The sequence below is a fragment of the Puma concolor genome, chromosome B1 (assembly GCF_028749965.1).
Source record: "Puma concolor isolate L17-30 chromosome B1, mPumCon1.1.hap2, whole genome shotgun sequence".
Lineage (NCBI taxonomy): Eukaryota > Metazoa > Chordata > Mammalia > Carnivora > Felidae > Puma > Puma concolor.
Window position 1 is genome coordinate 187,796,255 of NC_141670.1, and position 1,136,008 is coordinate 188,932,262.

The following is a 1,136,008-nucleotide window of genomic DNA, read 5'->3' on the forward strand; positions in this document are numbered from 1 at the left end:
TACTACAATAAAATTAGTGATTTATAGAAAGACGGAATTCCACAATCCCCTAAACTCTCCTTTTATCCCTAACTACTGTGTCAACAAAGCGCCCAGCATCCAGTGTGGTTCAAAGGTCTGGATTGTATAGCGAAATAAATCATTTTTAAAATCCCAACAGTAATGTATGGTGGGAGCATTCTTAACTTGAACTGAGTAAGGGGGAAGAGAACCGATGCAGCCAACCTTAGCTATAGTATATTACTCAAGTTGATGTGGGGCAGAGAAGATTGGATATTTAATGTCAATGATACCATGAGAGGGGGATGAAAAATTCCAAGTTCCACCAGAAAATAAGAAGGAAAAATTTAGGTCCCACAAGCCCTGGCCTATTTTTCCTTTCCTTCTCCTCTCCGACCCTCTGTTTTCTTACCTTCCTCCCTCTCTCTCCCTTCCTGCCTGCTGAGGGTCTATTTCTGTGGCCACTGCAGAAAGCCCAACACATTTTTCAGTAGGGCCCTAGTTTAGGCTCAGGGTGGACATTCTAATATATGCAGGACCCTGGCCCCAGACTCGCTTGTTCAAACGCACTCGATGCCGTGCCTTACGTCACAACGTTCAAGCCTAAATCTCTGGAGTGTGCGTGCGGACCTGCCTGGAGTCCGTGTAGAAACGGTTTCATTTGGGTCAGTTCAAGCAGGCGTCCACTCCAGGAGGCTCAGGAATCATGGAAAGAAAAGGTCTGACTGGTAGGTCATGGGGCGGGCTGAGTGGGTCTGACCGATCAGTGACAGCAACTCACTTGAGTTCAACCAGTTTATCTTGAGCTCCTAGAGTCAGACACAGTGCTAGGTCTGGGGATGCAAATACCCATCATATAGTCCTGCCTTTCAGAAGCCCACTACCTAGAGGAGGTGGCTCCAAATGAATTATTTACCCCTCCAGGAAAACTCTAAACCCCCCCTAGTATAGTGCTTCTCACACTTCAACACGCACACAGATCCCAAGATTCTTATCAAAATATCAGTTGGGGCTCAGTAGCTCTGGAAGAGGCCTGAGATTCTGCCCATCCAACCGGGTCCCAGGTGCCGGCCACGCGGCTGGTCTGTGGCTGCACTTTGAGTAGCTGGGTCCCAGGGTTGAGTGTCAGCTTCGAAGGAGCACAGAGGGCTGCTGGGTGAGGAACGCCCCAGGGAGCAACTAGAGGCTGCTTCTTCCTCGCTCCAGAAGCATGTGGCTCCACTCGGGATGTATAAACAGGCTTTGCCCGGCCCGCTAAGGTCACCTGTCATTGTGTTGCTCCAAATTAAAGGAGCATCTTTCAGCAGGGGGCTGAGTGGTGGGGCAGTTTCAGGAGGCAAGTCTTTGAAAAAGGAAGCAGCAAACCATTGTTTAGAGTTGAAAGTGTTGGGAGAAAGTGCCCTCTTGTTCTTCTTGGACAGACTTCCTTTCTCTCTTTTCGATCTTCCTTGGGAAAGGGGGCATTTTTTGGTTCGCTGAAGATTCTGTAGCATTCCACGGAGACCTTTTTCTCCCACACCCCCTTCTCCACATAAAGGTTACTGTACTTGTCAGAATTCTTATGGCACTCCATACACAGCAGGTGCTCAATAAATGCTTTAACAATCTTGAGAAGAAAACTCACGGGGATTATATTCCACGTTTTGCTTTTTAAAGTCTGAAAGCAGACCCTAGGACCGATTATGTACTTCTCAATTCCTACTTAGAAAACGTTTCTTTCTCCTTTCTTGTAAAAGATCGTGTCAGAGATGCACTATGTGCAAAACCATTAGGAGATCAATGAGTTTCTAGTCCATGAGACTCCAGATGTGTGCTATTGTATTAGCTATCTATGGCCACGGCTAACGCTGTGTAACAAACAAGAAGCCCTCATAAGCAATATACTTATTGTTCATGCATCTGTTGGTTGGCGAGGAGGCTCTGCTCATCTGGGGTGGGCTCATTCATGTATCTGGTGGTCATCCAGTTGTGTTGACTGGACATTTGGGGTAACTGGCCTTTGTCCATGTGTTCTGTCTTCCAACAGGCTCTCCCAGGCATGTTTTTATGGCGACTGTGGAGGGTGCAAAAATGCAAGCAGAGACATTTTTTCCCCCAAGCTTATGCCTGCATTATGTCTGCCAAAATTCTGCCTGCCAGAGAAAGTCACATGGCTGGGCTAGGGTCAGAGCAGGAGGGCACTGCAAGGTTACATGGCCAAAAACACAGGGCTTTAATGCAGCCCATGAACACAGCCTGTACGTGTAACAAAGTAACTTCACAGTTCATAGTTAAGCTGATACAAGCAACATCTTTGCAAAGAGCAAACATCTAGCCTTCTCCCTGCTCCAAAAGACAGAACAGCTGCAGAAAAGTCCAGGGAAAACAAAGCCATCTGAGAGGAGGGAGAGCAAGAAGTATTTACTGACAATGCTCAATTTGTAATCCACGTTTATTTCAAACTCAAAAGGACGTATTTACAATATGCCAGGTTTTCACGTCCCCACCCTTCAGTGGCATCTCTCCAGCAATAGAAATATCAAGCTTTCTGCCTCTTTCAAAAGCGAGGGCCTGTGTGTGCAAGGTAAACAAAGGGTAATGAAACAGCAAATGGCAGAGTGTCAAGTTGTTGGAAGGTGTCTTCCCGGGATGCCACGGGGACGCGGTTTCATTCTGGTCTCATTTAACATCTTCATTAATGATCTGGAAGAGGGAGTAAACAGCACATTAATTATAATCACAAGTGTTGCTAAATTGGGATTTGGTGCCTGCACCAAAGAAAGGGACTCTGAAAGGACCAGGCAGGAGGTGGATCCGGCTTGGAAAAGCTGAACGGCACCTAGGAAGAAAATCACAGCACATTTCAGGGGAGGAAACAAGGCCACTTGGAAGCAGTGAGGCCCAAAGGCAAGGAAGCTGCCTGAAATCCCTTCTGGAACAACCTGAGGTATTCACAAATAAACCCAAGAGCGAAGTGTTTATGGCAAGGAGGTAGCATCCAGGATTGAGATGTAAGCAAGCAGGAGCGGGAGATGGGGGGACAGCCATAAACACACCGGGGACCAGGGGCACTTGAAACTTTTTCCCCCCTAGCCTCCTTCTCCCTCCGGGATATTAGCTTCTGAGAACAGGGGTTTGTGTTGATTTGTTTTCTGCTATATCCCCAGCACCTGGAATAATGCTTGGGACACAGAAGTCACTCAATAAATACTTGTGAAACGCACACCTGAATGAATGGATGAGGGAGGGACGCTGGGTGGCTTCTGAAGGAGAGAGGCTTTCTCTCCAAGAGGTAGGAGCCAGCCAGAGATTGATTAAAAACTGAAACTAACAAAGCAACAAAGTAAAAATTGGGGAAGAGGAGGAAATGAACAAAGTGAAAATCAGGAAAACTCCTCAGAGAGCAGAGAGCCTGTTGGTGTTATTATACAAATAAACAATAGTGTAAAAGACTTAACGGTAATGCTTATGGGTGTCTGTCACTGTCTAAGTGGCTTTGTACACATTATCTCATCTAATCATCACAAGAAAACTACCGGGTGTGTTCTATCATTGCCCTTGTTTTAGGTCCGAGGCACAGAAAGATTAAGGAGCTTTCCAAGGTCACATCCAAGGTCCTCTCGGTGGTGAGATTCATTTCATTTATTCATTTTAAGTAGGATTCACACCCAGCAAGGGGCTGCACCCAGGACTTGAACTGATGACCCTGAGATCAAGAGCTGAGCGGAGAGCAGAGGTCAGACGCTTAATTGACTGAGCCACCCGGGGTTGAAACCTGTGTAACCCTATTTCCTGTTCTCCACGACCATTTTACATGGCCTGCCATATTGGTCTAAAGGGAAGGCTGGCAGTGGAAGAGACAGAGAGGGAGAGAAGGCTGAGGCGAGATGAGGAGAAGAAGGCGGGGGGGGGGGGGGGGGGGGGGGGGGGGACAGAAAGGAGAAGTAAACAAACACAGAATAGGGCAAGTGACTTTTCTCCACCTCCCACTCAGGGAACCACTTGCCAGCCAGCATGAGCGGGAGGTTCGACACAACACGGCTCTTCTCCCTGGAGGCGGCTCATGGTCTCTGCCCTAAATATCACGCTAGTATTTAAAGCTAGATGCTTTTTTGGTACAAAATGCCCCTTAATTCTAACCCGCATACTTTAGCCGGTGTTCAACTGAAGAAACCATCAGTAGTCATTCTGCATTTTCTTCTTTATTCTTCTATTTCTTTTGTGCCTTTTATGTAAGAAATCTGGAATTTTGTATTTTGTATTTTGCCTGTACGTTATTCATTATTTCCTGCACATTATTGCAGGCCTCTGTCATTTGTATATATCGAGCGTTAAGGACATAAAACCACATAGACTGTATTTGATAGGTGATTTAAGGACTTTCAAGGGTGATTTTTTTACAGGAATTGTTTTCTGTCCCTCTCTTTGGCTTTAAAATAAAGCCCCCACCATTCTGGGCTTCTCCTCCTTTGAAACCACTCTGTGCTGCTTAACATTTTTGCTCGTGGCTCTAATTTTAAAACAATCGTCTTTGTTTTGTCTAGTATTTATTATGTGAATACTTGAAGGTCATGAATTTGACTTCTGTCACCAGCAACTAGAGGCAGCATGGTCTGTGGTGGGGCGTGTTGAAGCTAAGGCAGAAACAAGCTGTGATTGATGAGAGAATCCTGGAAACATCAAGAAACAGGGTCCAGCCCCCAAGGTACCCAACAGTGCTCTGGTTGCTGAAATTTGTCCTCTACTTAGAAAAGTTTCTTCCTGAAATTACTTTTTTTCTTTTTTCTTGCCTGCTCAAATTGAGTTTCCGTCTCTTACAACCAAACAATTCCTTCCCCATGCAATGACCTTACAATCTGTCCAATTTTAAACAGTCCATGCTTTATTTTCTGGCATTCGAATGCTAACACTGATGGGGGGAAAGGGATCAAGTTATCAGTGTTCTGGGGGATGATGGGAAACCATTGCTCTGAGTCTTTCTCATCCTGGGCTCATCTGGAAATCACTGTGAATCAACTCTAATCTCCATGCCTCAGTTGTGAAAATATGCCCCCAGAGGAGACTTCCTAAGACCGATTTAAGGTGGTATTCAAAAGCTGCTCCCCACAAATAAAGATGACAATAAAAAAAGCATTTCCCAAAGTGTGTTCCTGTTAGAATAGGGCAATCATATCATCTACCCTCCAAACTGGTACACTTTGGGGCGTGAAAGGGAATGCCTTTCACAATCATGCAAGGACAGTGGGCATAAGACAGGGTAATCACACCCTATGTACAATGTGCCTCGGCAAACAGAGTTCCTTGGCCCAAAAAGTTTGCTCACTTGAGTTCCCTTCTTGAGGGTCACAGTACCCATTCTGTTAAAAGCTCTGAGTCCTTGGGGCACCTGGGTGGCTCAGTCGGTTGAGCTTCCGACTTTGGCTCAGGTCATGATCTCACTGTCCGTGAGTTCGAGGCCCGCGTCAGGCTCTGTGCTGACAGCTCAGAGCCTGGAGCCTGCTTCGGATTCTGTGCCTCCCTCTCTCTCTGACCCTCCCCCGTTCATGCTCTGTCTCTCTCTGTCTCAAAAATAAATAAACATTAAAAAAAAAAAAAAAGCTCTGAGTCCTATAATAAAGAAGTCCACTAAATTTTATCTAAGCCCAGTATTTCCCAATTTATCAGATTATGAAGTCTTTCTTCTCTTTTTTCCTTCCCCGCCCTTCTCCTCCTCCTTCATGAAATCTTCATTCTCAGTAACACTTAGTACCACCCCCAAGGACTCAGTGTTCGGTAGAATATCCTTCAGAAACTGCTGACCTTGAGCATATCTTATTCAGCTACAGAGTCACCTGCCACCTAAAGGAACAACCCAAAATCTAAGGCCTCCGAAACAAAAATATCTTCCCACCAAGCTCCCATTTGCCTGAAATTTCTACCATTATTTTCTCCTTTAAGGACCTTTTAAAGGATATGCATGTTGTAATGGGGTTAGGCATTATGTCATCTGGAAGGAATAACTCATTAGCTAGCTAAACATTAGCAATAATTAGTTTATCTGAATAGCCACTTACCACCCATAGATTTGAGCGGGGAACGGGTCCCCCAGGACTTCTCTTCATGGGAGGAATGGGGGAAAGGGTCTGGCCGGTGCAGTACTTTAGTGGAGGGTAATATTAATACGGTTCCCAAACTTTACTCCACCGAAGATCACTTCTCTTCACTTACTCTCTCCTATCTCGTTTTAAAAGATGCTGTCTCTCAAATAAACTGAACTTACTCAATAGTAACATTTGTTTAACTTTGTATTATATTTTCTTCACCTGCTTTTCACATTTTTTCTTCTGAGAATGCTTCTTCCCAGTGTCAATGTTGAGGTTCTAAAAAGGGTATTCATGGGGCACCTGGGTGGCTCAGTCGGTTAAGCATCCAGCTTTGGCTCAGGTCATGATCTTCTGGTCTATGAGTTTGAGCCCCGCTTTGGGCTCTGTGCTGACGGCTCGGAGCCTGGAGCCTGCTTCAGATTCTGTGTCTCTCTCTCTGCACCTCCCCCGCTCACACACACACTCTCTCTCTCGAAATAAATAAACATTAAAAAAATAAATAAAAATAAAACATAAATAAATAGGGTATTCATGATCTAAACTCTTACCTTTCTGGACTTCTGGACTAGTCTAAGGGTGAACCCCCAGACCAAGCTGAGTCCGTCAGAGAACTTCCCTGGGATTTATTATTATTATCATTATTATTAATTATTATTTAAATATAGTTGACATAAAATAGCCTATTAGTTTTAGTTACACATCATAGTGATGTGATATTTTCATCCATTACAAAATCATCCCCACGACAAGTCTAGTTACTACCTGCTACTATACAAAGCTATTACAGTATTGTTGACTATATTCCCAATGCCGCACATGACATCCCCATGACTTACTTATTTTGTAACTGGAAGTTTGTACTGCTTAATCCCCCTCGCCTATTTTGCCCATCCCCCTACCCGGTCCCCACTCTGGTAGCCAACAGCTTGTTTCCTGTACCTGTGAGTCTGTTCACGTTTTGTTTGGTTTGTTCATTTGTTTTGTTTTTTAGATTCCACGTAAAGGTGAAATCATAAGGCTTCTCTTTTTTTTTTCATTGATTTTTGACATTTGGATCAGAATGAGCAAGTCTCAGTCCCCCTGGGATCTTGGAGCAGGTTTCTCAACTGTTATGGACATTTGGGGTCAGATAACTTTTTGTTTTGGGGGCTGTTCCGTGCATCGTAGTATGTTTAGCAGCATCTGCGGCCTCCACCCACTCGATGCCTCCCTCCCCCCAGACATCTCCAAGTGCCCCCTGCGGGGTAAAATCCCTCTCCATCCCTGGCAGAGAACCACTGGTCTCGAGAATGAAGCCCACACTCAGAGGACAACACAGGTAATAGAGCTAGAGAATGAGAGAATGTCCTGGTGACATTTGAGGCCCCCGTTCCAGCTGTCCCCAAGGCTCAGCATACCCGAGTTCTTCCTGTGGATTGATTTCATGAGCCAATAATTCCATCTCTCTCCCCCTAAGCCGGCTCAAGTCGGATTTCCCTAGTTGCACACAAGAGTATTGCGTTCATCTATAATTTCCATTTGGATTTTTGACAAACTGAAAATAGCTCACTTCCCGGCTCTCCTCCTTCTGTCTCCCCACCCCCACCGAGCCGGCCCACGATTACATGTAAAGACCCCTGTGAATCAGAGTTCCCTAAGCCTGTACCAGACGGGCAGGTCTGAGGCACGGAGGACGGAGGTGGGAAAAGTGAGCCAGATCTAATGTGCACACAACAGAAGCAGTTCCTCCCCTTTCTCCAGCAAGCAGCAGAGGTGGGCTTGCCTAGAGATTTTTTTTTTTTCCTTGAAAAGGGGGCTAGGGGTTGTGGAGAGGGGGGAAGGAAGTTTCCCTTCAATGGTGGAAATAAGCTAAGGAAAAGCTAGAAAGCACAGAGAGTGAATACCTCGATGGCAGAGGAGGCCTTTCTCCGGGACTGCTACAGGCTGCAGGGAGTTCCCAGGGTACCGAAACCGGTGTCCATGCCTCCCACAGCGAGGAGAGGCTGTGGCCTGACCTGCCAGACATTGCCTTCTTGAGCCACAAGGTCCTGAGCCTCTTGTGTAAAACCCCCAGCTCCGCTCTAGGACTGAGCTCCCTGGCCCACCCACCCCCAAGGGCATAGGCCCGCTGACAGCTGAAGTCTCTTAGGCTCACTTTCAGCACATCTTCCGAGCTTAGAGCTGGGTGCTTGGAGCGGGGCAGGGCACGCCAGGACAGCCAGAGGTTGTTAAAATATTGGAATGCTTCCACACTGGTGGATAATGCTATTCTGAGCCAACTGGGCATGCCTTGGCCCCCGTGGAACCCGACCCCCGGGAACGAAAGAGTTAATGGGGCACAACAGGTGGCTCCGGGGACCCTGCTTCCGAGCAAGGCTGTTTGCACCTTGGCGGGTGCTGATGCCTTGCTGGTTGTAACTTATTTTGAATAGCCAATCTGAAAGGGAAAACGGAATTCTGGAGGAAAGGGGCGGGAAGGTGGCAAAGACCTCACGTTATCTTCCACTTCTGCTTCGGAATGGTCCCGCGATGTCACCTGTTCTTGGCGCTCAACGCCATTATGCGCCTACACTTGGACATGAAGGAGACTTGGCTCCTGCTGCAGGCGCTCCCCGGTGTGGCGGGCGCCGTGGAGAGCACAGGTGACGAAGAAGATGCTGCCCGGGGACTCCGCTGATGGACGGATGCCTGCATTCCCTCTAGAGGTCCCGCTGGGTTTCTGCGGTTTGCCCAGGGGTTGGGACCCACTGGCAGTGTGCACTTGCACTCTCTTTTGGTGCTCCCTAATGGGCTCACCTGGGCAAGTCCACCTCATAGGAATTCAGCTTCCCTCCCACCGCAGAGGAAGCACACTCATCATCCTGGCCATGTCTGGGCTTTGCTGCGGTCCGCTGAGCCACGGGGGCCACCTGTGGCCCACGGGACGGGTGCTACAAAATGGAGCTAAAATTAGACTGGAGGGGAATTCATTGTGGTAATTTCCTTGGATTACTTTTACCCTTTCTAATTTAGGCATGGGGAAGCAGAGACACTCCAGCATCTCTCCTTAATTCAATTTGTGCTCAGGTCAAGGAGAAACAAAGCAACCATTTTCAAACTACTTGTCTTCCGAAGGCAAAGAGAGGGTTCTGGATAATGGGGAGCAGAGTTCCCTTTGGTCAAAATATAAGAAAGAGCCAAATAACCGCCCCTTCAATAAATACTCTGTCTCCTTCCTGAATCTGTGTGTCCCCCCCATCCCGCTGCCGATCTGACCCCATTAAAGCAGGATCCTATGCTCCTGCAACAGTCAACTATTAACTAATAAGGCTTAACAACTCCCAGTAGGTATTTGCATTTTAATAGAGAATTATTGAAGACCAAAAAGCTTTCAGGGTCTAAAAGAACAAAGCACAGAATCAGAGGCTATGAGGTGGATGTTTGGGGGAGCAGAAAATTGTCCAGGTTATTCTCAATTTTTATCGTGTTTACTTTGTCCTCTTCACAAGGGACACCTATCGTCTAACCCTCCCGTGGCGTTCTCCCCTCCCACCCCACTCCCGCCCCGTCCTGTGCACACGTTGGCGGTCAGTGGCTAGTTTGGGGGCTGTCTGCTAAAATGGAGGACGTAAGGAGAGATGACAAAAAGGAAAGAAGGTAGAATATGGGGATAGATCATGATTTTATTTTTTAAAGTTTATTTATTTTTGACAGAGATAGAGTGTGAGCACGAGCTGGGGAGGGGCAGAGAGAGAGGGAGACGCAGAATCCGAAGCGGGCTCCAGGCTCCGAGCTGTCAGCACAGAACCCGACGCGGGGCTTGAACCCACGAACCGTAAGATCATGACCTGGGCCGAAGTCGGACGCCCAACCGACTGAGCCACCCAGGTGCCCCTAGATCATGGTTTTATACGGAAGACCAGCCAGTAAGAAGCTCATGGCCAACGGCCATCGAGAATAGGGATTTTAATGTTTAATTTTAAGTTGGGGTGTGTATGCATGTGTGTGCCTGTGCTGTATTGAGTTAAAAGCAACCCCCATACAATCAAAATACCGCCAGAAGCTTCCTACGCCTTGTGTCAAGAGGGACTTCGAGGGGAGTGTGTGTATTTGAGTAAACAGTACTAGCTGTGGTAGCAGGGAAGCCTGAAACGGATCAACCTTAATCGATACATGTTTATCTCTCACTCTGGCCACAATCCAATGAGGATTGGGAAGCCACTTCGTGGCTATGCATTTGGAACACAATGGCCTCCCAGGTCAAAGACCGGTGCGATGTTAAGAACGAAATCAATCAGGCGATGCGGAAAAGGAAGAGCGTGCCCCCCTCTACCAGAGGATGTAGAATGGAGGTGGGGAATTATATGAAAGCGAGAAACTGAAACCAGAGGTGGCCAGGAGGAAATTAAAGCCACAGAGAAAAGTGTAAAAGATTTTGGGAAGGATGTTGATCTGGGACAAAAGTGAGATGGGAAAATTTGAGTGAACCTTCTTTTTTTTTTTTTTTTTTAATTAAAAATTTTTTTTTTCAATGTTTATTTATCTTTGGGACAGAGAGAGACAGAGCATGAACGGGGGAGGGGCAGAGAGAGAGGGAGACACAGAATCGGAAACAGGCTCCAGGCTCTGAGCCATCAGCCCAGAGCCCGACGCGGGGCTCGAACTCACGGACCGCGAGATCGTGACCTGGCTGAAGTCGGAGGCTTAACCGACTGCGCCACCCAGGCGCCCCGAGTGAACCTTCTTGAAATCTTAAAGGGCATCATGACCGCGGGCTGGGAGAACTGGGGGCTTCTAGATAGCTGACATTTAGTCACCGTGAGATAGAGAGTGTTTACCTGTCCTCCCACCGTGCTCCTTCCAATATGTCCCTGTTTCAAATATTCCGGTCGTCTGTAGTGTGGATGTGGAAAGAATGAATGCCTTTTCCAGGGAAAGTGGGAGCCCAGCTCCCATCATTTCCACTCCTGGATACAAGACCGCAAAAGAGTACAGGCTAAAAAAAAACACTGGGCATGACGTGACTGTGGCAGAGTGGTGACAGCGGGGTTGTGTTCAATCATGGGACACAGGACGTGCATGATGGGGAACTCCGCGTTCAGACCAGGTCCCAGATGAAGAGACTCTTTCCACCGAAGGGGGTTAAAACACCGCTCACATAGTTACAGATGGCATTTGGGAAATTATAACTGGACCAGAGAGACAGAGAGTGAGAGGTGCATGATTAACATGCCCAAAGACGCAGCCACAGTAGAAACTCTAAGGTGAACACTAGACAAGACTTCTGAGACAGCTCTGCCCCACCACAGAAGCCACAGCTGGTGGAGGTCAGCCTCCAGGGATAGCAGCCAACAGGGGGCGAACTTTGTGTAGGGAGACAGAGTCACGGACCCGAGAAATTAGACCAAAAATATACCTTACAAGATATGCGAGAAGCCACGCCTCCCTAAAGATAACATGTTGAGGGGATTTTGAACATTGTGTATGCAAAGCCAGGGACTATCTGCAAATCACAATAAAGAGAGGGGAGTGGGTGTCCTAAGATCCATTTCTCCACCTTTCCTCTCCTCTGCTCTGTATCCTGCAAAGTATGTGTGTTAAGAGGGTGAGAGATAGGGGCGCCCCAGGGGGTGGGGGGATTCGGTGGGTTAAAGTGTCTGACTCTTGATCTGGGCTCAGGTCATGATCTGCCCCTCCCCTGCTCTCTGTCTTTCTCTCCCTCTGTCTCAAAAATAAATAAACTTAAAAAAAAAAAAAAAGAACTCTTAAAAAAAGGAAAAAAAAGAGGGTGAGAGATGGGTTCACCCTGACCAGCTGCTTTTCCCAGGTTGCCCTGTTAGCGGGCTCGCATTGGGTGCAGCCACTAGGAGGCAGTAGTGAGAGACCGGAACCCAAGGAAGGGAGAAGGAGGGACTTTCCTCTGCCTCTGAACCGCCCCTCCTCCTCCAGCAGCAGCAGCACCGCCTGGCGCAGACAGACAGACTTGCGGTGGTCCTTGCACCTGCCAGGTGAGCCCCGCCCAGCCCCTGGGTTCCAGCAGCACTGCCGTCTCCCTCTGTCCTTCCAAAGGGGTGGCAGTGGCTTTCTGCCTTTGCAAATCTCTGGGCCACTTCACTCTCCCCTTTGTCTTCTCAACTTTTCCGTCACCCGACCAAACGATGCCAGCATTAAGTTCCCTGTTTAAAACAAAGTTTGTTTATTTATTTTGAGAGAGCGAGCGAGCAGGGGAGGGGCAGAGAGAGAGAGAGAGAGAGAATCCCTAGCGATCTGCACTGTCAGCGAGGAGCCTGACACAAGGCTTGAACTCCCTAACCATGAGATCATGACCTGAGCTGAAATCAAGAGCCAGATGCTTAACCGACTGAGCCAGCCGGGTGCCCCTCCCTGTTGTAAATACTCAGAAGGTTCCCACCGTCCTGGCTGGGGCCTGACGGTCAAAGCCCTGAAACTGAGAAATACTACCACGTAGAACAGTGGAGGGAAGAGAGGTGGACAGACACACGAAGAAGCGAGGTGCCGACGGAGAACCTCCACTCCTTCGGTTGAGGATCCCCATCCTAGCCTAGAGAGGGTACTAGAAGGTGATACTAGAAGTGATTAGGCGTAAGTACGTGTTTAGAAAAACGTTCAAGCAGCTTCCATTGCAGTATGGGGGTTCAGTTATTGTCCACCCCTTTTGTAATCCTAATGCATGCCAGCTCAATGAGGTCAGAGGTTTTTTGCGTAACTTTTTATTTGGAGATAATTTCAAACACGGAAAAGTGGCCAACATAAAGATAGTACAAAGAACAGCCTTTTCCCAGATTCACCCTTATAACATACTCCTTCCCTCTTATATAACCATGTTATCACTTCTAGTTACTTCCGTGTATATTTTCCAAGAACTGGGATATTCTCCTAAATAACCACAGTACAGGTATCAACTTTAGTACATTTAACTCTGCTAAAACACTTTAATCTACTTGCTATATTCCAATTGACAATTGACCCAATAATGTCAATCGGCCCAAAATGTCAATTGACCCAATTCTGTATTTTATAGCATTTCTCCCTCCCAGCCTTCCTTTGTATTTTATGACATCGGCACTTTTGAAGAATAGGGGGCTTCTCTGTCTCTGTCTCTCTCTCAATAGAAGTTTCCTCATTTGGAGTTCATGTGCTGTGTCGTCATAGTTAGCTTCAGGATCTACATTCCCTGCCAGAATCCGCCATGGGCGATGTGTATCCTTCTCAATAAAGGACATCTGGAGCTATACAGCATGCACCTGCCCCTCCTGGGTGATGTCAGTTTTAATCATCTGGTCAAGGTGATGTCTGACTTCGGCACTATAATAATCACTGATGACCAATCTCTAGAGAGACACTTAAGCCCATACAAATCTCCTGTTGCTTATGAAAATTACCTCCTAGGCTGAGAACCATTGGCGATCCTTGCCTGAGCCTACCTTCGTTGTGGTGCTGGTAAGAGGGGATCTCTAACGTTAGCGCTCCATGCACACTTACCAGGGGGACTTGGCCTTTTACTGGAAGCAAGAGCCCTCCCTTCTCCCTTATCTGCCCATTGTTAAAACGGGTTCATCTATTTCTATTTTTTAATGATTTATAATTCACTATTGTCTCCAATTATTTGGCACTTAAATGTCCCAGATTTTGCTGGCGGGAACCCTTTTGAGCGGGCTCTGTGTCCTTGAGGCGTGCATTCAACCTTTTGGGGGTGCTTCCTTACTCTCCGCACATTAGCAGCTGTTCAAGGTTCATCTTGTAGTTACCCAGGTCAGGGATTTGTCTGTTTAGTTCATTGCTGTGTCTTCAGTACCTAGAATCATGCCTGTACATAATAGGTGCTCAATAAATCTATTTTGATTATATGAAAGACGTTCCTCTTCAGGTACTGAGACGGATATCTATGCTGAGCAAAACCTAAATGTTAAAGTTAAGATTTTAGTGGCCAGAAGCTTGTGAATCCTGTAACCTACTAGTTCTATCTAGGGATCAATCTGAAAAGGAATGATCTGAGATTAATATATAATCTGTGATTGAACAAAGATGCCGATGCAGCCATGTTTGCACAAAGAAAACTTAGACTCAGTGTCCAGAAGTGGGGGAAATGCCTAAGTAAAACTATGTGATATTCACATAATATAAAACAGTCATGAGAAGTCCTATTTCTAAAGGTTTGTCAGTAGTGGGAAATGCTTTTGCTCTGATAGTAAGGGAAAAATGAGAAGACAGAATTGAATATGTAACGTCTATGAAATATACTAAAATATGCCTACCAGAAAAAAAACCAAAAGAAAATACAGAAGAAAACTTAGTGGAAATGGCCTGTGTGGGAGGAGTATGTGTTTTTTCTCTCTTTTTACTTAACTTTTGCACACCCAATTTTTCTACAGTCCACCTGAATTTCTTTTTTAACTAGTAAAGTTAATGTTTTAAAAAGGAAAGAGAGGGGCGCCTGGGTGGCTCAGTCGGTTGAGCGTCTGACTTCGGCTCAGGTCATGATCTCACAGCTCGTGAGTTCAAGGCCCGCATCGGGCTCTGTGCTGGCAGCTCGGAGCCTGGAGCCTGCTTCGGATTCTGTGTCTCCCTCTCTCTCTGCCCCTAACCCACTCGCATTCTGTCTCTGTCTCTCTCAAAAATAAATAAACATTAAAAAAAATAAAAAATAAATAAAATAAAAAGGAAAGAGAAAATATAAACATGCATAATGAGTAACTAGGTAAGGGGTACCCGTCGTGTTTGCTAACACGTGTGCCGCTGTTACAGAATCAATCCTATGTTCTGGGGAGCACTTGTATACACACAGAATAGACCAGCTTAGAGCAGCTTCAAGACCTTATTCAAGCAAGACCCGGTGCTTACACCCCTGCACCAGCCTCCCTCCATCTGTCAATATCGTACCCATCAAGGCGACTTGGTTTGATTTCTGACACAAGCAGAAACAAGGGCTAGGGTGTAGGTGGCTTCTTTGAAAGAGGAAGGCAAAAAGGTGTGTGTTAGTGAGCAGGTTACAATTTTCTGTGTGAGCTCAGGTACTTCTAAATGGCTCAGTCCCCTCATCTGTAAAAGAGGGATAATAGTCCCTGGATAGGTTGCAAAGCTGGCTACAATTCTTCACCCCTCTGGTAGCCACACTCTTTACATGTAACTGTGCCGTGCCTCTCATCAAGAGGTGGAACCTATTGCCCACTCCCTGAATCTGGGCAATGTACCCTTGTAGATTTGCTTTGGCCAAGTGCAAATGTAGCAGAATCGACCGTCTGCCAGCTTCGAGTCTCGCCCTCCAGAGGTTTCTACGCTCCTTGGAATCCCAACACTGTCATGAGAATGCTGGAGGAGCAGAGACTGAGTAAAACAGAGGCAAAACATTTCATCTGAGACCTTCCCAAACGGGCCAGTCCCTGGCTGCCCAGAGGCAGGAGAGAACCCAGCTGAGGTGTCTCAGCCAACAGCCGGCTGCCCCAGAAGCGGAAGCTCCCAGCTGATACACAGACTTGTGAGCAAAAAGAAACGTTGTTGCGTGCCGCTGAGGTTTTATGGTCATTACACAGCATTATTATGGCCATAGCTGACTGATACAGTGCCGATTTTACTAAGGATTAAAGAAGCATATAAACATGTGCAGGATTTAGCATAGTGCCGGGACCATGATACCCTTTCCTTAAATGTTTATTATTGTTATAATAATATTGCACTATCACAGTGTGCCATATTTTCAGATCGTGTGTGTGTGTGTGTGTGTGTGTGTGTGTGTGTGTGTGTCAGTTTCTCCTGCTAAACTAGGGGCTCCTGGATGATAGAAAACCAGAACCAATTCATCCTTGAGGACATATTTTCCTACACTCAGGAGCCCATAATTCAGAAGAGAGACAGATGTATACATAAAGTCTGTTGTGGGAACCGGAGATAGCAAGCATCCAAAAGTGCTGAACACAGAGCTTAGCACAAAGAAGATGCCCAATAATGATAAAATAAATAATAAAAAGCAAGCTTCCCCCACGTCAGAGCATTTCTGTGGAACGTGTGATTGATAAGGACCAGGCTGGCCATCACCCTCCCCCTCTCAGAAGCTCAGCCAAGGGAATGATGGGCTTATTTGGTGGTTTTATACCCGTAGCTGCTGCTCAAACTTTCAAGCTCTCTCTTCCTCCAGAGACAAGCATCACATGATGAAAAAACTAATTAGAGCAAGCACGGTGCTCAGAATAAGCGGCCTATTAAAGAAATTTGAGTCGAATGCAGCAGGACTTATATTATAAATATATCCTTAACAAGTATTTATTTTTGGTTTTTTTTTTCTCCACAACCTCCCTAGGGGAGTTTATTGTTCGAGAAAGGGCCAGGTAAAAATCAGAATATTTTTACAATAGGCTGCCTGCTCCCCATAGAGATGCTCCCCGGGGCCAGTAGGCTGAGCGGAACAAGCTCCTAGCAGGAAACATGCAGGCAGCACGTGCTGAGCCTAGACAGCAGGTTAACAGAGAATCAGACAAATTCATCTTCATTTCATGTCTTCGACAGCCTCTCAACTTAGGTCAAGTCCAAGGTAAACCAGGTAATTTTATTAGAGGCAGGGAAGGGTGGTAGAGAGCACGAAGATTGGCTTGGATTATGTTCCCCGCTCCATGACCCGCCAGTCAGGAGACCTTGCCCTAGTTATTTAATTTCTCTGAGTCTCAATTCTCTCATCTGAAAAATAGGGATCATGAGAAGTCACCTTGCTGGGCCAGGATGAAGACCAAAGAGAGCCAAGTGCCTGGCTCATAATGGCAGGCAGATAGGGACAGGATAGCCCAGTGGCTAAGCAACTGGGCTCTCGAGCCAGATGGCCCGTGTTTGTAAGCGGCTTGTCCAGTTCCTACCTGTCCTTAACCTCTCTGGGCCTCGGATTCTGCAAAATCTGTAAAGGAGGGAAAGTTATTTCTGGCCCTTAAGGTTGTAATGATTAAGGGAATTCGTCTATGTGAAGTCCCGAGGACAGCTTCTGCTACACGCAAGTGCTCAGTAAGTGTTAGCTATTATTGTTCTTCAAATAGGATTATTAATAAAAATCTCTGATGACCAGAGACCTCCTAATCATTTCACTTTGGTCCAGATATCAGCTGCAATGCATTAGCTCATACGCACAAATGGCAAGAGTGGATTTAAGCACATCATAATTCAGTGAGTCACGATTCCAGTTTATAAGCAGAGAAGCACAATTCAATTTTATAGGCAGCTGGGCTGCTAATTAAGAAGAAGCCCTTAATTACAGCACCTGACATAGGAGACTTGTCTCATGCTCACTCGCCTTATTCGTCCTCATTTCTCCTTCCTCCATCTATTTCTCTGCTTATTATTTATTTTCCTGTCTCCATCGAGGGTATGTCAGTGGTCTGGAGACCTAAATACTGAAACTTCTCCCTGACTTTGGAACCCACTCGTCTCCGCTTGAAGTGGAAACAGTACTCAACTCTCCAGGCACGGATTAAGGCAACAGATATAGGGGAACCATAGGAGTCGTGGGAAGCCAAGGAAATGGTCCATGGGTTTACCCAAGGGACATAAAGACCTATGTTCATATAAAAGTCTGTATGAAGATATGTATAGTGGCTTGATTCATAATCACCCAAACCTGGAAACGACCCACATGTCCTTCAACTTGGTGAATGGATAAACACGCTGTGGTATGTGCACACAGTGGAATACTGTTCAGCAATAATGAAGAACAAACCACCGGTGCAAATGCACCATGGTGCATCTCAAATGCATTAGCTGGGTAAAAGAAGCCAGAGTTAAAAGGCGACATACTGTATGATTCCATTAACATAACTTTCTGGAAAAGGTAAAACTGTGGGAACTGAAAACAGATCAGCGATTGCCTGGGCTTGCGATGGGAGAAGGGGGCCAGCTACCAGGGGCCTTAGGGAATTTGGGGGAGGAATGGAAATGTTCTATACCCGTACGCATGTGTCAAAGTCGTAGAACTGGACACTAAAATGGGTCAATTTTACCCCTTGTAAATTATGCTTCATTAACCTGACTTTAAAATGAAATTGACCATAGGATCCATGGAGCAGCAAAAAAAAAGGTCCTTGGCATTTCCAAAAGTCTGACTGCTAACCTCTATTTTTTCCTTTTATTTTGATTTTATACGTTTCTTGACATCCTTGTTAGCTATTAAAATACGCATTAAACTTTTTTTAATGTTTACTTATTTTTGAGAGAAAGAAAGAAACAGAGCACGAGCAAGGGAGGGGCAGAGAGAGAGGGAGACACAGAATCCAAAGCAGTGTCCAGGCTCCGAGCTGTCAGCACAGAGCCCGACGCGGGGCTCGAACCCACAAACCGGGAGATCGTGACCTGAGCCCAAGTTGGATGCTTAACCGACTGAGCCACCCAGGCACCCCTAAAATATGCATTTTTAAAAGTAGGGGGTGATTAATCTCATCAATATAGTAACACTAGCATAAGAAAGTATTTCTTTTCCCAAGTAAAACTAGTCTTTTAGGAAGAATCAGATAGGAATTCCATTGGGCGAAAGCCGTTGTAAACATCAGATGATGCATAGAATAAGATGCGTGTGTTTCAGAGTCTGGGGTAGAGGGGAGAAGGGCTATTAACATATTCTGCCCAACTGACTCCTATCAGATCTCAATGCACAATGACCTCAACACATTGGGAAGTTGGTCCTGCAAAATTAGGACAAGGTCAAATGTAGACGCATGCTATGTAGGTACTCCCAGCAGAATAATAGCTTTGTCCAAGTCAAAGAACACCAGCATGGGTAACAATCCAAGAATTCATATTCAGAATGCCTACAAACTGCCCAGGGTCTAGCATTGCAGAAAGAGAAACCAGTTTTCACAGTTCGCCACGGTATAAACGGGTGTGGATGGATGGCTGTGAGCTTTTTCCACCATTAAAATGATTTTTCTCAACTAGGAACACACGTCGCTGATGAATCACTAGTGCCAGCTTTTCACACAACTCCAAAAAGTATCCGCCAATAAATGAATAACCCACGGCTGGGCGGGGCGGGGAACGGCAGGGGGCTGTGAGCCAATAAGCAGGGAGTTATTTGCTGAGTACTGATCTGCACGGCCAGGTCTCACGCCACCACCGCCTACAAGAAAGATGGGGTTGTCACCACTTTACAGACAGGAGATGAGGGCTTAGAGAAGCGAAACCACTTGCCCTTAACCCTTTTATAACACCGCCCCCTTTTTTTTTTTAACGTTTTCAAGTACTCATGTTCTGCGACCCCACGGCAAGTGGGAATGGTGATTGCCGAGTTAAATTCAGACAGAGCTGGGGGGAGGCAAAGGGAGAGAGAATGAAATCATAAAGAGGTGGGCAATGGTGTGCTGGTAAGTGTTTAACAACCTGTTCTGGGGCAGAGGGGGCTGGTTTATGGCGGCAGCACCATAGCCAAGTTGAGGCTATCCATGGGAAGCTAACGAGCTTGCAGATTTCCTGACAGTTCAGCAAGCAGCTATCCTGAGAGTTGCTGCTGGGGAAATTTGGGGTGAAAAACTTGGGTTTCGGGAAAGCCTCAAGAGAACCCTGGGGGAACTAGAAATCTAGGAACGGGAAAGTAATCGGAAGAGGAAAGAGACCGAAGATGGGGGAGGAAATAACAAAGGAAGACAGGATCCAGAAGACAGAGCTGAGACCCCCTGATGAAAATGGAGGAACTGTCGGCAGTTTAATGAAGCCAGGGAAGCCCTGAGTCTGTCCATGCCCCACTGTCCCAAAGCCCCCAGAGTTTAAGCAACGCGTGGACCAGGAAACTGAGCAGAAGCCTCTACCCTGGGTGCCTGGGTGGCTCAATCAGTTAAGCAGCCGACTCTTGATTTAGGCTCAGGGCACGATATCACGGTTTGTGAGATCAAGCCCCGAGTCGGGCTCTGTGCTGATAGTGCAGAGCCTGCCTGGGATTCTTTCCTCTCTCTCTCTGCCCCTCCTCTGCTTGCTCACTATCTCTCTCAAAAATAAATAAAGAAACTTAAAAGAAGAAGAAGAAGAAGGAGGAGGAGGAGGAGGAGGAGGAGGAGGAGAAGAAGAAGAAGAAGAAGCCTGTACCCGAGGAAAGACCAGGAACACAGGGATTGCTGGTCAGGGTTTGGAGAAGGGATCTGTAGAACAGGAAAAGACTGAGTTGTTGAGAAGAGGAAATAGTGGTTTCCAGTGACCGCATTATCAGATTGACCTCGTTTTCATCTTTCCGCTTTGCAGCCTCATCACGCCCTGCGGGTTTGAGGGACACATAGTCTTCCCCCCCATACATCTGGCTTCCTGTTGGATTCTCCCCACCTCCATGCTGTTTTGAAACAAACCTGCCAATCCTTTGATGCTCATTCCTTTGATGCGTGTCCCTTCCTTTCGAGTCCGGGCAGGCTTGGACCAATAGAACGTGACGGAGGTGCCACGACACGATTCTGAGATTGGCTCATAAACGATCATGCAGTCCTGGGCTGCCAAGTAAGAACACAAATTACCCTGAGGCCACCATGACAGAAAAGCCACACGTAGGCACGCCAGTGGCCAGTCCCAGCTGAACTCCGTGTTTCGTCCAACTTGCCGAGCCACCAGACGTGTGAGTTAAGGCCAACTTGAGCCCTTCCGGCCAGCCTAGCCTTCAGTTGGATACTGCCGAGTGCTTTTAGGTGATGCCGCACGGAATACTTCTGCTGACCCCTGCCTCAATGTCTCAGGCCCTAAATTGTGAGATCTCCCAAAATGGTTGTTGGTTTAAGCCAATAAGCTTGGGATAGTTTGTCCCATAGCAATGTCTGACTAGAACACTGCACTCTCAGGCTTTTCATGCCTCCCTCTTTAAAGAGCCTCTGGGAAGACAGGGCAGCTGAGAATAGCACCATGAAATACTGGTTTATTTAATTCTATCAGATCAGCCGATAACGACTTTACTAGCCTGTGTTCCGCACGTGTATGGATATGCAATAGAGAATCACAGCCTTCAGCACACCTTTCCTTGAAAAATCAATCTCTGGACATAAGAGCTATCAGATATTTCTAAAGTGCCCTGTTACTATTTGTTTGCTATTTGTTTATTCACTTGCTTGTAAACTGAAACCTATTAGAGAAATAGAAGCACATTTCAAAGATTAATAAACAGTTTAAGTGAGAAAGTTCTTTTTTTAAAATTTTTTAAATGTCTATTTTTGAGGGAGGGAGAAAGAGAGAGACAGAGCACGAGTAGGGAAGGTGAAGAGAGAGAGAGAGAGAGACAGAATCCCAAGCAGCCTCCAGGCTCTGAACTGTCACCACAGAACCCAACACAGGGCTTGAGCTCACGACCCGCGAGATCATGACCCGAGCCGAAGACGGACACTTAACCGACTGAGCCGCCCAGGCGCCCCATTAAGTGAGAAAATTCTATCCATTTATGTGAGCTTTTTACTCCTGAATTTGAGAAGAACTTCTTCAAATTGAGAAATAAAACATCTCCATCACAATCCACGGAACGAGGAAGAATAAATCAAGAACCACTCTTTCAAACCCATGTCAGTCCAACTAAATAACTGATGGATGAACATGTGCCATTAGTTACCTGACTAGCTTCTAGTTTGCATTTACCCACTTATTTCTACAGTCTTTATTGAGCACGTAATACATACCAAGCACCATACTGGACTTTGGCAACACAGAGATGAAACTGAAGAAATAGCAGAACTAAGGGGTGTATAGTCTTGCAAAGGAAACAAAGGCATTGGCAACCATCTTAATTTTGTGATTGTAAATGCAAAAGTGTTCATGTTCCATATTTCTGGAATTGGAGTGTGTCTTACAATTTACAACCAACGTCCATTCTCACTTTCCTACCAACTGCCAGGCAAAAGAGTCAGTTGTCACCATCTGGGATAATACAAGCGGGGAGGCCCAAGCATGGAACTGTTTAGTGCCATACAGTGAATCTATTTATCCTTTTCTCGGCTCTGCAAGTTATTTCCATTGGTGACAAAACTATAACTGAACTTTGGATTTTTTTTTTTTTTTTAATTTTTTTTCAACGTTTTTATTTATTTTTTTTGGGACAGAGAGAGACAGAGCATGAACGGGGGAGGGGCAGAGAGAGAGGGAGACACAGAATCGGAAACAGGCTCCAGGCTCCGAGCCATCAGCCCAGAGCCCGACGCGGGGCTCGAACTCCCGGACCGCGAGATCGTGACCTGGCTGAAGTCGGACGCTTAACCGACTGCGCCACCCAGGCGCCCCTGAACTTTGGATTTTTAATTGTTGCTTCAAATGTCTTTCAGAAGATTTATGTTGTGATGAAGCATTAAAACAAAATAATATCAGGGCGCCTGGCTGGCTCAGTGGGTACGGCATGCGACTCTTGATGTTGAGGTTGTAAGTTCAAGCCCCACATTGGATGTGGAGATTACTTAAAATAAAATCTTTTTAAAAATTAAAAAAAAAAATTAATATTGGACACAAAGAAAAGAGCCTCTCTTCAACAGACAATGCGATCACAGGCAGTACAAACAGCCGAGTCTCTCAGGGATAGCTGACAGAATTTCCCAAACCTGGGAGAGATGGGTGTTACCAATTCACACTCCATGAAGAATTGTCACTCAGGTTCTAGAAGTTTCTTTGTTTGAATCTTCCTGTCAGTCAGAGAGAAGCCATTTAACTTTCAGTAATGGAGCAATCAAGACTCTGAGTTTAACAAAATAAGAAACAAAGACAAAACTCTGATAATGTTTAATATACTTCAGTACTTAATGGTCTTACCTAAAGGTCCTAAAGAGGTCACCGTCATCAGTTCAGATTACAACCTGATCATGAACTAAACCACAATGGTAGGCAAACTGCAGGTGTTGAGATGTGATTCAGAAGGACCCTTAGATTTTCAGTATGTTGAAGACTTACACTCAAACTTTGTAATACTAAACAAAGAAGTAGAACGTGAGGATCTGGAGAAGTTTGGTAGTTTAAAAAATTTGATGTAGTTTAACGGTTCTTTTAAAAAGTCATTAGTAAATAAACGTGCCATCTTAAAACCAATAGTGTCTTCAAATCAAGGAACTATGGTAATTATATTTTACTGCCTAATGTGCTTATGGAGAGGATGACAGAGCATTTTAATATACTGTAATTATAATATATTGTCAGATGTGCTATGGAGTCTTGATTTAAAATATTTTATCCATTTTCCTCATTAGTATTATTATACTTATCAGAAAATATGGTATGCTTGTTGATCAGGAAGATCAATAAGGTCACGGATGATAGAGTAAAAGGACCATGGGACATAAAAAAAAGGAGTGATTCATTTTCCTTAAAATAGAAGAGTCAAGAAAGAAATTGGATGTCTGAAATGGCGATTTCTTTTTCATTTTGTCTTTAAAGATAGATAAATTTTTGTCGCAGGAGTTACATTAGGGGAAAATGGGGCAGCTGGTGGCTCGGTCGGTTAAGCGTCTGACTCTTGATTTTGGCTCAGGTCATGATCTCATAGTTCGAGGGTTCGAGTCCCACCTTGGGCCCTGCAATGACAGTGCGGAGCCTGCTTGGGATTCTTTCTCCCTCTCTCCCTGCCCCTCCCCTACCCGTGCTCACTCATGCACTCTCTCCCTCAAAATAAATCAATAAACTTAAAAAAAAAAAAAAAAGAAAAGAAAATTAAAGGAAAATAACATGAATGAAGCCAAAATATTTGGTTTATTCAGAAACCTCTGAGTAGTTCAGTGGCTAGATTTTAGGGCCTAGTTTAGGACAGTGACAGAAAAAGTACAATGGCTGAAGTGGCGGGACCATATATGAAGGGGCTTGTGTTTCATTTCATCCTCTGCACACAAAGAATTCACAATAAGGTTTAAATAGGCAAGTCTCGTGATTAAATGTATGTGTTAAAAAAAAAAAAAGCAATTGTGACAGATAGCTACAGAGAAAATGAATGGGAAGAGAACAAGGCTGGAAGCAAGCAAGGAGGCCAGTGGAGGCTGTTAGAATACTCCAGGGGAGAGATAATGAAAGCCACGTAAGTGGCTATGCAAATGGGTGAAGGAAGCAACGCCTCTGGGTTTCATTCTATTGTATTCCCATATTCTTCACCATATTCTTAAATTCTGTGTGTGGGACCAGAGCACAGACAAAGGAAATGTATATTATTGGAGATAAAGAAGATAAAATACGAAAAGTATATGAATCCAGGGCTTTCAACGGTGGATAGAAAATTCCCTTTTTAAATTCGTTCTTATTTCTTATGAAAGCAATATTCATAAATCGGTCAGTGTGATCCACCATATTAACTGGCTAAGGGAGAAAAATCACATGATCATTCCGACTGAGGCAGAAGCAACATTCAACATAATTTAGCACCCCTTGATAATAAAAACTCTCAGAAAATTAGAACTATAGGAGAACTTCCACAATTTCATAAAGAACATCTACAAAACTACAGCTAACACCGAACTTCATTTGAAAGACTGAATGTTTTCCCCCTAAGATCAGGAAAACAATGTTGTCCACTCTTACCATTGCTGTCAACATAGTACTGGGTGTTCTGGCCAGAGTAATAAGGGAAGAAACGGAAATTTTTTTTAAAGGATACAATTGGGAAGGAAGAAATAAAACAACCTGCTTGTAGATGACATACGGATCTACCTTAGAAAATTACAAGAACTTTGTTAAAAAAAAGAAAACTCCTAGAATGCTAAGCAACTTTAGCAAGGTTGCAGGATATAAGATCAACATACAAAATCAATTGTATATTGGTACACATATCAGTAATTGTATACATACTAGCAATGAATATGTGGAAGGCAAAATTAAAAATACAATACCACTTATATATATTGAAAGACTCAGCATATTAAAGATGTCAATTCTCAGAGGGCCTGGGGGGCTCAGTCAGTTAAGCATCCGACTTCGGCTCAGGTCATGATCTCGCAGTTCGTGAGTTCAAGCCCCATGTTGGGCTCTGTGCTGACAGCTCAGAGCCTGGAGCCTGCTTCGGATTCTGTGTCTCCCTCTCTCTCTCTGCTCCAGTGCTCACGCTCTGTCTCTCTCTCTCTGTCTTTCTGAAAAATAAATAGACGTTAAAAAAAATTTAAAGATGTCAATTCTCTCGAAATTGATATACAGCCTTAATGCAATTCCTGTCAAAATCCCAGCAAGATTTTTTTGTAGCTACAGACAAGATAATTATAAAATTTATACAGAAAAGCAAAGAAAGTAGGATAGGTAAAACCCTTCTGAAAAAGAAGAATCAAATGGAAGGAACCACTCTACCTGATTTCAAGACTTACCATATAGCTATCATAATTAGGGTTGTGTGGTATTCGCAGAGAGATAGACACATAGATCAGGGGAACAATTTAGAGGACCCAGAAACAGCTCTATGCACGTACAGCCAACTTACTTTTTATAAAGGTCAAATGCAATTCAACAGAGGAAGGAGAGTCTTCTCGATAAATGGTGCTGGCACAATTGGCTATGCATAGGCAAAACCCAAAACACAATGAAACCCCCAAAACCAAAAGTAAAGCCGACTTGAGCCTTGCACCTTATACAAAAATTAACTCAAATGTATCATAGACTTAAATGTAAAATATAAAAACCATGAACATTTTACAGGATAATGTAGGAAAAGTATTCAGGACCTCGGGCTTAGTGAAAAGTTCTTAGACATACCACCAAAAACACTACCCATAAAAGAAAAAAAATGGGTAACTTGGACTTTGTCAAAATTCAAACTTTGCTCTGTGAAAGACCCTGTTAAAAAGATAAAAAAAAAAAAAAAAAAAAAAAAAAGCAAGCTATAGACCGGGGAGAAATATTTGCAAAAAACCAAGGTCTCATTCCTCTAATACCCAGAGAACACTTAAAAGTCAACCAACAATGTGATTGGAAAGTGGGCAAAAGACACGCAGAGACATTTGACCAAAAAGGCCATACTAGTGGCAAATAAGAATATAAGTAGAAATTTAACATCACTAGCCATTAGGAAAATGCAGTGTAATAGCATACAATGAGATAGCACTATACACCTGTCAGAACAGCTAGAATAAAAAATAATGGGGCGCCCGGGTGGCTCAGTCGGTTGAGCGTCCAACTTCGGCTCAGGTCATGATCTCGCGGTTCCTGAGTTCGAGCCCCGCGTCGGGCTCTGTGCTGACAGCTCGGAGCCTGAAGCCCGCTTCGGATTCTGTGTCTCCCCCTCACTCTGCCCCTCCTCCACTCATGCTCTGTCTCTGTCTCTGTCTCTCTCTCTCTCTGTCAAAAATAAATAAACACTAAAAAAAAATTAAACTAAAAAATAGTGACAGTACAGTACTAATTTACCAGGGTTGCCATAACAAATACCACAGACTGGGTGGCTTAAATCATCTGGATTTCTCACAGTTCTGAGCCTGGAAGTCCAGAGCAAGGAGTTGGCATGATCGATTTCATCCTGAGGCCTTTCTCCATGGCTTTTCGATGGCTGTCTTCTCCCGGTGTCTCCCCATGGTCTTCCCTCTGTTAACAAATACCTAGTGGAGGATGTCAAGAAACTGCATCCCTTGTACATTGCTGGTGGGGATCTAAAATAGTACAGCGACCTCTGGAAAATAGTTTGTCGCTTTCTTAAAGAGTTAAACTAAACATACACTCAGAATGTAACAGCATTCGCACTCTGGGGCTTTTATGCTAGAGAGATGAAAACTTACACCCGCACAGAAGTCTGTACGTGATTTTTCACAGCAGCACGATTTGTAATAGCCCCAAACGGGAAACAACCAAAATGTCCCTCAATAGGTGAATAGTTGAACAAACTCAGGTACATCCATACTGTAGAGTACTCAGCAATAAAAAGAAGCAAACTATTGATGCTTGCAGCAATTGGGAGAGATTTTCAAAGGTCATGATGCTGAGTGAAGAAAAGCCAGACTCAAGAAGTCATAGACCATGTGAGTTCACTTATGCACCATTCTTAAAATGACAAGATCACGGATGTGGAAATCAGATCGGTTTTTGCCAGCGGTTAGGGAGGGGGAAAGGAAGGGATGTGTCGCACAAGGGAGATCTTTGAGGGAATAGAATCGTTTCTGCATCTATAGAATCAATAGAATAGATTCTGCATCTTGATCATGAATCTACACATTATTTTTTTAAATTTTTTTAATGTTTATTTATTTTTTAATTTTTTTTCAACGTTTATTTACTTTTGGGACAGAGAGAGACAGAGCATGAACGGGGGAGGGGCAGAGAGAGAGGGAGACACAGAATCGGAAACAGGCTCCAGGCTCTGAGCCATCAGCCCAGAGCCCGACGCGGGGCTCGAACTCACGGACCGTGAGATCGTGACCTGGCTGAAGTCGGACGCTTAACCGACTGCGCCACCCAGGCGCCCCATAATGTTTATTTATTTTTGAGAGAGAGAGACAGAGAGAGAGAGAGAGAGACAGAGAGAGAGAGAGAGAGGGAGCATGGGTGGGGGAGGGGCAGAGAGCTAGAGAGACAGAGAATCTAAAGCAGGCTCCAGGCTCTGAGCTGTTAGCACAGAGCCCGAAACGGGGCTCAGCTCACAAACCGGTGAGATTGTGACCTGAGCCGAAGTCGGACGCTTAACCAACTGAGCCACCCAGGCGCCCCTACGCATTATTAAACAACACAAAATTATACTCACACATTACACCATGTCAGATCTCTGGTTTTGACACTATTCTATGGTTATGTAAAATGTTACTGTTGAAGGAAACCGGGTAAAGAATACATAGGATCTCTTTGCGCAGTAGTTGCCTCTTATCCACAGGGTTATGTTCTAAGACCTCTGGGCGGACGCCTGAAACTGTCAACAGTACCAAATCCTATATATACTATGATTTTTCCTTCACATACAGACCTGTGATAAAGTGTAATTTCTAAATCAGGCATTGTAAAAGATTAACAATAACTAATAACAAAATGGCATAGTTATACTGTAGTAAAAGTTATGTGACTATGGTCTCTCTCAAAGTATCTTACTGTAGTGTACTCCCCCCGTCTTCTTATGATGATGTCAGATGATAAAATGTCTATGCGATGAGATGAAGTGAGGTGAACAGTGTACTCATGTGATGTAGCATTAGACCGACTCTGACTTTTGGGGGGGGGGTTTGGCATCCATGGGTGGGCTAGGCTACCACCACTATTGACTGTTTTGTTTTTGTTTTTGTTTTGTTCCGTTGTGTTGTTTGTTTGTTTTAGAGAGCGCAAGCAGGGGAGGGGCAAAGGGAGAGAAAGAATCTTAAGCAGGGGGCTCCATCCCACAACCCTGGGAACACGATCTGAGCCGAAATCAAGAGTCTGAGGTTCAACCGACTGAGCCACCCAGGCACCCTTTACTGTTGACCTTCTGCTGATGTGTTAGAAGGAGGATGATCTCTGCGTCCGAATGGCATTTGACCGCAGGTAACTGAAACCGTGGAAAGTGAAACTACAGATAAGGGGGGACTACTATATAATCTTTGCAATTTCCTGTGAATGCATAATTATTTCAAAAAAGAGAAACAGATTTCAGGGGCGCTTGGGTGGCTCAGTCGGTTAAGCATCTGACTTCGGCTCAGGTCAGGATCTCACGGTTCGTGGGTTTGAGCCCCGCGTTGGGCTCTGTGCTGACAGCTCAGAGCCTGGAGCCTGCTTCAGATTCTGTGTGTGTGTGTGTGTGTGTGTGTGTGTGTGTGTGTGTGTGTGTGCGCGCGCGCGCGCGCGCGCGCACGCGCGCGCGTGTCTGCCCCTCCCCCATTTGCACTCTCTCTCTCTCTCAAAAATAAATAAACATTAATAAAATAGCAATATTTTACATAAAGGCAGTATCCAAAGGGACCAGGATTCTAGTGAGGTAAGGCCAGTCATGCAATTGTAAGGACTTCATTTAAATTTTTGACATTCCGTTCCCCGATAGATTTTTTTGCATTCTTTGATCTTTTTTAAATGTTGCATTAAAATATCTCTTACCTCGACTACTGAGTTTTTTTGCTATCCCCTTAAATTTTGCGCCCAAGACCAGTGAGTCCTTTGCCTCATCCCAGTCCCAGCTCTGTGGCTCACCATGTGTTGCCAGACCGTTTGTCAGAGGGTTTTGCCGCTAATGACTGCTATGTAAAACCCGAGCATTATTTTGCAGTGTTTTTAAATTCGACTGCAAAAATACTGCATGCTCATAAAAAATAAGAGTGTAAAGTAAAATGTAAAAGTCTCTCATATCTTTCTCCTCTCAGTCCTGTCTCCAGAAGTAGGCATTGTTAATAAATTATGTATCCTCCCAGATAGCTTTGATATAAATGCATGCAAAGCATACGTGCTATCCATGAACTTTAAGAAACAAATGGGATAGTATTCTACCACTCTTCTGAATTTGCTTTTGTTTTCAATTAATGATATAACAGACACATTTCTGTATCCTCCTATTCTAGCACATTCTATCTGAGATGCACGGAAATCCGTGGCATTGCTAGGTCAGAATTTGGTTAATCAATTACTTATTGATAGACATTCAGGTTGTATCTGGCAGTATTGTTTCAAACAGTGCTACGACAACAAAAATCCCTAAATATATTTTTGCCTGTTTTTTTTTTTTTTAAGTTTATTTATTTACTTTCAGAGAGAGAGAGAGAGCGAGCTGGGGAGGGGCAGAGAGAAGGGGGACAGAGGATCCAAAGCAGGCTCTGTGTTGACTGCAGAGAGCTTGATGTAGGGCTCGAACTCACGAACCATGAAATCGTGACCTGAGCCAAAATCTAGAGTCAGACACTTAACCGACTGAGCCACCCACGCACTCCAATGTTTGCTTGTTTGTTCTTATTTAAGTTTTATTATTAATATTGCCAAATTGCCCTTGCAAGTATATCGTGTATTTTTTCGTCCTTCGTGGATATTTTGGGAGCATCTGTTTCCCTTCTCTGTTACCAACACTGTATGCCATCAATTTAAAAACATTTTTTTGCTAATCTGATAGGTAAGAAATGTAACATCATTGCTTTATTCTGATACTCCTTTTATTATCTTTTTATAGGTTTATTGGCCATTTACTTCTTTCCTGTGAATTTTATGTTCTTATCCTTTGCCCATCTTTCTATTGGATCATTAATTTTCTCCATATGGATTAGTATGAACTCTTTGCACATTAAAGAGGTTAGTCATTCATGTGTCATGTAGGATTCTTTCTGTTTCTTGTTTGTTTCTTTATTTTATCTTTGGAAGGTTTTTTGTTGTTGATTTGTTTTTGTGGTCTTTTTCTTGCTGCGTGGAAATTTCAGGATTAAAAAAGTATTCAAATAATTAATTTTATTTAATCGTTTCTTAATGTGTCACGCCTAGCATGGCCTTCCCCATCCAAACTTATTTTTTTTAACTTACTCATGTTTTCTTCTAGGGTTTTTGTTGTGGCATTTCGTTGAGAGTTTAAACGAATTTCCTTGTGAAAGAGATGATGTAGAGATCCAGATGACTTTTGTCAAAAGGCTTTCCACTTTTTGCAACATACTTTATTGGATAGGCCATCTTTCACCACTATTTTTGAGAGGCTAACTTTACCATGTAATAATGTTTATACATACTTCCAATCGTTTCTGAATGTCCAATTATTTCTGAATTTCCGATTCTGTTTACTTAATAGAATCTTTTCCATATCAGTTGCATATCATGGAAACTGATATGTTTCCACATCAGTTCATAGCATGTTAATTACTGCAATTTAATGAAGCATGTAAATATTTGATAGAGCTATTTCTTTTCTTTATTTCTTTTGATTTGCAGATTTTTTTTTCTGGCTTTTCTCTTGTTTGTTTTTCTAGATGAACATCAGAATAATTGCATTATGTTTTTAAAAACTCTTGCGTTTTGACTGGCATCACACTAAGTTTATAAATCCACTTCAGGATCTTACCTTTTAATATCTTTTTACTAATCTTCATATCTTTTTAATTCCTAGGCAAAAAGAACACATGTCCCTCAATGTATTAAAGTCTTCTTGGGCACCTGGGTGGCTCAGCTGGTTGAGCGTATACCGTCAGCTCAGGTCATGATCTAGTGGTTTGTGAGTTTGAGCCCCACATTGGGCTCACTACTGTCAGCGCAGAGGGACCCTCTGTCCCTCTTTCTGTGCTCCTTTACAGCTTGTATTCTCAAAAATAAATAAATAATGGGGCGCCTGGGTAGCTCGGTTGGTTAGGATTCCAACTTCACCTCAGGTCATGGTCTCACAGTTAGTGGGTTCAAGCCCCTCATCGAATTCTGTGCTGACAGCTCAGAGACTGGAGCCTGATTCAGATTCTGTCTCCCTCTCTCTCTGCACCTCCCCTGCTTGTGCTCTGTTCTGTCTCTCAAAAATAAATAAACTTGATAGATAGATAGATAGATAGATAGATAATTAGGGGTGCCCGAGTGGCTCAGTAGGTTAAGCATCTGACTTTGGCTCAGGTTATGATCTTACTGTTTGTGAAAAAAGTTTGAGCCCCATGTCGGGCTCTTTGCTGACAGCTCAGAGGGGGAAGCTGTTTCAGATCTTGTGTCTCCCTCTCTCTCTGCCCCTTCCCCACTCAAGCTTTGTCTCTCTCTCTGTCTCTCAAAAATGAATACAAACATTTAAAAAATTAAAAATAAATAAATATTTTAAAAAATAAAGTCTTCTTGAACAAAATAGTATCGAAGGGGCACCTAGGTGGCTCAGTGGGTGAAGCATCAGACTCTTGACTTCAGCTCAGGTCATGATGTCATCATTTGTGAGTTCGAGCCCCACTCAGCAGAGTGACAGCATGGAGTCAGCTTGGGATTCTCTCTCTCCCTCTCTCTCTCTCTCTCTCTCTGCCCCTCCCCTGCTCATGCTCATGCTCACACTCTCTGTCTCTCTGTCTCTCTCTCAAAGTAAACAAACTTAAAAAAATATTTTTGGGGGGTCCTGGTTGGCTCAGTTGGTTGGGCACCCGACTTTAGCTCAGGTCATGATCTCACAGTTTGTGAGTTCAAGCCCCGCGTCGGGCTCTGTGCTGACAGCTGAGGGCCTGGAGCCTGCTTCGGATTCTGTGTCACCCTCTTTCTCTGCTCTTCCCATGCTTGTGCTCTGTCTCTCTCTCTCTGTCTCAAAAATGAATAAACATTTAAAAAAAAACTCAAAAAAATATTTTTTAATATACATACATTTTTAAAAATAATGAAAATAGTGCATTATGTTGCATCTCTTTGATTAAGAGCTTGGGGAGGGAGATACTTTCTATAATTCTATAATTACTGCTTACATTTGTTTTAACAGGAACCTAATTCATTCAATAAACAATTATGAAGCACCTACTGCATGTACCACACACCGTGTTACATAATGAAAAGATAATGAGGCAGAGACACGGTCCCTGCTCTGACGACTTATCAGGTGGTCATTTCTAATACTGTTAATTATATGAGTAATTGCAGATTAATGCAGTGGTTGCTATAACAAGGGCAGTACAATGTGCTATAGAATATAGGATCGCAGAGTTTGAAGAGAAGCTTACTTTCTGTGGGAGTTTTTGGGGAGTTCCAAGACATGACATGTCAACTAGATACTGAGGAAGAGTGAGCATTGGCCAACACCGTATTGTCCATTCGTGTATCTACTAGAGTCTTGGTGTTACTCAAAAAGACTGTTTTAGTTAAAAATAACAAAACAAATGAGTAGAACTCATTAAAATCCAGTTCATTAAAAATTGGATCTTATATAGGAGCAGAATTTCATAAACATGAGTGAGTTCTTTAGATCGTAGAGATGTGAATTTTTAACCATTCTATGTGATGCAAATACTTTCCCCACCAGCTTTAATATTTTTTCATGGTAAGAAATCCAAAAATCGAAGACAGTTAAATCGGTCATTTCCTGTCTCATTTTTCCTATTGTTTCAGTCTTTCAAAAGCTACCATTTCTGCAGAGATCTTGTAAATGGGGTCCCATTGTGGCCACCACATTTTAATAATCACATGGAATTGCTGAATAGCATCCAAAAATGATGAGAAATGAAAAGTAGTTTTCTGTTTTTTCCCAAGTAAAAATTTAAATAGACCAAAAAGAGAACTTGTGCATTGTCTCCAAGAATAATACAGAGGATGTGAGCAATGATTTTCCATGTCCAATAATTTTGATTGAGAGAAAATGAGTTTACAGTGAAGTAGATACATTTTGGATGAACACAAGGCAAAATTTACCTACTACAACAATGGAACAAAATCCCAAACAAGACGAGGACCTCCATTCTCATAGGTTTTCCCAAGAAAATGGAAATCATTTATACCAATGATTTACAAACAGGAGTTCTTATTTGGAGAATCTTGGGGAAAGTAAGGGAAAGGTGGGGGTTTAGCAGAAGGCCAAGGGCATGTGCCTATCAGTTTGTACATAAAGATCTGGAAAAACTGGTTTATCTAGTTGATAGATGGGATGTTGACAGGTGGGGTACTGACTCAGCTGACAACTCAAAGTCTCTTCTCAGTATTGGCTGATATTAGTAGTTAAAGATCAATCACATTCTTAAAAAATAGTAATTTTGGTCACAGCTTTGTGATTTTGTGATCTGTATTAATTCATGTTTGGCTTTGGACAAATAGGCTCACAGTCCCCTCAAATCCAACATAGTCATGAAATTACATAAAAGCAAAGAATCACAAGCATTGAGAATATAATTTTTTTTTTAATGAAGGACCAAAAAGTATGTTTTTCTGTGGTTTAGAAATGCTATGCTGGTGGGAAAGTTAGATAAAAATAGTTTAGCACATTCCCAAACTCTCAAATTAACCAAAGTTCTTTTCGTAGGGCAGGCATATTCAGCATATAAATCAATGGCCAAAATCTGGTCTTTAGTGATTTTGAAAACAGACATAAAAATGCATATTTTACATTTTGAAAAGTCTTTAATTGACTCGTAGAGTCATGGCAAAAGGAGATTAGAAAGTTCTTCAGCTGCATAAGATTTTCAATGAGTTCCCTAAGGATGTGGGTGGGTATCTTTGATTTTAAGATTGAGTTGATTAGTAGGAAGGAAATGTGGTGTCAGGCATTAGAACCTCATTTTTATTATCTAGCATTTATGCAATTCATTTCCTCTCTGAATTAAAAAAAAGAAAACAAAACAAAAAACTTTATAAGATGTGGTTAACGAGAGCAGTGTTACATTTCAAGGGCTGGAGCAGCTGCTGGCCAAGCCGGGCGTCACAAGGCTACATTGTGTTGCCAGGGTCACCAGTAACTCCAGTCTATCATATTTACTCAGACTGGGAGAGAATGACTCACACTAACAAACTACCAATTCTCTGAGGTCAAGGATGGGGGAGGGAGCACACACATCTGCCTTTCCTTCTTCACCAAATTCTATGAAATCACTGTAGAGGCGCTTTTAAGAAGAATAAATCTATAACCATGTGGGGGAAATAACAGGAAGCTTCATTAATGAGCCAGACATTTGGAATTATTTCTAAAAGGAAAAAAGCAAAAGGAGTTATATTTTTAAACAAATTTTTTAAGAGTTTATTTATTTATTTTTGAGAGAGAGAGAGAGAGACAGTGCAAGTGGGGAAGGGGTGGGGGGGGAGGAGGGGAGAGAGAGAGAACCCCAAGCATGCTCTGTACCACCAGCACAGAGCCCGATGGGAGGCTCGAACCCACGAACCGCGAGATCATGACCTAAGCCAAAGTCAGACGCTTAACCACTGAGCCACCCAGGTGCCCCAAAAGGGGTTACATTTAACAGAGAAAAAAAAAAAAATCCCACAGAACATCACAGTTCAAAACACATGCAAAATAGGAACTGCAGCATTAAGAGGACTGGTTTTGGGGAGTTTTATGCTCAGACCTAATGCAATTCGCTAATTCATTCTTCTATTCACCAATTACAAGCTAAACATCTGTCATGTGCCAAGCACTATTCTAGGCATTTGGGCCCATCAGTAAAAGAAAACAAGATGCCTGCCCTCTTGGAGCGTAGGTCCTAGTGAGATGACACAGACAATAAAAGATAAACCTAACAAACGTCTCAGCATGCCGGGAAAGGATGAGCGCCATGGAAACAAAAAGTAGATGGGGGCAAAGATATTGAATAAGGTGGTCACGGTAGGCCTCTTTGAGAAGGAGCAGAGAGTTAGCTAAGCAGCTACCTAGGGGAAGGGCATTCAAAGCAAAGGGAACAGTGAGTGTGAAGGACCCAGGATGGGAGTGGTGCGCCTGTCAAGGTCTAAGGACTTCAAGGAAGCCTAATGGCTAGGGAGAGTAAGCGAGGAGGAGAGTAGAAGATGGAGTTGAGAGGTCACAGGCAGCTGGGTTGTGCAGCCTTTGTACAGACCTTGGGTTTTAATCTCAATGAAATGGGAGCAGTGGCAGGGAGAACAGTGTAGGGGAGAGAGGGAATTCTGAATACACTTTTTTTTTTTTTAAGTTTATTCATTTTGAGAGAGAGAGAGGGAGAGAGAGCGCTCAAGCACTGGAGTATGGAAGAGAAGTCTGGGCTGGAGCGATCTATGTGGGGGTTGTTGGCATGTGTACAATGTTTAAAGCCAAGAGACTGAAAAAGATCACTACATGGGACAGTATAGATATGGAAGAGAAAAATGACATTAATTGATGGAAGGAGAAAAAACCTGATGATCTTCTCAACAGATGCCAAAAAAGATTTCATAAACTTTAAACCCTCGTTCCTGATTAAGAAAACAATGGTAACAACAAAAATGTCAGCGGGCTAAAAATATAAAGAAACTTTATTTAAGGGGAAAAAGAAGAGCTCAATATATATGGTGATGAATGAATGGTATAGTATTCTCTAGATGGAGGCCCCTATATATATATATATATATATATATATATATATATATATACACATATATATGTATATATATATTATATACGTATATACGTATATATATACATATATACATATATATAATATACGTATGTATATATATATATATATATATATATATATATATATATATATATATATACGTATATATGGCTGCTCTTTTTTTTCTCTGCTTGATATTTCTCAAGTTACATACAAAGCAAGACAGCCAATTGTAACAAGTAAAATAGTACCGTGATATATAAAGAATAAGTGAATCACCGTTTCATCCCCATCTCAATCCCCTTTGAGGTAACAAATGTTAACAACCTGGCATTTATCCATTTACATCTTTTTCATGGCTCATTCAGTATTACAAGCGTTTGTGCAGCCCACAGTTTTAAAGGTTTGCCTGCAAGCGCTTTGTTTTGACAAAACAGAACGGTACCACACACATTGCAAGCTTTTTAAAATTTAACATTTATGGACACCCTGCAAATATGTAGATATAGATCCAACTTTAGTTTTTTCCCTTAATATATGTCGTATACACACACATACACACTATATATATGTGCATATATATAACGTATATTAATGTTATTAATATATTAATAATGTATATTAGCATATATTAATATACATATATCAACGTATATTAATGTTTGTGTATATATATCTAGATCTAGATATAATGCTAGTTATATCTAACCTGCTTGGGATTCTCTCTCCCCTCTCTGTCTGCCCCCGTCCCAGCCCTCGTGCGTGTGCCTATGCAAACGTGTGTGCATGCATGCTCACTCTCTCTCTCTCTCTCTCTCAAAAATAAAAAAAACAAACTTAAAAAAAAAATTTAGATCAGCTTTTTTTTTCTTTTATCCTTCTTACATCTACCCAAATGTCATTCCCCTACCCTCAACCTGGCATAACCCCTGTTAACAACCCTATATAGAACATTCCACGTTTTTCCCCTAGGCTCACAAAATCATCAACAGAGAAGTTTGTGTACAAATATACACATTTTACACACACATACACATTTATACATATATACTAGTCGTCACAGGAGCCATACTGCACACAGTTCTCAGCCTTTCTCAACATCTTTTAGAAATCCTTCTAATTCATAGGGAGTAGTTCTAACGCCTTCTTAGTAACTACATAGTATTTTGTGATGCAGATACAGTTTATTCAACCATTTCCTTATGGGTGCATATTCACTTTGTTTTTAGGTTTTTGCCACTATAATTCTGCAGTGCACAACTTTACATATACCCTTCTGTACTGGTTCTTTTATTTCTACTGGCTACATTCACAGGAGTGCAATCCTTGGATCAAAAGGTATGTGGATTCTTTATTTTTATAGATGCCGCGAGACAGTCTTTTTTCTCAAAAGGCAATAACAATTCGCATTTTCACAAGCAATACATGAGATTGCAGTAGATAATATCACTCTTTTTAACTTTTTGCCAGTCTGGTGGGTGTAGAGTGATGTCTCATTATTATTTTAATTTTCAGTTCCCGACTGCTGGTGAGTTTGGCTGTCTTTTCATATGTTTATTAGCCATTTGGATTTGCTATTCTGTAAATTGCCTGTTTATACCTTTTGCCCTTTTTAAAAATTGGAAGGGTTTATCTTTCTCTTATCACTTTGTAAGAATTTGTTGCATTTAACAAATATTAACCCTTTATCTGTTACCTGCATTGCACATATTGTTCTAAATACATATTTTGACTCTTAACTTTGTTTATGGTATCTTTCACCATATGAGTGTTTTTAACTTCTATATAATTAAATGTTTCTCTTTCATACTTTCCATGTTTCTGAGTTTAGTTACAAGGTGTTCTCTGTCCCCTAGATTTGCATGCAGTCACCTAAATGTTCTTGTAAGATTTATTGTTTACACTTAAGTTGTTAATCCACTTGAAATTTATTTTTGGACTTGTGAAATTGGGATACAAGTTCATTTTGTTCTAGATGAACAGCCAGTTACGCCAGCACTGTTTATTAAATAAACCATTCTTTCCCGTAGAATTGAAATACTACCTTTGTCACATATTAAATTAAGATATATATTGAGATCTATTTTTGGATCCGCTCTTGTGTTCCACTGATTTGTCTACTCTTATGCCAATACCGGGCTGGTTGTATTACAGTGATTTTTATTATAGCGGCTTTCAGTTGAAGACAATTCTCTCATTATTTATCTTCTTCATAGTTGCCTTTGCTATTCAGGCCTTTATATTTCCCTATGGATTTTGATATAATCTTATCCAACTCCCTCCACCCCTCAAAAAGATATTGAGATAATACATGGAATTGTGTTATGTCTATTGAGGGGGAGAATTGATACATTTTTTTTTTTAATTTTTTAAAATGATTTTATTTATTTTTGAGAGAGAGAGAGAGAGAGAGAGCAAGCAGGGGAGGAGCAAAGAGAGAGGGAGTCACAAAATCCGAAGCAGGCTCCAGGCTCTGAGCTGTCAGCACAGAACCTGATGCGGGGCTCGAACCCACAAACCGCAAGATCATGACCTGAGTGGAAGTTGGATGCTTAACTGACTGAGCCACCCAGGCGCCCCGAGAATTGATATTTTTAAAATCTGTAACAGTTAAAGTATTTCTTTAAAAAAAAAATAACGGGGCGCCTGGGTGGCTCAGTCAGATAAGCGTCTGACTTCGGCTCAGGTCATGATCCCACAGTTTGTGGGTTTGGGCCCCGCATCAGGCTCTGTGCTGACAGCTCAGAGCCTGGAGCCTGCTTTGGATTCTGTGTCTCCCTCTCTCTCTCTGCCCCTACCCCACTCATATTCTGTCTCTCTCTCTTTCTCTCAAAATACATAAATAATGATAAAGAAAGAAAGAAAGAGTATTACCACATTTTAAAAATTAAAAATTTCTCAATAGAATTAAATGTCTAGTCACTGTTTAAATTTCTCCAATTATCTCATGATTATTCAGTTTGCTTGTTAGACCCAGGAGCAAAATAAAGCCATAAATTGCAGTTGGGGGGGTGATTGGTTTTTAATTTTTTTTAATCTGTGGACTCTCCCCCTGTCATATTTGTTCTTGCAATTTATTGAAGAAAATAGATTGTTTAGCAGCATTTTCCTAGGCTGAATTTTGATAATTGCACCTCCTTGGTGTCATTTAATGTATTCCTCTGTCTCCTGTAGTTTCTGTATATTGGTGGTTAGATTTTAGAAGTCTGATCAGACTCAGGTTCAATTTTCTGGCAAATCCTCTGCAGAGAGGGTGGCGCAGGATGTCTGCCTCTCTTTGCTGCTCAGCACTTTTTTTTTTTTAATTTTTTTTTTCAACGTTTTTTATTTATTTTTGGGACAGAGAGAGACAGAGCATGAACGGGGGAGGGGCAGAGAGAGAGGGAGACACAGAATCGGAAACAGGCTCCAGGCTCCGAGCCATCAGCCCAGAGCTTGACGCGGGGCACGAACCCACGGACCGCGAGAACGTGACCTGGCTGAAGTCGGACGCTTAACCGACTGCGCCACCCAGGTGCCCCAGCTGCTCAGCACTTTTCTATCCATTGAGTTGTTAGGGGTCCCATAAGGGGATATTTTAATTCCATCATTCCTTCTTTATCATTAACTGGAGCAGCTTTAGAAGTTTCTTCTACAAAGATGCAGTGTCCTTTACAACCACCTGGGTACCTGGAGTACAGGTTATGCAGGAAAACAAGATAAAGGATTGATTCCAGAAGAGCTGGTTTCCTGGAATCCTCCAAGGGTGACCCCTGAGTTTTGTTCAGTGTGTTTGTTTTGTTAACAACTAATGGGCCTAAAATATTGATGTGTTTCAATTATAGTTATTAATTTTGTTTCAGCAGCCTCTGGGAGCCTCTTCAGGTTGCCTGGCGAGTTCTTTGCACACAGCCCTGGGAATCTTTGCGGTCATATCAGAGGAAAAGAAGCTCAGGTGCTCAGAGCAGGGGGTCTAGACCTGTCCTGGCTGTAGTCCCAGGGACACTGCTGCCTTCTAGAGAAAATGGAATGAGACCACCATCCGGGCATTTGACGTTACCGGGCTTAGTCACTGTTTCTGGACTTTTTCAGTGGACAGAGTAGAAAATGGTGTTTATTTATCAGATTACAGGTATCATGAATTTATATTAATAGCTTTTGTTTTCTGAGAGAGAGAGGGTGCAAGTGGGCAAAGGCAGAGAAAGAGAGAGAGAGAGAGAGAGAGAGAGAGAGAGAGAGAGAGAGAAAGAGAATCCCACGAAGGGCAGAAAGAGAGGGAGGGAGGGGACACCTGGGAGGTTCAGTCAGTTAAGCGTCCAACTTGGGCTCAGGTCATGATCTCATAAGTTGTGGTTCAAGCCCTGTGTCAGGCTCTGTGCTGACAGCTAGCCTGAAACCTACTTTGGATTATGTCTCCTTCTCTGCCCCTGCCCAACTTGCTTTCAGTGTCTCTCTCTTTCTATCTCAAAAATAAATAAACATGAAAAAATATTTGGGGGGGGGGTGCCTGGGTGGCTCAGTTGGTTAAGCGTAGGCCTTTGGCTCAGGTCATGATCTCAGGGTTTGTGAGTTTGAGCCCTGCATCAGGTTCTGTGCTAACAACTCAGAGCCTGGAGCCTGCTTTGGATTCTGTGCCTCCCTCTCTCTCTCTGCCCCTCCCCCCCTCATGCTCTATCTCTGTCTCTCAAAAATAAATAAACGTTAAAAAAGTTAAAAAAACATTTTTCTTTAAAGAGAGAGAGAGAGAGAGAGAGAGAGAGAGAGAGAGAGAGAGAAGCAGGGCTCACCCAAAGTGGGGCTCGAACTCACAAACCCTGAGATCATGACCTGAGCCGAAGTCAGATGCTTAACCGACTGAGCCACCCAGCCACCCTATTAACAGTTTCAATTCAAATTAAAGACTACAAGATTTTTACTTAACTATTGATCTCCTTTTTTCCATACTGAAAAAATTTGGTTGTTAACAATCCCAGAAGATTGTTTATTTGAGGCCACTCTGCATACACTACAGTCTCAAAATAACCATCTCCATGCTACCTCTGAATTTTTTTTAATGTTTATTTATTTTTTTTTTTTTAATTTTTTTTTTTCAACGTTTATTTATTTTTGGGACAGAGAGAGACAGAGCATGAATGGGGGAGGGGGCAGAGAGAGAGAGAGACACAGAATCGGAAACAGGCTCCAGGCTCTGAGCCATCAGCCCAGCGCCTGACGCGGGGCTCGAACCCACGGACTGTGAGATCGTGACCTGGCTGAAGTCGGACGCTTAACCGACTGCGCCACCCAGGCGCCCCAATGTTTATTTATTTTTGAGGGACAGAGAGAGACAGAGCACAAGTCGGGGAGGGGCAGAGAGAGAAAGGGAGACACAGAATCTGAAGCAGGCTCCAGTCTCTGAACTGTCCGCACAGAGCCTGACCCGGGACTCGAACCCACAAACTGTGAGATCATGACCTGAGCCAAAGTCGGACGCTCAACTGACTGAGCCACCCAGGCGCCCCCACACTACCTCTAAAACACAAGATTTCTGAAAGCAGCTAAAGATAGTTTTTGCAATTCTTTTCTTGCCCTTAGGGCATATCTCACTAGGGACAGGCTATCAAATTACTGTGCTTTAAAAATCACTTTATGTAGGTTCTCTCTGTATAGTTGTGCCACCAGCCTGATTCCAGGTGGGTTGGGTTCATTTGGTTACTTTCAATTTTCAGAGGTTGCTTGTTAAAAATTTAAATTGGATGTGTAACTATGTAAAAGATACATGGTTTTAAAGTCACATCTAAAAGCAAGACATATTCAGAAAAGTCCAGCTTCTGTGCCTGCTTATTCACTCTTTCCCCTAACAGGAAGTCATTTAAAACTGCTATGACGGCTAATTAACTTTCCAATTTTAAATGTAAGTAGATTTATGCACCTGAGTACATATACTAGTATATGTATATGTGTGTTGTGTCTCTCCCCTTTCTTCAGTGGTAGAGAATTGTATATACTGCTCTCTACCTTGTTTCATTTAACAAACTGTCTAGGGAGAGATCACGCTTTCTCCCTGATGTTGAGAATTTTAATATTTTCATCCAGTGGAGTTCCTATTCTTTCTAGCTTATCAGTCTTGAATTGGCCAGCATGCCCTCGATTAGGTTTTCAAATGCACCCTTCAGTCATATCATACATCCTCCCTTTCTAATCCATCGACAGCATCCAGCAGGTAAGATGTGTTATTTTATGATATTACCTTTTCCCATCCAAGGGCAAGGTATATGTAAGTGTAAGGGTATCAGTTATATCTCATATTAATATAGAAATTTAATTTTGGGAATGCAAGCTGGTGCAGCCACTCTGGAAAACACTGTGGAGGTTCCTCAATAAAACTAAAAATAGAACTACCCTACGACCCAGCAATTGCACTACTAGCCATTTATCCAAGGGATGCAGGTGTGCTGTTTCGAAGGGACCCCATGTTTATAGCAGCTCTATCAACAATAGCCAAAGTATGGAAAGAGCCCAAATGTCCATCGATGGATGAATGGATAAAGAAGATGTGGTATATATATTCAATGGAGTATTACTCGGCAATCAAAAAGAATGAAATCCTGCCATTTACAACTACATGGATGGAACTGGAGGGTATTATGCTAAGTGAAATTAGTTAGAGAAAGACAAAAATCATATGACTTCACTCATATGAGGACTTGAGGAGACAAAACAGATGAACATAAGGGAAGGGAAACAAAAATAATATAAAAATAGGGAGGGGGACAAAATAGAAGAGACTCCTAAATATGGAGAACAAACTGAGGGTTGCTGGAGGAGTTATGGGAGGGGGGATGGGCTAAATGGGTAAGGGGCACTAAGGAATCTACTCCTGAAATCGTTGTTGCACTATATGCTAACTAATTTGGATGTAAATTTTAAAAAATAAAAAATAAAATTAAAAAAAATATATAAATTTAATTCAATCCCAATTCAAATCTTAACTTGACTTTTTTTTTCACTTTACATTTTTATTTTGGGGGGGGCGAGTGAGCACAAGAAGGGGAGAGGCAGAGATAGAGGGCAAGAGAGAATCCCAAGCAGGCCTCATGCCCAGTGCAGAGCCCGATTCAGGGCTTGATCTCATGAGTAGTGAGATCATGACCTGAGATGAAATCAAGAGTTGGATGCTCAACTGACTGAGCCACCCAGGTGCCCCCCTAACAGGACTTTTTAAGGGAACTTAGTAAGCTAGTTATACAATTCATAGGAAAGACGAAGGGACCCAAATGGCCAAGAATTTCTTGAAAAGAAGAAAAATGAGAGAAGACTTTCCCTGCCAGATATTGGAGCATATGCTGAGAGGCTACAGTGCAGACATAGTCTACTAACATCTGCTCCTGGCCATAATGAAACAACCAGCATCCAGATTTAACTCCCTCCCAACACAATGAAATTACTAGACAAAACATACAAAAGAACGGTTTCAGCCATTGGTCAACAGGCAGCACAGAGAAGGAAAACAAACAAGGTGAACCCTAAGATTGCCCAAGCCTACTGCCCACAGAGAATTTCTCAGCTGCAGTTCAGGGAGGAGCATCCAACCAGAGTGACCTCTGACCTGAGCACAGAGTCAGTGTCTGAAGAGGTCAAGGCAGCTAGAATGTGTGGGGGCACACCAGAGAGGAAAGAGTCACATGGAGAGACCTCTGAAGACCTACAGAGGGTTCCCTTTGAGTGTTTCAGCCTGGCACTCATCAGTACGTGTGTATCTTACTGAAATCCAGCTGCTGTGACAAAATACCATAGTCTGGGTGGCTTAAACAATGAACATTTATTCTGCATAGTTCTGAAGGCTGGAAGTCCAAGATCAGAGTACCTGGTCAAGTTCTTGGTGAGGGGGCCCTCTTCTTGGTCATACCCTTAGGTGGTCTTGCTTGGTGCTGCTTGTAGATAGGAAAACATCCTGTGTTTCCTCCTCTTTTTAGAAGGGTGTCAATCCCATCATGTGAGTCTCACCCTCATGACCTCATCTAGCCCTAATTACCTCCCAAAGACCTCACCTTAAAATGCCATCTTGTTGGGGTTAGGGTTTCAATGTATGGATTTGGCGGATTCAAACATTCAGGCCACAGCAATGTATATGAGAAGACCACATGTAAGTGAGAGACCACCAGAAAGGATCACACAGAACAGTCCCCACAACTAGCTTTATCAGGGTAAAGACCCTTCAGGACCTAACTATCAAAGCATAATAAAAGCAAGCTTTGAAAGGATCAGATTCCTTTGCAATATCTTAACCGTGTCCTAAGACAAAGCCCGAAAATATTTAAAGGGACAAAAAATACCCCGTGTTGAACAAGACAAAATTCATAGTATTTGCATCTAATGAAAGTTTACCAGACGTGCAAAGAAGCAGAATAATATAACTCATGATGATGAGAAAAAGAATCAATAAAACAGACCCAGAAATAATACACATGATAAAACTAGTAGGCAATGGCATTAAAAGAATAATCCCGTTTAAGAAGGTGGAGAAAGGCATGAATGTGTTAAGAAGGAGCACAGAAGATATAGGAAAGACCCACATGAAATTTCTAGTGACTGAGGTTTTGAAGACTGAGCCATTCAGTGAATTGGCCTTTGGTGAATTTTGGCTTTTAGAAAATTGGCTTTTGGAGAACTGACCACTAACTGTATCTCAGACCTGTGACTGACAGCAGGCTAATCTCTTCACTCTTGGAATGGAAGTAGCATAGCTGGGTAACTGTAGGCATTCCTCCTCTTGGTGGAGAAATGGGGGCAAGAGCAGTGTGGGTGTTCTTCTTGGCCATTTACAGGAGGAGTAGAGGAAGGGAACAGACTCCATTGGTGGGCAGGCAGATCCAAGAGAACAAGAACCAAAATTCTGGGTCACACAGAGACTCATTAATCCCACCCAACTGAGAAACATGAACTAATGGAGATAAGGCTCTCGTTGATTGGGTGGAAATGGTGAAATCTTCCTCCTTGGTACTTCTCTATGAGGAAGATTGCCTAAAAAGCGTGTAAAGCTGGGAGTGGAAGAGAAACTGTCCCCATCACTAAGTTCTAAGCACCACCAGCTTGTGGTGATGTGGCTGCTGTTCTTGTTTCTCAGTCTGGTGGGCCCGATTCCTTATTTTCTTCTCCTTCCTGTTTTCTTTCTAGGCTTCCATTCATCTTACTTGCCTCTCAAATAATCCCGTACCTGTATGGGGCTGGTAACAAGGTGCTACCCTGAGCTTTCTGCTGCTGTGTTTATAAAGTTGACATGAGAGGGGGAGACTCTGGTACAAAATACTAGAGCCTAGAGCACGGTCTCCCTTAGACTCAGGGAACCAGGGCTCAAGCCCTGAATGGCCCAGATCTTATGATCATTCTTATGACCCCCTGAGTCAGGGATCCACCGGGGGTCTTTTCGAGCCAGTATTCACCCACTTGGTCAGTTGTCTAGAGGGCCAAGGGAATGTGGCCATTTGGAGTCCCTATCCCTGGGAACCTGGACAGGAGGCATAACAATGGGGCTGGGATGTCCATGAAGGAAGGGAGAGAAGGTGTGCATACCACAGGCCAGGAACATTCATTTGTATCCTTGATCCAGATCCCTTAAATGTTGGCAGTAGGCCTGTTTGCCAGTCCGGAGGTGGTCTGAGTTCTTGCTGGTGGAACTCAATATTATTTTTTACCAGCTTGAACACTTTCTCTGGGGTCTGGATGTTGTATCAAAACTCATGGCTTTACCTATCCCTCTGTGTCATATATTTTCATCTCTCATTCACTCAACCCCTTTGTCTGGGCTTTTATCCCCACCATTTTTCAGAAACAGCTCATGTAAAGGTCATCAATGGGCTCCATCGTTCCAAAGCCAGTGGTCAGATATCTGTGCCATCTTATTTCAATGTTCATTTTCTACTGTCACTGTAACACATTATTACACACTTAGCAGCTTAAATTTATCTTATAGTTCTATGTGACAGAAGTTTGACAGGGGACTCACCAGGCTAGAATAAAGGTGTCAGCAGGACTGCATTCCTTCTTGGAGGCCCTAGGAAAGAATCTGTTCTTGTTTATTCAGAATATTTGCAGAGTTCAGTTTCTTGTGGTCATAGAACTGTTTGGTTTGCAGGCTATCAGCTAAGGGTTGTTCTCAGTTTGTGGAGGTCACATTCATTCCTTCGCTCATTGCCCCCTTCCTCCATCTCCAAAGCCAGCAACAGAGGGTTGGCTCCCTCCCATGCTTTGAATCTCATCACATTCTTTCATCACATCAATCTGACTGACTGTTCTGCCTTCCTCTTCCATTTTTAAAGCCTTTTTGATTACCTTGGGATTGCCAGCATAATCCAGGATAATCTCCCTATCTTAAAGTCTGTGAGCTTAATTTCATCTGCAAAGTATCTTTTGCCACATGATGTAATAGATATAGGCGAAACATCCAGAGAATGAAAATCATGGAGCCAAAGTCCTGCCTACCTTACTGGGCTTCCTAGAAACATGGAATGTTTTCTTCTCGAGATGTTTACTATTCTTATTTTAAGAGGCCTGTTTTTGATGGCTGGTTCTCCTCCATTGCCTTCTCTGGCAGATGAAAGGACACCAGGAAGATTCCAGGGCCTGGTTCTTACTCATGGAGGAATGATCTCACCTAGTTCCATGTTTTCAAATAACATCTCTATGCTGATGACGCCTAGGTTTATATCCCCAGCCTTAAGGTTTAGTTGTAGGCTTAGCTGCCTCCTTGATATCTCCACTTGGAAGTCTGATAAGCATCTCAAACTCAGCACAACCAAAATAGAACACTTTAAAAGTTTGTTAATGTTTATTTACTTATTTTTGAGAGGGAGAAAGAGTGTGAGTGGGGCAAGGCAAAGAGAGAAGGGGACAGAGAATCCCAAGCAGGCTCCATACTGTCAGCGCAGAGCCCAGCACGGGGCTTGAACCCATGAACAATGAGATCATGACTTGAGCCGAAATCAAGAGCCAGACGCTCAACTGACTGAGCCACCCAGGTGCCCCTCAAAATAGAGCTCTTAATTCATTCCCTCCGACTCCCCATCACAATCCTACCCACCTTAATAAATAGTTCCAGCATAAACCCAGTTGATCAGATGTCCCATATTCTTCTTTCTTTCTCCTTTCTCAACCTTCTGTTGAGACAACCCATTAGCATGTCCTGTTGGCTCTGCCTCAAGAAGAGAACCCAAATCCAACTATATCTTGCCTGCTTTTGCCATCATCTGGGTCTAGTCACCATCACTTGTCACCTGGGCTACTTCAGCAGCTTCGGTACAAGTCTCCCTGCTCCGATTTTTGCCTTTTTTCCCATAGTTGATTCTCCAATGGTAAATGGTAGCTAAAGTGACTTATTAAAAAGTAGAACAGAAATAGGCTGGAATACATCCAAACTCCTCACCATGACCCATGGGCCCTACACAATCTGGCCCCTGCTTATCTCAGTGAGCTCATCTCAGCCCAGTCTCTCTTGTTCACCACCTCCATCCACACTGGTCTTTTCCTATTGTTAACACACTCATAATAATTTCCTTCCTTACAGTTCTTTGTCTGGAATATTCTTTTCAAGTTCCTAAAAAGGCTGAGTCCCTCTTGCTTTGGCAAGTGCAACTTCTAAGAGGAGTCTTTCCTAGCTACCTTCTCAATATACTCCCTTGTAGCATTTTCAGTCATTCTCTATCGTACTATCCTGTATTATTTTCCTCAAAATACTCATCAATGTCTGAAATTATCCTATCAACTTATTGCTTATTCTTTATTGTTCTCCACTGGAATATAAGTGTCTCAAAGGCAGGAATCTTTTCTATTTTGTTTATCACCATAGCCTTAGCATCTAGAACAGTTCTTGACATATAGTTGTCACTGAGGAAATGTATGTTGAATGAATGAATGAATGAATATATGAAACTTTCAAACTTTCTGACAAGTCATCTAGAATGTGTTTGGAGGTTGTTTATATTGAAAATAAGGAAACCGGGGTGCCTGGGTGGCGCAGTCGGTTAAGCGTCCGACTTCAGCCAGGTCACGATCTCGCGGTCCGGGAGTTCGAGCCCCGCGTCAGGCCCTGGGCTGATGGCTCAGAGCCTGGAGCCTGTTTCCGATTCTGTGTCTCCCTCTCTCTCTGCCCCTCCCCCGTTCATGCTCTGTCTCTCTCTGTCCTAAAAATAAATAAACGTTGGAAAAAAAAATTAAAAAAAAAAAAAAGAAAATAAGGAAACCAACTCTAATATCTTAAATTGGGTTTCCTGGGAAGCAGATACTGACATTGAGATGAGCACGTAGGAAATGTATAAGAGAGTGTTCCAGGGATCAAAACAAATGGAAGGGAAGGGAAGAGAGTAGGATTGGACAGAGAGAAAAGTGTGGCTGTGAGAGTCCCCCAAAAGGCTGACGTCAATCCCAGTGGGAACTCCAAAGCTAGGATAGCTCTTCCAATTGGGTCCAGTTTACAGAGACTTACATTCCCATAATAGTAGGTCATTAGACATAGGCTACCCTGGTGAGGAGGGGTGCAGACACCAGCACTGCAATAGGTCTCAATGCTGCAATGAATCCTCATTGCCTCCTTCCTCTACTGCCCATCTACTTTACCCTCACTCTCAGGCAGCATCTTGGGTGCTCCTGATGGCTTACCTGGTAATAAAACCCAGGCCTTCAGATCTTAAGGGTCTGAGTCCCTGGTCATTATGCCATTCTCAGGCTATAGCTACTACATTTGTATATTTATTATCAAATTTAGAAAACAGAGTATCTAGAGGCGCTCAAATGAATCACCTAAGTGGAAAACATATTCTTTTTTATGTAGCAGCAGCCTTATCTCCTTCTGGTGACCAAAGCCAATTACTTCTGCCAGGATGGTGATTCCTCTTCCTGCCTTCTGGTCCCTTGGCATGAAGAGCTTAGAGAGCCCAGTTGACGGTCATGGTAGGAGTATTCCCTTTTAGGAACCAGGACCCTTAATTATTCAGAATCCAGACTTTCAGGAATGGAAAGTACAAATTCTCAAAATGAATCATTAGAAGTGAAGGAAAGTGGGGATACTCTTTCTCCCAACTTCTGATTTCCAGATCTATGTATTCTACCTATTGGGGAAACAGCACCATATAAAAGTCATTTATTTAGTGGGGTTTTTGTTAGTTTGTTACAGAGAGAGAGACAGAGACAGAACACAGAAAGACAGACAGAGAGAGAGAGAGAGAGAGAGAGAGAGAGAGAGAGAGAATCCCAAGCAGGCTCCACACTCAGCACTGAGCCAAAAATAAGAGTAGGATGTCCACGGGCGCCTGGGTGGCTCAGTTAAGCATCTGACTTCGGCCCAGGTCATGTTCTCATGGGTTCTTGAGTTCAAGCCCTGCATCAGGCTCTGTGCTGACAGCTCAGAGCCTGGAGCCTGCTTCTGATTCTATGTCTCCCTCTCTCTCTGCCCCTCCCCTACTCTCGTTCTCTCTCTCTGTCAAAAATAAATAAAATTAAATTAAATTAAAAAAAAAAAAAGAGTAGGATGCCCAACTGACTGAGCTACCCAGATGCCCCCAAAGTCATTTATTTAGGATGTGCATCGCATTATGGTGGATGGCATGCCATCTTCATAAGATGTTGTCTCTGAGCCAGTTATCCCATCATACTCATCACTTCTGGGTATTGCACCATGTGATAGGAACAGTGTACCTCCTGGTTATGTGTCTGTTCCAGCATTTCCTTTAATGTTAAGTAGGTCCCTTTGTCTGACACAATAGTATGTGGAATCTCATAATGGGGGATTAAATATTCCATATGCTCATGGATAATGGTACTGGCTGAGGATCTGTGGATAGAGAAAGCAAACCCATACCTATTCTTGTCAAAATGTGTTTATTCTTCGCAAAATGAATGGCTACCCCTGCCAGGGTATCCAAAGTAGTTAACCTGTTATCAAGCGGTTTCTCGGTCTCTTGGAGAAGTTGTATCATGCTGGGCATTCAGTGCTGGTTTCTGTTATGAAAAGGTTGGACATTCAGTCGTTGCAACAGTTAGATCAGCCTTGTTACGTGGGACCCAGGCTGTTGCATCCACATATAGCCTCCATCCCTGCTACCATGACAATTTCATTCATTTGCCCATCAAGCGAGCAGTGGAGTGGCTGATGACAGAGGGTCTGTCTATCACCGGATGATATGTGGTTTATTAGTGCCTCTTCTATGATGGATGTTCTCTGATATGCATTAGCATATGAAATAAAGGTCTTCGCACTCTGTGCCCACTTCAACTGCATGGCTTTACCCTAATCCTCACTGTCTACCATTGTCCCCCCAGTCTTCCAAGCTCTCTGCTTCCAGACCCCTGACCAGATGGTCAAGCTATCCAGCATTGCCCACGAATCCCTGTGTTCTCATTTCTTCGCAGGCAAAGCGGCTGACTGAGTGTGACGACATCTCCTTACCGCTAATCTTTCAGGACCATGCTGAGTGAGGCGGCAGTGCAGCCTCTGTTCATTTCCAGCTTTCACCAACAAACCCAATCGAGCCATTTATGAATCCATCTCAGGCTTTTCCCTCTTGCATCACCTGATCACTGAGAGGGGAGATGAGCGGCGGTGTCCCGGTAAATATGTAACAACCAGCTTACTGAAAAAAAGGAAAAAAATATGTGATTTGCAGCATTGGCTCACTTTCGTGGGAGAAATACTTCTACTGTGGTCGGTTTCCAACTATCCACGGGATGTCAGCGGGATGGCAACATTCCTGAAAATTTAACAATGAGCTCGCGCGAGCTGGTGTGAACTGGCTCCAGCATACCATTACAGCTGAGGGAGGGGTGGTGTAGACCGGGGGCGGATGATTGAGCTACATGCCCGCTTCCCGCTCTGGCAGTTTTGTGCTTTCTGGTTTTATTGATGTCCAGTCCTAAAGGTTCCTCTTCCACCTGGGCCCATCCTACTCTATGGTTTGGAGAAAGTCATAGAACCTAGCTCACGAGGGGTAGTTCTAGTGTCATGGTCACTTGATGTTCTATGATAAGGTACCTGCCTCGGTTGGGGCCTGACAGTACTCCCAAAGCTGTTTTGTGAAAGGTGTTCAACTCTCTGTCTTAGTTGATAGGGTTTTGATCCAGAATCCTATGGATCCACATTGTGATTCTCCAGTTGTAGTTACGTAAAATCCACGTGACATCTCTTTCCGTCACTGATATCCCTAATGCCATAGGATCTGCTGAGCGGTATGGCCCAGAAGGCTAGCTGTTTGCCCTCCAGCCTGGACCCGTGGCAGAGTCCTTTCCGGCTGTGTCACCCAGTGAGTTGGAGCAGTACTTCTGCGAACATATTGCTTCTTAAAAAGATTTTTTTAATGTTTATTTATTTTTGAGAGAGAAAGAGACAAAGCGTGAGCTGGGGAGGGGCAGAGACACAGAATCTGACACAGGCTCCAGGCTCTGAGCTATCAGCACAGAGCCCAACACGGGGCTTGAACTTGTAAACCACGAGATCATGACCCGAGCTAAAGTCGGATGCTTAACCGACTGAGCCACCCAGGTGCCCCGGAGTATATTGCTTTTAGAACTTGAAGAGACCAACCTGGCAGGCATTGTGCATGATGGCGAGGAGGGGATGTCCCCGCATAGCGAAGATCACTAGACTCTAGAAAATTACTTATGGGGCAGGCTCTTGAATCTTTCAAGGTTTGCCTCCCTCAAGAGTGCATGTGAATTACCAAGGCCTCCAGACTCCCAGCCACTCATTTATTTGGTCTCGCTAGTATGATGTCACCAATTTCCCAGACCAGTGTGATATTCTGTGGGAGGTCCAGCTGGTTCATGTCTCCTTAGGCTCTGTTATAACAGAGGACGGCAGAGTTAACACAGCACTGGGGCAAGTCTATAAATGGAAACTGTTGCATACTCCAAAGGAATGTGAATTCTGATTCTTGTTTTGATAGGGATAGAAAAAGGGTGGATTTGCCAGATCACTGCCACATGTCACATACCTGAGTCCATGCTAATCTGCTCTGGCAGAGGTAACACACCTGACACAGCAGCTGCCATTGGGGACGCTATTAATTAGGTTTGCGATAGTCAACTGCCATTTTCCAGAATCTGGCTGGATTTTGCAGCGTCCAGACCAGTAAATTAAATGGAGGTATGATGCAGACTCCCACCCATCCATCTTTCAGATCTTTAAGGGAAGCAACAATTTTTACCTTCTTTCTCTCATTTCTTTTTAATGTGGCAAAATATATACAACATGATGGTTGCCATTTTAACCATTAAGTATATGGTTCGGTGGTATTGTGTTCACATTGTTGTGCATATACTCATCTCTAGAAAGGTTTCGTGTTTCAAATGGAAACTCTGTACTCATTAAACAAGAATCCCCATTTCTACCTCTCCCCAGCCCCTGACAACCACCATTTTACTTTCTGTCTTTATGAATTTGACCACTCTAGGCACCTCACATGAGTGGAATCATATAATACATGTCCTTTGGAGTGGGGAGGGGCAGGGGGAGAGGGAGAGAGAGAATCTTAAGCAGGCTCTATGCCTAGCACGGAGGGGGCCTGATGCGGGGCTCGACGCGGGGCTCCATCTCACAGCCATGAGATCACGACCTGAGCTGAAATCAAGAGTCATTAACCAACTGAGCTACTCCATTTTACATTCTCAACAGCAGTGCACAAGGTTTCCAATTTCTTCACATTCTTGCCAATATTTGTTTTATTTGTTATAGTAGCCATCCTAATGGGTGTAAAAGTGGCTTCCCATTGTGTTTTTTTTTCTTTTAACGTTTTATTTATTTATTTTGAGAGAGACAGAGACAGCATAAATAGGGGAGGGGCAGAGAGAGAGAGAGGGAGAGAGAGAATCCCAAGCAGGTTCCTAGCTGCCAGCACAGAGCCCAACGTGGGCCTTGAATTCACGAAACCACAAGATCATGACCTGAGCTGAAACCAAGAGTCGGACACTTGGTGTCCCTCCCAGGTGACCCTCCCATTGTGGTATGAATTTACATTGCCCTAATGACTAGTGATGTTGAGCATCTTTACATGTACTTATCGGTCATCTGTGTATCTACTTTGGAGAAATGTCTATTAAAATCCTTTCCCCATTTTCAAAAAAATGTTTATTTTTGAGAAAGGGAGGGGGAGGGGCAGAGGCTATGAAGTAGATTCCCTGCTAACAGGAATGAGCCCACCTCGGGGCTCAAACTCTCGAACTGTGACATCATGACCCAAGCCGAAGTCGGAAGCTCAACTGACTGAGTCACCCAGGTTCTCCTGAATCCTTTATTTATTTTTAAAGTAAGCTCAACGGACTGAGTCACCCAGGTTCTTCTGAATCCTTTACTTATTTTTAAAGTAAGTTGTTTTTCTTGTTTCCCTAGGTTGATTTTGTAACTGTTTTCTATTCCTTATAGTTTTTTCTTTATTTCTTTTTTCACCTGTTCTTTTGCTTGCCTTCTGTGATTTAAATTGAGCATTTTATATAATTCTATCATATCTCCTCTTTATTTAAAAAATTTAAAAAATGTTTATTATTTATTATTGAGAGACAGAGTGAGAGTGGGGGAGGGGAAGAGAGAGGGAGGGAGACACAGAATCTGAAGCAGGCTCCAGGCTGTCAGCACAGAACCCAATGCGGGGCTCAAACCCAGGAACCATGAGATCATGACCTGGGTTGAAGTCGGACGCTTAGCCTACTGAGCCACCCAGGTGCCCCTATTGTATCTCCTGTCTTAATGTGTCCCTTACACTTAAATTTAGTTGTTGCCATGCACACCCTCTTGGCTCCTGCAGGTACCTGTTAGCTAGGTCTTACAGCCTTTGTGGGACAGGGTCACTTTCCAATATTATCAACCCTAAGATGTCCCTGGAATATCATATGTTGTGACTTCACTTTATTGCCTAGTAGTCAGCAGGGGAAGTGGGGGTATATCCTGAGAGAAGTGCATTATTATCCCGCAGACAGGAGGCCTGTCACTAATTCACAAGCAAGGACCACTAGCTTTTAATAGGGAGGAGTGGGGCATTTGGGCAGTCTCAGCAGGTTGAAGGGAATTTAGAAATTCAACATTGTTCAGGTGTACCAACCTAAGCACCCCCATCCCATGTGTGACAGTTCCACTCTTTCCCTACCAGGGCCCTGCCTTTGACATATCACGTCTGCCTAAGTTGAGAGTTTAATCTTTGCAAGTTTCCACTTGGCTTTCTGTACTGTCAGGTTTAAGTCCTGGGACTGGTCCTCAGTGTTCTCTGCCTTCCCACTGCAGGAGATGAGAACTTCTTTATATGCTCCCAGAAGGTCTTCTGGTGTTCACACTTCACTTTGAATTGCAGATCTACCACTCTAATCATTGATTATCTCTCCAAAGCATCAACTCCATTTAGCATAGCCATCACATCCTATATGTTTACAGTTACTATTTCCCTCATATTTTGACAGCAATGCATGTTCTTTCACTATATACCACAGGCTCTTTGCCAGTACACCATGGGCAAAACTTTTAACAATTGCCCTGTTTTCTCGTGGTAGCTATGTTCTACCCATCAACACTGATTCATTGTGGGCCGGCGACCAGTGGCCAACTTCAAAATGCAACCACGGCGTCTGCTTTCTTGGACCGTTCCTGAAACCAAATCTTTTCAAGTGGGTTCCATGAAAAGTAAACTCTGGGGGCGCCTGGGTGGCTCAGTCGGTTAAGCCTCCGACTTCAGCTGGGGTTGTGATCTCGTGGTTTGTGGATTCGGGCCCCGCGTGAGGCTCTGTGCTGACAGCTCGGAGACTGGGGCCTGCTTCGGATTCTGTGACTCCCTCTCTCTCTGCCCTTCTCTCTCTCTAAAATAGATAAACATTAAATTTTTTTTTTTTTAAAAAGTAAACTCTGAAGCAAAGATCAATGTTCAGGAAGTTTATTAAGGAGTACACTTAGGACCAACACCGGTGGAAGGGAAGAGAGGACAGCAGGATCAAACAGTGAAAAAGATGGGCTGTGATGCTTTTGCATAATGCAGGATTTGACTGGCCTTTGTCCCTGGTTCCTGAGAGGTAACTTCTAAACCCTTGGAATTTCCCAAGTGATAGGACTGTTTTTGCTATTTATGGTGGGTCTTTGGACCACATTTGAGTTTGCTAATAAGATGGTTCAGGGTGAGGGCTGGTCATGCCAGAAAGACAAACCCTGTGATTAAAAGGTTGAGGTTTTGAGGGGCGCCTGGGTGGCTCAGTCAGTTACGTGGCCAACTTGGGCTCAGGTCGTGATCTCACCCGTTTGTGGGTTCGAGCCCTGCATCCAGTTCTTTGCTGCCAGCTTGGAGCTTGGAGCCTGCTTCAGATTTTGTGTCTCCCTCTCTCTCTGCCCTTCCCCTCCCCCCCCCCCCCCCCCCCGGTCTCTTTTAAAAATAAACATTAAAAAGAATTAAAAAAAAAAAGTTTGAGGCTTTGAGCCTCTCGACATCAGCCCAACCTCCTGACCTTTAGGGAGGAGAAAAGGGGCTGGAGATTGAGTTCAATCATGGGGCTAATGATTCAATCATGGCTACAAAATGAAACCCCAGTAAAAACTCTGGATACTGAAACTTGGTGGAGCTTCCTGGTTTGTGAATACATTCACGTGCTGGGAGTGTGATGTGTCCTAATTCCACAGGCAGAGGGTACAGAAGCTCTGGGTTCAGGACCCTCCCAGACCTCATGCTATTTCTTCATCTGACTGGTCCTAATTCGTATCCTTTATAATAAAATTGTATTTATAATGATAGTGCTTTCCTGAGTTCTGTGAGTCATTGTAGCAAACTAGTGAACCTGAGGGGGTTGTGGGGGAACCTGAATTTGCAGCCACTTAGTCAGAAGTGCAGGTGGCCTGGGCCCCCGGAACTTGTGGATGGCATCTGGAGCAAGGCCAGTCTTGTTGAGTACTATACTCCTAACTGTGGGGTCTGAGCTAACTCTCTGGGTGGTTACCGACCGAACCGTATTGCGGTACAGAAGATGCCATTATAACAACAGCCCCAGATGACCTCGCAGGGAGCTCTGACTCTGGAGCTCACAGTTGTCCCAAGTTAGGAAGAAGGACGAGGCGCATATACTTCCACACTGTATTCAAAATGCCATCGGGGACCTTCCCTTAGCCAATGAGCTTCCTGAAAGGAGCTGACAGCTAAAGGATGTCTGCAGGTAGCCTTCTTGGGAACTGAGGGATGCCTTTCACTCTTGGCAGGATTTCCATGGCCAATCATAGTGCCAACTACACTTTGTAACCATTTCTATCCATTAAGTGGTGGAGAGAGGACAGGGTGATTAAAGGCAGTACTGAAGATTCTTGCAAATTAGTAGGCATTTTGCTGCTAAAGAGAATCCAAAGCGGGGGATTTGTGGCAACTGATCCTGGCAATTGCTCAAGGGTGATCATACTGTCTTCACACTTAAAACTTTAGGATGCCCTCCTGTTTCTCTTGGGAAGGATAAAGTCTCCACGTCCTTAGCAAAACCCCTCAGGCTCTGCATGATGTGGTCCCTTCTTGGATCTGCAGGATCATGTCTTCCTCATCTCATTGCAGTCATTTGTTCGGTCTACGGATTGCATCTGACCTTTGAAAGTTTTGGGGCCTTTGCACGGGCGTTTTCTCTGTTTGGAATGCTTTCCTCTTTTTGTCTGACCAATTTGTACCCGTTTTTTAGGTCTTTGTTTACATGTCTTTTTCTCAGGTCTCCCCTAACACTCATTCTGGTCAGAACCACTTGTTATATGTGTGCAGAGCACCTGTCCCCTTTAGATGGCCCTTTTGGCGCTTATCAGAACTTTAACAAATGACAGGTATTTTTGTACGTAGCTGTTTAATGCCTCTCTTCCTTTGATAAGTGTTACGAAGGCAGGAGCTATGACTATTTTGTTCTGTCTAGTCTCCCCAGGACTAGACTCAGTGCCTGACATGGGGGTTTAATAAACACTCATTGAGTGAGTAAGTACATGAAGTAATTAAGATAGACAATAGTGATGCAGTGTAGTGGTTAATAGTGTGGCTCTGTAGTCAGGCTGGGTTCAAATCTTCCAAATCCTAACTTGTCTACCCAGAGCTCTGTAAATGAGTCCTCCCCTCGTACAATGTCGAAAATTCAGTTTATCAGTCCACATTGAGTTTGTCAGATTCGTGGAACTTGTCCTTAATAACCAAACTCTAGGAGAACAATGTGGAATAAGAATACCTACTTAGCAGCAGCACAGCATAGCACTTAAATACAGTCTGGGAATCCCAGAACTGTGATCTTGCCCACAGTGCTTAACCCTGTCTGTGCATGTTTCCTCATCTGTAAAGGAGTCTAGCTCATAGCACCTAGCTGAAAGTTGTTGTAAGGGCCAGATAGGTTAAAATATACAAGAAACAGGGGCGCCTGGGTGGCTCAGTTGGTTAAGCATCTGACTCTTGATTTCCGTTCAGGTCATGATTTCCCAGTGGTGGGATCGAGCCCTGCATCAGGCTCCACGCTATCAGCTCAGAGCCTGCTTGAGAATTTCTCTCTCCCTTTCTCTGCCCCTCCCCAGCTCGCTCTCTCTCAAATAAATAAATGAACTTAAGAAAATATTTATATACGTGAAACAGTGTCTGGTATGCATTAAGTTCTTCATATGCATTTGCTATTTTCATTATCGTTAATTTAGGTTGGAAGACATCTCTGACTGGACATTGGGAGCTGGTTAATTGCATAAGACGTTCCCTCCAGGTGAATAAATTCATGCCACAGACAAATAATAGATCAAAGGTTTGTCTAGTAGATAAAGAGTTGGTGTAAAGGAAATATTTGCTGGCATTTCCAGGAAGCTCTAGGGACCTGGTGGGTGGCTCTTCTCTCTTCTAGGGCCAGTTGTATCTAAAAATCTGAGGTAGAACATCTAGGCACAGGACTCTGCCCCTCCTTCCAAGCAGTGTGAACGTTCTGGCAGATTTTGGCTTTTTGTTCCCCTTATTATAGATTCCAGAAAGGCCACTATCTTTTGGTAGGTATGGCTTTTCTTCATTCAGATTACAACACAATTGATTAGGTTATCCTTTTCTTTCAGTACAACCTAGGACCAAGGCAGAAGCATCACTGTCTTGATTTCAGATCCTCCTTCACCAGGTCTCCTTGCACATTTAAGACAGGCTGATTCTCTTAGGGTGGATAGAATTCCTACTTTTCCATCATTATTTCTCCAAAATTTTAAAGTACTTAATGGTAGCCTTCAAACTGGGAAACATATGCTCTGGGTGCAGAGACCCACAAAAGTCATAAAAGTCATTTCACCCCAACAATTTTCTATGGCTTTCGGATAGCTATTATGACCGTATGACTTACCTTCCCCAGGCTCAGTGTTCACATCTATTAACACCTACCTTGCAGTGTCACTGTAAAAATGAGGACAGAAGTAGGGTTAACACTGTGGAATCACATAATAGGCACACAGGGGGTAAAAAAAGCAAATTACGCCTTTACTGCCAATTTCCTCTATTCTGGGAAAAAACATACATACAAACAAAATATAGATTGAATACAGGCCGCCCGTGCTAGTTAAAAAAAAGGGGGGGGAGGGCAAAATGGATCACGGAGAGTTTTGACATTTTCTCACCTCAGTTTCCCTGACATAATTGAAAGGGGTCTGGTCAGTGGCTGCAAGTTCTTTTAGATTTGGAGTTATAAAATACTGGGTTCCAAATTTGGCTCTGCCCTGTTTTTGCTGTCATGATCTCGATTAGTTTCTTAACCTCTCATGGTGTCAGACTCCCCTAAAGCCAGGATAATGGAGACGGATAAAATTTCCTAAGCAGGACTAGACTGTCTCCTCTCTGAATTTCCCAAATCAGAAAGGCCGGAAGGCCATAGTACATATACCTCTGAGCAGCCGCACCGTTGGCGGACAGAGCTCTCAGAAGGGAGGAAGCCGCCGAGGCGGAAGGAGGGCGGGCCTGGGATTCCCGCCTACGATGCGTGCGCGCGCACCACGCACGCATGCACGCATAGCACGCACAGCACGCTGCGGAAGCGCGCGCGCAGGCCCAGCCCTCGCCGCCGCCGCCATTTTAGCTCCTGGTTCCGGCCGCACGGTGTAGGCTGTTGTAGCGGGAGGGGTGGGGGTCCTCCAGAGTTAAGTAGCTGCCCTCGACTGTACCAATACAGCCGCCAGCTTCTTTTTCTTCTTCCTTCAAATCCGCGCGCTTGCAGAGTCCGAAGATGTCCAAGCGGCACCGGTTGGACCTGGGGGAGGATTACCCCTCCGGCAAGAAACGTGCGGGGACCGATGGGTAAGCCAGGCCGGGGGCGCGAGGCAGCGGCTCGGGCTTTGTTGGGGTCCCCGCGGAGAGCGGGCCAGGGCCGGCCTAGCCACGTCGGCCCTGGAGCCCGACCCTTTGTTTCCCTCTGGGCTTGGCTCACTAGCGGCGGGTCGGGGAAAGCGGCGCCACTCCCGGTGTTCGGCTGGGCAAGGGCGCGGGGAGATGTGTGGTGCGGCCGCCGCCCGGCCCAATCGGGAGGGTGGAGAGGCCTGCGTGGCCACGAGGGCGCCTCCTCCCCGGGCCGAGCCAAGCAAGAGTCACTTCGAGGGGAGCAGCCGGGAGGAACCGCGGACCTCGTGGCCTGGGTTCCCGGGTAAGGCCTGGAGAGGGTGGGGGAGGGCGCGGCGGGAGTATTCCCTTCCAAGGGCACCAGGTATTTCTCAGGCCGAGCGACTGCGGAGAGGACCTTGCCGGGGGGGGGGCGGCTGGGTGCCCCGCAAGGAGAAACGCGGAGGCCAGAAAGTGAGGGAAGCGCGTGGATTCTTGTGTAGGTTGGGATGGGGGTGGCGGGAGTTGAGTGAGGCGTGCGGACGAGTTCTCGGGGGAAGGGAGAGTAGAGGGCCTGCGGGGGAAAGGAAAATGTGGAGTATACCTGATGGGCACGAGGGCTGGGGGTTTGGAGCCACTGCATTTGTAGTTTGGCGGGAGAGCTTGTGTCTCGGTCCATTCAAACACTTCAAAGTAGATACTAGGCAAACTTCCGCTCTCTGCGTACGCTCCCGCCATCTCCTTTATTTCCTGCTTTGGCTAAAACTGGTTGTTGGGCATCCCTGGGATGGGAATTAGAAGGCATTCCCCCCCCCCCCCCCAAGAAGTTCTCGTTTTCTGCCCCTCTGCTAGTAGCTTTCGAAACAGGCAGACACCTTTCAAAACGTTTTTAGTGTTTATGGCAAAATGTCGCCCGTGGGGAGGTTGTTGGGGAGTTGAAATAGACTCTTGATGTTTCCGATTGGTTTCTCTTCGCATTTTCTGAAAGCTACAGAGGAATTTAACAGTTGACTTTAGCAATTTCATCAAAATCGTTTCTTGTCCAGTGTGTGTTTTCATTCCTGAAGTTCAGAGATTTATTTGGATAATTCAGGCTAGAACACAAAAGTCTGAGTATCCAAATACTTTTCACAGTTTTATCCTTGCGTATGTGGAGAGAGCGTAAAGAATCACTGTGTCAAGCCATCTATATAACTTCTGTGAATTTTTGTCCGCCCAAAGTTCTTCATTTGGATTGGTTTCCAGGTGTCTGTTCAGTGTCTGGAGTATAAGCCAGGGTAGGGTGTACTTTTTGATACCTTCCCGTGTTGAATGTGGAAAGCAGAAGTATGTAACATTTTAATCTTGTGATTTTTTTAGTTTTACAATGTTAGACATTCGTTTTCTCTATTTTTAGGCTATTTTCTTTTTAGGATCTCTCCTCCCCTGCCCCCAGCAAAACTTTAGCACATTTGGGTTATAGTGTTACAGACTCCTTAGAGCTGGAAGTGACTTTGAAGAGTATAATCAGCTCCACTCAAGGGATGAGAGATGGAGACTCCGTGAAGGTGGTTTGGGCTCTTAGTGTGTAGCTGGATCTGGAACCTTGATCTTTTCATTCTCACTCTTGGCCATTTTCTTTACAGCACAGACCATGGCTGTAGTTAAGTCAATGCAGCCTATCTTAATGACATTTGTAACGGGTTGTAAAGTAGGGAGCACTTGGTTCTTGGTTCCTGTGAAGTAAAAATAAATTGCATCATCTGTCTAAGATGCACCTGATGTCTCTCACACGAGTTCACGTTGGAACAAAATACACTGGGATGCAGTGAATTCATTTATTCATATTTGTGTGTATGTGCACCATTTAAATGCTTTTCTTGAGATGAGTGGTTCCATGGTACATATAGAGCTGATTCCTTTCTCTTGAACAGATATGCTCTGTAAAAATGTGGACGTTTTCGGGTCTGCGATGGTGACCCTGTGATTCTCTTGGATATCACATGACATCTACCTGTTGGTGAAGGAGAGTTCTTTGGAATAAAGCCCAAGTTCTGAGATATTCTGGAGAGAAGTTTCTGTACGCATTTCTGTATCACTTCTCACAGAACTAATTTTCTTTAACAGTGGGTTACAATGTTTGATAGTGCTTGGGTCCCCCCCCCCCCCCAATTGGATAATTTTAAGAGTTAACTTGTGTTGACTGCCGTGCAGTCTTGAAGGGTTTTTTGTTTTTGGTCCCAATAGTTATTAGCAAGTGGTTTTATCTAAGGGAATAATAGGCTTGTCCGTCTTATGAACTCCACTGCTGAAAATGGCTGGCCCATTTCCCCAGAGAAGGAAGGTAATTTGGTGGAAGATTTCATTTAGATTCAAGTTCCCAAACTGTATCTGGCATTATTTAGTCCTGCTGTATTTTATTTGGAAATCAAGTACAAAAGTTGAAGGTTTCTGTTACATAGTGACCTTATTACTGCTTTTTTCATCATCCCACATTTTCTATAATAATATAAAATTATTACCAAAAAAGACAGCTGAAGTATGGAGAAAACTTCATGAACATAGGGACATTATCCATTTTGATGTTTGTTTCAGAGATTACTTCCTTAAAAAAAACATTTTTTTTTAACGTTTATTTTGTGTGACATGGCATGAGTGGAGGAGGGTCAGAGAGAGAGGGAGACAGAGAATCCCAAGCAGGCTCTGCACTGTCAGTGCAGAGCCGGATGCGGGGCGTGAACTCACGAATTGTGAGACGATGACCAGAGCCGAAGTCAAGAGTCCGATGCTTAACCGACTGAGCCACCCAGGCACCCCAGAAATAACTTCCTAATTGTGGACAAGTGAAACAAATAAAACATGGGTAGAATACATAACTGTGCTCCCCAAAGGATTCTGGGTGCGTTGTATGTATAACCACATTTTCACTGCAGTCCTTTGATGAAAGTGAGGTTTTAAGTCACTTGCCCCAGGGAACCGAAGAAATGTCTGTACTTAAAGATACAAAGGAGGGGCGCCTGGGTGGCGCAGTCGGTTAAGCGTCCAACTTCAGCCAGGTCACGATCTCGCGGTCCGTGAGTTCGAGCCCCGCGTCAGGCTCTGGGCTGATGGCTCAGAGCCTGGAGCCTGTTTCCGATTCTGTGTCTCCCTCTCTCTCTGCCCCTCCCCCGTTCATGCTCTGTCCCTCTCTGTCCCAAAAATAAATAAACGTTGAAAAAAAATTTTTTTTAAAAATTAAAAAAAAAAAAAAAGATACAAAGGAAAGGCAGAAACTTCTCTGAAATCTTCATCCTCCTGTTTAACCCCTTGATGAGCATTGTATTTAGTCTTTGCATGTTTATTCATAAATATAAGTTGTAATATTTATTACCAGTGGGATGTTTCAATGTTGGTTGTTTTTGTGTTTTGGTTTTTATTTACTAAGAAATGTGTCAAACAATAGACTAGATATACATTATCCTTTTCACTGGCTCTGTAATATTCTATTTGTAAAGGGGTATCATGACTTGTCTGCCCTGTTTCCTGTTTGTTGGTGTTTAGGTAGTTTCCCAGTCTTTATTATTTTACAAGTGAAAAGATTATTGATATGTATACATACATGTTTGTGCACTTCTATCCTTAGGAGAACTTCCAGAAGTGAGATTGCCAGATAAAAAAGCTTGCTTATTTAAAATATTCTGATTTTAATAATCCATTGATATCTTATAAGCAGTTCTTGTTATTTCATTTGGAATTTTCACATGGTATTGTAAATTAAAAAACAAACTTTAATGATAAGCATATTTATTGGGCATTTACTGTGTTCAGGACAATTTTAAGCACACTGCGTATATTAACTTATTTAATTTTTGCGATATGAGACATATGAGTAACTACATTTTACAAAGAAGTAACTGTGGTCATACTGTTAGCTTAAGTGCTGAGCCAGGGCAGTGGCTCAGACATTTAAGAAACAAGTGCTTCACGACTGTCATACTGTGTCTACCTGCCAGTACCGTGGCTGTGTGATCAATAAGCACTGTTTTTTACTCAGGTTTTTAAACATTACTCTTATCTCAATGAGTAAATCTTTGTGACAGCAAAACTCCTGTATAATAAAAGTGCTTGTTTAAAAAAAGAAGACATGCATGTACTTGGTAGTCTACACATTATTTATGAAGCAGTGGGTTTGAGAGTCCTCCCTAGCTGACTTAATTTTTATCCTCCCTCCGCCATTGAAAGTAGGTAGTTTGAATCATAGGCAGCATTTCAAGATGATTGAATTTACCCTCTGCATCCTTCCTGTTGCTTTCTTTCTTTTTTAAATTACGTATAAACACACACACATATATATGTGTATATATATATATATATATATATATTTAATTTAACTTGAGAGAGACAGCACTGAAGGGGAGGAGCAGAGAGAAGGAGAGACAGAATCCCAAACAGGCTCTGTCTGCTCTGTCAGCACAGAGCCTGATGCGGGGCTTGAACTCACAAACCTTGAGATCAGGACCTGAGCTGATATCAAGAGTTGGACGCTTAACCGACTGAGCGGCCCAGGCGCCCCTCTTTTTAAAATTTTTTAATGTTTGTTTATTTTTGAGAGAGGGACTGAGCACGAGTGGGGGAGGGGCAGACAGAGAGGGGGAGACAGAATCTGAAGCAGGCTGCAGGCTGTGAGCTGTCAGCACAGAGCCCAATGCGGGGCTCGAACCCACGGAGTGCGAGATCACTACCTGAGCCCAAGTTGGCCACCCAACCGACAGCCATCCAGGTGTCCCACTTCCTGTTGCTTTCTTATTTTATTACTATTTTATTAGTACTTCTCATTTTGCAGGTTAGTAAATTGAGGCTTATACCTTGCCAGTGGTGTCTTTACTTCCATTTCTTAGCAGTTAAATCTTGTGTCCTTAGAATGTATTTTATGCTTCCTATGCTATATTTATTTTTGGTAATGAAGTTTCTGATGAAATAGGCCCTCGAAAAACATTTTTGTATCGCTGTTAACAAGGTGATATGATTTACTTTGTCAATCACTTTCCATCCCCCGTATTTTATAACTCTTGAAAGATTAGGTCCATATGTTAAGTGCCTGGTACTGTGCTAGGAGTATGGTGGAGCTCGTTAAACTTCTATTTTTGTCCTGTGTCTCTTGTTGGTCAGGTAATGGTCTTCTGTTGCACCCTGCCCCCCACCTCTAGAGTACTAGAAACATGAATCCTTTGCATTTAGACCAGATTGTTCTTTAAAGGTTCTTTTATGTTCTGTGACCTTTTAAGATACCTGGTCTTTGAACCATTCATGGCTACGGTGCTTCTCATTTTGCTGGGCATATTACTGTGTCAAAGTTACAAACTTTCCCATTTACATTCGGGGCAATATGCTTATTTAATTAATGAGCACCTGAGACCAGAGGCAGAATGCGGAAAGCAAAGAAAGGATGGTTGATGGCATATTTCAAAGATAGGGTAGAGGGGCGCCTGGGTGGCACAGTCGGTTAAGCGTCTGACTTCAGCCAGGTCACGATCTCGCGGTCCGTGAGTTCGAGCCCCGCGTCGGGCTCTGGGCTGATGGCTCAGAGCCTGGAGCCTGTTTCCGATTCTGTGTCTCCCTCTCTCTCTGCCCCTCCCCCGTTCATGCTCTGTCTCTCTCTGTCCCAAAAATAAATAAACGTTGAAAAAAAAATTAAAAAAAAAAAAAAAAGATAGGGTAGGGAGCTGAGTTCTGAGACTTAATTTTGTATGTTTACTAGGTTATCCTTGGGGTTCTTTTTCTTTGTGCCAAATGGGATGAAAGGCTTCAATCCTAGCTTGTTACCTCCTGTGATTCTGGAGGTGAACACTGAGATGGGAGAAGGGAGGATCGCTTTTCATATATATATATTTTGTATGTATATGAAAAGTATAAAGGGGTATATGAAAGTATATGTACATATGAAATGTGTGTATGTATGTTTGCACATAATAAAACTTTTCTGTCTATGTAAATTACTGTGCAATTCAATTATATTTTAGGGAGGACAACATAAAATATAATTGGTCTCCTTTCTGTAGTTGGGAAACCATCCTAACTCTTGCTGGGTCTAGCATTTTAGCTGTATACTACCAAGGGATTTCTCTTGTCCTGCTGATGTGCTAGAGAATGAATGGTCCTTCCTGCTTGGCTACTGATAATTGGGGTATGGGAAATTTGTATGTCTTTTGTGTCTTATGGATAAGGGATAGTGATGTGTAAGTGGCTTGTCTTCTAGCTCTGTGTTGCTTCACTATTTCAAGTCTGGATCCAAACACCTTGTGGCCCGTTTGCTATAGGATTTGTTCTGAACTAAACAGGATTAGTAGAATAAAGAAGCAGAGATTATTTAAAAAGTATTGTATTAGGAATCATGTCTAGTAAATAGAAGTAGATACTAGAATTGAGTACTTAAAATTGACGTAGGTTTAATACAGTGGCCATCTGCAGAATTTTAACATTTAAAAAAAATTTACTGTTGTTCATTGGAGCTTGTTTTTATTGGCTATATTTCACTTGATGGATGACAGAAATATACATAGGCTTACAAAGTAATTTCAGTGTTTTGCAGTTGTTATAAAGGAGATAGTGTAGGAGTAAACAATGAAAACAAAATAATGAAAGTGTATTGATTTTAGTATTTCTTATAGAGCAAATATATGCTTATTAAACAATGTTGAGAACGTGCTGGAAAGTGTAACTTGGAAACAAACTCACCTACAGTCCTTTAATTTATATCCTGTTACATGAAAAGGAATTGTCTTTGAGTACAGAAATAGTTTTGAATTTTGAACATACTAGTCAATGCAGAAAATACCATTTCATGTAACATGAAGGAGAATCTGGGGAAGATTGTGGTATCACCCTCTTTTTGCTTTATTTACCTCTACCTTTTCCCCACCTTGCCCTCAGTTTTTAACTTCTGCTGTCCTATTTAAGAAGGGATTTTACCTTACTCGAGTCTGAGTTCTTGTGTTATCTCAGCTGGTGACTGAAGGTTGTAGAAAGAGGCCGTCCCTTAACAAAATTTGAGGCCTCATCATGGAGGGAGAGATGTTTATGGGTGAGGCATGGAGAATTCTTGATTATAAGGACTTTTTATTATCATTATTTCTGATACTTAAGTAATTCATTGAGTTTTTTACATTGGTTTTATACATTTGGTTGTTGGACATTTACTTTCTTTGTGACTGTAACATTGCCAAAAACATTTTGCGTAAAATTTCAGAATCTGAATTCTAAATTTTTGTTTTTAGGAAGGATCGAGATCGTGACCGGGATCGTGAAGATCGGTCTAAAGATCGAGACCGAGAACGTGATAGAGGAGATAGAGAGCGGGAGAGGGAAAAAGAAAAGGAGAAGGAATTGCGAGCTTCGACTAATGCTATGCTTATCAGTGCTGGATTACCACCTTTAAAAGCTTCCCATTCAGCTCACTCAACCCACTCTGCTCATTCAACACATTCGACACATTCTGCTCATTCAACACACACCGGACATGCAGGACACACATCACTTCCACAGTGCATTAATCCATTTACCAACTTACCCCATACTCCTCGATACTATGATATTTTAAAGAAACGGCTTCAGCTCCCTGTTTGGGAATACAAGGATAGGTTTACAGATATTCTGGTTAGACATCAGTCCTTTGTACTGGTTGGTGAGACTGGGTCTGGTAAAACAACACAGGTGAGTTATCGTATACCATGGTATATACTGTATTGATGTTTACCTTTACTAAATGTTGCTTATTTGATTCTGGTCGTCCTTCCCATTGTCTGTCTGGTAGAACATCCTGAAGAATAATAGCTGCTTTGATGGTTAGCACTTTTCAGTGACAGAGAGTGGGAATCTGGTAGGGAACGCCTGTTTTCCTGAGTCTAGAGGGAAATAGCAGTGCTGTTTTGTTAATATTAAGTATGGCAGAATGATGCTTTCCCACCACTTTGATTCTGGGGTAGTGCAAATTTGGAGGTACAAGTTTTGTCCATTGCTTGAGTGTAGAGATTTGAACCATTGGGGCGGTTTTGTTTTTGCTATTCTCGTTTGTTTCTTTGTTTTGTTTTGTAATTGTTTTGAACCATGTGAGGATTATCTATGCTTAAAAAAAAATGGAATGGCTAAATTAAAGTCTGTTTCCCCGTGCATGACCTCCATCCATCTAGTTACATCCTCCCCCCGTGTACATAGAAGTAAACGCTAGTATCTTGTTAGTAATATGCCTAGGATATTTTTCAAAAATGGATGAGCCATTGTTTACTGGACCCACATTATAGACCCCTATGCTGCTTCTAATGGTTTTCATGAGCAAGTAGATCCATATCCAATAGAATATACTACTGAATGTGAAATTTTACAAATCTGATAGGTAAGAAAGGGCATTTCAGTGTAATTTTTAAAAATAAAGTTTATTTTGAGAGACTGAGAGATGGTGAGCAGGGGAGGGGCAGAGAAAGAGAGAGAGAGAGAGAGAGAATCCCAAACAGGCTCTGCAGGGTCAGTGCAGAGCCTGATAACGGGGCTTAAACTCATGAAACTGTGAGATCATGATCTGAGCCGAAATCAAGACTTGGATGCATAACCCACTGAGCCACCCAGGCACCCCTGAGTGTAATTTTTCATTTGCATTTTCTTGCTGTGAGTGAAGTGTTAATCATATTTTCATATGCTTGACTTAAAAGTTTTTAAGATACTACAAAAGTAGTAGTCCCTGGCCATTGTAGAAAATGTGGAAAATCCAGGGAGTACTGAAATGAATTTAATAAATTCATAAATTATTATGTTGTGTTTCCTGGTGGCTTGTTTTCCACGTTTATATACCTGTGATACATGTATAGAATTGAGCATACTGCATATGCGATTACCATTTATTTTTATTTTATTTCTATTTTTTTTAAGTTTACTTATTTTGAGAGAGACAGTGTGAGTGGGGAGGGGCAGAGAGAGAGAGGGAGAGGGAGAATCCCAAGCAGGCTCCACACTGCTAGCACAGAGCCCAATGCAGGACTCGAACCCATGAAACTGAGAGATCATGACCTGAGCCGAAATCAAGAGTCCGGATGCTTAACTGACAAAGCCACCCAGGTGCACCTCCCCACCTCCCGCCCCATTTTTTTATTTTATTTTTTTAAAGTTATATATGCTACAAACCTATCAATTTGGGTATATCATGGAGACATTTTGAAGGCTACAGTGGCAACCAGAATAGGAAGATTTTAAAGACTGAGCCTTTAAGGGGCACCTGGGTGGCTCAGTTGGTTGGGGATCCAACTTCAGCTCAGGTCATGATCTCACAGCCTGTGGGTTTGAGCCCCACGTCGGGCTCTGCGCTGACAGCTCAGAGCCCAGAGCCTGCTTCGGATTCTGTGTCTCCCGCTCTCTCTGGCCTTCCCTGTTCATGCTCTCTGTGTCTCAAAAATAAGTAAACATTAAAAAAAAAAAAAAGTTACATACGCTACAAACCTATCGATTTGGGTATATCACGGAAACATTTTGAAGGCTACAATGGCAACTGGAATAGGAAGCTTTTAAAGACTGAGCCTTTAAAATGATTTTTCTTAATAAGTGAAAGAAAACTTCTTGTGTTGATATTAGGAATTGAAACTGATTTCAGTTTCACTATTACCTTGTGAAAATTTGAATAATGTGTGAAAAGATATAATAACTCTAAACTTCTTAGTATAGTATTTTGAAGAATTACTTCAACTGGTTTATCTAGTTTGCATAGTGTTAATTTATCTGTTTAGTTAACAGTTGGATAAAGCTAGGCACTGTGTCCTATATATGTATTACCTCACTTAAGTGTTTCAGCAACCCTACAAGGAAGTTAATCACCATTTTACAGATGAGCAAAATGAGCCTTAGACTCATAACAATCTTAGAGATATAGTGGGTTGCCCTAGGTTACGTAATAGATATTTAGGTGGGCTCAGTATTTAAAACTATTCCTTTGTTATAGCCAAAGTTATATTTATTTCATTCTGCTATTCTGTGGTCTTACGTGGTTAACCTTAATTCAGAGATGAGTTTATTTAGGAGCAATTAATGTAGAAGAACATCAGTTCGAAACAAAAGGTTTGTGATTATTTGGATTAATATTTATGGTTTTTTTTTGTTTTTGTGTACTTACAATGGCAGGGCATTTGGGGGATTCAAAGGGAAGCTGAAAGCTTGAATAATGAGTTGCATCCAAATGCTTTTTTCACATAATCCTGTTAAAAACTTTGACTCGAAACCACTAAGAGTAGTCAGCCATTTTTGGTTATCTTTTTGTGCCTGTCAGAAAATGAAATCCTCAAAGCAAAATCTAAACTATCGACTCTTTTGACTAAGACTTCTAATAAAGTCACTTTGCATTGCAACTTGCTACGTTCCTACTATATCCTTATGTAAGAGACTAAAGCTTGTTCTTTCAGTCCACGGGACCGCATGAACAAGGGCACAAGTTCAGAGAGGAGAAAGCTTTGTGTACCCTGGCCAGCACATAGGGTGTGTGTGAAGAGGCAGGTGAGATGAACAGCGGGCTGAGAGCCTTAATGTATACTGTAGATGGGGGAGCCATCAGAGCATTTCACTGGAGGAGAATGATAAGAATTTTTACAACAATGTTCTGTCTTTGAGAATGTTGATGACAGACTCTGTAGGAGGTAATCACAAAAATTTGACTGGATAAGGTGGTAGGATGGAGAATGACAGGTGGATTGGAGTTAGGATGTTAATACTGCTGAGGGGACATGGGAGGAATTAATAAGTATTTGGAGGAAGGGGAGAAATGGTTTTGGTTTTGAACTTCTTGAATTTGTGATATCAATGGACTGCTTCTCAGGTGGAAATGACCACAAGGTTAGGTATGGGAACTGTCATTAGGATTGTTATTTGGTGTATTCTAGGTAATGTTAGAAGTCTGAGGAGAATGAGACCAATCAGGATAATGTGTAAAATAAGACTAGAGGGTTGAGGATCGGTTTTTAGGAAGGTAGCCTCAAATGGAAGGGCAGAAGCTGAAAAGAAGGGTTGGAGCCAGTTTGAAGCCTGGTTTGAAGAAGCCTGTACCCTGCATATTTCCGTTCCTGCTTCCCTTCTTAATGCTGTTCTTAGAACTATGAATAGATGGCATTGACTGCGCCGTTTTCCAAATACTGTCTGGGAACCCTTGAAGGTCCTTGAAACTCTTTCTAAGGTCCTGGGAATTTCTGAGTTTACTTCCAGTGAAACACAAATAATGGCAACACATCCAGAATCGAAGCCCATTAGAGAATAAAACTCTTCTAGTAAGCCAGACATTAGACATCTGCAAAAATGCAGGAACAATGTACTCTTGCTAATTTTTTCTTTTTTCTTTGGAAGATGTAATTATTTTTCATAGAGAATGTTTGTGTTAGTATAGAGTGGGCTTTTATTGTTAGGAATTAATAGTCTAACAATTTTTCAGTTTTAATTTCCTAATATAGTAAATCTATTAGTTTGGTATCCTTGGTTATTTTAAGAGTATAAAGAGGTTCTGAGATCAGAAGTTCAGAAATTGCTATATTAGTCAAAACTTTATATTTTGTTTTTAAAGTGGGAGTAAGTTATCCATTTCACTGAAGTAAATTTAAAAATCTTTTGAACGTTCTTGCCTTCAGAATTCAGAATTAGTTTTAAATAGCTTTAACTGAATGGCAAATGTTTCTTTGAATTTCATTTTGTTTGGTCTTATAAAGTACATGTTTTTGCCTATTTAAGAAGCTTGATGAAATGAGATAAATCTATAAAACTTTGCTAGAAAGCCACTTAAACTTTGGTTTGTGGGTTTACAGACGTAGAGAGGAGACCCTTCTGTTTTAGGGTAGTATTTATTTCTGTTCATTTCAAATCCTTTAAAGATACATATTGTTAAAAAATTCTTAGAGAGGTTGCAAAGTCACCCTTCCCCTGTCAGATATTTGTCGGTGAAAACGGTTATCCCCAAATTGCAGAAGTAACGTAACTAAAATACAGTAATGGTACAGCAACCTATATACAGGTGTCCTTGTACAGATCCTGTACCAGAAAAACCTGCACGTGGGTTTTCTCTAGTATCAGAGTTTGTTAGGCTTTTGGATGCTTTTATGGACACCCATCATGAACTTACAGCAGTAGATTCCCATTTCTTGTAGTGATCACTTAGATTTTTTCCATGGTTTTTACGCAGGTAAGTGAAGAGCCATGAAATTCGAGGTTCTATTAGGTTCTATTGATAATGGAACAAGGAGGAAATGCACTGTCACCATGGCAGCCATCCAGCTTGCGCTTGGTGTTTTTGGTGATTTTTCTGGCTTCTCCAGGTGCTGTTGAATTCGAGATTGACAATTACTGTAATTGACTTTTAAGATGGCACCTAAGGTGTTGGTATTGTGCCTCCTCTCCTGCAGGCAGAAGGATAGGAGTTAGATTCTGCTGGCTTACAAACCAAATTTGAATGGATTTACAAGGCACATAGCTCTATAACTACAAGAGGATGTGATTTCTACTTTTACCTGCATTTTGTAATTCATTAAGAATTTAATTAATAGTTTCTTAGAATAATTTTGGAAACTCACATTTGTTACAAAGTAGAATTTTTCTGTATTTTTTTATTAAAAAATTTTTTTAAATGTTATTTATTTTTGAGAGAGAGACAGAATGCAAGCAGGGGAGGGGCAGAGAGAGAGAGGGAGACACAGAATCCAAAGCAGGCTTCAGGCTACAGAGCCCGATGTGGGGCTCGAACTCACGAACTGTGAGATCACGACCTGAGCTGAAGTCACACTCAACTGACTGAGCCACCCAGGCGCCCCTAAAGTAGAATGTTTCATGGGTTGAGTTTCTTTCCAGTGTATAGAGAAATGCTTAATGATGGAACAGTTGATGTTAGAGAGCATACTCCGCACAGCCTCGGGGGACCTAGCCCGTTCAGGAGTACAGTTATGTCATATCAGTGTTACGTAGGACTCCTCCTTGGCCTAGAGAGCTCACAGAGCTCATGCTGTAAGTTTGAGTCTTAATAATTTGTGGTGTGCCTGACTGAATTTTGTTTTACGTGATCGGAATGCAATAAAATACGACATGTTAAGTATACCTAATATGCAGGCAGAGTAGAATTTAATTTAAATGTGAAATTATTTGATAGATTCCACAGTGGTGTGTGGAGTACATGCGATCATTACCAGGACCCAAGAGAGGAGTTGCCTGTACCCAACCCAGGAGAGTGGCTGCAATGAGTGTGGCTCAGAGAGTTGCTGATGAAATGGATGTGATGTTGGGCCAGGAAGTTGGTTACTCCATTCGATTTGAAGACTGCAGTAGTGCAAAAACCATTCTTAAGTAAGTACTATCTTTAAAAATGGCTACTTTGTTTCTCTCCTTTCAGTTTTCTGCCACTAGACAGGGGACTTGCTAGTGGAGTCTCAAGTCATCCAAGTTTAGACTAGTGCAGAGTAGACCTTCCTAGACTTACTAGGTGACTTTTTGATAGGGATTCTCTTTCTTGCTGGTAATATATATCACTCAGTAGACAATGAATTTCAAAGGTCAGATTTTAGTTATTTTGTGCTGTATCGTAGGTGAAATGTTCTATCACTTAAATGATAGAAAAGTTAAGTGATGCATCTTAGTAAAGGATAGTTACTTTAGAAAGAAAGATGTGTGGGATGAGATAGAAATTATTTGGGGAAAAGGGCTTTTAATGTTAATTATACAGCTATTACCATACATATATTATGAGCTAAAGAGAGGAATCTTTTGTTTTGTAATATACTCTGGGAGTCTCCTCAAATTCCTTTTCCTTTTCCTTTATAGCTGTGGTGCATTATTGACTACCATATGGAGCTTTTTTCTAAAATTTTCTTTAACTCCTAATTTTTTTTTCGTCTTACACTTGTACTCTGCATAAGTCGTAATACATGTTGCCTGATGGTAATTCTTTTGAAAATCTTCCCCTTTTGTTGCTTCTGTTTTTTCTGTGTATATGTGACATTTAAATCATTTTTTAAAAGTGATTTGTCACAATGTAATCTCTTCCCTGAGGTTTTTAAAAGACATTTTTGGAACAGAATGTTACATGGGCAGTGAAATGAGTCATTGATGGCAGAAAATATATGCGGTGTTGTAGGGTAAATTATGTATTATGGAAATTGTCAAATGTATGCAGAAGTTACAGTAGTATAACGAACTCCCATGTATTCGGCATCTTCAGCTGTGACAGTCTTGTTTCATCCAGATCCCAACCTTTTCCCCGTCCCATATAATTTGGAACGAATCTTAGACGTTATATATTTTCATCTCTAAATATTGCAGTGTATATAGCTCAAAGATAAAGTTTCTTAAAATACAGCTATGATATTCACAACTTAAAATGTTTCCCTAATCAAAACATCCAATCGCTCTTTAAGTTTCATGTCAATTTTTTCTAGCTTCTTTGATAATATTTTATTGGAACTCCAGGTTAAAGAATTCAGTATTGTTTTTTTTTTAATGTTTATTTATTTTGAGAGAGTAAGCGAGCAGGGGAGGGGCAGAGAGAGGGAGAGAATCCCAAGCACACAGGGCTCTAACTCACCCTGTGAGTTCATGAGATCATGACCTAGTTAAAATCAAGAGTTGGATGCTTAGCCTATTGAGCCTCCTAAGTGCCCCTCAGTATTGTTTTGTTTTTTTAATTTTTTTTAATGTTTGTTTATTTTGAGAGAGCGCGCGCGCACACACATACACACACACACACACACACACACACACACACACACACGCACGCATGAGCGGGGGAGGGGCAGAGGGAGAGGGAGACGCAGAATCCAAAGCAGGCTCCAGGCTCTGAGCTGTCAGCACAGAGCCTGATGTGGGGCTTGAACCCATGAACTGAAGATCATGACCTGAGCTGAAGTCGGACGCTCAGCTGTCTGAGCCACCCAGGTGCCCCTCAATATTGTTTTTAATATAGTAGCTGGACAAGTATTTACTTAAGTTAGTTTGCCTTTTGACTTTAAGGCATTGTTTTGGTTTGTATCTTAAACTTCATTGGATATTGTTTACTTGTAATTATATAATTGATGAAAGAACTACATAAAATCATAAGATTTTATACTAATTTAAAACGTAGATAATGTCAAGGACTGGAGGAAAATAAAGGTAGATTCTACTCATTTTTAGAAGAAATAATATAATTATTTTGACATTCACTGTATTGAATGTTCTTCTTTGGTAAGCTACAGTTGAGCAAGGAAAATGGAATTTGGAAACAGGGCGAGATGAAAGTTATATGCAACACTGGGTCAGAGAGAGAGAGAGAGAGTGTGTGTGTGTGTTTGTGAGAGAGAGAGAGGAAGTGGCAGGCTTTCAAAAGATGTATGCTTATGGTTCACTTAATAGGGAATGACAAGTAATGTAAATTGATTTGATAGATCAAAATGAATGTATTTTTGGCATTGTGATGTTTTCTTATGGAATGGTTCTCAGAGGCTATTACTAAACTTAAAAAAAAAACAAAAAACCCAAAACTTAATTTTGGACAGGGTAAGCTTACTGAGATTTCTTCTAGAACTTGAAGAGCTAGAAACTAACCCAAGATTATCTATAAGTGATAGTAAATCCCATTTAATAGTAAGGAGTTAGTGATAGTTTTGATGATAGGAATGCTTCATCATAAATCTCTAGATATATTTTGTATAGTCATCTATCAACTCATTTCTTGAATACCCCAGATCCCAGATGTTAAAAACAGCTAGAACCTTCTTCTTTTTTTAAAATGTTGACTTATTACTTTTGAGAGAGACCGAGAGAGTGTGAGCCAGGGAAGGGGCAGAGTGAGAGTGGGAGAAAGAGAATCCCAAGCAGGCTTGATCCCATTAACTGTGAGATTGTGACTTGAGCTGAAACCAAGAGTTGGATGCTTAACCTACCGAGCCACCCAGGTGCCCCGAAAATAGCTAGCACCTTAACTTAAGGAAGATCAGTTATAGGTAATTGGGCAGGAAGAGTGAATACCGCAGGCAGCTCTCAGTGTCCTCTGTTAGCTTTTCTCATACACAGATGAACTTTGAGCCACATAGGGAGTAGGAGCAGCAGCCCCCCAAGTCAAATCTGTATATAACTTTTTTTTAATGTTTATTTTATTTCGAGAGAGAGAAAAAGTATGAGTGGGGGAGGGGCAGAGAGAGAGGAAGAGAGAATCCTAAGCAGGCTCCACGCTGTTAGTGCAGAGCCCGACTTGAGGCTTGATCCCGCCCCTGTGAAATTATGACCTGTGAAATCATGACCTGACCCAAAATCAAGAGTCAGACCCTCACCTGACTGAGCCAGCCAGGCACCCCTGCATATAACTGTATAACTTGTGACTTCCCCCAAACTTAACTTACCAGTAGCCTACTATTGGCTTCATCAGTAACCGTCAACACATATTTTGTATGTTACGTGTGTACTATCTACTGTATTCTTACAACAAAGTAAGTGAGGGAAAAATAAGCAAAAATACATTTACAGTACTGTACTGCATCTGTTGAAAAAAATCTGTGTTTAAATGGACTTCTGCAGTTCAAACATGTGTTGCTCAGGGGTCAACTGTGGATATAAATGCCTGTATGTCCATTATTTAGCCAGGAAGAAAAAAACTTCTAATTTTGACCATAGAAGGATGGTTAAAGAGGACTAACTACTGAAAAATCTACCTGGGGGACTCAGACTGCAACCTCTTCCTGATTTCGTTGTTGAAACTAAACAAATAACTTTTTTGCTAATTAAATAATTTTGTTTTAAGAGTACTTAAATTAGTGTATATTTAAGTCATCTCTAGGCACATTAAGGGTTTAAAAGTACTTTTTCCGGTGTTTCAGACATAGATACTTAAATTCTGGATTCTAGGTCTAATCCTGTGCTATTTTCAGAAGATTGAATCTAGTGTAAATTCGTATACTCTGTTAGACTAGCCTTAAAAGGCTGTCCTGTCCCAGTAGACAGATTAGTTTTCAAGCCGCCACAGCTAAATGGTTTTTATATTTTGTTTGTTGTGATTTTTGCCTGCTCCCGTCTCTTTTCTGAATTGTTCCTTTTGCAATATGTTTATGTTCCATTTACCATTTTGGGATGGAAATTACGAAAAAAAACCTAGTGAGATAGCTAAAGAACAGCACCAGTCAGTGGACGATGTTGCCAGGTTTGTGACTTGTCAGTGAAATTATTTTAATTCACAAAGATTGTGAGGAAGAAGAGGTGATATACTTCTGCAGTGGATTTTAAGAAGCACCTTGGAGTTGTGATAAATTGTAAGAAATAGGTTATTTTATTTTGAGAGAGCAGATGATTTTTTAGGGAATAAAACAAGTTGATAGTCTTGAGCCTTCGGGCAAACATATTTGCAGTTGGTAATTTGGTAGTTAATTTAGTTATTTCCTTTTTGTTTTCTCCCCCAAAGCTGCAAAATTTTGAGATATTTTGCTATTGAGAGAACCTAGTCATTTATGTAAGTCAGTTAATTGAGTGCCTTCTGTGTGTTGGACGGTGCTAGATGGATAGTGCGAGATGTGCTAAAATGTAGATCTGGTTCTTGTCCCCATAAAGTAAATACTACAAATGGTGATTAGGTTTCTGAAAGAGAGTACTGGGGGTTATATGAGAGCATGATTTGAAAATTCAACTTAGACTGGAAAAGAGAAGGTGGGATTTAAGTCAAGGCCTAAGTTGAAAGTAATAGTTCTCTAAGTGTAGGGATTGGGGTACAGGGAGCAGAGCATTCTCGGCAGATGGAACAGCATTTTTAAAAACTTTCTGAAAGGAAGAAAAAAGCACTTGAGAAGACATTGCAGTCTCTATATTCTTTAAAGTGTCCAAATGATTTGTGTATGTCAGCATTTCCATGCCAAATCACTTTTGAGATGTTACAGGACTGGTTTATGGAAAGTATGGATAATTAAAGATTGATTTCTTTCTTTTGCCTAGTTGGAGCATAAACTCTTTAGGAACAAACAGTTTGTGTCTATGTCTGTATACTTATGCATGGAACTTAAAAAAAAATTCTGAGTTGGAAAAGGCAACAGAAGAGTGAAACTTGTCAATACAATGTAGAGTGTGGGTGAATCTTAGACATAATTGTGAGACATGGGTAGCATTTTCATCAAAAGACATTTTCCCCTATTTCTTGGTAGAGAGGGTATAGTGATAGTGTAATTGGGTGTATACAGTTTATAATTTGCCTCTTATTCTGAATCTTTTGCTTTTGGGTATCAGATTCCAAAATTGAAAGGAATCTGTCCCAGGCTAAGGAATTGATCTGGGGTAGTGTTAATGAAACAGAAAGTGTTATGGTTCTTTATTCAAGGACACGTATTCTTTAAGACTGCACCATCCTGAGTTGTTATTTGTGTATATGTAGCTTCAGGACAAGCTGCTGGAGAAATCGAGAAAAGTTAAGGACAGATCATAGTTTACATCTATAATTGTGAGTGATAAGGAGAAATGAACAGTCTTGGGTCTTAAGGTGTGGTAAACTCCTAGAGAGCTTGAGGGAGAAACATGTTGAACAAATCAGCCAAAGAAGTGCTATTCTACACAATATGGGCTGGAAGTTTTTAGCATTGTTTAATCTCCAAAAGGTAATCTGGACAAGAAGATGAAAGAAAATCTAAAAATACTTATTAAATATGAGATTCTAGGACAAACATTGCTACAATATGGAGCTGGCTGGTGCAGGACCTTTAAGGTTGACACTGGGGAAGGTTTACCAGGCATTGCCATAGCAGATCCCCATAGCAGATTGTTTGGGGCCTGTGGAAACAACAGTTTGAAGGGCCAGCTGCATAAAGACTACTTAAGCGATTCAGAGCGGGTTTTCAACAAGGCAACCTCGTTATTAAACTGATGAGAAGAGAATCAAGAGCAAATACATCCTAAACCACATCCTAAGATTATAGGGCCAGAATTGTGTCCTAGCTTTGCCACCTGTTAGCTCTGATCTTGGCAATGTTAATTAACCTCCCTGTGCTTACTGCTTTTTCAGAAGATAGAGCTAATCATAACAACTACCTCATACGGTTGTTCTGAGATAAAATACATTAATTTGTGTACAGCCCTTAGAGTAATTCCTATCGCCCAGCAAGTGCTAAGTCAACATTTTTACTTTTGCTGCTGCCGATAGCAGGGGTAGATTTCCAGTTGGAGAAATTATTGGATCTTATTAACCGGTTAACCCAGTTAATTAAAAAGAAACATAAAAACAACTTAATGAAGTTCCTTTTAACGCAGCAGTTGAATTACAATATAGGGGTTTTAACTTGAATTAAAACTTGACATTACTTATCATTATGAAATGGATGAATCCAAATCTTTTAGGGCTGGAGGTAAGCTGTGGAAACAGACCATTAATTACATAAACACATATAATGTTTATTATTTATATAATACATAGTTACATATGTTTATATAAACATAAAATATACATTATTTTAATTATATAAACATCAATTATAAATTAATTTCTCAAACATCTATTTTAGTAGGCTTTGTTCTAATTCAGGTATAGCACTGGGATTAGATAAAGGTAATTTTGACTAAATCTTTAGAAAGGGGTGGTAATAAAGAGTAAGTGCAGTTATTTACCATTTACTTATTTCCTGTCAGACTAAAAACTTGTTATTGTCACCTAGAGTTAGAATTCTTGGGCTTTTGTTAATTCATAGAAAGCTAACATGATTTCCTAAAGGTATGCATGTATTATTACACTTGACCTTTGTGTTTGACTTAGGTAGTTACAAGGGTTTAGTTACAGTAGGCTCTTTGTTTACCTTGCTAACATCTTACAAAATATTACATAGAACGTTTGCATTTATACTAGCCCTCTGTGAATTGTGTTGTGAGGATGATAGAGCATTTCTTTCAAAATTTTTGAAAACTTGAGGAATGGGCAGTGTATTTCGAAACAGTGATTTAGTTGCCTTCTATTGTTGTTAATTTCTTAGGCATTTCTTTTGCTTGATTACATACGTAGCTGACTGAAACACACCAGTTGTATTTCAGCTGTTTGCCCAAATAAAACTATGTTTTGGATGCCGATGTTAAGCATTTTAGCTGAGAACTAGGAGGCTGTCTATACATGTGACAAGTGGGGTTTGATGTTTTCTGTTTGCTTTCTTTTTGTCCATTTTTTGGCATTAGAAGTACATTAAAACATTGTAGATTCCACATTATTCAAAATATTGTGTGGTACCTTTCCATGTGACTGTTTACATCTAGTAGTTGTCATTGTTCTCAATATCCTGCTATATATAGGCTGTTGTGATTGTCGTAAGAGGACTGTTGTTTCGATGTATCAAATTGAACTTGATCCTATATAAATGTTGACTTATCCCATTACAGATGAAGGCAACATTAAGTACATAAAGGAACTGTGCTAGTGTCACTGGTTCTTCTCTGACTTGGTTGGGGGGCTTAAGCTGTGAGGCAATTAAGAAGATAGTTTGACTCAGTCACATGAATTGTGTAGATGATTTCAGAGACAAGGTATTTCATCCTATTGGAACTGAGAAGGGTGGGAAGGCTTAGGTGGGCAGATTAACTAGGTAGATGAGCTAGGTTTTAAGTAGAGTAGAAGTTCCCACGCTACCTTGGTTCACAGCATCAGTGCTTAATAATGTCTCACTAATTTTTCATGGTAGCCTAGGCCTGAAGAAATAACTAAGAAGTCCGTTTATTTAGTAGTTCGGTCCTAAAAACTTACTAATGATACTTATGTCCTAACAACTTAGTAGCCATTTATTTATTTATTTATTTATTTATTTATTTATTTATTTATTTTTTCAACGTTTTTATTTATTTTTGGGACAGAGAGAGACAGAGCATGAACAGGGGAGGGGCAGAGAGAGAGGGAGACACAGAATCGGAAACAGGCTCCAGGCTCTGAGCCATCAGCCCAGAGCCCGACGCGGGGCTCGAACTCACGGACCGCGAGATCGTGACCTGGCTGAAGTCGGACGCTTAACCGACTGCGCCACCCAGGCGCCCCACTTAGTAGCCATTTAAACAAACACCACACATACATTGGGAAAATACTTTTATTTCATTTTTAACTACCGTTGTCTATTAGTGTGATGTCTGCGCCAGTCGAACACTGCAGTTTCTTAAACTTTGGGGTCACATTGGATACGGCCACCTTTATTTATTATTCCACACTGATATTTGCCTTATATTTGCTTTTTATTATAGCAACGATCAGAAATTGAGCTTTTGAAAGGTAATATCAAAAGGAATATAGCATAATGAACTACTTCTGCTAGTAGTTCCTGTGGCATCCCATTTTGAGTGTATGGAAAACAATAATTAATATAAATTGTTTGGAATCATTAAGGTGAGAACATAATTAGTCTTCTCTCTGGACGTAGGATATCATGGAGCAAATTGAATCAGTTTACTAATAGCAAGTTAAGTGACCTATCTATACTCAAAGAAGGAAGTAGTTTTCTCCTGACTGGATGTATAAATAGATGTTAAAGTTATACAGTAATCTAGGGGCGCCTGGGTGGCGCAGTCGGTTAAGCGTCCGACTTCGGCCAGGTCACGATCTCGCGGTCCGTGAGTTCGAGCCCCGCGTCGGGCTCTGGGCTGATGGCTCAGAGCCTGGAGCCTGTTTCCGATTCTGTGTCTCCCTCTCTCTCTGCCCCTCCCCCGTTCATGCTCTGTCTCTCTCTGTCCCAAAAATAAATAAACGTTGAAAAAAAAAATTAAAAAAAAAAAAAGTTATACAGTAATCTAAATTTGGACTGTGCTAGGGGATTATGCATAAGCTGTCCTTCAAGAGATCTTAATATTGAACACAAGCGTATTTGATTTTTTTTTTTTTTTTTAATGCTTATTTTTGAGAGACTGAGAGAGCACAAACAGGGGAGGGGCAGAGAGAGAGGGAGACACAGAATCTGGAGCAGGCTCCAGGCTCTGAGCTGCCAGAACAGAGCCCGATGTGGGGCTCAAACCCATGAACCATGAGATCGTGACCTGAGCCAAAGTCGGATGCTTAACCGACTGAGCCACCCAGGTGCCCCTATTTTGATTTTTTAAAGTGCTGCATTCACATGTATCAGGTTTGTAAAGTGTTGTTGTTTTTTAACATCATAAAACTATATAAATTGAGAAATACAGTGCTAGCATTTTGGACACATACAGAAGACTTTAAGTTAGTGATGAATCCAGAAATAGCCAGATTACCTTAAAGAGGTGAGTAATTTCCTATTAAACTGATTTATATGTACTTAGAATAGATGGTCAGTTCTCTTGTTTTTGTACCCATGACATATAGAAGTAAATGATATTGGAAGAAATTGTTGGAGGAAGGTAATTTGATGACTTTGAGTAGCTGCTGAATAAGTACAATAGCATTCACTGTGAACATGTTTAAAAATTGGTAAGTGACCATTTCATTATGTTGGTATTGTGAAAGATGGGTAGCGTGTGGGTGTTAGACTCACCATATTTATAGTAGTGAAAAGAACTGTATTTTATAAAGTCACTATACTATATGTGCTTCTTTCTTCTAATATAGTTCCTGGCAAGCGCATGCTGTTTTTAGCTTTGTCATTTCTTCTGTTTCCTTTACTGCTGTTACTTAAAACGTATTTTACTTATAGGGGCTTTAAACAAAAATAGGTTAGATGATATGGGGGGGAAAGAGAATAAATTTTTTTGGGGGGTTATAGTCTTAGAAGTCTTGATTCATTATAAAGAATATTGCACACAAAGCTGTTTGTGTAGCCATTTTAATGTGGGTAGTGTTTATCTTAAGTTTGTTTGTTTATTTTGAGAGAGGCCTGCATGCATACACCCAAACGAGGGAGGGGCAGAGAGAGAACCCCAAGCAGGCTCCACACTCGGTGTGGAGCCCCATGCAGGGCTTGATCCCATGAACCTTGAGATACTACCTGAGCTGAAACCAAGAGTCAGATGCTTGACTGACTGAGCCACCCGGGCACCCCTAGTTTTTCTTTTTCTTTCCTTTTTTTTTTTTTTTTTTTTTTTAACATTTATTTATTTTTGAGAGACAGAGCAAGACAGAGCATGAGTGGGAAAGGGGCAAAGAGAGAGGAGGACACGGAATCCGAAGCAGGCTCCGGGCTCTGAGCTGTCAGCATGGAGCCTGATGCTGGGCTCGAACCCACAGACTGTGAGATCATGACCTGAGCTGAAGTCAGATGCTTAACCAATTGAGCCACCCAAGTGCCCCCTATTTTTTCTTTTAATAGAGCCACTCATATGACTAGATTGGATTGTAGTGGGTTAATCTAAAGATTTTAGTAAACAGTAGTAAAAATTTATACAAACCTTAAACAGGTTCTGAATTATAACTTAAAACTTGTACATTCATTCATCAGTCTGTTAATGTAGGACTGACACCTTTTCCTTGAATACGGACCCTTTGTTTGGAGTTGAATTATGTAGTAAAATGTCTAGATCTTACCGTGGTATTTATAAACTTCACACACTTACAAAATACACAAGCGTTATCTTTCTGGAAATCAAGAGAATTCACCCTTTGAAATTTTAGAATTCCAGACTGCTTTTGCTCTTATAGTTATGTCAAGCATTTGATAGTTGTGTGTGTGTGTGTGTGTGTGTGTGTGTGTGTGTAACAACTTTTTCAAGCTGTTCTGAGCACATAGCAGGACATGCATATAAAACTCTTTTCTTTGCTAAGAGTTTACCATTTCATGTCAAGTATAATTATGTTGACCCAACTGGTAGGAACAGAGATGTAGCTATACCACTGTATGTTTTAAAGAGGGTATGATTATCTCGAGGATTTATTCATTAGATAAGAGGTAATTAAGAGTGTAGTGTGGACTTCTATATTGAGTATTTAACAGGTGTCAGACAATTGGTATACTAGGTTCTTTTAAATACATTGTTTTGTTTAAACAAGAGCGACCGTATTCTCATTTTACAAATAGAGCATGAGAGAAGTTGATCTTGTTCAAAGTCAGCTGCCAGTAAGAAAGCAGGGACTTGAACCTAAGTTTGTCTTGCATCAAGGATATATTCTTAACCACTGTTATTCCTCACCCATCCTCATTCCTCATCTCCATGTAGTTCTTTTATATGTAAGTATTTGGAAAGTGGTAATTGTAATTAGATTAAACAGTACCAGTCATTTATAATAGATAAACTTCAAAGTAGGTACCAAGAATTTCTTTGGGTCATGCTGTGTCAAGTTTTGGATTCTTAAGAAATGCAGTTTTATATTATCTGCATATTTAATTATGCCAGAATAAAGTCTATACTTTGAAAGGTAACCGAATCCTAACTGTATTGTAATGGCACTACATAACTAGGATTTTCAGAACTAAAGATTTACTTCTTCAGTGTTTATAGCAGGGCTGGTGTAAGACATGGCTGCTGATTTCACTTCTGTTGTTCTAGAACAGTAAAAATAAAGTTGCCCTATTTCTTTTAATGACTGTATATAGTTTGTCAGATTCTATCGATGGATACTCAGATTTGTGGTCTTTGCTATTAAAAACGCTGCCCTTAGTACCCTCTTAGAACCTTGTACACGCATTTTTTCACACATGCATAAATATATGCATGAATTCCCTACAAATGAAATTGGTTGGGGCACAGGGTGTCTTTGAATTTTATTAGATTGCCAGATTGCCCTTCATAGATGTATCTACCCCAACCAGTAAATAATGAGCATGCAAGTGTCTATTCCTGTATTCCTTGCTGACACTGTGTTGTGGAACTTTTTTTTTTTTAATTTTTTATTAATGTTTGTTTATTTTTGAGAGAGACAGAGACAGAATGCGAGTGGGTTGGGGCAGAGAGAGAGGGAGACAACAGAATCTGAAGCAGGCTCCAGGCTCCGAGCTGTCAGCACAGAACCTGACCCGAGGCTCGAACTCACAAGCTGTGAGATCATGACCTGAGCTGAAGTCAGACGCTCAACTGACTGAGCCACCCAGGCACCCGTGGAACTTTTTATATTTGTCAGTATTATAAGTGAAAAATGAAATGTTATTATGGTTTTAGTTTGCGTTTCTTTTGTATGAAATTGAAATCTTTACATGTATTTATAGCCATTGGTGTTTCTTTTTGGATCTAAGACCAGTGCTTTTCTCAGCTTTCCAAAAGTATTGCTACCTGCTTGACTGACAGTCATTTGTAAGGTGGTATTTTAAAATGCATCCCAGTCACAGAGAAGGTAAATTTGAGAAAGTGTAGAGTACTATAGGATTAATAAAACTTGGTGTCTGTTCATATTCCTTGCCCATCTTTTTATGGTTAGCTGGCCTTTTTCTTTAAAAAAAATTTGTTTTAATGTTTATTTTTGCGAGAGAGAGAGAGAGAGAGAGAGCGCACGAGCGAGCAGGGGAGGGGCAGAGAGGGAAGGAGACACAGAATCTGAGGCAGGCTCCAGGCTCTGAGATGTCAGCACAGAACCTGATGTGGGGCTTGAACCCATGGACCAGACTGCGAAATCATGACCTGAGCTGAAGTCTAAGACTGAGCCACCGGGGTGACCTGAGCTGGCCTTTTTCGTATGGATCGTAGGTGCTTTTAACAGAATAGCTTTCTCGATAGAAGTTGCAATTTTCTTAACAAAATTGGCATTCTGTATTTAAGTTCTAATTTTTGCTCCTGTTTTTTTGCTTTGTTTATCACACTTCATACCATGTAGAAACTTGAATTTTATACAAGTGCTTTTAATGAATTGAATTATTTGAATCCATGTGTTCCACTATTTACTGTTCTAGTTTGTTTTATACATCTTTGGTCAATTTGGATATATATATATATATATATATATATATATATATATATATAATATATAAAATATATCTATTGTTTATATTTTTTTAGTTTATTTTGAGTGAGAGAGAGGAGAAAGAATCTTATGCAGGCTCTGTACTGTCAGCACAGAGACCTACTTGGGGCTGGAACTCATGAACTGTGAGTTCATTACCTGAGCAGAAATCAAGAGTTGGATGCTTAGCTGACTGAGCCACCGAGGCACCTCAATTTGGAATTTTTTTTAGATGGATGTAAGGTTTGAGGTAGGGATTCAGGAAGGCGCACAGTCTCTATCTCAATATATTCCCTCATCAGAAAACATAACACTGAGTTATTAGGGGTTATTTCCCCATATTGACACATTTTCATTACTCATAATTTGAGCATTAGTCATTGAGATTCATTAAAGTTATAAATAATTTGATAGAGTTCATGAAAAATTTAAAACTTTCTGGTGTACATTTTGGGAAACATTTTCACCTTTCTGTGGGATCTTTTTTATGATTCGTTCTTTGAACCAGACCACTTGAGAGATACTTCAAAAAACTCTTATGTATATGTAAACACAAAAGTAAACAAATAATGCCTTTGCAGTATCTCATGTTTTGCCATACTTGGTTCATGTCAGAATTGGTGATACTGGCTGGTGTGAGGTTTGGCACTAGTTGTTGTACTATGCCATTTGTGTGTGCCCGTTACAAAAAAATACTCAAGTTGATACTACTCAGCACGCTGAGGTTTTTTTTGGTTTATTTTCTTAATTAAACAGGGTTGGAAATATGAACTGCTTTTGACTTGCTTTCCAAGCATGTTTTTGCTGCTTTAGGCATCTATTTAACGTGCCTCTTATTTGCCTTGAGTTAGAGTACTGTTTCTCATGCTTTAGCGAGCGTCAGAGTCACATGAAAGCTGGTTAGAATAGATTGCTAAGCCTCATCCCCAAATTTGTGATTAAGTGTGTCAGGGGGCAAGACCCAAGTTTTGTATTTCTAACCAGTTCTCAGGTAATACAGATGACTTTTTAAGCGAGTCTTTGTTTCAAGACTGGAAAACACTGGGTAACAGGGTATCCAGTCAAATGTAGAATTTGACTCTCTTGTGCAATTTTCAATTATTAGTCTGTCATTGAAACTTCAAAATTAGGTAATCACAGTTTTAATAGCGTGACACACTATTTTTGTGACTGATGCCTTAGTCTGCATAAATACTCCATGATTATTATGAAAGGTGGTAAAACTTAAAAGGAAAATGGTTATAATTCATAGGATCACTAGTACTTGGTTCTGCCTTTTTCTGTGCTCTGTGTTAGGTTATTTATTTATTTATACATACGTGGAGGGCCTCATCTAGTAGTACAGCAGATCATCGGGTAGCTTTTCTTTTTTTCTCAAGGTTAATAAAGGCCTTAATTTCTCTCTCTCTCTCTCTCTCTCTCTCTCTCTCTCTCTCACACACACACACACACACACACACACACCCCTCTGTGCATAATTTAACAAGGAAAGAAAAACAAGAATCCATAAAGGATACGAGGGAGCAGTTCTGTTAAAACACAGATAAAGTGCTGTTCCATACAAAACAGCATAAAGAATAAGAATCAAGTCACTCTGAACACGAAGAAAATCATCTCATAAATCATGTAGCCAAAGTTGCCAGTAAATCTGGTATTGGCTCAATTAGGCAAACTGCTGGATCCTTCCGTCTGTTTTCCTCTCTGTAGCATAAGTAAACGACACTGACAGCAGAGGCCGGAGGGGTCTAGAGGGAAGGAGGAGTACAGAGAGGGAGGAAACCTGGGGATGATGGGTCTGTGGTCTTGCTCCCTGCCTCCCCTCTGGTTTTGAAATAGGCCAGGTCAGTTGGTTGTGGTCTTCATTATTTCTGACATTTTTGACCTGTTGAACTTGGGTCTTGATCTAGACCCTCATCCCCTCTAGTTTGCCAGTGAATATGCCTATACTTTGAACCTCTTATTGTACTTTGAAAAGTCCACAATGTTCGCAGAGTCAATGGCTTAAATTCATACTAGTATACTTTTTATTTAAAATTTCAAAACCTCAGACATATAGCACACATAGAAGAATTTACTGTGTATACATATAATACAGTGGTAACGACTGCCTCAAGCCTAGTAATCAAAGCATGCCATAAAGGAGTCTGTGATTGTGGTGACACACAACAGAAGGATTGTCACAAAACTCTCAAGGCCTAACACACCAGTTTTCCAATAAAATATACTTAAGTTTTTCAGATGTTAATAAGATACTCCAGTAGAGACAGAATTAGAATTTTGAAGTGATACATGAGAAAGATGTTAGTTAGATCTAAGGGAGAAATCTGTCCAGGTTTGGCATACACTTAAAGAGGGCATTGCTCAGTTTTCAAGTCAGATGGGGAGGGGGAAAAGGACATAGCTGTTTTTGGAGGACACTTTTATGTGACTTGCATCTGGTGCTGGGTTATTGATAGATCTACTTCTGTTTCCCTGATTTAAAACAAAAGACCACCTAAGGGTTGGGATCAATTAAATCAGGGCCAAAAAAAAAAAAGTGCGGATGACTTAACAGCATCCACTGTAGATGAAGAAGGACAGAGAAGAGTAATACTTTTGTTTGTTTTAATATAATCTCTGTTCAGTAGATCACAAACTTCTTTTCCCTATGTTTCCAACTCCCACCCCCACACTAGCTAACTTTTTGCTATTGTATTTATACGTACATTTTCTTGGGACTTTGAGGAGAGTGTGTTAATGTAGGAGGGGCCCAGGATTGGGAATCAGTACAGTGATAACTAGTCTTAATAAGCTGCTTAATTGGCTTCAAGACCCTGGAAAGATTAACTACTAATAATGAATTTTGTTCATTGGAAAAGCAGCAGTATTGACTGTATTTTTAAGAGACCTTTCAACTTTAAAAATGTAGTTTTTCCTGAAGTTCTCTATAGCACAAACAGTAAGTTTCTTATATTCCTGTGATAACAGTATAGCAGTAGATAACAGTAGCATCTCGTGGAATTGGATCATTGGATGATGATTGAATATTGAGGTACTAGAGTAGTGTTGACAGTCTGTCTCTGGAGTCTGGAAGTCTGAGGGTTTGGTTGACCATTTAACTGAGTACATACACTATGCCTAGTTTCTAATAAAACATGGCAAATAGTTCCGTTAATGTACAGTATTGGTGTTCTGCCATTTACACCAATTTGTTCTTAGCATTTGTTCTCAGAAAAATATAAAAGAATGAGTATTTGGGTTAACTGTGCTTTTGAATGCCTTTACTTTACGCTGTTGAAGCTTGAGGAGTCTGAGCAGGAAAAAGATCAAAATAAAGAGAGTGGCTTTTTATCTTAATGTGTTTCAAGGACTTTTCAAGTACAAGTCTGATCTGTTACCAGTTCTGTGACTTTCTCATATTTTTAGTATGTGAGATTGAAGGTACATTTTTACAGTCTGAGGGTCTTACAGACTGGTAGCTGTTTGGTGATTATTGCCTGTGAATGCTTGAACTTGATCTAACTGTACCTATTTCACTTCACTTCAAGTAAGTAATGTGCTACTGTTGGAACTATGTATTGAGGTAACTTGCTAATTAAAATGTCTTCAAAAAGATGACACTAGGATTCTATTTTGAAATGAGTAAACTTGGAAACTGAGCAGTATGGTGGTGTAAATTTGATAGTATTTAAACAAATATTTATTGTTTGACAAGTGACCAATTTGGTTTTTGTTTTTTTGTTTTTTTTTCTTGCCTTGCAAGGCAACAGACAGGCGCTTTGTTGAGTCTGAGGAAGTTACTCGCAAAGTAGATGAAAACTGTATTACGTTTTGCTACTGAGATAATGTGGAAAAGGATTGCCTGTCTTATGTCAGTAATCACATCTGAAGGCAGGAGAAGTTCTAAATATCCTCAAATAGTTCAAAGCTATTTCAAAGCAACTACAGGCTCTAGTGTAGCTGATTCATGCTCTGTGCTGCACTGTCATTAAGCCATTGAGTCATAGTTTAATTGGCACTGGTTTTTTTTTTTCATGGTCTTAATATAAAATAATCTTGCAGGTAGTGCTGTGTCAACTCCAGAAACGTAGTTTGCTTTAAAAAATATGGCCAAAGAAGAAAGAAGCCTAAAATATATTGAGTAGGATGGGTTTGTTTGCCAAAAGTCTTATTAAATTTAGAATTAAGTTCAGGTGAATTAAAGAGAAGGCTTCACTTCTATTGTACATTGTCAATTTGGTGAATTTAAGTGCTCCAACAGATGGCATTAGCTAAAAATACCAAGTTGGTCCGTGAAAGATCAGGTTAGGCTGTTTTGTGAAAAGTAGAGACCCAAAATAGCAAAGTCATAAATGATGAGTTCAGATTTTTATACTGTTTTTCAATTTGTAAATAAACACATTAATTGAATGAACTGTGACTTCAGCATTTGCAGGTGGACTTTATTTTGTCCACATGCCAAACAAAATATGGTTGTTTTGTGCTAGTGACGGTAGCAGGTGGAGTAGAAGGGATGGGAGATGGCTGCCCATACCGGTATTTGCAAACCACACTTCATCTGTGTGCTACATTAGCCAATTTGTCTTGAACCTTCTCTAAACCTGGTTTCCCTCTCTAGTTCATTGATTTAGCAGATGTCCTTTGCCTTTCTCTTTCATACATATTAACATTTCTACAGCACTGGTGCTGCCCCTTACTATCCCATGAATGTATTCCTTTTTGTGCTTCTTTGCCATCATTTCATTGAATTTGGGTGGGGCTTGGGAAAAGAGATGGTAGACTTACATGCTGTTTTAGCTCTTTTGAACCGAGTGGCCTATTGTTAGCGTAAGTGGGGAATTAACTGAGGCTTTAAACAAGTGTAAATTTGCATGTGGTAACATTTCAGTGATGTTACAAAACCAGTGTCTTAGTTTTGTTTTGCAGGTTGAATATTTGTGTTTTGAATTTTGTACTTTAGACACTCATTTAAGTGATGACTTTTGCTTTGGTATTTGTGTGAAACCACGTGATCATTATATTCCATAATCAGATTTAAATTTGTTAACACGTTTTCACCATTACAGTCTCACTTGACAAGATTTTGTAGTGTATGACTTGTTTCATATATACTCTTTAGAAAATTTTCTTGATGGTTAATTTTGCAATTGATTATGAAACAATAGCACATTTGTTTTGGGAGAAGGTTTAATTTTGATTCACCTGATGTCTTTGCGTTTTATTTTTATGTCATGAAGTTCAGTTTTAAATGCCCTAAATGAACCTTGACCAACTTTTTTTTTTTTGTGAATATAGGTATATGACTGATGGGATGTTACTTCGTGAAGCTATGAATGATCCCCTCCTGGAGCGTTATGGTGTAATAATTCTTGATGAGGCTCATGAAAGGACATTGGCTACAGATATTCTCATGGGTGTTCTGAAGGAAGTTGTAAGACAGAGATCAGATTTAAAGGTGAAGTAGTTTTTTTACTCATTTATTTCATAAAAAAAGGTACATATAAAAAACAGAACACATGCTGATTACTTTAATCAACTGTAAAAGAAGGAACCAGTAAGTACCTGCGTTGGCATTTTTCTTTGTTTCTTTTTTTTTTTTAAAATTTTTTTTTTCAACGTTTATTTATTTTTGGGACAGAGAGAGACAGAGCATGAACGGGTGAGGGGCAGAGAGAGAGGGAGACACAGAATCTGAAACAGGCTCCAGGCTCTGAGCGGTCAGCCCAGAGCCCGACGCGGGGCTCGAACTCACGGACCGCGAGATCGTGACCTGGCTGAAGTCGGACGCTTAACCGACTGCGCCACCCAGGCGCCCCAGCTTTGTTTCTAATATCCTTACCTGTGTCTTCATTTTAGACTTTAGTATGATTCCATTTTTTAGTAGTGTATTTTGAAGCCAAATCTTTTCCATTTCTTTTTTTTTTATTAAAATTTTTTTTAATAAACGTTTATTCATTTTTGAGAGACACAGACACAGTGTGAGTAGGGGAGGGGCAGAGAGAGGGAGGCACAGAATCTGAAGCAGGCTCCAGGCTCTGAGCTGTCAGCACAGAGCCTGACGCAGGGCTCGAACCCACGAACCATGAGATCATGACCTGAGCCAAAGTTGGATGCTTAACCGACTTAGCCACCCAGGCACCCCCACCCAACCCTTTATTAAATATAGAAACTTCTTCCTATTAAGCATCAAATCTTTGTTCTGTCCCAACATAAACACATCCGTTATAACTTGTCACGTTGGGAAGTAGGAACAACTGTACTCAGAACAAGCTGTTCCTCAGAAATGTGTTTACTTAACCTACTTGTCTCCACCAAGGCAGAAGGATTCTGGGTCTTAAAAATTGTTATCCTAGTTTGGTTTTGCTTCTAGAAATTTACATTTTTAAAGATTGAAGTACTATGAGTAGTCATTGATTAAAACTTAGGAGCCGTTGAAGTTTGTGTTTTGTTTTAATTGAAGTATAGTTGACACACTGTGTTAGTTTCAGATGTGCAGCGTAGTGATTGGCAGTGACAGTTCTGGGTGCTGTGCTCAACTTGAGTGTAGCTACCAACTGTCACCACAGTGCCATTACAGTACCATTGACTGTATTCCCTGTGCTGTACTGTTCATCCCTGTGACCTATTCATTTCCATAACTAGAAGCTTGTCCTCGCACTCCCCTGCACCTATTTTGCCCATCGCTCTGCTTCCCTCTTCTCTGGCAACCACCAGTTTGTTCTTTGTATTTATGGGCCTGTTTCTGCTTTCTGCTTTTTGCTTTTAGATACCACATATAAGTGAAATCGTGTGAACTATTAAAGGTTTTAGGAAGGAAAGTCAAAAAGTAGAAATGAACACTCTAGTAGAATAGTTAATGGGAAAGCTTTTATTCAAGTAAATTTTTAATGGCTTCTATAATGTGTGATTTACATGGCGGGAGGGTGACTGCATAGTTTTATATCCTTGCACCTGAAGAGCCTTTTGTGCTGTGGCTTTTTTACAACAGTGTAGAAAATCCCTGTTTAATTTCAGGAATTTTTAATTTTAGGAATTTTTCTAAAGAAGTCATGCTTATTAAAGATGATTTGGGGGCGCCTGGGTGGCGCAGTCGGTGAAGCGTCCGACTTCAGCTCAGGTCACGATCTTGCGGTCTGTGAGTTCGACCCCCGCGTCAGGCTCTGGGCTGATGGCTCAGAGCCTGGAGCCTGCTTCCGATTCTGTGTCTCCTTCTCTCTCTGTCCCTCCCCCCTTCATGCTCTGTGTCTCTCTGTCTCAAATAAACGTTAAAAAAAAAAAAATTAAAAAAAAAATAAAGATGATTTGGAGAGAGGAGAGTAAATTTATATCTGCCACATTTTTTTTATTTTTTTAAAAAAAAATTTTTTTTTTTTCAACGTTTATTTATTTTTGGGACAGAGAGAGACAGAACATGAACGGGCGAGGGGCAGAGAGAGAGGGAGACACAGAATCGGAAACAGGCTCCAGGCTCTGAGCCATCAGCCCAGAGCGTGACGCGGGGCTCGAACTCACGGACCGCGAGATCGTGACCTGGCTGAAGTCGGACGCTTAACCGACTGCGCCACCCAGGCGCCCCTGCCACATTTTTTTTAATTTTTGCATCCTGTTTACTGTGTACAAGGTTGTCATGTCCTGTTTTAATAAACATAGCAGTAGTCGTACTATTTATTAATGTTGCTTTTACCAATCCCTTTTATACATTATGTTAACCTATGTAAACATAAATATGTGTTTTATAAACTTGGGTTTTTTTTTTTAATGTTTATTTATTTATTTTGAGAGCAAGAGAGAGAGCATAAACGGGAGAGGGCAGAGGGAGGGAGGGAGACAATCCCAAGCAGCCTTCGTGCTGTCAGCGCTGTGCCCAGCACAGGGCTCAATCTCATGACTGTGAGATCATGACCTGAGCTGACATCAAGAGTTGGGTGCTTAACCAACTGAGACACCCAGGTGTCTCTAAACTTTGGATTTTAAGGTATTGTTTCATGAAAATAGTTTATTTATCGAATATCGGGTTTATTTCTTATTTTTTAAAATGTAAGTCTTTTACTGTAGCTGAGTGTTTCTGTATTTGATTTTTTAATTGGTTTATTTATAGGAAGGCTTTTGTAGGCTTTTTTATAATTGATGTATATAGAACAGTAAACATTAACTTGTCTTTTTTTCCTGAAGACCATGTGAGAATCCTTGAAGACAACTTTAAATAATTGACTGTTTTCTTTGCAGGTTATAGTTATGAGTGCTACCCTGGATGCAGGGAAATTCCAGATTTACTTTGATAACTGTCCTCTCTTAACTATTCCTGGGCGTACACATCCTGTTGAAATCTTTTATACTCCTGAACCAGAGAGAGATTATCTTGAAGCAGCCATTCGAACAGTGATCCAAATTCATATGTGTGAAGAGGAGGAGGGAGATCTTTTACTTTTCTTAACTGGTCAAGAGGTATCGTCATTGTTTGCTTCATTATTTAGCCTTTAAACATATTAAATTATGCAACTTTTTAAGCCCAAGAACTTGGCATATATTAACCACATATTTCTTATCCCATGGTATAAAGTTTCTCTTCAGCCTGATTGCATTTATATATGAAATACATAACCCCTTTGTATACTCTGTGGATACCTCTGTGTCATTAGTGTTAATTACCCTGAGAATAAATTGTTTTAGAATTTCACGATTTAGCAGCTGTAGTCTCGACTTTGGAGAGACCTGGGTGCGGTAAGTAGTGGTGTGTGGTAATTTGCAGTTTTGCTGAGGTATGAATTTGATCCACACAACCCCTGTGAAGTCGGGTTGTTAGCTTGTGAATGAACTTGAGTAACTTGGATGCCCATCCAACGTCAGAATGAATGTTTGTGTTTTGGTTTGGTCATCTGTGTGTGCGCTGAGGATTGTAAGAAATCGTTGAAATTTTTTAGTTAGAATTTACCCGTTTTAAGATACACGTTTTATTCTCAGGTGCTGCATGTTTTCAACTTCTTTCCCACGGTAGCTTTATAGGTGTGCTGTGACATTCTGGAGCTGAAGTTGAGGAAAAAGCTGTCTGGATAAATCCGTTTCAGAGAGCCTTTTGGTGGAGGCTGTTCTTAGAATTTGTCTTCTGTTTCAGTAGGCTTTAGGGGTTTTCTAGAATGTGCTTCTCAAACTGACATACGTGCAGATCACGTAGAAAATTTGCAGATTCTGATTCAGTAGGTCGGGTGGAATCTGAGACTGTTCCTGACAAGCTTCCAGGTAATGCTGAAGCTCCCCAGGTTTGAGTCGCACAGGTTCTAGAGCGGCGTTGTTCTGTTAGACCTTTTTTCAGTGCCACACGTGTTCTGTAACTGTGCTGTTCAGTGTGGTAGTCAGCGGCAGCGTATGGCTTGTGAGTGTTTGAATGTGGCTAGTGAGAGAAAGGACTAAATTTTAATTCTACAGCATTTGAATGAAGAGCTACCTGTGACCACCCTTTTCCTGTTTCAGTTTTTGTATGGCCCATTAGTTAAGAATTTTTTTTTCCGTTTTAAGTTTGTTTATTTATTTTGAGAGAGGAGAGAGTAAGAGTGCGGGGGAGGGGCAGGAGAGAGAATCCCAAGCAAGCTCCTAGTCGCCAGCCTGGAGCCCACACGCTGTGAGAGCGAGACCTGAGCTGAAACGAGAGTGGAACACTTAACCGACTGAGCCACCCAGGTGGCCCTGTTTTCACATTTCTGAAATGTTGTAAATAAGACCAAACAATGTGCAACAGACAGGCTGTGTGGATGCAAAGCCTGATGGTTTTGGCCCTTATGGTAAAAGGTCTGACCTCTGCCCCAGAACATTTCTCAAGTGTGGCCAGTGGACTGCCTGCCTGGGGAAGGAGAGTTTGTTAAAGCAAGTTCTTGGTCCTGTTCCAGACTTGCAGAAATAGGTGAAACCTGAGGCCAGATATAGGAATCTGCATCTTTGATGAGGTCTACAGGCCACTTTTATATTTCCTTAGGTTTAAAGGTCACTGTCCCAGAGGGATGTTTAAGCCTGTATAATTCCTGTAGTACGTTAATGACACAACTCTGGACAGGGTTGTGGGGAATTGCCCTAGTTCTCCCAGATACCAAAATCTGAGGTCTTCTGTGTGATTGCCTGCCTCTATTGGAATGTGAATTACTTGATTTGTATTCAGTTTCTACGGGAATGCTTGGTATACATAATATTTGAGCAAATGCTATTGCTTTAAGAGCTAGAAATGTTGAGTAATTGTTTATCCCTGCATTTCTTCAGTATTCATGTAATTTACGATTTGTGCCCCATTGGCCGTGGTTCCTTTTCTATAGAGCAAGGGTTTTCAACCTCAGCGCTGTTTACCTAGTAGTTCAATCAGTATTTTTGTTGTGGGGCGCCCTGTGCATTGTGGCATCTTTGGCCTTATCCGTTAGATGCAGTAACATTCTCTCCTCCGGTTGTAGCAACCAAAAATGTCTGCAGACATTGCCAGATGTTCCCTGGGTGGAAAATCACTCCCATTGCAGTCCTACTTTTTCTTTTGGGATATAAAACGTGTTGCAAATTCAGTTTTACGGATACACCTCTGTTGGTACTAGTCTTCCTTTCTATGTGTTTTGAATGGAAGAATTTTTATATATTTTGTAAACAAGAGTACCAAATGCTTTTTTGATGGCATATAAACAGTATTTATGCTCTGATGCAGTGTTTAGGTTGTTGAGGTCTTTTTGTCCTTTTGTATCTGGTCTCTAGTTTCTTCATCTAGAGTGCATAGTGTATTTTCTTAAACGGCTTCTTAAAATAGCCATTATATTCAGATAACTAAGCAAATTAGAATTTTATCAAATATCCGATGGTCTCATGAAAGGCTTTTCTATGATTTAACTTCATATACTTGATATTTTGGCAGCCATCCCATATTTGGGGAAAGGGAGTAAGCCCCATGGTTTTCAGATGTGTGCTGGAGTGTGTGTTTTCCAGTGAAGTTATTAACTGTAATTGTGAACTAGTTTTGCATGTGCCCTGTTATATTTTTAAATACCCTTTGGGTGACTAGGTTTGAATTTTGAAGATCTTTAGGGAGAAAGTAGCAGAGTACCTAATGTATTTTGTTTCACTGATTGTGTTTAGTAGAGCTGACTCAAAGACATATAAAATACTATTTTTCCATGGCTGTGAATCTGTGTTACTTTTACATGGTCAGTTAAATGGTAGATTCCTAGAATTCTCCGGACTCTTGTCTTCATAAATTTGAATAGCACCCATAAAATTTAGTTTTCTCATGAAATTTTAAAATGATTTTTTACGAGCATTTTACCATTTTGACCACTTAAACAGTAATGCTTGTGTGCTAATCTGAGTCAATTTGGGTAAAGGAGATCAATCTTAATTGGTGAAAGGTTGGGAAGAATTTGAATTCTAGAATTTTTTTGTGTTATTTTATGTTAATGCATAAAATCTGGACTTATGATTAAAATTAAAAGTCCTTAGGGAAGCTATACTTCTGAATTAGGTAAGAGTGATTGTAACTGAAATATCAATTGTTTGTGATATGAAGATGTTGAAACCATTCTTAAAGCAGCACGTTCTTTTACCGTGAATTTTGATGAATAAAATATCTTTTCCTTATGCAGTGAGTTCAGCCTCCTCAAATTACTAGTCCAAATTTATTTATTAACCTATATTAATACTTTTGGAGCTGAAAGTCGTAAAAACTCCTGAGCTTCTGTCTCAACACTCAATCTTGCTCAAAACTAACAGATGGTTGCTTTATGCTGATGAATGTCAATGAGTTTTGTTCTTTTCTGAACTTCCCATGTTGACTGTGGGAATTTGGTAAACTTAAGGAAAAATTTTGTTGCAGTTTTAAAAGTGTTTAGAACTTTGCTTACATAAAAAACATAAGTGGTGTTGGAATTTTTTCCTCTCAACTTTAGAGATATCTTTATATCCCATGCAGTAGTGCTTTTGTTTTAACTCTGTACACATTTGACAGATTGGATAGCCTAGTCCAAGTAAAACTGGGGTTACCTTGTTAAAATTCTGGAATCTGCAAATGTACGATTTTGGGTACTTTGTTTTCTGATATATGACATCTGGATGTTTGCTGGCGTTGGACCTTTTATTGTCTGGTCAAATACATGTTTAATTAAGTAAATTAAAAACATTCTGGATATTGGAATCAGTTTTTCCTATTTTCTTTTTCTTAATTTTAGAAAAAAACTAACTTGGGGCTTATATCCAAATCTTTTTGATTTGGAAGAGATATAATTTTGTATTTGCATACCAGCAGGGGGCATTCTAATCTAGATACAGCATTTAAAAGCTTTTTTTTTTTCCCTAAAAATATTTGTTCTATTTGTTGTAGTTTTTCTTTCAATCAGTAGCAGTCTTTGATTTTCTTTTAAAACTTCAGATTTCAAAGGGAACTATTAACATCAAGTCCTTAATAGTAATTTTCTGTGTGATAATTTTCTAAGACCCTTATCTTTTTTTTAAGGAAATTACTGTATTTGAACGAGAGGGGAAAATTTTTGTTCTTAAGTGCCCAGAAACTTTGTATTCTTTAGCATGGAAACAGAATTGCATGTTGATTTAAAATCATTTCAAGGAAAATCATTTTAGTTTGATGTAATAAAAATACAGACTACATTTACCCGATACATTTTCCCCCTTTTTTGTTTAATCATTCTGATTTTTAAATAAGAGATACTTTGTTGACAAAGATAGCTTCTGATTGGGTCATCCATTGGATAGGCTTCCACATTATTTAACATACTTCTGAGTATAACCAAATTAAGGTTTCAGTAAAATTTAAATTTCTGGGTCCCCCCCCCCCCATTTTTAAGTCCCCTTGCCACTCCCTTAGAGCCTTCACCTACCTCTCATTTTCTGTCTCCCACACTCTGAGTAATCATTGTGTGTCTTCTCTTTAAAACCTGGATTTGAATGAAAATGCATTGCGATTATATTCTGTGATGGAGAAGTTTTTGAAGATGCTAAATTATTTGGGTTAGCCTACTTCTTAAATATCTGTGTTGATACTGTAAAGGTGTTTGTTCTCATTAGGCACAATGAAGCAAATCTTCCATATAATTACATTAGCGATACGTGACATTAAAGCCTAATTGGCTTATTTAAAAAATCTAGCACATCAATTTCTTTTAGATTGTGAAAATTGAAAAGGTTATGAGTGCAGTTAAATATTCCTGGGTGAGAAATTTCAATTTTAGTACAATTTGTTGAGAATTAATTAGGACATTTGACTAGAAGAAAAAGAGTGTGGAATGCCAATAAGATAGTTATCTATTTATTTGATTATAGAAATGAAAATTTCTTCAGTAGTTTTGGAAACCCAGTGAGGTTTACCTAGTTTGGATTTACCAAATTCGAAATAAGCTGTACAGAATTAAGATAATGGTAAATACTTACATGTTTCAGTGTGTATTTGTTGTTTTTACACTCAGACTTTTATTTTGTAGGAAATTGATGAAGCCTGTAAGAGAATAAAGCGTGAGGTTGATGATTTGGGCCCTGAAGTTGGTGACATTAAAATCATTCCATTATACTCTACACTTCCACCTCAGCAGCAACAACGCATTTTTGAGCCTCCGCCTCCAAAAAAGCAGAATGGAGCGATTGGAAGAAAGGTTAGCATAGAAATGTTCTCTGTAAACATTTCATTAATACAGAAAGTGTATTGAAGTATGAAAGTATGAGATATGAAAGTATATTGAATTATTAAGGACTAAGTGATGGGTGATAGTGATCTGGATTGCACACTACAAAATCTGTATTTCAAATGCAAATATTAAACCTTATATTTAGGTGGAATTTTGCATAACTTTTGACTGTAAAGTAAGAGCATGTACTGTTTCCCATTCCCTCCTTATTAAATGGGAGTTTGATTAGGATGGCTAAAGAAAAGAGGGAGATGGCCTAGTGTTGTCTTTCTCTCCATTAGTAAGTGGATTTCTTTAGAGCTCGAATGTAGATTCTCTAAGTATAGATGTCTGCCTGGCATAGGAAGGGAGCAAGGGTTTTCCAAACCTGTTTCTGGGCTCTTTGTTGGGATGGGAAGGGTATCTGAGTTCTAGTTTGAAACAGAACAGCTATCCTTTTATTTTTTTTAAGAGCTGGGTGTTCTAGTAGATACTTTGAAAATAAAATTACATTGCTTGAAAAGGTTTGAAAAACACTAGTATAGTGGAGTCAGTCATTAGGTTAAATAGTAGCTGTATATGAAATTTGTGAAGATTCTTGATCTCTGGATTTAAAGTTTTCATTTTTTAAAAACAATTTTTTTTAACATTTATTTTTGAGGTGGGGGGAGAGAGCGCATGGTAGTGAGGGAGGGGCAGAGAGAAAGGGAGACAGAATCTGAAGCAGACTCCAGGCTCTGAGCTGTCCGCACAGAGTCTGACACGGGGCTCAAACCCATGAACTGCAGTGCAAGATCATGACCCGAGCCGAAGTCGGATACTTAAGCAACTGAGCCACCCAAGCGTCCCTTAAAGTTTTCCTTTTTTAAAGTAGGTATAATTTACCTTCATCACCTTGGGAGATTATTATCAAGGATTAAGCTTTGTGTATACAGGGTACTGCTATATCTAGAAGAAACTAGTCCTTCATGGTAGCTGCCATAAATTCCTTGAATATATTCACGTAGAAAAAAGTGTCAGTTGAAATATTACTTACTTATGATTTACTTATCAGATTTGGAATTTATTGCTCTCTTATTTCTATATTCAGGACTAACAGAGTCTCACAACTTTTTTCTGCTTTTTTTCAATCTTTTGCTAATGTTTATCATGATTATTGAAAAATTACACATTATGAAGGTACTTAAATATATCAGGGCTAATTATTTCTTTACATGGTTGTGTAAAAGTTAAATGAACCAGATACATTTTTCAAATTAAAGGAACTTAACTGAGAGGATATACAACACCAGCTTAGTGGAGTGTAAATTAACAAGAGATTGATAAGGAAGAAATCAGCCTTCTGCGTTTTTCAGATCAGCAAGAGTAGTGAATATGACTTAAAAAACTGTCTGATCAGAGCTTCATTATGTTGAACTTTTCCAGTTATTTTAGTCGTAGTGCTGTTTCTAGAACATGTTAAAATATTTTTCCCTGTTACTTTATGTGCATTCTGAACTTTGGGGGAAAACTTGAAGTTTAAGTGATAGTTTTAGTATATAATTCTGAAGTTGATCTGTTGACTGAAAAATACTTGTGGAATTCTTAGCATAATTCTGTATCAGTGGTTGTATATAAAGTAGCTGTTTTCTTATATATTTCAACAGTAAAGAGGAGTAGCCTGCAGGCAGATGATTAAATTTTTCTTGAAATCATGTACACTTTGCATATCTGCATTTGTTTTAATTTGATGGGTTTTTTTTAACCACTGAGTAAAATTACGTATATAGCAAGATTTGCCAAATTTGTGTCTTTTCGTGTAGTTCATTTTATTCCATTTTTAGGTTACTGTGAGAACTTAAAAGGGCCTGAGCTTACTGAAATATATTTCACATCTGAGCTCTTTTGCTCTGTTACTTATCAGTGTATTGGAAAATTAAGTTCAGTCTGCTGCCAGTCCAGTAGATGATACGTTTTCTAGGATCTTCAGCTTAAGCTCGTGGAGTATAATTGAACTCTCGCTTTTTGTGATCTTTTAAATCATAAGGATATTGAGGAGAGTTTTGTCTTCCTGAAAAGAATAACTCAGCAGTAGTTGGATGTATGTGTGGTGAAGGCCATAGATGATGAGGGGGCTACTGGAGTCCCCAGGGCTTGGGGAATCCCATCCTGGGCTTTTAATTCAGAGTCAAACCAAGGGCCATAGTGCTGCTTCATCATCCATTGATGGTGTTTCATTCAGCTAAGGCTACAGGACCTCTTGCTGGGAAATCATGTTCTCTTCTTGGCATGAGTCAGCTTCATCTTCCAGCCTGAGAAGAGCATTATCACAGCCCTCCTGGATGGACCCAGGAGAGGGAGGGAGGACTTCATTAGCGCTTGGTGTGTCATTGTCATGCGAAAAAAAGAGCTTTGAAGCCTGGCATGTTTAAGGAGAAGTAAACGTCTTTATGGAAGCCTAGTTACAGAGAAAGATTCACTCCTCCAGTCCTGTTTTTGGTGCCAGGTGGAGAAGTTGCCTGGAGGAAGGTAGGAGTGCCAGCTGAGACGCAGCGATAGCAGAAAAACACCCCGTCCAAGTGCCGTGACTGGCACGTACGACGAACCGATGACCTCGCAGGTCGCAGGCGACCGTGACCCTTAGAGAGGTCAGAGGGATTAGTGGGACTTTGGGGGAAGGCGGAAGGGTATGACGGAAGATGCAGAGGTTCTGTGAAGGCAAGTGGCTGGGTACTGGAACAGGAAGAACTGGCATTCTGTTGCTGTTTTCCTGTTGCGCTATTTTAAACAAAAATGCCACAAGTTTGATAATGTCCTGTTTATATTATAAAATATAGGGCTAGAGGCCAAGGCTTGCTGCTTCTGTCATGAATTCATTATACTGCCAGTTACTAGAATGGAGCTTTCATTCATGAGTGTTAAACTGTCACTGATTGATATTCACAATTGATTTAAAAGTACAAAGGAACGCTTAGGGATTTATGTTCTGCTTCCAATTGTGTAAAACAAAATACAATTTGATTCTGTTTCTCGTTAAATTTGTTCTAATATAAGGATACTAGCTAGCATAAAGTAGAATGTAATAAGTTAGAACGTTTGGAACAAAGAGAATATTTAATACAGTTTTTAAAATTCCACCAAAATATTTAAGTATAATTCCATATTTATATTGGGGCACCTTTTGTAAGTAGTGCCTTGTTATCTTACTGAATGTATTAATTTATGCAAAATAGAGTTTATAATATGATTGCAGTAAAAGAAGCAAAACAGCTTTTTACTATTAAAGTTTTAAAATGTAGGCTCTAGGGGCGCCTGGGTGGCGCAGTCGGTTGAGCGTCCGACTTCAGCCAGGTCACGATCTCGCGGTCCGTGAGTTCGAGCCCCGCGTCGGGCTCTGGGCTGATGGCTCAGAGCCTGGAGCCTGTTTCCGATTCTGTGTCTCCCTCTCTCTCTGCCCCTCCCCCGTTCATGCTCTGTCTCTCTCTGTCCCCAAAATAAATAAACGTTGAAAAAAAAAAATTAAAAAAAAAAAAATAAAATAAAATGTAGGCTCTATTAAAGGTAAAGTTTTATGGGCATTGGGGACTTCAACTAGCATTCCTTTTGCAAATAGTTACTGAGTTTTTTTACATGGACTTCTAACACAGCACTACTGGTAAACAGCTTCAAAGTTTTAGTGATCAAGTTGAGAATGCATGTATTTATGTGAGGGTAGATCATGTTACCTGTTTTTGTTTGTTTATTTGTTTAATGTTTATTTTTGAGAGGGGGGGAGTATGTGCAGGGGAGGGGCAGAGAGGGAAGGAGAGCGAGAATCCCAAGGAGGCTCTGCCAGCACAGAGCCCTACATGGTGCTCAGACCCATGAACCTTGAGATCATGACCTGGGCCTAAATCAGGAGTCAGACGCTCAACCAACTGAGCCACCCAGGCACCCCCATTTTACCTGTTTTGATCATGCTTGACATTTATTCACGTATTTGACTTTCAGCTCAAGCTACAGTAGTTTTATAGAAGCATTAAAGTTTGCTCATCAATAAATTACTTGTATGCATCTTTTGACTGAGACTTACAATTGCTGTTTTATAGATTTGATGTTATTAAAATCCAGCAACTATTCTTTAATTTCACTTAGTTTTCATTAATTTTGTCCATACAAATAGCTGATTTTTCTGTAGCTTATCTTACAGTTTACTAATTAACATGGCTCAAAGCATACACTGCTCAATAAAAAAGAGAAATGGCCCTTGTGGAGATGGTTCTGTAGTTTTAAAGAGAGGCTTAATGATCCACTATCTGAAGATAACTTAGTGTGGTGCTGCTGGGACGTGTACAAATAAAGAAGTTAATGTCCTTACTGAAGTGGCGACCCCCGCAGAGTTCCCTGGGGACTAAAAATCCAGACTAGTTGAACCTCAGTGCATTATTGTGTCCAAGTAGAATTCAAGTAGAGCAACTCAACGAACTCTGAGTTCTACTTTCAAGTGGAATTACTGAAATAAGTCAAAGTGGATTTCTTTGGAAGGCGTGTTATTGAGGGGGAAGAGGATACATCTAGATGAAAGTTTAATCTTAACACTTCACATAAAAACATAAAATTGGCAGTGACGTCAAACTTGTTTCCACAGAGTTTATTCTATATTTAGGGGCTATTTACCTGGAATAATTGCTTGGCCAATGAGGTTTGAACACTTCTTAAGGTTCTTTGAGTGCGTATTGCCATGTTGCAGTCTAGAAAGCTTATCCCATTTATATATATTCCCATTGTTCATATGTAGGTCCCTTGATAAATTCAGGATCATTTTGTGTTCTGGCCAGTTCCTAATTAGATCATATGCCACTTAACATCTAGAACATACTTAGGCTTGCATTAGTCCACTGCTAAGGTTTCAAGGGAGTTGGGTAACTTTTATCATCTCCTTTGTTTGTTCTCAGGCGTTATTGTATGTAGGTTTTCTTTCGGCTTAGCTAGTATGGCCTCTCCATCTCTAGTAGTAGAGTTATTATTAGAAGCAGCACCCTGAAAGTTGTACAGTTTATTATGTGAGTTTTTTCCTCATTTTGTCCCCAAACCTACCTCCCATGGTTTCAGAACCCTGCCTTTTTTCTCATAGACACCTTAATAATTATTAAATCAGTATGGTAGGCAAGTCCTGCTCAGATGTTTTTTAACCAGTTTTTCTTTGGGGAAAAAACTTGAAAGTCCTATTTCTCTGTGTGGTCTTCTTTAACATTACTTTGACTTTTGGGTAGCAGTAGACTATCGATAATGACATGGGGTTTGCCAGGATGGCCTAATCCTGTGATTCTTAAGCACTTGGGGAATCACAAATCCACACCTCCTTGTAAGTATGCTATGATTTGTAACATACACACCAAAAGGAGATGCATGCACATGAAATGAAATGATTTTATGGAGGAAAATTATTTTTAAGTAACTCTAAAGAATTGATGTCATCAAGAAACTTTTATCACACTAACTGTATTCTGTTGTAGAAGAAACCTGTGAAATGTAATTTTTTCATTTCCTCCATTGTTCTAAATATATATCCAGAACCATAGTAATTTCACCCCAGAATTCCAGAAAACTCTAAGAAATCACAAGCATGTATCTGGTTCTGTAACAAGTTTATAAGGAGTTTTTACATTTTTTATGCAATTTTATTTGTTACAACTTTGTCTTATCTAGATTAATATGCAGGAGTAAAAAAAAAAAAAAGGTAATTGAGGTTTGGGAGTGTTAAAAACCTTTCCACTAGAACTCATCTTTGCGGGTTTGCTCCCCAGCTCTGCCACCCGACTCCTAAATTCATTACCCCTTCCACCACAGGATGCTGACTTTGTAGAAGAATATTAAACTCAGGATACTTATTCAAATTCACCTGTCAACCTTATATGCTTTGCTTATGTTTGCTTCAGTTCTAGCGATTGAGCCGTGTGCGGATCATCTAAATGTCTTGAAAAATATTTCAGTAACCTCAAACCTCCATGTTTCTTCTCCGTTTGCTAGTTAGCAGTCTTGGCAGCTGCCCAGTGAAAAGAAGGATTTTGGTTTTAGATATGTGAATGATTCTAAAATATTACCCTGTTAGTGGCTCCCTAGTAAGTTTTAAGACCTCCATGAGGGCCTGGCGGTACGAGTCCTTTAATTTTTTAGTTGTGCTTATGGACATTTCTGCCCATGTGCTCTAGTTTGAGCTGAGTCTTCTACTACTAGTGTTCTTCCCGGCTCTCTTGCGGCAGATCCCACCCACCCTAGCCTCGAGAACTCTCCTAAGTGCCGTTTTCTCAGTAAGCTTCCTTTGTCTTTGCTGTGGAATTAAACCCTTTTTAAGTCCCACAGGGAATCTTTGGCGTCATTTACACTTTCTGTCCATGTCTAATCTTCCTTCACAAAATGTAAAAGCTGTAAGAGCAGGCTCTATATCTGATTCATCTTCTGTGTCAACTGCTTGCATATATAGGCATCTTCCCTTAATGGCAGTTTTCTGTTCCTGAAAATCAAATGTTCTGGGAAAAAATACTAATGAGAATCCCATTTACTTACTGTTTAAGAAGAAAAATTGCGTGACATGTTACTCTCAAAGCCCAACCAGTTTCCTAAAATATATCTAAAATCCATCGTGTATTTACATAAAAAAAACCTAGCTACCATATTAGTATGTAAATGATTTAAACATTATTCCCTGGCAATAAAAGGTTCAAATGATTCTTGACGGTTAGTATGCAGTGATGTTTTGTTTGAGACTGTACTCTTTTTAAAAAAAATATCTACAGTTGATTCTTAAGATTTGCCAGATCTTGGAGTATAACTTGAGATTTGACCCCCCACCCGCCCCCTAGCCTTCATGTGCCATTTTGTTTAAAATGTTGAGTTTTGGTGATACAAAGTTTCCTTATAAATATTGTCAGAAAATATTGAAATATTGAAAGAAAATACTGAAATGTTGTAGAGTTTGGATAATAACCAAATAGTGTTCTGTAAGGGAGGCATTTCTGTAAGGTAAGCTTGAGTTATTTCGTTATTTTTCTTTTGATGCTATGCTTAGGTTTAAGAAATCAAAACATAATGTGATTGAATGATAACCTGAAGTAATAGCTTTTGTTGAGAAAGAAATTTGCTGTAATGGACTAGATGAAATTTTGAATTGAGATCTTAAATGTTAATTTGTCTTGATATTGCATTGGCTGTTAAGGATGAAACCTTATTTTTAGTTTATTTACTGGATTGAAATTCATTGTTCAGTAGAAGTTCGTGGCTATTTTTTTTTAAGTTTATTTATTTTGAGAGAGAGAGAGAGCGAGAGTGAGCGAGCGCACGTGAGTGCAGGGGAGGGGCAGAGAGAGAATACCAAACAGGCTCTGCGCTGTCAGCAAGGAGCCTGTTGCAGGGCTGGAACTCCGGAACCATGAGATCATGATCTGAGTTGAAATCAAGCGTCAGACGCTTAATTGGCTGAGCCACCCAGGCACCCTGTTACAGCTGTTTTTACTGTCATTTGAATTTTACCTGTTTTGTAATACAATTTATGTACTACTTATTTCTTAACAGGTAGTTGTGTCAACTAACATCGCAGAAACATCTTTGACAATAGATGGTGTGGTATTTGTGATCGATCCTGGATTTGCAAAACAGAAGGTACATATGTTGGTACTTTAGTTGTATACTTTATTAGTGTTAGCTTCACAGTACTTACTATCTACTCATGTAATGACTGGAATTTACTTTTTAGAATTTTCTGTTGTGTTTTGTTTTCAAACGTCAGTGGTGATGAGCTCTTTCTGTTCTAGCTGGCTCTCATTTAGTAAGCCCAGGCATGATGTTTAGTCCTAGGCTGCTTTTCTGTTTCCTGTACGATTGCTTTGGCCTTTTTGTTTTTGTGTAGTAATAAGGGAACAGGATTGTCATCCCTGTAGATCAGTCACTTCCCCTTTGAAATTAGGGTTTCTGTTATTGCCAGGCATAGTATCTGAAAAGGTGTTAATTTCTAGTTTACAGTACTGAATACCAAGCACTTTGGCCAAATGGAGTGACTACTCAGTAAATAGTGTGTATGTTCTATTATTCACAGATCTTTGATTATATTTGATTACATTTTGTAGGTATAATTGGGAGAATTTGTTACACGTAGTGTTTGTGTCTCTGATGGAAATTTTTCTTTTTAAATTGGCAGTATGTAACTGATTTCTTGTGGATTAGGTTCAAAATATATTTCTTGAACGTTCACTGTGAACATCAGGTGTTGAAATTGACAGGTTCTTTTCAGGCAAAAGCTTTCAACGCTGTTTGTCCACTCTATTAAAGCAAGATAAAACTGGTAGAGCTGAAATTATTTTATTTATTAATTTTTTTAACTTATTTTTGAGAGGCAGAGACAGAGCACGAGTGGGGGAGGGGCAGAGAGAGAGAGAGAGAGAGAGAGAGACATAGAATATGAAGCAGGCTCCAGCCTCTGAGCTGTCAGCACAGACCCTGACGTGGGGCTTGAACTCACGAACTGTGAGAGCATGACCTGAGCTGAAGTCGGGGATGCTTAACCGACTGAGCTACCCAGGTGCCTGAACTGAAATTATTTTAAATTCGGAAGAAAAAGATGATGTAATCTCTGTGTATAAGAGCCTTTTCATCTTAGCTTGAGTCTTCAGAATGATAGAGTCAGAATATCTGAAAGAAAGTTAAGGCACAGGATGACTCATTCTCAGTTTCCATTTCAGTGTGATTTACAGCCTTCATTAATACTACTTTGTTTATTGTGGGTTTAGCTGTGGACTTTGTATACTTTATGTTAGATTACAGTTTTGTGTTTAACTGAAGAAAAAATTCTGAACGTTATTTCCATTCCAATAGGTGTACAATCCTCGTATCAGAGTTGAGTCCCTTTTGGTGACAGCCATTAGTAAAGCTTCAGCTCAACAGAGGGCTGGTCGAGCTGGGCGTACCAGACCTGGGAAATGCTTCAGACTTTATACCGAGAAAGCTTACAAAACAGAAATGCAGGTAAGGGGGTTTGCTGTATACTTACTATGTGTTTGGAAGGTTAAGTTGAACTTGTTACCAGAAGAAAATTGTCTTATTTACCTCATCCTGCCTTTTGGCACCATTACCTCCTTACTTTTTCCCTGAGAGAGATTTATGGTGTAATCTACCAGTATAGCTCTCTGTTAACAGTTCTAAGTTGAAGTGAACAGCAGCAGAAACACTTTGAACCTTATAAAGCTAGTTTCACAGAATCTGATCCCTTTCGGGTATGTTCCACATGTATTTTTCTCCTGTGATCAGTGGTTTAGAAGTAATGCCAAAGTAAATAGCCAAAGAGGCAGAGAACAGATATGTTTTGTTTTCTGGAGCAAGAGGATTAAGGCATATTTAACAGAATAAACATTTTTGTTTTTTGCTAGGATAACACCTATCCTGAGATTTTGCGTTCTAATTTAGGATCAGTAGTGTTACAGTTGAAGAAGCTTGGTATTGATGATTTGGTGCATTTTGACTTTATGGATCCACCAGGTATGAATCCTCAAAGCGTATTTTAGCAAATGTTGTAACCAGAATTCACCAGCTCTGCATTGTATTCTTTACCCACATGCACACACGCACATAACACCCCCTTTTTTTCTTCTGTGTGCATCCAGAGAAGTCTTGTATATTAGGATTAAAACTAAGGAAGTGATAATTATATGAGAAAATTTGTCTTAATTTTTTTCTTTCCTTGGAATAACTAAATTATTCTCGGAATTATTGATTGCATAGGAAAATGAGAACTTTCCTTATTTTTTTTATTTGAGAGGAAGAGCGAGCATGCGTGTGTGTGTGGCATGGGTCAGGGAGAGGGGCAGAGTGAGAGAGAGAGAGAGAGGGAGAGAGAGAGAGAGAGAGAGAGAGAGAGAGAGAGAGAGAGAGACAGAAAGAGAAAGAATCCCAAGTAGGCTTTTTGCTCAGCACGGGGGCTGATGCAGGGCTTGATCCCACAACCCTGTGATCACGGCCTGAGCCAAATCAAGAGTCGGATGCTGAGCTGATTGAGCCACCCAGGCACCTCTGTTTCTAATTTTATTTTTGCGAACAATTATTTAATTTACTTAGGAAGATGACAGTTTTATCTCCTGTGCAGGGAAATTTTGCAAGTTTATATGATTCATAGTTTGCTAGATCTCTGTAACCGAATTTGATGACAGGTTGAGTTTTGAGTTTGGTCCACTGTAGAATGAAAAATGAGATTGCTTGTAATAGTTTCTACTTTATCACATTTTTGCTTATTAAGGCAGTTTGTTTAATAGATTGCCTTTTCCCCCAGCTCCTGAAACTCTGATGAGAGCCCTAGAACTTTTGAATTACCTGGCTGCTTTAAATGATGATGGAGATCTGACCGAATTGGGATCCATGATGGCAGAGTTTCCTCTAGACCCACAGCTCGCTAAAATGGTTATTGCAAGTTGTGACTACAACTGTTCTAATGAGGTCCTATCTATTACTGCTATGTTGTCAGGTAATAGAGGGAAAGGAACTAAACAAAGCCCAGCTCTTCACAGTTTGGGTGGACTTCACATTTGGTTTTGTTTTTTAATATTTAGCATGATAGCGGATTTTATAGATGGTTTTGAGGAACTCCTTTTGTTTCCTAAATATCTTGTAAATAGCTTTATAAAGACATAATATTTACAGAAGTAAAGTAATTCGTTGTGCACAAAATATAGTAAAAACATTGGCTCTCTTGAGTGCAGTAAAATTGCAGTAAGGGAAGAGTACGTCTGAACACAGTTGTAACTGACTTCTTTGATAGGTCCATCAGTTTTGTGGTTTATTACTGAAAGTACAAGAAGAACCTGTTCCAGTACTTGGCACTGTTAAGTGAGCCTGAGACAAACCCAGACAACTGTCCTTAAATTGAGCTTTTCTAGTGGCAGTCAAACAAAACATGAATTTTAAACTTAGTATCAAGTAAATAGAAGTAGTAATGTATAATTTTAGGCTTAGAATCTAATCTGACAGTTCTTTTACAGTGGCAGAAAGCACTTGATAAAAGAAATATACCTGAAAGATAAAATGGCTAATTTTGGAAATTAGAGCATTAAGCTGAACAAATCATGCTGTTTTTAGTAGCAGTAAAACATAATCCACGAATGAACTACAACTTGGAAATTAGATTTTCCAAAAAGAAGAAATACGGCTCATTACGGTTCACTGATTCTCACAGCTAAAAATAGAAGACATCTTACGTTTTTACTGATGGTCAAAGTATTCTATACTACTAGTTCCAGTACTGGGGAGAATGACTTCCAGTTTCAGAGTGGTTTATTAGTCTTAATTACAAACTTAATGCCTCAAATGATTCAAAATCTTACATGGAATTAAAGGATAAGTTTAAAAGATTTCTAAATATAGCAATTTTGGCTTAGTTTAGATGTATGGTATGTTTTAATGGTGTGACTTTTTTTATTTAAGAACTAGCTAAAATGTTTTTTTGCAGAGTTATGACTGATCAGACTCAGAGCAGATGGGCAGGGCAGTAGCGAATCATTTTAATAAAATTGTAGTCTCACTTGCGGAGGTGGTGGTAGGTTGTTGTCTGCCTTTCTTACATGTTTCTGTTAGATGCTCCCAGTTGTACTTCCACAAGATTTTCGTTTGTAGAGAAAGTGTGGGGCAAGAGTTAACAGACTGTTTGTGTATTTATTGGTTATCTGCTCGCTTTTTATTCTTCCAGTTTCTCTATCAGGCATTCTATATAATTACCATCGAGTGAGTCTAGATTCTTAGGGTTTTAAAAAAACTGGTCATTGTGACACAGTTGAAATCTTCCAACTGTACCTTTTACTTGTAATAAGGAGCTCTGCAAAACGTAGGGGTTTATTAGCATATCAAGAAAATGGACATTTATGTGTAGCAGTTATTACTAAGCATGACGCTTTTGGGGGGACAATGTTAAAGGGTGAGGAAGAAGTCATGGAACAAAAACAGTTTGCCCAGCTTATAATGCTTTGATTTTCATTTAAATAGTTTTTGAAGTTTTCAGGTCCTGATGTAAATAATGCAAATCAAGGGCCTTACAGGGTGCTACTTATTCCCACTGTTCATTCTGGGAGCTAGTTCTCATTAACTTTCACATCTTTGAGAGGTTTCTGTACTTTTACGCATTACCTTGCTTCAGTTACATTAAGCAAGACATTTAATTATTACTTATTGTGATCATGTGTCATTGTCTCTCTTGGCTTCTTTGGTATCTTTTTAAAGGGGAAACTGTATGGGAAAGTAAATTGATACTGTATTTGATCTTGTTGTTGGTTATTCCCATTATCTTCTATCTGGACTGATCATTTATACTTTTTTATATTGACACGGTTTTAAGAGCTTTAAAAAAATGTGTTGACAAAAGTCCCAAGCTGTTAAGTATTTTTATTTTCATATTGCTTTTATGACTATGGAATTGCTAAAGTGAATTAAGGAAAGTTGTATTTTAAAAATGTAGCGCACGCTTTGTAACAACTTAAAAATTTATGTGAAATAACATCAAGGCTCTAAACAAATACTGTAGTTACATATTTTGATGACCCTTGAAATGATGACTGTTTCAGACTAATTGTCAACTTTTTAAATACTGGATTTTGCTTTTTATATTGAGGTTTTGATTCAAATAACAGTTTTTTTTTTTTTTTTAAACTTGGGACGTCATTCTCTAATCTTTTTATTAAAATGCTGGAAAACTAGGCTGAATCTCCCCAGCCTTTTTGAATTTTCTTAATTCAAAGGCGGTTTAACCTTCCACCACTACTGCTATCCTCAAAACCCAAGATTTCATGATATTTTTTATGTTTACATATGCTTCTGCTCACCGGTGCTAATAGTGATACCCACCAGTTGGTAACAGCCACAGCACTAGGGAAAAAATTACAGTAGAAACGTGCCAATAGATCGGTTAGAGAGTTGTTTTTAGCCCTGCAGTGGGCAAATAGAGCTTCGTAACTTCCCTAGCCACTCAGTGGATTCGACGGATGGCCTTTTGAAAAATTACATTTAGCTTAAAGGCTATTGACACCATAATTCTGGTTATTGGTAGAGCTATCGGCACTGGTTTTTGAACTAAGTTGAGCTTTCTATCTCTAGTATCTTGATGGCCTTCAGAATAGCTGTTTTGATGCCTACTTTTAGATCTAGTTAAAATAATCAGGTGCTCTGTAGCTTTGAAACCCTCTTGTCTTACAGATGTGGTTAGGTGTTGATGTACCAAATCAAGGTAGTAAACAGTCCAAGATGCAGTTGGAGGCCATCCTGCCCTGCCCTATGCTCTGTGAACTGACCTAGCTAGGCCTTGTTCCTCTATCTGTGAATGCGTGACTCATCGATATGGGCGTTTGTGTTGGGCCCATACCAACCTTGTTTAGTCCCACAGTGTTTTGTTCGCCCCACGGAGGCCAAGAAAGCCGCAGATGAAGCCAAGATGAGATTTGCCCACATAGATGGAGATCATCTGACACTGCTGAACGTCTACCACGCCTTTAAACAAAGTAAGTGTAAATTAGATTGAAGGCACTCTTTTGTCTAAATGTCACTTGCAGCGCGTAAGATGTTTCTTCATCTCACTTTCATTTATTATCCGTGACAACTTTACATTAGAAACCCAGAGGTACTTTAGGAAAAACTCCTGACTAGCATTTAAAATAGAAATTGTCTATCTTTTTCAAAGTTGTTTGCACTTGTAATCAGGGGAAAAGCACCGATTATAGAAAGCTGGAAAATACAGGACAGTAAAAACAAAATACCAGTATAAAATTTACTACTAACACAGACATTTTGTATACTTTCTTTTACTGTTTATTTTCATACCGTTTGTATTTTTGTAATTTTGTATTATTTATAGAATCTTTATTGCTTAATAATTTTACTAGTAAATAGCTCTTAAATAAATATAAAACTGGGTGCCTGGGTGGCGCAGTCGGTTAAGCGTCCGACTTCAGCCAGGTCACGATCTCGCGGTCCGTGAGTTCGAGCCCCGCATCGGGCTCTGCGCTGATGGCTCAGAGCCTGGAGCCTGTTTCCGATTCTGTGTCTCCCTCTCTCTCTGCCCCTTCCCCGTTCATGCTCTGTCTCTCTCTGTCCCAAAAATAAATAAACGTTGAAAAAAAAAATTAAAAAAAAATATAAAACTGACAAAACAGAAGACTGGGCTGCAGATGTGAATGATCATTCTCAGTCAGGTACAAGTGGTCTATAAGCGGGAGGAAAAGTCAACTTTATTTGCAGTTCAAGAAGAGCCATTATTATTGAGAGGTACCATTTTCTCACCTATAAAATTGGTTACAGAAAGGAGGTTATAGAAAAATAGCTCTCAGGTGTGTAGGAGTGGGTTTAGTGGAACAGTCCTTCACTGGAGGTGGGAATAGAAGTTGATGTTGTCTTTATGAAAAGCAGATTTTATGTTATCAAGAACCTTAACAAGTTCATACCATTTGACCCAGAAATAATCTATGCAGTTTACCTTTCAGTATCCTGTGGACACAGATATAATTAATGACTTCACCTCAGAATTATTTATGATAGTAAAAAAAAGGGGGGGACTACCTAAATTGCCCACGAGTAGAAAGATAGTTCAGTGATTTACGCTATAGCCACATGGTAAAGTGTTGTTCTAACTTTAAATCATGTTTTCGGAGAGTATTTAGTGACGTGAAAAACATTTTCCAGTTGTTTGAAAACAAGGAAATGCGGTAATCAAGTTACTGCCTGATACTGTTGTTGGAATCGACCATTTATAAAAATTAGAAAGTTAAAGAAAAATGCAGAAAAAATTGAAACAGGTTGTGAAAATGTTTGATATTTATGTATCAGTTTACCTGTTGGGTGACACGCAGTCAAAGAATGGTAGCTTTACATCATCACCCTTTACCAAAACTGGGGTTCACAATCACCGTTAAGTCTGTGTTTTCTGCTGTTAAGAAAATGGTTCCCTAATTTATAGCCTTGATAAATTTTTCACCTCTGGTTTTCTTTGCAACTCATTGTTATCTCCTAAAAATCTCTGTATACGCCTAAAATAGTGTGTTGATTTTGGCACATCTCCTTTGGGGTGGGGGTGAATTTATTTATGTCAGAGTCTAAAAGTGCTGGAGAGCCCGTGAGTGGAGCAAAGAGCAGAGCTGCCAAAGTCCTGCACGTCTGTGCAGGTAGGAGTTGACTAGAATTGATAAATAATCTGTTTAAAAAAGGAAAAAAAAAAAAAAAGATGAAGGCCAGTATACAGTTTACTTCAGAACATTTATCCCTCTCATGTGCAAAGTATTGATAATGCATCATGTTTAAAGATTTTATTCCGGGGGTAGGTTAGTCCAAGAAATACTCTGTATTCCTTTGTGTGTCGAAGTGTACCGTGGTGGTTGATGCTGGGCGACCACCAGACACATAACCTGTGGACGGACGATGAGAAGAGGTGGAGGGGGGAGGGCCTTGGAAAGGAAGGCTCCTGTGCCGTCAGAAGGAGCAGATTCATATCCATCTTGCCTCTCAAAATCCTTTGGTATCATTAAGATACTGTTTTAAGTGGGATTTAAAAGATGTCTAAAGGAGCAGCGCGGGTTTTTACCGTATGGTCTCACAAGACATTTGAATGTTCTTTGAAATTAGGAGATTGTGTTATTTTGTTCTGTACGTTTTGATAATTGGCACAGCAGTCAGCGTATTTGGATTTCATAATTTGCCCTGAAAATAAAGTGTAGGGCGCCTGGGTGGCTCAGTTGGTTAAGCGTCCGACTTCAGCTCAGGTCATGATCTCGTGGTTTGTGAGTTCGAGTCCCACATCGGGCTCTGTGCTGACCGCTCAGAGCCTGGAGCCTCCTTTGGATTCTGTCACTCTCTCCCTCTGTCTCTGACCCTTCCCTACTCTCTCTCTCTCTCTAAAAAATAAATATTAAAAAAAATTAAAGTTTGGATTGATAATAGAACTATGCATTTGGATTTTAAATATGAATGTAATAATTCAGAAGTTTAATACTTCAAATGATAAAGTTACTAAGTAATGCTTATCTTTACATGTTGGCAGTTGAGGGCTTTCTATGAAAATATTGTACAGTAGGTATCTATAAAAGTTTTATCCTACCTTTTTTTTTTTCTTTTTTTTTAAATTTTCCATTTCGAGAGAGAGTGAGCACTTGTGGGGGAGGGGCAGAGAGAGAGAATCCCAAGCAGGCTCTGGAGGGTCAACACAGAGCCCAACATGTGGGTGGAACTCAAGAACCATGACATCATGACCTGAGTAGAAATCAAGAGTGGAACCCTTAACTGACTGAGCCACTCGGGCTACCTGCCCCCCCCCGCCCTCCCCCTCAGTACGATTAGTGGAGGGAGTATCGTGAGTGAGACTGGTAGCATCCACTTAACTACATACTTGATGCTTGTCTACTACGTGCTTCTCACTGCCACAGGGATGGTAAGCTGTTGGGTGGTTTTAGACCTTTTGTGGTATATGCTGGTCTTAATAAATAAGGTCAAAGGCAGCAGAATGACTGAACACTTGGTAAGTGTCTCCAAAGGATTCAGCCTTTAATTACTGACCTATTTTCAAATAAGGAGAGCCATTAAAAAAATAGTGTCAGACTTTGAGATCTCCTTATAATACTTGGACATTTCATATCCATTTGTTGAGTTTGGAATATTTTCACTAATTTTTAAATGATGCTAGGTTTTAATTAAAACAAGTATGTTTGAAAAATAGCAACTGTGTTTCAGGTATTAGTCAAGAGGAACCCTTTCATCACAGACAATGGTTGATTATACAGTGCAGCTAAAATTCATCTTAATACTGTTGAAATAGAAACAAGGGGATTTAAGTTAATTTGCAGCACCTTGATTTCTGTATGTGTATATATGATTTCACTCTGAAATGATTGGATTTTAGATCTTAAAAGTAGCTTACTGGATTGGTAAGAAATTTGTAACTAGCATTATTTTAAGAATATGTTTCCATTTGTAGGTTTTATCTATCAAATTATTTCTCACATATTTAGAAAATACAGATAGTATTTGTTTATTGACAACTTGAATTGCCATTTTGTTACCCTTTAGGGTATGAATTCTGAAATTTATAACTCCAGAAAGCTATACTCGTGGTCAGAGTATGCACATCCTTTTCAAAAGGCCCCCTTTTTTATTGTCTCAGTTTGGACATTACCATTGCTTTTCAGCTCAGTACATTACAGCAGCATAAGCAAGAATACCTCTAAAGCATACTTTCTTTGTCTTCTCTCTGGAAGATACTTGGGGCTTTGTTTAAATCTCAGTAAGTTCAGATGGATACTGCTGCTCATTCTAGATGGGTGAATTAATGGTCTTGAACACATCAGTTCTTCAATTGAAAGATCGTTTACTACCCCACCTACCCACCCACCCTTTCTGAATTGTGGCTGCATTTTGTAATGGGCAAACATTTATTAATATATTGGTTGTTTTTTGAAAAGCAATTAAGAAAATATTGTATGTTATAATTGGTAGAATACTAGAACTAAGGAGAAAAGAAAGTGCCAAAGATTAATGTACATTACAGAAATGGTAGGAAGTATCAACAGTTTTGATTTTTAAGGAAACCCCCCCCCCCCCCCCAATTTCACAGTAACCCTCTTAGGTTTATTTATCAAAAGGCCTCTGAAGTAAATAATGAAGTTTTCCATTGTGACTCTCTGGGACATAAAAATGTCACTGTATAATATTTTCTATTATGCTGCAGTTTGAGCTCTTTGATTAGATGAGAAGACAGTGGATTGGTTGGAAGCTTGTCAAGGAGTCATCAGTGGAGAGATACCCTTTGATAATAAATACATGGATTGAAATTATTTGAGGGGCGCCTGGGTGGCGCAGTCGGTTAAGCGTCCGACTTCAGCCAGGTCACGATCTCGCGGTCCAGGAGTTCGAGCCCCGCGTCAGGCTCTGGGCTGATGGCTCAGAGCCTGGAACCTGTTTCCGATTCTGTGTCTCCCTCTCTCTCTGCCCCTCCCCCGTTCATGCTCTGTCTCTCTCTGTCCCAAAAATAAATAAACGTTGAAAAAAAAAATTAAAAAAAAATTATTTGAAGTGTTCAGCTTTGTTTATTAATACTAATTAATAAGCCTTGTTTATTAAACATGAGTGGGGATTCCAGACATCCTTATAAACTATATCACTTGTATTTTAATTTTTTTTACTTCTATAGTACAGCTCTTTATTTGATTGTAAGTTTTTATTTTAATTCCAGTTAGTTGACGTTGTTACATTAGTTCGGGTGTATAATGTAGTGAATAATTCCAACACACCCGTACATCATCCTGTGCTCATCACTATTCATAGGGATACACGCACCCCTATGTTTATAGCAACGTTACTTGACAGTAGCCAAGATAAGGAAGCAGCCCAAGTGTCTGTCAGTTGATAAATGGATGAAGAAGAGGTGGTATATATACACAGGGGAATATTATTCAACCTGAAAAATGAATGAAATCTTGTCGTCTGCAACAACATGGACAGAGCTAGAGAGTGTAATGCTAAGGGAAAGAAGTTGGAGAAAGACAAAACCATTAATGCTTTCTTTCACTCATGCAATTGAAGAAACAAATAAGCAAAGGAGAAAAATTAAGGGAGGGGCAGATCAAGAAACAGACTCAATTAATTGAACAAATTGATGATTACCAGAGGGGAGGTGAGGGGGAATGAGTTAACAAGTAGGTGGTGGGGATTAAGGAGTGCATTTATCACTCGAACTTTAGATCTTGTTTGGCCAACACCAAGAGGCACATGGGTTGCAGTGAAACTTCGAAACACTTCAGGTTTCACAGTAGTCACTTGAGTTCACTTTTACAACTTCTAAATTGTTTTTGGTAATCTTAATCTAAGGCTGTCTTTTCTTTGAAAATGAGAAAGACCTGGATGGCATTTTATCAAATTCCCTCAACTCAGTCTGTTAGACTGTATTAGAAACAACCAGGTGGATGTTCGTGGATAAAATAACTTCATTAAAAATAGTGTATTCAAAATCCGTTTATTCAAAGTCACAAAATCCGCTAGCCAGAAACCTTAGTGCTGTTTCTGATTTTGTACTTCACTACAGATTTTTGGGAAAGTTGATAAAATTTTGATTTGTTTTTACCGCTGATGTGGGTAATTCTCCTTTTTGGATTACTTAGTTTACACTTAATAATGATTTGCCTTTTTAATTAGATAATATACCTATTTGGATGATTCATGTCCGCTTTCTTTCCCCCTCCCTCCAACTTTGTAGATCATGAATCGGTTCAGTGGTGTTATGACAACTTCATTAACTACAGGTCCCTGATGTCAGCAGATAATGTACGCCAGCAGCTGTCGAGAATTATGGACAGATTTAATTTGCCTCGTCGAAGTACTGACTTTACAAGCAGGGACTATTATATCAATATACGAAAAGCTTTGGTTACTGGGTATTTTATGCAGGTATGTGGATAATGCACGCATACATAATTAAATGTTTACCTAATATTGTTTGCTTTAACAGCCCTTTGAATCTCCTTAAACACAAGGTAAAGAATGCCTCTGATTATTGATTTTAAATGTTATGTCCAGATTCTCGAATCAACTGATAATGCTAAGAAATTTTATGTGTCTAATGAGTAACAGATTAATTTGCTAAACAGCAAAGTCAGTAATCCAGTTACATAGAAATCAATTTGGAGTTAACTTTTTAATTACCCGTCTTTTTTTTAATACCAAATGAGGTGCTAGCCATTTTCAGGTGGGATTAACGATTTCTTCAATGTAAATTTCAATTCTTGGCTTTTGATAAACATATTGAAAAGTTTCTGTGACTAGATCTTAACTGGGGATGTATAAACAATGCTGAAGTGAGGCATTTGTCTGTGTGCATCCAGAAGTACAGTTCACTTTCCTCTCTGTAGAAACTAAAGACTCTAAAAGTCAAATACTCAGACAGCTGTATTTGATTCACAATGCTGTGGAATGATTATTGGTATTTACAACTGAGACACGGGTGCTGGGAAAAGACAAAAATGTTATTTTAAGTGATAAGATGAAAAGTAATTTAAAACGTTTCATTTAGTGTGAAGTGTGATATATATAGTGGGGACTCTACTAACTGAAGTACAGCTTGTCAGGTAAACATAGCAGACATTTATTTTAAAGGATTTAAAACATTATGTTTAAAAAAAACTCTGTGGTTGCAAAATTGAAAACAAATCAATCCATTACTTGGGATTGGATTGATTTTAATTATGTCTTCTATCTCCTGGTTGTTTTCTCATTCTCTATTTTGGCTATGTCTATTAAGCAAGATGTGGCCTGCCTTAAGGCCAGATGAGCTGAATAAATAGAACGGACCCAAATGTGCAAAATCAAAATAAGAATTGATTGGTGCATAGTCTGTAGTTGAAATCATAGTGACAGTAAGAACTTTTATTGTGACATCTTCCAAGATTGCGTGCTTATTAGAGTTAGGAAAATAATAGAGCTAGGTATGAAAATTCATTCTTCAGACTCTTTATTCTTCATATTTAATAGGTACTAGGATACGGTGGCTTCTTTTTGACATATTCTTAGATTTGCTTCTAATTCAGAAAAGATTGGCAAAGCCATATTCAAGCATAATGGGTTTCTAATTCTCTCAGGATTAAACTTTGTTAGAAACACGGCATACGGGGCGCCTGGGTGGCGCAGTCGGTTAAGCGTCCGACTTCAGCCAGGTCACGATCTCGCGGTCCGTGAGTTCGAGCCCCGCGTCAGGCTCTGGGCTGATGGCTTGGAGCCTGTTTCCGATTCTGTGTCTCCCTCTCTATCTGCCCCTCCCCCGTTCATGCTCTGTCTCTCTCTGTCCCAAAAATAAATAAAAAACGTTGAAAAAAAAAATTAAAAAAAAAAAAAAAAAAAAGAAAAGAAACACGGCATGCAATATAGTACCTGGCACCTAGCAGGTGCTTAGTAAATATTTAGTGAAGGAAATGGAGTTCATTTTCTGTTATTTATTCAAAGTTATTCACGTCAATTATTCACACACATTCTTCATATTACTGTAGGTCTAGAATTTTAAAGGATGTATCGTCTTCTGTTTCACTGTTTGTTAATTAGTTATTACATAAGTGCCACCAATCAGTATGTTTGATTATAGAGAGAAGTACAGGAAGGAATTACGTGCACCTTCCCCCCTCCATTCTTTTTCTTTTCTCTTCTCTTCTCTTCTCTTCTCTTCTCTCCTCTCCTCTCCTCTCCTCTCCTCTCCTCTCCTCTCCTCTCCTCTCCTCTCCTCTCCTCTCCTCTCCTCTCCTCTCCTCCCTCCTCTCCCCTCCCCTCCCCTCCCCTCCCCTCCCCTCCCCTCCCCTCCCCTCCCCTCCCCTCCCCTCCCCTCCCCTCCCCTCCCCTCCCCTCCCCTCCCCTCCCCTCCCCTCCCCTCCCCTCCCCTCCCCTCCCCTCTTTGTAGACTACCTTTTGCTTTTCACTCCTTTTTGCTTTCTTTGTCTCTTAATTGTGAATCTTCTAGTAATTGTTCATCTAATACATAGTTGTTACCTGGCACTAAAGAACCCTTTCTAGTCCTTCTAAAGCAGGAAGGACCAGGTACTATATATATGAGCCTCTGTGGGCCCATGAGGTCACTGTTCACCTGCTCAGCTCTGTCTGCCCTTGCAGTGCAAAAGCAGCCATGGGCAAATGAGTGTCCTTGGGTTCCAACCAGACTGTACTTATGGACCCTGAAATTCAAATTACATAATTTTTACTTGTAATACAAGTACATGACTTACATAATGCAAATTACATAATTTTTACTTTTTAATTTTACATATCTCCTTACCCCACCCCCAATTATTTAAAGATGTATGAACCATTTTTGGCCAATAGGCCTTACAGATGCAGGCGGTGAGTTGGATTTGGCCTGCAGTAGTTTGCTTTTCCCTGCTTTTATCAGGCAGTGATAAAATAACTGTAGCCATTGAATTAAAAGCAAAAGATGAGGCCTGCTTGTTCCTAATCCTATAGGTAGCTTTTCACAGGTTTGTTTTGTAACTGGCACATCAGAAGCATTGTATTAACTTACTGGGTTTTGGTTTCAGGTGGCACATTTAGAACGAACAGGGCATTACTTAACTGTGAAGGATAACCAGGTGGTTCAGTTGCATCCCTCTACTGTTCTTGACCACAAGCCTGAATGGGTGCTTTACAATGAGTTTGTTCTTACAACAAAGAATTACATCCGGACGTGTACGGATATCAAGCCAGAATGGTAAGCGACACCCTTTGTCCTAACAGAGTTTGTTAGTATTTTGCTCAGAATGCAGTCTGACTTCGTTGGCAGCAGTCTTGTCCTTCCTTTGATTCCGAGGAACTTGATGGTCTCATCAGCTCAGGATGTGTGCTCCATGTTTAGGTATGGGGCTTTCACCGAATGGTATGGTTGATCTCTCTCTTGTGATTTTGCTTTCCTAAGATGACAGAGGGATTGTTGGTATGGGTGTGGGCGGGATTTGCAGCCAAATACAAAATTACAGCTGACTAGCATCAAGCGTCTTTGGAGTCCTTCTCTTGCTGTTGTGATCGACTCAAGTCTCCTGGTACTGTCCTAGATATCAGTCAGTCTTTGTATTTTCTCTGTTCCATTATCATTAGCTCTGAATTATTGATGATTTATATGTTGATACTTTGGAAAGAGTTAAGCAAGCCTAAAAACCACACATCTCGTTGTATCTTAGCATATTTGATTTGCAATTTGTTATTGGAACTGATTGCCATCATTTTTTAAAGTTTTTTTTTTTTTAATGTTTATTTATTTTTGAGAGACAGAGACAGATAGAGTGCAAGCAGGGGAGGAGCAGAGAGAGGGGGAGACAGAATCCAAAGCAGGCTCCAGGCTTTGAGCTGTGAGCACGGAGCCCGATGCGGGGCTCGAACTCACAAACTGCGAAATCATGACCTGAGCCGAAGTTGGACACTTAACCGACTGAGCCACCCAGGCGCCCCTGATTGTCGTCATTTTGAGCAAAATTACCACCCTTCCCCTTTTGTGTGTTTGGCTTTTTGTTTTGGTTAGTTGGTTGGTCGGTTTGCCAGAATCCATTCTATAACTTAAGATAGGAGACGTCAGCTGGGAATGGTGGGACTGAAAACACTTCTTTTAGTTGATGACACTTGCTGTGAGCCTGCTTTCTTTCCTACACAGATTTATTATGACTTCTGACACTTGTGTAGGACATTACCATTTTATCTTAAAGGCTTTGTTGAGAAAAAATTGTATGGCCAAACATTAAAAAAGATTCAGTCAAGGGAATTCTTTGGGGTATAGAGCTATATTTATAGTTATTAAACTTTGAGAAGATCCAATCATTTGAATACCAAGATATTTCTCCTACAGAGCCTGTGTTACTCTAACCTTGGAGAGGTTGGTCAAAACGGTGTTCTAAAGTGAAGAGATTAGTGGCCTAATTTTCATATCTTTGTATTAATGTAAAGAAAGGTTTTTAAAAGATTTTATCTCCAGGTTTTTTTTTTTTTTTTAAGTCTATGGAAAGTCCAACATGCTAACTAAAATAAGGCATTTCTAAAAGTGGTGTTAGGCATTTGTAATTTTAATGTTGATTTGGGTTTGTAGATTTGCCTTTGTTCATCATTATATTAATGAGTAATTCCTATCCTACTAGCAACTCCAGTACTTTAATTAAATGTTAATTTGGTAATTTTTCCCCCCCTTCCGGACAGGTTGGTGAAAATTGCCCCTCAATATTATGACATGAGCAATTTCCCACAGTGTGAAGCAAAGAGACAGTTGGACCGCATCATTGCCAAACTTCAATCCAAGGAATATTCACAGTACTGAATTCAGTGCTTAGAACTGAAGTTATTCAGAGGACAGCTTTAAAAGATGAATGAACTCAAAAGTTCAAGTTGTGCTCTTCACGTTGGTTCAATAATGGCCTTTATTTGAAAGCTTTTTAATTTTTCTTTACAGTAAATATTCCATTCTGATTTCATAAATTAAACATTTATGCCTCCCTTTTGTGTTGACACTGTAGCTCATACTGGAAAAGTCGATCAATGTTTTGCAGTTTATTGAAAGTAGTTCTATATATAACAATGTTATAAGCATTTCTTTAGAAATGGTTGAAAATGCTTCTAAAATGTGATTATCGACCATGGTATGCATGATCGTTGTAATTGTTGACATTCCTTTTAGAAGTTGTGAAATGTTACAACTTGTGCTTATGTAGACACAATCTTCTGTCTCAGTACAGAGGCACTGACTTCAATAAAGTCTATTTATACTAATTTCAGCCAAAGCACTTTGATATCTTTGTTCTAGTCTCTTTATGGCTTCTTAAGCATGGGGCTGTTTTTTTAAATTGTAAGTATACCATGATTACATACTTAGCATCGTTCCACAACCTTTCCTACTTCCGTAGATAAAGTAGTCATTAAAGCAGTATTTTCAAGAACATAGTGTGGCACTTTGTTAGGTTAATCAGGGTGTGATCTAATGGGATAAAAGTATATGGTTTTCATTCACAAGGCAGAGTAATGAATAGCTTTCTCTGGTCTTAAAGTTTATTTCATAAGGCTGATTTTGCACCACATTTGTAGTAGAGCTTTTCTATACAAGAGAAACACCCTAGCTTCTGAAAGCAACATGTATTTGTATTAAGTAGATAGTAGAGAGTGATGTTATATTACAGATCTTAGTCCATTTTACTAGAATCTCGGCGTTGGATAGTTTATGCAGTCTACAAAGTAATTAGTGTGTTAAAATGTGAATTTGACTTTCCATTTCCTGTGACAGGCAGTAGACAAGTTAAAAACACCTTTTTAACAGCAAATGAGGTGTTTGGTGTGACCCATCAAAGGGCCTGTGATAAATCACTTCCTTTCACTTAAAGATTAAATACTGTACTCATTAATGTCTGGACTCCCGTCTTCTCTTCCTCCCTCTTTTACAAATATTTAAATGTTAAAGGGAATTTATAGGTGTGTGTAGTTGGAATTTAAATGTACTTTGAAGCATACATCTTAACGCAGTTTAAGGGAGTTAATTGGGCAGATTAGAATTTTTCAGGCTGTATACTTTTTACTGTATAGGTAGCTGTTCTTAAACGATGCTGGTGGCTTAGAAGAGTTCAGATGCTTCTGGAAATGCCTCATGTTCTTTTCATGGAGTAATTTACATGCTGAGATGATATTTTAGGTTACCCTTAACAATTTATTCTGCTTTAAGTATTGGCAACATTATCTGCTAGAATTTTTTAATTTTTATTTTATTTTTTTTTTAGATTATGTTAAGAAAATCTAGGCACTTAGATTTGTTTCCCCTAAACCGGCACCTTTTGCCAAAGTATTAATGTTGCATTTTTTTTCAGTTGCATCTTCTTAAAATGTGACCATCTATCTAGTTTTAAATAGATGTCAGTGTCGCGTATGTATTGTTTAATCTTGCGCTTTTTAAAATCCTAAATGAGACCATTAAGTTTTCTTAACGAGAAACTTAAGTTGCCATGCTGATGTAAAGAATGCAGGTTGGCATTTGGCAGAGTTTCTAGGAACAGCCGTGCTCTTTACATCTTGGTAAGTGATGAGTGTGCACTGGGAGTGGCTGTGTGGAAACGGTAGCGCGAGCTGAGCTCTTTTTTATTCTGCCCTCATGCCGACCCCAGCTGTTCAGTTTTGCAAGCCCGGCCACATCTGACCAAAGCTGTGAGTCTTAAGCACTGATGTTATTCACAAAGGTGTGGCTCTTAAAATTGGTGTCCTTTAACCCATTTATTATAGGCTTGCCAATTGGATACAAACATGGTTACAATTTCCCTTGTTTACCTAGGTGGTTACAACTATCAAATGAATCCCCTCAGTGGTGTGGAACAAGAAAATTAAATGTAAAACGTTGTCCCTAATACTCCGAAAATCTTTCTTGATGATCTTGTTTTCTTGAAGAAATCTTGCCTCAGAATAGTGGAGCTGCTTTTTGTTGTGAATGTAGCATAAGAAAGGAAGGCCATCAGCAAGTAGAAATTGGGCAACAAGTTGAGGAAATGAACTCAACGTGGGGGAATAGGACAAAATACACCCCTCCAGTCACACTACTTAGCCAGAACCCCACAAAACAGAAAGCATATGACTTAGTCCTAGGATTTGAGGCTTGTAAGGTAACACAAACACCTTCAGATTCTCTTGTGCATAATTTTGATGGCTATCTCCTGTGTTCAGATACTTTAAAGAAAACCATTACTTTCGAAGACATCTTAATAGTTTGCTAGAAATGCTGAGTTAAAATTTCTTTCTCCGTGACTGATTGTTTCTATTTCTTGCTTTTAGAGCAAAGTTAGTTAAATAAGGATGTTTGTTTTACTGCATGATGCTATTTAGATACTTAACTTTGTCTTCTTTCTTTACTCCGATTTAGGCTGAAGAGCCTGTTTTCCCCTCTTCGGTATGGTTGCTAGATAATCCTGAATATTCCTGATTCTGCTAGGTATTCTTTGGATTGTAGTCAGTACTGTGGTCTCAACTGGGCAGTAGCCAGTACTGTGGTCTCGACTGGAACTTGTGTTTCTCAGGGGACCAGACATGACATCATTTCTGTTAATGCAGCTGAGGATCACATTAACCGTTCAAACATCCGCAGCATACTTTTGGTTCATATTAATCTTACCGTAAATTTAAGGTCTCTAATTTTTATGTGATAGTTTGGCATGTGGCTCAGGGCCAAGAAAAGACCCTCACAGACCGTGGGCATTGATAATCTTCAGAGACCTCACCATCTATTGAACTTAGAAATAAAGTTGACAGATTTGGTATGTACCTATTTAAGCAATGATTTGAATTTTAAAACTTCTTTTTATCCTAGAGAAAGCGGGGGGGGGGGGGGGGGCAGTTGTGTTCTTAGGTATTTATAGTGATGCGCCAGCCCTGTACCGATGGGTGAGATGGCCCCGTAGAGAACCATTGTGCGGGTGGTCAAGTAGTTTATCTTGCATTGAGAACATGCTGCTGCAGTGACTTCTGATTCCTTCTCTTGGAGCACACTGGCTAGATTATGGACACTGGTTTGCTTGACCGAATTCTCTAGCTTGGACTTGGCGATTGCTCATTTCTAGAGTATTTGAACCAAAGTTAGCAAAAGTAGTTCTCTGTCACCACCTCTTTTACCAGTTGCGTGCTAAATGTAGCCCAACCTGGGAGTTCTGAGGTTTGGCCAATTTTCTTACATTTTTTGATTTATATGTGGGCTTATTTTTATTCTCTCTTAAAAGATGCTGTTTTTTGTAGGGCCTTCATTTGTAATTATAGTAGGTTGTAGTAAATGGAACGTGATGGAGAACTCAAGTCATACACTTGGCAAAGCCACATTTAAATAACTTGGGGTGTTTTTGTTTGTTGTTATTTTTGTTCTTTCACATTCTCCCTGATATCAGCGATTTCATTTCATTAGTAGTATTCCTTCATAGGATTTCTCTAGAAATTACTTAGTGGTACTGATGGTTGTTCATTTTATTAAGCACCAGCTCTTAAAGGCATTGTGTGGGATTATAAAGAGTAGATTCATAATTCAGAGATCATCTCAAATTATGGTCTAGTTAAAAAATGTGCAAAGGTCTGAATATAAAGCATGGTATAATGACTGTGATAAGACGGATCAAAGAGCTATAGGTATCAGGAAGGATGGGTTATAATTAAGTAAGTGTTCTCACAAAATCCCTGATGGTATTTCAAACAAAACTGGAAATAACAAAATGATGGGTGAAATCTTCCTTTTAGAAATCTGTAAATTTTTTTTCTTAACACTTAAAGCTGGATTCTGGGCAGCCACTTGCAACTTCTGAGTTAAGGAAGCGGGAAATTTTGTGGAGGAGTTTTAGTTGGACCTCACATATTAGGCTTTCAATCAGCACGGAGGATTTCTTAGATGATTAACAGGATTTCAGGCCAAGAGTCATAGTTCAGACCGTTTTTAAAGTTACGCTTTAATTGATGCATAGTTTACTCAAATGATCCCCCCTTTTTAGGTCTTCAGTGTTAAGTGTGAACAGTTTATGCAGTTGTGTGATCATCACCACAGTCTACACAGCATTTTCATCAACCGAGAGGGCTTCCTTTCCCCTGTTCTTTGTAGCAGATCCTCTTGCCCCACTCCCCAATGCTCTGCAACCACTTAACTTTGTCCTTCTGTTTTTGCCTTTTCCAGAATGTCAGAAATGGGATGGTACTTACTGTATGCGGTTTTGTATCTGGTTTCTTTCATTACTTTTAAGATTCATCCATACTGCACGTATCAGTGCATTCCTGTTGATTGCTGGATAATGGTCCATTATGTATGTACCATATTTGTTCATGCATTTATTAATTGCTAGGAAGTTGGGTTATTTCCAGCTTTTGGCTATTGTGAGTAAAACTGTTTGCATGCAGACCTTTGTATGGATATGGGTTTTTATTTCTCTTGGGTTGTAGGATACGTGCATGTTGGATTTTAGGAGAAGGTGCCAACTAGTTTTTCAAAGTACTGTACCTTTTTGCTGTCCCACCAGCAATGTACAGGTGTTTTAGTTGCCCTGCAGCTCACCAAAATCTGGTAGTTACCCATTTTTGTTTTCTGTTTGCCATTGTAGTAGGTATATCTTAGTTCTTCATTGTGGTTTCAGTTTACATTTCGCGAATGACTAATACTTAGCGGTGTCAAGCATCTTTTCTTGTGCCCGTTTGCCATTCATATCTCCTCTTTGGTGAAGTGACTGGTCGCATCCTTCACTCTTTCTAAAATGAGTTTTATCATGGAGTTTAAGAGTCCTGTGTATTCTGGATCTAAGTTCTTACTGAGATACACGTTTTGCAAATGTCCCCGTCTGCTGGCTTTCATTTTCTTAAGAGTCTTTGTAAAAACAGAACTTTTAAATACTGTGTTAAGTCCAATTTATCCTTCCTAATTCCTTTAATGGTTTGTACCTTTGGTGTTCAGGGCCAGTGTTGATGGTCTCTTAAAGGGACAGCAAGGAGCATAGTTTGGCTGGAGCATGTTCTCTAAACTGTTAGAGAAACGGTTAAAGAAGACTATTTAGGTGATACAGAAAAACACTTCATAAGGTAAACCATCTCCTTTTAGAGAGCTGCAAAACAGGGCAGAAGGCAAGAAGCTTTTACAGGATAAAGAATAAAGAACAAGGGAAGACAAGTAGAAAATGTCTGATTGTCAGCCACGTTGACAACCTTGTTTGAGGTGAGAAGGCCCAGAGTTGCCTTGACGTTTGGCATTTCTGGTCAAACCAAAATTAACCTGACTTGGTTTGCTGATGTGGCACTCCGGCCAGGAGTGGCTCCGTTTGGGTCCTAAAATTTATTTTTCAACGATATAGAGTAAGGACAGATGAGGTTGTGAAGGTAGGTTGGGGTTGCGTCACGGAGGGCTTTGGAGGCCAGGTTGGGAGTGGATCTGAGTTCAGTAGAGAGGATAGAGTGTAGGAGGTGGGCATTGGCCGCCGCTCGAAAAAATACTATAACCTAAATAGTGAGATTAAACTGAACAGAAGAGTAAGAGTGAAAGAGCAAGAGATAAAGTAGTGATACAAAGAAAAAATAGTGATTAAAGATAGCTGGTTTAGCGTGTGAGTGAACGAATGAGTGGCGTGCCAGTTGGGAATCCAGACTTGAGAGCGTTCTATGGAGATCCTGGCTGCCGCTAGAAGAAAAATGGCAGAAATTTACAGACAGAATCCTTCGAAAGGGAATGGGCGAGATGAAGGAGAGACCAAGAGAGAGAACAATTCTTGCAGCTTCGTGTTGCAGGAAGGTGGGATGGATGAGGGCTGTGCATGTTGAAGAAGGCCACCGGCTGTGGCGGTGTGATCTTCAGCCACCTTACATAGGGATGAAGGTGGAGGCTGCAAGCAGGTAGCCAAGAGAGCCGGAGGCAGCCTGCCCATCTGTCTCACGTAGCCCTGATGGGGCATTTCGACCCAAAATATCCGTAGGTCTGGCCAGGACAGGCCTTCCTGATGTTTAAGCGTGGCACTTGAGGTAATCTGCTACTCTGGGGTTATGGCTGCCCCCTGTAGGTAGGTGCCTGGTCTGGTTTGCCAGACCCCCTTGCCTTCATTCACTCTGCCACCCCCCTGGCCTCTGTAGGCGATGTTGAGTGAGAGAGGGTTTCGAAGTGGAAAAAACTTGCAAAGGCTACTTTTTACAAGAAGTCGTATGGTTAGGATTGAGATCAAGAGGAGGGATCCTGTTTTAGGGGCACCTGGGTGGCTCAGTTTATCGAGCATCTGACTGATTTCGCTTCACATCATGATCTTTGGGTTTGTGGGTTTGAGCCCCGCTTCAGGTTCCATGCTTCAGTGCATTGCCTGCTTGAGATTCTCTGTCCCTCTCTCTGCCTCTGCCCTGTTCATCCACCTTAACGTGTTTTGGGGGGAAATTTCAAATTAATGTCTCAGGAGAGAGTGGGGTTGAGGCCAAGCTTGGTTGTGTTCACCTTAGAAATGAGAAAGTTTCCTTAGAAAGATTAGGATAAAGAAGGGACAGTTAAGGGACCTCAACTCAAATGGCCTCTTAGGGGGAGAGTCCAGGGATCAAGTTCAGGCTTGAGGGAGGGGAGTAATATGTAAAGTTGACAATGGGTTTCTTCTTTGGTTCCTCTTCTGTGGTCTTAGCCTGGGAATGGAAAAATCGGGAGAAGGCTGCCCAGCTTGTTAGGGGTGCCTAGGCGTGAAGAAATGTGGTAAAATCTTTAAGATCTTGCCATTAAAAAGAATCATTGATGACAGCTGTCCCCATAAACTCATCTAGTATCTGTGAATTTTCCTCCTGCCTTGTGCTTCTCTGATGTTTGGTCAGTAGCATTGGTGAATACATTCAGTACACAGTAATGGTTGTGATGTCTTTGCTGAGAAGCCTCTTCATTTCAGCTCATAGATTCATTTTTTATATGAATCGTTGGGCAATTGAAATTTTGTCATAGCCAGATCTGAGGCCTGATGAGTGAAATGAGGCATGCTCTCAATTTTAGGGAGTGACTTACTTAACAACCCTTAATGAATGGAAATTTATTTTGATGCTTACAGAGGTGTGTGTTGTTTTACTTTAGATGTAGAATTGCTAAGAAGTAGAATTGCTAAGGCTAGATTGTGGGGAATATTTCAGCCTTATTGCACTAGGTCTGTTTAGTGTCTTATCAAAGAACCTTGTATTTGATTCATAGGATTTACCTATCAGTGCGAACGTTGTTCTTTAAAAGGGAAACATTTTAATTTTTGAGGAATGATAAACTCGTCAGTAAATTGTAACAGAAATGATGAGAAATTTCATCTCTGAATGGTGATCGTGTATGTATGACATTACTTGAGTATATTTGCCCTTAATTGTACAATCTCAGTTCTCCTTAGTGTAAAAACATACAGTGCTATTTTGTAAAATACTTAAAAAAATTGTTAAAGCTTTGTATTTGGTGGTTTTGTGTAATCATTACTTCCCCAGATTGATTAATGAAAGAAATTTCTTTGATTAAGATCGTTAATGTTTTATTATTTACCTTTTTACATTTAAGAGGGGCTGTATTGATGATGTTGAAGATAGCTTTTAAGCTTTGAATGTCTGTCTGCATTTGCCCTCTGGAGACATTTAATCACCTTCAAGAAATACAGGACTTTGTACAGAAACTAATGACTGATTGCTTTAGAGTTGTCCCTTTAAAATAATGTAATGATTAGGATCCGCTCATGTCAACTCTGGTACAAGATATCTTGTTTGCAGGGTGAAACACATTTCCCCATTTTTGCTTTATTAGTGGAGAAGTGTAATAATGGGTACCTTTTTTGTAGAGGACTGACACGAGTCGATCGCTCTTGCAGGTTGTGGTCATGTTTTCACTAAGAAATAGTAAGATAGACTGAAGGCAATAGAAATGATCAGGCATGGTGGAGGAAAAGAGAAAGCAATCAATAGTGACTTTTAAAATAGTTCATAGGAACTCTTCAGAGTCCTTTATGAGAACCGAACCTTACAACTCTGGGGTATATTACATTATTTCCATTTTTCTGGGGGGGAGGGGGTACTGAGTTCCAAGGTCCTGCGGGCACTTAACAGCACAACTGGCTATTCCTTACTCTGCCTAAGGGCCCCTGTACTACATGACTTTCCCCTGAGCTGTCTGCCGGGGAGCTTGGATATATAAAGCCAGTTTGGAGTTTTTGATCTGCTGTGTGGTCCTAAGATTGTGATGCCCATAAGTTTATTTTGTTTTATTTTATTTTATTTTGTTTTATTTTGTTTTATTTTATTTTATTTTATTTTATTTTATTTTATTTTATTTTATTTTTTTAACGTTTATTTTATTTTTTTAACGTTTATTTATTTTGGAGACAGAGACCGCATGAACGGGGGAGGGTCAGAGAGAGGGAGACACAGAATCCGAAACAGGCTCCAGGCTCCGAGCTGTCAGCACAGAGCCCGATGTGGGGCTCGAACTCACAGACTGCGAGATCGTGACCCGAGCCGAAGTCGGCCGCTCAACCAACTGAGCCACCCAGGCGCCCCATGATGCCCATAAGTTTAGAGCACTATCTGAATTGTGTATTAGGCATCTCTATGACCACAGTTTTCCATTCTGGTTTAATGTTCACCAGAAAATGGAAAGGGGACTTTATTGTATCCCTGGTCCTCTTCTTAAGTGGGGCTGTAAGGGTCTGATAAGGATACCTTTTTTTAACTGGTAATTTGTTTATTATAGTGTGGGTTTTCAGTGCAACCTTCTCCTGATTGTGTTTTCAGAATGGATCAGTGAATATAATCTGAAGGGAAGTCTGAAGCGAACATAATCCAGAAGTGATTTGTTCAGTTTTGGGATTAGAAATATTTCCAACCGGGGTGTCTGGGTGGCTCAGTCAGTTGAGTTGTACAGTCCTTGATTTTGCCTTAGATCGTGATCTCATCATTCATGAGATCGAGCCTCCGCATCGGGCTCTGTGCTGAGCACACGGAGCCTGTTCAGGATTCTGTCTCTCTCTCTCTCTCTTCCTCCCACACTTGCATGTACTCTCTCTCTCTCACTTTCAAAATAAATAAACTTAAAAAATATACGAGTGAGAAATGTTTGCAAACCAAAGTGAAGCATGTTTATTTCCTCCTGCTCATTCACACTAAACTGCTTTTCCCCATGACTTGGAGCCATCGTGATGATAGATTGTCTCTCTCATTTCTCTACTTTCAGTACAGAGTATTTGAGGCTGTTTTTCTCCACTAGGCTGGGCGTCCTAGAGCTGTGTTGCTTGTCTCTGTCCCTAGTACCTAACCCTAGGTCTGGTATGCAGTAACTCTTCAGCAGATGTTTTACAAATACAACTTCTGTGGCTTTCTTGGGTTTGGTTTTTTATATCACTGTTCCCTTATTACTGGCAGTGATAGAACTTAAGACTTCCTACTCTTTTCACCCATTAGACTAAAGACCAGATTGTTCAAGGGTATGTAATGGAATGGGGCAAGAATATGATGTAATGAACTTTGGTAAACAGACCAGATTTTATGTTTTCCTTTTCCAACCAGGTTTTAAACCCCATCTCTGCCCTTACCCAGCAGTAAGATTGTGGATTTGTGACTTACCCTAACCTGATTCCTCCTTTGTATAAGGGGAGGCTTGATTATAGTACTGTACCCAAAGTGTTTGGTTCACTAAATGAAATAACCCAGAACTTCTGGTCCAGTGGATGCCCATAATTGACAGTTTTTCCTATTCCACTGTTAAAAATATGAATTAAGTAGGTATTTCGCGGGGGCCTTAATAAAGCTCCATTCTTTTTTTTTTTTTTTTTTTTTTTTTTTAATGCATTTGTTTTGAGAGAGGGGCAGGGGAGGAGTGAGAGAATCCCAAGCAGGCTCCCCACGGGCAGCACTAGCAGTGTGGAGCCTGACGTGGGGTTTGAACTCCTGTACCGTGAGATTGTGACCTGAGCCAAAACCAGGAGAATCAGCCACTTAATAAACTGAGCTATCCCAGCGACCCAAACCTCTGTTCTTTATATGGAACTTGAAACAGTTATTGTGACCTCTTTCCAGAGATGGGTCTTGCTTTTTCCCTGACTCTTTGGATTCTTGTGAAGTTCCTTGGAAAGAGATTCCCCTGTGTAAACATTGATACTGCTGTGACCAAGACAAGCAGATCTGCGTCACCTGAATGCTTTCCCTTCTTGATTTCATGGTAGGGGATGCTTTCAGGGAAGGATCCGGAATGTATTGGATGTATTGAAAGGAATCACAAGCTTTTCAGGGGTAATCCAGATTGTATTTATGAATTGACAGAGTGTAGTGTCTGTGACTGTACCTGTTGATAGGTCTTGTGCTCCAATCTGCTGAAGTCATCATCTGATTTACAAATAAATGACCAAAGAATTGATGTACTGGGTGAACTCGCATCATGCCCTCTTTAAACATCTAGTTTAAGTTTCCAGGGGAAGGCCTTACTTGTTTTTCTTTTTCTTTTTTTTTTTTTTACGTTTATTTATTTTGATAGAGCATGTCACAAGAGCGGGGGAGGGGCAGAGGGTGAGGGAGAGGATTCCAGACAGGTTCCGCACTGTCGGTGCACAGCTCCACGTGGAGTTCTATCCCACAGACTGTTGAGCTCGTGACCTGAGCCGAAATCGGAGTTGGACTCGTAACCGACTGATCCACTCAGGTGTCCCAGGCCTTACTTGTTTTGACCTTCCTTTTTAGTCTCACGACAAGGGTTTTGGCACAGTGAGGCAGGCAGGAGCTGGTGTTCAGCCTTACAGAAGGGTTTTGGAACTGTTTGGCATAAATTATTATTTTTCCTCTGTAGCATTTCTTTTCAGTCTCATAAGGGAAGGAAGAAAAAAAAATAAAACTTAAATGGCATGAGCTTGTTATATTTCATATTAAAAAGTAATACCGATAGCTTTTATTACTGATAGCTATTGTATGGGTATATCTAGAGAAGTACTTTTTCAAAATTCACTGACGTTACGAAAGGGAGTATCAGGTGTTACTTGCCCAACTTCTTCCGTTAGCAAATATATAAACACCATTGATCATATATTCATATTTATTATTATTAAATCATATCTGAAAAATACAAAGACTGATAGTGACCTAAGAGTTTTCCACGGCCATTGGCTTTGCCACAGAATTCCTAGGCCTGCTTAGGTTTGATCTTTGTAAGTTAGTGTTCAAAGTTTTGCTCTTTATTAAAAAAAAATAGAAAGCTTAGAAAGATAAGTGGCAGTTCATCACTTCCCAGGGCCCATCCCTCTTTTTATTTCCAAGTCATTATCTAGGTTCTGAATACAGCGTTGCCACCCTGATTTTTTTTTTTTTTTTTTTTTTTTTTCACTGTTCTGCACTACAATATTAGATAAGTCCTTAGTGTTGAGGAAATCCTGAATCCTAGAGCCGGGGGGTTAAAAGAAATACAGTGACAGACTATGAAATAGTGTTGTCATAACTTATCAGTGGCTTGTAAATAGGGTAGTTGCCTTGTGACACCATTTTGAGTGAAGGCAGTTTAATTGCGTTGGCTCTGTTTAGATAAGCATTTGGGATCCACAGTCAAATGTGTGAATGCTGTGGTTTAAAGTACTCCCTTATATAAGATTTGATTTCTTAAGTGATTTTTCTTTCTAAGTTCTATTTTATATCAAAAGTTATTTTGGACAATGTCTTTCACTATGTACCTGGAGAAAGAAACCTCACCTACAAATGTATGTAAATCCAGTGACTGTAAAAATCGGAAATTTGCAACATGAATGACAGTTGGTGATTTCCCCCCATGTGTCACCCCTCACCCCCCAGTCCTGTGGAAACAATTAAACAATTCTAAGAATTTGTAATTTTTTACTTGTGTTCTTTTTCCTTGAAGAAGACTTCTTCTCTGTTGAGTGAAGATTCTAGAGTCTGGGCATATCACATTCACGCTTCCAGCCTCATTGCTTCCTGCAGCATAAACAGTCAACACTTAAACCACTAAGCATTTGCCAGGATACTCGTAGAGGAAGGCTGCAGCTATTTGAGCTAATTTTTGCATGCTTTGTCAATTCAAATTTTCTACTAGGTTGAAAATCCACTTTGGTTTGCAGTGGTGATGGGTTTTATCCTCTGATGATTCAACCTTTTCGATTTTTGAAAGAGAGAAGCTTTAACCTTAGCAGTCATGTAGCACTTTAAAATTCAAAACAAGAATTTGACTCTTTGACTCTTAAAATGATACCGTGTGTTTTGTTTCTGTGGAATGGGAGGGCCAAATGGATAGTTAGTTTCTGTTGCAATTGCAACGGCTGTCATAAAATCAAAGAAAGTGCTGGAAGGGACCTCAGAAGTCCTTGATTTCAGACCCTCATTTTCAGAGAAAACCAAGGCCTTGAGATAACCAAATTCTCTTCAAGGTCATTCAGTTTATTTTGTCTCCTCATTCCGAGTCAGGGCTTTCCCCCCATATCCAGTTACATACATGGTGGCTTTTAGTTCCACCTAATTTTCTGCTTTCCCCAAATAAACAAAAATGGCTTTTGAACTGTACCGGTGGCATTAAAAGACCGTGGATGATAGTTACCAAAACTTGTATGTGTGCATTATTTCAGTTATTTCACCATGAAGGAAGTTTTAAACCTTTGCTAATTTTCTAATCACGTGATTAGGATCTGATATGGCTGTAAACTATTGACCCTTTAAAACTAATGGTCTAGTTTATTTTTTTTTTTTCAGGAAATTTTTGGATAATGCATACCATTTCCTGACTTCCTTAAGAAGGAAAAATCTGTTGAACTCTGGAAGAAAAGCACATTTCAAACACATTTTGATTTGCCCTACCATTTTTTGAACACTACTTTTATGTTACAGGTCTTGTGCTGATTAAGCACTTAACATGCACTGAATTTAATCCATTTTTCACAAAGGCCCAGCCAAGGAAAACTAGGCCCTGTGAGGTTATGTAACCTGCCAAAGGTCTAGGACTGGTGAGAGCTGCGTTTTAAACTTTGGTAGTGCAGATGGAGGGTAGGGAGAGCAGACCCCAAAGCCCCATTAACTTCCCCCTCCAGCCGTGTTCTCCCCAGTCCAAACCAGTGCGAAGCCGGCCTTCGTTGTCCTATCTCTGTGCCTCTTGGGACATGGTCTCTCGAAGGCCCAGGCTTTATGGAGAAATCAAAGTTTCACTCCACGCTTAATTTGCATCCCTCCTGCCTCGGTCTTGCCAAGTTTGGCAAATGTCAAAGCATATGCCCAGCCAGTCACATCATCATTTGAATTCTCAGGCCGTTCCTACCATTCCCATCCCAGGGATTTCCCGTTTCTTGGCATTCCCGGCTGTGCATTTTCAGAGATCTTGTTAGATTTTTTTTTCTTCTGCATTTCCAGGTGTTGTACGAAGCTCTCAGGTTATCTGGGTCTAGAATTGTTGGATGTAGAGGTTAATCACTCTTCCATCTTTAATCAGAAGAAACGAATGAGGCCCCATCACTGTGCTGCCTAATGAATTATTTGTACAGATGTCGAAAAGATAAATAGTAGTTGATGCAATCAGCTGGGTGAAAGTTTAGTAAACTCTCCCTGACATATTGACACACTTGGGCCAGCCGATTAGTTCTGTCCTTTTAGCAGATCTCACGAGTTCTATTGGCGCCGTTAAGTGGGGTTGATAAACCATGTCTATTTATTTTCTTTTTGCCCGAAGCCCGACACCCCGTGGTCAGGCTTTGAAACCAAAGCATTTCTTTGGGGGGTTAACTAGGAAAAATAGAGTTCGGTTCTTGGCCTCCTGCCTCCCGCTTTTAGCTCCACCGCGGAGGAAGTAGCTGAAATACTGAGCCAGGGGCCAGACCAGGAGAGCCACATGGTTCTTGAGACTCCTCTACGTTATCCCTTCGCAGGGACTTGCCTTGAGGAGATGGGGATTCTGAATCGCTTCTTTGCCCATTGTCCTTGTTACTCCAGAGCTGAGCCTCTGTTCCTTCCCTGATCTTTCAGAGAGGCATCAAGTGGGGTCTCATCATTCACTTGGACCGCGGGGGTGGGGGGGGGGGTTAGACTCTAAAGTCATTTCTTAAGGCTAAGATCATTATATAGTTCAAATTAAATCTCCCCGTAGAGGGGAGATGTTAGAGATGCATGCTGGACTATTTCAAGAGAGGAAATGTGGCCATTTCCCCCTTCAATATTGGAAGATTACAATTTTTAAGGTAAGAATTGGTATAGTTGACCTTCATTCAGAGTCCATTTATAAGAGTCCCACTCTTTATGAAGACGCGCTTTAAGAGGCAGGCAAGCCTTGAGCTAAGCAGGTGGCAGATGCACACCTCCTCTATTTCATAAGACTCAAGGCCCTCTCTCACTTGTATTTCCTCTGACTTTGTTTTGGTCTTTGGTGGACAGCTTATAATTGAATTAAGCGCATTTAACTAATTCATCGCTGTCTTGGGTTTTGTGAGAATTAAGTTGGGTAGTAGTCATGGTGACAAACGCTTTTGTGAACCGTAAGATCCCTGTGGTAGTCGTGAATGCAGTCCTCCAGATATTTTTGGTTCCAGGAGTACGGTGGGTTTTCGCATGCCCCATGTGATTTGCTTGAGCCGACGGGACGGAGCAGAAGTGACAGGGGCACATGTGAGTGGAGGCTCTAAGAGCACAGGGTGCCCTTCCCGGGCTCCCTCCCTTGGCCCCGGCAACTTGCCAGTGGAGGGGACACAGCAGAGTTCCCAGATGACCTCAGGTGGAGATGAGCAAGAAATAAACTTGGGCTACAGAAGCCACTGACGTTTGAGGACTGTTTGTTCTTAAAATATAACCCTACCCTGCCTCATGTGCACAGAACGCACACGGGTCTTACTTGGTATTGTGCTGTCTTGACCTATAGGCCTAACCAATCAGTTAAGCCTTAAGGTAAAGGCACAGCTGTGAGTTGTATCTACAGTGAAATCTTTTAGGGACACCTGGCTGGCTCGGTTGGTAGACCATGCGACCCTTGATCTTGGGGTCGTGAGTTGAAGCCCCACATTGGGCATGGAACCTGTTTTTAAAAAAAAAAGAGTCTAGGGCATCCTGGGTGGGTCAAGTCAGTTAAGCGTCTGACTCTTGATTTTGGCTCAGGGCATGATCTCATGGTGTGTGAGTTCAAGCCCTGGGTCTCACGGAGCCCTCTTGGGATTCTCTCTCTCTCTCTCTCTCTCTCTCTCTCTCTCTCTCTCTCTCTCTCTGTCAGTACCCCTCCCCCCCAGTGTGAACACACTCTCTCTCAAAAGAAATAGCCTCTTAAAAAAGAAGAGGCTAAAATGAAATCTTAAATCTTAAAACTCATCATAGATCCAAGATCCTCCGAGGGTATGTTTCTTTCATTCCTGATTTCCACTAACCTAACGCCATGGGCCCTTGTTGATAAGACAGACTTGCCTTCCAGTGCTGGGTCCACTGAGGAAATTACTTACCCTTGCCGTTTTGTCATCTAAAATGGGGAAAGTATTGGGGCGCCCGGGTGGCTCAGTCGCTTGAGTGTCCGACTTCGGCTCAGGTCATGATCTCACAGCTCGTGGGTTCTAGCTCTGTGTCAGGCTCTGTGCTGACAGCTCGAAGCCTGGAGCCTGCTTCGGATTCTTTGCCTCCCTCCCTCTCTGCCCCTAACCCACTCACATTCTGTCTCCGTTTCCCTCAAAAATAAATCAACATTAAAACAATAAATAAAATGGGGAAAGTATTGGCATCTACTTCATACATATGTATTAGTATATATTAAGCATAAAAATATGTAATGTATTTAAAGAACGTAGTTCCGGGGCGCCTGGGTGGCGCAGTCGGTTAAGCGTCCGACTTCAACCAGGTCAGGATCTCGCGGTCCGTGAGTTCGAGCCCCGCATCAGGCTCTGGGCTGATGGCTCAGAGCCTGGAGCCTGTTTCCGATTCTGTGTCTCCCTCTCTCTCTGCCCCTCCCCCGTTCATGCTCTGTCTCTCTCTGTCCCAAAAATAAATAAACGTTGAAAAAAAAAATTAAAAATAAAGAACGTAGTTCCTAGCCAGGGAACAAGTACCCAATAGATTATTATTGTGGCTTATTTGTAAATGACTAGGAACTGTGCATCAGGTAGGGCAGGAAAGAAAGTCCCCTTTGCAGTGAAGCCAACCCAACCTCTACAAAGTTTGAGAAGCAACTAGCCCAAGTTCTCACGTGTAGGCCTAGGATCCATTTTCCTCCTCCAGATCTAATTTTCTTCTCATTCCATGCTCTCTTTTCTTTAAATTTTTTTTTTCAACGTTTATTTATTTTTTTTGGGACAGAGAGAGAGCATGAACGGGGGAGGGGCAGAGAGAGAGGGAGACACAGAATCGGAAACAGGCTCCAGGCTCTGAGCCATCAGCCCAGAGCCTGACGCGGGGCTCGAACTCCCGGACCGCGAGATCGTGACCTGGCTGAAGTCGGATGCTTAACCGACCCAGGCGCCCCTATGCTGTCTCTTCTTTAAATTTCAGTTTCGTTACACCAGGTGTCATTCCCTTAAATTAGCCAACAGGAGTGAGTTGGGGGCCTTTGTGAGGCTAAGGTAAGCACTTGGGGAATGAAAACACGAGGCTACCCAGTCCCGCCCAACCCCCCTCCCCAGTTACGCCTCTGGAACTGCCTCCAGCTGTACCCAGTCTGCTTCTCCCTTCTTAGAATTATTCTGTTGAGTGACATGGCTCAGGGCTTGGGGACGTTAAGGGTGGGACGTTTGGAGTGGTTCTTAAGGCCCTGGCTCCCAGCACTTGCACAGTTGTGGGACTTCACATCTGTGTGGTGCAACAGGTGCTTCTAGAAGCTCTAAGGGGAGGCAGGGAAACAGGTTGTCCTCTAGAGCTTACAGAAGAAATGCACATCTGTTGACAGCATGATTTTTAGCCTGTAAGACCCATCTTGAAACTCTGACCAAATTCCTGATGCCGCTAAGACCCATCTTGAAACTCTGACCAAATTCCTGATGCGGCTAGATTTATGATACTTTGTTACAGCAGCAAGCGAAGCGAATACAACCTGTATCGCGTTTCCTGCAAAAGCTCTAAGCCAGTATGGTAATGCCTTCTGGTTCCCTCTTCCTAAAATCTCCCCCACAAACCCACATGGCTTCCTTCCTCACCTCCTTTACCTTCTTAAGTCCCTCTCTACTCGTGTGCCCCTTAATCACAGGGACCTATTTCAGATAACACACTTCCCTATCGCTATTTCCACTGCTTTCTTTCTTTTTCATAGCACTGATTACAGCCTGACTGTAAATGTATACAAATGTATGTTTTTATTCATATATGAGAGTAGAGGCTTGGCTTTTCTTCACTTCTCTGGCAGAAAGTAGGGGCTCCATGAAGTATTTGCTGAATGAGTGAAGGAAGGAGAGATCTTGTTTGTGATACGAACCCTCTAAGTTAAAGGCTTCCTAAATGACATTCCTGCTTCACCTGTATTCTTAGTGTAGTTTGTACATTTCTTCCTCAGATCTTTCAGGAAAATGAGGGCACTCTGCTTAAATGACAGAATGCTTCAAACACACAGCACGTTGCCAGCAAGAAATCGGCATTAATTCTACATGGCAAATGGAGAAATGAGAAAAACAAAAGTGCCTGGTCCAAGACCAGGGGCTTTTTTAAACCAGAATTGTGGGGATTTGGGCTGCTGTGCTGGGCAGAGGACAAAGGTGAGCCCGATGGCTCGCAGGACTTCCCAGGACGAGCAGATTTGTTTCCTCCTAATCGTTCTCAGAGATCAGCAGAGCTGGAGGGCAGCTGGGGAGATCATCTGGATTCACTCCCTGCCTTTGCTGTGTGGCTTTTGAAACATTGCCTGGGCTCTGGAGTTTCAGAAAATAGTACCCCTCTTCAGAACATTCCTTCTCCCAGGTTCCATCTGGCCCAAACTTCCCAGCCTTTAGCAAGTCACTTGATAGGTTTTATGATACCGCTGGGGATAGAGAAATCCTGGCCGACCTGGCTCCATGCAAAGGCCGTCAGGCAGATTGGTGACTGTCGCAGGCCCCTGGGACTAAGCTCTTGTGCCTGGCTCCCCGAGCTGCCAGCTGCGGGCAGGCTTGAAGAGGTGGCGGCCCCAGGAGCAGCCTTGAGCCAGACTGCGGTGGGGAAGGTTGTATATGAACACCTCTTCTCCCCTTCATTGGATGATTCTCAAGCACGTTCTGCACCGTCTCCCACGACCGAGCTCCAGATGCCCTGGCAATATGAACCTTGACCATGGCCCTTCTATTAGCTTCCTTCCCTGCCCTGTTTTCCTACCAGGACTTTCAGGGACCACATTCCCGCTTGCAAAATAGACACACCGAATTTCCGTCTCAGGGTCTGCTTTTGGGGAAACTCAGCCTGGAAATCATCCCTTAGGCCCACCTTCGCCAGCTGGCTCACCCCGTGGCTTCTTCCGTGCTCACATCTATCTGGGTGGCCGCTCAGGGCATTTCCCATCTCGCCCCATCCTTACTTTCTCATTCCGCCCTAGCCCATTCCGTCCTCAGCCTGATAGCCCTCTTCGTACTTGGCGGATGTTCACTGCCTTGTGGCAGCTCTGGTATTCAACTTTTGGTGGAGTCAGGGTGGACAGAGTGGGCGTATCACTCCCCGTGTGACCGCAAGTTCCTGGTGGGGAGGGACTGTCTTGTTAGACGTGTTCATCTCAGAAACCTTAGAGACTATAGTTTCTGCACGGGTGGTGCAGCCCGACATCACTCCCGTGGCCTCCGCGAGTGGAGGAGAAGACGTTCTCGCTCTCTCAGACCCTGATCCAGACAGTAGGACGTGAGGCAGCTGAGCTCACGGTGCCTGTTTCCTTGTCTTTGAAAACGGGAATAATAATAGTATCCAGCAGAAAGCAGCGTTGTGAGAATTAATAGAGTTGCTACTTTTAGAGCATCGCCAGATCCATGGAAAGCACTCGGCAGATGCTCACTATTGTGTGAGCAAGCTAAATAAACATGTTTGATTCTGTGGAAGCACTCCTTTCCAGTAAGGTTGGAACCGATTGGTTGGTGAGTAAAAAGACGGCTCCTTAAAAATGTTGTATCCCTGGGGCACCTCCTGTCACCAAGCGGTACGTTAGATCCTGGGAACTGCTTGGAACTGAAAATCTGTGGCCTTTGACCAGTGGCGCATTTCCACTTCGCCTCATCCCCCACAACCACCCTTCTGCTCTTTGTTTCTATCAAATACGATTTTTTTTTTTTTTTTTTTTTTTTTTAAGATTCCACATATAAGCGATACCACACAATGCTTCCCTTCATCTCTTTCTGGCTTATTTCACTTAGCGTAATAGACTCATCCGTGTTGTGGGAAATGGCGGGATTTCCTTTTTCGTGGCTGAATAATCTTCTTTTGTATCTCTGTCGCTACCTCTTTTTCTTTACGCGGTCATTCGTGGAAAGACACTTGGGTTATTGCCATCTCTTGGGTGTCGTGACTAAAACTGCTGTGTTCAGGGATGTGCAGATACTGCTCTGAGACACTGATTCCATTTCCTTCTGCTATATACCCGGGAGTGGGATTGCTGGATCATATGACAGTTCAATTTTTAATGTTTTGGGGAACCACCGTTGCGTTTTCCATAATGGCTGCACCATTTTACATCCCCTCCCAACAGTGTATAAGGGTTCACTTTTCTCTGCTTCCTTGCCAGCATTTGTTGTCTCTTGTCTTTTTGATTATAGCCATCCTAACAGGTGTGAGGTGATATTGGGGCTTTGATTTGCATTTCCCTGACGATTAGTGATATTAAGCACTTTTTTTTAATGCACCTGTTGGCCATTTGTAGGTCTTTGGAATATATCTCAGATATGTGGTTTGTGAACGTTTTCTCCCGTATCAGTGGAACAGAATAGAGACCAGACATAAACCCAGACAAATACAGTCAACTAATTTTTGAGAAGGGTGCCAAGAACACAATGGCGAAAGGATAGTCTCTTCAGTAGATGGCATTGGGAAGACTGGATATCCACATGAGAAAGAAAAACTGGACCCTTATCTTACACCACTCACAAAAAGTAACTTGAAATGGATCAAAGACTTACATGTAAGTCCTGACACCATAGAAGTAAAAACAAGAACGAAGACAAAACAGGCAAAAAACTCAAAACAGGGAGAATTGAAAAATATTTAAAAGTTATAGTGGTAGTTTCCCCAAAGACATTACAACAAGATTCTTTTCATGCGCTTCATCAGTGTTACTTCCACAGTGATGATTGGTAGATAATGGGTCCACCCAATGAGTAAAGACAGTTTCTAGACTCACTGGTCAGCCTAGAAGTCATGGGGATGAGGTGGTCTAGCACTTTGGTATAGACGCACATGGAAATAGAGGCATGTGGTAAAGCTCACAGGGACTGCAGCCATTGACCGACCAAATGGTTGATTGTATTTGTAGCCAATATAAACTGTGTAGTACCTTCTAGAAGAGTGGGAGACTATGATGGAATACCATGTGTTGCACTGTTCGTGTTCTACAAAGTGGTACGAGTCACTGGGTCAGGCTGTAGCCAAAATCAACCTTGTAGAACTTTCTAGAAGAGTGGGAGACTGTGATGGAATTCTGTCCCTTGAACCAACATTATCCTCACCAGACCGGGTCTAGCCTCTCAAAGGAGTTGGTCCTGGTAGTTTCCTTTCTGCCACCTCCCGTAGAGGGGCCCTCCCCACGCAGTCCTGTGGCGTTGTAGCACAAGCCCATGTTTTATTATCTTAGTGGAATTTTATTAAAGTTCTTCCCATCAGAGTACCCTCTTTATTTCTTCGTGACCAATCACCTAAGGATCTGTAGGCCTATTCCTTACATGGACCTGTTGAGCTTAATTTCCCTTCTTCAGACCGAACCCCTTTTCTTGACTTTTCCTCAGAGAGGTTAAAAACAAAGCCAACCGACACCAAGACCATCTGTATGGAACTGTATCTAGGAAAAATTGAGAAGAGGCTGGGCAACCAGGAAACATGACGGATAAGTCCGCATTGCCCTGTTTCCAGTGGAGGGGCTGCTTCTCAGGGGCAGTGGTTGTGGGGGCGGGGTGATGGAACAGTCTGGCTCAGCCTTAATTCGGAGACAAATGTTTCTGCTGAGCCCATATCCACGTCTCTAGAACTTCCACTCTCTGCTCATTTAGAACAGCCCACGAGATGGGTTTGGCTCAGCGTTACGGCCTCCTGTTTTGCAGCTGCACAAATCAGAAATCAAGGCCCGGCTCTCTTGTGAGACATGTTCCCCTGGGCGACTTGCTCTCTCAATTCTGCTTTCTCATCTGTAAAATGGGGATAATACTGTAACGGGCACCAGATGAGTTTGATGTGGACACTGAATGGAATCATGCAGGTGCTAACCTAGCACAGGACTTGGCTCATGAACAGTGCCGTTACCATGCTACTGACCCTCGAGACCCTTCCCTTGCAGGATGGCCTTTAGAAAACTGGCGGACTGCTGCCTGGGCGCCCCCTCGTGTCCGTCAGGAGGACTGCCCCTTCCCTCTCAACTCTCTTTCAGCCTTCCGGGAGCTCCACTCGGGCCCAGCCAGGGCTGTGGCCCAAGCACGCTGTCCCCAGAGTAGCATCTCACTTCATGTCTGTCCTTGTCCAGTACCGGTCTCCTGCCTTCCCCCTGCTCTCCTCCTCCAGCCCCCACCCTGCCCTCGCGATCAAATCCTGCCCACCCTCTCTCGCTCTAGAAACCTCCCCTTGCATCCCTGCCTGCTGCTGCCCGCACCAACACCTTAACACCCGATGTTGCTGGTGGATTTGTTGTCTTTTCTCGTTTCTCCCTAAATAGGCTTTGGGCACCTTGAGGACCAGATAAATATTTTAAGTGCCTCTTTTTTCTTCTCTGGTGCCTGTGCTGGTGACTTGTCCTGTGCTGTCTGCTCCATTCTCACCTACCAGCCCTTCGCCCTCTTCACTGTCCTCCCCACCCTCCTCCTCCTAGCTTCTGCTCCGGAGAGCCACCAGTGGGTCAGCATCCACGAGAAACGGGCATTAGCTCATTTAACCCCCAGTACCCATGGAAGCAAGTAAGAGTCTCCACCCAGAACGGTTAAGGGCCTGGCCCACAGTCACGTAGTCGGGAGTGTCGCAAGGACCGGCTGATCCCAGGAGCCTTAACCACTCAACCACTTAACCTCACATACAGCCCATCCAGCCGTCCGTCCGTCTGTCCTTCCCACTGGTGCCGCCTGCTGCTTCTGCCCCGAGCGCCGCACTCGGGCTGCTGGTGTGCGAGAGGCTTAGAGACCCGGGAGGGAGAGCTGTGCAGACCATTACCGTAAAAACTGTTAAATAGGAAAGCAAAGGGGAATAAGCAGACCGACGGGGAAGAGGCGGCAAGGAAGGGCCACGTTTCTCAATCACGCAGGTAGTGCCTGATAAATATTAATTATTCGTCGATTGATTTGGCTCCGTTTGTTCCCTGGGAAAAGCATCTGCTCTCATGGCGAAATGAGCACGTGGGGAAATGCAGTCGGTAAAGTCTGAAGCACTTACAGATGTAAGCACGCGTGCCTGTGGTTACCTGCCCGGTGAAACCCTGACACGTAGTAGGTGCTCAACCCACCGCGTCAGTGTTCTCTAAGGATGAGGGTCCAGAGTGCTTGCTTTGCTAATTTAAAGGCAAACAACTTTTTTTTTTAATGGCTCATTTATTTTTGACAGAGAGACACACACACAGAGTTACGAGCGGGGCAGGGGCAGAGAGAGAGAGAGAGAGAGGGAGACACAGAGTCCGAAGCAGGCTCCAGGCCCTGAGCTGTCGGCACAGAGCCGGACGCGGGGCTCGAACCCACCAGCCGTGAGATCATGACCTGAGCTGAAGTCGGACGCCCAACCGACTGGGCCACCCAGGCGCCCCCCCCAAAACCCTTTAACATTGTGAAGCTCTTCCCTCCCTACTTTTTCGCGGTCAGCCCCGTAGCACATTTTGATGACAATTCTCCGTAGCCTACAGCTTTTATTCTATTTTGAATTTTTTTTTTTTCAACGTTTATTTATCTTTGGGACAGAGAGAGACAGAGCATGAACGGGCGAGGGGCAGAGAGAGAGGGAGACACAGAATCGGAAACAGGCTCCAGGCTCTGAGCCATCAGCCCAGAGCCTGACGCGGGGCTGAACTCACGGACCGCGAGATCGTAACCTGGCTGAAGTCGGACGCTTAACCGACTGCGCCACCCAGGCGCCCCCTTTTTTTTTTTTTTTTTATTTTTTTTTTTTTTCAACGTTTATTTATTTTTGGGACAGAGAGAGACAGAGCATTTTTATTCTATTTTGGGCAGTGTCCGAGGTGCCTTCTCTTGCACCCACATAAACTCACCATTCACTTTACTTTTGCCCCACCTCTTTGACCCCTCGCATCTTGGGTGGGTTCTTCCCCTTAAGGGTTGCCTAGTCATTGAAGGTACTGGAGGCAGGTGAAATCGAGTTCTTGTGTTCCTTGGGGCGAGTTTCTTAATTTTCCCAGGGCCAAAGCCTTAATGCTCACGTTTGTGTGATTACACGACCTGCCTTGCGGAGGCTTCCGTGAAGACGCCAGGAGGTGGCATTCCCCCCACCTCGGTGCCTGTCATAAAGTAGCTCAGTGAAATTGTGTTCCGGCTCTTGAACAAATGACCTCGAATTTAGCGGCCCTGAATTTAGACGACAGGCGTCCTCTTACATCCCATGAGTGTAGGGTCAGGTTTTCCAGGATGGGCTTGGCGGGTGCACTTCCGAGATGGTTCGCTCCCACGGCTGGCAGGGTGGTGCTGGCCGTCGCCTGGAGCTCGGAGCTCACTCAGCCAGAGCGCCTTGCGGCCTCGTCGCCGGGCCGCGTGGCGGAGCCCAGCCGCTCCTCGAGCGTGTCCCGAGAGACCGCGACGCAAGCTGTAATGCTTCTCGTGATCCAGCCTCACGAGTCCCCGGATGTTACTGCGGCTGGATTTGCTTGAGCAAGTGACTCCCTAGGACCCGCTCGGATGCAAGGGGAGGGGAATCAGACCACACCTAGTAAAAGGAATTATCCAAGGATTTGCGCCCGTAAGGTAACTCTCGCCAGGAGCAGGGACCGTTGTTATTTGTCAGCCCGAGGCACGAGGTCAGCGGCAGCTTCTGGGCGCCTGCGCTATAACCGAGGGTCTCCTCGGGGTCAGCCCTACAGCTGCTCCAGCTGTGCACGTAGCAGCTGGTTCCCTCCTTGTCTCCGCTGGCCTCTCTCTGAACCGGAATGCAGGTTCCAGAGCGCCCATGTGTCTAACCATCTGTCCCCGTGGACGCTACTTTTTTCTCCTCTGGGTTGACTTCTTTCTTTCCTTCCTTCCTTCCTTCCTTCCTTCCTTCCTTCCTTCCTTCCTTCCTTCCTTCCTCCCTTTCTTGAATTTATTTTCCTGAGTAATCCTTTAAGTACTGTTTAAATTCTTTTCCCCCCCCCAGTTTTATTGAGATACAACTGCCAAACAGCACTGTGTAAGTTTAAGGTATACAGCGTCATGATTTGACCTACGTATATTATGACGTGATCATCACACGTGAAGTTGTTAACACCCACGACCTCGTGTACTTACAAAACATTTCCCCTTCCTTGCGATGAGAACTTTCAGGATCTACTCTCTTAGCAATTTTCAACTATGCCATGTAGTAGCGTTAACCACAGTCCTTAGGTACTCCATGAAGCCCCAGGTTTTACTTCTAGATGGGAGTTTATGCTCGTTGACCCCGTCATCCAGTTCTGCCTGTCCCCACCTCCCGCCTTTGCTGACCGCAGGTCTGATCTCTTTTTCTGTGTGTGTGTGTTTTGTTGTTGTTTGTTTGTTTGTTTGTTTGTTTGTTTGCTTTTAATTCCACATATAGATGAGATCGTACATATTTGTCTTTCTCTGACATATTTCACTTAGCATAAGGCCTTCAGGGTCCATCCATGTTGTCACAAATGGTAGGAATTTCTTCTTTTTAGGGGGCTGAATAGTATTCCATTGCATATATGTGTATACCGCATTTTCTTTATCCATTCATCTGTCTAGGGACACGTAAGGATGTTTCCCGAGTCTTGGCTGTTGTGGACTGTACTTTTCTAAGTCATTCAAATGTCGAGCCACAGGAAAACCTTGGATCACGTTGGTGAACATAGCAGCCTCACAAATACACTCACATTCTGGGGGTGCTGGGGTAGCTCAGTCAAGCATCTACCTCTTGATTTCAGCTCAGGTCATGATCTCATACTTCGTGAGATCGAGTCCTGCATCAGGCTCTGTGCTGACAGTGCAGAGCCTGCTTGGGATTCCCTGTCTGCTTCTTTCTCTCGGAATAAATAAACTTAAAAAAAACCCAACAACTCTCATTCTGTGCTTAAGGTCTTAGCTCTGAGCACGCACTCACAAAATATAGATTCTGCACTCCGCGACGTGAAAGAACTTGGATGTCTTTGATTCTGTCTTCTGGATTATATTTGGGAGTCATCCTGAGTGCCGAAGTGGTTTTTCATATCATGAGGACTTTAGGTTTCTTTGTGGTTCTGATTCTGTTTTTTCATAACTCAAACTTTCCGTTAAATATCTTGCTTGGGCACATTTTCCCCTGTCCTGGGACATCTGTGGCAACTCATTATTGAAGTGTGTAAGGTCTTATTTTTTTACTTTCATTATGTTCTTTATTTACCACAACCAGCGTTTCTCAAAGTGAACCCTGATAGAGATTATATGGACATGAAGGCCCTGATGTCAAATAGGTTGGGGAAGTGCTGACTGGCTTAAACAAAGTCAAGCAAACAGGTTTCTTTACGGCAGGACTTCTCAGAACCTTTAACTAATGTGCACTTTGTATTTCAGAGAGAATAGCGAAGGCCACATTTCGTGGACTTATGTGACTCTAGACTCTTTTTATTTTATTTTATTTTATTTTATTTTTTTTCAACGTTTATTTATTTTTGGGACAGAGAGAGACAGAGCATGAACGGGGGAGGGGCGGAGAGAGAGGGAGACACACAGAATCGGAAACAGGCTCCAGGCTCTGAGCCATCAGCCCAGAGCCCGATGCGGGGCTCGAACTCGCGGACCGCGAGATCGTGACCTGGCTGAAGTCGGACGCTCAACCGACTGCACCACCCCGGCGCCCCTCTAGACTCTTTTTAAAGGGCACTTCCCAGGACATACGTTCCGTGGGACGCACTTCGGGGAAGGTAGGCCCAAACCTGCGCTCCTTTTTGGGGGAAGAGGCACACTGCCCACCATTTTGTCAGTGTCTGCATACCTTCCCTTCCTCCAGGCAAAGTTTAGTGCTGCCCTCTCCTGGGGTCCTGCGGGCAGCCTGGTAGAGGAGAGAAAACTGGGTTCCTTCAGTGTCTCGTCTTTGCTCGGTGATCCTGGGCAGCTTAGCCCCATCGGTCTCAGGTCTGATGTGGAGTTAATCCAGTTCCCTGAGCTGGGGCAGTGGAAGGATTATGAGTAGTAGTGCACACGGAGGTGGGGCTGGAGCAGGTGCCCCGCCTAGGCTGCCTTTCTCTTCCCGGGTTTGGGGACTGATCCACCACCGGGAACAATGAATGAGCGCACTCGCCCCCTAGTGGGCATTTCTGCCCCTGCCACGTGAGTTGACCATCCTCGGAGAAGACCAGACGGCTTCCGTTGGCTTGTCAGCAACTGTTCTGGTGTGCGGGCAATTCGTTTTAGACTAATGGGTCAAGACATTATTTAAATGAAGACGATAGATTTGAGAGCAGAGACGGTGGGTTCTTTTCTCAGTGAGAGATGAAGTACTATCCCCATTATACGGATGCTGTCCTCGAGGTCGCCCAGAAGGTGATCGGGTGGGGGGCGCCTGGGTGGCTCAGTCGGTGAAACCTCCGCCTCTTGATGTCGGCTCAGGTCATGATCTCATGGTTTTTGAGTTCCAGCCCCATGTCGGGCTCTGTGCCGTCAGCACAGAGCCTCCTTGGGATTCTCTCTCTGCCCCTAACCTTCTTGTGCTTTCTCTCTCTCTCTCTCTCTCTCTCTCAACATAAATAAACATTAAAAAAAAAAAAAAAGGATGTGACCAGGTGACAGTGGGACTCCCAGTGGGTCATTTTCACACAGCTGAATGTCTGCGTAGACAAACAAGATCTTATTACCTTCATCACGTGTGGTTCTTGATTTTGAGGGGAGGACGGGGCGGGGGGTGGGAATGATTCACCCGATTCTGTCTTTGATTGAAAGTAATGTCCGGTATCTCAAAGTCTTGCAAATAGGAGGCAGCCCATGACAACAAAAGTTATTGTTCATTGAGAGCTTGGTCTGTCAGGAAGCGTCCTAAGTGTTTTACTTATTTAATGCTTGCAAGAAGCCTTGGAACTTGGCATATAATGGCTGTCCTTCCCATCTGAGAGTTGAGCAAGCGGAGGCACCGAGCATCTGAGTCACCTGCCTCAGGTGGCACGGCTGGCGTGGGTTGAATCCGGCATTCGCCACCCACGCGGTCTGACCTCACACCTGTGTGCCTAACCAGCATGCCTCCCTGCCTCTCCCAACGGCCGGCTGCCCACCTTGGTGGCCACAAGTATGTATTGTGTCCCTGTTGTGTGCCCACCCCGGTGCCGGGAGCTGGGAAGGATACAGAAGATTCATGAGACTATTTGGTATCTATGATTGCTCCAAAATTGGTTTTGACTTCTTAATAAAGGGTAAAATCCCCGAGGAAAAAACTGAATGATGAAATTTAAAAGAGCAAGTTTTTCAAAGTAGGAAGAAGCTGGTTAATAGCAGGCTGAAGGGCAAACATGTTTAAAAAAAGAACCAACGCTGGGAAAACCAACACTGTATTAGTGACACATATGATTTGTATGCCTGTGAGCAGGAAAATGCAAAAGGGGGAGAGAGCTGTCTTCTCGAGTAAATGAAGCATAGAAGTTCATTAGGACTATAAAGAAGTGTTAAAAGAGGAAACCCTGCCTTCAGAGCATCAATGGACGGTAATATAAACCATGTCAGGTAGGTGCAAATTGGGAACTGGAGATGCAAAGGCCCGATCTGAGGAACACATTTACAAAAATATCAGCTAAATAATAAATTATTAAATATGTTAAAAGCTAAAAGGATCTTTGTGTCTGCAAGGCTCTTAAATTCAAGAGAAAACAGTGCTGGGTTGGTCTGGTCCGAGAGGGCGAGGGGAGGGGAATGGAGACAGTCTGGCTAGAATAGTCCTTCCTCCGAAGACGCACAGGAAAACACCCTGGGTAGAGCTTCCACAGGAAATCATTAGGCCCAGGCCACATGCAAGTCCCCAGGGGAAATAAAGGAACAAGTTAAAAACACCCGGGCATTTGAAAGATGGGAGGTCCCCCGCCTTCATTCCGCGCCCAGGAGCCTGAGGCCTGGCGGGAGATCCCTCTGCCCGGTGCAGGGAGGTCTGGCCACCGAGGCCCTTCTCTCCCCCTCCGAGTAGTGCCCTTCGGCCCTCCCCCCACCCCCACCATCTTTGTTTCTGGCTGCTCAGGACCGCGGGGTGCGGTGACTCTGCAGGCCCAGTGCGCCTGCCTGGCGTCCAATGTTTCCTCTGCCCTCCGTGCCACCTCTCCCACCGGGCCGTGGGTGTTTACCCCACGGATGGGAAGGAAAGACCCCACGGCCGGCGGAATGGCCAAGTGAGTATGAGCACAGGATTCGGGCCAGACGGAGCTCGGCCCCTTGACCTGCTGGGTGACCTTGAGCAAGCTCGTCAGCTGCCCGATTGTGAGAGGGCGGTGGTGATCCCGATCGTGCTGCACTGAGTTCTCCGGGCACCCGTGGTGCACCTCTTTGATGCTCTGCTGGACACGGTCCCGGCCTGGGCAGGGCTCAGCGGAAGGGGAGTCAGCTCTCGGGCCCCTCCCTGCGGGCCCGTGCCGTTGTCGCCGCCATCCCGTTGGGTCATCATCAGCATGTCCCTTGTGTGACCGATACGGGAACCGGTGGAGCGAGGCTGGTGAACTTGCCGGAAGGCAATCGGCTGGAAAGAGGTGGCGCTCGCTCCAATCCCACGGACCCGATGCCTGAGCTGTGCCCTTAGCGCCTACTTTTACACAGAAAGCCAATAATCGCGTGGACAACTGTGCCGTTGGAGCAGTGACGGGCCGCACGAAAGAGAACACAGAGCCTGGCAAGCCCACATCTGGGCATTTCACTGAGGAAGTGACATCACTGGAATCCGAAGACTAGGTCGGAGCGAACCAGGAGAAAACAGAAGCGGGGGGGGGGGGGGGGGGTGGGGGTGGTCCTCAAGGCAGAAAAGGATGGGACGTAGGGATGTGGAAAGGGCGGGGCACAGAGCTAGCTGCCTAGCTCCTGTGTGGCCTTGGCCAAGGTCCTGAACCTTGAGGGACTTCAGTGCCCTCATCTGTATAATGGGGAGAACCGGAGGTAGTCCTACCGAGCGCGTGCCCAGCACGCAGCAGGAGCCATCGTCAGTGTGACTTATGGTCACGAACAAAGATGTGTTCTTTGTTGTCATCGTCCCCCTAGGGGCCCCCCGCCCCAAGGTCTCTACCTCAACTCTGACACCACGTGAGAGTTGAGAGAAGTCAAGGGTGGTCGTGGGGGGGGCCCAGGAGTCTTCTCCCTCAGTCTACCAGAGTAAACGGAGTAGATGAGAAGCCGAAGTCACTAAGAATTTTCTCGGCTGCCCTGGCGCTGAGACTTACCAAATGATGTGCAGAGTTTATCTGAAACTTTTTTTTTTTTTAATTTTATTTATTTTGAGAGAGAGAAAGCACGAGCTGGGAAGGGGCAGAGAGAGAGAGGGAGAGAGAATCCCACGCGGGTTCCCCGGCAGCACAGAGGCCGATGCGGGGCTCGATCTCACAACTGTGGGATTGCGACCTGAGCGGAAATCAAGAGTCAGATGCTTAACTGACTGAGCCTTCCAGGTGCCCCTCGTATTATCTGGATCTTGATCCTGATATGGGGGCAGGGCCCCACAGGCTCCCGAGCCCATGTGGTTTGTGAAGTCTCAGGAATCCTGTTGCACCACGGATTAATACAGATGTCACAGTAGCCTGGATTTGATCTTCAGCAGCCAGGCCAACTAAACACTTCACTGTCAATGCCAACAATAGCTCTGGCACTCAGTGTCCCCCCACAGGCAGGTCCCTTAGACCACTTCATGGTCCCAGCAGCCCTGCCCCACGCGAAGGGTCACAAGCCCAATTTGCAGACCAGGTGACTGAGCTGCATCTCAGGCCGCTCGGAGAACACAGCCAGGATCAGCCCCGGAGCCTTGCCCTTCTGCCTCCGTGCCCTCTCACACCTGTTCTTCAAGAGAACTGCCTAAAGGTACCGCAGAGTATCATCCCTCGGGTTTCGTCTCGTTTTGTTTGAAGAGACTTGGAGAAATCGGCCTCGACTGCGTGAGATTACCTCCTTGTCGCGGGAGTATCGCCTCCAATCTTACCTCTTCAAACGGCCTAAATTCTCACCGCCGCTTCCGTTCCTTAAACCAGAGGCTGGAACGGTTTTCCTGGCATCCCTCAAAGCCTCAAATCGTCTCGCTCACACGTCTGCGTACTTTCACTGCGCGGCTCAGCCTGCTGGACGGCGGGTCCTGGGGCAGTGGGAATCGTGTTGGTCTCCGTTCTCCCCTGGGACCGGCAGATACCTGCGTGAGGCAGGCGCTCCGTGTCGGTTTCTGAGGGTGCTTCGTGAACTCTCTGGGTCGTAATGCTTTTTCTTATTTCATTTGGTTCTTCCCTTCCTTCCTCTCGACCTCCCTTCCTCTCTGTCTTTAGGCAAACGTGTATCGTTTTGTGTAGTGAGACAACAGCACCGAGAAAAGTCATTTAATATTAAAAATCGGGAAATCATAAAATGGGCAAGGTACCCTTCCCAGGGAGGGGGGCGGGGGATGGGCTCTAGGTTTCCCTTCTGTCACTCTCATACCCTGTCCTCCAGGAGGCCTCCGAGCCAGCTAAAAAGAAGTAACACTTAACCAAATGCTTTTCTGACTCCCCAGGCCTCACACGTAAACCCCCTTCATGAATTGCACAATTTAATCCTCTCGCCAGACCTGCCTGATAGGTGTTATCATTGCTGTTACACAGATAAGGAGTCCAAGGCCCAGAGAGGCCAAGCGGTGTGTCCCAAGAGCGCCCAGCTTCCAAGGAGGCAGTCCTTCAGCCGGGCCTATCTAACTCGGAGCCTGAGACCTAAAGCCTCATCACTGGAATTGTGGGCCCCAGGCCAGCAGCATCAGTCTCACCCAGGAGCTTGTTAGAAAATGCAGAATCTCAGGCCCCAGCCCAGCTTCACCAAGCCGGGAACTGCACTGTGACGAGATCCCCAGGTGGTCTGTGTGCATAGTCAAGCTTGGGAGACCCTGGTCGAGCCGCTGTGCCAGGTGGCGTCGCCCAGACTTTCCCCACCGCCTGCCTCCCTCTCGCCTGGCCTGACGTGCCTTCCCACCGCTCGCCGGGATCTCACTGACTAGAAATCAGCAAGAGAAACCAGTAGAAGCCACCTCCTGACTACTCTTGTGGCGACTACTCAGGAGCTCTGAGATAAAGGTTTGAAGACAGAAGGTGTTTGAAACCACAGACCTGTCGTAGGGATAATCTACAGCGTGCCCATATCCATGTTACCCCTTTCCAAACAGTGGGCTGGGAATAGGATATTTTTGTTCTTTGAAGAAAAATAAATACTGCAGGCTTCATAACCAGAGGCCTTTCTAATATGCTTAAAAGCAGTCCAGAAGGCCCTGACTGAAGGATCTCGTGATAGAACAGCAAAGGTAAATTATCCCGGCCTGTGGGTGTTTGTACATGATGATGGAACGCAAACAAGCATCGTTTGGCTCAGGACGCACAAGCGCACACACCAACACAGGCTCTTTAGGGTGAGAAAACAAAACGATCAAAAGAGAGTCATCCGGTGTTTAATTCTGCCTGGGTAACAGATCGGAGATGGGCATTTCTCCTGTCTGTGCGCGTATGTGGGTTGTACAACCTGATAAAGTCAAGGTGCTGGCCCATAGCTTCAGGTTTTGCCAGTTTCTTATGAAATATCAGGGCTTTTCCACTAGTGTGAGAGCCAAGGCGGAGAACTAGAAAGATAAATGATTTAATTCAGGCTGTCAGGTTCTGTTTGCTTGGAAGCAAGGATTCGCGAGGAGAAAGCACATTAATTGAAGTCTCAAGGTGGTAGTGGAACACATTTTCTTTATTACTGCTTTCTGTGCAGGGGATTGCTTTTTTTTTTTTTTTTTTTTTAAAGTTTATTCTGTCTTGTTCAGTCAACGTTTATCGAATAGGTCCTGTGCGAGGTGGGGAAAATCAAAGTAAGACCGGCTTGTGGGAAATGGGCCGTGGGAGTGGTTAGAAACAGGGAGAAGAGAGACACAGAGTTTCCTCGGGGGCTGGTACAAAGGGCTTTCTCCAAACAAGTGACTTCCAAGCTAGATTTGGAGAAGGTCTTTGCCAGGCCAAAAGGATAGAAAGGGCATTCCAGGCACCTAGAACGATAGGGGCAAAGTTAGACTCCTTTGGAAGGATCGAATGTCTGTGGGACTTCAGCGTGTGGGCCGAGAGACCCGTGACAAGGAGCAGAGAAAGTTACTTGCGATGAGAGTGGAGAGGGTAGGTGGTAGGAATTGCTCGTGAGGGGTCCTGTGGCCTTTTAGGCCACACGGGCTCATAGGGAAATACGTGCCTTTGGGTCAGGTGTGGGTGCCTAGAGTGGAGGCATGGGAGGGATTGTTTTAAGGGCTTTGATCCAGAGAGCAATGGAAGCCACTGAAGGGAAGCCATGATTAGATCTGTGCTTTGGCAAGATTATCCTGGGGCACCTGGGTGGCACGGTCAGCCTCCGACTCTTGATCTCGGCTCGCGACATGATCTCAAAGTTCGTGAGATCGAGCCTCAAGTGTGGCCCGGCACGGACAGCGCGGAGCCTGCTTGGGATTCTTTCTCTCTCTCTGCCCCTCCCCCACGCACACTCACGCACGTGCTCTCTCTCTCTCACAACGGTAACCTTAAAAAAAAAGTTTAAAAAAATTTGAAAAAATGGAAAGACCATCCCACTGGCAGGGTGAAGGGGGGCCGGTCGAGGGTAAGAATGGATGTAAAAAGACCTGTCGGGAATCTACTGTAAGGTCCTGGCAAGAGAGGAAAGTGGCCTGGCCTAGGGTGGCAGAGCGGAAACAGAGAGACGTGAAAGTTTTTAAGGGGAGGAAACACCGCCTGCGGGTGTTGAAGGGGAGGGAGGGGCCAGAATTACTCTTCTCGCAACATGGTCCAGACTTCCTCCTGATTGGCTCTTACGGACAAACACACCGTGCCCTCGGATCTTCAAAGGGACCTCCAGGAATGGTGGCCCCAGGTGGTCTGAGCGTCCAAGCTTCTGTAGACGTCTCACCCCCTGGCTATCTAGAGCCTCTCATTTTTCAGCAGGTGTAGCAGCCAAGTCAGATAAACCAGCGTGACAGGTGATCCGATGTCAAGTCCAGCCTTTATTGGCTTCTCTCCCACTGAACTCCCGTCCTCTGCTCAATGGCTGATACTGTAAAGTCACTCACTCAGTGTCCATTGCCACGCCTCCTACTTAACCCTTTGGTACTTAGAGGCCAGAAAACTACATTTCCCAGATTTCTTTGCGGAAAAGGCCATGCATGTGACTAAGGTGCCCCCAAACAAGGTGCCTGCTCTAGACGGACAGGCAGCAGTGCGCAACGTATGGTGGCTGCTCGGGGCAGGAGATCAGTCTGGCAAAGTCTTGTTTTTCCAGGGCAGCGGGAAGTAGAGTGGCTGGTGTCCACGCCCTACGGTCATGCGGCTTCTTTATCTGGCTGTTTTGTTCCTATTTGTAGCATCTAAACCCAATTCGCTGGCCCATCCCGGTAATTACATAAGTTTCCTCGGACTTATCTGCTTAAAGTATTGAAGTGGACGCTGTTGCTCTGCGAATAAGAATCTGCAATTCATTTATTATCCTATATTTTCTTTGTTGCTCTACGTATAGTGTCACTTTTCCTTGAACAAAGTGTGAACTCTTTAGAGATGAGGAAGAGGTCAGGGGTCCTCTGTAATGTCAATCGGTTTGCCTGCCTGACAGCCGAATCATTGTTCTTCCAGAAATAGGAGGCTACCAGATTGTGCCCTCGTTTTCCTCTGGGAAACCACATCTTCTCCTCTCTCACAGTTTACATGCTTTGGTAGTGTGGATTCCACCAACAGAGCCACGGATGGCCATGTGACTCAAGTCTGGTCGGTCAAGAGTATTGCTTCCCACTGGCTAGTGTAAAGATGCCTGGACCCAATCAGAGCCAGTGACTTGTAGTCTCAGGGTTTTGTCCGGGACTGTTGAGAGAGAGGGGCATCTGTCTACTCTCCTTCTGTTAGAACCACCGGTAAAAAGGAGGCGATGAGCCAGGTGCTTTACCGGAGGCTCTGTGAGAGACTGGGCATGAGGTCAACCCCAAGGCAAGCAACACCAAGAAACTGTTCATGCTGTTCAAGCCTTGCGTAGATCCAGCATTGCCTGAAGACAGCCCTATCCTTGGTCTCTTCAGTTAGAGTAGCTAATAAAACACACACACACACACACACACACACACACTCTCTCTCTCTCTCTCTCTCTCTCTCTTGCTTTAGCCAGGGAAGTGGAGTTTTCATCACTTGTAACCATGAGTCTTGACTAAAACAGGAGTTGTCCCTAAATATCTCCTGATTGGCTCATCAAAACAAAAAAGCACAAAACAAAACAAAACAAAACACCAACCACCAACAAAAACCTGAAGGCCTCGACTCCTTATTTCTTTTCTTTTCAAATTTTCTTTCACGTCTACTCCAGACTTTCTTCAAGGGACCAACATGCTGACATGGCTGCACTTTTAATGATTTGGTGGGACGATTCAAATAAAACCGAGAGGCACCCTGATCCCTTATCCTCTTAAACAAACTGGCAGCTGCTTCTGGAAGGAGAGAGGCTCCAAGTGAAGGCCAAGCAATGAGAAGGATGATGTGGCTCTGAGCTCTGTCCTGTGGTGGATCCTAATTGCCTTTGTGGCGCATGATGGTTGAGGACATGTGCCATAGCGCCGTCTGCAGTTAGGGTTACTCGGGTTTGAATATTACTTCCGCATTCATTAGATGTGTGATCTTGGCCAAGCTGCTTAACTTCTATGAATTCAACTCAAACTGGCTTATAATTAAAGAGGAGTTTGTTGGCTTGTGAATTTGGAGAACCCAGGGAAGTGTCTAGCTGCCGGTTGGGCTGGGTCCAGTTGTTCAAAAGATGTATGTCAGGAACCCGGGGTGCTTCCTGTCAGGGTTGGATCTTCAGGCTGGCTTTCCTCTGGGCTGGCTTCATTCTCAAGCCCAGTTGGGTTCATTCTCGTGGGAGTAACACGGTCTGGAACAGCTCCAGGCTTACATCTTCCTGGCTTTGCTCTCCCAGCAGAAAGAGCATACCTCTTGCCCTACAGCTCCTGTGAAAATCAGAGGGAGAGCTCTTACCAGGACGGCTTGGGTCACAGGCACATATCTGCAGTGAGGCAGTTAGGTCAGATCACCGAGCCGGGGGAGGGAATGTTTCTCAAAGGGAAAGCAGGGGGCTGTTACTGGAAGAGGGAACTGATGGTAACTGGGTAAAAACAACAGATGCCACTTCTTACTCTCCTAGGCTGTGTTCTCTGGGGGAAAGTGGAAATGTAATAGTTCCCACTTCACAAGGTTTTTGTAAAATGAAATGAGTTAATGTTTGGGTAGCAGATGCTCTTGGAGCCCCACCCATATCCCCACAGCCCCTACCATTTCCATGTACATGGCCGCAGATTCTAACAGCCCGTGCATCCCTCTGCCTGAGGACTTTCTCTGGCGGCCAGACCCCACCTTATCCGTGCTTGCCCCAGGTCGTACGTACCGGGGAGTTAGCAACACCTGGGAGCAGCCTTTAGCTGAGGAGTTGGAGGGTCAGTACCCAGGTCCTGTCCCCCTCACCCCTACGATGGGTGAGTCTGATATGTGCACGCTCCACTACCTGCAAGGTTTTCTCGAGTAGTACTGGGTTCCAGTTGCCCAAGGTAGCAACCATCATGCGTCCTTCACTTCCTGTTCTCACTTCTTTTACTTCCCTACTGTGTCTCCTAGGATCTCCTCCCAAATAAACAACTGGCACTAAAACTCTTGTCTCACAGTAAGAAAGACTGCCCTGCGCTTAACATCACGCCTAACATACCGTAAGCATTCGGTACGTGTTTGTACTTCTTATCGCCGTAGTTATTTTCTGCCATAGTTTGTTGTTGCCTTAACTTCTGCATCCTTCCTTATGTCCTTGCCTTTCCGTGCTTTTCACTGTTATGCCGTTCCTCTGCCCTCCGCACTTTGCCTTGTCTCGCTGCTTCTGCCTTTTCACCTTTCCCCAGGGTAGCTGCGCTTTTGCTGAGAGGCTGGAAATTTTTAAACAATTACAGAGAAAAATTGGCAACTACAATAATTGTTAGATCAAACAACATTTGTCAGGGACTATAAACTTCTTGAAGGCAGGAACGATGCTGGTTTTCACTTTGCCTAGAAGTAACACATGAGTTTGTATTCAGAGGGCTTTTAAAAATAAGACAAATTAGCAGACTTTGTTTTAATAAAGGAAGGAGGCTGAATGGATTCTACTTCTTTTGTGTATCACATCTGCTTCCCCTCTGCAGTTTTAGCCCAAACGATCATTTTTTATCCACATCCACGACAATCTGGCCTCTCCCATCTGCAGAGCAGAGCCACCATTCACTAAATGATACTCTAGTGGTAGAGACTGTAAATGCACCTCATTTATTAAAAGGAAAACACCCCAGCATCATCTGGACTATTAACCAATTTCCAATATGAGGTTAATGCAAAACTTACGTCTTGGGGGGGAAAGTGTTTGTGAATAAAGATGGGTTTTCTCATTAATGGGATGATACCAGTTGGACAAATCACACATTTTTGCTGTGACAAATCATGACTTGGCAAGATGACAGGAATGTATGCAGAAGAAAGTTTGGTTTGTCTTGAGAAAACCCAACTGCAGCGGATTTAGAAATCAAAAGCTTTCTGTTTCGGGTTTCTATCTTCAGACCTCTGACTACCGTACAGCAAGAAGTTGGCAAGGTGGCCGGGGTGATCTTTCCTCAACGAGCTTGCTCTCTTCTCTCTGCTTCCCGAGGGGCTGTTGCATCTGTTCTGGGCCCCAGTGGGGGTAGGGAGGGAGGGGATGGCTTGTTTTTATGTTGTTGGGAACTGGCAAACAAACCTCCACGTTACTGTGCTCATGCCAGGTGAGCAAATCTACTGAGGAAGAATTCTTTCAGGGTGACAGGGCTGCCCTGGGAGGGTGGCAGGCTGGGCAGAGAGGGAGGCGTTCTGTCAGAAGTCTGTCCAGGTGGCCCTCCTCGGGCCTCCTCTGCTTAAAGAGAAAGAGCCAGAGATTTGAAGGGAGCCAAACATTGGTGGCTGGAGGCCAGACTTCATTTGTACAAATGTTTTCCTGCGTGTCACTCCGAGAAGATTCTTTCCACCTGTCCCTGCCTTTTGCCCCTGCAGGTCTCTGCAGTCCCGGGCCTTGCTCAGTGGACCCATGCACCTATTTTTCCTGTGTGTTTGGGGTCGGGCAAGACTAATATTCAGGGAAAGAGAAGTCACGAACCAGAAGTCTTTGGTTCAAGACCCAGCTCTGCCTTTTAACTAGCAGTGGGTTGGAGGGGGAATTGGGAGTCTGAGTCCGATTCCTCATCTATAAAACAAGAATAGCGAGAGCTTCCTAACAGGGTCTTCATGAAGAGTGGATGAGCTAGTGAATGCGCGATCATCGTTTAAGTGAACACGTCTCACAAATGTACATTTCGGCAGTTAGAGGGGGGAACCACTGTCTCTATTCCTGGGGGGGGGGTGCGGTATGTGAACGGGTCATAGGGCAGTACTATGATGGGCTCAGAGCTGGATGGGAGAGGTAGGCGGGTCTCAAAGTTTGGGTTCAGTTCCTACTGGGCAGCGGGGTGAACTTAGGCAGAGTTCTTTAGCATCTCTGAGCCTATTTCCCATCTGTGAAATGGAGATGAAGAGTCTGATTCTTCCAGGATCGTTGTGAGGAATAAATCCACTCATTCAACCAATACGAAAAGGGGATCACAGAGACAGAAGTAACTTCCTCTACTGGGCTGGTGGAAACCAGGGAAGCAATAAGTGGCTGCAGGCACAGAATGTAAATTCGAGCTAAACTATACAGTTGACCCTTTAACAGTATGGGTTCGAACCGCACGGGTCCGGGTATACATGGATTTTTTAAAATAAATACAGTACCGTACCGTGAATGTATTTTCTCTTCCTTATTTTTTTCTTGATCACATTTTCTTTTCTCTAGCTTACTTTAAAAAAATTTTTTTAATGTTTATTTATTTTTTAGAGAGAGAGAGAGAGAGAGACAGTGAGAGCCAGGGAGGGACAGAGAGAGAGGGGGAGACGCAGAATCCGAAACAGGCTCCAGGCTCCGAGCTGTCAGCACAGAGCTCGACGCAGGGCTCGAACTCACGAGCTGTGAGATCATGACCTGAGCCAAAGTTGGACGCTTAACCGACTGAGCCACCCAGGAGCCCCTCTAGGTTACTTTGTTGTAAGAATATAGTATATGATACATATACAAAACATATGTCTATCAGCTATTTATGTTGTTGGTAAGGCTTCCAATCAACAGTAAGCTATTAGTAATTAAGTTTGGGGGGAGTCAAAGTCAGACCCAGATTTCGACTGTGCGGAGGTCTGCCCCAACCGCTGCATTGTTCAAAGGTCACCTGTAAATGAAAGCACTCTACAGACTAGGCTTCTATAGAAGCAATATTCTATATGTCCATAGTAGAAATATTATCTCCAGAACTTTATTTAGAGAAGAGAGCTAAGAAACCCCAGACATTGGTCCTAATCTTATATTTTCCAGTCCTTTTACATGTAATATTTATAGGCTTACGCAGGAGGATTAAAACAGCATGAAGAATGCTTCCATCTTTCCCCAGGAAACAATAGAAGGAATGACGGAGGTGAAGCCCCTCTATTCAATAATGGTGAGATCAGCACTAATTTTGATAACTGAATAGAATTTTGTGGGTCTAATACTTCTTAAAAACTATTGTGTTTTTGAAGCGAAGTCAGTCAGCATTATTTGGGTGTGAAGTTAGTACCTTAAATTTCATCTCTCCATGTTCTTTCTTTTCTTTCGTTCTTTCTTTGGAAAAAAATCCCTTTCCCCTTCATTAAAATCTGTAGTGGCCAGTGTGGTTAGGGACCACTGATTTGAAACGCCATTGTTCACAAACCCAGAAGAGGAAGGTGACCTATTTTTTTTTTAAAGATCATTTGATGTATCTTTGAAAAATAAGTCAGTCTCAGGAAGAAACAAACAACCCTCCCCCCAAAACCCCCAAATACAAGTATTTATCCAGAAATCTAATATATTTTCTGAATCTCTACTTGCGAGCAATGCTATTTGCAAGAAACAGAAACTCTTTCTACGGAGATCCTTTCTCCTGCTTTATTTCCCCTCTGAAATCACGAGCCGATGTTTGTGACATCACTGGGTTGCTGTGGAAATGTTTATTTCACAGAGGATTTCGACCTCAAGTGGGTAATTTGTAGGAGGAAGTGTGAAGTCTTGGAAAAACACAATCGGTCTGAATAAAAATGGGCAGCATTTGAAAAAAGAATTCAGAAAGAAAACAATATAAATTGTCTATAACAGGTTGTTTCAAGTTTTCCTGTGAGGATTCCAGTACTTGTAAGAGCATCTTACACTGATAGGCCCATTTTTATTTGAATTTTACTCACTGGAGAGATCTGTATAAAGAGTTGGGGGGAGCAGGTAAGGAATGGGTTTTTGCATTAGAAAAAACTTTTGGCTACTCAATTATTAAAACTGAAAAGGAGGTTTGGTCCTAAATACCATCTTGAGGTGTGTGTGTGTGGGGGGATTATATCTGTTTATATTTTTAGAACATACAATAGACTTAAGAGAATTGCTCCATTTAAAGAATTGTGACTCAAGGGGCCTGAGTTTTAGTTGCAGAAGCTACAAAATCCCTTTTCGTCTTAAACTGTTAAATCAACAGAATGCCAAACTAGAGCCTTTCTTCCTGCTGGGGCAGTATTGTCCCCTAAATCCACTTTCCAGTTTTCTCAGCCTAGCCTAGTTTGATGTAGCATTGACTTAGCTTAACTACAGCAACCGGCAAAAGGAAGTGGCTTTGCATTTGGGATGGGAGGAGGCGGCCACGGGTGTGTGTGCGTGTGTGTGTGTGTGTGTGCCTGCGTGTGCGCACGCGGGGGACGAGGGGCCCGGGGAAAGAAAGAAAATCGAGACATAGCAACTGTGTGAAAATAATTTCCCGTGGCTGGAAGAGGGGTCTCTGCACGGGAAAGCAATTTTAGGAATTAAAAAAAAAAAAAATCTTCAAAAGAGGGCGGGAGGAAGGCTCGCTAGGAGGGTGCGGGGCGTAGCGAGGGACATGTGCGTCTCCGCGGGCATCTTCCTCTCCCCCTCCCCGCGCGCCCACCTGCCCGCGGCCGCACCCGCGCCCCCTGCCGTCCCGGAGCGCGCGCGGCCGGCCGTGCGGGGAGCCGGGTGGAGGGGGGGGGGGGGGCTGCAAAGGTCTGGCGGCGCGGGCTGATTTAGTGGCCGGGGCTGTAGTACAGGCTGTCCCCGGCAGCCGGCGGAGTCAGCGCGCCCACGTGACGGCCCCGGCTCTCCGGTGAGCTCCCCAAACAGACGCACACCCAGCCACACGCGCGCACACACACACGCACGCACCCCCGCGCGCACACGCCCGCCCGCCCGCTCTGCCTCTGCGCCCTCCATCCCGGCTCGCTCATTCTCTCGCCCTCTCGCTTCCCCTGCGGTCTCTCGCTCTGCGCGCACACACCACACACACGCACACGCACACACACGCGCGCACACACGCAGCCGGCACAGGCGGCGGCGGCGGCGGCGGCAGCGGCTGCCCAAGTCAGGACGAACCTCTGTAGGTACCGTCTTGAGAAGGCGGCGGCGGCGGCGGCGGCAGCCCGAGCATCCCTCCTCACCCGGAGAGCGAGCACCGCCGAGAGTTTGCGTTCCCTTTGCCGTTCCCTTCCCCCTCCTTTTCTTTATTTTCAAGAGAATTTGTTCTTCGCTTATTGGTTTAATTTGATTTTGAAAATTTTGGGTTGCTTTTGTGTGTGTGCTTTTTTTTTTTTTTTTTCTTTCCTCATTTTATTTGCATCCAGAGCATGGCGGGCTGCGGGCTGTCGGAAGACACCTTCTTCTCTTCCTTCTTTTACAACTACGGCTCCTCCTGGGAAACCCCTTCCAACCAGGTAAGGGGTGGCTCGGGGCCCGGCGGCGTCGCGCCCTGTGCCCCCTGCCGCGCGCTCACTTGGCACTCGGCGGGGAGGCAGAGGCTTGGGAGGGGGGTGGGGAGGCTGGGGGGCCAAGTGGGTCGCACTGTCTGGGTCAGTGCCAAGCGGCGAGAGGAGGTGCCCCTCTTCCCCAGCGCCAGCTCTTCAGTCTCCAGGGGCGGTCGCGTCCCTCCCATGCCCAATCTGCCTCCCTACCCCCCCCCACCTCCCAGCCCAGCGGGAACCCGAGAAAGAGGCAGGAGCCGGCACGTTACCCCGAACAACTCCTGGCAAAACCGGGGAACTCGAGCGCAACCTTCCCCAAGTCGCCGCGGGCGCCGCGCCCCTGTGCGCCCGGCGCCTGCCCGCCCTCCAGTTGCGCCGAGGGGCTGCGGAGCTGTGAGTCCCCCGCGACGTGCTGTTCCCCTTCCACTCCCCCCCGGGCCCGGAGCTATCTCTTTCCCTAAAATGGCTGCAATCTCAAGTGGAGGCGTCCCCTGACCCCGCGGAGGCGGGGGTGGGGGGGCAGAGTGGATGCTCCGGCGCCCATGACCCCGCGCTTCCCATGGCGCGCACAGGCACCCCACAAACACACACACTTAACTTTGATGACTGTGCAATGCAGTCCGGCTGCATCGTGCCCTCGACGCTCCCCGCCGCCGGCCTCTAGGTGTGCATGTCGGTGTGACTCCGAGGTGGAGGGGCTGGGGAAGCTGGAGGTGGACGCCGGAAGGGGGGGCGTGGAAGGAGATGGGTGTTAGCCGGCCACGGATAACCTGGAGAGACAGGACTGTGCTCAGGGTCTAGGGGTGCAAAAGCTATTCTGAGAGCCAGAGCGAGCAAGAGAGAGAGGAAAAATACCTTTTAATTAAATAACTGTTGTAGTCTGCTGCCCCCACCGCTTGTTTGGTGAAAGTCTACAGGCATCTGTCATCTCCAAACTACACGGGGAAGTGGAGCTGGAGTCGAGGGAGGGGAGGTGTGTGTGTGTGTGTGTGTGTGTGTGTGTGTGTGTGTGCACGCGCGCGCGCGCGTGTGTGTGTGCGCGCGCGCGCACCCGCGCATGTCCTGGCTGGGGAAAGTTGGGGCCGGAGGAGAGGTGAAGGAGCAATGGTGAAAGGCAGCAGCAACTCGGTGGGCGGTCGGGGCTCCGGGCGCTGGGGATTCCCGAGCCCGGCGGAGTGCGCGCCGCGGGGGGAGCCGGGCGGCGGGGGTTGGGGGTGTCGAGGAAAACAGCTCGGTTCGGCCCGGCTCACGGGGCCGCCGCGGCGTCTCTTCTCCCCAGCCTGCCCGCCAGCCTCGGCCGCTCGCGGGGCTGCCCGCCGCACTCGCCGGCTCTGGCGCGCTCCCTCCCGGGCCCGGGGCGCAGCGCGCTCCTGTGAGCTCCAGGCTGAAAAGCCAAACCCCCGAAGCAAAACAACCGAAAAATGCGCTCCGCCGCCCCCGCATCACCCCCAGTTTCGAAGAAACGGAAATCTCCAAACTAGTAGTTGCCGGGCGAAGCCCTGGCGTCTCCGGCGAGGGCTCCCCAGAACGCGCCGCGGCCATCCGAGTGAATAATACATAAGGGCGGTCCGGGAGCCTTGGAGAGGCTCCTGCCTCCGCGGCAGCAGCAGCGGGAGGCGGCGGCGAGCTCCGGCCAGACCGCCGGGCCGCCGCCGCGGGTGGGGGCGTCTGGGCGGCCCCCGGAAAGCGCGCCCGGCACGGAGCTGCGGATGGGGCGACAGGGCTGTCCAGGCGCGTGGAGTGGGGGGTTCGGGGCGAGGCAGCCGGGAAAGGGGAGGCCCCGCTGTGAGTAGAAACTTGAAGAAACTGCCAGGGTGGTCGGGCTGGCGCTGGAGTTGGGGGACTCGAGGGGTGCCGTGGCTGCCCACGGCCGGTGCAGGGGGGCTTTCTTCAGACCATCCCCCGGGTCCTGCGGGACCCCGTGCTCTGCGTGCTAACCCGCACCGGCTCCGGGTAGTCGAGGGCCGACGACCCAACTCCAGCTCCCCAGGAGCGGGCGTCCGCGCTCGTGTGTGTGTGTGTGTGTGTGTGTGTGTGTGTGTGTGTGTGTGTGATTGTCGATGAGTCAGAAACCAACCCCTGCTCGCCTTTAAGGACCGAGACGAGCAGGAAAGGCTTGAAGCGCACAGCCCGCACGAGCCCGGCGGGGATTCGGGACTCGGGATTCCTCGGCAGCGCCGCGCCCCCCAATCCCGGAGTCAGATGCGTTAGGATAAGTTTCCAGGCGCGTACCTCCGACCTGTATCTCGAGGCCGCGAAACTCAGGCACTGCGTTCGCCTCTGAAAAGAGAGAAAAAGGATGGAAGGAAACTCGCAGTGAGACAGCTTTACAGCGATGCGAGCTTTGGCAACATCTTTAAGGAGATAGGGAACAAGTCGTTTGTGAGCGTTTGAAGAGCGTAGGGCCGTGGCCCGAATTTGCAAGACTGGCAGTCACGTGCAAACTCCTTGGAAACCGTAGGAGGTGGGCGAGAGGGAGGGGAGAGGGGGCAGGATCGGAGTAAAGGAAAGAGGGAGCCAGAGAAGCGGGGGGTGGGGGGGGCGCGGCATTTATAAAGAGGAAACCTATCGGTTTCCTCGGGTAAAGTTAGTTTAACTTGATTTGGAAAAGCATTTTCCCAAAAGGCAAGATCTTTCTTCTAGAAAGGGAGACTCGTGTTGCTAAGAAAATCGGAAAGAATTTCTGATAAAGCAGCTGGCGCTGCTCTGTGGAGGATGATTAGCTCGCAGGCTGGATTGTATGGTGGGGAGAGGGAGATGATTTGCAATATTGATCTCTCTTCCAGTGGTGCGGTGTGAACTTGACGATAAAGTACAGAAACAAACGAGAGATGTACCTCATTAGAGAAGGGTGCCCTCAAGTGCTACCGAAGCCTTCATCTCTGGTGGTGAACGCGGCCAGGCAGTGCGTCTTGCCGGGGTTTGCGGTTTCCAGCGCGGCCGGATCACCATTTTCCAGGGATGCAGCTATGTGCCTAAGAACCTAGGTCCTTAGTGCTCTCCAGTTCACATTTGCAGCGGTGGGGCATGGGCACATGACCGAGAAGCCTGCCCCTAACTGTTCTTCGTCGAAAAAGGAAAAACAAACAAAACCAAAGGCAACACTAAATCTCATCTTGGACTCAGGCAGGGCTGCTATGGGGAGGCCTGGGCCAAATTTGAGAGAGTGAGACTTATTCATGATTTTTACCTGAATTCCTGCCAAAAAAGCTTACAAACCCTCCACTCCCTAAAAATAGCTTTGCTCTTCAAATATAATTTGTTTACTCTACCTCAATTAAAAATAAAACCATCTTCCTGGTGTTACAAAGTGCTCATGAACGTAAGGGTTGACTGTACTAAAAAAAAAAAAAATCAAGCTTTTTATTTCTAGATCAATATGATGTGCTCTCGACATCTAATACCATGTAAAAGGAGCCTTTTTACAACATCAATAGCAGGCAGGCATGTCTCCCTAAGAAGCTCTTTTCCTGGAATCACAAGGCATTCTGATTACGTTCATTTTCACAAGAAACATGATTATGACACCTCTAGTTATAAACAAGCAAGTGAAAAAAAATAATGAGGATGGGGGCTCTTTATATAGAAATCTAGAAATTTGGAAACAACTGGGGCATTTTTTCACTACCGAACCCCAGAACAAAAACAGAAACCCAACCACGAATGATTGTTGACTCCAAGGTGTTCAGGCTTCTCTGTGACATTTTAGCACTCAGGCTGGGGGAGGGGGGATCAGGGTGATATTTTGGGAGAGAGCCCAATGTGTATCAGAGCCGAAACTGCATCTGTTACCATTTAAAAACTGGGAAATTCCATCTTATATCTGAATAGACCATGTTGCAGATCGTTTGCACCCACTTGCCAATGTGCAAAACATACCATCGTGCGAGTGTGTGTGTGTGTGTGTGTGTGTGGGAAGCATCTGCTTAGGTGGAATTTATTTCTTCGATTCAGATGAAAACCCCAATTAAAGTGTGTATGTGAAATGTCTCTGAGTTGGCTCAGTGCAGCAGACAGCAGACCATTCTTTAATTTACAGTTTCACGCCTAGGGATGGCAGTAGTGTGAGCTTCCAAAATCCAGCATTATCTTTTTCTGTTGTGCTTTTCAACCTGCAAGGCTCTCCTGTGGTGGTTTGAGTCTCCATCATGATGCGGAAGGTAGAGTGGTCATTACTGCTTGCAGCGTGGACCTAGGTCACCTTTATTTGGTTGTCACTGTGTGAGCCCAAATCAAGGCAGGCCGGGTCTGTATGATATTGAATCAATCAGTGGGAAGTGAAAAATGGAGCCAATCCACGAGGCCAGACATCTGACGTTACTCACCTGATTGCCCAGTTCTTCGGTTACTGGATAGCCTAACCTGAGTTTGTGAAGAGACCTGCGACCACCAGACTCGACTATGCTTCTTGGCTTTTCTTGCCCCCTCCCCCAGCCCCTGCCTCTCCCTCAGATTTTCCAGACTCGAAATATAAAATGGCATCCTTATATGGACACACACTAGCTTTCCAGAGTAGGCAGTGACTGTTTTGAATTCGGCCCTGGAGTTTTGTTAGCCAGCATCTGCAGTTCTTTCTACTCTATCTTTTCAGGCAGGATAGAAGTTTCAATGCAGAATCATTAATGGATGTGGGTAAGTTGTTGAAAGCTTGTGCTGACTGCCTTTTTTTTTTTTTTTTTTTGGCTTGGCAGAACTTCCATGAATATGGATAGCCAAGCAGAAAGCAGCCCACTGAGGAACGCTTCTTTCCCATCCAATCCAAGTACTATAAAGAATTCAATACTCTTTTCTTCTTTCCTGGTTATTTCATAATTCTCAAAGTAGTAACAATGTTTGGATCCACGGAGATGAGCCAAGACTTGGGAATGTCCTGCATGTACAAAGCTGTTGGAAAACCAGTATCTTAAAGTTCCAAAGATACAAACTGGGTTTCTAATTTTTTTTTTTTACATTTATTTATTTTTGATAGAGAGAGAGAGAGAGACGGAGCACAAGTGGGGGAGGGGCAGAGAGAAGGAGACACAGAATCCGAAGCAGGCTCCAGGCTCTGAGCTGTCGGCACAGAGCCCCATGCGGGGCTCGAACTCACAAACTGCGAGATCCTGACGTGAGCCGAAATCGGACGCTTAACCAACTGAACCACCCAGGCGCCCCTAAACTGGGTTTCTATGCACTTTAAACATTTTTATTTTCCTGAAGATGTGCGGATGAACTGCAAAGTCATTTTTAGGTGCATTTCTATATATTTACTTTAAATACATTTTAGAAGTACATTTTCTAAATCTGGCTCACATGACCCCCGTTTTCCCAACGTTGGGTGTCTCCTCGGTGGATAGAAGAGTGAAAGAGACTTTTGTAATATTTTGGGTTTCTTGGGGGTCTTCCTGTATGGCTGGCTTCCTTAAGGCACCAGCTTGGAAATACTGTTTGCTTTTCCTTGTAAAATTCTGGTAACCTGAAACTTAGGAACCAAGCAGCAGTGATGAGAGCTGCTGTTTTTTAATGCTGTTCCAAACACTCTGCGAGTATTTGAATCCTTTAATCTCCAAGACAACATACGAATGAGGTACTTTTGTTATCGTTCCCATTTGATAGATGCAGAAAATAAGGCACAGAGTTAAATACTTTGTCTCTCAGTGCTGGGTAGGGGCGAACCTAGGGTCTCCTCTAGCCAGTCTGGTTTCAGAGCTCAGAGTACCAACTAATTCTTTCTCTCCACACTACTGACTCTCCAGTACAATGTAAGACATCACGTGGCTGCAGGTACATGTCTAGCAAGTTTGTGATGGTGTCCTTCATTTCCCAGCTTCATGAAATAGTGAAGATTGCCTGTGTTTGCCCAAGTTTGTCCATTTTTTTTCTGGTCATTTACATAACCGGGTAAGATTCTCTTTGGTAAATGAGATGAAGTCTTCTGTTTCAGCAAAACCAACCGCAACCACCTGATGCTTTTCTTTTTTCTTGGTGATGGACTAAATGTTTTCAGTTTGCCTCCCCCCCTTTTTTTTGGTTTGAATGGTTGATTCAGTTTGAGAGATAGGGTCTTTAGATTGCCAGCTCCCAACCTCAGATAATTATGACTTAGTGGAGGACCCATTACAAATATATGTGAGTATCAGTGTAATAACACTCTACAGAACAAATGTAATTTTAAGATTCATGAATAGAATAGTTTTATAAATAATCACTCAGATGCATCATGAAAATCCTATCATATGTGTGTGTATTTGTGTGAGTTTATGTAGGATCTATGTGTCATGTATCATATGCATGTATATATATATATGTATATATGTATACATACATATATAGGCATAAACTTACTCTCATTATGTAAGCAAACCCATATCATGTTGAGTTGCCCTGTATACGGTTATATTTTCAATTTAGTCCCAAACTTATCTTTTTCAGCATGGTCATGTTATAACAGGTGTCTTTTGCATTGAATCATGCATCTAACGTTTCTGTCCATCGTGAACCTCAGGGCTTTTCGTGGTTCATCCCTTATATTGTGATCTTCCAAAATGCAGTCGTGGGAAGGGGAGGGAAAACATTAAATGTCAGTAGTTACAGCAAGACAGTCTCTAGGAAGAGGGCAGTTTCTCGGTATTTTCACATTCCTGTGGCCCTAGCGGAAATGTAAAAGTGCACGGTTTGCATTGGAATGAGAATGGGGTCACCTACCCTTTGTAGTCATCATCAAGGAAGCAGAACTTCCTTCTAGAGAGACCATAGGAAATCAATGATCACACTTTGCCGGTGAAGAGGTAAATGTGGGCAGCAGCCGACATTAAATAAAAGGGCAGCAGAAAAGTGATTTACTCTAGAAGGCAGTGTGACTTTTTGGTCCGTTCAAAGAATTCACGTTTTTGATATAATAATTACATTTAAATAGTTTTCTCTTGGAGAATGTTTGTGGAAAAAAGGAAAGGAGAAATGCCTACCCGCGTTTCCCTTGAACTTAGCTATTTAAGGAAGGCAGTGTCTGGAATATGGTCACAGATACGCCCTCCCCTGATTTTTGTCTTAGTAAGAATTGACCTGATTCGTTAAAGTTACTGGATTTCCGTTTGTTTGCTTTTAGATTTCGCATAGTCCCTGATGCAGAGGGGAAGCTTGCCGCGGGGGGAAGGCTCCCCTCGACAGCAAAGTGTTGCAGAAGAATCGCCCTAGAGGAGAGGCATGGGGTGGGGGGTGGGGGCAGGAGAAATGGGGAGAGTGATCGCTGACGTCAAGGGAAATGTAAGTTTGGAAGCTTAATGAGATGTGGAAGAGCAGGTGTGCAGTTCTGATATGCGTCCCCTCTTTTGCGTGCACCTCTGATTGCTTTGTGAGCATTACCTTCTTCCGGTAGATTTGAAATCTAGAACTCCAGGTGATATAGCTAAGGGGCAGAAGGGAGCCTTTGGCTCCTATCCGGGAGAATACAGAACATCCGTGTCATCTCTTGCCTGAAAGCGTATTAGAAAAAGTGTGTTGGTTGTGTAACGACAAAGCAAAACAAGAGGCACAAAGAAAAAGAAAGAAGAGTCTCACCAGCAACCCCTACCACAGTTTGCTCCAATTTATTATTTCCAGTAGAAGTTTAGTCCCTAATGTTAACAATGAGTGATTATGATTCTGTAGTTTCGTTTACAGCATAAATTAGCATTTTGTTTTCTGTTACGGCTTTTGGATGAGGAATTATAATGTATAATTTGCTGAAAATAGATGTTATCATCTCTTAGGAGGAGAACAACCACATAAACTTGAACAAATGATAAAAATGGAATCAATTACATTTCAAATGGAAGCAGTTTACAAACCTCCAAATACAAAGTGGCAATAGTAGCTGGTTATTGTAACAAATAATTAGTTTTTTTAAACAACATTTATTGAATTCCATTGACAATTTGGTAATTGTTCACAGTCGACTGTAGCCCTCCCTCTTCCAAAATGACATGTGGTGTGGAATGACTGCGTTTTATAAACTGCACTTTTCCTCATTATTTAGTGCTGCCCCCAGAATGCATGTGTATTTGCATAGGCAACCCCTTCTCACTAATAGGAAAATGTTGACTTGAATAAAACGGTGTCACCAGACCTAGTTGACGGCTTAAGATAAACACCCAAGGGCTGATGATTGACAGTGTTTTCCGGTTCCAAAGAAAGAAAAGAAGCAAATAGTTTAAAAGGGTGTGTGCGTGTGTGAGTCTTTGTTGAAGGGGGAAACATTCAAGATGATTTATCAAATAGACGAATCGTATTTTTGCTTCAGCAGGAATTAATTTCCCTTTGCACTGCTTATGCTCCTTCTCTTACCTTTCCTGTAGTGTCTTGTCTTGTCCTGGTTTATGTGCCGGCTCACCTCCCACACTACCTAGGAGCCTCCCTGGGGGAAGGCACCTCACCTGCCTTGGTTCTAGATCCTTCCTCGTGTCTAGCCTGTAGTCGACACACAGAACAGATGTGTTGGATAAATGGCTGAAATTTCAGAAAAATATATGTGCCTTTACGTTACATACCATACTGTATGCCATTACATGTGTCACCTTATTTATTGTTCTTTGTTCCATCTCAGGATGATGAGGGCAATGCTGCAATGTCATTTTTGAAAACAGGAATTTGACTCGGAGAATAAATGAATCCTACCTTCATTTAAGCGTCTCCAGGGAAGAGCATGATTGGGTTACCATAAGCTCACTAGACCTCTTAATTTTTAAAATGAGAAATTATGAAGTATATACTTAAATTAATAAATTCAGAAAGGATAAAGGAGGAAAAGTGGGAATCTGAGCGCTTTTAATTTTAATTTTAATTTTAATTTTAATTTTTTTTTGGTAACTGCTACAAGCTGAGTGGATCATTCATTTTTGATTATTCCTAAGATTAATCTATTTCTTTAAAGTTAATATGCAAAGAAATATGTTCAACATCACTTTATTTTTAGATCCCACGATTGAGTCTGAAACAAATCAGTGGTGCATTATAAACACACAAGAATGTATCTAATGACAGGAGTCAAGCTGAACAGATGCTAAAATAGATGCTTCGTGTGAAGTCGAGGGAGCTGCAGGAGGGGATGGGAAAAAAAAAAAACCCAAAAACCTCTAGAAGTTGGAGGACTTGTGAGGCGAACCCTATGGAGACTTTTTACCCGTGAGATAGGTGCTTGTGCAGTTCAGGGCAGAAGAGACTCTGTTTGCTCCCGTGTAGAAGTAGGAATAATGAGACCCATCTGCGAGAACACTTGTAAAGGTGAAAAGATGCTATTGGCTGAGTCAATGTTAGGTCTTAACAGTCCGTCCTCAAATATTTATAGAGTCCCTACTGATGCGGCAGCCTAGTGGAGTGCCTGGCACATGGTGGATTCTTAATAAATTATATTGAGTCAATAATAATAGAATCCATGTACTGAACACTTACTACAACATTCCAGGAACCTTCTAAAGTGCCTTATGTGGATTAACTCATTTAGTCATCAGAATAACCCTATGAGGTGGGTACTATTATTGGTATGACATATTTTTTTTTTATTAAAAAAATTTTTTTTCAACGTTTTTTATTTTTTATTTTTTATTTTTGGGACAGAGAGAGACAGAGCATGAACGGGGGAGGGGCAGAGAGAGAGGGAGACACAGAATCGGAAACAGGCTCCAGGCTCTGAGCCATCAGCCCAGAGCCCGACGCGGGGCTCGAACCCACGGACCGCGAGATCGTGACCTGGCTGAAGTCAGACGTTTAACCGACTGCGCCACCCAGGCGCCCCAGTTATGGGTATGACATATTACCTGTCACCAGTGAGGCAGCTGAGGCACAGAGATCCCACAGCTCGTAAGTGGTACAGCCGGGATTTTTGCCTATTGTGTCTGGCTTCCCAGCACCCGTTTTAACCACCAGGCGAGGCTGCCTTCAGGTGGATGAACCAGTGGATGACAGGAAAATCGAAGAGGGATCAAACATGTTTCCTTCGGCATGGTTCTGGGACACAAGCCGGGCATCACCTCTCTGCCGCAGAGAAGCTTAGAAAATGCTTTAAGAAAGGAGCAGAGAACAGTGCTATCTATGGTCATTAGGATGAGGGAGAGTTTACTCTGGCCTGGCAGAATCACAGAAGGTTTTAAGAAGGTAGTGACATTTCATTTGGACTTGGAAAAACGGAGAGAATTTGGGCAGGTGAGTATAGTAAGGGCGGGAGTGGGACAGAGGGAGTATTTCTGGCAGAAAGAAAACATGGGAGGAATTTGTCAAGGAGTAGTTGTGAAGGGTTTTTTTGGCGATTTGTTTTCATTCAAGACTTATTTTGTGCCTACAATGTGGTGTCCCTGCCCTCAAGGAGCTTTAATTTTTTTTTTTTTTTATGGTCATTTATTTTTGACAGAGAGAGAGAGAGAGAAAGCAAGCAGGGGATGGGCAGAGAGAGAGGGAGACACAGAATCGGAAGCAGGTCCAGGCTCTGAGCTGTCAGCACAGAGCCCCACAGGGGGCTCGAACCCATGAACCACGGGATCATGACCTGAGCCGGAGTCGGATGCGTAACTGACTGAGCCACCCAGGTGCCCCTCAAGGAGCTTTAATTTAGTAGGCAAGACGTAGATCATGTGACATATATGGTATGTGTGTAATTTATATCAGAGAAGTCTTTTTGTATCTATATCCATACATACACACATGTCATGAATCTGTCATCTACTATTCGTCTATTTATCCATCCATCCATCCGTCCTCATCCTACTTATTGATTTATTCATTTATTTTTGAGAGCGAGCACGTGCGAGCATGTGCACGAGCGGGGGAGGGGCAGAGAGAGGTGGGGACAGAGGATCCCAAGCAGGCTCTGCACCTGACAGCAGAGAGCCCGATGTGGAGCTTGAACTCAGGAACCGTGAGATCATGAACCTGAGCCCAAGGCGGTCACTCAACCGACCGAGCCACCCAGGTGCCCCCCTCACTCCCTTTAAACTGCGAGGTGTCAAGAAAGAAAAAGAATGTCTACAGTAAGACCAGGTGAAGGGGGCGAGGTCTGTCCTGAAACTCATGTGTGACTTTGGAAATTTACAAGTGGGGCCTTCCCAGGGTGAATCTCCCTCCAGCCGCTCCCCTCCCTCTCTCTTACTCAGCAAAGGGAAGGAGCTGGCAGAGCTGGATCCTGTGAGTAATCCAGATCCAAGACTTGCTTTCCACCCTGTTCTGTCACAAGCAAGCAAGCAAGCTTTGAAACTTCGCTGGAAAGGGAGGATCTATGCATCATTCAAAATCCGCTCTGTTGACAATGTCAAGAGAACAGTTTAACTAGTAAGTCAAACGTAAGATTTTATTTTGGATCTTCTTGAACTTTAATAGATTCCTAACCTTTTTCTGGGTTAAAATGAGTCACCCGACCTAGAGAGTAAAATAGCATCTGAAGTTGGGGCCACACTCTGGGCCTGTGCAGCTGTGCTAATGCAATCTTTTACTTCTTTCTTTGTGTGATGTCAGACTGAAAGGCTTACATAGCTTTGTGAAAAGAGCCAAAACATTGTAAAAGGGGATGGAATCATCTTTACAATGTTTATCAAAGGCTTGTTATTTTTAGGAAGTAGGACTCCATTGCTAGTGGGTTTTTTGATCTGCTACACAATTGCATGAGAAATAATTGAAAAATTATTTCCCCCAATTAAACTAGCCCTAACGACCACGTTGCTAGAGAAGAGTGTGGGCTGATTCCTTGGGTACGTGCGTGAAAGTGAACGTGCTCGTTCATTCTTCCGAGATTTTGGCCGTATCCATTCTTTTACTGTTCTAGGATAATCAAGTGTGATGATGTTTGTGGGGAGTGTTTGTAAACTGTAAAGTTCTGTCTTAGTCATTATCATTATGGTGGAAGGAGGGTATGCTTTCCGAAAAGGGAAACCATTTTCGTATTATAGTAGCACGGAAAACAGACCCAGAAATAAAGTAAATGTTAAATAAATAGACATTATTCTCACTTAAGTAGTTATTTTTAAAATGCTTGCTTACAACGATATTAAACGTTTGCATTGTGGGGCCTCACTCCAGGAGCAAGGACTAAATCTGTATTAAATCTCTTTGCCTCCGCCGTAATGGATTCCATCAAGTGACCTCTCAAAGCATCCCAAACAAGCGTTGACTGAGGTCATTTCAGGCTAATGAGTCTTCCCCAAGCATTACTTAGTTGTTTAAATAAAGTAATTAGAGAATGTCCTAGAATATGAGAGCCTTCGGAAATACTCGAATAGCCCTCCTTTCTGGAGAATTTTGGGAAAATGCCTCACAGATTTGGGCATAGATAGTAAGTAAGCCTTTAGTTTAATGTTTAGTTTTGAGAGAGAAAGAGGGGGGAGGGCCTGTGAGAGAGGGGAAGGGGCGGAGAGAGAGGGGGGCAGAGGATCTGAAGCGGGCTTCGTGCTTGACTGCAAAGAGCCTGATGTGGGGCTCGAACTCACAAACAGTGAGATCACAACCTGAGCCGAGCCGACTGAGCCACCCGGGCTCCCCAATGAAGAAGTCTTTCTAAACAGTAAGCACTGCTCAAATGCTAGTTGTTACTAGTGCTTTTATGCCTGCATTGTATGTAAATAGCTAGTTTTTGTCTTAGTTGATTTATAAGTGCCGTGTGTTTTTCTTTTTTTTATAACATTGTTTGCACCCCCCACAACATTAAACACACTGTTGAGCATGAAATAGGTGCTAACTAAAATCCTTATCAATCATTTCAATAGAGAAATAAACCTGGGCTCGTTATGGGAATTTCAAGATATCAGCCCCTAATTCAAAAATGGTCAGACCATAGAGGGGCAGGAATGTTCTCCTTTAAGTACCAACCCCAAAGGCCCTTTCCTTCCAAATTAGGACTAATACCTCTGTTGTCCTGCATTTTCAAGTGCAGGGAATACTTTCCTCCTTTATATTTTGCTACCTAATTAAAAAAATATGTGTGTAAACTTGTTTTCTAGGGCACTGCTTTTGAATATCATCTGCCAGGAAACTGATAAAAACATATCGTTAATTTTTCTTATCGATAACATTTTTGTTTTGGAAAATTTTCCTAAGAAAGTAAAGAAAAGAGAGGAAAATCAAAACCGTACATAATGCAAATACCTAAAGATAGTCACAGGTGATATTTTAACATATACACTTCTCTACTGTGTTCTTAGCCTTCAGATTTCATTTTTGAATTGGTATCCTATGTATTTTTGTAACCTGATTTTAGCCCAATAAATCATACCCAACTGCCGTGCAGTATTTCATATGCCTTCGTGTCCCTTTTAATGGCTCTGTAAGTATTCCATTGTGCGATTATAGGACAATTTATTTTATTTTTTTTATTTTGAAAAAATTTTTTTTAACATTTTATTTATTTTTGAGACAGAGGGAGACAGAGCATGAACGGGGGAGGGGCAGAGAGAGAGGGAGACACAGAATCGGAAGCAGGCTCCAGGCTCCGAGCCATCAGCCCAGAGCCCGACGCGGGGCTCGAACTCACGGACCGCGAGATCGTGACATGAGCTGAAGTCGGACGCTTAACCGACTGAGCCACCCAGGCGCCCCTAGGACAATTTATTTAACCATCCTCCTAAATATTGGGTATTTAGCTTGTTGCCAATTATGACTGAACCTGGGGGCATATCTATGATTATTTCTTTAGGGTAATACCGAGTGGTAGGACTGCCAGGTCCAAGGGCATAAACATTTTAAGACTTTTGTGTTACTTGCTTCTCAGAAAAGAAGCACCAACTTAACGCTCCGAGTAGCTATTTGTTAAGTTCCCAGGTGGAGGCTATTATATAACGAATCCTCATAGTACAGTATTTTCTTTGCCTGTTTGGAAACTTCAAAATAAACCTTTTTTTAATGACTATATCAGTCAAGAGGTTATACTCTTTTTTTTTTTTTTTCTTTTTTGAGAGAGAGAGGGAGCACGCATACATGTGCACATGCATGAGTTGGGGAGGGGCAGAGGGAGAGGGAGACAGAATTCTAAGCAGGCACCACGCCCAGCGAGGAGCCCAATGCAAGGTTCCATCTCATGACCCTGAGATCATGAAGAGTCAGGCGCTCAACCGACTGAGCCACCCAGATACCCCAAGACGTCATACTCACAACAATGATGACCTTTTGTCTTCAGCTTTTGCAAATCCTTTGGGCTACTAGAACAAAATGTGGGTTAGGTGACCCAAGCAAATAGTTTATGTCAAGAATTTAAGTCTGGTTATCAGATGAGCACTTTTTTTCTTTTTCCAGGGCCTATCTCTGCAAATATCTACCGCCTTATGTTCTGTTGAGATCTAAAGAGAGAAAAATCTTTCTTGTTCCTCTCACTGAATTACTTAAACTTCAGCACAAGGAATAAGCCTGGACTGTAAGCAGTATGTCTTGTCATTCCAGAGATAATTCCAAGGGAAGAGGGATGTTGACTACAATGCATTCGTGCATCGTTGTTGTTGGCCTGGTCTGGACGCCGACAAAACAAATCTTAGAGATATTCATGACAATAAAAACTCTTGTACAAAAGTCAGCATGATTAAGTTCTGTAATGAAGGCCATTCTCATTTCTCTCTGGCTTTCCCCACTTCCTTTCTCAGATGACCTCCTTGCGACTTTTCTCAGTAGGACTTTTTTAGGACGCTTGGTCCATCGGCAGTATAAACGCCCTTTCCCCAAATCTTGCCTTGACTGAAATTTCATTCCTGTCTAAGAAAGTGCATTTTGGGGAGGGGGCAGCAGTCGTTCATTTGTTTACATCCCTTAGGCCCAGGGAGGCTGTGGCCATTGTTGCTTCCAGAACATTATACTATCTCACAAAACTGTATGATCCCTGCATAGCCTCCAGTGAAATTCCCATCAGACCTTTCATCCCGGCCATCTTATCATGTTCATGTCACTTCCCTGTGTCCTTCAGGGCCCAGGACCTGGCTCATGTCTCCTCTCTACCCCGAATGCCACCACCCAATGATCTTCAGCATCTGTGCATGGGGAATGTACCCAGTGGCTTAGCTTCCAAGTGGCAGCCCAGTCACATCGCCCACACCCTGGCCTCGTCCTTTGGAATGGCTCTGCTTCTAGAAACTTAAACTCCAGTGTAATCATCTATGACTGTAGTCTCGTAGCCTTCCTACTCCCTCACCCATTTATCTGCAACATGTCTGTCCCTGTGTTACTCTCCCTTTTCCCCAGGTCATCAACCATACTTTCCCCCCCACTCCTTTAGCCAGCCCAGATCCTAGGATATGTCACTTTAACCATTCTCTTGAGAAAACCTCAAAGCCCTTAATCTCCTGCCCTTCTGCATCTGTCCGTTAAATCTCAGTCTTGGATCTGTCCAACCAACGGCCTTGGTTTGCTTCCGCAGGCAAGCTTTTGACTTGCTATTGGAAAAACCCAGTCATGTTTAAGAATGCTGCTATAATTTTATTGTCCCCCACCTCAGTGCCATTCAAGAAGCCTTGTTTGGATCATCGGGCTCACTCACTGTCCATATCTGCAACTGCAGACACTTGCCCACCGTCAACAACTCCCCTGCCCACCCTGGCTGTCTTCCCAGGTGAAGATTTGCGATTACCCGATATAAGTTCCGTCAGCTTTTGGTCTCCTATCTGGAAATCTCCATCTTTCCAGCCCCGGTTTTCCTTGAATCTGTGGATATCATTCCCTCCCATTCTCTCCAGGATGTTGAGCCATTAGTTATGCCTTTGTGACTCCACTTAGGAATAAATGTACCAAGATCTCTCCCAGCTTGAAAAATTTCTCCATCAACATTTCACTTCCCTTTAGACGTTGTCTGTCACCTTTTGTACCAGTGGCATGAAAGACCCAGCTGTTGTTGAGGACCATCCATTTTAATGACGTAAATCCACAGATTCTTGGAGCAAAGGGGCAGTTAGTGTTCCAGGGCAGGGAACCTGTTGCCATGCTCAGCAAGAGACTTGTAGACACTCACTGTTTCCAAATCCTCCCCTCCCTTTCACTTTTTAGTGCCTTTTAATAATGGTTTTAGCCTCCACTACTTTGCTGAAGCTCTTCTGGCAATGACTTTATAATTCCCCATTGCTGGGGACTCATATTAGTTTACATATACATTCTTTAGACATTTGTGTGACTTCGAGTCTGTTGAGAAATTCCTTTGGCTTCTGTGGCATCTTCCTGTCTTTCATCATGTTTCCTCCTCCCCCTCATTGACTCTCTTGCTTTGCCTGACCTTTGTCGTTCCTGGGATCCCACCTGGGTCTCATTTCACTCTGCGCTTGCTCTCCTGTGGCAATCTACCCACCCATGAAAATCAGTGACATGCATGCCTTTGTCTTTCAGGTTTGTGTTTCCAGGCAAGATCTCTCTCCCGGGCTCCAGAACTGTTGAACCAACTGGATATTTGACAGTCCTATTGATATTTCAAGCACAGCATGTCAAATCTGTCCTCATCCAGATTATGTTGCTCTTGAATTCCTTATCTGGGTAAAAGGCAATAATACTCATTGTACCTCTCAGTTAACTCTTGCAGTTTACCAAGCCACCCAAAACTTTGTGGGTTAAAACAACCATTTGTAAGTGCATAATTATATGGGTCAGGAATGTGGGCTGAGATCAGTTGGGTGGTTCTTCTGCTGGATTTGGCTAGGTTCAATGATGCCTGTGGCCAGCTGGCAGTTGATGGTCTGACTCCTATCTGGCAGAGGGCTGGCTGTTGGCTGGGCCATGGGGGTGACTGAGCCATGTTTTCATGTATCCATCATCCAGCATGCTAGCCCGTGCTGATTCATATAGCAGTGATCACAAGGTTCTCAAGAAAAGCAAGAGAGAGGAAGACCAAAGGTTTCTTGAAGCCCCTTGCTATCATTATAAAACATTACTTCTGTCTTATTCTGTTGGTCAGAGAAAGTCACAAGGCCATCCCAGATTCAGGGAGTGGAGGAACAGATTCTACTACTGGAAGGGAGGGGCTACATGGCCACGAGGACCACATATGTGTTAGGTGGCTGTGGGAGTGGGTGGGTGGGAAGGAATTAGATTGGCTTAAAGTGGTTCATGCAATGGTAGAGGCCTGGTAAATCCAAAATCTGCAGAGTAGATTGGCAGTCTAGAGACTCAGGGAAGAGTTGCTATTTGATTCTGAAACCCATCTGCTGGCAGAATTCTTGCTGAAGAGAAATCAGTCTTTCTTCTGATGGGGACTTCAACTGGATCGGATGAGGCCCACCCACATTATGGAGGGTAACCTGCTTTACTCAAAGTCACCAATTTAAGTATTAATCTCATCCAGGAAACACCTTTACGGAAACATCCAGAATACTGTCTGGATGCAGGTAGCCTATGCAGGTACCACGGCCCAGCCAAGTTGACACATCAAATTAATCCTTGCATGGTCCAACTGTCTTGGTCCCTGAGGCACTTCGTGGTATAGAGCAAAACGACTGGAATTTAGGCAGAAGGAATAAACTACAACAAATAGTCACTGACCTACAGACATATGTAGAGCAGAGTCTTGTTGAAAATGCCGTTGAGGTCTTGCCTAATTAAGATGTTAGCCAGCCTTTCCGAGAGATGTTCTGTAGTCTGAAAAAGAATTATCATGTGATTTTCTATAGCTAGAACAGAAAATAGGATAAGCCCGAGTGTTTAAGGAAAATTTGAAATCATTGTTTGATGGTGAACTTAATTCCAGTCGATAAGATACAACACAAATGCAGATACTTGTTCATTTTTACGCAAACACGAAATCAAAGTTGATGATATGTACTGGGAAGGGGTATTATAGATTAAACAAAATCATGAAAATCAAAGAATTATTTGATTAGGAACCCAAGCCGAAGTGCTGATTATCGTAGCTCAGTTATCTTCCTTTACTATTACTCTTAGATCTATTTGTGATTCTAATCAAATTCCCTGTCGTTTCTTGTCTTTGAGCAGACTCGGAAAAGTTATGACAAGAAATAATTCTTTCCTCAGAGAGTTTTTGGAACCCGAAAAAGTCTTTCATAACAGAAGAGGTCTTTGTTAGGTGGTCATTTGAAGGGGCAGCAACAGGCACGGAGCTACATCTCCATTAAGCCTTAAAAACATTTTTAAGGGTGAGGAATTTGGAGCCAGCCAGTTTTTTTTTTTTTCTTCAAATGGCCAAATATTCAGATGATGACGTACTGTTTTCAAAGCTGTCTGTAGGCATCCGGTCCAGATTTAATATGCAGGGTTTATGAAATCAAGGGAAGAGAGAAAGGTTACTTGTAATGATGATTTTAACACAGTGGTTATTAATACTGTCATTGTTTTTACTAGTGAGTATAATTCAGGCTTTCGATTCCTCTATTTGTGCTGGGAAGAAAAGAATCTCTGAAACACTGATGTCTTCTTCCCAGGAAGGTTTGCATAAGAAATCTGCCTTGCTTTCAAATTTTGACCTCTGCAAATTGAAAGCTATTCAAATAGAGGTTCTGAAAGGAAATTCGAGAATAGCGTCATGGTGAAAGGTACGCTATTTTACAACCAGCTCTGCAAGGTACTAACCTTCAGTTTTTTGATCTATAAGATGACACATGTGAAGAGCTTAGGGTGATGCGTGGCATGTGGGAAGCGCACAGAAGCCACAGCAATGATGTTAGTCTAAAATTGGGCAAAGGGACACCAACGCAGTACCTGCGAACTGATGCTAACCAGGTTTACAGGAGGCAGTTGTGGGGAAACCATGGTATCCATTTGACCTCATTTTTCTCTGTCCCTTTCTTGACTTGTTCCCACAGACCACGTTGGTGATGAGGTAAGTTTCAAGAAGATATTTTCTAGGAACAGACACGTTTATTCCTTTGTTGAGAAGCCCCGTGGCCGGCTGCACACCAGTCGGGTCATTTCTCGAAGGTCTGTTGTCCCCTTCAGATTTTAATATTTCTTTTCCCCGATTTGCAAACAAAGTGGAAAAAATTGCCTATATATTTGCAGGGAATAAAAACATGCAATACCAAAGAAAATTAGAAGGCAAAACTCTCAAATAACGTGATTCTTCAGAAAATACAATCCAATTATAGGAGACAGGTAATATCCAGTTCTTTTTTGGTTGACCTATAATAAATGCAGATTGCTTAGGTATTTAACATAGAGTGGTATTTCAAAACCAAATGGTGACTATTATTTCCATTATCAGTGGGAAAAGTAATGTTAAGGTAGAAGTGAGTACTTTGGGCTTATAAATGGGAAAAGGAATCTTTTGAGCAAAACTAGCTGAAATGTTGTAACTCTTTGGATCTCAAGTTAGAGGAGTGTTCTTTCAACGAGTACTTCGGGAGGCTTTATCTTGTTCCAGGCACTGTTTTAGAACCTGGGTGGAGTGCAGTGAGTAAAGAAAGAAAGGTCCTGGCTTTGGTGGAATTTATAATCTGTCGGGGAGAGGCAGAATGAAAACACAAGTAAATGCAGGCACCAGATAATCTGTGAAACGATCAGTGCTGAGAAGATTATGGAAAAGGGCCCTGTGATGTGTCGACAGTGAGCCGGCTGGTGTGTGTACCGTGGGGGGGGTGTTCGGGTTGGGGGCTGCTCGAGGGGAGTCCCTCACGGAAGCCTTGTTGGGGCTCGGGGAGGTGGCTGTTCCCGGCTGGCCGGCGTGGAAAGTACTTCCCATGTGGCTGCAGCAGGGCAAGTGAGGGGATGTGGCTGAGATCAGGAGGGAGGTTGCCGACCAGATCCCAGGAGACTGCAGGAGTCACGAGAGGAGTTTAGAATTCATTGTCAGTGCTACGGGAATCCCCTGGAGATTTTTAAGCAGGAGAGGGACATGGCCTGCTTTGTGTTCTCAGAAGATCCCCCTGGCTGCTTTGAGGAGGCTGGGCGAGAACGAATAAGGGGAAGAGTGAACCACTGGGGCTCTTGCGTGATATGGATGAGAGAGGTGGGACATGCAGGGACTCAACGGGGAGAGTCGTTTCCCCAAACAAAGAATATGGGCAGCTGCCTCCATTTCCCATCGTGGAGAAAGGCCACCTGAGTGTCTGGTGGGAAGAGGCCAAGACAAAGTTGAAGGTGGAGCCTCAGACGCTGAGCGGCGGATGGACCGTTCGGGGCCAAGGCATGGCCCGCTCTTTCATGAAGTGAGTGTTGGAAAGTGTGGAGCAACGGTATATCCATCCAGTTATATGGGAACATATTGTGGTGCGGGTCATGGAGAGAGTCAAGAAAATTTGGCATGTCCCAAGTTAAGTAGCGCGTTCAGGGCCGATGTCCGTGGTCTTTGGTAGCGAGTTGGCTTCTAGTGGAGGATGAGCAGGTGTCACTGTCGTCGACACGCTCTGCGGACCCTTGTAAGTCCTCTGGTGGGTTTTAAATGTCTAAATGAGCAGTGCCCGGCTGGCTCAGTCCGTAGAGCATGAAACTCTTGATCTCGGAGTTGTAAGTTCGAGCCCCACGTTGGGTGTAGAAATTACTTAAAAATCAAATCTTAGGAAAAATAACTAAGTGAGCAGACCGCTCTTGTGTCCATTGCTGTAAAGAACAGTCGCCCCTGTTGGAAGAAGGGCTTGGTGCTGAAGTCTTCAGAAGGTCATTGCCTCGGTTGTTGTGTGGGAAAGGATGTCTTCTGGGGCTGTTTCGTGCCAATGTTTCCTCCTTTTGTCTGCAAGGAAGAAAACCCACTACACACACCCCCACGCCCCCACGCGCCGCCCGCACCCCCACCCCCCCAGGGCTTGGGTGGCTAGCAGGTGTAGGTGAGGATTCAGACTCATTATGGGAATCTAAGGTCAGGAAGTGAAGCCACATGTCATGGGAAGTAGGACCGGGCGCTGTGCAGTCGAGGCAGAGGCTGCTCGCCCCTGCTGTCTTCGGAGCCCCTTTCTCCCTGACTCGTGTGGCTTAAAAGTCATCCCAAATGGCTGTCAGTCCAGATTCTATATCATCGCCTCTCAACTCCAGTGCCCCATCCCAACCGACGCTCCTTTCCCGCCTTTCTTTGTTCGCTTGCCCAGAGGACGGTTGTGTTTAGTTCAGCTCCTGAAGTTACCTGCCCGGTCCTGCTTTGTGGTGATGGGCTGGAGCCCGTCAGCGTGGCCCCTCATGCGTCCACTCAGTAGCGCCGGACAGAACAATGACAGATGGGTCTAGCGTCGCTGTTTCGTGAAGAAGCGCCGTCTTTGGTTTCTCCACAGCCTTGGGACCACTTGGCAATGGAGGGAGAAGAGTGTTTCTGGTCATGTCATGGAGATGGTGGGGGGGGCATTGTTGTTGCAGGGCTGGGTGGCCTGCCCGAGAGCATTCGGGATGTGTCTAGGAGGGACAGGGGAAGGTTGTGGTGGCGTAGCAGCGAGTAGAGAAGAGATGCTCCGGGGTTGAAGTGACCAGCTCTGGAAGGGGGTGTTCCATATGTGGCGGATGAATTTTCACTTGTAAAATCAGGCAAAGACGTGAGACTGTTGTCTAGTAAATTCAGCGTTTCCCCCTGTCTTAGTGAGTTTGGGCTGCTGTAAAAAGGCACCGCGCACACTCAATGGCTTATAAACAACATGTATTTGTCACAACTCTGGAAGTCCAAGGTCAGGGTGCCTGCGTGGTTGGATTCCGGTGAGGCCCTGTTTTGGGTTGTAGACAGCCAGCGTCTCATCGTATTCTCACAAGCCCGGAAGAGAGAGACCTTGGTCTTTTCCTTTGGTTGTGAGAACACTAATCTCAAGCATGGGGGCTGCTCCTTCGTGACCTGGCCTCCTCCCAATGACCCCACTTCCTAATGCCATCACCCTGGGGATTGGATTTCAGCATATGATTGGGGTGGGGCGCACACGTTCAGTCCATCACACCCCACAGGACTCTGAGAGAGTTCCATCTTTCATTCTGGCCTCTCCTTAGCACCCTTCTGTGTTGTTACTGTGTTAACGGTGTCTTTGTCTCCGCCCCCCCCCCCCCCCCCCCGCCCTTGAGGAATTGAATATTGAGTTGCAAAGAAGTCCCGCAACTCAATAGCAAAAAACCAATAACTGAATTCTTGAAAAACGGGCTCAAGATTTGAATAGACAGTTGTCCAAAGAAGACATACAAATGGCCAAGAGATTTATGAAAAGATGTACAACATCACCGATCTTCAGGGAAATGCAAGTCAGAACCGCAGTTAGATATCGCCTCACACCTGTCAGGATGGCTATTATCAGAAAACACAAGATGACATGTGTTGGCGTGGATGTGGGGGAATTCAACTGTCCCTTTCCTTCTCCTGGCTTTGGTGTATGCCAGGTGGCAGAACAAGACGTGCTGAGGAGACACTGCTTCCCCGCTGTCTTAGCCCGTTCAGGCTGCTGTAACAAAAACACCGCAGACTGGCCGACTCAAACAACAAACATTTTTTTCTCACAGTTCTGGAGGCTGGACGTCCAAGATCAAGGTGTGGGCAGATCAGTGTCTGGTGAGGGTCCGCTTCCAGCTTCCCGGATGGCACTTTTCTAGCTGTGGACTCATGTGGCAAAAACAAAAACAAACAAACAAAAAAAAACCAAGAGAGTTCTCCGGGGTCTCTTTTCTAAGGGCACTAATCCCATTCAAGGCAGCTCCCTCCCCGTGACCTGATCACCTCCCGCAGACCCCGCCTCATACCATCACGTGGGGAGTTAGCATCTCAGCATAGGAATTTGGGTGGGGACACAAGCATTCAGACCATAAACAATATGGACTGGATCATTTCAATGATACTGAGCGAATATCTTATTTTTAAGTTTATTTATTTATTTTGGGCGGAGGCGGGGGGACTATGAGCAGGGGAAGGGCAGAGAACGAGGGAGAGAGAGAGAATCCCAAGCAGTTCTACGCAGTCAGCCCAGAGCCTGATGCAGGCCTCAATCTCACGAACCATGAGATCGTGAACTGAGCTGAAACCAAGAGCCAGACGCTTAACTGACTAGAACCACCCAGGCGCCCTGAGTGAGCATCTTTTAACCAGTAATGTTCTCTGGATTCTCAGAATGTATTTACTAGAGGTGGGCAGTCCCTGCCTGCTGAATTAACTCAGAAATGCATAATGGGTGAGATTTTTCGGATAGTTTTCATGTCTCCCTGCCCCCCCCTCCAGTCCCCCCCCCCTTTGAGGACTTCACAAGAGCCATGGCTATACTTCTAACTTCTGCACTACTTTAAGTCGAGAGCGTAACACATACCAACAGGTTTCTTGAGAGGTTTGGAAGAAGTGAATCCTATGTGTGCCAATTATTACTATTTCATAATAATAAAACTCACCGCTGGTACACTGCACAGGGTTTCTGTAAAACACGCTAATCCAAAACTGGCAATCTGGTTGCGTCATCAGAGACAAAAAGGAATTGTGGAGACATTGATTTTATATCAACCCGGGGCTACGGAAGCATGATTTAGGACACATTTAAATAAAAGAACAGTCAGAGAAAGGGGATTATATGAATCTTCAGGACAGAGAGACCATCCGTCTTGAGATCGTATTTCATGTTCACACGTGTGAATGCCACCGACTGCCTAGGGTGTGGTCCTAGGTGGTTAGGGAGAGTATCTTAACATTTGGGGGTGTTTTGTGTAGAGCTGGTCTTTGGTCGTGGGGGGGTTTCCGGGGGGGCGTCATCAGTGGAAGCCTGGCTGAGCCGACTGCTCCGTTTGAAGCGCTGCTCCATACGGCCACCAAGAAGGTGTCCTTGTTTTCTCCCAAATTAACAGCCTCCGTTGCTCAGCAAACACTCACCTAGGCCACTGTCCCCTCAAGCACTGCTTCCCGGTTTGCCTGCTTTTCTCTGACTTTCTCGTGTTCACTGGTCTCCCTTTCCCCGGTGCCCACGCAGTTAGCAGTTGATTCCGAATGACCCTGTGCTGTTGTCTGTTCTGTCGCCTTTGGATCACCTTCCAATCTAGACGGTAGCCTCCTTGGGGTAGAAACAACTCTCAAAATGGACCCATCATCTTGGTTACAACTGGAATTCACACATTCATCATTTCTGGTCTGGAGGGCAGTAGAGGTTTTTGTTTTATTTATTTATTTATTTATTTGAGAGAGAGAGAGAGAGAGAGAGAGAGAGAGAGAGAGAGACAGAGCATGAGCAGGGGAGGGGCGGAGAGAGAGGGCGACACAGAATCTGAAACAGGCTCCAGGCTCTGAGCTGTCAGCACAGAGCCCTGTGTGGGGCTCGGACTCAGGAATGGCGAGATCATGACGTAGGCCGAAGTCGCTCGCTTAGCCAACTGAGCCACCCAGGCGCCCCTGCGGGGCAGTAGATTCTTAACTGAACCACCTGTAAACAAAGTTTCTACAGTGCAAGGCTGGCTGTGGTCATCCTCACTTAAAAACCCCTTAGGGGGTCCCCTGGCCTGGGCTTGCTTTCACCCTGGGTAGCGAGGTGCAGCTCTTCGTGACCTGGCTGGCTTGTCCCTACTTTGAGTCTCGCCTCCTACTGCTTACTGCCATCCCTTCCCTCCACCAGGGCTATTTCTTGGTGTTCAGGTGTGATGGGATCTCGAATCCCTCTGAGCTCCTGCCAGCCCCTTGCCCGGACCTTCCTTTCCAACTCATACGGTTCTGTAATTTTTAGCATATTATAAAAAACACCGTACATTCTTTGGACTAAAATAGTGACATTAAAAGCGAAGGAAGAGAGGTACAGAATGTATGTAATAATGAACATGATTTGACCAACCAGACAAATATATAATTTGTGCAGGTTAAAAAAGCATATTAATAACTTCATGAGGTTAACCAATTTAGGACTCAATTAGAAATGTGATCCCAGGAACTACATACAAATTATTATAATTATGGTGACAGGAAATGGCACTCCTAGGAAATGGTAGGAGGCAGAAATTTAAAAGGGGAATATATTATTTAAAAGTCAGGCAGCTTGTCTTTGCGGCCCCTAAGAGTTGAATTGGGAAAATTAAAGATCTCAGATCATAAAACTACCAGCAGAATGAAGTACTAAGCTAATCCACTCAGCAGAAAGCAGTTCACCACCATAATTGGAAATACAGGCTTGTGGTTACTTAATAGAAGTGAGCATTTCATCATGTCAGGGCCACCGTGTGCCATAGATTTAACATACCATTTCTAACATATTTTGCAACTTGGACAATTAATTCCACACCTGTACTGTCCCACATCCAGCTTTATAAAACATGTCCTCCCCACAAAAATAAATGTATGTGGCAAATAGCCCTCTCTCTTGTTTGCCAAAAAACAGATTACTATCAGGAAGGCCGAATTATCACCTGCTGTCAACAAACAGATTACCCAAGTTAAGGTCATTACCATTGCTGTCATTATCTTACATATTAAAGCAGTTATGGACGCAAGTAGGAATGCGAGGGACAGCCTTGAATTTATCCGGGGGCTTCTCTGAGACCTTTTTGAACTTCATTTTGCATGCTTGTAAGATTAGGAATTAAAACTATCCATGCAGCCCTACATTTTTTTTTTTTTTTTTAAAGAGAAACTGCCTCTTTAAGCGAAGAATTTTTTCCCTTACTGCTAAAGGTTTTAGATTAACTCAGCATCCCATGAACCTTTTCATGTTGTCATCTCCTGACATTTTTCTTTCTGGATTTTTAGAAATATAATACAAGATAAAAATACACTTGGAGGTGAAACAGCGAGAGGTGGAGAGAACAAGAATATTTATTTAGTTTACTCTTGCTTGTGTTTTTTCCCTTATTATTGATGTGATGGATGTTTCTACTCTTTTTTTTAACCTCCAAAGTCTGTCTCAGTTAACTTTGATTTCCATGATTCGATTTTATTTAATTAGACTATTTGAAGACTTTTCCCCACCCCATGTAAATGAAACCTGACCGAGGAGAGAACGAATATAAACATCTTTGCATAACTGATAACGTTGAAAAATGCATGACCACTTAAATGTCACAACGCGGTGAAGCATTTCTTTTTCATTCTAGTGCCGCTGGATCTTAAGGACAAGCCGAATTCTGTATTGTGCAGCTTTGCTAAAATCAGGTAGCACCATACTCTTGAGCTAAGAACTACCTCCATGATGAGTGTGTTGCTGAGAGCTCAAAGAATTTCTCCCTCCGCTCTCCTCCTCTCCCTCCTTCCCTCCCTCCCTCCCCCTTCCTTCTTGCCTTTCTTCTTTTCTCTGGCAAATAGCCAGGGCTGTGGGCATGACAGATGTAAGGCCAGCCTTGGGCTGAGCCTGGGAAGTCCACATTCAGGCCAGCTGTCCCACCTCCCACATCCTGTACCTCCAGGGCCTGTTAGTGAGCGCGGCTCGGGTTCTGCCGGGTCCAGCAAGCCTTGGGAATTAATTTTGTTCTGGGTGGTGTAGCTCTTCCTGACCAGACTGCTCATTTACTTGCTCTTCAGCAGGCAGGCTGCGGTAGCTGAGACTCCAAGAATGAGGTAAGGTCTGATTCAGATGTCCTACCAGCAGGATCCCACGGGCCGGAAGGGGCAGGGGAATACAAATCGGAAAGGGAAATAAAAGGACACAGAAACAATTAGGTTATTACGAGACGAAGTAGATCAGAGCACAAAGGCAGGGGAATTGGGTCGGTAACGACCATGTCCTGAGCACCTACGAGGGCAAGACACGTGAGGACAGGAACCAGCGGGGGACGGACGGATGGACAGACAGACGGGGCGGTGACTGGGGTGTGACCTTGTCACTGTGTCACAGTCTCCATCATTCCAAAGTGTCTCTCTGGCCAACAAGTGCTGACTGTTTTTAATGAGCAGGGATTTTTATGTCGTGAACCAGAAAATCTATGCTTCTCGGGAGAAAAGCTACCCCTACCTCTCAGCTCCCATCCATTGTCACCGAGGAATGTGTGCAGAGTGATGAGGTCCGAGTGTTCCACGGAAGCGAGCGTTCCAGGTTTGTGTGCGGGGTTTGCGTGGGAAATCTCCGGATCTGTCAATGTGGGCAACGGAACAAAAAAAACTTTAGAAATTAATTAACGCTCTCTTCGAGAGGAGGGTGTGGAGCTGGTGGCTTAGGACCTGCGTCCTGACCTGTCCGTGGCCTGGCCGGCTCACTCCTCGGCCCAGCCCCGCAAGGGGTGGGTATACTCTCCCCTTTCTCAGGAATCAAAGGAATCAAAGAAATGACGGCTTGCTTGGAAGAAAACGGATTCAGCAGATAACTCCTGGGCACCTGCTATGCGCCAGATGCCATGTAGTTCCCTGTGGGAAGATGTGAGCACCTGCCCTGCAGACGCATCTGGTCTACCTCGCGATGCGGGAAGGATGCGTGAAAGTGAAGGCATCACCACACTCTTTAAATAACAGTTCTGAACCACACCAATAGAAGGCCTTCCATCCTTGCTATGGGAGCTCCCAGGAGGGAGGGAGAGCTCTCTGTGGGCTTGATAGAGGACAACGAATTGGAACAGAGGTGAAAAGATTTGGCACATTCTCTCCACAACAGGATGGATGAGAAGAGAAAGAGTGAGAGATGGAGGCTGCTTCTTCTTCTTCTTCTTCTTCTTCTTCTTCTTTTTTAAAAGAAAGCCTTCTAGGGAAAAAAAAAAATCTCCTCGGAGGCGTGGGATTTGACCCAGGGGGTTGGGTCACTTGTGCTTGACTGGACAGGACATTCGTGGCAAATCCAGGCCCAGTACTTTGGGGGCTGTTTGCACGAATGGGTCATTTTGTTGGACTGTTATCTTGGATCTTTAACAGGCAAAGGTCAGGACGGTTATAACTTACAGTGTGACCGCAGAGTGCTTGTGCCTGCTGGTGAGAAGCTATCTAATGCTGTTTTAACTTTTTCCTATTTTCTTCTGGAAATCTTTTTTTTTTTTTTTTTTTAATTCCAAGCGAAAGCAGTTCTGGTAGGACGTGGATGGCGGCCATATTGTTCCCAGGTAGGAGAGTCGGCCCAGTAGCAGTTGAACATTTATGCCTCATCCCTGGGAACTGCTTTAATGGCTTCTAGCCTTGGACCTGGAAGAACTTAAGGAGGTAACAGGACAAATTACGGCAAGTGCAGAGAGAAAATGGAAGGGAGCACACAGACCACTTCTCACTGGCCTGCATGAGGAGTCCTCGCTGCTCTGGAGAGTAGTGATTTTTCCAACTTGATTTTATTAGCTACAAAGCCCTTTGCTCAACTGGCCTTCTCACACAAAAATCCCCAAATTTAAAACAGATGAAAATGGTCCTCCCAAGTCCTCCATCCAACCCTAAGCCTTCCCTTAGGGTGCTGTATTTAGTCCTAGGGGTTGGAATCCATTATTGAGTCAGTTTTCTCAGAGCATGAGAAGGATGGACAAGAACCAGAGAGGGGGAAGGACAAGTGGTCTAGGCCAGTTCTTTCCAAGCTACAGGCCATTGACCCAGAAGGTGTGCAAGGGCAATGGGGAGAGGGAAGAAGATCTTAGAACTTCTGTGTCTTTTTCTTTCGTATCTCATCCTTTTCAAGTTCTTCTTGGTTTATATGTTATCATGCATGGAATATATTAGTGCAGCAGGACTTAAGTTACGATGAAGTCCTATCACATTATATTATAAAATAAAAAACACATTCTGGGGGCGCCTGGGTGGCTCAGTCGGTTAAGCGTCCGACTTCAGCTCAGGTCGCGATCTCGCTGTCTGTGAGTTCGAGCCCCGCGTCGGGCTCTGGGCTGATGGCTCAGAGCCTGGAGCCTGCTTCCGATTCTGTGTCTCCCTCTCTCTCTGCCCCTCCCCCGTTCATGCTCTGTCTCTCTCTGTCTCAAAAATAAATAAACGTTAGAAAAATTAAAAAAAAAAATTCTAAAAAAAAAAAAAAAACCACAACACATTCTGGGGATACGTGCTCAATTTTATTTTATTTATTTAATACATTTTTTGAAATAAATGTTTTTATTTATTTTCGAGAGAGAGAGCGGGAGTTGGGGAGGGGCAGAGAGAGAGCGGGGACAGGGGTTCTGAAGCGGGCTCTGTGCTGACAGCGGCGAGCCTGATACGGGGCTCGAACCCACAAACTGTGAGCCCATGACCTGAGCCCAAGTTGGATGTTCACCTGACTGAGCCACCCAGGCACCCCATGCTCAACTTTGTTTTTAATTATACTTGTGAGATGAGAATTGAAAATGTGAGGAGGCCACTGTTCTGGACTGTGACTTCCAACCTTTATATCGGAGTTCACTTCTCCAAAAGGACCCGGATCCCACCACGAGAGAAACAAGAAGTCCAGCTTGTCCAAGGAGAGAGTTTGCTCGCAGGCATTCTGTAATTTGTCACTAATGGCAAGTTTTAGGGACGTCAGCACTGCAGTGGTGTTTTTGAGAGGAAATTTTTATCACTGTAGCTCCAAAGCACATCACAAACAGAAACAATAATTTCGTTAGTAGCTGAAAATTGTAATAATGTTGTTGAATATAAATTTCACTGCTGTGGTAATTCTGAAACACAAGGATGATGAGTAAAAAATTGCAGCAGTATTATTGGGAAAAAGCTTTATTGCCATGAGCAAGACCCAGTGGGAGGATTGATTGAGACTAAAATTTGGGGTGATGGTTTTCAGCCAGTGGTATGGGTATTATCAGTAGGAATATATATATTTTTTCTCCTCCAGTATCATACCCTCACCTCTGGTCAACAGTCCTTACTCCACAGGGCACGGGATAACTCTCACATCTGTTTCTTACTCAGTCTTTTATTACCGTAGTAATTCTATCTTGTTGCTTAAACCAAAACCCTAGGATTGTCCTCTCTTTTCTTGTTCCTCCACATCAAACCCGACCCCGGGTGCTATCGGTTCTGCCTGTGAGTAAGTGTGTTCCTCTCCGTCGTCTCTGCCACCTCCCGGTCTGATCCTGGATGACACGGTACCTCCTACTGGATCTCCCTACTTTCCTCCAAATAGCTTGTCACTCAGGACCAGAGTGAGCACAGCCATCCGGCCATTGGATCAGCTCCCTTCCAGCTAACGCTCTCCCGTGGCTCTTTCCCTGATGTACAGATTTAACCCACACACCTTGCTGTGGTCTTCAAAGCCCTGCAGGGTGGCCAGCCTTACCCGCAGTTCTCTCCCTGGGTCACCACCTCTAGCTGGATTGAATCGTGCCCCCTGAGGATTCACGTCACCCCCAGGGCGATGGTGTTTGGAGGTGGGGCCTTTGGGAGATAATTAGGTGTAGACGAGGTCATGAGGGTGGCGTCCTCATGGTGGAATTTGTGCCCTTGTAAGAAGAGACACCAGAGAGCTTGCTTATTTCCCTCTTTGTGAGAACACAGTAAGAAGACCGCCTTCTGGGGGCGCCTGGGTGGCGCAGTCGGTTAAGCGTCCGACTTCAGCCAGGTCACGATCTCGCGGTCCGTGAGTTCGAGCCCCGCGTCGGGCTCTGGGCTGATGGCTCAGAGCCTGGAGCCTGTTTCTGATTCTGTGTCTCCCTCTCTCTCTGCCCCTCCCCCGTTCATGCTCTGTCTCTCTCTGTCCCAAAAAAATAAATAAACGTTAAAAAAAAAAAAATTAAAAAAAAAAAAGAAGACCGCCTTCTGAACACCAGGAAGAGGGCTGTCACCAGGAAACAAATCGAATCAGCCAGCACCTTGATTTTGGACTTCTTAGCCTCCAGAGCTATGAGAAATAAATGCCTGCTATTCAAGTCACCATTCTGATGTTTTGGGATGGCAGCTTGTGCTTGCCAGCCCTGGGACACCCCTGTTCCCTTGTCTCTGAGCTGGCTCGTTTCCATCCTTCGGGGGCTATATGCCCCTCTCTTGGAAAGCTCCTCTCTGACCACGCCAGCTAAGACAGCTGTGCCCGGCCCCTGACCCTGTCCATCACAACAGAACTGCGGCCTCCACGCCTCCAGGGGGCACTGTTCACACAGATCGGAGGGGGGCCAGGTGGCCCCTGCAGCCATGCAATGCCTTGGTCCTTCGTCAACCTCTTTTTTTTTTTTTTTTTACCTCCACGGACATTATCCCAATCTGACATTACCGTGCATGTTGGTTTGTCACCTATTGCTCTGATAAACAAAAGCCTGGTCTTGAAAGAAAAGGAGGTCTGGCGACTTTCAGGTTTGTAGTGTGACCGGCGATGGCGAAGAGAGACGCCAGGTACCTATTGGCAAACGAAACACCCACGTCTGCCATCTCTGCTCACCTGTGAGAATTGCGTGGAGCAGTGTCTTGCCAAGCCACGGGGGGAGCGTGAGGCGGAGAGAACCCAGTACTCCGTGTCCTGCCTTTACTTAAAACGTTGCCATTTTGTTCCTCAGTGGCTTTCTGTCAGTTTTTTGAACACATTGCATTAAAATGTTCTACTGATGGCTGAGATTTTGGTGTCTCTGCAATCGCCTCCCCTTACTGCCCTCGTCCTGGCCCTGGCTGGGAACCTCACCTCGATTGGAATATATAGGGAGTACACAAGAAATCAAGGGACTTATTTTGGCTCAGTGGGGGGATTGATTAGGAATGTGGGCTGTGGGGAAATTTTGCACAGTTATCTTTGCTAGCCCCGCACTGATGGGACGCTAGGAGCATAACAAAATGGTGGGTAGAGCAGAGCTTGGGAGTCGTGTGGCCTTGGGTTCAAATCTTGCTTTTAAAAAAAAGTCTATTTATTCATTTGGAGAGAGAGCGCGCGCGCGCTTGAGCGGGGTAGAGGCAAAGAGAGGGGAGACCGAATCCCAAGCAGGCTCCACGCTGTCAGCGCAGAGCCCGATGGGGGGGCTCGAACCCACCGACCGCGAGATCATGACCTGAGCCGAAACCGAGAGTCGGATGCTTAACCGACTCAGCACCCCCCGGGCGCCCCTCGAATCGTGCCTTTGCCAACTTGTTAGCTGTGTGGTTTTGCGTGAGTGATTTGTCTTCCTGGAGCCTCAGCGTCCTTGCTAGCAAAATGGAGTTGCAGAAATACCAGCTCCTTCGTTGAGTTGTTGTGAGCAGTAAATGAGGTGATTCATTGGTTCCGTCCGTGTCCCCCTAGGGCCCGCAGTGTGCTAGCTCTGTGCTCGGCGCGGGATTCAGAGGTGACCGACAGAAAGGAGGATGTTGTCTTGCCCCTCTCGGCGTTTGCTGGCTGGAGGGCGTGGACATTAATCCGAATCTCGTGTGTCAAGTGCCCATACCGGGAGGGGGTGGTTGCCCTCATCAGAGACTGGGGAGGGGCACTGATGTCGGTAGAGCTGCAGGAAACACGGGAGTTTGGGAGGCAAAGCAGGTGGAGGTGGCTTCCAACTGGGAAGAACAGCTTGCCCAGAGAGCCAGTGTAGGGGAATGGCATGGCCCGTGTGCGGAGAGGTAGAAACGCCAGTGCATGGCACCAATTTATGTAATTTATGTTGCTGGTTTTCCCCTCATCAGCCACTCTGCTGGGCCCTGGGAGATATGGAGAGAGTGGGATCCAGAAGCTTCACTGGCCTGCCTGTGCATGCCACCTGCAGGCAGGACAGTTCTGCCTTCCAAGGCAGGGAGCGAGTCTAGAGACGAGGCTGTATTCCTAGAGAAGGTTCCAGTAAGAGGCAGGAGAAGCCCGACAGGATGAAGAAAGAGGGAAAAGAGTTAAAGCAGAAAGAGCCAGCCTTAGAATGGACAGTGAATAAACAAGAAGGGACATTTCTGTGTCACCTGCCATATTTCCTTGGAAATAAAAATTATTTTTCCAGAAATAACTTAAGTATTCAGCAAGAAAAGGTCCTGAAGGGTACAGCGGCTGGGCAGAGAAAATTCCCCGGTGTGTTAACATTTCTGAGCAAAATGTACAGGCAGCTCTCGTGGGCCCTGCCCATTTTGCCTACAAGGTAGTTGAGTTCTGGGAGACTCTTCCACATTGCAGCTGCTCACATGTTTCCACGGGCCTGTCCCCGGTGGACAAAAAAATTAGGTGAGAGAGAGCCAGGCTTGAACTTTAATAAAAGGAATTTCAAAAACGCGTCGAGGGGAAATTTGCATTTATAAACGTTTCGATGTTGGCAAAGTGCATTTCCCCCCGGAGGTCACAGGACAGGTGGAAAAGAGCCACTAATTCTGTCGCTCAGTCTCATGCTGTCCGGAGCCCAGCGTGACCTCAGAGAGCGTGAGTTTCCAAGCTCTTCCTTGAGACAGCGTGCAGTGAGTGCTTGTCATGAGAGCACCATTCGCGGCAGCTGATGTCGCCTGGACGCTTTCCCAGGGTCCAGCAGAAGAGCACGCTTTTTATGGCCTTTCGCATTTGAACTAGTGACCCAGGGGTGAGAAACTCTATATTCCATTACTGGCTCCCTCAGCAATCCTGGGCGCCCTGGTACAGCCGTGAGACGCAAGTCATGTGTGGCATGCCCATCGGGTCACGGTGAAAAGCTACACTGGCCTGAAAGCAAATCCTCCACGCAAATCCCACGATGCCGGCGGGGGCGATTAACAGCTCTGGCTGTCCTGAGGGGGGCTGCCTGGAGCTCTGTCATTGCCAAAGTCTTCAAAATCCCAGAAGAGGGGTGCAATCTGTTGCATACGCCTCTTCTTAGGTCAGGTGCTTTCTTTCCTTTTTGGGGCAGGTGGAGGGCGGGGCCGGGGGGGGGGGGGGAGGGACAGTTCTCATCAGTGCCCCTCGACGGGTCAGCAGGACGCAGGTGAAGATTCAGGGCCCCTCAGATGTCGCGGCATGTTTTGACAGTGATGACAGGAATAGCAATCAACAGGTTGTCCTCCCCATCTAGGGTCTTCCGTGGGTGGGAAAAAGCAGTCATTACGGAGGCCAGTGCGGCTTAGTGTCATTTTGTTAATAAAGGCTTTATAAGAGCCAGGAGAACACCATCTGGTCCTGGGGTTCTGCCAGGTTGAGGAGACTTTAATAGCTTCTTGAGTTTCAGCAGTAAAAATTGGGCTATCCGGGGAACAGAACATGTGCTCGGGAATGGTGAGGAGTGGAGCTTATTTAAAAAGCGAGGGGGGCCTAAGATAACCCTTTTCATTGGCACGGGAGAGAGATGGGCTGGGTGGACAGAGCAGCTGCTCCAGTGATGCAAGAAGGAAGAGTTTATGGCCGCAGCTCACCCTCCCAGGTGACCCCGTTGTCTGGGATCTGTGCACCAACAAGATGGAGAGGCTTGTTATGTAAAAGGCTGGCCAGTAATCCTTTGGGCAGGAGACCTCATTCATAAACTCCGTGTCCAAAGAAAAGGAGCATTTAAGGTGAGGGTTCACACGTCCCTTCGGCAGATGATGGTAATTTGCCCTGGTCAAAGGAGATGTGGACTTTTCTAGTTTATGAAACGTGTAGGCCAAACTAAAACCCAGTGACCTGTTTCATGAAGTAAACTGTCGAAGAGTTGACAGTCACTCTCCAGAGAATCTCTTGTTCCCCTCAGAGCAAAGGAAGATGATATTTATTCATGGTATTAAAAAATTTAAATTAAGTCATCTGGTAGTGGTCTCCTGAGAAAGACACAAAAACGTACAGGGACACTGGTTAGAAATGTTGCTATAGATTAAGACTATGGAGGCAATTAATATTGAGAAAAAGTCAATCTAGCAAGGTAAGAAACTGAAATATTTATATAAAAAGTTAAAAAAAATCCCATTAGCTATTACCCAGGTGGACATCTCTCCATGTAATTATGGAGTCCGCTCACAAAAGCAAATTTCTTTCTCCTTGGTTCCATCTCTAAGGCATTAGGGTTGGCTGAAGTTCTTTTCATGAGGAAGTAATTTAAATAGATACTGAATGAGTTAAGGGTCTCCTCTGTAAATTGCTCTGACTCTGTAGGTCAAAAATGTGGCTCCCGTGGGGCAAAGAGCAGAGCTGGAGAGAAGGAAGCTACCTACCTAGTAGGTGTGCAATATGTCCTTGTTGAACCATATTATGAAAGATGGCAGAAGGCTGGTTTCAGGGGAATAGCAAGGCGCGAGGTCTGAACGGTACTTAGGAGTTTGCAAAATCACTCCAATAAGTTGTTCTGGTTGAGCCCCACCCACTCCAGCGAGGTTAGAGTGATATTTTTTCTCTGTTTGTGCCCTGGGCTCTAAGCATTGCTCCATGGAATGTTCCATGACTGTGTTGATAGATACCACCATGAAGTTATAGTTGGCCGTTTTGCTAGATTTTCAGTGCTTCTCGAAATCTCTTTGCTTTCCCCTACTTGGCCACCTTTCCCATCCAAAATGAGCTATTACTCACTGTATGCAGATTATGTAGACAATCTTTCCTCATCTTTCATAGAGAAAAAAAAAGAGTCTATCACTTGAGGATTCCCTCATTTTCCTTGCATATACCTGAATATTTACCCATGGCAATCCACATCTCCTCTCTTTTTCTGTAACAGAGAAAGCTTTTAAAGTCGACTTCCGCTACGTCTGAATATTGGCGTCCTTTCCAAAATCTCACCTTGAAGTCCTATCCCCTAATATGATGGTGTTAGGAGGTGGGGCCTATGGGAAGCGATGAGGTCAGGAGTGTGGAAACAGGATGAATGCCTGTAGAGACGGTTTCAGAAGGCTTCCTTGTTCCTTTCACTAGAAGACATGGCTAGAAAATGCCACCCGTGAACCAGGGAGCAGACCCTCACCAGACACTGAACCTGCTAGAGCTTTGATCTTAAACTTCCCAGCTTTCAGAGCTGTGAGATATTTCTTTTGCCATTAGCCCATGGTATTTTATCACAGCAACCTGAACGGATAGGACAACCCCTTCGCCTGTATGCTAGATGCCCCAACTTCATCCATCTTCCCTTCTGCCTTATCCCATTGCCTCTCCCCCTTTTTTTAATCTTCGGTTTCTTTCTCCTGGTTTTTTCATGTGAGTCCATACGTGATAGCAGATGGCTTCCCGCCCTCCTCTCCAGAATGACCCTTCTTTTGACATTGCCTTCTCTCCCCTTGCTACTAGTGCCCTCACCCCCCTTCTCTTTGGGGCCATAACAGTTTAGTTCTTATCTCAACACTTTATTGAAATGACTCTTTCTAAGGGCACCAACCAGCCTAGTCTTTAAAACAAAGAACTGTTTTCAGTCTTCTTTCTTGAGTCTTTTAAGCAATTAGTTGTCTATGTTGACAACCCCCAGAATTTGAGTACCTTCCTTCCTTGGATCGCATTCCTTTCTTTATTCATTCACTCCTTAACAAGTATTTATTGAGTTATGGGGCGCTCGGTGGCTCAGTCGGTTAAGCGTCTGACTTCGGCTCAGGTCATGATCTCACGGTTCGTGGGTTCGAGCCCCGCATCGGGCTCTGCGCTGACAGCTCAGAGCCTGGACCCTGCTTTGGATTCTCTCTGTCTCTGCTCCTCCCCCACTCACGCTCTGTCTCTCTCAAAAATAAATAAACATTGGGGCGCCTGGGTGGCGCAGTCGGTTGAGCGTCCGACTTCAGCCAGGTCACGATCTCGCGGTCCGGGAGTTCGAGCCCCGCGTCAGGCTCTGGGCTGATGGCTCAGAGCCTGGATTCTGTGTCTCCCTCTCTCTCTGCCCCTCCCCTGTTCATGCTCTGTCTCTCTCTGTCACAAAAATAAATAAACGTTGAAAAAAAAATTGAAAAAAAAATTAAAAATAAAAATAAATAAACGTTAAAAAAACCCACAAATATTTATCGAGTTCTGCTATGTGCTAGGAGCACTATTGTAGGTGCCAGAGGTCCAGAAGTGTATCATATTCTAGTGGAAAAGGCAAGAAAGAAATATGGAAATGAATATAAAGTATCATGCTGAATAACGATGAGGCCATGATGATGGCCAGCCTTCCAGAGAGGAGCCTACTGATCTCTCTCTTCCAGTGCCTTTGACACTCTCTCTTGTTCTTCTGTCTGGTTCTTCAATTTGGTCTTCCCAGGGCGACATGTCTATTCTCTTGTCAGCTTTTTCTATAGGGCTTTCCAGAAGATCTCATCGACCCCAAGACTTTAATGATCGTGTTCCTGCTAATTACATTGACATTCATGTTTCCATCTTCAGGCATATCTTCTGTAATTTAGAAGCACCTATCCAGCTATTTGCTGGACATTTCCATAGTCACCTCACATTAACCAAGGCCAGGCTGCTAGCCTTCTGCCACTCAACCTGTTCTCTCTCTGTGTTCTGTCCCAGGTCGTGTTGCATTATCCCACCCATCTTTCAATCTACAAGCTTTCTCCTCGTTTCTGCTATGATAAGTCACCCAGGGTAGTTAATTCTGTGACTTAAAGGCTCCAGAACTTTGCCCTACTTTCCATCTTTGGGGTCATTGCCTTAGTTCAGACTCGTATCTTGTTTTTAACAGACTCTTGCAGGCTTCCCTGATTCCGAGGTTCTCACCTCCAGTCTGCCTCTCACCTTGATGTCAAAGCTATTATGCAAATATACCTGGCCTTTTCAGTTCCCAACTAAAAGCAAAAAACAGAACAAAACAAAACAAAACAAAACAAAATTAAAGTGCTGCCTTCTACAGTCTAATCTAAATTCCTTTGCTTGGCTGGTAAGGCCCTTCCCAGGCCTGCCTCAGTGTTCTCAGCAGGTGCTTCTGTGGTGCAAGAAAAGTCTCCTCTGGTCACAGGTAAGACGAACATGTCTCACCAGCGCACTCAGCAGGTCTGGCTCGCTGTGAGTGCCGGGCCTTTGCCCATACAGCTTCGTGCACTCCTCTTCCTTCCCTCAGGAAAGCTGTCCCTTGCTGTCCCCATCTCTGCTTCAGCGTCCCCCTCCCTGGCCCTCCTCAGACAGAACTATTGATTCTCTTCCGCCGCCGGGTGGTCCCCAAGCTTCCTGATCTTTCAGTGTGGCACTGGTCTCTTTGGAATGGGATTTGCCTGTTGACGTGTCTCATTTCCCTTATGAGCCACGCGGGGGACGAATGTGAGGCCAATTCATCTTTGTATGTTTGGTACCCAGCACGGGGCTTGGTGCGGAAAAGAACTCAAGAAATACAGGAAAACGTGTGCATGCACAGGATTAGATTTGCAGCAGTTCTAAATACGTGTACGGGTGTGCATGCAGGGCTTACTTTTGAGTTATTTGACTCCCTCGTATGTTGGCTCCCTTGGCTCAGTTCTCCTGAGGCCAGACACTGATCACAGGGTGTGATCTGCCACTGTTCCTGGCTACGGCGGGGTCATCTGCAGTGAAATTATATGTGCATCTTGTCACATGCCACCAGTCATGTGACACTAGTCTCTGCCCTTGTGTTGGGACTCTCACCACTTACTGAGGTCAGCGTCTTATGGTACTGGGTCCAATGTCAATTATGCTTTGTCCTCATAAAGGCTGAGATTACCCTGTGGCCCGAGGCTCGTGGGATAAGCCATGTGTGTAGCTAATGATGAGAGGGGTACAATTGCATTTTTCAGCCTCTGGATGGATTGGGCTTACAGTCACCTCGGGAAAGAGGGGAGATGCTGGCCTGAAGTGAAGTTTATTTCTTGTTATATTATTTTTACTCCTCAAATGCTGACGAATGTTTTTGAATTCGTTGTTGAGCCAGGTCAGTCACCCCCTTGCAGCGTGACCAAGTAACGTCCCAGGGAGTCCTTACTGGGAGAGAATAATTGGCCCTAGAGCTGGACACACATCGGTTTCACCTGTACAATTTAGTAACTTAGGTGACCTTTGGCAGATTGTTTATATTTTTGTGAGCTTCAGTTTCGCCCTGGGTAGAGTCGAGACATAATACTTCCTTCGTAGGGTTGTTTTGAAGATAATGTCGGTTCCTAGGTTAACTATGAAGCACTCTCCAAATGTAGCCTTTGAAGGGCAAAGAGAAAGAATAGAGAGGAGAGAGAGACATGGTAGAGAGGAACAGAAGAAAATGGAAGAAAGTGGGACATCGAGAGGAAATCAAGGAAAAGGCTGGTCTCATCTCTTGACTCTCTGGCCATAGATTGCCTTTGGTGATTCCCCACCAGCTCTGAAGGAAGGCCTTCTGCATGCTAGTCATCAGCATGTGCTTGGGACTCATGTGTGATTCAGGGAGATTCTAAGCAAGGAATCTAGACCAGGGTTTCTCAGCCACTATGTACATTTGGGGCTCAATAATTCTTTGTTGTGGAGGAGCCTTCCTGTGCCTTTCCTGGCCTTTACCCACTAGATGATAGTAATTGTCATGCCCTCATCCCGCCCAGATTATAACAACCCCAAATGTCTCTAGACGTGGACCAGTATCCCCCAGCAGGGCAGAAATCACCCCTTGTTGGGAATCATTGACCTAGACACATACTTGCCCACTTCCCTATGGCCCATCCAGTTGGGAGGCAGCTGATGCTGTTGGGGACGTCACCAATGGCATCGTAGACCCTGAGCTCTGCTCCTGGAAAAGTAAAGCGAGTGAAGCTTAGAAGGAAAGTCACTTCCTGCTTCTTTAGTAAAGACCTTACCAAAAATCAGTGAAATGAATTTTTTTTTTTTTTCCTTCTAGGTAGGCTAGGAGAGAAGGAGAAAGCTAGTAGGAAGAGATCTAGAACAAAAAGGGCCTTATGTTTATTTAGTGAGCTGTTTCTCAGCTTTAGGCCGTGAACTTGGATCAAGGGGTGAGCCCCTGGATATAAATGTGACCCAAAGGAACTCAGGCCGATGTCCGCTCTGGACCCCCAGCTCCTCAGAGTGATCGAAGAAGAGGTGGATAGAGCTGGTGGCAAATGCTTTCCTCCTTTTGTGTTTCACACAACCGGAAAGAAAAATTCTTGCTGTAGCTGGTTTCATTTCATCTGTTTTCTAGGAAGCGCCCAACTTGTACTTTTCCTGCTAGTGCTTGTTCAAGAAATAAGCAGTGAGCTGCTTTGGAGAGCTGGTGGTTTTCGAGAAAGCGGACGGACCCTTTCCTCGGTTGTGGAATGGGATGTTTGAGAAGACCTTAGATCTGGGGTTGCTTCCAGAATGTGCTGTTGCCCTCAGCTTGGCCAGAGACGCATTTGCAAAGATTAGGTTGTGTCAAAAATTTTGCGGAGCAGAAAAATTCCAAAAGAGAAGGTCGATGCAACATTCCCTGTACATTGGAAGAAAAAATGAAAAAAAAAAATGTGCAAAATTCCCCCAGTTAACAGGAGGCAAGAGCGAAATACAAACGATTTGTGATGAAGGCTTTGGAAAATTGTGAAAAATTGACTTGAACGTAGGAGCCCGGGCCCACCCGACAAAGCAGCTGGTGCTCATTCTCAGTATCGTTCCCTTGCTTCCTCCCACCAGCCCATTTGGCTCACTTGCGCCTCACCGTTCTGACCTGCAAAATGGGAATATTGATACTACACCATTTCAGAGGGGTGATGAATATATTAACTACGATCCTTGAGGCTTTCCTGACAGCTGAGGCTTAAAAGGGTCAAAATGTTACCACCCACCCCCGAGCCTCTGTGTTCTAACAACATTCCTTCCCCTGCATGTCAGGAACCAGCTTTCGGTGTGTGTTTTTGATGACAGTGGTCTGGATATTTATCTTTGCAGGATAGCCTTATTACCCTAAGGTACGTGTTTTTCAGATCATTAGAAGATTCCTGGTGTGTTAATGCCGGGGAGGGAAAAATCCCCGCACGCAGGCCAGCCTTGGAACGGTTTGAACATTTACGGCAAGACTGTTGCTGATTCCTCAGCTACACATCTGCGGCGAGCACCAGACCATACTTACACCATAATGTATGGTTTTAAGGTCACTGCCGGCTGTTATCTGACCGGTAATGACCACAGAAGTATGCATTATTGCTATTAAGGAGCCATTTTTGTACTATTTTCAGTTTTCCTTTTTATTGAGTAGCCATTGACACCCCCAGAGTTTCAGATTTGGATGCCATTAACTGAAACTCCCCGTCATCTTGCTAGGTTTTATCTGAGGGTGAAGCTGGTATATAACTGCTGTTTTTGTTTGTGTGTCGTCAAGGGGCTTGAAGTTTATTTGGAACATTCCTTTGATTTTGAAATGGCACTTGGGGCCTCCTGCCCCACCAAGCCATATTTTCTCCTCCCTTAAATTAGGGATTAAGGTTTGAGGAGGAGTTGGATTTGTTTATTTTCTTACTCTTTCTGAATAATTAGTTATTACGTCTCAGAAATAATCACAATGTCAATATTGTATATTCTGGGATCATAGAGCATTATGTATTAGGGGCTTTACCTCTCAGAAGAAATAAGAATAGAGTCTAAAGTTAACTGATTGTGTTTCCCCAGAGTTGTAATTTTGAATCATATTTATGATTGCGTTGCTGATCTTACTGAGAAAATAGTAGTGCTGGAATTTGAACTAGTGAGATCTTTATTTTTCCAGCGCGTAAGCATTTCTTTCTGAAATATTTACTGTTAGGGAAAACACCACAGAGTGGTTTTTCTGCATGTAAAAGCTTGTTATTTTGTGGTTAGCTTCAGTTAGCTTTCATTTTCTGTGGAGCTTCCAATAATTATTCAGAAAGTAATACAAGGGGAAGGAATTAGGAGTGCGGCACTGTGACAATTTGATCCCAGATGTGAATTCTGTCCCTGCAAGTGCACAAGCGATATGAGAGATTTTATTCAGCTGAACAGTTGGACATAAAGGTCTTAATAATGCAACCTCCTTTTGACAGCTTTTACTGTTGGACAGCCGGCTTCATTATATTTGCCACGTTGATTTATTATTTTTAACGTCTTTTACATATGTATGCACGCTACGTAGCAATTTCTTCGGTATCTTTTTCTTCCCATTGCTATGTGGCCTCATGAAGAGATGTATTAACATTTTTAATGGGGAATTTTATGTAGGGACAAGAAACAACAAACTAACATTAATTATTATACTTGTCTAAAGTAGAGAAGAATCTCTACCATATATCTTTGTCTATTTATGTGACTGTCTAATGGCGGATAAATTATATCCTAGTTGCCACAGTAAATTAAAAAAAAATAATAATCCAAACTAGAGAAGCAGTTTTATAAATCTATGGTTCTACAGAAATATTTCAGGAGACGATGAAGCTTTCTCAAGACTTTGTTATTATGTCACGCACAAACCTTGGCTAATGGGTGTCATTGTGGTCGTTATTGAGACAATAATTATGGTCTGTGATATTTTAAGGTATCTTTATAATCTTACCAGCATAGTTTTTTTTTTTTCCATAAGAGAAATCAGATGAGTGGAAAGTTTTGCTCCCTATGATTCTTTGCTGAACTAGAGCATTTTTGAGTGGATGATGACAGACGATCTCTTTTATACTCTTAAAGACATAATCCCAAGAAGGTTTAAATCAATGTGTTAATTGGTAAGTGATACTGTAATTATATGCATAATCAGGGAAAATTTGAATCCAGATTATTTACTTGCTCTTAGGAAATTAATCTGCAGAGGTCATATAGTAGATTGCTTGTTTATTAAGTGGAACCCCTGTAGTTACAAAGTGCCGCCTGGCTCTGCCCTCCACAAAGCTTTCTTCTAGATGCTCCCAGCAGGTGTCAACGGCACAGAGCCTCGAGTGCTTATTGATCCAGATTCAAACAGTTCATTAATCTAAGCACACATTATATAGATTTTTCAATGTAATTTTGAAAGGGTTGAAAAACTATATTGAATGATGAGAGATAATACTCAAATTATGCTTTTTATAGCACATCTCCCTTGGGATTGTGGCATTCTAACTGGGATGGATCCTGGAGCACATGGTATGGTTTCCTCTGGATTTAATTTGTCTTCCTCTCCCCTATTCCTAGGTGGTTACTCAAACTGTTTGCCCGGCATTGTTCTTGCATATTCCCGCCCCCCCTTTCCTATTTGGCATAATCAGTGAGGCTCCCCCTCAAAATGCCGAAATAAAAAAGCCAACTCCAGAGATGTGAAAGCTGCAAGAAGCAAACAAACAAATCACATTTTGGGGGATGTTTTTGTCTTTCTTATGAATATAGTCAAATTGTCCTTGAAATTTTCAATTATTCTCAGGATCTTTACTTTCATACATATACCAGCTAGTTTCAAATAATATATTATGTCCTGAAATAAACAGAGCGACTCTAAGATCTAGAAAGGATTCTATAAATAATCATTGCACATATTTTAATCCCCACCATTCCTGCTGCCATTTTGTACATCTCTAGTTGAGCCAAAGTCACATTCCATCCAAACAGGTTTGACTTGTGGGCAGAGTTGGGTAATGTTTGACTTTTCCTTGGCCTGTTGCACATGTTGCCAGTTCCTTTGATTCTGGATAATGCCTTTACGGCCTCTCTTTGGATGGAGGCTGAGAGAGATAAGTAATTATCTTATTCATACGAACGTGGAAATGACTGATACTGGCTTCTTTCCTAAAAGAAAAAGGAGCAGTAATAGGCAGATAATAAGAATTTGACAGGAAGAGAAAGCATACAAAAAGGGAAATGCTAGAGGTCACTGAACTGCCCTTCCTTCCATGCGACTCTTTGTGTATCTTGACCCGATAGTCCTAACTTCTCAACTGAACTGGATTATGAACAGAATGTTTCTCCAATTGGTGCAGAAATGTTTACCTAGTTTTGTTCTATTCTGCTAGTTTAGGAGAAAATTGTGGTCATATTCTGCTTGGATCTCATTTAGAACAACTTGGGGGTTTCATCCCTTCTTTTAATCAAGACCTGTTGAGCCCCGTTGTATGTTAGGTGCTAGAGAAATAGAGCCAGACATAGGTGTTGATTTAGAGGTGACTAGGTCACAGACTTATCACCAGGTACACGATTATGGCAAGTTCATGAGTTCTGGGCTTTCAAGAACAACCACAGTCTATGGATGTTCAGGGAAGGGCAAAACATTTTATCTGGACCCGCATGGAAAGGTTTACCAATGGTGTTTCCAAGGCTGCGAAAGTTTCTAGAAACGTTCGATGTCTGTTACAGCACAATAGGGACTGTATTTTAATTTTATTTTAAGCCTAAGGTGTCTGTGTCTTCCCATCTTAGTGAATTGGGCTTGAGATGCTCCAATACTGCTGACCTGTTGGATTAAAATGCTATCATGCTTAAGGAGGCTTAACCAGTGGGTACAATTATGCTTACTCAGACATTTGCACTTGATTAAAGCTTTATTTCCAGAGCTTATCCATTGTTTCAGAAGTAATTTGTGCATGATTATGGAAGTTACTGTTACCTATTTATGCTAACTTAAACAAATTCTGTACTAAAATATTGAGTTGTTGAGTTATTAAAAAGGGTTTGCCTTATATGGCCATAGTTCTTGATAAGAAGAGATGCCGCTCCCCCCACCCCCTTTTTTTTCATTTTTTTTTTTTTTTTAACGTTTTTTTATTTATTTTTGGGACAGAGAGAGACAGAGCATGAACGGGGGAGGGGCAGAGAGAGAGGGAGACACAGAATCGGAAACAGACTCCAGGCTCTGAGCCATCAGCCCAGAGCCCGATGCGGGGCTCGAACTCCCGGACCGCGAGATCGTGACCTGGCTGAAGCCGGACGCTTAACCGACTGCGCCACCCAGGCGCCCCCCTTTTTTTTCATTTTTAAGGAGAGTGCAATAAAAGGCATGTTGGTGTATTTCACTTACCATAACCTAGTGCAGGGTGTAGGAGGGTCTGAGTTAATATGGGAAAGCTCACTGGAAGGCACAGATATTATTCCACACTGTAAGTATGAGAACGAAGGAGGGAAAGCTTCAGCAGATCCAGGCATGGGGAAGAGGTTAATAAAAAGAAATCTGAAATGGGGAATGGAAGACTGTGTCGGCTTTAGGCTTTATTGTGTCACATAGTCACTCTCCCCAAACATATCCGCCATGGAGACTCTCAAAGTTCTATCGTTTCCTTTGACTATTTTGTATGAGTGATACTTTAGGTAAAGAGTCTCCTTCTCCTTCTATAAGGGCCAGAGTAAATATTATAGGCCTCATAAGCCATATGGTCTCTTTTGCAAGTACTTAACCCTGCTGTTGTTGCACAAAAGCAGCCGCTGGCAATACATAAATGAGTAGCTGTGGCTGTCCCACAATAAAACTTTATCTACCGAAGCAGGTAGTGGGCCATGTCTGGCCCGTGGGCCAAAGTTTGCTAACCCCTGCTTTATGTCATTGTTTCCAAACTTCAGTCATGGTATCGCTTAATCGGAGTAGATTTGAGTAGCAAATTAGTTTTCTCCCTTGTATTGATTTAACTTTTCTTTAAAAATATAACACGTTCTGGGGCGCCTGGGTGGCGCAGTCGGTTAAGCGTCCGACTTCAGCCAGGTCACGATCTCGCGGTCCGTGAGTTCGAGCCCCGCGTCGGGCTCTGGGCTGATGGCTCGGAGCCTGGAGCCTGTTTCTGATTCTGTGTCTCCCTCTCTCTCTGCCCCTCCCCCGTTCATGCTCTGTCTCTTTCTGTCCCAAAAATAAATAAAAAACGTTGAAAAAAAATATAACACGTTTATTTAAAAAAATTTTTTTAATGTTTTATATTTATTTTTGAGACAAAGAGAGACAGAGCATGAGCGGGGGAGGGGCAGAGAGAGGCGACACAGGATCGAAGCAGGCTCCAGGCTCTGAGCTGTCAGCACGGAGCCCCACGTGGGGCTCGAACTCGTCAACTGAGAGCTCATGACCTAGGCCGAAGTCAGACATTCGACCGGATGAGCCATCCAGGCGCCCCAAGAGCACGTTTATTTTCAAGGAACTTTATATAATTACCAGATATGGAAAAACAATATTATGTGTTATTAATAAGCCATCACCAAAAAATAAATACGACAGAAACAATAATAATACGAATAATATATACGTTTTAATTATACGTAATATAACATAATAATAATAAATACGACAGAAGCAAAATGATAGAGTCATGTGTGCATACCATGTTTTGGGAACCACTGACTGAGGCTATTGTCAGTCATAAACAAGACAGCTTAACATTAGTCTCTCTGATTTGATGACTTCTTGCTTAGATGTTTTACAAGAATGTTAATAGGTAGGCACCCTCATGGAGGCAGTGGCTGAAGAGCCAATGGGAGCAGGGGCTGTGATAGAAGTCCAGGTCATTATGTGACATACCAAGAGGGCCCCTGGGCTGGGGTTGTCAGACCAAACACAGAATACCCATTGAACTTGAACTTTAATAAACAACAAATAATTTCTTGCTATAAGTATGCCTCATGCAATACTTAGGACATACTTATACTAAGACTTTATTTGTTGGTTATCTACAATTTAAATTTAACTGCCTACCTTGCCCCTCCCCCGCCCCTCCGCGCCCCCCCCCCCGCCCCGCCGGCTTTTTTTGGTGACTTTTGGCAACCTTACCTGGCCCAACAGCAAAGAGTCGATGCAAGGATATTCAACTGGGAAGCGGGGCAGGAAAGCTGCAACTTAGGCTACTGAAAATGTAGTCAATAGTAGGTTTCCGTAGCGGACAGTGAGTTGGCTTGATTGGGAGGTATGGGTCGGAGATTAAGTCAGCTTCTTGTGACTTAGAGTCCAAGGCAGGAGTTTGTATACAATCCATTTCTGCCCCAGAAAACCACTGGAGGGTTATAAAGAAGGGCATGTGTGATAGGGCAGAAAATAATCTTTCAAAGAACTTTACTGTTAGCCTATTTATGTAGCTGTATCATGCCTTCAATGCTCTGGAAAAATAATCAAAGGAGAATTTAGAGCTGTTCTCAGATTGTCAGTTTTTCATCTAAAAATGTTAATGAACATTAAACTTAATTATAAAAAGCATATCCCATCACAAACTATTTTTAATATGGAATATTTAGCAGTGGTGCACACATTCTGTTCTGAGCTCCACCAGGCTATTAACCAGAATAATCTGGATTTAAAAATGAACCGAATCAGTTTGTATACCCCTAGGTTAAGTCCCAAACAAATTACATTATTTAAACTGCCATCCTTAAAATGCAAAGGCATGTTTTTGGTTGTTCAGTGCAGGAAAAGTTGCAATTCGGTTGTGAGTTTTGGACTGCATCAGACATGTCAGTCGTGGGGCGCCTGGGTGGCTCAGTTGGTTAAGCATTGGACTCTGGATACTGGTCATGATCTCAGTTTGTGGGATGGAGCCCCGCATCAGGCTCTGTGCTGACAGCACGGAACCTGCTTCGGATTCTCTCCCTCCCTCTCTCTCTGGCCTCTCTCTCTCTCTCAAAATAAGTAAGTACACATTAAAAAAAAAAAAAAAAGAAAAAAGAAATGTCAGCTGTCGACAGAGCTATTTGTGGAAAAGAGAAAAGAGGAATCTCGTGATAGGTCTTTAGATCTATTTTTCCTCTTGCTTTTTGTTTTCAAATGATTTTGTGTCCATAATTGCAGGCCTTGAAGACTTGATAGGCCACGGAGTTGCCTCGCTTTAAACTAAATATTTGTGCAAGTTTGCGAGTTTGTATGAGGATGCATTTGGACATGAAAACCTAATGCTGGCAGGAATCTTCTGTTCCCTTGTCCCTTCTTGGTGATCTGGATAGGATTATAATCAGGAAATCGTTTTAATGTGACAGAACCCTGGTGATTCCTAATTCTAGCCGTCCTGTGCTGCAGCCGCTTCCGTTTCTCTTGGGAAAGGGCTGAAAGAGCCGGGCTGTTTCAGACGGAGAGGGAGCGCGTGCCTAGCTCACCTGGCCACTAGGTGGCGCTGCAGCCATAAGGAAGGGTGGTCACAGTTACACAGTTTGGCTGTGGTTTAAGGGGGTTCTCCAAGGCTGGAATTGGGAGAGGCCAGCTTGCGTATGTCTGGCTTTCCGGGACTGTGGAGCTCTTTGGAGTCTATTGCCCACTCTGTGTATCTGGGATGCTGCTGGAAGGGGAGAGGATTATCTGACTGCGATGCGGTATTTTCTGCGTTTGTGTTATAACACATAGAGACGGACACACACAAAGATTTGCTAGACATTGGTGTCGGCTGTGGCGTGGGAAGTGAAGGGAAATATCACATTTCCATAGTTTCTAAGCAGGATGGGCTGTTCCACTGGGCACCAGATAGTGTTCTGACCTATGGATCTTGAGTGAGAAGGAGTCCGCTTGGCTTTGGTGTTTGTGTGGTAGGGAGGCCGTGGGAAGTGTACTCTTAGTACAAACAACTGTCTGCATGATCGTAGGCCTCAGAGCATCTCTCTCGGAGGCTAGCCTCTTCTTTTAGCTGTTTTCTCTCTGTTTTTAACCACTGAGAAAAAAAACATCATCATCCAAAAGAACTTTTTTTTTTTTTGGATTTGAACACAAGCCAAGTGTTTGAAACCTAAAACATCCCACTATTGTCCCAAAGAAGAAAAGAAACCAAGGAGGACTCTGTCAGCGTGAAAACGGGATAACAACAACCCAAGTTGCTCCCTAAATATAAGAGTTCCAGCAAAGAATGAGAAAACACTGTTTCCTAAATAGTGACAGATGTGGTATTGACCGAAACGTGAAGCGAAATTTGCTACCAATCACTTAAAGAAAAGTGTGCCGAGGGTATGTTGGCAATTAAATCAGCAAACGATGGGATTCGTAATGAAACCATCGCAGCTATGTTTACTGAGGTCCTTCCATGTGCCAGGTCTTCTGCCGGATGCTTTGATATAATCGCCTAATCTTTAGAATAGTATTTTTGAAATGGGTATGATCGTCCCCTTTGGAATACAAAGAAATGGTGGTAGAGACAGATCAAGTACTTGGGTTGAGTTCTAACACCTTTAAGAGCTCTACTTAGAATTAGGCTTGTTAGGGTCCGACACTGCGTCTTGGCATTTAGGGAGGGACTTGATAATGGAACGTAAGGGAGAGATAACATCTACGTCCCTTCTCATTGCGTATCCAGGACCTGCCTCAGTACCCAGCTCACACCAGGACGTCGGTATTCCTTTATTTGACTCATAGATAAATGCCAGAGGACTGAAAATATTCCATGGCATTTCGTTAGAAACCCCGGGTGAAATCTGAGCCTGGCTGCACACATGGAGGGCAAGGGAGCCTCAAGGGAGAGGCAGACCACCCCAGATCGGTAGATGGTAGGTTCAGCGAGCCAGGGAACTTACATGCAAGGCTTGTGTGGGGCCGTTGCAAGATGAGTAGACCTCTGCACCCACCCACCAGAATCTCGAGTGTTTATATAGAGGCCTTCACTCTCACATGCATGGTTCAGGTGGTCTCAACAACGCCTTACTCTGTCAAGGCTACATCTTTGAGACAGCTCCTAGTGTGGGAACGGTGGATGGAATGTATATTTCAAGGGCAGGGGAGGGAGCGAGGAGCCCCTATTGCCCTGGTGCAGCTTGTGGGTCAAAGGGCAGTCACATCCTCTCGAGGCACTCCTCCAACAGACTGGCACATACTTCAGTTCGTTCAACCAACCTCAGATCCTGAGTCCACTGCGGTGGAATGTATCATCGACTTTTACAAAATGGAGAAGCTGGAGCTCGGGGTTAAGGAACGTCCCCTAAGTTCTCTACTCTTTCTGACCACAGACTGGAGGATTTTTGCTGTAGCCTCACACCTCATGGATGGCGACATACTTTTTTAAATAAATAAATATGATGCATAATGAATAACATCCTATTCTTTTTTATTATGGATATTTGATAAGCATTCCTGCAGTAAAGCCAAAATAGGTAGTCTGAGGGAGGGGGTAGGATTATCGCCATACAGAGGCCTTTTTTTTTTTTTTTTAAACTTTTACCTATAATATACGTTTACTCTAGAAAACTGAGACACTATAGATAAGCAAAATGAGATATGATGAAAACCAGCCATTATTTCTCTACTTGAGAGATAGAGACATTTAAATCATCTATATACTTTTGTTTTTATCATTTATACTTTTTTGTGCACATATGTTTTTAACAAAGAGATCATGTTCTTATAATTTGCTTTTGAGATTCAATACATTATACACATCTTCATGTGTTAATCAATTATTTGTGTCCTAACTTGTAGTGGCTACAAAGTGATCTGCGATTCAAACATAGCATAACTTATTTAACCAATCCCTTCTTGTTGGAGTGTTGTTTTCAGATTTTTCCTACAATAAAGCAATGCTACAGTGAACATCCTTGCATATACCTTTGTGCATTTAATCTTGACCCATCGTTTTATAGCTGAATCTCCACCCAGAGGGGTTATGAAATCTATCCGAGAGGCAGAACTTGAACCAGACTTGAGGGCTGTTAGCTTCCTGACTAGCTGTTTTCCTGTTACATCACTGGAGACCACTGAACTTGTCTGGTGGCCATGCCTGCGCCCTCCTGTGGAAAGGGAGCGATACGTGGCCTGTGCAGGGAGTCATTTAGCAACAGAGCTAAGCCGGCCGTGGAAAAGAAAAGTCAAATGAAAAAAACACAAATACATTTTGTTTTGTTTTGTTTGTTTGTTTTGCTTTAACGCTGTTAGTACAACTTCTTCTTTAAAGCCTTTCTTTCCTTTTTTCTGTAACATATTCCCTTGGTTTCCTTCCTGGGTCTCTGATCTGTACTTACTTTTTCTCCTTTTCCTTCCTTCCTTCCTTCCTTTCTTCCCACTTTTCTCCCTTCCTTGCTTTTATCTTTCCTTCTTTCCTCCCTCCCTCCCTCCCTCCCTCCTCCCCTTTCTCCCTCCCTCCCTTCTTTGTCAATAGTACTTGAGTTTCTATCTTCAAATTTCTTCTCTCTCTACTCCTTCTCTACTTTATTTATTTATTTATTTATTTATTTATTTATTTATTTTTTACTGTTTATTTATTTCTGAGACAGAGAGAGACAGAGCATGAGTGGGGGAGGGGCAGAGAGAGAGGGAGCCGCAGAAGCAGAAGCAGGCTCCAGGCTCCGAGGCATCAGCACGGAGCCCGATGTGGGGCTCGAACTAACGGACCGCGAGATCGTGACCTGAGCTGAAGTCTGACGCTTAACCCACTGAGCCACACAGGCACCCCTGTCTCTGGGTTTTTTTTTTTTTTTTTAATTTTTTTTTTCAACGTTTATTTATTTTTTTTGGGACAGAGAGAGACAGAGCATGAACGGGCGAGGGGCAGAGAGAGAGGGAGACGCAGAAGCAGAAGCAGGCTCCAGGCTCCAAGCCGTCAGCCCGGAGCCCGACGCGGGGCTCGAACTCACGGACCGCGAGATCGTGACCTGACCCGACGTCGGTCGCTCAACCGACTGAGCCACCCGAGCGCCCCTCTTTCCCTACTTTAGTGGCTTCACCTACCACTTCCAGACGAATGACTCCCACATCTGAAACTCCGCTCTTGATACCTCTCCCGTGGGCCGGTTCTGTCCTTCCTATTGGCTCTTAGAACTCTGTGTTCCCGGAACCAGCACGTGTAACGGAAGCCACTCATTCCCTCCGACAAGAACGCTGAGCTGTCCGGTCGCTCTCCTGCATCCACGGAACCTCCCACATCTTGCCAAGTCTAGTTAGTTCCGTTTCTGGCCCTTAGCCTTCCTCTGCATTCCCACTACCGCTGCCCTAATTCTGACGTGCGTTACCTTTTGCCTGGACCGTTCCAGTGGCCTCTCACATGGTTTCACAGCCTCCCTTCTCTCTCTGGCCAATTCATCTTGCCTGGGCTTGGCAAATTGATCTTCTGAATAGGGTCCAAATCTGTTAGCCTGGCATGCCAGTTTCTTGGTAGTTTGACCCTAAACCACCTTCCTGGCTTCATCTACCCTCTTTTTCTAGTATAGACATTGAGCCACAGTCAAACTGAATTCCTTGATGCTCCTTTAACATACCCAGCTCTAACTGGCTGTGGGTCTTGATCGGGCCAGTTCCTAGGCCTGAAGTGCCTGGCCTTTTGCGATCTTAAAACATGAATGACATCCCTTTCGTGAAGCCTTCCTTGGGTCCTTAAACCAAAGGTGATCTTGTGCTTCTCTGGTTAATCACAACTCTTTGTTGGTAGTACTAAGCACCCACTGGTGGTAGTACTAAGCACCCACTGTAGCTATGTGCGTGTGCATGTGCGTGTTATGTCCCACTCAGATTTTAAACTCCTTGTGAGTAGGAACATGCATCTTTCTCAAACCCCTGCAACCCTGCTCCTCTCCCCTTAACAGAAGAGTCTCCCCCATACTGGGTTCTCAGAAAGTATTTTTGAGGAAATAAAAGAATTCGGGATTTATAAAACTTTAGCTCAATTTATCAGAAATATAGCCACAGTAGAAAGCAAATTTGAGGGGCGCCTGGGTGGCTCAGTCGGTTAAGCATCTAACTTTGGCTCAGGTCATGATCTCATGGTCCGTGAGTTCAAGCCCCACATCAGGCTCTGTGCTGACAGCTCGGAGCCTGGAGCCTGCTTCAGATTCTGTGTCTCCCTCTCTCTCTGCCCCTTCCCCTTCATGCTCTGTCTCTGTCTGTCTCAAAAATAAATAAACATTAAAAAATATATTTAAAAAAAAAAAAAAAAAAAAAAAAAAAAAAAGAAAGCAAATTTGAAGGGCTTGCTGTTCCCAAAGCAAAACAAACTTTACCTGTACTCGTAAAGCTATTACTTGTCAAATTGCCTTGCTCTGCGTTCTGGCAACGCGTGTGAATGAATGGGACTCAAAAACAGTTGGTCGGAAGGTCAGTAGAGTTGTCTGGAAAGATCTTTTTAAGTGAGAGCCCTTTCCTCTGTCCTGAAAATATACTCTGCCCCATTACCTCCAGTAGAAAGGTCGTAGGACTGGAGTCAGAACATTTGGCTTCTGAGACTTACACACCGTGCAACCTTGGGCAACTTGTGTCATTTGTAACACGGTGATGCCCACTGTATGCTTAGGTAAGAGTTGCATTCGGCTCTTGGCAGTAGACATTTGATACGGTGGCTTAAAAAAAAGAAAGACTTATTTTTCTTCCTCGTAAATCCATTCTATAGGTAGTTCATGGCCATTGTGGCCCCAGCTCCTGCTCCCCCGTTTCCCCTCTCGGCATGTGGTCTTCATCTTCAGGCTGGCCTTGCCAGACAAGGTGGCTGCTTGGGCTCCGCCTCCATATCAACCGTCCCAGCAAAAACATTCCCAAGGCTACCTCTTGCCAGCTGAGTGAGCTTCCTTTAAGCACTGTAAAAGATTTTTGTTTTTTTTCCTGTAAGTTCTAACCGTTTTGGCTTAGATATGGGGCAGTGCTTTTCAGGCCCGGCTGTCTATTTGAAACGCGTGAAGGCTTAAAAAAGTACCTGTGCTTGGGCCACACAGCACAAGGGTTAAATCAGAATCTCTACGGTTGGGGTTAGGACTCCGTATTTTTTAAGTTTATTTATTTTGAGGGGCGGGGAAGGGGCGGAGAGGGAGGGAGAGGGAGAGAATCCCAAGCAGGCTCCGTGCTGTCAGCACAGAGCCTGATGTAAGGGCTTGATCTCATGAACTGTGAGCAGAAATCAAGAGTCAGATGCTTGACTGACTGAGGCACCCAGGTGCCCCAGGACTCTATTTTTCAATGACTCCAAGAGGAGTGCCTGGGTGGCTCAGTTGGTTAAGTGCCCAACTTCGGCTCAGGTTATGATCTCAACAGTTTGTGAGTCTGAGCCCCTGTGTTGGGCTCTGTGCTGACAGCTCGGAGCCTGGAACCTGCTTCGGATTCTGTGTCTCCCTCTCTCTCTGCCCCTCCCCAACTCAGGATCTCCCCCCCACCGCCCTCTTGAAAATAAATACAGGTTAAATGACTCCAAGAGATCCAGTTGCATAGGTGGAGGGCCACTGAGCTAGGGTGACCATATACTTGGTCACCCACAGGGGGATTCGAGAGTGAAAGAGCGACAGCACGCTTAAATGGGGCCTGTCTCTGGCAGAGCCAGAGGTACAGGGCCCCAGTGTGGTTCGTGCTTGGCCAGTACCTGTCAGGTGGCCAAGCGCATCGTTTTCTACTGCTCTGGAAGAAGGAAGAAGGGGAGAAAAGATACCGGTTAGGCGCTCAGGGTTCCCTTCCATTCCTTACGCAAGCTTCCGGGCAAGATTAAATGAGGTAAAGGTACATGAAACCAGTCTGTAAGCTGCAGTGTTTCAAAGATATGTTTAAAAATAAGATTGTCGTAAGTTAGTACAGATAAGCGCACTTGTTGGCCTGAAGGAGCCCCGTTTGGATTCAGTTAGTTAGCACCTGTTGGATTACTTTAGGTCTTACAGTCATTTTCTTCACAATGCTCACTGGGAGATGGTGGTTCATGGTGCTTTTGGAGTGTAGACTTAGGAGGCTAATAAAGCCTCCGTGGGTTTGAATCCCCTTTGTCATTTGACTTCCGTCAGTCACTTCAAAGTCTCCATGATATGACTTAGCTCAAAGGGTTGTTACCAAGGTTAAAGAAGTTAATATGTGGAAAGCATTCAATTTAGGGCCTGGCTTACGGTAAATGTTTAAAAATTGGCCACTCTTGGGGCACCTGGTGGCTCATTCAGTTAAGCGTCCGACTCATGATTTCAGCTCAGGTCATGAACTCACGGTTCATGGGCTCGAGCCCTGCATTGGGCTCAATGCCGACAGTGAGGAGCCTGCTTGGGATTCCCTCTCTGTCTCTCTCTCTCTCTGGTCCTCCCCTGCTCATGCTCCCTCTCTCTCTCTGTTCCTCCCCTGCATGTGCGCTCTCTTTTTCAAAATAAATAAATAAACTTAAAAAAAAAATTGGCCACCCTTTATTATTCATAAGATTACTTTGGGGGCTACAGAAAAAGGACATATTTGGGGGGTGCCTGGGAGGCTCAGTTGGTTAAGTGTCTGACTTTTGATCTCAGCTCAGGTCTTGACCTCAGAGTTAGGAGTTCAAGCCCCCCTTTGGGTTCCATGCTGGGTGTGAAGCCTGCTAAAAAAAACAAAAACAAAAACAAAAACAAAAGGTCTTTTTTTTCTGCCTGTCAAGAGTCTAACGTGTCAGGGGTGTTTTAAACTGACACTGGGAGCCCTTTCTCCCTGCCTTCTGATCTGAAGTGAGCAGGGGAAAAAGGAATTTCAGATTCCGAACGTCTTCCCATTCCCCGTGGCTCCCTGTCCTAACTGAGCCCCCAGCAAGGGTCTGGGTTGAAATACCAGTGGGGATCCCAGGTGGCTAAGGAAACTAATAGGTAGAATTAAATTCATTATTTCAGTGACTTGATCCACAAGTCGGGAGATCTGTGCTTTGAAATAACCTTTGCCTGTGGCGATTTTGTCTCCCATGATTCTTGCTTCTGGCCACAGTGTTCTGGTGTAATCTCCCTTTCCATCCCCTCGGTTGCTAACTTGTAAACTTTCTTCCCTGGGGCTTGCTCCTCTAATCTTGCCTTCTCGCGTTTTGCTGGAGTCTTGTCTTCCTTTATTCATTCTGCATTGCTTTTATCTCCTTACCTTTCCTCCCGCTGAGTGTAAACAGACCTTAAGGCAAAAAAAAAAAAAAAAAAAAAAAAAAAAAGAGAAGAAGAAGAAGAAGAAGCAGCAGCCAGGATGCTGCCTAGCTCCCCGGAAGAGGAAAACAATCTAAATCTTAGAGAGGGGGCACTTTATGGTTGGCAATCAAAATTCAGGACTTCCTAGGTGTAGCGTCACTGACTGTACTATGTGCGGCTGTGTGGAAAAAGTAAGAAAGGGAGTTCTATGCAGGGAGAGCCACCTCAGGAAACTGGTTTTGAACTATTTTTTTGAGTTTGTTGATAAAACAAAAACAAAAACATTACAAAGTCTAGAACTGTCTTCATAGAGATACTTCTGGTTAGGGTTGATCCTTTGGTGCGGAGGGTGACAGCCTTTTTCGGAAAAGGCCCAATACTAAATATTGCAGGCTTCCAGGCCATCCTTTTTCTCTGGCTACTCTGCCCGGACGGCACGAAAGCAGCCACGGACAATGGTGATGGGTGAACAACGAACATGGCCGTGTGCCAATAAAACTTTATTTACAGACAGTGGGCTGTGAATTCCACAGAATTCACAGGTCATGATATTTATTCCTCTTTTGATTCCCCCCCCCCCCCCCGCCCCCAACCGCTTAGGTATGTGCAAAGCTTGTAGAACAAGACATGGTGGGCAGGACGCGGCCCCTGGTTTTCAGACTCCTGGTGTAGCGGACCGGAAAAAGCACGCTGATTCATTACAGTTAGAAGACCTTGGTTCCAGCCACTTCATTTGAAGTCTAGACTCAATTTCCTCATCTGCAAGATGAGTTTAAATGAGAACACTCCAGGCTGGCCGGGATGTGGGCCACAGGCATTCTCGTTCATCGCTGGTGGCAACGCAAAATGGTGCAGCCAGTTAGGAGAACGGTTTGGCAGTTTCTTATAAAATTAAACCACATGGTTTAATGTGGTTCTGCAAATCATGCTTCTTGGTTTTTTTCTCAGATGAGCCGAAAACTTAAGTTTATGCAAAAGCATTGATGTTTATAGCAGCTTCATTCATGATTGCCCAAACTTGGAAGCAATCAAGATATCCTCCAGTAGGTAAGTGGATAAGGAAACTGTGGTCTATCCAGACGATGGAATACTATTCAGCATTAAAAAGAAATGTGGCTACCAAGCCATGGAAAGACATGGAGGAAACTTAAAAGCATATCACTATGTGAGAGAAGCCAATATGAAAAGGCTACATTGTGTATTATGAATTATGTATAATTCCAACGATATGACATTTGAGGGGGAAAAAAAAACTATGAGGACAGTATAAATATTGGTGGCTTCCAGGGAATAGAGAGAAGGGAGGACGAATATGTGAACAGAGGATTTTTAAGGCAGAGAAATGGATATTATAATGGTGGATACATGCCATTATACGTTTATCAAAACCCATAGAATGTATAACACCAAGAGGGAACTCTAATGGAAACGGTGGACCTTGGGTGATAATGGTATGTTGGTGTAGATTCATCAAATATAACCAAGGCAACACTCTGTTGGTTGGGGTTGTGGGGGGGGGGGGGTTGTGCACGTGTGTAAAGACAGGACTATAGTTTCTGCTCAATTTTGCTATGAACCTAAAACTGTTCTAAAAAATAGTCTATTAAAAAATAAGGTTAGGGGCGCCTGGGTGGCTCAGTCAGTTGAATGTCCCAACTTCAGCCCAGGTTATGATCTCATGGTTTGTGAGTTCGAGCCCCGCATTGGGCTCGCTACGGTCAACCCAGAGTCCGCTTGGGATCCTCTGTCCCCTTCTCTCTCTGCCCCTCCCCTGCTCACGCTCTCTCTTTCAAAAATGGATTAACATTTATTAAAAAGAAGAAAGTAGGGGCACCTGGGTGGCTCAGTCTGTTAAGCATCGGGCTTCGGCTTAGGTCATGATATCATGGTGTGTGGGTTTGGGCCCCGTGTCAGGTTCCGCACTGATAGTGTGGAGCCTGTTGGGGATTCTCTCTCTCTTGCCCTCTCTCTGCCCCTCCTCTACTTGTACTCTCTCTCTCTCTCTCTCTCAAAAATAAATATTAAAAATATTAAAATATTTTAAATATTAAAAAAAATTAAAATATTAAAAATATTTTAAAAAATATTTTTTAAATTAAAAATTAAAAATTAAAAAAAAAACATTAAAAAGTAAGTTTGGGGCGCCTGGGTGGCTCAGTTAAGCATCCAACTCTTGATTGTGTCTCAGGTCATGATCTCGCAATTCATGGGATCAAGCCCCACATTGGGCTCTGTGCTGACAGCACACAGCCTGCTTGGGATTCTCTCTCTCTCTCTCTCTCTCTCTCTCTCTCTCTGTGTCCCTCAAAATAAATAAGTAAAACAAAATAATGGTGTTTGCTCAATCTAACTCATGGCGGTCCAGCAGATCTGATGAGTTAGTCGTAAAGTACTGAGTGAACAAGGAGTTGCTGCCCAAATGTTAGTTACTGAGCAGAAGTCAGCTCTCCTTCCCTCTAAGATGTTCCAAGTAACGGGAGTCTGGAGAGATGTCTTCTGAACAGAAACATTTCTGGATACCTCTTGGAGATTAGCAACGTGGGCATTAAATTCTGAGAAGGCTTGTAATTCAAAGCCACCACCACCAAGGGCAAGAACCTGGCGAAAGATTAGCCAAGCATTTCCCAAACACATGCCTGACTTGAAAGACCATTAACAAATGCAACACCATTCAAAGTTGGCAGAGTGGGGTTCTGCTGATGCTCTTTGGGAAATGCTAGTCTCAGGCATTTCGGTTAATGCCATAGAAAAGATAACCATACCAGAAACTTACCTTCAAGAAGCTGCAAATCGAGTAGAGAGAAAAAGACAGTGATCTGTCGTATACTGACATTTGCCTTATTTGCTATTTGATGTTACCTAACATGTTATATTTTATTAGAAAATTACGAGGCATTGGCAAATGTATGGGTTTCAAATGCCTGTTGAAGTTACATTATTTCATTAATTTTTTTTCACGATTTATCTTAATAGTAACAGATCGTTGAAATGGAGAGACAAGTTAATGGAGGACCTGCTTCCATTACAGATACTTGGTTTGCTCTGCACTCGCTGTGTAAAGAGAGATGTACGTAGAACTCTAGTTCTCCATATAGAAGCACACAGATTAGCGGATTAATTTAATTTATTAGCGAAGTTAATGGGTTGTTAGTCTCGTTGGTGTTGTTTGGGAGGAAAATCAACCACCCTAAAATAGATGCATCTCTGAGTTGCTCACCCTGCAGGAGCCAGCTCGGGAGTTGCCCACGGCAGGAAGCAGTTTGGTTATGCTCTCCTTTGTAGCACACGTGGTTTTCTTGTCCCAACATAGCACCCTGCTTCTGATGCCCTGGTGATGAGCGCTGTCTCTTCAAGATGCACCCCGCCCCCAAGATGAATCGTGCGTGCCCTGCATAGCTGTTCTTTTAACCAGGCCATCCCAAATGCATCCCCCGGCATAAATAAAGAGCTGTCGAGCTCTTGAATGTGATGTGATAAAAGAACAGAAATTTAATGTTATTTACACTGGTAGGCAGATGATGTGCAGGGATATAACATTGTCAGGGATATGAGAGTAGATGATTTCTTTTCCATTACAGCTTGCAACAATTGTATCCATACCTTTGTAGCACTTTATAGTGTATGCTGCCCCTTTAACTGTTTCAGAATTGGGCAGCCTCATCCGGAAAAAGTCCTTTGCACAGGAAGCAGTGAAGCCCAGAGCGGTTGAAGAACGTGCCCGAGGCTCCCAGCTAGAAGGAGCTGGAGCTGGGATTCGAATTCACTCTTGGCTCCAGCTTCCTTCCACTCTATTTGCTGCTTTCTCAGAGATGGATGTCCTGTGGTTGGATGGGTCATAGCGGGCTTATCAGTACTGCATATTTAGATAACATCTGTGATGCCCACCTCATTGAATCACCTCATAGCTAATGATATTCTTTCCCCTGTAGTCCTGAAACTTTGTCTTGGTAAATTCAAAGCTCTTACAAAAGCTTTCATTAGAAAACGTTTCAAAAATATTCAAGAGTAGAGAGAAGAGTATAATGACTCTCTATGATCCAATTTCCTAGTTTTAACAAGTAGCAGCACATGGGCAGGCTTGTTTGTTTCAACTCTACCCCTCCCGCCCCAATTAGATTAATTTGAAAATCCCAGATATATAATTTCTTCTGTAAATACTTAAGGATCTGTCTCTAACAGATGAAGCTTTCTGGTTTTTTTTTTTTTTTCTTTCTTTCCTGCGTAACAAAGCACCTCCAAACTTAGGGGCTTAAAACAGTAGTTTACTGTGATCTCTCATGGTTCTGTGGGCTGATGGGCTCAGCTGAGCAGTTTTCATTTGGGGTCTTTACTGTGATTTTCATCAGATTCCAGTCGGGGCTGTAATCGTCTGAAGATATGACTGGGCTGGATACGAAAGGTGGCTCGTTCATGTGACTGTCAGTGGGGGACTCACATGGGGCTGGTGACTCTGCATGTGGCTTGGGCTTCTCCCATGGATGCTGGGTTCCAAGAAGGAATGTCCCATGAACAAGAGTTCTAAGCCACTTGAGTAGAAGCTGCAAGGCTTCTTATGACCTAGACTCAGAGTTTATGACCATCCCTACCATCCCTTTCCACTGGAGAAGTGAGTCACTATAGGAGTTCTACTCTATTTCCCAATGAGAGCAGCTAAAAAAATTAAATTTAATTAAAGTATTTAATTTTAAAGGGGCACCTGAGTGGCTCAGTCAGTTGAGCATCTAACTTTGGCTCAGGTCATGATCTCACTCACGGCTTGTGAGTTCAAGCCCCGAGTCCAGCTCTGTGCTGACAGCTCAGAGCCTGGAGCCTGCTTCAGATTCTGTCTCTGTCTCTGTCCCTCCCCCGCTCATGCACTGTTTCTCTCTCTCTCTCAAATATAAATAAACATTAAAAAATTAAAATGTAATTCGAAATTTTAATTTAGGGGCACCTGGGTGGCTCAGTTGATGAAGCATCGGCTCAGGTCATGATCTCGCGGTCCGTGAGTTCAAGCCCGCGTTGGGCCCTGTCCTGACAGCTCAGAACCTGGAGCCTGCTTCGGATTCTGTGTCTCCCTCTCTGCCCTTCCCCCACTCACACTCTGTCTCTCGCTCTCTCTCAAAAATAAACATTAACAAAAGTTAACTTTTTAATTTAGTGTCATTTAAAAATTAAATTCCTTAATATCACAATTATCCAGTCCATGTTCCAATGGCCTCATTTGAACTCTCAGTGTCTTACATTTGGTTTGTTCAAAGCAGGCTCAAACTGAGGTCCACACATTCCATTGGGTGGGTATGACTTTCGTGTTTCCTTTAAGATATCCTTCTCTTTGTTTATTCTTTGCTTAAAACTCATTGTGGAAGCAACAGATGATTTGTCCTGTTGAGTTTCCTACAAGGTGGATTTTGCTGCCTGTGTCCCTGGTGTTCCTCAGTCCCTTTTATTTTTCTCCTGTAGACTCTTAGATCGTTGATCAAGTTCAGGCCCACAATTTTGGTAAAAACATGTCACAGGTAATGATGTGTCCTTCTTACCCCATCACACCAGGCGGTGCAGATCTGTTCATCCCTCTTTGGTGATGTTAAAATCGAGTTGTGGGTTCAGGTGTGGGAGCCAGAATTCCTTACTCCAACTGAGCCTTTTTGGAAAAAGCTTCTAAGTAGTTGCTCCTCTTTCGCAGGCTCAGGAAATGGAATGAGTCTATATTTATATATCTGTGTCTGCATTTACTGTGTGCTAACCATGTGCCAGACATCACATCAGATACTCAGATGACTCAACCGATTTATTTTTCATAACAAACCGAATAAACGAGGACTTATGATCATCCTCATTTTATAGAGGAGGGAACTGAGGCACACGCGGCCCGTGCCCGACATCCAGAGAGCGGATGCCTTCTCATTAGTTCTCACCGACAAAAGGCATTCATGTTCATTTTCAAAATTCCTGGGGGAAACCAACTTAGGCCCATGAGTAAAGGGAACAAGGTCCATGGGAAGGCAAACCAAGGGAGCCACACATTTAATTGCTTCCTCTTAAAATCCAGAGTCACCACCCTGAATCCAGAAGCTCGTGAGGCCCCTTCTGCCCCAGCTTCCCTGTGTAGGAGAATGATTTATTCAACAATAACATTTCCCTTCTCTGCAGTGCGTATTAGGGTCAGGAGGCGTGGCCTGCCGCCTCCGCGAAGGATGTTGAGGGGGGGCGCCCGGCGTTAACATGTGTGCTACTTGCTGTCCCCAGACCAGGGGCTCAGAACGACAATTCCATTTTAAAGAAAATATTTTCAAAGGCAATTTGCAGTTTATACATGAAACGTAATGAGCAAAATGGATGCCGCTGTCTTTTAAATTAACCTTGCAGTGCCACCCGGGTTTGCTTTCCTGCCGAAGGGATAATGTGGGCGGCTTTTGTGCCTTTCTTCCAAACTTTGGAGCCTCTGAGCTTCAGAGGGAGTGGAGTGGGGCTGACGGGTGGGCAGGTGCCCGGGGTGCCTGGTATCGGGGGGCCGCCGTAGCTGAAAAAGAGAAGACAAGGAAGGACCGAGCCCAGGAAGGAGCAGCGAAGGCCGGGCTGGTGGAACCCTGAGGGCGCTGTCTTGCAGCAGGGACGCGCTCCTTGATCCGGGGAACATTTTTGAAGGACGTCACAGCATTTCTTGCATCTCTGCAAGAGACGTCTGGAGCCGTCTCAGCGCTGGGGGTCCGGTCTCAGGGGGTCTAAAACGGAGTCTGTGCCCCGTCGGTTCCACGAGGTTGTTCTCTGACCTTCTTGTGCAAGCACGTCTGCGATGTTTGGGGCCTAATGGAGCCAGCTGGATCCTCCCTGGAGGGCTCAGCGTTCTGGAGGCCCTGACCTTCCTCTGTGGCCTGGTGTGCACTCAGCTGTGGGCTCACGGACACTGCACGTTGGCAAAGCCAATTTCTTAATAGAGCTTGAAGGGGGGAAACGACTTCCAGTTTATAAGATGCCGTTTCCGGACAGCCCTAGCATTTGCTCTCAGTGGTTTTAAAGGACACTGAGTGGCTAAAGTCAGGGTGAGTCCACACCTTGTTACAAGCACAGAGACATGCACACGCACGCACACACCCACACAGTTAACTTCTTGACATTAGGATATTCACCGATCCCCCCTCTCCCCCCTCCCCCTGCCGGCCCAAGCAGGCCCAGTGATTGGTGCATATGACTCAGGGAAAGAAGGAAGATGCCTCAGATGTAACACAGGGATACACATTCCCAAGAAGTTTCCACGGCCCAGTGAAGGAAATAGAATCCCCACTTGGAAGCACATAACGGCTTTATTCGTCTGCTGTTTACTTTCCTTTTGTGGGGTGAGGGCTGCCGCCTGGAGTCTCCAAGCTAACTTGACCGTGTTAGCCACTCACGGCCAGGACCTCTTTAATGCCTGTGAGGCGCCACAGTGGTTGCTTATTTCGTAAAAAACTTTTTCTGTGGCATGAAGAGCCCTTGAGTAGCATTTGCTCGTCTGCTGTCTTGTGACTTAAAAATTGAGCCTTGTACTCTGTATGAGAACCGTGGGGAGGAAAGGGAAGGGAGGGAGGAAGGTAGAAAAGAAGAATGAATGAATGAATAAATGCAGGAAGGAAGGAAGAAAGAAGGGAGGGAAGGAAGGAAGGAAGGAAGAAGGGAGGGAAGGAGGAAGGAAGGAAGGGGAAAAAAAAAAAAAAAACCCACCATGCTGAGGCTTTATATTAACCCTAAGAGTGGGCAGTTCATTAGAGCTGAGTTGAATAAATCATTGTTGAAGGATTTGTTTTTTTTCCTAAGCCAAGGGAATTGGCCACAATGGCTGGTTGGAGGCCGCCATTGGGTTGTCTCCATCTCAGGGCAGTGGTACAAAGTCTTAGGTGGGGCAGAATCCCCAGCCGTGATGTAATGAGAGTTTCTACCTCATGCTTGTATGTCATTCACACAAGTGGAGCATCATGGGAGCTGGACCAGATTGATGTCCCCTCCAAGAATAGCACTGATTATAGAACAGATTTTCCCATATACAGAGCCATTTTTAATTCTCTGCCTACCACAGCTGCCAGCCTGCGGAGATAATTCCTTCTAGCAGAATAGCTCTAGATTATTATAGGGAAATCAAATTTGCATAAAAGCACTCTCTCTTCCCTCTCTCTCCCTTTCTCTCTAAGTTACTAAACAGATACTGTCAATTTCTTTTGTTGGAAGAGCTTTTTTGGGGGGGGGGAGGGAAAATACATTGTTTTTTGGAAAATCGCTGCATGAAAACTTTCTGCACAACTTTAAAAGATTCTGAGGACTAGCACTTACTGTGACACTTCACATTTGATGGAAGTTTCACTATCTTCAAAGCGTTTTTTCAGCTCAACAAACTTTTTAACGTGTATTTTGTTTTCTTGTGGAGGGGGCCCAGACCCTGGGGACGTGCAAAAATGAAGAGCCCTGGTTTTTTGAAAAGCTTATTTTATTTGATTCATGGAAAATATACATGAAGTAAATAAGGCAGGCATCACTAGGCCCATTTTGAAGATGAGGAAACTGAGGCCCAGAGAAGTTTCAGTGACCTTTTGAAAGTGTGCATCACTGGTAAGTGAAGGAGTGAGAACTCGGGTTTTTGGAGTCTTGTTTGAGCTTATTGTGGGTACCTGACATCACTGAGGAAGGGAATAGTTGCAGCTGCAAATTGGCAACTTGTAGTTGCTTGGGCAAACCTTTTATTTATTTACTTAATTTTTTTTTTTAATTTTTACTTATTTTTGAGAGAGAGAGAGAGAGAGAGAGGCAGAGAAAGAATCCCAAGGATGCTCTGCACGGCCAGTGCAGAGCCTGACTCAGGGCTCGAACTCATGAATCATGAGATCATGACCTGAGCCGAAACCAAGAGTCAGATGCTTAACCAACTGAGCCACCCGGGTGCCCTTGGCCAAACCTTTTAACTTGACTTAGAACACAAGAAGCTTTTACTTCAGTCCCAGTCCCACACCCCCACACCCCCCACCCAAAAGAAAGGACTTCTGGGATTCTTTACAAAATGTTGTAAAATCTGTCAACACCAAGTCTGTATTCTACCAAGGAAGGACTGTTCCATCACACTGGGCACAGCCAGGGGCCACTACTCTCCATGTCCCTATCTTCACATCACTAAGTTACCAGCTTTGGGCCCAGAAGGCTTGGAGGTGTCCCCTCTGCTGAATCTGGGAGAGCATAGTGATGTGGGTATCTTGTCCTGGGAGCAGCATTCTTGCAATGTTTTAAAAATAATCTTCTAGGTTTCCATTGCCTCGGTTTTTTAGCTTTTAAAAAAAGTTGGCAATTTTCAGCTTTTTTGTAAGAAAAAGATGGCCCCCTGTGGGTTCCCAATCCTGATGATTCAGGATTTGGAGACTCATGAGAGGTTTTTACTTTACTAGACACTTGTAGGCTGATATTCTATTTGTGTTCTTAAAAAGGCTTTTGTGGCTATTATTTAATTGCATTCTATTTTCTAATCTGGTTTAAGCCATCTTCTGGGGGATGAAGGGTGTGAAGGTAGAAGTCTGTTTAGTTCTCACTTTTGCATTTGGGCTTCCATTTTCTGATTTTATTGGGCAGATTTCTATGCTGAGTGTAGGTTCTTAAGAAAATGAGGATTAGGTGACTGTAAGAAAGAAATAGAGAGATGGTCATGGTGAAAACTCCTTAGATAGAAGGTGTTACTAAGTTCTAATTTACTGTGAAAGCTTAATTAAATCACTTGATTGAACCATGGAAGTTACAGGTTAGACAGATCACCCAGGAATCTAAAAACAGCACCAGAGCATAGGAAACCTTGTGAGGAAGGACTGTCTGAGCTGGCTGTATGTATGCAGTGGGTTCTGAACCCTCTCCCCCTTCTTGGTGTTACCCTGTCACTTCTTTGTTCCATCAGACTTGAGGTGACAGTTCATTGAGGGTCCCGCTTTGGGGGGAAGGTTGTGTTCTGTGCTTTTTGCTTAACCTTGCAACCCTCCCTGCATTTCCAAATCTGGGGATTCCGTTCTCCCCCTCCCTCCTGAGAAAGTGGCTGTGAGCACACAGGATGATTTGATTTCATACTTAGCGACAGCCCTCTTGTCCCCATATATTCCCAGTTCTTCTTGGTGATTAAAATTCCACTTCATTTATGCTGTTTTGGCTTTAGGCTTTGATTCTGTATTAAAAATCAGTTATCAACCTTTCCAAGTGCAGAGTTTGTAAAACACATTCATACACCTTGTCTCATTTGATCGTCCCCATAGCTCTGGGAGGTAGAGAGTGGCACTGTGTGATTGGGGAACTAGAGATGCTAGGTTTGAGTACCAGCTGAAACTCATTAACTGTGTGACATTAAACAAGGGATACGACCTCTCTGAACTGAGTTTCTTTCCTATATATAGATGATTAAAACTTTACAGAGTGATTGTAAGAATTAGAGTTTTTTTATTCATTCATCTCTCTGTCCATCCCTCTATCCATCCATCTATCCATCCATCTGTTCATCCATCCATCTGTCCTTCCATCTGTCCATCCATCTGTCCTTCCATCCATCCATCCATCCATCATCCATCATCTGTCCATCTGTCCATCCATCCATCCGTCTGTCTGTCCATCCATCCATCCGTCTCTCCATCCATCCATCCGTCCATCTGTCCATCCATCCATCCAGCCATCCATTATTATATTTCCCCAGTCCTCTGGGGAAAGGGAGCTCATTGTTTTTGCAACCTGAGTCCTTTCACTGTGCTCGTTATGTCTGGTGAGCACGGTCGTAGGAGAGTGTCTTAGTCTGTATGGGCTGCTATAATGGAATATCATAGACTGGGTGGTTTAAACCAGACATTTATTAAAACAACAGACATTTATTTCTTATAATTCTAGAGGCTGGGAAGTCCAAGGTCAAGACACCAGCAGGTTGGGTGTTTGGTAACAGCCTGCTTCCTAGTCCGCAGACAGCTCTCCCGATTGTGTCCTCACAAGGCAGCTGGGGGGAGGGAGCTCTCTGGGGTTTCTGTTATAATCTCATTCACGAGGGCTCCATCCTCATGACCTCCCAAACGCCTTACCCCCTAATGCCATCAAGTTTCAGCACATGAATTCTGGGAGGACACAGATGTGAGTCCGTAGCACAGAGCGTACTTAGATCGGTTAGGACTTAGCTCCGGGCTGAGCCCGGCCCTGCTCTTTAATGACATGCCCGTGGGCAGTTTACTCGTTCTCGCTAATCCTCAAGTTCCTCTTCTGAGGAGAGGGCACAGTGACAGCAGGTTGTCATGGGGATCAGATACAGCCTCAGCAGATACAGCCTCAGCAGGTTGTCGTGGGGGATCAGATACAGATGTTCCTGTATAGCGCCCAGCACAGAGCCTGGCACGTGGCAGAGTGTTTGAAAGCGGTGGCCTTGTTGGTGGCTGGGCTCTCGCACAGCGTGAATGTAGGTGGGAAAGACGTATCGGAGCCCGCTTCTCACCAGCCGCCTTCTCTGTGGCCGGGCAGACAGCACAGCAGCAGGGTCTGAGTCTGAGAGGCTGAGGCTTATCTCTCGCCACCTCTCAGCTGTTGGTCCACATCTTCCCTTTTGCAGGGATGCTGGGCCAAGGCAGGCCATGCGGTGGGGTGGGCCAGGAGGACACGCCTTTCCATGGCGTGTTCTGGGTCCCTCTCAACCAGACGGAGCTCCCGTTGGCAGTCCTGCCCCCGAAATTCTCCTCTGTGTCAAGCATCTGAAGTCAGGCTGCCTGGGGTCGCGTCCGAGCTCTGCCTCTTACAAACCAAGGAGTTTGACTTCTTTAAATTCCAGTTGCTTCAGCTGAAAACGACGGGGTGGTAATTGCTGAGGCTTGTAGAGCATTTACTGTGCTCTGGGCCCTTCCCTCGGACCAATTCATTCGTCCTCACGTTAGCTCTGGGCGTTGGTGAGTACTGTTGTGTCTGTTCACGGATTGTGAGATTGAGGCACAGACAGGTTGCCGAGCTCACTCTGGGTGACGATGCCGGGATTCAGGCCCAGGCGGACAGATTCCAGGGATCTGAGGTCTCCGCCACTCTTCATCGCCTTCCCCGATAGGCTGGGATAATACGCCTCACGCTTGGCACCTAGTATGTGCTTGGGAAACGTGTGTTTTTTTCTCAAGTGAAAAATTTTCGTTTTGTTAATCAAGGATTTACTTCTTGCTTTATGATTTCTTCCTACCATCTATGTTGCAAACTCTTTTGGATTTCAACTGTATGCACTCATTCTTTTCGGACTCTCTTCACCACGTGAGTTTTACATGTAATTACTTTAGTCACAAAAAGCACATGCTTTGGGGCGCCTGGGCGGTTCAGTCGGTTAAGCGTCCGACTTCAGCCCAGGTCATGATCTCACGGGTCATGGGTTCAAACCCATGACGGGCTCTGTGCTGGCAGCTCGGAGCTTGCGGCCGGCTTTGGATTCTTGTCTCCCTCTCTCTCTCTGCTCCTCCCCTGTTTGCACTCTGTCTCTCTCTCTCTCTCGCTCTCAAAAATAAATAAACATTGAAAAACAAAACAAAACAAAACAAAACAAAAGCATGTGCTTTTAAAATATTATTTATTTGTTACTTTATTGTGGGAAGAACATTTAACACAAGATCTACCTTTTAAAAATTTTTTAAAATGTTTATTTATACTAGAGAGAGAGAGAGAGAGAGAGAGAGAGAGAATGAGTGGGGGAGAAGCAGAGAGAGACAGGGAGTCACAGAATCCGAAGCAGGCTCTAAGCTGTCAGCACGGAGCTCAGTGCAGGGCTCGAACTCACTAACCATGAGATCATGACCTGAGCCGACGTTGGACGTTTAACCGACTGAGCCCCCCAGGTGCCCCATGCAAGATCTGCCTTTCAAACAAACTTTAAAGTGTAGAACATGTTGTTGACAATTAGGTATATACTAGATGGACACCACATCTCTAGAGCTTATTCTTCTTACGGGACTAAAACTTTATTCCTGTTTAGTAACTCCCCAATGCCCCCTTCTTCAGCCTTTGGTAACAGTACATGCTCAGTAAATAATAACTGTCATTCTCAGGGGCGCCCGGGTGGCTCAGTCGGTTAAGCGTCCGACTTCGGCTCAGGTCATGATCTCACAGTCCGTGAGTTCGAGCCCCGCGTCGGGCTCTGTGCTGACAGCACGGAGCTTGGAGCCTGCTTCGGGTTCTGTGTCTCCCTCTCTCTCAGCCTCTCCCTGCTCACGCTCTGACTCTCTCTGTCTCAAAAGCAAAAACATTAAAAAAATTTTTTAAATGAAAAAAAAAAAAACTGTCATTCTCAGTCCTGATGAGTGTATCTTTCTTTCTGGAGCCATAAGCAAGCAATAGGGCCTTAGAACACCAGTTGTGGGGTATGCCTTAGAGATCTCAGCCTCAGGGGTACACGTATCCCTCTTGACCTCATGCTGGAAGTTTGAAACCTAATGCCCATGATACCCTTGTGGCAATACTAATAGCTACTGTAAATATAAAACATTTATTAAGTACCTACGTAGACCTGGTGCATTTTCAGATGTTTCAGATACAAGTAAATAACCCTGAATCATGCGCCTCTGGACTTTCAAGTTCAAAACAAAGAATGCTCCGTTTGTCCTGCACTGGTTTTAGTTTTCATGGCCATAGTTTACATATGGCATATGTACCTCACATTTTACACAGATGCTTTTAAAAATCATCACCCTCACCCCCATCATCATTATCATCACCCTTCCCACCATCATCATAACAAGCTCTTACTATGTGCTAAGTGCTATCTGCTTTGCCTGAACCATCTCATTTAATCTTCACATCAGAGCATAAAATGAAGATTTCTGCCAATTAGTCACCTACAAATTAAAGCGAATGTTGTGTAAATATCATTGCCAGCAATAGTTACAACAGGGGGAAGGGGAGAGAAATGTATCTTAGCTCTTTGAATATTTAAGAATTGCTCCGTAGACTACTTGAAGAGATTCCTTTGGTGTAAATGCCCATATGCTTAGAATAATAAGGTTTGATGAACAGAATATCAAAATATTGACAAAACTCAGGGCACCTGGATGTCTCAGTTGGTTGAGCATCTGACTCTTGATTTCGGCTCAGGGCATGATCTCACGGTTTGTGAGTTCAAGTCCTGCATGCAGGTCTGGGCTGATAGTGCGGAGCCTGCTTGGGATTCTCTCTCTCCCTCTCTCTCTGCTCCTCCCTTGCTCGTGCTCACACACACACACACACTCTCTCTCTCTCAAAATAAATAAATAAACTTAAGAAAATTATTGAAAAAACTCTGCCAGTACTCATTTCCAAACTACTGCCTGGTGGACATGGGTGTTTAAATGTTGATTTTTTTTTTTTCAACGTTTTTATTTATTTATGGGACAGACAGAGACAGAGCATGAACGGGGGAGGGGCAGAGAGAGAGGGAGACACAGAATCGGAAACAGGCTCCAGGCTCCGAGCCATCAGCCCAGAGCCTGACGCGGGGCTCGAACTCACAGACCGCGAGATCGTGACCTGGCTGAAGTCGGATGCTTAACCGACTGCGCCACCCAGGCGCCCCTTAAATGTTGATATAAACATTTAATGAGCCCCTACTATGTTCTGGCACTTTGCTGTTCTCCCACACCCCACTTTCTCACCCATGGAAGTTCTTGACTTTATATATCATGTCCTTTCACTCTGGTAATGAATTAACAGTTAATTTTAGTCTCAGTGAAATGCAGGGATTTTCCTGGAGCTGCCTCCAAGGTTGAATAATTTTTAGTGATGGAAAAAGCAACGTTTCAGGGAATTTTTGATAGGTGAACCTCTCCCCATATTGTAGGGATAGGTTCTTTTGTACTTAGAATTCTTCTGATTATAAAAGGAACATCAGCGCAAACTTCCAATTCTAGCCAAATGGTTGGAAACCACATACTCTCATGTATCTTCCTGCTCAAATAACCTAAGAACACTGGATAAAGTATAACTGACATTTTTATGATACCTGCAAAAAAAGCATGTGCGGTTTCCATGGTCTAAAAATAAATAAGGCGATGGAAAATGGATATGAAATATAAGCTTGAGGTTCTGCCCTGAGGGTGTTTGCTGAGAGCGGAAACTTAGATTCTTACATTTTGACTACTGTGCTAGGAACCTGAAACCAGGATTTGGGCCCTTGCAGTGTGGGAGGTTGAAACTGAGACCTTAATCTAAAGCTAGAGCCCTTAGGGGGCTACACCCTCAATGGAAAAGTGAGTTAGAAAAAAAAAATCCCCCTGTTGGCCAAGAGATATATCTTAGCCTCTGCTCTCATTTGGGAAAAATGCCTCTTTCCCTGAAATTTAACAACAGCTCTGCCCTCATTTGGCTTTGACGTTGAATTTATACTGTGTGAGTGATCTGGATCAGGTATTAACTTCAGAGGTCCTGAACTGATGCTATGCAGAGTGCTTAGAAGATGGTAATGCAAATACTCTCTGGAGAAGTGCACCTTTATCCCAGACTTGGTGGCACTCTGTAGTTTCAGATAAATCTCATGAGATCTTAAAATCCAGAATTATTAACCCACAAAGAATTTAGCTGTTATGCAGTTAAGAGTCAAGGGAAACAACAAATAGCAGAATGAGACCCTCAAATACCTCGTATATTGGAGTTATGATGATACAGAAAAGGATACAGAAATAAGCTAAAAATGTTCGGTGAAGTAATAGAACTGAAACTTGACCAAATGAATAAACTAATCCCAAGTAATATGTGTATCAAAAGTCTATCAAAAAGCCTAGAGGGATTTGAAAAAGGCCCTGGTAGAACATCCAGAAATAAATGTAAAATTATTGAAATTAAAAGTAAAACATGCTCTTTGTAAGAAATTTGAAAAGAATAAGTTACCCATTTATTCTATCACTAAGGGGAAAGCAGTATTAATAATTTTAAATAAACCTTCAAGTCTTTTTTCTATGCGTTTTATGCATATAAGTTTTATGTTATCATTTTCTTTCTATATGAAAGGCATTTTTCATATCATTGTGCTGTATAATATATGTTAATGAAGACAGATCATAATGTAAATGTTTACCTATGAGGGGACTTACTTATTTATTTACTTTTTTATTAACTATGTATTTATTTATTTGCAAATAACGTCTCAGCATCCCCCCCTTCCCTCACCTCTTGTTTAATTGCAGTACAGTTGATACATGGGTTCTCTTAATGCTTAGGTTAGGAACTGGCACAGTGTTGTTTTCCCTACATTCTACTGGTTTAGGTGAATCATATGGCAAACTCAGATTCAATGTGGGAAGAGACTGTGTGCCAGTATGAATAATAAAAGGCATGGTTCATTACGGACCCAGCTGTCACATACGTACTGTTTCGTTTTCCTTTTTTGTGCGATGGGGGCATATTATACACTGTTCTGCATCTTACTTTTTCAATAAAATATTTTTCAATATATTCAGTATTAACACTGAACACTGAATATTTTTTGGGATTAGGATGGGCTGCAAGTAAAACTACAAATTATAGTGACTTAAACAAAATAGAAGTTTGTCTTTTTTTTTTTAAGATTTTTTTTTGTTTTTTACGTAATCTCTACACTCAACATGGGGCTTGAACTCATAACCCTGAGATCAAGAGTCGCATGCTCTTCCGGCTTAGCCGGCCAGGTGCCCCAGAAATTTGTCTTCTGAATTTAAGAAGTCTGGAGTTGCTGGGTGGCTCATTCAGTTAAGTGTCTGACTCTTGATTTTGGCTCAGGTCATGATCTCACGGTTGTGAGATCAAGCCCCACGTCAGACTCTGTGCTGGGCGGGGAGCCTGTTTGAGATTCTCTCTCTCTCTCTCTCTCTCTCTCTGTCTCCTTCTGCCCCTCCCCCATTTGCACTCATTCTTTCTCTCAAAAGCAAAACAAAACAAAACAAAACAAACCAGTTTGGAAGTGGTTGGTCCAACTCTTTCTATTTTGTTGCACCACTGTGTGTGCTTCTGTCCTCAAACCACCTCAGTACGTAAGATGGCTGCTGGAGTTCTAGCCATCCAGTTGCATTCCAGTCAGTAGCAAAGAAGGAGAAAGTGGGAGAAGAAAGTACATTTTTAAGCCTATTATCTGGAATTTGCACGGATCTTTCCCATTTACATGCCTTAGGCTAGAACATATTTTCAGGACCCTACCTGCCTGCAAAGGATGCTAAAGAATATAATCTTTACAAGGGACATGTGCTCAGCTAAAAAAAACTGGGGATTCTTTTCCTAATGAGGAAGAGGAGAATGGCTATTGGAGGACCATGGTACGTTAAGAATTTCCTCATGCTTTGTACATGAGTTCGAACTATGACTTTAGATATATTCGTTATATTGTTTTCAGGAGGATTGTACCGGTGACAGCATACTGAAATGCCTGTCTTATGCCATCCGCGTTAGCATTGGATGTAATGAATTTCATAAACTTGGCAGTTAAGATTATGTCATGTTTTGATTTATTCTTCCTTGATTACTAGTGCGGATTGACATTTTATTCTATCGTTTATTAGCCATTTCTCTTTTATTTTGTGTGAACTTTTTGCTCATGTCCATGGAGTAATTGGGCCTATTTGTTTTTTTTTTAACTGTTTACTAATTGCTTTATTTCAAGGTTATTGACTTTTTATCATGTTAATTATAAAGCAGAAATACTGTTTCTTGCAATAGGGAATTTATGTGAGTTCCATTTTGTAACTGTGGTGAGTGGTGAAGAGCTCTCTTCATCATGCTATACGGGGATTAAGATTTGTACAGATTTAAGTTAACAGGCTTCCTCTGTAGTGTTTTAATTGAAGAAATTAGAGAATCTTTATATGAACGAGTCAGAAAACCCAGAAAGGGTGTGGAGAAAGGGGTAGCATGGAGAGAGTTACAAACATTGTTTGAAGCATGAGCTGTGGGGATCAATGAAGTGCTCTTTGGCCTCTAACGTGATTTCCAGGACGTCATGAATTCTGCTTTGTCAAGCCTGAGAAGAAGAAAAAAATGAGACTCATGCCATGATACGAACTCTCTTGTGACTGAAAGGTAGAAGAGGTTGTAATGATACCACCTATCCAACAGAGGGCGCTCCACGGATAGCCGTCTCTGTTAGTTAAGAGCTGTCTCATTTAATCTGCTCAGGCACTCCCCCCACAGCAAGAATGCTATCACAGCTCCTTAGCGCCAGACTATAAAGGGCATGAGTCAACAAGTCTTAGAGGACTAGTTAAATCCCTCGCCTGACAGGGGAAGCAACTCGCCTAACATTCCCCAGCTTGTTAGCTGCGGACGCAAATCTAGAACCTCTGCTTCGCACTCTTATATTAAACTACCACATTCTCCATGCCTAGCTGCATCCGGATCTTCACCATCGCCCTGCCCCTGCCCAGAGGGTCTGGACTGCACACTTGCTCTGGAGAAGCCCACCTTGCAGCACCTCCCAGAAATTCTAGGCACATCTGCATGCTGTCAGCCTTCCCCCTTGTGGCTCTGGCTGAGAACAGCACTGTCCTGCATCCTTTTGACCAGGGTGTCAGGGTCTGCTCTCCCTCAGCCCCAGAAAGCGAGTCTCCCGGAAACTCAGAAACTTGTTGCACCTCAAGAACCCTGAAAAGAAGTGGCAGAGAGCTTGAGGGCTAGTGTGAAAACTTGGAGAACTGACGAAGAACAAGTCGTGAACTGAAAATGTGGATAAAGAGCAAATTGGTATATTTAGGGTTTTTTTTTTTTTTTTAATCTTTCTTTCTTTCTTTTTTTTTTTTTTTTTTTGTTAACGTTTTTATGTCATGGAAGTGTGGAGTGGGTGGGATGGGCATCACTTTTGGAGCCAGATTTGGTCTTCCTTCCAGGTTCCTTCCATTACATACAGTCGTGTGACCTTGGGCAAGTACGACGGTGACATCTTTGAATTCCATTTCTTCTTCCATAAGTTGGAACAACACCCGTCCTAACACCCAGGCTTGGTATGTGTGCAGGTTGTGTTCCAGCTCGAAAGCACCTGGTACAGTAATGCACGCGTGAAAAAGACGTTGCCTCATTCATAGGAGGGACAGCTTCTTATTCCCGGGAGGTGTATTGGGTAGACCATGCCACATGTTATCTTCAGGACAATGCACACTTATAGACTTATTAATGTCCAGGAGGAGCCATGGAATAGAAAATCATAAGGAATTGGAATCTGGGGTTGTGAGTTGCACAACCCAAATGAACCCATCTGTATGGAACGCAACTCTGTGACTGACCAGCTGTCATGTACTAACCTATTTTAGTAAACATCAATAAAGCATGCGATGATCGTCTAAAACCAGTTGGCACCATGGTTCTTGGGTCTGATGAGTTAAAAAAGGGAAAAAAATTACTACCTATATTACCATAAATGATGATTAGCTTTCACTAAAAGTCATTTCTGACAAACCTGGGCAGAAAAATGCTCAGTGTTCTTTCCAGTGGGGATTTGTGTTTAAATATTGAAAAGTACAAAGAACATTTTACAGATGAACCAATAGAAACTTCCAGAGTTTGTTACTCATCTCATGTGCCCCATCTAGTAAGAAACAGAAGGAGGATTTGAACCCAGGGTCTTTTCGTCTCTGCTTAGAATCACTGTTCTGTATTGTTTTCTCTAGAAAGGGTGACAGTTTACTGTTCTAGTTACATCAAGCACGACATTGTGCCAGATACGCTTTTCATTGTTTTCTGAAAACCAATTAACTTCCAAGTTCTATATTATTTGTTTTTAAACAATAGTGATTAATAATGTGTCTCATTGATTCTAAGACGAGCAATTTTTTTTTTCTCCCACATTGTAACATCGTTGAAATTAGATGCCTCTTATAGGTGATGGCGTCTCATCATTTAATCGGTAGCATTTTTCTTTCTTAGTGGCATATAAAATAATGGTGCATCTCACAAGTGATAGTATCTTAAACTACATGCAGTGCAGCAGTAATGACTTGGTTCATATAAAGGATAGAGTAGCGTGGAGACACATACAGATAATCACAGGGTGTTTTAGGGCAGGGTACCATTAGGGAGCAACATTACCTATTTCCATCCCTTCTCTAGTTAGGACCCCTAGCTCTCAGGTGACCTAATATCTCAGCTTTTCATCTCTTTTCTGCTTAGTTATCTATTGTACCACAATCAGAGTCTTCTTCCTAAGGAGCTACCTACCTGTAATGTTTTCCCAGCAACTCGTATGAAGGTCAAACGCTTGGCATGAACTTCAGGGTCCATATGAGGCCCCAATCTACTTTCTGCCTTATCTCTCATTACTTTCTTCTCTCAGCCAGCCCCTGAGAGTTTTTGATCTATTCCAGTGTTTCCCAGAGTGTAGGACAATGATTCAAAATGACTGTGGGTGGTACACTAACATGACATTGAATAACCTTGAAATACCTCGTTTAGAATTCTCTCTCAACCCCTGAGAGAACCTTGAGGAGAAAGTCTTCATTTGATGTGGGGAAGTCTTCAACATGTTGCTACATTAGCTTTCCTCTGTAACAAAGAGAGGGCAGGCTCAGACCATAGTATCTAGCTAGAATTTCACTGTCTTGTTTTCATTTATTTACTTTTATACTTGGGGCAAGAGGCACTGGCTTTCTATTTGTAGTAGTGACATAAGATTTCCTTTTAAAAATAAATTTATTTTCGTAAACATGGAGTCAATTCAAAAAGGATAGGAAGCAAACGTGAGTGTAGATGGTATGTAGATATGGCAGGAATTGCGAACGTGGCAGTCCCATGACAAAAATATGGGCAGCACTTTATTTCTCTGTGCTGTTCCTTAATGCCAGATGCTCTTTTCCCTACTCCCTAAGAAAGGAATTCCTTTCCTTCCACCTCCTTGAAGCTTCCCTGGTTTCTCCAGTCAGAATTAGTTGTGCATGATCATAGAACACTGCTTAAGGTTTGATTTAGTATTTTTGCTATCCTGACCTTATCATAGTTAGATATTCATATGCCCCTATCTGTTGGGATTGTAAGCCTTTTACTGGCAGGGACTACTTCTCAATTCATCTTCATGGCTTCATCGATGCCTTGTATGTGACCATCAGAAAGAAGGGACGGATGGATTTGTAGTTCACGTTAGCAACTGTTTTCTGCAATATCCCCCCCATTCTGCAGAGAACCCAGTCAGATTTTAGACAGCTCATTTGCTTGGCTTACATTTCAGTTTCAGTGTAAGTTACTGAGACATTTGTGGAACTGCATTGTTCTTCAGCATAAATATTTTGCAAAGAAGATCATAGAATCATCCGAAACACTCATAAGGAAGTTAACCCTAGGGTAAAGCCAAGGAAAGGCCAGAAGAAGGTGTAACTGTGTGTGTGTGTGTGTGTGTGTGTGTGTGTGTGTGTTGACAGAGCAGTAATCAACTGGGTTTAGAGCTGTACTTCTGGTTGACTTCGCTCTCCATTTGAAACCCAAAAGACAAAATTCAGTGACCAAAGATAATGGTAATCTAAGCAGAAAGAAAAAAGAGATAAATAAACTACTTGTAGTTTTTATACTTGAGCAGGCCTGTTATCCTTTACAGAGTCTTAGATAAGGAGCTTTGCTCAGCCTGCATGGGCTAAGGCAGTGGGAAGGTGTGCAGAATTACAAAGATAGGTGCTGTTTCTGGAAAGAAGTCCGATTCTGCTACCAATGTTGTCTTCTGGAAAAAGAAAGCAGAAAAAGGGGGTAGCACTGTATCATCAATTAAGTTGAATCGATGGTGTTCTAAGCAGCTCCTAATAAAGCCCACTGTTAACGAAACTTATCTCTGCTAAAGAGGGCTGATGCCAGGGTGCACCGGAGGGAGGGGAGGTGGTGACAAATGGGAGTCAGATTGATGGGAACACAATCTTTTATCTCCTCATAAGACTTTCAAAGCTCACCCTGAGCACTGCTCAGTTCACAGTGTATTTGTAAAGAGTATGTTGGTAGAGGCGAGTGGCCTGGGGCCTCCTGTTAAGCCACCTGGTTTTTCTTTTCCTCCTTTTAGGATTCAACCGCATCGAGGTACCATCAACATGATAGTTTAATTGCACCCCAAGGATGCTGTAGTACAATCAAGACTGACACATGATGATCTATGGAGTGAGAATCTTTATTAGAAAAAAAATCTCCGCCTGGTTGTCAGTCATTTACAAAAGAGAGTCCGGTTTTAATGATTGATGGCGATTGGACACATCTAACTGTCCTTCCCGTGCTGACTTTTTCTTGGATTCTAGTTGGCAGCTTTGGAGAAAGGGATGACAATAAAAAAAAAAACCCTTACACTATCAGGTTTTCCTAGGGCGTCCCTAGTACTTTAGCCAACTCAATTGGGATTATAATTCATTCGACCGATTTTACATTAAAAACTAACTTTTGCTTGTATCTTTTGCATCCTTTGTCAGGATGCAACCCTGTGGTCTGCTGATCTTTAAAAGAATATATAGTATATCTACTTCAGAGCCCATTGAAAGCAATTTACTGTATACATATTAAATATATGGGACAGTTGGTCTTGCTACAGCAATACGATTATTCTGGAAAAGAATTTTCAATGATGAAAATGAAAAAAAGTTAAAATAGTCATAATTTACTGCTTCAGAGTGCCAGGCAGCTGTTTTCTGCCTCGATCTGTATTCTAATAAGTCTTTTAAATGAAGAGATTTATGAGATTATTTTAATTTTGATGTCTTTTTAATGCTTCATGCATTTTAAATACAACCTTTTAATAGTTTTTGAGATTGAAGAATTTAATTTTGTTTTATACTGCAGAAATAAATGTATTCTCAGGAGACCACACCATTATTGTAGTTCGTTCTTTCTTTTTTAAAATCAGCATATCTACTACATGCGGTTCAATTGCCGACCGGAACCGACAAAGTCTTTCTTTAGCTGGGGACCCAGCAAATTAGAAGGAAAGTGTTCATCACTGCATGACAATGTAGCTGGTGCTAATAGAATTTTTGTGGGTTTAGATGTGTATTTACCCCCAGTGGGGAAACGATTTCCTGATGAAAATGACTCAACTTTGTTTGGATGAGTAGTCAGAGATATATGCGAATTCAACGTATAACTGTGTTATACGATGTGCGTAACACATTGCTTGTGGATGAGGTATGGCCAGAGCAAACTCAAATCTCAGAGAGAGATTATTGGTGTGTTTGTAACTGTAAATTGGTTTCAAAAATTAACATGATGGACAACATTTGTCCAGAAACATATTTTAGAAAAGTAATAACAGTCTGGCACCATTAGTTTTTGGGGAAGTCATGGAGGTGGGTTGAGAATTAGTTCCTGCCTGTAAAAGCCTTCCAGTCACAACAGCTATGGCCGTGTGATGTTCAGAATAAAATTTTACTTTTACTGTTATTTTTTGAGGCAGGGAATATTATAAAGCTAAGGAAAGCTGTTGTAGCCAGAAGACTTGGAGAACTCAAAACAGGTCATTAAATGCAAATACAAGGGATTACCCCTGACTAGAAGCTTTTCTCTGATATTTTAAGGCAAAAATCAATTATGTTCCTAAATAGCTTAAACAACTTCACATGTGTTAATTGGAGTTATTAGGGGGTCATGACACTTAGGTTTCCATACATGTAAGAGAGGTTTGAAATGTAGACAATTCTCGAATATATGCACTATTTTAAAAAGATGAGATATCCAACTTAAAAAGTCCCTAAAAATACCCTCCCAAACAATGTTCAATAACACAGGAAATGTGGGGTACCTGGGTGGCTCAGTTGGTTAAACGTCCAACTTTGGCTCAGGTCATGATTTCATGTTTCGTGAGTTCGAGCCCGGCGTCGGGCTCTATGCTGACAGCTCGGGGCCTGGAGGCTGCTTCGGATTCTGTGTCTCCTTCTCTCTCTTCCCCACTCATGCTCTGTCTCTCTCTCTCTTTCAAAAATAAATAGAAACATTAAAAAACATAACACAGGAAATGCTTTTGATATAAACTGCATACATAATCTCCCAGTGAAGAGGGAGAACAGTTTTTGCATGACATAAAAAAGTTTTAATATCAGCTGCAACAAATTAGCAAGTAAAATGTAAATAAATAGATGTATACCTATGTGTGTCAAGCATATACAAGACATCACGCCATTTAATGGTATTTATTTTAAAGTTGCGGAACTTAGCATGATTTTTCTTTCACTTTCTTTTTCACAATTTTCCACAATAAACCTATGGTTTTATATAGTACCAAAAACTAATAAAAATACATTTTATTTGGGGAAGAGGAACCAGAATTTATCATATAAATTGCTAAAAATCTAACCTTCCTGTTGTAAGCATAGGTGTTTTCAAACAGCAATCTTCTCTTAATTTGTATTTGAGGAACAAATTCACTACCTTCCTGACTTGTGACTCTGATCTCATTTTGAATCTGGAAAGGCGGACTTGCCTGAAGAATAATCATATTCCATGAACTTTTAGGATATTGCTGCTAAAATACAGTTTTTACAGTGCTGGTTTTTTGCAGCCCTCTCTTTCAGTCATTTTTCTGAAAAAAAAATGTAAGTTACTTACCATTCCTGCTCTGATTAACGATTACTCAAGTTTTACTGTAGCATTTAAAACCGCAAAGCCATCTAAATTGCTTCGTCAACAAAAGGCAGGCTATAAAACCTTAACTAGTTCCCTCCCGCCCCTTGGGAGGGTTGACACTTGTGTATACCCTCTCCTCTAACCTGCAGGTTCAGAATACAACCTACCTCAGCTCTTAGAGAACGTGGTTATTTGTGGGCAGTCCTGTCAGATTGCATCCTTATCCTGGACCTCCGCTTCTTGAGCTATATCATGGGCCCAAGACCTATCTTCATAAAGAAATAAAGAAAGAGTTAATGCACGGAAATGATGACATGCGTGCGAAGGTCCGCTAACACTATCATTGTCGTTCTTTCTAGCACCATGATTAATAGTAATAAAGGCAGGCTCCTTTCAGGCCAGAGCTCTGAGGTTTCTGTGTATCCTTCCAACATCTAATAATAATAACAATTAACATTATCTGTGTGCTCGTTGTGTTCCAGGCACATCACTAAGTATTCTGCATACATTAATCTCAATATTCAGAAGACCTCATGAGATATATTGTACAATCATCCTCATTTTGCAAATGAGGACACTGGGAGCAGGGAACGTGCCTGTAACTCACTGAGGATCTCCAGTTCAAAGCCTTCGGACTCTGGAGCCACTCTTCTAACTATTACAGGCCTTCGAAATTGTAAGCCAAATAAAGAATTCTTAGAAGAAGCATGATTATAGATGGTAAGAAGTTCAGTTCTCATGGAAATGTCGGGAAATAGCCTTTGTATTAACAAATCACTCAAAATTGAACAAGGCTTGTTAGCAACAGGCCGACCCAACTCTATCTTAGTGTTGTATCTGAACATATTCAAAATTGTACAGAAAATTTAAAAGAAAAACATAAAATTAAGTTTATTGTAAATAGTATTCAACTAGAATGCAAGGCGACTTGGTAACTTTAGCACTTCAGTCATCTTAGGCTGGAGCCATCTGCCATCTTAATTTCTTTGTTTTCAGTGCAGTGGGTCAAAATATGTATTTTTTAATATATATACACACTGTAGAGATAACAGAGTATCTGTCAGTGTCATTTAAATGAGTCATACTTGGAACTGGATGACTCCATTTAACTTTGTATCCATGCTAGGCAGGGCTTTGGAGTCTATAAATGAGTCTTACAAATAGTTCACAAACATTTCAAGATAGATTTTAGAATGCTTTTTCCCCCTAACTTAGGACTCTCTTCTTGCCACTGGTTTTGATTTTCAGTTACTTTTCCCTCTTCTTCCATCCCTCCTTTTCTCCCTCTCTCCTTCCCTTTTATTTATTTTTTATTATTTTATTTTATTATCCTTATTAAATTTTTTTTTATTTTTAATTTTTAAGTTTATTTAAATCCAAGTTGGTTAACATATAATGTAATAATGATTTCAGGAGTAGAAGTCAGTGATTCATCACTTACATTAATACCCAGGGTTCATCCCAAGTGCCCTCCTTAATGCCCATCACCCATTGAGCCCATCCCCCCACCCAACACCCCTCCAGAACCCTCAGTTTGTTCTCTGTGTTTAAGAGTCTCTTATGGTTTGCCTCCCTCTTTCTTTGTATCTTATTTTTTTTTCTCCTTCCCTTTTAAATTCTGAAAGTTCTTATAGGAACGTTCCAGGGAAATAGGAAAAAAGAAACAAAAATCTTTCTTACTCCTACAACATGGCTTTAAAATTTTTTTTTGAGCTCGTGTGATTACATTACCTTTAAGGATTATTGGTTGGCACACATAATTTCTTTCCTTAAAAAAAGTTTATGTATGTATGTAGGTATATTTACATATTTTGAGAGAGAGAGAGAAGGAGAGAGAGAGAGGGAGAGAGAGAGCATGTGTACACACGAGCGAGTGAAGGAGGGACAGAGAGAGAGGGAGGGAGAGAGTCCCAGACAAACTCCACCCTGTCAGCACAGAGCCTGACTCAGGGCTTGAGACTGTGAGATCATGACCTGAGCCCAAATCAAGCGTTGGCCCCTTAACCGACTGAGCCACGCAGGCATCCCCTGCACACAGAATTTCTAATATATGATTGCTGTCAAAGTAAACAGATAATTTTATTCAGCTATGTTTCACGCAATTAATGACTATATATTATTCCATTAAGCAGCTTTCCATAATTTATATAGTTTCCTCCCCGTTGTTAAATGTTTAGGTTGTTTTCATATTTTAGTTTTCCTAGATACTATTCTAGTGAACACAGAAAATCTGTGCGTATGGCATTTTTCTTCTATCATATCATATGATAAATTCCTAAGAGCAAATTATTGAGTGAGAAATAATGAGTCTTTTTGTGGATCTTACACACAGAATGAATTTGATATCTCTAGGTGAATCGAAGGAACGAATGGTACAGACTTTCACTTCATTATGGGTTTAAGTCCCTATTACTAAATTAAATGACCCAATGAAAACCTCAACAAAAAAAAAAGTTTCTTAAATTTCTATTGAAACTTGTTCAAGTAGTTTATGTTACGCAAATGGACTTTTATCTAATCAACCTCAAATCTACTTAACGTCGAAAGAGTTATTCAGTTAATTTAGAACATCTTGGCCACTCAGTAGGTAATTTAGCCAAAAATTAATTCATCCTGGGTTGCAAATAATTTATAAGTATCAATTGTATTCATTATATTAGCCAATTCTTTCAATTATCTGAGTAACGTAAACATTTAAGACTTTGGAAACGGGATCTCATCTCACGATTTTTTTCACACTGACAAAATATCTTGCAAATGTGAATTTTGGCTGAATAACGTTGCCATTTTAAGGGCAAACATTTAGACATGTGTTGTCTTATCTTTGCTTTGTGGCTGCATGGTTATAGTTTTATTAGGTGAAAAAAGGTGACTTCACTTCCCTGAGAATCATTACAGTGATTGTAGCTAATCGGTATTAATAAACCATCAGTACACTTCTTCCCTAGTCCTGTTGACCTCTAATTTGGGCACTCCCTTTCTTCTTCAGTGAATAGTGAAGTTTGTGGAAGGAGCTGCTAACATTTATTCTTTCCTTAAATCTGAATTATTCTTTGATCTGTTGTCTGCTTCAGTCCATATCAGCCACTGAAACTGCTCCAGCAATGGTCAAATGAGGATTTATTTTATTTTATTTTATTTTATTTTAATATTTATTTATTTTGACAGAGAGACAGAAAGAGAGACAGAGCATGATGGGAGAGGGGCAGAGAGAGAGGGAGACACAGAATCTGAAACAGGATCCAGGCTCCGAGCTGTTAGCACGGAGCCTGATGCGGGGCTCGAACTCACGAACTGCAAGATCATGACCTGAGCTGAAGTTGGACGCTTAACCGACTGGTCCACCCATGCGCCCCCAAGTGAGGATTTTTATTAGCAAACTTAAATGATGCATTTTGGCCTTTTCTTATTGACCGCCATAGCCTTCCCAATTTTGATCATTCCATTCTTGAAAATCTCTGCTCATTGGTTTCTATGACCTGATCTCTCTGACCGTGCCATATTGGTTGCTTTCGCTGGTTCTGCATGCCTGCCCCCAGTATTGATGTTTACTCTATTTCCAGGTTCTTCACCTTGCCCAGCATTCTAGGGTGGTATTCCTAATTTTATAAGCATAGAGTTATTTGCTAAGTGCTCTCAAGTGTCATCCTTGATCCTTCATCTATGACTTGCGTACTAATCCATGAAGCCTACTGTGTGTTTTTGTTTTGTTTTGTTTTTTGAATTAAAAAAAAAATTTAAATTTATTTATTTATTTTTGAGAGAGAGAGAGACAGAGAGAATGAGCAACGGAGGGGGAGAGAGAAAGGGAGAGAAAGAACCCCAAGCAGACTGTGCACTGCCAGCTCAGAGCCTGATGTGGGTCTCGAACTCATGAACTGCAAAATCATGACTGGAGCCGAAACCAAGAGTTGGATGCTCAACCAATTAAGCCATCCAGACACCCCCCCCCTTTTTTTTAATTGAAGTAGAGTCACCCTGCTATTTCTTCTTATCTGGATATCCAGAGTCACTTTTTTTTTAAAAAAGTTTTAAAAAATGTTTATTTATTTTTGACAGAGAGAGAGACAGAGCACGAGTGCGGGAGGGGCAGAGAGAGAGGGAGACACAGAATCTGAAACAGGATCCAGGCTCCGAGCTGTCAGCACGGAGCCTGATGCGGGGCTCGAACTCATGGACCGAGAGATCGTGACCTGAGTCGAAGTCAGATGCTTAACCAACTGGTTAAGTCAGATGCTTAACTTGTTGTTGTTGTTTTGTTTGTTTGTATCCACTTTGTTTAGGTGATAGTACCTCTGTCCACCGCTTATTTCATCTAGAAACCTGGGAATTAACCTTAGACACTTTTTCTCATTCACCCACATTTAACCGGCCACTAAGCTATGTCTGTCTTTTCTCCTAACTACCTCTGGAACTCTTTCTTTCCTGCTTGTCTCCTTCCAAAGGTAAACTTATCAGACTCAGTTCCCTGGTGTCCCTGAGTCTAGTCTTGCCTTTCTCCAACCCTTTGCTTGCTGTACTAGTGATCTAAATAACTCATCTCTTACTATTTTCTTGGTCTAATACTTCTCAACGTCCCCCTCCCCAGCAGGTTCTACCCATTGTGTATAAGGACTGACGTTGGATCATTTTCCACAGTTCTCAAGGTCTGTGAGCTGGTATGTGCCGTCCTCATCACCATCTTCTATGCATCCTGGCCATACACTTTGCCCCACTGAAGCTCATCATTTTTCCTGTTGTTTCCACACATCTTCTAGTTCTGTGCCTTTGCATAGGCTCTGTTTGGACTGCCCTCTTCATTACTAAATACCTGCTTACCTTGCAAGGTCTAATTCCAGGCTCTCTTCCTTCCATTCTGAGCTATCTTGGGTTACTCCAGTGCTACTCTTGAGTTCTCTATGCTGAAAGAGATTATCACACTGACTGCTGTTTTCTGTCTCTGCAACAGAGTATGAGTTTTTAAAGTAAGGGTTATGGTTTTGTTTTCTTTTAGATAACATTGGTGTCCCATGATTAAAAAAATATATGTTTTATTGCCAAGACTTTAAATAATAAAGAAAATCTAAGGGAAAAAAATCACAATACTCCTATCACTTATATTTATTTCATCCACTTTGCTTATGTGCTTATATATAATTATTTCTTTTATAAAATTGACTTGATGGGATGTAGACAATCTTGTGACCTTTAAAAAACCAAATATCATAATGCAAAACTTCCCATGTTTTAAAATATTCTTTAAAAACATATTTCTTCAGGCTACCTTATAGTGGATAATATTATATAGACATACCTTAGCTTACTTAACTATTCCTTATGATGCATGTTTAATGTTTTCCAATTTTATTATGATAAAGCTTTGTTCAACATCCGTTCTTATTGACATTTAAGAGACCTCATGAAATAGAAGAAGGGGACAAAGTGGATGGGTCATAACACAAGTCTGATTTCCTCAAACTTTACGGGTTCAGTGAAAGGGAGATTTTTATGAATAGTAACACCTTCCTGGTACAGTAAAAGCTCTGTTTACCCTTGGACAGTTTCATTAACAGTATTGATAATTAAGCGTGTTTTCAGAAAACATACAACCTTTGTTGAAGATCAACCACTGCGAAGAGTGACTGTAGCTAAGAGACCCTCAGCTTTCCCATTTTCTGATTTTGCAGTAATATAGCTTTTTATGTAACTAGTTCATATTTGTGAAGCACTTTGAAGATGAAAGCTATTATGTAAGGGCAAAAATCACTTCATAAAAATGTTACATATAAAATACGAAAATCCATAGACAGACCTTAAGATTTTCAAAGTAACATCAACTCTTTCGTGTAATCACTTATAACCACCAGTGTTCGACTAGTAATCCAGGATTCATTTATTGATTATTCTTGGAGTGTTTTAGTGTTATCCATTATGGTGAAATTGTTTTTATAGTCAAAGGCAGTGGTTAGGAATGACGTTATTCTTTTTAACCATGGCTGTTGAAGCTGTAACACAATTTATAAATAGGTAAGGATAAATAAAAACTGGCCATAAATATAAATCATTCTTTCTGCCATCCAACATTGCAACCCCACAGATTGGTATTTTAAAAGAAATAGATTTCATTGTGTGTTGTTTAGGCTTTAAAGTTGTAGCAATCGTAAATTACAGACCATCTGATTTCTGTAGCATATTTAAAGAGTATATAGACCGTGTGAGTAATGGACTTGGGGAGTTAGCCAGGTGTTAAAATAAGAATTTTCCCTGCGTGTATCTCTAGACAGTATTCCATATGAACAATGTGTCATGCCTAAACTATAGGTGTCTTGATGTTAGCAGGTGACCCTTTTATTCATACAGGATTTTCATTTAAAAATATTTCCTTTAGGGGCGCCTGGGTGGCTCAGTCGGTTAAGCGGCCGACTTCAGCTCAGGTCATGATCTCGCGGTCCGTGAGTTCGAGCCCCGCGTCGGGCTCTGTGCTGACAGCTCAGAGCCTGGAGCCTGTTTCAGATTCTGTGTCTCCCTCTCTCTGACCCTCCCCTGTTCATGCTCTGTCTCTCCCTGTCTCAAAAATAAATAAAACGTTAAAAAAAATTAAAAAAAAATATTTCCTTTAGGGGCACCTGGTGGCTCAGTCAGTTGAGAGTCCAACTCTTGAGTTTGGCTCAGGTCATGATCCCAGGGTTGTGGGATTGAGCCCCACATTGGGCTCCACACTAGTGTGGAGCCTGCTTAAGATTCTCTGTCTTTCTCTCTCTCAGCCTCTCTGTTTCTCTCTCTCTCTCTCAAAAAAAATTCCTTTAAAATTTCTCTGGATCTCCTCCACCCCTTCCTACATACATATTAAACAAAATATCCCTCTGTGTCCTGAGACAGAAGCTACATACTTTCAATGATCGCTTCTAACGATGGTAACAGCCTGCACACAGACACATCTACACCGACTCCGAGGGTCCACAAGACCATCTCGTGATACGTGATCTCTTTGTCCAGAAGTGAAATTCAAGTATGATGAAGTTAAGAACTGTTATCAGTGCAAGGAACCAAGAATCAAGCTAACTCTGAGTACAACTGGCATATAACATAGTTCAAGTCCAGTCATTGTGGTTTTGCTTTTACACCTTTTGACAGGTATTGATGCATATTTACGCAATATGACTTCAACTTTGGAAATTGAAAAGGAAGGAAATATTTTCTATCTTTTTTTTTTTTTATTCTTCGTTCTGATTTTGTCTTATTCCAGGCTTCTCCTTGCTACCTTCCCCTGCATCCTCAAGCCTGCCCCCGTGCGGGCCTGCTTGGTTTCTAGGGGTATTTAAGCCCAGACATACATGAAGTATGAGAAAATTAATGTTGTTCTAGAAATCTTTTTTTTTTTTTTGGCTTCTGACCTTTTTGTGCACTTGAAATTGCATTTAATATTTCATTACTACAGGTCTTTCCATTTAATTTCCTGGATTTTTTTCTACTTGAAAAAAAAAATCTACAAATTTGGTTTTGCGGTACAGAATGATGGGGTTTAATAATTCTCCAGCCCATGACAGTTCGGTAACTGGTGCCCTCCAGCATTTTTATTGCACACAATTTTATTGCTAAAAGGTTAGGCCATTTGGCCATTTTTTTTTAAGACTTATCCATCAAACATTGTTCAGAGAGAACTAAAATCATGCACGATTTAAAATGTAACCAACATTTAGCCATTTCTTTGAAAGGGGGGGTCCTTAGATTCATTATGAGAAGAATCGCCAGCATAGAAATACCACGGATGGGTTCATGAACGTGGAAAGATGGGTAAGGGTGTAGCGTAGGTATGTCTAATACTTCATGCAACTAACCACGCAATTGTGAAGGCAATGAAAAAGTATTCCTCTAATAGTCTTCCCCTTTCAGTCACCCATAAATATTTCTAGGACAGTGACCTTTAGTCTGATGGTGAATTCTTTCATCTTGAGATGACAAGGAAAGATCAGCGAGCTAGTTAGGAAAACTCTGGCAATCCATTTTATTTTCCGAATGGCTTAAAAATGATCAAGAGAACTCGAAGCTTGGAATTGCCTAAAACTGACAACTTTTCTGGCCATTGGGAAACAGAAGCATGCCTTGTACCATCAGGCACATCCTACTGTCTCCCTGAGGATTCACCTCTACCCACAGAGCTGATTGGGTCCATCCTGAACGTGACAAGCTTTCAGGGAGGGCTGACTGCTTCTGCAATCCTTCCTCTTCACACCTCCCACCCACCCCAAGCGCTGAAATGCCCAAGTGCCGTTTGCTTTATAGGACAGGCAGTAAATACCTGATTGCTTTTGGAGCAAACCGGTCTGATGGAAGGCTCTTTTACTGTCTATAATGGGAAGTTTATATGCTTCCGAGTGCCAAATGTATTAAACTATGTATCACACTTAACATTCCTTAGTGAGGTTGATGATAATATTTAATAATGATAATTTGCCGAAGGAAAGTAATATGTGTGAGCTGTCAGGTATTAGCTAAGGCGTGCCTGGAAAGCCCTTAAAAAGAAGAAAGGCAACACGTACGGTTTCCTTTTGGGTGTAACATCTCCTGTTTTGCAGGATTTACATAAATAATTTCTGACAGTGTACTCTTTTTTTTTTTTTAAGTTTATTTATTTATTGAGGGGGGCGGTGCGGGGCAGAGAGAATCCCAAGCAGTCTCTGTGCTGTCAGTGCGGAGTGCGATGTGGGGCTCAATCTCATAGATCATGACCTGAGCCCAAATCAAGAGTTGGATGCCTAACCAACTGAGCCACCCAGACGCCCCTGGCAGTGTTATTCTTAATATCGCCAGTGACCACTTGGCTTTGCAAGTTGTGGTGGGCCTGCTGCACCTTTCCTTCTCCCCTCTGGGCCCCTCATCTGTCCACGGCCATGACAGATCCCACCTAGGACCTCGGAGTTTGCTCCTTGTTTTGCATGGGACGTTTTTCCTTTGCTCTTGGTAGGACTGTTTCCAACCCATTCTTCCATCTCAACCTAAGTACCTCCCTTCAGAAAAGCTTTCCCCACAACCCTGTGTAAAGTAGGCTTTCTCGATTTTTCTCTTTCTCAACACCCTTCTTAGTCCGTCATGGCTTTAATCTCTGTTTTTAATGATTTTATGTCATTATGGCCCCAACCCCCTGTCATCATATAAACCCTCCAAGGGCAAAGACTTTGCCTTGTGATGTGCGTATTTCTACTTTTCCTGCACCACCTGGCATAGGGTAGGTGCTGAATAAAATATTTGTTGAGTGAATGAATAAATACAGGGATGACCAACTTAAGCACAATTCCTGCTTTCACTAGCTGATATGACATTTTCTTCTTTAACTGTCTTTTCAGTCTGTCCTATGTGCAACTCCCAAAGAAGCTGACTGATTCTGATAAAACTTGGTACGCTGCTCAGTGTAAGTCCCATCTTGAATTGGATTTATAGCTCAGTCTGTCATCTTGAATCCAAATGGTGGCAGATAAAACTTGACAAATGGGACTTGGAGCGGATTTTAGTACAGTTTGGTACATGGGTCGATGTACCACTTAATTGAAATGTGTGGAGTCTGAATTTCGTGAACTCTTAATCCGAACCTTAACCTAGCCCAACTTTATTTTCCTTTTTAATGATACTGCTTTCTTCAAAACCTAACATATGTGGCTAGATTAAAAGTGTCTTGGGAGGTGAAAATCTGCAAGGAATTTTAATGGTGGATATTTGGTTGTTTTTTCTAAAAGCCCCGCGTCCTCTAACCTGACAGGGTTGATGATGGACACAGGGTTCTTCATGACTTCTGACAGCCAGGCCATATGCAAAGGCCTCTAAAGATAGAGTGACAGACGGGGTGGGGTTGTTCTCTGATTTTCTCTATACCAGCAGGCCAGGCATAGACACAGAGAGAAGGAAAGCAATTCTGTCTTTGGGTTTCCCACATGGAAACTCTGGCCCTCCCCAGGGGGGTGAAACGTCAGAGTTTTGCTACAGGAAACATTTTGAATGTTGTAGGAAAATTTTAACTCTGAGATCTGGGATCACCTTTTAGAAATCCGTGATACTCTGTATGAGTTTGCATGTATTTTTGGATTGGAAAATACCGACAAGTGGTGTTTTACAACATAGAAGCCCCTCCTTGGCTTTGTTTTGGTTTCTGTATGCCTGCACTCAATGCTGGGTTCCTTTGCTCCAGAATTTGCCTTCGCGCGTTCCTCAGTGACTTATCTGTGTTTGCCATCCCATAGCGGTTCCCAGCTTCCAAAACACTCGAAAAGCCAGTGTCAACACTGCAAGCAAAAAAGGTTAAAATATGGACTGCGGACTTATTTGCTATTTGCAGTGGCAAATTCTGACCCAGTCTCCTAGAAAACATGGTCTCATGGATGGTTAACCCACCAGATTTCACTTGGTCTCTTCTTAAAAACACGGCTCTTTTTTTTTTTTTTTTTTTGATGTCTTGATCTTTGCGTCCTCGCCCCCACCCCCACCACATGCCTCTTCACTTCATGTCCCTCTCCTTCATTTATACACTTGTGGGACATGCTTCATTTATTCCTTTCACTTTTTTTCTGTGATACTAAAAGACATTCGTATTCATTATAGATTTGTAATCTACGGATATGTGTATTGAAGAGACTGGAAATGCGCCACAAGTTTACGACCTAGAGGCAAACCGTATTTTTTTTTTTTAATTTTTTTTTCAACGTTTATTTATTTTTGGGACAGAGAGAGACAGAGCATGAACGGGGGAGGGGCAGAGAGAGAGGGAGACACAGAATCGGAAACAGGCTCCAGGCTCTGAGCCATCAGCCCAGAGCCTGACGCAGGGCTCGAACTCCCGGACCGCGAGATCGCGACCTGGCTGAAGTCGGACGCTCAACCGACTGCGCCACCCAGGCGTCCCAAAGGCAAACCGTATTAACATTTTAGCATGCTTCCTGCTGGTGTTTTTCCTGTGCCTATGTAGGCGTGGATAGGGGACAGCTGATTTTTAAGAGCAACCTTACTTACAGCAGTGCTGAACGTTTCGCTGGCTGCTTATTCTCAGTGGTCTGAGACATTCATTTCATGGCCCTGCCAAAGCTGGAAAGGGCAAATATCTTTTATTTGTCTCATCCTTTCCCTCTTCCATCTGTTGTAGACAGCTCTTTGCCTGCGTATCACTAGACTCCGCTGTTTCCTCATTAGGTTCCTTTGACCGTTTGCCTGTCTCTTCCTGTGCTTTTGGTTGCAGGAGTCCAGGACTGGCCTACTTATCTCGTGGCCTGCAGTTCTGTTAGCTCCCACTTGTAGCTTCTACCTTCCAGGGCACAGGACTGGATTGTATCTGTGCTTCTCTGCAGCCGATGGGCAGGGAGGTCGCTGCTGCTCATGGCGGGGAGGCAGAGCTTTGAAGCTCTGAGTGTCTCTCTGGCTGGCGTTGATCGGCTCAGCCCAAGACTGCTCTTGGGGTTCTCGAAATTCAGACTGGCCTTCCTCCAGCTCTTTCTTCTGTGAGCACAGAACCCCCTGGTAGCCTCCACATTGTAGAAAGGGAGCGGTAATTAACATGTATTCAGCATTCGCATACGGCCGCGTTCTTTACATATATTCACTCCTCTCACAGTGACCCGTGAAATAGGCGTTATCCCCATTTTGGACTTGGGAAGGCTGGGGCTTGCAGGGATTAAGGGGCTTACTCAAGGCCACCACCCGAGGATCCCACACCAGGTCTGCAGTAGCTACACGGCCTGTGCTTTTCCTCGAACTACGAAGTGCCCTTTGGTAGAAGAATAAACTTCAGCTCTTTGGTGCAGGAAGTTCTCCCGATAAGGCCAAGAACTGCAGTTGAGGCAAAGGCAAAAGTGTTTGCTGATAAAGGCTGGGTGGAGCAGGTGGGAATAAGAGAAGGCCTTCGGCCCTAAGTGAGGGTCAGAGATGTCAAGAATGTCGGAAGTGGACAGGCTATTAGAGATAATCTATGCCGGGGATCCCCCAACCTGGCTGTGTTTTAGAACTACCCGGGAAAGGTTAAAAACACAAATGGCTGGCATGTGCTGACCCATTAAGGAATTTCTAGGTGTGGGGCTGGACCTGGCCATGGTTATAAAGGTGACTCGATTCTAACGTGGAGCCAGCCGTTTGAGAGTCACTGATTGAGGCCAACCCCCTCATCTGGCACTTAAGGAAACCTAAAGCCATCAAGTTCAGTGGCATGCCCAAAGTCACAGAGTAGGTTGGGAAAGACTGGGAGGGGGATTATCGCTCATGGTCCTTAGTGTAGCTGCTGCCTCAGGGTGAGTGGAATGAGCCTGGAGTTTATATTAAAACTTGTATTAAAACTTGATCAAATCGGGGGCCCCTGGGTGGCATAGTCGGTTAAGCATTCAACTCTTGATTTCAGCTCAGGTCACTCTATCACAGTTCATGGGTTCAAGCCCCGCACCAGGCTCTCTGCTGGCAATCTGGGGCCTGCCTAGGATCCTCTCTCTCTTCCCCTTCCCGCCTTCGCAAAAATAAATAACTAGACACTACCAAAAAAAAAAAAAAAAAACAAAAAAACAAACAAAAAAAACAAAAAAACAACTTGATCAAATCTGAAATGCACATCCTTCTCCCAAATTCCAAAGGCCAAGAGAGAGCTGTATCTCTGTTAAGCGTCTGTTCCACAAGCAGCACCGGCCAGTTTCCGAAGAGAGGCAACCTTACAATGAAATGAAGCCGCTTTACCGACCTCCCATTGAGACCAGTTCTCTCCCCACCCCTGTCTTTTCCTTCTCCTCACAGGCTTTTAGAATTCCTTTTCCAGAGGTGTTCTGTCAGCTCTCCTTTGGAGCAGGCAGGGTGGGGGGTTAGGGATAGAACAGTCACCCCTGTAATCTGTCAGCAACTTGACTCTCCTGGAGGAAGTGTGCTAGAGACAGGAAGGGGTGTCAGTTTTGGAGGCAGGATGAAGTTGTTTCTGACAGATTCAAGGTGGTTTGCATAAAGGTGTCATATGTGGTCTAGCATAATTTACATAAGGGAGGTGAGAAAAGGCGAGAGGAAGGGGATGAGAGGGAGTGGAGTGGGGGTCCTGTGGTCTTGTTTCTGTGTAGTGAACTGGGGCCCGTGCTTCTCCCTGGTGACTGGCCCCGGGCCACAGTGAAGCCCACTCTGAATGAAGCCAGGATGCCCTTGACCGGATCAAGAGTCAGCTCATCAAGGAGGAAGGGTATCACTATTGAAGAATGAGTTTCCAGCTTGATACTACGACTGTCCTAGTAACAAGGCTTCTCCGATGAAAGTCGCTCATCTACTATCATTTTGGGGGCATCATATCTAAATACGTCTCTATATAAATGTATCAGTGTGTTTTGTCATCTCTATATACTATCGTTGTCGTTTACTACCCATCTATCATGCACCTATCCATCAGGTCAGATCATGAACATGGGAATTTCGGACTATTTCTGATCTAAGAAAAAATACCACCTGTGGTTTCATACAGTTCCATGTAATATATTTATCTCCCCCCACCCCCCTTTTTTTTTAACATCCAGAAATTTATTCAGAGAAGACATTTTGTTATTTTGGGTATGTCACTTGCTATAAATAGAAGGATATCTAAAAAAAAGTTAAAAGAAGTCCAAAAAGTTACTAGACGTGGCTAGAAACTGTTGCTGGCTTGAGGCTGTGAGCCTGAAACCACTGTTTTTCTCTTGTTAAAGGAGCATTAACTAGTCCTGGTGGGCTCAGGGAGGTGGTAAAGGTTTATCATCTCCAAGCCATGGCTTTCCCGTTGATGGAATCACAGTGATGGAAAACAGGATTGGAGAGGAGGCATCCTGTTATTTAATGCTGAGTTTGCCTACCTAACATCATCCACTTTCTGCCGGGGGAGTCATCAGACACAATGAGTGACACGGAGCCAAAGGACGTGACGGGGTGCTTCGCTAAGTCCCTGCGGATTTTGTGGGGGAGTGGGCGGGGGAAGTTTCGGCTGCCTTTCTTCATTGTGATTGAGTTGAATGTGTTGACGGGGCACTTGTGCCTTCTTGAATAATTATGCAACAGCAAATATGCCAAAATTCTTCTGGCTGCATTTATAGCTACAGCTTTGCAGGGTGTTAAAAAAGCATGGCGCGCTACCAGTCAGGATGCTTTTAAAAAGTGAATGAGTTTGATGTGTCTTCTTTCTTCCTCCGTGTGACCCTGAGCCACTTTTCTGTCCCCTCTGAGCTTCTCAGGTGTGATTTGGGGATTGTACCGCTTCTCTTTCCCAACTTCATGGGATTATAGTAAGGACAAATGAGATAGTGACGGGCAAGTGGGCTCGGGATGTAAGGTATTGCTGTCATTCTAATTCAAATTAATTTCTTTGTAGCTTCCGCGTCACTGAGAATATTCCTCCCCTTTCCCCACCCTTATCAGTGAAAATGAACTGTGAGACGGAAAACGTTTCCTTCATCCCTGATCTCAGAGTTTGAACATGAGGCGGAAAGCTAGTAGGTTTTGGCTCAATTTTTAAAAAAATAATTCCGATGGCTTTTTGGTCTGAGGGTAAAAATGATATGCATATTCAGTTACAACATTTACAAAACAGAAATATGCAAATAGAAGGACATAGTGATCACCCGTGTTCTCACCGCATCCTTCCGGCCTTCTTTCTCTGTCAGTGTTGGTATCGCCTTACATAGATCTTTAAATTCAGTGGCTTTGGGAAGATGGAATCGGCTTGCCCAGACTCCAGGCCTCTTCTGAAATGGCGCTTGTCAGAGCCAGCTGGGGTGCCAGCAGGAGGCTGAGGATCCTGCAGGGGGAGGACCAGGGATAAAGCCTTGTCTCCATTCCCTTGTCAGGAGAGCCTGAGTGTCTTCTCATTTCAAAGGAGAGGATAAAACCGTTCCAGAGAAACCCTTAACAGGGTTAAGAAAATGGACATCTTCTGACTGCTCCCTCTCGATTTCCTGTGCATCTCCTGGCGGATATGCCCCCTTCACGTTCATTTTCCAGGGCAAGTTCTGCCTTTCGAATTGTAGATTTCACCTACCTCCCTTTGGCGTAAATCTTGAGGAATTAATTAAAATACTGATCAGTTTCTTGTACAGCGTGTTGGGAACGGAACACTTAAAGGCCCCTTTTCACGTTTCGCGTGGTGTGAATTGTGGGATACAAATGTGTAGAGTAACAGGGGCACCTGGGTGGCTCACTCAGCTAAGCGTCCGGCTTCGGCTTAGGTCATGATCTCACGGGTCCCGGTTCCGGAATTCGAGCCCCATGACGGGCTCTGTGCTGACAGCTCAGAGCCTGGAGCCTGTTTCGGATTCTGTGTCTCCCTCTGTCTCTGCTCCTCCCCCGCTCATGCTCTGTCTCTCTCTCTCTCTCAAAAATAAACATTAAAAAATTTACAAATGCATAGACTACCATATTGGTATCTTAAAGCTCTTGATCAGAAGATTTGCCTTAAAATTACTAAGTTCCGTCTTGAAGAGAGAAAACCCCCAAATTAGGCTCCATTGTTGTTGGAATCTTAGTTACTCAGCTTTAGATAAGAATATCCAAAAAAGAAAACTAGAAGTTGGTATCAGGAGAAAGGGGAGAGTTTTTTTTTTTTTTTTTTTTAGTGTTCTAAATTTGCATGCAGGTTACCATGACTACAACATATCTTTATCACTTATTGATAGTATCTGTTAACCTTCTGCGGCTGTCCCGTCCGTGGCTGTATTTCAGGATTGCTACCCTAACATTGCACAGCACTTTAAAATTGCCCCTTTAACAGATGGCAGAGTCTGAGTTGGAGTCTTCCAATTTTTATGCAAATTCAGCTGAGAACTCCCTTCTTACTGCAGCCCTAGCTCACATTTGACCCAGCTGGTTAAGACGATTCACATCTGACATCTTAACATACAGCAACGCGCTTCGGTTTCTGTGACTTGGGAATGAATTAGAAATATCTCAGTCATTTTGGCAAGTTGTGCAAAGGTATTTTTAGAAAACCTTCCTTATATGATTTTGATGTCTTTTGCTTTCTCTCTTCTCCAGGGAGAGACCATAGGTGAGTGTTCGGAAGTGAGGCATTTTGGAGAGCAAAGATATTTGTGTCCCTTGAATCAAAGGGTTGAAATTCCTAGCCACACTCCTGGAAGGACTGGAATATGATTGCAGTGATTGTCCCTGGTTATTGGAGCGTTTTAGAGTTTCTGGTCATGCTGGGTTGTTCCAAAGCACCACCTACCTCTTCAAGCACAAAAGGAGCCTGAAAGTGGCTAGATTTGCTTTTTTTTTTTTTTTTTCTTCTTTTCCTATGGCAGCAAAGAAATGGCAATACCCTTATCAAGGCAGTATAGATGTTAATACATGTCTACTCAATAGGGATGTTTATAGAGATTAACTTCTATTTTGAAGCAAGCAAGAGAGGAGAAGACTTTTTTAGACATTTTAAGATGCCCCTGAAATCTCTCCACTGTGTGCTCTAAATTGCTTATTATTGCTTTAATCTGCAATTACTCTTTTCTTTCATAATTGAAACCCCTGGAGTTGTTTGGAGTTAGGCGTGGCTTCGCTGACCAGATTCCTGACATATTTGCCCACTGCAAGGCCCATTGCATTTAGAATTTCCTAGTATGTGAACCTGTTCTACTTAAGGTTTTCAATAAGTGCTTTTTTAGATAATTTTTAAAATGTTTTTATTTGAGAGAGAAAGAGAGAGAGAGAGAGAGACAGGGCATGAGTGGGGGAGGGGCAGAGAGAGGGAGAGGGAGCCACAGAATCTGAAGGAGGCTCCGGGCCCTGAGCTGTCAGCGCAGAGCCCGATGTGGGGCTCAAACTCGTGAACCGCAAGATCATGACCTGAGCTGAAGTCTGATGCCTAACCGACTGAGCCACCCAGGCGCCCCTTCAATGAGTGCTTTTTAAGTTAAGATGGATGTTGAGGATCAAAACCTTTCTTTCTGTGTCTGTTCTTTCAACCTGATTCTGCACTAAACCATTTGATTCTTGTGACTAATTTGGCCCAATTATGGCCAGTTGGTTTATGTTTCCCTGATGATGGAAATTTGGGGTTATCCTCTGTCCTGGTGATTTCCCTGAGGACCTCCCCCCCCGTTCTTCCTTGGGTACCCACTTTTCCTTCTACAAAGTGGTTATTGACCCTTGGGCTCCTACCATCGATTACCAACCATTAACCCAAATGCTTCTTCTTGACAGCCAATGCTTTCCAAGGGACGAAAGGCACATTTCGACCATTTCATCCATTATGACCTATTTTGAATATATACACCAGAAGAGAACAAGAGGCTAAAAACATACAGCCTTGTGGTTTCTCCAGAAGTGTGCACATCAAATAACGATCCCTCAGGCACTTATATCTCCCCTCCTAAAATGTTCCTGGATGGGATCCCAGCCCAGTTGTCATCTTGTGAGCATGATCGGAGTTGGAAGGTAGCAGAGCAGGAAGAAAATACTTATTTTTATTTCAGAGAACAAAACGTCCTACCCATGCCTGGTATCAGTGGAATTCTCCCACGAAGGCCCTCGAAGAGGGTGTACTAAGTTAGGTTTTGTTGGTTCTTAATTCATCACAATGGGGTGTTGACTGAAAATAGCGTTAGAATTTAGGTCTTGGGGAGGGCAGAGTAGACTGCCTTGAACCAGGGTCAGGTCTTCTGAGTAGCATCTGTTTAGGTAGGCATGGCTTTTGCACTTCCAGAACATTAAATGCTGCCAGTTTAATTGTTAGGAGTTTCGTGTCACCCAGTTCTGAAACAGGAGGAAAATATTTGTTGCTGGTCGTGGTGTGAGGAGACTTAAAAATAGAAGATAAAGGCAAGAAAAACGCCAAACAAACTCCCTGTTTTAGCTAGATCACCGGTAGTTGAGTCAGATATAGTTGAAAGTCATCAATCAATCCTTTCCAGAATGGAAAGGCTTCAGGTAAATATCAGCTCTCACATAAATTGTACAGAGTCAATAAAAATTGGCCTAATCGTTTCAATAAACATGACATGATTTCTTTTCTCATTAAACATTTAAGGAGTAATGCTACATAAACGATAACTCTCTTCAATGAATGAAACTGAATAAAAGACGTGCAAAGACTATTTTGGCTGGCTCGAGGAAGGAGAGGCTGGTGTTTTGGTTTAAATACCAAAGAATCCTGTTTTCGACTTACTATTTTGATGGTGTGCATTTCAGTGCTTGGTTAGGCGATTTCTGACCGATGACTCTTTCAGGCTGGTTCAAGCCCAGAGGTTTTCACGAGGGAGATCAGAGAGTAAGGAAATGTTCAGATCCTTTCTCTCCCTACTTGCCTCTCCCTCCCAAGTTGATGATTATGAGAGAAGCCAAAATTGGAAAAGTGTAGCATACTGAGTGATCTGGCTGTTCTGAAATTTTCACGGTATATTCTCTAATTTTGAACCTGTCAAGTATTATCTGTCAATCATCTGTGTATAGCTTGTTAAGATTACAGAGTCGTGAATGTGCATAGGAGTCTGACTAAATCCTGTGATTAGCAACAAAATTTATAAGAAGAAATGTTGAAGCATACATTAAAAAAAATAAAAAAAAAAGCCTATTGCCAATAAAATCCTCGATGTTTACTTATGAAAAATAGTAAGTGGTTGGGGGGAGAAAGGTATTTTGGAGCACGAAACGCAACTGGCATTTATCTGATGTACATTTAATAATATAATAACAATGCTGGTGTACCCGCGATTCCTGAGAACAAGAGGGATTATTAGATTTGTGCATGGAAGGCAAAATTACTGCAAAGAATTGCTTTGGGGAATATACAACATACAGGAAATGAAATGAAATAAAATAAATAGAAGGCAGATGACTGGTTTCTCTGCATTTCTGGGTATATTTAATTAATTGCTAATATAGCACTGAGCCATGAATTACTCAGTCATTGCCACTGTTTCAGTTTTGGAATTTTCCTCTGAAATACAGATTCATTAGGAGAGAAGAAAATGTCACTGGGCAGGGAATAAGTTTATGATTCTGAATGTTAACTTTTCATAGTCAGCCGTTGAATATGGAGAAATCTTATGAAGATACTTTTAAATAATTTGGAAGGTTCCCCCCCCCTTTATTTTGGTGCGAGGCTTTATTGTCTTTACAAGTCCCATTGAAATCTGAAATAAATCAATGAACTCTTCAATTATTCAATGCCCTCTCTGCATTAGCCTGTTATTGTAGGTTTTTGAGAATCAGCAGGATGTGATGAAAAAGGCCAGGGTTTTCCACTCAAACAGATCTGGTTCAAATCCTAGATTTAGCGTTTGTTAGAAGTGTGACCCTGGAAAAGCTACATAATTTTTCTGGGCCTTAGTCTTATGTTATGTACAGGCATATTTTGAGGATTCGTAATAATTCATTTACCTGCTGTTGTTGAATGCTGACAATGTCACAAGCGCTGTGCCAAATGCTCTAGATGTAACCCAATGATCATAATTGTACCTAACATTGACTGAGAGCTTATTAGATATTGGATATTGCTGTAATCATTTCATGTACATTATGTAAGTCAGTCCTCATAGCAAACCTATCATGTATTTACAATACATAGAAATCATGTAATACATATGTGATACATTGTATCACATATACATTGTATATACAATGTATATACATTGATAATACATATACCCTTTATTTACACACACATACACACACACACACACACACACACAATTACATAATAGGAGTGGAATACTTTGCTTTCCAGAAAGACCAGTTTCCTCATCGGAAGCAAGTTTAAAATTCATCTTTGGTTTTTTTCTTTTTGTGTGATTCTTAGAAGAAAGTCTCAAACGTTACTAACCTGAACAATTAGAGAAAAACACTAATGTAAGAACATGATGTCATGAGAGTGGAGGAGAAGCCCAAGATCTTTACCTCTTGCAGAGCTGGAGGTTGGGAGGCTTGAGGCAACCTCCCTGGAAGGAACATGACCAGAATATATGGTTTAAGGGCTTGCAACTTTACACGTAGCACTTTGTGTCTGGACATCGCTTCTGCTGAGGGTTCTGCCATTTGAAATGTCACGCAAACCAAAGTTTGCCATGTATTAATTCGTAGAGAAAAGGGACGGTGTAATTGCCCACAGGAAATCCCTCCATGAGTTTGAATGTCTCTGTTATAAATAAGCCTCAAGCACCTTAACTGGAAACACTTTACATTCATCGGAACGGCCTGCTTCTCTTTCTGTTCCTGAAAGCTAGGAATGATGGATCATACACTGTTGATATTTGCGAGCCGTTTATTTTGCAGCTGACACGGTTTCTTAAAAGAGGGGGACTTGTTCCGGCGATCTTGGGCCTCGAAAGCTTAATCTCCTAAGAAAATCTTTAGCCAAGTCAGGTTTTTAATCGCTGTGTTAGTCATCCTACTGATTACATAAGGAACACTGTAGGAGCATTTCAAATGCCATCAGCTCTTGGCAGAGGAATGACAATGAGGATGAAGTATTAAAAACGAGGTACCCATCAAGACAGACGTGGAGAGAGGGCCTCCAAGTCCCCGCTCCTGAATATGCCTCCACATTAATTCTGCTCCTTTATAAGAGAACTCACTGGAAGAAAAGCATAATTTGAATTAATTATTTGCACATATGGTGTGCTCCTGATGTCAGCAAATGCTACATTAAGGACAGACATGCTGGGCACCCATTAAATAATCAAGTAAATATTTGTATTGTTTATGATAAACTGATTCCTTCTGTGGGTATTTTCTGTGCCTTCGTAAACATTCGTTTAGGAGGCTGGCTCTGTTTGTCGGGGCTTCCTACCAGGCTTAAATCTGACAAAGAGCGTTGTTTAAATTCCAAATCCGACCAAGAAACCTCACACCCACTGTGTTTTTTGGAGCTAAGTGAATATTTAGTAACACTGTAATATAATAGCCGGATCATTATTTTATATTACTGAACTGAATGCCATGTTAATAACATTAATCACATGGACTCCTTCTTGTCCTAGCCTGAATGTTATAAGTACTTCTATACGATTTCCACTAGAATTCAATGGTAATTAGTGATACAATTACTTCAAGCTGGCCCCAAATGTTTATATTGAACCAACATGAATGTTGGGTCTCAATATATACGTGAGCCCAGCCTCTGAATAAAAGGCTGGGGCCGAGGTAAGTCAACCCAGTTTTTCTTTGGCCCACTATGTTACATAACGGCAGCATAGCCAGGGTTTATAAATGCTCGGAGTACGCGAAGGAGACTGACTTTTCTCATTGTTCGCCGAAGGTCACAGTGTCACAGGGAAACATGTAAAGGGACCCTCTGTGGGTACATTTTCCTGCAAAGAATCCGGTGTTTGAGAAACCTGGAAGACGTCAGGTTGGAGAGGCACCTTGGGACCTGGACTTGGCAGTCTGACTATGGATTCCTGATGCTTGTTGGGACCTTTCGGAGTAAGGTTCTTACAATGGTTCTCTTTCAGTGAACTCTAGGACATCTTGATTTTGTTTGTTTTTGCAGGCTTGATCATTCAAAGGGGCCTCTGTATGCGCTCTCAGATGCTTCTTTTTGTCTCATAAAAAGAGGGTCATTATGCACGTGACATCGTTCTACTTAAATCCAAGTGTGGAAGCCAGGGGCAGTGCTTTACCAGGTTCTGGGATCCCATGGTGCCTGACCACATCAGCCCCTAGAGACTGGTGTACCTGGGTGGGTGAACAGACCTGCAAAAACAAAACAAAACAAAACAAAACAAAACAAAACAAAACAAAACAAAAAAAACCCTCTAGACATTTCTTGGAAAGTTAGAAGGAGGGATCTCATCCCTTTTGCAAAAGTGAGGAGAACAGGCCCGTATGTACTTTTATTTCCTTTAGGGCAATGTGGCTTATAATTGACTACTTCTTAGCTGTGGCCTTTAATTTGTGGAGGGAAAACCTAATCGTTTTATCTCCCCCTGCAGTCTGCTCTAAAAAACAAACCCTTTGAGTTAAGTTACGTCTATAATTTCACGGGCGGATCTCTGATGTCTCAAATAAATCTATTCATTCATTCATTCATTCATTCACTCATTCATTCACTTGTTCAACAGACTTTTACTGATTGCCCTCCAGGCCTGGGAATTGTACTTCATGCTGGAATCGGCACAGGAATCAGGAACCTCACTTTTGGGGGCACTGAAATGAGAGAGTGGGAGATATATATTCAAAAAAGAAGAAGACGGTCACATGTCGTATCCGCAGTGGGTGAGCTTCGGAAAAGGCAGGCACTAGGGAGTGGGGACCCATGCCTGGAGTCGCTTCAGAATAGGACACCAGGGACAGGAAGGTGAAGCAGATCCTGGATAAATTGCAACACTGAAGGATTATAGGTTTTGCACAGGACTTGGTGTTGCTTTTCTTAAAGCTCTGTTATTTATTACGACAGAAAAACTCCCTCAGAATGTCAGGGTTGGGCTGAAGTCCAGTTTGTCTTTCTGTCTTTATTCCCCACATGGGAAGCCTTTCTGGATGGTGCATTTGTGTTTGAGGGGACTGCGTGGTCTCAGGAAAGGAACATGCTTTATGCTCTCCGTGCCTGAAGCCTGCCCCTTTCCCCTTGCTGCCTTCTGGACTTTCTAGATGCCAGAGAGCGATTTCTTTAGCTGATCTTGCAGTCTTTGCTTGCTCACCAGCAGAATGTGGACATTGTCGTGTTGTTCCTTTCTTTGTGCTGGGGTCCTGAGTATACGTTTCTCTAGCCTTCACCTGGGTGCCTTGCTTTTAAAAAATAACTCTAGATTTATCTCCTTGATATTTGTAAGCCAAAAAGCTAAAATAGAGGCATGCCAACAGTAGGTGTTCAAACTCAGGTTATTACATATACAGCCTATCTATAGAAAAAGATATTGAGAGGGGGAGAGAGACAGAGACAGAAACAGACACACACACACACACACACACACACACACACAGAATGAATTAATCTCTTTTGGGGAAAGCTTGTGAAATTTTTGCTCCTACTGGTTGTGAAAGGAAAAAAGTCTCCATTTCAGGCTGTACTGGCTATATTATTGCTGTAGGAACTTAGCATTTCAGCTCTCAGACGTGAACCGGAGAGTTTTAGGTTCTCAGTGAATTCCTGATGTATTGCACGTGTGCTCCGTTCCCGTTTGCCATTTAGATCAGATGCCATCTTTCCACCCCCTGGAAAGCCTTTTGGGATCTGACCTCTGCCATGTCTCTTGTCTGTCTTCGGCTGCCCCCTGACTCCTCTTCCTTGCCACTCTGCAGCTACCACATTCGTTTGTGTTCCAGCCCCACCGACCACCGGCAAATGGTTGCCTGCGTACCTCTCGTAAGTGCCCGCCTCATCCCCTGCTCTCATCTGCCTATGTTTCTCATTCTTCTCATCTGCCAAGAGCTAGTTCAAGGGACACCTCCTTTGTGAAGGCTTCGCATTGTTTTCTGAATTCCTCTCGTGCATGAGACACTGCATACTAGACGCTCCTTGTCTGTATTTAAGCTCGATGTGGTGTATATATATATATTCATCACTGACTTAAACTACATTATAGCCTCTGCTAGATATAAGCATTGCATTGTCCCAGGGGATAGATGTTATTATTATTCCCCTTTTAGAGATGAAAAGAAAAACTGAGCTGTAAGATAGAATCAGGGAGTGCCCCTGCAACACCACAGCTGCTCTGTCTATGCTCTCTCTGGCACCTCCGTGCTTCAACAGAGGTACCCAAGGTCTTTGATGATCTGGGTCCTGTTCTAGGACAGTTTGCCTTGCAAAGAGTGGTGCTGAAACGCCGGACCCTTGTTCTCAGGAAGCTCCTATTCTAGGGAGGGAGACAGACAATCTGTAAGCACGTATATAATATGCTGGGTGGTGGTGGCAGTGAACTGCTAAGAGGACAGATAAACAAGATGAGGGACAGAGGTTGAGGGAGGGGGGTGCTGTTGGGACAGATGGATCAGATGGGAGGTCCGCATGGCTGGAGCAGAGTGAGGGGTGGACGGAGGTCAGGGATGAGTTCAGAGAAGAGGGTGGTCAGAGCCACACGGGAAGGGCTTCCGAGCTATGGCACGGAGTTTGGATTTTATTCTGGCTCATAGGCTGGTTGCGCGAAGAGTGCAGTAATCCGATCTGTGTTTTGGAAAAGACATTCCAGCAGTTGTGTGGAGAATGGTCTGTGGCTGGCTAAGAGTGGCAGCGGGGAGACCAGTGAGGAGGGGTCTTGCTTCATTCCGGGGGAGAGTTGATGGTGGCTTGAAGGAAGAGTAGCTGCACAGGTGGCAAGAAGTTGTCACATTCAGGGTGTGTTTGAACGTGGAGCTGGTGACATTTCCTGATGGGTTAGATGTGAGCTGTACGAGTGAAAAAGTGCAGAATTGGTCCCATCAATGGGGAGCGTAGAGTTGCCTTCCATTCAGATGGGAGGTGTGGGTTTTTTTAGGGGGTGCGATCATTTCTTAGGGCTACGGTAACAAATGGCCACAAACTGAGGTGCCTAAAACAAGAATGTATTGGTTCATAGTTCTAGAGGCTTAAAGTTTAAAATTCAGGTGGCAGCAAAGCTATCGTTCTCTGAAGACTCTAGGGGGGGATCGCTCCTAGCTTCTTCTGCCTTCCAGTGGTTGCAATCCTTGGCTTAGAGACCTATCACTCCAGTCTCTGCTTTGTAATCGTATGGCACTCAGTGTCTAATTTCCTCCTTCTTGTAAGGATGGAAGTCATTGGATGAGGGCCACCCTGATGGTCATGTGCACAGGGACTGGGAATTAGGACTTTAACCCATCATTTTGGAGGGCAAAATCCAACCAGTAACAGTGGATCAGGACTTTGGTTTCAGTCAGGTTAAATTTAAGATGCTATTTGATATCCAGGGAGAGACGGTATGTGAGCCGTCGGACAGGGGGGCATTGAGTCAGGGCAGATCTGGGCCGGAGGTGCAAAGTGGGGTGGCGTCTGTATAGACGTAGTAGTTCAAGCTGGGGGACCAGAAGGGCTCTCTGCAGAATGGTGGATGTTCCGAAGAGATAAAGTATGGGCCTGAGTCTGGAACGCTCCAGTGTTTCGAGGTCAGGAGATGGTGAGGGTGGGGAGGATCTGGATGTAGCTTATTCGGTTGTGCCTGTCCTGCGTACAAGCTCGGAGCTTCTGGAGAGCTGCAACCATTGTTTCATTCCCAGCCCCCAGCACTGCCCTGACGCAGAGAGGCTCTGCATAAATGTTTGCTAAATAAATGGACGGTGACATTTCTGTTTGTTTTTCTTGTTTTGTACTCTCCATACCCAACACGGAGCTCGACTCATGACCCCAAGATTAAGAGTCGCCTGCTCTTCCGACTGAGCCAGCCAGGTGCCCCAACATTTCTCTGTTTTGAAGCCACAAATAACCACCCAACATCGGTGGGAAGACAATACCAAGAGAAACGAGAGTGTTGGCCCGTTTGTAGCAGGCCCAGCATGTTTGCAGCTGTCCCTGCTCTTCTGTGCGGTCTGCCTGGTATGGAAGAAGGACATATGTGTGAAAATGGGGGTGGTGGAACTGAGGACAGCATCTCCTCTTTGCTGAGCCTCTCCGTGGGACCCAGCTGCTAAAAAAGGCCCAGCCCTCAGGCGTCGCGAATCCAAGCCCTGCACTGGGGCATGGGAAGCCAACTCCATATTGTGAGGGGCAGGGGTCCCGCCACACCTGGAGGACCTCAGCTCTGAGAAGGACTCTCCCCTGGGGCAGAGAGTTTCCACAGGGCCTGGATGATTTGGCAAAGGATTTCCAAGAAAAGCGTTGTTAGAGAAGGGAGGCCATGGAAGAAAAGACAGGATCGCCGTCTTTGAACATTTCTAGTTTTATTAAGGGAAGGGAGAGGAGGCTAGTTTTGCATTCTGGATGCCGAAACTAAGGGCAATGGGCAGAAGTGACAGTGAGGACATTTAAATGGACCCTAAGAGTTTGTGTCAATACAGAGTATCATGGTTAAGAAGGTTAGCAACAAGCAGTGTTTGAAAACTAGAAGCCAGAGGGCCTGGGTTTGAATCTGGCCTCGGCCATTAACTGTGTGGCCTTGGCGAGTTACTTCACCTCTCTGTGCCTCAATGATCACATCTATAAATGAGGATAGCAACGGTACCTATTTTATAGGGTCATTTTAAAGATTAAGTGAATTAGTGTTGTAAGATTTTGGAACAGTACCTGGCACATGTAAACACTATTTGTTACATGAAAAGAGCTTGGGTTCTGGGGTTAGAGAGATGTAAATTTTCATTCTGACTCTGCAGCATATTAATTGCATGACATTGAGGAGGTTGCTAGCCTCAGTTTACTCCTCTGTGAGATGGAGATATTAATACCCGCTAAGGGATATTTGTGAGGATTCCCGAGATGATACGTTTGCTACCCCTGGAACATTGCCTGGCATACCATTAATACTCACAAATGTTAGCTCTCTACTCACAGGAAGGACTCAACCCTCTCTAGAGATAGCTCAAATGATAGGCAGGATGGCAGTATGTCAGAGATGAAGCAATGAAGTGGTTGCTTCATTGGAAGCAAGGAAGGTCAGAGTTCATGCCTTTTGTAGCCTCTAACCAGAGTATTTAAGCCAGTAGAGTTGTTGGAAGCAACATGGGCAGGAAAACATATAACAAAAGTGTGGAAAAGTCTAATTCTAATTCATTACTTGAACGCATTGATTAAACATGACGCCAGATATGGGAAGGTGCATTTTTGGTAAAGACGCCAGGCGGCCATGGAAGGAAAGCAGTATAATCTAGGGGGTAAGAGTATGGACCATCAGCCAGCCTGGGTTTGCTCTCAGCTGTGCCATTTGTTGGTGATGCAGTCTGAGGCAAATGTCGTAGGTTGGCCTCTCCAGAAGCTGACTCCGAGTCTTAGACTTGAGCTGAAGTTATTTATTTGGGTGCAGATTTATTTGGATGCTCCTGGTAATCTTGAGGTAGAGGGTGAGGAAGTCAGTATAAGATGTGTTAGTGAGCAGGTGACTGCTGTGGGCAACTGGAACCCAGGTCTGCCGAGTCCTCTGGATGACCATGTAGACCTGCGTTAGCCTCGTCCTCCTCAAGGGGAGAGGAAGCTCAAGTATTATCCATAATCACATCTGCCATTATTTGAGGGATGCTCCTGGGACAGGGGACCTCAGCATCTTGGCACTTCCATACTGCCCTCCTCAGTGGACCCAGGGGCATGGCGAGCAGAGAAAGCCCTCAGGCAAAGGGTCTGGGCTTGTATAAAGAATCTAAGTATGCTTACCAGTGGTCACAGAGGGTCTCTTAGCTTGGGCTGCTATACCGAAAGTATCATAGGCTAGTGGCTTATAAACAACAGACACTTTCTTCTCACAGTTCTGGAAGCTGGAAGTCTGTGATCGGGGGCCAGGACGGTCAGGCTCTGGTGAGGGTCGTCTTCCGGTTTCAAACTTCTCATATCCTGTCATGGCCAAAAGAGGCAGAGAGAGCTCTCTGGGGTCCCTTTTATAAAGATACTAATCCCGTTCATGTCGGCTCCAACCTCATGACCTAATCACCTCCAAAAGACCCCACCTGCTAATATCATCACCTTGGAGGTTAGGATTTCAACATATGCATTTTGGGGGAGATCCAAATGTTCAGTCCATTGTCGAGGGGATATACTCATATAATGGTCATTAACAGTACTTTCTAAGACAAGTTACTTGAACTCTCTAAACTTCGTTTCTTCCTCTATCAGATGGGCATAAAAGTAACATATACCTCCCAGGTCTTTATGGGGAATAAGGTAGATAAGGACCATACAGTGTTTAGCTTAGACTGCTTGGCCTATGGAAAGCCAGCAAGGGTAGCTATTACTGTTCCGACAGAGAAATGTAAGAGCAAGGAGACTGTGCCTTTCAAAGAGTAATGCCCACAGACTCTACTGAGGAAATAAATTATTAGAGGGAGTTTGTGTCCATTTAATTTGCTTGGAGAAGTGCCCATAATAGAATCTTGTACACTTGGTCACTTTAAAGAATTATGTGTGGCTGACACATTGAAGTCACATTTATCCACTAGGACAGAAGGTTCATCTTGAGTATAGAGCCTGTAATTTACTTACAGGTGTATATGGTGGGATAACTCAGGTTAATGTCCGTGAACAGAGACCAACAATTAGCAAGTTAATTAGGGTCCTGATTTTAGTAGCGAAGGATAATCATTTATTAGCTTAGGTCACACCCTGGGCCTTCCCGTGAAGTGACTTTCTATGAAAATATTGACTGAGAGGGACTCCCTGTCGCTTCCTTAGTACAATTCACACAGGCTTGGGAAACTCATTATCTTACAGAGATAGTAGTGAGGATTACAATAAGTTTAGGAGGCCTGGCTTCAGCTGGCCTATTTCAAGTTGATGGCTGAAATATAAATAGGATTCTAACATAACAATAGGAGTGTCCCTCCTTCCCCACCCCAGTTGAGCTCTTTGAATGGTCCTCTGCTAGTTTGTGACTGCTGTGCCCTGGCACTTTGCTTTCTTCCAGTCACTAAGCTCAGATAAATTAACATTATCATTTCATTTGAGGCTTTTGCTAAAAAAAAAATATATATATATATATATATATATGTACACATATATACATACATATATATATATACATATATACATACATATATATATATATATATATATATATATATATATATATATATGGAAAGGGTACTATTGTGCCTTGGGGCTAAAAGGCATTAGGAAGTGGTAAGCTTTTCTTTTTTTCTTGTTTTTCACAGTGACAGCCATTGACCTGTACCTGGGATTCTGTATAAGGGGCTGGAGATTATAAATCCAATTTAGAGAAGGAGAGAGGGCACAGATTGAGGGGGCATCTTGCCATAGGTGAAGATATGAGTGGCAGGCACACCGCTTCTGTTTTTGGCAGTAAGAGGCAGGGGGTCCATTGTGCTGGATTTTTCTTCTCACTTGACTCTTCTTGCCTTGGGGCCTATTTAGCTTGGTTAGAGAGTTACTTAGAATGTTACTCACCTAATAAGGCAGAGGCTTGGCCATGCCTCAGAAGCTATAGAAAGGATGATGGACAAGTCTTCTAAAATCTGTTTGGCTCCTGTCTCCTATGCCATCAGTCATGACTTGTAAGAGTGAGTTGTTTCTGTTTGTAAAATAGGAGCAGAGAAGAGGTCGTGACAAGTGTAGCTTTGGTAAGTCGCTTCAGCTTTCTGATGGAAGCTGACTCCGGGAGATGAAAACATTCCCTGGCTTCTCTTTGCTGGGGCCAGATTTCTCAACACTTTTTTCCCATCTTGGTTGAAATGGCTGAATTCAAGTCCAAGCCAACAACAGAGGGACAGTTTCAAATGATATGTCACCGTGGTTTTGTTTTCACACTACCTGGGTAAAAACTTAATTTTGGTTAATAGAAGATAACTAAGTGGTGGAAGTAAGCCCACGACTAATTTTCCATTGCCCAGGTCCCAGCGTCCTGGGTGTAAAATGGCGCGCATTTTAATGAATGGTTATTGTTCAACAAGTACTCTTGTGTGGTAGACAACATAATGCTTTCGTCGCCCCAGAATGTCTGCGTTCTGATCCCCCAGGGGCCATGATTGTTCCCTGACGTGGCGAAAGGAACTTTTCGGGTATGATTACAGTTACAGGTCTTGAGATGGAGAGAGTCTCTTGGATTATCCGAGTGTACCAATGTAATCACGAGTCTTTAAAATCAGAGGGCTTTTCCTGGCCATGGCATGAGAGAAATGGCAGCTTGAGGGGGAGTTGGTGCCCTGTTGCCGACTCTGGTTCCAGGGGCCGTGTGCAAGGAACTGTGTGCCAACCGCCTTAAGGATTGGGGAAACGGTCCTCCTCTAGAGCCCCCAGAAAGCAAGTGAGCCCTGCCAGGGCCTTGATTTAGCCCTGTGAGACCCGTGTCAGAGTCCTGACGGACAGAACTGTGAGATATTAAATTGGCATGCCTTCAACCACGGAGTCTGAGGAAATTTGTTGCATTAGCAAGAGGTAACAGATACATCTCAGCTTCTCCTGTCTAGAGTTTTTCTGATGACAAAGTGGTTTTTTGAACCCAGCGTGTACCCTGCAATCAGGTAGGGCTGAATCGCTTCCCATCAAAATGGCTCCAGTGTTTCTAAGAATTCAATCTATGGTCCTGCAGTGTTAGAATGTCAGATGACTTGAGTGGGTCCTGAGGAAGCATCCCCATGTTCCAGGGATATTCGTGATCTTACTTAACACTGTAACAACCTCAGGGGTAGATATCATCGTACCTCACACACGAGACACTGGTCCTGAGAGGCTCAGTGACTTTACGGAGTTCACAGAAGTAGTAAGTGAACTTAGTAAGGTTCTGGACCTCTAAAGAATTTGTTCTTTCTATCTTCTGCCCCACTCCTGAAAATCCTTAGCAAGCCTTGGGAGTTAAGAAATCAAAAGGCCAAGCCTTCTGCCACAGAAAACGAGAACGTAGAATCACTTGCCATCTCTCTGTAATGTTTCTTCAGTTGATAAAATATTGATGAAAATGGAAGATATTGTCCCTGACTTTTTTTTCCAAAACCCACGTTGGGGGCGGTGGGTAGGGGGAAGGACAGACGAACTGGCTCATCTCTCAGTCTGTGCTCAACTTCCCTTCTGTGTCCTCGACTTCCCTGATTACTAATCAGCAGTGCTTTGTGGCTTGCGGAATAAGCACCTAGTTTGTTAGCAAAGGAATCAGGTTGGTATTTAAGACGAAGGAGGATTTGAGGAAAATGATTGATTATTTTAAAGGGTCACTTGGGACTGGCTTTGCAGATCTTACTGCATTAAACCAGATTTTGGTTCGATCGCTGGCAATGCCAGTTGGATTAGATGTGTGCAACATGCCGCTGAAATCCCGAATTCCTCTCCCAGCCCTTGAACAGTCCCACATGTTCTCCGGAGACACTGACTATCAGCTAAGGAACCCCAGCCTGCCTGGCAAGATGGGCTTCTTTAAATTCAGTGGTAATGCTGACCAAGGCCTCCAGACAGGATTTGTTTAATGGGTGGTTTTAAAGCACTCACTCCAGAGCATTAAGTTCCATGAGAGTGGGAAAGAAGCATAAAAAGTGCTACCTGCTTCTGAGAAGCATCTGGTCTGGAGGGAGAGAGAAGCCTGCTTAAAAAGACAAACGGGTTTTTGTAAACAAATAATCCTGTGCTTCCCAGGTGGGGAAGAAACTCAGAGGTCACCTGGGTACATGTCAAGGTTTGGGGCGGGCAGTCGGATGTTGGCTTGTCTGCTCTTGGGTTGGTCAGTCTAAAGCAGCCCCAGCACTTTCGGTGACTTGAGAATTAAGTCCTCAGACCTTGGTCAGGCCTTGATGCTGCATCTAGGTAGGTTGCTCAAGAGCTCTGGGTCTGGCGTGACCCCACCTCTGAGACCTTGAGGAGGGGGTGAACGGGGCTCCTTCTGAATACCCTCACCCACAGAATAGTGAATGCTAGCTAGGTCCATTAGTCCTTTCAAATTCCCTTCCCTGGAGCTGGACTGAGCTTCATGCTTCTAGAACCTTCTCTTCTGTCAACTGCTAGGGTACTGCCTACCTGTGTTGCCCATTTGTGTCCTAGCTGCCCCCTCACCTAGCTTCTGGCAGGGGCCAGTGCCTGATATCACTGTGTGTGCTGTTGGATTGATGTCTTTGTGCTATCTACCTCAGCGTGCAACTCGCTTTTCAGATTCATCCCTGCCTCTGGGTCAGCTTCTATCTCCCATGTTCCTAATATCCCAGGCTTCTCCTGGCCTCTCGCCTCCCACTCTCTGGTGGCTCTGTATTGGTAATGTCCGGGCGTGCTGCATTTGGGAGTTGGAATAGCAACAGAATGGACCCAAAATTCAACCCTCTTGAGCCTCCTTGATTTACACCCATCAGGTTTATCACTCCCTTTCGGGTCTTTAGCTGCAACCCTAGGGCCCAACCAACATAGTACCCAGCTCTGCAACTTTTCATAGAAACTGCTGCACAGGATAGAATAAAATTCATGCTGAAATAAAAAAAAAAAAAGTGAAAACCTCTCTCTTCTTTGTTGACTACAGGAGGCCTTTTTTAAGAAGACCATATTTTTAAAAAAAACCTGTGATTTTTGGGTTAGAAAATAGTCTCACAGTACACTATGTCCCAAATCCAGATGCTGTATATTTTCTGTACCATGAAAGTTTTTCCCCCTTCAGCTGAACTTGTAAAATAAAATAATTTCAAATACTTAAGAGTAAATACTTCTTACACTGGGTCGTGTCTTTTTGGAAAGGGTTTTGGGTTATATCTGGGTTTAATTTTGTGAACTATTTTTTTTAAATATATTGAGTTCTTTAATGTCCACTGTCATCTTTGAAAAATTTTTTTAATGTTTATTTATTTTTGAGAGACAGGGTACAAATGGGGGAAGGGCTGAGAGAGAGGGAGACAGAATCTGAAGCAGGCTCCAGGCCCTGAGCTGTCAGTGCAGAGCCTGATGTGGGGCTCGAGATCATGACCTGAGCCGAAGTCCGATGCTTAACCTATTGAGACACCCAGGCGCCCCCTAGAGGTTTTTTTTTGTTTTGTTTTTTTTTTTGTTTTTTAATAAATACCCCACATCAAGCAAAGCATCCATAGCCAGGGTAATCTGCCTTAAACACTGCTTTCAGTATATCACAACTGTTGTTTCCTAATCTCTTTTCCCCTAACGTAAATTTCAGCATCTGATTTCCGGGTCTGTCAGCACCCGATCGCACCTGACCTTTTCTTTCCCTACATTGGTTTTTGTTGTCCTTTCTCCACATTCTGCTCGTAATGAATGCAAAGCCGTGTTCTAGTTAGTGACAAAGACCCTGATGTTATGTATGTTAGCTGTGTGACTTCGGCAAATTGCCTAACTTCCTTGCTTCGGTTTCCTCATCTGTAAAATGTGACTTGTGTTGTAGGGTTGATATGAAGGTTAAATATGTTTTCTAGCATGCAGTAAGTGTTCTATAGGTGTGGGCTATTATTTTATATCCTCTCATGAAGGGATTGGTGATTTGGATAAGGGGGGGGGTATTATGTCCCCTTTCCTCACTTTTTCTTTACGCCTTGAGCGTAAGTATCCTTGCACTTGGTTTAACCTGACGTTGGTGTAACATTTGGCTCATTTAATTGTTTTTCTTTCTTGCTTTGTTTTTCAAATACAGGGCAGCTTTGCTTGCTCAAAATATATTAACTAAAGAATCTTCCTAAAAGTAACACACATACCACATCTCTACACTCAGCCCTAACTATTAGGACAGGCCTATAAGGTATTACTTTGGGTCCATAAAGTAAATGGATTTTAGATTTGGATCACTTTTTTTTTTTTTTATTTACTGCCATATCATTGAGACTAGCTTGGGAAGTATGCATACAGGGTAATGCATCTGTAAGGGTTTGGCTTGAACCAAGAGGGTGTAGAAGCAGAATGCTTTAGTGGTGGTTTTTGCTATTTTGAAACGTTCTATTCTGGGTCTCCAGTCCCCTCCCTCCAAATAAATCCCACAAGACAACTGACCTTCAGAGCTAAGTTTGAAGCTCATTGAGCTCATCAGAAAATGAGAATGTCACAGTGGGTCGGATTTCTACTTTCTAGACCAGTTTCTGTCACCAATATGGGAGGGCTTGTTGGTTTTAGGAAAACGTCACAGATGTGCCACAAAATTATCTTCAGGATGTCAGAGGCTTACCCTAGCACCAAAGCAAAGCATTCCAGTGGACTACACTGGCTTTGGATGCCCATGATGGAATCTGAAGACATCAAAGGCTCAAAGTCAGACTCAGTAAAGTTTTTGTATTTTCCCCAAATGTAGTTTAATTAAAAGAAAGTAGTTTTGTTTTTGATTACTTTATCCATCTTCTTTAAAGCACAACACTCTTTAATTTTACTATACCCTAACGAAGAAAACACATTTTCCAACATGAATTTAAGTCTTGGTAGTATAATAGAGGAACGACTTACTTATATATCATATGGTAGCCATTATATGTATTTTTGTCTAAAAGAGGAATCAGTGGGGTTCTTACCTTTATAGTTTAGTTGAAAGAGGCAGCGTACTGTAATAAAAGAATAGATACTAGGGGCAAAAGATTTGGTAATTGTTAGCAACAGGATCTTGGGCAGGTTCTCTAATCTCCATAAGCCTTCATTTTCTCGTGTGTAATTGGAAATAAAAATCATGAAAATTGTGCTTTCTTTCTCTCACACACATGCGCACGCTCCCATGCACACACACATACACACCTACATTTATTGCAGATTTTTTTTTTTTGAAACTTGAGTGAATCAATGCATACCAAGTGCTTAGAACACTACCTGGCCCATACTAAGGACTCGATAAATGGAAGTTCAGTCAATAAGTACTCAAGTGCCTTTTTATTCCTTGCATGTGAAAGGCACAGGGCCATAAAAATGAGAAAGAAATGGCCTCTGCCGTTGAGAATCTTACAACAAAGATACAAAGCATAGGAAGCCTGTGGGTTTAGTCAGTAGAAGAGGAAACAAGTTGGTGGTGGGTGTGTTGGGTGTTGTGGTGAGATACTAGAACCATCTTCAACGTGGTGGCAGGGCCCTCCATGATATGACTCGTGCCTGTGTGAACAGATTCATTTTAGGCTGCTTTTCTTCTTCTTCTTCTTCACTAAACTCCAGCTACACCGGCCACATCTACTCACTCAACAATTTAACGCATATTTAGTGAACGCCCTCTGTGAGCAAGACATTTCTGTGAGCAAGACACTATGAACAGGTGGTAAATGAAGCAGATCGGAACCCTGCTTGCTTGGAATGTACATACTGCCAGTGTCTCAACTGTGCTCAGCTCCTTCTCACCTCAGGGCCTTTATTTATTTATTTTTTTTTCAACGTTCATTTATTTTTGGGACAGAGAGAGACAGAGCATGAACGGGGGAGGGGCAGAGTGAGAGGGAGACACAGAATCGGAAACAGGCTCCAGGCTCTGAGCCATCAGCCCAGAGCCCGACGCGGGGCTCGAACTCACAGACCGTGAGATCGTGACCTGGCTGAAGTCGGACGCTTAACCGACTGCGCCACCCAGGCGCCCCATCACCTCAGGGCCTTTAATTGTGTGTCCCCTCTGCTCAGAATGTGCTTTCTTTGACGCTTCTGCAGATTAACTTCCACACATCCTTCATATCTTCAATTTTGTCTTCTTGGACAGCCCTTGCTGATCTTCTGTCCTAAATCCAAGATTTTTTTTTTTTTTAACGTTTATTTATTTTGAGACAGAGAGAGACAGAGCATGAACGGGGGAGGGGCAGAGAGAGAGGGAGACACAGAATCCCAAGCAGGCTCCAGGCTCCGAGGCATCAGCACGGAGCCCGATGCGGGGCTTGAACTAACGGACCGCGAGATCGTGACCTGAGCCGAAGTCTGACGCTTAACCGACTGAGCCACCCAGGCGCCCCTGTCCTGAATCCAATCTAAATTAAATTCTGCGGTTAGCTTTCCTCAACGTATCCTTAACTTTTCTTTCAAGACAATGATCACCGTTGATTTGTATCGTTGTTTGTTTATTGCCTCCTCCACTAGACTGTCAGCTTCATGAAGTCACAGACTGTGTTGATTTTATTGTTTTCTCTACCACATCTAGGACTTAGCTAGTTCGCTATAGGTTCCTGTTTTGTTTTGTTTTCTTTTTAATTACGATTCCAGTATAGTTAACATATAGTGTCCTATGAGTTTCAGGTGTAGAACACGCAACAGGTACTTAAAATATATTTGCTGATCTAATAAAAGAATGGACTTAGTATTAAAAGATATTTTCATTTTACAAGCACTGATGGAAAATTTGTGCAGATTTTTAGTGATGATAATGCATTTAGATCGGTAGGTTTATTTTGGTTCTGCTAGCTGACTCTATGTGTAGATGTATATATAATTTTTTTAATTGCTTAATTATAATCCTGGGGAGCTCTTCTTTATATTTGAAAAGCTTTCAAATAGTTTTCTTTTCCTCCCCCCACGATTAGCTTTTAGAATGAATTTTTCCTGGGATTCTGTCCTGTTCTTTCATCTTTATAATAGCATGGGTCACTCAGTATGAAAGTCCTTGGGTGTTTTGGAGGGTCATTCTTCAGATGGAAAATGTAAATCTGCTGCCTTGATCATCTGTTCTGTCAGTATCGACTCAAATCTCTGGAGATAACGTTCAGAAGAAAATGAAGCAATGGATAATGTACTTACCTCAAGAGGAGGTAGTGAGGGTGGTCATTGGGTTTAAGTGTCTACAGCTGGTATTAGCTTGCAACATTGGTCAAACAGAAACTTCTTCTAGCAAAGTGGACTCAGCCAGCCCCCTGTGTTCCCATTTTTTTTCTTTTTTTGAAAAGTAGTAGTTCGAGTTTCAGTGCCGCTGTAAAAAAAAAAAAAGAGAGAGAGAGAGAAATCTGCCATCATGGCAAATGGTGCTGTTGGATGTGGACAGAAATCCCATAAAATTGTATGGGTGATATTAATTTAGTCACCTAGGGCTTAATAGTCATTTTATGAACATTAAAGAAAAGTTTTGTAGCCATAATGTTTTATCTATCTTTATCGTCTCTTATGCTGTGTTTAATCAGTGTAATTATGGGAGAAGATAATTAAATATAGTACTATACAGTTCTTAAGATTTTAATGCTGTTATTACTAATTTAACTACAAAAAAGATACATAAAATCCAAGCCATTGCAAATCTTAAAGAGAAATATCCAGTCAGAATTTTTAGTGAGCAGTTTAATTAATAGAGGTGTAGTTGTGTCTTCTTTCTTTTTTTTTTTTTTTTTTTTTTTGCCAGTGTGTTTATGCCACTTAATATACTTTTTATTTATAACTGAGAAGGAAAATCAAGAGAATATGTGCCCTACTCTTTGGACTAAAGTGATGTTTATCTTTAGTTCAGAGGGTTCCATTAGAAATAGTCCACTGCCCCAAAAGGCTATTCATTTTAAACTGAGATCACACACGCAATATACTTTATTGTATATGTGTACTCAGGACATATTAGCCATATTATTTTTTTCCCTGGGCAGAGATAAAAAAAAATGTTTCTATTTTTAAATTTTAATGAAAACAGGAATTGTCAAAGAATTGACAAATGTGTTCTGAACTGTCTTGCTTTAGGGAAGACAGGACTTGAGTTTCCATTTGTTGGTATGAAAGCACACGCTTTACAGGTGGTCTGACTGTAATTGAATGGTGTCCTGAACATAGAGGGTGCTTAAGGGACCTCTCTTTTTTTTAAATGTTTACTTATTTATTTTGAGAGAGAGAGACAGAAAGAGAGCGTGAGCAGGAGAGGGGCAGAGAGAGAGGGAGAGAGAGAATCCCAAGCAGGCTCTGCACTGTCAGCACAGAGCCCAGTGGGGGGAGGGCTCCATCTCACGAACTCTGAGATCGTGACCTGAGCCAAAATCAAGGGTTGGACGCTTAACCTACTGAGCCACCTGGGTGCCCCAAGGGATCTCTTTTGATCTGTGCTCCCATGGATCTCTGTGGTGGAGTAGGCATCGAGTGGAGCTAAGAGAACAAGTAGGATGTAGGTGAGAGAAAGCAGGGTGGAGGGTGTGCTGGGTGGGATCAGGAACCGGCATGAGCAAAAGTGGAAAGGTTTGAAAATTCCTGGGGAATAGACAAGGAACTCCTGAATCATCTCTGCCCTGGGACCGGCAGAACTATGTAATAAAAAATAAGTTAGGGAAAGAAAAATAGAAATCAGGCAAGGATTTGGAGGGTTAAAATGTCACACAAAGAAGTACTGGCCTGAATACGATGGAATATTATTTAGCCTTGAAAAGGAATGAAATTCTGATACCTGCATGACAGGGGTGAAACTTGAAGACATTAAGCTAAGTGAAAGAAGCCAGGCACAGAAGGACAAAGGTGGTATGGCTCCACTTACGGGAGGGACCTAGAATAATCAAATTCATAGACACAGGAAGTAGAATGGAAGTTCCCAGGAGCTGGAGGGAGCCGGCATGAGGAGTTACTTTTCAGTGAGTACAGTGTACAGGTATGTATATACTATATACCAATATGAATGTACTAAATGCCACTGAACCACACACGTCAGAGTGGTTAAATGGTAAATTTTATGTCGTATATGTGTGTATTTTACTACAATAAGAAAAACATGAAAAGTATTGGGCTGAATTCTGTGAACAACGAAAGGCATCGGAGATTCTTGTGGAGGGGCGGAAACGATCCAAGTGGTGTCTTTGGAGTTAAGCTGTTGACTTTTTTTTCGGCTAATAGCTTCGTCCTTTTGTTGACAGGCTGTGTTTGAAATCATCTTTGTGGCGACCACTTAGGAAGATGAGTTCTCAGTACCTGTAAGTTTCATGAGAAAACTAACAGGGTTGATGGATGGACGTTTCTAATGGAAAACGTATAGCTGAGAGTAGAACTGGGGCAGCAAAATATGACTTGAAACCGGAGTTGGTGTCCCATATTTGAAAGACTTCTTGGCAAAGCCAAAGACATTTTGATTTGCTTGTGTGCTTCTAGGAAGCGGGAGTTGGATGAAGCACCTAATGTGGAAAGTTGTCAGCCTGGAATTAATGAAAAATGTGAGACCAGACCCTTAGGTGTTAGAGTGGTTTTCCGCACTAAATTGATGTTGTGTTCTTTTTCATTTTCCAGCAAATATATTCTCGTCACGTGCTCTGAGGAAATGATTAAAAAACATCATTAAAATACTTCTTGTCCTTTCTTCTCCATCGAAAGAGGCCACGAGTGTCTGCTTTTTCAATTGGACACAAACCCTTGGTTTGCCATTCAGGTGGCAGTGCTAAATGCGGATGGTTCAGTGGCTCGTGGGTGGGATTTTATGCCACGAGCCTTGCAAAGGGGCTTACTTTGCACTGTCCTTTCTGATCTCCTTGCTTTGGAGACAGAGAGGCTGGGACACTGAGAGTCGTCACTGGCCCTTGTCTAATTCCATCAGTTTTCTGGCAATTTGGGCCAATTTATACCTGAATGCCAAGGCTCTGGGAATGTCAGGTGCACCAAGCTCAAGAGAAAGGGAAGGCGCGGGCTGGGTGACAAAGGAGCTCAGGGGTGAAGCCACCGCTTGCAGGTCAAAGCAAGGGAGGTTGCCTGGGAGGAGGTGGGTTCGAGGGGAAGGCACCTCTCTGTCTTCACAGCTAGAACTGGGGAGTCAGAGCTCAAGCCTTGGGGAGCCTGATTTGGGCTGATGGGTCCTCGTCGTGGGCCTGGGAGAAGCTTGATGTAGAGCTTTGTAGGTAGATCTGGCTTACATTTGGCTTTACCCTTTATTAGCTCTGTGATCCTGGACAAGTCATTTCTTTCTCTAAACCTCAGGTTTCTCACTTACAAAAGAGTTAGTAGTATCTCCTGAATGGAGGTGTTCTGAGGATAAATAAAGCAGTGCTTGTAAGTGCAGAGCAAGTACTCAGAAGGACTAACTACTTATTTATTTAATTTTTATTTTTTAATATTTTAAAGTTTGTCTCTTTATTTTGAGAGAAAGAGTGAACACGAGCGGGGGAAGGACAGAGAGAGGGAGGGAGAGAATCCCAAGCGCTGACAGTGTGGGGCCCGACGCAGGGCTTGAACTCATGAACTGGGAGATCACGACCCAAGTCGAAATGAAGAGTTGGACTCTTACCTGAGTGAGCCAGCCAGGTGCTCCAGAAAGAGTGACTGTTATTATTTATTATTTGATCCTCAGGGGAAGGGTCAAGTATCATCCCCCCTGGGCGGTCTTTCTGGCTCCCCCTCTTTACCCATCCTCTACAGATTCTCTTCTAGGAGCACCTGGAACATGTGGAACACCAGCACTCCCTCCGTAGAGCTCTTGTCTCCTGGTGCTGTCATGTACTTACTTGCCTGTCCCACAAAACCATTGTTCCTATTGGTTAGAGACAATGTCCTGCTCAACTTTATATCCTCAGCACCCGACATAGGGCCTGGCAAATAATTTCTCAGCAACTGTTCAACTGTGGGTTGGATGCACGAATAAGAGAATGGCGTTAGTGGACTTGTCTTGCAAGAAAGGGGCATAAAGCCAAGAGGGCATAAGCACTTGACCCTCTGTGGGTGGCGTGGGGAGACAGGGTGGTGAGGATCAGGGTAAAGAAGGACCTCGATTTTTCTGGCCTCTTCACAAATGACAAATCAGGAGGTGATTGTTTGCTTTGTAAAACTTTTTAATAAAACTTAAAAAAAAGTTCTTTGCTTGGTAAGGGATTTGGAGAGAGCACAACGCTTTTTGGAATGCAATTTAGCAACATAAAGAACCTTAAAGTGCTTATAACCTTGATCCAACAGTTCTATTTTTGGAATAATTTTCTAAGGCAATTAGTTGAAAATTACAGAATGAACTTTTTGCACAAAGTTGTTCATGGTAGCATTATTTATAACGGCAAAAAATTGAAAAAGAAAAGCCAACTATTTACCAAAGGAGTATGGTTCAGTGTATTTGGGTATAATCACACATTGGAATAAGATTCGGCCGTTAAACGTGATGTTGATGAGAACTGTAATAATATGGACAATGTGTGTACATATGTAAAATTAGTGATATATACAAATTTATGATATATGTTAAAATATAGGCATACAGCACATGTGGATTTAACAGCAATCACTTCCTTACTGCAAAATAATGGGTGATTACTTTCTTCTTTTATATTTTCCTATATCTTCCATAAATATTTACTAGTCTTGTGATCAGGAAAAAAAAAACCCAGGAAAAAAAAAAAACCCAGGAAAAAATCCCTTTTCCATAATCCATTTAATTTTTTTTTTTTAAATTTTTTTAACGTTTATTTATTTTTGAGACAGACAGAGAGCATGAACGGGGGAGGGTCAGAGAGAGGGAGACACAGAATCCGAAACAGGCTCCAGGCTCTGAGCCGTCAGCACAGAGCCCGACGCGGGGCTCAAACTCACAGACCGCGAGATCATGACCTGAGCCGAAGTCGGCCGCTCAACCAACTGAGCCACCCAGGCGCCCCCCCATAATCCATTTAAAAAGAGACACTGGGCACAATTTTTAGTAGGGATTTCTGGAGGAAATTACCGCCGCCTCCTCCCCCCACCCCCTCCTACCGAGGTCCACGGGTACTGGCATCATCTGTCTCCTCCCAGGAGCAGGGGACACTGATAGATCAGCGCCTCCAGAGTGACTCAGTGACACCAAGCTCTTGCCCACAAGGAGGTACGAGTTCTACCACTGTGGTGTCTCCTCTTGGAAGCAGACAGAAGATAATCAGGGAGGAGTTGCTCAGGAGATGAAGGACAAAAGAGTCCTTGAAGAGAGGGCCAAAAAGAGACGTCGAAAGGAAGGATGCGTAAAACAGGAAAAATTAGGAGGAGAGAAGTGTGGAGACGTAGGAATGGGGGAAAAATAAGCAGTGGAAGAGAAAGACAACTGGTGTTTTGGGGGATGTAACGAAAGCCCTCAATTAGTTCCCTTTATTGCTCTGGGCCTCCGGTATATTCTGAAGAAATAATAAATCAAGATGCTTCACTTTTACTTATTCACTTATTTTTCTGTAGCGGTGGTATCATTAGGCGATAAACAAATGGGCATATCCACCTGACTTGTCTCCAGGAAGCATTTGTAATTCAAATGGGAAGCAAGACCATTTTTGCCTCCCATGTATCTCTGTCGTCTTGAGCAGCTGGTTCATACTGTGCTGGGAATCTCAGCCCTGGGTGATGGACTGTCCTGTGACTGTTGTCTACACACAAACGCTTTGTTTTCCTACATAAAAGATCCTTTGAAATGTACCCTGGTGCTCACAGCTGAGGACTGAGGGATAGGATTCAGAAACGCACTCCATATTTTATTCTGAGACCTTTCAGAGGTTCTTTCCTACCATGAACTGATCCATAAAATGGGAATACCTTGTTGACGTCTGTCCTCGGCTGGCATTTAAATGGCTTCTGATATCTGTGAAAGGAACGTGATAGAGGAGGGGAGGCAAACAGGAAAGAAGGAACGAAGCAAGGAAGGAAACAGCTGAGCGTAGTGAAAGAAAATTGCTTTTGGCATCAAGCACCTGTGGGCTGGCATCTTGACTCACCTACTTACTTAATGATCTGGTAAACATCACGGAACTTTTATGAGTCTCAGTTTCCTCATCCATAAATGAGGATAGTCCTACCTCATTCAGGGGTTATTATGAATGAAGACTAAATGGCATAATATGTGCAAACACCTAACACTTACTAGGTGGTCATTTACCTGACTCCCCGGCCCATTTATTGACTGCCTACCTTATGCCAAGAATTATGCTGAGTGATTTCCAGGGCCCCTGCCTAGTAATTTAGACAGACAACTCCCATTATTTCCTCCGAATGCAATAAAGTTGTTTTGAGTATATCCTGATAAGTAATTGCTTCCCTTAATGATACTCTAGCGGAATACAATATGGAAACCTCTGAAGGTTCTTATTCTTGAAACTAATTTTTAAGTACAAGTGCTTACAATTAGTCTTGCCTCGGCATGATTTGTAGCATACCAAAAAGCCCTGGGTTTCTAAATATAGAAATCAAAATGCCTTGAATCTTCTGAAAGCCAAATCAGAAAAGCTTGCACCAAAGGAGGATACTCTTACGCTATTATCCCACGTAACTATGTATAACAACACAGGGAACACTGTCTCTTCAGTTAATAAGTGTTTTAGAAAAGGGAGCGTTCAATTTGTTAATAACTAACCGCCTATCTGTAACAGCCCTCCCCACACCCATTGCAGCACATAAGAGAATTTCTTGGAAAAACAAAGTCAGTAATTAAAAAACAAAACAAACAAACAAACAAACAAACAAAAAACCCAAACAAGCAATAACAACCAAAACTTGTGGTTGGTCATGCTTGGATGGTAGAGTACTTTGCTAAGATAGCGGTTAGAAATTTTCCACGCAGATAGAAAAATGACAAAAATAAGAGCGTGCGCTGAGTGTGAATCCTGGAATTCTACCTTAGTTTTTCTCCAGCGTGTTGAGTCCTGTGGTAGATAAGCTTTCAGGGGCTGCTTTTGTCTTTGCTAGGCATCTCTCAGACATTGCGTTCTTTGAATCCTCACTAGATGTCTGACGATAGTTTTTCGCTAATTGAAAACAATGGCCACAGAGGGGTTAATTGACCTTCTGGAGGCTACAGTGATTTGGTTCATCAGCAAGCTAGAATTAGGGCAAGCTTATACTTTGGGTCTCAGTTTCCCAATATATAAAATGGGTATAATAATATTTACTTTCACAGAGTTCTTGGTGTGGGGGCTGGAGAGTCCGAAGAATTCATACGTGAGAAGGTGGAGCTCTTGGCTCTCAGTGTGTGGTCCTTAGACCAGCAACATGAGTGTTACCTGGGCACCTGTTAGTAATGCAGAATCCTAGGCCGCATCGCAGATCTCCTGAATCAGAAACTCTGTGGGTGAAGTGCGGCAGTCTGTGTTTTTTGAGCCTTCCAGGTGATGCTGATGCCTCCTTCCCCCACAAATTTGACGACCATTAGGCCAGTTTCTTTTGCGCTAACTTCTCTCCTGGTGACTATTTTGTGGGCCTGGTGGCTCTATAATATGATCCACAGATTACAGGCTCGAGAGTTTTGATCCTGGTTTTTCTCTTCTGACTCATCCTCTGCTTCTGGTAGGATTGAGAAGCTCTCCATACCATGGGATCCTTGGCTAAAAAATGGGGAGAACAGAAGCAAAATACTAGCGAAGAATTATAAAATGACTAGGAAAAATTTTGCAGGTGGAACATTTGGAACAAACGTGTAACAGCCCTTTGAGACTTAAAGATTGTAAAAAATAGATCTAATTGATTTTTAAAATTTCAAATGTATTTTAGGTCTTTGGAAATGTCAAAAGGATGGGAAGATAGCAAATGCCAATTAGCTCATATTCCTGCCACACTTTTAAGCCTTTATAGTGTTTGCTCATCTATTAATTTATTTTAGACTCATTATGAATATTTCTGGTTGGTAGATAGGCAAGAGATTGTCTTCAGTGTACAGATGAGGAAATTGAGGTTCAGTGAAACTGAGACAATTTCTGAAGTTTGCACTTGAGAAAATCAATTGATGTCACATCCACTAGCCTCCTCAGCCTACGGACTTCCCTTTATAGACTTCAGTGCTTGCACATTATGTATTTCGGGGAGCATAGATGTTCTTTTACATTTCAGTTTTGCCTTGTGCCGATTAGCATGAATGATTTTACAACTCTTTAGCCGCTATTTTTGGTAAGTTTCACATTCACAAAATGAGAGATGTGCTCTGGGTTCTTGTCCATATCGAAATAATAAGGGGCTAAGTGATAAGACAGAAGGTAGGTAAAGATGTTTCATTCATTCATTCCACAAATGTTTGTGGAGGGTTCTAGATACTGAGTTGAACCTCTGTGTTTACAGTAGTGAGCGAAACTGACCTCCACTGGATTTAATACTGTCATCTCATCACGTATAGCTATGTGGCCTTTATTAATGCATGAAGTTCCGTGAAGTAGGTCTGCTCAGCCTCCCTCTCTCCTTGGAATCATCCTAGAAACAGCTCAGAGAATCAGCTTTAAAGGCACCGACCTCCAGAGAAACGCAGTCATAAAGGAGGGTGATAAGCAGTGGTTTGGACAACAAACCAACACGTGAGCTACTGTCCAACAGCATCGACATGTGGCTAAATATGGAGTTTACCTGAAAACTCCGTGTAGGTGCTTTTCCATGAGGAGTGGAAGGTTGTATGTTGTAGAGATGCAACTGACACGTTAGGGGAAAATGCTTTATATATACATTAAGAAGCCTGCTCCATGGTGGAGCTTTATGAAATGAAGATTCCATAAACAAGGGATTCATTCATTTATTCAGTAGGTAGTTTTCAAAAAGCTACTGTAGGCCAGAAGCTGCCTAGGGACTGGGATGACCGATGAGCAAGATGGGTAAGTTCACTATCCTTGTTGAACTGGCTTCCCGGATAAGGAAGTGAAGAGGCAAGTCACTACATGATACAACGGAGGGCACAGAGATGGTGAATGGCTGTCTAGGAGTGCGGAGGGGTGGCTCTTTTAGACAGGGGAGGCCACTCGGAGGAGGGGAGAGATGAGCTGAGATTGGGATGCTGTGTGTGAAGGAGCAGCTCAGGCTGACAGCTAAGCAGGAACATTCCAGAGAGAGGGAACTGTGAATGCGGAGGCTCCAGGAAGGGAATGGGCTTGGCCAGTGTGGCCGAAGAAGGTGTTTACTGAAAGCACAGCCTTGTGCTGGGTGAGGTTCTGTTGAAAGGTAGACAAAAACAAAATAAAAGATTTGGTTTTCAGCCTTCAAGAAGAGAGTATGTGGCATGAGGAGTAATACCAGAATAATTAAAGGCAAGACTGTATGCCTACCTATACATGCACCGAGGCATTTGGAGGAAGGGGGCGTCAGTGGAGAATTCAGAGAGGAGCTGACCGAGGTAAGGAATTAGATTGCGGTGGGGCAGATAGACAGGGAGAGAATCCCAAGCAGGCTCCGCGTCAGCCTGATGTGGCGCTCAAAGCCAGGAAACCGTGAGATCATGACCCGAGCGGAAACCAAGAGTTGGACGCTTGACTGACTGAGCCACCCAGGTGCCCCCCTGGTTTGTACACATTTGAAATGAAGATTCTGTTCCGTTGGTTTTGCTTTTCTAGGTTCTCTCCTAGACAGTCAGTATCTCTTGCGCACCTACTTCATTCATTCATCCGACCTTGGCAGGCATTCCCATCTCAGGCACTCAGTACTTGGCATTGTACTGAGTGCTAGGTGAATAGAACACAGTCCCTGCCAGTGAGGGAGCAAAATTTTAAAGCAATAGTCACCAACAGTTAATTATTTGTGATTGTGTTAAGGACTGGGAAGAATGAATGCATAGGGCCCCAGGAGATCATAACGGGGGACCTTGCCAAGTCTCTGCAGATGACATTCCACCTGGACCAAGAAAGATAAGGAGGACTCACCAGCCAAAGTGCCCCAGGAGGAGGGCCCGGCACAAGAAAAGGCTGCAGGTAGAGAGGAGCTCCGGGTACTCAGACACTGAATGGTGGCCCTTGTGGGCGAGAGTGGCAGATTGTGGCAGCAGCTGGGGCTGGTGACGCAGGTGGGACCCCATCACCCTAGGGCCTTGAAGGCTAGTTAAAGATTGCAGATTTTATCCCAAGGGTAATGGGGTTCACTGGAATGGTGGTATTTGAAGAGTTCCCAAAATTGCTAAGTCTTTTTGCTTGAAGAAGAAGAAGAAGAAGAAGAAGAAGAAAAAAATTCTTACAGAGATGGGAGATGGTGTTGAGGGATGAACTTGGCTGGTTTCACTTGAACAAATAAATCACCGGTTGCCATTTATCCCCAATCAGCAATAATCCTAGCATTCTCACCCTGGGTCAGTCTGGACAAAAGCTGCCCACTCCGCTCCTTTCTACATTTGTCAGCCTGTAATAGCATCCTTATCTTAGGAAATCTCTAGATTGCTCCCCAACGTAAACTGTTTGCTGGGCAGCCAGGGTCAGGCGTGTCTGCTAAGCTTGCAGACTGACCCAGGTGCCCTGTTTGAATTGCAGAGGGTTCAACGGAATTGGAGCGGCCAGTCCGAGATGGTGGTGTTTAGTGATACAGGTTTGGGTCTGGAACTGTAATTTCCTGGCGCCCCTGCAAACCACCTGCAGTAACCAGTTCACGGGCTGAATGGCCAAGCGATACATGTAGCCAAAGAGGACATTGCTTCCCCTACACCCCCGCCCCCCGCCCCCCGCTGCCGCCGTCCCCACACCGTCCTCAAAGAATCGGACCGGTTTGCAAACAAGTTCCATTCATGCGAGGAGCAGGATTTCTCGTAGATTTGGAGATGGGTGGTGCGTGGAAGAAACTCCCTCAAATTGCACAACACAACGAAACAAAACACGCACATGGCCCTCACTTTATTTGCGCCAACAACGAAACGAAAATAGCCTCCCAGAGGAGGAGGAGAGGTGAGTTCCGTGGGTAAACTGTGACTCTCCGCCAGGTGGGGTTTAAATGCTCTAGATAATTCGGATGAGAAATGTGGGCTGAGAAAGGCCTCCTTGCCCAAAGGGGTTAAAAATGTGAAACATGTGTCCTAGCGCTTCTTTTCTTTTGTTAATGGGAACTGACATTCCCTACAATCAAATAGGACTGAGCCTAATCATATTCTCCATGACAGAAGAAATTAAGGTCTGTGGTAGAAGACATTATAATCCTGACAGAATTTTCATGCTCTCCCAAAGCCCAAATGACTCTGTTTACTAAAACCACATGTTGGCGGATCTTTGTTTCAATGCTCTGATTTGGGGGCCTGCTAATTTCCATTTTGTGGGGAGGGTCTGGCCTTCAGTGTTGTCTGCAGCCTGCCATCACTTACCCTTAAGATGTGCTCGAGCAGATAAGTGGCTCCATTCTACCATCCTCTGGCTGAAAAATCTCCCCCCATGCAGGATGACTTCAGGGTTTGGGCTGGCCAAAGGCAGCAGTGAGAACTGACTCATTTTGTTTTTCTCTGAGGCCCAGCATGGTTTCTTCCTTCCCAAATGATCTGTTCCGGGATCTACCAGCACAGGGGCTGTAGAATTTATTCAGCAGAGTACCTGAGATCCAACCACATGCTCAGACAAAAAAAAGAAAAAAAATATATATATATTTGTGATGATGGGTGGATGATAGATGATACAATAGTATGTACTATCCAAAGATAAAGTACACGTTGCAACTACATTATTTGGATACATGTGTTTGAAGGTGATATTCAAGATGTTGCACGTGACCAGTCAAAGTGGACACTGCAGCCAATCAGGATGGATGTTTGTAAACAGCCGGTACCACCCCCCCCCCCCCAAAAAAAAAAAGAAAATCATAAGCCCTGGCTCATAGTGCGTGCTGGTTTACGCGATGTAAATACTCCCGGCACGCTTAATTTCCAGCCCCCAATGTGATGTCAATTGGCTTGCAAAATTCTTGCAAATTTAATAATCCACTCCTGCGAAGCCAGTATAAGCCAGTTCTAGCACACTCCTGTCTGTAGCAGGTACATACCCCTTTAATATTATTCTTGCACATACACACGCAGGCAGAGACACATGCATCCGAGACATACACTTCTCCCTGCAAAAAAAATGTGACGTTAAAAATGACATATAGGAACAACTCAGCTGGGAATAAAGTGTCTGAAGTGTTACCAGATGAGCCATCAGGGTTGTCAAGAGGACAGCTACAGTTTGATTATTTTCTGCTTCTCCATTGTAGCAAAGCTACAACTCAAGCTTCATTTTCCAAATGCATCTCTCACCATATATATATATATATATATATATATATATATACACATTTATATTTTAAATATACTTCATCCAAGGGGAGGGAATAATTTTGTACCCTGGCCACCAGTGAAGCTCGCTCCAAAGTCACCAATTTAAAGCACCATTTTCAGATTTGGTGTGTGGACAAAATGAGCAGAGGCTATAATCGGGAAATTCTGCATGAGACCAGATGGATGTGAGCTGATTTTAAGTCGGTGGGTAATGAATTCTACAGCATTATAGTCGGAGTAACTCTTTTCAAGTCTTCTTGGGGCAGCTATGTTCTAAAAATGGTTGATTCTTCTATTAGGTCAGTGTTCTCCACTAATCCATGATCTATTTTAGAAGGAAAACAATCCCCAACAGCCGGTGAGGTTTCTGATTTGAGCACCTTGGTCAGAGGCCGATTATTTCTCTCTTACGGACAAGTCCAGAGTTGCTCCTTACAAGGGCAGTCCTTACAAAGAATTCTAATAGGCTTCCTGCTGGGTGTTGTCTGTTCTTAAGTCTCTTTTCATTTGAATTGGAGAGAAATAGCGGCCAGTTGAAATACTGGACTCTTTGGCAGCGGCCTTTGCAAAGCTGAACAATACGCACCAATGTCCGCGATCATGCATTATGGCTAAATCATTTCAGTCAGGTTGTGTGGCAGATAGATGGTGATTTTTGCATTGTGCGGCTTCTGACAAATATTGTCCTCTCCATCCATACACATCCCTATTGGTGCCTCTCTGGGTTCTGGAAAGATGGTTCCAACAGGGTATTGCTGCGAAGAAATTAAAGTCAGAGACGTACTCGTATCGTCCCTTTTGCCTTGATTTCTTTACATATTAAGATTAGTTTCTCATTTCCACTTGGGAGAAAATAATACAGTAGCTCCTAGTGGAAAGCTTGTCTTCAGTTATATTTAGCAGGGAAATGAGTCAATCTATTGAGGGACTGCCAGCTTCATCATTATAGGATTATGCATTTTAATGGGACACAAGTTCAAAGGCCTTTGGACTTGATAGTTTTTTGTCATACACATTTTATTTTTCCAGGCATTCTGAGGCCTGGAATCTACCTAGTTTTTAAAAGCCAGGTGTTGGGTGACCTCTGTTTCTTTTTGCTTCATTTTGATCACTTGATCCTTCTTACATGGTATCGTTTAGGATGAGGGAATCAACACCAGCAAATTTAATTTGAAGGGCACCTCTATTTTGGAAGCTTTACATGATGACTTAGCAGAGAAATGAATTTCCTCTTCTCTGAGCTTGCTTAGGTAATTCAGGCTTGCACAAAAGAGTCAGGCCCTACATTTGGCAACTCTTGGTTAATACAGCTGGGACTAGGTGAAAAAAATGAGGGCCTGGGTGTCTTCATGGCCTTGGGAGGCTGATTTCTGGCAACTACTGGAATAGTGTAATTTCAGAGGATATTAAGGCCGGCTTTGGGGGTCATTTTCTGGCTACCGATCTTGTTTGCACAAGTGCAGTTTTTGTCAAAATAACAAACGGGCGTGCTGAAGTTTATTACCTAGCTTCTGGGGTTGTCTACGTGTGTTTCTCTTGGCTGGAATCTGTAAATCTGGATGATCTCCATGATACGCTGAGAGGCTTTACTTATGTAAAGCCTTTACACAGATTCTCAGGAGCTTCCCTGAGCTTTTTGCTAAGGAGACACCTGTTTACCGGTTTGGGCATCAAAGTGTTATCTCTCTGTTTTAATGCACGAGTGCCCGTGGCTTTCAAAGGACGTTCATTACCTGGCAAAATATTTTCAAGTTCCTAACGCTTAAGTGTATTTGGAAAATGTCAAAAAGAGTGAAAACCAAGTTTTCATTTTAAATGCATTGCTGTATGGCAAAAAGCAAGGGAGGAAGGAATGTGTATGTATCGTGAGTAATACTGAATGCTAAGTTTGTTCACTTTCCTTTGGACTTGACTAAGTAAATGAAATCTAGCAGGATGGCATCTATGAGGCATATTACTAATGGTGCTATATTTATTTTCTGCGAAGAAACGATATTATTTATCCTAGAGTAAAAAAAAAAAAAAAGATGGATCGTCTTCTTTCTGCCTTCCTTTTTATGATGTAGAAGATACAGGATAGAGGATAATTTTAGAAAACATCGTTTAAACCCGCAGGAAGCAAAGTGCCTCAAGAAGGTTTAAGAGAGATTGTGGTAGTAAAAGTTTTCTAAGGAAACCCACTGGTTAGAAATTTAAGTTTACCAAATGAAGGAAAAGAAATCCTCACTTGGGTTCCTCTGAATTGTGTCTCGGCGTTAGTCATTCTGTTGTCTTTTTTTTTTTTTTTCAACATTTATTTATTTTTGGGACAGAGAGAGACAGAGCATGAACGGGGGAGGGGCAGAGAGAGAGGGAGACACAGAATCGGAAACAGGCTCCAGGCTCTGAGCCATCAGCCCAGAGCCTGACGCGGGGCTCGAACTCACGGACCGCGAGATCGTGACCTGGCTGAAGTCGGACGCTTAACCGACTGCGCCACCCAGGCGCCCCCATTCTGTTGTCTTAATGTGGGTATTTTCTGGGCGTCTTGCTTTATATAATGTTAGACACACCCGTGCCCAGAATGGCTCTTACCGAGTAATTGTCTCGTTTTTTTGACGGGCCGGTTTTTGGACAACAGACATGAGGAAGTGACAACAACAACAAAATTACTATGAAATCAGAGATGTTTCTGTGGCTAGCACTTTAAGGAAAAGTAGCCTATCTTCTTTTGTGCATTCAACTCATGCTGGAACAATATAACGGGAGGAAAAATATTCTTCTCCACCCCAAATGTCTGGCTTGAGTTATGAGTATCAATAACGTTAGCCATAACTGCGGATAGAACCGTTACTTGTATGAACATATAATTCTATTAAAATAAAGCTCACTAAGCTACTTGGGAAAATAGTATCTACGGCAGTGAATCCCAAAAGCTAATTGTGTTATGTTAAAAGCCCTTCCTCCACCCATTTATTTTTTTCTCTCTCTTTAATTTCATGGAGTGTTTCCTTGGTCTTGCATTGTGGCACAAGGTAACTAAGAGTATCCATCTGGCAGACTCATGAATCCTCATTTATTAATTACTTCATTTGTACTTTTCACCTTTCTGGACACTACTCTCTTTTCCCAATGAAGAAACTCTCATCTCGGGACAAACCAGGCCTGTTCGCAAACGAATGACTTCATTTCTGACCCCCCCTTTTTTTTTTCCACTTCTCTGCGCCCAATTGATTTTTTTTTTTTTTTTTTTTGAATGTGGAATGATCTCCCGATTTCTCTCCATCCACAGAAATAGTATTTTTCTTGAATGCGATGCTTACATCTTATCTTGTCTGGGAAGTTCTGCAAGTGCCATTGGCCGGGTTATTAATGTGGCACAGCCAGTGATACCGAGTTCTCTCTCTTCTGTGTGTGTAAGTTCACCAGTCAGATTGCAGAGTCTCCGGAGAAAGGATTCAGGGGCTCCCCAGGTGACACACCCTTGGCTTACTCAGTCTTTGTTGTCTGACTTAATAAAGGCCATTCGGATGATAGCAGAGACAAAGACATGAGGCTGATTTAGGCCACAGCTTAATAATACTTGACTGTGTGTTTTTCCGTGCTTTTCAGAAAAGGCTGCCGACGGTTTATGGGCACTTTTGATGACGCCGGACTAAGAGTAGGGGTTCTCGTGACGCTGGCCAGGGGGATGCCAATAGCTTGCTCCGAAGAAGTCATCGCTTGTTTGGAACCAATCAAGACTCACAAAAATAGCAGGGCAAAAACGTTTCCTTTGCCTTTTCTGGTCTTCTTGATTCTGGATGGTTGAATTTTGCTCATTCTTTTTCTGCCTTCTGGTTCTAACGTCACTTCGAGTCGAGGCCCACTTTCCCAGAAGGTCTGAGACCCCTTAGACTGTCTGGGGTACAGCCTCATCGTGTCGCAGCTAAAGAAAGGCGGGCACTGAGGAAGGTTCTCGCACGTTCAGGCCAGGCCAGGCTCCCTAAATCCCCGCCAGCCCCGTGCTTTGTCTCCTCTATCGCGCGGTCTCCTGTCATCAGCTACCTGCATTTTTCTATTTACTGTACTTCATTTGACAAATCATTAAAAATAGATAGCACAACACTGGCCTCAGGACTAATCTTTGAGCGGCCCATTATTTTTAGCTTCCCGTGTGGAGAATTGGCTCTTTATTCCCGTGCTTTGTTTCCTCTCAGTTAAGAAGCCTTTAATCACGACACAACTTTACCTTTCACCCTGTCGTTACCGACTTGTCTGCCTGGCCTTAATAGCCTCCTGTGAGAGAGACCTTCTCAACAGCCTTTAGAAAGTCTAAATAAATTATGCCCACAGATTCCTTTTTATCTGCTGTTTTTAGCACACAATTTTCCCAAACAAAAAACCAGGCCAGAGTGCACGTTCGTCTTGGTAGGTGCTCTGAAATGCCTTTCTGTGGAATTTATTCTTTTTTGTGCTCGGTAAAGGCGGATGCTTGTCGGTGTCCAGAGCATGCCAGCCAGCTCTGAAGTGAAAAGTCCACAAACAACCGCTTTCTCCAGGTCTGTGAGAGGCCGCGCGGCCAGTCCGACTGGGTAGGTTTGAGGGACAGTCGGTTCCCTTTTGGTGTTGGTTGTCTCCTCTTTTGCTTGTGTCCTCCTAAAACTGGACTCCTCCAAGTCACCTCTGCTATGAAGCCCTTTTGGGTCTCCGTCCTTTCATCCCTGTCCCTCTGTCAGTCCCCAAAGCCAGTAGGACCTCACCTACCTTGGGCTGCCCAGGTTTCCTCTCCAAACTTCTATCATAGAGCCACAGCATGTTGATATTCCTTTAGTCACCTGTTGGATTCGGACCACCGGCCTGGCCATCATGGCAGCTGAAGGCCAGTGCCTAGGGCGGCGTGACAAATAGTCAGCGCTCAGTCAGTGCCTGCTGGATGAACGACTACCGTATCCCCAGTGCCTAGCGTGGAGTTCGACTAGAGCTGGAATTCAGTAAATGTTTCTTAGTGAATGAATGAGTGAACGAATGACTGCGTAGCCACGGGGAAGGTGGATGCTCCCCAACCAGTTGAGTAACGATGGGTGTGCTACTTAGCTAACTTTTTTCTTTTTCCCCAATTAGATGAAAGTGTAGTATTCAAAAGAATTGTGCAGACCTAAGGGATAAGAAGCAGATGAAAAGAATGCAGGCTCCTTTAGAGTCAGATGGAAAAATACACAGTTATATGCCTTATGGGTCAAATAAATGCAGAGTCAGGGAGGGCCCTGGCTGGGGGTGAACGGACCGGACTCTGCTTTAGAAAGTAGCACATGCCTATCGAAGGGAGTGATGTCCTCAGCAGCCTCCGTCTTTTTAAGAATTGAAAGAAAACTTTTTTGAGGCGTAGGTGACGCACAATGACTTCCTCACGTTCGCGACGTTAGCTCCAGGCCTACGACATGATGATAGGGACTCTGTAGGTTCTACGATGCTGCCCACAACGGTAGCTGCCGTCTGTCACCACATAGGGCTGCTACAGTACCATTTACTATATTTCCTCTGCTGTGTCTTCCACCCCCATGACTCATTTTACCTATCCTTCTGAGGCCTCGTTTTCCTCATCTGTATAATGGGGAATATAAGACGGGCCATGACCTAGGATGGCAGTTAGGATAAAGCCATAGGTGCTTAGCACCCTGACCAGTTGATGTCTTTATTTTTATTTGTTGTTTCTGAACCCAAACGGAGCAGTTTTCTTCTCCCTCCCACATGTGCACACAGCGGAAATGAACGTGGGCTTTGCTGAAGGGTTGTGGGAACAGTAGGGATGTCTGCAGTCATAACTGTAGTTAATTAGCTCGAGACACGGTGGCTTAATGAATGCCTGCCCTTGCACATGACTGTTAAAAATGAACTGCCGCTTTTGGAGTTCTTACAATGGGCCAGGTACGTTACGTCTGTGATCTCATTTACGTCTCAGGACCAGCCCATTAAGGGCAGGCGTTGTTATTTCCATTTCGCAGGGGATGGGGTGGAAGCGGAGGGAGGTCCAAGGCAGGACCTTGCGTGACTGGAATGACACAGCCCGGCGTGGGGCGTGGACCGAGGGTCCTGCCGCTTCCCTGTGGGACTTACAGCCATATCTGTCTGATGGGAAGACGCGGCCATAAAACAGACACACGGAGGGTTTAGAAAACATTTTTCGGGTAGCGTTTGAGGAACAAGTTCCCGTGCAGCTAAAACCCCTCATGAGTATAATCATGCCTTTTTTAAAATTTGTGCTTCAAGAGGCCGATAGGACTTCCGGTTATGGAATTGCAGCCCATTAAATAAGCACTGAAAGGAAAACGTTTGGATTCGGTGCTAACTGGTTTAGAATCTTGAGGTGCCCCCTATGCTGACTCAGCAGCTAAAGAGATGTGGTTGCTTCATTTGACCCGGGGACCGGTCTCTCCTTAGCCCTGGTATATCTGCCCATCCAAGATAGAATGTGCTGTGGCAGACACATTTTGGTTTTCACAGATGCAGCGTTACTTTGGCTGGCCCCTTAACACCGAGAGAAATTGTGATCTTCCTGCTAGACCAAGATAGATGAAAGCATTAATGACACAGAAACTCATTCTGGAATCCAAGAGAAGAGACAAATTGAGCAGAGCTTCCAGACACAAAGTCAGAATGAGAAGTGCTGGGCTCAGAAGCCGCCCTCTTGGCCTGGCCTCTGTGGGCGCATGTCAGCCCGGGGCTCGTCATTTAGGCCGGAGCCCTTGGATGTGAAGTGTCCTTTCTGAAGAGCAGGTCTAGAACGGAACCTTGAGATCTGTCTCATGGGCTCCAAGTCTGACCTTAAATACCCAAGAAAGCCCTGGAAGCCTAACCTACAGGGAAGAGTTGCCCAGCTGTGGCTCTATGGACATTTGGGGCTGGATAATTACTTTGGGGAATGTCCCATGCATTGCATTATAAGATATTTATCAGAATCCCTGGCCTCTACCCACTGGATGCCAGGAGTATCTCCCTAGTTGTGACACCTGAAATGACCCCAGGCATTGCTCAATGTCCCATGGGAATGCAGCAAAACTGGTCCTGGTGGAGAACCAATGTTGCAAGGTCATTGGCATGCGAAGTCTTGGCCTGGGCAGAGCTAGTCAGTGAGGACATGATTCATTGACGTATCTTATATTCCAGGTGTGCGTTTGAATGTTTAACAGCTAAGGCTGTCTGGTCCTCTTGGGTGGAATTCTTTAGATGTTTGGAGCCTAATACCATCAAACGCCAAGCATTTGCAGTTTTTGCATTTCAAAGAAGGTCATTTTCTTCAAGTGGTTAAACCTGGGGTCCAGCCCCACCTCACCCCAACCCCACCCCCACACTCCTGTGCTCTGAGGCAGATGGTGCAAATCTGTCCCGACCCTGGTTCCTACCAACTTTAGCGGCTCTAGCTTCCTTTCAACTTAGGCTCCAGGAATCTATCACTGTTTAGGATTAGTAAGCAAGTTGTAACCCATTTTGTCACCTCTGGGCTAGATGCTATGAAATCAATTAAAAGAGAACTGCCAGATATTAAGACAGCACCAGGAAGAGGGTCTGCTTGAAATAAGAGGGTCTGGACCTTTGATCTCAAATTTATCTTGATTTCTTTTCTTAACATCCAAGGTCTCAGTTGTTTGTTCTGTAAAATAGAATCAAACTTTTCTGGCTGAATGCCATGAGAGCTCTTCTTCTTCTTCTTTTTTTTTTTTAAAGTAGGCTCCACGCCCAACATGGGGCTTGAACTCAGGACCCTGAGGTCAAGAGTTGCATGCTCTACTGACCAAGCCAGCTGGGTGCCCCAGAGCTGTTATTCTTCGTGGATTCTTGGATGATGGAAAGCAGGCAGGCTTAGGGACTGAGGTCATGCTGTCTCTGGCATCATGATCTAAGCAGAAGACACTATTTCTGCCGCCACTCTGGATTTCCAAGGCAAATTTTGAGTTTGGGTTAATAATAGCTCTCAGTACATTCGAGATAGTAATCGGTTTAATGAAGTTAAGCCTTGTCTCCAGGTGATGGAAAGAACATTTTTCTTTTTAAAACAAAAAACAAATAGGAAAATGAACTACTACAACAGAAACTCTGTCACCACCACCCAGAATGGATAATTGCTACTATTTTGTCATATTTACCTCGAATCGTTTTTTTTTTTTAATTGGAGAAATAGATCTTCACGGAAAAAGTGAAATATTTAATCCATCTCTAATTCCAGCCCCCTCTCAGTCCTTCTGGAGGCATCCCCGTATTACGAATTTGTCTTAGATCTTACTAGGATATTTTTTACTCGTTTATTCACCTACACGTGAATCTGTAAAACAAAAAATGTATTCTGTGATTTTAGTTGTTTAAAAAGTTGTACATAAGTTTTGTCATGTTGTTTGTATCTTTCTGTCGACTTGCTTTTTTTCACTCCATGTTATGATTTTGAAGCCTGTCGAAGTTGACACAGCTAGATCTACTTAATTAGGAGTAAAAAAGCTAGCCAGGTTTGTGGGGTACCTGGCTGGCTCAGTCCAAACGGCGTGCAACTCTTAGCCTTGGGGTTGTAAATTCGAGCCCCACGTTGGGTGTAGAGATTTCTTAAAAATAAAGTCTTGAACAAAAAAAAAACTTTTTGTATTTCCTTGCGTGAACATATTTGGTTTATCCATCCCTCTATTTGTGGACGTTTACGTCGTCACTGATTTTTCACCTCTTGCAGTGGACAATTTTGTACTTTCTCCCAGAGCTTCTTTCGTATACGTACCTAGCAGGGAAACTGGTGGGTTCATTTGGCATACACGGTTTGTGCTTTACTAGGTGCTACAAGCATTCTCTAGAGCTGGTGGTACCAGTTTATTTTCCCACTAACAGTACGTGAGAATTTCCATTTTCATACATTGCCAGATGGGCAGTGTCAAAGCTTCCTTCTCGGTGTTTGACTGTTGGTCAACCAGCCAGTTGGGTTATAATACACCGGCTGGGTATTTTGCAGTATGGAGATCATTCTAGCATAGAAACCCAGCACACTTTTCAACCATGGGGGAATGTAACTTGCTTTCCAGTTTACCACAGTAGGGAGCCTTTTAAATGGCAAATGATAAAGCTATGGGGAATCAGAGATTAGAGGCATCCTGAGCTTCTGGATTTTCTGGTGAATGCCTCCTGCTTTGGCTGAAACCTGGCGATCTTTCTTTTACTGTTTCATTGACTCATGGTTCCCTTTGATGTCTCAATCTGCGCGGGGCCTCTCTTGCACATAATAAGGTTTTCCCTCCCTTTTCTCCATTGCTTTATTCTCCAGTGTGAAAACTGACGCAAATACATTATGTAGTTTCCCTGCAATCTCCTTATCCTTTTGAATATCTCCTTTGTGGATTGCTTGTCTAGCCGATTCACTGATCCCTCTGCAGCGGTCTTATTTCTGATGTACTTAAAGAATTTAATATTATTTGTTGCATTATCATTGGCTGTTTGTTTTCAAACACCATTTTTAATCCTCTCTAATCTGTGCTTTACATCTCACCTGCTAAAGTTTATTCTTCCGTAAGCCTCACACTGGAATGGATTTCAATTTTTTGAAAGATCCTTTTTCTTTGGTCTCAATAAGCTTCTGAACCTTGCTGGTTTTCTGGGTGTTTTGTTTTGTTTTGTTCTGTTTTTTTTTGTTGTTGTTGTTTGTTTGGCTTTGTTGCCACTGGTCTAATTTTTTGTTCTGATTTTTTTTCTTCTGATTATGGATTAAAATTTGGAATCTCTCTTTTTCAGGGGACTTCTCATAATAGAATTCCTGGAAAAGTGTTATACATAGTTTCATCTTGGGATGAAGCTGTAAACAAAACACAAAACTTCTAGGGGGGTGAATCACTTCTAGGAAGTGAGTTTAACAAACCCCTGCACCTCAGTACTGCTGGTTAGTTCCTAGTAACAGAGAAAAAAACAGAGGTGTTTGCTAATACCCACTGTTGTGGGTCAGTAAGCTGCAACTTTATTTTTTGTAGGAGATGAAAGTTCCACACCTTCCCCCACCCCACCTTTTTTGGTGCCTGGATTTGCAGAAATTAGACAAAGAGAAAAACAAACCATCAGAGTTGATTTTCTGATGAAGAAAATTAAATCATTTCTTCTCCATCTTCTTTGTTGATTCTTCCTTCGATGGACCTCTCTGAATATTGCAGTGCCCGGGGACACAGTCCTTGACCCCTCCTCTTCTCTGTCCACCGAGGTGATCTTATCTGACATTTCTAATTATATATATGCTAGACTTTTTGATATTGTCCCACAGGTCACTGAAGCTCTGAACATTTTTTTTCTCAATCTTTATTCTGCGTTCATCAGATAGCATAGTATCTATTGATCTATATTCAAACTCATTGAATCTTGCCTCTGTTATCTCTACTCTGCTGTTAAGCCCATCCAAAGATTACTGTTTTAAAAAGAATTTCAGATATTTTATTTTTCAGTTCTAGAAATTTCATTGGGTTCTTTTTCTGGGGGGAGGTGGTATTTAATTTTCTTTGGGAAATATCCTATCTTCTAATTCATTACAAGCATGTTTTCTTTTACCACGCTGGTAAATTTTTAATAGCTGCTCTAAGATCATAGTCTGTTAATTCCAACATCTGGGTCATCTTGTAGTTGGCCTCCTTGTAGTTGTCTTTCTTTTAATACTGGGGCTTACTTGCCCAGATTTTGTATGTTGAGTAATCTTATATTGTATGCCAGACGTTGCAAATTTTATATCATGGAACTTTTGGATTCTGTTACAGTCCTCAAAGAGTGCTGAGATATAAATATATATTTCAGGAGGGGTCAAGGACTAGGTCAAGAAGAGGAGGGGTCAAGGACTATGTCCCCGGGCACTGCAATATTCAGAGAGATCCATTGAAGGAAATATCAACAAAGATGGAGAAGAAATCATTTTATTTTCTTTATACACACACACACACACACACACACACATTTGTTTTAGTAGGCAGTTGGTTAAACTTAGAAAATTCTATTTCTTGGGTGTTAGCAGCTGAAGTCTCAGTTCAGGTATTTTATATTTACCTATGCTGCTTGCAGTTGGCCCCATGCAGTCATGGTTCATGGCCACAGAGATTTGTTCTCCTCTAATTCTTCAGGTCAGAAAGACAGATTTTGTTCCTAAATAAGCTAAAAGCCATAAAGATGGGAAACTCGCCTATGACAATCTTTTTCCAGGTATCAGTCCCTCTCCAGAATCTTCTTGCTTTTATTTACTTTTCAGAGCCTTCATGGAGTTGGCTTTGGTATTTTGTCCAGAGTTTATAGTTGTCATCTGTGGAATGGTCCATCAGATAGAGCGTTTTCAGCCATACTGGAAGTGAAACTTCCCAAGTTCATGGTTTCAAATACCATCTCTGTGTTACAAATGCCACATTCTCCACTCTAGCCCTGAACACTCTTGAGCTCCAAGTGTGCATCATCAGTGGCTTACTCAGCATCTCCATTTGGATATCTAATAGCCATCCCAAACACAATATACCTAAAATGATTTTTTTTTGGTTTCTGTATGCAAAATATCCCTACCCCACTCCCAATAAATGGAATCCCATCCTCCTTGATGTTTAGCCAGGAGTTATTCTTGACACACTTCCCCTCACTACTCTTCCCTATTCATTTATCAGCAAATCCTATTGGCTTTACATGCAATATATCCTTTGGAATAATCCACTTTTCTCCATCCCTGATATCATCACCTTTATCACCATTATCTTTTTCCTTGACTAATACAAAAGCCTGTCCATATTGGTCTTTATTGCATCTAACCCTTATTCCTTACAAATTAGGCATCACATGCCAGCCAGAGTATGGTATTCCTCAAATATAAATCAGATCATGTGACTCTCTGGCTAAAAACATTCAGTGATTTAGATTCTTTGCTCTTAGAATAAAACCCAAGTTTCTTACCATGGTCCGCATGGCCATGTGTGATCTGGTTCTTGTCCATAGTTCAACCTCATCTTGGCCACTCTCTCTACCAGGTTCCAGCCATACGGTACTCTTTTTTTGTTTCTTGAATCGATCTCAATTTCTCTTGCTTCTGCGATGTTGTACTTTGAGTTCTTTTTATCTGTAATGCTCTGGCTATCCTTTTTGCATGACTGTCTCCTTCTCTTCCTTTTGCTTAAATTCAAAGACTACCTCTTTTAAGTGACCTTTCCCATCTGTAGAGTTATTTCCTATCTCATTACCTTGTTTATTTCCTTTATGGTGTGTATTACATGATCACATCTGTAATTGTTTTGCTTATTCATTGGCTTGTAATTTTTTTTTTTCTTCCACGTTGGAGTCTGAGCTCTCTGAAAGCAAAATCCTTTTCTATCATAATTGGTGTTCTTCCTCAGTGCTTGGCATAGCATCTGGTGTACAGAAAGTACATAATAATATTTGTTGAGTGGATGAATGAAACCATGAGTTCTGAGATTTTTCCAAGGCTGAAAAAAAAAAAGCCACTGATATGACTGTGAGTTTTCTCCATTAGTATCAGTTTTCTTTGAGATTTCACCCTCATTCCATCACCAATTAACTGAATGATCTTGGGTAAGTCTTCTGTCTCCTTGGGGCCCAGGGTTTTCTATCTGAGAAAGGAGAAAGTAAAGTGAGAATCAGTGGTTTACAGGTTTTTCAAGCAGCAGAAAACCTACCCCTCTTTGTTTTTTTTTTTATTTTTTATTTAAAAATTTTTTTTTTAACGTTTATTTATTTTTGAGACAGAGAGAGACAGAGCATGAATGGGGGAGGGTCAGAGAGAGGGAGACACAGAATCTGAAACAGGCTCCAGGCTCTGAGCTGTCAGCCCAGAGCCCGACGCGGGGCCCGAACTCATGGACTGCGAGATCATGACCTGAGCCGAAGTCGGCCGCTTAGCCGACTGAGCCACCCAGGTGCCCCTCTACCCCTCTTTGATTTCCAGTGAAATCTCATGCAGAACCTCAAATAGCTCCACTCGAAGTGAGATGGGGGGGCCTACAGTTCTTCCTGTTATTCTTACACTTGACCCTGACGTGCCTCTGTAGAGCCTGAGGTCTTCAGAATGCAGCCTGGAAACCACTGTCCGTTGAGCTCAAGCAGCCTCCGACTCTATAACATGATCAATTTTTCTGAGATGAACTGTAGGTCAATAAATCCCTTACTGTCCACTGTGGTAAAGAGTATAATTAATCCCTCTGTATTACACACACCAAAAAAACATTTGCACTTGTTAAAAAATTAAGGCAAGCAAATCTGACCCCAAATCCAGCAAACTAAATAAAAGTTAAGCTGATTTAAATGTACCTCAGAGAAGATAGGCTTTCGAAGATGCTGGGTTTTTTGTTTTTGTTCCCCCCCGTCCTCCTGAGGGAATTAATACTTCCTGTTATTTGGGAAAGGCAGGGAATTTGTGCATCAGAGAGCTCTGGAGCAGGGGCTTGTGTCCCTGCCCCTTCTCTAAAGGATGAGGCAGAGAATATTGTTTGTTACAGTACTATCTTGGGTATTCATTAAAAAGGGTAGGGCAGGCCAGTGGAAAGAGCCAGGACCGACACGTGGGCATGTGGGTAGGCTTATGAGTCAGCTGGGACTCCAGTTACTGTTAATTACTGGTTCAAACAACTTGGTTTTCTGAACCAGCCCCTCTGCTGGGGCTATATTATATATATATATAGCATAAAAATATACTTATATATAATATATAATATATATATTTATCTCAGAGAGTTGCCGTTAGCAACTCACACTACCTTTTTCGTGCTTTACGTTGACTCCTCGCAGTGACTCTTAGTTTTCCTGATTCTTTTGAACCATGTCCAGTAACAGAACGCAATTGCCTCCCCTCGTTTGGGGACAAAGTATAAGCTTCTTGAGGCCAAAGAAGGCATTAGAACTCCCTCAAATTCACAAGAATGCGTAGCATAACACCAGGCATATAGCACATGCCTCTGATACTGTTCAGTTCAAACACGTGTGTAGAAAAGCATATTTTTCTCTTTAGAAAAGCAATATATATTTAATGTAGAGAATTTAATATAGGCAGAAAGAGAGAAGTGTATCCAAGTGTCAGCTGGGGAGAGCTGCTTCCAGGGTCTTCATAGGTTAGATGAAACCCCAACATACAACTTGTGGGAACCTGACACTCTTTTTGTGATGCCTCTCCCCCCAGGCCATGAACATGGCCTCATGGGTGTATTCCTATTCTGGACTTCATTGACCTGGAAGTGAACCTCTTGTTCCTTGACTCAATTTTCTCTACCCTTTTCTTTCTTCCCTTTTTTTAATTAAAACATTTGTTTGACATTTATTTATTTTGAAGGAGAGAGAGAGCATGAGCAGGGAGGGACAGAGAGAGAGGGAGACAGAGGATCCGAAGCAGGCTCCAGGGTCTGAGCTGTGAGCACAGAGCCTGACGCGGGGCTCGAACTCACAAGCTGTGAGATCACGACCTGGGCCGAAGTCGGACGCTCAACCGACTGAGCCACGCAGGTGCCCCTTCTCTACCCTTTTCAACAAACAAACAAACAAACAAACGAACCCAGCTCCATGCATGTAAGACATTTTTGTATTTTTTTTTTAATTTTTTTTTTCAACGTTTATTTATTTTTGGGACAGAGAGAGACAGAGCATGAATGGGGGAGGGGCAGAGAGAGAGGGAGACACAGAATCGGAAACAGGCTCCAGGCTCTGAGCCATCAGCCCAGAGCCCGATGCGGGGCTCGAACTCATGGACCGCGAGATCGTGACCTGGCTGAAGTCGGACGCTTAACCGACTGCGCCACCCAGGCACCCCAAGACATTTGTATTTACAGCAAACTTTACTGAAGGTTTGGGAGATGGAAGAAATTGAAGTTAGAGCAAAACCACCTCAAGCTGAATATTAGACATACCTATTCTTCAGAGCCATCGGACAGCCTTGCGATATTGCTTGGCTGTTTTCTTTTTTCTTCTCTACCCAACCTCCCTGCCTAATCTCCACCTTTTCTTTCCTCCTCATGCCCAAATTCCTGTTTTTGTTTTTGTTTCTCAATACAGGGCATATTTAATGCAAGGGAGGGCATGACAGAGTCGAAAGTTTTCTTGAAACTTTTGCTTCAGGTGTGTGTGTGCGTGTGTGTGCGCACGTGTGTGCTTGTATGTGTACTAGGTCACTGTACCTGTACCAGTCATGGTCCCAAGATGAAACAGAGGACGCTCTTAAGTTAGAGTCAAATAGAGAGACTGTTTACAAAGGTGGGAAATAGGGAAACCACTGGTGTAGGTCCCAGGCTGGCAGGAGCAGAGCTATTATTAACCAGTTCTTGCGATTTTTTGGGGTCTTGCTGGTACATCCTCTCTGTCTCCTCTCTGCCCTTAGACACTTATCTAGGAATAGTCCCAAATGAAAACAGCACCCTTTCTAAAGGGAATCTTGAAAATATTTTTTTCTACCTTGCTACAAAAGAAAATAAAAACCACACAGCATATCACCACTAGGATAACCGCTGTTAACATTTTGGCGTAAGCCTTTTTTGTTCTTCTATGCTCCTTTTTTTTTTTTTTAAAGAAAAAACAACAAAAAAACCCATTCAGTGTAAGTCACTGAAGTGTTTGTTTCACAGTACGGACGGGTGAGTAAGGCAGTGCTTGAAAGCAGCTTTGATGTGCATAGCTGGGTAGAAATAATGACAGCATAAACCTGACAATCATTCAGTAGCTATTAGTTTCCTATTGCTGCCACACAAGTTACCATAAACTCGATGGCTTAGAGCAACTCGAATTTATTGGCTCACAGTTGTGGAGGCCAGAGGTCTGAGCGGGGTCTCCCGGGGCTAAAATCAAGGTGTTGGCAGAGCTGCTTTCCTTCTGGGGGCTCTGGCGAAGAGTCTGTTCCCTCGCCTTTTCGAGCGCCTAGAAATTGTCTGCATTCCTTGGCTCGTGGCCTCTTTCATCTTCAAATCCAGCAATGTGGAGCTGGGTCCTCATGCTGCCATTTTTTTGGTTCTCTCTTCCGACTCCTCCTTCCGCTATGATTCTTGAGTAAGCACACCTGGATAATCCAGGCTAATGTCCCTATTTTAAGGTTAGCTGATTAGCACCCTCATTCCATCTGTAACTCGATTTCTCTTTGCCAAGTAGCCTAACATATCCACAGGTTCTGGGGATTAGGAGGTAGGCCGCTTTGGGGGCCCATTTTTCAGCCACCACAGCCACAGTCAGAGGTTTTGAACAAGACTCTAAGGGCTACCTCTTGGATGCTACAACAACCAGAAGGTACCATGTGCTATGACCAGTAAGCATCAGTTGGGGGAGGGGGTGGTTCTTAAAAGGGAAAGCAATAGAGTTTGAACTCTGGGCCGACATCTTGATTTGCAGAGGCATAATGATGAAAGAATAGACTTACTGCTTGGGGCAGGTCGTGTGCATAGAGGAAGCCAATCCTCACTTCTACTTATTGTTGCCATCAAAGGCGATGGCCTTCAAATTGAAACTGGTTTATCAATGATGGCGAACTTGGGGTAGGTGGTGGATGTGACCCAGCCACTGAGCCACCCCACAGTCCTTCAGGGACATGGCTACACATTGCAAGACCACCGTGGGTGGTTCCAGGTGTATCCCATAGAAAGGGAGCCAGGCCAGAGGCCTGGAAATTTATAGACGACTTAATTTTTTGAAAAGAAAAATCAAGTGGATTTTGGAAATCCTACAAACCAGTGACTGTCCTATCAATCTTCAGAAAACTCCTAGGAAAATTCTGGAGAATTAAGTAGTTGGTTATTGAACATCGAAAAAAAAGATCGCTGAAGTCAATGAAAAGGAAGGCACGCTAACCTCATCTCTTTTCTGGTGGACTGTTAGACTGATAAATCAGGACATGCTGTAGATCGTGTGAATATTGATTTCATCAGTGTGCTTGACCAAGACTCTTAAGGTTATTTTTCTTTCGGTTGGGAGGGAGTAGCTAAGGTGATGAACTGGAGGGCAATACCGAGAAGAATTTATTGCTGATCTACGGCTGTGTTACAGGTTTTGATGTGTCAGACCTAACTTAGCCCACTGGTTGTTATCTGCCACTCCTTAAGCCTCCTCTGGATGATGTCGTCATTGTCCTTCTAGGTGCTAACACTTAGAATCACAGCAGCGTCATGAGGGTAAAGTCCCTTCCTATTGTCTATATTAAATCCTGTCAATTCTAATTCCGAAATGTTTGGAGTCTGTACTCTGTGCTCACTGCCACTATCCTGGGTTAGGCTCCTGTTCCTTTTTACCTAGATTAGTGGTCTCCTTGTCTCCTGGGAGGCTTGCTTACCTCCTGTATTTTACCTGTGAGTATTCTCTCCTTAATACTGATCTGATCATCTAAACACCCTTTCTTGAAAACATTTGCTAGTTTCCCACTCCCTATAGTCTGGCTCACATTCACCTTTCCATTCATTCAATGAGTTTTACTGAGCACTGGGTTAGGTGTTGGAGAGATAATGATGCCAGTAAGACATAGTTGTAGTTTTCAGACATGCTGCAGCCAGATATTAAGTTTATTGTCTTTGACTGCTTTTGTGCTCTAATGACAGAGCTGAGTAGCTGCAACAGAGATTGTGTAGCTTGCAAAGACTAGGCTATTAACTATTAAGCCCTTTTCAGAAGAAGTTTGCCGTCATCTGGCCTGGATCATCACTCAGAATTTGCAGACAAGAGAGCTAACATCTGGATGTTCACTATGTTGATCATGGTCTTGGGGTAAATCTGTGACCCCGCCAAGAACCCAATGAGCATGGTGGCCTTGTTTCCTTCTTAGTCATCTGTTCCTGTGGATTCTTTTCTCTTGACTTACGGGCACTGACCCTTCCTCACCTTCTCCGTGTGTTTGGTGTCATTCAGATTTCTTCCATAGGATGAAGAGATAGCCCTGGTATCACCGTGCTTATCTCCTTCAGGTCACCTTTAAATGTTGTACAAATTCAGCCAGCTAACTATCCTTTAAATTTTATACACCTGTTGGGTTGTGAATCTACCCAGGGCATGAGGACCCAGACATCCCAATAATGATAACGGCCACCATTTTAAGCAATGACAAATGTTGTGCTAGGCATGTAGCGTACGTTATGTAGCACTCTCACTACCATTTTGCAATGAAGATATTCACATTTTATAGGTGGAGAAGTGGAGACTCAGAGTGCTTAATTAATGTGCCAAAGTCACACAAATATTAGAATCATGGTCTATTTCACTCCCAGATTTGTGTACTTTCCATCAAAATGCCCTTCTTCTTAGTGACGGTATGATGTCTATGTATTACACTCTAGAGTGCTCTCAAACAACCATTCTTATGTATATTATCTCATTTAATTGGTTTTGAACCTCACAACAACCTACTCGAATGAAATCTTCAAGAGGGCAAGGGCATGGTCTGACTTATTCTGAGCCATAATTTTAGCACCTGGCACAGTATTTGACATACAGCAGGTGTTGAATAATACTTTCTTGACTGAGTGGCCCTGCTCACTATCCCTCTCTACCCTTTTTTAAAAGCCAATAATGCGTGACTTTTACTTAGGTTTTCCGTTCTCATTCAAACATTACAACATGTACATCTTTACAATTAAGGGGACCGTGTTTTCCTGTTTGCCAAAGACAGTTCCAGTTTGCTTCTGATTTTTGGCACAGTTATGAACAGGATCCCCTCTCACTCTCAAAAGTATTCTGATTTAGTCAGTGAATCAAATGGTCACCTACACATAACACTTAGCACTGCTGAGCCCAGGAGGGTTGAATTTGGAAGCCTGGTGGAGAACGGGTTGTAAGGACAGACTCTAAAGCCAGGCCGCCCGGGTTTGAATACCAGCTCAACCATGTACTTGCTGTGCATGTTGAGGAATAACATAACTTCTCTGTGCCTCCATTCCCTTATGGAGATAAGACTAAGACCCGCCTCACAGGGCTGCTGGTAAGGATTAAAGAAAAACAATTGCACGGTGCTTACAGTAGTGCCTGGGTCATAGTTATTAGGAGTACGAAGTCCGGGAACAAGTTATAATAAGTTTGGGGGCTCATTGTTGGGAGTCCGTATCCTTCGGCATTTGCCAAAAGTCAAAAGAGAGGTATAAGCTCTCTTCCAAAAGGCTGCCCCATTGCTACAAGCCGGTCACCAGCAAGTATTTATTAGATCAAAATGCCTTGTAGTGTGTGAGCAATTTACTTCAAGCTCTCCCAGTCATCATGGATTTGTCAGCTTGTTCTCTGGTTGACCGAATCTTCTAGAATGGAAACTTGTCTTTCCAGATTCTCCTTCGGTTTCAAGGGAGTTAGGGTGGGAACTTGTGGAAGGGTGTTCCCCTTTCAAGGTCTACCACTAAATTGGATTCGTATTCCTATACCCATTTCTCACTGGGACGAACTCCATGGCAGGAAGAATCCCCCTTGTGTATTTTCCCCCCTTTCTGGCATTAGCTTTTCAAAGTGAAAGCATCGGAGCACTGCAGAGTTCAGTTAAGTCGGACATGAAGAGTATCCAGTTTAAAAGGCACCAGCAATGAACAGCACCCAATTTCTGCTTTTCCCCCCTTTTTCTGTACAACACTGTTTATTAGACCAGATGATGTACTCGACTCCAAAACATTCATAAGGAAAAAAAAAATTGAAGAATTGTGATTAAAATTGATTTTTTCCCTTTGGGAAGTTGGAATCAAAAATGGTTACCTGCTCATTTATGAAACAGATTTATTCTGTTGACATGAAGGCTTGTTTGAAATGTAATTGAATTTCTGTTACCTAATGGAAAGTGACAGTTAACAGTATTTATTTTCCATTTGTGTCTCAGCAGATAACATAACACAATTTTGATTTGTAGTTAGCTTCGGAATCTGAGATTGTTCTATCTCTGTAATTGAAAAGATGGGAGTGTGATGGCCCCAATACAATCCTTTTTTGTTTTTATACAACCAGTAAAGGTAGCTTTAATACGGTAAACAGCCTCTCTTCCATGCTGCTAATGGTTATATTCAGAGGTACTGCGTGCAGCATGACTTTCTTATTAGGCTTTAACACATCTTTCTATGTTGATAATCTTCCCATTTAGAGTCATATTTTTTTTTTCTCTCTGCAACTAATTTCTGTAAATAACCTCTCCTCTGTCTTCTCCCCCTCCCTGTTGGGCAAAAATAACTTCTATCTTAGAAATAAAGTGAATATTCTCCACGCAGATTTCAACTGTTCCCGTCTAGCTGACATTTCTGGGTGACTTGTGTACGGGAGATGGATGTCGTGGGGAAGGGTGGCTTTTGAATGTGGCAGTTGTTCAACACAGGGGGCCGGGGCTTTCGTGTCGGCGAAAGGAATGCTTCCTTTGACCTGATGTTACATTTCTTCCTTATCTGAGTCTAGACTGAGAGGCACAAGAATACAATGACTTTTAAAATAGACTGAAAATGGGAAAGAATGTTCATTAAGATGGTTTTCTTCTTCATTTAGAGAAGTTGGAATCAAATTTTGAGGCTGCCTCCTCAACAGAGATTCATTTGTCTTCCCATAACTGTGTTCCTCAGACCCCTGCTTTCCCAGAAACCTCTTTGGATGGATAATTCCTGACTGCCATTTGAGAAACACTGAATGTGCATGACAAATGGCAGAAAAGGAGGTTTCACGGCCATTGGACTTGATTATGGAATGCCCTGCCTGGCCCTTGACTCGCTAAGTGACCATGGGAAGTTCACTTCATCCACCTGCTGTAAACGAGGGCCTCGAAGGCCTTCAACGGTGGTTGGATGAAAGGTCTTCAGCAAAGCTATAGCATTTTGATTCAATAAAACCAGCCTTTTGCCTCAGGGCCACCTCCATCAAACACCCTGTCAAAGTGCCCAAGTTTAAGACAAGTAGCCAAGATGGCCTGGAGGGCAGGGGCAAAGAAGAGATGACCAGATGCTGACCATTCATAACAACAGCCTGCAAGGGGAGAACAGACATTTTGGCTTTTGCTAATTTAAAAGTTGCCCATCAGTCTCCGCGGGCAGTACAGCTCTCTTCTGGAAATAGAGTATTCTAGCAAGGACATTCATTACTCAGGACATTTTTTTTTTTTTTTTTAATGTGGTGTTTTGTAAACAGTTACGCAGCCATGAAATCAAACCTTTTATACAACATCAGATATCGTAACCATCAATTATTATTCTATCATCAAACCATTTCCTTGTTCATGCTGAAAAATGAATCAGGTCGGGAAGATGGGTTTTCAGAGGTGGCTTGAATCTAGAGTGGCAAAAGTCTCATGAGCATGCGAAGCGTCTGCCTCGAGAGGGACAACTTTGGGGGCATAATAGAGGGAATGGGAATCAGCTGCTCCCAGTGCGGGAATAATCGTGTTGCTTCAAAGCGAATGTTGAGTTTCAGCAGCAGCGTGGCCCACGTGATGGTTCTAGAAAATGGCTCTTCATTTAGCAAACATGCGCCCCATGCTGTGCTGGATTAATGGGCGAACGGGAAAAACAAACTTCGGACAGGCTATTTAATGACTTGATGACTCAGTTTCTCTGTCGATAAAATTATGTCAGTAATTTTGTCCACCCCACGGGGCTATTTGCGATTTGCTACAAATTTTAGGGATGGAAGGCTCTAAATCACTACCGGTGTTATTATTTACTTAACAGCTAGGGTTCAATTCTCATCAACACGAACCTCATTAACCCCGGACTTGGATGGTTTTGCCAGATAAGGGTCTGAAAGATACTGTGCTTCTTGTTATGATAAATATTGAAGGCAAATAAACTTTTATTAACACAAAATCAGACTTGTATTCGTTGCTTCGCTATTAGTGAGCTCATCAATGATTATTTTGACTTTTAATGCTGTGTCCTTTATGCATACTAAATTAGGTAGTGGATACGCAAATTAGGGGTTGTTTTTTCTCTAAGACAGGCCCCCTTAAAATGGGTATGGTATGCCCAAAAATGCCCCCCCCCCTTTATTAGGGACCCAGGTCTTTTCTGTCTTTCTGTTCTTTCATTTGTAGTGAATGGGCTTTCATCTCCAAGATGAAAGACAGTCGGTGAACCTCCAGCCATTATTTCCATGTTTCAGACAGGAAGAAGAGGGGCACGGGGCAAGCAGAGGTGAGTTCCAGTCCTCTGTCACTGTTTCAGGGGTTCTTGGACATCCTCCAGTCAATGGCCTCTGCTTTCGTGTCAGTGGCCAGAGCTCACTGACCTCTCCTCACATAGCTGCAAGGGAAGCTATGGCATATAGAATCAACTAGGCACATTGGTACTTCCAATGAAATTGGGGCTTTATAATTAAGGAGGAGAGGGGAATGAGTATTCAATAGGCAGCCTACCAAATAGACGTTAGGCGGACATTCGTGGTGGTATCCATGTTCCAGTTTATAAGCCGATGGGTCAATTTAATAACAAGTTTATTGCAATGTCAGCTTACTGCCAGATGCCAAAGGCAAATAAATTTATCTAGCTGGAAACTACATTATGCATCTGTAGGAGCGTGTGTGTGTGTGTGTGTGTGTGCGCGCGCGCGTGTGCGTGTGTGTGTATACATACTTATTTTTACACAGTCATGTATTTCGCTATGTGCTTTTGCAGCACTTTACCACACAAGTTGGATATGACATATGCCAAGATGACTATATTATGTTTGTTTTTAATACTACAGTTTGGGAAGATACTGTTGCTTAAAGGAAAAAAAAAAAAAAGCCCGTAGTAAAGTGGTTTTGCCCGATTTCTAGATAATGAGGTCCTAGATATCAAAATGTGGCAAATCGAACAATGGTACCAAAATATGAGGAAGATACAAATAATGGAGGCAAACTGCTCCGTAAAGGAAGCTGAGGGTAGATGCTGAAGTCAGGAAAGCCAGAATCCTCGTATTTATTTCACACTGCTCCCACCTAATCAGACCTGACCTTTAGAAGGGCCTCGATGCGAGGGACCCTCATCAGGTGGGAAATGATGAATTAAGTAAAAGCTTAAATTGCAAATATGGAAATGTTTAATTTGCACATCACAAATAAAAAGCCACATGATTTTTGATGCAGACTATAATTGCAACAGACGCGGCTTTTATAGATGAGGTTGACTAATACACAATTAACATACAAAAATTTTATATTTCTTAAAAAGGTGCTTTCTTGCCTAAAATTTCTGGTTTGGATCTTGACTCTAGTGACGCTATTCATAATTCAGTGCAAGGTGGGCCTTCCTACAGGATCCAAACAGCCTAATTAACTGTTCTTCTGGTGACAGTCCCTAAGGCCGAAGTTATGTTTGTTAGTTAGTTGGGATGCCCTTAGTTTGTCATGTTCTGTGCCGTCGAGATTGGACTGGATACCGATCCCTGTCTACATGGTCCTTTAAAATTTTTTTTTTCAACATTTTATTTATTTTTGCGACAGAGAGAGACAGAGCATGAATGGGGGAGGGGCAGAGAGAGAGGGAGACACAGAATCGGAAACAGGCTCCAGGCTCCGAGCCATCAGCCCAGAGCCTGACGCGGGGCTTGAACTCCCGGACCGCGAGATTGTGACCTGGCTGAAGTCGGACGCTTAACCGACTGCGCCACCCAGGCGCCCCAACATGGTCCTTTAAACAAGAGGCATGTTTTGGCTTACTCGGAGAAGAGCTAACTTGAAACAGCCCATGTATTCCCGACTCCAAACAGGAAGCTAGGTCTTCAACCCCACCGGATCTGAGCAAGGTGACTAAACATTTCAGCCCCCAGAAGAGGCCTGATTTTGGACATTACTGCTAAAGAGCACTCTGCAACCTTAAAAGGCCTGTATACTCACTTCTGTGTGCAATCGTACGCCCCAGAGGAAACTCAGTCCCTATGTCACAACTGCTTAGGCAACAATGCTGATGCCCAAGACGTAGACCTTTCACGTTGCAATGTCAATACATTTTTTATTGCACTGGATACTAGGGCTTTAGTGCATAATTTTTAATAGCAAAAGTCCCATTCATCAGCTAGGATCCACGGTCGGCTGTGGCGATCCAGGCTGACAAATGAGGAAATCAGTGACTGAATTTAAAACCGGGTCCTTAGAGGAGTTGTGTAATAAAGAGCATAAAATTTTCACCGCAGCTGTGTTCTTTGTGTTCAATCTGTGTATTTGGCTGTGACTTTTGGCAGCATTTGTGCGTTGGTTTTGGTATAGAATATTTTATCCCCTTCTTGGTAATGAGACCTATGGATTTAGTTGACTCAATCCTGTACTTCTCTTTACTGCTCCGTCCACCAGTGGCCTATTAGCTGTTATATGACTGTAGTGAGAAGAGTTGTTTAGATTCTTATCATTAAACATTTAGGAAGCACATTTATTAAACACATATGTAGTATAAATGCTGTTTCACAGAGGGGAGGCGTAGGTGCTTCTAGATGTTTATATTTTGAGAAGAGTAAATTCATACGACAGACAACCAGTAAACCCCAAGAACTTTATAGGGACGATGCCTCTTGGACGTCTGTTTCTAGGTTTTGTCTTTGGTGTGGCACTGAGCATCGTAAAAGCCATGTTTTATAGAGACACTATAAATTTTCTACCACATTTTAAGCCCAGGCAATGCCTTTTTCTATGACTGTTCAATGCCTAACTCAGAATCGGGTACCTGTAGGTGATTCTTGATGTGTTGATTGAAATGAACTAAACTGCTTTGAAGGTCAAATACCATATCCGTCAGGATAGGGGAAGTTATGCTGCATTAACAAACAATCCGCACATCATGGTGGAAAATGGAGATCGTACGTAGCAGTAAGAATGACGACCAACATTTCTTGAGTAGTTACAACGTTGTAGACACTGTCGTAGATAGTTCACACGGATTCATTCTTTTAATCCTCACAACTGACCTGTGTGCTACTATTATTTCTGTTTTGCAAACGAGGATGCAGAGGTACAGAGTAGTTAAGATGACTTATCCAAGGTTACACACTGAGTCTCAGAGCCAGTATCTTACCCTTGGAAATCTGGTTTCAGAATCTACGCCTGTAACCACGCTGTGATATTTTTGTAACCATTTAATGCTTTTGTCTGCTGCAACATCTATCCTCCATCTACCCCCTGCTCTCTCTTCTCTCTCTCTCTCTCTCTCTCTCTCTCTCTCTTTTCAGTGGTAGAGCCTGAATTTTGCTGGCTTTGTAACTGAGATTAGACCAATCAGAATTTCTCTCCCAGGAATTGGAATAATGACCTATAATTGGAGCTAAAATATGTCTCCATGGAGGTGGCTGGTAAAAAGGTCTATTAATTCCTGTTATCTAGATCCTCTGTTATTGAAGTCCCTGTTCTTTGTGAAGCCTGGCTGTACAGTCTTTCTCTGGTACTACGGGTTAGCACATGTCTGCTCATTTTCTCTTTGTAAAAATTATTTGGCCTTATAGTAGCCAAAGACCGTTTTTGTTGCTTACAACCAAAGAACCCTGATTGACCCAGAGCATAGCTGACAGGAGAGTTGTTGCATCTTAGTGACACATTTCTCTTTGGTCTCCTTTCTGGGCATGGAATAGTAGAGGGTTTGGACAGAGGCAAACTGGCCTGTTACAGCTACTTTGGTCTGTGTACAAATGGGATACTCGTTCGATGGTGATTGAATTGACTCCGAATGTGAGGGGGGATCTCACTTCCACTTTCCTCAAAGCTCATGATGAGCTCCAAGTGTTAGTTATTTTCTCACTCCGGGGATGGAAACAAATAGGTGAGGTTGTTTTTTTTTTGACCTTATGGTAATGAATCCTTTCTTTTTCTTTTTCTTTCTTTCTTTTTTTTTTTTGCAGTGACCCTTTTTGTCTAGATATAAAGATTACATATGGATGAATGAAATCCGTTCTTAGGCTTTGTTGGAGTATTATACACCCCCTTGGTGGCCCATGCAGGCAAATTTTGCATTTGTATTTTGAGGTGAATTGAAGGCTGCGAGAAGTTCATGGGCATAAAAGGGATGCTTTTAAAAGTACATTTCTGAGAAGAACAGATATCCAAGCATCACAACCTATTGGTTTAGAGTGTGGGATTTGGGGAAGAGGGATCATGGGGATGTGGGCTCAATTCTCCGAGCTCTATCACTTGGCGTCTCTGGGAAAGCGAGTTCGCCTCTGTGTCATTACCCCATTGTACTAGGAAGGTTGTCATGCTTACTGTGTGCCTGGTATATAGTAGGTGTTTATTAAATGATGCTCAATATTAATGACATTGATTGGATGTCCAGAACCCTTTCTAGTTTCAAGTGAGAGTAACTTTGACACTTCTTTGCTACCTTTTATTTATTTATTTCAATGCATTTGTCTTGTCTCCTCAACAAGACACAAATCCCTTGTCTTTTGTCTTTTTCCACCATCAACCTGGATCCGTCCTCAGTATCCAGCAACCCTTTCGCACATCAGACGTTTCTGATTGGAAAGAAAAATGCTGTGTTGATTTGAATGGTGAGATTGGAGGACATATGCTTGAGGGCAGGACAGACATTGATATGTAGCCTGGCACCTCCATCTACCAATTGTGTGACCCTGGACAGGTTTCGGCAACTTGTCCAGTGGTAGGTAATACCAGCTTCACACGGAGACCCAAGGGTTAAGTGGGCTAGAGTTAGAAGAGCCTGGCACCGAGGCTGGGTGCAAAAATAGAGATCTTCTTGATGATAAGATTATTTTCTGTTTAAAATGTGATGGTTCACCACTGTAAAGGATATACTACAGGTATACACAGCCAGAATTGCTGAAATAGTAAAATTTACAAAGGTGATGGCCACTGACCATGTTGTCGTGAAGGCTATGTCCTGAACTTGTGTATAATTCAAGCAAACTCTCTGCCAGCCTAATTGATTTAGATGAAGAGGCTGACCTTTGAGTGAGCTCACCAACAGGACTTAACTCTTTGTCTTCTTAGGATCAACTTAAATTCTTTGGGGATGGGGCTACTAGGTAAACTACAGGGCAACCAGTTAATTTAAGTTCCAGATAAACAATGAGTAATTTTTAGTGTATGACTTACTTACGCTAAGTAATATTTGGGACATACTGATACTAAGAAATTGTTATTTATTTGTCATTGAAATTCAATGGGACATCCCATATTTGTATTTTCTAAATCTGGCAACCTTGTGCGGGGGCCATATGGCAACTACTTCTCTTATCTTGCCACTGAAGTCAAGAATAGGCCTTTTGGGATAAAACTAGGTTTCTCTCTCTACTGTCTGCTGCCCTGGGTCCTAGCACAAGGCTTACTCTGATGCTTTTCCCACAAACTCCAGGAGAACCCTGTTTTACCTCAATTTTGTGTTCATCTATTTTAATTCATTTCATCATATGAATAGCATTAACTCATCCTATTTATATATAATCTATTTGTAAGCACTGCACAAGAGAGGGTGTATTTGGCAGGAAAAATAACTCCGATTTAGCAATTGGCAAACGTCAAGAGAGGTTTGGCTTCGATAAACATCTCCAAAAGTTGTGATGGAGGGAAGGAGATTATTACCATCCTCTTCCTTTTTGGGTAAACCTAAAAAATGAAAACAAACACATGAAAACATCTCGTGATAAGGAATGGAAAAAGCTTTTGCTTTTATCCTTATAGAATATTCTTTGAGGCAGCTTCTCGGTCCCAACTCTCAAGGCGCTAACTAAACAGCTTTGCATTAATTGGAGAGGCAGCTGGGTTGAGAGCTACGCCTGACGCCTCTGATTGACCACCGCGTGGCTAGTCGCCCATGAAACTGCTTCTCACAAGCCTTCCCATGGGCTTGCTGGCTCAGGGGGCGCCGGGGGACGGTGCAGGGAGGGCAAGGGGCCCAGGGTTGTGCTGTGTCCCTGGGCCGGCGTTGTCCTAAGAGCCGCCACCCCCAAAAAGCCTAATGGGCATCATCCTAGAGTTACTGGCATGATCGGTGCCAAAGAACTGGGAGCTCCTTCTTGTCTCGTCCTTGCATTTTCAGACGATCATAGTGAAAAAAAAAAAAAAAAAAGTAAGAGGAAAACCTTTGCCCGGTTTCTTACCTTTCAAAGGGAGAGATTAAAACGTGACTGCGCAGTGATCTGGTATCCACGGATGAGGAGATCCACATGAACGCCAACTCTTGTGGGAAGTCTCCAGAGGCCAGAGAGTGTCCCCTCCCAGAACGTTTGTTCTGGGGGAGGGGTGGGGTTTAGAGCTTACTAGGCTTTTTTTGGTGGCAACTCAGCTGGGTTATGCTCATTCTCACTTTTTTTTTAATGTGTGACCTAACTATACTTCTGAATTGCTTCCTATTTATTTTAGAAGAGAGAGAATTTATAGCAATAGATATAGACTGATTATTCCCAGGGACTTTAGATATGAAAGCTCATAAAAATTAAGCCTTCTGGAGAAGCTATAATATGCATTTTAGGGGCATTACCTACGTATTAATGGGCATTGAAGCAGCATTCAAGTCCTGTTTTCTGAGCATCAGCTATGACCCAGGCAAGGCACTGTAGCTATTAAGATAATAATAATAAAACAACAACCAGCACGTATATAGTTTGCCTACCTGCCCAATTCGAGTCTAAAAAATTGTCTGTATTTATATATCTATCTGCGTTTATAGATTTACAGATAAAAGTTTTCTGCATCTATGTCTACTCACGCACACCATGAAAATAGCCTCCCTCAGCCTTGGCCCAGGCCGGCTCTAAGAAAATGTAGTAGAGAAGAAAGAGAACAAGTATAATTTCTATACGCAAAGGCCTGGATTTAAGTTCGAAAGAGAAGGGAAGGGATCTGTGCCTGCAACAATGAAAAAGCAACTGAATGTGACTTGTCATCCCGGCATTCTTGGCAAGGAGAAGGGAGTTGTGGAATCAGATCGTCTGAGAAGGCACTGAGGAACACTGTAATCTTCAGAGTCAGGCTTTGAAGGAAGGTGGGGGTCTGATGGGAGAGCAAGGATAGGAGGACGTAGCACGTGGGGGTGGTGGGTGGAAGGGTGTGCCCCGGGAAGGAAGCAAGACAGGCGTGATGGGGTGACACTTCTGAAGCTTCTCTGGGCGAGGGTGTATCTAGCAGTTGGTACATCGGGTCTCGCCACTTATTTGTAACTGACATTTTCCATAGAAGAGTGGGCAGCTCTCCTGATGTCTCATCTCTCTGCAGTCCTTCCTTCCTTTCTTTTTTTAATGTTTATTATTATTATTTTTATTTTGAGAGAGAGAGAGAGAGAGCACACATGAGAGCACCAGCAGGGGAGGGGCAGGGAGAAGAGAGAGACAGAGAGAGAGAGAGGGAGACAGAGAATCCCAAGCAGGCTCCACGCTGTCAGCACAGAGCCCCACAAGGGGCTCAGATTCACAAACCGTGAAATCATGACCTGAGTTGAAGTCAGGAGTTGGCCGCTTAACTGACTGAGCCACCCGGGCGCCCGCGTAGTCCTTCCTTTCTTGAAGGCAGCCAGCGTCAACATCATTAGGCCACTCAACGCAACTCCTAACGGTCCCCTCGTCCGGCGCGGGAAGTGTTTGTGGAGCGGCTGTTTTGTGCCTGGAGCCTTATGTGGTCTCCGGGGGATCCTCTGTATGCAGGGGTGAGATTAGGGGCTCAGTCCGTAGGACGGTCCTCATGCAGGAGGGAAGTCTTAAGGCCACGTGCTGCTGTGTCTGCCTCATCACCCCAGCCCCGTGTCCTCCTTTCGGCCTGTCTCCGTCTGCCTTCCTCCTCCTCTTCCTCCCCCACTTCGGTCTCTGAGGAAACACAGCCCCTCTCATCAGATTTCTGCATGCTACTGCTGCGGGACCTCCCGAGTGATAACCCTTTTTGTTCTGCTTCCCCAGGAGACCTGGCTGATTTCTTCGAGCCGCTGGAGCCATTTGCTGCTCAGACTCACTTCTGTCTTCATTTCTCATATTCTCCAATGAATTCTCTCTCCAGCTTCTTCACTCCTCGCTGATTTCCTACCAGATGTTTCTCTCTGACTTACTGCTTTCTTCCTGTTCCTTTTCTCTTTTAGTTAATTTATTTATTCCTCATGTCTGCTGGTCTCCACCCCGGGCACTCTGGCCCCTGAGCTCAGCAGAAACATTCAGTCTGGTCACATGCACAGGCTTTGGGATCAGCTGGTCTTGGGATAGAAGCCAGTCCTACTGCTTCAGTGGCTGTGTGTTTGGGGACGAGTTGTTTTGCCCTCTGAGCCTCAGGTTTCTCATACTTGGGGACAAAACTCCCTAGCTTTTGGGAGATGGGGGTTGTGAGGATTAAATGTGATGCTGCGGGATTTCAGCGTCATGCCTGGCAGAAAGCAAGAGCCCAAAGAATGGCGGTCACAGCTGTTATTTACCATTTAATGCCATCCCAGCTCGAGTTCAAGGAATGCTTTTTAACAGTTATCTTGTACATGCATTGACATAGAATGGCTGCATATGACCTCTTGTTGACTACAAAACCAGGACGGGGCAGATGATGGGAAGAAGTTAATTTACTATGTCACTTAGAGGGATTGAGAGAGAGAGAGAGAATTTGAATTAGGCAGTTTTGTCAGGCTTAGAGGTTTGGACTTGTTATAAAAAGCAAAGGGAACAAACTTCTTAAACAAGGGAGTGATGCTGGGCACCCATTTCCAGGGGATTCATTTGGCAATTGGGTGGAATGCTTTAGGGAGATGGGAGACAGAGAAACCACTTAGGAGGCCACGGTGATGATTTGGGAGGCAGAAAATGGGATAAAGACCCAGAAGTAAGTGACAGCAAGAGGGAGGATGAATGGGGTACACGAGAGAGTAAGAGAGAGTAAAATGCCAACCAGGATTTTGTCCATAAGATACTGTGAAAATGATTGTTTCAAATTAATAAAAATGAGAACTTTGCAAAGAGGAATCAGTAGGGAAAGAAACACTGAATTCAATTTTAGGCAGACTGTAGCTCTAATGTCATTTCAAACGGATGTCAAAATCAAAATCAAATCGAGTCTGAAATAAGGGGACTTTGATTTTGGAATCACTCATTGAACCATTAATTGAAATGTTTTTTTTTGTTTTAATTTTTTTTTTTAACGTTTATTTATTTTTGAGACAGAGAGAGACAGAGCATGAACGAGGGAGGGGCAGAGAGAGAGGGAGACCCAGAATCGGAAGCAGGCTCCAGGCTCTGAGCCATCAGCCCAGAGCCCGACGCGGGGCTCGAACTCGCGGACCGCGAGATCGTGACCTGAGCTGAAGTCGGACGCTTAACCGACTGCGCCACCCAGGCACCCCGAAATGTTTTTTTTTTGATGTCATTAGTTCAACACACAGTTAGGTTCAACATTAAGTACCTAGTATGTGCAGGCATGATTCTATGAGCTCGAAATACAAGGGGGAACAAAACACAGTCCCGGCCCTCCTGCCACTTACGTTCCAGTGTTGGGACTGAAGAGGACGCTCAAGGAAGTCATCATAAATCACATGAACTTGTAGATGGCACCATGCTTAGCCCTTTACTTGGACTATTTATGTTATTTATTTCTCAAGACAATGAGATAGATACTCCCGTGATCTTACTTTATAGATGAGGAAATAGAGGTGAAGGGAGGCTAACGCAGGAGGAAAAGCAGAAGGTTCAAGACCATGCTTTGTAGGCTGTTGACCAATGAAGCTCAGAGGGAAGAAGGAGAAGTGAGGAAGAAGATAAAGAAAGAGTGAGAAAAATGGGAGAGAAACCAGAAGTGGCCGGTAGCAGCGATGCCCTGGTAAGTTAAGCGGATGAAGAAATGAGAACAGATCTCAGGATTTAGCTGGAAAGATACTACCGACTCCCCAGGGGTCACTTTCCCCAGGCAGTACAAACAGAGCCGGATATCAGATTTCTCCCCAGACTGAGGAATGCCTCGTGAGAAGGTGAGCATAGACCACTCATCCCAGGAGTTAGAGAGAGAAAAAAGCAACACAAGATAGCAGTTAACAGCCGCGACCACAGCAAGTAATTTTCTACGCGGAGACAGCTTCCTCAGAGGGTAGGTGCGGAAGAGTGAATAAGATATTGGTGAAGTAAAGAAAAAAAAGTGGCCCCAGGTGGCTGGAGGAGATGGAATTGAGAGGGACGGTGGACGAGCCAGCCTTTGATGTGAGGGCTCAGCTCTTGAAGAGCGCAGGAAGGATAAGAAAGGCCTGGGTTTATGGAAATGGAGCCGTGTAAGGATAGGTGGGACTCTTGCTTCCAATTTTTTCTTCCAACAGAAGATTCCATGTTATCAGGCACAAGTCTTGGTCAGCAGAAAGGACTGGGGACTAAAACGAGGGAGGAATATTTTTAGCAGTCCCTCGGGGAAACTCATCAAATGGGACTAACTATTCAAGCTGGTTGTATTGTTGATGTCTACTGCTGTTTTATTATTTATTTTGGATTTTTAAAATAGCTGTTCCTCTTATCCTGTTGGCGCATGTCTTGTTCTTGTAGAAAAATACTGGCGATATTAAAAGGAAATTTGTATTTGCACTTTCGCTAGTCTTTCACATCCTCTTCCTGTCAACTTTATTAGTGTGAAATGCCATTAATCATTACAGTGTCATAAAACACATTTTACAATAATGTTATTTCCCCCCAAGGTTTGTGTCTACCATTCTAAGAGATATTTGTGTTGGAAATAGCTTTCGTTTTGAGCCTTTCATCTTGAACTCCATAGTTATTCCTGGGACTACTGGCCCGTAGTTGATAATTGGTTTTGGATGCCTGTTACAGACTTTGTAATCTCCCAAGGGGACTCTGTGAAGGGATGGGTTAGTCCAGTAAAAAACCCCTTAGTTTTTTAAACAAAAATCACCGTATGGTCTTTTCCTGGGATCATGTGTCCAAAGCCTGGGAGGTTGAGAAGCCCAGCCAGGGTCATCATAAAGTAGAGAGGAGCTTTTGGGCCCTGGGACACTGAAGAGTGGCCAGCTCCTGAAGGATCTGAAGAGGGAAAAGCAGAGTTGTTGGTAAGGGGAATGGGTTCATATAGTTCAGATTTGCGTAGAGCGGTAAGGTTAGCCAGAGAAGTGGAATGAGTTGAATTTCTAGGTCCTTAAAGAGATTTCCGTTGGAGGCCACCCAGAAACTGTGGGTGTATGTGTGTGGTGAATGGACACAAATGTGAGAAAAGGTGTGACAGGATCCCCTGACTGGCATTCTCCTTTGCTATTCACTCAACTCCTCAGTCTTCCCCATTTCAACTTCAAGTCCAGGTAGACCGGGAACAGTCTTTCCCTGAGCATGTGGCATTTCCTAAGGGCTTAGAGAATCCCAGTTGGTATAATATGGTCACTCCTTTTTGGAAGTGGTAACATTTTATTTGTATTGCTAGCTTTTACATTCTGACTTTTGTATCTCTCCATCCAGTGAAAATGCACAAGAAGGGGGCAGTTGATGTCTTTCCTTTAGAAACTTGTGTGTGCATGCACGTGTGTGTGTGTGTGTGTGTGTGTGTGGTGGTGGTATTTTATTGCTCTGAAATGGAAGATACTGGTTCTTTCCCAGGACACTAGTGTTGAATCATTTCACCGGGAAGTATATGCTTTGCTTGACTTTTTACTTAACACTCTCAAAAGATGGGAAAAATAACAGTCGTATTAATGAGTCAATTAAGTGGCTAGTCTTTTTGTATTACTTGGGGAGATCTTGGCTTCAAATAACCAAAGGACAACTTTAAATGACTTAGTCTTAAAGAAGTTGGTTATCTTATAAAGCAAGATCAGGTATGCGGGCTCAAAGGTGAGTCCCAATGATACTGCTTCTTGGCATTCATGCCTTGGTATAATCCTCTCCCCTTGGTGTGGGCTAGTTTTGTGACTTACTATAAATCAGTGGTTCTCAACTGGGAGCAATTGTTACCCAGAGGACACTTGACAATGTCTGGTGACTTCTTCCTTTGTTACAACGGGGAGTGTTGGTGGTAATGTTGGCATCTGGTGGGCAGAGGCCAGGAATGCTGCTAAACATTCTATAATACACAGAACAGCCCTCACAGCGAGGAATTATCCAACCCCCAAATGTCAATGGTGTCAAGGCTGAGACCCTCTGCATTCAAAGAATGCAATGTAAGGGAGTAATAGGATGTCATTTCCAGTATTAGGTTATGGAAAAGACTGTGGCTTCCTTAATGTGTACTCTCCCTCACACTCCCTCGATTACTTATTATGGAAGAAGCCAGCTGCCATGTTGTAAGGCAGCCTAGGGGAATAGCCTCTATGAGTGAGCTTGGAAGTCGATCTTCTGAGGCCTGCCAACTGCCACGTGAGTGAGTTTGGAAGCAGATCCTTCCCTGGTTGAGTCCTGAGGTGGCTGAAACCCTGACCAGCACCCTGAGCGTAACCTTCTGGAAGAACCCCCAAGACACAGTCTCTTACTGGCACCACTCTTAGATTCCTCATCCACTGAGGTTGTGAGATAATGTTTGCTATTTTAAGCCACTAAACTTTGGGGGGTAATTTGTTACCCAGCAATAGGTAACTGATACACAAGAGGTCTGGAGGCAAAGTGTTTCTGGGATTGGATCAGAGATTCAGTGACATCATTCAGACGCAGCTTCTCTCTGTGCCTGCACTCAGCCATCTTCTCTGTATTGGCTGCTCCTTGGGCTTTTCCTTTAGCTTCATAAGATGGTGTTCTAGGCACCACACACGTTCAAATCCAAAGGCAAGAAGGAAAGTCACTTCTAGGGCTTCTCTTTTTATTAAGGATGAAAGCTTTTCTCAGGAGCCACCTGTAGGACTTTCCCCTCAGATCCCTGCGGTTATGATTAAGATGTATACTGATGTCCTAGTTGTAAGGCAGGCTGGGAAAATACGTATTCGGCACTTGCAGCTTCGAAGATGGGAAGTGGTCTGTATCAGCAAAAAAAAAAGAAGAGCGAGCCTGCGGAAGAGACGATTCCATACCTTTCCCTCTGGGAGTAGAAGCCTGTAGCTTTAGGCCACTTGCCTGTGGTGGCGATAGCCATATCGTCAGTCCAGGACTCTATTTAGGTCTCTGGGAACTGACTACTTAGGCAATTATATGTCCCATTCATCCCTTCCCTTTTTGTAGTCAATCTCTTCCCACTGAGATATGCTTGCATGCAGGGAATTGGTAAGGAGGGAGAGAAGGCATGGATTGGCTCAGGTATTTTACTCTTGGCGCTGGTTGAATCTCAGGGGACCGCTGCTGTAATAGGAAGCATTGTTTCCTTTCAAAGTTCGGGCAGAGTTATTGAAGAGGGATGGACTGTGGTTTAATAGTTTTGCTTTTCCTTAAGCTTTAGTGCCACCCCTGCTGCTTTTGACTATGACCATAGCCTTCTAGAAGAGAAATTATGGAGAGAAACAAAATCACATATTTTATCCTCATGACTGCATTGGAAGCGGTGGGGAGAGGAAGAATACAGATGAGGGGGAAAAGTTTGTAAACACGAGGGCCTGCTGGGGAGGGGTGGAGCACAAATTCTGGTTTAGAAGCAGACTCACGGCCCCATCTGAGTTGCAAGAGCAGGGAGTGTAATACAGGGAGGCAGAGGGTATGGGGGCGACAGGTTTGGAGGCACACATATTCACATCTCAGTTCTGCCTGTTGTGTGATCTCGGACAAGTTGCTTAACCTCCCTGAGGCTCAGTGCCAGAATCCGTAGTACGTGAAAGCGTCCGAAGTTGTACACACCATACTTCTCTTGTTTTGTTTCCTCCCCCAGCCTCTCATTCAGAGCCCCTTCCTCATCCCTCCCTGAGGACATCGATGTGCTTATGGTGTCTCACCATGTGGCAAATGAACCCAGGGAATACTAGCACCTTTGGGGGCAAGAACCGATTTTTTTTACCCATTGTAGGCATATTTGCTGGATGCCTATGGGCTGGATGAATATGGGCTACGTGTGAAAGCTCATATGGATGCCAGAGCATCAGTGGGTAAACATTTTGGGGGGAGGCTCTGTCTTTCTATGGCATCTTCAATCCCCCCATTTAGGCGACAGCCTCCCCCCACCCAAGTCTGACATTACAAGTGCGAGGTTCCCGATGGAAGAAGAGGGCTGCCCCCAACACTGGATCACCCCCAATTCGCTTCAATGGATGATTTGTGTCTCCTTCTTTTCTTTCTAAGAGGGTTTAACGATTCCATCCCATCCTGCTTCAGGGCAGGAAGACTTGGAGAGTTTGTTCATTCTTTGTAAAGGGTCAGAGGAGACGGAGCAGAGTGTTGCTGTTTCGGGAGCTCTTTGGGGCAACACCGTGTCTGCTGGCTGTTTGAGACACCAGGAATCACACCCCCCATTCTTGTCATGGCTTTGGGCTGCCCTTGTGAGGTCATTCCCCCTTCAAAATGCTCATCTTTGGTTCACAAGGCTAAGAAAGGCTATGGGACCAGAAACTCACCGCTGAGAACTGATGCCAGGAAGAAACTAATCGAGCGGTTAAGAACTTGGGCTTTGAAATTAGACTCCCTGGTTCAAATCCCCACACGTCCAATCTGTAGCCATCATCTTGAGCATGTCATTTATTATTTTTTTAATGTTTTATTTACTTTTAAGAGAGAGAGAGAGAGAGACAGAGTATGAGCGGGGGAGGGGCAGAAAGAGAGGAAGTCACAGAATCCCAAGCAGGCTCCAGACTCTGAGCCGGCAGCACACAGCCCGACGTGGGGCTCGAACTCTGACCTGAACTGAAGTTGGACGCTTAACTGACTGAGCCACCCAGGCACCCCGAGCGTGTCATTTAATAAACCTCCTTAAGCCTCATTTTCCTTATCTATGGAACTGGATTAATACAGTAATAATATACGGTGCTTTCCGGAGCGTGTTGCCTGTGCCCAGACCTATTCCAGCACTATGCATTGTCTCAGTTAATCCTTACAGCAATCTTAAAAGCTGAGCGTCATTATCCCCATTCTGTGTGTAGCCAAGTAAGCTTAAATGACTTGCCCAAGGTCACACAGCCAGTCAGTGAAGAAGTGAGTAGTATGGGTCCAGAGCCCCTGCTCCTGGCCACCGCACTGCCTTGATTTCATAGGAAAGCTTTGAGGGCTCATTGAGATGATGTAGGCAAAGTGGTACAATGGCTTCTAGGTTGTTGCTGTTGTTGTCATTTTCTGTTCACTGGGTGACTTTGCAGAGAAAATCTAAAGTGTGGATGATACACTGTAGTTCCATTGCATATATATATACCACATCTTCTTTACCCATTAGTCAGTCGACGGACGTGTAGGCTCTTCCCATAATTTGGCTATTGTCGACAGTGCTGCTATAAACATTGGGGCGCGTGTGCCCTTTTGAATCAGCATTTTTGTATCCTTTGGATAAATACCTAAGAGGGCAATCGCTGGGTCAAAGAGTCATTCTATTTTTAATTTTTTGAGGAACCTCCGTACTGTTTTCCAGAGTGGCCGCACCAGTTTGCATTCCCACCAGCAGTGCAAAAGGATTCCTCTTTCTCCGCCTCCTCACCAATGTCCGTCGTCGCCTGAGTTGTTAATGTGAGCCATTCTGACAGGTGTGAGGTGGGATCTCATTGTGGTTTCGATTTGTATTTCCCTGATGGTGAGTGATGTTGAGCGTCTTTTCATGTGTCTGTTCGCCATCTGGATGTCTTCTCTGGAAAAGATTCTATTCATGTCTTCTGCCCATTTCTTCACTGGATTGTTTTGGTATTTTGGGATGTTGAGTTTGAAAAGTTCCTTATAGATTGTGGACACTAACCCTTTATCTGAGCTGTCATTTGCAAATATCTTCTCTCATTCCGCCAGTTGCCTTTTACTTTGGTTGATTGTTTCCTTTGCTGTGTAGAAGCTTTTTATCTTGATGGGGTCCCAATGGTTCATCTTTGCTTTTATTTCCCTCGCCTCTAGAGACATGTCCAGTAAGAAGCTGCTGTGGCCCAGATCAAAGAGGTTGCTGCCTGGTTTCTCCTGTAGGATCTTGATGGTTTCCTGTCTCACGTTTAGGTCTTTCATCCATTTTGAATTTATTTTTGTGTTGGTGTAAGAAAGTGGTCTAGTTTCATTCTTCTGCATGTGGCTATCCAGTTCTCCCAGTACTGTTTGCTGAAGAGACTGTCTTTTTTTCCATTGGATACCCTTTCCTGCTTTGTCAAAGATTAGTTGGAATGGGTTAAGTGGGTGATAGGCATTAAGGAGGGCACTTGGGATGAGCGCCGTTGATATGTAAGTGATGAATCACCGGTTCTACTCCTGAAACCAGTATTATACTGTATGTTAATTAACTTGAATTTATTTATTTATTTATTTTTAAAAAAAAAAATTTTTTTTTTTCAACGTTTATTTATTTTTGGGACAGAGAGAGACAGAGCATGAACGGGGGAGGGGCAGAGAGAGAGGGAGACACAGAATCGGAAACAGGCTCCAGGCTCTGAGCCATCAGCCCAGAGCCCGACGCGGGGCTCGAGCTCACGGACCGCGAGATCGCGACCTGGCTGAAGTCGGACGCTTAACCGACCGCGCCACCCAGGCGCCCCAATTAACTTGAATTTAAATAAATAAATGAATAAATAAAATAAAGTGTGGGTGAGATTAAAGAATTATCTATTATTATTATTATTTAAAATGTTTTCTTGATTTTTTTGAGAGAGAGAGAGAGAGTGGGGAGGGGCAGAGAGAGAAGAGGGCAGAGAATCTGAAGAGGGCTCTGTGCTGACAGACAGCAGTGAGCCCAACGTGGGGCCTGAACTCATGAACGACTCTGAGATCGTGACCTGAGCCGAAGTCAGATGCTAAGCCCACTGAGCCACCCAGGTGCCCCAAGAACGATCTATTGTTGATCCTTAGAAATTGTCAGAAAAAAGACTTAACGAAGTCCTTTTTCTTCTTTTGTTTCCTCTTTCAAGTTCCAATCCTACCAGGTAAAAGGAGAACTTTAATGTTTTAAATATCAGAAAGGTTGGCAGGTAGGCTTTATGACCTCCATTTTGAACACAAGAAAAGAGGAAGCAGTGACAGATCGCATGACAAGTTAGTGGTGCAGCGAGGACTGCCATCCAGGTAGCCTCTGGCTGGGCCCCAGTGGGGGGCTGACTGGGATCTGGTGGGAGAGTAACCAACAGGGAACCTCAGTGGTTGAGAACAGTCATGTCTGATGTCAGATCGCGATCGTTTTGGGTCCAATACCTGCACCGTGACTTTGTCACTGCGTAACGTGTCACAAAAGGGTGGCTCGCGGCGGAGTCGGCCATACGTCTCGGCCTTAAAATTGTTGCAAAGGAGAAGTGAAGGCCAATGACCAAGTTGGTTTGTTAGGACCATGGGAAGTAGCGGCCGTATTATTGAGGCTGACCTTCTGCTTAAACCTGTAGCCATTTCATCAATCACCCACTGGTTGGGTCTCCTGAAGGTCAGTCAAATGGTTCTGTTAATCACCCGCTCATTCTCAGGTTCTCGCTTCAGGAGTAATAAATTTTTAAAACTTTTAAAAAAATGGAAAGTTGGGTGACAGGTGTGCATGGAAGAAAAATAATCAGATGGAAGAGTAGCCATTTAGGAGCAAGCGGTCAGAGCAGACGCTGGAAAAAGGTAAAGTTTTCCCCAGCTGGGAAAGACCTCGCTGACTCCCACAACTGTGCCTGGATGGAAGAGAGATCCTTGGTTTAGCCAAAGAGTGTCACCAGTTGCCAGTGCGCTGCGTATTGCTTGGTATTGAGTGTTTCCATCAGAGGCCAGGGTGGGGACTGGTCCTTGTCAAATTCCCAACACAGAGAAGGTCCTCGCCAGTGGCAAGCTCCGAGGCACAGGCTCACTTGAAATCAAAGAGCTTCCTGGTCCCCCACTCACTTGTCATCTGAAACATCAGCCTTTCTTTTGTGATGCGGTTTCCTGGGGAAAACAAACGAAGAACACACAGACCCAGGAAGAGAACAATCTGCTTTATTGTCAACAAGTTTCTTTGTGTGCAAAAAAGATGTGCCGGGGAAACAAATGGGGAAAACCGAACCTGTGACTGGGAGCACTGAGCGGGGAGTTGCTTGGCCATGTGGTTTAAAATACTCCAGGTGTTTCAAGATCACGGGCCTCCATGTCGAGAAGACCTGAGTAGAGGCCTCGTCCTGTACAATTAGCTGTGTGACTTTAGGCAGGTTACTTACCCAGTCTGAGTCTCAGTTTCCTCCTTTGCAGGCAAGGGTAGTCATATTTATCCCCTGAAGTTCCTTTAATGCTCACATGAGCGCTTCATTCAAAAAATGTAGATTGATGCAATAAACAGCCTGCAATAGCGTAGATCCTGGAAAGAGCACACCTGTGTTTGAATTCTGGTTTCACCACTTCCTTGGACAAACGACTTACAGCCTCCGAGACTCAGTTTTTGCATCTATACGAAATGGGGATAACGAGGTCCTTTGATTAGAGTATCTGCCTCATAGAGTTATTGTGAGGACTTGGTGGATTTTTATACACGCTCCTCTTAGAGCAGTGTCTGGTGGTTAGTGCTGTGTCAGTGTCAGTCATTCTGCGGTGGGGACAGTGGTGAAGAAAAAGGAAAACGGAAGAAAAAAAACCGACGGAGGTAAGTGAGACCTCTGCCCTTCGTGGGACTCCCGGGCTTACTGGGAGAAGACAAGTATCCGAAGGATCATGGCGGAGAGCCTGGCACTTAGGTATTCAGTAGACGGTAGCTGTAAGTATCATTATTGGTACTTGATTTACTTGGCTGGAATCATCAGCTGAATTTGAAAGGCAGAGATGAGCTGTAAATCACGTTTCATCCATCCGTCATGTCTGCCCTTACGACTAGTTCCTCTTCTTGCATATGGGATGGATGTATCCTTTGAGATAGGCAAGGAAATGGGGGTGGCCGCCTGATAGCCCGCTCATAAAATGTATTTTTACCCGTGATGAGAAATGGTGGGCTTCTCCATCTTTCGTTGGTTGATGCAGTTGTGCATTACCTGCACTGGAGAGAACACAGATTGCAACATGCCAGAGTATCTTGAATGATTAACTCCATAATCCTTCAGCAAGGAGTTGCTGTTGAGAAACATGACCCATGAGGCCAAAGGACCAGGAGCAATAAAAAGGCCCGACCAGCGATGTCTTCATAGAGGCAGTGGATACATGCCTGCGAAGTGGAGGGTCAGGTGCAGTGAAACCTGTTTTCTCATGAATTCATTGCATGATTGGAGATTCAGTCCATTGAAAAAAATAGACTCCAAAATCTCTAATTTCCATAGAAATGTGTGCTATAAGAAATAACAAGGCTGGGTATTGTCTTCCTAGCCAACGTTTTCTGTTCATTAATTGGGGGACAAATAATAGGAAAGGCTTTTCTGTTTCCCTGTCCCTCTCCCATTCATTTCTTTTTTCCTTCCTCTCTCCCTCCCTCCTTCCTTCCTTCCTTCCTTCCTTCCTTCCTTCCTTCCTTCCTTCCCTCCTTCCTTCCTCCTCCCCCACCAGAGGTAAAAGAGCATTCAAGACACAAGAGAACAGAGAGACACCTAAGCCGCCAGGATGCGATGCTGAAGCAGGTCACAGCATATTTCTGAGAACAAAAACTGTGATCTCCTGCCCTTTCTGCTTCCTGGGAAGTTGGGTTCTTTATTTGGCATTTGTTTAGCATTTATTTACAAAGTTTAGGCAGCAGCTGTGACTTCAGCAGGTACACAGAGAGACGAGTTAGCAGGTTGCCAAACTGCACGAGGACAAATCAAATGTACTGCCACGTTCTGTGAGTTCTTGGTATTATGTGAAATGCAACTTGGGACTCTCAAGTTGCTGTGCGAGAAGGGACGCTTCCACTGATCTCTGCAAGCCAGTGGTCAGCATTAAAGATGAGATGTGCGTCTGGCTGGGATGCATCAGGGCAGTCCTGCTTGAAAGGGGGCGGGATGTGTGGGGCATTGTTGCAGGGGGAGAGCTGATGGGCTAGATATTGGCTTTCTGGCTGAATTGGGCTGGGTCTCTCTAATAATAGCTCTCGGAGGGAAAGGCCAATTTGCTCTCCTGCTGTTTTCTAGAATGCTTAAATTCCTTTTTCTCAGTGGCCCAGTTATGTACCTTAAGCATATGGGGACTCCAGCAACTATCTGCCCCAAATCACACATCCGGAGCACATTTCTAACAGTGTGCCATTTTGATGGCGGGGGGAGAGAAAGGGAAGGGGAGACAGAGACCCCCCCCGCCCCCCCCTGTGGCAGCTGAGAGCAGGAGCAGCCGGCCACCCTCGCAGAGGGACGGCGGGGGACGTTTCAGGGCCTCAGGGCGCTGCGCGTGGCAGCGGAGCTTTGCCACCATCTGTGGCAAGAGTGAGGAGTGAGGAGACCATGTGTGAATCAAGGCGGGAGAGTCTGCCCGGTTCTGGCTGGTGAATTCTTTGTTTGTTTGATTTTACTTTTTTTTGATTTGAAGAGCTAGACACAACGATAACAAATGCTTGGACTGACTACACAGGATGGAGCATGTTTTTCCTCTCCCCTCTCGCCGTCCCTCCATTACCTTCTCCGCCATCTTGAACACGTCCACATCCTCTTTCTCACCTGCAAACTTACCCACCCCCCCGCCCCTGACCCCGTGACCCAAGAATGGGATTACAAGGACCACTCAGTAGCTTCATACCTGTCTTTCTCGAGATGCCTGTGAAATCACTAAACCTTATTTTTGCTCTTTGCACAGTATTTGGTCAACCTCAGGCTTCTTGGTCCTCTACACCATGTATTTATAGGGAGAAAAGCAAACCCAACAGACTATTGGCTCAGTCAAGCCAAAGCCCATTTTATTGTTGCAGCATGTTGGAAGGGAGCAGAATGTGGTCTTTCGCCGCATGGTCAGATCACGGAAGTGGAGGGTTGGAAGGCGGAAAGGATCGGATGGGGAAAAGCCATGGCAAAGTTTGCCGGCCGGTTGAAGTCAGAATGCTAACGCCAACATTTTTCTCAGCCCTGTAAGGTTTCTTCTTGTTCCAGGAACAAACAGTTTCTTTTGTCTTGGTTGCTGTGGGAAAGATGTATCTGGAGCTCAGCTGCTTAAGCTCAAGAACTGACTTTCTGATCATCAGGAGTGGCCTCGGGGAGGATGTTTGGTCACCAGGAGTGGCCTAGGGGAGGTGAGGCTTTCTGTTCTGGAAGCAGAGGCTCAGAGGTATGGTTTGACTGCTACATGCAGAACTTTTCTGATGAGGGAAGGAAGTAAAAACAAAACAAAACAAAACAAAACAAAACAAAACAAACAAGACCCCAAACACTAACAGGACTTGGTCGCTTTCCTGATAAAGCTCACAGTGTAGGGATTTGTTACTTTGTTAAATCAAGATTGCAACACAGTGTGGAAAATTAGAGACTGCCCCTCAGTGGGGAGCTAAGAGAACCCAGGGGAGGAGCTGGCCGGAAGTCTCTGAAGGCTTTGGAGGGGATGGACACACTTCTTCAAGATTTGTTAATGGCATAGAGGACTGGGCCCTTATGCAGTGTTGGGATTTTTGCAAAAAAAAAAAAAAAAAAAAAAAAAAAAGATTTTTCCCATTACCTGTTTTTTTCTTGTGTCTCATCTTAAATATTGGTATTACACCCTTTTAAAGTTAGAGGTCGAGTCTGGACGATTCCCAGAACCAAGGACAAAGCCCAACACATGATTGGTGCTCAGCTGAATGAAGGAAGAGATCTTAACGGGCTCTCTCTTGGACTTGTGGGGAGCAAGGATGGATTTGGGTGGGAGGGGTGGCTAATTCTTTTGTTTCCCTTTCTGTATGAAAAAGAATTTTAAATGAAGACAGGGGTTGCGTGCAATAGCTACCATTTCGAACTCCTGACGCATGCGTGGTACCTTCTCGTTCATCCAATTTGCTGTCATAGCTCCTGTGCAAGGGATTTTCTTATACGTATTTTAGAGATGACAAAACTGAGGCTCAGAGGGGATACGTTGCTTGCTGGTGACACATAACAAGGGAGTGTTGCCGGGAGCGTTTGCTGTCCTGGCTGTCTGACCCCTGACCTGTGCTCTGTCCCTGTTCCTTCTGTCATCTCATGTTAAAGTTCATAACTGATTGGAAAGTCAGTCTTTAAACAAGGGAATAAATGAAATGGGGGGATTTTATTTCCCATCAGATTTCATCTCTCTTAGAGAGATTTACGTCCCCGGATTGTATTTCATGGAACCTTTTTACGCGTCGCTAGATTTATAGGTAATAATCAATAGAGTGCTGAGCTGGGTTTCTGTTGCATATGTATACCTTCCACAAAGAGCAGGTAAAATGGCTCAGGGAGGGGAGAACCTTCCCACTTTCCAGGCATCCGAACGGAGCGGACACTAGTGGAGTGAGGGAGGGAGACTGAATCGACACGAGGAGGGACGCTGGGGAAGTAATGGGGCTCCAGCTCTACATCCGGAGAAGGCTGATCCTCAGAGGAGGCCCCTCTGTCAGGAGAGGGCACACCCTCACACCAAAGGCTTCATGTGTGTGCTTCTGAAAGTGGATACCGTGAAGTAATGCCCGTTGGGAGCTGAATACATCCTGGAATACATTAGGATCTGAGTGTGAATTCCTTTTGAGGTCAGACTGTGCTCAGCAGAACTGGATGAAGCCGGGATGCCGACCCCTGTTACCCGTGCGTTTTTCGGAGGTGACATGTGATCACATAACCCAAGTGTGTGTGTGTATATGTACAGGAGCGAGTCTATTCCCGTGTCTTCGATCCCTTCCTTTTATGGGTCACATTCTTGCCCTTTTGGGGAAGCTTTGTTTAATTCCTGCAGGGCTTTAGTATCTAACCTGCCATCAGCTAGTAAGAGGACTTAAGCTGTTTCTTCTCGTAGGTGTATTTGAGTTCAATTTCAGTACCCTGGGAGACCAGGAAACCTTTAAAAGGCAAAAGAATGAATCACTAATTATGAGATTCCTGGATACTGAGAGAGCAGCGTTACAATAATTTCCGGGGCAAAAGGCTCTTCCCTGATGTCTTCCAAAAAGGATCACGGAGGCCACTGGTTCCTAAACGTTGAAGTGCATCAGAATAACCTGGGTACCTTATTGAAAATACAGGAGGCCTAGAGTAAGGCTCGTAATGCAGACATGCGGGTTTGGAATAGGACTCGAGGACTTCAGTATTTGAGACTCTGCAGTGTAGACGGCTGGCTGCTTCTTCTGCTTTTTTGGTGAGGATTGGAAGTCACCCCTGTGAGGGTGGCCACGCGTGTGTTTGTGTGGGCGTGCACCCGGGGTGCACGTGTCCTTGAAGGCCGAGGCCAGGGGGACTCTGAGCTGCTACCTAAGCTCTACACGTGGCTTCTATCTCAGGAAAAAGCAAGCAGCAGGCGTTTCTCTTACGTACTGCACAGATTCAGGTGCTGCTGCCCTTTTTCTGAGTCTTGAGAACTTTCCTGGATATGCACGGTTGAGCCTCACTAAACTTTGTCAAGCCATCCCCTGGTTTCTGGATGGCCAGGAGTGTCCAGGGGTAGGATGCAGTTATGGCCTGGCGGTATTTTTATATTGATGCTTTCTACAGTTTTGCTTCTTCAGATGTTGTAGCATCTTCATTCGCTCCTTTCCTTCTAGGCTTCTTCCCTCTCTTCTCTTTCTTCCTCCCTCCCTCCTTCTCTCCCCCCCTTCTTTCTGTCCTCACCTCTCCTTTCTTTTCCTTCCTTCCTTCCTTCCTTCCATCCTTCCTTCCTTCCATTTTAAGATCAGGAAATCAGCATGAGACTTAGTATTCTGAGAAGCATCTCCATAGTTCTTTCCATTAGCCTGTGTGTATTATATACATGCCCATCACTTGTGCATTTGTATTGGCAGCGCGTGCTTATAAATGCTGTCATAAACTCCGTTCTTCCATCCAGGATGGGAATGGAGTTGTTAAAGACAGTTGATGAGGTGGCATCTGTTGGCCAACGGTTTTATGCTGCAGTAGCTCTGAGCAGATAACATTAATAGGAATCACATTTTAAAGTTGTAAATTTGATGTAAAATACTAAATTTGACAATAATTGCATTATAAAGCAAAAATTCTATTTATTAAAGGGCTCCCATCTCTCCTTCGTGTGAAGGGCTCTGAAATTCTTGCTCATACCTGCCCCTAACAATTATCATGCCTTCTCTAAAATTCTGTTTTATTTTTCCATTTTCATAACAACTACATTATGATGTGACATATTTTTTTCCAGATATTTTGCTTGAATAAATAAATAGGATATTAAATTCAACTGGGGTATTAGATTATAAATTAGTTCTGTAATAGGCGTCATAATGTTATTTAGATTTTCAGTTTACACAGACCTTGTAGCAACTCCCCAGAGCTATGCTACAGAATTAGAAGCAGATAGAAGTTGATGTAAGAAAATTGGTTTTTGTAATATGCTGATGCCACTGGAGTTGTGTTGTGTGGAAAGGTATTTACATGGAGAGTTCCTCCTTCCTTCCTCGTACAGACAAAAGATTGATCACGATTTCCGTGACTGCTTTGTTGGTGCTGATATTGACCCCACGTGAAACTAAAATATTTCTTTCCAAAATTAAAGCACTATTTACGCACAAAGGCTAAAAATCCATTGGCAGAACTCATATCAACTGTCCCAGGGACAGATGTTTCTTCACCCGATGGGTATATAATAATGACATAGCCTCACAACTGCTTCTTGGTGGCCAATTAGTACGTTCAGTTATATTTCACATCAAGGAAGATACCACGCCCAGGAACATCATATGATTATTGAAGTTTCCGACCTTATCGAACTAACCTGTTTCTGCACACCAATGGAAAAGCATGCACGTTTAATAGAAAAATGTGGATTCTCCAGGTGAGTGCCAATAGCGAGTTAGAAAGAGAGCAGCTGAGTAGGGAAAGGGGTTTGTCTCTGTAGTGAGCCATACCCCTAAACCAAGGGTTGGCAAATCAAGGCAGGAGTGAGACTGATCTGGCCCATTGCCTGCTCTCATGAGCTGAGAGCACTTTTTGCATTTTTAAATAGTTGAATAAAGGGGCGCTTCGGTGGCTTGGTCAGTCAAGCATCCGACTCTTGATTTTGGCTCAGGTCGTGATCTCATGGTTCGTGGGCTCGAGCCCTGCGCCCGGCTTTGCGCGGACAGCGCGGGGCCTGCTTGGGATTCTCTCTCTGTCCCTCTCCCTCTGCCCCTCCCTGGCTCATGCTCTCTCTCTCTCTTTCTCTCTTTCAAAATAAGTAAATAAACATTAAAAAAAAAATAAATGGTTGAATAAAAATCAAAAGAAGACTAATGCTTCATGACACATGAACGCCATATGAAATTCAGTTTCAACGTAGATAAATAAAGTTTTCTCAGAATGTGGCCATACTCATTTGTCTATATTATGTCCATGGCTGCTTTTGCGATACAGTGGTAGAATTGAGTAGTTCAGAGACCACATGGCCTGCAAAGCCTAAAATAGTCAGTATCCAGCCCTTTACAGAAAAAGCATGCTGACTCCTGCCTTAAACGAAAACCAGGGTAGACTGCTGGGTTGTCATCACCTCAGAAAGCCCCAAATTTGGGTGGGGGGCAGGGGAACTGAGTAGAATGTGACTGTCTTCTGCTTGGGACCTCCGATGACAAGTGAACAGTGGTGCTTTACTTAAAAGGGAGAAAATGAGTTAACAAATGAGAAGGAATGTACTCTTGGGTCCTGGCTCAAAAAAAAAAAAAAAAAAAAAAAAAAAAAAAAAAAAAGCCAAATGTAAAATCAATCCAACTAACTTCTGTGGAATGACTAAAAATACCCTACTGGGACGAGCCCACTTACAAGTTTTATGGAACTTTTACCTGAATACCAGTAGGTTGGTGCCTCAGGGGACTTACGAAAGTGCCCCCACAGGACAAAGTCTATTTTAGAGCCTTGTCAACGGGACGGCACCGGCACCGGTTGACAACCGGGACGTGGTTGTCTCTGCCCTCACCAGCCAAGACACTCTGGGAAAATGTTCTCCCTCAGACCTCAGTGTCCTCCTCTGTGAGCTGAAGTGGCTGGTCGCCATGACGGCTAAAGCCCCATTTGGTTCTGAGGTGACACAGCGGTGTCTCTGACGATGAGAACAGTCACTGTCACAGGAAGGCCCCAGTCCCAGGAAAAGAGCCTCTTCTTTCTGGCATCTTTTTAGCTTCCTCCTGCCTCTAAAATGCTGCATTTCATTAAGGGTTCACAAGTCTTGACATGTTTGTAAAGAAAGACACGGCAGGAATTCATATGCCGTGCCTTATAACAAACATGTTGTGAATAACCTATATTTGGAATACAATTTGTCATAGGGATGCAGGCAGGGTTTTAAATTTGAGCAGCTTCTGAGACACATGTTTTATTCTTCTCAAGCAGATCCCTGTGGTCTTCCACTATATACCTTGAAGGGAGCCTTTATTGGAGAAGCTGGTCTCCATTTCCGAAGAATGGGGACATTCGCATTAAACAATGCAAGAGACGCCATTGTCATTTCATGAGAATTACCCTTTCCAATGAATGTTAGATTAAGAACCAAGTGGAATCCCTTGAAAGTGGCTGGAAGATAAATTAGAGCTGAGCCGCAGTTAGGTAGAACTAAATTTTATTCCTTCCCTTTAAAATGGTTTTTAATTGATTTGGCATACTTTTTAAGTTAATAATGAATACTGTACCTGGGCCTGCATGATCACTCCTGTGAATTAGATCTATTGCGCTTGAAACAGCTTTCCCTTACAGAGGACAGTGATTTTAATGAAGAGTCTTTGCTTATTGCACCGATGGAAATGTGGTTCATGGCGGTTTCAGACAGTTCTCTAATTAGCAGTCCGCTCTGTTCCCCTGAATGTTTTACCTGAAACGGTATGGAAATGGGGACAGTGAAGGTGCTTTATCATAGTGCCCGGAGTTCTTCCCCACCTTGCAGGAGACCGTGTAATGCACGGAGATCTTGGAGCCGGGAGAGTCCTGCAAAGATGTTGCAAGGCTCAGAGGTCTTTGAAAAGATGGGCATAGGCAACTCTGGTTGAACAAATGTTTTTTTATGTCAGAATAATGAATTTTACCTTTTTTGGTGGAGGGGCACAGAGGAGGGGGAGGAGGAACATTAAATTCCTAAATTAGGGGCTGGTGATCAGATTTCAGGTATGTCAGGGAGTCACGTGAGTGGAGTTGCAACAAGTTCATGGCTCTTACATGCCCTTGTCGGGGAGTGGAGTTTCTTGGTGTCTCTCTGGTGGGTCTTTTCATTCACAGAGCATAGGGTATATGCTGGAGCCATGTATAGGGGCCGTGGTTAAAGCCAACACAGAGATAGGGGCCAAGAAAGAATGAGCCAAAGTCAGAGCTTCCCGAGAGGTGAGATTATAAAGGACAGGGTCTTCCCAGTGACTCACAACATGGAGTGAGTGAAAGAGTGAAGAGAAGTGGAAAAAACATGGAAGGAAAGAAGCAAGGAGAATGATAAAATTCTGAAGCATAGAGTGTCATGAGGGATAGATCCAGCACATTTCTACTTTATTTTTTATTTTTTAAAAAATTATTTTGTTTTTTTAAATTTATATCCAAATTAGTTAGCATCTAGTGCAACAATGATTTCAGGAGCAGATTCCTTAACGCCCCTCACCCATATAGCCCCTCCCCCTCCCACAACCCCTCCAGCCACCCTCTATTTGTTCTCCATATTTAAGTCTCTTCTGTTTTGTCCCCCTCCCTGTTTTTATATTATTTTTGCTTCCCTTCCCTTATGTTCATCTGTTTTGTCTCTTAAAGTCCTCATATGAGTGAAGTCATATGATATTTGTCTTTCTCTGACTGACTATTTTCGCTTAGCATAATACCCTCCAGTTCCATACACGTAGATGCAAATGGCAAGATTTCATTCTTTTGGATTGCCGAGTAATACTCCATTGTATATATATATACCACTTCTTCTTTATCCATTCATCCATCGATGGACATTTGGGCTCTTTCCATACTTTGGCTATTGTTGATAGTGCTGCCGTAAACATGAGGGTGCATGTGTCCCTTCGAAACAGCATCCCTGTATCCCTTGCATAAATACCTAGTAGTGCAATTACTGGGCCATAGAGTAGTTCCATTTTTAACTTTTTGAGGAACCTCCATACTGGTTTCCAGAGTGGCTGCACCAGCTGGCATTCCCACCAGCAATGCAAAAGAGATCCTCTTTCTCTGCATCCTCGCCAACATCTGTTGTGGCCTGAGCTGTTAATGTTAGCCATTCTGACAGGTGTGAGGTGGTATCTCATTGTGGTTTTGATTTGTATTTCCCAGATGATGAGTGATGTTGAGCATTTTTTCACGTGTCGGTTGGCCATCTTTGGAGAAGATATCTTCTTTGGAGAAGTGTCTGTTCATGTCTTTTGCCCATTTCTTCACTGGATTATTTGGTTTTTGGGTGTTGAGTTTGATAAGTTCTTTCTAGATTTTGGATACTAATCCTTTATCTGATATGTCATTTGCAAATATCTTCTCCCATTCTGTTGGCTGCCTTTTAGTTTTGCTGATTGTTTCCTTCACTGTGCAGAAGCTTTTTATTTTGATGAGGTCCCAGTAGTTCACTTTTGCTTTTGTTTCCCTTGCCTCTGGAGACGTGCTGAGTAAGAAGTTGCTGCGGCCAAGATCAAAGAGGTTTTTGCCTGCTTTCTCCTCGAGGATTTTGATGGCTTCCTATCTTACATTGAGGTCTTTCATCCATTTTGAGTTTATTTTTGTGTCTGGTGTAAGAAAGTGGTCTAGGTTCATTCTTCTGCATGTTGCTGTCCAGTTTTCCCAGCACCACTTGCTGAAGAGACTGTCTTTATTCCATTGGATATTCTTTCCTGCTTTGTCAAAGATTCGCTGGCCATATGTTTGTGGGTCCATTTCTGGGTTCTCTATTCCGTTCCATTGATCTGAGTGTCTGTTTTTGTGTCAACATTTCTACTTTAAATAAGACATTTGGTCATTCCTATTGAGACCATGGTCTGAAAGATTTAGGAGAATGATTGACCTGATTATTAATATTAAATACTAATTACAAACAGTAGTATGTATGAAGACTGACTATCTTCGAGGTGCTAGATTGAGCACTACAGACAAAATAATCTAGTTTAGCTGCTATTATCACTCTTTGAGGTAGTACTCCTATGTTTTCCATTGTATGTATATATATGTGTGTATGTATGTTTATTTATTTATATATTTACTTACTATTTATTTATTTATTTACTTAAAGTAATCTCTACACTTAACGTGGGGCTGAAACTCACAACCCCAGACCAAGAGTCACACACTCTTCTGACGGAGCCAGTCAGGTGCCCCTGTTTTCCATTTTAAAGATGAAAAATCTGAGGCACTGAGAAGTTACCATTAGCCCAGTTCGGATGGCCAGAGAGTGATAGGATTAGGATCTCAACCCTGGAAGAAGGACTCCAAACCTCATGCTAATGCTGCCTCTGCAGAGGGAACTGAGCTCCCTGTTTAAAGGTGGAGAAGCAAATGTGCATTTTCTGAACTCCAGCCACGGGAGTCAGATTTAGGGCTGAACTGAAAAGCTGCCGGCCCCTGTGGTGCTCTTAGAGCTGTGGTCTGCCACGTGCCGTCTTGTTACCCAACTGTAATTAAAATTATCATACAGTATAATGATTTCTAATACATTTCAGAACAAATCACCATCTTATATCTGACACGTTGTTAATGTTTACTACCATAATTACTAATTTGAAATATAAGGCGGCAATTTTTATTAGTGTTTGGTTATGTATAATTATGTCAAATACAAGACTACAATTTAGGTTGAACTGTATTAGCAGTGATCATACAAAATGACTATACTGTATATTTGACACCCTGCATTTTTATGTTTCTATAGATTTGTTTTTCTTCCAAACCATAAAGAGTTATTTAAAGACCATCCAAAGGTTATTTATGATGCTTTGTGTTTGAAGAGTTTTAGAGTGTGGGAATATGCACACTGAAAATGGAATATAGTGAATCATTGTTTAACAGAGAGGAATGGAAACCACCGTATGCCTGATGTGCCAGACCCTTTCCTGGGCGCGTCGCAGGTCTAATTTCCAATCCTCACAATGACTACGCTATTTTCCTCACCGAAAGCAGAGCCCAGAAAATTTAAGATGTTATCTATCTAGTGGATCGTGGAGCTGGAATTCAAGTTCATGGTCTTCCTGGGAGTTTTTATCCTGGGTGGGTACAGAAGAGATCTTTTTCTGGTAGGCTATGGTCAGAATCTGTATTTAATGAGGTGATGTATGTGTCGGTCCTTCCTTATGTATCGTCTCATTAAATAAGTTCGATTAGGTCCATTTTAGAGAAAACTGAAAATCAGAAATTTAAATGTTCTATCCGAGTTTATACAAGTTAGCACAAGACGAGCTAGGACTTTAAAGGAGGGTTTCTGAATTAAACACTAGTGTTTTCTCAGGAGAGATTGTGACCAGCTTTCTTTGTGGTTACTGCCAGGATACTCTAAAGCTGCTTTTCATTACAACAGACCTTGAAGTTCTTTTTGTGATGATGATGATGATGGAGTGTGATGACGAAGGCAGCTGACAGTAACCCAGGATTACATGCAAGCTATTCACGTTTATTACATTCATTTAATTATTGCTATGTGGCTAGTTCCTTTTATGGATAACAAAAGATGTGGAGAGGTTCTCAATACACGGTGATAGAGCCAGGACTTGACTATAGAACCTGACCAATTCCAGAGTTCCCCTTTTGCATGTTTAGCTCCCCACAGAGATAATAATCATATCACTTTTGCGGGCGAATGACCTTCATTGTTATCCTCTCACAAGAAGACCCATTTGCTACCCCTGAATATATTTTTTGTTGTGTTTCTATGAATACTCTCCATTTTATTAACATATTGCAAAAATTTGATGATCAAAATTTCTTCGAATGTCAACATTTCAAGGATCAACAAACAAACAACAAATACAAAAGCCAAAATCTACTGGCTCAATCAGTTGAGCATCTAACTCTTGATTTTGGCTCAGGTCATGATCTCAGGGTCATGGGATGGAGCCCTGCATCAGGCTCCATGATGAGTGTGGAGACTGCTTAAGGATTCTCTCTCTCTGTCTCCCTCTGCCTCTCCCCGCTGTCTCTCTCAAAACAAAACAAAACAAAACAAAACAAAGCAAAAAAAAAAAAAGCCAAAATCCAGAAAGATCATTTTCTGGTTTATAATACATTGTCAAATTATTTCAAGCCAATAAATGTCTTAGATTTTAAAAAGCAATAAAGCTATATTAGAGAGAGAGGAAAATGGAATAGTTATATATCTTAGTTCATCACTAATATGATTTGGTGATTTTCCACCCACCTGCTCATTCACACACATACTTTTTTTTTTTTTTTTTTAGAGACTATAAGCTCCATGAAGGCAGGGACTAAATCTGTTTTGTTCACCATGCCTGATACATATAGTACTTAATATGGCACTTAAACTGAACTAAACTTAAAGAGCCAATCCATGAAATATAAATATTCGTTTGTTTTCTGTTTTTTTTTTATTTTGTTGGTTAGTACATCATATACATTTTAATCATAGTATTTTTAAATCTTGCTTAAAATTAAATTTACAAAGTAACTGACTATGAGTGGACAAATTTGCATCCTGGAGCGAGATTTTTGTCTTTGACTCTCTTGAGCTGCATCTTGCTTCTTTGGATTGACACAAAGCTGAAGTAATATAACTTGTAAAACCAACGACTGTTCTCTCTAGGGTTCTATTTGGTATTCTTAGAAACTCTTTAAACAAATCTCTCCCTGCATGTTTTGTCACTCATCAGTGAAGTCTGCACCCAACAGAAGGGCATCTATTATGAGTTTTTTTCCACCAGTGGTGAGAGTATTGCTGGCTGAGTCCTACCGGCAGGATTAACCATCACTGGGCCAGAGACTTCGCACTTGCAAAGCTGCATTAAGAACTGGACAAGGCAGGGGGCGCCTGGGTGGCTCAGTCGGTTAAGCGTCCGACTTCCGCTCAGGTCACTATCTCACGGTCCGTGAGTTCGAGCCCCGAGTCGGGCTCTGGGCTGACGGCTCAGAGCCTGGAGCCTGCTTCCGATTCTGTGTCTCCCTCTCTCTCTGCCCCTCCCCCGTTCATGCTCTGTCTCTCTCTGTCTCAAAAACAAACAAACAAACAAACAAAAAAAAAACGTTAAAAGAACTGGACAAGGCAGGGTTTGACCACGTGTCCTGAATGAGTGAGCGGACTGGATCCTGATTAAACTCCTAGCAGTGACCTTGGCTAATCCGGGGTTCTGTCTGACCCATAGGGCATCAGATCAGATCACTCTGAAAATTAACCTACCCTTTCAGCCAAAATGGAATAAAGTATTTTGTCTATGATTCTTTTACTGGACTTCACAGTAAGAGACTCATCTGGCTTGATTAAACAATGTACATGTCCAGACCTGGGACCTTACGTTTCAATAAATAAAAATTACGTTTTGTTGTTGTTTTTGGTTTCACGTGTTTCCAACATCACAGAGATGTATGAATAAGTTCATCGTAAAAGGTTCACCATGGAAAAGAGACCTATAAATCCTTTAACCCAATTCCGAAATTGATCCCCTAAGAAAAGTTAAATATCACCGTTGTTTGTAGATTGCTAGATCACCACAAAGATAATTCTTTTATAAATACAGATGGTGCCCTTATGGAAATTTCATGACAGTAAGTAGATGCCAATAGAAAAAAAATGACACATTGATTAGCTAATAAAATGGTGTTCAGTGAAATTACGCTTCTTTGTCTAATTTATGGCTTATTTGAACTTGTGACGCCCTGTTTTCATTTTGGCTCTTAATAAGTGTTCCTTTAAAAACTTTTAAAATGTAAAGTGATATGAATTTGATTGTCTTGAGCATAAGATGCTAATCATCGGTTAGTAGGGAATCATGGCTCTAAAGCTCCCACCTCCTCCCCCTTTCTTAAGCCATTCTTAAGAATCAATTGCCAGCAGGCTGAAAACACAGCACTAGAGTGACAGTTATAAAAAATGAGCCAATGAATAGGTTATTGGCAAATTATTGATATAAGAATCAGTATTCAGGGTTTGGGCAGGCAAGGGGGAGGGGCCGGGGAAAGGCACCTACATTTACTGAGGGCCTAGACCGCAGAAACCATCTCATCTTTACCCCCTCCCGGCACTTTCTCCTTTTATTGTTTCTGAGCTGCACGGTCCCCACGCCTCTCCTCTAACATCAGTTAGAAAAGAGAGCAGAGGAATTTTATCGCGGAATTGGGACGCGGAGGGCATTTGAATATTAGCATGACGTTCGCCACTTTCGCTGCTCTGTTTGTTGGTGGGTGCAGTGTTGAGAAACGTTGCCCAACCTCTTGGAACCGGCACGTGAACAGTCCCGTAATCAGTGTAATGTATTCTGTTAAGGGAGTAATCAAGCCATTCAGCTTTGAAGTAAGATCCAATTTTTAAAAAGTGGCTGATGAATGCAGTTTCAGGTATTTAGAAGAGGCTGATGGACCCGGACTACTTGGGTCTTCTGGTTGAACTGGGGAAAAAAAATACCTGAGGAAACTGAAGTGGACCGTTCTAAAAATATCTAGGTTGCAGGATGTATTTTTCCTAGCGGGCATAGTATGCAATTTAAGATTTTGAAATTAACCATGTCTGTGTGCTTTTGAATTTAGTGTGGCTGAAAGCTGAGTTGGTTGGAGGTGAGGCCCGATGACGGCTCAAGCTAGGTCTGAGGGGACCAGCCGCTCCCTTCTTTTACACTGTTCTCGCCTCTGATCTTGCAGGATGGGAGTCCTCCTTGCTATTTAAGCCTCAGCTTAAACTCTCCTTCTTCAGAGATGCCCTCCCTGAGCACATGTTCCCTCGCCGCCCCCTGCCCACAATCCCTCTCTCTCCCTCTTTTCTTTTTGCTTTGCTTCCCAGCTATTACAACCAACCAAAATTCTTACTTAATTGCTGGCTTCCCCTCCTTGGGAAGAATGCAAGCGCCTTGAGAGCAGGGACTTGGTGTTATTCATCACAGTGGCTCTAAGACCTGGGCTAGTTCCGGACACTTTGGAGGCACTAATGAAGGATCAATGGACAGAATGAATGCTTGATTCTACAACGGTGGCTCCAAGATTCCTTGGTTCAGAGGGTCTCCCTCCATCCATACCGTTTGCATTACTAAGTGATTCAACAGCACGGCTCCTTCTCCCTGCTCCGGTGGCCCTTCAGGGGGCACCCTCAAGGGTTAAAGCCACCTGCTGGGTTCTGTCCTGGGTGGGAGGCTGCTGCTCATTGGGCAGCTCCAGTTTGTTGCCAGCCAGGTTCCCAGCCAGGCCTCAAGCTGGCAGCAGCCATGCAAAATGCTGTGAGTGTCCCTGCTAGTTAAGCTTCCTATTACTTAAGACATCCATTTCAGAAAGAACTCCGGCGTCTCTGGTTATGTTCTGTACTTGGTTCGCGGGGCTTTAGCAGTCCAAATCCCATTAATGCCAGAGCCCTTGCACAAAGCCTTTTGTATTGACTTGGGTCAACTTAATCTCTGGGCTTGTGTTCCCCTCCCCCACCTTAGGCTTCTCAACAATTCTCTTGCTTACCCACTCTCTTGCTTTCTCTCTCTTATTCTTTCTCTTTCCCCTCTTCCTCCCTTTCTCCCTCCCTCCCTCCCTTCCTCTCTTCCTTCCTCCTTGCCTCCTCCTTCCCTTCCTTCCTCCCCCCTTTCCTCCCTCCCTTCCTTCCTCCCTGCTTCCTCCTTCCCTTCCTTCCTCCCACCTCCCTCCATTCCTTCCTCCCTTCTCCCTCCCTCCCTTCTTTCTTCTTTCTTTCTTTCTTTCTTTCTTTCTTTCTTTCTTTCTTCCTCTTCTCCCTTTTTCTTATCTCTCGCCCCTCCCTCCTTCTCCCTCCCTTCCTTCCCTATAACATTCTCTCTCTTTCTCTCTTCTTTTGCCTCAGAGAAGGTGGGTGAATCCCATGGATTCTCTCTTTCTGCTGTTGAATTGGAAGCCGGTGAGGAATAACCTTGGCCCTCCTGGCCTCTTTGTCTACTTGCACTTCAGATTTATCTGGTGTTCTAATGTTAAGTAAGATCTTCATGAAAAGCCTCATCTATAAAAATCTTCATGTACAAGTAGGCAATTTTTGGACTAATCATGGTGTCTCAACACATCCCTATAGAATATCTTCCTTCCCCTCCCCCGGCCCACCATTGATTTTCTGTTTATGAAAGTGATGCACGCTCACTGTGAGGCACTCGGATGATATAGAAAACCCAGGGTGACTCTAAGCAGTAGGTTTCCCCAGTGTAGCCGGAAGAGGTTTTGGCTTTGAAGAGAATAATTAACAAAAGAGCCGTTTTAAGAGCCCATTTATTGCGGAAAATAGGGGAATTACCTGTCCAAGGGAATGAGAAGTGTTCAGATGTTGCCGACACTCGCCTCTTGTGCACTGTGGCCCCAGAATAATGGCTTCTTTTATAGGAAGGGAGAAGTTGCTGCGGTCCAATGGCTAGGAAATGCTGCTGCCAGGCTCTTGGTTTGCGGAAAATCCGCCCAAGTCTGCCTCTTCGAAGACAGCCAGCGGACCACACCGAAACCAAATACAGTCTATATTCCTTATCTTTGGATTCATTTGTTCTCATCACGAAGCCATGTTTCCCGAAGTCTGTTCCGTTGAACAACTGTCACGTGCGATTTACCGCGTCCAAGGGTTCTGTCGTCCGATAAGGTGGGAAACACACATCCCATGGTTCCTGTTTCCTGGAGAGAAGTGATGCACATCAGCGTATTCTTTAGAATAAGAGGGTAGGGAATATAAAGAGACCTGTGTTAGTTCATTTGATTTGTTGTTGTGTCTGAAACTTATTTGATTGAGGCCTTTTTTTTTTTTTTTTTTTTTTAAGTAACATCTGCTTATATTCCCCAGAACCCTTGGGCCACAAAAACAGAAAAGAAATAAGCAGAAGCGGTTATTGTATCCTTACTCTAGACACATGTCTGTTCGGAGCTGTTGCCTTTGTGATGTCCTTTTTCCTTCTGGATGAGACGAGTGAAGCAATTAATTCAGCTGTCCGATTAGCGTCAGACACTGTGCTGGGCACTTCCCTTACATTACTGCCTTTGCACCCCACGGTAGCCTGTGGGCCTCATTTTGCAAGGGTAAAGAGGGGATGTAACTTGCCTCTAGCTACTCGGCGAAGCGAGCACTGGAGCTGAGCCAGGCCCGTGGTTGGCCAAGCCAGGCCACAATGCTCCATGCTTCCAACATTCCTGCCCTTCAACAATCAGACGCGGATTCCACCACACCCTGCCCATTTTGGGGGCCCCTTATGGCATTCGTTAGTGGCCCTTTCAAAGAAACTGCTGTTGGCAGTGTGGCACCTCACACAGACCCCCTCCCCCCCCACCCGTTGGTGAAAATTTCACGGCCTTCAGGTGCAAATGACTGGAACCCAGTGTGTGGTATTCGTGCATCAACATCCACACCCATCTCTCTCTATCCATCTATATGCTCGTGTCTCCAGAATCCATTCCAGGGCCTGAAGCGCCGCAGAAGCTTGGTGACAAATGTTTATTGACATGACATGGGGCAATAAATGCCGCGTGCAGTGTGGGTTCGTGTCTCTACCCTCCCTGGCCTCCCGTGCTCTATTTTTCTCCATAGCATTTATCACCGCGGGACATATATATTTACTTGTTTATTTGCTTACAGGGTGTCTCCCCGCGTTTGGATGTGAACTCCTCGGGGGCGGGGAGGGAGAGGGAATGTTCTTGAGGTCATTGATTTACTACTGTAAACCTCCAGTAGGTGCCCAGTAAATATTTGGTGAAAGGACAAATGGTCAGATACAAATTTTCACCATTGTTTCCGCTCTCCCCAACCTCTTGCGATCGCTTTCTTTATTCATCTCCTTCTCTCTCAGGAGTAGTTAAAACCTACTTAGGGCTGTAAATAAAGGAGGTCTACATTCTTAACTATTCCAGTGCAGCAGATATCGAAGGCGTCCGGGTTAATGGGCACGGGGCTGTTTACAAGACAGAAACAGCCCCAGAGTCTAGTGTCCAGGAAGGCGTAGAGTCACAGGGACGGGATGAAAAGACACCGCTCTGTGCCCCTTGCTGTCGCAGCACAAAGCTCTTTGGTGATAACGGTAGCGGAGGCCCGGCCAGGATGGAGAGCGCCACTGGGGGGCGTTGTGCCAAAAAGTTTTCCTAGGGACCAAAGGTAGAGATCGCAGCTGGTTGGACGACCACAGCCCAGAAGCACTTTAATCTCCACGGCTGCCCCTTGTGGTGGGGAGGGAGCCCCGGGGCCAGGGACTCAATGATTGAGATGTGTGTGTGCAGGAGAGGCTCTTGGGGGCTCGTGTCTCCCAGCTTGGGGGCTAGTGCTGGAAACGCAGAGATGAAGTTAGGGATTCTGAAGTATGGGTCTGTTGATAGCTTCCCTTTAATGTGGATTCTGTTGCATAAAATCTTTGTCAAACAGGCATTTAACACACACAGCTGGGTGGTGGCAGATTGGGCATCAGTGGCCCATTGTACTCAGGGAATAAACCAAAGCTTTAAATAGGGCTATGCTTTCATGATGGATGTGTGCTGAGGGCGGGGGGGGGGGGGGGGGAACCCAACCTGGATTGGTAAGGAAAAAGGGACCCTTTAATAGCCCAAAATGGCAGAGTGGAAGGAGAAAGGGACAGACTAGAGCATGAATGAAATAGAATAGCCAGAAAAATAGTATCAATATGAATGGTGTTTATCCAATTAAATGCACGTAACTAACGTTAAAGTACTTGAAAAAAGACTTGCCTTGGAACAAATTTATTTTCTTAAGCCCCACAGAATAAAGCAAATTATACTAAGATGTGATTAATTATATCCTAAGGAAAAAAAAAAGAAGGGAATAAACCAGGTTTTCTGTCTGTGCGGGTCTCACTGTCCACAGGAAGGGAAGGTGTCCACATGACCCAGGAGAAGGACTGGGTGGGGACCGGGAGGGGAGGATTCGGAGGAGTGCATAGATCTGGGGAGGTCAAGGCTCTGAAGGTGGAGTCTTCTGCATTGAGGCTGAGGGAGAAGGAGAGCCAGGGCCAGGAAGTAGGAACGTGGTCCAAGGGGACGTAAAGATAGATTCGCTTAGCATTGGCATTTTAGACGCGTTTAGTGACCAGAGATGAAGGCAGGAAAATGGAAGGCAGGAAGAGTAACAACGGAAATATTCTCTATTACTCGGAGACTTCCTCAGTGGGGCAGAAAAGAAAAGGGGCGGGGTGCTGATTTCTGGGGCGATACCAGAAACATGTTGGGAAAACTGACAAGGAGGCAAGCCTAGAGCTCGTCGGGGTGGGAATGTCCGTATCTTTCCGTGTACAAGGGATGTATGAACCTGTGTGCGCCCAAGGAAGGGCAAAAGTTATTGGGGAAGCGTCAAGGTGGAAATTCATAGCTCTTATTTTTGTGGCCTCTAGCTACAAGAGCTAACAGGTGAAGATAGTCTGGAGACCCAAAGTGGGAAAAAATGACATTTTAACATTTTTGTCAGGTAGGCAATTTAAAAATAAACTTGGATTCAATATATACCATTAATGCTAGGGGTTGTGTCATAATGTTGCAAAAATGCCTTCTTTTCGATAGCGGTTAAAAGAAAAAAAGTGTGTTGTTGGGTGCTAGGAACCATATATAGAAGAGGCATACGTGGCTGTGCCAGCAACCTCACAAAGCTACTGAACACGTACCATGAGTCTGTCCTCCAGAATTAACACCATAACCTGTGTCAGGGACTCACTATTATCCTAATATCTGCTTTTGGATTCTGTCCAGTCCCATTAGCGGTTCCCATGTTGATTGCTCTGTTACTCGTGAATGTTAATTGCTTCTAAATCTCTTTGGATGTTCAGATGCTTGGGGAAAAAAAAATTCTGACTGGCGAAGGGGCGAGTTTTATTAATGTGCGAGTAAACAAGAAATCTGTTTAGAGACCTCAGTGAAGTGTCTGTGACTCAAGATGTCATAAACAGCTGAGGTGGCATCTTTGTTTGCATGTCTGTCGTATATTGGTGGTGTGATAGTGGGGGAGGGAGGCGGGGAAACAGGTTTTCAGTGATATCTGTGGTGTTTGTCCCAAATCAGCATGCTCATAGATACAGTTAGATAATAACATCCTTCCCTCCGGGATTCCTGCTTACTTAGTATGAAATGGCCTTGCTACCTTTCAGATAAGCTTATACGTAGAAAGTGCTAGTAAATCGGAAGATGTAAAAACGTGAATATGATTTGGTCTATCACCTATGTGTTGATCTCCATCGTTTCTGAACCAGAAGGAAGCTTGGAAATGAGCTTCCGAAGCTTCCTTATTTTACTGCTGGGCAAGCAAGGCCCAGGGGGATGAAGAGGTCAGGGCCCCAGAGCAGCTCACAGGGGCACTGGCCAGAGAGCGAGGTTACCCGACCCTTGGCCCGGTGCTTGAGCAATCAGGAGAAGGGAAAATGATAAAAACTGGTGGTTATTATATTTCTCAGAAACATTTCACTGAATGTTGGTGGAGTTTTGCTTTGTTTTGTTTTTTTCCTTTGGGTGAAAAAAAAAATCTATTATGATCCAGTATCGAAATTCATCGATCAGTAATTATTTCAGCATCCCAGTGAAAGAAGATACAAGAGAAGGGCACAGCCCACGGCTGAGCCTTGCCAGTCACTTGTTCAACCAATATTTATGGAGTGCCTTGAGCCTGGAATTTAGTAGTGAACAAAAAAGCCCTGCTGTTATGGAGTTTCTATGCTGGTTGGGGATGGGGTGGGGCCTCGAAAGACAAACAAAGAGATGAAACATTTACTGTAAGGTGGTGACAAGCCTCACCACGAAAGAGAGAATGGTAAGGGGTTGGAGTTACACGAGTTGCAGGTATGTTAGACAGGTGCAGGAGCAGAGATCATGGATGTATCTGCCGCAGGATGGTCCCAGGTGAAGAGAATAATTGTAAGGGCAGAGGTCCTGTGGTGGGGACATGCTTGGGTATTGGAGGACGAACGAAGAGGTCAGCGTGGCTGAAGGGGTGAAGATCGTGAGACATCATGACCCTCAAATCATGGGCTTTGGGAAGATTCTGGGTCAAACATTTGAAGATACATCTTTTAGCATTTCTGTCATCCCAAATAGTAGGGCTCATAAAAAGAACCCAGACTCATCTTTTTTGAGAATATTCCCCGAAGGAGCCATCCTTCTGGGATTGGTGTCTATGACTCACCAAGAGTGTCCAGAAACCGTCAGATCTTTCTGGAGACTTTTAGAACAGAGGGATTGTCACTGTACTAACATCATTACACCACAAAAGTGTAAGTTTCTTGATGGTAGGACCTATGTCGTACACGTTTTTGTTCTCCAAGAAACCACATGCAGTGCTAAACTTGTACATAGTAAGAATGCTGTAAATATTGATTATTTGTTCAGTGGAATAAATGGCCGGAGAGTGGTTAAAAAGGATGGGCTGTCCTAGAAAGGGTTGTTAAAAATACACCCTTCTAAAAATGCCGTTAGCAAGATTACTTCTGAAGCATTCTGACTTCCTTGGAATCATTTTTAAAGACAAGTCCATATGCTGACATGTGAACATAAGTATATAACAAACTGAACAGTAGTAACATTATTTTCAGGCCAAATTTTAGTTGGATGCTTGTATTTTGTCAATCTAAAAATTTAAACTATGTTTTAAACGATGGGAAGTTTTTCTAACCTTTTCTGTGGTATTAAAGGGATCTTGGTGTCTGGGCTCATAAGACCAAGGGGTTACATTCAGCACTGTTTTCTGTGGGCAAAATGCGTTTAATACATTGATATTATGGTGGCAATTATGTGGGAAAGATCAGTCCCCAAGGGAAAGATGGGCGGTAAAGTTGCACTGGGATGGGGAAGGAGAAAATCGTGATTCTTGCCCTGTGTTACTGAATTCTGTCATTATAATGGACCAATAATTTATTCGCCTATTGCATTTCAATATCCCCATCTTCATAGTGGGGGGTAACACAAACTTACCCTCTGCCTTTCAGGTTTTTTGCGAAAATCAGTGAACTAATATTGGTAAAATTGGAGCCCCATGGATGAAGGGTACTTTGTAAGTATAACACATTATTGTCATGTTATGTTCTATTACTCCAAAGTGCAAATACCAGATGTCTGCTCTTGCCGTATTAGGAAATTAGCAACACCAAGTTTCACAACCCAAAGATTGATAATCTGACTTCCTTTGAGGAACTTAATGTTTCTGAACTCTCTAATGTTTTGTCAATATGTTGGATATAGAAAAGCCTGACTCGCCTCCCCAAACTATGGGGAGAATATTCCAGACACTTTGGAAGAATACATGTCTGCAAACTATGTGAACATGTTGATATAAACCCTGGATATGAATGCAAGGTGTCTTTGTTTCTCTTTCCCTACCTCTCTCCTTTTTTTCTCTTCTCTTCTCTTCTCTTCTCTTCTCTTCTCTTCTCTTCTCTTCTCTTCTCTTCTCTTCTTTCTCTTCTCTTCTCTTCTCTTCTCTTCTCTTCTCTTCTCTTCTCTTCTCTTCTCTTCTCTTCTCCTCTTCTTTTCTTTTCTCTTCTCTTTCTTCTTCTTCTTCTTAATTTTTTTGATTTGTATTTAACTCTGAGTTTTGAGCAGTGTGTGTCTCAAAGAAATGATTGGTTTCGGGGAAAGACCGAATGTTTCAATGGGGTGAGCAATGTTTTGTTAATGATGAAACTTAAGTTAGACATCCCTTAGGCACGTTGCTAAGTATTGTGTTTCCAGAATTGAGATAAAGGAAGGAGGTCAACTAGCAAGGTGAGTTAAGTGTGAATCACCTCTTCTGGACCACGTTACAGCCCAGGTGACTTGGGAGTGGCCTCCTATCCGTGGAATGGCCGAGGGTTGCAAGCTACAAAGCCAAAGAGCAGGCAGAAAGGGTACTGGGCAGAAGCAACTGCTTCATCTGATTTTCCCCACTGAATGGTACATCTTTTCATTTTGCTAGGTCAGCCAATGCCCTGGTGTTGTGTGAGTGAGTAGACTGGTCAGTGACTCGCCCAGTGCTTAACCCATGGTATGTGTGTGTGTGTGTGTGTATGTATATATAAATATGTAAATATATATATATATGGAATAGCTGTCACCCCTTCAAAACTCCTAGCATAAAAAGTTTAAAAAGGGTTGTGACTGCTTATCGAAGCCTGTTTTGTTGAGATTCATGGGGTTGTAAGATCTTATGTCTGGATGGGTCCCTACACATCTCATCTAGTGCCTTTTCCTGGCCAGTTCTAAGGATTCCATCCGGTGGGTGCCCCAGAACCTCTAGGGACAGATTTACTACCTCAAGAGGCAACTCTTTTCAGTTACGGGATTCTTTCTTGAGTTGAACTCAAACCTACCCTCATGTATCTTCCACCCTTGGGTCCTAATTTTACTATCACTATCCACAAAGAATGACTTTCTCCTCCAAATTGATACCCTTTCAAGTATTTATGGCACTATCGGGTCCCCCTGAACGTGGCCTCTTTGTCAGTTGCCATTCCCTCAACAACTGGACCTTCTGTGTTATGACTTCCAAATCTTCTACCCCTCTGGAAAGACTCTCATTTGTCTATATGTTTCTTAACAAGCAGCACTGAGAATCTACCTTCTTCAGGCCCCATTCTGCATCCCAGAGTCAAGAGATCTAATCAAAGGTCCAGAAGAGAATGACCTCGAGGAAATCGTCTGGAATCACGTGCGCCCGTGGATTGGTTTGAGTAATGAGACAGCAAAGCCCACATCCCTCTGTGAGGTGCAGATGATTGACAGGGAGAAAGTTGCTTTGGTTAATAATACAATCTACTTGCCTCCTGGAGACACAGCAATAGCCTACTAATTCGTTGGAAGTGAATTAAGGTTGTTTACCGATGTTTTAAAGTAACTGTCAGAGTGAAAAAAAAAAGTTCGTACTAGATGAGCCCACTCACCTACTTCAGAGTTGCTGTTTATTTTAAGCTGAGTGCATAAATAATATATTGAGATACGAAGGGTGATTTCAAGCATTAGAACAGGAAGCATCCTGTTTACTAACTGTCATTGGGCTGAAGAGAATTTAAACAGCTCTGAACCTTTTTGTCTGTGAATGCAAGGCATGAAATTAACTTACATTTCGTAGTTAGCACAAATCGTGATTCAGGCAGTCTTGTTGATGTGTCTTCTGCCGATCTGGGTCTTTTTTTGTGTGCAAAATAAGCCTTGGCAACAGAATGCTTCCCGTATCTTGTTTGAGAGAATACCCCCTTCCCTGTGCACATCCCCCCTCCCCCGAAAGAAGTCTGGGTCACTGAATCAGTTTGTTCTGGATATAAAGACAAATAGTGGGAGGATACTAGACTGGGTTCCAGGGGTTCTAGTCCTGACCTCCAGCAGCCCTGTCTGAATCTCGCTTTCTTCACCTGTAGAATGGGGATAGTAACATCTGCTCCCACTACTTCATAGGAAGACGGAGACCTTAATGAGGTCATTGTTGTCAAATGGCTTTGAAAGGGATCAGTGCTCGCTTCGGCAGCACATATACTGAAAGGGATCAGGTGCATGTGGGTGAGACAAAACGATAACAGTTACTGCTTTTGGTGACTTCCATGCATTAACTCATTTCATCCCCTCAATAACCCTATGGGGTAGGTCCTATTATTATCCCAGTTTTACTGCTACAAAAACTGACGCCCAGGGAAATGAAGGGATTCCCTCCATCATCTCACAGCTGAAAAGTAGCAAATTGGGATTCCAACACCAGGCTAGAATCTATGGGTCTAGAGTTCGTGTTCTAAACTATCACTTATTTGGGAGAATAGGTTTTCCTACCTATGACTGTGCCTCTTGGTCATGCTCAAGTAAATGAAACATCATTCCTAACAGCCTGGACCAAATTTAGCCTGAGCAAATGCAGGTATGGCTTCCCCATGAGTGATTATCAGCCAGGAGGAGTCCCATTGGGTAGGGATGCAGCACACTGTATGGGTTAATTATGTTTTATGTGTAAAGAGCCTGGTGATTCTTAGACGAACAGCCCTAAGTGAAAAGACCTATTACTTGTAATGCTTTCAGAAACAAGAAATTTGATTCACTTTTTGCTCCTATAAACTTGAAAGTGTGATAGCCTATTTTGGAGTATAGGGAGGGTGTTAGAAAATGAATAGAAAATGTATGGAATGTTTAATTTTGCATGATTACATTTCACATTTGCCGAGGTGACTGTGGCAAAGAGAAGTGCGTGAGAATATCACAGCATACCTATTTTAGATGTTTGGATGAAATCCTCTGACTTTTGCAGTCTGATACATGAATCCTTTGGGACAAGTCCCTATTAAGCAAATGAACAAGGCTGTATTTGTGCTCGCATCACTGAAAATGTGTGATTTGTATAAGTGCTTTTTTATTTATATTTACATTATATTTATTTGAATTTCAAACGAGGAAAGCGCCTGAAGTGACTAATGAGAACAAAAGGGGACGTGAATCTGTAGACATTTTCCCCTGAAATCTGCTCGGTCGGTAGTGGGGTCCTGCTTCAAAGTTGGAGTGGCAAAGGTGGGGTGTGATTTGCGTTGGGTTTCTGAACGAAGCGGTTCAGAAATCGGACCATTTCCATAATCCCAGAAAAAATGGACAGACTCATGAGAAGTAATCAGCCAGGGGGAAGAATAAATTCTGCACTTTTCAGCTGCAAAAATCTCGGCAACTGCTGCTATGCCCTAGCACTTGTTACTACAATAAGATAATTGCATAATTAAATACACTATGGAATTTCAATAATTGGAAACTTTGTTTTCTCATCAATGTGCAAGTTGCTGATGTTGGAAAGCATCGCAGTGTTTTAGGGAGGCCGAGATCATTCTTTCCCATCACGTCCCCTGCAGCCTTCTGCTGCTTCTCTGGCGGTTCTGAGACACTTCCCTTTTGGGTTATTTTTAGTTGGTTATATTTAGACAAGGTGAAATTAAGCAGGAAGTCCCCCAAAGTCTGACTTGCCTGCCCAGGTGGTGGGAGTCGAGGCTCATTTCGCTGAAAGTGTCCCTGGTGCCCTCTAGATCTTTCTAGGTAATAATGGGTGAAGAGCAGGCTGAGTGCCCTTTGGAGCTGGGGAGCAGCTCTTTGGGTCATAATTTCTAGATAGCTTAGTGGAATTGCTGAGAGGGGAGACTCCAGAGCTGGGCTCCTGGATCAGACCCTGGCATGGCCTCTTGCAAGCTGTGTGACCCTAGGAAAGATACTTAATCTCTCCCGTTTGCTTATCTGCAAAAGGAGAATCAGCCTTGGTGCAGGGCTTTACTGAGCTAGCATCTAGAGGAGCCTAGAAAATGGCAGGTTGTAAGCAGCCAGTGAATGGTAGCTGGCTGAGAAAACAAAGCTGGATAATACCCACTCCCCGTCCTAGAAAAGTTGGGGAATAGACGGGTAAATGCTGCGGCTGCTGCTGATAAAAATAATAGTATTAAGGCAATGTTTGGCAGACAGTAAGATAGTTTAGCAGGGACTGGTCTGGCATCAGAGAGTCCCTGGCACCTAACGCAGAGATGAATACATGAATGACACAAATTTGGTTGAAGACGATTTCGTGAGAGTCAGAAGGGTTACTGGCCGCAGTGTGGGTTCCCAGCTGAGTCGTCCCTTAGCATCCGGCTGGGACTCAGTACATGTTTGGAGGATAAATGAGCGAATGCAGGCGTGGATAAAATTGACTGTAACTTTTGCACTGTAGGACTGCTACCATCAGTTTGAGAAAGCAGGTGAAAATATTGGACACCCACACAGGGTGAAACAAGGAAGACACGGAGGGTGTGGAATTTAAGGAGGCGCTTGCTCTCAGAGTTATGCCAGAGCCGAGGGGGGCTCACTCTCGGGGTACTTCCTTTAACCTTGCACCTCAGAGGCCCTACTTTCCTTACCCTAGTCCAGGCCTATGGAATGTATTGGTTTTTTGTGTATGACTGTGCTTTATTTGTGCAGGCTTTTTTTTTTTTTTTCATTTTGTTGTGTATTTATTTATTTACTTATTAAATAGAATTTATTGTCAAATTGGTTTCCATACAATACTCAGTGCTCATCCCGGCAGGTGCCCTCCTCAATGCCCATCACCCATTTCCGCCCGCCCCCCCATCAATCCTCAGTTTTTTCTCAGGATTTAAGAGTCTCTTAGAGTTTACCTCCTTCCCTCTCTGTAACTTTTTCCCCCCTCCCCTTATTTGTGAATGCTTTTGAACATTCTCCCTCAATTTTATTTTGAAAACTTCTCAGAGCTGCAAAATTGTGATGAGGCTACTAAAGGAATACTCTGCACCCTTTTTTTTTTAACTTATCATTAATTAATTAATTATCATGTGTTCAGTCACATTGATTATCTTTCTCTATAGACATGACTTTGAACTTTGTCCTAAGTTACCAGAGAAATCACATGCCCTCTCTCCCACCTCTAGTGCACATTATGTTAAATTTACTTCCTAAATTCTGCATCTCGAAATTACAAGTATCGGAGGAAAAAGCCAAACAGAGCAGCAAGAGAACTTGGCTTAAATATCCTTTTTCAGGTTTAAAAACTAGTGCTTGAAATTTATTTTTAGACTATTAATATACTAACATATTTGGAACATGGCCAAAAGAAGATACCTAAAATTTTAAAGGTTAGAAAGTTTTTCTGGATGCTCTGACATTCTCTTTCACAGGAGAGATCTTTTTTCAAAAAGGTCTTTTTTCAAAATTTTTTCAAAATTCCCTCGACCATTATTTTTCCGAGAGCCTTCCAAAAGTAGATGGTAGTCCAATTACTAATACAACGAGGCCATCCTTTTCCATGTTAAGCATATTCACTATAAAGGATGACTTCGCAAATATACTATAGGAATTATTTATAAATCTGGTGATATCCTCTCAAATAAAACGGAATACACACTTGACTTTGGACAACACTGACAAATTCTCATGAGAAAAAAAATGCTTGTCTGAAAATCTTGACTATTTATAAGAGATAAGGTATCTGTCTCTGAAGTTGTGGCTAGGTCTACCAGAAGGTTGCCTTATGTCAGTGGTTTTGGAAATGCTTTCTGTGAAGCCTAGGGAATCTGGAGAGGGGCCTTAGGGCCACCATTGGTGGTGGTGATGATGGTTGGTGGTGAGAGGGGAGAACTGGGGTTGGAATCCAGGCCACTCGCTCATGTTCCATTGGGATAGCTCTGAGATTATGTACTGTTTATTGGCATCTGCCTAAACATCAGTTTTCAGGAAAGCGTTCTGAAGCTGAAAAGAAACCATATGGCTTGGAAACCATACGATGGGTGGCTAAAAGATAAAACAGGCAAAATTCATGCAGCAATGTTGGTTGACAGTGATAAATGATAGCTGTCAACGTGCAGGGTGGGAGAGGTCAGGAAAACCGTGAAATGCAGACACAAGAACTTAAAACACAGTCAGTGTCTAGAAGTTTTAAGCAGGGTCAAATGCCCAACCATTGCCTAAGGCGGTCATTCTGAAACTTGAGTGAGTCCTGGTCCTTAACCCAGAGAATCTGATGCAGTAGCTCCAGAGAGGGGCTCAGGCGTCTGATTTGTTAACAGTCATCCCGTACCATGCAGAGAAAAATTGCCCTAAAGTTACGTTTATGTCAAAGAACGTTATAATATTCGGCGTTGATAAAGTTGACTGGAATTGCAGAGAAAATGTTAAACTCGGCTCGGTGTAACGTAACCCTTTTTCAAATTTAGGGAAATTTTAGAATGACTTCCTCCCCCAATGCTTAAAATAGAAAAGATAACTCTGAATCATAGAGGAGGAAAGACAAAACGGGTAAGTCATTATATTATAAAGTAGTTACTAAGTCCAGTGGGGGAGGTCCTTCAGTGGGCGAGGAAAGAAAGCCCGTGTCCGGCTGGATGCTGAGACGGACGCCTGGGAGAGTGACTGTGGTGGCGGGGCCCCGTGGCTCAGGGGGATACGCACAGGCTGGGAGGTGGGTGGACCCGGCTTTGAATCCTAACTCTCCTACCTACTGGTTGTAGGATCTTAGGAGAATTACCTAATCTCTCCAAGTCTGGGTCTTCCTCAGAGAGCAGGTATACAAGATTGAATTAGACAGTTGTACTCAGAGTATTGAGCACAGGGACTGCAGAATAATAGATACTAAAGAAGTGGTTGTAATTGCTAGTATATCCATTTAAGGTGGACCTTCAGACAGGTCGGCTTTCACGAGGGCAGGAATGAGAGTGTGTGCCTATTGGTTTTGATTGCGGTTGTCGGATGGGGCCAGGAGGGGAGAAATAGAGCCTTCCAGAGAAAGGGAACCGTATAAACCCACCTTGAGGTAACAGAGGGTGTATGCTTTCGTGCCTTCAGTGTTCCCCAGAGAGTTGTTTGTGTAGAAGGTTCTAGATGGCACAAATATTTTCCCAGTAGTAACTAATTTAATCGTCACGTTGACTCTATGAAGCAGGTGCTGTCGTTTAACAGGCCATGAACCTGGCGCACAGAGAGGTTCGGTAACTTGTCCAAGATCATACAGCCGTCAGTGGCAGAGCCTGGGTTTAAACACAGGCAGCACCTGTACTTACGGCCACTATGTCGGCTGTTCTCATCATGATGATTTACGTTCGTGTGTATTAGGAAGGTTCAAGTAGCACCATAAAAACCATGCTGTTACAGATATTTTTGCCTGGAACAATAGTAAACTTTTGAAAAGTACCTTGATCTGGAGGAGTCACATAGAAGGAATAATAGTAGGGTCAGCATCGAACATGATGACGGTGGGGCTCGAACTCACGTACCGCGAGATCATGACCTGAGCCGAAGTCGGATGCTCACAACCCACTGAGCCACCCAGGCGCCCCGCCCTTCTCCTTCTTTTTATTGTGAATGAAGACAGATTCCAAAGAGGCCATGCCCCAAGGATGCAAATGCCCAATGCAATTCAATAGGAGAGAGTTTAATACTCTACCTGGCCTTTTCATTTATCTTCAGCTTTCCAGAATGGCAGTTATATCTGCCCCTGTATCTCTCCTTTGGATGTGGTTGGAAAAATCTAAAAGCCCAGATAATCCTAAACCAATCCATGCTTAGGCTTTTATGTGTGCAGCAGATTTACCTTTCTAACAACCTGTTTGAGGCTCATATTAAAGTGAGTTTGCATTCCCTGGGCAAGCAAAGAGTTAGTCTATAAGTTGCAGGAAGCCAGATTGTAACCAGCCACCTCTGGGCAAGAAATTTCGGATAATTCCACAGTCCCCCAACCCTAGGTGTGGATGCCTGCCCCTCGGACCCCAGACCTGGGTCTCCTGTCTAGAATGACTGGTTTCCTAATCCATTACTGTGCGTTTCCTCTTATTCTGAGAACAAGTGTCATGTCCATTCCCCTTACCTGTCTATTCCCACCATTTAGTGCTTGGCCGATGGTATGCATTCATAACTACACTTTGCCTGTTGGTTAATGAGTGATATCAGTAATTCAGCATTTCTTGTTTGAGATTATGTTTCAGTAAATATTTATTGAGCACTTGCTATGTGATAGGTGTCGTGCCAGGGGCTTTCATGCTATTGGTTCCCACAAAAGCCAGCTTCACCTGCTGACAGTGGGGAAATCGAGGCTCAGGGAGGTGAAGTGATTTATCTAAGACTGCACACTCTTTGCTCTGCATGATTCGGGTCCAGATACCCCAGTGTTCAAGCTCAGTTTTCTCTCTTCTTTATGCTTCTCTCCTGGGCCTTGCAAGCATTGGGTGGGTTTCCCCACCTCCCGTTAAACTAGAATTTCCTCTTAGTGGGTTCCCTAGGATCTCAGCCGTAAGTGGAAGGAAGGTTTCTCTGTCTCTGACTGTAGATAAAGAATCTGTCTTCATGCCACGAGACCCCGAGTGTCATCAAATGCCACTGCCCACAGCGAGTCCAAGAACAGAAGCCGCTGTCAGAGTTTCCAGCAGGGGCTGCCTGTGAGAGCGCCATGGGATTAGGCCTGTAAACGTGCCCCAAACGCTGTTTCACAGATGAAAATAGTTGTCACAGTGACTAGAAAATTGAATTGGTTAAACCTTCTGGCTTTAGATTGTTTTTTGGAGAGTGAGTAACTCTATGATTTTTACTTGTCACAGGCTAAAAGGAAAAAAAAAGTAAGAGTGGAACTTCATAGCTATTTTTCTTCCCTGTATGTTCATAGTGGTTATTTATATCTGGGAAGTTTCCATTGGGATTTAGTTCAGGATATAGACTTGGCAGGGTGGCTTCAGCACTCTGTGGTGACATTTGACAGACTGCAGGCAAAGCAGGATGGATTTCTAATATCTGGATGGATGGATTTGGGGGTGAAGTGTTGGGATTGTGCTGTATTATGAGATGGATTTATTGATCTGAATCTAAAAGTGGCTCGTTGCCTGTCAATATCAGGTCTGTATCAGTATGTGTGATAAATTAGGGTTCCTGACCCTTTGCTTTGTTTGCTTTATTAACTCCTGTTGGCAATAACAATAAAAGACTCCAGGTCTATAATTCTCTCCATCAGAAATGGCTTTTTGCACTTGTCATGTGTGCTACTGACCTTCAGGCCCACTTTTGCAATACTGCATATGTCGTAACCACCCAGAAGCGCATTGCTGTGCCTGACTTCCTCCCCTGGAGTAGGAGCTCCTCCCCTGGAGTAGGAGCTCCTCCCCTGGAGTAGGAGTGGGACTTTCCCCCCACAATGTTGCATTTCAACATCGGCCTCGTGCATTAATCTTGAAACACTGTGCCCATGCTGTAGGTAGCATTTTCATTTTCCAGATGAAGAGATCAAGACACTGCGAGGTTGAATAAGTTGCCTGAGGCCACACGGTAAATCTCTAATACGGCTGGGTCCCAGGCAGAAGTGTCATGGTTCCTGGGTGACGATGGGACACTTCCCTTGTTTGTAGTTACAAAGTAAAGGGATCTGAGTTTGCAAAGAGTTTGCTGATAATACACTTTCTCTCCAGGGATGATGAGGCTGCCATCTTATTTCTCAGTTTTTTTGGACAAGAAATTCATGTGGTTGTGTAGGAAGCAGAGGGTTCAAAATGTGTGCGTGTGTGTGTGTTTGTCTTTGTAGTCATAGACCAAGGCTGGGTCTGACCCTCATGATGGTTCTTGTCGTGCCACGTGTATTTTTCAGGGGGCAGCTATATCCCCAACCAGATGCTAGGTAAAACGGGGGGACATAGAAATAGGAGCCACTGTTTGCCCTCCTTAAGTGCTTACATTTTAGTTGGTGGGGGTGGTTGAATTCTTGCCTGTATCTCCAGATCCCTTCCTCTGTGGGCTGGTAGAAATCTTTGGTAGTTTAAACAGACCCCGTGATTCCATTCACACGACCGTAGCCGCAAACATAGTAGTAATGAGTGCGTGCACTGTGCTAACAGGTTGCATACACCTACCCAGCCAATCCTGGCAACTACGCGGAATTAAGGTTAACAGAGGTGTTTGGAATTGGTAGTCCCTGTGTGCGCCACGTGGGGTTCGGGTATAATTCTGAACGTATAGCTGATCTCTTTGGTGTAAATGATGTCACCATTTTACTTTTGAGCCTTATCTGGAACTTTGAATTAAAGTCATCACAATGATGATAAGCAGGAATAGAAAACCAAAGAGATAATGAATTATTTGGCAAAACCATTAAGAACCAGAATATTCGGTAGGTAAGTGGAATTTTAGCTGGGAAAACTTTTTTTTTTAAACCTTTTTGGTTGAAAATTCATTCTGAAGTATATGGCAGAAACATGCTTCTGTCTCTGTTTTCATGCCTTAGTATACATGATATCACTACATTTTTCTTTTTGTAGAGCTTCAGGGTAGTCATTGTGAGGACAAGAATTTATTTTGTAGGTTGAGAGGATATAGGGCATTAGCCAACTAATGATCTTTAGCGTGAAATTTTTGACGTTGGTTTACTTCAAACGCAGTGAGTTAACCTGCACATTTTCTATAATTTCATTTGCATCTCTTGTCCCAGGAAATATTGTTTTGATAGTATGCCTTTGCTTTCTCTCTTCTACCCTCCCAATCCATATTCCTTAAGTTTCAGAAAACCACTTCTCACCTGAAGGTATTGTTTGATGTGCAGCTTCCTCCCAAGATTCAGATCTAATCAGTTTGGAATAGCAGCCAGGAATCTCCATTTCCAACCAGCACCTTGACAAGCTTATTAGGATCCTCATTTCTAACAAGCAAGTGTTCTGAGGCCCACACTTTGAGAAACAGGGTAGAGGCAGAGGAATGGGCTTCTGAGGGGTCACAGGTAGAACAGGAGAGAAGATACGTATTATAGGAAAGTGTCCCTTATTCCAGACGACAGTTTCATGGGTGATTTGGTTGTGGCTTTTAATCAATGACCAACTAGTTACACAGTCCTGTAGGAAATTCAGACCATGTGTCTTACCCAAATTCAAGTTGACAAACATTTATTGAAGATATTCCTTTGGGATCCCAGGATCCGGATGAGAAACAGTAAAATACCGATCACTGGAGAATATATTTATTATGGGAGCTGTTTTTTGTTTTGTTTTGTTTTGTAGTAAGGAGAATTTATTTCATGCAAAGAATATATTATTTGATTGATATGATCAGATTATAGGAAGTCTGTGAGAAAAGGAACAATAACACCAGCAAATTATCACATTAGAGTTATTCATCCAGCCATTTGTATACCATATGAATAAGTGCTCTTCGAAATCTTTCATTATTCTGTCAAACAGAGAAATTATTCACAGAAACCATTTTCATGACTTTCAAAGCAACAACACTAGTATGACTGAGCCTAAGTGTGGGTGTGTGTTTGTGTGTGTGTGTGTGTGTGTGTGTGTGTGCACGCATGCGCTCATATGCCTTGTTGAATGGATATCAGCAAACAAACCATGAACTAATAATAACAAATTAGCAACAATTTAATGAAGCATGATTTATGTTAAAGTACCTGAATAGGGATATGATTACATAACGAGACGGTAAACTTTGAGGGAAAGAATAGACATTTTTATGTCTTACATTCAACTCCATATTCCGACGTGGTCCAGCAGCTGTTTTTTGAGCTACAAAACGGGGTCACAACTTGGGCCCGACTTCCTCCGAGGGAAGGGTCTATGCGGGCTGGCAGGCTGTCAAGCTGTGTGTGGTCCGTGTACCAGCAAATGAGTAGATTGGAGTTATAATGTGCCTCAAATTAACTTCTGCACAGTAGAGAATGCGCTTGGCATGATTTAAAGTCCAGCTCACTGACAGCCTTCTCTCGCAGCGGCTGAATCAAGGAGATGATGGAAAATTAAGGCACGGTGGACTAGGGAGCTTCCACAAGGCGTGAGCTCAGTGTCCTGCTCTCCAAATGTCACATTCCAAGAGGTCCTGGAATTAGCAGGCTCTGTGTCAGCGCGCTGTGGGCTCAGTTCACATGACGCAAGCCTTTGCTTATCTGACCAGGACTAAAATAAGACGCTCGGATGCTTTATTTATGAGCTCTGGGCCACCCAGGCCCGGGATGTAAGTAACCTTGGGGTACACAGCATTTGATCACTTCAATTCTCATTAACTACCTGTTTCTAAATGGGGAAAAGCATTTACCCAGCACATTGCGTTATTCATGAAGACACAAAGGCAGCCTGTTGTGCTGTCACTGGGGCTGATTTCCATGTAACGTGATCCAGCTGTTGAATGCCACGGCGGAGGTTTCTAACGTTAGTTTTCTCCTTCTCTTTCCTCGTTTTCGTTTTTTTCCCTTTTTCCCTCCTCCTCCTTTCCTTTTCACTCATAAAAAGGGTTGGCCAATTCCAGACGTTAGTAAGCATTTAACCGTACATCAGGAAGTTACAAGCTGTTCCCCTTTTTAACACAGAAGGCAGGGGCACATTGTATGTAACACGTGGTGGCAGAGAGCCCATTGCACCTAATAATGGGGGCATCTAGTCAGAGTTTCTCGCCTTTGACACTATTAACATTTCAGACATGATCATTTTTTTGCTGTTGGGGCTGTCCTGTGATTATAGGAGGTTTGGACCATCCCTGGCCTCTATTCACTAGATGCCGGTAGCACCGACCCATTGTGACAACCCGAGACGTCACCAGCCGTTCCCAAATGTCCCCTTAGGAGCAAAATTGTGCCTGGTTGATCTAGTGTGACAGCTTGCTGGGTCTTTGTTGATGAACAATCTCAGTGACTCTGCGGTTGTGTAGATGCATTTGTCAGATCTGGATATGGAGGCAGAAAGGCTGGGTTGGAATGTTGGCTCCAGCCTGAACTGGTGCTAATTGGTGTACTTTGGGCAAGGTATTTAGCTTATCTAAGTTTTAAGTTCCTTACCTATTAAGTAAGGATAATAATACTTAACTTATAAGGCGATGGAAAATCAGGGAAACTAGTGTGTGTAAAGAATATGGCATATGATACATGCTTGAAAGTTGATGATCTGACTATATAAACAGATCAGTGGAAATATTACGGTTGTCGACTTAGACGTGCAGTGAAATAAAAGGCCGTCCTGTGAACCCCCTTTTGCCATGTGTTGCTCGGTTCTGGGTTTGCCCTCTTCCTCTCTTCTTCCACCCCCTAGCTGCTCTTATATTCCAGAAAGTGACTAATTATGGCTGAAGATGTGAAACTGGGAGAAGGGAGAGACGTGTCGAGGGGGTGGACGAGAACAGTTTCCCGGTGGGATCATTCTATTAGGAAACCCCATGAAGAGGCGTGGGCAACTCATTTAGCCTCATGAATGTGAAAATACAGAAAGACTGTAAAAACAAAGAAGCCCTCAACGTGCCATTAATCCGAACCCCACTCTGCACTCAACGAATGCCAAATCCTCCTTGTGGTTTTCGCTTGAGGACAGAATGAAATCGCCTTCCTTATTCAGGAACGGGGGTGACACGTGTTAAATCTGTTTTCTTGGGGAACAGCTGAGAAAACAGTCAATGATTCCACGTGACTAGCACAATTTTCTGCCTGGGTCTTCAAAGTCGGAGTCCCTTTTGAGTTGTATCTAAATTGAGAAAGAAGGGCCAGGCTAAGAAGGAAGAAGACGTCAGAGAGGGAGTTAAGACTGTAACCTTTGACATCTCTCCTCCAGCCATCACGCACATTTTTACGGTCTGCTACCTGCCAGCAATTTTGGGAGACTTGGCAAGAACCTCCTTTTCCCGTTTGTCCTGAAATTCTCCTTTCTGGGTTGGCGGTAGGGGTGGTGGGGAAATGTTACAGTTTCACCTGTGTTTTGCAACTCTTTCTCCCTCTAGTCCTTTCTAGTTGCACCATAGAGCATGAGGGTTGGAAAGGATGTGCGAGCTCATCAAGTCCATTGGTTGAATTGCTTCTAGACCATTCCTGACAGGTTCCATCTGTGCTCAACTTGAATGATTCCAGAGACGGGGAGCTCACTGTTAGGAGGTTGCTGAAATGCTGAACCACTCTTGTTAGAGGCACAAAAATCTGCTTCTCTGTATCTGTAGTCAGTATTCCTTCAACAAGTGCATCTGGAGGATTCCCTGTGTGCCAGGACCCAAATATGAATAAAATCTAGCTTCTGCCATTAAGGACCAAGTTGTGGTCATAGTGATACGTTGCGTGGATATAAATCATTCGTTGATTTAGTCAGCAAACATTTATGGGCAGTTGCGATGAACCGAGTACCTTGCTGGGAGCTGGAGGTACGCTGGGGCAAGAACACCATCCCTGCTCTCAATGGAGCTTGCAGTCTAGTAGAAGAGAAAGACATAAATCAAAAGTCCACGTTAATCAGTATACAGTAAGGTTGCGCTAACTTGAGTGCAGTGAGGGAAGAGGGCTTGGTTCTATGCATGTGACCACGAAAGCTACTCAAATTGGGTGGAAGGAGGGGATTGGGGAACATTTCTCTACTAAGCAAACTGTTTTGTTTGGGCTGTGAAGGCAGAGTGTGCATTAGCAAGATCCTGAGGTTGGAAGGGGAGGAGAGGGATTAGGACCCCGATCAGGGGTCTCACAAGGCTCACAAGGGTCACAAGGGTGCTCACAACGTGAGGCAAGCATGGTGACCCAGGATGGGTCCATCACCCAGTGATGGAAGCTGGCAGGCCTGGAGTCCAAACAGCAGAGGTGGATAGAGTCAGTAGGGCTTTGGGGCCTAGAGATTTCGGCCTTTTCCCTTAAGATCAAGGCTACTGAAGGGATTATGAGAGCTATTTTTCGGGCAAAATGGACATATTTGGTTTTAGTTGGATATGGGCCAGATTAGATCCATGGACGGAGAGGATAGGACGGAGGAGGAGAGGATAGGAGGAGAGGACGGAGAGGACTGAGATAAAGGCCATTAAGAGCACTGAAGATAGAGCCACTGTACCTGCTGGAGGGCCCCTAAGTAGGCTTCACGGAGACGGTGACATCTGAGTTCTCGTGAGGTAAGAGTGGGCATCTTCCAAGCTGATGTCCCAGATAGGGAGAGTGCAACTACACAGACAGGTGGGAATGTGCCAGAACACAGCAAGTTATCGTTCCTAGGCTGGAGCCCAGGGCTAGCATGAAGAGGGAGCATTAGGACATGAGGTAAGTTGGGTGTGGCCAGCTGGCCAAGAGCCCCGGAGGCTCGGTCATGACGCTGGGTGTCGCTCTGAAGACGAGGCAGTGGAACAACTTTGAGAGGGAGGTCGAGATCCTCAGCTGGCGGTTGAGGAGGGTCACGGGGCTGCTACGTGCGGGTGTAGAGCTGAAGCCGGAACTTCTCACACAAAGGCTGCGTAGCGGTCAGGATGAGGAATAAAGAGATCTTTCACCAGGGCATCAGGGGTGGGCTGGAGCTGTTAAGGAGAGAGAATCAATAAAACTCGGTGTCAGGGGTCTACCATGCCACAGAGGGCCTGACTATTGCTTCCCTAGTAGCCGAGGAAATGCTGGTGAATGTCAAAGTTAGTCTGTACCGACGTGGCTTGGATAAAACTTTCCAGCGGAGCAAAATGACAGGAATGAAATATTCCCACACGTACAGAAGCACCAGTGAGTATTTCCCATTTTCTCTGCTCTTTTGGATTCTTCATGCACCTGTTCATTTTCTTTGTCAAAGGCACAGCATTATTTATAAAATGTAGTACCCCCCCCCCGCCCGCCAAACATCTGGATGTTTGGAGTCGCATAGATAAAACATCTGTATTTAGGCCTGAAGTTTTGCCTCTTCTTCCAGATGTTTGGTGTCCCATTGACAAAGCCCGTGAGTCTTTGTGAAGAGCCATCTCATAAAACTAGGTGCTAAACAAGGCTTGAGCCTGTAGATGAATTTTAAGGGGTGTAAGAATGAATAAACTCCACGTAAAGGGGCAATAAAAAGAACCAAACTAATTACGGGTCCAAGGCCATCGAGAATTTTTCTGGTTAACCAAAAGGCATATAAAATAGTGTATTTGGGCTTTGTAGGAATATAGTTTCAGGTGGTTATTTGCTTTGAGCAGTTGGGAGTGGGGAGGCTGGGGGAGGTTAAAATGCTAGGCATATGGAGGGGTTCTCCAGCTGAATTAAAGTCTGTCATTTCACTTGGCTGGCAGACAAAGGGCCAAAAGGACTGGAAGTTTGAGTTCATTCTTTCCTAAATAGGACTTTTTGTGACAGAAGTATTTTCTAGGCTTTTTGGTTAACCCCTTGGGTTCTTTTTTAAAACAATTTTTTAAAGTTTATTTATTTTTGAGAGGGGAGGGAGGGGCAGAGAGAGAGGGAGACACAGAATCCAAAGCAGGCTCCAGGCTCTGAGCTGTCAGCACAGAACCCGATGTAGGGCTCGAACTCACGAACCGCGAGATCATGACCTGAGCTGAAGTCGGATGCTTAACGGATTGAGCCAGCCACCCAGGATACGCCCCCCCCCTACCCCACCCCCGCCCCTTGTGATCCATGAAGGGTTTGGGTAATTAAATATAGGAATTATACACTGACTTTAGAAAAGTGCATCTTCACCATAACATCAGGGGCAGAATCATCGAGCGAGAGGATATGCAAACATGTTCATCCATTGGGAGGAAACTGTCTTAGCCATTCCAGGAACAGGGGGCAAGTTAGTTCATTTTGTACACCATCCCCCCTCCCCTCTGCATCCTGGTTTCTCTTGTGTCTTCAGATGTTTGTGTGTTTGGATGGGCAGGGGATGTGGTGTGACGGGTCATGCCAAGGCCCGGCTGAGAGTTTGAGGAGGTGGCTCCTGAGGGCTAGGACGGGCCCCTTTCTCTTTCACCTGCCTCCTGGGAGAAGGGTCTCTGCTGGGAAACCACTTACCCTTTCCAGATAGAGGGGAACTGCCTTAGAGCCGAGGGTGTATCTGACTAGCTACATTCCTCGGCTAGAACCGCCTCCGTTTGAACTACTGTCAAGGTAAAATTGCTTTATTTTCTAATTTTGATGATATTAGCAAATACATGTAACGGGAAATAAAATTAATCAGTTTGTGCTTGTGAAATTGCCTCCTGTTTACCTCAGCCTTGTAGCGATTTTCCCCCTCCTACAGGGGTTATTTTAATTAACAGCGTGAATTTTTGGTAGTTTAATTTATTTTATGATTGTGTAAAAATACTCCTTTGTAAGGGTTTATATATAACTAGCCAGCTAATTAGCAGTAATATTTTAACAACAGCTGTAGAAGCAGGGAGTCCCATGAAACATGGCTTCTCCCTTCAGACCGCCAAGATATTTATTGGTGTCTTTCCTTATCAGCTCTAGCTGAAGGCCACAAAGGAGGGTAGTGTTAGCATCAGATAATTAAAAGAGAAGTAAGCATTCAAATCCTCTCACCTGACACACAGAACTTCCTAAGGATTTCTGTGTCTCCGAGCCTCTGATTTAAGACTCCGTCCCCTTGGCTTCTGGTTCTCCCTAAGTCTATTATATATTCCCGTGGGCTTCAGCATAAGACATACCTTTCTGGAAAATTATGGGGAGTCTTTTTAATGGCCTTAACTTGAACTGCTATTAACAGTCACTGGCACTTGTACTATCTTCCCATTGATGAGAAGCATTTTAACACAGAGTGAGTTCCAACTTCCGTTCATTTAGCTTATTGTAATTCAAGTGGTGGGAGAGGGTGGGGCTTCGGGGGTGGGAGGGGGGAGGTGGGGCAGGTGATGGGGAGACGTGCAGATAGGGAGAGTCAGAGGGAGAGAAAGCAAGACAGAGACCGCCTCTCCCTCCACAGCTATGGCAGACCCCACAGTCTGCTCCCTTCCCCTCCTCTGTTGCCACCAGGCACCTGTTTTGCTGCTTTGGGTTTGGGTTCGAGGACAGGCTCAGGCTCTGTGAGAACGGTAGGCAACTCTTTCCCCTTACGTGTGCAGATTTTGCAAAAGTGTTTGGTTCTCGTAACCGTGTGAGGGTGCGTCTCCTTAGCGTTATTTTCTATCCCGAACCCTACTTTAAAGATGGGACCGTAGGGGCTAGAAGAGTCACGTGATGTGCCCAAGCTCACACAGGAAGTTGGCGGTACATAGGCAGCTGGAACGAAGCAAGCTCTTACCTGTCTGGGGGCCGTTTTCTGAAAGAACACTGGGAGAATCTCACCCTGTTTTCTAAGAGGGAGCACGCTACCTCTTCTCTGGGTCCCCACAGCCCTTCACCTGGTCTTCCCATGATGGCCCATTGGCACCTTTGTTCCCCTCACCGGACTATGAGCTCTGTGGGAGCACGGTCTCTTTGTGCCCAGCAAGGTGCCTGGTCCATGGTGGTGCTCGAGAAATAATTATCAGGCAGGTGAAAAAATCATGGTGAGTTGAATCTGGCTTTCCAATGCAAACTTCTTTAGAGTAAGGAGTCTAAGCTTCTGATTAAGTACTTGATATTCAACTCCTTTTACTAATAGCTGTGTCTAAAAATACTGTATGTATCATGGTGGTACAGTGCCTGGAACATGGTGAGGGCTCAAGGGTTAATTCTCATTATTTTCTCAACTTTAGTAAATTAGAAAGTCTTTACAGAAAGTACAATGTGAAAATTCCCGAAGTGTCTAAGTCAATAGAATATGAAGAATCAATGATCATGTACACATAGACACCAACCCCCCACCCCCATACACACACACCTTGGCTTGATCAGATTCACTTAAGAGATCTTTGGACTGGGAAAATGCCCAGTGGAGGGATAGGTAAAAGACTCCTAAGAAAGGGAAACCTTCTTCTACTGTAAAATCACTCCGATGACCAATATAATGACTTCTGTTTTGTCTCTTTATATTTTTACCTACATGCAGAAAAACAGACATGGGGAGGCAGAAAAAGCAAGACAGACAGAGACAACCTCTCCCTCCGTGGGCGATGCCTACCCATAGTCTGCTCCAGTCCCCTCCTCCTATTTTGCTGCTTTGGGTTTGGGTTCAAGGGTAGGGCTCAGGAACAGTGATGTGGCATAGCCAGTACTTTAACAGCGCCTGACACATAGTAGGAGCTCAGTGTATATTTGATGAAAGGCTGAATGAACTTATTTGGCTTTCATTATAACCTTTTTGAGGTGGGTATTGTTTTCTCTCTCTCTTCGGCCAATGAAGTAGTCTCAGAGAGTTTAACAATCGTGTTGAAAGCTCCCTAGCTAATTGGTGAAGGAACCAAGAGGCAAACCCATGCCTCTTCACTCCAAAGTCTATATTTTATGTATTGTAAACTAGCACTACTAATGACATTTGCATTCATGGGGATATGTAATAACTCAGTATAAAGGTACCTCATGGTGGTATTGCAAGGGTAGTTCTGTGTAGTGTTTAGGTAAGGCTCTGGAATCATACAAGCAGGTTGAGTCTCCATTCTGCCACTTAGTATCTGTGTGTCTTTGGGCAAATTGTGTAACCTCCCCAGGCATCGGTGTCTCCATCTCTAAAATGGAAGAAGGAATCGTACCTACCTCGTGTCTCGAGGATTGTGGGAGATGTTGCCACTGGCTCGGTATCAGGCACAGAGTCAGGGCTTACTGGTAGCTGCTTGAGAAGTAGCTGACAGGTCCTGACTTTGGTCCCTAACTGTGATCTTCCTGGGTCACAGTATCCTCATCTGGAAAATGACAGGCTGGCTGACATGATCTATAAGGCCCCTTCCAACTCTAAAATCAGGGATCGGAGCCTAATTTTGTGGTGTCTCCCATCTAACGTGATTCCCCTCAGTATTTCGAAAACGTTTTTCATTCTCTGGTCAAGAGAGAAAATAATAACTTGGAGTGGAAAGAGAGAGAAGAAGAGAGGAATTGCCGGTAAGGGATGGGTGAAGGAGTGGGTATCATGTGACAAGTAGCTAAATTGACCATTACGGGTATTGAACTCCATTTGGTGTGTAATAGTAGGTGAGCACTTGGCCGCATGAAACTCGTATCTATAGATCAACTTTCTCCAAACACCATCTCAATTAATGAGCACTGAATGAGGAATGGAGATTTGCCTGGGCAGAGATAAGGGTAGAAAATATGAGAAATATAAGGATAATACTGTAATTAAAGGAAAACTGATGTGACTTATGGCCCCATCTCAATTCCTTTTTCTTTTCCTGTTAGCAGCATAAAGTAGGAGCTGTTATGGAAAATAGAGGAAGCGACATTTCTTTAAAAATCTAAAAAAAAAAAAGAAAAAAAAATCCAAACTTGGGATTTCTTTTGATGGGGGAACAATAAAGTGTTAGGTAATTCTGAAGTTCTCACTGCAAGAAAACAATAATTGTATTTTGTATTTTATTATAATAATAGGTTCCCGGATAAATGCACAAATCTAATAAAACCATAATACCAAGCTACAATGGGCTTCATGAATTGGAAATGGAGCGAATTTAAATGTTTTTGGCATCTGCCACCTAGTTCCCCAATAATAAAATCTATAATTTCCTGATAAGGGCGGGCACAACTCTTGTGAATTCAGCTCTATAGAAGGGCCAAAGGCTGTTTTCAATGTTCATGTTAATTTCTTATTGGCCTTGCCAGACCCACTCCTCCATGGCTAACCCCTTTGCCATTTATTTTTTAAAAAATTTTTTTTTTCAACGTTTATTTATTTTTTGGGGGGACAGAGAGAGACAGAGCATGAACGGGGGAGGGGCAGAGAGAGAGGGAGACACAGAATCAGAAACAGGCTCCAGGCTCTGAGCCATCAGCCCAGAGCCCGACGCGGGGCTCGAACTCACGGACCGTGAGATCGTGACCTGGCTGAAGTCGGACGCTTAACCGACTGCGCCACCCAGGCGCCCCAACCCCTTTGCCATTTAAAAGCACTGAGAGTACTGGGGTAGGTTTTGTGACTTTTGAAGGGATTTCTGAGCATATAATTAGCTGTACAGGACCAGAAAATGATGAGTCATCTTGGGCTTATTTAAGAGTGTTTCAAAAGCACTGGGTGTCACTTACACGCGTTTAAAGAATGCTGTGTGTGTGCACAAATGGAGCAGGAAATGTTAATATGCGTTGGTAAGGCTCAGGGCATAGTGGATGAAAGTTGTGCGTCTTTGATCTGAGCATCTGCTGTGAAAGTTCAGTGCAGTTTTCCCTAGTGCAGGTTGCAGACATAACCACAGGTTGGGTGGGCATGGGGAGATTTCATTTTTTTGATGAGGCTCTTGGTACCTGATGAGGCCTCTAGGCTAAAAGCAGATGCTGAGTGGGCTCTCCCAGCATTTCTGTGTTCAACTCAGGGTACCGCACAAAAATCCTTGGAAATCCCTTTTTTTCTAATAAAGGGGTGTCGTCGTTGGTGGGGCAGACTTCAAGTTGGATCCCATTTTATGACTACCCGAATGTCAAGTCCGGAAGACATACATGAAGAAGCCACGGGGAGTATGTTTTGCCTTTAGAGAAGTCTTGCCTACCCCTTCCAGACTCACAGGACATCAAACACTGATGGTATGAACCAAGCTGGGAAGCGTAGTCTCTTTATAAAGTCTCCAGGTGCATGGCAAAAGTTTAAAAAAGGTTGGCTCATCACTAGATACTGTTGGGAGGGATACCTCACCAGATCCCTTTTCCTTCTTCATTTAGCTGGAATGCCATCCCACAGTCAGGGTTTTGTTCCTTTGGGCTCAGGCTGAACCTTTGGATGTTCATGGCAACTTGATTGTTAGTGGTGAGAATTGCAGATATTTGATGCATACAGTCCCAGGATGAAGGAAAACTTACCTGTGAAAAACCTGAGGCTTCCCCCTGTGCCCTCCCCCTCTCCCTGTGATATTCTTTGCTCTCCCTTCCAGCTTGGAAAATGCAGTTCAGTTGAGCTGAGTCACCTGCCTCTGATCACTTCCTTATCGGCTGCGGATGAGTCTACCTTGACTTTGCCCCCAGTCTCATTTAATTAGATATAAGCCTACCTCAAAGTCAATTCATTCTGTTTCTTAACATTGACCGCAGTTTCTCTTTTGGCTAACTCCTTGCTTTTCCCTGTGATTGAAGCAGTGGAGGTTGATAATTCATTTTGCTCCGCCATTATTGATTTGGTGGCTCTGGTCCAAAATTTGAAAATTTCTCTCCAGGTTGTTCTTGCCCTTGGTTTTTACAAAGACATTGCATAAAATGAAGGGTGTAGGTCAGAAATAGAAGCATCAGTGGCTACTTTAGGGTATGAGGGTCCACTTTCAATTGTGAAAGAGGCTTATTGTTAATTACAGAGATTTCCAAGGGCATCACACACTTCTCATGCGGTGGCTGGGAAAAAATCCTCCTTACAAATGCTTTCTGAACTGAGAATGGATTTGAAAGACCATTGTCTGCCCTAGCTCAGAAATTATTCCCTCATAAAGGACTTGTGTAAAGGTTTTCAAGATACCTTTATGTGAAAGATAAACTATATTAAGGGCCCAAGAGTTTCTGCTCACCACATTTTTACTGAAGGTTTCCTTTCTTGATTCTTATAAATGTCAGTTTCACCGAAGAGTTTCTTAAAGTCACCGCCTCCCTTGGATTGAGGATTCTGAACCCGAAAGTGGATGCTTTTCTGACATCCTTTCTTTTTATTCTTGGCACCTTGGTGGGTGTCAAGTGGCCAGTGGAATCTTTCTTCGTGGATCGTAATGAGATTATTGGTAGGCTCTTATATTGCCTTAAAAGATCTTCCCTAAATGAGCATTGCAGAAACCCTGGGAACCGGGAATCTGTGTTGTGGGGTTCTTCTTGCTGAGGTTTACATTTGTCCATTATTCATCTAGCATGTGATGTTTTATTTTTATATTGCAAACAGTTCGAATAAAGGCCAATCCTCAAGAAAAAAGAAAAGAAAGGGGGAAAACCCCCATCTTTCTTTGTTTCATTGTTTCCGATTAGTATGGCAAGCCGAGTCAGTGACCCCTGACTGTGTGTGTTGCCTTGTATGAAAGAGCAGTGGAAATGAACAAAATGCATTGTTTTCCTCGGGTTACTTCACTTCCATATGAAGATGGGTCCGTTGAAGTAGCTCACAACCTCAGGAGTTTGTAAATGTCGCCTTTCCTCCTCTGATTTTTCTAAAGGCAAAGACAGAACTCATGGCATCGTCTTACATCTTTAGAGAACTGGTGGTCGATGGCTGCTCGAGAGACTTCTTCTAAATAAAGCTCAATTCTTGCCTCTCCGCCTTGCCATCTAATTTGATATCGTGGGTCTCTATAAATAAAACATGCCTGTAATGCCAGCTTATCATTGGCTTAGAGATCATGCCTATAATGAACTCAGCCTTGACCTCATGCCTATAATGAACTCAGTTTCCTATGATCTGATAGTGAAATCACAACCAAAAAATGGGTTTTCCTGAAACGAGATAGAAAACCCAAAGCTGGAACCACCATCTAAGGACTTTTCAGATGTTCCCCTTCTGTCAGTCACGACCGTTATAAAACAGGTAGTGCAAATAAGCCTCGCCGGCTGTCAGCTACCGACGTACCCAGCCAAAATTGGGGGGAAACTCTCACTGCGTTAAGTATTCTGGCTCCGTGCAGCCAAATCCAAATCTGCCCGTGTGCTTTCATTTCAATAGGCCCTCTAGATTCTTAATTACCACATGGGCTAATTATGCAGTCAAAGTTCTGAACGGCACTGGCTTCGCACTGCACGTCTTTCCTTCTCTCCTCTCTCTGGCATTATTGTATTGGTTTTCCCGACCCTGTCAGACTGAGATTTAAATCCTGAACCTGACATTCATTGTGTTCTGTGTATCAGCCTTTCCTGCCTTTCTGAATTACGTGCCCAATAAAGTTCTCATTTCTGTCATAGGTCAGGACTTGGTCTTTTATAAATTCTTAGGCTGGGACCATTTAAATTCTGTTTTTGATTTTATCCTGCCTCTTCAAATTATTTGCCTTGTAAGCGCTTTAGCTTTTTGGTCTTTAGCCCCAGCTTCTTAGGCTATTAATTTTTTTTTTTTTTAACCTGTGTGACCATCGAAGCAAATTTATAGAAAATCTCATTGACAATGAGGTAGCTTCATTCTGGAAAGAAAAGAGAAATGTTTGGAAGGTCTTCAAATGGGAGTATTTGCCAAACCTGGTGTGTGTGTGTGTGTGTGTGTGTGTGTGTGTGTGTGTCCTCAGTGTAGGTCACCCCTGGAATCTCCAGCTATTAGAGCCTCTCGAGTTTGGCACGGATGGGATATTCTCCATCCTTGCGTTTCCTCCAGCCACTCCTTTGGGTGTGTGCCTGCAGTCTCATTGGGACAATGTCTTAGTTTCCTCTGAATCCAACTGAGAGAAAGATAGAGGGCGAGGGGGAGGGACAAGGGGCCAGGGGGACCGAGACAGAGAGACTGCTCTTTAGTGTAAAGTGTGTGGTGAAAGGCTTTTGATGCATGAACAGGCCAATACATCATATTGCAATTGCTTTTTTATTGGGTGACTTCTCAGAATATTTTTGTTTCTTTGTTTTGCGTTGGGGAGGAAACTCTCCCGTCTCATTTTATTTGCATTTGCCTCCAAGTGAGACTTTTTGCGCTGTGCTTACAAATTCCAATGATACGTTGGAGACACATTGTTTCCAGGCTTTCCTCAAGAAGAAAGTGGACCCAGGGCAATATGAAAACCGGGTAATGCCGTGTCTCTCGGCCCCAGGGCCCTGATACAGCCTTGGGGCACCTTTGGTGGGTATTCTAGCTACCACTGGACATTCCTGGTCAACTTCTGCCTGCCTTGGATTCCTCCTTTGTTTATCTTCTCATCACACTTACCTGTTTCTGACCCCTGTCCTTGGGGACTTTTTCTTTCTGCCAGCTAAATCAATAAACATATCCATGCAAATATGTTAGAAACTACTAATTCCTCAGTATGTTATCACTTCTAGATAAAATATTTGCATTTTAACAGTATCCTTCTAGAGACAATGCCCTAAGTTCAAAAGATGGTACTTGTGGTAGGAATTTCGTTTGATCCTGTGAGTATTCCCCAGTCAGGCCAGGCTGAAAGCCAGCTTCTCTGTGTTAGAACAAAAACTAAACCGATTCTTAGCAGTAGCAAATTTTTGTGAATTTTTTAAAAAAGCATATTAATGTATTATATATGTATTATGTGTGTATGTATATATATATATCCACACACATGCATATATATATATATGTATATATATGTATATATATGTGTATATATATATGTGTGTATATATATATGTATATATATATACATACACATATATATATCATTTTTCATGGGTGGACAGTTTATTGATCCCAGGAGCTGTTGAATTTTTATATGCCATTTATGATTGTTCCTGCGACATAGTGAAATATTCAAGGCAGATTTGATCTGTGTTTCTTAAAAAGGTCAAGTACTTCTATATAACTTTAGTCTGGAGACATTCCAACATGTCCCTTGCCAGTCCAAAGGGAGTTGGACAGGTATATGTAACTAATGGAGTCCCAAATTGGAGACTGGCAAAGTAGTGACACAGGAGTTTAAGCAAACGTGGTTCCACATCAATAGTTCTACTGACCTGAAATCTCTCCGAGAAGGGAACTGTGCGAGTCCACTGGGTTGCTTCACTTGTACAAATAATCAGGTGTGATTCTGTGCCGGGATTTTCTCAGTGATTTTTTTCCCCCCTCCCTTTCAGGAAGTAAAGGATGGAGTATGATAATGATAGCAGTTGGTTAGCTAAACCAGATTCTGTCATGTCACATGCTGAACTGTCTGGTAATTTCACTGTCACACTGAAAGACAGATTGAGGCATATTTCAGTAAAGTGTTTCATGGTGACCTGAAAGGTTATGCATTTGAAGACGGCCACAGAAAAGCAGACAGTGTCTACCGTTTTGTGTGAATTTGAAAAGTTTTTCTCTTAAATTGAGGGGGAAGTGGGCGGGGGGGGGGGGGTGGGGTATGGCCAAATACAGGGCTATTTTCTTTGCTAGAATAGTTGCTACTTTTTTCCTCTGGAAAATAAATAGGTTACTATCTGGGTCTTTGTGTTTCTCTTCCTCAACTTTGTTGTATGTCTTGTCAGTTTCACTCTTGCAGAATTATATTTGACAAGAAAAGGACTGGATTTTGAGTCGGCAGAAATAAAAAATAAAAAAACACATGCCCCAAATACCCAAATGATGTTTAGTGGCACCCTCATTCTTTGTGTTCCTTTATGGAAGTATAATTTTTTTCCTGAGTGGAAGTTTCTGGAAATAGGTATTTGACTTCCCTTCCAGACTGCTGCTTGACAGCTGCTTTGGAGTGTGTGTGTGGGACGGTGGACTACTGTACCCTTTCCAGAGGTTTCTGTAGCCTGGCTATTGCCCCCCAGTGCAAACTCCATCTCCTAAGATTTAAGGTATTGAGCCCTTTGGGATGGGCCACTGTAGGGATCACGGCAGATCCTTTGTACTGGGAACCCTGAGGAGAAAGACCAGATCAGACTGGAGAATGCCTTACATCTGTTTGACATGTTGCATACCAGGGCTCTCTGAATGGTCTGGCACTTTTAGTGGAACTCCTAGGTCAAGATCTGAGGAGATCTGACGTGCAGGGCGGGAAAGTGGATACCCTGGTGTCACAAAATGGATGAATGGTAGAACCAGGTTTTCACCTCTGTGGCTTTTGCTGCCAACCACCCAATCCTTCTGCTTCATTTTAGCCTTATAGTCTGTAGGTGTGGAGAGGCTTGGGGTTGTGGAGGGTCTGAACAGGAAACGAAGAAGATAGGCAGGGGCTGCGTCATAAAAAGACTTGGGTTTTAGGCTGTGCTCCTCGGACTTTCTTTGGAATGCACGCAGAGCCCCTGTGCCCAGTAACTGCTTACCTACATCTTGCTTTGGATCATTTGCTATCTGTTTGTTCTGCTTTCGTATCTGATGAGAGTTTTCTGATTATAAAGTTCAGGTGACATCATCTCTTACAAACAGTAAAACCTTCCCTTCTTTTCTATACATTTGATGGTTTGTATGGTTCCATAGCCCTTCCTATGCCTCTCACTTGATCCATACTCCTCACCCAAATTTCTAGATCATATTTTGAAATTCATATCAAGCCAATTTATTTGACATGTGCACTTGGCAGTTATCTCTGTCAAGCCTAACCACATTTGTCTCAAGATAACAAGATGCAAATAGCCTTCTTTGTTTCCTTCCACTTTTAGATCTTTTCCTAGATTCTACCTCCAGTGTCCTTTTTCTGCTCACACTGCCCAACATCATCCTACTCTGGATTACAGTCTGTGGGTCCCAGACCTCCTTCCTTCTCTTGAGGTACTCATCGTTCAAGTTGGAGACCAAATCTTGTGACAAAAGAAGGCACAGTATAGCATGGATCCAGATGGGGATTCAGAGTGTGGCCTGCTCACTGCTCTGCCGGTAACCAGCTGGTGATGTTAGGCAAATTAATTTATATCTCTAGCCTTCGCACCTCATCTGTAAAATGGAGCAGTCCCTATGAAATGGGAACCGATTTCTATTAAACTGGGTCTCACAGCCTTGTCTTACCCATGCCCTCTCCCCAGAAGGAAAATCTAGAAGACCAAAAGAAGGTTTCTTGGAGGGATTGGATTGAACTGTTGTCGACTCGTTTCACAGGCAAGTTAGACATCTGACGATGATCCTTCTCACCCCCAACATGTGTGTTAGTTTAAACACCAAGGCTTGTTTCTATACACGTAGTTGTGCAAGAAGGAATATGGATGATGACTTCGGAGTGTGTTGTTAACAGCAGCACCGCAGTCAACAGGCTTGGAATGGTAGCAACATCGACAGTCTAGTTCAAGACATGCAAATTGTACTCCCTTTGAAAGTGAGTTCAAGCCACAGTGGAAGACGGTGGGAAGGGGAGCTGGGCTGCCTTAGGGTAATGAGCTTTGGTGCTGGTCTACTGACTTTGGGGATTCTAGTCTGCACTTTCAAAAAATGCCTTCAGCTACCATGTTGTCCCCTGCAGAGACAGTGAACAGAAAGCTTTTCCTGCCATCAACAACAAGTGCTGAAGGGTCATCCTTGTGGTCTTGCCCAGGCAGCAGGTTAGAATCACCTAGAGTGCTTTTGAAGGCCCACGTAGTCAGGCTTCATCTCTAACCAATTGAATCTGAATTTCTGGGAGTGGGGACGCAGGAATCACTATTTTCAAAATGCTTTTCAGGGCATTCCAATGTGCAGCCAAGGTTGAGAACCACTAGCTGTAGACCTTGCTTCCCAAAGTATGGGAATTCATTGAGGTACTTACAAAAGACCCAGTTACTGACTCAGAATCCCATGGGTTGGAGCTAGGACACCTGCATGTTCAACCAATTCTCCAGGTGACCCTGACAACAACAAGAATTGGAAGATAAATCCACTGGTAAACAAAGAGATGAACTTTGGTGATACGTATCTACTTTTTTCCTTAAGTTTATTTATTTTGAGAGAGAGAGAGAGAGAGAGAGAGAGAGAGAGAGAGAGGGAGTGGGGTGGGGGAGGCAGAGAGAGAAGGAGAGAGAGAATACCAAGCAGGCTCCACATTGTCAGCACAGAGCTTGATGCGGGATTTGAACTCATAAACTGCGAGATCATGCCCTGGGCCAAAATCAAGAGTCAGACGCTTAGTTGATTGGGCCACCCAGGTGCCCCAAGACATATCTAATAGTCTTCATTGTTTAGTGGTAATTCTTTTTTTTAATTAATTTTTTAATGTTTATTTATTTTTGAGAGAGAGAGAGAGAGACAGAGACAGAGCGTGAGTGTGGGAGGGGCAGAGAGAGAAGGAGACACAGAATCTGAAGTAGGTTCCAGGCTCTGAGCTGTCAGCGCAGAGCCCCATGTGGGGCTCGAACCTATGAACCGCGAGATCATGACCCGAGCTGAAATTGGATGCTCAACCGACTGAGCCACCCAGGCGCCCCCTCCCACCCATATTTTGTTCTCCCAAGTCCAGAGGATCCTGGAGTGCTATAATCAGGCTGGGGTTTGGACGTCTGGAGCCTGAGCTGAGCCTGGGGCTGAGGGAAGCTGGATGCTCTTTTCATTACTGGAATAACAAACCCTCTGTATTAAATCTCCAGCATTTAAGTAGCTGGAGAGATCTCTGTTTTTGTGAGTGGACCATGACTGATAGAGTGAGTATTTTCCATTTATCATCTTATCTAGTCTCCCCAGCAACCCAGATATCTTTGTCTTATTCTCTGTCCCTTTTACAGATGAGTCTGTGGAGACATAAACAGGTTAAATGATTGGCTCAATGATTTCTAGAAGCGTTGGAACCCGGAATTCAAACCCAGTTCTGGCTGAATGCGAAGTGTGTGGTTTTCCTGATGTTCCACTACTCTGCACAGAATAAGGAGCCAAGATAGGGGTTTTCTCTTTTTGTTAAAGATCTCCTAAGAAGTTCCTCTCTGAGAAGGTGCAGGAGGTGACCGCGCACATCTGTTCCCTGCACACATCTCTAAACTCCTGCCCTTGTACATTTCACTGTCTATAAACATCACACAGTCATAGACCTTAGATCTGGGAGGGTCTGAGCCAGATCATCTGGCCTGGCATGCTGCCTTCTGGCAGGCGACCGCTAATTATCTTTATTTTTCCAAATGAGACTGCTGAGCACTGAGAAGTTGTGTGACTCACCCAAGAGGACACAGCGAGTAAGCGATAGTTCAGGCTCGGGCCCTGGGACTTCGACTTCAGCAATCTCCAAAAAAAAAAAAAAAAAAAAAAGCCAAACAAGTCACCAAAAGAAAAGGCTGTGAGATAGTTGTTCTGGGATCATTCCAGAGGAATTAATTCTCTTCTCTTTCGTCAGCTTTCCCACCTCACTCTGGAGGCAAGTGCGGGGAGAGCTGCTGACTGGGGGGTTTCAGCCTCGTCCACCCTCCTTCTGCCCATGTCTTCCTAGTTCTCTGTATTATTGGTGAACAGCCTTTCCCAACCTGCCAAAGCCAGGAGTGCGGGGTGGGGGGGGTGGGGAAGGACCTCGGAACAATTCCTGTTCCACAGCAAACAGGTATTAAGGAGACAGACCCAAGCTGAGTTGACAGGCCGTGATGCAGAAGGCTGGGTGCCCGTGCCCCGCACCAGCTTTCCAATTTCCAACCATCCCGCAGCCCGGCCGGGGGGAGCACATTTTAGACCAACGTGTGGAAAATCATCTTGTCACTGGTATTTGCGGTGTCAGACGGGGGCAGATTCAGACACATGCTCTTAGTTTAGCAGGAGAGGCAGAAGTGGGGTGGGGAGGAAGTTCAGACCACCCCTGACGGCCGGGGGGGTGGGTTACAGACCCCCGGGCACACGGGTGCCAGCCTTCAGCTGTCCTCACGCTTTCTCTTCCCTGTTTTCTAGGCTGTTTCCTCCTCTTCGACTCCCTCTCTTGTATTTTATCGTTAGTATGATTTTATTGAACCTTTCTCTCTCCTTTCTTCTCGTCCTATTCTCAGTTTTCGTTTTTTTTATTTTTCTGTTCTTTGACCATTTGTTTAGCTATTGGCTGAACCTAAACTCCAGTCCACTGGACGACTGTGCTGGAACGCCTAGTAGTTTCACAAACTTATTACGTCCCCAAAGTTGACTCTTGTTGTGCTCTATCCAAACCTACCTCTCCTGTGGCCTTTCGTGTCTCAGCACACGGAAGCCCTGGTTTTCATTTGTTCAGACCAAAAAGCCTGGGGTCACCCTTGACCTCTCCCTTTCTATCACATAGCATGTCCAATCCACTTGCAAATCTCAGGGGATCCATTTTCAAAACATCCCCAGAATCCAATCCCTTTTCAATACATTTCAATGATTGCCTTGGTCCAAGTCTCTCAGCTGGATTATTAAAACAGGCTTCAAACTGGCTTCCCTGCTTCTCTCCCTTCCCCTGTGGACTGTTCTCATCACAGCAGCAGACCCTGCTAAAATTGGTCAGATCATGAAACCCTTCTCGAGACCCCACTGGCTCCCCATTTCAACTCATAAGAAAAGCTTTGGTCTTACGATGGTCTCTGAGTCCCCAGCCTCTCCACTCTGTCTCTGAGATCATCGCTCTGGTCCCTCCACACTGGCCTCCTGGCTCATCTTTCAACATGCACTAGATACTTCCACCCCAGGACCTTTGCACATGCTATTTCCGCTTCCTTCCTCCGATATATACATGGATCACTCTTGTGGTCTTTTAAGTCTCTTCTCAGACGTCACCTTCTCAGTGAAGTCTTCCCTGAGCACTCCATTTATGTTTATTTATTTATTTGCTTACTGATTGTTTCAATGTTTATTTAGTTTTGAGAGTGAGAGAGAGACAGAGTGTGAGAGGCGGAGGGGCAGAGAGAGAGGGAGACACAGAGCCCGAAGCAGGCTCCAGCCTCCGAGCTGTCAGCACAGAGCCCGACGCGGGGCTCGACCTCACGAACCGTGAGATCGTGACCTGAGCCGAAGCCGGACGCTCAACCGACTGAGCCACCCGGGCGCCCCCCTGAGCCCTCCATTTAAAGTTGCAAATCTCTTTCTCATTCTCCGTCACTCTCATCCCCTGGGCTCCTGCATTTCCTCCACCACACACACCACAGTGCAAGGTTCTGTATGCTTTACTTATTCGTTCATTATAGTCCCTCATCTCTACCACTCTTCCGGCTTGCCCTATCCCCACCACCATATAAGCTCCGTGAGGGCATGGATTTTCGTCTGTTTTGTTCAATACTTCATCTCCCTTGTTTAGACAATTGCCTGCCATATAACAGATGCTTAGCACATAGTAGTTGAACGAATGAATGCATGTGCGATGGAACGCGTTATTGAGCATCTACTCCGAGCGAGGCATGGTGTTAGCATTCAGGCAGAGCTCAGTCCTTTCTTATTTGTTCCCTTAACAGATATTCATTGAAGACCTGTAAGATGTGTCTTTGCCAGTGTTCCAGCACATACCCTCTTCGCGTGAACTTACTTCTTCTTCCACGGCTCTGTTTTTTTCCCACCTCCACATCAACCTCCTGATATCTTCCGCATTTTCAAATACCTGCCCCTCCTACTGCGTTATCTTCATTCTCCTCTTTCTGTGGAGCGTGACTCTTTGGTGGGATGTGGGAGTAGCTACACAGTCTGAGCAGGTCCTATAATCCACCGTAGGGGTTGGCTTTGGCTCTCGGTATTCCCCCAACCCACTGCTTTCAGGGGTAGATGCACTCAGTGATCACACGGCTGTTGTCCCCGCATCTCTGTCCTCCCAACACAACCCCTGCTGGAATGGAAGGAGAAGATAAGGATCAAAAACTCTTAAGTTTCTGGTTCTATAGCGAACAGGGGCATTTAGGTGGCTTTCATTCCTGTATTGTTTATGTTTCTGCCCAGGATTTCATGGGAAATGAATCTCAGAGAAGACATTTCTTTGTAAAAAAAAAAAAAAAAAAAGAATGTTAACACATGCAAAATATCATAGGAACCTTAATGGGTCTCTAAGCGAAAGGAAGAAAATATTACTTGTAAATCAAACCGCATTTGTCTACATTTTCTACATTTCCATTTGTATGCTCTAGCCCCCGATCATACAAAATTTAGTGTGGTGGTATTCTCTAGTCTCATGTTTTTATATAACCTCTATAGTTACTATTTTTAATGACTGCATACTACTGCATTTTCTTGATCATAAGATGCTACTGATTTTAAAATGCACCGTTGCTCTCATAACAGCTTTTCCAAGAAGACAGTAAATGCTACATTCAATGCAAGATGCAGTCTAATTCCAGAAATGTGGAAAATTTGCCAAAAAAAGTGATCTTAAAATTGAGAAAGATAAAATAGTTCATAGTATTTCTATTTATTTTACATTTGCATTTACTTTACATTTATATTTTCATAATTCACGTACAAATAACCCTGCTGTGAAAGTCTTTGCGCCTGTAGCGTTTATCTTTGAATGATTTCCTTAGTATAAATTTATGGGGATGCAGACAAACATTTTTAATGGTGTTGAAGCTTATCGCCATGATGTTTTTCAAAAGGGTTAAAACATTTCAGCCAGTTACCCAAAATGTATGCCCGAGTATCTACGCTTAATTGCAACTCTGCCAGCATTAGGTTTTATCACTTTTTTTGTTTGGTTTAATTTTGTGCTAATTTCGTATACAGATGATTTATCCATGCATTGTTTTGATTATTTGGGAGATGGTATAAATACATTAATAGCAAATTTAGTGCTGTGTCTACACTGCTAGTAAAATGTGTTGTTATTGACAAAGTGGTATAAAGTTATCTTATTTAGGTGATAGACACTCGAATTTGTTCTTCAAAGTTCTGGCCTTTGGCTGGGGTGGAGGAGAAGATTCAATTAATAGAATTGTTGAAAAAAAGAAAATCAATTTTTGTTTCTGAGAACAAATCTAATTAGACTCTCACCATTTCCCAAGGACCTTTAAAGGCAGGTACGCCTGTCTAACCTTGGAATTTTCAAAAATTTCTGTTGTGAACTTTGATGCTGCTTTTTTCTGTTAGAGAATAGTTAAGGAGGGATTTAGTTTAATCGCTTTGAACACATGATAATAACAGCAATAAACATTTCCATAAAGCATTTACCATTTGCCGGACAAAGTTCCAATCACTATCTATAGTCGTCGAATTCTCACAATGGCCCCGTGAGACAGATATTATTATTATTCCCATTGATAAATGAGGAAATTCAGACACAGAGAAGTTGATGTATATAGTAAGGCAAAACACTGGGAAGCAAAGCCAAGCAGTTTGGCTTTGAGCCTATTTTGTTAACCACCTCAAGATACTGCCTTCTATGGGCATAACACACGGTACGATAGACAGGAGGCTGGAGGGGTTGATAGACGTGCTAAATCCTCCAGAGCTAACAAGTCACTTTCCATGTCTGGGGTGGGAGGATGAGATTTATTCTCTTGCCAACCAAAAGCATATTTTCTTTTTTTTTTTTTTTTTAATTTTTTTAATGTTTATTCATTTTTGAAAGACAGAGAGAGACAGAGGACAAGCAGGGGTGGGGTGGAGAGAGAGGGGGACACAGAATCGGAAGCAGGCTCCAGGCTCCGAGCCGTCAGCATGGAGCCCCGCGTGGGGCTCGAACCCACGAACCGTGAGATCATGACCTGAGCCGAAGTCGGACGCTCAACCGACTGAGCCACCCGGGCGCCCCCAAAAGTGTATTTTCTAACTGCCTCTGCTTTTTGACTTCAGTCCAGAGCCAAACACCCTGATGGTCCCTGCATTATACCCTTCTCTGATACCCCTTCCCTTCCCTCCTGTGTTATCAGTGGGTGTCTTTCAATGAGGCAGATGTTCGAAACACGGGGACTTGCTAAAATTAATGCAAACATTCCGAATGCTGCAGCAGCCAGGATGTTTCTAGAACATTTTATTTCTCTACTGGACAGAATGGTGAACTTTGAGCAAGGAGAGGTCTTTTGTTATTGGAACAAATAAATAATTTCAACTCGGTAATTTAATTACAACTATTCCATTTTTTTCCCCAAAGCTTATCATTTTATGCATTTCCTCTGTGCTTTTATATCATATGCAAATATCTCCTCTGTGCTTGGTTGTCAAGAATTAGTAATACGTCTTATTAATATGAAATTTTATTCTTGTTTGGAAAATAATTTAGCCCAATGATTAAGAGCACAAGTTTCAGAGTCAGAAAGACCTGGATAAAAATCCCAGTTCTGGCCTCTCTCATTCTGTGATCTTAGACAAGTTGTCCAATTTCCTCAAGGAGGAAACCAGGATAATACCACCCTACCTCGTAGATGTGCTGTAAAGGTTAAATAAAATTAATGAGCCAATGCTTATAGAATGCACAGACAGTACAGGGTACCTACCATGTTCAATAAGTTAACTATAATAATGTATATGTTATAACCTTCTAATAAAATGTAATAAACATTTAGGTAGAGTCCAAAGTCAAACACTCCTTTGGGAAGTGTTTCATTATTTTCCTGTTTCTCTTTCTCTAAATGAATAACTCCCAGCCTCTTTTATTGTCTAATTTTGTGACCTCTCCCCTCTAAAAATTTTCTCTAGAAAATAAGATAAGATTTACTTTATTTTATTTGTATTTTAAATAATGCCACAGGTTTTGTGTGTGTGGGTGTGAGCATTAGAGATGTCCTCATTTACCAGCACACCCCCCCCCCCCAACTCTGGAGGTAGGATATGCTATTTCCTCTAATGGCCTTATTTCCAAGAAGTGAAATTTTCAAACAGGAGACGTGGGTAGTGGAGATGTGAGCCCCAGAGTGTGGCAATGGCCTTTGTGTGGGTTATGTTAATGGCCTCCAATACTGGGTCCCAGGCACCACTTACAGAGCCTCAAACACCCAAACATCATCCCTACCCTCGCATCTTTCTTTAACCAGTCTCAAGGGCATCCATATTTGGGGGAGGGGAGATGAGCCTCTGGAGACCAGCCAATGGCTCCAGGTGCGTAGTGAAAATAGATAAGTTAAGGGAATAATGGAAGCAACCTCACTGACTGTTAACTAAGCGGGACCCTTCCTTTGAGGCTTTATCTCGATGGCGATTCTCCTGGGGCAGAGGCAGTCATGCAGGTGGCGACAGAAAAATGACTCCATCGCTGAACAATTCAGGGGAAGCCCAGTACGATGGAACAGATAGCCTGGTTGCAGTTGTTGATGAGATTCTGCCTGGGATCCCAGCCTGCAGGCATTGGTCTGGCAGCTGCCGTCAGGGTTAGTGAGAGATTCTGGACGGCCTCTGCCAGATAACGAGAGTTCAGAGCACGCTGGCCCAGGTGTGACTGCCCCTGTGGTGTGCTGGCATTTGCAGAAAAGCATCGTGCTTTCCCTGGCTCCATTTCCAGGGGTCGTGGGGCTGTGAAACATCTCCAGGTCATTTGGCCTCGTACCACTCACCCTGTGTGCTCACTTTGCTGTCATCCCTACTTCTGAATCAGCTGAAAAGTTGAGCTCCAAAGGAAAACAAGTTAGCCCTCTCCTACTCCACCTAAACAACAGTACGGTTGTTTTAACTGGAGGAGGATCGTGTGTTCCGCATCTTGGACTTGGTGATTGTGCCAGAGAAGGACGGACCTTATGCGTACGCAGCTCAGACAAAGTGGGGTCCGGGGGTGGGCAGCAGGTCGGGTCACTGGGGCACCAGCCTTGAAGGGACATGAAAATAGCACTGAGAGGGAAAGGAGGACAGTGTCGCATTTATCAGAACCCCACTCAGGGTGGAGACAGAACTGTAACGGAGGGAACGCCATGACTGTGCTGCACGGTGGGGGCGGCTGTCGTCTCAGGAGGCATGCTGAGCAGTGATGGATACGTCCCGAGCTGCCTTCTAAGGAGCACAGAAGCTGCTGACCGGCTTACTGGGTAGGGTGTGGACGTTGGGGCCAGGCCCGGCTTGCTGGGGACCCCACAGAAAAGATGGAATACTGCTACATGAACAATGAACCGACATGTTAATGCCTTTTGGAAAAGATGACAAATTGTAAGTCTGCTTGAGACACCCGCATGACTTGGTCCAGACTTTAACCTGGCTGGTGTAGGTGACAGGAAACACCCCCTTTCCTTCCTGGCCGCCTCCTTGAGTCACTGCTCATCACCTGCCAGCTTCTGGCCCCTCTGAAGTGTGAAAAACTTGTGTGCATGGTTTTACCCAGGATTTTCCAAACTCATTATGGAATCTTTTTCTCCTGTGACAACCGGTACTGTTTAGCCTCTTGTGTACCAGGCTTTTTTTTTTTTTTTTTTTTTTTTTTTAGGTTTATTTTTATTTCGAGAGAGAGGGCACATGAGCAGGAGAGGGATGGGGGTGGGGATGGGGTGGGAAGAGAGAATGGCCCAGTATTGGAGGCCATTAACATAACCCACACAAAGGCCATTGCCACACTCTGGGGCTCACATCTCCACTACCCACTTCTCCTGTTGAAAGGCCCCTTGGAGGCCAAGCAAGCTCCATGCTGCCCGACATGGGGTTGGAACTCACAAACCGTGAGATCATGACCTGAGCCGAAATCAAGAGTTGGACGCTTAACTAACTGAGCCACCCAGGTGCCCCGTGTGTACCAGGCTTTGTAAAGAGTCTGGTCTAGCTGTTCTATCTGGCGTGCCTTCGTTCTCAGAGCCGACAGTCTCTACCATTATTTTCTTATCCTGACAAGCATTTATTGAACACTTGCTATATGTCAGTTGCTGCCGAATGCTTTACCAACATTTCAGATTCCAGAGGACTCTGGATACATCCATCACGGCTCTCTAACCCGTCCTCTGGAAAACTTGCTTTTCTTGATTTTCTACGTTTGTGTGAATGGCACAACCAGCATTCTGTCCCGGGCACCCAAGATTGAGGCCTTCGCACTAATGCCTTCCTTTCTTGATGAGGTCACTTCACCGTCTTGAAAATGAGCGTGAGTGGGGGAGGGGTAGAGGGAGACACCGAATCCGAAAAACTTTTGTTATTTTTATAGTCATGTTGTGCAGGTGTTATAGGAATATTAGAACGCACGTTAGCTAAAAGCGGAAACAAAATTACTTGCCATTTCCAAACAGCAGCCTTTCTATAGTCTCTTGTGTCAGGTGTCTTCTCTTACCTCCACGGCCACCGTCCAGTACCCTTCCACGTGCTTCACTTTTCACACCTGAACGATGGCAAACGTCTAACCAGATGCCTCCGGCTTTCCACATTCTAGCGTTCACGGGACCCGTTTCTGTGCAGGTGTGGCACGGTTCCTGGAAGACCCTATGGTCAGGAATGAAAGTTACCTTCTTTCGTCTCCTTAACAGACTCTTAATACCTCCTTTGGACCACTGGTAGTTGAAGCCAGGTTACGGCTCTTTAATCGGTTTGAGGAGCCACTGTTTCTTAGGGATGCGAATGTGCTCCAAACCACTTGGGAGTTTTGCGGAGGTCTCTGGGAGAAAATACCCACGGGACGAAAATCTCTTCATTCCCGTGGGCCTGTAATTGACGTTGCCCCCTGCTTCACCAGGTTGCACGCACGGATGCACGCATTGACTTCATTTCACACTCACGGGTCTCACTAGGCATCGGCCGCTTTGTATAGGTTTTCCCTTCTGTGGTCCTCACAGTACTAGTGGTTGTGTGTTTTATTCGTTCTGTTTTAAGATAAGGAATATACAACGAGCTTAAACAATGCACCCAAGATTATAGTTTCAACGTTTATTAACTTTTTGGGGGAGAGAGAGAGAGAGAGAGAGAGAGAGACAGAGCGTGAGTGGGGGAGGGGCAGAGAGAGGCGGAGACACAGAATTGGAAGCAGGCCCCAGGCTCTGAGCTGTCAGCACAGAGCCCAACTCGGGGCTCCAACTCACAAACTTGGAGAGCATGATCTGAGCCGAAGTCGGATGCTTAACTGACTGAGCCACCCGGGTGCCCCCCGCCCCCCCCGAAGACTACAGTTTCCAGATCAGGTCTTGATCCATAAGCTGTCCCTTCTCAGGAAGGGTCTTGGATGATCAGAAAATCCAAGGGGTAAGATTTTTTTCTATCCTTTTTCCGGTAGTAAGGTTTGTCTGTAGTTCTGGAAATTGTCCCTTTAAATACACTCATATATTTAAATAAAGAAGAAGTTTGGGCTCCTGAATTTTTTGTTTTAAAGCCGTGTTTCGTGGAAGAAATAATTTGGACCAGGAAAAAAAAAAAACCCCGAAAGGTGAAAAAATTCCTAGTGGATCTTTTCAACTATTGAAGAACCTCATTATCTCTTCCTAAAGAAAAGTTGCTTTTGAGTAAGTGAGTTCCATGATGTCCCATCTTATAAGAAGTTAGCTGCAGAATAGAGGAGCCTGTGCTGTGAGGTCATTCCATACAGGAGGGAAGTCTGGTCAGACTGGATAACTACCCGCCTCAAGTATACCTGGTGAAAATATGTGCCTCCGAGGTTTACACACAAATTTTAACAGGAGCTGGGAAAAAGCCGATTGAGTTGCCCTGTGTCTAGTACCCATCCCCATGCCAAGGATATTTGCTTATCTCGCTTTTTCTAGCCTGAGACAAGCTACAAGGAAAAATAAGGGACATACGCCTCGCCCTTTTCGTAGAAAGCACATTCTCACACACATATCCCAGTGTATAATAATCAATCTGCTTAGTACAGTAAGTGCTCAATAAATGTTCCTTCTTTTAAATTTTTTTAATGTTTAATTTATTTTGAGAGAGAGAGAGAGAGAGAGAGAGAGAGAGAGAGAGAGAAAGTACAAGCAGAGGAAGAAAGAGAGAGGGAGAGAGAGAATCCTAAGCAGGCTTCACGTGTCAGCGCAGAGCCTGATGTGGGACCCAAACTCACAAACAGCGAGATCATGACCTGAGCTGAAATCAAGAGTCAGACGCTTAACTGACTGAGCCACCCAGGCACCCCTCAATAAATGTATCTTATGTTAATTCAATATGGATATTTCCCCACTATGGCCACCTTGGTCATTCCCTCTGTACCTGCAGTGGGGGAGGAGAACCATGGGTGTTCACATGGTATTATTTCAACCCCCCCCACCTCTTCCCTACCAAACCTGCTTGTTTGAAAACTTCTTTATTTATGTCTCCATTTTAAAAGTTGCATGTAACCCCCTTTAAGAAGATATCAAAGCCCCGTTGATAAAAACGTTAAGCCAAGTACAGTGAGATTAAGTAACCGATCATTCGCAAAGGCAAGATTCACTACTAGGATTGTCTGATTCCAAACAATTTGTTTCTCCTCTCTGGAAAATTCTTCTGAAAATCATTTAACGAGGCCAACAAATCATTACTTCTGTCAGTGAAATTCAGCTTGGGTCTTCCTAAACTGATCAGGTACTAGCATTCTCCACGTCCCCAGCAAGAGTGCAGGAACCATTCTCTCTGTGTGGGCTTCTCTGGATCTCTGTTGACGCATGACATATAAGCTGACAAGATGCTGGTGGGTCTGAAGGCATCTGTTTATTTATAGCCTGGACATATTTACATATATAGCCTGGACATATCCTGGGGAGACTGACCCCCTTTCTTCCCAGACTTGAGCCAGTGCGTCTGGGGAGGAGAGCCAGATTTGCTGCAAATCTGGAAGGTGCATCTAGAGCTCTCTGTAATGCGACTGGATTCTTTTTCACCACTGGATCTTTGGTTTGAAACCACAGACTTGACGGCCCGTGATCCAGAACCTTTGAGTAAGCTGCCCACAAAGAGCGAGGGGCCGCGTACCTGGTGTGTACATAAATACCGTGCACCCTGACTCTCCGGTGTGACTTCTGTCGTTTCGATAGTTTGCCTTTTTCCCCTCTTTGCTCTCAGGGAATGCTTTGCTTTTCTGCTTTCGGAACTTTGCCTTCTTGGGAGTGAGCATTTCAATTATGGCAGGAGAAGCAAGGATTATTTTTCTATTGCCGACGCTCTCTCCCTTTAGCACTCTTGTTTCCCGTTCTGCGGCAGACAGAAAGGGGCTGGGCACACACCACGGGCAGCTTAGAAGGTTTGGAGGGCAGGATTGAGGAGGCAGCCTGCCTGGTCAAGGGAGCCATTGCGGAGGAGCCCGGGGATCTTTGTCTTCACCGTCGTGTACCTGTCAGCTGCGATCCATCCCTCTCGTCTCTCACGTGCTAATACTACCCACCTCTTAGGTTGTTACGTTCTCCTCCTCCTTGCTGTTGCTAGAATCCTCCAGAGGCCTTTTGGAAGACCCTCCTCTGTAATCCTTCCCACTCACCTTCTCTACACAGGGCAAGGTTTTAAAGGCGAGCGTGAACCCCCTCCGCCCGCTCTGGCTTCCCTAAATCCTTAGAAAAATAATGTGAAATAGTGCTGTTGTTTTCAGGGGCGCATGTCATTTGTTTTACCGGTCTGTAGTTGATTAATTTGCAAATGATATTCCCAATAAAGTGCTTAGAAGTAGATAATTACAACTATATTAACAGTTCCCGGGGAAGCAGATGGTATTCTGAGAAGCTGCCATGTCGCATCAGTGCTGATGCTCCGCTGTAATGTGCCATCTACCCCAGAAAACCACAGACAACAAGCGCAAATCCTGCTGATATTCCAGATTGGGAGGGAATTGTGCTTTTGCCTCGCATTCCATTCTTATCGGAATTTTTATGCGTGTTTTCTTGATCGCTACAGTGCTCAGTGAACTGGTGCATTTTATGTTGAGTCCCATAACTCTCCAACTGTAATTCTGAATTAGCCCCGTAGTAAGCCTGCACGAAGCAAGTTTTTCAACTCTTCATCACTGTTCCTCCTATCCACACCAGATATTTTTTTTAAAAATTTTTTTTTTTTTCAACATTTATTTATTTTTGGGACAGAGAGAGACAGAGCATGAACGGGGGAGGGGCAGAGAGAGAGGGAGACACAGAATCGGAAACAGGCTCCAGGCTCTGAGCCATCAGCCCAGAGCCTGACGCGGGGCTCGAACTCACGGACCGCGAGATCGTGACCTGGCTGAAGTCGGACGCTTAACCGACTGCGCCACCCAGGCGCCCCAACACACCAGATATTTTTTAAGAGTAGATTATCTCCGTACAAACGTATAATTTCAATTTCCTAAATTACCTGAGCCAACACACCGTGTTAGATAATCCATTAAGAATTTTTGGACGCTGAGGGATCTCTTCTACACTCTTTCCCGTTCTGAGACAGACCCACGTTCGTTCATGCACGCACACGCGTAGGCAAGCATGCACGTGCACGCGGGTGCACGCTCACACCCTCTTGTCAAGTTACCGTGGTATTTTGTGAAGCTACCGGACAAAGAGGGATCATTCTCCAGCTTGTGGCTCTCAGGAGAAAAGTGATGATGTCACACATTCCCATCGGTATATCTACAAGTCAGGAGTTGTCCCTCTCAAGTGAGCTGATGTTGTATGTGTCCATACCCAACAAGGCATGGGAGTTAGTCAAATATTCATGTGTGCCCTGGGCAGCTGAAAACTGTGGGTCACCAAGACCATTATGTAAGTATGACCTGGAGCCTCTTTGGTGACCACCGCTGGATCTTTGCTCTAGGCCAGGCTAGCAGTAGGCCACCAACAAGCACTAGCCTTGTCATATCAGCGGTCTGCTTCCAGTTGCCATTATCTCTGAGTCACTGCTGGCCTGGGGAAGCTGTGCACAGGCCATTGCAGTAGACCTGGAAGGACCACTCTTCTACTCACCCAAGTTCATAGTCGTTTCTGCTACGAAAGTAGGAAAGGGTGGTGACCATCGTTTTCTCCGCTTTCCTTGGGTGAGAAAGGGCTGGGAGGAGCTGTGAGGGTTGCTTCGTGCTTTGTGCCTATTTAAAGCTGTCTCAGAGCATATGCTCACTGGCTTTTCTAGAGCAGGCCTTGTGGTTCTTGCTGGGGGCTTACACATTAGGGGGCTTAGTGGGATACGCAAGTAGGCTCCAGGACTCCCCACAAGTCACCCAATTATCACCATAAGCCTTTTTACTGTTGATGTACTCTAGAAGCTTTTAGTTTCAGCTGCCATTTTTTTTTGTGGGGGGTGGGGGGAGCACCAGGCACTGTGAGAACTACTTTGAATATATCATCCCATTTAATTCTCACAATATGCTATGAAACAGACAATAGCTGAATTTCACCAAAGAAGAAATGCAGTTTCAGAGAGGTTATTAAACTTGTCCGAGGTCACAGAACGACTAAGTGTCAGAGTTGAGGTTGCAACTCGAATCTGCCCGTTTCCGAGGCCCAGGCTTTTAACTGTGACATTATTCAGGATTCGGTTATTTTATGAAATTAATTACATTAACTTAAAAAAATCACCTAGAATGTTTTTATAGTTCTGTGCAGGTGCAGGGATAGGTGAACAATGCACGTCCTTGATTTTATGTAGGTTTTGCTCAAAGATCAAGGAGGTAGAACATGGAAAGAGGTGGGGGTGTGGCTTGAATGGAGGTTGCGGCTGGACGGGGAAAGTACTTGATAGTCACATGATACGGTTTGGGCGGCATCCTGCGGGTGGTGGAGAAGCTGTGGGTGTTTAGGCGAGGGAGTCATGATTAGATGAGAATTTTCTAAAGGGTTTAGAAAGAGGATACTTGGAGAAAAGGTGGGGCAGTAGGCAGGCTATCTGATTTGAGGAATGCAACGGTACTGGCCGGCATGGGTGATGAAACACTGGAGAATTGCACCATGGAGGCAGAATGTGCCAGTGTAAGAATAATGATAGCTAATATTTATTATCCTATGACCACGTGCCTCTCGTTGCCTTAGGCTATTAACAAAAAACATATAAACTCATTTAATCCTCATGACATCCCTATGAAGTAAGCTGAATTATTTCCCCCACTTTACGGAGGAGGAGAGGGAGAGAGAAAGGTCCAGGTGACATCACTTGTAAGCGGCTGACCTGGATTCCACGTTCGCCCCTCTCACCCCAGATCTCGAGACTGGCCAGCATGGCATCAGACCCCACACTGAGGCGGCACAGGGCCCAACACATCTTTTCCTAGATGCACAGCCATAGGGAATCCTAGAGCTGTCCGCCTAGGACAAAACGCACGGAGAGCACAGAGGAAGGGAATTGGCATTAGCAGGTATGACCATATCTGTTTGTGCCCTTTTCGGGAGCCTGCCAGCTGCTTCAAGGCTGTACTCAGGGGAGCAGCATTCAGCTTTCTTTCTCCTTATCTCACTTAGGAAGGAATTACCTCCTCTATTGTTGTCTTTGGTGAAATTAAGATCAGACGCTTGGGTCCAGGACTGTCTCCGTAGCTTGCAAAAGCACGTTTGAGGGCACGTGACTTAAGGTCTCTGATTTCCAGGCTTCTTATGGTTAAGGTAAGGATGATGCGATCCGTTCATCTAGTGGTGCTTTCAAGAAATGGATACTGAGCACCCAGTAGGAGCCGTGCACAGGCTAGGGAGGCACCAGGGATAACAAAATGTGAAAAAGTCACAGCATGCATTCTGAAGGAGTTCAGAATCTTACTTCTGATACAAGTACGTAAATAAGCAATTGCAATTCAAGGAGATAATATTCATTACAGCTTTTACCAATCTGAAGTGCTTTAAAATGCTGTGCTATTATTATTATTATTAACTCTGTTAGGGAGAAGGAGAGGAGAAAGGCAGAAAATGCCAGAACAATCTGGGTTGGGGTTGGGCTCACTGCATCTCCAAGGCTCCCACCGGGAGAGGTTCCAAGAGTGCAGACCCCTCCAGTGAGGGCTCCGTGGCTCCCGCCTGCTTTTGACCTTTGTGGAGAGTGCTTTCATGAACACACTTCGTTTTCAAAAGTTTAAAAATACGCACTTGGAATTGGAGATGATCAGGCATGAATCCCAGGCCATAAGCGTGTGGGAGAATTGTGCTGATCTGGGGGGATGCAGGGCCACGTGCCCCTGTGGTCTGACGTCAGCACCATCCTGGAGACGCACAGCGTCTGTGCCCCTCTGCGTGGTCAGTCTGTGATGCAGTGTGTTTGCACAGCCTGTGAATCAGTTCCCTCTAGGAAAAGGAAAAAAAAAAAAACCAAAAAAAAAGCCAACACACCCTGCTGATTAGCTGGATATACCACTGTTGAAATGCCTGATTTTGCAATATTTAAGCACTTTCTCAGCTAAGATGGTGAAAAAGGGTAAGCAGAAAATAAAAAGCCATGTATTTATTAGAATCAAGCCCTTTCCATTTTGAACGTTGACCTTTGAGTTTCCAAATTGGGCAAGGGAGTAATTATCAGGAATACCTTGATAAAAGGTTGTATGATTGCAGTTTAGGAAAACAACTTTATAAATCTTTTGTAGTTTTGGTAGCACTTTCATATCAATTATCTAACGTAATCCTTTATTCCAGCTCTGTAAAGTAGATGGAACATTCATAATCAGATTATAGGTGAAGAGACTCAGGACAGAGAACCTTTGACCTGTCCAAGGCTCTTACACCTCAGACAAAGGGGAGCGGGAAGAGGGTAAAGGAAAGGATTAAGGAATACTTATTGAACACCTACTGTGTGCCAGTACTTAATATGCAATTAAATTTAATTTTTCACACAATCCTGGCAGGGAGGCGGTGAGTATTCTCACTGCCATTTTACAGATGGTTAACCCAAGGTGTTACACATTTAATAAATGAGAGGCTGAGCTGAGAATTGGTGCCCAGATATCCTTGATTCCAAATCTGTAGTTCTTTCTCTACATTTCCGACATTCTCTTACAAGTGAACTTTTCTGAGCATTTACCTCCAATAAATGTGTATTTGTTTACATACAAGTTCTTTGCATGTACCACTGTAGTGCTCCTTTACGAACATGATAAAACATACACAGGAAATAAAAGCATAAAGATGGATGTCTATGAACAGAAGCCTTACTCTTTTCTTTCTGCACCCAATATTGAAGACTGCCATCAGGGCTATGCTTCTTTTTTGGCAAGAGCACAGGGTTCAATCCTAATGTTCATTTTCTTAGAAAAATCCACAAGGCAGTATAGGGATACTTTAAGGAAAGATTTCTCAATAATGGCACCATTGGTGTTTTGGACCAGATCATTTTTTGTGGGTGTGAGGGGCTGTACGTTGTAGGATGTTTAGTGGCATCCCTGGCCTTCATCTGCTAGATTCTGATAGCAACCCCTCCCCTGCGTGACAACCTATAAAACGTCTTCAGACATTGCCAAATGTTCCCTGCTGGGAGCGGGGCACCAAAATCACCCCGGGTTGACAACTACTGTTTTAGGGCGATAAATAGGAATGTTTTCGTCTTTGCTAATGCCCAAGGAAGAAGGCATCAGACAGCATCAGCTTGGAAGATGTTTTTTTACGCCCGTTGAAATTCATCCGGAGGACCCTTGGGCTTGTTTCCAACCTATCCAGCAGCTCCTGAGGTCGGCCAGCTAAAACAGAGGTCCAGCTGTTCAGTGATGATATCGGCCTTTGGATGGCTCCTGTCCCTTGCTTATCACATCTAATTTTAACATCTTGCGCTTCACCGCCAACAGACTTTGACAAAGTGCAGTGTGGAAGACCATGGTGGCCCAGCGTCGTTTACGGTGTTGCATGGCGGTTAAGAGCATGGGCTCTAGAATCAGGCAGACCTGTATTCAAATCTCTGTTCTGCCATTACCATCTGTGACTTTGAGCCATTCCTTCACCTTCCCTAGGCTGGTCTTTCGTTGTCATGATAAGACACGGAAGGGAGGAGAACACTTGTGACATAGGGTTGCAGTGTTTAGTTAGCACAATGACCGTGACTGGCTCTTAAACAGTAATAGCTATTACTGCGATTATGATGATGCTTATAGAAAACACCGAGACTTTTGCCTTGCACATAGTGAGCTCTCGATGACTGATACATCTTATCATAATGTGTAATGTAAAGCTAGGTTTCTGAGTTTTGTGTATTTGGTTACAGATTCCATGAAATGGAAAGCAGACCTATCTTCTTCATCACTTGACCCCCACTGCCTAGTTCAGCTGGTCTGTACTAAATCATCCGTAATTATTGGTTGTGAGTCCATGAATGCATTTTTTCTTCCCTGTAAGCCAGTGGAAATTGCGATCACTATCTCTTTTGGTCTGCTTTAATATCACACAAAATGGCCCTGGCTGATGCTCCCTGAAGTCCTGCCCGCTTCACCCTGTGCAACTTCATGTGAATAAATATATTTGGCTCTACGTGGAGGGAAGGCAATTCAAACTTTTCTTTCTTCCGACTTGAAGCTCCAGTCAATGGAAATGCAGAAACTTAATCATCAGGATCGTCTAATTGTTCCTTTGAATTTGACCGAGGTGCTTGCTGTCATGGCATTTTCTTGAACCCCATTTCATACTGCAAGTTTGCTTATCAGGTTTCAGGTTTTTGATTTATTCTTTGTTTCTTCTGGCTGGTTTTAGAAAAATTAGAACTCTTTGTGGTTTAAGGGAAAAAAAAGGTAACTTATAAGGTTGAGGACAATTTTTTTATTATTGGCAATACATCAGAAATCATCAATAAATCAGGCATAACAATGCTTGATAAATTTAGGAGGAAATTGATGGCAACAGCAGGAGCTGATTTAAACTAATGCCTGCTTGCGTCATTACTCAAACACAGGAGCTACGTCAGTTTTAATTTCTGTCTCGCTTAAAAATGAGCAAGTTTCTTTTCAGCAAATGACTGTTGATGATCTGTATCTTTGCATTAAAAAGGGAGAAATTTTTCCACCATTTCCTGACTCGTTGATGTGGCGTGTTCTTCAGATTTTCGGCACCTCAAACCTATAATTTTCAGAGTATAGGTTTGTAAAAGCGGAATTAGCCGTATGGGCTTGTTTTTGTGTTGGTCTGGGTATTGGGAGTGAGTTAGAGAAGTGTGTACGTAAGTTTGCATGTGGTTTTTGTTGTTTAACCTGAGTGAGATATGTAATTGGAATGTTCCTTTTGTTCAAAAAGCATGTATTCAAGAAAAACATATTGCCTCTGAACTTCATTGAGTAACCTCTCTTTAGGTATTAATGGAATGAGTGAATAGAAGTTTCCATTTTGCCTTGTCTATTATCACTCAAAGGCTGATTTTATGTTAAATTATATGTAATTGCCCAGCCTTGTCAAAATATTAAAAAAAAATTTTTTTTTGAGAGCAAGAGGAACCAGCCCCATTATTCCCACTGCGTCTAGGAAAGGACATTGACAGTCAAAGGAAGTAGACGACTGAGAGACTGGGGAGGGGGTTCAATTATGAAAGTACGTGAAAAATGCGGAAACATTTTTTTAAAAGTCAAAAGAAAATACTTAACAGGTATATAAAGTTCTGCCATCTAATTGCACCCACTGTTAGCATTTTTTACTGTGGTTCAAATAAAACAGTGAGATAAGGGCCCATACATTTCTGTATCCCGATTTCCCCCCCTTATGTAACTTACAGTCATGTTTTTGTGTTACTAAAAATTTATAGCAGTGTAATATCTTCGTCGGTGAGTAAGCCGTAATTAACTGCTCCTCTATTATTAGCTATTTAGGTTGTTTCCATTATTTTTGCTGCACAAAATGGCAGACTTCTTAATTAGGTGAGTGCTGTGGGCCAGATATTTATTTCCCTTCTCATACTTTTGTGATTTGCTTACACCTCCTTCTGTGGCGTCTTACCTTGGCTTTTTCCCTAAACCAAATGGCTCTGTCCATTTGGCCCTCTGTCTCTTTAATAAAATTTCCACATCTTGACTGGGGGCTGGTCTCAGGCATAAAGGTGATTTACTGCAGTTGATGTCTTGACCCTGGTGTGGAAACATTATTGCCCTGAGGCCGAAGAATGGAGCTATTGCTGCCTCCAGCCAAGAGAGGAACTTGGCTGCACTTGGTCTTGCCTTTTAAAGCTAAGCCTTAATAATTCATAGTTGCTTCCCCCAAAACGTACTTTATATCTTGAATTGTCCGAAGCGTCTTATATTTTGCCACGTGTTGGTCTGACTGAACACGGGTTACTTTATGCGGAAAACATATGGCTTATTAACCACAGTGATAGACTTGCCATTACGAACCTGCAGTAGGATGGTTCCCAGACCTTCCGACCTGACTTCAGTGTTTTCTACACGGGTCTTAGATTTTGAGCAAAAGCTGTACCACACACTGAGTATGTTTCTGGGAAGAGAACCCTTGGTTTCTCTGATCCAGGTTGGGCGCGTAGCATCATCTGTGCGTGTCCATCTATCGTTTGGAGGGGCCAGGCATGAGCATTTTGAACATCTGCTTCTTTAAGTCTCATCTTTTCCTAATTTCATGTTATAATTTTCACGACAGGTATCGTTTGCTCACTGTGTGTGATTCTAAATCTATACCTGCATACCTGAAGTCTCTCCTTTTGATTGGTGGTTCAGCTTCTCGGCTAATGGTCTCACGGGCTATGTCTTCCTTCTGGTCTTGTTGGCTCTCTTGATCACACTGGCGATCACCACTGGCGGTCTGGTATGAAAGGCAGTTTTATTCGTTGAAAAGTTATGTAGTGAGCTCTTGCTATGTTCCCAGGGACGGCAGCTCCAAGGGAAATAATTCAGTGTGGGATATGAGGGACTACATGATGCCTTTAAGGTGCTTTGGAGGGGCGCCCGGGTGACTCAGTCGGTTAAGCGTTCTAAGCGTTCGACTTCGGCTCAGGCCATGATCTCACGGTTTGTGAGTTCGACCCCCGCGTCGGGCTCGGTGCTGACAGCTCAGAGCCTGGGGCCTGCTTCCGATTCTGTGTCTCCGCCTCTCTCTGCCCCTCCCCTGCTCATGCTCTCTTTCTTTCTCAAATTAAATAAACATTAAATTAAAAAAAAAAAAGGTGCTCTGGATCAACATCACTAGGTGGACGCATGGCCCACTCCATCAAAAAATAAGAGGAAAGCATGATGTCTGTTGCGTGGGATTTTCTGCTGTTAACACTCTGCTCTGAACTTGCTAGGCCCCTCTCTATGTCTCTGTCAGGCCCTGTTTCTCAACGGGCAGCATGGAGTAAACAAACTCATAAACAACCAATAAGGTACAGAGTAGTGGTAAGTGCTACAGGGGCGTTGTGCACAAAATGGTAGGGCATTGTGAAGGACGGGGATAAATTTGGTGTTCGCGTCCTGACATTCACAGCTCTCCTGCCAGCCCTTGTTCTCTGCGTCCATCTTTCAGGATGTTGTGGGGTGTGTGGGAAGGAATCGTTTCTAGCAAAATTATCCTAAGAGAACTGTTCACTGAGGAATGCAGATTCCTCTCTCTTCGTTTCCTCAAGCCCTTCCTTCCTTCCTTCCTTCCTTCCTTCCTTCCTTCCTTCCTTCCTTCCTCTCATTTATGATTTCATTTATTCAACAAATACTTACGCAGCTACTGTTTACCGGGATGGAGCGACAGCAGGGACAAGGACAGACAAGTGTTTTGCCCTCAAAGCTGATATTCCAGTGGATGGACCTCCTGGTGCTGATCAAAGGATCAACGCAGTGCTCCCTGGGCAAATGTTTCCACTGCAAACCAGGCTGTCGTAGCAGGACAGCTCCTTTCGGCCCTTCAAGTCCTTTAACTCTTTGTTGGCCCAGCGTGAGTTTTATTAACGTCACGCTGCGTTCGTGGCAGGCCTTCGTTAAGTACTGGTTGATCAGCGCTTGGCTGACTCTGCAACTTTCCTAATAGATATTCTAGTTTTCCTTAAAATTTACTTTTCTGCATCTTTGACTTATGTCACTTCCAGGCAGAGTCTCTGCAGGAGTTGACTCAACGATGGTCTCAGTTCTACATCTATAATAAGCAAATCCCTTAAACATTTATTTTTAGAGGTTCTGCTCTGCTCTCGCAACTTAATTTCACAGTAACAACGAACAATACGTTTTCCAACGAGCACTTCACAGCACCCATAGGCATAGAGTGAAGTTCGCCGCATTCAAGTAATCCAGAATCTAAACCACTCTGAGTGAGTTATTTGGCACACTCTCTTTCTTTCAGAGAGCTCAGAGCAACTTGCCTGCTTTATCTCCTTGATCCTCCTGTTATCCATCAGACATTCACGATGGGGGTTTCATCATTGCCTTACCCTCTGTGAGTCCACAGGCAAAAGGATAGATTTCTATATTCAAAGACGTCTTATGCTTTTGTACTTTAAAGCCAAACTCATAAATACTTCTTTATTCTTTCTCTGTTTTCTCTTTCTCTTCCTTGCTCTTGACTATCTTTCTCTTCGGCTTCTTCTTGTTTCACTCTCCTTGAATAGTTTATTATGTCTCTGTTGAAAGGATGGGACTCAAGTAGTGCCCATTCTTAGGAAAAACCGGCCACAGGAGGGATTTCTGTGCCCCTGCTGGCTGGCGATTTGTCCTTCCCTTCGATCATGGCGTCTTCCTGTGTGTGGACCACAGGTTGGATTTTAAAAGCCGTGCCCTGTTAAATTGATAATGGTTCATTTTCAGAGCTGCCTCTGTGGTTATGGATCCCCGGTCTCTTTTGTAAGCCCTTTCCGGGGCCATAAACCTTTCTGGAGAGAGAACCTCTTCCTGGAGAGGGGCAGGTACCTCCTCGGCCTCCTCCCTGCTGATTTGATGACTTGGCCTCTCAAAAGGTTGTGCACACCGTGGATTCTTTAAAGCTTGTTTATCTGGGAAAGGGCTTTAGAAGGGAGATTGAATCCCTGCTGTCAATGACTCTTCTGAAACAGGGCCAGGGAGATAAGGGGAGTTCATGTTGCCAGGTAATGACCTTGCCTGCACCCACTCGAGCATCTTGTTTGGAGGGGCCCGGCAGAGTGAGCGACGGGCTCTCTGCCCGGTGGGGAGAGGGCTGTGTCCTTTCTGCCCCTAAAGGCCAAGGAAGAAGAGAATCGATTCACATGGAGAGTTTTCCAACTTTCTGGCACAATGCGTTAGTTTATTTGAGTTGTTGGGGTCATTTAATATTTATTAAAGTGTCTCCTGTGAACGAGATGCCAGTTGTCAGCTTTTACCCCAGCACGTTTCGCTCATCAGAGGAGCAGAGGCAGTGGGAACGCTAAGGTCCCAAATGTCCTCAATTCGTGAGCATCTCTTGAGTACGTTGCATGGGCCTGGCTCTGCTTTAGGTTCAGTGGAACCATAATTAAAACACACATGACACTGTCACTTCCTCCTGAGGGTTTGAATCATATTGGGGCCCGTGGCAGAGATGGAGCAGCTAGAAAATGGTGCCTGGCTTGGTTGAATTGAGCTTCACAAGGAAATTGATTGCAACATTATTTAAAATCACAAAGAAGTTAGAGACACCCTTGATGTCCATCGGTAGGGGAATGCTTAAAAATGATGCTCTAACCATACTGCAATATTCTGCACTTGTAAAAAGAATGCTATAAATAGAACTGTAAGTAATGACGTTGAAAGATTGCCAAGACTACAGTGCATTAAGTGACAAAAACTTTTTAACTTTCACTATAAGCCATGTATATTAAGAATGCATATATATGTGTATGAATGTAGGAAAATGCACTGAAGAGAGATTTCCCTAGTATTTACATGTGGCCTTTTGTTTTTCTGTTTCATAAGGATAATGTATTTATGTATTACATAACTGAAAAAGTTAATACAGAAGTAAATCCTAGATTATGCAAGATCAGAAGAGACGAGGGACAGAGTGAGTATCCTCTCCTTCTTGACTGTGGGTATTGGGCCACTGTCCTATTTGAGCAGAAGGCCAGGGGTCTGGCTGGAGTTTTTTCTTCTCAGTCCTGGGGGGTAGCTGTAGTAATCAATAGGACTTTATCTGTTCCCATTCAGTAGGTAGCCTTTTCATTTTGTTAATGATTTCCTTCACTGTGCATTATATATATATATATATATATATATATATATATATATATATATATATATTAGTTCCTTCACTGTGCATTATATATATATATATTATATAAATATTGAATTGGAATATATGTATGGGAATTATATATATTGGAGTATATGATGGTATATATTTATATACATATAAATATATATTTCCTTCACTGTGCATGATAAATATATAATGGAATACTACTTGCCCATAAAAAAGAACAAAATCTTGCCATTTGTGAGAACATGGATGGACCTTGAGGGTATTGTGCTATGTAAAATAAGTCAGACAGAGAAAGGCAAATATTCTGTGATTCCATTTATATGTGAAATCTAAAAAACAAAAAAAATGAACAAACAAAATAAAACTCAAAGATCCGGAGAACAGATTGGTGGTTGGCAGAGGAGAGGGGGTAGGGAGTGGGCTAAATGGGTGAAGGAGATGAGGAGATACAAACTTGCAGTTACAAAATAAATAGCTCATGGAGATGTTAATGTACTCATGGTCACTAGAGTCAATAATATTGCATATTTGAAAATTGCTAAGGAAGTAGATCTGGAAAGTTCTCACCATAAGAAAAAATTTTTTTGTAACTCAGTATGGTGACAGATGGTAACTAGACTTATTGTGGTGATAATTTTGCATGTATACAAATATTGGATCATTATGTTGGACACCTGAAACTAATCTAATGTTATAGGTCAATTACACTTTAATAAAAAATGGCTGACTCTGCTTGTGAACAGCACCCAGGGGAGGGGATCCACCGTTTGTTTTTATTTTCTCCTTTCATCCCACATGTGTGTTAATGGGAGTGAGGGTTGGCAACATGACTTCTGGCTCCTTGTCCTCAAGAAAGTAAGAACCTGGGGGCGCCTGGGAGGGTTAGTCTGTTAAGCTCTTGATTTCAGCTCAGGTTATGATCTCGTGGTTTGTGGGATCAAGCCCTGCATCAGACTCTGTGATGACAGCACGGAGCCTGCTTAGGATTCTCTCTCTCTCTGCACCCCTCCCCTCACGCTTGCAAGCTCTCTCTTTCTCAAAATAAATAAATGAACGTTAAAAAAAAAGAAAGAAAGTCAGAACCTCAGGTATAGAGTCCTTTTCTGCCATTACTTTTTTAGATCTCGACAACTGCTGAGATACGAGAGAGCTGATAGTGTGTTTATGGCTCCAAATTTACTTTACACTGACACCAGCCACATGCTAATAAGAAGTAAGGTACATCAAGGTGATGTAGTTTTGTGGCATGTAATCTCTACATATTAGAGATTGGATGTGTATGTCCTTTGTCTCTTGACAAATTATATACTCATTGAAACTGAGGCTTTTATCTTTTGAGCTTATAGATATCCTCTATGGTTGTGTAGAAAAGTAGCTTTTTACATAACGGACACGTAATGAATGTTTGTTGATTGAGTAAAAGTTTGGATGAATGAATGGAGTAGTCTCTGAGTTTTTGTTCTAATACAGAAAACAGAGTCAACTCATTAAAATTAAAGCCATGGAATGAAAACAATAAAATAGGTCTTATCTTTCAAGTGAAATTTATTTGACCACTAAAAATGAGATATTTTTAAAAAGTATGAAAAACAGACTAATATAACAAATGCCTAAGGAACACCCACGTGTCCAACATCCATATTTAACAAAGGCTCACACTTTGTCACGTTTGCTTCTGATTTTTTTTTTTTTACTTAAGAAATAACACATTTTAGAGACAGTAAAGCTCCATTTGTCCCCTTTCCAATCTCATTTGCTGCTCTCATCTCTGAGATAACCACCGTTCCACAGGAAGCTATTCCTATTTTCATACCTTTACGTTTTATGTACAAGTATCCTCCGCAGTCTAGACTTTTGTGAGCTTCAGAATTTACACAATAGTGTCATGACGCATGTATTCTCTTGTGACTTGCTTTTTTAAAAAAAAAATATGATAACAGATTTCTCCATGTTGATTATGTAAATCAAGTTCATTCAACTCCCTTCTAAATAAATTCCATGATTTACTTACTGCCTGTAGACACGCATTCCCCTATTGATGGAGAACTAGATTTGTCCCAGTTTTTCACGGTTATCAATTGTGCTGTTAATTACATCCTCGTAGATGTCCGCTTTGGCTTGTGAGAGCATTCCTCCTAGGTGTCTACCAGAAGTGAAATGGCTCAACTGTGGGGCAATTGTATTTCCAACTTTCCTCGACACCAATCAATTGTCCTCCTAAAAGGTTGCACTAATTGCCATCCCCACCCACGGTGTTAGAGGATGTCTCCTTCTGTACGTTTTCGCTAACACTTGGTATCAGAGTCTTTCACACTTGACTTTTTTTTTTTTAAATTTTTTTTTCAACGTTTATTTATTTTTGGGACAGAGAGAGACAGAGCATGAACGGGGGAGGGGCAGAGAGAGAGGGAGACACAGAATCGGAAACAGGCTCCAGGCTCCGAGCCATCAGCCCAGAGCCCGACGCGGGGCTCGAACTCACAGACCGCGAGATCGTGACCTGAGCTGAAGTCGGACGCTTAACCGACTGCGCCACCCAGGCGCCCCTACACTTGACTTTTTAAAGGAATTTCTATCTGGCTGATGAAGGCTGTGTTACAGAGTTCAATCCCTGCCAACGTGTTTCACGTTCCAGATTTGTGTGATGTCACACAGCTATCTGAACATCCCCAAAGCCACCCCCTTTCCCAGGAGTGCACGTAGGGCCTTCCAGCGGCAAACTCTTAACTCATTCTTCGAGACCCAGTTAATGTGTTCCTGCCTCTGTGCACTTTTTTTTTTTTTTCTGATTTCTCCAGATCCACGTGGTTCCCACTCCTTACTCACGTAGCTCTCTGTAGAGATCTCAGTTGTTGCATTTCCGCTGTTAACATTATTATTGCTTTCTATGGCTATTTTTATCACTGGACTGTAGATTCTCCAGGGCAGGGATTATAGACATGGAGCTCGATGTGAGAGAATTTCTTGAGTATCTTGCATGGGCCTGGATCTGTGTTAGGTTCCGGGGAACCCAGCAGCAACAAAACGCAATTACACGACATAGTCTCTCCCTCCTGAGTGGTTTGTTTGGTTTTTTTCTTCTTAGGAGCTAATAAAGCAGCATCTATCCCTCCCGAGTAGTTTTTGACTTGTACTTGGGGGCCCAGGGCAGAGACTTATGAAGCATCTAGAAAACAGAACTCGGCTGTGCAGAATGGAGCCTCTGTCACTTCTGACACCCTACGTGCAGCTCAGTCGATGTTTGCTACGTAAATACACGAACAAATTAATAAATAAGTTAATTCATCCAACACGATCTGCCAAGCACTTTTCTAGGTGTCAGGATGTAGTGGGAATCTGTGTTCCCACTGAGCGTACGTGTATGTGTTTGTTGGGCTGGGGCGGGAAGGGAAAAGGGATATACGGTAAATAAATCGACAAATCACCGGCACTGCGTCGGGGGATGGGAGCTTCAGGAAAAGAAGTCCAAGCCAGGTGATAGAGAGGTAGGTAACACAGGCTGGTGCTACCCTGCACCTCGTCCCTCCAGGCCATCTCAGAGTCAGCCGCAGCTGAGGAAGAGGTCCCTTGCCTGTGAGAGTTTCCCATCTCGGTCACTTCCTCCAAAGCTCTCCTGGGACAGCAGCCCTCCCTCAGCCCGGATCGGCTGCACCGCTTTTCTCTCCTGCCCCGTTGCACCTCCCCACCCGTTCACTCTGGCTCCCCAGAATCACCTCTACCAATGACACTGTGCTTGTAAGTGGTCGCCTCAGAATAGAGGAGCCTGAACGAAGACAGAGAATGCAGTGGGGCTGCTAATTACTGGAGGGGACTGAAGGACTCATTGAGTGGGGACCTGAAGGCAGGGAGAGTAAGCCGTGGACACGTGGAGGCAAGATGTCTTAGAGAGAAGGAAGAGCAAGTCTAACCCCAGCCCCAACTCCGAGGTGGGCGTGTGCATGGGCCGTTTGGTAGGAGAGACAGCTGGAGCAGAGGTGAGCCAGAGAGAGAGAGAGCGAGCAGGACATGATATCAGAGTGGGAGCAGGGACCCTGCAAGCCAAGGTAAGGGGTTTGCATTTCTTTCCGGATGGAATGAATGAATTGGATGCCTTTGATCGCAGGCGAGGCAGGATGCAAGTGAGATTTGAAGTGAACGAATGCACGCACGCATGTGCACGGATGACTTAGCAAAACATTTGATTATTCAGAGATTCCAGCTGATGCCGATCTGAAGGGCAATCGTACTTCATGGGACCCTATGGAATCGCAAGCAGCTATTGTAGTCCGGGACCGACTGGATTCCGAGCTCAGGTGTCCCGGAAGTTGGCTGCTGTCAGAAGTTGCTTTGCTTTGGTAGGTCTGTGAAGGAGGTGGAAACACGAAGGGCGGCGGTGGGGGGAGAGGACCCTGCAATTTGAGGACGGTTGGAATTTCCCTGGGTGCCGAGGATTTGGGAAAATCATGTTTGAGGCTGCAACAAGGTCACGGGCGACTTGTTGCTTTGTGATGAGTGGGTTTACGTCAGCACACCTGCCGCTTAGCAGGGGCCTCCTGCAGGTGGGCCTCGAGGAAAGGTAGGCTTCCTTCACAGACCCAAACTCCACAGCTAAAAGGAAGGTCAGGTTTACAAGAAACTGCTAATTGGCAGCTCGATTACCTTTGCATTCCCCATGGCGAAGCCCTGCAGGTTTGTTGGGTTCCAATAGCAGTTCCTCCTTTTTGAGGTGCTACCTTCCTGCTTCATCGCCGGGATTTCTGTGAGAGGTGTTTATGGTGTTTATTCACTGCTTTGTTGGAAAATGAGCACCTGCATTGAATCACAGAATGAAATGAGTCAGAGAAATGATTTCCCTTCCTCCTTTTTAAAAAAGAGTTTGTTTTCAGAGAGAGAGAGGGAGGGAGGGAGAGAGAGCAAGGGGGGGAGGGGCAGAGAGAGAGAATCCCAAACCAGCTCAGTGCTGTCAGTGCAGACCCTCCCTCCACCCCCCCCCCCCCCCCCACTGCAGGGCTTGACCTTGATCTCACAAGCCGTGAGATCATGACTTGAGTGGAAATCAAGAGTCCGATGCTTAACCCACTGAGCCACCCAGGCGCCCTGATTTTCCCTCCTCCTTAAGGCTTAGGAGCAAAAGGGCCTAGAAGTGCAGGAAAAAATCAGAAAGACTGTAGAATTACTCAGGCCAAGTGGTCAAGGTGTGGGCATCAAGCTACCCACCCGGAGGAAGGAACGTGATGAAGATTCTAAGGAGAGAAATGCCCCTTTCCCTTGTAGAAACTCAGGAATGAATAATCCCACACTAATCTGACTTTCTCCGGGCCTCCTGTTCATTTGCTCTGTGTGCATTAAATTTATCATCACTGGCATAGCTGGAAAATGGAGGTCAAATTTCAGTTTGGCCCGCAATGTGATAAAAATGACCTGCAAAAGGTAGATGGTAGGTTGTTATTTTATGCCCTGGAAAATAGCAAAGATCAGATACTGCTTCCCCTGTGTCCTCCTTTTTTTTTTTTTTTTTTTCCTTCTTGGATGGCTGATACTAACTTTCCTTAGTAATGCATCATAAATGCACACCCTGATTTGTTAGAAGGGTGGTCAAGGTTTAAAACAAGAACGATCTATTTCTAACTGGCAATTTCAATCAGTACAGGTTGACTAGGCACCTTTTGCTGTGTGAGTTCTTTATGGAACCACTGACAAGTCATAAAAATATCCAGAGCACAAACGTGACATTCAAACACACTGTCTCTTCTGCTTATAGTTCATTGACTCCCAGAAGTCATCTATTTATAGCAATTAATGATTTCTAAGCAATTAGATCCCCCCTGTTTCAACAACTATCATGTTGTAGGATAAATCCTTCGCCGCGGAAATGCATGTGGCAGGCAGTTTCGGATATGGGAATCGAGGCCAAAGTTGGGACACAAGAGGCTGGGGAAGAAATCTCTTCCTCCAGCGCTTGAGGTGGGTAGGAGTCCCGTCAAATAAGGACTATCGGGGATAGTCTCCACGTCAGCACCGTTTTACACTTCGATAAGAATTTTTTAACCTCCACCTAGTCTTGCCTCCAGAGGTGAGACTGGTAACACCTGCCTGCCCCTTTTCCAAGGGACAGTCCGACTACAGCACCGCATCCTTCTCCACTGGGGGTCCTTCATGAGTCAGTACGACTTTAGCTTTGCTTTGCTTTGCAAAGATCACTGCAAGGGCTTATCTTGGGTAATTGTTATTACGACCATCTGCATTACGGTATAATTACCTTTCCAAAATGCTAGATCTCTTTAGCTGATGTTTAAAGATAAGTAATAGCCAAATAATTGCAAAGCCTTTGGATACAGAGCAGGAGTTCTACAATAAAAGGTGGGCCTTGTTTATAGCATGTGTTTCTCTCTCCTGTTTTTACTTTTTCTCCTTTCCCGGGGAGTGCTAGAAGAGTGACTGATTTCCCTCCCCAGCTCTCCCTTTATTTTTAGGCAGACCGATGACTAAGCCAATGTTGTAGAGTTTCTCCTGATCCCAATCTGATACCCATCCTACACAACCGGCGGGATGTGGACTGTGGCATTTAATAAAGTTAACTTTCGTTAATCAGAAGTCATGACGGGTGAATCCTCTCTCTGTTCCTGGGGACGGAGTGTGGGGAAGCAGAGACGGATCTCAGAAAGGCCCCACCGGCCTCATTCAGGTCCGGCGGGAAGATTTGCTGTCACCTCTTCCCGACTCCTTAACTTTTCCGTAAGCTGTTAATTGGAACTTCTTTGTAGCCTGTAATGCTCTGAGGTTCAGGCCACAGTTTGGTGATTAAGCCTTGAGCGTATTTTCTTTATTAGCATGATCAATCAGAAGAACCATAGCTACACGTGAACCTGGGGCTCTTGCTCTAAATCCCACAGTATCGAAGACACAAAACTATGGAAGGTGAGGCATAACAATGAAGAGGATGGGGAAAATGAAGAAAATGGAGAGAAAAATATGGACTGACTGGCAATACGGGGTGGGGGGGGGGAAGGATGGCAATATCATCACGGTTTGCATAAGAAACAGTCTTGAATTTATGGTTTTAAAATTGCCACTTTAGATTCCGCTTGCTGTTTGACATTCTTGTTTTTCTGGAAATTCATTTGAATTAGCATATCTGGCCCAAATATTTACCTCCGTGAGTGCTTAAACAAGTAAGGCAGATGAATTACTTTGAGCCATGTGGACTCAAGGAGTAGGTACCATATGCTCACAAAATTTGGGGTAAGTACTAGCTTGTAAAATGCCATCAGTCCCCAAACTCCTCTTTGCAGAGAAAACTTATGGCAGACGTAACAACTATTATTATGAGGATACTTCAGAGTTGCAACCAGTGGAGAGTGACTTTGAGCTCCCACGCATACGAGGCTTTTTATTAGCATTATCTCATTTAATTACACAACAGCCCTATGAGGAAATTTATTATCCTTTCAATTTTACGGATGAGGAAACTAAACCTTAGAGAGTTTAACCAACTTGTCTAAACTCATATTAGTTAGCGGAGCTGGTCTAAGAGTCTGTACTGTTAATTACTTGCACATGGCATATATACGCTATTCACCTAGCAGACTAGATGAGATACCTACGTCCGTATCCACAACTATGTCGATAGCTATACCGTTATAGATGTATATATGCCAGGATTTATATTGGGCAAACTGGGAAAGAAGCTAGTCTTTTTCTTTTCTTTTTTAAAAATCTCAACAACTAAGCATATTCTCCGTGGAGAAAATGCACTGGAAACCATTTTGGTGGGTTAGTATTTTTTTTTTTTACAAGGCTGAAGAATGCCCTCTCACCAGCTGGAAATAGCATCACTTCTCTTGCTTCATTCCCACCACCAATTAAACAATTTAAAAGCATTTCGGATAGCCCCATTTTGAGAAATATCTGCACCCATCAGAGTTGACATTTAAACAGGCAGACCGTGTAGTTTCCTAATTGTGCTTGTGTGTACATGTGCACGTGTGTGTGTGTGTGTGTGTGTGTGTGTGTGTGTGTGTTAAGGAAGACTGAAAATGGGCTTTCCTCCCTAAAATACATGCCCGGCCTACCAGTGTCTGAAATTCTTCTGTTAGGTCTTCCTTCTCTTGGCATAACGTTTTATTCCGTGTTCAAGGACAAAACTCCGGGAAGGGGTGCTTTAGTAAACCCAGCCTCTCATTGTAAGCAGTCTTATCAGATGTTTTCCAGAGAAGCAGACTTGGATAAGCCAGGTGCAGAGAGCATGAGGCGAGTGGAGAGCTCGTGGGTGTTGGCGAATAGAAGAGGGGTGGCAAGAGATTTAGAGGCAAACGTCATCTACTTCCCCATCTTTCATTAAACCGACTCTAACTCTGATTATTCATTGGATTAACCAAAGAAAGGGTTGACTCAGTGCCGGCTGCTTTAACAGAAGTGTGCATAGTTAGGGCTAAGAAAATACATTCTTCCTAGTAGAGACTTGCCAGGTCTATGGTCTTTCTTCTTCCTTTGTCTTCTTGATCGATTGTGCATGATCTACTGATTGGCGTATGCTTTGCAGGAGTCACTGTGCAATGCTGAAGCACCGAGAACAGGTACCCTGCCTGCCTTCATGGAGCCCCTAATCTGGGTGGACACACTAAGCATCAAAATGCCCTGGGCTTCATAAAACTCAGGCAGGGACTGACTCAGCCTGGAGTAGTTGGGATTGCTTTTAGAAAAGAGGCTGTTGAACTCTGGGTCCTGATGTATGAATGTGGAAAGGAAGAAGGGTGTGGACACATCTTTGGGAAGAATCATTCTGGAGTCAGAATTTTCAGGTCCTGATGAAGCCTCATACAGCTTGCAATTAGCAAGGGTAAAACAGATCAGTTTCCGGGGATCTCCGTGCAGGACATTCCCAGCCAGAATGCACTTCTCTGGAAGGCAGGGGAGAGGTGAGTGGCTGCTGATCTGAGTCCTGTGTCCCTTTGCCTGGCATTCCTCTGGCATCTTTGGAATTCATGCCAACTACATTTCAAATCAAAGGTACCACTCCTCTGTTACTGTGCTGAATATCCCAGTCACTGAAAACTGGCATCACCTTATACATTCCCAGCTTTGGCTCCGGCTGTTTGTGAGTTGCAGCTAGGGTACAGCTCAGAGAAAGGCAAATACATGCCAAACAGATAGCTTTATGCATTTTAAGCAGAGAAAACCAGGAAGGCCTTTAAAAAATTGAAAAACCAAATAGTTTGATAATTTTGAGAAAAGTTACTAACCACTCCTAAATTTGCATTACAACTTAAACACGCTAAAGCTTTTGCATTTATAGACTCAGTAATTGATCTAGATATCTCTTCTTTCTTTCTCTTTGCTAATGTTCTGGTGCTCAGAAAAACAGCATTTCTAATTTACATGTCCAAATTAGCTTCAACTTACTTATATTGAATGATAATAGATTTCTTTTTCTTATAATTAATGTTGTCTGAAAACATAATACAGATTTAACTTATCATTGTAAAGATCTTAAGATTTTAATATTTTTGCAGAGGCATAAATACAGTGTAGCTATAATTATTTCATTATGTATGTATAAAAATAGGATACAGCAAAAAGTACATGCTTTCCCTCACTGATTACTCTTAATGTCTCCCAAATTTCCTGATTTACAATATTCTCTAAGGATGTAGATTTTTCTAATTGAAGTACAGTAATTTGCATATTTTTAGACCTTGTTGACACAGTTAATTGATATGTCATTACTTATATCATGCTGAATATAATTTACACTCCTTATTCACGGCAGACTTACAATGCTGTCCTTTTGGGGAAGAATTCACAAAGTAGTGTTCTTTGTCTTGCTTTTCTCTTTGGCTTAGCCAGCCTTTGCCTAAGGAAAACCAGAAGGAATAATGGCCAGTTGGCAGGGTTTTCTGTTTGGCACAATATTAACCATTAACATAATAATCTAATAAATTTTAGCACTGGTGGTAAAATGTATATTTTCCTAGCAGTTTGCTAGAAAAGTCCTTTTCAAACGCTTTTCACATATGATCATTTTGGTTAGTCCTCCTGGAACACTTGAGACAGGGATCGTTACATTTCTTTTACCAAGGGGCAAATGGAGGCTAAGGGAGGCACGGAGACTGGTCCAAGGTCCCATAGCTAGAAGATTGAAGAGCTGGGATGGGACATCGTTCTTTTGTGTCTCCAGGACAGGTTTTTTTCCACTGCAGGGCACATTCTACCAGAGAGGTAAGGAAACAGGACTAGAGATATGTGAGAGAAAGAACAGGAAAGTAAGGGAGAAATACTAGGGGACTGTGGACCAAACACATGAGCTTAGCAACAGGAAGGAACTTGTCCATTTGGGTGTCCATAAGGTCACGTTAGCGGTGTTTGAAAAATCTAGTACTCCTTGGTGTGATTGTCCAGTTCTGTCTCTCTCTGAGAACTCTGAATGGGAACGTGGGGTATTCCCTATGGGCTGGGCTAAGCTTTTTGCCTCTTTGCCACTCCCACAGTGCCTTGCTATGTTCAAATGAGGCACTCAAAAATAATTGTTGAATGAATGAATGGCATTCTTCAGAAGTTGGAGTGATAGCCTCATTGTTCCCATGATGGGCTGTGATTATATTTGTGCCAGCTTCGGCCACCCACACCCTCCAAATCACACAGGCCTCCTCTGCGAGGGAGAATTACTTTTTGCCTTTCTCCTTTTTCTTTTTTTCTAAGTCCCATTACTCAGGCTGGAGGGTTCTCTTGTTAAAAAGATGGTTGGAATTTGGCCTAGCGTTTACGTGAATTGCTAAAGATGTAGTATCTGCTTTTGGTGGATTTCCAAGTGTGCAATCCATCCAGGCAGCTGAAAATCACAACAAATAGAGTTCAGAAAGCATGCAAAGGCGAGACATTATCGTATAATGGAAAAAGCATCAGCCTGGGAGTGAGATAGACCCGGGCATGGGTCCAAAATCTGCCACTTGCTAGCCCTGTAAACCTTTGCAAGTCACCTCCCTGAGCCTCAGTTTACTTTTCTGCACAGGGGGACTGTCGTTAATACTTCCCTCTGAAGGTGGGTCGGAGATAAGACCTGTAAAATGCCTAGCTCAGCACCTGGTGTCTACTGGGTTTTGTTTTCCTTGCCCTCATTCATGTTCAGGCCAATGTTGACCCCATTTAGATGAGGTGTAACTTCTGCTCAAAGAACTCATATAGTTAAGTTCTTCATGACGCAGAATCATGTGACTTGCATGCCTTGTCAGTGTCATGGCTTTGCGCCGAGAACTGTGGAGCCTTGCCTGTTATCCACCATGAACACAAGTGTGGGGCCATTGCTGTCTTCACCTAGCAGCTGGGGGCTACGGTCATCTCAAGGAACCTGGGGATCATTGTCCTGCTCCGTTTGACAGAAGGGGGGAAGTGTTTGGGAACCATGTAGGGTCCTTTTGCTCTCTTTATTTGGAAACTCTTTCTCTGATGAAAGTCAGACTGATCTCTCTCTTGAGGGTGTCGCAGCTGTTGATGACTCTCTACCAGCGGTGGGAAATATGCTGAGCTTGAAGAGAGTGAGGGCTGGCCACTGGCTGTCAGATTCCTTTGTTTCTAGAGAGATTAGGTGGTAGAGTAGCAACAGCCCAAGCTGTGGAGACTTGCTCCTGAGTCCTGCCTCTGGCTTTCACCTGCATAACACACGGAAGTCACGCCACCTCTTTGAGTCTCTTTTCCCCTCTGTAACGCAAGGCTAATAGGACCTAATTTACAGAACTTGGAGAGGATTAGCACCTGGGAGTCAGTAGGGGTTCAAAAAATAATGGAGGTAGTTATTTTTATTATTTTCATGAGATTACTTACAGGTCAGTAAGTAATCAGTCAGTGGAGTTGGTAGCCACCCAATGTGATTTTAACCAAAGATGGTCCTGCAGCAGAGGACTACTGGCCAGGGGTTCAGAATTCTTCTAAGTCCTTTGTAACTCTGGACATTCTGATGGGCTTATGTTATGAAGCTACTTGGGAGGGAACCTCCTTACCTAGGTACCACGTTAGCAAGGCTTTGTTTATTGGACCAACCAATTCGCATCCTTTGTAACCTAGCAGGAAGTAGCAGGTCGGGCAGAGATGGGATATAGAACAGGCGTGTTTGGGATGAGGCTGCTGGGAAATGGTTGAAGACAGAGTGCTGCTGGGTGACATCCTTTGCTGAGGAGCCCAGGGCAGTGTGGTTGGGACACTGTGGAGCATACTAGGCAGTGAAAGACAGTTAGGGCTGCCCATGATTAAATCCATGAACTGTAACGTATGCAAAGTGAGGGTCCTTTGTGCCAGCTACAATGTCAGGTGCCAGCAAGGAGACCTTTGACTAAGTCAGCCTCTGTTCTCAGGGTGCTTACCACCAGTGAACAAATGGTAAATGCAAGTGAGAATAAGATAACCATCTATGCAGTTATGATACAAGAACTACAGCTAGTCAGATGAGTGAGTTCCCATGTAGAGCAAGCGTGATTAGAGAAGACTTTCTGGAAGATGTGACGTTAGAAGGACCTGGAAGTCTGAAAAAGACAATTGCCAAAGGCTTCAAATTTCATAGTCTTACCAGAGGATGGGCTAAAGCACTTAGCTGGGGCTTTCTCAGGGGGTGCGTCAGAACGTCTTGATGGGTTTAGAGTTCTGTCTACATTTGTGAAGTGAAATGGAGAATCCCAGAAGCTATTGGAACCATTCAGGTCAGTTTTGAAGCATTATTGGAGACTTTACTCGAATTATCCAGGTAGCCATTTTCCCCAGGACTGTCCCTGTTGGTGAAAAGAATGATGTAGATAAATGTTGTTAAAGCACTAATGGGGCTTGGGGCTTTCTTAAGAGTTGGTACCTTTTCCTTATCCTTATTGTTTCCTTGGGGAAAGCTTGATTTCCTTTGAGATGGGGAGCGGAAAGGATTCTTTACTATGATGATTAGTAGAATTCTCTGGTAGCCTGAGGATACAGGACACGGATGGGCACAGACACTAGTGGTCTGGTTCTTGCCTGCCTCATGGCTTCTGTCTGGTACCACTTTTTCCCCAACTCATTGTGTCCTAGCTACATTGCCTTTTCTCAGTTCCCAGAATATTCCATATTCTTCACCTCAGCCCTTTGCATGTGTTTATCTCTCAACCTGGAATAGCTTTCCTGCACACTTTAACTAACCAACTCCTACCTATCCTACAGTCCTTATTTTAAATAGCATATCCTCAAAAAATCCCCTGGCTTAGATTGGGTCATTTATGTCTTTCTCTTTCATGGACCCTGGTACTTGTCCTTTAGGGCATATATACATATTTGTGATTATGTATTTACTTGTGTGCTTAACATTATCTCCTCTCTAGACTATGAGCTCCAGAAAGGCAGGAAACGCATCTATTTGTTTTTCACACCTGTTGGATAAGGACCCATATGGTGTCTACAACATAGTAGATGCTTAATCCACAATTACTAGTTACTAGATGAATGAGTGAATCATACAATTGTTGATCTGGACGAGACCTTAGCGGACAACTGATGTGAAAGCTTCTCCTTCTTAGAGGAGGACATTAAAACTAAAGGTGTGAAGCAACTTAAACCAGGTACGGTTACACGGACCAAAAGCTAGTTGGGTAGAACCAGGACCCGCAACTGGTTTTCCTGAATTCCAAACCAATGATTTTTCTACTAGACCGTTTTAGGGGTAACCTGTTATGATGTCGTAGCGGAGATTCTGGAGTCACTAGCTGTGTGACTATGGGCAAAGTACCTACCTTACCAGCACCTCGGTTTCCTCATCTGTATAAATGGGCATAAGAAAGGTAACTCATCTCCTAGAGAGGTTGTGAGGAACGAGCAAATCTGGGTAAAGCACTGAGACAAGTGCCAGCTCAGGGAGAGTGCTCAGTAAATGTGAACCATCATCACTACGTCACCCCTGCCATCATCATCATCAGCGTCATTGTCATCATCGGGTCAACGAGGCCATTTGCAGAGGACAAGTGACACCATCTTAAGATGCATAGGCAAAGAAAACCTAGTATTCAAGGCATTTTATTGCTCTAAAACCCCAAAGTCCCTAGAGATGTAGTGGGAGCTGCGGTTGATGGTCCTGTCTTTGGGGGTGCCATGTTTGGCAATGAATAAACAGGTGTATTTAAAGAAAAGGCACATTGAGTTTTTTTGCAAATGGATGCTCATCTGTAAAATACCTCTGGCTGCACACACAGGAGCAGCCTCGGTGGTCATAGCAAGTACCCATATTTTTTTGTTTGTCTGGTTTTTTGCTGGTAGTTAGCTGCTATCCTTCCTTGGTGGTCCCACCATGGTTCTGGTGACCAGTGGCACTGACGATCACTACCGGTGACCAATAGAACAATCACGATGCCCCCATGCAAAGAAGCGCATGCTTGATGTGGCTTCAATGGGATATCAACCTCTTTGCAACCTTCCTTCAGAGACTGTCATGTGATAATTAGGTGTAGCAGGAGTGGATGTTTATTGAGTCTTTCCTTACCGCGGGCCAGTCACTGTTCTAAACGCTTTCCCCGCATCCGGTCATTCTGACAACCCCATGAGGTGGGCTTCATTGATAGAGATTGAGGGCACAGAGATGTGGAGAGTGTCATCAAACTGCTCAGGTCATATGTAGCATGAGCGTGTGGCAAATTATGGATCTGAATGTGGGTGGTTTGATCCAGAAGCACCCACACTCTTAATAACTGGGGGGGGGGGATCCTGCCTCAGGAGCCACAGCTGTGGTTGGCGACAGGTGGCATCACTTGAAGCCCACATACTTATTCAGAGGTGGCTCGACTGACTGAATGGTTTCATAGAAGGGTCCTCTTTGTATCCTGGGGCATTTGGCAATGTGTGTGCTTCTGTCTCGTTGCCTCTATTAACGTGTCTCTCTCATCCCTCTCTTGCTGTCCCTCACCAGCCCTCCCTGCCCCCCTCCATCCCCGACCCTCCTTCCACCTCATATGGGGCTAAAGTCTGCAATCTGTGCACCGGCTGATAATTGACAAGTTCACCAGAGGTATCAACCTGCCACGAATTCATGAACATTCAAATTGAACTTGCTGTACATGAGTAACTGAAGATTAGTTTAAGAATTTTTTTCCTGTTTTTCCCCTTCCTCCCCCAAATATCTGTAAACAGAATCTGGTCCAGGGAGATTCCTCCTACATATAATGCTTTTGCTGCTTTAAAGGAGAGGAGAAAGGTACAAATCTTGAAGCCCGGAAAGAAAGCAATATTCTCAACTAAAAAAAAAAAAAAAAATCTGTTTTCTCCAGCTATAAACATGCAATAAATCACCCATACAAAGAGCCTAATCTTTAAACTGAAAGTTGGCAGCTGTTCTAACTCACTTGTTGGTCTGGTGAGGGGAGAAGTACAATGCCAGTGTCACCACCTTTGAGAGGGACCGGGGGCTACGTGTTGATCGTGTGGATACAAAATACCACAATTTCATAGAGGTGCATTTCTAAGGTTCTGGAGACGTGCTCATCTTCGCTCTTGTGGAGAATCCCAAGGTTTGCTTGTAAATATCAACCTGATTTAGTCTTCAGTTTTAAGACAAGACAATCATCTACCTCTCGGTGTCTCTTGGTCTCAGGTATATGACTTAAGAATTTTAATGATTTCGGAATTACATTGTGACAGGCTGAGGTTTTTTTTTTAATTTTTTTTTTTTTTTTTTTGTGGAGGGTGGTGAAGGACATAATTAGCCAAGTTTCAGGAAATATCTGGTATTTCATGAGGGAAAATGTCAACATTTGGTACATCTGATGATTTCATTTTATATGTGTGAAAACAGAGGCAAATGTCTGTATTTGAGGAGAGTAATTGTATAGATCAGTGTCTGTACTTTTCTCGAACACACTGTTAAAATAATAATTAAGCCTCCACACCTGTTAGACTGTGAACAAAATCCTCTTCTCAGAGAACAGTGCCTTTCAAGAAGCTCACTGTATCACCGGGTTGAGGCTAAGAATGGTCCATAGCTCTTCTGTCTCTGATTCTCTGTTTCCTATTCCTGTCTCCTTTTCTCCATTTTGATTTTTCGTCTTCTGCCTTTTTTTTTCAGCACTCTCACCTCGTCCCTTTGTTTTTCTCTTCTGGGAAAAGCTATTTCTTGACCCTAGAAAATGATTTTAGCTGGGCTATCTCTGAATAGCATGAGGATTCAGCACCCCCTCCGATGTTTCTTGAGCCCAGTAGAATTTCACGTAGGCTCTGGAGGACAAAAAAGAGGTGGCAGATGAAAAGAAAAGAGCATCACCAACACCAAGAACAGAATCTTCACTTTCATGTGCTCCAGGCTGAGGCTGGGCACAGAGGAGGAAACTAATCAATTGGCAGGTATTTATTGAACATCTACTATGTGCAAGACACTCTGCTTGGTCCTAGGGAGGCACCATTTTTGTCCTTGGCGACATGATTGGATTGCTTGTTGCAAAACAAAGGTACCTCCCACAATACCAGGTATGGATTAAGCACCTGCTAAGGGTTGGTTGATTAATTTCTCAGACACCTCCTCAGTGTTAGTTTCCGAGTTGTTTAAGACACATGGAGGTAGGAAGGAAAAATGTAGCTCAGTGCTTGCCATTGGACCATCTGTTGTCTCACCAGAAAATAGAATATTCTTTTTTTTCCTCCAGTAACTTTACATACTCCCCTTAAGAAGTCAGCTTTCTAATTTCCAAACTGAGATAATAAAAGTATGGAACTCTGGGTGAAACACTTAGAACAGTGCCAAACGCATTATTATGTCCAATAATTGTTAGCTACTATTACTGTTGTTGTTGTTATAGTTCAATGGTGTCCTAGAATTTTTGTATCACCAATTCCAGGTAGCTCCACAATACCTTTCCAGCATCACACTGCATCTGATGACGTTGGAGGGCAGACGTGCGAATAAGAAAGTTGGACGTGAGATCCCAAGGAAGTGCGTTTTTTTTTTTTTTAGGAATGCAGCAAAGGAAGATCCAGCAAGTGTTGTTGTTTTGTTTTTGTTTTTGTGTGTGTAAGTAAGCAAGGGTTTTTCACACCAGGCCTTATGTACGTGGAGTTTTGCATCTTTCCTTCAACTTGGAAACTGATTATTTCCCAGAAAACTAGACTCCGGTTGCATTTTATTAAAGAAAACATCTCTGGCGGGCAAAGCACTAGGTCGCATCTTGCATTTTTTTCTTTTATCACAAGCAGATTCTTTTCAAGATCGAATGTTCCTGATACAGGTAACAAGGTCACTGAAGGGAGAAGGAAAGGGCAGAGTGAGGAGCGAAAACCATGCCCACCGTAGGATTATTTTATATCACAGGAACGCTGCCTCATTTGCTGCAAGCCCGCTCTGAATATAAACCTGTGGCTCTCACCACAATCTCGTGCCTAGCAGGGGGCTGAAAACGTGCCAAGTGTCCAGGGACCACGTGTTGATTGATATTCTTTGAAGGCACTTCCTAACTTTGTTTTATTCCTGTCTTCTGGTCTACCTCGGAGCATAGACGCTCCCTTTTGATGAGATGATCCTTCAGTATTTGGAAGGCATGATAGCCGAGAGTCTAGGCTTTGGAGCCAGGCTGCCTGATCCAGAGCTTGGATCTCAACCACTAGCTGGTCACTCTTGTGATCACAGGCAACTTACTAAGCACCCGGTGCCTTAGTGTCATCCTCTGCAAAATGGGGTAGAAAGAATTCCTACCTGACAGAGGACTTAATATATGCAAAGTGCCTGCAGCAGAGTCTGGCACCTCAGTAAGTGCTGTAGAAATATTTGCTCGTGGTGGTGTTACTGCCACCAGCTACTGAGTCTTTTACCGTGTGCCAGGCACTTTGATAAATGCTTTACAGCCAGCATATCATGTTATCCTTATTTCCATCTGGTATTCTTCCTATCTTTCCATTTGGAGTCATGTCCTCAGAAAGGCATTGCATAAACTGTTTTATCTTCCTTGGAGCACTTCTGAGGGCCTGAGGCCACAGATGCTCTTTGTTTGATTACATGTGTATTGCGTGACTATCCTCACTGGGGTGTGAGTTACTGAGGGCAGAGGCACTGTCTGTCTTGTCCGCCGTGTGACGCCTGGTGCCCAGGACAGCCCGGCACAGATTAGGTGCTCCTAGGTGTCAGTTGATCACTTTGGTTCTCTTGCCCAGCGGGGATATTCCTAAGACAGTTGGCCATGTCTTAGGTGACTTGGTTCCGATACTTTCTGCAGCCTCCCATTCATATTATTTCTCTTAAAACATGGTACCGAGAGCTGAGCACCGCATATTAGATGTGATCTTGTCAGCCCCGAGGGCTGGGGAAATGTTCCTTCCCTGGAAAATGGGTCTCCGGGTTGTTTTCTCGGGGTGAGATTTCCATGGCGTTTTCATTTCTGTTTCGGTCGTGTAGAGCACGTTAGCTACTGGCCAACTGGACTTCATGAAGTAAGGTTTTCTGTACATGGTTGTAGTTGACCATGGAGGACTTTGCTCTTATCCTTTTTTTTTTGACAGAGAGAAAGTGAAAGAGGAAGTGTAGGAGCAGGGGAGGAGAGGCAGAGAGCAAGAAGGAGACGGAGAATTCCCAGCAGGCTCTGCTCCCAGCGCAGAGCCTGGTGTGGGGCTCAGTCTCACAATCCTGAGATGATGACCTGAGCCGAAATCAAGTATCAGATGCTTAACCAACAGAGCTACCCAGACACCCTACTTTTATCCTTGTTCAGTTGAGTTTTCTTGTCTGTGTGCCTCATGTTCTGCTTGTCAAGGTATCTTGGAACTTTCATTCTGACATCTATTGTGTGAGCTCTTTCTATCTTCATATACCCACGCATAGTGTATCAGCATGATTTATACACATTCCTTCCAGGGCCTGGCAAACATGTGGAGCCGGATAAAGCCCGTGGCACCCAAAGTCGAACGTCCTGTATTGACATAAAAAAGAAACGATCAGCCTTACCGACAATAGTAATAGCCAGTGTTAATTAAGTACTTAGCGCATGTGAGGGGATTTGAACCTGTGGTTTTCACTCTAACAAATACCCTATGATCGCTCTTGTAGAAACTAATCCATTAGTCCATACTTCTTGGTTATAGTGACTTTTGGCTATTGGTAATTCACTTAAGTCTACAATCCTATTTTCAAAGAAACCATGGAGCATTTTATCCCATGTTTTGATTAAGATTTATTGCCTTTATGGCATTTCCTTGATATTGTTTGTCGGCAGCAATCCAAGGGGCAAAAATAGGTTCCCAAGGGTGGAAGCTGGCTTATTGTGGACCAGAAGCTATCTACTTGGATGAGGCACAGGCATCTCCTTTGTCCCAGAGAGGTCTTTTTTTGAGTCTTGATTTTTGTGAATGACACAGAAACGGTAGCTTTGTTTACTTTTTTTAAAGTTTACTTATTTATGTTGAGAGAGAGAGCACAAGCAGGTGAAGGGCAGAGAGCAAGGGGAACAGAGGATCCAAAGTGGGTTCTGCACTGACAGCAGTGAGCTCAATGTGGGGCTCGGGCTCTCAAACCGTCAGATCATGACCTGAGCTGAAGTCAGATGCTCAACTGACTGAGCCACTCAGGCGCCCCAGAAATGGTGGCTTTAAATGCTTTTACTTAAGAGCTTCTGTTGAGGATCAAATGTATCAAGAAAGGGTGTGGAGCATTGGGAACAATCCAACAGCTTCTGCACTTCCTCTTCTAGTTCCCACGGATGAACGTGAACGGTTCCACGGTCTCAGAGCCACCTGAGGACCTGGTGATATTTACCTTGTCCTACCTCACATCGCCTGTTCAGATCATGAGTGCCGAAAAGAGCCAGAAGCTCAGTTGGGATCATGGAAGTAGGGTCTGCTTGTTGGGCCAAGGGCTAGAATACCTGTGTATGTTGTTTAGATGGCAGGATGTTGCTCAAGTAAGTCACCCATGGAATTGTCATCTCCATCAGAGTTCCCTTTGGCCTATGAAAGCCTTGTAAGTTATTTTTCTCTTATAGCTGGTATTCGAAGGTAAAGACTTGAAGTTAGTTAAATATGGGTAAGGCAACGTTTCTCAGAATATAGCAAGCAAGGTGCTTTTAGGTGGTACACAGCTGAATATACGCATTTTTATTTTAACAGTCAGGTAGAAAAATATATAATTAGTTTATAAGACGTCATCTCACGCGTATTATCGCTTAAGATTAGGCAAAGTAAAAAATGTGAGTCAATTTGAATTTCATTTAAAGAAAAATATGCAGTAAATAGCAATACAGGTAGTTTGCAGATTACCAAAGATTGTGAAAGTGCTATGTAAATGAATAAGGTTTGGAGAGTATTGGGCTAATGCAATGTTAATTAAAAACAAAATGGTGTGTATGTAAATGCCACTAAAAGTTTTTCATGCTCATTATATTTTCAGAGCTCAAATTGGGCATGTAGTCACAGTGGATGCAGTCATTCAAGTGAGTAAGTAAGGCAATAATGATGGTAAATTCTAGACAGAGATTGTTTCTTGGTAGAATGGTGGGTAGGATCTGGTAACGAATCACACACACACACACACACACACACACACACACACACACACACACAGGAATAATTGACCCTACTCATTGTTTAAAGCAATTAATTCCATGTGTTCATCTTTTAGTGTTACTTGAACACTTTCATCCCCAACATTTATTTTTTTTTTTTTTTTTTTTTTTTTTTTTAAATTTTTTTTTTTCAATGTTTATTTATTTTTGGGATAGAGAGAGACAGAGCATGAACGGGGGAGGGGCAGAGAGAGAGGGAGACACAGAATCGGAAACAGGCTCCAGGCTCCGAGCCATCAGCCCAGAGCCTGACGCGGGGCTCGAACTCACGGACCGCGAGATCGTGACCTGGCTGAAATCGGACGCTTAACCGACTGCGCCACCCAGGCGCCCCCCCAACATTTATTTTTTAATTACAAAGTAGTCTAGCTTTTTGATAACTAACAGAAGAACATACCTGTTGAAATAGCAGTGGCTCCTGGAACTCTTTTCAGCAATGTCACTGTGTCAGTCAGCTCTTGCCGTGTAACAAATTGCTCCAAGATTTAGTGGTTAAAATAACCACTTATTCATTCATTCATTCATTCATTCATTCATTTATGTAGCTCACAATTCTGTGGTTCTGTAGTTTGGGCTTGTGTCATCTGGGTTCATACATATATTTACAGTGAGCTGATGGTTGGAGGTAGCTTTGATTTGGGGCTTGCAGGCTGTCACCTGGGCCCATGAGAGTGACCAGGCCACATGTCTCTCAGCATCCATTAGGCTAACATGGGCTTTTTCTCTTGGCAGAAAGAACACAGAGAGTGCAAGATCTTTTGAGCCAGAGAACTAGTACGTTACTGCTTCTAACACACTGGATTGGTCAAAGCATGTCCCGAGGCTCGTTCAGATTCAGGGGGCAAGAACCCCTACCTCTTGATGAGGGGGACCACAGAGTTACATTGCAGAGGGGAGTGGTTACAGGGAAGGGAAGCACTGTGGCCAGTTTTTTTGCTCGTTCGTTTTTGCTATTTTTGCAGTCTGTTACAACCATTTGGCAAACATATCACCTTGGACAAGTCACTTCAGTTCTGTAGGTCATGGTATCCTTGTGTCTAAAAAAGAGATAATGTACTAACCTCTCAGACTTGCAGCCAGGCCACACAAATCAGACCAACTATGTCAAAACACTTTGCAAGCTACAAAGTCCCTTGAAAAAGATGTGATTTTGTGCTTACGTTGCACAAATTCCTCTGTAGCACAGGACGTCGAAATAGAACTTGCCTCATAAAGAGACGTGAAGAGTCAGGATGATGAAAACCGCAAGCTGCTTAGCCCAGTCCTGGCACAAAGAAGGATTCCATAAATGGCAGTGGCTCTTTTTATTATTAATAAAAAAAAATTGAAGATAAGCTGTAGGTGGAGAATACCGAGTAGGTTGTGATTAGAAAAGAAACAAAAACAAAAGGCAACACAAACACATTGTAGTGACTATGGGCTTACTCAAAAGATCTCCAACTGCTCTCCTATAAAATGTATTTGTTCATCACCGGTTGATGGCTTTTGAAATCATTTATTTTTATTGTCTAACAAAGGGCACTTTGTTGAGTGCTTCATTATCTGTAGAAATGCTTTAGCATTTGCACCAAAACCCTGTGCTCAAATGCTGGCTCTGACAATACCTCTTAGTGATCATTTTCGAGTTAAGTATTATGCATCAGGTAAATGGTTGTGCATATAAATGGTCATTTTAGATTGTGCATTAGCAGGTAGAAATGGACAATCTTTTCCAAGAAATATTCAACTTTTTTTCCTCCCACAGTTAACTGCTTCAAGTAAAATTGTCGAGCATGCTGTGATGTTGTACAGAGTCAGATTAAAAAGAATAATAATAAAGATCTTAAAACCGTTAGCTGTTAGTCTAACGTTAACCGTTAGCTCTTCTAAGAGACGACTTGGTACATTTACTGGTTCCTTTTTTTCTGCTGCACCAGCCTCACACATGTTTATGATGTTATTTGAGTGATGCTAATAGAATGCGATATGCTAATAGCAGCGTGTGATTTAGAACTTGTGGCTCTTACTCATTATGGGCGTTGTTTTATTTTTTTTTTTTTTTTTTTTTTTTTTTTAATTTTTTTTTTTTTTCAACGTTTATTTATTTTTGGGACAGAGAGAGACAGAGCATGAGCGGGGGAGGGGCAGAGAGAGAGGGAGACACAGAATCTGAAACAGGCTCCAGGCTCTGAGCCATCAGCCCAGAGCCCGACGCGGGGCTCGAACTCACGGACCGCGAGATCGTGACCTGGCTGAAGTCGGACGCTTAACCGACTGCGCCACCCAGGCGCCCCTATGGGCGTTGTTTTAAAATGTAGACACCTCGGTATATACACCTGGGTAGTGAAAGGGTGTCTTTGCTTCCTGTTTCTGGCCCTAGATTATATGGCTCTGGAAGGCATGGGTTGAATTTTACTAAAATCTCAGTGAGTCGCAAATAGGTAGCATGAAAGCCAATGTATGTTACAGTGAATCTCAGGTGCTTTATGAGGCTATTTTCTGACACTTCTCCGACCTTTTGATGCCATCCTGCTTAGACTTCCAACGAGAGAACCTAGTGAATGACAGGTGCATTTCAGTTAAAAATAAATGAATGAATGAATGATGGTGGTTCATGGAGAACAGTCCTACCTCACTCACGAAATACTCTCAAAGGCCGTTTTGTAACCAAAATAGCATATGGTTGATGAAAGAGACAAGACTACATCCTGCTAAGGGTGTTTCCGGTTCTGCCGTTGTACTCCACGCTGTGTGCAGGAGTATGCTTCTCTAAGATGATCTGTATACGACATACAGAGAAGTCAGTCCTCTTACAAGGTAACCTTCAGAATTATAGATGATTTCCTGGAAGTGGAATCTGTATTGTCGCATATAAGTGACAGTTCACCCATTACATACTTCTCTCCTGAGACATCCCATCACAGATATTTAAGTGGCCCATTTGCCTGTGGGTCCCCTTCTTTAGATGGCCAACTCCTGGAGGATGAGTGACTGTGTTTTGTGTGCTTGGTGGCTCTCAGCGTGCCTGGTGTCTACGAGGCACAAGGAAGGCTACGAGTTCTTCAGGCTTGGAGACACTGCCCAAACCCTCTATAGGGGCTTTGCATCTGATGCTGAGGCAGCAGGGAGTCCTCGAAGTTGAGCGTTAAGACCCATTTCCAAAGACCATGAATCCTGTGAAGAATGTGTGAAGTGGAGCAAATTAGCCTCACACCAGGGATGTGAGGTATGTGGCTTACTGTCCTCTGCTCTGGAACTTTCTTCCTTGGCTCTGCCCTCCTATCCCCAGGTCTATCTCTTCTGTGTGGTTCTTTGACTTGGCATTAGCCTTATTGTTCATTATCATTATTGTTTTCCTGGTCTGGGGTCATGCTTCTCTGAGGAAGTGGGCAACCAGGAGTGTTATGGGTCCTTGGTTAAGAAGTAACAGCTCTTCTCCCTGTCTCACGGGAGTTGTGCCTAGCACAGGGATTTGCACACTCCACATATTCAGGAAATACATTTTTAAGCGGCTAAATAGATTCTGTCTTCTGTTTTTGGCTATTCCCCAGCTCCTCATGATCTTTTCCTATTATAATTTTCTGGGGCCTCTTCTGCCTTTGAGCAGCATCTCATTGCCTTCCTTTGCCATTCTCTCTACTCAAGGACGATTGTCGCGCTGTGCTCCCACTCCCCTCCCCTTGTTACACTTCTTCCATTGTCTGCCAGGGCCATGGAAGATGATGGAGGCTCAAGAAGTAAAGGCCATGTGACCAAGCCATTGAGTCATGTTGCAAGAGGAAGAAAAAAACAAAACAAAACAAAACACCCATGGGCTCAAAAGATAATTTGGTTCTGTGTCAGCACTGTTGTAGGTACTGGGACAAAGCGGTGGCTAGTGGTGGCTGAGTTCTAGGATGTTAGAGCTGGAAGAAGGGCACTTTGACACGACGCATGCTTATCGCGTGTCCTCACGGTACCAGGAGCTGTGGTAGGTCCTGGGGCTACAGGAATACTCCAGCCCAAGGTGCTGAAGAGTGACTTTCTGGGGAGGAGGCAGAGGCCCAGCCCGGCGATCCTCAAGACTTGGGATAGCTAGAGTGAAAGGGTAAGTCCTTGTTACTCACCGTGTTTCCGGTTGGAATCCCCAGAGCGGTTGCATTTGAGGAGGGGTCAATTGACTCTGTGCCCATGGCTTCTAAGCTTCGAAAGGCCCCGTGAGATGAGAGGATGCCATATGCTGCCTGTTTAAATGGTCATTACCGTAGTCGTGAAACAAATGAGATTTCGGAGGATTTTGCACTCCCTTCTGCTAAATAAAGCTCTGAATGGGATTACAATGAATTTTTTAGATATTTCATTATTTACGGTTGGCTTGGAGCCACTCGCTATATATAAAATAAAAGAAAAGCGACAAAAAGATTTTTAAAAAGTCCCAGAAATCACAGTAATCTCAATCGTTGTTATCACAAAATGGGATCATCTCTTTATCACGGAGCGCGGGGATGGACCTTCATTTCTCCCAGGGCAGCGTTCCATTTTCTCCAGTAAATAATACAGGGTTTCCCCCATAATTACCTGATAGACTCGAATAGCTCCTTGGGATCCATTTCAGTCTATTGGGAAAATGATACGTTTTCTAATGGCATTTTTACCCAACGGTGAAGCTTGTGAGCTAATGACATATATAGTGAGGTCTCTGCAGGGAACCGTGTGGAGGCAGTAGGTGCTTTTATAAACTTATACATAGGCCCCGAGCTCCCGGATTCCAGGGAGACGACGTGTGTAGTTAGTATTACCAGAGAAAATAAACACCGTGCGAGAGCATTCTTAGGGCATTTTCACAGGATGTCTGAAGAGGCCGTGAATTGGGCAGGGTGCCATTTGCGGCCAGTGACATCCCATTGGGAATGCAGCTTCTGTTTGCTTCTATGAAAGACATGTCAGAATTAGTCTGGGAAGATCCCATGACTAGTCCCGTCCAGCTGCCTGGATCATCGGTCTTGCAGTTGTTGATAGAGGAGTGATTTAAATTACTGCGGCAACCGTGAGCTCATGGAAAAAGGCTCTGGTGGCAGTCATAAGACCGCGTTGGAACCCCTGCTTTAACACTTACGGAGCCGCTCACTTACCGCACTGAGCTTCAGGTCTGTCTGTTACCCCCTTGAGGACGTCACACCGAAATTGGGAGGATGGACAGGCATGACTCACGGGCATCATTATAAGAAGGTTCTGGCATATCCCAGGCCCCCAGTGAGTGTCTATTAAGAAATCAAACCGGAGCACCCGGGTGGCTCAGTCAGTTAGGCATCCGACTTCAGCTCAGGTCATGATCTGACGGTTCGTGAGTTCGAGTCCCTCATCAGGCTCTGTGCTGTCAGCTCAGAGTCTGCTTCAGATCCTCTGTCCCACCCCTCCTCCCTCCCCCTCTCCCCCTCTCCAAAATAAATAAACGTTAAAAAAAAAAAAAGAAAAGGAACCAAACCAATGATAAATGGTTTGGTCCTAAAACAAGTATTCTCCAAAGTTGCCTGCTCCCTGAATCTCCTGGGATGCTTGTTCAAATCCAGATTCTCAGGCCTCCCTACTGACCCGTTAACAGACTCTCCAGAAGAGTGGCCTGGAAACCTGCATTGAATAAGCACGCCCGCGGATTCTATTGGTCAGACTCGGTTGGAAAATGGTAGTGAAGACAGAGAAGCTGTGAAGGATTCATTGGATGGTTTTTCTGTCATTCGCAGGGCTGAATCAGGCACATGATTTGGTTATCTGTCCCATTCACGCGGCCCTTGATTTCTGCAAGTAGCAACGTAACCGACGATTATGGTCTGCTGTGTCTCAATTCAGGTGCACTTGCAGATGTGGCCTGTGACTCTGTCGTGACCGTCTCAAGTGGCTTGGCTGCCTTTCTTTGACAGAACGAATTTTTTCTGTTTGCATCATTTCAAGTTGCAAGGCACACAGATATATTCTGAACTTAAAATGAATATCAACCCAAGAAACAAGGTTCCCCAAAGAGACAGAAATCAGAGTGACATGGATGCACAGCCCTCTCCTAGCTGACCTAGCCCACTGCAGGCAGTTCTAATGCACGTGGTCTGCTGGGGTAGCGCTGCCATTAAGATGCTCTCCCCATAAGCGGTAGTGAATCTTCTGAGGCATCTGGTCAGCCAGGCATCTTCACAAGGTGTCTAACAGGTGCCCCATGGATTAGATCCACGGTCAGCCAGCCTGGCATTTTGTCTGGGGCCACGCTCGTCTAGCACAATCCGTGGGGCATTTGACAGTTTCTTTCCGTGCTGATGATCTAGAAGATTAAACGCTTGAATGGCATTAAGAATTAATAATAATGAGCCCCAAGATACGGGAGGCTCCGTATGCACTAGGGACTTCCCAGCTTTTTGGATTTATCCCACTTAATCTTTATGACAACTCTTTGATTTAGTCCCATTTTACAGATGAGGAAACTGATGTTTGGGAAGAGGTCATGTAACTTGCACGAGGCTGTTAAGCCAGCATCGTCCGTGGCAGAGGTGAATCTGGAACACGGTCCCGACCTCAAACTTTCAACTCGCCTGCTGTGGCTATTCTCACAGTTTATCCCGATGTTTTGGACTTCTTAAGTTGCTTTGTACAGCTATGGTCCCATTGTTAATAATACAGCCAGGCTCCACTTCCTTGACTTCAGTCTGGCCTGTGACAATCGGCCTCTCTCCAGAATTTCTGTGGGGTGGGGCCTTATTTGTCCAGTCCAATACTGAGCGCTACTATTTTGCTTTTATGATATGGATCTATCACCTCCATTTGTAATAAAAGAATCTCATAGTTAGATGGGGATTTAATGGTCATTTAGGCCAACCCTTGAGCAATGTTTGTGATGCATCATGAACTCTGTCTGAATTCCTCCAGGGATGGGGAACCTGTTCCCTCTGTCCTAGGCTGTCTGAGATACCCCTGAGCTGACAGCACAATCTGCTCACGTTCACTTCCATGTACAGTCTTCCGTTGGGCTGACGGGGTGGATGGAAGCTACTAAAATGCAGTCTGCGGTAAGTAGTGGTTGACTGAATTCAGAGCACAGGATTCCTGGGTTCGGGGATGGTTGCCTTCCGTGGGTAAATGACAAAACGACTTCACATCAGAGCTGAAGAAAATGGTTAGATGGTGAAAACTGAAGAGTCTTTTAAGTCACGAAGGGAGTGATGTAAAGGAAACACTGCGGTGTTTTCAGGATTGAAGGGAGAGAGTCTAAACCGGCAAGGGCAAAGTGCCATGTTTTCATTTTATTGATTTCCTACCTATTGATTTCAACGGATGAACTGTCTGCCTGAGAGAAAGAGACTGACAGTGAAGCAGAAACCCAGACGGCCCTTCAAGGGAGGGAGGGAATTACATATAAAACACCCCGGGCGCTCACTTCTTTCAGGGTCGGCCCCATGAGCACATCCCAGGGCTTTAATCCTTCTCTTGGAATCCTGGAGGGAGATAGATTTGTGGACTGGTCTGAGCCTCCTCCACTATCATCCCAGGAACCTCAGCTGTCAGGAGAAAGACGAAGGGTTCTCATCTGGATCTTACTGAATGAATTTTGGGTGCCAGTATCACAGCTATTCTGGACTTCGTTGTATCTGATGCATCTGAAGTGTCACCAACACCTAGCAGATGATTGCATTATAGGTTGAGCACAAGGAGGTGCTCAATAAATGGTTTGAAATATGAATGAATGAACACTGGATGAATTGTTCTCCTTCTTTGGAAGCTCAACATTAAAATGTTCTTAAGTGGGGAGTTTATCTGAACATCTCAGTCCTTCCAGTTGGGAAACACCCAGAGGGGCAGAGTCTACCCTTAAACTTTATTTTCAGTGCTCTGTTGTGATGACGTAATATATCTTGGGAAGTCTTGGGTTCAGTATCAGCCTTTTTTCCTTTTGATCAAATAAGTGGTAGTTTTTGCCTGGTAGAGGGTGGCTCTTGGAGGCTGTTCTTCCTCTGCTTCTGTCCTCTCTACTGACTCAGAACACCGTGGTAAGAGAGCTTCTAGATGACTCCTCAACACTTTTTTCCCCTCATTTTTGAATATCTTTATTGAAGTATACTTAACACTCAATAAAATTAATCTGTTTTAAGTGTGCAATTCAGTGAATCTTAGTCAATTATATAATTGTACAACCATTGCCACAATTCAAATCTAGAATATTTTTTATCCTGCCAGAAAGATTCCTCCTGGCCACTGGTAGTTACTGCCCATCCCTTCCTTCAGCTCCAGGCAAATACTCTTTTATATCATGTCTCTATAGATTTGCTTTTTTTGGTATTTTTTATGTAAGGTAATCATATACTTTGTGACTTTTGCCTGTTTGTGATAGCGTATGTTTTGAAGGTTCATCCACATTGCCGTACATGTCAGCAGATCATTTGTTCTTATTGCTGATTGGTTTTCCATTGTATAGACACACCGCAGGCTGATTTTACATTTACTAGCTGATGGACATTAGCATTTATCCTACATTTTGATTTCTATGCTGCTTTGAAAATTCACGCATAAGTCTTTGGATGGACATAAATGGACAACCGTGTGCTGGGCTTTGTATAGAGGAGAGGAAGACAAAGATGAATGAGGAATGAATCTCACTTGAATCTTGAATTTCCCACCCAGTACCTAGTAATAAACAAAAGAAACCTGTGTCATTATCATCACGTTTAATATGTAGGGTGATAGCATTTTCTACACCAAAAGCCAGTCTTAAAAAAGACAGGTTAATGAAAAGTTTATAAGGTTGTAAAAGTGGAATGCCATATGGACACATATCATGAATTAACTTTTTAGAGAGGTGGTATATAACGTTCCTATAAATATGACTTGCTTATTAAATGGAAAGTTTGAAAGTGAAGAATTTAGTTGTTCATGAATTTGTATGAATTGAGTGATATGTGACAGCCACAGTTCTGAGTGCTGGGAGTACATCAGTGAATAAAGAACCCTGACTTCATGGAGCCTATACTCTAGAGGGGAAAATAAGACAATAAAAAAATAAATGATGGTCGTAAATGCTATAGAGAAAAATTAAGCAGCAAAGGAGGGCAGAGTACTGGAGATGGATGTGTTAATGGGACAATTCAAAATGGTCCGGGAAAGCTTCACAGAGAAGGCAACGTTTGGGCAAAGACATGAAAAAGGTGAGGGAGCGAGTCATGTGAGTATATGGTAAAAGTACATTCCACATAGGAGAAAAAGCAAGTGCAAAGGCCCTGAGGCAGGAGTTTGTCTAGAAGGTACAAGCAACAGTGAGAAGGTCAGATGGCTGGGGTATGCGGAGTTAGAGTCGGAGATGATGTCAGAGAAATGGGATCCAGCAGGGGCAAGGATACCCTCGGAACATGCCTTGAAAGGTAATGAGGGCCTCGTCCCAAGGAGAGGCTGAAGGAGCCCTTGGCAGGGATCCTATGATGATAGACCAGGTGTCAAATAGTCATCTGGATGCAATCGCTTTTCAGATCCCTTGCAAAACTGAGATGGCACCATAATTCTTGGAGATAGAAAATGGCTCTTCTGTGCTAAACAGGCAGGATGTCTGAGTGGATGAAATTCAAGCCAGAGAGCCTCCATTCTGTCGATGAGCTGATGGTATATCGCCCTGGCATTTGTTGCAGGTGGGGCTTGTGAAGCAGCCTCTGAGGACCTCAGCACAACACCTCATTTCACCCGCCAGAGTCTAACTTGGGCTCCCTCCCTGCCATGGCATTGCCACTTAGCTCCATTTAACAATCAAGAATTCTTTTTTTCTCCCCCTCAGTAGATTATACTCTCTTGGTGGATAGGTAGGAGGGAAAATAATTTAGTTTGTGAGGCTCCAACAGGTACTTTAGAGTACATTAATGTCCACTTAGCTGCCACATGGATTGCTCTGTCAATACCCAAGGCATTTAAAGTTGCAATTTTAGGATCTCTTTCACACCGGGTACAGACGCACTTAAGCTGAAGCTTTTGCCTCTTACTCCCCCAATTGTGAGTGACTGACTGATTTCTCACCCTTCACCACCACTCAGTAGAGGATTGTTGGGGCCAGAATCAGATAGCCCAGGTGCTACCACATGCCACACTTTTCTTCTTCTCCTTCTTCTTCTTCTTCTTCTTCTTCTTCTTCTTCTTCTTCTTCTTCTTCTTCTCCTTCTTCTCCTTCTTCTCCTTCTTCTCCTCCTTCTCCTTCTCCTTCTCCTCCTTCTCCTCCTCCTCCTTCTCTTTCTCCTTCTCCTTCTCCTTCTCCTTCTTTTAAATCTTCCCTTGTTTCTTTTGCAGCTGTTGCTTCTGATCTGTTGCTAGTCTGCTCCATGGTGAGGAAGGATAGCCCATAGATTATAGATGATCTTATGATTTTTTAATATTCATTGTCCAACATTTAGGTGGCTGAAACATTTGGGCTACCATGGGGGCCGATGTATAGAAATCATAGTTACGTTTCCTTGTTTACTCTGAATTAAGGTCCATCCTTTGGTCGTGGAGTTTATGTGTCATGTGTATGATTTTGGTGCAGAGAGGTTAATCTTTTTTATTCAATAAACGCTTGAGTTTAGAACAGTTTTAGATTTACAGAAAAACTGCAAAGATAGAGTTTTCATATACATTGCACCTGTTTTCCCTATTATTAACATTATGTTAGTACGGTATCTCAGTTACAATCAATGAACCAATATCGATACTTTACTGTTACCTAAAGTCTATACTTTATTTAGATTTCTTTCATTTTTTACCCAATATCCTTATTCCGTCCCACGAGCCTACTCAGGATACCACAGTCCATTTAGTTTTCATGTGCCCATAGGTCCCTCTTGGCTAAGACAGTTTCTCAGACTTTCCTTGTTTTTGATGACCTTGACAGTTTTGAGGTGGACTGGTCAGAGCATTTTGTCGAATGCCCCATCATTGGGATTTTCTGATGTTTTTCTCAGGATTATATTAGGCTTATAGGTTTGGGGGAGGAAGACGACAGAGGTTAATTACATTATATGAGAGTGCATACTGTCAGAATGACTTACTACTGTTGGTGTTGAGCTTGTTCCTCTGAGGAGTGTATACCAGGTGTCTCCACTGTAAAGTTCTTCTCCCCCTTTTCCATACTGTGCTCTTTGGGAGAAAATCACAATGCATAGGCCACGCTTAAAAAGTTGGAATTATACTTCACTTCTTAGAGGGAGGCATGTGTACAGAAAATGTTTGGATTTGTCTCCTCTCTCTCATTACTTATTTATTCAAATCATTTACTTATATGGACTCACGGATATTTATTTTATACTGCAAGTTATCATCCAGTGATCTGTTATTCATCTTGTTCAGCTCTGGCAATTGGGTCCCTTTGACTGTCTTCCATCATTGTGTGCGTGTCTGTGTGCATGTGTGTGTGTGCACGCTTAATTACTTTCTGGCGCTGCAGGATGCCCCAGGGTTACTTTGTGTCTTTCTTGTCCCGGTCCAAGATTCAGCCACTTCTGCAAGGAGCCCCCGTCTCTTTTGTTGGAGAATGGGATTAGAAACCAAAAACAGCGTGCTAGGAGTGCTCATTATTACTGAGATGTTATTGCTTCTATACCCAGAGAAATGTTATCTTCAACACTTTTTTGAAGGAACGAACTTGTGATACGGGAAAAGTGGCTCTGAATTTGAAGCTACTCTTGGGGCACTAGCATGCACTAGTAAGTGTAAGCGTGTGTGTGTGAATGCAAGCAAGCCATTTTGTCTGTGAGCCTCAGTTTTGTCTGTGATGTAGAAAATGGAGACACTGGTAGCTTGCCCACTTCTTTTGTAGGGTTGCAGCAAAGATCCAGGGAGTTCATATATTTGAAAATGTTTTGCAAATTAAATGTTCTATGTAAAGATTTGCTTTATTTTTATTATCCTAAAACTTCTACGTATATTGTGCTTACCATTGTTGTAATTTTGGTTTGACCAAATAACATACATTTAGTACAGCATCCTAAATGCCAGCATTCAGGGTTTTTTTTAATGTTTATTTATTTTTGAGAGAGAGAGAGAGAGAGAGAGAGAGAGAGAGAGAGAGAAGCAGAGAAAGAGGGAGACACAGAATCCTAAGCAGGCTCCAGGTTCTGAGCTGTAAGCACAAAGCCCGACATGGGGCTCAAACTCACAAACTGTGAGATCCTGACCTGAGCCAGAGTAGGACGTTTAACCAACTGAACCATCCAGGTGCCCCTAAGTTATTACTTTAATGAAAAATAAATTATCATTTTTAACTGTGGAATTTATTGCAACATTTATCATTAGAAATTTGTGTTATGAAAAAAAGTTTCTAATATTTTCCTTAAAATATTTCCTTTTCCTCAAATGCCTTCATGTTTCAAGAGGTTTCAAAAGGAGTCAAGCAAGTCAGGCACCAACCAAGAGATAACTGTAATCACTCCCAGTAGTTGTGTTAGAGTAGCTTGAAAGGACTTCGAGCCTTTCCCCTCAGTGAGCTCCCCTCCCACACCCAATGGATGGGCTAAATTGAAACAGTGCACTTGCCATAAACAATGTCACGCTGAGATGGGTCCTCCATTCCAACCTGCTTGCCCATCCTCCTCCTCCTTATAGAAATTCTGGGTCTGCCAATGCGTGTAGCCAGGTTTATTTACTCTCCAATCTGTGCACTAGGAGCAAAGCAAAGACTAAATCATGCTTTCCCCGTGCACTGCGAGCTCTGAAGGCCGTACATTGTATGTAATGTGGTAGAACTCTCAATAATTTTAAAACAGATTCTCCGACGCAACTAATTTGAAAGGGTACAACGAAATCAAATCAACCTCTTTCTGTTTGGTGTCCCTTGTGTAAACCAACTAGATGGCGCGCACACACACACACACACGCACACACACGCACACATGGCGCCATGGAGATACAGTCAGAATTTGAGGACAGGAGGCTCTGCTCAAAGCTGTCAGTGTCTGGGTATTGCTCCCTGGCCTGGCGACCCTGTGGAATAACCCCCAGCTGTGGGCTATAAATGATGTAGAAGAGGCAGTGAACCATCTCAGCAGGAAGGGAGACACATTTTGCTGGTGCTGCTGTGTTTGTGCTGCTTATTGGAATTTTAAAGCATGGTCTTATCCAGAGGAAGGCTCGCCTACTCTGTCCCCACAACCAACCATACTGAGATTTTGCTCCTGCACTGGGTGCCGGCCTGACCCTGCTTACCACCGCCTGGCTCAACTTTGTTTTCCCGGGCATGGAGCTCAGCTTGCTCCTACCACCTGTTTAAATCAGTTTATTTGTCTTTCTGTTTTCATTAAGAGCTAATGGCAGAGAGGAGAGACATAAACACGCAAAGAAGATAGTTGCCTCTTGTACTACGGGCACGATAACAGAGATGCCCATTTTGAAAATGAGAATTATTTGGTTCAAACAGGATTTTCATTTTGCTGGAAACAAACCAGTCTAAGGTGAAATGACCAAAGAAAGGGAGGGCAGGACGACGGAAATCCAGACTGCTTGAGCATGTGTTTATTTAAATGAATAGTCATGGTATTTCAAGCCTGACGTGGGTAGGAGGCTCTCTCGTTGGTTTGGGAATAGCTCCCAATGGGCCGTTCGTCTCAAACACAGCCTCACAGAATGCTACTTAATGAGAGTGATGCGGATCTCAGATTCAATTTTGTTTCTAACTGGCTAAACCCCGTATTTAACTTTGATCTGTAAGTAGGAATCAGGAGCATGATTGGCTAATGTTTGACTTCCAGTTGGCCTAATGAGGTTTTATGAATATCAATATTGCTACAGCATCATAATGTATTTGCTGGCTTTTGTGGAAGTGAAAAAATATTTCTGTCTGTTAGTCGAATAACTCGGTTTCATAACACCACATTAATGGTTCTGATTTCCCTTTGGTGAGTGGGTGACAACTGCTTCTTAATTTTTTTTGGGGGGGGGAGGCCAGCATATTTTTTTAATTGATGCTTAGTTTGGCTACATCTAATGTCAGTCAACTGTTGTTAATAGGCTCAATTATCACACAGAAGTGCTGATATTTTAGATGTAGTTGGTGAACCCCAACAGGGCTGTGAATTCAGGACTGCTCGACAAGGTAGTATTAGTCATTCTGTAGTGGTACCGAATTTATGTTGTTAAATTCATTTCAGCCATTGAAACTTGACAACTAATTTTGGATAAGAATGATTGGAATTGATAAACTCTCATTTTTGGAAGTGGCTGTTTTTCAAAGCAAATCTTTTATCTCGTATGGCACATAATTTAGTGGAAACATACACAAATCAGCATTGCTGTTGATCATGGGGCGGGGGAAGCATTCAAATCATTAGATCTTTTATTTTTCAGGAGGAAATCAAGAATATTGTATAAGAGCCATGATGCTCATCCAAAACAATACACATAGGGGAAATAGTTTGTAAACGATTATTTTTTAGAAAGAGAGATGGAAAAAAAAATACACTTAGTGTCTGTTTTCCACAAATCATCTATTATGACTTTTAGAGGAAGCACAACTCAGACATTTCTGGCGTGGCAGAAAACCCCAGTAAGAAGGAAATTCAGAAAGTCTATTGCCTAAGTTCCTTCTCCTATAGGAAAGGCTCTTTACATATGTATCCTACTTAATCTTTACAAGAACTCTGTGAGGTAGCTAATATTAACCTCATTTTATAGCTAAGGAAATAGCTTTGGTGAGGTTGAATCACTTGCCCAAGACCAATTGCTAAAATATGGCTGAGCTGGAATTTACTCCCAGTTGGGCCTGGCTCCAAAGCCCATTCCTTTTCATTAAATTGGAAGCTTCATGAGTGAATGGGTCCTATCATTTTTGTTCACCTCTGCGTCTCCCAGGGCCCTATGCGGTGGCTGGCACTCAGTGACATGATAGCTCCCTGCCAATCCCTTCTCTGACCTCTGAATTTACCACCTGACCCTCTGCAAACCCATAGCTACTCCTTTATATTTTATCCAACTAAATCAAACCGCCACCCCCCTCAAGGTGCTGATTTACAATTTGCTACCTGTCTGGCCTCCATTTCCCTTTCTAACAATCCCATTGTGGTACCTCCCTACAACCCTGTGAATCAGTGAGATGGATCCTGTTGGCTTCATTTTGGAGGTGAGAAAACTGGCTCCGGCGAGTTCGGTGGCTTCCCAAGGGCACACATCTCCTACGGGACGGACCTGGTATTAGATTCCAAATGTGCCTTGCTCCAAAGGCAGGGCTCCTTTTGTGTGGAATCCGAGCTGGATCCTGAAGGTGGGGCTGGAATGGTGTTGAGTTGGACCTTCTAGGTGGGAGCAGGCTAGAATGCAAATGCAGAAGCATGAGTGAAGCTCAGATGCGTGAGAGCCGGTGGCCAGTCCCGAGAAGAGTGACCCTGAAGAAAGTCATTTGGATTCCGGTGTTTTGGATTTGTCCGCCGAGAGACGACCTGGGTCATTTAACAGTGCTCCGTTCCTGCCTGACCATTGCAGTCCTGAATTATTCTCTTCCTTCTGTAGGACCAGCCAACGTAGCTCTAGAATGGACAGAGTGCTCTTCCTACAGCCGCCCCCCCCCTTGTGTTTGAGGGTCCACACCCACACCTTTCCCCTCATGGCCTTCCCCTAGGCAGGTAGGACGATTTGGCTCAGTTCCCACATTGAGTCTTCCCTCTGAGGCACAGCCCGGTGTCCTGGTTAAAACATCCTTGCCGCCTCCTGCCACGTCTTCCACGGCTCCTCCTCCCGGTGAACACCTGGTTTTGGCATTAGGAGGGAGAACAATTGACAGAGCCAGAGATCCTCAAAAGCCCATTTCTGATGAAACAGTTTTGCTTTTTCTTCCCTCATGCTGTTGTGAAGTTTCAGGTTTCTGTCTAGGGAGCCCCTTGAAGTTAAGAAATTAGACCACAAACAGTGTCACCACTGAGCTCCCGTGACAAAGTGGTGTAATATGAAAGCCTGGCGATATCAAACTTGTCAAATGTTTATTTTAGATCATGCAACAAAGAAAATCCTTTGCTGTTCAGGTCTTGCATTGCTAAGCCAAGGGAAGCAGGGGAGCCCAGATTTTCTAAATGTTCTCATAGAACAAAGGCTTCTCGTGTTGGCCATTTGGTCCATGATGAAAGTTACCTACTTTCCTCTCTCTGTCCCACTTCTTCCCCATTGTCACGAGAATCAGGGGTGTTGACTGTTGTTCTCGACAAACAATCTGTGGTCTGCTCAGGTCTCAGGAATGAAGAAATAAGTCTGGCCCTGAGCACAGTTTTAGCTCTGCCTCCTGTCATCCAAGGCCTCTACCCCCAGTGTCTTGAAAGTCAATGCAAGGCACATCTTAGCTGTCCAGTGCCTTTCCTCCTCTTTTTCACACAATTAGTGTCTGTTGTGTACTAGCTCTGGTCTAGACCTGGGCGCACAGTGACAACCGAGATCGAGCAAGCCCTTGCCTTTCATAGCCTCTCGCTTGCCTCTCCCAAGGGGCTTCTGCCAGTGCAGCACTCACAAAACCACTCCTTTGCTATTCTTCCGAGCATCAGGTAGCATTGTGAACCCTTTCTGCCCCTTTATTCAATCAGCTCAACATTTTATGAACCTGAAGAGTTTGTTCTGCTCAGCAGAGCTGGAGAATTGCATGCATGCTTCTATTTAGATCATTTAGAAAACTATCGAAGAAGCCCAATGTTGGTGTAGCCACTGGGGCTCCCTCTTGTTGCACTCTGTCGGATCTTTATGGCAGCTCACCTGACGCAGGTTAGGTATATAGTACGCGTTCAATAGATTTCTTGTTGGTTCATTGATCCCCTTTTGTTGTCAGGCTAGTTTCCACAGTCCCAGCGTGACTCAGTGTCTTAATGGCTGTGGATTTGAAATATTGTCAGAAGTCTTTTTGGAGGCTAAATAAACCATATGGATTCATTTCTCCTAATTCCGATGCTTGCCTCCTCAGAGGAGTTCCCTGCTCAAGCAGACCTGGGTTCATTGCATCTTACCTCCGTTCTACTCCTATTCTCCCACTGGTTTTGTGGTCTGCGGTGTCCAGTGATCTGAAACCTTTGATTCCAAGGCTTGCGGGTCTCAGAGTAAATGGAGTGATTTGTCCTTCCAGAAGCTGGGATCCAGCCTCTGTAGGCGTTGCCAACCATGCATCACGTTGGCCACTGGTAGCAAAAGTTTGGGTGTTTTGTTCATGGGATCCCCAACTTAACCCTTGGGTTTAACATGTTTATTCATTGTAGCTGATAGCACTGATGTTCGGTCATGCGAATTTTAAGTGCCAGGACCTAGTCTAGGTACAAAGGGCAGGGGGTCCCTATGCTCTGGGAGCTTACGTTCTCATGGAGGATGGCACCATGAATAAGGAAACAAGCAAACACATTTAAAAGGCAGAAATATCAGACTGTGGTGAGGGCTAACCAAGGTGGGGTGATAGAGACCTGGGACCAGGCAGAAGGGGTTGGCTTAGACAGCGTCTCCTCTTTGAGGGGTGACATGGGACTGAATGCGGCGTGATAAGGAGGCAGACATGTGATGATCTTGACAAAGAAAGTCCTTGGCAGAGGAGACCCAAGCGTCAGGGCCCCAAGGTTTAACCGTTTGGTGCTTTATGAAGAATTTGTGGGCAATTTTTGGCTGGACACCTGTTCCAGTCATAGTATCCAGCTTCATAGTGATGTGAAGCTTTTCACTTAATTGCTTTAATAATGACTCTTATTTATGAATCACCAAGCGATATGCTAGGCACTCTACATCTGCTAAAATGTAAGCCAAATGAGGGCAGGGATGTTTCCTTGTTCATCTCAGTGGTGCAGACCAATGCACATGGAAAGTGCTCAGTGAGTATTTATGAGCTAAACACATCAATAGCACCTCCTTTAATTTAGAGATTACTTCCTTTAATTTAGAGATTCGAAAACTAAGGTCCAAAGATGTTAAGGAGAGCTGGGGTTTGAGCCCAAGATGGTCAAGTTCAAAAACCAATGCATTTCCCACTGTGCTCTACCTCCCTTGCTCTTTCTAGAACAATCGACCCATCTGCTTCCAAAGTCTAATCTCATTAGTGTCCTCTGAGTCAAGACTGAGGCAGGGAGTTGATTTGGCTGTTCGTCTCTCCCCTGTTCATCAGGGAGGGGTCTCTCGGCAGCCCGATCATTATGTGGTCCCACTGATTTCCGAGCTAACTTGCTGCCTTTGATATAGGCTCTGATCTTTTCAAAAAGCCAGACCTCAAACTCTGACTGCCAAAGCTTGCCCTCTAAGAGGTTTTACATAAATCCCGGAATCAGAGCACGGTTCATGCTCTCACATTCGGGCAAATGTAAAGGAGTAGAGAGGAAGGGAACTCACATGAACTGAACACCTGCTATACGACTCATTTGTGATGGGCATTTTGTCTATCATGTACAGGACCCAATTTAATTTAACAATTGATAATTATTATAGCAGAATGGTGACAAATTTGTTTGGAGGTCAGGTCGCTCTGGACTAAATTCTGGGATCAAACACTTAGAGTCTCTATGAGTTTAGAAAAGTTATTTATATCTCCCTGTTCCTTAGTTTCTTATTTATAAAACAGGCCTGATGTCACCTATCCTGATAGGCTATTGGGAGGATTAATATGATAACATTTGTAAATGCTTCCCCAAAGCCAGCGTTCGATGAGTGTAAATTATAAAAAATTACTGTATTTTATTGAGTCTGAGATGCCACATATTAAGTATCATTATTTTATGTCACTAAGAAAAGATGCCGCTAATGTAACTATCATGCACTAAGATACATTCTGATAATCAGTGATGGAAGGTGGAAAAATGTACATCTTAGAACGGGTGAAATGTCGTGTATGTTATGGGTTATGTAACCCATTAGTAACGACAATAAATTAACAAATTACTGAGCATCTAAGGCAAAGCATTGGGTATTGTTTGTCAAGTGCTTTAGGAATCAAGTCCTGGCACCTTTCTTGGCAACCTCTCTCCATTATCCACGACCCTTAAAATTCAAAAGATTTTTCTTACGTCAAGTCAAGCTGTCCCACGATTTCAGCCAGCTTCTGCTCATTTATTCCACTCTGCAGACGACAAGTGGTCAGCATCCTCGGAACGCTCATTCATCTGCTTGTTAACTTACAACTTAAATGCCTTTCTCTGAGACTAATTACAGTCTAATTATCTAGGCCCACAAAATGTCTCGCCAAGGTAATGTGGATCAGCTCAGGGAATTAAGCGATTTTAAACATTTGTTATTCATTCTTTCATTCAACAAATATTTATGAACAGTATAACATTTGCCTGGTCTTTTTTAAATATTGAAAGTGAGACGATGAACCAGACAAAGTGCCTGTTGATATGAAATTTGGGGGAAGGTGGATAATAAATGGTTAACAAAGAAATAATATTTCAGATAGCAATGAAGTCTATCACAAAAATAAATCAGGATAATGAGCTAGAAAGTGACTGACGCTGAGGCTATTGTAGGCAGAACAGTAGGGAAGTTTCTCTGGGGAGGCTACTACTGAGCAGAGACCTGAATGATGGGAGGGGAGAGAGAACATTCTGGTCAGAGGCAACAGCGATTGCAAAGACCCTAAGGTAAAAATGAGCTTGGACTATTCACAAAGCAGAAAGAAGCAGGGAGTGTTGGAAACGTAGGGAAGCGTATGGGATGGGAAGTGGAGAAGCAGGCAGGGGCTAGGTCAAGGTGGACAAGGCCAGGAAGAGGGGAAAAGAGTTTATTTAACATGTAAAAGGAAACCAGTGGAGGAGGGTGGGTCATTAAACTGGTGAGTGATTAGACCTAACACACTTTTTGTTTTTTTCTGATTTCTCTGGCCGCAGAGTAGAGAGAAGATTTGGGGGGTAAGGGACAGGAATGGAATAGGGGGAGGGCACTTAGAAGGCTGCCCCAGAGATCCCGACTAGATCTACAACGGCACGGATAAAAATGGAGAGACGTGGCCAGATCAGGGAAGATTTTGGAGGTGGAGATCTTGGGGTATGGATTTGGGAGGATGACAAGAGAAACATGAAGGCTGACTCTGAGGCAGAATGGGAGTCTGTACAGTGGGACGTACACAGTCAGGTGTCCAAGTGGCGGGGGACAGATGGCACCTATGGGAGCCAGGGGTTCACAGGAAAAGTCCCTGTTAAAGGTATAAATTTGGGATATGATTTCAAGCTCGGGTGAAATTTTCTAGGAGAGAATGGAGGTAAAGCTGAGATGTTTAGGGAAAGGGGACAAGGAGCCCGCAGAGGGGATTCAGAAGGAGCCCCCACAGGGGGTAATGCCATGAGAAGATGGTAAGCTTTGCAGATGCGTTGAAAGGAGGAAAAGGAACAAAGGACTAAAGACAGTGAGGGCTGGATCATAACTGCCAAGTGACAGACCCATTTGGGGCTGGGAGTCTAGTAGAGAGAGACTTTTCCTGGAACCAATATTGATGATGGTCCAAGGAGCAGCTACCTTTCATTTTATAGAAACTGAAGCACAGAGGTCAAGTGACTTGCCAAGGTGACAGAAGTGACAGAGCTGGGCTCAGGGATCTTGGTTCCAGCATCTGTGTTCTTAATCCCAGGACTATCTTGCCTCTGTGTGGGATCCTAGAGGATGTTTAAATTAAATGGAGAGGGGAAAAAAAAAAAAAACAAAAACCCAAACCAAACCAAAACCAAAACCAATGTTCTGTATCAAAGGAGCAGCAGGATGGGGACCGTGGATTGGCTTAGCGGAAAGGTATTTGGGGTTGGCTTCGCCATTTGGGGAGCAGCGCCATTTTGAAAGAAGCCAGAAACGGTCATAATGAAAATAAATGCTGCTTGGAACGGAGGGAGCAGGCAGAAGTTCATTTTCTTGCCTTTCCCTTTCAGGTAGTTTTGAGCAATAAAGGCCACCAACTACGATTCACATCCGATTAAACAAAAGCTACAAAACAAAAACAAAACAAAATGACAGCAGGGAAAAGATTTCCAGGGCAAGTGGCAAGCTTCATCTTTGGTATTTAGAATGATGAAGAGAAGCAATATGTGAAATCCACTTAAAATATGATTTCATGTTCTAATATACATTTTGAATTTATGGGGAACTGACTTCTGCCATTTATTCAGAGAGCAAAAAAATGCATAAGCTGTGCAGCCGAACTTATCATACCATAATGGGACACCTAGCATTTTTCACAAGTGATTGATCTTCCCCACCCCTTAACAGTCCCTTCCTAACTGTTACAAAAAATGGAATACATTTCAAGCTCCTCTTGAGTTGAATTGAGCAGAAAACCCAAGAAGCCACTAACATTTGCCAGCTTTAGTAAGAGAAGGGGGAAAAAAAAAAACCAAAAAAAAAGAGGTAGGGGGCGGGGAGAGTATCTCCTTCACATTACAAAAAAGGAAGAAAATTTCAACTGGGAGAAACACCCCGGGGGTGGATATGTTAATTGGAATATTCCCCACGAAGGTTAAATAGAACTTAAACACTGTTTGAAGCCTATGTTATATATCCCAAAATACATACTGAACCAGGAGGTAAAGAAACTGGGTTTTATTTCCAGCTGTGTCGTTGATTTGAACAAGTTGTTTAGCCTGTCTGTGGAGCTCAGTTTATCCATCTTCAAAATGAGAAAAACAGCGTTTGCCTGAATGCCAGGTTTCATATTCAAAGCTCAGGGTCCTATTTAAATTTGAGTTTTAAGGTGAGTGGATCTTCTTTCGGGGAAAAAACCAAACACACACACACACAACACACACACACACACACACACACACACCCACCCCAAACTGTTCACCCTGAGAATACAAAGAAAGAAACAGCTGGATACAGAGGTCTAAAATTTCCTTGCTTTGCACAGACCCTCCTCCAGTTATCCAGATCCTAGTGCTAGCCCCTTACACGGAGCTCTCTCTGCTGAAACTTGTATGTAACTTACACTTCTCCCAGAGGGGGACCAGCTCCTGGGAACTTGTTCCGTCTGGGTGAAACCTGGATGATTGCGCACCCTGATTTCCACTGAGCCCTGTGCTGCGCTTGCCTTGGTGTTTGGGTCCTTGCAGAGGGACCACAAGCTTCATGGGGCCTCGGGAAGCGAAATACTATGATTTGTTCATATTCTCCTTGTATGTTTGGTAGTGAGTGTTGGGTTCATAGTATGTCCCTCTTGCAAATACTTCATTGATGTATTTCCCAAATGAACCCTAAGATCTTCAGCCCCTGCCTTTTGCAAAATATTCTGCCAGGCAACTTCAAACACATGATCACAATTAATAGAAGAGTCCGTTGAAGTTAGCCCTGACCTTCCTATCTGTAGAAAAACTGGGGTTCAAAGAAAGGTTGGCCAATTCACATAAGGCCATCCATTTTAAAGTGTCTGACCCCAGACTAAACCACAAGTCTGAGCCAAGTCTACACTCTTTTACTACATCTTACTGGTTCTTGCTTTTTTTCGCCACTCACCTGATGGGTGGGTATCTGATACGTTTCCTAAGGTGTAGCTCAAGACTTAGCAACTACTATAAAGGCTTTCCCCAGTGCCCTGGCCTGTTAAATCTGTCTTTGATTTGTGTCAACAGCATTCTGTTTCTTTTTAAAAAATTTTTTTTAACGTTTATTTATTTTTGAGAGAGACAGAGACAGAATGCGAGTGGGTTGGAGCAGAGACAGAGGGAGGCACAGAATCTGAAGCAGGCTCCAGGCTCCCAGCTGTCAGCACAGAGCCTGACGCGGGGCTTGAACTCATGAGCTGTGAGATCATGACCTGAGCTGAAGTCGGATGCTCAACCAACAGAGCCACTCAGGCGCCCCAGCATTCTGTTTTTCTTTAAGCCTTAATCTCACCCTGCCTTTTATAAGATTGTTATTCATCTCTGCGTCTTGCTTTCTGTTTCCTGGGTGACTGTGGGCTTCATGAGGGCAGAGACAAGAGCTTCACTCCTTTTGGGTTCCCACCTTCCAGCGCCTGCTTATTCATTCGCTCAGGGTTGGATGACTTGATTGTCATCGTGATTGTGACCAGCAAGGGGCATGCACTTCACCTGGCTTGAAGTCAAGGGGAAAGTTTGATGCTAGAAGGCAGAGAAGAAGCCTTTCATCAGGTTGGCTGGCCATCTATTTTGAGTGGTGCCAGACCACCACGACTTGTAGAAGACTGTTCCTATAGCATTTGCTCCAGGTTTTCTTGCATTTTTTTAAGTTCCGCCAGTCAGACAATAAAAATGTTCAGATTCTGTGCATATGAGAAGAAAGCCATTGGCTTGGTTAATTTATTTGACCTGCATTTTTTTTTTTTTTTTTTTTTTTGAGCATCTGCTGTGTGGGGATGTCATGTCCGGGTCCTGTAGGGAATTTGAAGAGTGAGAAGCCCAGCTCTTGCCTTCTAGAAGCTCCTGGTCTGGCTGGAGAGACAGACACATTAATCACAGTGGTGCAGTGCAGCTTATGAGTTCGCAGGATGAGGGGAGATACATCTCACGGGTGGTGATAATGGGCAGCTTCCCGGAGAAGATGGAACTCAAATTGGGCCTTGAGGTTTGAAGAAAATTAAAAATAACAGCAACTATCACTTTCAGTTGCCTTAATGGGAAAGGTGACTCCTGAATTTGGGTTTGTGGGTTCCTTTTCTTTGCCTCATGATGCTCTTTCTTTGTGAGAAAATCTGGCTTTTCTGAGATCATTTGTTCTCCACTCACTTCACCTTTTCCCCCTTTCACGTATGTTCTCTACTGTCATGTCCCCGGTCATCTGGAGAAATCTGCTTTTGTTTGGCAAGCTCCGTATTCCTCTCGGGGGCCGCTGGTCTAGTTTGGTTTCAGTTTGATCTTGTTTCCAGGACTGTAGTGATAGAAATGCTACAGTCCAGCCCATGGAAATCAGATCATACCACTTTTATTCATCGGCAAAGTCACCATCAACCCCTATTAACATGGCACAAATAGGGGCGCCTGGGTGGCTCAGTCGGTTGGGCATCCGACTTCGGCTCAGGTCACGATCTCGCGGTCCGTGAGTTCGAGCCCCGCGTCGGGCTCTGTGCTGACAGCTCAGAGCCTGGAGCCTGTTTCAGATTCTGTGTCTCCCTCTCTCTGACCCTCCCCCGTTCATGCTCTTTCTCTCTCTGTCTCAAAGATAAATAAACGTTAAAAAAAAAAAAAAAACATGGCACAAATAATAATATCACTAGGTTTTCATGTGAATGAAGAACATGGGAAAATGTGTGTCGTATTTTATGACATTTCTATGGACTAAGCAGTGATTGACATGTTAATAAACAGCAGAGAGAATTTTTGGTGAGCTTTCTGGTTGTCCTCAGTATTTCCTATTGGAAATCCATTGCCAACTGTTGTCCTTCATGCCCAGTGTACAGGTCTGTTGATAATTGCTATTTATACTTCGTTTATAAAGAAATCTTGGGGGAACACTGGAACAGGAATCTGTAGGGTCTAGTTTCATTTTTATGCAGATCAAATCTTCTGGTTATTGAAAGAAGGGGAGGGTGCTAAAAGGCTTGGTATTTTTTTCAAAGCATGCCAGTTTTTTTTTTTTTTTTTTGAGATCTTATCTACAGGATTTTTATTTCTGAGAGCTGGGGGCCCGGCAGAGAGAATTGAATTCTTAGTGTTGGGTACAAATTCTAGCATCTGTCCGCTAGGTTCCGTTCGGCTTACCAGTATTTCTGTTTCTCTTCCATGCGGCCATATAAACAGAACGACCCCACGGTCGGTGTTTTCAAACACTCCGCGTGACTCTTTGGAACCTTCTTCACGTCAGAGCTCATTTCGTCTCCTGTATCCAAAGGGTCTCCCTGAAAACCGAGTCTGTGCTGTTATTCCTGTTGCTAACAATAGCTCGTGTCCACAGCAGGGAAGAACAATGAACAAATTCATGAACTGTGTTTGTTTTCCTGTCGGAGCTCAAGGCTAATTATTTAATTAATGTCTTCTGTCTTCAACGGAAGTGTTGGCACATGGAAGCGTTGCCGAGCGGCAAGCAAGGTGAGATTTGAGAAATCCACCTTATTTGTGATATGTAAATAGACATTTCTTCATCGAAGACCCAGAGTTAGAGTAGGAGCGTGTTAGTCTCCACAGTTCACTGTCAGAGAGCTCGGTGAAGAGTTCATGAATGACGTTAGCTCCCGTCGTCATTGGCAGGTACTTCAACAGCCGTGACTGGCAATGGTTAAGAAATAACAAATGGCAAACGAGTCGCGTATTTAACAGAGGCTCTGTTGCGTTTCGTGTTGTAGCCCTTAGACGCATGTAGCTGCCAACAGTTCTGAACCTCAGCGCCCCAACTCAATCCCTGATTTTTCTGTGTGCCCCCATAACTCCTTATGTGTGTTTTTCACACGGTGCTAGGCTTTGCGTTGCGTAAACCACTACCTTCCCTCTCCGCGGGTGTGAACTTAACCTTGCTGTCCCACGGTAGCTCGCGGTGTTTCACACCTTTCGGGCGCTCCATAAATGTTTGCGTGAATGGAAGGCCGATGTTCGGAGTTTCATTGATTTTAATACCAGCCAAGGAAATAGTTTGCCCCCAGTGCTGCGTATTTTTAAAGATGTAAGTACAGATAGAAAGGCAAGACAGTTACGAGGCCTTTGTAGTTAATGAAAAGCTTCTTTTAGAATTTATCTTTATGTTTTGGGTGGAAATGGCTTGAAAAGAAGAAAGAAAAACCTTCCAGCATCCAGCAGCCCCCTCGGTTGAGGAGCGATGCTTTTCTTCTTCGGTTTCCTCAACAAAAGACCAGCTCAGGAGCCAGGCCGTGCATTTCCCCTGTGTGTGCCTCATTGTTTGAACGAACGAACCGGATGCTCCCAGCCACCGCAGACTCTGAGTTGGCTTGAATTTGATGATTCCGACTCCTCTGCCATCATTTATTTGTTTCTGCCTGTGGCTGAGGCATTTTCCTGGGTGCCTTTTTATTTTACTTATTTTATTCTTTGATGATTTTTTAAAAAAGTTTATCTATTTTGAGAGCGAGAGAACGAGTGGGGGAGGGGCAGCGAGAGAGAGGGAGAGAGAGAGACAATCCCAAGCAGGCTCTGTGCCGTCAGTGGAGAGCCCGACGGGGGGCCCAAACCCACGAACTGTGAGACCGTGACTTGAGCCCAAGTTGGACGCCTGACCGACTGCGTCACCCAGGTGCCCCCGAGCCGGGCGCTTTTGTAGAGGACGCCATGGCATCGAAGTTGAGAGAGTAACCTCTCGACAAATAGGGCCTGTGCTCATTCAATAGCACCGTGACGTTATGCTGCATTACTAACCACTCTGTGCCTTCACATCCCCATCTGTAGGATAGGGATAGTAATAGTAATAGTTAATAGCCCTATTCCTAGGATTGCTGTAAATTAATACATCTAATCAATACAAAAAGCTTGACACAAAAATATGTGCACTCAATAGGTATTAACTAGGTGCTATGGACTGATGTTCGTCCAAAATTCATACATTGAAGGCCTAATCTCCAATGTGAGGTGTTTGGAGGTGAGGTCTTTGGTAGGTGATCAGGCTTAGATGAGGTTCTGAGGGTAGAGCCCTCATGATGGGATTAGTGTCCTTATAAGAGAGGAGGAGGGGGCACCTGGGTGGTGCAGTCGGTTAAGCGTCCAACTTCAGCCAGGTCACGATCTCGCGGTCCGTGAGTTCCAGCCCCGCGTCGGGCTCTGGGCTGATGGCTCAGAGCCTGGAGCCTGTTTCCGATTCTGTGTCTCCCTCTCTCTCTGCCTCTCCCCCGTTCATGCTCTGTCTCTCTCTGTCCCAAAAATAAATAAACGTTGAAAAAAAAAATTAAAAAAAAAAGAGAGGAGGAGACCAGAGCCCTCTCTCTCTCCACCATGTGAGGTCACAGCAAGAAGGCAACCATCTGTCAATCAGGAAGAGGGCCCTCACCAAGAACAGAATCTACCAGCACCTTGATCTTGGACTTTCAGCCTCCAGAACTGGGAAAAAAGAAATTCCTGTTGTTAAGCCACCCAGTCTATGGCCTTAGCCCAAGAGGACTAAGACACTAGGCAAACAGTTCCTGCCCTCAGGCAACATACAGTTTGTGGTGGTGGTGGTGGGGGGGAAGCAACAAAGTAGAGAAATGTGGAAAAGTAACAGACCTTAGATGCAGTGGAAATGTTTTGTTGGAAGCAGCAAGTGACAACAGGTGGGGAGACAAGGCTACAGTACGACCTTGAAGATAAAGAGTGGAAGGGATTCCATGGGGCGCCTGGGTGACTCAGTCGGTTGAGCTTCTGGCTTCGGCTCAGGTCATGATCTCACGGTCCGTGGGTTCGAGCCCCGCGTCGGGCTCCGTGCTGACAGCTCAGAGCCTGGAGCCTGCTTCGGATTCTGTGTCCCCCCCTCTCTCTGCCCTTCCCCCGCTCGTGCTCTGTCTCAGAAATAAATAAATGTCAAAAATATATTTTTTTAAAAACGAGTGGAGGGGATCCCAGAACACGTGGACAGCTGTAAGTGGCAGAGCACAAGCCATGTTTGGGACAATAAGGAGATACGTGAGAAGAGAGAGGAGAGGGTATGTGGGGAGGCATTGGAAATGAGGATGGGCCGACTGCGGCTGGTAGTCCCCAGCCACAGTGTAATGCATCGGGTAATGGGCTTTGGAGTCAGACTGGCGACGTGAGTCGCAACCTTGCCTCTTTCAGTTGTATGACCGCGGGCATGTCGCTGTACCTTCCTGAGTGTCAGAATCTTCATCTATAAAATGAGCATCACTTACATAAGTCCTAATGCTTTAGACGCTCAAAAGATGGCTATAATTAGCATATCCCCTGTGTACGGTGCACTTTAGAGTTTTTGTAATTGAGGAATTACCTTCCAAAAGCGATCTTTGAGAGTTAACTGGCACAAGAAAAGAAGGGAGCCCTTGGTAAAATTTCAAAGGCGTTGGGCTAATTGGGGTGGGTTAAGCCCTCTGGTTTAACTGTGAAGGGTTTAGTCGACGTTGATAGGTTTTCTTCTGAACATCATTTAATCAAAAGCTAAAGCAAGAGGTGTCTCATTCTTGCTCCTGCGAGATGAACAGGGGCTTCAAAGCCACCACAGTCCTTGCTGAAGGAAGTTTGTAGAAGGATAATACGTTCATTGACATTTGTGTAGAGTGCCCTTTTATGTTCCACCCACCTGTCCTTTCTGCATTGCAAATCCCACAGCCCGCTGGTCTCCACTGACCTTCTCACTCAATAGTTCCCAAGCATCCCATCCTGGGAGCAATTTTTAACCATGAAACACAGCCCAGTGTATCTTTTCAGTTCGTGACGGAGGATGAAATAAGACTGTCTCATCTTGTTTGCACTGCTGATTTGTTAGCTCTTTATCGATTAAAGATTGCAATGCGCAATTTGTTTTTCATCTTAAGTAAGGATATTCTGTATCTGTCATACTGTCTATGAGTTATTGATTTACCATGATCTGTAAAAACTCTTTTTTTTCCCCCAAAGTTGGGGCCATTCTACCTTCCTGAAGGGTTTGGGAAGGACAGTCATTCATCCTATTCCAAATCAATGAAGTTCAGCTTCTCCCATGGGGTTTGCTGTTAAGTTAAGGAAAAATTACATTTAGATTTAGGTGAAAACAGTCAAGTCCAGGAAGGCCCCTCTTAATTTCTATTATTTCATAACTGGCTTATTGCGGGAGGATCCATAAATATATATAACTGCTGAACAAAGCTCCCACACCGCTCAGTATTTTTTCCTGTTTATTGAGTGGTAGGCATCATGACATTTCTGTTCTACTTGCAAATACATTCCAAGAACATGTACAACTATTGGACCATTAGAGGACAGCTTGTCTGAGTTCTTATGAGCTATAGCTCATTCACATCAGGAAATGTGTGTAAATTGTAAAATATGTGAAATCCAAGCCTTTAATGGCAGTAAATTGATTCCTTAAATGAACAGAGCAAATTAGTAATAAAAATGGTAACCCAATAGTCCTTGTGGCTTGAACTCCAGCCTGATTCCGTAGATACAAGTCTGTCTTTTCACTGCCAACTTACTTTTTTTATTAGCAGAGTGTTATAAAAGATGCTAGATATTGACATCTTTTTAAACCTTCTAAATCCAGCAACTCATGAGGACTACATACCTTGGTTTTGTCTTTTAGAAATATTGGCTTTAGGAGCAAATAGTGAATTATGGGAATATATACAGGCGGCATATCTTCATTATTCTTGATTTACCATGCAAGACAGATAGAGCTAATAATGACTGTGCTCATATAGAAGAGTCTTGATTGGAACTGTTTGATCCTTTATTTCCCTGTAGTTGTGAGCATTCTCTTTGTATTTTATCAATTTTACTTTGACATTCATTCGAGTGTGCTTCCTCACCCCCCATTTAAAGATAAGTGTAGTAATAATTTTAATGGGGATGGTGAAAGGGAAAAGCAGCCAGAGATTAATATTTGGACACAGCATGATTTGAAAGTCGTCTTTGATGCTACTGAGCATGTTAACGGTTTTGACTGATATATCAAGCACATGTGTTTACATTACATTTAGAGAGGCATTTAGTCTATGTCATTAATGGGTTGTCTCAGCTACTGTTTGTGAATGGCCTCACTTATGAAGAGGAAATATTTTTCATCATGTCCATGTCTACATGACAGAAGCATTTCCAAGAACATTTTTTTTTCTGTCTTGTCCATATTCCTATCACTTTGATATGGCGAGCAAATAATTTTTTCCCCTGATGTCACCTGTTTGAACTTCAGATTTATTATAGACACAGAAGTACCAGTTCTGACCCTGAACCTATACAGGAGACCTCAAGGCTTCCTGCCCATTTGTCACTCCATTTAGTTCTTGACATTTTGTACTAATTTCTTGATATCTTGCTCGTTGTTCCTCGAGGTCAGAGACCATGTGTCCCTGGTCACCAGAGACGAGAACCTGACAGAGCTCAAGGCAGATTCTCAATACGTAGGAGAAGGAACTTCAGCAGATGCCATAGGGAGTGCGAGTTCATGGCTAATTTTGTAAGGGGGGGGGGTGCTGATCATTTTACTGGGGCTCAAAGAAGACTTCAGAGGGCAGTTAGGATTTGAGCAGGGCCATGCAGGAAGGGTGGAAAACAGAATTTATGTAGAGAACCACGGGAACTCAGATAAAGAAGGAACCAGTGCCGCTCATGAACGCCAGTGCATCTTAGACCCAAAGCAGGTGTTCCAGCCAGGAGTATGTTTGGTTGTGACGTAAGAAACACCGCACGGGCTAGTTGAAGTAAAGAAGGCATTTGAGGGGGCATCGGGGGCAGACTCACTAATATAGGAATGAAAACTGCTCAGATGTTGGGTGAGTTGGAGTCTGGCATCTGTTAGGACTGAGAGCATCTCTCCAGTCTCAAAGAGGGTGGGGCCTGGTTTCTCAAGCGTCTTAACCACTGAAGCCACACAGTATCTCTTTCCTTCTTCTCTTCAGGTGACTGTACTTTGATTGGCTTCCTTTTGTTCCTTTAGGGGCCAATATGGCTGCACACCCTGACTTGTTAAGGCCTCATAGGTCTACAGCCTGTGACCAAGGGACGGTGGTCTCTGTGACTCTTAGATAGTCTCTCAGGAGAATGTGAGCTGATTGGCCACTGGTCACTCAGAGCGTTGGCTAGCCGTAATCCTGTGGACAAGATTGAGGGGGCAGGTGACCTTACCAGGGTGTTTGAATTATTCAGTTTCTTCAGAAGGGGCTGTGGGCAGGGCAGAGAATAAAATATGTCCAGTGCAAGAAAAGTTGCAAGGAGGGGTCCTCTCAAGTGTGCAAAGGCTTTGACGTGCCTCTTGTGCCCAGAAGGCTGGTTCACATGCTTGGCATTGTCTACTCTGGTGCAAGAAGCTGCGAAATACTTCCTGTGAAGTCTTCCTTGAAGAACCTGACCTTCTGGTTAGCATATAAGCTCACGGACACAGGTGATGTCTACCTCAGCACCAGAACTCTACCTTCTTCCCCTCGACCTCCTGTTTTCTTTTTGCCTCTTCCTCTGGTTTTCTTGACTCCTCCCCCTGGTTAGGTGGGAGCTAATAGGAGTGTAAGGAGGAGTGACAGTTGTGTCAAGGTAGCACAGGAAATTAAACCCAGGTCTATTCCTGCCCTCAAGACAGGGCACCTGTTACCGGAATCAGAGTTTCCACAAAGCAGAACATTCATTCAGCGTTCAGTGAGTATTTATCGAGTGGTTTCTCTGTGGCAGGCGTTGTTCCAGGTGTGTGGGTGTTGGGGGGTGGGGGGGCGGGTATGGTGATGAATGTGTTAGATTTGTTCCTGGGCTCATGGAACTTACATTCTAGTCAGGGGGAGGTGGGCCATAAAAAAGAAAACTAAGAAGATCGTATTAGACAATACGTACCACAGAAGGCCATGACGGGGAAATGGGCTGAAGAAGCACAAGGTCGCTTTTTCAGACAAGGTGGTCAGGGGAAGGCCTTTCTGGTGACAGGACACCGTCAGAAAGTGCTGAGGTCTGTAGTATAAGAATGCTTCTCTGCCACACTCCAGCCGGCTCCGTTCTGAGCTCTGCTCAGGTCCAGTGTCGGCCATTGTACCGATTTTCTTTTTCAGGCCTGATTTAGGCCGCATGTAGCTTGTCTCCTGATAACACGGTTCGACATGGAGAAAAATTCTGATGCTGGTTGGAGTTTTTAATGTGTCCCTCCTCTGAGGCTCTACTGATGCTGGGTTTCCCTTGTCAAAGTGGGCAAAGGTTCCTGTGGTCCCAAGAGTAGGGATACTTGAGGTTCCGCAGAACTTCTGGCCCACGTTGGCAGAGGGGAAACACTCATGCAGTGTTTTGAGGCTCTTTGTGAAACCTTTGATTCTAACTCTGTTGAGCGCTTCTCAATTAGGACTTCACATGTGCAGAAATGTGCTTTCTCAGTAGCATGTAAACTCTCGGAAATACCTAAACCCTCGGATAGACAACTTTGCTCGGCTCGTGGATACAATGGCTGGTGATGAACCAATGTATGTTCCGTGTGCACTTTGTTTATTTATTTATTTTAATGTTTTATTTATTTTAGAGAGACAGAGCGGGAGTGGGGGGCGGGGCAGAGACAGAGGGACACAGAATCCGAAGCAGGCTCCAGGCTCTGAGCTGTCAGCACAGAGCCCGACTCAGGGCCCGAACCCATGAACCGTGAGATCATGACCTGAGCTGAAGTCGGACCTTTAACCAACTGAGCCACCCAGGCACCCCTCTGTTTGTACTTTATTATGATTCAGATATTGGGTATTGCTACAGTTGTTGTTGTTGTTGTTGTTGTTGTTTTTGGTTCAACATTCACTACGCTAGTGTTTTAATGGACTAATAACTAGTGAGGTCCTCTTTTGAAGAAACTTTCTTTGGTCAGTGTTCAGAAAATCTGACGTAGTGCGTCCTATCTTGGAGATTCAGGGGACGCACTAACACCTTATATGATGTTAGAGATTTTGAGGTAAAACAAGTCCATTTAACCCTCTTTAACTCACATTCTCAAACTTGTTGGGCCTCTAGGCTCTTCTCCGGGGCATAATACCAAACAGTTGTTCTGGGCATACAGACAGGAATACTCACTGGACCTGTATCTCTAGACTTTGTGATGTAAGGCTTGGAGAAAGCTCATGTCCTTGTGAAAGTTTCAAGCGCATTATCACTCACTTACAGGCACTAATGACTCCGATAATGTAGTGAAGTTTAGCATAAATAGGCTCATCATTAAAGTTGATGGCAGAAATATAAACAAGGCCCACACTATTAAATTTGCTATTTGTTCGTTATGCATCTGGGACTCTCCTCCTGTCTCTCGCTGTCTCGTACTGGGTGTTTATAAACCTAAGAAGAGTGCGGTATTATTCTGTTTTTCTGTGAGTGACTTTAGTTTTTCACATCTCCTCTCTGACAAAAGGGATTTCCAAAGCTGGGAAAGACAGACTGTGGCTTTTCCAAGGTAGCCTCTGTCACTCTGGTCGTAAGTCCTTTCAGAACACTGGGATTTTTTAGACAAATCTGGGCAGTAGATTCAGGGAAATGGGTTAGGAGGGCACGACTGTACCAAGAAAAGCTTCGACTTGCCGAATCTTTGTGCCGTTATGTGTTGGTGGAAGTGGTGAAAGCCGACTCATCTACCATGAGTGGTGGCCCAAAGGGCACCGTGTTGTCACGAGGAGGGATGGATTTGGAGCCAGACTGGCTGGTTGTGGCTGCTGGTACCGGATGAGGGACTTGGGGCTAGGCATTCCATTGCCTCCTTCCTGTGTGCCCAGGAGATGATAACCGAGAAGCTGTGAGGAAGGGTGTGAGACTTAAGTGAGAAGATGAAGTGTATAAATACTTATAAAGTGCCTAGGCCCGTGCCTGGCACGTGCGAATACTTGAACACGTATGGATCCAGGAAACACTGGCTTTTACACAAAACGGACGTACTCGAAAGGGTGGAGAAGCGTGGAGTCACTCAAGTCACTACTTGAGTGACTACTCCTGGCCCTCAAGGGGGGCAGAGCCGAAGAGCGAAAAGAAGCCTTGAAACATGCTTATTGCCCTCACAGAGCTTGCAAATGAAAACACTCGCGGAGATGCGAGATAACACCTTGGTTGTTTTGCCAAATGTCCACTTCAGACGAGGGCCAAACGTTTATTTGAATGGCACGTCTATTTTGTGGGGATGCTGGGTCTGTTCTTCTACTGTCTGGATGAGGTGACATAAAGGTTCAAAGGAGGACAGAGAGAAAGGGAAGAATGGGCCGCCATTTTTAAAACTATCAAGCAGACCTTTCCCTGTTTCTTTCTTTCTTTTTTTTTTAATGTTTATTTATTTATTTTGAGAGGAAGAGAGAGAGGGCGGGCAGGGGAGACCCAGAGAGATACGGGGAGAGAATCCTAAGCAGGCTTCATGCTGTCAGTGCAGAGCCCAACATAGGGCTTGATCTCACAAACCATGAAAATCGTGACCTGAGCCGAAACCAATAGTCGGCATTTAACTGTCCCAGCTGCCCTTCCTTGTTTCTTAATCACAGACCTCTGTATACCTCCCATCAGACTGTCGGCAGGCCACCGAACATTCTAGTAATAATATATACCTTTGTAAATGTAGCATCGTGTATCATACGTGCTCGTGCTGGTGAAGGCTTTTGGACATTTGTGACTTTGAGGTAATCAAAGCCGTTAACATCCGTCCACCCTATTTGCTAAAATACACGTTAATCATCACAAGGCTGACCGTGCAGACTCTTTCACGGGATGCTCTGTGTACTGTAAATGTTTACCGTCCATCTCATCAGATCGGCTGCTGGCTCCTTCAAAGGATACCTCTCTTCCACCTCTGTAACTTTCCCTCTTAGCATGGTGTCAGCATAGCGATGTCACGTGGTCAATAGGGCTGGGTGAATGTATGAATGTGAACGAGACGAAGGCACGTATATATACTCGTTCAGTCAAAAGCGTGCTAAAGAGAACCAGTTTCGCTGCTATTTGTGCTTGAAGTTTGTGGCACACTTGGAATTAGACTGCCAGGTTCCTGAAATTCGTCCCTGGCTCTTCCCCAGTTTGCCGTCATGCCAAGTGGGAGTTCTGAGATCCTGGCTTTGCCTCTGGTTTGACTTAAGTCTTCCTGAGAGCAGAGACCATCTCTGTGTTATTTACAGCCTTATTCCTAGCACAGTTACTGGCATATAATAGATGTTCAATAAACAGTTGTTGAATGAATAAGTGATCAAAATACTGGGGTGCCTGGGTGGCTCAGTCCGGGACGTCTTTGACTCTTGATTTCGGCTCAGGTCATGATCTCACAGTTTGGGAGCTTGGGCCTCATGTTGGTAGGGGATTCTCCCTGCTTGGGATTCTCTCTTTCTCCCTTGCTCTGCCCCTCCCTCCCCTTCTCTCTCTCAAAATCAATAAACCTAAAAAAAAAAAAAAAAGACAACTTGGCAGTCATATAACCACGTAAGACTAAACACACAGGTTTTCCCCACTATCTGAAAACAGAGCATTCCTATGAAACCTTTTTGTCAGCCAAAATGGCATAAAGTGAAGAAGCAATTAGCATAAATTTATACAGAGAAATTTTGAGCATTCCCAAGCCCCCCCCCCCCCCCCCCGAGAATAACTTCTCTTAGGCTTTTCTGATACCTTAGGTATCATCAGGTATCCGTCTTGCTAATGGATGCACAAAATAAATGGAGACGAAGCACAGATGCTCACAGACCCAGTTCAGAGCCATGGTGACTTGATGATGCAATAGTGTGAGTGCAGTGCCTGGGGTAGGAGCTTGGTGGGGCCACGCTCACTGCTTGGGCTGGGGGCTGCCTCTGTAGTGCCTAGGCTGGCTGTGGAACCAAGGCCGAGAGCGAGTTTTGTGTTTCTGTTTTTTGCATTGTTTCACAAAAGCAAGAAGCTTCTTTGGATTTCTTTCAGTTAGCGAAAGCGGGTCTTTCGTACAAACAAAGTGGTGAGGAACCCAGCTCAGTCAGTAGTTGCCTACGACCCTTGATCGCGGGGTTGTGCGTTTGAGCCCCACGCTGGGTACAGAGATTACTTAAAAAAAAAAAAAAAAAAAAAGAAAATGTAAAAAAAAAAAAGCGTATTTTGAATCTATAAAAAGATGAAGCGGCATGTTGTGAGCTTTCAGAAAGTAGAAGATATGTTTGTACATATACATTACATATATATACATATGCATTATAATATATATATTTTGTAAATATATATGTATATAAAAGTTATTCATATTCACGCCATCTCATGCTATTTAATTTACATTTCCTCATTTACTATAACTTTATTTTGGTTCCTCAAACGGGCCTCTTTCCTGCCTTAGGGCTTCTACATATCCCAGTCCCTCATTTAGAAAGCACTTCTTTTTTTTTTTTTTTTTTAATTTTTTTTTTTTTTTCAACGTTTATTTATTTTTGGGACAGAGAGAGACAGAGCATGAACGGGGGAGGGGCAGAGAGAGAGGGAGACACAGAATCGGAAACAGGCTCCAGGCTCTGAGCCATCAGCCCAGAGCCCGACGCGGGGCTCGAACTCCCGGACCGCGAGATCGTGACCTGGCTGAAGTCGGACGCTTAACCGACCCAGCCACCCAGGCGCCCCTAGAAAGCACTTCTAACTACACTTGCCGGACCACCTCTTTTTGATCTGTTTGGGCTCAACTTAAGTCACCACCTCACTGGGACCTTCCCTCACTGCTTTCTTCCAAACGTGTTGTTCTCTATCTTAGCTGTTTGATTCTTCTCGGCACGTGTCACAACTTGCAATCGCCGTTGTTGTTGTTTTTGCAGAAAGATTTCTTGCTGTGTATACTTTCCCTCTGTCCTATTAGAATATCAGCTCAGGAGGGAAGAAAGGCCTCTGTGGGTTCATCCATCATTACATGTCCCATGTCTGGCATGCAGCACACGCTCCATAAACATTCACTTTTGAAAGAATCCAAAAAGAAGAGAACAGAGACCACGCCTGATCTTCGAAATTCTTTCCCCACCAAAAGCCACGGTACATTTTTGGTGTATTTTCTCCTATTTTAAAAGATACGTATTATGCAGCGATTTTTAAATAAACGTGGGCACCCTAGGCTGACAATTTTCTTACTGGCCTTTTCCCCTCCCATAATACTTATTCCATTTTGCTCTCTCTCTCTCTCTCTCTGTTGCTATTTGTTTTCTTAAATTTTTTTTTTAATGTGTATTTATTTTTGAGAAGGAGAGAGAGAGAGAGACAGAGCGTGAGCAGGGGAGGGGCAGAGAGAGAGGGGGACACAGAATTAGAGGCAGGCTTCAGGCTCCAAGCTGTCAGCACAGAGCCCGATGCAGGGCTTGAACTCACGAATCGTGAGATTATGACCTGAGCTGAAGTTGGACGCTCCACCAACTGAGCCACCCAGGCGCCCCCCCCCCCCCCACCCATGTTGCTGTTTCTGAGTACACTAATGCTTTTTTACACTCACAGTGGTCTCTTTGCATGCTCCTTGCACATCCTACTTCATCTGTCTAGAAAGTTCTTCCTTTGGATATCCGCATGACCAATGGCCTCATTCTCTTTAGGTTTGTCCGTGTGACTTTCCCTGACCACCCGCTTCCCCCTTTTAAATTGCATCCCTAGCACTCTTCTGTCTCTCTTCCCTGCTTTTTTTTTCTCCGCAGTGCTGATCACTGTCTGATATAATGTACATTTTTCTTACTAATTAGTGCTCCGTTTTCACCTTTCCTGAAATGTAAGCTCTGCGAGAGCGGGGGAGTTTGTCTGTTTTCTTCTTTGCTTCCTCCCCAGGACCTATAACGGTGCCTGGAATACTTAATCTTTGTTGAATCAATTATTCCTCAGTGCCATCATTTTAGGTAGTGGGACTGTGTGGGCCACGATGATTTAATTTGTTGAGTGCATGTCATACTACGTGCTGACTCTCTTACATTAGGATAATGTGAACATGAAAGCGTTCTTTGAGCACTTCCGGCAAGGGTCCTAATGTAGTTTTACAGATGACCGTTTTCAGCATCATGCCCTGGTTGTTGAGCCACTGTTTCGTAGTAGATTTTGCGCCCTGATTAGAAGCATGGTCCCTTTTCCTGGTAGCTGTTCTTAGAACCTATTGACCCGCATGTGGTGTCTTATTTTCACCAAAAGAAACTGAATGTGTCTTTCTTTGCCTCAGACGGGCACATCTTTAGATCCCCAAGCAGGGGATGCAAACCATTCTTTCAGGAGTCCAAACGCAGCAACAGATTTTGCCTCCGAGCGAGTCAGATATGCCATAAAAACAAGCAACTTTCCTTCCCCAGCCTGTTTCTCACTTGAATTTTCGATGCCTTGGTGGTTATTTCAAGATGAAAGCTAGTAGTCAGAAAGTCTGCACTGGAAGGGGGAAACGTGGCCCCTTTTCCCCAGGGCCTCCTGCTCCTGCTTGATAAAGGAATTCTTTGGATTCCCCATTCTCTACCTCTAGCCACTTTGCTTGGAATCCCTGCTGGTTCCTCTGAGAAATGCACACTTTGGCGTAGCTGGTCAGCAAGCCCCAGATCTGGGGTCAAACTCTACCAGCCCAGCAGTTCTTGAGTCGAGGGTCAACACTGGAGGTGTTGGAGGGACCTCACAGCTGCCCATGACATCTGTGTATATGCCTCTAGTAACTCATTCCCTGAGGGGTGGGCACGCTCAGGATAGGCAGGGGACTGATTATGGGGACTCTGAGGCCACTTGGCTGTTGTCTTCCCTTTCTGGCCCTTCACATGTGCCCGCCATCTTGTGAATTAGGGAAGGCAATTTGCCAGAGTTGTAGAGTTGTCTAGTGGTTCTTCTGGAGTGAGGGATTTTGCCTGTTCCTTGTTTCCCTATTTCTCTCCCTCACTCACTGCTTGGAGCATCCTGGCCCAGCATCTTCTGGTGCCTCTAATGGCTGCGAAGCCTGCAGTCAGTCATTAGCCCTTCCTAGAGTTCTCCCACCTCCTATTAGTTCTTTTGGTGTCTGGAGAATTATTCAAGATGATTCAGAGGAGGAAAAACAGGTAAGTCTGCGTTGCCAAGATCACCCTCCATCACTTTTGGATGGGGCTCTATCTTTGCTTTCTTTTGGGGGGGGGGGTTCTGGGTGGGATGGGGACAATGTCTCCCACTTGTCTGAAAGGGCTGATGTCTCTTGGTGGTTTTGAGGATAAGTACATTCATCAGGAACTGGGGTTTTGGAAGAATCCCTCTAAGTCATGCTCTTCTCAGATGTGTGAGCACAAAGAAAGAGATTCACCTTTCTTTGTCGCCCTTTTTGTCAGCAGAATCCTATTTTTAGGCCATTGGCATATAATCCAGTTTCCCTTACAACGGAGCCCTGCCATTCGTTTTAGAAATTTCTAGAGCCATTAATGGTATGTGACCAAGTTGAGGGCAGAACGTATTGTCTCAGTCCTCTTCTGGCAATACATACGTTTGAGGAGCGTGCTATTTTCAGAAAGTTTCCAATGGAGCATTGTCTGAGGATCAGGCCACAACATCCCAGATCCTTGGCATTGTGGTGAACAAAAGAAATCTCTTGCTCCTGTTTCAAGGCAATGTGATTACAGGGCCCGTGATCAGATAGGTGACCCAAGATGGATGCCTTCCCGAATGCGAGTCGGGTTTATCTCTACCTGTCCCCACCCTTATCTCTGAGCGTGTCCTGTGCATTTGAAGACGACGTCCCCGTGTCTACCCTCCATGCCACGCTGAGGGCGAAGCGTTCTCTCACCCGTGCCTTTGTGGGCGAGTGTCTCACACAACCAGATGGCAGGCAGGAATCGCGGGCAGTTTTTGGCTCCTGACTGAGTGACACTCTCCCCATGACCTCTGGAGTGGCAGGGCAGAAGATGGGCCTCCCTCTGCTTATTATCTGGAGACACCCCAGCTCTCCTCCATCCTCCATGGGGATGGAGCAAGCCTGTTTTTGTTTGTCTGTTTGGTTTTTGGAGGAGCTTCCAGTTGAGTTTTCAGATGCACTTGTTTTGGAGATTTTGCCTTTAAGGTTTAATCCTGTGGATAATTGAGCTGTAATGGACCAGTTTTACAGACCTCCTTTTTGGTGCGCTCGGTTCCAGTATTTAAGCTCACAAATGAGCACTTCCCTTGTGAGTTATTGAGTGTGCAGTTCGCCTGATGCTTGCGCTCAAATGCTTATCAATACGTGGGAAGGCAGAAAGTGTACCCTCTCGTGGGGGCACTCGCGGGGTCCTATCAGACACTGTCAAGAATCCTCAGGTATCCCTGGGCCCCAAGACACAAGTCAGGGTGACAGCAGTGACCTTCATGTTGGGGGATTTTGCTTGTTTCTCACTAAATGAGATCATTTAGATAGTATTTCATCAATTAATAGCAAAAGTCTGTTTTTCTCTTCACTTATACTCTGTAAAAAAGAAAGTGATGTTTACTTAAGCAATCTGTGTATTTCACACTTGGAGTCATTAATGTCAGTTGATTTTTTTTTTTTTAAATACCGTTTAGCAAAAATTCACCAGTAAACATATGTAATTAAAAGTTTCTGATGGTGGAGAAAAACAACTTAGTGACTTGCTTCTTTTGAAATAGCTTAACCCACTTTGCATCCACCATCGATTCAAAGGAAGAAAAACTGCACGGGAGAACCCCACGGAGTTTACAAGGAGACATTACTAATGGAAACAAGCTTCCCTCAGTAGATCACAATATATGGCCCAAAACACAGAAGTTAAAAGAGGTGCCAGATAGAGGCCACAGAGTGTCTTGTAGGTTAAAGGTGCAAGTCTGTAAATCAATACTCTTGCTTAATAGACAGTCCCTGCTGTGTTTTCGGGCAGGGTGAAATGTATTCATATGCACACACTAGGACCTTTGCATTCAGGTGGATTTCTCCTGACGTTTCCAGTTGAATTGAGTTGTCAGTCTAAAGGGAGAGCAGACCGTTTTCGTGGCCGGAGGCCTCTGCCTTTGCGAGAAGGGGCACAATTCTGCCCTTTTGCTTCTTAACAAGAACCAGCAGGAACTGAATCCTGGTAGGCCTGGTAAGACTAAAGCAATTTGCAAAAGAGAATGAATTTCATGTGACTGAGCTGGTTATTCCCAGGCACACACTTTGGGATTTCACCAGGAACATCTAGAGGCCCCAAAACAAACAGCCCTAAAGGATTTGTGAACAGGAAGTGTTCCTTCCCTTGTTGACCTTGACTTATACGTTGAGTAAACAAGTCCCTGTTCTGTATACCCCAGTGTAGCTAAGGCAGCTTCTAATTTCACTGCAATTGAACTGCATCCAATTGTCTCTTTGGTAGTGCTTCTTAGAACTGCCAAGATTTGGAGGTTGAGAGACCTGACTGAACTAGAGAAACCAAATGGGATCAGGGTGTGGGTGGATGTGCACGTTTCTCAGGTGGTGGGTGAATTACCTGATCTTCAGTGGGGATTAAGAGGGGGCACACATGACTTGGTGGCCCTGTCTGACTGCAGTGTAACTATAAACCTGGCAGTGCGTTTGTTGTTCTAACTTTTAGATGCCTCATAGCTGGTTTAATCTGGTGAGCACTCAGCCCAGGAGCGTGGGCAGTTATATACTCAAGAGTCTTGACTTGCACATGATCCCTGGCCTCCTGGTGCCCTGGTTTTCTCTTTGGCATGAAGCTCTTCAGATGCTTTCTTGGCTACCTATGAATATGACTGGGAAAGCCTTCACAGTGGATGGCATTTTGGTGGGGGGGGGGGGGGGCGGGGTGGGTGGTGGTGGTTAGAATTGGGTTAGTTTTCATCATAAAACTGTCAGGTAGTCTTGTCTGTCTGTGGGGGTGAGGATGGGCTAGCCATTGCTTGATGGTTTGGATAGTGCTTCGGAGAACGGATTTTGCAAAAGCTCGTTGCCTACGCAGTCATCTCCCACCAAACCCTTGTTTGTGGCTTAGAAATACTGAAGTTACCTTGAGATGTGAATCATGCCTTGGCCAGAAGCCAAAAATGTCACATAGGCCCTTTGTTTGATGTGATTCCCATGTCCGCTGGGCTCCCATTTCTTGTTGGGGGAGGCAGTGTGGTCCAGTAGACCCAGCATGCACTAGGAGTCTGGGTCTCTGCAATTTGGAAGGTGACTTCCTCCTTCCTCACTTATTATATCACCTTCAGGCAACTCATCTTAACGGGTCTGTTTCTGTTTGTGCATCTGTAGAATGGGGTTGGGGAGAGTGGAATGGCAACTAATGTTCTCCGAAGGTCTGTGCTTTGCTGAGCACCTGTTGTATCTGATGTCACCAGAGGCTCAGAACAGTCTATATCAATTTACCAAGTCTGACAAACTACAGACTGGCTGGCTCGCATACCAGAAATTTACTTACTCACAGGAGGCTAGAAGTCCGAGATCAAGGTGTCTGCTGTGTTGATCTCACCCTGAGGCCTCTCTCCTTGGCTTGTGGATGGCCATCTTCTCCCCGTGTCTTCACCTGGTCTTTCCTCTATGTGGACCCAATTCTCCTTTTTCTAAAAGGACACCAGTCATATTGCATTAGAGCCCCCCTGCTCCACATGTCCTCATTTTATCTGAATTACCTCTTTAAAGGTGATTATCTCCGAATATAGTCACAATCTGCAGTCCTAACAGGACTTCAACATATGAATTTTGGGGATGACACAATTCATCCCATAACATGACCTCTCTGAGGTGGGTCTAATATTATAATTTTTAGGTGAGAAAACAGGCTGGAAAAGGCTGTTTAACCTTATCCAGAGCAACAGGGCCAAGACTGGAGTCTCCCTCTGATTCTATGCTTTGTGCTCTCTCTCTTTTTTTTTTTCCCCTCTGCTTCTGTTGAAGCAGACCTCCCTCCTGGGGATAGTTGGTACAATGAGTTCACAAGTGCAGCGTTTCCATAGCACTGTTCTCATGGTTCTGCACCTCTGCTTCTGACTTTCCAGAGCTGACTTAAGAGTCTGCTTATCTTCACTCAAATCAGGAGATCTTATGACGCCCGTCCACACGCTTAGTGAGATGCTCTAACTCATAGTCCTCCTGCGCTCCGTTAGAAACCCAACTACAGGAACATAGACTCTAGAATTTAAAAGATCACTCTTTGGGAAAATGGCGACTGGACTTGTTATCACCTTTGAACCACCTCTTCGTAGCCTGAGTTCACAGAATGAACACTCATTGACCCGGTTGACTCTCCCCTTCCTGATCTTGAAACAGTTCAGTTAAGTGCCCGTACAGTGGCTCCGTAAGTTGGGTGGATGCAAGGCGCCGATATTTCGATGCTGCTTTCTCATTAAAATGATCAGGGCATAAGCCTGGAAGATTCCAGCGTGTGCCTCACCTGGGACCTCCCCAAGGGAAACCTGCCTGCCAAGCAAGCCCGAAATAGTGTCAGAAAGGAAGTACACCCCCTCTGCTGGCTCCCCTCCTGGATGGAGTCATTAATGAGCACTTTTTACCCCTGGCAGGGCCAGGTAAGTCTGAGGAGTGTACCTCCTGTGGTGGTTAAACGCATTCCAGTTACTCCCATGATAGCGATGCATGAAGAATCAACATATTGACCCCCCCAGAGTATATATTAAATTCTGAAGGATTAATCAAAACTGCACCATGTTGTGTGCAATTAAACCCTTGAAAGGCAAAATAAATTTGCTGGAGCAGTAGCAGCTCTCATACCACTTCTAGCCGGAATGAGGCATTTTTCAGTTCTATTACTAACAGATGAGTTTTTGCTCAGGCACATTTTTCAAGAGGTGGGATGGGCCAGAAAGAGGTATCCGCAAAACACTTTACGGATGGGAGGAGAACAGGGAGTCAGGCTCTTCTAGTGTTACCCTCGGAACCGGGTAAATACCGAGTAAAATCCTTCCATCGGGATTTTCAGAAGGAGCCCTGGATTGTGCCATTTTTCTTATTGGAGAAGAAAATGCCAAAAGAGTTGTCTTGGGAATAATGGAGGCAGTAGCACCTGGACTGTCTGCCAGGGCCGTCCGTGGTGATGGGTGTGGCCTGTAAGAGGACCATTGGGAAGGATTACTCTGCTCGCTTGGTCATGCTCCTACATTAATGAGGATGATGATTTGGGGTGTGTGTGCGTGTGTGTATGTGTGTGTGCATTTCCAAATCAGGTGGACAGAATCTTCCGGAAGAGAGTCCTGGAGAAAACAGAGGTACCTCTGCACTCCCAATTAAATGTTACAGTGGTGCCATATTGCACATTGTGTAGTCATTTTGGTTTATTGTGTTTTTTAAAGAGTCAATTAGAGTCTGTTGCAAAGAGTGGGGAAGCTGTATATTCAGCTCACCAAGGACTGAAAGAGGAAAAGGTTGGTGTTGGGAACACAGGATGGCCAAGGTGTCACAGAAACTGTACTTTTTCAAGCTAGCTGTGTGTGCTAAGGGAGAATCAGAGCAATGTGAGGTCTGCAGGGAGAGAGTTAAGAAGTTAAAAGTCTTAATGAAGGAGACCAGAATTCCATTTTCCTTTGTTCACTTTTGACAATGTATTTCCTGTGTTAGCCAGAGTGCCAGGGCTCCAGACAGACTCATAAGGATGAAGAGTATAGCACACCGTTAATAGCACAAATTTGTCTCCGTGTCTCCTGTTTCGCTGGAAAAAAAAATAGCGAATCAAGATGCCTAAGTTGCTCCCATAAATAACCCAAAACTGTATTCATTGCGAGAAAAAATATTATGTAGAATGGTGTGAAATCCTTGAATTAATAAATCCAGAGGCCCTCTCTGTGTTAAATGTAGCAATTAGAAAAATAAGGATAATATGCTCAATTTATACAAAGTACATTTGTGTGTTTTTTTTCAAAGTTCGGAAATAAATTTTATTGGGAGATGCATTGAAAACTCTCATGACATCTGGAATATGGAGATCTAATTGCTGATTCAATGGCATTGCGAACACGCAAACATATTTCCTTGGTGAAATGTCAAAAAGGCAGCAATCAAAATGAAGCGTTTAAGCATTAAAATGAAGAAATGATGACTGGGTTGATTTGTAAACATTTATCTCTAAGCTTACTTTATGAAAAAGAAGGAATAAGTTTAGGAACATGATGGCAAATTTGCACATTCTAAGTCCTCCGTATTGTGAGGGCACGGAAGTCTCAAGATGCATGGTGGGTTCAATTAAAATTTGTATTTCCCGAAATTCTGATAATCCCACTGTTTTTTTTTTTCTTTTTTATGTGGGGTTTATTGCACTTTAGTGAACAGCAAGAGGTTGCAAGGGAATTAGGGAAGGAATGGGCTTATTTTTCACCTTTAGCTTAGTTATTCTAAGATGGAACAATTCTCTATCTTCGAAATCATCACTTTTTAATGTGTTTTGGAGTCATTACTTGTCCTGGTGGTGTTGGTTGCTGACAGTACTTGCTTTCACTTGTGTTACTGAGTGAGTTAGGTTATCGGCCTCTGGTCCTGGTGTCATTAAGCCTTGGCCTGACCTTGCACCTCCAACCACTCTGTAGAGCTAATTGTTCTGAAGGCCAGTGGCCGTGCACTCCAGTTATGTTCTTGGAGGCAGATCATGATTTCAGCCTACACGTCAAGTTTGCTTCTTCTCCTAGTACAAGAAGTACCTAACAACTGTTAACCAGGGCCGTCACTATCAAACCACAATGTGTGAAGCCACCTCACAGGGAAGGCAAATCAACCTGTTGCCGAAGCAATGTTCCTCTGTGCTCGCTTGTACAAATCTCTACCTTCTAGAAAAGCAGTCCAGAAAGAAGTTTACAGTGAAAGGGGGAAATTGCTAAATCAATGAAATCCCCCATCTAGGGAGGGACTCACAATTGTCTTGACCACTAAATGAATAATCTCCCCCGGGTGAATGTATTTCCACCATCCCAAATTATGCCAACCGCATACAATGACACTCGCTTCCTCGAAGACCTGATAAAGAAAGAAAATCTGCTTGAGAAGCCAAGTTGCCTTCCCCAGAGCAAGCATTTGTAAGGTCTCCACTGTATTGTGCTTGCAAATAACATTTATTTCTGTAGTGTAAATATGCAAGAGTTCATTTTAATAAAAAGTGAGTCCTAAAATAAGATAAAACCCATGACTAGACTTGCATTTGAAGATTTAGAGTGTATTCATCTGCTGGTTTTCAGTATAAATATTCATTGGTTTTGAGCTCTCAGGTGTTGAAACTTTTAATCTGCATTCAGATGGAGGTACTTTAATCAGAGAGTTCATAAAAGTCTGCAACTTTCCCCCCACCCAAGAAAAAAAAAACAGACTAACAGAATAGAGGGTGTTAGGGCTTCAAAATAACCCACAAAGCTGAACTGTATTACTGGTGGGGGTGGGGTGGGAAGAAAGCACCAAACGCCATTTGTACCATAATATCAATATTCTATTAAAAATAAATCTCTTGCCGTTAGAGCGAAAAGTCTCAAAAACCTGTCACTTGACTGCAGTCTTCAGAGATGACTGATAATGGGTAAAAAAATCCCATAGCATCTGTTTACCATGTAGTTGCACAAACTGTTAGGAATGTTTTTAAATGTCAGCAGTAATGTATGCGTGTGTATGAGCTATCACAGAGCAATGTCGCCACCAAGATGGCACCGGGGACTGCTCTAAATTAGGTAGGTCAAGTGAAGAAGGTACCAGAGGAACCCTTGGAGAGGATGTTGTTTGTCTGGAAAAAAAATCCGAACAGCAAATGTTACTATGTGACTACGTGGGAAACCCCCTACCAGATTTTGAATCGAGCTTGAAATCACAGGAAGGTTTGTCAAGACCCCATGGCCAAGGTCAGTTTTGAGAGAGCAGAGGGTGGAAGCAAAACATTTTGCATTAGATGTGTCTTGCATTAACAGGCTCTCAAGCTTTCCCTTGGTAACCTAAGCACATATCAAGAGAAGAGAGTCATTGTAGGTACAAATGCTGACTAGACAATATGACGTGTAACGGGGAAGGTGACGGCGTTGTTAGCAGCTGCTGATTACTTGAGAGTTCTGTGCTATGCAACTACTTACAGGGGGACGCCTCCTAGTGTCCCAGGAAGTCCTCAGAATGAGCTTTAGAGCGGTTGGCTGCTGACTTCAAAACGAAAGCCAAGCCAACTAAACCAAACCAACAACAAACCGAAGCTGGTTTGGTAATTGATTTTGATGATGGCTTTAACTTTTTCTGATCTGGTCTAGTTCCATGAAGGTAATATGGCATATGGATTACCGGAGGGTGTAGGAGACAGAAAGAACGGAGCATGAAGTTTGGTTGTACCACTTGCAAGAGCACAACGTTGGATGTGTTTAATGCATCTGCCTCAGTTTCTTCTTTTGCAAAATGGGGACGATAACAATAGCATAGCCTTGCGGGGTTGTTGGAAGGATTTAACGATGCGCGCAAAATGTCTTCCCCAGCGCTCAGTAAATGCTCCAGACAGAGGCAGAGGAAGACCGACATGAACTAGCGAAAAACCTAAACTATGCCATGTTTTAACATAAATGTGGGTTCATTATTCTCAAGTGTGCACGAGAATTACACTACTATCTGGAGAGTCTTGCCTTAATGATTCAGCGGCCTGATTCGTAATTCACATATCAGAGCCGCTGGCCTCTGCTTATATCCTGAGAGCTGTGTTTACGTACAAAATGGGTCCTGCTCAGGTGCTTGCAAGAGTCGACTTCCTTTCTGATCTTGTTTTCAACATGAATTGGCTTCTGAAACCCCTTTGGAAAGTGTAGAACCAAAGTCACCTTTGGAATACCTCACATTCTGGTTTATATTTTCGGTTGTGGTGTTTTAACTAAAGTGGTTTTATTTTGTTTAGTAATCCTACACCTTGTGGAGGGATGACGGAGAGAATCAAAGTAAGAGGTTTCTTTCCATTTGTCCATTCTAATTAGTTGGGGGAATATTCAGAGGGCTGCTTAACCTTCTCTTCTGTTTTGTGGCCCAGTATAATTTCTCACACCGTGTGTCTTGCGGCAGTATGATTACTGACGTGTGCTACGTACCCGTCTCCCCAGCTAGCATAGGATTTCTCCCAGGGCAGGGACCGTGCCTTATTTACTGGTGCCATACATGGGTCTGGGCAATGCTTGGCACTTCAGACACTCATTTATCTTTTGTTGACTGGTTATAGTTGTAATGGTAGGGTGGTGACAGAATTAGTGAAATCGGTTCTTAATTCGTTTAGAGCAACCAAGGGATTACGTTTTGGATGCTAGATACGACCCCGGTGCTCAGATTAAAGCCATTGTCAACACTTCTTCAGCCTACAAGTTCATCCTTTGTTCATTCAGCATTTATTCACCAAGCCCTGTGTGCCTGGCCCTGTGCTAGATACTAATGAGAGATGTGGCCCCTGGGTGCAGCCGAGGGAGGTCGATGGATCAGTAAAGAAATGCAGGAAAGTGGAAGGGGTGCTGTGACAGAGGGTAGGGAGAGGCTGGAGACAAGGAGGTGTCCAGGTGTATCTGAAAGGCACGGGAAGCAGGTGAGAAAACCTTAGCAGGTTTTGCTGGGCAGAGAGAGCATTTGGCTGCGCGAGCATGTTCTGGGCCGAGGGACCCACGTGCAGATCACGGGCATGGCCTGGATGTAGGAACGGGGTGGGTGCTCAAGAGATGAGTCTGGAGAGATGAGCAGGGCCAGTGGCCTGTTCGTGGGAGGTCGGACTCTACCTTCTAGGTAGCGAGTGGCTGCTGATGGGTCTCGAGTAGGTTGTGGCATGAGTTCATTTTCATTGATGGAAGCATCGAATGTTGGAGCCGGAGGTGGGTTTGGAATAAAGGTTACCTATTTTACAGATGAGGAAATGCAGGCCTGGAGGCATGAAGGAATAAGTTGGAGGCAATGATGTGTGATAGGAAGATTGGCAGGGGATTTCTAGCGGGCCGTTTGGTGGTCCGAATTGGGTTTGTCCGTCTTGTTAAGTTTCCTATCATCAAACAAGTCAGTCTCTCTGAGCTCTCAGTGTCTCCATCTTTAAAATGGCGATAGTAATTTCAGCTGCCTTACCGGTGAGTAGGCGGGTATTGCCATGGGTACTAGTACCCTGAGCATTAGGTGATTATGTGTGTAACCCAGTCCCCTGCACACTGCAGGCTCTTCATAAACGCTGTCCGTTAATTAATTTATTATTTTAATTAGTATTAGTGTAGCATTCTTTCCATTATGCCCCGCTGCCCCAAGATAGCTTTAAAGCCACAGAGATCTTGGACTTGACCAAATGTGTTCTTCTGGACATTGTAATGCTGAGCCATTTGCTGGGTGATGGCATGGAGACTTTGGCTCTTCAGTCCTAATCCCACGGAACTTCCGGCACCATCTGTAGATCTCCACCAAGCAGTTTGTGGAAGCCTTTGGCTCTAACGAAGGGGTTCTGTAAACTTACTGTCATCACCTGTGTGCTCTTAAGGAATTGCAGTCTTCCACTTGTCACCCCGGGTACCATTCCTTTACATGCAGCCTTGTCATTTATAGCCCCATGCTTCAAATGATTAGAACATCCAATAAGTTCGTTTTAACCTTAGCGCAAAACATCGGGTCCTTACAATATGGAGTCATATTTATTTATTTTTTTATTTAAAAAAATTTTTTTTTTCAACGTTTATTTATTTTTGGGACAGAGAGAGACAGAGCATGAACGAGGGAGGGGCAGAGAGAGAGGGAGACACAGAATCGGAAACAGGCTCCAGGCTCTGAGCCATCAGCCCAGAGCCTGACGCGGGGCTCGAACTCATGGACCGGGAGATCGTGACCTGGCTGATGTCGGACGCTTAACCGACTGCGCCACCCAGGCGCCCCTGGAGTCATATTTAAAATTGTCATCATACTCACGTGATACATTTCTGTCATTTGCTGCCCTGTGACTCCTTATTGAAGTATTCTCCTCTTCCTGGTGAAGTATTCTGGGTTGCCCACCTTCTTGGAAGGTGAAGAGCGTTTGGTCACTTTCTGTCATTTGCTGGGTGAGGTGTCATTGGTTGTTAGGGGAGATGCTAGTTCATTTTACCCCAGACTTCAGATTCTTTTCTCAAATTATGGGTGAGGAGTAGAGTCCTATTTGGGGCATGGAGAAATCATCTAGCTTCTCACCTAGGCAGACAGAAGTGTTTTAAGAGAGGGCGGGGAAGACAATCGTTTTTGTGTTTCTAATTGCTATACATCTAACAGTGAGACTAAAGAAAAAATGGAAAATAAAGGTAGAAACCACCTATAACCCCATACTCACACATACATTGGCTTTGGCTTTGTTTATATCCTTCCTATTATTGGGTACACGCACACACACACGTGCGCACATGCAAACACATTAATACACTGTGACAAGCTTGGATTGTGGTTTGGGGAGCTGAGATCGGCATCTTTCTGTTACTGATATGTAACTTCTCAGGATCCATGATTTACTCATGCAACCAAGTAATGAGAATAATAATAATAGCAATAGTAATAATAATGAGTGGCATTTATTTAGCATTTAGTACTTAGGAAGCACCGTTTCAAGGACTTCATACATGTATCAATTCATTTAATTTTCACAACTCCCCTTATGAGATCTGTCCTCTTATTATCATCTCCATCATAAAGAAAGGAAAACGGAGTCACAGTGAAGCTGAATAACTGGCCCAGAGCTGTTGAATTGTAAAGGTAGAATTTGGACAAGATTCTCAAGCACCACACCAGACTGGCAGGTGACAGGGGATCTGACCATGCCTTACAGAAAAGGCTCTGTTGGAGGACGGCAATCTGGACTTTCTATCATCTGTCCCTTCTCTCTACAGATATGTATGGAGAAGGCTAAGGGAGCTCATTCTAATGAGATATGGACACACAATAACTTAGGTGAGAGGAAGTTCAAGAACAGTGTGCAGAATTTGTGTTTGGTCTAAACATTAGTAACAGAACTATTATTATAGGGCATGGAAAATAACTTGGAAACTAGTCTTTGTCTGCCTAGTTCTTTTTTGGGTAATTCATTTGGTCTATATGGCTTCTTATTGTTCCTTTAGGGCTGGATTTTTACATATTTCCTTCCTTCCTTCCTTCCTTCCTTCCTTCCTTCCTTCCTTCCTTCCTTCCTTCCTTCCTTCCTTCTTTCCTTCCTTCCTCCCTCCCTCCCTCCCTCCCTCCATCCCTCCTTTCATAATGACATCCTTATTGATGTACTGATATATTAGGCATATTTGCACACATACCAATTTTTTGCGTCCCACTTAGTATCCTTGATTATGGAAATTTTCTTCAGGAAGAAATGGAAAATTATCATAGAACTTAAGTTTTTATTAAGTTGAGTATCTTCATCTGTATTTATTATATAATATTATGTATATATCCACATACATGCACACCTGTGTGTATATATATGCATAATATATATTTTATGTCATATATCATATCTCATATGATTCTTGAGAATTGTACCGAAATTCTAATAACCAAAGGGTGATCCCCATCTCCATCCTTTTCCCCATTAGATAAAAATGTTTCTAAACAAAGATCTCGATGTAATAGAAAATCATCAAATATGGAAGAAAACTAGTGCTTTGGTTTATGATGTAAAAAGGCCCTCCATCCCCACCTGTTTTTATTGACTGAATTTTCTAAGCACAGGGTGCATTTGAAACTTTTCAAATACTCTGGCAGTGACAGCTAATGGTGGATGGTGCCATGGTTAGGAAGTTTCTCAAGGCTAATCTCTTTTCAAAGGGGGACAAATAAAAACAAAAAACCCTAGTAGATTGATAAAAAGGGCACGGTGTTCTTGATGAGGCAGGCAAAATCTCGAGGCATGGCTCATCCCCTCTTTTAATTATCCAGTTCATTTAGTCAGCTGTGATCCAGGACTTCGGGAGGTCACCTGCAGTGCGAAAGGAAGGCATGGAAGCTACTGACCCACGGTTTGGTTCAAGGATGGAAAATGGCCACCCAGGCTGACTTGTCCTTTTACAAATGGAACCCGGTGAGAAGGGCTCTGGGTATGATGTGTTGTGCCGAGAAGTCCTCCTGATGCCCTGAGCTTTCCTGAACCTCATCATAAAAACGTAATTGTATCTGAGAAATTGGCCGGTCAGCCAGCTTTTGTGATGGCTCATTCACTTGAGCAGAGAGAGCTCGAGAATTGAAAGTTACAGGTAATGTAACTGGAATGCTGCCCTCGGGAAGCCATAATTATCATCAATGCTGTTGTCTGACCCCCTACCTTTTCCACACCTCTGCTGATTATTTGATATATAGGGGGCAACCTTTTGGGGATTCCTACCATCGTGGCTAGACAGCTTCTGAGACGTTATCATCAGGCCGGGGAAAGGTCCAGAAAAACTCACCTAGTTCCTGCCTCACTATCTCTGAGACTCACTTGTCCTTGGATGACAAGGCAAGTACCTGTCTCGTCCTGCTGCCAGGCTTCTGCTCAGTCCTCTTGAGGTCACACATCCCAGTTAAGCCACCCACCATCTTGTAGCCCATTTGAGGTATGTTTCCTCCAAGGAACCAGAGAAATGATTTTGTCCCTTGTGTAACTTTAGACTGCAAAGGTCCTAGAAGACCTTTTTGGGTCAGTTTACCCATGTAACAAATGACTGTGTCTGTGTGTGGTGAGAAGCCAGGCCCAGGCGATGATTTAAATTACTATGTCAACACTCACGGAAGTGGGAGAAATTAGTCATTGTCAGGCGATGCACTGCTGGCATCTACCCTGGGTTGCGGGGCCAGCAAGATCTGGATCAGAGTCTGGTTCTGTCACTTACAATGGGCAGGCACTCCCCCTGGGCACCTCACTTAACCCTTCTGACCCTCCATTTTCTCTCCCTTACCTGTAAAGTGGGGGCAATGATGACTACCTCACAAGTCATTGTGAAGGGTCGAGAGCAGCCTTCACTTCATAGCCAGCCAAGGTTTTAAAACAATGACACCTTGGAGCTCATCCTTCTCTTGGTTTGCTTTCAATCTCCTGGAGGCGAGGGGAGGTATTCGCTGGTTTATTCAAGGATCCCTCGGGAGAGGTGGGTGGGTCAGGCAGATATATGAGCCACAACCCCCCTCACCTCAAGGAACCAAGGGGCTGGTTGTGCTACTGAAGAAATATGGCACCCTTAGTAAATTTGGGGTATGAACACACACACGCACACACACACACACACACTCTCTCTCTCTCTTCTTATATGAGCGCCTTTAATATTCTATAAAACTTTTCGGCAACTTTGCAGATTCGATGCCACTATTTGGAAATTGCTGGTCTTTCCTATGGAGATAATTATAAAGAAGGGGGATTAGGGAGTAGGGAAGGAGAAAGGAGGGGGCAGCAGTGGAGTCTTCCATTGAACCAGAACCACTTCTGCAAGAAGAGAAGGTAGCCCGGCCAGGTAGCCTTGAAACTAATGACAGATGCCTTGGAGGGGAGGGGTGTGTGGGGGCTTCTCTGGAGAAGCAGAGGCCAGGAATCCCTAGCTCCACATCATTTAATCAGTAATGCAGAGGATATTTGCCTGGAGACCACCACGTAGAAGGGGTTGGCGAGGGAGACTCTCAGCGTGCTTGCTGTCTGCAACAAAAATGAATTTATAGTCATGTTGTTGGCACTGTAGTGGAGGGAGGGCCTGGCAAGTTTCTTGAGAGCCCAGAATGATAATGCTAAGTGGGAGTTAATTATGTGATCCCCATCATGATTAATTTAAGATGTGTAAAATACCATTGTTGGACTCTATGTAGCAGGGGATCATTATTCTTCATGCAGCCTGGGTTGGTCATAAAACATATTTTGAGATCTTTTCACTGTGCTGCCCTAACTTCAGGCTGTCTAATCCAATATTTTCTAGGAAGCCTTGAGTTCTTGTGAATTTCAGGAGCTTTCTGGACTCTTATCCCATGTTGTCTTTCATTCAAAGAGGGAGTGTAAAGCATTCACTCTGAGAAATTGCAAGACCCAGGGAGGTTTTCTGAAATTCTTCTGCTCTCCTGTGTTTACCATAAATCTGAGACAGTGATACGATCAGCAAGCTTATTTATGTCTGAATACAGAACACGAATACAATTTAAACAGAGCAAGTCCCCCTTTCTAGTATCTCCCATCATGGGCTGAATATGATTCTTACAACTGCGGTGGACAGTCTGTTCTACTGTCAGATATTGATTAGGAATTTAGTTTGCAGTAAATTGTTCTCTGTACTAACATTTGCATCTCCATCCCCAAAAAGGTCTATCTACCTTCAGCTCCCTCCCCAATGTCATTTGAAGACTGTATCTGGCCCGCAAGCGAGGGCTCCCTCCTCTCTGGCTTTCTAGCGAACAAGTCACTTCCGGGGCAGGCACGCAGCTCAGGGCTTCAAAGCCGCTCTGAAGTGGCACCCCAATGGAGGTCATGCCATCGACTGTCAACGTAAGGGGTCTCTTGGCATCAATAGCATGACTCTTGAGGAAGCGATAACTTTAAAAATGTATGATGAGTACCACTGAATTAAGACAGATGGGCTGATTTGTGTTATTCCTAAAATAACTGGCAAGTAGGTGTTTATCTCCTTTTACAACAGGACAAAATTGCTTTTGGAGTGATTCATTTGTGATCCCAGCTAAGCTGTACTATTAATTTACTTTGCTTCTGGCTGGGAAGTTTGCCTCAGTATTTATTGTCCTTCGCATCAGTATTGTCAGCCCGTGGTGCTGCCATGATGCCCCGACATTTGCATTTAGATGGTGGGGTTACGGGTTAGCCCTGTAAAGTAGCGTACCCGGCTACAGGGTGGCTGCTGAAGGTGCGTTCACAGCTATTTCCGGCACCCTTCCTTGGGTTCTGTGTGTGGAACCTGGATGTTATCGTCATCCCCTATCACGTTCTCCTTCCTCCGATCTCTCCCCATTCCTGTCACCCATTCTGGACACTGGTGCTTGAGTGAAGGTTTTAACATGTAAATCGGATGCTGCCACAGCTCTCTCTCTCTCTCTCTCTCTCTTTTTTTAAAGCAAACCCAGATTCCTACCGGCATCAGGCTTACCTAAGGCAGGGACCCAATTAGATGTTTGGGAGCGTGTGGTGACTACGAGCACTGTCCATTCCAAAAGAGCAAAGCTATTCCAGCTCATGGGAAAGTCAGCCCAACTTCTTAAGGCAAGTCAGAGATCCAAGTTGAGGCAGAACGCCTTGATTTTGAAAACCTTGCATAGGCCAAGCAAATTGCATCTGGGCACGGCTTTTACTTTGAATCCCTGGCTTCTGGTCATCGCCGGTCCCCCCATTGGACCTCAAGATGATGTCCAAACTCTTTAGCATGGAATATGCAAGTCTTAACAATCAGGCTTTGTTTCTATGCTTATCTTCTGCATTGCACTCCGTTCCCACTAGTCTCTATGCCATTCACACTGAACCAACTATAGTAAAACCTTCTATAATGCAATGAGTGGGTTCCAGAAAAGTCAACTGCGTAGGATGAGGAGGCGGGGGCACTGGCTGTGAAGTGGATGAAATGACTGAGGAGAACTTATGCAGCGAGGCAGCCGGGCTTCAGAGATCCTGCTGCAAGATCCAAATCCATCCCAGTCCCATCTGTAGTTTGGTACCACGTGATGGCAACGTCTACTCTGGCTTAGTTATTGATAGGAACCATTCCGGTTGGCTGGGACCCTCAGGATGTCAGCAGTCGTCCCAGGAATCTCTAGCTAGTTGTCGTCTGTTTTGTTGGCCCGCTCCGGAGCCATTGGGAGGAGTGAATACTTGGTATGTGGGACCCCACGTTAACCTCCCTTTGTGTATGAGGACACCATGTGCACGTGCACACACACGGGTACACCGATAGGCACGCATGCGCACACACACAGCAAGAATTTAAGCTGCTCCCATTTGAGAACTGGGGCCGGAGAGAGGAGCTAATTCTTAACGATGTCCAAATTCACATTATCGCATGACACATGATCTGGGGGTTTTTCTGTGCCTGTAGTTGCTGAAATGCTATCACTAAGCTGTGTTTAGCTTCTGACCTTTGTAAGGACTGTTCTCTCCGGTGGCGTTACTCTGGTTAACTCTTCTTTAATCCTTAGGATACAATTTCTGTTTAACCACCTCCTTGAAGAGGTTAGGCCACCTCTTTGCACCCCTAGGTGGAATCAGGTACCTCTTCAGAATTCTTGGTACATCTGAACAACTTACCACGTCTCTGAAATGGGTTCATTTCACTTTGGGTCCCAGACTAGGACTCAATTTTTCGGGCACAGGGACCATATTCTCGCTCCCTATTTCTTTTCCCAGTACGTTGTGGCAACGAGCAAGTGCTCATTAAATGACTGGAAGAATGGAAAGAAAATGTAGGCAAATGGCTGCAGAAAAGTTTGCCAAGTAAGAATGAAGCCATTTTTTGGAAAAAATTTATAATATATCAATATGCTATACATAATAGATAACAATGAAATATACAATAATACACAACAAATTAATATATTTATATAGTTGCCTCTTTATAATGTGTTCTGGCTCCTACAGAGAAGCTAAGAAGTTAGCGTACCTTCCTCGCCACCCCCTCCACCAGCAACATTATTCTGCATTTTGGTTTTGCTCTCAACTTCCTGGCCGAGAAGGAAGGTCTCTGTGAGTGAGGCCTTTCTTGCTGCTTCCTGGCTTGGCCTGAAGTCAGATGCAGCAGAAAAGGAACTTCACAAATACGTCCGCTCTTGCCAGGGCGCTGGCCAAATTGAGAAGTCTTGATATGCTCGTTGAAGTTCTAAGCACACGGTCACAGCGAAGCCAGACTCGCTGCCTTTCTCTTCCCCTGCTCCCCCGTCGCGAGTATGAAGGTTCTGCAGCTCGTTTTCTACCCCCTCAACTTTTCCACTCCCTTTGAGTCAGCGTCAGTGACGTCCTCTCCCCAGTCACTTCGAGTCTTGAGTCTTGCTAAAATGAGGTTCTCAGGAACAAAGGGAACTCAAGTTCAGGGTTAAGATGCTAAAATCAGATTGTTCTCCTCTGGCAGTAAATTGGTATGCCACTCTCACCACTGCCGCAGATAAAATTAACCATGCGTTGAAATCATTGCAATAGGCAGTGTCATCAAAGCTTATTTGTAATGAAAATATGATGTTTCAAACCTAAACTCAGGAGTATAATGAATGTAGGACCATATGTTCCCCTCCCACATAGGGCTGCAGAGAGGAGATGCTATTTAAAATATATAGCTGTGGATGGGGCTTGTGGTTTTCTCTGCATTGCTCACCCCTGGTCGCTGGTGGGTTGTCCGGGAAGAGCGGGGAAGCAGATCACAGGTGCCCTGGCCTGGCAGGGACGGCTCCTGGGTCTGAGGTGGTGCCGGTAGGTGTCTTGGTCCTTAGCGATCTTTCTCCGGTTGCTAGCAGTTGTGCTTAGACAGCTATGGCAATAAGGAGGAGAAGCAGGGAAGGACTGGAGGGCATCTGTAGTGAGCGTGACCCCCGGGATCCTTGATGAGGCGCAGGGTTCCTGAGGGCCGAGTTAGTTGCCGTTCCAACCTGTCTGAAACTCCGGCACAGAGGACGAAAGCACACCTGTGTTCTCCCTCGCTAGCTTTCTCGTGGCCAGAGCTGGCTCTCGGTAGGGGCTGAGAACCATGAGCTTTGGCCACCTTGGTGCTTGGGCTTCTGATGCAGCTGGACTAGAGGCGCCCTGCGGGTAACCCCAAAACATCGCAGTAAACCCGACTGGCAGTTATTACTAGTTCTGGTTTTCAGGTGAGGAAACCGGGGACCAGGGTGGTTAGGTAGCTTGCTGCAATGACGACCAGCAGGCTGAGTTATTTCATTCTTGCTGCTGCACTGGAGAAAGAGGAAAGCAGAGGAGTCCGAGTACCCGGTTTGAATCCTCGCTTTGCCGTTGACCGGCTGGAAGATCTTGAGCAAGTTACTCATTCTTGGTCTTGATTTTCTCATCTTTAAAATAAGAAACATGACGGGGGGCCTGGGAGGCTCAGTTGGTCGAGTGTCCGACTCTTGATTTCGACTCAGGTCAGGATCTCACGGTTCGTGGACGCAAGCCCCGCGTCGGGCTCCGCGCTGGCAGCGTGGAGCCTGCTTGGGATTCTCTCTCTGTCCCTCTCTCTCTGCCCCTCCCCTGCTCATGCTCTCTTTCTCGCAAAATCAATAAATAAGCCTTTAAAAATAAATAAAATAAGAACCGTGATGATCTCAATAGTCTTTATGGGGATTAAACCAGAGAGTGCACGTAATAGGCGGGAATCAGCACATAGTAAGCGCTCATTCAATCTCGGTTATGAGCATCCTGCTGTGGCCTCTCTGCCAGCGTCCGTGGAGTAACTCTGCTGTCTCTGAACCAACCCTCCCCACATTCCTGCTGGCGAGCCTGGCTGGGGTGGGACCAGATGGTGGTGTTAAATGTCTACTTTAAAAGACTTTTTTTTTGCAAAGATTCAAGGAGACAATATATGTAATGTTCCTGGTACATAGCAGGCATTCCATACTGGTGAGGTTTTTATTCCTCTCCCACCCTCAGCTGCCTTCCCCTGGTACCGACATCGCTTTCGGGCCCCCTACCGCGGTGTTCGTCCCGGGTGTTTCTGTAACCTGAGAAGAGGACTTGTGTTCAAGACTCCAGAAATATGTTTCCAACGAGGAGGCGCATTCGAGCCCCTTTTACAAGGATAAGACGATGATTTGGGATGTGTTTCAGAGACAGGGATGAGCAGACAGGGTTTGGGGGAGGTTTCAGGGCCCGGGATCGCACATGTTGACATTCACGTCTCTCCAGCTCATCCCAGATGAATAAAAATGGATGAAAGCCTCCATTTCTTCTCCCTCTCCCCGTTAAAATATGCACCGTATTATCCAAATTCCAATCCTCCAACAAGTTGCTATTTGTAATTTTTTTTTTTTTTTTGGCCATATGTGTATACTATATCACTGTAACGTTGGCCAGGCCTACGGCTTTCGTCAGGCCTGGTCAAATAATGAGGTGCAAACGGATGATGACCTTCCTGGGCAGCTCCCCGGAGAAGCCCCTGTATCTCTCCCCCCCACCCCCGTCACTTTCTACGACTGAACATTTGGCACATTCCTGTCTTGGAAACCAGGACTTTCGGGTCTAGGGAGACCGTTGATTTGGGGACAATGTTCTGAGAGCTTCTTTCTGATGGAGGGGTCCTGCCTCAGACCCGACTCTCGGCTCTCAGATCGACAGGCTTTGTTATCTGGTGGTGGGGGCAGCGTCTGGAGGTGGGAGGAGGAACAGGTCTGGGTCTCATCTTCTTGGTTTTGATCAAGCGTCTTTTAAAAAGGTTTCCTGACAAAAGAGCCTCCCTCATGCCGTCAGGGAAAGCAGGCTTGGCATTCCATTTTATGTTGAGACAATGCAAAACAAAATCCCTCCCCAATGACTGCCTGATAAAGGAATAAATTGACTGTACAAGGTGAGGCGTTTGATAGGTCATTCTCGCCGATGCACTGGAAACACCTTCTATTAAGAACAAAATGAGGACAAATTTGTTATGCACCTTTTGTTATTTTTAGATTGCATTGACATTTTTTTTTTTCAGGTTGGAGCCTATTATCCTGAACTTCCTAATAAACAGGAGTGACTTAGAAAACCTTTCATTGTGTTGACCTTTACTTAATTTTCTATGCAAGTGAAAAAAATCTATTACGGAGGACCAATCAGCACTTTAAATATCTTATGTGTGTATGTTATGCTTATAAATAGATAGGAGTATGGGCTTTTGGGTATATTTTTATCAGCTTGCATAAGGGTAAAGGGCTTATTTAAAAAAATATATATGTCTCTATATTTATCTGTTTCTGAGAATGGGGTAAAATTGTTCATTTAGGACCATTGTGGTTCTAGAGATCACATGACTGCTAAAATGTGAAAACCGGGTAGTGTTCTAAAAATAATATTATTCCACTGTGGCTCGCCTTTGGTGAAAGCTCTGTGTAGGGCAATTAGACAAACATGATATTCTGGTGCCGATTTCCTCTTTTGCAGAAGGCAGTGGCCGGCAGTGAAGCTAAAAGGGTTTGCAGGGCCTGAGAAACACAGCAAGGAGAAGAGCAGCACCTTTTAACGTTTGGGAATCTTTCTCTTAATTTTCTTCCAATGTTCCAACTGTAGGAGGGTGGGTAATGCAGCTGTTCTTTGTACCTTCTCTTCTGGCAGGCCGACAAGAAAATCAGAGGGCTGCTGGAGTCCCTGACTTGGCCCATAAATAGCGGCCAAGTGCTCGGTTTTGAAATGCCTGCGTAGCTCATTGACCGTGCGCGATGGCTGGGATGCTAATGGTTTATGTGGCCTGCAGGTGACAGGAAGATTTCTGCAGGCAGGGCTTTGTTGTAAATTCAGTCTGCCGCGCTGCCTCCTCCCATCAGAGGTGGTTTCCAAGTGATCACCGGCTTTTTGAGTTATGGCGAGGGGCGCCAACATGAATGATGGGTTGGCCTAACACAGCTGTTGTGCCCGTCTCGTGGAAGAGATTGTGCTTTGGAGAAGTGGGAATTGGAAATGAGGCTCAACGTGGGTAACAAAGCGGGGACTCTGGTGAGACACCGCACGAATTGCTTAGAACTTGCCGGTGACTGGTCCAGAACTGCGGTGGATGTGAGGATAGTTCACGTGATGCGTATTGATCTTCCTGATTATTGCTATTTATTATTAATAGCAATTGTGTCTTGTTCCTGCAAAGGACTTCAGTGCCACGGTGCCCTCGTATCTGTCATCTCATTTTATCCTCATACCAAGTGGCAGATATTTATAGAGGGGGCGGCGTTCTTTTCCGGGGAGGCACTGGACTCCTTTTGAAGTGTGCCAGGCGCTGTTGAAAGTTAATTAAAAAGACACATTCTCTGCCCACTAGGCACTTATAGGCAAGAGAGATGAGAAAGCAGCAAATGTTAGACATGCACTAGCTGTCCTCCAAAAGGGTGTGTGTGTGTGTGTGTGTGTGTGTGTGTGCGCGTGTGCTTTGGTCTGATTTTTTGTTTTGGGGGACCTGCTGCTGGAGAAATAACGTCAATAAACAACACCTTCCAAGGACGTGAGTATGCACTTGGCCCTGTCCTAGCTGGCACCTCATGTGGATTCCCTCGTTCAATGCCCTCAGCCACCGGACAGCGTTAGTCTATTAGTTCTGTTTTACCAAAGAGGAAACTGCAGCACAGAATGAGCCCAAGGCCACGCAGCTGCTAAAGGCACCAGCTGAACTTGAATTCGGACCATGTGGTCTTCTTGGAAAAGTGCGAAGCGCTCTGTTGATGGGGATATTATTACTTGATGGTTCTGAAAGCCTTCTGGGAAAATCCCCCCTGCTCAAGACAGATGTAACCCTTTCAGGTGAATCTAAAACATTCTTCCCAAGGTTCCTTTACCAACTTCACTGCATCGGCCTCAACTTGGTTTGCTGAACTTCGTGAGGCCCCAGAACCCGTGGGGAAGGCCGCATAGTCCTGAGGGCGAGCTCCTCGAGGGCCGCTCGGAACTCTGTACAAAGGATGAGGCAGAGTCTTTTATCCTAAGTAGAGCAGGGCTGTGGTGTGGGGGAGAAGCGGGCTTAGGAGCCTGCGGGTCTGAGTTTGAGACTCCAGTGAATTTTCACACCGTCTTGCCTGGGCTTCAGTTTCATCACTGTAAAATCAGGACCTTTGTATGAGCCTTGCTTGTTCCCTCATTGTTCTTTGGATTGGCCAAGCTTGTTCTCCCCTCCTACCCTTTGCACGTGCTGTTCCTTACACCAGGAGTGCCCTTCCCAGATGTGTGCGTTGGCTGCTTGTCTCCCATCGTGTTCACAAGCCAGCTTCCAGAAGAGTCTTTCTCGACCACGTTACTGAAGTGTCGGCCCTCTACGCTCGAGCTTCTATTGCATTGTTTTATTTCATATTTTGATTATGCTTGTTACATTTTTAGTATGCTTATTGCTTTGAGAAATGATCTTTTAATTTGCTTGTTTGATCACCTGTGACCCCAAATGCACTAGAGTGTCGGCTCCTGAAAGCAGGGATGGTCTTGTTAAGTCCGTAAATCCGGTGTTTGGGGGTCATGCCCGGGGCAGAGAGGGTGCTCGATAAATTTTGTTGAAAGAATGAATGGGAAAATGACTGAGTGGTCTAGTTGGAGCATTATTCAAGATAAAGTACATGAAAATCATATATACACGTTACTGTAAATATCAAGCACAAATACAATGAAAACAAGGGGGCAGATCTGCTCAGGATATTTATTTTTCTTAAACAAATTTTTTTTAAGTTTATTTACTTTTGAGAGACACAGAGCGTGAGTGGGGGAGGGGCAGAGAGAGAGGGAGACACAGAATCTGAAGCAGGCTCCGGGCTCCGAGCTGTCAGCACAGTGACCGACGCGGGGCTCGAACCCACGAGCCATGAGATCATGACCTGAGCCGAAGTCAGACACCCAACCGACCGAGCCACCCAGGCACCCCGGCTCAGGATATTTAGACTGATTAGGTGGCTGCGTAAGGACTTTTCTCTCACCTGCTTGTGCCTGTTCCAAAAACTGGGATGCAAGGTAATAGCTAATTTAAAATTAAAAAGCCTCTTTCCCCGGTTCTCCTTATCATAATGTTGGAACCGAGTAAGTAAATTTCTTGGATGTGTTCTTGATTAGAATTGAATACAAATCAATGCAAAGTGAAACCCAAATCCTTTCTTCAGATCTTCCTTCAGACAAAGTTTCAGGCCTCTGATCTTATCAGGGAGGACAATCAAAGGGAGGATGTGTTGGGTCAGTGTTTGGATGAAAGGGAAGTCAAGAATAGCCATTAATGATTTTCTAACGCTTGGTCAGCATTAAAACGCCACCTGCTTGGTGTATGAAAAGGATCGCGTTTCTGGTAGGCACACAGGGTTCTCATCTCACCGGGAGCTGGTTAGAGACTCTCTTACGCCCACTGCCATTTTGCATCCCATTTTAATTGGAATCATGTGAATCCTGGTCGGTAATGTTCAGAATCAGAAAACCCTCCACCTGTGGAAAACACTTTCGATGGCGATTGAAACGGAGGTGTTTGTCTTTGCATATCACGTGTGCAGAATGATGTATGCCAAAACACTCAATTTTTTTGCAAGCCACAGGATTTTCCTAAGCATGTATGACTGCTTTTGCTACCTACCCTTACCGGAAAAATGTTTATTTAAATATTGCACCATCCACACAAGCACTTTTATTATTTACCGATTTAAAAAAAATGACATCATTACTTTTCTTCTGAATTTTTTACAGCGACAATTGTGCAATTAAATTACTGAATTCATTTATATTTAATTGTGCTTTTGGTTTAATGTGCTATTGGACGACATTTCTTTCTGAGGCTGTTAGTTTTCCATGCAACGCGGAGAATCTAAGGCTATATCAAGGAAATATATTACATGGGCAAGACAAAGTCTCATTAGTGTTATTTATAGCATGCTGAAACCTCATTAGGGGAAGGTATGCTGGATTCAAAAATGCATTACCGGGAACGCTTTATTTTTTGTACTGGAGAAATTGCTTTTATTGTGTTTCTTTGTCACAAGCATAGTGGCTACTGGACATTTTGGTTTCTTAAAGTCTGAAATAAATTAAGTTAGAAGAAAAGAGTAATTAATCCACTTGCAAGTATAGCCTCGTCATATTAGCAGAATGGCTTCCACATGGTTCTCAGGGATTTCTGTTTACCCACACACCTTACCCTCGACCAATCATTAATTTATAACTTGTTTCACCTCAGGTAAAAAGCACTATTTTTCAGGGCAGTAGTTTGCATCTTAAACAGTAATAATGTGCTTTTAGTGCACTTCAAATCAGGGATGAGTGAAACCTGAGGTGCAGAGTCACAAATTGCCCAATTTAGGAAGTTCTATTTGTTCTAATGTGAGCCATGTATTCAACCCTGCACAAATCCTGTCCGGGAGGCCTGCCGGAGGCCTGTGATTTGAGGCAAATGGGGACAAAAGAACGAGTTTCTTAATTGTCAGTCTTAGCAATGGCACTCATTTGGAGTGTGTGGTTGCCTGATGAGACGGGGCAAAGAGATGCTGGAGTATTACCGTTAAATTTCTGCTTTTTCCCCCAGGACTTCGCTTTGCTGCAGGGTTGGGTAGTGGAAATTGTTCAGACCTGGCCACTAATTTCCAGGCTCCGGCATCCTCCTGCCTGTGGGTGGTTATTGACATCTGTCCTTGGGTGGAAGGCCATATCAGTAAGGAACGATTTCTGCTGAAAGATTCAAGAAACTAACCGTTGTTTACGATATAAGAACATTAATTATTTACCTAGCGGGAGAGATAGGTGATCCCAGGGTTTATTTGTTCACTCAGCTCTCTCATTAAGAATCCAGGTTCTTTCCATCCTCTTCTCTATCACTCTCAGCCTTTTCTCTTCATGCTTATCGCCACGTGGTTTCAAGATAGCTGCCGCAGCTCCAAGTATCGCATCTTTACACTAAGTGTTGCAAGCAGAAAGGGAAGGACAGGGGGAAAGTCTTGTAGTCTTGTATGTTTGTTTTCTATAGAAAAGAAGCTCCTCCCTGAAACTCTGCAGGCTTCTCCTTAAGTTTCATTGGCCAGGGCTAGTCCATTTGATCCACTCTTCCCCCAAACAAATTACTAAAGAGCAGTAAGATTATTAGAATTGCACTAGGGCATGGAGGGGGGATCCCTGTTCTCTAAGATCAAGGGTTTTCTCTGCAAGGAGAAGGTGGGGTTATGGCTGTTGGGTCATGAATAGCCAATATTTGTTGCCTGCCACAAAACAAGCACGAGTCTTTTGCACAGCCGATGTTTCTTCTAGTCCATACTTGTGATCATGCTTCCTGGGCCTAGCCAGAGAGGAGTTTTCTCATCTATCCTTTCTCTTTCCTTCCACTCATCCACCCATCCATCCATCCATCCATCCACCTGCCCACCCGACACTCATCCAGCCAACTGTCTACTACCCACCTACCAAATACTTGAGGAAAAGTTGCCATTTACTAGGGATATATTAATTGCTTTGTGGGATACAGAGATAAACCAGACGGAGATTCTGCTCTGAAAGCAACCTTGATATATTTTGGAAATTAGATGCATTTTGGAAATTACATGCCCAAGTAATTGTGGTTCATGCTAGAAAGTCTGAGTTGAACTGGGAGTTCACAGATGGGAGAACCACAGAATCTTTCTGGAATAAGATGAGATGTGAACAGTTTGTACGTAATAGCCCTTATTAAACACAATAGCCCTTTCTGCAGCTTTGTCATTGGAAAGCATTTCCATGATCCTCTCAGGAGTTATTTTTGACAGTTTCTCTTGCCCCAGCTTCCTGTGGCTGCCAGTGACACATGTAGGGATGGAGTGGTCCCTGGTTAGGAAGGGAGGGTCGATAGGGCAAGAGATGGGTCTTGATGTCCTTTTGCTTCACTTGATAATGAGTGCATTTGAATTTGTGGGTGAATTGGGTGGCTGGTTTTGATGAGATTGCTATTGGAATTATGTCACCAATGACTCCAAGTAATGCATCGAGGGCAAGATCACTACAGCAAAAACCAGGAGAAGAAATAGAAATCATCAGCCACATTAACAGTGATGAATGATCATGGCGTTGATGTGGTCTCTCTCTCTCTCTCTCTCTTTTTTCCCCTTTTGGAAGCAGACAGCCCTATACCTGGCTACATTTCCAAGACATAATGACATAAATAGCTCCTAGGTGTACATCTACAAACGGCCTTCTTGCCATCTTAGACTTGAAGTCAGAAACCATTTAGGGCAGACAGGCAAACTTGAAGCTTGTAGGTCAAATACAGCCTGCAGTCGTATTTTGTTGGGTGTACCTGGGGTGTTTTAGAATCATGAAATTTTAAAAAATAAAAATTCAGATTTGGAGCCTCTCTTTAAAAAATGGGAAGATGTAGGAGTGCCTGGGTGATTCAGTCAGTTAAGCGTCCAACTTTAGCTCTGGTCGTGATCTTGCGGTTCATGGGTTCGAGCCCCACGTCAGACTCTGTGCTGACAGCTCAGAGCCTGGAGCCTGCTTCGGATTCTGTCTTTCTCTCTCTCTCTCTCTCTGCTCCTTCCCTGTTTCCCCCCCCCTCAAAAATAAATAAACATCAAAAATTTTTTGAAAATGGAAAGATGTCAGGGTGACTGGATGGTTCAGTAGGTTAAGCGTCTGACTCTTGATTTCAGCTCAGGTCATGATCTCACAGTCATGGGACTGAGCTCCACGTCAGGCTCTGTGCTGAGTGTGGAGGCTGCTTGGGATTCTCTCTCCCTCTCTCGCTACCTCTCTCTCTCTCTCTCTCTCTCTCTCTCTCTCTCTTCAAGCAAATAAAAAAAAGGCAAACTCTCAGATTCATCCAAATCTATAAAAAAATGGAAATATGCAGACATCCTGGGGCCATGTCCCACACAGCAACACTTGCTCAGAACTTGGAAGCTTCAACTGCTTTGAACAGGGTGTGGCCTCGTCAGTTTGCCGCAATACCTGCCATTCCCTGTTGCCTCACATGGGATCTACTGAATCATTTGTTTTTCCTGGTGGAGACTGGAAACTTTGGGATTTGGCATCCCTGACTTAGAGGTTTTAGTTCAGATTTACGCAACACGGCACAGATATACTCTACCGACTTAGAAATCATTCTACTTTTCTCATTTTTCAAAGTCCTAGGAGAAAGCTTACCACTCTCTTCTAAAGGTTTTATTGTTTTGTTTGGTTTGTCTAAAGTCATGAATAACGTCATATTTGAATTGCTAATAGCCCTCTTTATAATGTGTTGACATTTCAGTTAGTTTTAAATGGAGTAAAACTATCTGGGCAGAGTTAATCTAGCTAAGTGTAAATTAATAGGTTTCTTTAGAGCTATACTGTATATGTATATGAACTCTTTCCACAGGGAGACATTTTGGAAGGCAATTAACTCTTTCAAAAAACTGTCATTCAGCGATCCCAAGCGGCTTGAAAGAGTTAACCCACCTCCCAAGTATGCAATTAACTTCATTGGGGCACAGCAAATTACAATCTTGGAAAATTTGGCTGAGTTATTGTGGTTGTTACTATTGCTTTAAATAGTAGTAATAATGGATTTATGTAGTACCTTGACACCGCAGAGCTGAAAACAATTACATTTAAATATCAATTTAATTTAATGTGAAACCATGTTTTGTCTAATCATCGTAGCTAATTGCCATCCTTTAGAAGCGGTTTCCACAACATTTTTATTAATGGTCTGATAGCAAGTTGGCTGCCTGGAAGTTTCTCGCACAAAGCGTCATGTGTGAATTTATGTGTGTCAACCATATCTTTTTGAGTGTATTGACTAGATGATGCGTACATAATATCTGACCTACTGAAGATTAGAAATGCCAGTGGAGGGGCGCCTGGGTGGCGCAGTCGGTTAAGCGTCCGACTTCAGCCAGGTCACGATCTCGCGGTCCGTGAGTTCGAGCCCCGCGTCGGGCTCTGGGCTGATGGCTCAGAGCCTGGAGCCTGTTTCCGATTCTGTGTCTCCCTCTCTCTCTGCCCCTCCCCCGTTCATGCTCTGTCTCTCTCTGTCCCAAAAATAAATAAACGTTGAAAAAAAAAAATTTAAAAAAAAAAGAAATGCCAGTGGAGTGAACATGTCTTTGAATCACATGTCCGGAGAATGTCCATAAGGATAAGATGGACGCCTCAAATAATGAAGTCGATGCACAAAACAATGCAAGAACAAAGTTGGCCTTTCTACGCCTTCTGTCAGCTAGGGATCCCTATTAACAATCAATAAGTGTTCAATGAATACCCAGAGATCAAGTAGTGTTGTAATAAATAATGTTTGCAATAATCTCCCTGGGGCCATGCAAGACGTGTGATGTCAAGAGTAACACTGAAGAAAGATTAAAGACCTTAAATGCTTTCTCCCTTAAGCCCCTAAAACAAGAAGAGATCGAATATTCGGTGGGAAATAAAAGAAAAAAAAAATAAAACATGTAACTTTTTTGTATGTGATGACCAGACAGACTGATGGGCTGAGAAGTTAGGAGACCTACTTTTTAGACCCGATTCTTCCACTTTTTAACTGTGGGATCTTAAGCAAGTTATTAGACATTTAGGAGCCTTTTTCAGTTTCCCCCTTTTAATGAAGATGGATATTGCATATATCTCATAGGGTAATTGAGAAGTTTAAGTCACATGATTTCTATGTAGAGCTTGCATAGTGCAGGACACATTGGAGATGCTCGATGTGCTTCTCAAGTCTTAGTTCCCCTTTACTGTTACGTGAAGAAAAGCTCTTTTGCACCTTGAGTGTTAGGAATTTTCCCAAAACAGCCAATATTATTGTACCGAGTTGATGAAAATGATTTTCTTGTTCCTACCTGCGTTTCTTGCCTTGTCCGAGAATGCCTATCTGGCTACCAACACCTGGACCTTCTTCCCTGCTTATTTTCGTGATGATTTGGTCATTCCTGCTGCTGAGCTGGGGAAGGAGGTGGTAGGTTTGGAGCTGAGACTTTAAGTCTCATAGCGCTAAAGTAGGTGTGTAGACAGGTGTTTGCTTAGTATGTGTGGTTTAGGCAATGTAACTGTGTCCACTTGATTTCACGCTCAGGCAGCCTCTTCCTAAAAGGCACAGGGTTGAGGTATTTGTAAGTGAAGTGGGACGTACCAGCTCTCAGGTTAAAATCGGGGTTTGTCTTCATTTTTGTTTTTACCACTCTTGGCCCATACGCAATGTGGCCCATTGGCCTTCCCACGTGAGGCCAAGTCCTGTGGTCCAGAGGGGTAGGGTAGATAAGATGGCGAGGCGAGGGCACTGGCATTCAGGCCTGGTGGCTCAGGCTTGCGGTGGCGGGCTGCAGCTCGTCAGGCAAGCGGCAAAGGGGTGGGAAAGGGAATGCAGTCTGGTTGCCACCTGTAAAAAGGGTGGAGAGCTCAGAGGGCAAATTGGAGACTGCTGCTGGGAGATGATTGCTGGGAGTCCCTCCTCCTCTCACGCCTCACCTCCTCTCTGGGCTCCTGGGGCTTCTTCCTTCTCCTCCTTCTCCGTGGGTATGCCGAGCTCATCTGCAGCAGCTGGAGGGGAGGATCTCTAGCTCAGTGCCCCACTTCTAAGGAGGTAAGGGTAGGCCAGGGAATGGAGTTCCAACAACAGGGGCTCTCTGTGCCTCACCTCCCCATCCCTCCCCTCTTCTCCCACCCACCCCATGGCTACATCTGTTGTGGAAGTCTAGGACGGAAAAGAGATGTGGGCTACCCCACTTTTCAGCATCTATTTTCTTTTTTTTTTTTTTAAATTTTTTTTTTTCAACGTTTATTTATTTTTGGGACAGAGAGAGACAGAGCATGAACGGGGGAGGGGCAGAGAGAGAGGGAGACACAGAATCGGAAACAGGCTCCAGGCTCTGAGCCATCAGCCCAGAGCCCGACGCGGGGCTCGAACTCACGGACCGCGAGATCGTGACCTGGCTGAAGTCGGACGCTTAACCGACTGCGCCACCCAGGCGCCCCTCAGCATCTATTTTCAAGGTTGATTGTGGGGGGAGTAATTGAACAGTGTGTTTTTGATACATGGTGCCATGTAAATGCTAAATAGACTTGTAATTGATGGGCACACTTATATTTCAGATACCATAAGGTGCGATGGGAATGGATGGATATACAGGCTCATTCCATAAATAGCATGACACAGTAACACATTCATTGGTTCAACAAATATTTATTGAGTGCCTGAGTGGCTCCTAGGAGCCAGACATTATGGTAGGTGCTAGAGCGACAGAGCAAGCAACCACAGAAACAGCAAGAAACCTACTCTCCACCCCCGCCCAAGGAACGTACGTCCCGGTGGAGGGAGAGAGGCAGTAAGCAAAGGAATAAATACGATCTCTAGTTTTAGAAAATCGTGTTAAATGCAATGGAAAAACGAAGGCAAGAGGGGATAAAGACGTGGGGAGAGGTGCAATTTTAAAGGGGGTGGGCTAGCTATTATGTTTTAATAATTAATTCTTCCAAAGAAGTTTAGATTTTCAAAATTAAAATCTATTCCAACATAGCATAAAAAATGCCTTTTATGTTACATAGACATCCTTTCTAGACATGGCATTTATGATTGTGTGTGTGTGTGTGTGTGTGTGTGTGTGTGTGTGTGTGTGTGTGTGTGTGTTTGTGTGATTTTTTATAGCTCCAGAGTCAGGGTTTCTGTTTTCACCAATTCTTCCAGGCTCCACTAATTTACGAATCTTTTTTACAGATTCTTTCTCGTTCTTTCAGTCTTTCTCTTGCTATGTCTTTCTCTCAACATATTTCTTCTGTTCCCTAAGTTTAGTGGCATCTTCTAGCCAAAAGCATATCTGAATGTGTTCCTAGAAATGCAAATTCAAACTTAGAGACCTCGAGACTCATGGAGGAACCACAGGCTCCACTGGGTGGGCAAGACTGAGTGTACCGCTGTGCCTTGGTGGTCAAGAACCCAGGCTTTGGGATCAACACTGAGGTCTTGGGCAAGGTATTTGATCTCTCTGGGCCTCTGTTCCCTCACCTGCAGAATGAAGATAATTCCTCCTTCAGAGAGCTGTGGTGCGAATTAAATGAGAGACCCTAAAGAAAGTGTATAGCACATTGCCCAACCTATAATATGCTCAGGAGGTGAGCACCTCCTGATTTTTTTCTCATTAGAAGTTTTGGAAGATAATTAGTCTAGTATTTTATCATGGCAATCGTCCGGCTTAATAGTTTTCAAATTGTTATTATTTTTTTTAAATCAATACAAGGAACGCTATATTTTCCAAAGAAAATCTAGCATGGATGCTTGGTATATAAGGAAGAAAAATGGGATTAAGCGTGTTGAAATGAAAACAGGAAGTCTGAACCTTGCCCACTCAGCCTGTGCCCCTTGAGTCCTCAATGTTCTTTTCTTTCCCAATAACAGCCTGTTAGACATTTCTGAGAAACACCAGGGTTTTCTGGGTCTTTTAGACCAATGAAAGCAATGTATCAGAGGGAGGCTGACTCGAATCTTCCCTCAAATGATCTGCATCCTTAAATTCTCTTTATGAACAATAGTCAACCTTACCTCCTCCCTAGAAAAACTTGGGGTGGGAACTGGTAGTTTGGGTTTCTCACCTACCTCCTCCATTTCTTTCTCCTTTGTAGTCCATTGAACTTTTCCTTCACAAGGTCACCAGAGGCTACCTAGTTGGCAAACTCAATTTTTCATCCTGTTTTACCTCTATGTAGCATATGCAATTGACCATCTCATCATTTCTGAAACTCCATCACCCTGGGGCTTCCACAGTCCTGCCGTAAGGGCCTGAGACCTCTCAATAATGACAGCTTTGATTAGGTCACTCCCTTTCTCAGAAGCCTTCCATGGCTCTCTGTTTTCTGTGGAATCAAGTACACACTCAGCAATCAATATTCAAGACATTTCATGATCCATCTGATCTAAAGCTTCTTTTTTTAGCCTTGAATTTTATGACCTTCCTGGATTATTGCCTCAGCCTGCTCTAGAGCTCCCATACGGTGTTTTTAAAGTTGAGGAAGTTTACTTATGTTTCGGCAAGAAAAATAAGGGTGAGATTAGGGAAGATATAAAATAAAGGACCCTTCATCTGGGTCTGGTAAGCCGAGTAAGATTTAAAATGGTAGAGACAGTAATAAGGGCATGACATGTTCTCTGCCATGCATGAAAAGTGAGTATGTGCCCTTGTCAACTCTAGGAGATGGAAGTTATTTGAGATCAGGGACCATTGTGTTATTCATATTTGAAGCCCCCACCATATCCAGCTCGCAACTCTGTTCATCATAATCCTCAATAAATGAACGCTCAAAAGAAGGAATGACTAACAGAATTTGAAGTCTAGCAAACTTAAAAAATTTGCTCAAGTTAATATAGTCAATTACCGAATAGATTAAACCCTTTGAAAAATGCAAACTAATATAGAAATGTGTTTTTATTATCTAATTCCCTAATGTGTTTTTTGTTTTATAAATGATGCAATTATGTTATTACAGTGTATCTGCGTTCATTAATAATTTTGTCAGAGGAAAGCCGGTGTCCTGTTGGAATTATTTGTATACCTGGACTTTTTATCACAGCTTCTCCAAAGGAAGCTGCATCAGTTATTTATGTATGTATTTATTTAGCCAAATAATGCTGCATCACAAAGCATTCCAAAACTTAGCAGCCCGAAGTAACCACTGTTTTTTATTTGTCATGGATCTAAGGGTCATCTCTGTAATTGTGCTGGTATAAGCAAAGCTTGGATGATCTGAGCCGGGCTCACTCTTGTATCTGGGCCAGCTAGTGGGTCAGCGAGAGGCTGGCAGGTTGGAGGATAACCTTGGCTCTGCTCTGAGTAGTCTCAGGCGGGCCCAGGCTTGTTCTCTTGGTGAAGGCAGAGGAGAAAGAGAGTGGGGAGGAGAGTACAAATCCAGTAGGCTCAGGCTCATAATGCTCGTGTGTGCGTGTGCGTGCACACACACACACACACACACACACACACACACAGCCACTTCTACCATATTCTACTGGCTCAAGTGTCACAAGGCAGCCAAGAATCATGGACTGGAGAGAGAGATTCCACCTTCTTCTCAGTGGGGGGAGCTACAGAGTGACATGGTGGCACAGGGTGTGGATACAGGGAGGAACAGAGAACTGGGACATCCAGCTTTCAGTCAGTCTGCCACAGAAGATCTACATGCACCATCGTTTTTTGTTGTTGTTGTTGTTGTTTTTAATATTAAGAAAGGGACCAGGGAAGATGCACATTACTCTAGCTTGAGAGACCAGGAGCTTGCTTTTGCCTCATTGATACTCAAGCTGCTACTTGAAGGTGCTCAGGGTATTACCATTCAATCTGCCCCTGAAGCTGATTTAATTCTTTAAAGGCTAATTCTATATTCTGTCCTTTCCATGCCCTCTTAGTCTCTTATCTTCTAACACGGGAAATGATAGATCAGTTGATTTGTTGCCTTTGTATCTATAATGACTAGAGAAAATGAAAGACATTGGGAAGTTCGTAGGAAGCAGATATGTGGACAAATGAAAAGAGAGCCTCTTTCTTGGCTTGTTTTTGAAAGGCAAAATCTCAAAGAAAGTAGCGTGAAGTCTTGGGGGATGTTTTTTGGTTTGGAAAGGATCTAACTAGGTGTGTGAAGGCATCTGTAGGGGGGAAGTGAATGGAAGTGCTGATCTGAAGTATTGGAAGGCATAAGAAAGAAGGGCCTGATCAATAGCTATTTTTCAAGTGCGGAGCATAATTTGTGTCAGGCTGCTGAAATGAGTTAGTGCTTCATAGTTAATGGCTGTGAGCACATTCCTGATCGCAGCACTCTCCAGAATGTTTGCCATCGACAATTCTAAAAGGCTGTGAGTGACTCACAGCCTACGTGAATAACCCACTGGAACTTTGTGATCTGGGGCTTCTTCTTATTAAAAAAAAACTTTCTCTTGGACACTGAGCATCTGTACTTATGTCTCTGGCCTGGCTGCCCCTCAAACCATCCAGTACCCTTGCCATCTTGTTTGGGTTGCCCTTCTTCCATCTGAGGCTCTCATGGTTCCCCCACTCAGCTCTTTCTTAAGCTCTAACGAAATACCGTTCTCTTCCTATTCAGAGTGTGGTCCATGGGCCAATGACCTAGATGCCACTTGGGAATTCATGAGTTTCAGGCCCACTCCAGACCAACCAGTCAGCCTTCATTTGAATAAGATCCCCAGTGGGTTTGTGTGCTCACAGAAGTTTAAGAAACACCACATTATTCCACAAACATTGATATTCACCCTGGCTATTTCTGTTCCCTCACTGTGAACCTCTAAGGCCCCATTTTTCTCTTACCTTACGTTAGAAAATGCTCGTCAACTTTTCATTAACCTCTATATGAGTGACTCCAAAGTGTCATGAGCTATACTAGCATAGAGTGAAATAAAGTCCCGTTAAGAGATATTATTTTTCAAGGTTCTATATTTGCTTTGGTAATTGGAAACTGGAAGTGGCTGTGGGGCCTTCTTCCTTTGTCGAGGGGCATCGGCCAAAAAAGTAGTCTGAAAATTAGACCTTTACGAAAACCAAGGCCACACCATTTTACCCTTGCTGTACCCCAATGTCAATCAAGACTTTCTGCCAGCAGCGTGGAGGCTGCTTGTGATTGGAGCGATATTAGAAACATAATCTCATTAAGTAGCTACCATTTGAGTGAGTTTTATCCATTCACCGAGTGTTTTCCATGAACTGTATGCCACTCACTGACCCAAATATGTAGTCATGATATGATATAATCACATCAGCTGTATGGAGCATGGCCCCCATTTTACAGATGATGAAAGTGAGGCTCAGGGAAGGGAAGGAAATTGCCTAAGTTCTACAGCTGGGGAATTGCAAGATTTGAAAGAGGCTGCATTCTTAAATCTATGTGATTTCTCCAACTGGAAATCCCTTTCTTTGGTTCTAAAAGGCTTTTTCCTCTGGGTTTACCAACCATACGTTTTTGAGAAGAGGCATTACACTAAGCTGATTCCTGACCTTCTTTCACGCCTGGGCTTGGGTATTTTGAGTTCTCCGTCCCCATCCTTGTCTTCATTGTCTGTTTCAAATGCCACATCCAGCACGATGTCCATTCTGATACCTTCCAACAAGATGTCACCTCTCTCTTTGCATGGTGTTGCCTGTGGTCCTCTGGAAGCTTTACTTAATTGTGGAATTACCTGGCACCTTCTCTAACAAGGACGTTCCATCCTTTGCTCCCCTTTGCATCCTTTGCCCTGCCTGGCACCGTGCCTGGCACATCACAAATAACACGTATTTGTTCAGTGAATTGAATCTAAGCTGACTTCGCTCTGACAGGGACCTTGGGAGTGTCAGAATGCCGGGTGGAGGAAAGGTTGTTAACAGAGGAGAATTTCTCTCCACAGACTATCTCACACTTTTTGCCAAGGGCCAGCCCAGATTTCTCCTAAAATCCAGACCACAAAGAATGGAGGCTGAGGTGATGATGAGAGGAGACAGAGCATGTTTTAAAACCCCAGGAGCCACCTGGCCCGGCTTCCTAAGAAGGGGAGTCCACTCAATTGCTTTTGTTCCTGAAAAATCTCAACTAGAAAGAAAGCAAACATTTAAAACTTTCTCTTGGAAAGCTATTCTGCCTTTGATTTTTCAGAATGTCTTCAAGTGATTTGGGTCTATTTTTAATACCCGTGAGACAGGATGTTGTAAGGAGAGCTAAATATAGGGGCCACATCCCCCTTTCTTTTATTCATTGGCCTTAATCTTCCTAGGAGGAAAAGAAATCGCACATGATATTTTACCACGGAGTTGTGACGTTTGCCCTGATGGGCTCTGTTGAAAGAAAATTCATAAATACTGTGTCGGAAATAAAGATAATGAATGGATTCTTTTTGAAGAAAATGTTAAGTGGGAGTTTCTTTATGTTAAACCTCCCCTGTCTGCTGAAGACTAGGAGATAGTTCCTCTTGTCTTCTTCAGGGTCCTTTGGGGACAGCAGTCAGCCTGTGTTACTGGAGCAAGCTTCAGCACCCTACCATCGGATTCCAGAAGAGTAGGACACTCAGCCAAAAATAACACACAGCATCAGAGCAGCAGCTATAATTCCGGTTCATTATATACTTACGAGGCTTCTTCTTCCTCCTCCTTCCCTCCTCCTCCCCTCCTCCTCCTCCCCTCCTCCTCCTTTAAAGAAAGCACCAAACTCTCGTTAAAAGCAAACAACTGTGTGAGTGCCCATTGAACCAGAAGGAGGGACTAGGGCTTCTTGAAGTAGTGTAAGCTCAAGGATCTCTGCTAGAGGGCTCTGCTCTCTGTCTTGTATATTCTTTCATGCCTTTGCATTTCCTACATACTTCAGGACCCATCGTTTCCATTTGCTGTGGGTGGATCTGGGAGATGGCTTGGAAAACTCCCCCGGTGAGGCTTTAGTCTGATGGCTGGTGCCATCACAGCCTTTCGTGGTTGTAAAGGCTGATTAGGAAGGAACAGTGGGTATGGGGATGGCTATCAGAATGGGCTCTGGGATCACCACTTAGTCCAGGTTCTACCCCTTAAAGGCCATGAGAACTTTGGAAAGTTTTCGAACTTGGTTTTCCATGCTTCCTTCCCTTCATCTCTGTAGAGGAGATGATAATGCCTTACAGAACTGTATCAAAGACTAAAGCGCACGGCATGCCTTTAGCCTGTATGTCTGCCATTGTAACAAAGGGTGATTCCAGGGATTCTTCTAGAGCAATGACATGATCCAGGCCCCTGGTTTGGTATATTTACTATGTCTTCACCATCTGCAGGATGGTCTTGGCTTAATTTGGTTTCCAAATTTGTTCATGGTCTCGATTCCCGGTGCTGTTTTAGGTAGGGCGGCAGACTCGGCTTGAGATGCGAAGTTGCATCTACAAGTGTTAGATCTATGCTCTGTGTGGGCTGCCTTTTGGAGGAAAGGTGTCCCAGCCTCTGCTTCCTCTGCTGTTCCCACAACCCCTTCCTGATAGATGGAACTGCTAGAAACATCGCACAGTTTCTTCCAATGAGGTGGAATTAGAAAGGTCCCAGAGAGCCCTCTTTCTGCCCAATCCAAGCCTCCACCCACTCACTAATTCTTCTCAAAGAGGCTCCACTGTTGAATCTCTTTGTCGTGTGCACTCCTGTCCCTCTGTCTTTAAGGATGGCAGCTTTCCAAAGGAACATGCCTTTGTTAAATGCCATTCAAAAGACCATCTCTGCTGATCTTGGGCGGGTCTACATCTGAAGGAGACCTTTGAGGAAACAGGGCCTATGGGCTGTTAGGTCAGAAGGACCCTTGTCCCCAAGTTTCTCTGTTTTTACAAATCGTTAACTGGACTCTATCAGAGGAGAGTTCATTTGTCTGTGTGGACATCAGTGTCTTGCAGGCATGCGTGGATATTTGGCTTTGGAAATGAATCTGAAACGAAAAAGAATCCACAGGTCAGAGTACCGTCGAGTCCTGGTGCTGTGGTTTACATTGCTGTGGAACTATTTCAGAAACTATTTTATTGAAAAACACTACCTCCCAAACCCTTAAACCTAGATTTTACATCAAGGGTTGGGGCAGGGTCTCCATGCTGCTCTTCTTAAAAAGGACACTGCCGGGGCGCCTGGGTGGTGCAGTCGGTTAAGCGTCCGACTTCAGCCAGGTCACGATCTTGCGGTCCGTGAGTTCGAGTCCCACGTCGGGCTCTGGGCTGATGGCTCAGAGCCTGGAGCCTGTTTCCGATTCTGTGTCTCCCTGTCTCTCTGCCCCTCGCCCGTTCATGCTCTGTCTCTCTCTGTCCCAAAAATAAATAAACGTTGAAAAAGGACACTGCCATATGGATGGGACTTCTAGAGTTGAACTATGTTGGGGTAGGGGTGTGGGATAGTATGGCTCCCTGGGGTAGTTAGTGCAAACACGTTTCTCTCTCCATAGCTCAGATATTACTCATGGCTGAAATGATTTGCTTACCTAGCTTTCTCCCCAGAGGACGGTGAAGACACGTGCGTATCCTCTCCTTCTCTTAATCACCAGTAACGGGCACCATTCTTAGCACACAGTAGGTGTCTAATTCATGCTTTGAGTATCCATGTATAACAAAATGATATGAAGACACTACTTTGCCTCTGTTTACTTATCAAGAAAGACACCTGTCTTGGTTTCTGTTACAGGACTGGATTTATCTCTGATGCCAGTTTAGTACTCAGAAAAACATTGAAGTTGAATTTCCACATTTGGTCTGTCTATAAATTTCTGGTTTATTTAATAGCTCTAATAGGCACATTTAAAATATAAAATAAAGTGAACTAAATACGTTGTAGAGTTTTTCCCCCTACCTCTACTCTCTAAATGCTGAAAGTGCTGAACAAATGTATGCTTAGTTTCCTGGTTGCTAGGTTAATACATGGTCTGCATCTGCAAATTGGTTTCTTTGTTGTAGAACCTTTAAAAATTATGGCTGTTCAGACAGAAGCTAGAAAGTATGAATTCAGCTCTCATTTTGTAGTTCCTGTCATAATGCTTTTCTGGAAAAAGAATGAACAGCCATGTTTGTAGCAAGTGGCCTTACCTCTAAATTGTAGACACAATTTATGATGGTTTGCTTTAGGATTTTTTGACTTTCTGATGGGGTAAAAGTGATACACATTCAGTAGAACCTGTATTTGGGGTTTTGAACTTGGAATTTGGATCTTTTCATGGGCTGGTGATATGCATAGGATACCCTCGTGGTGCTGGGCAGTGGCAGTGAGCAGGAGCTCTCACTCAGCCACGTGATCACAAGGGTAAATCACTGACACATGACCATTCTGTACCCAGACAACCATTCTGGTTTTTTTTCACTTTGAGTACAGTCTTCAATAAATTACATAAGATAGCTAACACTATATTATAAAATAGTCTTTCTGATCTTGCCCAACTGTAGGCTAATGTAAGTGTTCTGAGCACACATTACGGTGTATTATTAAGTGCAATTTTGACTTATGGTATTTTCGACTTACTATAGGTTTATCAGGATGTAACCCCATCGTAAGTCAAGGAGGATCTATATACTATTTGTGTGTGTGTGTGTGTGTGTGTGTGTGTGTGTGTGTGTGTGTGTGGTTTTTAGTCAAATCCTTGATGTTACTTTGACTTGGTTTTCATGGCTTAATTTATTTTAGTTGGTAAAGATTATTCATCTCTCATTTAATTCCAGGGTTATCTATTGATTCTTTTCTCCTCATTTGGTATTTTCTGACATTTTGTGGCACTCAAAATTGATTTATACAAAATCAGTCATCTGAATGTCCAGAGGAGGTGTCTTTCACTTGTCATCAGCTGTTTTTCGGAACTACTAAGAGGAATAGTCATGTATGTTGAGATTGTTGAGTGATTGAAGGGTGGGAGTCCTGCCCTTCACACCAATTGTATCATACTTATAAAAATTCTTATGTAATTTTGAAAGTGAGATCACTGAGAAGGTTCTCCAGAGGGAGCACCAAGCAGTTTCTTGGCTGGGGACTAATCTCTTCCCTATAACATTTATCAGTCATTCTGTTTCTAAGCTGCTTTAAATCTATACTCATAATAATAAATAATAATAATAATAATAATAATAATAATAATAAGCTTGCTATGCAAGTAGGCCTTCAAGGAAAGTCTCCCTAGCCAATTGTTTCTTACACTTAATGAATTAGCCTTGTTAAAATGCAAATGAACTTCTGTAGATGTGGAGTGGGGCCTGAGATTTGACATTTCTAACAAGCTCCTAGGTGATGCTGGTCTGTAGTGACAAGTCCTTAGCCTACCTTGCAACCAAATTCACATCCTAATTCACTCCTATTTTGAAAATTCGCAAATGGTATCTGAGCTTTCCCTTGTGTTAAGATATTACTATTAAGAGTAAATGAAGAGGAGGGGCACCTGGCTGGTTCAGTTGGGCTCTACTTGAGATTCTCTGTCTCCCTTTCTTTCTCTGCCACTGCCCCAGACACATGCATTCTCTCTCTTTCAAAAATAAATAAATAAAAATAAAAAAAAAAAGAGTAAGTGAAGAGGGAAGAAATGCCCAACACCCCCTCCCACCCTTCCACCCATGTCAACTTGTGTTTCATAACAGCAATGAGAACCTAAGTATGTGTGTAAGTATGTAAAGCAAGTGGGTTGTTTTTAATAATCTTTAATCAAAAGAACTTGGTGGTTGATAAAGTCAATTTTCATGAGTCTTTAAATTCTTATTTCAGAAATTTATTTGTGCCTCAGGGACTTTGGCCATCCTTAACCTTCTCTGCTCCAAGCCTTTCTCCTCTTCTGAAGTTCCCAATATCCCTATCATCGTTCCTTGCCTGGTTGCAAAGTCTTACTCTTCAAGCCAAACTGGAAAATAACTTGTGACAAGGTGTTAGGGGATAAGGCTTTAGGCTACCCCTCCTAGGAGTATGTGCAGTTTCATAGTGATAGGAAAGTTTTTAAAACCAAAGATATGACTGATAGAATTTTCAGCTCCATGATGGACTACTGGAGGACTTTTCTTGGTGGGGGTAGGGGGGAGGAGAGAAAGAAGAGGGAAAGACATTTCCAGTCTACCGGATAGCCTATTTCTCATTCATCTTACTCATGAGATCTACCTTTCCACTCTACTCATTAGTCTATTTGAGGGCTTATGACTTCAGATGGTCTCTCAAGTAAACTTTAGGAAAATATTCCGTAATTCATCTCTGCTTTGTTTAACATTTGCTGAGACAATACTCTGTATCTCTGTGCTCTCTCTGTGTCCAGGGTACCACAAAGTCAGGAACAGTATATGAACATACTAGAAAGGGAAATATTTTATATTGAATCGGGAAGGATAATGTATGGAACATCTTCACCTGGTTGGACTTAGATTTGATTCTTCTCAAATCAGTGACAGATTCATATGTAGAGAAAAATTGAGGTTCTCATCTGTATGTTGCTTTTTATTACATTATTTTGCTGCAGGCTCAAACATATCAAAGCAATTCAGACATTGTGGATGAAATCATCTGATTTCCATCAATAAATGTCTACTAAATCCTTCCGATTATAGGCAGTTGGTATTATTACATAGCTATAGGAAGACACGGTAATACCATGCAGTAATTAATTGGAGTCTACGTGGTTCAGATTTACACAACATTTAATGTTCGTGAGTATAGCTAAGCTGCTTCTCACTTAAGTGATATAAGTAGACTTGGGTATTGAAATGGATTCTGTTTCTTGGTTTGCATATTTGAGCCTATTACTTTCGATCTCTGTTCATTATACGTAGGTTAAGAAAAAGTCCTTCCTAGTTTACCATTTTCTTTTTTATCATAGAAGACTTTTTCTTCCATACGATTGAAAATGGTTGTTGACCGATCATATAAGTCGATTAAGTTGGGGAATCATAAGTCATATACATACATAAAACATTTGACTTTTGCTCAGAATTCATAAATGTACATTTATTCACCATTATTTTGCTGTGGAGCCAAGGACTTTGCTGTAAGTTGGGGGTGGGGGATCTTTTTTTGGATAAGCTATATCCCTAAAAGAGCCTCTACAAATTCCAGGTTCAGTTTCGTTAAAGTGAATTAAGAATATAAAGACTGACTAGCAATCCAAGTAGAGTTCGTATAGATTTTTATGATCCTTTTCCCCGCAACAGCAAATTTTAAAGCCTTTTTTCTTTATTGGGTCTTTTCAAAGCATTTGACTAGTTTCAGGAAAGCAACAAATCCCTTTCCATTGCAACTCAGATTTTATGGAAATATTATTTAATTAAATTATGTAATTACATTAACATGCACAACTGGCATAAACAGGGTTGGGAACAAACACAAGTGACTCTTGGTAAGCGTACAACCCAAAGTACATGGGTATATGAGAGAGTATTTTATAGGCCACATTATTCTATTGTGGGTATCACTGTAGTTCAGTTTAGATATTTTATGCAGGGAAATGATAAACATTAATTATTCTAGTGAAACAATGAACTTAAGACCAATAGTCTGTTTTTTTCTCTTTTTCTATATACGACTATAGGACCAGAGTTCATCTATTCTAGGTTTATCATTCTTATGACAGCGGTTCCTGTTTGCTTATTTGCTTTTGTATTATTTTGTTAGAGTTAATATTCAGGCACCTCTGATACATTATTATAGTTTTTTGCGTGAAGCACATTTCTGAAGATGCCCACCTTACTATTAGCTTCCAATAAAAAAAAAGCATAAGCAAACCAAAAAGCAAAAACAGAAGTAAACATTTACAAGGAAATGTCTCAGAAAACTTTGAGAGAATGGGTGTGAAGGGAAAATGTACAATAAAATGGGTGGTAAGAACTCATAAAACTTCCAGCCCAGCTGTCAAGTGAAAGTTTGTACAAAATCCTCTCTGTTGGTAAAAGACCATCCATTTCTTCTATGCCTGGAGACTCCTTGGCTCCCTCCTAACTTTCCTCACTGTGTCCCTGCCCCCCTGACCCCAGACTTCCTTTCATTTTCTCCTTTAGACAGACTATCTGCATCTATTACAACAGGTTTATTTTTTAAATGTTTGCTTTATTTTTGACAGAGCGCAAGCGGGGGAGAGGCAGAGAGAGGGGGACAGAGGATCCGAAGGGGACTCCATGCTGACAGCAGTGATCCCAGATGGGGGCTCAGAGCTCGGGGCTCGAACTCACGAACCTCGAGATTGTGATCTGAAACAAAGTCAGGCACCCAACCAACTGAGCCACCTAGGTGCCCCACTAGAACAGGTTTATGGCCATATTGTGTCCTCATTGGGTACTGTGTAATGCGTGGTTTAACTCACCTGGAGAACTCTTTATTTTCTAGACTTTTGATTCTTAACATAAAGTATTAACCCATGTTTATTGTGTAATGTAAAAGAAGTTTCCTTAAAATCAAGGGAGGATTGACTGACGATGCATTTTGTATGGATTTTTCCTTTTTTTAATTTTTATATCTAACTTTTTCCTAAGGGAAATGTGATGAATTCTAAAACTCTTTCTATTTCTTATTAGTCAGCATATTCTTAATAAGCTGCTTATCTTGAGGGAAAAATAGTGATCAATCCTTGGTGTTGCTTGGCTTGTAGATGTATCGCCCTATCTCTGCCTTCGTTTTCACACGGCTTGTTCGTGTGTGTCTGTCTTTGTCCACATTTCAACCTTTTTATAAAGACACTGGTCATATTGGATCAAGACTCATCCTAATGACTTTGTTTTAGCTTGATTACCTTTGTAAAAACCCTGTGTCCAAATAAGGTCACATTTTGAGGTACCAAGCGTTGGGACTCCAACGTATCTCTTTGGGAGGACACAATACAATGCATATAACATAGGTCATGGTTATTAGCACTTGCATTTGAACACCATTTTAAAAAAGGACTCTCCGGGCACATGGGTGGCTCAGTCAGTTAAGCATCCAACTCTTGATTTTGGCTCAGGTCATGATCTCACAGTTCTTGGGATTGAACCCTGTGCCAGGCTCTGTGCTGATGGTGTGGAGCCTGCTTGAAATTCTCTCTGTCTCCTCTCTCTCTCCCCTATCCTGCCTGGGTGTACTCTCTCTCTCTCTCTCTCAATATAAATAAACATTAGAAAAAAAAAAAGACTCTCTCAGTGGTGTCCTAGAGTAGGTTAGAATTTGTGTCTTAAAATGACAGTGCTGTGATCTGGCCAGTGTGTTATCCGTACTTTCCTTATACTTTATTTTCTCGTCAAAACTTCCTTTAATGAAAACATTTAACAAAGACAGAAACAAAACGAATTCTTTTTTTGGTTGCTTGATTTAAGAACAGTGAATAAAAGCTATGTTATTTAATAAGCTCCTTTATTCATGTATGTTCTCATTATGTTTACATTTTGGCGACGTGTACTTTATTCTATCAGTAGTGAATTTATATTGACCTACATTTATTATTTGATGCTTCATTTTGCTTTCATTAAATTCCTTGCTAAATGCTAAGTAGCATTAAAGTCATGCTATTCTGAGTTTGCATTCTGAGACAGAGTGACACTGCATTATTGAACACTTTTCCCCCTTTCGTTTTAAAATTCATATTTCTACATCATCTGTAGAAATTGCCATGCTTAATGCTAGTAACTTATGAGCAGCTGTAAAAGAAGGGGGAATAGTGGAGTATGAGGGACATATGTAGAACAGACTGCCCTTGTAATGGGATCTATTTAAATTTTTTTTTTCAACTTTTTATTTATTTTTGGGACAGAGAGAGACAGAGCATGAACGGGTGAGGGGCAGAGAGAGAGGGAGACACAGAATCGGAAACAGGCTCCAGGTTCTGAGCCATCAGCCCAGAGCCTGACGCGGGGCTCGAACCCACGGACCGCGAGATCGTGACCTGGCTGAAGTCGGACGCTTAACCGACTGCGCCACCCAGGCGCCCCGATCTATTTAAAATAATATTGCAGACTTACTCAGTGCTTGTGGTAAATGCTCTAGTTGGATAACGTCATGTTCTTCTTACAACAACTCCAAATAGCAAGAGTGGTGTATTGGCCAGGGTGGGCTAGGTTATGCTGAGGAAACAGCCAACCCTGGAAGTTTTTGTTGGTCCAGGTTACTCACCAAGGCAACCGTTCTCCATGAGTTGGCTCAGCAGTCTAGTGTGCTTTTGTGTTAAGGCACATCTTATCAACAAATGCCTCGTAATCACTGCCTTACGGGGAAAGGGTCGGCTGACAGTCAGTTACCTCCCTTTCGGAAGTGATACCCATTATTTTTCTTTTATTTCATTGGCAAAAATGTGCCGTGTGCTTATGGTTAATTTTAAAGAGTTTAATGCAATGCGGTCTCGCTGTTTGACTGGAATAGAAGAAAACCAGATGTTGATGAGCAATCATATGCCTAACTGAGATGATAATACCTCCCTTTTACTAGGTTCAGAGAGGTTGGGTGTGTAAAGAAAGTAGGGTTTGGAGAGGTTGGGTGACTTGCCCAGGGATCTGGAGCTACATCATAATGGGGCTGCTAAACAAACCTAGGTCTGTTTGACGTCAGAGTCTATAGTCAACCGTTTTGTGTCCTGCCTTCTGTGAAAGTTGATTGAGCTGCTTTTCAGATGGTTTGATTCAAATGATGAAACCGATTGCTCCAGCTTGCCTTGTGGAGTCCTGTTGATCAGTGGTTATAGGAGACGGGGAAGAACTGATGATTGGTGAGGCTGCCACTGAGTCTAGTGTCTGGGAAAATGTTCTGGACCCTTGTCCCTCTGGCCTTTCTCTTTTTACACCTTGGGACAATCCCTGAAGCGCCATCTGAATATTCTCAACAAAAGAGAGAAGCCAAGCAAGTGCAGGAAGGGTTTTCAGGTATCTGCTTTGCTAGAGGTGAGGTGGAAGGTATAGTCTTGTAGGTATTAAGAGGATACTAATGGCAGGTTAGGCTTGTGTGGAAATTCCTAGTCTACAAAACGTGTTCATTGATCTTCTGAAAGTGTGGGCAAACCTATGTGCGCTAATTGACAGTGACACTGTTATCAGTGACGTGTGATTGTTAACACAGGCAATGGGGTCCAAGACTCCACAGGGGAAGGGGCATTGGCTGGCATGAAGTAGGGATCTACGGCATTGGAGTCACATCTGGATTAACTCTTGGCCATCGCCTGAGCAGATGTCTGTGTTTTGTGAATTCTCCATCTATAAATCAGGAGTGTGATGATGGCTTCATAGAATCTTGGCGGAGAATAAACAAGGTAAGGCTAATAGAGAACTTAAAACAGCGCTGGATACCTAGGTCCAGGCCCAGTAAATGCTGGCTGCTCTTCCTATTATTATGGTGGTTGTTGTCGGGAGGATTTTAGGTGATAATTGGGCTCTGTGTGTAATGGTAGATCATAGCAGAAATACGACACTGACTTCTAGAATATTACGATCACTATCACTAGAGATAGCGGAATATATTTTGAGACCAGTAACCAGGATGGAGAAATTACCCGAAACCCTCTCACCTGGTTTGCTGAAGGAACTAGGGAGATCTCACCTGAAAAAGACACACGTCAGCAGAGACTTGAGGCATGGACCACTATTGTCTTTGGATCTTTGAAGGGCTGTCCTACAGAATAGGCTTTAGACTTACCCCTTATGGAATAATAATAATAAAAAAAACCAGTACAGTTATGGAAGTTACAGGGGGAAGGATATCGATTCAATTGAGCACAAAGCTTTCAACCATGAAACCAGACTGTCTCAGGAGGTGGTGAGTTGACCGTCTCTGGGGGTATAAGCACAGTTTGGATGGGGATCGGTAGCATCCTGGGGATACAGGCATCAGAAGAGTGATCAGATTCGAGAAACCTCAAATGATACTCAAAACTGAGTTTTGTGATTTTAATCCTGGGTTCTCAAGGGGATGAAGGCTTGGTGGCGATATTTTGTAGAGCTTCCCAGTTGATTCTGTTGCACAGCCGAGTTTGAGAACCACTGTTCTCACTGAAAAGAAGTAGGAGATTTTGATGATAGTGCCAGCTACAGGTCTTAAAACTATAGGTAATGAGTTCTTAAGAGCAGGAGAGGTCATTCTGTGTGAGAAACCATTGAAGCAGGACAGAGTTTGGTTGGAGCTGGCTTGGTTTAGCCTCATATTTTGAGCAATCTGTCCAAACTGAAGCCTCTGCTCATTTCAGATAATCATTTGCAAAAAGGGTTGAGGTCCACGGTCAGGGTTGAGTGCCTGCAGTACAACGTTCTGTGGGGGTGAAAGCAGGGACTGTAGGTCCTCAGGATTCAACTATAGGGATCGGTCTATTTTTTACCCAAGGGAGCTTGCTGTTATTCATGTTTACTGGCTGCTGAGTGATTCATATGGTGCTGGGGGAGATGTGTTCAAATGAAATGTGTTGCCTCTATGTAAAATAGCTTATTACTTCCAGGATATTCCAACCTATTGATGCAATCCTGCAGAACAATGCAAATTCTGGTGTGTGTGTGTGTGTGTGTGTGTGTGTGTGTGTGTGCGCGCGCGCATGTGTGTGTGTGTGGTGTTGGGGTGAGGAGAAGATAGGAGCACACACACAAGTGCGCATTTCTAGGGCATAGAGCATGCCTTCACATTTCCCTCCTCTGACCTTTATGCCAGAAACATAAGAATAACCCATTGTCTGCTGGCCCTGGAGCTTAGTTGTTCCTAATCTCTGGACGCTCAATGGCTGAGCTGGCCTCCCGCCTGGCCAGTTGGCAGCTGTCAGGGTAGCCCCGTGTATCCCAAAGTTACTCCCATGTGGCTTATTCCTGCCCGATCCCTCATCCTCTGGCCTGGCATTTTCTCCATGACAGTCTGCCCCTGAACTGCCCTCGCTGCCGCTTTGGTAAAGGCTTGCAACGAAAGGGAGTTACAGCCACTGGCGGATCCAGTTTGCGCAAGCAGCATCAGCAATGGATGAGACCTCCCCCAGGCTGGAAGAAGACTGGAAAAAAGGCCTTCAGCGAGAAGTGAGCTGGCAGGTAAGTGACGTCCTCAGCTCCAGACGGACCAGATCTCTCGCTCAACTTTTTAGCCCAAGTGTAGGTAATTCACATCAGTCTGTTTGCAGAACTGCTTTATCTGCAGGCACATCCATTTGGGAAAAGTCCTTGTTAATTTCCATTTCTTTGTAAACCATGCAAAGAAGACTCCAAATGAATTTACTCGATATTCGCCAGCAAGTTAATAGAGTTTTACAAATCTATAGATGTTGCTAAATTTATACTTTCTTAATAAAGGCCACGAATTAACAAGTTGCAGGTGTATATCAAAGGAAACATGCAGATTTGGTTTGTGTGAGTACAAGTTCATTGTAATATAAAAATTTAATACAACACCTGTCATCAGACTTACTTTATGTTGTTATAGTAGGTTGGAAAAAGGGGCTTGGTTTTAACCTATTTTAATGAGGTGACCATTCTTTTAATGCAGCTTGCGTGCCTTTCTTATTTATGCTGAACTCATACGAGGTAGAAGCTCTGTGGTATGCAGAGAGTTCAAGCTAAAGAAATCATTTTGGTGTAGAGGTAGTTTTCATTAAAATATGCAAAGCAGTAATGTTTATACGTTACAATACCTATTTCAAATTAGCAAAATTATATGCTCCTGTCTCGTAAGCTGCCAACTGAAATCCCTTCCTAAATCCTGGTGAATGGCTTTGATTACTCTTCTTCACATTACACATTACACACCTCTAATGCATATTTTTACGCATCCACTCCATTGCCATTTAATTAGACAACAATACTGAAGAGCGATGCAGAGCTTTTTTTTTTTCCCCCTTAAATGCTGCTGCCTTATGGAAAAAGAACACTTCCATGCATGAAGCGTTTCTTTTGGGTGGTGTCGGATAAAGTGAAACTGTGATTTTCCATTTTGTCTATAGAAGGAAGTTTCACAGAAAAATGGCGACTCAGGAATTTGTTGATTTTCAACACCAATTATAAAAAATAATTCTCTCTTTTTGTCAAGAGAGGGAAACTTTTCTTAAAATTTCTCCTCTGCGGGAGAAATCTTGGGGAAATGTGGTACTGATATTGACAGGTATGTTCTGTTCTAAGCAATGTGGTGTTAAGTAAGGAGCTTCCAAAATAAACATCCTTCAGCCTGCCATGAAATTGGCATCCTTCCACTTTGAGTGGGAGCATTATTTAGGAAGTAGGAAGGGATACAGAATGAATCTCTGCGTGCTACTTTGAGAATGTCATGTGGTGGGTCTCCAGGGGGTCTAAGCAAATATTCAGATATCTTATGGTAGGTGGATGTGACTGTAGGATTTTTGTTTTTTGTTTATGTGTTTTCCTTTAGAAAGTTAGCATTTTATATATAGTCTTTGCCTCAAGGGAGGATTAAAGGAAGAAGGATGTGAGCAGGTGACTCAGAGATCTCTGTAGACAAAATATTTAAATTTGGAACATGAAATCCAAATGTTTATGTAAAAAAGCATGCGTCCTATAATGTTAGCATCCCATGACCTTTTAGCTTAGTAATTTCCCAAAGGCAAATAATGAACACGTTCTCTTTGCTACTTGCTTCCAAAGATGTGATCCTGGTATAGCTGGTCAACCCCTTCATTTCCATTTGATAACCTAAGCTCTCCCTCTAGGTAGCGGAAGCAGTGGCTATGAAAAGAACATCCTAATTAATCTCCGATTTGGTCTCCCTGACTCTTGGTAATGCATGGCGTTGGATGGAAAAGGCGTCCAGTGTGTCAGGTCCAGACTCACCTGCTTCACCCTATTAAGGGTTGCTTGTTGTCACCACCCTCCGGTCATCAGGATCGTCCCGCCAGGTCCTCACATGCACGAAGTCACCCCACTTCTGCTGATACTGCAGTTGTCCCCAAGGGAGGAAATTAAATCTAATGACACAAGATGTAAGAGTTTTATTGTTTGAATGATTTCTTTTAGCCATCCATGGTAGTGATGGAGTTGGGTTTTTTTAAACAAATTGTGGGGGCACCTGGGTGGCTCAGTCAGGTAAGCGTCTGACTCTTGATTTTGGCTCAGGTCATGATCTCAAGGTTCGTGGGATCGAGCCTCACACTGCGAGCCTCTGTGCAGACAGCGTGGAGCCTGCTTGGGATTCTCTCTCTCTCCCTCTCTCTCTGTCCCTCCCCTGCTTGCGCGGTCTCTTTCTCTCTCTCAAAATAAGTAAATAAACTTAAACAATAATAATAAAACAAATTGTGGGTGATGCTGAAGCTTTAGTTTAGCCAAAGACTACATTTCTTACTGAAAATGATCCAGTACTTTCCTAGCTACCTACTCTTTATCAGTCACAGTGCTAGCGATTTTGTGTATGTGTGAGTGTGCATGTGCATGTGTGTGTGTGTGTGGTTGTTCACATCTTCATAAGAAGCCTGGAAGGATGGTATGATTGCCTCCATGTTACAGATGAAGGAAATGAAGACTAGAGAAGGTTACATGACTTGTGGAAAGCCATGCAGGGCTCAAGTTCAGGCCTGTTGGACTCCAATACCAATTCCATTGGGGTCTGAATTGAATTTTATCTCATTTTTTATCTTACGGAATGCTAGTTTATGAACAGCTGTGATGTGGGCAGGCAGGGAGCAAAAGGAAAAAAGGGAGAAAGCGTGCCGATCTTCTAATGGAATAATCAATCTCTGAATCATTACGACTTTAATGAAATGTTTTTTAAGAGTTTTATTTTTTAACCCTTGCTCTATACCAGGCACAAAGTTGCATTTCTAATTCTTACAAGTACTCTGACGGACAAATATTACGTGATCCTATTATACAACTGGGGAGACTGAGACTCAGCGGTATGAGGGAACATGCCCAGGGTCACACAGCTGATAAGATGCTGAAAAGAGATGTGGACCCACTGAGATTGGCCCCGAGGCCTCCAGCCTTATACAAGACTGCCTCTTGGAGTGTATTTTCAAATGATATTTTGATCATGCGTATTTTAACTGTCTCATCTCACAATGATGTGGTGGGATTTGGTCTTTGAGAAGTCCCTCTGATAGTTTTTTGGCTTTTTGTTTTTCTTTTAAATTAAGAGTTGGGCAAAAATGGCTTGCTCACTTATTTCTCCAGAATGTGTTTTAATCGGACGCTGTTTGCCTTAAATGAACCAGCTTACCCATGGAGTTGGAAATAAAGTAGACGCAATTTCTGGAATTGACTGTAAATCTGAAAATTCAGTTAAGCATATACCCCATACTGGAAAACCAAATAGCAGCTGTGTCCAAGTTAATGCTCCCACCTCTCATAGCTCGACTATGCGAGGGCCTCTAGAGCCTCGGAAACAGAGGTGGGAGTGGCTTATGCCACCAGGGAGTCATCTGACCACTGACAAACTGACTTAAGGCAGTGACTGCTTCTTTAGCTGTAAAACGAGGGGACTGTGCTTGAGGGAGGCATTGGAGGGAAGAAGGGGTCATGGTGCTACTTTCTCGTTCTGGGCCGCTGTCCATTGAAGGACCTTACGGAGGAGCGAACGACTCATTTCTGGAGAGCATTTTATTTGGGGGTGGTTCCCTTTAAAATAACCAAAGTAATGGCACTGTGGCCATTTCGAACCCAGCTGTCGATATCGTCTGTCTGTGCCTGTCTCCCCCACAAAAAGATAAATTCCTCAGGGCAGGGATGCATCTTGTCTCTGTGTCTCTGCACTTATCACGGAGCCTGGCACACACTCAACCCTGATGAAGGTTGCCGAACTAAGGGGACTGCAAACTTGAGCTGGAAGAAAGCAGAGACGTGATCTGGCCCTGATCTGCACTTGAAGAAATAAGGCCTACGGAGGCCAAGTGACTGCCCCGAGTTCCACGGCTGCATAGTGAGGGGCAGGGATCACCAGTCTCAGCCTTGGCTGTCTTTTCTCTGGACCACTTCTCCATGAACTTCCTATGCCTCCACTTTCTCATCTGTGAAGTTGGAGCTAAACCATCCTGTCTATGTCTGTTTAGGTATCTTAACTGATCATGGTACCACTGTCTAGACAGGTATGACAGCATAAATGTCAAGTGTTTAGAACCCCGATCATCCAGAGCCAGTCATAGGGCTTCTAAACTTGGTGTCATCCGTTTCTAACTATGTAACATTGGTAAAGTTTTTAACTTCTCTGTGCTTCAGTTTCATCCTCCATTCACCTGGAAAATGGAGATAATTATCCTAGCTACCATATAGGGTTGTCGTGGGGAGTCAATGTGTTAATTTGTGGAAAGTGCTTAGAAGAGCACTTCCGTAAGAACTAGTAAGTGACCCGCAACATCCGCTAAGTGTATCAGCTACTATTACCTGTTGTCTATGTAATGAGATCAGGCATTCAGTGCTTCTTTGGATACCTACTATGTGCAGAGCACATCCACACTTAAGCGGATGAGAAATTGGCTAGAGGCAATGCCCTTGAACTTGAAGTCATGGTGGGACAAGTGCGGCAGGTCATTATAATTATAGAATAGCCAGAAAATGCTCCGTATCATGGAAACACTGAGGAGGAGTAGCCTCTGGTCTAAAGCATTGCCTGGAGGAGGTGATATGGGAGCTGATTAAACAGTGGGAGCGCTTTAAGCCAGACGAAGAACTGGGAAGAGCGCTCAAGCCAAGAGAGAGAAGAGGTCAGAGACAGGAAGGGCAGAGACTCTAAGGTATGTGTTGAGCAGCGAGTTGTCCTGTGGTTTTAGCCTTTCAGGATGAGGTAAGAGTGGTACAAGATGAGTCTAAAGAGAGAGGGAGGAAACGGGTCCTGTGTGGCCCGACCAAACAGCCTCAAATGGCGGTGGGGAGGCATGGGGAGCTTTTAAGTAGGGGCATGACGGAGGAATCAAATTTCTTTTTGAAGAAAGATCATTCCGAGTTCCGTGTGGATGATAAACTGGGGTGCGTAAGAGTCGAGGCCAGAAATCCAGTGAAGAAGCCGCTTCACTATCTTAAGCGAGGACTGGTTGGGGTGTGGCAGCAAGATGGAGACCGAGGGGTGGATTCAGAAATATCTAGAAGATACCAGCCTCAAGATGTGGTGATTGACTGATGTAGAGTATGATGATAAGGGAAGAGTCAAGTGACCCCCAGGTTTTTCTTTAGGATGTCTAGGTGACTATGTGTGCCGTGATCTGAAAAAATTACCAGAGAGGAGATGGTCTCTGGGCTCATGATACGGTCGGTAGGTAATAACTAACAAAACAGTTGAGGAGAGTTATAATAAATACGAGTGATCTAGCATTTTATACTAGGAGGACAAACAAAACCCTGTGAGGACTCAAAAATCTCAGAGAAGGTACTAACACCAGGAATACGCTGATGAACAGCTTACTTTGTGCCAAGAGCTGTTTGAAAGCACTTTCCATGTGTTAACTCATAGAATTCTTACCGTTGTGGCATTAGGGAGATATGAGTAATATCTTCATTTTGTAGATAAGGAAGTTTGAGAGAGGTTAGGAACACGTAACTGGTACCTGGGCCTGGGCCAAAGCAGACTGGATCCAGAACTTGTAAGAACCCTAGGGTTATGTCTGTCCACGTGGAGCTAGGGGGGCAGATGATTTCACAGAATAGATGGCATTAGACCCAGGTGTTTCAGGAGGAACATAATTTGGGGGCAGTGAAGGCCTGACTTAGAATCCAGGATCTCCTGCTTCAATGATGGTGGATATCTCTATCTGAGGCACATCGAACAGCCTGTTGTACACGTCTCTGAGTTCAGGAGGTCTCCTAATGTTATTGGACTGGTCCGGTTTCTCAGGGTGGTGCAGGCCAACTCCACAGGTCTCAAAAAGTTTGCACATGGTGAAGGACGATCCAGCAAGGCTCAGAGAGTAACCCGCAGGTCCGTACCCAGCAGGCCATGATGTATGGGAAATGGTGGTCCTGGAAGCTGGAGGGCTAATTTAGGAAGATCTGCTGGTCCTAGATGTGTGGTCTCAGGCAAGTCCCTCATCTCTGAACTGTTTCCTCCTCAGTATCATGGGGGGAAATATATCCACCCCCCCCCCCGAACCCCGCCCCAGGCAAAAATTCAGTGGTGTCGTGTGTGTTTGAAAGAACCTTGTCTGGGGTGCCTGGCTGGCTCAGTCAGCTGAGTGTCCGACTCTTGATTTCAGTTCAGGTCATGATCTTAGGGTTCATGAGTTCAAGCCCCACATCAGGCTTTGCACTGACAGTGTAGAGCCTGCTTGGGATTCTCTCTTTCCCTCTCTCCCTCTGACCCGCCCCCGTTCATACGCTCTCTCAAAAATAAATAAGCGTAAAGCATTAAAAAAAAAAAAGAAAGAATCTTGTCTGCTGGGAAAAATCACACAAGTGTAAGATATTATTTCTATTAACGGAAAATGAAGCAGAATTGTGTCATTGAAATAATGCCAAGCACAGAAACAATTTGGTGTACTCTCTCCCTCTTCCAATTCCCTTCCAATTCCATTACCATTTGTGTTTTGGTTTCCATGTAGGAAGGAAAATAAGTAGGTTTGGTGGTGTTTTCTGCTCTCAGGAAAGGATTCTTCTTTTTTTTTTTTTTTTTTAATGTTTGAAGCACTTCACATTGGGATCAATGGGATAGTGACTCATATTTTGAGTTTACTTTGTTTAGAGAAATCTGCTTCAAGATACCAAATTAAATGGTGATTAAATGGTGGTGAGGGATCAGGTCAAAGTTGGCCCCTGAGGATGTAGACCAACCAGTTCTAACTTTGTGTCCAAGGTAGGATGGACCTAGCAAGACATGTTTTGAATGTAGAACATGTAAGAGTTTAGGTTAGTTAGAACACAGGTTCTAATTTTTCTCCATCGTTACGTTTCTGACACAATGGTATGTTTAAGAAGACTCCTTTCCTTACTGATTGTAATTTTTTGTTGTTGCCTTTTAAATTATGTGGGGCTCATTCACTTATTCATTCATTCATTTGGTCAAGAAAACTAAAGTGTTTGGTGTATTTCTTAGATTCAAATATCATAGCTTCATAAAGTTAGAAGAGACCTTGGGGTGACAAGTCATTGTTTGTTTTCACCCTGCATGCTCTTCACTCTGAGCAGAAGGAAGTCCAAAGGTTGAAGACACCTTATATAGCTTCTTGCCATAGCTCCTTCTTAGGTCTAACAAACAATTCTTAGGTTAAGGAAATTCTTCTTTGTGGTGGATTTAAATGGCACCCTATGCAGCTTTAGAACAAGTTTCACGTCTCCATCCTCCCTGAAGGTGGAGAAAAACAGCTCAGTCACTGTCCTCAGGAATCAGCCTTCCTGGCCTTGAAGAGAATTATGAAAGCAGCCCTCAGCTTTTGCTTCTCAAGGCTAAGCAACCTAAATCCTTAGGTATAATTCTTCATTTCCATCTTCCTGAGTTTCTCTGAACCTTCTCTAAGTCTGTTCATTACCCTTAACTTCTATAGCCTAGAACTTTCCAAGAGATCCAGCTAGGACTAACCAGTAGTGATCATCTGCTCAGTCATTCAGTCAGCTAAGACACATTTGTTGGACTCCACATTTTAAATACTAGACCTCTGGGCAAAGCACTGAGGGTAGAAAGATAAGTAAAAACAGCATAATGTAGCACTTAAGAGCCAGGTTCATATCATGGATCACTGCTTACCAGCTATATGACCTTGAGCATATTGTTTAAGCTCTATATCTCAGTTCCCTCATGGGAAAAATGAGATAATGATAGTATCTATCTCATAGGGTTTTTGCGAGGATTAAGTAGATAAATACACGTAATACACTTGGAATCATGGTTGGCACATAGTTATGGCCATGAAACCATTACATAAAATAAAAATTAAATAAGATGTAGACCCTGCCCTCGAGTGGTACCCACTCTACTCGGAGGGATAAAGCAATAAATATGCATCGAATTACAACTTGGTACATTCAATACTCTACCAGCATGTGAGATGGAAGTTTGGAGGACCGAGAGGAATTATGCCTCAGGGCATCGGGAATAGCTTCATAGTTCAAGGAAGGTAAACTGTTTGATATACTTCTTAAATTCACATGTCCTTGTTTATCGGGTGGGAGAGACCTTGGAATGACAGGTCATTGCTCACTTTCACCTTGCAGATCACTGAGTTGGATCTTAGGGGAAGAGTAAGGAAGCTCTTAGGGGAAGACAGAACCTTCTGAGCAAAGAGCTAAAGAGTAGATGTTGGCGCATGGTTGAAAACCAGTGAGTGGCTAGTTGTGACATGGGCATGGCAGGCTGTGAGCCTGGCAAGAGGGTCTTCTGATGCCTGGCATCAGATAATGAATGGAGTTTGGAAGCTCTGTCTTATCCTTAACCTAATCCATACTCGTGAAGCTTTATTTAAAAAAGCTATAGACCAGTTAGTGAGGCTGCCAAAGCATTTCATGTTTCTCTTCTAGTACTTTTCTTACCGTGTCTTGGGTCAGAGTTATGTGTCAATCCTTGGAGGCCAGAATCTGAATCTTACTTATTTCCTTTTTTTTCTCTCAGGCCCTAGCAGACTCCCAGGCACAGAGCAGGCTTAAGTCATGTGTGTTGAAATAACGTTTGCTGTGTATAGCCAGTGCCCTCATCTGCCTGTTCTAGGACAGCCGATTGTGCTTATGCATGAGTGAACAAATGCAAATAAATGAATCCGGGGATTTTACAGTTTTCAAATTTGACTCAATTTCGAGCACCTCTTGGGAAGGGAATGGTTTTGTGTAAAACCCCCAAGACCGATACGAGAAACAAATTCTCCCTGTGGTGTCTTTGCCTTTTATATTCAGCTTTCTGTACTGCTGTATGTCACGTTCCTGGCTGATTATTCTGATGGGGGCCCGATGAACCTAGGGTGAATTTAAGAGTTATATTTTTCCCTTCTCAGACTCCATCTTGAGCAATGACTTACATAGGTCATGACCCACGCTGACAACGGCTAAAGAATATTCACAGTGTGGAGTACAGATTTTAAAAGAAGGTTGGGGGGGGAAAGGCAGCTCTTGAGCATCTAAAAAGACAAATGTGTTTTACATCAAGTTCCCCTGTTGAAAAAATGTCAAAAGAAGTGAGAAATACTCAAGTTGTAGCAGCTGGTTGAATGCAGCGATTCTCTCACTTGGGGCGCAAAAGCCACGATTTTCTATCTAATTCACTACTCAATCATTCCATGGCCAGTTGAAGCTCAGTTCCCAGTACCCCTGTACGGTATATAAAGAAATGACTGGCTGCAGGGACTGAGGGAAGAAGGAGCCAGGTGGTGGCCCAGAGCTTGAGTTACCAAGTGGTCCTGGGATCACGTGGCATCTCTCTCCAAAGCCTCTCGGAAAGTCCATGTAAAATAGGTCATTTCTCCTTTAAGTTGTGATGATCACCGCCTGATAGGATAAGATGATCAGGCACAGCCCAATGCTGCTGTTCAAGGGCTCACCACATATATTGGGGAAACAGATAAATTTACTGGAGACTCAGGGGTAGTGCCTGGATTGAAAGTTTGCTGCCTCGAGGGCTTTGAATTGAAATGGAAACAGGCCGGCTCTGCAGAGCTCCATTACTGTTGATGACTATTTGTCTTTTTCAGGGGAGTTTGGGTGAGCAATAAATATGACTGCTCTTTAGGGAGAGTGTCCTAGAAACTGTTGGATCTTTCCTTACACATGTCAATTGCATTTCAGTTTTCAAAGGCACTTTTCCATTTATACTCCTTTTTCAATCTCCTAGAAGCCCTATGAAGGCAATGGCAGCAATGTTATTATTACCAACTGTCTAATGAATACGCTGAGGGCTGATAGGTCCTGCCCGGCAGGACCGGGACTGGAATCTGGGTCTGAAGTGCAATCCTGGGCTTGTCCACTCAGATTGAGCTGCCTCTCTGTTCACTGGTCAAGGGTACACTTTCCTAAAGCTTGTCAAAAATTGAATTCTGAAATTAACACCTAATTAGCTCCAATCAATTGTGCCCTTCCCCGAAAAGTATGACATTTAAAGCTGAAAACTTTTATGTAACTGTTTCTGGGGCAAAGCATCTCTCCCTAACACCAACAATGAAATTGTCTGGTGAAAAAGCAAGATGTTCATGTTTTTCCACGCTGATCATAATGCTTCAGGCATGGGCTTCGTGCAGTGGTGGGAGTCCAGCAGGGCTATTACACAGTCAGTAACCCGGGGTATGCTGCAGAAATACATAATTTTGCGTAACACTCTCAGAGACTTTATTTTCAGCATTGCTGAATTTCTTTTTGTCACACTGGAAAAGGAGGCACGCTGTCTCCCACAACTCAGCTCCTTGCCAAGATGTGACTTAAATAGCATGAATCACCTCCACCCCACCTTTTGGCTGAATCAGAGTTTCAGTGAATCAAAGATCTGCATTAATGAGACCCAAATATTTTCTTGAGAAATTTCTGGAAATTGAAATGACCAAGAGATCGCATGATACCACTTTGTTATTTGTGTGGGAATAATAATAAACTCTTAGATGCATTGGTCTTTGAAATATGTTCTTTTTTTTTTAGTAAGTTGATCTTGATGTTCACACACAGCTTGAGACACTATGGAGAAGCATCTTATGCTGCACTTTTCTTGCATCATTAATATACTCTTTGTGTCTGTTTCATCTGCGTGGATTCAGGCTCCTCTTCTCTCTCCTGTCTCCTTTCTCAACCACAAAATAATTAAAAAAATTTTTTAATGCTCATCATCAAATCACATTTACTTAAAGTTCTAGAATATAATATTAGTTATATTACTTATAAGCTTGAGCTCTGAAGTTAAACCAATGTGAGGTTGAATCCTGCTTTGCTATTGACTAGTTGGATAACCTTGGATATATTTCTGTTATAGAGTCTCCATTTCCTTACCTTTAGGGTGGGATTATAATAGTAACTTTTTTCTATGATAATCATGCAGATTAAAGGAAATAACATAGTTAAATCCCTTGGCAAAGTGGCTACCATGTTGAAAGCACTCAGTAAAAATTAGCAATTATTATTCTCATTACAAAGGTGTTTCCATTAAGACCAAAATTGTGACAGTGCTGTTTACAATCCCATTCATACTAACCTACTGAGAACTAAATATAGAAAGAAAAGATCAAAAGCTATGTTATCGGATAAAATTATTGTTTCCGTAGGAAAGCAATGATATTTAGCAAAGGCCCAACAACTATTAGAAAAAATGAGAGTTGAGTTAGTTGATTCAAAATCAAATAAATATACAAAAATTAACAACTTTTTGGCCTAGTAGTGATAACCAATTAGAAAATGCGAAGATAAAAATAATTCAATATAGCACTAAAAATAAACTATCTAAGAATAAACTTATTGAATAATAATGCACATTCTGTATGAAGAAAACAATAAAATTAACAGGAGACATAAAAGAAAACTTGGATGTATGGAAAAAGTGTCAACTTCCTAGAAAGGAGAAATGAATACTGTCAACACTTTAATTCTCAAATGAATGTATGTATTTAATGTAATTTTAATCAAAATTGTGTTGCTGCTGTTTCCTGGAAATTTGATTAACTCTTCTGAAGTTCATTGTGAATGATAAATAGAATGAAAGAGTTAAAAACTATTTAGGAAGAAAAGTAGTAAAGCAAAGTTTTCTCTAGAAGATACAGCTATATACTATAAAATTATGGTAACTAAAACAGGATGCTCTATAGGCAGAATCAACAGAGAAATGAAGTTAAAATAAACCAAAAACAGACTCTGGAAAAGTAGAGTTTAGGATGTGGATGTGGTCAAGGTTACATTACATATCAGTTGAGGACCTAACAGTAACGTAATAAACAGTGTTGACTCACCTGATTGACTGGCACAAAATGCTACAAATTAAATTCCAGAGAGAAAGAGTAAAATGTAAAAAATCCCAAAACATATAAATGAAAGATGAAAATATAGGGTAATATTTATCCTAGGGATAAATATCCCTATCCAAGGGAAGTTTTTCTAAGCCTAAAAGAGAAGGGCGATAATTTTGATTATGTAAAAATGTAAAAATTCTCTATGTCAGAAATGTAAATAAAAAAATATTTTTGAAAAATCCGGTCTAAAGTCTTAATATCTTAACAAATTAAGAGTTCGTACAAATAAGAAATCATTTAGTATGCCACTGGAAAAAATGAATTTGGTCCATGAGCAATTACTAGGAGATCTATGTTATCAATAAATACATGAAAAAAATGTAGTTTTGTCAGCATAGAAATCCAAATTAAAACAATAGTGAGACACAGGGGGTAAAGATTTTGAAGAGCAGTCATGATGGTGATGATGTTGGTGATGATAAGATGAATCCTATGTAGCTATTGCCTCTGTCTCTTGGGGTGAAGGTATAAATTGTTACCACCTTTCTGGAAATGAGCTAGGTAATATGTGTCATTAGCTTAAAAGTTTTAAAATTTTGATTTAATATGATTTTAGAAATAGATTAGAAGGAAGTTATCAGAGACAAATATAAAACTTCTTGGAAAAAGATGTTTATTTTGATGTTGCTTATGAAAAAAAGTTGACTCATCCTGAAGTTTCCAATTATAGTTTAATGGTTAAACATGCTACGAAATAGGCATAAAAATGGTGTTTTTAATATTTTATGTAAGATATTTAACTTTTGGTATAATATTAGGTGAAAATAGTGGAAAATATACTTTAGATTAAATAGGGTACTTGAAAACCAACAAAAGACAGTTAAGCCATCAGAAATGTTTAAAACTCAAAGGACAAAAAGAATGAAAGAGGAGACAATATCAGTGAAGAAATGTCAACTACACTATGAAGGCTCAAAAGAGAATAGACAAATGGTAACTGTCTTGGCACAGCATTCACATAAGAGTGAAATGTAACCTTGTAAGGGTAGGAATCAACAAAAAGCAGGTTGTTTTGCACTGCAAGATTCTGGAAATGCTCAGGAATTTGATGTGCCAGGTATCTTAGCAGGTGAGGGTGTGGGATGGAATGGAGAATAAGTGAACAGGTTGAAAGTAGACAGAAAAAAAGCAGAGAGGCCAGGTCCCTTCTCCCACTGGACCAAGGCAAAAAACAATTCATATCTAACAAAGTTGAGCCAAAAAAGATCTGGCTTTGGGGACAATCAAGCACCATGGAGGAACTGGCAATAAACAATAATGAAAATAAAGAGGTTTCAAGTGAAAATTTTTGACTGAACAGTGAGACCCCAGTTCTCTAATCTCCAAAGTGTTGGCAACTTGTCATATTCTTTGCCAGAGAAGAGAGCAGAGGAATCCTTTCTGGGGAACAAAAAAGCTCCAGGGACCAGCCCAATAGAAAAAGCCTCCAATGAAAGGGTCAGTTCTTGTCCATATCTCGCTGCAGTAAAGCCCACCACTTGTAACTCTCTCTCTGGAACTTTCAATCAGCCTTGGGTTGTTTCTCTTAAATGGAGCAGATGACCAGTCTTACTGGAAGACTTCTAATATGAAAGAGAGAGACTGAAACAGAAACAAAACATAATTGAAGCAAACTGCGGCAATGCAGAGCAGAAAAAAAAAAAAAAAACATTAAAAAAACTCTAATTTATTTTGAGAAGTCAGACAATATATGGCATTCATGATACAACAATAGACCACTGTGGGAAGAAACCTTCAGAAAACCAGAATGGGCTCTTGGAAATTAAAAATATGAAAGCAAGAATTAAACTTACAAGTTGGAAGGCACGTTTGAGAAAAATCCCTGAGAAATTAGGTTAAAAAGACAAAGAGATATCAAATAGGAAAGAAAAAAAAAAAAAAAAACAAGAAAATTTAAGGAGCAGCCTAGGAAGTCCAACATCCAAATAATAGGAATTTCAGAAAGAAATACCAGATAACATGAAAGACTTAAGTTTACAGATAGAAGGGTCTTCTCACTTAATGTCAGTACAATGAGTGAAACACACACACATACACACATACACACCCCTTCATACATCACTGAAAAATTTTAGAACATCTGTAATAAAGAAAACCTAAATAATTCCAGGGCGGGGGGAAGGCAACGGGCAAAAGAGTGAGAATCAAATTGGAAAACACCACTTGAACCTCGTGAAGATTGGGTAGCACATTCCAAATGTTAACGGACTCGCAACCTAGTAGTCAATATCCTGCCACTGACTCTCATTCACATGGGAATACAAACAGTCGGCATCTCATAGGATTAATTAAGATGATGAATGTAAAGTTGATCAAGTTTTGGAGTAGAGTAACATAGTTTCGGATTGCGAGGTCTTTACAAATTCTCAGAAAGTTACTAAAGGATGTACTCCAGAAAAATAAGAGAGTAAACCAAGAAAGAAAATATGGGTTCTAGGAAATAAGAGGTCCAAATGCAAAGAGAGGCAACAGATATTGGAATGGAATGATGGAATGATGGCAAAAGAGAGCTCTAGGATGTCAGCTATGCTGAATGCCTGAGGAGAAGCAAGTTTAAATCACAAGAGGATTAAGTACCCCCAGAGGGATGCCTCTTGGAAAAAAAGGAGCTGAACAGTTGTCTGATGTGAACCTATTGAACGTATTTGAGAGGTATTTTTCAGCTCTGACATAAAGTTTGTCATTGAGTCCAAGAAAAAAAAAAAAGGAAATGAAATATTAAGACAACTTTTTAAAACTCCAGGAAAAAACCAAAAAGTCTCTAAGAAAGAAAATTTAAAGTTTAATCATGAGAACTACATAGTTCGGCAGTGAACAAACCTTAAATAATTATAATAGAAACAATTTAACAAAAAGCTATGAAATTATTTGGAAGAATGAAGGGAGAGCATGTTTACGTGAGAGAGTAGGGGTGGTCTAAGACCTCATCCTCCCCTTCCATACCTGCGAGTCTGTAGGTAAGGTCTGATATAACAATCTGGTTAGATGGGCTATTATAATTTTCAGGAAAGGAAATGAATCCAGGTGTTGGATGATTTGTTCGAGGTTTCACAGCAAGCTCATAGTAGAGGCAGAGCTAGAACCTAGTTGTCTGATCCCCCAGGTTTGATGTTGAACTATGGCAGAAAGGTCTGTCAAAAAAATATCCTTTGCCTTTTCTTGGCTTTTCCTACACCTCTAAGTTGGACGACTCAATAGAATTTTCTCTCTCCATAAACTCATACTGAATTAAGATCAGTAACCGGTGATTTTTATCATGTGTTCGATGTGCGTTCCATTCTAAGAGGCAGGAATCGTGCTGCTGAGGAAACTATTTTGTAGGAAGAGGCAGAATTTATATAGAAATTGCGATTTGAGTGGGCTAGCTTAGTTGTTACTCTGGGTCTGGGTTTGGGAATTGACTCATCCACTGATGAGTTGTCTGGTCTTGGGCCAGCTGCTTCATCTGTCCAAGCTTAGGTCTTCTTATCTGCAAAATGGGAATAAAAATAGTAGACATCTCAGAGGATTAAATCAGATGATGAATGCAAAGGGATCAACACGGTGCTTTCCTTAAGGAAAGGCTCAAGGCGTGTTAATGGTTGTGGCAGCAGTAGAAGCATGGTTGGGGGTAGAGAGCAGGGGGAGGCAGGAGGAACAGCTGAACCCCAAAACCCACTACAAATATTGTACCTTCTGAATATGTTTATAATGTTAACATTACATGACATGGCTGTTGGGACTTATGACATAAAAATGCAAGAGGAACATGGAGATAGGTAGAGAAATAGTCGAGATGGTATGGTGACAATTTTAGGTCTGATGCCTTAGCAACTACTAGCATGGATTAAACCTAGCCTTGCTTCTGGTAGTGGTATTTAACAACTGGACCAGAACTCACAGTTCTGCTAGTGGTTGTAGTAGTCATATCTTACAAGGTTTGTTATTTTTCCCAATTATCCACAGAATATTTCATGGGACATCTCAGGATATAAAAGTAGGTCCAGGAATTATTGAAAAATTCCATGGGTGGCAGTTCTGAGAAGTGGTTAAGCAAAAGTGGGATGCTTGGCCTTAATCCCTGCCTTGGGAGGTGGCCCTGATGGAGGCTACCATTAATCACACATTTTCACAAGGGAGAAGATAGGTTGCTCGGTCTACAACGGGAAGCCCATTTAGCAAATTTCCTTGTTTTTCAGAGATACGCCGGTCGTGGTACAGGGTATTTTCAAAACATAATGTATTGTTCAATGACAAGCTGTGTTCTCTGATATATGGGGTAGAGATGGGCTCCTGTAAACCTGAAGGTTTCTGCAGAGTGGGGAGTATTTGTCATCCCCTCTTTGGAAACGCTGCATTTTTCTCTAACCTGGGACTGCAACTTGGCTTCTGGGACTTGAAGACAGGGCATGCCTGGGTATCTCTGGAGCAAAAAGCAGGTTCTGTGAGGGGGACCACGAGGATCTCACCTCCTTTTGCTTTCAGGGAAAAGACTCCCTGACATTTAGGGAAGGCAAGAGCTTCCCATTCGTAGTACTATGTTCGTGCTTATGGTTCAAAACCCCCAGACATCTCTCTGTGCAGCGTTAGGGATGTGGGAAACACTTGGTCAGGCAGATGCTTAAGGGCAAAAGCGTCCAGTTATTTGCATCTCACTGCACTAGGCAAATATTTTCAGTCAGTGGGAGTTACCCCAGGGAGAACACTTCATCCACATTTCAGAGAATTCTGTGGAGGAATGAAATGGCGAGGCTGATCTCACAGTAGAAAGATTAGGGCACGTGAGGAAGGAAAAGGGTCATGTGGAAGAAATGACATCCGTGGAGAAAGGTGGTAAAAAGAAGGAAACAATAGGGAGAAGGCAGCTTAGGTAATACACTGCCCGTGTGGTAGCTTGCATTGAATTCTCATGGCCGACCTGCAGCTATCATTCTGTAATGATTGCCATTCACAGATGAGGAAACAGAAGGGTGGAGAGGTTGGTTCTCTGTAGGGTGTCCAGGCTCACATAAGTCGCAGCAGGCAGTGTCCTCTCAGGTCTCTCTGGCTCCAAAGGCTGTCATCTTCCTTCCTTCCCGTGAGGGGAAAGTAAATTCCTTCCTCTTCCAGATAGTTCCCCGTTACTAGAAATCCTCCTTCCTGGCATCCCCCTGACAGTGGTTGCTGGGCCGCTTTTCCTTCCAGAACCCTCTACAGAGGCTAGGAGGAGGATCTGGGCAGCCTCCACGTCTCTCTCTTCGGTTGTGGTGCCGGATGCCCACAGGAGCCACCGCAGGATCTGAAGACATCACAGCTGTCCCCTGCACCACAGCCACCGTCTTCAAACTGAGACACACAGTTGGCCAGCAATTCTTCATGATTGCCTGTAGAGAGAGGCCAGTCTAATGCCAATCAGCACACCGAAGGGTCCCAGTCCTGGCTCTCCCTTTTAGAAGCTGTGAGAACTTGACAATCGATGAACCTCTTTGTGCTGCCCTCTGTGTAAAATGAAGCTAATAATAGTAGCTGCCCCAAAGGGCTGTTGTGTTGAACAAGAAACTCATAGCATCACTTTCAGCAGCACGAACGTCATCATCATCATAGCACTGCCATGCCCAAGGAGTCTGCACAAGGCATGTTGGCTTTCTTTTTCTTTCTTCCTTCCTTCCTTCCATCCTTCCTTCCTTCCTTCCTTCCTTCCTTCCTTCCTTCCTTCCTCCCTTCTCTTTCTTTCTTCCTTCCTTCCTTCCTTCCTTCCTTCCTTCCTTCCTTCCTTCCTCCCTCCCTTCTCTTTCTTTCTTTCTTTCTTTCTTTCTTTCTTTCTTTCTTTCTTTCTTTCTTCCTTCTCCTTCTTTCTTCCTTCCTTTCTTTCTTTCTCTTTCTTTCTTTCTTTCTTTCTTTCTTTCTTTCTTTCTTTCTTCCTTCCTTCCTTCCTTCCTTCCTTCCTTCCTTCTCCTTCTTTCTTTCTTCCTTCCTTCCTTTCTTCCTTCCTTCCTTTCTTCCTTTCTTTCTTTTTCTTCCTTCCTTCCTTCCTTCCTTCCTTCCTTCCTTCCTTCCTCTTTCTTTCTTCCTTCCTTCCTTCCTTTTTCTTTCTTTCTTTCTTTCTTTCTTTCTTTCTTTCTTTCTTTCTTCCTTCCTTCCTTCCTTCCTTCCTTCCTTCCTTCCTTCCTTCCTTTCTTTCTTTCTTTCTTTCTTTCTTTCTTTCTTTCTTTCTTCTCCTTTTTTGCCTGAGATTGGTTTCAGCTACTGGCAGTTTGGATTTGCCAGAATAGGGGTGATTGAAGGGAAGGGTCAGAGAGAAGGAAAAACAGGAATAAGAATAATGCTTGGGAACATAAGCTCTTTCCATGCATGATGTTTTTCTTGACTCCTCTGAGCATTCCATCCACCTCCCTTACATGTAAACACACACACACACACACACACACACACACACACACACACACACACAGGCTTCTCTCCATTTTTATTATGGATAAAGCCCACCATTCACCAGAATACTCTGAAACGTGTTTCTCAGAAAAACTGAAAGCTTTCCTGGATTGCCTTTCTAGATTGAATGAAAGAAGACACCAGGAAGCATTTTAAAGGACGCCTCGGCGTCCGTGCTGTCCTCGGAGGTTTTTTCTTACGTCTCTTTCATGCAGCTCTAGCTGGACTTAATGTGTGACTTGGGGCAAGTCAGTCATTGTGACTGCGTGGTTTCAGGCGATTCCACCTGGTGCCTTTCCTTTACCAAGTCCCCCTTGGCCTGCAGCTCCCAGTGCAGCTGTGAGGTGCCAGTGTTTCCACTTGGTTTTGTCCCCCCTGCTACCAAGGGGCCCTTCCAGGAGTCACTGAATTGTTCCAGCTTCTCTGAGCAAGGCTGAGCCACACTCGGGCTGTTAAAGTACCGGGGTCTTTCGAACAGTCATGGTGCAAGACGTTCAGGCTGCTTGAGGTTGCCTGGAGAAGTCTGTATGTGCATTTTAGGAAGAGTTGTTTAGAAATCTTTGATCATGAGTGCACAGGGCCTGTAGTCACCACTGAAGGGATGTCAGCGTCCTGGGGAAAATGACTAAGCCACTAAGAATCAAGTTTCTCTTCTGTGTGTGTGTGTGTGTGTGTGTGTGTGTGTGTGTTTGAATTCCTAATTTTCAGATTTATAAGAGCAAGTAATTATATCACCAATTAAATTAGTGAAAAAAATCTATGAAACTGAAGAAACACCATTGTCGTTGAATAACATATGTGCATAAAACTGGAGTAATTCGCAAATGCAGAATTCTAATGTTCTATTAGATGGTTGGAATTGCAAACCCTGCATTCCTATTTCCGTGACAGCTCTGTTTCCTTTCAGTTTGAGGAAATGTTTCCCTTAACAAAAGACTTGAATGCTTTATTTTAGCCTAGAGGGATAAATCTCATACAAGATCTGTTTTAAATGATTTTCTGAGGTTTTAGAGAAACAAAAAGATTTTTATTTTAATCTCATTTTTTTTTTTTTTTCTGGGAGGACTCAAACATAAATGAACTTTGAAAGTTGAAACCTTCCACCTGCCTGGTTCCCAGTGAGGAAATTGCTCATGAGCTGAGAATTGTTCATAGAGAAAATGAAAGAATAGAGAAGAGACAGAGGTCCAGAATCTGGCATTGGATAAGGCTTTAGGGTCATTTAGCCCCCAGTGGTCCCTTCAGTGACCCTTGGGAAATGCATGTCAAACAAATGAGTTGTCTAAAATTCAATAATATATCTAGCCCCATCAATCAAGATATGAATTGGAAGTAATCTAAAGCCCCCTCTAGCTTCAATTAAAAATTTAAAAAATCAAAATGATATGAGCTTATGATAGTTCCTTTAAAAATCAAATGGTTCCAAAGGAATTTTAATGAAAGCCAATTGGCCCACTTTTCCCCATTTTGAGTCTTATGCCTTAATGGGCAAATACCATTATCCCTTCCTGATTCCCAGTCCAGAACAAAACAAAACAAAAATTTAAATACTCGGACCAAATACGACCATTTAATTTTTCCAATTGTCATATGATGCCAACTATGTAATTAGAATCGATGAGTGAGTTATCTTCGGAGAATTCGGGTATGTGAGAGTGAGAAAGCTCTTCGTGGTCCAGACTAGCTCGATATAATTGTAAGTGAAGAAAACTAAGAAAGGTGCTGAGACTTGTCCAAGGTCAAACAGTTGATTTATGACACTGTACAAAATAAAACTTGGGTCTGAGGTCTTTTCCCCACCACCATCCTGCTTCTCAGAATGTGTTTTGACACTATTCAGGCACATCCTGAATAGGGCTCTGATAAACTAGGTTCTCTTCTTTGGACAGACAGATGATTTTAAAATGCTATTTAATGTGGTTGCAATGGCAATGACTCATTTGTCATTTAGAGACTCCTGGAGATTATAACACACCTGTAAACAATTACAAGGTACCTGTAAAACTGGCCCAGTTGGGCAGGAAAAAAAAGAAACAGGCAAATTGGAACAGGAAAAATAAAGTAGTATGCATAGAGAGAACTATGGAATATTAGGAAGAAGAATTGGTAGGAGCTTTCCAATGTTAATACTGAGTTCTGGTAATGTCTTTACCTGCTTGGTGGTTCCTTTAGTTTGTCATTAAGTGCGGAAATGGAGTGTTGATAGTTAAGGAATTATGGAAGACAGTGTAATAGCAAGGCAGAGGAATTCTGAGAGTATAAAGATAGAGGAAATAAAAGCAGAATTTGGAGTGTGTGTATGGGGGGAGCTGGGTGTGTACCTGGAGGTGGAGGTGGTAAATCAGAGGCAAGAGTGAAGAGTGTTCTGGAATTCTAGGAACCATCTTTAACAGAGGCTGACACATTTGCATTATAGTGTTAAGGTCAGAAAGAGTTTGACAAGGAGCAGCTAGGCCAGCGAGGTCAGTTTTGCAAACTGAAAGAAAACATAATTGGCCTAGACATGAGGAGTTGGCAAAATTATTCTGTAAAGGACCAGGGAGTAAATATTTTGGGCTCTGCCAACCATAAAGCCTCTGTTGCAATTACTCAACTCTGCTATGGTAGCTCGGAAGTGACCACAGAAAACATGGAAACAAACGCTCATAGCTGTGGTCTAAGGAAACTTTATTTATGGTCACAGAAACTTGAATTTTATATCATTTTCATATGTCACAGAATATTATTCTTCTTTTAATTTTTTAAATGTTTTTTAAATTTTAGAGAGGGGGAAGGGAAGGGAGGGGGGGGGAGAGAGAGAGAGTCTTAAGTAGGCTCGACGCCTAGCACGGAGCCTGATGTGGAGCTTGATCCCATGACCCTGGGATCAAGACCTAAGCTGAAGTCAAGAATCAGATGCTCCACTGACTGAGCCACCCAGGCACCCCTATTCTTCTTCTTTTAATATTGTTGCCAGCCACTTAAGAATAGGAAAATCATTCTTCGCTCATGGGATATACAGAAACAGATGGGTGGCTGGATTTGGTCCACGGGTCGTGGTTTTCTCACCACTGGGCTATCAAACAAAGGATTAGGATGTATCACTTAAGAAATGGTTCTGCCATCCCAGCAAACACGTAGAAGGCAACTGCCACTTTCTCCCTAATTTTGTGGTTTCTGGAATCTAAGTACTCTTTGTTTTGCTTTGTTTTCCATAGACCAGCGGTCTTGACAGAAGACAGAGTCAGGTCTGTGTGTGATCTTTTCACTCTATAGCCCATTTCCTGATCCACAAAGCACTCCAGTGGATAAAACAAAGAGGGTTCTTTACTGCATTGTACGGACCATTTGCTGAACAGGTTTGCCATCATGCCAAAGGTACAGCACTTCTAAAGATTTTTGCTGTTCTGAAGTGCCTTCTGCATTCTGATAGTCCTGTGTAGAGTGCTCACTGGTGGGGAAACCTTGCCTCACGTACTTTGGGTTCTGGCTTCCTCCCATCTGTCAGAGGGGCTCTACTCTGCTAACAAACCCCAGGAGTGCACTCAGTGAAGGGTGTTGGCTACATCCCTCACTGGTTACTGATGTCCCTCATTTGTTCTTAGTCTAATTCACATTTCTAATCCCTACACTCTGGGTTGACTCTTGGCCCTCTTATGACAGTAGTACCCTATACTAATAGCATGTCCTTAAGGGAACAAGTTTCCTCCTTATAAAAAACTCTGGTACAGAAGGCAGACTGAACTCAGGGAAGTCACGCAGGTAGAAAGTGGTGGAACTATAGCTCAAAGAAATACTGGACTCCAGATGCATTGCTCCTTCTGCTCAGCCACGCAGCTTGCCTCTAGTTTAGAGTTTATAGGGCTTGGGATCTAAAGCCACATGTAAACTTTGATTTGATGAGGTCAATTATACTTAAAATTTATTGCCAGTGGAGAGTGTTTATGCATTTTATTAATGTGTTTGCTTCCTCCTAAGCAAAAGTCATTGACTTGAGTGTAGGAGGGCATCTCATGCCTTCGAGAGTGAAAAATGAATACCCACATTCAAATTTGTTGAGCAATTAGCTCCTTTCCTTCTGTTGACTTGAGGATCTTTGCCTTTGGACATTGAAGAAAATAGATACCTAGGGAAACACGAGAATTTAAATAAAAGATTAGAACATAACTTGAAATTTAAGTTTCTCAGAATTTATAGGATGGATAGAGATATGTACAAATTTCTTCTCTCTGAACTAATTTATAAATTACTTGGTTTCCTTCCAAATGTGTATTTATTCCCCATGTGAATGCTGATAGTATTTCCTTATTCGTTATTTTGCCAACTTGTTTGGAAAACCCGTGCCCTTAGAAATGTCCTGGCTTCTGGGAAAGTTACTAGGGGAAGACAAGATCTGATTACTGGTCCAAGAAACATGCACATTATTGGAAAGACCAAGAAAGTTTTAAATAATCCAATTATAACACAGAAGTATATGACCAATGCCAACAATATTACCAATGAAAGGTAAATATGTTAAATTGGAAGGGATTTCAAAGAAGGAACATGTCAATGTAGACACCATCTCTGGAAGAGACTTCATGAAAAAGCACAGATTTGACATAGGCCCCGGGAATGGGTAGGATTGGAATAGATGGGGGAAATCCCTATTTCTTGAGTGTGTACTGTGCTGGGCACTGAAGTTAGTCATTTAAGCTTTACCGAACATCAGTATTACTATATCCACTCTGAAATCGAGGAAACCAAGGCACCCAAGAGAAGTAGGATAGCTCAGTAGTTAAAACTTCCTGGGGTTGGCTTCAAGCATGACCATTAACTGGCCATGTGACTACATTTAAGACACTGAACCTTGCTTTCCCTTAGTTTCCTTCTTTGAAAAATAGTGATCACTGAATGTGTAGATTGCTTTGGGTAGTATTGACATGTTAACAATATTTGGAAACAATCAACAAAACTAAAAGGCAACCGACGGAATGGGAAAAGATATTTGCAAATGACGTATCAGACAAAGGGCTAGTATCCAAAATCTATAAAGAACTCACCAACCTCCACACCCAAAAAAACAAATAATCCAGTGAAGAAATGGGCAGAAAACATGAATAGACACTTCTCTAAAGAAGACATCCAGATGGCCAACAGGCACATGAAAAGATGCTCAATGTCACTCCTCATCAGGGAAATACAAATCAAAACCACACTGAGATACCACCTCATGCCAGTCAGAGTGGCTAAAATGAACAAGTCAGGAGACTATAGATGCTGGAGAGGATGTGGAGACACGGGAACCCTCTTGTACTGTTGGTGGGAATGCAAACGGATGCAGCCGCTCTGGAAAACAGTGTGGAGGTTCCTCAAAAAATGAAAAATAGATATACCCTATGACCCAGCAATAGCACTGCTAGGAATTTACCCAAGGGATACAGGAGTGCTGATGCACAGGGGCATTTGTACCCCAATGTTTACAGCAGCACTTTCAACAACAGCCAAACTATAGAAAGAGCCTAAATGTCCATCAACTGATGAATGGATAAAGAAATTGTGGTTTATATACACAATGGGATACTACTTGGCAATGAGAAAGAATGAAATACGGCCTTTTGTAGCAACGTGGATGGAACTGGAGAGTGTTGTGCTAAGTGAAATAAGTCATACAGAGAAAGACAGATACCATATGTTTTCACTCTTATGTGGATCCTGAGAAACTTAACAGAAGACCATGGGGGAGGGGAAGGAAAAAAAAAATTAGAGAGGGAGGGAGCCAAACCATAAGAGACTCTTGAAAACTGAGAACAATCTGAGGGTTGATGGGGGTGGGAGGGAGGGGAAAGTGGGTGATGGGCATTGAGGAAGGCACCTGTTGGGATGAGCACTGGGTGTTGTATGGAAACCAATATGACAATAAATTTCATATTAAAAAAAATAAATAATTAGAGTTTCCTAAAAAAATAAAAAAATAAAAAATAGTGATCATAGGAGGTGAGGGTGATCCGGCTGCAACATTTATCACGTCATTGATCGCCAGGGTTGATTCTGCCGATCTGGTTGGCTAGGCGGGTGTCCCCTTCCTCCCTCACTGGTTCGTATGTTTTCCTCCCAAAGCCGTGTACTCGACTGAAGAGCACGACCGTCGCCAACAGAGGAGGACCAGTCTTAGGTCAGGGGTATATGAGTAGCTGCCCTTCCTTGCTAGACCCTCCAGACAAGCTCTCCAGGTGCTTTTGCAGAAGAAGGTAGGGAAGCCAAGCTTTCAAGACTCCAAACACGTCCAAGTGAAGCACTACAGGTGGCAGTCTGCCTTCTTTAGGGGAAACGAAAAGAAGCAAAAAGGTCACAGCCGTACTTCCTTGACGCGCTATTGTGACGTTTGAATGAGTTAATCCATGTCGAGTGTCACGTAGGTAGCACATATTAAGCGCCAGGTATGGTTGTTACTATCATTGCCAAGGCTGAGATTGGAATGCAGGTCTGACCCTAACTCTGCACTTGTTTCACCACTGCCTCTTGGCAGAAGGGGTCGTGGTGGATCCAGCAACAGCAGGAGGCTGGGGTGCAGAACGGGGTACCATAAGGGCGCCATGAGGGTCCGGGGGGAGAGTGCTGTGATGAGGTCGAAGATTTGGGGTGATGAGTGGCATGAGAGAAAGTTGGGTGTGTAGGGGGACGTACTAGTGTTGCCCTTCAGAACAGGACACACGGCTCACTTAGGAAGTTTGGCCAGGCTATGACTCGGTGAGCGCTACCCCATACCTTTTCCTTTGATTTCAGCGCAGGCCGGGGCTGTGTGTCCTGTTCTGATGTCATATCCTCCCACACTGTACAAACATGGGCACCCATCTATACACACGATGGCGTGACGCGTAAAGTCCAAGTCCTCAACGTGACAGAGGCGAAGGCGTGCATACTTCTGTAGCCGCGGCTCTTGTCCCGCCCCGCTGTGCTGTGGTCGTCCGGAATTAAGCTGCGACTCCCCAAAGCCCACTGGGATGTAGGCCCTGGGAAGGCAGGACCAGGGCCGTCCCACCCCACTGTAAACCCTACCACCTGGGGTGGTGCCTAGTATACAGTAGGTGCTCAGTGAAGGGTAGAAAGAAGGGATGAGTGTGCGAAGGTTCTTTCACACCTCTGGACTTTTCCATACACTCTTCCCTCCGACTACAAAAGCTTTCCCCCTTTCTGTTTACTTCATCAGCTTCATCAGTTTCATCAGCTAAATCAGCTTCATTAGTTACCGCTTCCAGAAGGCATGGCCTCCTTCTTTCCCCCTGGTATGTATCCCATTGTATTGCAATTCCCTCTGTTTTTTTTTTTTTTTTAAGTTTATTTTATTTTTGGGAGAGAGAGAGAGAGAGAGAGAGAGAGAGCAAAAGGGGGGAAGGGAAGAGAGAGAGGGAGACACAGAATCCGAAGCAGGAGCTGTCAGCACAGAGCCCGACATGGGGCTCGAACTCCCAAACCGCGAGATCACGACCGGAGCCGAAGTCCGATGCTTAACCCACTGAGCCACCCAGGCGCCCCTGCAATGCCGTCTTTATCAGTCCGTCCGGGCCATTGAGCTCTGCCCGGCACCTCCCGCGGGAGCCCCACGGGAGGCCCCAGGACCTGGCTGTGAGCACGAGTGAGCGTGCACACCGCGCGCAGGCGCACACACGTCCTCTCGGGAGCCGTTCCGCTCTGGCCCCTCCGGGAGAGTGAGTCACCGAGGTAAGTACCAGGTGACTCAGGACAGTGGCAGATGTCTCTCTCCTCCTTTTCTGGCAGCGGGGGAAGCTCGGCTCAGCCTCCACAGTTACTCTGGCAGTCGGAATTCAGAGAGAGGAGCAGCTGACAGCAGACGCCCAGCGCCTGCGCCTGGAGTCCGTGATCAGCCTTGGGACTTTTAATGAGTGTTCTCCGGAGCAGAGTCTCTAACAAACCATCCTGGACTCCCTTGATCAGTTTAATTGGAGGACAGACGGTCTTAAACATTTTAAAAAGCTGACAGAAGGATCTAATTCCCCAGGCTTTCCCTCCAGCTAGGCGTGTGCTTCCCAAGCTCCCTTTCTTGGACACGTGCGAGGCTTGCGTGTTTGACCTTTAGTGGATTCTAGATCAGTACGTTCCCAGTTCTGTTTCTGAGCGTGATCTTTTGTCCTTTGGAGCGCACGCGGGCGGATACCAAATTCTCCATTAGTTCTGAGGTCTGGCTAGTGGGCACACATTTGAGAGAGGGATCACTCGGGGGGGGGGGGGGGGCATTTTGATGCCGGTGGATGCCACAGGATCCCGCTTATCTGTTATTATAAAGCATGTTCACAGCGAACTGTCTTTCCGCTCCCGGACGATTTAGGCAGCGCTGTAGAATTTCCTAGCAATCGACATGTTTCTTTGCATTAAATGGGTTTTTGTTTTTTCTTAGCAAATTAAAATACTTGGAAAATTGAATTTTTGTATGAATGGTATGTATCACAGAAGCTGATAAATGTGAGATTAATGGCCAAAAAGAGACATTTCAGATGGATAATTTAGATTTTTATCATTTATTAATCATGGAAAATAAACCTGCTGTATAAGTAATTTTAGTTTTATCAAGAAGATAAATCGTTCTGGCTAATGAACGTATAGATATTCTATGCCAAAGGCATTTGGAGTAATCTGTTAATCATTTAACTGTGTCAGGGCATATGCTATGTCTATATAAAGCAATTAAAACACATAACTTTCTCCGCCGAAATGTGTGTTGGCCTTCACTGCCTAAAGCAAATTAAAATGCATTTGTCTTAGCCTGGGTTTCGGTGGCACGGTATCCAGAGGCAGAAAACATGAGAGGCTGTGGGTGTCATGGCAAAGAAAGACTAGCTCCATCTCTCACTCTCGGGGTGAGGTTGCAAATCACTCGCAGAGTGGGGCTGTGCTAATGAGGACAGACTTTCTGGCTCCCAAGTACCTATCGCAGGGGATGGGTTCTCGGGCGGCAAGTCCCAGGGGACCTTTTCCTCTCCCCGTGCCTGGGGATTTACATCTGTAGCTCCCATTAGCACTAATGGGTGTTCCCCGCATACAAACAGTCCCCTCACTGATGGAGGGACAGACCCCTGAATAATATTCTTGCTCCATCTATCTGGTGTTCGGAGTTGGACAGAGGGCTGCATTAACGGGGCTTTGATGGCGTTGCGGTGCCATTATGCTAATCGAGATTTGTGTCAGCTCCGTTTTAGAGGGTCATAATTCTACTTTGAGAACCCCCTGTCGACGGAAACAAATTCTAAAATATTAATATTCTTTGCTTCCCCTGCAAACGAACCATCGCCCCCTCCCACCACCACCCGAAAAATAAATGGCTATTTTACTCACTCGGCGCTGGTTTGTGGAAGGCGATTTTCACTCCGCTTGCTTTCCAGGCATCCTTCCACCCGACTGGCCTGGAGCTCGGGGCTCGGCCTCGATCGGCCTCCCCTGCGCGACTCTGGCAGGGGTGAGTCTTAGAGGACCCCCGCCAGGGAGGCGCACAGCGGAGAGCGTCGGGGAGCACCCGAGGAGAGCAACGGCAAAGAGGGTAGTAGCTTGACGTTTGTGTGCAGCCTGGAGGCTGAAGCCCACTCACCCTGGGAATCAGCTCTCTGATTCCCGGGGTTGCTAGGAACCTAGCATCCCGTGGGCAGGTTCCCCCCCAGAGCTTGTGAGAAGGAGCGAGGGCATCCTCATTTCTACCTGGGCGTCCAAGGTGTGGCGGCAGCAGCGTGGCGAGCCGACAGGTGTAGGCACGGACACATGAGCTCGACGTTGGCTTTCGTCCTTGTCTCTTACCGGCTCTATAAGCTCTTCAGGTCTCAGCTTCCTCACCTGGAACCCAGGGGAGGCAATTTGCCTGACCTCGTGGGGTCTTCCGGAGGGGTCAAGGAGTTAAGTCACATGAAGGTTTTAGTTCTAGAGTAAGGACTCAGTAGATGTTTCCTTAGACCGAAGGCCGGTCCCAACCGGGACAGACGAGCACGAAACTGGCCTACTGGAAGTCCAAGAGAAGCAAAGCACGGATTCTATTAAGCGCACCTCTTTTCTTAGCCACACTGAGGTCATGGCAACAGCAGAACCAGCCGGGCTACGTGGGGTTTTGGGGGATCGCTTCGCCTGTGTTAGGTAGACATGAGAGGCAATCAGCCAGAGATCAGAATATTGGGCGCCTGGGGGACTCAGTTGGTTAGGCATCTGGCTTTGGCTGAGGTCGTGATCTCATGGTTTGTGAGTTTGAATCCTGCATCAGGGGAGCTCAAGCCCCACTTTGGGTGAGCCCTGCTTCTCTCCCTCTCTCTCTCTCTCCCTGCCCCTTGTGGGATTCTTTCTCTCCCTCCACCCTCACTCACTTGTGCCCTCTCTCTCTTAAACAAACAAACAAACAAACAAACAAACAAACAAACAAACAAAAGATCAGGGGCACCTGGCTGGTTCAGTCGGTTGAGTGTCCAACCTTGGCTCAGGTCATGATCTCATACTTCGTGGGTTTTAGCCCTGTATTGGGCTCTGTGCTGACAGCTTGGAGCCTGGAGCCTGGATCCTGCTTCAGATGCTGTCTCTCTCTCTCTCTCTCTCTCTGCCCGTCCCCCAGTTGTGCTGTCTTTCTCTCTCAAAAATAAATAAACATTAAGAAAAAAATTAAAAAGAAGATCAGAATATCAATGCTATTATTGGTAAAATCTTGAACGAAGAGACTGCCATGGCTCTGTGGGGTCTTTCTTAGAATTAAACTGACTAACCCTGATACTTGCAGAGCAGGACTCCTGCTTGGGGGAGCAGACACAGGTAGGCAAGTCTTAATGAGAGAGCCCAGAAGCTACCCGAGTCGGGTTTCTTCTTCCAAAGTGTCCATCAAGTAAGTCCCTTCTCCCAGCATGGAGAAGAGAGAGGCATGGAGTGAGGGAAGCCAATAGTGTTGCCCTAAATGATATCTTCCACCATAGAAACAAGGCAAGTGGGGAATAAATGTTCCTCCTAAACAGGTTGCAAGGTGTTGAATGAATTTGTTCTCTAAAGAGTTTGAGGCACAACTTTCTCAGTGCTGTGCTAGGGCAGCGTCCCCGGAACCCCTATGTTGTAGAGTGATAATCTTTATCTTTCCCCATTTTTTTGACCCCCAACATCCACTGATCTGGATTGTACCGAGGCCCGTGAGGAAAAGGCAGGCTGGGAAGTCATTTTCTTTTTTTCTTTTTTTTTCTTTTTTTTTTCAACGTTTATTTATTTTTTTTTGGGACAGAGAGAGACAGAGCATGAACGGGGGAGGGGCAGAGAGAGAGGGAGACACAGAATCGGAAACAGGCTCCAGGCTCCGAGCCATCAGCCCAGGGCCTGACGCGGGGCTCGAACTCCCGGACCGCGAGATCGTGACCTGGCTGAAGTCGGACGCTTAACCGACTGCGCCACCCAGGCGCCCCTGGGAAGTCATTTTCTAATGAGCAAGGTGGACGTGTCGGCACTGTAAAAGTCCAGAAAAGACAGTCTTTTACGTAGATGACGTCTGAGAAAAAGGGAGGTGCTGAGGGCATTTTGAAGGAGAAGAGGTGTTTAGAAAAGACGAGGGGCGGTGGTGGTGGGTGGGCACGTGAGAGAGGACAGCTGCCCGGTGTGTACCTCTGTGAGCATCTTGAGTGGTCTTGGTGTCACGTTTTCTGGTAGAGAGGCTCCCCTGCATCTTTTCCAAACCCCGGCTGCTGCCCTCTGTTCTCTGACAGCTCTAACCAGGTCTGATTGTCGTGGTTTGCTGACCCTCGGGATGGCTCTGACTCCCGGGCCCGGAGAATGAGGCGGAGAGTCCCTCCCCTCCCCTCCCCTCCTTGCGTCTTTCCCTCTGGCCCCCGGTCCCCAAGCCCGGCACTGGGACGACCGCAGCCAGCAGTGGACTCATCGCCCCTCGATCCCTCACTGCCGCAGGTCCGCACTGGTCCCCTCTCCTCAACCCTTCACCAAAGGCCTTCCAGGCACGCCGAGAATGAATGGTCACTGACTTGTTACAGAGCCAGGGCATCGCACTGTAACCACCTCCGCCCCTCCTGTCTTATTTCCATTGAATTATCTTCTCGGTTCTTTGTTCTTATTGGATTCCTTTTCTAAGTTTTTATCCCCAAATAAAATCAGCTTCTTTTCTGGTCACGGAGGTCTGTGCACAGCAGTCTTCGCTACTTTTTGGTGCCTGGGCGCCTGGAAAGCCTCTCTGGGGAGGGAAAGGAGGGAGGGGGGTGGGTTGCTGCTTGGGCAGTTCGGATGTGGGCGTCTGGCCAGCTCCGGAAGGCTGGCCCACTCCAGAGTCTCGAACACAGATTCCCTGCTGAGTAGCATGTTGGTGCCAGCAGACTGCCAGGCGGGCCCCCTGATGTTTGTAATACACAGATCCATATCAGCGTTATGAAGTTCCATATTAATATGATGCTAAATAGGGATTCCGATGCTTGCGAGAGGGGGATGGGGAAGCACGGAACGAGGTCACCAGTAAAAATGAAAGCCCCGGGACTGGAATAGCAGCAGACTTGCAGGTGACTGTCGAGATGCATTAGCACTAGGGGGAAGCTCGAACAGCATCTGCCTGCATTATTCTTGGTTCCAGCCCAGTGCCCCCTCTCTCCTCTTTCTCATTGAATTTGATGCTTTATGGAAGCTGCAACGTCATAAAAATAACACTCTGCTGCATCCTTCACCCCGGGATCTCAAAGCCCTCCACGGACATTAATATTTATCGCTAGGAACCTGGGATGTCGGTTGAGAAATATTATCCCAATTTTACAGATGAGGAACTTGAGATTGGGTGGTTAAGTGACTTGGCAGAAGTCACTCCCTACCTACTGAGTGGTGGGGCCATGCCCTGGGCCAGATCCCAGAAAAGTAGGCTGAGCCCTTGGCAGAATGGGAGAATGCCCTTTGTTTAAACGGAAGAAGACAGAGTATGCCCTGAACACGCCGGAGGAAGGCAGGACAAGCAGTCTCGTCTCCTCTCTCTGACTTTGGTTCTCCCCTTGTCAGGCTTGAAGGAGTTGGCTCTTATGGCCTTTTCAGGTTTTTACTTTTCTGCTAACCTTGCCGGTCAAATCTGCCAGCTCAGGGTCCATGGCTGGGGCGTAGTGGACAGTTTCAGTTATGGAACCTTCCGAAAGTATGGAAGGGTCCACTTGCCAGCGGGACGTCTCAAACGGTCAAGAAGAAGGGAGACCTTGCCCTAGAAAGGCACCTTGCTATGGCCCCTTGCCATAGAAATTCTCTCAGCCTGGGAAGATGAAGGCCGGGAGGAGAATACCATCTAATTTGATGGAGTCTTGAGAATTTGGGGGAAGGGTAGACCATTGGTTTAGGATTCTAGAACCATGGGCATGTTTTTTCCCTTACTTTGTAGTTGTTCAGGAGGTATAAGAGGCCGTTCTGCACTCGCCTGTGTAAATGTGGGCGCTTCTGTCTCTGGGCAAATGCGTAGCTTTAAAAAAGTGGGTTAGAGACATTTCTGGATGAAGCATCCATTTTGAAGCACGTATCTGACTATTTGGGTTGATACCAGGAGGCAATGCCGCAGTTTTAGCTTCCAGCACTTAGTGTCTGGCTGCAGAAGAAAACTGAGAGAGCGGGTAGCATGGTGCTTTGCTAAGCATTTGGAAAGCTCTGACAACGGGCCATAGACTGTGTGGCACCGAGAACGCGTAGCCGCATCGAACAGAGCTTCTGCCTGGCTGGTGGGGGCCCCCCAGGCTAGTTGGGGCGCGGCACACATGCAGGTGAATAATTCTGGGGTTGTGTGAGCTGAGCTGCCGGGGAGACTGGTACACCGTGCTGTGGGAGCACGGAGGAAGAGGTGATTCATGTCAGAGAAATTCTCCTTGCAGATTATGCTCTCCCCAAACTGGCTTTGATGAGGCTGGCACATTGTACCTATTAGGAATTGGATGGTGACCACCTGGTTCATTTTATGGGTAAACAAAAGCTGTTCTGAAACACTTGATCTAGTTGAATGTTATAGTCACGTCCTATGGAATTTTAGGAGGTGTCAAGAGCCTCCTGCAGGCATGAGAAGAACGTCATTGTCACCTGTAGCACATCTGGAGTACCATTACAGGGGAAGACATCAACGTTGCTCTGTTAGGGCCAAGTCATGCTATTTCCTTACTTCTCAAATTTTTATCAGTAGTGTTAGAACAAAATCCCAGGACTGAGTTTGCAAAGGGCTGGGTTTATTGCTTGGAGTATAAATAGGTTGTAGGCTACGTTTTGGGATGTGGTGTATTATTTGGTAGAGTTCCGGTTCCTGTGTGCCAGAGCCTTGACCAGACCTGCTGTAGACATGATGGCTTCTTCTCATGAAGGGCCTGAAGAAGATTATATAGATGGCAAAGGAAAATAAGCCATATTGGATGAATAATCGAGACAGTGACCAACCCCCCTGCCTGAACTCTGCAGAAGCCAAGCTCTGGTCAGCTGGCTGGGCTGAGAGCAGGTGGTTGAGGACACCTGTACTCACACTGGGGAGACCTCAATGGCCTCCTTTCTCTTGGTTTCTATTTCAGCTCTACGCCTGGCCTAGATGCCACATGTGAGCATGAATTTAGAGCGATGGTCCTGAGAAGAAAGCCAGAGAGACCAGGATGTGCAAGAGCTTGGATCCAAAGGGACCACAGCAAGCTGACTCAACAGCTTGAAGCCTCCTCCCTCCATCCTACCGTCCCGTAGTGCCATAGCTTAGCATATGCCTTTTTTCTCCTGGTCTTGACTCCTGTGCGAAATGACTTATCTCGAAGACAGGTCTTGGTGGTTGCAGGGATAGAGGGTCTGCCTCTTCCTCTTGTGGTCGTGTGAGCCCCAAGGAAGTAGAAATGGAGTGGTGGTTACCATAAATTGCATACAGTTTCTAAGACACTTGTCTGGCATTCCCTTTGGCCAGAGTTGCTCACATCAGTGCATGCAGCCTTTCCCAAGTTGCCTGCGTGAATGGAGTCCAGTCATCGGGCCAAACCTGGATCCCAGCCAAAGTGCCTGTGTTTTAGCGCCGTGAACCCAACCGCCTTCGACCATTGTAGTCTGGAACAGTGAAAATTGGGTTGGTTTGTTGAGAAAGTTTATCAGCCATGTTAGTTAGCATGGAAGTTAAGAGTGTGGATTCTAGAAGGAGGTGGCTCTGGGTTGAATCCCTGTGTGATGTTTGACGTATCCTGGAACTCTTTAATTCTCTTTTCCTTCAGTTTTTAGAAAAAATAAAGATGTTTATGCCATGAGGACGATAATGAGAGTTGCCAAGATTAAAGTAATAATGTATGTAGAATATTTAACACTGTGCCTCGTATATAGTAGGTGAGGCTTCGTGTCCTCATTTTAAAAATAGGGTTAAATGTTATATAGACCTCACAGGATTTTTGTTAGGATTAAATGGATTAATTCATGTAAAATGCTGGCATGTAGCGATCACTCATTAAATGTGTGTGTGTGTGTGTGTGTGTTTCACTAATATGTGCTCATTGCTATTCTGTTTAGACATTTATATAAACATTTCCAAGGAAGACCTCACAAATACTGCCCTTACCCCTATCACTTGGCCAAAAAAAAAAAAAAAAAAAAAAAAAAAGACTTGATTTGAAAAGTCTAAGTGGCCAGGACATTGTAATCAACAGACAATCTGAAAGCATTTCCTTAAAATCCCTTTTGAAAGAAAAAATAGCTTCATTCCCCAACCTTAGAAAGGCTTAAACGTTAAAAGGCAATGCTTGGATGCTTTTGTTTTTATAGTGGTTTTTTTTGTTTGTTTGTTTTTGTTGTTCCACAAAAGTACTTTTAAAAATAGCACAACCCGGTATTAGACAAATGTTTATCCGATTATATAGGCACATCAACCAAGAGAACATAATAAGGTAGAGTTACTAGAAATTCTAAACGTGAAAAACAGGCATATTAAAATGAATGAAAAATTATAGGTATTACTGCCGTAAGCTGCTTGTAATATTCTTTAACGGCATATATTTCCTGAAATTGTGCTCTGTAGTGGTTTGCTTGCAAAATGCACGAAAGCTGGTTTCCAGGGTCGGCCTGTGTGGCTGTATGCATAACCAGCACGTAGCTCCAACTTTTGTGTTTCTTCACTGTGACACTTTCCCGGCTTGCTCGTTTTTGAACTTCCTGGGGCTTTAGCCGTGTGAAGTTCTCTCATTCTTGAGTTGGATCTTCAGAGCTTAGAGCCATGTGCTGCCGGTCAGCTCAAGAGTCTGCAATAATAGCTTTGTGGGGAACCTTTCTGGAAGGCAGGTGCTGTGTGCTTGTGGTAGGTGTGGGGGAGGTGTGGCGAGGCCACTCCCAAAGGGACTCCTTCTTGAGTAGCGTCCTGAGAGATGGGGACCCAAGTGGCTTTGGGATTTGAAGGAAATGATTGTTTTGGGCCATGTTGCCCTAGATTTTGGTGGCCGCTGGGAATAACACGGAGAAAAGGGATCCATGTTATATGGGTTGACGAAAGCTGGGGACCCCAGGAGGGGATGGGTAGACAATCCTCACCTGGGGCGCCAAACCCAGAATGTGAGTACGTTTGGGAAACTGATGGCATTTGGCGGTTCGGCTGTAGTGGGGCTTGTCTTGAAGATGCTATTCTATTTTTCAGAGAGGGGACCCCTGTCAAGAGTGCGTGACAGCCACAGCCGTGCCCAGGACAGGGGACTGGGGACTGGGAAGTGATGGGCATGGGCACAGAGTCAAAGGGGAAGTGAACGTGGCTTTTCTTCCTTTTCTCTTTCCCACACCAAAGAGCATGAGAGGCTCAGGGTGCTTGTCCGTGAGATGAATTGCTAAGTGTGAAGTTTACCGGCTTTTTGGAGTAAGCGATGTCTGACGGCCATTTGCTCGGCCTTGTCACGGGGACGGGACACTCCGAGGTACACTTGGGTGGGCCTTAAGCCTCCAGTGTTGCAATTCCCACCTAAATAAATGATACTTTGGGTGGATTTGCATCGATACGTTGGACAAATTCGGAGGAAAGTAATCCATGAGTCTGTTGAGGCCAGCTGCTGCTCCCCTTGAAAAGGTCAGTAGAGCATTGCATTAAAAAGCACATTTTTAGGTTTTGCTCCTGGAAACTCATGGATTTTGTTCAGATTTCACACCCTCCCCCCCCAACAGCCACAATATTGGCATGTTCTCTCTTTGGTTAAGGTGGTACAGCTTGACTGAAATAAACACGAAGAGAGCGTAGGAAGACATCTTTTGATGGGTTTTATTACTAAATCACAATAAAAAAGCACTTCCAACACCACTGCTGCCACCGCAGACACATATACGGTTATTTTTCCTTTTTTTCTCTGGGCAACTGTATCCTGGAGATTCCCAGTCCTTAGCACACACTCTCATCTGCATTTTTATCTTTGTCCGCTCAGCCGTGCTTTTCACTGCCTGCCCTGAACTCATCCCTTCTGTTGCCTTTTCCAGATTCATTGTTGATCTTATAAACGGGAGGAGGGGGCTACAACATCAGTGTCCGCCTGGGTATGCGACAGGAAAAGAAGCCCCTGAATTCGGGCTTGCTTGTCAGGAAGTGGGCAGCAGAAGTAAATTCCCTTGCGGAATTCAGGAGAGCCTGTTATCAGTGCCCTCTGCCAGGGATCGTGCAGAGTGCCAGTTACAATTGATTTCTCAATAAAATTGTGTTCAACCTTCCCCAACATAGCCCGAGACAGAAATGATGGAGAACTGTCTCACTTTAAAACTTTTATTCTTTTCAGTCAATTTTGTTGCTGGGGGTTCATTATTGTTGTTAGCCCTGGCCCATGAGATGCTTACCTCACTAGCCTTCCTAGAAGATACGAAACAGGCAGAGTCAGCCGAGGAAGTGTGGCAGCAATGGGCCACCCCCTTCCCCCCCCCCCCCCCCCCCCCCCCCCCCGCCCCAAGCCATCCCTCTAGGGCAAGGCTCCGCATCGGGTGCCACGGAAGATATCACTGACTCCCAGGATCCCAAAGTGCAGGAGTTCACTCTCTGTTTTGTATCACCTGCTCAGAGCCTAATGGGCTGTTTACAGCAGATCGTTTCTCTTCCTTCCAATCAATCACTCCCCTCACAACCCCCCCCCCCCCCCCCCCCGCATGTGCGTACTCAAGCACATACATGCTCACCCTTGCCTTCCCCTCAGAGCTCATTGCTTTGGGAATCACCAACCAACCAACCTAATTAAAACACATTTTTCCAATTTCTGGAGCAATTCCCCAAATGCTATGCCTTGCCACACCAGGCTGGGCCTCTCCGTGTGCTACCTGTATTCAGCTGCCATAGAGGCTCATCTTGTATAAAAGAAGTCGACCCATTCAGTGTTGCTTTGCATTCTGAGATCTAAAGCCCGCGTCTTTCTCTCCGGAAGCCAACCTCTTCTAAAGAAGAGAGACGTAACACATGCCACGTTCATATCACGTTACTACCTCTCCCGTCTCGGCTGCAACCTCACAACCACCACCTTCCGCCATCTTTACCAACAGTTCAACACGCAATAGGTCAGCACTGTACTCAGTCCTTTTTTTCTTTTCATTTCAGGTATTTTGATTATGTCATTGTTCTCCCTCCCCCAAGTTGGCTGTTCCCATGACTTTCTTTTTTAAGCTGTCTTCACTAATTTTTTAAGTGTATTTTCAGTGGAATTAAGTACGTTCGCAGTGTTGGGTACCCATCACTACTATCTGCCTCCATCACTCCTTCGTCTTACAAGACTGAAGCTCTGTATCAATTAACCCATAATTCTCCACTCTCCCCTTCCTCCAGCCTCTGACGACCACCATTCTGCTTTCTGTCTCTATGAATATGACTCCTATAGGTATCTTGTGTAAGTGGCATCATCTCGTATATATCTTTTATTACTGGCATATTTCATTTAGCATAATGTCCTCAAGGTTCATGGATATTGTAACATATGTCAGAATTTCCTTCCTTTTTATGGCCCGGTGATATCCCATTGTATATGTATGCCACATTTCGCTTATCCTTCCGTCCATCGATGGACACTTGAGTTGTCTCTACCTTCAGACTGTCGTGAATAATGCTGCTATGAACACGGGTATAAAACACCCTTTAAGGTTCTGTTTTCAATTCTTTTGGGTATATACTTAGAAGTGGAATTATGGGATTACACAGTAATTCTGTTCACTTTTTTCAGGAATCACCATTCTGTACTCCATAGTAGTGGCACCATTTTTGCATTCCACCAATAGATCATAAGGGTTCTGATTTCTCTACACCCTGACCAATACTTGTTATTTTCTGCTTTTTTCATAGTAGCCATCCTAGTGGGTGCGACGTGGGATCCTAAGTACTTTATATGCCTCACAACCACCCTATGCTGTAGCAGGTCTTATTTTCCTCATTTCAAAAGTCAGGAAATTGAACTTAAGCGTTCTCTTAAAACAAAACAAAAAAAAGGTAAATACGTGAGGTGATGGATGTGTTAATTAACTCAGTGGGGGGAGTCCGTTCGCAATGTAAACGCGAGTCATCATGTTGTACACTTTAAATATCTTACAATTTTATTTGTCAGTTATACCTCAGTGAAGCTGGAAAAGAAAGATCAGGGAATTGAAGCTTGGGGATAGGAGATAAGTTGTTCAAGGCTACACAGCTGGTTATACTCACATTCAGCTGGCTCTAGAGCCCTTCTAGAAAAATAAGTTTCCGGTTCTGTAAGGCCTCCTGTGCTGGCCATATTGACAGCATATCAACAAACAATTGGAAGCCCTTCTTTTCCCATTTAATGGCTAACACTGCCATATACCTTCTCAGGGAAACAGAGCTCTGCACATCGCGTATGAGTGTGGAAAAGATATTATTCCTTTGTTGTTCTAAGAAGAGCAAAGGAAAAATAAGCTAAACAACAATAGGGCAGGTCATTCTCGGTGCCATAATAGTTTTCCTAATTGGGCAGGCGAGACCAACCTGGTGACGACTCCTAGGGCTGGAAGGAGGACGACTATTTTCTGTCAGCCTGAGCAGACCACGCTCAGACCATGCCTTTGTAAAGATTTCCTAGTACAGAAGGTATTATCTTCGATTCAAGGTGAAAGGAATAGACATGTAAATGTATGCACTTCACTGACACTGGTGAAATTTTTGTTCACCAGTCCTATAGCTGAGCCCTCAATCTGTCACTTACTAGCTCATAACATTAGGTTAATTTATTTGAACCTCAGTTTTTTCATCTATGGAATGGGTGTAAAAATATCTAGCTCATAACATCTGGCCTCTTTTCCCCAAAGGAAGAATGGGAACAAACAAAACCTCTTAGGTACGTTGGACAGTCAAACTTGGTACCCACCCCTGCTCCCTTAAGTTCAGCTGACAAAGGGTAGCCCTGATTCTGACTGATGACTTCATCACTGATCAATCCTGGGGGTAGAATGTCCTAGCTGAGATGTGATCTGTGCCAGGCACCGGGGGGGAAGCAGGAAGGCGCAGCGAAGACGCCTTCTCTGGAGTTGGAAGCACACACGGAGACTGGGCAGAGGGAAATCCAGGGGGCTGGTCCAGTGTTGGTTTCAGCATTAACACAGGGTGTGACTTGGGGCATGCGACTGCTGCTCTCCCAGCCGAGTCTCTAATAATTCTGCCTTTTGATCACACTGTGGCTCTGTTTCTGAACTCTGTGCTCCAATGAAACAAGTTCTTACATATAAGGTCCTGAGTACTTTTCTTAGCACTTAGTAGGTGTTGATTAAACTCTTTCTCTTCTCTCTCCCTCCTTTCTTCTGTCCCTCCTACTTATACTCCAAAAATGAGCAAAGTTCTCAAGTAAGGCCTATAGAACCACTTCCCTGATGCACATTCATTTTTTTTTTTTTTTTTTCCATCGCTGCCCAGACCTAACTCATAGCTACTTTTTGGACGAGGAAGGTAGGTCATATACTCTGAGCTCATGAGATCGGTCCCTCGCCATAACATTTGCCCAAAAGCCACGGGAGCCTCTTGAAAATGAACTGTGGTCTCATAATCAGGGGTTGCGCTCTGGAAGCACACGGATGTGGGCTAGAATTCAAGCCCACCTTCCTCGTAGTTGTGCAAGTGTTGTGTGTTCTAGAGAAGTATTAAACGAATCTCAGGTTCTCCTGTCTTTCTGGGGTAAATTCCAGCTCTGCCATTTAGCAGCTGCACGATCTGGGGCAATGCTTAACCCCCTTGTTGTGTCGCAACTTACTCATCTGTAAAAAGGAATAATAAAGAACTGAATTCAAAGCGTTGGGAGGATTAAGTGTGGTAACACCAAGGACACATTTAGAACAATGCCTGGGGAAACTTCGTCACATTAGGACTATTTCTCCCGCCACTCCTCCTCCTCCTATTAGTATTGTACTTCTTTTTAAAAAAATTTTTTTTAACGTTTATTTATTTTTGAGACAGAGAGAGACAGAGCATGAATGAGGGAGGGTCAGAGAGAGAGAGAGAGAGGGAGACACAGAATCTGAAACAGGCTCCAGGCTCTGAGCTGTTAGCACAGAGCCCGACGCGGGGCTCGAACTCACGGACTGTGAGATCATGACCTGAGCCGAAGTCAGAGGCTTAACCGACTGAGCCACCCAGGCGCCCCAGGATTATACTTCTATAGTCACTACTGCTGCTATGATGCAGTCATCTGCCTGCTTAAAAGCATTCCTCGCTTCACGACCATTTCTGGGATTCAGATAGGTCTCGTGAAATAAGCCTTAAAGCACAATTGCTAGGTGTTAAATGTTCTGACTTCAGGTTCTAAAGGGATTACACTCCTTTATTTAAATAGGATTCCTCCTATTATTAATAAAGTATGTTAATAGTGACTTCTTTGCCAGTTGAGTGAGATTATGTTTTTACCATGAGAGTTAAATATGTATGTAAAATGTAAATTATGTAAAAATTTTACTCAATTGACAACGTATCTTCAAGCACCTACCGCACTACAGAGTAACTTTCTCCCGAGTACAAATATGATTAGTGACAGAGGGAAGAGAGTAGTATTTGAAAACTCTAAATACACATATGCAAAACATAAAGTTGAAAATGCGAGTGGAATAAACCTCTCCAAAAAACTCTCCTTTCTCCCAAGACATCAGTAACTGGCTGTGATCTCAGATGGGTTATTTCCTCCAACCAACCCCTGTTCCAAGTGCCCATGCAGTGTGTGTGTGTGTGTGTGTCTGTGTGTGTGTGTCTGTGTGTGTGTGTGTTTAAGAGGCTATAAAGAGGGAGTGTGTTTCATTCCCTCCCAGACACCACCTGTCCTCAGTAACCAATAAGACTATACATATAGAAATGAGCATTTTTTTTTTTTCCTCCTTAGGCTCTCTCTCCTTAAAATCGCACTCAGATTCTTATCATTTCAATACCTCCGACAGCTGGTTGTGTCCTCTAATCCTTTCTCCATTAGACAATTCAACCCGACTTTGAGCAACACTGGGGAGCTGATGACCCAAATCTCCTTAATCCAGAGCAGCTGCAGTGCTAGACCAGTAACTAGCGTATATCTTTCTAATTTACTCCACACATTTTCTCGTTCCCTTCGTGTCCTCGTGGTGTTCTGACGATTGAAGCAGCTTTATGTGCAGGCGTTTGTTGGCTGAGGCAGGTGGGGAGTGCAGGGTCAAGGCAGCAAGGCTTAGATTTCCTTCGACTCACCTCAGTACTTAGCACAGTCTGAGACCATTTTGAATAATAGCTACAGTTTATTGAGCCATCTACTGTGCACCAGCCAGATGCTAAGAGTTTAGGCACATTATCTCATTTAATCCTCACAACTAACCGGAGGCTTTATCTCCATATTACAAATGAGGAGACTGAGGAAGAGAAAAGCAAAGCCTCTTGCCACCATGTCACTCAGTGAATGGCAAGGGTGGCTGAGACTCAAACCCAGATCCGTCTGACTTCGGAACCTTCATTTGTATTCGCCACACAGCATTTGGGTGGATGGATGGATCCATCAACAAATTCCATTTTTCGTGGTCTCAGAGATTTAGGATTGATGAACTTTGACGCACTTCCTTGTTTTCTCGTTGCTCGCTCAACTTCCATCTTTCTCTCTCACTCCTGAGGCACGAGTGGTGGTGGTAGTCAAAGCTGGTACCTAGACTTCTGTGAGTACGACTTCTCACCCATATTACTCTACTGGCTCTTCTGTTTTCCTTTTTCATACGTGCCTTATAGCCAGTGCAGAACATCAGAATAATTCCTTAGGTTATTTGGGTAACCCTTTGGATCCTCTGATTTGACTTGTATTCTGAAGGAGAGTTAAAAAAAGTCACCTCGTATTAACGATAGAGGTATAGCTTGTGTCTTCTTGTTATCGGAGAAATCCTACTGGATTCAAAAAAAATCTGGCTTCACAACAGGATATATATATATATATATATATATATATAGGAATTACTTCTATAAATCTGAATGTTTATTTACGACATTTTCTGAAATAACTCAGGAAAGGAGTTTTAAAATGAATATGGAGGAAAGGAAGAACGATCAGTCTGCTTGGCTACCACAGGGGCAAATTAAAAATAAATGAAAGAGTGCAAGGAATGTGGATTGCTCCCAGGGGCAGTTCTATGGGGTTGGAGTCTACCTGAAAGGCTTTGCCCTTCCCCCCAGATCCAGCTTTTTAAAGACCTCATTCACGTACTCATCTGTCCCTCCATTTTTTAGTTGTGTAAGAACATCTGAAAGTCTACTAGGTACCAACTGTTTTGTCAAGCTCAAACTAACGCCTTTGTCGGATTTACATGATTTTCAAATAATGGCAGTCATAGCCGTCTGCTCCAGAGCCTTAGAATCATTGTTTATACCTTCCCACAAAGTCTAATATTCAAATCTTGCCCACTCTTTTTTTGTGATGCCTCTTCTCTTAATTCATGGTTGCCCCACCCATAGACTATTGCTATTTCCTTCTGCTTGGTCTCAAGGCCTCCGATTTTTGGTTCCCTGTGCCATCACTGCTGAGAACCGTCGTCCCCGGGTGACACACTCACCAAATTTGTTCCCTGCTCAGAAGCTTTCAGTGCCTTCCCCCTCCCGGGCAGGTGTTAGTGTTCGCTCCACAGTCTGGCTTCCCAGAAGAGGCCAAGGCCACTCCCTTGGCCTGCATATCCGCTCCTTGCTCCCACTGCTTCCTGATTCAAACTTGTTTCAGTGCACTGTTGTCTCCCCAGCCCCTCTTCTCACTGATGATTAACCAAACGCTGTTACGAGTGACACAATGGTGGCATGAGTGCCAGACACACTCCTGCTGGCTGTACATTTTAGAACTCGAAAATGCAGACAGTAGAGACGAGAATTTTAGCTCTGCCACCGGCAAGCTCTATGATTTGGGTTAGTGCCTTAATTTCCTTAAGCCTCTGTTCTCTTACCTGTAAGATGGGGATAACGACGGCACTTAACGCATAGGTCTGTGGTGGGTATCAAGAGAGAATGAGCCTAAAGCCTTTAGCGTAGAGAGAGCCCGCAGAGCATAAGTGTACAATAAATGGCTGCCATTATTATTGATATCGCGTATGATAGAATATAGTCTTTTTCGAAAAATGTGTCCCGTTTTTCTCAAATATGAAGATATTTCTCTTGAAACCCCTTCCTAGAAGGCAGGAAGCATATCTTTCATCACATGCCCTGCTCTTTAGTATACTACCTGGCATTCAATGAAATATTGGAATGAATGGATAGAGTTCTATGAATAGACTAGATTCTAAATAAAATGTTCATTGGATTTGGTAGCAAGGCTGATAAAATTGCTTTTGAAATAAGCTGGTTGTCACTGACTATTTAAGAGTCAACTGGCCCCGGACAGTTTGCATTTTGTAGAAATAGGTTCCACTCTGCCCAAAACAACCACAACCCAAGTATTTCATGTAAACGATGGAATTAGAAAGGGAAGGAGGACACGTGGCCAGACAGGTCACTTCATGTGGAGAGGGAAGCCAGACTCCCAGAGAACTGTGATGTGAGGAAATTAATGAGCGATTACTCGGCCTACCTCTGTAACTAAATTATAGAGACGAGAAACTTAGAGGAGCCAAGGCTGAGGAGATTTTTGATGGGAGAGTCAGAAAGATACATAAGTGGCTTTGGTACTTGCTACCAAAGCATACAATACAAATCAGCAAGACTATGTCATCTATTTCAAGGGTTCTTAAAGAGCTAACAAGGGAGTAATTCATGAAGAAAAATCTTCAGAATGAACATTAGAAACCATGGAAATATGTGATTCACCACACAGTCCTTGATTAAGTACACTAATGGAGAAGAATTCAGATAAATCACATTTGTGGATAATCCTCAAACTATTGGTTTGGGTTTGAAGTGCTTCAGTACTTGTCTTCTTCACAGTAGGATGATGCACTTTCTAAAAGCATTTGCTAATGTCGTTCTGAAATCCCTTGGTGGACAGTGACTATGGCTGGGAGCCAGTTGTTCAAAAGGGCAAAGGTGGAAGTGGACCATTCTGGATTTGGGGAGATGCAAACAACCACGACTTTGGATAATGCAAAAGTGAACAGTCTGCATGAAACCCTCACAAAGCCAAAACCTCTTATAGAACAGTCTTGGCAAGGATCAAGTCAAAGGAAAATAATCATTGCCATTGATTTAAGTTTTCATTGTTATTTCTCGGACAGATGCTGAGAAAGTAGAACATGGAAAAGACCCATGATATTTTCCTTCTGTTCCTATTTTGTTTTCACACAGACCATAGTCACTCTTTTTTCTATTCTCCAGATTTTGTCCCAAATCCACTCCAGGAGGCTACTGATATACCCCTACCCCATTCCTGAACATATTATTTTTACCTTTTTCAGAATCAATCCTGTCTTTGGACCTTCTCAGGTTTTCCCCTTCCTGATTATCCTGGGCTGTCATATATATATATATATGATATATATATATATATATATATGATATATATATATCATATATATATATATCATATATATATATGGGAGTCTACTATGTACCAACTATTTCATCAAGCTCAAACTAATGCCTTTATTATATATATATATATATATATATATATATATATATAATGTATAATATATAATAATGTATAATATATAATATATATATAATGCTCCAGGAGCTCATAGGAGGAGAACATAGCAATACTAGAATTATTTTGTTAGGGAGAAGAGTGAAGGGAAGAGGCTGTGAAAATTAATGTGTTGTTACTGCAATAAGCATATGGATAATTGAGAATTCCTTACATAAAGAAATGCATAAAGCAGAATTTTATCTCCATTTTACACATAAAGAAACTGAGATTCAGAGATGCTATCATTTGACTAAAGATAGGAAAATTTTTCCTTAATGTCCATTAGTTAGAATTAGTTTATCAAATTAACTGACTGATAGCTTGGAAGAGATTGGTGTCGAAGATCAGAGTGTGAGCCGCGGACGATCGGGAGGAAAATAAGATCTATGGACAGTTTAGGGGCAATTATAAAAAGGCATGAGATAGCAAAGCAGAATTATTTCTTTGTCATAAATTCTCTAGGCTCAGTTGGTATAGACAGCATTCTCACAGGCACCATTTGGATGCTACATTTCATCGCTATTGGAAAGACTGGATTGAACCCTGTCTGAACCCTGATTTTCACAGGGTGCTGCAAGGATCCATTTATAGTTGCTTATGTCCATCACTCTTTGGAATTCTTGAGTTTTGAAAAAATTCGACTGTAAGATGTGTTTACTTATGTATATTATAGCATATCAAAGAGCCAGTTGTGACTACTGAGGATAATCGGGCAACAATGAGAGAGACAGATCTAGGCCAAGAAGGAAAGTGTTGCCCAAGGAGCAGAGCTGGGGAAGAGGCAAGCCAAAAATTATGTCAGCCGTTGTCAAGAGAGAATTAGGATGGAAGGACTGGTTTTGGAGTGCCTGAGACTGTGGAGTGTGTGTCTCTATATGTGTGTGTTTATATTAGAGCACCATTTTGCTTTTAAAGAAAGATGAAAAGGAAATACTGCAAGCAAGGATGACGAGGATGATAAATGGATTAGAGGGCATGACTTACTGTACGAAGAAAGATGGAAGTAATATAGCATAGATAGCCTAGAGAGAAAAATAGCAAAGGAAAAGAGAAATTGCTAATACTTCTAAGCACCTGAGAGGTTGTAACATGAGTGACATTCATTTTGAAACTTGAGCACATCTAAAGACATGCTCAGTATGGTCTGGAGATATATATTTGCCCATTTACCCACTAAGTTCAATGGCACTGAACCCAAAAAAGCAGAGGAAGTGACGTGTAAAGTGTGAAGAGTTGGAAAGAAAACACTTTAAGTGTTTATGTTACCTTCAAGGAATGATATTATTAACTTTCTTCTCTGTAAGATTGAGTGGCATTAAGAATGGGGAATTGTATAGCTTGTCCGTGTGTGCTCGTAAATCGTATCTTTGGATGGTGTCTGAGCTTTCAGAGTGGTCTGGGGCAGGTCTGGTGATGGCTCCACCCTGAGCTCTTTTCTGCCATTGGTTGAAAAGGACTAATTACAAACCATTTATTGATTCATGAACTAGAGGTTAAGTGCAAGGGTTTTGTATCTATCTGCCTAGGTTCAAGTCCTGACTCTGTTACACACTAGTTGGCAACCTGGCAAGGAACTTAACCTCTCAGAGACTTTAGTTTCCTAATATGTAAAGTGAGGGTAAGGAATAGTCTATCTCATAGCATTCTTATGAGGACTAAAAGAGATATATCTCAGCACATGCCAGGCGCACTGTAAACACTTGAAATTACCAGTTGTTATTTATTCATTTTTTTCAGGACATATTTAAGGTTGTACTTCAGACCCTGCTAATCAAGGTGCTGGGCAGATAAACATGAAGTAATTAAAGTTCATATTCAGGGGCTTAATTTCTAGTGGGAAAGAGAGAATAAAGAAATATATACACAATATGTCAAGCTGTGACAAGTGTGATAAAGACAAGAAGTCAGGCAAAGAGATGGGGCAGTGAACTATCCTAAGTAGAGAGAGTGTTACTCTAATGGAATCAAAGTCAAGATGGAAACAATGAGTTTGGAGACCACAGTAGTCCACTGAGGCAGAAAGATGGCATGAGGTAGAAAGGAATAATGAATGGATGATGAGAGGGGAGAGGTAGGTAGAGGCCAGAACAACGAGAGCCTCCAATGGTGCAATGGTAAGAGTAAGCTCACTGCTCTAATAAATTCACATTGGCAAAGGGAGTAATCGGAGATGCAACAAGTCCTCAACCAAGAGATGGTGTGGGGGTGGAGAAGAGGAGGCTGATAGAGGCATGTGGAAGAGTTTGAGTGTACAGGGTTAAGTGGATGGGAGGGAAAAGGATAAAGATTACAAAAATTGACGGAGAAGGGTCAAGAACTCCCAACTGTCACTCACTGAAAGAAGAAACAGGAGGAGAAGAGATTTGTGAGGGGCCATGAAGAGTTTGAAGAACAAAACTCCCCATTTCTGACTCCTGTGTTTTAGTAAGCCTTTTTTCCAAACCAGTATTAGGACGAATGTTCTGATGTGCACACGTGAAATGGTGGGGCCAGCATAGTTACAATCGGAATTATCTTGGAATATCCAGGGGGTGCTATTACTCTATGTCTACTGTTATCCATAGTCCATATGTTCATCCATTCATAGGACTTGTTCATCTGACATTTACTGAGATCTTAATATGTGTCGAGAATAGTGCTTGGCACCTACAGCTGAGCCGTGGCCCTGATGGCCCTGTGAATCAGCCAGAAACAAATAATTTGCAATGCTTGGTGGTTGATGCTGAAGAATACAAGTCTTTTGGCTGATTGGGCTATGTGATACAGCCAATATGTTGGTAGTTGTATTGTTTTTAACCTGTGAGGTCAGCGGATGCCTAATGTGCTTTTTAAGGATTGGACTGTGTCTTCCAGAAGATACGATGAAGTTTTAGTCCTCAGAGCCTGTGAATGTGACTTTATTTGGAAATAGAATCTTTGCATATTTCATCAAGATAAGATGAGGTCATACTGGATCAAGATGGGCCCTAATTCAATTACTGGTGTCCTTATAAGAAGAGGGAAGTCTGAACACGGACGCACAGGGAAGAATGCCATATGAAGACTGAGTCAGAGATTAGAGAGAGGCATCTACAAGCTGAGGAATGCCAAGGTCTGCTAGCAACCCGTTAGAAACTAGAAAAGACAAGGAACGTATGAAAGGTTTCTCCAGAGAAACAGGACCAATAGAAGATGTATGCATGTATAATATAGTATATATACAAATATATAACACATGTATAAATAATAAACCTGTAAATATTATGTGTGTGTGTGTGTTTATAGAGAGACTTATTATAAGGAATTGACTCTTGTAATCGTAGAAGCTGAGAAGTCCTATAATGTGTCCTCTGTAAGCTGCAGACCCAGGAAAGCTGGTCTTATAGTTCTAATCTGTGCCCAAAGGCCTGGGAACCAGGGGAACCACTTGTGCAAATTCTAGTTGAAACTTGAAGGCCTGGAGACCAGGAGAGCTTATGGTCTAAGTCCCAATCCTAGGGCAGGAGAAGACTGACGCCCACATTCAACCAGTCAAATTCTCTCTCTCTCTCTCTCTCTTTTAACTTTTCTAACCAGGTCCTCAATGGATTTGGATGATGCCAGCTCACAATGGGAGGGCAATCTGCTTTATTCAGTCCACCAATTCGAATACTAATCTCATCCAGAAATCTCTCACAGACACACCCAGAAAGAATGTTTAATCGAATATCTGGATACTTTGTGGCCCTGCCGTGTTGTCTCATAAAATTAACCATCACAGAATTCTTCTTCTAGGGCCTAAAGAGAAGGCATGGTCCTGCTGACACCCTGATTTTGGACTTCCAGCCTCCATAACTGTGGTAGACTGAATTTCTATTGTTCTAAGCCCTCAGTTTGTGGCATTTTGTTAAGACAGTCCCAGGGAACTAATAATGCACAGTGTGCTATCTAATGGCACCAAATAGAAAGAGGCATTTTGACAGAGAAGGATGGTATATCCTTGTTCAGCATCTAAACTGACATTAATTTACAAATATTTTCATATTGCCAAATTATAAGACTATTTTTATACATAGTCTCATTCTCATATAACACAATTTCGACTGTAGAGAAGAGGAAACTAAGGCTTAGTGAGTAAGGGAACTTACCCCAGTTCACATGGTTAGTGAATGTATTGAGGTCCTCTGGCTTTAATAGTCGTTCCTGGAACTAGGGTGATCCATTCTGTGCAAGAATTAGATGCAGGCTCTTGCTGAGTCATCAGGTACCACCTGGGGAAATTAGGAAGCAGTGACCCTGCAGGCTGTGGGTAGTTCCCCGGAGAACCTCTGTGCTCAGTAGGGCTTAAAATACTTGGCTGTGCAGAAAGACCTACCTCTCCCACTCCATGAGCACTGCCTGGGAAGTGCCGAAGACAAGTGCAAATAAGGAGTTGTTCTTGGTTGTCACGTGAGCTGTATGCAGGGAGTTTGGCAATTCTTGTACACTCCTAACATTTCTTTGGGTGTTGCCCAAGTGGCCTTCCAGCTGCCGGAGAGTGACGTGTGCTTTCTGGTGACCAGCCTTGCCAATTAACTGGGTGCCCTGTGCTCTGGGGGAACTCGATGTCACCGTACGTCATTTTGAGATGGACCCAATTGCTCCCTTGGCTCAGAGGTTCTGCCGACTGAGTGTATATGATGGCTAAACTGTCTCAGAGCAGTTGACTGTGCCTCAGCTCAGATCTTTCACTCCAAGCTCTGCATGAAGAAAACAGTCTTTTGATAGGATGAAATCTGTTCATGCTTGGTAGATGGTTGTGAGGCGTGTGTATTCCTTACTGAAAACAAAATGGCTGCTCTGGTCCTATGTGAGATTTCTGTGAAGTGGCCATGATTTTGACTAATGAGTTGTGTTTCCTAATACTTTCCACTGTGCTGGCAGGCATCAGAGTGGTTCTTTTAAGAGACTCATCACAGTACAGCTCAGATTAGAGTCTGACCCTCAAGGTCTTTTAAAAGAGGAAGGCTTCGTGAGAAACCGCAGACCAACACGACAAAGTGGCACCTCATTTGCTCTCTATGTAAGTGCGCACTCGGGAAAGCTGGAGAGGAGGAAATGGGCCCCTACTCAAAGACTCGGTTCCTCTGGTAAAAGCAGCAGGGATCCTTGTTACCCTCAGCTGCCATCTTGCTCAAAAGAGCTTCAGCCTAGGCGTTATGGTTGACATCTCTTAGAATTCAATTAGTGATAGTGCAGTGACCCAATTTAACACTCTTTGTTAAGTGAAAGCCAGTGTTCACATATGGCATTTCCAGGCCAAATTGATCTGCATAGATGATGTACTCAGAATGTGAAAACGTTGGTTCTTTCTTTGCCCCAGAATTGCGGGCATGGAGTTTCTTTCATATGTCCTTCCTCTGTCCCTTCGTAAGTTATTTGTACTGGGGTAGTGGCAGTGGAAGGTACAAAAAGAAACAAAATCGCACTCAATGTTCAAGTCCCTTACGCTATAGTAACTGATTTGGGATACAAGCAATAACCACAACAAAACACAAAGACTGTATCTGTGCTTTGAGTATTTCACATATTTAATCCTCATAATTACTTATCATTAACTCCATTTTACCAATGGGCAAACTAGATATAGTAAGTTTACAAATAGGTAAACTACTACCAGATAAATCACTGGGGTTTGGGCTGGAGGGCCCGAAGATGTCAGAACATTTTTTAGATGAGGTAACATTTGAACTGGCCTAGAAAAGGCATTCTGTATTGATAGATGGGAAAGAGGAGCAAAGTCCTGGTCATAAAGAACATGGCACCTCCAGTGAATGGTGATGTAATCCATCTGGAGCCCCCAGTAACACCAAACAGGAAAGTGGAAATCAGAGTAAGGTCAGTACCAGATTATTGAGGGCTCTGAATCCCAGGCTGTAGAGTTAAAACAATTTCTCCTTTCATGGAACAAGAAGAACTCTTGAAGGGTTTTGATGTGTTGGGGGAGGGACCAACTATCAGGGCTTGCTTTTGGAAAGGTTAATCTGGCAGCAGGGTGTTGGATGGAGTCAGGGGTATGATCCCTATGTGAGCTGAAGACGGCAAGGAGAGAGCTTAGACTTCTGAATATGTTTGCATGTTTATTCTTTTAAGCTTAAACAGAAGTCATGTCCCGATGCAGTAGGAGAGAGTCGGAGTGGGGAAAGGATGCAGGGAGGACATACATCACAGTTTGCTGACCCCAGATAGCTGCCTACAAGATTAGCAGATTAGGAAATCATGAGGGACGGAAATAACATTTTAGGATAGACCACTCTCGCAGGACTGCTGATGATTGATGTTAAAGATAGTCACCAAAGATCGTTAAAGATAGGAGATCTTTGTTAATAAAGAAAATAATGTAGGATAATAAAGAGAGGCACTCCACTGCTAATAAACTAGGTGAACTATGGAGTTAATATATTCATGCATTCTTTAAAATTATGAACACCAAAGCTATCTTTTATGTTCATCTTATTTTTTGTGGCTAAAAAAGAATAATTTATATACCCATCGGGCACATACAAGTTTATATATACTATATCATGGTCTTTAAACAAGCTTATAAAAAAGGTGACTCTTAAATACAGGGTCATTAAGATGACTGACAAAGGAAAACAGCTAGGTTATTTATTTTTTTTTTCCATATGCTCCTTGGTTGACATTTATATGGTCTCACATCTATTGCATTGGTTCTTTTGTCCTCCTGTGAACCACACAGAATAACTTAAGCTGCTGGTAGCTTAAGGAATATGGGATAAGTAGCATGTGTTTTCTACAGTTAAGTATTATGCAGTGCACTTTAAATTTTAATAGCCACTGATAGAGACCTTAAGAGATTTGAGCACACTGGAGTGTTGGACTTGAGGCTTCTTTTTTTTTTTCTTCTTCTTCTTCTTCTTTTTTTTTTTTTTTTTTGTCGTCTTCTATAAAGGGATGCTCCTCTGGACCATGGAGGCAGAGAGGGTGGCTATTTGAAGTGGAATTTATTTTTCATCACAATTCATGCATGTTTTCTATTGGGGTAACTTGGTGTATACATTTTTAATATTATGAAGCCACCAGTGTTAATAAAAAAAAACAGCTGAATACACACCAGCATCCTTAGAGATCAGGCTTTGGAATGCTGAGCGGGTCTGATAGATAAAAGTTTAAGAAATCTCTTTCGGAGATTTTTAAAGACATTTACTTATCAGTAGTCCTGATGGCACTCGAAATGATGAATAATAAACTTTACAAGTAAGTAAAACACTGGCTGATGGAAAGACATTCTAAGGGTATAAGTGGTAAATACTTACATGATATGAAAAATAAGGAAAGAGGTGAAATGAAATATGTAATATAAAATAATGTATTTTCTATTTATCCTTTTTTTGGAGATTTTTTTTAGGAGTGGGTGCTCTTTCATAACTTCATACTCTACAATCTTATGTTCAGAGTAGGACTCTTTAAAGAACAACATGGTACCCACATAATTTACATCTGAAAATAAAGGTGTTTTCTTAAAAATCATCTTGCCATACATGGTAGGAGTGTATACTTTGGGATCGTTGGATGTGCTTCAGGGTATCTGTCAGTTCTTTCAAATTGTATCAGAAAATTCTCATGCATGTGACTATGTGCATTTTGGTAGAGAGAGGTCTCTCTCTCTCTCTCTCTCTCTCTGTTTTTTTTTTTAATATTGGTTTTTTTTTTTTCAATGTTTATTTATTTTTGGGACAGAGAGAGACAGAGCATGAACGGGGGAGGGGCAGAGAGAGAGGGAGACACAGAATCGGAAACACGCTCCAGGCTCTGAGCCATCAGCCCAGAGCCCGACGCGGGGCTCGAACTCACGGACCGCGAGATCGTGACCTGGCTGAAGTTGGACGCTCAACCGACTGCGCCACCCAGGCGCCCCTAATATAGGTTCTTAAAGGGGTATGTAACTCCCAACAGGTAGAGGACCACTCGGTTAATGGAAGGTAGTCATATCAGTCAGGATTCTGGCAGTTAAGAGATGGCAAACTCACATGGGATTAGAGTTTAATAAAAAGACTATTTTTAAAAGTGTGGGAAGGGTTAAAGGAAACCAACAAGTGACGAATCCCCGAGGCTAGCAGCAGTATGAGGCCAGGATCACCTCTGACCTGAAGCTGCTGGGGGACGGAAATTGTTAGAGAACCCAGACAGCTGTAGCTATAGCCGGTGGATAGGGTACCTCTCAGGAATGCAGCCTTCAGTGGTGGAGTGCAGTCCCTTTCAACCTGTGGCCAGCAGGAGGGAGCTGCAGGGAAAGTACCCCCCTCATATTCCCCTTGGCCTCAGTGCCTCTCAGCATCTTAGTCTAATCAGGAGTGGAAGGCAGGGAAGCCCGTGGACGCAGTGTCTAAATGTCAGCTTCAGGGGCACAGGTAGAGAGGAGGATGAAGTATAGATCTGGAGGAACAAATGGAAAACAGCGCAGTGAAACTTAGCTAGCATGCTTTATTATAATCCCGATGTCTGTTTTCCTACTGCCAACGTGAACTGAATCCAAGTACTGCATTTATAACTTTCTCGGTTTAGAAATAGTCACAATCTAGACCAATGCAACTTTATGTTTGGTTATGTTTTTGATGGTTTCTAATTGAGCTGTATGAATCCTAGAGGATCAGCAGCTTAAAATTAATTTTATGTTAAGATAAGTGTTATGGATGTTGGGAAAAGTTTAAGGCAGGTAGATATCATGTGAGCATATTTTGCTAGAATGCTAGGGAAGCAAGAGGACCATAGTCATTTATTCGCTGCTAGTGAAACAAAACTATCTACAATATTCAACAGAATTTGTACTTTGTTTTTATTTCAGTGAGAGACTCAGATCTGTAAGCTCCAGTATTGCATTAACTCATTGTACGGAGTTCATTATTGTAATTAGACTGCTTTTTAAGATTATTAGCGGACTCACTAATGTACTCTTAAAAAGCTTTATTTGGAAGGAAGTCAATATCCAAAGCCAATAGAACCGACGAGCTTGTGCCACACGCTCTGTTGCTGAAAATCATGTTATCAATTTTCATGTGACTGTTAATCAATTAGAGTAACAGAGAGATGATTTGAAGTCAATTTCCTGTTTATTGCTAAATTAGCATTTGATCACATGTGCGTATTTTGGGTTTCAAAGAAGCCGTGGTTTTCTTGGTCAAGAGACAGAGTGGAGGTCCACGATGGGAATAATCATTTGTGATCTTAAAAATATTCGCGTATGAAGAACAAGTTGCAGCGTCTACAGCTGTTAGTTACAGAGCTCAAATGGCAGATCTGTGTGCGTTTCAGTCGGGACAGCTGGCACAGGAAGACTAAGCTGGTGAGGTGTTGTGCCTGGTGCACACAGACCTAGTCGGCATAGAACCCAGGAAGTGACTCCAGCATTAGATGTCTAGTGGTCGGTTAGTATATTCTCAGATGAATAGGGATCCAGTTTTGCAAACTGGAGACGGGTGCTGTGAGATGTGCCATCTTTGGGATAGGACGTAACGCTCTTTTGGCCACCGTGGAATAGTCATCATGCTCTATTGTGGTCAAATCGTTGGTTGGATGTTGAGAATGTCAAGATGATTGAAATAAAAGACTATGAAAGGCTACAGTGACCAGCACTGGACATGTGGCGGTGGTAGTGGTGGCAGCAACTAATTTTTTATTGAGTAAAAATTGGTATGCCTACCATTGTAAGCCTAGCACAACGCTAAGTGTTTTAGAAAATACACTCTGGGGGCGCCTGGGTGGCTCAGTCGGTTAAGCGTCCGACTTCAGCCAGGTCACGATCTCGCGGTCCGTGAGTTCGAGCCCCGCGTCGGGCTCTGGGCTGATGGCTCAGAGCCTGGAGCCTGTTTCCGATTCTGTGTCTCCCTCTCTCTCTGCCCCTCCCCCGTTCATGCTCTGTCTCTCTCTGTCCCAAAAATAAATAAAAAACGTTGAAAAAAAAATTAAAAAAAAAAAAAAAAGAAAATACACTCTGTCAGCAGCTCTAGGCGTTGCTCTCTGTTGCTAGTTGCTTTCGGGGTTATCATCTCTATTTAACAGAGGAAGAAGCAAAGACATCTGTATTTAAGCAGATAATAGTCTTTAGTTGCTCTAGAAGTTACCATCTTTCAGAAGAAAGGCATAGAAAAATTAAGTGGCTTGTAGATCGTCAAGATTGAATTTTGTCCAACTCCAGAGATGTGAATTTGACCACGATGCTAAACTTTCTGAATTGGAGTCAGACAGCCTCTTTTTGAGCGTTCCTTTTGCAATTTATAAGCTGACTGGTCTGTGAGCTTTATATACCTCGTATATAAAACAAAGGGTTAAGCAAGATGAGCTCTAAGGGCCTTTGTAGCCCTAAATATTCAGATTCAAGAACTATCCAAAAGGGAGCAATTCCTCTCAAATGTAGAATATTACGCCAATATTCCAATTATAAATCAAATACTAGGGAATCTGGAATGCAGACATTATATTTCTCATAAGAACCTCAACTCCTTGTAATTGCGTATTTTCAATTACTCAGTGGTGTAATTGAATCACTAAAGTATGGCTCCTTAATTTATGTTGGATAGCAGGTGGACAAGTTTACTATCAGAAGTGTTGCACATTCTGACTTTTCTTCCTTTAAGATATGCTTCCAGTTGGAAAACAGAATAAATTACTGAGGATTTGTCGATGATTCACAGTTATGGAGGGAACATTAAAGCTTTGGGATGACAGAATGTATTTTGTCCATATATTTGGACAAGTGAAGTTGAGTTTAAATTACTTATGATAATATTTAATGGTGGGCCAGTAAATGCACTGTTGTCTATTTCGTGAATGTAATTAAATTGTGTAAGACAAGGCCTCACCATGGCTCTTAGCTATTAAATCTCTGTGGTGACGTGAGGTGAGCCTGTCTGTTCTATGGGGAATTACCAAGCTGAGGAGTTAAGAGGGAGGATTTGCTCGCCTCTGTCATATATCACTTGCTCTATTTGGATTCTGGAATGCCCATCTCAGTGCAGTGTCTGGGGTGCACTTACAAGGTTTAAATAGAAATTAAACTGGGGATAGGTCCAGTACCGAATGTAGCCGTTTGCTTTCATAAACACAACTAGAGGCGGAGAAAAAAAAAAAAAAAAAGAAAAAGAAAAAAAGAGCCCAAAGGAAAAACCCAAGCCAGTAGCCCATGTAGAAAGACTTTCTTACACTGAGGATCCCAGAGGGCATATTCCTCTCAGGGAGAGTAGTTGGAATGATTTCAGGGCCTGAGTTTGGAATTCTCTTACTAGGGACTCACTGGGGGAGAGAGTTAGAAGAACAGGCTGGACCCAAACAACCTTAGATGATCAGAATCAGGAGAGGCAATTACTCCAGTATCTGGTCCTTAAATTATTGGTATCAGTGATAGACTCTTAGTTCAACCTTGTGTTAATTGCATTGGCTCGGCAGCTATGGAAGTTATGGAGACTGGGTATTACTGACTTTCCTGTTGAAGGGAAGTTTGGGCAGGCACAACTGTACCCCGGTTGACCCCCATAGTCGTTGGGAACCCTTTTAGTTACAGTTGTCTCCTCTAGAAGTGACAAAGACATCCAGATTAGGTTCACAGAGGGGACTGTTAGTAATCCCGAGCTAGAGAGTGATGCGTGGTGAAGCCATTGGCATTCTGTGTTGTTTTGCTCTACAAGGTCATAATGTTCTCTTGGTCTTCCACTTGTGTTGGAGCGGGTTGTGTACTACATAGGGGACTTGGTTTGAGAGGGCAAGGGGGGGCTGAAATCCAGTCCATTCTCAGCTTGCTGGGCTCTGTGTCCTGGTGAGTGGCTGCTTGTGTTGGGAGAAAGGGGTATCTTTGATTTTTAAAAAGCTGCCATTCAGGCTAGCGGCAGCTTGGATCATTCTGGATATTTAGGTCAACACAAAATTGTTGAGTACCTACTTTGTACAAGGCACCATGCTAAGCTCTGGTGGGTATGAGATGAGCAAGCCATAGCTTCTGCTCTTTAGCAGCTTTGTGGTCTGGCAGGGATGGCAGGCAGGTAAAGGGATAAAGGGGCTATCAGGCAATATATGCAGCGATCAAAGTCCATGCCTACAATGGGTCGTCAATACAAAGAGAAAAGAAGCTTAGGCAATTTCGCGAGGTTGAGAAAGGTACGTGCACCAATACTGGTGAGGATCACACTCGGGTGTGGAGAAGCCTCTGCGGTTTTCTGTTGTTTTCGGTTTCGTTTTCATTTTTGTTTTTAGGTCATTGGAAAATCTGCCCGTAATCAAGAGACACACGCAAATATACAGCTAGGGATGCCCTGCTTTCTCTGCTGGTAAGAGGGATAATACTTAAAAACAAAATCATAATTGACTGCCATATTGACAGGTTTTCACAAGCACGTCTGTAAATAAATTGGAGCTGATACTCCCATGTGATCTGGAAAGACCATCTATCTGGCCTTTCTTAGATAATGTCTACATAAACATTCTGAAGTGACTCAGACAAAGGTGAACCTGGGAGCATAGCTAACTCAATTGTAATTAATGCCTCTAAAATATTTACCTTTGGCCCTGATCGGTTTTCTCTGAAAAATAAAATTAAATCAACCCGGGAATGGTAATAGTAGCTAAATTTTTGGAAGCATCTCAAAACATCTCATGAAGCAACTTCTATTATCAGCTGTGTTTTAAAGATAAAGACACTGGGGCGCCTGGGTGGCGCAGTCGGTTAAGCGTCCGACTTCAGCCAGGTCGCGATCTCGCGGTCCGTGAGTTCGAGCCCCGCGTCGGGCTCTGGGCTGATGGCTCAGAGCCTGGAGCCTGTTTCCGATTCTGTGTCTCCCTCTCTCTCTGCCCCTCCCCCGTTCATGCTCTGTCTCTCTCTGTCCCAAAAATAAATAAACGTTGAAAAAAAAATTAAAAAAAAAAAAAAGATAAAGACACTGAGAATCCCAGATGTTGAGTAACATTACCAAGGCTTGTAAGGGCAGAACCAGCAGATTTTTCTGACTTTGGAGGCTACCTGCTTAATGGCCAAGGCATGGTGATGCTTCCAGACTAGTGACTGGAACTGGTTAACAAGTCTCCTCAAATAATTTATCCCCGTGTTCGGATGGGGACTGGATCCGATAACCTTTGTACCATCGTGGCACATTTGGGCTCCCAAGAAATGCTTGTCAACTCTTTGCAATGGATAGAGAACTAGAAGATAAAAGTAAATAATAAGAGCAAACACTTCGAGAGTACTTGTTATGTACTTGGCATTGTTCTAAATACTTTTTCCTTAAAAGTATTTTTGATCAATATATAAAGAATACAGTAAAGTGTGTAAAGTGCTTTAATCTTAAATATACAGCTCAATGGATCTTTATATGTGTGTACAATATTTCCAACACTCCAGAAGCATTCCTAGTGCCTTTTTCAAGTCAATTCCCTACCCAAGAGGTTACTGCTCTCAGAGGTTACGTCTATCACGATCAATTAGTTATGTGTGTTCTTGAACTTCATATAAATGGAATCATACATTATTTATTCTTTCCTGTCCATCTTCTTTTGCTCAACAAAATGTCTGTAAGATTTACCCATGTTGTTACACATAGTATTAATTCTCTATTTTTATTGCCGTGTACTATTTCATTTTATTAATTTACCACAATTTATTTAGTCCTTCTGCTGATGGACATTATGAGTTGGTTCCAGTTTGGGGCTAATATAATGCAAGTGCTAGAAACATTTTTCTGCAAGACTTTTGGGGACATACATACTCAGTCTTCTTGGATATAAACCTAGGAGCAGAGTGTCCAGGCCCTAGACTGGGCATGTATTTGACCTTAGTAGATATGGCAAATAGTTTTCCAAGCGGTTGAACCAATTTACAGTCTCGCCAGCAATATATAAGAATTCTAGTCACTCCACATTTGTGCTAATGCTCGATATTGTTAATCTTTTATTTATTTTATTTCTTTTTAATTTATTTATTTAAATTCAAGTTAGTTAACATACAGTGTAGTATTGATTTTGGGAGTAGAACGCAGTGACTCATCACTTACATATAATACCCAGTGCTCATCCCAACAAGTGTCTTCCTTAGTACCCATCCACCATCTAGCCCATCCCCCCATCCTCCTCCCCTCCAGCAACCTTCAGTTGGTTCTCTGTATTGTCAGTCTTTTAAATTTTAGCCATTCTGGTGGATTGTTTGGTAGTATCTCATTTTTTCCCCCTTCTAAATGCCTTATTGTTAATCCACAAATAACCCCTGGAGATAGGCATTATCATTATCCCTGTTTCACAGATGAGGAAGCTGGGGCACAGAGAGGTTAAGTAACTTTCCCAAGGTCACACAGACCAGTTTGTGGCAAAGCCAGTGTTTCAACACAGGCAGTCTTGTTCCAGAGTCCACATTCTAAAACACTTCACTACCCGCTGGGATATTCTAAAGGGTCCATAGGTAGCTAGCTGTTCTCTGGGCTTCTTCCATTTAAATTATACCATAAACAGTTTTCCCACAGCTCTTTACCAAGAGTACCAATATTTACCAATTTTATTTAAAATACAAACCACTGTGGCCTCTTCCCAGACTATTGTATCTATATAAACACCAATTACTTTCATCTTAGTAAATATTAAAAGTAAATATGTGATTCCTAAAGAAGAGTTGTCTGTGAACCATGTAAAATCACTCTGCATACACACCATTGTGGTACTCATACTTTGGGAAACAGTGATTGAAGCCATGTGATGACGTGCCTGCCCAAATCACCCATTTCTCAGTTTTCAAAAATTTTGTTGCTATCTATAATGATGAACAAATGAGTATTAAATAGAGATACAAACACTCCCTCAATAGTGTCAACAACTAACTGTTTCCTACACATTTATTGGGTCCCAGATGTTATGTCTGGCTCTTTAGAAGGCAGAGTGATCAACAAGACCCAGTCTTGGTCATGGAGATTATACTCTAACGGAGGAAAAGGGGGAAGGATTAGGTATGGCTGCAGGTTGCAATAGTGTAAGCCAGAATACGTCACATGCTACAGGGCTGTCCAGAGTTCTCCGTTGTCTGGAAGCTCTGCCAGATCATCCAGTGCCTTCACCACATACTGGTGACACAGTAGCTAATGATTTGTGCCACTTTTAGATGGGACAGAGAAAAAGCCATCCTGTCTTCATCCTCAGTCACTTCCTTTTAAAATACTTTTTCTTGCTCCTTTGAAAATGAACCTCCTTCATCTTTTATCATCAAACATAGCAAAAAAAGCCAGTAGTAAACAGTACTTACTAATGTTGCAAAATAGTATAATAAACCACAATCCATTTGTTACCAGCTTCAATAGTTAGCGATTCATGGCCAATCTTGTTTTTTTTTAATACCTGTATCTACTTCCTACTACCAAATTACTTTGAAGCAGATCCAAGGTATGATTTCTCCTGTAAATATTTTATCATGTGTGTTTGAAGAAAGGCAATCACAATCCCGTCAGCCCATCAAAAAGTTTAATAATACCCATTACCAAATATACAGTCAGTGTTAAAACTTCCAATTATTTTATAAATGTCATGTTTTCACAATTTGTTTGAGTAAGGACCTAAATACAATCCATGTGTTGCTATCGGCTGATACGTCTCTTAAGCTTCATTTACTCGAGTAATATGGACACTCCCCATCTCTTTTGTTTTACTATGTAATTTATTTCCTGAAGACAGATCACTTCCAACTTTTGAGCTCAGAGTAACAAAATGGAAAATGGATGTGGGAATCTCTTTTCTCCCCGTCTTAAATATTTTGTGGGGAGAAGACTTTAGGACTGACTTCTGAGTTAGTCATTGAGTGAATAATGAGGCTTCTTTATTTGTTTAGAAAAATGTATTTCTGCACGTCCAGCAGATATCTGCATAATTATTTATTTATGATGCTATGGCACCAGTAACCTGTCTACGACCCTGCTCACCCACATGTTTAGGAAGAAGAAGGCAAAATGAATCACTCGGCATCCTCGGGCGTCAGAGCCAGAACCTTGCCATTTTGATATGAATGGTATTTTTGAGAGAAAATCGACTTGAAAGTAGCTTAAATGTAGCAGTAAATGAATATGAGTTGGAGTTAAGTATCCCATCAACTGGCTCCACACAGTCCCCCTCTCTTCCAGCCATCTGAACCATTTCTACAGAGCTCTGCCTCGTCAGTTTCACACAGGGTAGCAGCATGACACAGGAATAACTGCTTTTGTATGTCTGTGCATGTGCCTTTTCCCCTCTGTCATCCACTCCAAGGCATTTTGGAATAGCGTTTCTTGCTTGCTTCCTTCCTTCCTTCCTCCTCCCTCTTTCTTTCTTTCTTTCTTTCTTTCTTTCTTTCTTTCTTTCTCTCTCATTTCTTTCTTTCTTTCTCTTTCTTTCTTTCTTTCTTTCTTTCTTTCTTTCTTTCTTTCTTTCTTTTCTTTCCTTCCTTCTTTCGTCCTTCCTCTTTCTTTCTTTCTTTCTTTCTTTCTTTCTTTCTTTCTTTCTTTCTTTCTTTCTTCTCTTTCCTTCCTTCCTTCTTTTGTCCTTCCTCTTTCTTTCTTTCTTTCTTTCTTTCTTTCTTGCTTTCTTTCTTTCTTTCTTTCTTTCTTTCTTTCTTTCTTCTCCTTCCTTCCTTCCTTCTTTCGTCCTTCTTCTTTCTTTCTTTCTTTCTTTCTTTCTTTCTTTCTTTCTTTCTTGCTTTCTTTCTTTCTTTCTTTCTTTCTTTCTTTCTTTCTTTCTTCTCCTTCCTTCCTTCCTTCTTTCGTCCTTCCTCTTTCTTTCTTTCTTTCTTTCTTTCTTTCTTTCTTTCTTGCTTTCTTTCTTTCTTGCTTTCTTGCTTTCTTTCTTTCTCTTCTTTCCTTCCTTTTCATCCTTCTTCTTTCTTTCTTTCTTTCTTTCTTTCTTTCTTTCTTTCTTCTTCTCCTTCTTTCCTTCCTTCCTTCCTCCTCCCTCTTTCTTTCTTTCTTTCTTTCTTTCTCTCTCATTTCTTTCTTTCTTTCTCTTTCTTTCTTTCTTTCTTTCTTTCTTTCTTTCTTTCTTTCTTTTCTTTCCTTCCTTCTTTCGTCCTTCCTCTTTCTTTCTTTCTTTCTTTCTTTCTTTCTTTCTTTCTTTCTTTCTTTCTTCTCTTTCCTTCCTTCCTTCTTTTGTCCTTCCTCTTTCTTTCTTTCTTTCTTTCTTTCTTTCTTGCTTTCTTTCTTTCTTTCTTTCTTTCTTTCTTTCTTTCTTTCTTCTCCTTCCTTCCTTCCTTCTTTCGTCCTTCTTCTTTCTTTCTTTCTTTCTTTCTTTCTTTCTTTCTTTCTTGCTTTCTTTCTTTCTTTCTTTCTTTCTTTCTTTCTTTCTTCTCCTTCCTTCCTTCCTTCTTTCGTCCTTCCTCTTTCTTTCTTTCTTTCTTTCTTTCTTTCTTTCTTGCTTTCTTTCTTTCTTGCTTTCTTGCTTTCTTTCTTTCTCTTCTTTCCTTCCTTTTCATCCTTCTTCTTTCTTTCTTTCTTTCTTTCTTTCTTTCTTTCTTTCTTTCTTCTTCTCCTTCTTTCCTTCCTTCTTTCATCCTTCCTCTTTCTTTCTTTCTTTCTTTCTTTCTTTCTTTCTTTCTTTCTTTCTTCTCCTTCCTTCCTTCTTTCATCTTTCTTTCTTTCTTTCTTTCTTTCTTTCTTTCTTTCTTTCTTTCTTCCTTCCTTCCTTCCTTCCTTCCTTCCTTCCTTCCTTCCTTCCTTCCTTCCTTCTTTTTCTTAAACAACATATAAGGTTAAATTGAATTGAATGTTAGTAAAAAAGGATGTGTTCTTCACCTCTACATGGAGTGGCAAGGTGTTATTTCCTGTGGGGCAGGAAAAGATTATTTCCCCCGTGACACTTCACTGTACCACTCTTTATTCACTCTTAGACTGTTTTCTAATTGGAGAGAGAGAGAGAGAGAGAGAGAGAGAGAGAGAGAACATCTATTTATTCTTTCTCTCTCCTTTACTATGAAAATACTAAGCGCTATACAAGTGGTGGCTATTATGTGTCAAGCAATGCTTAAAGTACTTTTTGCATATTGGCTCATTTTTTCCTCTTTGAGGTAGGTATTCTAATTAGCGCCATTATTCAGATGAGGAAACTGAGGCAAAGAGAGGTTACTGGTCCTAGGTTACATAGTAAGTATTGAACCAGCATTGCCGACCCAGAAAGTCTGTCTCCTGAACCTGTGTATTTAACCACCATTCTGTTCAGCCTCTTTGGAATATATATATATATATATATATTCACTTTGGATCATGTGCTATTCCTTCTGAGCTATTATGGGGGCAATTCTACATACCAGCTGTGTGACTTTAAACAAATTGCTTCAAGATCTCTGCTCCTAGGTTTTTCTTTTTTGGGACTGGGGGGACTTTTTTTACATTTTATTTTATTTTTATTTAATTTATTTTTTAAATTTGCATCCAAGTTCGTCAGCATCTAATGCAACAATGATTTCAGGAGTAGATTCCTTAAAGCCCCTTAATTCCATTTAGCCCCTCCCCCCTCCCACAACCCCTCCAGTAACCCTCTGTTCTCCGTATTGAAGAGTCTCTTATGTGTTGTCCCCCCTCCCTGCTTTTATATTACTTTTGCTTCCCTTCCCTTACGTTCATCTGTTTTGTCTCTCAAAGTCCCTGTATGAGCGAAGTCATGATATTTGTCTTTCTCTGATTGGCTAATTTCGCTTTCTGCTCCTAGGTTTTTATCACTAAATTTGAGATCTACCTCATGGAAGGTGACAAGGATACGTTTCTGTGTTTTTAAATGGAACTGCGTGCGGCTAGTTCCAGTCAGGACGGGTAGGACCGTGGTCAGCTTGGAGCTGCCCCCACTGGGAGCAGGGGGAGCTCTGCAGACACATGACGGTGTGGAAAGACAAGAGGTGTCTTAAGCTGGGGCCTCCGTGTGAGCCCTGCTCTGCTACTGGCCTGCTCTGGGACCATGGACAAGGTTTTTAGCCTTTAAAGCGTTTCTAGCCTTTAGCCCCTGTCCCTCGTCAATAAAAATGGAGCCGGTGATATGTACCTTGCAGGATTTCTGTGGCTGCCACATCGAAAGGTTGGGAGAAAATGCAAAAAGGTTGTTAGGAGCATATCTGGTGCATTGCGGTTGTTTAGTGCATGTTAGTTTTTGTTCGTATTATTATTTCTTCTTCTTATAACTTCGTTATTGTAAGAAACCCCCTATATTGATGCCGTATCAATATTAGCTTCCTTTCTTTTTGGACTTCTCAAAAAGAGTGTCCTACAGAATCATGGTGTGGTGGAGAGGCTCCTGTGTTTTTATTTATTTATTTTTTTAATTAATTAGAGAAAAGAGAGTGAGAGTGTGCACACGTGAGGCAAAAGGAGGGCAGAGAGAGAGAGAGAGAGAGAGAGAGAGAGAGAGAGAATCTGAAGCAGACTCCACGCTCAGCATTTAGTCCAACATGGGGCTCAATCCCACAACCCTGGGATCATGACCTGAGCCAAAATTAAGAGTTGGATGATCAACCGGCTGAACCACCCAGATTCCACAAGACTGTTGTTTGGCAGACAAGAAAGATTGTTGTCTGGTGGCTTATTCTACCACCATTGGCTGGGGATTTTTGAACAGCCATTTTCTCTCGATGACCTTTCATTTCCTTACAGGCCAGACCTGAGTGAGTTGGGCTGGTTGAGCCCCCACAACATTTTTAATACTGGCATTCTGAGATGGCCTTCTGAGATTGTACATCTAACCAATGGAGACCCTCAGGAGGGGAGGTTTGCAAGGAACACATTACCTACAGTGGTTCCCATTTGGGGGTGATTTTGCCTGCCGCCTCCCCAGGGAGATTTGGCCATGTCTGAAGACATTTTTAGTTGTCATAACTGGGGAGTGTTACTGGCGTCTAGTGGGTAGAGGCCAGGGATTTTGCTAAGCATCTAACCGTCTGTAGGACAGACCTCTACAACAAAGAATGATCTGGCCCAAGTGTTAGCAGCACTGAGGTTGAGAAATCCTTGCTCGGTGCTTATCTTGTGTTTTCAGAACGTGGAGGTGAGCCGCCGTTGCATATGCATGGACATCTCTATCCATAGTTCTTTTACTAGGCGTCTTGGTTATTTGAAAGGGGCCGCATACAAATTGTGTTATTTAGGAGCCTTTTCTTCCTATTCTCTTTGTCTTTTCATGATAGGCAGTTGGAAACAAAGATGAGGTGGCATACGACGTAAGAAATGGAATCGGGAACACCTTAGAGCGAAGAGCATAAAGCAGCTTCTGTGTAAAGGGGCCACAAAAGGAATAGAAAGGGATCACTGTCTAGCTTGCTAAGACACTGATGGGCAATGAGTGATTGGATTCTCCTGGGAATCCCTTTGTGCCATTAATCCATTCACTCACTCTGCATGAAATACCTGTTGCCTGTGAGGTTCGGTGCTATTGCTGGGGGTAGAGAAAAACAGAGAGCAGCACAGACTTAGTCCCTTTAAAATGAGATTGCCTGCCTCCTTTTCATCTCCCAGGCAAGTCCTATTATTTCTTCCAGACCCGGCTCATAGAAGCTTCCTTTCTGTTTCTCCTGGTGAGCTAGGTACCCTCCTCTCTCTTCCCACTGGGCCCTGCGTTTGCCTTCTTGGGTCATCTGTTTATCTGTCTGCTTCCCTGCAGGGGTCAGGTGTCACTCTTCTCTGTATCCTGAGCATCTAGCCTCGTGCCTGGCACTGAGCAGGCACTCAACAGTGCTGTGGCAAGAATGAGTGAGAGAGTGAATGAATGAATGAATGAATGGGACAAGGCTTCAAAGGCCAGCCTTCATGTAGTTTTTAAGACTTCGTCTTCCTTTCACCCCTCCCTTCCAGTGTGAGTAGTGTAGATTGGACAGAAAGGAGGAGGACATCTTTCTGGATGAGGTATCGTGAGGGCACATCGAGGGGACGGTCACTTGGAGAAAGGAAGGCTAGTGGTATTTTAACACAAGCGGGACTCGTGCATGAGCCGGTGTCTTGGGTCAGGAGCATGAAGGTGATCAAGGGAAATAATGGGACCGGTAACTGCTCTATTATGGGGAAATATTGATGATCTCCATAAAGGTGGTATACGGCACAAAAGGTATTATTTTTAGTGGATGTCTTCGAGTTGTATGAATTAATAAGGAGCAGCTTGGGTAGTGGAGCTCATTAACTTCTCTAATCTAACTTATTTACACCGAATGTAAACCTTTCTCAGATTCGTGGCATTAACCATTTATAAATGATGTTTCCCAGTGTGAACTGTATTTTCTGGCAGAGACTGTATTTTTGTCTTTGAGGATGGGACTGGGGAGGGAGTTCTCAGATACACCAGATCCCTTTTCAGTGGTGGCTTTCTCTTCTGGTACCTGCAGTCGCCACTGAAACCGGAAGTTCTGACCCAGCAAAAGCATTGGCAACCAATCAAATAGTGACTGTGCTTGTTAAACACTATTGGGTAGCAGTTAATTCAGTTCTTTTAGGATCACGTAAGTTGGTCAATGATCCACTGTCCTTGTCAAGAGGTTATTAGGGTTAATTTATTGTCCACTCCCTTTCTTTTACTTCCCGGGCAGAGGTACTGTGTCCACATGGCGGGTGGCTGACTGTTGCATGGGGCGGGATCTCGCTGATGTTGGTTTTTCTGTAAACCCCTTTTCAGGCCAACCCACCTCCTTCATACGGTGAGTCCTTGGCAGCTTGTGCTTCCCCCCAGCAATTATTTAACATAGGGTGTTTCTCTCAGGTTTTCAGCTGAACAACCTTATTCTCTGAGAATTTTTTTTTTGGCAATGGTATTAAAATGTTATCTTTCCTATTATTATTATTTTTCTTGTAGTCTAGCGGACATTTTGGAGTCTTGGCTTTAAATAAATGATGAGAGTAAAATGACTCTGTTGCATTAGTTCTCAGACCTTATCACTTCCGTCTCCCCACCCACCTCTACTAACTGCAATGTCACCTGCTTTACACAGAATAGAGAAGGGGGGGGTTAAATCTGTTGACTGTTTCTAATATGGCATTCCCTTTGACCCCTTGCTCTAAGGTAGGCATTACCATCCTAGTTATTCAGATGGGAGAATCAAAGTTCTGAGACAATAGGTAATGTGCCTAATAGCGCAGAGCCTGTCAATGGAGAAATGGGATTTACAGTCCAGATATATCTTTGCTCCAAACTTCTGGTAAATCCCATCAAACACTCTCTGTACAGGGAAGGAGAGGACCAGGGAAAGGCTAAGGCAAAGAACTTTATAACTGGGAAATGGGAGAATACTGGACACGAATGCAGGGAAAATGTTGAGGGATTCAATTATTTTTCACCGTTTCTACCAAAGGGGATCCTGGAAGTCCACTGATCTGATCCAGCAAAACTCTGAGCTTGCTCAGAGTTTCTCTCCATGGATCATGAACCAGGGCTTGAAAAGAGTCAAGCTCTGGTCAGTAAACAGCATCCTATGTCTTGGAATGTATCTTCTTGATGCTGCTTGAATTTTTGGCTCCCTTTGTAGGAATTGGAGGGACAGAGCAGCAAATAATTCGTATTAATAACTAACACTTATTGAGAACTTTATATGGAACAGGTAAGCATCTAATCTAATGCTTCTCAGACCACCTGTGGGGAAGGCCTTCCCCCACCCCCCCGCCCCCGCCACCTCCTTTTTGTTCCTTAAAAAGTTCCAATCTGTCATGGACCGTTGTCCAATAAAATATGACAAAATTAATTAGTAGAAAAATGAAATTTTAAAATGGCATAGAAAATACATGCCCCTCTGTTTTATTGTCATTTGGGTCAATGGACATAAACGTTACTTTCTCTGAGATGGTCGATTTCAGTACTTATCCCATCATGGGCTGGTGACATACACAATGCAGACTGGCATAGTCCACAGATCACTCTTTGAGCAACCTTTCTCTAAGCAACTCACATGCAGTAATTCTTGGTAGGCTTATTTTCCCCATGTTGCAGGAGGATGGACAGAGGCGTGAGGAGTCACTTCCCAAGGCCACAAAGCTAGTGAAATGAGGAACCAACGTTGGAAGGCAGGCAGCTGTTTCCAGGACCTTCCCTGTTCACCGTGGCACATTCTGCTTTGACTCATGGGGCACAGGGTTTGGGCATAGAGTGGGATAGACTCCAGGCAAGTCCTGACTAGGTCATTTAGCACCTGTATGGCATTAGGATTCAGTGACATCTCAAAGGCTCATAGATGGCCCCTGGCATGGCGTGAGTGCCCAGCAAATAGACGCCATTCATTTTGACAAGGACAAAATTCCAAGTGGCACTTTGATAATGATTTAGGGTGGATTATTAGATTTAGTGCAGTTAATATTCCACTTGCCAATGCGTCTCAACGGTCATGTTTGTCAAAAAACACTTTGTCAATGGCTTTTTTATTCCATGAAAGAAATTAAGTTTAACTCTATCATTTTAATATCCCTGCCCATTTATTTCTAAACCCTGTGGCAGAAATGGCCAGCTATAAAACTCATCAGAACAGATTCTGTTTCCTTGGGGAGACAGGAAAACAACTGTGAGATCTGATGTCAATTTTTTCCCCCAATTATTAGCCGTATATCTTTGACTAAGCTTATTTTCCCAAGCCTCAGTCTTTTCATCTATAAAAGGGGGCTGATAATAACATGACCTGATGTTATATCATGTGGCTGTGGAGACTCAGAGAATCAATACCTGGAATGCACTTGGCATAGTGCCTTGTAGATAATACGCACTTGCCAAATATTAATCATTGTTGGTGCTGATGTGACTGGAAAGGCGAGATTCCAAGATGTCACCCGCTCTTTGTACATGGCCTTTAACTGGTGGTTGGCAAAAATTAATAATATTAATGGTTAATTTTTTCTTTAGCGCCTGTACACGCGGGACCTAGTGCCAGTCAGTCCCGTACACATTATTTGTGGAGTTCTCTTGGCCTCTTACTGACTGGTGATTAAATCTCAGGGTGGTCAACTTACTTGCTCAGTGTCCCAGTACGTTGGCATAGAGGCCCCCCCAAATTGAACCAAGATTGAGCTGGCTCAACCCCTCACTGGTTTCCAGTTAATTTCACTCAGAAGCAAAATAAATAATGGGTTAGCACTTACTTTGTTCTACGTGTTGGGCGCTCTAGCTCGTCCTTTGCCTGAATCATTGCGTTTTCTGCTCACACAATCCTACGAGATGAATACCACATTATCCTTTTTTTTTAATAGATGAGAAAACACAGTCAAGGGAAATAGGAGACTCAGGTAGTGAGGACGGGCCCAAGCTCTGAACGCAGATAGGCTGGTTCTGTAGCCCACGCTAGGCTCTAAATGGGGAAGAAATAAACACACGTGCCTGGGGCAGGTGTGCATTATCCTGTTTCTTCAGCTGAATGTTTTCCCTTCTCTGTAAAATGAGAGGGTTGCATTAGGGCCTCTTTAAAATCTTTAAGCCTAAGACCGCAAGTAGGAGGCCAAAATACAGCTTCCCTTGGGTGTCTCCACCACGTTACTGCCCTGGTAGAAAATGGCCAGCACGTGAATGGCTTAATGTATACTTAGGCCCAATTTGTACAATTTTGGGGAAAGAAGTCAGGACGGAGGCCCCACAGAGCAACTGAAAACACGTTATCAGCTTCTTACTCGGGGTTCAGTCCTAGAGTACTGATTCTCTTCCGAAACACACATGGCTGCATTGTGGACCGAGAGATTTCTCAGGCTGGATTTCTTATCCCGCTGTTCGCCTTTACGCTCGGCTCCTTCGAACGGCTGCAGGTGATTGTCTGTTGTGCAAAGTGGGCGCTCCATGACTCAGAGCGGAGGGTGGATGATTATTTGGTGAAAGCGCGTATCGAAAGATTTGCCAATTTTCCCCATGGTGTCTTTGAATGTGCCATAGGTAGTGGCTTGTTTCCTGGTCTGCAAAAAAAAAAAAAAAAAAAAAAAAAAAAATTCTTTTGTTTTGTTTTGTTTTCTTTTGTTTTGAAACTCTGAGCTTTCCACACTTATCTGGAGCAACTTATTTGACAAGAGGTTTTGTCTCTCACTTAAATGCAATAGGAGTTTGGGAGAAAGGGTTGATGCCCATGCATACTCTTTATTTACAGACAGGAAGTTCTGAAGGTCAGAGAGGAGATTGGCTGAGCTCAAGAAGCTCTGGATAGTGGGCAACCTTTACCGAAGATTCCGTCCACCTCCGAACCTTTGCAGTGAACTTTGTGTGTACAAACATTTCTCGGAAGAGAAGGCTTATGGGAGGAATCAGACACTCATGGGCCCACAGATCATGCAAATGAATGACGCAGGCAGGGGGAGGGAAGTTGGGACAGGGTAGGGCGTGTGGCCAATTGGACACCACACACCCCCTCGTAAGGAAAAGTTGCTACTCACAATCAGCCAGTTGTGGCCACAGGGGAATGCTGGCCCACTACTGTTTGACCTCTGAACTTTTCAAGAGAAGCACATTTTTTTTCTGGGCTTTATGTGAGATATTTCAATCTTATAGGGTCAGCCCACTTCAAGGTTTTTGAGGTAATGCAGGCCGAGCACCACATGACGTCAGGTTAGAGATCAGCCACGGGGCCACGCATGTGCAAACACGGACTTGTAACTCTCATCTGATTCTTGAAGGAGACTGTGGTCCGGAAAACGTGGGAAAGGCTTGGCTTCACTAATGACAGTGACGGCATCAGAACACGAGTTTTTCCTGCTTCTTTCCCAACTGAATTATATGAGGATTGAAAAAAAAAAAAAATCACCTAAACCTAGAATTATGTCAGTTGAGAGCAGCTCCTCCTTTCGTGAACTTAAGTATATCTATGGCAACGTCACTTATTCCGTTTCTCTCTGTGTGCTGTGCTTGAAGCCTCGCAGACTCCTGGACCACCTGTATTAATACCCATACGTCATTTCCTAGTGGCAAATACCCATCTGCGAGGGTGAGGCATTGGACAGAGGTGACCGGCAGCTCCAAATAAGTATTAGAGGCATGTCAAACTCAGTTAAATAAGAAAGATTAGAAGGGGAGAGGGAGGGAGCAGATCTGCGATTCCTGGGGAGGGGAGGAGAGACTATGCCTTCAAGAAAGATGGGAGAAATGAATGTGAATTGAGAGAAACTGGAGATTTTATCACTGCCGATAAATCTCAGCTGCACTCTCCAAATCCGGGGCCTTAGCTATGACATAAAGATGATGGTCTATAGTCAAGTGCATTGAAACTCCCACACGTGTTTATTTGAAGTTCAGTGTTAATAAAATACACAGATGCATCTCTCTATTTCTTTTTTCCTCATGCTCCCCCTCTGCGTGTGCTAATATATCCCAGGTAGCACCTAAGAAATTCCACATTACTCTGGGTGTAGCACATTTAAGAGTGACCAGGTGTGATCAGTGTTATGGGACTAGGGATCGTTTTCTTTCGTCTTGAGGGAAGGAGAGCCTGGGTTTAGGGACAGGGCCATTTTATACTGCAACTTTGTTAACAGGGTCGGTTCTCCGCTCGCTTGTCAAAAGTACTTTATTTATCAGTCTTAAAAGTACTAAGTAACTTGTCATTATTTCTATAACAGTGGGAGATAATTAAATCCTACATGCTTTAAGGAATCAAGCCAGGGTCAGAGCTGTTTTGCATATAGCATGCGCAGATTAGGTGAAAGTGGCCTGTTTAAACTGTCACTTGATATTATATTAGCTGTTAGATAAATGGCACAGAACTGTGAGCACAGCAGATATTTGGCAGTGTCTCTCTATCCTTGCATTGTGCTGTGGCAATGATCTAGCACTTGCTAGGGGATAACTAGATACACTCCGACCACGAGAGAGCTTGACCACTGGCTGGTCTGTTTAAATCGCCACTGAACACCGTAACGCTTGATACTTTTCATTTCCAGAGAACCCTCGAAGTCCATCTTTGAGAAGAAACTGGGCCAGGTGAATTGGATCTAAGCGGCTGCCCAGCAGAATTTAGGGACTGTCACGCTGGGTTGTGGGCACCAATGCGACAAGGCTGTTGAGAAGAGGCAAAACCCGAAACTGAGTGAAGTAGGAGGGTGTGGGTGGACAGGGAAGGTGGAGGCAGGTGCTGCTTCTTGTGAACTAAGCTGGGGAACAGCTGACCGTTGATGTGGGGGGAAGATCACAGTCTATGGAATCAGACACACGTGGATTGGGAAGCTGGTTTCATCGTTCACCCGCTGTATGACTTGATTTAGCCTCCCAGCCACAGCTTTCATGGTCTGTAGAGTGGGCTTATGCAAGGCACCTGGGTCCAGGCTTGACGGGTAGAGCATGCTTTGTACACGCTGGTCCGGGCGGGATCAGAGGCTGACCCTGAACACAGGAAGGTGCCCATTAGTGAGTTAGGCTTGAATACGGATCCAAACACAGAGAGGACCTTGGTCATTTCTTATTCTAGTCTGCTTAGTAGGTGTGGTTGGCCCGTGGCCTCTAGATGTTGATTACACTCAGAGAGAAGGCAGAAGAAATAAGTGAATTATGCCACTGTTTGCAACAGGGACATCCTAGGGTAGCATTTTAGCTCTAAACTGCCACTTAAGTTGGCTACACTTTGGAATGCACTCAGAGAAGCTTAGTTTCCACCTGCTTTGAAGGTTTGTAACGAAACCACCTCAGCCATCTACCGTCAGAGATGCCGCCTGCTCTGATCACCCTGCGCACTTTATTTTTACTTTTCTTATGCCACTTCATATTCTCCCTTGCGTTACCGTGTGTGGGGAGTTTTTAATCTCTTCTAGACCAAATCTCCATGTGATCTAGATTTGATGCATTCAGAGGATCCAGTACAATCCCCAGCTGTAATAGGAACCCAACAAATGTTTGTTGAATGAATAAACAGTTTGCTAAAAGGTTGGAGGATGATTTTATTGATCTTCGTTTCTCTTGGCCAGTGATGATATCACCTCTACTTCAAATGTCCAAGGGAAAAAAGACTTAAGTCAGTGGACTTAAGTCAGTATATATTTCCAGTGATATCAGCTCCCGTATTCTTGAGGTATCATGGTTAGAAAATTCTGGACTCCAGAGACAAGTGGCTGAACATTACCGTAAACAGCCCTATGTGCAATACCAAAGGGCACTGGTCTCCATATTTCCCTACTTGTCAGTGGTCTTAATTGAGCTTACTTGTTCATTCCTAAACCTATTTCTTCTTTGATAATTTAGATTTCAGAAGCTAAAAAGAAAGGGCACCTGGCCAAAGCCCAGTGGAATGGAGTGACTAATTGGGCTGTGATCCAGTTGGGCCCCTGCTTCCTGGGGCCCCAGAGACTCTGTCTACTTTCCAATCTGAGGCAATGGATGACGCCATATTGGAATTAGATGTCGAGGTCCTACTCAGGGAAGCTTCCCCTGCTCCCTGTCCTCCGGAGTCAGTCGCTAACACTCACCACCATAACGACAGATGCCGGATTTACCACAGAGCGCCTACCACATGCCAAGCATATTTCTAGGTGCTTGGAATATGCCCGTGAGCAAACAGGTGGCAAATCTCAGCCCTGTGGTACTGATACTCCAATGGGCAGGGGAGGGGACCAACAAGATGAAACAGTAAGTAACTAAGAGATGTGTTGGGAGGCAGAGACAGCAGGGTGAGAGGGAGACACCAAGGGAGGGACAGACAGAGAGACAGTTGGAGATAGAGGGGCCGGGGGAGATAGTCACATGGACACTGAGAGACAGACGACTAGAGACCAGACAGAAAGAGGAAAGAAAAGCTGTGAGGGACGGCGAGGAGCCAGATGGAAAGAGTGAGACACAGAGGGGCGGACGGAACGATAGACAGCAGGCAGGGGTCCGCTCGGGCCTGGAGCAGCTGCCCCTCCCCTGCTCTCTCCAACCCCCTGCTCCTCAGCCCCCCACAGCCCTGCCCTCTCCTCCAGACCTTTCTCACACGGCTGCTGCTGCTGAAGCCAGTTCTGCATGGGCCATGACCCTGCCTGGAAGTCATCGGTCCCTCCATGGTGCCCTGAGGCTATGACCGCAAGAGCAGTTGCCACCTCTACCTCCCCGGTCTCAGCTCTTGCCGTCACCCAGCTGGGGCCACATTGCACTCAGCCCTCTCTCTTAAAAACTGAACTCTTGGCGTCAACCCTGGAAAGGCTCTTCTGACCGCCCACCCCAGTCTGAGATGGGGCTCACTCTAATGGGTTCCCAGCAACTTGTCTCAATTCCTAGTGAACGGAAGCATGGAACGCTAATGCTGAAGTCAGCTAACGTGGGACCTTAGCGAAGACCAGGCTTTTCCTGGGCGCTCTCCTGTCTGAGCTCCCTGAATTCTCCGACAGCCCCTAATCATAGGTACTCTTATTACTTTCGCTCTAGAGATGATGAAACTGTGATTCAGAGAACTTTAGAAACTTGCCCGAGGTAACCCAGCCTACAAATAGCACAGCAACCTAGATTTATCACTGTTTTTGTGATGTTTCCATGCCTGACCTTCTTTTCCCTCCCTCCCAGGCCCCAGGTGATATACACTCCGGGGTGTGAGCTACTCGAAGGCAGGATAGACGGGTTTAGAGCACAGCCTGGCACCTGGCAGAGTCGGCCCCGAATACGTGACTGAGCAAGGAAAGGAGGTATCCCTGTTAGGACATCCACCCAGGAGAGAGGCTCGTGGGGGATGTCTGTGCTTCTGAGCCATGGCTTTGGAAAACCTGAGTGCTGTCGTGCATCGTCGGCCTGAGGACAGATTGCTGGGGGAGGGATGTTCCTGCCCAGCCAGCAGACTCTCAGTTGCTCGTGTGTCTGAAAGGGGAAAGGGGACAGATGAGGACCAAGAAGCCTGGGGAGTTGACTGGAACTTTGAGATCAATCGCGGGAGGCAGGAATAGTGACCAGGCCGCGCTGGCCTGAGCAGAGTCACAGAGGCCGCATTCTAGCTTTTGTTGGCATCTTTGGTGGTGTTTTCCTAGGGCTTCTCGAAAGAACAGAGAGTTTCTGAAAGATGTGAGAGAGAGAACACAGACTATAATTACACTGAGTATTGATGTTTCCCCGGGAAGAAAAATGCCTGTTTGGTGGGGCGCCTGCTCCATGGAAGCTTCTCAGAGATAAGGGGTGTAGGGAATTGTGCGCCGGGGTGCGGGAGAAGAAAAAGGCGTGGTGGTGCACCTGTTATGTCTACCTTTCCCTTTCCTGTCTCTGCTCTCAGAGACCCCCTAGGACAGGACATCTGTGAAATCCCAGCATTTCCCATATACATCCTGATCCAGAAAGACAGAAAGCCCACCTCCTTACAAGCTTGGGATGCCTTTCTTTAGTAGCCACTTGCCTTAAAGCTGTGAAGTATTGTCTCGGGGGGTAGAGAACATTGAATGCAGGAGGAAAAGATAAAATAAATAAGAGCTTCTAAGACAGTCTGTATTGATATTATACTTATAAAACCTAAAAGCCCCTGCTGACTGTGGAAAATTAATGATAGGTACAGTCAATATTAATTGTCCCTCCAAAAAGCAGAGGGGAAAAAGCCTCCAAAATGAGGATCAATATAATCCCCCTGCCAGCACCATATTGAGCCTTTCTTCCAAAAATAAATATATTTTTTAAACCATTGACAGGATTATTTAGGAAAGCGTTTACTTAGTCTTGCTAATGGAAAACCATGATAATGATCTTTGAACAATAGGTTTTAGAAACATCAGCTCTTGGGTGGTAGACTGGCCTCCCACCCAGTCAATGCGGCAGCTTTTCTTTGAAAGGGGAGAAGCCCGGGCTCAGGGGTGGAAGGAGATTGGATACCTGATTGCCCCGGTAGAGTTATGTGTTTTTGCGCATCTCCCATGAATTATTAAGGGCACATCCAGCAATGCAAGGGAGAAAAAGGCAGATGATTTCCTTTTGAGTTTGCTGATCAGCCAATTGCTTGGTTCCGGAGGACTCCACGTGTTTCTAGTTTCTGTATACATCCACAGAAATGGAGCATGATCCTTACGGCATCTCAAGTGAATGATTTTTCAATTAGCCTGTAGTTCCTTTGTGATATTCCCTTTACGGTCCTATGTGGGTGATGTAGAGCAAAGGTTTAAGAGGTTTTGGACAATTTATGTGGTTTAGAGAGGCTGTTTGTCAAGAAACAATATCTACAACAACTTTTATGTTCAATTTGAGTCCCAGGTCTTTTGCTTATTTTTATAGCCCCGCTTTCTGAGGTGTTAAAGCAAACTTAAAGGCAGTGTTTCAATGGGGTTGGTGGTGTTGGTAATGTGTTCCTGGAGGGGTCTGGGCGAGCCGAGAACACCATTCCCCTGAACACAGAGACAGTGGACATTGGCATAACTGGAGGGCCATTTGTTGAGTTTCATCAAATATCTTGAAGCATGAACATTGTTTTAGCTGAAAACTTCATCTCCAGTGTGGTAAAATAGTGCAGGTGGGTAAAAGAATGGATTTTGGATTCAGCCAGATCTGGGAGGTGTGGAAATACTACTTAGAGGGTGCATTACTTGTCCTCATCGTGTCTCAGTGTTCTAACCTGGTAAACTGGGATTGGTACAGGGATTAAATGGAATAACGTATGTAAAGTGCTTAGGCACAGCCTGGCACAAAGTAAGTCCTCAGTAAATATTATCTCTATGGTTGTTGCTGCTGCTGTTGGTAGGGATCTACCTTAAGACATGTACAGGGGCGCCTGGGTGGCGCAGTCGGTTAAGCGTCCGACTTCAGCCAGGTCACGATCTCGCGGTCCGTGAGTTCGAGTCCCGCGTCGGGCTCTGGGCTGATGGCTCAGAGCCTGGAGCCTGTTTCCGATTCTGTGCCTCCCTCTCTCTCTGCCCCTCCCCCGTTCATGCTCTGTCTCTCTCTGTCCCAAAAATAAATAAACGTTGAAAAAAAAATTAAAAAAAAAAAAAAAGACATGTACAAAGGTACCTGTACGAAGTTATGGACATATACAAAGATTTAATTGGAAAGATGTTCTTCCCAGTGTTTACAACCTTGAACAGTTGGATTGACTAAATATATTATGGAAAATAAATACAATGGTTATTGTTTGATTTGGCTGTTAGGAACCAGGTAATAGTTGATTGACTGAACAGTATTCACAATAATTTAAGTGCAACATTAAGCATCACCTGATTATTATCAATAGGATAGTATCATCCTATTGTGTGTCCAAACAGTAAAAGGTAACAATATACCCATGCACCAAAAAGGCATATCTAGATATCCATGGCTGATGGCATAGACATTTTTTTAATGTTTTAATTTCATTTTTTGCTTGTCTGTATTGTTTACAATGTCGTGTGCCTTTCTTGATTAGAAATTTTTTGATTGGACAAAAGAAAACCTAAGCATGGGTTGATGGTCCCAGTTGGGGAATATCCTCCAATGGTAAAAAAAAAACAAACAAAAAACCATAGTATCGGTATGGCTTTCTCAGACATTTTGAGATATGAAGCGGGACGTGCTAAAGGTTGTGTCACTCCATCAGAAAACATAAGCAAGGAATGAGAGATCAGGAACATTTGAAAATGAGATCATGAGGAATGAGAACCGTACAGTCGCTTGGCCCATAGATTTTTTTTTTTTTTTTTAATGGAAGACTTAGTGACATTTGAAAAATGGAGACCTATGCCACGGAGGTTGATTGGCATTTATGGGCGGTATACGGCACGATTTGCCCCCCTCCCACTTCCCTCACCCCACGTCCAAACCCTCACCCATCCACCCTCTGGATTCAGTTGGATAAGCTATAAAACTCTCTAAAATTGCTATGTGCAGAAAGACTAGTTGTCGTTTTCAAAATATGACTTATCTGGATAGAAATTTGAAAAAGTAACTTGTGACATTTTAAACACTTTTACTGACTCTTGTTAAAAAAAGAAAAAAAATAATAAAGAAAAAGGAAACTTGTACCTGTTCAGAGAGGAAAAAAAAAAAGAGGAGAAGAACCGAGAATAGTTTCATATCGAGTCTTTATTGAAATAGTTGGGTCTAAATCCCAATGGATTTTGTCAAAATTGAAATAATGTTTGGAAGGAGCACATGATTGCTATAAATATCTATTTATATTCGTACCTCAGGAGTGGGCTAGTCCCTTAATTTTCTTCATAAATGGAAAATTATTTTCACGAATGGTAGTTTATCATTTTTATAATGCTACAACTTGACCCCTAGGGTTCTGGAATTTTCAGGCTGCCAGCTGAATACGTATTTCAGAGATGGGGCGCCTATGTGTTCACATATAAGATTGCACCCCGAATGGTTATGAACTCTCCTTTCTTTTTCCTCTGAAGGGTTAACACACACTTATGTACATTTTATCCTTTTAACTCCAAGTGTTTTTCAATGGCAAAGTAATATTTGTCTCAATACCATCATACTCTCAGATATGTCCACAGACATATTTCCTATCTGTTAAATACTTAATTCCAGGAGTAACCAGTTTTCTTCTGGGGTCCCATTCATCTCTAACACAACTCAGAAGTTCAGCCTCATAAAGTATTCGAATTGGGGCACCTGGGTTGCTCAGTCGGTTGTATCCAACTGTGGATTTTGGCTCAGGTCATGATCTCACAGTTTGTGAGATCAAGCTCTGTGTCAGGCCCTGTGCTGACAGCGTGGAACCTGCTTGGGATTCTCTCTTTCTCTCTCTCTCTCTCTCTCTCTCTCTCTCTCTCGCTCTCGCTCTCGCTCTCTCTCTCTGTCTCCCGTTCTCTCTGCCCCTGCTCATGCTCTCTCTCTTTCTCAAAATTGAATGCCATTACAAATGATGGCATTATTGTCAGTAAAAGTTTCTAAAAGCTATTTTACTAGATTCTTCTAAGTGAAACCTTGGAGAAATTATGTTTACTTCCCTGAAATGCCCATTTCTGCCTTCGTTCCTTCTTTGTTTCTGTGCAAGCTCTCTCTCCCTCTGCTTCCCTCCACTCCTCTCCCTCTTTCTCTGTATGCTTCCTGTCTCTATCTCTGCTTATTTGTATCATCTTCCTTTTGTTCTCTCTGGCGTGCACCATCTTTCTGTGTGAGACCCTCTTTGCTCCCCTTTAATTCCCTCTTGTGCCGTGGAGGTCCCAGCTTTCCCAGTAAGATTTATTCTCACCATCCATTTCCACAGAGCCCTTTCAGTTACCAAGAATTATATTATTATGTCATTATACTTTCATGTATCCTGTCAGGAGATAGAAATGTCTTAACATTTTATGGTCTACTTACCGTAGAGCTCACAACTGGCTACCTGGTTGTTTTCTTTGATACAGATGCTATTTACAGATGTTAAATTGTTTGCCAGGGCTTTACGATTTTACACGGAAATTCGGATTTTCTTTGAAAAAGGTAAAGAAGATTTCTGTACCCTGGGCACCTTCCCAGGTCCACAGTGAGCTGAAGTGGAGCGGTAGCCCCCCAAAAATGTCCAATATGTCGCAGTCCTTCCGTCACTCTCTGGGGTCTTCATGCATCCATGTTGCTGCCCTGATGTCCGCAGCCATTGGACTTTGCCGCGTCTGTGCTCTTGTTTTCTGCTCCCACAGCTTCCTCACCTGGAACCCCCAGGTTCCCCTCCACCCCTTCCCCTCCACCAGAAGGAGGACAATGGGGTTTCCTGTCACAATGGCTGGACCAATAAGAGGGGGTGCCTCCAGTTACCCTTTAGATGCCTCTTCAGCTTATATCTAAGGCTGGCCCCAAGACAAAGAATGTTGACAAAAACAAACAAACAAACAAACAAACCCTCTGTGGATGTCGTTCAAGGTCCCTGACATCTAAGTCTATCGACCATTTAGTGATATTGGTATAAGTCATTCTCTGGTGTGATTGCAGTGTATTAGTCTTTCTTTGTTTTGTTTTGTTTTTTTTGTTTGTTTTTGTTTTTGTTTTTGAGCTTCAGCATATTTCGCCACAATTTGAACAAGTAGCCAAAGTTGGAAGAACTCAAAAATTCTGTTGGTGCATGCCTAGTTTCCAATAATACACTCATGTTCGTGGGTCTTCTGATTTCAGAGGGGGTCTTTTGTGAGGTCCTGAGTTTTCCTTGCCCCACACAAATGTTTGATGACTTCTCCCCCGTGTTGCCCCTTCGGGCTGTGCTGATCTCTCTGAATACACTGAGAGTAAGGAGACCAGTACCTGGCCTCCGCTTTGCATCCAGTACATGTTTGTTAAATGAATGAACATTTGTGAAACTGAGGCCGAGAGAGGAGAAGTAACTTGCCTTTGGTCACACAGGACGTCACTGAGAAAACTGAGGTTACATGTGGCTGTTTTGTTCAAACATTTGTTTAAGTGAAAAAATGCTGCCTTTTCCTCATCTCTTCCCACTTCCCCTCACACTACAACTGCAACCCAACTTTTCAGTCAATGTTCAATTTTCACTTAACGTGGGCCCTCGAAATGCTCATAAGTATTGGTGGTTCTGACTCTAATTCATGCTTCCGACAGATTTGTACTCAAATAACGACTTCCAGTTTTCAGAACACTTACAGACTGTTTCCTTACTTTAACAATTGGTGGAATTCTGACATTTTAGGCTCATAATTTCCTCTTCATGCTGCAGACGCCGAGGTCTGTTGGCAGAGGTTTTATCAACCCAAAGTACACACGATCGCATATTTGTGCGTGTCTTATCAACCTGCAAACAACTCATGCATTTGAAATGTTCCAGGGCTTGTCCATGGAGCTCAATCTCACCTCTTTTCGTGACTGTTGGCAATGAAACCGGCATGTGCACTCCAAGTTCACATGTGATGTCTTCTGGAAGTTTTCCCACTTTACAAAATAAACATTAATTTAGTTCAGTTGTGCTTTATTTTTCTGCTCTGGGAGAGGCTTTCTCTGGGTAGCTTTGTATGAATTGCATGAATTGTCTGTTAGACTTGACTTAATTCATTCTCGTCAGAAGTGACAAGTACTTGGGAGGCATTTCCTTCCAGAGTCTCCCAAGTGCACGTACGTACGAGCACAACACCCTCGCACACATACAGACACGCATATGCCACCATGAACTGAGAATAGCTCCGAGCCACTGAAGTCGTGAGGAAAGCCTGATCTCGAATGAGTTTTATCCTGTTCCTCCCTTCCTTGGGACTCCATTGTTGCTGCAGATAGGACGGTGGAGATGAGAAAGAGGACCTAGTAGAATGGAGAACAAATCATAACTGTCTTACCCCAAAAGCCGCTGAAATCTCAGCTCAAATACACATAATATGCACCAGACTGAAAAGAGTACTTGTGGGCAGAGTGCTGTGACAGAGCGCTTTGGAAGATGTCACTTTATGAAAAAGACTGATTCCATGTCTGTCTGTACCTATCCCATCTGGGCCTATCCCTAGATCTGATCGATCTATCTATCTATCTATCTATCTATGATCACATACATATAGAGAAACACACACATGCATATATATCTTCTGCTCATTACATATTGTCTATTTCTGTTGGCCAAAAAAAAACAAAACAAAAAAAAAAAAAACACCCAATGAAATATTATTGATTTCATAGGGTTTGGCCCAGTAACCCTGACCACAGAGTGGGTTTTTTTGCCTACTTTCCCCACCCCTTTTCCCCTATTTCCTTGTACACTACAGAAATAAGCTGTAAAGGCCAAAAGAGAATTGCAGCATTGCATCAGACAGAATTTTGCAAGGGCTCCCAAGACTTCTACTCCCTGGTGTATGTGCCCTGTGTAATCCCATCCCCTTGACTGTGGTCAAGGCTTGTGCATATGATGCTATGCCACTTCTATAATTAGGTTACATTAAAAGGAAAAGGAGAAGGGATTTGATGGATGTAATTAAGGTCCCAAGTCAGTTAATTCTGAATTAATTAAAAGAGAGATCATACTGGGTGGGTCTGGCTTAATCAGGTGAGAGCACTTAAAAGCGTCCTTCCAAGGAGACAGACACTCTCCTTCTGGCTGTGATGAAACAGCCAGCCGCGTTGTGACCTGGCTATGCCCCCCTGGGAGCCGAGAGTCTCAGTCTTGCAGTCTCAAGAAACTGAGAACTGCCAACGATCTGATTGAGTCTGGAAGAGGACCTTAAGCTCCAGATGAGGCCACAGGCTGGCCAGCACCTTGACGAAAGCCTTGTGAGACCCTCAACAGAGGATCCAGCTGAGATGTGCCCAACTGCTGACTTTCAGAAACTGAGATAATAAATGTGTGCTGTGTAAGACACCAAAGTTTCGGTAATTAGGTATGTAACAATAGAGAATGAATGCACACAGCCAAAGATCTGCATGTTCAGAGAGTGGCTCTGACGGCTCCTGGGCCTGCCACAACCTGCCTCTTCAGCATCTTGCTTCATCCACCTCCATCCATAAGTGACCCAGAGAAAGGTTCTAGGTGAGAGCCCGAGGTACAGAGAGAGCCTCGTGTTCATGCTGGCTTCAGTGGGCGTTTTTGCACCCGTATCTGTGAGCTCAGCTTTATTCTTATTTACTTTGTTCTGTTCCTGCAGTAAGGAGAAACTCTCTTTCCAGGAAAAAAAAAAATATTTAATTTTCTCTTGGTTTAGAAACATCAGACACTTGATACTAGGAATGGGGTCTTGGACCATTCCCTGCAGGCACATCATCCTACAGCATTACGTGAAGAAGAAGGCGTGTGGCTGCTATAATATACTTCTTTTATTTCCCTACTTTCTTTTTTAATGTTCTTTCCTATTCAGGCTTCGGGCTTTTTCTTCCTCTTTCCCTTTGTGTGGTGGCATCTGCCTTGAATGTTGATGAGGGAAAGTTGGTCTCTCCCCAAGAACTTATTTGGGGGTAATTAATTCTTGGCATCATAACAGGGCTTCACAACTGTGACTTTCTTAGGTATGAATTGACTGACTAAATGTCCAGGCATGGGATACGCACAATTGCATTTCCTTTTGCCAACAATTAATTGTTTATTGAATTTGCTCTCGCAGGAATAGTAATGGCGATGGCTTGCGTGGACAAGGGGGGGGAAGGGTATCCCCATGAGGACTGTGAGGGAATCCGTGAACGCTTGGACTCCGGTCTCAAGTCATTCTTTGCTATTTTATGCCCTACAGCTCTGCGAGGGGACGGTTCTAGAAAGCCGGACCACGTCTCAGGGAGATTACAGTCCATTCGGGTAGCAGTCATGCAAAGATGACCATCTGTGAACTCTTGCTAGATTGTGAGCCACAAGTACAAAGGAATGATGGACAGGAGGGTAGGGCGACGAAACCATACCGGGGCGGGAGAGAGAGGGGAGGCATCGGGGAAGAAGTGTTGAGATTGGAGTTGGATAGGGGAATTTAGCCAGAAGAAGAGTTTGTGGTGATGATAAATTCATTGATTTTTCAGCTGATACTGAACTTGGACTTGAAACTACAATTTTAGGGAAAAGTTTGTACTACCCAACACATGGCAAAATGAAAATTAATTAGCTAATACTCTGCTAACTGAGAATTTGTGGGAATTTGGAATGTCAACTCCACCAGCGGGCAAGAGACATGCCCCATCCTCTTGTCTCTTGCTTCCGCAATGCCTACCAGAGAGTTTTGCGTGGCAGTGGATGCTCAAACAGAACTGGGACCAAACGAGTGAATCTTACCCACTGAGCAACCCGTTAAAATTCTTTCTTCATAAGATTAATTATGTGATTGCATTTGTAGAAACAAAAAAAGTAGGAAGAATGAACTGTTTACGTGGCAATGATTGCTCAATCGCGAAACGTTGGTTCCCAGTCATTAAAGCAGGGCTCCAAAGGAAGGCTGCAAATGAATTCATTGATAGCCCAGTGGGACCCACTGTATATTTTGAATGTACAAAAAAATATATACGTGTATTGTTTTCAAACATAGTATCTGATTGGTCTTTCCTGTCTCACCTTCGGAATGATTAAAGATTTCACAAAGTTTGGGTAGGTTCTCCTTTTTTGATATTTTACCAGGTTTAGGGACACTAATGGGCTATGGTGGCTAATTAATCAGCCAGGCTTGAGGACAGGACAAGTGATCCAGATCTGGAAACTGCTGTGAAGCACAGCTTCAGAGCCGAAGAGCAGCTCAGTACCAGGGTGGCCATCAAGGAGCTGGGGCAGAGGAGAGTCCCATCGAGATGGGCCGGCAATGGCCGGAGAATATTTCACAGGTAGGAGCGCAGGTAGGTGCTGACGTGGGAGGGAGGTTAAGAGTGAACAGCAGAAATCATTTGTTCAGTCTGAGTAATGGGTCAAGAGCCTAAGACTGTCAGGTCAACTGGTGAGAGCTGAGCTGTATTTCTTGACAATAGGCTCTCCTAGTATCACCCCTCGCACCTAGAAATTACCAACTTGCTTGAATGAGGTCGGCCGGTCTGCAACATACTTTTGCTCACCTCTATGTACACAGGTGTTTTAGCTTTACCCACACTTGACACTCTTCACGAAAATATTTCCTGCTTTCTAAGACCCGTTGGATACATGAAAGCAGCTCCATTTTGTTGACGAGCCGCTCTCTCACTGTTTTCTCGGTGCTCCTGCGAGGGGGCCCGGAGTATGAAAGGTGTAATGGAAACCCAGATTTCTATTTTAGGGAGCAGAAAGGTTACGTGCACAAACGGCCTTTTGCCGCATTGCACGTGAGATACCTCGTTAACTTAAAAACAGAATTTGAATGTAAATTAAAATGCTTGTTCCCACTCATAACTGCCGTTCAGATGCTAAGTTGGCAGTTTTCCCATACCTTCATCAGCCAGCAACCTCCAGAATAGATTATATATGGCACCTAACGCCAACTGTCCTTAAAGAGGCGACCCTTGCTCACAAACGGTGCAAGCTTGCCACAGATTCCACCTACAGCTGCTGCCACCAACTTGTGGTGATTCATCCTCTTTCTGCCATTCTGCCATTTCCCTATAGGCCCTGAGTTGACTGAAATCAGGATTTGAGCGTGACAGAACTCGAGTTCTGTGAGTCAGTTTAGTGACTGTAAGTCAGAGGAATTCAGGGAGAAAGTCCAGTACCTCGTGGACACAAGAGAGCAGTCTCTGCACAGCCTTCCAGTGGTCCCAGATGACTCTCCCTCGAGTCCACAGGCTAGAAAGCCAAGGGACTCTGGCACATTCCTGCGTGGGCTCAAACTGCCTTATTTACTCTGCTCACGTGGGGATGAAAAGCTGTGTTGAAGGCCTTGAATGAGAGCCTCCAGTACATGTTTGCATGTGTGTGTGTGTGTGTGTGTGCCTGAGTCCATGAGTGTATAATTGGTGCCCTTTTGTTTTCGTCAAGACTTTAACATGTATGGGAAGCAAATGTCCTGATGGCAGCTGGTAAAGTCCCTACATGGATGCATTGGCCCAAGAGCTCCAGAGAGAAGGGACAGAAAGTTTTGACTTTTTTTTTTTTTTTTTTTTTAAAAGGAGACAATCCTAATTAAAGTCTATCATTATTGAGTGGACTCATTTTGTAGTCACAGGAGAAAGAAAGGGTGGCAGCCGGGACTTTTACAGGTAGCCGACAGGATAGATGGTGGGTCGCCTCCATTTGTTCTGAAAACGGTAAGGTCCTGCTTCTGCTACTGGCTCTTCGTATATCCTGGCACATTCCCCCAAGAAACCCCCTGCCCCTCATTATCATAGGCGAACAGATGGCTCTGAGCGGTTCTCTGGAATTCCGTACGATGCCAAGTAAAAATTAACACTCCTGGGAGCTCCGTGTTATTCTAAAACCAAGATTTTACTTCAGTGTTTGGAGACCCTGCCCCAACCTGGAATGTGTCTGTAGTCACAATTTTCAGCATTGCTGTACTTCTTCGGCAAGTGTCATGGGCTGCAGCCTGCTCGAGGAGGCTTTGTGGGCGGTTCTCATTTCATGGCTCTTTTTACTTCTTGATATTTTAGGTGTATGTTTATCAAAAGTTCTTTATCCTGTGATGAGAATAAAATGTATATAAGTTCAGTGATTTGTAGAACATAATCAAATAAATATACATGGAATGGATGAATGAATGATTTTTATGCATCATTACTTTATGGCGTTGCAGATTTCTTGGGGTGTGTGTGTGTGTGTGTGTGTTACCTGTCTTCTGCACTAGAATATGTCTATGAGGGCAGGGACCTTGTTTTAGTCGATCCAGATTCTCAGAGCAGGGATACAGTCGGCATTTGATGATGTTAAATGAATGGATCACCTGAGAGGTCTGGGTGAGTGAAAAAATGGGGGTGGTAACATTAAATTCTTCTTTTGAAGGTGGTTCTGAATTGCTGGGGCAATTTTAAATACCCTAGACTGCACAACGCTGCCTTGAAAGTTAGTATTTATTGACGGGTCTGTTGTGTTCTGGGTACTGAGATAAGTATTTTGTTGACACATGCATGAGTCTTTCACTTACAGTTCTGCGAGGTGTATATTATGAATATACCCATTTTGTAAGTGAGGCAACTCAAGTTGACAGAGGTTAAAGACTTGGCCAGGAATACAGACTGATAAGGTGAGTGGCCGCTATTTGACTCCAAGTCTGGTTAATTCCAGAGCCACCCCTTGAATCATGAGAGCCTTCCAATGTCCTTCTTTGATTGGTTCGTTCAGCCAACCAGTGAACTAACCTACTTTTATTGATGGCTTTTATGTCAGCCACGATGTTGGGTTCCTGGTGGCATGGCCTTCCCATTTTTGACGTGCTAAGGAGGGGCCAGGGATTGGGGGAGGAGGTGTAGATATGCCCCAGTAAGATAAACTGACCAGTTTCAACCATTGTTTTTTTTTGAGATACATAAAGAGAGAGAACAAGAGTAGGAGAGAGGAGGAGGAGGAGGAGGAGGAGGAGGAGGAGGAGGAGAGAGAGAGAGAGAGAGAGAGAGAATCTTAAGCGGGCTCCGCACTCAGTGCGGAGCCCAACGCAGGGCTTGATCTCATGACCATGAGATCATGACCTGAGCCGAAATCAAGAGTCAGACACTCAACGGACTGAGCCACCCAGGCGCCCCAACCAGTTTCTACCAATTTACTTCACAGATGCTCCTGATGGAGTGGGTAATGCACGGTGAAATGCTCCAAAGCCAGACCAAAGTGACAGTCTGTTTGCAAAGAGGTCACCACTGCTTCCCAAACAGACTTGGTGTTGTGTTCTGCAACAGAGATCTTGTCCGTGTTCCCCCGTTAAGTTAAATCCACAGCTGTCCCTTAAAATATTGACCTGGTCTGTGTCTTACCCACTTCACTTCTTCTCAGAATGGAAGTTTACAGAGAGTTGTTTGTAGTCACAAGGAGAGGGAGAAGAAGGAAGCTAGAATCCACTGTCAGCCCAGAAATGTGCAGCATCTCACCGCCTGTCATCCTAACGGGCTGATTGACTCTTCAGAACTGCTTATCGGTTTTTTGGGGCTGTATTATTTTAATGTCACTCACATTGCTTCCTAATCCCCTTCCGTTGCCAGAAGACACCTAGCAAGAACAGAATCAGACCTCGTTCTCGGAACGAAGCCTGTATAAGAACCTTGACCGCCTTTCTTTCTTGCTTCCTTTACTTGGGGGCACAGCTGGAAAAGGTTTAGATTAGCTTCTTAGTGCGAGGCTGTGTAGGAGAGGCACTGTGCTTTACCGTCGAACTCTCGATTAATTATGTAAAGTTGTTTTACAGTAGTGAATAATCATCAGGAGTGTTTTGCCTTCCATTTTTTCCCTTCGCTGTATTTTTGTTTAATAGGCTGCGGGACACATTGCAGCAAATATTTCACATGGGAGTCTGTGCCACCACAATAATTAATGCCAGAAAGTTATGTGAAGGTCTTCCTGTATTAAGTAAACTAGCCCTTGCTGAGAATGGAAAGATAAATGGTGGGAGAGTCCAGAAGAAAGCTGCTGTAAAAATGACCTAAGATTTAAGATATATAAACTGCGGGAAAAGAACCCACATATTTTTATCTTTGCCAAGAAAGGTTACTATTTTTCTAAGACAGTAACAGAATAATAACATCTTCAGTTAGCAAATAATTGCACAACTGTGTGATCAGATGGGTATGGATGTTGCAAGGGAAAAAAAAAAAAATTAGCAGGGAACTGTGTTTTGCCCAGCTTTTGTTTGCTGCCCTTCTCATGATTAGATTCTGTCAATCAGAGACTGTTTTTATATCAAAAGCCATTAGGAGTTAGATCTTCAGTGCTTCTGAAGGGCAACCAAACTCGAATGCAGCAAGAGATAGCAGTTACTCTACGGCTAACATTATCATGGGGGAGAGTTATAGGTATTGGCGTTTGGCTTTGTAAACTGTGCTTACCTGGGGATTTTAATAAAACATGGATTGAAGTTTTATGTTTTCCCTTCCTAAGAACATATAGCGTTTTTACACTGAGACTTTATTAGTTGTTCATGTGGCTTCATCAAATTGCAATTCATAGGGCAGGTGTACAAGAGCTGGAAATAGATACATTCCAACCCGTGGAGTAAGATCGGTTTGTAAGTCAATATCTGCCAAGGGAAAAAAAAAAAAGAAAAAAGCTCCTAAGGACCCTTTGTGTTCCCTTTAGATAAAGAGCACTTTTCGTTCGGGCTTCAAATCAACTTTTATCTTTCACAAGTTGGGTGTGAGGTCCCCAGGACCTCTGAAGAGGACCGAGCCAGAGGTACTTTCGCAGCGTTGGAACGTTCAGAGGAAGGGCCAGACTGGGCACATAACTCCTCCCCCCCCCCCCCCCCCCCCCGGGCCAGACCCGGCTGACCATACGGGCCATGCCTTCTCCTCTCCTGGTGCATGCCCCGCGCCCTTCTCTGTCCTGCTTTGCTCCCGGCTGTCTCCCTTCTGCAGCGGGAACCTTTATTGAATACATTCTGACCTCCTTCTCTGGGTGTTGCTCCCGGGCTGTCACTGCAGGTCTGTGTCCAGGCTATGGAAAGTGCTGTACTGCAGAGCTGAGGTCTGTGGCTGAGCCAGGAAGACGAGCGGCCCCGAGTCTGTATTTCTCTATCGGTTCCCATCTGGACCACTAGAATGCTGTTTTTGATCGAAGCATCTTCCCTCTCCCACCCCGTCCCCTTGGTTTGACCTCTTCAATGCCTTCAAATTTTCGTAAGATAAAGACAGAGTCCTGCCATCGTCTGACTCCTGACCCAACTCGCCCACCTCTGCATCACCTCCCCTCGTTTTCTGGGCTCCAGCAGCATGACTTCCGCAAAGCTTTACTTCCAACTACCAAAGGACCTTTCGATACGTCATTCCCTCTGAACAAAAAGGCTCTGCCTTCAACCTTTGCCTTTACTTCTTCTCAAGATGGTATCTCGGCTCCTTTTTCGCCTCCTCGGGGAAGTCTTCCCGCCTAGGTCATTACTCTGTTCTGGACTCCTTTGTAGCTCCATAAAGCTCTCCTGTCAAGCACTTTGCTATACCTGTGACCTTACGTGTGTTTTTGTCCTACTTAGTCAATACCTGTACAGAGACGTAGTAGTTGATCAGCTTCATGTGGACAGGGACCACTTCTGTTTTGGCTCATCATTACGTCTCCGGTGCTTAGCATAGTGCTTGTCGCAAAGCAGGCATCGGATACTTGTTAGGTAAGCTAAGAAAAGGATGAGAGAATGAGAGTGAAAGTTGCACTTGTGTACACGAGGGAGGAAGAGAGGGAGAGAAGGAGAGAGAGAGAATCCTGTAGCTTATGGAAGATAAGTGATGAAATAGTTCTCTGTTTCCACTTTGAATACTGCATTCCATGAAGTCTAAGATACCATAATTATATGGCACACAATTACTTTATATATCACAAAAACACTTCCAATTAACATACGAAATACCATTGATTGTCAAATGCCCCCACACCAATTTTAGACATTTAGATATGCCATAAAATTTCAGATGACAGAATGTGGAAAGATGTGCATCTTGGAATAAATGCACATTAGCATTGGATGATATCGAGCCTGGGGAAAAATGGGCTAAAATGACAGTCAAATGAATGTAGAGTTTGTGCTACTAAACACAAATTTTTGGCTATGAGGATGCCACTGCTGACCTCAACAGTGTTTTTATTTTTCTTTTCTGGTAATATAGCATGGATTGGGGCACATCTGGTCACATAGGTGCACCTTGACCATTGGGTGAGAAGTAGCATTCGATTTTCAGGTGGTTGAGGTTATGAGGAACAGTCTAGTCTGTAGCAAGAGGAAGATATCATGGCCATCAATGGCACGCACTGACCAATGGACTAACAGGCTACAAACGGTACGGCACGTAGTCCAGAGAGGTCCTCACGCATGTCTTCTCACTCTGATCCTGTAGAGTAGCATATTTATACATCTCTCTGAGATGATTTCAGCACCATGTTATTCTGAAGACGAGTTATGGATTAACCATGGTTCGAACCAATGTTTAGGGACAAATCTATGGATTGTGAAGCCATTACTCATGCTCTGGAGGAGTGGACATTTTCAGCGACCCTTCCTTGCATGGGCACTGCAGCTTTCTCTCTAGGAACCAATCTGTAGAATCCCCAGCAAAAGGAGCTCTTCAGGTCAATAGCCAAGGATCTTGGTTCTGATCCTAGGCCTATGATGAATTGAATGACCTTGACATGTAATGTTACCCCTGTGAAACTCAATGGGAATCTCCTGTCTCCAGGACTCTTCCAGTCCCCACTCTTAATCTGAATTCCCCTCCCCCTATGACAATGAATCATAAGATTCCTGAGTTTTGTGTAGGTATGCCCTCTGTGCCCTACACTCCTCCACAGATTCTTCTCCATCTTTCTTCTTAACCAAGAGACTCATTGTCAGTGCCAGTTACTATGCCATAGAGAAAATCCTCCCCTTTCCCCTTTCTGTTGTATTTTTCCCCCTCACTCCTGGTATTTATTCTTTCATAGGTTCACTCTGTGTTCTCCCCTCTAGCTTAGGTGTAGCACCTCAACTCCAGAAACCTCCAGTTGTGTCTAGAAATGAAAATGTGAGTCCTATGGCACTTACCACTGCTCTCTCAGTCTTGTGAACTTTGGGCCACAGAAGCATAAAAAATGCTGGATCTTACAGGATCTGTTGGGATTATCTTACCTAATTCAGTCATTTAACAGATGAGCAGACTCTCAAGGGGATGGGGCAATGACTTACCAAAGATGACCCAGGTGGTAGTGGTTGACTTAAGTCAGAACTCTCTGGGCTGCCATCTTGTGTTCTCTCCAGCATATCAAACTGACTTCGTTCTTAACAATTTTCAGGACAATAGATTCCGGTACCCTATTTTAAGTGTGTATTTACTTTGCCTTCTGAGTTTTGCAAACCTATTTTGAAGAGGAATCGTATCTTTTTTTTTCCCCTAAAAGCTTTTCTTTTAGTTTGCATTTTAAAAATACAAATATGAATTTCCTTACAAATTTAGTGCTGTAATTTTCTTTAAGTCCTCAACTTCAAGACGCTTTGTTGCCACTTTTTAAACGTAAATCCTCTTTCTTAGGAATAACCTAGGGTCCCAGAACATTTCTTCAGGATCTTGTCTTAAGGATTCTCATTCTTTTAAAAGACCTTGTCTCTGTAACCAGATTGTCTTAGCTTGGGACATTGTAACAAAAATACCATCGACTGGGTGGCTTAAACAACAAACATTTATTTCTTACGGTGTTGGAAGCCGGGAAGTCCAATATCAAGGTGCTGGCCGATTCAGTGTGCCATGAAGGCCTGCTTCCTGGTTCTTGGTGGAAGGGGCAAGAGAACTATCTGGGGTCTCGTTTATAAGGGCACTAATCCCATTCATTAGGACTCCATCCTTAGGACCTAAGTACCCCTCATAGGCCCCACCTCCAAATAGCATCACACTGGGGATTAGGCTTCATAGGCCCCACCTCCAAATAGCATCACATTGGGGTTAGGCTTCATAGGCCCCACCTCCAAATAGCATCACATTGGGGATGGAGGGAACACAGTCTATGGCACAGGTAGAGTCTGAGTCATGAATACTGTTGGAAAACCCTCAGGGGTGAAAAGTGTGAACAAGTTGGCACGGGTGGAATGTATCTTGTGTACCTACTGTGTGCTTTACTAACATGGTCTTTTTTTAACCCTTTCAACATTTGGTGTCAATACGACTTTCATTTTATAGATAAACTGAGGCATAAAGATGTTAAAAATAATGTATCAGCAAGTCCCTCGAGTAGCAAGGGCTGGAACCAGGATTCAAACCCAAGTCTGTCTCTTTATGAAGCATGGTGTTCTTGTAGTTTGCCCTTTCAGATCTAAGAACTTGACGTTTTCATAACGTGTGGCTAGCGAGGTTCTTGAGCTGTTGATTTAATTATTTATCTTTTACCGAAGACCAGTAACACAATCAGTAATTTCCCTAAAGAGATTCATAAACCGTCTCTTTCTGTTTCTGTCTTATCTGAACATCCCTGGACATTTATCATCGAGAGGCGGCCATTTAGAGGTGGATTCTGCCATGGGTTAGCAGTGCATAGTCACTACTGAAACTGAATGGAGAGTGCCAGAATGAAATGAACGGGCTTGAATCCAGCGCAGTGCAGGACTCTCCTACCCCTTCAGCCCAGGAAGTCACCAGTTGTGTTTTAATCATCCCAACGGATCTGGACTTTGATCCCTCAAGTCACGGAGCGTTGCCTGTTCTCAATACAGAGACTTCATTTCTGTCCTTCAGATCACTTGTGCCACCTCTTTAAAAAAAAAAAAAATTGTGAACTTTGAGAGAGAGAAGAATTTGTGTTACTTTTGAGAGAGAGAAGGGAGAGAGACAGAGTGCCAGTGAGGGAGGGGCAGAGACGGAGATGCAGAATCTGGAGCAGTGTCCAGGCTCTGGGCTGTCAGCACGGAGCCCCACGTGGGGCTTGAACTCGTGGACCATAAGATCATGACCTGAGCTGAAGTCGGCTTAACCCAGGTTCCCCTGTGTCACCTCTTTTTAAAGCAAGATGACTGTTAGGCCCTTCTTTGAGGAAAAGAAAAAAATATATATATTATATATATAATATATATTTTATATAATATTTTATATATTATATATTTTATATTATATATATTTATAATATCATATATTATATATTATATATATATAGTTTCCCTCAATTCCCTCAATAATATTATATATTATATATATATAGTTTCCCTCAATTCAACTAGGACAGCTTAGGAGACAAAACTCCGAAGTGGTCACAGCTTTAAGCAGCCGACACTTGCCTGTGTTAGAGTTCGGGTTTTCCTAATCATCACTAGCAGCACAGATGGCTTGAATTCTAGTGACGACACCACCCAATGATGCCCAACATCACTCTCCTCTTGCCTCTGTTTCCAAGTTCTATCTAGTCAGTGTTTCAGAACGTGGACAGACCACATGCTTCTGGCCAGCGCCGAAGTGTAAGACCTGCTGTGAGAAATATCACCATATTGTTATCGTTTGAGATTGTGATGCTGTTTCCGTAATGACAGCCACTGCTTCCGTTTAGATTTTACCTTAGCATTTTTTTTTTTCAAAAGGACTTTCATGTATGTCATCTCAGTCCTACAATCCTTTCTTCGTACTGCAGTCGAAGGAATCTTTAAAAAAAAAAAAATCAATCTGATCATATCGTATCCTTGCTTAAAACCCTGCATCCACTTCCTGTTGCCATCCATACAGGTGCCAAATTCCTTCCCGTGGTTTCAAAGTCCCTACAGGTGCTGACCCCCGCCTACCTCTCTATTCTACCTCCTGCTTACTCAATTGTAGCCACTTTGGTCTTTTCCCTATTTCTGGAGTTCATTTCTGCTTCAAGGTCTTTGTACTTGCTGTTCTCTGGGCCGAAATGCTTCTTGTGAAGATGTCTGTGTAGCTGGCTCCTTGACACCTGAAATTGGTGTCAGCTGAATTAATCTTCGTGGCCTGGGTAATACTCCCGGATGAGTCCAAATCCTCACCCTCTTCGTCCCTCAAAGCTCCTTCGACTGCACATTTTCCTATAGCTAGCTCTGTTCTTTCATCTACTGGACGTCTGTTTTAGGTGTTATGTACTGTTGAAAGTATATTCAACTAAGTTCCCAGAGGCTGGAGGAACATGTCTTTGATTTCTTTGTGATTTTCCTTTCATTGCTGTTCACTTGGAGAGTAAGAAGAAATGGGGTTTAGCAGACACAGTGGAAAGAATATTGGACTCTGAGTCAGGGAGTCTGTGCTCTGGATTAGCCCACTTGTTAACCAGTTGTACGGGTGTAGGTAACACTCCCATCTCTTGGGGTCCTATAGCTTCCTTTTTAGAAAATCAGATGCTTTTGACTCAATCTCTTATTCCTGGACAGAGGTGTTTTTTTAAATTTTTTTTTAACATTTATTCATTTTTGAAAGGCAGAGAGAGACAGAGCGCGAACGGGGGAAGGGGCAGAGAGAGAGGGAGACACAGAATAGGAAGCAGGCTCCAGGCTCCGAGCTGTCAGCACAGAGCCCGACGCAGGGTTCGAACCCACGGACCGCGAGACCACGACCTGAGCCGAAGTCGGCCGCTTAACCGACTGAGCCACCCAGGCGCCCCAGCCTGGACAGAGTTTTCAAACATGGCAATGATTCCTTATGCAATCATAAAAATGGATGTCTCTGTGGTGATCAAGAGAGGATCAGACTAAGGAAATCCAACAAGATTGACACGAACATGGCTTTCCATTTCAAGTTCTTTCTGGTTTGGAAAAGATTCAAGATGCTGTGAGGTTGGCCCAGTCCCCTTTGTGAGGGTCTATTTCCCCCTGTAACTGTTTTTTAGCCTGAGTGATTAGAAAAAAATCACAGCAACAGTAAGCGGGACATTCGTGGCTATGTGTGGCAGGCCAGGTAGCTGGATCCAAACTGTGAGGGGGTCCGTAGAATGAAGGACACTATGAGGTGTGTTTTCTAGTCCTTTAGCATAAGGTTTCTATTGGAGAACTAGCCAATTCAATATTGTGTCTCATTCTTTTTGTTTGTGTGTTAGTGGAAAACAAAGCCAGGGAAATATTGTCATGATTATTTAAAAAAAAAAAGAAAGCAGTAGGCACTTGCGAGAACCATAATTAATGCTGGGACTATGCCAGGACCTCTTGCTTGATTTTTGTAGAACCCTTTCCACTCTCTCAATGGCAGATGGCAAGGAGATCAGTGACTTCTGCTTTCCGGAAATGACCAATCAGGTCAAACTAAATTTCTAAAGCCTCGAAGAATGTTCCAAATTTCCAAACACTCCTGGAAATGTTTGTCTTCCAGTTTTCTTTTTTATCATCCGATTGGTGTGAAACAGAACAACTAAATAACAAACCACGTTGAATGACTCTCTTCCTGACGGTCATGACATTAAGCTGACTGTACAGTCCCCTCTTTCTCTTCTTGGTACGTTTCATGATAGACGCATGATTTGGCTGATTAGATCTCTTACTTCTTGAACTAAGAGATCCCGTATATCTCTTTGGATACTCGAGGAGTGTCTGTTTCGGTGCCACACTCTAATTACAGGCTGGTACCCAGCTGTAGGAGTTTACAGTTTTGTAACAGCTTTCCTTGTGTTGTCACACGGAGTTAGCTCTCTGAAGACAGGCTGACTTTGCAGCAGTCAACGCTCTTGAAGGACATTACCGCAATTACCAGTGATCAATGTGTAATGCCTCTCCACCCAACCCCACCTTTGCCCCTTTACAAGACAGGATGTAAAAGAAAAAGAAAGAGAAAGAGAAAGCGAAAACCAATCAGCAATAGCAGCTTTATAGTGAGCTTGATTTAGTTTACAAGAAAACTGATTGTGGTCGGGCTTTTGAAATATACTTAGGCTCAACAATGCACCGTTTCTGAGCATTCTCGGCAATGTCAGTTGCTAGATTGTTCCTATATTTTTCTACAATGGATCCGTTTCCTTTTGAAGATGTACTATGTTCTCACTTAAAAAAAAAAATTACAGGGCGAAAAAAATCATTTGATTTCTCCCTCTCCCTTTCTTACAAGGGCAATCTATATAGTTCAGTACGAGGGCTTGTGATTGGGATGAGTGTTAGCAAAGAGCCGAGGAACTGCAAAGACTCAACACCGAAAACTAAAGGTACACCTCAGAGAGATGACTTATCCCCCCCCCCCCCCATGCCCACTAATTAATAGCATATTGTAACAAAGGAAATCATTAAAACGTGAAGGTATGTTTGTTTCAAGTCATATTTATCAAACATGGTAAGGTAGTCCTGAGCTCTATTATTTCCTGTGGATTTTAACATGATATATGGATTTTCCTTTTCTATTGTTCAAATGTGAAAATGTTTTAAAAAGAAAAACATGCTTTTATTGCCATTTTTTAAAAATATTGAAGGGGATAAAAAGGAAAGTGTAATAAGAGCAGTATATTTTTATGTCAAAAGTAACCTTTCTGTGGTACTCTTTAGATAAAACCGAATATTGGGAAAGAAAGAGAAAGATAAGTAGTTCCCTTATTCATCTTAGTCCAAAATCCATTTTACTCACTGCTGGTTGTTGGCATTGTGTGATGATGTGACATAGTACCCGAAGATCAGATTATCAGGAAAGAAGGAGATTCCCAATTTAATAGTTACTCACCGAAAATTTTCCCTTATCTCTACATCACAGAAAAATAAGTAGTTGTTAAATTTCAAATCCTGCAGTCTTTCTGATTTATCATCAAATTGTGGATGCACTTAGCTGCCTAGCGTCAGGGAATCCAATAAGTCCTGTCACATAAGAAGAAAAGAAAAAATCCCATTGGATAATGGGTTACATTCTCCCCCACGGTGATTTATTTCTGTCACAAGACTTAATTTTATCATGAGGCAGATGCTCTGTCTGTATCAGTGTATTCATTTCTGCATTTATCTGCTTCATTAAAAAAAAAGCACCTTCTGCATTTTGGGGGGGGGGGGAGGGGGATGTTTTTGCCTTCTTTGTTACATGTGCCCTGATGACCTGAGCAGAGGCTATTTAATCACACCTTTAATTTCTACTTCTTTGTGATTTGAAAAATTCCGTCTGTATTTTATGAAGTGAGTCTGTGTGAAGGGGTGCTACGGCAAAGGCAATTGCACGGGGTAACCGTTGCAGCGACAGAAGGTGTTAACATCTGAGCTCTCTGGTACCAAGTCTCTGAGATTCATGTCAGAGAGAATAAGCAGAGCTTACCGGGGTTATCGGGCGATACCTGGGATGAAACGGCGACAGCCTCTGTTATGAATTAATTTTGTTGGCCTGTGTGGGGAAGGCACGGTTGCCTTTCACACGACCTGCCAGGTAGACTTAAAATATATAGAGATGTATAAAAGGAAAAAAAAAAAAAAAAGATGGGGCAAAGAAGGGAGAAGAGAAAGAAAAAGAATAAAGGAAGGAAGAAGGAAGAAAACAAGGAAGAGACTTAAAAAAAAAATCCCATCATTTTTATTTGGTCTGAGTCACTACACCTCACAGTAGAACATTTTAATGATGCGCTTGTGTCTCATCAACCCGACCCTCCCTCCAATCTGCCACTTAATACAGATTCTGCTCCTATGAATAATCATCCCTGTTCTTGGGGCAGCTGAGGTCTACAGGTTGGAATCCTTTGCCAACTGTCATCATTCCAGAGCAGCCACCACATCTGCCTCTCCGCACCGCTCCTCGCCTTAGTCTCTCCATGCTGGTGCCTTCTCCCCTCCGGTGCAAGGAGGTCCCAGCGAGAGGCTGTCAGATAGCTGAACTGTTCAATAAACTCACGATCTCTGCGGGTCCCGTTCTGACATTCAGCCCAAAGGACTGTCCTGTTGTCAGCTGCCAATGACAAGTGACAAGACGAACTGTAACTTCTAGAAAGTTTCCCAAATCCCTTGTTTACCCTCTTATGGTTTCTCTTCTTTCCATTCCTGCTCCCTCCTCGGATTTCCCTTAAAAAAACAAACACAAAATCAGCCCAGACCATTCCTTTTTTTTTTTTTTTTTTTTTTGTGCATCAAAGAGGGCACAGAGGTGAAGGTAAATCGTGATGCTGAGTTTCCCAGATTTGCATTTTAGTGGGAGCGCTGCAAGAAAGCTAATAGACGGGAAAGGAGACCAAGTTAATGACAATTCTCTAAACAGCTGTTGTACGATTCAGCTTCACTACTTCAGTTAATTAATCAGCACCTTGCTGGCAACTCTGGGGGAGAGACTCGTTAGATACTGGTAGCAAACAGACAATGCTTTCATATCAAATATGTTCAACAACGTCTAATACAGCAATAACTTCCACAGAAGAGGGTAGGGAATACCGTGGCTTCTAAAGGCGCTCAGGAAGAGGCCCTTGGCATTCTTGTAGATATCCACTTGCCGGAAGTGCTACATAGGCTGGTTTCTTTGTTGCCTGTCACCAGCCCAAATAAAACATGGGCGCAAGAATCTCCAGGGTCCCCTGTTATCCCAGATGCCTCTTTTTATTGTAATAAATAAATATGCATGCATCGGTTGATCGCAATGCTCACGATACATAATAAATCAAGCGTCTTCGTTTCTGAGTTTAGTCACAGTATCCCATTTGGAATTTTATTTATTTATTTTTTTTTAATTTTTTTTTCAATGTTTATTTATTTTTGGGACAGAGAGAGACAGAGCATGAACGGGGGAGGGGCAGAGAGAGAGGGAGACACAGAATCAGAAACAGGCTCCAGGCTCCGAGCCATCCGCCCAGAGCCTGACACGGGGCTCGAACTCACGGACCGCGAGATCGTGACCTGGCTGAAGTCGGACGCTTAACCAACTGTGCCACCCAGGCGCCCCTCATTTGGAATTTTAATCATTGAAATCGTCCTCAAACTTGACAACAACTAAGGGAGATCAAAACATTCAGATATAGGCCACTCACCAAGCTACCACGGCATTTAGGATGAGAGCTATCGACTCTTAAGCTTCTCCTGACTTTTTATATGCTAAAGGGAAGCAACCTCTCCTTCTCCCTGGGAAGTCAATAAAGCCATACATATTTTATGAATGATAATGCACAGAAATCTTAAACAGACAAAATTATATCTATATCTGGCCAATGTACTCTGCATTTTCTTACTCTTCCAAAATTGTTGTCAGTAAAATCAGTTCTGAGTTTAGGGTAAAAGTTGTGTTATTCTACGATTCCTGTTATCACATGGCCTTCTCATTGATTAATTAAAAAGTTACCATTTTGCATAGTGCTTACTTTAGTCTCTTTGTACTCTGTGTCTCTACCCTGACATTTCACAGAGATGATGTAGAAGCATGGTAGGAAAAAAAAAAGAAAAGAAAAGAAAAGAAAGGATTTGCCGTCAAATGGTAATACTTCTTCAGCTCAATTTAAATTTCCCATTATTGGGGCGCCTGGGTGGCGCAGTCGGTTAAGCGTCCGACTTCAGCCAGGTCACGATCTCGCGGTCCGTGAGTTCGAGCCCCGCATCAGGCTCTGGGCTGATGGCTCAGAGCCTGGAGCCTGTTTCCGATTCTGTGTCTCCCTCTCTCTCTGCCCCTCCCCCGTTCATGCTCTGTCTCTCTCTGTCCCAAAAATAAATAAACGTTGAAAAAAAATTTAAATTTCCCATTATTGATATAATGAGAAAGATGATATAGAACACAATAAACAATAGAAATAATTATTACATACATCTTAAAAATATGCATGTATGTGTTTTATAGATGTATATAGTTTTACCTATGTTATCATTTTCCATTGGGGGAATAAAACTGTGAAGTAGAAATTGTCTTATGTTTGTAAAGATTATGACGCTTTGGTAATTCTCTTTGAATTCCCTTCTCTGATATTCTCACAAGTAAAATCCAGCCTTGGGTTTTCTGCCCACCTGCCAGGGGTCAGATGGAGAACTTTATACCAAAGACTTCAGGTTGCATTAGCCAATTCATTTGGCCGATTTATCCAGTCGGCCCGTATGTACTGATGTAGACAATTATAGCTTCTCTTCTTTAATGAATCCTACATTATGGCGGAAGAATATCATCGAGTCTATAATACTCCAGGGAACTATAAAGAGAAATGTCCCTTTTAAATTAGCTTTATGGTGCTGAAGCTTTATGTATTTACTTGCAAGTTCAATATTAACTCAAAGTACAATTCTTGAACTGTCCCTCTCGTCGACGACAACATTGCTTGCAGAAAGGGCTTTCTTGGCAGTTATTAATGGTGAGTCTGTTTTAAAAAGCAAAAAACAATTCCCACCTGCTACAGTTGCTTTTGCCACAGAGAGAGTAGGATGCTTTCTTAATCCTAGGTGATCTGACGTACAAAACTTAGATAAAAAAGGACTTTTGCCTTATCCAACTTCTCCAAGTGTGATTTACTTTTATTTTTTTTATTTTTTCAACGTTTATTTATTTTTGGGACAGAGAGAGACAGAGCATGAACGGGGGAGGGGCAGAGAGAGAGGGAGACACAGAATCGGAAACAGGCTCCAGGCTCCGAGCCATCAGCCCAGAGCCCGACGCGGGGCTGGAACCCACGGACCGCGAGATCGTGACCTGGCTGAAGTCGGACGCTTAACCGACTGCGCCACCCAGGCGCCCCTGTGATTTACTTTTAGATTTGATCTATAGATGGACATTTTTACTGTCTTCTTTTCCCACATCATAAGTTCCTGATTTGTGACCCATTTAGAACAGAAGGGAGGTGAAATTTACTAGGGAAAGAGGCGGTGGCCGAGTGGCAACTTGACCGTTGCTTAGTTTTGGTGAGTCTTGGACTTTTTGAAAACTATTCATTGTTTGGTAGCTTCTTTGTAACTCATTTGTACACTCAAAGCTTAGCCAAAAATGGCTAATATGGCACATGCACCTCCATGATCCTTCTGACCCCTAAAGCGGACATCACTAGTTGATCATGCCATCTATCCTACTGAGCCCGTAGATACGGCCTTACAATCTTTCACCAGACTCCAGGAAGCTGACTACTACTCCTTATTCAAAGCTGGCATATGAAATAAAACGTATTTGTTACCCTTGACCTAGACCAGGGGGTTGGCAAACCGTAACTCGTGGACCAAATATGGCTGGCTACCTGTTTTGGAAAATAAAGTTTTATGGGAATACAGCCATGTTCACTCATTAATGTCTGCTTTCATGCTACAATGGCAGAGTTGAATAGTATGGCATGGACCGTATGACTCTCAACGCCTGAAAGTACTTACTCTTTGGCCCTTTACAGACAAATTGTGTTGACCCCTGGCTCAGATCTTTATAGGTTTCCTTTGTCTAGGCTTTCCTCGTTTTGCAGAAACAGAAAGTGTTAGGAAGCTTTCTCAGGGGAAACGGGGTAGGAGGGAGGATGAGAGGGGGAAACCTGCTTCCCAACCATGCTCCAGGGGCTGATCTTTTAGGTGTTGCCCAGGTCTAAGCAGTAATGGGAATGAGAAGCAATGAACTAGCTTCATGGGGAACCCTATTCTGCCATTCTGGCTGGGAAATCCCTCTTGATGGAGACAGGAAGGAATGAATGGAAGGATTTTTTCTCATCTGCAGAAGCTGCCGTATGGTGCGAAGAGCTTAGGTTTCCACAACGTGTGCTACGCACTTTCTGTGCGACTTTGGGTTTTGTGTGATAAACGGAGATGATGCGTACCTGTTCAGGTTGCTAAGGGATACAACACATGAAAAGTGCTGGTAGGAGGTAAGAGTTGAATCATCATTGGTCTCCATCACCCCATTTCATCAGGGCAGAGAACGCTGTCCCAGCTCTGAAAGTGCTTGCAAACAGCACACTCTGGATGAACGAGAAGGGTCTTCTTGCTTGTGTCAGGCAGACATCAGTCCTGCTAGAGATAAGAAGAGCATGCTTTCTCCGGAGCCTCATTTTTTTTCTTGCCTGTGAGGATTGTCTGGATTGGCCTCAGAGTCAGTCTCCCTTGAGAAGGCTGGCCAGAATTTGCCTCACCTTCTGAAGCATTCTATATTGCTAAAAATGATTCCCCGTTGTTTCATTTAGCTAATCAATGAACAGATAAAACTGAATATGACTCATTTCCTCCCCACAGTCTACCAGAGGAATAAGCAAGTAAATGACAATTCGGACAAAGGGGGGGAAGGAGGGCGGGGGCTTTTGGCGATGCCCCAGGCGGGTCTGCTCCTTCCCTGGGAAGTTACTGTCTCATGGAAGGGACTCTGCAGCTGAAAGTTGAGAGCTGCATAGAACACAGAGAATGAGAAGGGGCAGGGTGGGGATTCCAGGCCTGTGTCCAGCTAAGGAGGTGACAAAAGTAAAAAATCCAAGTGAGGAGGTGAATGTATTTGGGTACCACTGGAGAGTGGTAGGAGGCACTCAGGGAATCACAAATACCTTTATGTGCAAACCTAGGGGATTTGGATTCTCTCTGCCATACCACTGAGGACCCTGAGGGACCACTGAGGACCCTGAGGGATATTAAGCAGGACGGTGACATAAAATGGTGAACGGGTCCTTAAAAGGGTATTTGGGAGGTCAGAAAGGAACTTTAAACCGAAACATGACACTTAGAAGGAGAATAAGCCTATGGCAAGATGGCAAGATGGAAAAGCCCGTGTGTGTGTGTGTGTGTGTGTGTGTGTGTGTGTGTGTGTGTTTCTCAGTCAATCTACATGACTTTCCTGCATTACTTTCTACCATGCAGCACAGTGTGTGCAGAGGACCAATAGGAATCTTCTAGTCATCATTTGGGAACTCCACTTCTCTGCAGACTTCACGTAGCCCTGAGAAATGTTAATACAATCAATGCCATTGGGGGTTTTTAACTGGAGCTTGTCACAAAAAGAGGTTGATTACGTAACAATGATTTAGACTCACACTAAATTATATCAAACTCCTCATTTAGGTAGGACATGATCAGTCTCAAATATACTATCGGAAACATGAGTTTGGGCCCACAGTCCTTCATGGAAGCAGCTGGTAAACATGTTAAGTCTAGGACAGTCTCATTCCTGTTTTGCTGATCGTTGCTTCTATCGGTGTATGTTGCAGTGACCAAATCCATTCCTTGGCAGTGTGTGGTCATCGTCATTTCCAAAAGGACTCCACTTGTGGTCGCCTTTCTTGCACAGCCTATCCTATCATAGGCTTCTTTCCTTATTATGATATTTTGTGAATTTTTATTTATTTTTTTATTTTTTTTCAATATAGGAAATTTATTGTCAAATTGGTTTCCATACATTTGTGCATTTTTTTTATTTAAAAAAAACTTTTTTTAACGTTTATTTATTTTTTTGAGACAGAGCATGAACAGGGGAGGAGCAGAGAGAGGGAGACACAGAATCTGAAACAGGCTCCAGGCTCTGAGCTGTCAGCACAGAGCCCGACGCGGGGCTCGAACTCACGGACCGCGAGATCATGACCTGAGCCGAAGTCGGACGCTTAACCGACCAAGCCACCCAGGCGCCCCCATTTGTGCATTTTTAAATGCATACTCCTCCCTCTTGAAACCTTGTGGGTTGCTGTTTGCTGCTGTATCACTGGTCTTGAGACAGTGGAGCATGCTAGAAGCCATGTGGACTCTGAAATGTCACAAGCTTGAGGGGGAAATCTGAAACGTGTCACTTAGGAGCTTTGTGACCTCGGAACAAGTTTGCTCAAATTCTTTCATTTCTTTTTCCTTCTCCGTCTGTAAAAGATGAAATTGCTGATACCTACCTTGCAGATCGTTGTCAGGTTTAGATTGGACACGAGGACTGTGCCTAGTGCTGTGTCTGCTGCAATTCACATGCCTAGAAAATGATGGCTGAAGGGCCCTATTAGCAAAAGCATTTTCTGTGTTCCCCTCCCCTGTCCGATCTGGGCAAGTGTTTATGTCTATCAGAGAATGCTATGTCATTAGCGAGAAGACCGGCTTCCGTGCAGATCACTTCCCTCCTCAACCCCCTGGAAGATTTTCGCCCCAGGAAACAAAACAGCCCTTTTCTCTAGTACTTTCTGACTGGTATACTTGAAAGCTTCTCTGCTGAATCTTCCAGACAGGATCAAAAGAACTCTGGGCTCCTGGAGCTTCAGAATGTTTTAAATCTGTTCGGGAGCCTTTAACTGGTTACTGCCTGCATACAGGGATTACATGGACAGGGGCGGGATGGGTTTAAGCTGAGGCAGAAGGAAAGTGGCCAGAATAGTAGTACAAAGAGGGTTTTCCTGAAAATGAGGTGACCAAGGTTCTAATCCTCAGCTTATTAGTAGCTCATGGCATGGGCATCTGAGCGGACTGGGATTTTTTTTTTTTTTTTTTTTTTTACCTCCAATTCACATTATCTGGAAACTTCTACTTTTTTTTTCCCCCCCTTTTGACCTCAGGAGAGATTGTCAAACACAAATGATAACTTTTTAATTCTAAAGTTCCTTTAGAAAGGAAAAAGTGCCCAGTGGATTGTTTCAAGCCCCTAGGATACCACTGAGAAAATTACTCTTGAGGGTACTGAGTATAATCCCAGTCACTCAAGAAATTATTATGCCTTTGCTGTGCTGTCTAGAAAAAAAAAAAATCCATTTCCTTCCTTCTATCGTCTGTATGACGTGCTGACCCAAAGACAACAGGTAGGTAATAAACTGTCATGAGAGCCTTTTTAGCTTAGTGGCCGAGAGCTTGGACTTGGGAATTTGGTCCAGACCCTGTCTCTAAGCCCTGATGATCTATGTGTCCATGAGCAAATTACTTACCCATTTCAAGCCTCAGTTTCAACATCTGTAAAATGGGGGTGATGGAAATAGTCCCTGGCTCATAAAGGTGAACTGTGAACAAAATACATCAAGCAGCTAAGACAGGCAGAGCACAGTTACTTTCAAATACGCTACTGCAAATATGAATTTACTTTTTGACTATTACTGCTTCTTCATGGAGGAAATTGGCAAACATTTCTGACTGGGGATCATTAGATGTCAGTGTTTCATTCTTGCTGTGTTGGTCCAGTGAACTTTCTCGTCTGTCCTCATTCGTTGTCCTCTCTGTACGTTGCAGGGGTTAAATTTATTTTGTGTCTGATGTGATTCAGTGTTGAAGAAAGAAACAATCTAAGTAAGACAGCTAACGTGTTACCTGGCACATAGAATATACTCAATGATTGTTAAATACCATCATTATTCCTATTAGCTTCTATAATACAGTAACACAGAATATTGCTTTTCTTTAACCGTTTTTTATTACTATGGACACAGAGTCTGACCTTTTGTTTTGCTCTGTTTGTTTATGTGTTCATTTTTGTGGCCCTCGTTTTCTGAGGGAGGAAAGACGAAGACCCATTCCCTTCAGATTCCCGAATTAGGGGAGAAGGGTAATTTGTCATCTAAAGGGGACACAATTAAACTTAAGCAATAATTTAGGTACCAAGAGAATCTGATTGAAAGCACCTAAGGCTCTTTGAATTTTTCAGAAAGGAAGTGCTGTGTGAATTAAATATTGTTTAATTGAAAGTCGAGAAGGTGCTTTCATTGGCTCTTCAAATGTTGGAAGATTGGGCCAGAAGGAGCCTCCTGACTTTCTTCTGACGCGTGCACACGAATGGCAGGAGCAGCAGCGGGAACAGCAGAGTCTGAAATGGAAGCAGAAAAGCTGCAAAGGGAATCGAAGAGATTTTGATACAAGTGGGTTTAAAATTAATGGGCTCTATCGAGTCTTTCAGTCACTCTCTGAAAATGGGAACGTGTAGCTCGTCAGAAGGTACGAGGAATAGTCACAAAACCGGCACCCTCCGTTCAGCTGCGGTTTAGAGGATGGGTCTTGCGTGTCGAGCGGACTTGAATTGACATCCAAACTCTGCCGTTTTCTGGGTGCTAACGTGGTAGGCAAGTTAGGTGACCTCTCAGGCTCCCAGTTCCCTGGTTTTTTTTAAAGGTGGAGACACACAATACCTATTTGCTGGGGTTGTAAAGTGGTTACAATGCAATAATGTATGCAGGGCTTACCGTAATGCCTGGCACACGATAGGAATGGGACGTAACAGTAATGCAATCACCTGATGGTCATCATAATATTACTAGTAATATAATCGGGTCTGTTCCTGCTCTCTGTACTAGCCCTGTGGCATAAATAGACCTGCTAAGATAGTTCTTGTTTCCATGTGACAGACACAGGGAAATGTGATTGAAACTTCCCTTTCCGAGCACTTGAAAGGAGGGGAAAAATCACCAACCAGTAGCTGATGCGAGGATCATTTATTATATTGTTCAACGCATGTTATAAAAAGACTCTCACAGTAAATTCCTTCCGAAATGCAGTGCCTGCAAACCCGTTTTATTCCGTTGAACTGAGATCTTGCCTTGTATGAGATAAAGAAAACTTGCTCGATTTAAGGAGGTTTTTCGCCAATGGTTTTTCGCTTCTGTGTTGCAGTATTCCTCAGCTGAGATTTCTTGCTATGTTTTTTTTTTTTTTCTTTTTTTCCATTCCTCTTTGTCCGTTGACCTTGATCACATGTTGATTTTTCAGTCCACTTGTTGAACCGTCTGGGCTGTCCGGGACAGAATGTGACATGCGTTTCAGAAGCTTGCACTCACATTTCTGTTCTGACTTTTGCTCGTGGAAAGTTTTGAGCAACTGATTTAAGCTGCCCCGGTACCTAAATTATCGCTTAAATGTAATTGTGTCCCCTTTAGATGACAAATTAGCCTGATCCCCTTATCCTCTGTTTTCTCTTTGGTCAAATGAAGCTTATAAAAGTGGTTTTGCAGTAGGGTTGTTTGGGAATAAATCCAGACAATGCAGGGCAGGCCTCCAGAGCAGGATTGACCCAATAAAGGCTTGTGTATGGTCCCCCATGTGAACGCTTTCACGTTCTCTGGGAGGCTCTTTCCAGAAGGAAGGACATACTCCCAACATGGGATCAGAGTGGAAGAACCCCCCAGCCCTGATGGGAAAGTAGCAGAGACCGTGTTTGCTTGAGCTCAGGGTCAAATGTTTCTCTTACCTGGTTAATTTGTGTTAATTCTAGATGAATCAATTCTTCGATTTGTTCAACAAATGTTTATTGAGCAGCATTGTACTTGGCACTGGGGGCTTATAAAAATGGAGGAGACTTAGTTCCTCATTCTGTAAAACTTTCCTTGTTGTCCTACATCCCTACACAAAACAAAAAAAGCCATCTGCCTGCCCATCTCTCTTAATTGGCCGCGTCTCTGGAGTGACCATCATTTCCAGAAAGTGGAGTGGCCCTGTCATTTGTGACTGGCCTTTGGGGATTGGGCTTGGAAAAGGCTGTCCCTCCAGGTCAACAATATGATTCTGAAGAGCTCTTTATTTCTGATCTTAAGTGGACATGGGAAAACTCAATTCAAACAAATCTCCTACTTACCAGGATGTTCTGATTGCAGCTGCCACGTTCTTACAGGGTGAGACGTTTAGGTGCTTTGGTCTCATTTTAGCATTTTGGGGAGCATGTTTGGCAACAGATGCCAAATTCTATATCCGATGAGGATGCTTCTTTCTCCGTCCTACTCGATTTTTACTTGGTCAGGCAGTCAGGCTTCGTCCCCTACCTCCTCCCCTCTTATAGGAATTGATTGAAAATTGCGCCTCGGCCACTGGTGCTCTTGACTTTCTGTCGATCCTCTGCGAGGTAGTGATGACTGCAAAAGCCGAACACGTCCGTGTCGTGAGTCCACCTCTGAGCTGGACCTGAGCGCAGCGCCTCGGTTCTCCAGCGATCAGGAAATGGCCAGTGTGTTTCTCAACATGAATTTACTCTTCCGAGAGGCCGGCAGAGTTTTGACTGCGATGAAAACAGGAGAAGGATGTTTTTCCTTATGTTTCTCGAAAGCACGCGGTAGTTTTCTTATGGATAATGTAGTATCATGGTAATTACTGTAGGAAAATGGTCTATCCTAACGTGCATTGGTTCTTCTTGCTACAAACTAGGGTGCGTCACTGGTGTGGTCAGGCCAGGCTGTATAATTGCTGCATTAACACATGTGTGGTACATAGTATAGTGAATGCGATACCAACAAAGAGGCTCAAGATCCTATTATTTATTCCTCATGAAATGTATATAGTTTGAAATATACGAAATATATATATAATATAATTTTTATAACATATATATTTTTACAATATATGAAATATATATATTTTTAAATATATATATTTGAAGTGAGCACTAATGGTAGAGACAAATTATTTAAGAAAACCAATTTATTTTTTTTTTTTTAATTTTTTTTCAACGTTTATTTATTTTTGGGACAGAGAGAGACAGAGCATGAACGGGGGAGGGGCAGAGAGAGAGGAAGACACAGAATCGGAAACAGGCTCCAGGCTCTGAGCCATCAGCCCAGAGCCTGACGCGGGGCTCGAACTCACGGACCACGAGATCGTGACCTGGCTGAGGTCGGACGCTTAACCGACTGCGCCACCCAGGCGCCCCAAGAAAACCAATTTAAAAAAATCTTCAGTAAGTGTTGCCTTTTAGGGTGGGGATTAACTAATTGTCTGCTTTGAATATGTATAACTATGTTTCCTTTAAGCCGTTTTTAATCTTGTTAAGGAATAGGCTTAGAACAAAATATTTCATACATCAGGGAGTTCATGAGACTGAGAGTCAGGAAATTAGAGGTGAGGTCCTATTTCTGCAGAAAATTTCAGTTTTGCATTTATTCATTCATTCATTCATTCATTCGTCATTTAATTTAGTAAATACTTACCCAGCCACCGCCATGCTAGAGGTAAAGCAAGCAGTGGGGGAAAAAAACAGATAATGTCTTCATTCTCACGGAGTTTATGTTCTTAGGTAACTTACACAACTTTTCTTTATTTGGGTTTCTGCACTTCTAGAAACACATAGGGCAGTATCTTCCGCTGTTCTGGTTCGTTCCTCTTCCTTCCATTCCAATTGCCTTGCAGGCTTGTTGTGCCTGTCAGATGGGATAATATGTAAGAACAGTTTGGAGCACAAGTTAAAAATGCACTCCTGCCACACTTCCCTACTCCCTTACCCGCTTGCACTTACTTATGAAGACAAAGCATACATTTAAAAAAATCTGCCAAGGAAATGATGCAGTGTCGAACTGCTGCAGAAACCATTAATTATTGACATGACCTCTTGTTAACCGAGGATTGAAATGTGCATTATTAAAAGAAAACTCCACCCCGAATTCCGAAGCCATTAATCTGAAAGTTTAGAAGGTATTCGATCTTGTAGTGATGGGGACATTAGAAACACTTGATAAATATACACTTGCTGGTAAGCTTTCCAACCTTGTGTTTCTGTGTAACAGTGTCTGCATTAGGAAAAGTTCAAATGTCAGATGTGTTCCCTAGAGGCCAAGGGATTAGTATAGCATACTATTTTATACACACATACACATGCACACTCATGTGAACACAAAAACTTCGGGTGCAAATTATTTTTATGGCTAAAACTCTTTTTATGTGTTATAGATAATATCTATTATGCATAAATATATAGAGAATAGGTATGTATATAAATATCAATATAGACCTACTGTATATAATTTTCTCTATAAACCCATACATACTCCTGGGATGATTTCTATTAATTCTATTAATTATAGAATTAATATATTCTAAATACTTATTTAGAATACTTATTATTCCATGAATATATTCTAAATACTTAAGAGAGCCAGAAAAGTTATTAACCTTCAGTACACTAAGCTTTGTATGAAGTTTTCTCTCAAAGGTTTGTTTATTTGAGGATAGTTTTGCATTTGGTTATTCCCAACAATATTGAATACCAGGGCCGTTCCTTCTCGTTCATTTAACAAGTATTTATTTATTTATTTATTTATTTATTTATTTATTTTTTTAAATTTATTTTTTTAAATTTTTTTCAACGTTTTTTAATTTATTTTTGGGACAGAGAGAGACAGAGCATGAACGGGGGAGGGGCAGAGAGAGAGGGAGACACAGAATCGGAAACAGGCTCCAGGCTCCGAGCCATCAGCCCAGAGCCCGACGCGGGGCTTGAACTCACGGACACGCGAGATCGTGACCTGGCTGAAGTCGGACGCTTAACCGACTGCGCCACCCAGGCGCCCCCATTTAACAAGTATTTATAGGTAACCTACAATGTGATAGCATTGAGCTGGTTGCCATGGATACCACTGCAAACAAACTAAGGTTCTACTCTTGTGGGTCATATGCTGAGCAGGGTAACCAAAGAACAGGTGGTTATATCTTAGAAGTGTATGTGCAAGAACATGGAGGTGATGAGATGCTCCGGGAGGGAGCACCTCTCATGGGCGTGGCAGGCAGGGTGGGGGCCAGCAGAGGCCCCCATGAACACTGACGCCTAAAGGAAAAGAGTCAGGTGGGTGGTGGAGGGTGAGCATAGGATTGTCTGGGTTGAATGAACAGCGTCTGCTAAGGCTCAGAGGCAAGCATAGCACGGTGGGCTTAGGGAACCAGAAGGAGGCCTGGATACCTCGGGGTTTACTTTTAAGATAAGTTCCAGGTTCTTCTTCATGGTAGAATTACCACTGGAATACTTTTTAACCACCCGTAGTGGCCAAATTATATTGGAGAATTTGAAAATGAGGAGACATTGATGTACTCGATACTTGATAAACCTTCTGTGCATTTCTTTGTGATTCCCTCTGAACATGTCATTTATTTAATATGGAGACTCAATAATGCCTCACTGTTTATGAATATACCCCAGAGAGGTGACACTAGAAGATGGACAGAACTGGTACACCTGAGTTTGAATTTTGTTTTTGCTGGATACTGGGCTGTGTGACCCAGGGCAGATGTGACTTTCCTCAGCCTCAGTCTCATTATCTGTAAACTGTAGACGAGACCACCCTTAGTTACTGTGGGTGGAAACACTGAAATGAGGTCATATGATCCAAAACCTAATGCAGCCTACGTTTCCGTGGCCTTTTCCTATGAGGGAGCGGCCCGGACTCCCGAAGGGAAGGGAGCTCACTTGCTCCGAGCTTGCTGAGAATCTGTACAGAGCTGTGTTCACTTGATAAATACCAGCCCATTAGCCTTGCAAGCAGAGCCTTATTAACTATTACTTTTAACTGAATGTTACCTGGGGTCATATACAAATCATTTTAATTTGAGAACCTGAGTCAAAATGTCATTACACTTAAGTTTAATTGATGAAGAATGCCGTGAACCAAAGTAAGGTAAAATCTTCCTTCTGTTTTCCCCTAGCTAATCTCTATTAAGTGTATGTAAATATTTTAGCCTTTTTACTCTGCCTTAAGGCATTTCAATTAATACTGAGATGCATCCCAGTGAACACTTTACTTTCCAAATATTTTCTAGAAATTCTCTAATTTTGAGATTGACGTGAAGGAGGCCTTCAGTACATAGCTTACCTTCAGTGCCTCTTTGGAGACTGAAAATCAGAGAGCCAGGTTGTTGTAGAAGTGGAAAGAGCCTCAGGCAGTGCCAGATGAAGTCTTCTCATTTTCTAGACCAGGCAACAGGTGTGGAGAGAGGAAGGGTCATTGCCCAAGGTCGCGTGGCTAAGATACTTTGGCATTTACTTGGGGTTCGGTCTCAGAATTGAGGGTTAGGTCTTCTGATTTCTTGAGCACCAGTAGTTTGCCATTTTCTATTATCATTTCCTCATTAAAAAGTTGGTTGAGGTGTGATACAGAACATCCTTTAGGTGTGATTGGCTGTCATGAGAAATAGTCCCAATAAAAACCATTCTATTTTATCGTTGTTGATTAACTTGAAGATAAAGTAGGCACATCTGAATTTCCTCGTGATCTTTCTGCAGTTCCTTGAGAATGGTACTTTGTGTGTGATTTGTGTTCAGTTGTTGTGTTTTTTTTTTTTATTTTAGCTTCCTTCTTAAATTGGAAAACACCACCTGCGTAGATAAGTAATCGGTCAAAATCACCATCCTTCCTAGATGTGCATTTACTTCTGCTTCCTACCTGTCCATGTAGCCAAAATATTTGCTTTAAACAAACAAACAAACAAACAAACAAACAAACAAACCTAAGCATCAATGTCGGCAGTTCAGGAACGGTCAGCAGGAAAAATTGTGGGGATGTATCTAATTTTCCTGGCCTTTTCTGCTCTGCACGTAACAGCCACCTCCGAACACCGGACGGTGCTGGTTCCCTTACCTTTGCATCAGAATGGACCCTGTTAGGTGAGCCCTCTCCTGCTCACCATCAGGGAACAGGACGACCCTGCGGAGTAATTCTGCAGTCTAACAACCGTCGTGTTCTATGAGCGCTGTGTCTATGTCACAAATGGGGAGTGTGTCCTCATATAATTTAAAGCTGTTTCCCATTCTTTGGTAGTCTTTGGAACTGCAGAGCAGCTGGCTAGCCTCCTCCCATGTAATAACCACTGATGGACGGCAGGCTGTTAGGAACCCATCCCTCAGTTTCTGTCCTCCAAACTTTTCACTGTAGCCCTGTAATCTTTCTCACTTTTAATTCCCAGGGCTTTAAGTATCTCCATGTCTGTCTTCTGGCCCCTCTGAAATGTTTGTCAGTGTTGCGTGGCAATGCCTATAGTGGCTTCTTCTGACAGCTCTAATTCGTGTCTTTCTGAGGGCAGCAGGAATGTCCCTGCCCGGACTTGCGCACCATGTCCTGCCTCCCCCTGGCCATGCGGTGGTCGGTAGACAGACGGTCGGAGCTCTTGTCCTGCACCATCTAGCTGTGTGGCTTTCGGAAACTCACTCTAACTCTCCGAGTTTCGGTTCTCTCATCTGTACAATGGGCACAAAAACCCCTGCCCTCATCTACGTGAAGAGGTGTTGGGAAAATCTGATACGATCACGGAGGGAAAAGGCTTTTGAAAAATAAAGATGCCCTTGGAAAGTGGTCTGCAATGACTCACCTGGCTTTATCTTATCAGACACCATCTTGATAAGCCATTACCTATTTCTAAAGCTGGCCTTTCTAAGGCTTTTTTGAGCTTCCATTTCTTTTCTAGAATCGGCGCACGCATTTGTTTAATCAATATTGAGGAAGAGCCACAATGTGTCGTCTCACAAATGATGAGGACACCCTGGTAAATAAAACAGACGCCATCTCCACTCTCACGAGGAGGGCCTAATAGATATTTGAATAGATATTTGAATGGGCCATAGGGTGGGGCTGGCAGGGAGACAGGGAGACATTAACTGAATGATTACAAAGGAGCCTGTAGTTTAAAAGGTGGTAAGTACCGGGAAGAAGTGACAAGTAATAAGAGTAAGGAAGAATGGTACCCTCTGGGTGTGAAAGGTTCTCCGAAAAAGTGACCCTTGAGCTAAGGCCTGGAATAGAATGAGTGACGGGCAGAGGCGGGGAGAGATGCAGGTGTGCGTGTCCAGGGGGTATGGGAAAATACTAAAAATTTGCTTCATAATAACTTCCTAGGTGGCCTTTTAAGTTTCTATTTTTGGCATTTTTGGAGACGAATGTATGTATACAATTTGTAATAATTTGTAAATGACTCAATGTTCGTGCATTCTTGTAAAGGTAGGAGGAATATGAGCTATTTCAAGAAGCTTCACTAAGGGCAGTATGGTCAAGGGGCAGGAAATGAGCTGGGCTGGTGGTGGGTGACGTGCTCTAAAGGAAGATAGGATAGGCAGTTGGGAATTTTCTCAGTTTGGGAACATTGGAGAGCCTTTAGAGGCTCGCTTCCTCCTTTCTTTGCATTTAACACGTATTTTCTATGGGCCAGGCATTGTTCTATCTTTTTCTCTATTCTGTAGTTCTGGAAATTCTTGGCTTAGATTTTGCATCTTCTCATTCAAAGCTTTATATATCTTGGCCCCATTTAGATAAGAACTTACCCTTTATGTGTACATGGATGCTTTGTTCCTATTTGCACGTCAGGGTGCACACAGCTCTCCCTGGCGTAACATGAGGTGTCACCGCATTGGCTGGTTGTACCAACGTGTTAAAGGCCCTGCGTCTGCATTTAATATGTGAGCACATCAAGGGGCGCCTGGGTTGCTCAGTTGGTTAGTGCGTCGGGCTCCGTGCTGACAGCTCGGAGCCTGGAGCCTGCTTCAGATTCTGTGTCTCCTCTCTCTCTGTCCCTCCCCTGCTTCACTTTCTCTTCTCTCTCTCTCTCTCAAAAATAAACATTAAAAAATTTAAAAAATATATGTGAGCACATCAAGGTGAAAGATTTGATTTTGTCTCATGACATCATCTTGCACACATTCAGCAGTGTTTTTTTAGGACCAGTGTTGACCATACATCAAGGAACATAAAACAAGTCCAAAGGTTATAGAGCATTTACTATGTGATTGCTGCTGTGGTGCTTTACGTAATTTATTTCTTTTATTTCTTACAATCACTGCTATGAAGCAGGTGTCATGATTTATTTGTAACAGAACATATGTGATTCGGCAAAAGCAAGATCTGTTCGACTCTATACATCCGCGCTTGGCAAACTTTTTTCCTAAAAGGACCAGACGGTAAAATTTTAAGTTTTGCAGGCCACACGGTTTCTGTCTTAGCTGCCCAACTGGGCCATTGTAGTGTGAAAGCAGCCATCGACAATATGTAAACCAATGGGCATGGCTGTGCTCCAATAAAACTTTATTTACAAAAACAGAGGATGGGCCGGATTTGGCTTTGGGTTGTGGTTTGCCAACCCCTGTTAAGAATAATAACAATAAGGGGAGCCTGGGTGGCTCAGTCGGTTAAGCGTCCGACTTCAGCTCAGGTCATGATCTCACGGTTCGTGAACTCAAGTCCCGCGTCGGGCTCTGTGTTGACAGCTCGGAGCCTGGAGCCTGCTTCAGATTCCGTGTCTCCCTCTCTTTCTGTCTTTCTGTCTCTTTCTGCTCATGCTCTGTCTCTCTGTCTCTCTCTCAAAAATAAATAAACATTAAACAAAATGTATGCACTACTGTTATGTTGAGGATCTTTGTTATAGCAGCGAATCTGTTACTCATATAAAACCCCATATTGGAGAGAGCGCACTCTGGGTAGGTCCTCGGGACAATCTTTCGCTTGTGTGGGAATGGGTGCGCCTTCAGGCTTGAGGAGAAATGAGGTGAAGGTGTCCGTTTCTTGATGTCAGGCGTCTTGCTCTTGGCCTGGCTAATTCGGGGCCTCCATCTTGGTCTTACATTTTCTTTCTTGCCTCAGGGTCCCTTTGTCCTCCAACCTCTTCTGCTTGCCTCTGCTTTCATTCAGTTATCCTCCTCCCATCCCATCCCTGGGCTTCCTCTCCCCGCTGAGCCTGGCTTCTCCTTAGCTTTCCCAGCTCCTTGTGGCCTCAGAGAAAAGCACTACTGCTGTTCGCTCTGTGATCAAACCAAAGCAAAACAAAGCCACACAGGACAAAGAAAAACCAAACGCCAACAGGGAACGATGGTAATCATTTTTAAAAACATACGCGTGTGGAGAAATGACAAAGCTTATACACTTATGGCATCCTGGCCTTTAGCTCCTTTGTTTCTGTGTGTTGACTTCCCTTTCAAGAGCTTGGACCTGTCCTTTCTCTATCTACATTGCGAAAATCCCTTCCTTCACCTGACCCCTTCCCTTCGTCAGATGATGCCAATCCCTTTTTCCAGAAATGCTGCTTTTCCACCCCACGCCTACCTTCTTTCAAGGTGCCTGATTGTGTCAAGTGGCCATCAGAGATGTGGGCGGGGGGGGGGGGTGACAATTTCCACAGCAATGATATCCTTGACCCATTTCCTCCTCCTCTTCCTTGGAAACGCAGGGTCTCATGGTTCGTGTGCTGTTTAACTCTGTCCTAAAAGTTCAAAAGTTCAAAAGGAGAGAGACACAAGCAACATTGTTTATGGCCAGCAGTTGGAGAGAATAGCCGGCCAAGGAAATCCTGGTTCCTGACTTCTGCCTTCATGGTGTGTTTACCGAGGGTGATGCACAGTGTGTTTTAAGTAGGAAGCTGGACAGTTCCTCCACTGCCTCATCTATAAAAGGAGACCACTGGGGAAACACAACTGACAGAGTGTCGGGAAGATCAAAAGAGATGATATGTGTGGAAACGCTTTGCAAATCATAATGTAGTTTAAATGTGTTTAATTAAGCTGAACATTTGAGATGCAGATAATAAGTTGAAAGGCGTTCAGAGACAAGCGAGGATGTTCCCTACCGGAAAACTTGGAGGAGGCCTTGGGGGGAGGGTAGGACCATGAGGGCTCAAGTTCACTGTCGCCCGACACCCTGTGCATTTGTGCCTCCCTGAGGGCAGAAGACAGAAGCTTTTTCCCAAGGTCCTTCCTAAGGTGCAGGAATGTGATCTTCGTTGTGCGTCCATGTGATTTGGGTTTGGAAATGACTTATGGGAAGGAGCAGACTCTGTGTGGAACTGGCTATCAGAGGTAGCAGGGGGAGAGAATCTGGGCAAGCTCCCGTGCCAGCCTCTTTCCTGGGAAGTCTATGGCCTGTCTCAAATGCCTTGGAGACCTACTGAACAGTAGGCCTGGGATTTAAGCATTGCTTTTGGTTTCTTAGTCTCTGGCCTGATGCTCTGGGAGTGCCTGGGAAGTGCTTTTTATGTCCTTTGATCGTGTTTCTTTTTTAAGCCAGCTTCAACAGGCAGAAATAGGATCTGTTGTTTCTAACTAAGAATCGCTGCTGATAAAGATTGGGAGATTTCTTACGTGGGATGACCAAAAGAATATGCAGACGCTCAGAGTAGAGAATTCAGCAAGGGAAAGTGAATTCACTCAAGCAGTGGCTTCCTTGTAGTGAAAAAACAAAACAAAAAACAGCCCCAAGAAACAAAAAAACACAGGAGTTAAGTTTGGATAGATAGATGGAACCAGTTGGCAAGAGCCTCGAATGCCTTGCAGGAGAATGAGGATTTTCACCTATAGAAAAGGGAGCTTCTGAAGATATTTGGGCAGATAAATGACATCACTGGGTGAGAGTTTGGAGGAAAGTAAAGACCAAGACGCTTATCTCCCGTTTTCTGCTGGCTGGTAGTTTGAATTTGAGCCACAGAAAGTGATGTTGGCTAAGTTAATTAAAACAGAAAAGAAAGGCTATGGGGTAGCTTACTGAAGCAGGGGAAAACCTGGGAACCAGGTTTCAGCAAAGTAGGGCCAGAGCATTCTTGAGGCCCTGGAAGCTAGGAATTATAAAGCAGTCTTCAATGGTTGGAGCCTATGCTTACCCTGATTGGCTAGGAGACATCCATATATTCAGATTAACAGTTCCAATAAAACCAACCAGAGAGAGAGAGAGAGAGAGAGAGCCAGAGACAGCCAGAGAGAGAGAGAGAGACAGAGAGAGAGACAGAGAGAGACAGAGGTGGTTCTCCAAAGAGATCAGGGGCTCATGAGAGGACGAAAGAGGAGATGTCCACTCTACCTGTCCTCAGCGATAGCCCCAAGGACATTGGGCCCGGAGTGAAGAATACATCTGAAATGAAGAGCGCAAGATACATCAGAGTCTATCTGAGCAAAGGTGAAACAAAACCATTGGAATGGTTATTTTCCCCTTCTGTACAGCAAGGACCCATGGCAGCATCCCTCAATAGGTTTACGGCAGCTTCTTATCCCCCCTGCAGAGTTGTGAATTGGGATCATTAAGTTTTAAGTTGTTCTGCTGCTTCCGTGTAAGTGATCATGTAAATATCAGGATGCTGGATGGGGGAAGCAAGTAATGGCTTGACTCTCAAGATCCTGGATTGCTGCTTATTAACGTACATCCAGAAAAACCTTAAGAATAGCACCCCATCCCCCAAATCATAAGCCGAGCATACTTTATGAGCACTGAGTTAGAAAGGCAAAGCTAATAATTGTAACCATGTAGATGCAGAAACCATTAATGTTTCTCATGCCCCGTGGTAGGAAGAAATATATTAAAAATTGATTTTTGGTTTCTGCCTTTGTCTGTGTAACATTTATAATAAGGGATACGGGAGAAAGTATCCTTTAAAAATTGATATTTCAAAGCATTTTGGGCTTGTTGGTGTTAAAATAAATTTTTATTAATGGTTTTCTATTGCGTGGTAAAAGGTCAGCCTCTGAATATGACAATTTTATCTTCTTAAAGAAAAAAAGACGGTGGTAGCTCTCTTCAATAATTACATATAAACCAGAATTTCTGCTAAATTATTGGGTTAAGCCATTTTTAGACCTGACGTTATTGTTTGACTGTAACATGGGCCAAGTGTACTAAAATGGGCAGCCTTAATTTCTTCCTCTCTTTTCTGTCCTTTTTTTTTTTTTACTCTTTCCCTGTCTCTTTCTCTGTGCGGTAAGGTGTAACTCGCTTCCACACTGTATATACGGTAAGCGGTAAGCCATGTGTTCATATTATTTCTTTGTCTCTGGGATCCTATTATCAGTTTACTCTTTCATAATTGAAGAAGGTTTCGTTCATCTGCGAAAAACACATTTCATTTTATTTTGTTCCTGTTTCAGCTTCTTGGACGTGATGTGGTGAACACACAATTCTGCGGGTGTTTTTTTCTCTCCCCCAGTCACTTTAAACAAAATATACGTTCTAAAAATCCTGCCCCATTTGTTCTGAATGTTTTAGAACATATCTTAGCTGTAATTCCCCAGAAATGAAATGACACGGCGTACTTTCTGATGGGTTTTCATTAATCTGGTATAGTTTTGCTGTTGATTGGAGTTTATCAAACAGGGGTATAACCTGATAGAAATAACGCTGTCAAATGCTTGGATTTATCATATGTTTTGTGATTCCACGGATGATATGGGCAAGATGGATCCATATCAGAAAACAGCCTTTGATTCTGAAGAGACGCAGAGGCTTGGCGTGTTAATTGCCCAACCACCTAACGTAGATAAAGAATGACATTTTGTGCTACCTCCTTCATCATATTTTTAGAAAGACGATGTGATGGATTAATAAAACATAGCAGATCTTCTATGCAAACCAAATGTTTATAATAAATGGAGCATAATCTAACTGTTCTGCTATAAAATGAATTAAAGTAGTCTCTAGCCAGTAAATTCAAACAGAATAGAGTAGGATGGTTAGGTGACCTTAACAGGCAAGCGTTTTACTGTTGAATACATAATTTCCTCTCGAATGGTCCTCCCCTGTCAGACTGGAGTGGGTTCAAAGTAACACTGGAGTGTTTTCTTCAGCTGGGAAGTGAGCAAAACCGGATGCACGTGGGGAGCTTAGAGGCCCCGGGGGTGGGGGCGGCTGCCAGAGACGGCTGCCGCTATCTGACTGGAGTCCTGTAAATGCCAGCCAAAAATACTGTCACCGTCACGTGATTCTCTGCCCCGTCGTACCGTGTGGTAGTGGCCTCTTAACCTTGACTCTGGCTGCCACGGTATGTGAAAGAGAAGGCAAGCAAATACACATTTAGTATACATTGTGATGAAAATACACCAGGAGGCTGATAGTCATGTCTCAAATACTCTTTACCTTTATTATTGGCCAACGGGTACCATGTTAACCTTCAGAGTCGGAGGGGAAGGGGTGATGATGATAGAAGTGGAGAGAAAGTGACAAATGCTTTCCTTTTTCGTATTTGTATTCATCTCCAAGCCATCCATTTCTTTGATACTTGAATTTTTCACTCACTGCAGCCATATATATGGGAGACAGCTTCCCTGAGGTTTTGCTGCTTTTCTTTTTTTCTTTTCTTTTCATTCTTTCCTTTATCGTTTAAACAATGAGAGGGTTCACAGATAGCTACGCTTCCTATTCTGTTCTCTTTAGAGTAGAGGTGATTTTATTAAAATATCATTTTGCTTGGGGCTCAGTGTCAGCGAGGGCAATGGGCAGAAAAGCCAGCAGATGACACATCCTTGTGGTTTCGGTGCTCGGGCAGAAGACGGAATGGACGTGGCACCACGCGTGGGGCTGAGCACCGTGAGAGGCGACCTCGGTCCTCCGCAGAGGGTCATGGGAAGATTTTTCAGCAGTGATGCTTTTATACTGTGATCCAGAGCAGATACCGGGGCGCACTGCTCTCCTCTCCACCTCCTGGACCCCTTCTTCCTCCTCCCTCTCTTCCTTCCCCTCCCACAATGCAATGCCTGCTACCTTTCCTCCTGCTTCTTCTTCAACAGTCAAGCAGAGGAAGTCTCTAAGCCTGAAAGTTCTCAGGGCTACTGTCCAGTTATATACTGGCTGCCATTACCAGATACCAAGGATTGGGCGGCTTAAACCACAGAAATTGATTTCCCCACAGTTCTGGACGCTGGAAGTCCAAGGCCAAAATGCCGCCAGGATAGGTTTGGTCTGAAGCTTCTCCTTGGATTGCGGGTGGCCACCTTCTCCTCCCTGTGTCGTCACGTGGTCTTTCCTGTTTGTGTGCACGGACTTCTGGTGGTTCTTCTCTTACAAAGACCTCAGTGCTGTAGGACTAGGGCCCCTGCTCTTATGATCACGTTTAACCTTAATGACTTTCTTAAAGGCCCTGTCTCCCAATGCATTTACCTCGGGGGTTAGGGCTTCACCATACAAAATTTGGGACACATTTCGGTCCACAACAAATACTATAAATGCTGTCTGGATAAATGGTCCATTTAAGGCATTGTATGAAAAGATACCTTAGACGTATTTTGGGGACTAAACGTTGTAATCCCACATCCAAGAGAGATCTGTCTCTGAAGGAGCCCAAACCACCACCTTTTCCAGAGAATCTGGACCAAATATCTTCCTCTTCCCACGGACCAAATATCTTCCTCTTCAAGGTCCCGAGCCTGCAGTTGGGGTGTTGGCAGCAGAACCACTAGATCTTAGGAATGTTCTTTATTTAACGACTGAATAAAGTCTTCTTCGTTTCTCTTTTCCTGCTTCACGTCAGAACTCGAATGCCCGCACGCACGTTCGTTCCAAATTCTGCCCTTCATTTTTCTGAAGTTTCATATCCGCTAAACCAAAGCTAACTTACTAGTATGGTGAGCATTTCAAACCCCAGTAGCTGGCTGATAAAAGACCACCATCATCTTCGTCACCGTTTCCTTTATCATCACTGCTGATATTAACTGGGCAGACCTTGATTTAAGTGTGTTAACTCACTTTGTCCCTCCAACAACCGTATCCAGTGATAATAACTACTGTTCATGCATTCCAGATGTGGAAACTGAGACCATCAGGTCATTATTTGCATGTTAGAAATGAGAAATGAGGGTCCTTAAGAGGTTAAGTGACTTGCTCAAGATCTCACACCTGGTGAGCGGCTGAGCAAAGATTAGCCGAGAGAGAGTTTGAATTCGGAATGCCTGCTTCTGGCACCTGCACTCCTAACTGTTACGCTGCTAGGACTCTGTAGCATAGTTTAAATCTGGAAGCGTCGATAGTTTAAATCTATCAACCCACCCTAATTCAACTCAGTTATTCAGACTGAGGAAGAACCCAAGATCCAACCTGGTTCTTATTCTCACATGGTCGTATGATGGGGTGCCACCCGACAAACCCCAGGCGGCAGGGGTTGCTATCCTATGACACATAACGAAAACAAAATTTACAGTTTTAAATACTTCAATACCACTTTGTCGACATAATCTCAGATTTTCATAATTGACTAACCTGGATTTCAATTCCCCCATTTTACAGAGAAAGATACTGAGACCAAGGAAGAGGTTAAGTTGGTTACAATGAACCCCAAACTCAGAGTAGATGGCTCTCTGTGTCTCTTTTCTCTCCCTTGCCTTTCCACTGCGGCCACGGCTTCACATCCTGACCCCCCACCACTTGCAAACTTTGTAAGCCTTGTCCCTGTCCTACCTTAAGCAGCATCGTCTAAATAAAGCACAGATGTGGACAGTCCTTGGGCTCAAGCCGGCCCTTGCAAACTTCTACCTGTGTGGGATCCTAACCTCCTTGAGGTTCTCTCATGTGTAAGAGAGGAAATATAACGGTAACCGCATCGAGGCAATGTTTCTTAATCCATACATGTTTATTGACTGCCTTCAATGTGACTGTGAACACTAGAGACGGGGTGCGACCTCAGAGAATGACATCATACATGCAGAGTGCTTAGCACAGTTGCCTGCCACATGATAAGCTCTCATCGTATGATTATTGCTACTGTTATTACATTGTTTTGGGTCCCATAGCTGGTACCTGCCCCACTTGCATAGCATATAGCATTGTCATAGATGTTCTGTGGGAAAACACACACACACACACACACACACACACACACACACACCCCTACATTCTTTTATTTTTTTAAATTTTTTTTATGTTTATTTTATTTTTGAAGGAGACAGAGACAGAGTGTGAGTGGGGGAGGGGCAGAGAGAGAGGGAGACACAGAATCCGAAGCAGGCTCCAGGCTCTGAGCTGTCAGCACAGAGCCCGACTCGGGGGCTGGAACTCACAAACCGCGAGATCATGACCTGAGCCAAAGTCGGAGGCTTCACCGACTGAGCCACTCAGGCGCCCCCACACCCCTACCTTCTTAAGCAGAGAACAGTTTTTTCTCATGTGATCATTATCGGATCCCCTGTAGTGAGCTTCGTGTAACTAATTCTTACCTCTCCATCTATCTAATACTTGGGGCTGCTCTCCTGGGCTTTGTCGTTATTCTTCTATCTTGCTAGCCAAGAGATGTCCCTCTCTTTGATCTCCAGTAGCTTTTAAAAGAGCTGGAGAAATCTTTTTTACCCCCTGAGGCACTCTTTCCTTCTCCCGGCTGCCTGGTCTGTGACTCGGTGACAATGGGGCCACCTATCCCTGCACCAACAGACTGGTTTTGTTTTATGGATATTTGTGTCCTCTACCAATGATGTTCTGTGCTGTTCCCTGAGCTTTGGATTTCATTTCAGAAGTAGACCCCATATATTCAATTAGGAACACTTAAAAAACTTCTTTCTACTGGTTTATAGTCCCATCTGGAGGACAGGAGTTACTCTGCAGAATAAATTGAGTGTGAAATTTGGCTATGCAATAAGAATTCACTTCCGTTAAGGCAAAGAGAAGAGATGCATAAAATTCAAATCATGCATAGAATAAATGCTTTATCTTTAAGAAACATATAAATAGACATCAAACACCATAGAAACAGAGAGGGTTTCCTCTCTCTCTCTCTCCCTCTCTCTCTCTCTCATCTCTGTCTCTGTCTCTGTCTCTTTTTAGAAACAAATTTGTGTGCAATTTCATAGCAAAAACTTTGCAAGGGAAGATTATGCATGTCCAATGCTGATAAGACTGCCCAAATATAAATTTTATGATGCATTTCCTTTAGAATTGCATCTTTCTCCCCGCACAATCAAAGAATAGAAAATAAAGTTTGAAAGCCTTTGGAGTGCCAAGTGCAGGCACCTGAGGAAATCAGGAAAGAATTGAGAACCTGATATTGTAGCTAATTTGTAACATTTTTTGCTAAGGCTGCTCTCCTTAAAAGAAGGCACTTGCTCTAAATTTTCTTTCCTTCTTCATCCACAGGACTGCACTTTCTACAAACACTTGCCAGTGATAAAAATGCAGGGTAGGAAGTGAGGGGGTGAAGCAATTAGGGAAGCTTGCGAGCCAGCATCCTGAGCCCAGGAAGACCACAGTGGAAGGGCTTATCTGATCCTGCAGGGAACTGACAGTGGGTGCAATCTTACAGTTGAATAATAATGCAGTTAATCTTTGCTTAACCAGCAACTGAAGGACCCTCGAGCCAACATCACTGGTACGATAGACGTCACAAGTAGAAGAGAAGTCCTCAAAAGGACCCTCAGTGTCAGACACCTGAAGATACGCACAGAAACTTCATGTTTCAGAACTCTACCGGTAGCATGATGATAATATCTTATATTTTTCTAATGTAATATTCTCCAAATTATGGCAAAATAAAGTGGTTTCTGTGTTGAGGTAAATTTGGGAAATGACGATTAAAGAAAGACAAAAGTAATGTTGCAGTACTTGTCAGAGCCTTTAATGGCTTCCTGGGCATTGTGAACATCTGAGAAACACAGTGGGAAATACTAGTTTGAGTTTTCACTAAGGATCTCACAAGTCTTTGATTCTTTGGATACAAAGGTAAACTGGTTTAGTGCTTCACAAAGCACTTCCATAACAGAAAAGTGAGCCTATGCATATTCCACCAAGGATGTGTTAAATTATGGTCTGTCAGTTTAATAAAATCTCAGTTACCCGAGGGGCTGCAATCACTCATCTGTAATCCCACAGAGTCCCAAAAAGTCATACTTTGACCACCACTTACCAGTGATCCTCTGAAACTTTCTGGCTTGCACAGCTGTGCTTTCTATTTTTAGAAACTGCTGTTTATTTGCAGGAAATATTGAATTCGTCTTCCTAGACTAGGTTTACTCTACTGGCAAGAGATTTCAGATTTTCATTTTTATCATTATCTCTTTAAACCTGATTGTGTTTAACTTCTTACAGTTTCATTATTCCTAAGCACCACCTCTGACGTTTCACATTTCACATTTTGCTTTATTTCTTTAAATGGCTGTGCCTTTATTCCAGTGTCATTTGGGGAGGATGAATGTCCTCATTTCCATCCTGCTTGGTCAACGTCACTGAAGCTAAGCAACTCGGCAGCCATAGAGTGCTGTTTCTAAGTATGTATGATGGTCCAGATGACAGATATTGTAATTTGCTAGAAAAGTCCTGTTTTCTGCTAAGAATGTGCATTAGAGAAAGGCTGGCCACAAAAGTCAAATACCTGAGAAACAGGTCCAGGATGCTATCTCCATTGTTTGGGGAGAGGGCCTTTGCCTTGGGTGGATTCCCTGCAGAAGTGGACTAATTTTTCGTAAATGGCGAATTAGGTAATTCTGTCTACACTATACCCTAACCATATCGATTATATGAGTGATCACTGTCATATTTCCTGAAAGTTCCAGGGAGCCTTCCATAAATCTCTGCTATTCTTGCATTTATTATCCCATCTACCTAGGAAGGTAATTTGGAAAACATAACCATAGGCACAACTTGGGCAATCACCAATTAGAACGGACCGAGGTCCGGGCTGGAGCGGGATTGTGGACGCCCCCTCTCCCCCTGCTGTGCTATGCTCCCCCTCTTAGTTGTTGGATCCTCGAGAAATCGGACAGAGAGCGGGGGGAGGACTGGAGTACCCGCGTATACCAGCCTGGAAGTGTAAACTTTTAACAGCCGATGCCACGGCACTTTGCTGAATACCACACGGGCGTATATCATGAGAAGCATACTGGGAAATAGAAGTGGGCACCGTTTTCCTGGTTTTAGAAAAAGTCAGGGGTACAAGGACCTTTTGACCTTTAATCAAAATCATAGCCACTGACACTACTCAGAATAGATAGCAACCTGGTATTCCCTCCATTGGGGTAGGGAGAAGGGATATAAACGAGCGGCCTGAGGTCCCTCAGCGGCAGGGAACACATTTTGTACGGATTGGCAAACGCCCCCCAGAGAATAAATGCATTAAGGCAGAGAGCGTAGTGTGACTATGAATTGTATCCACCCTTCCCCGAGGGTCAAATTCAGAGCTTGTTAATTGTGCTAAACCTCCGGGTACTGTTTCCCCATGGTTACCTACCCCCTGCTATAACCGCATATTGCATAAGCAGCCAAGCATATAAATCATGATTTGAAAAATTGGAGGGGACTAGGCGGGGACATGTGGCTAACAGCTTGTTTTCTGCCAAGTTGCAAAATAGCAGGGCTGCCCTCAAGGAGTTGCAGGGTGCGTCTGACTACACAGCTTACTGTTAACTCGTTCAGCCTCAGTCTCGCCCCACCCCTTTGCAGCCTCGGGAGAAGGGTTGCCTGAGTCATTTGCTTTCCTCTCTTGTCCAGCGGCCGACACTCTGGTGAGTTGGAAGTTTTTGTTTCCAACGCTTTTCTCCGGTCCCCTGCAGATTGAGATGGGAATTGTTCAACCCAGAGGTCAAAGGTATCTAGTAAGAAGTCTGTCTAAATCCGCCTTACTTTTGGTAAATGAGAAGTGGGGTAGTCGGTCATACACGGAAGGATCCTGTAGAATGTTCAAGGTCATGCGCACGCAACTGTATCTTGCATCACTCTCTCGCTGTCTTCTGTTTGCTTTTGGAGTGTTGAGGAGAGTTGTTGACTCATCTCTGTGGGAAAGGAAAAAGGGAACAGAAGAAAGTCTTCACCTGGCCCAGCAGAAAAGATTAAGGGACACGATGGGGTCTTTTGAGCAAATAGCATTGAAGTTGCCTTCTGCCGAGCGAGTGTAATTCATGGTCAACCCCTGCCCTTTGAGGCAGGCACACATCTGGAGTCCCCGTGAGGGTAGGCCCCATGGGTGACCCGATGGCAGACAGAAATAATATGGAAGAATGTCCATGAGTTTAGGGTTGAGACTGAATGTAAAACAATGTTAGAAAGAGTTGATTTGGGGCACCTGGGTGGCTCAGTCGGTTAAGCGTCCGACTTCGGTTCAGGTCATGATCTCTCGGTCCGTGAGTTCGCGCCCCACGTCGGGCTCTGTGCTGACGGCTCAGAGCCTAGAGCCTGCTTCGGATTCTGTGTCTCCCTCTCTCTCTGCCCCTCCCCTGCTTGTACTCTGTCTGTCTCTCTCAAAAATAAAAACATTAAAAAAAATTAAAAAAAAAAAAAAGAGTTGATTCATGGACAGCCATGGTCCTTATGGGAACTTTGGAAGAAAATAATCAAAGCCTTCTAACATTCCAAGATACTTATTCTCCCAATAGTACAGTAAGCTGTTAAAAATATTAATAAATAAATATTCGTTGAGCCTCTCCAACATTCAGCGTATTCTTCCCAGCACTGGAGGATTCCTAGCAAGTATCAGAGAAGCGAAGAGAGGCAGGACGCGGAGTGGTTGTGGATATGGGCCAACGAGTTGGCCAAAGTGTAGGTTACACCTACAGCTCTGTCGTGACTAGTTTAGTGACCCCAGGCAAGCTGTTTAACATCTCCGTGACTCAGTCTCCTTGTCCGTAACAAAGCACAAACTGGTAGTCACTCCTTCACAGAGTGCTTGTGAGGTCCGTGTACTTTACACATGTAATGTTTTCAGAACAGCACACCCAATAAGCACTCAATAGACGTTAGCCATTTTGTCAACACCCTCACCGACATTTAGTACCGTGGCTCTGAGATCCTAGCCTCAGCTCAACTGTGAAACAGCTGTGTGGCCTCAGACAAGTTCACTCAGCTTCTGTGCTTCTCTGAGGCACAGTAGAATGAGGATTATAACACTTGTCCTCCGGGCTGAGGGGGTTGTTCCGCAGATCTTCGTCACGGTCCCTCTGGTGAGAACCCTTTGCGAGCCACAAAGTTCTGGGCAGGTGCAAAGTCTCAGCAGTTCTTATTTTAATGAGGCATTTATTACGGGTAAGTTGTTACGATCTCGTTGTAGGAATAAGGCATGCAGAAGCTCTGTGCGCTGATGATCATGGTGCTGATGACGAAGCGGCCACCGCTGGTATTTTTTGCAGCCCATATGGGTGCTGTGATACCTTCTCTCCCCACTGTGCCCTTCTCTAATTCTCATGAGAATACTCGCGTGATTCCCATTTTGCAGATGTGGACAATAAGGCTTGGAAGGGTTACATCACTCGCTGGTTAACAAGCGGTGCTTATGGAATTGGGGGCTGTTCTGCCTTCTGTCGGATTTGGGGAGGCTTGCGGATCACCTCCACCCAAGAGGGACAGACCGAGGACCATCTGCCCTTGTGAAGGATCGTGCCCAGGGCTTTCGGACTCCTGGCTTTTCTCGTCTGTGGCACCCACGGCCTGAAGTATCCTCTGCCTTCAGCCATTTGACTCTCTCCTGCTCCTTCTTTAATTTTCTTTTTTTCTGGGAAGCCTTCTCTGATCCTCTTCCTCCCTCTCTCTGGGCCAGGGATCCCTCTGCACCTCCGTGCATACCTCTTGTCACATTGTTGTGTCACACACCGTCTCTGTCTTGAGCCTTCATCTGGGGTGTGAGCTCTGTGAGTGCAGAGGCAGGGTCTGTCTTACTCATTATGGTATCCCCAGTGCAAAACAGGAGAGAGGAGGGACAGAAGGGAGGGAGGAAGGAAGGGAGGAAGGAAAAAAGGGAAAAACAGAGGAGGATGGGTATTAAAAGATAAACCTAGTAAACGGCTTTGGAAGTTCAGATTGTAGAATAATTTTCAGAAGCCTTCTTAGTGCAAAATTCTTGTATCCCTCCCACTCCCCATGCACACATCTGGGAGATATATTATTCTTTCCCTTGAACCTGAAGCTCCCAGGAGCCCCTAAGGAGCCCAGTTCCCAGGCAGACCGACTCTTCCCATCAGAACAGGAGCCTCTGCTGTCTGCTCACATCTGCTTTACCTGCCCCTCTGACATGTGGGCCCCATTGCTCAGAGCCACGGCGGCCAATTTGGTCGATAATCTGCAAATTAAAAATTCAATAAGTAGTTCCCAGAATCATTTTCAAAAGCTGGGACATAGAAATTAACATGTTAATAATCGGTGCACGGTGGGGTGGGTTTCTGCTGTGGATTCTCATCGCTTTCATTTGGCATTACGAAAAGTTCACGGGATGTGTTCCTTTAATTTCGCCGCACGGAGCGTAGGCTTTTAGGGGTGTTTGGTGAATATCGGTGTGGGTAATGATATTGCACATGGATTTTGTGGCAACTTAGGCCGGAAATAAATAGGGTTCGGGTAGGATTCATCAGAATGTCCTTTAGTAACAAAGCCTCACATCCATGTAGCACTTTTGCTCTTTAGCACATCCTCAGAGGGATCTTGTGTATGTTCCCGACAGGCCTGGAGGCAGGCAGCGGCCGGCATCTCTTCCTGTCCACACGTATGAGGAAATATGTCTGGAAGTACATGGACTCGCGCCAGCAGCTAGTGGGTAGTAAGGCGTGATGAGAATCTAGCTCTGTCCATTCCTAGGTGGAGAGCTTTGCTGACCTAAATGTCGAGCCCCACGGTGCTAACAAATTCACAGAAAGGTTGCCCTAGTGATTCAAGTATAATAACCTCGAGCCAGCATGCCTGGTCTAAGTACTACTCTGAGAGCAGCAAAGCTTTGACAGACAGACCTACGTTCGCGTCTTTGTTCTGCCACGTGGTAGTCCAAAGACTTCAGACTTGTCACTTGAACTCTCTCAACTTCATGTGCCTCATTTAAATGATGGAGATAATAACGCCTGCTCCAGAGGGTCACCATTAGGATGAAAGCAGAGGGTGCTTGAGAAAGTGCTTAGGGGATGCGCAGCGTGATTCCTGGCACTTGAGCCTGAAGGTGTGGGAGACAAGGTGTCTGTAATGGAAGATGTATCGAGCACAGCCTTTCCTGTGCTGTCCCTAAGGTAGCCACTAGCCCCACGTGGCTACTCACGTTTAAGTTGATAGCACTTCAAATAAAATCGAAAGTCTAGTTCCTCTGTCTCGCTACCCACACGTCAAGCGTCCAGTAGCCATACGGGGCCAGTGGCCGCCATATTGATCAGCACAGAGGCAGAGCCTTTCCATCATCGCAGCGACTTCAGTTGGACATCGCTGCCTTGGGAGAAATGACCTCTCCAAAGAAACGGGCCGGTGGGGGTGGGAGTGTCATGAGAAGTCTAGACTCCACGTTACCACAAGAGGAGGCCAGCGCGAAGACGTGGACCGGTGGGTGCCCACTTCCTGGGTTCAACGGTGTTGTTTACACAGGGGCTATGCAAATCGTGGGTGAGGAATACAGTGCAGTGCGTTGAATAGGCCCACTCCAGAACATCCTGCTGATAATTGTGTGGAGCGCTGCAAATGGTGGGTAATTTCCTCTCAGGTGCCTGTTCTACACGCTTGTTTGGCATGCTTTATTGCCGGGTGGATTTACACTCTGCATTTGCCATAAAAACTGTTTCCAAAAGAAACAAGAAGCGTGGCAAGATAAAAAGCGATATAAAAAGCGTATTTTGTGATTTATTTATGTCAAATTTATGGAAGATGACAGGAGGCATTACAGTTCCAAAATTAGTTGTCACAGTCAGGCTATAAATCTTGCAGGACAGGAGTTAAAGCGGTGGGTTGGGAACCAGGACCCCTGGGTCTATGAGGGGCCTCAGTCCAAACCAGGTAAGGGATTTCTAAAAACCCTTCACCGTAGGGCTCGGCCAGCCCTCGAGCTGGGAAGCCGGCACTTAATAGCTAATGAGTATTGGATGCTTGCTGTTTTAAGTGTATAATCTCACTTAATTCCCGCTAGCCCTGTTTTCCTCAGTTTACAGATGTGGGGGCTCCGTACTACCAAGAGGTCACGGCAAGCAGGGTTGAGTCCAAAGAAAGGCGGAGGTCGACTCGAACGTACCTGCTATGCTTTCAGTAGGATTTAGATTCATTTGTGGGACACAGGCATTTATGAGGCACCCCCTGTGGGTCAGACATGGCATCCGGAATTAGTGGTACAGGACTGATAATGTGACATTGCCCCTGCCATCAGTGAATTTTTAGTCTGGCAAGTGATACGCAAATGGCTGTGGTATGAATCAGACTGCAAAAAAAAACAAAAAAAAAAAACAAAAAAAAAAAACATGATGTGGTATAGATATACATGGAATTCTCTAGGGCCACAAGGGACCATGGCTTTCTTTCCAACTAGAGGACCTGGCAGAGCATCATGGAGGAGGTAGTCTTTGAGATGAAGAATGGCTGGATCTGACTAGACATGGGGAGAAGGATGGCCCACCGACCACCCCTTAGCTCGTGATGCGAGTTCCCCTATTTTCCCGGGAGATGAGTGGGTATGACACTGATCCATCCAGCCTGTCTTTTAAATCCCTTGCACTTAATTGTGGAGTGGCGTCCTAGAAAGGTAAGCGGAAGAAGATAAAATGTTTTTGCCGGTTAAAAAAATACAGTGTTAAACCAGAAGACCGTTAAAACCTCTTCTCGTTGGGCATCTATCAAGCGTTCTCCTTCTTGCTCCCCTTTAAGGGTTCTTGTGTATTCAGCCCTTATATGTTGGTGTCCCCCCACTTTCCCCCAAAGGGGTCTCCTTTAGCCTTCTTCCTTTCTCGTTCCACACACTGTGTGACCCCATCTGTCATATGACTCCAGTTCCCAGGTGTTTTCTGGTGAATCTCAAATCTGTAACATCTGCCCTAACTTCTTTCTTGAGTTCCAGATCCATATATCCACGAGTGTATTATTAACCATTGTGCCTGAATATTCTACAAATACATGAGACTTGCTCAACATGTCCCACGCATGCCTCTCTTTCTGCATTCCCTACCTCCATGAGCCCATGCCCTGGACCATTACGTAAGTCAAAACACCGGGAACCAGTCTCGGATATCCCTTCTCTCATCATTCATACATCCTGCCAGGCACTCATTCTTTAATATACCTTAAATCTGCCTTCCTTCCTGATCTACAGCCTTAGTAGTTAATACTGGTTGCCATTATTAGAGAAGTGATAGGGAGCACAGATTCTGGAGATAGTGCGTGGGTTTGGATTCTGGTTCCACGACTTAAATGACTAATTCCCTCTGTACCTTAGTTTGCTCATCTGTGAAATGGAAGCAACATGGAATACATACTTCCTGAGTTGTTGGACATTTATTGTATTGAATACAATACAGCTGGACATTTGTTGTATTGAATATTGTGCTGAGTGATTGACGTTTATCTTCTAGAATCTCCACAATGCTGTGGGGTTTTTGTTAGTTCCATTTTACAGGTGAGCAAACGGAGTCTTGAAGAAGGGAAATAAATTGCCCCTGCATGTAGGGAGTATACTAAAGTCAGCATTCTAACTCATGGCTGACTGACCAAAACTCGTGCCCCTTCACCACTACACTTCCTGGATTCACCCTAAAAAGACATCCAAACTGGCGTCCTGGCCTCCAGCTTTGGCTTCTTCCAATGCCTCCTCCGCACGGCTGCTTGACCATGTTATAAAGAACACTTGCTTTAAGAAGATTAAGACATCAAAAACTACAATATTTCCTCCCTGGCTGGCCTCACTCTAGCTCTGCTCCCACACCCTCATTTTCCATCCCTTTGGCCAACTTTCCAAGAGCACCCAGGAGTGAATGCACGACTGCCAGGGTTCGTAAGTGCAATTATGTAGTTAGTAGGAATTTAATATTATGGCCACACGTTTATGAACAGTTAAGCTGCCTGGAGGGGGTTGGGAAATGTATTGAGCTCCCTCTAGGGCTTGAGTCATGCATGACTCTGCCTCCATGGGGACCTGCAATCCTCCGGGAGCTTTCTCCTCCTCTCCAAAGGTAAGATACCTCTTATTTCAAATGGACTGTGAGGCTTAACTAATGATCATGAAGGACTTACAGGTGCTAGAGACAAAGGACTGCTTAAATGCGCATGTAATATAAATCATATGTGGATAAAAAGAGACAAGTAAATTAGATCAACCAAAGGTCACTCATTTACTCAGCTGGGCACAAACATCCAGGATTGTTTCTTGCCAGGAGTGAATGGATTTGAAAGTAAAGATTTTCTATGGTATTTTGCTCACAAAAGGTTCCTGCAGTGGGTAAAGAATGATATTGCTCATGGTAACAGCCATGAGAGAGGCTAGTGAGGGAGAATAATTTGAAAAATGAATGTCTCTTGCTATTTTCCTTTGACGAACAATCATAAAAGATCTTCCAGGTTTAATGCTAGGTCCCAGTTTCTTGAGCCTGTGTTTTAGAAACGGATTGATTGTGGTTTTTCACTGGGTCTCCACTACGTCTGCATCACAAAATGTCACTTTGCAGTTAGATGGCCCCCATCTGAAAGGCACCGAGAGATGCCAATTGCAATTCAAAAATCTCAATTTTCAAATATACCTTACAGCTTATTCCTGGTGAGAAACACTTTCCCCCCCTCATGGGCATGGTAAGTGTTGTGCTGAGAAAAAAGGTGGAGAGTGTTCTTTTGAATGAAAGGAAATTTGCAGCTAGGAGCTCAAGTCCCTGGAGCTTAAGAGGCCTCCCTGCTTTTCGTGTTTCTTGCTGTGCAGCTTTCCCGTGGGCTCAGGTAAGAGCCGGAGACAATTGAAATGGGAGAGGTAAAAGGCTCAGACTAATGGCAGCTACGTTGATCACCTCCTCTGCTTGGGCTTCAGTCACGGTTATATATAATCTATACGTGCGGGTACCTCGCAGGCCCTCTGCTCTCAGTGGGCTAAGTTCGTGCAGTAAGCGTTTGGCAAACAGGATTCTTGTATTGACATTCGGGATTGCTCAGACTCAGACCGTTATCTTCCTGGCTAGGAAGAACCAACCCCAAGATCAAACACCCAGTTTGGAGTTGAGAGTTAGGGGGCACCGATTCTTTTGCACTCTCAGAGTGTCTCGGGCAGCTTGAACACAGAGATGGTAGGCTCCAGAGAGGGTTCTCAGCGGTGGATCTGAAAATGGAACAGAGAGGGGAGGCCACGTGATGAAGCGGCAAGTTTTGCTTCCTCGTGCTCTTGAGAATTGTTTGAGCAAGACATTCACCCTGTCTGCGCATCGGTTTCCTCCTCTTTAAAATGAAGGTGTTGGGCCAGTGTCCTCACGGCCCTAACATGCTCTTGTGTGACCAACCTAGGTTCGGTCCCTTGTAGTGATGCATTGCCTTCCGCCAAGATGTACAACAGAATGTGACAATTATTGCTGAATGAATATTCAGACTTTTCTACCCCGCTATATTTTATCTAAAAGAAAATCTGTCCGCCCCCTCGTTACCTCTGCTTTTCTTTTCTTTTTTCTTTTCTTTTCTTTTCTTTTCTTTTCTTTTCTTTTCTTTTCTTCTTTTCTTTTTCTTTCTTTCTCTCTCTTTCTTTCTTTCTTTCTTTCTTTCTTTCTTTCTTTCTTTCTTTCTTTCTTTCTTTCTTTTCTTTCTGTGTGTTATTAAAAAAAAATGAGAAGAGAGGTTGTAGAAGTTGGACCCATTTGGCCTTCTCAGCAGATTTTGCCGTTTGATTTTTTTCCCCTCACCCTTTCTTACTGGCCGGAAGGGTTTGATTTAGTTGGAAATGGCACCTAACAGTGCAAATGCTCATTATCTTTATTGGTCATGATCTTCACATCCGTTTCTCTATCCAAAGTCCTCAAAACAGCCTATTAGTTAAAGTACTCACTTGGACACCTTTAGGGCTGGTGTCACCGTGCAGGGAGAAGGGTGATTTCAGGAGAGTCCTCTACGATGAGCATCTCATCACCGCATAACAAGCACAGGGGGGCTTGTGATAGGCGGAGGATGTGACCACTTAACGCCTGTCCCAAATGCCACAGTGAAAATGGCCAGTTCTCGCACCGTGTATTTAGAATGCAATAACAGGTGACACAGGAGGGTGGGGGTTCCTGTGTTTCTGTCAGCCTCGTTGTCCTGCGTTGCTCTGGAAATTGGATTCATGCTGAAATTACCCACAAGTGCCCTAACCTTTTAGAGGAAGGGTAATATGGGAGTCAACAAGGGAAATGGCCAGTCTCCCCAGGAGTTTCTGAAGATACAGTTGAGCAGGCCGGGAACTTCCGGGTAACATATGGTTTCTATAGAAAGGATAAATCAGGTCATATACTTTCGTTGCCTCCCTTAAATCCCCCACAAGTGGGACTGGACCTTGCGTTAGGAGAGTCTGACCTTCTTTTCAAGTTTGATGAAATTTTGATCAGAGGGAAATTAAATCTAAATGACTGTTCTGTCATCAGAACTCCTACGGCGGCAGATCTTTCGTGGAGAGATAGTATTGTTACGAGATATAAATAGTAAAATGGCGTACTGCCTCTTTCCTGGCATTATTAGCTGTCCAGTCATGGGATTATTTTTAAGAGAACTATCTAGGAAAAGTATACCTACACACACATGCACATGCTTTTGGCCATCCTTCTGCTTTTTCTGCCAATGTGTACGCTTAACTAAATGAAAGTGCAGAAATGTAATTAATGCAACTATTCGTAGATTATTTCCTTGATAACTCTAAATGAGAGTACGAGTTGACCAGAGGGATTAATCTAACCACCATTATTTTGCCATGTACGTGTAAGTCCATTAGTCCGTCAGAGTCCCAGTGAAATTGGGAAGGCTTTAGTGATGCTTAATTTTGTTATGAATTTGGGCAGATTAAGGAGGGTTTGAAGCCTCAAGCTCTGTAACAACGTGATGACTTTCACCCTAGGTGGAGGTGATGCAGCTAATTGAGCATGCTCATTAAATCTTACCCACCTGCAGGACACATCTCACAATTCAAGATGATGAGGCTCTGTGCCAGAAATAATGATGGTTTTCCTCCTTTTTCGTTTTAGTCATTTTCATAGGACAAATGTATTGTGCTCGGTAGGACTCCATACAGGATTGACTTGGCCAACACATGCCCAGGGGAACTCAAGGAGACTTGCAGGTTCTCTCATTCCTGCCTCGTAAATTAGGAGCCACGGGTTTCCAGCTCACTCTTTTTGGTCAAATTAGCCCGCCTTTGCTTAATATGTATGCTCTAGAGAGGGGTTTCTCTTTTTTTTTTTGTTTTAAGTTTGTTTACTTATTTTGAGAGAGAGAGTGGGGGAGGAGCAGAGAGAGAGGGAGAGAGAGAGAGAATCCCAAGCAGGCTCCATACTGACAGTGCTGAGCCCGACGGGGGGCTCCATCCCACAAACCATGAGATCGTGACCTGAGCCAAAATCAAGAGTTGGATGCCTAACTGACTGAGTCACCCAGGAGCCCCTAGAGGGGTTTCTTGATAATACTTTAGTACTATTGATATTTTGGTCCAGATCATTCTTTGTGGGGGTGGAGGGGCTGTCCTGTATAACAGCATCTCTGACTTCCATCTACTGGTGTGAGTAGCATCTCTGTCCCCTATGTAGTCACAACTAAAAATGTCTCCTGCCATTGCCAACTGTCCCCTGGGGGACAAAATCACTACTGCTCTGGAGATATTTCTGACACAAAAGGATGAGAATTTAGGCCTTCATATCTAAAATAGAGGCTGAATCTATGTGGCCACCTTATTGGGAGATTTCAAATCAGTTTTTAAAGGTTAGCCTAGATTGCTACCTGATTCAACTCAGCAGGAGAAATCATACCAGGTTGCGTGTGAAGTGACTATAATTTATTAGCTCATTAGTCTGGCCTTGAAATCGCCATTTTGAGCATTTGCCCAGGCTGACCAAGCTTAAGGCTGTGTTGCTTTTTTACAGACTCAAGGTTTCCCCTCTGCTCTTGGGCACTCATTACAGAAGCTCGCTGAGTTTACCATGGCCTGGTGCACTTACTGATAAACAGCCTTTACTTGTGCACCCAACGATTCAAAATCTTCCGCTGCCATCACCTTCTCAGCTGATATGGAAGTTCTGCTCTATCAATGAGAAGGACAAAAAGTGCTGATCAGAGAGCTAAGAAGGAGAAAGACCGACCTGTCACATTTACCCTTCTCCTTCTACCCTTAAAAGAGAGTCCAAGACTTCACAGCCTCTTGAAGGTTTAAAAGGGCAGCAAGAATCTCTACAGGGCTTCCTGTTGGCCTCTTGCCAAATGGCCAAGATGAGGGGTGCCTGGGTACTCAGTTGTTTGAGTGCCTGACTCTTGATATCAGTTCAGGTCGTGATCTCATGATTCGTGGGATCAAGCCCCCCGTGGGGCTCTGCGTTATTGGGATTCTCTGTCTCCCTCTCTCTCTGCCCCTCCCCTGCTCACCCTCTCTCTCTTCTAAAAATCAATAAATGAACTTTAGAAGACAAAAACAAACGAAACAAATGGCCAAGATGAAGTGAGGGCAAGTGATTTTCCCCAAAGCCGCACCGTGCTGGCATGCCCCCAGTGAAGAAACAGGGAGGATGCACAATTTCTAATCTCTTTCTCTGGTCACCGTATCTTACCATCCCCTTGTGTAGAGTCCAGAAGCACACCAGCCAATTGAGGAGGTTTTTCCATTCAGGGGTATGTCGTACAACATTCTAACACCACGATAATGACTGAAATATGCAAGAGGGGCACATTTCGTTTTACCTTGGACTTGATGCCTGTGAATAATTTGGAGACTGGGCAGCCAGTTCAAATATCCTGATGGATTTTTATCTGACCAGGTGTTCACTTTGTTTCCCGCTTAGTTCTCTGTCAGCAAAGAGCCCCTCCTCACGTTGAGTCCATTGAGGAGGGCCATATGGTAGGCAATACCACCCCTCAATCAATGCAGTCACATTTGCATTCATGCTCTGATGAGACAAGAGACGGGACACTCCTCTCCCATGCAGAGAACCTTGTGTTTGGAGCAGGACTGCTGAATGTGGGGGATGAGGGTTGGAGGCTTTTTTTTTTTTTTTTTTTTTTTTTGTAAAAACATCAAGGGTACTAGCTAAAGTCATTTAATTGCATACTGAAGTTCTAGGATGTGTTCCAAATTCTCCTCCTTCTGTCAATATGAATACACCATAAACCCTTTGGGGATAAATCACACTAATAAACATACTCTTTAAGAAATTAAGAGAACTAGGCTTCAATTTGGGTATATCCTCACTAACGGTTTTTAGGCTTCCTTGTGGGAAGGGCAAATTATTTTTATGCTATGCCGTAGTCTGTGCTAAAGACAATTCTGTTTCATTAGTACATTGAAGTACTTTCTAGAAGTAATTTTACTATAAACACTGTAAGTATAAAAACATTATTTTCTATTAGCTATTTTTCCATAGGCTACACTTTATTTCTATGAACTATTTTCCATTTGCCATGATGTCTATAAGAAAACACATTTGTACAAGAAGACATATTTCATATTTCTGTATTTTGATATTTTTTTATAGAAAGTACAATGACTTACATTCACAAACAGATATCCACATAAGACCATTGATTTGAAAATTACCCCGTGCTTGAACAAAATTGATATCGTTAAGGTTAAATGAATTGTCAAAGTAGATTACAGGTGATACAGATACAGTTAATTAAAGTGAAGCAGAATTTTAAACAAGGTAAAGAAAGTTCTGATTATAACCCTGGAAAGTATGTTTAGGCCCCTGGATTTATATCTACTTTTGCTATGAAATTGTGGTTGGCCTAAGTCACGTTATCTGCTGCCTTTAATCTCAATGTACCAATTTACAAGTTTGTCTTACTGGGGTTTTCATGAAAATTTTGTAAGGATTTCAGCTTATATTTGTTTCTATGGGCATGCTTATGTTTTTATTGTAACTGCAATTCTACCTAGAGTAAAAATGACCCATAAGTACAATGAAAAGGAAAACAATGATTATCGTTAAACTCATCCAATACTTGGAACTTAATTCAAACTTGAATGAAGTCATTTGTGCTTGTAGCCTACAACTGAACAAGTATCAGTGTCCTTTCCTCTGAAAGATCACTTTCTCAAATTATGGGAAGGTGGTGTTTCTCATCCCTCTACTTTTTGTATTTGCAGTGTCCTTATTTAAATGGGCCCATTTAAACCCAGAAATGGGCTGCTTAGCAACTGATTTTAGCAACTGCAAAACGACTACAATTTCAAGGCCCCAAAGGACCGTATCATCAACCTAAACTCAGGTAGCCCTCTCTGCTTTTGCCAACATTCCAGATGCCCACCATATTGATAGTACATATCTTTTCCCACCATATTGGCAGTACATTTTTCAAGACCAAAGGAACCGATTCTTCATCCCATGTACAGCTAGAAATGAAGGGCTGTATTGAAATGTCTTAATGAAATGCCATACCTCGATGGAAAAGGACATATAACGAAACCCCGGTTGTATTAAAAAACCAGGGTGCCAGGCAGGCAGTGACACTGATGCCACCAAAACTCAGTCAAGACCAAATGCCCAAAAGATCTTGGAAATCAAGTTAAACCTGTGAAGAATCAAATCGTTACATAACATTTACCCACAAAAAGGAAAATTAAAACAATCAAATCTATATAAATACATGAATCATGCTAACAAGATGACAGGACTGATTTTCATTTCAGTATTTTTAACAGACGGAGGTGAAATGCAAAAAAAAAAACGATGTTCAGAAATGTACCTCTCAGCCAATTCCAGTAGGTTCGGCCCCTGGGAATGGCTGATGTGGCAGGAGGTGTGATGCAGTGCAGCCATACAAATTGGTTAATAAAATTATAAATATCACCTATAAATAGCTCTCTCTCTTTTTTTTTTAAGTCTCTTTATTTATTTTGAGGGAGGGAGGGGGAAAGAGAGAGAGCATGCATGTGAGCTGGGGAGGGGCGGAAAGAGAGAGGGAGAGAGAGAATCCCAAGCAAGCTCTGTGCTTTCAGTGCAGAGCACGACGTGGGGCTTGATCCCCCGAAACACTAGCTGGTGACCAGAGCCGAAATCAGGAGTCAGATGTTTCGCTGACTGAGCCACCCAGGTGCCCCAGTAGCTCTCTATTTTTCTGTGTATGTGGAGATCTCTTTAAAGGAGTGCCCCTTTTGTTCCCTCTATGGATTTATCACTGACCCAGCCTTCACTCCCCGATCAGACTGTAAAAGGCACAAAGGCAGAGCTTTTGCTTTCCTTGCTGTTGGGTGCTGAAGACCTGGAATCATACCTGACATGTGGTAGAAACGTAATAAATACGGGAGTGACTGACTGACTGAATGAATGAATGAATGAATGAATGAAAGAAGGAAGACACGTTGATGGGAACAACTTAGAACTTACCCCATTCAATCCCTTTTTTATATAGATGTGGCAATTAGGCTAAGGATGACCTCTACACCGATCGCTCTTCCATTCATTTGTTACTCAATCCTCTCGTTCATCCGTCAGAGATTTTCTGAACACCTCCTACCTACAAAGCTTAGTACTAACTGATGACTGCACCAGAAACAAAGTTAAACAGAGACGCTGCCTTAAGGGAGGTCGGCGTGAGTGGGGGAATCAGGCACAGGAAAACATTAATGGCTCTGGGTGCGTCTGTATTCCTTGGGGATAGGAGCTAAATATTTAGAGAGGAGAAAAACACAGGAGATGATGGTGATAGGAGGTCGTGGGCAGAGGACAAATGGCTGCAAGGGCCTGCGGCCGGAAATGATGTGGCCCGTGTCAGGGACCCTTCGGTGATTAAGCATGATGGGCACATGAACTAACTTTGGGAGGGAATGCGCCTTAGTGGTGCCCTAGAGTCGGATCCTCGCTCTTTGGTTTATGAACTCTATTGTTGTCTAAGCTCCTTCTGCCTTAGCTTCCTTATCTGTAAAAGGGAAAAAAATAACAGGACTTAACCTCATACAGTTGTCTGGAGCAAAGATGAAAAGAAATACAGTTGTGCCTTATACATAGTAAGAGCTTGACAAAAGTTTGGGGCTGTGGTTATTATTATAATTAGAAAACGTGCAAGACGGGGGCGCCTGGGTGGCTCAGTTGGTTAAGCCTCCGACTTCGGCTCAGGTCATGATCTCGCGGTTTGTGAGTTTGAGCCCTGCATGGAGCCTGTGCTGACACCTCAGAGCCTGGAGCCTGTTTCAGATTCTGTCTCCTTCTCTCTCTCTTTCTCTCTCTCTCTCTCTCTCTTTCTCTCTCTCTCTTTCTCTCTCTCTTTGCCTCCCCCGCTCACACTCTGTCTCTCTCTTTCAAAAATAAAATAAACATTAAAAATTTAAAAAGAAAGAAAGAGAGAGAGAGAAAGAAAATGTTCAAGACAGGGGTGCCTGGGTGGCTCAGTCGGTTAAACGTCCACCTTCGGCTCAGGTCGTGATCTCACAGTTCGTGAGTTCGAGCCCCACGTCAGGCTTGCTGCTGTCAGCGCAGAGCCCTCCTTGGATCCTCTGTCCTCCTCTCTCTCTGCCCCTCCCCTGCTCTCTCTCTCTCTCTCTCTCTCTCTCTCAAAAATAAATACACATTAAAGAAAAGAAAATATGCAAGACAAAATTGGCACAATTGGTTAGGTGAGATTGTGAAGAACTTAGCACTTGAATTTTATTTTGTATGCATTAGTCCCTCACTGACATGAGTATGAGTCAGGGAGGGAAATGTTTGGATTTTATTTTGGAGAGAAAGAATTTTCTCGTATTTTCAAATAGAGGAACACATTTCCAAGAAGACTGAAAATGAGAGACCCATTTGGAGGATGTGACTGGGCAGCGGCATTGGAGATTGGAGATGAAAAGGAGGCAGAGACCCTAGAAAGAGCATTTAGAGGTGGGACAATAATGATAGGGAGAGGGGGCTCCAAGGTTCCCAGCTTGGAGAGCTTAAGAGAGATCATTAACCCAAACTCTGGACATAGGAAAATTAGCATCTTTAGAGATTTCGTAGGATAGCACTGTAGTATACAGCTTTGTTCCTCAGGGTGGTCCGTGGACCAGCGCCATCAACGTCACCTGGAAGTTTGTGAGATTTTCAGAATTTCCAGACCCCACCCAAGACCTCCTGAATCAAAATCCGCATTTGAGCCTAATCCCCAGGTGATGCGCATGTACATCGAAGTTAGAAACGCATCATTCTACGGCAAATTTTGCAAACAGCCCCCTGATCAAATCTAGCCCTCAATCTGTTTTTGTTGTTAGTTGGTGTGCCGAGAATGTTTTTTACATTTTTAAGTGGTTGGAGAAAGCTAAAGGAAGGATGATATCCTGTGGCACATTAAAAATTATGTGAAATTCAAATTTCAGTATCCTTCAGTAAAATTTTACTAGAACACAGCCACACTCTTGCCTTGACACACTGTCAACGGTCGTTTTTGCTCTCTGGTGGCAGAGTGGTTGTTACAGAGAATGTATGACTCACGAAGCCAAAAGTATTTACCATCTGGCTCTTGACAGAAAGTTTCTTGGCCTCTGGTCTAGAGAAAGGACTTGGAAGTTAGGCGGCCCTAGGATCTAGCTCTGCTTCTATTTTCCAATATTTCGTTAGTTACTTCAAGTCTCTATGCCTTGGTTTTTCCCATTTATAAAACGAAGATGAAATTTCTATCCCACGGGATCATAAGAATATACAGGAATAATGCATCTATGGTAGTTATCCCAAAGACTGGCGTCTATGGAGTGCTCAGTACATATTGGCTTTTATTACTCAATAAAAATATTAATAAATGACCAGGGCACATCCCAGGTCTTTTGCTTTGATCATGCATTTTTCTCACTGGTGCCGATTTCCTTTCGGGCACATCTAACACCACTGTCCCTCTGGACATTCACTCTAGGTTACCTTGATTTCTGCCCTTGTGCAACTAACCAGTTTTAGAGGAATGCCTAGTAATAAAGAAAATTGCCCCTTTACATCCGTAGTTAGGCCTGTCATGAATAATGATATTAATAACTAATAACCTACAATGTGGTATAGATACTAGGGAGTAATTTATTTTGATATTTTTATGCCATCATAATGAATTTGTTTGTTATTCATTGTAATTCTACATTCAAGGCATAAATCAATGTTGTTTTATGTTCTGGGCAGATGCTGTGTGTATTTCCAGAGGTTTTCTAGGGTAAAGAATTCGCATTTATTAATAGTAACACAAGCACGGGGTATTCTGAATGCATTTTAAAAGCTTCAGTAAAGAAATCACCACCATGGAGGTTTTTCCCAATTTGAGGAAATGCTGCAAAAAAACCGTGCTGGTATTTAGTGCTTGGACCTTGATTTGAACTTAAATTGAGTACAGATAAACATTTTGGTTATCTTGTCAATTGAAGTATAACTTTTCCTCAAAAGAAAGATACTGTTTCAAGAAAAATGGAATGTCCCTGCCTTTTTACCTGTGCCTTTTCTTATTAGTTACAGTCTGATATCTCTTCTAGCAAATACTGATATCCAGGGACATTTAGTGCAAAGAACAGCAAAGCTGAGAATTTACGGGCTGCTATTTCCTGGTTGTGCATAGACTATTTGGGCTGTGGTGTTAACAAGTGGATAATTTCCTTAGATCTTCAATTATTGGAAATACCTTTTCTTAGTACAGACTTTTAAGAGTTAGGAAATAGAGAAACCCAATTCACATTTGTAATAAGTTATAAACATGACACATGGCAAAGCATGGGACATTGCTTCAGTATGAAACAACCTATCTCTTCACAGCTTTGTAGAGACAAATACATATGTCTTCTATTCATATTCTTCTTCTCCATCTTATTCTGCTTTATTAATAGACATTGTATTTCCGATTGGCTTCTGCTATCGTTACGCTAAAGTTGTGTTATATAATTATTGAGACTATTTCAAAGTTTAATTTAAACTTTTTCGTGTTAAACAGCTAAATGTGAACTCTTCCCACAAGCCTTTAGTTGTAGAACAGTGTGAAAGAATTCTCCAGAGCCTTTTTAAATATAAAAGAATATATATTACATGGAGGTTACAAATCGTGCAAAATTGCCCAAAAAGCCTTTAAAATGACCACTGCTTAAAATAAATATTTATCTGACTACTAACATATGCCTGGGACCAACCTGCTAGAAAATGAGCAGTATGTGAAAACCGGTTATCACCACAGTTAGCATTGCTTAACTGCTACAGCAGGAGAACAGAGCGTGTTTATTTTTTGTAGCACATTTGGTATGGTTGAGCTTACTATGAAGATCTCATTCTCCCTTGCCTTTCCATCCTAGAAACACTAACGTAGTAATACAAAGTTCAACTTGGTTGGGAAAGGTAGCCAGCATCTATAAGTAGTTTAAAATCCAAAGTGGTAACTATGTTATGAACAGGTTGCTATGAACAGGTTAAGAAAAAAAAAAAAGAAAGAAAGAAAAGAAAAGAAAAGAAAGAAGGATATGACTGATCGTAGGGGGTTAGATGACATGGGGGAAGGAATAAAGCCACATTTCATAGGAAATTTCACTGACTGTTTCTTACTGGACAACATAGTCCTATAAACAATCTTGGTTACAATGAACGTGCTGTTCTAATTTGAAGCACTTTTATCGTGTGAAGTGCCTGGAATCCCCTTGTGTATTTCCAGGTGTGACAATGTGGCCTTGTATTTTCTTCTTGGCACTTAGCTCTTCGGGTTTCTAACTTTGGAAGGTGAAGTTGTTTGACGACTTGAATCAATCATAAAATGGTCACAATTCCTTTTGTTACTGAGTATTTGTGGACGTGAGTAATGACATGGTTCTGAAAATTGTGAAGAAACAACGGCTCATGCAGGCGTAACCTGAGTGAGCTTTAAATTCTCCGGAAAACGAAGCCCAGGCTGCTTCACCGGGGATATTGTTCTATAATCTAATGATTGCATAATCTCTAATGGATACCTTGGATGTTACAGTAAATGCAAGGGGCTGATCGTTCAAACATCTGCACCAAATACCTGCAGAAGCGTGTACTCTGTGTGGTTAGAGCTGAACCAACATGGTTCTATCATAAATTTCTTCTGTAACATAATAATAATACGTTGTCCTGGGTGGCCACTGAGAGGTTGACTCAAAAGGAGCAACAGGGGGTGATTTAGAAATGCCAGATAGCACATTGCAATTACAGTTGCTAAAAATAGAAGTTGACTGGCTGTGTCTTCGGAAAGATACCCTAATATTTCTTTGATGCATTCAATGAACATAGATCCAATACGTTCAACTTGTAACCTGCTTGGAAAAGCTCACAAGAGAGTCAAGTGTTTCCTTCTAGCCCTGTCTAGTTTTTGGTTTTTTTCGTTGTTGGGTTTTTTTTTTTTTTTTTTTTACTTCTGCTTTTGGAAAGGAAGCGGAGACTCAAAAGTTAGACCAAGTTATAGCAAACTTGAATGTCTCCCAAGCAGGCAGGCAATAGGGGAAGAAAACAAGGTTGCCTGTCACAGCTTCGCATAATACGTTAGAATAGGCTTATGGGAAAAGATTTCTGAGGGACACAGACTCTGCACCGATGGTTTAAATGAAGAGGGGCTAGTTACAGAGGTGTGGTAAAATCGACTTTGCGACCTATTTTCTAATTCAGAGGACTTGAATGTATCATTTTGTGCTCTGAACCCTTTTAGAGGCGTCTGCGAACCTGTGAACTGGGGAGGGAGATTCCTAATGGCCGATTCAGAGAAGAATAAACCACAAGATAGCGTTAAGATTTTACAGGAGACTGGTTTGTCCAACAGCCTCTGTCAGGACAAGTAACAGAACACTTGGAGAACCGTGGACCGGCGTGTCCCGCGTGGTAAACGGTGATGAGGAAGTGGAAGGAAATGACCGTGAGTTATAAACAAAATGATTCAACCTACAGACACGTTCCAGATGAACCACCATCCTTCAGTCTGAGCTTTCATTAATAACTGTTCCAGTATTTACACGAATCCCTGATGATGGATATGAATGGTGGCTCCTGAAGCATTGTCTTGGGGAGGAAGGTAATGGCTTTGCTGGTAGGGCAGAGGGCGACCAATTTACTTCGCACGAATGGGTTCTAGACCGAGAGACCGATAACTACTCGAGTCAGTACACTGAAGAGGTTAGAGCAGAATGGTTAAGCTCTCGGTTTTTCCTTCTCAACTCCGAGGAAGTTTTGGGCTGTGAATGTCGGGCAGAGGGAGTCAGCTTTTCAGCTTCCCTTGGACCACCACCCCCCTCCTCGTATGTATCCCTCTGCTCCTTATTTGGGTAATGGATGTTTTCTTCAGAATCTGTGGTAAACCCGGGCTTGACGCACTGGAATGTGGTTTGTTTGCATGTTTTGGTCTTTTGTGAAGAAAAGCTGTGTGAGATATCAAGACTAAAGTCAAGAATCCTTTGATGATGCATGACACCCGTCTCCTATCATTAGGTTATCTGTTTAATCATACTCCCTAGCTTCATGTTCCAGACCTTCCTCTGTTCTGTTTTCTAGGAAAAAAGGCCCAGCATTTAGCTCCCTGTAAAGTTTCCACGTAAGGTCTTGTGTGTGCTCTTCCCCTTGCCTGGCATAACCCTTCCTGCTCCTGGCCACCCATCTAACACTTATTCATCTTGACTCCGACCTGGCATCCCTTCTAGGGAATCATCCTTCAGTCTCTGTGTACCTCTGTCTCATCGCTCCCGTATCATATATCACATCGACACCGAGTGTTGGACTCTGCTTCCTGGACCGCTGGCCTCTCAGACTCAGGGAAAGGGTCTCATTTCTCTTACTACCCAGAGCCTACAAGAGCTGGCATGAAGCGGGTCATAAATATTTGTTGAACCGAACCATTGTATGATTACAACATTTGCATTTTCCCCAAAGCGGGAAACACTACGTAATCCTCAAGGTAGCTCTAGTGTCCTAGTTAAAACTTAGTCCGATGTGTAAAATTTAATTATCTCTCTCTGATTAATTGGCTCCTGAGATGACTTTTGGATTTTCCCTGTGCTTAGGGTAAAATTAGACCAGTAAGCGTCTGCTTTGTCACACGAAGCTACCTGGACGAGTTAAGTTGTATTTCTTGTTAAGACTAAATTGCAGATTCGGTAATATCTTTTATGTGCAGTAATAGAGCAGGGAACTAACCCTAATTATCACTAGCGTGCCAAGTCCACAGTGGATAGGATGGCAATGACAATGGCCGTTTTCACCCTGGATCCTCAGCCCCACTCTGACACGTGCAGAGAATAGGGATCTGATTGTTATGTTCCAGCTAGGAGAGAGATCGAGTCATTTTGTCAAGGTCTCCATTCTGGAGGAAACAGGATTTGAACCTTACGTCTTCCTGAGTCAGGTCCAGTGCTTTCTATCCATTATTCCAAGATGCCTTTCAGCCCTGACAGAAGGCTCCATTGCTATTTGGGATTATTTTCACCTTCACCTGACCAATACTCACTGTGTTGTATACAGCCTTGCTCTGGCTTTGGTCTCTCCTTAAAGGCCATCTTGGGAATTGGGGAAATGAAGTACATTTTTGTCACCCTCCTAAAAATTGGCTTTGGAGCGAATGTTGGAGAAGAAGGGAGTCTGTAGAAGAGAGTAGCTAAAGAGATACTAGAGACTGATGATGTATTGAATGTGTCACTTTTCTTAGGGCAAGAAAACAGACTCTTCTGAAGATAAGTTTCTCAGGGAAGATTTATATCAGTATTCTTGAAAATGTGTGGAATATATACCTTTCTAGGAAGTGGATCAGAAATCTACTGTGGGTCTATGCCTATGATGAGTCAATTTGCCAATAAGGTGTTTTGGGGTTGGGACTATTTGCTATCTACTTTTCTAAGTACCCGAGTGTTTTATACCTTGCCTGCCATCATCCATTTCAGAGGAGAGCACTTTTAAAATGGGTTTCTGTCTAAACTCAGTCACATTTTTAGTGCACGGTGAAATTCATTTGAATAATGGGCTTTATTTTCTATGTGCTTTCAGCAGAATTGTGAGCATGGAAAGAAAACAAGGGAGATTTGTAGGGTAGCTGCAAAGTGAAAAATATGCATTTGAGTGAGTGATGGCATGTGATTGTTTTTTTTTTTTTCCCCCACCTCTTGTGGGTACTTCCCCAGGGTGTCATGGATGGAGGGCAAGGGTGGCTCTTGTCCTTGAATTCACATCAGGACACTGTGACACTTCACAATATAGATTCTAGGGGGAAGAAAAATATCTCAAGGTTTGTAAAGTCTAAAGAGGTCTGCCAAAATGGAATCCATTTGCTTAAAATGGTAGGGAGGTTATTTACTGGATTAAGTGTGAAGTATGTTGATAACAGATGGAAAGAGTGATCACGTGACATACTTAAATAGTCTAAGGATAACCTCGATGTCCTGGTCAATGTTCCTTCTCTCGATTAATGCCAGTGCTAATTAACTGGCACGAGTGTTCCTAGCCATATGGGGGATGTTGCTAAAAGCCGGCTGGCAGCCTATATCCAGCCCCTACCTGTACGTAATTTAGTGCTTTGCTTGGTGCTTTGGGACTTCCATTATGGAACAGCCCAGCATAGAGAGAGTCAACGATTGCAAAGCGTCATGATGTTTTCTTTGTTTCTTTTGTGCACCTCATTCCAAGTGTGGTTGACAGAGTCGAAATTGCATTGGCTTTTTGTGGGATAAGTGAAGCTGTACCTGGTCCATGATCTGTATGAGGGCTCTTCGAGTTTCTGAGTGGTCTGTTAATTGATCTTTATTCGGATTGCCTAACAACGGGCAGCTAATTCAGAAATGATCTTCACTGAGCCAGTGCTGTGCCATTCAGCTGTTTGTCTCCCGACTAGAAATATGAGGTAAGAACTAGTTTAGGCCAAGAGAAAGTAATGCCATCTGGGAATTAGGTTATAAGTTCACGTCCAGCTACGATTCTCCTAGGGAGCGGGTATGTTGGGGAAAAGAGCTCCGGATTTGGAGCGTGTTCACTTGGGGAAGAAGCACACTTGTGTTGGTCACCAGTGTTTTGGCTCTGGGTGCTCCCGCGGGCCGGCTTGGGAAACAGAATCTTCAGGCTCACCAATGTCCACCAATCTTCTCCAAGCCAACTCAAAATAAGAGTAGAACAGAATTAAAACTGGGATGATCATGTAAGTTATTATGAAAGTAGAACCCTTACAAGTGAAAACAGGAGTTTGTAATAATTTTTTCAGGGACCACAGGCATGAAGAGGGACCATGCTGGGCATGCTGGGACGTGTGGTGTTCGTAAGTCAGGGCAATGGGCTCGCTCTACAAATGCAGCTTCAGTACAAGCCCCAGGGATCCCCCTGGTCCAGCTGCTTTCAACCCCACCGAGCCTCCCAGACAGAACCTTTGAAACCTCCATTGTCTTGGAAAAGGTGTTGCTGAACCTGTCTGAACCCTGGTTAGCTGTAGAATGGGGGTTACAGTACTTGCGTCTCAGAACTGTAGAAGGGATTCAATGAGATGTGTGTGAGGCATCTGAAACGGGGATTGTCACACAGGATTTGTTCCTTAGTGTTTTCTGGTCTTCCTGCCTCTTTCTTCCCCCTCCTCCCTTCCCCACGTGGACAACTCTACTATAGCGAAGAAAATTACCACGCGTTTTTAAAGGTAGGAACCGTAGTTTTGTTTTCCCTACTAAATGCTGGACCCGTTGAAGTTAGCAAGTGTCCTATTAATCGTGTATCCTGACCACATGGTACCTGACACAGAGTGGTACTCAGCAAACATTTGTTGGAGAGATGAGTGAATTAAAAGAATAAAAGAATAGTAGAGGCTTTTCAGACCGAGAGGAGGGCGGCTGCATTCTTGGCTGATAAGAATTCAGGAAGCACGAGAACACAGAGTGGCCATTCCCAAAAGGAAACTGCAGCTGAGTGGCAAAATCAGAAGGCTCTTCGCAAGGGTTTGTGATACCCGAGGAAAAACCAGGCCCTCCTGTCTCCACTTGGCTCCCTAGTTCCTGCTGTACGTCTGAAAGGGAAAGGAAGCAAATATGGAGCCCAGCACAGCAGGGAGGGAGAAACACATGTAATTTCCCTGGTGCCCACTCTCTGCCTCCCACACCGGCAGTTATGTAGCTCTTCTTTTCTAGGCTGCTCCAACAGGCGGCCACATGCCCAGGATGCATTGGACAGACCCAGGAGCCTGAGAGTGTCAGCAATTCTGTTGGACCCGAGAGGAGATAGATCTCCACGTGTGATGTGTGTGAACTCTGATGGGCCACGTCTCGACCCTGTGGCTTTTATTTCCTGTGTGCACTAAGGGATAGTAAGCAAGCTTCGGGGAGTGGGGCATGAGCAGCTGTTCTTGAGAAGGATACGGATCTGGGTAGTGGACTAGCGTGCACTGTGCAGGTTCAAATCCCATCTCTCCTAATTAACACTAGTGTGACCTTGGGCAGGCCGATCGAGTGTTCCTTAAGCCTCCGGGTCCCCCTCCATTAAAGGGTGATGGTAATTTAACAGGATTATTTTGCAGGGCAAATAAGATACTCTACGGAAACATTTAGTACAGTGCTTGGCACACAGTAGGCCCACCGTAATTATTAGCTGCCATAGTTCATATTAGTGCTCGTCAGATCATCACCATCAGCCTCCTCATTAACGGGTTCCGAACCTGACCCTTCGTTATACCTAATTCTCTCAATGAGGTGATCGCTCCCAGTTAGCTGGCACTAGGGAACCTCCAGGGGGGAACAGTAGATACTGCAAGACAGGGAATTGTCACATCAAGTATATTACATGCTTCAACAGCCAGGGGCTGATTAGTACAAATCGAATTTCGCACTAACCTGCCAGAGGCAGAGAGTGCACAATCGGGCTCTGTGAGTTCAGTCTGATTGTTGTAAGGAGATATTGACACCAGAGGTGTCACATGAATATTCAAAAATGCTATCTCTGTAGCCGTTAATAAGAGAGCAAAATACCTGCACACATAATATACGTAGATATTAATTCTTTTTAACCTCCCCACCAGGAAGGGAATACATACACCTGAAAACTACTCCCAGCCTTGATGCTTGAAGGCCAGGATCTGCCTTGGGGGGAAAACCTAAAAAGGATCAAGAAAAGAACCAATCCCCTCGACTTGCGGAGCAGGCTTTATTCATGGCCCTTTTTCTCGTTCCCGTCCGTCTGAGTTGCACTCGTACCTGCTGCTCTTCCTACTAATATTATTCCACTGTCAAGTTCCTGGCACGCGGCTGGGGAAAGAGTTTTTTTTTTTTTTTTTCTTTTTTTGTACTTTGAGCTTGAGCTGGGCAACGGGAGATCCTCCTGTTCGGGATTTGTAGCCGCCCGATGCCATTCTTCAAGCTGAAGCCGCTGCGCGCCCGCGCGCGAGGTATTTTGGCAACTGTTCGAGCCAGGCCCGCTTTGGCTCCGCCTGATGGAGACGAGCAGCGAGTTTCTCCTTGGTGCTTCCGTTCACGGCTCGCTCGCGGTGAAAATAGACCCTGCTTTCATCTTGCGGCGCCTGACGACGAGACGTCTCCCAGACTGCAAGTCAGCATTTGCCCGCACAATCGTTTGGCAAAATCTATTTTTAAAAAGGCCATCGGGTCTCCTGGTGGGCAAAGTGGGTACTGTTTTCTGGGGGGAACGGGAGAGAGCGCGTCCCCCGCGACGTGTTGTCAGGCAGCGAGGCCCAATTCGTTCCCTGCTTCCCCCACTCTGTCTGGGAGCACGGCGTCCTAAAGATATCCGTGCCAAGTTATGATAGGGAGAGAGAGAGAGAGAGAGTCTGTTTGGTCCCGGGGAGGAGGGAGGGTCGGGCCTGTCGTTCTGCGACCGCCTCCAGCTGTGCGGGATCCTGCCACTTGGGCATCTCCGGCCGTTTGTGACTCACATCTGCAGGTCACATGAGGCTGGCCATCGTGACATGTGCGTCACTGGCGTTGGAAATACAAACTCAGAAATCAGGTTAGGCGTCTTTCGGTCGTTTGTTCCTCTTTCTATGTAACGGGAGCGGATCAGAAAGGCTTGATGAGGGTCTCGCGAGTCAGGAGTTTTTTTGGAAAACAAACATGGGGACTTGGGGACACTTAAAGGACCCAGACTGATGTGGCTATAAAAGGCAAGCCTTGTGCCTCGCACACTGCTAGGCCCTGGGCTTCGCCAGCGCTGTGCTTTGACCCCCGCTGCCCCTCCTGCTGGGCCCACCCTCCCCGCCTACTCATTCCCAGTGTGCTCCCCGCAGCACCCTGTCCTCTCGCCCAGGCGCCGTCCTCTCGATCAGTGCTGCTGCCTCAGTTGCTTCTCATCAGAGAGCATTTGCTTTCCTGATCTGTTATATTGCTTCACTGACTGGGTCTTCAACTTTTGGGTGGCTCTCTTTGTCCCTTGTCTCTTCAGCTAGATTATACATTGTGTGCAGGACAGAACCACATCCTAGGTGTCTTTGTTATGTGTCACTGGTCCAGGTGCATGCATGTTTGTATCCCTTTCTTAATAGTTTATCAATATTAAGAAGCGTAATACCTTTTCGTCATTAAAAATTGTGAGCAGAGAGAAACAATCACTTTAAAATAACCGAAGAAAACGGCCAACGTTGTTCAGTCTGGGTTGTAGCTTCTCATACAGACACAGTTTTTAATCACTCCCTCTGGGTGAGAGATTAAGTGCATCTCCCCACAAAGAGAGGAGGTGGGAGAGAGAACACGTGTTTCATACGTGTTAACCCACGAATCCTCAGGACCAGCCTATGGGGATGTGTGCAACTTATCATCTTTGTTCTGGAGATTAAGACCCCGGGGCTCAGAGCTGTGAACTGACTTGTGCAAGGTCGTATCATTCTCATGTGACAGAGGATCGGATGCTCTACCTAGTGTTCTGTAAGCTACTTTCGAATTTTTTTTTATTTTTGTTGTCACTTGACAACGCAGTAACCCATTCATTTCTTGAGCAGGTATCTATGAAGTACCTGGTAAGCGCCACGCGCAGTGTTAGGAGAACTTTGCGCGGAACAGAATTACTCTCTGCCCTCATGAAGTGGGGAGGAGGCTGTCGAGACACCACGTGCGTGTGATGTGTGCTCGAGGGTAAGAGCAGCTCAGGGTACCGTGGGGGCACGTGGTAACGTGTAACCTAATCTGGAAGAGGTGCACGTATCTATTTACCATGAGCGTTCACGACTGCATGATTTCAAATAGGCTTTTTATTTTAGAATAAAATTTATGGAAGTTATGGAAAAGTTGTAAAGAGAATTTGGAGAATTCCCACACACTTTGTACCCCGTTTCACCTAATTTAGTATCTTCTATTACTCTGGCATGCTTGTCACAACTAATGAACCAATATTGATACATGACTATTAACTAAACTCAGTTCTTTAATCGGATTTCATTAGTTTTTCCCTAATGTCCTTTTTCTGTTCCAGGATCCCATCCAGGATCCCACATTCCATTTAGTTGTCATGTCTCCTTAGGCTTCTCTGGGCTGTGACAGTTTCTCAGACTCTCCTTGATTTTTGATGATCTTGACAGTTTTGAAGAATACTCGTCAGATGTGTTATAGGATGAGCCTCGACTGGGATTTGTCTGCTGCTTTTCTCGTGATTAGACTGTGGTTATGGGTTTGGGGGAGGAAGTCCACAGAGGTAAAGTGCTGTCCTCAACATACCATGTCAAGAATACATGCTTTCAACATGAATTATGATGTTAATCTTGATCACCTGGCTCAGGTCTGCGTGTCAGATTTCTCTGCTGTAAAGTTACTTTCTACCCCATGTTTTATATTGTACTCTTTAGAAACAAGTCACTAAGTATAGCCCACACTTAAGGGGTGGGAGTTATGTTCCACTTCCTTGAGCAGGGAGCATGATTGCATTTTTACAGTGCAAAGATGTTCCACAACTGATTTCCTCAACCCCCTCTTGATGGACATTGAGGTTTTCCTATTTGTACGAACCGCTAAAGGGATGCCAAATGACTACCCTTTACAAATATCCTTGAACCCTTCAAATTCTTTTCCTTAGAATAAACTCCTCTACATACATTTGGGCCAACACACAGGCATTTTGAAAAAATATTTAAATTTGTATTGACAAATTACTTTCTAGAAGGGCGATACCTCTTTTAGCCGCTGGGTGCTAGCTAGCTTCACCAAGCCATAGCAACGCTGTGTGTTATTCATTTTATCACTGATGATTTGATAAGCAGATAATTTAAGCAGGTAAGAGGCTATACAATTAAAAGAAGGATACAGGGGCGCCTGGGTGGCGCAGTCGGTTAAGCGTCCGACTTCAGCCAGGTCGCGATCTCGCGGTCCGTGAGTTCGAGCCCCGCGTTGGGCTCTGGGCTGATGGCTCAGAGCCTGGAGCCTGTTTCTGATTCTGTGTCTTCCTCTCTCTCTGCCCCTCCCCCGTTCATGCTCTGTCTCTCTCTGTCCCAAAAAAAATAAACGTTAAAAAAAAATTAAAAAAAAAATAAAAGAAGGATACAGAATCAAAGGCTTATCTTGACTGAGAAATCATAATCACTTTCTTATTTTAAAATGGAACAAACTGAAGTTGACTAAAAAGTTAATGCCGTGGGTATTTGCTAGACCATATTCTGGATAGGTAAATAGTCCCTAGTCCCAAGGATACTTCTGTCTAGAGAGGGAGACTATCTATCTATCTATCTATCTATCTATCTATCTATCTATAGATACACACACACACACACACACACACACACACACACACACACATATTTATTTATATATAACTCAAAAATTTCCTGTAATTGGAATAATACTTACAATTCAAATTGTTCTTGCATTTACTCCATTAAGAATTCACAAAATACCTCTCGAGATGGTCTACATGACTTTTCATGCTGAAAAATAGTGAAGATTTTTTGAAGTATTTCAGTAGTGCTAAAATTTATTTAACATGAAATTTAGAGACCTACATAGATGGAGTAGTCATTGGTGCATGAAGGAACCTGCACTCCAAACAGAAATTGTTTATGTAAATATTGGACTCGGAACAGATCTTCACTGAGGAAACCTGCCTTTGTGAGTTCACAGATGCCAAATGGGAGGTGATTATGAAAGAATTATGAATTCCAAGATGTAGTGTTACGTGCGCCTCCGTTTAGATTCCCAAAGGGACCAATTTACTAATACTAAGTGTATGAGCACTAAATGGGATCTGGTGAAAACAGAGCTACACAGCTTCAGCGAGTATGGAAGTGAATTTTAAACAAATAACAGCAATGTGGCTGTTTCCACAGACTGAGATTTTTGTCCTAAACCCTATACTGTTTGTGATGATCTTAATGTACTATGTCTAGATGCTTTACCAGAGAAACACAGAAAAATTCTGAGAGCATGCAGAATTGATAAGAAATTGGGATTCATTTGGATACAATCAAAGGCTAAATATTGATACCAGTTCTTTTCCCCAGAGGGACATTTTCAACTGTTTTGAATTGAATTGAAGTGAAGTGAAGTGAAGTGAAGTGAATTCAACTACTTACTCCTCTTGCTGCTCATTGGCTCCTTGTTTCTTCCAAGGAGACCTGTGCTGTTGACGGTGTTGTTTTAGAACATATTTGGATCAGCATGGCAAGAGGTGAAATTTGAAAATTATTTCAATAAGGTCGAAAATTCATGGCATTGTACTCTTTCTTTTTATCCTTCTTCACCTTCCTCCTCTTCCTCTTCTCCTCCTTCTCCCTCTCCTTCTTGTTTTTCCTTTGCTTTCTGGAAATACATTGTCCTATGTAATAGAAAGACTGTATCTCCTGACATGTGTGGTACTCTTAGATTGTTGATTTTAGGAGCTAAAGCCTTTGCCCAGCTTGAAGTAAGGAGGACAAAGAGGTTCTGGCCATTCTCTGAAATAACGGCGTTTTTTTTTCGTCACCAAACCCAATTAAAATCATTCTTAGTAGTCTAGGTAAGCAGGAGAAGGAAAGCTATTATACTCATTCTTTACAATGTAATTGTAGTGCTGGTCAGTGTTGTGACTTGGGTTCATGCAGTGAGGTTTTTTTAGTGATGATGCCCAACATGTGTCCAGGGAAATAATACCTGAAAGGATCGATGGATATGAAGCCCACTTAGTAGTGATACTGTGCCCTAGGACCTCACATGGCCCCCATAAAGCTAGAACAGTCTTGCATCAGAATTCCTGCTACAAAAAGCAACACTAGGTGCCCTCTGACATGGAAATCCATCACCAGAGCCATTCTCCTTTCTAAAATGAGTATGTGTGAAGTGGAATATATACTCTATCTGTGGAGTTTATAAGTCCCTTCAGGGACGAGGTTAAAGGTGGGTCATTATTTCCATTTTAGAAGGTAATGCTGAAATTCTTTGTTGATATCGGTGGCCCGTCTGATGCAGTCTGAGAGGTATCACACTCTAATCTATGGGTTGGACTTTTACTTTCTCTCTTACAAAGCAACGGGGATTGGTTCATTCATTTTAGACAGAAGGCACTGAAAAAACTCTACTTTCAGTGATTCAGCGTTCTGGTTTTGCCCAGGTCTCTCTTTAACAAACATTAATTTTATAAGACGTTTTTGCGGAAGCTAATGGTTTGGGGACACTCCATTTAGGGCTTTAAAGTTCATCTGTTTCATACTGAGCTAAGTTGTGTTCTAGGGTCTTCAGGGGAATAATCTTATGCTGAAGCTTTTAAGTAGCAAGTCACCAAGAAGGAGCCAAGCAAATTAGAATTGGATTTTGTCGGCTGACTCTTTGTGAGGCCTGGGTCTAGTTTGTCAGAAAGCCCATAAAACAAGATAATTCCATGAACTAACCACAAAATATAAACAGAAGCAAAAACAACACGCGCGCGCGCGCGCACACACACACACACACACACACATACACTGGAATGTATGAGATAAAAACATCTCGTGGATTAATTTTGCTGATGTCATCTGGTTTCATAATGTCGCTACTACTGACTATACCATTACTATTCATTTGGTATTATCATAAGCATGTAGAGTCAGTGAAAATTAGACGTTTCTTCTTTGTGCATTTGTTTTCTTTTTAATTTTTTTTTAATGTTTATTTATTTTTGAAGGAGAGAAAGACAGTGTGAGTGGAGAAGGGGCAGAGAGAGAGGGAGGCACAGAATCTGAAGCAGGCTCCAGGCTCCGAGCTGTCAGCATAGAGCCCGACGCGGGGCTCAAACTCACGGACCGCGAGATCATGACCTGAGCCGAAGTCGGATGCTTAACCAACTGGGCCACCTAGGCGCCCCTGTGTATTTGTTTTTAACATGAGAGTGGGAACCATAGAATATTTTCAAATGGAAATCTAGAATGTGCTTCCACCTGTCCTTCCTCCTTTGACACCTGCCTGTTGAGGTCACCCGAGAAGGCTCAACTCATCTTTTAAGATTTAAATGAAATATCACCTCCTTCTGGAAGTTTCCCTGAAGCTGATGGAAGAGTTGGCACTTTCTGTAACATGTTCTATGTAGTACCTTCCATAGTTCTCTGTTCTGAGATGGGACTGTTACATTGCTTCCACTATTTATTAAATGTCCCTTGAATTCCTCAAGTCAAGAGTGGTATTCTCTAATCCCTGTAGATAAACGGGAGTGCGTGGCAAAAGAAAGCACTTAACGTACACTTGGCAAATTAATTGCTGAAGAGAGACTCACACAATTTTTCTAGGTTTTAGTAAATCACGAATTACATTTTAAAAATTTTATTTGAGAGAGAGAGAGCACAAGCAGGGGAGAGGAGCAGAGGGAGTTAGAGAATCCCAAGCAAGATCCACATCTGGCTTGGAGCCCAACATGGGGCTCAGTCCCACGTCCCTGGGATCACGACCTGAGCCAAAATCAAGAGTTGGATACTCAGACTGAGCCACCCAGGCACCCCAATCACTGATCACATTTTAGAAATTTGGGCCAGTAAGGGGAGGCTTGAGAATGTGGAGTTCTGGGAAAGATTTTAGGGATGTCAAAGGATTAAAAATCTTCTTTTCAAATCCATGCATGTATTATATGCATTGACCACTTCCAAGGGAGGGAAAATGAAAAGAAATACCTTAGATTAATGAGGGGATTGTTTTTCCCTGTTAATTGGTAGTATGCAATTTTTTTAAGATCATTTTTTGAAGGTACTTCTTATGTTCTCTCTCAGAAGTTATGGGTTCTGGAGCCTCATGTTCTCGTAGGTAAAACTAGGGTAATATGAAATTCTAGAGTCGTTGTGAGAGTTACATTATGACGTTGCATGTAAAGTTCCCAGCATTCCTCTTTGCGCATAGTTGGTTGAATGCTAGCCATTATTAGTGTTGAAGCGAAACTCTCTCTAACTCCCAGGTTTGTGTCATTTGTTAGTGAGCCACTCTCTAATCCTTTCCCTGTCTCTGATTTTCAAATGGGGTAGAAATTCATTTCCCAGGGAATGTTGATGTGTAGGGCAAAGACAGCAAAATCTCTGACAGTTCCTACCACCATAGAATAATATGACCACGGTAATCCTTGAGACGTGCTTTGAATTTTTTAGGAGAGTGTGTAGAAATTAAAAAACAAAAAAACCGTTATTATTTTTTAAATGTTCTTTGACCTAGAAAGCAGTAAGGTGAGGCACACACTTCTGAAGTTGCTCATTGTATTTATACATTATTTTTGCCCATCTGTCAATGAATTAGTCTTTAATTTGGGCTGAGCCATTTTGGTATTGCCAAACAAACAAACGTATTTTGAAGCAGCACAGAAAAATGTCATTATGGATTTTAATATGTTTACTATGCTTTATTTTGGGGGATTTTGATATGCAAAATTCCTATTGAAATGCAGAGGACATCGCGACCATTGATTTGAGTGCTAAAAATAAGATGTAGTCATGTTCTCCCCCCCTCCTTTTTTTCCTTATTTGAGTAATTGCATGGTACAGAGCTAAATGACAAGGAAAACAGAATGTGAAAAAAGTAATACTGAGTGAGCTGCCCTGGTCAGGCAATTTTCACCATGGACCCCATCCGGCCCAAAATAGCCTTGATGAGCTTCTGAACAAGAGCAGCTGTGGAGGCTTCTCCCTGACTCCAAGGGGCACCTGCCCGGGCAGCCACAGGATGCCTCCTGGCCACCAAAGGCTGACCTTCGCTGGGCAGCAGACCCACTGGCTCCTCGCAGCTTTTACTTCTCCTGTGTGGAAGTAATGTCCTAAAAGGCTGGGAGGAATATTCGCTTCCCTGACACTGTCTCTCACCAGGTCTCTGGCCTTTGTTTCTAACCTTCTTGTTCAAACATTCCCTTCCCTTCCCTTCCCTTCCCTTCCCTTCCCTTCCCTTCCCTTCCCTTCCCTTCCCCTCCTTCCCCTCCCTTCCCTTCCCTTCCCTTCCCCTCCTTCCCTTCCCTTCCCCTCCTTCCCTTCCCTTCCCTTCCCTAACCTTCCCTTCCCTTCCCTTCCCTTCCCTTCCCTTCCCTTCCCTTCCCTTCCCCTCCTTCCCTTCCCTTCCCTTCCCTTCCCTTCCCTTCCCTTCCCTTCCCTTCCCTTCCCCTCCCCTCCCCTCCCCTCCCTTTCCCCCTCCCCTCCCTTCCCCTCCCCTCCCTTCCCCTTCTTTCCCTTCCCTTCCCTTCGCTTCCCTTCCCTTCCCTTCCCTTCCCTTCCCTTCCCTTCCCTTCCCCTCCTTCCCTTCCCTTCCCTTCCCTTCCCTTCCCTTCCCTTCCCTCCCTCTCCTCCCTTTCCCCCTCCCCTCCCTTCCCCTCCCCTCCCTTTCCCCTCCCCTCCCTTTCCCCTCCCCTCCTTTCCCTTCCCCTCCGCTCCCCTCCCTGTTCTTTCTGTGATTCCTGCCTAACAAAAGGGGTCATGGTATTACCACTTCCTAAGTGGCCTTCTCTTACTTGTTTGCCTCTTGTACTTGCATTCATTGTTCATGGTGCTTTACACATCACATCTTCAAGAAGGGCCTTCCTTGTCATCTTTAGAGTTAATCATTTTCTCCTCTCTGCTCCCTTAGCCATACTTCTTAATCAGTCTTTTAGAATCTGTCTCTCCAACACTACTGCAAAATTCTTGAAGGCACGTCTTCTTTGTCATTACATCCTCTAGTGATTACCTAGTATGACATATGACATGTACGAAGTTTGCAAAAATTTAATGAAAGGATGAATAGATGAATGACCTAGAGAGTTGTTGGACCAGGAAAAGATGTGTTTCTTTTTAAATGAAGAAGGATCACTTGGTGCCTCTACCTTCCAAGGAGGGACTTTTCATGGTGCCTCAGACTTTCCCTGTAATAGTTCTTACTCAAGATACCCAAAGGTGCTGAAATTAAACCCACAGCAAGAACCAGAAGTTGTAGTCAGCAGAAACCTTTTTTTACCCCCCCTGATTTTCCCATCTCTGTACAACTCCTCTATTTCTTCAGGTCACTTATTTTTGTAACCTCTCTGGAGCCTTGACTCTGGATCTCATAAGACCCATTTTGGCCACTCTCAGCCTCCCACGGGTCACAACATTAGATAGTTTCTTTTGGACCTAACTCCAAGCCCAATTGTGCTTATGCATATTACTCTGACTTTGCAAAGTTCTCCTAAGATGAATGGGAGGTTTGTCAAGGCACTTCCCTTTGGGACGTGGTGAAAAGGGACTAATCCTAAATAACAAGAAGTTGTATAATTGAATGGACTGTGATGATGAGGCAGAAAATATTACCACACAACAGCTCTGCTCTTTCTCCTGCGGAGCGAGAAACACAGAGATCATTTCTGTCTCTGGTAGAGATTTGTTAACTCTTCTGGACATGCAAGGTATAGAATGGGATAATGATTGCCCCACAAGTGAATTTATGCTCAACAACTGGACGGTTGGTGGTACCTACCCACCTTTCTGGAGAGGATAGATAGACCTTTGAGGACAGGCAGAAATTTAGATTATTTAAAGAGAAAAACGTGTAGAAGAGAGTCAATAGAGGTTATATCTGGGTTAACTTTTTTTTTTTTTCCAGTGAGAAAAATAGGGAGGTTGTAGACTGGGAATTGGGACTCTTGGGTATGACCCACAATTCTATCTCTTGTTCAGTGCCAAGTTTTACTTTAGGCAGAAACCGTAGAACATTCTGACCCAATTTCCTGGTTCGGAATGGGATCAGCAGGGCTTTTGAATGCATCATCATACATTGCATGAGCACACTATGTCGGTGGGGAAAAGGCATTAAGTAAACAAAGCATGGATTTCTCTTGTAAAGCTACATAGAGGCAACAAACGTAGGATCAATCAGTAGAAGTGACATACGGACCTTGGTTGGGGATGTTGTGATTTTATGGTATCCCCTGTCTTCTCTTCCTCTCTTTTCTATGTAGAAAAGATGTGCATCATTCTGTAGATCATGAAGTCTGTTACTTGTCACTGGGGCAACTGCCCTTCATGGTATCACTTCTGGTCTCTGTTCTTTGTAGTGATTTTGCACAGAAAGTGCCTCTTCCTTCCTGGGCATTACTGAAAAGTCTATGCTTTTGATACCGAGTCCCTGTAGGAGCTAGTGTTTTACCCTGTTCCGGGAGCCTGTTTCTTCCTTGTTTTTATATGATTACCCTTCTGGGCTCCTTCTGCTCTTTTCTGTGTCCTATTGATCTGGGTCTTTGAGTCAGTAGAATAGAACCCAGAGCCAGACTGCCTGCTTCATATTCTGGCTCCTGAACGTATCTATGTTAAGTGGGACTAATTATAGTACCTACATTGTAAGGGTGTTTTGTGGATGTGACGTATTATGGAAATGATTTAAAACTGTACACAACACATAGTAGATACTCAATACACACTAGCTTTTGTTATCAGCTCTTGAAATCATCTTGGCGGGTCAGTTGTATCTGGAGACTCTGTGATGATATTGGCTTATCATTTAAAATTAAATGAAATCAAACTTGTCCTGGATGTGGGCGCAAATTAATACGCACTAATGTCAATACTTAATATTCACTAAACTAAACAGATGTACTAAAAAGGTCTTCTATAGTAAGAGGACAAGTAAGCTTAATCCATTTGCCTTTTTATATTGCTGAAAAAAGAGAATTTAAGGTCCGCTTCTATATATAGGGTCTGAGCCACTTTACAACTCTCTTTCGAAGGTTTGTGTCTAACTGTTATATTAGGGCATCAGTTATGATAGTGAGATAGTTAACACGAGCTTTGGACTCAGATAATACTGAATCCTGCTGCTACAACTTACTAGTTGTGTTACCACAGGCAAATCATTTAAACTCTCAGTACCCATTGGTTTCCTTATTTGCATAACAGAGATACCTACCGCATGGCCTGTCATTATGATAAAGTAAGATACTGCGTGTAAACCCTTTTGATGCCTGGCATAAGACAACAGAATTCAGTAGAAACAGCCTTACTGCACACCTCTGGGGGGCACTGCTCACGTTGTGTTCTATGTAAGTGGCATCCCTTTGAGTCGTGCGGTAGGTGGCCCTGAAACGAAAATTGCATCTACTGACATTATCGTTATGATGACACAGCTAGGAAAAGTACCTGTGAGCCAGAATTACATGCTCTTCTGCTCTTCCTCTGCCAAATGTATAAGCAGGAATAAGTGGCCAAAATTGGTACATTAGATGCTGCTGGATGTTGTGTCTCTTTAATCTCACCACTTCGTCTCTGAGAGATTTCCTGAACGTGGGCTGTATTCATCAATGATCACGTCTCTGGCTCTTATGAAACTGACTGGGAAAAAGAGTGGCCGTCAACTTTGCTTGCTAGATGTTCAGTTGCCAGTGTTCCCTCCTCCCCGCCTCCTCCCCACCTCCCAGACAGGCAGGTATTGTAGACAGCTTCTTTGGGGAGGTGGTACCAGGACACCGGTAGTATTTTGCAAGAAGGATCCTTGGGTTTGCCCGTGGAGCAGGGAATGTGATCCCTAGCTGAGAGCCAAACCACAAGCATGTGAGCAGAACCTCGAGCTTGGTTTCTGCCCAAGTCCATGTAGGGGAGTGGAAAAGACAGGGGACCTTTGTGAAAACGATACTGCCTCACATGCAGAGACAAATCCACAGTGTTCGGTGGGATATTCCACCTTGGTCCCAATGGAGAGCAATTTCTGGTTTACCTAGAATCGTCTCTATCCGAAAGGGAACCGGCTTATCCACTTCCTGGGTCTTGAGTCTTAGGCTAACTACTTAAGCTAAACTACTCAGTTTCTTCATCTCTAAATTGGGGCTGATAAGAATCTCTCTGCCTGTCTCATAGTGTCTGGCCCAGAGTTCTTGCTCAGCCAGCATGATTGGCTTCACCAGAATGGGCCACACAGTCACGTTTCTTATTATTGTTATTAATCAACAGAGTGTCTCAGTTGCTATTGTCGCAAGAAGTTGAAATTGCCCTCCTAAAGCTTCTTTATCCTCTCACAGATCACAATCCTAATTGTTCCGAATAACTGGGGGCTTATTTAGTCTAGAGGATTCAGCCTGTGTTTTCTAAACACGAGGCTAGTGGGACAAGTGAATACCATGTGTTTTTTGTTTTTTTCTAAATAGCACCGCCACTTTCGTTGCTACCGCATGGTGTCCTTGTTGAATGGCGAGCCTGCGTAGCACAGTAGGGGCTAGTCCACTGCCCAGCAGGGGCCTTGTTGCCACAGATCCCTGTACAGACCCGATGACATCTCCTAGCTTGGGCTCCGGTTTGCCACTTGCTTTCATCACCCCCACATGCTAAGTCAATGCTCCTCACAGCATCATACCAAGACAGGGTGGTAGGCTCTGGGTGGATTTCCATCTCAGCCGAGTCTATCCTTCCCCTTGCTGCCCGGTTAGCCTCCCTGTCCTTCTTACGGGTCCTCTTTGGGACCTTAGTTGAGACTGCCTCATTGTAATGGAAAGATTCCAGGAACACTCAGTATCAAGTGAGACCCTCCAAACTTTCTTTCCGAGAGTCCCGTTATTCTCTCTGACAACTTGTTCACCTCTCTGCAGTGGACAGTTCTGCACGGCAGGGAATATTGGGAGACATCTTTGTTGGGCCGCACAGGATATGGTAGCTCTTTCCCGGAAGGAACTGGTGTCGTGAACCTCATCTTTACATAACTGCAGAAAGACTTGCCCTGCCCACCCCTGGCAGATGAGTGGCTAGCACCTGCCAGGACCCGGTGTCCCAGGAATGATTAAGTAATGTGGTGAAACTGCCTTCTAAACTAAAGCACTCTCTATAAAAGCAAGCCATTATGGCTATTATTAAATAGGCAGGAATGATTTATGCACTTCGTATAGGCGAGGCTGGTGCTCATGAACTGCAGGTGATAGCCAGAAAGCTGTCTGAAATAAAATGCTTTCGAGAGCCTCAGAGTAGGCTGGGCCAGTGGCTCTTTCCCAGTGTATGGAATCATGTTTCTTCCTTTCTTTTCCCATTCTTTATTTTCCTCTGTCATCCATTTTTATATTAGTTGCTCTTGCCTAAGCTTCATGAGCCTCGACCCAGTGTGAGGTGAGCAGGTCCAGTGAACTGCTCACACTTGTACGTGGTGGGGAAGAGGAAGCTGCAAACGCGTGCTTCTAGAAGCAAAGGGAGAATAATAGTATTAATAACTCACAATGCGCCAGGCACGCCTCTACCAGCTATCTCATTTAATCCTCAAAACAGTGCAGAGGACTTTCTTTTGATAGCTGAGGAAAACGAGATGGCAGTGGTGAGCTTTAGGGACAGGCCCGAGCCACAGAGCTCTTTAGCGGCACGAGAGCAGCTGACTTCATCATCTGTGTGGTTTTCTGTTCTAGCACATCGCCTGGCTTCTGCAGAGGGAATGGCCCCACTTAAAAAAAAAGAAAAAAATCACAGAGGTTTCAGAAATTTTGGCACTAGAATAATTGGGAAGAGACTCCAAGCAATGGCTCCAGTTCCTTCCTGAGTCTCACCTTCACTTTGGGGTCTTCCAACTTTTATCCCACTGGAGCCGCCACTCTAGGGAGAAGTGTGCCCACCTGCCCCATGCAAATGTTCTTTCTTCTCCTAATTCTCTCTTCTTCTGATTAGGCACTAATGTTAACAGCCTAGAACCAGCGAGACTTGGATTCCTAGACCCTCTGTGTTGGTGGCTTTCCCGTCTGCAGAGCGAGTTGCCCCAGACCTTTGTCAGAACATCTTAGAACATGGGGTGCCCTGAATAATCAGACTTGGGTACACTAGCAGGAAAGAAAGGTCTAGCTTTTCTCTTTCCCCCTGGACTTCTTCTACATAGCTCTATGAATTTCTGGCTTCTGTGATGTGTCTTCAGTAAGATATCTTTCTACTAAATACCATTTTTACTTCTCATTTTAAAAGTTTTATTGTGTCAAAATACTGTCTGTGCTACTTAAAAATACCTATGATTTTTTTTTTTTTCTATTTCCTTCGGCGTAAACAGGAATTTTCATCTGATACCATTTATTGCCATTCCTTTAGCTGTTGATGTTTCCCTACTTACACGGAATTTTTGTCATATTTTTCTTATCCACGGATCTTTTCTAAAAGAGAAGAGTGGGGTGTGGGCCCCCTATGCTATCCCCTATGCTAACTGCGTAATCTTAGAAAAGTCACTACGTGTTTCTGAGCGTCAGTCTGTGAAGTGGGAAGAACACCATATTGCCTTCCTGAAAGCCACAAGGTGGGCTGGGTCATTTCCATCGACAGGAAGAAGGATGAGTCCTGCCCAGGACATTCTGTGGTGTTCTCTGTCTTCTCAGGTATTTGTGTCCTTTTAGAACCTTTCTACCATTATTGATCATCCCCTTTGATTTGTAGTTATCTCTTCCCGAAACCTTTGTACAATCATTACCTTTACCTGGGCTTCTTGTAATTTCCGTCTGCTAACTACATCAACGGACTTGCTGTTTTCTAAATACCTAACTATCTATCTGTCTACCTATCTACTACCACCGCCACCACCATTACAACCACCGTGCCTGTTGGCTGAGCACCCACTCATGCCTGACTTTGTGCTAAGTGTTCAACGTCACCTCCCTAATTCTTTCCAACCACCCTGACAGTTGGGTATCGTTATTCCCGTTTTATAGATAAGGGGACTGAGGCCCACCAACGTGAAATAACTTGCTTGAGGGCACACACTGGTAAGTGGTGGAGCCAGAATTTGGGCCTGGGTATCTCTGACTCCAGACAACATCACAGCTTCCGTGGTTTCCCAGTAGCTGCTGTCTATCCTGCACCTGCCCCGTGTTGGCCGGGCAGCCTACATCACCTCCTTTCATCCTCATGGCTGTAAAGTATTATTATTCCATTGTACTGCTGAGAATAATAAAGCATACAGAGAGATGTCAGGTAAGTTCACCAGAGGCACACAGCCAATAAATGTTCTCAATCCCCACGTCAGATGACCCTCCCGCCCCCTCTTCCTTTCTGCTGTCTGCTTTGTGAATGAATCAGTGAGTGGATGGGTCACCTTCCTTTCTCCCTCTTTTCCACTATACTTTGCTTCCTTTATTCTCCTTCTTGAAAAAAAAAAAAAAAAAAGAAGAAGAAGATATGACTTTACTTTTCAAATTAACAATCTAAAACGTGCTGGAGGAAAAGGGAATGGGGGTGGGCAGCAGAAAAGCACAAATCAAACAGAGCCAGGCCCTAATAACCTTCCACCCAGAGGTGGCCGCTTTCCTGCTTTTTTTTTTTTTTTTTTTTTTAATTTTTTTTTTTTCCCTTCCCCTCCTGCCCTTGCTTTTGCGTCCTCTGAGCCAAGAGTCACATTCCTTCTCTACCTCTCCCGGCACAAATTCCCTTTGGGGGTCCGAGTTTCCCCGCTGCAGCGCTTGGCATAACGTGCCACATGCACATTTGCAAAACTAATCAAGTGTGGAAGGGACAGGGAGTCCCAGCACAGCTCAGAAAGGCGGCGGCCGCCACAGCCGCGGATCCCCTTCCTCGGGCCCCAGAGCTGGGGGTGAGCTGGCGACCGCGTGTAACGGAGCCCCAGCTGCCTGTCCCCGGGACCGTGAAGCCACAGAGGCCTTAGTAACGGAAAATGCCACCGGACGCTCCGGGCTGCGGCATGTGCAGGGCTGCCTCTGGGAGTCTTTCGTTCTAAGCCAAAGTTCAGCTGAAGGGCAGTCGTCAAGCCAGAAAGTCATGTGGCTCTCATGTTGGTTAGTGTGTCACTTTGAACAGCTCTTATCTGATATTATTATGACTAACCCAGTGCTGACAGCATGGGACAGATTATAGGGGCCATGTGACACTTATTTAAGGCACCACTGAGGGCACTGTGCTGCTTCTGTTAACCCATTCCTTCCAGGATCGCTTTCCTACACACGAGTGTATCCCCCCCGAGAGGGAGGGAAAGGGAACAAAAAAGTCCGTTGGACCTCAGAGGGTCCTGTGGGCTCCCGTTTGGATGGTCTCTCGGCAACGATGTATTTTTGTCCCCGTAGCTTGACTGGTAATATGCTCTTTGGGCTTCAAAAGAAAATCAATGATGAGGGTTGTTCATATTTCAAAACCTTTCTTTTCGTACACCTTGTACCGATAAAATCCTATGCCTTTGTTGTTGTTGTTCGAAGGTTGATCTTTAAGGTATTAGAGGACCGCACTGAAGTCCTAGCTAGAGAAATAGTCCTTCAGCGTTGTACCTAAATGTCAGCAGCGAGAAGGCGTTACTCCCCACAATATGATTGGCGTCTCGGATGGTGCAAAGCAAATATAAGAAATGCTATTATTTATTATTTATGTGCCGCCCTGGGTGTCCACGGCATGGCACGATGCTAGGCAGCTGCACGAGAGCCCGCCACGACAGAAATCAAATTCAGAGCCTCTCACGTGGTGGAGAGGGATTTTGTCCCGCTTGAAGCCATGTGAAACAGTGCAAAGGATCTCTGTGTTTGAGTGAAAAGGAATTTCAAATTCTATTTGGGGACGCGAAGGTATGTAAAACGGAGTGTTTAGATCAAAAATTCAGATGACGTCATGGAAAAGACGTCCCCGGGGCTAACATATCAATATGTTTAGTGGGGGACCCCGGAGGGGTCTGTAGACCTCTAGGAGGTGTTGGACAGCAGCCACGTATTGAGGACTTCCTTCCTTGGTGAGCTTGTGCCCTGTTCACATTCGGCTGTAAGACAGAGTAATAATAGTAGCTTCCTCATAGTGTTGTTAAAGAGATTTAATGAGAAGAGGCTTAGAAAGGCTTAGCCTGGGGCGTGAGTGCTCAGTGAAAGGTAGCAGGTGCTACTCTAGTTATTATTATTGTTTGCATGATCGGCAGCAGAAGGCAGAGCACTTTGAACACAGACTTGAAATGTTGACATCCGGGATGATTTCAAACATCGGGCCACTTCAACGCTTTCCCCTGCTGAGGGAGTGGAGCCACTCCCAAACACCCCTGCCCCAATTTCCCACCCCCCACGATGAGCGCCACACTTCTTGCCCCTCAGAGACGTGTCTGCCATTGCTTTCCTCACTGTTCCCACTTAGCGACTGCGGAGAGACTGGGGCCGCTTCCAGAAAAATGATAAAGGGAGCGAGGTGACCCCCGGAAGCAACGCCAGCCTCACCCCGAATGCCTGAGCAATTCAGCTCTGCCCCCAAACTCGCAGGTGCCACTCAAGCATTCACAAGGCCTGTGGCTCTCTGGGCCTACATCCTTAGCTGGTGGCTTAAGGCACATTTATTATGGTATGCACACATCTTCGGGGGTTTCGCTCCTCCATCACAAGCGTATTACCAGTTTTCCTTCTGCCCCGTAGAACACCCTGTCTCATTTTATCTACAACAGTTCACTGGCCCTTTATAGATGGGTGCGCTGTGTACCTCCCCAGCTGACCTAACATTTAGTCCAGTTGTGGTGAGCTGCTTATTCGTTTACTTAACAATACGTATTGAGTGCCTGTCTTGTACTAGGTGCACTGCTAGGGCCTGGCGATACAGGAGAAGAAGAGTCTAGAAGCCCAGAATAATTTTACGGCCTCTTCTTCCACCAGAAAGTGTGAATTTTCCTTCTAAGGGAGATTCCACTCAATGGCGTCCTTTACCAGGATGATGACCCTCGGGAGAGTAAAATATCAAACCCTGAGAATAGGCCAGACCCTTTTCCCTGATACCCTCACTCTGATGGATCGGGTCAGAGTTGATACGCTGTTGATAGTATGGCAATATCAGGTGTCAAAATAAGTATTGAAATGCTCGTGGGCAAATAGGTGCTGCTGGAGGCCCCTGTGTGCCCACCCCCCTGGCTTCTGCTCCTCGAACCCCTTGGCTGCCTCATGATCCCAGCACCAAAGCATTACCTGTTACAGCAGGGGCTTCGAGGACGCATTCTGATTGGTGGGTACCCATTTGCACATTGGCTGCCATGGCTATAAATGCTTTGGAGTCCTAGCACAGTTCCGTCCCACGGTGTGGAAGTCCATCGTTGTGAGCTGCATTTTGATGGAGGGCGGTAGAGTATGCAATTGAAAAACCTGGGCTGCATCGAGGTTCCATCCCTTCTGATTCATGTGGCTTTAGATGAATTATTCCAAAGCCTTTAGTTTCCCTTTTGTGTAGATGGGAAGAATAGTAATACCTAGACCCCAGCCTGCCTAGGGCTACTGCAAGGATAAGTTAATTCAGACACCCAAAGCACCCAGAGCAATGTTTCAACCTGGTGAGGGCTCAGCAAGGATTGTTATTTATTATTGTTGTTATTAGGAATATTGGCAAAACTCATGCTCGAATTTGATTCGTTTTAAGAGAAGGTATAACAGCTCCAATTGCCCTCTTCCCTAACTGCACAACAAAACCAAACCGAGGAAGAAGCCATAAAACTTTTCTCGATGATGTGAAATAAGTGTCTGTGAAGTTGTTATTTTACTGGCACAATAAAATGATAGTATCTTTAAGACGTCTCCGCGTAGAATATATGTGTGTATGTGTTTTCGTAAGAGAGATCCTGTATTCGGTAATTGTTTATTGTTGTGTGTATGGTGGATACAGAGATGAATCCCGGAGAGCCCCAGTCATCAAGGAGCTCACTGTCCGTTGGGGAAACAGGTGTATAGGCCAATGATTAAAAGGCAGCAGCAGACAAGCACACCAAGCACTTGAATCCTGAGCGGAAGGACCTAACTCATCCTCAAGGGGTCAGCAAAACCTCCTTGAAGAGCCGACACCTTAGCTGATTCTTAAAAGATGAAGAGATGTCAGATAAGGAAAGAAGGCCCAGAAAGACAATTCAGGTCGAGCTTGAGGAAGAGCGTGAGAAAGGGTGCTCATCTAGAAGCTGGAAGCAGGGCGCGATAAGAAGCCAAGCAGGGTGTGTGGGCAGGGGCCGGTCAGAGAAGGCCTCGCTGCCATGTTGCGGATCTCCCCCGAGGTCAGTGTCGAGGCGCCGAAATGAGGCACACCAAGGTGGAGTGTGGCCAGACTTGTACTTTGGAGAGATCACTAGGGTGAAGTTGTATAGGACCTGGAGTAGGGCACTGGGAGTGGAATGGAAAGGAAAAAACAAACAAACAAACAAACAAAAGAAAGATTTAAGGGTCATACGGAATGAGAAGCGATGGCTCCCTATTTTTGGCTGAGTGAAACTTGTTGCTACTTCCCAAGCGGTACAGAAAGCGTAGACCCAGGAGCATCTGGACTGGGTGAGGATGGTGAGTAAGGTCCCTTTTGTGAACTTTGACTTTCTCTAGACGTGCGGGCCGTTGGTGGTCAGCCATCAGCGGCCGCTGAGACCGAGAGGGGCCACTCGGGCGGGAGACACGGAGATAGGAATCACAGCTCCAGGGAAGGTGGTGAACGCCTTGAGAGGCAGTGACATCATCCAGGGAAGAGTGAGAAGCAGAAGCAGCGTGAGCGGAGAACAGAGTCAAAGGGATGGAACACAGACACAGCATTTGGGGAGGCAGGAAAGCCAGAGAATGCAGTGGAAGACTAAGAAAAAAAGTAGGAGGGTCGGCAGACATACACGCATGGGCCACGAATGCTGCTTTCTGATCATACGTCTCTCGTGCTGTACTGTGGTAACATTTTAGCTTTGCAGTTTTATTGGAACCGTCCTGATTGCCTTGACTGGAAGTATATTGGGTTTTGTTGGTTTGTTGGTTTGGTTTCATTGTTTGTTTTCTAGTTGCGTTTGTTTTGTTTTGTTCTAGTATTTTCCTTAAGTGTTATTTTTCATTCCAGGTAACCATTAAGCTCTAAACTGAATTTTTTTCTTCTTTTTGCCTGTAGTCTAAAACCAAAGTATAAAGTGGGACATAAAAACGATCCTCCTATGTCCCCTTCTGTCTCACCTCTTCCAATGACAACGACCTCATAAAAACCTTTCGTTGGAGTCCTGGACTGAGTTTAGGTCAATTCTTCTTTTTAACGGAATCTATTCCATTTTCTCTCCTCGTCCTCAGAATATGTTCCCTTCACTGCTTCTCACGTCCTTTTATGAAATGTTTGTCCTAAATCTCTTTTATTTTGAGTGGCACTTATAAACTAGACTCTAGCACGGAGCAGATGTATTCATTTAATAGTTCGCTTTGATGGCTCCTTTAAGAGGCTTTATAATCTTTATATTTTACCATTGGGTTTGGAATTTTATGCTCCTTTAACAGGTGTATTACCTTCATCAGATGTTTTCATTTTAAGCTGTTGACTTATAAACACATGGCCTGCGGGGATTGATGTGCAGAAATTTTATTCACTTACAGATTTATTCTCCTATTCATTTTTGTATTTAGTGCAGGGATATGCAGAGAACCTTAGATTGACTGATAATGACAGTCTATTGGTAACAAATGACTTTTTCAATGACCAAAATAATGTTTCCTCTAGGTGACAGTGGGTCAGTGAAAGATCACTCATATTGAGAGGATTTTTAGAAAAGTTCATTAGAAACAGAACGCTTTTGGGCTCATGTTTTGTTGTCCAGGTTTGCGTTTTTGGAGAAAACTGTGCTTGAGCATCTCTTCTGAGGACACTTGCAGGCCTGTCTTTTAAACAATTTAATTGTTCAAGTAGGTGATACTTTCCAAGACAAAGTGTATTTTGCTGGAAACTGATGTGTTGTGTTCTGGTCTTATGACCATGAACCCATCATGCTTCTATACAGGAAAGGAAAGGGGAGAAAACCGTGCTTCTGTCCGTTGTAGGAAAGAGGGGGCAAGAAGTGTGGGTTACCCAAGGGCTAAGACAGACGGCCACACCCCTTACGCCTTCTGATGATGCGGAAGGGGGAGGGGTTCAATGGGAAACACTGTGAAGAAGCCGGCCCTGCCTGTGCTTGGTGCTCTCCGGAAGTCTGTGCATGTGAAAGGTCAGCTGTCCCAGGGCCTTATTGGAGGCCTGTTCAAGGAAAGAAATGGAATAAAAACTCTGTCTTTACTTTTTTGCCTTAATACCTTGGACATCTATTGTGGACATTAATTGAGCAACCCTTTCTCCAAAGAGCACTAATAGTCCTTGCAAGTAGCGTAGGGAATCTCAGAGGAGGGTTAGGGCAAACCTTTTGTCTACACAGGGGGAGGCTCAGAAGTTTAAGACTGGTGCATTTGGTGTCCAGCCTGTTTTGCAGGATTATAAAAGGAAGTTGATGGTCACCATCTATCTCCTGTGACTGATTATCTTCATCATAAAACCACTCTCAGTGATTCAACATAGTTTGGTATCATTTCTGCCTGTGCCCAGGAGAGGCCAGGACTGAGCCAGCATGGAAATGGAGTTAGTCTTGCTTCCCAGACTCAGGAATGACATCCTTCCTTAGTAGAGAACGAGAGTGTAGGCCAGCCCCACTTGTGGTCCTCTCAAAGAAAACCGTGTGGCTTCGACAAGAGCTAAAAGAGCGAGAGCATAAAGAAGGTGTTGAGGGCAGGTGTAGAGTTAAGAAAAACCAAGTGGACCAATTATTTTGAGAGTGAACTTGTCTGGATATATCTTATTTCAGAGGAGAGGTGGGGGAGGGTATAATGCCTTTTTTTTTTGTCTCAGAAGGGCAAGATAAAATTTTGCTTCAGTACAATTGGAGTATTTGGGGAATCTCTTTCTAAATATGGGTAGATCAGGTTATAGTCCCTTCCTTTTTATTCTGACAGTTCTTTGATAGGAGTACTCTGGTAGTCATTTCTCTTTCTTTCTTTCTTTTTCCTTTTTTTTGCACCAAAGTATTTGTTGGCACATATTTTTCCTGCTGGACTGTGAATTCCTTAAGAGGAGCATCCGCATCTTACGTTTTGTTTCTGTCGCTACCATTCTATCATTGCACAATAATCTTTCCCATTTGTTGAATGAATGAACAAGTGAATACGTGAATGAATGAGTGAGCAAGTGAAGAAGTTATGACAGGAACAGATACTAGAATAGGATTGTTTTTAGGTGGGTGACTCCAGTGCTCTGTTGACCTGTATATAATTTAAGGCGTTTGGCTTAATTCCATGCCTTAGTCTGTCCATCTCTCCAACCTCCAGAAATACTTCTTAATACTTGAAACCTTCTGCCAACAAAACCCCACTGTACTGGAGACTCTATTACTTTCAAAAGAAAAAACCTGGTGTGGTCCAGCACCAGAGGAGTTAACAAACAGCCAACAAAATGAAAACCAAAGGCTCCTGGGGAAAAGTCAAGAGCAAGAAAACGCAATAGTTAGCTGATAAAATGTCTGCTTCAGTTTTGGCCAACTTCCTTGAACCTTGCCCCATTGCAGTGGCCCCCAGTTGAAGTGGCAAGGAGGTGTCAGTGATAAATCACCCTGCCATGAAACAGCACAAACTTTAGTAAATTACGTGTGGAAACAGAGTGGGTACAATAATGGCGTAGCATGGGCGAGCCAGCAGGCCTTCAGTGGGGTTGAATATTTATCCCTCCTTAGCCATGGGATGCCTTCTGTTCATTCATAGATGGAAAATGAGTTGGGCGGTTTTCATTGAAGCATTCCATTGTATCTGTCAGGAGTAAGCCAGACAAACACAGAGAGAGCTAACATGCCAGCAGAAGCTTCCATCTCAGACCCAGAGAATTCGTGCCTTACCATGAACTACTGAAGTAAACTGCTTTTACTCTTGGTTTGTTTTCGACATTAGAAAGAAAACAAAAGAAAGTGAAGCAACTGAACTAATAAAGCTAATCCTCTTAAAACATGGCAGAGTTAAAAAAAAAGAAAAAAAAGAAGCTTCCCTATTGTGTGAACACGTCTACTCCCCCACTGCTACTGGAGGGAAAAGAGGGAGAAAAAACCCTCAGCACCTATAGAGATTCAGACCACACGTGGCTGTGTACCTGCATATCTTGGCAAGAAAGTGAAGTTGTCTTAGAGATGCTCCTTTCTCGATGCGATGGGATGTTGAGGACTCCCCGTCTTCTGTTGGATAGCAGAGCTAGGCAATATACTTTGCATTGGCTGGAATCAATTTCTTTTTGAGTGCCAGGCACCCAGTCCATTAGGGCCCATTTTTGAACATGCCTAGCATTTTCCCCTAGCACTGAAGGATCTCTGCTGTTTGTGTATCATTTCCCCTATCAGACTGCAAATTCCTTAAGGGGCAAAATCCAGTTATGATTATCTGGGTGTCCTTCCCAGCTCTGCCCAGCTCCTAGCATGGCTGGAACACTTCACCATCATTGTGGATACTCTATTTGTGGCATGAATGGGTGATATTACTTCTTGCTGATGCGTAATGAGGAAGGCTCAAACACGTAGGAAGTGTTCTCTAACGTTACTGGCGGTACATTATAATTTGGGGACCAGCAGAGGCATTCCATTTAGGTGAACGCATGTTTTCCTTGAAGCCACAGACATATTATTATTTTCCCTTTCAGGCTGAGCTTCCTTTGAAAGCAGGGTCCAAATAACTTTTCCTCCCAACTAATCCACAAAATTTGCACCGGTAAAATTTCGCTTGCATTCAGTAGGCTCTACGTGCCTTTTACAAAAGAATTCCAGAAGAGCCCCACACAAAATGTGCTTATCTTGTTAACCCCTCCCCAGCCACCTGCCTGTGCTTGATGGAATCTGAGTGCTTTCAGAAGGTTCTGTTGTCGCCAGTGAAATGTCAAGCAAAATGGTGTTCAGCGTGCCCGGGGGGCTTTACAAGAGGAGCTGCCTGGCACCCCGGATTCTGCCATGTAGTGTAGTGCGTTTTTTAACCATGAGGGCAACCAAATCAAATCCCACGCCTGGCCTGGCTCAGGCTGAAAGCTGGAGAAGCTGGGGGAAACATAGTTTTAAATTACAAGGTGTTTCACTCACATGTGCTTCTCTTTGTGGTGACTTTCTCAGAAGTTAAAGAATCCCTTCTCATTCCATTCAATTCCTTCCACTCTGTGCTGCCCCACACACACACACACACACACACACACACACACACACACACACACACAGTTGGTTATCTGAGGACAAGAGTTGGGTTGTTTACTCTTTTCCCAGAGTACAAAGTCTTGAAGAGTTTAATTGTGAATGTAATCTGAAGAATCAAAGTCAGCCCCATTCCTCAGAAGAATGTGACAGTGGGAGAGAGAGGAATTGTCCCTTTGCCCGGTGCTCAAAGTGGTGTAACCCACTCCTTTCCCTTTGAGACGGGTGGTAGGAAGGGGGTGGGTGGGTGCTGTGGGGAACTCAATGGTCCCTTTTCTAGAAGAACCTCCTAGTTTCCTGGGCTGTGCCCTCCTGGCTCCTTGCTGTTTACTTGGTGGGCAAGCCCAGGCTGGGTGGTGTGGCTGGGATAGAGTTCTGGCTCTGGCCGGGGCAGGCTCCCCAGAGCTGGGACTGGTTTGAGGAGTTGGAGGAACCTCTTTGTTTTTTCCCCAAACAGAAACCTGAGTCTGGCCTGGCTCTGGTCATTTCAATAGCAGGACAAACAGGAAGGGGGGGGTTCTAGGAGCTGAATGATGACATCGTAGGATAGGGGAGAGCCCATAAAAGAAGTCCAGCAGAACTTTCCCCAAATTTCCCTTCCCAGGGGCCAGTGAGGGTTGGGATTGGACAGTTGGGATGAGGAAAGTTGGTGTGGGAAGAGGAAAAGACAAGAAGAGTAATTTCAACATGTGGCCTTGACAAGCTTACGATTTCAGGGCAGATGAAGCTTTGGTTTATCCACGGGTTACTGAAGCCAAAGGGTTGTGACATTTACACGGGAGTCAAGTTACCCAGGGGCAGGAGGCATTGCTTGTGCCCCTCGTGGGCTCCATGTCCCTCAACGCGTTGCCAAGCTGCTGGCCACGAAGTGATTTCTGCACTCGAGTTTAGTGCTCGGGGATGGCAAACTGAAAGCTTGACCATACTACATAAACAAATCACCGTTATGACGACGAATAACAGACACTAACCTTGCCTCCACCTTTTTTTTTTTTTTCTTCCAACTTTAGATAGATCAAGTTCTAGTAGCCAGAGGCTCCTCTCTAGGTAAAAGGGCCGATAGATCACCGAGTTCGTCACCTGCCGCAGCAGAATACGGCCCACCGATAGAAGCTTGTCTGCACTTGATGTTAACCCAGACCATTATATTTATGATGCTCCTCTGAACATTTTATGTTTTATCTGTTAAAATCAATAGATGGTTTTTCACAGATTGTGATGGGGTTTCTTTATGCATATCACTCTTCTGGCTGAGTTAAAAATTATAGTCTCTAAAATGATTTCATTTACATTTGATCTTCTGTGGAACTCGGAGGTCACACAGGGCAAGTCAGACGTTTGGAATCTCACTCTCTTCTCAACCTCTCACCCACCACTGGTGATTCTTGCTTTTGTCTTCTCATTGTCTCCCTGAATATGTTGCTGGCTTCCGTTTTATCCTCTTAGCAGGGTCTCTTACGAGCAAGAACCTGGCAGTGCTGCCTTGATTCTTCCAATCAGACCCACGTTCCAGGGGCTTTTTCTTTGTCCTCCGTTTAGTCTCTATCTATGTGTGCTGCAAAGCCACTTATTCAGCGCATGAAAAGGGAGAACGTTCTGTCAATAACAATATTTTATCTAGGGCCCCTGACCAATTAGCGGGAGGGCCATCACTCAAATCCTATTTTCTGTTAGTAAGAGGGTGGGCTTTTTAAAGGGCTGAAGCAGGAGGAGAGAATCACCATTCATTTATTGGGAACTTAGAATGAGAGAGTGCAGGAAAGCTCAACAGTCTCTTAAGAGGATTCACAATTCACTTCTTTTTTTGAAAAAAAAAAAAAAAAAAAACAACTCTTATTTCACTGGATGAAATGAGATATTCCAAACTGCAGGGGCTCCCTTCGAAGCACAGTATCTTCTAAGATACGTAGAATCATCCAATGCTAGGTTGATGCAGGACCTTCGGGATTTTCTCTTGCCATCTCTCTATTTTAGAGATGGGGGAACTGAGGCCCAAAAGAGTGACATAAATTAAGACAAAGTTGTGTACGTAGGTAAGTGAAGACAAACATTTGTTCATGTTTATGAAGCCATGCTTTCAGAGCTCTGAGACTGATTCTTTCCCTGTGCAATCATACAAAAAGTATTTGTAGAACACTTGTGATACAGCTAGCACTGTGCTTAGTGTCGTAGGGTGAGGATAAAAGGTTACTGCCCTCAAGGAGCTTTATGGTTTTGCTTTTGAAAACAAGGCATATCATGGGGCGCCTGGGTGGCCCAGTCTGTTGAGCATCCAACTTCGGATCAGGTCGTGATCCCGTGAGTTCGAGCCCCACGTCAGGCTCTGGGCTGACAGCTCAGAGCCTGGAGACTGCTTCGGATTCTGTGTCTCCCTCTCTCTGTACTCCTCCCCACCTCATGCTCTGTCTTTCTCTCTCTCTCTCTCTCTGTCTCTCTCAAAAACAAATAAACATTAAAATAAAAGTTTTTTTAAAAAAAATTTTTTAAAGGTTTATTTATTTTTGAGACAGAGGGAAAGAGAGCACAAGTGGGGGAGGGGCAGAGAGAGAGGGAGACACAGAATCTGAAACAGGCTGCAGGCTCTGAGCTGTCAGCACAGAGCCCGATGCGGGGCTCGAACCCATGAACCGTGAGATCATGACCCGAGCCGAAGCTGGACGCTTAACTGACTGAGCCACCCAGGCGCCCCTAAAATAAAACAGTTTTAAAAGCAAGATCTATCTAAATGAAGGAATCGGAGAAGGGTGAAGCCGGACATACAGTCAAGTGCTAGATGGTGCAGTGGGGATGGGGCAACACTCATTATTGCCTTTGCTCATGGTTTATAAAATAGATGGGTCTTCAGATAACTCACAAAGAACCAGTAGAAGAGAGTTATTCAGAAAGAACAGCGCAGGACAGAGGAGCAAGGTCAGTAGGAGATATATGGAAAAGGAATGGCAGATACTTGACATGCGGGCCACTTGCCCCCTTCTGTGTTCGTGGCAGACATTAGTCATCGATTGCAGAATTTTTTTTTCCCCAGAACCCGGACATAGCTGAATATTTTTTAAACAATGAAATCCTGGCAGCTATTTTGAAGTAGTTGGATCAGGCAGGGCAGCAAATGATGAAATATGTTTGCTAACCTCCATGTTTGGATGAACAGATATTTCCAGTAGTGCGATGAGTTACTATTTTAATATCGGAAGATAAAAATGTATAAGCTTTACCATTGATAATCACGAGGAATATTGGCCAGGACGAGCCATCGTTAAGAGACCTGCAATGTTTGCGTATAATCTATTTGAATTTAAGTTATTTTTTGGCATGTCGGCTCTCTCTAGGTCTAGTGCTTTTTGCAGTGCCTGGTACATTTTGGGCGTGCAGTAAATATTTGTTGAATGAATGAAACTCACAGAGAAGTTAATTGTAGCCTTGAAGAGGTGAGAGGCCAGAGTTTTATAAGCTGAATCCATCCAACTCATGCTGGGACCTGAGCCAGGAACTAGTATATCTGTAATATATCTCAATGCACAAACCACCTTCTTCTGTAAAATTGTTATCAGCAGGGCCCTCTGTTTCCTGCCATGCACATTTGCTCTAAGTCACAACAATAATTAATAGAGAAAAATTTATTGTAAAAAAAAAAAAAGAGTAGCAACTCAAAATTACTTGTCTTCCTGCATTTGGATGTCCTACCCAACTACATCCCATGAGAAATAACATGGCAGGTTTTATTTTCAGAGACTCCATTGGCACTTGTATTTCAATTTCTGTTGTTAATCAACAAGATTACAAAATTCACAAGAGCAAGAACTTCAGATATTTTTTAAACGGCTTACCCATACGTGAACATTTATTAAGCATCCACTCTTACGTGGCATTTTACTAGAGAAAAGAGGCCACGAAGAAGGGTTGGATTTACAAGACGTGTACCTTATGTGGTAACTACTCCGTGAGTTCTCAGTAAGCAGGTATCACTGTTTTCATTCCTTATGTCCTCCACATGGGGTTAGCAGATACATTTCATCTCTCCTGCCTGTTCTGACTGTTTCATAATGGTTGCTTGGGAGTCCATTGTCAAAAAAGATTCCGAGGTCATGAGCAGATTCTGAAAGGGGTGGCCATCAGTGAGTGATATCAGTCTATGAGCAAAGGAGAGGGAACCCGGTGGCCTTTGCCCGGAAAAGATACACAGTCTTTGCACTGAGAATGAGGCCCTTGGGAATGTTCCCCAACACCTTCCCCCAGTTCTGATTCAGTAGTTCATGTTTTTCCTGTTCAGATGTGGCATCCCTAAACATCATGCTTGTTGAATGATGGTGTGAATACAATTAGATCGAAGCATCATTTCCAGGGGGTTAAAGAAACAGTGAAGGAAGACCTTTCAGGAGTTTAATGGAGATGTCTAGATATTTATTTTAAAAATAATGGTGATGATAGCTAACATTTGTATATTACTTCGTAGTTTACAGAGCACTTTCACAAATTGGAAACAACCTAACTGTCTGTGAATGGAGTATTGGCTAAATAAATCAAGGCACTTGCATACAGTGGAATACTAGGCAGCTATTATATGGAATAATGTAGATCTTTATTTGCTGATATCAGATAACACCCATGGTAAGTTGTTTTTTAAAGCAGGTTTCAGAGCAATATATTAAATGTATCTAGCTCGGTTTAAAAATTGTATTTTCACAAACACACATATATCCACGTGTAGATGGGGCCTAGAAAGACATCTGGAAGTTTACACAAGAAAAGGCTAATTGTGGTTGTCAGTGTTTACCGGGATATAGGGGATTTTTATATCTCTTTTCCATCTTTCGGCATTTTCTGAAAAACTTATGATGAACATATGGTACTTTCATGAAAATAAAAAATAAATCATCCACTAAGAAACATTAGCACATTAGCATATGTTAAGACCACTTAATCCTTATGGCTACACCAAAGGTAGTTGTAAGCCTTGTTTTACAACACAAGTTCAAATTAACTGCCACTACTTAGTTTTACTCTGTGCCAGGCTATGTTCTGATGGATTTACACATATAAACTCATTGAATGCTCACAGTAATCCCTTAAGGTAAGTTCTATCATTGTCTACATCTTGCAGATGAAGAAACTGTAGGCCCAGAGAGGTTAAGTAAGTTGTCAAAGGTCACACAGCTTATGAGCACGTAGAGCCAGGATTTAAAACCAGGTTGGCTGGTTCCAGGATCTGTGTGCTTCACAATTATGCCATGCCACTTGATAGGAGGCACAGGGTGGGAGGACGTGGCCTTGTTAGCCGAATTTAGCTCTTCTGGTTTCAAATTTTGTTCCCTTGTCACTGCACGTTTGCATGTGCCTTTTATTTAATGCTCATTATGGATTGTTAGGCCATTATCTCCCCACCCCAACATAGCCTTATGACCTGGTGTAATTTGTTTAGGGCTCTTCCTGGTAAATGTCTACTGGAATTCAGTATTGAAAATAAAATCATTCTTGATTGCATTTATATGGCTTAGAGAACAGACACCTAACCTTTTCTGGAAGGGATCCGTTCATTCATTCGTGCATTCATTTTTCCAGTGAATCTTTATTAAGGTGAGCTCTGTGGCAAGCCCAGATGAAATAGTGAACAAAAAAACGAGGAATCCTTTCCTCGTGAGCCTTACATCTTTTTTTTGTTTTCTCTTGCCTTTTTATTTAGTTGAAGTATAGTTGACGCACAATGTCACATTAGTTTCAGGGGTACAACATAATAATTTGACACCTCTAGACATTGTGCTATGCTTGCCACAAGGGTGGCTGTCATCTGTCACCGTACAGCACTGTGACAATACCACGGACTGTATTCCCTATGTTGTGCTTTTTATTCCCATGATCTTCGTTCCATGACCAGAAGCCTGGATCTTCCACTCCCCTTCTCCCATTGTGCCCATCCCCCACCTCCTCCCCTCTGAAAGCCACTAGTTTGTTCTCTGTGTTTATAGGGCTGCTTATGAGCCTTACATTCCAGTGGAAGGGGACAGAAAATAAGCAAAAGATACAGAATTTAGAAAATTGACACATACTATGGAGAAAAATACAGGCAGAATACGGATACTGATGGATGGGCCCCGGGAATAGAGGTGGGGTTACAGTGGGACTAGAGAGGTCAGGGAAGTCCTGTTTCCTTTTGTTAACTAATGAATATTTATTTAACCCAACACATTTTGAGTTTTGTCAAAACAGCCAGGAAGCTCAGAGCTAAATTCAGAACTCAGTTACAAAAAAAGTAAGGCATTCCAACTGTATATGAGCATTTGCTTCCTTGCTCTTTTTAACCTGATTTGATCTGGTTTTCATTCTTATTGTCTTGTTTTAATGTGTCTAACTTTGTATGGAATCCAGAATCTCATTTTTGGAAATAGATAAGATACACATTTTAAACATCAAAAAAAGAAGAAGAAGAAGAAGAAGAATGGATTCAGTGAGGAGTACAAAAGAGAGTCAACGGCCCATTTTCCTTTAACCCAAAGGAGTATCTCCTTGTTTTTACCCATATTGACTGTTGGATAATCTCATCTTTGATTTGATCGGAAACTGTTTCCTTTCCTTTATTGGTTTCTTCCCCATGTGCATCGCATGCACACACACGTACACGTTCTCCCTCCCTCTCTCTCTCTCTCTCGCCTAATTTTCACTTTCAAGAAAGTCCAGATTTGTGATTCCTGGATAGAATTGGCTTTTTTTTTTTCTTTTTTCTAAAGGTGCAGAAATCTTTACTCTTTCATTGCTGTAAACATTTTCAGTGACTGTAGAACTTCTAGGACCATGGTGGTCCTCAGCAGGAGCCGTGAATGTTGATGGATGTTGTAGTTTTCTCAAGTAATTAAAACTACAGTTATTTATAAGGTTCCACTCAGAATCGTTGCAACCTATAGTTGCTGTTAATTGATGACAAATTCATGCTATTTATCAATAATGCATGATATTTATATCAGCATCTTCTGTTGCAGTGCTCACAGTTTCAAGCATTGAGGTCTTGAGGACAATGCATTATGCTAGTGGTAGTGCCTGTGAGGTAATAGAAAACACTCGCGTTGGCTGATAACCTAGGTATCTGTGTGAGCCACGCACAGGCCATGCTGACCTGTAATCATCTATTCCTTGGTCACACGCACACAGAAAGAGCTTAGTTCTCAAGTATAATTTGGAAGCTCTATCTTGCATGTTAACAGTATTTCCTTTTGGTTATTTTCCTTGTAAGAGTACGGGAGACTCTCAACACATTTCTATTGGTTATGCTGAAAATCACATTTTCAAGTTTTCGGGAAGTTTTGGAGATGGCAGGCCTATGCTATGACAGGGCGTGGGCGAGGCTGTGGGAGTCATACGGTCTGAAATTGTGGTTGTTAGTATGTCTGTCTCTTTCAGTAAATTTAAGGGCAGAGGTAACGTGTTGTTCGAATTTGCACCCACCAGTGTGCCTTTTAGATGGTGGGTGATCAGTCATTCTTTGAGGAGTAAATATGAGAATTTGTGCCTGTATGATTGTCTTATAGAAGAGGATATGGAAAATGCATACCCTTTTCTCCAGTGGAAGCACTCAATAAAATCTGGCCATTATTGGGGCTCCCGGGTGGCTCAGTTGTTTGAGCATCTGACTTTTGGTTTCGGCTCAGGTCACGATCTCACGGCTTCGTGGGTCCGAGCCCTGCGTTGAGCTTTGCGCTGTCAGCGCACAAAGCCTGCTTGGGATTCTCTCTCTCTCCCTCTCTGTGCTCCTCCCCGACGCGTGCTGTCTCTGTCTCTCTCAAAATAAATAAATAAACTTTTAAAAAATCTAAGATTTATTAATATTATTTATTATGCTATCTGATTATGGCCAGGGTAAATAAAGCACCGTGCTGGCACAGAGTTCACCTCCGTAAAGATTCATTTTGAAAATGAATGCCTGCATGGGTGAATGAATGAATCCCTTCCAGAAGAAGTTAGGTGTCCATTCTCCGAGGTCCCTTAACACCTCCTGCATTATTACTCCAGTATATTCTACTAATATAATTGTGCTTGTTTATTCATCTGCTCACTTACTAGGCTGTGGTGCTCCAAAGACAAGACTTCTGTTTTCTTTGTCTTCACAGTCCAAAGCCTGGCACAGCCTGTAGAAAGCAGTAGTACGTGTGCTGTGGATGGGTGGGTGGAGAGATGGATGGAAATACTTGCCTTCTACATGATGCTTTATTAGCTCTGAGGAAAAATCATTTGGGTTGATACTAAGTAACAGGAAAGACTTTGCTGCCTTTCTCTACACAGCTATAGAATTCTAGCATTCGCTCACTGTTAGCACATCTTCAGTGGTCCAGCCACCATTTTAGACCAATGAACAGAATTGTGAACAAATCAATTTCCCTGTCTTCGTGGAGATTATGTTCTAAAACATCTTGAAGCCTCATTTTATTTGCATTTCCTCTCTTTGAAGAGTCCTAAATTTATTTTTAAATAAAGTCCTGGGGTTACAATTACTAAAATGAAGGGCTACATTTTGTATGTTTATTTATTACATGGGAATGTGGGAGAGAGGGAGAGAGAGAGAGAGAGAGACAGAGAGAGACAGAGAGAGAGAGAAACTTTGAGAAATTGGCTCATGCAATTTTGAGGGCTGGCAAGACTGAAATCTATATATCTATAGGGCAGGCTAGCTGGCCGGAAACTCAGGCAAGATTTCTAGTTACAGTCTGGAGGCAGAATCTCTTTTTAGGGCATCCTCTGTTTTTAGTTGTATGATCTTCAACTGATTGGATGAGGCCCACCCACATTATGGAGGATCGATCATCTGCTTTACTTAAAGTCAACTGATTGTATGTATTAATTACATTTACAAAAAAGACCTTTACAACAACTGTAAATTAGTGTTTGAACAAACAATAGGCACCATAGCCCAGCCAAGTTGACACATAAACAATCATGTGTATTATCTTTTATTATGCTTATAGAATCCTAATAGGATCTAAGAAACGGGCACAGTGAGCCCTATTTTACAGTTAAGGAAACTAAGGCACAGAGAGCCTCCATACCTTTCTTTGGGCCATGTGGCTATGAGCCAACGTCATCGTCAGAGTAGAGGGTATAAGGCTCTGCCCTCTACCTTGCTGCCTTTCCACCTGGCCTAGTAAACCAAGAATACACTTCGGAAAACACCATCTCTTCACCTGGAATTCTCTCTCTCTCTCTCTCTCTCTCTCTCTCTGTAAATATCTTTTCTTAGACATTTTCCTACTTAAAAAAACTAGTTTCTCCAACTGGGTATCTTTTCAATCTAATCCTAATGACCTCCATATGGTTTAATCTTCCATTTTGTGATTTGTCAGTTTGTAACTGGTTATGTTTGGGACCATGAAGTTCCTGAACAGCCTGTAGGATTCCATTTCTTTAAAAATAGGTGCTTTTTAGAAGCTATCAAAATACATTTTAGTATATATTTCTTGACGAAATAATTGCTCTTCGTGTATCATAATTTCTCCAATCCATGGTAAGCACTGTCAATTTTTGTCCAGCTGGAAAGTTATTAACTAATTATAATTTAAGATGTGTTTCTGGTTAAGTTCATGGTCATTGATCTCAGTTTATCTACAGTGAATAGCAGATACTGTCAGACCAGTAGTCCACTAGGAAGATCATCAGGTAACTCTCAGAATTTGGTTTGATTATATCAGGATTCTTTTTATTGATTGATTGGTTGATTGATTTATTGAGAGTGAGGGAGAGAGAGAGAGAAAGCAGAGGAAGAGCAGAGAGGTGAGAGAGAATCCCAATAGACATAGGGCTCAATCCCATGAATGTGAGATCATGACCTGAGCCAAAATCAAGAGTCTGATGCTTAACTGACTGAGCCACCCAGGCGCCCCCACATCAGGATCCTTCTTGTTTACCATGGCTCCCATCTGGAGATTTGAGGTCATCACTGCGGACCATGTGAACTCGTACCAGAATCTTTTGAATCCATCCATGTCTCTGTGCCCACAAGATCGTAAAGTCCTTGGGAGGATATATTGTATTTTATTAATATCCCTGGGTAAGATCAGTAGAAAACATCATTATCTCAAGAATCCAAAGATGACAAAGGCAGTTGTTTCCACTGAGTGGTTCCCTACGCCCTGCTGGGCACACACAGAATGATTTCAAAGAATGGAAGAAAGGAGAAGGGCTCTGTTCTCATAACGCCTCCCTCTCCTCTCCCATGCTCTTCCAGGCAGCCTGGGGTTCTCTGTTTGTGTTTTACTCACTGGGTCCTACGGTTGGTTCTGTTGCTTCAGACTCATAAGTTGCAGAATCGCTATTAAACTGTGGGCTCTGTGAGAGACCAGGAGCCAAATCTAATTGAACTATGTTGTTGTAATGTTTCACTCGACTTTAGTTAGTAAAGATTCAGAACTGCATGAGATGGCGGTGGGAAGCAGCTTAGTGGAGGGGTTAAAGGCATGTACTCCAAAACCAGGCACCCTGGGTTCAAGTCCACACCTTACCCCTTATTATAGGTGTAGCCTTGGGTATGTTACTTAACTCTCCGTGCCTGTTTCCGCATCTGAAAACAAGAAAGCAGAAGACAACAATAGATCCCATTTCATGAGACACTTGGAATAGTGGTGGATACATGGTGGGCAACATACATTGGACTGTACTTTTAAAAAAAAAATCACCTTCTGCCATCTTAAACTACCTTTGATTTTGTATCTCTGGTCTTGTTATGACCTCCTGGAATCTGCTGAGTTAAAGACTGATCTTCAATAATACCACATAAGCGGCTGCATCCCACCACCTAGTTGAGAGCCAAATCTCGGCTCTTGCTACCGTTCATATTTCTTTGTATTTCCCTCAGCAGCTAACACTGGACCTCGTATGATTCATCATTTCGCACCAGGGCTTTTTATTTTCTAGTCCCCTTAGTATTGAGGAAAACCAGCATTTACCAAATATCTACCAGGTGCCAAGCTACGTATCAGATCCTTACATTCTCCGTGAGGATGGTTGTGTCATCTCCATTCGCTAGAGGTCCATGTTGACCCATTTCAACAAGTCAGGAAGTCTCAGGACATGGTTCTACCCCCAAGTAGGTCTTAAAGACAGTACTGTGTTTCCCTCATTACCCTTCCTCCTTCTGCCTCTTCTCCTTTTAGGGGCCTAGCAGTCACCCCCAAAAGCTAGAAAAACCCACATGGTCTTTTCCAGTCAAGTATGTTTCTTGCAATCCTTTGGACCCCAGAACTTTTATTGGAAGGTCCAAGAATGGATGGGCAAGGTCCCGGCAAACCACATCTTTGGTTTTCTTTCTTGGTATGTTGGTACCTACAGAGGACTGCCCAATATTACACTAAACTAGCGAGTAGAGCCTCCAGCAAAGCAGGGCACCCATCAGGGGCACCAAAATTTTTCCTTTGAAAGACTATTATATTTGGTCATTTAATGTAATTATTGAAGCAGCTATTAGGACAAAGATTAGAACTCTTCTGGGCTTCCCTATCTGTACATAATTGGGTAATGAGTCTAGTTTTTACACTGGACTACGTATGGGGCGGGGGCCTTTCAAAGCCTTCATAGGGCATGACTAGCTCATTCTAGGCTGTTTATAAGGTTCATGAGATCTGTTTCAGACCTCAAACAATTCCCATCTTTTCTCCCTCAACACACGTGCTGTTGTTCTGTTCACATGTGTGGGCAGGTTGGTTGTGAATCTGGCCTCCACTTACTCTTAGAATGCAAGCATTTTCAGGGCAGGAAGATATAAAATCTTACAGAGGCTCAGCAACTGGCATCCTGCTGGACCATCTTTTGGAGCGCAATAGATTCTTCTTGATTTACAGACTAGTAGCAGCTGGCTGCATGTCCTCTTATCATGTGTTCTGCACATTCACAGGTGGGTGTTTTCCCATACCCTTGGAGAGGGGTAGAGAGAGGTGTGAGGCATGTCTTTCTCTTTGCCATGGCCTCGTGGAGCTAAAGTAGTTCTTTGACCCCAGTGGAGACTTTTAGCCAAGATTTTTAATTTTAATTTTTAGGGCCAGCTTTATTTACCTTTACAAGTTAGGAAGACAGTGAACGGTTAGTATGAGCTAAGCAGAATCCATGCAGACAAGAAGGAAGTACATTCCACACCTTTGGACAAGTCTAAGGTTACTGTCTGAGACTATAAATAACAACAGTAGACATGAATTAGAGAGATAGATTCTTTGTGGATAATTGCCCAAGCAGTATGGTATTTTCTTTCGAGTGGTGTTGGTTTCAGACAATAGTTAGAGAAACAATATATAGATTTTGAGAATACATTTTTTTCTCCTGTGTCACCAGTTGAATTTATATTAGTTTTTTAAAATAGTAGGCATTTCTAGAGTATTTTATGAGGCGGATATTCAAAGAAAGCTTCGGTGCATATGAATAGGCTGATTTTAAGGTTTTCCTTGTTTTTGTTTTGTATTGTTTTGTTTTTCCTAAGTAGGAAATTACTGTATTTCAGGTATTTTTGAGTTTTCCAAATTTGGATTTTTCATATTTAGTCCTTGATAGTTTTGTCTTTAAATACCGAAAGAGACGCTTGAGTCGGAAAGTGCAGACATTGTCTGTCACTGGTTCTTTTAAAGAAAGTTCCATGGGGACACCTGGGTGGTTCAGTCAGTTAAGCATCAGACTTCTGCTCAGGTCATGATCTCACAGCTCCCCCGTTGGGTTCTGTGTTGACAGCTCAGAGCCTGGAGCCTGCTTCAGATTCTGTGTCTCCCTCTCTCTCTGCCCCTACCCCACTCGTGCTCTGTCTCTGTCTCTGTCTCTCTTTCTCTCAAAAATAAATAAACATTAAAAAAAATTAAAATGAAAATCCATGTAGTGGCAATTTGCACTCTATCTTTACTCATATATTTCCCCAAACTTGCAGTAACTAACCATTGGCAGTAAGTCCAAATGTCAACGTTTTTCCCATCGCAAAGTTTTTCAAGATTTTTCTTTCACATGAATCTTTGATCTTTAAAAATGCCTTGTTACAGGCGTCTGGGTGGCTCAGTCGGTTGAGCGTCTGACTTCGGCTCAGGTCATGATCTCACAGTCCGTGAGTTCCAGCCCTGTGTCGGGCTCTGTGCTGACAGCTTGGAGCCTGGATCCTGCTTCAGATTCTGTGTCTCCCTCTCTCTGACCCTCCCCCATTCATGCTGTGTCTCTCTCTGTCTCAAAAATAAATAAACATTAAAAAAGTAAAAAAAAAAAAATAATAAAAATGCCTCGTTAAATATTTCATTGAGGCTGACCTTATGCTCCAAGCAGAGCTGGTGTTTCTTCTCCCCTCTATACGTGGGCAAGGCACCAGCAGAAGGGGAGGGATGGGCCCTGTTTCCCACACATGTTTGTGTAGTCGTAAGTCACAATGTCCACTCCATGGAATAAAAGGTTCAGAAGTCTTTTTTTTTTGTAATGTGTATTTATTTTTGAGAGAGAGAGAGAGAGAGAGAGAGAGAGAGACGGAGACAGAGAGAGAGTGTGAGGGGGAAGGGCAGAGAGAGAGGGAAACACAGAATTCGAAGCAGGCTCCAAGCTCTGAGCTGTCAGCACAGAGCCGGATGGAGAGCTTGAACCCATGAACTGTGAGATCGTGACCTGAGCCAAGGTCGGCACTTAACCGACTGAGTCAAAGGTGCAGAAGTCTTGTTGTATATATTTTATTAAAAAACAAACAAACAAACTCTTGGAAGAGAAGGAGAGTCTGGGAGGGCAGATAAATAGTTGGAGCTGAGCACCGTGAACAACGCAGGAAAGGGACATTTGTGTAGCACCCTTGCAGATAAGGCATTCTCGGCAAGGCCCTCCCTCATATCTCTTCAGCTCTTCCTGTTGAGTCCGCATGATAAGCCAGTGAGTGGGTGTTCTCCCCATCTTCTAAGTGGGAAAACAGACTCACAGACATTAAGTGGCTCAACTGGTGATATTGACGTGGTGGATGTTCGTTGAGGTAGAGTGTATTCAGAGTTATGTTCACGTTCCTCGTTCGTGTTCACCACGTGCGTAGCCTCCACAGCCAGTGTATTTATTCCGTGTCCATCAGAGTTCTGATTCTGCTTCGGAGGTTTGTTCTTAGCAGCATAATTTGCATACCTAGAAAAGGATCATGAATGTGGACTTGGCTTAATGCTCTTTTGGAAAGTGAGTTTCTTCTTTTAATGTTATAACCTCTGGACCAGACCTCAGAATTCACATCCTCAAAGGCATGTAACTTCCATTCCTACTCAATAATCATCAGTGTGGTTTTGATTCTTTTAGGTGTGGTGATGTCGGTCACAATGGGGATGTCAGAATTAATAATGGCATGCCTACCCCGCCAGATGGCCATAGGCCATTCCTGTTTGCCTTTGTTCTTCTAGGTTCCAAAAGGTGGGAGGGTATCAGAGAAGGCGGCTTATTCTGGCTTTTTTTTTTTTTTCCTTTTAAAGTTTATTTTTTTGGGGACAGAGAGAGACAGAGCATGAACGGGGGAGGGGCAGAGAGAGAGGGAGACACAGAATCGGAAACAGGCTCCAGGCTCCGAGCCATCAGCCCAGAGCCTGACGCGGGGCTCGAACTCACGGACCGCGAGATCGTGACCTGGCTGAAGTCGGACGCTTAACCGACTGCGCCACCCAGGCGCCCCTATTCTGGTTTTGTATTCTGGGCCATTCACTTTGGAACCTGCCCTATTGACTGATGGCCCTTTAGCCTGCCACAGGACCCAGGTACTTTGGACCTTAGTTATAACCGTTTCAAGACCAGAGCCACAAGGTTCTCAAAGGTTTTTTTTGAAACATGTTCATTGGAGTTTATTTCTATTCCCGAAATCAGAGGAGGTTAGAAAACCACATATTTCAGCCCCGCTTTCCAAAAACTTGTACCATGGTGAGTTTTGAATGGCTCTAACTCACATGACCTTTTCATATTTGACCATACTTCCAACCAAAAGCTATAAAATATATATTAGAAGTTGACTCAGTTATTAATACTAAGAGTCAAGGTTAAAGTCTGTTTGTTGAGTTCTCGTCTAGAGTCAGATAAACCTAATATATGTACTCCATGGGATAGACTTGCATGGAAATACATTTGTAGCATGGGAAACATTTTTGTACTATGTTTGCCATGTGGTCTTCAGATATGTTTTAATCTGGCCTTTGTTTGCAATTGCCATCTTCAAAAGGAATCTCAATTTCATTTAGGGGGAGATGTGGCATTATGTAAAGGCTTCTTTTCCTCTGAGAGTGCTCTTAGGTGATCTGAATCAGACACCCCAATTTTAACTTTTTTTACCTTTAGAGATTGGTCTACAAAGAAAGGTGGATTCTTTTATTTTAAAAAATTACTAATGTTTGTTCATCTTTTGAGAGAGAGAAAGAGCCAGAGCATGAGCGGGAGAGGGGCAGAGAGAGGGAGACACAGAATCTGAAGCAGGCTCCAGGCTCCGAGCTGTCAGCACAGAACCCGATACGGGGCTCCAACCCACCAACTGAGCAATCGTGACCTGAGCTGAAGTCAGATGCTTAACCAACTGTGCCACCCAGGCGCCCCTAAAGAAAGGTGCATTCTCTTAAATGATATGACAGGTCATATTCAAAGACCCCTGTAGTACAGCCTCTTTTGACCAGAGCAGCCATGTATTGGCCGTTCCTGTTTGAGTCATGATTTCCTTAGTTTCCCTGGTTGTTTTGGCTACATGTGTGCGGTGTTTTTACTTTCCATTGGAATCGGAGGCTGTGGTTCCCCTTCTGATTTGTAGGGAGACTCCTAGATGTTGAAGTCATGTGATTATTGGGCACAAACAAAAACTTTGGAAATCAGACGAGACTAACTTCAGGTCCCATGTCGCCCACAAACCAGCTTTTTGTCTTGGGAAAAGTCACCTAATCTCTCTAGGCTTCAGCAGACTTACCCTAGGGTCGGCGTAATAGGAGTACTTGCTCCTACTGGTGGCGTTAAGAAGTCAAGGAGATATTCTACCTAACTACTCGGCACAGTGGCTGGCACATATTCACCGAATGTTGGATATCATTGCTTTATTGCTATTATTTTTACTCCGGCTCAAGTAGCTATGACCCATGATGCTTAGAGCATTAGAGAAGACCCTATTCTTTAAAGTTGAAGGAGGATGGGGGAAACAGGAGTACCTTGCTTGGTTTCTCATTCTTCAGACTTGTTTATTACAGTGGTAGGTTACCATGGAAACTTTAGGGATTAAGATGGCATTATTGAGTTAAGCATGCAATGAACACCTCGGGAAAAGAAAGCTATAACATGTATGTGTGCCGTTGAGCAGTTTCCAGGCAAAAGGGTTATTTGGGGGTAAGGAGGGGATGGCAGTTGCTGACTTGCTTGTCTCACAGTTTCCTGAATTCTCTAAGAGAATTGTGATCAAGGGTTGAAAACTGTGACCATCGGCCTGTGTTTGCCCCTTTGCAGACCATTCCATAAGTCGACAGCAGTTATAGCCAGAATTTCAAAATGGGAAGCCGCTCTTTACGTAGCAGGGAGTGTGGCTTTTTCAAAATAGATTCTGAAGTCGAAAAGAACTCCGAGTGTTTTTTGAGAAGGGTTGACCTCCTTTCATGCCACTTACTGTGAATTAAAGCTGTGAGGGAGAACGAGTTTGGGCATGTGGTACAGCACTGAGGGCTGCTGCTGCCAGGGAACAAGATTTGTGTTTCTAAGGAGATACAACAAAAAGGAGAATGCTTTAAGAGCCAGCGGCTGTCAGAGTGTAAAAGTATCTACGTTCAGAAAGGGAAATAGAAGTTGAATTAAGTAATTTTACACACACGTTACAGGGTGCCCTTCTGCTAGTAATTCCTAAATGCAAAAGCAAATAGTTGTGGCCACAGAGGGCTTAGTACATCTCAGCTGATTTTAGTTCTCAGACCCAAACTGGATACGGTTGGTATTGACCTGCTCTCTGCATGTGATTTTAAGACGATCTGACTTTTGTCTGTCATTTTGTTGGGTCATATTAGTACCAGGGGACAAAGGGTGACATATCCCCACAGAGGGGTTGGGCAGTCACTTGACAATCTATTTTGAATAAATGAGAGGAGGAAAACCTTCGTCGGACCAACGGGGGCAGCAAACAGAATCCTCGCTCAGTAGCTTCAATGCCAGCTTCAGCCAGTTTGCAAATGTGCGGTCCGTTATTAGTATCGAAGAATGTCCTGGATGGGTTCATTGGATAAAGTATCATCACAGGACAGAAATCACAGGGAGAGCGCCCCAAGGAAAGATTACAGTACAGCTATATTTACTTAGTGCCTCTGCACTAGGGTTTTATTTTCCACAGTTGGAAAGGGAACCACCTGTCTCAACTGCTGATGTCAGAGAGCTCCCTCGAGACACAGGGCTGTTGGAAAGCACATGATACTGTATATGTTTGCTCTTACGTCCATATCTGCCTAAGATTGGGTTTCAGATTTGTGCCCTATTGTGGAGTTCATTGAACAGTGACTCTGAGGTGCCCTCCCACGTCACCATGCCCTTGTGAATTAAAAGTAGCCTGCGGAGGCCCCTGTCGTGAGTGTTCCCTCAGCTTGCAATACAAGTATTTGCACTGCAGTAAAATGAATGACATACGTCTTGGGGTTATCATCTATGGATTCAGTTTTGACAGTGAGTATCTAGAGGCATTATCTCTGCACCAGAAGCCAGTATGCTGCCGGTGTTTGGGCTTTTGTTTTATTTCTAATGATCAGGATTTTAAAAATTATATGGGGATCAGATTTGGAGGTTTTATGTGTAGATTTCTAAAGAGGCAAAAAAAAAAAAAAGAGAGAGAGAGAGAGAGAGAAAACAGAATAGTATGTGCTTTTTTTTTTTTTCCCTTGATGGTAGAATGTCAATATGGAGAAATTGTTGAATGAATGAAATGCTTACTGCCTAATTTGGGAAGACTAAATATTATGACCATGCATTTCAAGGGACCTATTGCATTATTATTATTTAATTTTTTTTTTCAAAAAGTTGGATAGTCACCGTTCCAGCTTTTTGTGCCTGGCGGGGGGCGAGGGGAGGAATTAGGCCTTTTAAATGTTGTTCTCTAAGGAAATGTGAGGGCCACTGCACTGCACAACTCCAGGGGGCCCCGTTTATGTCACAGTGAGGACTCACGCTTGAACTATCCCGCTGACTATATGTCCAATCCCAGAAAATATGATGCTATCAACATTACTCAAACATTACATAAAAATAGAATTGTTAACAACAATTGCAGAAGGCTCTCTATTAGTGAAGTTGTTCATTATTTTAATAGTGCCATGCATCTCAATTTGAATATCTTTACCAACTTGCAAATTATATGGCTATTACACAAAATAGGTGGAAAACGGAGTCTCTGAGAGTGCGAATTACATTCTTGGGCCACATCAAATCAATGTCCTATTAGGGATCAGAACCCGGGTTCTTAATTCCCGGCTTTCCCATGATGCACACCTTCACTTAAATTAATATTTGAAATGATGCTCGGTATCTTTTTCTCAAATCCTAAAAATAGAGTAAATAGGATGGGCTCAGACCCCTCGGTTCATCTAATCTTTCCCCCAGTGTAGGGTTTTCCTCTGAACCATTAAAAGTGTTATAATATATGATTGATATTAATTAGTTTTCTGTAAAGCACTGCACTCCTTAACATGAACTGAACTAGAAATAAATATATTACCATGAATTAAGATTTTATTAGTTGCGAAGAAGAATTGGATGAAGGCACCTATGTGAAATCCTAAGTACAGGCGTCAAATTGAATTAATGCCAGCACTGCCTTGAGATTAATTTGAGTGCTGAATAAGAAATAGTATACCATAACATAACTGTGTTTACTGAATCATTTTTGGCATCAGAAACTAAAGCTACATTACAGATGCAACAACAGGCTTTTCTCCCTTGGAAGAGAGAGGCGGGTGCATTTTGTAATTAACGTGGATGCTACCCTCTGAAAAATGCCTCTAGTCTCCAGGAAGAAAACCGTCTTCTTGAGAACGCCGCATCCCGGTGTATATCGGGGACTGCATACTTTGAATTGCTCTGGCTATCTTCTGTCTCCTATTGGAATTGTTTAATATGATCACCTCTATTTTCCATCCTCCCAATCTGGAGTACTGGGGTAGACCTCACTTTATACATTTGCATCTCATTATTTTGTATATGTTTTGGCAAAGTGTGTAAAGTGTTGAAGATGTATGCGGTTGCCTCAGGGATGTTCTGGAAGGGATTCCTGATTATGTAGGGACGATGGATTATACAGCATATAATACAGAGCTGTGCACACAGAATACTGTAAAGCTCCAGTGATCACTCTTCACAGCCTGGGATGCGAGTGGTGCCCCCTAGGGGAGTGCATTGCTGTGGCCCTCCTCTCCTACCCCGTATTCATTCTGCAATTCCCCGATGCCGTAATTCACTAATTTAACTTGCATGTACCATATCACTTGCTTGAGGGGGGAGCGCAAAACGGGAGACGGGGACTGTCAAATAGGAAGGTTCTGCACACCACATACGTGATTTTGAATTTTCTAGGTGCCACGTTGAGAAAACGTAAATTTAATTTTAAGAAAATCTCTCGTTTTCCCCAATACATCCGCCATATCATGTTAACATGTAGCCAATATAAATTATTAATGAGATCGTTTCCACTTGATTTTTTCACGCTAACGTTTTGAAATACCATGTATATTTACATTTACAGCACATCTTCATTTTGACTAGACCTATTTCAAGTGCTCAGCAGCCATATGTGGGCGGTGGCTGCTGTATTGGACAGTACAGTTTTTAACTTATATGCCAGCTTTTCAGCATTTCATGACACAGAAAAATGACTTATAAGAAAAAAAAAAACAACCTTAAATATCTAAGACAAGTATAACATAGCCTTTATGTCGTTTTAGCCATCTAAAAAGTGATTGTATGATCACAAGTTTTTGGGAAGAGTATGGACTCTTGGATGATTCAGTTGATAGGCCACTGGTGGCAAAATTGACTTGATATTGAAAAGTGTTTTGCTCCTGTGGCTTTGTTTTTCATGCTTCCCCCACAGACACCATCATTTTATTTTATTTTTTTAATTTTTTTTTTCAACGTTTATTTATTTTTGGGACAGAGAGAGACAGAGCATGAACGGGGGAGGGGCAGAGAGAGAGGGAGACACAGAACCGGAAACAGGCTCCAGGCTCTGAGCCATCAGCCCAGAGCCTGACGCGGGGCTCGAACTCACGGACCGCAAGATCGTGACCTGGCTGAGGTCGGAGGCTCAACCGACTGCGCCACCCAGGCGCCCCAGACACCATCATTTTAAAACACGGTTTGATACTTTGTGGTTCTTCTTACATTTGCAAGCTCATGGTATCTTGTCGGTTTCCACGCAACGTATGGGATGTCTTGTTTCTTAACAGAGAAAGTCTTTGCAGACTTTTGGCTTAAGTGACTTTTGTGGCCAGCACAATGGAAACAAAAACTGTTTTCGGCACTTGGTGCTTCTGGTCTCTTTGGAGGTAGAGCCCGGTCAGGACCAGTATGAGGCTGGTTTTACTTTTCTTCAGGTAAACAGAGAAACCAACAGACACGTGGCGTCCCTGCAGCTTAGACGATGATTCTGTGTGTGCTCTCATAGAAAGTCGGCTTAATGTTAAGACTTCAAAAGAAAGTGCTCTGCTTTGTTTCTAGATTTTTTTTTTTTTAAGATGAGGAAGCCAGGCAAAGTGCAAACTTACGCATCTACTATAATGTTGTTTGATGTTAAATTGAGTGTGAAGTATTTGTATGTGAATATAAAGTATCATCACTGAGTACTTTATATGTCAAGCACTGGGCTCATATACACCTCATTCAACCCTAACAGCAACCATCAAAAATGGGCATTTACGCTGCCATTTTCATTGTTTAGAATGTGAGGTCAGATAGTTTAGGTACCTCACTTGGGGTCACACAGATAGATAGATTCTAAGTGACAGATCTGCACTGACTGACCCCCAAGGTCATGTTCTCAGAGAATGGGATCACGTTTCCAAACCAAATCAGTGACAACATTCAATAATGAAGTTTGAACCATCGGCAAAATACTACAGATTTAGAGTTGGAAGTTTCCTTCACTCAGTTTATTTAAGAAGTGCGTTCAGAGGGGCACCTGGGTGGCTCGGTCAGTTTAGCGTCTGACTTCGGCTCAGGTCATGATCTCACGGCTAGTGAGTTCGAGCCCCATGTTGGGCTTGGCACTGGCAGCTCAGAGCCTGGATCCTGCTTCGGATTTTGTGTCTCCCTCTTTGTTTCTCTCTGTCCCTCCCCTGCTTGTGTGTGCACTCTCTCTAAAATAAATAAACTAAAAAAAAAAAAAAAAAAAAAAAAAAAAAAAAAAAACTAAAAAAGAAAAGAAATATATTCAGAGAATACCTAATCCTATCCTATCTTTTGATAGAAAATATACCTAGGAAGTTGAAGGGGCTTTGTCCACGGGCAAACAAACACACTTAGACATCAGGTTGCTCCACACGTACTCCCCAGTGGTTTGTCTGCGTGGTTAATGGTTCTTTTGAGAAGATAAGTTAAACATGCAGGATTTTTTTTTAACAGAAGTGTAGTAATCTTTGAAACGTTGTAATATTATAGGAAGATTCTTTTCTCTTTCTCCTCTATGCATTTTAGACTTTTTTATTGAAGTATAATACGAATACTGAAAAGTGCGTACATCGTAGATGTTCAGCTCTACAAATGTTCGCTAACTGAACATACCCACATAAACAGCACTGACAGCAAGAAATACACCATGGCCAGCTTTCTGGAGCCCCTCCCCACAGCCCACGTCCCCAGCTCCCAACCACTGCCAAAGGCAACCTCTATCCAGACTTCCAAGTGCGTAAATTAGGCTTATCTCTTTCTGTACTTATTTTTTTAAAGAATAGAATAAGGTATGCGCTTTTTTGGTGTGTCCAACCCCTTTTGCTTCACATGATGTTTCTGGGATTTATGTACATTTTGATGTGTCACAGAAGTTCATTCTTTTTCATTGATGTGCTTGACTATACTCTTGAAGCGTAAGAGTCCCAACAACCTTAATATTGTAAGTGGAATTAAGAAGTTTATGGAACATTAATATCATTTCAATGGCTTTTCCCCCCCAGAACATTATCATCCCTCGTTCCATTTGGTTCAATCTAAAACACAGGAACAATACAATCTAAATACATCAACAGACAAAGGGAAAGTAGTAAATAAATCTAAATAATAAACCTAAAACACAATGACAGAGTGGTCACCTTAGCGGTTGTGATGCAAGGTACATCCCAGCAACTCACTCTCGTCCTGCGTTTTTATGCGATAGTCAACCTCAGGTAATATAATAGAGAGGACAAAGAACACCGTCTGAAAATACCCACAGGAGAGCACCGAGTTGTAGTTCCCACTTAGTAGCTTTGTATAGCTGTGCAAAAGGTTAGACGTGGCCTATTTTTAGGTGCCCTACGTGGAAGTGGGTCCACTAAGATAGATGGTGGAAAGTTAACACCTTAGGAGCTGTCAGAGATTTTTGCTTTGAAAAAGAGGTAGCAAAAGAATCCTTTCTGATCATCTGCTCGGGGCAAAGGACAACCCAGTCTCCTTAAAGCGCAAGGAAGCTTTGGGCTTGTTTAAAAGGCAAACTCTTGCAAACTGCCTTTTGGAGATTAATCCATAGGCACGCAAATGAAGCTTTCTTATGTTAGCTTTCTTATGGTTTCTTTGCTCTTGGTGCAGGGAAATGGGACCGTTAAGTATGTCGTGCTAGTGAGTACTCTTTGGACATCCAGCATTGTATGAAAATAGCTGGTGGTTTATCAAGGCTTTGTCCTCACCGAGGTTTATCATTTACCTGGTCTTACTTTGCTTACTCCATTGTCACCAGGGCTCTCTCTCCGAATTTCCTGTTAGGGAATTTAGTGTGCCTGTGGATGCTCACTCAGCCCTAAAGGAGGATCTCTGGCTGGGTGGCATCAGATGACTCTGAAGCATAGATCTTCCTCCTCCTGTTAAACTGGGTTGTACGTACAAAGAAAACAGCGGACTGGGAGACATTATTAACTCCCAAGGATACATCAACCAACCTGTGATACAGCCTTGGTTTAGTACATTTGCTAATAATGCCATAATAAAACATTTTAGGCGCACGGCCTCTTCTCTTTCCATACCCTGCCGTAATATCTCAGGTAATTTCCCTCAAATTAAAAAGGGGTAAGGTCTCCTCTGACCAAATATAATGAATCCTTCATTTAAGCTGGGGGCAAGGGGGAGTGCGGTGGTGGGGGAGCATTCCAGGATTAGGAGGCAAGAGGGTTACTCTGAGTTTTTATTTCCCTAGATGCTGTAGACCTTATTCCTCTTTACAAAACCCTAAGTTCAGGATCCTTCCTCTTTTCCAAATCCTCTCTCTCCTGGTAATGTCTTTTAATCCCTGTTGTAAAACCAAATTGCATGTTAGTATGTCAAATGGCATCTCTATGCAGGCATAGTCAATAGTCACTATCATGCGAGGTGTGTGGTTTTCATTTTTATTGTGTGAGTAGGAACTTGGTCTCACACACGACTTATGCCACTTCATAGCATTAATGACAAACAAGATGAAAACTTGCTGTTTCTCTGGGGCAACTGCTGGGCTTTGTAAGAAACTCAGGTCTGTAGAAGCCAGATTTCGCATAGTCAGTATGTGTGAAAGTAGTATATTCCTTTTCTAGAATGGTTAGGAAGTTAAATACCTATATTGCAAGGGATGTGATGAAGCTGTGCTCTTTCAACAAAGTTGAAAACCAGCTTCCTACTCTTCTTTGCACACGCTTTCTGAATTCTTGCCTTTGTGCAGTGAAACATTTGGATTTACTCTGTGCGAAGAGGTCTTTCCAAGTTGCCTGTCTCTGCCTCTGTCAAGGCAGGCATATCCTTGCGTCTGAGAGGTGGCAGGGATCTGAGATGTGTTTGAATCTGGCCATCTCCTTTGAGCGAGGCCCAGAGACATTAAGTGAACTGCCCGAAGCTGAACTGTGGGCTAGTGACACAGCTGAGTGAGGACCCATGTTCTTCCATCATCCCTTTCCTTCCATCTTGGACTGAATCAAGATCCACAAAGTTCCTCTACTTCTACTTCTCAGATAGAATTGAGCCAAATGTAATCCCTTTAAAAAAAAAATATATATATATATATATATATTTTTTTTTTAATTTGAGTATAGTTGACACACAATGTTACATTAGTTTCACGTGTGCAACACAGTGATTCGACAAGTTTAAATATTATGCTATGCTCATCACAAGCATAGCTACCATCTGTCACCATCCAAGGCTACTATAATACCATCAACTATATTCCTTTTGCTGTGCCTTTTATTCCCGTGACTACAGATCTCATGAACTTGGCCTTGGTTCCAGCCTCATTACCCCTTTTCCCACGAAAATTCTTAATAGTCAAAATAATGATCACCCGAGTGTGGGAAGAGTGATTTGCAGGAAAGGCCCATGAAACTGTGAGAAAACACTAACTCCAAGAGGCTAATAGTAAGAGCCTTCATTCCTGTGAGGATAGTGAGCCTTCCTGGGGAAAGAGAATGGGTCAACCTCTCCTCCAGGATACTTGGAGGGTCCAGAAGGAGCTTCCTGCCCAAGAAAAGCACTGCACCACATGAGAGCCTGCACAGTGGCTACACATTTGGGAACAGATGGCGTCCCAGAAGTTCACTTGCAAGTCGCTGGTTTGAAACTTGGACGGCATTTTCCTCATCCTGTCCACTTCAGTTGTCTTGGGAAGAAGTCACGTCTACATCAACTCTTCCCAAACCTGCCAGGACGGCCCCTTCCTGTTCCCAGGTGCTAAAATCTCTTCCTGAGAAATCTTCTTAATAGTTTATAGTCACACCATTCTGAAGACATTTACTAGTCTTTTTCTTGGTATGTGCTTCTGAACTCTGTTAGATGCTAGAAAGGAAGGAAAAACATGGCTAACAAATAGATGCTTTTGTATAAATAACTGGAATCTCCTTTACCCTACCAAGGATAATTACAGTTTTGAATGGAGAGTTTGTTAAACTGAACTGATGAAATTTCAAATCGAGAAACAAAGTGAAAATGCCAGGGGATCTTGGGGCCAGGGGTTTGGGCCCAACTCTGAGGCAAGCTACTAAGACTTGATAGCTTTCCTCAACCTATAGCTCAGGACTCAGAGGGTTTCTCAGAATGCTGAGGAGTAACTGCTCCCCGTTACTCAGGAGGCTTTCTTCTGAGTGGAGTGTGGGCTATACTCGGTACGATAGACAGAAATGGCTTCCTTGTAAACATGTGATGAATATTTGAGACTTCCGTTGGATGCCAGGGGCCATTTCTGTTTGCTACATTCCCTGTACATTAAGAGGGCACAGCTATACGCCTGAACCTCTAGATTTCCTTGAAAAAGGGATACTTTCTATTTTGAATACAAAAGTTATACATGTTTATCACAGAAAATTTAAAAATTACAGAAAAACATACACACACGGAAAGAAAATTAAAAAGGACTTATAATATCATCAGCCACTATTAACACCTTGCCATATGTTCTCCCAGTCCTCTTTCTTCTTTTCTTTGAGTAGATACATTGGCATGTAAATTTGTTTTGATTATAGTTTTTTCAAACGTAATTTTAAACCTTAGTGTATTTTGAACATTTTCTTATTTGCCATTACATGTATTTTGCGATAGATTTTAATGTTAGCGTTGAATATACATATATAATGAATATATAAACATATGAATATATATATGAATATATATGTGTATATACACAGACACACACACATATAAAATGCTTTATAATTTATTTAACGAGACTATTACTATCACTCATTTACCTAGCTTTCAAGTTTTCAAGTATTTTATTTGTGTATATTTATATACAAATAATATAGTATTGGGTCTCCTCATACCAAAAATCTTTGCACACATCCCCTTGTTGTGCCCTTAAGATGAATTTCCAGAAGTAGAATTTCTGGGTTTATGGGGATGCCTATTTTTAACACTTTTTTTTTTTAATTTTTTTTTCAACGTTTTTTATTTATTTTTGGGACAGAGAGAGACAGAGCATGAACGGGGGAGGGGCAGAGAGAGAGGGAGACACAGAACCGGAAACAGGCTCCAGGCTCTGAGCCATCAGCCCAGAGCCTGACGCGGGGCTCGAAGTCGCGGGGCTCGAAGTCACGGACCGCGAGATCGTGACCTGGCTGAAGTTCGACGCTTAACCAACAGCGCCACCCAGGCGCCCCGACACTTTTGATACGTATTGCCTACTTGTCCTCTAGAAACACTTGTACCCATTTGTAATCCTACCAGTAGTATTTGACATCTATTTTTGATTGAGCTGCTAAATGCGGAGGTCAATCTTAGTGAAGTGTTCTTCTTGGTTAAGAAAGTTTTCTCAAAAATCCTGTGTCTGTTGGGGCTAGCAAATATAAGGTAAGATTTTATTTAAGTCATCATAAAATTCAGCTTAGACCTGAAGCTAATTGCTTCTTGAGATAGGAATTTATTCCCTTTCTGCCTTCCCACATTTTCAGGATAGATATTAGCTCTGCTGGAATTAAATTCAAATATCAAAACACGGGAAAAATCTACAACAGAAACAAAAGCAAAATCACCAAACCTTTCTGAGACTTGTCTGATGGGAGTTAAAGAAAGAGAGAGAGAGAAAGGAAGGAAGGAAGGAAGGAAGGAAGGAAGGAAGGAAGAAAAATAAAGGAGGGAGGGAGGAAAGAGAAAGAAGGAAAGAAAGAAGGAAAGAAAGAAAGAAAGAAAGAAAGAAAGAAAGAAAGAAAGAAAACTCTTCACCTATTTCATGCTTCCATTTTGAGACTAATTGAAAAATACAATTTACTTTACTAAAGTCAAGAAAAGTTAAGCTAATTAGGACCCAAGCTCTAGAAAAAAGTACCAGGCAGAACTATTCGACTAACAGTTTTGTTTTTTTTTTTCAATTTAGTAATTTGTGTACCTGAGTTTTCTCAGGCCCTTCACTAAGTTCCTTAGGGAATAAAAATATCTTCTTCAGTGAACTATTACATTACTGAGGTTTAGTGGCTCTTTATATTTTTCAATAGTGCCAAATTTAATAAAATACAATGTGCTTTATTTTCAATTTCAGTAAAAAAAAAAATATTGCTAAATAATCCTATGGAGCATTTCTTATTTATATAACCAATAACTCCCTGCATTATAGATGCATTAACTTGAAATAATTAAGGTAAATGAAAATGTCTGTAGAAGCACAAATACGGCAGAATTAAATATCAGACAAAAGCAGATTTTAACCATCCTTTTATTATTTCTTATCTTCACACCTAATAAGCATACTTTTTACTTTATGTTTAGCTTAGTCCAACTGACTGACTGCAGCCCAAATTAATTTTCACTTTTTTTTTTTTTTTTTTTTTTTGGCTTTAATGTGAAAAACGGCAGGAGCAGATTCTGAGGTCTGTGTTAAAATACAGGCTGACTCAGTTGCACAGAACTGTTCTGCAGAAGGTTTTATTGGGGATAAAAGTTGTGTTGCCAAGGTTGTCTATTGCCTTCAGTTTATTTTAAAAAATAAACAAATGAATTCAAGGAAGCATTAAAGCCATGCAGTGACTTTTCTTCTGTTTGTTTCCCCCAAGGTGCTTTGTTCACACTGACATCATCATGGCAGAACAAAGTAAGATTTGATTTGAGAGTGTTTGTAGGCTAGAGGTGTTTGATATACCCTGCTCTGCCACCAACTTTGGTGCCCTGCATGGCCCCAGCTTCAAACATGTCCCAGAGGCTCAGAGCATGTGCTCAGAAACTGACATGGGGTATCAGAATCAATCAGCCCCTCTAGGAATTAAAAGCAAGCAATTGAATGCCTGTTAGCAATGATTAACTTTAAAAACATTAGCAATTCTGGGCAGATCCCTTTCCTTTTCTGGAAGAATGCTCTAGGCAGGCAGCATTCCCAGGAATGTTAGTTTCCAGCTATGTAGACACTCTCTCGGATATAAAGTTACCTCCGGGGTCTTTGCTGGTGCTTTTGACTTGGGAATGAATATTATTCTTATGTATGAAACTTCAGTCCTTCCTAGAAGGGTTTTCAGAGATCTATATGCCATTTTCAGCTGCTCTCTAAACCCTTGCTTTTTTTCTTTTTATATTTTTTCTCAGTTATAAAATGAGTACAAGATAATCTTTATTGAGTAGCTTTGAGGACCAAAATTGATTGAAATATGCTATATAAAATGCTGATCTTAATGTCAAGCTCATGTCAGCCCTGCTATATATATTTTCTTTTCCAGGTTTCTTTTTAAGTTTCAGCCTTTAATTTGTCCTTACATCTCTATTTAAGTTTATAAAAAAACAATGGGACAAAGATATTTTATACTAGTAGCTCTTTACTTCTGAGTTCTCACCTATTTGCAATAATGATGTTAAAACAAATTGTCTTTGCTGCTGTCTACTTGGGTGTTTGAGTTTGATTGTGTTTATTTAGTTTTTAAGTGATAATTGTCTGAAGCAGAGAGGGTGGGAAAAGCCTATAGTTTGGGGCAGTGGTGGGGAAATGTTACATGCTTTGTGTAATATTTTTGTTACGGAATGGAATTATCTCGAAGGTTTATTTTCTCTCTTGTTATCAACTGAGGCTAGACCTCTTGCCTTCACTAATGTTGGAGTCTTGGGAAACGTTAACAGAGCTAGTGAGGGGAGAAATTCCACTGGGGTGGAATCTAGGTTCTGTGAAGATATGGAACATTATGGGCTCTCAACAGATGTTAATAAATACCTCTTTCTATTGTTGGGACAAAGTGGGGTTGATTTGGGTGTGAATTGTCATGGTTAGTGGAAGGACCTTGTACCTAAAAAGGGTGTGTTTTGAGGAGAAGAGGAATCCTGGTATTGGGCAAAGTTGCATTGTTTTTTTTTTTTCATAACAAATTATTTTTCATTTTTAAGGGCTGTCATCCCCCTAAAATTGTCAGCTCCCTTGTGTCCATGTCCTATGCCTTCTTGGTAGTCCTTACAATACGTTGCTGTGGACACAGTCAGATTTCAATAGATCCTTGCTGATTGAAAACAAACATTTGGAAATCTTAGAGGCAGAGCTGATGGAGAGGTATGAGGAGGGCCGCAGGGAGAGAGGAAGAGAAAAACAGTCAGGACAGAGAAAGAATTAAATATAGAAACTGCCTGGGAAGCCAGAAAAGAGCTAAGTTGGTGAGGAACTAACAGTTTATGTTCTCCTGAGAAAAGAAAAAACTGGACAGAAGAGAATTTTTAAAATCTGCAGAGCTAATTAACCAAATTATAAGACCTCTCAAATATCCCTCTCGTTAGAGTTGTAACTTTGAGATTAAAAAAAAATTAATAATGGTGAAAGTTACTCTAATTTGTCCCAAGAATCAATTTAAGTTTGGAATTGTCCCGTCATAGAAACTTGAGGGGAAATATGCCCTATGCTGTAGCTTATAAATCATGTCAGTGTTTTGACTCTTAACTCCCCCTCATTGTGATGGTGAAGGGAGAAGAAAATGTATATAAAACCACTGTAGTTTTAGTGAGTGTGCTGATTGGATTAAGAAAAAGTGGAATTAGGTAGTAAGAAAACAAGTAAGAAAACCCCAACACCACAATGTGGACAGGTTACAATATCAAAAACAATCATACAAAATGTTCCAGTGCAGAGAACTTCTTTAAAATGTGTGAACAGAATTTAAAAAAATATATGTATATACATTTATATGCTTACAAAGATATGCATGATGGATGCCTAACCTTTGATAAAGACAGTTAAGAGTATCAGAAAAAATCACCACGGGGATCACCTGATAATAATTAATAAACATCAACTCTTATTGGTCAACTGACCACTCTTATTTCACAGTTGGCTGTGTTGAGGGTAGAGCCAATGACCTTTGCCCTGAATTTTAATAATTTACTGCAGTTTTACATTAAATCAGAATATAATTGGGAAGAAAATTAGTGTTTCTTTGTGGGGAGTGCAGAGTAATGCCACTAATTGCATGTATAAAAGCCTTCCCGAGGTTGTATTTTCCTGTTCTTTCTTGATTTAGGAAATTAAAACTACAGTAATTTTCCGCTATTTGTAAGAGGGAAAATGTGCCGGTGAAATGTACTCAGCTAACTTAAAATGTCAAAGCTCTGGGCCATCTTTTTATGTCCAGTAATGACAAACTGTCAATTTCATCACATTTTTCAGGAATTTACTGGCAACTTGTTGCAGATATCAGAGTAGAAAAATACCTTATAACATGTGTGGTCTGAAAGAAGAAACAGTTTGATTTTTGTTTGTTTGATTTGTCTTCCTTTCACCTTTAATATTGGTGCAACTTTACAGTTAAAATGTGTCAGGGAGAATCACCATTTTTTTTTTCTTTAGAAAGAGATGGACAAGAGAGAACCCATTAAATTAACCTTAGTGGAACAGGAGATTAAATTAATAGTGCTTTAAAATTATTTTTAGATACCTGGGGGATTTTTTTTTCCAGAGAAGTTATTATCAAGTAAAAGAATTGAACTGATTTTAAAGTATATTGGGTTGAAAATTTTATTAAAAACATATGTATTCACAAATTTATATACACATGTACATTTCCCTGGAACTTGGAAGGGTTAAATCAGACCACTGTAGTGTTATGGGAAGTGTTTCTCGGCGATCCCCAGTGCCTTGAGTTTGTTATGTATTCAATATGTATGTCATCATAAAACAGTGCACCTGCATTAGCCTTCATTGTCTCAGGGTAGAGGCTGGAAAAAAAAAAATTTAAAAAGCTCAAGAAATGAATATTTCTGCTAATAGCGTGTCAGTATTTTTCCCTTACTCCACGGACATTCTTGGTCTCAAATGCAAACTGCACAGCTCAGGCACTTGGGTTGGAATCCAGTGTTTATTCAAAAAGGCACCCTAAGGCGGCTGGGGTGGAAATGGTACACGTATGAAAAAAAAGGCAGCCGGGAAACTCAGCTGATCTGAGCACAGCGGCAGCAACTGTATTTACTAACACTTGTTTTCTGGGAGCCTATGAGAGAAATGGAAATAATTAGAAAGGACCTGAAAGGGTGGTATTTTGTTCGTTGTTCTCCTTATAAGGAGCAAAGCAAATTGCAGTAACACTTTGGGAGCTGGTGTTCCCTACCGCCACGGGGACAGCAGATTCCTGGGTAGAGGAGTTTGTTTATACCTTAACAAATACAGACTATTTTGTTGATTAAACAAGCAAAAAAAAAAAAAAAAAAAAAAAATGCCTGCCCCATTCTCTGCTTTCAAACACTTCCCCCAATTAGAAAATGTCTCATAAAAATGCATCATGTGATAAGCTCTTGCTTTAGTCCCAAACCGAGCTGGAGTCCACTGGAGGTCTTAGTATTTGAATCCTTGGGGAGTGCACATTTTAGCTAAGAGTATAGTTACTCTGTGATGAAACAGGGAGCTTTGCCACTTGCTTGTTTTGGAAGGAAAATAAATTAAAAAAAGATTGCAGGGGATTTTAGTTATTATATGGCCAGGACTCCGTTTAGAGTCTGTGGCATTCAAAGCTGGCTTTAATCACAGCATGATGCTTGAAGCCTCCAAAAGTCCAAGTGTTTCCTTTCTTTCTTTCTTCTTTCCGTTTTTTTTTTTTTTTTTTTTTTTAAGCGTTACTTCACTGAGGCAGAAGGCTGCCTTTGAGTGACGTCACGAGTTTGAGCAGCAAGCTGCACAGGAGAAGGGAGGCTGGGTGAGTGACAGCCCAGCCTACTTTTTAATAGCTTTGTCATGTGACTGGGGACTGTAGTAAGACAGGTGCCTTCAGTTCACTCTCAGTAAGGGGCTGGTTGCCTGCATGAGTGTGTGCTCTGTGTCACTGTGGATTGGAGTTGAAAAAGCTTGACTGGCGTCATTCAGGAGCTGGATGGCGTGGGACATGTGCAACCAGGACTCTGTATGGAGTGACATCGAGGTGAGCTGGGGCTGGGCTCGGCACTGCAGCCAGGACTGAAGCTTCCCTCCCGATGCAATTATTCCTGTAACGGGGGGGTGGGGGGGGGAGGGCTTGGACAAGGAGAGGAGGCAGGAAAGTATCCCGGGCAGGAGCTTTTGGAAGGGAATCTCAATCTTATCTTAACTCCAATAACTTTGCTATTTTAAGGTGGCTCTGAGATGCCTTGAGCAAATCAAAGCTTAGCTGCTGTCACCCATATCTGTTGCAGTTGGAAACTCTTTCCATGTGCCTTTGGCTCTGTTTCTACTCATATGCAATATTTATGCTCTAAGATATTGATATGAATCAGAAGCTGAAGTCTTTCCAGTGGTGTTTAGTGGCCTGGTTGGAAAAATGCCATTTCTATTTATAATAAGATGAAGATAAAAATATTAAAATGGATGTGCTCAAATATAGTCAGTTTTGACTCTAGTCCGGATTTTTTTTTCTCTTTTTCCCCTCTCTCTCTGTTCATCAGACAGAGAACTCACAAAATCCTAAATAATCCTGCTAGGCTATTTTAGATTGCTTTCCCCACAGCACCACAAAACAAGGGAGCTGATCCCTTTAAAACAGCTATATGTGGTTGAAAGATCTGGTCAGCAAATAAAAAACTATGTACATACGCCTTACGATGCAAGGTTTTGCATTAGCGTCGGTGGCAGGGAAGCCAATGGTTAAATCTCTCTGTACCACGGAGAGCTGCCTGAAGCCGGAGAGAGGAGTTTATGCAGGGCTGTGTGTGGGGCTGCTCGCTGCTTGTGTAAAAATAGACGGCAATACATCAATTCCACAGTCTCTCCTGGCCACAATTCATACAGGGGGAGAAAAGCAAGCCGTTTCCTCATAATCTCTGGAGCCTACAGTGACTAGCGGGGGGAAGGAGGGCCGCGGCATGTTTGCATTCAACACAATGGAATGTTCTCGGAAAGTTTGGGCAACTTGGGAAAGAAGCGAAACTTTCTGCGGACTGCAGCGAGATGTAGCCCAATTGCATTGCACGGGGGACCGGAGCAGCTAACAATGACTCCGGCAGAGGACTGCTAGGGCTCCCTCTGGGCAGCCGAGGGCACGTAGGGTGAGGGGGAGGATCGAGAGCCACACGTGATTTGATTAAATAAGATGTCCATGTGGTGTGGCGATACACATCTAAAGTGAAAATAATTTGGCCGGGCTGTCCGCGAATGCATTTCTCCTATCTAGCCAGGCATGCCCTGGCTCCTTAACTCTTTACTGGGTTTGCACATGTTGGCTCGGGTTGCCCTCTCCTGCCTTGGCAGCTGGTACTTGCGGATCCTGACTGTCCTTATCTTGTTGTGATTTCTCGGTAAGGTGGACTGGATAGGGCTAATTCATATGTGCTGTCGCTATTAGGAGTCAGGGTTCTAAGTGGCTTCAAAGTCCCAAGTGTCTTGGAGCAGCCGGAGCGTCCTGTGGCTGGCTGGCTGGCTGGCTGGCTGGCTGGCTGGCAGTGTGGGTCTCTCAGCTGCTGTAGTTTCATTTTTCCATCACGCATTATTCTGGATGCTGTTGGGAGTTGATCTGGAAATATGGAGGATTTCTTTTCATCACTGGAATTCCTGGAGTCGTTTTCAAGTCAGCGTCCGGACCGTTTAGAACAGTGGCCCTTTTATGTTCTTCTGAAGGAGGTGAGTTCCCGGGCTCAGCGTCCAGCCGTGGATTGAGTTGTCGGCGGAGACTGGCCAGTCGCCTCTCTGTTGCACTGGAGGCAGCGAGCTGCGAGAAGCTGTGCCTTGGCGGCCGCAGCTCTGGGAACCACCTCGGCCAGCCTAACGTGTTACGAGCAGCAGGTAGCATAGGCAGTTTTCATTTTTGGAATCATTAATGTTTGCTGTCATCCTAAAACGTATTATGCCCTTTTGCACGTAATGACAGGACAGCACAGTGGTTCATAAAGGCCTATATCGCTGTAGCTACTCAGAGTCCCCAGTGTTTTACAGTTTAATGAAGGTGATGTACAATAAGGTTACCAAGATTGATAGAGACAGTTCACATGACATACCCTCCACTAAGACTGTCATTCTTTACTGCCTGCCCCCCCCCCGCCCTACTCCCTTTTCCCTGTCCTCACTAATTTTTTTCTAAGAAGTAAGAATTCTTTTTTCCTTAATATAATTAATGTGGCCAAGTCCACTCTTTCTTCTCTCTCTCTTTAAAATTTACCATCAATGGCACAAAAACCTCCAAAAGGTTAATGGAGAATTATACTTAATTATGATGATTCATTATCATCAGTGCAGTTAAGCTAATTTATTGTCTGCTCCTTAACTAAGGGAAAAGTCTGTTGGGGTGAAAAAACGTACAATAATTAGCCTTTTGTGTTTAGTGACTGCTTTATCCTCTTAAATCTTATTATAAAATTAAGGCTACGGTTGTGAAATAGCTGTCATAGTTGCAAAGAGGCAGGAGAATGTGTCTCTGTAACTGCAAGAAAGACACCTGTTACAGATGTATAGGGAAGGCAGTAAATATCAGCATGTCAGATGAGGACAGTTACAGGGCTCGGACTGTTAAGTCTGGCATCATCCAAGGGCCAAATACAAATTAATAACAGGGACACCTGCTATCACTAATGTGTTTTAGATTATCGGGATAATGCCACATTCAGAAACACTGATTTTACTAGCATGTCCACATTGGCCAGAGCACACGCACATTTCCAACCGCAACGTAAGAGCAAAAATGGGACGGAAAGAGAAAAGGGAGGAAAGGAATGTGTGAATGACAGCGTAGTAAAATGCCAGAAACTGATCTGGTCTTTTTAATGGTTTTTCAGAAGGCACTTAAAAATGCACGTACCTGCAAGGGTGAAGGGTGTTGAACAAGCCATGCTTAGAGAAGGCAGTTGAGGGGAGAGACAGCAAGAAGTTGTTTGCCAGTTGACGGGACACGCCGGCATTCCGAAGCATGGCTTCTAAGTTATGTTCTCCACGACAGGAACTTAAGCCAGATGGACACCTCCTGTGTTTTCCACCTTCATTTTATTTTTTGTTGCTGTTTCTGTTGTTCATGCTGCTTCTTTCTTGTTTAAGGACTGTCCCTCAATGAAGCCCTGGTGGGTTTTGCACCATTGAAAAAGTTACCCTTGTCTCTGAATCGATCATGTTGGGGAAGAGTTAACACTGTATGTTTGTACCTGGAGGATAAGCAGCGTGGGCCAGTATGGAGACTGGGAAGTGTTACGCCCATAACAGAACGCGAACATTGTACCAGAACAAAATCTCCGCGGCCCAGCCTCCGCCTACTTATAAACCTAGTCAAGTATACCGATCTGCAACTTTGGGCTAACTTGGAAAATAAAAAATGGAACGACCGATAAAATGATAAGGAAAGAGTTCAGGTGGAGAGGATTGCCCTTTCTTTTCACGTTACTGTCGTGCCTGCAGTCTGGGATCTGACTGGGGCCTGGTGGTCTTAGGGAAGAATCACAGTCATCTTCAGGCTGCCCCCGGCCTCCCCTTACCAACTGCTGACTCCATTACCCAGTACCTTCTTCTCAGCGTGGTGCTTACGATCGTGCTGCTGCATATGACCCGTGTAATGTAGCCTGCCAGGGATGACAGGGGTGCTCGAGGAAAAAAAAAAAAAATCTGCATAAAACTTCTTTTATTCAAAACCTAAATGTCAGGCAGAATCTTGAGCTTCAGGCCCAACCGCTGCCTGGATGTGAACAACTCCACGGCATCTCTCCTGACCTTGGAAGGCAGGGCCGTGAGGGTGCCACTTCAGCCTGCGCACCTGCTCTGATTTAGACACCTTGGCTTGCAGGTGGATAAAGTCCTTCTGGCTCTGGTATCACCGGAGCCCTGCAGTAGGAAACTTCTGCAGGGTTCTGCACAGTATGCCGTGAGGAAATCAGCAGTCAGATTGCCGATTGGAGGTGAGAAGACCACCTCTCTGATAACGGGGGGCCACTTCCTTCAAAAAGCCACAGTGTGGGACAATGAAAAGACCACCTACTCCGTGCAAGGAAGTGAATGACTCTTCCAGTCTGACATAGCCTTGCTGACAAGCAGCCCAGCCACAGTATGGGGCTATTTTCAACCTCTCGCTGTGTTGAAGTCGTTGAAAAACTCCGAAGGAAAATAGTTTCTTTTGAATTCACTCAGAGTGTAGGTGAGGAATACATAAATGATGAGAAAAAATACGGTTGTGGGGTGCTATAGGGGTTTTTCCTTCGTAGATGTCAAGCGATCCCACTCACACGCACTCCCTCCACACTTGACTTGCAAGTTAAACGTTGTAAAAGATGTAAAGATCATACAGAAAAACTATGACTTTTGTCCTTATCTCAAGGAACTTGCTTTTGACCTGTTCAAGATGAAGTGCTGTGGCTCATGAAGAGTCAAGTTGCGAGATTTAAATAATAATTCAAGAGAACCATAGACAAGTTAGAGGACTTGCATCATTAGTTGCTAAATGAATTATGTGGATTATAATGGTCAAAAGGAACGTGAATGGAGAAAGTTTTCCTAGTAGAGCTCTTATGCTGCTAGTTTTCATTCAACAATTGTTTATTTTGTTTTTATTACGTGTGATGGCGATTCCAAGGTAAAATCAAATTTGTATCCTTCCCTCAAAGAGATTATACTCTCAGGGTAGAGTAGACTTTTGCATAGAGGTAACTTTATGCAACTGAAAAAGTTGAAACTCGTTCAGTGCTAACCATCAAAAAAGTCCAAATCCAGTTGATTTCTTTTCTTTTTTTTTTTTTTTAAGTTGATTTCTAACTGGAAGAATCAGAGAGGGCTTCACGGAAACATGGCATTTACCATGAATTTGGAGGTAGAATCTTGGATGGAATGGATCAGGCAAAGTATCCATTGAGAGCAAAGTCAGGAAAAGAATTTAGGATGTTTTTTCCCTGGTGGCTAAAACCCTGGAAACCAGCTTTGGTGGTGTGGTTGAATTAACCAGGCTTAATTCCTATCACATGCTATTGCAGTTTAATAAATTCCTGCAGTTAATGAAAGCTTTTTTTCCCCCCTGCCTCCTGCAGTGTGCTGCTCTGGTTGGTGAAGACCAGCCTCTTTGCCCAGATCTTCCTGAACTTGACCTTTCTGAACTAGACGTGAACGACTTGGATACAGACAGCTTTCTGGGTGGACTCAAGTGGTGCAGTGACCAATCAGAAATAATATCCAATCAGTACAACAATGAGCCTTCAAACATATTTGAGGTAAGGGCATCATCCCTTGGCGAAAATTAATTTCTCATTGAACGTGGCTTGGGCCATCATATCATTATTGGCCTGAAAGCATATCGGCTTCTCACTTTGCTGTCATCAAAAGACTTCTTATCACAGGTAGGCCCTTCCTCTTTCGTGGAAGAACAGTGTTTGGCAAATGAGTGGACTCGTCGTTGTTGTTTTGAGATCTGGGGGGGCTAAGGGCCCCTAACAGAGCGCATTACTCTGTGTCGAAATACTAAGGGGTTGTGAAAGCTTTACGGACAAAGAAGAACAAGAGTCTAAACCTGTTTGTTCCTGTCTATTTCCCACAGAAAAGTGCCTGATGTAAATTAATGCGAAATGTAAAAGAATGCATTTTTTTTTTTTATCCAGGAGATTAGACGTCTACCTTTATTTGTCTCACAAAGTTAGTGGGTAGTTATTATTATTGTCATTTTTTTGATCAGACCTCTGATTTCTCTACAGTATAGAAATGTCTAAGCCCAGCTATTCTAATATTTACTTACAAATTAGTAAAAATTCGCTTACCTTTCAATAGGGAAAATTACCTCCTAGGCTCCAGACTCTTATTATAAGCCTACCCTATAATAAGGAATGTTAATCTACTCCTATTAAAGTGTTACTTTGAAAAAAGAAGTTCTTTCTTACAAGATCAGCACGCATTTACTTAAGAAGAAATGGTTTCTTAGAGGGACAAACATTGAGCAGTCTGGCAAATGAACTGAATAAAGATTGTTGAGTCAACTAGTTTTCAATATCACCACTACCAGCACCCCCATCATTGTCTAACATCTTCTCCCTGATATGTGCCAGGCCCCATGTGAAGCACTTTAAATGTCTTTTGTATCCCACCAGCAGAACCATTCCTTAAACTTCAGTGTATTTGGTTGAGATCTCAAGTCATTAAGAAAGCCAATTTTACAATATTTATTGAGTTTTTCCAGCACCCAGCGCATAAAAAGCACCGAATAAATGTTTATTGAGTCATTAAGAAAACCAATTTTACAATATTTACTGAGTTTTTTTTTTCCAGCACCCCAGCACACAGAAGGTGTTGAATAAATGTGGGTCGACTGATAAATGACCGGTGACTATAGTAATGTTAATAACAGTAATAGCGATAACAGCAATGGCCAAGCTTTTGAGACACCTGTGCTATGTATGTGTCATCTCGCATATCCCTAAAACAATGTATTTTTTGGGTACCATGAGTACCGTTCCCATTTTCCGTCGAGTCTCAGAGAGGTGAAGTGAGTCTCAGACTCCGAGTCTCAGAGAGGTGAAGTGATTTTCCCCAAATCACACAGTTGACAAATAAAGACCAGGGATCTGAACCCCAAATTGATCTGATGTCCAAGGCCATATCAGTGATAAAAATAGAGTACCAGTGAGGTGGGGTGACAACCATCCTTCACAAAGACATATCAAGCTGCTGCTTTGCTGAATATATTTAAAAATAGAACAGACTCGTTCCTTTCAGTGTTGGTTGACACGGGAGCAGGAATAGTTGGGGAGCCAAGGCGGCTGTAGGTTCCGTCCATGGCTAAGAGTTTCCAATATGTCTGAGCAGAGTCTTGGATGAGGACTTAAGATGGGGGAGTCCGGGCTGGGGAGAAGAGGCACTGAAGGTCTGCGGTTAGTTCTATTTCCCAGGCTTCTCAGCCGGGTCTTTGAAAGTTCATGTGAGGACTTGGCTAGTTAGAACTGGTAAATTGAACATTCCTCATTCAGTACACTTGTCAGGCGACAGGCCCGTTTTAAGTCATGCTGCATTAAATAAACAGTACTTTAAAAAATGTCCATCTCTGTAGACCTCTTATCTAAAAATCGGTATTCCATTTTGGGTGATTGCCATGCATTTTGTAGGTGATGGCCAGGGAATAACTAAAAGGTGGGGGTGGGGGGCATGGCGTGGGAGTCAGTGCCTCCCTGGTGAGCTAGTTTCAAAAAAAATCCCTTCCCCATGACCTTGTGTCCCCATATTTCATGTTGTGGCACCTGCACGAAGCATTTCTCATCGGTACCTTGAGGAGACTTGGTTCAGCAACTGGTTATATATAGGTGCTTTAATCTACACGAAGACACCTCTTTTGGTTCTGTGTATAACTTTCTACCACTGATAGAATTGTTTTCAATGCTCTAAAACACAGGGTTCATTTAATTTAATTTCTCATTAGCTCATTTTAAACCAGTGACTCTCAACCGAAAGCAATTTTGCCCCCCAAGGGACGTTTAGCAGTGTCTGGAGATGTGTTTGATTTTTTTTTTTTTTAGGACCGAAGGCAGGAGGACGCTCCTGGCGTTTCGTGGGTAGAGACCACACACAGGACAGCTTCCCACAACAAGGAGCTGTTTGGCCCCAGAGGATAATAGTGCTGAGGTTGAGAAACCCTAAAAAAAAAAAAAAAGTCACTGAAATTCCCTTTTGTAAAACACTAAAGATGAACTGGTCAGGTTACAGAGAGACTACATAGTTAAGACACAGGATATGAAGGATCAGAAGCTGGGGCGCCAGGGTGGCTCAGTCCGTTAAGTGTCCAACTTCAGCTCAGGTCACCACCTCGCGGTTTATGGGTTCGAGCCCTGCGTCGGGTTCTGTGCTGACAGTGCAGGGCCTGGAGCTTGCTTCAGATTTTGGGTCTCCCTCTCCCTCTCTGCACCTCCCTCACGCGTGCTCTCTCTCTTTCTCTCTCTCTCCCTCCCTCTCCCCCCCCCCCCCCCCCCCCGTCTCTCTCTCTCTCTCAAAACTAAAATAAACATTCAAAAAAACTATGTAAAAACTGTGGAGATGCCCAGGGCCTCAGGACTGAGATGTCAGGAATTCTGTCAGTGACAGCAGAAGTGACCATTTAGATAACTGTAACCATTTTCTCTGATGTCACAAAACTCATTCTTCTCTGTCTGTGCAAAGGGTAAGGCCGTATGTGGCAATACTGTGACCCAGGGCCGCGGCTTCCTGAGCATTTGCATACAGCCAGCATGCCTCTACTCTTTGCCCTCTAGCGTTAAACTCAGACATCTTTTCTATAACAGGGGGGAAAAAAAAAGTGTGTGCGGAGCACAGGTGGAATTCGAAAATTGTGTCTTCCCCTGGGCGGTTGGTCCACGCACAACACGGTAACCCTTGAACGGCCACGGCTTTGTGTAGCTTCCTGCGGCTCCCTGAAGCCCTTCCCGGAGCCTGTGCCTTTAAGCCTCTCCCCGCGGACTTTACCCCGGGCTCACTTTCTTCCAGTTCTCAAAGCCCTGCCTCATCACATTTGTGAGGTCCTTGTACTTGAGCAAGCCAAACAGTCACGGTTTCCGCCACCTCTGATGTACCAATACGAAGCATTATCTACCTCAGATTCCCAGAATAAAATAAGGCACCAGGAGTGAAACACTTTCCCTGGCTCAAGCAGCACGTGGAAACTGACCACAGGGTTTCTGAATTCTAATCAAAGCACAAAGCGAGGGGTGTTTAGCGATACGGATGGGATCCGGGTGGCTTGCAGATCGTGTAGCAGAATGTTAAAACCCCACGAGTGCGTAGAAATTCCTTCCTTTGGCCTCTTCCGTGCGTTCGGATCTAAGTTTAATTTTTATCGGACTTTAGAAGAAAAGAAGAATGGCATTGAATGTCACGGTTTGGGGAGGAGTGAATTCCTCCGTGAGAGCCGGCGCGGGGGGGGGGGGGGGGGGGGGGCACGCGCAGTTGTCCATGTCGATTGAGAAATTGGACACACAAACAGCCGTCTCTGCTTGCACAACCTCTGTCGGAGGTGTAAATGCAGGTGACCAGGTATTATTCAGAGGCCACTTAGAAGAAAACAGGACACAGGCGTTTGTAGGTGCGGCCTCCTGTGAATCTAATCCATGTGTCAGGAAAACAGGATGCTGTCTCTGGACCGGTTGGTAGCAAGATTTATGTTTCAGAACATTGCAACATAACTTCCTTCCCTCTCTTGCCTTTGTGCATTGTTTGAAGGAGGCGAATAAAGGAGTACTTTTACAGCATGGCATGGTGGAAGGATGGGTGGCACGGGATTAGTTTAAACAGCGCATTGGCCCTTCTGGGTCACCGTGGGCCACCTTGTCCCTGCTTTATTTGAATATCTGCTTTCAGCGCCTCCTTGATACAACTGAATGAGCGTCCTTCATTCATTAGTCTCTTACTTCTGAATGCAGCTACTTGGAGTTCTTTACAACACGGCAAGGGAGAATGTAGTTGTCTCTAGGTCATTACTCATAATATGTTCTGAGGCCTGCCTTTGCGAATGGGCAGAGAAGGGCTCACAGCTGCACCCAGCATTCATGTGAGGTGATTACGGGGACTCCGCGTAAGGTCTGACACTGAACTTTTGTGGGAGTCAAACTGTGGGTAGTTTCCTGCTACCTGTTCCTAAGATATCCTATCATGCTAACAAGGGAATTATGATTGGAGGCTTTGGAGGATGCTTAATTATTCTGGTGAGGATGTAAATGATTTTATATTTCTTCTTGTGACTTTCAATTGTATTCTTTTTTTCTCTAAAATGGGCATATACTATGTACTTACCAAAGAGTTAAAAAAAAAAAAAAAAGCAATCAAAATTTGGCTCTTCAAGTGATCGTGAGCATTTTAGAAGCAGGGGACTTGCTTGTCTTGTTCCCTGAAGTTTTTCTAGATGTTTTGTTAGAAAACATCAGAAAGTAAGTACTGAAAATATTTACAACATAATGAATGAACGGACCATCATACATTTATTGATGGCGTGAACTGCCTTAGGTCATGTGAAGATTACATACAAAGCAGAAAGGATCTGTTTCCTAAAGGACCTCAAGCCTGATTTGGGATGTCAAGTGAAGAAATGCGGAGCAATTAGCAAACAATGAAAGACTGCATACACATATGTATGTATATATGTATATGTTTATAGTTTAGCAATTACATCACATAAGACTGTATATTCATGTATATGTGTACATGTATATTTAAATACATGGGGTTACATATTAATATCATATTATATATTCTATATATGTGTGTGTGCATATATACGTGTGTGTGTGTGTGTGTGTGTGTGTGTGTGTGTGTATCCTAGCTGAGGAGGGAAGCAGAAAGAATAACTTCACCATGGCTAATAAGAGAATAAGAGTGAAGTGTTTTCGTATAGGGGGTATGACAGTGAGGAGTTTGATACCCCCAAAGTAAAATATATACTGATAGGAACGTAGGAATAGGAGGAGTAGGTTTGGATTTAGGGTGGGTACAAAATTATGGCCGTCCATGGGACCCCGGTTGGGAATGTTTAGAGTTTACATAGTAGGGATTGGGGTGCCAGTGAAGATTTCTAGCAGGAGAGCCCTATAATGGAGATGGGATTTAAGGGTGTTCATTCTGATAATCGTTAAGAGCTGTGGACGAGCAGAAAGTAGAAGAAATTGGACAGCAGGGCTTGCTGCATTTCCAACACCATGCAATGCAGGTGCAGTGAAGGGACAAGGTGACAGCAGAGGGGATGGTGTCCAGGGAACAAAGACTTGAAGCACCTTGAAGGAAAATTCCATCAGCCCTGATGAATATGAGTTAGGTTAGAGAGGGAAGTGGCAAAGAATGCTAACTCAAAAATACTCCAAAGGGAACCAGAACTCCACGGAGAGCTTCCTGGTTACGTTTCTACTCACCTTTAGGAGCCGAAGTACCTTCTTCGGACTTGTGAGTCATTTTACAAAGGGGTTCCCCATCTCTCTGCTGCCTCAGGGGCAGAACATATTTAACCCAATCCACAAATTTATGTGGTGTCTGCTTTTTTTCACTTGTCTCCTTGGAGGAAATTCTGCAGCCTTCCATGGTAATGAATTCCTGCTCCTGACTGTGCCTGTGGTCAGACAGACTTTTCTATGAATGGCAAACCTCTTGGAATTTTAACACAACGACAGAGAAAAAATATGAAAAAATATGCGTCAGAGCACCCTCACCTTAATTTAATCATCAGGAGAATAAATTTCGCTTTGTTATTTGGAGACTCTGAATTAGTTTACAATAATCACTTCTTTGAGATTTCTGGGATTTCCCATTTGCAATCAATAAATGTTTGTCATTTGAATGAAATTTACAGCCCCAACCAGATTTTTGCCACACTTGGCAATGACACTTAACGGAGAACATCAACTTCAAGGAAGAAAATAATAGCCGTTTAAGTGGGGAGATAATTGGCTGTAACATAAGAACATTGAAAAATGTTGAAACTCATGGAGACTTATGGAGTATTTTAAAAATTTATGTTATACTTATCTTTGCCTTTGTAATCTACCACAAAACTCCAAATTCTGGGTATAAATCAGTTAGATGTTCATCTTGGAGAGTCACAAATCAGGAAGCAACAATCTGACCCAGCCTGTGTGCTGCTTTGTTTTCAACCTCTACTGTCGGCTTATCTTGAGGGAGACTAAAGAGTGTTGTTGTTTTGTGTGTGTGTGTGTGTGTGTGTGTGTGTGTGTGTGTGTGGTCATCTACCCACCTCAGTTAGAGACTATTTTAGACTTCTTGCCTTGATAACATCTGCCTTATCTTGGGAACATCTGGTTTATCACCGTATTTCCTCCCTGCCATTATGCTGACCGCTGGAAAAATAGGGCTCAGGAGTCCTGACCCACACGGTGATGTCTAACTGGCATCACCCCCCACTAGTAAATAGCAAGTCGCTTGCAGGTGCTGGTTACATGACCATCTTTCACCATCACTAACTCTCCTGGTGCCTGCTTTTGCTAATGTAAGTTGTGGTTACAGGAGACGAGGTCGGAGGCTGTTTTTCATGGAAGTCGATCCAGTCCTTAGCCATTTGCAACTTGGAAAGTGAGAATCTATATGTTTAATTAGGCACAATGATTGCAGAATGTACCATTTTGTGTTTTTTTGAGTAGAGACCAATTATTTCATGCTGGATACTCTAGGTGTTCTCAGATGTGGGTGAGCCATTTTATGGGCATAGCTTAGGTTTCCCCCATCTTCTGGATTCATTTAAGTGGATAATTTAACTAAAAATGACTCTGCCCAGATTTCTTTGGGGCCAGAAAAGTGGAGACCCACATTCACAAGGAGGTAAACCTAGAGAGGAATCAGGAAAAAGTGGCTCATGGCCTCTTAGATTTACTTGAAGGATATTAGTGTTGGTTAAAGTAATCAAGATTCGGGGTGCTGGATTGGACAAAGTGGCTATTTGTGTAGCCACGGTGTGTGCTTGTATAGTAACCTTACACATATGTTGTGTCTATTTGTCCATGTCCCCCTGTCTGTATGTGATATCATGGAGACACAGCCCAGCAGATGGCTCACCTCTGAATGAGATCAACACACAAAGCAGATAAAAAGATGAACTTTAAAGCTCATGTTGTTAAACAGAGAGCCAAATTGTTCTTCTACTGTTCCCTACCCTAGACTTCACGTTTTTAACAAGGTTAATTTGTCCCTATGATTACATGCCTATTCTTTTAGCAATGAAAACTTTTATTGTGGGTTTTATAAAATGAATTACCTGTAATGTAAAACAATTTTGTAAGGACCATTTTTTTCTTTCCCTTTCTTTCTTTTCTTTTCTTTCTTTCTTTTTCTTTCTTTCTTTCTTTCTTTCTTTCTTTCTTTCTTTCTTTCTTTCTCTACTTGTTTCTTTCTTTCTCTCTCTCTTTCTTTCTTTTTCTTTTCTTTTTTCTTTCTTTCTTTTTCTTTTCTTTCTTTCTTTCTTTTCTCTTTTCTTTCTTTCTCTTTCTTTCTTTCTTTTTCTTTTTTTCTTTCTGTCTTTCTTTCTTTCTCTATTTCTTTCTTTCTCTCTTTCTTTTTCTTTTCTTCTTTCTTTCTTTCTCTTCTCTTTTCTTTCTCTTTCTTTCTTTCTTTCTCTCTCTCTTTCTCTCTTTCTTTCGCTCTCTCTCTCTTTTCCCACCTGTGAGGCTACTTCCAAGATTGTGTGCTCTGAAGTATAGTTTTGAAAACAGAGCAGGATACCAAATTTTCCTGTAGCCTGCCACAGATGCTGACTTACAAGTAGCTAGGATGAGAGGTAGGGAAGGGGGAAGAGAGATACACAATGAAATAGACGCTCTTATTCTTGGCAAGGGCAAAATTTTATGAAGATAAATGGCTTCTTATCCGTTAGGCCATTTGTCCCAAAACAATGATGGGAGATACTTTTGTGCCTTTTCTGTTCCAAAGTGATAGAATAATTTGCATAGTCTGAGATTCTAAACACCATTACCTTGTAGACCTGCCCATCTCTATTACTACTGCGAGTTATTCATTCAGGGTTTGCAGCCAAATGGGTTAATGAGTTACCAGATCTTGCGTAAAATGACTTGGCCTGACTTTGAAGCAACTACTTTTTCCTTTTTTTTGGCCAGTCTTGTGATTGGTGTTAATTCGCTCTAGAGACCAAGCCTCCTATAGAATCTTTTTTGGCCCCCTACCCCCCAGAAGTATCTTCCTTAAATACTCTCCCTGTAACCATTTTCATTCTTTCCCAAACTTGTGCTTGAAGGCAGTCAGTGCAAGGAGCTGCAAGCAGGCTGATAGGGCGGGGAGGAGGGAGGAAACTCGGCAGCCAAATCCTTGGTGGCTGATGCCTTTCCTTGTGCCAAACCAGCACCATTTCTCGGAGCCCTGTCTGCAGCACAACTAAGTTTAGAGTGAGTTCCTTGGTGTTCCTCACGCAAAATGCAGAGCTGGAGCTCTGAACTTTGAAGGAAAGCCTCAGAGCTATTTGCAAAGTGCTGGTGCTTAGTGAATACTAAATTACATTTAGGAAATCGTCTACTGCTACCGTTATACTTCATTTTTATTCTTGACACAGACACCTAAATCAGAGAACAGTAACATTTCAGAGATTATGGAAGCAGTTTGGGTATGTTCCAACACTATAATAGGATCAGAATTTTAAGGCCTTTTGTATTATTACCAATAGTCACTTAGTTTCTGCTGCAGTGTACTTTGTGGGGAATTACAGCTTTTACTAAAAAGATTAAAATGCTATTATGCAAATGATTGCAGTATGTTATTATGTTTACAAATTAACATCCATGGCTCAACACACAAATTAACTAACTATTCTATCTATGTTATTAAGGATTTAATAAAGTAACTGTTAATAAAAATGGGTAGCTTGGAACACTTAATAGGAAACAATCGTGATTTACCACAGAACTCGAGCGTGGTGTTTAATGTTCTAGGTGATATAATGGTAAAATAAAGTTGAGCAAAGCACACAGAAGAACCAGGACCATGTGAAACGCAGAGCTCCTTGTCTGAGATGCTGACGACCATGAACTAAGTAGCTGCAGGCTACAACGTGCAGTGGGCAGCATATCAATAAATCTAAGCAAAGCACACAAGGCATCTGCTATTAATAAATAGTTCATTGAAATGATAATTGCCCTCCATTACATGTGTGATATGTTCCGTACACGCAGAGAATACTTACATTATTCTAAGATGGAGCTCAGAGCAAATTTTGATGTGGCGAATGGGATTTCGCTGCAGAATATCACCGTGTGATAAAAGAGGAGAAGGCCAGGTTCAGACTAAGATGGCTTTACAAACAGGCTGCAAATTGCTATTCCTGGCTGTTCATAAGAGATCATAAAAGCAAGGAGATAAGAACCGCCAAGGTCCCTGAGAAATGAACGTATGTGATTATGTTATCTTGTGGGTTGGCTTTCCTAGACAGACCGACACCACCACTTTCGTCCAACGGGAAAAGGAGAGAGAGAGAGAGAGATGCCGATTCTGGATGGCAAACTTTGTTAGATTGGGGAAGTTCCAAAGCACTGTAATTAAAATGTTTCCAAAGAGACCCAGGATTCCCATCACCGAATCCTTTGCTGGATCTCAAAACAAGAGCGAGAAGTGTTACCCAATACTAAGCAAACAAACAACGAGGACACAAAAGAGTCACTAGACAATCCTGGAACAACTTGGTTTCGATCTCAAATGTTGGGGACTTACTTTTCTTAGCAGCGAGATAAAAATGTTGAAGACTCCTACGTAAACAGCAGCCTTTTTAGGCCAACCTGAAAATATATAATTATGTAACAAATCAACAATTACCTTTCCAGGTCTACCTACGGAGGGCAACTAACCTGAGCTTCTGAGCGGGAATATCTGGGTATACTTAAGAAGCACGAGCAGGGAAAGCAACCACAAACTTGGTCAAGGTTTGGTGTCCTTGCGTACAATACAAGCAATTTGTTTTGTTCTGAGTCCCACCTCTGTTGGAAAAACTACTTATGCAAATGTTTGATATCTAGCTCCAGCAAGGCGCCTGGTTCCTTCATTTCCTTCCACATTCGGATAAATTGTGTTGTTCTTCACTCTTCCAAATTTGTCCTTGTGGAAGCAAACGCTTGCAAATTGGTTGAAGCTCGCTGAGGGGAAAGAGAGGGAGGGAGGGGAGCGGGAGGAAGAGGGAAAAACCTGACCCCAAACAGTTGCCGGGGACAGCTTCTGGTTTGATGGTTTGTGGCCTTGTCCGGTTCCCAGGCACCTGATCGGGAAAGTGGTACAGTCCTGTTATGCAGGCCTTCTGGAACGCCTGCCAACATTCACCTGACATGACCAAGGTTTAAAGTACTTGCTGTAACTTGAGGGAGCGTAGTGGAAACGTGTGCCTGTGTACGTGCATACACATTTACATTTCCTTTCTTTTCTTTTTTAGAGGAAAACACAAAGCGATAACTCGCCATAGAAGGGTGGTAAAATAATTAGTCCAGCAGACAAATGCCTTGGCCCATGTTTAAACAGAGCTTTAAGGACACAGTGTTCTCAACAGTCACATATCTAAATACAAACCAGTGTCAGCTGCCATGCAGACCAGAATGTAATAGCCCGTTCTCACATAGGTCATCGCCAATCCATTTTGGTCGCAGTCACACTGCACATCTGTTTCTGCATGCTGCAGCTTCTTAAGGCGGCATTTAGACTTCGTAAGGACACAAACAACCAAGCTATAAATTCCCACTGCTGGAGTTATTTTGAATAAGTGTATACTGTTTCATATTTATAATGGTGAGGCTTCCTAATATTCACAGTGAATATATAACACCGATCAGTTCAACAAGCATGAAATTGTATGTTGTCAACTTGTCACATAAATAGAGTCCTATTCAGGCTTGCGATAATGTTGAACTAACATTTTTTTCCCCCGCGATCGTCGAGAGGGTCACAAAAAAGTAGGGAGGTAGCACTTCCTTTGGGTAGATAAACAGTCAGGGCCATTGTAAAGTTGATATTCACGATGATGGGTCCCTTTTCTTCCCTCCCTCCAAAGCACTTGTTTTTCTTGGGTGAATGCTAATTGGCTAATCTGGTGTGTTTCTTCTGCCATCCAATGGTATCATTTGCAGCCAGTGCTAGAAAGCTTTTTTTGGGTTGTGTATGTGTGAGTAGCTTTTTTTGTGCTCCTTTAAAACAATTTTTTTTTTTTTTCCTATTCTTGGAGCGCAAATCAGCGCTAATTGTCATGAAATTCTCTAGCTCTACTCTGGCAAGCTTTCTTGTTGTCTCTGCACCTCTGTTAACTCTTAATTCAGTACCAGATCCCTGGTGAAAGCTGGGCATTTGGGGTGAACTCTCCTGGTCTGGAGGATTTAGAGAGATGGAGAAAAGAAATTACTGAATCCAAATTGCAACTTACTGGAAGGAGAGGAGAAGGCAGATGAAGTGTCCTCACCAGGAGCTAGGGAGAAATGGCAGGTGCCACTTTCCACAGCGACTGGTATTTCTGCACCAGAGGCGAGAGTAGAAACTGACGTCGAGTACTTTCTCACTTTTGAGAAATTCTTAGGCGTGTTCCGCCCTCCTCGTCTTCCTCAAACGGCCTGAAGACGGCAAGTGTCACAGTGTGTCTCTGCAGGTGTGGTGGTTTATCCCATCAATTGCTAACTCAACACCTCAGGGCAGTGCATTAGAAGACAGCTGTTAGGGAGGACTGTTATCCCCACCGGTCTTTTCATCCCGTATCGCTTGTGATACAGGTGGTCACATTTTCTCAGATGGTTTCCAGCTTTTGCGTATTGTCGCATTGCTTCGTGCTTCTCGATTTTAAAAGTTCTTCTAGGGGCTCCTGGGTGGCGCAGTCGGTTAAGCGTCCGACTTCAGCCAGGTCACGATCTCGCGGTCCGTGAGTTCGAGCCCCGCGTCAGGCTCTGGGCTGATGGCTCGGAGCCTGGAGCCTGTTTCTGATTCTCTGTCTCCCTCTCTCTGCCCCTCCCCCGTTCATGCTCTGTCTCTCTCTGTCCCAAAAATAAATAAACGTTGAAAAAAAAATTAAAAAAAAAAGTTCTTCTATTACTTGTTTACCCATCCATATCCAAAAATAATTATCATCGCCCACCATCATCGCCAATTTCTGGAAAGGCAGTGGTTTAGAGTCAACACAGTCCATGGCCTCAGGAAGCTCATGGTTAGTGATAAAGACAAGTTGTTCAAATCAAGTGAGATAAGCTGTGTGATAGAGACAGCAAAGCAGGAACTTTCTCCGCCTGCTTATTACCCTGGTCATTGCTAATACATCAGTTCTACCCTTCTCCGAATTGGCACACTTACCATTTTCAGAAAGGCCTTCACCTTGAAGCGGGATTTTTCTGGAGAGCAGCTCGCCTAGTCACTGGGGCCGTCCATTCCAAACCGAGAGCCCGGGCATAGGGTCCAACAAGTGCAGGGCAGTGGAACAGAATATTTGAAAATGGGAGACCTGAGCTTTCCGGTTTTCTACACATAGCGTATCAAGGAAAACAGCAGTTTGCTCCTTGGAATTGCTGAGGGAGGACAGGAGGAAGCCAACCTCAGGGAGGAACGCAGAGCTGTCAGCAGAAAGTTCTTTAACCCAAGTGCAAGGCTGACGTGATTAGAATGTTGTGCCCCTGGCAAAGTATATGGGGCTCCTTTGGAGGAAAACCATTTTGCACCATTTTAGGCCTAGTGACCTTTCTCTCTGAGAATGATATTTCTGTCCAGCCAGAAGGGCTGGCACGCTTTTGCCTATATGTGACACCCTGCATATGTGACTTTTCTGTCTCTTGGAGCCCTCTTCTCGTTAACTCATGGGATAATCCTACACGGGGACTGTCTTGTTGCACACGAAGAATGTAGACCTACCCTCTTCTTCTTCTCTGTTGAGGTACCAAGCATTGCACCTCTACTGAGCTATGCTCAATATTTCCTGTAATACCTCAGTTTAAATCTCTTCTCCCCAGTCTTTTCTCGGAGGCTTATTTCTGCTTTGGAATAGTGCTTACGTAGGGAGAATTAGGTGCCTCTATTATAGGAACGCCCTTGGTTTTTCCACAGGCTCTTGGCCTAAGGACGTTAGCTTCCCTGGGTGCCATTTCGTTTGTTCAGATGTGAAGTTGGAGTGTCTCATTTCCAGCCACAGTCCTCCTGGCTGCCCAGGGATTCTGGCCAACTCAGATTCTGTCCAGAAATGTTCTCGTGTCAGGATCCTCTCGTGTCTTGCCAACACATGCTTAGCGGGGACACCCTGCTCTCCTCTGAGCCGCATCTATCAGCCTGTTTTTTTTTTGGTTTTTGGTTTGGTTTTTGTTTTGTGTTTTGCAGGCAGTGCCGCCTGATGGGCGGGCTCACCTCCTGTCCCTGCCGGAGAGGAGTCTAGGCGAATGCCTGAGCATTTGAGTGCAGTGATGCTGCATGGGATGAGTGACTTCTCTCTCCTGCTGGTCCCCAATTCCAGGGCTCTGCGTGCAGCAGATTTGAGAGTTACATTAGGTCACAGTGCCACTTTCTAGCTCCTTTAATCCTGTCACCCGGCAATCCCACCGACGTGGCCGAGGTGGCTGTCTCTGTCCTAAAGGAATGTATGTCAGTTTCTCCTGGGACAAATCTAGTCTGGCTGCTTTGCAATATTTGTTGCAACAAATATTTTGACAAAGTTTTGTCCAAGTTTGTCAAAGTTTTGACAATGTTTTGACAAAGACATTCTGTCTGCACAGAACCAAAGAATTCTCCGTGTTTAGATGCATTTGGAGGTAACTGTTCTTGGCAGATAACTGAGTCTGGTCACCCACATCGCGTGGTCCATGTCCCATCTAATTTGTCTTCGAATGGCAAACGGTTTCTTCTCTGAGTCAGCCAAAGGCATGATACCCTCCGACCGTCCTGGGTGACCTCCCTGCTGCTTTTGTGACACAACAAAACAAAACAAAACAAAACAAAACAAAGATCCCACTTTTTCCCTCTCATTGCTGGTTCATTTTTATTTCCAGCTCCATGTTTCATAGCTGGAAGGGAAGATATATGTGCCACAGATAGGATGCATTTTTACTTAATCATGGTGGTTATTTTTATAATTCATATTAGGAGACCTCATTTCTTCGGCCGTTATTAACTTAGTATTATTAATTGTCCGAAACATAGCTGAGAAGCACACCATTTGTAAAACTGTCTCGGAGAAGCCAAACTGGAGGCAGAAAAATCATACCCTCACACTGAATGCATTTTCTTCCCAGATAAGCTTCTCCAGCCCTCCCTTACCACTTGCTTCCTTTTGTTTTACTTACAATTTAAACCAATCTGGTTATCTGTTTTCCAAGCACATGGGAGATTAGAAGAAATGATTTAGAAGGTTAATGAGCTGATAGAGGCAAGGAGATCATAGCAGGAAGTGGGCCCTGACCAAAAGAGATGAGACAAAAAATTATCAAAAAAGGAGGCACGCACTCAAAATAGGACTGGGTTTGGGGGCACGTAGCCCCGTTTTTCTCGGGGCTATATTTCCAAATAGCTCCCTGTGGACCTTTAGCAGTATCACCCAATGCTACAAAAATCAAATCTCGCAATTTTTAAGATGGGAGAAGTCCGAAAACGATTTTGAGCTCTTTCCGTTCAATGCTTTAATAACAAGTTGGGTGCTTAAGTAAGTCAGCCTCTCGTTTCATCTGCACAAGTGTCTGTGTGGATTAATGCCTGACAAGGAGGATAAATGAGGCGTATATACAAACACACATGCACATTTTTGGATCTGAAAGATTTTCATGGAGTTTTGACGTCATTCTGTAAGACTTTCCCATGTAACAGCACTAAATGAGACAATGCTCCATGAAATGCTGAACTTCATTGTATGATCTGTCAGATCACTTGCTCCCTTAAAAAATACAGCTGTTAAAATTTCCTCTGATAAAGAGGCTGCTGACTTTTTTCCTTCTCTTGTCAATACTAAAGCTCTTTGGCTACGGGGCCATTAGTCAAGACAAATACAGCTCAGCAGAGTTATTCTTAAATCAGTAATTCCCCACCTTACTTTAGAATGAAATTACCTATACTTTTCCCCTTTCTTGCTCTCTTCCCCAGTCCCCAAATAAACCAGCGCCACAATAATGCATAATTCACGCGTATATATTCATTTGGGGCACACTAAATTGTAATATCAGTGCTCTAAGTCATTCCCCCTTCTTTCTCATTTTGTCCGGAGACCCTTATAAATAAACCACCCACCTCAGGGCTTACAGAATAATCACTAAAATGTGCTATTTGGTTTTGGAGAAAGGATTTCAGCTAAGGTTCAGGACTGAGTTCCCTAGATCTAATTTCTGTCTAGAAACCCAAGGAATGCTCTAACTGTGACTTCTTTATCCAAACTCTCTGGCCCAGAGAGGGCCACCTCTCACCTGAAGGGAGAGAATGGACAGCTTGGATTTCGCCACATGGGCCCTGAGCTTTGGTTAGGCCGCGACCCCTCATTACTATTCAAACTTTGGCAATTTCAAAGGCTGCTGTCCCCCCTGACTTCTGTAAGCAGCCGGGCTTGCCTGGTACTTTTTCATGCCTTATCCTTTATACGAAGGCATTTGTGTCTCCCTTCATGTCCCTTTCAGGAGTAATTCTTCCCGTGTTCAATTTTTCCCTTTCTCTTTATGGCTGTCGTAATAGCCCCTGATACAGTCAGGCAGCAATGACCCTGTCCATCATTCACCTGCAAGCTATTCTTGAACTAGCGGATGGTCCCTGAGTGACCAGATTACTTGTGCCAGTGGTGGGTCTTTCCACCCGACCTTTCATCCGGTGGCATAAAAGCCGGTTCCAGGCCGTGCGCAAGGCTGGCCGCCCCGCCATCTCAGTGCCTTCCTTGGAGGGAGCGGTGGGAAGGAGAGCGTCAATGCAGATTAATCGCGGAGGCAGGGATAGAGCAAGGTGTGTAGCTGGGGTTACCAGAAATGACATCTGTCCTCCTCGGAGTGACAGTGGAAATACGTCTCAAGGAGTGAGCGTCCGAAGGAGATTTTCCATAGACACAATTGGCATAAACTGCCTTAGAACAAAGCGCTATTCAAAAGGCTGTGTGTTTGCCTTGGTCTGTTTTCAACCGGAGCCTTTACCGGGCAAAGGATAAACTATTAAGTCCCTACATTTAGGAAGGGGATTCGTGGCCCTTCTTGGGCACCGAGTGAGTTTTCACTGCCACACGGGCAAAGGCGCGTCTTTTCCTTTCATGCGGGCCTTTGAATGTTGTGGCTGCGGCCGTTTAGATGTCAGCTTCCTGGCGGCGTCCCTCGAGCTCTATGATGCACTTCATGAGGGAAAGGATGTGCCTCAAGTCGGCGCCTCGTCGCCTTGCCAGGGCCCGGCACCAAGCCAGGCACGTAAGGGACTCGATCTCCGATGTCTGTTGATGGTTGGATTTACAGTGGCTCTACCCAAATCAGGGAGCGAGGGAGAGAATAAAACGACCTTCCCAGCCATTCAGAGCAGTCATGCTAAAAATAAGACGTGCCAAAGATCTGAGAGCGTGTTCTCTAAGAGGTGGTTTGTAAGCAGAGCCAACAGCGACAACAGTATGTTGCGTGCCTGCCAGAGAGGCTGCGAACTTACCTTCTAATTCGCTTGCTGCCCCGATGAAGACATCTGGGTGGTTTTAATGGCAGTCGGGGAGACACGTGGCTGCTTTAAGCCGGTGCACGTTGGCACATGAAGGCGCCCTTACACGTTTTACGATGGGTGTTGAGTGTTCACTCCTCTCGCCTACAGGACAGGGAGTATTTCTCATACTCCATGAAGAGCTAAAGAACTGGTACCTTTTCAAGGGTCCAGAGCATCGGGGTAATTCTGCTACCCTACAAGGACCCGAATGTTACCTGGGAGCTCCCTTAAGTACGCGGCAGCAGGTTCCCAGCACGCTGTTCCCATCACTGTGCCCCTATTTCCTGGTCTGTTCTAACTCTCTTAACAGATCCGGGCATCAGATTTCCGCAAATATTTTGTTGTTGCTGTAGTGTCCTTGTCAAAAATCACAACGGAAGGAAGGCACCTCTCTCGGAAACGTGATTGCGTGATTGTACAGGTTGATCGTGCCGTATCTGTCTGGCAGTTACCTGACTTCTTGGAAGAATCAAACACAAAGGCTAGAAAGAAATGGCGGGATGGGGAAGGATGAACGATTGCCGCAGGCTTTTGGGCTTTTCAGAAGGCGTGAATGTTTTTGGCCCTGCTTTCGCTTATGGGCTGGGATCATTGAAGCCAGGGTGCAAAAATAGCAAAGAGGATCCGCTAACCTGAATTTCTTAGTAGATTTTGTAGAGCAGTTGAATTCATGGTCATTTTTGCTATTTTAGCAAAGACCTTGGCGAGTTGTCTTTGTTCGAAGGGGATGGTTTGATCAGTCCAGGACTTTAGGCTGATTCATGTGTTATAATTCAGTATGCTATTATACAGGACACTCCAATGCAGGGAATGATTTTATTCGTTCTTAAATTGATCCATTTATCAACTATTTAAAGAGCACCAACGATGTGCCAGATTTGCAGTCAGGTACTCAAAATACAAAGACGTATGTACCATGTACATAATCCTTCAGATGTAGGAGTTGGTGGAACGGTGAAAAAGACAGACTTAACTAATTAGAAGATAGCGGGGTGAATTCTGTGGTCAAGTTGTGGCAATGAAGTGCCACAAATACACAGAGCGTAAAAACGTCTGCTAAAACAGAGAGGAGAATTGGTAAGGGTTGCTAGATTATAGGGTCGTGAGACTTGATTACATCAGACGTTAAACATTCCTGTTGATTTATAAAATGTAGTAAATTGCATTTCTCCTCAGGGGGAAACCAGAACGGTCAGGAAAAAGGAGGCGCACAGTAGGCTTTTCCTCACATTTCCAGTAAGGCCAGTCTACATTGTGCTTGGCAGTCCGACTGCTCGTTAGATTTTAACAAAAGCAACAGAACTAAGTAAGAATTCCTCAGTCAAGCACCCCGGGTACTATCTCTGAGAGCAAATGTGACATAGAGAATGAGAACTGAATTAAATAGTCAGCTACAACAAGCCAAACTTAAAAAAAGCCCTGAAATGACCAAAAATGGAAACATATTACAGTTATCTGCATTCACAGTACAGAACAAGTTTGGTCGTATTTAAGATAATTCTCTAGTGCCTGCTATTTTTAGCCCAAGGGTAAGCTCCTCTAAGAGTCCTTCAGAATTGCATCCCTTTAACCTGGCCTAACAAACTAAGCCAATAAGCTGTCTGATTTTCCTCGTCCATCCGGGAGGAAGAGAGATAGCTAAAACAAACCATTTGCGGGGAAAATGTTCGGCCTATCTTGTATTAAGAGCTTTTTTTCATATAGATTTTTAAAACATCCCAATATTAAGTGTTGCCTGTCAGAGACCAAAATGTCAAGCTTTGCTGTTTTGAAATTGTAGGCTCATGGTTATAAAAAGAGGATTTTATAGGCCTAGTCTAATGGAAATAAACATTACTCCATTACCTTCGGTAAAACCAAATCTTTACAGTTCAAGCTATCATTATTAGTGTCTACGAGAAGAAAGAAACGTTTCCAGGGGGGTTATTTATTTTTTTTTAGGCAAAGGAAGACCGGCGAGCTGTACCATAGCAAATGAAAGTTTTCTTAAAGCTTTCCCCTCAGTGACTTTGCAGTGTGTAATTTAAAAGCAGAGAGCAAAGAAAATGCAGTTTTAAAACACTAGGCTGGCTATTCCTGGCATCTTTCTTTCCTACATATTAACGGCCCTTTGTAAAACCATTGCTCTTGTCTGTTCTTGTCCGTCTGTCTCTATACAGTATACGTAAACGGCTTTATCAGCTCTTGATTGTGCACACTTTCTCCTTAGTGCGTGCTTCTGCGTGTGTGTGTGTGTGTGTGTGTGTGTGTGTGTGTGTTTGTGTGTGAGCTGTCCCTGTTTCAATCGTATGACCATATTAGGCGGACGCTTGAAATGTCTTCTTTTCTGCTTGGTTCACCAGAAACAATGCTGCTAATCCTCAAAGTTTACAATTGTTCCAAGGTTAACCAGTTTCCTGAAATTCAGAAGACTGAATCTGTCAGTTCAGTATGGAGTAGATTTTAGCCACAGACGCTCCCTGTCAAGCAGTCAATTGCCAGATATTTATTGAGCTCATATATTATGCAAGGTGTTACGCCAGGTATGATGGGGAATAGAAAGGGCTTTAGAGCAGGACCTCAGTCCTCAAGGAGACTTGTCACCAACTTGTAGAAATAAGATAGCCATGCCCACAGAGTGGCAGTCAGAAAAGTTTAGGACATTTAGAGATATCCTACCATGTCTCAGACACATGCCTAGGCTCCTCTCTGACGCATGATTCTACCTCCCTTACCAGCCTGTTGGTTAGCATTTCATTGGGCCCCCGGTAAGTTCCCCACACTACCTTTGGTTATGCCTGGATTCTGTCTTCCTGCAGATTAGGAATTTAGGAGTTAGTATTTAACCAGAACTCAGATTTCCTGGTTCCCATCACATCTCTTGCGGGGGGGAAGCATCAGGAGGATGGAATTGCTCTCTTCTGTGAGCGAGCCTCGGAAACACTGGCCACTTGCACGGCCATCTCCCAGAATATGTGTGCTTTATCAAAATGCCCTATTGACTGTTAAATGATCAGAGGGTGCCAATTTCTGCAGAGGAGCGGGTGGGATATGGGCATCCACCGCCCCACAGCGGAGTCTGCTGCCAGTGAGGTGTTTTGTGCTTTGCAAGCTTGTTCCTGATCTTTACTCCCCTTTAAGACCGGCTGTTAATCTTTAGCACAGGCTGACTCTGCAACACGGTGCACACCAGGTTGCTTAACTTCTTGTTTGTGTGCTCCCAGGGATCAGAAACCAGTCTGCTGTTTTTTCCCCCAGACCACATAGGGTCACTGCCTCTGTCTCTCTGTCCTTTGTTCTCCATGTTTGGTCGGTTGCTGAAGACTTCCTCCTGGGTCTTAGGTGAATGTTCACCATCTTCCTCCATCAATTCTTTTTATCTTTCACTAACTCATACTTAAGCGAGCTCAGCCTCCTTTACTGCCTCCCTCTTCCCTCGGTCATCCTGAACAGATCATACTCCACACACACCATACTTAATTATGAAAGCGACCATTATTTTTCAGCCTCTGCTGTGTGCCTAGGCTTTGCCCAAAACTATAGTACTTGTAAAAGGGGTTTGGGGATCATTGTTGGGGATGCACGACTTTATGAGGAGATAAAGCCCACGCATGTGACACAATCAGACAGTGGGTGAAAGGTGGATTGTCACTCAACAAATCTCTATTCCAGGCACCGTGTGGCACAGAGAGTCAGCGATTTTGTTCCTGCCTTCAGTTTCCATTAAAAAGTAACTGTCCCATGAGGAGATGTGATCATTGGCATGATATTGGCAAACTACACTAAGAGTTTTAGAGGTGGGAAGAGATCCATAAGACCAGTGGGGCAAGTGGGAAGTCGGGCTGGTGGAAAAATAGATCTTCAAGATGGAGAGAGATTTCTGTCGGCAAAGAGGAAAGGAAAAGACAGTTGACCCTGAGCAACATGGGTCTGAGCTGCATGGATCCACTTACACGTGGATTTTTTCAATAAATGTATACATAGTACTGTAAACATATTTTCTCTTCTTTATGATTTTCTTAATAACATTTTCTTTAGTTTAGCTTATTGTAAGAGTACAGTGAATACATTTTACATACAAAATATGTGCCCATCGACCATTTATGTTATCGGTAAGGCTTCTGGTCAGCAGGAAGGAATTAGTAGTTAAGGTTGGAGCAGGGCAAAAGTTATACCCAGGGTTTTGATGGCGGGGGGCATCATTGCCCCTAACTCTACATTGTTCAAGGATCAAAGGTCATCTCATTACTTACACAATACTTATTCGGCACCTGCTACGGGCCAGGATTCATGGTAGGTGTTGACATAACTGGATAGGATAGAGATGATGTTATGAGCAAAGTCAGTAGTGAGAAGAACCCCAAGGGTGATCGGGAAATAAGGACCCATCTAACTGGGCAGAAGAGAAAGTGATACAAGTGAATAGAATCTTAGAATTATACTCAATGAATATGAGACAGTTTTAGTCTAGCCCTAGGGACACTGAGGCCCAGGCATGTTAAGTAGGTTGCATAATGGACCTCAGCCTGACGTCAGGACGAGCAGGGAGAAGACAGACTATAGGGTTTGTTGTCATGGAAGAAGGGTTATCTTGGACGGAGATTGCAGGCAGGAGCCCAGTGAGCAGGCTGTTGTGGTTTTCGAGCTTGAAGCAATAGGACTGAATTAGGGGGTGACGGTGGGGTGAGCGGAAGGGCTGGATGTGGGCGACGTTGTGAAGAAGAATCGATACAGATCTTTATCACATGAAGTGATAGGTTCAATGTTGCGGTGAGAGAAAAGGAAGCGAAAATGACTGGTTTCGAGCCTGTGTGATTTAGAGGATGTGGGGTCAGTTAAGGAAAATAAGAGAATCAGAGGAGGATCCGGTTGAGGGAAGAAGCTAAGAGGAAAGATCTAGAATGCGATGTGCGTAGATTGTAGATGGGGTAGCTGCTATTGGGGGTCTATGAACGAAATATAGTGACTGAGCTGGAGAGCAGTCACGGAAGTCTTTCAGAGGAGAGCCGTCTTGAAGAAAATGTTCGTTTGGCAGACACAGTGGATGGGGGAGTTGAGGGTTCCCCTCTGTCGGATGTATTACGCATTTTTCACTTTCACTCTGAGGTCGATAATTTGCCAGACTTCTTGCCAATAGTAATAGTAACTTTGGGTGTCTTTATGTGCCAGACCCTGGGACTAAACATTTTTCCACGGCGTTTTAATGTGAAAAACCTTAGTTTTCTAAAGTTTAATGTAATAAATTAAAAATAAATGATCTCACCTGATTTTCTTAATCACCATGATGGGTTGGAGGGTGTACCTCATTTTACGGGTGCGAAAGTAAGGCTCAGATAAGTAACTTGCCTAGGGCCACGTTACAAAAAGGAACCAGGAGAACTGAGATTGCCCAACTCCAAAACTTAAAATTTTAACCACTCGCTTACACTGCCTCTGACTTAATACCTCTACCGCCAGGCACTAAGCTTCTCATCCCCTCCCACTCCCAAGCCTTTTTCAAATTTTCCAAATGCCTGGAATTATTTCTGTCCTCTTGTTTTCAATCCTGCTGAATTTTAAAATCGCAGGAACCTCTCAAATTCAGGAAGTGTTCCCTGATTAATTCCACCTCTACCTAAACAGCTAACAGAGCCCAGACCTGATCTTGCTGGAGCAGATTTCATGTTATTTAGCCGAGAGATCAGCATGAAGCCATGCTGCCACAGACTGGTCAGCAGATCGGAGTTCGTGCCCTGCTGCCCATGGATCCGTAGATGTTTCCATTTGCAGAGAATTGCTCTTGAAAGCATATATTAAAATCGTAAGGCCAGTAACTATTTGTGATGTTCTTTGCTCCCAGCGTGCATGCTTTTGATACTTGTTGACTGATTAACCATGATTTTTTTGGCATTTGATTGAGAAGGAAGGCAATTCTGAAGTATTGATAATACATCCTAACCTTGGCTTTAAAGTCCTTTATTGAACTCTTGGGCATGTCTTCGTAAAGTAGATTTGGTAGAATATACCTGCAAGATAAGTCTCCCGAAAGACAAGTTTAGTGGAGAATATAACTCTTTTAAAATGCAATTGAAACTAGGCATATTCGCCCAAATAAACCATTTCTTACAAATTGCACTTAGCTCTGATCATTCTCCTTCCCTTAGCAGACACCAAATCATCTTGCAATTGTGGCTGTGTAGTTTTTTTTCTTAACACTTTGGCTTTCTGTTGCTCGTGGCTTAAGGTGTGAAACCACACCTTATTCATCTTTTTCTTAAATGCAACACCTCGCACATACGTAATAGAACCCAACAAATACGTGCCGTGGGGTTACGTGTTATTACTGAGGTACGTATTATTACCTCAGTTAAGTTATAAGTAGGGATGATGATTTTTTAATTCCTTTTGGTTCCTGTGTTCTTCTAGCCATTCCTTAGTACCTAGTTCAAAATTCTGGACACAAAGGGTACTCCATATCGAATGAATGAATGAATGAATGAATGAATGAATGGCATTTAACTCGTGATCTCCTAAACCATCCTGGAAATGTTTTTAGGAGACTGGGAAAATTACCTGCGTAATAAGATCCTCTAAGCAGTTGCCGGGCTGGGTCTGGTGAGTGTATCAAAATTTTGGTTAGGCCAACGAGTCCATTTCAGCTTGTTTTATTCACTGTTTCGAATAATACAAGCTTTTGTGCATTGATGTTTAAGATAAAGCGGTGCCCGTTGTGCATTTCTGGTTATGTTTACAAAACAGTGTTTTATTGCCAACTAAACAGGAGAGGGCCCGCAACCAGCCCCCCTGCAGCACCCTGAGGAAACACTGTTACATGTACTTGCCCTTCGTTTGAAATATGTTGTATTTAAAGGTCATAGTGTTCTGGGCTGGTGGCAAGTTATTGATTGGGGTATCATGGTAACAGCTCTACTGCTGTTGGATGGAGATAAATCTCCAAGAGCGCAACTGGTTTTACCAGTCGCATTATTGTTTTTCCCGGGAGCCTGGTCATCCCGTGGAGGCAAAGAATGGTCAGCAGGTGAGTATTACCAGGCAGAGTACGAACCAGTGGTACCCAGTGCCCTCCAAGCATCACCGTTTGTGTTCTGCCTCTTCTCTTGTCCTGCATCAATCTTTTCTTTTACCCCTTTTTTAGAATCCCTTAGCTTTTTAGAATTTTTCTGTTGCCCTGCTCACTTTTTTTTCCTTCTTACTTTAAGTCATACTTTCATCTACTTTTGGAAGGAGTATGAGGACACAATACCATTCCATCTAATCCCCCCTCCATCTTGAGTTTAGTGGTGCTTCCTCTGATACTATCCAAAGATTCTTAATTGTCTAATATAAAGCCTTTCATCAGGTTCCCATTCTTCTGGAATTTTCTGTGCTATTTGAATACCCCCCATTGACCAGGATGTAGTGAAGCTCTTTGCTCCCCTTGGTATTTTATTTTAGATGATTTAAATGTTTTAAATATTTTAAGTGTTTTAGTTCTTGTTAATGTTCCCCTTTGTAGTCTTTTAATGTTCTTCCTCATTTTCTGAACACATCTTTTCTCTTTCCTTTGTTGGAAGATCTGAAGGGTGCCTCTTCCTTACACTTTCGGAATGCCAGCAGACTAGAGCTAACTGGACAAGCCAAAGATCACATCTGAAATAGCCCACCAGTGACTCCGTGTTGATTGTGTTGGCATCATCTCTGCCCCGAGCGTTGTCTTGGTCTGACTTTGGGACTGGCATTTGAAGCAATATCACTCTTCCCTAATTAAGAGGCAACCCAAGGAAGAATGGTTTATGGAATGATGCTTGAGCAGGCTCCTAATATAACTTTATTCCCTGGGAAGTCTAGGAAATCCAGGAGAGTGGATAATTCATGAATACTTGGAGTGGGCTGCCATTAAAAGTCGTTACGGTCATACTTTAATTTATATTTATAACTATGTTTATTTATATCATATAAATCTACACTTTTATGTTACCTTAATTTATATTTATAATTATCTTATGAAACATAGGTATACATTTATACGTTAAGCTTATATATAATTTATGTTTATATAATTATTTATTTAAATGCCTTAACTTAATGTTTATAATTCAACTCACAGAGTCAGCCCATGTGCAAGCAGTAATTCTCCCTGCCTTTCACAAAGACTACAAGGCAGGTGTTTTGAGGTGTGGCACTTACTCTCAGGATTAAGAGGTTTGACAACCCACAAGCTAGCAATGGCCAAGGTGAGAGTTGACTCTTCTGGCCTCTTTTGATTTTAACATATTATCACTCCATGGCATTCTCCACGTGTGCAAAAAGAGTGCCACGAACTTACAAAAGCCAAATGAGAGTCGTATCCCCACTTCACAGTGAAGAGACAAGAAATCAGAGGGCCTTGCCTAAGTTCCTGGACATAGGCAATCCAAGAGAACATAAAGGCACAGCAAGATGTTTTAAGAGGTGGAGGGGTACCTGGGTGGCTTAGCCGGTTAAGCGTCCAACTTCAGCTCACGTCATGATCTCTCAGTTCATGAGTTCGAGCCCCACGTCGGGCTCTGTGCCGGATTCTCCAGATTCTGGAGCTCCGGATTCTCCAGCTCCTCCAGATTCTGTGTCTCCCTCTCGCTCTGCACCTCCCCCTTCTCTCTCAGAAATGAATAAACATTTTTAAAAGGTCTTTAAAAACAGATGTTTAGGAGGCAGAGCCCTGGAGTTAGACAGGCCTGGGTTTTATATTTAGCTTCACCGCTTACTTGCAGTGGGACCATGGAAATGTTTACTCGACTTCTCTGAGTCTCAGTTTCTTCTTTCACATAAGTGTCTGCCTCATAGGGTTATTCATTCATTTAGCAAAGATTTGCTGATCACTTACATGTGAAAAATCTGATAGACACTGGGGATTCAGTAGTGAACGAAGGGGTAAAAGAAATCCTGCCTTCCTAGAGCTAGTGGGTTGTTGTTAGAATTAAATGAGATAATACATTGAAAGTGATTTGCATGGTGCCTGGAACATGGTGGGTATGCAATAAATGTTTTTTTGGAAACAAGAATAAAAGGTCTATAAACAGCTGTAGATGATGATACTTGCCTTTATCCATAAGTATATCTATAAAGATAAAAAATGTAATATTAATAAGACCTTTTCTTTTCTAAGATCAGTCTATTCCCAGGGAAACCATTCTAAACAATATATTTAACTATAGTAGTTGGGATTTATAATTTAAAGTGCTTTGGTTGCAAACAACAGAATTCAAACCAAACAAACAAACAAACAAAAAAAGGAATCAAGTCTGTTTTCCTTACACAGAAAAGCAGAAGAATATCCATGGAGGCCAAGCGAGGGTATTGAACTAGGAGCAGCACTACAAGAAGGTTCCAGTCACAATTCAGATTTCAGTAGTTTTCTCCTGGGTTCTGTGCCAGCCCCTGGGTAGTGAGCAGAGAGTGGGGCTTTTGCTTTCTGGCTCTTTTAAGTTGGTTTTGTGTGTTTGTTTATCTTATCTACTTATGCATTTATTTAGAGGAGGAGGGGCAGAGAAAGAGGGAGAGAGAATCCCAAGCAGGTTCCACGGTGTCCTCCTGGAGCCTAACAGGAGGGCTTGAACCCATCAACCGTGAGATCATAATCATAGCCGAAACCAAGTGGCTTAACCGACTGAGCCACCCAGGTGTATCCCCCCTCCCTGCTTTTTTTTTTTTTTTTTTTTTCAAGTTTGCTTTCTGGCTCTTGGCTTGTACCTAACGGTGGAGCGATAATGTATAAAGGAAATTTTCGTGCTGTTACAAACAATCAAGAAACAACACATGAAAGCTATAGGGTCTTCATAGTAGTTAGAGGATCTTATCATCAGCATGTTTTTGACATTTAGAAAACAAATGGGGCTCTTGTTCCCCAATAAGCAGTGGCAGTTCTACCACCCTTGGTGTCCTCTGGGATTCCAGTAATTGAAAATAATGCTGATCTTTTCATTATTAGTGCCTTTAAAATTTAGATGTAGATAAACACACACTAAATTGCTTTTATGAAACCTTACCTCTGACATTATTTACCAAAGGTGAGCTCTCCCTCTTATGGTCTGTGCATCGCGTTGACATTTGGAACCATGCACTCATCGCCTTTTCTGGTGATTGAACAATTCTAGAAGCAGGTATGGAGCATCACTGATCAGCATCTTCTATGAGTCTAGCGGTATGCTGGCTCTGGGAACGTGGGAGGATGTGTTACACTGCTCTTTGTAATTGCATATATTTGCTATCCCTGAGAATTCACTTGTATGTCTCTGCCAAGAAACATGAGTCTTTCCATTAAAAAAAATTCCAAATAATATATGTAGAAATAATGTAAGGGAAGGGCATAGTTCAACGCTTCTACATAATCGGTAGTCAATAAATGGCAATTTGTAGGAGCATTCAATACCCCAGACTTCCTGGATAGCTCTGTAAAACCAAAAGTGTCCTTGGGCACAAAACTGTAAGAGAATTCTAGGCAAGATTCAGATTTCGGGAGGGTGTGTCCAACAGCATTCCCCTGGGCTCTGTGCCAGCCCCTCGGCGATGTAGGGCAAGTGGGGCTTCTGAAGTGGCTTCTTCGTGTGTATCCAGTGGGTACCTTTAATCCAGTCTAAAGGCCGTGAGGGAGGGGCCATGTTTCTTCTTATTCACCATGGTACCCTTCACTGAGCACGGTTCCTAGCACATGGTATGCACCTAAGAAATATTTGTTGAAGAAATGACCAAATTGGGAAGCTCTAGACAGAGGCCAAAGGGAAATGAGTAAGCTCCTTGCTTGAGTGGCTATCATTAGTGCATAATTTTCAAAAGCAATCCTAGAACGGCCAAGATGCTTAATCTCTGTCATGAAATGTAACCTTTGGAGGGAAGACAAGCATCCACAGTGTGACTCCTCAGAGTGCCCTGCAGCTTTGAGCACGGCCCGGACCTCTCTCTCATGTGGCTGATGAGAGCCAACACGCAAAGGCATTTTGTATGTTAAAGTGAACCACATTTAGTCAATGATGTTTGCGATGACTAATGAGTCCTGGCTAAGCAGAAGCCGGGAAGCAGAGGCCTACACTACAGAAAATATCAACACAGAGGATCCTTGCTCAGGATACCTGTTGCAAAAGTTCAGCACGTGGCATTTTCAACAAACTGCTCTGTGATTTTCTTTACAGTTGTCATGGCGAATTCTAGAAAGGCGGCAAGCTTTATTATGCATTGTGTGAGCCATTTGAGCAGAGGGGAGGAGGGGTCAGGGGCTATACATTTTTGTTGTTGTTTTATATTATAACTCTGGCAACAAGTTTGCATATCTTATGCTTTATTTTGGTGCAGGGCGGGAGAACCTGGTGTTAGTTATGTATGAGATGGTTTCCCTGACATAATGCTGGGGTAATCCCTGCTTATGACTGTTGAATATCTGCTACAATATGTCAGGTCTGGAGACACTTTGGGTTTTTCTATGTGTAAGTTATATTGTTTTGTTTCGATGCAACACATCTCCTTATCCACCTCTTTGCTTGCCTAATCCCATATTATCATCTGAGTGTTCCCTTCTCTATCACTTCTCTTAGAATCTCTCTCTCTGGTGTCCTGAGGGATCTAGGTGTCTACACTAAGTGCCCTGTAGCAACTGTACTTTCCCCACCGATTTCTCAATCTACCTGTTTCTAATCTATTCTGCCTCTCCCTCTGGACAGGAATCTCGTTGACGGTCTGGGCTGTGACTTCCACTAACACAGTCCCATTATTTAGTGCAGTGTCTGATATACAGTAAATCCTTAGTAAGTATATGTTGAATGAATAAGGAGTAAAATAAATCTGAAATTATTTTTGGAGGACATTATACCAAGGTATAATGCTAGGTATTTGGAGAACCATCAAGCATAAGTACGTCCTTGCCTGTCCTAAAGGAGCTTCCAGTAAATTCAACCAATCTTGTCTATTGGACAAATGCTCTTTGAATGCCTCCTATTTTCCAGGTCAGCATCTACGTGAAAGTAAAGATGGGTATTTTAAAGGGTAACTAATATTGAGTGTTCTCTGTCTTGAGTGCTGAGTGGCAGGTTCAAATAAGACAATGACAAGTGAAGTGTGGCATACGGAAGGAGATTATAAAGCTGGTAAAATATTTGAACTTATTTTATTCTGAGATAAGGCCTTTCTTTCTCTTCCTTCCCTGTTTTTCATCATAGCCATTCATTCATTCATTCATTCATTCATTCATTCATCTGGGACTTACTCAGTGTATGCTGTGTTAGATACTCAGAATATAAAAATAAATGGCACATCTGTCCCCAGGAAACACACACAGGTAAACATTTTTTGAAGATGAGCCCTGCCTTTGAACCAAACATTTTAGTACAGTGCATCTTAATAGTATTAAGACACGCCTTTATTACTGACATTCAGAAAATGAACTAAAACGTATAAATGATAGCAAACATGTGTATTGCCATTTTTATACTGATGGTAAATGCCAATATGTGAGGCTTTCTATATGGCATTGATAAACTTCTATTATATAGCTACCATCAAAGAAATCATGCTTCCCCCCCACCCCCCCATTGTGGCTTCCTATTTTTATTTTAGATCATTCCTAACTTGTAAATAAAATAAAACTCCTGCATTTGAATTAAAGATAAGTAGACTGATAAAAATAACTGAATACAAATAAGCTCATCTTTGTGGGACAAGGGCATCTTGGTTTGAGTTTTTATTTCTTCTTTCAAGTTATGTTTCTATGCTAAGCCTGTGGGATTATTTGACTCTAAGACCTCTCTGGCAGGCCGGGTGAGCTGAGAGGCCTTCAGAAATGTGTTTGTGTTGCCAGTAATTGGATAGGTCCATAATCAGTTTTTGTGTGAAGTCTAGATGTGCCCGTGATACGCCTTCATTGTCCAGGTCAGAGGGGAAAGCCTGGATGTGTTCATACGCCAGAATGTTAGGAGAGGTCTGTTTTATAATGGTCGTCGAAGGGATTTCCATGACCAAAATAATGTATGCTGTGGTAACCTTTTGCTAAAAATTCTGTGCCTTGATAAGCAATCCCTTGCCTAGATTCCTGGTGACATGAGTTAAAACTAAAAATGATTCTCCCTTCTCAGAACTAACCCCGAGTATCCAAATGGCTTATCTGACACTTCTCATACATACAAGCCTTGGGAGATAGTGCTATTTTCATTGTCCTATCTCACTTCCTCGACTAGATTATAAACTCACGGAGGAGGGCAAAAATAACATTTAACAATAATTAGTATCTATCAGAAGCCTCAATGGGCCAGGTAGCATTCTGTGTGCTTTACGTGTTTTAATCCATTTAATCTTGACACCAACCTCGGGGCAGGTGTTTTATAATTGTCTTCATTACCCATGGGGAACTGAGTCCCAGTGTTCAGTAGCTTGCCACAGATCCTCAACCCTAGCGAGTGGCAGGGCCAGGATCCCCGCCCACGCAGAGTGATCCTGGACCCTCGTCCACGTCACTGCACGGCTTTGCGAGATGTCTCTTGCCTTACTGAACGATGACTCGGGTATGGAAGGGGCTCCACAAATATGAAATGATCGATTTACCAAATAGTTTCCCAAATGTTTTCATTATTCTAATAATCCTGTGACCCATTGTAAGAGAGCACATCAAATATCACTACCCTAGTGTAAATCTTGGTTTTGTGCAGAATCTTCTGCGCCACCTCTGTTTCTTACGTGTCTCCCACTTACGTGTCTCCCACTCGAAGAGATGTTTCAGAGAGTGCCTTCCACTAAACTTCTGGACTTAACGTTTAATCAACCTGTCAAGTTTTCAGTAGTTAGAAGTTTTGATTATGGCTTTGCTTTCTATGGCCAAAACATTCTTCTAATGTAGAAAACCAATACCCTACGTGCTGAATGCTTAAACGAAAAGTTCTTTTCTGGAAATTTTTTTAAAAATTTATTTATTTTGAGAGAGAGAGAGAGAGAAAGAGAGACAGTGCCCAAGAGGGGAAGGGGCGGAGGGAAAGGGAGAGAGAGAGAGAGAAAGATTCCCAAGTAGGCTCCAATGCGGGGCTCGAACTGGCAAACCAGGAGATCATGATCTGAGTTGAGGTCGGATGCTTAACTGACTGAGCCACCCAGGCAGCCCTCCCCCCAAAAAACTTCTTCACAGATAGGTGCCTTGTACAAAAAGGAAAACCTGTGAAAACAGGTCTATCATAGCTCCATCATACAATCAGAAATAACTTTTCCTGTAATTACTTCATGGAGATCATCCTGTTAACCTGCAAACACCGCAACGCACTGTAAATTCCCCGAGGACAGTGACAATGTAGTTGAAAGGTGAAGTAATTGGTCTACAAACGGCTCACGGGCAATGCATACACACTTGCATATCTCCGTCATAGATCTTGTACATCTCTACTTCACTTCATCAGATAAAGGCCGACGAAAATGTGCTTATGAAAAGATGAAAACTGGGCTTTATATGATAAGCATAAAATGTGGTATGATGTGCTAAGACACTTTAAAAAAGAGTTAATTTAGTGTGCTTACAGAATATTTAACGGGACAGGAAAAGTCAAACAGGATCTTAAGCCCCACTTAGGATTTTTTTGAGGAAACGAAATGGGAAAAGCATTTTATATCAGAGATAACTTAATGAGGAGGTGCAAAAATGGAGGAAAAACAAATCAGAGGAGAGAGTGAATCCAATGCCAACGGGAAATACTGTAAGGATGACCGCGGGAAGTCAAAGTCAGGGCTGTAAGGAGAGCGGGAGGGGGTTCTGATCACATCTCCTCATCTTCTGGGTTCCTTCGAAAAGACAGAAACTTTAGACGAAATCTCCAGTATAGTAAATCTTGTTAACTAACATAATAATGTTTAAAATCTTTTAGAGGCATGCTGTTTAAACAAAACCTATGTCTGGACTAGTTCTGGCCTGAGGACCTTCAGTTTGCAACCTGAGCTAGAAGGAGTGAAATGATAGAAGGATGTAAGTCTTGATTGAAAATGTGATGGCATGCCTTTCCAGTGGGGATTAGTTGTCATTAAACAGATCTTCCCCCCTGCCCCGTACATGATGAGGGCCAGTAATAAAGAAAATGTGCTGAGTTGAAGAAAACTGGAGTCTTGGTACTCAAACTGTGGTCGTGGACCAGCGGCGTGAACATCATCTAGGAGGTTGTTAGACACTGAGAGTCTCAGGCTCTGTGAATCAGACTCTGCATTTTACCGACATCTTCCGGTGATTGGTACGCACATTATTGTCTGAGAAGCACCAGATATCGGACTTAATGTTCTTGTTTTCAAGTAGCTCCTGTAAGACAGATCATACCCCAAGAGTCTGAGCAGAGAGCCAAATTTCCAAGAACCTTTAGAGTTACCAGTGGAACATGGAACCAAAAAAGTTCACTCTTACTAAAGCTTGAATGGAGCAGTTAATATGGTAATGCTGACATATTTAGTAATGCTTTCAAAGCGTTAAGTTCTGTACGAGAATTGGGCGAGCCAATACAGGGCTCGACACAGGTAATGCACTTATTTGGTAACCAGTAAATTGCCTTCCATCGTCCGTAAATGTTGAATCTTGGACAGCTGATAGGACCCTTTGCTTTCACGTGTGTTTTCAATATTGTGCTCGGCTTCAAGTATGAATTGAATAGAGTGACCTTTTGATACTGTATGAAATTGACTGCATTTCCTAAGATTCTGTGGTTTCAATCACCATGAATTTTTTATATTGGGCCGTTGCACGGGCCCCAGCTTAACGACCTCTCGTTATTGGTTCTGATAATGCAGTCGGCACCTGTACAGCCCGTTGTTACTAGTCTGTGTGAGAGCACGTGTGCGTGTGTGTTCCCAGTCAGAACTTCATGTCAAGTGTAGGGACAATATGTGGTTTTCCCAAATCAAATCTAATCACTCCGTGGACTGCAAAATGTGAACGATTTTGGGTCCGGTGATGGAAATTGTGTTCTAGGGTGCTAGCTGGGTCCTGAATTTGCGAGATGGATAAGTCAATTAGTGGTTCCTCAGTTTATTAGCAACTTAATTGTCAGAATGTAATGGAAACTTCTGAACTGCAACAACTCATTAGAGGCAGTGAAACATGTGACTTTCTTTTTCTAGAAGAATATTCAGTGAAGTGTGTTTTTTTCCCCAAAGAGATCTTGAAAATAAAATTAACAATTAAGTTTAAATGTACACCTGTGAAGGTATGAAGAGTTTTGAATTCTGCTACTGGAAAAACGCTCTGGAAAAGTTATGGGTACTGAAGAGAGGGAAATCTGGCTTCAAATTTCCAGTCTGTTTGGTATAGAATCTTAGGTGAGTTTCTTTTCTTTCTTTAAAAAAAATTTTTTTCCCCAAATTTTTATTTAAATTCTAGTTTTAGGTGAGTTTCTTAACTCCCTTAATCCTCAGCCTCTCTATCTACATAAAGGTGACATTGTAGATATTTCAAAGGATTGTAATGCAGATAAAAGGAAGGAGCACGTGCAAAGTGTTTAAAAACACCCTAGCCCACAGCAAGAACTCAAAGACGACTATTTTTTTGTCAACCTAAATATTTTTCTTCACTTGCCCTTTATCCCCAAATCAGTTGGATTTTAGAGCAGCCTTCTTTCAAGATTAAAGATGTAATCATTAAAAAACACATAGCCATTGTATTATCTATCAGAAAGAAAGCTGTATCTCCCTGTCATGCTTAATACTTGAGAGAAATTGACAGTTTCTGCCAAAAAAAAAAGAGTTTACTTTTTAGTTCCCTGGTAGATTATGGTTTGATTTTATTTGGCCCTTATGGCAATAATACTCTGATGATCAGTGTCACAGAAGCTCAAAGAAAAATCTTGCTTCTCCTCTAATGTCTCATTATAGCTGGAGCCCCCAACGATCTTGGCAACGTTTAAGAATAAAGAGGAGTTGAAGAGTTGTGTGTGGTGATAAAAACGTTAGTTCACATTACAAAGAGAGTAATTATTTTCTGGAGCCCGCAGCCCCAATGAGGAATAGAACATGAGAAGAGTATTTTATTTGTAACTTTAAGTGATGATGCAATTATGGATTATTCCACTCTTTTTCTAATTCCCTTTTCTTTGGTGTTCATGTTTCTTTTCCATCTGTATTTTTATTTTTTAGTCTATTTTTCCTTCATTCAACATTGAAATAATTATGTTGTGTTATCTACCAGTGACTGCTGGGCAGCTAGGATGCTGTAAGCATCATGAGGACAGGGACTGCGTCAGTTAGAACCACTTTGTGTTCCTGAAACACCTGAGAGCCAAAAACATATCTTGGAAATCTACAAATGAATAAAAGAAGAAAAGAATGAATAAAGCCAAATAAAACATGGCCATTGACTTGAAACAGCTTAGATATGTATTGAGGCCTTCTTTCCTTTTTTTTTTTTTTTTTTAAGATATTATAAACAATTTAAGTAAAATGTCTGCTGCATTTACTGAGGACTCTATTTGGCCTAATCATATTTTTAAGTAAAATGAATTGTTCTTCTGCCTTGTCATCTCCAAACAGATAAACTGTGCTTTTTCATATATATCTTCTGTTGATATTTCCTATGACTCAGTGGCATTTGTTTTTGTTTGTTTGTTTCTTGTTTTGTTTTGTCTTGTTTTAACGATATTTTTGTCCTAGGTCAGCTCTTCCGACTGAAGGCAATACCTGTAGGGTTTTATAAGTTACTAAACCCAATTTGTTAGGTAAGGAGGAAGGCTATTTAATCAGGAGTAAACGTTGTAAATGGCTTATCTTAGGTAATAAATTCTTATTAGATAAGGTTTCTTTGGATTTCCTTGTTGGTTTTGCTCTTTTATTCAGGATAGCATTTTGAAAATGATTCTTGAAAAGGAACATCATTGGGGAGTCTGGGTGGCTCAGTTGGTTAAGCATCCAAATCTTGATTTTGGCTCAGGTCGTGATCTCACTAACCATGATATCAAGCTCTGCATCGGGCTCTGCACTGACAGCACAGAGCCCGCTTGGGATTCTCTCTCTCCCTCTGTTTCTACCCCTCCCTTGATCGTGTGCATGCGCGCGCTCTCTCTCTCTCAAAATAAATAAATAAATAAATAAACAAATAAATAAATAAATAAAAGGAAAATCGTTAGAAAAATAGCAGGAAATACTTATGTAGTATTTCATGGTGCCCATCACGCCCAGTACGTTACTTCTTACCACACTGTTGTAGGGCAGCTATCTTTGCTGTCCGGTTGATGGCACTGGGGACACAAAGCCCAAATGCCTCTCCAAGAATATAGGTTAGCAAGGGGCAGGTTTAGAACGTGAATCTGGTCTTGGGAGACCACAGCTCTTAAGATTTTGACTACTACTTTGGAAACTGTCACAGGGGACATGCCATCAATAGCAACAGCAGCAACTTGAGAGGCCTTGGATTCATGTTTCAGAAATACTGAACTACCGAATGCTCTTTCAGGGGCAGACTGAACAGCAATTAATGCTGTAATGGCACAGAACTATTTCTCTGTCAGTTGCTAAAGCCTGGTGTTTTCCTCTTATGCCTGGAGGTGAAAGATCTACTTCAGGGCCGCCCTTAGCTGCTACCATCAGATCTTTCACCTCCGAACAGATTGCGGTTGGCTGACGTCATCCCGACAAACAGACCTGGAAAGTTTGTTTACAACCATTGATGTCACCTGGGGCAGAGAGGACTCCCCGAGGGGAGCATCCCTGTGGTTCCTCCTTTCCTTCCACACGTTGCTGTGGAGTCTCAGGCAAACTGTCATCGTTCTTATATGGGATGTTATCATCTGTTTGATCTTGTGGGGTGATTTGAGGAAGAAATACATCCAAGTGAAGGATTCAACCATAAAAGGGTAGTACAAATTCGGTAAATATTGTTTGATTGACTTAATCTGAGGTGCATGTATCTTTAGCATTACATTTTTATCTAATGCTTCCTCAAAGCACATAGGTATTATGCTATGTTTACTTCTGGTAACCTTAGGGGATAGATAGCCATGGCAGATTTCACGGCTGCCAATTTACAGATGAGGAAATTAAGGCCTAATAAAGCCAGATTCTAAGCCAGGGCCCCAAAGTTGAGTAGACCTGGACTGACCTTGGTTAATTACATAGTCACACGTGAGCTTCTTCTCTTGTCCCTTTTATCACACACCATACACGTTTTACAGTTTTATATTTGTATGTTACAGATACAAAAATGCTCATCGTAAAAAGATTAGGAAAAAATTCAATTAAGGTCATCTCAAGTCACAGTTCCTTATAATACTTTGGAGTTTATTCTTTCAAATGGCTTCCAGTATGCATGCCTAGGTCATGGGCTGAACAAGTGCTCCTGGCTAACTTTCTTGATTGATTTAATGCTATTTAATGGGTATGTTTCACTTTAATGACATACATCTATGCCATCATTTTCATGGATGTAGAGTGTCATGGTGTGGCTTCTACTGGACGTCTTCTTCCTTTAAGCTCAAGCTTTTATAGCCTGACCTGCCTATGATCATAGTAGGTAGAGTCTTGGTTGGTAGGTGTCCCTGCCATCTGCCAAAGAGATCTGTTTGAGGGACTTAATAAGTACTGAAGGAAGCATTGGAGAAAGATACTGATAGGCACAAATGAAGGGGTTCAAAGGTCGAAGCTCCCAGCTACAAGAGCGTAATTGAGGCAAGAATTGGGGCCCAGGAAAGAAAGCCTTCATAGTAAAGAGGACTGCCTTGATATGTACCAGCTGAAGATGGAACATTCAGAGTCTAACATTTTATGATAGAAGACATGGGTTTCAGGTGTCACAATGTGAGACAGCTGGTCTACCCTGATGGGAAAGCCGTCTCAGCTTTAGCCCATAAGATAGATCATGGCAAATATAGTTACCTTGCCTCAAAGACTCTACCATTCACTCTTTTATAGGAGTAATTCTCAGTCCTGGTTCCCATTAGAGTCCCACCAGGGGAGCTTCTAAAAATACTAAGTCCGTCCTCCAAAGAGACTGATTTAATTGCTCTGGGCTAGGGGTGGGAGTGGAGGGCAAGCATAAATAATTTTTTGAATGCTCACCTAAGTTTAATATGTAGCCAAAACTGAGACTCGTGGCTTTATAGGCATCTTCCGCTTGGTATAAAAGATGGTCAGCAGGAAACTTTTCTTTGCGTGAAGTTTTTGTACTAAGAAACTATATTTTCAACAATTTAGGGATTTAAGTGTTTCTAAGTTATTCCACCCCTTTTCCAAGAAAAATATCTATGCTCTGCTTCCCTAAATAAATCAGATTTTTAAAAAATATTCGACTTTCCATAAATAAAAGTGGACTTTGTATTGTTTTATCCGTTTATTTCTTCCTCACAGTTGTTTATTTTGTTTACAGTAATTTATTTTGTCAATCATCTGCCTTTCCTGTTAGAATAAAGCTCTGTGAGGGCAGGAAGTTTTAGCTGTTTTGTTCATTGCTAGATCAGTGTCATGAATGCCTAGTGCACAGTAGGTACTCAACAAATATTGAATGTTTTTTGATGACAGTTTGATGTGCAAATCATGATTCCTTTTTTTTTTTTTTAAGTTTATTTATTTTGAGAGAGAAATGGATCACACAAGCTGGGGAGGGGCAGAGAGAGAGGGAGAGAGAGAGAATCCCAAGCAGGTTCCGTGCTGTCAGTGCAGAGCCTGATGTGGGGCTTGAACTCATGAACTGTAAGATCATGACCTGAGCCGAAGTCAAGAGCCACACGCTTAACTGACTGAGCCACCCAGGTGCCCCTCATGATTCCTATTTTCAAGAAGGTTATGCACAAACACACAAGAAGGTTAGGCACAAATGCACATGATTCCTATTTTCAAGAACGTTACACACAAACATGGAACTTTGTTACAGTCCAGGATTTCTAGAGAGGTCTGCACTGGGAACTTCCCATGTGCAATATTCTAAACAGTGTAGAGGCCTAAAGAAGAAAAATGTCAAATGTAAGAGAAAGATTCTTTGCTAGTATTTCCTTTTATTCTCCAGGGAAGCAACATGGCATAGTAGAAAGACTAGGGAGCCCATAGGCCCCAAACAAATGCAGATTTAGATCAGTTCCGAATTGACCTTGAGAAAGTCTGTTTAACACTTTATTTATCTGTCTTCTCATCTCCAAAAATCATACAGTTGGATGAGTTGACTTTTTGGCTCTCCCTCTTCAGTATTTCAGTGACTACATCCTATCATTATGTGAGCCTATTGTTAAATGACTTTTTTCTCCTTTTATTGTCCTGTAACTTTTGAATTTTTATCCAGTTTGGTTTGTACTTCCTTTGTCATTTTCCGCGTTGTTACAGGCATCTGTGCTTCCTTAATCCAGTGATCAAGGTCACTTTAATAAATGTCCCCTTGTATGTTATTAGCCACTTAGTCTAACTGGGTGTCATATGCTACCCTACTGTGTGTGTTCACCACATATGCATGCAAATCGCTGAGAATCATGAGTGATTCTGCATCAAGAACTGACTCAGTATAAAGTATTTAAAGATTCCTCACGAAGGGTATACTCATTCTGGTATTAAGAGAAGCTCAGTTTCTAAATCCTAGGAGATTGCAGCCTTACTCAGATGCTTTGCAAACCTAGACCCGTGTGGAATACTTAGATACAAAGTCATTGAGATTGCTCATATTGTATTCGTTTGGCAAGTATTTACTGACAACCCACTATTCTGTTCAGAACACTTTAGTAGGAAATGGAAGTTGCTCAAGGAGTCGAAGACCCAATCCCGGGCTCCAAATGGCTCCTATTCTCTTGGGGGAAGGGCCCTGCACGGCACAGAGGATTACCAGGAAGCACACGGATTTCCTTCACCCTAGATGTCCCCACAGAGAGGACAGCTTGCCTTTGAATAGCTCCTAACCACCTTGAGACAATTTTCTCTCATTTTAATGCCATTGCCAGATTATTGCAAGTAATCAGATCATTTGATGTTCCCCGAATCTTGGCGTCCCCAACCTTAATGTACCGTGTACGTCCAGGTGCCAGGGATCTGCAGCTGCGTGGTTTGCACCCATCTTGGGGTGCTAAGCCTTCATGAGCCAATAGCATTGGCCTGTGTAATAATACCTTCCAAGCACTTCTCTGGGACAGGAAATACACTATCGTATAGAGAATTTATTGGTTGTAATGGGAAATTCTTACAAAATGTCTTACAGAGTCAGCCTAAAAAACATGCTTATGCCCAGGGTTAATATAACCTGCTAATTTGCCACAATAAAATTTTATGTGTCGTTTATAGGATAGGCCTTCTTCTGACATCCTGGTGCCGCTGTTCTGATTGATCAGTGCTCGTGTGTAATGTTTGTTAAATATTTTCAAGATCACTTCCCTCCCACTTATACCAATATGTAAACTCTGAAAACGTTAATGTCTTCCTCACTGCAAGTTCTCAGCTCAGGACTTTTATACTTTTCCTTTCTCTGCCTAGAACATTCTATTACGGCTTGCTACTTCAAATGCTATCATCTTGTCTGTCTCTCTGTGTATATATCAGTATATATACATAAACATTATTGGATGTATATATTTTGCTATCAAGTACGCATACACACATATTCTATTCTTCTTATGTTATGTTTTGTGTATATATATGCAAAACGTATTATTATGTTATATAATAACATAATAATTGTATGAAATTATATATTATTATATGTACTCTATATGTTATAGAGTACATATATTATATACCCTCTATGTTATAGAGTACATATATTATATACTCTATATTATTTCTCTCTATATGTGTATGTATACATTGCTTATCTATTTATCTATCTTTAGAAAGGGCTCATTTGTTTATTATCTGCCTTCCTGCCTCCACCAAAGTGAAACGTAGGTTCCTAGAAAACAGATTATAGCCTATAGTAGGCACTCAATAAATAGGTATAAGTAATCAAAATATATGTACATAAATATAGTATAGGTCTGCATGTGTGTACGTGAATGGTGGATGCATCCAATGAGGATATCATGGTTCAGCCTGGTATGGATTTCAGGTGATCAGTCCATGTGATAAACATGCAAACAGCCAGTGATTATGTCAAACTGCATCTGTTAACTCCAACATATCAGCCTTAACAAGTAACTGGTAGACAGTGACCTTTACACCAGTTGTAAGGATTTTTGAGCATTCTGAGCATTTTGAGGCCACGCTTAAAACCTCTATATTGTTTAGGCTTATTGTGTAGAATGGTCTTCCCTTTTCCCTTCATTTGTTCGTATCCTGTGCCAACTCAGTCCACTTTCAATGTTCTCTCCCTTATAGTATTTTCCCAGTAAATCCATTTTTGTGTGTCACTTATTTTGAACTCAACCTAGTGTATAAGGACTATAATAATGACAATGATAGTCCTTGCTATCTATCAGGCACTGTGCTACATGATTTTCATGGATTTGTTCAAAATAAGCCCTCAACTGAGGTCTTATTATTATAATGCCCTTCTCCGACATGAAATCTGAGACACAGAGACGTTAAGTAACTTACTGAAGGTTACGCACCTTGTAAGTGATGAACTCAGGATCCAAACATAAGCGGTCTAACTTCAGAGTCTATATTTTGCCTCACCGCCTCTGTCATAATAACATAAAACTTGTATAAGGCTTTTATGCACTTCTTGAGCTGTAAAAAATCTGAAGAAGTCTAGAAGTGTTTCAGAACTCTGTGAAAGTATATAGAAGAAAACCCTCAAGAACCAGTTGGCATGTAGTCTATGTAATCAAAGAGACTACAAAACCAAAATGAACTTTATGATAATGATGATGGTAAGAATATGTTGAAGAAAGAGGAGAATGATTGGCAATAAAAAGAGTGAAATGCCATCGGACTAATCAAAAAGAAATTCCGGGAGTAAATAACCAGTAAGTTACAATCAACAAGGAAGCATTGACTATAAAACATCTGGGCACATAATGTAAGATATTGGAGATAAGAATTCACATAGAGTAAATAAAACTATGTTATTAATGACTATTAAGAGCTGCTAGAGTTGCCTGTGTTAGTAGGGATAAGTCTAGCGCACATGGAGTCATAAATTCCAGTCATAAATTGATCTATACACTACTCAACGGCCACAAAACAGAAAATTACCCAGACCTGCATGATTCGGAAACTCTTGGGGTGCTTATCAAAACTGCAGAATCCTGGACTGTTCCTCCGGGATAACATTCTCAACTGGGGGCAGTTTTGCCTCCCGGCAAATGTTTGACAATATCTGGAGACGTTTTTGATTATGTTGATAATTAGGGAGATGTTACTGGCATCTAATAGGTAGAGGACAGGGCTGCGGCGAAACATCCTGAAATGCACAGGACAGCCCGTAACAATAAATCATCTGGCTCATAATGTCAACAGTGTCAACTTTGAGAAACCCTGATCTAGAGGTTTTGATGTAGTGGTTTGTGATGAGACCTAGAAATCTGTATGTCTATCTGGGGATCCGTGTTATTCTTTTTTTTTTTTTTTTAAATTTTTTTTTTCAACGTTTATTTATTTTTGGGACAGAGAGAGACAGAGCATGAACGGGGGAGGGGCAGAGAGAGAGGGAGACACAGAATCGGAAACAGGCTCCAGGCTCTGAGCCATCAGCCCAGAGCCCGACGTGGAGCTTGAACTCACGGACCGCGAGATCGTGACCTGGCTGAAGTCAGACGCTTAACCGACTGTGCCCCAAGGGATCCGTGTTATTCTTACAAAGGCTTTAGGAGCTTGAAGATACATAGGCTTTGAGGTAGGGATAGACTATGAAGAAATGAAGGGAAATGGAAAGAACATTTTAATAGAAGGATGGATCCCACCCAGTAGGACTGAAGATATAAGCTCCGTGGAACACTGGGCCAGCAATAAATACTGAGAAGGAATCTCAAAGCAATATCCTCTTTCTACATGGAAGGCCGTCAGGGGATGTAATTGCGGTTCCCCACCTTAGTTCTTATCTGTTGATAATTAACTCATTTTGTATCCTCTAATATGAATGTAGATTAGACTAGCGCATGCCCACTCTCATTTTTGTTCCATCAATTTGGTCATAAAATTCCAACATATAAAGAAAGGGAGTGAGAACAAGGTTTTATCAGATATACCTAGTTTGACAGCCAACCCTACCTCTTATCAGCTGCATGAATTTAGGGCCACCAATAGGGTCAATGGGGGGTTTAAATGAAATAGTATGTACGGGGAAATTAACTCCGCACTGGGCACATAGGAAGCACTCAGTAAAAGTCAGTTGCCACTTCATAGTATTTTTTTTTTATTAAAATAAAATGTACTGGTAGTAGTATTTATGAAACTATTTAAATGAACAGAAAAAAATGTGAAGTTGAGGCTTAAGATGATCGGTATCTTATATCAATCTTAGCAACTGATTATTTTGTACTCTGTTTTGATCTAAGAGGATTGAGAAAATCCTGCTTCATAGAAACGAGTATTTGTAAATGGCTCCAGGTTTTAAGCTGCTCACCCTCACTTCTCAAGGTATTTTTTTTTAAATCCTGAGACCAACATAAAGTGATTCAGCATGGCAAGTTAATGCAGTGGTGGTCTCCACTGTGTTTATGATAGGAGAAATAACACATTTGAGTGTGCATGTTGCTTTCTAAAAACTAATTATATTGCTATATGAGCTCAATTATATAAATACATAAATATAGCATATACTACAGCGTTTATTATCAGTCCTTATAGCACTTGCACTAACATCCACAGCTCCATGGACTACAGTTCGAAAAAGCCTCTGGCTACTATATATTCCCACTTTGTCGATGAGTGTGTTATACAGTAAGGAGTAAAGAAGCTCTCTCTAGTCCAGATAGATTCCATCCATTGTTTTCTCTTGATTAGTGAGCCTGATGCTTCTGCATGGACAGATAGTAAGTTGGTCTGGCATGATTTTCTCTTCACAAACCATCTTGGCTCTTTGGAAATTTTGCAAATTAATTCCTTGATGATCCGTTCCAGGATCCTCCCAAACACCAGAGTTGGGGTGAATTAATCTCTCTGTTTACAAGACCTATCCCCACCTCTTCCTTTACAAAAAGTGTACATTATGTTGACTCATACAATTTCAGTACTTTGGGGCTTAATTCAGAATCCGCCCCTCTGTAGTTCTGTTCAAATTTCCTTATCTCCCACTAAGAAAATATTGGCTGTTTGGCCTATCAGTTGATGTATGAGAATGAATGCAAGCTAATTTTATATTATAGCCGAAGATGAACACCATTTAATTAGATGGGGGTGGGAAAAGGTGGGAATTATGAACAACAATGACAACAACAACAACAACAACAAGAAAATGAAAAGTCACATTATATTTTTAGGATTGGTTCAACATTTTCTTTGTGATGCTTATTCATTTTAAATAAGCATCTACTATATGCCAAGTGCCTTAGTAGTGATCAGACAGGTCTCACGGTGCTTCTATTTTAGATAGACTAGGAACACGGTAAGTCAGTAAAATATATTGAGTTGAGTTATAGAAGAAAGTGTCAAAAGGAAAAATAAATTAAGGTAATGGATAGAACGTGCTCGGAGTAGTTGGAAAGGTCCAACTGAGAAAGTGACTTTTGGGTAAATGAAGGGATGAAGGGGCAAGTCTGTGGCTATCTGGTAGAAGAGCCTTCTAGTAAGAGGAAATGGCAGGGGCAGAGGCCTTGGAGCAGGACAATGCCTGGCATTTCTGTAGAGTAGTACTAAGATCAGAGTCGTTGGAGAGGATTGAGACAGATAAATGGGGGCATTGACAGGGTCAGGCAATGTAGGTCTAATATAGGGCAATCAACCATACACCTCAGACTCTGATAGTCTGGGCTAATACCCCAGTGATTGAGGATTTACATGCTCAAGAGTGTTCTGGCTTGGGTGCTCAATTACGTGGTGATCCTAGGCTACTAGGTCACTCTTAGGATTTTAACTTTTAGAGACAAAGAGAAGCCTTGGAGGGCCACATCAAAAGGGGGGCAGGCATGACTTAGATTTTATCAGGATCACTTCATCTTCTGGGGCTCCAGGGCGGCTCAGTTAAGCAGTGACTCTTGATTTCAGCTCAGGTCATGATCTCACGATTGGTGAGATCAAGCATCGTGTCAGGCTCCGTGCTGTCAGTGAATTGGGATTCTCTCTCTCTCTTTCTCTCTTTGCCCCTCCCCCTCTTGCACATTCACAGGTGCACAGGCTCTCTCTCTCCCTCTCTCTCTTAAAATAAATAAATCAGTATTTTTTTAGAAAAGGGATCCCTTTGTCTTCTGTGCTGATAATGGGCTATTGGGATGGGGAGGCAGGAAGCAAGGGTGAAAACAGCGGAGCCAGTTGGGAACCTACCAGATTATTGTTTGGGCATGTGCACCGCAGCCAGAGTTGAGTCATTTCACTTGAGGCTGTGTAACTAGTTAGTGGTGCAGAAGGGACTTGGGTCAATTGTCTTGACTTTCACTCCGGTGTCCTTTACACAGAGCCCTGTTTCTTCAACCTGAGAACAAATTGAGTGCCAGACTAGATCTTTACAGGCCCGTTAAGCCTCCTGTGTGGTAGTACCACGTGGTTGCTTCCTCTTCATGTGGTGAGAAATGGACATGAAACATCTCCCTTCCCCCCTTCCAAATGATAGCTCATTTTGAAGCCTCAATCAAGATTTTCTTAAGCCTTTCTCTTGAACATCTGTATTTCCACCTTGGGCTCATGTAACCTCTTCAGAATAATGAATTCCACATGTTGGGGGCATGCTTATTAACTCATGGATGTGTGATATAAGTGGATAGGTAGGATGGAGCCTAATACCGATGTGAACACACATTATTTGGCTGCTTAAATAGGATCATAAATGTTAACAAAAACGAACTAGACTCCCACAGGTGTAAACATATCTATGGAGGGAAATCTTCAGTTTTGCTTACATTTATTTTCATTTGGTTCTCATTTTATTTTTACAGGAACTGTCTTCAGTTTTTGATCATTGCTTCCCTCAGTTACAGTGGCTAACCGGGAGGAAGGTACATGTGCTGATTACACACATATGTAGTCAACTGCAATGGAATATAGGAGAATACACTTAAGAGATTGAAATGCACATCTACATAGATTCTGTTTTAAATATGTGTACTTGAGATGCAAACTTTTGTGTGTTTGTGTTGGGGGCATGGTATCTATAGGCACATTTACATACATGGTATTCTTTTTTAAATTATTTTCTTTTTTTTTCTTTTTTTTTTTTAATTTTTTTTTTCAACGTCTATTTATTTTTGGGACAGAGAGAGACAGAGCATGAACGGGGGAGGGGCAGAGAGAGAGGGAGACACAGAATTGGAAACAGGCTCCAGGCTCTGAGCCATCAGCCCAGAGCCATCAGCCCAGAGCCTGACGTGGGGCTCGAACTCACAGACCGCGAGATCGTGACCTGGCCGAAGTCGGACTCTTAACCGACTGCGCCACCAGGCGCCCCTTAAATTATTTTCTTAATGTTTATTTATTTTTGGGAGACAGAGACCGAGTACAAGCAGGGGAGGGGCAGAGAGAGGAAGACACAGAATCCGAAGCAGGCTCCAGGCTCGGAGCTGTCAGCACAGAGCCTGACGCGGGGCTCGAACCCACGAAGTGCATGATCAATGACCTGGGCAGAAGTCGGACGCTTCACCAACTGAGCCACCCAGGCGCCCCCTACATACATGATATTTTAAGTAGCCTATATGTCCATGGAGAGTTACCCAAACAGTGAAATTAAAATTTGTGTTCTTTCTATTAACCATTGTATCAGTACAACTTTAAATTCCAGCAACTTTGGCATCCAACAGAGCAAATATAGTGTCACATAATGTGCTTATCTTATCTCTTATGGGAATAAAATAGGGGAATAAGCAAATTCTCAGGGAGTATGTTAGAAATGAATAGATACAAAAGTATAAAAGAGAAAGAGAGTTGTTTGAGAGTGAGTATTCAAAATATTAACCTCTCCAGCAGAGGCTCAGACCCCTCAGAGCGGATGCATACAACAAACCATCAGTGACGTGGGATCTGTCCTGATTAAAATGCTTTAAAGGAAAAAAAAGCCAATAACCTCAAAGTCTAATTCAGTAGTCTAAGTCTGAATTGTTATTTTTTATTTCATTTCAAAAAAGAAGAAATTATTATTTTTTAAATTTTAGTTCAGCTTTTTGCAAATCTTGAATCAAACTTTATACATTAAAACCAAAAATTATACATGTAAAAGGTTTTTTTTTTGTCTTTTTGTGCCTGAAACAGAAGTACGGAACTTTATGTATGAAGATCCAGGAAAGGGACTCCTATGATCAATTGTATTTCTTATTTGAACCCCTGAATCTATCCTAAAAGTCACTTTTTCATTTATTTACTTCAACTCCCAGTTGGGGTCTAGTGGGACAAATAATCCAAAATAGTGGATAATCCAAAAATGTCATTTATATTTGGCCTCAGAATGCATTACCAGATGTTACTCTAGCAGATTTCCCTTCCTAATTAGGCCTCACTTAAAGGAGGAGTTAATTTTGTCTTCATTAGCTGCTTCCAAATCAGCGGGATGGGGCAAGGAGGAAGCTCAAGGCTTGCTGGGTATTTGGGAGGAAGCTGGCCCAGTGCTAAAAGTCGGTGGTAGATCGTGCTCAAAGAATGAAATTCAAATATGGGCAATCAAGACGATGGGCATATACACTGGAGATGTTTGTTGAGCACCTTCTTGAAGAATTCTCAGGCTTTTATCAATTCTTTTTGCCTCCCTATTAACCATGAGTGCAGAAAAAATTCTGTAATAGGAATTAGGCAGATAATGACCTAAAATTTTATATAGAAAAAAAAATAGAGGCTCAGAGAGGTGAAGTGACCCCTCACATAGATTGATCTCGGAGTAAACAGTACCTAAGATACTGAAACTGATTAATGAATGATAAGGAGACCCCACTGTTTCCTTCTTATTGATGATTTGAATAATGAGGAAGCAAGAATTCTCCTGGTCTAATTCGCATTAAGAGAGCTAAGATAATGAAGCTGTGATTAAATGGCTATTAAACTATTTTTATCAAACAGAGATCAAGCGAGTGTGAGAATCTGGGGATGCAGAGTGTAATTGCAATTCTACAAGATGTGGAAAAAATTACTATCATAAGCAGGGCATGGTCCTTCCATAATAGCCTGCATTTAAAAATCTTTGGGATACCACATGCAGTTTTCGCTTCGCAGTTCTCCCTTCAGGTGTCGGTGAGCATCTCAGAGTCCCTCATTTCCTCCTTCATTTAGTAGATTTAGTCACTCTCTCCGCACCTGGGCAAGCTGAATGCATGTCTGCCCCACCATGTGTAATCAGTTGGAAGATCCTTTTGCCAACTGCTCACAAGGGAAGCAGGCCCAGATATGACGTACTGGATCCCAAACTGCAGTCTCGAGGTGACTTTGAGCACTTGGAGGAGCAGGATCGACCTTCCTTTAACTGTACCCTTTGAATGAGTTCACACTTAGTGCGGGTCAAATAGGGACCCGGCAGTCCCAACCAGCGATCGTAATGAAACTTCTGGTTTGATGGGGTGTGTTGAACTGTCATTTGTTGGTGACGAACGCTTCGGAATTGTTGAACATTCTAAATGTTGGGTTGTTAGTATACATGTACGCCTGTCATCTGTCACTGGAAATTTTGTTGATGAGGCGTCTTTACTCCTGGAGCTCCCTTAGAGAGTGAGTGTCACAGTCACACAGACCTTTGTTCAGGCCGGAAGAATAGCACCAGGCTTGCGTAAGGAGAGCCCGAGGTTGACACCCACCAGGGGAAGAGCTGCCTGATAGGTACAGAGCTCCCCTGCGGAGATGCCCATCGGCCTGGGCTCTTTCCTTCCTTTCTCCACCTCTCTGCTACCACCTGGAAGACTGAGCTCAGCTGTGTAGTTGTCGATCGCTACCGAACTGGTGACCCACTCTCTGGTTTTCGCCTCTCTGCTTTTCTTCTCTTAACTTATATGGAGCTCATAAGTGTATTTTTGTAGGAATGGTAATTTCAAACGATTAGAAAGCAGTATCAGAGCAGAGTCTTTGAAGGGATATCTTGTAAAGTCACTTTACAACCTGATGTATTTCCATGCCCCGTCACCTGTGAACAGGCATGTGTTAGGAGGCCAGTGTGCTTCATCTGCAATGACTTTGATTTATTTGCTCTGTAAATTGGGACCGAAGCGATAATGGGAAGTGACATTAATTGTTTACCAGAATCCTTTTTGTCACATCCATTGCCTTCTCTGGAGTGTGTGACTGTTGAAACTCATGCTAAACTAATTGATATTGCCACAGTGAGGAGCAATGTCCACTCACCTTTATATACAGGAGTATGTGTTGAGCTTCAAAACGAAAATGTCATCAATAAATATTTTAATTTCCCCCCCGGTCTTCTATGATTAGACAAAACATGGAGAATTTGAAATAATAACATTTTCTTCTTCCATAATTCAAGAACAACTTGATTAAATGGTCTCTGAGCACCTGTCTGAGTCACCCACATTCAGGGATGGTAATAAAGAGGTTTAATAATCATTTCTGATGAACACGGATTAAATAACGATTACAGTCCATACTGGTTGACTACCAGCCTGCCCTAGCTACCTACCCCAACACACACACACACACACATACACACACACACACACACACACACACACACTGCCAATCTTCCGTCCCACAACCCTCCCTCCCATTGTGGTTCCAGTAGAGAGAATTTAAATGGCTGTGGTTTAATCAGATCTTGTAAATTAATTATGACATTATCAGGCTCCACTATTTCTGCCATTGTTTTTGATGTACATTCACCCGGGCTTTATTAAAGAAATTGGAGAAAACTAGTTAATTTAAGTGTTCTTTGTCATTCTGACTTGATTGGAATTATTGTAGTTTGTTTACACGAGGGATGGAACTAAGGCGCTATTGTATTATGTGATTGAAAGCAAATAGAGGCTTGTAGTGTTGCTGGAAAGCCAAACACAAAATTTAAATCGGGGTAAACAAAATTACTCATTTATTGGTAAACATTCTTAACTGTTTTTCTTGAGCTATTTTTGAATGCCATTGAAATAAGCCTTTCTGAAAATTGGGATACCTGGAAAAGAAGCCCAGTTCACTGAGTTGTGTGTGTGTGTGTGTGCTTGAGATATCTTCAAAGATTGTTTTTATTAGATAATATGCATACATTTACATTAATGTAAGTCTCGTGATTTTAGATGATTTAAAATAATATATATTTCATTTAAATATGACTTCTATTTAGGACAGATTAATAACCCGAATTTGGTTTTCTGTATGTGGGGGAATCTAAATTAAAAGAGGAGAGATTGGAATCTTTGGACACTAGGTTATGACCCTGGACAGAAAATAAGTGACAATCATTTCAGTATCTTTATTATTCAGATTACATGGACAGATCCAGAAGAATGGAGGCTGGGGGATATGCTCACTAATGTTTTGTTATTAAATCAAGCAATTTGTTTTTGAAGAATTGGTCAGTTTTGGAAGAAGTGGTGCCATTTTGGAGTTAACATTTTACCCCTCTGATTAGGATTTACCTCCTGCATTGGAGCCTTCAAACTCAGAGACTTGTCATTCTACCCCGTGTGCCCAAAACCACTTGACTCATAGCGTTAAGTCCAGGAGCATTCGAGAGATACATTATGCAAACGTAAGAAATGCTAGTGAAATCCACCTTGAGGACAAATGGCTCTTTTTGGGCCCTTGAATCCAAAAGAGAAAGAAGTCTGTGGTTTTATTCCTGGATGGGGGACTCCTCAGTAATGAAGGAAAACAATTTTTATGTGAAAATAGAATGTATACGTGATAAAGGCCTGCCTAATTTCTCTAGTAATACAATTTGATTTTCTGATTAGCTGTCTTATTCTGTGATTCTTGTAATTTTGTCAGGTCAATTAACTGGAGTTGAGTGCTAGAGAGAAAGGACGTGTGGGCACTGCTGGCTTCATTAGATGTCAGTAGCTTAGGTGCCTTTTGTAATAGAATCTGTGTGGGATAATTTAGCCGATATTGTTAATGTCATAGCATACAGAACTTAAAAAAAAAAGATTTATGAAGCAGGTCAAATTGGACAAACAATGTGAAGTGCTATCAGAAGGGGGAAAAAGTGATCTACACAACATACATTCTAGCTACTAAATGCAGATCAAGGAATTATTCAGCAAGGAAGCAATGACGATACCGTGTGCCAGCACTGGCCCTGGTTGCCCAGGTGCATGGGGTATAACACATTTTCCTCTAAACAAGGTGTGTAAGCCCCAACTTGGGAGATCTTGAAAGTTTTTGTGCAGAGTCCTGAAATAAATATCATCTTTTATAATACGTTATTTACACATTCTTCCCTTGCACTGGAAGGTTTATGAGGGCGAAGGTTGGTCTTTCTCTTTTTATCTCTAACACCAGGCATGGCCCTGGTATTGTAGGTGTGCAGATGTTTATGGAATGAATACCTGAAGCTTAACTCTCCAAGGGTGTGTCGATGGGCATGATTGTGGGAGTTGGAGAAACGAGTTAGGATATGTTTTCAGGAGCCCCCGTTCAGAGTAATGTTGCACTAGACCAGTACCCCAGCCGCAAGAAATGAATGCATTTGAGAGACGTTGCAAAGCAAGACTCTACTTAATGACTGACCAGATAAAGAAGACTCGGGGTAGTTCTAGAGTTTGAGTCTGCAGAACTGTTACCCAAACTCAGGAAGTCAAGGGAAACAGCAGTTTGGTTGTGAAAGGGCCTGAGTTTGGGTTTTGAAGGATGAGGGAGCCATTATCAGGTAGAAATGTCCAGCGGGCAGTGGTAGATTTATGACTAAAGTTGGGAGAGATGTCAGGGAGGGAAATAAATGGCTGTGGAGTGTTCAGTGATGAGATTATAATTGAAACCATGAAAGTGTATAGTTCCTCTTGGTATCGTTTCAGTTTCTGGTGCTGTTCAAACTGAGGGTTATCTAAACATTTTGCCTGTACAGGAGATTGAAACACTGCATCCGCAGATGAAATAGATGATGGTTAAAATGCTCTCAAGTTCTAGAGATTCTCTAGACCTTCTCCTTTGGTTAGGGAAACAAGACATAAACATGGGGAAAGTGCGAGCAAGACGGAGTCATACCCAGTCGTGATAAGCACTGATGCCATAAATTGCTAAATTGGACAGCTCAACAATCAAAGACCGGTACCGAGAGGTATCAGTTAATTGTCGGATTCAGACCCAAAGTGAATTTGGAGTTTGAGGAAGACAGGATCTTTTGTATTCCGGCATGAGCCTTCAAAATTTCACGAATAGTTTCCTCATTTGGATAAACATGATCCGCCTATGCTGATTGATAGCGTTACCTATCGCCCAACGTCAGCTCATCACGACGTCTGTTTTTCCGTTTTTGCAGAAGATAGATGAAGAGAACGAGGCGAACTTGCTAGCAGTCCTCACAGAGACACTGGACAGTCTCCCTGTGGATGAAGACGGATTGCCCTCATTTGATGCGCTGACAGATGGAGATGTGACCACTGAGAATGAGGCTAGTCCTTCCTCCATGCCTGACGGCACCCCTCCGCCTCAGGAGGCAGAAGAGACGTCTCTAGTAAGAACCCTTCCTAGTGTTTAACGGGAATTGGAGTTGCCTCTGGCTACCCGCTGCATGGGTATGACGTAGTACCAATAAGGTTTGGGTTTTTAATTTAGACTGATGCCAAAATAATTCCCGAGCACACTCGGAGCTGCAAATTCTTGTGATTTTGTGTTTAAGAATGTTGGTCGTTAACAGTCTTCACGTAGGCTTACGGAAGTTTGTTTTTAACTGTCTATGGCTGTGGATGTGTGTGTATCGTTATTTCTTAGCATCATTTATGTTCGTGGTAGAAACTTAGAAGATGTAGACGACCCGAAATGAATGCACCAAAAATTCACCTGTGATTTCAAATAATCTCTAATATAAAAAAGGTTGAAATCTCCTCTTGTTTTAAGATCTGTCATCATATTTATGAATTTTAGATATGCATACCTGTTAGTGTTATACATGACTTTACTGTTTGGAGATGCTCTAATTCATTAAGAGATTTCTTATGGTTGGATATTTGGTCTTTGTTCTGTTTTTTCACCATCATAAATTATGTAATAATCGACATATCTGTAGTTTTATTCTTATGCCCGTGATTCTAGAAATAAAAGGTAGAAAAAGGGATATGCAATATTTTAAGGTTTTTAGATCCATAATTCTTATGAAGATTGAAAAATAATAGCACATTTGCAACCTAAGTTCCCTAAATTTATGGTAGGCAATGAAGAGTGAATTTGTTGGCAATGAAGAGTAAATTTTCTTTTCGATGCAGTGCTTGACCAGAATTTTATTAGTTCTAAGACACAGTTTACCTTCTCATCTATGGTAGCCATTTGTCATTTGCCATAAATCTGATGTAAGACCACACTATGTAAATTATGGAACGCTGTTCTCCAAACTTTAATAATGTTCCTTGGCATGCCATTTAGAGGTTGTTTCTCTCCCATCTCTAAGTTTTTTAAATGTGGAAAGCACTCCATGTAAACATATGGAGACTCTATTCGTATGCCTGTGCATTTTGAGTTTTCTGGTTTAGAAGAAACTGTCTCATAAGTAATTGTTTGGCTCCCAGCACACACACACACACACACACACACACACACACACACACACCCCGTTTCTCCATGTCTCTTGATTTCTTCACATTGATACCAGATGATTTGCATCCGCATAACTGATTCGACTAGGAGGAGTTGTTGATTCAGAGTCATCCTGCCTGTCCAAGCAGGGAGGTCCCAGCAAGCCAGCAAGTCAAATGAAGAAACAGGGGTCAAGAAAGAGTAAATGACAGGGCGACTGGGTGGCTCAGTCGGTTTAAGCATCTGACTCCATTTCAGCTCAGGTCATGGTCTCATGGCTTCGTGAGATCAAGTCCCGTGTTGGGCTCTGTGCTGACAATGCAGAGCCTGCTTGAGATTCTCTCTCTTCCTCTCTCTCTGTCCCTCCCCTGCTGATGTACACGTGCGCACACACAGTCTCTCTAACAATGAATAAATAAACTTAAGAAAAAAAGAGAGAGTAAATGCTTTGCGTGAACCAGAATCACATCTCCCGACTCTATCTACTTACAAATCTTTTTCAGTGATAGCCACACTTTCATCACAAATATTTGAATCAGTAAAGTTAAAATGGATTGTGAAATATCCTTCAAAGCGTTGCGGAATATTGTATATATTTTCACTTGATGCATTTGGGTTATTGAGGGGACAGAATACATAGATTCTGTCCCCAGTCCCCAGTTCCTCATTTAGCAAGGCAGCATTTCTCATCTAGTAGGTGTTTAGAAACCCTTTCAGGAAGATCCTTTTGCCTGATTTTATCTTTAAAAAAAAGTCAAAGTAGACAACACTTAGTCTCAAATGTAGGGAAGGGACATACTTTCACAGTTGGTAGTGTAATGCCAAATTTTTCTTTTTCGAAATATGTTTCCTTTAGCACTATTGTGCCGAGGTGTGAATATAATTAGAGAGTGATGGAATTAATGTTTATAATTAAAATTAATTAATTTTAAGTTTAAAATTTCAATAGCTTATTCGGATGCTTAAAAGATGCATAACTTCTCTTGCTTTTCCCCCTGATATGTTTCTAGCTTAAGAAGCTTTTACTGGCACCAGCCAATACTCAGCTAAGTTATAATGAATGCAGTGGTCTCAGTACCCAGAACCATGCAAACCATAATCACAGGATCAGAACAAACCCTGCAGTCGTTAAGGTACGATGTGAACTTTGTAATATAGGAGGGAAACTAACAAAGGATTTTGCTTGAAGCTGTAAAACAAAGGATAGGTTTATTTCTACGTATTCAGTTGGGATCCCGCAGTTGCTTTCTAACTGTGAAACTATATGAAATGGGTTTCCAAAAGCAGCGCTCCAGCTACTTTAAACTAGAAAGAGTTCATTTATGCTTTGTCTTCGGATGATTGGAATGGAAGTTCCACCGTCTGTTACTCCTCGCCCACTTTATTAATACGTGCGGCAATGTGGGTTACAATAAAATTTGCTGATAGGCTGGTATTATCTAGGAGTGACTTTAAGATGCAGGACTGCCGTTTTGCCAGCTGTCTAACCTGAGAAAGACTGTTCTGGAATCACCGCAAAAGATCTGTCTCTGCCATTAATTGGATAGAATGCTGGCAATGACATAATTCGGTTAGCGGGCTGTATTAAACAATGTTTGTCTTGCCATTCACTGTGAGTGAAAACGGAGCGTTAAGGGGTACTTAAGAGAATTGTGAATACGGGGCTCCAGCAATCAGTGGCAAATTAAGGTTTAAACCAGCTTATTTTTTTTTATTCACAGTAAAGGCGCTATAGGGTCTTGTTAGTTACATGTTGCTGAGTAGGAACATTGAAATGTAGGAGAAATGAAATAAAAAGCTGCCTAAATGTCATTTAGGAATTTTAAATGTAATTTTCTTTCCTTGTTCTGCAAACAATTATTCACAGCTCATAGATCTAGTACACTTAGACTGAACACTTCATTGAAAATCTCATCTCTTCCGAAAACCTATATCCATTCTGATAAGGTTCAGTTCACTAATTTTAGCTTTTTCTTTATGCCTCGTTTTTAAGACCGAGAATTCATGGAGCAATAAAGCGAGGAGCATTTGTCAACAGCAAAAGCCACAAAGACGTCCCTGCTCGGAGCTGCTCAAGTATCTGACCACAAATGATGACCCACCTCATATCAAACCCACAGAGAACAGGAACAGTAGCAGAGACAAATGCACCTCCAAAAAGAAGTCCCACACACAGTCGCAGTCTCAACATTTACAAGGTAGGCTGGGGACCCAAACACAGGCTGCCGGGGAGGAAGCCGAAGGCAAACCCGGCCTGCACCGGGCTGCGATGCCCCCACTTGGGGCTTTTGCTCCGCGGCCATCTCTCTGGAAAGAGGATTCAGCACTTGGGTAGAGATTAAGGAAAAAAAAAAAATCTTTCCTTGGACACAGGTTGAACATGTCCTCTTTGGCTGATATGCGGCCGAATTCATAATCACCAAAAGGCACCTGAAATGTGAACTGGATGGGGAGGGGGGCGGGCGTGTAAAGGGAATAGCTACCTCGGACAAGGTTTATGTGAAATCTGAATTGCTGAGATAATTGAAATTCTGAGCAAGCGGGGCTAGGCCAATATTAAAAAGGTTTTATTTTTTCCCTCTTCTTTTTTTTAATTTTTTTTTCAACGTTTATTTATTTTTGGGATAGAGAGAGACAGAGCATGATCGGGGGAGGGGCAGAGAGAGAGGGAGACACAGAATCGGAAACAGGCTCCAGGCTCCAAGCCATCAGCCCAGAGCCCTACGCGGGGCTCGAACTCCCGGACCGCGAGATGGTGACCTGGCTGAAGTCGGACGCTTAACCGACTGCGCCACCCAGGCGCCCCTTCCCTCTTCTAATAATGGCAAAAATGAGGCATTGTTGATTTGCTGTACATACCTTAAGAAATAGTACATAATAATGTATGCAGCCTCTCCCGATTATTAAGTGTATTCTTTCCTTTCTTTCTTTCTTTTTTTTTTTTTTTTTTAAGACCACATGTTACACTCATAGATTTTATTTTGTAAACAATGATTTGGAAATTCCTGGAATTTATTTTCATTTGCTTTCTATTAAAAACTATGGCCGAGAGCAAACTAAGCATCTGGGGTGATTTTTATTATTCCCATACATTGCTGGAAGGCCGATGCTTCTGAGGCAGATCAGGGTGATTTGGGGAAAACCTGCCTTGGCCGAGATATAATTTTCTTTCTTTTTGGCTCTTCCCTCACAAAAGTCCTGTCTGAGAAGCTTATGAAAGTTGCTGTTGCTTTAAAATATCCCAGCTTCCACATTTGCCCTACCTTTAACCTTATAGTGGAAGCAGACATATTGTAAAATAGCCATTACAAACACCCACTTCTTTTTTTCCCCTTTTGTTTCCTCAACTTCCCCTTCCAGCTGCAGAGTGGTAGTCCCTGATCCCTGTTTTGAACCATGATTATTTCATACAGGTATGCCGTTGCTGCTGCTTTTAATAAGTATTTTCTTTCCAGTGTTTTGAATTTCCCTCTCTCATCCCTATGTCCCCATAAACCTTCTGGAACCTTCTTTCAGAGTTTGAAATTGGCTTTCAATGAGGTTTTCCCTGGTGGTTATCTCAAAATCACTTGGCCAGCCTTTTCTGTCGGTTCAGGGAAAGAGATTTCTTGAAATGGGCCAAGCTGTTTTGCAGCTCACCTTGCCCTGATTGGCCCCTCACACGCATGCGCGGGACCAGTTTCTCTTAGAGCAGAACCCGCGGCGCTTTGGGACGCAGTGGTGTGGAGAGAGCCTCAGGGGAAGGGGGCGCAGCTGGGCTTGCTCTAGTGAGGGGATGAAAAATTCACTGGGCTGCTCTCCCCCTGGTCCTAGTGTGTCCTAGTCATGAGTTCAGCGTTTTTGGAGCTGAATTTGGAGTCCTAAGCCGGCTGAAACCCTGTAGTGCATGAAGCCAGACAAGCAGCACATGTTCTAAACATGTTTTTTTTCTTTTGTTTGTTTGTTTGTTTTTTAGTTTGTTAATTTATTTTGAGAGAAACAGACAGCGCCAGTGCAGGAGGGACAGAGACAGAGAGAGGGAGAGGGAGAATCCTAAGCAGGCTCTGCACTGTCAGCACAGAGCCCCCGGTGGGGCTTGAACCACCAACCATGAGCCTGACCTGAGCTGAAACCAAGAGTTCAGTGCTTAACCGACTGAGCCACCCAGGCATCCCTAAACATCTTTTTAATTTTTACATTCTTAAGACTTTATTTGGCCCTTTTGGATTTTGAGAGTTTGGGGGGTTCTTGGTTTGTTTGTTTTTTAAATCCATTTATCACTAATATTACTGTAACCTCTTAAAAAACCATGACAGTGAGGCGTTAACTTGGCCTGTGGAGGATATATTCCTTAGAGACCTGCTTTGTATGGGTATTTATTTATTTATTTATTAAAAAAAATTTTTTTTTAAACATTTATTTATTTTTGAAACAGAGAGAGACAAAGCATGAATGGGGGAGGGTCAGAGAGAGAGGGAGACAAAGAATCTGAAACAGGCTCCAGGCTCTGAGCTGTCAGCACAGAGCCCGACGTGGGGCTCGAACTCACAGACCGTGAGATCATGACCTGAGCTGAAGTCGGCCACTTAACCGACTGAGCCACCCAGGTGCCCCTGTATGGGTTTTTAAAAAAGATATTTTGTCTGTGGCAAAGCATAAAAAGTTTATCCCAGAACAAGGCCTGTTAACAAAACACAAAAAACAAAAACGAGTGACCAAAAAACCCCGCAAAATTCCTGAAGTTATCAAAGGCCTAAAACAAAAAATAAAATGGTTGGCTGTGGATAACCAACAGGAAATAAATGCTCAGCTTCAGGACTTACTTAAATTATTATTCAAACCGAAAACAAATATATTCACAATTAGAGACAATAACCAAGGGTCTACGTGGTCCAAAATACCATGATCTGAAGGAAAAAGATGCATTCTTGCCCTTAAGGATCTTAGAGGCCCTGGTCTATCAGTCATTGGAATGGTGTGGATTAAACTCCCAGGAAACCGTATCAATACTCCCCTAGTGGTAGTTTTTGTGACCGTGGTATCATGATCACCTATTCCCAACTATCAGAATGTTAGGAATCTTCCTTTGAGCATTTCAGGTAGCCTACCCTACACCTTGAAAACTGGAATTTCAAAGACCGATTTTCAATGTCTATTTATTGTGTGACCTATAGCACACAGTTCCTATCTGGTGACATTTTCCATGGAACCTGTATGCGTGATCCTAATTATTAGTTGAACACTGAAAAAGTTGGTAAATTTCTTTCACGAGTGTGCTCTTTTGGAAAGGCTCATTATATCAGACATACTAAAACAATTAATGTAAAACCCAGTTCATTTATCTGTATATATAAAAGCCGATCGATCAATGTACCTAATTTGTAGAAGACAGCATGAACTTCATATTTCCGGATGCACACTGGATAGATGATAAACCATTCAATTGTTTAAAAACCAAATCTAAATCGACAAATTAAATATGTAAATACTATTTATCCAAGTAAAGTATGTAATTTCAGCCTAATTTGGACATAAATAATATTTTCACATTTCAAAGGACCTTAATTACTGGGGTGGATTAATTTACTTTAATATCTATCGAATGCAATTCCTTTCGGTAATAGGAAAAAGAAAACATATTCTGGGCTGACTCTGCCAGGAACTAGTTTTATGGCCCTTCGAAATATCATTTCATATCGTTAGACCTCAGGTTTTTCATCTATAAAATAAAAGTTCTAGAGACCTTTTTATTTTCAAGTCTAGGATTTTCATTACGTAAATGACTACCTCTTGACCTTTTGAAAGTAGTTATGTTAATGACAAGAAATTGACATAAACTTACTTACATATAAATATATCTTTATAGATAAGCACATATATGCATAATATGTGGATGTATATCCCAAGTGCGTTTCTCATCATGTTTTCCCCTCCTTCTGTTCAAAATACAAGACTGCCAAGGAGAAGCAATTGAAATTTTGGAGTGAGAATATTCTTACTCCACCCCTCCTAATTAGGAAATGCCACCTGTAGGAGGTAAGATTTAGGAAGCATAAAAGGAAGTAAATGAGCTCTCTCTTTGCAAGTCTGTTGATCTCTCCACTGATAAATGCAGTATTTTACTTCCGTAGTCTGTAAGATTTGGGGATCTAAACCTCTTTTAAACCATTTGGGTCAATGTCCACAATTTGTCATAATCTCTCAATTAATTTTCAGTAAATGGAATGTTTATTGCTTGAGCTTTGGCCTCATAGATATAACCTATTCTCAGGGCTAGATATAAAATTATACATTTTAGGAGAAAAATCAACTGAATATTCATAACGTTCTGTTGTCTGATAGTTATTCTGCTGTTTTCTTGTCTAAACAAACCGTGTACTGTATTCCAAATTAAAATAGAAAACATTATTTCTCTCCGATGGTATGATGCAAAATTTGTATCCTTAACCGAGATGCTACATTTTGGGGAAAATTCTGGTTTTTGTATGTGGTTTTGAATGATAGTTTACTGATGCAAATGTTGTTTGGAATTTGTTTTAGCATAATGGACTGTTGTCTGACTTTGATCCAATATTCAGGGATTTCTGTACTTTAGTTTTCCAGTTTCCAGTTTCCAACCTGATTGTAGTTAAAAAAAAAAAAAAATCTAAAAAAACCCCTCAATATTTCATAATTAGTTTCCTTTTCTTTCCTTTAGCCAAACCAACAACTTTATCTCTTCCTCTGACCCCAGAGTCACCAAAGTAAGTATTAAGAAATGTAACCATTTTCAGAAAGGGAAGGGGGTTCTAATACATTTGGCTACAGCAACTCCATTTCAGTTTGTTTTTATAAATGTGCCATATCTTCCAGTGACCCCAAGGGTTCCCCATTTGAGAACAAGACTATTGAACGAACCTTAAGTGTGGAACTCTCTGGAACTGCAGGTAAGCCTTATATATCACTTGGAACCGTGTGTAGTTCTGTGTGTGTGTGTGTATGAAATATGTGTTAAATGATAGCATATATTCTCTATGTGATTAATGAAATTAACAAATAGTACAAACAACATTGGATAAGAAGTTACCTATAAATATTTTCATTTATTCTTCTTTTTTTTAAAGAAGACATTTTTTGTGTGTGTCAGACTGGGGCCAGATCCTCTGATGTGTATTATTGCTTTGGATCCTTGAATAACCCTATTTCAGATTGAGACCCCAAAACTTGAACAGGAGGAATTAAAAAAAAAATTTAATGTTTTATTTATTTTTGAGAAAGAGAGAGAGAGAGTGTGTGTGTGTGAGGGGGGGAGGGGCAGAGAGAGGGATACACAAAATGGGAAGAAGGCTCCAGGCTCTGAGCTCAGTACAGAGCCCGACGCAGGGCTTGAACTCGGAACCGCGAGATCGTGACCTGAGCCGAAGTCCAACGCTTAACCGGCTGAACCACCCAGGCGCCCCAAACATGAGGAATTTTTGACTGGTTTCACAACAACCTCATGAAGATAGTGGTAGTTTTCCCATCTTTAAGATGAGGAAATAAGGTTCAGAAATGTTAAGTAACTTGCCCAAGATCACAGAGCTAGAAAACAGGGAGCAAAGTTCTGAACCCAAGGAGCAAAGTGATTACATCGATGTTTTAATTGAAATATTTTCTCACTCGCCATTGTACTTAACAATATGCTCTCTCCTATATATGTTACCATCTTTATATCTTTTCAGCAAAGGAGAAAAATAAAAATCTGCCCATTCACCAAAACGAAATGTATTCCCATCTCCTCAAACAAGAGTGATTTTCTTTACCATTTGGACTTCTGGACTCATTTAGTGAGTCTTACTTTGTATACTGAAGAGGAAGGAGCCTTAAAAACTTGGAGTAACCCCTAAGTAACTTAATCATCCAGGGACTTCCTAGGAAGACTTCTAAGTTGGTTACAAAAAGTGCCTTTGCACTGAGTGCTTTATGTGGAGGTACTTAAACTACACCAGAAAGTGAATCTTAGGCTTGTCTGAGTAAGAAGTTCCTTGGCTCTGGCCATTGCTGATAAGGGTAAAGGAACAGTAACTTAAACAAGATTCCTTTAACCAGAACTATAGTGCCTATATGCACCATGGTCATTGTTGCTAAGTTTAATTTCGCACTTTGAGTTTGCTAAATTACCTCCTTACGAAAAAGGTCTATCGCATGATCGCATGATTTGGTCAAGCAGTAGATTAGTTGAATTCATGGTATTTATATATATTTTATGTGTGTATGTGTGTGTATACAGACATATACGTATGCAAATGTAAACATCTCTTTATACGCCTACATACATATACGCGCACATAGATTCGCTTAAAAGCATATGCTTTACATCATTTCTTAAATAAATTATAATTACTCCTATAAGTAGCTTTTATGTGTGTGTATCATACGCAGCAGAGACCTTCTTATCTGACCATTTGGAATGAGTATTTGGTGGGTCTGTTGAAAAAGTTGATTAAAGTATACAGCTTTGTCATTTTACTTTTGCCTAAATCATATAAAGAAACATTCAAGTATCAAATTTTCTGTATAAGACACAGAGACCTTTGCTTTCAACTTTAATGTCCTAACTGTCAATCCATTCATCTTTCTGGCACAAACTGCACTAATAATGTATCATAGATGGTATCCACTGTTCATTTCTTGATTTTTAAAGGAAAAGAATTAAAGATATTTGTGTTGTAGCCTGAGAGCAAAATCATCCTAGATTTTTATGATTTTCACATAATTAAATAATAATAATCATTTCCCATGTTTTCCCAGTATTTCTAATACCACCTGTCTACAACTTATTTGACAACTCTTCTTTTAGTGGGATACCTTTATTGGTTCTTCTGATGGAAACTATTTTTCGTATATGTCATTCAATTTCGTAATATTTTATTATCTTACATAATTCCAGTTACCACTATAATAGACATCACCTTGTTTGGGAAGTACTACTGTGGATCATGATAAGAACTCAGTTGAATCTATTAAATATGAGTGTGCAGAATGTTGTAAAAGGCAGTTACTTTGTTCCAAAGAGGATTCAGAAAGCTTCCACCGTGTATACCCGCACCCAGGTTTCTGTTAAAACATTTTTATTATTGTATTATGTATTATATTATGAATAATTTAATCTTCTTGTAAAAATGTCAAAAATATAAACTAGTAGAAAAGTTATTTGTAATTCTAAGATGTACAGTTATCCATAGTATTTTTTCCCTATGGATAATTTTATACATTATATTTATACCATAGTCATTTTGTATATATAATTTTGCATCCTGACTTTTCAGTTAGCATTTTAATAGGAAATTTTCATATCTTCACCGGCCTTTTACTCTCAGGCTTTTAATGTGTTGTATGACATTAGTTTTAGTAAGTACGTCAGAATTTGTTTCATCATACTCCTATTATAAATTTTGGTTGTTTTAAAGTGTCACTGTTTTGAAATAGCACTGCATTAGAAATGTTTGCTCCGAATTTATTTTTTTTTTTACTGAAGTATAGTTGACATGTAATGTTATACTAGTTTCGGGTATATAACATAGTAATTCAACACTTCTATATATTATGCAGTGCTCACCGGGATAAGTGTAGTTACTGTTTGTGAACATATAAGTTTATTGCAATATTATTGATTAGTTCCCTATGCTGTACTTTTCACCCCCATGACATATCTATAACTGGAAGTTTGTACCTCTTAATCCCCTTCACCTATTTTGCCCATCCCCGCCCCCCCCTTCCCTCCCCTCTGGTGACCACCAGTTTGTTCTCTGTATTTGTGAATCTGTTTCTGGCTTTTGTTTGTTCGTTGTTTGTTTTGTTTTTTTAGATTCCACATATAAGTGAAATCGTACGGGATTTGTCTTTCTCTGTCTGACTTATTTCGCTTAGCGTAAGACACTCTAGATCCATCCATGCTTTCAGAAATGGCAAGATTGTATCCTTTTTTATAGCTGAGTAATATTCCATTTTATCTGTATACTATATCTTCTTTATTCATCTATTGCTTTTATATCTTGGCTACTATAAATAATGCTGTAATAAATGTAGGGATGCATATATCTTTTCTAATTAGTGTTTTCATTTTTGTTGAGTAAATACCCAACCGTGGAATTACTGGGTTAGATCGTATTTCTATTTTTAATTTTTTGAGAAACCCCCATATCATTTTCTATAGTGGCTGCACCAACTTACATTCCCACCAGAAGTTACGAGGGTTCCTTTCTTTCAGCATTCTTACCAACTCTTGTTATTTCTTGTCTTTTGATACGAGTCGTTCTGACAGGTGTAAGGTGATATCTCACCATGGTTTTAATGTTCATTTTCCTGATGATTTAGTGATGTTATGCATCTTTTCATGTGTCCATTGGCCATCTGTATGTCTTCTTTGGTAAAATGTCTGTTCAGGTCTTCTGCCCATTTTAATTGGATTATTTGTGGGTTTTGTTGGTTCTGTTCATAAATTTAATCTTATTGTCTCAAAACAAATTCTTAGTACTTTTTAATAATGAATATAAAGATATAATATCTTAGGGCCTTCTTGTATAGATTGCCACACTGCTTTCCAAAAGAAGTGCTTTCATTTATCGCCCTATGGATATCCTTCCATGGATATACTTGCTTTATTACATCCTTCCTGGCATTGGGTATCTTTTTTTTTTTAATTTTTTAAATGTTTATTTATTTTTGAGACAGAGAGAGACAGAGCATGAACAGGGGAGGGTCAGAGAGAGAGGGAGGCACAGAATCCAAAGCAGGCTCCAGGCTCTGAGCTGTCAGTGCAGAGCCCGAGGCGGGGCTCGAACTCATGGACTGTGAGATCATGACCTGAGCTGAAGTCGGAGGCTTAACCGACTGAGCCACCCAGGTGCCCCTAGGTATCTTTGTTTTCGAAGTGTTTTGCTCGCATGTATATATGAGAATATCACTTTAATTGCATTCCTTCTATTAGTGAGATTATGGTGTTACAAAAAAAAAAGCACTTCTTTTTTCTTCTTGCAAAAGTTTTAGCATTTTTCTTCTTGAGAGGAACTTAACTTTAAATAATTTAATTATCATTTTGAAAGTTTAGTAGCCCACGCTATTGAGAGAAAAGTAGCGATTTATAGAAGATACCTTTTTTTTTTTTTTTTTACATATTTAGAATCCTTAAAAATATACACAGTGGATTTATTTCTGTCAGTGAATCAGAATTTGTCTGACTGGTTTAAATCCTTTCTTCTTGGTGCTTTGAAAGATTATTGGGTACAATGAAAATCAGTTTACCAACATTTTTAATACCTGCTCTGTGCTTGCAATATGATAGGTCTTAGTGGATGTACAGCAAATATAAAGCCTAGAGACTGATCCATACAAAGCATGAAGCATTGTACTTGGCCTGCTCAATAGTCTTGTGTTTAAGATGTGAGCTTATCCTTCGGATTTTGTGTCTCCCTCTGTCTGCCCCTCCCCCGCTCATGCTCTGTCTCTGTGTCTCAAAAATAAATAAACATTAAAAAAAAAAAAGATATGGGCTTATAGTCTGTTGGGGCAATAACACACATGGGACAAGTAGCATGAAGGCGAAATATTTATTACCTCTCATGTTTTGTCGTCTTCTAAGAAAGGTGGGCCCAGGGGGTGGTTTTTAGTTTCTTGAGCATGGTAGTTTTAAGTGTAAAGATAAATTAGAGAAAGTGAGGTGGGGTCAAGTTGCATTACATACTAGAAAGAACTTACAGCTCCAGGAAAACAAGGGACTGAGGAGAAACTTGGAGCAGGCAGAAGGAGGTTAGGAAGAGAAGTTTGGAACTTGACTGGAGAAGGATGTGAGGAAGTTTTTTTTTTGGATAGAGATATTGTGGGTTTGAAACGCTCTGCCGTATGCGATGGTTATGATCTCCATCTCCTGAAACAATCTCTAGTAAAACTTCTTGCATAGTAGTGTTTGGAGGATGTGACGCACACTGATTGCAGCTCAGGAGAATCACCGAAGGGAGAAAAGAAGTTATCAAGTCACTTTGCTTCAAGTTAAATACAATGACTGCGCAGAAGATTGAAAAGGATTACAAAGAGGGTTCAAGTACCAAAGGAAGCATTGAGGTGATATCATTAGCCAAGGACCCAGGCGATCCATGGAAAGGAGTGTGGAAGGAACCCTGCTCTCTGTAGGCAAAACTGACTGGGGGAGCCTTAGGGAGAGGAATATTTGTATCAGACTTGAACTGCCCAGGGGACCCAGGGGAGAAGATATTGATGGAGCAGAAGCAAGAAGGCAGGAAATCAAAGAGATGTTTTAGTAACACTGAACTTGGCATGGGCAGTGACATCAGTAAGGAACTGCAAGACGGGCCATGCACTTTTCCCCCTTCGTCTTTTAATTGCTAAAACGCTTTTCTCTCTCCTTAATCTTTTCTGGGTCTTAGTTTCCTTAATGTTAAAATCATACTTATAATCCCCCAATCAAATTACTGTCTGACTTAAAGGACTAAAATATAGGTTGGAAAAATAAAATTGCCAGCATTCAACCATTTTTGACATCCTAAAATGGCAATTTTGTGTGCGTTCAACCCGAATTTTAAAACTTTATAAGCAGCAAAGCTCCAAATAAAAGTAGTCTACTATGATTTTCTGAAAGCAGGCAGCATAGCTTAGTGAAGTTATGCAAAACCTTGGCTCTGACATTGGATAAACCCAAGTTCAAATTCTGGATCTACCATCTAGCAATATGGCCTTTGGTCATTTTAATTAACTTCTGTAAGGCTCAGGATCCTAACGCACCAAAGGAAGATAATAACAGCACCAGTATCTCATTGGGTCTCTCTGAGGATTGAGATAAAATGTGAAAAAAGGTTTACTCCAGTGCCAGCATATATAAGTATTCAATAAATATAAGGTATTTAATTACTGATTCTGCCTTAATTTTATCTGCCGAGGTGTCTGTACCCTGTCGCTCATCTGTTCAACTTGTGATATCTTCACCTGTTCCCTTTCATTGGCCTTCATGTTGTTTTCTCCTTGGCACACTCATATGAAGTTACATATTCTCTTTGTGGCAAAATCCCTCTAATTCTCTAATATGAAATTCAGCATATACCATTTTTGGTATGGGTATGGATTTACCAAGTCAAGGAAGAACAATCTCCTCCCTGATACTCTGTCAATAATAGCTACTTCTATTATTCCTACACATTCTGGAGATTAGCCACTCCCTAGTAAGCATGTCATATATACTATCTTTTTGATTCTCTGGCCATTTCATGGTTGAGGAAAAACCTATATGTTGACACTGGCTTCGTGATGGACCCTGGGTTCAAAGCATGTCTGTCCAACTAGAGATGATGTCTCCTTCCTGAAGCGTGAATTTTAAAGATAGTAGTCAACATGTGTTATGTTAAATAGGTTTCATTTCACTTGCCAAGTGTCATTGATTGGTATTGGCTGCCAGGAGCATTGTGTTGAGGAGGATTCCAAGGCCAAGTCTGTATTCAGTAAAAATGTCATGACCAATTAGTGATGTCTGCCGTTGGTGCAGCAAGGGGGTGGACAGGGTGGAAACATTCATGTTGTTGATTTGTTGATCCTTGGTCTACAGGCTTAATCCATTTCGTTATGGCCAAGGAAATGGATCAAGCTGTTGCCCAGGACCTTCTGGTGTTTCCTTTTTCTTTACTTTCTCAAATTTTAGGGACATGTTCCAAACATTTACGTGCAGATGTAAACAGTCAACAAAATTCTGAGACCTCCAGAAAAATCCCTCTGCCCCATCTGCAGAGTCTTTGGGAAACAGGAGGGATGAGACAGGAAGTTTGCTTTATTAGGTATTGCCAGCTGGTCTGACTTTGTGATTGTCCTAAACTAGCTCATTTTGGCTGATAAAAAAAAAACAAAAAACGCTTCTTTTTTACAGGTGTAAAAACTAATTTGATTTCAAAATAGCTGTTAGTAAAACAAGATGAGAGGAGAGAATGCTCTTTTGGCAGAAGGCATTTAAATCTATTGCATATGGAGATTTTCAGAGTGCTAGACTTTTTGTTTCTGAAATGGAAATGGCAAGGCAATGTCAGCTCAACTGGATGATGGTTTCAGCCAGAAGACATAAAAGGAATTTGGTTAGGGACCAAAGTGGCTGACCCCCAAGTTTCACATGTACGTATGTGTACATGTACACGTGAACCGGTTGTAAAATTATTTCTGTAGAAGTAATAAAAAGCAAGATGGCTATTTTATAACTAATTAGGGGGAAGGGGAAGAACAAAATAATCAGCAGTTTCATCACCCTAACGCACTAGGTCTTAACAATATTTTCCTCCATTGGTATTGCAGTTTCCTCGTGGTTTTGATGATAGAGGACAAGTGTTTGGTGTCATTTGTTTTTCACTGTATGTTTTCCCTTGGCTTAAATTGGCCAACATCCAAACTGAACTTTGGTGGACTTGTTCTTAAAAGAACCCACTCATTAACCCATCAGTTTGTCATTTCTTATTCTTTTATGTAGAGTTTTATTTTTTTTAACATTTTTATTTATTTTTTGAGAACAGAGAGAGACAGAGTGTGAGTGGGGGAGGGGCAGAGAGAGAGAGGGGGACACAGGATCCGAAGCAGGTTCCAGGCTGCGAGCTGTCAGCACAGAGCCCGATGTGGGGCTTGAACTCACGAACCGTGAGATCATGACCTGAGCCGAAGTTGGAGGCTTAACTGACTGAGCCACCCAGGTGCCCCTAGGTAGAGTTTTATATTGTCATTTTTGGACTTCCCATTTAAAAATATGTTTTGCTGGACAGAATATTGACAGAGAGCGTAGATTTGCTGTACACTTTTGGTATATACTTCTTTTGTATGTGACTTATCTTTGGGGAAATGAACCAAAGCCAAATATGAGCAGTAGTTGGTAGTTTTCAAAGGAAAACCATAGCATGAGAGAACTGGAAAGTGATTTGACAGGTCATATAATCCCTTACTGAGCCTGAAGACTCCAAGAAAGAGAGACCCCACAAATTCTCTTTACAGCCCATTCCAGTGTTTGGCACCTCTTACTGTCAGGGGTTTCCTCCATATTTCAACTCCATTCTTCGTTTTCTTTTTTTGATCTCATTCTTCTTGACCCAACATCTGGAATGATCATTCCTTTGTTATCTTTTCAGGAAATAATACTATCCAAATTTCTTTTAAGCCAAGAATAACACAGTGATTTCCTCTCCCACGTCAGCTTGTGGGGGGAGTTGGTGATCGACGTTCCCAGAAACGTCACCCCCTCACCCCCACCCTCATCCCTACTCCTGCCCCAGCTCTGTGGGAAAGTGCAAGGGGAACCAATTAGTATCTTCATCTTCCATGAGCAAGAGTTGGGGAATTAGGCACATGTCCTAGGAATGTTCTGAAGGCTTTCCGTGAGGCCGATTTGTTCTCCGGGAATCAGGGGTGATGTAGGAAATACTGAAAAAGCAGTAAAGTCAGGAGCACTGGCCCTCAGACCAGCCAGGGTTGATGGCAGCCAGAGTACTGGGCAGGGTGTGGGATGTTCCCCTGTGCAAGCATTAACACTTCCGTGGCTGGCTCCTCTGGGGCTCCGGTGAGTTCCGGGAAGTTGGGGGTGGGTGAGAGCACAGGAGCAGCTCTTTTAACAAAATATTCTCACTGGCAGAGCAGTCACAGTTCATACTGAGTGTCAACCCTTCCTACAATCTCCAGATTCTTGAGGCGTAGATTATGTGGGTAGGAGGAGCCACACGCCTCTCTGCCCAGTCCTTCTTTCTTTCTGGGAAGGCTTGAAGCAAATGAGAACCTCATCTTCCCACTGTTTGTCCTTAAGAAATATCTGAATCGACATGTGGCCTAAGGGAAATCCCACCGTCAAAGAAACTCCGAGGCAAGGCACAGATACAGCATTAGGTTCTGCAAAATACTGTAAACTATTCAAAAACAAAAAACAAGCAAAACCCTGCTGAAGTCACTGCGTAGACAGTGGAACACGCAAAACAGAGAGGAGTCACCGTTTATCAGAGTCGTGCAATTAAACAAACAAACCCAAGAGAGAACTCCTCAAAGAAAATCGTTTTATAGCCCATAATGAAAAACGAAACAAAACTTGTCTCTGACTTTTTTTTTTTTTTTTTAAATAAAAGGGCTGTTTAAAAAGATGACTGTGGAGTGTGCACCACTTTCCCCAGACTTGCTTTGCAGAAGTGCCTAAGTGTGAGTGATGCAGAGGTACTTGTTTATTATAGAACACATTTCAATGCAGTAATCATAAATATTGCTAAGGTTGTGCTCTGTTGAAATATGACCTACATACTCTTGATTGTTTGTGTTACGTGATTTGTCTGACACCCATTACATTCCGGGTAATAGCAGCCATTTGTCGCTCTGCACAGCAGGCTCTTTTGACAAAAGAAAACAGGCAGTAATAAAAAAGCTATAGTCTGAATTACATTCTGCACAGTGCTGCACTGCTGAGAGTTTGTGCAAGTGTGTTAGCAATGCTCTGAACTGCCTCTTGTCAGCCTTCAGCCTGTAATGGCCATCTGTCCTCACATAAATCTGTCAAAACCTGCTAAGTTCAAGAGAGAGCATGGAATATACCTTGTACTGTCAACACCAAAATGTACACATTCCCCGGAAAATCAACACACAGGAAATAATCCGGAGGTTATGGGAGGCATTAGCCCTGTTGATTTAAGCTTGTGGGGTGAAATTGAGAGTCTGGCCATGAGAGGGAAGATGAGCAAAGGTAGTGGCATTAAGGAATTGAGTATTGACTGCCCTCCTCCCGCAGGGGACAGAGTTCTGGGTGGGGAAATGGGAGAAATCCAATTAGTTCAGGTGCGGCAAGGGGTCTCTGTCCTATCAGCGGCTCTTGAAAGTTTGACACTACTTTATATATAGAAGTATATACAGTGCTTCTCACGCTTTTGTTTTGCTTTGTTTTGCTTTAGGTCTCAACTATATCTGGAAATAGATTTTCACTTAGGCACTGGTGGTTGCATCCTTGAGATTTCCCAGTCTTGCTTGGAGGTATTCTCTGAATAAAGATATTTCAGTAAACAGTACAAAAGTTTAGGGAATTATCTGAGTTGTTTTCCCTTACCCACCTACTCACTAATCCTGAAATAACTTCCATCCATGAAGCAGGTATTACTTTTTTTTTTTTTTTTTTAACAAGCAGTGCCCACAGAAATTTCTACCCCTTGTATTCTCCCTCGTGGGGTCTATCTGGTTATCTCGGAGTGTTTCCGGAAATCTTACGCACATACGTAAGAACATAGGCTTACTTCAAGTTTTAGGCAATTGCCCGTTTATTAAAAGGAACCATGAAGTCCCTAAAATACCAGCATCTTGGTGTCTTACCCAGCACAGAGTACAAGCCCAGTGAATGTCTGCTCCACCCCCATAGGCCCTCCAAAATGTGCAGAAGGGAAAAGGCTTTGTTTTTAACTCAAAAAACAAACAAAAACAAAAACAAAAAAACTCAAGCGAACAAACTACCAGCAGGGTGTCGCCACTCCCCAGAGCAACTTGAGAATCAGTTATTTAAGTGATAATGAGCTTAGGTACTAGGACAAGGGTTTCGAATGTTCAAGACTAAAAAGAATTTCTATATTTAAAATCCCTAGATAGCTGAGCTATTTTTAGAACTAGTCTCTCTTTAATAGTGGCCTAATTTGGTGTTTCTGAAGTTTAGGGTTTCTTTTTATAAGTCTAGAATGTCAGTCAAAATACATACACCTGAGAACAAGGCAATGTGCTACTTAGACATGACAGGACAGAGGCTCTCCATATGCGGCCCATGAACCACCTCATTAAAAATGTTTGACCAGCTTCCCAAGGTATTCTTGAGCCACTGAAATATAAGACCCGCTACTAAAGGAGAATCTAGAAAAATTTTTCTAAAAAAAGTACAAGAATTTTTGCACAAATAAGCCCAAGCAACATTCTCCTAAGAGCACATAATCTATTTGGAAAGACAAGATAAACTATACATTCCAAAAAGAGATGAGCAAGAATATAGAGCATTATCTGATAAGTATCAAACGAGTGATCCTGGCAATAAATTATTAGGAATGTAACAACTACTCTAATTTGGGAACCACGAGAAGATTTATGGAATTGGATTTTAGGATGTCGAATGTCATTTCCCCTATTCAAAGGCTATGTCATTTGCAATATTTGACTTTTATTGGCTGAGCAAAGAGAGATTATTCATCATTATTTCCTTGGGCATCTTAGCCTCCTGTGAGAAGTATCTGAGAATTTATCGTTTCTTTGGAGGAGCATTAGTATCTTTAAATTTGTTGTAATGGTAACTGAAGACAGCATGTGGTACAAATGAGTGTTGGAAACGGGGCAGTGCGAAAGGTAAAGGAAACAAGGGGAAAAAAGAGAGAGAAAGATTGAATACATAAGAATCTCTTAGAGCGAGTAAAAGGCATACCTGTCCGTGAAAGAGGGGACAAAAGGAGAGTGTGCCTCAGTGACATGGAGGTTTCATTGTATAATATGTCACCTCCCTATTGCCTTCAAATGAAGAGTACGGAAGGCATGTGGGGGTGCCTGCTAATCTAGGGAGCTTTTCTGGGACTCTGCTGGGTCCCTTCTCTGTGTTTGTATTCCCCTGTCTTTCTGAATTTTTCTGGGGTGGATTTCCAAAGTCACATTACTTTGCATTTTTGTAGCCTTTCTCCCCTCATTTAGAAAGCTTTAGCCGTACAGAATAAAAATTGCCAAATAGTGGTGTCAAATATTTTATTATACAGGAAATATTAATTTCTTCCATATTTTTATTGCAAAGTAGGAAAAAGAGACAGTATCTTCCTGTTCATACCAAAATTGCATGTGGCTTTCTGTGACCTACTTGGTCGTGTGTGTGTGTGTGTGTGTGTGTGTGTGTGTGTGTGTATTTTTTTCCCTTTTCTCCAGCAAAGTCAGATTTTTCGGCCATTTCCTTGAAATGTGCAGTTGCCTTAAGTCTAACCCCAGACTTGTTAGCAGACTTGAACTCTGCTGAACGGCGTTCACCCATCCTCCCGAATAGAAAATGGATTGTAAACTCAAATGTTCCCTTGTAAGCATAAAGTCATTTGAACCCTAGCGTGCCCTTCTTCAAAGTTCCTTGGACTCTGGAGCCATTTCCCAATTATCCTTCCTCGGTGTGAAGAGATGAGTAGAACTTTCTCAGGGGTGAAACATAGTGGAGGCAACTACAGCTCACAGACTCTCCCACCATGGCCATCTGATGGCATTTTCTGCTCTTCTGTAGAAAAGGACGAAAGACACCAACCGATGGGGTGTCTCTGGTCTCCCTTTATTTTATTATTATTTTTTTAATTAGTTGGTTGCCGGAGTTTGGGTCCGTTTCAGTCCTTCAGCCTCCTAACCCGCCCCGATGTTGTGCTCTAAATAAAATGGTCCACTAGCACTGCAATATTTAGTGTTCCTGTTCATTTAGGTTTCTGTTGCAGAACCATATTTTAGACAGAATGTATTAGTTATGCTTACAAGAAAGTATTATACCTACATTAGCCATGGTTTACTAAGTTAATGAACTGTGGAGACAAAAGAATCATTGCCGTCAAGTTGCACAGTTGTCTGGTTCCCTGCTTTCGTCTGTCGTGTTTTACTGGACTTCCTTTGAAGTTGTCTGTGTCCTTCCCACCCTGCCCCACATTTGCTGTCATCCCATCTTTTTTTTTTTTTTTTAAGTTGCCGAGTTCTGGGGCTCCTTGGGTAGTGATCCTCGATTAGGGAAATTTTTCTGAGCCACTTGTGTGCTCCTCAGAATTCCTTGCAGACAAAGGCTACCAAAGCTATTCTGTGATCCCCCTGGGCCGTGCTGTGTTAATGTTCCATAAGGCAGACGCACGGTGCCCTTGGAAATGCGAGCTTGGGTAATGTCTGGTGCCCGTGGAGGCCGGTAGGGAGGCGTTCGAGTTTTCTGGGAGGCCAGGTCTGTTAGCATTGGCATTTAAAACACAAAATATCACAGATTTCACTGCCGCCTGCCAGTAGTGAAATCTGTCTTTTCTTGGTGACAGGGGCTTACAGGGAGAGAGGTACTTTTTCAGGTCTTGCATGAATTTCGTGTACCTTCTTTCTCGCCATTGTCTGAAGCCCTGGAGAAGTTAGGAACACTTGTCCTGGCATTTAACCACATGATCTCCATCTCTTGTCTCTCTCCCCACCCCCCTCCTTCTTTTTCCCATAGGCCTAACTCCGCCCACTACTCCTCCTCACAAAGCCAACCAAGATAACCCTTTCAGGACTTCTCCAAAGCTGAAGTCCTCTTGCAAGACTGTGGGACCTCCTCCATCAAAGAAGCCCAGGTACAGTGAGCCTCCTGGCACCCAAGGCAATAACTCCACCAAGAAGGGGCCCGAGCAGTCTGAGTTGTACGCACAACTCAGCAAGACCTCCGTGCTCACCAGTGGACACGAGGAAAGGAAGGCCAAGCGGCCCAGCCTACGGCTGTTTGGTGACCATGACTATTGTCAGTCGATTAATTCCAAAACGGAAATACTCATTAATATATCACAGGAGCTCCAAGACTCTAGACAACTAGAATATAAAGATGCCCCCTCCGATTGGCAGGGGCAGATTTGTTCTTCCACAGATTCAGACCAGTGCTACCTGAGAGAGACTCCGGGGGCGGGCAAGCAGGTCTCTCCTTGCAGCACCAGAAAACAGCTCCAAGACCAGGAAATCCGAGCCGAGCTGAACAAGCACTTCGGTCATCCCAGTCAAGCTGTTTTTGACGACGAAGCAGACAAGACCAGTGAACTGAGGGACAGTGATTTCAGTAATGAACAATTCTCCAAACTACCTATGTTTATAAATTCAGGACTAGCCATGGATGGCCTGTTTGATGACAGTGAAGATGAAAGTGATAAACTGAACTACCCTTGGGATGGCACACAATCCTATTCGTTGTTCGATGTGTCGCCTTCTTGCTCCTCTTTTAACTCTCCGTGTAGAGATTCCGTGTCACCACCCAAATCCTTATTTTCTCAAAGACCCCAAAGGATGCGCTCTCGTTCAAGGTCCTTTTCTCGACACAGGTCGTGTTCCCGATCACCATATTCCAGGTCAAGATCAAGGTCCCCAGGCAGTAGATCCTCTTCAAGGTAACCTTGTCATCACCCACCCCAGAGCATCAGGTCCAAAAAACAGACAAACCAACCAACCAACCAAAAAAAAAAAAAAAAAAAACAAAACAAAACCAAAACACACACTCACAACCCACAGGCAGCCCGGCCCCTCAACACCGCATCCCCAGTGCCTCTGGAACTAACGAGGATGTTGTCACACAGACAGTCCTCCTCATCTTAAATCTGTCAGCCTTGAGCACAGTGGCTTGAGCCAGTCGGATCACAGAGAGCAATTTGTAAGAAACCTACTTGCTCCCCTAACTTTTTCCATTACCTGGAGGGTTGCCCTGTGCCAGTACAGTTGAGATCCACGCGAGATAAAGCTGACATTGTACCAGACTGGCGCTCGGCGTTAGCATCAATAAGAGAGGCTGGGAAAGCACACATCACTCCCCAGACCTCTAAGCTGACTACACCATCACAAACCGCCACCGGGAAATCTCACCAGTAGCTAGGAGGAAAAAGCCGCTCTCTGTCACACGGTGTTCCGGGGGCTATTCTGTCGTGCCAGTAAACCGGGGTGAAGCGGCAGTTGCAAATGCCCTCTCTGTTTTTCCTCTCGCTCCCAGATCTTGCTACTACTATGAGTCGAGCCACTGCAGACACCGCGCGCACCGAAATTCTCCTCTGTGCGCAAGATCACGTTCCGGGTCGCCCTACAGCCGGAGGCCCAGGTGAGGGTGCCTGTCATTTTCCTTCTGCTCCTCTCACCCCCTCCTCTAGATGACGCGGTGTTAGCTCGAACCCTGCCCCCTCCCCCGATCATGATTCGTTTTGCTTGGGTAAATGGAGGCGGTTGACGGTTGACTTAATGATGAAGTTATGTTTCTCAGGTATGACAGCTACGAGGAATATCAGCACGAAAGGCTGAAGAGGGAAGAATACCGCAAAGAGTATGAGAAGCGGGAGTCTGAAAGGGCCAAACAAAGGGAGAGGCAGAGGCAGAAGGCAATTGTAAGCAGCTGGGAGCTCACTTTCATTTTAAGGGAGGGTTTCCCTTCCCTTCCCTTCCCTTCCCTTCCCTTCCCTTCCCTTCCCTTCCCTTCCACCTGTTTTTTTTTTTTTTTTTTTTTTTTTGTAGACTAGAAAATAAACTAAAGCGAAGGCTTTGTTAGAATATGCAACATTCAGCCTGTTGACTTTGAAACAGCGGTGGGTCCCCCATCCAATCCCTCTTGACGCAGATTATTGGGAAGCAACATGGTAAATGAGCGTAGGTTCCTATTCGGACTTCACGTTCCTCATTCATCTTGAAGCTCGTTGCTGTTCTCTACTTTTGTTTTCCAAAATGGAGGGAGCAGGGATTTATTCAGTCAAAGACTGGTTCCATCGGGGTCAGAAGATGGGTTTTTCTTACCGTCCTCTGCGGCTTTTGTGAGTGGAAGATGAGGCGGTGCCCGTGTTTGGTTTTTTAGTTTTTGTCTTTTCTGCAGACGTTAGAATTGGATCGTGCGGGAAGGGACCGGGTTCAAGTTAGATTTAAAGGAGGCGGTAGATGAAGATTTGCTAAAAAGTCATCATTTCTTACTTGTGCTGGGTCAGCATCTAACCGGGTAGTTGACACATCCACATTTCTTATGAGTTACTTTGCAGTAACCCATTATGTATTTCGTCACCACGTACTGCAAGGCATCGCATCTCCTTGACATACAGACATCACTGACACTTCGATGTAAAGATCCAGGCTATGTTGAACTTGTTGGTTCTCTGCGGGTCACTACTTCTCAGCACCTGCTCGCAAGTAGGTAGATTTTACCCCAGCTCCCTCCTATTGCTTTTCAACCCAGAACTTAGAAGGCGAAAGCCAGTGGCCCCAGTTGTCAGTCTTGCCCATGGCAGACATTCCTAATCAATTATGGAACTCTTCCCACTGAGCCCGCGGGGAAACTTTGGGTCTCTCCCAACTCAGGGCTTCAGGGAGCCTTGAGTAATCAATCAGAAGTGGCATTGCTTTTGTCCGCCGTGGCTGCCTGTCTGTGCTTCATTGTTCCTGAGAGTCATTTCAGTTAGATCAGCTGTTCCCAGGTCTTGCATATAAGGGAACCAAGGTTTAGGGAAATGACTTTCAACTGTAAAGGTGAGATTTATATTGTACCTTTAAGAAAACCTACAACCATCAACAAAATCTTGAAAAAACTACATAAAAGAACTGACGAATGGGGTCAAAATCAAGCACTGGCCAACAGTTATCAACCAGAGGGAAAAGGTTAACTGAGAGGCTTGTTAATAGCAGGCACTCGAGGAAAAAGAAGGGAGAAGTAATTGAATACTTAGGCTAAAGGTCTAGAGTGTTTGCTGTCATTTAACGTTGAAGCTACCTAAGACTGAATCAAAAGTCTTGTGCAAATTACAACACCTTTGCTCATTTTTCTCAACTTTCAAATGAGCTGTGATATTAAGAGCTGCCAGAGTGTCATTCGTTAACACTTAAAGAAGACTAATGAAAATTAAAAATTCAATTTTTCTAATTTTGCTGTATTTAATTAATAGCCTGTTCAATAATTATAATAACTCACATTTATATAATGCCATAGAGTTTACAAAGCCTTTTGGTATGGCACATTACAGTTAATCTTTACAAAAGAGAATCATGTTGAGCAAGCATGTAGGAAAAGAGTTATTTCAGTGTTTGCAAATCCATATTTTGTAAAATCCTTCATGTTTCTTCCCAAAAGTATCACAGTGAAGAGAACGATTAATGGTTTCATTATGTGTTTGTGCAAAATACACCACTATAACCAAAGCTGTGCAGATAAATATAGCTAAATGGCATGTGTTTCTTTTTGTCCTTCCGAAGATAATTTAGTGCCAGATACTTAAAGAGAGTGCATAAAGGAGAGAGGGGTCTTTTCATTAGTTTGGCTCTTTCCAAAATATCAATTGGTGTGGCTGGTCTACATTCCACAGTTATGCCTGTGCCAAAAGCAACCTTGAGGTCACTAGCCCCAGACTGAAAGCAGATACCCTCTGCCTTCTCTTTGTGTCACCAATGTTGACCAGTTCTTTAGTTAATTCTTTGAGTAAGACAGTCTTTATCAGTTATCTCTGAAAGATGGCTTATATAGTAAAAATATCAAGTTGGCTTACACTGAGTCATTATAAATTAACTAGACATCTGGCTTTGAGATTTTTTTGTTTTTGTTTTGGAAAAGGAGATTGAAAAAAAAAAACTAGGACATAGGGATTATTTACTCTGTAATCAGCGAACTATAGATAATAAGAGCTGAATATAAAGATGTGGGACTAACTCGTAAATTCACCCCCTCTTGGACAATGACATGCTGTTTCTGCTTCACATAAGCGAGAACTCCTGATCCTTTATGTGATAAACATTTGCTAGTTGCTTAGGATATAGAATCAGGTAAGACCTGGTCCACACATCCAGAGAGCTTCAAGTCTCCCGGCAGATAAAGATATGCAAACGAGCAGTAAGGTATGTTAAGTGCTATGGCAGAAGGTAACCTAAGGTACTGGTGGCAAATGGGTGGACACCTAGACCTGAGAATGAGGGAGGGCATTCCTGGTGAGGGTGAGATTGATCTGAAATCGAAAGAGAAGGAAGGCAAAGGTTTTCTACACCTGTGCTTTCCAATATGGCAGCCACTCGCCACACTGAATTAAGATGCACTATAAATGTGATTGGCTGTTGAAAATTTAGTTCAAAAGAAGAGGGTAAAATGCCTGATTAATACTTTTCATATCAATGGCAAATTGAAATGATAATGTTTTGGACATATCTTTTTTTTCAACGTTTTTTATTTATTTTTGGGACAGAGAGAGGCAGAGCATGAACGGGGGAGGGGCAGAGAGAGAGGGAGACACAGAATCGGAAACAGGCTCTAGGCTCCGAGCCATCAGCCCAGAGCCTGACGCGGGGCTCGAACTCATGGACCGCGAGATCGTGACCTGGCTGAAGTCGGACGCTTAACCGACTGCGCCACCCAGGCGCCCCTGTTTTGGACATATTGAGCTAAACAAAATACATTATTAAAATTAAATTTTCTGTTTCTTTTTGCTTTTTTAACATGTGCCTCCTAGAAAATTTAAGTTTGCATAGGCTGCATTATGTTTTTAGTGGGCACTGCTGTTCTAGGCAGAAGCTATAGGTCACAGTAAGTCCCTAGACAAGAGCAAGGTATGCTGAGAAACTGCTAGTCATTTAACCAGAACACTGGGGAACAGAATCGGTACTGGAGGGCTCGATGGAAGCGAGATCCTTAAAGTGTCCTGTAAGACATGACAAAGATTGTGAAGGCTATCTTGAAGGCATAGTGGAATTTCTTAATGAGTTTACCATAGGAAGATTTTCTGATTGCTTTCCTTCATCAAGATGATTTACTTTCTTGTGCCACAGTGCATTTGCAAAATGTATTTTAATGGACTTGGGCACAGAGATACATGTGATGAGCTTTGACTCATTTGACTGGATCGGCTTGAGAGGTCATTCGTGAAACAGCTAAAGGAACTAGGGCAGTCCTCTTAACTTGGTTGGGTAGGTGATTTCCATTCATATTTTTGAGAAACCCTTGACGTAATGAATAAGTAGTAAATTTTGTTTAGAATATCTAGGGTGCAATGCTGGGTTATCTATTAATTCAGATCAATCATATAATTAGAGGACTAGCAAAGCAGAGGCCCAAAAAGGAAATGAAAAAAATGTTAAATCATCGAATAACTGATATTTTACAAAATTAAAGCGGTCTTTGCCGCCTTTGGCTTGCTGTCTATATTGCTTTTATTTTGAGTTCCGTAAGGAGACGGTTTAGGAGGTCTGTATAAACTTGTCATTGCTTATGCGTCTAAAAGTCTTTATCCAGACCAACCTGGATGCAGCAAGTCAGAGAGTTAAGAGAGGTCTAATAGTCAGTAGTTACTAACACAGAATCTTATATTGGGGTTGACCATTGCCACCGTTCTGATTGTTCCTTTCCTCCACTTTCCACCTGAATTCTTTCTCAAGAACCACGTCACCCTGTCTTTCTCAGCCTTGCAGTAATTTAGGTTAATCGGAACTTTGCAAGCCAGAGTTTGGCACTTAATGTCTAAACTGTCACTGCCCTAATTTCTCGTAGAGTTCTAAGTCCCACTCATTTGCAGTCGGTAAAATTTTCTGCCAGAAAACATGATAATGGGATGTTCATTTAAAGGGTAAATGTACACATTATGATACGGCTCAGTGCTTGAAACCCAAACCAGATGTGCCTGGGCAATGACTAAGCCATTTCATTTCTCCCTTCCATTCGTCAGTATGCAGCCCAGGAGTCAGGAACAGTGCTTCATCACGGATAATTATCAGCTTCTTCCAAATGGGAAAAAAAAAAATTATGTGTGTGTGTAATTTCTCATAGTTAGAATTTTTGGAGAAAATAGTTTTCTATCCAAGCCTTTTTCAAGAGATACTTCATGTAGGTTAGAATACATGTTCTATTGTGAGTTGAACCTCACTATTTAGAAATTATCAGTTTTACTGAAAGCTGTCCTACATCCTCTCAGTTTCCATGCTGTCTGCCTTATCCGTGTGTTTACTTGCATACTGGCTCTTACGTAGACTATCCTGGATTTATTCACCCTGATCCAAACTTAGGCTTAGAAGAATATTCCTGGGTAGTACTTAGCTGCAAGTAACTTTGGAAAACTGAGTACCGTAGTTTTGTTTCTTCTCTAAGAGTATTACTATAATCAATATGAAGGGAAAGAGAGGGAAAAAAACACAATTTGACTTTTGTCAAGGTTTGGCATTTCTTTCTGTCCATATGTGCCTTTTCACAGCCATCCACCCCCTCACCTTGTCTTTTAGATGGAGGACCTCACTGTACCATTCAGCCTAGAGGGCATAGATTTTATCCATATACCTCACATACAGTATTTGTAATATCTTTGAAATTTCTGAGGAAGTCAGGTTGGTAGCTAATCTGGAAATGAACATGAGTCTTTCGTGGCTGAAGTTGACATGCAGCTTCCTTAACATAGGAAAAAATTTTTACATTATCCTGACTTGGAAATGTAGGCTAAGAGTTCTGAGAATCAAAATCTAAATTCTATCAGGCTGTTCCTTGTTGTTACCGGGTGTTGCAAAGCATTTTAGGGAGATAACCCATAAAGAAGCATCAAGCACAGTGCTTGGCATATATTAGAATTCAATAAATGTTAACCTCCCTGCTAAATTCCCTTTCTCTTAGTCAAACCCCTTTTACCAAAACTAGCTTATTATTTGACTGCAGCCATTGTATGTTTCCCCAGCTACCCGAGAGGCTCTATTCTCTTTTTGATAAAGATTTTGATCATGCAAAGTCAGTTAATTTCAGTCAGTTTTTTTCCCTGTATTTCCCCCCCTGCATTTTGATATAATGATGATTTACTATACCTGTTAATGCAATATAAATCTTCAATTTTGTTATCCACACCATCAGCAAACTAGCTTTTGTGAAAATGGAAGCTAAAAGATATTTGATAAATGTTCCGTCCTCCTCAATAGTGAAAACTGGTCCGAAAATCATTTGTCAAGGAGCTTTTTCCAAAGGTTTAGAGTTCCTCCAAGCCTTTAAGAAGTTGAAAATGTTATTAAGCATTTTGATTTCTTTTCCTTTCATCTCCTGTTTAGAAATTAATGTCTTGAAAAATTGGCTGCAAATGTTAAGGTTTTTTAAAGATATGGAATCTATTCATCTGCCTAATAAAACTGCAACATGTTAAAAATAATCGGTTCTTTGCTAGACATTTTGGCCAATCTTGGAAAGATTTTTGTCTTTGCTTTTAGACCTTCAGATGCCTTTTAGTTTCATTTTTAGCACTAGGAAAACCAAGCACTCTAATCATTTTCTAAAATGAGAATTTCAGCATGTATTCAATCTCTGATCTTTGTAAGGAAGCAAGACGTGGTTCCATTCCTGTGTTTCATAAAAGGAGATGATAGACAAATAGGTAATTTAAGTGATTGTGCACCAGCCCTTTGGGTTTCTGTTTTTTCCCATCTAGATTGTGTCTTCTTTTTACTGCAGAATGTATCAGTATCCAAAAAGGTCCTCTGGTTTATCTTCTTTGTGGGATCGTTGTTGCATACAGTTTTGTATAAAGAAGCAATTCAGAGACTGTCCCAATATGTTTGCATATGGACGTGCATATGGTCGATTTTAGCTTTAACTTCAAATTTCCTTGAATACGTAGGCTGTGTGTATTCCCATAATGGTAGTTGAGCAATTTCTTTGTGATGGTTCAATTTCTTTCTCTCTCTTCTGCCTTTCCCCCTCCTTTTTCTTTATACAGTAGTAACCTTCCTAAAAAAGGCCTATTAAAAAAAAAAAAAAAAAGTAACACCCATGCAAGCAGGCGCCAGAAAGTTTAGATAACAGTCCCATCACATTTGGCTGTTTGGCTAGAGCTGGCTGTAAATAGAATGGAATGTGGTGTTATGAGTCCCTTACTCCAGTGTACAACACTGCCCCAGGATGAGTCTCACCATCCATTTGTATTTATTGATTTCCAGGATGTGCTGGGTGGTCTGGAACAACACAATTACAGCCTTCAGTTGAGACATACAATCTACATGGAAGTGAATCAGGCAGTCCATTCTGTTTGTGGGACTGCACCCGGTCAATCATTTAGGCCTGATAGCTGTTGTCAAGGGAATTGTGTTTTACTGAGTGTTTCAGTGGAGGCCCACCTCGGATTTTCAGAAGTGATTTTTAGGAGTGAGAGCTCTGCAAACATGTAGTTACTCCACACTTCTTCCACTTAAACCTGTAAAAACAAATCATGGAAACCTTTGTCAATTCACTCAGCTTAACTACCTTGGCAAGGTCTTTCCTATGACTAGGCATCAAACCTGGCTTTCATTCTCCATTTTCTTAGAGAGTCTCAGGGAGTAAGGATTACCCTTCAGCCTCTTTGATGCAATGAAGGGTGTAAGGGTAAGTGTTGAAATTGATTGGTGATTGATTGATTTTTTCAACAAATATTCATTTAGACTCTGTTAGGTTTCAAGTACCCTTGACATACAGTTGTCAATCGGACAGATGCAGATTGTAGGGGGAAACAGACATGAAACAACGAGTTAATTATTAATTATTTAATTACAATTGGTCATCAAACTCTGAAAGAGAAATAGTGTACTATAAGAACAAATGATAGGAAACCTGACCTCATCTCAAGTCTCAGAAAGGAAATGATTGTTGAGTTCGGTGTAATTTTAGACAGTATGTGTATATCGGAGAAGAGGAGGAGGAGACAGTGTGGGGAGGCTATTATAAAGAGCAAGGGAACAGCTTGTGCAAAGGCCTTGGGGAAGGAAAGGAGCACAGTATATACTAGGGACCGAGTAGCTCAAGGTGGCTGGAAAATAAAGGGATGAGTGGGAAGTAGGAGGGAAAACCCACGAGGGAGACGAGTCTAGACCACGCAAGGCCTCGTGGGTCCTGTTAATGATTTAGGTCTTTCCTTAAAAGTTATGTGAGGCCATTGAAATGTTTTAGACAGTAATTGACATGATCAGATTCCTGTTCCCTTAGCAAAGATTATTCCGATTGAAGTGAAAGAATAGATTGGAGGAGAATAAATATAGACCCAGGATCCAAGTTAAGAGACTGTTATGCTAGTCCACAAAGAGATGCTGGCACCTCAGTTTAGAGGAGATCGAGTAAGAGAGACAGACCAGACAGGTATTTAGGAGGTAAAATCAACAGAGCCAATGAATGATTGGATGTATAGAGGGGACTAAAAGGGAAGAATCGAGGAAGGCGCTCAGGTTTTTGTCCTGAATCTTGGCTAGATGACATTAACTTCACTGACATTAAGACCATTGGAGAGAGACCTACTGGGGAGAGGGTGGAACTGGAGCGCTGGGTTTGGGTAATGGTCTAGTTTGAAGTGCTCAGGGGACATCCAGCTCGAGATGTCAGATAGACAGTTGGCTATTTGCATCTGAGTCTCCGAGGAACTTCTCTTATCAAAACAGAAATATGAGCGTTGCCTGTGGTAAAAGAAGATGATGAACAGATGATCGGATCACCTAGGAGACTCTAGTCTGTAAATTGCTCAGTTACGTTTCACAAGTGCTTACTGAGTTTTCACTCTTTGCCAGGCCCTTTGCTAAATACTGGGCATATGAAAAGGAAAGACATGCAGGGAATAACATAGAGTATCTCTTTGCCATAAGCCCAGATTACTTTGTACCTCATCCGAGACAGGATACCCTCAGTACATCTGGAGGAAACTCTTCGGCAAGCTGAATCCATGCCTTAGTCCTGTGTGTTTCCTAATCTTGGCTCCCATCTAACTTAAAGCTTGCAACCTATAAGTTCACTTCATTCTTGTTTGTTCTCAGTAGGCATATAGACGAGTTGGTAAGCACGTTCTTTCCATTGACGCCCTATGTTCTCGAAAAACCTTGCCTTGGTTTTGAGGGACATCATCACCTTTGGCCTTGTCTTCTTGGAATGACAAATACAGGATTGCTTCTTACACTGAGAAGTGTTTTTTACTGTTTCCTGAAAAAGGAGTCCATCCCTGGGCTGTCAGATATTATTCCCATATTTTGTAGGCTATAAATTGCTGATGACTTTCAGATTATGATGATATTGACTCCACTTCTGAAAATTAGGCCACACCCTTCTAGTCTGTTCCTAAAATAAGATTCATTGCTAAAGTGAAATTTATAGCTTCTTTTATAGCTCTTATTCTGCAGAGACCCATGGCTTAAAATAGCCTACATTTTAAGACTGTATTTTCATATTATTGTCTTTGGACCACCTGCATCAGAATCACTGGGGTGTGCTTATTAAAAATGAAGATTGTTGAATCGTATTTTCTAATTTTTTTAATATAGCCAGGATAAACCCCAATAATTTGCATTTTTAATAAGCACCCCAGGTAATTTTTATTTATACTGGAGTTTAAGAATCGTTGTTTCGAGGGATGTCTAAATTTGTACATCTCATTATTCGAATCCTGAGTTAAATGAGAAATTAAACAGTTTTGCAAGCCAGGTCAGTTTCTTACCAATTTGGAAGATGAATAATCAAGTCACAGGTGTTAAAATATTTAACCGGTATCTTCCAGCTGTCCAGAGATAAAAAGATTGCATTGCCCATATTTCTTTTGTAATACATAGACGCTCACTTGAGAGAAGAACAGAGCTGGAGAGCAAAAGCAGAAGAGTGAGATCCAGGGTAGGGTGCGCGGGAGAAAGAGCAGTACTGGAGAAATGGACACGAAAACTGGGGTCACGTGTTGTCTCTCGTTCAGTTTTAGTGTATGTTTTGCTTTCACTGGCATGCTCCGTGGGTTCTTGGTGCGCATGAGCATACATGTATGAATGTTTCTAGAGATGTAACTTCCTTCCTATCTCCAGAACTGGCAAAAGTCTCTCCTTCCTCCCCCCCCCCCCACCCCTTCCCCAGGAAGAACGCCGTGTGATTTACGTTGGTAAAATCAGACCTGACACAACACGGACGGAACTGAGGGACCGTTTTGAAGTTTTTGGTGAAATTGAGGAGTGCACAGTAAATCTGCGGGATGATGGGTAAGAATCTTCAAGATTATTTCTTGTTTAGAGGCTGACATATGTAAAAAATTATGGCCATAAGATTACTAGGATGGGAATGCTTTGACAGATGACATGTTGAGTTCAGAACCTTATTTATTTTCTTTTATCCCTATTTATTAATCTTTCTAGTTGAGATTTCCTGTCCCAGAAATAAGTATTTAGCTGCTTGACAGGACAATCACACTGATAAATGGATGCAGCGGTTGAGACGTTGGCACCAGCGACGTCTCCCGAAGTAAGGAAGGGTTACAGGCATATATGTTAATCCTTCCTCACCAGCTTTGATCCTCTCTTCTTTGTCTGTTCCAGAGACAGCTATGGTTTCATTACCTACCGTTATACCTGTGATGCTTTTGCTGCTCTTGAAAACGGATACACTTTGCGCAGGTCGAATGAAACTGACTTCGAGCTGTACTTTTGTGGACGCAAGCAATTTTTCAAGTCTAACTATGCAGACCTAGGTATGGATTTTATTGTACATGGAATGAGGAATCCATAATGTAAGGCTCAAAAAAATGGAAGCAGATGTAAACCATAGGCATATTGGGTTGGGCCATCATTTTATTTTGCTAGGGGGAATATTTGAATACATATTTTATCTTATTTCTAATTTTTTATCATCTGGGCCATTCTCAGAAGCAAGGGGCTTAGGTTTTGGAAACAAAGGACAGAAGTGAGTTCTTTGTAGTATCTTCTCAAATGCTGAAAGTTTGGGCTATTTGCATATGTGTATGTTAGCAAGCGTTTATGGTGTGTGTGTGTGTGTGTGTGTGTGTGTGTGTGTGTGTGTGTGTCTTTATTGTGTAGGTTTGCAGTGCGACTCCTTTTGTATAAACCTTAGCATTATCACCATTGGCTCATGGGACAGAATTTGCAAAAGTCTGGTTCTTTTTTCCTTATTGTCCTACAAACTCTTAAAAATGTTAAGACATATTCTACAAATTACACCTTGAGAAGAGAAAATATAATTTCATATGCTAAATCACACTATACTTTCTTTAAAACAAAAGGAGAGGGAAAAAAAACAACAACCCTGTTCTGTTTTTAGTGTTTCCAGATGCTAGGCACTGTGCCCGGGGCTCTGCAAGCATTTTCTTATTTAATTACTACAGAACAATCTTAGAAGGTGGCTATTGTTACTGTCATCTCCCTTTGACAGATAAGGAAACTGAAGCATTTCTAAGTATTCATTTTTCCTGTTACAAAAGTTATACAGACTCAAGGGGTAACATTTGGGAAATATAAAAAAGTATTAAGAAAAATAGTCCTATCACCTATCAGCACATCACCTAAAGGTCTGCTGTGTGATTTGCAGTCCAGTGTTTTGTCTCAGAATGTCTAATTTCTTACAGTTGAGGTCACATCATATAGATTTATAAAGCTTTAAATTCTACTTTTCTCAGTTAATACTATAGAAGTTCATTTTCCACTGTGATTCATGGGATTCAAAATAATTTATCAACTTATTTGAATGGTTGCACTGTATTGTGTTAGGTGAGTACCATTGTATTTAATCATTCCAGTACAGCTAAACATTTATTTAATTGTCAATTTTTTTGGCATTATAAATAATGCCAAAATGGACATCTTAATTTTCTTCTCCATTTTAATTTGGTGCCTTTGCATGTCCGTCCCTATTTAATGTGTGTATTGTAAGCCTTTAAATTCTTAGATGAAGGAATGAAGGAAGGGAAATGGCAAATGTCTTGTGCATATGACATAATTATTTAAATCAATTTGTAACAATAATCATAAAATTAACATAGAAACCTCTTCCGAAGCATTACTCTGTATCTGTCTGCACTTGCTTTGGCTTGGTGTAAAGAAAGAAATGAATACCAAATACGGGGATTTTTTTTCTCCCTTCCACCGAAGTGATGTCTTCCTAAAGTAATTGATATAGGTGGTGTGCATTGTTCGGGGGGGAATATGCTATAATTCACTTCACAGGCTAAATAGATAGTATGAAGCAGGGGAGCGGCAGCTGACTGTCAGAGAGATAGAGGCCTAGGGATGAAAATATAAAAGGTGGCAAGTCATTTGTTCAAATGTTGGCTGATAAAAACGGTCAAGACGGATTGAAGTCTTAAGTTGATTTGACTTATTTTCTTCAGTGATGAAGGCCAGGGTGTTTCCAGTCTTTCAAAACATCTAGAGTTTAAAATAAGCTACCTAGAGGGGCCTTTAAATCACGATTCATCACTGGTAGAGGGAGGATTGGATGGTATTTCCAAATTGAACCGGAGCCTCCCTGAAATATTTCTAAGAAGAATGTTTCCCCTCTTGTTATCTCTCTGTCTAGCCAGCAGCAATAGAAACTTTGCCGTCGCTAAGCTGGCTCTGTATTCTGTGAAAAGTAGGTTTGATGTGTATTGTAGCAGCATGGCTTTTTCCAATTCCCTCAAGCCCTACAATTTCACGAAGGGTAGTCGATTGGAGCGTAGTTGCTCTGTAGTGGAAAGACCCCTGGCTTTGGAATCTTACAGACCTGGTTTTGAAACCTGACTTAAATTCTGACCTTGAACAAACAATTACACTTCCTCTGCTTCCAGTCCTTCATTTGTAAACCACTCCATAGTGTTGTTGCAGAGATTAAATAAATGTTTGTGAAGCTGTTAGCACAGTGTCTGTGTGAAGCTGTTAGCACGGTGTCTGGTAGAAAGTAGGTGCTCAATACATAGAAGCTATGATTGTGATTATAAATGATGGTCATGAGAAGTTAGAAATACCAGTTATTTTATTTTTTTAATGTTTATTTTTGAAAGAGAGAGAGAGAGACAGAGACAGAGTGTGAGTGGGGGAGGGGCATAGAGGGAGACACAGAATCTGAACCAGGCTCCAGGCTGCAAGCTGTCAGCGCAGAGCCTGACTCGGGGCTCAAACCCACTGACCGCGAGATCATGACCTGAGCTGAAGTGGGTCGTTTAGCCGAATGAGCCACCCAGGCGCCTCTGTAATTTCAAGTTATTTTAAAATGAAAGCGTCAGCGTCAGGGATCAGCTTCGGAACTGAACGACATTCATATGTGTCTTGTTTTTGTCCCCTGAAGATGTTCGGTGCAATGCTTCAGGGAACGTCCGGTGAATTTGGTGAACATGAGACCAGACCGGACACTTGGAGGGATCGGGAGCTCATATGTGTGTCCAGAGTTAGTGAAAATGATGTGATATAGATTAATTTTACCAGGAGTAAAGTGACCTATCATTTTAGGTAGATTTAACCAGTTTTTTTTCTGTTTTTATTTGCTCCCCAAGCCAAGTTAGCTCACACATCCTATCCCTCTGCTATGGAGGCCACCTAGTGATTACCACAATGCTATTAGTGCACAGTGTAATGATTCCAAGTTAATATCATGAGCCACTTTTATAAGTGAGACTCAAGAGTTTAAAGGGACAATCAAAGTTACCGAGGTCAAGCCAGGATTTAGGCCTGGTTTCCATGAATCTGTAATCTGTGAGTCTGTCTGTTTACTGTCTTGTAACCAGATGGATCTTTCTGAAAGACCTCGATGAAAAATCTTGAAGAGGAAAGATAGAAATTAAATTAGGACTGTAGGACCAGAAGAGAAGGATGGGTCAGTATTAAGAATATAATAATTTGGGGTGCCCGGGTGGCTCAGCTGGTCGAGCACCTGACTGCGGCTCAGGTTCCTAGCTCCCTGTTGGTGAGTTTGAGCTCTGCATCGGGCTCTGTGTTGACAGCTCGGAGCCTGCTTCAGATTCTGTGTCTCCCTCTCTTTCTGCCCCTGCCCTGCTCGCACTCTGTCTCTGTCTCTCTCAAAAATAAACATTAAAAAAAGGTATAAAAAGGAATATAATAATTTGCTCATCAGGAATTAGTTTTCGCATAAAACTTATACTAAGAAAAATAAAATAAATAACATATCCATCACAAATTATTAACTCAAAAAATGTATTACATTATCAGCATCTTGAATATATCCATAACTTTATATATACCCTTGGCATTAATTGGTACATCATCCCAAGATCCCAACACAAATATTTTCAACCACTTTTTTTTTTTTTAGTATGCTGGCATTCAAGATTAATACATTCATTCAAAAAATATTCATTTTAGTACCTCCTTTGTGCCAAAAGTTTTCTAGGCGGTAGGAATACCGTTGTAACACGATGTGTTTCTATTTATACGGTATCATTATTTGTAACAACTTATTTATTTTTAATAACTAGAGTGGCTTTGGGGTTATTCCCGTAAAACTTTTATTATGTCTTAGTTGTGTTGCAACATCCTTCTTTAGTGGCAACAAAGAGGTGTTGTCGATGTTATTTTCTCAGGAATTGTACGTAACCACGTTCTGTATTCATGCGATGACAAAGAGTTTGCAGATGCCCGTAGTGTGACATAGTATGCCCGTATAAGTGATTCCATCTATGTGAATATCAGCCAGCACGTTTCATAGTGAAGAAACTCTTGAGAGCCACGGTTTTGAAGCATCTTTTGCTAACGAAAATATGGAAACCCTGAAACTCTGGGTTTGATGTAGAGTGACCCAAAGTTAAGATATTTTAAGTCTTCTCAGAATTTCCTTCAGGAAAGATATGTATGTGTGCTCTTGATGTTTCAGTGATGACCTTAATGCCACAGAGTCCGGCCATCAGGGAGCTCGTCTAACTTTATTTGTAATGCAAGTGGAATTCTGATTTCAAGTTAATGTCAAGCCACGAGCAGGACTTCGTGTGTGTGTGTGTGTGTGTGTGTGTGTGTGTGTGTGTGTTTCTACAAGAAAGACTTTGATTGGAACAACCGCTGGTCGTGAGGCTTTAGTGATACGAGCCAACTGCTCATCAGGCTATGAAGAGAAGGGTGGGAGCCAGTGTGATTTAAGAATTGACTCCTGGAGATTTTAGTGAGGAGCGATTTTTTCCCCTTTCTTTTATGTCCGGCCGACTGCAATTGCTGTTCTTACCTGGAAAAACTGGATTGACAAAACGTCAGTAAATACAAGGGATGGTAAGAGTGAAAGGAAAAACAAAAGTGAAGGAATTTCCTTGCCTTTAAGTCTGAGATGGTTAAAGGAGCTCGAAGCGAGGAGGGGAAATCAGCCTGGTACTGGAGAGCTTGAGGGATTGCAACCTTTTCAGCAGAACAGCTTGTGAGGTCAATGAGTATGCCTCCACATTATCTACTCTTACACTCTCTGTCACTTCGGACATTTCTATTTTGTAACTTATTCTGGATAAAACATACAAGGGTTCATATTTTAGTAGGGTTGTTAATGTTTCCCAGAGAGGTCTTGTTTTCCCTGCAAATAAGTGCTTTCAAATGAATGAGTTCATTTGCAAGAAGAGGCTTCCTATTCTGTCTCCAAGATAGCTTTTCCTCATTTGCAAGACCGGCAAGAAATATCTGACTTTTTTATAAATGTCAGTGGAGGAAAATCAGAAATATTTAGAATCAGAATTTCATTTCACACCCATTGCTGCTGGAACATGACAGTTTTGTTAAGGGCTATGTGAAGTATGTGGAACTCTTCACAAAAGCTGACTTGGACTAGTGTAGGAATTCAAAGAAGACCGTGGTTTTATTCTTACCTGTGAATTTTTCCTCTCGTATTCTTGGGTAAAGAGGTTGACTTTACCTTCTCTGGACCTGAAGTGTTTCCCTGAACCTTCTCATGTGGGCATAATTTGTGCCACTATTGCTGGGGTTTCCCCAAGGTACTGGAATAGATCAATGGATCATATGTCCCTCCTGCCTCAAAGGGGAGCAGTCAGGTGGCGAATGGGTGAAATTCTAATGATTCTCCCTCCTGCCCACTCTCCTGGCTTTTATGCTCTGTGAAATCCATCCTATTGGATAGGGAAGTTAATTCCAGCTTCTACTCTTACCTGTCCACCTAAGTTGTCGAGGAACCTTGGGTAAGTCATTTAACATGCCAGAAAGGGGGCAGGACATGGTTTTTTTTTAAAGTATATTGATTGAATGTGTTGCTATTGAATAGAAATACTAAGTTTGTTCTGATTATCTCTAGGATTGTTTAAGACTAAAATGAGTCAATAAATGAGTGTTTTGAATGCTTCCCACCCCTTACCCTCTGCAAATATATGTGTATTTTAAATACTTATTTTTATGTATTATATATAATTATATATATAAATTCATAAGTATACTGATATATTATTCATAAATTATTATGTGAATTATATATATCAATAGCATGCCAATAAAGTATAAGTATACTGATATATTATTCATAAATTATTATGTAAATTATATATATGTATCAATAGTATGCCGATAAAATATTGGGTGTATATACCCTCTGCAAATATGTACTTATATAAATTTACATCAATATTGATGTTGATGTCAATTATATTTATATCAATTAATATCAATATTGATATTTATGGCAATATATCTATCTAGATATAGATATAGATATAGATATAGATATAGATATAGATATACCGACAAAAGTTGGGTATATTTTTTTTAACTGGACAAGTTGTGTTTGAATCAGGTAATCTTGAATTGGATGATTGAGTTAATGACACTTGGCAAAGGGTGTCTCTAACCTAGCTTGGGTTTCTTGCAGATTCAAACTCAGATGACTTTGACCCTGCTTCCACCAAGAGCAAGTATGACTCTCTGGATTTTGATAGTTTACTGAAAGAAGCTCAGAGAAGCTTGCGCAGGTAACATGTTCCCTGGCTGAAGATGACAGAGGGACGGTGAATACCTCACGGGACAGCGCGTCCTTCCCTAACTGACTATTGCAAGTCATACTTAGGAATTTCTCCTACTTTACACTCTCTGTATAAAAACAAAACAAAACAACAACAATACAACAAGAACAACAACAACAATGGTTTACATGAACACAGCTGCTGAAGAGGCAAGAGACAGGAAGGATATCCAGTAAGCACGTTTATTCATGGGTGTCAGCTTTGCTTTCCCTGGAGTCTCTTGGTGACGGAGTGTGTGTGTGTGTGTGTGTGTGTGTGTGTGTGTGTGTGTTTGCGCGCGCGGGTGTGTGCGTGGGTGCGGGTGTATGGGCGTGGGTGTGCGCGCATGCGCACGGCTGGTGTGGGGGAAGTCTGTGTGTACAGGTGGGGACTGGGGGCACGTGACCAGAGTGTGCCCGGGCGATTCGCTTCAAATGGCAGCAGTTCCATGAAGACGCACGTAAAACCTAGAACTTCAAAATGTTCATACTCTATTCAAAAAGAAAAAAAAATGCATAAATTCAAAAGGAAAGCAAACTAACCAACCGACCACAAACCACCCTAAAATGACAGCCACCGATGTCTGGGCATCAACCTCCGTACTCTGTTTTTTAAGAAAGTGCAAAATCAACTTGAAGCAAGCTTTCTCTCGTAATGTAATGGTTATCTGACAATCCCGAAGAAACCACAGTTTCGGTAGAACTAATATCCTTTCTCTCTCTCTCTCTCTCTCTCTCTCTTCCCCCCTCCCTCTCTCTCCCCGTCCCCTCCCCCTGTCTTTCCTCTCTCCCTCCTCCTTTCTCCCTCTCTTTCTTTTTCTTCTCTTTTTCCTTTTGCCATGGAGTCTGGGTGGGAGAGGATACTGCGGGCGCCAGAATGCTAAACTTTCCTAACATTTTGAAGTTTCTGTAGTTCATCCTCTATCCTGACACCCATGTAAATGTCCCACATGTTGATCTTCCACTGCAAATTTCAAAAGCCTTGTAAATGGTCGAGCGCGCGGCTTATTCAGTGGTTCTTTCTGAGGAGCGGGCACGGTGTTACATTACTGAGGAGAGTTGGGTAGAACTCTCTGGTATGTGTTCAGATAGTGTCATTGCTACATTCTCTGATGTAGTGAAGTATTTACAGATGTTAAATGGAGTATTTTTATTTTGTGTGTATACTATACAACGATGTTCTTTTTTGTTACAGCTATGCACTGTAAATGCAGCCTTCTTTTCAAAACTGCTAAATTTTTCTTAATCAAGAATATTCAAATGTAATTATGAGGTGATACAATTATTGTACACTAACATATTTAGAAGCTGAACTTACCGCTTATATATATTTGATTGTAAAAAACAAAAAAGACAGTGTGTGTGTCCGTCAAGTGCAACAACAAAATGATGCTTTACGCACATCCATCCCTTCTTACGTGAGCGTCAATCTGAGCATCTTGTCAAGAAATACCCCAGCCCCCCCCAAAGGTATTAACCACTTACGCGATATTTTTCCACATTTTCTTGTTGCTTGTTTTCCTTTGAAGTTTTATACACTGGATTTGTTAGGGGAATGAAATTTTCTCATCTAAAATTTTTCTAGGAGATATCATGATTTTATGTAAAGTCTCTCAATGGGTAACCATTAAGAAATGTTTTTATTTTCTCTATCAACAGTAGTTTTGAAACTAGAGGTCAGAAATCTTTTTAAAATGCTGTTTCGTTTTAATTTTTGTGATTTTAATTTGATACAAAATGCTGAGGTAATAATTACAGTATGATTTTTACAATAATTAATGTGTGTCTGAAGACTATTCTTGAAGCCAGTATCTCTTTCCCTTGGCAGAGTATGATGATGGTATTTATCTGTATTTTTTACAGTTACGCATCCTGTATAAATACTGATGTTTCATTCCTTTGTTTACTAAAGAGACATATTTATCAGTTGCAGATAGCCTATTTATTATAAATTATGAGGGGATGAAAATAATAAAGCCAGTGGAAATTTTCTACCTAGGATGCATGGCGACTGTCAGGTTGCAGTTGAAATGTTTCATTTGGAAAATTCAGCTTTTGCAGAAGCGGTGTTTCTACTTGCACTAGCTTGGCCTCTCACGTGACCATGATGTTGTTCTTGATGACATTGCTTCTGCTAAATTCAATAAAAACTTCAGAAAAACCTCCATTTTGAGCATCAGGATTTCATCTGAGTGCGGAGCCCCTGGAAAGGAAGTCAGGAAAGTTTGGAGTGTGTATTCAAGTTTCTAAATTGAGATTCGATTACAGTTTGGCCGACATGACTTTTCTGGAAGATGTGATACACCTACTACTTAATCGTTCTTTTCCTTTCTCTCGCCCAACACAATCTTAGAGAACGGATTTCACCCCCAGGCCAATGCAGCTAATTTTGATAGCTGTATTCATTTATCACCAGCATATTGTGTTCTGAGTGAATCCACTGTCTGTCCTGTCGGATGCTTGCTTGATTTTTTGGCTTCTTATTTCTAAGTAGATAGAAAGCAATAAAAAAAAAATATATGAAATCAAAGAACTTGTTCACAGGTTCTGCGTTACGGCAGTAACACATCTTTAATCTGCCTAATTCTTGTTGTTCTGTAGGTTAAATGCAGATATTTTAACTCTGTGTGAACGCCAAACTAAAGTTTACAGTCTTTCTTTCGGAATTTTGAGTATCTTCTGTTGTAGAATAATAATAATAAAAAAAAGACTATTAAGAGCAATAAATTATTTTTAAGAAATCAATATTTAGTAAATCATATTATGTGTTCAAGGACCAGATGCGTTCTCTATTTTGCCTTTAAATTTTTGTGATCCAATTTTAAATACATTCTCCTTTTTGCCCTGGATTGTTGACATGAGTCAAATACTTGGTTTCTTTTCTTACTTTTCAAAAAGACAACACTACAGATTTCACGTTGAGGCTTAATTTATCCCCACTCTGGCCTGACAAATATTGTTACCATGAAGATAGTTTTCCTCCACGGACTTCAAATTGCATCTAAAATTAGTGCAAAAAAGAGAATCACTAAACCGTCCGAGTAGAGCTTTTTGTATCTTATGCAGACCCTGTGGGTAGGCCATCAAAATGTAAACTGTGTTCCTCTTACTTTTATTTGTAATTTTTTTTTGGAGAGAATCTTTCCAATGAACACATGCACACCATCATCACTGGAGGCAAATTTCAGCATAGATCTGTAGGATTTTTAGATGACCGCGGGCCATTGCCTTCTTGCTGTGGTAAGTACCACATCTACAGTTTTGGGAACCGAACCGGTGCTTTAGAGATGTGGGCTTTTTTTTTTCTTCCTTTTTTTTTTTTTTTAAAGAGATGTAGCAGAATAATTCTTCCAGTGCAACCAAATCAATTTTTGCTAAACGACTCCGAGAACAACGCGGTTGGGCTGTCAACATTCAAAGCAGCAGAGAGGGAACTTTGCACTATTGGGGTGTGTGGTTGGGTCAGTTGAAAAAAGGAAACCTTTTCATGCCTTTAGATGTGAGCTTACAGTAGGTAATGATTATGTGTCCTTTTTCGATGGCTGTAACGAGAACTTCAATCACTGTAGTCTAAGACCTGATCTATAGATGACCTAGAATAGCCATGTAATATAATGTGATGATTCTAAATTTGTACCTATGTGACAGACATTTTCAATAATGTGAACTGCTGATTTGATGGAGCTACTTTAAGATTTGTAGGTGAAAGTGTAACACTGTTGGTTGAACTATGCTGAAGAGGGTAAGTGAGCGATTAGTTCAGCCCTTGCCGGGCTTTTTTTTTTTTTTTCTTTCTTTTTTTTTTTTTTTCTTTTTTCCACCTGCCGATTCTACATGTATTGTTGTGGTTTTATTCATTGTATGAAAATTCCTGTGATTTTTTTTAAATGTGCAGTACACATCAGCCTCACTGAGCTAATAAAGGGAAACGAATGTTTCAAATCTCCTTCTGCTTTTCTTATTTATTGTAACCAAACTCCTGGCATGTTTCTCAGATCGGTACCCATTACTCGCTTATTATTATTCTATTTCCTCTCTGGATCTCCCTCCCTTTCTCCCCGCTTTTCCATATTCATGGATGGATTTCAGCTGTAAGGTAACGTAGACCTTCCGTGTTTTACCTTCTCTTCTTTCAAATGGCAGAGGCAGAAGTGCTTTCTATCATGAGCAGTGACGTGAGACTTTATGAAATGGATTGCCTCTGTTTTTGTACAGAAATTGTGTCTTCCTGAGTACAAGCCATTGCCCCTAGTGAGAAACCTGCTGAATATTCAGCTTAGGAAGCAATTCCGTGGACGGAACACGTTTCGAAGACTTGTTAACAGGACGCAGCCCCCATCATATGTAAGTCATCAGGTTAAATATGGGACGAGCCGATAGCCGCTGACACAGCTTGCCGTCAGGATGTCTGTCCGCTGTGCCTCGCAGGTGACTGGTGGTCCTGATGACAGAGATGACAGAGGGCACACTTATTAGGGCTCTGTCCTCTCCTGATTTCAGATGGTCGTCCCCGGTCCCAGCCACCTGCATTGCAAGACCCACCCTAAACATTGGGGCACTGGGGGGAAGGTGGCTAAATATATCCCAGCCCTCGCCCCCCTCCGTCTCCTAGAGCAAAAAAGTGTGTGTAATTCTTGGAAACAGTACATTGGAACCTGCCGAATAACACAAGAAGCGCTGCCCATTATTTCTATTTTATGCCACTCTAAGATTTGCCAGTCACGTTAGCAAAATAGAAAATAAAAATTGCCATTATCTAACCCAAATACCATCCTCATCGACAACCGTGGGCATGAAGCACTCCTGGAGATTCGGTAGATCACCCTCAGATTCTGACCCGTCTCGGTTGATGCTTAAATTGTATACGACATTTTCAATCTTCTGGCTGGACCCAGCAAGGACATTAGAATAATGCAAGTATTTCTCTTAAAGGGTTTAAAGGTTAACTTTTTACCCTTCAAAACCTGTGGAGAGTAAAGAGGGAATTTGCAGAAGCAGCAGTAGTAGCCGCTGGTCTGATATGAGGATGTTGTGCTTCAAAACAAAAGATTTCTTTTTCATGTTGTCCTCAAAACATTAAATCACTCCCATCCTTGATGACACGAATGGCAAAAACAATTATTGGGACCAAAATTAGGCTGATAAAAAGAAATGAGCGCTGAATATGAATGGCTTACTTAAAGGGAGCTTGTCTCAATGCAGAAGTCCTCTAAACGAAATCTGCCTAAACTGTACAATGTGATATTCAAAATTCTTTTTCAGCATTGCCGGTTTTCTCTCCGTTGTAGGATTATTTAGCTAATCATTGGATATAATTTACAGCCCCAACATTAGTATACTCATTTGACACTAGTGTTACGAGCTACACAGTTGTAACTCAGCATTAATTATAGAATATTTTAACCAAAGCATCCTTTTCGCAATATTTACTTTGTATTAATCTCGTATTTTGCAATTCCTGTTGCCATTCCTTGTTTTCAAACACATTATACGCCATTATAAATCAATCTTCGTACTTTATCAAACAGCAGAGAGTAATAAAGAAGGTCACAACTCATAGAGGAGTTCCTTGGAGGTTTGTAACATCATGATTTAAATCTCAGAAAGATTTAATCAAAAGCTGAATTAATCCCTGGGGGAAAAGATGCTATATAGATTCTATTGATGGGCACAAAGCAGCCTATTTCTTTTCATTGGTCTCTGTTAACACGTTGGGGAGAAGAGACACAGTTTTTCGGCGAGAACGGAAACAAGATGTCTTGATGGGGGAAGGATAGTATGAGATGGCCTTTATGCCACGTTTCTTCCCTTTCAGAATGGTCTGTTTCATTCTACTTACAGAGGCATTATCTGTTCTAATGCACGGTTAAGTTCAATGTCCTCCACCTCCTCGTTCCTTTCAATATATCCCACGTGATTCTAGTAATTCTGCAAAGTCCCCAAAGCTCCACTCCAGTCAAGCATGTGGAATGTGAGGGTCACATGAGCTGACTCTTCTGTTGTAATCAGGTGACTGCCCCTGGGCAAATTCTCAGCGTTTGGGGGACACTGGAAACTTGCAGGAAGAAATGATCATAAAATGTGAGTATTTCTAGGATCAGGTTCCACTGAAAAGCTTATCATCATTCCATGACTGGGATGTATGCTAAAGAGGCCATCACCTTCCCATATGCCTCTTTTCTACCCATCATTCCCTAGAAATGTGGCCATATTCCTGTTAGCTCAAAAACCATTACTTACCGTCAGCTGACTTCTAGCAGGGGCAAAGTGGAATTAATTAATTGAAAAAAGTGAGAGAACTTTTAGAGGAGAAAACCAAATGATCCTATAATATTTTCATGATTAAATTAAATGAGCATAATTATACATGCACATATGCACACCAAGGCATTATTATAATCAAGGAACCTTAGAATATTATATTGTTCCAAATTTATGCATATAGCACTTACTGAAGACAAGTAGCTGGTGTGATATTTGAATCTGCATATTGACCATTTTCATATATTTTCATATATTAATTTCTAGGAGGAAGATGCTGAATTATTAGGAAAAATCCTGGGGTGATTTAGAAAAAATATTGTGCTTCCGCTCGTTTTTGAACATCAGGGGCACTTAGCAACATTATCTTTTCTCCCCACATAGTTTTCTGTGATGGATTTTCAACAAGATGACATCCAAGTGAAAGCCGAAATTAAATGGGAAGGAAAGAATGTTAAGTGGTAAAATCCTAAATAGCTTATTAGACTACTTAATTGGAGGGAATTTATTTTTGCTGCTGTTAGGAACTCCATAGTCAAGCTTCTCTCTAACAATACTAATTGATGGGGGAAAAAAGTAGCTATAGTAATATAGTTACCGCACAATACCCTCCAGCAGGTCATTTAAGGGAATTCACCGGTACTTTCCTTTGATTGACTTCTGTGTTGTTGAAAATCACATCCTGTCTTCATTCATACCATTGCTCTCTCACTTCACTTCCAACAAGGCCTCTTGCCTATTCCTACTGAGATTCTCAGTGTGCTGAAAGACTTGAAGGACAGTGAGACCATGCTTGTTCCTGGTTTAACCATTTAGACCATTTTCAGCTTGATTGCTATATCCTTTAATAAAGTGATTAGTGTTTCATAATGCATAGAGGTATTGCCCCGCCCATGAGCATTTTACTATTTGTTGGCAGGAATATGTGTACCCTATCAGGGAATAAGGATCAATTACTTCCTAGAGCAGCTTAAGTTAGTAAACTGGCCACACAGTATGTGATGTCACCATATTACTTTCATGTCACGTAACTTAATGATCAAGTTCAACGCATGGCCTAATTTTCCTCCAGTTATCTGGCTACATGGGAAAAACATCCTGATCCCTATTCAATAAGGTACCTTTCCCAGGGTCAGCAATCCAAACTGCCGTTCAGACCGTCCAACAGGAAAATAACTGGAGGAAATGTAAAAACTGGCGGTCACTGCCCACTGTTTGCCTCAGTGTCTAAAGATTAGAAGTACCTGTGTATTGGAAAATGACATTTTCCAAGTTTTAATGGCAGGTTTGGTGGCCATACAAAGGAGCACCAGTGAATGCACCTGATGAATGAAACAATTCATAGAGAGCCCATAAGAGTTTCTTTGTCACATGGTACGAGAGTCTCACTGAGCCACCTTCTGCCATGGCAAAGACGAAGACTAGAAAGGTCAGCTGGTGAAAAGACAAGAAATAAATAGAAGGTTAACCAAACACATTGGAACTTTGGGTACAAAACAAGGTTTGGGCAAAGATTCCTCATGGTTTCTTATTTGCTTTTCATGCCAACCCATTCCATGGGATTCTATAAACAAAAGAGGCAATTGTACAGCTGAGGCAGTAGAGTTGTGAAGAAGATAATGGACTTGACAATGCTTGTTCCATGTGTGTGCGTGGCTGTGTGTCAGCTACACAGCAGTTGGCCTTCACTGACCTGATGTTGTTCTGAGGAGTTGATTGAAATCCTGCCTATTGCCTCAGCTACTGGATTGGTGGAAGGCTTTTAGGGATTTCCATAGCCAGGTTTTTGGATGGAAATTTTCACCTTTAATTTTGTGGAAGGATAAAAAGATGCCCCTATGTGCATGCAGTAAACAATGCTTTTCACATCCCAATAATTCATTGAGGAAGATCCCCTTTTTTCTTCTGATTTATTCAGTTTTACCCTCCCATAGCCATCTGAGACAAGGAACCTTCTCAGACTTTCAGCATTTTGAAGGTGAACGTTGAACCCCTTCAAAAAGTCTTATCTGTTAGACACTGTGGAGACATTTAAACTCTGGCATTGGGGTGATTTACAAATATTATTTCATTTTTTTCACGCTCTCAAAAACTTAGCCTCATCAACTCCATTTGGAAACTGGATCAACCTGGAGACTTCCTTTCTTAGAATCGGCTCTCAGCAACGCATCTGCTTTCCTTGTTTCACAGTAATTCCACTTCGGCTGTGATGGTGGTACTTAATCTGGCCAGTTTCCCCTAACATCTTCATTTTAAATTAGACAAATCTTCCTGTTGCAGTGAGAAGACCAATAGGAAAAGCCATCCTCCATTTGAAAGTCCAGTAGACTCAGGGGTGATTAAAGCACGAAGATGATGATGACCATAATATGATTAGCTAACATTTATTATAAGATTATTATCTCCTCGTCACTTTGCTTAGCTCTTTATGCGAATTTTCTTAATTGGTCCTCCAAACTGAAGAATGAAGTAGATATACAACTGTTCCCATCACATACATGAGGAAAGGGCGATGTAAAGAAGTTAAGGGACTGCCAAGATCTGAGCGAAGTCCAGTTCACCCCAAAACTTACTTCATTGACCATCTTACTACATACAATGCCTCGACAAATAAAATCTAAATGCCCAGAAGAAAATATTTTGCATTGGAGGTCACTGAAAAGTTGGGGTAGGGCTGTTGTTACCATCTGGTTGAAGCCAAATTTAGCACATATTGCATCCATTCATCAAACTCTTCGAATTGGCCAGAATCCACATGAGGTTCTAAGAGCAAAAGGAGAATTAGATAGGGACCCTACCCTACATTCTAGCTGGAAATATAGTAAAAGAAAAATAAAATGTCTGTTTACTAATAGCAACAGCGGGACCCTCTTGCCAGGACCTTTGTGTGTGTGTGTGTGTGTGTGTGTGTGTGTGTGTGTGTGTTTTCTGGAATATCTATTACTGTGTAACAAATTTCTGTGAAGGTTAAGGTCAGAGATCCTCATACTTAATGGAAAAAACTAACACAGGGCTGTGACACCATAGTACACAACCTGATTTAAAAGGACTGGTAGCCAACTTAAAAGGAAAAAAAGTAGACTTCCTCCCTACATTAAAATGGATTTGGAGGTTTAAGTTGGCACACTATTACCACTTAGGCATTCAATAACAAAACCAATTATGTTAGAGCTCTTTATGATTTTACAAACACTATTTAAAAGTTTCTGGTTTAGGCTGGGATGTATAAGAAACAATAGGCATATTGACAAGTTACCCTTTAACCGGATGCTTCCTCATTCCTGTGGTCATGGTCATTGTTATCTTGACTATCAGCTGTTCGTGGCAGAGGGCCTCCTCAAAATTTCTCAGATATATTCACCTGGATTTGTCTCTACAGAGCTAACCTTTCTACAGTTGGGTCTGAGGATTACCATGGAAATCAATCACTAGACACTCACAGTCCCAGTTTATGGGTGGTCTTTTTGGGGTAGTGTTCTCGTTGCATCTAGCACCAATAGTAGAGAAGAGGGCTCGGTTTCCAATACAGTTTCCAATACGGCAATATCTGGGCTCCATCTCCAACTCAGTTGTCAAGCTCAACGAGGTCAGTTAAGATCATGTAATGGGAAAGAGAGTGGTTGATCAGTCTTTGGAATTCTATGAACCCTGAATAGTCCAGGGTTTGTGGTCTCCATGGTGAGATACAAATGTTCGTGAAATGACCAACAATGGCTACAAAACAGGTGTTGTCAGTGACTCTTGTAAAAAATGGCTTTAATTATAAAATATTTCAAACAAGCATCAGGTCATAAAATAATGAAATAGAGCCCTGTATATCCACTTCCTTGATTTATAAGATCTTAACATGTTGCCTTGTATGCTTAAAATCTCTCTTGAAACAAATCACATACCCATCTCCTTCCCCTCTCAGTAGTGACCCATCTCCTGTGGTTGGTGTGTGTCATTCCCCATCCATTTCTTTCTCTTTTAACTGCATTTCCATATATCCAAAATTAAGATGCAGTATTATTGTGTGTCTTTTGAAAATTTACATAATGTTTTTCTACTGTACTGTATGTATCCTTTTTGCAATTTGCCAGTGGTGCCTTTTAATGCAAATGCAATTAGAACAATTCAGCCCTGGTGTAAGCCAGAAGGAAATCCTTCTTTCCAGGTGTTTGGAGTTGCCTTAGCAGCTGCTCCAACTGTCCCAGCTAATCATTCTTCACAGTGTTTCTGACATTCATCTTGGTTTCCTATTTATCACTTTGGCTCATGGTTAAGTGCATTTATGCAATATCTTTAAAAATCTTCGACCCTTGGTCCATACCCTCATCTTGCTTATTGAGTGGTTATAAACTTATTCCAGAGAAACAGGAGGTCATAAAATCACAGCAGAAGATGAAAACCCATGCCTAGGTTTTTGTTCTGTTTTGTTTTTTATAGGAGAATGGATTCTTTGATTTTTTTTTTCTTCTCTGCTAAGTCAGAGATTTTTGCCAGACTCCTAACCTTCCCATTCCCACATACCTGTGAATGGCCATGCCCTCTCAGAGAGGACATCGGGGAGCCCCGGCACCGAAAAAATTATTTCTTGTAATAGTAACCGATTAAACTAGTTACCAGCTGGGGAGCATGTTTTAGCACTTAAGTTAATTGAACTGTTGCAAACTAAATATGATTCTAAATTGTTTCAGTATTCCTGAGTACTTCAGGCGTGCAGATAAAAATGAAAAAAAAAAAAAAAACAAATCGGTTTGAAATGTGCAAATCAGGCATACAGTGCTGACATTTAGATCTATGACCTGATAACTCTGCAGTAGGTACCTTGAAAAATTTTGTGGGCTTTTTTTTTTGTCTCCTTTTGCTGAGCTCTCCTTTGAAACCCCTGACCCACTACTTGATGTAATATTCAATAAGGGGAAGTCAGACTGCAATCAGAAGGGGAACTGTCTGCATTAGGGTTTTCCTACCATTTTGCCAAGAAAATAATCTCTTTGTGATTCATTTCATGAGCCAAGTAAGAAAGGAATTGTTGAAAAGAGGCTGTGATTTATAGAAGAAATGAAGAATTTTATTCTGGAAGAATCTGTCTAGAACTTGGTTCTAGACTCTGTTTGGAGGGCATGTTTCTCCCTGAGGTGACCTTTCTGTATTTAGGACTGCTATATACAACCAATGGATGTTTAAATTCAAAAAGGAGGTAGTTCTGAAGTAAGTCTGGATGCAGAAGACACTACTCCCTGATCTGATCTGTCCCTGCTCCTTCATGTCTCTCCCATCACCCAACAAATATATGGATGACATTCCAATTCCAGAGTTTTCTGTTGCTTTGCATTTTCCAACCCTCTGCATAGATCAAACCAATGGTTGGGATTGAATAGGTTGTTTTATAGGCATAGATAGGCTGTGAACCTCTTGGCAGCTTAACGAATCATTGTTAATAGGTTATACAAGATCCGTGGCAATTTTTCCATCCTTCCAAGGTCACCCCTCTCCCTTCTAAAGGAAACCTACTTGTTAGAGTGAAATTCCATCCCTGTTGTCTTCACGGATTCTCACTAAGATAATAAAACTCAAAGGATTCTAGAACTAGCATCACGATGAGGATCTTCAAGGACACATACAAAGATGCTTGGGTCACAGAAGCTAAGTTCCTGGCTTCAGGTCATGCAACGGTAGAGCCTGAGTTAGAACAGGCTGCAGTTACATCACTTATGCTACCGGTTGCTGAGCGCCATACAATATCAGAACATGAACCAGCAATACAGTGACAATAACAAACTCTTACAGAAGAAATTGAGTCCGTTAGGACAACAGGGATATTGACTGACCAGTCAGGTGTGGCCAGAACAGGAGGCAGAATCAGTCTCATTAAAGATCAGGCAGCTGCACCCATAGTGGGAGTTGTGAGGTCCGTGTACAGGTTTCCTTCCCACAAAATATCTCTTCCATGGGTGACTTACACATAATTCTTACAAATAATCAACATTTGGTGATTCACATATTTTAAAAATTTAAAATAAAACTGAAAAGATAAAATGATAATAAATAACAAAAATGATGTAAGCCAATGAACCAGAGACGTTACCAGTTCTAGCCCACTGTTGCTCAGATAATTTCAAGGTGTGTTAGAGCCAAAGTGAACAAATCTGGGTACCCAAGCCCTCACTGACTGGAGAAAGGCAGGAAAGACAATGACACTGGGCGATCAGAAAAAGGACATATAGTGGGTGTGTCATTGACTTCACTTTCACATTGAAGTTTGAGTGGGCTCCAAGAAGATGTAGTATTTATATTCTCAATGCCTAAGAACTTTCCTTTTCACTTATTTTTTCATTCATTAAAGTTATTGAACATCTACTTTGAGTATTGTACTAGATCTAAAAGGGATGAATCATATAGTTCCTATCTTTCAGAAATTCTTAATCAAGTGTAGAGACATGTACTGTATTGACAAATGCCAGCAAAATACCTGCTCTGTCCCAGACACTGTTTCAGTCACCAAAGTGGAAAAAAATGAGTTAATGAGAGATCCTGTCTTGAGTAATTTGTAATCCAGTGGATTTATTACAGTGTCATGAGCATATAACTAGGAAATGTCCCAAGATCTATGGAAACAAATCCACTAAGAAAAGGGGGCTGGACAGTGAAGTCTCTATGGGATCTTTACTGCCTGAGTTGACCTTGATATGTAGAACTGGGCAATGGCAGAAGTAGAAGTAGTACAACAATCTTTTCCCCAGGTCTCTCTAGAATTGAAAGCATTCTAGAGTTCCCCACTCTGCCTATGAACTCTTGCCGTATTTCCTTGACTCAGTTCAAGTGTTGCTGTCTCGATAAAAACCCTTCAGACCTATCCCCACCTCCTACCCCAGATTTGTAGAACTGGCTCGTTTTTGTCTTCTACATCCACATCTATCACAGCCATGACAATATCATATTTTAATTTATTAATTTACCTTTGTTTTGCCCTTTGGGTTTATGAGGATACTGACTGGACGGAGGGATGGGTGTGAATTTTCATGTTTAGCTAAACTAATCCCCAAATTCTGTGGCTATGAAGCATTTCTGGAGTATCATTCTTCTGAGACTCCTGTAAAAATGGCAATTTATGATTCTTGAGATGGGAAAATGATCCCTCAAGCCTTCTGTAGCAAATTGGGTGTAAGGAATACTCATATGGTGGCATTTGCCCTCTCATGGCTCAGAGAACCACCTCCTGACACAACGGTTTTGCTAGGACAAAGATGTGATATCTTCATTTGAGGGTAGTTGGGATGAACTTGTTCCACTTGGTCCACGCAAAACAACCGTCTTTTCTCAGCACTTTAGGACATCTCCTCCCACGGGGTAGCTCTGGGGAAGCTGTCTGCTGCTTCTTGCTTCTAAACATCATTTGCTCTTCTTTTCTAGCTGCTTGGTTCTGATACTGGATTCCTTGCATTACATACTATGGAGGCCAGGCTTTTGGGTTCTTTACCCAAGAGAGAACTTGGGTCAGGCAAGGGGGCTGCTAATGAAAGGAATACAGGGCCAGTTTTCCTTTTTTTTTTTTTTGTTAATTTTTTTTAATATGAAATTTATTGTCAAATTGGTTTCCATGCAACACCCAGTGCTCCTTCCAACAGGTGCCCTCCTCAGTCCCCAGAGCCAGTTTTCCAAGTATTTGGTCATTAACAGTCTGGTTACAGCTTTAGGGCAACCTTTCTAGGGGCCTAGAATTTCTGCTGAATATGAGGACTCCGGGAAGCTCGAAACTTAGTGCAAAAGCCTCACGTGATCTGAAGGTGGATGAAGCCGAAAGAGATTTCCTCATGCCTTCCAAGTATCTGTCCCAAAAGTCTCATTTCTCCTATTTCCATGGCCAAATGAATTGTCACATTCATGTGCATCCCTTCCCCAGCAATCTGTTTATCAAGAAAGAGAAGCCTGTTGTCTCCCAATTTCTGCTTTCCAGGTGACTGATATTAATTAGGTTGTAGCAGGCACAATTTATCTCTGGTAGAAACCAAAGCAGATGAAAATGCTGCCGTGCAGTAAGATTTCTTTTTCTTGAAAGGATGAATGGGATGAAGATACTTATCTGCGAGAACAGGTTTCAGGTGGAGCTTCCATCAGCAGTGCTTTGAAATGCATTGTTAGAGTATGGCTGATCCGGGTAAGAAATAAAAATAGCATGTCATATTTTGACTACATTAACTCATTTCCAACAGAAGAGGCTGAGTCCTCTGCACATTGATAGACTTGCTCTGAAGGAGCAAAGCACCAACTAATAACTCTGAAGTTGGTTCTCAGTTATTGGCATTTCTTGAAAGATATTGCTAATTTCCCCAAAGCTATGGCTCCACTGTAGAATTCATCTCAGTCCCCCAGTACAGAGAACAACAGTTTTAAATCAACCTAGCCTCCCCCTTTTATTATTATTGTGTGCCCCTCTAAAATTGTCCCTTCTGTCGAGTTTGAATATGGAGTCAGCTCTGATCAAGAAGTTGGCAAGTAATGAGAACAGTGGGACAGTGAAATAACTGTCTTCTTTCCCCCACGTGATCCCAGGAAATTTATTTCTTTACATCTCTTAGCTTCAGTTTCCTCAATAAAAAGTGGGAAAATTAAGTCCATTTTGTGGGGTTGATATGATATTTCCTGATCTGTGTCAAAGAACCTGGCAGACAATGAGCACATTCACATCCCTTCTCAGTGACAATTGAGATGCCTTTCAAAACATGGAAATTTGTAATGAAATCTGAGTTCCAAAGAATACTTTTTCAATCAACATTTTTTAGTCCTCCTACACTATTCCAGATAGACTAAGGGAAACAAAAACAAAAACAAAGAAACCAAAACCCTGGCATCAGTTGGACTAGAATCTCTGGGTGTTAGTTCTGGCTTTAGTATTAGTCAGCTATATGCACCTTGCCAATACCCTTTATCTCTCCCAGCCCCACTGACCACATCTCAAAGCAAAGGGGGTAGATAGCTTCCAATTCTAAAATGGTATGCAGGTAGAAAAATATGCTCTCATCCTTCTCTTCTGGCTATCCTATCATATTCTCCTTTGTTAGTTTCTTTTCCTCGACTTAACTCTTTCATGTTGATATTCCCCTGGCTTTTTTCTTGAATCATCTTTCTGTTCTTGATGTGTGTCACTGTATCCTTGAGATGCATCACTGACTCCAATAACACTGACTTCCCAAAGGCCCTGGGAGATGACTTCTATATCAATTTCACCAACCCAACCACTGCTCGGGCTCATTGACCTACTGGACATGTCCTCTTGAGTTTCCCCTAACAATAAGATGATATGTTCCCAAGCCGAAGATATCATCTTATTCCCTAAAAATCTACTTACATTCCTCTTTCCAGAGATTGTCATCAACTCAACCTGCCCTGTCCAAAAACCTAGGAGTCACTATAAATCCTTCCTCCTTTTCCTCACCACATCTAATTTCACCAAATCGAAGATCATCGCGTTTTCTTTACTTCTTTCAAAGCTCTCAAATTGATCGTTTCTCATCGTCATTATTTCATATATAACCAATTCCACCATTTCTTCCATTTAGTTCAAAATACTGTTTCTAGAACCCCAATTTTATCCTACCCTGCCCTTACTTAGAGTCCACTGATGTGCTCTTTAAAAAAAACTCCCTTGGAGTCTCCAAGTCCTTGGCATTGAGTGTGAACTCATCTATGAACGGTCTCTCCCCTCACACAAACATTCTTTTTCCTCATGTTCCCAGCGCTATTGCCCCCGGCACGACAGCTCCGCTCTTACTGCATCCTTTACAGCTTCCAGAATACAGTATGCTCTATTCTATCATGTTTCCGAAGCTTTGCAGAAGCCATCCCCTCTACTTGGAATGCCCTCCTTCACCTGCTCTGTGAGAGAGCCCATCGGCCTTTTCCCCATGGTGATTAAGAGCCCATGCTTTGGGGTAAGACATACTGGATATCAAATCCCAGATCTAGTACTTGTAAACTTTGTAAGCAGGCTGTTACTGCTCTCTAAATCCCAGTTATATCACCTTTAAGTGGAAATAGCAATATCTGCTATATGATGTCATTCTAAAGATTAAATATGATGTATCTAGCATGGCATCTGGCACATAGAAACATTCAGTAGTTGTTAACTAACACGTGGCCTTTACAATGAGAACCTAAGTGCCTCCCATCCCCAACTCCATCTCTCTACGTCCTGAGCTGGAATTTAAGCTCCATGATGTCAGGACAGAGTCTATTTTGTTGACGTATATCTAACACTTGTCACTCTGTCTGAGTCACAACAGGCCAACCATAAACAGTTTTTCATTTCCATTGAGATTTGACTCCAACACTGTTCCTTCTGGAAAGCTCTTATTAAATCCCTAATCTTCACTCAGCATTGGTTAAATACTCCTCTTAAGTAACAGGCTCTGCTTATATGCTATCGAAATGGTTTCACTTTCTCTTCTAGACTCTTGAGGTTCCGGAGGACAAAGGCCTCAGCCATGTGTCTCCTTGACTCCCCATCACCTTTCCCAGATCCATATGGTAGCACTCAGAAAAAGTTTTTAGAATTAATAGGTGAATGAATGGATTCTTTTACTCGTGTCTCCTTCTCTCTTTGATTTCCTCTCGCCAGGCTCCACTTACATTCTGCTTGTAAGAATCAAGCACGGAATGTGGAAACCAAAGGATATCAGGCAGGTGAGACCACTCCTTCACCCTAGAGTAGACATCATAGCCTCGTGGCAATCTGCTAAAATAATCATATTGACAGTGACACCTGGGTGGGAAAGTTTCTTCCATCATAGGAGCTTTAGACAAGCTTTCCCTTGAGCAAGGGCATGAGAACAGAACAGACAAGCTGCTGGAGCCTGTGCAGACTTCCCTGAAGGAAGTCTGACAAGCTGGAGTGTAGGTAAGGGTCCACCGCGTGACTCTGCCTGTAGGGGCTTAAATAAGAACCTGGGAGGACTGTGCATTTCTAAATGGTTGGGTGAGAGCGGCTGAGAGATGGTTTGAAAAGGAAGAGGAACACTTCTCTAGCTGTTCTCTGGGCCATGGCCTCCAAACCACCTTGTAGGTAAGGCAGAAAGCCGGGCTGACCCTGATATGCATCGAAATGAAAGGGTTTGTGTGCAAATCAGGGAAAAATTCTTTCAGCACCTACAGGACTGATGCCAGGGAGTTAACATTTGGAAACCTCAGCTCGGTGCCAGGTCGTTGTTTGAAAAGCAGCAGATCTCGGAGCAAATGCCAGTGAGGTACAGAGGGGAAGGAGTGAGGACAAGGACTCCAGGAATTAGCTATTCAAGAATGTTCAAGAAACCTGATAGCTCTTTTCCTTGTCAAAAGAAAAAAGAGAGAGAGAGAGAGAGAGAGAGAGAGAGAAAAGGACATTCAAAGGAGCGTTCATCGAAGCAGGCTGCTCAGGGTTTTCAGGGAATTGGGAGGGCAGATGCTACAAGGTTATTGGAGTCAGTGTCAAATGCGCGAACAAAGTGGCAGTGACATGAGCTAAGAAATGACTAAGCACTCGCGGCCCGGAGTGGCTAATAGATGGATCCAAATGCCAAGTGAAGCAGTTGTCTCAGCTCATTTGAATACTTCTGAAGAGGTGATGAACAAATAGCAGGAGGGATGCAAACTCTTCTCTTCCAGAATTTCCCAAGATTATAAGCTCATACTGCCTGACTCTGTGACTCCGTGATTCTGATCGCTCAGCCGTCCTTCTTGGTCCCTTCCCCTGGAATGTTTGAACCAGTGCACACCAGGTTTCCATTTGCTACGGGGCTTGTGTTCTTAAGGGATCGCTTCCTTTTATTTTTAATGTTAATTTATTGTGGGAGAGAGAGAGAGAGAGAGAGAGAGTGAGCAGGGGAGGGGCAAAGAGAGAGAAGGGGAGAGAGAATCCCCAGCAGTCTCCATGCTGCAGCACAGAGCCCAATGCAGGACTCGATCTCACCAACCAGGAAATCATGACTTGAGCGGAAATCAAGAGTTGGATGCTTACCCGACTGAGCCGCCCAGGCGCCCCTAAGGGATCACGTCTTATTGGCAGTGTGGGAATCTCCCTCTCCCCTATGAGGCTACTCAGAGTTTTGAGATAACTCAGAAAGTGTCCGGGTCTGACACTCCAGCAATTAAGCTTTCGGTTTATACAGAATTTTCTTCTTCTTCCTCCCACTCACGTTTCTCCTTTTCCATCAGTGTTTCTGTATTTTTGGGAGCCTGAAGAGTTGGGGTCTGTGGGATATGGTGATGTGACGGGGGAGACAGAGGAGGCTAGATTCATATGACACATTTTGTTTTTCCTCAGGGTGTGTTCTTATGTGAAGGCACCTTGTAGATGCTTGATAAATATTCCTGTCCCTGCTCTTCCCTTTCCATGTTTAGTTACCTTTTTCCCTTGACCCTCTTCATTTTTGCTTTAGTAACAAGGCTAAAGTTTGCTTCGAAAAGAATTATTGATAATTACTGAGGGTGATAAAACTACCATTCACTGTGCATCTCTTCTGCACTGGACTCAATCTTAGGCATTTTCATGATCTCAATTATGCCTTATTGCGCCACCAAATAGGAGGGGCAACTATACCCATTTTACAGGTGAGGAAACTGAGTAAACACAAAGTAAGTCATAGCCTGATAGCTAAAAAGGGATGAAGATGGAACTCCAATTTAGGTTTTTTGGACCCCCAAACCTATTATTATGATTATTATTATTATTCATGATGCTGCATTTCTCTCCTCGACAATGCAAACGTGGCTTTCTTGCAGCAAACCCATGCATTCATTTGGTGTCAGGGCCAAGCTAGTTATGTTGGTGAATTGGGTTTAGGTGGCCCTCCCTTTAGCATGCTCTCTTCAACTTCCTCTGCTCAAACAGCAACCAATCATGCCACCCTTTTGGTTGAGCACTTCTGATTACCTCCTGGAACTGGGACTCACCCACCCCATATATTTGTCCTTCCAGGGCCCAAGGTCTTTATTAGCTAGTTAAATAAACTTATCTGGGCTAACAGCTCTGAATTCCAAAGTTAGTGCCCTTCCTTAGGGAAGGGATGGGAAATTCAGTTAGTAGAAGGTTGCCGGAAGAGAGAGAGAGAGAAGAGAAATGTTTGAAGTAGACAAAAGTTTATTGCCTCCAGGTCCTCCACTCTACCTGCATGTTGGTAGTTTGTTTCTCACAAAAGCTCCACTGAAGAACTACTGAGTGTTGAGATTCTAGCCTCTAATTTTATGAATAATAAGCTCCAGTTAGGAATGACTTTTCCTGATTTGTTCCATATTTCTTGAGCGCCTACTATGTGCTAAACTCTTTGGTAGGTGGGCGATTCAGTGGGAGAATAAGTGACGTCTCTGGGGAGGTCCTACGCTCCTGGACATTTTCTCGCCATCTTTGTCTGCTATGGACATCTTTATGGACTGTTGAATGCTTAGGAAGACACCCTTGAAAAGACCAAGTGTCGAGTAGCTAGGGAGAAAAAAGATTAAAAAAAAAAAAAAAAGAGGGATATTAGTTTTAAACTGCTCATTTAGAATTACTAGTTTCAATCAATGACAATTTTAAGATATTAAATCCATTCTGGAGTAACTTGTCAAAAAAAAAGCAAGCAAGAAAGAAAAGGTGCCATTACTGATATTCTCCAAGGTTTTTCTAATAAGATCGGGGTCAGTGATGGGAAATAATCTGGAAGATGAATAAGGTGTCAGAACGCAATTGAGTTCCAAGGAGTTAACGGCACTTCCCGGTAAATGCAGCTGGAGCAACTTTGTTCTGAGATGGAGGTGTTTGGCGAAGTTGTCCCAAGGACCCGCTGCTGATTTCTTACCACATACATGGTGTTGGACCTTCCTTGTCTTTAACCCATTAAGAAGCATTTTTTTGGCCTTCTCCTCTGAGACAAGGAGAGAAAATGGCAGCCGTGTGAGTCTCTCTGCTCCTCTGATTCTACACCCATTTCTATTTTGTCCAGAAGCCTTGATGGATTCTTCACGTACACCCAGTGGAACCAAAACCTGGCTCCATCAATTGCTAGATGTGTGACTTTGGGCAAGCCTGGAACTCTTGTAAGCCTCAGCCTCTTTATCTATAAAATGGGACTAATATTACCAGTGACTAATAATAACAGCAAATATTGATTATTTCTCTGTTCCAACATGGCAGGAGATTCATCCCCTCTCTGGGTGCTCACAGTCCCCAGGAGTTAAGTGTGATTACACCAGCCAACAGCTATTATGATCAAGAAGTTTGGTCAGTTCAGGAATCCCTAGAGGTGACATATAAAAATATTCATGGTTACCTTTTTTAAAATTGCAAATGACTGCAACATTTGTGATAACCATGTCTGCCAGGGAAGAGTTTTCGTTACTTAATAAATGGCATACTTCAGAAGAGTTTCTGCAACTCAAGTACCTGGTGCTCCCTGCATGCTCCATAACCCCAGTTCAGTAGGATAGTAAGACATCTGAGTGACTGAAAATATATACTAGCTAGTAAACAAGCATGGGCAGGGCTTATGTGCAACAGAGATTCCTTGTCAAGTGCGGAAGGAGATGGAGAGAGAAGAAAGGAAAACAGGTGTGTGTGTGTGTGTGTGTGTGTGTGTGTGTGTGTGTGTGTATGTGTGTGTGTGTGTTTACATGCATGAATCAGTGCCCTTGAAAGTGAAGCAGGAAATCAATGTCCTCTCCTGTGATCCTCATTCTGCGACCTGCTCTGTGATTTGGTCTGGAAATTCCCAACCTTGAAGAGCTCAGGAGATGCATGGATTTCATTTGCAGCGGGGCCCTGGCCCAGGCCTGAGCCTGGCAGAGAACACATTCTTCTTCTTCAGGAAAGAAGGGAAGAATCCCTTCAGCTCTGCCAGCTCTTCTCTCCATCCCTGCTGGCTTCTTGTCTTTTCTCTGTTCTACTCTTGTTATGAGATTTGTGAGAAAAGAAAAATCAATTCTCTAGTTAAGGTCAGCCAGTAAAATTTGCTCATAGGTCTCCTAACCACAGCCTGATGAATCCAGCCACATTTCTCCCGAGTTACGATTCAATAGAGCCTCCTAACAGCCTTTATCATGACTTCCCTTCACGCCGGTCCCTCAGCAGCTACCTTACATGATCACTCTTAAACCTCCTTGTAGGGAGATGATTTTGTCTTTTAGTTTTTCTGGATCATTTGGAGAGGTGAACTGGGCTGAGGGGGTTCGGTGAGGGTGAGGGTGAGGGCTCAAAAAACAAAGCCCTGGGTTTTTAGCTACATCTAGTTGTCCTAGTCAGTGCTCACCGCTAGTAAAGAAAGGGTAGCTTCAGAAAGTGCTCACTGGCAAAGGCTTAAGATATCTTTTTCCTGGCTTCACCTGGTTCTTGAATCACCACGTGACACCTCTTCAATCATTTGCTCATTTATGGTTGGCCACGGGTGAGAAACATCTTATGAGCTGCTACCATATGGGAGGTAAAGATGCTACGGAGAAGAAAGAGTGCTGGTTGTTGCTCGTATTCTAAGAGAGGGGAGACAGAGAAGCAAACCAGTAACTCATAGAGGTTTTAATTGCTTTCCAATAGCAAGAGAAGCACCTGTTCTCCCCCACAGGAGCAGAGGGCATCAGAGGAAACCTTTCTGAACATGGCTGCAATGCATTGAGTACTGAGAGTCAAAGATGAGTTAATTAGGGGGAAAAAGCACAGGAAGATAGTGTGCGTGGACACCAAAAAGACCTACGCTAAAGTTGTATGTCCACCACATACTATCAGTGTTACCTTAAGCAAATTATCTATCCTCTCAAAATGTAGGTTCCTGAACTCTAAAAAGATATATAGCCTGCTTTGCAGGGTTTGGGTGAAAATTAATAAAATAGAAGCATAAGACTTATGTCTGGCACTGAGTAGATATTCAATACATGGAGACTCTAATTTTGTTATTATTATGTATAATAATTAGTTGTTTTATATTATGAATCCATCGAGGGTCAATTCAATAATCAATTAGAACTAGAGCATGATTCATAGAGGCAATGAGAGAATTTCAGTTTGGCAATAGTATGGAGGAGAGGAGCAGAAAGCCTGAGCAGATGGCATGTGTGACTAGTGAGGCCGGAGCCAGTTAATTAAGGGCCTATAGCCTGCATTAAGGATTGGAGATTATTTTCTTGAAGGGAATGGGAGCCATTGAAGGTCAACTACTTTCTGAGAGAGGTTGTGTGGAAGCAACTAGACATCCCGCTGATGTGGCCCTTCTTGTCGTCAGCTGTCTGATCCCAACTCACAAAGCCTTGGTTCATTTACCAGCTAGCCATGGAAAATAAAAACTCAGGCACCACTTCGCCTCTGAAGAATTCTCAGCAGTTTTTCAGAGTAAAACATTGCCTGTGAAATTCTTGAAGATTTCTCCCCCTCACTCTGAAATGCCCTGAATTTCAAGCAGCTTAATGTTGCTGACTCACTTCTGGTTTCATAAGGATCTGGGTTGAGTTGTCATATGTTATAAATCTCTAGTTTACGGAATCTCTCCTACTGCTCTTAGGTAGACCTAGAAGTGTGTCAAAGGAATTCAAGGTGGGCTAAACAGAAGTTAAGCTTCAAAAGTGCCCTGTGATTTTGCTCATTTTTCCCCAGTAAAAGGAGACCTTTAATGTTTTTACAGAGAGTCATTATTTAATTTTTGTCTTAAGGAAGAAATGTCAAGGAGTGGACTTCCAAGATATATGTCTATATAAGAGTGATTGTGTTCAACATAAATCTCTCAGGGATTACTTTAATGCTTTATAGAATCTATCTACATCATTCATACAAAAGTATGTCAGATCTCTGACAGCAGGCAAATTTCTCTTTGTAGGATTTTGGCTTGACTTTGTCTATCACAAACAGGGCTATCCAGCAACTTTGGGAAATTGGATACCAAAGCCCATGTGTTAAAAAAGAATTTAAAAAATGTAACAATGCACAGGACGAGAAGAAGAGACTGGGCTGGAGACAAATATGGCTGGTGTCACAAGTGCCACCCCCCTCCCCCGCATGAATCAACTCTACTGACAAAGCCTACAACATAAACTCCATGGGATTTGAATATGATTTTGCAAGTCAACTTGTATCAGGGCACCTCTTTCCTAGTGAGGATAAAGTTGCCTGTGCCTCTGCATAGCTCCCTGTTCTTCCTAGAATACACGGGTGGATGGATGGACGGATGGACAGATGACCTAGAACAGCAGCCCCTGCCTGAAAACATACTTCTTAACCTATCCTTATACTAACTTTTTTACCTTTAAAGAAGATGTTATCTCTGAGTGCTTTGGCCTTGAGTATCTTTACTAATTTCTTTGAGATTTTTCTAGTGCTAAACATTGCTTGATTACCCCTTCTTTTGAAGGTTTAACCCTCCTTAACCTAAAGAGCAAGGTCAGGGGGAATAGCATATAGACTGCCTAGTCCACTTTACATCTCCTGATCAAGAAATTGAGCTTCTAGCAAAGCATGGTTTCTTATAGGAAGGGATGCTGACTCATAAATAGGCAAGGCAATATGTATACGCAAATACATAATTTCTCTCTTACACTGACTTCATTAGACCATAGGTCAGTGGAATCTGAAAAGTTGTCAATACTTAGGCTTAATTTTACACGATTATATAATACAGAAAGGATATGATCTTTACAGTTCCTTAGAGTGTATCACATCTTTCCCTTGCTAGAAATGAGGGCAGGTATTTTGAGGCTTTTGCTAACTGACATACACTCATCACCCAGCACAGTGCCTAGCATTAGTAGAGATTCACTAAATATTTGAATAATTGAATGACTGAATACAAAGTCAAAATGCCCTTCTTCATTTGTTTACTGTCTTTGCCTCATGTGGTTTTTGTTTCCTCCCTTGGGGGAGGGCTCACAGCATCACCTACAATGAGAGAACTTACAGTTATTTTTCCAGATCATGCCATTTTGTCATGGGGAGCTGGAATTTCCATGCCCATTCTTTCTTACTGACACCAGCTGATTTTATGTCAAACTTTCTCTATTTTTCAGATTTCTTATACTTCTAGGGTTGCTTTTAGCAGAAGTCCAATTTTCTTAGACCATTTTTTCATATATATATATATATCCACATACATACATATATCTGTATGTATACACACACACACACACACACACACACACACACACATATATGTATACACTCATTTCTAAAATGTTACTCAACTTAATTTTATGTTTTATTTTGTTCCCCGTGACCTATATTTTCTTTTCCTTGTATTTTATCCTTTGCTTTTCTCATATGTAATTCTTTCCTTTCAGGTCACCAAACAGCAATTGCCTGAGTTTCCCGATAGCATCTCTTTCTATTTTGGTATCTTCTGTAGTATCTTTTAGCACTCTTTCAATACAGCCCAGATCAAAGAAGGACATTCCATGTATCTGGCAGGAAAGTGTTAAGCATTAACTCCTAATAGTTCTACTCCTTTGTATCTATCCTTTAAGTTGCCAGATAGATTTGAAGTAGAAAATGAAAAGTCTCTCAAGCCACGATGTCTTTTCCTGTATAGGAGAGAGAGGCCAAAAAGTCATATCCAAAAAGTCATATCTATGACTTCCAAAAAGTCATATCTAGAAACAAATGTGTGTGCCCATTTGTCCAAAAGGGCAGATACACAATCTTTTGTAAAGAGGTAATAGAAATTTCTTTTTATACGTAACAGTAAGACTAGTTTTGACCAAGTTTCAAATGTTCAGATGCAACGACAAAGGGATCGAGATATAATCAATCAATGATTAATACAAAGGGCATAGACTGTTTACTAGCTATAGTGATGGGCACAAGGTCATAATAATGGGGCTTTTCAGAACTCAATGTGATTTTATATGTCTTCTTGACTAGGTAGTCATGAAGATGACAAGGTCAACTAGGACTCAAGAGAAATAAGAAGGGGTACAAAATGAAATTGAAACACTTAGTTGGTACCCTCCAAACTCCCTCCCCCAAAGATATTATCGATTTCTAGTGAACATGGATTTTTGTTCGGATTGTGACTATATATATAGCGTGACTATGCAGTTATTAGGAGATACAGTTAGGTTTCACATTATGTGTCAGCTCCAATTACTGGATAATGGTTGCCTAGAACCATTATGAAGTATTCTCAGGTATGAAGTGGTATCTCTGAAAAAAGATACTGTAATCATCAGCAATATCTATCATAGGCATGGTGCTTGGAAGTGCTAGCTTGAATTCTATGATTTTTTTTTATTGTTGATTCATGCCTAATTGCTACTTCAATTATGTTTAGTTTTCTGATAATTTTGGGGGGTTCTAAATTTTTTATTATAAAATTTGCTTCTGGAAGGATTGATGTATCATAATAGCCATCTGGCCCTTGTATTGTTTGCCCAGTTGGGGTTGCTACAAAATTGTACCCTGACAGATTTCATAGCAGAGAACAGACATCCCACATGGACTGTAAGGAAACAGAGATGTTGATCTAAGAAAATATAAAAAATGTGCAGTGCAAAATTCACCGTTGTTTTCACTTGGGTAATGATGTTAGAGACTTTAATTGCATCACAAAGGGCTCTGTTAGTAAGGATGTTTTCCGCGGCAAACACCAGCAAACTCAATCAGCAGTGGTGTAAAATAATATGAGTAACTGTTTTGCACTCAAGAATCAGGAGGTTGATTATTGCTGACGTGTGTTCACTAGCATAGTAGTGTCAGGGCTTGCACCTCTTTAAATCTCTCGGTTGGTTTGTTCGTTTGTTGTTCATGGTTATCAGATGGATACCACATCACCAAATCTCATGTCTACTTAAAGTTAGGAAAAATGGGGTAAGGTAAATTATCAGTGATGTCTGTTCACTTCATCAGTAAAGTAAAAGCTTTCACACCCTCTGACCTTCACATCTTTTTTGTTTAGAAGTATGTCATGTGGCTCACCCTGGTTGTAAGGGGAGCTGGGAAAACATATATGTAGCTTCTCTGGCCTCTGCAGTGGATGGGGCACAGGAGAAGGAAGTTAGAGGTAAGTACTGAATTCAACAATGAACAGTCTCTGACATTCCTTAGACTAGTGGGCATCCGTGCATACCATTCTTCATGTACACATTTTAATAGAGTCTACTTAGCCCTTTTCTAGAGGAAGTAACCCCAAAGATCATTTATTTTAGGATCTAGCTTAAAGTGTATCATCTCTGAGTAATGTCCACTCCTCGCTATCAGATCCAGATGTGAATTTTCTAGTCTAGAGACTATTAGGAAAGATAAGTTGTCTATTCCCTTCATCCAGTATCCAGGGGTGGTGAAGGAACAGGGTAACTACAATAGAATCTTTATCTTAGAAAAAGGAAGAATGGGAATTACATACAAATTACTGGTCTATAACATATGTCAAATAGCACGGACTTTTCCTGACCCTGGAGTCCACCTTTTTTTATTAGACAATCTACCTATCTTTTCCTATGAAGATCCCTAGTATTCATCATGACTATATTTGAAGTTGACTTTGGAGAAGATACTTTTCCTGAGGAATGTACAAACTTCTAGTTTATTTCTTGTTCATGAGGTTTCGAGGGCTTATAGGGTTAAAAATAATAAATTTGAGGTTTCTTGAATAACATCATCCCCTCAAAAACCTAGTAATTTGGGGGGTGATTTTGCTTCTAGCAATTTTCATACTGGACAACTAAAGCCAATATATGTGCATATGACATTTTTGTGAGCAATCCTGTCAATTAGTGCCTAAGTTTAGGGATTAGTCTAATGGGCAATGCATTATGGAGGATGAAAAAATAGGCTTGTATTAGAAAACACCAACCTAGATAAAATCTTGAGGTATACTCTAGTGGTTGCTAAAAATTAGACTGCTTGGTAAGCAGCTATTTCCCCACATCCCCAGTCTGTAACCTTAGATACAGCTACTAACGAATCAGTGCTCGACATAGTATGGAGACCTTCCAGGATCCACCTCCAGTCCTCTTGCCATCATTCATTTTGATTCCTCATTGCCTCTGTTTTATCAGATATTAAATATTTTGCATATCACCTCTGGCTTATACCCACTTAGGGCAGTACAGAAGTATGCCCATTGGTAAGGGGGATCCTGGGACCAAGCCAAACATTTTCCGAGGAAATGTCACATTAGAAGAATGCTAATCAAAGCCTTAAAAAGGAACAACATCAGGTTGAAAGGGCAACTTGTAAGGAAGTAATAAAAATAAAAAGAAGGTCAAAACTAGGTTGGTCTGAGACAAAGTATGAATTGGTTGAAAGTAGATTCAGGAGATAATTATGCTAATACGGACCAACCACTGTGGCATTCCTCTCCCGTGTGTCTTGGCACAGTGCACTGCCCAGGGGCATGTCCTTAAAGCCATTGACCCACCCTGGACACAAGCCAAACAAGAAAGGGTCAGGAGCAGAGCCCAATTAATCAGGTACCACCAGTATAGACAGGCAAGGGACCAAAGACCAGAAGGTCAGGTAAGAGAGCAGGGAGCAAGAAGATGTCATAGATCTCAGAACACAGGCAGCATCCAGAGCCTAGGGGTGGGAATTTGACAAAAACAATTCTAGTAATAAGGGTTGAACTTGGATCCTAGGGCAGAAAATGTTTCATTGTACTCTATTATTGTATTGCTTGCTGAATGTGGGTGAGTTGTGACCACAGATGTTGGGCATTATCAGGAAATCTCAAATGCTTTTTTGTAATTAAGGGCTAGACAGAGAGGCCGGAGAGAATGTATCTAGATTTTACTACTGAATAATCTTTTTAAACCTATTCATTTATTTGTCATGTTTCTTGAGAATATACCATATTAATATTAATATTAATAATAGCTGACTTTTTTTAGAGGAGTGCTTATAACATGGCAGACACAGTCTCAAATACTTTACATATAATAAATACCTCATTTAATATTTATAGCCATGATATGAGGTTAGTATTTTTATTATCTCCTCTTTATAGAGGAGATACAAGCGTCCATCTGCTTTCTTTATCGAGCTCTCTACAAGCTCATCCTTATCCATCCATCCATCCATCTATCCATCCAACAAATTGATATGAATGCTGCACTAGGTGCTAGGAATACAGTGGTGAAGAAGATAAAAAATGATCACTTCTTTGCAAGTTTACAGTATGGCAGGAGAATAGGGAGTTAAATCATTACCTGTGATAAAATGTGATAAATACAACAATAAGATGTAAGATTTAATATGAGCTCATAAAAGGGGCATTTGATGTTGTTTACCAAAGGGTAGAAAAGCTTTGATGATGATATCTAAAAAGAAAAAAGTGGCCATGAAGAGTTCGGTAGGTAAGAGTAAAATTATGCTCAAGAATAGAAAAGTACACATTTCTTGATTTGAACCTAAGGTAGGAAGGACAAGAGGGTGAGATTAGGCAAGAAAGGCAGGATGCCAGGCCACAAAGGGCATTCTAAAGGGCTTGGACTTTATTGTAATAGCACTGGGAAACACTTGATGAGTGTTAAGTAAGGAAGCGACATGATTCATTCATTTTGCATTCTAGAAGTATCACTCCAGCTGCAGTGTGGAGGATGGATTGGATGGGGCAAGACTGTAGGCAGAGTCATTTGGGATGGATTCAATTATAGCCTCTGAGTGAGAGATAGTAGTGGCTTGAACTATGTCAGTGGCCATTGGGATAGAGGAAAGTGAATGGGATGAAGAGATCATCTAAAAAGTTGAGCTAGGCAGAACTTGCCATAGTCCTTGGACATGGAATATGTAATATGATACATATTCTGGTATCCATCTGGAGTAAATATGACTTCAGATTTCATGCCATATTTTTAACATCTGATTGAGTGACTGGGAGCTTATGAGAAACCTATGCCCGCAAAATGTACACTTTTATAGTTGGTAATACAGGGGAGGAGAACCTCTCATTTTCGTGAAACAGGCCCAATGTTTATGGCAAAGGATGGGTAGTATTAGAGCATCAAGGTGCTTTGTGTACACTTGAATGCTTTCCTGTAGTCATGAAGCCAAGTGGAAACTCCGCTGTGAGGTATTAATATATGGGCTCACTGGGGAAATCTAGGGGAGTTCTTCTTGACAGTAGCTGTTTATTTGCGATAGGAGTACGGTAGAAAACATTTGGCCTCGCAGGCAGAGGTTCTACTGTCCCTTTCCAGGTGCCTTTTCCTTAGATGAAGAAGGACTTGAAGGCAGATTCTAAGAAAACAAAATGACTACAGCGATTTGGAAGAATCTGAACCCAGCGTGGATGCCCATCCTCGGCTCTGACATGAAACCAGAGAAGCCTCATTTTTTATCCATTTCATAACCAAGAGGTACCTCAACAGAAGCCCCTTTCTGATTTTATATTGCCTCCCTATTGAATTGAACTTCTGTCCCATTGAAAAGACTCCTATTTTACGGGCCAGCTATCTCAGTGGTTATTCAGCTGCCCATCAAGATCTTCTCTTGCCCATGGAACATACTTTCACTGTTGCTGTTTAGTGCAATATTCTGTGGCCTCCTATTTTTTCTGGGGTGTGGACTGGCCGGGGCCTAATCATCAGCCTGTCACCATTTCTGAGTTTCAGCCCCTCACACCATGTTTTGTTCAGGTTTGCGTCATACATTTAAACTGGCAGCATTATCAACCGTAGCCAAATTATGGAAGCAGCCCGAGTTGCTTCATCGAGTGATGAATGAAGAAAGACAAAGGGGTACATATATACAATGGAATATTAGTCAGCCACCAAAAAGGAGGAAATCTTGCCATTTGCAACCATGGAGATGAGACGAGAGAGTATTAAGCCAAGTGAAGGAAGTCAGAGAAAGACAAATACCATATGATTTCACTCGTGGGGAATTTAAGAAACAAAACAAACGAACAAAGGGGAGAAAAAGAGAGACAGAGAGACAAACCAAGAAGCAAGACTCTTAACTATGGAGAACAGACTGATGGTGACAGAGGGGAGGTGGGTGGGGAGGTGGGTTAAATAGGTGATGGGGATTAAGGAGGGCACTTGTTGTGATGAACACTGGGTGTTGTATAGAAGTGTTGAATCACTATATTGTACACGTGAGACTACTATTACACCGTATGTCAACTGGAATTTAAATAAAAACTTTAAATACATGAATGAATGGATAAATAAATAAATAAATAAATAAGCAACCAAATGAAGTCAGGTATAAGGGCTCCCCTTGCCTTCACTCTATAGCTTTCCTCTCATTTCCCAGTGAGGGAGGCAGGATGTTAGAGCTCCTTCAATGCACAGCAGCTTTCCTCAGTCCATGGTCACAGGGGCCAGTCTTAAAAAAATGTTGGGGGTGACAGAGTTCCTATACACTACCACCACCGTCTCCTACTTACGTGATTGCATGTGAGTCTTTATTCCTGCCTTCCTCCAAGCCAGCCTCCATTCTGCAGCCAGTGTGATCTTCTTAAACATAGCATGATATTTTCTGTCCCTTTTTTTAAATCCTGGGAGATATCAAAACCCTTCACAATCTCACCTCCCACCAACTCTTTCTGAATTACTGTGATCCATTCAGACCGATCTTTAAATTCTGTGGCTAGGGTGTGCTTTTCTTCCCACTCAGGACATTCACATGAAATTCCCACTGCCTGGAATAGCTGTCCCCTCCTCCTACCTATTCTCCAGGTCCCAGCTTAACTGTCATTTGCTCTGGAAATTTACTCTAATGATCCAGAAGTAGGTTTGATGTCCTCTGGCCCCGATTTCTCATAGTTTTCTTTATTTCCCTTATCATATCACTTAATTCTCTTGTGTAGTTGCCTATTTTCATGTATGTCTTCCTTCATAGAATATAAGCCCTACTGAGAGTAAGGACTATATTTTTTGCCTTTAAACTAAAAGTGCTTGGCACAGTGACTATCATAGAGTCAGAGCTTGGCAAATATTTGTTGATTCTTTAAGGTTGTAGGAAAGAAATATTCTCCATTTCACAAAGGAAATCTCCCTTATTAATCAATGGAAGTGCCTAATATTAATTAATTAATTAATTAATGCTTACACAATAAATATTTTCAGCACCTATGAATATGCCAGCAACTATCGTGAGCACTGAGGATATGGAGATGAATAATACATTTTTTCTTTCCCCCAAGACATTCCAAGTCTGATTGGGGAAATAGACAGGTAAACAGATATAATATAATGTGACATATGCTGTAATGAATATATGCATATGTTGCTGTGGACCATAGAGAACGTAGTGCTTAATCTACCTGAGCATCTAAAGATATGCCACCTAAATGAGTCTTGATGAAGTACACTCACTCGTAAGTGAGTATCTGTCACACAAGAAGAAAGAAGAAAATCTTAGGAGGAATCAACATATACATATGCAAAGGATCAAACGTTACAGAGTACATTGTCACGGTCAGTAAACTGACTGGTTAGTAGAGTGTCCAATGATAGTAACTCATTAAACCTGCAGGGTAGTGAGAAGCTAAATCATATGTCAGGATGCAATTTGAAAATTGGGGGTTATTATTTGGTTTGATTTTTTAAATTTTATTTAGTTTTTTAATTTACATCCAAGTTAGTCAGCATATAGTGCAACAATGATTTCAGGAGTAGATTCCTTAATGCCCCTTACCTATTTAGCCCCTCCCCCCTCCCACAACCCCTCCTGTAACCTTCTGTTTGTTCTCCATATTTAAGAGTCTTTTATGTTTTTGTCTCCCTCCCTGTTTTTATATTATTTTTGCTTCCCTTCCCTTATGTTCATCTGTTTTGTATCTTAAAGTCCTCATGAGTGAAGTCATATGATATTTGTCTTTCTCTGACTGACTAATTTCACTTAGCAGAATACCCTCCAGTTCCATCCATGTAGTTGCGAATGGCAAGATTTCACTCTTTTTGATTTCCAAGTAATACTCCATTGTATATATATATATATACCGCATCTTCTTTCTCCATTCATCCATCGATGGACATTCGGGCTTTTTCCATACTTTGGCTATTGTTGATAGTGCTGCTATAAACATGGGGGTGCGTGTGTCCCTTTGAAACAGCACACCTGTATCCCTTGGATAAATACCTAGTAGTGCAATTGCTGGGTCATAGAGTAGTTCTATTTTTAGTTTTTTGAGAGACCTCTATACTGTTTTCCAGAGTGGCTACACCAGTTTGCATTCCCACCTGCAGTGCAAAAGAAATTCTCTTTCTTTGCATCCTCACCAACATCTGTTGTTGCCTGAGTTGTTAATGCTAGCCATTCTGACAGGTGTGAGGTGATATCTCATTGTGGTTTTGATTTGTATTTCCCTGATGATGTGTGATGTTGAGCATATTTCCATGTGTCGTTTGGCCATCTGGATGTCTTCTTTGGAGAAGTGTCTATCCATGTCTTTTGCCCATTTCTTCACTGGATTGTTTTGTTTTTTGGGTGTTGAGTCTGATAAGTTCTTTATAGATTTTGGATAGTAACCCTTTATCTGATATGTCGTTTGAAAATATCTTCTCCCATTCCATCGGTTGCCTTTTAGTGTTGCTGATTGTTTCCTTCGCTGTGCAGAAGTTTTTATTTTGATGAGATCCAAGTAGTTCATTTTTGCTTTTGTTTCCCTTGCCTCTGGAGACGTGTTGAGTAAGAAGTTGCTGTGGCCAAGGTCAAAGAGGTTTTTGCCTGCTTTGTCCTTGAGGATTTTGATGGCTTTCTGTCTTACATTTAGGTCTTTCATCCATCTTGAGTTTATTTTTGTGTATGGTGTAAGAAAGTGGTCCAGGGGTGCCTGGGTGTGGCTCAGTCGGTTAAGCATCCAACTTTGGCTCAGGTCATGATCTCACAGTTCGTGGGTTCGAGCCCCGCATCGGGCTCTGTGCTGACAGCTCAGAGCCTGGAGCCTGTTTCAGATTCTGTGTCTCCCTCTCTCTCTCTGCCCCTTCCCCACTCGTGCTCTGTCTCCCTCTGTCTCAAAAATAAATAAACATTAAAAAAATTTTAAAAAAAAGTGGTCCAGGTTCATTTTTCTGCATGTCACTGTCCGGTTTTCCCACCACCACGTGCTGAAGAGACTGTCTTTATTCCACTGGATATTCTTTCTTGCTTTGTCAAAGATTCGTTGGCCATACGTTTGTGGGTCCATTTCTGGGTTCTCTATTCTGTTCCATTGATCTGAGTGTTTGCTCTTGCGACAGTACCATACTGTCTTGATGATTACAGCTTTGGAATACAGCTTGAAGTCCATTTAAGTACTAGAGAGTTATGCTCAGAGAGGCACTTTAGAAAGATCTGTCCAGTAGCCATGTGGAAGATGGATGGGATGAAGGTAACACTAGCGGCCAATGAGAGCTAATGAAAAGGCCTTTTTAATTTTATTGGTGAAAAATATGGTGGCTGGCTGTATGTAAGTTTCTAGCAGTGTATCTGGAGAGAAAGCCAAAGGGCTATGAATGATTTAGGAAGCAGAACCACTTTGTCAAACCTTGCATTAGGCTGCTCCTTCTTGGATTATTGTTCTCTTCTTTCCTTAGCTAATTACCATTGATCCTTTATCATTCAATGCAAGGATTGCCTCTGGCAAGTTCTCTTTGACACCTCCACCTCAGTCTGATTCAGAGAGCCCTTCCTTTAAACTCTCATTGAATATAGCCTGCAGCCTCTGCAACATTACAATGTAAGCAGTTTGAGAGCAAAGATAAGGTCTAATTCAACCTGGCAAAGGGTTAGCAGAAAGGGTTAGCTGAGTGGCTGGCACATGGTATATACACTCCACAATTATTTATTGCATATATAAGTGTATGATTGACTAGTCACCATTCAGAAATGAAATGAGTAATTTAGTGTGATTCTCGGGCTTCTGCTTGGGCAACAAGGGAAATGGTGGAGATAATCACTGAGATAGAAAAAAGAGAGGGGAATAAATTTGGAGAATGGTTTGGGGAGGGTAACAATGATGACATTTACTTGGGACTGGTTGTGTTCAAACAACTTAGGAGAAGACTGCCTCATTTTTTTCTTTCTTTTTTTTTGGAGAATTCCTAAAAGTGATCAAGAGTTTTGGTTCATTGATTTATAGGTAGGTAGGCAATAGTCGAAAATATCATGCAGTTTGGTCATTCAGCAATTGAGTGAGAGTAAAAAGAAAAAAAGACTTAACAGAGAGACCCGAGGATCACTATCACAGTGGTACTTGTTAGAACAAGAGGTCGGAGACCCACAACATAGACACATAACAGAGAAGTTTGGAGAGAGTATTGCTACAGAAGACAAGAGAGAAATGTGTTTCAGGAAATAGTCAACAATAACAAATATTTCCCAGAGGACAGGTATAATAATTGAAAATAACCAATTAGGTTTTTTTCTTTGTAATTAGACCATTTGGAAAATTATTTATTGCTTGTAAAAAGCAATTTTAATGGAGTGTTGGGGATGCTAGAGAGTTTGTAGTGATGTGAGAAATGGAACCATTAGAGACAGCGAGTGTAAAGTATTTGTCTCTGCTTGGCTGTGAAACAAAGGAAATGCATGAGGTAGAGTATGGGGAGGGGTGAGAAGTGGGCTCCACAGTTGAGGGAGCTTTTTTCTCTTTTCCAATGGGGAAAAAAAAATGTTGAAATCTTGAGAACGAATAGCAATTTAAGGGGGAGACATGAATAACACAGGTAAAGGAGCTGTTTGCAAAAATGGGGTCTAGGATAGAGTAACACCAGGAGCCCAAAAGGAAGGAATAACATTGGCTGCAAGAAAGTTACATCTCTTTCGGAGATTCAAAGGAAGAATGGAGGTGCATTCTTTAAATTACGTTTAAATTAAGTTTAGATTAAGTTTAAATTAAGTGGGGATACTTATTTATACCCGATTTCTTCTATTTTTCAGTGGAGTAGGTAGCAGGATGAAAGAGTGAAGGGGATACAGGTGATAAAGAACATTTGTCAACTGGCTTCTGTGGGCGTTAAAAATAGAACTATAGAGACTAATAAAAAAAATATTGTGCAGCTGCACAGACCCTGCAAAAAGGGATGAAAGTATATCTTTAGTGCATTAATTTGCACAGTTGCATGCCTTATCCTGCATCATTCAATAGCTTAAGTTCACCTAAGATAAAGAAGGAAGATAATTATACTGATCCAAGTTGACATTAACAGACTGCCACGTAAGTTTCTAGCCCGGGGTCCTGCTTTGTGGTCCACGCGCAACTTCAGGAGCAGGTATCTTATGGACTCCAAAAAGGATATGCAAAAATTTGTATATATGCAGATTTTTACGGGAGACGGAGTGAGTAGTTAGTTTTCATACAACTTTTAAAGCAACGCAAGATCAACATTTTAAGATTAAAAGATTGAGGAAGTGAAAGGGCGGGCCTACAACGGCCGACTCCATCTCGTTCTGTGTCCTTCACCTACACCACGCCTCCTCCCCTTGAGTAACCTCCGGCTCACCCGTGCAAACTTCCTGATCAAAACACGCCCAGCGACCTGCGTAACAGGACTCCGACCCTTCCCCAGCCAATCGGCTGAGGCCCGACCCTTCCCCAGCCAATCGCTGAGGCCACAGCCATTACCTCACCAATTGCCCCTAGGCCCCAATAAAACCTTTGTGCTTTTGAAACTCGCTCTCTCTCCCTGGTATCTCACCGCTGTGTCCGGTGCAGGTAGGGGATTGAGCTCCAGCTAGCTCGAATAAAGGCTCTTTTGCTTTCGCATCGGACTCGGCTCCCTGGTGTGGTCTTTGGGGATCACAAATTCTGGGCATAACAGAAGAAGTATAATTGCTTGAAATGAATGATCCTCAGAAGGTGATAAAAGAGTTAGGAGGTGATTCTTTCCTTGGGGTTGCAACGTTATGTAAAGGAATTATGTGTGTGTGTGTGTGTGTGTGTACACATTTAATGTATATATTAAATGTATATATATAATAAATATATATATTCTTAAAGGCAATAATTTGTAAAGAGGAGTAATCATACTATATAAAGAACTCTCAACACTCAATAATAAGGAAAGAAACAACCCAATAAAAAATAAGCAAAATAGTTGAACTTACAGTTCATTTGAGAAGATGCACAGATGACAAATACATGAAAAAATGTTTAACGGCGTTCACTATTAGAGAAACGTAAACTGGAACTGGTACACAATTACTGGGGCACCTGGGTGGCTCAGCTGGTTGAGCGTCTGACTTCGGCTCAGGTTATGATCCCACAGTTTGTGGGTTTGAGGCCCACGTTGCGCTCTACACTCATAGCACCAAGCCTGCTTTGGATTCTCTGTCTCCCTCTGTCCCTGCCCCTCCCCACTCAGGCTCTGTCTCAGAAATAAATAAAAACATTAAAAAACTAACAACCGGAACACAATTATTAAAATAAAAAATGGCAATAACCAATGTCAGTAATGATGTGGAGAAACTAGAACTCTAATGTCACTTCAAAATGATGTAGCTTTTTATAAAGCAGTCTGGAAGTTTCTTATGAAGTTAAGCACATACTTACCATACAACCCATTAATACATTCTCTGATATTCACCAAAGAGAAATGAAGATACATGTCTATACAAAACGTATATGTGAATGTATACAGTGGATTTATTCATAATTGTCAACAACTTGAAACAACTCAATTATCCACCAAATTGTAGGTATAATTCAGATACATATTGTCGCGTATGATACAATAAAATGCTCTAATAAGTGTTTTATTCAGCAATAAAAAAGAAATGAGTACTCAAACCTGGAACAGAATGGATAATTCTCAAAAAACATTATGCTAAATGAAAAAAGCAGACTCAAAAGGCCACAATACTGTATGATCCCCCTCACATACCATTCTAAAAACGGCAAAGATAGAAGGACATACATGAGATCACAGGCTGTCAGGGACTAAAATTGAGGAAAGGGATTTTGTCCAAAGGGACACAAAGGAATATTTGGGGGTGACGGAAATATTCTACAATTTGGCTTTTGTGTGGTAACATGACTATGTCAGTTTGTCAGAATGTGTAAAGCTGTGCACCTAAAATTATGTGTAAGTTGTATACCTCAATACAGGTAGGAAAAAAATTGACCACCAACTTCTACCAAAAAAACATGTTTTTCAGAAGCATGGTGTCACAGTTGTGTAAATGGGTTTGGACTATTTTCTCCTCAACAGCACCTTTCACAAAGTGTTTATTGTCTGGTCCAGCTACTTCCTCCGTTACAGATGTCAAGCACAGAATCCCCCAACAACGTTTTTACCAGAAAGAGCTCTGGAAGGGAAATCCCCATGGGGTGACAGTGGGAAGGATCCTAGTGAAAAAATGAAAATCAGTGGAAAACATCTGGACTACTCCCTACCCGGAGTCTTTTTTACCAATTCATATTCTACTAAAACTTTGAATTGAATCGATAATAGACTCTATTGTCTTACAGCATTATACTCAAAGGCAAAGTTTTGTCCCAGGAAGAGGTAATCAAGTTAGTCCTTACTGTTCTCATTTAGTTAGTCCCACCGTTCTCGTTTCATCTGAGAGAACCATAGTGAAGAAGATGCCAACAGGAACCCAGAGAGATGAGAATTTATTCATGTAACATTTATAAGTCATCCTCCTGAGGCAAGAGGCAGGGTGAGGAAGAGTAGTGAGCAGATCTAAAGACACAAGGGAATTATAATTAGCACAGTCAATCCCTTTGGTATCTTGACAACTGGTCTTATCCTTTGTCCCTTTCAAAACTTATGGCCTAAACACAGGAGACAAAGTCACTACTGTATTATTATGGGGAGTAACGTGGATTCCTTCATCCTTCTACCTGAAACTTAAAACATTAGTTCCTGGTCATCATATAAAATATGTAGCAGAGGAAAGAGAAAAAGTAAAAAATCATCATATTTAATCAGGCTTTGGAAGCTGGTCATGCTGCTATCAATATCATCATCATCATCACTATCCCTTCCTACCATACATTTCCAGTTCCTCGTAGCTTGCGGCAGCACCTCAGCGGGGAAAGTGGTGACCTGAGCCTTCATTCCCATAATTTTGCTTCCCTAGGGGTCTTTTAGGAAGAATGTGTGCGTGTGTGTGTGTGTGTGTGTGTGTGTGTGTGTCTGTGTTTGGGAAGGGGGTTGATCCAGTTTTCCAATCATTAGTACTTTGAGGCAAGGGAGCATTTAGAGGTGTCCAGGAGACATCCTATGTTCCATATACAGCCCTTCTTGTACTCTTTGATAGCAACAATCCGGTGACCTAGGATCAATCATGGCTGCAGGTACAGTGACCTTTCTCTGCCTATTGGTGCAGCCACAAAAGGAGCCTGAAGTGGCAAAGGGGAAGAATCAGCTTCTATTTAAAGAGAATCAAGGTTAGTAAGTACTTTGTTTCAGGTGTTCCTCCTTTGGCATTAGGCTCTCCAAATCTATTAAGCTTTCGTGTGGCCACACTAGTAAATATTGCAAGGATAAGCCCATTGTTGAGTTGTTCTTGCCTTAAAAACTGTCATCTGGTGGAGGCTGTGTTCTGAAGGGTACTATACTAGTTTTTTGGAGCTGTTGGAACAAAGTACCACAAACAGAGTACTTGAAACAAACAGAAATTTATTTTCGGAGGCCAACTGTTCAACGGTAAGGTGTTAGCAAGGATCTGTTCTAGGCCTCTTCTAGCTCGGGTAGTTCATCGGCTTGTGACATATAGCTCCAATCTTCACACGACATTCTTGCTGTGTGTGTATTTCTGTCTCTGTGTCCACAGTTCCCCCCTTTTTAAATAAAGACACCAGTCATATTGCAGTGAAGGCCCATCCTACTTCACTGTGGCCTCATTTAACTTAACTCATTGGATATGCAATGACCCTGTTTCCAAATCAGGTCACATGGCGAGGTAGCAGGAGGGTTCGGACTTCAACATATGCATTTTGAGGAGACACAATGCAACCCATAACAGGAGCCATGCAAATCAATACGGCTGTTTCCCCTGCCACACAGTGCAGACAGCAGAATGTACCATCTGAAGCTGCACCCGCTGGAAGAACTACTGTCTGCCAGGAAAATGGATGGTGTCCATGACTGTTCCTATTCCATGAGGCTAGGATGATGTAAATCATCACCTTTATTATTTTCATTAGGTCTTGGATTAAAGAATCCTGTCGGATACCCATTATCCATGAACACCATGACTGAGCTGGCCACCAGAGTAGGTAAGTAGCTTCCTATTGAAGATTGCCTTGAGAAGTCTTCTTTCTGTCTCTGTGTGTCCTGTATAACACATGTTTCCAACGAAAGTTGAAAATCTTGCTGAAACAGGTCTTCATGGATGAAGATAGACTCAAGTAAAAGGAAAGCGTTGCTTTTGATTAGATCCAGTCTTTCTGCATTAGCACCGGCATTTTTTTCCCCCACCACTGGGGATACTTCTAGATATAGGTCTTTATCCTTTATTATTATACTATGGGTTCTGTAATCATGTTTGACTTCCAATATTTTTCCTAAGACCAACACACACACACACACACACACACACACACCCGCACATGCATGCAAACAGTCATTTGCAAGATACAGGTTTGAGTGTCAATAAAAGATCCCTTCCTTGACTCAAAGTCAACCTCCCTTTAGCCCACTTTGAGTTCCAGAATTGTCACTGTGTAACAGGTACAAATCCTTCCTATTATAGTATTATATTTAGAAGTCCTTTGTTCTAATAAAATTTTTCTTTGGAATAAGATGGTCTTGTGCAACAAAATAATGATGGGTTCAGGGATGGGGAAATATAGACAATACCTCCAGTCCCACTGCCAATTGTCCATGTAGACGTGACAATCCAGATCTATTTAGTCCTCTGTGACCTCACATGAATGATAAAGATATTGAATAAAATCAGAGTTTCTAGAATGTTACTGATCAAAATGATCCCATGAAGAGCTTGCTGAATGACAGTCTTCCAGACCCCATTCCAGACAAATCATATGTTGAACTCTCTGGAGGAGGGACCGGTGAATTTTTTTATACCTCTCTCCCCTACACTCTACTGACAAGTTAGGAAAATGACAGATCAGATTATTTCTAAAGGCCATTCCTGCTCCAATTATCCGTTGACACCAGATAAAAGCCACTGTACCAATTAACCCATTAACTCACTTTGTTCCTTACGTTTCTCTATTTACCATCAAGTAGCATAGGGTCTTGAGGAGTAAGGCCTAGGATGGGTAACTTCTGATGAGCAGACAGTTTGGGGCAGCAGGAGGCCCAGATGTCAGGTGTGACTGAGCTTGAGGGTTGAAGGAGGGCCTCGTGGATAAATTTGGGACTAAGAAAAAAACTGTGAATGTGTATATTATCTATGAATATATATATATATATATATATATATATACACATAGATATATACATAGATATATACATAGATATGAATCAAGAAGAAACAGACTAAGTGTGCAAATTATGGATACATTTATAGAGACTGCTAAAAATGGTAGTGTAGATCTATATTTATTGAAATGAAAAATGCACAAGATGGATTTCTAAGTGAAAAATAGATATGTCTCATAGGTTTCATTTAAAAAACATTCTCTTAGAATTTGAAGACTCTACACTTGCAGTATGGGTGAATTTCTCTGAGCGGTGAGAGCGTGGCTAATTTTTATGCCCTCTTACTTCCCTTTTTATATAAACTGATTTTTTTTTTTTTTTTACAATGAGAATTCAGCAGTTTACATCATAAACAGCAAGAAAGCAATTTCCATTCGGACAATAAAAGAGAGCACAGGTGCACAGGGAAGGTGAGGATGGTGTTTGTTGCTGGACACACGTGAGGCCCGCACAGGGCAGGCGAGAGGAAGAATCAGATAGAAAGCAAGGAACCAGCCCAGGGCTGTAGAGGCAAAGGGAAACCAGAGAGGCCAGAATGGCTGAGCCAGGTGAAGTCTGCACTCTCCTAGTTTCTGATCACTCCCCTTGGCTCCTTGGCTAGGGTAGCAGGGCTGCACTTCCCGGGGCTAGTGAGGAACCCATGGGTCAGTGCAGGAGGGATAATTGCCATGCTGGATTGTTTAAGATTTAACTCCTGTGCTGCCAGTTGCCAGCCTGCAAGCTTGCCTGGGGCCTCTGGCTCCACAGACCAATGTGTTTATTTCTGATGTGCAACCCACGATTGCAGGGTTGACTAGTAGCATGAAGGGAAGGCAAGGGAATGGAGGCTATTTATAGCAGGAGGCAACAAAGGTTTCCTTTCTTTCTTTTACCACGAGTTGTATTTCTCTGAAACTCTTCCCATATTGTGCAGAAATCAAAAGGGCAAGAGAACAAGTTCTTCGGAGCTGGTTGGAAAGTTCCAGGGTTCTGTTTTTAGAGCAAATCTGCCAGCTTCGGAGGAGGTTGCAACCACCCTCGGATTCTAAATCAGCTTGATGGCAGTGCAAATAGATGCAAATGAGGGTCAAATCAATTTCCATAATGAACAGCACAAGCAGAGCGGACTCCTCTCCACCTGACTGAAAATTACTAGGAAATCCAATGAGGGGGTGAAAAGAAACAAAGAAAGAGAGGGAACGCCAACATCTTAGTAACTTGAAGACCGTGGCCCTTTGGATCCTGGCAATGAAAACTATGAAGTCGGAGAATGATTCTGGATGATATTGTGGAAGCCTGTCCAGGAGCGGAGAGGTCCAGTATAGCTCTTCTAAGGATTTTGGTCGCGATCAGGCCTTTTGGTCTTTTTTGGTCTTGGCTCATCCTTTCCCATTCCTAGACTTCACTTAATACCACACCCTGGTTGGCCTTTTTTTCTTCCCCTTTAATAACAGCTTCATCGAAATATAATTCACCTACCATAAAATTTCACCCTTTAAAGCTTACAACTCAGTGGTTTTGAGTGCATTCATGGATTTTCACAATAATCACCACAACGTAAATTTGGAACACTTCCGTTACACCTGCTCATCAATAGTTACTCCCCAAGCCCTGGCAAACACTCATCCATTTTTTTGTCTCTACGGATTTGCCTGTGTTGGAGCTTTCACACAAATGGGATCATACAATGCATGGCCTTTTGTGACTGGCTTCTTTCACGGGACATAATGTTTCAAGGTTCATCTATGTTATAGCATGTATCTGTACTCCATTCCTTTTTGTGGTAGGTTGGCCTTTTTAAGCCCAACCAACATGAGGGCTATAAACTCGGTATCTCACAGGACTGCAGTGAGCTCCACTTATTTCATGGAAAACCACAGGAATTTGCAGATAAGAGTAACATGACCTAACCTTATTACTTTTCCATTAAGCCTTTACCCACTGTGTTTAGTTCTCGAGCTCCCTGCGTTTCAGAAATTAGCTTCATGTCATTCAGCTGATACTGGGCTGAGTTGGCTTCCATTTATAATTAACAGGTATTTTTTATGAGCCACAATGCAGAGGCATTTATTTCTAAAGACTATTTTGGTACTTCTGGCACAGCCTATGTCACTGCATATGGTTGAGAGTTGCTGGAACTATAATACATATGGGCCATTGACTGAACCATCTGAGGAATTTTTAATTGGTATGAATATGGAATGCAATAATTTCTATGGATCCATTACTTTTATATGCTTAAGTACATGGAGGGAACTCATCGAATGGGTTTTATTTTCCGGAAGGCCCCGAATATCTGTGGATAACCCAAAGTTTCTTTGTATAAGGCTATACTGCCATGCGAGTCATTGCCTTTAAGACACATTTGTCAAATGTTTCCCTGGGCATGTCCACGCTTCGAAGAAATGTGGTTGCCATCAGTAGTCATGCACAGCAAACCTTCTGCTTTTGACTACTCAGCCAACAAAACCTCACATTTCACTGGCAAATGCACAGGCAGATGACAGGATAAAAACGAAGGTTCTTGATGATGTCTCTGAGGCATGGCTGGGATCTGTTGGGGGATAGAAGAGGCACATTTAATTGTAAGTTGTGTTTATGGCTGGGATTTGGCCACGTCAGGGCATGTTGGACAAATGAGTAGGAAGAATATGCCAGAAATCTATTTCTACCAAGTTCTACCAAAGGAGGAGTCTCCTGAGAGAGAACTCATTTATTCCAAGGCTGATCTGGGATCGTGACATGGGATATAAGTCCTCTTGAGTTTGGTGAGGTATTCCAGGGGGTACCCAAAAGTCATGAAATGGACTAAAAAATCCAGAGGAATAATGCCATTATTTTATATTAACATAATACTATGGAGAGGATGCCAAATTCATATGTTTTTTTCCCCCTAAGATAAAAGATGAAACACCAAATAGATTTAGCTTTCATGTCAGGCCATTTTTGGCCCTGTTCCCAGGCACACAGAGTTTGCGTTCACTGTGCATAGAACTTGGGTGGGAATGTTTGGGGATGCCAACTAGAGTGACTTTGTCTCTAAGGGAAGAACAAAACAAACAAATTGACTATGTCTAGTGATCTGACTCTGTTATCGGAAAAAAGGAAAGAGTGGTTCTTAAAAAAAAAAAAAAAGGAGTGGTTCTAATAGAAGAACGCTTTCAGTCATTCAGATATTTCCCCAACCTACAACCTTAACCTCTACTTCCCAGACAGTAAAAACCCTATAAAATGTTGGGCGACAGGGCCAAACCATTTTTGTGTCTATGTCACAAATGTAATGTAACAGATGGTGGCAAAACATTCTCCTCATTTTGGCACAGAATTCAGTGTTCCTTTGGCACATCAAGAACAGTTGTACATTGGAAATACCCAGGACTCAAGTGGCAGGAAGATATGGGGTGGCCGTGCCTCAGGGTGGCCGTGTGCACTGGGGCCATGCTCAGAGGATGGAAGGGTGGTAGAGTGTTGGAGGAGGGGATTACCACTATTCTGGCACTGGCAGGATTAATAACGAGGAGTCACACAGCTTCCTGCATGGATCTGTTGTGCAGGAGTAGATCTTCACCAAGAGTGCTTATTCTTCCTTCCTATGCTCCCTATGCTCAGAATAGGTAGGTGAGATTACCAGGGGCCTGGAAGTCTGCAATAGCAAGTTTGGGTGAGAGCCAGAGAAATAATAATAATGATTGGAGCCATAAAAATAACAGCTATTGAGTGTCCTAGGTGAGAGGCTCTGTGCCAAGGGCCTTCCATTCAGTATCTCTCTCAGTCCTTACAACTCTTCAAGTTAAACATGTTTAATAAGTCCATGATACAGTTGAGGAAACCGAAGCCTCATTAAGTTAGATTTTCCTGTAATGTATATTGTCAGAAATTTGAATACAGGTTTATTTCTCACCCCCTAGCTCAAGCTCTTAATATTACATTACCTCTCAGATTATTACTGTAAGGTATTATTTTTAGCCATTCATATATATGTATGACTATATGAGTATTTAGCAGAAGAATGATTTCTTGGGTATGCCTTTTAAAACTATGGCTTATATACATAAAGACACTACTATACATATATGCTTTAATAGGTTATGTTCACATAGATAAATAAGTCCAAAAGTAAATGTATGAACTTTATAAAAGAGTAAAGATGTGCATAAAGATTAGTGTTGTACAAGAGGCATTTTTATTAGTATTCAAAGTGGAGCCAATGAAGAAAATCAGGAAGGAAGAAATGTTTACTGAGCATTCTGGAATGTGGCAAGTGTTAGGGTAACACTGGAGCCTCTCATCAACCTTATAAGGTTGGTATTGCTCTATTAATTCTAAAAGTGAGGGAAAGGGGGCTCTAAGGTAGGAAATAACTCACCTAAAATCATGTCAAAAGTGAGATTCAAAATCATGTATGACTTCAGCCTATCCTCTGCACCACTGAGGGCAACTTCTAGCAAGGTGTTAGAGAATACAAGGAATCGTCATTTCCTTAGTTATCAAAAGTTGGTGAACATGAAAGATCTATCTATTTAATTCTGCCAACAAACACACCTATCATGTTCCAAGCACTATGCTAAATGCGGGTTGTAGTTAAGTCTTGGCATTGACATTAGGGGGAAATGTCATTCTTCAACGGGAGAGATGAAATTTAGGCGATCATTAGTTAATATGCAAGAATTATAAGGTTCTGTGGGAGAAAAAGGGAAGAAGAAGGTTCGTATACTTGGTAGACCGGGAAGCACTTTATGGAGGAGGTAGCGTTGAGGTAGGATATGGAGTAGGTGTATTTCAGGCAAAGAACAAGAAGAAGGAAAGAGCAAAGAGCATCTTCAAAGTGTAGACAAGCTCAGTCTGGTAAAGAGATCATTCTTTGCTGTGCGTTCGGGTCTGGTTTGGAGATAGACAGTGGAGAAAGAGAAACCTGGTGCCTTGTTTTTAGGGACTGGTCTTGGAAGATTTTTCACGCTGAGGTAATGAACCTAGACTTTTTCCTATGGCAGATAAGAAACCATTAAAGCTTGCCCAGAAAGTGTGACCAAATTTTTATGTTAGAGAGGTAACGATATAAGATTTGAGATGATATGTTCAAGTATAGAGAAAAGAGCATTAGTGAGAACTTTAAAATGCTAATCATGCTGAAGACATCCTTAACTTCTCCTGTAACACTCCACATGACTAGTCACCCGTTCCTAAAAATTTCTTTCAAATCAGATGCTTGTTCTCTGTCACTGCCATTTTCATGGTCCTGCAGTTCATTCTCTCTTATCTGGGAGGTTGCCCTAGTCCATAGTTCTTTCTTCCAAACCCCTGGTCTCCTGCAGCTGTGAGTCCCAGGCCTAGAGGGTCCTCTAGCATACATGACATCACAAGCCTTCAGGTTCTGTCATAGTTTCGTATCATTTTCCAAGCAGAGTGGTTGATCTTGGCAGGAAGTCGAGTTTTGTAGAAATGTTGGATGATTCCTCATTAGTTTGATCCCACTAGATCACAGCAGACAGAGATGCCAGTGCCTCCATTCTTCGAAATAAGTACACAGGGCCTGCAATGGCTAGGACTTGAAGTTGGTCGCCTGGACCACAGACATCACCATCCATTTACACTCATTATGTGTATACCATGCCATTTTATGTGTACTCCATGATGTGGAAATGTAATTGAGAAGAATTGAAAAGGCAAAATTGCTCTTGGGGGATAAGACTGTAGAAAAGAACAGTGCGGAATTAGAGCAATGTACTTCATTTAACATTTCCCACACTAGACTGCAAACATTTCCAGAGATCTGAATTCTGTTCTTGGCTCTCTTTATGGCTTGTTTTACGACCTTGGCCATGTCAATTAACCTTTCCATTCCACAGGTTGACCTAAGTAAACTTAGAATAACATATCCCTGCCTCTCTGGCTCCCAGGTATGTGAGGTTGAAAGGGTTAATGGTAGAAAGTTTAGAAAGTATCCAGAGCACTGTTTATCAGAAAGTCTACAGTCTGTTGTGATAGGCAATCTACAAGTGAGTGTGCTAGATAGTGGAGGGTTATGAAACCTTGGTACAAAAGATTATTGAGCAGAGTTATCTCTTTTCCTTGGAAGCCCTCAACTTACAGGTGAATGAGCACCTATGCACAGGGTGATATTCAAGGTTAGAGGAAACACATGCCTTACTACTGTATTGTAGCACATCGGTTAATTACAGGGCAACCTGTTCTTAACAGTCCCTGAAGGCACTGCCTGACCTTGTACCAGGGCTGTGAAAAGACATCTTCCTAACACGGAAATAACCAGACTTTCAAGGGGGGGGGGGGGCTCTCTCTCTATTCAAGTATTTACAAGGGTAGCCAAATGCCGCAGTTGCCATTTCCTTTAAAGTCACCACACCTCTTCTCTGTCTGTGATTTCTCAACTTTCCCCAGAAAGGACAGTAGCAAATAGCAAATGAACGTCAGCTTGGGCATTGCAAAGACTAGACAGGGAGAGGCCAGTGATGCAACAAGTACCATCTCATCACTGGTGTATAGGTGAGGTTGAGTACCAGCATGGCCTGTGGATAGACTGGGAAAACAGAAGAGGGCCTGTTGTCAATGTCACATTGAAATCACATTGGCATCGCATTTTAAAGAGTGGAGTAAAGAAATAACAATTGGCACGGGCTGATCAGTACATATGGCGTAGAGACGTATTTGTCAGTATCTGTTAAGATTAAACTTTCATGTACTCCATGACCCAGAAATTTCACCTCATAGCTTTATATAAACAATCACATGTGTATAAGAGCCATGAATGTGAACAAATATTCTAGCACACTTTGGAATTTAAAAAAAGGAGAGAAGGATGCCTTAAATATAAGGAATGGCTAAATAAGCAATGGAGTATTCATAATGCAGAATATAATGGGACAATTTTTTAAAACATGGGAGATGTATGTCCAATCCACCAGCAAATCCCATTAGTTCTTCCCCTGCAATGTACCCTGAATCTTGACCATTTCTCACCAATCCCACCATAGGCCTCATCTAAGTCACCACCCATGACGGTTCCTCCTTCATGAACTCCAGCAATAGCCTCCTTAATGACCCCCAGATTCTTCTACTGCCTCCTACAGTCTATTTTCCACTCAGCGACGAGAGTGCTTCATTCAAAATGCAAATGTCATCGTTTCTTTCCAAGGGCTTCTCATCACACTTAGAAAAACACCCAAGGTTCTCTTAGAACAATACCTGCAAAGCCATGTGGGATCTGAGCCCTGGCTACCTCTCCAAATTAATTTTTTTACCAGTATTTGTTCCCATGCCTACACCATGCCACACAGTGGGTGATCAAGGACACACTGCTAAATCAGTGAAAGATGGGCTCTATATGCACCAGAATGGAGGGAGCAGCAAGGCACACAGGCTGCAGTGTAGATAAACAGATTGGCCATCAATTTAAATGCCTGTGCTCAAATCTCAACTTCATAGCGGTTTTTCGCTGCATGGCCTTCTGCAGGTTAGTAAATTTGATGCATCCTAAATTTCTTTGACAAATGGGATGAATGATACTCTCTATCTCATAGAATTATTGTGGGGACTTAATGATCAATTTCATGCAAAGCTCTTAGAGCCATGCCTTATTCACAGTAAGTCTGCACATCAGTTTACAACTATTTGGAGGATCTATGGCTCTTTGTTTTGCCTCTTAAAATTGTCAGCACATCAGGTGTCATGGGTGCAATGTAATTAGTGTGGTCAACAGGGCCTATGGGTAAGATGGTTTTAGGAGAGATCTGAAGGCAGTGAGGCTGAAGACCATGTGGTTTTCAGAATCAAATACTATTTTGGTAGAGGGAGTCGTTGGAGAAAATGCTCAGAGGTGGAGGCATCCCTGATAGTACCCATGATACACTATGTGTTAAAAATATGAAGAAGGAGCAAAAGCAAGACATAGGAGCTCCAAATAATAGTGATGCAATATTAATTAAAACTTACAATGAGTTCGATGCAGCTCAAAATGCTGTGTACGTGTCAACCATTGAATCTTTTTTTAAGTTTATTTATCTATTTTGAGAGAGAGAGGAAAAGAGCAAATGGGGGGAGGGAGAGAGAGAGAATCCCAAGCAGGCTCCACACCATCAGCATGGAGCCCCATATGGGACTCAGACTCACGAACTGCAAGATCACGACCTGAGCTGAAACCAAGAGTCAGACGCTCAACCCACTGAGCCACCCAGGTGCCCCAACCATTTCATCTTTATGATAGTTCTACAAAGTGGGAGCATTCTTTTTTTTTTTAATTTTTTTTTCAACGTTTTTTATTTATTTTTGGGACAGAGAGAGACAGAGCATGAACGGGGGAGGGGCAGAGAGAGAGGGAGACACAGAATCGGAAACAGGCTCCAGGCTCCGAGCCATCAGCCCAGAGCCCGACGCGGGGCTCGAACTCACGGACCGTGAGATCGTGACCTGGTTGAAGTCGGACGCTTAACCGACTGCGCCACCCAGGCGCCCCCAAAGTGGGAGCATTCTTGAATGTTCCAGATAGAGCAGGAGGGCCAGAGGCAAGCAAAGGGAGAAGAAGGGGTAGGAGGAGAGTTAGAGATGTGCCAAAGTGGGGCGGGCGGTAGCAGAGTGCAGACCTTTGGGAGCCATGGTAAGGACTTTGGGTTATACTGTGAGTCAGCTAGGAAGCTGCTGGAGACCTTACACTAGAAGATTAACATGCTAAAAGCAGCACCAGGTGAAAGCAAGGCTATATCTGTTAAGATGACGTAGTAATCTGAGTAAGAGACAGCGGTGGTTTCCACAGGAGTAGAGTGCAGACATCGCAGTGGGCTTTGCTAAAGAATTTGAAGTGGTATGGGAGAGAAAGACAGAAGTCAAGATGGCATTGAGACTTCCGTTTGAGGAATGATAGATTGAGCTGCTGTGTACTGCATTTACTGAATGATTGTGGGGGAAACAGTTTGATAACCTAGCAGCAGCAAATTCGATCAAAAATTTGGTTTTGATATCCAATTGGAGATATAAGATAGGCAGATAGATATAAGAGTTTCAAATTCTGGGAGAAGGTTAGGTCGATTGAAAACTCAACATTTGAATCTCTAGAACTCAACCTTGTGCAAAATCTATGTTGTTGTTGTCCCTGGGATGTGTATGTTGAGGTGTGTGTATGTGTGTGAGGGGGTTTTCTTGTTTTTTTTCTTCTCTAAGATTCAGTTCCAAGATTTTTCTGTTTGATCTGATTCTTCTCATCCATTGAGGATCTGAAGGAAAGAAAAGAGATAAACAAGGTGGGTTTTTTTTGTTATTGTTGCTTTTCAGTTTCCATTTAAAATGGTGCTGCTTGGGGGCACCTAGGTGGCTGAGTCTGCTAAGCGTCTGCTTGGACTCAGGTAATGATCTCACGGTTCGTGGGTTCGAGCCCCACATCAGGCTCTGAGCTGTCAGCACATCCGGAGCCTGCTTCGGATTCTGTGTCTCCCTCTCTCTGCCCCTCCCCTGCTCGTGCTCTGTCTCTGTCTCTCTCTGTCTCTCTCTCTCTAAACAATAAACATTAAAAAAAAACACTATTTTTTTAATGGTGCTGCTTTTGGAGGGAAACAGGATGCGGATTGGGTGACCACTGAGACAGAGATTTTCTAAAGAGAACTGACACGTGATCAGAAATATTTGATCTGAGAAGGGAACAGGTTAATACTACGTTATAATGTAAGCCCCCAGTAAGATGTGCTTCACACATTTCTTGAATAGTGGATACAGATGCAAAAATATATTAGCTAAAATAATATAAAAGGTATTAGTTCTAATATTTCAAAGATACATTAGCTATAATAGTAATATTCTTTTTAGCCATTGTTCTCAAGAATTCATCTTGTTAACCTCCATTGTTTCTGCCTACAATATAGCATGTTGGGTGCTTTTCTCGGTATGTAACGTTCATTACTTTATTTGATCCTTACACTTTGCTGCAATATTATTGGTGTCTCTGTTATTCAAATGAGGAAATCAACAACTGGTAGTTGCTTTAATATGGATAGTCCTGGGCCACAATTTCCCAGTTATTTCACAGAATATTAAGTACTATGAAAAGAATGGCAGCCCTGGAAGACTGGGGTAGTGTTAGATTAAACAAATGTAATCATGCTTTTAAACAGGTCTTTTTATGTTATTAATATGCTCTTATGATATTATAACTATCCAAAAGGGGCTATAGCATGTAGCATTTCGCAGTTACTTGAGCACAGAACTGATTTTTGTCTTGGAGCTTCTCACAGTTTAATACTAGAAAGAACGTATTTTGGGATATGTGTCTTTAGGTCAACTCAACCCTGAGGAATGATGTATGTCCATAACTCCATTTTCCTGTGGTATTTTTCTCCAAATTGTCTTTCTTGGGCCTTCTATGTCATATTGCTACAGGCATTTGATGCTATCTTGTACTTCAGATTTCTTACTACATCCTGGACTCAAATGTACATTTTGATTGATGCACTGTCATTGGCCATGCAAACACGATTTCACTTTGAACATGATTCCATTTTGATGGACGCCCAGAGTGTTTGTTGTATGAATGGGGCCTGGCCACACAGGATTTTCTTTTGTTCAGCTTCAGCTATAGACTCTCACCCCAATGCCATGGCTATCCCTTAGGCACTGAATGCTTTGTGCTAGTCTTGGTCTCTGTCAGCCTGCCTCTGCTCACCTCAGCTCCTCCCAGTTTGGTCCGTAGCTGTCCTTTCGTAGATTCAGCCATGCCCCAGTTGACTTTGCACCTACGGACAGAGTTCTTAGTGCTCTAAAACCTCTTTGTCTGCTGGGGCTTCATATAAACCCCTTGCCCTAGACATGGGAACTTATACTCCTTGCTAAGAGTGAGGTCTCCTTACCTGGCCATGGAGTTACGGCCTTTGTTTCTACTGGGCTGTGTCTTTATGTGGCCACATAATACTTCTTCTCTGGTCCCATTATTAAGTTCCCACATCATTGTCTGTTCAAAACCCTCAGTTTTGCTTAAGAGACCCCATTTGGCTTTTGTCAAATGTTTCTAGCAATTAAAAGTTTAACTGTTAACCTTAGTCCATGGTCTAGACATCAGCTATCCATAGACAGATGCCTCAGATAATGATTCACTTAGACTTCTAGGCATCTCTTAACCAGGAGACTCTTTAGTTGTGCTTTGTCTGCTGTTGTTACACTGACACACTGATGGCAACAGCAGAAGCTCCCATTTTATGAGCGCTGACTGCATGCCAGGCTCATGCTAAGGTCTTTATAAACATTATTTTATATAAAAGCCTAATGAGATGAAGGTAATTATCCCCATTTTTCAGACAAGGAAATCAACTCACCAAAAGTGATATCCCTTCCCTTGGGTAAGGATGAGATTCAAATCCAGGTTTTCATCCTTAACTTGTGCTCCCAAGACAGCACTACCACCCCACATACATTTAGGACATTCAATTGCTATGCTTTACCTGAATTTGTCTATGTTTTCCTTAATATAAATTTAAATAGTACCTACTATAACAAAGTTACTTTGCATCAGACTTCATTCATTCATTCACACGTTTATTTGCTAATTAATCAAACATTTACTAAGGGCTACCTGAGTGTTAGACCCTGTGCTGGGTGAAGACAATGAAAAAATGTTTTACAAGGCATGATCTCTGATTTCTAGGGGCTCCTGGTTTTAAGGAGACAAATATAAACAAATACGTAGAGAGTATAATGGCTACTGTTATAAGCAGTTACATGTTTAGCATTTATAATCTTTCAAGTCAGTACAGTAAAAAGTAGGACACTGCAAGCACCATTTCCTTGTCTCTATATGCAATATATCTTTAAAAAAAGTAATGCACATGCTTATTGAAAGTATGTTTTTGTAACTGGTGGTCGAGTGAAATACTAGTTTTCTAGGTTTGTAGGTGATGGTGCGTCCTTTGGTGAGTCGTTTGGAATTCTCGAGATGTGTACAAAACTGTGGATAATCCAGAGGTGGAAGAATCAGGTTGCTCGAGGGGATCGCAGGTAGAACACCTCCTTGCAAATTACATGTGCACCAGGCTAGACCCTCCACCAGGAAACAGGAGCTGAGTGGGAAGGCCTTAGGTGTCTACAGGGTTTGAACTAGCAAATGTTGTCATTTAATGCATTGATATTCATCCTTAGAAGGATATAATAAATAAGCAGTTCTATATATGGGTGATAGAGAGGCAAGATGGTGTCCTCAGGCAACATGGCTTATAGCCAGGCTGAGAAGGAAGAACCACAGTGACAGCTGTGCCAACGCTTTCGAGAATGTCATTATGTCAGGAATAGGGAATTTGGGGTGTGAATGCTCTTCACTGCATTTTCTAGGATGTATAGAATCAGAAACATGCACTTGTTAAGATGAACTCTGTAATGAACTCTATAATCTGCATTGGATCTGGCTATTTTCCCATAAAGTATCCGGCCAAAATGTCAGCACGTTTCAGTTATTCTAAGGAGAAATAAGGAGAGGGATTTCTATCCAGGTTTGGACCAGAGAGAAAAAGAAGAGCTTCCTTGTTGAGATAGAGACGGGTAAAAGGGAGGAAAAACTCAATGGGAGAAATACAAACTCATCATGTCAGAGGCAAACAGGAGAACAGGGAATACTGTCAGTGATACCAGAACATTCATCTACTCAAAAATCAAGGATTTCGGTAAGAGATATTAGGTCCCTAGAATCCTCTGGTAGACAAAAAGCAGGAAAACCATCCCTGTTTTGCTTGTATTACATCAATCAATCTTATCACTGCGTCTAGGATCCAAAGGTCCCTGGAAGAAGAGACATCGTTAGCACAGACAACAGTTAAGGGTGATAATTTGTTTGCTATCTGCCTCATCAAGCAACATTGCACTGGCCTTTCAGAAATCGTAGGATTCTCTTCAATTCACCCTGTCCTTCTCTCCCCCTATTCTGACAGGTCATTACTGACATCCTAGAAGAGTCTGTTTAGCTTTCTAAATCCTGACATTATAGGACTGTTGGAATTTGGCAAGGGAATAATACTAAGTTTTAGCCAGAAGATAAATTGGTCTGTTTGTCAAAGAACCTTGTATCATTCTTATTATTTGCTAAAAGAGAAAGGTAAATGTGTTTGTTCATTTATTCATTCAAAACTCCTTATTGAGAACAAACTGTAGAGAAGCAAGATAAGCAAGAAAATAATTTTAATACAGGAGTTCCTATGTTTTGATAAGTTTAAGTCCAAGAAGCTCTAGAAACAGAATAGTGACAACTTACCCAATACTGGTAGTCAAGGGTGGCTTCTTAGAAAAGATGGCATTGATGTAGAGGCCTACAGATATGATTTGATTCACATATTAAGCACAGACCATGAGCTAGCACTGAACTTGCAAGATCTGGAGGAAACAGAGAAGAGTCTCCGCTGTAAAGTGTCTTCTCTCTCTTTAGAGGTACAAGCAACTCTAGGGGCGCCTGGGTGGCTCAATTGGTTTGGCATTGAACTTCATGATCTCACGGTTAGGTCATGATCTCACGGTTTGTGAGTTCGAGCCCTGCATCGGGCTCTGTGCTGACAGCTCAGAGCCTGGAGCCTGCTTTGGATCCCGTGTCTCATTTTCTCTCTGCTCCTCCCCCACTAGTGTTTTCTCTCTCTCTCTCTCTCTCTCTCTCAAAAATAAATAACTGTAATTTTTTTAAGTAAAGATGCAAGTGTGAAGGTTCCTCAAAAAATTAAAAATAAAACTACCTTATGACCCAAAAAAAGCACTGCTAGGAACTTACCCAAGGGATCCAAGAGTGCTGATGCATAGGGGCACATGTACCCCAATGTTTATAGTAGCACTTTGAACAATAACCAAATTATAGAAAGAGCCTAAATGTCCATCAACTGATGAATGGATAAAGAAAATGTGGTTTATACATACAATGGAATACTACTTGGCAGTGAGAAAAAATGAAATCTGGCCATTTGCAGCAATGTGGATGGAACCGGAAGATATTATGCTAAGTGAAATAAGTCAGTCAGAGAAAGACAGATACCATACGTTTTCACTCCTATGTGGATCTTGAGAAATTTAACAGAAGACCATGGCGGGGGGCGGGGGGGGAAGCGAAAAGAAAAAGTTACAGAGAGGGAGGGAGGCAAACCATAAGAGACTCTTGGATAGTGAGAACAAACTGAGGGTTGATGGCGGTGGGGGAGAGGGGAAAGTGGGTGATGGGCATTGAGGAGGGCACTTGTTGGGATGAGCAGTGGGTGTTGTATGGAAACCAATATGTCAATAAATTACGTTAAAAAATTTTTTTTAAAGATACAAGCAACTCTAGAAATTAGCATAAATATGAGACAGTAAATTATTATTAGCTCTAATGTGTGGTAGAGATAAGTATATATGCAGTCAAAGGAGGGTAAAGATCTCTATGGTTATTAGTGTGGCCAATTTATAAATGACTTAATGCGTATACCAACTCTTATACTTTGCCATCTGCTTTAAAAGAATTTCCTTCCATTATGTAAAACACCTGATCATGGGGTGGTGTCTGTATGAATGGATGCTTTTTCTTTCAGGGAAGCCTCGTGTGTTCTATCTCAAGTTGAGTTCCAAAGTCAGATTACATTAGTTGTTCATGCTGTTTGCCCCTTGGCAATTCTAATCTATCAACAGCTGTCTGGGTAGAGCACTTTTGTGCATAGGGCCTTTGGAAGAAGTCGGAGCTAAGGAAACTCACCAGCTCCTTTAGAGACAAAACTCACAAGGCACACACCTAACGGTCTAATCTTTATGGCTGAGCAGTAGACCCACAGTATAATTTCAGACATTTTCTTGGTATGTGGAATGTTACTCCTGAAACTTCAAAATGTACGTATTTTCCCCAAATGAGATGTAATTCTGTTGAGTTAATTATCATACAATTATAGCAATGGAAAAGAAAACCCTAATCAAACCTGAACAGCTTGTCTAACTATTAACCAGGCCATGGTGAACCATTACTTAGCTCTGACTTGCATGATCCATCATAGACTTTTGGCCCTCTGTGAACAAATGCTTAAATGAGTCCACGGTCATTTAAAACTGAGAGGCCGGGCCGCCTGGGATCCTGTGATTGTCTTTAAATTGTTTAGTCATTATATTTTACTGGCGTGAAGTTATGGCAACCTTCCTCCTTCTTTCCATCTTCTCTGTGTGATGGGAGTGGGCAGGATATGACATGAGAGGCACAGCTTCCCAGGACTCTGACCTACAAGAGTGGTGATTGGTTTTAAAACGTTTCTGCTTATAGTCTCTTAAACTACTAAAACATATGAGAAGTCACATGCTAAGGGATAACTTCCCTTTCTAGAAAGATCCAGATTTCAAAGCATCAAATTCGAGGCATCTTTTAATATTAATCCAGCTCAATCTACCTTTAGGCCACCTCCACTATTGCCAATATTGCAGCAGTCAAATACACAAAGACTCAGATATGAAACTTTTGGTTCCACAGTCTCAAATACAAGAGGTCAATTCCTATTGATACAGGGGTACGGAAGTAGAGTTTGCTCTGGTTGAAAAGGGCTACTTTGTTAGAACAGGAAAGGAAAAACAGGGAGGATGAAGCCAATTAGATGGTCTGATACCACCTTCAGGGTTAGGTAATGAGACTGTGGGTTCAGGGGTTCGGTTTCTCCCCAGGCACACTAGAAACTAGGCACGGTACCTAGTGACAGCCAACTATTTATTCATTCTGACCCCTATCACGCTGGACTTGCCCTGGTATCAGCCACAGGGACCTCCAAGCTATCAGCTGCTCCAGAAAGGCAGGAATTGGCATTTCCTTTGGGATTATATGGTGTCAGGTACACAGTCAACTTAAAGGCTGATTGAATGTGGAGCAGATTCATTTGTCTTGGGCTTTGACAGAGTGGGACATTTAGAAATGGAGGCAAGTAGCTGACTTTAATTCTGCAAACACAGGCTTAACTACAGCAAGTCAGCTCTTCTATTGACAAAGAGGTCTACATAACGTTTTAGTTTTCTATTGTGTCCTGGTAGCTAGGGACTGAGGAAAGGTGGGAGGAAGGAGGTGTGGGGAAAAGACAAGGTGGTGGTAAATCTCTGCTGATGGTGTTGTTGAAGCTGCCACGGCAACCAGCAATGGAAACCACCCCCAGGGCCCTCACTGTAAACAAACAGTCTGTTCCCATGAAAATATCAGTCTCATAAGACCAAGATCAGCAATCATATTGTGTCTTCGTTTTCTCTACTCCAGCATTCTGCTAACAAGAAGAGAAAGGCAAACATCTTGGGAATAAGACCCAGTTGAGGTGAATATTCCAGGATGCTTTGAATGTCAAGGCTTGCCTTCCAAGCTTACCTTACTTCTTGTAAGAGTTTTGAAAAGTTGAAAATTACCTTTGGAAGAGATACCAAGTAGAAGTTTGCATGGAGAGAAAACACCAGTGAGAATGAAGCATATGAAAAGGGCCCAGCCCAATGCTAGAAAGTCAAACTAATACGAAGGCACAGAAAAGGAAATGTACTAACAATCTGTGGAGGCATGTGGCACCTACAGCATAGGGAAGGGAGAGGGAGAAAAAGGAAAGGGAAGAAAAGCAAAGATCCCCAGAAGAGGGTAAGAAAGTACTGGCCAATGGGAACAGTCTCAGCCTGGGTTGGAATAAGAGTGCTTAAGCTTTCCAGGGTTGTGTGTCAAGGTCATTGTATAGAAACTCTTTGGCATCAGAACTCAGGGTGTTCTCTCTCATGTTTGTATTAGGTGAAATCTACCGAAGGTGATACATCAATTTCCTGCATGTACCTCGTGAAAGCATTTCCCCTGGGAAGATGGGGGATACAGATGTCTTCAAAGAAAAATAGGTTGGCTTGGTCATGGTCCACATAGCTATCTTCTGCTTAGGAAGTGAAATGACAGTAATGTATGGGGAGTTAATAGTCAAAGGGGACACGTGATCGTTTCATCTTTAACGTGAAATTGGGCTGGAATGGATGCAGGCTCGTCAGGGCTACCTCTCAGTGTTCTGGAGCTACATCACTACCTTGTTTCCATCACTGTGACCCAGAGGTTTCTTGCCTCTGATAAAAAAAAGAGGCAAATTTAGCTTATTTGGATTATGTACCCTAAAGATTTTGGAATAGCGTGGATTATAGGAGTTTTAGCATTTTTGTGGCCGTTAATGACAATTTCTCCCCTGACAAAATCATTGATCAGAATGAAGGAAACTATCCTGGATGAACTGATTCTTTAAAAAGCGTGTGATGCCCCTAGGCCAGCAGCGAAACAAGAAATTTAAAGAATAAAACAACTGGATGCTGGGAGACAATAGTAAAATTCTTAGGATAGTCCATACCTCCAAAGTAGTTTTGGGTAGCTGCTGCTCATTAGATTTCCCCAATCAATGCTAATTGTCACATGTTTTAGTAAAGTTTTGCCCTCTGATATTAAACCAAACAAACAAAACAAAACAAAACAAAACAAAACAAAACAAAACAAAACCCAGAAGATTCTGTTAACACAGGCAGGTAAAAATCTGGTCTCTTGCCATCAGTTTGCTGTATGGCTCTCAGACTTACCATGGGAGAGTACTTGTAATATTCTTGTTTTCCAGAATGTCTGCATAACTGTGTAGGAGGTATAATGCTGACTGGGTTGAATCATTCATTCATCCTGAATAAGCAATGTTTGTCCACTCTTCGTCTCTTCTTTAAGAACAAGTGATTTTGGCACCTATTTGCTTACCTGCTTCATTTAGATTATGTTAATTTGTGAGATCATTTTGTATTAAGAGAGTGTTAAAAAAGAAAAAAAAAAGGCCAAATAAGAGTAATTTTCCCCCACATCCCCCACAAGGACAGCAAATCAAGATTTAAGATTTAATTACAGTTTCAACCTATCCCAGGAATGTGACCTTTTAAAAGTCAATCCGAAATTTCCTAATCAGTGCCAGCGAGGTCATCTGAATGATAAAAACCATACTGGTTCCTTTCCCACCAAAAAGAAGAGGTCATGGCCCGAAACAATCCTTTCCTGTCTTTTGGAATAACTTCCATGCCATGCCCTCCTTCCTATAAAAGCCTTCCATTTTGTACAACTCCTCAGAACATCTCTCTGCTTGCTAGAAGGGGTGCTGCCTGGTTCATGAGTCATTTGATACAGCCAAAGAGAGTTTCCAATGTACTCGGTTGGATTTTGTTTTTTAACAAGAGTAATAACAACCGCTACCATGTATTGAGTCCACATTATGTCAGGCAATGGACTTTGCTTTTATATGTCATCTTGTTTAATCTTCATGGAAACTGTGCAATGTAGTTATTTTTGGATTCATTTTACAGATGAGGAAACCTGGGAATTAAGCACATTTCTTTAAATTGACACAGCTAGTAAGTAGCAAAGCAGAAATCCATCTACCAGGAGAATCTGACTCTAAAACCCACAGGCATAACTATTAAGGTATATAGCTTCCCTAGGGCAGTTGATAAAAGTCTGTAATGGTAGTCACTAAATAAATGTTTAAAGAATTGCATTGAATTCAAAACTGAATGGAAAGCCATCCCTCTCCAGCCCTTGTCCTCAACGTAATATGCTTCTGACACTTTATGTTATCTGTCTTTTTAGTCTTATAGCCAACCTGAGGTGTGGAATCTAAAGCTGGACAGAGCTATGTGTGCACCCCAATACCCCCACGTCTAGCTGTGTGCCCTTAGATTCAACCTTTCTGAATCTCAGTTCACTCATTTAAAAAAACCTTTTTTTTAAAAGAAGTTTTTAAAATGTTTTTATTTATTTTTCAGACAGAGAGAGACAGAGAGCGAGTGAGGGAGGGGCAGAGAGAGAGAGGTATACACAGAATCTGAAACAGGCTTCAGGCTCTGAGCTGGCAGCACAGAACCCGATGCAGGGTTGAACCCAAGAACCATGAGATCATGACCTGACCTGAAGTCGGAAGCTCAAACGACTGAACAACCCAGGCGCCCCTAAAAAAACCCTTTTTTAACATCTATTTATTTTTGAGAGACAGAGAGAGACACAGCATAAGTGGGGGAGGAGCAGAGAGAGAGGGAGACAGAGAATCCAAAGCTGAGCTGGCAGCACAGAGCCTGACACAGGGCTTGAACCTATGGACGGTGGGATCATGACCTGAATTGAAATTGGATGCTTAACTGACTGAGCCATCCATGAGCCCCTCAGTTCACTAATTTCAAAACTCGAGATAGTATTTTCTTTATAGAGTCATAAAAAGGGTCTTGTGACTTGAACAATGACTGCTCCATAAGTTGGCATAGATTAAATGTCTGAAATACCTCCCCTCTGTAACGCTCATGCGCACTATCCATTTCTTTAACCAGTCTGAAAACTTCCATTCCTGGAGAATAATATTAAAAATGTCACTCTTGGGGCGCCTGGGTGGCTCAGTCAGTTGGACGTCCGACTTCGGCTCAGGTCATGATCTCACGGTCTGTGAGTTCGAGCCCCGCGTCGGGCTCTGTGCTGACAGCTCAGAGCCTGGAGGCTGTTTCGGATTCTGTGTCTCCCTCTCTCTCTGACCTTCCCCCGTTCATGCTCTGTCTCAAAAATGAATAAATGTTAAAAAAAAAAATTTAAAAAAAATGTCACTCTTTCGTGCTTAAATTCATTTTTTTTCCTTTTAATAACACAGAACCATATTGTACTGATGTAATAGTTTTACCTTGTTACATGACATCTCATAAACGTTGGTGGAGTCACCTAATTTTCTCTTTATTATATCTTGATTCACGACTAGGAACTATCAACATCTCAATAAGTAACCACAATCTTCTGCAAGTGACAGAAGCTTTCTTGGAAATTAACACTGTCTATTGAGTGCTGATGCCTCTTTTCTGTCAATAAACTTGCGGTACTGATCAAGGCCAGTAGTGCCAATTGTAGGGCCATTACAAATGAGTTTGGATTTCCTTGAAATCTGTAGAACAGGGCTAATGGGATACACTGTCATCCCATAGACAGCACAAGATCGGCTGTGCTTTGCTTAATTTGAAGGGACATTTCATAATTCTGGCTAAATTGGAATCACAAATCAGATGAAATTTAGAAGCAAATTACAGTGATCTTTCTCTCTAGAGTTTTGAAAGAGTAAGTCCTTGCCACAGTGGTAATTGTTGTTGACGAAGTTCCTTTAGCTCAAGAAGAAAAGCTACTATTTCAGGAGTTGAGGGTTTGGGGGGGTCTAATGACACAAATGATCAATTCTTCAGAAACTAAGAAGTCTTATGTTTTAAAAGGATGAGAAATATTAGTGTCCAATGAAGCAGTGCAAAATTGAAGTATTTTTAGAACTATTTTAGGAAGGCATGATGAGAATGTAGGAAAAGGGCTGCACCCACTGGTAGAGTTCTAAGATCAAGTTAGAAGAAAAAGTATTAAATGCAGATATTGGTTAATTATTCTGTGCCAAGAACTGTGTTCGTTATACATTATATGTTATGTTATATAAATTCTTATAACAACTTTGAGGGTAATATCTACATTTTAAATCCATAGTTCGGAAAGGTTAAATAACTGGCCTTTGTACAAATACCTAGTACACTGCATAACTTGGACTTGAACCCAGAGTTAGTCAAGAAAGTGTGTTTCCTTTCTATTATGTACGTTTCATCACTGTCCTCTTGGCTTGTAATCTTTCAGTATCCCTCTCCTGTCTGGTGGCCCTCCTCTGGCAGGACTGGATCTTCTGTTCATTTGTCCAAGGTATAAATTAGTCTACTTTTAGTATTAGGAGTCAGTATTACCCAAGAAATAGCCAAAGGTGGAATCTGAGATCAGTAGCACATCCTTGGGACAGATATTTGGGAAGCATATTTGAATTGGAGATAATCCATAGGCCTCCTATGGGTTCACATGGGAACCGTGCTCTGCACTATGGTTTATTCAGGCATCACCATGTAGAGAAAAGGGAGATGCCCACGCTGAGTATAAGTTAAGACATGATCTCAACAGTCATAAGGCAATAACTATGTATTTATCAAGCAGCTACTCTCTGTCAGGTGCTGTACTAAATGTTTTCATGCTGATCCACTTAATCTGTACAATTATTTTTAAAGGCTTATTTATTTATTTTGAGAGAGAGAGAGAGAGAGAGAGAGAGAGAGAGGGAGAGGCAGAGACAGAGGAGAGAGAAACTCAAGCAGGCTCTGCACTGTCAGCACAGAGCCCATCTCAGAGCTTGATCTCACAAACCATGAGATCATGACCTGAGCCAAAATCAAGAACTGGATGCTTAACCAACTGAGGTACCCAGACGCTCCCCACAGTTTCTATTTTTAAGATAAGATGTGCCAAGTTTTGAAAGCCAGCACTTAGTGAGATCCAGTCGGTCGTGTAGAATCACATACCTAGGAAATGAAAGATCTGAGATGTAGTCGGTCCACTTCCAAATGTTAACATTTGTTCTACTTTAATCTACTCATTGGTTAATTACCACAATTAACCAACCGTGTGCTAGGCCCTGTGCTAGGTACAGGGACTCACATGTCCTGCCCTTAGGGTTTTATGGTTTTCATGTTTTAGTCAATTCTCTCCTATTACAAAGAAAACTTCATTGCTCCTTGAACAGGACTGAGTCTTCTGTTTCGTCCTCCTGGGATTTGCTCTGCACTGTATTAGGTAAGAAGTAGGCATTCAACAATAATACATGATTGGCTTATTTATCCCAAGACCTTGCTCATCCCCCCATCTCCCACTTACAGAGGTGAATCAAGGCCATTCTCTCCTGAAACATGATCTCTCAGTGCTTTGGAGAATTCCAACTTTGCAATTCCCTTGCATTAACACAATTAGCAGAATTCTCTTCTATTAACAGAAATGGAAATAAGAGTGGTTAATGCCTCTCTGATATCATGCCAACTGAGCATGGAAAGAAGCTGGAAGCATCAGCAGGAAACAATGTGTCATAATCTCATAGGTCTTTTCCCTCTTGGATTTCAGTACTTTTCTCCTACTGCCAATTTCTTCTGTGCTTTTGCCCAGATCGGTAGAGGAAACCAAAAGAAAACACCTATGAATGGAAGTTTCAGGTGATGTAATCTTATTTAGCTTCTCTCCATTCTCTGGGCTAGTGGATGGAGTGGGACTTCACAGGCAACCAGCTTCCTCACCTGGGCTGTTAGAGATCTCCGCCTCTCAACCTTTGTCGTAAGAACACGCAGAGTTCCCCAGAGATGCCGCAAGCCTGAAAAGATGTGCCTCACAGAAAAAAGGTGAAATTTGTCCAATTCTGCCTTTTCTTTTAGAGTTTGGAAAAGCACATAGTATGTGCACACACTCTTTTTCTTTCTCTCCTCCCATCCCCCTTTCTCTTGGTCTCCCTGTCTCTCTCTCTCTCTCTCTCATATTGTGTGGATATCAGCATGATTTTGAAAAGTGAGTAAATTTTGGTAAAGGGCTCTACTCACTGACAACCAAGAGTCCAAAAGACTATAGTTTTTACTAAATTGAACAATCACTTTGATATGGATACGAATAGACTAATAATACTGATCCATTTATTTATCTATTCAGCAAGTAGTAATTAATTAACTAAGAGACAGAGAGAGAAGTAGGGGAGAGGCAGAGAAAGAGTGAGAGGGAGAGAGGGACAATCCCAAACAGGCTCCCTGTGGTCAGTGCGCAGAGCGCGAGCAAGTCCTGAACCCATGAAACTGAAACCGTGAGATCATAACCTGGGCTGAAATCAAGAGTCAGAAGCTTAACCGACTGAGCCACCCAAGCACCCCTAGCAAGTAGTAATTTAGAGTGGTTTCTCTGTAAAAGTCATGGCTCTAGACCAAGAAAACACAGTGGTAGATTAGTAGACACAATCTCAACCCTAAAAGACTTGATAATCTGGTGAAAGAAATAGTTTAAAATAAGTGAATAGATACATGTCTGTGCCATGTTATTGTATGTTAAATTACAGAAGGAAATAGCTAAGGTTTTGATCTCAAAGTAATAAAGAATATTTGTCTCCATGTAAGTCTTTAAGTTTTTGATCTCTTTTTTTAATGTTTAAATATTCTCCAATTTCTTTTGTTGTACTCCCCACATAGCCAGCACATTGTCCTACACTTAGTAGGTACAACAGATAAGTATATACTGCCAAAGGACAAGTGTTTGTTGAGTACTTGCTATGTGTCAGTCACTATAAAGGTTCCCCATCTGTGCGTCACATTGTGCTATGAGCTTAATAAGAGCTAACATTTATTGGGTACTTTTTATGAGTCAGTAGTTTTCACGTAATATTAATTCACTTTGTCTTCACCACATCAATGTGTTAATCAGGGTTCTCTAGAGAAAGGAATCAATAGGAGAGATATAGATATAGATATCTATATGAGAAGTCCCATGATCTGCCATCGGCAAGCTGGAAAACCTGGAAAGCCAGTGGCATAATTCAGTCCACGTTCAAAAGCCTGAGCATTGGAAGGGCTGATAGTCCCCTTAAGTTCTGCTGTGAGTTTGAAGGTCTGAGATCCAAGAGCCCCATGTCCTCAAGCAGAAAAGTAGATGTAAGGGCTCAAGCAGAGACGGTGAATTTGCCTTTCCTCTACCTTTTGCTCTATTTAAACCCTTCATAGCTTGGACGATGCATATTCACAATGTTGAATGTGATCTTTTTACTTGGTCTACATATTTAAATGCTAATGTCTTGTGGAGACACCCTCACACTCACAGAACACCCAGAAATAATGTTTTATCAGCTATCTGGGCATCCCTGAGCTCAATGAAGTTGACAGATAAAACTAACCATGATAATTTCTCTGAGGTATGACCAGTAATATAGGTTAAGTAATTTTTCTAAGTTCACACAATTGGCAAATGTCTGGACTCAGACATGATCCCAGCTGGCCTTACTCTACGATGTGTACCCGCAGCCACAATGCTAATGAGTTCACAACAATATAGTCTAAAATTACATTTGAACATATAAGAACGCATAAACGAAAATGTTACTTGAGGAATTTTTTTCGGTTATAAATATACATACATAATAAATATCAATGTACAGAGTCACAATATAAGATTTATTTCGGATGTGAATCATGCTCAAAAAAGTCTCAAAACCACTGCTATTAAACCATAAGAACCCCGAACAGATAAGTGGACAGGAATCTACTTTATCCCAGAAATGTCTGCTATTTATAATGGGCTTTGGGGAAAAGGCAATGCAACTTTAAAAGTGGATACATTGGGCCTGGGAAGTGAGGAGGGTAGAGAAAGTTTGGTAAAGGGTATAAACTTCCAGGTATAAAATGGATAAGGTCTGAGAATCTAATGTATCACATAATGACTATTTAGTTGCTAACACTGGATTGTATAATTGAAATTTGTTAAGACAGTAGACCACAGATATTCACATACATAAAAAAGGGTTAATATGTGAATTGATGGATATGTTAATTAACTCAGGGCGAGGGATCCTTTCACAATGTGTACATGTATATCAAATCATCATGTTGTACACTTTAAATGTCTTACAGTTGTATTTGTCAATTATACCTCAATAAAGCTGGAAAACAAAGTAGATGTATTTTCTGTGGTTCACGAGGGTTTGGAGTCAAAGAAAGCTGAGTTCACCTCCCAAAGTTGTAGCCAAGAATGTGGAGATTCTTGACAAATCCTATGTTTCCCCAATGAAAATGGGGAATCAACAGATTTTCTTTGCACGATTACTATAAAGAGAATATGAGATCAGATTTAAATTGCTTAACATACCACTGGTGCTCAGCAAATATCCTGAGTGCCTTCTCTTTCCCCAACACCCTTGCAATTCATCGTCTATGGACCTCAAAGAAATTCCTAAAGATCCCATGAGTTGCCTGTGTGACCCCCCAGCTGTTTGGCATACTTGTCATTTCCAACCATTTGGATAGGCTCTGATGACTGCGAAAACACAGGCCATCTATTCTTTTAGGGAATAAGTAATGGGGCTACCATTCACAGTAGCCAGCAGCCAAGATCTACAAATATACACACCCAGGTCTTACTCAAGGAATAAAGCAATGAATAGGAAATGTCTTGGGGCGCCTGGGTGGCGCAGTCGGTTAAGCGTCCGACTTCAGCCAGGTCACGATCTCGCGGTCCGTGAGTTCGAGCCCCGCGTCAGGCTCTGGGCTGATGGCTCAGAGCCTGGAGCCTGTTTCCGATTCTGTGTCTCCCTCTCTCTCTGCCCCTCCCCCGTTCATGCTCTGTCTCTCTCTGTCCCAAAAATAAATAAACGTTGAAAAAAAAAAAAAAAAAAAGGAAATGTCTTGGGCAAAAATGAACTGGGCTTCTCTAGGTCTCTTCATACCAGTAATGTTTTAGAAGGTGAAACTGTTACGTCAGTTCCCACGTTGGAAGGATTCCTGAAGATTCATTAGGCTTAGGGCTCTTTAAAAATGGAAGACTGTAGAAACTTCCTCCTATGCTACAGGCTACAACCCCCTGAGAACTCTGGAACCTGTATTTTTCCAGTTCTGCAAGGACTCTTGCTCTGAAATGAAAAAAACAGATGCTCTTTGCAGCTGGTTTCACCTATTAGCTCTTTAATCTATCCTAGAAGAGAGCTCTGCTTCCGTAATAGCAATGTATTCCATCTGGGTAGTGTGCAAGATGCCGGCCTGACAGCATTAAATTGCAGGGGAAATACCAGATACTAATTCTCTTTTTTACTTCAATGAATTTTCTCATCTCCTCGCCCCTGCTCCAAGCTCCTACCACTTGGCCTCACCCCACCTGCTTCCCCATCACCGCCTTTGTAGTTAAGACATGGATGAAGATGTGTTTCCAACTACGTAGTTGCAATCAATCCCCAGCTTTCTTTAAATATTGAAAGACTCTTTTTATGTTGTTTTCTTTAGCAACGTTTGCTTTTATTTGACTCACTGTTCCAATAATTGGGAAATGGAATCTTTGCCAAGAAGGTGTAAGTGAATAGAACCTAACAGTTTCAATTCAGCTAGAGCTATAGGAAATGTATGGGGGTTACAACCCTTGTCAGAGTGAGACACTTGCTTTTATGAAGAGCATATATTTCAACAATTGCAACTAAATACAGTCGTCCTAACCCCTGTGCCCATAAACAATGACTATAAATGGTAACCTTTAAAAGAAAAAAACATAAAAGATTCTTCGATGTAGAGTTGACTAGGTTGAATTGCATTTTTGTACCAGTTTTTCAGATGTTGTGTGTGTGCAAAAAATTATATCTATCTATTTATCTATCTATTTATCAACTATCTATCTATATCTATCTATATACACATAGACAGATATAAGATTTATAAAATAAGATATATCCATATCTATCTAACTATGTAGATATCTTATTTTTTTGAAAACTTTCTTCCTAGTTTACCATGACTAACCTTTAATCTTAACTCATTTCTTTTACTTCACATCTGCTTCCTGATGCCCAGGTTAAGAAAACAAATATTCACCTTTGAGCCATAGGCATCTACAGAAGCAAATACCAATTGAAACATGACCAAAAGTCAATTGAAGGAGAAACACAACAGATTGGAATTCCTTGTGGCCCCCCTCCTGGTTTCTTTCAGGCCCCGGGCAAGTGAGCATGTGCTAATTTGCATGGTTGACTAAATGGCATGCTCAGACCCCAAATTTGCATCTCTGCTTGGGTTCAAAAGTGGGTCCCTGAGCCAGTTTCCCTTAGCTCCTCTGTTATTTCCCACTCATAACTCAACCCCCTTTGGGAGCACTGCTCACCAGGGTACATCTTAGTACAGAGAAGCAATAATTGGCTGGGCCCCATTCTTCCTCTAATGTGGGGCACAGCCAGCTGGTACTGATGTGATGTAGGGGAGAGGAAGGGATTGAGGGAAGAGAAGATCATTTCCAAAGCGATCATACACAGGATATGGAATGATTTGCCCCACTCTGCTCCCTTTCCAAGGAAAGAAACTCACTACAGTTCAAGGTCATCCAGCTTTTCCTTCTTCTTCCACTCCCCACCCCCAGTCCTGAATGGGGAAGAGAGGGGTTAAAAACAAGCTGAACAGCTTTACGTCAGCCATACATTTCTCTGTACCTCAATTTCCTTACCTCTGAAATGGGAATTAGACACTTGCTGGGTCTAATACAGTGAGTTGTCAGAAAGGCTTTAATGGTGTTTTCAGGTTATTTAAGGTTCAGGAGTGAAAAGCAAATTTCATCTTGTGTCCTGTGTGGAGAAATCTTCTGAAGCAGAATAGAGGGTCCTTAGGAAGAATGCTAGGATCCATACATAGTAGCTACCACAGGGTGTGTGTCTCCCTTAGTCCCTCTGACCTTGGCCATCATTCCATTGATGAGAAACCTAAAACCCAGGCAGCCGAAGCAACTTGTTACGTCAGGCTGTCAAAAATGACGTGTTCTGCGCAGGTAAGGCTGCTATACATTTATGCAAGTAATGAGAGTTTTATTGGGGGTGCTATTTCAGTCTTTGCTTGGAAGAAAATTGAGCTGAGTAAATAACACTTTGGTGAGTGTATTAGTTGGGTTGCAAGTGTCAGAAACCTAACCCTAGCAAGCTATGGCAAGAAGGTCATTTATCAACTTATACAATCGTGACACAGTTGAACGACCCAAGGGCAAGGGGAAAAAATCCAGCTGAGCCTCAGGAACCACCAGAATCAGGGTGTGAATGCTGTCCATCTTCCCTCCAAGTCTCACGGCTGTCTTTGTGTATTTCAACTTTATTATTATGATGATAATTTTCACCACACATTACCTTTCTGGGGAAGTGGAAAAACAAGATTCACAGTTTCTGCTTTGGCCACAAGAGGGAGACTGTATCACCCTCCCTGTGTTGGGAGATTTAAAGTATCTCAGGAAAGTGCAGGGATTGGTCTAGATTGGGAAAGTGGGTGAGGCTAAATAAAAGCATGGCAGCTCCAGTCAGGAGCTCACGGATAGAGTGGGGAACAAGCTGGTTCCAGGAGATGAGTTTCCTGGGCAGAAAACTAATGTGATGAGGTCGGTTAAAATGCATACCTAATCCCATAAAATACAGCCATGGATCCAGTAGATGATGCAGAGTCCTCTCTTATATCATAGGTTAAGAGAGATGACTGTGATGTGGGGCCATCAGTCCCAACCTCCACACTGTGCTGAGATACATATTTTGCATATAATGTGTCTTCTCAATCCCAGCACAAGCTTCTTTTTCTGGTGCCCAAATGAAGAGTAGAGACAGTGCTGGAGAAAGGAGAGGATTGCTTTAGACCCACCGTAGCGAAGGTAGTCTCCGAGTCTCTCCCACGCTGCCTTCACCTTTTTCAAGAGTCATTTGACTTGACACGTCATCATTTGGTGCTCTGACTTGAATCTCCAAGTGACGTGGGCCACCGCTGGGGACCGTGCTGACCACAGCAAACCTTGCAAAGCTGGCTGCAAGTTCCGAGGGAGACCCCTGCATCTTCTCTTTTATTCCTGGGGGCCACTTGAAAGTGTGGTAGCTTCTCCTGGGACTGACCACCTTACAAGACACTTGTATTCTTCAGCACTCCCAGGAATGAAACACACCAACTAACCCAGCGCTAAATGGAAATATAAAAACCATCCAAGGCTCCTGGGTAGCTACAAGGGCAGTTGAGGTAACACAAACAGAAAGGCCCAGAGCACCTCTGAAGGCGGTTTTGATGTTCTAGCTAGGTCTTACTGAGATTAAAAATGCAAGGTAGTATCACAATTCCAAGAAAAGCATTTTGACCGCCTCTAAAGTGTAGCACTTTATAAATCATAAGTCATTGTTATGTTCCCGGAGAAAGGAGGCTTTCCAAATAAAATAAAATATCTCAGAACTTAATTGTATTTTTCTTCTAGTAAATAACCTTTTTTGTTGTTGTTGCCTACAGATATGGCTGACTGCAAATGAGGGTGATGTTTTCATATTCATTATAGATTTCAGGTTTAACTATAGCCTAGATTTAACCAGGCCAAGGACTATAGAAGGGGGATAGTATTTACTATAAATTTTTACCAAAGATCTTGTTTCCTTTTCTTCCTGAAGTGAAGCTGTGCACCCATAACATGGAAAGAAAACAAAACATTCTAGTTGCATGAGAAAGAGAAGGCTTTTCTACAAGGAGAGGAAAAGAACCAGTACGTTGTACAAAGATTGCTCATTGAGAAGTTAACATTTAGATGGCACCCTGCTTGTACCAGACAAGATATTTACAGGATATTTAAAGAATTCTCTCTGCTAGATTTTTTTTATTATTTTTAAAAAAAATTTTTTTAACGTTTTTATTTATTTTTGAGACAGAGAGAGACAGAGCATGAAGGGGGAGGGGCAGAGAGAGAAGGAGACACAGAATCGGAAGCAGGCTCCAGGCTCTGAGCCATCAGCCCAGAGCCCGACGCGGGGCTCGAACTCACGGACCGCGAGATCGTGACCTGAGCTGAAGTCGGACGCTTAACCGACTGCGCCACCCGGGTGCCCCTCTGCTAGATTTTATATACACATTAGGGATGTGAAAACTGAGTTTGCATGACATTATTTAACGTTCAAGGTCATGCAGACAAGAACCAGAGCGGCCTGGATCTGTCTGACTGTTCATACCTTCGCATTCCTCAGTGTATGTCCTCTAACCTCTATTTTGTTTTGGTAATGCTGATTCAGGAATGAATGAAATATGTTCAGCCCTACTGGATCCTATCATGTCTTCAAGCTTCCAAGAGAGATTATTATAGTTGGGATTTAAAAAAAAAATCCCCTTTCAAGTTCACATATTTATGAATGTGTCAATGAACACTTTAAGAATGTATCTATCAATATCAAATGTGGTTTTTAGCAGAAACCTTGAAAAAATTGCAGAATTATCCTCTGAAATATTGCCGCTATTATTTTTTAAAATTGCAAGAAAATGTTCTGCCATTTCAGACCATTTATCTCTGTTAACAAGACACTTTTTTAGTTGGATAGATAATGTACACCCATCTGGTCTGCCGTTTCTTCATTTACTGTGGTAATAATAACTAAAGGCATTTCTCCATTGCTTTGGCAATGCCCAGGCCAATCTTTCCCCTTTCCTGCTGTTGATGTGGGATGCAGAAAACAAAACCAAAAATGTGACCTGGTTATACTACACAGACGTGCCATTTAGGATGTCATTTCAGTGTTTATGAGGGAACAGTGTCTAAGTGTTAATGAAAGCAGAAGCTTATTGAAAACATCCCTCGCTACTCAGGAAAGACAGGGGCAAATGTCCGCAAATATTTCTGTGCTCTTAGCAGACACTACCCCATTCTTACAGCTTCTCTTTCACAGAGCTCTCCAGGACGAGGTCTACACCTTTGCAGAAAAATGTGTGTCATTCAGATTTTTTGCCTGAGTTGGGCAGTCACAAAAGAGAATTACAAAGAGCTGGACCCACCCGGCACTTGGCTTTAGCGCTGTTTACAACACAACGAGAAGTGAAGCGTTGAGAGACAATTTTCTGAATAATTCAAGGTAAAGAAAAAGAATTTGCTTTACTTTCTTTGATGCTCAGTGGAGATTGTTTTCAGCATCCACGTAGCTGCCTCACTTCCCTATTTTCTCTTCCGTATTCGCAGAGTTGCGCGTTGGCATACATTTTGCCTGGGAATTCTAGAAGGGATTAAAAAAAAAAAGAAATTAAAGGGTAAGAAAGCATACCTTTTGATCCTGAAACTGCAAGCTACAATTTCCCCCTTCCTCTTTTGTTTTCCTCTTCTTCTTGCTTGCTCTCCATCCCATAGACTTCTCTTCTCCTCATTATTCCCAAAGCCACCCTGACCCTCTGTTAATTGGTTTCACTGAATGTAGTCTATCAAAATACAGTGGCGTTCAGAGAAAATTATGTTTTGTCTCAGTTTGACTGAATTGTTTTCTCCTTAGCGAGTTGTCTTTGCTTTGCGGCAATACAGCTAAGCAGCGCACTTATTCCAGGCCTTTCTTGGCAGGTAAACAGACCTGCCTTCTTCCACTCGTTGGCTCCTAACAGAGTCGCTGCACCCAGGCTCCTTCCCGGCCGGGGGACTGGCACAGGGAGAACAAACAACTGGTTATTTTGAAAACGATGCATAACTATCTTCTGAATTGAAGAGGTGGTTTAGAAAAAGCAGGTCAACAGAATTCAACTAGTAGGAGCGCTGGCTCCAGGCATTTTCTTTGTGTAGACAAGGCTAGTCAGTGCAGCAGGAGTGGCTGCTAAGGGACACATTTTCTTACTTATCTAATCAGCAGTTTAAAATAATACCCACGTAAAACTATGTCTTTCTTGTTTTTCCCTCCAAAATGCTGCTAATTTAATTCTTTTTAGATAATGAGCTGAAGTGTCATTCTTTTTTATTTAATCAGAGCTTTATTAAGGTATAGTTAACATACAACAGGCAGAACACGTTTAAAGTGTGCAATTTTATATGTTTTGACATATGTATACAGTGTCAGTCTTGAAATTCCAAAAAATTCTGGATCGTCCTTGCTTTAAATTGGCTATGCTTATTATAATGAGGCAGGGCTCTGTTTATTTTTACAAACTGAATTTTATGGTAGAGCCTAGAACTGGGAATGAGCAGATTAGAGAAGATAGAATAGGGCACATTCATTTTATAGATGAGGAAACTGAGAATAAAGTTCTTCAATCAATCTTCTTCAAGGTTGAAGATGATTTGAGATACGGTCCAGCCAGGTTTCCTGATTTTTAGTTCTGTGGTAGTTATGTCTACCCATCTGTCACTTTCACTCAGTAGGAAAAAAAAAAGGAGATATACATATATATATATATATATACACACACACACACACACACACACACATATATATATATATATATATGAAAGGAAGACAAAACTTTTCTCAGTTTTGTGTTAAAGGCTGATTGGAATGCAATTTTCTTCTTTTTTACTCAATTTTCCAGGAAGTAAACTAGAGAAAAGCCCTTACATCCCCCTTTAATTTGTGCATGTGCGCGTGTGTGTATTCAGAAGCGTGCATCCCAAGAAACAAGGTCATGGGGCAGTCATACCGATATTGGCAGAATCATACAGAAAGATTTATCAGGTAGAACTTCATGTTGTTGTTGTTGTTGTTTTGCTATTTAATAATCTCATGCCGATCGAATTACAAATACAATATTCTCCGTGAAGCAAACCAGAGAAGCACTACATGCAGATCCAGTGTCCCTCCTTCTCTCTTCCGTTCTTGCTCTGAATCTGTTACTGGATTATTTGCCAGGCTTTGCTGTTGGCCTTTCCTCTTGGGACAGGGAACCTGGGCTTGGGAGGTCATCTGAGATTTTCAAAATCACAATTGGGAAGCGGTGCAAAAAACATTTTTTTTTCTGTCTTTTCTTTACCTTTTAGCTTAAATCTTTATAATAATTCCTTACAGGTTACATTGATCCAGTGTCAAAGCCATACGTATGCATGGCGCCATTGTGAATGCTCAGATGTATTAATGCTAGAAAATAGGATTCAAAGCAGTTTGAGAAAGTATTTGAGGTAAGAAAAACATATCCAGTCAACTATATGAAGTATATTTTATAATACCACTGGAGTATGGCATCCCACACTTCTCTGTTCCTTTTGTATCATTTTGTGACATTCCTGAGTGTGGGGATCTTGTCTTTCCTCTTTACTGTTATGTCTGCAGCATCTAGAACTTTGCCTGAGTTGGGTCCTCAATTCCTTTACTTAAATGAATGAACAGTCAGATTAAATACTTTCTAATCCACTCTGAACCCAATGGTGACTTAATTGGAATGCTAATCTCTAGGGACAATAACACATTAATCCAGTTTGGCTTGTGTTCTGTCTTCCCACTAGCTTATCTCACAAATATTAACTGAATACTTTCCATGGCCATGGAATAGTCTAGATAATGGGGTACAGCCATGGACAAGACAAGCAAGATCCCTGCTCACTTAGAGCCAGCATCTACTGATGAAAGATGATAAATGAATTCACAAATAATTCGAGACAGTACTATGTACAAATTAAAATAGCATAGTAAGATGAAGAAATGGGTACCGGGGTGGGTCAGGAGGATGAGCCCGGATAGTCTGACTCAGTATGTCCCGTTTGAGGTGACAGTGAGAAGGCAGCCATGTGAGGCTCTTTGAGGATTGCGCCCCAGGGTGAGGGAATAGTTGAGGTAGGAACAAGGTGGAAATAATCAAGAAACAGAGAAGGGGTGCCTGGGTGGCTCAGTTGGTTAAGCATCCGACTCTTCATTTTGGCTCAGGTCATGATCTCATGGTTCATGGGATTGAGCCCACATCAGGGCTGTCAGTGCAGAGCCTGCTTGGGATCTCTCTTTTCCTCTCTGTCTCTCTAAAAATAAATAAACACACATTAAAAAAAAAAAAAAAAAGAAAAGAAAAACAAAGGAAAGGTCTGTGTAGCTGGACTAAAGTTAGGAGTAGAGGAGTCACAGGAGGTGAGGCTGAAAGGGAAATCAAAGGGCCAGACCATGGTGGGCCTTGGGAGTCTGCTGCCTTATTTCCTTTTCTAGCTTTAAGCAAGGACTTCTTCCATTAAATACCAGAGCTCCTGATATTTTCTTTAAAGTCTATTTATAAAGACAGGATTTGAAGTAAGATACAAACAAAGCTAGTATTTTCAATGTTTCTTGAGGAATTATGAAATTGTGAGATGGAGCAAAGAAATGTGTTACTGTCATGTCCATCTAACCAGGTGGGGGTTAGCCTATTCCCTCAATGAGAAAGTATTTGGTTTACAGCAAGGGCAGCAACATTTTTAGAGTCAGATGTCACATATTTTAGAGTTTGAGGGTCAAGAGACAGCATTCTGGATATTATGTAGGTTCCTACGTAGCTTGTGTGTATGTCTTAATAACAAATAACATGAAGTTTATTGTTTTAACCATTTTGGGGTGTATGATTCCTTCCATAACTATTCATAATGTAGCCATCTAAAAGTATGAAAACCTTCTTAGCTCATGGGCCATGCAGAAACAGGCAGTGGGTCACAGTTAGCAGCGGGCCATCATTTGCCAAACACCTGGGTTACAAAACATAAGAAAGGCCCTTTCAGCAAGATAATTGACATTGGCAAAAAGAAGTGCGATGTGTTTCAAATCCAAGTAACTTTTGGTTTAAGCCACAATATGAAAAAGTTAGATGATCCTTTTTTATTGAACAGACCCTATTGAGTTTTGTATACGCGAATTTAATAAATACTGTTTGATGAAGTTCACAGCATTAAGTAGTGACAAATAGAGTTGATGCCTGTGATGGTTACATTTTATGTGTCACCTTGACTAGACTACAGCGGTCAGTTGTCCGGTCACACACTCATTTAAGGTTGCTGTGGAGATGTTTTGCAGATGTGAGTAACATCTACAACGGAGGGAAACACCATAATATGAGTGGGCCTCATCCAGTCCATCGAAGGCAAGAGAGCAAAAATAAGTTTCTCACACAAGAAGGAATTCTACTTCAAATCCCACCTGCGTTTCTAGCCTGCCAGCCTGCCCTACCAATTTCAGACTTGCCACCCAATTTTGAGCCAATTTCTTAAAATAAATTGTATAGATATATGATTTATATATCATGTATATGATTATATATATGAATAAATCATGTATTTATTGTATAGAATCAATCATGTATATTTTTTATAATAATACACAATATATAGATTGGTCCTGTTTGTTTCTCTCGAGAATCCTGGCCAATACAATGCCCTTAGAGCTTTTTGAGTCTGAGAGGTTTAAAAGTTCTGTGCATTTTGGAATAATTTTCTTCTATTTAGTTTGTAGTTTTGAAATTTCAGCTTTCCCATCCAAGATAACATACACTTGGTCTGGAGGTTATAAAAGTCTCTGGTACTGAATTTAGAAAGGGGCCAAAAATTTGGAGGGTGACAGCCCTAAGGTTTTTGGTTTTTTTCTCCCCCCAACTCTTACACATTACGTGTCTGCGAAAAGCCCTCAGTCTACAAACAGAATGTACGAGTGTTTGGCAATTGGATTCACTCTACATGTACGTCTCTATTTGCATGTTTTTTTTTTCCCTTGGCCTTGTAAATAATCCAAATAAATCCTCCAAGTATAGTTTATGGGAGTTCCTACTCTCAATTAGTAATAGAATGCCATAAAGTGGAGGTATCTGTTACGGAGAGAACTATTCTCTCCTCATTAACTCATCGCTTCAGAGAACTCAGTGCCTAGGGGAACCCTCTCCTTGTATCAGGGTTTCAGGCTGTGTGATTTTTTTTTTCCCCAAGAATTGAATGATTGTGCTATTGGGGAAATAGCATCATCTGTGACAGATAACTTCTTCATCGGGGAAGATGAGTAACTGTGATTGCAGCACTGATATCATACTTACAAACCTAAGGGGGTAGAAAGGTGAGAGTGGGTATCACCCAACACCTGTCCATAAAGCTGATGATTCATCACACCCAGATAATTTTGTGGGAATAATACATTCATTGTGTCATGGCCGCCGAATCTTCTCAAGTTTAATAGCTGCTGCAGACCCATGGTGCAGTAGAAGCCTCTGAATTAAGATGATTCAGTAGGTTCCAATTCATCCTAAATAAGTGGCTGTCTAGATAAATGAAGTTCATCAAATTGCAATGAATACCATATAACAACCTTGCTGGGATTGCATGCCCCTGGGACACGGACCGTGTCTAACTGTGCTCTGCAGCAACTCCTGGGCTGGCGCTTTGCAGTCCGTGTTCAATAATAACAATACAACAGTGTGTTTGCCCTGAGTCATTTTATTTTTTATCAGCAGAGTTAATGCTTTAACTACATCAATTAAGTCACTTAAATTCAACCAGTTAATGAAATGCCCTTATGGAATGCAGCCTTGGAATCCTTTTTTTTTTTTTTTTAAGTGGCAACAGAATGAAACAAAAAAATCAGTATAAATTATATCTTATTTAGTTTATTTAAAAAAAAAAACACAACTCCGATTCAGGTCTTATTTTAATTAACAAACTATATTGATGAAGTTGCCTCAGCCACACGAGGTTCTTTTTGCTTAGTAACTTTTTCTCTAACACACTAGGGGACACCAGGGCAGTGACACAGTGAGGTAGAGGATCTGAGCCATTGGAAAGTGACTCCGGGTGCTCATTCTGGAATGCTTGGACACTGAGCTGGTGGGGCCAGCAACCCTTTCCTTGATGTTTTCCCCAGGGGGAAGGACTGAACTCAGGTTGACTTTTCATAGGCTGGGGTCTCCTTCCTTCTAGAAAGGGACATGGGGGTGCCTTGGTGGCTCAGTTGGTTGAGCGTCTGACTTTGGCTCAGGTCGTGATCTCATGGTCATGAGTTCTAGCCCCACCTCGGGCTCTGTGCTGACAGCCCAGAGCCTGGAGCCTACTTTCGATTCTGTGCTTACCTCTCTCTCTGCCTCTCCCCCACTCATTCTCTCTCTAAAAAAATTTAGAAAGGACCTGAACATTCTCATGGTGCTAGAGACTCCAGGGATGGACAATGCTTAAAACTGCTGGTAACCCCATCAGATCATCTGGTGGCAAGATGACTGTGCATTCTCTATAGATAAGACTCCTTTCTCATACTTGCCATAAAAACAGTGAATGAGGAGTGGGGCATGGTCCCTTCCTTGGAATGCAGATTTGCCCCACATGCACAGCCACATCCTGGTTCTGAGCTAATTCTCTGTGGGATGATGGGAGGATCAGGTAGACTCTTGCCTCCCCCATCTAGCTGATGCTTGGCTGATGTAATGTTTCCCCATTCTCCAAACATGCCTGCTCCTTAACCTCTATAGTATGACTTTATGGAATCGTTTGTGACTCTCATTGGCAAGAAGGCATTGATCTAGTTGGATTCACGCTGAACAACACATAGCCTACACTGGCCTTTTGAGTCCCCATTTCTAGGAATTGCTTCAGTTCTCATAGTCCAGCAATTTCATGTCTTCGAGATGAAGTATGCCCTTGGTGTCATCTGGGGTCACTTCCTTAGTATAATGGTTTCCTATAGAACATCGTGTTGCTTTGGCACTTAGAGTTGAGGGTGAAAATAACCACTCCCAAGCATTCCTTCTAAAGCCCTTCCTCACTTTGCTTTACTACCTACATGGAGCATGGCTCTTTCTCCATTGGGTTTCCCTGCAGTGACAAGCTATGTAGCCTCCTTTTCTTTTGCTGCCATGGGGTTACTCATGGGCCCCAAGACATAGGACCAAGACTGTGTTTTCTGTCTTGGTATATCCAACAGGAAAATGGAATTTGAAAAAGGGAGTGTATTCCCCTCAGAACTCAGATCACAACAGTAAAATATATTTACATTTTATAAATACTTTTGTGGTGTGAAGGGGAAAAAAAAATGGATTTGGAATCTAAATACGAGATGTGAATCCCCTCTACTAGTTGGTAAATCCACCTTTCTGCCTTAAAGTTTTCAGATGCCTGTAGAGTGTAGCAAGAAGTTGAGAGGGTGGGGACTGACCGTTGATCAACTTCTCCTGGAGGAGTTTGCATAAGCAGCAAGTAAGTTGTTATACTGAGAGTACCTTATAAAATTGAGTTGGGTTACAGAGGTCTTTCTTAGTAGATTGTCTCTTAGATAGAAGGGAGAAAGGGTATCATCCCTATTAAAGACACAGTAACTAAGGCATGGAAAGATGAAGTGTATTGACTAAAGTCATATGACTAGTGAGTGACGGCTGGAACTAGAACCCAGAATTTCCATTTTGGTTTCCATTCTCTCCCCAATACACTTCCTTTTCAATTCACTCAGGAAGACTGAGAACATGGTATGACTCATGATTAGAAGAAAAAACAAAACCTGGAACTACTGAGATCCTCAGGTTCTGAGAATTACTCATTGGTTGATCGGATCCCACCGTGGCCAGCAACCAGAGGAGTTCAGTTGTCTTCACTTAATCCTTTTATTTTGAACAAAACAAATTCTTTCCTAATTTTTTTTTTTAATGCTCCATACCACTTAAACTTGCTACCCCTTGCCACCAAAAAGATTCGTTGATTCATTTATGTAACAGACACTTCTTTTAAAAATTTTTTTTAAACGTTTATTTATTTTTGAGACAGAGAGAGACAGAGCATGAACAGGGGAGGGTCAGAGAGAGGGAGACACAGAATCCCAAACAGGCTCCGAGCTGTCAGCACAGAGCCCGATGCAGGGCTTGAACTCACAGACTGCGAGATCGTGACCTGAGCCAAAGTCGGCCGCTCAACCGACTGAGCCACCCAGGCACCCCTATGTAACAGACACTTCTTGAGTGCCTTATCTGTGCCAAACATTGTTCTGGATGCTGGGGAATGTATCTGTGTACAAGATGAAACAAGAATGCTTTCCTTCTTAAAGCTTACATTCTAGTTAGGAGATATATATTAAATGGTGATAAAGACTTCATCCAGGGAAGAGGATGGGAAGGATTAGAGTTGGAGTTACACTTTGAATGAGATGGTCCAGGACAGATGACTAGTTCTCTGTGTTCCCTGGTATCTGAGAAGACTTTCCAGCCCCTTGCACTTACATTGGCCCACATTACTGATTTGGACCAATGCAAAAGTGATGTGGTAATTTCCACTAAGAGCATTTCAGAGAGGCTGTGAAATGGCTCTATGACCATTCTTCTTCTGCCCCTGAGGCCATGGGAGGCTGCATGTTCCAGATAATTCCGATAAAAGATGGTAGAGTTTTCATCAACCTGGCTCCATTAGTGATTGTGTGGGGTACAGACCACCTGACTAACCAACTTTGCACACATAATATGAAAAACAAATATATGTTTGTTTTGGTAAGCCAATAATATGGTGTTAGTTTATTAACCACCATATTACCTATCTTATCTTCATTAATACATTCTGTTACACAAGAACTCTCTGAAAAGATGATTTTTGAGTTACTAGCTAAATGAGGTAAGGAAGTAAGAAGATTGTTCACCCTCAGATTTCGGTTCTAAAATGATCCTGCATCACTGTTTGCTTAATGCTACAGGGTCTTAAAGCGCCATAAGTACAGGGCTGCATTTTCAAAATGACTTTCCAACATTGTTGAAATTCAATACATCTTTGAAGACTGAATAAATGAATGACCAAATAGGTAAAGGACTGAATGAACGGCACAAAAATTGTTAGAACACACAAAAGGTAACTATTACTATTGTATTTAACATTTGATCTCCTTTTTTGTCCTTGTATATCTTGTGCTTCAAACAAAACTGATAACAGATATTTATTTAATTAGGCTCTTGTGATTGACAGTGATGTTAATTATAAGATGCATTTGGACATAAGGGAGACAAGAGTTATACTGGGGCTGAGGGGCTGCTTACATGTCAGTTTTATGACTACTGAGGCATAGTTGATGAAAGCTAATAATGTCTAATATTTATTTATTGAAAAATGACTCTGCACCAGTAATGTACTAAGCCTTCACGTGCATTTAACCCTCATAATGGATCTAATGGTAGGTCCCATGTTTCCTTGTGTTATAGAAGAAACCGAGGTAGTGTAGAGGTTGAAAAACTTGCCCAAATTCCCACAGCTAGTTAGTGACAGAGCTAGGACTTGAGCCCAGCTGCTCTGATTTCAGAGTTATATCATCAACAGTTCTACTGTATAGCCTCCTCCTAGACCATCCTGCCTGTAGATGATCTATTGGGGGTTGCAAGGTCTTAGCAAAATGTTCATTTCTCAAATGTCTCAAGGGTCTCAATTGTATGCTTTGCCACTCATGTAATTCAGCTACTCTGAATATATTTGTTTCTCTCTGGGTTTATCTACTTCTCTCACCATAAACCCATTGATTCTTTCTGTCTATAAATGTTTCTGAATTTTGCCACTTGACACGTGGTCTCCTTTCTCATAACCTCTGTGACTCTTCATGGCTTAGTCTTATAACACGGCTTCTCTGTATAAATCCTTTCGGTCTCAATCTTTGTTACTGACCCCCTGATTCTTTCAGAACTCAAGCAAGAGTCCATTAAGCTTTTGGAAGCAGGTCATATTCAAGCACCATGCCAGGTTGTAATTTCTTGGTCACCTCATGGGTCAGCTATATTGGGTCTGGCTACCAATGGTATGCTCATCTGTGGCCAAAGAAGCCAAGCCTTGTGGTAGAAACAAGGTTGTCTAAGGATTTTCAGAGTTAAGGGCTTGATTATAGCTGTTTACTTAGAAAAGTTTATGGGCATTGCAGGAAATCCCAATTAATGTATGTGCCATGATTGGTCTACAATGAGCCAGGCATCACACAAGACACTTAGACACATGAGATAATATAATTATGGTGCTTGTGGGTGCCTGGGTGGCTCAGTCTGTTAAGCATTTGATTCTTTATCTCAGCTCAGGTCTTGATCTAAGGGTCGTGAGGTTGAGCCCTGAGTTGGGCCCCGCACAGGGCGTGGAGCCTACTTAAAAATGTATGATGCTTAAAGGTAGGCAGTATCATCATTTCCATTCCATGGTGACAGGCTGAGTCTCTAACTTTGACCAGTGGTCCATGGCAAGAAAAGAGCAGAACCAGTATTCAAACCCCCTTGATATTTTTACTATACCAAGCTAGAAGGTTCCTTTGCATGTGTTTATCTTATTTAAAAAATCTCTGCGCCCTTTCTACCTGAAATAAATAGAACACTTGAAAGTCACCATTCCTGTCAGTATTAGAGACATGTCAAATGCTGTCACTTAGCCAGAAAGCCCCTTTGGAGTAACTATGTAATATCATACAACATGACAAGCTCTTATCCATGGTGGCAACATTAAAGCCAGGAGCATTTGGCTTGTGCAAAACCCCAAAGCCATTAGTTGAAATCCCAGGACCAGACGGCCGAAGAACTCACCACTGAACCCAATACAGTCTCAGCCCTGGAGAGCAGAGGCCACTCTGCACGGGTAGGTTATTTTCATTCAAGGCGAAATGTGTGCCAACATTCAGCTTTCTGTTCTGGAGCTAGCTGGGCACGTTATCTTCTCAGTGTGGATTGGATGAGGGAAGTGAGAAGCAAACAGCAAATTCTTGGCAGCCAAAGACAGGCAGGCTGGGAGAGAGGAAGGGAGAAAAGCTGTCAGGGGACTGTGGAGGAGTCATTTGACTCTTGTGATGTTTTTGCCATTTTTCTTCAGTCATCAGCCTGCGGTGTGCAGGCTTCACATTTTCTTAATAAACAAGAAGTGAGGTGGAATCATGAGAATGAAGAAACTGGAAGAGGTCATCTAATTTTCTACCTTTATGCAGACTGTCACTGCTGCAACCAGGTTTTTAGCAGTTAAGATGCTTCCAGGAACAGGAATGTCCGAGTGAGGGGGAAAAAAAACCCACAACACCTTGAAATAACATAGCTGATTACAAATAATTCATAATTCTGCATAACTCTAAGACCCAAAGTTAGTGTAGACTTAAAGTAAGGTTTGCCGCATTGACTTCTCTATGTTTTCTTTCTGTAGTGCTGGCTTAATCTAACAGTTGATTTTCTTTCTGTTTATAATATGGTGGCCAATATTGTCCAGACTACATGTGCCCTGGTTCCAGAATAGAGAATATTACTTCCAGTGGTTCTCCCAGAAGAGCAAGGGAGATTCTTTTCCAAAAGCCCCAGTCCAGATATTCTCTGGTCTCATTTACTGACCTTGAGTCACATGTCCAGTCTCAATTTAATTACTATGGTCAAGTGAGTGAATTTAGTGATTAGCTTAAGTTAATTGAGAATCACCCTTGAAGCTGAGAATGAAGTCATTTCATTCAAACTGCGGGCTAAAATTGGGGGAAAGGTACTTTTCCAGAAATCCCATATACCACTAGGGGCGGAACTATGCTCAGGGTAGCCATGAGAGATCCCAGGGGGCCTTTGTCAAATCTCAAGTAGACCCTTGCAAGCCTTCTCATTGAGCTTCTTGCCCCCAGTCTTATCCCTTTGGTCCCTCTTTGGTACTGCTCCTGATGACAACCAAATAAAACATAAGCAGCTCACAAGGCATAACAGGTCTTTTATAATTATTTCCTACCTACCTGCTGGGTTCTTTTCTATTCACTCCACACAGTGAACTGGGTGAAGTTTTCCTAAACATTTTTCCAACCTTCTCCAGCTAAGTAAATATGATTCTTGACAGTTCAGCTCAACCATTTCCTACTAGGGGCCTTTTCTGACCCTACTCTTGGGCTCGCTTCTCCTACTCTGGGCTTTCAAGGAAATCTGAGTTTACCCTACATCACAGAAACATCCTACTGTATTTATTTGCTTATTTTTTCTTTCCTTCTCAAGAATGTGCGCTCCCTAAAGGAAAGATCCACAGCTCTGTGTCCTTAGATCCTGGTGCAATGTAAGCACTGCCACTTAATGCATGTTTATTGAGTGATTATTATTTGCTTATAAATTCTACTAGGTGTTGTAGGCACAGTATGAGCAGGAAACCAATTCAATCCTAGTTCATACCGCCTTACATTCATTAAAAGAATAAATAACAAAAATGTGAGGAGTACGAGGCATCTTTCAGCATCCAGGAGGTATATTGAAGAAAGCATGAAACTCATCTCCCTCTATGGGACCTCATTCTCTCTCTCTCTCTCTCTCTCTCTCTCTCTCTCTCTCTCTCTTTCTCTTGGAACTGCATTTTCATCACCTATGAAATAAGGAGCTTTTGGGGGCACCTGGCTGGCTCAGCCTGTAGAGCATGTGGGTCTTGATCTTGGGGCCGTGAGTTCAAGCCCCACATTGGGTATAGAGATTACTTAAATAAGCCTTAAAAAATAAATAAAATAAGGAGGTCTCCAATGCTTAACATTTTTCTTAAACTTAATTGTATTTTTCATTACATTCTACCCAATCTTTCTTCCTTTGTTTTTCTAAAAAAATGGAGGGGGGAGGGAACTGTTTGCACCCTAAGGTATTTGTGGGGCTACCTGGAGAAGCAGCAACCATGCCAACACCTATGAACATCTAGTTGCCATTACTTTAGGCAGGTAAATGTTCAACAGTGGACAGCCCTCCTTTGGAATACTGGTCGATTTTCTTGGCTGATAACTGAGAATCATATTTAATACCAAGTACTGATGGCAAGGCTAAAAAAAAAAGAATATTATATTAAGTGGAAAGTTAGTGAATTTAGTACCAATCTAAATCTCTCCTTGTTCTTTTGCCAATGCTTTATTTCAACTTGCTGCCAAATAAACTTGCACCTGATTTTTAACTAATATTTAATGTCGGAAAACTCGAGGGACATAATTTGCACTAATAGCAGTGATATATTCACCTAATTAATTAAAAACTAGCTTATAACTAAGAAAACAAGTGAACAAAGGACATTTTGGTGATGCAGTGGTCTCAATTTATTGTCATTCCTCCCCCCACCCTCCTTTTTTTTTTTGTTGTTCACTTGCTAATTCTCAGAATTCAATAATCTGCACTGGGTATCCCACTCATTAGTATGAATTAGCAACACTCCATCGTAATTCACTGAAATTCACCAGAGACAGAGTTTTGATAAATGGAGAAAGATTTTCACAGAGATCAGTGTGGGGAAGCCAATTTACAGGAAAACTAGGTCCCTTTGGTAACTAGGTCTTTTTCCTTTTTCCTATCCTGCATTCCCTACCATCTTATAAAATAAAAATATAAAATGAGTGAAATCTCTAAAAACATCACTACATCTGAAACTGGGTTATAATAAACTTAACATTAACAAAGAGTTTGCATGATTAGAGTAAGGACTTCTAATCAATCCAGACAGATAAGATCACAGTCATAATTGCATTGGCTGTTATTATTTCCTTTTCATTTACTTGTACCAAATGGAAAATAAAGTCTTGAGATGTCTACAAATGGAAATGAAAATAATGGTTTTCAGTGATAATTTGATAGGAAGTAATTGGCCACCTGAAGTGAAAAACCCTCATCATGGAAATAATTACAAATAATTGGTGAATACAAGATTGGACTATATTTGATACAATCCGTACAATAAATACTCTTAACTTAAGGTGCCAACATGGAGGTTTGGGGGGTGTTAGCGACCATGTAAATTGGAGACAATAAAAGTTAATAGACTGATCTCTATCCAGCTTTGGCCCATGGATATGATTTATTTGGTCTACAAAATTATTTTTTTGAATTATATTTTAATTAGCTATCAAAACTTAAAAATGGAGATTTTTACCCCCCCCCCAATCAAGATTTATAGATTTTCTTTTGAAGAAAAAATTGAAATGTCAGACAACATTGGGCTTTTATTACCACAATGGCAGAAATCACCCACAGGCCCAACGGATCCACCTTACACAGAGCCAGGCCCACCTAGTCCTTGAAGATGCTTTGAGGTTGTGACTCCAGCTGTCAATAGCACCCTGTATTTATAGAAAGTTTCTGAGTTTTATAGCATGTTCACTTTTCTTGATCCATACAATAACTTACAGAACAAATACAGTTTATAGGGAAATAAACTGAGGCTTTGTGGAAGTGGTTCACCCAAGGACACAGTCAGAAGCTGAATAAGCCAGGACCTGAACACAAGTTTTTTTGGCTCTTCTGACGTTTCTACTGAGCCCTGCTAACTCTTGCCCAAGATTGGTTATGAGGTAATAAATGTACTCAGGTGAAGTAAACATCCTCTCTTTGGAGCCTAAAGTGCTAACCATTGATATCTTAGATGAAACAATGCGTTTTATGTTAGAAATACTAAATGGCCAAGAAACCAGACACAGTTTAGAATTGAACATTTAAAAACTAGCTGAATATTACTGTTTCTTGGTAAATTCAATACATGTCATTTAAATGGCACAGTCCTGTATTATGTTGATGCAAAAGGAGCAGGGATTATTCAAATGCAAGGTTCTATCCCACCTTGCTTGGACCACTGTGGTAGATTCCTAATTGGTTGTATCATTGTGAGGAGGGAGTGTAAGGCGATGCGACAGGCTGCAAACACCGCCCCCTCCCCCCCAGCCAAGGTGGGATTTGTATGGTATTCCTCAGGCACTCCTGGCTGCCCAAGAACAAAGAAAAGGGGAAAAACAAATGGGTAACTGATAGAGATCATAGTCCTGCAGGATCTAAGTCTCCATCGCCCCTCCATAGTGATGTGGGGAACAAAGGCAGAAGGAAATGGCGGAACTAAATTTCCTTATAACCTGCAGCCCATTGACAAACACTTGAGGCTGGCAGAGTAAACCGGTTCTCCAGGAACTCCCCACTGTCTTCATGCTAATACTTTGCTAGAGGGAAAAACAACCTTAGTCTGACAATAGCTAGGCCTCCAGAATCCTGTGAGTCGTCTTTAGCATATGAAAATCTCACTGGAAACTTCCCCTGGACTTTACCTCCCCCAACTCCATAGTATTTAACCGGCATCTCTTCATGGCCCATGGGAAGCTCTTCCTGCCCACTGGTCCTGTCCCCGTACTTCAATAAAATCACCTTTTTGCACCAAAGACGTCTTCAAGAATTTTCTTGGCCGTCGACTCTGGACCCCACAAACCCCACTATCACCCCAAAACCTCATCAATTCCACAGCTTAACACTCTTCAATGGTTTTCCAGTGTATTCAAAATAAAATTCAAATTGTTTACATGACTATATTAAACAAGGTCCCTTGTCTGACTCTTTCATTTTCTCTCACACCACCTTCCTTCCCTCCAATCATAATCACGTTGTTTCTCCAACAAACTAAATATCTTTCTGCCTTAGAGACATTGTACCTGCTGTTCCTCTCTGGAAAGTTTTCCCCTTTCCTCTCCATACCCCAGGCTCTTTGCATGAATGGCTCTTTTTCACTTTCCACATCTCAGCTCAATGGTTACTTCCTGAATAAGGAGTAGTCATCTTCTGACAAAAACCCTCTGTGGAATCAACCTGTCTTACAGTCTTTAGAGATCTTTTCACTACATCAGTTTTCGTTTTGTTTTGTTTTGTTTTTGTGCTTAGCTATTGTTTCATAGTTATTTCATACTGATTATTTCTATATTACTGGTTTCTTTCCCTCAAAGTGTACCCAGAGACCTGCTTGGTTTATTCACTATTACACTCCTGAGCAAAAGAAAGGTGCTATGTATGGTGAAGTGTTGGGAAAATGAATAAAGTTTTACACCATACGATGGCTGATGGGACTAAAACAAGATCTGGTCTCTAGCTTAGAGACCCCCTCTTCCGGGTTCTTCTTGCCCTGTTTGCTGCAAAAAGCCGTCACAGATATGGAAGGTGACAACTATAAATTACCCTTCCCTCCTTCATTCAGGGCTCAGATCTTTGGAGGAAAGGTCTCCTCTGAGTCCGCTGGTGTTCAATAAATCTCCAATCCACCAAGATCTCCGAGTGCTGCTTCGTTTTTCCGCCAGGGTTCCAGCCTGATTCCGTAACAGAAGGTGCTTAACAAAGACAAGAAAAGTTTCCTCTGGGAGTAGGAGGCTTACTGTGAAGTGACACACCCATATCCTTGGAAAGAGCTGGAACTGAAGGATGGCTCCAGATCCAAGATGGGGACCTCAAGAACTGGACCTGGGGACATCTGCCCTTTGCCCAGGAGGCAGAGTTATCTTCTCAACTCTTGTCTATATTGTCATCTATTTTTCATGCAGATTTATGAAGCTTGGGTTCCTGATCTTGTACTACTTCTGTATATTTTCCTTCCTTTAGAATTTCTGCTGACTCATTTCTTATAATTTTGGTTTGCATAGAATTCCTCACTGTCAGAGATTGCTATAAAGCAAAATGGCCATAGCAACACTTCGCTGCTTATTTCGTGTAATTTTAAAATACCTGCATTAACATCACTATTAATTCCAATATTTTAATAAAAATGAAAATAGGATTGCTGTCAACTTCTACACCAGTGCAACCCCACCTAAATATAAGGGAAGCCACATATATAATTTTAAATTTTCTAGTAGCCACATTAAAAAAAAATAAAAGGAAAGATTGAAATTAATAGCAATACTATATTTTATTTAAGCAAATATTCCAAGGTGCTTTTTTTCAGCAGGTAATCAATGTAAAAATGATAAGATACCTTTTATTCTTTTATTGGTAGTAAGTTTTTGAAATCCAGTGTGTACTTTACACTTATAGCAGACCCTTGCTTTGGATTAACCACATTTCAAGTGTTCAATGTCCATATATGGTTGGAGGCTACTGTATTGAGCAATGATACTTCTATCTTGTATCAGATTCTGTTCCATCTGAGAGAAGAGGAAGTTATTCTGGCCTTATGGCCAGAGTATCCCCAGGGCAGTTGGTTGGGAAATATGGCCCTCCTTAAGATAAATAATAGTGTTCATAGTGTTGGAGGAATAGCAGTGATGAGATCCTAAGAAATATATTTGGTCTTATGAAGATAAAGGAGGAAAAAAAAGAGGAAACCAAGCACTGGGAGAAGGGAGATGGTTAGGCTTTAGGGAAATAGCTAGGAAGTGGGCCTGGGAGAGGTTTTCCACCTTTTCCCTGTCTTCTTTTCTCCTGCTCTTACCTCACGATCTTACTATGTTCCTTATTAAGGCACCTGCTACCACTCTAAGCCAAACCTATCAGGGCCTCCAGAATTTACTATGGACCCAAATCGGTCCTGGTGTGTACCAAAATGATTAATAAACATGAAAAAAAAAAGGTGTTCACCTTGGAAAGAAGAATCTAAAACATTGAAAAAATGCCTGGGAAGAATTTTAAACAACGGAGATACAGTTAAAGCACACTCAGAGGACCACTTCGTTCCGTGAGCCTCTTTGTGTATCTCTCAAGTTCTAAATGATTCATATTTCAGATTTTTTTTTAATGGTAAAACAATGATATCGTAGAAGAAAAAGACAAGTGTTTTGGTCCTTAAAAGTATCCATGATGCATTCAAATGTGGGCTAATAAAACTGATTTTACCACAGCTACTCTCCACTAGCCTCTTGTCTCAGCTGTTAATGCCATTGCTTATGGACAAATTCTCTCTGCACTTCTTCATTCAAATTCCTTAATGAGAAAAACTTACTGTCCCACTTTTTGCATTTGGCCAAATTGTCACTTCCTGGCCTATTTATGGATGGACAATCCTGGAGTCAGGCCCTTTAGTAGTTCAACCAGTTGTGGTCAAGAAAGACAATGTGATGCCAAAAGAGCTGTGGACAAATAGGCATAGAAAATGATATATTTTTTAGCATACTTGTGCACTGGGCGAGGTGGGTGGTCAACTGCTTGGCTTTCTTCAAGACAATACAGATTAGTAGATGACAGTATGGGCTGGGCAGGGGCATGGTGGGGGTGGGTCAGATCTCCTGGCCCCAAATATTGATGCCACAGAGAACCAGCTGAATGCCCTTAGACAGCTTAATTGACCTCTCTGCAAATATCTCATCTATATTGTAGGGATACTAATAGTGTCTATCTCTTGGTTGTTACGAGGACTGAGAAAATATATGAAAGTTACTCGAATAGAGCCTGGCATGTAGTTAATACTGTATAGTATTACTTTTCCTTCTCTCTTTTGTTTTGTTTTTTTTTTTTTAACGTTTTTTATTTTTATTTTTGAAACAGAGAGAGACAGAGCATGAACGGGGGAGGAGCAGAGAGAGAGAGGGAGACACAGAATCCGAAACAGTCTCCAGGCTCTGAGCTGTCAGCACAGAGCCCGACGCGGGGCTCGAACTCATGGACCGTGAAATCATGACCTGAGCCGAAGTCGGTCGCTTAACCGACTGAGCCACCCAGGCGCCCCTCCTTTTCTCTTTTGTGCAGAAGTAACCATATACCTCTGGTACATTGGGCTCTTGTCGATCTTCCCAAAGACTGTGAACAATGGTCTTGTGATCACCGTACCACCTGAGAGGCAAGCAGGGCTAAAGAAGGTTAAGCAACCTGCTTAAACCACATAATTAGTAAGTGGCAGGGGGTGGGAACTGAAATGAAGGCTGACTAATTTAAAAAGCCAATTCCTCTGTATTACTACAACTATTTCTCTCCCAAGAGAGCATATATAGTAAAAGAGCTCAATGTCAGGGGTCACCATACTTTGGGGAATTTTATTTCAATGATGTGCGGTTGATTATTCCAGACTACGCCCTCAGGATCTCATTTGGTTTCCAGGAGTCCCTAATCCTAGTTCCATGTTCTATTCATGTATATGCTCACGCTGCCAAAATGTAAGACCTGTCGCCGACGCTCGGTACAATTGGGTCCCCCTGCCACCAAGTCATCACCGGTGTGTTGAAAAGGTGTGTTCAGTTTCCTTTGCAGAGAAAGAACTGATGCCTCTTTGGGCTGAGACCAGACACACTGCTCAAATAACAGGGCCGTGGAACCCAATCAAAAAGACCAAGCTTTTGCCCCAGGGACTAGAATAGGCCGACCACGTTCCCACCATTCTCTGCCTGCATTGTAGCCTTGAAGTGGTTTGCATGACTGTGCAGCTTGACCAGAAGCCTCCTGGCTTTGCAAAACATTGTCTGTCATGCTTTGGCTTTTTCAAAAGAGGTCAAAGCTTTGAACTATTCCCCCAAAGATAGACTTTGCCTTTGGAGCCTTGAGAAATAAAATACACACCTGTGTCGAAAAGTGTGAAAGTATCACATTTAAGGGTAGAGCCGTTATAAATGTTGGTGCTGTTAAATTCTGAAAATCAGGACTTGGAAGGGAATGCCTCCTCTGCTGATTGCACTGTAACTGGTGCAGCTATAATAGGCTCCAGACACTACTAGAATAGCAGATATCTGTGTGTGACTACAGAGGAATATATAAGAAAGAAAAAGACAGATGGTGTACTTAGGTGCACTTAAGTCTGATTGCATGAGTTGATAATGAATGTTTAAATATGGCACTCCCATAAAATCAGATACCTGTAGACAATACTGGAATAACTACAGACTTGCTAGGGGAAAAAAATGAAGTCGTGGATTCTAATTTTTGTTTTTGTCATTATTATGATTGCCTATTTACTTGTATGGGAATTTTCATGACTTTCTCTGAGCCTAATCGTAAAACAAAAAACACAATCAGTAGCATCGAAAACAGATTCTTAGAAAATAAGAGGAAACTTAAAAGATGATTTCCGAGCCGTGGAAGCTCATGGCCAGACAGGTCAGGTGGCGAAGGTCAAACAACTCAGTGACAGATAGAGGATTAAAAGCCATGTCCTCTATGTTGCTGCCCATTCATTGTTCCCCCACCAAACACCACGTTTTCTTTCTGGGAAGATTATACTAGAACATTATAAACCACGCAAGAATCGTAAACAAACCACAACCAACATTGTTCAAAAGGGGATAGTCTTTTACCCCATGAACTACTTTGGTTTTCATACTTTATTGGCTCCAAACCAGATTAAGTAGGATTGTTGAAAACCTTAATAAAAGTTGGATTTTATAGTTTGCAAACATGCACTCAATTTTCCTAAGGGGTTCCGATTTGAACACTATTCCTGCATATGCTGTCCAAACATCTCTTCAGTTAGCTTATCAGAATTACAAAGACAAGAAGGCCAAGATTTGGTTTAGGACTGACACCAAAAGATGACTCTGGCACCAAGAGGTCCTAGAGAAGGGTGCCCGGGGATGACGAGGGCATGGAGGCAGCTGATCTGGATCTGCAATGCATGCTCCACGCAGAAAGTAGACATCAATCAGAAGCTGTAAATAAATTGGACCTGGCACCTTAAGTGCCTTAAATGTTTGAAGTTAAACCTTAAATCGCATCCTTATTCTTAAAGGAAGCAGGTGAGCCTCCCATCAAAGAGACTGGTGGCATAATCAAGATGAGTAATGCTGCGGAATTCTGAAAGGACTTCACGATCTGAGTAGGAAAGACAGTCCCCGGTGCTGGGAGCACTAAAAGTCCACATGTCACTTATCATGAATGGGAATCTGGGTGCTGAAAGATGCACATACTTTAAAATCAGACAGTGCTGACATGTATTAGAAACTCTTTGCATGGTGGTGGAAATGCTTTCCAACCACACTCTCAAAACCGGTCCACACTGGGCTGTTGAAAATTTTGAAAACGGTTCAACAAAAAGCGAGAAAAAGGACAGCTGCACATACAACATAAAATTACTTTATAATTCTTAATTTACACACTATATAGTTGTATACACAGAACTATAAAATTACTTATAATTTCCACATGAATAGCGACATTCAGTAAACAAATATTATACAAATGTCAGCTCTCTAGCCTCTAAAGGTTTTCTGTTTTCAACTCATCAAAATGGCAAGATGACCATTAATTACAATTTGTGAGGTCGAGGTGAATACTATAATACTTGTGCACATTCAGAGTAGACTGCAGGCGGGGAAGAGATACCATCAGCAACATAAACATTTTGAAAAACTCTGGCAATCAGAACGCACGTGGAATCAGATTGACATAGACGTTAGAACAGAGAAGTCCTAACTCTGAAGGTAAAAGCAGTTCTTGCCAATGTGGACCAGGAAAAAGTTCAGCTCAGGATTAAGGTGCAGAGAGAGTAGTCAGTGGGGCAATCATGTCAGTGGGTCGCGTGAAGGCTTGACTGTGGAGGAGTTGGTCCAACTGTGTTCCTCCGACAATATAATACAATGGTGGCCCCTTGCAGCATATGACTCACCTAAAAATAAGAGGTGCTCCTGATGAGGGTTTCTAGCTGTGTGTCAGGCAGAGTGGTGAAGCCAATCAGAGTATGTTATGATTTCAGATATCATAATGGATGATGATGATGATAATAATGATAATAAGAACAGAAAGAAGAAACGTAGTTGCACCCAATGCTGAAAGTGTGAAAGGCATTGACACAGTTCTTAAGCAGAGTGAAGACACTCTTTCTGGCAGTTAGTGGGGTGGGAGCAGATCAATCGACTAACTAAAAGGGAAGTCAGCTTGCTCGCAAATCTGGCCCATTCAGTATAGCAGCCAGCCAGGCCTGAGAAGAAATGAGGGAAACCACAAACTCACTTTATTTTTTTGTTTTTTAACGTTTTTATTTATTTTTGGGACAGAGAGAGACAGAGCATGAACGGGGGAGGGGCAGAGAGAGAGGGAGACACAGGATCGGAAACAGGCTCCAGGCTCCGAGCCATCAGCCCAGAGCCTGACGCGGGGCTCGAACTCCCGGACTGCGAGATCGTGACCTGGCTGAAGTCGGACGCTTAACCGACTGTGCCACCCAGGCGCCCCTCACAAACTCACTTTAAATGAGAAAGTACAGGGGCACCTGGGTGACGCAGTCGGTTAAGCGTCTGACTTCAGCCAGGTCACGATCTCGCAGTCCGGGAGTTCGAGCCCCGCGTCAGGCTCTGGGCTGATGGCTCGGAGCCTGGAGCCTGTTTCCGATCCTGTGTCTCCCTCTCTCTCTGCCCCTCCCCCGTTCATGCTCTGTCTCTCTCTGTCCCAAAAATAAATAAAAACGTTAAAAAACAAAAAAATAAATACATAAATAAATGAGAAAGTACACATCTGCTACAGAGAAAAAAATACATTAGAAATATATAATTTTAAAAGTGAGTTGAAAAGAATGATTTTTCTAGAAAATACAGATGACCGAATTGATTTTAAGAAAAGGAAAATAATCTTCATAGACTGAGAATTATTTAAAAAAATTGAAAAGCGTCAAGAGCTCATTCTAACTCCCCACCAAAGGCAATAAGGCAAGACAGATTTACAGGTGAGAATCATCAATATGTTATGAGCAAATAAACCCTTTATCTATGTAAAAAACAATCTCAGATCTTAAGATAAAATGCAGAGCTTTTCAACTCCTTCTATAAAGCTAAGATAATCCTTATACCAACATTGGAAAAGATAGATTTTTTTAAAAAGGTAAAAGAAAACTACTGTCTAATCACACTATGAATATATAGACAGAAATTGCAAATTAAAATTTAGCAACCTGGATTCAATAACTTATTAAAAGACTATTTCATGATTCAGAATGATATGACCAAAATTATTTAAATAAAGGATATGTCCATTATATGTTAAGTTACAACCAGTCATTCCTTGTGAGCTGTATAAATATTATATTATTTTCTACATTTGCCATGAGGTAAAGAAGTTTGAGATACCCTAGTTTAACCCCAAATGCTTATTACATAGTCATATGTAGAGCCCAATTTCATTTATGTTAAAAAATGTATATTTGGCGTGTGTGTGTGTGTGTGTGTGTGTGTGTGTGTGTGTTTAAAAATAGATAAGAAAATATCTGGAAAGATAAACACGGGTATAATAACAATGGTTACTCAGGGAGAATCTTTCTATTTTTGCTAAATGTTAGGTCTCCTGCACAGTCATTATCACATAGAAGTTTCCTCTTTGTTAAACAAATAAATTAAATAAATTAAGTTGAAGTGAACTACAACTTTTACTTTTTCTTGTATTTATATTGTTTGAATATGTTTTTAAAATTTTTAAATGTTTTTATTCATTTTTGAGAGACAGAGAAAGACAGAGCGCAAGTGGGGGAAGGGCAGAGAGAGAGGGAGACACAGAATCCGAAGCAGGCTCCAGACTCCAAGCTGTCAACACAGAGCCTGATGTGGGTCTTGAACCCACGAGCTGTGAGATCGTGACCTGAGCCAAAGTCGGACACTTAAATGACTGAGCCACCCAGGAGCCCGTATTGTTTGAATATTTGTAAATATTTAATTGTGTTAAAGTGACATATTGCCACTATAAATGTACATACACATACACACATACGTGCAAATGTAGAGCTATTATTTCCCAATGGTCATTCATTAACAAATATTTGTTGAGAAAGCATTATGTGTTAGGCATTGTTGTAGATGCTCAGGATCACTCAGTGAACAAAACCAACAAAATAGATTTCAAATATATCTATTTATTTATTATGGATAATTATGATTATTTAATCATTTATTAATCAATCAAACTGATCACTTAATCTATTTCACACACTTTGTTAAGGAAAATGTATTGTATCTTATAAAAACAGAAGTTCTCCTATTTATATTTTTCTGTATGTATATAAGGGAAATTCACAAAAATCAGCTAGGAAAGTGAGTATTCATTGTTCTTCATAACTGAGCAGAATTCACTGGCATGAATTCAGACTTTTTGTTAAAAAACAACATAAGTCAATTCTAAAAAAGGGCGATACACTTTTTAGTATTTATATAAACAAGAAAAGTGCAAAACTTTCTAACAAAGGGGAAATATATCGAGGAACACTAAGTTTGAAATCAGATTGACCTGATTGCAAATGCTGTACTGTATGTGAGCATACTTCTGGAGTAGAGGATTTAATGCACTGAAAAGGGTACAGGAAGCTGTGCCAACATGCCACTATGAGGGCTCTTAGAAGCTTGGAGAATGTTATGATGCACATTAAATAAAGTAAAAGTAACTATAACTTTCAGGGCGTATCATGGGAGAAGAGCTCAAGAAACTTTAAGAAGTGGGCATGTTAGAGCAGAGGTGAGCCTGAAAAACCCACTGGGTGATTATCTGCCATGGTACAGCCTGGAAACGCTTTGTTTAACAAATTGGTAGAGGGTCTACTGTTGAAAAAATATCAGCATCACTGAGAACCTCAGTGCTGGTTTTCCTCTGAGGACTAGTCTTGATATTGGAAGATATTACTACACAATTGGCTTCTTGTAGTATTGACAATGATAGGGTGTCAAATAAAAGAAGCCAGATGGCAGTGCTTAATTCTCAGAAGCCAAGGGGGTGTAATTATCATAATGAACAGCAGGGTTGGTGTGGCAGCCAGGAGGACCTGACCTATAGAGAGCTATGAATATTGTAAATCGGACAATAGCCAAAAGCATACTCCATGATCTTTACTAAAAAAAGAAATGAAGACTGGATGATGAGGAGATTGAGAGTAGCCACCCAATAAAAGTCATGAATTTCTTGTTCAACTTCACCTTTGGAATCTAGCGACTAAAGAAGAGGCCAGATTTTCAGGAGAAAACAATCTAGAAAAGTATGGCAAGTATAAAGTTTCTCCAATACCTCTCCAAGGGGCCTTCACCCACTTACAAGAGGGGGTGGGGGATAGCTAAATATTTCAAGAATAGAGGACCCAAGTTAACATTCAAACCTGGTTTTACAACTTCCCTGGTGAAGTTGAAGCATAAGGCAGCCAAAGAATAAATGGTGTTTTGGCCCAGGGATAGCTCACCCTGGCCCCTGAATGTTTAATTGGAATAGACATACTCAATTATTACGTTCCATATTGGCTCCTTTGCTTGGAGAATAAAAGCTATTTTTACTGATGATGGCCAAGTAAACGTTCTGAAACTGAACCTTTCTTTCACTCTCTTGACAAAATAGCTACTGAAAAAAAAAAAAATTAGAAAAATGGCACAGATTGGTGCCACCCAAAACCTAGAGAACACAGAGTAGTGGATATTATCATCTCTCCATTTATTTTACCATCTCTCCATTAATTTACCTTATGAAAGTCAGATGAATTCTGTAACATAATAGTAGGATGCTACCAATTTAACTGAGCAACAGTACCGGATGTGTTATATTTACTAGAACAGATTAAAATAGTCTCAAGTCCATGGTATTCAGCCATCGATCTGGTGAATGATTTTTATCTTTTTTTCCCTCATCCCCATCAAAAGGGTGGATCAAAAATAGTTTACATTCACATGCAGGAGATAACGGTATACATTTATAGTCTTTCCCCAGAGCTACATGAAAACCCTCTTGTGTTCTGTCAAAATATAGACTGAAGAAAAGTGGACTGTCTCAACACACCTTAGAATATCACACTTGTCCATTCGATAATGACATCATGACATCACGCTAACCGGGATGAATGAATGAGAAGTTCGCGCGTAGTAGAGGCCCTTGGAGAGATAGGAGATACTATGAGGAAGAATCAGGGGACCAATATATCAATGAACATTTTAGGATTCCACTGGTCTGGGACATGGTGCAACATGACTTCCAAACTAAAAGACAGTTGATTCTATTTCTTATCTGTGAGAAAGGAGGCATAGTCTCATAGGTATCTTTAGGTTCTGGAGACAGGCAATACCGCCCTTGCTGACATCGCTCGAATGCGTATCCTGGATGACCCAATAGGCAGACATATTTGAGTGGGGCCTAGAGCCGAAAAGGGCTCTGTAAACAGTTCAGGCTCCATGCAAGGGGTCCTGCCGCTCGGATCATATGATCTGGCTGACTCTATAGCATAAAAGGTATTAGTGCTGGTAAAAGACACTGTGTGGAGTTTATAGTAAGATTTGGGGATGAGAATTTGGCCCATGCCACCCAGTAAAACATCTAGAGAAATCAAAGTTGCTACCCCAAATAGAGAAAAATTTAGAATGGATAGCATAGGAAAGAAATTAGGATGCACTTCAGCAAGAAATAACTGATGATGTACTTCAGGGTCACTTAAAAAAACAACAACAACATTATTTTGAGTACGTTAGAAACTTTCAGAATTTTAGTTTACTTACTTGGAAAATTGTATTAATTTTGAAACACAGTAGTAGTAGAAAGAGCACAATTTAGAGTTCTAAAGTCTATAAATTCTATAAACAGAATCCTGCATCCGTGAGGATTCAAGTCAACTACTGTACTGTGCTGTGTATCACCACTGTATATCACAAACTATCACATTGTTTCATTGAAGCCTCTGTAAATACTGGGCACAGATATGATGATCCCAAACGAGCAAATGTGGAATCTAGTTTCAGGGGCGCCTGGGGGGCTCAGTCCATTTAGCATCCTAAGTCTGCTCAGGTCCTGATCTTGCGGTTCATGAATTCAAGTCCCATGTCGGGCTCTGTGCTGACAGCTCAGAGCCTGGAGCCTGCTTCGGATTCTGTGTCTCCCTCTCCCTCTACCCCTCCCCAACTCACTCTCTGTCTCTCTCTTTTTCAAAAAAAAATTGAATAAACATGAAAAAAAATTAAAATTTCAGGAAGTTAAGTAACTAGACAAAGTCACAGAGTTGATACCGTTTGAATGGCCGGTTCTTCTGTTCATACAGTTCAACTTCCTTTCCTGCTGAGAATCCATTCTTGATGATTAGAGAAGAAATCCTAGCCATCAATTCTCCATGCATATGTTTGACTTTGTATATTTCAAGCTCTACTGAATGCTTTCAAAACCACAGAAAATGAGTGCTTTATATTCATCTCTTTATTAAACAGTACACACAGGCTCTGCTTCCTGATTGTTTGGTTCTTGGTAATTATGTCAGAGGGGGTTACTCTCAACAATAATGATAGTAGCAACAACAGTAATAATAAAACTAAAAGTGTTGAATGCATTTTGTGCGCAAGCCCCTGTTCTAAGGAATTTTCATGTATAATTCATTTATTCAAAATAGTTATCAGAAGTAGGTATAAATATCATACCTATTTAATATTTGGAAAAATTGAAAATAGAGTTTCAAAAACCTTATTTGAATCCATACATTTAGAAAGTGGTAGAAATGGGTTTTGAACTACTATCCAGCTGCTTTGACCATACTCACAAACACATGCTACACAGCAGAAATGACTGCCAGACAGGTACAACCTCACTCTACAGATCCCCAAATAAACTCTGAGTTCTCTTTAAGTGTTTGTATTAAGGTGGTTTGTATGAAGGAAGACAAGGATTTTGAGTGTTGTACATGGTGATTGCGAAAAGGCTTTCTATTTGACAATAAAACTAGAGTTTACTTTGTCTGCTCTTCAAATGGTACTGCTAACTTAGACAGATGGGGTCAGCATTATGTAGACAAAAGGTCAAGAAATCTGTGCCTTATTCCTAGTTTTGCCGTCAATGGTTATGGAACAATAAGCAAGTCATTTAATCTTATGTGAGCAAATTTTCTCCTGTGTAAGCAGCTGTCAATATTACTACCTCTAAGGACTGTTTTAAGGATTAAATGGGCGGATGTTTGTAAAGCACCTATACAGTATCCCCACCCCTTACAAGAAACAAGCAAAAAGCAAGCAAATAAAAAACATGAGTGATTTCTATGGTTGTTGGAGTAACTGACCCTATGTCCACTGGGCGATAAAAAGCTAACTTTAAATAATCAGGCATCTGGGCACCTGGGTGGCTCAGTCGGTTAAGTGTCTGACTCTTGGCTTTGGCTCAAGTCATGATCTCACAGTTTGTGAGATTGAGCCCCTGGTCGGGCTCTGTGCTAACAGCACAGATCTTGCTTGGGATTTTCTCTCTCCCTTTCCCTCTACCACTCCCCAGCTTACATGCTCTTTCTCTCTCACAGAAAATAAACATTAAAAAAGACAAAAAGGAAAACAAATAGACATTTATTGAGATTTTGGTCCTTAATGACATTTTGAACATCTCTGGGGCAGTTGTAGTAGTCAAAAATATGCCTAAGGATTTAGATGTGGAAAGGGATTACGACTGTCTGCTTTTTATAGTCTTGTAGGGTTTCCCAGAATACCTCTTTTCCTTTCAAGTCCATGGTGAACTAAACACCAGACTTTTTTTTTTTTCCATTCATTTCTTCTTCTAATATTAGCACCATGATTTTTCTTTGGAGAAACACCAATCAGCTCCTCTTAGCACATGCAATTTTTAGCAGGGAGGGCTAACTTTGCTCTTAGCTCTAAGGGTGGCAATTTGAGTGGGGCATTAGAGGTGACCCATGTCTGACCAGTGAGAGAATCACATGTCTTTGCCCATGAGGATTGGTCCAGAGATGGACATATGTACTAAGCCAGGCCATTCTGAGCCAATGAGACTCATTCTGGACTTCTTTTCAAACTACTGAGCACGAAACCCACTTTTTCTACTGAGGTTGCTGACCGAAAAGGATATTAATATAGGCTTGGAGCTTCCGGCAGCTATCTTGCTGTCATGAGTGAAGACTGACAGTAGAACCAATACAGAGGAAAGCATAATGAAGAGATGGCCAAAGATTGAGTCCTAAGGATACCACTGATTTCCTGTGGAGCCATCTGTCTCTGAAGCCAGAATATGGCCAAAATTTTCAGTTACCAGGGCCAACAAATTATCATTTTTTCTCTAAACTAGTAACATTGGTACTATATCACTCGCCACTAAACAATACAAAGATAGTTATTCTCTTGAATTCCAAGGGTTGAATCTGCCAAATGCATTTAAAATGCTCAGCACCGTTGGCAGCAAATATTCCAAGCTTTTAAGACTGCTCAGCTATACTCTCCATGCCTGTCTCAGCTGAGCGCTTGCTCTCAAGAGCTAACCAGTGAGCAGCTTTGCCCAACTTCTGGTCTCGCCTCTCTGTCTTTTCCTTAAGGATCTGAATACAGCATTCGAGCTCTTTATAACAGAATGGCAAGATTGTTTTGCATAAACACACATGGCTTCCTCCAACTCATTCCCAAATGAGTCCTCTCCATCAGTGCATGGAGATGCCCATGGCATATGGCTCCAACTACACTATTACATTCATTCCCTACAGAGAATCTCTGGGTCAGCTCCGGGAGACAGTAATTACTCCTTGCATGGAAGTGGCTGTTTATCACTCAGGGGCTTTTGTAATTGATGTTTCTTACACCAGTGTTTCTTTCTTTTTAGAGATGCCTCAGAGAGCTACAGACTAACTTCTTTAGGTAACGTTTGCTTTTTTGTTGTTTATTTAGTTTTTTTAAGCAAATATCATCTTATGATGAATTTGGTCATTATTACAAAGACCCTGAATTCATATCGGACTCATTGCCTTGATCATGATAGATAACCTCTTGAAAAGAGCCACTGAGTATTTTGAAAAGGAACCATATTTAATTATTCACAATTATAACATTATCTCCTGAAATTGCAAGTAGCTCTTTAACATGAATATCAAACGATTCATATTATAGGCAAAGAACTTCCTTTCTTTGGCTTTGAGTACTCACTTTTTCATTTTTTTAGCCAAAATGCCATGTTGCCTCAAAATATTAACACAAGGAAATATCATTTGTTCCACTGCTTTAGAATACTGCATTTAACATTCCACAGACTTGAGGCTCATAATAACCGTGCAAGCTGAAATTACCAGGGCAGCTTCTTAGTTGGCCTAATGTGAGTATAGAAGAGGAAGTTTTAAGCATGTGCCCATCTGATAGAGGACCTTATTTGAAGAACATTATAGCTAAATTGGAGAGAGCATAGGGCAACAGAAATGATAAATGGAATGGAAGGGATTACTGAACATATGAGAAGAGATTAAGAAAAATGGGGTTGTTTAGTCTTAAAAGAAGATGAGTCTGAGGTGAATTGATTGAGGAATTTCAGCTAGCTAAGGGCCACAATGCAATTAAGTTTGATCCATGGAAGGTGTACCTTTAAGCAGAAATGTATGAAAGGCGAATTAAAGGGCTCTTATTTTACAGAAAGTGTGGTGATAAGCAAAGAAAGGACTTGTAAGTACTAAGCTAAAATAAAATTGTTTTATCATACTTAAGAAAATATTTGTACTGGCTAATTGAAGACTCACATAAGCAAAAAAGAAAGACAATGGGAATAAGCATAAAAAGACACGGAATTTTTTTTTAGAAGCAGAAACACTTCTATTTATTACTTTCTATTCATATTATAATGGAGTTAAGATATGTGGGTTGAATTCTTATTTATTCACATGTCATCTAACTGACTCTGTGCCTTGGTTTCCTCATTTATTAGAGAGGCAGCAAAGTTAATATTTACAGTTTTATTAGATATTAAATAACTAAATAAAAGTTGTAACTCTACTAATTAAGGTACGAAATATTTATTATATATGTGAATGTTATATTTACCAAGCCTTTCGGTAAATGTGACCAAATACAGCTTTGAGAAACAAATACATGTTGTAGAAAGCACTTTGTAAAGAATTTAAATAATTTACTACTCCTCTCTATCCAGTTCCAAAACATGAGATAGCAACCAAAAGTACATAAGATAAGATAATTCAAAGTAGGTGTGATGGGGACAAAAAGTCAGGAAAATAAAATATATTGAGGAAAAAGGTTAATTCATGCAAACTTAATATGGATAGACTTCAAACTTTTCTCTAAACTTTCTCTAACCAAATGAAGAAAACAAAACCAAGCCCTGACAGTTATACAACATAGTAAATTTGGAAGAAAAACAGGCCAACCAATATGGCAAATAAAAATTATTCTTGACATTATGGTCAAATAACTATGCTTTCTGTGTGCTGGTCTAGAGAGAGTACCACTGTCATAACGAACAAGTTCCTTGACAATATGCCTAACAATGTACACGCAATACTTTTCATGAGACTACTTTAATGCTCATCAATGTAAATATTTGGCATAAAATCAAAACACAATTCAATAAATGCAGTTCTAATGACTATCGTTTAAACTGGTCAAAATATCCAATTACTTTTTGAACTCATAAATAATACACTATTCATTCATTTAATCAGTCATTCTACCAATTCACATTAAGTGTCTACTATGTTCCAAAATTTCATTAAGTCTTTAATACATAAAGAAATAAAGTATAATCCTAGTCCCTTAGTCACTTTTACTTCCAAATTTAATGGGATATCTGGTATTGGACTCGATTTCTTGCCAGACCAACTACAAAATCAGAACAAAATACACAGGAAAAAAGTTATTTGAAGATAATAGAGAACAATCAAGGCAATCAGGATTTGAAAGGCAAGATTGTAGGGAGATATTTCTATGAGTCTGAAAAGCTAATCAGAATTAAGCAGTTTTGTAGTGCTTGGGAGACAAAAATGCAATTCAGGGCTATAAAGGAAGAGAAGCCTAGGTAAACACTCCAAGTTTTCTTGAAAGCCTGGAAGAGCTATACCCTGGGAACAAAGGTAAATGCTAATAAACTGTCCTGGGTGAAGTTGACATGATCATATTCAAGCTACTATCCAGAAGAAAAATAAATTGTTCATCATCAAAACCTTTAAAATTGTTCATATGCAATATTTAGCATTCAATTAAATAAATGCTATAAAACAGTCAAATGACCAAAAACAGAAAAAGAAACACAGACCATAGAAAAGAGACTTTGGTTAAAACAGTTATTAGAGCTACTCAACAGAAACTTCAAGGTAACTAAGATTAATGTGTGAAAAACAAAAAGATAAAAAATATTGAAATTGAAATATATGAGAAAAAATCAAATGGAAATTTTGTACTAAATAGGAAATTAGCAGATATTAAGAGATTAATAGATTTTTTTAATGGAAAATTAAACACAATAGAAGATAAGATTAGAGAATGGGAAAATAGAACAGTAGGAAATATCCAGTTTCAGGCACAGAGGAAAAAAAATACAAAATACAAAAAAAAAAGCATAACAAACTCCTAAAATACAATAAAGATGTTTCACATACTTGTATCTTGAGACCCAGACCGGGAAAAGGAAGAGAGAGAATGGGGAAAAAATATTTTTGAGTAGATATTGACATCTTGCAAAACAAACACGATAAATTAAGCCACAGATTTGAAGAACTTCGGGAAACCATAACAGGGTAATTATAAAGAAACCTATATTTAGGCATATAATAGTGCAAGTATTAAAAACAAAAACAAAACATAAGGACAAATATAAAACTTATAAGCCAAAGAACAAAAGACACATTATTTTTAAAGGAAGAGGTATAGAGATTAAATATAGTTTAATTCTAAAGAGAAATGATAGGGGTGCCTGGGTGGCTCAGTCAGTGACTTCAGCTCAGGTCATGATTTCCTGGTTCTTCGGTTCAGGCCCTGCATTGGGCTCTCTGCTGACAGCTTGGAGCCTGGAGCCTGCTTTTGATTCTCTGTGTGTGTGTGTCTCTCTCTCTGCCCCTCCCCCACTCAAGTTCTGTCTCTCAAAAACAAATAAATGATAAAAATTTTTTTTTAAAAAAATAAAGAGAAATGATGAAGCCAGAAGATAACGGAGTGACTTTTAAATGGCTAAAAGAAAATAATTGCCAAAAATGCCACCAAAAAATGCCTCAAATAAAGTAAATGCATTTTAAACTGTATTAATATTCTATTGTGGCCAGAACAAATTGCTACATATTTGGTGGCATAAAGAATATAAATTTATAATCATCTTACAGTTGTATAGATTGGGAGTCTAACACCAGTCTCAGTGGACTAAAATGAAAACGTTGGCAGGGCCAAAATTTTTTCTGAAGACGCTAGAAGAGAATCCAATCCCTTGCCTTTTTAGGATTCTAGAGGCTGCCTACATTTCTTGGCTCTGAGCCCTCTTACTCCATCTTCAAAACCAGCAACAGTGGGCCAAGTATTTCTCACATCGCCATCACTTTGGTTCCCTGAAGTTGGGAAAAGTTCTCCACTTCTTTTTTTTTTTTTTTTTTTTTTTAGTTTATTTATTCATTTGAAGAGAGGGGCAAAGGGAGAGGGAGAGAAAATCCCAAGCAGGCTCCACACTGTCAGCACAGAGTCTGACACAGGGCAGGAACTCACGAAACCATAAAATCATGACCTGAGCCGAAACCAAGTCAGATGCTTAACCAATCAAGCCACATAGGCACCCTCCATTTCTAAAGATGCATATGATTAGATTGGTCCCTCTGGATAATCTAGGATAATCTTCCCAGTTTAAGGTATATAACTTTAGTCACATTTGCAAAGTCCCTTTCGTCATGAAACATAACATATTGTAACATATTCACAGGTTCTGAGGAGTGGGGTGTGAACACATTTGAGAGCCATTGTTCTGTTTACCACACAAAGAAAAACTTTAAAAATCTGTTGCCAGGAGACCTTCACTAAAATAAACACTAAAGGAATTTCTTTAGGAAGAAGGAAAATGATTCTAATAACCATGATAGTGCAGGAAGAGCAAAAAGTCATCAAAAAGGGTAAATGTATGGATAAGCTAACTGTTGAAAATCATAATATCTTGTGAAGCCTAGGTGGCTCAGTCAGTGAAGCATCCAATGGCTTGTATCATGATCTCAAGGTTTGTGAGTTTGAGCCTCATGCCCGGCTCTGTGCCGACAGCTTGGGACCTGGAGCCTGCCTCGGATTCTGTGTCTCCGTCTCTCTCTGCCCCTCCTGTGCTTGCACTCCATCTCTCTTTTTCTCTCAAAAATAAATAATAAACCTTAAAAAAGTAAATAAAATGATAATATCTCGAGGAATTGAAATACATATAGAGCCCAGTGATGTGTTGGAGGCACCTAACACTGGCATGTAAGAACTTAGTGATAAATTTTTAATAATTTTGAAAGTTGGCTGGGTAAACCCATTATTTTAACAATTATTAAAATTTAAGTTATACAACATTACAAACAGAAATTATGAATAATCAAACAGAAATGAATAATCAAACTCAACACCTCCTAATTATTTTACATTTTATCTATGCTGCTAAGATTATTTATGTCTATTATATATGCATGATGAAAATAATATATATAATGGTGCACAAATGTGCATCTTTTTGCAACATACATTCCATGATGCCAGTTTATTACTTTGAGCTTGCTTTCATGAGAGTATTCATACCATGAAAATTGGCAAATACTACAAATCAGGGTTTGATTTCTTGTTTTTGTTGATTGTCTGGAAAGCAACCAAGCAATATTAATTATGCAGATTAACTATTATCCAATTTAGTAAAGAAGTTGCTTATGTCAATATGTCAAGCACTGACATTTTTCTTCATTATCTTCACTTCATCATGCATGTTAATATAACAAGATATAAGCCCATTGATACTTATATATACTTATATACCCAAGTACACTTACTCATCAAATTCAACCATACTCTGAGTAAGGATATGAGTTTTAAACAATCTAGTGTAAGCATTCTGTGACAATCAGTTGACTATGCAAAATTTATAATAGAAAGAAATGTGTATTTTATTTTATTTTTTTTAAAATGTTTATTGATTTATTTTAAGAGACAGAGAGACAGACAGTGTGAGCAGGGGAGGGTCAGAGGAGAGAGAGAGAGAGAGAGAGAGTGTGTGAGTGAGAGAGAGAATCCCAAGCAGGCTCTGTACTGTCAGTGTGGAGCCCAATGTGGGGCTTGATTCCATGAACTGTGAAATAATGACCGGGGCTGAAATCAAGACTTGGTTGCTTAACCAACTGAGCCACCCAGGTGACCCATGTATATTTATTTATTTTGTTAGTCTATCTATCTATCTATCTATCTATCTATCTATCTATCTGAGGGGAGAAGGGGGGGCAAAGAGGGAGTGAGAGAGAGAATCCCAAGCAGGCCCACAAACTGTGAGATCATGACTTGAGCTGAAATCAAGAGTCAGACACCTAACTGACTGAGCCGCCCAGGTGCTCCAGTGTATATTTTATTTTTATTTGCAGACTTAGCGCTATAATTTTTTACCAGTAAGAAGTACAATAAACTCATATATGCACATATGCATACATTTTCTTCAAATGGCTGCTAACCGTTTACTGGAATATACTGAAGTAGGCTCAAAAGGTGAAATTAAGGTGCTATTACTTACAATCTTTGAGAGGCAGTAAAATTTATTAATCTAAAGTAAAAAATGTAAATTTTAATTTCTAGGGTGGCAACTTAAAGAATAATAAATAACAACTTAATAAAACGGGAGAAGAAAACCAGATAGATACTACTATCCAGAAAGAATAAGATCGTTCATCTATTTCTATATAATGAAATTACTGATATATTTGGAATTAAAAGGATTATCTCATTATTTGCTTTCTCTAACTCAGTTCATCTGATTTTATCCTTTATTCAACATTTTTTATTTTCTCTGTGTGTCTGGTTAGATTCTTAACAAAATTGTTAACATTTCTATATGTAGATTTGTAGCCTGACTTTTCACTACGTTATATGGCATGCCATTAAATATTCTTTGAAACATCATTTTTAATGGCTACATAAAAATCTCATTATATGTACTATTATTTATCCTCTTTCTTATTGGTTGATATTTTCTTTTTTATGAGCTATTATGGGTAATGCTATGAGGAACATCCTTTTCCACACATTTCTTTGGCAATCCTCTGATTATTCCCATAGGATAGATTTTTAGGAATGGGATAAAAAGGTATGAATTGTTTTAAGCACTTCATACATATTGCTAATTGACTTTCAGAAAGGTTGTGCTAATTTATACTCGCTGTAGTAGTTAAAGGATGTTCCTTTCTCACTACGATTTCTTCAACATTGAATATCATTACTGAAAAATATCTTTGTCAATTTTTAAAATTAAAAATATAGGTCTCATTGTCATTTGATTAGAATTTCTTAGATTACGATTCAAACTAAATAGTTTTGTGAGTTTATTAGCCATTTATATATCTTCTGCGAATTGTACATTCATGTGACTTGACTAAATTTTTCAAATACCTTTTTCCTTTTTAAGAATGTTCCCATATTTTCATGATGAGAACTTGATCTGTAGAACTGCATATGCCAATGTTAATCAGTTCATTAAATATTTACTAAGAATTCCTAACTTTTAGATTTGTGAGAAACACAAAAAAATATAACACCCTAAGAAGCTGATAAGGTTAGTGGGGAGCTGTTGATTCATCTGATAACCTAACCCAGTTCATCATAGAATGTATGACTAAGAGTGAAATGCATCGTATGGGCAATGAAATCGTACAGCCCAAGAAATGTTAGTAATTGGCAAGCCTTTTTGATGGAGTTGGTGTTTGCTTTGAGCCTTGAAGGAAGAATAGTGTGTACATTGAAGGGAACAAGCTGAAAACAAATGAAATGAAGACAGAATATATGTGTGTGGGTGAGTAGAAACAGTGGGATGTGGTGTGATGTTTTTAGCAGATGGGTTCATGCCAACATTAACTGAGATAATTGGTGGCATTAGACATGTGACTTGATTTAGCATCTAGTAGCTTGTGCTCCCTTTCCAATCAAAATTTACTCTAAGATCCTCTACTGGGGTGAAAGACAACGATAATAAAAAAGACAACGATGAGCACAAGAGAAGAAGACAGTGTGCCCACCAGAGGGGGTGCCATCTGCAAGTTATTTTAGTGTCAGCACTAAATATGGAAGATTGAGGGAGGCTCCCTGAAATAGACACCACACACAATAAAACACTCTAGAAATGTATAAATCAAGAAAGTGATTGGATATATATCTTCCCACTATAGAAAGAGAGGATTTTTACCAACTTCTCTTGGGATCATGGGTGTTTTTTTTAGATTGCCTGAGCAATTTAACCATTACCCACACCCAACAATTCCTATTCTCTTTAAGGCAGACAGCAAAATAATTATAAGCATTCAGATTATAAAGGGAATAATTTTCAAGAGAAAATCATTTGGGGGCTTCCTCTTAATTGATCCTGAACTTTCCCTCCTGCTGTAAAAAACAAGGGAACTGGTCAAAATGGGAGAAGCCTTGGGAAACAGGCAGTGTAAGACAGAGGGAGGAAACAAATGATGTGAACTCTGTAATTGTCTGAGCTCTCCCCATGAAAGTGCTTTTCTACACTGTAGTGCAGTGAAGGGTACTTACCACCCAACTAGCAGCACACTGTAGTCTCATTGAGTGGAGAAGAAAACATCAGAGGGCTTGTTAAAATGCTAAGTCAAAGTTTATCACTTCTCCTTCCCAGACACCCACTAGGCTTCCCACCTTATGAAAAAAAAGATCTGTTGGGCACTCAGTATTTCAATCTCTACCATTACCTCTTCCTAGTTCCTTTCCCCTGGGTCACTCATCTCAAAGCACCTGAACTTCTAAATCTCTGAGTTTTTGCTCAAATGAGCCAGGCTCTTTTCCTTACTTTTCTTTTTCCTTTTCCCGAAATTCCCTTCCTAAGACCCTCTACTTCCTTTCCACCAGGATTTTTTTTCTTAACTTCATTCCAGTCCTCTGTTCAATTCTTACCTGTGCAGATAGACTCTCTGTGGGCATGATTTATAACATACCTTTCCTCTAACTCACCGTTTTCTGCCATGCTTCTTACCTCATACTATCTTTCTCTTCATAACATTTATCACCTCAGAACATATTATTCCTTTGTTTACTTTTTGAGTATCTCTTTTTAGGCACATTTAAGCTTCATGAGTTCAGAAATTTGTCTATTTTCCTCAAGGCCTGGTGCACGGTAGGGGCTCAAAAAAACATGTATTGAATGAAGGAATGATTGAAGAGAATTCCAGGTAAGGGCAGCAGTAAATGTAGGCTTTCTAGAGGGCTAAAGAGAAAGGGTTTTATTTAGATGGAAATGAAATGCCCAGAAATACCAGCATGCACAATGGTGTGGAGTGAGGCACAAGGAAACAAGCTCAGTTCAGTCTGGCTGCAGCATGGGGATCTGAAGGGCAGCATGAGAAGACAAGCCAAATCAAGTGGAGGAGATCATTGAATACTAACTGAGGTTGTATGTTTGCTTGATTTTTTTTAACATTCCTGGAAAGCTACAAGATTAACTGGCTCTGAGGGCCTTTAAGAGAGGAGCAATTTGTTTAAGGTAGTATTTCCAGAGGACAACTGGGCATCAGGGAGAAGGAAGCTACCTGAAAGCAAGGTACTCTGAGAGTTGTGTGGATGGGACATGGTGAGCACTGGCTCCCAGTCACAATAATATTGAGCTTTGGTGATGAAAAGGAAAATCACTAAAATAGGACACTTTTTATCTTGGCTATTGCTTGCCAAGCATCCTCTGTGAATTATCAAAGGGCTACATAAAAAGAAGTTTGAGATATATTATTACCCTTGCAGGACACCTATTATCGTGAACGATTGATTTCTTCTCTCCAACCCTCGGGGACATTGTGAGTTCAGTGCAGGCACCTGATAGAAACTTCTGCAAAATTGCTCCAAATCCTTTTGGCTGAGTCTTTCAAAAGAGAACAATGTAAGCTAGTGTTTTTAGAATTAGCAGCCCTTAACATGCAGATTATCTCTTATTTCCAGCTTCAATTGATCGCTTTCATTAATTAGTGTTTGCTTTTTTTTTTAATTTTTCTAAGAGGTAGGCCCCAGTTTACAGATGGAGAAAGTGAGGTCCAGAAAAATTAAGATATTTCGTTGAAGCTTGAAATATGGGATTGGCAGAACCTGGGACATGGCAGTTTTTTATTTTCTTAATCTAGAAAGTCATGTTGGCTGAGTTTTTCTATTAGCCTAGAAACGCCTATGCATGCATTTGTACTAGAATACAAGAGGGACATCAACATTTGGTGACATCTAGTTATCAATAATCAGAATTTATATCATTTAGGACAATGACAGGCTGATAAATATAACCATTAATAATAAAAGTCAACTATTTGATGCTTTTAACTTTCTAGACTTCCACATCAATGTCTTTCTTGTGATATTTGCTATATCCTTATAAGTTCAGAAAAGATAATCCTTTTTCCTGCTTTATAAGCAGGCTAAAAAGACACCATTTTGTCTGACTACTTCTTAAATGTTTAGAAGGCCATGCACAAAACCTCCTTCATTCATTCAAAAAGACATCTATTTTTTACTTATTTACTTAGGAAATATTTGTATTACCTCTGTGTCAAACATCTGATAGGCTCTACATATACTTTGATGAATACAATAGGCAATCTCAGGCCTTGTAGAGCTCACATTTCGTTAGAGAAGACAGGTAATAAACAAGTAAACAAATACATATTTGCACCTTGAATGAGGTGATAGGAGGAATTAGATATAATATTTTTTAAAGGTCAGCAAAGGCCCTTCTTAGTTAATCAAGTCAGGGAAGGCCTCTCTGAGAAGATCATATTTAAAGTTTAGACAAACATGGAGAAGAAAACAACCTTGCAAAGCACAGGTGAAGGTATTTCTAGGCAGAGGTGGTTATGTATGAACATCCTGGAGACAGAAACAATTAACATGTCTCTGGAATAGAAGACTGTTAGCACAGGGGAGGCTGCAGGAGTGAGGAGGGGCCATGTCATTCAGATTTAGGTTGTGATGAAGAGTTGACTTCATTCTCAGTAGCATAGGAAACCACTGGAGGTTTTAGGCAGGAGAGTGACCAGAACCATGGGTTAAGCAAGAGCATGTTGGCTGTAGTATTGAGGATAGATTGAGGGGTAGGGGGTTAGAAAGGAAAAGAGTGAAAGCACAGAGACACTAAGAGGGAAGTGGTCTAGGTCAAGAGTGATGGTGGTGCTGAGAGTAGAGATGAGCCAGAGTCAAAATGTATTTTTGGAAGTAGAACCAATAAGATTTTAGGTCAATTTGATATTGGACAGGGAAACAGAGGCAATCATGGATGACTTCCAGTCTCTGGAATCAGCCAATGATAGATGGCAGAGCCCTTTATGGCAATGAAAGTGGTGAAATCTAGGATATAGGAGGGAACAAGTGTTCAGGTTTGAGTAGACAATTTTGGGGGTTCTTGGAAGACATCCAAATAGAGAAATCGAGTATACAGTTGGTATCCAGGTCTAGGGCTAGGAGGGGATGCTACTCTTATTAATAATTGAGAGTCATCTGTGTAAAGATAGAATTCAGTGTCATCTACTGACAGAGTATAAGAATGAAAAAACAGGGTTGAAAATAAGTCCTGGAAAAATTTCAGAAGTAGCAAGTGAGTACAAGAGGAAAATCCTGCTAGGAAAAATCATAAGAAAGAGGCAGAAGGCAACCAGGCGCATGTGTTTTCATGGAAGTTGGGAGAAGAGTATTTCATTTACTAATCCTTCTTACCCCTCTGGCCCTCCATTCAAAATTCAGCTCTTGGTGTGGGTATCATCTTTTCTTGAATATCTTTCTCCATAATCCCCTTTGACTACCATGCACCATGCAATTGGCTTCTGATTGGGTTACAAGAGCAACTATTAATGTTTGCCATTTATTAAACACTTAAAATGTACTAACATTTTACATACATTTTACCTGCATGTATTACCTCTTATGCCATAATCATGTGCTCATTAAATAAAATTGATTATTCTTTCTTCCCCTCTACTTTAGTTGCAGTAGAAAATAAGATCTACCTTGGGGCACTGTTCAGAAAAGAGAAATAAAGAGTCATGCTTGGTACAGTATCTCCTTTGTAGAATTTACAAACTAAATTCTTCTTTATATTCCTTACACTCATCCTTGAGCCAAATTATACTCTATTTGAACTTTCTATTCCATTTTGAGACACCATGAACAAATTCCACTCATGTAAAAGGAATTCCTCTTCTTTATGAGAGAATGAAAATTTTGAATTACCGTTAGATCAATTTATAAAGGAGCATTTTAATAGAGCAGTATCTTAAGTAACAAACATGTGGCATTATCCCGCTACACCTAGGCTTCTATCAGTGTTGCATTTACATTTTAAATGTACATCTTCAAATCAATGTCATTTTCATCTTATTGTTTGATTCCAGAAAAAATAATTTTCCTAAGGTAAAAGTTTAAATAACCCACGGGCATGGAAAAGCAGAAGTCCACAGGAGAATTTTGAAGTTAAAAGATTTTTAAAATCACATCTGAAACATTTTGCCATGTAACAAACATACATACATAAATGTGGGAAGGATTAAACTCATGAACACAGGAAGAAGACAGCTTCCGGGAGAGGCCATAGTGACTGACACAGTCATAACTGAGCAGCAAGAGTGACAGGGCTGTTCCGTGGTTACACCATCAGAGGAGGCTGTTTTCAGCAGAAGAAATGCTTGGCTTGGCACCTGCCTTGAGCTCATTGAATCTCACTTGGATATTCTTTGTACTAAAAGAGAAAACTGACAAAGTTAACCAAAAGTTTTAACAGTTTCTTAGCCATTTTTGTTAGAGATGGGCCATTTAATTCAGCCATTTTGGTGGAAGCTGGGGATGGTTTGAGAGTCTTGATGGGGTAAGGTTTGGGCTTAGACAAAGTCCTGGGTTGTATCACGGGCATGGAGTGGAGCTCAGGTGTGGGGCGAGGTTATCTGTTGTGCATACCCCTTAGTAATCATAACTATGATAAAGCATAAAGTTTAATAATTGTAGCTTACAGAGTATCCTTGAGATGTATTTATTTGTGCATCCCTAAAATAATTTAGTGAAAGTATGCACATTCTTGTACACTTTTCAGCTGGCAGCTGAAATTTTTGTTGTATATTTAAATATGTTAAAAGGTGTCATTTCCTATATAGCAGAAACATTAACATTTTAAAATAAATTTGTTAAATAATACTTTAATTTTTTCCAAAAAATGTAAATACCATAATGATAAATACCTATGACCATTCATTTAAAATACATGAACAGCTTTAAATAAAACATCTTTTTTGCTCTTCAAGCTAGTATTTTTTATTCAACTCTCTCCAAAATTTTTATCCTAATTTCATGTATTTTATGCTTAAAAGGGCCTTATTAATCTCCTTATCATATATCTCTACAATAAATGATGTATATAAATTAAGCTTTAACTTTGAAAATGTTTCCTGTAACCATAAGACTATTAAGTGTTAAAATTATCTTCCATATTAATTTATTGTAATTGCCGTAAGTACACCATTGATCAAAACAACATATTATATTTCAAATTTTATTAATAATTACTAAGTATAAAAGTAATATTTTATTGGAAATTCATCTCAATGAGATAAATGTCTTTTTATTCTTTCATTAGCTCATATATCTGTGGGTGGATATCGCTTATTGCTAAGATCACATAGGTACTGTATGATTCTGTTCCTATTTTTGGGTTTTATAGATGTGAGAGCTGAGAAGTCATATTCACATAAATAAGTGGATGGGAATGGAAGGAGCAATGTCACTCAATTCTTTGATCTTCTTCAGAGATATATGCCAGAATTCACATAGTCATCTAGGATCATAAATTATTTTTAATCTATTAGCTGACAACTTCATTAGGTCCTCTTCAATTTTGCTGAAAGTAAAGGACCGGAAACCACCTGACTTTCAGAAAAGATTTGTCCCCTAGTTATTAGAGTCATTCAGTTTTTCAGCTTTTCCACCAGCGTATGTGTCTTTGTTTGGTGTCATAGAGGTTTATACATCCCAGGGCTTTTCACCAGGGGTAAACTCTGGGATTAGTGAGAGCTATGCCTTTCTCTCCTAAAGTAGAAGAAAAGGTTTATGTTAGAGGAGAGGGAAATAAAAAAAATCTGCATGATGCCATTAACATTCCCAAGGAGACTGATTTTAGGAAAGAGTACATAAGGAACTTGGGAACTCAGAAACTCTTGGAAAGTCTTCATTTACCACTGGTGGTACATGAAACAGAAAGCCCACACTGATGCCATTAGTATATAGCCCCTCACCATTAGCCTCGCGTCGTAACAGTCTGATTAGGTCATCTTTCACTGATTACTATGCACTTTACATGTTCATATATCTGATGGGTATTAGTTAATTAGGAGATATAAATACATGCAGCACATTGTAAGTGTACATAGTAATAAGTATCTATATTGGGTAGACATAAAGTAGTAACTATGCCAAAATAGACTAGCATGCTAAAATGTGTTAGTAGGGAGAGATTGTATTAGACAGTAGAAAATAGGGTAAAGAAAATCTATAAGAGCGAAAACGGATACGTTTGATACAGTTCTACATCTGGGTATCTACTTTAATAAAAATATGCTAAATAAGAATAATTTATCTTTGCAAAACAAATATTTATTTAGAGTATTATTTACAATGGTGAGAAACTGAAATCAACCTAAATGCTAGCTCATGATATATTGGTTTAATAAATATGGCACAATTCTTCAAGAAACATTTTCCAGGCATTACAATTATGCTTATGGAGATTATGGAATAATCACAACAAATGTTTGTTATGATGCTTAATTTATACAAATTACTATGTTTAAACAAAATTCCGTCAAGTACAATATAAACAATGTGAAAACTAGGCATATGAGGAAAGACTGGAGGAAAACACATTAGGGTAATAATTATCTTGGGTTGATATTTATGTGCTTTTTCTTTTTACCTCTAAATAGAGGAAATGTGATTATATTGAACATGTGATTATACATTTCCTCTTTTAAGGTATATGTATATACGTTACATACGCAGTTATTAATATAAATATAAAAGGTTAACATATATTTATATAATTTACTGTATATAACATTATATATAACAAGTATGCATTTTATTAATTTTCTAAAAAGTAATACATGCACATAGTAAAATAGTCAAATAGAAAACTTACAAAGTAGAAATATATATTTTTTTAAATTCAGCCTTCCAGGATGTAACCACTGTTGACTGCTACTTAATATATACCTCTAGACACTTTCTATGCATATACATGCATACCAATGCATATATATATATATATATATATATATATATATATGCATAAATGAGCACCTGGTGATCACATATTTTTACTAAATAAGAACATATTAATCATATTTTCTTTTATTATTCACTTGCCACCTCCTTCTAAAATCAACATTTCTAGGGGCGCCTGGGTGGCGCAGTCGGTTAAGCGTCCGAGTTCAGCCAGGTCACGATCTCGCGGTCCGTGGGTTTGAGCCCCGCGTCAGGCTCTGGGCTGATGGCTCAGAGCCTGGAGCCTGTTTCCGATTCTGTGTCTCCCTCTCTCTCTGCCTCTCCCCCGTTCATGCTCTGTCTCTCTCTGTCCCAAAAATAAATAAAAGTTGAAAAAAAAAATTATAAAAAAAAAATAAATAAATAAAATCAACATTTCTCTAATTGGCTGTGTTTGTACATTTTCCTCCAGGTCAGTTAGCAGTTGTATAGGCTCTTTCTAAAGCGTGTCTTTAAATTTTTATGTATTTCATTTGAATGTCTTTTATATATCTATATCTATATCTATATCTATATCTATATCTATATCTATATCTATATCTATCTATCTATATATATCACCTTTAGATACCACTTTTGATTTTTTATCAAAAAGATAAGGTAGCTTGTAAATTTCCAGTTTCCATCTCCCCTCCTGTCTCCTTCCCACACTTAACTTCAGGTTTGGCTTGATTCTACTTTTTTTTTTTGGTTACCACCTACTGTTAACATTTGCAAACTTTTATTAATTGATTTATAAATTGAATTAATTACCAATTATTTAAAAATGGGGGAAACCGCACACTTAAAATTCCTCCAACCTAATTCCTCCTTTCACCTTGGAATTTGTTATATTATAATTTTATATTGCCAGGATTAACAGCATTTATATTGTAATCCCTAATTTCCTCAGTTCCTTGTTCTTAATTGTCCATTTAAGTGGATTTGTGACCCATTTCTATTTCAATGGTTAAAGTTCCTCAGCTAAGTGGTTTATAAAAGAGTCCACACCAACTTCGTCTTCATTTTCACCACCCCCTCCCCACAAGAAGATCTCACAAAGGCTGTATTCCCAGAGTTCTTAAAAGTTGCATAAAACTTTTGGGTCACATTTTTTGAACTCTACTATGTAGACATTGCTGTTTACACATATCACAATCAGTTTTAAACCTCCTAAAAGTTTAAAGCCAACCTAGGGGTGCCTGGGTGGCTCAGTCAGTTAAGCGTCCAACTTCGGCTCAGGTCATGATCTCGTGGTCTGTGAGTTCGAGCCCCGTGTCGGGCTCTGTGCTGACAGCTCAGGGCCTGGAGCCTGTTTCAGATTCTGTGTCTCCCTCTCTCTGACCCTCCCCGGTTCATGCTCTGTCTCTCTCTGTCTCAAAAATAAATAAACATTAAAAAAAAAAAAGTTTAAAGCCAACCTGAGTTTCTGCTCTTTTGTATAAATTGAACGTTTTGCCTGGATAATCTGTTTATTGTGAACTCCTCATTATTTATTCTTTGTTACTTATGTATAAAACTTTTCCAAACAGTGTTTCTCTTTCATTCTCCAGAATCAAGTGTTCTTTTATTTTTGGAAATTTTTCTTTTATTACATCTTTTAATACTTTTCCTGTTCCATTTTTACTCTTTACTGATTATGTATCTATTATAAGTCTGACTGTCTCTCAGAACTATCATTTTCTCTGTACTTCCTTTAAAACTGTGTTTTCCATTTTATTTCCTTGAACTTTCTGAAGCCTATCTCTTTGTCAATGACTGTATTTTTGGTAATGTCCACCCTTGGGTTTATTGCTTCAAATGTAATTTGAATAATTGACATTGTTTAAATTTTCTAGTTCATTTCTTTCTAATGTTGTGATCTTTTCATCTTATCATTTTTTTTTCTTTTTTTATCACATGCATCTATCCTTTGAGGTCTTATTTGAGGATGGCACTATTTTTTTAATTACTTTGGTTTTATTTTAAAAAGGATCTCATTTGTAGTTATTTTTTTGTCACAATTGTTCTGTGAGTATTTAATAAATTCCTTTGATTCTTTTTCTCCCTGGCTATGTCCTTGTGTATTTTAAGGTTAGCTACTTTCATATCATTTAAAAAAGTCTGGACCATTCATTCTTCCTGAGCAAGTAGCTTGTTACGGAGTAGCAGTGTGCGGAGATAGACTGGGGAAGATATTAAACGGCAAGCAGCTTGGATTTAGATCTACCCGCACATAGCGCCACGCCCAGGAACATGCTTCTACTCTGCTCAACACAAAGTCTGCCAATCCCACAGAAAGACCTCATTTATCATAACTTTTGTTTTAGTGGGCTCATTGTTTCTGTTTCATTAACTGCCGAGATCAGCAGATTCAGATTCTTGATTGCCAACTCTGGTTTTTCATCCACTTTGCCACAGGAGCAGCCAGCTTCTTGCAAAATTAGCATGCACGTGCTTCCCTTCATTCATCCTTTTCTCTTCTGTGGCTGTGGTTTCATAAACGCTCATCGACAATCTAACAGTGCCACCACACACTTTGCTGGAAGTCCATAAACTTACCCCTCAGAATCAGCCATCCAACCATGGAGAGCTCTGCTAACTCTCCAAGTTCGGCAGAAGTATTTTATCTGTTCTCAAAGTCTCCCCTCAATCTGGTCATATTTCACAATATTTGGCAAGGATTATTTATATGTTGTGAATTGACAGGGTAACTTCATAACTGGAAGCCCTTATATTACCTTTAAAAGTGAGAAAGCATGTATTCGATTATCAAAATAAGGTAAGGATTGGGTTGATACTCAAAGAATAGGTAGAATTTATCATCGAATATGAGGCTACAGTTAGTCTACATAATGAAATTATACCTGCAGAATTGCCTAGGGCGTGTTTCAGGAGAAAGAATGTTGTTTGGCCGGAGTAAGTTTTTTACAGACTAGTGGGAGGTAGGTTTTGAAAGACAGGTTAGAAGATCACTGATAATATAGAATATGGAGGTTTTTTGTTTTGCTATTTTTTTTTTAATCTTATTTTCGAGAGCGAGAGAGACAGAGCACGAGCAGGGGAGGGCTGAGAGAGAGGGAGGCACAAAATCTGAAGCAGGCTTCAGGCTCTGAACTTGTCTGCACAGAGCCCAGTGTGGGGCTGGAACCCATGAACTGCAAAATCATGACCTGAAGTCCGACCCTTAACCGACTGAACCACCCAGGTGCCCCTGTTTTTTTTTTATTCTACAGAAAATTGGGAACTATTGAAGTTCCCCGAGCAGAAAATAGGACAATCATAGTTCTTCTTTAGAAAGATTAATTTAGATGTGATATAACAGATAAATGATAAATTGTACCTAGGGAATTCACTTAGCAGGGTTACTATAAAAGCCTGTGTATTAGTTTTCTATTTTTGCATAACAAATGATGTAATTTACAACAGCTTCTGTAGGTCAGGAGTCGGAGCACAGATTAGCTTGGTCCTTTGTTCAGGGTGCTACAAAGTTGCCATCAAGGTGTTACTGTGGCTGTGGCCTCATCTGAGGTTTCGGCTTCTCTTCCAAACTCAGTTTTCTGGCAGAACTCATTTTCTTAGAACTGTAGAACTCATGGCAACTTGCTCCCCAAAGCCAGTAAAATAGCCTTTACTAAAAAAAAAAAAAAAAAAAAAAAAAAGCCTTAAAGGATTTTCTGCTGATTAAGTCAAGGCTGTCTAGGAAAATCTTCCTTTTGATTAAATTCAATTGATTTGGGGCTTTAATTACATCTGCAAAATTTCTCTACCTTTGCCTCATAATGCAACCTATTCAAGTGGGTAAGATCCATTACGTTTGCCATATAATGTGATTTATTCACAAGCATAGCACCAGGGGCTGGGGATCACGGGGGCCATCTTGAGTGGATTCTGCTTACCATAGTATTTATAGAAGATACTGGGCAGGATCAACATAGTGTCTGGAAAGAGACACATGCAAGGGATCCACGGTGTTCTAATTCAAGCTGGGGTAGAAATAAACACATAATTAAATATAGGACAGTAAGTGAAAATATAGAAGCATATATAAGGTACATTGGTAGTTCAGAAGGAGTCTCCAGTTTTTTCTGGAAAGGTGAACATCAGAGAGAGCTTCCTAGAAAGGTGGTTCTTGAAGGATAAATCAGTTTACTAAGATTACCAAATAGAGAACAGATATGTAAAGTGAGAGGAACAGTCATCAGCAGATAACTAATATCTTCAACACTTACAATAATATAAATATATTTACACTCTTTTGACATTTTATTCATTATGGACTTTCGTGTTTATTTTGAGATTTTAAAATATCGTGTTACATCATTACATATCTCGATTACTAATTTTTTTTTTTTTTTGGATCCTCTTAAGTCTCACACTGGAGGAAATGCTTCCCCCTCCTTACCCTCATCCTGGCCCTGAGTATCAAGTAGCAGCACTATCCTGCAAACTGTGATTATTTAGGTATTGCCAAAGTCTAAGGTGGGAGTGGAAGAATTACAGGGGACGAAGCTGGAAGAGCTGGCGGGATAAGATCATGAAAAGTCTTGTTCCCTGAGAAAACATCCAAAGACTTGACTCAGGATCACAAGGAAGAGTCGTGGCTTTAAAAGGGAGAGTGACCAGATGAGACTGCCATTTAGACAGATTACACTGGGAAAAAAAAAAAAAAGGTGGAAGCTAGTTTGGAGGGGTTTGCTGTTAAAGGAGAACAATTAGGAGGCTATTGTAGTGGTCACTCGAGGTAAGTAATTATACTTATGTTCCCCATAGAAGCTGGCTCACTGAAAAGTGTTTTAATTTGGGATTCACCAGCAGAAACTGAACGTTTCTTGTTGGGGAACATGTTAGATGGCTTTTTGACTCTCAAAATGGTAGACCTTTTGCTTAATGTGATTTTTTTTTTTTTTATGGCAATCACATTTATGGCTGAAGCATTTCTGTAACTATATACAGCTTATTTCACCTGAGAAATGTTTTTGATAACATACAATGTTCTGATATGCGATTGCCAGGACTGAGTCGGAGCCTATAGTTTTTATTGCATTTATATGCAGTGATGTTAGGTTAGGAGTAAGGCAAATGAATTCTCACCATACAAAATTGAACAACCCAGCTTTATAATTGCTTCAGGATAGCCGATTGCCTATTTTGTCTCTGTTCAAAGTACCCAAAGGAAATCTTCCTGGGGCCATTGAAAATATCAGAGTCTGCAGATGGAGATCATAACTATATAGTGTTGGCTGTATATTTAATATACAACTAGTGAAAACTGATTTAAGGGAGGGAGCCAGGATTGCAATTGGATGCTTGATTGGAAGGGCTGATAGAACCACGAGGCCAATCTATAAAGGACTATTTTACATAGTAAAGAAGTGGCATATTAAAAAAGTATTTACTGCCTTGAAAAATTCTAAATATGCACAACATAAGTGCTGATAGAATCATACAACCCTTTACATGTCAATGTTATTTCATATCTCTGATTCCAGTGCCCCCCCCACCCCACGCTCCATCTTTTGGGATTTTCTTTCATGCAACCTATGGAATGACATCAGCCCCAGATTGTTTTCTTGGTTGATAGAAATTGATCACTCCATGAAGCTTCATTTATTTATTGGAGTTTGCATTTTTCAAATAGAACAAAACTTAAAATGTTTAGAGTTTCTTGTCATATAGAATGGCCATCAGTTAACTGGGAAAATCTCATGATTGAGTCTTGAAATTAGGGACAGAGTTCTTAATTTCTTCTTTAAGTTTCTTTTATAAGTTTATTTATTTATTTTGAGTAAGAGACAGAGGCAGAAAAGCACAAGTGGCTGAGGGGTGGAGAGAGAGAGAGAGAGAGACAGACAGACAGAGAGAAAATCCCAAGTGGGCTCCACGCTGTTAGCATAGAGCCCAACGTGGGGCTCAAACTCAAGAACCTAGAGATCATGACCTGAGCTGAAATCAAGTGTGAGACACTTAAGTGACTGAGCCACCCAGGTACCCCAATTTTAGGTTTTGTTGGAAACTTTTGGAAACAAAAGTGAACCCTAAAAATCAACCCAAAGCTTGTTGGTATACACTTCTTGGCGCTTCTGGTATACACTGATGAGCTAATTTGCTGTGAATTAGTTTCATGAATGCTCTGCGTGTGCAAGGAAAGTAGTAAGATTCTAGAGGAATCTTACTCGCTCAAAGACTCAACCCAAGAGCAAGCAGAAGATGCTTCCCTTGTTGGCATCATTTCAGCAACTCCAAAAATACCTTCCAGACTCCAGAATATACTCCATGCTTAAAATCCTCCTACACATGATGGCCTTTTATGACCCGATAGGATTTGAAAAACAATGTTTAACACATAAACCTTGTTAGCAGAGTTTACATTTTAATTAGATTCCTATGAAAATAAAAAATTAGTGATGGCTGAGACTCCTGTGATAACAATCCTGATATCCTAAATTCAAGGGTGCCTTTTGGAGGGAAGGAAGGGACTAGAAAAAAGAGACACATTGGCTACTGTCCCATTTTGCTTTCTCCCACTTTACTTAACAACCACAAAATCTAAATTCTAACTGGCAAGGAAATAAGTTAAAATAAGCTGGAAACATCAAACAGTACAAAAGTGCATAACGTTCAACGTTTACCTGTCTCCTGTGGATTTCCAGTTCCCTAGACTTCTCCCAGAGGCAACCATCGTTAGGAAATGTTTAAATATATTTTCCCAGAAATATTCTCTCGATATAAAAATATTATGTGTGTACATGTATATATGTGGTGTGTGCGTGTGTGTGTGTGTTTCTTCTTCTCAGTTACACAAAGAGGAATCATGGCACTTTACTTCTCCCAATAAAATGTCTTCAAGATCACTCCTTGCCAGTACATGCAGAACTCACTCATTCTTTTAAGGACCTGCAGAGCCAGGGTTTCTCAGTCTTGGCACTCCAGATAATTCTTTGTCTTGGATGGCAGCCATGTGCATTGCAAGATGTTGAGCAGCATCTCTGGCCTATACCCACTAGACAGTAGCATCTCCCCAGTTAGGAAAACCAAAAATACCTCCAGAAATTTCCAAATGTTCCCTGGGGTGCAAAACTACCTTTGGTTGAGAAATGCTTCTTTCGAGTATACCGTTGTATAAATATGTATTCCCTTTTGATATATACTTAGGTTGTTCTCCATTTTTGAAATCACACACAGTACAAAAGACTGCACCAAGCATTCCAAATCCATGCGTCCCTGAGTAAATGCATCTCCTATCCGTAGGAGAAATTCCTGGATGAATTCTTACCTCAAAGAGGATGTGAACTTTACATTTGTATAGTTATTGCCAAATTACCTTTCTTTTATGCCATTTTGTCTTGGAACCACTCTGTCCGAGTGGGAAGAAAACACTCAATAAGTGTTTAAATCATATATTAAGAAGCTCTAAAGCCGGTGAGAGGAGCAGTTGTCGATTGCACTGACCCGGGCTATCCTGGAGAAGAAGACATGCCAAATTTTAGACTTCAAGGCAAGAGGAAAGCAGGAGAGGAAGGAAGGCGGCAAATTGGGGGGGGAGGTGAGAAGGCAAACATTTATTGCATATCTTCTATGCCCAGGTGCTGTGATACGTCCATTACATATGTTACCCGCAGTGTGTTAGGAATTATCATTATGGCCCCTGCAGGGATTGGCTTGAGTCTCTGGGCATGAACCCAAACCAGGTGAGCAGGCTTAAGGACTAAACACTGCCAACATCAGTGCAGGTGCTGTGTCCCTGGTGCAAAGGTAAGAGCCACCACCTAAACAGCCTGAAGCTATCTGACAGTCAGTTTCATAGATGATGTATTTCATTGAAATATCCCATTCTTCCAGCCCATCCAACGGTCCAGTAATCAATGCTTATGTCACATCTCAGTCCCAAAGTCACAAACCAGTGGCTAGAAGGTAGCACTGGCTCACAGACATGGTTTGTTTGGCCCATACAATGTTACCAAAAATTGAGCCAACATGTAAAAACAAGGGGTGTTATACAAAATCTCGAGTTCTGCTTTCTCTTTGGGGAGGAGGAAGATCTCTAACAGCGGGCAGGCATTCCCCCTGGCAATGATTGGCATGAGCTGAGTGAGTGGCAGATGCCCCTTAAGACAGGGCATATGCTCTCCAATTTATCCTAGGCTCTGCCACTCCATATTGATCCTTGATATAAAGGTGTGGGCTCAGTTTCTATTGACATAGTAGCCCTGATGTTTATCTTCCAGTTGAGAAGCTTCTTGCTGTAAACATTCTTTAAATCGCAGGGAAAAGATAGAAGGGAACTGCACACAAACAGGAATATAAGAGAGAAAATGAGCCATTGATTCTCAAATCTGTCTGCATATTAGAATCTCCTGAAAAGTCTTTCTAAAATGATGAATGTCTGGATCTTTCTTCCTCACCTTCACTGATTTGAGAGGATCCTAGGCATCAGTAGTTTTTAAATGTCCCCAGGTAATACCAATAGAGAGAAAAAATTGACACATGTAAGTCCTAATCTAAGTCACTGTTTGTATAATCCGGTGCCTGTAAGTATTCCAGCTTTGGATTCCCCACCCTAAGCCAGCTACTTCAGTCATATAGCTTATATAATTGCCACTTAGGCCTAGTTTAGCCCAGTAAGGTTTGTGTTCGAAGCAAAGCACACTGCAGGACGTGATAAACACTAAATAAACTGTGTAGTTTCTTGCCTTGCGTCCAGGTAATGACCTAGACTCAAGGTCTGGACCATGCTCCTCTTTCCCCCCATTTTATCTGACCAACTCAGTCCAGCTTATCTTCAGCGTCCTGTATCTATTCTTCTTTGCCCATTTCTTCTGCTCATGAACAATTCTTTACCTTCAGATAAAGAAAATGGATCTCAGAGAGTGCAATCAACTTAGTGAAGACCATCCTTCTGGTAGGAAGTAGACCTGAGACTCAACCCAAATCTTTGTGATTCTAAAAATCCATGCTCTTTCCACCATACCAATGTGGTCCACAGAAGTCTTGCTTCTCCTCTTATTTTTGAATGCCCTTCGACTGGAAATAAAACTTTTATTTCTCAGTGAGAAAGAGAGCTTAGGGGAAAATGCCTCCAGAGGGGGTAAAGTAATCAAATAAAACCACATTGATACATAAATGACTAATTACAGATTAGATTGGATTAATTCACTAATTACAATACATTGGATTAAAAACATTTTTTTAACATTTATTTATTTTTTAGAGACAGAGAGAGGCAGAGTATGAGCAGGGGAGGGGCAGAGAGAGAGGGAGGCACAGAATTCGAAGCAGGCTGCAGGCTCTGAGCTGTCAGCACAGAGCTCGACACGGGGCTCGAACTCACCAACTGCGAGATCATGACCTGAGCCGAAGTCGGATGCTCAACGGACTGAGCCACCTAGGTGCCCCAATAGTGAATTGGATTTAAATATCACCACACTACTTTTAGCTGGTTATAAGAATTTTACATGCTCATTGGAATAAATTTGGAACGTAGGTAAAAAATAAGGGGAAGACATTTAGCAGAGAATTATGACTCTTAAAAACCACTCTTAATATTTTGATGTGGTTTCTTCTATTTTTTTCTTATACGTTTATCTCAAAATTGAGATCATATGATTTTCTTTCCCAGTTCGCTACTCAGCATTACTATTTCACTGATTCACTGAAAATTCTTTGAAAGATTTCTAATGGCTGCAAAATATCTTGTTATGAAGAAATCGCTATAATTTATTTAACCAGTTTTAGTAGAGGATGGTGGAGATAAATTTTGAAAGATGTGGGGGTATTTTATAAGCGGACAAGGGAACAGAAGGGCTCTCACGCCAGCTCTCTATCAATATTCACTGACCTGGTTTGCTTTCCAAGAACCACAGCTGTAGCTGCTCTCTGCTCATGGTTGACTATTTGATTTGGATCTGAACTGAATCTTTGGAGAGTCTAGATTATGCCAGTCTTTCAAGGGAGGAAGATCAAACCTAGAATAGAGGCAGGGAAAGGAGGAAATGGAGTCAAAGGGTATTATTTTATTAAATTGGAAATGCATAGGTGCTTTTCCTTACCTTTGGAAACAGCTACAAGAGCATGGTCAGTGCTTTATAAAGGAGCACACTTTGAGAGAGAGGATATGAATCTGGCATTTTAATGCCCCACTTCCTGAACTAGCGCTATCCCTAATGAATTAGGAGATTTTAAACTATAGTATTTAAATGCTATTCGTTAAATATATATACTGTGTCAAATGCTAGACATTAAGGATAATAATGATGGACAAGGCAAACACGTGAGTCACCATCTGGTTAATTTGTAAGATAAAATAGTATTTGTGATTCTATGTTCTCACTTATGAAATAAGGGAATCTCTAGAGCCCTTTTCAGTGAAAAGGAGTGTTTTTCTCACTCCATTCACTAATTTAAGAAACATCTAGGGGCACCTGGGTGGCTCAGTTGGTTAAGCATCCGACTCTGAATTTCGACGCAGGTCGTGATCTCATGGTCATGGGATCAAGCCTCACATCCCCAAGCTTGGGATTCTGTATTTCTCCCTCTAACTCTATACCTGCCCCGTCTCAAAATAAATTAGTAAAAATTTTCAAAAATAATTATTGTATTGTGAGCACTTTGCTAGTGTTTGCTGACACAAAGTGACTTGCTTTTACGAAACTCGCTCTACAGCGAGAGTAGGTAATAGAAACATAATTTAGAAAGAAGTACAATTCCTTGCCATTACAGAAGTGTGCACTGGGTGATTAGGGTATACAGAGGAGGCATCTATTTTTCTGAGAGGAAATGGGAAGTCTGGGACAGTGTAGAAGAGAAGACGGTGAGTTGTCACAACATTGGGGCAAAAGCTTTCCGTGCAGAGACTCTGAGAAGGGGCATGTTGCATACACAGCAGCACAGGAGTGTGAGAGAACATTCTCTGTTCAGGAAATGATTGTGTTATTTTGTTAATTCATCCATTCCACAAACATTTATTGCACACCTGTCGTGCTAGGCATCACACTAAGCTCTGGGAATGAAACGGAGATCAACAGAAATATGGGCCCTGGCTTCAGAGGACTTTAAGTGAGTTGGTGGAGACACGCGGTAGACACATAATCACAGAGGCCAATATATAATTACACGTAGTCACAAGGGCTATGAAGGAAAATTCTGAGTCACCTCAGTAGGTTTAAGAAGTTTAAGAATTGGGGTGCCTGGGTGGCTCAGTCGGTGAAGTGTCCAACTTTGGCTCGGGTCATGATCTCGTGATTTGTGGGTTCGAGCCCACATGGGGCTCTGTGCTGACCATGCAGAACCTGCTTGGGATTCTCTGTCCCTCTCCTTCTCTCTCTGCCCCTCCCCCCACTCGCTCTCTCTCTCAAAATAAATAAATAAGCTTAAGAAAAAAGTTAAAGAAGTCTAAGAACCATCTGGGGAGATGTGGTGGGTGCAAGACATTCAGTAGTAGATATTACATATTCAAAACGGCTCACAAAGAAGGTTGGAAGTGGTGATTTGGTGGAATCTGTAATGCCATACGGCAGAAGCACGCAGGGCAAAAGGGATCGGCACAGGGGAAGTCTGACACAGGGACTAAGCCAAGTCAAACAAGCCCAAGGGTACCTGGGGCCATGATAGGTGCTTACTGAGGTCTTTGAGGACACTCAACATTTACTAATGTGGTTTGTGAGTCCTATGTTACCTGCCCTGTACCTAGTTCTCAGGTTTCATCTTTTACTATGTTTCTCCTCCTAAGTGGATCTCTAAGATTTTCTAACAGTTACTTCTTTTTTAGGAGTTGTTCTTCCCCCATTTCCATGATGACTGTGGTACTCCCAGCCTCATCACACATGCCAGTTCCTGGCGACGGGTTTTAGGGAGTCGCATAATCCACGGTAAGCCAATCAGACTACCCCTTGCTTTGGACCACAGTATATGGGTCAAGGAGTCCTTCCAACACGTTTCATCTTGGATCATTTTTGTTTATTTACAATTGCAAAGGAAACATGGTAACCCACACCATGAGTGACACAAAGTGCTAGCAATATCAATTTTTTTTTTTTTTTTTTTTTTACCAACAGCTTGAGTAGAGAGATAATATGGGTTCTCCCCAGCCTTCATAGTTGTGCCTGGAAGGTGCGTGGCTGTATCCGGAACAACCAGTTGCATGCACATGAGACAAAAATGTCCAGGAGAAAGACCCCACCCACCTTCACATTGCATAGTTACAGATTAGCCTAAAGGAGAGTAGAAAAAAAAAATCTCCTATCTGTAAGTAACAAAGAATCTAGCAGGGGATCTCTGGACCCAGGAGCTGAGAAGGAAGTATGACAATCATGGGTCAGGTCTGCACTCTGACATCCCTGGGAATAACCTTGAGGAGCCTTCTTTACACCAGGATTACCAGTACCGAAGGCCTTGACATTTCTCTATAAACTAGCTAAGTCCAATTTGCTGCTGAACCCCCAGAAAAAAACAGAGACAGGAAATGTATTTCTCTTCACTTACTTAACCAGGAGAGGCACTGGCCCATCCTAGTACTCCAAAGCCAAACAAGGCATAAAAGACTCCAGAATTTTGGTAACTCAAACAACAGTAATTTGCATAGCACATACAAAATCCCATTGATGGAGATGCTCTTCCCTGGGGCTTTGGGAGTTCACTAGATGGAGTGGAAGTTCTGGAAGCAAACAGAGCTTGTTATAAACCCTGCTTATAGAAAGTTTCTCCAGTATCTAAGAAGGCTGTTCCTTCCATATGTGAGGAGACCATGGGTGACCATGTGTGTAGACAACCCACTCTTGGCTATCCTAAATACAGACAGAGGGGGGACAGATGTCAGAGCCAGACCACCTTCACACTCCCTAAGAAGTGGGATGTTCATCTACAATGCCGTCTTAAACTTTCTGCTTCTAAAAGGAGGTTTTGAATTGTGATTCCATGAATGAATGAGATGCTGATTTGGAGGGGATGCTAAAGAGAGATGCTTACAAGCATAGTGCAGAAAAAGCTCAACGTTGAGTGTATTGTTAATCAGGTGTAGGAAACACATGTTAAACATGGGCAGGACTTCTAGAGCCTTGAATGACTAAGTTTATGTTGTGAATTTCCAAAAAGATAAAACTACAATCGTGATTTCTAAAACTTACTTATTTAGGAAACCTTTTATGTTTCTACCCAAATTCTTGAAGGAACAATTCTCGTAATAATGCAACTAATACTAATTCAGCATTTATTATACTCCAGGAACTACAGTACTTGTTCTACACAAATTATTTAATACTCATGGCAGGTCTAAGACATAGAATCTTTTCCTCCTCTCATCCTACAGAGGGGAAAACTGAGGCTCTTTGTATTTAGCATCTTTCCCAAAACACGCCACTTGGGTCTGGAAATATTTTGAATTGGACCAAGGCGGTCTTTGGAAATTTTGTTGTAGACCACCTGATATTACCACCCATAGTTCCTTAGAAAAGCATGGAAAAAAAAAAAAAAAAACCTGGCATAGAATAGAGAACTCTAACAATGCTTGCTTTCTATATGAATTGGTCTTTTATTACCCGGAGTTATGTTGTTGTTTTGGAACACGTGACTTCCTTAGAAACACACTGCTTTAATAGAACTGGTGACAATGAATCATGTTTTAGATGGATCCACCAATATTTCTTCAAGGGAACTTATCCAACACTATTTTCAAAAGACAACATCATAGAAAACCTTACCAGTGCTTTTCTGTTGTCCCTCACCTTGAAGTGGGTAGGTCTGTAATTAATTTCCTCAAAAATGTATCTTTGGGGGGCGCCTGGGTGGTGCAGTCGGTTAAGCGTCCGACTTCAGCCAGGTCACGATCTCACGGTCCGGGAGTTCGAGCCCCGCGTCAGGCTCTGGGCTGATGGCTCAGAGCCTGGAGCCTGTTTCCGATTCTGTGTCTCCCTCTCTCTCTGCCCCTCCCCCGTTCATGCTCTGTCTCTCTCTGTCCCAAAAATAAATAAACATTGAAAAAAAAAATGTATCTTTGGGGGGCATACACACCCACACTACAACACAAAATTAAGAATACACTTGGGATTTTTCCTAGGCTCTCCATCCTTTTTAGACCACTCTCTAGTCAGTACAAGCTTTATCCTGAAGTTCAGGAACTTTAGGTGTTATTAGAATTAAAATACACTAGAACTTTAAAATAATAATAATAAAAAAGCCTATCATTGGCATTTTGCTGATTCTATATTGAAATCCCTGGCTTAGGGGTGCCTGGGTGGCTCAATTGGTTAAGTGTCCAACTCTTGATTTCAGCTCAGGTCAGAAGCTCATGGTTTGCGAGTTCAAGCCCCGCAACGGACTTCCCACTCAGAGTGCAAAGCCTGCTTGGGATTCTCTTTCTCCCTCTCTCTCTGCCCCTCCCCGCTTGCCCTCTCGCCCTCTCTCAAAATAAATAGATAAACTTAAAAAAAAAAATCCCTGGTCTGTTGATAGGTACAAGCTTCCCGACTTATTGGTCACCTAGTTCTGGGAAACCAAGGTTTCCTTAGTTGATCACTAGCAGGGGTCACTTGGTTTGTGTAACTATCCCTTGTGATGTTTTTGATTGTATGACACAATAACCTCTGGTATAACTCATCCTGAGTTCTGAGGAAAGTTGTGGGGAAAATTTTAGGAGACGGGATCTTCTTTCTAATATCCCTGCTGCATAACATGCTGAGGGGGATATAATGGGTTGAGGTTAGGATTTCTCTTCATTCTTTTGCTATATTGCAGTATAATTTTGATATTGGTAAAATCCTGAGAAGTAGGTGTGATTCTCTTCAATCTATAAGAAAGAGGTTAATTCGCCACGGCATTGACAGCTGAGGAAAGAGGGTATAATTTCAGTGAGATACTTTCTGCCGACAGCAATTCTAGATTCGACGCACATAAACACAGCGGGGACTTCTGTACTCTACGTCGTGGTGCTGGACTTGAGTGCAAGTAGGGATATGCTTAGATGAGCTTATTCTGGACACCCTGTATCCAAACCTCCGAAATATATTGACACTTAACAAAACTCTTTGCTTTATATATAGCTTTATATTTTACAAAGCAACTTTACGTAGGATGACTTAAGTCAATCTTCACAACACCGTGATGGTCAGTTCTCTGTTTTGTGAATGAGGAAAGAGGCCGGGAGAGGTTAAAGGACTTGCCCCAACCTACACTGTTAATAAACGGACAAGATGGATGTCAGGTCCCTTCTGACACTCTTTTTACTGTACCTTCCATTAACCCTGCAAAGCTCACCAACGTCCAGAGAAGTACAAAACAAGGAAGCATAACTGAAACAATAGAGATTCCACATGGACTATTGAATTATCAGATGTATTTTTTAAATTATAATACTCAAATCTGAAGATAATGAGGTTTGCTATTCTGACACCTGCCTGGTGGATTAGAAATCAAATACAGTTCACATGCGGCAGACCTTGAAATGTTTTAGATCTTTTTATCTAATAATTCTACTACAAGTAACTCATATGTAAGTTAAAATGGAAAAAAAGAAGCTTTAGGTACCAAGTTGTTTGTTGACATTTATTTTGAAGGATGATTAAAAAAAAAATAAACATTTCCCAAAGAGTATAGTGACTTAATGGAATATTATGCAGCCCTTAATATAATGGTACAAGATGCTTTTAATGACATGGAAAATTCTTGTTATGAAGATAAGAAGAAAAGAAGAATATTTAGATATTTTGGAAATGTACATGCAAACAAAACAAAGAAATAACTGGAGTCATGTCAGTAATTGGAATGATGGAGTTGTAAGCAGTAATTGGAAGGGTGGAATTGTAAGTGACAATATATTCTTTTTTCTGCTTCTATACATTTACCGTATCATCCTCTATAATTTAAAACGAACTTTTTTTAAAGAGTAAAAATAAAATGCACTTTTTAAAACCAGATTAAAGCATTTGGGGCACTAATGTGATGTTTTGGCTAGTGCATTTTCCCAAAGTCAGGGAACTTGACCGTGTTCAATATGTCGGTTTTGCTAGCTCATCCCTAAAGGTCCTTTCTGCATCCACCTCCTATGACTATTGGAGGGGGATGACCATTTACCATCTTTTGGCTGACCGCACTCCATTCTTCCTTACTGAGGGCACCCTGTTGTGCTTGGGGGGCAGTTTCTCATTGTGTATATTCTGGGTGTGAGAAATGGCTGCCTTTCCATTTCTTCTCCTCGCCTATGTTACCCATACCCTGAGGCGTTGAATCTTGACCTAGTGTCTCTAGGACATAGTGTTAGGTGGAGACCGTTTAATTTCCATCTGGCCAGAAATTTCCTGCTATGAAAAGACTGCCATCTTTCCTTCCAATACTTTGGAGCTCTTTTGATGCCTGTTCCTTTGTAAGCCAGGTTCTCCAGCCTCTCATCAGTTCTGTGACTTCCCTCTTGTCTTTCCAGTAAATTCCCTTCGGAATTGATTCAGAATCAGTTTCTATTGCTTTCAATCCAGAATGCCGGGTGATATACACACTGACAACCATTCTGCATCGTGACTATTGGCAAATCCTTTCCTTCAGGTCCATAAACGTTAGCAAGGAAGCATTTTCAGTATCCAAATAAAATTAAAAGTAAAGGCTAACTGCTATAACATAACACTTCACCCACAAGGATCTCATAAAAACACCAAGGGCCATGCTATATCAATTCAAAGCTTTAACAGTGTTTTCATGTCATAAAAACACATTTTAGGCTCCAATATGATCTGAGAATTAATGTTCATAGTAGCCACAAATGAGTGGACTCAGAGAGATCAAATAGCATTTTCCGATTTGAAGCAGAAGACTGCAGTGCGTTGCAGGATCTTAGATTATCTCCTGCTCCTGAATTTCCACAGCATCTTAGACACAGTTTTTTTGTTTGGTTGGTTTGGTTTTTGTTCTTCTTTTGTTTTGTTTTTTGGTTGGTTGTTACTCTAGCTGTTCTTTAAAGCCTTTTGATGAGAACGACATAGACTTTGGCCAGTTTTAGCTACTCTCAGTGTTCTGGAGATAACCTGCTAATGTTCTAATTTCTTCGTAATTAAAGTGTTTCTGAAGGGGTGCATGGGATTTGTAAGAAGTCTCTCATGACAGCAGAGCCAAGCAGAAGACCCAAGTCATCAGCTTGTTTCCTATAGTCTTTTACGTAATAACATTCCCACCATAGACCCTGAGATTCTTAAAGCAGCTTTAACTCAACGAAGCAAGCCTTCTCCTATGGGTCCAGAAACCAAAGCAGCTTTTCTTTTTTTTTTTTTTTTTTAATTTTTTTTCAACGTTTTTTATTTATTTTTGGGACAGAGAGAGACAGAGCATGAACGGGGGAGGGGCAGAGAGAGAGGGAGACACAGAATGGGAAACAGGCTCCAGGCTCTGAGCCATCAGCCCAGAGCCTGATGCAGGGCTCGAACTCACGGACCGCGAGATCGTGACCTGGCTGAAGTCAGATGCTTAACTGACTGCGCCACCCAGGCGCCCCCCAAAGCAGATTTTAAAACAGGAAGCTGACATAACTGGCTTTGAGTTCTGTCCTAAGGAGATATTTTGTCAGCTTTGGCTCTATTTACTTAGCTAGTGGGTTAACCAGGGTAACAAGTTTGACTCGAAAATATATTTCTTCAAAAGAATGCAAACAAAGCCACCATCCCTTCAAAAACCTGCAGTGGGGCTAGAGGCTCCTGGTTGTGTGCCTGTACGGAGAGGTTACATTTGCTTCCCCCCCCCCCCCCCCCCCCCCCCCCGTATTGACTGTTAGCTCATCTCTCCCTCCCCTTCCCCTTTCCCCGCTCCCCTCCCAGTTTACCTGGGTTGCTAACAGCAGGAGCTGCTGTCAGGGCTCCTGAAAAGGTTGTAGATGGAGGATGACACGGCAGTTTCAAGGCTCCCCCAAGCCAGGAGCCTCTGCATCCATTTTAGAGCACAGGGAACGCCCCTCCTCTTGCCACTAATAATTTTGTCTAGTCCCAGGGATTAAAAAAAAAAATCTCCTTCCTGTCCTCCCAGCCATGCCAATTCTCTCCTCCAAAGCATGGACAGTGTCTTCTCACCCCCTGATTTCTGCTGAAGATTTTATTACTGAGCTTCAGTGGTCATTCTAGGAGTTCGACCTGTCTCTCTCCACCTTCCGGTAGACAATTCTCTTCCCTGTCCTGGTTCCCCTGGGTTCTTCTTCAGAGACACCTCTTGGCTTGGGAGGTCCCTCTGGTTCTACTCACCACTAAAGTTACTCCTCCCTCACGGTCCCTGGTATTCCTGAATTTTCACAGTATCTTAGACACAATCCTCTCTTTTTAAGGTACCATTTTGCACCAATTCTTTATTTTTCCTGTCCTTACTATGGACCAGGTATTGTAAGCACTGGAATATAGCAGTGATAAAGTCACACGTGTTCCCCATTCTCGGAGCTTACCACCCGGTACATGGAACAGAAAATTAATATGATAAAAGGTGGGGGGGGGGGGGCATGGGTGCTCTGGGGATAATGGCAGGGCCCCTAACCTACATTGCTGGGATGGGTGATAGACTTCTCCTTGATAAAGCAAGAGCTAAATGAGCAGGGGGATTAAGTAGGAGTTGGCTAGGTGAAGTAGGTGAGTTTAGAAACCAAGGCAACAGAACTTCTTATTATTTTTTTTATCAGTTGTATAGTTAATTTATTCACATTGTAAACTTTTTGGAAAAATAGAAAATGGTAAAGAAGAAAAAATCAATTACCTTAAATAATTTGCTATCCAAATATCACTGACCATTATTAACATCATGACACTTTTTCCTCTCACCTTGGGAATTTGTGGTAGGGGATGAGAAGGTTACATAGAGATGAGCTAGATTTTGTATTTCTCAAATTGTTTATTGAATGTACAATTTTGAACACTGCTTTTTTTCACTTAAAATTGTACTCTAAGCTTTGCTTCACTCCATTAAAGCTTTCAAAAACATCATTTCAATGGCTCATTTAGTCTTTCTACATGAGTCCTTCCTGGCTCTTCTCGTTCCTATGGTCATACCAGTAATCTCTCTTGTTCACACCTCCAAATTAGACTTACCTTTCTAGCACTCCTTTGGAATTGATAATATGGTCACGTGTGTAATCTCCATCATTTGCATGAATGTAGAGTGGCCCAGTGCCCCCAGAGAGTTAGATCAAATGTGCCTAAATAAGGGATATTCCAGGCATCATCTTTCACTACCTTTGAGACTCCCTTCTGTGTGTGGTCAGTAAATGTTCCCGACTAATCTATCAATTGATGTTCCTTTAAAGCATAAACAAGGATCAAAAGCTAACAAACCTTGGTTGAATCCACTCTGAACCTTATTTGACTCCTTTCATTGGGCAACATCTAAATACCTCACACTGTGAGCTATTGATTTTGCAAGTTATCGTGTGTTCTGGAACTTTTTCTTTCGTCAGGGTTGGGGTAAGGGTTAGGACATCTTGTGCCAGGAATTGATAACACTTTCCTGTCTGCTAAAATAGTTAATTTATTGGCAGCTGCCTTGCAAATCTATGCGTAGAAATTACCATCATCATATCTATATTCTCTGATATAATTACTATTATCACCATTGTCAACATCATTATTGTTATTGATCACATCACAGCCTCCTATATGTCAGTCATGTGCTTAGTGTGTTACTCAGATTATCTTACTGAAATTTCAAAATAGCCATCTGAGGTAAGTGTAATTTGCGTTTCTACTTCCAAGAAATTAAGTAAAAAAAAAAAAAAAAGGCTGAGTCGATGATTGAACCAGATTTGTTTGACTCCAGATTGTGTGATGGTAGGAGATAAGGAAGGTGAGAGAGAGAGAGAGAGGTTGAGAGAGAGAGAAGGGAGACAGGAGGACATCAGAGAAGATTAGAGGATATCTTCACTTTAGGGAGATTTGAGGTAACACATTACACTTTATATTTCTTATTTTATTTATTATTTTTTTTTAATTTTTTTTTCCAACGTTTATTTATTTTGGGGACAGAGAGAGACAGAGCATGAACGGGGGAGGGGCAGAGAGAGAGGGAGACACAGAATCGGAAACAGGCTCCAGGCTCTGAGCCATCAGCCCAGAGCCCGACGCGGGGCTCGAACTCACGGACCGCGAGATCGTGACCTGGCTGAAGTCGGACGCTTAACCGACTGCGCCACCCAGGCGCCCCTATATTTCTTATTTTAAAAAGGACATCGGGTAAAAGAACAATGTGTGTGCTGGGGCTGAGAACCCAAAGGCATCTATGGAAAAGAAAGATGTTGCTCATTTGCAGTCATGAATTCTATTTCACCACAAATATTACTATCATACCGGTTGCTTTCTTTTCTGTACTAAAGGCAAGTCTTTCTGGTCTTTTTCCTTCCAGCCTCATTTAGTCCTGGAGTCAAACAGAAGTCCAAGATGCTGTTTTTTTAGGCTTAGATAAATGATAATGTGGCCTATTTGTGAATGGGCTTCTTGAGGGTATAATTACATACTTTTATTTCTGTTTACTTTTCTGTTTCTCTTAAAGAAGATTTTATCTTTCTCTAACTTCTATCCTGGCAATAAATATAGCACAGAAAACATTCACATATTTTATATTAACCACATTTTTAATTTTCCATACAATATCATGTTTTGACATCTTAAAATGCCTTCTGGCTGGGAAGAAACTGCCCCTCCTTGGGCTAGCCAATTCTTAGAGACCGCAAAGTACCCAGGCTGGAGACTGTCTTTGACACGGAAACTAACCAGCCTAGGGCTGTGCTTTCTCCATCAACCCATACACCCCAGAAGGCAATATTCCTTTGCCTCAATCATCCCAATGTGTTGGTTCAAACACTCTTCAGGAGCTTCACTGGTGTACTGTGAAATTGGCCCCCCACAAGCAAAAGGCAAGGAGAGACAGAAGAAAGAGGCAGGCTACTCCAGATTGGTAGGTGGCAGGTATAAAAAGCAAGGCAGGTTTAATTTACTCATGAGGCTTATGTTGGGTGGCCTGAGATGAGTCCCTCTCCTTACTCACACAGCCAAATCTTCAAAGTTTATATAGAGCCTTAACTGGGGTAAATCACTTATACTAATCCAGAGGGTCTCAACACTACATCACTATCTCAAGGCTATGTCCCTGGGGCAGCCTGTGGGAGCAGGGAAGGCAAACTGAATGCAAATGCCAAGGACAGGGGAGGTGGTGAGGAGTCTCCGATTGCCAGGGTCCAGCTGGGGGGTCAACTGGCAGTCAGGTCTTCTCTATGACCTCCCCCAGCACAGGACAAATATCAGGTAACTAGAGATCTTCCCTATAACCCCCAAACAGCTGAACTTATTTAAACTAGCCATCCTAAAGAGTTTACCTTGTCCTGACTTGTCTTTCTCGTGGAAACCCCAATAAAGTCTCTGGTCTAAACCCGTCTCTTGCTCCTGCTTCTGCTTCCTGCTAAATCTGGTGTTCCTCCTGTGACCCTGTGTGGTGAGCCATGGCTCTTGTTTCTAGGGGAACTGTGGGTAACATTAAACCTTTCTTTCAATGCATTGACCTCTACATGTTGTCACTCAGTCACCTTTTAAAAAATGAAGACCTAGGCACAGAACCCATTTCAGGAATGGAATTTGTGGCAGACAGATTCTAAAGGTGCTCCCCTGCACTCTGTGTTCCTTGCCTCCTGGTGAGCATGTCTATGTAGAACCTCCTCCCCTTGAGTGTGAGCAGGACATATGACTTACTGCTACCCAGCAGAATGTGGCAAAGATGACAGATGCCACTTTTCTAATTATATTCCATTATATAGGATTCTGTTTGGCTAGGAGACTCATTCTTGAGACTTCTCTTGCTGATTTGATGAAGTAAGTGGCTATGTTGGGGAAGCCTTCATAGCAAGAAACTACAGGCAACCTCTAGGAGTTGAGGGAGGCCTCCAACCTCCAGTCTCCAGGCAGCAGTCTAGGGCCCTCAGTCTTACAACTTCAAAGAAACAAATTCGGGGAACAACCTGAGTGAACGTGCAAATGAATTCCTTCCCTTTGAGTCTCCAGAAAAGAATGCGGCCCACTTGGCATGCCTTGATTGTAGTCTTGTGAGACCCTAAGTATAAGACTCAGCTAAACTGTTCCCAAACTCCCAGAGAAACTATGACATAACATATGGGTGGTTTTGAGCTGCTAAATTTGTGATAATTTGTTGTGTAGTAATAGATAACTAATACAGCGTTTGACTGTAACCTAGTTTCTTTTTCTTTCCTACCACTCATTCATTATAGAAGTCACCTTGACCCCTGCATCACCAGAATCATGGGTCCTTTATAGGTCCTCTCAGTGACTTTACCACCCATACCGTTTGAAACTCTCTACTTCAGTGTTGAACTAGAAGCACAAATCAGAATCAATACGAAACTTATTCAAACTATACATGTCCAGAAGCCTTCTAAGAGATGCTGAGTCAGATCTGAGAGGAGAGTAGTAGGACCTGAACATGTGAATTTTTAGAAAGTAACATGGGACACCTGGGTCAGTCAGTTAAGCATCCGACTCTTGATTTTGGCTCAGGTCATGGTCTCACAGTTCACGGGATCGAGCCCTGCATCAGGCTCTGTGCCGACCTCATGGAGCCTGACTGAGATTTTCTCTCCCTCTCTGTTCTGCCCTCCCTCCCAAAATAAATAAATAAACATAAAGAGAGAGAGAGAGAGAGAAGGTAACACAAGCAATTCTATGGGGCATTTTCAAAAGGGAGTACTGTCCTGATCCCACCCTGCTGGGATCCTATACTTTCGTCAAAGGATAGTGTTCTTCAAGGTTCCATTTCTGACTCATGACCTTCCTTTCTTCTACATCCTTCTATTGGTCAATATTATCTAATTTTGTAGTTTTATGACTATCCAATTGTTGATCACTGTTAAATCTCCATATCACCCTCAGCTTATACTTTGAGAAATATATGCCTGACAGCTCACTGAAAATACTCAGTTGAGTGTTCCACAGCCCCATCCAACTCAGCACATTGAGAGCTGAACTCACCATGCCATCCTTGTTCCTCAGTCTATTCTCCCACTGGGCTGTGTTCTTTTGACCAGTGAATGGTATACCCCTTATTTCAGACCCTCAAGTCAGAAATCTGTGGAATCATTTTAAGCTTTAAGTCCTTTAAGCGACTCCCTATCATCTACAGAATGATTCTAAATTCCTTAGTCTCCCGAGGCTTCCCTGAATCATCTTCAACCCACTGGTATAGCCTTGATTCTTGCCCTTATGGTCTTAACCTTGATATGCATACCCTGCTTAACTACTTGATGTTAACCATATTTACCATTCTGTTGCGTATTCAATTCATTTTACCCCCCTGCAAAAAGTTTCCTGTGTCTATTCCCCTAACTCTCATCTGATCTGTATGTCATTTCCTCTCCTTTCCTGAAATTTTAGATATATCCAACAGTTCCTTTGGAGTTACTAAAATACGTTATGCGTACATCTTATCACATCGATTCACATATCTATATGGCTTCCTTTCTCTATTGGATGATAAGTGCTTTGAGGGCAGAGATTTCATTTTTGTACCCAGGGCCACGAGGCGTATTTGGCACTCAACTGGACTGAACTGTTGTTAAAAATGACTAACAGCAGGTGTAAGTGCAGTAGTATTGGAGGCATGCTTAGCTCCAGTGAAACCTTGAAATTTAGGATATGGCATGAAGAATTGGGAGAGATGGAGTTAAGGAGGCAGCATACTACATGAATTGCTCTTAGCTCCTCCAGTGAGTGGATAACTTTTCTGGAACCATCATAGGTATTCTAGAGACTGCCTCTGAGGGCTTGGTCAAAGCAATTAACCACTTTTTAAATTCTCTGTTTTATTTTCAAGCCACAACATCATTCAAATTTCTTTAGTTATTGTAGCTAGGTTTTTAGAGAGTCCTGCTACTGTTTGCAAATAAGTCAGCTTAATGGGAATGGGGCAGTGTGGGGCAGGGAGAGGTGTGTGTGAGGGAGACCGAAGGGGAGAACAATCAGATAAAGACAGACGGACGCAGGCACGCATTATGAATACACAGTAAATTCCTATGAATACACAGCTTGCTTGCTCTGACGTTCTTTCTCTAAACCGTGCACTGGAGTGAAATTTCTACGAAAAGTGAGTGACGGCAAGTGTGATTGGGGTTAGCTTAGGCACCGCAAAAGCCCCTTAATGGTTGTCAACTGGAACAAATCAAGGCCTAGATTTGTCTTTTCCTTTATCTTTTAAGTTCACAGATAATTAGAGGGTATCTTGTTTATTTTCTTTTCATGCGTTCCTACCTTGTGGAAGAAAGCCAAGAACGATAATACTGCACACTCACTTTCTTTGCTTTCCTTCAGTCCTGAAACACAGCTAAGGCTCAGCCTCTGGGAGCTTCAGGGCTAAATCCTGGTGTCGGCTCTGGAATGAAAGTTACTCCCAGTGAATTCTGGGAAAGGGGGAACCACACCTTCCAGGCCACCATTCATGGGATAAAAATTAAGCCAGAGGGTTATAACGCAAGCAAAACAAAAGCAAAATATGGTCGAGCAGAAACAGACTCCATATCTTATTTCTGAAACATTTTCAAGTTCGGGCTTCATGGAAATGTGTGTTTGTGGAAAAATGCTACGTATAATTGATTCAGATAGTTAGCAGGCAGATGTAGTGAAGGATGGCAGATGTGTTTGATGAAGCCAGATGTATAAAAGCCGTCAGATGCGCATGTATTCCTAGCCGAGGACTTGATGAAGTGAAAGGTGAAAGTAAATGTACATATAAATGTGGCTGGTGACAAAGAGGACACCAATATTTAGACATGGGGTAATTCAGTTAGCCTCTGAGCATGAAACCATAGAATCCATAAGCAGTGGACAAACAAGAAAGGAAGAAGACCACTTAATGAGACCAGTTCTTGGGCCTAACAATATTGGAATGCTGTCATTAATGGCACTAACCACTGGCTTTTTATTATCATTTTGTTTAATGTTTATTTTATTTTATTTTTTTAATTTTTTTTTCAACGTTTATTTATTTTTGGGACAGAGAGAGACAGCATGAACGGGGGAGGGGCAGAGAGAGAGGGAGACACAGAATCGGAAACAGGCTCCAGGCTCCGAGCCATCAGCCCAGAGCCCGACGCGGGGCTCGAACTCACGGACCGCGAGATCGTGACCTGGCTGAAGTCGGACGCTCAACCGACTGCGCCACCCAGGCGCCCCTAATGTTTATTTTTGAGAGAGAGAGAGAGAAAGAGCAGTAGTGGGGGAGAGGCAGAGACAGAGGGAGACAGAGGGACAGAGGGAGACAGAGGGAGAACCTGAAGTAGGCTCTAGGCTCTGAGTTGACAGCCCAGAGCCCAACGCGAGGCTCGAACCCACGGACCGCAAGATCGTGACCTGAGCACAAGTCAGATGTTTAACCGACTGAGCCACCCAGGCGCCCCTTCCTTTTTCTGTTTTTAACTGTACAATCTCAGATTCCTCTTCCATGCCTTTCTTCTAATCTTAGTCGTGATTTCGGAATTCTTTGTTAAGCTTCACTTTTATTTTAAGAAAGAACATTTCGTAATTAATTCCAAAATTAAAAATTTAATTTGCAAACGTGGTACTTCTATATTCTCATATTGAATCAGGAGTCATTAATGACAAGAATAACAAGGGGAAAAAAAAAATGGTTGGGCCACGTTTTCATGCTAGCCTGGGTTCTTGTTCTCTCTTTGCTGAAGGGTAAAGCTGTAAGGTTTTCACACACCGTGAGCAGAGCATGGGGAAGAGGAGAAGACACAAGCCAATGAATGAGTCATAGTCAATGGCTCCTGATACTTCGAAGCCCCACTTTTAGCACTGGGAATTTGAGGGAAGGAACAGTGTAGAAAATTGGCCATTTAGAACCATAGAAACCCAGGAATAGCACTTCACAAACTGATACATACCAAACCCACTTCCTGTGCTCTCTCTTGCCTGTTTCCCCAGCAATGACAGCCAGGATGCAGGCTGCCCTTTGAGTAGACCCAGGAGAAGCTGGAGGGAGTTACTCTCTAACTTAAGGGAATGTCTGCCGGAAATAAAATTCCTTTTCTTATATGGGATGACATAAAAGTGTGTATAAATAAAGGTATATTTTATTTGAATTGAACATTGCGATTCATCAACGTGCAGCACGAGTGTTGTTATACTGGTGGCACTTGCCTGTTAAAATAGAAAGTTCACTTTATCGTTTTAGCTTTTTTAAGTCTTTGAAATAAAAGTCCCAGAACAACATAATTTGGCTTTCAGAGGTCGTGTAGAGGGTCTCGGCAGGAGGAATAGAGGGTATAGATCAGCGATTTTCAAGTGTGGCTTTATGTTAGATGAATCTGTGGAGCCATCTACAAGTGTGAGGAGGCTTGAGTTCTACCCCCACAGACACACCAGGGCGGGGCTCCAGTAACGGCATTGTTTCAGAGCTTCTTAGATAATTCGAGTGTGCACCAGGTTGGACAGACCCTGGAAGAGACCAACCAAGCAGGCAGAGACACAAGGTAGTGCTAATATTGCCTAATGAAGTAGTTTCTCGTGGCGAGATGGTCTTAACAAGATACATGAGTTTCAATACATCAGCTATTCAAATCGACCGACTTACACATCCTTGCTCTCTCTGGTTTGGGGCTGGCTGGGCACACTTTGGTTATAATATGGTTTCTCCTGTTGGTCTGACTACTGGACTTGGGCTGACGACGTTAAGGCTGGCATTATGGTTTATGAGATGCTTCTATGTCTCACTACATATGAGTCAATTCACTGACTGCCTACATTGATTAGATTATAGCCTCTTCTAAGACTGGTTGCTGCAATTAGTTTTCCAAAACCTGCTTATTTCTGCGACCCTGAAAACTTGGGGTTTTAAGGCTGTGGGCCAGAGAAAACCACAAGAAATCAACTGAAGCATTGCACCATTGACTGAGGGCTTTTGTCTTCTCTTTGGAGATATCCCTTTGGAAACACTTGTCATTGATCCTAAATGTTATCTTGGTAGATACAACAATGTTGGGCAAGTCTTTTTAGAATTTGACTAATTTTTGTTAACCTGTTGGAAAGAACTACTGGGCCCTAAATGATTTCAAACAAACTCTAGAGCAAGTTTTTGGGTTTAGGTCACCGCGAGCTTGTGTTACCATTCAGGACAAAACGAAACAGTCACAACTGCAAGCAAGTTTTCATGCCATGTGATTTTACACATGTCATTTATTCTTTTCGGGTATAGTTTTCCTCCATGCAAAGCAAGAGGGTAAGGTTATATGGAAATATCTCTAGATTTTCTCGAATCCTAAAATAACATTCCCCTCTGTGACTACGGTCCTTTTGAAGACGAAATTTCCATTTTGCAACAGGTTTAGTTTTATAGAAAAGTTGGGATAATAGTACAAAAAGTTCACATATTGTTAGCATCATGCATGAAACTGCTACATTGGCTATAATTAGTGAACAAATATTTATACATTATAATTAACTACAGTCGGTAGTTTATCTCTATTTACGTAGGTTTTACCTCATGTTCCTTTCCTGTTTCAGGATTAGTTGCATTCAGGATGCCTGCCACATCATGTTCAGGAGTCATGTCTTCTTAGGTTTCTCTTGGCTTTGACCCTTAGATTTTCCTGGTTTGTGATGGCTCTGATTGTTTGGAGGAGTACCAGTCGGGCATTTCAAGTATGTGTCTCAATTTTCCCCGGTACTTTTCTCATGATTAGACTGACCTAATGAATTTCGAGTGACGATTATAGGATCAAAGAGGCATTTTCAATGGATCCTATCACAGTATACCAACATGGCTGATAAGTGATAAATGTTGCTGTTGACCGTGGTCACCTGGCTAATGTAATGTTTGTCATGTTTCTCCCCCGCCCCTTTCTATCCTCATTCAAGGCCAGTCTATCCTCCTACACTTAAGGAAAATGGAGTTTTGCCTCACCGCCCAGAGAGTAGATAACCGTATACATTGTTTGGAATTCTGGTGCAAGGGAGATTTGTCTCTTCTCCCCCACTTAAGTTATCATTTATTTATAACAGCTTGGAATCATGGAGATTTATTTTGTACTTTAAGTTATAAATCAATATTACTTTCTTTTGTTGCTGAAATTGTTCCATCTCTGTCTACTGGAAGTTCTTTCAGTGGGATCCTGGGTCCCTTTCACATGTCTCTATTATCGATCATTTGTGTGTGTGTGTGTGTGTGTGTGTGTGTGTGTGTGTGTAATTTCTGTCACTATTATATGTGCCAGACCCATCTTGTATATTTCCTGTCCTAATTTTAGAATCAAAATTTCTCCAAGGAATTCTGGCTCTGGTTATTGGAACATAACATTAAAAACCAAGATCTGGGTTCTAGGGGTGCCTGAGCGGCTCAGTGGGTTAAGCATCCACCTCTTGATTTCCGGCTCAGGTCATGATCTCTTGGTTGGTGGGTTTGAGCCCTGCATTGGGCTCTGCACTGACAGCATGGAGCTGGCTTGGGACTCTCTCTCTCTCTCTCTCTTTGCCCATTCTCTGCTCTCTCTCTCTCTTTCAAAATAAATAAATAAACTTTTTAAAAAGTCTTTAAAAGAAAAAAGATCTGGATTCTAGATGTTCTCTTTGCTACTGGGATGCTACTGCTTCTAGGCATGTTCAGCTGACAGAATAGGAAACGTTATGTTTGTACATATCAGCCTGTGTATATACCCATATCTGTAAATGTTTCTATGTGTAACCATCTGTATCTATATTAAGCTAAACGTAAATTTATCCTGGTGTCTTCCATCTAACAAAGATCGTTGTAGTCTTTTCTACTTGCTTACCTACAATCTCACCACCAGCAAGAAACCTGGCTCCCATCATCACCCACCCATTTATTTAATTGTTCAATCACAGTATAATTATGTTGCACTGTCAGAGCTGTGGCCCCATGGGAACAGTGTTATTATACAGCGACTATGTATAGCGCTTTTGCCTTTGCATGTGTAGACTCCATCCATTTCCAAAGTTACTCAGATTAGCGACTTTTCCCCTCACCCTTTCAGTGAGTGTGTTTCATATATTTGTAATACAATGAGATGATTCGATTGTTTTGTCAGGTCCAGCATGCCACCCTACAGTCTTTCAGCCTCCTAAATGGTGTTTTAAAAGTTTGTACACATTAAGATTTCCTCTTTGTGGTATGTAGACGGTGGCATAGTTTGATTTCTGTTGTTGCGAACATTACTTGTACTTCAGCGATTCACCAGTAAATGAAATCAGGTACACAGAAGACACTTTTGATACATGGTCTGGTGATTTTCCAGAGAGTAGAACTTTCTAGAAATATAGTCTGGGGTGCCTGGATGGCTCAGTCAGTTAAGCGTCTAACTCTTGATTTCAGCTCAGATCACAATCTCATGGTTTGTGAGATTGAGCCTCTGTGCGTTGACAGCACAGAGCCGGCTTGGGATTTTCTCTTTCCCTTTCTCTCTACCCTTCCCCTGGTCTCTCTCTCTCAAAATAAATAAATAAACATTAGAAATACAATATGGAAAATTATACACATACACACACACACATATATATATCTTTCTCCTACTGTAAAATATATATATTTCTTTCTCCTATTTTGAAAAGCTCAATTCTTAGTAATATTAATAAATAACTTACTTGCATTTTTCTACAATATAAATAATTCGAAAATAATAGTATCAACATTGCTACAAAAATTAGATTACTAAGTGTACTTTAAGACTTCTTTTCTGTTAAAAAAAAATTTTTTTTAATGTTTAATTTTGAGAGACAGAAAGAGACAGAGGGCAAACGGGGGAGGGACAGAGAGAGAGGGAGACACAGAATCAGAAGCAGTCTCCAGGCTCTGAGCTGTCAGCACAGAGCCCAACATGGGGCTTGAACCCACTAACTGTGAGATCATGACTTGAGCTGAAGTTGGACTCTCAACTGACTGAGCCACCCAGGCACCCCTCAGTTTTTATTGTCATTTGAATGTTGGCTACTGAGGATGAGTAGTCAAAATATTGTGTTTAGCAGTGCCTGGGTGACTCAGTCGGTTGAACATCCTACTCTTGATTTCGGCTCAGATCATAATCCCAGGGTCCTGCGTACTGAGCCCCAACTTGGGCTCCATGCTGAGCATGGAGACTGTTTAAGATTCTCTGTCCCCACCTCTGCCCCTCTCCCCTGCTTGTACTCTATTGTATTTTAAAATCACTTTAATTCACATCTCTATGATTATGTCATCAAGTTGATACATAGGTAAATTTATTTCAGTTTGTTTATATACCTTAGCGATTGCTTTTTAAATGTAATTGCATTTTTGAGTATGAAAACACAAGTATAGAAGAAATTGAGACTATATTTAGATAAATGTAACTTCTCTTCCAAAAATACCTGACTTTTGGGGCGCACGGGTGGTTCAGGTGGTTAAGCTTTCAACATCAGCTCAGGTCACTATCTCACGGTTTGTGAGTTTCAGCCCCGCATCAAGCTCTGTGCTGACAGCTCAGAGCCTGAAGCCTGCTTCCAATTCTGTGTCTCCCTCTCTCTCTGCCTCTCCCTTGCTCATGCTCTCCCTCTCTCTCAAAAATAAATAAACATTAAAAAAAATAGCAAACAAAAATATCTGACTCCACCATGTTTTTTTACCTCCCCTATGATAACCTTTTTATTAATGTTGGTGTTATCTTTACTATTTTTCTCTTTGCTTAAAACAGCAAATTCATATTTCTTCCCATTTATTACACAGAAGAATCACAGTATGCGTCACGTCCTAGACCTTATTTATTTCACTGAACAAATGTCACGGAGATCACTTCAAATCATTGTATAGAGATCTTTACCATTCTCCTTTCTTCTTCTTCTTCTTCTTTTTTTTTTAATGGCTATTAGTGCTCCTACTTGTGAATATATCATGGTTTGTTTCAGCAATCCCTGTTGATAGAAATCTACCATTATAAATAACATCACAATGTGTAACCTTATGCCTAAGTCTTTTTGTGCGTAAGTCACTTTGTATTTTTGAGTTACAGTTTGGAAATGATTTTTCTTGGTCAAGGGGTAAATGTGCATATATTATCCTAATTACGGCCAAATCCCTCCTTAGAGGTGGAATCATCACATTTCAAGAAGCAATGTAGGGAAGCACCTCTTTTCCCACAGTATTGCCAGTGAAGTATGCTGTGAAACTTTTGGATTTTGCCAGACAGATAAGGGAGAAATATTATTTCAGTGTAGTTTTAATATCCAGTTGTATAAGTGAAGTTGATCTTCTCTTCATATGTGTAAAATAGACTTTCTGTATTTTGCTTATTCTCATCCTATTGGGGAGGTGTTTTTCCCCTCAAATTTCAAGACCTTACTTTTATGGAAATGCTATTCTGTTTTTGATAGAATTTGAAAATATTTCTTGTAGTGTGTCCTTTTTGTTTCACTTTCATTTTAGTGGGGGAATTTTTGCCAATCAAATTGTTTTTAAAATTATTTTTCTAAGGTTAAATGTGTCACTAATGTGTTTCATTATTTTGGATTTTGACTTCCAGTTAGGAAAGTGTTTCAGTTATTAAAGATATTCACTCATGTTTCTTACTAGAGCTGTTATGAGTTCAGTTTTTACCTTTAAATCTCTGATTTATTTAGATTTTATCTGCGTATATGATGTGAAGTATGGGTGTGATCTGGTCATTTTCTTTTTTCCTTTTTTTTAATTTTAGTTTTTTTAATGTTTATTTATTTTTGAGACAGAGAGAGACAGAGCATGAGTGGGGGAGGGGCAGAGGGAGAAGGAGACACAGAATCTGAAGCAGGCTCCAGTCTCCAAGCTGTCAGCATAGAGCTCCATGTGGAGCACGAACTCACCAACCGTGAGATCCTGACCTGAGCTGAAATCGGACGCTTAATGGACTGACCCACCCAGGTGCCCCTGCTCATTTTCTTAATAGATATTTCCCACAGCATATCTTTTTCCTGTTATGAGTTCAATTGTGTACTCTTAGAAGGAGATGTTGAAGTCATAACCCTCAAAACTTCAGAATGTGACCAAATTGACACAACGTGACTGGTGTCTTTAGAAAAGGGAAATCTGGGGATGTCCAACTTCTGCTCAGGTCATGATCTCACAGTTCTTGGGTTCCAGCCCCATGTAGGGCTCTTTGTTGACATTGCAGGGTCTGGAGCCTGCTATGAGTTCTATATCTCTCCCTCCCCCTTTCCCTCTGCCACTCATGTTCTGTCTCATTCTCTCAAAAATAAACAAACATTAAAAAAAAAAAAAGAAAAACAAAATCTGGACACAGAAATGGGCGCACAGAGAGAAGATGATGTGAAGAGACACAAAGAGAAATGGCCATCTAAGTGCTGGGAACACCTGAGGCTCCCAGAAACTAAGAATAAGGCCTAGCAGAGACCCTTTCCTGGAGCCTTCAAAGGAAGCATGTCCTTGCCGACACCTTGATTTTGAACTTTCGGTATCCAGAGCTGTGAGACAACACATTTCTTTCGTTCTGAGTCACACAGTTTGTGGTAGATTTTTCATAGCTGCCCTAGGAAGCTAAAATACCTACTGATTTGAGATACCCTATGTTTTTACAGCAACTCGGGTGTGATTGCACTTACTATTCTGCCCCATTTGGATTATCTGTCTACTCATGTATCAATACCACAGTATTTTATTAAAGGTGGTCTACACTACGTTTTAATATCTGGTAGAGGTACCCTCCCTTGTTTGTTGTCTTTTTTTCTTTTTTGCAGTTTTACTCCATACTCTCTCTTGTTTATTTTTCCATACGGAAGTTATCAAAACAACCAATTAAGCAAACTAGGAAAAAGAAGTTGGTATTTTTATCAGGATTGTAACATTTTTCATTTCAAGGCTCATTCAAATCCATGTCTTCAACCTGCACCCCCGGACTCTATCTCCACGTTGGTGCCTCCCTGCTCAGTTCTGTGGTTGCCCACACTTTTGAAATGGTTCCACATGTCACTGGAGTGCTCAAAATCCTTGGATGCAAGTGCTCACTGAAGCTTTCCCCACCCTCAGGAGCACTTCTGGATACATGCTTTGTTTCCATAAGTATGTATTGAATGGAATCACATTGCATAAACATAAATTTGAAGTTGTAAAGTCAGATTTGTTATAAGTGGCCTGTAATTCAGACTTCCAACTGGCTTGGGATGTAATTTAGGTAATACAGTGCAGTGAACTGAGTACTGGATGTGCAATCTTAAAATCTACATTCTGATATCCTATTCTCTATAGTATTATAGTATTACAATACATATAATTTTAGTATACTATATATTGTATAGTATATTATTATATAGTATATAGTATATATATTGTATACTATATATTGTATACATATACTATACTATATATAGTATAGTATATGTGTAGTATACTATATATAGTATAATTATAGAATAGTATACATATAATTATAGTATATCATAAATAGCAAAATTATAGTATAATATATATAATTATAAATTATATTATATATAGTTATATGCTATATAATATAATTATATATACTATAATACTATATTTATACTAATTATATAATATAAATATATATAAAGTATATATAATTTAAAGTATATACTTTATATATTATATTATATATATAATACTTTATATATATTATAATTATATATATAAGGTATATATAATTTAAAGTATATATGTATATATAGACACAATTTACATAGAAAATTATGATATTTGTAAAATCTTACACACTATACTATATTTTTATTTTATATATACTGCATTATTCAAAGTTCTGTATACTAAAACAATAACCTTGGGAGCAGTTTCCTAGCCTGTCACATTTTCGAATCCAAGATCAAAAGCCTCGTTCACCAGATTATGGGGAGAATGATGTAATCCACAGTTCCTGTTGGGATTTCTAGCACTCCACCTGCCTCTTTCCTCCCTGTCTCACTCAGCTCCAAACCACACAGGTTTTCTTTGCTCTTCTTTAAACAGGTCAGTCTCATTCTTAAGGCCTGATCATCTGCTCTTGTCATAGGTCTTTGAAATTCTACTTAAATTACTCTGTGAGCTCCTTAAATTGTAAGCTCCAATGCACACCATCGCATGGCCTTCCCTGATTGCTTCCGCATATGGTAGCTCGTCTTCTTAGTCACTCTTTCATTCTTACCTGTTTTATTCTTCTTCATGGTGCTTATTTATATCTGAAGTTCCATTGCCTGTTTATTATCTTATCTGCTCTCTCTTTCGCTGAGATATAAGCCTCCCAAGGAGAAAGATGTTATCTTCTTCACTTTGATAACCCCTGGCTTATGACAATGTATTAGATGCTTAATAAATATTTGTTGAATGAACAAATCAAATGACATAATGTACGTAAAATGTTTGTCACATAATAGTTGTATAATGGGCAGTATCTCATTTTATTATTTATTATACAGCAGTGGACTCTTGTAGTAACACTTAAAACACATATAAGACATACTTGATTCTTTCCCCAAAGTCTAGATCCTTGACGTTTGGCTAATGAAGACTTAAGTAATATGACTTCATTGGCTGAAGAGCAAGTGTTGGGTGTTGTTTTTCTCTAACTTAGGCCTTTTTGCACTTGACAAGAGGTCGTAGCATTTTTAAATGTCCCTTCCCTATCATTAGTCATGCTGATTTCTTGGGTTCTGGGTATGGTCATGTGTCCAATTACATCTGGGATGTTTGCTTTCCAGATGCCAGCAGAAACTGCACCTCTGCATTTGCTTTTCACAATTGGATATCCAGCCTGTAACACTGTCTCACTTGGTGGTTATCATTTCGACAGTCAGTAGGTAACGGAACTCTGAGCTAAAATGGAAGATATTCAGGCTGGTTTGACTTCCCCATTCTTTAAATGGAAAGGTCCTGATATCACTGACTTTCTTTAAGATTTTGCAGAGTAATAGTCTAAGATTGAGGTTGAGAATTGCCTGTCCTACAGAAAGTTTAGAAAAGTGTGCAATTTGGGAAAGTTTCTGACCAAACTTGACATTTTCCTGAATTGCTAAGGCTCTGGTACTCAGGACCAGGGAGAGACATGGAATTTGGCCTCTGTGGTCATAGCCCTTTTGACAGGCATAATGACAGGGTCTAATCACCAAGGGCAGTGTGTTTAAAATGCCAAGGAACGGAGTAAGGGCCAAAAGACTGAGAAAGGAACCAACATTCCCCAGGCATATACTGTGTGTACATGGCACAGTGCTGGGAGCTAGGTCAGGAGCACTTAAGTAGCCCTTAAGCACTTAAGAAGCACTTATTGCTTTAGAGCCATAAATGCTTGGCAGTTCTAACAATACTATTTTAGGAATATTCTACCGGTTTAACTCTTAAACTGTGCTATGGTCTCGATGTTCGTGCTCCCACCAAGTTCATACACTGAAATCTAATCCTTCAGGTGATGGTATTAAAAGGTGGGGACCTTTGGGCAATGATTAGGTCAGGAGGGCAGAATCCTCATGAGTGGCATTAGTAACCTCATAGAAGCAGCTGAGAAAGCTCCCTCGTGGGGTTATATTGGGAAGAGAGCTGCCAATGAGGAGGCAGGCCCTCATGGGCCGCCAGCACCGTGATCTTGGATTTTCCAGCCTCCAGAAGTGTGGGAGATAAATGTTTGTTGTTTATAAGCCAACCCAGTTTTAGGTACTTCTGGTACAGCAGTCCAGATGGACTAAGACAAGCCCTCCTTCTTGACTTGGTCAGGTGCAGTGGGTCCCAAACTTTAGATATTCAGGTATTATCTTTACTACTATGGTCACACTTGAGTATCACCTGTACTGTTATTTATGTATTTTTTTAAATCAACTGACTTTAACTTTTTAATCAATTTGTTGTAAAAAAATATTATATTAGTCATATAAAGTCACTATTAATAAAAATTCTTGTATCACCTAAAATTACATCATATGTCACCAGTGAACCTGAGTTCCTGCCGCACTATGAGAAAGGCTGGAATCCCTGACATCAGCTCCAGACTATTTGAATGACAGATTTGGGCTTTCATTTCTTGTTTGACTTTATTGTGATGTTGGGTCATCCAGTTGGTGTGAGCCCTAAATTATCTCTGTCTCCTTCTATCTGCCTTCTATCGGCGATTGCAAGAGCAAAGCCCTAGGGGTTCCATTTTCCTCTCCTCTTTCTTGAGGACTGACTTTTCCAACCAAAGCTAGGCATCCCGGGTGAGTCTCTAGAAAAACCTAGGCATCTCTAGGTTTTCCACCTGGCACGTGGAAGCTACAAAGGAAAAAAAGAAGACACCAAATCATTTCTAAATGGCCACCATGAGCCAAATACAGTTGCAGATGCTCTATCAACCCAAAGCCGTTCAATACTTTCAAGCCATTTGTTGTTATACCCAGAAGGTACTACAGAGAGTGTAGGGAATTAGCAAAGGTAACACATGGATAAAGCTGAGATGCAAACCAAGTTACATCTGACGATAAAGTGTGTGCTTCTTTCAGTAAAAATCCTGAAGAAGAGAGTCCATTGGCATTTCAAAGATATGATATGCAGAGCTGATAATCTCTCTTAAACTGACAAAAACTCAATCATTTTTGTGATTCAAATAGCTACAAAATATATGTGTTTTTGATTCAAGTTGCACTTAAGGTATAAAAAGGCTGTTTCAAAGAGCCATTTAATGCTCAAGAGCCTTTTAAATAGGATCAGGTGACTCAAGGTGGCTAACTGAGAAGATCTATTTCTTGTTTCAGTCTTAAATGTGCTGAAATGATATCCAATTCATAATGCTACTATTGATATGCCCAGAGGGTAGAATCCTGTGACTACTTAATCTCATGTTCCCTCAGAGCAGAGGACTGCATAATCTTTCATTGTGTGAGGGCACCATAATTCATTTAAGCATTTCTCTTTCTTTGGATAGTTAGGTTGATTTTATTTCTTGGCTTATATGAATAATCGTGTTATTATTAGTTTTAAAGTCCAATTTGAGATCTAAAGATGTTCCATTTTTAAATGGATTTCTTTTATAGTTTATGAGTAAAGGTGAGTATGTGTATTAGACATTAATTTCCTTTTTGTGGAAATTTTTAGCATATGCACTTTATGCATCTCTATTTGTATGGTTGCCTTTTCTTCATCGACTTGCAATCTCCATGAAGACAGGGACCTTGTTTGTGCCATTTAGGGTTGGATTCCCAGATTCTAGAAGAGTACCAGGCACAAAAATGGTGAGATTAAATAAAAAGTTTCCCTACGTTTTACCTAGAAATTATGCCGATGATGTTAATAAGAACTACCCGTAGAATAAAAAAGTGACACAAGCTAGCACAAAATTTTAATATCAGGGGTATTTTTCCTGGTCGGGCAGATCATCCTGAGTTCAGGCTACATGATTTCTAGTTATCATGTAGGCCTTACTTAGCAGATATGGCTCTGAATGTCTACTTTCTTGTTGTAAACTTTCAACTAATCTATGTTCCACATGCCCCCTTTGGGCCTTTGAGTTTTGAATAACAAAACTCTCTAGAGAAATGGGGAATGAGCAAGTGAACTAAATATTTACTTAAAAATAAGGAAAGGCCGAATTGCAAAGAATTTATGAGATGTGAAGGAGAGACAATTTCATAATGAGAAATTGTTATATAGGTCAACCTTTTACCAAAACAAAACAAAACAGAACAAAACAAAAACAAAAACAAACAAAAAACAAAAAAAAGGGAAAAAACATATAAATGTTTGCATTGTGATGGAATTTTGCTAATTTTTTTAATGTTTATTTATTTTTGAGAGAGAGAAAGAGACAGAATGTGAGCCGGGGAGGGGCACAGAGAGAGGGAGACACAGAGTGTGAAACAGGGGTCAGCACAGCTATGCTATTGAATGATAAATTAATATTAAAATACAATTTAGACTGTTCCTTGTTTTTTCTTAACGTTTTTATTTATTTTTGAGACAGAGAGACAGAGCATGAACGGGGGAGGGGCAGAGAGAGAGGGAGACAGAGAATTGGAAGCAGGGTCCAGGCTCTGCCCATCAGCCATCAGCACAGAGCCCAACACGGGGCTCGAACTCATGAACCGTGAGATCGTGACCTGAGCTGAAGTCAGAAGCTTAACCAACTGAGCCGCCCAGGCGCTCCAACTCAATTAAAATTCTTAGAACACAGGCATGTACTCTTACCTACCCACACCATCTACATATACAATAGGTCAAGAAACTGTGTTTTACAGTCAGAGAGAAAACTGTTAGTCATGACAGGCCTCTCTTGCAGCTCTTACTGTGGGCCAACCACCATGTTCAACATTTAATATTTAGCAGCTGAGTTAATTCTCTGGGATAGTTATTCTTATCCCACTTGACAGATGTGAAAACTGAGACACAGAAAAGTTAAATCACCCGCTTGAAGACAGAAAGCTCCTAAGTCTGAAGCAGGATTTCAACCCAGACTCAGTCTGAATCTTTGACCAGTAAACATAATTCCACAAATTAAGTATTCTACTCTGACATGTATTTTCCCCTCTTTGAAAGAGGAGTTTATAAATTTCAGTGTTGACTATGTCCCGGGCACCAATCTAAGTGACTTGTTACACATACTAACTCATTTAGACTTCAAAGCAACCTTGAAAGGGACAGTATTATTATTGTTTCCATTTTGCAAATGGGAAACTAAGACAAGCTGAGGTCAAGTAACTTGATCTAAGTTACATGTTTGCAAAGGGTGAATCCAGACTTTCACCAAGACACAAATGGACCGAAACGGGCCCCTATTTTTGTATCCTCTATTTTTTCTCCTCTTCCTTCTATTCTTTTCCTCCTCTCCTCTCCATGTCTCCCATCTCTTCCTCCTTAATGAAAAGATTCTACCCGTAAAATGTCATCCAACCTTTTGCTTTTGAGTTTGCAATGCATTTTCAGTTGAAATGCTAATCAGGCACCCACCATCCCCACTTATCTTTCGCTTGTTTTTAAAGCACAATACATAATTCTTATCTGATACAAGTTGTTACCTAAAGTAGGGGATGGAATGGTGCTCATTAACATCCAGTTCCCCTCTCCTCCCTAGGCGTGGAATTCTCTACTTTCCAGTCCTCCTGAGAATTAGCTGGGATCATGTGACCAGTTCTGGCCAATAGATTGTGAACAAAAGTAACACCCGTTGGTTTCAAGCTTGGCAGTAAAAAGGCCCCACATTTGAAAGGCAGAGCGGCGACATCAAAGCAGAGTGGTCACTGAGGCCCTATGTGGAGGACAACTACAATAGGGAAAGGTTGAGAGCTGTAACATTTCCCACTTCTTATTTATTTGCATGAGAAAGAAATAAAATGCTGTATTCATTTTTTTAGAAGTACTTATTTACTTTGAGAGATAGAGAAAGAGAGAGATGGGGGAGGGTCAGGGAGAGAGGGAGAGAGAGAATCCCAAGCAGGCTTGGCACTGTGAGAGCAGGGCCTGATGTGGGGCTTGAATTCCGGAATCATGAGATCATGACCTGAGCCAAAGTAGGACGCTTAACCAACTTAACCAACTGAGTCACTTAGGTACCTAAAATGCTGTATTTAAAAAATTGAGACTTGAAGCCTTGTTTGTTGTTTGTTTTTTGTTTTTTACAATTTAGCCTCATCTATCCTGATCAACACTATAGCCAGAACTTCAAAATAATTTAATAAGGCTTGTATAGTTCCTATTACAAATTTGATTAAGGACAATACAAGAAAAGGAAGTAATAAGCTCCCTTCATTTATGAATGCAGATTTAAAAGTCGGATATATATAAAATTATATACTACGTTATATATAAGTAAATTCAGTAAGTTTTATAAAGTATATTATGATCCCTAAGTTAACTTTGTCCCTGGAAACAAGGTTGGCTTCACATCGAAAAGCCTCCCGATGTGATAATATTCTGCATTAACATAGGAGAAAAATCAAATGCTTATCTGAATACATGAAGGAAAATATTTCATAGATTTAGCCTGTATTCATAGTTTAAAAATTCTTATTACACTTAAAATTTAAGAGATCTTCTCCTCTTAGTGTTACTTGTGGGAACCAGGCTCTGAGACAGACATCTTCATGTAGAAAGTTTATTGAGGACTGCTCCTATGGACAGTCCTGGGGTTTGGGGAGACTGAAGGAAGCACCAGTGGATGAGAGAAAGTCCACTGTTATGAAATTGTAACCCCAGGCCTCGTCTACTCATGCGAGGCACATGCCAGCCTGCATAGCCGCTCAGAGTGGAGCTCATTTGAAACAAGAAGGCTGTAATTTTATACAACTAAATCCCTGGGGAAGGGCCAGGACCCTGTGCAAGGAGGGTCACTGCAGCCAAGGTCAAGCATTGGAGGGACTTGGACGAGAGATATTGAGCAGCTGCCCGCTGAGAAAATGGCAGTTTCAGGAGAGGATCTGGCCAGGGCACCGTAATAGTCACTACCTTTGGCAAACATACAAAACAGAGAAATTTAAATGCATTCTCTGTAAGGTAAAAAAGCCCACCTATTGAGGTTTTTAAAAACACAGTACAGGGGTGCCTGAGTGGCTCAGTCGGTTAAGTGTCCGACTGTGACTTAGGTCATGATCTCACAGTTCGTGAGTACCAGCCCCTTGTCGGGTTCTGTGCTGACAGCTCAGAGCCTGGAGCTTGCTTCAAATTCTGTGTCGCCCTCTCTCTCTGACCCTCCCCTGCTTGCACTCTGTTTCTCCCTTAAAAGTAAATAAACTTGAAAAACATAGTACAAAAAGACCTGGGAAAAGCCCTTAGAAAAGAGAAGGAAATAACAGGTTTAGGGATTGAAAGGGAAGATCTAAGACTATCAGTATTTGTAGAAGATATGATCACCTACCTAAAAGAAATAACAAGAGTAGCAAACAGCTATATCAAATGAGAAAATTAAATCAACTTATATGTAAGATCAACTTGAAGTAATCTAAACATCAACTTGCAGTAAAGTAATAAATTAAATGCAATCACATATCAACAGAAACTATTCTGAATCTGGGAAGTAAAGAATTCACAAGACTACAGTGGAGATTGTATTACACCAGGGGGATGATGTAATGTTATAAATTCCCCACAAATTACATCATAATCATACATATTAAATACTCAGTAAGGGGGTGGCTGGGTGCCTCAGTCAATTAAGTGGCTGACTTCGGCTCTGGTCATGATCTTGCAATTCATGAGTTTGAGCCCCGTGTCTGACTCTGTGCACTGACAGTGCAGAACCTGCCTGGGATCCCCTCCCTCTCCCTCCCCTCAAATATAAGTAAATAGATTAACAATAATACTCAGTAAGTGTGCTCTCAAAGTTACATGAAAAAAGAAAAAGAAAAAAGAAACTGAAACAGAAGACTATGTATCTACATCTTGACTATGTGCTACATTTTAATCATAAAGAAAAATTTCTGGGGTGCCTGGATGGTTCCGTCACTTCAGCTTGCGACTTTGGCTCAGGTCATGATCTCATGATTCAAGCCCGTATCAGGTTCTGTGCCGACAGCTCAGAGCCTGGGGCCTGATTGGATTCTGTGTCTCCCTCTCTCCTGCCTCCTCCCCAGCTCCTGCTCTCTCTCTCTAAGAAATAAACAAATAAACTTATTTTTAAAAAGTGGGGGGCAGGGGAAGGAAAGAATGTCTTAAGTCATTCACATAGAAAAACCACGTCTGCTTTCTAGGATAAAAACTTCATAGGAGTCTCAGACTTCTAGGAAAACTATACAAAAGTCAACAAAATCCTAACATCGTCATATCAAGCAAGATATGCTGAAGCCCATAGGAGGAGAGAAATGCAGGGCAAAAAACAAAAACAAAAACAAAAACGAAACAAAACAAAAAACTTGAAAAAAGAGAACATAGAATCCATAAGCTATCCTTAGAAAGAAAAAATCTAAAAGCCAACTAAGAGGTGTATTACAATAAAGAGCCCCCAAATGGGACAAGTATTCATAAAATCATTAAATCTATTTAAATGTAGAAATAAAACAGGGAGAATTACACAGCATAATACAAATGCCAGAAAATTTGAAACAAAGTATGTGCATCGAAAGGTAATTAAGGGAGGGATAAAGTGTTAGGAAAGGTGTGAATCTATTTCATGTTTGATAGCAAGGAATCACTCAACGTTGTCTACATTGAACATGTATTTAAATTTATCCTGCTGCAGCTTCTTAACATTTTCAATATTTCTTTCCTTAAACCCAGAGGAATTTGAAGGATTCAATCTCATAATTTAAAAACCAAATAAAAAAACTTTTAAGTAAAACACATTCATTCTTTTAGATTGACTACATTTTCTTTAATAATCTTTATATTCAAGTAAAATTAAATTAACTCCTTTTAAATTGAATACTAGCATATTAGCATATCTCAATTTGTATGTGTCTATCTACTTCTACTATGTCTGGCTAAATAGATTAAAAATATGAGTTCTTGGATGCATAAAGAGACCTCACCAGATATTGATTATTTCTGGCAAGGAAGTTTATTTGAGGTGATCTGTTGTTTTATTCTTTATGCTTTTATTAATAATGTGCAGATATATTAGTAAAATAATAAAAAGATTATGCTTAAGGAGATAAGTAAATATAATCAAATGGAAAACTATAAGAAATTAGGAAATTTTATTACAAAACTAAGAGACTGGTTACAAAATTAAATATAAATTCAACAAATTATTTACATAACAAATAGTAGCCAACTAGAAAACATAATGAAGAAAAATTGCACTTTCAAGAATAGCAAAAATCATAAAGACTCTGAAACAAATGTAACAACATATGCTAAATTTCTATGAAGAAACCCAAAAACTCTACCAAAGGGCCATAAAAGATGATTTCAATAAATACAGTGGCATGTTATTCTTGGGTAGGATGGATTAATATTGTAAGGATGTCATTTTTTTCTAAATTGATTAATACATCCAAAGCAATGTCAGCTGAAATTTTAAGAGCCCATTAAAACAAAATTGGAAATCTACATGCCAACTTAAATACATGCTGAATTTTAGTATATGATTTAAATGACATTTTATATCAGTGGGGAAAATAAGAATTAATTAAAATTTTCATAGGAAAAAACTAAGCATCTAAAACATTGGATTTCTAAGTAATTCTTTATGAAAGAATACATTCTGGACAAATCAAATATTTAAATAAAAAAGATAAAATATTGAGAGGAAAACATGGGTGATTTCCTTTATCATCTTGGAGCATTCATGACATTTCTAAACATGACATGAAACCTAAAAGACATAAAAAAGAAGATGACAAATTTGAATCCATAATATTCTAAAAATTTTGGTGCGTCAAAGCAAAACCGAACAAAACAAAACACCCAGGGCTGATAAAGCTGTGAGGAAATGGATATCTTTATGCATTTTAGAGAGGAGCTTAAATTGGTACCAATTTTAGGAGACGAGTTTGCCAAGATTTTAAATGTTCATTCTCCACTTAGTTCATTCAAGCAATGTTTATTGAAGATTGAATTTGTACCTGGCACTGTGTAGTTTCTGTCAAAAATAAGTGAACCCAACAAATATGGCCCCTGTTTTCTTGGAAAAAAATGTTTTCTTAAGGAATGAGGCACATCTCTTTCAAGATGGCGACAAAGAGTAAGCCTTAGAATCCCTCACTTGCATGACTCCTTTCCAAGGCCTTAGGTATTTTTACGCTTAAATTTAAATTTTATTTCTTAAAAACGGCATTTTTAGCCCCTCCCCCCAAACCTGATTCTGCCTGCTGAGAATAAAATCAAACTAACTCATAAAAATATACACATAAAGATTTTTCCTCATTATAGTGATATTTGTGGCTGAAAAAGAAAGTACGGTCTAAATATAATATTAATAAAAGTATCAAAGAGTTCCCACCATGTGCTCAGCACTTTTCTAAGCTTTGGACACTTATAAACCCACTTATTATCTCTAAAGTGATCTGAGACGAGTATTAGTCATTCCCATTATTCAGGAGAGAAAACTAAGCCACAGACAGGTTGAAACCTAATCTAAGTGCTCATCCATAGGTGATGCATTAAATGAATGATGGCAAAGCCACACAAGATAATTTGATGGCATCAACGTGATAAAATAGAATCTGTTAATTGACACAGAAATATGTCCAGTGTATTGCTAAGTAAGAAAAGTAACTATCAATGTAGCATTGGTTTTATGATTCATTTATATAAAATATTTTCTATTTTGATCTCTACATTTCTTTCTAAATATTTACTATGGTCGGATCCATAGCCAATCTATTTTTAGTGGTTCCCATTCGCCTAGAGATAGATGCTTGAAAGGGAGTGATGATAGTTTCTTTCTGGATCAGTGAAATTTGGGGTGATTTAATTTTTTTCTTATTTATAATATAATGCATTCCTTAAATTTTTAACTGTGCGTGTATTTTACCCATTGAAAAAAATATGTTGTTTTTGAATAGAAAATACATAGCACAGATATGGAATAAAGATATATTACAAAGCATCATGTATGTTTTGTATGTTCACATGATCTAATTACTGTTCGTGTATGGTCTGCGATAATGTACAGCATAGAGTTAGTAGCATTTATGCAATAGAGTTATAGGCAACTTTAAAAATATTTTCTGGCTTATCTGCATTTTTTGATTTTTCCTGAATATGCATATAATACTTATATAATAAGCAGTCACATTGAGCTAAAAATGCATTAAAGACAAAATGTCTCATAGTATGTAATCACTCTTGATCTGTAAACTCCTTCAACATATATGTTTCTTCAGCTGTAGCTTTAGTAATTGTTTCTGTTGTTTGTGCTTCTAAGAAACAAGTATCCCCACCTCTGACCTGCCTGTCTGGTCTTCATCCTCATCACCAGTGTCTGCGTCTTTGATTTTTTTCTTCTTCATTCTGCATTTCTTCTGCAGATTCTAGAGTTCAAACTCATCATCACTAATTCTATAGTGTTAATTCTGCTTTTTATTGCTTTCAATTCAGATTTCTATTCTATTATTGCATTTTTAATCTCCTTATAATCTTTCTTTATCATGTCAAACTCCTGTTTTTATTTCCACCTGCCTCTCAGCCAACTCCCTTCTTATCTCAACTTATTTTAATATAATCTCATTTTTCATCTCTTTATTCAAAGGCTGTAGTTTTCATTTCTATTAAGATTACAAAGCAGACAATTTCTGCAATTTCTGTTTCCTTTAGTGGCTTTTTAAACTGTTCTTTTTCTGCATCTTGATTGCTCTTTCTTTCTTTTAATGTGCACAATATTTTCACTGGAACCATTTATTTTTTCTGTTTTTGGTGTCATCATCTTTAAACGACAGGGTATCCACCGGTGGTTGATGGAGAACCCTGTCATGCCCTTCAACTCAGCCCTAGCTTGCTGTTAAAATCCTCTGCTCAGATCTTAAGTAAACAGGTTGGTTGCTATTCATGTCTCAATGCCACATTTTGTCATCTAGCAGCCGTGATGTTGGTCTTAGGGGGGTGTCCTTATTCTTAAGGTACTGTTGAGTTACTGAGAGAAGGCAGGATACTGCAGTAATGAGGATATCAGCTATCTACAGTTAAACAGTGCATTCAAATTTTGGGTCTACCAATTATTAGAAAAGTACCTTGACCCCTTTAAGGCCTATTTTACTCTGTGAAATGGACACTATAAGAAATTGAGGTAGCAACGTGTTAAATAAATCTGCCCAAGGTCGCAGAGCTTGTAAGACGTAGAACTGGGATTAGAATCTAGGCAACCAGGTTTCCAGTAAGTGCTTTGTATCTAGCATCTGATAAATATTTGCTATTATTATTATGAGGAGTTACATTTATTTATGGATGATCAAAAGTAGCGAATTCTTCTTTCGTTTCCTGAAACAATACAGGCAAAAGAGTGTTCCACTTGTACTTTTTTAAACTCTTCCTATGGTATTCTAAGATGAAAATTTGCCGTAGGTTAACTCCTCTGCCTCAGAATGTGTAGAATTCCTGAAAATTGCAATTCTTGAAAATATTTAGGAGTTCAGATTGGGGGATCTGGGCTGGAATGCGTGTGTGCGTGTGATTCTTTTCATCTGCTATATACATACGTGTATGCATACACCCACACATATACATCTCACATGCACAACTACTTTAGAATTCATGGTCTGTGTTCTGTTCGGTCGAGCCGTGGCCATATGATCTATATGGTTGGTGGTTATCACAGAGTCTGCTTTCCTGAGCCAAGGCACAGGCAACTATATTGAGGTGTCGTTGTGTCGTCCTTCACATTGGCAGTTTTGATCTCCTGCAAGTGACGAGGTATGTGTTAATGTCACCTGACAATTGTGTTTCTCTTTTCCACTCCATGAATATTATAATTAGAGGAAATTCCTCTAAGATTTTGGCAGTAGATTAGTTGTCAATCTTAGTTTCTTGGTTTATTATGCACCCTCATCTTTTTCTGTGTTTCCTAGATATTTGGTGATGAAAATATCACAAAGTCTGAGATGGGGAATGCTCTTCTATCACTTTCTTAAGCTGCTCTCGCCTCAATTCCACCCCTGTTTTTCCATGCACGCACACACACACTCATGCACAGTTGGAGACCTTGACCGAATATTCATGCTAGAGGTAATTTAACAACAAAGAGAGTAATGTTAGCATTATATGAGAGAAAACAAGATTCATTTCCTTGAGAATGCGTTCTCTGTGCCCCTTACTCTGTGATGGCGGTAGGGTCTAAATCAGTGCAGATGGATTTGTGAGTTGGAAGGCTCAGCAAAGTCTCCTTACTTGCCAAAGCTGTCAGCAAAGAAGTATGATATGAAGCCATTTACAGAGAATGACAGAGGTAAAATTGGGCATGAACTGTTAGAGACCTGGCAAAAGTTTGCAAAAGCTACTGTTTGAAACTGAGAAGAGCCAATTTTTCATTAGGATAATGATCTGTCCAGTGTGGTGTAACAAAGACAAAAATGACAGTGGCCTAAACAAGGAAGAAGTTTATATCCTCTTCATGGAACATTCTTAGTATAAGCTACATAGCTTTATTTAGTGGCCCCATAGTCTTAAGGAACCACCTTCTTTCTGTTTCGTTGCTCTGTGTTTTGCCCTCACCTACATCATCCATGATCACTTCTCACTATGTCTGCATTTCAGGTAAGCGGTGGGAGGATGAAAGACAGAAGGAGAGTTCATCCGCTGACTATACCATCACTCATGGAAGTTGAGCACATGAGTTCCACTCATATTCTATTCTAGAAAGCTCAATTTGGCCACACCCAGCTACAAGGGAAGCTGGGACCTGTAGCCTTCAGCTGGGAAGCACCATGCACAGTGAAAATTTAGTGGTGCCCTTTTAAAGCAGGAAGACAAGAGTGGAAATTGGAGGGCACAACATTCTATGCCATAGTCACCAGGGGCTATGTATTTTGGAAGTCTTCTTTGTTCCTTTCGCCTTTACTTCCAGTGTTTTCATGATTTTCTCCAAACTCGTAGTAGCTTTTCCTGCCATGTGAGGCAGGGAAATTCATATCTACCTTGGCTCCCAATTTATACTATACTTTCAGGTGGTCAACTGACATCTGCTTGGATATTCCCAGAGTAAGAACTTAGGACTTCAGTTTTTTGAATTTTGACAGTTCTAATCTTTAGAATTTTCTTTTTTCAATTAATTTGATGATGTTGTTATAAATAAGTATATGGCAAAGTCCATTGCAGTCGTTCTTTCTTTTTTCCTGCTAACAAATTCCAAGTTGTTCAGGTTGTACGTGAGGACCCTTTGATTGCATGGATTTTAGACTCTTACTCCAGAATGCATCATGATTGATGTAATTCCATCATCATAGTATTATTCCTCTTGGCCAGTCAAGTTGCTTAGTTTTCTATAACCAGAAAAGAGGATAAACCATGGAAATGGTGACTGGAGACTTTCCTTCCACAAACAAACAAACAAACAAATAAACAATTATACTGGCAATATTGGTTAAAGAAATATAGACTTCTTTGAAAATTATGAAGAAAGCAGGCAAAATCAGCTGACTTAGACTGGTTGGAATCTATACATACACACTGATGCAATTAGCAATTCAATTGACTGTAGTAGTTAGACTTGGAACTTGGAACTCACCTAGAAACTGAGACTATGTGGGGATAGGACACACTAACCTATCTGCACTGAAGAGAGTGATGCTGGACCTAGGACCATGGTGGTCCTGGAGAAAGTAGAGAGGGTTAAGAGGTCCAGACAGTTAATGCAGACACGACATGAATAATACAGGTAGGGGAATAAGGGTACACCGAGCAGAGACTCAGGCAGTAGCAGGTAGACAAGCTATGATGGCCAAAAGGCTTAAGTCACCAGGTTTGCGAAATTCAAAAGTGGGATTCTAGCCTGCAGGAGTCCTTATTTGGCCTGTAAACAAATACATACAGCAAGAGCAGCCAATGAAGCTGAGGGAACAAATATACTGGATAAAACCTAAGGGAGGAATTTGGATACAGAGCTATTCAGGGACATGGTTTTTAGAATTCAAGAGCTAAGAAAGATCATGTATTTGATCTAGGGTTACAAAGGCAGAAGTTTTTGAGATATACTTTTCTATTTGGGAAATACTGGTGTTGAAGCATCCTTTCCTGACACTTCCTTACTTTTCACCTCCCTCTCCCCCCCATCTCCTCCTGTGCCACTCATCTCCTGACCTTTGACTTCATGTCTTTGTTGTGCCTTTGTCGCTGCTCTTCCAGGTTCAAAGCTGCCCCGTGACTCTCCGCACCTCCTAAACACGTGGCTTCTGATATCCTTTAGCTCGTTGTACTTTTTTCCTTTGTTTTTGTTTGTTTGTTTGTTTGTTTGTTTGTTAGCGCCCTGAAATTTAATCCCCAGCCTGGACATGGTTGTGTGCAGGTGACGCCTTTTCCTGGCTTGTGTCAGTCCCAGTGGGAGTGGGATTTGATAACGGGTCAGGCAGATTGTTGTTATCAAGTGTTGCTGTCCAGGCTTTGTCACTTTTCCCAGGCTGGGGATAGTATATAAGGAATTAGTTTCAGAAATAGGGAAGACATCATATTGAAAGAGTGAGGCTCTTTGCTTGAGTGATGGAAAATAGGCAAAAACCAGTTGCTAACCAGTATTAGAATAAGTGGCTTTGTGGGGCACCTGGGTGGCTTAGTCGGTTGAGCGTCCGACTTTGGCTCAGGTCATGATCTCACGGTCTGTCAGAGCCCCACATCGGGCTTTGTGCTGACAGCTCAGAGCCTGTAGCCTGCTTTGGATTCTGTGTCTCCCTCTCTCTCTGCCCCTCCCCTGCTCATGCTCTGTCTCTCTCTCTGTCAAAAATAAATAAACATTAAAAAAAATTTTTATAAAAAGAATAAGTGGCCTTCTAAGGACCCTGGTGACGTGCTGGAGAGTAGCAGTCGCTTTGTTGGGGTTCCTACCCTTGGTTGGGCATTTTTAACAATAGAGGCGGTGGAATGTTTTCTTTCCCTGATTATATTAGTTGAGACAATACCAGAGGCCTGCTATTTCACTTGGCATCCAGTCATATCATCCTGTCTTGTTCTACTTGTCAAACAAGTTTGAAACTGTCACCAGCATCCTGACCAATTCACCCTGCCTTGTATTTTTTGGCCCCAGACATCTGGAGAGTTGAGGCTCTGCCATCAGATCTCCAATTTTCATTCCCTCTAAGTCCCAGCAATGCATGTCCCCGGTTGAAAGGAAAAGATATGGGATATATGATCATCCCATCTCTGAACTCGCAATTCTCAGTCACATTTCATTTTCTCCTTCAAAACTGATTAGGTGCTCTGCCAGAGATGGCCTTTGTGCTCTGACCTGAACTTTTTACTATGTTATCTGGTTAACTCCCTTATACTTTCTCGTGTCCCCTTTGACATCAATAAGTTATTCCTGTTCTCTCCCCTAGTATCCTCAACTGCTATTTTATTCGTTCTATCTCATCCTCTGTCCCTCCTTTGTATGCACTTCCATGCTCTAAACTCCTTATATATCCTATATGACAATTTTTCCCCAGTGATGTCAGGAGAGAGACAGATAAGCTATTGCAAGCCTTCTTTCCAAGATTCATAATTACATTTCAACAACAAAAATTATTGATTGCTAAGCACTCTCCCAGGTCCTGGTGATAAAGTGATCAAAGAGACAATTCCTGACACCAGAGGGGTTCACGGTCCTATGCAAAAACCAGAAAGACACATGAACAAATAATTATAATACAGTGGGGTATTATAAGGGAGATGTGCATAAAAACCTATAAGAATATTAATGATGGGGCAATATATTCTGTCTGTAGAGTAAGAAAATGCTACAGATGAAATCCAACAATTAAATGCCTTTTTCCACATATATATATTCAAGGAACTTATTAAAAATTATAGAATGCTAGAGATAAGTGTTCCTTGTTCTATCTCTGAGAAAATAGACCTTGAGAGGCTGAATGGCTTGTCCCAAATCACGGAGCATGTTTTGACAATGCTGGGATCTTATATATTATTAGGAAAATTAACTCTAGCTGCTACAATAGAAAAAGCCTCACAATCTCTGTGGCTGGATACAATAAAAGGGTGTCCCTCTTCCTTCATTCAAACCTAAGGTGGGCTAGGTGGTCTTCTTACACCTGTGAGAATGACACTTGCAGCAGGTGGCCTCCAAAATTGTTCCAGCAAGGGAAGTGAAAAGGGAAGACATACTGGCACTTAATTGCCTTGCCCTTGAGGTCATACATGTCACTTTTTTCACAGTTCATTGGCAGACATAAGCCTTATTGCCCCCATATGACAAATGGGTTAAAAACGTATGAAACATGTTGTGTCCAAACTATCTTTGTCACACCTGACTGCCCTTGGGAATCCTGCTTCTACTGTCAATGGGGGATCTTCATTGTATCCTGGTGGTGGCGGAAGGGCACAAAATATATGTTGAAGAGAGATGGGTGGGTGGATGGATGGATGGATGGATCACTTCTACATCTGTGATGATGGTTATTCCAGCTTATCTTCTTAGCTAGGCTGGTGTTTATTTTCTACCCTATTTTTCTTATGAGTTGACCCTCATGTTCTTCAGGTGAAGGGCATGACCACCCTTTTACTCCACAGGATTCAAGAGAATTTTGATAGTGCAGCATGGGATGTTATTGTGTTAATCATTTTGTGATGAGTACTGCAGAATAAAATGCCCAGCATAGTAAATAATAGCATTAGAGCTGTCTTTGAAAGAAAAGGTCAATATTATACCTTGTTCTGATAGGAGAGATTAATATACTCTAGCTATTATTAATAATAGTAATTAGACTATATTGCTTTAGCTGATCCTTAGGTCCCATTTATAGGAACAGCCTAATGTTCTTCCTGAGCATGACTTGGCATATTTTAGCACGTCATTGCAAGCATTGAAAATCGGTGCCAGGATCTTATCATTTTATTAGCTTTTTGGCGCTTGGATTTTGTATTTGTATTGGACTTGCTTTTCCACCACTGAAACAGTTAGCAGGGATTTTTTATATGAAAAACAGAAGACCTTTTCTTAATAGCATTTCCTATTGGGGGGCATAACTATAGATCTCCATATATTTTGCACCATTTAGCACAGCCACTGTTGCAAATTAAGAGGACAGGCATCCTTGTCAGGACAATTAACACTTGCAGCAGAAAATTCTTCATAGCCGTGGGGGAAAAATAAAACTTTAAATTGAGGTTGTCATACGGGGAAACCTTTTAGGGACTGGGAGCAGAGACGGGGGAGGGAAAAATGGAACCCTGTGTGTTTGTTGACCGGATCATCGACCTCTTCTCTGTTACAATTTCTCCATCAAGATCAAGATCTTTGAGTACTGTGCAAAGGGTCTGCAGAGATATAAAAATGTGCCAGAATGAATGATCCTTGTTTAAAGGCTAAACACATAGAGGGTAATTTTAGCAGTTCCCTCATTCCGGTAAATCCCCCTTCATGTTCTTTCTCTGCCATCAGTTTTCACTAATAACTCCAATTTTTGATTAAGGCACTAGAGGCCTCTATTAAAATGAGCCAGTGTTACCTAGCAGGTGTAAACCATTTACTCTTTATCATTAATGTCTTACTGTGAATAATTAAAGTGAGGTTTCTTCCGTCAGCTAAGCTTTAAGAAATAATAGTGGTAATGTTTAAAAACTTAAAATTTACAGCATGCTAGAGCTTACAATGCCAACTGAGTTATTCACCCATTTATTCCTTAAAATAATCATGTGAGATAAAAATAGGTGGGGACAGGGTGGGGGTATTTTCTTTTAACTGACGAAGAGCTTGAGATGAATCAATTGCTTGTTCGAGGGCATGCTCAAGGACTGAATTACAGAATTAGTAAGTAAGGAGGAAGTGGGGGCAGCATGTGGGAGGACCAGTTCTTATTGGACCAGTAGGGAGCACACACGGAGTTGCTCAGCTACGTGTGAGGGTTTGGAGGTCTTGAGAGGCTTTAGGTTTGAAAGGGAGACTACTAACCATAGTTGCATTAGCGACCTTTTCCTGGGTGTCTATTACCAGCGAAGAGCAAACTAGACTCTTCTATAAACTGTACCGTTTCTCCTCTCTATGATCGTACGAGGCGCATTATATTCCATATTTACAGATGAAGAAATAGGGGTTTGGAAAAATTAAAAAATTGTTCAAGGTTACTCAGGTGAAAGCGGCAAAACATTTTCCTCTCCCCAAGCCCCACATTCCTTCACAGCCACAAGCTACTGTGCAAGAAAGCAAACAAAGAAAAGGTCATGGCAGGGACTTGAAAACAAATTTCCCTTTCTTCACATCTGTCTCAGGCTTGGCTTCTCTGCCCTTCACCTTTCCATTAACTCTCTAATCCTGCAAAGAACAGAAATTGGATCACACCCTGACCAAAAGGGAGGGTTTAAAAATGTCTACCTGGATACTCTTTCAGTTTTCAAAGTTTGTCATTCTCCCTTTAGATTCATTATGTGGAACGTTTCATGTTTATTTCAGTAGCTTTTCTATTGTTGTTGAGATAAAGAGTTTTTTTTTGTTTGTTTTTGTTTTTTTTGAGCAAGACACTTTTTTTCTCCCTTATTGAACAATATGGTGGCCATGTGTTTCCCTCCTATGTCAAAACATACCCTCAATTACTTTCAGGTGCAATAAAACCTGTCAAAAGTTTCTGACCAGATTTTTTTTTCCCAAGGGAGAAGTCATTAAGGGCAAAGAGTGACTGAAACAATGGAAAGCAGGCAACTAAACTTTTCTTTAGTATTTGCGGCCACAATTGCTACAAACTAAAATTACTCTCTCTTTGATTGAGAGGTGACCACCTTAATAGTGTATATTAGTAAAATATGATTGTCTAAGAAGAAGCAAGTCATGATGTGTTGATGCATTTAATTGACAAGATAGAGCAAGAATTAGAGGGTATTTTTTGAGTTTTTATCTCCCTGTTGAGCAACCTTGGATGGGCTGCTTAATTTCTCCATTGCTCAGTCTCCTCATCTGTAAAATGGGGGCGATGACACTTACCTAGCTCGCAGAGGCATTGTCAGAATTAATTAACTTAAGAGAAGTCCTCTGAGATCTCTGGATGACTGGCGCCATGCAATTGCAAATGATTAGTATCCTTATTATTCTGACACTTGCCCATAAGGCCCATCGATCAAGTATGGTTCTAGCTGAACTGGGCAGAGCGATGGATCCTGCGACTGCATTCAATGGCAGTTTGCCCTGAAGATAAAGTCTGTCACACACAATGTCTCCCTAGAGCAAGCTTAAGCTGGTAGCAGTATTGATGTAGGTGATCTGCCTGCCAGGATGCACAGAGGCAGTTTAACTAGAGCTAATTATGGCCAGCAATAATGCCAGAGCCAAGAACTCACCGCTGATTATGATGGGATGCTCAAAGAAACTATTTCTGAACCGGATACTCAGACAGGATTTTCTGCACTGTGGGTATGGGTAGTATTATGAAGGATGTCAGGGCACCTCAAATTTCAGAGGAAGGAGACTTGTAATACTTTTCTAGAAAGGAAGAGAAGCAGAGGGAATTGTTATCCTTGCAAATTGCCCATTGTGATGTTCATAACTTATTTATCTTGGCCATTCTTTTTATTGTTGCACAAATTTATGTTTGCTCTTACAGTAGGGATGAAGGGATGGGCAGAATTGGCAAGCAGGCCAGGGGAGATGGAACTCCCAATCTCGCAGGAGCTTTTAATCTAAGAGAGCAAGGCAGACGTGTGCAAACAATGTACAGAGAGTAGAGGAAGTAGAACTTTGAGGAAGCTTCAAGCCAATACTGACTGTAGGTGCTTTGATGTGGTGTGGTTGATGTTATTAATCAGAACATCATAAGCTACCAAACTGTATAGAGTGCCAGTGAAAATATTCTCATTTCCAAGATTACTGCCTTAGTGCAAATTATTATCATTTCTCCACTGGATTACTTTGATAACTTTTGGCCGGTGTCCCCTATTTCAACCTTTGTCCTCGAGGTCTATTCAACACAAACCTGATCACTCAGAGCAACCCATTCTTCTGTTTAAATATTTTAAGACTTCTTTCCCCATTGTACTTAGAATCAGATTCAAACTACCACTGCTGCTTCTTATGGCTTTGTATCATTTTTTATTCCCTGTTTCTAAGCTAATCTTATTACAAAATCCAGCTGTTGTCTAAGCTCTATCCATGCCAGTTTCCTTTCAGCACCCTGAAAGTCAGATTTGTGTGTGTGTGTGTGTGTGTGTGTGTGTGTGTGTGCGCGCCCCAGGGCCTTTGCATGTACCTTCTTGCCTAGAATGTTCTTCTTAGGTGACTTCCACTGGGCTAGACCCCAATACTCAAAACATTTCATTTGACATATTCCAAGGCTCTATCTAAACCATCATCTTTCCCTCCCTTGCCCAAATCCTGTGTATTGTTGTTGCCCTTCCTGGTATTTATTAAAATCTATAATTATTCATTCATTCACTCAAACATTCATTCACTCTTTCATTTATTTCTTCATTAGTCTGTCCCCTACAGAAGATGGGCGCTCAGGAGAAAGAACTTGCCCTTACCCCTTATTAACCAGTAGCCAGGACAAACATAAGATTTCTAAATGTTGAATAATAACTACATGCTACATGCTACATAACTACAATAATAATAACTTGCTATTAAGCACTTATAGCATGTCAGGCATTATGCTATACACTTGAAATACAAATCTCATTTTTCCATCAAACAACTTTGAGAGGTTGGTGTCACTGAACTGCAGTCAATACAATTAAATTGAGGTTTAGGAACACTGACACTTGTGATAGACCACAGCTTGGATTTAGGGAAAACTGGATTCAAACACAAGGCCCCTTGGCTCCAAAGTCAAGGTTGGTCCCATTGTTTCCTGGTTCGGAGGCTGGATGAGGGGTCCAAATGAAGGGGTCAGTGATACATCCTATCTCAGTGGCACTGAACACGTATTGACTTGAAAGGCATTTTTGGGAAATTGAATTTAAGAGACAGCCCTGAATTGTTACGTACCTTTGTTAAGTACTAAAAACTTGGTGATGACTTTCCAGAGGAGAATGAGAAAAAACCTTGAAAAGAATAAGCCAAAACAATTTTTTCCTGTCCTTTTTAGGAAATCTTCCCATTTATTTTCCAACCGCTTCTTACCTGAAGGCATCTCAATCTTTGGCTTCTGATTACCGCTTCCTGGAGGGAAGTTTAGGGAGTGTGAAAATTATTTCACTTTAAGTTCACTCCAATTCACTAAAGAATTTTGTACATTTGAGAATCTAAATGAATGAACAAATAGCAAAAACCTATCGGACAAAAGGGTAAAAACGCTGTGGTTTTCTTTCTCCAATTTTGACATTTAACATGTGATCTTTTGTTTGTGGGTTGGAGCGCTCTCAGAACTAATACAAATAAACAGGTTCGCTTTTAAAAATGAGACAAACATTCAAACAGAAGTGTGGTTCTTTTCTTTGCCAAAATTAAAAACAAGCCATTTATGCATATATGGATGGCTTTTGTACAATGGTATGAGTCCTTTTTCGGAAAGGTAGTTTTGTGTGTGTGTGTTTTGCTTGTTTGTTTTCAGGATTCTTTTGCTGACAGGTTTCCAGTTGCCTGTGATGATAGTAAAAAATGTTAAAATAAAGATATGCATGCATTTAAGTCATCAAATCTCAACCAGAGCAATCAAAACAACCGCAAAGACACATGAAGATGAAATTTCAAATATTGTGACACAGCTGTGGACTGCTAGGCAACAAACAACTAAACTCAAATCAGAAGTGTACGTTAAAATCGAATGATATGTCTGTGTTCCAGAGACTAGGATATGTACCAAGAGCATAGACGAGAACACAAGTTGCTTTTGACTGGTAGGACTACTGGTGATGACAGGGGAACCAATCGATACATCCATCATTTTATTTATTTATTTATTTATTTATTTATTTATTTATTTATTTTTAAAAGTTTTTTAATGTTTTATTTATTTTTCAGAGAGAGAGAGAGAGACAGAGTATGAGCTGGGAAGGGGCAGAAAGAGAGGGAGACAGAATCCAGGAAGCAGGCTCCAGGCTCTGAGCTGTCAGCACAGAGCCCAATGTGGGGCTCGGACCCGTGAACCACGAGATCATGACCTGAGCCGAAGTCAGACGCCCAACTGACTGAGCCACCCAGGCACCCCAATACATCCATCATTTTAAAGTGGTCAGTGTTGGGATAGATGTAGTCACAGGGCTGTACGAGAAGATGGGAGGTAGAGCCCCAAATCCAGCATAGCAGAATCATGACAGACTTCCTGGAGGAGGTGACACCTAGACGGAATAAAGAAATGCTTTAAATATCAAGAGCATAGCAGAGCACAGGAGTACCTGAAACTTCCTTTTCCTTGTCAGTTCATTCCCTTCTGTTGTAACTAGCCTTCTCCTCAGGCAGAGAACATGACCACTATGCCCAGTTTCCAGATGCGTTAATTCTCTAGACAGGAAAGGATTTTTCTCTTTCCAGCAACCATTTGAAAAATCCAAGTGAACGATTCTGATTTTCTTTGGTTGAATTTCTTTTTTTTTTTTTTTAATTTTTTAACGTTTATTTATTATTAAGAGACAGAGCATGAACGGGGGAGGGGCCGAGAAAGAGGGAGACACAGAATCGAAGCAGGCTCCAGCCTGCAAGCTGCCAGCACAGAGCCTGACGTGGGGCTCGAACTCACACACCGCAATATCATGACCTGAGCCGAAGTCGGATGCTTAAATGACTGAGCCACCCAGGCGCCCCTGGTTGAATTTCTTTTTTAATTGTTAGTCTAATCCCTTTGGCCAAAGAAGTGGTGTTCTCTGAGTGGTCTAGCTTTGACTCATCCAATGTACCTGGCATATTACTAGCTATTTAAGATGACAGCTTCCATTTAAAACCTATGACTGAATATGCCAAGAAAGGCCTTAAAAAAAGAATAAAGAAGCATTTACCAGATGTTAAAAAACAAAATTCAACTGAGTCCATTTTAAAGATCTTATGGGCTTTATTCAACAATTCGTGAATGGACTATTATCTCATCAGGGAAATAGGGGATCTGAAAAGTTGTACAAAATGAAAGACTTTTATAGGAGAATGAGATGGGACAAGAAAGTTACTAGCAAAGAGTTGATTGTATGCTGCAAAGTCACCTTCCTTTGGAGGATGGTTAGGATCTATCAGGCAGATTAGCTCACTAAAGCTGACCAGGTAATTCCAGATGAACTGGTTAAGATTCTACTCTTAGGAGAGGTTGGAACTATAATTAATTAGGTATGAAGTCTCTATTTGGTGACCTGGGTTTAGCACAAGTGACTCAATTTTGGGCCTCTTGTCTCTTTATAGACACAAATGAAGCATAAAGGATTGTTGACCCAATGAAATAGTTGATATTCTAGGGACTCTATTCCAGTCTACCAGTGGCTAAAGTAATTAAGGCACTTGGATACATTTTAGGTTTGCCTACTGAGAGACTGACAGGGAAGGAAGAAACAAACATTTGCTAAGTTATTTTCTGTGCTAACCCTTTTCTATGTGTTTTATTTTTCCCATCTCATAAAAATTCTGACTACAATCTTCCAAGATAAGTATTCATTTAAGTATAGGAACAGAGAGGTTAAATAACTCTTAGAAGATCACATGGATTAAGAAGTCACAGAGATTTCATTTGTTTTTAATTAGCAATTCCATATTCCCTCTACTACACCATGTGGGCTCTTTGGAAAACAATATTTGTAGCATAATGTATAATCTTCCAAATGGCCAGAGGTGTGCAAATAGGAGCACTGTTTTGTTTTCTTTTTTTGCTGACTTTAAGATAAGATGGTCTTTTTTCTTCTGATTTTAATGTGCTGTGTCAGGAGAAAATATATAATGAGTGTTCTGGATTTTCTGTCTTTTTGAGCTGATTCTGTAAGATGTGTCACATGTCTCTTCCTTAGAGAGAGTAATTAATGGAGTGTATTGTTATTTCCATATGATGTCGTCTCTGGAAGAATTTCTCTTTGGGCACACAGTGTGGGGGTGGGGGAGGAGGAGGGACATTTGTAAATTTTTGCATTCATATTGAGCATTATCCCAAGAGGATGGCACAAAAAAACATCAATAATTAAATAGAAAAAAATCTCTTCATCTTTATAGACAGATCTTCATATTGAGCTTGGGTGCCAATTCTTTTGGAAAGGTCACCATCACTGGCTCTCCCAGTTGTGGCAGAATATGGGGCAGGGGTGATGACCCAGCAAAGACAATGCTTGGGTCATTCTGCGTGGAAACCAATAACTGCCCCCAAGTTTGGCTCAGTGCTCCTTTCATTATATCTGCACAAGTTTCCCTGGGATTTTTTTTCCTCTGTCAGGTAAACATTAGGCTTAGTTACAGAGGCGAAAGAGATGTATAAATGGGGGGTGGGGGAAGGAGGTATATCTCATTTTATTACTCTTTTGTGTAATAGTAGTAAAAGTTTTGTAGGGAGTATTGTATACAGTAAAACAATCATTTGTCAAAGGGTAAACTTACTGAACACCAATGCTCTGTTTTTAAAAGATCCCGTGTGCGTCATGAACTACACAGTGTTCATAAAAAGTTGTACTCCAGGGTTAGATATTCTTGCTTCCTCAATTACTAGACTTTTCTGAAGTCTCTCAAGGAAGAGGATTAAACATTTATTGTCAGGAAGCACCAGGTTGCACTCTGTCCCATGCTTTGACACATTCATTAGCCCAGACTCTAAATTTTCAATTACCGAATCCATAAAATACTACCACAAAAAAAAAAAAAAAAAAAAAAGTTAAAAGCAGTGAAAGAGAGAAAAAAGAAAGCAACAGCCAGAAACTATGCACTGCAGTTTTGAAGATTCTACTCTTGCCTTGTCATTTTAGTTTGGTCATTATAGGCAGTGTTTGCCCTTAAGGAGTGAAACCTGAAGTTATATATGAGTCGTATTCCACTCCGATGAGTTATTTACTATTTGAGACCATGAGAAAATAAGAAATGTGCTATCTTTTATCTTTAGTCCTTTGTGGAGAGTTGACACGACTCATGGAGTAGATGAGGAACATGACAGAAATTAGCAAAAATTCCTCAGGGTCAATCGGCAGACACAGAACATTTTTAGATAATGATGCACACATAAAGAAGATAACTGAAGACAAAGGTAAAAGACAATATCTATGACATGATCATTCAGAAACTCTAACTTGAAAGACGAGCATAAATTAGATGTGCAAAATTAAAAGAGGGTTTTAAAAATATAGAGTGCTGGCTTCGGTTCTGACATTTCAAATGATTGAATGTTGTCACCCTCAACCTTGCAACGATAAAAAATCTGGACAATGTGAAAATCCATGATTCTTTTCTTGGACCAGTCAGAGAATTGGAGTCTGAGGGAAAATCACCACCCCGAAATCTCCAGAGGTAGGTGCCTCTAGAGAGATACAGTCTGGATCTGCTTACCTGAAACAGAAGTCTTAGAGTCATAAACTGGCAATAACACTGAAGTGTTAATTTTGGTGAATTGCTTGAGGCTGAGCGCAAACTAGCGTGAGATTTAGTAATATCTGGTGGCCACGGTCTTGGGGCATGGGGCACAATTCTCTGGGTTTGCCTCCAGGAACTCGATCAGGTTCTTGTAGTAAAGATACAGGAAAGATACCCTCATATCCCTGGCCAAGGGGAAGGGAAGAATAATCACTGTGAAATTCCCCCAGAACCTTCTCCATACCAAAGACGGACTCCCTGTGGAAAGAGCTTTGCCAGAGCCTCATCCCAGTTGTCAGAATGGCATTCCTCCCACTCTGGCCCCCTTCAGCCTTCTTGTCTTACCTTCATGGGAATCAGTGGGGCTCAGTGCTTCAAGGAATTAGATGGGGAATACTACAGCAATAGAAGAGAGTAAGGACTGAAATCGAATCAGAAGATTATAGAACACTCTGCCTCGCCCTGACTTTACCACTACACAAACAGGGCTCTGGGATAGTAACAGTGGCTATAAGCAGAAAAGCTTTACATGCAGACCCTCTGCAGAACAACACATAAGAAGGACTAAATCAGGAACACTAGGGGAACTTGAAGCCTCAAACATCCATAGCAAGAGAAAACACCAAACACAGTCCTCCAGCTCCTAGCCAGATTAATTTAATTCTACACACTAAAGGAAAATCCTTCAATCCTTATTAGTTGAGCAGCATGTCTGGCTTTCAAGAAAAAAACATGACAAGGCATGCCAAAAGGCAAGGACAAATAACCAAACAGCGAAAACTGTCTAAAGAGACAAAGTAGGCATGAGTACCAGATTCACATATGATACAGATCTGGGGATTATTGCAAAAGGAATCTATAATGATTATAATTAACATGTTAAGGGGTCTAATGAAACAAAATTGAAAACATGAAAGAACAGATGGGTAATGTAAGTAGAAAGATAGAAACCTACAAAAGAATAAAAAGCAGTGTAACACAAACGAAGAATGGTTTTTTATAAGTTTATCAGCAGACCTGATATGGCCAAAAAGAATCTTTGAACTTGAGAATCAGTCAATAGCAACTTCCCAAGCTGAAATAACAGAGATGGCACAGAGAAAATAATTTCAAAACAGAACAGACATTCAAGGACTATCAAAAAATGTAATGTATACAACTTTGGAATAGGAAAAGAAAAGAGAATTGAGTAGAATAAATATTTGCAGTAATAAAAGCTGAGAACTCTTTTAAATTAATGAAATACAGCAAACCACAATTCCAAGAAGATTAAAGAACACAAAACAGGATGAATACCAAAAAATACTATATTTAGGCATATTATATTAAAACTGCAGAAAAAATAAAAAGGAAAATCTTGAGAGAAATCAGAGGAGAGAGAAAAAAGTACCTTACCTACATAAGGAAGGAATAAAAGTAACTGGTCTTCTCATTAAAAACAGTGCAAGCAGAAGAGTGTGGAAGGAAACTTTTAAAACAACCTTAGCGCCACTGCCCCCCTCCCACGACCAATCTAGAATTCTATATTCAGCAAAATTATCCTTCAAAAGTAAACAAGAAATACTTTTTCAGACTAATAAAACCGAGGAGATTAATCTCCAACAGACATGCCCTGTAAGAAATGTTAACAAAAAAAATTCTTCAGGCAGAAAGAAAATGAGATGTTGTGGACTAAATGCTTGTGTCCCCTCCAAAATTCATATGTTCAAACTTATCCCCTCAGTGTGGCTGTATTTGGATATAGGATCTTTAAGGAAGTAATTAAAGTTAAATTAAAGTTAAGTAATTAAAGTTAAATATCGCAAGGGTGATATCATGGTTGTATTAGTGTTTTATGAGACATCCACCAGGGCATGGGTGTGCTGTTCTCTCTCTCTCTCTCTCTCTTTCTCTCTCTCTGCCCCCCCTCATTCACACACACACACACACACACACACACACACACACACACACACACACAATGATTTAGGACTGTAGGAGAAAATGTACAGTGAGTCTGAGTTTCTTATAGTGCCAGAAAGTAAGAAAGTTCTCAAGAAAAGAAAAAATGCCCCATAAGTGATGGGTATCATGTCAAAGGGTCATGGGACCCCAGTAAAAGAGCTCCCTATGGCCATAGCTGGAACAGTTTTAGCGACAAAATAATTCAGGTAGTGTGATGGTCAATATTTGTGTGTCAACCTGGCTAGACCATAGTGCCCACGTGTTTGGTCAAAACGTACGTTTCTGTTAAAAATATTTTTCAGATTAGATTAACACTTAAAGCATTCGATTTTAGGGGCTCCTGAGTGGCTCAGTCAGTTGAGCATCCAACTCTTGATTTCAGCTCAGGTCATGATCCCAGGGTCATGGCATTAAGCCCTGACTTGGGGTCCCTGCTGAGCATGGAGCCTGTTGAGATTCTCTCTCTCCCTCTTCCCCCCTCCCCTGCTTGTGTTCTCTCTCTCTAAAAGAAATTAAATGAAAAATTTAAAAAATCATTAGACTTGCTTAAAACAGCTTGCTCTCCATGATCCATGTGCATGGTTCCTCATCCAATTAGTTGAAGGCCTTAATAGAAAAGGTTGACTTCCCCAGAGAAAAGAGGAATTCTTCCGGCAGATTGCTGTTGGACACCAGCTACAAATCTTCCCCTGTCTCCAGCCTGCTAGCCTACCCTGCAGATTTTGGACTTGCCAGCCTCCACAATCGCATGAGCCAATTCCTTACAATATATCTATATCTACATCCCTGTCTATGTCTATAATCTATCTTGTTTTCATCCATTTATTCTGTTTCTTTGCAGAACCCTGACTAATACACGTAGTAAGTATTGGATTATAGTCTCACATATAAAGATTTCTCACACAAACGAATTCCAAATAATTGATGTAGGCGACACCTTCTCAAGGAGACTTTCACCCTCACCCCCACCTCTTTAGTGCAGGCTGTCCTTGGTGAGTTGATTCTAAAGATTAGTGTATGGGAAAAAGAGAGCAATACAATTTTACAGGGGAAAACCCTGACGGACACTAGCTTGCTCCTGCAACCAAAATTAACCTCAACATAAGTCATGTTGATAACATGCACCGCTAATATGATTTGATGAGAATGGCATTATACTTCTGCAGTCTTCGTTTCAAAACCTATAACTCCAGTCTACTCATGGGAAAACATAACACAAACACAAACTGAAGGACCTTTTTACAAAACACCTGACCAGTACTCCTCAAAACTGTCAAGGTTACTAGAAGCAAGGAAAGCATGAGAAATCGCTACAACCAAGAGGAGTTTAAGGAGACATGATTACTCAATGTAATATGGGATCTTGGATGGGGACCCTGGAATAGAAATACATCATTTAACTAAAATCTAAGAAAATCTGTAGAGAATAAATAAAATGTAACAATACTGATTCATGAATTCTGAGGAATGTGTCATACCAATGTAAGATGTCAATGATAGAAGAAAATGGTTGTGGGCTCTATGGGGAGCCTCTTTACTATCTTCACAACTTTTCTGTAAATCTAAATTTATTATAAAATATAAAGTTTATTAGAAATACATATACACAAAGGGGAAATAATATTTTAAGTAAATAACATTACTGTACTGGCAAAACATCAATCGCTTCTTTCTTTTGAGGAAAGAACTGAACCTAACAGGAATTTTAGTAGAAGCAGGATCTCTTATGTAAAGGACCCAAATCTTCAGGATGGAATAGCTCTGACTGTCTGCCTTGGCAACTAGTATTGACTTGTGAAATTCAGACTGAAACTAACTACGTGGGTTTTTGCTGTACTTTTCAGATATAAAGACTGCTAAAAGCATTTGATTGTCATTTCTCCAAATGCATCCTGAATACCTCACTAGAACACCGTCCATGCTTTGTGTCGATGGAAAATCCGTCTTTACCCATAAAGCAATTGCTTTTCATAAACGTCTTTGTCGTATACTACTGATTTGTATTTGGCCAAGCCCACTATTACAGGACAGTTTGCTGGAGTTGACCTGCTCTCTGCTCGGGCTCTCTGGGTCGTTCAAGTTACCAAAGCACAGAAATAGCTGCGGTTTTGGCAGTCTCCATTCTCTTTTTCCATAGGGAATACTCACCATTTAGCAGTGAGCATTTTCAAATGCAAATGACCCTCCAAATGAGGGCAGTCCTCCTTCTTAGAGCCACTGCTAAGCCACCACCTGCGTGCATGCCTATTCAAAGCTGGTCTACTCAGCCCATATGCATCTCCTCCAGTGTTTTATTTGACAATCTGTTTCAGCTTCGCAAGGGAGCTAGCAAATTATGTATTGCTCATTTTGTCAAAGTCATCATTGATGACAATTCCGGCATCAAGAGGCTCATTTTATTCTGCAGATGTTTTTATCAAATAGAAGATAAATCATGGTTCCCCATCTTGTTTTGCGTTGTACTTCTGGGAGTAACGGAGGGCACAAATAAAAACCCTTTCATTAATAAAGAAAGAAAGGAATAGACTCAAGAGGATCACCAGGCATGATTTTCAGATAGGCAGAGCCCACACTGGAAAAAGATTATATTTAGCACCAACGTAACAGGCTTGGAATAGGGGGAAGTGGTGTTGCGGGAGGGAATCTTAATTTTTAAGGATTCATTTCCTCTCATTCCTTTGGGAAGAGTGGGACCAATTTCATTTAGAATTCCAATCCAGAGCAATGTTCACCATAGCATCTTCTAGAAAGGGGCACTATAAAATATTTCTGAACAAATAAATGATTAATCTCACCAGTAAATCATTGTGAGAAATTGTCTTGATAGTCTCAAGAAATGTGGCTATGGTCTCAGTGATTTTTGATATAACACCAAGAGGTCGGCAGATCTCCCGATTTGGCCTGCTGAGGTCTCTACTCAGATTTAGAATTGGCAGGTTTGGGGGGTATGGGTATGTGAATCTGTCCTCACCTTCAGGTGTAAGGAATAGAGAGCTAAGGAAACTAGAGCAAGACTCTGAAATACAAAGAAATCTTGAAAATAAGCACACTACATGCAAGGCACTGGTATTCTGTTAAGGTTCTGCATGTGTGATTGAAATGGCCAGACATGCTTCACTGTGGTCCCTACAGTTTCCAGCACAATATGGATTGTGATGGGATTGAAGTCAGGGACCCGTGCGGTACTAATCAGAGGAGAATGAGCAAATGTTAAGTGACATATGACCCTCCAGGATGCAGATGACAGCATTGTGAGAGGCAGCCAAGGGTAGACAGTGTTTTGGAAATTCTCTGGAGGATATGCGGAAGAAGAGAAAATGTTAGAGAAGTAGCTGACAATAGAAAGGAGAGTGGTTAATACAAGTCTACCTTTGCTCCTATTGCCATCACTTCCAGAAACGTGGACTATGTGCCAGGCACAGTAGTATGCACTTGCTACGTATTACTTACTCATTGTGTTCACAACTACACGTGGAGACATTATCTCTTTCGGTTTCAGTATGAAAAATGGCGGTTCACAAAGGTTATGCCCAAGACTACGCGGCTAGTACTTTCTGAATCATTTTGGACCGTGGCTAAGAGCACAGAATCCGCATTCAAAAAGTCTTTGGTGGGGATCTGGGCAATCCGACATTTCTGACCATTAGAACCTCTTTTAATCAGTATTACTCTTAACTGGGTAAGTGCGTACTTTCTTGGCATCATCACTGTATTTATTTGTATGTTCCTTTCCCACCCGTTTATCGATGATCTCCTATCCGATAAGCACGATGCTAGGCTCTGGCCAACAGGGATAAAATATACTATCATCTCTCCCAAAATAAGGAGAAAGGAATTAGTGTAGTAGCCTCTTGTTCTGCCTGGAGTACCCATGGACAGTTATTTCTTTTCTACATCAGTGCCCTTTTCAGACTCTAACAAGCCTCTCCAGGAAATCCTTAGATGCTCTGTATCAGCATTGCAATTTACTATTTAAGGGAGAGATTCCTTCTTATTGTCCAAATGTTCACCCATCAAGTCTGAATAAAACATAAACTGATCAATATATAAAGTAGCCATAAAATTAGGCCACTGCAGTGGCTATTTGTGTTGTTGTTGTTGTTTTTTCTCCCTTTTACCTTACTTCCACATGATTTAACATTAAAGTTAAGGCAAGAACAACAACAGCAAAAGAACAGGAAAAGCAAATAAGATTTTAACAAGCTTTCAATAGACTGACAAAAGAAGATGAGAAACCAGAAACATGAAAATAATAAGCAGTAACTCTGCCAAGAAATACAGCCTCTAAATGGATCCTGAATGAGAGATTTACTTATTTATTTGCATCTTTCGGTTCAGTTTTGCGTTAACTATTTTTTCCCTCTTGTTCTGAAAATGATTTGGATTTATTGCATCTCCTGGTGGGTTTTTTTTTTTTTTTTTGCATTTTCTGTTTGTTTCTCAACACCCAATCTCCTTATTTTAACATCTCTTTATGTTCAGATTTTTCAGACACCATTTACTCTTTTTTTTTTCCCTACAAATAGAAATCATGGAATGAACAGAGTTATTGTTAGTGCACAAATAACTTAAGACAGATCGTAAAGTCCCTAGTGATCAAGGAACTATATAATGCTGACTAGCTCTAGCAGCGACAGCAAAAATTTTCATAAGCCAGATGCTTAGCTTTTAGCTCAACCCCATCAACTTATCCTCACCATGTGAGAATCCCCCATTACTTTTCCAAAAAGACTATTGTCTTTCTGACACTTGGAGAAATTCTGCAGTTTCTGGGTGTTTCCCAGCTTCATTCTTTCTACAACTGTAGAAAGAGAAGCATGCACTATTATTATTATTTTTTTTTTACCAACCATAGCAAATTCAGATGCAGAATTTTAAAACAGGGTATAGTAGATTCCTTTTGGATACGATTCCACCTCTTGTAGTGTGAAAGTTTAGACATTTCTTGTAAGCATAGATGGTGAATAGGCAGTTTTCCTTTTCTAAAGAGCAAAATTAGATTGGCTGTATCATGATTCAAGTTATAATGACTTAGGGTATCTGCACATGACAAAATATTAATTTTTTTTTAATTTACTGATTTTAACCCATAAAAACTCTCTTAAGAGTTAGTGTTGAACACATTAGGCAAGCTGTTAACTTTTTTTAACCTTGCCCATAGAACTTCAAAATCTATTATATGGGAGAAATGCATTTCTTGGAACTTTTCTCTCAAAAACACAAGGAAATTAAATCCCAGAAAGATTTTGTGTTGAGGACATCATCTGTGTAAATATATGATGGAAACTGAACTACCCAGCCAGAGGGTAACAAACGATATCATCCAACCCGTGGTTTTAGATATTTAACTCAATGTGAGTCAGCTGTATGAGGCAGATTCCTGTACCCTGGAGTGAACATGAACCATGGCTGTGTGAAGAGAATTAGTTGATCTAGGATACAGGAGATGATGGTTCTGAACTTCTGAGAGCCAGTCAGGCCCCACTAATACACACAGGTATATTAGTTTTCTAGGCTGTTATCACAAACCACTACAACCTGGGTAGCTTAAAACAACAGAAACTTATCATCTCATAGGTCCGGAAGCTAGAAGTCTGGAATCAGGTTGACAAGGGGGCCACATACTTTCTCTGAAAGGTCTACAGGCGGATCCTTCTTTTCCTCTTCTAGCCTCTGTTGTCTGCCGTGAATCACTGGCAATTCTCCGTTTATAAATACAATTCTTCAGCTTCTGCCTTTGTCTTCACATAACCTTCTCTCCTATGGGTTGGAGCCTTTGTGTCTGTTCAGATTTCCCTCTTCTCAAAAGTATGCTAGACATACTGCATTTAAGGCCCACCCTAATAGAGTATGACTTTATTTAAATTGTATTGTATCTGCAAAGACCCTATTTCCCAATAAGGTCACATTTAAAGGTTCCAGGGCGACATGAAATTTGGGGAGGAGACACTATCCAGCCCCTCACACTAAGATTCCAAGCTCCATGTCAGGTGACCTATCGCTAAGAGGCCTCTCCAACGTAACATGTTCAAATCTGAGCTCTTGGATCTCCTGTCCCCACATACCCGTTCCATCCAGTGCCCTTCTCATCTCAGTTCGACATCACCTGAGTCCTTCCAGTTGTTCAGGCCTAGAAACTAAGAATTATCCCTTTTAAGTGTCCTCCTTTCACAGCCAACACCCAACACCTCAAAAAATTCTCTCAGTGACAGCTGCAAATTGTGTGTAGAATCTGGCCAATTCGCTCTCCTTTTACTGTGAATACTCCTGTATGAGCTGCCACCATCCCTCCCCCGTATCATTTCAACAGTCTTCCAACTGGTTTCCCCATTTCCACCTTTCTTCACCTACAGCCTAATTTCAACACACCAGATGGAGTGATCCCTTTGGAACATAGGTCAGATTCTGTCACTCCTCTGCTAAAAATCTCTCCAGTGACTCCCCATCTCATTCAGAGTAAAAGCCAAAACCTTAAAAAGGCGCAACGTAAGCCTGCGTCCCAACCTATCTGACCCCACATTCCCATCTCTGTCTCTCTGTTCCATTTGCACTGCCCCTAGCAATGTGTCACATACACCAGTTAGCTCCCACCTTGGGGCCTTTGCATGGCTATTCCCTCTATCCAAGGACAACTTTGAAGTCACTCATCTCTACATCATTGGAGGAATCAAGGTAAGTTGGACAAAATCTTGTTCAAAACGATGTAAAATGAATTCATGTGTCATTCCTAGTTCTCTGAATTAGAGCAAAGAAAACTCCTATGTTTACACTAAAGAAATACCTCCTTTTAATCATTTGATTGCTTATAATAACAATAACAGTATAGTACTTTCTTTTTTTATGTTTACTTATTTTTAAGAGAAAGAGAAAGAAAGAGAGACAGAGAGAGACAGAGTGTGAGTGAGGGAGGGGCAGAGAGAGAGGGAGACACAGAATCTGAAACAGGCTCCAGGTTCTGAGTTGTCAGCACAGAGCCCAATGCGGGGTTCAAACTCACAGACCGCAAGAGCATTACCTGAGCTGAAATCAGATGCTTAACTGACTGAGCCACCCAGGCACCCTGCAATATAGTACTTTCAAAATACTTTTTATGCATGTACTATACACTGTTAAGTGACTTTTATACTGTAATGTGGTCTATAAACTCTTAGTGAGCCCTAGCTCCATTAGGATATGGAAAAGATAAACTTCAAGCTATGGCAAGGGAGAAAACAGTGCATAATTCTATGATGGATAGAAAAACTCTCTTCCTTGTCCTTCTCCAATATAAGCACATCACTCTGAGTGCCTAATCCTGGTCTTCTGGTCCCCTGGGCCCATTGGTAGCTTCTGGGAGAGAGTGGATATATAGAAAGTACCAAGCCTCTTCCCAACTTTTTTTCAACCAACACCCCTGGATCTGTCATCTGGATTTATTTCCTAACAAAACATAATTTAATAAGAAAAGATTTTTCATAGACTAACAGAATTGTCCAAGAAAACACTAGACAGCTTCAGACAACCAGTTAGCTTTAAACCCAAAAGGATAACAGACATTGTTTATCTATTAAAACAAAGAATAAAATAAGGTGACAATGAAACAAAAGACATAAGGATTTACAGAAGAAAGTATTAAACAAAAGCCAGAGATGAAAGCCAAGCAGGCAGAGCTCAGGAAGGATATGGAAGAGAACAAAGAAAACAGAACAGAGAGCAAAGGCACGGAAGAAATAATAACAGGACATAACTTTAGCAGAAAATACTGTCAGGAATATGGCAAATGGGTTTGAGGAAATTGCACAAAATGGATCAGAATAAAATAATATTTAAAATCGATTATAGAAAATATATACTTAGTGTGGAAGACAGCAAAAGGAAATTGAATACATGTAAAAATGATGTTGTGAAGAGGAGAATAGAACACGTGGGACATAAAAAATATTGAAACGCACATTGAAAATCAAACTGTCTTGATAGTTAGGAAAAAAAGCTTGTTTTCTCAGTAAAAATAAAATAAAAAGTGTACCTTTTCCTATGCGATTAATCCCAACACATACTGATAAAAGGAATTGAACTTCAAGAATAGAGGGGGAAATGGGCTCCTGTTTCAGTTGTTTGGACCAATACTCTGGCTAAAAACAACAAAAATTGCTAGGTAATATATAAAAAATTTCTTCAAAGTATTAGATACCTGAAAAGAGAGTGAGTTGCTACTGAGTGAAAAATGCATGGAAATGTAGGACCCCAGAGATATAAGTGGTGCCCTGCACTGGAATAAAGGAACATTTGCTCTGAGGGCATTTGTTGCTCCTGGCAAACTTAGACCTTTGTTTTGGCAAGCAGGGCCAATCCAACATCGAACAGAAGACATTTCCACCTTCAGCTGAGAGATAAAGGTGAACAAGAAGTAACTCTGAACTCAGAAGACACAGGGATAGTTGTTGTAATGTTGAACAGATAAAGGGTGGAAAAAGGAAGAGAATTAAGACAATTCTGAAGAGTTGTGGTTTTGCATTGCTGTTGCATTGCTGTTGCTCACATTGGTAGCTCAGATTCACGTCACATGAGGATTTCAAGTAAAATGCAAGCTCTGATTTGGGGTGGTCATGAATCTATAGCCCCCGATAGAAAGCAACTTATCCTAGGTCATAGAGAATCCATGCTTCAAAATAATTTTTGAAAACAATGAGCAACACACACTCAAAAACATCAAAACACAAAAGAAAATCATAAAAGAACCAATAAAAGTAACAATTGAAACTAACTCATTAAAACTTTAGGCATTGAAGCTATCTTACAAGTACACTGTACTTACCATCTAGTTTCCAAGAAGCAGGGGCTCCAACCCAGGAAACAGTGAAGGGAATCTCCTTGACAGCAGAAAATGTGATATGAAATAAAAGGCATTTGGAGTCTTTCAAAAAGAACAAGAGTTATATAGAGGAGGAATTGTTACTTTGAATCAGCAAACAATGATGTTATTTTCAACTTATGGAATCAAACTTTGTTGAAAACTAAATCAAGCTCCAAAAATTAGTGAAAAAGGCATAAACATAAGTAACGGAGAAAAGATAATTTGATCTAGACTTACGAAATACTCTTTTAAGTGGTATAGCTCAATGTTTCTTATAGATTCATTTACACTACCTAGTTAAAAGCTAAACGCTACTAATTTCCAGCTTTTAAAACCAAACTTCAGGGATGCGTGGGTGGCTCAGTTGGTTAAGCATCTGACTTCGGCTCAGGTCATGATCTCGTGGTTCATGAGTTTGAGCCCTGGGCAGGCTCGGTGCTGACAGCTTAGAGCCTGGAGCTTGCTTCGGATTCTGTGTCTCCCTCTCTCTCTGCCCCTCCCCAATTTGTGCTGTTTCTCTCTCTCTCAAGAATAAATAAACATTAAAAAATTAAAAATAAATAAAAATAAAACCAAACTTCAGGCAAAGCTGGACAGTATAACTATGGCTGCTGAATTCAGTGAAAGTGTCACGAACTTGGGTAATGTAAAAGGAATAGTTTTGCTGATAGAATTTCCTTGAACAAAGAAGTGAGGGTGGTATGATTGAAAAATACGTTATCATTCAAACTTAAAATCAAAGATAATTATTCAAAGTTGATAAACACGTGTTTGTGTATTTAGTGGTCCCCATTGAACTGGAATGAATGGTTTACAGTAATTATTTGATGAAAGTGGAAATGGGAATAAGTTATGAGGCTGAGAGAAATTCCTGTTTTATATCTTCTGTATTTTAAAATTATTTTTCTATCATTTGCATGCGTCACTCCTATAGCAACTCTAAATATAACACTAGTGAGTGGGAATGTGTAAGCATCAGTTTCCTCACACACTCGGTCTAGGGGCTTTGGTTGGAAGAAGGTCGAACCTCAAAGCATCCTCTATCCACTTCAATATTGGTGATATCAGGAATAAATGCATCAATCCTGGAATCAGACATACATTTCAAATTTAACATTTATTACTTATATTTTCCTACTTTGTAAAATTCAGCTTAGTATTGCTGTGGGAGTTACATGAGAATATATTTGTTTATAGCACTTATCACAATGACAGGCACTGAATACGAGCTCCAGTGTAGTAATGGCAGCAAGGCACTGGCCACTTTGAGAGCCCATTCTTAGTCACACCCCCAGAGAGGCAAATTTATGTGTCCATGTACACTTGCGTAGTTGTGTTTTGAGGTTCTTTATTAGATTACTTATGAAGAGTATCAAAGTTGAGCTTCCCTCTACACACACTTTCTAACCTATAAAAATACCAATGTAATGAAAACAATATGGAAGTTTTAGAATTTTACTATGAGAAGCTATGATCTGTAAAAATAATCTTACAATTAAGCTATTTTCTTTTTTTTTTTTTTTTAATTTTTTTTTTTTCAAAGTTTATTTATTTTTGGGACAGAGAGAGACAGAGCATGAACGGGGGAGGGGCAGAGAGAGAGGGAGACACAGAATCGGAAACAGGCTCCAGGCTCTGAGCCATCAGCCCAGAGCCTGACGCTGGGCTCGAACTCACGGACCGCGAGATCGTGACCTGGTTGAAGTCGGACGCTTAACCGACTGCGCCACCCAGGCGCCCCTAAGCTATTTTCTTTAAAGTCACAAATAACTTACCAAAATTTAAATTTCCCTTTAAGTCCAACAATACTATCCCTCTACCCTTTCTTCATTCCAGCTTCTTGCCAGTGCCAGTGAAATTTCTGGGCCCTAAGGATGGAGGATGAGAACAATTAGTTTGGTGGAACAGCCTTGTATGAGAATTAGGAGACTATGTTTGGAGATCCAGCCATGCCAGTAAAGAGCTGTGGAGCTTATGGTAAGTGTCCTGCTCTCCTGAGGCTTAGTGTCTTCATGTAGCAAGTGGACGCAGTGAACCCTAGTTTCCAAAGCACCATCATATCAGTGCACTGAAACTTTATAATACAAGGCAAGAAATGTACAAATGTATCCGGTGTCATTTCCATTTCCTGGGTAAAAACATCTAGGCCTTTTTTATGACTTACTTCTTCCGTGCTGACAAAATTTAGTATTTTCTGAATTATCTCTTCTTTGTGCATGGATACTTTCTGTTAATATCAGTAAACACTATAAAATGACAGGTTTTCTCCCCACTAGTATTGAGCATACAGTAGTATAATAAAATGATGTTGATCAATTACTTAATAAAGGCAGAACTTGAGTTGATGGAGGAAGAGAAACTATAATCTAAGCTATTTATTCTTTTCTAGAAATAAGAAAAAACAACAACAAACCTTATAGGAAAATTTGGTTCATAAAAAAAGAATCTTCAGTTCACTGGCAAGTTCGGACAAGGTTCACTGTGTAGGTATATGAAAGAAAACCTGAAGGAAGTTGTCTTTTGGGAGAACCTGCTAAAAGTTAAAAAAAATTCAAAGTCTGCTTTTATGATTTGGCCATTGTCTCCAGCTGATCATCTCCTGCAACTTCCTACTTTAGGAATATGTAACATCTTTGATGCCTCCTTGTCTTTGTGTTTGATGTAGACTCTCCCAATTCAAATGTGCTTATTTTTATCCAAAAATGTCTATTTATCTATCAAAACTCAGCTCAGCAATCACCTTACCCAAGGATCTTTCCTTCACACTTTTGACTACACTCTCCCCTCTTCTGAAACCTTCTGATCTCAGATCCTGGAACCCAGTCTTCTATGCTGCACTCATTCCCTTTCAGCATATGGGCACTGGCGTTTTTGCACACCTGTCTTTCCTCCTACATTGAAGACAAGGGGTTAAGGATTGATTTGCTTTCATCAGTATAATTCCAACAGTGAGCCAAATGTTTGATAAACAATACAATTTGATGAACTTGTGGTTGAATGAGTGGGCCCCAATTCTAATCATTTTGAGGGCTTTATTAGTATGAATTTACTCATTAACCCAGTATTTTTGTTTGCCTTTTAGCAGCTTTACTGAGATCTCATTTATATACCGTAACATTCACCCATTTGAACGGAATGATTCAATGATTTTTAGCATCTCTTTTTAGATTTGCACCTCCCAAAATTTTGGCAGAAAACAGTTCTCCTGAAAATCTTGATGGGCCAAATAAGAAATGGTAATTTAGGGATAAATAATGAATGAAGAGAGACAAGGAGGAGGAAGAGAATGCAGTATAATTATTTCAATGCCTTCAACAACAATACTGGTTAAAGTGAAAGAAATACATGCTATTAATCACTAGTTAAGGAGAGATGCACTTTTAAATCAGATTTATGATATATCTTATCTAGGAACTGTTAAGTTAAAGCTCTTTAAACTTCATTTTTTACTACATTCATTATAGCCCTTTTCACACACAGCCTGATATTTTGTGTTTTATGTCTATATGGGAAAGCAAGAATTATGAAATGTATTTCTGTATTTGTCTTCAGGATTTGTTGTACTATTTTGCACATAGTAGGGGCCAAATAAACATGCAATGCATCAAACTGAGAAACAAAAGAGGAAAATAGAAGAAATGATGTATCATCACACCGAGATGTATGACGGGAATCATAAGATCACAACTCCATTTTGTCTTTAAAAATCTGAACATTTTAGGAGCTCAATCGGTTAAGCATCCAACTTCAGCTCAAGTCATGATCTTGTGGTTCCTGAGTTTGAGCCCCACGTTGGGCTCTGTGCTGACAGCTCAGAGACTGGAGCCCCTGCATCTGCTCTTGTGTCTCCCTCTCTCTCTGCCCCTCCCCGCCGCTTGCACTCTGTTTCTCTCTCTCTCTCTCTCTCTCAAAAATAAATAAGCATTTAAAAAATCTGAACACTTCAGGTAATAGTTTGCAAGTCTTACTAATTTCATTTCTCTGCTTCAAATTCCTGGACCAGATTTGTCTTTAGCTACTTATCTCTCTGGAGGAATGACGGGTGTCAGAATGAGTCCACCCGAAACATGCCATTTTGGCTTGTGGATTACTTTGAGTTGAATTCACTCAAGACCCAAAAGACTCAGGAAGAGCTTGTACCTCCCCCTTAACTGCCTAAAGGAATTTGGATAGAGGGCCTGGTCCAGGAAGATAACTATCACCAGAGATAACTGCAGAGAATATGGACAGGTTTTATAAGCTGGGGGTAAGCTCCACAGGACCTGCTGATCGAGTTCCTCTGTGTCCCATTGCCTCCGCATAACAAGACAAACATTTGTTTACCAAACATCTGTCCTTCCTATCTTCTTGTATATTGTCTTTCTTCCCTTTGAAGTATCAGATGCCTACCCCATTCTCCTTAGCACAGGATGGCATGTAAACCTCAATTGTCTGACTACCTTTGGGTCCTGTATTCTTATGAGGCTCCTGTATGTGTGTAATTAAATTTGTTTTTCTTCTGTTAATCTTTTATATTAATTCGCCACCCACAGAACCTAGAAGAGTAGAGAAGAAATTTTCTTCCTCTCCAATAGGAACAGGTGTGAGAATGTAGCCCTCTATTGATAAAATCAATTCACCTACTCTTAGCATTTCTTGATGAGAGGCTGACAAGCCTTAAATAGTTTCAGGCAACCTCCAATTACATTTTACAGTAGGAACCTAAAGAGAAAAAACTGAGGATATTTTAAGAAATAATTGTCCAAGTGGTGTTACTAAGTCTGAACCAGGAAAGCAAGCCCACCCTCAATCTGCTTCACAGCTCTCCCACCTTCTCCAAGGGAAAATACTGAATAAAAAAGCTACCTCATCAGTCTAATTATCTGAATCTTGTAAAACTACTTCCACACCCTTGGAGTTTGGAGGTCAGTCTAATTTCTTGATTAGCTGAAGGTATATTAAATTGGATCTCTTTGAATTTTGGGAGTTGTCCATCAGTAACTAACAGCTTGTTCATTGTAAATTTCTATGTCCCTTAACCTGGCAACAGTTTATTTCTCATCCCTTTCATTTAGTGTTTGCCCATCCATATTCTACATTTCTTGACACGTTTTTTTATTAAGCGCACATTTATGATTATTCAGGTATTCACTCCTATGTCAAAAGCATCTTGATTTTCTTTTAATGCATCGCTAACTGCATATCCACATTTCTTGCCACCATTGCCAGATATATTCTGATTGCGAGACTATGTCCCCTACAGCTGCCTTGCAAAGATCCTTTGTGAAAGTCTTGTTTTACAGCAAAGTCATTCCCCCTGCAAAACAGCAAATAAGCAGGGTGCTGCATTCTGTCCCCTTTAAGCAATAATTGGTTGCTTTGCAACTCTTTGGCCTGATGCTTCCTAATTTGTAATGCACAAGGCTCTGTTAAAAAAAAAATAGCATATTCCATTTCTGTTTACAGAACTAATGCTTGATGCAAAAAGAGATAGAAAATAAGATTGGTCCTTTATTGGTGATAATTATACCAACAATACTGAGCAAGATATGGAAGGGTTAGATAAAAGCAAATGAACTTACTTTTTAAATTGAGTTTACCAGATATAATCATATAACGAAGTACAAATCTTTTAGCTGTTCAATTAAAACTACCTTTTTTCCCAATAATTTAGGGGTCCATTTTTATATTATTTTGCATAAGTATTTCAACCAATTTCCATAAATTTGCATTTTTGTTCAAAAAGCCCTCATGCCAATTATGTAAAAGACATGTAATTAATTGGTGCATTCTGCAGCAACTGCATTCAAGCCTAGTTTGCAATCAGACCCTTCGATGGCTGAGGATGGGGAGCCGTGGGCTGGCAAACCTACAAAAGTCTACCCCACAACCCCTAAAGAAAACTGAAAAATGAGGTTGGGGAATGTTTCCCGGAGAGGTTAATATATATCAGATAAGGGGTGCCCAAGAAGCTGTGTATCGGTAAGCCTAATTCAATGCCGAAAGGTAAAGAGTGAAAGACCCATTTGTGCCAACACCTTCATCTTCACGTATCCATCACTTTGGTGTCTAATCCTTAGGCTTACTTGGCCAAGTTCACCTGTAAGCATAATTCTGCTCTTTCCAGCACATCCCTCTGCCGTAGGAGGCTAGAAGAAGAGGACTTAACACTGTAATAGGAAACGTTGTTTTCCAATTCAGAGTTAATTCAGGAAGCGATAGAAAAACATGTTATTGTCCTTTTAAACACAGTTAAGAACACGTGTCTGTAGTTTTTCATGTTGTGCGTTTATGCTTTCCCAGTGAATCCATGCCGCCCAGGTATGTGTTTCACGTTTGCTAATGTGAAGCAAAGAAAACCTGTAGTGACAACATTAACTCTGGTTTAAAAACCATTTGCTGCTTGTAAAGCTTGGGAGTGACCATCTCCATATTTTAATAATCAGAATCTCTTATCAAACTAGAAAGCTATAATAATTGGCTGAACTGAATATGCCCATTGGGCTGCTTCAAGTTCAAGTCTATATATTTAGAAATTTTAATGCAGTGGGGATTGGGAAGGAAGTGGACGACTGGCCTTCTCATCTAACTTTGAGTTGCATGTGAGGCATGTCTTAGTTATATCTTAAATTGATTCTTGCCTGAATGCTCCCTTAGGGCTTAAAAAATATTTTCATATTTTATAACTTAATACATATTCAGAGGGCAGGCTGTCCCTCCTTTGAAAACTTGGGAGGTTCTAAATTGTTTGAACTTCAATTCACAAGGCTAGAGCCACCTTTTTGTCTTAGGTTTTCCTTCAGTTAGTGTTGGTAATACCCACGGGGATCTGGTGGCTCTGGGGAGGTAGTTCACAGAGTAGAGAGAAAGCATCCAGGCCTGTTTTCACACGATTCCCTGGTATCCTGCACTCATAGCCTTGTGCGGACAGAAGATAGGTGTCTACACAGCCACGAGAATTAAATATACAGAAAGCAGGGTTGTGTTATGTGTTACACAGACCTGCTATGTGGGGCAAGGTTGGGCCTGTCAGGCTGGGGCAGAATAATTGAAAAAAATATGCTGACCTATTTAGAATCGCCTTCTGGTAAGCTCTATGTAGGGTTAATTTTAACGAAAGCTTCTTGTCTTATTCCCCATATTGGGGCCCGAAGTTACCATAATCATTATTTCTTATAAAGCGACTGGTTCTCAGAATTTTTCTCTTAGGGATTTCTAAATACCTCACTTTTTACTTTCTTATGTCAGTGCAGATACAAGGGATGTTGTGTATATTTCCAAAAAATATATACACATATTAACGCTCCATTAAGCCCACTTTGGATGAAATTGATTGCTCAAAGGCGATCACTGATATACATACCCCACGACAAGGTGATGTAATGAACTGTGACCAAAGCCTGTGTGTCCATTAGCTGCGGAAGCTCTTATTGCCTGCCACCAAGTCTAGCGGCAGGGGAAGCACAAATCTTTTGTTCCATACTTAATTTTTAATAGGATCTGACATCACTCAGAAGTTTAGAAACTCCTAAGAGTGAAAGAGAAGACCTGTTGTGTCAGAGATAACCTAACACTGTAAATGGAGCGGATTTCCAACTAGATTTCAAGTATTTCTTATGCTGAAGTTTGATTGGTTCTTGAGAAAGTCAAAACTTCTGGGTGGAAGGTGAGTTTACAGAAAGAATATAAACATGCCCATTCGTTACAATTAAACCCTCAAGCGAGCAGGTATTCTGAAATGAAAGGTAGGGGTGTGCGTGTGTGTGTGGGGGGAAAGTGTTTGTTGTAATGGAGTATTTTCAGTATTTAATGTGTTTGCTTCTCTGGCCCTGACCTCACTCATCCTTCTAGACTCAGTTCTACTGAATACACAGGGAAAGATGACAATGGGTAGGAGTGTTCAATTAAAGCGAAGTATATGTCAAGTGAACACTTTCGAATGAGAATATCAGGTTATTCAGCAGTGCTACGAAAATGCCAAACTTCATGAAGCTAAGAGTGTTGTTTTGGAACTTTTGATGATGACAACATAGATGCCCTCCTTGTCATTTACTTACCTTCACTTGGGTTTCTTCTATGTAATAATCTGTGTAATGATAACTGAAAGTGATCTTGTCAAACTACCACCTAGATGACATTTTATTTTTCATATATCTCTAATATGGAGCATTCTACAAAGCACATAACTTATCTTCACAACAGACTTTAAAGGAAAGAGGTCTGAGTTGGGTTGGCAAAAATCAAACTTAGATAGGAGGTGTGATTTGTATAGACCATGTCGACTGGCAGATTTTAGGTACAGATTGAGAACCCAATCAGATATCATCATCTTTACCAAAAAACCTTCATTTTCACTCCATTATTTTCTGCTACGGATAGTGGATCCTGTTACTACAAGATCCTTGGTTAGTTGAGAAGGGTGATGGGTGGGTTAAAGCAAATCTAGAGAAGTGATAATTTTTCAGGCACAAAAAAAAGTTGTGAGTGAGGAAAGGGAAGTGTCAAGGAATACATTTGCTGGCAAGCTGGGAAAAGGACAAAACATTGCCCAAGGAAAAGTCAAAAAGGAGGTTCAAGAAAGGAGACAAGTAGAAAATGCAGAAGTGAGGATAATGTTTGGAGTATGGAATATACAATCCTCCATATTCCTCTCTAACATGTCTTTGAGAAAATTTGTATTGGTAACAGACACATCGGTGTGATTAGATTTTGTCCGCATAATGAGATATACTAGGTCAAAGTTGACATGGAGTGGAACAGTGGTTCATACTGGAGTACCCCACAGCTGGATTACAGTAGTACTTTTAAATCATCTTTTGAGGGTGGATTATAGACTGCTCACAAGTACTTTCTCCATTGTTTTACCTCTCATATCTATTTTCATATGAAATGTGACATACGGTAGGTTCTTACTACTTTTTGTTTGAAACTCTTACTGCGTGAAGCTACATGCTATTTGAAACTGTATTTCCAGCTATTCCACAAGGAATGTCCAGAATTAGTAATAACATGTTTTTCCTTTAGGTGTTTTTTTTTGTTGTTGTTTTGATTGGTTTCTTTGCTTGTTTTTTGTTGCAAATAATAAAAATCTATAACAGGTGATTTCAGCAGAAATAAATTTACTAGAAAGATATTGGGTAGCTTGCTAAATCCGTATAAAAGACCAGAAAACTAGACCACACACACAGTTTCAAGCAGAACAAGAATAATCAGGGCAGGAGAAACCATTCAGCCTGTATATCGGGGTACCAGAGTTAGGATAAATGACCACCAATCAGGTTTTCAGATCTTGAATCTCGCTTGAGGAGAGAAGTTCCAGGAGAAAGAATCTGATGGGTTGAGCCTAAGTCTTATGCCAACCTATCCATTGGTTATACTTAGTTGAAGGGAAAAGATGTGGTCAGAGGAGCCTATGAAGTCTCCAAGCATTCCTTCGGCTCCTATAGCAGAGGATGAATTATTTAGAGTCCCAACAAGACTGTAATCAATGGAGAGTTAATTCCATGAAAAGAAACATGAGGGTTTTTGGAAAGCACTCATGGATGCTAGGCAGCCAGAACAGTAAATATCCACAGCATTTGGGCACCTTTTTCAGTGGTTCTTTCCGTCTTTAGGGAGCAAAAACTGTGAAAGCTGCCCAAACTGCTAACCTTTGTAGTTAACAACTGTGAGTAAGAGGAAAAGTGAGAAGTCAAACACACACACACACACACACACACACACACACACACACACACGCACACATATGCACACACACATACACACAAATGCCAAAGCCACCAGGTTTTGTTGAGGAAGTTCTGCAGAGAGGTAAACACTACCATTTCAGCAAAAGAGGGAATTTCGGATATGAAACAAAGGAAGATGATTCTGGATTGGTTCTTGTTTTCCTCTGTGTTTGAATTGTTTTCCCCAGATGCCTTGAAGCTAAGCTTTCTTTCATTCATCAAAGAAATTGTAGTTTTCACCAAACCGCAATATCCTCTCCCAGTTTCCAACAGCTGTCCATCTTAAAGGGGTTATCTAGAGATTTAAGAGTATCTAAAAGACCGTTGAATCTTGATTATGAATGGCTAAGAAGAAACCAATACTGAGGAATTGTGAAGACAGGGTTAGTTCAGGAGCCCATCATTTCTATCTGTCACTGACAACTCACCAGGCCACTGTAATTCAAAATCATTAGTTATGTCTTCTTGAAGCACAGTGGCAAAGCAATAGAAAAACAGCAGGCACTGGAGTGTTTCAGGAGGATAGATTCTTTTTTCTACGCACTGGTCATTTCTGAGGACCCTACAAAAAAAAAAAAAAAAGACACATGTCAGCAATACCACACTAGATTCATGCAACCTATTTTCAATATGCAGCAACGCAGCAAATGTTGCTGATGCAGGATTCTACAGTCGGAAAAGGAATTCTGATCATCTTGTTTTGAGAATATTCTTCAAGAGATTACCAAGAGAGATGGCATTTGTTACCCTTTTGTAGGAAAGACTGGAAGGTGACTAAAGAAAGTTTCCTAAATCTTGAAGAGATAAAAATATAATATGCCAAAGGATCAAACTGAAGCAAAACTGAATTTGTTAAATACACGTTTTGCAAAGCCAAGCCATCGCCTGTTATGCCATCTTACACAAATTGCCTGCAAACAGCTTTTAAAATGGGCAGAGCATTTAACAGATCACTGAAAACCTAAATACCAAAGAGTCCACTGAGGTGAGATATATTTAGCTATCTACTGTGCCCATGCCTGCATTCACCATTTTTGCCTGCTGCTATGTCAAGGACTTTTAATGCAGCATTTTCAGAAATATTCTTTTTGCAGGTAAAAAAAAATCTTGATGCAAATCTGCATTGGAAGATGCAAACCTTTCTCCTAAAAATGTGCATTATGCCTGGGGGTTAACCTTAGGCTCTGTCAAGAATACATCCTAAATGAGGAAGAAGTCGTTTGTAGGACTGGAGGACTTTGGAACAGTGCCTCATGAAAAATTCTCTCTCCTCCCTCAACCCATTAAATTATATAATTTTGCCTTAAAATGCACAACTGCCTATTAAAAAACTTATTTCACAAATGAGCCTCATTTGAATATGAGCATAAACGTGTCTAAGGAGGACAGCAAAAGCAACTCCCAGAAGGGTGACCTTGGAACATTCCAGAAACATGATAGTTCTTACACTGGTCCTGGTCCAGATGTCATTGAGAAACAGGATTGGGGAAACAGGTCTTTGGAAAGATTCCACTTACTCTGTTATCAAATATCTCTGTTCCCTCCAACTAGATGTAGTTTGACCACACCAGTCATATTTCAATATTGGGTAGACAGATGAACTTGTCCCATTCAATCACTAATATTGATTCCCTCTCGCAAAAATGAAACTTTGAGTTGCCTTGGCACTGAATGTGCTATCCATATGCAAAATTAAAGACAGAATTAACAGGTGCTCCAATCAAACGTTTCTAGAATAGATTCAATAATGGACTATGTTCCATTATTTTTCTCCTCTAAATGCTATGGAATAACTTCTGTTTGAGTACAAATATTCTCTCCAAGTTAACGATTTCTGTTCCCAGTAGATGGAGTAGGGGATATTACCTAAATATTATACGTCTATAGTTCAACTTTGTTAAGTGAAAACTTTGTGCTGATCCAAAGAACGTAAAAAAATATTTTTAGAGTACCCTGTCAATTTTCCAAATGGCGCTGTGAATGTAATGTCAAATAGATATGAGGTACCGTAACATATGTAGCCATATTTCTTGTTAAAATCCACTAATAATTATAACACGGAACATGGCACTTCAGACTTGCTTATTCATTTGGAAAGTTAGCATCATAATGCTTAGAGATACATATTTTTAATAGGAATACATTAGAATGCAAGATGCTTTTGAAAAAGTTTTGAATAATGGGCATTTTATACGGAGCTATTTAATAAGTCCTTTTATGTCAGAAAGGTATACCAATGGATATGGTAATGTTCTCTGAACTATAAGGTACTTGTTTTTGTGGGAATGTCCAAGATGATCCTAGATGAAACAGAAAGGAAAGAGAATGGGGTGATGGAGGACAAGCTTGCTGAACCCCAAGCTTTTTCCACTCTTATATGATAGTTATGTTCATTATAGAGAGCGATGACTATCAGTAATCAAAAATGTCTTTCCGCACTATGTTGGTCCATGCGCATTGGCATTACATACATGGCCTTAAACCACTTTAGACCTATATGACATGTAGACTCTTACTGGTATAAAACAGGTCAACAATGGGGCGCCTGGGTGGCGCAGTCGGTTAAGCGTCCGACTTCAGCCAGGTCACGATCTCACGGTCCCTGAGCCCGAGCCCCGCGTCGGGCTCTGGGCTGATGGCTCGGAGCCTGGAGGCTGTTTCCGATTCTGTGTCTCCCTCTCTCTCTGCCCCTCCCCCGTTCATGCTCTGTCTCTCTCTGTCCCAAAAATAAATAAACGTTGAAAAAAAAAAAAATTAAAAAAAAAAAACAAACAGGTCAACAAGTTTGAGAAGGGTCAGGGCTAACTAATCCTCTCTACGAATGCTACTTGGTTATAATAAAAGTTAAGTATCAAATGAATATCTCTCACATAAACTATTTGGTTTATTTGTTTGTTTGTTTGTTTGTTTGTTTGTTAAGCATTTACCTGGAAGCAGGCTTTGAAAGTCCACATGATTGGTTCTGTAAATCTGATAATATTCCTGTTCTCTGTTTTATTAGATACTCTGACCATCACCTTGCATGAAAAATTCACTTAAGGTAAATGTAACAACAGGCCAGAGGTAGGGCTTAGTGGCCTTTATGGTCTGTATCAGGCAACCAGAAATCCTATCAACCAACGGCCTGACACAGGAACTTCAGGAATTTACCCTAAAGTGTAGCCTGGATTTGTACACACTGTTAATGCAAGTATCAGAGTTTTTCTAAATATTTTTCCTTATCCATATATTTTTAATAGTTTTACCCATGAGAACTCATTCCTAATATTAATCATGGTATTTAATAGGATACTAATTTGGCAACTTTCTTTTCCTTTTCTGACAATCACCAACCTACTTAGTAAAGCATTATTATTAATCTAGATATGGGTAAGAGAAGCCCATTCTGGAGTGTTTTTTTTTTTTTTTTTAATTAGAATCCTAGATCGATACCTCTGAAGTGTGAATTCCTGATTAGAGCAGCCATCTGCATGTGGGTTATAGCTTAACCAATTAACAAACCCATAACAGCATAACATAGAGGACTATATTGAAATATTCTGAAGTAAATCCATTCATCTCACTGACAGCACGCAGCTCTTGCCACTCTGGCTCCATGCATAATGGAAGGCCAGTAACATTTTTGCACTCTTGGCTCCGTAGATTGCCTCGGGTCTAGGTATTATAGTAATTCATGATCTTTCCCAATTTCTTAATCCCTATAAACAATTCAAGTGCTAACTGCACAAGACAATGCTTAAGAGCAAAGCTGGATCCAAACACGGATTAAAATCTTCCTTCTTCAAACTGTTGAAGTTAAAGATAGATATAACTTTCATTTCATTGTATGCATGTACTACTAATAATTCCTAATACCGGTGAGGCCTTTGAGGTTGTGTATCATTGTGTCATTTCTCTCTGAACAAAGGATAATGTCGCATACCCATTGGCATGTACAATTTTATAGAGTACTATGTTCCAAGTACATAATCAATAGATACTTGTTTAAGGAGGCTAAACCACAATGGTAACTCAATGCCTCGCTTCTTAGAGTTGCATAGACATTCTTGTTGCTTACAATTAAATAGAGACAAAGTCTAAGTATTACTACTAAATAGCTGTGTGCCCTGGGCAGCACTCTTACTCTATGAACCTCCAATTTCTCATATGTAAATAAGGAATGAGAGCCTCATAGTTACTGTAATTTAAGAAATAAGACATATAATTTAAGAAATAAGACATATAACATTCCTATGACATGCTTCAGTCATAGAATTCACTCAAAACTGTAAGCAAAATGAATTATCTAGCAAGTGAAAAATTGTTTTACACTTTTTTCTTCCCTGGAAATACAGTATAATAAACATCATTGAAATGCTGCATTGGAGTACAGAATTGACTCATGAATATAAACTGATTACATTATATCAGTCTTGCAGACATGTAGGTTTTAAGGGCATTATCTTGCCCCACAGAACATCAAAGTAACTGTAATTATTATTTATTTTTAATAAGATTTTAACATACTTTATTTAGATTAATTTTATAAATTTTATGTGCTCAAAAACATTATCTTGTGTCCTTACCACTAGTAAACAATTATGAAAATGAGTCACTATCTTCACTAAATTAATGGGGTTTTTGCTTTGAACCCATATAAGTTGGACTGAATTCTACTGAGATAATATGGAATCCCTGGTCTTATACGGTTATAAATTGAAAAAAAAAATTAAGATATTTTTGGGTATCTAATGTGTTTTAAATATTAGAAATCTGTTATATCATTTAATCCTCATATTAGCCCTTTAAGGAAGGTATTAGTATATCCATTGTATAGGTGAAAAAGTCAACATCGTAGAATTTGTATCCTTATTTCACACATTGCAGCTTATTATAATCAGACTTCTGCTGTCATCTGTCTACTGAAAGTTCACCGGCAAATGTCGCCAGTGCCTTCCTTACTTATAAATGCAATGAGCATTTTGAGTTCTAATCTTCCTTGACCTTGCAAAATTTTTATACTGTGATCATTTTCTTTGGGAAATTCTCTCCGATTTTTTTCCCTAACATCATTCATCCCTGGATCCCCTTCTACATCATCGGTCATTGTTTCACAATGTACTTTATGTATTCTTCTCTCTCTATCTTTTATGTATTAGAATTCCATAGGGACAGGGGTCTATCTTCATTCCTCTCTTTTTTTCTTTCTCTACATATTGGTACTAAATATTTCCCAGTTAAATAACACTTCAAGTTAAATATCTCCAATTGAACTCTTCCTTCTTCTTCATAAAGCAGTATCTCACCCCTAACTTTAACATCACTCTCTCTTTCTCTGTCTCTCACTCTCTCTTTCTCTGTCTCCTTTACTCTAAAGTCTATCCTCTTCCTCTAGGTCCTATTTCAGTAAAATGCACCACTATCCATCTGGTTTTCCCCAACAGAAGTTTCAGCCCATAAATATAAGCATTGGCCAAAGTCCAACTCCATTTTCTCACCTAATATCATACAAATCATTGCCTCCTCTCCATCTTGACTGCTACATTCAGCTACCAGAAAATCCTCCCAAAAATTGCTTCCCTGCTTAAACTCCTTCACTGCTTTCCCCAAATCTTCAGGATAAAATTGTTAGTAACAAATGTATTCATGTTCCCTGAACTTGCTTAATTACATGAAGCAAATGTGTTCTTGTTAAATGTCCAGGCACCTAAGAGTTGCATGCACCTGGGGAAGTTGCACCAGTAGGTCTGGGAGAGGAGTGGGTTGCTGTGAATCTATAATTTTTAACAAGTCCCTTGAATTCTATTGACTGACAAATTTGAGAAATAATAGTATATAAATCCTTTTATAATCTGGTAGTTGCCCAATATTTACTTAAACACTACCAATATTTAGCAATATTAATATCTAGCATCATGTCTTGCATTTTTCTGGATTAGTTAATGAATAAACTTGTTGGATGAGATTTAAACACAGAATCCGGGTTCTGCCTCCAAAGGGCATGATTTTTATCACACATTAATCATAGTAATAGACAGCTAAAAGGAAAAATACATCTGAGAGGGATCACTTACAGCTATGTCCTTGGAAGCTGATCCTGGGGTCATATAGACCAACCACTCACTTTATTTCCATGATGTAAGTTCATGATTCATCCATACATGCAGAAAATGTGTTGACCTTCCACTATTTCATAAGCACCAGAAGGAGAATGCTGACCAAAACAGATACATTCCCTGTCTTTGCGGAGTTCCTATTCTGTTAAGGAAGATAAGAAATAAAATTATCATCACACACTGTGGTAGGTACTCTGAAAGAAAGAAGTTGCTGTATGAGATGCATACTTCAGATAGCCAGAGAAAGTCTGAATATGGAGGTGATATTTAAACGGAATGATGAAAATATACCACCATGTGAAGAGCTGTTTGGAAAACATTGGACGTAGAGGAAATGTCGAGGTCAGGATCTGGAAGCTAAGAGAACTACATGTGTTCAAGGAATTAGAGAGAACCAGTATGTCTGGAGCTTCCTGAGCAAGGCAAGAGATAATCTGACATCAGGATAGAAGAAAAAGAAAGGTCCAGATACCATCCACATCACACTAGGTACAGAGGAAAAATGATAAAATAAAAGACTTTAGGCACTTTTTGGCTATTTCATTTACTTACTGAGTCATCCATTTAGGGCAAAGATTTTTGTGTCAGTATTTCAGTACTGGGATAGCTCACACTCCATCAACTATTAAGAAATTATACATAAAGAATTGCTTTTATATTTGCATTAGGAAAAGGAATCTTTGTTTAATGCTTATTATTCTATAATTTTATTTCTTTGTGTTTTTTTGTTGTGGTGTGCATAGCATTTGTTATATAATACTCAATTTGTCATTCTGATAAAAAAGATATACCAATAATGGGGTTTGCATAGTATAATAAGGGGTTAGTAGTCCATGTGTTACTGGAAATATCTTATATGAGATAATGTTATTAAAATAGGGTTATTACTTCGTGAAAATATCCAATGTAGAAAATCATTGAATGCCAAGATCAATAAGTTACTCGAAGAGCAATAATGAAGTAAAATGCGAGCTATTCCTTGAAAATAAAGATTTCCAAATTACAGTGAAATAATCTTCCAACACATGGTTAAGAATCTACCAAAAGAGAAATTCTCTTCACAGTAAGGAGGTTTGACAAAGATATCGGTGCTTGTATTTCATCAGAATTGGAGATGAAGCCTCATCATGAGTGGTTATAATTTTTGCAGTGATAAGAAGGCCCTGAGCTTTTGTGAGAGTGCCTTTATAGTCTGTGTAAGGAAGAGAACAGTTTCATGGTCACAGGCAGAGACAGATAGGAGAGCAAGATATTGTATTAAAGTAAAAATTTATCCAGAAATCACACTTTGAAATAAAAAAAAAACTATTTGTAACAAATATATTTTAAAATATAATATACAGTATCTATCTCGGGAGGTTAAATTTTCAAAGGTAAGTTTTATACCAAGAGTACTGAGCAATTCTTTTAGTATTCACAAATGTGCTACTATAACACAATTTATTTAAGACTATGACACATCAATGTAATTTGTAAATGTTGACTGTCCAGCTTTCAAACAACTTGATGAGAAAAAAAAATCATCCATTACAGAGACACTTATTTTTAGATCTGTAACATTCTATTAAATATGGGAACCACCTGAAAAGAATAAAAAAGTTAAAAAATATTTTAAAAATCCTCTTTTTGTTTAGTTAAGAAAACCCAGGGGATCCTATATGTTAAATGCTTTTAGAGTCAATTTTTCATCGGACCTACAATGTTGAAGGAGAATTACTTAATTCATCAGAAGGAAAAAAAAAAAGAATCAATCAACAGGGATTTTTATAGTATTTATGGAGTCCTCGGCATTGGGCTGGATATTACGGAAAAAAAGGAGGGTATATAAGATTGAATCACTGCCTTCAAGGAAGTTAGTTTAATTGGGGAATTGCATTAGCTCACTGGAAATAATTTTGAAATCATGCATTGGGGAGTGCAGATGATTGAAAAAGTTTCATAAAGCAACTAAGAAAAGTTAGGTCTTGACAAGTAGTATTTTGAAAGGCTTGAGAATATAAGGAAAAGAAGATTAATATTTCTTGAGTTCTACTAGGTGTTAGATACAGTGCTAATTGTATATTACACATTTCTTTTTATTTTTAATTCTTATAGTAGCCCTGTGAGATAAGTACAGTTATTCTTATTTTATTTTATATTGTTATTTAAAAAATTGTTTTAATGTTTATTCATTTTTGAGAGAGAGAGAGAGAGACAGTGAAAGCAGGGGAGAGGGAGAGAGAGAGGGAGACACAGAATCCGAAGCAGGCTCCAGGCTCTGAGCTGTCAGCACAGAGCCTGATGTGGGGCTTGAACTCACGAACTGTGAGAACGTGACCTGAGCCAAAGTTGGATGCTCAGCCCACAGAGCCACCCAGGCACCCCATTCTCATTTTAAAATAGAGAAATTAAAGCTTAAAGAAGTGAGTTAATTTGCCCATAGTCCACAGCCTGTACATGGCAGACATTGTGTTTAAATACCTTGGATTTAAGGCCTCTCTTGCTCTAAAGCCTATGATGCTCTCCCACTTACAACATTCCAGATGTGAGAAATATTAGTATGGGAAACAGAGGCAAGGAAGGGCATTCATAGCAGAGGAAAAGGAAAAAACATCAGTGGGTCTCTACACAGATGTGACATTTTCCCCTCAAGAGTTCATGATTTCACATGTTTTCTTGGATCTGTTTTATCTCTTTAGTGAAATAATTTCCATAGATCAGTATCTTCTAACTCATTAAACAGCTCTGGTCTGCATCCAGTGCTCAAGTAATTGTTAATTTCTTTTGTACTTTCACTCTTCTACCAACTTATTAACAGATTCTGTTATGTTCATCTCAAATGTATCCATAAGTGTGTTTGTGTCTCTATCTAAATTCGTATCTACTTTAATATTGATATCTATATCTAAATATATCTCTATATATTTCTCTATATCTTATCTTTAAATCTGTATCCATTTGTATATGCAAAACTCTATCTAAATCTATATTTCTACATTGATTTCTATATGTACATGTATACCTAAATTTTATCTGTATTTAAATATGTACCTATATAGGTTTACCTCCGAATCTGTCTCTATGGCTATATCTCCGTCTCTACCTATACCCACACGCATCCCTAAACCTATATCTATACCTATATGTAGATTCAACTCAAATCCATATCCACTGAAATCAACCTAGCCTAAGTCATTCATCATCTCATACTTGGATTACTGTGATAGTCTCCTAAGTGTTCTTCCAACTGCTATTTTTGAACTTCTATAATCCTTTAAATATGTAAATCACTTCATGCTAATTTCAAAAGCTCCAAAGCCTTCCCTCACACTAAGAATAGTATCCAAATTCCTGCCCATGGCCTATTGACTCTACTTTTGCTATCTCTTCTCCTTAAAGTCTCTCTCCATCTTCAAACTCCGGCCACACAAGCCCTCAATCTTTCCTCGAATACGTCAATCGTTTATGCTGCAGGGCTTTGTACTTGATCTTCCCTCTGCCTAGTATTCTCTGCTTGTAGACATTAGCAGGTTGGGGGCACCTGGGTGGCTCAGTTGGTTGAGCGTCTGCCCTCCTCTTGATTTTGGCTCAGGTTATGATCCCAGAGTTGTGGGATTAAGCCCCGTATCTCATCAGGCTGAGTGTGTAACCTGCTTAGGAGTCTCTCTCTCTCTCTCTCTCTCTCTCTCTCTCTCTCTCTCTCTCTCTCCTTTTCCCCTGCTTGCGTGTACCCCCTCTCTCTCAAATAAAAAAAATAATAAAGAAGCTAACATTTTAGTTTCTTCTTGTTTTTCAGGACTCAGTTCAAATGTTGTCTCCTGAAGAAAGCCATCCTCCATAATTCAACATTATGCCTGAAGATGTGGTGTGTTACAGATGGCCACATATGCATTGGCAATTCTCCCGCTGCAAGGTGGGGTCCATGTAGCATCCCCCTGAGTTGGGATGGGCTCAGTGACTGCTCACAGGAAGAGGATATGGCAGAAGTGATGCTCTGGACTCTGGCTTGAAGAAGCTTGCAGTTTTCACTCACACATAGAAGTGAGTTGTCATGTACTTAGTGTGATTCCCCTTTCAGCATCTTACTCTAAGGAGTCCAAGCCACATGGGAAGACCTTGGAGGATCAAAGTGTGGGGGCAGAGAGAAAAGAGAGAGGGGTAAGTCTGAGGTACTAGATATGTGAATCAAGAAGCCCTGTTGAGAAGTGAATTTTCCTGCCCTGGCTGCACTATGTGGATCACAGACAAACATTCAGCTGAATCCTTCTAGAATTCTCAGCTCACAAAAATTATCAACAGAATATAATGTTGTTTTAAGCCCCTAAATTTTTGAGCAGCGTGTAACATAGCAATAGTTAATCAGACACATACCAAGTATGGTTTATCACATTACCTTTTAATTTCCCTACTAGTTATCACTGCCTGAAAGGTCCTTCTTTCTTCCTTTCTCCTTCTCTACCCTTTTCCTTACTTTTTCTTGTCTGTTTTCCTACCTTGCTTTCTTTTTACTTTTTTTCTTTGTTACCTGGTTACTGTCTCAAAACTCTTTTGATTATGAATACCACATAAACAAGAACGTGTCTGTTTCTTTTCCCACTAATTTCTATATCCACTAATTTCTGGAGAGATATGCCCAGCGATAGTTAGGATCAGTAAACAGTTATTAAATGAGCCTATGCACTTGATGAGTCTACCTACACAGGGTTGGTAGTTACTTCAGCAAAATTATAACACTCATCCTTTATACAAACACACAAACAAACAAACAAAACCCTGCCAGAACACTTCTGAATATAAGTGGGGAAGAAATACATGATATACGGTATTTTATAGTTGTTCAGTGAGGTGGGTTTCAGCAGAGTAGGAGCTTGAATTGGCCAGAAAATTACACCTCTCTACTGCTCTTTGGTATTAGACTTCAGTAGGATTACTAATGGTTAGCTCAGTGCCGTAATGAGCTTCAAAGGAGGAAAAAACATCCACAGATTTCAAAGTAGCTTAAAACACATCCTTTGGCTCCTCTGTACTAGATCTTGTAGCTGGCAGAGCTCCAACCCCCTTTTCATCAGCTACATGATGACCTGGACCAAGCCATGTGCATCCTGGCTGCCCAGCTGCCTCTGATCCAAGGAGCTGACACAGAAATAACTTCCATTGCTCCTAGATAACTCTTCACAAGGGCAGAGTGAGTACTGCTCTCCAAATACCAACTCAGGGCCATTTGAAAACTCCTGCTGTGGAGAAGATGAGGTTTTCAAGGTATAAGAAGAGCACCTTTCACATCTTCACCCTTTGTGCTTAATACAAAGACAGCAAAAGGGGGCAGAGCCTTAGAGAGAGGTTCCTGTCACCCATAAAGTAACTAAACTGAGCTAGCCACTTTCTAGACACTTCCTAGGGTGCCCATCCAGCCTGTACCTTATGTTACACCTCTAAGAAATTCTCTCCTACCTTTACAGTCTCAAGGGTGAGTTGCTGCCCTACCTAGATTCCAGTTACTTCTGTCTTCCAGCTTCTTCAGCATCTGGTGTAACTTGTAGGCTCAGGGCTTCTGCACAGGCTATTTGCTATGACTAGAACTTTCTTAACTCTTATCCTCCTCACCTCACTCAGAATCAAGGCTTCAGTTTAAATGTCACTTCCTCTGGAAGGTTTTTCTATTCCCCTAGGCAAGGTTATACATCTCTGTTATACACTTCTATTACATCATTTATCGCAAGGGACACCTCTGTATTTAAACAGTCAGTCCACTGCTGCATTAGTCAATCAATCCATTGTGTTAAGTGTTCTGTGTTGTTAGACAGTAAGCCCAATAAAACAGGGCAGAAATCAGCCCTGTTTTTTTTCCCTTTCAGTATAGGGAGGACTTAGCATGACTTCAGGCATAGATCAGACATTCAATAATTAGTTGTTCAATGAATGAATGGATGAATGAATGAATGGCTGATGGATGGATAGATGGATTGCAGGGATGTTGTCTTTTCTTGATTTTTCTCTTGTATTTGGAACACTGCGTGTGTCCCTAGTGAAGGCGAAAGGCTTCATGTCTAAGTTCTTTATTTCTGATCCTCATAGATCACTGGTCTATTTCAATTGCACGCTGTGTTCTAGACCAATACTGACTTGAAGCAGGAAATACATAAGCATTCCAATTACCTTATTCATGAATTTTTTTACAAAGTTTTCCTTCCTAACAATGACTCTAAAATCTTTGGTGAATGTGGGATCCCAAGTGTGTACTTTCAGAGTGTTTCATTGTGATAAACAGTCCTAGCACGTATTTCAAGCCTAAACTTCTGCTGCATGTGACAATTATTGAAACTTGTTTCAGTATCCAGTTAAACTTTTGGCATATGTCAGGCACCCAATAACTGGTAGCCATTATTATCAATGTGATTATTTATTAAGAGTCAATGTGCCAATCACCTAAGCAGTCCTTCCCTCTCCCTGTGAGTTATGTGTTCACGCCTCACATTTTCAACAAGTCCCTTAAAATGGGTTTATAAATCTTCACCTTGACCCTAATCCATGAACTCAGGTTTTCCTCTCACTGACTATATTTCTAGTGCTACTAGTTTGCTTCTCTTCCAGCAACTACAGAGCATTTGTGCTGGAATTCAGCTTACTGAGGCTCAGCCCATCTAGTGAAAACTCCCAGCTACTTTTTGAATCACTATCTTAGCACATCATTTCAACTGAAATAAAATATTATTGTGAATCTTAGGTATGCGCCCTGGTCTGGAACATTAATTTTAGCTACTTTATCTGGGTATGTCACAACTCTAATAGTTAAGAGCCTAGATGCTAGAGTCAGGCATACAAGTTTTGAAGAATGGATCCTCCAGTGATTAGCTGTATAAACTTGGGAAAACTATTTAGTTCCTAAGCCACTCTTTCTTTTTTTGTAAAATGGACATCAGTAATAGGGCTATTGTCAGGAGGATGAAGTGAGATGTCATGCCAGTAAAAGACTATAGGCAAGTTTTGTTTCCTCCCTGGTCTGTCTGCTTACCTGTGATACAATTTCTTGCTTGGTCTTGACATCTGCCCCAAGGTTTTACTGGGTGTGTCTTGTCCAAATATTGCCCCTGTGTGTAACCTGGAGGCGCACATACATTATTGGTCTTCTGACTTTTTGGGAGATAGAAATTGCATGCATACCAATATTCTAAGTACTATTAGAATCTGTTCTCTAGTATAGCCTGACCAAGTAGCAAATATTATCTTATGATTCTGCCCCTTATGAGGCAGTCTTTAAAAGGAACCGGACTTTGGACTTTTCATTTAAAAACTAAATTAAATTATTATTTTTAAAAGTTTTGCTAATAACGCTTCTGACAGATAGAGTAAACATACTTCTGTCATCAGCACGATAAGTACAGCTAAGAACACTAGATATTATATATAAAATATAAGGAAATTGAAATATAGATAGTAGAAGTCAGTTTGGCAAGAAAATTTAGGAGCCAAGGAATGACATGCCAGTTAGTTACCTGGGTTTTCTTTTTGCCTTATATATTCCAACTCAGCTGATGAGGTCAGCAATCTGAAAACACCAGCCAGCACAGACAAAAATAGCCCCGACAAAAGCTTGCTGTCTCTAGCCAAAGGCCCAGGAAAAGAGACAGCCTAGCAATAAGAAAACTTTAGATTGTAACTGCTCTATTCTAGTTAAATAACACAGAAAAAAAAAAAAATCTGGGCCCACCCTACCCATGCCAGCAAAAGCTAAGTGGGGACCCACTTAAAGATGTCACAAGGAACTCTTACATTCCCAGGGAGCAGGGGGTGGGGGGGTGGGGGGTTGGAGTTGGAGAGGGTTAGGATGGGAGCTGCATTTTATTCCCTGCTGGCCAGTATTAAGCCTTCCACCCACAGTGTCAGTGCAGACCACAAGGGATTCTGGATTTCTACTCACACTTGGCTGTAATGGTCCCATTCCCATTCAATTCAGGTGGCCCCAGAGGAGGTCTGGTGGAGAGTGGTATTTGTCATCATCACCCAGTGGTAACAAGACCATTCCCACTGGTGTCAGTAAAGACCACATGGAGAGTCAGAACTCCCACCTCTGCTTAAAAGTGATGAGGATCATGCCCAGATTGGATGTCAAATGAGGCTGAGTGGCAAACCTGGAATTTTATTTCCATGTAGCAATAAAGAGTTGGTACTCTTCCTTCCAGCCAACAGAGACATGTTCAAAAAAGCTAGCTAATAGAGAAGTTTAATACTATCAAGAATCAACTAACATAATACAAACATTAGGTTTCAATAAAAAATCACTTGTCGTATCAAGAATTGGGAAGATCTCAAACTGAATGAAAAATACAACTAAGAGATGCCAATACTGACATGACAGAAATGTTAAAATTATCTGACAAAGTTTTAAAGCAGCTATTGTAAAAATTCTTTAATGAGCAATTACAAACATGTTTGTAAATAAACAAAATAGAAAGCCTCAGTGAAGAAATAGAAAGTCCCAACAAGAAAATAGGAGATATAAAGAAGAACCAAACAGGGGCATTTGAGTGGCTCAGTCGGTTAAGCGTCCAACTTCAATGCAGGTCATGGTCTCACCGTTTGTGAATTTGATCCCTGCATTGGGGTCTGGGCTCACAGCTTCAGGTTCTGTGTCTCCCTCTCTCTCTGCTCCTTCCCCACTTGCACTCTGTGTGTGTCTCTCTCTCTTTCTCTTTCTTTCAAAAATAAATAAGCATTAAAAAAAAAAAAGAACCAAACAGAAATTTTAGAAGTGAAAAATACAATTACTGAAATATAACTGGAAAATACAATTACTGAAAAAAAATAATAAAGCCTTAGAGATATGTGGAACTATAATGAAAGACTTAATATTTTTGTCATTGGAGTTCAAGAAAAAGAGGAGAAAGGTGGCAGAGCTCAAATAGTGACACATAGAAATAATGAGAAAAAACTTCCTGAAGTTGTCAAAAGACATAAACTTCCAGATTCAAGAAGGTGAGTAAACCCCAAATTGAATAAGCCCAAAGAAATCCATGTAAAGACACATTATAATTAAATTTTTGAAAACTAAAGATGAAGAAAATGTCTTGACACTGACCAGAGAAAAAGGACACCTTATATGTAGAGGAAAAACAAAATGATTGCTGATTTCTCATTAGAAATGATGGAGGCCATGTTTTAGATTCTGTGTCTCCCTCTCTCTGACCCTCCCCCGTTCATGCTGTGTCTCTCTCTGTCTCAAAAATAAATAAACGTTAAAAAAAAATTAAAGAAAAAAAAAAAAAGAAATGATGGAGGCCAGAATGAAGTGGCACAATATTTTTCAGGAGTTGAAAGAAAAGCACTGTTAATCTGGAAACCTATACACAACAAAAATAACCTTCAGAAATGAAAGGGAAATGAAAATATTCTTAGATGAAGAATAACTAAGATAATCTATCACCTCAGACCTATTATAAAAGAATGGCTTAAAGAAGTTCTCTAAATAGAAAGCAAACTATAAATTAAGGAGCCTTGAAACATTGGGGAAGAGAAAAAAGAGGATAAGAAAAATAAGGGAAGTACAGTAAGATTTCCTTTTTCTCTTGAGTTTTCTAATTTTTATGATTAAAGCAGAAACTTTAATATTGTGTGATATGGCTCTAAATGTATGCTGAGGAAATATTTAAAGCAATTATATTATAAATAAGGGGGCACAAAGGACTGTAAATGGAGGACAGATTTTAACATTTAATTTGTACTTGTAATATAATGATACCAGTAGACTGTGGATATATATACACACACATAGACACCTCACACTCACTATCACATGTATAATGTATTACCTAGAATAACCACTTAAAATCTACACAAAGAGATATATTAAAAAAAACTTTATAGATTAATAAAAATGGATTCTTCAAGTAACCCACAGAGAGACAGGAAAATAAAAATAAAGATATGAAAAACTAAGAGAACAAACAGAAAATGAAAATTAAATGACAGGCTTACCTTAACTACATTAAATGTAAATGGCATAAATACATAAGTTAAAATACAGAAATTGGCAAAGTGTATTATAAAACATGATCCAACTATAAAATATATACAAAATATATGTGTGCATGCATGTGTGTTTACACACACACACACACACACACACACACATATAGAATGTAAATATTAATCAAAGAAAAGCAGGAGTGGATATATTAATATTAGATAAAGTAGACTTCAGAGCAAAAAAAAATGACCTGAAAGAGTGACATTATATAATGATAAAAGGGCAAAGCCACAAATAGACACAGAAATCCTAGATAACAAAGCTGCAAAATATGTGTGAGGCACTGACTGATAGAACTTAAACAGAAGACATACATCCACTATCATACCTATCATACTTGGGTACTGCAACATTCCTCTCACAACAATTTATAGAAAAATTGAATAGAAAATCATCAAGGATGTAGAAGTCAACAACACCATTAGCAAACAGTATCTACTCAGTATTTTTAGGGCACCCAACAACAGCAGAACACATTAAATGCCCATGAATCATATCCTAAGGTAGAGAGCTTTTGAGAAAGCAAACCTCAAAAATTTAAACTAAATGAAATTATACAAGTGTGTACTCTGACCACAATGGAATCAAACTAGAAATCAATAAGAGAATAATTACAGAAAATTTTCCAAACATATGAAAACTAAGCAGCATATTTATAAATAATCTATGGGCCTAAAAGGTAGTTTCAAGAAAAATAAAAAAAAAAAATACATTTAACTGAATGAAAATAAAAACACAAATTATCAAAATTTGTGGGACACAGCTAAAGTAGTGCTAAAAGGGAAATTTATAGAACTAAATTTATATATTAAAATATCTGAAATCAATAACTTAAATAAAGAAAAATGAAAGAAAAAGAAAACAGAAGGAAGAGAATAATATACATAAGGGCAGAAATCAATAATCTTGGAAACAGAAACACAATCTAGAAAATCAATGAAACCAAGAGCCGATTATTCAAAAAGATCAATAAGGTTGACAAACAACTAGCAAGCTGAGAAAGGAGAAGTGTTTGAAAATACAAAAATTACCAATTTTAGAAATGAAGCAGGGGATACCACTACAGACCCTGCAGACATACCAAAAGATAACATGGAAATATGAATAACGTTTCCCATATGACTTTGACAACATATACGAAATGGACCACTTTCTTAAAAAACACAAAGTACCCCTACTCATCCAATATGAAACAGAATATGAGGTAAATGACTGCAAAAACCTTATAACTATTAAGAAATTTGAATTCAGCTATTAAAGAATTGAGTTCAAAGTCCTTATAATAAAGTTCAAAGTCCTTATATAAAAGTTAATAATGTTCATTTCATCATATAGATTCGAGCTAATCATACCAAGTATCAGTTTATGTTCTTTAGACATCAGACATTATATTCCATGTTTTCCTTCTAAAAATTTCATAGTTTTAAATTTACATTTAAATCTATAGTGCATTTTTGGTTAATTTTTGCTTAAGTGTGAGGCTTATAACCTGTTTTGACCAGTGATTCCAGTGTGTATTACTACCAGTTAACAACAACAACAACAACAAAAACAAAAACAAAAACAAAACAAAAAAAACCAACAACTAAATATCCAATACCAGGTAAGAGTTGGTTTTCAGTTCAATACAACTTGAGATTCAGTTTTATCATTTTAACTACACCATGGCCGTAACCTGTAAAACAAGAGCCCAGTAAAATATATCATGCTGGCTGCTGTGATTTGGTGAACAGAGCTCAGGATAGAGATTCCTCCTCTAATTTTGGTATGTTTATATCCAATTATCTGTTTTTACCCTGGGCATCACTTAAATGCCTTGAGTTAGTAACTGGAAAAAGTTACATGAGATTATTTTATGTCTTGTTTTCCTTTTACTTATAACATTCTTTGCTTCAAATCCAGAATCTCTCATCAGAACTATATTAAGGAGCAGGGTGACCAAGGTATCTTTGGCAAATTGGATTTTCCAAAGATGTCCACACCAATATTAATCCCACCCTACAAATTCTTCTTATAATGTGATACTGGAAGTCCTCTATTGAGAGATGGGGTTTCTGGTGTGTCTCCTCAAATCTGGGTATACCTTTGTAACTGCTTCAACTATGAATATGGCAAAATTGACACTTGCCTGATTTCTGAGGCTAGGTTGCAAAAGGCAGCATAGCTTCACCTGGAACACACGCACTTTCTCTCTCTCTCTCTCACTCTCAGAACTTGTGCCTTTGGAGATCTGATCTACCATGTAAGTGCTTCTGAAGCTGCTGTGCTGGAGGTCACATAAGACACCACACAGAGTTACGGAAAGATACACAAGGAGCCCCTGCAGTTCCCAGATGTCCAAGTCTTCCTAGCTGGAGTTCCAGACAGAATGAGGAAGCCTTCATGACACTAGTCTTAGCTTACATTAAACTGAAGCTTCTTGAAAGACACTAAACCAGAACCACAGAGCTGAGTTGTTCTTAAATTTCTGACTCATATATATCATGAGAGATAATAAATATTGTTGTTTTAAGTCACTAAGTTTTTTTTTTTTTAATTTTTTTTTTTTCAACGTTTATTTTTGGGACAGAGAGAGACAGAGCATGAACAGGGGAGGGGCAGAGAGAGAGGGAGACACAGAATCGGAAACAGGCTCCAGGCTCCGAGCCATCAGCCCAGAGCCCGACGCGGGGCTCAAACTCACGGACCGCGAGATCGTGACCGCGAGATCGTAACCTGGCTGAAGTCGGACGCTTAACCGACTGCGCCACCCAGGCGCCCCTGTTTTAAGTCACTAAGTTTTGAGTTGGTTTGTTACATAGCCACTGTTACTAGAACAATGTCCGCATAAAGGACTGCTAAAACATCACTGGAAATGTAGCCAGATCAAAAAAGTTGTATTTACGAGAACACTTTGGAGTACTTGAGTGTATGAATGCATCTAGTAAATCTAGGTCTCACTGAAATCTACCAAATCTTAGCAGTATCAGCATTTGAGGGGTACAGATTCATATTTGCAAAACCTAAGGTAGCAGAGTTAAATATTTTCTAATCACATCCAAGATCAACACAGTAGGGTTAGTCCATTTTCATATAGCCTACTCAGCAAGACTGTAAAAAGCAATGACCTTGGGCGAGTTTACCATACAAAAGGAACTCTTTGCCCTACAGAATGCAAGAACCCAGAGCTCTTATAGCTCAAGGACACGTGTTCCCACTACAGGGGTGCATTGTCTTTCTCTGTGCTAAATTCTGAAGATAAATTCTCTCCTTAGAGACTCTAGAACTCCAGTGAAACCCTGGGTACCAGATCCAAGCCATGGTAGGCTTGGATAAACAACAGTCAGGTAAAGAGAGTAATATAATCTGGTAATACAATCTGACACGATAGATTTTCAGGTTGTATTATTGTTCAAAATAATTTACTCCCATCATTGTAAGAAGGTTGTATATCCTTGTCTTTGTTGTGTAACTTGCAGTGCCACCGTATAAGTGACATACATTTTCCTGTCCCATTGATAAGCTTGTTCATTTTAATTTGAGTAATGTGTATGCCATCCTGGAGCAGAAGTTTTAAATATGATCGCACAGTTCAGCTTAGTCTCTTGCGTCTGCTTTCTGCTTTGAGAATGGCACGTTCCAGACAAAGGTACTCCTTTAGCCTGCAAGTCTAATCGAGAAGGCAGATGGAGTAGAGCCATTGCTGGAACGGACACCACTGGCCTAAAGTTTACATGTAATGTGAGCAAGAAATAAGCCTTTGTGTTACATGACACTGAGACTTTGGAGTTTGTTATTATACCAAAGATACCAAGTACACATGCCTGTGAGGACACTGATAGATGTGCACCTATCTGTGGCCTCCTAAAAGAATTAAAAGAATGTATGAGTATATGGGTAGGTGTACATATATTCATAGGGATGTTTCTCTAGATAAATTAAATAATTTTACTTTGGATAATTTGTTAGTGATGTTGAATACTCCCATAATAGATCTAAGTAATTTGGAAAAGCTATCTTTGGTTGGTTTGTACTTATATGAAAGTCAGTGGAGTGAATCTAACGTACTAGTTTAGATTTGACAATGCCTTTCAAAGACAGTACTATAAACAACTGGAGGAAATATTTTTCTTTGAGTTGATAAGGGACTGTATTATTAAACCTTGATTTCAAGGGACAGAAACTCAAATTACACTAGCTTAAGCAAAATACAATAACAGTCATAATCATAATCATCATGACTATTTATAAATCAATGAAATGTTTCTGTATGTGCATGGTGTGTGTGTGTATGTGTGTGTGTGTGTGCTAGAGGAGGCAGATCCATTGGCTTATATAGCTGAATATACAATTTAGGGTATGGTTGGATTCAAGATCCCAAACAATGTCATCAGTGTTTTCTGTCTCTTTCTTCTTCCTTTTCTTTTATCTTTCCCCTCTCCTTTCTTTATATTTATATTGCTCTGATCCATCTCTGTCTGTCTCTAAAGTATACCTCCCTTTGTTTTGACTCTGTTCTTAGAGCAGAGGGAGGGAGTCCCATCAGAAGACACAGACTGAAAATGTGATGAGATGAGGTTGTATAAAGGAAAATTATGGTGCTATTGTCAGAAGAGGGAATAGATGCTAGGCAGGCAAAATTTTTTTCCCAAAAATCTATTATAGAGTATGCTCAAGATAGTGCAGATGTTTGCTAAATTGCTCTTTAGGAAGAACAGAAAGAGTAAATGCAGGTAGGTCACTTGTTTTGCCATGTGGACTATGTCAGTTTGGAGCCAGAGCTGAATTGTTCAGGACCACAAAGTACAAAAAACAAAGCCACCTTGTCCTAAGCTCAGTAAACAGTTCTCTGCTAAAGGAATGCCGAACAATTATTTAAAAATATCAGTTTGAGAAGAGGCCAGTGCAAACTTAGGAGCTTGGAAAGAGAATTCGGAACGTGCCTCAGCACTCTCTCTAGAACCTTGGGTTCTAAACTCAGCATTACAGGGCCTTGTATGCAAGATCAAAGGAAGAAAAATTAGGGAACTCTGTATCAGAAAATGGTATCAGTAGGTCACAAAACTTTTCCCACTAAATCTTTTGGTAGTATTTTGTGTGCATGATTCGGTGCCTTTGTCTTTATTAAAAGAATCAAATTTGTAAAAAGCTTTTTAAATACAGTCTCCCAGGTGTCTGAGGCAGCCTCAAGCCCCTTTTCTTTCTTCTATTGTTCTCTTAATTGTTACTTCACAACAATTAGTTGTGTATTCATATGCAAATATTTGCAAATGAAAAAGGGGCTCAGTCTATGAGATTTTTACAACTAGTTAATTTCTACTTTTGAGTCTACTGATAAGATCTTCAAAACCGATTTTTTTGTACCCTTTTTTTGTACCTACCTTGGGGCATAAAGGGGGAAGGGTAGCATGAAAGCCACCTAGATATCTCAAAAGCTCTGCCATTGTTAAGACTCATCTTCAGCTTGGAAAGTGTTTTTTGTTTTTTTTTCCCCCCTTGTCTGCCTTGCTTTCTCTCACAGAGAATGTGTGTTGAAGTTTAAATTATTTGCTACTGATTAGTTATGCATAATCCAGAATGACATTTAGAGTGTTGTAATCAATATGGGAATGGGCTGGGAAAAGAAAGGGATAATTATCAGAAAAATAAATGGAATTTGATGATTGATTGAAACCATTTTTTCAAGATATCATAAAATATATATTTTTTAAATTTTTAACGTTTATTTATTTTTGAGACAGAGAGAGACAGAACATGACCGGGGGAGGGTCAGAGGGAGAGAGGGGGACACAGAATCTGAAATAGGCTCCAGGCTCTGAGCTGTCAGCACAGAGCCCGATGAGGGGCTCGAACTCACAGACCGCGAGATCATGACCTGAGCTGAAGTCGGACGCTCAACCGACTGAGCCACCCAGGCGCCCCCATAAAATATTTTTTAAATATCATGAGTGGAGGAATATCTGAGTAACAAATTAAAAATATTTTTTAAGATTTTGAAAAAGATCAGATAATTTGTGTGTTGGAGGGGGCTAAAACCTAACCATTATGATTTTCCTTAATGTAACAGATTAAAGATGTCTGCAAAGTCTTTGTGGTTCTACCCTTAAGAGAGGGGGGAGTCTGTTTTCTATCCCCTTGAATCTGAGCTTGCCTCAAGTGATTTGCCTGACCAATGAATACAATGAAAGCGGTATTCTGGGATTTCTGAAGCTAGGCCAAAAGGTATCTTGCCGTTTTTAAGGGACTGAAAGAACATTCACTCTATGAACTCAGCTGCTCTGCTAAAGAGCAGTCCATGTAGCCAATGGATAGGCGCTTCTGGATCACAACCAAGTTACCCTACCAAAGACTAGACTAAACTCAGCCAACACCAGCACCAACTTGCTAGCCATGTGAATGAGCCATCTTGAAAGTGGAATGTTTAGCACCTGTCAAGCCACTCGAGTTAACATCCCATGGAGCAGAGATGGGAAACTCAGCTAAGCACTTCCCAAATTCCTCATCTGCAAAATCACGTTTTGAACAGATTGTTTTAGGCCACTAAGTTTTGGGATAGTTTGCGATGCATCAACAGGTACCGGGAACACTAGATATAGATTACAAAGAGCGAATAAACAAAACAACAGCTTGATTTGTGAAAACAGTCATACCACAGGTACAATTACCTTTGAGAGGCTAAACAGGCGATCTATTCACAGAGGGTCTAAAAACAGGAAGCAATTAAATCCAGTTTACAAATGCTAAAAAGAACTTTTAATTGGTCAGGTTTCCTTCCCCACATTTAACCTTGGTGCTTTCGGTCTCTGTTCACCAATGGAAGCCTAGAGGAGAGGGAGGAGCACGCTGGAGAGGATAAATGTGCTGGCCAAGACTCCAATGTCCTCTGTACAACCTACAGATGCCTCAGTGACTAATCTTCATCTGCAGATAATTCAGAAACAGGGCAGATCCCTTGGATTTGAAAATGGGAACTAAAACTCATCCATCTTCTGCTGATGGCTAAACAGGCTATTATTAGCAGGCCAGATGATTTAATAGGCTGGGGATGGAAAGGCACATGTTGATAATTAAACACTCCAGCGTTCCATTCCAAAGCAAGTGTCCTTTAATAACATGACTAAGGTTTGTTTGCTTTTCAAACCCTTCTCCTCCACTTCCAAGACTGGGGAATGTGTTCGGGCACCAGTGATGACTAGAAATGATGTGTCAAACCAATTCTCAGTTGTTTGGGTGATCGGTTACATGTGACATGGAGTTACCTGTACTTAATCAGCTTTGTATATTCATCCATATGTAAATTCTAGACAGAAACTGAACCACTCCTTCAGTAAATATGAACTCAGGTCTAATAGATTGTAGGAGCGTGATACAAGAGCTGTGTTTTAATTCAGGCTCTGTCTAGTAGCTGTTTGACCTTGAACAGGTTAAAGTATCTTTGGCGCCTTTGTCTGATCACCTGAAAGGGAAGACTACTTGGTTCAAAGGTTGCATCAAGCACTAAAGATTGCTCATTCTATGGATTTCATTGTCAAACCAAATCCTTCTCTCAGTTAAAAGCTGGCTTACATGATGGTTGAGTTAGTAGGAAATAGGTTGAGTTAAAAGAAAACAGATTTTTTTGTTGCTTTAAGCATGTGCATCTATTTTCTCAGCCCTTTTTCTTTACCCTATTACTTGACATTCTTTTTGTTTTTTTAATTTTTTTTACCTGATATACTTTTTGAAAATATTCTTTTTATAACGGTAAATAATTATGTTGCTCATAAACATGTGCCAAGCACTGTGCTAAAAGCTTCAAAAAACATAGCCTGATCCACTTCTTTATGACAACTCACTGAGGTAAGATATAATTAGTCTATACTTTATAGATGAGATGTTTGTGTTTCAGTGAAACATAAGAGCGATGGAGTCAGAACTCACATCCAGGTCTGTGTGATTCCAGGGCCCATACTCTAATGAATTTGTCCCACAACTGTTACTTTAATGCCTGTAGTCAGCTTAAAGATGAGCAGAGGCTTTTTAAACAAACAAAAACTTTTTTTTAATTTTTTTTAACGTTTATTTATTTTTGAGACAGAGAGAGACAGAGCATGAACGGGGGAAGGGCAGAGAGAGAGGGAGACACAGAATCGGAATCAGGCTCCAGGCTCGGAGGCATCAGCCCAGAGCCCGACGCGGGGCTCGAACTCACGGACCGCGAGATCGTGACCTGAGCTGAAGTCGGAGGCTTAACCGACTGAGCCACCCAGGCGCCCCTTAAACAAACAAAATTTAAATAAGTACACACACACACACACACACACACACACACACACACACACAAGTCAGCAAGTTCAGTGAGAAGGGCTCTTTCGCATGGGGTGATGTGTGCATTGATCTCTTGGATGATTCTTTTCCATCCTCAGCTCAGAATAAGCTTCCAGGAGGACTTGAACTATTGTGCAGGGAAAGAAAATAAAACACTTTTCCAGAAAAATATACTTCCTCCTTTTTGAAGCCAGGCTGCTTAATGTAATTTTCAGTGCATCGCAGTACTTCCAGGGAAGGGACTCTATTTTTTAAGCTGGAGAACTGCCATCTGGACATAGCTGTCTGTTTTCTGTTTCTGGAATTGTCAACGCAGATTGTTCCTTGATAATAGACTTCCATTGTTCTGAGAAAGTCACCACTATGAACTTTTAGTTAAACAAATGTAGAACAAATCCATATCTATTCTTCAGAAAGATGTGCATCTGAAGCATGTCTTGTTGATTGAATTAGGGCCTAAACTCAGGCTGAGTGAGCCTTTGCTGTTCCTCCATGCACACAGTTATAAGGAGCGGAGAGAACAGGAATATTTGCATAAATAAACAATTCTCTTAGAACAGTTTAGGTGTTTGCAAACATTTAGAACACATCTGATGGGTTGAAGTATCTTGATTGACGCCAGCTATCAGGAGAGTCCAGAAGCAGACAAGGGAAGACTGACTACAGCAGATATTATTGTTCACACTTCAACCAGACCCACTTGGCTCCTTTATGGACTGAACGCTTATGTTCCCCCAAATTCGTATGTTCAAGTCCTAATGCCTGATTTAATGGTGTTTGGAGATAAGGTCTTTGGGAACTAATGGGAATAGTTCATGAGGCTTAGTGCCCTTAGAAGAGAAAGAAGAGAGAAGAGATTCTCTCTCTCTCTCTCTCTCTCTCTCTCTCTCTCTCTCTCTCCCCTCCAACCCCCTCTCTCCCCATGTGCCCGTGCACTGAGGAAAAATTATGTTTAATTATAGCAAGAAGTTAGTCGTCCGCCACAGAAGAGAGACCACCAGGAATTGAATTAGCTGTCACCTTGATCTTGCACTTCTCAGCATCCAGAACTAAGAGAAAATGAGTTTCTGTTGTTTAAGCCACCCACTTATTTTGTTATGGCAGCCTAAGCAAACTAAGGCAGCTCCCCTTTACCATTATCTTCCCACTCCTCCCCTAATTCCCCTAATTTTGCCCTCCACTGACTATCAGGCAGCTCCTTCTTGGAGGACAACACTTGGGAGTTCTCCTGACACTACTTAGATCAAGACACCCCTAAGATGTCATTTACACACCCCAGTTTTCCTCCAGCATCAGGATCAGCATAGCACCCTATTTAGGCTTCTAATTCTTGACAGGTTGCCCAATGCGTACTTCCTTAATAAATCGCTTGCACAGAAACCCTTGTCTCAAGACCTGCTTCTGTAGAAACTTACCTAAGATGCTTGCTATGAAAAAAAATAGTGCTATGTCTGCACTGTTGACTTGGGCACCAAAAGGACTCAAGAGATAGCATGAAGTTCATGAGGAAAGCCATCTAATATCTTTATCTTTGTGCATAGTCCAAAAATGAAGACGTTTACAGAGAGTTAAAGGTTTCTTTTACCTGTGAAACATCCAAACTGAGTTAACTCTTCAACAGATACCTCCTAGGGTGCCTACCCAGGCTGCAATCTGTAGTCCCTTCTTAGAAGTGCTTTCCCCGCCTCTAAGGTTACAGAGGCAAGCTGCCACCCTTCCCGTATTCCACTTTCGGTTTCAATTTTTTTAATGATTATTTATTTTTGAGAGGGGGGAGGGGCAGAGCGGGTGGGGGGCGGGAGATGCAGAATCAGCACAGACCCCGACATGGGGCTCAAACTCCTCAACTGCGAGATCATGACCTGAGCCGAAGTGGAAAGCTCAATCAACTGAGCCCCCTTCTTTCAATTTGAATGTGTGCTATATTTTTCAGTTGCAGGACTTGGTGCATGTGATTCATTCTTTCACGTTGGCTGAAATTTTCTTATTGATTTATCCTTCTAACCCCACCTCTAGCCATCTAGTTATTCCAGAATTGTATGTTTGGGAAAACATGGCCAATTGTATAAAAAATACCTGCACTGCTAAATCCGTGATACTCCTAAAGATTTATTTCTTCCCTCTTTTAGAAAACCTTTAATCCAGCTGCCTTGTTTCCCATGGTTTTGGTACCAACCCTGTATACCTCAGTGGCCACAGCTTCTGTGTTTACTCCTTAATTCTTTCCTCTGCCAACAGTTCCACCCCTCATCTCCTGTTTGTTATTAAAAGAGCTCTTTTGTTAGCCAATTTTCTTCTCCGTCCCCAAACTAGCATCATTAGCATCACCTAATAGCTTATTAGAAATGCAAATTCTCAGGCCTCTCTCCCCATTTCTATTGATTCAGAAACACTGAGGCTGAGCCCAGAAATCTGTTTTAGCAAACACTGCATGCCATTTTGGTGCACGCTAAATTTTGAAAAAAAAAAAAAAACTGGCCCAAGTATTACAGGATTTTGAATCTTGATATACAAGAACACGTTCGAAATTAAAAAAAAAAAAAAAAAACCGATATAAGTCATGTTGGTTCAAGGCCTACCCTAATGACCTCATCTTATCTTCATTCACTCTGTAAAGACTGTATTTCCAAAGGAGGTCACCTCTTTTTTTTTTTTTTTTTTTTTGGTGGTACACAATTCAATCCGCAACATGATTGTCTCTTTATTTCCTGGGTTCTGTCCACTCTTCCACAGATGCAGTAGACTACAGCTGAGTGGTTGAAGGGCAATAAAAACAATGGGGAAGAAATATTAAAAGAAGAGTAATTACTATCCCACAAAAAAATTTCAAATAGAAGTGGAAAGACCAGGAACTCAGTTCATTGCAAATTCCAAGGTTCATTGTTTTGGTCTGCTCAGGCTGCCATAGCAAAAGGCCGAGGACTGAGTTCTTTCCCCACTGTCCTGAAGGAGAAGCCTACGATCAACCTGCTGCCACGGTCAGGTTCTGATGAGAACTCTCGTTTTGGGTTGCGGACGTCCATCTTCTTGCTGAGCCCACATGACCTCTTCCTATGGGAACATGAAGTATAAGAGCAAGCGCTCTGGTGTCTCTTCTTACAAGGACACTATCCGCATCATGGGGACCCCACGCTCATGCCCTCATCGGACCCTAATTAACCTCCAAAGGCTCCACCTCCAAATACCATCACATGGGGAGTTAGGGCTTCGATATATGCATTTTGAAGGGACACAGATATTCAGTCCATAACACTTACCCAGAGAGATTCTGATTTATTTCACCCAGAGGAGAGCAGTCCATCTAAATTTTTAGAACTTTCACAGGTAATTGTGATGCACAGCTAGTCGTTCGAACCTTAGTCCTAGCTCTTTATTTCTATGGCAAAGCCCAGTAGTTTTGCAGTGCTAATTATCATCAAATAAGACATGACACTAGTAAAGCTATAACATCTTACTCCACCATTTTCATTGTTTTGTGTCTGTCTTGTCAGTCGACGTCTTCAGTAAGCACCTGAAGAAAGTCACCCCATTTCTACTTGTGAAGTTCTTAACAAATACAAGCCGGTTGGTCAAATAAAATCTTGGGTTCTTTACTTCAACCTCTTTGCTTCAACAACTATACAAATAAAAAATCAATACACGCAGATAATTAATTCTCTTCTGTGATAGAGAAATGTAAGCAACATATGTAGCACATTTTCCTGTGTCTAACCTCAGAGTCTAGGGTCTGAGCCCAGTAATAGAGACACTGAAAGGCGAACACAGCCCGTAAGCCTCTACTTAGTAATTAGTTTCTCTGTTCCCGATGTCTCTTTTACACTCTGGCTGGTTAGTAACACAACTCTAATGCAACGGGCCAAAGCTTATTCGAGTGTTGCTGTGAAACGTATTAGGATTGCAAAAAGGATCTGAAGAGATTTCTTTTCTGCGCAGCTAAGTTATAGATGGAAAGTTGGGGAAGGCATTCTCAAACCCCTGTCCCTCCCCTCCATTTTCAGCCTTTGTTCAAAAAAGGAAAAAACAAAAAAAGGATTTGGGATGTCAGGATCTCAGAAATGTATTATAAAAATAATGATCTGAAAGTCATAGTCTCCTCTCCCCAAGCCCCTGCCACCAAATCAGAGTAAAACCACTGACATGCGCTATGTTCTGGAAAATAACAGTTTCCTATCTGTCCACCTATTATAGGATTTTTCTATTAAGCCCCAAACACCCTGATTTGTTTGGAGAGATAAATTCCACCCCCAGCATTTCTTTAATAATCCTTTTATACTTTCTTCTTATCTCTCTTCTTGCTGCTTTGTTTGATAGTGCCACTTAAACAGGTCTTTCCACAAGGTTACTCAAATTAAACATTAGCCAGCTCAATAAGCAGCTACAGAAAACTACTGACCGTATCTAGCAAGATAAACATCCACACACCAAACTTTTGAGAATTCTTTATTTCTACCTTGATTGTCTCAAGGGAATGTTCCTTAAAGACCCACCTGACTTGCTTGCTGTTGTGTTTTCAGATATTAAGCTTTCTAACACCAAATGGACCATGTAGCATTGATAATTGGCTAGATTTCTCTTTATTTTGATGATAGGAAATCTGCTATTAATGTGGTCTGTGTTGGGGTTCAAGAGACTGAAGCTCTACATTTAGAGATTCATTTCTTTGGCTTAAACACTAGCAAATATTAAAGCATCAATTTATCCTTTATCTGTGGTTCTCTAGGTAAGGCAAACACACAAACAAATCCAAAGAACAAACAAACAACAACAACAAAGAACTTTGTGACTGATACCTAAGTGAGAATTAGTTCAGCACAGAAGGTCTTCTTGTCGAAAACTCAGATAAACTAAGAGCACTGGACACTTCTGTGGTGGAGGACTGAGTGGTTCAAAGGAAGATAAGGTCTAGAAAAGGAACATTACAGGTGAGAGGTATCACAGGTAACCTTTCACGGCTTCATACATGATCTGGGGCAGGAATCCTCTCCTTGCGGAATAGGAACGCTCTTGGGGAATAGTGGACTGAGGGCAAACTTGAGGTTCAGACATGCTTCTGAGGCCATATGCTCCCCCCATTACTATGTTTGTAATCAAGGTGGTACTGAACCTCATTAAGCTCAGTCTCATCATCTGTACAAGAGGCATAGTAACATATATCTATTTGTGTTGTTAGGAAGGTAGAATGAAATAATGTTTATTAAGTATCTGGCCTATACAGAGATCAGTCATATGACCCTGCGTCCAGCACACCAGTCCCCTCGGCCTCACCTACTATTTGGACTCTGCCTTTTCTTTTGCTCCAGCAACGCAGGGATGAAAGGATGTATCGTTTTGGCAACATGTAACGAAAAACTGTGTAAGAGTCACCTGAGAGCTGGGCTGAACTGTTGACTCTGCTTGTTTTCTCTCTCTCTCTCTCTCTCTCTCTCTGTTCTGTCCACTCCCCTCAAAGAATGTAAACACTTGGATGGGGCTTTGAATATACTAGACTAGAAATTTTTAATAGAAACACTTTGAACAGAGAAAAAACTATTGGGGATTCCACACCTTAGCTTTCTCTAATGTACATATGTTGATACCCAAAGGACTTCTAGAAAACTTGTCAGAGGTAAGCAGGTACTCTTAGATGTTATTGTATTATAGAGTATAGTGCAATAAATATATCATTAAAAAGAAAGCCACAGGCCCAAAATGGCATCTCTTAGGCCCAACTCACCAAACCTGGGATTAATGTCCAAACAAACAGCAGTTTCAACCTCCCCCTACTAAAATGCAGTCTTGAGTGGGCAGTGAGGAATTTTCTGATAAGCACCAATGAGATTATCCATCACATGGGCCTCTCCATCCCCCAAAAGAAGATGAAGTCATCTGCATGTTAAGACCCCCTCTTTTCCCTATAAAGGGAAATGACCTTGCCTGAAACTACCCTTTCTTTTATTTTGTAAATAATTTCCTTGTCCTGCATAATAAACCTTCCATTTTGTATAGCTCCTCTAAGTTTCCTTCTCCTTGCTACAAGGGATGCTGCCTTATTCATGAATTTCTTAATAAACCCTATTAGATCTTCTAATGTACTCAGTGGAATTTTGTTCTTTACCAATATTATTGGTATAGTGGAAGATACTATGGTAATTTATTACTGTATAGTACTATGTGTTAATACTTATTTAATATTTTATTATTATATAGAAAATATACATATCCATCCATGCTTACTATAGATTCCTCTGGAATACATGACAAAGTACTACTCTTCATAATGGGTGGCAGAAAATGTGGGGAAAAATGCTAGAGCAGTAGCAACATCCCATCACAGGTAACCAGTTTTCAATGTGGAATTCGGGGAGAAAAAAAGATACGTTCCTGGATTGGTATACGGTGTGTGTGTGTGTGTGTGTGTGTGTGTGTGTGTGTGTGTGTGTGTAAAATAAGGGCAAGTGGAAGAAAGAAGAGAGCAAATTCTGAAGGCTTCCAGTTGCTAAGAATCAATCTACGTGCCTCCTGCAACCCTCCAGGGTGACCGCCTAGGTGAGAGCAGAGAATATTTTCTTTTTATCTTTCGATCACTGCCTTTGTAGGTATAAAATAAGAATATTGATTACCGGAAGGCGATAATGGTTTCTCAGTCAAAATGTTATTTGTTGTTGGAATTCATTTCCCCGTCTCTTGATTTTTATGTCACTGTCTCCAGGTCTTCAATCTTCTTCAGATGTGGTCAATGTAGTGGCAGGTCCCAGGAAGACATGATGTTTGGACACTTTTGGAAAAGACCCAGCTTCGCCAGGGGGATATCCTTCCGGGATTCCCAGCTTCCTCCTGCTTTCTCCTCTTGATATAAAAGGATAACCTTGCTTTTTAGTTCCTGACATTATCATGAATTAGTACAGTATGTTTTCCTCCCTCGAAGCTCACTGTGGTGATAACCATCTATAAGAGAGAGAAGCATTCAAATACACAAAAGCAAAAGTAACTTTAAAAATGTGAACAACCTTGGGGAGATGGAAAGCAGTTTTAACTGATGGAAGGAGCAAATGGCAGACCAGGGTGGGGGAAACCCCAGCGTCTTCCTTATGCAGGGAATACAAATATCGATTAAAAGTAGAAATTCAACATAAAGGATAAATGGCAAAACATATCCAGCCAAAAGGGACTGCTGATTTAGAATATAGTTTTGTGATGTTACCAGAAGACAGTAGAGAGGAATAGAGAGATGAAAAAAAAAAAAAAAAAAAGAGAGAGTTGGAAGATATGGAACATAGAATTAGCAGTTTTAACTTTTTTATATGATTCTTTAAAATTGAGGAAGATCATAAATGGAGGAAAATACATATTTTAGGAAGCAAGGGCTGCTAACAATTTACAAGAGTTAGAGAATAATTAAAGACCTCAACTGGAAAGAGATTACAGAATGCCAAATAATTAGATAAGAGAAACCCACATGTAGACAATTCATGGTGAATGCTAACAATGTTTTTAAAAATGGTAAAAATAATATGCTAAAACTTCCTACACACACAAAAAAAGTGAATCATTGAACATTTATCTTCTCAACAGCAGTATAAGGAAAAAATAATGGGGTAATGTTTTCAAAGTGTTGAAAAAAAACCTCATCAAAGTTAATTTCTTTATAAACTAAGAGATTATTTTAATATACATAAACAAATAAAGCTATTTTATGCCCCCATAAGGTTTACCCCACATATCTCTCTTTGAGAATATTTTTGGAGGAAATACTCAGATAAGGAGATAAATCTTAGAGGAGATTTCATACATATACATACATGACTTTAAGGATGAGTAAATAGTTCAGTCAAGTTTATTGTCTAAAGAAACAAGGAGCCTGTAGGGGAGAAGATATAGTTATTAATAAATGTAAAATGATGTATTAGTGGATATTTATAAGCTAGTCACAGTTAAAATAGAATAGACTAACAATAGAATGTATATAAAGAAGAAATCATAAAAAAATTGAAACATACCATGCTTATCACTGAATGACAATGTAAATGCATTTCTAAGAGGGAAAGTAATATGTATCCAAAGTTAAACTTTGAAAAAACAAAGGAAGAAAGCCAATGAAGCAAGAGGATAGTCTGTTATAATCTTAGCTGGGTCTAGACAATAGCATGGGCATGTAGCTTCCATGCAGAAAAGGGATTTATTCTGCATTATTCACTACTATGTCAGAGTGCCTATAACGACGCCTAGAATATTATAGGTACTCAATAAATACTTAATAAATTAAAAAATAAGTAACGCAGAGAAAATATTACCAAAACACTCAAAAAAATAAAAATACAAAAATTGTGTGTGTGTGTGTGTGTGTGTGTGTGTGTGTGTGTGTGTTTAAGGATCTGCATGATAAAGATGTCTCTGGCAAGAATGAAATAGGAAAAATATACAAACCAACAAAATACAGAATTAAAAAGATGTAATAAGTAAATATATATACACAAGAACGTTAAAAATAATAAAAATTTATTATAACAGCTATACACAAATACATTTGAAAACCCAGAGAAAAGAGAGAAATTTGTACCAAAGTGTAAAAAGCCAGAATAGAAACAAGAATAAAAACCTGAATAGACCAATAACCATTAGAGAAATTGAAATGGTAATTTTAGGCTTTTCTCCAAAGATGCCTCAGGTCCAAATAGCTTCATACCTGAGTTCTCCCATAGTTTTGAGGGATAGATGCTTCCTATCTTGCAAAAGACTTCTCAGAAAACTGAAAAAGAGAGAGAAAGATACCCATGTTTTTATGAAGCTAGTATAATATTGATTTCTAAATCGGATAAGTAGAATACAAAATAAGGCATTTATAGATCCATTTTATCTTTCACCACATAAAGAACTAATCATACAACTGTTTTAATAGGTACCAAAAATTCATTTACTAAATTCAATGTCTATTTTTGACATGGACCCAGAAAATCACTGCTAGAATGAAACTTCCCCAACTTAATAAAAGCCATATAATTAAAGCCTACAACTTCTTATTTAATGGAAAAACTTGAGCCACATTCCTTCAGGTTTATGAATAAGATAAAGATGTCTTTTATAACCACTCTTGTTTAACATGGTACTGGATTTCCTAATTCATGAGAAAAAAAGAAGAAATAAGAAATGTAAAGATTAGAACAGTACAAATAAAAGTTAGGATTTAGGTAGGATAGTGATCTGTATAGAAAATTAAACATACTCCTAACATAAAATACTAGACTTACCTGAGTAGTCTGCTAGTTTCTTGGCACATGATCAGTTTATAAAAATCCATTGTTTTCCCTCTTAACTAACAATATTTATCTGGAAAATATATAAAATATATAGCATTCAAGTAACAATAAAGACCATATATAAAGTATTCAGGAAATCATCTGACAAAATGCAAAATATGTTTATAAAGAAAGCCTTAAATTCTGCTAATGGACCTGAAAGAAAATCTAAAACTAATAGAAAGATTGCAGTATGCTCCAAATAATGGACTTTAATTTATAAAGAGGCAAATAGTTTCCAAATTTCATCAATTGATCTGATATAATACTAAAAAAAAGCAGACTTAATATTTTGAAAACATTGAAACATCTGTTCCAAAATTAAAAAAAAAAAAGAGTGCTACAGTTCAGTGTTTTTAAAAAGAAGAGCAATAAATGAGAACTTCTTCGGGAAAGATATATAACAAAGCCATAGGTAAAAAAATAGAAAAGAAAAAAGAAGATATGAAGAACTTGATGCAAATATAAGAAGAAACAAATAGGTAAAATACAGAAAAAAGATCTTAAAATAAGTTCCATTTATACACTTTACTTTGATTTGAAACATGGAGGATTTAAAACCTCCTTCCATTTAGGGAAGGGAAGGAAGAAACTTTAATTTTTTTTTTAACATTTATTTATTTTTGAGAGACAGGGAGACAGAGCACACGTGAGAGAGGAACAGAGAGAGAGAGGGAGACACAGAGTCAGAAGCAGGCTTCAAGCTCTGAGCTGTGAGCACAGAGCCCGATGCCGGGCTTGAACCCACAAACTGTGAGATCCTGAGCCAAAGTCAGAAGCTTAACCGACTGAGCCACCCAGGAGCCCGAAGAAACTTTGATCTTTTTCTTACACCATATAAAGAGAGCCCCCTTCCCGTCCTACAGAGAGGTTAGCACTTAAATGTGAAAGATAAATTTATAAAGCTTTAGATCAAAAATAGGAGAAATCTTTGATGCTGGGGGTGATGAAGAATTTCTTAAACAAGATGGCAAAAGCAAAACATGAGACAAACTGGTAATTACGACTGCTTAAAAATTATGGGATTTCTGCTTAATGAAGGAAACCACTGATAAAGTTGATGACAGATAATGAACTAGAAAAAATGATCTGTAACATCAAAAGTCAGTATGAGATTAATATTGAAAAGAAAGGAACCTGTATAAGTCAAGGAGAAAAGATAGGGGGCAGTCACTGATTTAAAAAATAGTTAAAAGATGTGAACAAAGAATTAACAGGAATGAAAATCAATAAATCACTATTAGTAGCAGTATTATTAAAAGCCTTACTATTATTTTTAAGATTGCTGGCCTAGAGAGGCGGTCAGGCAGTTGAGCATCTGACTTCGGCTCAGGCCATGATCTCGTGGTCTGTAGTTCAAGCCCCGCGTCGGGCTCTGTGCTGACAGCTCAGAGCCTGGAGCCTGCTTCGGATTCTGTGTCTCCCTCTCTCTCTGCCCCTTCCCCGCTCATGCTCTGCCTCTCTCTGTCAAAAATAAAAAAACATCAAAAAAAAAAAAAAAAAAGAAAAAGATTGCTGACCTAGAGAAGCAGAAGACCTAAGTGGGATGTAGTTAGTATAGCAACTTTGAGAATAAGGATAAGGATTGCAGGGATACAATTGTCCCCAGAAAGCTGTGCAGACTTTTCTCACTTGTGTGTATGAGCCTCAGATACCTCTGCTAAGAACTAGAATTGGATAAGAAAATGACAGATGACAATGAGTAGCCAACAAGACAGCCCTTATGGCCATCTGTGAGACATTTTCTGGGACTTTTCAGAAAAACTGAGTGAAGAATTGAGAAGGGGTCTTAAGAAAAAGTTTAGAGGCATTGCAATAACCTGCAGGGGAAACAACGAAATAAATGTCACTTGGGCCTGTTGTAAACCAATCTTTTTACACATCAGATTGAGTCTGGACAATCTGAGGTCCACTAGTGCTAGATGTGAGATGCTAATTCTATAGAGGAAAGTAGAGCATCATCACTGCCCTCTCAGAACTGGAAAACTTTCTTGTTGCTCTAGTAGAAATAAAACTTAGCCAGAATCAAAATAGCGAGTCAACAACTGTATCATCAATAGCTATTAGTGTTTGATAGAGATAACAATAATTAACCACAGGCAAGTAAGAAGATGGCCCTGCAGCTTGGTGCTAGCAAAGAAGTAAAGGAAATTGCTACCTTAAAAACTTAATTAATTTAATTTATTATTATTCTTTGCCACTTGTGTTAGTAGATATTTTATTCTCATTTAACATGGCTAATTTTTAGAACCCTGGCACCCTAGAATTGACGAGGACCTTAAATCCCCCCAGCCTTCACCCATTAATGATGCTTTTAGGTATTTAAGCTAGTTATATTTTATAACATGACATATAACTCATCCAATCTCCAGCTGTTAATGTTTACATAAGTTTATAAGCTGATCTTAAAATTTATGTGGAAATGCAAGGGACCTAGAAGAACCAAAACAATCTTGAAAAAGAACAAAGTTGAAGGATTCATACCTCTCAATTTCAAAACCTATTACAAAGCTATAATAATCAAAACAGTGCAGCACTGGCAGACAGACAGATCTAAAGCCATATGCATTTGGTCAATTGAGTTTTGAAAAAGGAACCAAGCCATGGCTTGGGCAAAGAACAGTGTTTTCAGCAAACGGTATGGAGCAACTAGATATTTACACACAAAACAACATAGCTGAACACCTACCTCACAGCATACATAAAAATTAAATCAAAATGGATCGTAGACCTAAATGTAAGAGCTAAGACTATAAAACTCATAGAAGAAAACATAAGTGTAAATCTCTATGACCCTGGGTTAGACAATGGTTTCTTAAACAAGGCACCAAGAACACAAGTGACAAGAGAAAAAAATAGAAAAATTGGTAAATTTAAAAATATTTGTGCTCCAATGATATCACCAAGAAAGTGAGGATACATCTCACAGGATAGATAAACAATATTTACAAATCACATTTCCAATAAAGGACTTTTATTAAGAGTATATAAAATATTCTTACAGTTCAATAGTAAAAGGGCAAACCAACCTAAAAATCAGTGTAAGAATTGAATAGATATTTCTCCAAAAAAGATATACAAATGGCCAATAAGCACATGAGAAGACATACAACATCATTTGTCTTTAGGGAAATGAAAATAAAACCCATACTAGCTTACCACTTTATACATTGATGCATGGCTCCAATCAAAATATGGGCAATAACACGTGTTGGCAAAGATGTGGAGAAATCGGACCTCTTATACGTTGTTGGTGGGAATGCAAAATGGTGCAACCACTTTGGAAAAGTTTGATAGTTTTTAATGAAGTTGAATACAAAGTCACAATATGAATCCGCAGTTTCACTTAAAGTATACACTGAAGAAAAAAGAAAAAATATCCACAAAAAAACTTGTATGTGAATGTTCACAGCAGCATTATTTATAACCGTCAGAACATGAAACAACCCAAATGTCCAACAACTGATGAATGACTATATAAAATGTGATATATTAATAAGATGGAATATTATTCTGCAACAGGAAGGAGTGAAGTATAAATATATGCCACAAGATAGATGAGAACAATATGTTAAGTGAAAAAGGCCAGTCAAAAATAGTACATATGGGGGCACCTGGGTGGTTCAGTCAGTTAAGTGTCCAACTCCATTTCAGCTCAGGTTATGATATCATGGCTTTGTGGGTTCGAGCCCCACACTGGGCTCTGTCCTGACAGTGTGGAGCCTGCCTGGGATTCTCTCTCTCCCTCTTTCTCTGCCCATCCCCCATTCACACTGTCTCTGTCTCAAAAGAAATAAACTTTAAAATATAATGACTGAAAATGATTTCATTTGTAGGAGATGCTCAGGAAAAAGCATATCTATAAAGCCAGGTAGTAAATTAGTGATTGCTTACAGTTGAAGAGGGAAGTGGGGAATGGAAGGGATTGCTAATGAGTATGAAGTCTTGTTTTGGAGTGACGGAATCATTCTAAAATTAGATTTTGGCGATGGTTTCACAAGTCAGTGATTACGCTAAAAACCTATGAATTGTATGCTTTAAATGGGTGAATTTTATGGTCTGCGAATTATATCTCAATAAAGCTGTTAAAAATATAGTATCCTTTTAGCCCACTTATATCTTTTTGGGACATGATCTGTTCACTCAACATACTTTCTGTCCTTCCCAGTTAGTGCCAGTTGCAAATGTGATACGTATACCATCCACATTTCATCCCAGTCATTGACAAATATTGTAAACCAGAACGGAGACATTGGTAATCTTCCTCCAGGCTGGAATTAACTACTGCTCCTTTCCCATGTTCACTCCATAAAATAAACCATTGATTTACTTATTTGTGAGCAGCTATTATTAGGCAGGCACTATACTGGATGAGGAATATAGATGGGTGCTCCATGCCCTTAAGAAAAGATAGCCTATAGTATGAACCAGATAAATAAGTCCTAGAAAAATTGTATCTGTTACAAATTTTTTTGTAATCAATAGAAATCAAATCTAGCTAATTTAGTTCAAAAGAAACTTATTTGAAGCGTACCTGAATGGCTTAGTCGGTTAGGGGGCAGTCTTCCGACATGACTCAGGTCATGATCTCGCAGTCTGTGAGTTCAAGTCGGGCTCTGTGCTGACAGCTCAGAGCCTGGAACCTGCTTAGGTTCTGTGTCTCCCTCACTCTCTGCCCCTTCTGCTCATGCTCTGTCTCTCTCTTTCAAAAATAAATAAACTTTAAAAAATTAAAAAAAGAAAGAGACTTATTTGAAGGCTATGGAGTTGGTCATATTTCTGAAGGGAAATATGAGTAACTAAAGCTTCCAAGTAAGTGGTCAGGAGCAGAAGGGCTCCGTGATAAAAGACAGAGACCAATCGGTGGTTTTGTCAGGCTGCCAGGGCTGGTGATGATGAGCACTAACCATTCTCCATCCCGTGTCCCTCCACTCAAGGTCTTAGTTTCCAAGTAAGCTCAGCTGGCTTACCTTCATCTCCACTCAACAGTTGGATAGCGGATAGCAGGGCACTCTGGAGGGCAAACCCCTTAAGAATGCACATCCTTAAGAAAATCAGAAAGAAAATCAGAAAAGGAGGGCACGGATTCTGAGCAGATAAAAAACAGAAATTCCACTAAAATAACTCTATGCCAGGAGAACATAGATATCCATAGTGTTAGCACTGGAATAACCCTGAGGGAATTAGGAAGTCTTCCTGTTGGAAGTGATGTTTTAACTGAAATATGAAAACAAATTATCCACGTGAAGTTTGGAGAGGGAAGGGGGGATGAAAACCAAGAGGCATTTGCAGCACATGAAGTAATGTGAGTCACAGCATACAGGTTTGAGAAACCACGACTCATTCGAGGAATGGAAAATTATTTAGTCACAGCAAAAAGAGAGAGACAGAGAGAGAGAGAGACTTTTGGATAGGGGATATGAATACGATTTTAAAGAGTGGACCCTAGTAAGACTCTGAAAATCTTTCATATCTTACTGCAGTGGAGTCCAAAGTTTATTTTGGAATTCAGCAGAATCAACCAGGGATCCTCAGGCAAGTGAGTGATATGATTAAATCTGCAATTTCGAAATTCCGGCTGTTGCGTGTGAAGTGATTTGAGAGATGGAAAAGGCGTGCAGACTGTTGAGGAGGTGACTTCAAAGGTCCAGTTGATACTCAAAAAGAAGATGGATCAGGGAGTGGAAGAGAACACAAAGAGGGGCTATCTATTACAGAAGAGAGAAGCCGAGGGCTGGATGCATAATTGGTCATGGATTCGAGAGGGAGGAGGAAGTCAGAATGGAAAGAAAGGAAGCAGTCAGAATGTCACCTTGATTTCCGGTCTGGGAGAGTTCTTGAATTTCTCAGGAAGACTTTTCACCGTATGTTTCCTGGAGGAGCTCTTTGGGGATCCCCAGTTTGTGTCTTTGTCTTTCAGATGACAGTATGGAGACCGCAAGCCCCTCACGTTTCTCTCCAAGCATTTATGTTCTAGGAATCCCTATTCTGATTTTATCATGTCTGTTTCAGAGCCTCTGTAGTCCTTGGAGGCTGGCGCTCAGATAGCTTTGTTTTCTCTGGCACTGCAATGCTCTGTTGTAGGAGCTTTGCCACCTTCATACCTGAGGTAAATCTAAAAGATGCTGCAGTTTGGTCGTTCACGCAGCCCTGAAACATTTTTTTCCCCCAAAGGTAAGATAGAACACTCTCAGTGCAATGCCAACAAGGCTTATTACTTTGGATAGTGCAGTATGTCCTGGCTGCACTGGCAGTGTGGTGTAACTTTGGGTCACTGCCAACTGGATGAAATTCAAACTGGTCACTCAGAATTGAAAGGTTCTCTCCTGCAGGATGAATTCAGTGATCCAGGGGTGCAATTTTAGCTTTCTAATCAATTCAACCAGATGATCTTTTATCAAGTGGAATCACCAGATTAGAAGGTGACGCTGGGGGGGCATTTAGTTTCACCAATCTGCATCCGGGCAGGACTTCACATCAAGCCATGGAAGAAGGTAAATGTTTAGATTGTTCATAAAACATCCATTGGAGCAGTCCCCAAAGGTGCCAGTGTGCACATCTTGGATAGCCAGGAAGGCTTTCTAAGGAAAGCGTACAGTTCTCCCCTCTGTCTCAAGTCACTTTTGTCTTGTTCTGGACTCATTAGAAGTAAGAGAATCTGCTTCTTGTCACTCACACACTTCTTCATATACTTGAGAACTATTATTAATCCCTTATTCAGCCTTCCTTTCTCCAGGCTAAATAAACTCTGTCCTTTTAGCCTTTCCTCAGAGGGAATATTAGTCAAACCTTTAATCATTTTAGTTGTTGTCTTCTGGACTGCCTCCAAATTCTCCACAGTGCCCTTTATCTGGAAGAGCTGAAATGGAATGCAATAGTGTAAAAATCACATTAATTCAGGCTCTGCCAATATGAAATTTGTGATAATCCAGACAGGGATTTGCTTAACCGACGCTTCCTTCATTGACTGTGTGAGTTCAAGGCAAAGGAGATGTGGAGGAGGAGAAGCCATAGAAAATATTCCAAATTCTCGTGCGAGCTAATCCTTTTCCAAGGGCATCAGTGGTGCACTTTTCCACAGAGCCACTTGTAGGGCACGTGTTACCTGGACACTTCAGCAAGCTCCCTGAAGACCTACCCTAAGCTTCAGGGCAAGACTAGATTGAGTTGTCGTTATTATGACCACCATCTATATTCTCTCCTATGAGTGTGCTTAGTGGGCCAGAGGCCTTAAATTTATCAGTCTGATGCTGTTCCAAAATTCTAGGCTGTAAATCACTATAATTTCTGTATGTATTCTAAAATCACACAATTATATTTCAATTTGATGTTGAGCTTCTAACCAACACAGAGCAGCTATTTTTTTTCATGAATCTCTATGACAATTTTTTTTTTTCCTGGACACAAAGATTGCACTAACCCACATTTAATTTCAAATGTTCACCTTGGAAGTCTAAGTTATTTATCCATTTATCCATTGAATGAACATCTATCACGTGGCTCCTTTGTGCCCAGCCATAACTGCTAGTTGTTTTCTTTTTTTTTTCTTTTTTTCTTTTTTATTTTTTTTTTCAACGTTTTTTATTTATTTTTGGGACAGAGAGAGACAGAGCATGAACAGGGGAGGGGCAGAGAGAGAGGGAGACACAGAATCGGAAACAGGCTCCAGGCTCTGAGCCATCAGCCCAGAGCCCGACGCGGGGCTCGAACTCACGGACCGCGAGATCGTGACCTGGCTGAAGTCGGACGCTTAACCGACTGCGCCACCCAGGCGCCCCACTGCTAGTTGTTTTCAATGAAGATAAGTGGCTCCTGTCCTCTAGGTCTCTTGGCCTGGGGGTGGATATTAAAATAAAGGTGTCAGTAAGGGTCATGGTCCCTGGAGTGACTAGGGAAAGCTTCATGGCACAGGGGACCTCTGGAGAGGGGACCCTATTTCAAAGGGGAAGCAGGACTTTTCCAAATGGACAAAGCAGAGGAAAGAGCTTGTACATTATCACAGAAATCTGGGTTCCTCACCATAGGGTAACAATTTAATCAGATTTCACTTGTGGCTGTTACGGTGACGGAATAGTTTTGCAATGAAAATTCTGAAAAGGTAGTCTTGCTCCCATTGGTGTGTATACCTTAATGGTTTGGGGAAGGAAAAAGAATCCCTGCTTGATTCCAGAACATATGGAGACACTGACTATCTGAGATGAAGAAATATAAACCAAATTATCTGTGTTAATTGGCAGTGATGGGGGGATTGAAGGATATGGCTATATACAGACATATAGAAACAGCAGGTCTCCTAAGATTACAGAATTTAACCCTCTGTGCGAAAACCACAGACCTCACAAAATAGAGGCAGATCCTTTTCTCTGCATTTATTTTTTAAGGGTTTATTTATTTTTGATAGAGAGACCACAAGATGGGGAGGGACAGAGAAAGAAGGGGACAGAGGATCTGAAGCAGGCTCTGTGCTGACAGAGGCAAGCCTGATACGGGGCTCGAACCCATGAACTGTGAGATCATGACCTGAGCTGAAGATAGACGCTCAACCGACTGAGCCACCCAGGTGCCCCTCTACATTTATTTGAAAGAAACCAGATTTCTCTATAAACAGGGATATCCCAAGAGAGCCTAGGAATAGCTGCTCCATATTGGGCCCAGCTCTTTCCGCAGACTTACCCATTTGGGAACTTGGGGGACCCAAGAAGCCAGACTGATTCTCTAGTGAAAGTCCTTTAAAAGAAACCGTGAGCTGGGAATAAAGTTCCCATTTAAATTCATAACCTGCCTCATTTTCCATAAGTCTGGCTGTGGGTTCTATAGAACCAACACAACTCCTGAGTCTAATCGAGTGCATCATCGCTTTGCTCCTTGGAGAATCAGGGGAAAGAGCCTTGGGAATACAGAATCAGAAGCCGAATTGGTGAAATTTGGATCCTAAATCTGTCCCTTATTAACTGAATGTTCTTGTACAATTGACTCAACCTCTTGTAACATGCGAATAATAACAATACTTACTTCATAGGGTGTTTTAAGGCTTCAGTGAATCAGCGTATTTAACATGTTTTAATCAGCATTGGTACCTTGTGGGTTCTAGACAAGTACTTACTCCTATTAAGTGCATTTCTGCCTAGTCCCTAAAGGCCGAATGAGTTACCACAGGTTGTATTCATTCTTTCATCCATTCAAGGTTAAGAAGCAACACATCCGATGTACTATGTGCAAGAGATTGAACTGCTGCTTCTCACAGCTTTATGTGCACATTGGTCACCTGGGGATTTTGTTGAAAAGCAGATCCCATTCGATGTGTCTGGGATGGAACTCCAAGATTCTTTCATTCTTGAAGTTCCAGATGTTGCCAGCATTGCTGACGGGTGAGCCATATTTCGTGTAGAATGGGCAGAGACACTTGTACCATAGATCCATAAATCCACTGGGTGTGTCTAAAGAAACAGGTGTAAGTGCTGCTTCTAGGTACAGACATCTGGGTTTGGCTACAATGGCATATTTCTTCATCTAAGTGCTTTCTCAGTTACAACCTGTGTAATGCATTTGTGCCCCACTGCTTGTGATTTACAACTAATAGTCTTCTCATCACTTACTCTCCTAATTCTTACCCTAACTCCTTAATTAAGATAGAGCTAAAACAAAAACAAAAACAAAAACAAAACAAACAAAAAAAAAAAACAGCCTTTGATCAATTCACAGCCCTGACAAAACCTGGTGCTTGGAACAGGTTAAATCAATAAAGATTTCCTTCTAGCATTAGTTTTCAAACTTTAGCATGCATTGAATCACCTGGAAAGCTTCTTTAAATTTTTTTTTTCTTAGAGCAGGGGAGATGGACAGAGGGGGACATAGAAAATCTTAAGCAGGCTCCACACTCAGTGCAGAGCCCAATGCAGGGCTTGATCCCATGACCCCGGGATCATGACCTGAGCCAAAATCAAGAGTTGAACCCGCAACCGACTGAGCCATCCAGGCACCTCTCACTTGGGAAACTTCTTTAATCACAAATTGCAGGACTGACCCCAGGAGGTTCTGACTCAGTGGGTCTGGATTGAGAGTAAAGAACGCTTTCAACAAGGGCCCAGGCCACAGTAGCGTTGCTGGTTTAAGAACCACACATTGAGAACCATTGCCTCGTACCAACGAGCTCTCAGTGACTAGGAAGAGGAACTACCCGTATTTGAACAAGAGTGGCCAATCCTATGTGATACTAGAAAGTTCAGGAATAGTACACACGCAATACACATGTAGTCAAAGATTAAGGAAGTATAGAGGAGCATAAATTATATTCCATCAAAACCCACAGCAGCTAATACCAGCTCGTAGCAGCCAAAGCCTTTATATCTATCAAAAGAGAGGCCTGCATGATCATGTGTAAAGGCCAAGCCTGGTCACCCTGTATTTCAAAACCATGTATTAATGGAGGCGTAGGAAATTTGCAAAATTTTCACTGGAAAGTGCCACAAAAGGATCCTAGATTGGGTATTGTTATGTGTCAAATAACAACACCATCCCCATCTCCTCCTGGACGCTTTTGCTGACAGTTTGGTGCAAAGGTCAACATTTCCTCCACTGTGTATTTGTTGTTTCCATACTTCTTTGGTAGTATTTCTTTTCTTGTCTTTTCTTGTCCTTTCTTCTCTTCTCTTTTCTTCTTTACGTTTTTTTTTAATGTTTATCTTTATTTTTGAGACAGAGAGAGACAGAGCATGAGTGGGGGAGAGGCAGACAGAGAGGGAGACACAGAATCAGAAGCAGGCTCCAGGCTCTGAGCTGTCAGCACAGAGCCCGACGCGGGGCTCAAACTCGTCAACTGTGAGATCATGACCTGAGCCATAGTCAGAAGCTCAACCGACTGAGCCACCCGGGCACCCCTTCTTTGGTAGTATTTTGAATTTTATGTTACCTGCTAATGTTGTTTCTGGACTTGGAACTCGGGGAGGACAGCGATCGTCCTCTTTGTGTTTTTAGGGTCCATCACAGTGCACACATGTACTTTTAGCATCTAATACACATTTGTCTTCAACACTTATGATAAAATTTCTCTGAATACAATGAACCTCTATTTCTGTTACAAAGTCAAGTGTTAAATACATATAATAAGGGATTAGATTGCTAGTTGATAGAAGTTGGCATCATGTCATTATAACTGTAGGATATTATATTTATTATTTTTTTAATTTATTTTTTAATGTTTATTTATTTTTGATAGAAAGACAGAGTGTGAGTGGGGGAGGGGCAGAGAGAGAGAGGGAGACACAGAATCTGAAACAGGCTCCAGGCTCTGAGCTGTCAGCACAGAGCCCAACACGGGGCTTGAACTCATGGACCGTGAGATCATGACCTGAGCTGAAGTCAGACACTTAACTGACAGCCACCCATATTATATTTATATGAAAATAGCATTTTCCCCTACACAATCACTTCAGTAGTATGATCAACTTGTGAATGATAAAAAATTAAAATTTATTTCAAAAAACTTCCAAGTAATATATCAAATATTCATTAATGGAAGAGTAATTTTAAAAGTGGGGCATAGGGGAGCCTGGTTGGCTCAGTTGGTTGAGCGTCTGACCGTTGATTTTGGCTTAGGTCATGATCATAGGGTCATGGTATGGAGCTCTGAGTTGGGCTCTGTGCTGAGCATGGAGCCTACTCAAGATTCTCTCTCTCTCTCTCTCTCTCCCTTTCTCTCTCTCTTTCCCCTCTACCCTTCTCCCCCATTTGCTCTCTCTTTCTCTCTCTCTCTCTCATTTAAAAAGGGGGTATATTTACACAATGGAATCTTATACAGCAGTAAAAATGAATGAAATAGTACTGTAGCCAATCCTCTGATTAACTGGTTGCAAATTCCCTACTCACTAAAATTTATTTATAGCTCCAAAAATAGTACTCATAGTACTTTTGTGGTCATTTATGGATATAGGCAGAATAGAAAAACATTTATTGCCCCAATACATAGATATTCTGCCTTATTCCAGCTATTATATTGCAAACAAGTATCCTTTTCACAGACTGTTTAGTGCTACACTTTTCTCACTTTTCTGTATTTTGTTGATGATTTTGCTATTTAAAATGACGGCCAAGCGCAGTGTTAAAGTGCTGGCTAGTGTTCATAAGTGCAAAAAAAAACTGTGATATGCCTTGTAGAGAAAATATGTATGCGTTTTAGACAGGCTTCAGCCAGGCATGAGCTATAGTGTTGTTGGCTGTGAGGTCAATATTAGTGAATAATAACATATGTTAAATAAGGTGTATTTAAACAGAAACACCTACAAAACAAAGTCAGCAAAAATGTTGCGACCAGGGGCGCCTGGGTGGCGCAGTCGGTTAAGCGTCCGACTCCAGCCAGGTCACGATCTCGCGGTCCGTGAGTTCGAGCCCCGCGTCAGGCTCTGGGCTGATGGCTCAGAGCCTGGAGCCTGTTTCCGATTCTGTGTCTCCCTCTCTGTCTGCCCCTCCCCTGTTCATGCTCTGTCTCTCTCTGTCCCAAAAATAAATAAACATTGAAAAAAAAAATTAAAAAAAAAAAAATGTTGCGACCAGAGACTCACGGGAACTTAACTCTGTATTTCTTATAAGAAAAATAGTTCAAAATTAGCTAATTCAGTATTTTATTCAGAGCGACTTTATAGAATGTAAGTAGTGCAAAGAATAGAATGAACCGTACAGGCGGCTAAATAAATAAATATTGGTAGCCTAATTCCAAATGAAAAAAAAACAAAACACTTTCTGGGAGATGACACAGCACCTTCTTAAAAAGTGCAAAAACAACTAAAACTAGACAGTCTCTTGTTGTAGCAAAGTATTTAAATAAAGCAAGGAAATACAGAGTTTCAGTAGTCATTACCTAGTGGGGCACAGGGCATGGGATTGTGTAGTGGCAAGTTGGTAGATGAAGGAATTGGGTGATAGGTTCATGAATGTTATTTCTCTTTGTAATATCTGGCTAAAATTATTAAATAAATAAATAAATTGAGAGCGTCGCACATGAAAGACGACACCGTGTCATGAGCCAAGGATGATCACTAAATAAATCCTTTGCGCTGTCCATTCAAACACATCTGTACATTTTTCACATCCACAAATACATGTGGTGAATGAATGAATACGTATGTACATCTTGCTCCACACAGGTAAGTGATTCTCCCCCTAAATCTAGGCTTTCTGCATGAGATTCTGAGACGGGGATCCCCATGAAGAGTTGGAGGGCATCCTGGCAGGGAACTTTGAGAATAGCACCTGGATGTCTTATGCCATTCTTGGCGGTTTAGACACTTAACGTGTGGACGTGTCACTCATGGAAGAGTGTTCCATAGACCACAGCAGCAGCCAGATTCCACTGTGGAAAATCAGAGACATCCCTGCCTCTAGTAGTCAGAACTGAAAACTGCAAAAAAGTACAGCATTCCAAATGAAATGGCAAGCGGATGAGAAAAGGCTAGTGCAGTTTTAAAGTATAGTTTAGAATTAAGGACAGCTCGGGGTGCCTGGGTGGCTCAGTCGGTTAGGCATCTGACTTCCCCTCTGGTCATGATCTTGCGGTTCATGGGTTCGAGCCCCGTGTCAGGCTCTGTGCTGACAGCTCAGAGCCTGGAGCCTGCTTCAGATTCTGTGTCTCCCTCTCTCTCTGTCCCTCCCCCACTCTGACTCTCTGTCTCCCCAAATAAATGAACATTAAAAAAATTTATAGAATTAAGGACAGCCCCTAAACCCTGAATCCCATAGAAGTGGGTAATATGGAAGTGAAATAAGTCAGTCAGAGAAAGACAGATATCATATGTTTTTATTCATATGTGGAACTTGAGAAACTTAACAGAAGACCTCGAGGGAAGGGAAAGAGGGAAAAAATTACCAAGAGGGAGGGAGTCAAACCATAAGAGACTTAAATACAGAGAACAAACTGAGGGTTGGTGGGGGTGGGGGTAGGAGGTGGGGGTAGGGGTGGGAGGTGGGGGTGGGGAAAATGGATGATGGACATTGAGGAGGGCACTTGTTGGGATGAGCACTGGGTGTTGTACGTAAGTGATGAATCATGGGACTCTACCCCCAAAATCAAGAGCACCCTGTATACACTGTATGTTAGCCAACTTGACAATAAATTATATTAAAAAGGAAAAGAAAGAAAGACCTAAAATTAAAAAAAAAAGTGTTTGGGGTATTGAGAAAGATGCAGAAAATATAGAGATTTTAAATAGAAGGTTACTGCCTGTTTGCCATGGTGGTTAAGCCTCACAACACCTGAAGGGAAGCCAAGCCATGACTGGATTTGGGGAGAGGTAAGTATTGTAAGGTAATGTACCTTCTTAAATGAGAAATCAAGGTATGTCCTCTCTGGAGTTTGCCTTTGATGTATGAACATTTATATTCCAGTGACCGGTTTGCTCGCAGCGGTTGATCATTTAGGGTGTTTTATAGAATGCATCTTGCCGTAACATGCAAATGCCGTGACCCCTTCCTCTGGCTGGGCTGCCGCAGAGTCAGGCTGGGGGGGTGGAAACAAATGCCTAGCATTCAAGCGGCATTAATCACACGTTTGGTTTGATTTACTAATGATATTGCCTTTCCATTTTCCGTTAAGAAATTAGTAGCAGGAAGTAACTCGGCCCGCACGCCACAATGTGTTGGATCAATTTAAGAGACAATATAGATCGCTGGGATTCCTTTTGTCAGATGGAACCATTAGCCTCGCATATTAAAAAAAGTATATATTTCTGTTTCGGATGTGTAAGTGATCCATCGCTTACCATTATGCAAAAGAAGGCAAAGGCAAGATGCAAATGAATGGCAGGGAAAGGATGGTAAATGCATTGTCGTCCATGCAGCTCATCTTCAACCACAGGTATCTTGGTTTGTGCATTTTCCTCCGTTCCCTAGAAGGTAGCTTACCTTCCTTCTCAAGGAACTCAGAGACAGTCCGCTTTCGAGTCTTCACATAAACACACTATTACTAAAACACATTCCAACTATGTCTGAACACTCATATGACCACTTTTCAGGCTAGGCTTTTATTGAACACTCTGTTTGAAAGTCAAACTCAAGACACATTTTCTCTCTCTCCCTTTTTCTTTTTTTTTTTTTTTTTCATCGTAAGATGCATTTTCCTCCAATGCCTGTTTTTCTGTGTCACATCAGGTCTGTTTTTCGGTGTCCCGCTGTCTTTTGCTATACAGTGCATGGACGGAACAGCTGAGTAATTATGTCAGTGTGACTGCAATTTTACCTTTGGGGCCCTCTCGCTACGCCCGCACACAGGTGACTACACCAGGAACGGTGACATTCCTTGCCTGTGAGGGATTGGCCATGTGACTTTGTCAACTGGCAGTACAGCAGGGCAGCTGAGTCACACTGCTTAACCTTACAGCTCGGCAGTGTGAGTCTGAGAAAGGCAGGTGAAACGGGACCCTAGGCACTCTGTCCCCAAAGAGTTTGGCTTCAGATCATGACTGGATAAACAAGATCTAAAGAGACAGTGTGGGCCAGGGAAAGAAAGCGTTCTCTGGACTCTCATTCTAGCTCTCTCTAACCTTGGACCAGGCTTAAGGCTTTGGAGCATCCACTTTCTTAGGTTTAAAATGATGAGCTTCCCCCCCCCCCCCATCTCTTGTATTATGTATTACCAAGACCAGTAATAATAATAGTAGCAATTACTATCATTTAATGACTTAATGAGTGGCTTTTATATGCCCTTGGTATAGAGCCAAAAAAAAAAAAAAAACAAAAGGCACAAAAACACTGAGGCTGAATGCACTTAGAACAAAAGCAATTTGTTCTGAAGCAAGTTGGAAAACAGCACAGCGACAACATTAAGCTGATCCGAAGTTACATATTTTCTGTCACTCTTTTTTCCCAATGCTGGCAATGTGGGCACATAGTACAAAGTAGATTCCTAAGCTTTTATGTGCTTTTAAGTATTTTTCCACGATACAGATTTTGTTGTTGTTTTCTTATGTTTTATTGTCTTCACATTTCTAATTTACTTCCAGCTGAGTTTTTCTTCCCTTTGCTATTAGTAGCCATGGAAAGATGCTCATTTCGTTTGCTTTCAAGCAATCCCTATCGTTGGACATTTTGTTTGTTCTGTTGAATCTGTTTTTATTGTCGTTTAGGCTGCTCTAATTTGTATGCTTACTTAAAACCTAGAATGCCTACTTTGGTTCAGTGAACCAGGACTGGTCGCAATAAGAAAGAAAATTATAATGGAGATTAAGATAGCCCTCGTTCTTAATGCAGTTGTAGATATACTAAACATCTACTATGTGTCAACATTCAACTTGGCACTGAAGCCGTGGTAGGCACCCTGACAGGATCCCTGCCTTCAGGTAACCTACAATTTAGTGGCAAGAGGTAGACCAGAAGCAAATCAACACATAAACAAGATAAAGGTATACATCCACAAAGGAAATCAAGCAACATCGTATGTTAGGTACTAACTCAGGGTGTGACAATCCAACTGTGGATGGAAGAAGAAGAATACGCTAGCCATGATCAGATCTAGGGGTAAAGTATTCCAGGGACATTAACAACGGTTCATCTGAAACTAGCTTTTTATAGGAAGGAATATGAAATAAGACTGGAAAGATAGTTTGGGAGAAATTCTTTGAGAGTTGTGAATGTCACAGTGAGGTAGTGTCATGGGTTGAATTGCGTCCCCTCAAAAGGTGTTAAAATCCTAACCTCCAGTACCTCTGAATGTGACTATATTTGGAAATCACCTTTGGAGATGATCAGGCGAAGATGAGGTCCTTAGGGTGGGCCTTCATCCTGTATGACTGTGTCTATAAAAAAAGAGGAAATTTGGACACAGATAGGGAGAGCACCACGTGACGATGAGGACAGAGATCAGGGTGACGCATCCGGAATACCAGAGATTTCCAGCAAACTATCAAAAGCTAATGGAAAGGCATGGAACAGATTCTCCTTCACAGCCTTCAATGGAACCAACCCTACGGACACCATAACCTCACTTCGCGGGCTCCAGAACCATGAGACGATGATATCTTTCTGCCGTGTAAGCCACACTCTTTGAAGTACTTTGTTACAACAGTCCTAGCAAACTAATGTGGGCAGTGGCTCCAAATCCGCGGTGGTGTGGCAGATGTCTCCCTGCATCTCAGTGCATGGCATGATCTCAGAGTGTTCCTCAGAACACCCCCCCAGGCAGCCAGGACGACGCAACTGGGCTCAGCAAAGTAGATGAAACCTACGGGGCTAACACATTTGAAGATTTTCACTTTCCAGCTCAAGGATTCTTTATCAACCTACTCCATTTCTGTCCCTGTTGTAGCACGGATTTCACAGTGTCCTGAGCGCTGGCTCTCCATCTGTCTCCTGTTATAAACTGGGAACCACCTGAAACCAGAAATTGTACCTGACAGTTCAGGCTCGCCAACATCTCCCCCAGGTCCTGAGTCTAGTAGCTGTTCATTAATTATTTGTTTGGTGGTAAAGTTCATTATTTTCTCACTTTTTGCTTTGAAATAGTTTCACCCTTAAAGAAAAGTTTCAAAAATAGTATTAACTTGCATATTCTCTTCTTCCTTATTCACAAATTGTTAATATTTTGTCACATTTGCTTCATCATTTTCTTCTGCTCTTTATTAAGCATATCTTTTTTTTTTTTTTTTTTCCTGAAACACTTGAGAGCCAATTGCACTCATCAAGACTTTCCTCCTGAAAACTTCAGTGTATATTTCCTAGGAACAAAAGCATTATCCTATGCAATCATAGTAAAGTTATAAAAGGCAGGAAATTAAACATTATTAAATACTCTTATTTACAGCCAATATCAAATTTTTCCAATTGGTTCTTTACCGCAACTTTTTTTTTTTTTTTTTCTGAATCAGGATTTAATGCAAGATAATCCATTTAATTTACTTGTCATGTCCCTTTACTTTCCATTAATCTGGAACCATTTCTTAATGTTTCTTTGTCTTTCACCATATTAATATTTTTGAAGAGTACAGAGTAGGTAAACTGTAGATTATTCCTCAGCTTGGTGTGTCTAATGCTTTCTAATGGTTACATTTAAGGTACGCGTTTTTAGTGAAGAATGCCACGAATGTAATAATGTGTCCTTGTCAGTGCATCACACTGAGAGACACTGAATGCCAATTGATTCGCCCCATCTTGGGTAAATTTAACTCTGATTTAGAAGTTAAAGTGATGATGGTCATGTGTCTTCATTCAGTTACCACTTTTACTGTAATTAACAAACAATTTGTGTGGAGATACTTTAAGACCTTGTAAATACGATATTCCTCATGAAATTTTCACAGACGAGTCATAGCATCCGTTGCTGATTTCTGTGTGATTTCATTATTATTATGGTGATTGCACGGGGTGATTTTGTTATTTCTTTTATTCCACTTTTATTAGCTGGCTAACTGGCATTCTGTTTTACCTTCTCCCCACAGTTTTGTTTATTCATTGATTATCGGTATGGCTTCATGTGTTCTTATTTTATTCAGTGGATTATAACACAATTTAGCATCATTATTTACTCTGATGCACAAATTGTCTCAAATTTGCCTTTTGGAAACGACTTCAGTCTGGCTCATCCTCATACTGTTTTGAGCACTTTCAGTTCTCAGGCACAAGATAGTCCAGTTTATCTTGTTTTCTCTTTGCCCTTCTTTGGAATGAGTCATTTCTCCAAGGCTGCTCTCCTTATTCCCTTTTGGCCAGAAAAGATACTTAGACACCAGGAGCTGAGCACAAAGGGTTAAATTAGTTCAGGATCTTTTAAAGACTCTGCTTTCTGGTGTCAGATAACAGTTGCAGCAGAATTGTTTTTCAAATTTTCCCTGTGATCCAGTGTAGATCTTCTCTCTCGCTCTCATGTCCTTTTTCATTTCCTAAAAAAAAAAAATGAAGCTATCTGAAGCTGGTAACTTATCTTCTCTCCTCTCCATCTCAAAAAAGTTGTCAACAACCATACCATTCACTCTATATCTTCCTTTACCTTTAGTTAGACTTTGATCATCTCTTTTGTGTCTGGGAGAAAAGTATCTCTCCTGCCTTTGCAAGCTAATCATACCGTCTTTTGATTCCATCTCCTCCTGCCTCCTGAAGGACACCTGCCATCTGTTATTCCTCTCCCTTTTTACATTTTTCCATCTCTTCTTATCCATTGTATAACTATTTGCCTATAAGTTCTCAGGTCTTTTATATGTGAGAAAAATATCATGCAATCTTACAATGCTTGAAGAAAACAGCCAAATTCTGCTTTGTTTCGCTAGCAAGGGGCCTCAAAGAGTTGTCTGTGTTCTCTACCTCCATTAGCATAGCACACACACTCCTTGGAGGCTGGCAAAGATCTCAGCCCTTCAACTCAATTTGCTATCTTGGAAGTCATCCATGATCATAAAACCACTCACTCTACCCTTCTACAGGAGTTAATTCTCGTTAGGAAAAAGAGTTGATGTATGGAAAAATTGAGAATTGGTGTTAAAAATGAGATGTTAATAAATGATGCTTAAAAAGAGAATGATAATTGGTGTTGGGAAACATAGTTTCTGCTGTTTCCCATGTGGCTGAAAAATAAACCATGATACATGGAACTTATTTTCCTGCAGAAGGGGAAGAATGGATTCTTTCCTTATAGTTTCCTTATAGTCATGTTCTAAGGAGCAACTTTGCAAACTGTTAAATCACCACAAAAATATTAGTATTTATCAATACATAGTAACACATATATATCATCACTCTACCTTGAAAACTAGAAGATATCAGTAAAGGGTCAGTGTAAACATTAGAAGGTTAAATAACAAATCAGTGTGTTTACATCTCTTCTTATCTTTCCTGTCCATCTCCTTCATAAATTTCTCTTTCCTCTTGTATCCTGAGTTATACCACAAGATCAGTCTTCAGCTTTCTCTGTTTTCCTTCTCCTGCTTTTTTCCCTTCTTAGACATGATATACTGTCATGGGTCCAGACTTGCTGGAGTGAATTTTTGGTCACTATCTTGCATCCAGACTTCTTTCCTAAGCCTGTGCCCTACATTTCTCACTGCCTGCTGGACAAACTCATCAAAGAAGTTCTGCCAGATTTGAGTTGATTCAAACTCAACTAATATTAACCTGTTTCTCTTTCCTCATACATTCTGTCATTTATTTGATAAAATAATGATATTATTTTTTATGATTTATTACGATAAAATTCTAAAGATTTTCCACACAGGGCACACAAGTCTTCCAGAAGTAGTATAGGCACAGTTTCTAGAGGAGGGGAGATGGGTCTTCCTTGGTCACTTCGCCATCTTCTGAATTCCATCAGATTTGTATATCTCTTAGGAGAATTACCACTTTCTATTTGATATCACAATATGAGCAAAACTCATCTCTGTTAGACTGTTAGTTTTTTTAAATTGTAGCAAAATGCACAAAACATAAAACTTAGCATCTTAACCATTTTTAAATGTACACTTGAGTATTAGTGTGTATATTTGCCTTGTTGTGCAAACAATATCCAAAACTTTTTCATTGTACACAACTGAAATTTTATACCCATTAAACAATTAACTTTCCATTTCTCCAGGTTAGTTAATTTGAGAGTATTAACACCCACCTTTTCAAATGTTATAATTTTGAAAAGAACTATTACATTGTTTTTTGTATAGTAGATGCTCAGGAGATCTGAAATCACCAAAATATAACAAACATTTTATGACCACCTAAGGTACACCAGGCTGTATACTAAGCAATGGGGGGGGAGGAGAGGGACCAAAACAAAATGATACAAGTAGGGCCCTCCGAGATTTCCAGAATTATATAGGAAATAAAGATATGAAAACCGATTATTAGCATACAACACAATAATAGCAATAATACTCCTTGGTTGAGAAACGCTGCTATAATGGAAGGTATATATCTGTACTGGGAAATGGCAGTGTAAGCTTCACAAAAGAGATAAGTGTCATGCAAACGGAAATCTTATCCTTTTCTTTCCCACTACAATATCTCTAGAGCTTGGAATCATTCAATAAATATTAAATATTTATTAAATGATTGAATGAAGTGACATCTGAGTTTGGTTTTGTTGTCATAATAGTTCACTGATCAAATAGTAAAAAAGGCAAGTTTAGGAAAATAGAAACATAAACAAAGGTGATAGAAACAGAATTGCATAAGGACAGTATGAAAGTTATGTGTGATAATACTTATTAAGATATATGGAGGAGGAAAAGAGTAGCTATGTCAGGAAAGGAGGAGGGGAGGGAAGGGAAGAGGAATGGAAGGGATGGAGGGAAAGAGGGAAGGAAGGAAGGAAGGAAGGAAGGAAGGAAGGAAGGAAGGAAGGAAAATAATGGATAAATAAAAATAACCTCACTGATGATCTCACTTTCTACCCCTTCCCAAAAGAAGGAGAGGACAAAATTTTGTTTCTAAAGGCCCATTCAAGGGAGTTTGTTCAGAATGTGCCCAGGGGGAAAAGGATGGAAGGAGAGCTTGGGACCGGAAGGCAGAAGCCATACAAGCCCAGAAGTTGGTGAGGAGATATTCCCAAAAGACTGTAAAAGGCATGGGTTTTATGACCTGTGGGGACCTTCCTAGAGTCATTTTCAATAACACACTGAAGCTCAATGACCTCATGGACCAAGAAGTAAATGGGGTATCTCAGGAGGCTGAGTCAACACTTTAGCAAGTACTATCATGCCCAAGTGAGGGTCCAAAGCGAGACATCCACCCCCGTACAAGAAATCCAGAGATATTAATGAATGATCACTTTAGCAAAGATCAACATAGCCCAATGTTGAGGTTTCTTTTTGAATTTTCTTGCATAGGACACCTGCTCCTGAACGGAACTTTTGAACTATGTTGTACACTGGGTGACACAGAAAACCCCCTAAATGATGCAGAATAAATTTCCAGGCAGTATAGATAGATAGGTGCTTAGAGTAGATTACAGTTGGTGTGGATAAATAAAAGGTACAGGATACATATTTTCACCCTGTGCAGTAGAATTAAAGGCAAGACAAAACAGTTGTCTAGAGAAAGGATCCCTACATAAGGCATAACAATCTGTGCTTTTAAGCAATTATCAGGTTTGGACATCAGGTTATTAAAGGAATTTATAAACTGGAGATTAACAGAGGAAAAGAAAAGCTGAAAAGAATGGCCAAAGAAAGTAGAGCTAAGTGGGGCGGAAGGGCGGGAGGTGTGAATGAGGTAAATGGGATCGTGTGATGCTTAATTCTATATGTCAACGTGACTAGCCACAGGGTACCCAGATTAAATATTATTTCTGGGTGTGCCCGTGAGGGCATTTCTCAACACGATTAGCATCGGAATTGGTTGACTGAGTAATTCAGACTATCGGTGGGCATCCTCCAAGTCATTAGGGGGTTCGATGGGACAAGAGGTGATGGCAGGAGGAATTTGCCTCTTTTTACCCATCTCACTGTGAAGCTGGAGCGTCCCATCTTATCTTCTCCTACCCCTCGCCTGCGATTTATATCATTGGCTCACTTGGCTCTCAAGCCTTTGCACTCAGACTGAATTGCACCACTGGCTTTTCTAGGTCTTCACTTTGCAGATGGCAGATAACGGAACTTAGCAGATAACTTAGCAGATAACTCTATAATCACATGAGCCAATTCTTCAAAATCTCTCTAGATAAATATATGGATATATATGCATATATATACACCCTTAAATACATACATATGAATACATATCTACATGTGTGTATATGTCCATATCTACATAAACATATTGCACATGTATGTGTGTCTATATGTGTGTGCATGAGCACGTGTGTGTGTGCATGTATACACACATATATATCCTAATAACCTACTGGATTCTTTCTCTGAAGAACCCGAATACAGATGGTCTCTCGGAAGTTGTGCTCAATAGACAAGCCTTTCTCCACTTCCTCAATTCGCCCCAGGCCATGCTGTCAAGCTTCTTGGTGTTGGAGTGCTTTCAGTACGGGAAGCCTGGGGTTGGACTGCTTAATGCCTTTTCTTCACTTTTAGGTTAAACATCTTAAATATCTTTAGTACCATTTTAGTCATAATAATAAGATCATTTCCACAGGGGAGTGTCATGAGGCCTAATTAGTACCTGTCGAGAACTCTGTGATCTTACAAGGTAAGGACTGCAAAGCACTATTCAACCTGAGAACCAAAAATGGATGAAGAGATTGCTCAATTTATTAGAGCTACAGTCATCTAACACACTGGAAGGAAATGTGAATTTCTCCATGGGAATGCTTTCCAAGGTCAGGATTTTATAAAGTCAACATTTCCCAATTGGAATAGTACCTTTACGTGTCAGCAATTTGTGAGGCAGCCGCTGCTGTGGAAAAGACAGATACACAAGAACAGGGTTCTAATCCAAGTTAGTCTGCCAATACTTAGCCATGCAAAAATATCATTCATCAATTCACAGCTTTGGGTGTCATTTACTCATCCATGATTTGAGTCTATTGAACTATTGACATCTAAAGTTCTCTTTTAACTTTAGTATATTCATGGTTGAATTTTCTGGTTTTACATTAGACAAATTCAGTTCAACCAATACTCAGTATGTTCTAGGTGGCAGGCATAGTGGTAGTTTCTAGGCAAAATCTGCCTCTTTTCCCAACTTCAAAGGCACCAGCCATTTAGAAAACAGTGCTGTTCATCACCCTCGAGTTGTGTGCAATATTATGACCTGGAGACCCAATAATGAAGCCCAGTCATTGATCAGGGAATGGAGAAATGAACGCAGCTGCACTGGTGCAGAATAAACTAAAGCTTTTCCAGTGAGGATGTCTGCCCTGGATTTTGAAAAATTAGCTGGTAGGCCAAGTGGACTTGGCAGGAGTTTGGGGGAAACATTCTGGTGAGAAAGAAAAAAGATGTACAAAAGCATGAAACATAGGGGCAAGAATATAAACTTCAAGGGGGCATGGAGATTATGATCCAATGCACTCTTATGTGATGATGTGTTTCACTCTATAAACAAGATTTTTTAATTTTCCCAAGCCCCCCAAATCTGTGGTTATTTCTTGTGCGCAGTCAAGATTTGTTCAAAATCTCTGTATAAAAAAGATCCAGAGGTGCCTAGGTGGCTCAGTTGGCTAAGTATCCTACTCTTGGTTTCTGCTCAGGTCATGATATCACGGTTCATGAGTTCAAGCCCTGCAACGTTAGCATGGAACCTACTTGGGATTCTCTCTCTCTCTCTCTCTCTCTCTCCCTCTCTCTATGCCCCTCCCAGCCCTGTCTTACATGCACTCTCTCTCTCTCTTTCTCTTTCTCTCAAAATAAATAAACTTTTAAAAAAAGATCCAAAGAAGACGATCGAAGCTACATAGAATCAAGCACAAACAATGCAAGCTAAAGCCTGCTTGGCATTTTTTGACCTGTTTAAATAAGAAAAAGAATGCAGGATTCCCATGAAGGCATATAACCTCAGAACTGTGAGTTAGCTATGGGGAATTCACAGCGTCTACGCCTCACTTCTTCCAGAACTTGTCACAAAGAAGTGCAAATAAGGAGACCGGAGAAGCCAGCCAAGTCCTCTCTAAAATTATCCCTGTCATCAGAAACAATTAATACTATGTACAGCACAGTATTGTTCTAGGAATAGGAGCCAAAGAGTTTAGGGAGATTTGCAGATCATATAATTTTCTAACTGGAGTTTATGGTTGGCACTGGTTGGTGTGTCAAAACTTAATTGGTGGGAGGATTCAAGGAGGTCCAAAAGAGCTATTCAAGTGATTCAAACAACATTACTAGAGGAAGGAGACAGTTTATGTGTTTATCATATTCTTGGGAAATTTGTATCTTTCATTTCTATTTGGAACTGATCAAGTTGCTCTGACTCAATGGAAGCTTACATATGCATGTGTGTGTGCACATATGTGTATCTGCATGCTCGTGAATGTGTGTGAACTTTGTCCCTCTCTGCACAATATTCTGTGGGTACTGAGTAAATGTCAAAACATCATACTCAGGCAACCTTTTCTGGTTGAACTAATGGAACCTTAAATGAATTTACTTATACTCCTTTGCTCTTATAAATCTCAAGTTCAGTCACACCTGACTTTCTTTACAAATTTTAACAAAAGCAAAGTCACATTGCAAAGCAAAAAGCTAATGTTGGCAGAGAAACAAAAAGAAAAAGAATTGTTTAAAAAGGAAATGTAATAATCTGATAGAATAAACTGTAATTTTTTTCAACCAATATTAGATTATTTCTACTTGTTTAGCACATTCTTTTGTGTAATCAAGCAAGGAGAATTCCACTTTCTCTATTTCTTATATTCAGTCTAAATGAGACATCATGAAATGGTTTCTTCAAGTAGTTTTAGTATTTTCTTTTGAAAGGGGGAATAAACATGTTTCATCCTTTTGTCATGGAAAAGTATGAACTTCAATTTTTTTTGTTTTATTTTTACACTTGAGGCAAAGGAGATTTCAAGAAGGAAATCTAATTCATTAATAAATCTATCTCCTGGATCCTGGTTGACATTAAGTTTAATAAAAGCTAAAGGTGCAGTTTCTCAAGCTCATGAAGAAAGAGCAGAGAAATCAGTATTTGTATATTTCGGGAGTCATTAAAATGTGAAGCTTCTCTGGGGCGCCTGGGTGGCTCAGTAGGTTAAGTGTCTGACTGAGGCTCAGGTCATGATCTTGCTCCTTGTGATTCTGAGCCCCGCATCGGACTCTGTGCTGACAGCTTGGAGCCTGCTTCAGATTCTGTGTCTCCTTCTCTCTCTGCCTCTCCCCCACTCACACTGTCTGTCTCTGTCTCTCAAAAATAAATAAACATTAAAACAATTTTTTTGAAGCTTCTACAAGGCAGGTAATTTTGAGATCTGTGCGACTTTGGGAGCTAAGTGAGAATTTCATAAATAATCAGAAACACACAATTCATACAGAAATGAGGAAATGTTTTCTAAGCAGAAGAAAGGTTTTCAGCAGCCTATGTGCCTGTGTAGTTAGCCCAGTTGATCAGGTTGGAGTTCTAGGTAAAGCAAAACAAACATACAGAGGTCATATAAGATGGGACATAGAGATTCAAGGAAATCTCCTTGTATTCCGAAGAAAACTAAAAGCACCTGCTTCCCCAAATAAACTATTCTGTACAAATTCCCTAGTGGTCAAAAGAAGTCATGATGTAAATCTACTCGGAAAGACAGACCGAATCTGGGCATTGACATTGGGATTTGCAGGGAGGAAAGAGTGCCACCTACTGAATCACCACCTTTCAGATGTTTCTTTCAGCACTTTGATTTTCCTTGGAGTTCTACCAACCCTGGAGCGTGACCTTGCTTAGAAATGAAATCTGACCTCATTACAATGCAAGCTTAGCTTTCTGCAGGCGCATTACAGAATCAGCCAGAACCCCTCATCTGCAGATTTTCCCCCAAATAGTGCAACACTAAGGGAGAGCCGCGAGAAAGACGAGCAAAGGGGCTCCGTACGTAGAACCAAAACAGCATGAACAGCTGCAGAAGGGGATCAGGCATCTGTGTAATGATATGTTTAGTCACTAAACACAACTATTTTATCTTAAGATAGACTCAAAATCCACTACACATGTTTATGTAAAGTCTTCTTATTCTCGGTCTGAGGAAAGTGTCTGACTAAATGTTTTGTTGGATTGAACTTAATTGTTGACATCTGGAATTGGTTAATGTTAATATTAACCAAAGCGTTTGACTAAATAAAATGACATGGGGGAAAGGTATACTCTGAACATTTATTCTGTGATGATGGCATAGTCAACTAGTTGTACACTTTAATAGGAAACTTGCTACATTTATTAAATGAATTATAGATAGAATAATTGTGACCAATATTGATTTTTTAACTTAGTTTAATCTTAAATATTATCTTGTCTTTCTCAGTCACATATGCAGGAGGTCCTATCCATATAAAATCTGTATTACAGGGGCATGTGGGTGGCTCAGTCGGTTAGGCATCAGACTCTTGATTTTGGCTCAAGTCATGATCTCACAGTTCGTGAGATCAAGCCCCACATAGGGCTTTGCACTGACAGTGCGGAGCCTGCTTGATTTCTCTCTTTCTCTTTCTGCCCCTCCCATGCTCTCTCTCTCTCCCTCTCTCAAAAATAAATAAACATTTGAAAAAATAATAAAAAAAAATATTTTAAAAAGTCTATATTACAAAGATCTAAATATATCTGTCAGGGTAATGATTCATGGTTTTGCATCCTAAGCATATTCACTTCTTATCAACCATGAAAATATGAGAAAAGATAAAATGTGAAAATATCAACCCTATGTGTTTTACCATCTCTGTCGCTTTGGAGTTTCCCATCATCCATTGGAACATTTAACTTACCTTTTATATGTGCCTCATCTTTCATCCACCTCAGGTTGACTAAATGGAAATATTTTGGAAATCATATTTCCTAGAGAATAGTTCAACTAAATATAAAAATTTTAGGCCTAAAGATAGATTTGTGCATTAATGTAAGGGAGAGCGTGTTTAGAAACGTTTGCTTGTTTTGTGGCAGATACCATTGGTGTCCATAGTAGAATAAGGAGTTCAGATAAATTATGTAGGTTGGCCTTGAGAAATTTAGAAGCATCAGCCAGCCTTGAGCTAGACTGAAAAGAAACATTTTAACAGAGCATCTTAACCCAATTAAATAGCTATCCCCAGGCATCTTGCTGTAGTAAGTAATTGAAACCAATGACAAATGTTCTGCTTTCATAAAGGGCAAAGTGTTAGAAAAACTTAAACATTTTTCAGTTGTTATTACTTTTTTTTTTCATTTTTTGAGTAAAATGCTTGATCGGAGTACTAGAAAAGAAGTGGTCGAACAAACAAACCAAACCAACCAAACAAACAAAAACAAACAAACAAAAAAAATAAGCATGGGGTTATGTCAGAAAGATAGAGCAGACAAGTTGAAAGAGCTCCCAATGGCTAGAGCTGGAAAAATTTGGAGAAAATAAATAGCAGTGAATTATAATCCAGAGTGTGAAATAAATACGTATATCTGCCCTGACACAAATAAATGAGTGAATAAATAAGTAAGTGGACGAAAACTGACAAATTTTTTCTTACAGAATGTGGATACAAAATGTAGATTGGACTTAGTAACTCACTTCCAATACGTAGAGTGTAGAAAGCAAAAATAGTAACCTTGCAGTGGAGAATCTTGGCAAGCCCCATCTATGATCAAAACCAATATTAACAATGATGTCATGGTGATGTCATGTATGCCCTGATATGATGTGATGACAAGTGTACTTCACCTCTGTGATGTTCCTTCCAAAAACCCACGACCCCATTCTAAACATGAGAACATATCAGACAAATTACACTTGAGGAATATTCTACAAAATACCTGGTTAGTACTGCTCGAAACTATCAAGGTCATGAAAAATAAGAAAGACCGAGGAAATGCCACAGACCAGATGAAACCAGGAGGTATGGCAACTAAGAAGAATGTAGCATTCTGGATTGGGTCCTAGAGAAATCCAAATACGTTTTGGAGTTTAAAGAGTAAGATGTCAATGTTGGGTTCTTAGTTTTGACAAACATAAGATGATAACATTAGGAGAAACTGAAACTGGATAGTAGTATAAAGGTATAATTTAAACTATCTTTGGAAATGTTTTGTATTATCTAAAATTATTCCAAAATAAAAAAGTTTATGCAAAATGTTGGAAGAAAACATTCTTTTTTTTTAATTTTCTTTTAACGTTTATTTATTTTTGAGACAGAGAGAGACAGAGCACGAATAGGGGAGGGTCAGAGAGAGAGGTAAACACAGAATCCGAAACAGACTCCAGGCTCTGAGCGGTCAGCACAGAGCCCCACGTGGGGCTCGAACTCACGGACCGCAGAGATCATGACCTGAGCTGAAGTCGGACGCTTAACCGACTGAGCCACCCAGGCACCCCTGGAAGAAAACATTCTTATGAAAACAAAGTTTGTCAAGTCTCCGGACCTTGAGATACATAATCCTTGTGACTGCTCTGTACTTTTAAAATTATTTGTTGGATATCATCGCTATACATCCTCCCCATTAAAATTAATTTATTTGCAACATTTCTGGTTAAAGAAGTTACAAATAGCAGCCTTACGTTGTACACAGATAACACCAAGACTTTAAGTACGTATTACCTGGATAAAAGATGATGTCGATTGTGAAGAAAGTGGCCAAAATGGTTCATTTCTGCATATAGTTTGAAGATAAAATCAGCAGGTTTATTGAAGTATGAGAAGGTATGAAAGAAAGTGCTGACTCAAAGATTTCTTCATGGTCTTGAGCCTGAGAACCTGAAAGAATGGTGTGACCATTAACTGAGATGATGAAAACTTCAAGAGGAGCAGCTTTCTGAGAAGGAAACAGGGGATCGTGACTCAGAGTTGGATATATTACCTCATTATATTAGGCTTACGATACCTATGTAAGCAATATATTGAGCACTTTAAACAAGTATTCTACAGAAGGTATCTAAGTTTGGGGTATAAATTTGGGAATCATTAGCATATAGATAAGAACCAATCGTAGCAGCAAGGAAGTGAATAAGGAAAGAACAGACGAGATCCCTGAGCTCCCCCAACATTAAGAGATAAGGTAGATGAGGGGATCCAGAGGTGACCAATGAGACACAAGAAAAACAAGGTCAGAGTTTCCTGGCCTTGGCACAGGGAGCAGAGCCCAGGTGGCCTCGGTGGACAACCGGAGTTAAAAAAAACAGTGCTAAGGGTTCAAGGAGACAAAGGTGGAAAGGTTCATGCACCAGTTTCAAAATGGAGAGTTACAGAGAAAAAACTGTGTACGTGCAGAGGACCCCTTCCCTGGTAGTCAGCAGAGTAAAAATCAGGATTCACACATGAGGAAACTTAATAAAGGCTGGAGAAAGAACCCATCTGGGAGGATTAGAGGGAACAGTGCCTGGCACACACAAGAAGCTGGAAAAAATGCCTATTTCTAATAACCAGGTTGAGGAAAAAAACAAAAACCAAAACCTGTAATGCATACAGCACTGGGTGGAATACTCAGAAGAGTTTGTCTCAGTCAGAGAGAATAATTGTTCTTGACCAAATGCTGCTCTGGTCCCACCTAACAAAACTTGAAAGAAAAATTTGAAAAATTCAACTCCTTCCAAGTAAATAAATTGTGTACTAATATAAAGCAGAAGAATATTTATAGAAGTACAAAAAGAGAAGAAAACTTCCAGAACCATCAAGATAAACTTCATGTCTGTCACCCAATCAAAAACTGGGAGGCATGCAAAGAAGCAGAAAAACATGACCTGAAATAAAGAGAAAAATCAATCAATTGAAACTGACACAGATGTGACACAGATGTTAGAATTCGTAGACAAGGACATTAAAACAATTATTTTAAATGTACTCCATATGTTTACAAAGCTAAAGGAAGAATTGAACATGTTAAGTGGAGATGTAGAATATACATAAAAATAAAAGAGACCCAAATCAGACTCTGGAGATAAAAATTATAATGTGTGAGATTAAAAATACACTTTATGGGATTAATGGAAAATTACACCCTGAAGAAGAAAAAAAATAGTAAACTTAAATATATAGCAATATAAATTATCCAAAAGGAATGCAAAAAGAAAAAGAGAATGAAAAAGTAAACATTGATTGCCCTAACATGTTCTTATTTGGGAGGACTCTCATTTGAGTCCCTGAAAGAGAAAAGGGGGCACAAAAAACTATTTGTGGCAGTGATGGCCATCCACATTCGAAGGTAATTATAAAGCAATATATCCAAGAAGATCAACAAACCCCAAGTAAAAATTAATTGAAAAAAAACTGAAAGAAGACTACACTGAAACCCATCATAATCAAATTGCTTAAAACCAGCGGTAAAGAGAAATATTAAATCAGCCAGAGGGGAAAAAGCGACATATATGAATTACCAGAGCAAAGAGAGATAATACGAATTATAATGTGATATCCTGGATGGGATTCTCAAACAATAAAAAGACGTTAAGTAAAAATTAAGGAAATTTGAATAAAATATTGACTTCAGTTAATAATAATGCATCGATATTAGTTCAATAATTGTAACATATGAAGATGTGATTAACAGGAAACAGAGTGCACGGTATATGGAAACTCTGTACTATCTCAGCAAATTTTTTATAATTCTAAAAATAAAAGTGTATTTTAAAAAAATGTCTATACAGAAGAATAAAAATAAAGATAATCACAGATTTTTTTGTCAGAAATGATATAAATGAGAAGATCAGAGGACAAATCTTTAATATAATGAAAGAAAATTGATCAACCTAGAATTCTACATACAATAAAATGTCTTTCAAAAATATAGAGTAGGTAATTTTTCAGTCATACAAAAGTGAAATAATTCAATACTAGCAGACCTTAATGATGAGAAAAGTTAAAGGAGTTACTTCAAGCAAAAAGAAGAGGGGACTAGATGAAAATACGGAATCAAGAGCATGAAAAATGGTAGACACTTGGGTACCTATATAAGATATTCTTATAAATTATATCTCATCAAAAGCAATTAATTGCTAAAAAATATGGGGCACCTTGGTTGCTCAGTCAGTTAAGCATTTGGACTCTTGGTTCCAGCTCAGATTATGATCTCACAGTTTGTGAGTTGGAACCTGAATTAGGCTCTGTGATGATAGCATGAAGCCTGCTTGGGATTCTCTCTCTCTCCCTCTCTCTCTGCTCCTTCCCTGCTTGCTCACTCTCTCTCTCAAAAACAAGTAATAACAATAAACCTTAAAAAAAATTTAAAAGTAATTAATTGTGGTGCGAAAAAGACAGTATATGTAAAAGCAAAATCATCAAACCCAAATTTGGTTATTTGATAAGAGCAATAAAATTGATGAACATCTAGACAGACTAATAGGGAAAAGAGAAGACACAAAATTGCTACATCAGGAATAAGAAAGATGATATCACAATTCAACAGATATTAAAACGGTAATGGGCAATTTGAATAATTTCATACCAATAAGTGTACTAACTTAGGCAAAATGGACAAATTATTTTAAAGTTACAAACTACCCATCTCAGTCAAGGAAAAGTGGGTAACCTGAGAAGATCTTTAAGTAGATGACTTACTTAAATGATAAATTTGTCATTAGAAAAAAAAAAAAATCCAGGGAGCCTCGGAGGCTCAGTAGGTTAAGCATCTGACTCTTGATTTTGGCTTAGGTCATGACCTCATGGATGGGCTGTGCGCTGAGAATGGACCTGCTTGAGATTTTCTCTCTCCCTCTCCTTCTGCCCCTCTCTCACTCATGCTTGTGCACATGTCCATGTGTACTCTCTCTCTCTCTCTCTCTCTCAAAACAAACAAACAAACAAAAAGTCCAGGCCAAGATGGCATTATTGGTGAAGGCTTCTAGGCACAGAAAAAATTACAGCAATTTTACACAAAATCTTCCAAAAAAGTGAAAACGAGGGAATACTTCCTAACTCATTCCATGAGGCCAGCACTACCCTATTTGAAAACCCAGACAGAGACATTAGAGGAGAATATAACTACAGATGAAAATCTGCAACGAATATTGATGCGAAAAATTATTTTAAAAATTTTAGAAAATAGAATCTAATGACGCATTGAAATAATAATGTATCATGACCGAGCAGGTAAACTAACAAAAAGTTAACAGAACTACGTGAGTTTAACAAGGCGCACTGTATGGAATCAAGAAACAATAATCAATTGTATTTATGTATATATATGTTTATAGATTAGCAAAAAATAATCAAAAATTTAAATTCAGTAATCATACCATTTAGATCAGTATGAAAACATATTATACATAGTGGTAAATTTGTGAAAACATGTGTCATAATTGTACATGGTAAATATAAAACATTGCTGAGATAAATTAAAGGTGCCCTAAATAAAAGGTGATACACATATCCCCCACTTTTCAAGAGTTCAAGTTAGGCCATTTTGCTTTTATGAAAGACCTACATCAGTATGGTAATGGCTTTTTTCATAAAACCAAAAATCCTCTTTGGATTTCTTTCAGTTAGCAAAAACCTAATATAGGTCTTTTGTAAAAGTGAGGTGACCTAATGTGAACTTTTCTTTTTTTTAATACGAGTTAGTTAATATATAGTGTAATAATGGTTTCAGGAGTAGAATTTAGTGATTCATCACTTTACATATAATATCCAGTGCTCAACCCAACAGGTGCCCTCCTTCATGCCCATCACACATTTAGTCCATCCCCCTGCCCACATGCCCTCCAGGAACACTCAGTTCTCTGTATTTTAGAGTCTCTTACGATTTGTCACTCTCTCTGTTTTTATCTTATTTTTCCTTCCCCTCTCCTGTGTTCATATGTTTTGTTTCTTAAATTCCACATATGAGTGGAATAATGTATTTTCTTTCTCTGACTCACTTATTTCACTTAGCATAATACATTCTAGTTCCATCTACGTTATTGCAAGTGGCAAGATTTCATTCTTTTTGATCACTGAGTAATATTCCATCATACACACACATACACACACACACACACACACACACACCCCACATCTTCTTTATCCATTCTTCAGTTGATGGATATTTGGGCTCTTTCCATAATTTGCCTATTGTTGATAGTACTGCTATAGACATTGGGGTGCATGTGCCCCTTCAAATCAGCACTTTTTTGTATCCTTTAAAAAAAAGAGTGGGAAACTCTTGAGGCTATTTTGCCATATGAAAGGTTTTGTAGGGACACTCTGCTTTTGGATGATAAAGGAAAATACTATATGCTATTTTCGTGTTTCTGAAGGCTCAAAATTGTGACAGTATCAATTTTTCCCAAGTCAAACAATAGATTTAATAAAATCTCAATCAAAATATCAGCAGACTATGTTATACAAATTGACAAGTTACTTCTGTGATTCAATGTAAAAGTCTATGTAGTAAAATGTAATGTAAATAACCAAAACAACTTTGAAAGGGAAGATATCAAGACTTATTATAAAGCTTTAGTAATCAAGACAGTTTAGCATTGGTATAGAGATAAGCAAATAAATCAATGGAACAAAATAGAGTCAGAAATATATGGGCATATGGGCAAGTGATTTTTAAATTAAATGTACAAAGGCCATTCAAAAGGAAAGTATAGTTTTTGAAAAAAAATTTGGTAGGCTATTGATATTCATGTGCTCCCCCCCCCCCCACCAAAGAACTTCGATCTATAGTTTGTATCATATACAAAAATGAACTAAAAATGGATCATGGGCCTAAATATGAAACCTAAAACTATAAAACTTCTAATAAGAAACAAATGAGAAAAATCTATGACCTTTGAACAGGAAAAGATTCCTTGTATACAACACCACAAGCAGGATCCATATAAGAAAAATTAATAGATTGTACTTCATCCAACGTTTAAAAACTTCTGCTCCTTGAAGGACACTGTTAAGAGAATGAAAACAGAAATTAGACTTTAAGAGAATTTTTTGCCAATCATCTACACTTGTAAAAGTCTATATCTATACTATATAACAACTCTCCAAACTCAATAATAAGAGAACAAAGAACCCAATAGTAAATAGGGAAAAAGTTAAATAGATATTTCACACTGAAGAAAATACAGTGGCAAATAAGCACATGAAAAGTTGTTTCACATCATTAGTTATTAGTTAAATTCAAATTAAAACCATGAGATAAAACTGCACATATATTAGAATGGCTAAAATGCCAAAGACTGCTTACTGCTAGGCATTTATTTATTTACCTAAGAGAATGGAAAGCATAGGTTCATAGAAAGACTTATACTTGAATGTTCACAGCATCTTGATTTACTATAGTTAAAAACCAGAATTAATGCAGCTGCCCATCACAGATGAATGGATAAACCAATTGTGGTATATCCATACAGTGGACAACTACTCAACAATAAAAAGGACTGAGCTGTTGAAACACACAAAATCGTGGCTGAATCTCAAGGAAAATTATGCTAAGTGAAAGAAGAGACACCACAAAAGACTAAATACTATATAACTCCATTCATGTAAACTCTAGAAAATGTAACTTATTTTTATTGACAGAGCAGACCAGGGGGTGCTTGGTGATGGGAGGGTGAGGGTGGGGTGACATGTCTATAAGGAAACTTTGGGGGTGATGGACATGATCATTATCTTTATTGCGGTTTTGGTTTCAAGGGAATAAATACGTACCAAAATTCGTAAAAATGTGTACTTTTTAAAAAGTGTATATAATATTGTTTATCAATCATACCAATCAATAAAGCTGTTAAAAGATAGTACCTAGCACATGATAATTGCTTAGTAAATAGAAGCTGAATAAATAAATGAATGAGTGAAGTAATGGATGGATTAGCACTATTTGAAGAACAGGTAAAGCACGTGAAACATAACTAGATTATATAACAAAATGACTCTTGGGAAATCATCAAATTATCATTCATTTACCCCCTCTCAAAAAATCAGATAAACAATATCTAAATAAATGGAAAACACCTATTTTATTTCTTTATAGCAGTATGAATGCTGATCCCCATATAGAGCAGAATTATGAAGTGACAAGAGGAAGAAAAAAATCTTTTTCTTGTTATTTTAGTATTAAGGAAAATATGTTAATTCTGAACAAATGAACAATCTATATATAGTGTTTGCAGTAACTCTTATTAATAAGTATATGCATAATCAGTTAAAGAAAATCTACTATTTGCCAACTACTTAAAAAAAGTTTCCTGTTTCTTAAAATCTATAATACGATAACTGGGGAGGATCATTTTTATTACAGGAAGATTGTTCACTTTACAAGAAAGTTCACAGAGGAATTATTGAAATATCAGTATTTGCCAGTGCATTCAACTGTTAGTTATCAGATCGTTAACTACTTTATAGGATGAGGTTAAGCTGGAGAGAAAATGAAGTTAATACACAAGAATGGAGTATAGGAACTACTTTGAATTAACTATACACCAGAAATAAGATTTTTAAGTCTTGGGAAAAAATAATATTTCAATGGAAAAAGTACACATTTTTAACAAAAATTCAGATTACAGTACATTTTAAGATGATATCTATAGTGGGATATAGTATGAAGGGGTACATGTGTAGAGGATGGTTGGACCAAAGACACCAGTAAGCTGACAAAGGTTTGACAGATTGAATGCATATCCTATTTAGTTAAATATATTCAGATCAGAACCACCAGTGCCTCTCATATCAAAAAAAGGTCATGTGTGAGGATATAAACCTAAGTCTCAATTTTTCTAGACCTTCTTAGACTACCTTGACCTGGCAAGTTATGTCTTCATGGGACCAAGGAAAACTAGAGTTGATAAGCCAAGGACATTTCTTTCATTCTCATTTGCCGTTGTGGCTCAAGCTAAGTGATCTGTGAAACTACACTGGGTATTTATGTATGACTTCAATAATCTATAAAATTGTGATATGTGAGCATAGTTTTCCCTTAGCATGCAAGTCAGAGAACCAGACCAGAGCCAGGTCTTTTTATTTCATTTGTTGAAAAAGTGAGATATACTTATGTAGCCACCATTTTGCTGGATCTTACAAGCCCTCCATTCTGCTATAATGATTCCACTCTATATTGCTAGGAAAAGCCAGGAGGAATCTCATTTGTGTTCACAGATAAATCTTTTCAGAAACAACAGATTAAAAACAAGCAAGCAAATCAGCAAACCAGAAATACCAATTCCCTTAATCTGTTTTCCCTTTATTGGAAACCAGTACATTCATTGGTCACTGCTGACATTTTCATTGGTAACACTTCCAACATACATTGATGATGAGTCATCAGTGGTATATGTTGGTAGTACCCTTCTGCATACTGTTGACTTACACTAGACACTCTACATCCTGTAGAGTACTCTCCTCCCATAACATCTTTTTTCTGTTGCATGTCATATTTCATATCCTTTTGTTAATGTCTCATGGTTCAGAAAGGTCAAAGCAGTGGTGCGTTTTGCTCATCCAGCCAACCAACATGTAGAGAACTTTCTCCTAGGTGACAAGGAAACAATGGTTAACTAAGATAGCCAGGTCATGTTCTATGAGACTTTTAATAAGGGAGTATCACACCTTGGAGACAGGTATCTTGACCCTCCAGGAAGGATGGTGAGGTAGAGTGGGGCTACACCATGAAGTCTTACCCTAGAAGCAATGGGAAGTCATTAAACTATTATAGGAAATACACGGTCGTATTTACTTTATGCAAAAGGTCTCCCTGGTTGCAGGGGCGGGGGGAAATAAATGAGGGGAAGCAGTTAGGCTCCTGCCTGAGCCTGCCTACAGCAGAGAGAAATGCATCAATCTGAGTTTCAGCGGGAAACAAAAAACAAGATGGTGACAAATTGAATACAGGCAATAAAGGATTGCAAGATGTTAGGGATGACTTCTCACTTTCTCTGACAAAGGAAGGAGAACCTCTTGGTGTCAGGACCCTTATAGGACCCCAAAGTACTGCTTGCCTTCCATCAATATGTAATTTTTAAAAATAGTAAGCCACTGTTTTTTATTGATTCCTTCCTATGTATCAACATAGTGTTAAATTTCTTAACTGATAATAGTGCATTTAATTCTCTACACAGCTCTATGTGCTAGATGCCCATTATCCTTCCCAATTCAATGAAAAGAAAAGCGAGGAAGTGAACATCGAGTAAATGTGTCCAAGGCTATTCAGCTAGGATGGGTCAGAGCTGGAATTGGTAGCCTGGTGATGTAATTCTGGAGGCCTCATTCTTAAAAGTGCTATGCTAACCTAGTGAAAATGCTTTCTCAGTTTGTACCTTTTGTCTCTATATAATACAGATATAAATTCATGGAAGGATGTGTATATGTATTTCCATTTGGCGTGGAGTTATTAATGATACACATAGATACATATGTGTCTGTCATGCTTGTGTTATTGCACATGTATGTGTAAGTGTGTGGTGTGTGTGTTCATGTGTGGAGGTGTAGATCTGTGTTAGGTATATGTGTTTGTGTACACTTTGTATGGGGTGGGGGGGTGGTATATGTGCACGCATATCCACGGTAGGCTAAGAGAGAAATCATTCTACTTTGACAAGGAAGCTTTTATTCCACGTAGGCCTCTTATGCCCTGATCCTTTTTTTCATTAACACAGTCATTTTCCATTTGGAGTAAAGTGCAAATTATTTTAAAGAAGATAATCTCTCAGGTCTCTAGCATTATACTAAATTATTTTTATTGTACTACTTCTGAAATATTTACATGGTTAAAGCTCTTATATAATATAAAGCAAAAATAAGTTTATAAATTAAATGCAAACAAAAAAACATCTAAAAGTAACAGCATTAATGTATTGTGATGGATGATGTTGTTTTGCTGAAACTAAATTCCTCTAATATGAATATAGCTTTGACATGCTATGGCACAGTTTGTGTTTTTTAAAAAGCAGTTTATGTAAAATTCCTCCACCATTTCTACTCTTCACAAAATCTTGAACTCTTTTTTCACTTGATGAGCCTTAATGTAATTTGGCCTACACTTGGTGATAAAGCAACGTTTATGTATTAAATCATTTTCTTCCTTTTTTTCTTCCTTCTCGTTAGAACACAGTAATTAAAATAGCATTACATAAAAACTAATGTTGGCACTAAAAATGCTTGCATTAATCAGTTATAAGTTAATATGTTCTTACAATATATTGTGTTTATTTATACCAACCAAGTGAAATATAAAACTTTAAAAGAACTATTTTAGACTTCTTGAAGCTCTGTTTAGAAACACGGCCATAGGATTCTGTGATCTAATAGAGGCTCCTTAGAATCTCACACAAACAAGTTTCTCTCTGACAATACCACCATGCTGTAAATTGTCTCAGACCCATAAGAATCCCAGGAAGGAGCACAGGTTGGCCTTAAGCTGTCCCCCGCTCCCACCATCCCTACCACCGAGCTAAAGCAGTCCAAACCACTCTCTCTGTAATTATACAGATGTAACACCTATGATCATTGTCTGCATAGCCTTCAGTTGAATAGCACAATTTTCGTTCATCCATCGCTTCCACAAACATACGTTTTTTAGGCCTTTTCCTTGGCCCTGGAGACTCAAAGATGGACAAGGTGCTGTCTCTGCCTCAAGGAGCTTAGAGCATCTCTAGATGTCAGAGATACAGATACTTTATCCAGCCTTTGTCCAGGGAGAGTATCCTGGAAGAGTTAACCTGAGAAAGCTAAGTTCTGAACGATAAGCAGGAGTAAGTGAGAGATGGACAGAAGAACATTCTGAGCAGCAGAAGCAGCAAGTGACAAGAGAAATAAAAGCAGTTGAGTTTGTGTGGATCAGAGTGCCGGGGGAGGATGATGAAAAAGACCATGTCACGAAGTGCTTTCCACACTGAATTTAGGGGTTTGGAATTTTGCTCACAAAGCCACGGAAAGCCTGTGCTGAGTCTCAGAGAGATCAGCAACGTAGGAAATAGTATTTTGAAAGGTCAATGAAGGAACGGTATGAAAGATAGATGGGGTTTGGAGGGGCAGCACAGCCCGGGTTAGGGACGCAGGTTGGGAGGATGAAATAGAAATATGGTGGTTGTGTCACCTAGAGAGCGGTAACACAAGGATCGAATTCACGAGACTGAAAATTTAAAAAGATGCAATTTTGTTTGAACTTGCTGAAGAACTTGAAAACGCGCTTTTTTTTTTAAGTCAAGATGAAACCCTACTTCTTGGCTTGGACATCAATAGGGGATGGAGAGTACTCTACATTGAGCGCTCCATAAATGCCAGATACCAGAATGAGTATTCCACATTTATTATTTCACTCCCTCTTTACACTACTTCAAGGTGGATACTGTTGTCTCTCTCTCTCTCTTTTCAAGTTGAGGATCCTGACAACTCACTCATCTGGGGAATGAAGATGAGTTTAAGTTTGGACAGGTTGAGTTTGAGTCACACATTAAGAAAGACACAGAGCCGCACAACTCCAAGGAGCACCATTCACAAAGGCCATGACCAGTGCACTCTGGAGTTCTGCTGTCATACCTGCAGGTGGATAAATTTGGTATGCAGCTGTATATGCATGTCTGGAGCTCAGCAAAAAACACTACGCTATACATTTATATTTGGAACATGAGGCTATAGTCTCTGGGAGATAAAACATGTTCAATAAATATTTATTGGATAGATGTCAAACCGATGATAACTGAAGCCTTGAGTATGAGTGAGATCATTCTAAAGGTATGCATAGAGAAGAGGGTTGTAATACATAAACATTTCAGGAATAGACAACGGAAGGAAATGCCATGAAAGGGATTAGCCAGAGCAGTAAGATGTAAACCTACTGTGTGTTTCAGAAGTTAAAGGAAGGGAAGTTTTCATAAGAACCTAGTCATCAAGGTCAAATGCTTCCAAACCACATGGAAGATGACGATGAGGAAGATGTGACGAAACTGGATATGGGGCTCAGTGGCACTAAGGTCTGAGAATAGCCTCGATGCATGAAAAGGAGTCCAGACTAAGGAGAGGTTGGGAGAATCTACACATTGGAGGCTTATTTGAATTTAGTATTTTTCACTTGCTTCAGATCATAAATGATTCTAGGGAGATTCTATAATCTGCAAAGTCTCTGTCAAGTCAGAGGTACTCTGTCACAGCACAAATTTGCCAGGGACAATCTCACGGTTTGAATTTAAAGTTGGACTTAGTTATAATTATATAATTTCAGACTCCATTGGCCACATATTTGACAAAAAGTGATATGAAAATCCCAGCGATCAGTCTGCCCTCCTTGCCTTAGAAAGAAATAAGGCTCAAAAAGTTCTATTCCAAGTATTACACCTAGACTGGTGCCATTTTCTCTATAATATATTGTCTTACTAGGTTCAAATATTTGTTGTGTTTAAACAGGGCTCAAGGCAACCTCAATCTTTCTGGAAATAATCCAAGAATATATAAGTTTTTTGAACACTGATAAACATACTCAGAAGTACAACATAAAAAAATGCATATATTTGGGAACCACATGCTAATATAACAACACTGTTAAACCATATGGACTTTGCTCAGATATATTTTCCCTTTCCCAGCTGGTTATTACCAAGAATTAGAGCCTCCAAGGTCTCTGTTCACACAATTAAGAAGTGATTAAGAAACTTTTTCAAAATCAAAGTTCGTTTTCATTTCATTTTCAAAATCAAAGAAACTTTATTTAAAAAAAAAATTTTTAATGTTTATTTATTCTTGAGACAGAGAGAGACAGAGCATGAATGGGGGAGGCTCAGAGAGAGGGAGACACAGAATCTGAAACAGGCTCCAGGCTCTGAGCTGTCAGCACAGAGCCTGACGCAGGGCTCGAACTCACGGACCGTGAGATCATGACCTGAGCCGAAGTCGGCCGCTTAACTGACTGAGCCACCCAGGCGCCCCTCAAAGAAACTTTAAATTGATAAAAAGATCCAAAATCGTTGGATGGCTTTACTAGTTTTTGACCTAGGGAGTTATCACCTTATCTATCTGTCTTCCCATTTGAGACAGATACAGCACAGCTGGGAGAACTAGGAACCTTGCACAAACAGATCCAGGTATGACCAAGGCTCCAACCCTAAAGCTGAAATGTGACCTCCAGACTGAAGGAACTATGCCTTGGTCTCTGGATCACCATCAGCCTCAGTCTTAATCTTGGAACTCAGGGCAGCAAATGAGCTAACTCTTCCCAATTAGACTTTGAAAGCCTAGTGACAATAGCTTTTTTCCGGCATTTACCAACAATGATATCTGGCAGCCCTGTAGGCTGCCTTTTTTCCTTCTATTATCACTTTTTCCTTCCGTTAGCTCCCCTTCCCAGCAACTTAGTGACAGGAATGGTTTTTCTCTGGGATAGATGAAGAGACAAGATGAGAAAGATTAAGAGATACGTTCAAAGCCACACAGTTAATAAGCAGCAGAACCAAGTTTATAACCCATCTCTCCTAACCCTCTGAAGTAGATCAGGCAGCTACCCATTGTAGGGAAGCATGACTAAGAGAGTAGAATTAATTCCCTGTGATGATTTTCTGATTGCTGAAGAATTAAGGCAGAAAACTTTTTTTTTTCCTCTTATGGGGAAAATAAAAAGTGAATATAGATTCTTTGTAACTTCTACCATTGAGAGGTAGAGTCTAATTTCTTTCGCTGTGAATCTGGGGTGCCCTTAGTAACTTGCTTGAAAAACGGAATGTGGTAAAAGTGACATTCTGGACTTCTGAGGGTTGGTCATGAAAACCTATGCAGCTTCTGTCTATACCTCTTGGAAAGCTCAGCATGGGAGAAGCTGGTTGCCATGTAAGAAGTTCTGAGAACACCATTATTTAGGGAAGTTTAAGCTAGCTATGTCAAGAAGCTGCATGGGGAGAGAGGGATAACAAGCTAGCCCCAGTTGTCTCAGACATACCAACCCATGGACCAGAGTTTTGAATAAGGATGCCATCTTGGACGTTCTATCTCAGGAGACACTGTATGGAAAAGAATTGAAGGATGCACCTGATAAAACAGAGGTTTTTAACATTTGGCCCACATTGACCCTGGGTAAACCCTCTTGAACTACCTTTACTGACTCCCAGTAATCAGGAAACAGGAATGAGACATTCCTATTCTAACCTGTCTGAATTGTAAGCATAGTAAATAGATGTTTTACACCACTAAATTTTGAGGGGTGTTTGTTTGTTTGTTTGTTTGTTTGTTTTTAATGCAGCAATAGATGAAAAGAGCCTCTTCGGTAAAGCCTTTGATACGACTTCATGATTAAGTATCCTTCAAAATCAGAATTGTTAGGCATGGAAACAACACAGGAAAATCCAGTTATCCAGAACTCTTGGGGAATAAGTTCATTGTGGATGATGGAATGATTGTACTTCAAAAGATGGAGGTGATCAGTCTTTCAAATGCTTGTGACATTGTATTGTTACTGTTTAAAATGAATGATTATACATACAATCGCTTGTACATTAAAAAAATACATAATGAGCACATATTATGTGCCAGCATTAATGCTCAGCACATGGTAAGAGTCTTGCTCTAGACAGAAATAGCCTTTGCTTCCACAAAGTTTACACATTAGTGGGGGAGGCAGAGATACTAAGCTATCTACCCAAAGTTATGAAGAAGTTAAGTTATAGAGCCAGGTTTCCTACCCACGTCTGCTTGACTCCCAAGTTCATGGGAAGATATTTTGCAAGATGGTATAGCTGATATATCAATGGCCCAGTTCATGCTTTGTTTTTATTCCTTTTTTTAACATCATTTTAAGTATTGTCTTTTCAAAAAATAGTGGCACTGAAAAATTATATTTGCATCTGTTTCCAAACTTCCAAATAAGACAAACCAAGCTACATTGTAGGCGTGAATGTTACTTATGTTTCTGCATGGTCATAGCTAGGACTTAATCAACAAATCCAAATGAAGCAAACTGTTTGCAGTCATTTAAGATGGCATCAGTGATAATAATAATGATTCCTTATACTTTTCTGGTGCCTTTCATCTGAGGATTGCAAAAGGCTTTACAGACATTAATTAAGCCTTACAGAATTTCGATGAAGTCATGAAGCAGTTTAATTACTGTAATATATTGAGATTTTAAATAAAGCAAAAGCAACTTCAAAATCACATGTTCTTTTCAGAATCACTCTTCTTTGCTCTTGGTAGCATGGACCTAGGAATTTAGGAATGACTTGTATTCCTTCATTTGTTTCCCAAGGTTTTAAGATATTGTTACACTATAATGTATTCCTCTTTCATATTGGAAGACACAAGATCGTGACGCTGTATATCTCTTGGGAATTAACTGATCAACCAACACATATTTCAAGCTTAATAAGTACTGGGCTCTGTGCTATTGACTCATAAGAACAGAGACTATAACACCTGTCCTCATAGAGCTCCCAACTCAGTGAGAAAATATGCAAATAAAATATAATAGAGCTGTGCATAAACTATTATTCAAACGTGTAAAAGTGTGCCTAACTCTGAAAAATAATAGGTAATATCATGCACGGCCTATTATGTTCCACCCTTCTAAGACATCACATACAGTAAATGCTTATTTTTCACAGCAATCCTAATGTGTAGGCATCATTAATTTCCTAATTTTACAAGCAGAAAACTGAGGCATGGAGAGCTTGAATAACTTTCCTAAGCTCATCTAGCTAGGATGTGGATTAGACAGCTCAATGTTATTAAATAATTGCCTTAGGGGGAGTTCGAGAGAAAATTAACTGAAATGAAAAGAGGTATTGGTTATAGAGAGAAAGTGAGAAAGGCAGAGAGAGGGAGAGAGAGAAAGAGAGAGAGGTGGGGAGGGAGAGAGAGAGAAAGTTATTGGTGTAAATTTCAGACTATACTCACATGAGAGGCTGAAGTGATATGGAAGACATTGTTGGTGAAGGACTTAGAAGATGTGAGAGGTCAGCATGTTGGTTAAATCTCTTCCGTTCATATTGAGAGTCAAAAATTATGACTATAGTGATAGTGAAGAGGAATGTTCATCTATAAATGGGAAGGGAGTACTGAAATGATAAATAACAACACCAAAAAGCAGAAGTAGATGATGATGCCTGATAATATAACCATTAAAGAAGGGGGGGTCTTTGAAGGCGGAAAAGGGCTTGAAAGAAGCAATGGGGAGTTAGGAGGGAACAGACACTATTTAAAGGTCATAAGGTACGCAGAATTGGGAGAAATATAGCCCATGGCTGAGACAAGTAAGGAAACAGAGTTCTCAGAGGACATCTTTTAGCTGGAGAAAAAAAGAAAAAAGAGCATTCAGATTTAAAAAAATGGAAAACATAGGTAGGATATTTTGTCAGTGATGAATTGTCCTTGGTCACAAACAACGTGACAGGGTTTGGGAGGGCATGGGTGTGAGTTTGGTCTTAGAGACAGAGAAGAAAGGATGGAAATGAGCTTCTGGGTGAGGGGCTTTGAAATACATGAGGCAGGATGAAGAGTGGTGTATGATGACATTCCAGGTTTAGTAGCACTTGAAGACTTCCGAGCTGCTGAATTTGACCTAGAGGGAACACTGATTTCCCTGAGCTTAAGCAGAGATCACTTCACTCATCCAGGCAATTGTTCTCATCCATCTTCTGTGTACTTGTGGCAGCCGGGACATGCCAAGTGGGAAGAGTCACTTAACTCACTCTCTTTGTATTTTCATGTAGTGTTACCATCATAAGAATAATATTCCTTCTCTTTATCTTCACTTATTCCTTCTCTTTGTCTTCAACTTTTTCTCATGGAATGGCAATAGTCATTGCTCCACAATTGCTCATCAGGTAAGATAGTCTATTCAATAATTGCAATACTGTGGAGTTATTCTCCCTTCTTCCCTTTCCCCCTAACATGGTGATGCCTCAATCTTAGGCAAGTACGTGTACTTTGTAGGCACTATCCCTCAGCTAGGCTGACCCAATTCTAAACTAAGTGGGAGATATGGGAGAATGATTATGGGACAGAGAGCTACAGAACCCTAATTGTTTGGAAATCCCAGCCAAGTCCTCCAATCTAGTTTTTTTTTTTTTTATTCAATTATGAAGCTAACAATTTTATTTCCATCTTCCTGTGTCTATCTCATAATGGGTTCTAAATCTTGATTAGAAAGAGGCATGCTATGTTTTGATTCTTTAAACCCCAATAGCTATAATAGAAGACTTGGGCCCCTGCCCAATGATGGAAGCACTGTGATCACCTAGAGTATATATACTTAGGGCAGCTGCTTACACTGTTGAGGAAAAGGACTGAGAAATTTATTCTCGGAAACTGGCATGTATTTGACACAGAATACATGTGTAATATATGTGAGATTTTCTTCCTCCTTAAAAAAAAAAATGAGGCCTTTGATCATTGATGATAACTTGTTCCATAACTGAGGATCCTAGATGTTAATGATACTAAAGAATTCTGAATCATCATGTGGATTTGGCAGCCAAAGCTTTGCTTTGGCTATTAGCTTGGAATTGCTATATCTGGTAATATACTAAGAGTTATCATGGAGTCAGCTTTTCATGGGAGTAGAATTTGGATTGGAGTTTATGTTCCAATATCTAAGAGTCAAACATGCAATTGATCATAGAACAGGAAGTGACTGAAAGGGCCCAGAACGGAGTGCCTCGTGCTAACCAGCTTATATGGGTTGACCGGGTTATCTCACACTCAGAAAGGAGTTTGCAGGACCTTTGAAGATTGCAACTTCCAAATAAAGACAAAAGTCAGCTGGATGACATTTCATTCCTGGGAGGTCACCTGTAAGCATTGGTGCTAGGGTAAGTCTGGCACTGTCTATGGTTAAATCCACCCCTCAAACTGTGATGTAGGAGAAAGTACAATTGTCCCACTTAGATAAACAAAGATGAAAATGGGGAGAAAAGTCTTGACATGTTCAATACCTGGATCTAGCCATCCCTGAGAATAGGTAAAGTATCATTCTTGTGATGGCTGCAATTTAGTTATACAAGCCAATGCATTTCTTAACTAAATTATTTCACATTGGGCATCTTCAGATTTGCAATAATATGTTCTTAGTAATATGGGAAGATTACATTCCTTCTTTTCCTTTTCTCCATTTGGTTTATCATTATTTTCTAAATGTTCTATAAAGAATAAATATTCATTTGTAAACATAAGAATATTAGAAATATATGGAATAATAACAACAACAAAAAAAGGAATGGAAAATGTAGTTCTGACCCAAAAAGTCCTAAACATTAATTTGGCCTGGGCATATCAAATGTCAGAAATGTGTCAGGGACCAAAATCATCTTTTGGTCTGCTAGACCATATCTGCAGATCTTCTGGAGATTCAATATTAGTTTGTTGTCTTAATTTGTATAGATTGATCAATCTGGATATGAAAACTCAAAATTTGACTTGGATTATCTAAAAAATATATATATGAAACCTATGCTGGATAACTTGCATAGAAGAGGGATTTTCACAGGACTACAGGAAATCTTATAAAGTATGTTTAGAATAGAGTGAGAGCCAGGTTGCTTCAGGGATCTACAGAACGGTGACTAATAATCCCATCATGATAAATGGGATGGATCAGCTTTACTATTATTCCTGGGAGAGACTTGAATCCTATCTCCCCTTTCATAGTTGCTTTCTTATTTACCCTTCCTTCAAGACCAAACACAGTGAAGGAAAGGTAGTTAAAGAAAGAGAGAGAATTAAGAAAGAAAGAAAAAAAATAAAAGAAAAAAGAGAAAAAGCAAAAAAGAAAGGAAGATGGAAAGAATGAACGCATCCTTGAGTTCTGTTAAAAACTCAGTAAAAAATGAGTCCTGGGACAGTGAACAATACAACATGCCAGCCATGAGTGAGTGAAAATTACTCAATATTAACTATTTATTCTACTTATCTACTACTGTGTAACAAATCACTAAAAAATAAAACACACACACACGCACACACATACATGCACAAACAGTGGCTTAACAATGACAATTATTTTATTATATTTCAAGGATTCTGTGGGTCAGAAATTTGGGAAGGGCTCAGCTGGGCAGTTCTGGTCCCAGTCACCCCGGTGGTTGCTACCAGAAGGGGATGTTAGAACAACAGGGACTCAAAGAAGCCGGGAGCTACATGGGCATCTCTCTTCAGGGAGTTTCACATCTATCTTCTCCTTGCAGTTAGTCTCTCCTTGTAGGCTAGTTTGAGCTTCCCTCACAGCATGGTAATTTGAAGCCAGACTCTTAATATGGTTGCCTAGGGCTCTACAGGTAAATGCACCAAGAAAACCAGGCAAAACCTATGTTGTTTTGTAGCCTAGCCTCAGAAGTCATGTGGCATAATTTTTGCCATGGTTACGAGCCCATCCAGACTTAAGGAGAGGGAACCGAGTCCCTACCTCTTAATGGGAGGAGTGTCAAAATCACATTGAAAGAAGAACATGTGTGTTGGGAGATATTGTTGGAAAATACAATCTGTCACTTTTGGAAAATACAATCTGCTAAGTATGGACCCAAAACAGACTAAACTTGGTATAGGAAGTCTGGTGACGTCTTGAAGTCCTCATAGCCTCCTCGCCTCCCTCTCCATCCCCCTTGTTCAGGGCCTGTAGCAGGCAGGATAAGTCCTAGTGCAACTCACTGCTTGATATTTTTAATACACTTCACAGAACAGGAGTGAAGTTGTGAAGGAAGTAAAATCAATTCCAATAAGTGAATTACTTTTTTTCATAATGGTTTTATGAATATGAGGAATATTGTTTTTATAGGGCTATTTTCGAACACCTCAATCACAAAAGAAATTAGTTCTTTTTTAAGGAAGTGATAGAAGACCTTTGTGGTTTTGGCATAGGGCATTTCACAATTCAAAGCACATTTATTGTACATCTACTATGTGCCAAGCACTATTCTTGGTGATGGGAAGGCAGAAAACAAAACAAAACAAAAAGCATCCTTGCCACCGTACAGGTTAAGTGAATACACCGTTCACCCAGGAAAAGGACACTGCCTAGTAAATGCATATGTATTCAATTTTTTCCACCACTGCAAGATAAGCCCCCCAGGGCAAGAACTGTGTCATTTTCGCTACTGTATCCCCAGCCTAGCATAATGCCTGGAGGACAGCAAGTATTCAATAAACATTTTTTGAATTAATGTACAGATATGAAGAAATTGAGGCCAGTTGCTTAAAGAAAAGGGCTTCCCTGAGAAAATAGTCAGAATGCCCTCTTCTTCAAAGGCTGGCACTAGACTACCTTGAGGAGATTGCTAAACTCTATCCTCAGCAATAAAGGTTTGTACAAAATGTGGGCAAGGAGCGAGGACTGGTTTTCTGTTACACTCTCAGTAAGAGGAGAATAAAGAAATCTGTATGATTTCTTAAGCCTTGTAATGCTCTTGGGTTTGTTTTTGTTGCCTTTCTCTGTTTCCCTGTGGTGACTAATAGTAATTAAAAAAAAAAAAAAAAAGTCCTGTGTACTTGTCCTTTGGGGACTGGAGGAAAGAGGAAGCTAGGAAGTCTTGCTTTCCGCAAGGAGGCTGGAGGGGAGAGAGAATCCTCAAGGGACAGAGTTGACGTTGGCTGCTTTGGAGAGCAGGTTGTAGGTGGAGTCCCTGAGGTCGGCCACGAGGATAGACAGGGCAGCTGCAAGCCTGGGCTGCAGAGGGTCCTGAAACTCAAGGGTGCAAAGGTCTTTGTCGTTACTTGGCCAATTCTTGCCCAAATTTGAATAGAATTAAAAACAAATTAGTGTTCTTCTCATGCTTCCACTTCTGTGTTCTCTCTGTCGGTTAAATAAAAAACTCCAGTGGGTACACACTGGAAACCTTTCCAAAGCTCTGTCCTGCTTTTCTCATCCTTCATTTGTAATCACTCACCTAGTCTTGTTATTTCTGCCTGTTGATGTCTTTCAGTCTGTCCCCTCACTGACTCTACCTGGATCACCACAGTTGCCCCCTAATTGGTCTCCAAACTGAGAGCCCTTTATTATATTCTACACTAACTTTTTCTTAAAAGCAAATTTGATTATGTCCTTCTCTGCTTAACTCTCCGCTGTGAAGGCCTGCCTTCCCCAGGGGAAAGCCCCAAACTTGAGCATATGAGGCCTCTGCTCTCCATACGACTTTTTGATTCATTTTTTGTGTCTCGTCCCCCAAACACATCCTACACTCCAGTCATATGGGTTTGCTCCCTGAAGCCAAGCATGCCATACTGTTCCAAATGATTGACACATATACCTTTGCATATAATGTTCACTTTGCTGAGAATGTACTTCCTTTTCTCTCCAATAGCTAGGTGAAATATTCCTTCTAATCAGTGAAGCCTTTATTCTCTCTGTTCCCCTGCCCCCCAGGTAACCATAGGCTTCCATAGTCTATATTTATGTTCTTATTCTGGATGAGTTTCCTCACTACATTGTGACTTTCTTCAGAGGAGGGATTTTGTGTTAACACAACACATATTGCCTGGCACAACACATGTTGCAAAGTTGGTAAATAACACACGTGAGGTGAATGAATGAATGTGAGAAGGCGTGGATAGTTTTGGCTCTCAGAAATATGATGCTGTGATGCTAGGGAAGAGGAGAAGTACAAGTCCAGGTAGATATGGAAGAGGCCAATCTGTTACAGGTCACTGATTGTACCTAGAAAGCTGCCTTTTTATTGCTCGGGGCATGAAGACATTAAACCAGGAAATGCTAGTACAGTGTTAAGTCTCCGGACAGTTAGAAAACCTCAACTCTATTTGGGATGAGCAATTCTGTTCTTGGATGAGAGGAGAAGGCCAGCTTCGAACAAAGTAGTTTCTTAAGACAGCATATACAGTTGACATGAAGGGGGTGTTCAGTTCTCTGTGTGGCAAAAGTGTCTACTTCCAGGTGTCTTGTGTGTGGCCAGCTCGTCTCATCTAGAAACAATGACTTTAAACAGGTAATACATTCCAAAAAAGATGAGTAAACTTTTTACATATTAATGCAAGAACAGAGATTTAATAGTGATTATTAAATAGCCAATATTTTAGTCTGCTTTGGCTACTATAACAATATTGTAGATGGGTGGCTTAAACAATAGAAAAGTGTTCCTTACAGTTCAGTGCTGGGAAATTCAATGTCATCGTGTCTGCAGATTAAGTGTCTGGTGAGGACCTGCTTCCTGGCTTATAGCCTTCTCTCAGAATGTGCTCTCAGAGACAGAGAAGGACTTTTTCTTTTTCTTTTAAGGGCACATCCCTTAAAATCCCATCATGAGGGTACCATCATAATAACCCCATGTAAACTTAATTACTTCCCCAAAACCCCACCTTCAAATACCATCACATTATGGGTTAAGTCTTCAACATATGAATTTTGGGAGGCACAATATTCAGTCCTTAGCAATCAATTAAGAATGATCCAAAACCAGCAGTAATTATAAATAACAATAAAACTAAACTACAAGAATAGTGTAGTAGTTGAGATTTACTGAAAGTTTGTTGTGTGGCAGTCAACATTTTAAGTATTTTTAATATGTTAGACCATTTAATCCTCCTTTTGACCCTATGAGGTTGGTGTTACCAAAGTGTTTGCTTTACAGATGAAAATACTGAAGTACAGAAAGCTTTAGTAACTACCCTGAGGACATTCAGGCAGTGATTAACAGAATTGGAAATCAAACTTAGTCTGGCTCCAAAGCTCATACTTTTAAGCACAATGCTGAAGTTAGATGAAGAAATAATCAGAGATGTTCTAACTTCACAACTTTAAACTTTTTTGTAGTCATGGAAGCATTTATCCAAAAAATATATTTTTTAAAAATTCTAGTACATAAAACAGATAAATGCTGAACTAGTCATCTATTCCTAACAATATGGTGGACCAGGTATACTGAATGTATTTGTTCTATTAAAAATGGGAAATGGATTTCTTTAATGTTTAAATGTGCATTGTATTATTCAACAAAATGGGAAAAGCATCAAGGGACAGAAAAAAAAAATGGGATCATAAATACAGTGTAAAAAAATGGAGGTTTTTGGAAAAGTACCTGGAGATTTCTAGTAAACTACAGCTTTTTTTTTTTTTTTTAACAGACATGTAGAGAAGAGGAGAAAAAGTCTTGGACCCATACAAGTACAGAGTCAACACAGTCACACTTAAATCTGGGATTTGTAACAGGATACTCCTCATAAAAAGGATGAATTCCAAATATATATATATATATATATATATATATATATACACACACACACATATATATATGTGCATATATATGTGTATATATATGTATACATATGTATACATACATATATATGTACATATATGTATACATATATGTACATATATATGTATACATATATGTACATATATGTATGTATATATGTATATATATGTATATATATGTATATATATGTATATATATGTATATATATATGTATGTATACATATATATATGTGTGTGTGTGTATATATATATATATATATATATATATATATATATATATATGCATGCCACAGAAGGAAGAAAACAAAGAAACTTGTCAATCCTAGCCTTGAGGCTTAGGTGACACAAATTTTTAAAAGTTGTCTCTAAAAGTTCTAAACTGCATATTACCCATCCTACAAGTTGACAATTAGGATCTACAGTACCTAAAAATCCTGAATGGAGAAATTATTTAAAATATGTTTGGGGCTAGAGTTCCCTGAAGGGTCTAGCAGAAACAAATGCAAATCCTCTCTCCGGAAATGCATTTTCAGCCCAGATGTTATAGAATTTCATAGATAAAACTCCAAAGGAACATAAACTTACAGAAAAATTAAAAAGAAACTTATGAAGAAATGAGGCATGTGGTTTCGGGCCCAACACCTAAAGAGCTTGAATATCATCACTGCCTTCTCAAACGAACAAAAGCTGAACAAACTGAAAATCAACAGCTCTTCTTAGATCCATTAGGGAACTGAGGTAACAGGGAAACTGGTGTCCCCTAAACTGGAGAGAGAAGTGGACACCAAGAACGACCTTACCTTCTGCTTCCCTCGAGTGGAAACCTAAAGCAGAAGCCTTCTGCTGGAGCCTGTGCTCACAAGAGCACTCCAAATGTGATTGATGAATTACCAGAGATTGTATGTTGACAAGCCTGGGAGTTCAAGTTGGCCTTTCAGGGGCTCCCATACTTTTGTGAATTTTACCCCCAGGAGCTATACTCAGTTCTCGGGGTGAAGATTAGAGAAAAGCTTCTTTTATACTTTTGCAGGGGAAAGTAACCATTTTGAAATATGCCCCGCTCAGTCTCTTCTCTTTAACAAATTGCCCTTAATCCTCCAAAGAAACTATTCAACCATTACCTCCCCAACTTGAGTATTACCAGAGCCTAACTAACCTGGGGAAGGGAAATACCTTACTCCAGCCGTCTCTAGCCTTCTTGTCTACCTAAAAGACAGACCAAAAAAAAAAAAAACTTGAAAAGCACTTTTGAGGCTCACAACCAAGGGATATAGGCTCAATAAAAGACAGAGATCCAATCAGAGGATTGGATAGAATGCTTCCCCTTTTCCCACACATCACCACCATATTAATCAGGCTTCTGTATAACAGTGGGTTTCACTTGAAAGAACTGGAAGCCTCAGATCCTATTGAAGAAGGCTCTGGTAAACCCAATGACATCAGAGGAGATTAAAAAACAAGGACAGTAAAAAAAAAAAAAAAAGTTACATTCTGACATCTGCAACTATAGCCAACAGTAAACACAGGCTAATTCCTAGACAAATAAACATACACCTCACACTGAAGGTCTATTTACTCAGTTCCTTTTATGTGTCCTATCATTTCTGGCTTTCAACAAAATATTACAAGGCATGATAAAAGGCTAAAAATGCAGTTAAAAAAAAAAAGGAAGCATCAAAACCAAACAGAGATTTTGGAATTATCAGACTGGAAATTTAAAACACCTTTAATTAAAATGCTATAGACAGTAATGGAAAACTGGAAACCATGTATGAACAGATGGTAATGTGAACAGAGATGGAAATTCTAAAAAAAAAAAAACAAACAAACAAACAAACTCAAAGGAAATGCTAGAAATCAAAACACTGTAATAGAAATGAAGAATGCCTCTGATGGGCTCATCAATAGACTGAACTTTGCTGAGAAAATAATCAGTGAGCTTGAAGATATGTCTATAGGAACTTCTAAAACTGAAATGCCAAGAGAAAGAGAATTTTTTAAAATGGAACAGCATATCTAAGAACTTTGGGACAAAACGGGGCACCTGGGTGCCTCAGTTGGTTAAGCATCCAAGTTTCGCTCAGGTTATGATCTCACAGTTTGTGAGTTTGAGCCCCACCTCAGGCTCTGTGCTGACTGCTCATAGCCTGGAGCCTGCTTCGGATTCTCTATCTCCTTCTATCTCTCTGCTCCTCCCCTGCTCACACGCCATCTCTCTCTCAAAAATAAATAAATATTTTAAAAAATTAAAAAAAAAACTATTGGACAATTACAGGAAGTGGAACATATGTGTATTGAAATACCAGAAAGAAAATTTCAGAAGAAATGTTTGAAGGAATAGTGGCTGAAAATTTCCCCAAATTAATACAAACACCAAATCAGAAAGATCCTGGAAGCTCAGAAAACACCAAGTGGGATAAACACCCCCCCCCCCAAAAAAATGTATATATATATTTAAAGCCATGTACAACTATGCCTATCATATTCAAATGGAAAAAAGTCAAAGACAAAAAGAAAAATCTTAAAAGAAGACAGAGGAAAAAAAGAAATAATGTAAAATGAAGGTCAATACAAAAAAACAATAGGCTTAGGTAAGCAAACCTCAGATTTGGAATTATAACAATGAATGCTAAACATATTAATATTTAGTATATATCAAAATACACATTGTTGAATATATTTAAAGATATTATAATATTATATATTGAAAGAGATAAAATAGAATCAAAGTGATTAAGCGGATTTTGAAAAAAAACTTACATAGTTCTACAAATAAGAAAAAAAAAAACCCTGTCCTGTTATGGTTCTCCAAATGTATAGAACCAATAGGATAGGATGGAGATATGCGTCTATCTGTATCTATTATCTCTATCTCTATCTATCTATCTATCTGTCTATCATCTATCTATCTACAATTTATTTGAAGGAATTGGCTCACACAATTATGGACACTGGCAAGCCCAAAATCTTCAGAATGAGCCAAGAGTCTAGAGATGGAGAAGAGCTGAGGTTGTAGTTCAAGTGCTAAGACCATCTGCTAGCAAAATTCCTTCCTGCTCTGGGAAAGTCAGTCTTTTTTTTTTTTCTATTTAAGTCTTCAACTGATTAGAAGAGATTCACCCACATTATGGAGGGCTATTTGATCTACTCAAAGCCCATCTATTTATGAAGGGCTATCTGATCTACTCAAAACCTATCTATTTAAATGTTAATATCATTAACATTTTTTTCACAGGAATGTCCAGAATAATATTTGGCTAAATAACTGGGCACTATGACCCAGTCAACTTGGCACATAAAATTAACCATCACAACTCTGTATGAATGTGGTATATTTAATTACTAGCTGTGCCCTTCGGTCGTCCTTATATCAACACCATTTGTTATAGGGGTTGGCAATTTCTTCCCTGGGGCTATAGTATATTTTCTTGTATCTTAACTTTGACATCAGACATGGTACCTAGTATAGCTAATATTCTAAAGTGGAATTGAGGAGTGCCGGTTCTGAACTCAGGACTTACAAGGTTTTTGTATTTCTTTTGGTCCTCTTATATTCCTGTCATCATCATTAGAAAAATATGTCAGGAATGCAAACCACGTGGAGCAGAGTCATCCCAGTTGAATTCCCCTAGCTTAGCTAAGCCTAGGTTTACCAACTCCCAATTGATCTACATGTATCTGAAATCAGTGGTTTTGAGCTGAGCTCAGCTGACATCAGCCAATTTCCAAACAATTCATAGACTAGTGGGAGACAATAAATGGACATCAGTGTAAGCTACTCAGTTTTGTGTTGTTTTTATGTAGCAATAGTTAATGAATATAATGGGATAGTCAGTAAGTTAAGCATAACTGAAAAGAGAATTGGTAAGTTAAAGAATAAATTGGAGTAAAGTACTTGAAATGTAGGACAAAGAACAAAAATATAAAAGGAAGGTTAAAACTATGAATGATAGAATGAGATGGTCTACAAATGACAATTTGAATTCACAGACAAGAAAGTAAATTGTAGAAAAGAATTAGTATTCAAAATATGTAAGACTCCTAAAAATCAACACAAGAAAGAAAAAAAAAACTCAAGAGAAAAAAAAAAGATCAAAAGGCATATATAGGAATTCCATACAAAAGAACTTAAAGTAGCTAATAAATATATGAATTTCTCCACTCATCATCAGGAAACTGCAAATTACAAGAATGGGTGACGTTCAAAGGGCTGGAATTGGCTTGAGCTGCTTTACTAAAATCAAAATGTACAAGTATAACATAGATTCCCAGATAAGCTATAAAATATACTGATTAGTAGTCTTGTTTTGTAATGATGAGTCCAAGAGTTTGGGATAGTCTATGTCAGCTTGTCACTATTGTTTATTAATAACAAAGGCATTAATAATTTGTGTTTGGTTTTAGTAGATCGTCAGAAATTTCTGCCACAGAGACTGTTTATGAAAAGTGCCAATCTGATCAAGGAAGTTTAAGACTGAGATCCAACTTTATGTTGAGCTCCCTTTTTCTGAGATGTGCCATGCACATGCTTACAGTTCCTGACTGAGAGAAAAAAGTGCATTCAGTGTGACCCTTATAGAGAGAGGACCATTGGAAGTCATGCCTATCATCCCTGAACTTCTTGTTGTGAAGCAGCCTTTGGCTTTGATGCATATTGCTAACTTAGTTCTGTTGCAATTATTTTGTATTATTTTCCCACAATAAAATGTAGATTTGTAAGCTTTATCATTTGGGGTTCTGTGAATCATCAAATGTAATCTAACCCTGTCTAATTGTTAGTGGCTGTGCAGGTGAGGTAAAAGTTTAACTCTCCGAACTGGCAAAAAATAAAAATCTGGAATAACAAGTATTGATCAGATCTAGAACCACAGAGATTTTCGTACACTGCCAGTTGCTTTATGCACTGATACAACCAATTTTGGAAGTAATTTGGCATTATCTGACAAAGTTGAAGCCGAGTGTACCCTAAGATCCTAAACTGTTTCTTTAGAATACATACTTTTGAAAAGTTCAGGTACATAAGCAACAAGAGATGTATATAAGAATTGTTATAGCAGCTTGGATCCAATTCAAATATCTAGCAATAGGAGAATAAATATACATACATTTTTTATGGCTGAGTAATATTCCATTGTATGTATATACTACATATGCTACAACTTTTTTATCCATTCATTAGTCATTGGGATCGTCCATAATTTGGCTATTGTTGATAATGCTTCTATAAACATCATGCATGTGTCCCTTCTAATTTTTTTTGTATCCTTTGGGTAAATACCTAGTAGTGCAATTGCTGGATCGTAGGGTAGTTCCATTTTTAACTTTTTGAGGAATCTCCGTATTGTTTTTTGGAGTGACTGCGCCAGTTTGCATTCCCACCAACAGTGTAAGAGGGTTCTCCTTTCTCTGCATCCTCACCAACATCTGTTGTTTCCTGTGCTGTTAATTTTATTTTGGTCCCTAGCCCTTTACCAAGTATGCCATTTGTAAAATATGTTTTTCCATTCCAAATGTTTCCTTTTAGTTTCATTTGTTATTCTTTTGCTATGCAGAAGCATTTTATCTTGATGAGGTCCTTTGGTCTTTATTGGTACAAGAATAATAATGAACGGAAACCAGTCACATAAGATATATATTATGAAACTATTTGCACAAATTTCAAAAATATATAAAACTAAGAATATATATTTTAAAATATATAAACACATTTTTTTAAAACTCTAAAGAAAAGACAATTTTATACAGTAATTCAGGATAGATTATGGCTACCTCTGCCTCTATTGTAATGAGAAGAAATGGGTTTTGATATGAATGAATTTGGTATTGGTTTATTAATGCTCTATTTCAGGACGGTTTGGTGTATTATTCTATATATCTGAAGAATAGTTTAAAGTGACTTCTCTTGACCAATGCCATCTACAGAAAGTTAAAGAAATTAAGAACCAGAGAGGTAATAGACTACTCTGCCATATAGCTTACTAACAGAGCTGGGTCCAGGTCACCTCACTCATTCATGCTACTTTCTACCTAGCCAAGGAACTCATAGAATGTGTAAAATTGTACACATAGAATGTGTAAAAATATAACTTGGCATTTTGAATCCATTATGATATAACCATAAGGTGAGAAGAAACCATGCAAGTAACAGGTTTGATCAAGAACTTAAGTGTGGAAGAGATTCAGCACCCTCTCTCCAGACCATACGACAAAGCATCTCAATAGAGCATCTTTACTAGATAAAATCTCAGCCAGCAGGAAGCAGTACAGTGAACTCTGCTAGGGTCTTAATCCAAACATGGGGTATTATTGGAATTCTCTTTAATGAATCTAAGTAACATGGGGGAATGTTTATATTGAGCCACTTGGGAAATTTGGAATATTGCAGTTTGCTTTTCTTTGCAATGCTCAATGGCTAAGAAATCTTAAACAGTTTTTTTTGTCAGCCTATTTCTAGTTTCCTTGTATATGTTCAGGCTAGAAGAAATGTGATGCCAAGAAAGGCTAATCAGCCTTCAGTACTAGGAATTATTTTATTTGGTGCAATATTTATGTTGGAGTTTAATAGACATAAGACAAGTATTCAGGAAGAGATTAAAAGGAAATAAGTAAATTTTAGAAAATATAGGGGTGCCTGGGTGGCTCAGTGGGTGAAGCCTCCTGACTTGGTTTTGGCTCAGGTCATGATCTTTGGGGCTCTGCATTGCCAGCATGGAACCTGCTTGAGATTTTCTCTTTCCCTCTCTCTCACTTTCTCTGCTCATGTTGTCTCTGTCTCTCTCATAAATAAATAATAAATAAAAATTAAAAAAAATTTTTGAAAAATATATTTGGAGGAGGTAAGACTAATTAAAGTGAGGTGTTTTCATACTTCTTTGAGAGATGGGGAAAAGTTTTAAAGGTTTCTGTTTGTTTTACTTTTTTTTGTTTGTTTATTTGTTTTGTCCAAAGGTAGAGAACTTGGTATTGAAACTTACCCATTTTCAAGATAAAAAGGAGAGATGAATACTTCCACAGAATGGTACCCAACTGTGGTTCTCTGACTAGCTATATCAGAATATCCTATTTTTTAATGAAGGTTTATAAAAACTCCCAGAGAGAACCATTTATTTGGACTGAAAATTGGGCTTAGGAATTTTAATTAATAAAAAAAAAAAGTCTTCCAGAATGATTTTGATAGAAAGTTAATCCTAAGAATTACTCTTCTAGGTCATTTTAAAAGAATGAAAATATTCAATAACTAGGAGTGCAGTGAGATTGTGGTACTTAATATCTTGGTATAGAAAGAAGATTGCTCTGCCTGTAGGAGTAAAAGAGACGACACACCCTCAGATTCTCTGAATCAAGATTGCAAGAGTTAAAACTAGCAATTTATGTGCAGAATGCAGTCCTTAGTGCCTACCTCCTCCTCTCTGAGTGTATTGTGGACACTAACATGGAAACAAGCCCCCAGGATGCTGGTCAATACCCAAGTTTGGAAGAAGGCAAAAACCACAATTAGTGAAGCCAACTGGATTTTTCAGCGCATCTGATGATAGATCATATTTCTTAAGACTTGAAAGATTTATACCATATACTGTACACCTGGTGCATTCCAGATGAGAGAACTTTGTGTGCTCAGAAGTGAGTGGAAAGATGTGCTGCATTGAATTTTATTGATTTTCCTCTTTGCTTGTATAGTTTTATGATGTTCCATTTTCTCTTTCTCTTCATTTGGAAAGTGTGGCCTCAGTTATTTATTTTTTCCCTCATCTTGCATTTAAAATGTATATGTAACACTGCATCAATTTTCATGGTCGTAGGTGAAAGATCTGGATGACTGTTCTGGCCAAGAAAAGATGGTCTAATGACAGAGGAGTTAATTCTCTTCCTTAAGAGCAATCCCCCAAGTTCACTCTCATTTAAATTTTCTCACATTTTTGAAATGCATTTATAATTTGTTTTTTCATCTCATCGCTTTCTGATTTTTAGCACTGAGATCTCACTTTCAGAGATTATATATTGATAGCTCTAAGTTCTTTCTCTGTATTCTATACCAGGCCCTTTGGTTGTGAACAATTTCCTTCTATAACTTCTTGATATAATTCATCTAGCAATAAGACTAAACATCTGAATTACATAATAGAAGCACGGATTTGTTGGTGGAAGCTTGGTAATTGATGAGAATCAACTTTGCTACCAAACTGGCTTTTTCTCTGGTTTTTCCTCAGTTCACACTGTGGTTTTAATTAGAATATTATGCCTTTGTGTTATAAGGTAACTTTCCCTCGATAATCTCAAAGTTTGGGATATGCTAACCAATTATATATTTAAATCACGTTTGGGCTTATGGCCCATGGCACAGAGTTCAACCTCTAATCTTGGTAGTTCTTTTCAACGTTTTTTTTTTTTTTTTTTTTTTTTTTTTTATTTATGGGACAGACAGAGACAGAGCATGAACGGGGGAGGGGCAGAGAGAGAGGGAGACACAGAATCGGAAACAGGCTCCAGGCTCCGAGCCATCAGCCCAGAGCCTGACGCGGCGCTCGAACTCCCAGACCGCGAGATCGTGACCTGGCTGAAGTCGGACGCTTAACCGACTGCGCCACCCAGGCGCCCCTTGGTAGTTCTTTTCAATATCTGGTGAGTTAATATGCTAGATTAGAGAATGACAGTATATGGGTCATTGCTGGCTCTAAGGCTAGAATCAAAGTAGCATCACTCTCCTTGTTAAAAAAAATGATTTGGACACATTAAAAGAGGCCCAAAGAAGAGGTTCTTTTTGTCGACTGTTAATCATATGAGTTCCTGTCGAAGGTACTCATTATTATATCAGTATTCCCAGATTTCAGACATCCCCAGAACATTACCACACACTTTCTTTCATTACATACTACTCACAGTATTATAATTAGTTTTAACTTCATAATATTGCCATTTTTGTAGGTCAAAAAAGAGTGACTATTGAGAATTTCAAATAATTCAACCTACTAGTTAATATTTTCTACTGATTTACTTCTTTAACTGACATATTATCCTTAATAGTAAAAAAAAAAAAAAAAAAAAAAAAACAAGAATCACCACCGCAGAAGAAAGCTTGTACCACTTGTAATAAATAGAAGGTAACATCACAAACAAATGCAATAAAAGCAAAACAACAGAAAAAGGCAATGTCATTAAATTCTAGCTAGATACTGCAGCCTACCAAGTACTCAGAGCTGGAAATCTGCATTTCTGTGTTAAGAAGACAGATTAGCAAGTGAAAAGATGCCTTAAAACTAGCAAAAATCAAGCCAAGACTTTTTTCTTGAGATAGTCAGTATTAAAAGAAATTTTTAAAAGGAAGTAACTCTTTCTGTCTGTGATTTAATATTATTTAATTCCATACTCTGGTACCACATGTCCTACATTTGGGGAAATACCATGTTAGTTCATTTATTTTGCCCAGTTTTCTGTTTTGGATTTGGAGAGCATTTCTAAGCATACAAGAAATGACACAGTTATTCATGTGCCAACATCTAGGGCTGAGTTAATTTCGTAAATGATGTCAAAGGAAGCAGCTGATATCTTCCAGACGGTCCACAATTTTCTTAACATAGTTTATCATAGCATATGGTTTAATTTTATATAATTTTTATTTATATTCTTTTTCTCTCTTCTAGTTTCTGTAAATTCAGAATCTTCTCTCCTCTCTGGGTTAGTGCTAACAAGTGAATAAACTAGGTAAAAGTACATATTTAAGTCAATGAGTACAGCAAAAGATGTGGAAAAAGTGATATTTCCAGAAGAAAAATTTAGTTGAATCCATTATCCTTTTTATAGTACTCAGGTTCTGAACTATTAAACTGGTATGCCACACATTGAAGGACATGCACTCATTGCTCACTTAAGCCCTCAATTAATTTACTGACTTCTTAAAATGGGATATTTTGGTTTCTAGAGGTATGTTTTAGTGTGCTAGTGAGAATGCAAAACCAGGAATTATATGAAAACCTCTTTCTCATTACTGATGTTACCATAGAAGAGTATTTAAAACACATACACACACACACACACGCGCGCGCGCGCACGTACACATGAATATGAATATATAAGCATTGATATTTCTGCAAGTAGTACAAAATTGTATGAATTTGAAAATAAAAGTGATAACTCACGCAAAAATTTTAAGTATTCTCCCACAAATGAGGGAGTATTGTTCCGAATCAACTCTCCTGATGTAAATAACCAATAAAAATGGACAAATTATATATACAAAAAAACAAACAAACAAGCAAAACTTTGAAAGTACTAGCAAGCTTATCAAGGCAGTGGAAACTTTCAGGTCCAAGATTTTGAAAATAAGAAAAATCCAGAGAAGTGAATCCCTAATCTGAAGCATTTTTCTTCTTGACTTCTTGCCAATTCTGAAAGTCAAAATGATGGCTGAAGGCTGAGAAGGCTACCTAATCCTAGTAATAATGCAAAATGCAAATAGAGCAATAATCAAGAGTGGAGCCAGATATCTAACCTCTTCAGTTACTGATTGAGGGGCGCCTGGGTGGCGCAGTCGGTTAAGCGTCCGACTTCAGCCAGGTCACGATCTCGCGGTCCGTGAGTTCGAGCCCCGCGTCGGGCTCTGTGCTGACAGCTCAGAGCCTGGAGCCTGTTTCAGATTCTGTGTCTCCCTCTCTCTCTGCCCCTCCCCCGTTCATGCTCTGTCTCTCTCTGTCCCCAAAATAAATAAACGTTGAAAAAAAAAATTAAAAAAGAAAAAAAAAACAATTACTGATTGAGTGATTACTGAAATCACTATGTGATTTTCCCTTAAAATAGCAGTGAGACAGAAGAAAATGTAAATATATAAAGAGAAATGCACTCTCATCTAAACTATCATTTTTACAATAACTTTTGTATGCAGTATCTGATGTAACCTGCTATATGGAAAGATAGTGTTTCACTGAAAATTAAAGAGGATAAAATGGGAAGTGGAAACAAATCCATAGAAAATGTACAGATTGAAGTTATTAGAAACAGACTGAAAAATATCTATGATTGCTAACTGTAAGAAAATATATGACAAGACAGAGAACTATTTCAGGCAAAATAAAAATATAATTAAGAATAAAATAAAAAGTATAGAACTGAAAAAAGTATAGAAAAATTGAAAGTAAGAACTCAGTGGAATGTTTCAGATTAAAGACAGTTGAAGAAAGAGTCAGTGAAATGGAAGACAAATCAAAAGAAAATCTACAAAAAAAAGTAAAAAAGAAAATACACAAACTGAAGTGTGAAAAGACAAATGGACAGAAAACAGAAGAAACATTAGAAACCAGTGTGATGCAGTGAAAAATTCTAACATACATATATGTAATTGGAATATAAGAAGAAAAGGATGAAGAGATTTAAGTAGAGGCAATATTTGAATACATATGTCTAAGAATCTTGCAAAAGATATCACCCATAGGTGGGAAAAAAAATTGCAAACCTCAAACAGGATAAATGCAAAAAAAACCAAAACACACACACACACACACACACACACACACACACACTCAAACATATCATAGTAAAATTGTTGAAAGACGGCCAAAATGATAAAAGAAGATGGGGCAGGGGGATAACTGCACACCTAAAATTCAATATTTGGAAACTGATGCTTAAATAAAGTTAAGGTATTTTCTAACAAAGGATATCCAACAGAATTGGCTGCCATCATCATCATCCAGTAAAGAGAATACGAAAAGTCAAACAGGAAAAAAGTTATCTCAAGAACAAATAAAAGGGAATAAAATGCCAATAAATGTTTATAAATACAAATGGACATTGACTATTTAAAATAATAATAAATAAAGTTGGCTGATACACATAGAATATGACTTTAGTCCATATATATATATATATATATATATATATATATATATATATAAAATCTTCAGTAAATTGAATAATGGGAAGTACAATAATAAAAATATACCCTAAAAGTGGAGAAGGAGAGAGAGAGAGAGAGAGAGATATCAAAATTGGGACAAACAAAAACAAATGGTAAGATGGCAGATTTAAACCAAATATATTTATACTTACATGAAGTATAAATGGAGTAATATTAGAGAAATGTAAGAATTTTCAGACTAGATAATAGAAACTCAATTATATGAAGATTCGCCTTAAATACAGGAATTCTGAATGATTGAAAGGTAAAGAATAGAAATGCTATACAATCTAAACATACAAATATCAGGCAAAGAAGGGTTGAACATAAAAACATACATTTTAGACGTAAAGAAACATTTCATTGATAGAGTGATCAATTAATGAGAAAGATAAAATATTCTGAAACCCCACGCCCAGTGAACTGCTTTAGAAAATACAGTAAAACTACACAGCACTAAGAGGAAATACACAAATCTATATCATAGCGAGAATTTTAACAGAACTCTACCATTAACAAAGAACTAATAGACAAAATAAATTGGGAAAGTATAAAAATATAGTTGGCCTAATTGACAAATACAGAGCTCAAGAATTTCAGAATACACTTTACTTCAAATGCACATAGAACATTGACCAAAGTTTACCCTATGCTGGGTGGTACAACAAAGTCAAAGGATTGAAAACTTAAAGCTTTTCTCTAAAGTGGAAATAACTAGAAAACAATAAAAAAACTATAATTTCAAAATTCCCACCTATTTGGAAAATAAAGACATAAATTGCAATGTTTTTCACTGTAAATAGACTAATAATTTTATCAATAATAATGATAGCATTTATTGAGTACTTACTATAAGCCAGATACTGTTTTAATTTTAGAAAATATATATGATATCTATAAGTAAAATTAACCATTCTGGGAGAAAAATAATGGGATAATTATGGGAAATAATAATAACTAATATTTATTTAACACTCAGCATTGCCTGGCATGGCTCCAAGAAATATTTTCATGAGTATTATCTAGAGGGAAGGGGGATAGATGAAATAGATGAAGGCAATTAAGAGATATGCACTTGCAGTTATAAAGTAAGTAAGTCACAAGGATGAAAGTACAGCATGGGGAATATAGTCAATAATATTGTAATAACTTGGTGTGATGATGGATGGTAACTATACTTATGGTGAGCATTTCATAATGTATATAATTGTCAACTCACTATGTTGTACACTTGAAACTAATGTAATATTATATGTCAACTATCCTTCGAATTAAAACCAAGAATGTAATAAATGCATTATCACCTACAGTTTTGGATGAAAAATCCGAGGTTTAAGATGAAGGGAATTGATTTACTTAGAACAAGATTGCCTGTGAGCGGCAAGATTGGTACCAGAACACAGGCTGCGTTATTGTAGATTTCACGTTCACGTGTCAACTGTGCACACACCTAAAAATTGGCTGGTAAAACAAACAAACAAACAAACAATAAAAACAACTTTTTTTAAAGTTTATTTAATTTTGAGAGAGACAGAGAGAGAGCACAAGGAGAGGAGAGGCAGAGAGAGAGGGACAGAGGATCTGAGGTGGGCTCCATGCTGACAGCAGAGAGCATGATGTGGGGCTAGAACTCATGAATCATGAGATCATGACCTGAGCCGAAGTTGGATGCTTAACTGACTGAGCCACACAGGTGCCCCTGTCTGGTAAAATTTTAAATTGACTTCTTAGTTTTAAAATTAACAAAGCCATTTAAAATAAAATGTAGAAATACTAAGCAATATATACTGTATCCTGAATTAAAATAAACATAATGTTTAAAGGCAAAGCAGTAGAAGTAGTCACATCATCATCAATATAAGGAAATTTTGTTATGATCCTACCCTCCTCCCCCAACACACCACAATGTTAAACATTATGCCAGGAGTGCTTTCTAAAGTAAGTAAGCTAAAACATAATGTATGTTATAAATACTGAATATTTAAGCAGAATATCATTATTTGTAGATAGTATGATTGTATACCTCCAAAATAAAAGGACATCAAGTTAAAATTATTTGAATTAATAAGAATATTCATAACATGAATTATTATAAGATATTAGAAAGAACAAGGACTTTCCTATATACTAGTTTTATCAGGTAGAAGATAGACTGAAGACAAAATATCCTAGTCAAATAGTGACAGAAACCATAAGTATCTAGAAACAAATGTTAACAAAAGATATATGATGCCCTTAGGAGGACGTTAACAACAACAACAACAACAACAAAATAATGAAAGACATTAAGAAGTTGATTAAATGAAAAAATATATAATTCTGAATTAACATATTTAATGCTAATCAAAACCCCAGTAGAATAATTTTCTTACTGGGAAAACTGTGTAAAGTTCTTCTGGAAAACATTCATAATTAGACAAAGCAAAGTTTAAAAAGGAGAAATAACAAAAGAAGATCTTCTTTACCAGATACTGAAATAGATGTTTCAAAGATGCAAAAATTAGGTATTTTCTAATTGCAGGGGTAAGCAATATATTACTAATTATTAAATTCTACTATATTAAAAACATCAGAAAAAGACAAATACGTGTGCTAATTTAATATATGATAAATGTGAAACTAACAATGAATGATGCTGCATAACCACTTTGTTCTTTGGAATAGTTTACCCCTAACTCATACCTTAATGCCAAAATTTAAAAAATAGGAGTACAAAAAATTTATGTGTAAAGTATTTAATCACAACAGTGCTTTATCTATTAAAAAGGGCTTTATAATTCTGGAACATAAAGGATGACAATTACAGCAGAAATATAATAACTCAAATTAAAATAAAAGGCAAAAAATAATCATTCAAATTGACTACAAAAATTAAGTATTTCTTTTTTTGGAAACAACATTTGAATCAGAGTCAAAATAAAAAAGTAAGTTTTCATTTTTCAAATCTTTACCCATTAAGCACAGTTCATTATTTATATTTATATATTAATGAAAAATGCATAGCCACACTCAAAAATTCAATACCCTTGCAACAGAGGCCTATCGTGGAAAAGAAAAACTAAAGTTTTCGGTGTGCTGGCCGCAGGGTGTAGGAGAATGCTGAAATGTCAGAAATTTGGACTTCTGTTTGTGTTGGGGACTATACCAAGTCACAACGCTTGAGATCGGTGGCCTGGGTTTGGCTCCCCTGTTCAATAATTGAAACTAAAAATTTAGTGGTACTACTAGTCTGAAGTACCACATATTTAAGCACCATTTCTAAACAGAAGCAGATAGCCCAGAAGCCAAGACCTCGGTCAAGCTGCCTGCTGTCTTCAGTGATTGACTCTGAATACTTCTCATCACTGTAAGACACGGTCTTACAGACAGGGATATGACACCTCGTTTTTGACTGAGGCTACGGGAACACCACCATACGAACCTGTGGAATTTCTATAAAGGGGAGGCCAGGTAGAGACAAAGGAGTAATAACAAGAGTCTCACATACGTTTAGAAATTAAAATTTGAAGTTTAAAAAAAATTTTGAAGCTGAGAAAAATGTCAGGAATTAAAATCACTTCCAATCATAAAAATAAAAAACCGTCTTTTTTTTGATATTATTTTTTTTAAACTTACATCCAAATTAGTTAGCATATAGGGCAACAATGGTTTCAGGAGTAGATTCCTTAGTGCCCCTCACCCACTTAGCCCCTCCCTCCTCCCACAACCCCTCCAGTAACCCTCAGTTTGTTCTCCATATTTATGAGTCTCTTCTGTTTTGTCCCCCTCCCTGTTTTTATATTATTTTTATTTCCCTTCCCTTATGTTCATCTGTTTTGTCTCTTCAAGTCCTCATATGAGTTAAGTCATATGATTTTTGTCTTTCTCTGACTGACTAATTTCACTTAGCATAATACCCTCCAGTTCCATCCTCGTAGTTGCAAATGGCAAGATTTCATTCTTTTTGATTAAAACCATCTTTTTAAAAAAATTTTTTAATGTTTATTTTTGAGAGAGAGAGAGAGAGAGTGTGTGTGTGTGTGTGTGTGTGTGTGTGTGTGTGTGTGAGCAGGGGAGGGGCACAGAGAGAGAGGGAGACACAGAATCTGAAGCAGGCTCCAGGCTCCAAGCTATCAGCACAGAGTCTGATGTGGGGCTGACGAACTGACGAACTGGGAGATCATGACCTGAGCTGAAGCTGGACGCTTAACCTACTGAGCCACCCAGGCCCCCCTAAAAAGCAATCTTAAAATGCCTTAAAAATAAATACATTAAGATACCCCCTTGTGGGAATGCAAACGGGTGCAGCCACTTCAGAAAACAGTGTGGAGATTCCTCAAAAAGTTAAAAATAGAAGTACCCTATGATCCAGCAATGTCACTACTACATATTTACCCAAAGAACACCAATGTACAGATTTGAAGGGGTACATGCACCCTGATGTTTGTAGCAGCATTATCTGCAATAGCCAAATCATGAAAGCAGCCGAAGTGTCCATCAACTGATGAATGGATGAAGAAGTTGTGGTGTATACATATACCACATGATTTCACTCATGTAGAATTTAAAAAGCAAGACCCATGAGCAAAGGGGAAAAAGACAGAGAGAGGCAAACCAAAACACTGACACTGAACTATAGAGAACAAACTGGTGGTTACCAGAGGGGAGGTGGGTGGGGAGATGGGTGACAGGTGATAGGGGTTAAGGAGGGCACCTGTGATGAGCACCAGGTGTTGTATGGAAGTGTTGAGTCACTATATTGTACAATTGAAACTAATATTAGACTGTATATTAAGTAACGCGAATTTAAATAAAAACTTAAAAAATACTGCGTATTGTCTGTAAAATCATAATATGCAAGAAATCCCCAAAGAAAGAAACGTATCTCAAAAGAAAAAAAAAAATGATATAACAAAGCCATGATATAGGTGAATTATGAATGAGTATAAACAAAAATATTAAAATGGAAATATCATCACTGAAATTTTAAAGATCTCAATCTAGTGCATCAATTCTAGTTTGACACAAAGAGAAATTTAATCAAAAGAAATATGATTGAAATGAAAGTATTGAAGAATTTATTTAAAAGCCAAATCAGGGGGCACCTGGGTGGCTCAGTCGGTTGAGCGTCCGACTTCAGCTCAGGTCATGATCTCACAGCTTGTGAGTTCGAGCCCCGCGTCAGGCTCTGTGCTGACAGCTTGGAGCCTGGAGTCTGCTTCAGATTCTGTGCCCCATCCCTCTCTGCCCCAACCCATTCGCATTCTGTCTCTGTCTCTCTCAAAAATAAATAAACATTTAAAAAAATTAAAAAAATATATAAAAAATAAAAGCCAAATCAGAAAGATAAAGAAAGGAAAATCTGTATGAGTAGCTTAAAAATACTGAGGACAAAGCAATAAAATCAGCTTGTAATAAAAATAAACGGTACCTACCCAAATTACTGGGTTCAGATATTGTTACAGGCTATTCTTATTAGAAATTTAAGGGGCGCCTGGGTGGCGCAGTCGGTTAAGCGTCCGACTTCAGCCAGGTCGCGATCTCGCAGTCCGTGAGTTCGAGCCCCGCGTCAGGCTCTGGGCTGATGGCTCAGAGCCTGGAGCCTGTTTCCGATTCTGTGCCTCCCTCTCTCTCTGCCCCTCCCCCGTTCATGCTCTGTCTCTCTCTGTCCCAAAAATAAATAAACGTTGAAAAAAATTTTTTTTAAAGAAATTTAAATAAAAGATTATCCTGTTTTTAAATAAAATATATCATAGACTAGGCAAAAGGGTAAACTCTTTTATAAGTTAGTATAACTTACAGATATCAAAACCAGTCAGGGGCCGTAAATGGAAATCTATAGAGAGAAAGACAAACCACATTTATAAATACAGTGTCAAGAATCCTACATACACTGTTAGTAAATCATGCCCAGAAGTGTATACAACTTATTAAACAGTTGTATACAGAAGCAAATTTCCTTCACTTGGTGAAAAGTATCTCTGAAAAGAATATTACAAATATCACACTTAATGGTTATTAAAGTCAGGAATAAGATTAAAAAAAACATCTTTTCTGATCATTACTATTAAACTGAGTTTCTAGGCAATGCAATTAGGAAAGAAACACAGATAAACTGTACAATAGTTGAAACGCAGCAACAATATATATGTTACACAAGATATGATTGCAAACATAAAATCTAAAAGAATCTTCAAACTATCATAATAGTTTTTAATCACTCCATTTTTCTTGGAGTTTTAGGTATATAATCACATTATTTACAAATTGGGATAGCTTTACTTCATATTTTGCATTTTCTATACTTTTAAATTATTTGTCTTGACTAACAGAGTCGGTGAATAACTCCAGAACAATACTATATGACGACAATGCAAGGGGACACCCAATATTTTCTGTCCGACATTAATGTGAGTGCTGAGCATTTCTTTTTTTCTTTTTTTAATATTTATTTGCTTTTGAGAGAGAGAGGGGGAGAGAGAGAGACAGAGAGAGAGAGAGAGAGAGAACACAAGTCGGGGAGGGGCAGAGAGAGAGGAAGACACAGAATCCGAAGCGGGATCCAGGCTCTGAGCTGTCCGCACAGAGCCCCACTGGGGCTTGAACTCACCAGCAGTGAGATCGTGACCTGAGCTGAAGTCAGTTGCTCAACCGACTGAGGTACCCAGGTGCCCCAGCTGCTGGTATTTCTTATTTAAACATGTTGCTGCAGATGTTATGTTTTATTAATTACGGTAACCTTCTCATTACCAAATCCAACACCCTTTTCCTTCTCTTCTTTCCCAGTCTCAATTCCCCTGACGATGTTTGAAATGTTTTGCCAGCTCCTTTTTTGTACTTATTGGGGCCACCAAAAACCCAAGAAATCATAGTTCACTTTCCCACCCAGATTTTTAAAAAATAAAAAATTTGAAAGATATGATGGATTGATATCAAAATACTAAAATTGATAAAGACTAATTACGAGAGCCAAATGGTCCTATTCACTGAATTCCAGAAATCACTTACCAATGTAGCCACATCCCACGTAGGCCCAGAACAGGCCACGCATGTGGGCAGGTAAGGCTTGCAGCCTGGAGAACCAAAGAGGAGCTTGTGCAGGCGAGCTTGTGCGGGAGCTTGTCCTCCCAGCGAGTATGAGCAAGGGTAGAAGGAAGCCAGGGACAGGTGGGGAAAACCTTCTGTATTGGTTTGCTACTGCTGCTGCAACAAATCCCTACACACTTAACAACATAAATTTATGATGTTACCGGTCTGAAAGTCAGACTCTCAAGTGAATATCGTGGGGCTAAAATCAAGATATCATCAGGGTTGCATTCCTTCTAGAGGAAGCCTCTAGGAGATCATCTTTTTTCTTGTCTTCCTCATCAGAAGATACAGCACTCCTTGACTCATGGCCCCCAGCTAGCAATTGCATCATACAACCTCTGCACCTGTCCTGTATCCTCTCTGACTCTGACACTGGCTTTCCCACCTCTCCCTTGCACTTATAAGGATGTTTGTGATCGTAGTAGGCTCACCCAGATAATCGAGGACAATCTTCCCATCTCACGATCCTTAACTGAATCACTTGAAAAGTCCCTTTTGCTGCGCAAGGTTACATCGCCATGTGTTCTGAGGTTTAATAGGCGAGCATCTTTGGGGGGAGGGGGATATTATTCTGCTTACCACAATTTAATTTTATGGAAACCAGGAGGGGGGTAGTGGACAAGATGGACTCTTCCCTAAAATTCCCCAGTTCTGTTTGCCCACCAAGCTTAATCCTTCAACCTTTGGTCAGTTAAAGATGTGGCTGTCTGCTGAGCAGGAGAGGTTTGGTCTCTGTCAGGATTATTCTGTTCTCATCCCCAAAAGTTTGCTCTTCCAATGACAAGCAGAACTCTTTGGGGTTTTATCCTTGAGCTAGCTGTGAGCAGTTCAGACTGTCCTTATAAAATTATGGAATGGGTCAGAATTATATGTTATAGAATCAATTCAAAGCCAGTCTTTAATCAGAGCTGAAAATCCATTTCCTGTCCTATTTCTCATCTCAATTCTGGGCCAGTCTTATTGTTCAATGGAGCATATCATAAATTCATCAATCAGATTAGGTGACAACAATTAAGATTCTTCAATAGTGAAATAAACAAGCAGGGCACAATAGTACAACTTCAGGACCAGAATTTTCTCAGTCTGAATCTAAACCTCACCTCATTAATACATTTATCAAGAGAAATAAAACTACAAATATACCAACCCCTTGCAAAGTAAAGTCAAAGACCAAAAATAATGAAATCAAAAATCTAATTTTCTTTGTGTGTTTAAAACTCAAAGAATTTTGTTCTCCACAGTTTTATATTCTGTACAGTTTCAGCCAAAGATATTTTAAGTGGCTGGTGGCGCTGAGATTTTAACAGCAGCTGTAACCTGGACTGTCTTTCCAAAAGATCTGTGTACTTTCTTCAGAGTCTCAGAAGATGGGTTAACTTACTTCCAAGGCTCTGATGTTTCTAACCTTTCAAAGATTACAGAGAATTAATGGGACACATGAGATTTCCACAGCACTGGCCTCACATCATCACATTGAGGAATGAGCCAGTCTTCTTCCTCAAGGGCAGTTATCCTAAGCAAAACCATTTTCGAAGAACCTAGAGCTGTGTTGCCATCTGTGTTGGTGGCATTGGGGTAAGGACTATTGATGGAGAAAACCTGGGTGTCAGAATCATGGGCATCACTGAATCCTGGTTAGTCATCTTTTTCTGGAATACATAATCTGTAAACTTAAACTCGGATTGCAGACATCTCTGGGCAAAAGATTAATTTTAGCACTTGCAATTTACCCTATATGTGATGGGAGTAGACATACATGTTTGCATAATGTATCTTCTCCCAGAGAATCTCATGTTCCTGTTTTGTTTTGTCTTTCAATTTTTTTTTTCTTTCAAAATTCAGCAATTTGCAATGTTGACAGCTTCAATCTCCAAGGATGTATCTGGAGTGTCTTTCTTTTTCATCTAGCCTATCCGCATCTCTCATCATCTGCATCATTTTCATTACCTTGTGTTTTTATTTTCCTGCGTGGACATTTCCAATGATATTCTGACCACTTTCCCATAAGTAGACCTATTCCATTCTGTTTTCATCATTTCTTGCTAAGGAATTATTTAGGTATAAGGCACCCGGCTCTTAGGGGAGGTTTCTCCTTCTTAAGTAATTAACCAGTTCAGGGTCAATACAAGAACCATTGGTGGGATGTAACTGTTGAGTCCATGGACAGAGCACATCTCCCTCTGGTTCTTTCTCTTTGCCAACTATGAAAAGCACTGTCCAAGGGCTTTCCATTCATCATCTTTATTTTTTGCTACTGATAACCCATATAACCCTAAAGCTTTCATCGCTACCTTTATTCAAATTTATCTTTTTTGCTCAGACCATCCATTTATGCTCCAATAGTGTAATTTTAATTTTATAGTGGACATATACCCTTGGGTCCCTTACCATCACCTTAAATTCAACATGTCCTAAATGAAATTAATCATCGCCCCCTCCCCTACCAACACCAAACTGGTGTCCAGATTGTTTCCTTGGTTTCTTCAAATGATGGTGCCATGCTTTTGTCACCCAGCCTTGAAATTTCAGTATCGTTTTTGACTATTGTTGATCGATGCAAAGCTTATCCATCCTTTTAAGCCTGCTTCAGCTTCTGTATCTTTCATGAAACCATTTCTCCCAATTAATGTGTGTGCATGTGTTTGTATATATATGTACATACACACCTATAATACATACACGTTAAATTATATGTTCATATATACAGATATACAGATATGCATATAGAGCAGGAGGGAGAGAAAAGAGGGTAATCTTAACTTTTTTTCCCTTTCATATCCCAATTTATCCAAGTTCTCATCACCCATTACATCTTTTTCTTTTTTATAGATAAGATGTCTCTCATCCTGTGCCAAAGCTAACAGTTACACCCATTCTCTTGTACCTGTATCCTCTTACTTTCTCTAGGTCTTTGATCTGTTGGGTAGCTTCTCTATTTTACATATTGTATTTTTCATTAAATCTGAATATGTTTAGTCCCAAACTTGATCATCCATCCTATCTTGGGTGATGATGTCGCCACCAATCAAATTCCTCAGACGAAGACCCAAAAGCTTATCCTTGACAATCTTGTTTTACAGCTCGTATCCAAATAGTTGTGAGGCCTGACCTTCTAAATAACTCTAGTACATTTCTCTTCACTGTCACTTACTAGTTTCTCTCTTCTTACTCATATGGATTATTTCAAGTTGCCCAGCTGGTAGTCCTGACCTCAGATACTCCCCTGTACTTCAATTAATTTTTCACACTACTGACAGATTTGTTATTCCAAAATAAAACTATGATCATGTTGCCTCACTTCCTTGCTTAAAATATTTCAGTGGCTCCCTAGCCTACTGGCTGAAGCCCAAATTCCCTAGGGTGACATGAAGGGACCTTGAAGATCTGATGCTAACTTCAACTCATACCACTTCCTCCCATACTCCAACCAGATAAATTATTTCTCAATACATCATCATTTTCTCTCATCTACTTGTGTGAATATCATGGTCTCTGCGCTTAAGTGTTGCTTCAGTCTGAATCACCATCTCTCCCTTCTCAGCCAAGTATTTCAATATCAAAAAACAATTTTACCTTCTTTGGCATCCTAAGAAATATTAGGCATTTCCTCTTCTGGGCTCCTATTTTTTAAAGAGCTCTTAATTCCTCTGCTCTCCATTTTGGTGTTATCCACATTTAGAATAAAATTCAATGTCTTTTAATGGTCTATAAGGCCATGATCTCGCCTTTGGCTAGTTTCCTGACCTCATTTCCTTCCACCTTCTCCCAACTGACTCTGCTCCAGCAAAATTGGCTTCCTTCCTATTTCCATGCACATTACTATATTTGTTCTTTTGTTCTTGCTGTTTCTGCCGCCTCTTGTCCTTCTCCTCAGATATTTGTATGGCTGGTATTCTCTCCTTCCTATAGGTTTCTGCTCAAGCATCACTGCCCTCTGAAGGCTGTTTCTCCTGATTGTGAAGTTTCAGATGGCCTGTGCCTCATATTGCCTAGACATCTTGAATTACACTCACCATAATGATACATTCCCAGCCTGCCTTCTTTATAATTTACCTTGACTTGTCTGTAAGGGTATATGCATAACTTGTTGATCATGTTGTAAGTGTTCTGGCTTTGGCAAAGTATGGCTGGTGTTGGAGTTCTCTTTTGGAAATAATACTAGAGCCAAGTTTTCATCTGAAGGTCATGATTAACTACGGATTAACTTAAAGTCAAAAAAGCTTTTTGGAATATTTGACTACTGTTAATAGGGTAACGTGCAGTGTAGTGGAATGTTTATCTGGGCTTATTGCATAAACAAACATACCTCAAGGCAATCAGAACCTACACACATTATTTTTAAAACAAATTCCACAATGTAAGCAGTAGCTTTATATGCTACATAATTTATAATATGATACACATAACTAAGTTGAGTTTTTCAGTAGCCAGTGGATTAGTACTACTATGTCCTTATAGATTGTATCCAAAAATGAGGTCTATCATCAAGAGTAGCTTATAGTTTGGAAGATCAAGCATCTACCTTAGACCTAAGAATAGCTGAAGATCCTTACTCTAAGACTGAATGTTGGCTTGTACTGACCAGCATACTAAGTGTGTAGCCAGGGATTATCTCAACATCTGTTTGGCACAGACAGATGTTGTCATTACAAACCTTCATCAGTGTGTTCCTTCATAGTTAAAAAGAATGACTCCCAGGAATTGAGCTCATAAAAGCAAATAAGAAACAGGAAGAAAAGGTGGATGTCTCCAGAATGTTTTGAGTAAGAGGGATGAAGACCAGAGAAAGAGAGAAGGAAATAGAATTAGGAGGTAGGAGGTGTGGTAGTGATGGGGGGAAAAAGTGTTGTGAAGAAGTCTCAAGCTACAAAAAAAGCCTTTTGTATAGTTTGTCTTATGTGAGATTTTACAACCATATAAAATCCAATACGCTTGTTTCATTGCAAGCAGGAGGATGCTGTATATATATAAAAAAAAAAGCTGGAGGAACAGCATGCAACTCATAAAAGACATGCAGTTTGAATTTACACACGCATCCATCATAGGGTAGTGTGCACCAAGAGGCAGACCAAGATGTTTAATAAGATGGTGCTCCTTCTCTATAGCAAAAGCTTTTCAGTCTTAGCTGATATACATAGGCATCACTGAGAAGAGTGACTTTTCAGGACAATAAAGAATAGCAGCTGATGTTATGCTTCAACAAATGGACAAAGTGGGCCAACTGGTGTCTCACTGCTAATGAGGAATAAGATTTGTGTGTAGGGAAAAGTCTTTTTGTGCAGGAGACATTTAGGTTGCTTTTTTTCCCTATATCTTGTCCCCTTGGCCTCGAGAGTAACAGGTGGCCAAAGTCTTTATGCCAAGCTTATTCTTGACCACAGAGTTGTCTCTGGTGGGTTTTGTGATTCAGGACCCTGAGAAGAAGGAAAGGGCATAGCTATCAACTGCTCACTGATATAAAAATTAACATAAAAGTGTAAATCTCAGGGCTTCCCCTTGGAGGTTGGCTTTGACCCAAAACCACTTCTATCTACTGATAACAGACCGTGATATTTGTGCTCCAGTTCCATTGATCAAGGCTGCCAGCAAGGTTGATGTTACTTAGATTTTATCCAGGTGACAAAGGGGCAGATGGACTTGACACCATGTGATTTGTTTGGGTCCTTGACCCTGCCTAGGTTTGGTGCCTTCTGTGCTTTTGGGTTTATATCGAGGTCCTCATCCTACATCTGCACTAAGGGCCAACTCCTTTCGTGCAGCTTCTGTCCAGTCAACCTCACAACTGAATGCTAGCAGCAGAGGCCAATAAGGAACCAATAAAACCACTTACTCACACAGACCACCCTTTTCAGCAAGACGTCTATGAACATTTCCTAAAGACGACTAACTACACAGATTAAGATTGTGATTTGGTAATTTGGGGGAAATCTAAAAACTACAGAAAATCCAAACGGTTTTGTAAGTCTTTAGAATGAGCACTTCCAGCAGCATAAAGGAGGGCTTCTCTCCCATTAGGGAACTGGAGTCTGTTACATTATCCCCATTGACTCTCCTAATGTCCCTGGCTCAGCACCATATGCAACAGATGCAAAGGGTCACCAGTGAAGGGCAAAATATTTTGTGAAAATAATAGAGCTATGCTATCTACATAGCCAGTTTTTCCCACTCTGCACTTCGAGTGCTATCACCTTGTTTTCATAGAGTCATTTTCTTTTTATTTGCTGGAGTTTATTTTGTTGAATATGGCAGAAAGTCAAAAAAAAAAAAACGAGAAAAAAAAGGGAAGAAGGCAAGGTCTCTTTGTTTTCCTCCAAGTATTAACCAAACACTGCCCAGAGCCTGCTTCAAATGGGCTTTGTTGTCCTAAAGCGTTATGTTCGTTTTACCTCTTCCTGAACCTGAGGGATTTGCTTAGCTAATCAATCTTCAAAAATATGTAACAGACAGGGAAAAAAAAAAATGACTAAAAGCTAGAAATGGCTGCAGCTGTTTTCTGCATTACAGGAGAAGAGCAGAAGTTATCTCTAAAGTAGATGCTCTTCTGTTTAAGAAAACTTACTGATAGGATTTTTAAGTTATGTAAAAGTAAGCCTCCACCAAGACCAGTCAAGGGTGGAAGTGGAGAGAGAAGAACCCAATCACTCTGCATTTTTGAGGGTCAAGAATTCTGCTTTTGTACTCTGCTGGTTTTGGGGGTGCTGGAGTGGGGTAGTAGTGTATTGCAGAGCTAGGAGAAGATGGAAACATAGACATGTTATACATACACACACTCAGTCACACACACACAGACACTAGGAAGTATGACCATCTGGATTCTGTGCAGAAAGGGGATGTGTGAGATATTTCTTGGGGGTGGAGATGGCTGAGAAATGTTAACAGTCATAGGTTGTTTCCTATTCTGTTATAATCCCCACACCCAAATGCCTCTGGATTTTTCCTCCAACCTTTAGTTAGAATGTGTTACATTCTACAGCACCTTGAATTAATGGTTCTTCCAGGAATGAAGGGGTTGGGGCTGTGTCTACACATGGGGCCAGGTAGTACCTAGAGAGGTCAGGAGATGCATAAATCAATGGACATCTCAAAAGCGGACATGTGCAAGGGGATTCAGAAGAAAGAAGAAGGTAGAGGATATCAGACATAGGATAGGTGCCAGAGAACTTCGGCACCTCCTCCTTTCCAATCCTCAAGAAATAGAGAAAGGGGCAGGGCTTCTCTTCCCTAGAGTCACATTTTTTTATTTGGATATGAAAAGAAAGGGTAGCCATAACAGGTTGCTATCCCACCACAAATAGAACTGTCCAGAATGTCTATTAACTCCCCGTACCTGAGCCCCACCATTTGAGCCATGCTCTGCTTTCTCTTTCCCACTGTCTCCAAACACTATCCATAGGGATTCCATCTTCCGACATTTTGTGGAGCCCATTTTTCACTGTGTGAAACCCCCTGGCTTTCATCCTCTTCTTAATCACATTCTACCCATTCTTCAAGGCCCAGTTAAAATTCTACCTTTTTTTTTTTTTTTTTTATCAAGTTGATTCTGACTCTCAGAGGCTAACTTTAGATCTTCCATTTCCGAAATCCTGCATTCATACCAGAAAGTCATAATACAGCACTGGGATAGCGATCTTCTATTTTCGGTTTCTTCTACCTTAATTTTGTTTTCCCCAAACAAAAATGGAAATTCTTAGGGTAAAGGAAAGGTGTCATTTATTTTTCCTATATTTCTTAACTCCCCCACCGAGACTATTCCTGGATATCTACTAACTTCTCGATTAGCATTTGGTTAATGGGCGAGGAGCTGCATAAGTCTTCAAAATAAACCTTTATGATCCAGAAAATGCTCACTCTAGGGAAGCAATATTGGTGCATTAGTGGATCCAGACAAGTATTGTACTGTCAGTAGATGTTGCTTAGGTGGGCCACTGCGTGGTAAAATTCAAGTCTCAGAATGAAAAATTACAAGATCTTCTGCCTCTCTTTATATGGGTCCAATCCAGCATAAGATTTTCACCTCTTTTTACTTACAAATGAAGTATTGTTTCCAATATAACTTCATTAAGAAAAGCCAAAATAAAGTACAACTGAACAAGTTCCTTAAATCAAATAGTGATTCAACTTGGGAGAACTTACAGAATCTTTTAATAATTATTTAAATGTTGAGAGTACAATTAGCTTAATGAGAGACTCCTATTTCAAACCTCAGATCAACTTGAGTACTACAAGTTAAGGCTTAAAATATAACCAGAAGCACAACTCGAGTGTATATTTTATATAAGTCTGTTTGCTACATGAGTCAAGTGTGTCAGAAGGCCTACAAAATTCATTTTGTGTCTCCATTTTTATTGTTGGTTTCTTTTTCATGCTATCCACTCACTGCACGTTCTCTCTCTTGCCTTGTTTCTCTTTTGCTCCAAGCTTCCTTTTTTGGGCATCTTGTTCTGCATCTGAAGCTCTCGTGGCTTCTCACTGCTCCTTCTCTATGAGTTGTCATTGGGCTACTATCTCCCAAAAAGTTGTATCAACTGAGCACATTAGGAAATAAAATGAAGGTGCCGTTTACATGAGGGCTAGTTTGTAAGGTTAGAGGATAAATACGAAGAAGATTGCATATTGTTGAATTACTCTTGAAACTCCGTTTGGTGGGTGCTAGATAGGAGATCTTTTCTAACAAGTTGAGCAAAGTCAGTTTGTTCTCTGACATTGAAACCATTTGCTTTTTATTCACTTGAACCACAGATGAAGTAATTGGCTTCCTTACACAGGCCATGTTGACCCCAAAATGAGATTCTTTAAATACATGTAATGGGAGGAGATGCTTAGGTTCTGAGAAGCACACAGGAAGATGCTGACAGAAGGCAGATCCTAGAAGTCCACTTTAGACTGGTTCCGGGGTATTTGCACATTGAATGGCTATACAGGTTGAATTTTCTGAACCAATTAAATGGATATTTCTCTTCTTCTCTGCTAGTTTTCCTCTTTCTTCCTTCCATTTCTCACATCCAAATACATATGATGAAATTCCAGTTAGTTGAATATGTCTATGGTATGACTCGATCCTTATATCAGGATGAAAGTGTCCACTGCCCTGGAAACAAAATCTTATTTCTATAATGCTCTTGATAATTCACTTGAAAATAATTAAGGCCATTATACAAAGTTACTGCACATCAAATGTGGTTACTTACAGCGTCCGAAGGATGGGTTTTGGTCTTAACCCTTCCTTCACTGACTCTTATGTTGAACCATGTTATCAGATCTGGTTAAGCAGAAAAATTGTGGTAGACATTTTGGCATCATTAAGATAGCTTTTCTTTGCCTTAATATTGTATGGAGAGATTTCTAATCTGTATTTTTTCCCCTGCACCCCTCAATCAAGATGTGATGAACTAAGATGCCAGTGAACCTTGATGGAAGTCATGTGGCTTCATCTCTCTTCTTAGCTTTAAAAAAAATTAGTTTTTACAATAGTTTTATCGAAATGCAATCCACTTGCCATACAATTCATCCATTTAAAGTGGTACAATCCAGCAGATTTTAGTATATTCACAGGGTTCTACAATCATCACAATAATTAATTTTAGAACATTTTCATCACCCCCAAAAGAAATTTCATGCCCTTTAACTATCACACCTCAGATCCCCCACCGCATATACTACCCTAGCCTTAGGCAGCCACTAATCTACTTTCCATCTCACTAGATTTGCCTTTTCTGGATATTTAATATAAATGGAATATAAGTGAGGGGGAGAAGGAATATAGCTTTAAGAGTCTGGTAGCACTTATATCAGGCAGAAGGAAACACTATGCGCATCTCTGTACTTCAAACCAGTTTAGATGGCTCAGTGGATTGGTTTTCAGGAATAAAATCATGTCTCAGCATTTAACTGTGTTATACATCATGGGCATGTATGCAACCTATCTCAGCGCAGGTACTGAAATAAACCACGAAGCTCTTAAAATATATACTTTGGTAGTAGATCAACATCAAGTATATATCAATATTTGTTCAATGACAGTATAAAATTTACTGACACATAAAGGTAAATCAGGCAATTCTTTTTACTTGTCACCTATTGGTCAGATTTGAGGAATATTTTATGACCCTTATTTAATTCATTTTTTAAATGATGGCTTTACTATTTAAGTTCGTTGAAAAAAAATGGATTACTCACTGGAGAAAAGGTTTTTTCCAAATGTAAAGATGAAATGTATGAGGAAAATTTTGCCTTACCAATAATTTCTCTAACCGCATCTCAAGGAAATTTTATCTGCTTTAAAATCCAGCATGATAAATAACTACAATTGACTTACTTAGGGTTTTATTTGTTAATTCACATGCATGTATTAGCATGATTTTATTGGCTTAGTCACGGTGGCTGTGGTATAAGGTATGATTACTGACCTGAGAAACAAACAATATATATGCTTTACACTTTTAGGCATATCTCAATTTATATTTGTAGTAATTGGAAACTCTCCAAACCCAGATGTCGGTGGAAGGGATAGAAAGGAGGTGTTCCTCATAAGCAATATTTTAATCATTGTGATAGTACCGTTTGCTAAGTGCCTCTTATAGGACAGGTGATAATATATTATCTTTATAACATCCTTGCAAAGTTACAGGAGTTACCCTCCACTTTATCCTGAAGCTCCATGTATCAGGAAAGCAGCTTCAAGCTTATTCAGCCTGTTGGTGGGGAATCCAACCATTACAATTGGTTTGAATTCCTTTCTTTTTTCTTTTTATTTCTTTTTTTAATGTTTATTTTTGAGAGAGAGAGAGAGAGAGAGGGGAGAGAGAGAGAGACACACACACAGAGTGCGAGCTGGGGAGGGGCAGGGAGAGAGAGGGAAACAGAATTGGAAGCAGGCTCCACGTTCTGAGCTGTCAGCACAGAGCCCGAAGTGGGGCTCGAACCCACAAACTGTGAGCTCATAACCTGAGCTGAAGTCTGACGCTTAACTGACTGATCCACCCAAGCGCCCTGGTTCGAATTTCTTTCCATACTTCCTGCAGAATCTCGAGTTTCGACTTAATTCTTCAATCGCTCAAATTGGAAAGAATAATTCGAACATTCCCCATGTCAAGTGTGGTGCTATTTTTGAGCAGGTTTTTAAGGCAAACTGAGATGAGCTGCTCAGTTCTAAAGCATTACCCAATAGACAGTCAACCTGGTCAGTTATTACCTGCCCATATCCAAGACTGTCCGGATGTCTAGCCAGGAAGTTTCTGTCATTGATAGTCGCCTCAGATTCTCAGATCTCCAGAGAAATACAATGGGCTTCTTTTCACTAAAAATGTTAAAGAATCATGATCTAGCCATTCTATATAATGGATCTAACATAAATTTAGACACTTTTTTTTCTTTTTGGATTTATTTGCTTATGACTTTTATCTTCCATTGGTTTATTAGAAGAAGACTATTTCATAGGGAAATGAAGCATTTAGACTGTCTAAACATCAGGCAGTGTTTACTAATTATCCACTATGGAGGATGTTATACAGGATTTGAAGAAGGATGCAAAATTAGTCTAACTCTTAAAGAAGCTTAAAATCAGCTGAGGAGACATATATAGTTGTGAGACGAATAACCCTGAAACACTATATGACTAAATGGAAAATGACTAGTACAGAAAATAAGAGAAGCCTTAAATCTTGTGCAATTTTAAATTAAGAAACCTAGTTAAAATGTGTTTTTCTCTATAATAAAAGAAGTAATTAGTGTCAGAGAGATGTTTATACAAGTTTCAGGCATCATAACATTAAATACACTGTCTTTTGAGTTAGATAGCCTGAATTCAAATCTGCCACTTATCTGCAATTTATCAGCTGTGTGATTTTAGAATACCACTTAACTTCTCTGTGCCTCACTTCCCCATCTGTAACCTGTCCATAGCTTATGCTATTTATGTGGTAGGAGCGATGCTCAAGTTCGCTAGACTGTCCTAAGACAACATATGATGTGAGTCATTGATTCAGACAGCTGCTATCAGTTAAATACTTAGCAGGAGCCATTACATGTTTATATTATTTGACTAAATAAGTCTACTCATATGTATTTATTATAAGCAGGAAGACTAGGGTTGGGTCAATTAACATTAGTTAAAGACTACACTGGGTGAAGTCCACAGCATACTTTAAAATTCAATCCCAGTGAAAATCCTGTGATCTAGGCTTTATAAAGCCCAGAGAGGTGAAATAATTTTCTGGTAAGTAAGGAGTGAGGTTAGCTTTCAACTCACTTTTATAAGTGCAAGTCTCCTAACGTCAACACTAGTCATGCCGTAGAAGAAACACGTGTTTAGCTATACAAATAAGTTTATGAAATATAATCTATCATAATAAAAATAATTGGAAACAATTTAAATTGCCGACATCAGAGGCCTAGTTTAATTAAATATGCTGAACAAACATAAAATGAAGTTATTAAAATTATAATTTAGTATGATAATTATTAAAAGTATTTATAAAGAACATAACTAATATATAAACAATTAGGAAAATTTCATAAAACATATAAACATGGATGGCATAAGCTAACACAAAATTACTGATGTGCATCATATACAATTTAAATTTAGTTTAATCTGTATTACTTTTAACACAAAACTTTTGAAGACAGACATTTAGAGGTAGTTTATTAATATGCACATTATCAAAAGTAATTAATTTTTACAAAATTATTTTTAAATATATAAAGAATTGCTAAAAAACAAATAAACAACTAAAATAAAAATAAAACCATATAAAGAATTATAAAAAATATGAAGTAACTCTTTGTTAGCCGCTAAGGTCAGTTCTGTACATATTATGATAATAAGAAAAAGTAGCTTTCTTGAAGTTGCAGTGAGCTGAATTCAGTAAAAGCGTTTTTACTTGCAAAATATCCTTTCCATTTAGAAAAAATAAGTATCTGGATTTGTATAATATTCTTTCTTTCTTTCAAGTGTAGGTGGTTCACATATATAAGCATAAAATAAAATAAAATAAAATTTTAATCGGACATTTATATATAAATCTGGACTGTGTAATGCATTTTAAAAGAAAAAAAAATCCTAACACAATAAAAGAAGTTACTGACCAAATCAACTATATTAAAATTATTTTTGCATGGTAAATATTACCATGCATGAAGACCAAATAAAATAGTATTGGGGAATAATATCTGGAACACATAGGGAAAATTAGCTTATTATGTAAGATTGGACAAACTTTAAGGGGATATTAGAGAACCAGAAAACGGCAACAAGAAAATAATATAATACAGCATAGAAGACAAAGTTATATATATTTTAAAAATTAGAATTTCAAAAGGAGAAAGTTAGGACAAAGTCTCTAATCAAACAGACAGTGTCTGAAAATTTTCTTGAATTGATAAAAATCAGCAATCTTTGGTTTCAGAGAAAAAAAAATCTGAATCAAATTTTTAAAAAGACATTTTTTTTCTAACTGCAGTGCACCAAAGACAAACTGAAGATCTTTGAAAACCCAGAGAAGAGACACAGATCACCAAAAAAGAACCGATAATCAGATGATCATCGAATTTCTCAAGGTCTACCATGAAAGTCAAAACGTAGGGAAATGATGACCTTAAAATTCTGGGATAGGAAATAATAACAGTTAACCTAGTTTTGGTCTCTATACAATTCTATCTTAGAAAATAGTGGCCAGAAAAAAGACATTTTTATAAATACAAACAAAAACTTAGAGAATGATTACTGGTTAAGAACAAAGGATGCATATTGGAAAGAAGGAAAATAGTTTTAGAAGGAAATTTAGATAGTCAAGAGGATTATGAGAAAAAAAGCAAATATAGATTAAATTAAACAATCACTGGTTGTTAAAAAGAATAAAAATATTATTTGATGAATGTGGTTTCAAATATGAATCTAGAAAATATGAAAACCCTAGCCAAAAATACATACATTGAAAAACAGTGATTTGAGTTGACACATTCTGAGTTATTTTAAGTTATTTGTATTGTTAATAATTTCTAGGGCTAAACATAAAGATGTGGAAAGTATATAATCTTAAAGGGAAAATAATGAATCTCGGGGGAAACATTCCACCAAAAACCAATCAATAAAAGAAAACAAAACAGGGTAGAAAGTAAATCTAAAAGTAAAACATAACAAATTAAAATACAAAATAACTGAGTACCCATAAAAAATTATGTGGGTTATTATAATCAAGGTTTTTTGGGCAAATAGATCAGTCAAAGTCAAAGATTTTCTTACTAGGTTAGAGAAAGACTTCTGGTATGTGCTGTTAAACAAAGCAAGGGGTGTCTGGGTGGCTCAATCGGTTAAGCATCTGACTTTTGATTTTGGCTCAGGTCATGATCTCATGGTTTGTGAGTTAGAGCCCCACTTTGGGCTCTGCGCTGAGTGTGGAACCTACTTGGGATTCTCTCTCTCTCCCTCTCTCTCTGTCCATCCTGTGCTCTCTCTGTTTCTCAAAATAAATGAAGTAAACTTAAAAAAAAAAAACAAAACACAGCATAAAAATCAGAATGATGCAACACAATTGTAAATAGCTGATGGAAAAATTATAAGCCCAAATATAATCATAGATTATATAGCTATATTAATAGAGGGCAAAACAGCTTTAAGACAGGAAGCTTTCCTAGACATGGCAGAATCAAAATAGAGCAATACAATTCACACTTAATGAAAAAGATACAAAGTTGTAAATTTATAATTCCTAATAACACGTCCTAAAAATCAAAGAAATATTTAAAACACACACACACGCACGCACGCGCATGCACAATTTGGCTGAAAAGCAGGTCCAAGAAATTTTTAAAAATTAGGTTCATTTGAAACGTAATATTTTATCAAATGCAATTCAGCTGGAAATGAAAACCAAAGACATAACTCAAACCTTCTTCATTGTTAGAAAATTTTAAATATATATGAAAAAAATACTTCTGAAAAAAAAACAGTCAAAAGAGAAATCATAATGGAGATTTGGAAATACTTAAAACAATAACGAAAATACGGTGCGCCATATTTTGTGGAAGGTAACTGAATTCCACAGTAATTAGAGGACAAAATATAGTTTTAAATCTTATTTCAGAAGAAAAGGAAACATGAACGTTAACACAATATGTGTGTATTCTGTTTTTAAAAAAATTTTTTTAATGTTTGTTTATTTTAGAGAGAGAGAATGACAGCATGAGTCGGGGAGGGACAGAGAGAGAGGGAGACAGAATCTGAATCAGGATCCAGGCTCTGAACTGTCAGCACAGAGCCCGACGCAGGGCTCGAACCCACCGATCGCGGGATTGTGACCTGAGCTGAAGTCAGATGCCCTACCAACTGAGCCACCCAGACACCCCAATAAGTGTGTATCCTAATTTAGAAAAAGAGGAAGAGAGTAAACTCAAAGAAAGAATAATAAAACCAATAAAGATTTGGGGAGAATTGGTGAAATAGGAAAAGAAGATAACATTAGTATAGAGGTTCTAAAACCATAAAATATACTTTATTTTAAAAAGTTAATGAATAGGGGTGCCTGGGTGACTTAGTTGTTTAAGTATCTGACTCTTGGTCTTGGCTCAGGCCATCATCTCCTGGTTCGTGAGTTCAAGCCCTGCACTGGGCTCTGAGCTGACTGTGCAGAGGGATTCTGTCTCCTTCTTTCTCTGCCCCTCCTCCACTTGTTCTTTGTCTCTCTCTCTCTCAAAATAAATAAAAATAAACTTAAAAAAATGAAAAACCAATTCTCTCTTTCTCTCTGCCCCCACAAATAAATAAATGAACTTTAAAAAAAGTTACTGCATATACATGTGTATAATGACAACATAACTCAGGATGTGGTTGAGACTCAAAAGATAACCAAATGATATTATCCAGTAAAAAAAAAAAAAAAAAATGTACAAAGAGAGGGCGTAAAAGTGCTGCAGAACAAACAAAAAACCTGGGTCATCTTGTAACTATTACAGAATGAGGTCAGTAGTTAAATCATCTTCTCATAAGGAACATCATCAGCCCAAATTTTCTTCAGTGTGAATTCTATCAAAAACTCAAGGAGCAGATAATTCTAGTCTTCTACAAAGTATTTCAGAAAATAAAATAATAGGAAAAGAACATCCAACTCATTTCCTGAGCCTAATGCCGACCTGATATCCAATCTAGATATGACAGCATGAGACAAGAAAATTAGAGGCCAATCTTACAAATGCAAATGGAAGACCACAAAACAAACTATTAGCAACCCCAGATCTGGCAGTATGTAAGAAGGATATTAGGGGCGCCTGGGTGGCGTAGTCGGTTAAGCGTCCAACTTCAGCCAGGTCACGATCTCGCGGTCCGTGAGTTCGAGCCCCGCGTCAGGCTCTGGGCTGATGGCTCAGAGCCTGGAGCCTGTTTCCGATTCTGTGTCTCCCTCTCTCTCCGCCCCTCCCCTGTTCATGCTCTGTCTCTCTCTGTCCCAAAAATAAATAAACGTTGAAAAAAAAAATTAAAAAAAAAGGATACTAATAACTAATAACCAATCTGTGTGTAAGAATGTACACTTGATTCAAAACAAGAAAACCTACTATGTAATTATCCACATTAGTAGATGGAGAAAAATCATCATTCAGTGGAAGTCTAAATAAGTCTGTGATAGAATTCCACAACAATTTATAAATATCTAAATCCTAGCAAACTAAGAATAAAAATAAACCCCTCTAGGAGCACCTGGGTGGCTCAGTCGGTTAGGCATCCGACTTCTGCTCAGGTCATGATCTTACTATTGGTGAGTTCGATCCTCCCTGTCAGGCTCTGGGCTGACAGCTCAGAGTCTGGATCCTGCTTTGGATTCTGTGTCTCCCTCTCTCTCTGCCCCTCACCTGCTGACACTCTGTCTCTCTCTCCTTCAAAAATAAATAAACATTTAAAAAATTAAAAAAAAAAAAAAACCTCTCTAAACTGATAATGGGAATCAAAGAATATTCAATTATTAGAATAAACAAAATGTAGCAGTGTTTCCTGATAAAATATCAACATATAAGACACAAAATTTTTGTATATATCTATACCATTTTCCAGATATAATATGGATACACAAACTCAATTCAATACACAAAATTTATTTTTGTTTGTATATATCAGTAGCATGTTCAATAGAAACAGATATGCACACAAAAATGTATCTAGGAACAAAACAAAGTATGTTTAACAATTTAAAAGAGAAAATTATAAAAGTTTACAGCAAAATGGAAAATGAAACATAAAATAAAAATAAGGGACATAAACACCATGGCCATGAATGAAAACATTCAATATCTTAAAGTAACTTAGATCCAAAGTGATGCAGAAATTAACAGGTATTTCTAAAAATTATATAACAAAATTATTGACAAGCTGAGTTTATAATATAAATGGTAGATTAATGGGCCATAAACAGCCAAGGCATTTCCTCAAAGATTAAGCACCCATTTCTGACATGTGGAGACAGTGAGCTTCTTGAGAAAAGGAACTGTGTCTTTTTTTTCTTTAAGTTTATTTATTTTGAGATAAAGGGAGAAAGATAAAGAGCACGTCCATGTGAGCAGGGGAGGGGCAGAGAGAGAGAAAGAGAGAGAGAGAGAGAGAGAGAGAGAGAATCCCAAGCAGGCTCGACGTCCAGTGTGGAGCCTGACGCAGGGCTTAATCTCATGACTTAAGATCATGACCTGAGCCAAAATCAAGAGTCAGGTGCTTAACTGACTGAGCCACCTAGGCACCCCAAGAACTGTGTCTTTTAATGTTCGTATCCTTTAACTGTGAGCACAATTGGAGGGTGCTCAGTAAATGCTCCATTAATGATTCATTATCACTGGAAGTTTTAGGATTGACATTTTGGCTTGTGTATTCATTATGAGTCCAATTGGCCAGAACAAGAAAGGAACATTTTAAATCATTTGACTCAACGATTTCACTTCCTAGTTATGTAAACTGAGGCCTGAAATGTTGATTGGCACATCTGTGGCACCATACCCACAGAACTAAGCCGGCAATCCATTCTGGTACCTCTCCTCCCCGGGCCTTGTCATCCAAACACTTGCTCCTGTGGATTTGGCTACTTTTTTTTTTTAATTATTTTTTTTAACGTTTTTATTTATTTTTGAGACAGAGACAGAGCATGAACGGGGGAGGGGCAGAGAGAGAGGGAGACACAGAATCGGAAGCAGGCTCCAGGCTCAGAGCCATCAGCCCAGGGCTCGACGCAGGGCTCGAACTCACGGACCGTGAGATCGTGACCTGAGCCGAAGTCGGACGCTTAACCGACTGAGCCACCCAGGCGCCCCTTGGCTACTTTTTCTATGTGGAGTTGGATAAAGTCCAGTTTAAGAGTTTAATACAGATGTGTTTGTCCAATCCATGCCCTGACTTAGGTGTTTTCCTTAGTGAATAGAGCTGAGGACACTTTAATTAATTTATTATGTCCCTTCAATTAGGGGACCCAATTAATAATTGAAATGGGTTTTTAATTGGTTTATATCCTCTAGGGTATCATATTAATAACATAAATAAACTAACAGGTTTGCATTGAATTAGGATTCATCTATATGCATATCTGTTGCCTCCCGATACATTATCTATCCTGTAACTTTTTAAACAAAGACATTCTGATGCACTAGTTTCCTGTTGTTATTGTTCCACTTTGAGGCAAGGTCATAGTATTCTCCAGTTGGGATGAAAAATGTTGACGTTATTTCTTTTTTTTGGTACTAGATTCATGATCCCCCCAGTTTTCCAGTCTTATGATCACCTCTGAGTTGTGTGTCCTCTAAAGCCTTCTATTCGTGGGTTATTATGTACCTTAGAAATCATTTGTTTTCTACCGATGAAATAAAAAACCAGAGAGGTTACACAGAGTCTTCAAGCTCACACAGCAAGGCAGTAATAACAGCGGTTTCTGTGTAGACACTTGACAGATTTTTCTCTCAAATGTCATTTTTTTTGGCTCTTCATTCCCCTTTGGGATGTTACCACGCAAGGCCACACACTTGCATTGGTCTTCCCTTCTCTTGAGAATAACTGAATGACTTATCTTACTGAAAAGAAGTCAAATTTCATTATGGTATTTCCGGCACTTAGCCAGATATTCAGGACAACAGTGTCTCTATTACAAATTATTTGGATTACATTGTCTAAAGGCTTCCAGCATTATCTCCTGCCAGTAGCATTACCTCCATTCACCCTCAAGATATACAGTCCTCATACAATCCACCCCCACATGCTTGGTCTAACTTTTCTTTTCTGACCTGCTTCCTAATGTTTGTCTTACACAAGTTCTTTTCTATATGTGGCTATCTCCCTCTTCAATGAATCTCTCTGGCTGATTCTTTCTTCCTTGCCTCTAGTCCTGAAGGTTTTCTCTAAGTCGGCCGATTTCAAAATGCGGTCCTCAGACTGATCTCGAACTTTTTACAAATGCTAGTTCTTGCTTTTTCTCCCCACAAACTTGGGAAGGGGCTGTCTAGCAATCTCTTTTAACAAGTTCTCCAGGTGGTCCCGATGTAGGCTGACGTTTGAGAACCACTGCTCTCACTTCTTGGGTGAAGAAATGATCCCTAACCACACCTTACATCTCTTTTAAAACTCTGTTTTTTGTTTTTTTTTTTCTAAATGGAAAAATGAAGCCCTGACATTTATACCTACCTCAAACTCTTCCTTCAACAGAATCACCTTTGATATTTGGTTTGATTTCATATTATTCCTAAGTGAAAGCTGAGGGCAAGCATTCCAGCCTTTATTCCTAGCAATTCTTCCACAGAGTGCCTCACATTGTTTCTGAATTAATGAATGTTTATTGAGTAACAGCAGTGATGACAATATAATGGATATTTCATAGTGGATATTTGTCCTGCTGGTGGTCTTATGGCCTCTCTTCTACATTCTAAGTTTGGGAGTTCCTTAAACTATAGATTCTGGTTTCTCCAAATAAAAGGCCAAACTCACTCAGTTTCTCTTAGAGCTAGTGTGTGGCTCTACCAATCAGAAGACTTAAACTCTAGTGATAGAAAACAAGGAAGGATTGGGGAATTCCTCTCTCTCTGACTGGCGGCGATAGCAGAAATGGTTACACATTGAGTTCCCGGCAAGAAGAGGCCTTGGTGCTGGAGTCACCTGCAGTAAATTCAAGTTCCTTAGAAATGGCAGTTTCCAAAGGGTCAGTGGATCTTCTTGACTGATGGTGGTACCAGTAGTCTCCTTAATTTTCTGCTTAGACTAGTTCCAGAATGATTGACATTTAGCCTGGGTCTCTAGCTTGTGCATTGACCTTGTGGCCTACCCAATATCGTTTCAATAAACTCTTTCTCCATAAGAGAGTCAGCTTTTGCTGCTTGCAAGATAGAACCCTGACTGATGCCAAAATAATAAGCATTGCTACATTTGATTGAGTAGTTGATACATCTATTAAGCTGTCCCCAGCTTTCTCAATAGAATGGAAAATTGACTAGTCTGAAAAGACAAACGTTGCAGAAAAAATTCACATCGGTTTACCTGCTGTCAGGCCTCCGTATACAAATACGAATACCTGACGATATCTGATACTCTCATTGTTCCAGAAGAACAGAATGAGGTAACACCTAACACATTCTTCAACGTCAGAAATGACATCATCGGTCCTCAAGGGGGTGATAGGCATTGTGAGTGAATGGGGTTAAAGTCTTCCATTTGTCAGCTCACATTTCTAATCTTTAAGGTTAGGGTTTTCTGTTCTTGGCGCATCTTAGACGGGTGAAAGAAAACATTCACATACCCAAGTTCAGATAACATGACTGGAAAAGTCACCCTTTTACCCAGCGAGGCTCTCTCTCTGGAAAATTACGCAACTATACACAATGATACAAGTCTCCCTTTGAGTTGTTGAACAACGTTCTCCTCTCTCAGAGTCGGGGATAGCTGGTGTCAGATGAGGCTCAGAAAGGTGAAATCAAGGTTATGATCATATAGCTCAATGTGAGCAGAACTAGGATTTACTTTCATGTTCATCTAATTTAACAGGCTGTATTCTTCCTGCTGAAAATGCTGTCTTGCAGGGAAGGTCTTTTCTACCAAGTGCCTCTGAATATTCCTCTATTTTTCCTCCTCAGATCCTACTGAACACATTGCCCCTTAAGCCCCAGATAGACTTTTGTTACGGCATACAGAACATTTTACCACTCATATTTGTTTGCTTGTATATCACCCTATCCATACTGTAAGTTACTAAGCACACTGATTACACTTTATTCATCTTTGTTTTCCAGGTTCCTATCATAGTACGTGGATTATAGCAGTTGCTCAATAAATATTTATTACATGAGTGATGGGTCAAGAAAAGCAGAGGAAAAAAAAATCCAATTTGGTGTAGATAGCCATGAAATATTCACGTGGCATTCCCGAAGTTTCCTTGACAACACAAAGGGAGAAGAGTGCTCTGACTGTCCCTGACACACGATTGCACACACTGGCCTACATCAGGGAAAATAACTACACTGTCCGAGATGGTTACTCAATAAACCCCAGCTACTCAATACATTCTGATGCAGCTGGAATGCCAGGCAACTCTCTGGATCTCTCACACGTGGCCATTTTGTTACTGACAAGGGGCCACGGAGCCACACAAATAAAGCTTTTTGCACAGGCTGAGCTCAGCTACAGCTCAGGGGTCCCTCTCATCTGGGACAGTGCTTCTTGAGAGTTGAACCCTGACCAATAGTCCCCATCACGGGGAGGGAAGGCGCTTTCCAAAGCCTGTGAGACCCTTGTTTGCATTAGATGGTGTCTGAGCCCTGGGGATTGGCATGGAACCAGCAATGTATGCTGTTGCCATTCAGGGGATTAAAAGCTGCAGCCATGACCATTATATGGAATTAAAAGCAAACTAAGAAGTGGCCACGCAATCTGATTGCATGGCATTTCACTCGGTGAAATTCAATTTGTAATGGGAGGGCAAGAAAAATACAGTCTGTTTTCTTTTCTTTCCCTCTTGCCTCTAAAGGGAGTGGCAGAGTGGAAGAGAAAGTGCTTCAGCTTTGAATTCTGAAAGACCAGGATCTCGTACTGGCTGTCTTTCTCATTCATTGCTGACCTTTGCAAAGTTACTCCTTATCCCTGAGATTCCAATCCTTCTGCAAAACGGGTGGTGTAACATCTTCCTCCTGTTCGGCTAGGAGGGATTAAATAAGATGACGTGTGTGAGGTATCTGTTGCATTATAGGAAACTAGTGGTGCTGGGCTTTATCCTTCCTCTCTCTCTCTCTTTCCTTCCTTCCTTCCTTCCTTCCTTCCTTCCTTCCTTCCTTCCCTCCTTCCTTTTTCTTTCTTTCTTTCTTTCTTTCTTTCTTTCTTTCTTTCTTTCTCTTTCTTTCTTCTTTCTTTGTTTCTTTCTCTTTTCTTTCTTTCTTTCTTTCTTTCTTTCTTTCTTTCTTTCTTTCTTTCTTTCTTTCTTTCCTGTCAATTTCTTAGTGTCCTCCTGACTCTCTTTGGTACACAGGAAGGGAGGTTGGTAAAGTAGTCTGTGAAGTGAGGCAGTTTACCCTGTGTGGGAAGCCACTGGGAGTCTCCTTGCTTTAAGGTAAACTAGCATTAAAGACCTTTGGTCAGTTAGTGTCCTATTCCAGAGCTAGACTCAGGCCCATCCAAGTGCAGAGCCGAATGCGTCTTTATTAATGCCTCCAGTGGGAATATTAATTTGCATTTGAAGCTAAATATTCCTTTCCACAAATTTTGCAGTTTCCAGAGTCCTTAAATAAAACAGTGATGTACAGGAGCCCTGAGTGGCTCAATTGGTTAGGCATCTGACTTCTGCTCAGGTCATGATCTCACGGCTCATGAGTTTGAGCCTCATGTCTGGCTCTGTGCTGACAGCTCAGAGCCTGGAGCCTGCTTCACATTCTGTGTGCCTGTTTGCCCCTCTCTCTCTCTCTCTCTCTAATATAAATAAATATTTAAAAAATTTTAAATACTTCTTAGCATTCCCCACCCACTATGATATAATTCGATCCTGAGTTACTTTATAAAGTTGGATGGGACAGAAAACTCCATTTTACAGATGAAAAAAGTGAGGCTCAGAATACCATCTGTCTACAATGGTACAGCTGGTTAGTAGCAGCATCAATGCCACAATCACCCATAATAAGTACCTCACCAAGATAGACACAGGTTTTGTGGGGCCCAGAGCCGAAC

At 41.9% G+C, this 1,136,008-nt stretch overlaps 2 protein-coding genes and 2 long non-coding RNA genes across 11 annotated transcripts; 3 read left to right on the forward strand and 1 right to left on the reverse strand.

Annotated features, from left to right (window-relative positions):
- Positions 1–2,413: 2,413 nt before the first annotated feature.
- LOC147582074 (uncharacterized) lies at positions 2,414–58,781 on the reverse strand. 2 transcript variants are annotated; one of them, XR_015250549.1, is made up of 4 exons: positions 58,329–58,781; positions 50,181–50,364; positions 3,206–3,300; positions 2,414–2,682 (listed from the first exon to the last, which is right to left on the reverse strand). It is a non-coding gene; the product is annotated as an uncharacterized LOC147582074 (long non-coding RNA). The 2 variants fall into 2 exon arrangements; XR_015250548.1 differs by lacking the exons at positions 2,414–2,682; positions 3,206–3,300 and adding an exon at positions 49,596–49,732.
- On the forward strand, positions 58,765–122,607 carry DHX15 (DEAH-box helicase 15). The gene is made up of 14 exons (XM_025922105.2): positions 58,765–59,001; positions 66,252–66,687; positions 72,128–72,321; positions 90,041–90,200; positions 92,972–93,190; positions 98,194–98,361; positions 105,904–105,990; positions 107,200–107,349; positions 107,751–107,859; positions 108,647–108,838; positions 111,732–111,854; positions 117,587–117,777; positions 120,402–120,571; positions 122,041–122,607. The coding sequence occupies exons 1-14, from the start codon at positions 58,931–58,933 to the stop codon at positions 122,156–122,158; spliced, it is 2,388 nt and encodes a 795-aa protein (XP_025777890.2). The 5' UTR covers positions 58,765–58,930; the 3' UTR covers positions 122,159–122,607.
- A 40,856-nt stretch (positions 122,608–163,463) lies between these two features.
- On the forward strand, positions 163,464–817,850 carry PPARGC1A (PPARG coactivator 1 alpha). 7 transcript variants are annotated; one of them, XM_086705322.1, is made up of 14 exons: positions 163,464–163,576; positions 353,965–354,029; positions 722,947–723,126; positions 774,330–774,524; positions 776,590–776,712; positions 777,573–777,777; positions 782,256–782,301; positions 782,411–782,484; positions 795,735–796,650; positions 797,244–797,348; positions 797,508–797,628; positions 807,069–807,190; positions 807,524–807,675; positions 813,777–817,850. In XM_086705322.1, exons 2-14 carry the CDS (start codon positions 354,012–354,014, stop codon positions 813,878–813,880), a joined length of 2,361 nt encoding a protein of 786 aa, XP_086561448.1. In that variant the 5' UTR covers positions 163,464–163,576; positions 353,965–354,011; the 3' UTR covers positions 813,881–817,850. The 7 variants fall into 7 exon arrangements, with proteins under 7 accessions (XP_086561448.1, XP_025777197.2, XP_086561447.1 ...); XM_025921412.2 differs by lacking the exons at positions 163,464–163,576; positions 353,965–354,029 and adding an exon at positions 512,881–513,021; XM_086705321.1 differs by lacking the exons at positions 163,464–163,576; positions 353,965–354,029 and adding an exon at positions 703,448–703,578.
- Positions 817,851–831,106: 13,256 nt separating this feature from the next.
- LOC147582075 (uncharacterized) lies at positions 831,107–888,805 on the forward strand. Its single transcript, XR_015250550.1, has 6 exons — positions 831,107–831,213; positions 853,154–853,225; positions 884,591–884,773; positions 884,878–884,945; positions 886,676–886,785; positions 888,632–888,805. It is a non-coding gene; the product is annotated as an uncharacterized LOC147582075 (long non-coding RNA).
- Positions 888,806–1,136,008: the final 247,203 nt, after the last annotated feature.

Excerpts from the sequence above, each read along its gene's own strand:
- DHX15 (XM_025922105.2), top strand. The coding sequence starts at position 58,931 with ATGTCCAAGCGGCACCGGTTGGACCTGGGGGAGGATTACCCCTCCGGC. Across the intron at positions 72,322-90,040 it reads AGTGCAAAAACCATTCTTAA|GTATATGACTGATGGGATGT; the intron begins GTAAGTACTATC and ends TTGTGAATATAG. Across the intron at positions 98,362-105,903 it reads ATGGAGCGATTGGAAGAAAG|GTAGTTGTGTCAACTAACAT; the intron begins GTTAGCATAGAA and ends ATTTCTTAACAG.
- PPARGC1A (XM_086705320.1), top strand. The coding sequence starts at position 719,477 with ATGGAGGATTTCTTTTCATCACTGGAATTCCTGGAGTCGTTTTCAAGT. Across the intron at positions 796,651-797,243 it reads GGCAGTAGATCCTCTTCAAG|ATCTTGCTACTACTATGAGT; the intron begins GTAACCTTGTCA and ends TCTCGCTCCCAG. Across the intron at positions 797,629-807,068 it reads GGCAGAGGCAGAAGGCAATT|GAAGAACGCCGTGTGATTTA; the intron begins GTAAGCAGCTGG and ends CCCCTTCCCCAG.